Source organism: Choloepus didactylus, chromosome 3 (assembly GCF_015220235.1).
Source record: "Choloepus didactylus isolate mChoDid1 chromosome 3, mChoDid1.pri, whole genome shotgun sequence".
In the NCBI taxonomy this organism is placed as follows: domain Eukaryota; kingdom Metazoa; phylum Chordata; class Mammalia; order Pilosa; family Megalonychidae; genus Choloepus; species Choloepus didactylus.
In genome coordinates, this window is record NC_051309.1 from 85833899 (window position 1) to 86883410 (window position 1049512).

At 36.9% G+C, this 1049512-nt stretch overlaps 6 protein-coding genes and 3 pseudogenes across 10 annotated transcripts; 4 read left to right on the forward strand and 5 right to left on the reverse strand.

Annotated features, from left to right (window-relative positions):
- The first annotated feature begins 31713 nt into the window (after positions 1-31713).
- FGF5 (fibroblast growth factor 5) lies at positions 31714-52184 on the forward strand. Its single transcript, XM_037828987.1, has 3 exons — positions 31714-32080; positions 41094-41197; positions 51837-52184. Exons 1-3 carry the CDS (start codon positions 31714-31716, stop codon positions 52182-52184), a joined length of 819 nt encoding a protein of 272 aa, XP_037684915.1.
- A 43839-nt stretch (positions 52185-96023) lies between these two features.
- On the reverse strand, positions 96024-96335 carry LOC119528735 (annotated as a pseudogene).
- Positions 96336-112520: 16185 nt separating this feature from the next.
- On the forward strand, positions 112521-879897 carry CFAP299 (cilia and flagella associated protein 299). 5 transcript variants are annotated; one of them, XR_005215897.1, is made up of 7 exons: positions 112521-112635; positions 147397-147527; positions 397691-397781; positions 768804-768946; positions 846207-846336; positions 876714-876901; positions 879629-879749. XR_005215897.1 is itself a non-coding variant. In XM_037830077.1 (6 exons), the coding sequence occupies exons 1-6, from the start codon at positions 112525-112527 to the stop codon at positions 879722-879724; spliced, it is 702 nt and encodes a 233-aa protein (XP_037686005.1). In that variant the 5' UTR covers positions 112521-112524; the 3' UTR covers positions 879725-879889. The 5 variants fall into 5 exon arrangements, 3 of the variants coding, with proteins under 3 accessions (XP_037686005.1, XP_037686007.1, XP_037686008.1); XR_005215898.1 differs by having other exon boundaries at positions 876714-876828; positions 879629-879691; XM_037830077.1 differs by lacking the exon at positions 876714-876901 and having other exon boundaries at positions 879629-879889.
- On the reverse strand, positions 229899-231717 carry LOC119529567 (poly(A) polymerase alpha-like). The gene has a single exon (XM_037830076.1). The coding sequence runs from the start codon at positions 231582-231584 to the stop codon at positions 230457-230459; it is 1128 nt and encodes a 375-aa protein (XP_037686004.1). The 5' UTR covers positions 231585-231717; the 3' UTR covers positions 229899-230456.
- LOC119529569 (ubiquitin-conjugating enzyme E2 W) lies at positions 364901-366792 on the reverse strand. The gene has a single exon (XM_037830081.1). The coding sequence runs from the start codon at positions 366766-366768 to the stop codon at positions 366313-366315; it is 456 nt and encodes a 151-aa protein (XP_037686009.1). The 5' UTR covers positions 366769-366792; the 3' UTR covers positions 364901-366312.
- On the reverse strand, positions 405335-405651 carry LOC119529571 (annotated as a pseudogene).
- Positions 711154-711318, forward strand: LOC119529572 (apelin receptor early endogenous ligand). The gene has a single exon (XM_037830082.1). The coding sequence runs from the start codon at positions 711154-711156 to the stop codon at positions 711316-711318; it is 165 nt and encodes a 54-aa protein (XP_037686010.1).
- Positions 879898-889730: 9833 nt separating the features above from the next.
- On the reverse strand, positions 889731-890588 carry LOC119528697 (annotated as a pseudogene).
- Positions 890589-981977: 91389 nt separating this feature from the next.
- BMP3 (bone morphogenetic protein 3) lies at positions 981978-1007886 on the forward strand. The gene is made up of 3 exons (XM_037830083.1): positions 981978-982733; positions 996686-997596; positions 1004001-1007886. Exons 1-3 carry the CDS (start codon positions 982409-982411, stop codon positions 1004190-1004192), a joined length of 1428 nt encoding a protein of 475 aa, XP_037686011.1. The 5' UTR covers positions 981978-982408; the 3' UTR covers positions 1004193-1007886.
- Positions 1007887-1049512: the final 41626 nt, after the last annotated feature.

The window sequence follows — 1049512 nt, forward strand, 5'->3', positions numbered from 1 at the left end:
ACTACAAACTACACTAAGAAAAAAGAAGTTATGTCCCAGTCAAAGGAACAAACTTACACTTTAACTGAGATACAGGAATTGAAACAACTAATGCTAAATCAATTCAAAAAGTTTAGGGAAGATACAGCAAAAGACATGAACTGTACAATGAAAACACTGGGCATACATAGGGTAAAAATCAAAAGTTTGGAAAAACAACTGGTAGAATCTATGGAAATGAAAGGCAAAACACAAGAGATGAAAGACACATTGGAGACATACAACAGCAGATCTCAAGAGGCAGAAGAAAACACTTAGGAACTGGAGAACAAGACACCTGAAATCCTACACACAAAAGAACAGACAGGGAAAAGAATGGAAAAATATGAGCGTGTCTCAGGGAATTGAATAACAACATGAAATGCATGAATGTACATGTCATGGGTGTCCCAGAGGGGGAAGAGAAGAGAAAAGGGGCAGAAACAATAATAGAGGAAATGATCAATGAAAATTTCCCATCTCTTATGAAAGACATAAATTACAGATCCAAGAAGAGCAGTGTACTCCAAACAGAATAGATCTGAATAGGCCTATGCCAAGACGCTTAATAACCAGATTATCAAACGTCAAAGACAAAGAGAGAATCCCGAAAGCAGTAAGAGAAAAGCGATCCATCACATACAAAGGAAGCTTGATAAGACTATGTGCAGATTTCTCAACAGAAACCATGAAGGCAAGAAGGAAGCAATGTGATATATTTAAGATACTGAAAGAGAAAACTCACCAACGAAGAATTCTATATCTGGCAAAACTGTCCTTCAAATATGAGAGAGAGTTTAAAATAATCTCTGACAAATAGACAATGACAGAATTTGTGAACAAGATACCTGCTCTACAGGAAATACTAAAGGGAACACTACAGACAGATAGGAAAAGACAGGAGTGAGAGGTTTGGAACACAATTTTGGGTGATGGTAGCACAGCCATGTAAGTACACTGAACAGAAATGATTGTGAATATGGTTGAAAGAGGAAGGTTAGAAGCATGTAGGACACCAGAAGGCAAGAGAAAAGATAAAGACTGGGACTGTATAACTCAGTAAAACCTAGAGTGCTCAACAATTGTGATAAAATGTACAAATACGTTTTTACATGAGGGATAGCAAATGAATGTCAGCCTTGCAAGGTGTTAAAAATAGGGTGGTATTGGGGGAAAATACAATCAGTGCAAACTAGAGACTATAACAGAAACATTGTGTTATGATTCCTTTAATGTAACAAAGGCAATATACCAAAGTTAAATGCATGTAAGATGGGGACATAAGGGAGGGATATGGGACTCTTGGCATTGGTGATGTTGTCTGACTCTTTATTCTACTTTAGTTTAATGCTATCTATCTTTCCTTTTGTTTGCTTTTTTATTTTTTTCTCTTTCTTTTTTTCTTTTTCTTTTTCTGTCTATGTTCTTTGACTCTTCCTCCTTCTTTGTGGAAGCAATGGAGATGTCCTTATATAGATAGTAGTGATGGTGGTGAATACATAAATATGTGACTATACAGGGAACCATTGATTGCTTACTTAGGACAGAATGTATGGAGTGTGAACAAAACTGTCTTAAAAATGGGATGATAAAGAAACCTTAAGGACACTATATTGAGTGAAATAAGTCAGACACAAAAGGACAAATATTGCAGGGTCTCACTGATATGAACTAATTATGATATGTAAACTCATAGACATGAAATATAAGTTACCAGGATATAGAATGAGGCTAAAGAATGGGGAGCAATTGCTTTTTAAGAGCAGAATGTTCAACTAGGTTGAACTAAAGTGTTTGGAAATGGACAGAGGTGATGGTAGCACATTGCGAGAATAACTAACATTGCTGAATGGTGTGTGAATGTGGTGGAAAGGGTAAGCTCAGAGTCATGTATTTCACCAGAAGGAAAGTTGGAGGTTGAAAGATGGGAATGTATGAAACAGTGAATTTTGTGGTGGACAATGTCTATGATTAACTGTACTAATATTAGAAATCTCTTTCATGAACTAGAACAAATGTATGATGCTATAACTAGAAGTTAATAATAGAGGGGCATCAGGGAAAAAATACCTATTGCAAACTATATACTATAGTTAGTAGTATTTTAACATTCTTTCATCAACAGTAACAAATGTACTATACCAATACTATGAGTCAACAATGGAGGGGGGTGGTTAGGGGTATGGGAGGATTTAAGTTTCCTTTTTTTATCTTTATTTCTTTTCTGGAGTAAAGAAAATGTTCTAAAAATTAAAAAAATAATAATTGTGGTGATGGATGCACATATGTATGATGGTACTGTTGGCAATTGCTTGTATACTTTGGATTTTTGGATAATTTTATGGTTTGTGAACAATCTCAATACTAAAAAAAGAAAAACTACTTTATAGACATTGGGATGGATATATTTTGAATATAGAGACAACAGAATTTCCTGAGTCAGAACCAGCAACTAAGACTAAGGAGGAGTGTTGGGTGACTTATGAAGCAAACCAATATAGTATGCTGGGAAAAAAAAAATTGAAGAAAGTGCTTATGTAGAGGTCATTATCAACTGTGTCAACTGCTTCTGAAAAGCTAAGTAAGACCAGGACTGAGAATTGTTCATTAGATTTAGCGACTTGATATCAATAGTGGTCTTAACAAGAGCCATTTCAGTGGTGTATTGGGGGTAAAAGTAGAATTGGATTGAGTATAAGATGTGTATTACATAAGTGCTTCTGGGCTCTCAATTCTATTTCATTGGATCATTTATCTATGCCTGGACCAGTACTGCACAGTCTTAATTACTCTAACTGCATGGTAAGTCTTGTTATCAAGTAAAGGAACTTTCTCTTCCTTACTCTTTAGAAATATCTTGACTATTCTTGATCCTTTACTCATCTTTATAAATTTATATAGAAAATCCAAATCACTTGAACCAATAGGATAATTAGCAAAATGGCTGGATATCAGAGCAATATACAAAAAGTCAATTGCATTCCTAGAAAATGTAACTAACAAGAAGATACTTTTTTCAAGAACATCAAAGTATAACAAATATCTAGGAATAAAATATAAGGGCATGATCTCTAGAAAGAAAATTATACTGTATAGAATTATATATGAAAATTATATATAGTTTATATAATTATAATGTAAAAATTATGATATATAAAATTATAATGTGAGAAAACCCAAATAAAGAAAGTAGTATACCATGCTCACATATAGGAAGATTTACTATTATAAAAAGGTTATTTCTTCTCATTTTATTATACTGTGATTAGTTAGGGGACAGAAGAAGACTGAGGTAGAGCCTTAGTGAACATTTATGCTTGGGAGTGGGAATAAAGCAGAAGGGTCAAAAAGAACTCCCAAAAGGGACAAAGAGGCAGAAGGAGTGTCATGATAGAGTGCCTGGACAAACAACATTTCCAGAATAAATGCACAGCCAGTTTAATTTGCTAATGCCAAAGCTGGATAAACAATGGTTGACTTGGCAATTAGGAAGTCATCTCTGTGTTTTGGGAGAAGAGCTGCAAGGAGTGAAGAAGGGAGTGGGAAATGCAGACTGGGTTCAGAAGATGAAAGGAAGGAGAAACAATATAGATGCTAGCTCAGGAGATAACATGGTCTATAGAAGATTTTTTTAAATAAAAGTATTTGGTTTTGGATTGGGAAATTTTAGCTTAATTATAAACAGAGTGAAAGAACATAGAGTAATAGAGACTATTTGGTGACTATAGCAAATGGTACAAAAGGATGCTTGTCCAAATTTATTTTTCTGAAAACTGCCAGAAAATACCAAAATTCACTTCATCCCTTTAACCAATGACATGTAGAAACTTGTTATTTCTTTAAGTCTCACAATTTAAGATGTAATGATATATTTTGTATTGGTGATTTTCCATAATGCTACTTTTCATTGAAATTTTAGAGTTTACAAATTTCTTCTTCACATAATATCTCATTTAAACCTCAGAACAAAACAGATTTTTAACCAAATTACATTGGTTAAGTGGCATTGCTCTACATTACAAATGAGGAAACCAAAAAAAAATTCTTTTCACAGTCTTAATACTTTCGCTTTCAAGAAACAGTAATAAACTGGGGCTGCTTGACTTAAGCCATAAATAACCATGTGGACACAAGGAATGGATGAGTCAAAAGATATGTATGTATGTGCAACATCACATAATCTTTGCTAAATTGGCTCACCTGAATATTCTGAAAGTCAACTAGCCAGGAATGGGCCACAGGATACATGACTGGGGGGTAAGAATGAGCAAGAAGAAATAATTATCAGAATGTGATACAAGAAGTATGAAACTTAGAAATCTATTCCTGACTTGCTTTGATAATTTAAACAAGCAGTTCCCTCTGGCTTCAGCTTTCCACTGGAACAAAAGAAATTATGTGGGTTTCTAACATGAGAGTTGAAGTTTTCCAGTTATATTTTGCACTGATTTTAGGATTGAGAGGCTAGAAGGAAACCCAATTAACCAACCTTTTAAGTAAGGATATTAATGGGAGAAGGATTTAGTTTGGGCTGGTTTAAAAAGGACAGAGTTTAGATACATGAATGAAAGAATTGCAGAATTAGAGAACTTCTTTAATCGTAGTAAAAAAGGACAATCATTCTGTTTTCATATTATTTACTGAGTTTGAAATAATGACTTTAGATATTATTTTAATTAACCCTAAATTTTAAAACATTTCCAACATAATATAAATATACACCTAAAACGAGTCTTGTGAAATATCCAAAAATATATACAGGTTTTACAATTCCATTGTACTCTGATTTTTATATATTTCCATTTCAATTGTTATTCAAAACTTTAAAAGTTATATAATTATATCATCAAGAATGAAAGTTGATCTCCCCTAGTCCTTCTTTGACTCACGATCTATCACCTAAGAAGGCTAAAGCAGAATCAGCATGCGAATTTCCTTCTCTATGTTACCTGAACATTGAACTTTGAAACTTTTGATTTCTTATAATTTCTTTCAGTCTTTCCAAGATTTTTCTTTTCTGTTACAGTGTTGAAAGTATGGTCTTTATCAGCAACCAAACCTAGGTTCAAAACCCTACAATTTACTAATAATTTGGCTTCAGACAATAACCTTGTGACCTTAACAGTTTTCTCTCTTGTGAAATGAAACTGATACTTCCTGGACTTGATGTGAGTTGTTAGGAGAATAGTGTAAGTGCCTAGCCTACAGTAGGTGTTTTATACATATTAATTTTATATCTCCTGTTTACTTCTTCTTTAAACTTCTACTTGAGTGTTTTATTCATAGAGATGGTCCTAAAAAAAGTGAAGCAGTTCATCTCACAAACCCAATTATTTCCCTTTTCAGATATCAAGGGTCTTTTTCACCAATAATCTCAAAATCTGTACACAGTTCTATAATTTTTTAGTTATTACTCATGCTTAATATGTATTGAATTATGGAGTCCTTGAAATTGAAGGGGCCCTATAGATAATGTAGCTCATTTTTTCAATTAAGAAAATTAAGGGCCAAAAACTTCAAATAACTTCTTCAGATACACCTATTGACAGTGCTGAGACTCAAACCCTCTTCCTTTCATCCTCTGCTCTCCGTATTACACCTCTTTCAGCATTTTGAGCCTCTTGGTAATTTGTGAATGACAAGCTTTGTGTTATCTTAAAGGAAATTTAGAGCTCGGTAAGTAAGAAGGGGGATTTTGGTGATGGTTGAGAGGTGATGCAGATGTTCCAGACAGGTCCAGTTACATAATTGCAGGGCCTGATGCCAAATGAAAATGTAGGACCCGTTGTTCAAAAAGCAAGAAAAGAGCACCATTAAAAATGCTAAAATTACAAACTTTTTCCTGTTTCTTTTTCTCAACTTGTCATGGTGTTATTTCATTTGCTATTTAATGCTGTTCCAAGTAAAGAAAAATTAAAATAAAAATGTTTATTATTAGCATGAATTCTACTGTTCACCTTCATTGAGCAGTGCCAGTTTTAAATGTAACTTTAAGAATGTTTAACTCTATGTAGAATCACTGAAATTGTACAATTCTATTTTTACCTCCTATTATACACATATGTATTTTGTTCTTGCTACAACAGTGGAAATGCTGCACAGAACTAACAACTATTTTTATTTCCTTTCTAGATAGGTGTACCTTCTACCAATATTCTACCTCTGGCTTACTGGTGAGTAAGGAAGGACTGAAAGGTAAAGGAACTATGAGTTGTCTTATCTTTCCCTTTTCTTCTATGTCATCATTTTCAGAACAAGTGGTGAGCAGTAACACAACATCGTTACCTTCTTTCTTCATTCAAAGCAAGTTTTGGTTCCAACAGGAAACCTGGCCTCTTGGGACTATCAACACCCTCCCTCCCTTCATTAGTCAGTCTTAGACGTAACAGAATTAACATGGACTGCCTTTGAGACTCATTGACTTTGAGTCACCAACAATTCATTGGTCAACTGGCATTCTGTGCTCACAGGGCAGGGTGAACACTATATGTGAATGGGGAGGCAAGGAACAGTTGTGGATACTCTTATTATAAATGCCTCCTCTACTCGCTCATGTGCTTCCTTATTACATGCAACTTCATTTACAAAACACAAGTTCAAAGACAAAATTAAGACTTTCAGGATGGCAATATCAAACCTTAAACCAAGCGAAGGGTCTTTCTGAGCCCAGGGCCCTGTTTAACTGCACAAGCTGCATGCCCATGAAGCTGGCTCTACTTCAAATGTTCCTAAAGTCAAACAATCTAGGCAGATACCTGGCTTGTCTATGCAGTAGGGCAACCCTGTTCTGCTTTGTGTCACCTCTCTTGCCTCATTCTTTCTAGAAGCTTTTATCCAGAAACTCTTCCTTCACTACTTAACATTCATCTGCTATAGAGTTCCTGAACTTTGGAACTTTTGATTTCTGAATTTTATTTTATGCTGTTTTGTTTTAATTTAATTAATTTATTTTATCTTTAGCATCTTAATTCATCAGTCATATACACTATCTTTACTTAACTTCCCTTTTTTTTCAAAATCATTTATTATTAACATTGCACATGATTCAAAAAACTGTCATCTGATTATTTGTATTTCTGAAATATATCCTACAAATACAAGTTATCTTTACATAAAATCTTTGCCATGGATAAACCTAATAAGTTTCCACGTTGGGTGGATGATAATCTCCTTATAAGAGTATCAGTTGTAAATACTTTTCCTCTTGGAACTTTGGTCAACCTTCCTTGGTTTTCTCTTTTAAATATTTATAGTGTCTTCCAAACTTCATTTTTTTTCTAAGTGTGCATGAACTGAATTATATTCTTCAAATGTATTTTATCATTTAGTATTCTTGTTTCTTTGAACTAAGTAATACACATTTACAATGGTTCAATTCAGGAGAAATATGAATAATAATTGAGCTTAAGTTTCTTTAGTATTTTATACTTATTAAAGTATGCATTTCACATACATTTCCTCATCTGATCTCAATGGCAACCTTGGAAAAGATAAGAAGTATAGTTTAGTCTTAAAATGAATAAAAAATTAAATACTGTATTAATGTATTTATTTCTGTCATCCTCCTGAAGTTTAAACTTTTATAAGAATTTCTTTGGAAATTATACAGTAGCCTTCCCTCTCCTCTTCTCCCACCCCCCAAAAAGTATCTCTAATAGAGGGAATATCAGGCCTTCATGGCAAACAAATAAAATAACCATTTTGGGGTAATTACAGCCAGTTTGGTTGGTAGCCTACTGTGGTAACAGTACTAAAATCACAATTGAATAACTTTAAAATAAATGATTCTTTACTCCAATACATTTTTAATCTGAACTGCTATTTTTTTCTAAGGCAAACATAGAGTATAGTAACAAAGGAGGCTGAGTAATCAGACCTGACCCTCTTGTATTAACCAGAACCTCACATTTCATTGTTACTAAACAAAGGAAAAAAATATAAAACCTACTCCAAGTCCCCAATTTCCTTAAAGATATTTCATATATTGTCCTCCTTCAAAATTTAAATTATATACACTTATTCTTGAAATCAGTATTGCTGCAAAATATCCTTTCTTATTACGGAAGTATCCAAGAAGATCTTGGAGAATCACTCAAATTTAACAGCTTATTAAATGAATCAGCATTCCCTGTTTATGTAGCAGAATAGGCAGTAGAAACCTAAATGCATTCCTATTCTGATTATATCACCTGAATAATTTTCTTAGGAATTATATTTATATAATATATGATATTTATATGATATTCATTTATTATATAAATATGTATTCACAATTATATTTATAATAATTTGATAGAATCTCTAAGCTATCTATTCTTTAGTAAGTTTTAACAAAAATTTTCTATACTTGTTGCATTCTTTGAATTATATTCAGATGAACAATTTCTATTTTAAATTTAGATTTCTTTTCCTTCTGCTAACTTTCCATTCCTTTAGCTGAGACACACCAATACTTGGAATACCATTTAATGTCCACACTTCCTTCCTTAGTGGTTTCACTTTCCTTCCTTTTCCTTTCTCATGTGTTCATTTTCTCTACCCTAAGTTCCTTCCATGCTCTCCCATCCCCACTTCTTCCTTCCGGTTGATACATTCCACTGGGAGTTATCAGTTCTCAAAAAAAAAAAAAAAAAAAAAAAAAACAGAAGGAGAAAGCATGTTCAAATCCTTTGCTTTACTTTCTGACTACTTCTCTGAAGTTGCTCCTCCTCTACCTCTCCTTTCCCTCCCATTTCTCTCTATTCCATCTCCCTTCCTCTTTGTGGCTGCTATCTCCTATCCCCTTTTCTAGTATATTCTCTCTATTCTTTCCTCCAGTAATTTCTCATAACTGCTACTGGAATCCAGTTGGCAGACACTGTATTACAGTTTAATGATAAAGCGAGAAAGATACCACTATTGTTAAAAAGAAAAAGCAGAAACCATTGAAGTCACTGGGGAAGGTTCACACTGCCAGCTAATACTGGAACTTAGACTCGAGCCTGGTGTCCTCCCTCCCAGGCAGTTCCAGGATGCCCTTTAACTTCTTTAATTCTATGGGATCTTATAGTGGATCCTGGCTTACCATCACCAACATCTCCACTGAACTGGAGTCCCCCTCCTTTGTGTTGAGAAGCCAATAATATGTATTATGAGATAATTATCCATTCATGGAAGAGAAAGCATTGTGGATGTTGTCCATATCTTAAGACACATCTATGAGCACTTAAATAAGTATTGAGTTTCTTGCTTCCATTCACACAGAGATGAAGATAATTTATATGTTATGTTCCAGGGGCCCATGAAAATAACTCACAAGAAAAATCCACCAGCATGTAAAAGCATTTGATGAAACTGGGAATGACTAACTAAAAAGGAGGAAGTACTAGAAGGGACATGACAGCTGTCCTCACATGCCATTAAATGGAATAAGGATTAAATAATTAAACTTATTTCCAGAGGCTGGAAATTGGACCAAAAGTGGAGGCATAGTTTTACCACTATAAAGAAAGTGAGGGGGGCTTTTACCTAATTATGCAGTTTATGCACCTTTATTCACATTGTCTTCTTTTTCCATAACTGGGTTACTCTAGGTAAAAAGAGTGTTTTCTCCATCCTGTGGGAGATTCTATCATGTAAGTTCTCCAGGCCTGGTTTGATGTATTAAATGGAACCAAAACTAATTTATTAAATCCTCTCTCACAGTGGTTCTCGACTTGGGGTTGATTTTGTCCCCTAGGGAACATTTGGCAATATCTGGAGACATATTTGGTTGTTATAACAAGGTTTGGGATACTACTGGCCAGAGGACAGAGACGCTGCTAAACATCCTACAATGCACAGTGTGCTCGCCCGCAACAAAGAATTATCCAGTCCAAACTGTCAACAGCTGAGGTTAAGAAACCGTTGTTTATCAAGACAATAGCCGGTTTGCAAGGCTAATTCTAATTAGTCCTGCTGTCTAATGCTATTTTGAATGTCAGAAGCCAAATATCACTTCATTGTTTCTCTTCATGTTTTCCATCAAATCTTACAATATTTCCCTTTCTGCTAACTTTCCATTCGTCTGCTCCCAACCACTGCTAAACTATGAATTTTCTCAGTCTAGGTATTTCATATAAGTGAAATCATGCAATATTTTTCCTTTTGTGTCTGGCTTATTTCACTCAACATGATACCTTCAAGGTTCATCCATGTTGTAGAACGTATCAGAACTTCATTCCTCTTTGTGGATGAATAATATTCCATTGTATGTATATAACACATTTTCCTTATGCATCTATTAACAAACACTTTGGTTTCTTACACCTTTTGGCTACTGTGAAAAATGCTGCCATGAATATCAGTGTGCAAATATCCCATTTGAGTTCATGTTTTCAATTATTTTGTGTATATACCTGGAATTGCCAGGTCACATGGTAATTCTGTTTTTAACTTTCTGAGGCACCATCAAACTAAAACAAAAATATTTTAAAGACTCTGGTACAAGAGACCATTAAGAATAATTCCATCATGTTCTACATTCCCATTTACTGCCTCATCACAAGAAGCCTCTCATCTCCATAAAATTCTGCACATTTTCTCATCTAGCCCTTTTTTATGTCCTTCTTCCCTAACTTGCTAGAAATTTCCACCATGTCCTCTGGAACTCATGAAGTGAAATCCATTCTATCTTCCCCTACATTTAAAATTACACCCTTCATCTTCTTTGCTCTAACTTAATCTTCCCTCTCCCCAATGACCCTGCTTCCCCTGATGACAGCTTTCTCAAGTGACAGCTGTTTTTCTTTTATGCTCTTGTGCCATTGGGCCCGAATTGGGCTAAATGTTCTCCAGACCATTGCCCCTCACTTCTTCCTAAAACCTCAGCTTTGGATCTCACTCATCAGATTATACCACTTCCTCCCCTGCTTTTTAGAGACATTTAAAGATGACCATATCTGCTTATTTCTTGAAGATGTTACTTCCTGGCTCACAGTCACTCTCTCTCTGTAACACTGCCTCTGTTAAATCTCTTAATGATTTCTATATCTGCATTATGTATTCTTTAATATCCTTGCCTCTCAGTTCCTTGATTTCCTTTCCTCTAATGACTTTCTCCACCATCCACAACACGGTTGTATTTTAAACTCTTTAACCTCTCCTCCCCCCACCAACACAATCCCATTTTCAAGCCTCCCACTCCTTGATCACCGTTTTCTATCTTTTTAACTTATCGTCTCTAGCACCTCAACTCCAATAATTCTTCAATCCACCAAGAACCTGCAAGCTACGGGTTTTACCACCTTTCACTGCCCTCTACTACCATCATGCATTTTCTCTCCTTTTCAGCTTAAGTTTTATCACCTTAACACCCTTTCTTCTCTCTCCCTATTTTAGTTGGCTGGCAAAGCTTTCTATAACTGCACTTGGGCAGCTAGAAATGGATGCAGAAAATACCATAACCATGCTGACTGGTTTTGCTTTAAATTTGTCTACTACTTGCTTTAATGTTGTTTGGCAATCCAACTACATTTTCCTAGACCATTCACCCTTCCACTCTCCTAGTTGATCCTTTCTCTCCTCCTCACTTCTCCAATCTCTCATAAATTCTTTCCTTTTCTCACTCTCAGATGAAATAGAGCCCATCAAAAGTAATTCCATATATTCCCACCATCACCTCTTCAAGATTACCTGCATCCATGACCTTTTACTCTGCCTTTCCTCCTATTACTGGGGATGATGTCTGTATTTTTAACTAAGACGAAGTCCTACCTCAGTGGCTGTCAAACAGGAGTGATATGCCCTGCCAGGGGCATTTGACAATGTCCAGAGATATTTTTGATTGTCATAACTCAATTGTGAGGGAGGGAATGTTTATGACATCCAGTGGATAGAGGCCAAGTATACTGCTAAACATCCTACAACAAACAGAAGAGACACCCATGATGAATAACTATCTTTCGCAAAATATCAAGAGTGCCAAGGTTGAGAAACTTTTTCCTAAGCTAATGCACTGACTCCCACCCCAGCACCTCTCCCTTCCTTCTTTTATAGCATCAAATTTTCCCTCTTACTGAATCGTTCAAAATACAAGCATACTGTTTGTATGCTTCTCATCCATGAGATCAGGTACGGTTTTCCTCCTACGTGATCATTCTCATACAAACAAAATTAACGTATCTCTTACCTAAAAATTTTTTTTCTCATTCCCGCATCCCTTTCTATCCACGTCCCCATTTCTCTGTTCCCCTTAAACAACAACAAATTCATGAATGAGTGAAATCATTGTTTGCTCTATGTCTCTCCGAATCCTCCTTTCTCTTTCTCTCTTGAACCCACTGTGATCAGACTTGCTCTCTCACCATCCACAAAAATAGTGTTTCTCAAAGTTAACAAAGAGTACCATGTTTTTGAATTTAATGGTCAATTCTTATTTCTTATTTGACCTGTCAACATTTATCATGATTGATGGATCGCTTCCTCTTTGAAATAGTTTCTTCTCTTGGTTTCTGGCCACCCCTCCCTCTCAGTTTTTATCTTACCTCACTGGCTGGGGTTTTTCAGTCTCTTTTGCTTTCGTTTTCCTTTTATTCATATCTCAACTTGGATTCTTTGGACATGTTTTCTATTTATACTAATTTCCTGGGTGTTATCATGAGTCTCCTTGCTTTTCCTGGATCACACCAACCATGTTTTTTCCCAGAATGTTCTTCCTCTCAATATCTGCACAACTTTGCTTCTTCACTTTTTATGCCTGTTCAATGCAATTTATCAGAAAGGCCTGCCTTGACCATAAAATAGGAATATTACCTTTTCTAATCTGGTAGCTCTATCTTGCTTACTATTTTTAATATTTTATTTTTAGTGGTATATTTATTTATCATTTGTCTCACTCCACTGAAGTAAAAGTTCCTTAAAGGCCATGATTTTTTTTTTTGTGGTGGTTGTTGTTTATTACCATATCCTCAGCACTCAGAATAGTTCTTGGTGCAAAGTAAGCACTCAAAGAAAAATTTTTGACCTAATAAATGAATTTTGTCATTACTATAAATTGACTTTTAACAAACCATTCCTTTTAAAATTGTTATTCAATGTAATCAGAAAATATAATACTTTGTAAGTTACTGAAATTGAATTCTGCTTTGCAGTTCAACTCTACCTTAAACACGATTGACACTTTTGGAATGCTATCCTCCTAAAGGAATATCTTTTTGCATGAGGCAATTTTTCAAGGCAAACGTAATAAAATATTGATATAATTCCATCACATTGAATTAAAATGGCTTCATACGTATAGTTACATAGCATCAAGGCAGTATCCAAACCCAGCAAAGCAGCAGTCCCTAGTGATTCACTGTTTTACAGAACTTTTATGCAGTAATCTGGCATCAATAAATATGTACGCAATTGAATCATATAAGAGAAGTATTTTACAACTGTTTCTAATTAATCATCTTGATCAGTAGTCTTAACATAGCTACAGGGCAGCTAGAATTGGGGGTAAGAGAAGGTGTTCAATCTCTGAATCCCAATCTAAGAACTCTGGGTTTTTAGAGTATACAGAAGTGCCCAGGTGCTCCTCTAAGATGATTGTTTCTTGAGTGGAAAAAAACAAAGCATCAACAATAAATGAAAACCAAAATATCACTAAGGCTCCCTTTCTTTGTTTTCCTCTCTGCATGGTGGCTGTAGCGTATCGATCGCCTTCTGGCATGTGATCTCTAGGTGACTCTCACGTCTGCTGGAGTACTGCAAGCTTCCCTGTTATCATGGTGTGAACCTCCCAAGCCAATTTGGGGCTGCAGGCCACCACTTCTACTCTCATCACATTCCCTGTTTGTGTTTGTTCAGGGGGTTCCTGTCAACCTGCTATGACAGTCTGTTCCGTCCTGCTCCTCTAGCCCTGTGCCACCATCTCTGCTCTTTCTCCGCTATCAGTAGTTCCTGAACTCTGGTTACCGACAGCTTGCCAACAGCACACTCTGTGCCCTTGTCATCTCTGGCCCATCACACCTGCTGCTGCCACCTGTTTCGGTACCTTGCCAACATCTCCCCTACTGCCTTCAGTGCTGGCCATGCTCCTTCAGGGGGAGGAAAGACTTTTATCTAATCAGTGGCTGCTGCCGGACAGTGTCACAACTAAACAGTGACATCTGGGAAATATCATGTCATCTGCCCTTGAGAGGGTGTACTGCTCCCACTGTTGCCAGGATATTTAACCACCAAATTCTGAGGTCTGCTGTGTTTACTACTGTAAGAATCCTTTCCCTGGCTTTCTAAGCACCGCAACCTCCACCAAATTAAACCTAACCATTCATTAAAACTATTCCAATTAAGTTCTGTTGTTTAGTCTTCTTTGATGCTGTATCAAAATTTAGTTATGGAAGAGAAAGGGAGGGTTGTACTGTGGGTAAGAATTTGGTTCCAGCATCAATGACATTTGCTAGGATCATAGAAATAAGTTTATAACAAAGAGTCCTATTATGTTTATAGGTAAGTCTGAATTAAACATTTAGATTTTAATGTGGATATTAAGTTCATAAATAATCTGAAAGAGATCAATAGTTAGGATATTGTTAATTGTACCACATACTTCTGGATGAATGACATGTCCCATAATATTCTGTTTTTCCAAAATGTCAGAGAGAAAACTGGAGGTGGGGAGAAAGAGGGAAGAAAAATGAGAAAATATATTTGGGATTTAATATAAATTTTCAGAAAACAAGATTTTTTTTTTTGCCAGCTAAGGGTCTAAATTTGCATATTAATAGAATCATAGATTAAAAGATACCCTAAGTTTAATGGAGAACAACAGATATGAATGTATTATATAAGCAATAAGCTATAATGGAAATATAAGGAGTTTACTTAAGAAGGTTATTTCTAAAGCACCGCCTCCAGAAACTGTAAATTGACAGCTGAAGGCTATGAAAGATCATTGAAAGATCTTAAGTATGAGAGTGACATGATCAGATTTGCTGTTTAGTACCCTTGGCATTAGTGTGGCAAATGAACACATTGGAAACAATTAGGAGCCAGTTGGTTGAATGGAGAAAGGATGAGACAGCAGCAGTGGGAAGGGAGCCAGGCCATTGCTTTAAGAGCAATTAAAAGGTGGAAATAGCAAAACTTGTCAACGTTAGATATGAGATATGGAGGGATGGAGAAATATATGGTAGCTAATGGCTTGAGTAACTTAGTAGACGGTGATCTCATTAACAGAGAAAAGGAAGAAATGATATGGGTGAAGATGGTAATGTACTGTTGTTTTCTGCATTGCCTCTCTTTTGCCCTAATGAACTGGGGTAAGTAAGTACTTCCAAGCACATAGCACCTGTCTGCTTTTTCACCTCAGGGCTTTCTCCTAAGGCACAGGTGCCTCAACTGGAACATAGCCTGGAATCAATGGATAATTGTTCCAGCTTTTCCATCCTTCTGTGGAACAATTGTGAAGCAGGTTCTACAGGTGTCAAGCATGTCCCCAGTGGGTCTGAGCCCCAGTTTTGGATGCTAGTTATCAGTTCAAAATGTACCCCCCTTTTTTCTCCTTTTTTTTCATTTCTGGTTTTACCCTCTCTACTCTTTCTTTCTGCTTCATAATATCATCTTCCAAATAAACAAATAATCTCCACCCAAACCTTGTCTCAAACTTTGCATTAGGGGGAACCAAAACTAAGAAAATGTGTTGAGTGATATTTATAACATGCAAAGATTTATGGGTCTTTGGGATATTTAGGTGAAGATGTCCATTGGAAATTTGGAAATCAATTCGTGTGACATCAAAAAAAGCCTTTTTTCATTGTATTGTTCTATTCTTCTCGTCCTTCCAAAAACTGTTCCTTCTGGCACTTATTTATACTTGTCATTGGAACTGTGCCTCTTCTATTTTAATGGCTTTTTTTTTTTTAATTCTGAGATCTTAAGAAAGTTTACTGAACAGAAAATTTGTTTAAAATGCCTTTAACTTTTCTTCCTCAGATGAATCATTTGTGATCATATAGCCCGAATTTCTTTCTGAAGACTAATTCTTTTTCTTTCTTGTGTTTCTGGTCATAGAGACATATTTAATTTTTTTTCTCAATCTAATTTTTCTGAGGAAGGGTATGCCCCCTACCTTCATTGCATCTTGAAATTCATCAACTGCAAAATGGTGCCCTTTAAACAGAATGTTAAATATTGTAATAAGAGGTATTTTGACACTGTCTGGTCTTGTTAGTCTAGAGGAGATTTATTCTCATAACAAAGAAGTGGGTTTTATTTTCCCTTCTTTTAAAAATACAGCTAGGAACCCATTCTGTCCATGTGCCACAACTTATTGGATGGGAGATGCCAGAAAAATGGTTGAAATCTGGAGAGATCCAAGATCTTTGGCACTTTTCCAAAGGTTAAAAGAAATATTTTCAGAAATGAAAGCTGTTTGTGTCCTGAGAGAAGTAAAATAATTCTGCTTGAATCAAAATTGTTGCCTCAGAGAGAACAAAAACTGAAAAGTCTGGAAGATGAAATGATGTTTAATCTATTCTTATACATTACAGTACTCTTCGTATGGCAAGAGATGCCCTGATATTGTTTCTTTTGTTTTTTTTATACTAATCCTTCCATAAGCACAATGATTCCCATCTCCTAAGATATAATTTTTCCCTATACTTTGCTTCTTGCAGTTTTATACCCAGTTTTTATTGTCTTTTCAGAAATAATACTTTTTCTATGATTTTAATCCTCTTAATAAAGTTTAGAGAATTTGTTAATTTGACTTAAATTTAAAGAAGATGATTGAAAATTGGACATTTGAAAGATACTGTTCTAGGTTGCTAATGCTGCCATTTTGTAAAACACCAGAAATGGATCGGCTTTTATAAAGGGGGTTTATTTGGTTATGCAGTTACAGTCTTAAGGCCATAAAATGTCCAAGGTAATGCATCAACCACCGGGAACCTTCACTGGAGGATGGCCAATGGTGTCCAGAAAACCTCTGTTAGCTGGGAAGGTGCATGGCCAGCATCTGCTCCGAGTTCTGGTTTCAAAATGGCTTTCTCCCAGGATGCTCCTCTCTAGGCTGCAGCTCCTCTTCAAAATGTCACTCGCAGTTGCTCTTGGGGCATTTGTCCTCTCTTAGCTTCTCTGGAGCAAGAGTCTGCTTTCAGCGGCCATCTTCAAACTGTCTCTCATCTGCAGCTCCTCTCTCAGCTCCTGGTCATTCTTCAAAGTGTCTCTCTTGGCTGTAGCAAGCTCATTCCTTCTGTCTGAGATTATATAGTGCTTCAGTAACTTAATTCAGACCCACCCTGAATGGGTGTGGCAACACCTCCATGGAAATTATCCAATTAGAGTCATCACCCACAGTTAGGTGGGGCACATTTCCTTGGAAACAACCTAATCCAAACGTTCCAATTTAGTCCCCACTAATATGTCTGCTCCACAAGATTGCATCAAAGATAATGGTGTTTTGGGGGACATAATACATCGAACTGGCACAGATACTAAATCAAGGATTTTCACAAAGAACATAACTTTAAAAAAAAAAACACATGGAACTAGAATAACCAAATATTTGTCCTGAAAAAGATCAGAAATATCCTAATTAATCCCATAAATGTATATATAAGAAAATAAAGTACATGCAGTTGAAGCAATTTGCCAAAAACCAAAGTCCATAATCAACATAGCAAAGATTGAACCACACTCTTTCTGTCATTTAATGTGGCTTTAATCAAAAGAGGTTGCAGCATGGTCAATGAAGCCAGAGATTAAGAGTAGAGATAAGTGGCTTTTTTTGTTGTTGATCCTATGTTTATGGCATCTTTCTTGTTTTTAAAAGTGCTTTAGTGACAGTCTAATATAATTGCTTTAACAGATATTATAGAGGAGAGACTGGCACATGAAGAAGTTAAGTAACTTGGTCAACCACATGGCTAATGAGTAGCAAAGCCAGAACCAGAACCAGCCCATTCATTCACTCATTCACTCATGCAATAAATATTTTTGTGAGTGCATTCTCTGTCACAGGCATCATGCTAATGAAGGGGGATTCAATACTGCCCCAAAATAGATGTGGTTTCCATTTTCACGGAGTTTGTGGTAGGCCATGGTTGGGCTACTATTTATCCATTAATGACATAAAAAATAGAATTTAGGAACATCTAATTGCAGAATAGCAAAAAGCCCTAGTAGGCATGATCTTGGGTATGAATGTGACCCATTCCCTGGACCTAAAATATAAAAACAGCAAGTTTATGGTTTGTTGGCTCCATTTACCTGACTGGTTTCTTAGAGGACTGAATAGAACAACACACTTTGCATGTACCACCATAAGGAACTAGGAGGAAATGAGCAGTCACCTATACCTCTCACAAACCCTGGTGGAGTGTACCCTTTGCTCTACTTGTGCACGGATTTAGTAATAAGCGAAAGTGAAAGCAACCTTTGCTTAAGACTGAGTTGCCCTTCTTGCCAGTTTTTCAGACCAACTTTTGTGGTTCAGCCTAACTTAGAGCTTATTGTCCAGTGAAGGTTAATAAAAAGCATAGTTAAGTAGAGTCTAATCCCAGGGAAAATGAGACTTGTGGCATTTTCTGTGCCATCTGCGGTTGGGAAACAAGTTCCATATCAAAAAAGTACCATATTTAACTTCTTTTTGTATTTCATAAATCACACTGCTGTTTTTCAGCTGTGCAGACTGACCCTTATGTTTGCACAGCTTTGACAGAGGAATGTTAATATGATGAAGCTAAGCATTTGATGAAAAGGCATTGAACTCATTTTAACCTAGGACCTGAAAAACAAATTGTTGCAATAAATGCCGTTTTTTGGAGGTGGACTCAGCAGTACCAATCACAACGCAGTTTCCTTTTTAGCTTAGGAGGGAGGGAGACAGATATGAAAAAATAATTGTATAAGAAGCAAAGTAGGAAAAAAATAAATAGATACGCAATAGTGGTAGGAAGGGTTTCTTGGAAAAGAATGGGATACTTTGAAAAAACATCATAGGAGGATCTAGTCTAGATTTGGGATGGTGGGGTGAGATAGAAAAGCCTCTTTTGAAGGAGAAAATTTTAAGCTGAGACCTTAACAACAGAGAGAGAAGAAATTAGTCAAGGAGAATGTTGGGAAGTGGAAGGTTCATTTCAGGAGACAGAACGCATGTATGCTCCTCTAACATTTCCCCCATTCTTCACATTTTTCATTTAAAACGACTGAGTCACTTGCCCTTTGTAATTTAAATTTTATTACGTATTTCTTAGGGCCAATAAAACCAAATTAAAACCTTGATTGCGTTGATGGTTCCATGACTATGCATTTGTCAAAACTCATAGACCAGAACACCGAAAAGAATCAATTTTACTCTATGTAAATTCTTAAAAGAAATTAAAACAAAATACAAATTAAGTATAGCATTGACTACTGTTGGCCAGTTGTCTTTTTGGTTAAATCTTGAAAAGCAACAAATAAGTTGTTGTGTACAACAAATAAGTAAGTGCGTAGGGGATTACAGACGCTTCCTGGAAATTCCAATCTTCCCTAAATGGAATGCTTGCTCTTGTTTTTATTTGTTTGATTATTTTGTATTTCTAACATAAAAGAGGAACCTTGATATGACTTTAATATGTAGACAGGCTAGGAAATTCCCCAGAAGAAAAATGTTTTGTACTATACTGCTTTGACAAATAGAGTGCCATTTGAAGGCCTTATTCTGGTACTACACGACTAGTGTCTTTGTTATCTAGAAGAGATAGGGCTAATCTCACTGGCAGAAAACATTATATAAGTTCCTGAATGTCATCACGATAGTAATGGGAAGACATGGGAGATCATTATTTCATAGCTCACAAAACTTTCATATCATGTTTGTGAAATTGGAAGCTTATCGTTTCTCTACTTGTCATCTGATACCATTGTCTCTAATATTTACGAAAAAGGAAATCCCTTGCAATTTATACCACTCAGGTTAAATAGCATTTTCTTTACCTTTCACAGAATTGAAGAAATCTGACTTAGAAAAGGCAAGTCCATTTGGATGCATTTGTTGACTTAAATCACAGTGTGAATTTCCCTCTACTCCAAACTGATTTTCTTTGAAATCTTTGAGGAAAAGAGGATTTCATTTTGATGGTTAATAATATTGAGGTTTATAATGTGCCGGGCACTGACAGTCTAATTTGTTATTGTGCATCAGCTCCTTAATTTTCATAACAATAATTAAAGTAGGACCCTGATTCAGAAGTTATTATTGTTTCCATTTCACAGTTGAGGACATTGAGGTCCAGAGAGGTTAAGAAAGTTGCTCCAGGTTGCAGAGATAAGAAGTGTTCCGAAATTTGTGTCTGCCACAAGGACAGGGACTTTGTGTGCCCAAGTCAGATGTACTTGTGAAGAGAAGTAATGCTGAGAAAGTCACCCAAGCAGCAACTAATGCTGATATTTAGATTTATGCTGATTTCTTCCTACAGAATGCTCACATCTTGGGCCAATTCATATTAGGACCTCAGTACTTCCTAGTTCCCAACATTATACAAGAATGCAGATACCTGTGATTCCCTTTAAGGGGCTACATCAAGAGACTGTCAGAATTTTACTCAACTGCTTTCAGTGGCAATTTACTGAATGTAAAACAATTGCAAAGGAAGAGTACAAAGGTTTTCCTCCCCCTTATTAATAAATAAAAGGGCAATAAAGATAATAACAATTTCAAACGTCTCAACAAGCTTTACTTTAGTAACAAAACAAGATTCTTGCCATGGAAATAGACAATTCCTTCATGATTCTTTTTTTTTTTTTCTTTTCTTAAAACACACTGGCCTTTGGATGTTAAATCTTAGACATATCCAAAACTTTCATTAAGCTGATGCTTTGTTATTTTAAACATACAGTCCTGCTGCTCATCTTTCTCCAAACAAATCAAAGCACAGTACAGATGAGCCTTAATGCATGATGAGGCCCTAAGATGCTTTTTTAAAACTTTGAAATTTAATCACATGTAAGGAAAACTCTTAAAACTGACAAATTTAACATTTTGGTTTTACTGGTGCAAAATGGGTTAGATCTCATTCCAGGTAATCTTTTCTAGCAAATTAGCCACTGGAAAGTTATTCAACTCAGCCTCTGTGAAGTTATTTGTTTTATATTAGGATACTGTTGCTTTAACTAACATGGCATCAGTGTGGCTGCCACAAATGTATTCTGGCACAGAGACCTGAAGTGTAGACCCTTTCTTTTAAATGGAGCACTAGTTAACTCAACAGATTCATACACCCGGCAAACTGCTGCACCTGCTAGAGGTCTTACAGTGAGAAAAGATTACATGCTAGTGACCCTCACTGCTTTATCTAGTTCTGGCAACAAAAAGGATTTCTATTTGAAGAAGACAGTTGAAAACACAGATGGGCTACTTTGCTTTGATTAACTTTGGGTTTGCCCTTCAGAAAAAGGCAGATAAATCTCATTTATTCTATAATCCACAAATATTCACTGGAATGGTCTTTTAGCTGCTGAAATACCTATAGGGATTCACAATCTATCCTTGTTAAAAGCTACTGGACCAAGCTCTTCTGTGAAAACTTACAATATATAAGATCATTAATTTTATCTGTTTTACTCTCTGCATTTCTGCAAGATGAACTGATTAAAATACTCTTATACTTGTATATTAGACTTTTTTGTTTATTAAGGAAGTGCATTATTTTGATGTATTTATTATAATAAATTATATTTGTGTAATGATTTGACATTCATAGTCATACTTGTGTTCTTATTTGTTCCTCAAAACAAAGGACATCAGAGTAGAAATCATTGCCCTCGTTTTTACAGAGAAGAAAATGAGTCTCTGAGATTTAACCAGGGCTCCAAAATTAGATGGTGTGTGTGTGTTTATATGTGGGTTGGGTTGTCGAGGTAGAATTCAGATATATTGAATTTCATTGGGGGGTCTTTTCCACTACACCTCCTGCTGCCTTTACAAAATGAACTGTGTTGAATCATGGCAGGCTGCCATTATGCTTTGCTGGCATTTTAAGGGACTCTGGACTATACAAGGTTTGCTTTGTTTTGTTTTTAACTATAGGTACTTCAAAAACTGGCTACATTTCTGCCACTCCTTATTTTCTAGTCTCAGGTACTTCTATCTGCATGCTGTCATTAATACGAAATTCATGTAACAAATAAGTTATAAACAGTTAAGTGATGTTTGCTATGTGTGTTTAAGAACAAATGTGAACCCCTTACTTCTTTCCACACTGAGTTCCTCTTACGTTTACCTACTCCATTTATGGACTGCAGAGGTGTAAATGAAGTTGTAAAGGGGAACTTAAGATGAAAACAAAAGCAGAGGGAAGTAAAAGCAGGATCTCTGAAACAGTTTCACATGTTCAAAAATTACAGGGTGAAATAAAATGCCTACACCTGGACCCTGTTTCTCCTTGTTCTACTCTTCCTGAAGTCTCATAGTGTGTCAGTTGAGGTGCCTGAAGAGTGGATATTTTAGCAATAAGCCAGAAATAATGCAGCTCAAGCCAGAGAGCAGGCTCTCAGTCATTAGAATTATTTATTCATTGAACAAATATTTATTGAATGATCACAATGTGTCAAGCATTATTCTTAGTGCTTGGCAAATGTTTGTAAATGTAACAAAGATTCTTACCCTCATAGAGCTTACGTGCTAGCTGGGTGATACAGACAATAAACAATCAATGCAACATAGAAGCATGTCCAATAACATGTTAGAGGTGATATGTGCACACTGTAAGAGCATGCCTTCTGAAGACAAACTGCCCAAGTTTGAATCCCAGCTCCTCCAATTCCTAGCTGTGTGAATTGAGTAAATTGCCTATCCTTTCTGTACTTGTTTTCTCATCACCAAGAAGGAAACTAGATGACAGTGCCTTCTCCATAAGGTTGTTATAAGCATTAAATGAATTAAAACCTGGTCAGAATGCCTGGCCCATAATAAGGACAATGTAACTGTATATTAAATTAAAGAGAGGTGATGGTGGCTGGAATGAGGATGGTTGCAGTGGAGATGGTAAGAAGTGGTTAGCTTCTGGGCATACTTTGAAGATAAAGCCAAAAATTCCAGATGGACTGGATATAGGATGTACAGGAAGAGAAAAATTAAGGACACATCTATGATTAAAAGCTATTTTAATGATTTATCCAGTCTGCCCTCCTTCCTTCATACAATTTTCTGCATCCACCCATGTTTTCCCTTGTATCTAATGCCAAGAGAGGTCCTGAGTCTAGGAGGAATCCTAATGTAAGGAAAGGAGAGTAGTTTTATGAGAGACAATGGGGAAGAAGAGAGAAGCAAAATCCATCTGGAGGAGGAATTCCGGCTGGCAGCTTCTCCTACAAAATATCATGGAAAGCACTTCCAACTGGAAAGATACAGATGGAAAGGCTCGATTGCCTGATCCTTGCAATACTCAACTCTTTGGGTAATCTTTCACAGGAGGAGCAAGTTCAAGAAATTTTCCAGAACTAGTATGGATTTTTATGTACTGTGAGCATGGGGAACAAAAAGTTGGGAAATCTAAGCATAAATATTACTGCTAAAATTTATCTTGAAAAAAAAATGTGGGCTTTTGTTTTCTGTCTCTTGTCTCCCTCCGTCCCAAAACGTTTCCTCATTTTGTTCTTCCCACTCCATGTGTGAGTATAAGCTAGATATAGACAAATATCTAGATGTCAAAGAATAATTGACTTTTCCCAGGGATGTCTATCAGACTGGATGTACTGGTTTCTACATATAGAACCAGACACTACCACCAATGCACTCAAAATGATGGTTTTCTGAAGGAAACTACCCCAAGGAAAAAAAATCTTCTTCATCCCATTTTTTCATATCTTTCCAACATTACCTGGCTTCTTCTCTCTTTTCTTTTTTACCTCCCCTCTTTGCTATCATCAGCTGGATAGTCATCCATTATAGCCATTTAGAGTTTGAAACCTGAAAGCCTTAGTATCTGTTAAATGACAGTCTCCTTATAAAGGAATTTTCCTCAAATATGACCATAGTTATTCACTCCCTAACAGATGTTGTGGCCCCAGGCTGCATTTCTCTGGGAGCAGGAAGAGGAGGGGGAAGGGATTCAACAGCCTCTTCTGTCAGAGGTCAATAAGCTGTCATTTAGCCATCCATGGCCCTAAGCAGGTGCTCCTTCCTTTCTTATGACAATAGTGAATGTTCCCAAGACCCCCAATGACAGCCCTGATGTTAGTACTTAGTGGCTCCACTGACAGGTGTTTCTCTGTATAACCAGACAACAGGTGTTTGCCCAGTGCAGCCTGCCAAAAGCCAGGGAACCAGAGTAGAAGACAAAGCCCATTTGCGAAAATGACTATCGTAATTAGAGCTATGGTAATGTAAACGGTGAAAACACATGCAACACACACACTCACTCTCCCAAATCCTCAGTTCCCTGGATAGAAGAAATGATAGACAACAAATCACCCTGCATTACAATGTACTTTTAAATAACAAAGTTCTTACTTCTTTGTGGGGAGAAGTTTAAATACTTATCGAACCACCTTTTGCAACAATTGCCCATTAAGATCTTCATTTAGGATTTACAGTATTGTGCATTTGGGAAATTATCAGCCGTGTTTGCAGAAAGGAGCTTGCCTTTGAGGATCTTATGGTTTACCTGAAAAAAGGGAAACAACCAAATAGCTAAGCAATAATTGAATCACAGAACATTTGGTGGTGATCCTCTTTACAACACCAAGTTCCACTGTATGCCTCTTAAGCTTCCAGTGGGAAATTGTTTCATTTACAACCAAGAAAAAGTCTTGATTGTAATATGTTGTGTGCTCTCAATGTCTCCCTTAAGGATCACACAGGAATTGCAAAGGTAGGGCAGGTAGCAGAAATGTTTGCATAAGGGAAATTCTTTTTAAAAAATCTGTGAAAATAGATTAGTTCACTCATTTTTTAAGGAGCTAAGCTAAAATCCTCTCACTTATCTGATCTGAGCCAGCTACTGGAATGAAAAAGAAAAGATGGTGTGGACTAAGGGCAAGGACCCATTAGATATCAAAAGAATTAACATGATTTGTTACATTTTGTGTATATGATCACAATACCCAAAATAAATTACATGTGTTTGGCCTATCTGTTCCATTTAAATCTCATTTTGTGTATATTTGCATGGGAACTAGGGCGGACACATAGGAGGTCAACTCTAGCCATTACATACAGGGATTATTGCATGCTTTTATATAGTGATCATTGAATGAAAGGTCCAGGATTTCTTGATCTATTTGGCAATAATAATTAAAAAAAAGATTGGAAGATGAAAAAGAAATAATTTATCCTTCAGTAACCAAATCATCTAGAGGGTACAGGAAAGAAACTTCTTTTGTTTTGTGTTGCTTTAATAGCTTTAGTTAAGCAGAATTCACTTTTTGTACTTCCTAGAAAGTGCTCGATTTTACAAAAAGCATGCAAGCAACATTTCTCTAAAATGTGAAGCTTAAACTTTTCTTGGGAAACAAAAAAAAGCTAAATCAGATCAAAACATCCACTTGCTATTGTTGTAGATATATTTCAAATTTTGTGCACATGCCTCACAACAGTTGCATTTCTTATTATGGTCCCTTTTCCCCTTTAATACTGAAGGAAAATAAGCACCTTATTCTGGAAAAAATAAAACATATTTTGTGTGGGCTGGGTTTCAGACTTAGTCTGAGAGTTCAGCTTTGATCAAATTACTTTGTGAACAAATGGCCTTTGAATTGGTTGGTGAATGGATAACACATGCGCCCTGTTTCAGCAGCTTCCTATCTGCTTGGTGCTGGTACCAGGCTTGGTCTCACTTCTTTTTTCTCCACCCCTTTCCAGTTTGGCAGCCAGAAGGATGTCCTAAAAGGGGCACTATGCTTCCTTCCTCTCTACTTCCACTAGGCACTATCGTTCTTGTATGAGGGCCCATTTGCTCATGGCCTGTCTCTCTCGATACAAATGAAACATCCAGAATGCTAGAGCTATTCTAATAGCAGCTATTCTAATTCACTCACTCCCCTGTGTTCATAGATGAGAAAAGTTTCTGAATCCCTGCCCTTCTTCCCACCCTACATACCTCTCATGGGAATTAAGACTGGAAATACCCCACTTTTCCATAAATGTTCAGTATGCCCCCTCTAAATATTATTAGATACAGACTGTGAAGGAGCAAACCCCTTACAAATAGAAGAGTGGGCTCTGTTTGGGGGGAATGATGGTATGAGTTTTCCACCCATTTGTACCAAGCACAGGGGATGGCACCCTCTGTCTTCTATGTCTGGCCATGAGTAAGATAAGAGGCTTCTAGTACTTTAAGAGCTGTTATTTCCTTGCAATTGGAAATTGTGTGTCAAATAACTAGAGGCCTGTAATGCTTTGGGACTCAGTGCATGGATGTACCAGAAACTAAACCAAAAATAATCACTAGGTTAGCTGGAAAGCACAAGAGTTGAATTTAATGAGAAAAAGTAACCGATTTCATTGAGTCAATTCAAGTCACAAAAGACTTTTTTCAGGAGCAAAGGTTGGCTTGCTTTCTAACAAGAGAGATGTAGAGGAGACCCTTGCAGGTTGTCATTACACCACAGTCCACTTCTCAGAGGGAAGTAATAGACCCTGCAGGAAAGGCAAGAAGGTCTAACCTCAGGACCCACACGGTTTCTAGGAACACCATCTGTTCAGGTTTGCTAAGGCTCTGGTTTTGCAAAACACCAGAAATGGATTGGCTTTTATAAAAGAGGGTTTATTTGGTTACACAGTTGCAGTCTTAAGGCCATAAGGTATCCAAGGTAAGGCATCAACAATAGGGTACCTTCACTGAAGGATGGCCATTGGCTTCCAAAAACACCTGTTAGCTGGGAAGGCACGTGGTTGGTGTCCGCTTGCTCCTAGGTTGTGTTTCAAAATGGCATTCTCCAAAATGCTGCTCTTGGGGCATTTTGTCCTCTCTTAGCGGCAGCTCCTCTTCAAAGTGTCACTGTCAGTTGCTCTGTTTGTGAGCTTTTTTTATAGGACTCCGTTGAACTAATCAAGACCCACCCTGAATGGGTGGGGCCACATTTCCATGGAAACAATCAAGAGGTCACACCCTAATCAAAGGTGTCACTCATAATTGGGTGGGTCACATCTTCATGGAAACAGCCTAATCCAAAGATTCCAACCTAATCAACACTAATATATCCGCTCCCACAAGACTGCATTAAATATGTTTTTTTCTGGGGGACATAATATATACAAACCAGCACACCATCGTACCTCACCCGCCTCTCTTAGTCTTTGTTTTCCTCTCACACAGTTGGCCCTTCCCACCCTCCTCAGTCTGCTCTGCACCCCTTCAGCCACAGATTATTTGTTGGTGCATCTGCTGCCCACTTGGCTATGAGAAGCCAGGCCTGGAGGAAATAAAAGGACCTCGCAAGATAGGAAGTGAAGGTCCTTACTCCTCCCATAATGCAGTTGCACCTCCATTAAAAATTGCATGACACTAGAGGGGTGTCACCAAGGACCTGGTTATAAAAAGTGATATTGCTGTCAGGATATAGCCCCTGAGTATGTGGAAGGGTAGGCATGGACAAAGGAAGGGCTGCTTTAGGGCCAGGTTTGAAGAAGTCTTCCCTGGAAAACATTTTGAAAGACTTTGGTTTCTTGTCTGCTTGGACCAAGCAACCCAACCAAACCAAACCAAACCAACCAACCAACCAGACAAACGAAAACAGACTTGCCTTCCAGTGCAAGGCTTAAAACCTAAGAAAAGGCCAATCTCACAGCAGCTTGCCCTCTAGGAACTGAGATTTGGTGCCATTGAGGCAGTTGGAACCCTGGCGGCCTGGCTGGCAGGTTGGAGAACCTCCAGAGACTCTTTTCTGTGCTCCCTAGGGTTGCTCACCCTCCCCCACTTGCTCTTCCCTCGGGTTCAAGGCCGGATGCCCTCTAAATGTACCAGGTGCTGGTCCCACCTTCCTGAGCCTAGGTCTTTAGAACTTTGGTCTCTGTTTACAATCAGAGAAAGGTTGTAAATAGTGCTTCCTTTGGCGGAAGGGAAGCTTGAACTCTCACTTCTTCAACATGGTCTTTCCATTAGGCATTTGGGTTCCAGCCCAAGGATACATGTAACTGCATCTTCCTTTGATTTGATTCCTGTTGCAAATGACTGGGTCTTAGCTGCAGCTACGAAGGAGGTGAGGCACAATTCACCTCCTCAGTTTCCACACAGAACTAGGGGCGGCTGGGAAAGGACGCCCCAGTGCAGGGCCTGCGAAAGATGAGCCAGAGGGGATGGGCCTACGGAACTTGGGGGACTAAGGAAGGTGTGTCCGAGATGGTGGGGGCTGCAGAAGTTGAGCCCAAGAGGTTGGAAGCTGCGGAAGGAAAGCCTAAGAAGGACAGGGCTGGAGCTGAACCATGAGCAGTCTCCGCCTGGACCCACGGTGAATGAGATCCGTTAACCTGTTGGGTATAGTTTTTTTGGCCCCTGGTCAAATGTTGATGGTCGGAAACTAGGCTTTAGAGAACCATTCACACTATTTCTGCAGGTATCCAGGCGCAAACACTTTTTCTTTGGCTTGGCTTCCGGGGCTCGGAAAGCGCGGGAAGTAGGGAACCACACCGCACACAGGTTCTCAGCGCATGCCTTGGCGACCACTACTAGGTTCTGCAATTTGTAAATGAATAGTGAGATGCTCCCAGTCGGGAGAGTTTTGGTCGATTCGCTTTCCGGAAAGTCGCCAGAGAAAAAGTGGTACAGGTTTCCTCTCTCGTGTGGACTTCACGCCAGTAGAGCGCTGGGTAGCAAATCTCGGATTTTCTATCAAAACAGTCTCGGCGGAGTCCGGCTGCGGGGTAAATTGGGCAGGCGCAGCCCAGAGCTGGCGACGCATTCCTCTGCCCAGGCTGCGGAGGGACGGGTTTTTGCAGCTCAGCGCACGGTAGGGGCGCAGTGTTGTCTCCTCGGTTTCACTATTCAGATTTGCAGCTCTGTTTTTTGTGGCCCAAATGCATGTTCAGCCCTTTTATTAAAAATTTTAAACGTTTGCCACCTATCCTAATTGGTTATGCGCACCAATGCCAATTTTGTTTCAAGTGTGCACGTGTGTGCGTGCATTTCCCCCCTCCCCCGCCCCCTTAGTGTGGAAGAGAGTTGAGAAACAATCCGAGGCCTGGTTTGACAAATTTAGATCACTGCCTATAAGAGCTGGTTACTTCTCTTTTATTAAATCCCCCCCCCCCACCCGCGCGCCGGGTGTTCCTAAATCCTCAATGTCGGACGTGGGAGAAGGAGGCCCTAGTGCATTTCACCACCCTCCAGGCTGAGGTGGACTAAAGCCTAAGCAGGTGTCTTGCCCTTTCTGGGCTCTCTGTAAGCAAGGATTTGATTCCCGACTGTACTCTTAGGAGAATGGTTCAGTTTCAGTGCGGGTGGGCTCGGAGAAGCTGAGAGCAAGAACAAAAGACAAGAGGCCAAATCTCAGCTCCAGAAACCCGGTCTCCGACTCCTCTTGGCCTCTCCGGTTTGGTGAGGAGGCAGATGGTGCGACTGGGGAGTAGGCCACTCTTCTGTTATTTCAGCAGACTCCTCGGGAAGAGGAGGGGCAGAAACAAGCAGCCAGATTTCCTTCAGGGAATCTTTGCCACTTAGGCATGGAAGGGTAGACTGTGACTCGCCGGGTGCGGGGGCGAGGGCGGACTTTCTAATAGGATCCAGCAGTGCCTTAAATCCTAACAGCTTTGTCACGGGCCTAAGGGCATCACCAGCAGAAGGCGCAATGCCCAGTCTCAGCACTCCGCAATGATCCTTCCTGAAGGAGGTAACTTCAGTCAAGCAGAACTTTCTGAGGGAACGCAGGTCTGTTTTTCACTGTACACTTTCAAGGTTGGCTTGTAAGGTTCTGCCTTTCTCACAGTAGTTAGGCCTAAAGCATACATCTTTAGCCTAGAAAAATGGACAGAGAGCCCAGACCAGCATCTTATATAGGGTGTCAGGGGCATTGTATCCCTGTTATGCACATCTATGTACGATGTGCACTTTCTTCCCCACAGTAACATCACTGCATTGTCCAGGTGACTCTGCGTTGCAGTGGCCTTGATATTAAGTGCTTCAACCATCGGAGAATTCCGATCCTGGAACACCTACGTGCACATACATTCTACATGCTTTTCATTATCGAGATAGGAATCCTTAAGTGGGTACTCAATAATGGATAAAGCTGTATCTTCACATCAACCTTGGCTTATGACGAATTGACCTTATTGGTCAATATCCCGGCCTTTTCATTAAAATGACGGATGCATAATGTATCAGAGCATAGCTTCAAATATGTTTTCAGAAGGAAATATTCCAAGAATGCGAGTCAGGTTTATTTCGCAGATAAATGACGATCGGGGCGTTGCATACAGGGAAATTCTCAGTTCTCAGGTTTCCTGAGGTTGAAATCCAGCGCGCGCGTCATTAATCATTCATGGGGCCGGTCCTTTAGTCAATGGCATCTCCGAATAAGCTGAAGCGAGCAGTTAGCTAATCCTTCCTGCCAAGAGGATCTTGGGTCGAGAGAGGACAACTGGGCTGTCAGTCACATATGCTGGTGCCCAGAGCCTGCCCTTCTTGACCGGTTTCCTAGCCTAGTGTGTATGTGCGCTCATCCTCCGGGACACAAACCAAGAGCTTCCTAGAAGGAAAAACAAACTCGGCAAAATGTTCAGTGTGACCGAAAATTTCCAACAGGAAAGCAGCTCAAGTCTTGGAGAAATGCTCAGGATGGCTCTATAAACAGTTAAATAAACCCATTCCTTGACTCTTCAATAAATCGGTAACAACAACAACAACGAATCCAAACAACAGGGGGGATAAAACCCCCCAAAACCTTTCATTCCCAGCCTTGCAAAACCACAGCCTTCCCAAGTTAGACTGCAAATCCCTGATTCGTAGCCCTGCGGAAAGCACTTGACGCAGTGAGCTTACCCGCCCAGACCAGATTTGCGAGCGATTCCCGGGGAAAGATGATGTGATAGAGGGGTCTGTTGCGGAAAGGGAAAGAAATACGGAAATCGGGTGCTGGGTAGGCAAAAGTGTGTTGCTGGGACACAAGTGGGCGGCGAAGCTGGGGAGGACGATGTGCATAACAGGGACACAATACCCCTGACACCCTATACAAGATGCCGTCCTGGGCTCTCTGTCCGTTTTCTAGGCTGAAGATGCTGCGGAGAACCCTTTTCCACGTTTCAACCCCGCATTTCCGCGGCTGCTCCTGGAAAGCTCAACTACTGGTGCCCAGCTGAATGCGCGCAGCGTTGGCTGTAGATAGGGGCGGGGGTTGGTCCGGCGGAGGGTGAAAACTGCTGGGGTGCATGGCCCTGGCGTGGGCGTACACAGCGTCCCGGGTACAGCTTTCCTCCGCCGGGCTTCTCCTCCCACTCACTCTCTCCCATCTCCTCCCTCCTCCACACCCCCCGCCCCCGGGATCGTGAGGCTCCCTCCCAGTACCGGCCAGTGAGTACACAAAGCGGCGGGTGAGGGGAAGCTTCCCAGGCGCGCACAGAGCAGTGAGATCACTGGCGTTATAAATATCCCGGTACTAGCGCCGAGATCCGCTCCGGTGGCCTCTCTCTCTCTTTCCTTTTCTCTTCCTCGAGGCTATGTCCACCCTGTGCGGCGAGGTGGGCAGCGCCAGAGGCACTCAGCCGCGCGGGGGCTACAGAGCCCAGGACCAGCCCTGCAAGATGCACTTAGGACCCCCGCGGCTGGAAGAATGAGCTTATTCTTCTTCTTCCTCCTCTTCCTCAGTCACCTAATCCTCAGCGCCTGGGCTCACGAGGAGAAGCGCCTCGCCCCCAAAGGGCAACTCGGACCCGCTGTCACTGATAGGAACCCGGGACAAGCCAACGGTGGCAGGAGCAGCAGTAGTAGCACGACTTCTTCTTCTTCTTCTTCCTCTGCTTCCTCCGTCCCGGCGGCTTCTCTGGGCAGCCAAGGAAGCGACTTGGAGCAGAGCAGTTTCCAGTGGAGCCCCTCGGGGCGCCGGACTGGCAGTCTGTACTGCCGAGTGGGCATCGGTTTCCATCTACAAATCTACCCGGATGGCAAAGTCAATGGCTCCCACGAAGCCAATATGTTAAGTAAGTTGCTCACCCTCCTACAAAATCCATCCTTGGCAGGCGGCAGGAGATTCAGGAGGGGCACCGGCTGTTCCATGAGACACGGGCTCCTCTTCCTGAGTCCCGGCTACTGGGACTCAGCTGGGTATTGAAACAGCCGGGCGGGTTGGTTGGAGAGGCATCTGTATGGGCGCGCACACACGCACTCCTCTGTGGACCTGAGGAACGGCGATCCCTTAGGTGTAGGTTGCCTGGAGGCTGGTGTGCAGAGGCACCTTGTTTCCAGCTTGTCTTTGGCGCCAAAGACGAGCCTCTAGCCATGCCTGGAGAAAAAAACAAAATTCTCGTTCCTTTTCCTTGTTCAGTTTCTGTTTACCTTCTGCTCATGAACCAGGCTGGCATTTTTCATTAGGCAGCAAAGGGCATCCCTTTTCGCGACCCCGTAACTGAAGTTTTTTTTTTATAAGAACCAAACCTTAAATACATTGCCCCGAACGCTACCATAAACCTTAAATTAACATCACAGACACATACTTAGTGTATATAAATTATATATACTTGCATATATATGCATATATGTGTTTTGTGTATGTGTGTTTATACCCACGGACACACACACACACACACAAACCCACCCACAACAGCTTGTAAGAAGAGTGATCTGGAAAACTGGGCACGTTTAGAGAGACCTGAGGGACGCTGGAATTATTGACTCCAGAGTTGGGGTGAGTAACTTAAGTCATGGCAGCAGCTTTGTTACGAAGGTTGGACAACCTTTGGCCCCCAAGGACAATTCGAAGAAAATTTTTTATTTTAGAAGAACCCCAGAGGAGGTTCAATTCAGCACAGGTGTAAACTATGTAGATTAAAAAAAAAAAAAAAAAAAAACAAGTTAGACCTATTATTTCTAATCTTTCTCTTTAGCAGTCTCTCTCATTTCCTCCTTTCTCATCTCCCATTCCCTTCCACCCCATCTGCGTTTCCAGACCATCACAGAGGCGCCTCTGGTTCCTCTCACTGCCTCTAGGAAGCTTAGCGGAGACATGATTAGGGGTGTGTGTCGGGCTGAGGCGGTCTCTGCGGGGCTTGTCCTGGTAAAGTCAGATCGCTCTTGTGGCGGGGGTCAGTCTACCAGAAAGAACCACAACCCGAGCCTCTTGAGATGCGTAAGGAGAACCGGAACGTGACCGGGAGATAGCGCTGCTCGCCTGACCCGGGATCTGGAGTGTAGCTCCCAGGAGTACGTAAATTGCTCGGTCTCATACCAGCCACCCCTCGAGCCACTGAGCTCCTCCTTCCCTAGGTTCCCGAGGAGCGCGCGCTCCACTGAAGGGCTCTCATCCTGACAACCGCCTCCGGAGCGGGGCTGGAGGTAGGCACATCTGTGGGGTGGCCGGCTGGCAAACCTTCTCCGGGGGATTAAGGAGACTAGGTGTGGGAGACCTGTGGTTCGCGACGCGAGGGGAGCAGATCCACGCCCGCCCCCTGCCTCCGTATACTCTCTTGTGCAGTGCGGCTCCAGCTGGAGGCATTCGCTGGTGGTCAGGTGGTCTGGAGCACCAGTGGGAGAGGAACTCTTCCGCATACACCCCAACCAGCCCGCGGTCTCCCACATGCTGCCACACTTTCCCTAGAGGAGACTGCCTCCACGTTTTAGGGTTCATTTCACTCTTATAAAGTAACTCTCCACTTATGGTGATAAAGGGAAGGTCTGTTGGGGTGAAGGGAAATTTTCCTATATATCAGGCTTGGGAGGTGTGTTTATTTCAGAATATCAATTTGTCCTTCTCATTTTGTCCCACCCAACTCTTCTCTCCATTAGACATCAGAATGTCTTCTTCATTTTCAGCAACACTTACTCCTTTCTCATGCAAGGAAACTTCCTATATTCTGTTCTCCTTGTACTTTATCCAGGAACTCAGCACTAACAGAGCTACTCCCAAGGAAAGACTCAAAGTTAGCATGTCACCAGCAGCAGTTTGGAACCCAGGCTACAAGAGTGTGTCTGGGGTGGGTTTTGTTGTAACTGTGATCTTTACAACAAGGCTCATTTCTAAGATATTCATCCTCCTCCCTACAAAGTATCTTCAAGAGACGAAGAAAGTTTTGGAGCCTAGGCCTTGCCAGGGGAAGTTGCAGAAAACATAGGTGGGAAACTGAGAACAGGTCAATAAAGGATACTTTCAGCCAAAAAAAAAAAAAAACATAAAAAAACATTGACCTGTGTCTGTTATTTCCAAGGTATAACATTTAAAAATCCATATTGAAAGATATGTATGAAAGAAGAGGGAAGTTTCTAAGTAGTGCCTAGATAAAATTTTCTTAATTTAACAAACCCTTTCATAATTTATTCCAGTTTACAATAGCCCTTCAGATTTTAGTCTCTGTTTTTCTTATGGTTTATGTTCGTTCGCTTACTCATCCTTTTATTCTTGCACCCAATATAGGGTCCTACCTCACAAGGCTTTGTATTTTCGTTATCTTTGTGTTAGGTTTTCATTTTTAATTCTTGTTCTTGTTCTTTTTCTTCTTCTTGTTCTTTTTTCTTTGACTCCCATAGATTTTTCTTACAGAGAAAAACTTGACATAAATGCTTCAAGTCATATTGATTTTCTGTGTTGTGATGTCTGCAGTCCTTATATGGTTTTGCTACCATTGATCAATGAAGAATTTTTGGAATATCTCATGTTTAGTAGGATGGCATGTAGTTTGGAAATGTAAAATGGGTCTCTGCCTTTAAGTAGCTGTGAAAGAGAACCAGATGACTGCTAACTTGCAGCTGGTCATGCACCTCTTTGAAGGCAGCACTTGATAGTTCCCTGACACTTATTCAAGTAAGGTCCTGGCCATGGACTCTTTCTTTTTACATCATCATCTAACTCTATTGTCTGTGAGTTAGCAATAATGGAAAACTCATATTTTTTCAGTCATAAGCTTGCTACTTCAGAAGAGTCAAATCTTTGTCATGAAAGGGCATTCTAACAGATTATCATAAATCCAATAGTTTTCTGTAGTATTTGCCAGATAGAACGTTGAATATAGACATATTTCACAATTATTATTTGACATTAAATTTTTTGCCATTTGTGGATATTTTCAAGTTTCACCATCAGAAGAACACTCGGGCCATAGATTTTGAAGCCTACTTGGCTTACTGTAGATGTACAAATTCATATATTGTTAGTTTGTCTTACACAATAGTTATCCCAAGTTTTGAAGATGGGAAATGGAATTAAATGCATCACATATAAATTCCTATTGTAGGGTACACTGACGAGGGATGAGGAAAGAGAGACAAGACAGACTTTAAGATCCAGATACTGCATAGAAATAAAGGCATTGCTTTTATTTATATGCTTTCAAGTTCAGTTTCAATACAATGCTTCTATTGGCTTGTCTTGGGTTACTGGGGAATAAACAATCAGAAAATTGTCAATTTAGAAAGGAGTAGCTTAAAGTCATTGAAATACAAAGCCAAAATATTCACATAAAATATGAAAATTCCAATTACACATTTTGTCTATATAGAACCCTCAATTTTACTGATTTTTAAAATATTTTTATGTCATCTAGAGTCAATCTTTAGACAATTCACCAAGCCTAGGTAAACCGGTATCTATATACACTGTATTAAAAACCTCAGAATTGCTGACTATGCTATTAATTTGACCAATGAAGAGTGCTAAACTAGATATTTTCAAGACTATATAATTTCAAAGATACTCTGATAACTTGACAAATATCTGTTGTCATGTGGATGCAAGTAGAGAGACTTCAGTTTTAAATTATTTTTTCTTGGGGAATTTTTAGGTGGACTGTTTAAGTTTATAAATGAATGCAATATCTGTGCCTTTCAATATCTTTTTTCACTGAGAAAAGGGAGAAATTTATATAATTGTATCAACCACCATCAATAGTGTCCTATTATATTAAAAATTCTGAGTATATGTTTTATTAGTGAAATAATCTTACTTTGAATGCATGTTTATGCTTGTAAACATTAAATAGTTTGTGGATTATTAAATGGATTAAATAGTTTGTGTATAATCCAAGACACACCAAGAAATTCTTACCTTATAATACCTCCTTCATTAAATCTAGGTGTCAGCCCTGAAATTCCACTAATACAGAATAATTCTTTCTATTAAGCAATGCCATCTTCTTTTTTATTTATGTTTTATTACTTTTAAAGAAATACTGATTTTAGTTAAACATAAGGAAAACTCTAGGCATCTGTCATCTTTTAGCCTAAAAAAACTGTTGTGACAAGGCAGTTTTTTCCACCATTCTTGTTACATGGCACCAGTTACAAAAAAAAAAGTTTCTGAAAGTGTCAAACATAAAGATAGAAGTCTGAGATTAAAATAAAAGTATATGAAAAAATGCAAAAAACTTGTCAACATTGTTTCTTACTCTACAAAATAGCACTGGCAAGAAGAGTGAAAGATGTTAAAGACTATTACAACAGCATTTCTGAAGTGCACCTTGTCTGACCTCCCATTCCCCTTAAAAATGACTTATCATGGAATAAAAAAGGATTAAAAAATCTCTGGAGACTTTTATTTTAGATTTTCCCTGCCATTTCTTAGATGAGGGTAAAGCATGAGGAATGTGCTCCTGCCCCCGGCTGTCACTGCTTCTGAGTTTAAAAAAGGGATGAGGAATTGGTGTGACATACTTCGAAGCTGGAGACCTTTGCCTGAGTAGGAGGAATCTGGAGGTGCATCTTTCAGGAGGGGATTTTCTTACTTAAGCTCCCTCTTTCACTCCCCTCACATGGGGATGAGGATATATTGAGAAGCCACATTTGTCTATATGATATATGGCAGCTGATAATTGGGCCCATTTCTTCCTGAGCTCCCCAGGGCACTACTGCAGTGACTGGGAATGATTTAGCTAAGGGTGGCCCTGTCCTCGGGTCTGTGGGAGAAAAATAGCCATGAATGTGATGACAATATCATCCCTGCTTCTATCATCATTGTGGAAAATATTCTAAATGGGCCCCAAGAGTAGACTCTGATCCTTATTCTGCAGCAAGGGGAATGTGCCGGGTAAGGTTAAGAAGGACATATACTTCATTTACTTCTGCTAGTCCTAGGAAAAAAAAACATCCTGGATGCTTAAAGTCTCCCTTAGCTACATGTCTGTCTACAACTGCACACTCCTGTAAACGCAGAGCTGCAGACATTAAAATATTAAAGTTTTGGCATTAACTGTCTTAGATGGGCTTTCAGCACTAACCTGAGTATTGGAGAGCTGTCAGCACTGTGGTTTTGGCGTCTCTGCCATCCTTTCTCTGAGTGGTAAACCCAGGAAGGAGAAAAACAAAGCAATCTAACCACTTACTTCAAGTTTTAAAGTTTTAGAAGAAGAAACAAGCATCGTGTTTGGCCGCTCTGAGCAGCCCTGTCTGAATTGTGCACAAAGAGGTGGCACCTTGGGCATGCTTGTATGTGTGGGCAACAGAAGCCACTCCAGCCAGCGAGAGGGTTGGGTGGCTCTGCTCCCACCGAATGGTTGGGAGAAACTGAGTTCCGCACTGTGACCATGTAGCCGGGCCTTCCTAAGAAGGCCAGCGCCCCAAATGCCCTCTTCTTTTGATCTTCTCAAATGGGAGCACACTAACAATAATGCATTGTCACTGGCACTTTAAGGTGAATTAATTTATACTGACTCCTCTCCTCCTAAACAAGAGAAGGCCATAATGTCAAGAGAGTACTAAAACACGTATCCATACCTGTGCGCACGTGAGATGTCCTGAAAAGGGAGAAGAAGAGAGTGAAAGGGTCAAGTAAAACAATCCAATTTAGCAAACTTTCATTGAATATCTATGATCTGTGAGACAAACTTGGCCTACGGTTTGGCTTATGGATACTGTCTTGGCATCCACAAGGTTAATTGTAAATTTTCATCAATTTAATTATTACTGACTGTGAATGGTAAAGGTCAGTAAATTATTGAAATTAAAAAAATCAGATTTAGAGAAATGCTTTCTGGGAGTTCATATATGGGCAATTTAATGCACATAGGTTAAAAACATTATATAGAATTCTTTAGTGTGCTACTTACTGAGATTTGACATAGTAAAATTGGTAGGTTTGTGATCTCTTGAGAGGGTGGCAGGAACTGAATTGTGGGGTTGTAGAATCTGCTCCAATATTCTAGAAGAGAAGACAAGATTGTGAAATCACTGCTGTAATTACTTTGGAAATTAGGATCTTAACAGTCTCCCATTATTGCACCATACTTACATTAAGATTCACAAGATCTTACCAAAATTGCTTATATAAAAAAACAGTTCTTTGATCTCACCTCATCTCTGTACTCTCTCCCTCATTCTTCAAAATATTAAGTAGAACAAAATGTTTAAAAATGTTTTTCAGCCTTCAGTTAATATAATTTTCTTAAAATTTTTAAAATCCTTTCATTCTCAGGAAATGTATCATTTTTATACTAGAACTTAAAAGAAACCATGCAGTATCTAATAGATGCTAAGACTTTCATATATATTATTTCAACTTTCCCATACTTACAATTCACGCAATGTAGATTTTATACAACATATGCACACAGAATATACAATGTATCAAGATCCAAGTTAAATGAGTCAAATGGGTATTTGAGATAGAATGTCAGTTGTCAGAAACTGATACTTTACATAGGCAAAGAGGTAGGATTTCCAGTAAACCAGTGTTTATAGAGTCCTTTTATCTATAAATCTTAAATCTTAGCCTGCAAACATATACTTGATGAGAATTTTATTTTCTGTACGACCGTGTATCTTTTTTCCACTAATACACAATAGATTTGCATCTACTAAACCAGATAATTTTCCAGAGGATGGAATAAAAAACTTCCAGCAGTCTAGAACCATGAGTAAATATACAACCAAGTCTCCCCTTCTACTAACTTCATATTGTCTCTTTTGTATGTATCATTCCACCCATACACAATTTTTCTTGTTCTACCTTCCTTGTTTTTTTTTAATCTACATGTATGTAGTGTTCTCAGTCAAACCCCTACCTCCCAAATATTTAATACCATAATGCTGCTCCCAACATCATTCTGTAATTTTGATAAATTTAAGTATAAATTTGTAGTAGATGCACTAGGCAACATTATTTGGAACAATTTATGATAACATATTACATCTGTGTGGTGTATTTAACTTTACAAAGCATTCTGTGTGCTTGATTATTATTTGATAAAATGATGCTTTGAATCTTCAGGTCTGTATCACAGTCAAATGATTTATGTAGCAAAATCTATTGTAAGCTGCATTTTGAAAATATTTTGGAGAAAAAGATTCTTCACCAGCTTCTTTAGCACTTTGTTCCTAAAAGCAAAATGATTCCTTTCTAAAGAAGAGTTTTTGGCTTTTTACATTTGAAGAATCGTCCATGAATAAATTGGTAGCTTTAATTTCCCTGAAGTGTGTTCTATTCACTCCAGATAAGAATGTTTATAGGAAAAAACAATTCTTCACCTACCCCTTTTCTCCCATGAACCTCCTGAGTATTTTCAAGAAACCAAGTTGAATAATGAAGCAGAAGTATTGCTACATGTGGTTAACTCACATTGCACAATATAAGCGCCCAATAAAGACATTCTTGTGTGTGTGTGTGTGTGTGTGTGTGTGTGTATGGTGTATATGTGTATACACAATATACCCCTCTTTTTGTAAACCAAATAATTTTGTATGTACTTAAAGAGCTGCAGGGGAATATTGGTATTTCGAGAAAATCCAAATTTCTCCATTCAGCAAAGAATCCTATTGCAAATCCCCAATTAGTAAATATCCTCAGAATGTTGTAGTTTGAAATGTTAAGATGTTCTTTCTTCTTCCCTCCCTCCCTCCTTTCTTCTCTCCATCCCTCCCTCCCTTCCTTCCTCTATTCCTTCCTTCTTTCCTTCCTTTCTCCATTCCTCCTTTTATCCCCTCTCCCTCCCTCCTTTCCACCCTGTCTCCCTATCTTTTTCCTTCCCACCCTTCTTTCCTTCCTCCCTTACTTCCTTTCCTTTTTAGGAGAGGTCTCTTTTTAACTCTAGTGAACCATAGTATTTCATTCTCCTTTTTTTCTATTTTATATAGGCAATTAATAGAAAACATTGTGCTTTTCTCATGTTCATATAACATTATATATGAGTTTATGATAAACAGGTAAGAATTCTGACTAAATGCAGATTATGAGTTTCGTCTTCTTAAAATATTCTGTGAACTGTAGTGTATGATTCTCTTAACCCAGTAGGTGTAGACTTTCAAAGTTATGTAAGAGACACTGAGAAATTGACTTGAAATGCTGTGAAATATGAAATGTAAACAATAATGTAATAAAATACCTCAATAAAATGTTTTTGAGAAAAGTCATTCAAAATGCAAGATGTCCCAAACCATAATCCATTCAACACTTCATTGAGCTAGTAATCCCAAATTATTTATAATGCTTTCGGTATCTTGTTAATGTGTTGTCTTTTAAATGAGCTACTCACTAAATGGTTGAGTAGAGCATATATTTATTTGTATTTTTACAATAGTGATGATTTGGGAAGAATAGTTTATTTTATTTAAGTATGTGTTACTTCCAAGGGTTTCAACTGTTTACATTAGTTTTGAGTATGGAGTTTCTGGGCTTTAATATGGAAAATAGTGTATTATCTCTGATAGAAAAACAGTAGGTGACAATTATTTTGAAAAACTTGCAGGAAAAAATGTCTTTTCAGTTCCCTTAGAACTTAAAAAGACTCTATTGTCAAGCATTGTTTACTAAAAGTAGTTTATCATTTGTTAGAAAAAAAAAGTTACTAATGAACCTGAACAAAACCTTTGCATTTTGAAATTAATCATTTTAAATGAACACCTTAAATGTGAACCATTTTTTTTACATAGTGAATATCACGAAAAATGAGACGTTAAATGCTAAGTTTTTATTTTTTTGTAGTGATAAAGAATGGAAAGAACCTATGTAGAAATTTAATTCTCCATAATGATGTTTGGAAGAATCTGTGTTTTATTTTGGGATTTCTGTCATCCTAGGTATTTTGGAAATATTTGCTGTGTCTCAGGGGATTGTAGGCATACGAGGAGTTTTCAGCAACAAATTTTTAGCGATGTCAAAAAAGGGAAAACTCCATGCAAGTGTAAGTAGAACTGCTTTATATTTGTTAAAGAAGTTATGGAGATTTTTACATTTGTAAAACAGAATGAAGTTTTTTTCTAATATTAGTAGATAGGACAGACAACTTGCCCAGAGAACTTAATGTTCTTGTTTTTTAAATAAGTGTATGTACATTTAACCCAGAAAACGGTGTATGTTTTTTAATATGTCCATTTCAATGTCTTATTTGCTTGAAAAGATATTTTCAAGTCTATAAAAGGTTTTAAGGGTAAGTGTGTTTGGAGATATCACTGTGAATTCAAGTGTCATGGATTATTTCTTAAAAATAGTCCATCTATTGAGAAAACATTATGGGCATAATATAGTATATAACAGTCTAAATTAACAGATTTATGGTGATTTGACTATTTTATGTGTGTGTGTCTTTAGTAGATACACTTCTTATTTAACTATGGCAAGTTCATACTACATCAAAAATTGTGTCTAAATAATAACATTTGCATATGAAGTATGAAGGGGAGCACCCAATAATGAAAAGATTCTGACCTTCTGTAAAAAAAATTTATTTGAACTATTTGAGATTCTCATCTTGCGTTTTCATTACTTCAAAAATAGTTTCTTTTTAAAATATGAAACATTTTTCATTCTTAAAAAGTTTCTTCAGATCACTTATACCTTTTGTATTAAATATACAAATTTGATTTATTTCTCTTATGAAAATGCCCATTACTTAGGAAGGATTAAAATATCTATTTCATATTCTTAATGATAATGAAATATGTTTAGCTTAGTTTTATTATTCACGGATTCTGTTTATTTGAATTAGTTCATATGCATGGCACTTAAATGAAGTTTGCACTTTTCTGTAGTGTACTGTTTTGTCATATTGAATGATTTTTAAAAGAAATTATTCCTCATAGTTTAGCCCTTTAATTCTTATTAAATGAATTGGATAACTATCACTTTTTAATTTAAATTGAATGTTATCAACTGAAATTTACTGCTTGGATTTCTATTTTACAGAACTTTAAAAATTCAGCGAGAATTTCATTTGGTTCAATGTCTAAGATTTTATACAGTCTTACTTTCCTTGGCATCTGAAAGTGATTTGTTAATACCTCTTGGAAGAGACAGTAGAATTCAAGCTATTTTTATAGTTATTTGAAGAATAATTGGGATAGTACATGTAAAGCTCAAAAAGCAGTATTTGGCACATTATCTATCACTGTATGATAATATCTGAATGCAATCTGAATATAATAATTAACTAAAATTTCAGTTTGTTAAGATAAATGAAGAACCATTGTTAAAGTTTTTAATCTCCCATTGCAAGAATTATACAAATATACTTTTGTATTATTTATATACAATATAAATTTGACTACAAATTATACAAATTTATCTATTTTATTTTCTGAGCTTGTTATTGTACTCTAGTAAACTATAATATAATACTCATAAAATATTGCTCTTTGATATTTTTTACTTATTTATTTTAAAGGGCAAAGTTTTGCATTTCTCTGAAAAAATAAGACACTAATAAATAAAAACAATATTTGATTAGAAAAACAGTTACAGGATAGAAAACAACGATTAAACACACTTGAACAGAAAAGCTATTCCTTAGTTACTTAAAGTTTTAAATATTAAAACATCTTCAAAATTTAAGCATCATAATACACAGTGCATATGAAGAAAATTTCTCTTATTGGTTGGTTGGGGTGAAAATCATCTTAACTTTTTTTTATATTCTGATTTATGCCTTAATACATGCAAAAACTAGACTAAACTCAGACCAGCTTAAGGATAATTGCCACTGAAAGCGAAATATTGCAAATGGATGCCAATTAGAAAGGTCAAACCGAGAGGTTAGGATACATGATTCCTCTGTCAAATGCAAGTAACAAATTTCTAGAAATTTGACCTAAATGTCTAAGGATGGCTGGCCTAAATAATGCAGATAATGCAAAAACAGCATCTGTTATTCTTTCTCATTTGGCAGGCTAAAGTTATTTCATGGATGCCTTTTAAACAGCACAAAGCAAGTCTTGCTCTTGTCACTCACTGGAGCTCTTTGATATAAAAGTCATTCTGATGACTTTGAGCTGAACTGTAGATAAAAAAATGAAGCCCTACAATTATATGGGTTCTTTTTAAACCAGTTGTCCAAGTCCACTTTTTCTTATCTGAGCTTTCAATAGCACTTTTTTCTCTAGGTGGAAACCTAATTAAATTATAAAGTCATTGATTTTTAAAGATGTTGTATTTAGAAATAGCATTAATCCTAGCAATTATCAGTTTTTATGCCCAGATGGTTTCTTTCCTGTTTTTAGTTTCTAGTTAAGCATGTTGAAAAAATTGATCTTGTAACTTTAAATATGATTATTTGATTTAGTTTTGCATTCTAAAAATTACATCATCACCGCAAAGGCAAAAATCCTTATATTTTAAGGATTAGATGTATAATTTGTAAATTACTTTAAATTAATAATTGTGCAGAGACATATAAATATTACCTTTAGGGTTTTACCTACTAAGTATATTTCAACTAAAAATATAAAATATTCCTGGTAATTCTGGGGAAAATAATGCTCAAACCATACTGTGAAATATCCATGGATAATTGTAGATATCCAATATGGTTTTTATAGTAACAATCAAGATACTGAAAATTGATTATTAGACAAAAATAATATATTTCTATAGTTCATTAAAAGCTCTTTCACTCACATAAACTCATTAGATAATTAGATAAGGAAAGAGTCTCAGAAATGTTCAATTATTTTCCTAAGGTTTCATAGTCAACAGGTGACTGAGCCAGAACTATGTCCTTAAAATTTTCTCTCTCTCCTTCTCTTTAAATACTGTAATACTTGGTAGGCAAAAGCTAGTTTGAAAGAAGTTATTAAGTTTTGTTTGGAATCAATTAGATTGTTTTCATCTATTATAGGAGGCAATACTGTGTCTTTAACAATATTTCCATATTACATTTAAAAATGAGTACTGTAGTTTATCCTTAGAATATTTATAGCACTGTTTATTGGCTATATAAATAGGCAATTTGGGATTTGTAATTAAAGTTGCAAATATGTCCTTCATTTCCTTTCTAGTTGCTTGTTCTCTTTCCCCTTTCCCCCTTTCTTTTACAGCACTTTTTGGACTGTCTTTTCTGTGATCTACTTTTGTGTCTCCAGTACTTCATTTTAAATTTACAGAGGAGGGATGTGTCTGCCACAGTACTAACCAAAGAGTTTTATGAATGTTAGTTATTCAACGTGATGATGAGTGCATAGGGAATCCCACTTACAATGGACTTTCAAAACAGAAAAGACATGTTGTTTTCAAAGAAGATCATTATTTAGCAAATACTCATGGTCAATGGACACAACAATGGCAAACAGAAATATCAGCCCAGAACAGTTGGATTTAGGCAATATTTACAGTGATTTCATTTTTGTGCTAAGTTTCTTAATTTGATAAGAGACATTTTATTTGAACTTCAGCCATCGAAGTGCATACTGCTTCCTGCTTCATTCAAGCACCTAATCTACACACAACTCCTCATAAAGGCTTTGCTAGTATGTTCTATAAATATGATGCAGCAGAAGTCCTTCACCATAGTATTTTCAGCATTCTCTCCAAGTATGAAGGTGTATGGGTTTCTCCTTGGCAAAATGTGCCAGGAATCTTGGAGGTTAAGAGGAGATGATAATTTCCCAAAGAGCCATGGAAGGTTACTCAGAGCCATCACCGTGGTCTCTGCCCTCTTTCTCAACTCATTCCCAAGCTTTCTGGGGATCGAGCACCCTTCTCTTTCTGGCTCTATTCCTCTGCCTGCCTGTGTGTTCCTACTCTCTCTTCCTCCCACTCTTCAAATTAAACCAGTTTATCATGTTATTGAAAGTCTCATCAAGAGTCTTTCTGGATCTTTTGGAGGTGGGTCTAGATATAAGAGTGAAAAGCCTCAGAGTGTGGTGAGTTGAGAGTACAGTTAGATTGCCCAAGGCTGTGCCATTTTACTTATCTCTCTGTTCCTCTGTTTCCTCAATTGTAAAAGGAGGAAATAAAAGTAATAATCTATTTTGATAGTTGAGCATTTTAAATGAGATAATATACCTAGAGGAGTGCCTGGAAAGTATTCAGCACTTCTTTTAAAAAAGATCTTCCATAATTTCCGCTCAGGCTGCAGTTTGATGATACTCCATCTTGTCTCTTAGAAAGCTTTCTGATTTTGGGGTCAGGCAACTGTGACCCTCTCAGATATTTAGGTCAGCCCTAAATCCTATTTTATCGTTCACCTTCTCATTGCTCCCAAACTTTTTGTGCAAACAGTAGCCCCTTATCTCCTGGGTTTTCTTTATCCACAAACCTAATTTGAAAGGAAGATTCCCAAGCTCAAATTCTTAAAAAGGCAAGGATTTCCCATGGTCATAGTCTTGTAATTTTTCAGAGCCCCCTTGTGCATCTTGTTTTTTTCCTTAAAAACTATAATTCCTGGAAAACGTTGTTATTGTGAGTATGCTTCAATCTTTGCATAAAGGAGGCAAGACAGCTCATTGGCTATTGGGGAAAAACATTTTAGATTATTTTAAAGACCCAGAGAGAAGCATGTGGTAGAATTATTTTTGTTTCTCAGGGTTTTAGGGGATCACGTCTGGAGGAAAGCTAATTGCAGAGTTTATGAAACAGGCAAGTAATGTGTGCTTGATCAGCCCTAAGCAATGACCAGAATGTCCTCCTTTCCTGGTTTCAGTGGGTGCCAGCTGGCTTGCCTGACAGGGATGAGAGTCTGGACTGGGCTTCCTGAGCTGGGGGCAGAGCGAGGAGTCAGCAGCCCTTAAAGCTGAGCATGTTTGCTGAAAGGAGAAATGGAGACTTGAGCAATAGTTATCATCATCATCAAAAAAATAACTTATTAAGTACTCCACTCAGTCAAGACCACAGAACTTCATAAAACATGTGAATAGAAACTTGTCTTACCCTCCAAGAGATTTCAATTTACATAATAAAATTGAAAGTCTGGTAATTCAGGCCCTGAAATGGATTTTTAGTTCTCTGCATTTGCGGTGAATGCCAGTTCTTCCCTTAGTTTTGGACTTTGTAAATCTGGTCATAGGGCCTATTTTACTGAGAAATTCTGAATGCGGTGAATTGACTTGTATGTTCAGAGATTCATTTTAGTATAAAGCAGCAGATGGCATTATATCTCTCTGATGGTTTGGGAATTGGCAATTGTTTTTCACCAATCTTTTAACAAGGAGCAACTTCAGGGCAGATAAGACTATAAAAAAGCCTAGGGTATAAGGTACAGGCCTATGTATGATGTCATGGAAAGAGCTTCAGTCTGGGAATCAGAAGATCTGAGATTTAAGTCTCAGGTCTGCCCAGGCACTTATTAAGCATGGGCTTCAGGTGAATCATTTTCCTTATTTTTCTGACTGAACAACCAGTTAACAGTGTCCAGTAGTCACGGAATTCTTGTGGGAGTGAAATGTATGTAAAACACCTGACACACAGTATCCCTCAGTAGCCCAGCCTTTTAGAATTATTATTAAGATCTTCAGAAGGAAAACTCCTATCTTATAATGTATTTCTCCAACAGTGATCTTCACCTCATCTGTATCAAAATCACATGGGATGCTGGTTAAGGAGGCAAGTTTGAGGGTCTCACCTCTGTCTTACTGAAACACAATCTCATCTGAGTAATTTTAAAGCAATTCATGAAGATCGGAGAAGACAGCCCTGTGGTTGATAGTCTTCACTATGTTAAATCAGGTTGTTTATTATTAAAGCCAGCTTATATATTTCCTTGGTTTCTCAGGATGAGGAACTGAGATATAAAATAGATGAGTGTCCAGTGCCAAGCAGGAAAAATGGCCATGCCCTAGAGATAGCATCTGAAGAATACCATTAGTCAGTATGTGGCTTATATGGTTAAGGGTAAAAGGCAGCTCTTCTGAGCACATGCTGCCTTGCACTAGGGTACATGCTTGGGAGCAATTGGAGCAGGGTCTGACTTTCAACTCTACTCACCACCAGTGCTGGGTTGTTGCCTCTGTGAAGGGTACATCCTGCACAACCATACAAAACTGCCCTGGGCTTAGGCCACCTGTCTTGCACAGCCCCACTGGTGGAGGTCAGTGGGAACCAAGTAGTGCTAAAAGGAGGTAGGAGAACCAGAAGCAGGGATGCATGCAGTGAGGAGACTTTTCTGACAGCACAATTTTATCTATAGTTGCTTTTATTATAGTCTATGATGTATAATTAAAGGACTCCTTGAAATTGAAAGATGGTTTTAAAAATTAAAATTACTCTGGAAAATTTATTGTCCAAAATTGTCTAGTGGTAAATGTGCATACTTTGAATACCTGTAGCTAAGATCTATGCTGCTTAATGACCCTCTGCTATAAAGACACTTCATGCATGGCATTAGTTGCAGAGCTGTACTTCGTAGGGTCACCATCTTGCCTGAACGAGGTCGGAATACTGACAGGAAAACTCCACCCTTCGAGAAGAAACTAGATCTCCTGATGAAAAAGTTCACTGAAATGTATGTTACAAATGGTTCTGTTCTGGCATAGCTGGAAGACTTTTTCAGACAAAACATTAAATCAGAAGTCAATTAAGGAAGCCAAAACAGTCTGATTGCCTAACTCCTGTTGTTTTGTCGGATTTGGAATGACTGAGTAGTTGCAAGTTGTGTACGGGGCCTCAGGACTCTGAACATTAGATGACCCTTGAAACTGTAGAGCCTGAGCAACCATCTCCTGTAAAAGCTCCTCTAAAGAAAGAAGAATCTTAGACCATAAATCTTGGGGAGGAAGGGAGAAAGTTTTCAGATGGAATAATACTAGGGGTTTGGGTCGGTAGGTTTTCACTCATACCAAAGACTATGCAATGGAATTAATGTATTGAATACACTACAGTGTGTGTGTGTGTGTATGTGTGTGTGTGTGGGAGCCACCTCAAAAAACTAACATGTGTTTTCTTTTCTTGGTCACCATCAGGAAAAAACAAAGGTTAAGTAATGTACTACACTTAAAAAACCCAACTGTCAAAATTAAATACAGCAATCACTGTAGTGGGGAAAAAGGATTTTCGTTAAACAAGGGTAGAAGTCAGGTCAAAGTATAATGTATTTTATACTTTTTAAAAATGCTGTTCAACTACATTTTTAGAAAAAATAAATCCTAGGCAGTGTAAATATATCCGCTATTCTTTTCAACGAAATCCTCCACACATTTCTAAAATGCAAATCCTTTTATGCAGCAGGAAACAGTCCAGACAGCTTTAGCTTTTAATTTTAAAATAAAAATTTGAAATTATTTAATTAAATAGGAGATTATTTAAGTCCTTTTAAGAGCTAAGCAGCTGTGGACAAATTTACCTTTAATTAGTGAGTCTTTTAAATAAAAGCAATAAATGTGTGACTTCTCAAGTGATATAAGCATAGCCCTCTTGGCCTAGACGGGCTGGTAAGGTGGAAGCCTGGATGAAAGGAATCCCAGAGGTAGTGACTCTTTTAAAGCACTTCTTCCAGCCTGCTAGAGATAAAATCAAGGGAATAACCAGCAGACTTGTGGAAGACCTAGATACATAGATTCCCAGCCCCCAGATAAAGAGCTTTATGTATTGAACCACACTTAAATGTAAATAACTTGGGTAAACCGTCCTCCACTAGGTAAATGTGCTAATAGAAATGCTCTGATATTGGAGATAAACCCCAACATGTTTCTACACGTTTTCTATCATAATATGCACAAAACAAATATCCCATATGGCTGTCAATAATAATCTGTGTAGGTTGCCTTGCAGTGTTCAGACTTTCAGATTACAGGGCTGTCATCAACATTGCAGAAAGAAGTTTGGCATTTTTAGAAAAAGCAAGGAAACCAGGATGTTTTATTCTGGTACAGAACCTCTTGGTCCAGTACAGAAAGTATAGGGGCCGAAATTTTTGGTGTTCCCAAGCCCGAGAATTCTACGTAAATTGTGCTCCCTGGAATTGTGAAAACTGGTGGTCTGGTCTAGGACAGGAATTGTTAATTCTTTGGGAGTAACGGACTCTTGAGTTTGAGGAAAGCTACAGATCCCTTCCCTACAAAAATATTTTGATTCTTACAATAACCCTATAGTCATAAGGATTGTGGGCAAGGAGCTTCAGTCTAAGAGTGCAGTCAGCAGAATTGTTTTTTTTCCCCAAATGAATGCATGGTTTTTCTTTTTTTTTTTATACTTTATCAAAAAATTAAAAAAAAAAACAGAAACAAATCAATTCAAACAAAACAAAACAAAGGAATAAGAAAAACAAATAACCCCAAAATAACTACATTGCTTCCAACATGTTCCTACCATACCCAAAGAAAATTAACAAACCAAAATCATTCCCATATCATTAAGATTACTTTCAATATCTTATCTGTTATTGTTAGATTATTGTTCCTCCTTTACTAGTTGCTATCTATCTCTAGGTCCCCTACATTCTGCAATATAAAACATTTATTTTACGTTTTTCACAGAGTTCACATTAGTGGTAACATACAATATCTCTCTTTTCATGTCTGGCTTATTTCACTCAGCATTGTGTCCTCAAGTTGCATCCATGTTGTCATGTGTTTCACAACCTCATTCCTTCTTACTGCTGTGTAGTATTCTATTGTGTGTATATACTACATTTTGTTTATCCACTCATCCATTGAAGGACATTTGGATTGTTTCCACCTCTTGGAAATTGTGAATAATGCCTCTGTGAAATTCGTGTGCAAATATCTATTTGTGTCACTGCTTTCAGATCTTCTGGGTGCATACCGAGAAGTGAATTTGCTGGATCATAGGATAACTCGATATCTAGTTTTCTGAGGTACTGCCAGACTGTCCTCCAGAGTGGCTGAACCATTATACAGTCCCACCAACAATGAATAAGAGTTCCAATTTCTTCACATCCTCTCCAGCATTTGTCGTTTCCTGTTTGTTTAATGGCAGCTATTCTAATTGGTGTGAGATGATATCTCATTGTAGTCTTAATTTGCATCTCTCTAATAGCTAATGAAGATGAACATTTTTTCATGTGTTTTTTAGCCATTTGTATTTATTCTTCAGAGAAATGTCTTTTCATATCTTTTGCCCATTTTATAATTGGGTTGCTCATACTACTGTCATTGAGTTGTAGGATTTCTTTATAGATGCAAGATATTAGTCTTTTATCAGATATATAGTTTCCAAATATTTTTTCCCATTGAGTTGGCTGCCTCTTCACCTTTTTGACAAATTTCTTTGAGGTACAGAAACTTCTAAGCTTGAGGAGTTCCCGTTTATCTATTTTTTCTTTCATTGCTTGTGCTTTGGGTGTAAGGTCTAAGAAATGAACTCCTAATACTAGGTCTTGAAGATGTTTCCCTACATTATCTTCTAGGAGTTTTATGGTACTGTCTCTTATGTTGAGGTCTTTGATCCACTTTGAGTTAATTTTTGTGTAGGGTGTGAGGTAGGGGTCCTCTTTCACAGAATCGGTTTTTGATCGCACATCTGCCTGACTCCACTGCTCATGCTTTTTTCCCTATTCCATAATCTTTCAAATTCCTCAACATGGATACTAAGCCTTTTCAGATCTGAGACTTATCTACTTCTCAGCCTCATCTCCTGTTAATTTCCCCATGTATCCTAAGTGGAAGGCACACGGAACTAATTATAGTTATTCAAAAGTGCCATGCTGACTTTTGAACATACTGTTTCCACTCCCTGAAAATCCTTTCCCCTGTCACCTACCTAGCTACATCTAATTGTACTTGAAGACTCAGCTTGAATGTCACCATTCCTAGAAAGACTTTCCTGACCTCTGCCTTTGTTCTCACCCTCTTAGATGCCTTTCCTCTGTGCTATTATTGTACCCTGTGCATATTGCTGTCATAATTCTATTTTTTAAGCTGTACCATGATGGGATGTTTACTTGTCTGCTTTTTTCACTATTCTGTGAGCTTTTCAAGGCCAGCTATACTGAGTGTTTGTATGGCCAAACTATTGCTAGTCATTCCAAATAACTTTTGTCCTTCCTTCATTAAACATACTCTTCTGTATGATGTGTGGGAATACATCTCTTTCTTAAAAAACCGTAACATATGCAGTATTAGTAGGGCCAATAGAACCTCTCTCTCAGAACATGAATCACAATGATAGCAGTGGAAATGTACGCTTGTTTCAAGAGGATAATATGACCCCATGCCTCTGAACACTAGGTTAGGTTTTACTGGGTGATCATTTCTTACGAATTTATTCCAATTTATTTTCTTGGGGGCTTAAGAAGAAAAAAATCTTACATTAAAGATTTTTAAACTACAATTCTCAAAGTAATTTCTAAGCAGTAAGAATATTTAAGTATATTGAGTTCCAGTTATAATTTTTGTGTATGCTAATATTGGGTCTCTAAGTACATAGTAAACAGAAAATGTTACAAACAAGAATTAAATAGAAATAAAGAAACAAAAATAGTAATTTTGAAGCAACTTTAAAAGAAAGAAATAAGTATAAAATGGAATGGTATAGGAGGACAGGAGCCAACGGAATTCTTGTTTTGTTTTGTTTTTTTCTTTATAGCACAATGCTTCAATTTTATTACATGCTGAAAATATTACCACTACTTACATTTCCTCTTTTTTCCCCCCTAGGCCAAATTTACAGATGATTGCAAGTTCAGGGAGAGATTTCAAGAAAACTGTTATAATACCTATGCCTCAGCAATACACAGAACTGAAAAAACCGGGCGGGAGTGGTATGTGGCGCTAAATAAAAGAGGGAAAGCTAAACGAGGCTGCAGCCCCCGGGTTAAACCCCAACATGTTTCTACCCATTTTCTGCCAAGATTCAAGCAGATGGAGCAGCCAGAACTTTCCTTCACAGTTACTGTTCCTGAAAAGAAAAAGCCACCTAACCCCGTCAAACCAAAGGTTCCCCTTGCTGCTCCTCGGAAAAGTCCCAACACAGTGAAATACAGACTCAAGTTTCGTTTTGGATAATATTCATCTGAGCCTCATGAGAAACCTTTCTTTCCCCCTCAGGAGTTTCTATAGGTGTCTTCAGAGCTCTGAAGAAAAATTTCCGGACAGAACCTCAGCTAAAAAACCACACTGTATTGAAGTCAGGGCATTTGTTTCAGTTTGAAGCAAAAATATTTTCTGATAGCAAGTGAACTGGAATTCTTTGTATTAATACAGTGAGAACACTGCCTTGGTTCAGCAAGACTTAAAGCCTTTTGCTTTATGCTTAGGAGATATTTAGAACTTCGTATTTTCAGAAAGTTAAATAGCATGGACTATGTATTTTTCTGAGTTTTACAGATCAACTTGAACATACATGGTACATTTTTATTTTTGGTTTCCAAAGAATATTTTGGTGCAGATAAAATATTTTATTAACTTTTTGTTTTTGTTTTTTTAAAGAAAAGTGCCTCTACATGGTGCATATTTTCTTACTTTTGTCGTTTTAATTAATATGACATAAGCAATCATTTTAACGTGGCTTATGAATTTTACATATGTTTATAGCCCATTTGTAATGTGGATTTCTTTTGCATTTTTCCTACTCATTGCACTTTTTATAATCATTATTATTTTTTTACCATACCTCGGATAATGTAAGTTTAGTTCTACATTTTAAGATGTTTAAATTCTCTTCCCCGGCACCAAAGGCACAGTTTGGATTGTGTGTATGTGTGTGTGTGTGTAAATTCATGCTATTGTGTGGAACCTTACTCCTTTGTGGCTGGGTCATATGGATTAGAAGTGAGGAAAAAAATATGAGGACTTGTTAATGGGATTGAGAATTGGAGGTAAGAAAAAGGATTAGAGGTATAAGTACAGTAGGTTTGCAGCATTTCACTGAGATCTAATTCTGCCTTTCCTTCACTTTTTTCTTTTATCTAACCCTGCTCTCATTCTTGAACAGCTGGAGGAATACATTTTATGCTGTCCATCAAGCGTACACTATGAAACAAGCATTTAAAAATACCTCTTCTATGACCCTCTGCTATCCCCACTGTATAGATCCACAGGGAGCAACCCATTTAGAGAAAATTCATGGAGAACCAAATGAGATGATTCGTTTAACAGTAATCCGTATCACATCCCATTGTCAAAAATATTCTTATTACTCAGAGCCCACTTTGAGCTTCCTTTTGAATGGTAACCATTGCAGTGAGTAGATCTGCCCTTTTATAAGCTATATAAATAGAAGCTGGCCGAGCAACATGGGAAATAATTTGACAATTTGATATGTTGAAGATGGTACTTAATTCTCAACCCAAATATGCTAGGTGTAAATCACAGAAAACTTAAGAGAGTTTACATTTTTATTTATTTTCATGGGTAATCATTTTTAAGGAATTCTATGGAATATGTGTTTATCTAATATTCAGAAATTTGGCAATAAAAAGGTATAACTAATATTTAGAGATATGTCTTTCATAGCAGGAGCAAAAGAGCTCATAGAAAGTTTGTGGTTTGTATTTAGCATGCTTTTAAAAAAATTTTAAAGAATACTGATAAACCATATTTTTTCCTTAAAACAGAGTATGATTTATTTCGGTGCCCAAATACCAAGTGTAAACTTATCAAAATTGAACTTACTACCACTTAAGCAGATTGCTTTACTTCAAAGGTAGCAAACTATTTATATCCATCCATCAATTAAAACATCATAAACATACTCTAGTATAGTATTTTATTAAAAGCCAATAAACTGATTAGACATTGTTTGCAGTTAATGCATGCTTTTTAAAAAAATATAAAATGAATAATATAAAAGGTTAATTAATTTATACATTAAAATTCTCATGGGTTAAATGAAACAATGAGATTTTGCAAACGAAGATATGTCCAACTCTTATCCAACTGGTATATCACTTTATATAAACATTATAAAGCTAAAAACTTCCCTTAGTTTACCCTAACTTACTGTGCACTGTATATCAAGTTCTTAACACACATGAAAAATATAACTTGTAAAATAGGAGGCCAGGTAACATGCTGTTAAATGGGCAAGGAAAAGATAATATTAATGATGATTAACAATAAAGTAAAATTAATGTATATATACTGTGTTCTATTAGGCTAAATACTGCTGGTAGTTTATATTCAACTAAAAAATAATAGTTTATCTTGTACTCTTAGTTCAATGTGATTTAGCATAGGAAGGTTAAAGTAGGATAGCTATCAAATATGTATTATGCAAGTCAGGATTCACTGATTTCAAAATTTAAAGCCAGGTTAAAAAACACAGTAAACTTTAAATTATACCTATCTTTAGTTTACTGGCCATTCACAATTACATTTAATTAATGTTCAGTGAAGCATAAAGTTACCTAAATTAACTAACTGAATGAACTCATGTACAGAAACCTCCTTAGTAATACCTACTAATTTATTAGGGGGTCCCTGCTTATGTCATTTTTGATGATTTTTAAGTACCCAAGCCATCTAACATTTAAAAAAGTTATTTAATTATGATTATATAATCTAAAACATCAATGAATTTACATTAAGATTTAGGAACATAATTTGCCTGGAAGATAAATAACAGACATTTGGATTGACATTTCAGTTTTATTAATTGTACCATGTTTAATTAAGTTAAATTTAATGTAAGATATTTTATATTTGGAGCATCTACAGAGGTAAATAGAAGTTTCCAATAAGATGTAATAACACTGTGTTTTTATTTCATAAAGTCTATCTATCATCATTTCCTACTAAACAAACTAATTTGAGAGTGTGGGTGTATATAAATTACCTTAAGTCCCTTAGCTGGGTTAGAGTGGCCTAACAGTTCAAAATCATGCGACAGTAATGAGGGATAATAACATGAATTATTTCCAAATTTAATAATTATTTTGTTTTAGATGTTTTTATTTCTTGTAACTGAAAATAAAGAACCATAAATCTGATAAGTAAATTTTCTATAATATTGATCTTGAAATAGAAAACTGAATATTTTTTTTCAATATTAACATTTTTGTACCCTTTTAAAGGGGAGTGAGACAAAGTCCAAGCCACGACTTCTCTCATTTTTAACAACAAAATGAAAGGATTGCACTAATCAAAAGTTTGAATTATTGTGTCATCCTCACTGCCACAGCAAAAGTGCTGTACACATCTTTGCAATGAGAAGCAAACCAACATATCCCGTCAAAGGAATTCTACAACTCCTTTAAGATTTATGTCATTGCTATATCTCAGTTCTGATCATGTAAAATCTATTTTGTAAACCAATGATCATATTTAAAAATTTTTGAAAGGAAGAATCTTTTAGGTAAATGATCATGGATCATTTATTTTGTTTTTAGTTGCCAGTCCAATTAAGATCTCAGCAGAGGGTAAGAGTTAACGTCTTCCACCTTATTCTCTGCTTTATCTGAATGTTGCAGAAGAGAGAAGTTACAAGAACTTAACCTGAGCCGAGTCAGGGATAACTACCTAACCTTATCTAAGTTAGTGGAGGCATTTTTATATCCAAGAATCACATTCAACATTAAATCAGCCAGTTGATGTATATATCAAAAACCAGAATGTAAGCAATTTTATGTAATAAAAAATAATAGATTAGAAATCATTATGTACTTTTTAGGCCTTTAATTGTTTTGTGTCCTGACTCTGCCATAAAATTACTCCAAGTCATTCTCTAGACTTCTGTTTCCTTCTCTGTATTCTAGCATATGATCTCTAACATCTTTTGCAGTTTCATCATCAATGACTGTATGAACCTTAAACTGTTTTAAGTTCTATGAAGTACCAAAAAAAAAAAAAAAAGGGAGGCATGGCTCTTTCTTAGAGAAAACAAAAAATCTACCTAGGGAAACTGGACAACCACATGAAAAAAGTTGCTAAAGTAAACATAGACATTTTTGAAAAGGTCTTGTCTTAGATTTAAAAAAATGAGGAAGTGTGAAATTGGATCAAGTAATTTAGCAAAAAGGGATCACATCCAGGCTCAGCATTTCATGAAGGACTTTGAAAATTTGAGTTCATCTGGAGGGGAAAGGTTGGAGGAGTAATATTGTTAATAATAAATGGTTCTAGGTCCTTAATTAATTAAACACGTAATTATTGAACATCTCTTCTGTGATTGAAATTCCACTTCCCCCATGAGGTCTTCTGGAAATTCTTGAAGAAATATGAGTAATCTCTTCTTGAAATAAAGGGAGCTTATGGCATACCTTTCCATCATCATTCCCACACTTTCCCAATTATTAAGTATGTATTTTCTGAAGTCTTGTCTTACACAAAGCACTCAGATAGTGAAACATTTGTTTAATTGCTCAATCCCTGATCAGTATGTTCCTCACATTGCACATTGCCCAATTCAAGTTCAGACTAATTAAAGGCACTTAAGAAATGCTCTTAGCTGATACCAATTTTGAATAATTTTTCCCTATGAGTTAAACTCTTTGTGGATCCTGTTTGATATTCTTATGCACAGAACTTTAAATTGTATGTGTATAGGTTCCTGGCATATATTAGGTGCTCAAAAATGCTTATAGGATCGATATAGATGCTTAATAAAATGTATTTGATGAAGATGATGATGATGGCTAAGAGAATTTAATGTTAGATTGAAATAATCTTACAACAAACGTAAGAATACCTGCTACTCCTCTCACTGGACTTGGATGTCACAAATGCAAAATTTGAGACCAAACTAAAAATATCAGGCATGTGCAAGCTGCATTTTGGTATCAATAAATTAGTCATCCTGTGAAACTTCAATCTTACTGGCAATCATAAAACTAGGTCAGTATGCAAACCATGATAGTTTTGCTGTTTGTGGGCCAAACAAGCAGTCCAGTGGGACAGGTGTCAGTGGGTGAGAGAAGACATTACTTTTGGTAATTTGTTTCTTGATGTGTTTTTTTTTTCCTTTCCTCAGATAAATTCCCTCAGAGAAGACTGACTTTTTCTGTACCCTACAAGGAGATTAGTGAATGCATAATCACACAGTGACAGGTCTGGTTCCAATGTGTTTCTCATTAAATTCTCTGTCGTTTCCTCTGTGGGAAACTGGAAAATTTATCAGATTTTCATATACGGAGGTGAATTTCTGCTGAGGAGGCAGCACAATGCCTTTTACTCTCTGGAGTGCAATTATGGTTGTGCTTCCACAGCATTACTTCATTTTATGATAGGGCTCCCTTTATAGGCTGCTTGCATTCCATAACCTGTTTTCATATGTTGATATAGGCTATATATTTACATTTTTAAAAAGTTCACTAGTTGTCCTACATTTTCCACAATAAAATACCCCTGAGATCTAAGTGTAACTGGACAGTAGAATATTAAATGTACAAAGAGAATACACAATAACTTCTGTAACAGTTACCATCATATTGGAACATCTGAGAGAATGAGTTTAAATTTTAGAGACAAAAAACAGTATAAAAGTAATTTGTTCTCAGTCAATTCTTTTTGCATAAAGGATGAATTACAAAGGGGTGAAAATGTTTTCTGCTATGGAAAGGAAAGGATAACAGTCATCAAAATGACTACTATAAATCCTTTTTGAGGCCTATAGTTCCTGTAAATTATTATTAGGAGGCAATGTCATGCTCATCTATTTTGCCACTTTAGTTGTGTCAACATGTGATAAACTGGGGTCATCCCTGAGGAAAAAAATGTAAGTTTTGATCTTAGGAATAATTCTGCCTAGTATTCTCTGCTATCACTGTGTAAAGATTAGAGACTTATTAAGAGAAAAACACAAATATTTTAGCATGCTGGTGCAAAGCATAAACCACAAGATCTATTAATCAAGGAAGTTTAATGTTTAATGATGTAAAATCAGATTGGCCCAGCAAAACTCCAAGGTCCAAAGGATCACTGACAATTTATGGCAGTGATTTCTAACAAAAGCCATTAATGCATTCAATGTTCTCTTAGCTCCTATAATATACTAGTCATTGTGTTGTGGTGCTGGGGATGGAATTAAATACACACTTCTTTTAAGGGATACACATTCTCGTTTATATTATGAGGGCAGGTGGATTATATCTTATGGGTGTTTTATTCAAGTATCAGTAGGTTAATAATGATACTTATTCTTCCCAAAGGAATTTAACTAGTATGATAGGAGGATGTTCACCGTAATAGACTCCAGTACTTAAACTGCATTATGTATTTTGGAAATACTTCACAAGTTATTTCGGAGCTGTCTTGGAAATTTAGAGCATGCTTGCCATTGGTGATAGATGTACAAGATATTTTCAAAGATGTGAGATTTTTCTATGCCCATTAAAAGATAATTAGGGGTCTATGTAGCCTTTCCTGGAGAGACCTCAAATTCTGTCTGGTGGAATTGACACTGACCTGATATCTGGGTTTGGAAGATCAATGACATTTGATTTCAGGATTGCTCAGAACTTGAAAAGACTGATTTGTGCTTCCCAGAGTTTGATTTATTTCTGAAGACAAAGATGTGCACAGCATAAGAACACATCTGTGAATTAGAAATCAAGAAGTGAATGTGGTGCTGACTCTCCTAAATTTCCAGCATTTTCCCTACCTGTTAGTAGTAAGCAGGAAAACTGTTAACATTTTAATGTGTGTGTGTGTGTGTGTGTGTGTGTGTGTGTGTGTGTGTTTTATAAAATACCATCTCCCACTGTTGGTCTTAAACAAAGGATTGTATCAGACTCCCTTTGAGAACAGCTGCTGCTTTGGGGGCTGCTAGGATTAGTACAAATGAACCCTGCCCCCAGGACATTTGAGGGGGTTGGCAAATATTTCTGTGTCTATCATGGGTGTTACTTGCAGAGGCACCCTTGCAGAGGTTTCAGCCAACGTTCCTGTAACGTTGGCCAGCAGTCAATAAATATTTCATGCCTCTTTTCCCGAGGGTGTACTCATAGGACCACCCTGCAAGTGTCTGCCTCTGTGGTCACAGCTTCATGTTGTGGGCGTAAATGTAGGTGTGGAGCCAAAGGCAGGATGTGCAGGCAGGATCCAGTGTGGTTAAAATTTGGGATCACTGGCCTGGCTTTGGGGAAACTGGAGACTACCTCATGCCAACACTCATTCTGTGAGGAGAAGCATGTCCACCAGCAGATTATCTTCAAGCATCAGCGTGACTCACTGGAGAGTAAATGGAAGGAAGCATTCATTAGAGGTGAGGTTGCGGATTAGGAGAGAAATAGAGGCCTTTTGTACTTCTCATCAGGCTTTAATGGTTGAGGCAAAGTATTAAACCTTCTTCCTTTTAGGAAGGGAACTCTCTAAGTTTCTAAAAGGCAAGAACCAAAGTGGGAAAGAGTCCATTGTCTCCTTGACTCTTTAAAACTTGTCATGAGTCATGGATCAAAACTGTAATGCACTAAATAAACACAAAATGAACTGAATGATTTGGGGTTTGGCCAAAGATCTAATTTCCCAATAAAGAGACTCAAAAGCCAAAGAGAGTAGCATGAGTTTTGCATTGCTTAAGAAAATAAGAAGAAAAATAAAAGTGATATAGACTTTTGGGCCTAATATCTGTTTTCCTCCAACCTAATAGAAGGTGGATCTAATGCTTATAAATTATAATTTGCACAGATGCTTATTTATTTCCTGCCTGCTTGCTTTTAGGAAACATTGTTCGAGTACCTATTATATGCCAAATACTGTACCCTAAATATTGGGTACACAGAGCTAAATAAGACATGTTTGTTTCCCTCAAGATGCTTAAAGTATAGAGTGGGAGACAGATGAATAAACAAGCCCCATAGGCATGATGGTGGAGGGTTTGCACTCTAAAATTAATCATAATAGTACTAATAACTCAGCTATAGTAATTACTACTATCACTTTACATTTGAACAAAACTTTGTAGTTTTCACAATGTAATTATCGACCTTATCTCATTAGATATAGAAGTAAACCACCTAAAAGGAAGGGAATAGCTTCTAAAGTGTTGGGTTTAAGATGTGGGTGCTGTGGTACTTAATACAGATTCCCTCTTCAGTCCTATGACAACCATGTCCCAGCTGCTGGAAATGTGGGTTGCTCACGGCTGTACCCCTTGGAGTTAAGGAACTGCCCTGTTCAAGGTTACCCTCACTCCCAGGGTAATCTTGAGACCAACTACTGGCTGATTCACAGATACAATGACCTGGCTCCCTTGCTTCAATTTGCCATAAGTCTGCGGGGTTGTTCCAGCTCCAAAGCACCTCTAGGATGGGCTCAGACCTCAGTTACAACTAAATGGAGGATCAGCTTCTTCTACCCGGTCTTCACTTCCTTACAGGCAGGTACAACACTCTCAGTTAAATCTGAATCTCAGTTAAACAACAGTAATTTTATAGTATAGTATAAATATGTTCCAAATATTTCATGGGCTTCCTGTATTTATATTTGCTAAATCTGGGAGCCTTACTTACAGGCATAACTGCTTAGAGCACTCCCCAATAAACTGTCTGTATGGTACTCTCAGCCTACCTGAGATTTTCCAGGCAACCCAAGTTATTATGGTTAGTAAATACCAAGGGATTCCCTGAATCATCAGAGATAATTCAGAGGGGAACTAGAAAAAGATCCTCTCTTCCCAGATAAGGGAGCATATTTTAACATTATCATGGCACTTCATACTCACAAGCAATGCCAAATTCTGAAGTTTCATTGGCTATACAAATCCCCAAATTTTATTTATCGAAAGTGTGATAATTTTCTGGTCTATCATCCAAAATATTAGCTGGAAGTATGTGAGTTTGTATATTATACTAGAGCACATGAAATGTGTTTTCCTAAATGGAATAAGGAATATAATCAATTTATGACTTTTCACCAGCATTTCTGAAAGTCTCTTAAAATGAAAGTTGATCACTCCATCTTTCATGAAAAACATTTTAAATTTGATTTCCAATGTGAAACATGACCCTGGTCTTTTTGCTAGCTCCCTGGCTGCTCTTTTTTAGTCTCTGGCTAGCTCCTCTCCTGATCTCTAAAACTTGCAGATCCCAGGGCTCAGTTTTTGGCTCTTTTCTATTCTTTCTCTATACTCCCTCTTCTGCTTTAAATACCACATGTATGCTAATGGTATAGAAATTTAAATCTCTAGCCTAAACCTTTCCCCAAGTTCCAGGTTCATATAATTAACTGACTGCTCTACATTTCTACTTGGATGCTTAACAGATATCTCAAAGCTGGCATGTCTAAACTCAACTCTTGTTCCCAAACTTGTTAAGCCTCTAGATTTCCTTGGTCTAGTAAACATGATGATTTATCCAGTGACTCAAGCCAAAAATCTAGGAATCATTCTTGTGCCTTCTCTTTCCTCATAATTCTCATCCAATCCATCACCATCTCCTTTTGGCTAAAACTTTAAAATAAATCCCGTATCCTACCACTTCTCTGTCTCCCCTCTCTAGCTTGGTCTATTGCTATAGCATTCCATCTGGTCTCTCTGCTTCCATTCTCATCCAACAGTAGTGGATTTTATAGAGAATACAGAAAGAACTGTATGACATTTCCTTGCCCAGAACACTCTGGTAGCTTCCCAGCTTGCTAGAATGATGTGGTCCTTTCCTCCCTCTTACATATATTCTTTTGCCTTTAACCTGACACTCTCTTCCCTAACCACAATTCTCTGGAATGCCTTCTCCCTAGTTCTTCATTAAACTCCACTCTCTCCCTCCCTGGAGATGTCTTTTCTGATGATTCTATCTAATGTGTCTTCCCACAGTTACTCTCTCTCATCCCCTGCTTATTTTTAGACCATTCTAACATTCCTTAATTATCTTGTTTTTCCCTTGTGTTTACTGGGCTCACCAGGGGAATATAAAGTCATCTGTCACTCCTGCTAGAATGTAAACACCTTGAGGAAGAAACCTTGTGTAGCTTATTCACTGCAGTATCTCTGGTGCTAGCAATGTGCTTGTCACATTGGAAGTACTCAATACTTCCAATGAAGGAATAAAATCCAGTCTATGACAACACTTGCTTTGAAAACACTAACTTGTTTCAACTTGATTGATATATTAGGGAACCATCTGAGCATAAGGTAAATATCATTGCATTATGTGGTTGCTTTATAGACATCTTCATTTGTGAGAAATGTTTGTTTTTTTCAGCTGCATGGGAGTAGATGCTATGCACCAGCACACACCTCAGGAGAATGAGCCACACCTATTCACATCTTGTGTTACAAATTTCCATCTGATTTCAGATAACTGTCCTTCAACCACTTGAAGATAACCGTCAAGATGCAGTACTTCTGATGGCCACCCTGGTTTCGCAGCCTAGAACCCTCTCTTTTAATTTTCCCCTTTCTTTCAACCTTTTTAGATATTTTTCTCTCTGTTCTCCATTATTTTGCCCTCTTTTATGATAATTTTTTTTTCTCTCTTCTCTTCCTCTTGTACAGAGTACACTGGTACAAACAAATTTTAAGAACTTTTTCAAGGTAAAATGCTGTATTTGATGTAGTATTTATATATTCTGTAACCATTTAACATGTGTAAAACTGCCATCATTTTTATTAGGCTCCTATCTTTTTTTATTTGTCACTGATGAAGCATTTGAGTGTTGTGCCCCAAACTCCATTTTCCCATGGGCCTGGTGACTTTTATTGTGTGATTTTGCAAGTGTGGAGATTTTTAGGAGTGCATATATTGTGGTATAGCACAAATAACTATATTTTATCCTCACAGAAACAGAGTTAGAAAGAGTTACCCCCATATTACAGATGAAGCAAAAGATTGAAGTGCTTGGCCTAAGCCACAACATGTTTTCTTACTGTAGCAGGCAACTTCTGTCTTGTCTCTGGTATCAACACATTTTTATTTTTTTTTTCTCATTTTTTTTAAAGAAGTTGTAGGTTTACAGACAAATCATGCAGAAAGTACAGAGTTCTCATATACACCCTCTCACACACACAGTTTTCCCCATTATTAACATTTTTCATTAGTGTTGTACCTTTGTTACAATTGATGAAACATTATTATTATAATTATACTATCAACTATAGCCCATAGTTTAAATTAGGGTTCACTTTGCTGTACAGTTCTATTCTAATATATATATATATATATATATATATATATATATATTTTTTTTTTAATTGAGATTGTTCACATACCATACAACTAGCCAAAGATCCAAGTGTACAATCAATTGCCCATGGTACCGTCATACAGCTGTGTATCCATCACCACAATTAATATTTTTTCTCAATTTTTAGAACATTTTCATTACTCCAGAAAAGAAATTAAGACCAAAAAAAGGAAACTCAAATCCTCCTATACCCCTAACCACTCCCCCCTCCATTATTGATTCATAGTTTTGGTATAGGACATTTGTTACTGTTGATGAAAGAATGTTAAAATACTACTAACTGTAGTATATAGTTTGCAATAGGTGTACACTTTTTTCCTATATACCTCTCTATTATTAACTTCTAGTAATAGTGTCATACATTTGTTCTAGTTCATAAGAGAGATTTCTAGTATTTGTAGAGTTAATCATGGACATTGTCCACAACAAGATTCACTGTTTTATACATTCCCATCTTTTAACCTGCAACTTTCCTTCTGGTGATATACGTGACTCTGAGCTTACCCTCTCCACCACCTTCACACACCTTTCAGACTGTTAGTTATTCTCATAACATGGTACCATCACCCCTGTCCATTTCCAAATGTTTAAGTTCACCCTAGTTGAACAATCTGCTCATAATAAGCAACCGCTCCCCATTCTTTAGCCTCATTCTATATCCTGGTAACTTATATTTCATGTCTATGAGTTCACATATTATAATTAGTTCATATCAGTGAGACCCTGCAATATTTGCCTTTATGCGTCTGTTTTATTTCACTCAATATAGTGTCCTCAAGATTTCTTCATCAACCCATTTCTTTTAAGATGATTTTGTTCACACACCATACATTCTGTCCTAAGTAAACAATCATTGGTTCCCTGTATAGTCACGTTTTTATGTATTCAGCACCATTGTCACTATCTATATAAGGACATCTCCATTTCTTCCACAAAGAAGGAGGGGGAGTCAAAAAAGGCAGAGAAACAAAAGACAAAGAAAAGAGGGAAGAAAAAGAAAACAAAAAACAAAACAAAACAAAAAAAAACACCCACGACAGCTAGAAAGCAACAAAAAGAAAGATAGTATTAACCTAAAGTAGAATAAAGAGTCAGACACCACCACCAATGCCAGGAATCCCATACATTTCTCCTATCCCCACCTCCCACAATATGCATTTAGCTTTGGTATATTGCCTTTGTTATATTAAAGGAAGCATCATACAATGTTTCTGTATAATCTCTAGTTTGCATTGATTGTATTTTCCCCCTAATCCCCCACCCTCTTTTTAACACCTTGCAATGTTGACATTCATTTGTTCTACTTCATATAAAAACGGATTTGTACCTTTTATTACAATCGTTGAGAACCCTGGGTTTCCCACAGTTACACGGTCCCAGTCTTTATCCTTTGTCTTTTGTACTGGCATCCCACATGGTCCCAACCTTCCTCCTTCAACCATGCTCACAGTCATCTTTGTTCAGTGTTCTTACATTGCTGTGCTATTATCTCCCAAAATTGTTTTCTAAACCTCTCACTCCTGTCTTTTCCTTTCTGTCTGCAGTGCTTCCTTTAGTGTTTCCTCTAGAGTAGGTATCTTGTTCACAAACTCTGTCATTGTCTGTTTGTCTGAGAATATTTTAAGCTCTCCCTCATATTTGAAGGACAGTTTTGCCAGATATAGGATTCTTGGTTGGTGGTTTTTCTCTTTCAGTATCCTAAATATATCACCCTACCTCCTTCTTGCCTCCATGGTTTCTGCTGAGAAATCTGCATATAGTCTTATAAAGCTTCCTTTGTATGTGACAGATCACTTTTCTCTTGCTCCTTTCAGGATTCTCTCTTTATCTTTGATGTTTGATAATCTGATTATTAAGTGTCTTGGGGTAGGCCTATTCAGATCTATTCTGTTCGGGATATGCTGCACTTCTTGCATCTGTAATTTTATCTTTCACAAGAGATGTGAAATTTTCATTGATTATTTCCTCTATTATTGCTTCTGCCCCTTTTCTCTTCTCTTCTCCTTCTGGGATACCAATGACATGTACATTCTTGCTTTTTGTTTTGTCCTTAATTTCCCAGAGACGTTGCTCATATTTTTCCATTCTTTTCCCTGTCTGTTCTTTTGTGTGTAGGCTTTCAGGTGCCTTGTTCTCCAGTTCCTGAGTATTTTCTTCTGCCTCTTGAGATCTGCTGATGTATGTTTCCATTGTATCTTTCATCCCTTGTGTTGTACCTTTCATTTCCATAGATTCTGCCAGTTGTTTTTTTGAACTTTCAATTTCTACCTTATGTACGCCCAGTGTTTTCATTATATGGTTCATTTCTTTGCCATATCTTCCCTAAGCTTTTTGAATTGACTTAGTATTAGTTGTTTAAGTTCCTGTTTCTCAGTTGAAGTGTAAGTTTGTTCCTTTGACTGGGCCATAACTTCATTTTTCTTACTGTAGGTTGTAGTTTTCTGTTGTCTAGGCATGGTTTCCTTGGTTACCCCAATCAGGTTTTCCCAGACCAAAACAGGCTCAGATCCCAGAAGGAAGAGCTATTCAGTATCCAGTTTCCATGAAGGTGTGTCTTAGAAAATTTGTACACCCTGTGAGGCCTCAGGGCACTGTGCCTTTTTGCTCAGCAGGTGTCACCTGTCAGCCTGTAACTCCAGACTGGTATAAGGAGGTGTGGCCCATGGCTGTTTTCCCCCAGGCTCTGGGGTCTGGCTCTGAATGCAAGGCAGGTAGTAGAGCTGGGCCCCACCTCTTTCCTCTTAGGGTAGATAGACCCCTAGGGAGAAGTCATTAGCATTTCAATGGTCTCTCTCTGCCAGTGCTATCTCCACTCTTGTGTGGGTGAGAGCACTGGGAACTGAAAATGGCTGAGGCTTTCTCCACTGAGCCAAAACAGGGACAGAAAGCCCCCTTCAGGTCCAGTCTGTGGCCACCCTCTGGCTTTCCAAGGTCAGTCATCACCCAAAGCCTCTGTATGCTTGTTGGGGAGTCATAGCTTGTATCAAGCAGTCCATGTGTGCTAATTAAAACCCCAGTTGGAGCTCAGCTGAGCTGTATTCACTTGCTTGGAGAGAGCTTCTCTCTAGCACCAGGAGGCTTTGCAGCTTGGGCTGTGGGGGGAGGAGGCTCCCAGCTTGGATCCAGGTTTTACTTACAGATTTTATGCTGTGATCTCGGGGATTCCTCCCAATTCAGGTTGGTGTATGATGAGTGGATGGTCACGTTTGTCCTCCCGCAGTTATTCTGGATTATTTACTAGTTGTTCCTGGTTGTTCATTAGTTGCTCCAGGGGGACTAACTAGCTTCCACTCCTCTCTATGCTGCCATCTTAGATCTCTCATCTAATATATTTTTTAAATCTATATTTTAAAATCTTTATTCTTGTAATATATATGCAACCTATTTCCCATTTTAACTACTTTCAAATATATAATTCAATGGTGTTAATTACATTCACAATGTTGTGCTAACATCACCAACATCCATCAGCCTAAACAGAATCTGCACCAATTAAGCATTAGCTCCCCATTCCCTAACCCTACCCTGGCTCCTGGTAACACATATTCTAGTTTCTGACTCTATGACCTTGTATATTCTAATTATTTCATATAAGTGAGATCATGCAATATTTGTCCATAGATCCTTAAATCTTAATATAGACCTGATTTTTTAATAGACATTTATTATGGAGATACTACTTAAAGACATTGTCTACTACATTAAATAGATTTTGCCTGTGTGAATTTCACTTAGGGCTTCTGATTCTTTATTTTTTAATTTTTATTCTAGTAACATATATATGACCTAAAGTTTCCCCTTTTAACCACATTCACATATATAATTCAGTGCTGTTAATTACACTCACAATAATGTGTTTCAATCACCACCACCCATTTCCAAAACTTCATAATCAACCTAAATAAAATTTCTGTACAAATTAAGCATTAATTGCCCATTCACTACTGTCAATCCTGGCCCTGATAACTTATATTACAGATTCTAACTCTATGAGTTTGCTTAAACTAATTAGTTCATATCAGTGAGAGATTACAATATTTTTGTCCTTTGGTTTCTGGCTTTTTTCACTCAATCTAATGTCTTCAAGTTTCATCCATGTCACATGTATCAGAACTTCATTCCTTTTTACAGCTGAATAATACTCCATTGAATGTATGTACCACATTTTGTTTATCCAGTCATCAGTTGATAGATACTTTGGTTGCTTCTATCTTTTGGCAATTTTGAATACTGCTGCTGTGAACATCAGTGCACAAATATATGTTCAAGTCCCTGATTTCAATTTTTTGGTTATAAACCTAGTAGAGGGATTGCCAGGTCATATGGTAAATTCTATACTTAGTTTTCTGAGGAACTATCAAGCTATCTTCCACAGTGCCTGCACCATTTTACATTACCACCAGCAATGAATGAGTGTTCCTATTTCTCCACATCCTTTCTAACACTTGTAGTTTTCTGTTTTATTAATAGAAGCCATTCTTGTGAGTGTGAAATGATTTCACATTGTAGTTTTGATTTGCATTTTTGTAACAGATAGTGATGGTAAGCATCTTTTCATGTGCTTTTTAGCCATTTGTATATCCTCTTTGGAGAAATGTCTAGTCAAGTCTTTTGCCTATTTTAAAATTGGATTGATTGTATTTTTATTGTTTATTTGTAGTATTTCTTTACATATTCTGGATAGTAAATATTTACTGGATATGTTGTTTCCAAATATTTTTTTTCCCATTGAGTAGGTTGTCTTTTCACGTTTGTGACAAATCCCTTTGGTGGACAAGAGATTTAATTTTGTGGAGGTCCCATTTACCTATTTTTTCTTTTGTTGCTTGTGCTTTGGGTGTAAAGTCTAAGAAACCATTGCCTCATACAAGATTCTGAAGATATTTCCCTACAATTTCCTCTAGCTCTTTGATCCATTTTGAGTTAATTTTTGTATATGATCGTCATGGCCCAGGGGTCTTTTCTCGCCAAAGGACTGAGGAAAGCACCGGACACATTCTGAGACATGAGCATTTATTATGGGGCTTACCAACAGGGTGGGAAGTTGAGTCACATTGCCCTGAATTCATGAGCTTCTCTGAATGGATTCAGGAGCTGCTCTGAGTGACGGCAGGTTCAGAGCTCAATGTGAAAATACTTCACCCTTTGTGGGGGCTGAATAAGCTGGTTATAAGGGCTCAACATTCCAATGTGTATGAGAGCATAAGGTGGGCTTGCAACATAGGGATGGATTGGTCGTAAGCAACAGGGAGGAGAGGAGGATTATAGCTTATCTTGTTGATAACAGTATGTCAGCGAATCTCAGGGAGGAGGTAGTTACAGATTACATTCAGCACCGACAAGGAGAATAGGTCAAACATTAACTGTCCTAGGTCAAGCAAACTGTTGTGTGTAGTCTTCAAGACACTTGAAGGCCTGGGGCTCCCACAATGGTGTGAGATAGAGGTCTTCTTTTATTCTTTTGCATGTGGATAGCCAGTCTTCTGGCACATTTGTTGAAGAGACTAGTTTTTCCCAATTGAGTGGAATTCACAGGCTTATCAAAATCACTTGGCCGTTGATGTGAGGGTCTATTTCTGAACTCTGAATTTGATTCCAGTGGTCTAAATGTCTATCCTTGGGCCTGCTGTTTTGACCACTGTAGCTTTGTAATAAGCTTTAACGTCAGGAAGTGTGAGTACTCCAACTCTGTTCTTCTTTTTCAAGATTTTTTTTTTGCTATTTGGGGCCCTGTACCCTTGTAAATAAATTTCATAATTGGCTTTCCCATTTCTGGAAAGTAGGCTGCTGGAATTTTGATTTGGGTTACATTGAATCTGTAAACCATTTGGGGTAGAATTGACATCTTAATGATATTTAGTCTTCTGATTCATGAACACAGAATGTCTTTTATTTATTCTGGTCTTCACTGATTCCTTTAACAATGTTTTGTAGTTTTCTGGGTATAGGTTCTTTATGTCCTTGGTTAAATTTATTCTTAGATATTTTATTCTTTTAGTTGCTATTGCAAACAGAATTGTTTCTTGATTTCCTCCTTATATTGCTCATCACTAGTGTATAGAAACACTATAGAAGTGCTACTGATTTTTGCATGTTGATCTTGTACCCCACCACTTGTTTGAATTTATTTGTTAGCTCTAAGTAGCTCTGTTGTAGATTTTTTGGGATGTTCTCTATCTAGGATTATATCATCTGCAAGTAGGGGAAGTTTTACTTCTCCTTGTTCCAATTTGAACATTTTTATTTCTTTTTCTTGTCTAACTGCTCTGGCCAGAACTTCCAGTACAATGCTGAATAAGAGTGGTGACGGTGGACATCCTTTTCTTGTTCCAGACCTCAGAGGGAAAGTTTTCAGTCTTTCACCATTGAGTATGATGTTAGCTGTGGGATTTTCATTTATGCCTTTTATCATGTTGAGAAAGTCTCCTTCTATTCCCTTTTTCTAAGTGCCTGTATTAAGAAAGGATGCTGGATTTTGTCACATGCCTTCTCTGCATGTTTTTTCCCTTCCTTTTGTGCTTTGGGTGTAAAGTCTAAGAAACCATTGCCTTTTACAAGATTCTGAAGATGTTTCCCTACAGTTTCCTCTAGCTCTTTGATCCATTTTTAGTTAATTTCTGTATATGGTTGTCATGGCCCAGGGGTCTTTTGTAGCCAAAAGACTAAGGAAAGCACCAGACACTTTCTAGGACATGAGCATTTATTATGGGGCTTACCAACAGGGTGGGAAGTTGGGTCACATTGCCCTGAATTTATGGTGTTTTATCCCAATTTAACACTTTATATTTTGTATGTCCTTTTTCAGGAAATATTCCTTTTTCTTGTTCAATTGTATTTTGACTCATAAGAGTTAAAGAGTAGAGTTGTATATTGTGATACAGTACTATTGGGTTTTGCATTTACACTTGTAGTTACCCTTACTGAAGATCTTCATTTCTTCACACTACTCCAAGCCACTCTCTCCTGTCTTTTCCTTTCAACCTGCAGAACTCTCTTTAGTAATTCTTGTAGGGCAGATCTTTTGTTGATGAACTCTGTTTCTGTTTATCTGTGAATATTTTAAATTCTTCTTCGTTTTTGAAGGGCAGTCTTGCCAGATAAAGAATTTGGGGCAGGGAGTTTTTCTCTTCCATTTCCTTGAATATATCATACCACTGCCTTCTCACCTCCATGGTTTCTGATGAGAAATAGGTACTTGGTCTTATCAAGGATCCCTTGTATGTGATGTATCACTTTCCTCTGCTGCTGCCAGAATTCTCTATTTATGGCATTTGACATTTGGATACATATGTGTCTCAGAGGAGGTCTACTGGGATTTATTTTGTTTGATATATGTTGTGTTTCTTGGGCATGTCTTGTGGGAAGGTTTTGGCCATTGTTTCCTCAAATATTCTCTCTTCTCTTTTTTCCTTCTCTTCTTCGGGGACTCCCATGATGCTTACACTTGTGCGTTTCATGCTGTTGCTCAAATTCCTGAGACACTGCTCAATTTCTTCTGTTCTTTTCTCTATCTGTTCTTTTGACCGTATGATTTTGGTTGTCCTCTCTTCTAGTTTGCTGATTCTTTTCTGCCTGTTCAAATCTGCTGTTATATGCCTCTCTATATACTCTAAAAGTAACAGTGTGTTTTTAATCTCAACTATTCTACCTTCATCCCCATAATTTCTGTTATTTTTCTTTGTATATGTTTGTTTCAGTTTGCTAAAGCTGCCAGAATGCAATATAGCAGAAATGGACCGGCTTTTACAATGGGGATTTATTAATTTATGTTGTCTTGTCTCTTTTACTGTATGGTAAATTCTCCAAACCTGGGAGCCATGTGGCTGCATCTCTCTGTATTATGAAGTGCTGAAACTAGCAGATGGGAATCTATGTCCTGACCTTTCCTGTGCCCTGAATTGACTGGAAGGGCCTGGCCAAGTTTATTGATACCTTTGAACACCTTAATGGTTGCAAATTCCTCAACAATGTGAGCTGAATTTTCTGCTTCTTTCCCTTCAACCCACTTTCCAAATTGACTGAATATAAGGCTGAATCCCCAGTCATACTGCAAATGCCATCAGGGGAAATCCTTTGTTCTTCTTCCATAAAAACTCATTGGATTTTGGTAAACTGTTCTAGAATGGCCCTGGTGGAGAGACAGGAATAAGAGAGAGTCCTCTCTTATGAATATACAGTCTTTGAAACTTTTAAACATGGCACTCTCAGAAATTATCTATTTAGCAATTACAGACTATCGGGAGAGGAGAGTTCCAATAGGACCTGGTTAAATTAATCAGTACAGCTAGTTGAATGAATGAAAAAAATTAAACATTTCTTTACCTCCTTTGCTGGTGTAGGCCAACTTGCAAAGTTGTTTTAAAACACCATTCTGCTCTGGCATAGAGAGAACCCATGAGATTATTCAAATATGGAACTAACCAAAAACATTTAAAACTCTCCTACTAGATTTAAATTTTGTCTACAACTTGACTCTTCCAAAATGAATCACACTTCCTAGTGTCCCTTCTATTATGTTACTGGTGTAGAAGTACCATTCTCTTCTAAGATTCCTTCATTCTCCCTTACAGTGAATTCTTCTCAAATGAAAAGAGAAAAAAAAAAAAAAAAGAAAAAAATTTAAGTTATAAACACAAATATGGCAAAAAGAAAAAACCCCAAAAAACAAAAACACCCAAGGCAATGATATAAATATGTCATTTAAGTTGGACTAAATTGCTTCTAAGGCACTATCCAAATCTAAACTTTTAAAAATGCAAATAACTTACTCACTAGTGTAACCATGTTGATTGACCAACTGCTACATTAATAACAACTAAGTCATCTCGTCAAAATCTTACTAAAGTGGAAAACCATAGCAATAGCCCTTGTAAAGAATGAACTTAAGATGTGCTTTGATATTTCCATGATAAACTACACATTCAATAGTGAAGTACTTATTCAGAAAGCTTATGATCTTGTCTCTAAGAGAGTTGATAAGGCTACTTTTTCACATAGCTTGAGTGGGAAAAATGAGAACACTAGTGTTATCAACAGCCCCTCAAATGAGAAGACTCCTGAATTCTACAAAAGATGATCTGTTTTATTTGCAAAATGTAGTAGGGGGCAAAGAAAAGGGCACATGAAGAAAAATGGCATGCATATTTTTAGCAGAAGTTATGACCACTCATATGATTCAATATAGAATATGCCATTTCTACATAATAAGCTTCATACTTGTTATTGTGCAAGTATTGTGTACTTTTGATACACGCCCTATTCATGCTAAAGTGTGACAAATGATAGTCACAGCAATTGGGCACACAATATCTTTCTTCTATGACTGAGTCAGTCTCCTCAGTGGATTACTAAACACATTCCAGAAATCTAGTAAGTTACTACTGGTCTAAAAATGGATATAATTAAAGATGAGTAAGCCTACCGCAGAGCTTGATGTAATCTTTAAGGGTAATTAACACGAACTATTTGCAATGGACTTTATTCCACTTTTCTAAAGATTGCGTATCTGTTACTACAAGTTCATATACCTTACCATCACAAAAGGACACCCCCGCCACCACCAAAGAAAAGAGATATCGGCAATGAAACATTTCTATAGAAGGCAGATTCAGTAACTACTACAGTTGTAACTTTGACCAGAGTCAGCCTAAGTCCTGGGAATCCTTCAGGAATTTCATTTTTTGAAGGATTTACTCAGAGATATCTCTGGTTTAGGAGTATTATAATTTTTGAGCAATAATTTGTAATGTCTAAGATCTAATTGCTTCACATTGGTTGCTTTTATTGCTGTGCTACCAGCTGCTTTCCATACTGGGATGGGGGATCGGAAGAGATCATACATCACTAAAACCCTTCTTTTTCATGTCAGACAGAGTTAATAAATTCTGGAAAATGGGGCTCTTTTTCTTTCTGTCTCCTTATTTTCTCTCAACTCAGACACTACCTTTCCGTAATAAGGCTTTCAATTCTAGATGGGCTTGTTGAAAGACTCTTCTATTTTTTCATTCACATGCAATCAGTACTTCTTATATGCCAGTCACTGTGACACATGTTTTCACCTTATCTCTTCAATCCTTACAACTGCATGGGGGTGAGTAAGAAACTGTGGTTGAACAATTATATAAATTTCTCAGTATCACAAGGCAGTAAGAGGCAATGTTAACATTCAAACTCAAACTCTTTAAATTCAATGTCTGAAGGAAGGTTATTAATTACTAAGTTTAAGTTTTTACAGTATGTTCATCCATGAAACTCTTTAATATTTGGCATAGCTCAAGACTTAAATTCCCCTCCTATATTGAGACAGCTATGGAAATGCTCTAAGGTTTAGAAAAGAAGAACAAATGTCAGATATAAGTTTGGTTCACTGAGTCTGAATGTGGAGAGTGTAAGAATCAGTGTGGTAGTGTACATGAGAGATGCATCAGCACTGAAAAATAACTTGACAAAATGAGGTTGGATGTGGGTTGCAGATATTGAATTTGACATGCTTTAGTCACCCTGTATTTCTACCCACTGATTTTTTGGTGTATTCAGTCTGAATTCCTTGTTCATTATAATCTGTGAATTATAACATGGAATTTTTCTTTCCATAGCTATATCTAGAGTCATGCCTATATGTGCTTTCATTTTGGGGATTGAAATCACCTTTTATTTATTTATTTTGACATCAAAGGACCAGAAAACAAATTGCAGGAATCAGTCATCACAAAACCCAGGACCCAAATCCTGTCTTTGAGATATCTTAGTCTCATTATAATTTGACTTGATAGTAGCTCAGGAGTAGTTGAGAATATTTCCCCTTTTCTCAGCTGTCAAGATTCAATTGATGCATCACAGATCCCTAAAGGTATGTGGGGAGCTCTTCCCTTAATTCCATCCACTTTATTTCTAAGCATCTGTAATAGTCACGGTTGGGTTCAGTGAGAGTTCTGCTTGCCTTGATCATGCTCTAAGTAATTACAGTGAGCATGTGGTGAAAATATGTGGTGAAAATAATGTCAGGAAATCATGCAAATTTTATTATCCTCAGTGAAGTGGTGGCTGGTGGAGAACTTGTCAGTATTTGCAACTTGAAGCCTCTAATTACCTTGATTTACTTGTAGCACCGTTCATAACCTTGCTGCCATGCTGTTCCTGACAGCACTTTTGCATTTTGCAAGAAAGGAATAATGCCATGTAAATAATTTAAAAACAATAAATCATTTAGAGTGGCTTTAAACCAAAACCTAATGCAGTAGCCGGCTGAGTACTTGCTACACTTGACAGATAACTGGCACGAAGAATTCATGTGTAATAATTATTTACTTCTAAAACCCACAAATCCAAAAGAAGCAGAGTGAAGAAAAATGAGACCATCTACCCTCAGTGGTCCATGGCACCTTTGTGAAGTGATATGGCAAACAGGGAAATTAAGTCCTATATGGGATAGTTCTACTTAAAGCCCAGATTTGCTGAGTTATCCTAGATAAATGATCTAATTAAGACTGATTCTCACAAGTGGAGTGGCTGTTTGTTGCATAACATAAACATGGCTGTGCCACCTCCACTCACACATGTGCTGCAGGGAGAAAACTGAAAAGGTTGGGGAGGAGGATGAGAGAAAACAGGACTGATATGAAACCAGTTCCCACCTCCTCTCAAGGGGTCATTTCTATTCAAACAAGACAAAGCAGATAATGAAAAGCAAAACCCAAGAGAAAAAGCTTCCACCTAAGTAAAAGTTAGGACTGCTTGCACGATGCCAGAGGGAAAACTGGGTCTGCCAGCTGCTTTTGGACAATTGAGTTCCCTCTGGGTGCCAAGCCTGTCATTATCTCTTTTAATCCCTACAACAATTTTCTGGGGTAGGTATGATTATCCCCTTTTATAGATAAGGACAAAACCTGAGTTAGATTAAGTAACTTGCCTGAGCTCACCCAGCTAGGAAGTGACTGTAAGGATTGGACTTGAATCTCTCTGACTCAAGCAGCCCTCTCACTCCACCCCTTTTCCCCACTTTTTTCCCCCACTAACCAGATTTCTTAACTTCATCTCTAGATTCACTTATGTTTTTGTCATATTTGTGAGGTGGTCCTGTGAGCATTCAAAGCAGTGGAATCCCTGGGTGGGGGGTGTTTTTGAAAGTCACCTAGTTAGGCTAGATCTAAATATTCCTCTTCTCTTCAGAGAAGGGATCCCATAGCTTCCACCAGAACATCCAGTGACAGGGCACACGCTCAGCATGTTTGAAATAGATAACAGCTCCGTTTCTTTATACATTTCTCCTACTCTCCAGGTTTAATCTCCCCAAATTCCTAGGTACCTTCTCTTTCATGGGAGACCTTGCCAGACCTGTTAATTCCCAAAGTATTTTTCCCATAAAATACTAACATCCAAATATTAATTTCCTTAGATCATTGGTTCCAAACAAGTCTGCATAAGAATCTCCTGGAGGGCTTGCTAGAATACAGATTGCTGCTCTCCGGCATCTCACCCACTTCCTGGAGTCTGGAGTAAGCATAATCTTCACTTTTAACAAAGTTCCCAAGTGATGCTGATGCTGCTTGTCGCTGAGCCACAGTTTGAGACCAACTTCCTAAGAGAAGCATAGTATGTGCTGCTGCCATTCCATTTGAAGGGATTGTTCTGTTGAAGACAGAGGATAAGTCTACCTTCCTGAGAGTGGGAGAATCTGGCCTGATGGAGTGGATACTCCCCAAATTATCATCTCAGAGCTAGACAAAGGCCTGAGACATGGAACTGGGGTTTGGTGATGGCCCTTTGAAAGATGAGGGCAAACTTTCAGAGGTATAAATTCGGAGGTATCTGGATAACCAATGCCATGTTCCCAGCTGGCAGAGCTAGGACTAGGCAGGGAGTCTCCCACTAGCTATTTAGGCAGGAAATTCTAAATTAGGGGATCTCGTGAAGTTGGACTTGTCAGCCCTCTACTTTGCTTTACATATTGGTTGGAGGTGATTCTCTGTGTTTAATTATCCTTATTATTATTTAACCTTTAGCAATATCTTATTTGAATGTTTCAGCATGGCCTCAGATAAATAGGGAATGTGTTGGCAATACATGAAATAAGGAAGGCCAGCAAGGACAGAGTGGTGACTAGTGAGATTCAGAAGAGGAAATTGCTTCTTGCAGATCTAAAGGTGGGATATACTAGGCACATCCTTGATAATTCCAGTGGCCATCCTTGGAGATCATGGGTTTGGTTTTATTAGGGAAGACAGTAGGTTGTTCCAGTTCAGGGTTAGGAGGAAAACTATCTAAATCAGTTCACACAAATGTGATTGTCCTTATTACATGGAGTAAAATCAATTTAAAAAGAAAAGGTTCTTAACCCCAGTATTGATAGAATTGATGGAATTCAAGAGTGGGAAAAGGGATTGTTATTTATTAATATTATTTTATTTTGATTGGTAGTGTATAAGTTGGATAAGACAATCCTTGACCTAAGTCCTATGTTTCAGGGACTTTTTACATTTGCTTGTAATGCTCTGACTCCTTCATTTGATTCATGCTCAAAATATCACTTCTTAGAGACTTCCTTTTACCTGCCAAACAGCAATCTCACTGGCCCACCATACTCTGACACCTTATCTTCTTTTTATTTTTCTTTGTAACATTAGTACCACCCAAATTAATGATTTGTTTTATCACCTGTCTTCCTTATAAAATGAGACTCCATGTGGATATTTTGTCTTATTTGCTACTATCTTTCCAGTCCCTGGCACATAGTACATTGTATTTAAATATTTGTTGAATAAAAAAGATTGAATGATCTTTTCTTATTTTTCATAGCTTCTCTTTTTCTTATGAATATATACCAATATCTTTGGAAAACTTCAACATTTTCCACAGTTCCTTCCTGGGTCTGGAAAAGTGAGGGGAAGATAGGAGGTGCAGTCTATTCATGGATTATAAATTAGGAATTGACCCTATTTGTTGCTAAAAGGGATGGTTGTGTATGAAAAATATGTAATGCCCTAGTATGTAGGAGATATTTAGTAAATGTCAGTTTCTCTATTCTAAATTTTTAGTGATCCACATATATTCCTGATTCATTAAGTGTATCTTGGTGTTCCCCAGACTTTAGGCCTTGGTTGCCATTTACTACCAGAAGGTCCCTTGAATTAATGAATTCAGAAGGAAGAATATCAGGAGAGTTTTTTCCCAATTAGTTGTAATGTGTGAAGAAGCAAAATGTTAACACATTTGTGCCTCGTCATGTCTACATGGCATAGACAAGAGACATTGTACTGTGATCACAGTTATATGACATCACATGTCTTTGGACATAATTTTAGAATATTATTCTGTTCAAATTTGTTTGAAATGTTCAGAGGAAAAAAGCATTGTTCTTTAGGAACTAAGCAAATGTCAGAATCTAGACTGTAAAATCTGCTAGAAGCTTACCAAAGCTTTTGAAGAGGCAAGTACAGTTGCTAAAGGTTAGATACTGATCAGAAGGGAAACTGTTGGGTATAGAATAGTTAGGTGTCAGAGAATCTTGCATTAGGTGGGAAAGATCATTATGGAGGAATGGACTTGATGGACCTGTATCAACTGCTCAGAGCAGGGTTCTCAAAGTGTGATCCCTTGTCCAGGAGCAGTAGCATTGCCTGAGATTTGTTAGAAGTGCAAATTCTCTGGTTTCACCCCATACCTACTGAATCAGAAACTCTGGGGCTGGGACCCAGCAATGTCCCCCTCTGGGGAATTCAGATGCATAGTAAAGTTTGAGAAAACTGGTTCAGAGCAATTTTTCTAAAGAAAGAAACAGAAATGACAGAAAGTGCATTGACCTGAGGCTTTAGAATCCTGGAGATGTTTATTAAACTGTCCTGAGGTGGGGCTCCAGGCTTCTATATTTTTTAACTCAATTTTATTGAGATGTATTTACATGCCATACAATCACCCAAAGTGTACATTGAATTGTTCAACATACCATCATATAGTTGTGCATTCATCACCCCAATCTATTCTCTGGACATTTTCCTTGTGCCAGAAAAAGTGAAAATAAGAATAAAAAATTAAAGTAAAGAAGAACACCCAAAACACCTCCCCTTCCACCCTATTTTTTGTTTAGTTTTTTTTGTCCCCAGTTTTCTACTCATCCATCCATGCACTGGATAAAGGAAATGTGATCCATAAGGCTTTCACAATCACAGTCACCCCTTGTAAGCTAGATTGCTATGCAATCGTCTTCGAGAGTCAAGGCTACTGGGTTGCAGTTTGATAGTTTCAGGCATTTACTTCTAGCTATTCCAATACATTAAAACTTAAAAAGGGTTATCTATATAGTGCGTAAGAATGCCCACCAAAGTGACCTCTCGACTCCATTTGAAATCTCTCAGCCACTGAAGCTTTATTTTGTTTCATTTCGCATCCCCCTTTTGGTCACGAAGATGTTCTTAATCCCATGATATAGGGTCCAGATTCATCCCCGGGAGTCATATCCTGTGTTGTCAGGGAGATTTACATCCCTGGTGTCAGATTCCATGTAGTGGGAAGGGCAGTGAGTTCACCTGCCGTGTTGGCTTAGCTGGAGAGAGCGAGCCTCATCTGAACAACAAGAGGTACTTGGAGAGACTCCTAGGAACAATTATAAGCAGGTTTAGACTCTCCTTTGCAGTAATGAGCTTCATATGGGCAAGCCCCAAGATAGAGGGTTCGGCATACCAAGCCATCAGTCCTCAATGTTTGCATTCACATGCTTCTGACAAATATTGATACATCTCTGTTTGGATATATAGAGATATAGACATAGATGTGAGCAGCTTCAATGATAAAAATATTTTTCTCTTTAACCAAAAATTAGCTTTAGAGGCATTATATGATACAGTCTAGAGGGTGAACTAAGAAGTACTGGACCAGAAGAAATTATATCTCCAGTGGATCAAGATGCATAGTACTTTCTAATTATTGTGAGAGAAAAGTGTTTGTTATTAGGGTGGATAGAGATGTATTTGCTGGATTTCACCAAAAATTCTTTACACAGCTGACAGATGGAATCGAAAAATGGCATTGTGATTCACTAAGCAGAGCCTTCATTTCACTTCTGCCATTTGGATCTATGTAGATTTGTTAGAACATTTTTCAGGTGTGACAGTCATTTTATACCACATATTGAAATATACTGAATTTAGATGCATAGCTTGAATTGTTGTACCTCAAAAGTTTGAATCAAGTGTCGAGACCCAGGGCCTGGCCTCCCCCTCCATATGGAGAGTAAGTAGCTGCACGTAGCTGCCCCTGTGACCAGGACAGAAGTTAAAGCTCAACCAACGTCCTCAGGGACGAAAGAATGTTCAGATGGTATTGTAAACCACTCATCCTGTGAAGCATTAAAACTTCTCTCCCCTGATGTATATGTTGATAACAAACCTCCAGACCCCTGTGTCATGAAACCCTGCTGAAACCCTGTTCTCATACCCTAGGGAATGTCTCTGTTCCAAACCCTTATAAGCTGCCCCTTGCACTCCTGCCTTTGCAGAGCACTACTTCCGTTTTCCGGATGGCTGCCAGGGTAGACTCTCCTGTTCATAAGTCCTAATAAAACTCATGGCTGACTCTGTGCTTGGCATGTTCTTTGGTCTTGTGGCTGTCCTGACCCAAGCATTCCAAGAGCTGGGTTGGAACACCAAGATTAAAAAGAAAACAAAACAAAACTTAATCATATTGCTCCCAATAAAATTGTTAATGATATCAGTGAGAACAAAATTATTTGAAGCATCATTAAATAACAACTACTTAAAACATGATTTTTATGTTCATTTCATTGGTTTCAATTTATATTTCATGTATATTTTATAGTACATAAGCAATAGGAATAAAATATAATATACATCACATATATAATATATGGATATTTTATATATATAAAGGAGGACCACCTAACCAAGGGATAATCAGTGACAGAAAATTCTAGGTGGATGAATTAGGGTATTGGGCTTATCCACATGCAAAGACAGCCATAGCCTTTTATTTTAATTTTTTTTTGGAAAAGAAAACAACCCTAAACTAAAAAAAATCCCTATAAATAAAATGGCTTAGTAAGAAAGTGATCACTTTAATTTAGAAAGAGAGATGCAAATTAGGTATCAAGACAGGTTCTCCAACTATGAGGTACGAAATACTTCAAATACATAGTTAAGAGACTAGATGTACATATACATATACAATCAGAGTAGACTGTTACTTTGATAGTATAATTTGCTGATACCTATGAGTTGAGAAATTGGATGCCTAAGAGACTTCTCACGGTCTATTTTATGTTCACTGACATCCAGTCATACCTCCTGTCCTCCTCTCTTCCATCATTCCTTGATATAAATAATAGAAACTTTGGGCAAAAGAAACTTCAAACTAATAAAAGAAGATTGACGAATGGATATGAATGGAGAGATGAATGGGGAGTATTACAGTGCCACCTCACAGGCCTAGAGTCTCCACTCCATACTTATCTTAATCGTCCCTTTTAATAAAAAAATATTTTGGCCCACATCCCAAATTTTATATATTTATTTATGAATTATATAAAAACCACTGTTACCAATATATAATATCAATAATACTTACTAAAACAGAGTAAAATATTTTTATGTTGATTTATAGCATACCTGATAAGACCTTATCCTTGTGATATTCAGCTTTTCATATACCTTATCATCTTCCCCTCTCTTTCATCAGGTAGCGGCATGTAATTCTTGTCCACTGAACATTTTTGAGCTCCTATTATGTCCTACGTACTATGCTAAGCTCTCTAGGTGATAGATAGATGAAGTTGGCTTGTCATATCTCATCAGGTGGGTGCCTGGTGCCTCTGAAAAAGACTGAAAAAGACACAACCTGGACATAACAGCAGCAGTTGAATTATTGTGAGCATATGGTTCAATGCAGGTTGTAATTTATTTCCTTATGCTCCATTGAAGGAGTACTGCTTCCTGGAAAGAAAGGAGGTAATAAATTGAATGATAAGGTTGAAAAGTTTAAAAATATTATAATATATTATATTACATAGTATATAATATGTTATATTATGTAATATATAAAATATAAATATATAAATATAAAGAATAAAAATACATATATTGCGTTATAAATGCATATACTATAAAAATTTATAGTATACTTTTATTCACTTTCAATTATAATTATAATAAATATGAGCATGATACATATAAATTATTAGTTAATATTTTCAGGTAAGTTGGAAAGAATGGGAATACAATTTAAAGTCTATTTGAAAACTTACTACATGCCCAGCATGCTTCTAAATTTTTATGTGCATTTTCTCATTTAACCATCTAAAACAACTCATAAGGTAGACACGTCTATGACTCCCAATTTATGAATGAGAGAACAGGCTTAGGAAAGGTTATGTGTTGCCCAATATCATTGCCATAAGAGTAGATCCAGTATTGAAACCCAGATCAGTCTGGTTAATACCTAAGGCGTGAGAGTGAATTCTAGAATGTTTTTCTTGCCTCTTTGCTAATATGGATGCTTCAGTGTTTCAATGAAATTAAACAACAGCATGAGATTAAAATCAACAGCATTTAAATACACTTTATGAGGGCATGTTCGGATAAGTCACTCATAAATAAGCATTCTTGTGGTTTGCTTTATTATAAATTAATAACTTAGGCTATCAACTCTGCCAAAATTTAATATACATTCGATAACTGTTTTTATAATACACACTCCTGTATATATATACAAGGATATATACACACTCCTTGTAATGTTGCTTGGGTTCTGGAGGCAAATTTTAGACTGTAAAGATATGTGTGAATGGGTAATTGTTAAAAACATGAAGCAAAACCTGTCAGGCTAGAAGACTAATTGCTTAAAACTTCTTGCGATTATATATATTGGTTTCTAGATGCACATAATAAAAAATATTTAAGAACAGAGCTGACCTTGCATCCTTGATTAATTTATTCCTTCTGATGAAGGATTTTAACCTCATCTCAAGCATTTCTCTGTCTCTCCCTCCTAACTTCCAGATGAAATTCCTTCAAAAGACACAGCATTTTCTAAGAGGAATTTCATGGCCACGCTCTTTGTAATGTTGCTTGGGTTCTGGAGATCACAGCACAGGGTCAGGAGGTTGCCCCTGAACTCATTGTCTTCTCTGTGGTAAAACACCAAACTGTCAGCTGAGTTTTTTAATGAATGCCTTAGAAACATTTCTAATGAAGGCAACCATATGTGGATGCTAGATGGAGTTTGGACCCAGAAGGAAAGATATGCTGAAAGTTTCATGTTATTCTCAGAATCAATTATATAATTCTTGACTAACTTTTATTGCTTTGCTATTAGTCTTGTACCTATTGCCGGTAGTTTTTATTATTTAATGTGTTACAAAGTGGTTTCAGAAGCAGTTTTCTATGTAGAGCGGAAAAGTTGCCATAAGTGATGTTTTAGTTTCCTGGCTGCTAAAACAAATACCATTCAATGGGTTGGATTAATAAGAGGAAATCATTGGCTCACAGTTAGAAGGCTTAGGACCCTTTAGGCTTTTCTGTCATGTAGTAATGCGCATGATGATGTCTTCTCTTTCCTCCTCCTGGTTCAGTTGACTTCTGGCTTGGGGCTGTTCCCTGTGACTTCTCTCAGTCTGACTTTCACTCTCCTTATTAAGGACTCTAGTAATCCGGATAAAAGCCCAGCCTGATTCAGTCTGGCCACACCTTAAGTGAAGTCACATTTTGAAGAGATCTTATTTACAATGGGTCCACACCCACCAGAATGCAGGCCAAGATCAAGAACATGCCCAAACTGGCTTACCCAGTTCAAGCCACCATATGTGGCAAGTATTTGCTTTGTATAGTGTGTGTGTGTGTGTGTGGGGGGGTGTTGGGGGCATACATACATTTAGAATTTGATTGGACTTTTGTACACAAATGTTCTATTGTATTATACATATTGCCACAAACTTACTGCCACAGTGATATGATAATGTTCTTCTATACTTTTGATTGTTGCTATGTAAAATCACTAATAAGGAAATTTGTCTTATTTTATTGACTCAAAGACTACTGACTTTGTGATTGGTTAGATAATACATTCTTTCAGAATAAATGGTAATTATGTCTTTATTTTAGCAGCAAAGTGCCAGATTCATGGGGGGAAATAAAATAGTCAAAGGAAAAAATTGTCCAAGCCATGTATTGTAAAAAACAGAAAACTAAAAAGAAAAGAAAAGGTAGGTTTTATCAGAGATAATCATATAACTAATGAAGAGTAGATTTTGACCAGAGGAAAAAAATTCAGGTAACCAAGTTCTTACATCTGGGTATAGTACATTCAGTTGTTTCATTAAAGTCTAAAGGATTGTAAAATTATTACTTAAAAAGCATTTTTAAGAAGTAAAGTTATCTCTATTTGCAGATGACAAGATATTGTATATAGAAAATCCTAAGGAACCCATTAAAAAACTTTTAGAACAAATAAACAAGTTCAGTGAGTTTGCAGCAAACAAAATCAATATATAAACTTTGGTGTACTTCTATATACATATAATGAACAATTGAAAATGAAGTTAGGAAGACAGTTCCATTTCTAACAGCACCAAAAAATTATAAAATACTTTTGTAAAGTTAACAAAAGGAGTTCAAAGCTTGTATTCTGAAAACTATAAAACATTGTTGAAAGAAATTAAGGAAGATCAAATAAATAGAAGGACATCAGTTCTTAGAATGGAAGATTTGATATTGTTAATATGGCAGTACTTCCCAAATTGATCGAAAGATTCAATGCAATCCCGATCAGAATCCCACCTGGCTTCTTTGTAGAACTTGACAATCTGATCCCAAAGTTCATATCAAAACTCAAGGGACCCAGAATATCCAAAAAAATTTGGAAAAGAAGAACAAAGTTGGAGGACTCACACTTCCCAATTTCAGAACTTACTATAAAGCACAGTAATCAAGAAATGTGGTACTGACATAATACAATTGAGAGTCCAGAAATAAACCCATACATTTTATGGTCAATTGAATTTTGACAAAGGTGCCAAGACAATTCAATGGGGGAAAAGAATAGTCCCTTCAACAAATGTGTAAAAATGAAGTTGGATCCCTAACCCAACACCACCTACAAAAATGAACTTGAAATGCATGAAAGACCTAAATTAAAAAGGTTAAACTATACAACTCTTGGAAGAAAACATAGAGATAAATCTTTGTGGCCTTGAATTTGGCAGTAGTTTCTTAAATATGATACCAAAAGTACTAGCAACAAAAGGAAATAATAGATAAATCACATTTCATCAAAATTAAGTCTTTTGTTCCTTAAAGGATACTATCAAGAAAGTGGAGACAACCACAGAATAGGAGAAAATATTTGTAAATCATATATCTGATAAGGGAATTGTTTCTAGTATATAGAATTGACTCTTACAACTCAATAATAAAGAAACAAATAACCCAATATTGAGGATTAAATCATGCCCCCACAAAAGGTATGTTCAAATCTTAATCCATATTCCTGTGGGTGTGAACCCATTTGTATATAGGACCTCTTGAAGATGTTATTGTTGGTTAAGGTGTGACCAAATTGAATTAGGATGGGTCTTAATTTGTGTGACTGGAGGCCTTAAAGACAGAGGAAATTCATACCCAATCAGTCAGAACAAGCCCCAGGAAGAAGTCAGAAGAACCAGAAGAGCAGATACAAGGAGGGAGAGAATTGCCATGTGATGGGAGACAGAGATGTAAGCCAAAGAATCCCGAGAATTGTGGCAGAATGCTACAGACTTTGAGAAGAAAGGAGGCCTTGCCAACACCTTATTTTTGACTTCTAGCCTCTGAAACAATGACACAATAGATTCCTGTTGTTAAGCCTACCACTGTGTGGTATTTGTCATAGGATCTCTCTCAAACTAAGACACCCAATTTAAAAAATGGGCAAAAGATATCAATAGACATGTCTCTAGAAAAGACATACAAATGTCCAATGAATGCATGAAAAAATATTCAGTAACACTAGTCATCAGGAAAATACAAATCAAAACCACAGTTGGATACCACTTTACACTGAGTAAGGTGTGCTAAATAAAAAAGTCAGGATATAACAGGCATTGTCAAGGAAGGGAAGAAATTGGATCCCTCATACACCGCTAATGGGAATGTAAAATTGTACAGTGACTTTGGGGAATGGTGTGGCGGTTCTTCAAAAAGTTAAACATAGAGTTACAGTTGACCCAGCAATTCAACTCCTAGGTATATATCCAAGAGAAGTGAAAATATATCCATGAAAAAATTGTACACTAATTTTCATAGTGGCATTATTCACAATAGCCAAAAGATGCAAACAACCTAAACGTCCATCAACTGCTGAACGGATATTAAAATATGTACATGTGATGTTTTCATACAATGGAATATTGTTCAGTTATAAAAACGAATTGCTAATATATATTACAACATGGGCGAACTCTAAAACATTGTGCTGAATGAAAGAAGCTTAGTTACAAAATTCACAGATTTTATCTGTGAATCCATGTATGATTTCATTAACATGAAATGTCCAGAAGAAGCAAATCTATAGAAATAGAAAACTAGATTAGTGGTTGCCTAGGGCTGGAGGAAGGAGGGTAGGGGAATTGTGGGGATGGAGATGGTGATAGCTAAAGGGTACAGGGTTTCTTTTTGGGGCAATGAAAACATTCTAAAACTGACTGTGGTGATGGTTGCACAGCTCTGTAAATATAATAAAAACCAGTGACTTATACCCTCTAAATAAGTAAATTGTATGGTGTGTGAAGTATATCTCAAAAAAAAATGTTACAAAAAAAGAATTATTTCTGAAACAGCAATCACACACTTTTAATATTATGTATCCAGTTCTTTAAACGTGGGTTTTCCCATTATATCTATACAAAATAAACATTTTAAACTGCTTGTTTTGAAGATACATCTATTTAGTCTGCCTAAATAAGCATCCAATATACTTCAAAAATGTGGATTCTTTTAAGCTTCAGTTTGTCACTTATTAGCATTGTGAAGTTAATGGTTGAGAAGGTCAAGGGATATGAAATAGGAGAACAAATTCCTCAGACTTTTTCTTTTCTAAACAGGTGCACGCTATCCTGAGAAACAGTTGGTGTAACCCTTATATCCATTTTTGGTTGATATCTTGGTCTAAAATACTGTTTGCAGAAAGTATTGTCTGCCATTGAGTTATACATTTACAACCTATCCTTCTTACCCTGGTATGAAAATAGTCTTAGGGCATTGCACCAGAATCCTTGAAGAGCCAGTGCAAGAGCCAATTCTGTTTGCCTTCCTGTCTCTCTTTTGCCTCTAAGTCTTTCTACTTAATAAATCTGAAAAAACATATTAGTCACAGTGGTTTTGTGATTCTGCTTTCCTAAAGCTCTGTTCTAAGTGAGCTGTTGCACTTCTGAACTAGAATTTCCCTGCTCTTTGCCGTCTTTCATCCTGGCTTTTCCAGACCTAAAATGTCAAAGTATCAAGCAGATGGAATTACATTTGGAATACTGGTTTGGGGATGGGGTGGGGATGACTTCATGCTTTTTGCAGATCCGTAGTTGTGTTATTTTAAAAGACAATGAACTGCTAATAAAAAGAAGCTCATTGAGTCAAGTTCTGTCTCAATTAACTATGATATTTAGATAAAATATTTGATACTGCAAAATAAAATCAGCATAGGCCACTTGCTGAGGTACCTAGGAAATTGAAGTAGTCCAGATTTTCAGTAATTCAGAATTTTTAGCAATGCTTCAGAGAAGAGGGGTTTCAGATACACTTGGATATACTTCAATATCTTTTTTGTGCATCTGGGCTGAAGAGGCTAAAACACTTCCTCTGTGCCCATTTGGACAAAAAGGTAAGTCTTCCCTTTTGCCAAGGTCCTGCACCCAAGGAGCACCAGGGAAGGAAACTTTCTTATGCCTCTTAAAAGAATCAGTGCTACGATTCCCATGATTAGAGACACAGAGACACATTTTTGTGATTGGGAGTGTAATTCTTTTATTTTTCGTCTCCCTTCACATATCAGATTTTGGACCTGCCTGACTAGGATTATATCCTAAATGCATTGTTGAAAGAAGGTAGAGAAAATGTGAAAATGAGTAGTAAAAAAACAATTGACCAAGAATCAGGAGTCTGTCTAGCCTCTATCACTGGCTCTGTCACAATCTCTGGCCTTGGATAATATTTCCTTCATTAAACAAATAGTTTTACGCATATAGTATATACGAGGCACTATCTAGGGGACTAACCTCATTACCTTTAAAATGGCACAGATAAACTTAATTATTCTATGATCCAGGAACAGAGACTATAAGTCATTTAAATGTTTGAGTATCTGTCTTCCAAATAAATCAGAGTTTTCAGCCATATTTGCACATTTTTAATACAATGCTTTCTTATTCACTGAGATATTTCCCATTTTTCCAACTGGTGTTAATAAAATCTCAGAAATGCCTTAAAGTACAATGAAAGTCACTTTAAATTAAAATTGTGTGTGTGTGTACACAGCACCTTTGCAAGGGAAATATGACATCAGGAAATCTATGATATGTTATCACAATTCTAAGATGGCTGGAAAGTCCTTACAGCTTGAATAGAAAGGAGCAGACAAGGTATTTTTTCTTGAAAGACAGTGGATTTATTCAACTGCTCTCCTTTCTTATCCTTTTCTTAGGAAAAAAGTGTGCCAAATATGCATGGAGAACAATGTCGTTGTAGCCCAGTAGTGGCTGGCAAAAGTTTTTAGTCACAGACATATCATGGGCCATGGGGAGTTTTATAAACTGCCTTTCTGCACTGGTCATGGAGTTTTCAGCCCTGCTCAGAGTCATTGTGACAGATGGGAAGGAGGAAGAAGTGTCCCTTAGACTGGCATGGAGGGCTCCTACCCTGGTCCTGTGTTTTAAAGTATATCCTCCTTTTCCAAATCTGCCCCTTTCCATTCGAGTGGTTCATGAGACCAAAAGGACATGTCTACCCAGATTTGGAGCCCTTCCAGATACGGTAGGCTTTGTGCGCCCAGGAGCCAAGAATTATCTGCCTTCAATGCCTCTGAAGGACCCTTCTACTCTGCAGGTGTATGGACCCCCTGCCTGAAGGGGTCAGAGTGAGTGTCCAGACACATTTAAACACCAGGGATGAGAAAGGGAGGGTGGGCTCCTGGACACGTGAATTTTGGGTGTAGGAAAGGGCTGCCGCAAAGGCCCTTAGGATGGGTTAGACTCCTGCTCTCTCAAGCCCCAAGGATGCAATGTCGTTCTGTTGCAAAAGCACCCTACTTCTCTGGTACCAAAATCGGTTCTAGTTTGCTAATGCTGCCAGCATGCAAAACACCAGAGATGGATTGGCTTTTTTAAAGGGGGTTCATTTGGTTACACAGTTACAGTCTTAAGGCCATAAAGTGTCCAAGGTAACACATCAGCAATCGGGTACCTTCACTGGAGGATGACCAATGGTGTCCAGAAAACCTCTGTTAGCTGGGAAGGCATGTGGATGGTGTCTGCTCTAAAGTTCTGGTTTCAAAATGGCCTTCTCCCAGGATGTTCCTCTCTAGGCTGCAGTTCCTCAAAAATGTCACTCTTAGTTGAGTTGGGCTGTTTGTCTTCTCTCAGCTTCTCTGGAGCAAGAGTCTGCTTTCAACAGCCATCTTCAAATTGTCTCTCATCTGCAGCTCCTGTGCTTTCTTCAAAGTGTCCCTCTTGGCTGTAGCAAGCTCGCTCCTTCTGTCTGATCTTATATAGTGCACTAGTAATTTAATTGGGTATAGGTCTGGGAGTAAGTATTAATTCTTCTTTATAAAAACAAACCTCCCAGTAAGGTTCCTCTACTTACTCTTCAAGGAGCAAGGGAACTCATTTTTAGAATAACTTAACTGGGAAAAAATTGGTAAAGATGGTCCTTTGGTCTACTTGGCCACTCCTTCAAGCATCCCTCAATCCTGTTGGAGGTTTCCTCCCAACAAGCACAGGATATCCGCATATTTATCCCTGGATGCTCTTAATCTCTGAGCACAACAGCTTACCTCACCTGGACAGGGCTCTGTGCTTTGATTCACTTCATCTCTCCTCACCCAAGTCAACACAATAGGTCTCCATTCGTTACAAGAAGGGCCGTGCTGTTGTAAGCAGCTTGATTAAATAATTAACAACATGTATCTGATTATCCATTTACTAACTGTTGTGTTCTTTCTTCCAGGTAATAAAAGGCTTAATCTTGTTAAAATCCACTCCTGCTCAAAAAGCACTTATAAGGAAAACCACTTTCACGGTAAAACAAAAATTCAGAATATGCTCAGTTTTGGAAAGGAGAATCATCTGGTAAGTATCAGTCTTGATGCTGTCCTCTGTTTCTGCCTGGATTTTTCTCATGCTGGTTACAGTTTTCATCATCTCTGCTGCCATCAACCCTGTGTTGCTCCCTTCTCATGTGCATGCAATTCCCTTGTCTTTAGAGAGAAGGCAAACTTTTTAAATACATTTTATTTTTTGCTAAATACTAAAGTATGCATAAAAGGGACATCAACTGATTACAAGGAATTTAAGAGCAACCCGATTTACCAAGCACTGTCAATTGTGCTACAGCACAACTGTTGAAATCTCAAGAAACCTTGAATTCTCAGTCATGTCATTAAAACAGTTATTTCAATAGGAAAAGGTGGGAATGGAGGCTAGAATCTAGTTTCAGATCCAAAACAAAGTTTTTTAAGGTGCAACATTAATGATCCTTGGCTGGAATTTTAGGTAGGCTGCCAGGGTAATTTTTGGCTGGCAGGCCTCATACCCTTCAAATCACACCATATTTTGGCCTTCACCTGGGGGGAAAGCTGATCTTGCAAGGCACCATTGGCAGGCAGAGGGGAAGCAGCAGCTGGATCTTATTTTGAGGCTGGTGAGATGCAGGTAGGAGTGCCACCCACAGGAGGCCTCACTAAACGCATTTCTGAGGGAAACGTAAAGCAATATAAACAGAAGAAATATAAATCAATATAAACTCCTAGCCTGTAGCAACAGCCAAGGGTTAGCTGGGGAAGTAAGGTAGAGTATGGAGCAGAAGGACAATTTAGATTGTAACTGGATGGAATAATGACAAAACACATCCCAAATAGAAAGGCCAGAATTGGTTCTGTACTAAGATCCTGAGCAGTTGTTTTATGTTATCTGATATCCTTGGGAGCAGACCACATGGATTAAAGAACCCATAGTTAAAATAAAAAGCAGAAAACATGGTCTCTATTTTTTGTTCTCTCATTTAACTTCACTGTTTAACTATGGCTTGAAAGAAGCTGTAATTTTATTATCCCAGTCTCTCAATAGATAGATAGAGATACAAAGGGGTTATAGGATTTGATTACAGTTCCCAAATAAATAGATGTAGGAACTAGAATTGGATCTTGAGTTTCTAAAACCTAACCCAGCACTATATGCATTAAATGTTGGCTTCTTGGGAAAATTGTCTTAAATACTTTTTTATTGAACTAACAAATAAAAAAAATATTTAATTGCTTTTATTTCTGTTATTATCGAAAGGCCTACATAACAATTACATTAGTCCCAAAATGCTATTAATTAAGATTAGTTAATATGTGGAGCAACAAATTGGTTATATAAACATGTTTGCTATAATGGTAAATAAATTATATAAGCCTATAATAGGAAGTGTGCTAAATTTCATAAAAATAACATTCTTCACCCTTGAATAACTATGCAGGTCAAACTTCCAGAAAGCAGGATCTTTAATTTTATTTTTAATTGCTTAGCATATTCTTAGACTGTTTTAAATTAACAATTTGATTTCCTTCTGTATGTCAGTGATTATTTGGAAGCATCAAGTGGTTTAGGTTAATTGAAGTGATTGCCAATAGTCATTCTTTTCCTGATAGGATGCGTTACAAGAATGCTTCAAGCTTCTCAATGGGTCTTTAATCAAAATAAGGGACACTGTTCTTAAACTACATTTTTAAAAAATTGACTCTACACTACATGAACATTCTTTCTGGAATGCATAATCTAATGGGAAAATTATGAAAGAGAATGGGGTAAAAACTATTTTGCTCTCCAGAGTGGTGATAATGAAAGGCTCTCAAAGTACTCTGTAATCAATTTTTTTTTCATCAGGCCTTTGCCAAAACCCACAAAGTCCAATAATTGACTCATAAAATTTAATAGTAAAATGAAACAGAAAAAAAACACATTAAGAGGCATGGTGCATTATACATGTATTGTAATTGAAGGCCTAATTTATCACTATTAATCCCTTTAGCTATTTGTAAGTATGCATATGGAGTCACATTTTAAAGCTTTAGTCTTAATTTTTTCACAGACTCGACAGCCATTTCAGTTGTGCTGCTGACCATGAGGCCATGACTTAACCTCCTTCTGTCTCAGTGTTCTATAATGGAAAACAGGGACACTCAAGTCAATGTGTCGTGGGAAAAAACAATTTAAAAAAAAATTTTGCAATTATCAAAGTAGCAGCAGTTTTGGAAAAAAAGACATAGAGCTAGTAATGTATATATTGGAATATGACAGTAGGATATTCTGAAGGGGCATCAAAAAGGGGAAATTTTAGGAAAAATGCTAAATAATTTTTAAAAAATGGTAATGAGGTCTCATAAAAGAGCAAGAACCAGAGGATCCTTTAATATTATTTCACACATGGGCATATTTTTTTTATATCCATTAAAATACATTTAAATTTATTTAACATTTAAATTAAAAGTCTAAAGTCCACATTGTTGAAACAGTAGTAGTAGCCAGCAATATTCATTTTTAGTTATTGATATCAACATTTCCATATTCACTTAGCCAATGTTGACAATATAATTTTGGCAAATGGTAATACTGTCTATTTATGAAATTTTTTCCTTTTTTTCCAGAAATACATTCTAAAATCAGTATGTTTAGTGTTTAGATTATTTGGCTAGAGTTAGATTTAGTCATGTCTGAATTTTCCTAAAAATAATATCCATCTTATCTGTTTTTGCATTTGAAGATCACACTGCTGATGCTAAATAAAACTCTTTTCCACAATAACTATAGTTAATGACCTTCTACATTTTTATTTAAAGGATCTTCTATATCTTGATGTGTAATATCTTTGACCTAAATTAGCCACTTCAATTCCACTGCCACACTGTTTCTTAGAAATCATACCATATTGCTTGAAAATTTAATTCTACTTGTTATATGACTTCCTGGCCATATGGACATACATTCTGGAGAGATGCCTTAAGGCAGCCATGCCTGATAGCAAGAGTATAGAAAATAGCCCTATGAAGTAGGTATAGAAGAAGGAGGAAGTATCTTCTTGCACTACCTTCCAGGGCTCTCTACCTGAAATTGAGATTTCACAAGAAAGAAAAGAAAGCCACCTACATTCCCACCAACTGAAGCCCAGTACAGATAAAGATTGGTTTAGGAACTGTCCACAGATTCCTATCCACAGGCTAAAATCCACCCAAGCAATTTTTGTGGGATGGTATTGAAAAATGATCTTATTTCACAGTTAACAGCATCTAAGGGGTCCTTTCTGAAATTGGATCTTAAGAGGTAATTTATTTTCTCATCTAGTCATCCTTATCTTTCCTCTTTCTCTAGGTATGTGCAGATATGTCCCTGTATGTCTGAATCATAGCCCTTGAACTGTATCATTGTATTTATTTTTGTACATCCATGGTAATATCGTATTTGTGTGTGCAAGTGTCCTACGATATAGAAGACTGAGGTCTCTGTTCACTTCCTACCAGATCCTTGAGAGGGTTGGAAAAATGAGGAATTGAAGAAGGCAGAAGGGACAAAAAGCTAGAGTAATAGGGAAGAACTGTGAGGGTAAATTTCAACTATGGATTCACAGGATGACATTGGACTTTGTATTCATTGTGCTGATGTATTACATTCAGATGAGATGAGGTATAATCTCTACAGTGTTATGACTGTTGGAGAGTGTGTGGGAGCAGAAGTGATAATAACAAGTCACCCACTCAAGATCAGGACTACCAATCACAATAGCCATTTTATGGTCACTTTCACCTTCTTTCTACAGTTTCCTGGAGGCACTAAATGATTTCCTATGGGTTTCAGTTGACTGAATAGAACTTATTAGAAATAAGTTCACATGTGGTTGGTGCTTAGTTTCAATTATATTCTTTTTGATTCTAAGTCTTTTATAAAATATCAAATGATTAATTTTATAAAACTTCTCTGTGATGTGCAATCATTTCAACATCAAATCTTTATTGAGCACCTAATATGTGCTGGGTTCTCTATTGATTCTGAGGATATAGTGATGAGGACTGGTCAGACAGTATCTTTGCTATATAGATTGTACATTCCCATAAATAAATATGAAAAAATTTTACTGATTAGTACTACTCAGAGAATAAAATAATGATACAGAGTGACTTAGTTACTTTGGACTGGGAGTTTAGTATGTGCCCTAATGTGTATGTGACATTTAGTCTTACATCAAATTTCAAGAAGGAGCTAACTATGAAAAGATTGTGACTAACGGGGAGGAATGGCACTTTGGGCCAAGACACTTTTTGACCATCTGTTAGTGGGAGAATTAGGTGGATTGAAGCATTAATGAAGACCAGAAAAACAGACATGAAACAGATGCACAACTTCATAAAGCAGAGGAAGGAGTTTTGATTTTATTCCAAATGCAATGGAAGTCACTGAGAATTTTAAACAGGAGACTGAGGTCATCTGATACACATTTAAAAAAGAAATACTTTGTCTACTGGGTGGAGCCTGGATTAAGGGAGGAAGTAAGAACAGAAGTATAGGGACCAGATAGGAAGTGATCATAGTTGTCCACACAAGAAATGATGCTGGTTTGCATTGAGGTGAAAGTGGTGGAGATGGAAAGAAGTGGGTGAAATAGACACAGTTTTTGGCAGTTGATACAGCTAAACTTGCTGATGGATTCAGTGTGGGGGGTGAAGCAAGTAGACACAAGTTGATTCCTATATTCTTGCCTTGAGCAACTGAGTGGATGGTATTGCTGTTTCAGATGAGGAAGATTGAAGGTGGGACAGAAATCAACACATTTGGTCATATTAACTGTGAGATACCTAACAGATTTTCAAGTGGAAATGTCGAAGTGGTAGTTAGATACGTGAGTCTGGAGTTTTGAGAAGTCAAGACTAGAAACATAGACCTTAGGATCTCTAATATAGAGAGATTATTTAAAGCCATGTGACTGGATGAAATTACCTAGGGAGAGCATAGAGATTAGAGGACATAGGAACACAGGATTAAGTTCTTGAATACCCCAATGTTTGGAGATTGAACCAAGGTGGTGGAATTAGCAAAGTATACTAAGAAGAAATGGTTAATGTGATATGAGTGTGGTGATGGAATCTAAGAGAAGAAAGTATTTCATGAATGAGAGAGCAATCAGTTCTGTTTAATGCCACTGAAAGGTCAAGTATATTAAAATCAGAGACATAGCTTCTGGATGTGATAGCATGGACTTAATTGGTGGCCTTGAAAAGAGTAGACTTAGTGGAAAATTTGGAAAAGAAGTTTGATGGGAATAGGTTTAGGAGAGTACAGAAAAGTGAAAGAGTAGTGAAAGCAATTATAGACTAATTTTTGAAGAAGTTAGTTTTTAATTTAAAAAACTTTAAGGCAAGCAGAGACATATGACAGTAATTTAGAAAGAATGTGTGTTTGCTTCATTTAAGGATAAGAAATACTAAAATATGTTTGTATGCTGTTGGGATGAGCCACAGAGTAGGAGAAATGAATGAAGCCAGGGACAAAGTGATGGACTGCAGGATAAAGTGCTTGAGAAGTTGAGGGAAGATTGTATCCAGAATATTAGAGGAGATGGTTTATTTATTTAATCTTGTTTTTGAAAGATGTGGAAGAGAATTTATTTAGCTTTATGAGCCTTTACTTACACAATAATAATATACTCTTGGCAAAGGAAGACCTTATTAAGCTTCATAAATTGCTTTAATAAGGTAAATTATAGGTGATTTTTATGAGGCTTTCAGACATTAAGTTTGAGAAAGTTACTGGCTATCAGGATTTGCATACATAATCAAAATGGTAAAATAAACCAAGAGAACGTGACATTTTTAACAACCACCAAAACGTAATTGCAATTTCTAGTCAAACACTTATTTCTATGCTATATTCATTTTGAACTCTTAATTTATTTTCCATTTGATACTCTTTCACATTTTTTCTGAATATAGGTTGCAAATAATCTTTTTCATTATCTCCCCCATCTCAATACCACAAAGTCACCTGTTCCACCTTGGTTATATTTTTATCCTTTAGAGTATTATATGATCATTAAGCCAGTTACACTCCAGTAACCTTGTCATTGAAAAAACAAAGAATTAAGAACAAATAATGGAATCATTATTTCACTGATCCTAATCAGCAGCAATTCTGCCTGATATATTCTTTCCATTTCTAAACAACACCTGAAAGAAAAGTGAAATTAGGTGAAACCTATGATATTTTTTCCTGACCTTGTGTGTTTTTAATAGTTCAACAGTATAAAACTTGATAAGAGTAAATTTATAGGCTAGCATTTAAAAATGCATAATTTAATAATTATAAAGCTTATAAATACTTCGGTAAGCTTGTAGAGAAGCTGACCAATATACCTAAATTAGGAGATACAAGTGTCCATCTAAATTTTCTTTCATTTTTTTACAGAATATTTTATTGAAGTTGTTTAATGTACAATAGCTCATCTGTCATTTGGAAGTCCCTTTATTGTAAAGATAATTCTTTTGTCTGATGATAAACAGCAGCCTTGTTAGTGATTATTCTGGACCTCCATGTTGGATAAATAAGATTTATTCTTGAGACATAGGTTCCCTTCTGTATTTCTGAGGTAATGATTTTATTATTTCTGCAGTATCTGAAGGATCCTGATGTATCAGCAAATCTGGTGATTTACTTTCCATAGAAATGCTGTGAAATTGCAGAAGAGTGAGGTGGTATTCCTGATGATCTCAAAACTTCTGATACATTGAGTTTAGGGTTGTCTTTTCTGTCAGTGAACCTCATAAATGGAGTATGTGGCTTGACTACTTGAACAACCTTGCTAGCAGAGCCATCTTGCTGCCCATCATGACCCTCGACTAAGCAGAAGCTTCCAGGGCAAGGGTGAGCCTGGCAATAGCAGGATCATGGATGGCTGGGGGAGATGGTTTGTTTTTGATAGGAGCAATGCATCCACTGTAACAAAAGGGAAGGCAGTGAATATTGGCCCATCTTGCTGTAAGCTTGGTTGATGGAAAGATTGGTTGATGGAAAGATTGCTTATATGTCTCAATTAATTGTGAAGGGCAAGGTTATCAATCACCTGGGAGCTAGTGTGGCTAAAGACAAGTTGGGTGGGAGTGCGGGAGTGTGGGAAAGCAACAATTTTGGAAAGAAAAGAAAATGTGAAATAGATATTTTTTTAAAACTGGAAAGCAAATATACTAAGACAGTATGGTAGTCTTACCAAGCATGTTGAGTGCTCATTTGAGATTTGTGGCCAATGCATAATTTTATAATATTGAGCTCTTCTCCAGGAAAAATGTATTTTAGTAGAACAATTTTACCCTTTCCCTCCTTTCTCAGAGATTTCCACTAGATTATACCTAAACACTTAATGAAAATATCAGTTACCATAGAATATTGTCATAGAATTCTGAAGCCAGATGTGACCTCAGAGACCACCCAGTCCTAATTCACTCTTTTACAAAAGACAAAATTTTCTATTGATGCCTTAAAATAAAATGTCTTGCTTTCTTTCTGTGAAGTCTGTATTCCACATATAGAGTAGATTTTTCTCAAATATTCTAATCTGCACACTGTACATATTTTTATCAGCTCCCATAAATATTATCCAACTTATTTATAAATTTGTTTACACAGTCTGCTTGGTTCATCTCTTCACTCAGCCAATTACCAATTCAAGTCTTTCTTCTCCCATCCTTAAATTATAGTATCCTTGAAGACATAAAGGACAAGTCTTTCTTTTCCCTAGTATAATGCCTGGCTCTTCGGTTATACTAAATCATTGCTTGAGTGAGTAAGTTTTACTTTTGCCTTGATGGGTGAGAATCAATGAGAAAGATGGCTCAAAACATCTTTTATTGTGATTAATTCATCTGCCATCAGAGAATATTCAATAGCATGGAGAAGTTCAGCTGAGTCCAGTGAGTTGAATTAGCTCTTAATGGAATTGGCACCACTTTCTTTATTGCTTCTTTTAGAAAGTCTAATGATCTTGTTTGCTTTCCTTTCTCTTTCTGTACTGGCTTGGTTGTGACTGGGGTTGCATATTGTAAGGATCCTTATACAGCTAGTCATGTGTGGCAAAAATGAGGGACAGCAGAGATGTGTAAGTGAAAATTTTGTTAGTACTTACAGGCCCTAGAACAGACAGGAGATCCTCACAGGGTCACACAGGGAAACATGTCAGGAGTGTAGGCTCAACCAAGTAGGTGGGGAGTGAAGAGTTACAGTGGACTGGGGCTATGCCTCTGTAGTGTTATAGGGGCAGAGCTGCAGTAGTTGATGAAGCAAGAGTGGGGATTGGAGTGTTTGTGTTTGATTTTTGCAGGGCACTAGTGCAGGTAGGATGTGGGTAGGAGAGGAGGAGCTGTTGACCTTGTATAAGCAGGTATCAGGGGTGGTCACGAAGAACCTAACAGTAGGGTTTAAGATGCTGAGGCAATTTGACAATGCAAAGCCTCTTATGTTACTTTTGACCTTGGAGATGTTGAGGCAGCATGATGATGTGAAAAAGTCCCTATTTTATTTGAATTCCCTGTGATATACCCTGTGATACTTCAGCAACAGGGATGTTAGGATTGAATTCTGTTGTTATCGGTGTTGTGAAGATGTTAAAGGTGAAGTGTGTTTGTGTTTTGGCTGGAGATGATGGCCAACAGGAGACATTGTAGATTTGTAGAAGAATATATAACATGGGCACGTTGTTCAGTAGAGGGTGAAGGAGGCATGGTGTGATGTTAGTCCCCTGTGTGGTGTGGTTTTGTTGGCATTGTTTGGCCTCCCATAGTGTTTGTGTGCTCCTCAGTGTGGTGGTGCAATCATGGGACTTATCACTCATGGCTTGGTAGTGCAGTCTATTGGGAGTTTCCCGGAAAGCAGACTGCAATCTCAGGGAAGTGAAGCTCAGGGGCACCATATTGGTGAAGATGTCTCTGAAGCTGTAGTTGGGTACCTGAGTCAGGAGTAGGAACTGTGATAGTGCAGTACAAATGAGGAGGGTCTGGTTAAAGCAAACCTGGGGGAGTATATGTTGCTGGTTCCTTGGTGAGGGGTGTGACTAACTCTTGGGCCAGAGCAACATCACCTGAAGTTAAGTCATCTTCATCAATGTGCTCTTGGAATGGGACAATGTCATCTGTCGTGGCCATTCCACTTGGGGAAAGGAAAGGCCAGAGGGTCTTGACTAGTGGCATTATCTTGGGACACAAAGGCCATGATTTGTTTTCATTGACCTGTGGTTGCTGGACTCAGAAATCTCCTTTAGAGGTTTGGGATGTTTAGAGATACATTTATTGAAACTTCAGACTACTGTTTTGGTGGGTAATTTGAGGTAATTTTATCTAGAAAAGGTATATTTTCTCAGCACATTTATAAGCTGCAGTGATGGTGGTCTGAGGTATTAAGGAAAAACAATCCAGGATTGCTCCTGCCAGCATCAGAGGTAGTGCATTGAAGCATAGGGATTGTGACATCAGAGGCATGAGTTGGGGGCAGGTGTGTAGCCAGTCTGTGGCCACTTCACCAGAAAGTATTTGAATATTTGTGGGTCTGTGGGTCATGTTGTTTAAGTATTGATGCCATCATACCCATTTTTTATGTAAGCCCCTTATAGGTGGTGATTTATTTATGCCCAGTGGCATGCTGGTCTGAGATCATTTATTACAGTTTGCCAGCATGTCTGGTTGGTTCAATTTTGGAGACAGTGTTAGTCTCCCTGTGTTTGGTTGTTGCAGGCTTTTCCTGTTATGGTTACGCAAAATGGGTCAGCCAGCAACCCAATAACTCATACCAGAAACAAGAAAAATATAAGCCATAGACAGGGAGAGCATTCATATTTTACCAGCTTCGGTGAGGTGTCTCCAGCAGCTGGAGGTCGCTGTACCACCACCAGGGGAGAGATGTTGGGATTTAAATGTCTTTCTAGCTCCTAGTCCAGTACTGAGAATGAATATAGAGGGTACACCAATTGGGTATGTGTGGCAAACTCTCAAGTTTCACTTTTGCCTGGTTGTTGCCATTTCAGATGTGATTAACATCCACTAGGTTTGTTTTCACCTCATTTTGTAACTCATAGAGTACCACTGTTCAGGCCTGTGACTATAATTTTTACCTCCTCTGAAGAATCAGGGGAGCTAGGGTTTAGTATTCATCATTTATATATTGTTTATAATGGTAAGGTTTCCAGAGCTGGGAATTTTCCCTTGCGGTGTGTTTCAGTTTGCTAAAGCTGCTAAAATGCAATATACCAGAAATGGCATAACAATGGGGATTTATTAACTTACAAGCATGCAGTTTTGAGACCATGAAAATGTATAAATCAAGGCATCATTCAAGACAATACTTTCTTTTCAAAGACTGGCTGCTGGTGATCAGGACTCGTCTGTCCTATGGGAAGACACATGGTCTTTCCCTTCTCTTCTGGGTTTTGTTGCTTCAGTTTCTTGCTTTCATGGTTTTCTTATCTTCATCTGAATTTCATTCTGTTATGAAGGACTTCAGAAGAGGATTAAGACCCACCCTGAATGAGGTGGGTCACATCTTAACTTAAGATCCTACTGTGACAGTTTGAATGTATTATGTCCTCCCAAAACACCATTATCTTTGATGCAATCTTGTGTGTGCAGACATATTAGTGTTGATTAGATTGTAATTGTTTCATTGAGTGTTTCCATGGAGATGCCATCTACCCAATTGTAGGTGATAACTCTGATTGGATAATTTCCATGGAGGTGTGGCCCCACCCATTCAGCTTGGGCCTTGATTAGTTTACTAGAGCACTATATAAGCTCAGACAGAAAGAGCAAGCTTGCTACAGTCAAGAGGGACACTTTGAAGAATGCACGTAAGCTGAGAGAGGAGCTTCAGATGAGAGACAGTTTGGAGACAGCCTTTGAAAGCAGACTTGCTCCAGACAAGCTAAGAGAGGACAAACACCCCAAGAGCAACTGAAAGTGACATTTTGGAGAGAAGCTGAAGCCTAGAGAGGAACATCCTTGGAGAAAGCCATTTTGAAACCAGAACTCCAGAGCAGATGCCAGCCGTGTGCCTTCAGGGCTAACAGAGGTTTTCCGAAGCCATTGGCCATTCTTCCGTGAAGGTACCTTGGACACTTTACGGCCTTAAGTCTGTAACTTTGTAACCAAATAAACCCCCTTTATAAAAGCCAATCCATTCCTGGTATTTCGCTTAATGGCAGCATTAGCAAACCGGAACAATCTACTCACCAAAAGATCATTCTTAAAATCTGTCCACACCCACAGGAAAGTATTAACATTAAGAACATATTTTTTCTGGGATATATACAGCTTCAAACCATCACAGGGTGGGTATGTCTAAATGTGAGCTCCTTTGGTGGCCCTATTGGGCTATCAGTTACTAAGGGATCCCATTTCACTATTTGCCGCTTATTTGATCACCACTTTCTGTATTATGGTAAGATATTTGAGAAGTCATAGCAAAAGAGGGTAAGTTTTATTTATTTTTTTAATGAGGAGGTAGTCATGTTGGACCTCAAAGTGAGCTAATTTTCCCTTGAGGACTAAGGGAGGCATTTTGGGAGGTTATCTGGAAGCTTTTTGTGTGCGGGGTATGGGATCCTGTTGACTTGGAATTGAGGATTATTAAAGCTTGTGGCAAATGTTTAACCCACTTTGGCATTTATTTTTCATTAAGTAATTTAAATAATAGCTTGTTGAGGAGGCTGTTGTGTTTATCAGTAAATCCTGCTGCCTGGGGCTGTGGGCAAATGAAAAGTTTAAGTGATTTCTTGTTTGAGTGTCTATTGTTGCACCACATGGGAAATGAAGTGGGTTTCCTAAGCTCAGTCAATAACTTGAAGAGACCCAAAGGAACCAGGATATATAATTGGTGAAGCCACGAACTGTGGCTTCCCCAGTTGCATTTCATGCATGGAAGGCCAACATGAGGCCAGTATAAGAGTCAGTCATGGTCAAGGCATACCTGGTGGCTCTGGCAGTGATGGGAAGTGGTTTATTCCACTCTGTCTCCTGACCCCAACCCCTGCCACCCCTGGAACACAACTCCATCTATGTGGATGCCAATGTTTAGTGTTACCATGGCTGCGAAAATAATATCTGATGAATTCTGACATTTTACTCAGAGACTAGAAAGATGATGTTTGATAAAATATATCAGGCCTCTCCTCTTAGGAATTCTGCAGAAGTCATTGTGAATTTTAGAGGGACTAAATATACTCTTCAAAGAGGCAGTCTGTTTCTACCTTGTCTCTGGGATTTAAAAAAGGTCACATTTTTTTTTCTGAAATTTCACCTGAATTTATTTTTTACCTTTAGTTCAGCACCTCATTATATGAGTTTATTAAGCACCACAAAATTTCATTAAAAACCAACTACAACATTGTATTTCTTATTTTGAATGGGCAAAATTTTGATCTAAAATGAAAGTCTATCTTAAGGATGAAGTGTGTATTGAACTTGAAATTAGTAGCACCTCTATAAGAATCTTTCCCCAAGGATTTCTTGCACCCAATATCCCTATGCTATCCTCAAATTCAGGCTCCCCTTGCCTCTTTTCTCCTATACCTAAGAGGTCTTCCAGAGTAATCTTTCTAGACCATATTTGTGATTATCATTTCTTTTCTTTTTTTAATAATTCAATTTTATTGAGATATAGTCACATACCATGCAGTCATACAAAGTGTACAATTGTTCACAGTACCACCATATAATTGAGTGTCCATCACCAGAATTAATTTTCGAACATTTTCATTATCATACACACAAAAGTAATAAGAATAAAAATTAAAGTGAAAAAGAACAATTAAAGTAAAAATGCCCACAGCTCCAGGCAGCAGGATTTATTGATAAACACAATAGCCTCCTCAACAAGCTATTATTTAAATTACTTAATGAAAAATAAATGCCAAAGTGGGTTAAACATTTGCCACGAGCTTTAATAATCCTCAATTCCAAGTCAACAGGATCCCATACCCCCCACACAAAAAGCTCTGGTGGGCACTCTTATGCACAATTTAGATAACCCTTTTTAGGTTCTAATGATTTGAAATGGTTCCTTTTGGAATCTCTCAGCCACTGAAACTTACTTTATTTCATTTCACATCCCCCTTTTGGTCAAGCAGATGTTTTCTATCCCATGATGCCAGGTCCAGATTTCTCCCCAGGAGTCATATTCCACATTGCCAGGTGTATTTACACCCCTGGGTGTCAGATCCCATGTAGGGGGGAGGACAGTGATTTCATCTGCCAAGTTCGCTTAGCTAGAGAGAGAGGGCCACATCTGAGCAACAAGCAGGCATTCAGGAGGAGACACTTAGGCACAATTATAAGCAGGCCTAGCCTCTCCTTTGCAGTAACAGTCACCCCAAGGGCAAGTCCCACGATTGAGGTATAGAAATTTCTAAGCTTGAGGAGTTCCCATTTATCTATCTTTTCCATTATTGCTTGTGCTTTGGGTGTAAGGTCTAGGAAGTGACCTTCTAATACAAGGTCTTGAAGATGTCTCCCTACATTATTTTCTAGGAGTTTTATGGTACTGTCTTTTGTATTGAGGTCTTTGACCCACTTTGAGTTAATTTTTGTGTAGGGTGTGAGGTAGGGGTCCTCTTTCATTCTTTTGGATATGGATACCCAACTCTCCAAGCCCATCAAACCACCAGTCCCCAGTATCTGTGAGCACATCAGCAACCATTGAGGTGGGGAAGCCCAACACCCCTGCATTCTCCCCAAGCAATGTTCACATTAGGGGTAGCATATAATATTTCTCTTTTTGTGCCTGGCTTATTTTGCTCAGCATTATGTCTTCAAGGTTCATCCAAGTTGTCACATGTTTCATGACATTGTTCCTTCTTACTGCTGCATAGTATTCCATTGTGTGTATATACCACATTTTATTTATCCACTCATCTGTTGAAGGACATTTGGGTTTCCGATCTCTTGGCAATTATGAATAATGTTGCTATGAACATTGGTGTGCAGATATCTGTTTGAGTCACTGCTTTCAGATCTTCTGGGTATTTACCAAGAAGTGGAATTGCTGGATCAAAGGGTAACTCGGTATCTAGTTTTCTAAGGAACTGCCAGACTGTCTTCCAAAGTGGCTGAACCAATATGCAGTCCCACCAACAATGAATAAGAGTTCCAATTTCTCCACATCCTCTCCAGCATTTGTAGTTTCCTGTTTGTTTAATGGCAGCCATTCTAATTGGTGTGAGATGGTATTTTGTTGTAGTCTTAATTTGCATCTCTCTAATAGCTAATGAAGCTGAACATTTTTTCTTGTGTTTCTAGGCCATTTGTATTTCCCCTTCAGAGAACTGTCTCTTTGTATCTTTTGCCCATTTTATAATTGGGCTGTCTGTACTATTGTCATTGAGTTGTAGGATTTCTTTATATATGCAAGATGTCAGTCTTTTGTCAGATACATGGTTTCCAAAATTTCTTTCCCATTGAGTTGGCTGCCTCTTCAACTTTTTGACAAACTCCTTTGAGGTACAGAAACTTCTAAGCTTGAGGAGTTCCCATTTATCTATTTTTTCTTTTGTGGCTTGTGCTTTGGGTGTAAGGTCTAGGAAGTGGCCACCTAATACAAGGTCTTGAAGATGTCTCCTGACATTATCTTCTAGGAGTTTTATGGTACTGTCTTTTATATTGAGGTATTTGATCCACTTTCAGTTAATTTCTGTGTAGGGTGTGAGGTAGGGGTCTTCTTTCATTCTTTTGGATGTGGATATCCAACTCTCCCAGCCCCATTTGTTGAAAAGACTGTTATGTCCCAATTCAGTGGCTTTGGGGGACTTATCAAAGATCAGTTGGCCATAGATCTGGGGGTCTATCTCCAAATTCTCAATTCAATTCCATTGATTGATATATCTATCTTTGTGCCAGTATCATGCTGTTTTTGACTACTGTGGCTTTATAGTAAGCTTCAAAGTTAGGGAGTGTAAGTCCTTTCACTTCATTTGTCTTTTTTTAGAGTGTTTTTAGCAATTTCAGGCATCTTCCCTTTCCAAATAAATTTGATAACTAGCATTTCCAAGTCTGCAAAGTAGGTTGTTGGAATTTTGATTGGGATTGCACTGAATCTGTAGATGAGTTTGGGTAGAATTGACATCAAATGACATTTAGCCTTCCTATCATGAACATGGAAAATTTTTCCATCTTCTAAGGTCCCTTTCTATTTCTTTTAGTAGAGTTATGTAGTTTTCTTATGTCTTTTCTATGTCTTTTACATCTTTGGTTAAGTTTATTCCTAGGTACTTGATTTTTTTAGTTGCTATTGAAGATGGTATCTTTTTCTTGAGTGTCTCTTCACTTCTTTCATTTCTAGCATATAGAAACATTACTGACTTATGTGCATTAATCTTGTATCCTGCTACTTTGCTAAATTTGTTTATTAGCTCCAGTAGCCGTATCGTCAATTTCTCAGAGTTTTCCGTAGTTAAGATCATATCATCTGCAAATAGTGACAGTTTTACTTCTTCCTTTCCAATTTTGATGTCTTTTATTTCTTTGTCTTGCTGGATTGCCCAGGCAAGCCACCTATTCCCCTCAAGCCAGTTCTCCCCAACTTTGTCTTTGTGGTGTGTGTGGGTGTGGGGGTCTGATTCTTGTGGGGGTTCAATTGGTGCACCAAGTTTGGGCATGTTTTTGGTGCTGTCTGCCCTGAATGTGGGGCATGTGTCTGAGCAGTTAGGGAGGGAGGACAGCTTTAATAATCAAAACTCCCAGGTGTCCTGGAGATTTAAGCCTGTTGCAAGAGTCTGAACCTTCAGTTCAGTCTCACCATAGATTGTCTCTGCCACTGACTCACAAGTCCTTGGTATTGGCATATGGTCCCTGGGATTTCCAATTGTTTCCCTCTTCCAAGCCACACCCTCCTAGGGCCTCTGCTAAGGGAAGGCTGTGCTACATCACAAGTGCATGCTGTCCCTCAAGGGAATTTCTGGGCTGCTGGGCCGTGTAGGGATATTCCCATCCTGCTGAAAGGATGGCTGTATGGGCCATGTTAATTTCCCCCTTTTCGCACAGCTCCACCTTCCTAGCTCTGGGACAATTAGTTGTGGGTGTGTGAAAGGCTATTGTCCATGCCCAATATTGTGGCATGTGCATGTGTTGCTGGAAACATTTCCTGTCACAATGGGTTTTTGGCGCAGCTGTGGCGCTGGCACTGGGCAGGAATGTTCCCAGCCCACTGGGAAGATAGCTGTAAGGGGCATGGTTATTTTACCCTTTAGGCTCAGTTCTGCCTTCCTTGCTCTGAGACAATTAGCAGTGCGTGCGTGAAAGGCTATCATCTGTGCCAGATATTGAGGCGTACCCACAGCCTGTTTCTCCCATGTTTCACTGTGTGGTTCTGGCTGCTATATCTGGAGCTGCTTTTGGGTTTTTTAAAAAAGAACTAGTCCGACTCCAAATGCCAACCCACAGTTTCCCCACTCCACAGCATGGCTGCTGGATATTTAGCAGGCTTACTCACTCATTTCAGAATGCAGACTCCCAGTTTCACCAAGTGCACAGTCCCTGTGGATTTAGCAGAACTTGTCCAGCTGGTGCATCACTGGAACTGGTGTTCTGGGTTACTTTCTGGCTTTTATCTATTATTTTTCATGGAGGTGTTTTTTGCCCTGTCTCTCCTAACTGCCATCTTCCAGAAGTCCTCCTTGTTTCTTTTCAAAACCTTCCTTTGGCTCTCCTTTGCATAGACTGTGGTTAAAACTCCTCAAACTGACAAATCCCACCATGGTCTGCCTCTAATCTACCATTCCATCCTCCCCCCTGCCCTTATACATGTCTCTCACTACAACTAAACTTACCTGGTCATTCTTCCCTGAACATACCTGTGCTTTCTTATCTTGAAAGCTTAGTAAATGTGATTCATTCATGTGGACTTTTATTGAGTCCGAGTTCCACATCTCATCCCTCAAATCCAGCAAAAAGGCCATGGCATCCCTTCAACTTTCCTATGTTCCCCTCCCCAGTAAGAAGTGATTTTTCCTTCTCTTATTTTGCACAGTGCTTCAAGAATCTCTCTCTGCCATGAGTTATCATTATTCTGGTATTTTAAAGTATATTTCATCGAGTAATTTTCAAAAAGAATGAGTGAAACATATAAGAAAACTTTTCAGAAAATATTTTTGAGGGTCCACAGTGTTCCAGGCACCCTGTCAGATTCTGGGAATATAGTGGTGAACAGGGTTGAAATAGTATTTGTCCTTATATGCATAGAGTTTTCAAGGAATAGAGACATTTAGCAAATACTTTATTGCAAGTGAGATGCACACAACAAGGGGAGAATTACAAGATGCTCTGGGAAGTTTAATTGTACCCTCAAAAGGCATTTTTCAAGTGCTAAGCCCTAGTCCTGTGAATGATCTAATTTGAAGTAGGGTCTTTGTAGATGTTATTAATGAAGATGTGGCCCCACTGGCTTAGGGTGAGCTCTAACCCAATATGACCGGTGTCCTTATAGGAAGGGGACCACTGGACACAAGCAGCCAACAGAGGGGAGAATGTACAAACAACTGAGACAGGGAATATTAGAATATTGTGGATTGCCAACAGGCCACCACCAGAAGCCAGGACTAAGGTTCAGAAGAGATTCTTCCCTACAGACTTTAAAGGCAGCATGGGCCTGCTGACAAACTGTGGGATGCATTTCTGATGTTTTAAGTCATCTGGTTTGTGGTACTTTGTTATGGCATCCCTAGGACACTAAGATGAGGCACTAATTATCTATTTATCTATCTATACACATATAGATTTGAAGACCAGAGACAACATGGTAGCTCCTTTGAAAACTTAAAGCAGTCTGAGCAGTCTTCTGTGGTTGGAACATGTAATGTGTGATACAGAGGGTAGCAAATGAGGAGAGCAAATGGAGAGCTTGTGAGATGCATAGAAAATATAATTTTACTTTATCATAATGGCAATTGGAAGCCAATGGACGGCATTCACATAGTGAAGAATGTATTAGGAGGGAGACAGGGAGATACAAGGAGACCAAAAAGGGGCTCTCTTGGATTTCAGGAGTCAGACTTCTGTTTAGGCTAAGAAGCAATGGCAGTGAGGCTGGAGAGAAATGGACACTTTCAAGCGATGTACTTGGGAGATGAAAATAATGGCCTTGGGTTATTTGGCGTGAGGGAGTGACAAGGTTCAAGACTGACTTCCAGGTTACCGCCATGAGTTACCCACAGGAGAGGGGCCTATATGTTGAGAAAGGAAACACTGGAGAAGAAGAAAGTTTAGGAGGTGGGGGAAGAGGATAAACTATTTACATCCAAGAGGTATTTGGTAGGCACTTAGATATGTGGTCTGGACCTCAGGAGAGTGAGCTGGCTGGTTATATATATTTGGGAACCATAGACGTGGAAGACTGCACACATAAAGCACAGCCGTTAATGCTAATACACACTTTTTCTGTCCTCATAGTACTTGTCTCTAAGCAGCATTTGACCCTGTGACCACTCCCTTCTCATAATTCTGCCTTTATGGCAGTAAATTGTAAGGAATAGCTTACAGAGCTGCTGAGAATCCAGTTTTTCTCTGTTCCAAAGGAGGTGGTTGTGGTGATTCTACCCATCTCCTATTCCATAGCCTGGTAGTGGTTTTCAACCTTTATCCACTGCTCACACCTGTCAACCCACTCCTGGGAAGATGGTCCATTTTTTATTTGTCTTTCTCTCTTCTGGACCCTTCCTTTCACACTGCCAGATATTGGCAAAGAATGAGAAAACTCAGGAATGAGAAACACATGAACACATTTCATCTCCATGACAGAAAAGCCATGAAACCAGAGCTTCAACACTTTAGAATAATTGAGACTGTGTGGAAGACCAGTAAGCTCATTGCAAGAAATATCCTTAAATAAATTCAGTGTCAGCGAAGGACAGGGGTTTTCCTTGACTGGTGGTTAGGCAATAACCTTCATGTGCAATCCACAGAAACTTAATTAAGCAACTAAGTAACATCATACACAAATCTCAGCAGAAAGCATGTATTTTTCTTTCTTACAACATGGTAATGTTTTAAGTCCATCTGAATAGAGTCTCAAGTTCAGAGTGTCTAGCGTCTTAATAACATAATAAGCAAGGCATTACTCTTTCTATAATGTCAACCCAAAGTATGTTTTCTTTTCAGTTTCCCAGATATCATAGTATATTGCTGGATATTTGGAAACAGGGAAGTGTAGAGTTTAATTTGAAATTCTTTTATATACTTCCATCAGGTAAGTACAGTACCAAAGTCTATTTATTTCAAAGGAATATTTATGCTTGGATTTCGCCTACATTCCTATGATCTTTAATTTTACATTGTGTCATTTTTTATTCCATAACTAAGCTAAATATAGTATATATCTTGTTATTTTTATATAACATATATTTCTTCCCTCTTACACAATGGGGTTTTGTTGTGAATATACATAAACTTTGTTTGTCCTTGTACAAAAAATGAAGTTTCTGAGATTGGTGCTAAATTCTAGGGTTTCAATCTTTAAAAATACTGGTTTTATAATATTCCACAGTATTAAATGACAAATAAATTGCATTTTTAAGCTAACCTTAATACGTGGGTGTTTTCTTAATATACTGCATTCTAAATCCAAAACTAGAAACATGGTTAATTGTTGTCTGAATCAGATGTAGTTACCTTCAGTTGATTACTTTATTTTAATGTAATTTAACACAGTATATTCATTTTTTTAACTGCTTACTTAACCACGAGATTTTGAAATTCTGTTAACTATCATAACTGATGTCTAGAAAATAATCGATATATGATTGTAAAATATTAGAAGGCGATTAAAAATTTGTTTTAAATTTAGTAGAATTTGGTTTTAAAAATATTACTTTAAAATGATATTGCAATCCTGGGAAAGTTATGCACTTCATAATTTCACTCTCACAAATATATTTAAAGATGAGAAAAAAAATCACTTAAATGGACATTCACATTTTTTAATTCCAACTTAAAATTTAAAATTTCAGACTTGTAAATATTTTCTGATGCATTTATCAAAAAACTGGAGGAAATAGCATTTCAAAAAGACATTTGTCTTTGCTACTTAAAATGTACATTTATATGCATTCATATTGGCTTTCTATAATTAAAATTACAAATAGGACTTCTTTATTGGATTTTTTAAAAATCCTGATTGTTATTCTTAAGTTATTTCCTGTTTGAATAATATAATTTGGAATGGAAACTAAATTGGCAGAATGCTGAAAAGAATAAAAAAAAAAATTCTGGTCTTGAAGTAGGAATGCATATTATCCAATATAAAGTATTTCCTGATCATAACAAAGACCTTACAATAGGAAATAGAGACTTGCTGAAGCTCATTAATTTCTTTGTTGCCAACTTCACCTGTAATTTCTCAGGCACAGGTTTGCAGGTGGTTCTGAATTTAAATTGAAAGTTAAGAAAAAAAAAGATAATGGAATTAGGCTTAATATAATTCTAGACATTCTGTGAATAAAAAGGCTAAATTTGCACATTTTGTCCTTCCTATATTAATAGATAAACATTTGTTGAAAATCACTTTCAGTTGGTGTTTTGAAGTGGAGGACATTAGTAGACTTGCTGATTGAAAATATTTTTTATGATTGTTTAAATCTAGATGCTTTAGAAATTATTTCATCAAAGAGCTTTTGCCCAAATGGTAAATTTAATGAGCTTTCTGCTGAAAACGCACAACCACAATGGATCATAAAAGATTATATAGAGACAAACAATGACCTAGAGACTTTATTTCTTTAAAGTGATGAAAACTTGATGAAGGGAGTTTCAAAGCAAATGTGGTAATAAATGCAAGCACTCTGGAGCTTTAACAGTTAAGACATTTGTTTTTCTTTTTCATGTGCATGATTGCATGATCGGCACCTGAGGCCATTTTCATTGCATCCCTCTTGCTCAAGGACATGACTACTACCTTTCACAAACACTTCAACCTAGCTTTCAAAGCCTTGCTACCAGCTTTTTCTCCTCTATATAGTCAGTTTCATTACTTCTTTCATTTCTGGACTCCTCACAACTGTCAAAACAATTTGTGGCTTTTTTCCACACAGAACTTGATACCTCCTGTCTCCATATCTCAAAATATTATTTGTTCCCTTTTCTCCTTTTATTTGTGCCAAGCCATCTTCCCTTTCACAATTTGACATACCTTTTTTTCTAGTAAATTGTTTTTTTTTCTTTTTTCCTCTCTGTGGAAAATGGGGAGTAATAAGTTGTGCTGTTATTCTTATCTTTAGGACTTTGAACAAGGCATTTACATTTTTTCTGTCTCTATATCGGGAACAATAATAATGCTACTCTCTGTAGATTTTTGTGATGATTAAATGAAATAATGCATGAAAAGTATTTAGCATAGGGCTGATACATGATAAGGTCTCACTAAATATTAGCTATTACTATTGCATCAAAACACTCATATTCCCTGTGTATGGTATATAATTGAATCTTTTCTAAGCCTTTCCTTGTGTTCAGTTTATCCAGAATAATACCTCTTTCAGGAGAGAATGATAGAATTCTCTAGATAACAGAATGCTGGGACCTATGCCCCCACAAGCTGGAATGTCCTAACTCATGTGGGTTTCTTCTCCATTTTTGGACTATTTGAATTTTCAATTCCCATACTTTTTAGATATTAGATGATGCCATTTTGCTGATGGGTGCTGTATTTTTTTTTAGTACAGATACTAGATAATGAATCAGTTCATGAATAGTATTTATGACAGTGTCTGGCAAGCAGGGAGCATTCAATAAATGTTTCTTCTGCTGCTGCTGCTATTGTTGTTTCTGTTCTTCTGTTCTTTCTGTTCTCCCAACTTCAATGATTAAATTTATTTAGAAATAATGTCCAAAATGTCTTTTCATACATTTCCAAATATACTCATTATCTAAAAAACAAGTTATTAGTGTCATAGAGATTGTTTTCTATATCACTTAAAATTTGCACGTTCGTGACATCCTAATTTTTGAGATGACCGTTTTAAATTGGGAAAGAAAGCAAACTGAAAGTGAAGTATCTCACCATAGGTGTTCATTAATTTTTTTTTTTTTTTAGCATAGATGTGAAAATCTAAATCAATTCAATAAATTCTTACAGAGCAATCACCACAAGCATGGTGCCATGTTGGTGTTAATTTCCAAGGATGATTTGTAAAATGTTAAAGTTCAGAAATGGGTTCTGAAAAGTTTTGCCGGCTGCCATGTTGGGTTATTTAAATCCATGTTTTAAAAGTGCAAAGCCTTGTTTTAAAGGAACACAAAAATAATATCTTTATTAAAACCCTTTTCTTTTTAAGTTTCCACATATATTTCACCCTTTAAAAGGCAGCTTCAACAAGGCAAGATTTTCATTGCATGCTCACTGAAATTTAAAAAGTAAAACCAAAAAAACAAAAAACAATACAAAACAAAAAACAAATTAGAACGCAAGTACCTTGGGCCAAAAGAGGTCTTTTAAATATGTTTTCGTTGGCATCTTTCCTTTGGGAAATTCATAAATTCTGAGATTTTTTCCTCATACCCAATCATTAGCAATAATTTGCCTTTAAGTTAGCATTTAAAAAATAATTTAACAAATTCGTTAATGTATTTTGTTATTGACCTTGGTCACAAAACCATTTTTATAGACCTCTGCTTTGATACACTATTCTTGCAAAAATGGACCTCCAGTTGCCTGAGAACCGACCTTTGTATTTTTGTCCTGCATAACACTGTTTTAGAGGGCGATTTAGAACGCTGGTCCATAATACTTTTTCTAAATACCCTCGCAGTACATAATTTTTAACTTTGGATTGCAACTTGCCCCGTTGCTCCACACAATCCACTAAAGAACGTGAAGTGATTAATTTGGCAGCATGTCCCAAGTTAGGCAGAAGCCTGAAACTCAGTAACAAAAACCCGCAGGGTTAACTTCCAAAGCGCTACTGGCCCCCAACTGATTGGCAGGAACGAAGTGGGTGGAGCCTTCTGACCGCGTCCTTGAGCCTCTGTTGCTAGGACCGCTGCGTCCCAGACAACTACAATGGATCAAGAGGAAGGCCTGACCTCCTTGGACAATATAGTCACTCAGTTCAACACCTATGAAGATTTTCTCGACTCGCAGATCACTACTGTGGACTTATACTATCTGGAGGTAAGGGCGGCTTCCACTACGCGCCTCCGCGGCCGCAGTGTGCCTTCAGGTCCTTCGGTCCCTCATCGAGTCCCCAAGTCGTGGGGCGTCCGCCCCCTGGCGGTTGACAGCACGAGTTATTAGGCTCCGCGGTCCCGAGACCGCGGCACTCGAAAGACTGGGGAATTGAATCGCGGTGCACTCCCTACTCCGCGCCTCCCGGGTCCGGACCACAGTCCGCGCCCCTGGAGTCACCCAGCGCAAAAACACAGGCGCATACACACACATACACACACACACTGAGGAGACTTGAATTTCTGTATCTTTGCCTCGTCTTCCCACTCCCAACTCATTCTCCTTCCAAACTCGTTCTTCTGTGAAGACGGTTACTGGGCTCGGAGGCCTGCTGAGATTTCTCCGATGGGGTATAATTCAGCACTGACTCCCGTTTCGCTTTCCTTTGCCAATTTGTATTAAAAGGCTATATCAAAGGGCAGTATCCTTCAGGGAAAGTGGCAGCACCAATGCAATATTTGGCGGTAATTTTGGCATACAGGCCTCAAAACTTTCTCCCCCCACTAGTTGATTTAGAAAGAAGTCTATTAATTAGTGGTACAGATTACAGATAGTTATACAGGCATCGTCCTGACTCAGGTTTATCAAGTTGATCATACATAACGTTAATAGGAAAAATACAATTAAAAAAAAATCCTGTAATACAGCGAAATCGAACAGAACGGGATTGGCTCCTCTCTTCTGCCCTACAACCGTCCACCTCCCTACCCCCTTCTCAAAAGTGCGTGAGGTGGGGAGATGATATAAAGTTCTCTGTGAAGCGAACAGGTATGAACGGGAAAATGGTAGGAGACTCATCTTGGGAAGCAGGGATTTGGACGGTTGGTCTCTATATCCCATACAAGACTTCCCAATCAGGCATTCTAAATGGTCACCACTGAGCTGGAGATTCAGCTCTCCCGGACGACCCAGCCAAGCCAAGGAACCCAGAACCCTCCGCTGCCTTTGTAGGGCACAGAGAGGGCAAGCGACACCATGTGGCGCCAAATCGCATCCGAGTAGGAGAATGATTTGGATCCTGCAGCCCCCACCCCATCCCCTAACCTACTAAAGGCAATAACGTAAATCTGCATTTTAATGGATTGAAATTTTTGGACTCCAGATATTTACTTACAGTAAGGTTTAGCTTCAGTTATGGATTTTGAGGTTTGGAAAGTGCTTCTCTTCCAAAACATATTCATATGCTAAGTAAGAAAATAATTTCAAGGAAATGGAAAAATCAAATTCTACGTCTATCTCTGCCACAAACAAATTTTGTGCTTTTGTGCCAGTAATTTGATCTTTCTGGAATTATCTGTTAAAAAAATCTTGGTGATCTTTCTGGCATATCTCCCAGGTACAAAAATAAGCTTTCTAATATTTTATACAGATAATACATATAAAATTATGAAAATGAATTTTATGCCTTTCAAAGAAATCACTGAAATGGGGGGGGCAGGAAGGAAGGCAATGCTTGGAAAAAAAAGTTTGCATCCGAGTAATTGAATGTTTAAATAAACACAGATGAAATATAGCCAGTAAACATCTGGATAGAATAAAATCATCTTTTTAGTAGATGTAGCACTTGTTGCCAACCTTAAGACTAGTATCAATGAGAAAAGTTTCAGCTTTTTTAAGGTGGGGAACTAAAAACATTAATGTTAATTAAGTGTGAGAAATTAGTACTTTGTGTTTATCAATTAGAACTTTAAAGGTCTCCAAAATGGAACATGATAACTGTATTTGGGGAAGGATAAAGAAAAATTTACTTTAAAATCTGGCATTGGTTAAACTTATTCTTACTGTACTTTCATAAAAATAAGATTTAGTTGAATAATGATATTAAGGCAAGTCTATATATTATTGGTTTGCGTAATGAAAAATTTAGAAGTGCCATTAGTCTCCAGATAACAATATTCTCAAATACTTTCTGTGGCTGCGAGTTAATTGTCAAACGGAGACAAGTAACTACCCAAAATTACTAGTCCTTGCTCATTTTGTTTTTCTCTTTTGGGCATCTGAAATGGATTGCTTTGATTGGAGCATATTTTAAGTGCCAAATGAGAAGTAGCATTTTGTAGTTGCAAGAGCCCAGAGTTGTGATATTTGGATTCTAAGTCTGCAATATTGCATTTTCAATCAATTTGAAACTCCATTATCTTCACCTACAAAATTAGGGGGCTGGACTTGGCACCCTTGTCAAATTCTTTACATCTGTAAAATTCTATAAGTAATCTATATATTCATTCTTCCATCCATGCATCCATGTATTCATCTACCACATCTTTATTGAATAATCCTTTACCCAGAGCCTCTGTGCTAAATACAGCCTTAATTGCTAAGAATTTAAAAATCAGTTCCAGACTTGACTTTAGATTCATTTAATCAGCAAACATTTTATAATATACCGTCCAGGTACAATTTGATTGGCTAGTATGTTACTCTGTTGCAGAAAGTTTTAAATTAATTTCCATAATAAGTTATTATCAATAACTCACATACAAAACAGCCATATTATCTATCCCAGTTTTATTCTCCACTCTCCTTCATCCCATTCTGTGCCCCTGGAATGGTAACCTTTGTGGTTACCATTAATCAGGTCCCTTTGGTTTTGGGTTGATTTTGGCAAAATAGGAGACACCAGCAGGAGATCAGAGAGCTGGAAGAGAGAGGTCAGAGTATTTACTCCCTGTTGATTGTGCTTTGGAAGTGGCTGCATTTCCCAAGTTTTGCCAACTTCTCATTTCACAGCTAAAGCAATCTTTCCAAGTTCTGGCAGCACATCTACCAGAAGTGGTTTTTCCTCTATCCCCTTTAGGCCTAGTGGTGTTAATGGCTTCCCATTATTGCTAGCCCATGGATGCTTCACTCTCCCCTGTTGTTTTAAGTTAATCCTGCTTTTATCTCTGTAAATAGAACTATATATTTTATTAAGTAATGATTTTTTTTGTTAGAGAAATTGGAGGTTTACAGAAATATCATGCATAAAATATATAAAATACAGAGTTCCTATTACCTAATACCTTGCATTAGTGAGGTATATTTATTATAATTCATGATAGAATGTTTTTATAATTTTGCTATTAATTATAGTCCATTGTTTACAATAGGGTTCATTGTGTTGAATAGTCTTATATTTTTTCCTTTGATTTTTATTGTAGTTTTATATATGTATATATCACTTAAAATTTCCCCTTTTAACTACATTCACATGTATAATTCAGTGCTGTTAATTGCATTAACAGTGTTGTGCTACCATCACCACCATCCATTAACAAAACTTTACAATCAACCCCAATAAAAATTCTGTACAATTTAAGCATTAACTCCCATTCCCTACTGCCAACCGAGCCCCTGGTAACCTATATTGCAGATTCTGACTCTGTGAGTTTGTTTATTCTAATTACTTCATATCAGTGAAATTGTACAATATTTGTCCTTTTATGTCTGGCTTATTTCAGTCAACATGGTGTCTTCAAGGTTCATTCATGTTGCCACATGAATCAGAACATCATTTCTTTTTAATGCTGAATAATATTCTACTTTATGTCTATACATTTTGTTTATCCATTCATCAGTTAAAGGACATTTTGGTTGCTTCCATCTTTTGACAATTGTGAATAATGCTGCTATGAACAAAGGTGTGCAAGTATCTGTTCGAGTCCCTGCTTTCAGTTCTTTTCGGTATATACCTAATAGTGGGATTGCCAGATCATATGGTCATTTTATACTTAGCCTCCTGAGGAACTACCAGACTGTCTTCCACAGTGACTACACCATTTTACTTTCCCACCAGCAATGAGTGTGAGTGTTCCTGTTTCTCCACATCCTCTCCAACACGTGTAATTTTCTCTTTTTTTTTTTGAATGGTAGACATTCTAGTGGGTGCAAAATGTTATCTCATTGTGGTTTTGATTTGCATTTCCTTAATAGCTAGTGATGTTGAACATATTTTCATGTGCTTTTTAGCCTTTTGTATATCCTCTTTGGAGAAATGTCTGTTCAAGTCTTTTGCCTATTTTTAATTGAGTTTTTTTTGTCTTTTTATTGTTGAGATGTAGGATTTCTTTATATATTCTCTGTCTAAACCCTTACAGATACATGGTTTCCAAATATTTTCTCCCATTGAGTAGGTTGTCTTTTAATTTTCATGATAAAGTCCCTTGATGCACAAAGTTTTAAATTTTTATGAGGTCCCATTTATCTATATTTTCTTTTGTTGCTTATGCTTTGGGTGTAAAGTCTAAGACACAGTTGCCTAATATGATGTCCTGAAGATACTTCTGTACGTTTTCTTCTAGGAGTTTTGTAGTTTAGGTTCTTATATTTAGGTCTTCAATCCACTTTGAGTTTCTTATGTTGTGTGAGATAAGGGTCCTCTTTCTTTCTTTCTTTTTTTTTTTTTTTTTGGCATATGGATATCCAGCTCTCCAAGTACCATTTATTGAAGAGATTATTCTCTCCCGGATGAGTGAACTTGGCACCCTTGTCAAAAATCAATTGGCTATAGATGTGAGGCCTATTTCTGAACTCTCAATTCTATCTCACTGGTCTATTTAGCTATCCTTGCACCAGTACCATGCTGTTTTGACCAGTGTAACTTTATAATAACTTTTAAAGTCAGGAAGTGTGGGTCCTCCAACTTCGTTCTTTTTTTTCAAGATATTTTTGGCTATTTGGGGCCACATAACCCTTCCATATAAATTTGGTGATTGACTTTTTTTATTTCTGAAAGAAGACTATTGGAATTTTGATCAGGATTGCATTGAATCTTTAAATTGCCTTGGGTGGAATTGACACCTTAACAATAATGAGTCTTCCAATCGATGATCATGTAATGTCCTTCCATTTATTTAGATCTTCTTTGAGTTCTTTCAGCAAAATTTTGCAGTTTTCCATGTACAAGTTCTTTACATCCTTGGTTAAATTTATTTCTAGTTTTTTTTTTCTTTTAGTTGCTATTGTGAATGGATATTTTTCTTGATTTCCTATTCTAATTGTTCATTACTAGCGTATGGAGACACTACTATTTTTTTGCATGCTGATCTCATTATCTGCCAATTTGTTGAATTCATTTACTAGCTCTAATAAATTTGTTGTAGATTTCTCTCTATATAGGATCATGTTGTCTGCAAGTAGGGAGAGTTTTACTTTTTCCTTTCCAATTTGGATTCCTTGTATTTCTTTTTCTTGCCTAACTGCTCTGGCTAAAACTCCCAGTACATTGGTAAATAACAGTGGTGACAAAGGGCATCCAAGTCTTGTTCCTGATTTTAGAAGTAAAGCTTTCAGTCTTTCACCATTGTGTATTTTGTTGGCAGTTGACGTTTCATATATGCTGTGGTGGTTTGGAAGCTACCCCACAAAAACATGTCCTTAACTCTGATCCATTCCTGTGGGTGAAAACCCATTGTAAGTAGGACCTTTTGATGAGACTGCTTCAGTTAAGGTATGACCCTTCATTCAGGATAGGTCTTAATCCTATTACTGGAGTCCTTTATAAATGGAATTAATGCAGCATGGAAGCAAGAACCTGAAACAATGAAACCTGGAAGAGAAGGGAGAGACCAGGATTCATCAACAAGTGCATTGCCATGAGGCAGAAGAGCCAAGGATTAAGCAGCTGGTCTTCAGGAAGAAAACATTGCCTAGATGATGCCTTGATTTAGAAATTTTTGTGGCCTCAAAAATATAAACTAATAAATTCCCATTGTTTAAGCCAGCCAATTTCATGGTATTTGCTGGAGTTGCCTAGGACGCGAAAACATAAGCCCTTTGTAATGTTAAGGAAGTTTTCTTCTATTCCTATTTTCCTGAGTTTTATCAAGAAAGGATGCTGGATTTTGTCAAATGCCTTGTGAACAGTGTTTTTATTCTCTTTAATAATCCCTTCTGTTTGCTATTTACTTCCTGCCAACACCCTGGCCTATACATTATCATTGAACACCCCAGACCACTCTAAGCTCACAAGTAGTATATGACTATAATAATCAGAATACCTTTTATGTGATACTTGATGAGGAATGAAGAAAAGAGTGGGGAAAAAAATCATGACTGAAACCAGCTGTTTGAAGAGTTGGAGAAGTATAAGACAGTTAAAGAGGGTAAGGAGATTTTCCTTCCATGCCCATTGTGTTTGGCTCATTTTACTAGATTCCCATGAAATGAATGTTCCCCAGTATCAACAATTCCATTTATCTCTGCTAACCCAAATAACAGTGTTAGTTCTGGAAGTTAGTTACATCTAACCTAAGTAAACCCATCCCCTAAATCAATAAAGAAAGCAGTGGCAAAATTATTGTACTATGATTTTCCAGGCTTGTTCTTGGTAATTGCACCATGTTAAATAAGCACAGTCCCTTCATTGCAATAGCTGCCTATGACCTCTAGAGAAGTAAAAATCCTAAGTGGATTGATTTTCTCAGGTAAAGGATCAAGAGTTGTTCTTAGAATTATTTAAAAATTTCCAACTGATGTGTCCTGATCGTGACTAAACTATTTACAGAAATTAGCAATATAAAAGATTTACTTAGAGAATTATTATCCAATTATTTAGAAAATAGAAATAAATAAATCATACAAATTAAGCATTTGGGATATACCTTTAAATTACTTGACAGGCATTGGTTGAGTGAGAATCTAGGAAAAATCTAAAACATAACTTACCATGATTATACAATAAGCCAACTAACAAACAACCATTGTGATTTTTCATTATTTATTGCATCAAGGCAACAGAGTAAATACTGTCCCCTATGAGAGATCTTCATTAATATATTTTAGTATCAGCTGCAGTCTTTTGTTTGTTCAATAGAAACCAGTTTTAGCATACATTAAGTGCTCTCAGTTTTAAGGAGTGTCCTTTATTTGTAATTAAGCAAATTTTCTGCCTAAGTAAAAATATCTAGTTTCCTCACAGAAGTGAATTCTGATGATCAGGGGTGAAACTGAAGCAAGAATTGTGCATCCCCAGTACTTCTAAAACTGTATTATAGTTATGGAATTAACATATTTTGAGCCTAATACCCTTCTCAGTGTCTCGGTTGTCTGTCAAACAATTCACTAAAACTTATATTCTGTATGTTAATAGTATGATCCACTCAACTTTTATTCATATTGATCTCAATAACTACTGGTGGGAGGAGACAAGAGTGGAGTCTTGGAGAATTCCCAAGGAGAATGTGTAGAGTAAGACTCAAAGAGAGGCTTAGGATAAAATGCTGAAGGACGCCTATTAGTTAAGGCATGGAAGTGGAAGAGGTGCTCACAAAGGAGAATGAGAAGGAGAGGTGAGAGAGGTAGGAAAAACAAAACAAAACAAAAGAATAGGGTGCCAGAGGCAAGAAATAGCTGGATAGCAAAACCAAACCCCCCCTGAACAACATTTCACAAAACTAGGTGAAAGCTCTTCTCGTGTACGCCCAAATAAAATAAGACGGGGACAAACCTCCAAAATTCACAAAACCTACAGGGTATCAGCATCTGTGTGGGAGAAAGCAAAGCAAAACAATGGGGCAACAAAAATACCAAAGAACAGAAAAATCCCCAAAGAGAGCAGGTGTTCATATGAAAGTGCAAAGGCCCAATTTGGGAAGAGCAGCTGAAACTTGGAGAGGTGAGTGCAAAAGTTCTGAAGGAGCTGGAGCATTCAAGCCTCTGTAAACTTTTTTTTTTTTTGTAGTCAATCTTTTTTTTTTTTAAATTCAGTTTTATTGAGCTATATTCACATACCATACAGTCATCCATGGTGTACAATCAGTTGTTCACAGTACCATTATATAGTTGTGCATCCATCACCACAATCAATTTTTGAACATTTTCATTACCACACACAAAAAAGAATAAGACTTAAAATTAAAGTAAAAAAGAACACCCAAAACATCTCATACCCACATCCCTTCCTATTATTCATTTACTTTTTGTCCTCATTTTTCTATTCATCTGTCTATACACTGTGTAAAGGGAGTGGGAGCCACAAAATTTTCACAATCACACAGTCACACAGTGTAAGCTATATAGTTACACAGTTGTCTTCAAGAGTAAAGGCTACTGGGTTGCAGTTCAACAGTTTCAGACATTTCCCTCCAGCTGTTCCAATACACTAAAAATTGAAAAGGGATATCTATATAATGCATAAGAATAACCCCCAGAGTGACCTCTCGACTCTATTTGAGATCTCTCAGCCACTAAAACTTTATTTTGTTTTATTTCTCTTCTCCCTTTTTTTCCAAGAAGGCTTTCCCAATCTCATGATGCCAGGGCCTAGCTCAACCCTGCAAGCCATATCCCATGTTGCCAGGGAGATTTACACCCCTGGTTGTCATGACCCATGTAGGGAGGAATGCATTGAGTTTACCTGCAGAGTTGGCTTAGAGAGAGAGGCCACATCTGAGTAACAAAAGAGGTCCTGTAGGGGTGACTCTTAGGGACTATTTTAAGTAGGCTTAGCCTCTTCTTTGCAGCAATAAATTTCATAAGGGCAAGCCTCCAGATCGAGGGCTCATCCTTCCAGATTGGTAGTCCCCAGTGCTTGTGAGAATATCATTAATTCCCCACGTGGGGAAATTTAATATTTCCACATTTTCCCAAAGTCCCTCAAGGGGCTTTATAAATACATTTTTATTCCCTGCCCAGATTATCCTGGGATGTACTGGGGCTTTACACTAGCCTGTACAAACCAACCAGATTTCACTCCCTATTCAGCATTTCATGTAATTATGTTGTTTGAATAAACTGACCATATAAGTTAAATCATATAGTGTGTTACAAACAATATAGATTTTGTACCCAATAAACATCTCTTCCTGTGGTCTCACACAGAAGTTGAAGTTTTAAAAATACCATCAATATCATCCTTTACGCTTTAGTCTGATTTACCTTAGTCCTAACCAAGTCCATTTTAAAAACAGCTCTAATTGAAATCTGATCTCCTTTTCAGACCCCTTAACATTTTCTATATGGGGTAATGCTGACATTCATAGCTGTTGGACTCTGGCCCTTAGTCTCAGGTGTCACATAGACACCCAAAGTTCCAGGGACCAACCAGATTATACACAAAGAGCTCAGCATCTCAGAATTTAGAAAAAGCCATTACAACTCAGAAATAGATGTAACTGCTGTGAGAACTTACAATCTAGGAACCTTTACAATAAGCCTTCCCTTGATAACCTGTGCTTTCAGGGTCAGGTCTCAGAGTTGCACATTACAGTTAGTCCATATTAGTGAGACATTATAATATTTTTCTTTTCATTTCTGGTTTATTTCACCCAACTTACTGTCTTCCATGTCCATTCACCTTACAACTTCACTCCTCCTTGTATCAGTTTAATACTCCATTGTATGTATGCACCACAGTTTGCCATTCTGTTTACCAGTTGATGTACACCTAGGCCACCTCCATCCACTGAAAATCATGAATACTGACACCACAAACCCCACTGTGCAAATGTCCATTGGTGTCCCTCTTTTCAATTCTTCCAAGTAAATACCCAGTAACCAGGTTGCAGGAACATATGGCAACCCCATGCTTAGCTTCCTGTGGAACCACCACACTGCCCTCCAGATGGGCTGCACCATTCTACTTCCCCACTGATGGTGGTTAGGTATATCCCTTTCTCCACATTTTCTCCAGCACTGTTTATTTTTTGATGGTTTTATTCAGGTACCATATATTCCATCCTAAGTAAACAATGGTTCCCTGTATAATCATGTAGTTATGCATTCACCACCATCTATATAAAGATATGTCCATTTCTTCCACAAAGAAAGAGGAAGAGGCAAAAAAGTAGAAAGAGAAAAGAAAAAGAAGGAAAAGAAATGACAAATAAAAACAACAAAAGGTAAAATTAAAATAAAATACAATAAAAAAGACAACACCACCACTGCCAAGAATCCCATACCCCTCCCTTATATCCCCCTCTTATAGGCATTTAGCTTTGGTGTATTGCCTTTGTTACTATTAAAGGAAGCAGATTTTAAGTTACTATTAACTATAGATTCTATCATTGATTGTATTTTCCCCCAATACCACTCTCTTTATAACACCTTGCAAAGTTGAAAATCATTTGTTCTCCCTCATGTAAAAACATATTTGTACATTTTATCACAAGCATTGACCACTCTAGGTTTCACTAAGTTATACAGTCCCAGTATTTATCTTCTATCTTTCCTTCTGGTGTCCTACATGTGCCTACCTTCCTCTTTCAACTGTACTCACAGTCAGCTTTGTTCAGTGTACTTACATTATTGTGCCACCATCACCCAAATTTGTGCTCCAAACCTCTTTCTCCTGTCTTTTCCTATCTGTCTGTAGTGCTCCCTTTAGCTTTTCCTGTAGAGCAGGTATCTTGTTTACAAACTCTCTCATTGTCTGTTTGAGAATATTTTAAACTTTCCCTCATATTTGAAGGACAGTTTTGCTGGATATAGAATTCTTGGTTGGTGTTTTCTCTGTTTGAGTATCTTAAATAATCGTACCACTGCCTTCTCACCTCCAGGGTTTCTACTAAGAAATCTGCACATAGTCTTATGGCGCTTCCCTTGTATGTGATGGAATGCTTTTCTCTTGTTGCTTCCAGCATTCTCTCTTTGCGTTTGACATCTGATAATGTGATAATTAAGTGTCTTGGCATAGGTCTATTCAGATCTATTCTGTTTGCTTCTTGGATTTGTAATTTTATGTCTTTCATAAGAAATGGGAAATTTGCAGTGATTATTTTCTCCATTATTGCTTCTGCTCCTTTTCCTTCTCTTCTCCTTCTGGGATACCCATGACACTTACATTCATGTGCTCCATGTTGTCATTCAATTCCCTGAGACACTGCTCATATTTTTCCATTCTTTACCCTGTCTGCTCTTCTGTGTGCAGGATTTCAGATGACCTGTTCTCCAGTTCCTGAGTCTTTCATCTCTTGTCTTGTGCCTTTCATTCCCTTAAGTTATGCCAATTGTTTTTTTTTTTTAAACTTTCAAGTTCTTCCTTATGTTCACCCAATATCTTCTTTATATCCTTCTTCTCTTTTGCCATATCTTCCCTCAACTCATTGATTTGATTTTTAAATTGATTTTGCATATGTTTGATGGTCTTTAATTAGTTGTTTCAATTCCTGTATCTCAGTTGAAGTGTAAGTTTTTCCCTTTGACTGGGCCATCTTCATTTTTCCTGGTGTGATTTGTCATTTTCTGTTGTCTAGGCATCTGGTTTCCTTGGTTACACCACTCAGATTTTCCCAGACCAGAGAGGCTCAGGTCTGGAGGAGACTGTATTCAGTATCAGATTTCCCTGACTGTGAGTCCTAGAAGATTGACAGACTTTCCTGAGAGGCCTCTAGGCTCAGTGCTTTTCCTATCCTGTCCAGAAGGTGGTGTTTGTCAGTCCACAGCTCCCACTGGTGTAAAGAGGTGGTCCCTTTAATTCTCAGGGGACCTTGTCCTGGCCAGGGGTGGAGGGTGTCAGAAGCCAAGCTTAAGTTGTTTCTGGTTTGTTTGTTTGTTTTTCCCCAGGCCTTGGGGTCTGAATTCTCTGAGGGAAGGCAGCTACTTGAGCTGGTCCCCCCACCTTTTCTTAGGGAAAATACACCCTTTAGGGAGTTATCTTCTAACTTGAATTCTTCCTTTGTTTTTGACTCTGTTAACTCCACCCTTGCCTGGGTCAGCATTGACAATTGAAAATGCCTGAGGCTTTCTCCAACAGGCTACTTAGAGTGAGAGAAAAAAAAGGAAAAGAGGAAAAGCCCATTTTCAGAGCCAGTCCCCAGCCCCTCAGTTTTGCTGGTCAGCTGGTGTTTGTACCTGGTTCTCTGTCCCTCTGTTCTTGGGACACAGCTATTTTCTAGTATTTTGAGCTCAGCCATCTCCAAAGCCTCTGTTTTTATTCATTTATATAATCTTTTTTCATCAGCCCTGCCTCCTCTTTGCTGGAAGGAACCTTGTGCCAGTTTGAATATATTGTGTCACCCAAATGCCATTATCTTTGATGTAATCTTGTGTGGGCAGATGTTACCAGTGTTGATTAGATTGTAATTCTTTGAGTGTTTCCATGGAATGTGCCCCACCCAGCTGTGGGTGATAACTCTGATGAGATAATTTCCCAGGAGGTGTGGCCCCACACATTCAGGGTGGGCCATGAGCAGTGGAGCCATATAAATGGGCTGACAAACAGAGGGAACACAGTGCAGCTGTGAGTGGTCTTTTGAAGAGGAGCTACAGCCAAGAGGGACACTTTGAAGAAAGCACAGTTTGAAGATGGCTGTTGAAAGCAGACTCGTGCTCCAGAGAAGCTGAGAGAGGACAGATATCCCAAGTGCAAAAGAGTGACATTTTTGAGGAACTGCAGCCTAGAGAGGAACATCCTAGGTGAAAGCCATTTTGAAACCAGAACTTTGGAGCAGAAGCCAGCATGTGGCTTCCCAGCTAACAGAGGTTCCCCAGACACCATTGAGCATTCTCCAGTGAAGTTACCTGATTGTTAATGTGTTACCTTGGCCACTTTATGGCCTTAAGATGGTAAGTATGTAACCAAATAAACCCCCTTGTATAAAAGCCAATCCATCTCTGGTGTTTTGCATTCTGGCAGCATTAGCAAACTAGAACAAGCCTGTTTCCTTTCCTGCTTTGACCAGGATTATTTGGGCTTGTAGCTTGTATTCAGTAGTCTAAATTTTCTAATTAAAACTGCAGTTTGGTTGAGTTACTTTCCCTGTAACTTGTCTTTTTTCCATAGAGAAGTGTTTCAGCTTGGCCTGCTGTGCCCAGGGGAGAGGGGCAACAGCTCCTCTTATGATTTCCTTTACTTTTGATTCTGGGCTGCAATATCAGCTGTTCCACCCATTCTAGGCTGGTATACTATGTGTGCCCATTCATGGATGTCTCCCAACAGTTGTTCCAGATTATTTACTAATTGTTCCTGGTTATTTACTAGCTGCTCTAGAGGACTAACTGAATTCCACACCTCTCTATGCTGCCATCTTGCCCCACCCCCTTTAACCTCTTAAAGTTACCTTCCATGACTCAGTTTTGGGCAGTGTCCTATGCTGTGAAATGATTAGCAGTGGAATAAAAAAATGAGCAGATATGAAATTTGAAAGAGAAGATATAGCTAAAAGTGAAGGAGATGAAAAAGGAGGAAATCTCAGAAAGCAAGTGCCATATTTTTGAATACTATGAAAACAAAATAAGAGGAAACTTCTGTGAGCCACCACTTTTAAAAATTCAGGAATACTGAAATTGAACTATAGAAAAATATTAAAGTCAAAGCATTCAAAATTATAAGAAAAAGAGAATAAGAAATGAAGTAACATCCTTATGTATAATGAAAGCATATCATAAAGACATGCTTACAGAATGGAGTATAACTGTGTTCTTCTATTTGAATACAAACTAATAGATATTAAAAATTATATACATATAAATATATATGAAATAATTCAGAAGGTGACAGAACTCAGGGAAGAATTAGGAACAATTGAAAACACAACTTCAGAAATAAAAAGTAAGCTAGAAGAAACACAAGAACAAATAAACACAAGAAATAATGTCTTAAAGAAATAGAAGCTAAGAAGGAGAAACATTTTAAAAAACCAAAAGGAAATGAAGAGAAAGAAAAACATTCAAGAAAAACTGACGATTACTGAAGATAGAAAGGAGATCTAACGCAGAGATAATAGTCCTTGAAAAAGTAAATCAGAGCAAGGGAACAGAACAAATAATTTAAAAAACTATAATCCAAGAAAACTTTGGAAGGAAACAACAAAAGAAATTTGAAACTACATATTTGATGAACACACTTTGTTCATGAGAATGTTGACCCAGTATGACCAATGCCAAGAAATATTCTAGTAAAAGTATATGGACTTTAAAGAAAAAGACAAAGCCTTTTGAATAGTGCATTAGTTTGCAAGGGTTGGTATGATATATACCACAAACTTGTTAGCTTAAATACCAGAAATTTATTGTCTCACAAATTTTGGCCTCACTTTCTCCTGGAGTCTATAACATCCTGGTGTTGGCTTGTTGGCAATGCTTGGAGTTCCTTGGATTGTGACTGCATCTCTGCCTCTGTCTTAGGGTATTTCTCTCTCCTTCTGGCTTCTACATCTGTGCCCAATTTGTTTTGCTTATTGGATTAGTGCCCATGCTCAATCAGTTTGTCTACACCTTAACTAAAAACATCTTCAGAGGTCATGTTTACAAATGGGTTCACATCCACAGGGCTAGGGATTGGGACTTGAGCATGTCTTTTGTGGGGACACGATTCAATTCCCAACAGACATCTGGGTATAGATAATAAGTGACTTATCACATAAATCAAATGAAGTTATCATCAGACTTTTTAACAGCAATGCTTAAAAGCCCTAACAAAATGACATCACTTATTCAAGGAAAGAAAATGTGAGCCAAGTATTTTATATCCAGCAAATCTAAGTTCAGATATAAAAGGCACAATTTTTTATCAACATGCAAGTTCCCATTTTTATCATAGGCCCTTCCAAAGTGATGATGTGTTAGAGTATGAGCTTCAGACAACAAAAATGACTAGAGTGATATGAATGTGAAGTTGGTAGAGTTGAGCCTCCATTGATGCTTGTGCCAGTTTGGATGTATTATGTCCCCCAAAATCATTGTCTTTGATGCAATCTTGTGTGGGCAGACATATTAGTGTCGATTAGATTGTAATTCTTTGATTGAATGTTTCCATGGAGATGTGACCCACCCAACTGTAGGTGATAACACTGGTTAGATAATTTCCATGGAGGCATGGCCCTGCGCATTCAGTGTGGGCCTTGATTAGTTCACTGGAGCCCTATATAAGCTCAGACAGAAAGAGGGAGCTTGCTACAGCCAAGAGGGACACTTTGAAGAATGTGGAGGAGCTGAGAGAGGAGCTGCAGCTTACAGAGACATTTTAGAGACAGCCTTTGAAAGCAGACTTTTGTTCTGGAGAAGCTAAGAGAGGACAAATGCCCCAAGAGCAACTAGGAGTGACATTTTTGAGGAACTGCAGCCTAGAGAGGAACATCCTGGGAGAAAGCCATTTTGAAACCAGAACTCTGGATCAGATGTCAGTCACATGCCTTCCTGGCTAACAAAGGTTTTCCAGATGCCATTGGTCATCCTCCAATGAACGTACCCAATTGTTGATGCCTTATCTTGGAAACTTTATGGCCTTAAGACTGTAACTTTGTAACCAAATAAACCACCTTTATAAAAGCTGATCCATTTCTGGTATTTTGTGAAAAGGCAACATTAGCAAACCAGAACAATGCTAATACCATAAAAAGAGAGACAACCAGGCTTTAGTTCATGAAGAAACAAAATACCACCTATAATCTTGATAAAAGTGGTAGGTCAAATCTCTGTATCCAGTTGCTAATTTGCAGGAAATTTAGAAGACAGAGGACCACATTAAACTGCACCATGAGCATGAATTCAGCTGAAACTGGACTGTGGGAAACTCTAACCTCATACTTCTCAGGTTCTTAATTGGATAGGAAATGGACAAGAAAGGCATGGAGGGAGGGAGGAGATAAGTTAAAAAAGAAAAAAAGGATTTCTGTAAAAGTCAGGAAAGTGGTTGATTTTAGAGGAAGAGACAGGATGGTGATTAGGAAGGGACACAGAGCAACTCCTGAGATAGGAAGCAAAGTTTAATTTCTTGATCTAGGTGCTGGTTATGAGGGTATTCATCTTATTCATTTATCTCTGTGTCTGTTTTATGTGGGTTATATCTGAGTTTTATTTTAAAATGAAAGTTTTTTAAAAACTACTGACCAAACTTCAACTCTAAGCTAAATCTTTAAACTTGTATGATATAGTAATAAAAATCCTCAGCAACACTTGAAAGCTTATAAATAATTAGCTGACAAATCTATCCTAGGTATTCAAATTTCTAATTTGGTCAAGCAAACACTGGCCTGATTGTTACTGTGAGAGTATTTTGTGATGGATTTAAATCATTAGTCATTTGATTACATCTAAGGCTGATTGCATCTACAATCAACAAAAGAGATTGCCCTCAGCAATAAGGGGAGTCTCTTCATCCAGTTGGTTGGAGGTCTTAAAGCCAGAACACAGGATTTCAGAAGTCAGAAGGAAGAATTTCTGCTTCTACTTTAGCCAGCTTCTCCTATGACTTTCCAACTTGTGGCCTGCTCTACAGAATTTGGACTTGGAAATCCACACCATCATGTGAGCCAATTGTAATTCCTATAATAAATCTCTTAACATTTACACACACACACATACACATATCATCTGGAAAACCCTGACTAATGCACCATGGAAACACCAAGGGACCATGCATTCAGAATTGCTTATCATAATCTAAATACTTTCAGATATATGAAATCAAAACATCGGTCAGGCCCAGAAAAAATTCATTTTAAAATGGAAATGTTGTATTCAGTCATAAGCAGGAACAAAGTGGTCATGAACAGCAGCCTAGATTCCAAGTTTTCCACCACTACTGGATATGCATCTTTCTCTCAGCTCATACCTATGTGTGTATAGAAGAATCCTTTTTGACCAGATGATGGAAGAGGAAAAAGTCCACATTCAGTTTATGAATGAGCCAGTTGGCTTGTGGGTGCAGGCTGAAAATGGATAGAAGCTACACTACAACGTCGCTCATGTGAGGCCTTCAAAGACTGGTGAGGGAACATCCTTCCAAAGGTTATCTACTTCGTGTGGACAGAGAAGTGGACAAAGATATAACATAAAAGGGTACATGGGAAGTGGAAAATGGCAGAGGCATATGTGGCTAGGTATCTAGCATAGAAGGGACACTATACATCTAAGTAGACAAAATGAACTGGCCAGTCATTTTGGTCAGCCAAGCTCTGTCATTGGCCACCTCAGTGTTGGCATGATGGGCCCATAGAAGTAGTGACTACAATGGCAGAGATGGAAGCTATGCATTGGCCCAACAGTTTGGGCTCCAACTTACCAGGGCTGATTTAGTTACTGTTACCTCTGAATGTCAACTCTATCTGTGACCAAGACCAATGCCTTTGATATGGCAACATTTCTCAAGGTAATCAGCCAAATGCTTGGTGGTAAATTGATCACATTTGGTCCCTCTACCCTGGAAGGGCCATCAATTTATTCTGACAGGATTAGACTTATATTACAGGAATAGATTTATCTTTTTTTGTGTCAGAACAGGGGGTCCACTTTAGAGCAAAGGAGCTATGGAAGTCAGTACCTGATAAGAATCAGTTTGGATGTGATACTTTAAAACTATGAAGTGCCATCTTCCAGGATGTAATGCATACCTTGAATCAAAGTTCTTTTCATTGTCCTATGTTCTCTTGGTCTATGAACTAAATGAAAAAGAAGTGACCACACTTACCATTTCTCCCAATGACCCATGTGGGAAATTTGAGCTTTCTTTCCTACCAGTAGGCTTTGCAAAAGTAAAAGACCTGGCGCTCAGGGTGGAACACTTTCATCAAGTGACTTGGTAAGAGTCCCATTGAACTATAAACTATGGCTGTTGCATGAACTCTTCAGATTCCTTATCTCTGGCAATCAGGAGGCAAGAAGTTAAGTCACCATCTTGGCAGGGTTAATTGACCCTGATTGTTAGGAAGGGTTAAGGCTACTATTAGACAATGGGTTATGAAGGGATGTGTTTGGCATGCAAGTGATTCTCTGCGATGCCTCTTGGCTCACTCTTTTTCATTTGTAGTAGTAAATGGACAACTGCAGCAACCAAGAGTTGTAAAGGGCACAGTGACCAGGAGTTCAGACCCCTCAGGAATGAAGGTCTGGGTCACACCACGAATAAGCAACAAAGGCCAACAGAGGTATTAGCTGAGGGTGAGGAGAATCTAGAATATATAGTGGAAGTGGGAGGATTTGTAGAGGTCCTGAGGCGAGCTGTAATAGCCAGGTCTGTAGTTCATTGCAATACCCTTCCTCTTCTAAATATCCCCCAGAAAAAGAGTACAAAGGAAATTCTTGAGGAGCTGCTCTTCAAATATGTATGAAGTAGCTTTAAACAATGCATGGTGTAGACTGTGATGGACATGAATATATGCTGCTCATATGCCCCTTTATCTCTTCTTTAACGTAAATCTTATTTTCCCTTGATACATCAGGTCAAGTGCCACTTCCTAGGTCCATTACAATCCCCACCTTAGTTCATTTCCCCCAATATTCTCATAGAACTCTGTTCCTTTCCTTTATAGCACTACCATGTTTATATTTGCAAACCGTTTTTCTTCCAGGATCTAGCACAGTATCTGGTCCATGCTAAATAAAATTTAACCAAATGAATGAATGAATGAATCTGGCTCTTTCACATTTGCCTTATTTTCTCCAGCTCAATGAAGTAAAATTTCCCTTTAACTTCATTGTCCTTTTTCCCTGGTATTTTTCCAGTTTTTAAAATAATTATTCTTTATTCCTTACTTATAATAGTAATATACCCCATTCCCCAAATCTTTCTTGGGGAAAAATAAGTTGTTTCTTTGTTTTCTTAGTGAACAGGGTTACAATCTTGACCTTATTTTACTAAAAATGATGTTTGGTCAGTGAGAGATGAATGAGTGAAAGAGTGATGAAAAGAATGTTTAAAAGACCTGTTGTTAATTCTATACTGCATATGAATTAAACTACTTTTAAGAGCTGATACTTTCTTATTCTTCACAACTACATTTACAAAAGCAAAATGAAATAATTTAAGTGACAAAATAATACACACATTCTTACAATAAATAAAAATGTTACAGATCGATCTAAAGTCCACTTATTGAGAATTCCTTACCAAATCTTCATTATCTTTCTCCTTCCCAGAGGGAGCTGCTGTCATGTGTTTATAAGTATCATTGTAATCTTTATTCTATGTATTTGCATAAATGTGAGAATATTCTTCAGAAATGTATATTATTGTTTTGTTGTTGTTTTCTACATGAAAGGTAATATCTATATATTTCTGTAACTTTAAATAAATTCTATACCATGTCTTGGACACCCTCAATGTCATTCTACATAGGTCTTCCTATTTAAAATTGCCACACTGAATCCATAGTATTCGCATACCATGGTTTACTTAGGTTAGTCTCTCTCCCTCACTCTCATCCTCCCTCCCTCGTTTTCTTCTTTCCTATCTAGATGCCTATTATTCTATGCTTGTATATAAAAAAAGAGTAAGTCAGTAATTGCACTAGAAAACAAGAAAGGATAGGACTGTAGTGGACCAGAAACTGCATATTTATGATAAGTTAGAAAGCAGATAGAATCAGATTGACAATATAGAAGAAACCATAGCCCAAAATGAACAATGAAGAACAGTACTGGAAAGGTAAAAATTGACTTTGAGAAAACTCAAGTTAGACTCAATAATAACAAAAGAGCAGGAGAGAGACTGTGATTGATTAAAGAGGTAAATTCTAAATAGCTAGACCAGAGACAGTGTTTATCCCAAGGATAAACCAGAGAACTGTTCTCTAAAGAAAATTAACTACATGCCTAATGAGGATTCCTGGAGGGAATAAAGGGGTCTGAGAGATCATCAGCTACTTGAAGTAATGGAATAGTTCTAGAAGCTGCAATAGATCTGAGGGTGGAGAAAAAATCTGGAAAGAATTACACATATTATGTCAATCCCTTCCTATTTTGGCAATTGGGTTGGGGAGGGTAGAGTGTCCCCCAACCCACCTTCTTTCTTTCTTCATGTCCACATATCCTCAAGTAGTGTCTGTTAAGTGCCACATTGTGCTTTTTTTACTTAGAACTTTCACAATTGTCTAATTGAAGGACAGTACAATTGGGAGACAGACCTGTACAACTGCAGAGGGAATCCATTCTAATGACTACACCAATAACCCAGTCCTCCATTCAAATTTTGCATCTCCATATTTTGTGGAAACAAAACAGCAGGAAAGAAAAGGACCAAAATGAATACAGATAACAACTGACTTCAGAAAAAATAAATCATTCAAAAGCCAGAGAGAAATTTAAATGAATTTGAATTTTCCACCTCAGAGAGATCTTAATATTTATTAAATCCATACACAAAATAATAGGCTGGTATGAAATGGGAGCACTGAAAGAGCAAGAAAGAATTCTTGGAAATTAAAAACATAATTGAAGATATTTTAAAAAATGTTAAGTAAGAATGAACATCTCCATAGGACAAACTAATGATCTGAAAGTTAAAAGTTGATAAAATTTCCCAGAATGCAGAGCAAAAGAACAGGGGAAGAAAATATGAAAGAATGATGTGAAAGAAAATATAAAAGTATAATTCCAGGAAGCTCAAACATTCATGTAATAGACATACCAAAAGGAAAGAATACAGAAGGTGAAGAGGAGGACATATAAAAAGACATTTCTCTGCATTGGAGATAAGTACAAGATTGTAAGTGCTTATTAACTGTCTGGCAGGATGAATAAAAAAGATCCATACCTAGGCAGATAGTGGTGGAATTTCAGAACTCTGAAAATAAAATGGTAGTTTAAAAATAATTCAGAGTGATAACTTACCTATAGATGAGAAATGGATTGATCCTAGACTTTGTATTGCTAGTACTGATTCCTAGGAGACAATATAGTAACATCTTTACACTTCTGAGGAAATTATATTTTGAACCTAAATTTCCCCCCCTGCCTGTATTGTATATTTTCTATTTGGCCTTCCAGATCTGTGTTCTATCCTACTCTGCTCTTTGTTCCGAGCCCACAGAGGGTGACTTCTGTTGTCTGCTTCAACCAGGCTCCCTTTCCCTTTGGCCAGTTGGGATAACGAAAAGAAATTAGAAGCCAGGAGAGACAGGGTTGGACATTTATTCCTCAGGTTTCTTCTCTGCGGTGCTGCAAGTTACTAATGGATGCTTTCCTCTATCAAAGGTCACAACAGGCAACCCTGTCCCGCAGCTATAGCTCTCTCTCCAGGTTCCAGTAACTGCTCCCTCCTCTTACGCTGAAAAGACTGGTCCTGTTAATGGCTTTATGCTCCTGCAGCTCCCAGTTCTTCTTTATCCCTCAGGGATTTCTCTTAACCCTGTCAATCCCTTTGTAAATTAACTCAGCAATTTAATTTCCCTCAATTAACTCATTTGAATGTACCATCTGTTTCCTGCTGTATTCTGACTAGTAAGCTAGATAAACTATCATTCAAATGAGAGAGAAAAATAAAGACTTCTGCTTTTTAAATCAAGGACTCATAAAGCTTACAACCTACAGATCTTTTCTAAAATAATAACTTGAGAAAATGCTTCATGTATTTCCATGTGGATTTTCCAAATTTATTAGTGTAAACTTGTATATAGCTTTCTTTTATTATTTTTAATGTCCTCTGTATCTGTTGTTATGTCCCATTTTTCATATCCAAAATTGATTTTTTGGGTACTCTTTCTTTTCCACCATTGGTCTTGCCAAATGCTATTTTACTGTTTGTTTGTTTTAAGGAATAAGCTCGTGGTTTTTATAAAGCAATTAAAGCTTACTTGATTTGTCTGTTTTAATTTATAGTTTATTCATTTTTGTTTTTATTAATTATTTCCTTCTACATACTTTGGGTTTATTTGCTATTCATTCTTCAACTCCTTTAGTTGAATGATTGATTAGCTGTTTCTTTTCAAACTTTCTTTTTCTTCTAAATGCATTAAAGTGAATTTTTCCTTCATATTATTTAAACAAAATTCCGTAAGTTTTGATACTACGTTCTTGCCAAAAATTTTAAACTCTGTATTACAAAATATACCAAAATAAAATCAAAATACAAGCAACTGCCTGATAATAAATATTTTCAAAATGTATAATCAAATTACTATCTATAATAAAGCCCTACAAATCAATTAAAAAACCCCCATAAAATCCAATAGAAAATGAAGAAAGGATACAAACAGGCAATTCTTATATGGGAACTAAAAATAATCAACATGAAAATTATCAAATTTACCCTTAACCAGATAAATGCAATTTTAAACATTAATAATTTTTAACCCATCAAATAGGTAAAATTTGAAGTGATAATATCAAATTTAAGTGAAAGTATAAGAAAAAACACTTTCTTGTATTATTGGTGGAAACGTAGATTGCATAGCCACTTTTGAGAACAGTACATATTAATTTTTTTCTTTTTTTAATGCAATTTTATTGAGATGTATTCACATACCAGATAAACATCCAAAGTGTACAATCAGTGGTTCACAGTATCATCATATAGTTGTGTATTCATCACCACAATCAATTTTTGAACATTGTCATTACTCCAAAAAATAAATAAAAATAAGGATAAAAATAAAAATAAAAAAGAACACCCATACTCCTTTACCCCTCTTAGAATTTATTTATTTTTTGTCTTTGTTTTCTTATTCATCTGTCCATATACTGGATAAAGGGAGTATCAGTCACAAGATTTTCTCAGTTACACTGTCACACCTTAAAAGCTGTATAGTTACATAATCATCTTCAAGAATCAAGTCTACTGGATTACAGCTCAACAGTTTCAGGTATTTTCTTCTAGCTATACCAATACATTAAAAACTATAATGGGATATATATATATAATGCATAAGAATAATTTCCAGAATGACCTCTCAACTCTATTTGAAATCTCTCAGACATGAAACTCTATTTTGTCTCATTTCTCTTTCTCCTTTTGGTCCAAGAAGGCTTTCTTTAGGTGCCAGGGCCAGGATCATCCCCAGGAGTCATGTCACACATTGCCAGGGAGTTTTACATCCCTGTGAGTCATGTCCCATGTTGGGGAGGGCAGTGAGTTTACCTGCTTAGAGAAAGGCCACATCTGAGCAACAAAAGACGTTCTCTGGTGGTAACTCCTAGGCATAATTATAAGTAGGCTTAGCTTCTCCTATGCACGAATACATTTCATAAGGACAAGCCCCAAGATGGAGGGCTTGGCCTATTAAATTGGTAGTTCCCAATGCTTGCAAGAATATCAGGAACTCCCCAGGTGGGGAAGCTTAATATTTACACATTTTTCCCAGTGCCTAAAGGGGACTTTGCAGATATTTTTTATTCTGTGCCAAAATTACTCTGGGATGAATCAGGGCATCATACTAATCTGTAAAAACCAACAAGATCTCACTCCCTCTTCCAAGTTCCATGTAATTATGGTGTTCAAATAAACTGACCATAGAAGTTAAATTAAACAGTGTGTTACAGAAGATATAAATTTTGTACCAAATAAACATCTCTTCCTTTGGTCTCACACAGAAGTTGAAGTTTTAAAACATGGTCAATATCTTCCTTTACCCTTTAGTCTGATTTGCATTAGTCCTGATCGGGTCAGCTTCATTCATATCTTTAATTGAGGACTGATCTCTTTTTCAGCTCTTTTAATATTTCCTGTATGGGGTAATATTAACTTTCATAGCTGCAGAACTCTAGCTCTGAGTCTCAGGTGTCAAACAGATACCCAAAGTTCCAGGGAATGACCAGGTTATACACAAATAGCCCAGCATCTCAGAATTTAGAAATAACCATAACAACTCAGGAATAGATGTGACTACTATAAGAGCTTACTATCTAGGAACCTTTACAATAAGCCTTCCCCTGGTAACCTATGCTCTTGAATTCAGTTCTCAGAATTTGCACATTATATTTAGTCCATATTAGTGAGGCAGTATAATGTTAGTCTTTTTGTTTTGGCTTATTTCACTCAACATACTCTCATCAAGGTTCATTCATCTAGTTGCATGCCTCACAACTTAATTCCTTCTTAAAGCCATTTAATATTCCATGGTATGCATATACCACAGCTTATCCTTCCGTTCATCAGTTGATGTATCTTTAGGCCACTTCCCTCCACTGCAAATCATGAATACTGCTGCCATAAATACCAGTGTGCCAATGTCCATTTGTATCCCTGTTTTCAGTTCTTCCAAGTATATACCTAATCACGGGGTTTTAGGATCATATGGCAACCCTCTACTTGGCCTCTTATGGAACCACTACACTGCCCTCCAGGTGGGCTGCACCTTTCTACTTCCCTACCAACAGTAAATAGGTACATCCCTCTCTCCAATTTTCTCCAGCACTTGTATCTTTCTGTTTATTTTTAAACAGTTTTATTCACACACCATAAAGTCCATCTTAAGTAAACAATCTATGGTTCCTCATATAATCACATGGTTATGCATTCACCACCACAATCTATATGAAGACATTTCCATTTCTTCTGCAAAGAAAGAATAAGAGGAAAAAAAGGATGAATAAAAAATAAAAAAATAAAATAAAAAGGAGTAACAACAACAATTAATGCAAGAATCCCATATCCCTTCCTTATATCTCCTCTATGACAATAGCTTTTGTATATTGTCTTTGTTGCATTTTATGGACGTATATTACAATGTTACTGTTGTCTACTAGTTATAGACTCTAATTTGCATTGATTGTATTTTTCCATTCACCATCCCATTTTCAACACCTTGTAATGTTGACATTCATTTGTTCTCCTTCATGTAAAAACATTCTTACATTTGTACATTTATTCACCATCATTGTCCACTCTAGATTTTGCTAAGTTATACAGTCCCAGTCCTTACATTCTAGGTTTCCTTCTGGTGTCATACATGCCTCTAGCTTTCCTCTTCCAACCCTAATCACATTCAGCTTTGTTCAGTGTACTTACAATATTGTGCTACCATCTATCATTTTGTCTTTTGGATTTTATATGTCCTTTATTACTTTATTTGTATTTTTTCTCTCTCTTTACCCTTACTGATAATCTATTTCTACACTCTTCTTCAAACCTTTCTCTCCTGCCTTTTCCTGTCTGCCTTAGTGTCCCCTTTAGTATTTCTTGTAGAGCAGGTCTCTTATTCACAAACTCTCAGTGTCTGTTTTTCTGAAAATATTTTAAACTCTCCCTAATTTTTGAAGGACAGTTTTGCCAGTTATAGAAATCTTGGTTGGAAGTTTTTCTCTGTCAGTGATTAAAAACATCAGAGGAGGGGTAAGATGGTGGCATAGAGAGGAGTGGAATTTAGTTAGTCCCCTGGAATAATTAATAACCAGGAACAACTAGTAAATCTGGAACATCTGCTGAGGGACAACTGTGACTGTCCACACATTGTCCACCAACCTAGATTGGGTGGAATGTCTGAGATTGCAGCATAAAATCTGTAAGTAAAAACTGTGGACCTGCACCTGGAGGCCCCTCCCTCCACAGCAGGCTGAGCTGCAAGACCTTGCTGTAGGAGAAACCAGCATTCCCAGAACCAGAAAATATAGCTCAGCTCAGCTCCAACTGGGGTTTTAATTAACAAATGTGGACTGCTGAATATAAGCTACAAACATAGACAAAACCCCTGACAAGCAGACAGACACTTTTAGAGATGACTGACCTAAAAGAGCTAGAAAGACCAAGGGCTCTCTCTGACCCACAGGCAAAACTGGGGGACCAGGAACTGGCTCTGAAAGGGGGCTTTCTTTCCCTTTCTCTCTTTCTCAACTTGAGTGGTTCAGTGGAGAGAGCCTCAGCCATTTTCAGTTTGCAATGTTCTGACCCAGACAAGAATGGAGATAACAGAAGCACCAGTTCAAATCCGGAAGATAACTCCCTAGGGAATGTATCTTTCCTGAGGAAGGAGGTGGGGTCCAGCTCTAGGGCTTGCCTCCCCTTCTCTCAGACTCCAGACCCCAGACCTCAGGGGAAAACAGCCAAAACAGAAACTAAAGGGGCCACACCTCCTTACACTGGTTGGGAGCAACAGGCTGACATGCACCACCTGCTGGGCAGGTTAGGAAAAGCACAGAAGCTAGAGACCTCACAGAAAAGCCTGTCATTCTTCTAAGATACACCCTTAATATAAACCCATTCTGAGACCTGAATCCATTCCAGTCCAGGAAAATCTGATTGGGGTAAACAAGGAAACCAGATGCTTAGACAACAGAAAACTACAACTTACAATAGGAAAAGTGAAGATATGTCCCAGTCAAAGGAACAAACTTACACCTCAATTAAGATGCAGTTGAGATATTGTTTCACTTTAATGAAACAGTCAAAGATTTTCAAAGAAATATGCTAAATCAAATCAAAAACAAAATCAGTGATTTCAGGACATATGGCAAAAGAGATGAAGGATATAAAGAAAACACTGGGTGAACATAAGGTAGAAATTGAAATTTTGAAAAAACTACTGGCAGAATCTATGGAAATGAAAGGCACAACGAACACAAGAGATGAAAGACAAAATGGAGACATACAATAGCAGATCTCAAGAGGCAGAAGAAAACACTCAGGAGGTGGAGAACAAGACACCTGAAATCCTACACACAAAAGAACAGATAGGGAAAAGAATGGAAAAATATGAGCAACATCTCAGAGAATTGAATGACAACATGAAGCACATGAATGTATGCATCATGCGTGTCTTAGAGAAGAGAAGGGAAAAGGGGCAGAAGCAATAATAGAGGAAATAATCAATGAAAATCTCCCATTTCTTACAAAAGATACAAAATTACAGATCCAAGAAGCACAGTGTACCCAAAACAGAATAGATCTAATATAGACCTATGCCAAGACACTTAATAATCAGATTATCAAACATCAAAGACAAAGAGAGAATCCTGAAAGCAGCAAGAGAAAAGGAAGCTTGATAAGACTATGTGCAGATTTCTCAGTAGAAAACATGGAGGCAAGAAGGAAGTGGGGTGATATATTTAAGATACTGAAAGAGAAAAACCACCAACCAAGAATCCTATATCTGGTAAAACTGCACTTCAAATATGAGGGAGAGTTTGAAATATTGTCTGACAAACAGACAATGAGAGAATTTGTGAACAAGATACCTGCTCTACAGGAAAAACTAAAGGAAGCACTACAGACAGATGGGAAAAGACAGGAGTGAGAGGCTTGGAGCACAATTTTGGGTGATGGTAGTACAGCAATGTAAGTACACTGAACAAAGATGACTGTGAATATAGTTGAAAGAGCAAGGTTAGGGTCATGTGGGACACCAGAAGGAAAGAGGGAAAATAAAGCTTGGGACTGTATAACTTAGTGAAACCTAGAGTGCTCAACAATTGTGATAAAATGTACAAATATGTTTTTACATGAGGGAGAATAAATGAATGTCAACCTTGCAAGGTGTTAAAAATGAGGTGGCATTGGGGAAAAAATACAATCAATGCAAACTAGAAACTATAGTCAACAAAAACATGGTATTATGCTTCCTTTAATGGAACAAAGGCAATATACCAAAGCTAAATGCTATAAGAGGGGGACATAAGGGAGGGGTATGGAACTCTTGGCATTGGTGATACTGTCTGACTCTTTTATTGTACTTTAGTTTAATTCTATCTTTCTTTTTGTTGCTTTTTAGCTGTCATTTTTTCTTTTTTTTTCTTTTGTTTCTCTACTTTCTTTGACGCTTCCTCCTTCTTTTTGGAAGAAATGAAGATGTCCTTATATACATAGTGGTGATGGTGGTAAAGGCATAAATACATGATTATATAGGGAACCATTGATTGTTTACTTAGGACAGAATGCATGGTGGATGAACAAAACCTGCTTTAAAAAAACACACACAAAAAAAAGCAGGTTGAAGAAACCTTGAAGGCATTATATTGAGTGAAATAAGTCAGACACATTAGGAGAAATATTGTATGGTCTCACTGATATGAACTAATTATAATATGTAAACTCATTGACATGAAATATTTAAGCTACCAGGATATAGAATGAGGCTAAACAATGGAGATGGCTGCTTATTATGGTAGAATGTCTAACTAGGTTGAACTTGAGTGTTTGGAAATGGACAGAGGTGATGGTATCACGTTACTGTGAGAATAACTAACAGTGCCGAATGCTATGTGAATGTGGTGGAAAGGGGTAGCTTAGAGCCATGTATGTCACCAGAAGGAAAGTTGGAGGTTAAAATAAGCATAAAACAGTTAATCTTGTGGGGGAGTTACTGTAATATTTCTATAGCTAATCCTTGAAATATTAGAAATCTCTTTCATGAACTAGAACAAATGTGTAACACTATAACTAGAAGTTAATAATAGAGGGGTATATAGGGAAAAATATACCTATCACTAACTGTGTACTACAGTTAGCAGCATTTTAATATTCTTTCATCAACAATAACAAATGTACTATACCAATACTATGAGTCAATAATGGAGAGGGGGTAATTAGGGGTATGGGAGTATATGAATTTTATATCTTTTCTAGAGTATTGAAAATGTTCTAAAACTTGATAAAAAATTAATTGTGGTGATGCATAAACAGCTGTATGATAGTACCATGGGCAAGTGATTGTGCCCTTTGGATACTTGGATGATTGTATGGTATGTGAAAAATCTCAATAATATATATCATACCGCTGCCTTCTTGCCTCCATGGTTTCTGCTGAGAAATCTGCACATTGTCTTATCAAGCTTCCCTTGTATGTAATGGATTGCTTTTCCCTTGGTGCTTTCAGAATTCTCTCTCTGCCTTTGACATTTTACAATCTGTGAGTGACTTGGAATATGTCTATTTGGTTTTTTTCTGTTTTGGGTATGCTGTGCTTCTTGGATCTGTATTTTTTATGTCTTTCATAAGAGATGGGAAATTTTCAGTGATTATCTCCTCCATTATTCTTTCTGCCCCTTTTCCCTTCTCTTCTCCTTCTGGGACAATTCTGATATGTATATTCATGTACTTCATTTTGTCATTCAGTTACTTGAGACCCTGCTCATTTTTTCCATTCTTTTTCCTATCTGTTCTTTTGTGTGTAGGATTTCAGATATCCTTTTCTCTAGTTCATGAATCCTTTCTTCTGCCTCTTAAAATCTGCTGTTGTAAGTCTCCATTGTGGTTTTCATCTCTTCTAATGTGCCTTTCATTCCCATAAGTTCTGCCAATTGTTTTTTCACACTTTCAAGTTCTTCCTTATGTTCGCCCAATGTCGTCTTCATATCCTTCATCACTTTTGCCATACCTTCCCTCAACTCATTGATTTGATTTTTGAATTTATTTAGCATGTTTGTATAAACATGTTTAATTATTTGTTTCAACTCCTGTATCTTGTTTGAAGTGTTAGTTTGCTCCTTTCACTGAAACATATCTTTATTTTTCCTAGTGTGTGACTCGTAATTTTTTGTTTGTGGCTAGGTATATGGTTTCCTTGATTAGCTTATTCTAGATACTGTTTTCAATCTTTTACCCAGAGGTTTCTTGTTGGTTGGGTTTGTTCTCTAACTGTTCTTTGACATTCAGTTCAACTTATTCTCAACCTCTTACATATCTTCTGTTTAACTGATCATAATTGTTCAGCTCTTATTATTCTAATTCTTACCCTGCCTATATGGGCCTTTTCTTTTTTTGAGGAGGAGGAGGATCTACCCAGATATGATCAATCCCAATCAGATTTTCCCAGACCAGACAGGCCCAGGTCTCAGGAGGAGGGTGTAATCAGTACCAAGTTTCCCTGAGGATGAGACCCAGTAGGTTGTTAGACTTTCCTGTGAGGCCTCTAGACTATGTGATTTTCCTATCCTGCTCAGCAGGTGGTGCTTGTCAGCCTTCAGCTTCCCAGCTGCGTAAACAGGTGCGGTGCCTGCCAGGGGTGTAGATGAGACTGAGGGTGAGTTAGAAGCCAAGCTTAAGCTGTATTTTTTTTCCAGCCCCTGGGGTCTGAACTCCCTGAAGGTGGTCCACCCCTTTTGCTGTGCCCTGTTTCCCCCTTTTCTTAGGGAAGATAAGCCCTTTAGGGAATTGTCTCCTCCCTTGACTCCTTACTTTGTCTTTCAGGCACCTTAACTCTCCCCTTGCATGGGTCAGCCCTGACAATTGAAAATGCCTGAGGGTTTCTCTAATGAGCTACTTAGAATAGTTCAAAAAAAGAGACAAAAAAAATCCCCTTTTTCAGAGCCAGTCCCCAGCCCCCAAGTTTTGCCAGTCAAGGACCAGAGTTGGTACCCAGCTCTATCTGTCCTTTTACTTGGGGCACAGCCCTTTTCCAATATTCTGAGTTTGGCTAACTTCAAAAGCCTCTGTTTTTATTTATTTATTTATTTATTTTATTTCATTGCATTTTTTTTCTGTTAGCCCTGCCTCCTCTCTGCTGAGAGAGACCTTGGGATTCCTTACCTGCTTGTTCCAGATTTATCTCTGCTTGTAGCTTGTATTCAGTAGTCCAAATTTGTTCATTAAAACTGTGTTAAAATGTGGTTGAGCTACCTTTCCTTGATCCCTGTGGAGACCTCTTGTTTTTCCCATAGGGAAGTGTTGCAAGTCAGCCTGCTGTGGCAGTGGGGGAGGGGCACTGCCTCAGCAGTTTGGAGGATTTACTTACAGTTCTATGCTGTGTTCTCAGCCCTTTCACCCATTCCAGACTGATGTACGATGTGTGTACCATCATGGATGTCCCCAAACAATTGTTCCAGACTATTTACTAGTTGTTTCTGGTTATTTCCTAGCTGTTCTAGAGGGCTAACTAAATTCAACACCTTCTTGCTCCACCATCTTGCCCTGCCTGTGGATATACCATTCTTCTGATTTTCTAATACTTAGTATCTACCCTAGAGAAAAACCTGCACATGTGCAAAAAGAAGCATGCACAATAGGCTTATTGAAACTTTCTTTGAAATAAAATTGAACAATTGTAAAATATCCAGATATTTATCACAGAGGGAGAGATCTGGGGCAGGAGACTATGGAACACTATGTAGTAAAAACAACTAGATACAGGTAGATGCACCAACAAAGACTCAGTTTCCATGATTATATTGTTGCATGAAAAATCATGTCCAAGTTACATGCATATAGTGTGATATAATTTATGGAAAGAATTCTATAAGTGCAAATGAGTTCTGGTAGAGCTTTCTCCCTGAGCACATTGAAAGAGCAGCATCCACACAATCTGTGATGCAATTGAAGGAGCAGAGAGATGAATCAGTAGAACATGACAGAAATCAAGAAATCATTAATATATTTCGGAATTGAGTAAACGAAAATGTAGAATTTCAAATAAGTAGAGAAAGGATGGATTATTAACAAATACTGGCATCATAGTTGTCTATTTTTTGAAAAAAAACTTTTTTGACAAAGTAAAAGCATTTCTGTGTATAATGCCAGATACCAAAATATATCCTGAATGCTTTGAACATTTAGATGTAAAAACAAAACTATAAAGAGTTACAGGAAAACAATGACCTGGTATTTGAGTTTCATAGGCTGCTGAGAGCAGATATCATGAAATGGATTGGCTTAACAATGGGAATCTATTGGCTTACAATTTTGAGGCTATGAAAAATGACCAAATCAAGGCATCATCAAGGTGATGCTTTCTTCCCAAAGATTGGCTCTTAGTGATCCTTGATTCCTCGGCCATGTGGCAAGGCACATAGCAGTGTCTGCTGCTCTCTCACTTCTTTTCTGGGGTTCATTGTATTGCTTTAAGTTTCTTGCTTCTGTGGTGTTCTCTTACAAAGATTTTACAGATTAGTAATAAATGAGTAAAAGATTTAACAAAAAGAATATTCATGACTGATAAACCTATGAAAAGATGGTTAACTTCACTAGCACTCAAAACAATTCAAATCAAAGCAGTAATGTATCATTTTCATTGTCAGAGGATGGAAGATCAGAGATTTGACCAAACTTCAAAAATATTCTTTGAGTTAACAATTCTACTTCTAGGAACTTATTTTTGTTCAGCTATTTAGTTGGTAGAATGTTTATATCATTGCTATTTAAAATTGTTAAATATTTGAAACTATTTAAATGTCCAGTAAGAGGATAGATTAAGTTATTTACTCACTCAACAATTATTTTTGAGTGGTGTGCTATGCTAAATACTGACATACAGGTACAGTAGTCAACTATGTATAATACTGGCCATCATAGAGTTTATGGAACATGTAATCACTACAATATTATTGTATGTATACTTAACGAAAACATGTTCAAGATATATTGTTAAACGGCAAACAGGTAAGCCATGGAAGATTCTGCCCAGCATGATTCCACTTTTGTTCAAAGAAATAACAGCATGCCCAGAGCAAGGATCCAATCTATACTCCTAAAATGTCAGTGATTTTCTTTGCATGGTAAGATCATGGGTGATCTGCTTGTCTTAAGTTTCTAAGTTTTCCACAACAATCATGTATTACTTTTGTAAAGAAGAAAAAATAGGGTGAAATTGATAGCACCCATTTAGTTTTGGGGTGGTTGGCCAGCCACTCGGCTTTCTGATTGTCACAGACTTTACATTTCTTAATCCTAGGTTAGAAAGTGGAAAAATATGCTTTTTTTTTTCCTTTTACCAACTTTCAGGTGGGTCTGCTGATTTTATTTTCAAGTTCAAATTTCTATGTAGTTGGTGGAAATTTCTTGTAGTTCTGGGATCTGGAAATAAAGATGCTGCCAAGTTCTGATGCTTGGCATTAGGGTAAACTTTCTCTTTTTCTGTGCCCCTTTAAAGACATTATTTTGGGAGTTAGGAAAAAAAGTTGTGTTAGAGTTGGCAAGTCAGGATTCCATTTTAAACCAAATGCTCTGTGATGGTTAGTTGCATGTGTCAACTTGGCTAGATTATGGTGTCTAGTTGTTTGGTCAAGCAAGCACTGACCTGATTGTTGCTGTGAGGATATTTTGTGAATTTAAATCCTTAGTCAATTGATTGTATCTATGTCTGATTACATGTACAATCAACAAAAGAGATTGCCTTCCTCAATGAGAGAAGTCTCCTCACCCAATCAGCTGAAAGCCTTAAAGGGAGAACTGATGACTTCAGCAGTTAGAATTTCTGTCTCTCCTCCAGACAGTAGACTTTTCCTGGGGATTTTAATTGATTTTCCATCTTGTGGCCTGCCTTGTGGAATTCGAACTCACTATAGCCACGTGAGCTAATTCTAATAGTAAGCATCTTAATATTTACAGATCTATATCTATATCTGTATATACATAGAATATATGTAGATCTCTGTCAGAACAAATACACATACATACACACACATATAATCTCTGTAGGTTCTGTTTCTCTGGAGAATCCTGACTAATACAGGCCTCAAAAAAGTTTTAGGCCTCTGGGATAACCTTGCACATTGTACTTCCCTTGGGCTAGAAGTTTTGCTCTTAAATAGATGTTTCCAGTGATGCAAACTTGTCATAGTGGAGAGAGGACCTGTAATTCCACCAGTTAGAGCGTGGTAATGGTAGGTGGGGCAACAAATGTCGACTTTCTACTTCTTTTCTCAGTAGATTTTGCCATTTATTGCAATGTAGATTAGTATATATAAGTGCAGAACTATTCAAATTATTTTGTGTAGCCCAGGAAAGCACTCAAGAACTCACAATTCACTCAAAATACAAAATAGAATACAGCAACTTTGTAATGGTTTTTACTCTGTTGATTACAAGGAATTTATACTCTTATAGAAGTACACATTCTCACAGAGCTCAGCAGCGAGTCCTTTCCATTAGCTCACTTTTAGTAATACATTTAAGAAAATACATACTCAAATTATCTAACTTTTGTAAACCAAACCCAAAATCTACATTGCTTTTCTAATAAATATTAATTCCACTAGGTGGAGGTATTTGCTCAGTTTTGTGGTGGTATGGTGCAAGAAATGTACCAAACAGGGATACAGGCCAGAAACATGGCAAGGGGCTCTGCATCTCTCAAGGCTGGTGTTTTCCACTGTAAAGTTTGGCAAATGTATTCACATTGCTATGTAGAATTCAGTATTTGCTTTTAAATGTTTGGCAAAGGAAAGTAGCAAGTTTTCTAGGTTTATAGTGTCTAAAAATTGTGTGGTTTTCTCTGAATAGGCACTTTAAAATAGCCACTATGGGTTGAATAGATCATTAATCAGGCATGTTAAAATTTCTCATTTGATTCTGTTAGAAAGCTCCTTCATTTAACAGTGATATATTAATTAAGGGTCTTTAGCAATAAAATATATGTGGTTTTCACTATATTTCAGACATTTGATATTTAATTAAGATGATAATATATGGTCCATTTTTAGTGTAAACACTTTTAATGTAATAATTTGGTCTTTAGTAATTTCATATAAAATGATACATCTTCAAATGATGGGGAAACATATCCTTTTAGAATATAGCATGCAAGTGATAAAAATGTATGAGGAAATTCCTAAAGTATCTGAATTATAAAAGGCCTAAACATTGTGGGGGAAATTTTTTCTCTATTTGAAGCTTTTTGTGGTCATCTCCCTGGATTTCTACTTTTCTGTTTTTATTGGTACTAACATTATGTGGAAATAATATCTTTCTAATTAAGTAGGGAATTCTTCTGCTCCTCTTTATTTTATATATGAAGTTGTAATGCTCTGTGACATCAGTTAATTGACTTCAAGGAAGAAAGTCTCTGAAATGTTGAACCTTCTAAAAGCAGCCCAATTCTCTTTCTGTGCTATTGGTTTTTTAAAAAAGTTGTTCTTTTATGAGTACTGTGGTCTCTAATTTTATTGTTTTAAAGATACTCTATTAAGTATCTACAGCTGTTCTTGCTGATTGATTAAAAACACAACAGACTTTTGTTCTCCATCCCCTTAGAGAAAATTTAGTGATTGATGTTTTTTTCTCTTTTCATTTCATAGCTCTTGAAAGGGGACTACCAATTCAGATGTAGGTGTGCATGGTTAGAAAGAATTCTAATTTTTATAGCTAATAGATTTTGACTCATTTTAAAATGATAAATTTAATTTTGCCATTTAAAACAGTTACTTGGTGTACACTTGATAAAATAAGATGCCTCATTCACTCACAAATCTAAGAATTGATTCTTTCTTTAGGATGAAAGTCTGGCCCGCCAGTTGGTGGAGCTAGGCTACCGAGGGACTGGGGAAGTGGTGAAAAGGGAAGATTTTGAAGCAAGGAAGACAGCTATAGAGATTGCAAGGCTGGCTGAAAGAACACAGAAAAAGTAAGTGTCCAGTTTCAAATCTAGATTTTGAATTATATTCTAGAGTTTCTGGAATAATCCAATTTAGTTGACCTTGTTGTAATTTAGAATCATTTGCAGGAGCAAGTAGAACTTGGAATATCCCAAACGTGTTCTGCAGATCAGGAACTGGAAGAATTGTAATCTGCTTGCAATAAAGCCACATGAAACTTTGAGCTACTAATTTAAGAAATATACATACCAAAATATGGTCAACAGACCAATAAAATCCTGTTAAAAAGTAACTCAATATTACTGGTTTTATGCATTTATGTACTAAATTATGAGTAATTTTTGCTTCAGAATTCTTTGTATTGTTGGGGCTTGTAAATCTTTGGCATCTTTTATGTTCTCACATCTTTCTGAACTTTGATTCATTCAACTCCATTCATGAACACTGGTTTTTGTTAAAGCAACTAATATATGGTTATATGAAATATGAATCTAATTAAATGTATGAAAGATATTAATGATAAAGAGATGTACTCCTCAAGTGAACTGCACTAAATTGATGGCAGTGTTAAGGGGACTTGACAAAGCAATCGTCTATTTAGTTTTTAAAAAATGTTTGATTAAACTGTAAATGTTGGAGACGATAATTACTTAGAAATCAACATGTTTTTCTTAGATAACATCTTTAAAAACACCCATTAATGAAGGGTAGAAATTTCTCATGTGTTTATTAAAAGAAAATAACATTTGGTGGTGGTATGTGAATTGGTCCTGGGAATGTGCCATTTTAATTATCATTCTAGTTGTTACTGAGTTTCAGAAAAGTAGAATACTAGAACTTAACATAATGACATTCAGTAATATATTAGTTTTCTATTGCTACGGCAACAAATTATCACAAACCTAATATTTTTGAACAACACAATTTTATTAACTTGTAGTCTGTATATCAGAAGTCAGAGTACAGCATGGCTCAGATGAATTATCTGCTCAATGCATCACAAGGCTAGAAATCCAGGCGTCAGCTGGACTGAGTTCTTGTCTGGAGGCTTTGAGACAGTATTTGCTTCCAAGTTCACTTAGTTTTTCGGCCAGATGCAGTTCCTTGCAGTTATAGGATGGAGATCCTTGTTTCTTTGCTGGCCGTCACCTGGGTGCTGTTCTTTGCTCCTAGAGCCTGTACACTTTCCTTCTCAGGCTTTCCAATTAGTATTCCTCCAGCAGCAATGGGTTGAGTCCCCATCACACTTCACATTTCTCCAACTTCCCCTTCTGCAGCATCACTTCTCCTACCAGTGGTCAGAGAAAAATCTCTACCTTCAAATGGCTCATATAATTACATTGGGCTCTATTTTAAGGCCTGTAACCTTAATTACAACTTCAATGTCCTTTTCCCATGCAGTGTAACGTATTTACAGGTTCTAGGGACTAGGGTAGACATCGTTGGGAGACCATTCTACCTACCTAGATAAATTAGTTAAACTTCAATAATTTACTGAACTCAGTCACATTCAACTTCTATTCTTAAAAATTGAAATGATGTATATTGTAGGTGTACAGTGTAATGTGCCTTATATAAAACTTCAGGGTGAGTATTTACTTTCTTCGCTTTCTGTGAGTATCAAAATAATTGTCTATTTCTCAGAAGTGCTGCAATTTTTTTTGAGACTTTATAGTTTTATAAAATATATAACCTACTTCATTTCAAGAGGGATTGCTCATGTTTAAAGTACAAGTTCCATTAGTGTCACATGTCTGTTCTTATGTTTGAGGATCAAAGTGGGTATTTCCTCTATGCAGTGGTCTTTAACTGGCCAGAGCTGGAAGTCATCAGGCTACTTAAGTGCCATCATGGGAGGCTAATCCCCACCCAGAGCTGTTAGAATTGGAAGGCTTTTTTATCTGCAGATCGTTTCTGGCAGCCTTTGTAATGGGATGGGCTCCATATGTTCCCTCTTGCCCCATGTGGGAACCACTTTGCTCCCTTCCCTGCCAGGTCCAGGCAGAGCCAGCAGTAGTACCATCAGAGGGTGTCTTAGAGTCAAATTTGTCCTGTGCCTATATTTGCTGGAAGACCACTGAGAAAATATGCGTGGAAATCTGAGCCTGCCAACTGGTACCAACTCAAACAGCACTTACTCCTACTTTGTTTATCTTATTTTAATTTCTCAAATACACTGGTAAACAACTCAAAACAGATCACAATCCCTTAGTCTAGCAGTCATAGAGGACCCATTTCAAGCATTTCTGGGATCTAGAAATATGTTACTTAGCCACAGTAGCTTCATAGGAGAAAGAGTCTAGAGAGAAGAAAGTTAAAAGATATTGAGGTGGGAGGGGTTTGATGAGGGGAGGTCTCAGAGAAAGGTAAAAGATGAAAAAATTATTTGGGGCTTTTATTCATCTCATTTATTTCACAAATATCCATACACAACCATACTGCGTTAGGAACTACTCAAGGTGCTGGGGATAAAATAGAGTACACAACAGTAACTGTGATTAAAATGTTCTGGAATTAGTGGTAATGGTTGTATAACTTTGTGAATATTCTAAAAACTATTAATTGAATCAGACACTTACAAAGGTGAATTTTATCTTGATTAAAAAAAGGACAATTACAACAGAGGAAGATAAATGCTATCATAGGTGCTATGGCAACACACTGAAGTAGTACTCAATCAAGGTGCCGGAGTGTGTGAAGATCAGGGAAAGCACCCCCTAGGGCAAGACTGTTAAATTGACCCTTAGAGGATCAGGCAAAGAGGAGTGTGAAAATGGGCACATCCGCTTTGCATCAATTCTGCTATAAATTCACCGTCTTGACAAATCATTCTTTCTTCCTCTTCTTAATTTTTACCTGTTCGTCTGCTAAGGCATTGTGTTCCCTAAAGTTGTGCCAGCTCATTTCCTTACACTCCACATTTATTGAGTTGGTAGAAGGTGGGCAGATTCTGCATTCTCTTAGCTCCCCAACTTTTGCTTCAGAAACATCTCTGTTCCACTATCATGTAAACATCTCTCCTCTACCAGGATTCATGCCAGCTGGCTTTAGTGTCCAGAAGGCTGAGTCTATAAAGGTTGGGAGAAGCTTAACTGGTGTCCCCCTGTTTTCACGACAGAGTATTTTCTCCTCCAGATGCTGGCCCTGGTGTTTACTGGGACAGAGCCAAACCTAAGCTGCAGGTGATTTCCATTTGTAGTGTGACTTTTACCTGATCTCCATGGGTGGTGGAGAGATGGACCTTTACTGTTGCTGGCTTATATTGAGTATTGGGTTCCTGATTTCCAGTTAGTAGTTACAACTCAGTCATCCTTCAGGCTGAACAATCTCCTGGATGAGCTTGAAAGGTCATTAGCCTCCCCACTTTGGGTTAGCTTGTACTTTTAGAAGATGAATTAGACCCTCTTAAAACTGGGTCCAGAGTGATGACCTTATTTTACTGAAACACAGTATATGAAATGTAGATGGCTGGAATAAATGGTAGCCCTGGGGGAGCTGGTAATTGTCCTGGTTAACCGTTGCCATCTTTTCGGAAGACTTTGTGATTCAGATCCTGAATGTACAGGGATTTTGTGATTTTTTTTTTTTTTTTTTTTTTTTTTTTTGCTTAATGACCCAGGGGAATGTTCTTGTGCCCTTTCATCCTCAAGTACACCTGGAATTAAATCTAAAAAGCTGGGCAAGTCCCTAACCTTTCTTATATTAGTTAACCTAGTCAAATATCATCTGTCAGTTTTTACATTCTGGTATAATTTGGATTTGTCCTCCTCAGTTCATTTTATTTTTCACTGGAAAGGTTGCAGGTTTAGAGAAAAATCATGCAGAAAATACAGAGTTACCATGGTCCTGCCCCAGCCCCCATTATTAACACTTTTCATTTATGCGGTACCTTTGTTACAAATTATGAACAAATCTTTTTATAATTATACTATTAACTAAAATCTGTATTTTACATTATTTGTGCTGTACAGTCCTATTTTTTTTAAATTTTATTTTAGTAACCTCAAAACACCTATAATTTCCCTTTTTACCCACATTCAAATACAAAATTCAGTGGTGTTATTTACATTCACAATGTTGTGGTACCATCATACTATCCATTACCAAAACTTTTCCATCACCCCCAAAAGCAATTCTGTCCCAATTAAGCATTATCTCCCCATTCCCTATCTCTACCCTGGTCCCTGGTAACCTATATTATAATTTCTGACTCTATGAATTTGCTTATTCTAATTTTTTTTTCATATCAATGAGATCATAGAATATTTGTCCTTTTGTGTCTGGCTTATTTCACTCAACATGATATCTTCATGGTTTATCCATGTTGTTGTATACATCAGAACTTCATTCCTTTTTATGGTTGAATAATATTCCATTGTATGTATATATCACATTTTGTTTATCCATTCATCTGTTGAAGGACACGTTGGTTGCTTCCATCTTTTGATAATTGTGAATAATGCTGCTATAAACATTGGTGTGCAAATATCTCCTCAAGTCCCTGCTTTCAATTCTTTTGGGTATGTACCTAGAAGTGTGATTTCTGGATCAATGTTAATTCTACACTTAACTTTCTGAGAAATTGCCAAACTGTGTTCCACAGTGGCTGTACCATTTTACATTCCCACTAGCAGTGAATGAGTATGCCTATTTCTTTACATCCCCCTCAATGCATGTTCTTTTCTGCTTTTAATAGTAGCCATTCTTGTGTTTGTAAAATGGTATCTCATGATTTTGATTGGCATTTCCCTAATGGCTTATGATGTCGAACATCATTTCATGTGCTTCTTGGCAGTTTGTATATCATCTTTGGGGAGAAAGGTCTATTAAAGTATTTTGCCCATATTTAATTGTGTTTTTATTGTCCATTTTTAAAATTGGGCATGTTGTTGAGTTGAAGGATTTTTTTTATTATATTCTGGATATTAAACCCTTTTTGGATATGTGGTTTCCAAATATTTCTTTCATTCTGCAGTTTGCTTGTTTTTTGTTTTTTTTTGTTTTTTGTTTTTTTTTTTGCTTTTTATTTTGAAATAACTTCAAACTTACAGGAAAGTCGCAAAAATAATACATAAACATAATAATAACATTACATAGAACTCCAATATATCCCCTCACTCAGATACCCAGGTTTACCAGCTTTTAGCATTTTATGACATTTACTATATAACTCTATCTCTCTCTCTATCTATCCACCTACCTATATAATTCATCTGTACTATCTAAACATATGAGAGCAGGTTGTGTACATCATGCTCCTCTCACACTTAACACCTCCAGGTACATTTCGTTAGAACAGAAACACTCTCTATGTCACTTTTAAGTGCATCCGTCAAGTTTAAGAAATTTAACATTAATATAAAGCATACAGTCCATATTTCAATTTTTCATTTCTAATTCTGTCCTTTTTTTCTGGGTTGTTGATTGTATTTGGACTTTCATGATGAAGTACTGTGATACACAAAAGTATTAAATTTTGATGAAGTCCCATTTTTATATTTTCTCTTTTGTTGCTCCTGCTTTTTTGTAAAGCCCAAGAAACCAATGATTAACATGAGGTGAAGATGCTTCCCCATGATTTCTTCTAGGACTTTTGTAGCTTTGATTCTTGTATTTAGGTCTTTGATCATTTGGAGTTAATTTTTGTATATGGATTTAGGGAGGAGTGGTCCAATTTCATTCTTTTGCATATAGACATACAGTTTTTCCAGCACCGTCTGGTGAAGAGACTATTCTTTCCCAAATGAGTGAACTTGGCATCCTTGTCAAAAATCACTTGGTCATAGATTTAATGGTCAAGGGTTTATTTCTAAACTCTCAATTCAATTCCATTGGTCTGTATGTCTATCCTTATGCCGTACTACACTGTTTTGATAACCATAGCTTTGTAATAAAATTACTGAGGTCCTGGTGATCCTACTTTTCTTAGGCTACAGATGCTGCATTTGTCCATTCTCATTTAAAATTCAGTAAGGGAATACCAAGAGGTGTCCAAGTGAGTTTCCTAGTTCAACACATATTCCTCCTTTATTTCCATTCTGTAAAAGCAGCCCTACCACCTCCTGCTGTTCAGCATTAACTACTCTTCACAAAATGGTTATCCCTCTTCTTGCTTGCTGATTCGTGGGAACAAGGAGCCCAAAGTGTCCAGGTGGCAGCTATAGCTTGTAATAGTGGAATCCTTGTGTTTCCCGGTGACAGTGTCCTTCACGATGGCACCTCATCTTTGAAGAATATTGATTCTAAGCTGTTCCAGCTGTACCTTCAGCAGACCATTCCACTTACAGGCTGGCAGCTTTTGGATGGTATGTATGTGATATAAAACCAGAGGACCCCAGGGCCATGATTCCACTCCCACAACTATTATTGCTGTAAGGTGGGTTTTCAAATAGACAAAAAAGACTCAGCCAGTTGATGTCAGCCAGTCTTTGCCAGTGGCCATCTCAAGTTTGGCTTGATGGACACATAGCAGAAGAGATGATGTTATACAAAGGCTTAATACCATATACTCCCTCTTATAACTATCTGACTTTGTTGGTCCTTATGATAATTATTTAGCCCCTGGCTTTCGGCCTCTGCTGCATCAAGGCACTATTATTCCTATTATGCTCATTGAATTTATCTGTGACAAATTATTCTACTTTCAGCACTGGACTGCAGAGGGGACCCACCTCTGAAGTTCTTAGTGATTCTGGTGCTATTCTAACCAGTGTATTCTGATAGCTTTGGAGGATCCTCTGGGTGTTTCTATGGACCATAATTCTTTTGTAGGTCATCTGGTCTCACATAATGTGTTCATTCCAATATGTTCATTTTCCTGAGCTTTTTAATCTCTTCCTTAACAGTCTGTTTCTGTAATTCAGGCATTCCTGCTGCACTCAGTATAGGCCATAGCTTGTTCCAGGTTTCTTGGAGCCACTTTAAAAGTGTGTTTGTCTGATTTCTTGGGCTACTTACCAGAATATTATATCCTCTATTCTGAGAGAATGCCCCAACTAAAAGAACTCTACCTTATACAGTCTTATTTTCTGACTTCCCAGGTCTGAGAACTCCCCTGGCCCTTGCTGGTATGCGTTAGCTAGGTCTTGCCATTCCTTTGGGACAATGTGTCTTTTCTGTCTTGTCAGACCCAACATGTCCTTGGCTGTGGCTTAACCCCTGTTATAGGCCTGGTGGCTTGAAGTGGAGGTGGGGACAGCTCCTATGATTGGTACATGTTGTTTTACAGGGAGAGGATACTAGTTCTTTTTTTTTCCCCCAACTTCTCTCCAAGTTTATAGTATTATGAATAGAACTATAACAGCAACAACATCAACAGAAGAATCCATTCTGCTTTTATACTACTTCACATTTTACAAAACACTTTTCCATCCATTTTCTCATTAATTCTCACACATGCACACAATGCTGTTGCTAGCTTTTAATGGAGAGGAGTGGGCCACTTCTTCAGGTTCAGAAGATTCAGAGGCCTGAGGAATAACATATTCAGGAACATTTACTCTGATATTCCTATCTTCTTTGTCAAGATACTAGGTTTTCCTAATCAGAGCTTTGATTTTGGTATAATAGGTCTGCCTCTGCTGAGCATCCAATTCTCTCTAGACTTTGCCACTATGACTGTGAAATCCTGTGCCTGACCTTCACTTTCTTCTGCTTGCCTGCTGCATGAAATGAGGATTTTGTTTTGCTAGATAGAAAAATAGACTCTCTAGCTCTTGAATTTTGTTTCAATTTGTTGGTTAATTGTTGAAAATGGCACTATCAGCCTATAGGGGCATCAATTGAGTTTAGCAACAGCTATCTACTTCCATTGTTCTTTTATTTATCATTCCCCTCTTGTATTTCAAATTCCTGTATCATCTTATTGGCCAGAGTGTCCCTCTCCAATGGCACAGCATAACATTTAACAATTGGACCACCAGGTCACCACAGGTTAATGTTTAACAACTGGGCCTCCACTTTGTGCCGGGGCTGTCTGCCTGCCACTTACCTCCAGTCATGGGGAACTTATTACTAAAGGCTGACTAAAATAGTGTCCCTCTGATCACTTTTTGTACATACCTACCGATGCATATTTGCAGAAATTTCTCTTGAGTATATGGTTGAGGTTGTAATTGTTGATCCTAGCATATGTAGCCATTTGACTTTACAAATAAGACCAAACACTTTTTCAAAGCAGGTGTACTAATTTATACTCCCATTGGCAATGTATAAGAGAAGTTTTTTATTTATTTCCTCTCCAACACATGATGTTGTCAGATTTCTTAGTTTTATGCTAGCTATATGGATATAAATGGGAGCTCATTTTGGTCTTAATTTGCATTTCTAATAAGATTGAGCGAGCATGTCCTCATCTGTTTAATGGCCATTTGCATTTCATCATTTTTAAAATGTTTGTTCATGCATTTTGCACATCTATCTCTTGTTTGATTGTTTTTTTTCTTGATTTGAAGGAGTTTTTAAATACATCATCCTGATAGTATTCTATAGAGTTATATGCATGAAAAAAATGTTCTCCAAATTTGTAATTTTTCTTTTCACATTATAAGTCTTTTGATGAACTGGAAATCTTAATTTTACATTTTCAAATTTATCACTTGTTCCTGTAACTAGATATTTTCTGTGTCTTCCTTAAGAAATCTTTCCCTGCTTCACCAACAGAAAGATATACAACTATATTTGCTACTAAGTATTTAAAAATTTTCCTTTGGATATTTAAGTCCTTTATGCATGGATGGTAGTAGGGATTCAATTAATTTTTTTCCATGTGGATAACTATTTTTTTCCAATTTCATTTATTGAAGAGTCCTGTCTTTCCCCATTAGTTTAACATGGCACCTCTGTTCAATGTGTTTTTTTTTTCTGGAATTTCCATTCATTTTCATTGACTAGTTTGTTCCAATCCAATATCACCTCCCTCTTAATTATTGTAACTTCATAATAAATTGAATTGTTTTGTCAAGTTTCAAGAAAAATATTAGATCTAATTGGAATAGTTTCCACTCTGTAGGTCAGTTTCGGAGAGAATTAGCATTATTAAGATACTAGGTTTTTGTATCTGTGAACATTGGATACATCTTTATTTATTTACGCCTTCTTTAAGCTGCTTTAGTGAGGTTTTAGAACTTTTTCTGCACAAGTCTTACAATTTTGAATTAGATTTCTTCTTAAGTAATTTATAATATGCCATAAAAGTGTCCTAAATGTCACATTCCTTGTTGTTTATATCTTGCATACAGATATAGAATAGGTTTTTTATATTGATCTTACCTCATCTATCTTCCTATACTGTCCTATTATTTATTGTAATTTGGTTTTAAGAGTTAAATAAGTAAATACTTATAGAAGCACTTTAGTTTTAAATGTTTGATATTTAGAATGTACTCAATCACATTTACTATTTTTATTATCAATTCAATAATGGAGGTACAAAGTAAAAATATCTCTAACTCAGGTAGCCAGTGTGGTATCAGAATGTGAGTGGATCTTGGTTTGTTAATGATGTTATCAAGCCTTTATCTTCAAATAAATATTTCCTGCTAAAGTCTTATCACTTTACTCATCCCTGGTATCCTGGTGCAGCTAAAATCAAAATGTTTTCCATTAATTCTTCATCCCTCTGACACCAGTGAGTTTCTTATCTGGTTTTTGGAAATTTATTTACAGGGATCTTGCCGGGAAGGACTGCTGATTTAGAAACAATTGAGGGCTTTCTTGTTTTCTAAGTTCCCTGAGTGTGGGACTAGACCTACTTATGATGTCTCAGTGTGTTCTAATAAATCCTTAGATTCTTAAAGTGAGGGTCATGAGAGACTAATTTAATCATGGAAGTGGGGTGGGAAATCCAAGTGCGGGAGTGGTAGAAGGTAAAGCCCTGAACAGAAGAGTTCTTTGTTATGGTTATATTAGTTAGAAGTGATTGGCAGAATGTATGGTAAGTCTTTAAAATAAATTGACATTATAGAAATAGTAGATTCAAAATTAAAATTTAATTTCTATATTTGTTGGACTATTTTTTTATCAACTTCCAATGTTATCACTTTTCTTTGTTTTGTACTTTATTTGCTTTATATATTCTCTTTTTACGTGTATGTATCTTTATATCTGTGTGTTAGATATGTAAACTTTCATGGGAGTGAATTATTTGATAGTAAACTGATCCAATTGAGGGTATTTTGTGTATAATATAAAAATAATTATTATTGGTAATGTATCTATCATTTGCTGATATCTACTGAGCAGTTTATATGTTTTAACTTGTTTAATGCTCACAGTGCCCTTGGTAGTTATAAGTATTTTTATCTCCATTTCACAGATGGAGAAACTAGCTGTGGTACACAGAGTTTATATCCAAATTTTTACAATGAGTAAGTGGCAGAAGCAGGACAAAAACCCAAGCAATCTGGTGTCAGGGCCTGAATTCTTAATGACCACTCTTTTGCTTCATATAATGAGATATGACATTAAATGTCATATCTTCTGAACATAGCCTCTTCCTTATACATTATTCTACATATTCTCAACAATGTAAGTAATGTGACAAAGCCAACACTAAGGTAGAATCATAAGTACCAAGTACTGCCTGATAATATTGGGTTTGGGAAAGAATGTCATGAAATGTAGGTTTATCTTTATCAGAATCAAAGCAACCTATTTCATTCACTCTTAAGTAACAGGTTGGGCAATGGAGGTTTTTGATGACTAAACATTTGTGTCCTTAATATGTTTACTTTAACATAATATTAAATCAGTTTTGAAAAACTGCAGGTGTGTTTGGGTAGCTTTTCTCTCAAAGTAGCAAATTTGGAACATTAGCAAAAGTGTTTTTGCACCTGGATTTGGACAGTGATAATGAACTTTCTCAGCCAAAGAACAAATTGGGACTGCTTTTCAAATTTTTTTCTGTGCTTTTAAAACATTTTAATTCTAAATAGTTTTGGAAAGCTCACAGCAATAAATAAATAAAATTAGTTTACATAGGTGCAGGAAAACATTTCCTTTTAATACTGATTGTTGCTCTTTGTAACAAAAAAAGGGGCTGGAATATAGGAAATAATTCGCTTATAAATTCCAAGGTTGTTACCCGTAAATTTAAAATTTTGCTCCTGTTAAAATGAATCCTTCTCCTCTTTAAAAAATACTAATTGATAGTTTTAACATTATTCCTTTGTGAACATTAAGCTTATTCCTTACATAGGTTCTTTGCACTGTCTATTTTTTCTGCTTGGGAAGTTCTTCTGCCTGATGGATCATTGTATGACTGTTTCCTGCTTGTCATTTAGGTCTCATTCTATATGTCACCTCTTAATAGTGGTCTCATCAGACTGCCAATCTAAACCAGCCACCCACTCACTTGCTTGTTACAACATTGCCCTATTTTACTTTCCTTTGAAGTCTTATTATCTGATATGTTTTTGTCTATTTTGATTCACTGAAATGTGCAATGTCTTTCTCCTCAATTACATATAAATTCCACATGAGCAAGTATCTTTTCTCTCTCAGTCACCACCGTCTCACCAGAGTCAATCACAGTGCCTGGTATATAGTAGGTTCTCAAATACTAGCTTAAAAAATGACTTTTGGGTTTAGGACTTGAAATTGTCAGTTCCTCTATGTGTTATGAATGAGACAGCAGGAAAGTGATTTGTCATTCAATTTTTGCAAAACTAACGTTTGTTCAGCATTGACAAAGGAGTCCCAGGCATGGCACCCATGGCTTAGACTAAAAATTAAGTGATTTAACCCATGCAGTTTGAATGTACATTATTAAAAATAATTTACCTTACCGAAACCTTCATATATCTTTTTTAAAAAAATCACTTCTATTGTGCAGTTATGTCCTTGTGTAAATTGCTCTAAATGAGATTTCTTGTTCAAAGGTTATGCCCTTTTACATTTATCACCAAACTGCCTGCCAGAAGGAGGAAAATATCAATATTTCAAAGGTGTAAACTTGTGGTGAAACTTCTGCATGTGAATTTGACCTTCAGTTAACTCTGTAGCTCATTCTGTTTCCCTAAAAGCCTGATGTGGTATGTCAACTATGTTGTTGACATAAGTGCACCTGGACTGGGAGAATTATAAATATCTCATAGGAAGATATACCTTTTGGATTTACTGCATGTGGTGACTCTTGTAACTGCATGTCCCTTAAAGGATCCTGGAAGTTTTGATAGAGTTGTTATACTAGGTGTGGACCTCTGTGGGACATGAGGTTTTGGACCTTGAATGGATTCTGCACAAGCCCAGTATGGATCTTATTTCCTTTTACCTGAGCCACAAGGACTTCCACAGAAAAGAAACACCTGATGCTGCCCTGCTAGCCGTGTGGTTTGTGTCCAGGCCTTCTGAGTAGATTGATGGCAAGTGTAGCCTATGGTAGTCTTGGGAATCAGTGTTTAGTTGAACCTAAGAAGACCTAAAGTGGGTATTTTAGTTTGCTAGGCTGCTGAAAGCAACATAGCGTGAAATGGTTTGGCTTGAACAATGGGAATTTTTTTGCTTATGGTTAGAGTCTGGGAAAATTTCCAAATCAAGGCATCATCAAGATGATGCTTTCTTCCCGAAGACTGGCAGTCTTTGGTTCCCCTGCCACGTGGAAAGGCACACTGAAGCATCTGCTGGTGTCTCCCTTTTTTCCGGGGTTCATTGCTTTCAGCTTCTTTCTTCCATGGCTGCTCTCTCTCACTCTCTCTGTATTAATCTGTTTATAAAATACTCCAGTAAGAGGATTAAGACCCATCCTGGACCATGCCTTAACTGAAGTAACCTCATCAAAAAGTCCTACTTATAATAGTCTACACACAGGAATGGATTAGTTTTAAGAACATAATTTTCTGGGGTATATACAGTTTCAAATCACCACAGTGGGCATTATCAAACTTCCATACTAAGCTCTATTAAGTCAAGACCAAATCCTTGTTTACTCTTGACATTTTAAATATAATTTGTAGGAATGTTGTAATCTTTTGGTTTTCTCCTCAAGAAATGAGAATAATAATACTGTTTGCATTAAGTTTTTGAATATTTCATTCATAGCTTGTTGGGCCATTTAAATGTATCATCTACTGCATCTCAAAATTATTTTGTATGTATGACAGATTCTTTCACATATTTTAATTTGAAGAATAGAAAGGGAAAAGGAAAAAAGTACATTTAATAAAAACTTGCTTATTTATAAAGGGCTATTTCTTAAGTTGGTCATGTTAGTATATTAAAGTCCTTCTGCAAACTTCTAATTAGTAACACTATTTCAAATATGTCAATTTATTCATGAAATATGAATATAAGACTGGACTTGTTTATAAATTTCATTAGATTTAATGCACTTTCATAAATTTCTGAGTAGTATGTTATCATTCTTCATTTTCAGTTTCTGAAAAAGTATTTAGATACAACCCTTAATCTAGTTATTAGGTATATCCCTGACAATAGTTATTAATAATATCAACTCATGTTCTTCTGTTATTAGCTCTCCTAAAACTGTAGCATTATGGGTGTTAATTTTTATTTTACCTAAGCATTGGGATGTGCCACGTCTTACCTGTAATAAAGAATCATGTTACATGCACACAAGACCCAAGAGGAATGAGTTTAAATAGACATGGGAATGTCAGTATATCAATTTAGGGTATGTTCAGCCTTCAGGGTATTTAATGAACCTTTACATTTGTTTCCAAAATGTCAAAAGGGTATTTAGTCAACTTTGTACATTTACTTCCCAAAATGCTAAAAGGCCTAGTTCTGCAGACCTAATTCAACAAACTTCAGGTAGAAGTTTATAGTGGTGGTCGTTTTTGTTTTAAGTTTCACATTTCCCAGTGGGTGTCAGATTCACCCTCCATCCATTTATAATGCAAACTGAGTGTTAGGTACCATTCACATTTATCAAGTAAAGAAAAACTTTTCAAAGTTGGATACTTGTGAAACCCTTCACAATATTGCTATGCACTTGTTGATTATATATTATATTTAAGCTATATGTGAGTATCAGCTCATGTGGTTCCCACAGCAACCTTGAAACATAAGTGTTCTCATCTCCATTGTATAGGCAGTTATACCGAGGCACAGAGTAGTTAAAATATCTTACTCAAGGTTGAATAGCTGGTAAGTGGCTGATTCCAAAGTCTGTGCAATACCCCATATAGATGGTTTTTTGGGGGAATACATAAACAATCATAGCCAAACTTTATATTAACCTCAGTTAATTATTCTTAAAAACAGAGCTACTTTGCTTTGCTGCCTTTGATAGGACAACAAGGCAAAGTAAACTGGCATTTCATTAAAAAAATACAACAGAGCAAATAAAATTTTTCAGTATGTGGACTATGTCAATGAATGGACATACAAGTTAAAATAATATTAATGGAGCACAAAATTATGAGAATCTACAGAGTACAATCCTGCCTCCTCTCACCTGAGGTGTATGAGTTGTCTATTGCCATGGAAATTCTACATGACAAACGACTCCAAAATGTAGTGGATTAAAATTATAACAATCATTTATTCAGTTCACAAGTGTGTGGATCAGTTGGGCTTAATTCTGCTGCCGTGGACCTGGCTCAGATGATCTTGGCTGGGCTTGTTCTTGTGTCTTTGGACAACTGTTGTGTTGGTGGGGATGACTCAGCTCTGCTCCATGTGGCTTCTTCACCTCCTTAATGATATCAACCATTGTATTTGTCAAAGCAAGTCACAAGGCCAGCCCAGATTCAAGGGATGGAGAAATAGACTTCACCTCATGATGAGTGCAATTGCAAACGTGTACAAGTTCATAGATACAGGGAAGGGTTTATGAAAAATTGAAGCCATTTTTGTAATAATTGGGACCACACCTGCAATCACAAATTTACCTGCATCCTAAATGGGAGGTGTTTGGCATTAATTTGCTTTCCTTTTTTATATAATTGTATTATATTTGTGTGTGTGTGTGTGCTTTTTTCTTTTTCTTTTTTACACAGATGTTAATGTCAGCTTTATTTGTAATAGAAAATAACTAGAATAATCTAAGATATCATTTAACATGTGAATGGTTAAATGAACTGGGGTACTTGCATACCATGGAATACTACTCAGCAATGAAAAGGAACAACATCTTGAGATACTGTATGTGTTCTTAAAAGCGTATTTTAAATTGTAGTTATTTTTACTTAATAAAGATTTTATATTGTTATATGTATCTTTTGGGACTTGCTTTCTTCACATATTTTATTACTAGGAATCATTAACATAGTTGCATGTTGCTTTAGTTTATTGGTGTTAGGCTTCTGTATAATATTCTATTGCATTCATCACCATTTAGTCTCACACTTTTGTGTTGGTAGGATCTGGGTTGCTTACAGGCTTTGCTATTGTGAACAGTGCTGTTCTGAAAATGGCCCCTGATGCAATGTACAAGAGTTTCTCCTAGTGTATGCCATAGATTGGAAAATGTCAGTTGTAAGATATGTGAATGTTTAACTTTACTTCCAATGTAGTTGGACCAATTAGCCTTCCTGCCACCAATGAATAAAATAATTTTTGGCTCCACATCCCATCTAATGCTTGTTTGGTTGTTCTATTTGTGCTAATCACCTATTTTTAAAATGGCTTCTTGTTGTGGTCTTGATATGTGTTCTTTTAGCACTAAAGATACTGACTTTCTCTTCAAATGTGTATTAGCCATTACTATGAAAATCCAGTTTACATCTTTTGCCCATTTTTCACTGGGTTGTTTGTGCTTTACTTATCTATTTGTAGGAATATTTTATATATGTTTGTATTAGTTATATATTCTTCAACTAGTTTCTCACAGTTGGTAATTTGCTTTTTCATTTTCTTTAAAGTGTTTTTTGACAGTAAGAATGTGAAATTGACTTGGCTGTGAGGTTATCAGGTAGTTACCAAGTAATTTATACATTTGCATTTGCTAAGTGCAAAGATGAACAATGTCTCTTCACACATTGCCAAGATTGTGTTCTGACATTTGAAGGAAGGGCTACCAGTGGCAGACACCAGAAGGGGCTCTGAAGACATTTAAGAAATTGGAAAGAAAATAATCTGTTTTATTATTGTATATCTTAAAATGAAATAATATTTTGCTATTTTTCTTCAAATCAATGCAGCACTGTTCCTTCACACCTTGCTCTTTCAGCATTTCTAAACAATTAAATAGTTAAGTGGTGGATTGTAAAATATAAACTGTTGAAAAATACATGTTTTAGAGAACTAACAGTGCACATGTAATAAGAAATTTGTACATAATTAGTTAGGTATTTTCATGAAAGAAAATAGTGCGTAGGATAAGAGAAAAAACCATAAGAACCGTCAGCTGGTTTCGGATAGTTACTTAAAAGGGTTCAAAATAAAAAAATGAGTTATTAGCAACACCAAAAAACTCAGAAATGTGTCACTTAATAAATGCATTCAAGCATTTCAACCAATGCAGATGTCAGAAAATGTATGTTCAATGTTTATTATTACAGAGTAGAATGCAAATTAAAAATTTTTAAATTCAAACCAATTTTAAAATGTGCTGAGAACTCACATTTCACAAATTTATCAACAAATCCTTCTGTAAATGTAAAGGCCTTAAATTGTCTTGTTATTATTGTTTGTTTGCAAGATGCTCCTATAAAGTTTGTTAGATTACATCATTCTTTGACTAGAAGAAAATAGATTTCTACATTCATATCAGACAAGAAAACTGGGTTTCTAAAATGTCATCAAGATGTAAATGTTGATAGTCATTTTGTGGATTGTATGAAATTTTATTTTGTTTCCACAGCTTTTTTACTTTAGCTTTTGTAGAAGGTAGAAAAATGTTCTAAAGCTGTGTGCTTCTAAATTTGTTTTTTACTGACAGGGAGGAATTAGTTGAAGCACCTGAAATCTGATATGAGTCCTGGAGAAAAGTACCACAAGATGATAGCATACATGATTACAAAGCAAAGAAGCTTAGAAAGAGCAATATATTTTTGGAAAAAAAGAAGTATGCCACTTGGAATGTTTTATCAAGAGAGGGATACAGAAGTGAAAAGTAATCCTTCTGCTGTATTTGGCATTATTACTGTATTCGATTTTGGTCTTTGGATTTGGCAAAGAATATGGAGACCCTGGAGACAGTCCAGCGAAGATCAGCAAAAGTGATGCAAAGAATGGGGACTAGCTCCTAAGAGAAGGCTCAGTGGGATCATGACTGTTTAACTTGGAGAAGGGAAGGTTAAGGGGCGATTTAACTGTCTTCAAGTATTTGAAAGGTTATTTTACAGAAGATGCAGAACAGATGTTCTTTACTTCCACAGGAGACCAAATAAAAGGAAATACTTTTAAATTGTAGCAAGAGAAAATGTTCAGTTGTTCATAAAGATGGACTTAACTATAAAGAAGGGATTAAACACTGAAACAGGTAACCAAGGAATATGGGGGAGTTCAATCCTTAGAGATCTTGAAAACTAGGAATAGATAGCCACCTGCCTTAGATGGTTTATGTGTCCTCCCACCTCAGTGCAGGGAGCTACCTTAGCCCTCCCCCTGAAATTCTTCCAGCTCCCAGGTGCTGTGCATGTTGTTTTCACTCTTGTGGAAGTTACTTGGAAGACAGTTGGTTAGGAATGTGTACCCAAGGAAAGAAGCTAGAATTCTCTGGAGGTAGGTATCTCTGATCTCCTCCTAACTCCATAGGTATTCGTGATTTGACCAGGGAGGAGAAAGTACTTCTTATCTGTCCATTTGTAGAACTGTAGTACATGTGGTCTTTCTGCTTTAAGCTTTCTGGATTTGCAATGATAATTCAGGAAATAATAATAGTTATTGTTAAATTGAAGGTCAGGCGTTGTATTACATTATCTCATTTAATCACAGGGAGGTAGTGTATTTTTTCTTTCATAGATAAGGAAACTGAAACTTAGGGAAATTCAGTAATTAGCTTAAGGTCCCTCAGTAAGTTAGTGACAAATGCAGAATTCAAAGCTTGGTTGGCTTCTCTCTTTTTACTATTTCAGTGGTAAGTTGCACACATTTAGAAATATCCTACATTGATACTGGCAGCTTCTGCTAATATTAAGATGAGGAGGGACTCCAAAAATAATAATCTGCTGTAGGAGAACATAAGCAAATATGTGTTGAATACACAAGGACTAAGAATTAGATTTTGGGTAAAATTTGGTGATGTTTGTGATATGTGTTATAATGAAACTGTTCTCCTTCACCAAAGCAGCATTATATGTAATCAAGGATGATTAATTCCTTTGGACATTTGACCCACAATTAGGATAACTGAATGGTGGCTTCTTGGTGATGTCTTCAGAGTTTGGACATGGAAGATTGCAAATGATCACACAGTCATGTTAAAGATAGGGTTATACCAGAATCTAACTAATTTGGAAGAAATTTAAAGAAATAGCAATTCATATGCACTATTTAATACATTAATCACCAAGCCTGTTCTCAATTCACTAATAGTTCTCATTCATTACTTCATTTAATTGTATCACTGCCTAAGATTTGATTAGAGTTAATCTGAATCTTTGTATTTCTATAAAAAACACTTCTAGGGAATCTAGATGGATCAAGGAATATAAACTGATCTATTTATTTAAAAATAAGCAATCTACATGTTACAATATTTATAATGGTACCTTTCTTATATATTTATTCAATAAACTACCTTTGAGATTCTGGGGCTATGTATCTCACACTATTAATTTGTTAGGGTAGTAAAAAGGTGGCTTCTTCCACCGTTTTGTTACCGTTTTGTTGTTGTTATTTCAGGTGATGCTTGGATAGCTTACCAGGCACATCTGGCGCTAATAGCCCTTGAAGATTATGTTTTAGGATGAGATTTCTCTTTGTCCAATTTCATTTTTGGATTCCAGAATTTTGACTTTTTTTTTTTTTTTTTTTTTTTTTTTACTTCATAACAGAGAAAGAGGGAACAGTTATGTATTGATATAATAATAATAGATAACATTCACTGAACATCACAATTAGTGTTCCTGCTTTGCAAAACAGGGGGTATTGTGGTAGACTGAGTTATGTACTCTCCACAGTCATGTTCTTAATCTTAATCCATACCTGTTGGTGTGGTCCATTGTAAGCAGGACCTTTTGAAGATATTATTTTTAGTTAAGGTGTGGCCAGCTGAATGTTGGCCTATGTCTTAATCCTTTTACTGGAGGCCTTATAAAAAAGGAAGCTACAGGGAGGAGCCAGAAACCAGAATTCAACAGGACCCAGAGGAAAAAGAAGAGGATATTTTCCTGTGATGGGAATGCCAAGGAACCCAAGGATGACTGGACAGCCAGGACACTACCAACCGCAGGAGGAAGCAAGTCTTCTATCCTCTGAAACTATGAGTCAATAAATTCCTGATTTTAATCCTACTCATTGTGAGGTATTTGTTATAGAAGCTGGGGCACTAAGATGGGCATGCTCTATGTATTCTATGCAGTGCCTTGCTTGCTATGTGCCAGGTACTATTCTGAGAGATTTGCATGTATTAATTCATTTAATCCTCATAATAACCCTACAGAATAGGTACTGGTATTAGACTCATTTTATTGAAGAAAAAACTGAGTCACAGCAAGGTTAAGTAACTTACCCAAATCACTCAGCTAGTAAGTGGCCAAGTTGGGATTCATACCCAGGTCATCTAATGAGTATGCTTTTAGCTTCTGTAGTCTGCTGCCTCTCTACTGAGACCGCTTATCTAACAAAATCTCATAACAGTCGTTTCAACTGTCTAAACTTCTGCACTTAATTTCTGATCGATAGCCTGAATCAATATGCAGTTCTTTTTTTTTTTTCTTATTAAATACTAAGCATCACAGCTTTACAATTCAAATAAGTATACATTATAAATTGCTACTAAATGCAGGTGCTTTGCATGACATGTTTTGGGATACAAAGTTAAGTAGGAAAAAAATCCCTTAAGGAGTTTACACCAAAAGAGGGGAGTAAACCATGAATTCAACTAAATATTATTTGAGGCAGAATAATTGTATAGAAGAAGCATAAACTACATATTTCAGAAGTACAGGGAAGGAGAGATTTACTCTTGTTTGGCAAGCATGGTGCCATGGACTTGCCTTAGGGAGAGGGAGCTGAAGGATTTGTATTAAGTAGGGTGATCGCGAGACATGTGGATACAGACAAAGGGAAATAGGGATATATGGGATATAGAAACTGATGAAAATCATGAGTCATGATTTCAAATTTCCAAGATTTGATTGACTTAAGATCAGTTCTGGCTAAGAGGGCAGGATCATATGGCCCGTTGTTCTTTTAGCAAGCCTTAGGTGTCTGCTCTGAAAGGGAGGCCCGGTCAGCGCCTTGAAGCTGAGAGTGAGGAGGATGCAAGGAATGGAGGACATTTCTGATGTAGTGGGACATATCTGGATACTGCAACTAGAGAAGAATAATTTTCTGAATACCATTTTAAATAAAAGTCAGTTTAAAATCTTTTTTGCAGAACATCAAAAGAGTTTACATAGCTCTAAGGTAGAATTTCATCAAGTTTAGGGAATAAAAATGAAGCACAGTAATTAGGTCAATAATTTTCAAAACTTTTGTTTGTTTGTTTTTTCCCTTCAGCAGAATCTTTTTGCAAATGAAATCTTGTGTGAAGTCCCCCAAAATAAAACAGATGAGGTGGAATACTTTGGCTGGAGTATTGTCAGAGGGCATGAAACCCAACCTGTCCCATCCTCTGAAGGATATGTGTATATTTGTTTATATGTGTTCTGGTTTGCTAATGCTGCTGGAATGCAAAACACCAAAAATGGGTCAGCTTTTATAAAAGGGGGTTTATTTGGTTACACAGTTACAGTCTTAAGGCCATAAAGTGTCCTAGGTAACACATCAGCAATCAGGTACCTTCACTGGAGGATGGCCAATGGTGTCCGGAAAACCTCTGTTAGCTGGGAAGGCACGAGGCTGGTGTCTGCTCCAAAGTTCTGGTTTCAAAATGGCTTTCTCCCAGGGCATTCCTCTCTAGGCTTCAGTTCCTCAAAAATGTCACTCTTAGTTGCTCTTGCGGTGTTTGTCCTCTCTTAGCTTCTCTGGAACGAGAGTTTGCTTTCAATGGCCATCTTCAAACTGTCTCTCATCTGCAGCTACTCTCTCAGCTTCTGTGCATTCTTTAGAGTGTCCCTCTTGGCTGTAGCAAGCTTGCTCCTTCTGTCTGAGCTTATATAGTGCTCCAGTAAACTAATGAAGGCCCATGCTGAATGGGTGGGGCCACACCTCTGTGGAAATTATCCAGAGTTATCACCCACAGTTGGGTGGGGCACATTTCCAAGGAAACAACCTAATCCAAATGTTCCAACTTAATCCCCACTAATATGTCTACCCCCACAAGATTGCATCAAAGAACATGGCTTTTTCTGGGAGATAAAATATATACAAACCAGTACAATATGGTATATGTGTGTCCCTTTATGTATATACATATATATGTGTATCTTTATGGGCCCATCTTCTACTTCTGCTTCTAGCTCTCTCTCCACCTTCAGCATCCACATGAACCTGCTCTTGAGGTACCTTCAAGGAATATGATTTTCTCAACCTATTTATTTTAATGATATGTACTATTCCTTTGACAAATATATTTTATGTTAAAAGTTTCATATATGCTTGTGTTAAGTGCCATGAGGAGTGGAACTGTGCCTTGTTGGTTGACCATTTTGATCCTACCCATTGAGAACACTGCCTAGAACATAGAATTGCCCAACAATAACTGTGTTGTGTGACTATGGATAAATTAATAAAATTATAAAAGCAGGGGTCATGTTACACTTTTGAAAAGATTCTCCGAACAGAAGTCTAATGGTTGTGCAATAAGTATTTGCTGAATAAAGTCAAGTTAAAGATGACACTATAACCTCTATCATCAATACTACTTGGTAATATTATAATTGTGGCTGTGACAATGTCTCTAAGGAAAATTTGGCAGTCTTTCTGGATTATCTAATGTATAGTTCAGGCCTAAGAAGTTTCTTAAGAGACTTAGAAGTTGCTATTAATTTTCACAGTTTCCTCCAAATAAGTCTATAGTATAAAGGATGCCAAATATAAAAATACTGTTGTAGATATTTTCCACTTCCATAAAACTTGCTGCCTCTTGTACAGTGGATACCAATTTGTGTAGAATTCTATCTCAGCACATTGAACCTGAGTGAAAAAATTTTTGAAGTTTGTCTTTCCTATAATTTTTATTTGTTTGTTAAAAATAGTTTAATTCTATAAAAATTGTTAATGTATATATGGGAAATGCTGTTTTAATTTTAAAGGTATACATTGTGAGAAGTTAATGTATATTCTTATGCTTTAGAAATATGTATCAGTTATTGTGATTTCATGAATAGATATGAATTCAAACTCAGAAATAGGAAGTTAAAAGTAATTTTGAGTAAAAATGAACTAAAATTCTTCAGTCCAACTTTATTATATAAGGCTTTTCTAAGGGAACATTTTTCTATTGAAAATATTTGTGGCAGGTGAGGTTGCTCGTTAAATCTCAGAATAACAAAAAGTTATTTTGGAAAGTCTGAAATACTGCTGGTGATTACTATAGGTTGAAACTGACTAGTTAATTTTGTTTGGTTTCCACAGAGACCATCACAGAACAATAGACAATAGAATATTAGAGCAGGCTGGGTATTGTATCCTCTGGCAGGATTAAGGCAGATACAACTTCTGATGAAATAAAAAATAGGAAAGCAAATAGCAGAACTTACCCTAATGACTTTTAAAAATCATTACTCCCTGTGAAAGTTGCTTTGAAGAACTGCAAACTGTCATTAGGATAAATGCCAGAAGACCAGCTGAAACCTAAATTTTGGAATCTAACACCCAATGGTTAAAAAGTAGGGTTATATTGGAAATGCTTTGACTGTGGGATGTCTTTATGATGATCTGCTTGATTTTGCCATATAATATTGCACTTTTGTCACATAACAAAACTTGTTATCAATTGATGTCCTAATCATAATTTATCTCATATGTATTTTACATTATTTTAATTTCTGTACATTATTTTATTTTATTTTTATTAGGTTTTGACAAAGTGTGGGAGCTCAAGGCCCCCAAAGTGTCTTGAAAACTGCATACAGCAGTTTGTTTGACCCAGGACAGTTAAGGTTTGACTTATTCTCCTTGTAATATCAGGTGCTAACCATAATCTACCTCCTCCCTGAGACTCCCTGAGATACTGTTATCTCTATAATCCTCCCCTCCTTCCTGTTGATTACAATCAACCCCTCCTTAAGTTGCATGACACCCCCCCCTCCCTGCCTTATGCTCTCATACCCATTGGAATATCAAGCCCTTATAAGCAGTTTATTCAGCCCCCCAAATTGTGGACTATTTCCACGTTGTGCTCTGAACACGCCACCATTCAGAGCAGCTCCTGAAGCCGTTTAGGGCAACGTGGCTCGACTTCCCAACCCTGTAGGTAAGCCCCATAATAAAAGCTCATGTCTCAGAATGTTTCCTGTGCTTTCTTTTGTCCTTTGGCTACAAAGCCCTCTTGGGTTGTGACACAAAGCATTTACCATTTTTTCCTTGAAGGTTTATAATTTTGTACTTGTAGCTGAAAATGTGTTAACAGGCATAGCTAAAAAGAATCTCACCATATGTGTAAACAGCAGGGCTACTTATTGTTTGTCTGAAGTTGTGACTGTACAAATTTCTGCCTATCTATAATAAAGGAAATATAGCAAACAATGTAAATTTCTCTGTGATGTCTGAAGATCTTTCTGAACTTTCTTTCCTACAAATCATTGATTTGATTTGCATTATTTAGTAAAATGAGGATAACTCTCAAAAGAATGCTGTTACAATGAAAAAAAAGAGACAACACAAAGATATTTTATGAACTGCATCATACTACTTTAAAGTTATTCTTAAATATTAATTTACAATTATCTCCCTGTGTGTAGATGTATAAGGGGATTTTGGTAAGGCCCATAACATTGGTATTCTGAAAAGGAAGTCACTGGGGTGGCAGATCTATGGCAACAGCTCAACAACAGTAAAATAGTTCCACTAGTAAGATCAAAGAGTTGTGATGGCTCTTTCCTCCAGGTGGTACTCATCATGCTTTCAGTTTCTATTTTGACAGTAATTCAATCATTTTTACTGTCACAGAAAGATTAGCACCTGGACAATTGTTTCACAACTGGATGGTGTGATGGTTAATTTTACCTGTCAACTTGACTAGGCTATGATGCCCAGTTGTTTGTTCAAACACTAGTCTAGATATTACTGTGAAGGTATGTTGTAGATGTGATTAACATCTAAAATTAATTGAATTTAAGATGTGACTTTAATGTAGGTGGGCCTCATACAACCAGTTGAAGGCCTTAAAAGCAAAAACTGAGTTTTCCCAGTAAAAGAAATTCTGCTTCAAAATCACAACTCCTGCCTGTGTTTGCATCTTGCCACATGCCCTACAGATTTCAGACTTGATAGCCCCCACAATCACGAGGCAAGTCCTTAAAATAAATCTCTTTATAGTCACACACATACATGTACACATACACATACACAAACATATATATACGTATATCCTATTGGCTCTTTTTCTCTAGAGAACTCTGAATGATACAGGTAGCTATTTATATACAATCATATTTCACATCCTGTTATATTTATAAGTATTTCAAGTACTTGTAACTCCAGATGTAAGGTGCTGCATTGTGATGGGGGAGGGGGGTGTGACAAGGGATTGGTTGTGATGTGCTCTGCCATTCTATGGCTCTGCCCCTTGAGTTTTATATCCTGTTCTGCTATTACTAAAGCTCAGCTCAAGTTTTGCTACTTTTAGCTCAAAACCTTTGAACTGCTTCCCGTCACCCCGTGCTCCAGCCTACTTTTTCAATCTATTTCCCATGATTCCCCTTCATATTTCCTGTCACCAAAACAAACTGCTCACTGTGCCTTACACAGACCTTGGGAACCCTGCTTCTCTGCCTTTCATAACTGCTTTTCGTGGTCATTCACTTAGCAACTATGTATTGGGGATCTGCTCTGTGCCAGGCACTGTTTGGTTTTTTCTCACCAGGAATGACCTCTTTCCTAATCTTCTCATACATAAATCCTATCCATTATTCAAAACTCAGCTTAAGCATTTCATGATGCCTTTTTGATCTACCCCAGTAACCCTATTCTCTTCTGGCATCTCATAACATATTATCATATTATCTGTATTTTTCCTAAAAGAAGTCAAATCCTATTTTGTACTAGTATAACTTATATAAGGCTTTTAGAGCCTCTATTAGATTACAGTCTCCTTGAGGACATAGGCTATGTTTTAGTCCCTTAGCTTCCCCCATATCCCTGTCATGTTACTTTGTAGGTTCTCATATGCATTTGTGGAACAAATAACTAAAATTAGATTTAAACCAGTTTAAATACAGACTGATTTCTATGTTCAGATATTAGGACAATATATTTACTTTGGGATGTTTTGTGGTCTTGGTAAAGCAGCTTTCCAAACAATTAGCATTTGCTGATTTTTTATGTTCCCATGAATTTTTATTTCCTCTGGCTTCCCCTTTCTTAAAATATTTCAGTAAAAAGGAAAAGCAGAACAAAACTCAATAGAAAATAATTTAATGTAAAATAAATCAGGTTTTGAACCTGAGTTCCCCAGACCCTTTGAGAGAGGAACTCTATGGATGAATTTTAGGGGGTCTGGGAACTCCATGAGATTATATGCAAATCTTGTAGTGGGTGAGTGTGGTAGTTTGGAGGCTGTATGTACCCCAGAAAGGATCATGTTCTTTTACTCCATTCCTGTGGGTGCAGACCTATTGTAGGCTAGACCTTTTGATTAGGTTATTTCACTGGAGATTTGCCCCAGGGTGAGTCTTAATCCCCTTACTGAAGTCCTTTAAAAGAGATGAAATTGAGAGAAGCTTATAATAGAAAAGCTCAGAAGAAGCTAAGAGAAGACCCACAGAAACTCAGAGAAGATGCCATGGGAGATAGAAGCTGAAAGCAATGAAACTCAGGAGTGAAGGACAGAGAAGTGTCCCTAATGCCTGCAGCCTGTCTTCAGAGTCCAGGTATCATTCTGTTGTTGTCTTGAGTTGGACATTTTCATGTCTAAAATCTGTAAATTGTAAGTTAACAAATCTGCACTGTAAAATCCAACCCATTTCTGGTATATTGAGTTTCATTAGCTTTAGCAAACCAAAACAGTGAGTCAATAGTGTTTTTTTTAATGATTATTTAATACATTTATGAGAATGGAAGGAATGCAACAGAGTAGAATTTTATGATATATATTGGACATTTATGTAAAAGATGTTTTATTCTTCAAAGAAGTTTCTTCTGTATTCCTTATCTCTTCTATCTTCCTCAGATTTAGAAACAGTAATTATTACTCTCATAGATAAACTGATTCATTGTGTAAGAAAGTAATTTTTTCTTCATTATCATCTCCCAAAACTCTATCCTTCATTTCACTGCACTGTTTTACAGTAAAAATATACTCCATTCGAATTAGAAGAGTCCAAAGAAGAGCAAACAGCATCATATTCACATGAATGAATGTAAGAGGCCCAAGGATTTCTAAGTACTGATTTAGTAATAAAGATGTCTACTGGCACAAACCTTCTATTTATTCATATTATTACAACTGCAATAATAGAAATGAAAGCTACTTCATTGAAAAAGGCAGGAATGAGGTCTTTAAATATAACTAAATACGTTTGAAAAATAAATACCATGTTATTTCCTGATTAGCATCAGGTAAATATCTAAACTATCCTGAATTCTGGTCTGAGAGAAAAAGATGAGAGAAAATTACAAGGAAGACAATTACAATTATCAAGTCCATTTTTAAAACAATGAAATCCTTTGAGAAAATGTTAGTCCTTTTTATCAGAGGTTTCTGTTGGTTCTTTGTCGGTAATCCATTTATGTCTGCACCCTCATAGTCTACTTTGCCTTTATTTTTATCATTGGATTCTTGTACAGCTTTTTTAGGCCATTAGGGGAAATCAGAAGGTATATATATGACTCCAGGAATTTTTTGTAGATCCAGAGCAGAACTGGAACGACGATACAAGGAATGGACACCATTGTCCCAGGCTTGATCTCCATGAGAGTGCCGGTCGGCTGCAAAGCGCAGATGAGCGCAGAAAGCAGAACGGAGCACGGGAAGGATTCTGGTTTCCCGGGCAGGGCGGGAGCTTGCAAAGCACCTGGAAGGTGCCGGCCAGAGCCCGAGGTCAAAGCCCATCACCACCCCAAGCCCTAATCTCAACCCCGGCCCATCGCAGGCCGGCTCACCAGCGACCACGAAGCCCAAAAGGAAATCGAGTCGATAGTTTTTATACAATTTTCAAACGGATGAATCTTTTCCACAAAACACAAAACAAAAACAAAAATCACTATTCTAATTATTCTTCTTCATCCGTCCACTTTATCCTGGCATTTCAAAGAATGCCACTACATACACATTAAAGGCTTTTTAAAACTAAGCTTTACATATAAATTAATTTCAGAGATTAATATGGCTGTCAGCAAAACTAAATGCCATGGAAACAGTAATTTGGCATGGTGTGCTAAGAGACCAGTCATTAGTAGGACTTAGACAAGTGAATGTCAAGGTTTTTTTTTTTTTTTTCTTAATGGAAAAATATGAAGTTCGCAGGTCCAAAGACTGATGGACAATTATGAAAGAGCATGCAATGTGTTGCCTAAGTACTAAAAGGCAATGAAAAATGCTGCCTTACTAAGAGGGCCACGGCTTGGCGCAACAGAGAAAGCAATGACCGGACACAACACTCTCATTCCACTGAATCTGTACTAATAACAATACATTGTAATTCAGTGTCTTATGAAATTGTTGGTATAACACACTTAATGGAAAACAGGCCTCTGTACTTAAGGAAATAAGTGATCTTTTTCCCTCACCAAGGTCAAAACATTGATTTTCCACTGCCACTCAAATTAAAAAAAAAAAAAAAAAACTTCAGTTTTAGCCCTCCACAACATGGTGGCGAGCTACATTTCTAGATTCATCTTCTACCAATTTCAGATATGAATTCTAAGTTTCTTATAACAGATTATTTGCAGGGCCTTGTACCTTTCCAACTTTCTGCCTTTGCTCATCCCGTTGTTTCTTCCTTGCATGGAAATGACTAATTCAGTTATTCATTCCACCAGTTTTTACTGTGTCCTGTGCCAAGACTGAGCACTGTGAATGAGTAACATATAGTCTCTGCCTTCAGGCAGCTAAAAATCTCACCCCACCATATAAACAATTATGTAGAATAAAGTAGTAGTAGATTATTTATATGTTTGTCTAGTACGTAGACTGGAGCATGTACAGCAAAGCATCCATGCAGAAGAAAATAGGTTCTTATATCAAAACCTATATAACGTAGACCTCAGGTTCCCTTCTGCAAAACCAACTTCCAAAATAGAGTTCTGCTGGGAGAGTTTGCAACCCAAGCATTTTATACTCAAACTCTCATCTTTGTTTTAAAGAACAGTGGAAATTTGCACATGTGAAGGTTTAGAAAACATTCTTACCTATGTGCCCTTCTTGAATATTTTATTTTAAGAAGTATTCTAGATGACCAAATATTAACCAAATTAATAGAGAAATCTTAGAATAAATGGACCATTGGTGACCTCTGAAATCAGTGAAGTGTGATATAGCTAGTGCTGGCCGGATTTAGTAAATAAAAATATAGGATGCCTAGTTAAATTCAAATTTCAGATACCTGATCTTGGCACTTCCAATAAACAAATAATGTTTTTGTATGAGATTGTCCCAAACATTATCCGTTGCTTAACTGAAATTCAAAATTTAACTGGGCATCCTGTCCTATATCTGGAAACTGTAAAAAACAAAGAAAATGTCTTTTAGCTTTAAAGGCCATGATTTTGAATTGCAAGCATCCAGTTTATTGAGTTTTAAAGGTCTAAGCACTGCCATAATAAGAGACTTGATAAGAAAGGGTGTAGAACTAGATGGCATCCTTTCATTCACTAATTCCCCTGACAAAGTCAAGGTGGAGAGGTGAGAGGGGCCTAGGATGGAGGACTGGATCTGATGGGACTATTCAGTGAGGATCAGAGTACTTTTCCTAAGACCTGTTATTGAAAGGAGCGCAGGCAGAGGCCAGGCCAGGGGAGCCAGGTGCTAGAGGGCACCTGTGGACCAGTTCTTTTCTTCTGGTCCCCAAGATTTATCTTTGAGCTGTGGAAAATATAAGTGGCTCCCCATAACTGGTGGGGAAGAACTTTCCTCATCCAGAGCCCAGTTCTGCCTTTAGATTCAGTCAAATGGTCCCCCTGCCCCAGATCCTGCACCTTTCAGAACCAGTACTTTTCTCAAAATTTTCTAAGTTTCAACTGGTTCTTGAGAAGGGCTGGCAGTGCCTTCCCGGTGGGGCGGGGCTCCCTGAGCTCGGACCTTTCTGCCTGCTTCCTGGTTGCAGAAAGGTCTTTCCCTCTCTGGTTTTTTACATCCTCCTATGGACCCTGGGACCGGCTGAGAACCCGGAGCAGTGCCGGGAGAAGGTAAGATACTTTGTGGACTGCAGTTCCTGTTTCTCCCGTTGGGGAGGCTTTTCGACCCCACGCACGGGGCCAACCCGCTGTCCCTAGCGCTCTGGTACTCACGCCCATGGGGTCGCCTCGTGCTGGCGTGTGGGCCCTGGTTTCAGCGGGTGGTTTGGTGGACGGATCACTCCCTGAATGGAGCAGTATTTCTTTCTCTGATGGCCGATAGCGCCAGAATGTTGCTGATGCCCCAATTGTGGGTGATTCACTCACTTGGACAATGAACCAGTTCACGGCCCTGGGCTACTGGCTGACCTGCGGCGGGAATCCCTTGTGTGGGCCCATGCGTCTCCCATGGCGGTGCTGCCTCCGGTTTACAGCGCCGGAGGGTGGTGGAGGTGGTGGCAGGAGACCCCCGCTGGCACCCGAGGCGGTTACCCAGCCCTCTGCAGGCTCTGCTCTGTATCAGGCAGCCCTACGGAGGGCCACGCCCAGCAGTTCCGAGAACTCTGTGGCACCAATGAGCCCGGCTGATTGATGACCTCTCCTGCCTCCCAAGACTGCCTCCTGGGTCAGCCTTCGGCCATGTCAGAAGAGGGAGAGACATTCCTTGTCCCAGTGGGACTGCTCTTCCCTTTCTGCCCATGACCCCTCCTCCATCCTCCTCACTGGTGGTGGTGAGCGGAAGCCTGGGGTGCCAACATCGAAGGAGATCACTTTCTAGGAATGCGTTGAAATGGCTTAAAGAGTTAAGGAAAAGGCACTGTTGGAAGATGTGTTGTTCTAAGTTATAAAATTTCAAAGCGTAAATTTAACATGACTAGAAAAGTAACCATAATTCACACTTTCCTGCATACTGTAAGACTAGTATTTGTCACCATTGTCAATATAGCGTGTCACCCTTTGAGAGTCCCTGGACACCAGCATTCATTGGTGGCACCATAGGTGATGTTATCTGCATTAAGGGACTGGTGTAAGGGAACTGCAGAGGTGAGAAGATCTGTGTTGTGTCAATCCATACAGGTTTGGAAGAGCCACAGCACTATGAGTAGTAACAGAGTTGCTACTTTTCTCTTGCTAAGGGAGATCAGAAATCACATTTGGCAATAAAAACGTGAAGAGAGAATGCCTGGACGTGTTCAGAAAGAGGTGGTGTGTAGACACTAGGAGGACTCTTCATAGGCACCGATTAGACAAAAATGCTCTACGTACCTCTTACCCACCCTTTAAGCTAAAATGTTAATCTCTATACAGCATACAGAATTGTGAATGTCTTAATATATTATTTAATTTAATTGTTTAGATAGATGGGCAGACCCCCAGAACCAACACTTTGTCTATGGACTGTTCAGCAGAAATGATACCCATCTGTGCATGTAACCTGTTCAGTGCCCAGATTCTTGCTGGGGACAATACCCGTTTCAATTCCCCTAAGACACAGGGTATGGCTGTGGACACCTAGAAGGGCAGTGGAGGCGTGGGGAGGTTCCCCTATGTAAAACTAAATGAAAGCAAATCAAACCAGCTGGTAAACTCTGTCAGAGCTTAAATACCCTTGTTTCCACTGTCATAATCACATGAAGATTGAAAAGGTTTTCTGAAAAGTTTCAAAGTAAATTAAATTATACAACAAAGTCTGTGTAGAAAAGGACATTAAATTAAGTAACTAGAAAGCATTAACAAGAAGAAAGGATTAAATGGTGTTAAGGAATTTTATTTTACATTTTGTTATGTCTGATAATGATACTGTGTGTATGTGTGCATTTGATGTTTGTATTTTAAATCCATATTCATTAGAGAGAAAAATGAAATGATATATAAAGTTTCCTTTAAAATGTTTGAGGCATGGGGAAGAATAGGAGGTGATAGATTAAGAGTGACAAAACATTGGTAATTGTGAAAGCTGGGTGGTGGGTACTTGGGGCATTCAATATACTACTCTCCTTGTGTGTTTAAATTTCAAAATTAAAAAAAAAAAAAAGAAAGGAAAAAGTTTCAAAAGAACCCACTGATGTAAGATACTACCTGGTATAGGGAAGTCATTCTATAAATATTTACCAAATCAGTGCATCTTTCCTTCCTTTCCTTTAAATTCTCATAACATTCTATGTTACTCTGTATAGTTTTCTGATTAGTAACTGGATTGTAAGCTCTTCTTACTATATCTGTTTGTTAGTCTTTTTTTTTTAATCTCTTGCAAGGCCTGGCCCATAATTTTTCACGTTTTTTTCACTGTTTACTCAGCACAGTGTCTTTCATATGGTGGGTTCTCAATAAATATTTGTTAAATGAATAAAACATGCTTAATGCATATCTATCAAATTGAAAGTGATAACTACATAACAAATGACACTTAACAAATTCTTAGATTTTGTTCCTGGTAACTATTTCTCTACTGGGGGAATGAAAAAATACATATATATTTCCCCTTACAATATAACATATTTATTACCACTCATAAATTTCTGAGAACGCAAGTAGCTTTGGGGATACTTTTGCTAGATCAAGGATCATTCTCACCCCTTCGTTTTCCTTGGGGAAGGACTGATTTAGACTTCTGTGAGGCTAGTGTTTAGAGTTATTTTCTTGTTCTATTATCTCTCCCAAGGTCTTTCCACTTAGAATCTTTGTAAATGCAGGTGTATAAACAGAATATTTTTCAATTAAGGGAAACTTGCCCTTAGCAAACCTCTGAACAGTTGTGTTCTGCACCTGCAGTAATAAAATTCGGGAGATAATGTACTGAATTTTAATCACGTGTTGCCTTGTTACATATTCACTGTTTAAAAACATTTCCTTTATTGTGAAATCGTTAGTAAGAGAGTGGCATTGCCAATTAAGCTTCTGAATGGGCCAGGGAGTGATTTTACACTGGGGAATGATTAGAGTCCTGTGCAAAAAATAGCAGACTCTTGGGTTAAACTGAAGAAGTCTGGTAAATAAGCTGGATGAAAGCTGATTCCACTAGAAATATTTCAAATGTGTGTGTGTGTGTGTGTGTGTGTGTATTTTTAAATTTATGGATGAATTTGGGTTTTATCCAAGTACACACAAAAACGGGATAACTTAGCAGCTATGCATATTAACAATTTGATGACATCAGTATATTTAATAAAATTGACCATCAAGGACAGTGAAACAGAGCTCTCTGCCTTACAGATTACCTAGAGTTTTTAACTTTGTTTTGACTTTTTAAAACCATGAGTCTAACATTTAACATGTTTTTATATTTATATTTTTATTCATCTGAACATATCCAGTGTTTATCTAATACAGATTATTTGAGTTCTTATTTGAAGGGAATTATGAGAGGAGAAAAGATGTTGTATTTATTAGCCATTTACTTTTAATGTGACCATACCACTATTTTTGCTATGTTTCTGGAAGGTGTGGATATTTTCTTTATATTGGCATATGGAGTTCTCTAACAATTTTCTAAAAGGTGGAGAATATATGAAGATGGAAGAGTATCTGCTGTTCTTCATAGTCATTAAAAAAGAAGTGATTTTAAAAGCTAGAATTTAATGATTTTAAATGCTGGAATTTAGTGAATTCAGGTTACATATAAGTTAGAGTTTTCAAAGATTCAGCATAGCATAGTGTGGGATTTCCCAAACTTGCCTGTTGATAAGAATCTTCTGGGTGGGCCAGAAGATTTCTGCTAAAATCCAGATTCTTGTATCTACCCCAACCTCTACTGTATCAGAATTTCTATAGGGAGAGGCCTAGGCCTCTGTATATTTAACAAGCACTCCAGGTAATTCTTATCCTTAAGTCAAATTAAAAAACATTGGGGAGTTGATGTGAGCAAGAGTTTTAGATTAGAATATCTGAATTAGAATCTTCATTTTACCATTTTTTAATAGGGTGCCCTTGGATAAGGTATTAACAGCTTCAAGCTTCTGCTTTCTCATATATAAAATGAGGGTAATGGCAATGCCTAACAGGGTTGCTGTGTGTATTCAATTAGGTAAACTATGTAAAGTGTTTAGTACAATGCCTAGCAAAAGGTAAAGATTTAATAAATATTAGCTATCATTATTAGTAGTATAAGATTTAGTCCATATTTAAATACATTTTGTAAGATTATAAAATCCACTTAATTATTTTAAACAGGTTGGATATTATTTAATGAGAGAATCGAACCAATATACTGTCAATACTATGAAGCTAATTCAGTCTTTGCTGTGCTTTGACCTAAAGAAAAGGCACATTTATATCACGTCTTCCAGCATTTCTAAAAGTATGGTATTTTCTTGAAGTAATATATTGCAACAGATCTAAAACCTGATTTTGTTTCACGGTCTATAAGTTAGTTTTAAATACTTATGCAGAGAAAGTGTGATATACATGTGTAAATTAGTTTTAATCTACACCTTAGGAACCACTGAAATAACCTAAGGGGGAAGTTAATTAGCGTTTGAAAGAGAGGCAGTTATCTGAATCTGTACAAGAAGCTTCATTAATTAGCATAAGTGATGTTAGACATAATTTTTCATTTATGAAAAGAGAAATTTTCAAGGTACGTAGACTGGATAGAAATTGTATAGGCACCAGGACTTTAGCATAACTGGGGTAGAAAAATTAGGAGTATCCAGCAGCTTAATTGATTTGGAGTAGCACAGATATCTAGATTTTCCTTAAGCTCTTTATCCCACAGCTTAAAGGAGGTTCATTGCTTGAACCAACCAGATGCTTAGCGGATCCTGCCACCAGAACACTGTGTTTGTCTCCGAGTCCGTCTTTTATATAAGCTGCTTTTTGGAGAGTCGCAGGACAAGTGAGGACTTCATGGGACTTAGAGAACAGAGTTTGTGCCTGCTTGCAATAAATGCTTATACCTGTGGCAGAATTCATCATGAAGTTAGCTTCCTTTTAAATATAATTTAGTAGCAAATTGTAGAGTTAGATACTTTTAGTACTCACCTTTAACAATTAGAGGTTGCTGTTACATATAGGGGAAAAAAAGACCTATTTTTGCATAGCAATATAGTTTAGTTCAATTCACAAAGACTTACTAGTTTTATCCTGGGTTTTCAAGCTTGTAGGTTAAAATCTTGGACAGCGAGTTTAGTTTAGTTTGTTTTTCTCAGTCTCTGGTATATTCGATGGCGTGCTTAAGCTGGCTCATACTGACTGAAAAGGGCTGATTGGGCACGAGTTGCTTGAAAACGAACATGGTGAGAGTAGTCGCACACTGAACTTGGCAAATTCTATAAACCATGGCTTTTCCTCTGAGGATTTACGTGCAGGTTTGGATGTATTATGTCCCCCAAAATGCCATGTTCTTTGATGCAATCTTGTGGGGGCAGATGTATTAGTGTTGATTAGGTTGGAATCCAACCTAGTGTTGATTAGTGTTTCCATGGAGATGTGACCCACCCAACTGTGGGTAATACCTTTGATTAGATTACTTCCATGAAGGGGTTACCCCACCCATTCAGGGTGGGTCTTAAATCACTGGAGTCTTATAAAAGAGTTCACAGACAGAAGGAGTGGAGAGTAGCTGAGATACATTTTGGAGAGCTGCTCCAGCCAAGAGAGACATTTTGGAGATGGCTGTTGAAAGCAGATTTTTGTCAGTCCAGAGTTTGCCTGGGAGAAACTAAGAGAATACCCACAGACACCTAGAGAGGAATGTTCTGGGAGAAGCCATTGTGAAACCAGAACCCTGGAGCAGACCCCAGCCACGTGACTGTGCCTTTCCAGTTGACAGGGGTTTTCTGGACGCCATCGGTATTCTTCAGTGGAGGTAGCTTATTGTTAATGCCTTTGTTTGGACACTTTTATGGCCTTAGGACTATAACTTTGTAACCAAATAAACCACCTTTATAAAAGCCAATCCATTTCTGGTATTTTGTGTAATGGCAGCATTAGCAAACTGGAACAACTTGTTAAATATCTACCAACACTCTACTAAGTATCTCTTAAAAAGTACTGGTTTTTCATGGTCTGGTATCCATTCTGAATGGTCTGTCCTCATGGCTCACTGGTTTAAAACAATTTAGACTACTACTTTTACAGTAGAAGACTAAAAAGTTGGTATTTTAGTTTCCTAGGCTGCTCAAACAAATACCATGAAATAGGTCAGGCTAAATGATGGGAATTTAGTTGCTCACAGTTTTGAGGCCAAGAAAATGTCCAAATCAAGTCATCATCATGGTAATGCTTTCTTCCCAAAGAGCAGCTGCTCAAGATTCTTGACCTCTCTGTAGCATGGCAGGGCACGTGGTGGCATCTGCTGATCTCTTCTCTTCTGGGTTTTGTTGATTTCAGCTTCTTGCTTCTGTGACTTTCTCTTTCTCTGAATTTTATTCTCTCATAAAGGACTCTAGTAATAGAATTAAGATCCATCCTATTGAGTTGAGTCACACCATAACTGAAGTAGCCTCAGTCCTAAATATAAGGAGTCCACATTCACAGGAATGGAATCCATCACAGTCAGCAAATACTTAAAAAGTCATGTATTTGCTGCTTTCTTTTTGTGGCCCTCACTGCTTTGTTGCATGAAGATGTGGGACACAATAAGCTGTAACTCAGAGCCACAGAATTGGCCTGGCCCTGTAGCAGAAGAGGCTGTTTGAGACAAAATTCAGAGATAGAACCCAGGTAAAATGATGACAGCTGATGGAGCTAAATATAGAGCCTAAGATTCATTTATTCCTTTCCAAAGCTTTTAAAATTTTTCTATTGATAATAAAGGCCATCACAGATCCTCATTGTTCTTTATGGAAATAATGTTTTATTTAATTAAACCTTTAATTCTGAGATAATTGTATATTTACCTGCAATTGTAGGAAATAATACCTAGATGCTGTATACTTTTTACCTCATTTTTCCCAATGGTAACATCTTGCCAAACCAGAGTACAACATCACAGCCAGGAAATTAACATTGATAAAGTTAAGATAAAGAACATTTCCATCACCACAGGGATACCTTTTGTTGCCCTCTTTTAGCCGTATCCACTTTACTGTATTCCCACCCCTCTTTAACCCTTGGCAACCTCTAATCTGTTGGCTTCATTTCTATAATGTTGTCATTTCAAGAATGTTATTTAGATAAATGAAATCATTCATGAATGTATGTATTTTGGATGCTATGTGGAAGTTTTTTGGATGATGAGATGCAAACACAGATAGCTAGACAGTTGAGAATGCATGAAAGGGCAGCTTTGTTAGATCAAAGGCCTTGAAGGGGGGTTGTAGGGGAGAAAGAGGGGCTTATCTAATGTAGTCTCTTGCAAGGGCCCATGGAGGGAGGGGAGATGAAAGTATGGGTCACAGACTCTTGCCTTTATTGTGACCCAGAGGAGAGGAGTGGGGCTTTCCAGCAGATGCTGGGGATTGACAGATTTAAACTATAAGGAGTGAAAAGAAGAAGAGGCAAGGGCCATTTGGAGAAGTTGATGGCATCTCTTATTGTCTAAGCCATATAGAGATACATGCCTTGCTAGTAAATTATGCAGCATGAAGGGCAGAAGCAGCAAGGACTGTTTATAGAAGCTGTGGGTGTCTTTTATTATCTAAACTATAGGGAAGTACAAGCCTTGCTAGTTATGGCTATGCCCAGGCTAACTAGGGTGGCTGCTCAAAAGAGCAACTTATGACTAAGCTGGGCAAGATGACAAGGCATCAAATATAATTTCTTTTCTGCCATTACAATCTACCTTATGGTAGTTTGGCATCATTTTTTTAGGATGGTTATGGCCTGAGTAGTTGAGATATTTAAGGACATATTTAAATTGTTCATTATGGTTGGGTGCCTGAGGGTGATTGATCTTTGTCCCAAAGGTGCCATAATCATAATAAAAACTAGACCTATAACTAGTAATTGGAAGGCCTGGTGGAGCCAGTCTCCTCAGGTAGTGAGGCTTAGACATGAGAAAAGACCCATGCAGGCTTGAAGATAGTGAAGGTTTGGGAGAAATTCTACATTTTAAGAAACATGTTGGGGATATCATTAATAATATACATCTGTTGCATCTTTTATAAATTGCATTAGACTTGGATTGAGTTGTTGATATACATGCAGCAGGCTCTGCTGGTCATAGCAGATTCTACCCCCACCCCCTTTAGCCAGCAGATAATCCAATGCTAATCTATTGTCAAAGATCATTTTGTTGCATGAGGCCCAGGGACTGGTATACCAGTTGCACATGCTGGGCTATTATGGCTGACAACTGTTGATAGGCCTGGTAGATATCTCCTGTCTTTTGTAGGTATGTGGTTCCCAGAGTGGTTCCAGTGACCCCGGCAAGGACTCCAGTGCTAACAACATGGGGGCCAGGTGGTTCCCTCCATGGGTGCTTGCTGTATTGTCACATGCAGGCCCAGAGTCATGGATCTACAAACAAAGGCCAGCCCCTATCTGGCAGAGGGAGTGGAAGAATGGGAAGTGTTGACCATCTACGGTTGGGGCCACAGTAGAGGCCGATTAATGAATCCCTCAGAGTATAGATCCCTTGAAGGGCTATGTGAAGATAGTTTCAGTTATGTGGCCAGTTGGTGACATTTGGTCAAGGGGCCTGAGGGCCGGGGCAGATATAGAAGGTAAAATAAGTTGCATATTAATTTAATTTGGTGTTGCAGCCCAGGAGGGCCGTGCCAGTCCAAAGGCCAAAGAAGACAACGAGCATTTTCTGATACATGAGCTTTTATTCAGGGCTTACTTACAGGGTGAGAAGTCATGGAGAGATCATGATGGCTCTCTCAGGCCAGGCAGGCATCACATTTGCAGGGAAGATGACCGAATGATGCAAAGGGGACAGAAAGCCTTTTATAAGAGTTTAAGACAAAGGCCCTCCTAAAGGTGGGGGGAGCCTAGATGCAGGAACAGGTTGCTTTGACCTGGGGGGTGGTGCAGGAAGGACTAGAATAACACTTGAACAATTACATTTTGCTCTTTTTGTGAGACTGAGAGCCTCTCACTTCCTGCCTGCTTGCAAAAAGTTACATTTTAAGGTCAGTTTACCCTTTTCCTCTTTACTGGCTTAGAAAGACAATAGGTTAAACATTTAGCTGCCTAGGTCATGCAGGCTGCTGTGCATGAAAGAACTTCACGCCTGTTTTGCTCAGGCCATGGGTTGCCACAATCCACCCCCACACAACAGTTTGCATTGACCATAGGACAGACTTTACATCTATAATTCACAACAACAATACAATAAACAACATAGTAATAATATACTTGTACAGAGAGATAATAAACTTATTAGCAAGTGGTGCTATGGCCAGGTTAATGAATTTTACCATTTAGCACAAGTACTGCCTGGGCTAAAATAGCTACAGGATAACACTACCAGGCATTCTGCTTTATTCTATATCTAGTTTTTACCATTTTTTCAACCTTGATCACAGAAATAAATTTCCCTTTCTACTAACTTTTTGCAACTTTCTATATTCATTCAGGTTTTGTTCCATATCCCCTATGTTTTATTCTGATACAACCAGTCATTTAGGAAAAAAAGACTTCCTTTTTCTTCAATCAAAAAAGAAAAAAAGATATCCCTCATACCCTCTACATTCAAGTCATCAGAATAATTCTGGAAATTGTTCTTAAGCATTTCACAACATGTCAGAAGGCTAAATACTGAAAACATTTTAGTCATTGCATTATTGAAATAGTTATACATTTTTTTAAACAAGTACTAACAACACATGTAAGCATTAAATTGGACAGCTGAGTGGTTTAACAATATATATATATAAACTGAGTCTTCATAATAGATAAAAGGGTTCCAGGTGAGTGAGTCTTAAATACCATGTTTCCTCCCCCTGCAGGGAGCCCTTCAGTGTCAGAACTACAGTTAGTTTTCTATGTAATTCTACTATCCATGGGCTTAGGATTCTCAGTCAGTGTGGCTGCATGGGCCAGAACCAGAGCAAACTGACCTTATTTTCCCCAATTTCTAGTGTTTGTGGCATAGGCAAGAGAAAGTTATCATCATTGCCCCATTGTGGCTTGAAGGCAGCCAGCCCCTTTATCTGGAGTTAATGCTGATATAGTCCTCGAGTCCATTGTTTCTATTATCCTTTAAGTGTTTAGCTTTATCCATGGCAGTGGAGGCATATTTTGTCCCTTTGGACAGAGGAAAGGGGCCAATATAGTTTACTTGCCACCAGGTGACAGGAATCTGGTGTCCTCGGTGCCCAGTCTTCCAGCACAGCCATTCAGCCACTTCATGCATCATTGGTGTTAGACTGTGGAATTTCACTAGGGCATCTGCTTCTATGTTACCTGGTAATGAATTGGTGTTATGGGTGGAGACATGAAAATGGTTACCTTACAATTGTGGCAGGCAGTCCAGATATTTTCCCACCAGATGGTGTCAGTACAGGGCTGGACAGTCATGGCTGTCCAGATAGCAGATTACCCATGTGCCAATCCATGCAGAGTCAGGTGTATTTCCTTGTCTGCCAACGGTGGGCATGGGAGGAGCCACCTCAGGAGGATCAACAGGAAACAGGGCATGCTGCTCTTTCACACAGGAGGCCAGTCCTAAAATTTCATGATCTCTGTTTTTAAAGAGCCATTGTCAAAGATGCCATGTAAGAGGTAGACTTTCCATTTTGTCAGTGTGGGGCTCATTTATAGTGTTCCATATCTGCATATCTATATGGGTATGGTCTTCTGTAAGGTCACTGGACACCTGAGTTAGACCGTCAACACTTGCAACAGAGGATTACAAACTGTGCACAATTGCTCTTTTAAAGGGCTATATCTGAGTTCTGTTCCCTTCCATAGTTGGGACCAGAATCTAACAGGTACACATTTAGCTTGTTGTCTCTGCCACAAACCCCACTCAAAGCCAATATGGGCACTGGCGACATCCAAATCACAGGGTATATCGGGGTCCACCCCCCTTAAAGTCTGTGCTTGCATAATAGTTCACTTAGTCCTTTTAAACACAGCTTGCTGTGGAAAATCCCATTCCCACACTTTTCCTTTTCTAATTAGAGTAAGCAAAGGTGTTAAAATTCATACTAAATAGAGTATAAACACTTTCCAATAACTTAATAAACCAAGAAAAGCTTTCAACTGTTCAGAAGTAAGCAATGTGGGATAACTTTGCATTTTAACAACAACAGCTGAAGGAATAGCCTTAGTTTTACCCAACCAGAAAATACCCAAGAGCTTGAAAGAGTAGTCATGCTCTAATGGAGGTTTCTACATTTGAAAGTATACTGGTGGAAGCACAGCAAATGTCCATTGTTGTTTACCCCACATGAAGCCTAACACAGGTTGACTGGAAAAAATCTAAAAATATTCTGAGTAACATATTAGCAAGGTTTAACACAAAATGAAATAGGAGCAACTAATTTGCTAATGGCTCTCTAGGTTTTTTGTCAATATTGGTTACTAATATCTCTTAATTCCACTGGGGAAAACTCCTAGGATGAAATGAGCACCTTCTGATTAGAAGCTGCTGCTATTGCCCCACCTTCTCCCCTCCATGGGGGATCAGGGTGCTGAACTTCCTCTGCTTTAACCCTTTGTTGGAACAGAGGTCGAGTATGCCTACCTTCCTTAGTATAAATTTCCCAGTCAGACAGGGGCTCATCGACTTTTGATGAGGAATCAACAGGATCCCACATTTTACAGTCCCAGTTAGGGGAAGCCAGGATATGCCTAACTTGCCCTTTGGGCAGCTTATGCCCTCTTACTCTAGTGTGCCGGTATGCCAATATTTCTAAACTTTTATCCAGAGCATCTTTCAATTCTGCTTGTGCTAGCTTCATATCATTTTCTAACTTTAATTTACCTCCCAGGTGGCTTACGGCTACCTTTGCTACTAAAACTTGCTCAGTAGTGGCGCATACAGCCTCTAACAATGGCCAGCCCACCACAGCCGCAATCTGGAGGCTGTGTTTTCTTTCTGATTCCCCAGTGGTCCTGTGGCCTGATACAGGATGGCTATTTGTCCAGCCAGAGAGTTATAAACATTTCCATACTTCCTTGACAGATTCCACTTATTTAGGAGAGTAGCCACCCCTCCCCTCATAGACATCCATTCCACTGGGAGGGTGGGCAGCCCTTCCCACATAGATATCACAGGCCTCTTCAGTATCCTGCTCAGGGCCTTCTCCTTTCCCCTTCCCAAGGTCATGTCATCAGTGCCTGGGATCTCCTTAGTCTCTGGCTGGCAGGTATTTAATTCTCCTGGCTGGCTTGCCAACTGTTGCAGCCCAAGAGGGCCATGCCAGTCCAAAGGCCAAAGAAGACAATGAGCATTTTCTGATACATGAGCTTTATTCAGGGCTTACTTACAGGGTGAGAAGTCATGGAGAGATCATGACAGCTCTCTCAGGCTGGGCAGGCATCACATTTGCAGGGAAGACTGAGCAATGCAAAGAGGACAGAAAGCCTTTTATAAGGGTTTAAGACAAAGGCCTTCCTAAGGGTGGGGGGAGCCTAGATGCAGGAACAGTTTACTTTGACCTGGGGGGTGATGCAGGAAGGACTAGAATAATACTTGAACAATTACATTTTGCTCTTTTTGTGAGACTGAGAGCCTCTCCCTTCTTGCCTGCTTGCATAAAGTTACAATTTTAAGGTCAATTTACCCTTTTTCTCTTTACTGGCTTAGAAAGACAATAGGTTAAACATTCAGCTGCCTATGTCATGCAGACTGCTGTGCACCATAGATCTGCAGGCCTGTTCTGCCACATTTGGTCATCATGGTCTGGGTCTGTGTGACCTGCAACTTTCTATTAGGCAGATTATGGAGGAGCAGATAGTAGCCACCCTTGGGTCATCTCATAGCTTTAGGGGTGCCTGAGGTTGATTGACCTTTGCCCCAAACAGGGAATCATCTGGGGCCACTTCAGTGGGGTAGAGTACAACCTTTGGGGAGTTGGCCTGCACATGGTTGTGGCAGTTCCATTGTTGTAGCTTATGGGCTGCTATTACAGTGACATGTATAAAAAAATTGTCAGTAGGTGAATATTCCCAAGAGGGTGGCTCAGGTGTCATGGGAGAAGGATGGGGAAGGTGGAGATGTGAGTACGGGGTTGGGAGGTTCCCTTGGCACTGTGGGCAGGGAATCTTTGAGTTGACTCTATAGGCAAAAATTTTTCTGCATTAGTACACATAGGAAGAAGTCAGGGAGGGGTTCTCTGGGTAGACCTGAGTCACCATTTGAATGGTGACTTAGACATCGTTTAACAACCGGTAGAGGTTTGCTAATTTTAGGATGAATTGCCAATTGTGGAGGAGTGGCTTACAGTTTTTCAGGCTTTAAGGTACTGCGTGGGTTCGCTAGGCAGGCAGTTGGCAATCTCTGTGGGGTATAATTCCAAGTCTGAGTCCCAGGCCTGCAAACAGTGCTGTAAGCCCTGTACTCCAACCTGAGTGCATTCAACCCAAGATAAAGTCCTTTTGTTGGTCAAGGGCTGGGACAATGTCATCTAAGGCAAGCGAGGTTGTGATTTCCAGGGGCCAACCTGGGGATGGGCATCTTGGCCCAGTAGCATCTGTAAGGATGGAGAAATTTGTCCTGGGATTTTAAGTACCATGGAGTAGCTTTAATCATGATATCTCTGTAGGTTTTGTAAAACGGTTGTTGTCACTGAGCTCCATGACTTTTAGGGGGACTTCTAGGATGCACCTAGCAAAGGCTTTTGCTGCATGTTTTCATGTAGCTCTCTGCACTTCCCTCCACATGAAGAATGTGTTCTGTCCAAACTTATATGCCAACTGTGGACATAATTAAGTGGACCTTTAATTTTTTGTGGGAAATCTTTGCAATCTAGGCTCTTATCTTAGAATAATATGTCTAGTAGGCTGGAGTAGAGGACAATTAGCTGTGCAGGTTTGATTTGATTATACTCGTGAGGCCATTGGTGCTGTATGTATAATGGAGTCAAGAATCACTTATGATGCACTGGTGCCAGTGGGCTCATTTGATGGATAGCTTTGGGTCATTAACCATGCTTAGTGGCATGTTGGAAGTAGGTGGCATGTTGAAGAGTGACAGCCAGCAATCTCTTCCATTATATTCCTGGGAAAAATTTTAGGATTAGTGAAATATTGTTTGAGCATTCCTGGTCCTACATGGTGAGATCTTGTGGGTTGGTAAGTAAGTCTATAACCCATGAAGCCAGCAGAAATGCTAAAACCCAGATTGGGGTGAACATTTGCAGTTGGCAAGGACCAGCTTCTAGGGCTGCTACTTGTATGATGACAGCTAGAGTTGGCAGTATTTCTCCCTTGCCAAGAGACTGCATAATGCAGCCCAGGTGTTGCACTTTGTATCGATAATAGGCACTCATGGCAGGGTAAAAGGAAGTCATTTTTGGATGTGACTGGCATCCATCAGAAGTAGCTTTTTTTCACCTCTAAAGATGACCCACATGATTCCACTGCTTGATTTGGGAGCTATAATCTCTACTTCCAGGTGGCTCAGAAGTGATGGGAAATGGTCCCTCAGAATTAAGATGGCAATGGGAGAGGGGAATGTAACCCTATCTATGGGATACCAATGTGTGATTTTGAAGCATAAGTCACAGCTCTTAATATTTTGGCCAGTGATGGACCTAGAGGAAATAAATCCCTTTTTATGTGCCCAGTCCACCAAAGCAGAGGGGCCACTGAGGCCTGAGGCACCATGGGCCCAGTCTGTCAGTTGAAAGGGGAAGTTTAGGGAGTCTAAGTGGGCAGTCTCTGTGAGTGGGCAGTCTCTGAGGGGCCTACCAGATGTGCTGGTAAGAATGGATTTTAGGTTGTCTATTGGTAGGGTCATTGAACAGTGATTCTGGTGTACTGAGTATGTGTGGAAATGGATGAGACTGAAAGATGTTTCCAAATTTGGAGCTCCCTACAAAGGACTTTCTTGTTTTTCCATTAATCTGGGCCTCCTTGGCCCAAGAATTAATAAAGATGTGGATATGGGGCAACTGGCAACTCAGAGCATCCTGATGTTCTAACTGGACCAGTTCCAGCTCTGCCAAATATACAGATCCCAAACACCCATCTTGGGTAAGAGAGGTGTTTGAGGCTGAGCAATATGTCATGGCCCTCCAGTGAGATGTGTTGTGTACAATGAGAGCATTGCCATCAGTGAGATATACCAACTCCTTTTCCATTTCAGACAGTTGTTCCAACGGGTTCCCCACTTGGCTAGAGGAGTGGATAATAGGTAGCAATCACCAGCATCTCAAGATCTATGGGCAAGGGGCTGAACATGAGAAACAACATTCTCCTTCAATTTTGGAGAAGCCCTGTTTGTCAGGTTTAGTCCTCTCCTGCAGGTACCATTTCCATTTTACCAGTAAGGCTTCAGTGGCTGTGCTGAACTTCTGCATAGCATTATGAGAATCTGTGTGTGCAGGTGACCAGTTGTGGCCTTATAAGCACCTGTTTTTTTTTTTTTTTCTGGATACAGTGTACTTTATTGATGGTACATGACAAGGTTATGTACCATCCCCTTCTTCAAGAGGCCTGGAATGGAAACTTTGGAGGATGGGTGATTCTCAGTGTTGGGGGATTGAGTTGGGGCTAGAACTCCACAAGAGCTGACTGCTGGGGAGACATCTGACTCTCTGTTTCTCTCATGCTATTTTTAGGGCTGGTGGTCAAGGGGCTATTACTCCTTAGAGGCCATGTGGACCATGAGATCCACCACTCTGTTGCTGTAGTAGAATTCATTATCATATAAGGAAATGATATTGATGAGGTAGTCCTTGAGGGCAATGCGAGCCCCAGCATCAAAAGTGGAAGAGTAGGTTCACTGTTAAAGTCACAGAAAACCACCAGATCCTCAGTGTAAGCCAGGATGCCCTTTAGGGGGCCCTCTGTTGCCTGCTTCACCACCTTCTTAATGTCATTGTATTTGGCCGCTTTCTTCAAATGGCAGGTCAGATCCATGATGGACACATTGGATGGGGGGGAATGTGGAAGGTCATGCCAGTGAGCTTCCCGTTCAGCTCCGGGATAACTTTGCCCACTTCCATGGCAGCACAGGTAGATGTAGGGATAATGTTCTGGGGCAGCTCCACAGCCATTAGGCCATCATGCCACATTTTCCTGGGGGGCAGTGATGGCATGGATGATGGTCATGAGTCCCTTCATGATGTCAAAGGTGTCATGGATAACCTTGACCAGGGAGGGCAGACAGTTGGTGGTGCAGGAAACATTGATGATGATCTTGAGAGAGTTGTCAAATTTCTCATGGTTCATGCCCATCACAAACATGGGGGCATTGGCTGAGGGGAAGAGATGATGATTCTTTTGGCTCTGCCCTTCAGATAAGCCCCAGCCTTCTCCAGAATCATGAAGACACCAGTGGACTCTATAACATATTCAGCACTAGCATCATCTCATTTGATGTTGGCTGGATCTTGCTCCTGGAAGATAATAATGGGATTCCATTGATTACAAGCTTCCTGTTCTCAGCCTTGATGGTGCCTTTGAACTTGTCATGGGTGAAATCATAATGGAACATGTAGACCATGTAGTTGAAGTAAAGGAAGGGGTCATTGATGGCAACAACCCACAGTTTGTCAGAGTTTATAGCAGCCCTGATGAACAGGCACCCAATATGGCCAAATACATTTATTCTGACTGTCACCACCACATTTTAGGGATGTGGCTGGCACTGCACAAAAAGATGCAGCTGTGGGGAGCACAGATAGCACCTCTGTTTTAAAAAAAGCCTAATAAACAGCCAGGATTTGTCATGCTTAGTCCAAGGACTCTAAGAGGCATATTTGGAGGCAACCAGGGCCCCAAATTTAAGATCCCTTCTCTTTGGTACAAGGGGCATAGCATGGGAAATGACTCAATGTGCCAATTCTAAGGAGCATTCTTGGGACTTTCCCCAGTGGAAAGCAGCATATGTACATGTGATTTTGTATATAGGCCATAATGGGAGTGAGAACTGTGGGATGTGTTATCTCCAGAAAATGAATAATCCTAATAGGTGTTGAGAATGTCTTAGTGTCTTAGGTGGGCTTGTGTTTGATGGTGGAGGGAATTTATTCGCTCTTAGATGACCAGATGATAGCCAGGAATTTGACTGAGTTTAATGGACCATGTATTTATTGTGGTGCTATTGCCCAGTATCATTTTTGTAAATGGTGTGTTAGTGTGGCTAGATCCTCTTTGGAGATCCTCTTCAGAGTCACCCCTTAATTGGATGTCAGCTATATAGCTATATACTGCTAGTATCAAGCAGTTTTTTTAAAAAAACTATTTGTTGAAGTCTTGGTGGCAGCAATTAGGAATTTTTTATTTTTTATTTTTTAGGCATGGACTCTGAGTAAAACATGTGTGCTAACTCAGTCACAGCAAAGTAATTGCCCATGCCCCTGTGTATATCTTTTACTAATTAGATGATGTTAGGAATAGGAGCTTTGATGGGTAGGACTTGTGCCGTAAGGTTGGTATAATTTTGATAGTCAATTGCCCTTCATTGGTAAAGGCTTTAAGAACTGGCCTAATAGGACTATTGTATGGGGAGATGGTAGGTATAATGACCTCCTCTTTGATGAGATCTTGGATTATAGGCTGAAACTCAACAGTATCTTGTTTCAGGCAATATTGCAGCATTTATCACCTTGATTGGCAGGGGCGTTTCCACAGGGGTCCCATTTGGCATGGCTCAACAAGGGAGCCAAACTTTTGATCTTATTCCAGGTGACCTGTTAAAGCATAAATACCTATAGTGAGGAAAGTAATAGTAAAAGTATCACCACTAGGGGTAGCTGTTTAATAAGAATTGTTCCATAGTCATAACTCCCAGGGGGAAAGGGGACTGGGTCTTTGAGGTGCAGAGGAGGTAGGGTGGGGGCCTCCAGGGGAGGGCCTTGTGTTCCCATGTAGTGTGGCTGCCTGGACCTGATAAGCCAGGATTTGTGACTCTGATGTGAGTCCTCCTCACATCCTACCAATAGCTCCCCCGGGTCCATAGCTTCACTGATAGTGTGAGCCTTGCAGATAAAGGTTGAGCATGGCTGCCCATCAAGTTGGTGGTGGGGTGCCATGGGCTCCCTGTAAGAAAATTTTCCGTGACTCATTGTCAAAGAGAGCCTCCCCAGGACCATGGAGACAAACTCTGGGTAGCTTTTATATGAATGCTTGAAGAAACATCATGCCTATTGCATCGTATCAATTGTTTTAAACAACAATCATTAATTGTTTGCCAGTGGGCATCCACCTAGGTGGTAATGCCTGTTATGGATGGGTGTGTCTTTTATTTTTTAAGTCATTAGGGGAGGGGCTCAGAGTCTTTAGTGATTTGGAGTCCTTGGCAATGCCTGATAGTTGTCTCATCTACTAGAGGATGTTACTAATAATTCAGACCTGTTTTGAATAACCTTAGCAACCAGTCAGTTGTTGTTTTTCCCTCCTGCTGAACAAAATCCTTAAGAATGGTTTGAATTTTTAGTCTGGTAAAATTTCTGGTTTCAGTTTCAGTATCCTCACTGGCTGGGGTTCATTTGACCTTTATAGGTCATTACTGGAAAAATTTGAGGGTCCTTTCACTCTGTCTCATATTCTTCTGCCTTTCTCTCCAGGGTGTCCCAAACAGCCTCAGAGGGGTTAGGGTACACTGGTATTAATGCCAGAGTGGCTGGACCATTGGGTAAGTCTCCCAGTCCCTGTGCTCATAAGACTAGTTTTTTAGTATGCCAATGTGATGCAGCACTCAACAAAGTCCAGGCACATTGCATGGATGTCTTATATTTCTTCATCATCGAAGAACCCTTACTGGGGAGCCAGCACAATGTGATGGGGTCCCTTGCATTTGCCTATGAGACCTTGCCCCATGGGGGTAGAGGACAAAAAGGGACAGCAGCAAAGACAGCAGCAGCATAAGAATCACAGTGATATGCCATGTTATCCAGGTCAGGAATATCCCCCCTCCCTATGTTCTGTGGCAGGGAAAATATTCTATTAACCCAGATAAGGCACAATGCCTTCTGATAAGGTCTTGCAGATGCATCTCAGACAGGAGGAGCAATGGAGTCTCCTATCTTGATATAATGCTGTCCTTGGGCCTCTGGGTGATTGGCAGACATAGCCAACAGCAGGCCTGCAAGTCCTTACTCTTTGGGCAGCCTAAGACACATAGACCATTAAGGACAGTGTTAGCTATAGATTTTTTGTACATGCTCTTTTTCAAGTTGAGGTAGTTCCCTTTATCACTATTTTTCTGAGAGGTTTTATTTTTTTTCTTATGAATGAGTGATGAATTTTGTCAAATGTTTTTTGAATCCATTGTAATGATCATGTAATTTTTTTCTGTAGCCTATTAATATGACGGATTACTGTCATGATTTGGAGCTCTGTACCCCAGAAAAACATATCTTAAACTTAATCCATTCCTGTAAGTGTGAACCCATTGTAAGTAGGACATTTTGATGAGGTTACTTCAGTTAATGTGTGACCCTACCTAATCAGGAATGGTCTCAATCCTATTACTGGAGTCCTTTACAAGCAGAATGAAATTCAGACAGAGGGAAAGCAGTGGGAAGCAGGAAGCTGAGAACCAGTGGAACCCAGAAGAGAAGGCAGAGGCTATGGGAAGCTGCCGTGTGCATGGCTATGTAACAGAGGAGCTAAGGACCAAGGATCACCAGCAACCAGTCCCAGATTGCCAGTCTTCTGGGAAGAAACCTCCTTGATGATGCCTTGATTTGGACATCTTCTAGCCTCAAAGCCATTAGCCAGTAAATTTCCATTGTTTAAGCCAACTCATTGTATGGTATTTGCTTTAGCAACAAGGAAACTAAACAATTACATTGATAGATTATTATTATTATTTTTAATATTGAACTGGACTTGCATCCCTGGGATAAACCCCACTTGGTCATTGTATATAATTTTTTTAAATATATTGTTGAATTCTATTTGTATACATTTTGTTAAGGATATTTGTTCTATAAACATGAGTTTTCTTTAGTTTCTTTTTGTGTACTATAATTTTCTGGTTTTGGTATCAGTGTGATATTAGCTTCATAAAATGTATTTGGGTGTGTCCAATACTGTCCTGTTTTCTGGAAGAGATTGTGTAGACTTGATGCTAATTCTTCTTTATACATTAGAATTCTTCAGTGATATCATCTGGACCCAGACATTTCTTTTTGGGTATTTTAAATTACAAATTGGATTATCTTAATAGTTATAAGGCTATTCAAATTATCTATTTCAATGTGCATAAGTTGTGATATTTTGTGATTTTTTTAGGAATTGGTCTTTGTCACCTAAATTTTCAAATTTTTGTGTGTAGATTTCTTCATAGTGTTCCTTTGTTATCCCTTTGATGAGTGCGGGTCTGGATTATTATCTCCTGCATCATTTGTGATATTGGTAATTTGTGTCATCTCTATTTTTTCTTAGTCAGTCTTAGTAGAGGGTTTGTCAATTTTATTGATCTTTTCAAAGATTCAGGTCTTCATTTCATTGATTTCCTCTATTATTTTTTTGTTTTCAATTTCATTCATTTCTGCTCATCTTTATTATTTTTATTCATCTTTTTGCTTAGGGTTGTTTTGTTCTTTTTCTTGATTCTTGAGTTGGGAGCCTAGATTATAGATTTGATACTGTTCCAATATTCATTTGGTGCTATGAATTTATTTCTCAGAAGTGCTTTAACAGTTTCCCACAGATTTTGATAGATTGTGTTATTAGTTCATTCAGTCCAATGTATGTTTTTTTATTTCCCTTGAGAATTCCTCTTTGACCCATAGATTGTTTAGAAATGTGTTGCTTAATTTCTACATGTTTAGGGATTTTCTTGTTGTCTTTCTGTTATTGGTTTCTAGTGTGATTACATTGTGGTCAAATAATATACTCTGTATAATTTCAATTTTTTAAAATTGGTTAAGGTTTGTTTTATGACCCAGAATATGATCTATCTTAATATATATCTTTTGGGCACTTTAAAAATGTACATTTTTCTGTTGTTTTGTAGAATATTCTACAAAAGTTGGTTAGATTCTTAGTTGATGATGGTGTTAAGTATCCTTGCTGATTTTCTGTCTAGTTGTCCTATCAATTTTTGAGAGAGGGTTTTCAGAGTCTCCAAATATAATTTTTGATTTGTTAATTTTTCCTTTCAGTTCTAGAAGTTTTTGTTTCACATATTTTGCAGGTCTATTGCTATGACTTCTTGGCTAATTGACCTTTTTATCATTATATAATGCCCCCCTCTGTCTATAGTAATTTTCTTTGCTCTGAAGTCTATTTTTTATGATATTAACATAGAAATTTCTGTTTTCCTGTGATTTATGCATGCATGATATTTATTTTTTACATACTTTTACTTCTGACATGTCTATATTATTATATTTGAAGTGAGTTTCTTGTAGACAGCATATAGTTGGGTTATGGCTTTTAATCCTCTCTACCAGTTTTTGTCTTTCAATTGGTGTATTTAGACCATTTACATTTAATTAGTTATTGATACATTAGGGTTTAAAGCTGCCATTTTATTTATTTTTGTTTGTTCCCTTTGTTTTTCATTTCTCTATTTTATTTTTCCTATGGATTATTTGAATACACTTTGGAATCCCATTTTAAGTTTTCTATATTGTTTTTGAGTGTATATCTTTCATAGCTGTTTTTAGTGGTTGCTCTCAGTATAAGTTACAAATACCTGCCTTTTCACAATCTCCTGGTGTAAACATTTCTCCAGGTTGAATGAAGTATGGAAATCTTACCTCCCTTTATTTATCTTTATCCTTTCTCACATATGATTGTTTTAAATATTTTCTGTACATACATTTAGAAGCACATCAGACAGTGTTATATAACTTTTGCTTCAACTTTCAAACATAATTTAGAACTCAAGAAGAAGGAAAGTCTAATGTTTTTTACCCATTGTTTTGCATAATGTTTTCTTTCTTACTTCCTGAAATTCCAAGGTTCCTTTTTAAAAGCATTTCCTTTTTGTTTGCAGAATTTCCTTTGCTGTTCTTTTAGTGATTGCTGTTGGCAACAATTCTGTTTCTATTTATCTGAGAATGTCTTGATGTCCACTTGATTCATGATAGACATTTTCACAGAATATAGCATTCTCGGTTGATAGTTCTTTTCTTTCAGCAAATGTTGGAGAATGTAGAAAAATTTGCAAATTTCTTTTGGACTCCATGGGTTCACACTCACAGGAATGAATTAAGTTCACACTCACAGGAATGGATTAAGTTTAAGATATGTTTTCCTGGGGTACAGAGCTCCAAACCATGACAGTAATCCACCATATTAATAGGCTACAGAAAAAAAATTACATTATCATTACAATGGATTCGAAAAAACATTTGACAAAATTCATCACTCATTCATGAGAAAAAAAATAAAACCTCTCAGAAAAATAGTGATACAGGGAGCTAGCTCAGCTTGATAAAGATCTGTTATCATTCAAATTGTTTTACTCTCTATAGGTAAGGTGTTATTTTCTCTGGCTGCTTGCAAGATTCTTTCTTTGTCTTTAGTTTTCAGAAGTTTGATTATAATGTGTCTTGGGGTGGATTTCTTTGGGTTTATCCTGTTGTGGTTTGCTAAGTGTCTTGTATCTTTAGGTTTATGTCTTTGTCCAAGTTTAGGAAGTTTTCAGTCATTATTTCTTGAAGTATTTTTTCAGTCCCATCTCTTTCTTCTCATTTCAAGACTTTGATGACACAAATGTTAGATCATTTCTTTAGATGATCCCACAGGTCCCTGAGACTGTTCATTTTTAAAAATCTATTTTCTCTTTGTTTTTTTTTTTTTTTTTTTTTTCCCTGACTGGGTAATTGCTATTGTTCTATCTTGTAGTTCTCTGCTTCTTTCTTCTGACTCCTCCATTTTGCTTTGAGTTACTCCACTGAGTTTTTAATTTCATTGCTTTTGTTTTTGAGAACAAACATTTCCATTTAGTTTTTCTTTATATCTTCTATTTCTTTTCTGAGACTTTTTATTTTATTTCTTTTCCTTTGTTTCAAACATATTCAGTATTGCTAGTTGTAACACTTTTATGATGGCTGCTTAAAATCTTTATCAGATAATTCTAACATCTCTGTCATCTCAGTATTGGCGATAATTGATTGTTTTTTTCCTTCAGTTTGAGAACTTCCTTCTTCTTGGTATGGCAGGTGATTTTTTATAGATATTTGGATATTTTGGGGCTTTGTGTCATGAGAGTTTAGATCTTATTTAAGCCTTTTGTTTTAGCTGTCCCCCTCTGACAATTCTTTGGCAGGGGAAGTGGAAGGTGCTATTTTGTAACTACTAGGTGGGGGTGGCAGCTCAGGTTCCCTTCTTAGTCTCTGCTGATAACTAGGGATCTCATTACAGCCTGATGAGGGAAGAAGTCTAGTCTCCCCATTCATCCCTTTCTGATATGATTGGGGATGGAGCCAGAATTATTTCTGTGGTGTTTGATTGTAATAGAGTGGTTATTATCTAAAAGTTTTCTGTCTTTCTGTGCGGTTCCTTTCATGGTCCTTTTGCTTTTGTTGGAACTTTCTTTGAGTTTCCACCTTTCTCAATTCTCAATTCTGGGATGTATGAGGCAACACAGAAAATCCAGAGCTTGAGATGTTGCTCCCTAAGTCCTGAGATCCCTGGCCAATCTACCTTCTTCTCCACCCCTTTTGGATTCTTTGTATGTTTGTTTTATGTATTAGGGTCCAGGGTTTTTAGTTATTCTTAGTGGGAGGAATAAGGAATAGAGAAATATATTTACTCCATCTTCCTAGAAGCAGAATCCTCAAAGTTCTTAATGTTAAGGAAAGAAAAAAATCTCATATACTATGGCAAGAAAATATAATCAACTATAATAGCCAGTGCCCAAAAAGAGTAGTTTTCAAATTTAATGTGCATCAGAATTGCCTGGTGGGCTAGTTAAAAACATGGATTCTTGGACCTCAACTCCAGAAGTTCCGAATCTTATGTTTATAGTGGGACATGAAACTTTCAATTTTTTGATGAAAGGTGGTTTCTATAGGAAAGTGCCCCTATTGATGGAAGGATTATAAATGAGTGCCCATTTCTCAAGGCTATTGCAGCCCCCACAGTATGTGGGTTGGACTTCCTACCCTCACCCCACTGACGGCCTCTTTCCTCTGAGCTCAACCTGTCTTGGTGTAACCTGTGGCCATGTCCTGTTCCTCTTCATTCTTGCAGGTTATTCAGAGGTATTGCTTTTTGAGTGTGACTATTTGAAATTATCAGCTTTGTTTTTAAATAAATTTTCTAGGAAATCTGCTCAGATATAGCATATGTTTCTCTTAAACCTGTGGCTGGGTTTCTTTAAAAAGAAATAAAATGTAGATTAAGTGTAGATTTCTTCCCATTCAAAATTCAATATTAATTTAAGTAATCAAGCTCTTTCCAAACTTACCATAAATAAAATGATTTTCAACAGTAAATAACAGATATTTTGAGGAAAAGTGACTTTATGGTGAAAAATAATGGAGGAAATGCTGTGTACTCTATCCCATTTTTGTATATTTATTTAGAACAATTATAGAAAGTCAGTAAAGAAACAACTGCTTAATTTTGTTTAATCTAGCATTTCCTAAGTTTATTTAACCACATAAATTCCCTCCAATAACACATTTTTATTTTATTTTACTTTGTACACCACCAGTTAATACCTTTTATTCTATTTATACCAATTAAAACAGATATAACTTTGGAAACATAAATTTAAAATAATTTATTTTGGGCCTACTATACATAAGATATTATACTATACCCCGATATATTTAATCTTTCCTGTTATTAGATGTACTAACAAATCTCTAATTTTATTATTCATCTCCATAGAAAGCCTTGTTACCCTGCATCCCAGAGAACTTTTCAGGCCTCAATGAATGATGTGAACAGCCTCCAAAATGTGTATGGCATTTTGTGTAAGATGTGTAAATTTCTGTACAAGGCCCTATTGTTTTAAAATTAGATTCTCAAAGTTATGTGACCCTAAAAGGTTAAGACCCACTCCTCTGTAGATATAATTGCCAATATTAGTGTTGTTTTTCCTTTCCCAAATCAAGAAGCCGCTCATTAACTAGTAATTTAGGTATGTAAAGAATAGGAAAATACCTCAAAATTTTTTGTGAAGGCATTTATTTTTATTCCATCTACTTATAATATTTAGAATCTATATAAAAAGCAGAAGAAGGCATTCTATTTAAAAATACAGTAGCAGGTTTAAATTTTTCTTTATTTCTTCAGATTCATGATGTGTGGCATCTATTAATTTTTAGGTACTAATACTAATTAACAAACAGTCATTAGATATCTTCTATTTGTTACTTATTAGATGCTATGACTATAAAGAAGGACCATTAGGCAATTGTAAAGAATAGCTCATCAGTTGAACATTACATTTCTTAGAAGAAAATTAGAAAATTTAATATGCTAGAAAGCAAGCCACTGCAGAAGCCAGTGGCCCATTAGAAACAAAAACAATTGATGGAATGTGTTTTTGGCAAACTTGTTGAGTGGCTCTATACCTTACCTCTGTTCCTGTTATTTTGCCTGACATCTGTTCTGATACTATTCTTTGTTTCTGTATTGTAGTTCCTCCCAGTAGTGGCTATCTTTTTGTCTCTAGTTTGAATCTTGGTTTTATAGAAGTTTCTACTTTCATTCCATTCCTATTCTCACCCATCCAATTTCTGCTGTAAAAAGTTTATTTTAAATTGAAAACAGACTGGGGCTATTTTTTATCTATATTGTATAAAGTGATGTGGGCAGGTTTTATGCCATAGGGTATAATTTTAATAACTTAAGTGATCTGCATGGGAATGAGGAATGGGAATGAGAAATTGAAATGGCTGGGGTGCAGAATCTGAGACCTTAACCTTAGTAGCATCTTGTTTTAACCAGTTGTATTAATCAGTCTGGGAAAATAAAGTACAAACATAGTACCATATGAAGAAAATGTTTCATTGGGAGAAAAAAATGAACTAATTATGGTAAAATATATTTCAGCAGAAACATTACATTCTTTTAAAGTGATATCATGAATAGAGTTAACTTAATATTTCCAGAGTTATTGACACTCTACATACAATGTATGTATTTTTCTTGGCCTTAAACATTTTTCCCACTAAATCAGATTCATTGCATTTGGCAAAATTTTCAGAAAGAGCATGAGGTTATTTCTGGGATGAGTATTTGACAAGTTCACACAATGTACAGTTCAGAGTTCAAAGTTGAAATCACAGTACTGTTTTTCTTGACAAGGGCTCTCTCTGGCAAATTGCCTAGGAAAATTCTGGTAGGTTTCCATGCCTCCCTCTCAATATTCAACTAATATAAAATCATTCATCAGCTGTGACTGACTACTTGCTCTTGAGTTATTTATTTGAATGAGAAGACTTTTTTTATTAGCCTTGTTGAACAAGGGCAAATTTTCTATGTGAAACAATAAAGGTACAGTTAAAGAAAGATTCAAGTACTCTTTGGACTAAAAATTGATGAGAAAATACACATTAAATTTATATCATTGACAATGTGAAATATCTTGGATTATATTGGTGATAAGATTTAGTTATGGAAATACCTATCTATATATCTCAGTATAGATTTTCTAACTTCCCAGAAATGTTTCTGCTTTAACCTCATTTGATGACATGTTACTGTTACATTCCTACTATGCCTTTAACATTCTTCACTTGCTAATTTATTTTGGTGGCTATGGTGCTGAAATTTTGTGTCATTTTGAATTATAAACTCTGCTTTATGGAAATCTTATACCACATTCAATTAGTGTAAACTCAGGTAGATTATTACAGCATGAGTCTAAAATTTGATTTTAAGAAAGTGAGCATGCTATGAATATATATGAATAACTGTTAAATAACTTGAGTCTGGTGGAGTTTTTCAGCATTTATTAATATAATTAAATATTACTCTTTGACAGAAGTTGATTTGGGGTAAAGGGCTGTAATTTTTAATTTGTAAGTGTGCAAGATTTAGGTAAAAGAAATAACTTGGATGGTAAAGAAGGAATTTGAAATTTAAATCTCTGTTTTAGTCCAAGTGTTCTTTTCTATATACTATTACTCTCTCTGGATTTTATGGTTTTATTGGTACCATCTAGAACATGCAGCTTTATACCAATCTTCTAATTTTTTTTTAGTCTAACAATGTTCACATTTTATCAATATAAAATATTTTTCTATTTTATTTTATTTTAGTTTTTATATCTATATTCATGAGATCCACACCTTTATTAATAAATATTTATTTAGTACAAATTATGTGCCAGGAGCTGTTGTAGGGCCTGAGGATTCCTTAATAACTTAGCTGGAAAAATGCCTTGCTCTAATGGAACTTACTTTACAGTGGGGTAGAAGACAATAAACAAAACATACAAATCCAATGGTCAATTCTCAGTCCTCATCTTTGACTTGTTAGCAGCATTTGACACATTTGATGTTTTCGTCTACCTCGCAACACTTTTTTTTGCTTAGCCTTGGGACTAGGTTTTTTCTTCTCTGGCTGTTCACTCCCAATTTCCTTTGCCAGTTCCTTCTCATCTCCCCAATTTCTTAATTTCTGAGTGTCCCAGGGCTCAGTCCTTGAACCTCTTCTCGTGCTTGCTTCCTTTGCTTCCTTAATAATGCTATCAATTAGCATGGCTTTAAACACATACCCTACTCTGGTGACTGCCTGCTTTTTAATTTCCAACTCAGACTTCCCCTCTGATCTCCAGACTCTTTGTTGAATTGTTTGTTCCTCATCTCCCCTTGAATATCAAATACACTTGAACTCCTAAACTTCCCTCTAAAACCTGCACATTCTATACACTTCTCTATTTCAGTAAATGACTACCCTAGCCAAAAACTAGGAGTTATCATTCACTTTCTCTTTCTCTCCCAATGCACATCCAATCCATTGCTTTTTCGACATCTTTGTCCCCTTGCTTCCTCAACTGTAGTCATTCTGGCCCCTTTGCTGCCCCTGCAGTACTCCAGATATTTTCAAGCCACAGTCTTTTACCTGGAAAGCTCTTCTTCCAGATATTCTGATGGATTCCTTCCTCAAAGTCCTTCAGGATTGTGTCCCAAAGTCACCTCAGTGAGACCTTCCCTGACCAATCCATTTAAAAATTGTATCCCCTTCCTGCACTGTGGTTGTCTCATCCTTATTGATATTTCCTGCTCGTTTTTACTTTATTGCATTTATCACTGCCTAACATGCTGTATTACACTTGTTAGATCCTCTTCCACTAGAACGTGAGTTCAAAGGCAAGAATTTCCATCTGTTTGGTTCAGATGGAATGGAACCTGACATGCCCTAGGTCCTCAGTGGAATGTGGTGTTCCAACATTAGAGAAACTACATCTCTGCAGGCTTAATTTCTTCCTCCCTCCCTCCCTCCCTTCCTTCCTTCCTTCCTTCCTTCCTCCCTCCCTCCCTGACCTCCCTCTCTCTCTTAGCCTTTCTCTTTCGTACCCCTCCCTCCCTCTTCCCTTTCTCCTTCCTTTCCTCCCTTTTTCTCTTCCTTCTTCCTTCCTTATCTTCCTCTTTCTCTCCCTTCCTTTCTTTCTCCTTCTCTTCCTCCTCTTTTTCTGCTTCCTTATTCTTCTCATTCTCCTTCTTTCTTAACAGGCTTGGTGAAGCCACTAACTTAGGACCAGTTTTCTATTTCTATCTTTCTGTTTGATTTGGCAGCTGCTTGGTTGTGTGATAAAGCTGTGTCCTATCTCTCTGGAATATCCATTTACCCTACTATTTGAACTCTGCTGTCATTGATATGTAGCAGCAAATGCTATTCTAATTTGGGATTGGCTTTTCCATGTAGTGAGTGTCCCAGCTGAAAATTGAAGTCTGTTGCATGCCAGCATTGTTCTAGATGGCTCTCCTTTACTTCCTGTGATTGCATACTACATTCACAGAATAGTTATTGTTCTTTATGTCAGTAAATTGTAAGCTCTATGGGTGAAGGAACATTTTTTTTAATCCTCAAGGTCTAGAAAGTGCCTGGTCCATTAAACAAAACAAAACAAAACAAAACAAAACAAAAAAAACAAAAAAGAAAAACACTCTATTTGTTGTATGAGAGAAAAGTGACTGAATCTCATTTATGAATATAGATAGGAAAATCTAAAAGAAAATAAAATGGAAACTATTTTATGATGATAAAATATTGAGAGCCAGCACTAAGTTTTTCCTTCTGTTTGATTCATCTGTGCTTTTTGTATAAAAAGTCTGTGGTTTTTGGCACAAGATTGCCAGATCCTTATACAACATAAACCCTATTTTTAAAAATATACTTTTGTGCATTTCAATGGAAATCTGGAGTTGAGGGAAGGGGAGTAAGTGTGCAAAGCCTGCCATCTTTCCCAGAAGGTACCCATGATATTCTTAATGAAAAATGCTATTTCTCAGCTTTTTAAATCATCATATATGCCTGATAGAGCAGTAAATGACTCTCTTCACCTCAAAGAACAAAGATTTACCCTCATCAAAGAGACTTTACAAAAATATTTGTGGCATGGCAGGTTTTGAGCAGTTGTTTTGCTATACTTATTGTCCTTAACCTATTCTGTTGATCTGTTAGTTCCCAAATCAGCAAAATATAATAAAAAGACTCATAAAAGCTGAAATTTCATAATTTCTCCTAAAATGTTATATCTTGGAAATTATGTGCCTGAGTGATTAGAGCAATTGTTTTACATTTGAATGCAATTGGGGCATTTCTCTTAATAACTGGATAACCTTCTAAATAATATATCTTACATATAATATATATATAGCATAATATATAGCTATGCATTCCCTAAAATGTTCTGTGGTGATAACTAAATTCTTTTCTTAGGAATAAAAGGATAGAAAAAGAAATGTTTGTGGAAAAATTGGAAGACTACTTTACTTTGTAAAAAAAAATACTTTACTTATTTCTGCTTTTCTTAGTTGCTCAAAATTATAAATGACTCACTTATTCTTCAAGTAAAAGCACAAATAGCTTTGATAGTTGTAAACAACTCATTTCATCATAGTTCACTTATTTGTCATTGATATAAATTATTTGAAAAACATTTCAGTTTAAAGCAAATAATGATGTCACAATTTCATGTTACTTTTCATTTATTTTTACTAAATTCTTAAGTATGACATATTTGGTCACTAATTAGGTATAACATAAAAAGTACGTAAATAAATACCAATTAATTCATTGGCCCTTGGAGAAACTTGTTTACTCAAAGTAAGTTAAAAAGAAGATTTTCAATTTTTATATTTTATTTTAATTTATAAAATTGTTTTTAGAAACAAATTAAATTTAGAAAAGCTTTATTTTCTGAGCAAGCACTTAGAGTTTTCTTGAGAATTTCTTGACCATTTTATTCATAATTCTTACTTGATGTACCCAAAGCTTTGAGTTGCCAGTATCACTGAGTAAAATGCTGCTAACTTATTCCACTAAGAGTCCATAGGTAATACATTATTTTTAGTTTCTTTGGTTTCTAGCACAGTTGTGGGCTCCATACCAAGTAGTCAATAAATATTTGATAATTGGATAGTTAATTCATTCTTTCATTCAAAATATTTATCAAATGTTTATTATGTATCAGGTATTAAATGCAAAAGATAGACTGTAAATTTATGCCTATTTTTGCTAAAATTAGGGGCTTCTATATTTTGAATGTTGCACTTTGAAAACTATCCAATAAATATCACTAGACAGCAGCTGTTGTTAAAACAATGTTCCAACTTAATTCTAAGTTCTAACAACTTAGTCTTGTTGTTGTTATAAATATTAGTTCAGAATACATAAACATGTTAAATAATGCTATTTATTTTAAAGTTGTAGAAGAGTTCCCTGAAATCCACTCTCATCTTTAATAATGAAAGGACTATTGTTATGTTTCATAGCAGGACATGTGACTACACCTAGTAAAGATTATATTTTCCAAGCTCCTTTGGAAGTGGTGTGTAGAGCTTCCAGGATAAGTCCTTTTACTTCTTTTCCCCCATCTTGCCCCTTAGAAGAATGTGGTGGTGAGTTATCTGTACCATGTAGACAAAAGTGATATATTAGAGATGACAGAGCTATATGATAAAATGAGCCTGAGTCCCCCATAAGAGCCCTGGATTACCCATGTCCAGAATGCAGTGAGAAAGGACTAAACCTATCCTTTCTTTATGTGCTCTTTTTGAATCTCTGTTACAAATACCAAACCTATATCCTAACTAAGAGAGAATTTGGTACCAGAAGTGGGGGTATAGAGTGGCATAACCTAAATACATCGCATAAGCTTGGCAGTTGGGAGGCAGGAGGCAGAGATACAGGTATTGGAGGTGAAAACCTAATGATCCTTGATATGTTGAAGCAAAATGATGATTTAACTGTTGTTTGCAATATCTTAGAAGGTGAACTATGTGCTAAGCGAAGGCATAACATTAGTGGATCTCATAGGAAAGACAGAGTTTTGATGTGTGTTGGCTGCTGCTCACTCTTTTAGAGAAATCCTGTGAAAGCGATGAACTCAGGCTAGAGTTAATATATGTAAACAGAGGTGGAAAGGAATATAGTTCTTCTAAGAAAGGCTCTTTGTGCCAGGCTAGCAAAATAATTCATGGAGAGACCTATAATTTGAGGCCTTGAAGGGTTGAAAAAGTCAACTCCTTCTGTACTCCAAACCAAATCAGTTGTAACTGGTGGCTTGAAAGCCACTGCTTTAGTAGGATGTAAGCCTGATGCCCTGCCAGACTTGTGTGCCAGACCAGAGGCAAAATAAAATTAAGGATATTGCTTTCCCACCCAAATCAAGTGGTTCAGATAGCCCCAATCCCAGTAGCTTCCATCCAGAGATGGGGTAAACAAAGAATACAGGGTAATAAGGAAAAGGCAAGCATCTTCAGGCTTAAAAACTTCATCTAGATTAGATCTTTGGATATAGTTACTTACATATGGAACTGATCCAAAACAAATTGCCTGGAAGCTTACTAAGTTTTTGAGGTAATTGTATGGCTACAGCACAAGAACCTGGCCTGCAAAAGCCTGTTATTGTTCAACCCCTAAGGAAATCCCTGGGCTGCCAAATCTGGAAGAGCAAGAAACAGGCTACAAAAATATTGCAGACTCCAAGTAGAGTAATCTGTCTAATGCTTACTCAATTCATGACAAGGGAGGACAGAAGATAAAAAAGCATCTTCCAGAAGTTAGATCCAAGGGCTTTGGAGAAAAACGGGCATTTCTTTCCAGACAGCAGAGTTAGGGGCTTCCAGATGGGCTAACCAAGGGACTTACTTCACTGCTGAATCAGGTAATATTTGCAATGGGATTTGATTACTGTCATTGTCTAGTGACTACTATGTTTTTCCCAATCCATCTTGTCTGAATTGGAGCAGTTAAATTGTCATGTTTTCTTTCTTCTCAAGCCTTGAGTATTGAATATGTTGGGGACAGGTAAACTTATGGTTTAGTTTCCAGGTTTCCAAACCATGTGGCTCCACATCCAAGCTTGATGGAGATGACTATGCATAACCCAGAGATGAGGGATTTTTAGCTGTGTGCAGTAACTGATGAGATGTTAGAGTTTGCTCCCTTGGGAAGGTGATGAAGATCTTATATGTGAAGGAGAGAGATATGTATGTTGCTACATGTGTAGGCTATGGCAAAGAATGCTAGCTGAACTCAGGTTTCCAATTTTTCTTCTTTCACAATGATATCACTCCTCATTTTTAGCTATGTGAAAGGAAAGCCAAAGGAAAAAAAAAAAAAAAAAAGAGCCAAAAGAGACTAAGTTTACTTACTGCTTTTGTGGTAGATGTGACCATGTGACTAATATCTGTCCAATGTAATGTGAGAAGAATTGGTGGGTACAAAATCTGGGATGTCTTTAAAGGAAAGTGTGTTGCCTTTCTGTGACCCTTCTTTCATCATATTTTTAGGAACATAGGTAAGGTAATGACCTATCCTGGAACAAGAAATAAAGATAATTTGTGGGTGGGGAGGGAGAGCAACATGATAGAATGAGCCTTGGTCCTTGGGTAACTTTGTGTATATGGCCACAATACTAGCCCTGCATTTCCTCTCTCTGTGAGATAGCTTGACACAGTTTTGTGGATGCTGGCAGAAGACTGAGACTCCTGGATCAGTGATGAAGGAAAATGTATTAATCACAGCAATAGTCAATAGTCAGAATATCAGCAAGTTTTGCACCTGTTCTCTGAGCCCCAGTTTTCATACGACAATACAAACAGGTCAGTTGATACCTGTGCACACAGTGGGTTGCATTACAGGACAGGAGTCTTGAGCCCAGAGAGCCCACAATTTCTTACAGTGGTCAGTAAGCATGCCTGCCCTTTGCTCCAGAGGGAGACATTCTATCTATATACACATCCTTGGAAAGATATTCTGGAACGAAGGACAATAGAGGTCTCTACTAGCAACACATGCAGAAGGAAAAGACCCGTGGAGAATTGTTTCCTAAGTGCTCTTGCCGAAGTCATTCTGATTTTTATTCTAATGGGCACTTTTATTTTGGCTTCTTCTGTAGCTTATGGCCCTATTATAATTTTCCTCTTTTGGTTTCAATTACACATTTTCTCTAGGCTTTCTTCTTACTTCTTTGATCTTTTATTCATTCTTTCCTTCATCTGTCAAATATATTCTGAGCATTTAGTATGCTTCAGGTAGTCTAGCTCTGGGAAGTGAACAAAACAGAAAAATCATTTCTTCTTTCATGGATCTTGCAGACTAGTTGGGGAAATTTAGATAATGAACAAGATAAATAAGTAAAACAATTTATATTTTGTTAGATGGTGGCAGGTGCTAAGGAGAAAATTAATTCAGGGAAAGGGAATGGTATTGGACCAAGGTGGTGGTTCTTTGCCTGATGCGCTCAAATGACCTATTCCTAAAACACTCAAAGAAAAAAAGAGTTTTATTGCTAGGCACAAAGCAGGAGAGCAGATGGTCTGTCGGCCCAAAATCTGTCTTCCTGTACTGCAGTAACTCTGATAGTTTTATAGTATCAAAAGATGGGCAGGTTTTAGGACAATGAGCACAATGGGCCCAGATGATGTAATTAGAGGTGATCTAATTATTGAGCATGTACAGATTGATTACATGCTTAGTCACAGAATGTTTGTAAGGAAAGGGCGGCCTTAATATGATGATGGGTGTGATTTTTAGTATAATGAGGTATAGGCAACTTGTAGGTTAGAGTCTAAGCTATTACATATGTCAGGTGGGCCCACTTTGGTTAGATCCAGCTTTGGTTATCAAGATAACTTTGGTCTTGGGGTGGGTTAGTTCTGGGCTGACCCAAGACCTTCCTTAAAAAAAACATTAGGGGCTGTCTTTAGTGATCATAAGACTCTAAAGCTGAAAAACTGGATGAAGTGGGTACAAGTGAAGGTTAGTCACAAAGTTTTTACAATCACAAGGGCATAAGATAAAGGCTGTACAATCATTATCAGAGAGCAAGCAGCTGAATAACAGTTCAGAGATTTTAGGTATTTCCCTCTGTTTACTCTAATACACCAGGAAGTAAAAAGGAATATCTATATAATGATTCAGTAATCATAATCAGCCCTTAAATTCCAACTTTTCGGTTACAGGAATAGGGGAATAGGGAGATTAGGGTGGGTTGCAATATGAGAGGGAAGGCCTCACTGAGAAGATGTAGTCTGCATAAAAATCTGAAGGAAGTAAGCAAGCCGTGATGCTATTTGAGGCTAGGTGGGTTGATAAGATGTAGGAAAAGGGATAGGAAGTGCAAAGGCATTGAGCCTAGAGTGGGCCTGGAGTGTTGGGGATTAGTAGGGAGGCTACTGTGGCTTAATTTGCTTTATGTCCAGCTTCTGAAGGACATCCCAACTCTGACAATATACATTTAGTTTTTTTCTTTTACAAATCTATGATTTAATATGTGTGTGTATGTTTACAAACTTCATCCATTTGTAAGTGTTAAGGTAGAGAATTTTCCCAAAATGTTATATAGTTGTTCTAAGACAATTTATTGATTAGTCTTTATCTTTATCCACTGATTTGTAATGTTACCTTTGTCATAAAATACATTCCTGTCTCAATTAGGTTTTATTTCTGAACTCTCTTCTCTTCCGTTAATCTGTTTTGTCTCTTGTTTTAATCCATTACCAAAATGTTTTAATTATTTCTAAATGTTTTAGAAATTTCTAGGCTTCCCCCCCCCTTATTTTTTAAAGGGAAATACACAATACTTATGTCCAGTTTCAACATCTTCTAGGTATTTTAGTTTATTTTGACAATCTATATCTATGCAGGTATATATAAAAATATATAGATATAAATATTTGATAGGTAGATAGAACTAGCAAGTTTATTATTTTGAATCATCTCATGCAAGGATATGACTTATCTATTCAATTATTTGAATATTCATTTTTGCTTCTCAAGATATTTAAAGTACAATCTGTCCTTTTGATTATTGGGTTTATACCTAGGCCTGTTTTTCTATTTGATTGCTATTGTAAGTGAATTATTTTCTCATTTATAATTCCTTAACAGCATTTAGAAAAGCTACTGGTTTTTGTATATTAATTTTGTAATATATTGCCATATAAGTTAGTTTTCAGTCAATTCTCTTGGGTTATCTTGATAAAGAATTATACTATCTGCGGTTATTTTAAATTTATCTTGTCCTTTCCTATATTTATACCACTTATTTCTTTCTATTGTCTACTTTTGTTTTGGTTGTTTTTATTAGTACATAGAGAACAATATTACATTGCAGTGAAAATCGTGGGAATCCTTTTCTTGTTCTTTACCCTACAGAGAATGCTTCTAGTGTGTTGTTAGGCAAAATGTGGATATTTATTTTGAGTCATATTTTAATTTTATTAAGAGAATAACTATTTCTATGCTAATAAGAGTTTAAAAGTTCAAGTTGTTAAAAAAAACTTTTGGCATCTCCTGAGATCATAAGATTCTCCCTGATGTAATTAATATGGTTCATTACATTAATAAAATTACCATTACTTAGTCACCATTGTATTCCAAAGATAAACCTCACTGTGTGTGTGTGTGTGTGTGTGTGTGTGTGTGTTGTTAAGTTGGCCTCTTTAAAAAACTTTCAAGGCTTTTCTTCTTTCACTCTGTTCTGGAAGTTGAAAATGGTATCCTTCCCTTAAATGTACATGCCACAGGTTGTATTCTCCAGGAAGACTCTGAGATGGAGATTCACATGCTGAACGTCTATTGGGAGTACATCACTTGATATCAACATTGTGGAAGGGAGGCAAATGAAGCAGGATTGGATAGAGGGGGATGTAGATGTGTGGTTTAGACCAACCAAGGACTCACCATGCCCATGTGGAGCTCCAGAGTTGTTCTTAATTGGGGTGGGGGTGGGGCGATATACTCCTTCATAAATCAGCCACTGAATGCAGCTGTACCTGGGAAGGGGGGAAGCTTTTGAGTGGTGATACTCTCTGTGCCAGTTTGAATGTATTATGTCCCTCAGAAAAAGCCATATTCTTTGATGCAGCCTTTTGGGGCAGACATATTACTGGAGGTTAAATTGGAATGTTTGGATTAGGTTGTTTGCATGGAAATGCGTCCCACCCAACTGTGGGTGATGAGTCTAATTGGATAATTTCCATGGAGGTGTTACCCCACCCATTGAGGGTGGGTCTAAATTAAATCACTGGAACCATATAAATGAGCTGACAAACAGAAGGAACTCAGTGCAGCTGAGAGTGGCATTTTGAAGAGGAGCTACAGCCAAGAGGGACACTTTGGGCAATGCACAGAAGCTGAGAGGGTGGCTGCGGATGGGAGACAGTTTGAAGACGGCACTGAAGACAGATTTTGCTCTGGAGAAGCTAAGAGAGGACAAATGCTCCAAGAGTAACCAAGAGTAACAGTTTGAAGAGGAGCTGCAGCCTAGAGAGGAACGTCCTGGGAGAAAGCCATTTTGAAACCAGAACTTGGAGCAGACACCAGCCACGTGCCTTCCCAGCTAACAGAGGTTTTTCTGGACACCATTGGCCATCCTCCAGTGAAGGTACACTTTGTTGATGGACATTTTATGGCCTTAAGACTGTAACTGTGTAACCAAATGAACCCCCTTTTATAAAAGCCAACCCATTTCTGGTGTTTTGCATTCCTGCAGCATTAGCAAACTAGAACACTCTCCAACCCAAGGAAATTCCAGGAAGGGGGCCAAGACCAAGAACTGTCTGCCAGCAGCAATCCCAGAAGCTGTTTAAATAACTCCATCCTTCTTTTCTGGAAGGAGATCTGGGTGGCACCTGACAGAATCTGCCCTATCTAATTCTTGACTTTCTTCATAATTCTACTCTCTACCTAAGTGATCTTATCCTCTTTTCATGGTCATTTATGTATTATTAGACTCCAAAACTGTTTTTTTTTCCCCAGCATAAACACTTTTCTTGAGTTGTAGATCCAGAAATACAGCTGTCAACAGGTCATTTTTTTCTGCATGATTTTATGCATCTCAAAATATCACATTAAACAACTGAACTAATTTTCTTTCTCCCAAATCTCTACTATCCACACTCTATTGCCTTTTTCAGTTGATAGCATTGGAATCCATTCAGTCATTCAAGTTAGAAATATGGAAGAAAACGTAGATCAATGATTCTTAATTGGGCTATTTAATAATAGATTCCTGGGAAATCAACCAGCTTCTTAAAATAAACCTTGGTAGTATTTTATGTATGTAGTATTTTATGTCTTAATTTTTATGGGCCATGGTTTTTCAGATTTTTAAAGGGTATACCGATCTAAAACAAAATTAAGCCCCATGGTACAGAAATTCTTCCTTTTATATAACCCCACTCTGTAAAATCAATCACCAAGTTTTGTTGATTCTACGTACTGATATACTAGCCTATGAATAACCCACTACCTTCTTTGATTAGGCACTTACTGTCCCTTATGTGTGCTAGTGACAATAGTTTCATTAACTGTCTTCTTGCTTTCAGTTTTAACTTCATCCTTCCACTCCATCCCCCCACCCACCCCCACTTTCCTATTCAATTTTCCATATCCTTGTCAGTTTAATCTTTCTATAGTACAAATTGTGCTATGACATCCCTCTAACTCAATTATATCACTGGTTGTAGTGCAAGTTTTATCTCCTTTGCATGGAATACAAGGTTCTTCATGATCACAAGCTCCTCGATCTCTGCAACCTCACCTCCTGCCCCCACCCCTCATATATTAGGTACCATCAATCCTGCACTCTGTAGGGTGAATCTATATGTATGCCATGAATCTTATAGTCTCATCAGTGCTATCCCTTCTGTTTGGATTGACCTCTTTTGTGGCAATCTTGCAGTTTTTTTCTTCCAAATTGAATAAAATGGTTTTTCTTCTGTGTGACCCCTGCACTTTAAGAACTTCTTTTATAGCACTCTATGGTATAGGTTAGCAGTGGAGCTAACCTGGTAATGAGTATCAAATAATCATAGGAGCTTCACAATATAGACTGCTGATTCAATATTAATTATAACACTTAAAAATGTCTGGTTCCTCCTATTATTCATCTAATTACTAACTCTACAGTTAAGTTTAAGAGTTTTCTTAAAATGTTGAAAATTAATGATATGGTTGGTTGAGTTTGAGATACTTTAGCATAATGCTATGCAGTGGTAAATATACATTTGTTTCTTTTAAAAAAATATAAACATGACATTGAACATTTAAGACAATTTTTAAAAATCTGAATGCCCTTGCTAAGAGATCCAGGTCCTTACTTTGAAAATTGATGTAGCCGTCAATACTTAAGTCCAAGAGCACAATGAGTTTCCTGCTGTATTGTAGGTGCTAGTGACATTAAACATAAAAGAGAAATACACACATCTGGATTCAATTTCAGCAGGTAGTATACTTTATTTTCAGTTTTAATCCTTAAAGAGTTTTTTAATCCTAATATTTTTTAAAGTATTGTTTAATATTTAAATGAAATTGTGACATTTACAATATGGAAACTTAACAAACATACTTCTGAGATTGCTTGGTGCTCTGGGCTTTGCATATACAAAAATGATTAAGCAGTTACATATCCTGGGCCAGAAACACATCCCAAGTGACATCTAATCTCCTATCTATTGATGGACTAAAATGAATTAAAAGCATCAGGCAAAGCAACTTCATGTATTTTTTGGAGATTTAAATCAAGACAAGAAGCTCCATATCTTTTCTGGTGTACTCTACAAATTATACCAGGTCCTTTTGTAGCTGGTCTTAAATTCAAATAGGGCCAGGATGTGCCACCCACATTTCTGGATTTTGTTTTGATTTTAAGGCAAGGTTTGAATGATGGCATGTACGTACTCCCTCTAACCATCCTGGTACATCATCTAAGTCTTATTATCATTTGAATTGGAATGTTTTTCGGTAAAGTTCTTTGTAAGCACAAGTAAAATATTCAGTTTTTCTTAAGATTTATTTTGCTTTGAATTTTTGCATTGAAATTGTTTCATTATTAGTATTATTAAGATGATTATATTTTTATTTTGTTTAATTATCTATTACTAGGTAGTCTTAAATAAAGCAGAAATACTTTGATAACTATTGTGATATTTATTCTTACTTTATTTCCTTATTGACTACTGATTAGTCTTGAAGGAATTTTATAAATTTTTTGGTTTAGCTGTTTAAGAGATTTATTTCTAAGAACAAATAATAACATTAGTAAGTTCAAAAAATTGATATTAAAGATGTTTTGAATATTATGACATTTATATTTTCTGAATTTTACAGAATTAAATTAACTTGAAAAAATAATTTATGTTCTCTATTTTACTTACCATATACTTAATTTTTGAATTTTCAATGCATTTTCTATGAATTTTCTATGAATGCCAACAACCTAAGTAATACTTTGACAAAATAATTTTTTGAAGCTATAAATGTCCATGGTCACCTTAAATACTTTATTATTCATTAGATTTAATATTTAAAGATATTAATTTTTCACATCAAAATGTACAGCTTCTTTATCAAACCTAGAAAGTTATCTGGTTCACAAGGAAAAATACCTCATCACTAATTCAGGAATATAATGGCAAATAACACAAATTGGGACTTTGCATCCTATTAATTTTGTTCTTCCTTTGCTTAAATGACTTATTTGTCTAGGAATTACATGCAATGAAGCAGTGGAGTCAAGGAAGCTATTTTTGCACACATCAGCACACAAAAAACAACAGTTACTTTGATGAGTATGAAACTTATCAATACTCTATTAGAGACCAAAGAAGGAAAAGGATTAGAAAAGTTACCTGTTTAGAATACTGTTAGTAAATTAATACATTGAAGAGTTTCTCATGAAGACTGATGATTCCACCAAAGTAGCAAGTAACTGTGACCTCTTAATATCACACTGGTTAGAATCTGTGAAGAGAAATGCTTGAAATAATATTATTTGTTCAGCAAAGAAACTCCAAATCAAACTACTGTGTTGGGGGTGGGAGTAGTGGGGAGAAGGTGGAATGGAGAAAGAGGAAGGGGGACACAGAGGGAGAAGGAGGGAGATATGGGTTTTTAACTTTGCACATTGTTGAGGGGATTGTTACTGGCTTTTTTAAAAATGCAATTTTATTGAAATATATTCACATACCATACAATCATCCAAAGTTACAACAGTTGTTCACAGTGTCATCATAAAGTTGTGCATTCATTGCCACAATTTTTGAACCTTTTCATTACTCCAATAATGAAAGTAAGAATGAAAATAAAAGTAAAAAAGAACACTCAAAATATCCAATACCCCTCCTCCTCCCTCAATATTATTCATTTACTTTTTTGTCCCCATTTTTCTACTCATCTGTCCATACACTGGGTAAAGGGAGTGTGAGCCAAAAGGTCTTCACAATCACAGGATCACACCATAAAAACTATAAAGTTATACGATCATCTTCAAGCATCAAGGATACTGGATTGCAGTTCAATAGTTTCAGGTATTTCCTTCTAGCTATGCTAATAAACTAAAAACTCAAAAGGAATATCTATATAATGCATAAAAGTAACCTCCAAAATGACCTCTGGACTCCATTTGAAATCTCTCAGCCACTGAAACTTTATTTTGTTTCATTTCTCTTACCCCTTTTGATCCAGAAGGCTTTCTCAATCATATGGTGCCAGCTCCAGGCTCACCCCCGGGAGTCCCATCCCATATTGCCAGGAAGATTTACACCTCTAGGAGTCATGTCTCACGTAGGGGGTAAGGCAGAGAGTCTACCTGCTGAGCTGGCTTAGAGAGAGAGGCCACACTTGAGCAACAAAAGAGGTTTTCTGGGAGTGACTCTTAGGCACCATTGTAAGTAGGCTTAGCCTTTCCTTTGCTAAGCTTCATAAAGGCAAACCCCAAGATCAAGGGCTCAGCCTACTAAACTGGTAGTCCCCAATGCTTGTGAGAATATCAGAAATCCCCCAGTCCCTCAAGGGGGCTTTGCAAATACTTTTTATTTACTGCCCAAATTACTCTGAGATGTATCAGGGCTTCAGACTAACCTGTACAAACTAACCAGGTCTCACCTCCTATTCAAGGTTCCATGTAATTATGGAGTTTGAATAAACTGACCATTCAAGCTGAATTATGTAGTGTGCTACAGAAAATACAGCTTTTGCACCAAATAAACATCTCTTCCTTTGGTCCCACACAGAAGCCGAAGTTTTAAAACACAGTCTGCCCTTTAGTCTGATCTACCTCAGTCTCAACCAAGTCCATTTTGTTTATATCTCCAAGCAAAGTCTGATCTTCTTTTCAACATTTTTAACAGTTGCTGCACGGGGCAATGCTGATACTCACAGCTGCCAAACTCTAGCTCTGAATCTCAGGTGCCACACAGACACCCAGAGCTCAAGGGACCAACTAGGTTATGCACAAACAGCTCAGCTTCTCAGGATTTAGAAACAACCATTACAACTCATGAATAAATGTGCTGTAAGAGTTTATAATCCAGGAATCTTTACAATTAGCCTTCCCCTGATAACCTGTGCTCCCAGATTCAATTCTGAGAGTTTGCACATTATTGTTAGTCCATATTAGTGAAGCATTGTAATGTTTGTCTTTTCATTTCTGGCTTATTTCACTCAACATACTACCCTCAAGGTCCATTCACCTAGTTGCATACCTCACAACTTCATTCCTTTTTGCTGCTGCTCAATATTCCATTGTATGTGTACACCACAGTTCGCCATTTTGTTCTTCAGTTGATGTACACTTAGGTCACATCCATTGCAAATTGTGAATACTGCCACCACAACACCAGTGTGCAAGAGTCCACTCATGTCCCCACTCTCAGTTCCTCCAACTACATCTAATAACAGGGTTGTAGGACTATATGGCAACCCCAAGTTTAGCTTCCTATGGCTCCCCCACACTGCCCTCCAGATGGGGTGTGCCATTCTACTTCTCCACCAACAGTGAATTGGTACATCTCTCTCTCCACATTTTCTCCAGCACCTGTATCCTGTTGTTTTTTTTTTTTTTATAATTTTATTAATAATGCATAAATGGCTAATGGAGAGGCATCATCAACTTCAATGACCTATCTTCAGAGCCCTGTGGAAAAGAATCTTCTACTTTATATAACTTACCAGATATCTGTTTGTAAGGAGGATAAAAATATCATCTTGGACCCAAAGTTTACACAATAAATAAATCTAACTTGTACAATGAGTCATTATTTAGGAAAAAAAAAAAGCCCTAAAACAATGTTTCTATTCTTCAACTTTTAAAACACCTGCTGTTACTGGCTTTTAAAATGTCTCCCTTAACTTATGTTTTTTGAGATTCTGATGAGCTTAATTGAAATGTATTAATGTGTATCTATGGAGTTAATGGATTCAAAACAATAATTCAGATTTGGAAAGGTGAAGTTAAAATGTTTCATCAGTGATTTTTTAGTCACTGTTTCAATTTGCTTTCCAAAAAATTAAGATTATCAGAGCAGTGTCTGTGAAGTCTTGAGGAAAATCTTTGGTAAAACATCCAAAGGTTCAAATCAGCATTATCACAAAAATTTTCACCATTATTTTTGTCACAGGAAAAAAGGAAGAACTTTTTCATTAAAAAATTATTGTAACCTTGAAACAGAATTTCAAGAGAAGGAATTATCTGAATTCTGTTAAAGTATAGGAAAATCATTTCCAAAAATTGAAACAACAGCAATATATATTCATTGCTACCATCCATTCAGGTGAAAAAGTTTATCATTGAGATTACTATGAAAACTTTGAGATTATCACAAATATTCTTTATAGAGATTTGCGTTTAGTCATTTCAAACATAAAGTCATATACTAAAGAATTTATGTTCACAGGAGAAATCTCATATCTTATTAAAAATTTTGAAAAAACTTTGTAAAATCTCATTTATGCTCAATATTTAAAATCTCTGCTAATACTTTGTATTTCATATATATTTTTACCAAATAGCACTCTTTCTCCCCTCTCCTCATCTCTTCCTTTCCCATTAACCTCTAATCTGCTATCTATGCAATTTTGCTATTTCTAGTCATCTCTTATAAATGATGTCATACAATTTTTGTCCTTATGTGTTTTGTTTATTTCACTGAGCATAATGTTTTCAAGATTCTTCATGTTGCAACATGTCACAAAATGCCATTTCTTTTCTAATGGATAAATAATAATCCATTGTGTGTATGTACCACATTTTGTTTATCCATTCATTTGTTGTTGGGCACTTGGATTGTTTCCAACCTTTGACTCTCATGGATAATGCTCCTATGAACATTGGTGTACAAGTATCTGTTTGTGACCTGTTTTCACTCTGTGTATGTACCTAGAAGTGACATTTCTGGGTCAAATGGTAATTCTATATTTAGGTCTTTGTGGAAATACCACATTGCTTTCCCCAGTGTTTTATGGTTTTAGCTCTTAGATTTTGGTCCTTTATCCATTTTGAATTGATTTTTGTTTATGGTGTGAAGTAGGGGTCTGACTTCATTCTTCTACACATGGATATCCAGTTTCAGCAATGTCATTTGTTGAAGAAATTATTATTTTCTCCCTCAATGTTCTTAGCACCTTTGTCAGAAATCAATTGACCAGTTATGTGGGTCTATTTCTGGGCTTTCAGTTCTGTTCTACTGATATTTTTGTTTATCTTTGTACCAATACCACACTCTTTTGATTATTGTTATTTTGTAATACAATTTGAAATTGGAATATGTGAGTCCTCCAACCTTGTTCTTCTTTTTCAAGAGTGGTTTGGCCATGTGGGGCCCCTTGCAGTTCCACATGAATTTGGAGATTGGTTTTTCTACTTACACACACACACAGAGACAGACACACACACACACACACACAAAGAGCTGTTGGACTATAATAGAATGTGCTGGTTTGAAGCAGTTATGTATCCCAGAAAAGGCCACATTCTTTTAAATTTTTATTGTGGTAACATTAAGACAACATAACATTTTCCATCTTAACGTCTTTCAAGTATACAATTCTGTGGTGTTGATTACATTCACAATATTGGAAGCAGTAACTCTTTAGTTTCTGAATTGTGGGAAGATCTGGGAATCTCGGGGGAAGGACAGGGTGTGTGGGAGAAGTGTCGCCTGGGGAGAACTTGAGAAATGGCCATTTACTAACTGGAAGGCTAGTATTTCAATATTTTAACAATAGAAGCTCCACTACCATTGGGGATCCATTGGATCAGAACTGCTGGAAATTCACAACCTTGGAACCTCTGGGTGCCAGTGTAGACTGCCTACCTAGGCCTGTTTCCCGTCTTCTTCCTGGTTGGTAGAGTTCTAATTCTGTTCAGGTGCTCACCTTCCCTGGGCATGTTCTCAGGGAAGGTCTTCTCCCTAGTCTCAGGGTGATGTTTCTTAAAAATTCAATTCTATTGAGACATATTCACATACCCTACAGTCATCCAAAGTAACAATAAATTGTTCACAGTACCATTATATACTTGTGCATTCATCACCACAATCAATTTTTGAACATTTTCATTACTGCAAAAAAGAAAAAAAAATGAAGAAAAAAAGAACACCCAAAACATCCCATCCCCCCATCTCTCCCTATTATTCATTTACTTTTTGTCCCCATTTTTCTACTCATCTGTACATACACTGGATAAAGGGAGTGTGAGTCATAAGTTTTTCACAATCATGTGATCGCACAGTGTAAGCTATAGAGTTATACAGTCATCTTCAAGAATCAAGGCTACTGGTTTGCAGTTCAACAGCTTCATATATTTCCTTCTAGCTATTCCAATACACTAAACACTAAAAAGAGATGTCTATATAATGCATAATGTCCCCTCGACTCTATTTGAAATCTCTCAGCCACTGAAACTTTATGAAAAAAAACTTTTTTTTTTCATATCTCTTCCCCCTTTTGGTCAAGAAGTCTTTCTCATTCCCTTGATGCTGGGTCCAGGTTCATCCCTGGAAGTCATGTCCCATGTTGCCAGGGAGACTTACACCCTTGGGAGTCATGTCTCATGTAATGGGGAGGGCAATGAGTTTATCTGCAGAGTTGGCTTAGAGAGAGAGACCACATCTGAGTAACAAAAGAGGTTAACTGGGGGTGACTCTTAGATACAATTTTCAGTAGACTTAGCCTCTCCTTTGCAATAACAAGCTTCATAAGGGCAAGTCCCAAGATCAAGGGTTTGGCCTACTGTGCCAGTTTGAATGCATTGTGTCCCCAACAATGCCATTATCTTTGATGCAATCTTGTGTGGGCAGACATATTAGTGGTGATTAAATTGTAATTCTTTGAGTGTTTCATGGAGATGTGACCCACCCAACTCTAGGTGATAACTCTGATTAGATAATTTCTATGGAGTTGTGGCCCTTCCCATTCAGCGTGGGCCTTAATGAGTTTCCTAGAGCACTATATAAGCTCAGACAGAAGGAGCGAGCTTGCTACAGTCAAGAGGGATACTTTGAAGAATACACAAAAGCTGAGAGAGGGGCTGTAGCTTACAGAGCAACATTTTGGAGATGGCCTTTGAAAGCAGACTTTTGCTCTGGAGAAGCTAAGAAAGGACAAACACCCAAAGAGCAACTAAGAGTGACATTTTTGAGGAGCTGCAGCCTAGAGAGGAACGTCCTGGAAGAAAGCCATTTTGAAACCAGAACTCCAGAGCAGATGCCAGCCATGTGCCTTCCAGCTAACAGAGGTTTTCCGGACACCATTAGCCATCCTCCAGTGGAGGTACCAAATTGTTGATGACTTACCTTGGACACTTTATGGCCTTAAGACTGTAACTTTGTAACCAAATAAACCCTCTTTATAAAAGTTGATCCATTTCTGGTGTTTTATGAAAAGGCACCATTAGCAAACTGGAACAAATTTTGATACCAGGAGTGGGGTGCTGCTAAGATTGCAAATACCAAACATGTTGGAGTGGCTTTTTAAATGAATAAGGGGAAGATTCTGGAAGAATTGTGAGGAGCTTGATAGAAAAGGCCTAAACTGCTTTAAAGAGACTGTTTGTGGAAATATGAACTCATAAATACTGTTGAAGAGGCCTTGAGCAGAAATGATGAATATGTTGTTGCGAACTGGAAGAAAGGTGATCCTTGTTTTAAAGTGGCAGAGAATTTGGCAAAATTGAGTCCTGGTGTCAGATGGAAGTAAGAATTTGAGAGCAATGAGCTGGGATACTTGGCTGATGAGATTTCAAAACTAAAAGTTGCGGATATAGCATGGCTTCTCCTTGCAGATTATAGTAAAATGTAAGCAGAGAGAGATAATCTTAGAACTGAACTCTTGGGTTCAAAGAAACAAGAAACTGGTGGTTTGGAAAATTCCAGGCTTCCAGGGGGTGGAACCAGAGAAGCTACAGCCCAATGTGAGGATTTAACCAAACATGGAACCTGACCGCCATTTCAATACAAGCCAGGATTGGAGATGGAGTTATCCAGAAAGGATTTGTGGGAAGTCTTATTGTCTGATGGCTTTGACCCCTTTCTGCTTCATGTGAAGCCAACAGAATTTTTGTGAGATCTTTATAGATGGAGTTGCTGCCAGTCTGGAGTGGATGAGACAGACAAGAAACAAATTGAAGGAAAAATTTCTTCAAAGATGGAGCCATGGAGGTTGAGGTCTAGAGTCAAGAGGTCTCAGGCTGGGAGAGCAGAGTGGCTCACATGTATGGAAAGGGTGAGTTTGCCCTGGCAGTCGAGGATGGGCCTTCTTCCTTGATGTTCAGGAAGAGTGCTGTCACCCCAGGCCTCAGAGAGGGTGAACCACATTCCCTGGGGTTTGGGGAGAGCCTGGGTCACCACCACACTGTTCTGAAGGGGTTGAGCATTTGCCCCAGAGATGGAAGAGACTCCAGGTGCTGCCCCAATGTTTGAACAGGATGGGGCCAAGAAGGTGGTCTCCTCAATGTGTGGATATGTTGGAGCACTCACCCCAGCATTTGGAGAGAAAAGGGCTGCTGCAAAGGCCCTTAGGAGGGGTTAGACTCCTGCTCTCTCTAGCCCCAAGAATAAAATGGCATTCTGTAAATGACTCTCAGACTTTGAAATCTAATGGAGTTTGCTCTGTGGGTTTTAGGAATTGTTTTAGTTCTGTTAACCCTGTTTTCCTTTCAGTTTCTCCTTATGGCAATGGGAATGTTTATCCTATGACTGTCCCTCCTTTGTATATTGGCAGTACATAACTTGTTCTAAGTTTCACAGGTCCACAGCTAGAGGGGAATTATGCCTTAGGACAGACCATGACTGTAACTGATTCTGATGGGATCTTGTACTTACCTGTTGTTACTGATATGATTTAAGTTTTTGTGATATTGTGATGGGATGAATGTATTTGTATATGGAAAGATCATGTCATTTTGGGATCCAGGGGTGGAATGTGCCAGTTTGAATGTATTATGTCCCCTAAAACACCATTATCTTTGATGCAGTCTTGTGTGGGCAGTATTAGTGGTGATTAGATTGTAATTTTTTGAGTGTTTCCATGGAGATGTGACCCACGCAACTCTAGGTGATAACGATTAGAAAATTTCCATGGAGGTCTGGCCCTGCCCATTCAGCATGGGCCTTTATTAGTTTCCTAGAGCATTACATAAGCTCAGACAGAAGGATCGAGCTTGCTATAGCCAAGAGGGATACTTTGAAGAATACACAGGAGCTGAGAGAGGAGCTGTAGCTTACAGAACAACATTTGGGAGATGGCCTTTGAAAGCAGACTTTTGCTCTGGAGAAGCTAAGAAAGGACAAACACCCAAAGAGTAACTAAGAGTGACATTTTTGAGGAGCTGCAGCCTAGAGAGGAACGTCCTGGGAGAAAGCCATTTTGAAACCAGAACTCTGGAGCAGTCACCAGCCACATGCCTTCCCAGCTAACAGAGGTTTTCCAGACACCATTGGCCATCCTCCAGCAAAGGTACCCAATTGTTGATGACTTACCTTGGACACTTTATGACCTTAAGACTGTAACTTTGTAACCAAATAAAACCCCTTTATAAAAGTTGATCCATTTTTGGAGTTTTACAAAAAGGCAGCATTAGCAAACTGGAATACCTATTAAACTGGTAGTCCCAATGCTTGCGAGAAAAATCAGGAATTCCTCAGGTGGGGAAGTTTAATAGTTCCACATTTTCCCCAGTCCCTCAAGGGGGCTTTGCAAATACATTTTTATTTTCTGTCCAAATTACTCTGGGATGTACTGGGGCTTCACACTAAGCTGTACAAACCAACCAGATCTCAGTCCCTAGTCAAACCTCCATGTAATTACGGTGTTTGTATAAACTGACCATACAAGTTAAATTATATAGTGTGCTACAGAAAATATAGCTTTTGCACCAAATAAACATTGCTTTCTTTGGTGTAACACAGAAGTTGAAGTTTTATAACACAGTCAGTATCATCTTTAACCCTTTAGTCTGATATACCTTAGTCCTAACCAAACCCATTTCATTCATATCTCTAGTTGAAGTCTGATCTTTTTTTCAGTGTCTTGGTGTTTGCTGAATGGGGTAATGCTGACATTCAAAGTGGACAAACTGATTCTGAGTCTCAAGTATCACATCACATGGATACCCTCAGTTCCAGGGACCGACCAGGTTATACACAAAGAGCTCAGCATCTCAGAATTTGGAAATAGTCCTTGCAACTCAGGAATAGATGTATCTGCTGTAAGAGCTTATGATCTAGGAACCTTTACCATAAGCCTTCCCCTGATAATCCATGCTCCCAGATTCTATTCTCTGATTTTGCACATTATAGTTAGTCCATATTAATGAGACATTATAATGTTTGTCTTTTCATTTATGGTTTATTTCACTCAACATACTGTCCCTAAGGTCCCATTCAGCTAGTTGCATAACTCACAACTTCCTTCCTTCTTGTAGCTGCTCAATATTCCATTGTATGTATACAACACAGTTCACCATTTTGTTTATCAGTTGATGTACGCTTACGCCACCTCTATCCATTGCAAATTGTGAATACTGTCACCATAAACTCCACTGTGCAAATGTCCATTCATGTCCTTTTTCTCAGTTCTTCCAAGTATATACCCAATAAAAGGATTTCAGGCCCATAAGGCAGCCCCATACTTAGTTTCCTGTAGAACTTCCACACTGCCCTTCATATGGGCTGCACCATTCTACTTCCCCAGCAACAGTTATTAGGTACATCTTTTTCTCTAGATTTTCTCCAGGACTTGTATTTTTCTATTTTTTAAACAGTTTTATTTACAAGACATTCATTTCCTCCAAAGTAAACAATCAAAAGTTTCTGACCTAATCACATAGTTATGTATTCACTACCACAATCTATATGAGGACATTTCCATTTCTTCTGTGAAGAAAGAGGAAGAGGATAAAAAGGAAAAAAAAGAAAAAGAAAAAAATGATGATTAAAAATATAAAAGAAAATGTAAAAAAAAATAAAATACAATAAAAAGGTCAGAAAACAATACCAGTGCCAGAATCCTGTACTGCTCCCTTATATTCCCCTCTTGTAGACATTTAGCTTTGGTATTTTGCCTTTATTACAATTAATGGATGCATATTACAGTGTCACTGTAAACTATAGTTTCTAGTTTTCATTGTTTGTATTTTTCCCCAATATCCTCCCATTTTCACCATCTTGCAGAGTTGACATTCATTTGTTCTCCCTCATGTAAAAACGTTCTTATATTTGTACATTTAATCACAATTGTTGACCACTCTAGATTTCACTAAGTTATAAAGTCCCAGCCTTTGTCTTTTATCTTTCCTTCTGGTGTCATACATATCCCTAACATTCCTCTTTCAACCGTACATGCAGTCATCTTTGTCCAGTACCTACAATATTGTGCTACCATCACACAGTATTGTGCTAACTACTTCTGCGTCTATACAGTCAATCATGCTGAATGTTCTATTCTCTCCTTCAGCATCAAGTGCCTGATTTCTACCCTTTCTATTCCTGATATCTTCTCCAAACCTCTCTCCCGTCTTTTCCTATCTGTCTGTGGCACTCCCTTTAGTATTTCTTGTAGAGAAGGTCTCCTGTTCATGAACTCTCTCAGTGTTTGTTTATTTGTAAAAATTTTACTCTTCCTCATTTTTGAAGGACAGTTCTGCTGGATATAGGATTCTTTGTTGGCAGTTTTTCTCTTTCAGTATCTTGAATATATCATACTACTTCCTTCTTGCCTCAATGGTTTCTGCTGAGAGATCCACATTTAGTCTTATCAAGTTTCCCTTGTATGTGATGGATTGCTTTTATCTTGCTGCTTTCAGAATTCTCTTTTTGTCTTTAACATGTGAAAATCTGATTAGTAAGTAGGAGTAGGCCTATTTGGATCAATTCTGTTTGGGGCACACTGTACATCTTGGACCTGTAATTTTATGTCTTCCATAAGAGACGGGAAATTTTCATTGATTATTTCCTTCACAATTATTTCTGCCCTTTTTCCTCCTCTTCTCCTTCTGGGATACCTATAACTCATATATTCATGCCCTTCATATTGTCATTCAGTTCCCCAAGACCCTGCTAATTTTTTCCCATTCTTTTCCCTATCTGTTCCTTTGTGTGTAGAATTTCAGATGTCCTGCCTCTCTAGTTCAGTAGTCCTTTCTTCTGCTTCTCCAAGTCTGCTGTTGGATGTCTCCATTGTGTTTTTCATCTCTTGTATTGTGCCTTTCATTCCCATGAGATCTGCCATTTGTTTTTTCAAGCTTACAAATCCTTCTTATGGCCCCCAGTGTCTTCTTTATATCCTTCATCTCTTTTGTCACATTTTCTTTCAGCTCATTGATTTGATTTAGATGATTTGTTGAACATGTTTAATTAGCTGTTTCAACTCCTGAGTCTCAGTTGTGTTAGTTTGTTCCTTTGACTGGGCCATATCTACATGTTTTCTGGTGTAGCTCATGATTTTTTGCTGTCTAGGCATCTGATTTTCTTGATTAGTTTATTCTGGAGGATGTTTTCTCTCTTTTGCCTTGGTTTTCTTGTTGGTTTTCCTTGATCTCTACATTTCTTTGTTTCTCTCACTGGCCAGTTGTCAGATTGGCTCTGACCCCCAGTTTTCCCCCCAAATCAGACACCCATCATGGCCTGCTACAGGGATGGGAGGTAGGCACTGGATATCCCAGGAATTTCACTGTGTATGGTAATACAAATCCACTGGCTTCCAGTGGTGCTTTGTTTTCTGCAGACCAGCAAGATCTGGGTTTGTTCTAAAGCCCTGGTTTAACAGTTGTGTCTTCTGTATTTCTCTGCCAAAATAGAGCCAGGTTTCCCTGAGGGTTTAGATCAGCTCTTGTGGTCCTAAGAAAGGGTCTGGAGCAACTTTCTAAGTGAACTTTCCTTCACCTTCTGGACTGTCCAGCAGGCAGTGCTATTTGGTAACTTAATTGTCCTCAGAAGCTGCTTTGCCTCTGAGCACAGGCTGCATATACACAGGTGAGCTGACAATGTGGGATTCCTATGCCCTCACTTTGCTAACCAAAATCTGGCTCAATGTGGGGCTCCACTTGTGGGAAAGTACTCTCTCTTCTGACCCAGTGCTCCAGCCATCCCCAAGACAAGGAGATGGCTGCCAGCTGTTGCTTCCCTCAAGGGTGGAGGAAGGGCTTTCAGTTCCAGGGAGGGAAAAACAGTTTCTAACAATGTTTTCTCAGTCTCTTTGGCTCTCACTGACCTGGGCCTTCAAATGTCCTCCCCTGTCCCCTGGGTCTTCAAACCATGGGAGTATGTCTTACTGCTATGAGAAATTTTGTAGTCTGTGCCCCTGGTGGGAAGGTTCCCATCTGCTGATTCCATGCCTTTCCCACACTGAGACCAAGTGAGGGGAAGGAGAGAGGACTGGCTGGTCTGGGATGGAGGATTGCTACCTGATATTTCTTCTCTTTCTTCAAATCAGCATTTGCTGGGTCATTCTCCAGTCTACATCCTCCTCCAGAGTTTCAAACAATTCAGAATTGTCCTTTTCTTCAATGAATCTCTGGAGGTCATGTTATTTTAATCCATCCCTGTGGGTGTAGACCCATTGTGGGTGAGAACTTTGGATTAGGTGTTTTCAATTGTGATGTGAACCACCCAATTCAAGGTGGGTCTTAATACTTTACTGGAGTCATTTATGAGGATGAAAGAGAGAGCTCAGAGAGAGAACCCCAGAGCTTAGAGAGAAAGTCCCCAGAGGAGCTGACAGAGGGAGCCATTGAAGCCAGAATCTGAAAGCAATGAAACCTGGGAGAGAAGGATCAGCAGACACTGATCATATGCCTTCCCATGTTACAGAGGAACCCGATGCCATCAGCCTTTGTTCAGAGTAGGTAGCATCCTGTTGATGCCTTAACTGGGACATTTTCATTACCTTAGAACTATAAATTTGTAAACTACTAAATCCCTGTTGTAAAAGCCAACCCATTCTTTTTTTTTTTTTTTTTTTTTTGGTTTTTTAAAAAATAATATTTATTATAACTTACAATTTTCATCAAGACCAATACAATTAATCAGGCTTTTAACCTGTACTAACTAAGGTACTAACCCACTACTAAAAAACACCACACAACTTAAATCCCAAGAAACGTATTTGCAGAAGTATTTGAAGGGGCTTTATTAACACTGGGTTTTGGAAAAGGTAGGCGAATAGTGTATTTTCACTACTGGAAACATTTAATTGACTATATATTGACCTTTTTTTTTTTACTTTTGTCTATTTATAGAGAATCTTGATAAATAATTTTCCAAGATTGGCTGAAAATACTCAACAGAAGATACTGACTACAGATTTTAACAGTTCACCCATTTGCCAAAGTATATGGATTTTAAGAGTGTTGGTCGTCACTAACACATGCCAACAGAGTTGACATTTCTACAGTTGTAGTAGGAATTGGGTTAGATCAGTCAGCAAAATAGTAGAAAGCAAATACTACCACGAAAAAGTAAATAATAAATGGTTTACTAAAACAGTACACCCTTTATGACAGGACAGAAAATTCTGAGAGGTTTAAAGGAAAATTCAAAGCTACATTAGTTTAGCAAGAGAAGATGTCATATATGCTACTATTAAACAATTATCATTTAAGAAAGCAACATGTCCAACATGCCTTAAAATACATACTTGTACTTTTGAAAGAAGTTTGGAGCTTCAAAAAGTTTGGACCACTCTGCCTTACTCAGCAAAATTTCATCTGTGATAGCAAGACCTTGTTTAAACTCCTCAACCATGACCATCCGTGTTGAAACGGACACATTGTACGTGGAGTTCTGCTGTGGGTATGCTGGTGTAATTATAGGCATAAGATGGTACCTATCACTGGGGTTTACCCTTGGGTCCCATACAGGCAAATTAAGATTGCATTCTTCGGGCTGTTTCAAAAGCACTGGATTTGGCCATTCCCATTTAGAAAATACCAAGAAAAATTTATGTACAAGAGTTGATGCTATTGCATTTGGATAAAGCTGGCAAGTTCTTGCTACTAGCATAGCCCAGGAAACACCACCGAGGAAACCTAATATATTGGAATAGATGTTGTGGCGTTTGGCCCACAGTTTGATAGCTCTCAGAGTTAACCTGAAGTTGTCAATGTTTGGTACTAGATGTAAAATTTCATCGGTTACCCTGCAACCATTAAGACTTCTTATGCATCTTATATCTAAATTTTTAAGCAGACTGTCATCTCGTAGGTCCAAATCTTCTGGAATAGTCTGCAGTGCTAATCTTGCAAACAAAATATCAATCTCTATTCCATCAAAACACAGTTTGATAACTGGTACAAACGCCTCTTCAACAGCTCTTAAATCTTTTACTTCTTCCTGTAATTTCAATTTATCATAGAATGAGGTGAAAAAGTCACTTCGATCAACATGTCTTGGTGCAACACACAACGCATCAATATCGGCACCTTTTGTGTGTACTCCTAATCTGTAAGATCCAAATGTAAAAATTTTTCCTCCAACATTTTCAATTACAGATTGTGGGAGATTCTTGCTTTCACTGATTTCTCGTATCCACTCTTTTACCAGGTTATTTAATTTTCCCAAAATTAAAATCCTGCGCTGCAGTTCCTCTTCCTCTTCAAAAACCCCAAAAGGTTTCAGAGTCTCAATCAGTTTCTGTGTAAGTATGCAGTCAGTCTCCTTGGGGGCTGCTAAACTGATAGGAGAGGTAATGCCATAGTGCTTCTGTGGCGGCTGTGTTGGTTGTGATCCCTGCGTTGTGACTGGAAACGGCATCGTCTCCTGCGCCGGCACCGCCCAGTCACTTCCCCCCCGCAACCGCCGCTGCTGCCGCCCTGGGCATAATCCACTGAGGCGGGAGGGAGGGGGACGCCTGCCTCAGCCCTGGATCCAACCCCACTCCCGCGCCCGCGCCCGCGCCCGCCGCTTTAAGCGCTTCTCCTCCTTCCCCTTCGTCCTAACATGGCGCCCGAGCGCTACCATAGCAACGTTCTAGAACCCCAACCCATTCTTGTATATTGCATTCTGGCAAATTTAGCAAACAAAAACCTAGACATTGCATTGAATTTGTATAATGTTTTGGTCAATACTGATATATTAACAGTACTAAATCTTCCAATTCCTGAACATGAGATGTCTTGCCATTTATTTAGTTATTCTTTAAATTCTTTCTGCCGTGTTTTGAAGTTTTCAGAATACAAATATTTTGTATCCTTAGTTAAATAGATAAATTATTTTTTCAGGATGCTATTATAAATGGAATTGTTTTCTTAATTTCCTCTTCAGATTGTTCACTGCTAGTTTATAGAAATACAATTGCTTTTTGAGTGTTGATCTTGAAACCTGTCACTTTGCTGAATTCATTTATTACCTTTAATAATTTTCTTGTGAATTCCTTCAGATTTGCTATGTATCAGATCATGTTGTCTTCAAATAAGTTTTACTTCTTCCTCTATTCCTAGTTTTCTGAATGCTTTTTCTTAAGCAAGGATGGGGGTTGGATTTTATCTCATATATATTATAATCATGAAATACAAAGAAAATGTGATGTGTTTTCACTGAGTCCTATATTGATATTCCCAACTTCACTTTTGTGAAAAAAAATTGTTTATGCATGTTACAGAAAAGAAGTTTGTGAACCAATTCTTATAACTTATGAGGGGAGAATAATGAGTTAATAGCTAGTGGGCTTATAAAGACAGAATAAAACAGAATGTTCATAATTAGGAAGTAAAAAAGGTAGTGGTTAGAAAAGTTTGATTAAATGAGTTGGATTATTTTCATCAGAATAAAAAATGATATAAATATAAAATAGAATAAGGAAAAAATCGTGAAAGTTGAAAAAAGCTTTGCCAATTTTTTGTAGTAATTTAGCACTCAAATTATAGTTTCCTTTTCGTGTAATTTTTCACTCAAATATATTATAAGGGCTCATTTAAAAAGTTGAGTTTGTTTCAGTGTAGAAATGATTTTCCTGTGATTGAACACTGATCAATGAAACATGATTCTGTCTGGTACACAATGAATGTGGTATTATCTATTGGAATAACTACTTTCTTTTTAAACTAAATTAAGTTTTTTTATACTCGATTTAAAATCTACTACTTTTGACAACATAATAGCTTCATTTCCTTTCCTCTTTTGACTATGTTTTGCACAAAGACAGTTCCAGTGATCAATAGTTCAGATTAATGTAATTTCTTCCTCACCTTCACCTATTACTCTAAATAAACTATGCTATTGGCAAGAAGGGACCTAATTTAAATTTGCTTTCCTTGATCTAATAATTGTTTAGTGAAAGACTAGATACTATCAGGCCTAAAACCTGGGCTTATTACCTGGAAAATTGTTCCTAGGAAACTCCACCAGCTCCTGCCATAAATACTTTGAAATGTGCTAGGTTTGTTACCTGTTGACTTGTACCTAGTGAGGAGGTAGGCACATAATTCAAGTGTTCAGAACAGTTGATGTGGAAAGTATAAAAAGACCAGAAGAAGTGCAAAGCTGATTTCCAGAAGGACCTAGTGAATCTTCACCCCAAAAGACATTATCCTGAGGATGTATGTTTCAAGAGAACTTGAGGGCTAGGGAAGCCTGCCTTCTTACTGAGAATGCTGCATGTCACTTACTTGGTATATGTACTAAGCAATATATTGTAACATTAATCCTTTACTTAGATTAAAGGAACATACAGCCTTTACCTGACTCTGTGGGTATCTTCTAGTCAATTACATCATCTTTTTGGGACATACAAGCCATCAGCTATTCATTTCATTCCCCACTTGTTCTTCTTGATACCCACCCCACAGAACAAATAGGAAATGTGACTCCGAATTAGTTTTTTTTCTGGCTACTACCATTTCTGGGAAATAGAAGAGGATAAAATTACCTTTAGAATTTGTTCTGAGAATGTATTGGTCTCTTAGGTTTGTTAAGGCCATGGGTATCCTGTATGTAACCAGCTAAGTTATGTTAACGTGCTGCTATTTGGGTAAAACATATCTGTAAAATACATATGATGGTCAATTTATTTTAGATGAGTGAAATTTAATACCTTTTGGAGCCCAAATTACTTTTATTAATATTGTTAACATAAAAGGTCCATCAAACCAAGATGAATGAGAACAGTGTGGTGCATCAATAAGTTTGAAAAATAATGTAATTAAATTATTACATTATACTTGATTACTTGTTAAGCAGTAGACGTTGTGGGGATAGACTGTGGGATTTGTTTGAAGGGATATAACACATTTCCTCAAATGAAAACATCTGTCCCAACGATGTTTTCCTTTAGTCATCTTCAGAGATGTTAATCGAGCTTAAAACAATTCACACTACTCTGTCGATAATTCATTTAAAAATGATGTTCGCATCAAAGACACCATGAGAAGTGGGAGTTAAAAACAGATGGCCATGATGATGCATTTGGTGCTTAGAATGTTTACATTAAAGCAGCCCCTGGTGTTTGCACAGGGATTGAGGGCAGAGGAGAAGCTAAAATTCGTGCAGGTTATTAACTTGCTTGACTTGGAGAGTGAATGTAAACCCAGTGTAAATCTCACGAAAACCACAATCTTATCAAATTTCATGTGATTGACATAGCATGCACTCATCTATTAGTCTACAGGGTTATAGAGTAAGCAGTGTGAACACAATCTCTTCTCTTTATTCACATTTGAGGACACTTTTTAAAATGATAAAAACAAATAGGAAAGATTGTGCTTTTGCCTATACTGAAGCTTGCATATCACTCACATTCAGGTTTTTTTTTAAAATCTTCATTGTTTTATTTTATTTTTAATTCATTTTTATTGAGATATATTCACATACCATGCAGTCATGCAAAACAAAGTGTACATTCAATTGTTTATAGTACCATTATATAGTTGTGCATTCATCACCAAAATTAATTTTTGACATTTTCATTACCACACACACAAAAACAATAAGAATAAAAACCAAAGTGAAGAAGAACCACCAAAGTAAAAAAGGACACTGGGTGCCTTCCTTTTTTTTTTACTCCCATTTTTCTATTCCTCCATCCATAAACTGGACAAAGGGGAGTGTGGTCCATATGGCTTTCCCAATCACATTGTCACCCCTCATAAGCTACATTTTTATACAATTGTCTACAAGATTCATGGGTTCTGGGATGTAGTTTGATAGTTTCAGGTATTTACTGCTAGCTATTCCAATTCATTAGAACCTAAAAAGGGTTGTCTATATTGTGTGTAAGAGTGCCCACCAGAGTGACCTCTCGGTTCCTTTTGGAATCTCTCTGCCACTGAAGCTCATTTCATTTCCGTTCATTTCCCCCTTTTAGTCAAGAAGATGTTCTCCATCCCACAATGCCAGATCTAGATTCCTCCCTGGGAGTCATATTCCATGTTGCCGGGGAGATTCACTCCCCTGGGTGTCAGATCCCATGTAGGGGGGACGGCAGTGATTTCACCTGCCAATTTGGCTTAGCTAGAGAGAGAGGGCAACATCTGAGCAACAAAGAGGCATTTGGGAGGAGGCTCTTAGGCACAATTATAGGCAGGCCTAGCCCCTCCTTTGCAGCAACAGTCTTGCCAAGGGCAAGTCCCATGGTAGAGGGCTTGGTACATCATACCACTAGTCCCCCATGTCTGTGAGCACATCAGCAACCACCGAGGTGGGGAAGCCCAATACCCCTGCATTCTCCACCAGCTCTTCAAGGGGGCTCTGCATATTTTTTCATTGTTTTTTTTTAATTAACTCTTTTTTATAAAATTAACTATATCAAAAAAAAATTTTTTTTAAAAAGATATACAATAAAAAAAAATTTCAAACAAACCCTAACAAGGGAGTAAGAATAATACAACTAACCTGAAATAACGACTTTACTTCCAACATGTTCCTACTCGACCCCAAGAAAATAATCTAATGTAGCAACATTTCTGTGAACTTGTTCCTACCACACCCATCAAAAATTAACAGAGCATAGTCATTCCTGGGCATTCCCAGAACGTTAAATTTACCCACGATAGCTTATCTCTTCTTATTGGGTTATCGTTCCTCCTTCATTAATTGCTCTCTATTGCTGGTTCCTCTACATTCTACATTATAAACCTATTATTTTAGGAGTGTGTCGTTTAACCTCCAGGTGTTTGTGAATTTTCTAAGTCTCTGATGGTTATTGGCTTCTAATTGTATTCCATTGTGGTCAGTGAATGTGCTTTGAATAATTTCATTTTTTTTTAATTAATTGAGGCTTGTTTTATGTCCCAGTGTATGGTCTATTCTGGAGAAAGTTCCATGATCACTAGAGAGGAATGTGTATCCTGGTGATTTGGGGTGTAATGTTCTATATGTCTGTTAAATCAAATTCATTTATCAGATTGTTTAGGTTTTCAATTTCCTTATTGGTCTTCTGTCTGGTTGATCTGTCTATAGGAGAGAATGATGTGTTGAAGTCTCCCGCAATTATTGTGGAAACATCCATTGCTTCCTTTAGTTTTGCCAGTGTTTGTCTCATGTATTTTGTGGCACCATGATTGGGTGCATAAACATTTATGATTGTTATTTCTTCTTGTTGAATTGCTCCTTTTATTAGTATGTAGTGGCCTTCTTTGTCTCTCAAAATATCCTTGTACTTAAAGTCTATTTTATCTGAGGTTAATATTGCTACTCCTGCTTTCTTTTGGCTGTAGCTTGCATGAAATATTTTTTCCATCATTTCATTTTCAATTTCTTTGTGTCGCTGTGGCTAAGATGAGTCTCTTGTGTGCAACATATTGATGGTTCGTATTGTTTGATCCATTCTGCCAATCTATATCCTTTAATTTGGGAGTTTAATTCATTTACATTCAGTGTTATTACTGTGAAGTCATTTCTTGAATCAGCCATCATATCCTTTGCTTTATGTTTGTCAGATATATACTTTTTCCCTCTCTCTCTTATTGTCCTTTAATAAATCAATATTGAATCTCTTTAGTACTGAACCTTTCTCTATATCTCTCTCGCCTTTCTTTGTTTCTCAGTTGGTAGGGATCCCTTTAGTATCTGAAGTAGGGCAGGTCTTTTATTAGCAAAATCTCTCAGCATTTGTTTGTCTCCCTCAAAGTTGAAGGAGAGCTTTGCTGGATAAAGTATTCTTGGTTGGAAATTTTTCTCTCTCAGAATTTTAAATATGTCATACCACTGCCTTCTTGCCTCCATGGTGGGCCGCTGAGTAGTCATTACTTAGTCTTATGTTGTTTCCTTTGTGTGTGGTACTTTTCTCTTGCTGCTTTCAGAACTTGCTCCTTCTCTTCAGTATTTGACATTCTGATCAAAATATGTCTTGGAGTGGGTTTATTTGGATTTATTCTATTTGGAGTTCACTGGGCATTTATGCTTTGCGTATTTATATTGTGTAGAAGGTTTGGGAAGTTTTCCCCAACAATTTCTTTGAATACTCTGTCTAGACCTTTACCCTTCTCTTCCCCTTCTGGGACACCGGTGAGTCTTACATTCGGATGTTTTATTTTATCTATCATATCCCTGAGGTCCATTTCGATTTTTTTAAATTTTTTCCCCATTCTCTCTTTTGTTCTTTCATTTTCCATTCTGTGGTCCCCGAGGTCGCTGATTTGTTGTTCAGCTTCCTCTAGTCTTTTATTATGAGTATCCAGAATCTTTTTAATTTGGTCAACAGTTTCTTTTATTTCCATATGATCATCTATTTTCTTTATTTCCTCTTGTAATTTCTTCTTTATGCTCTTCTAGGGTCTTCTTCATGTCCTTTATATCCTGTGCCATGCTCTTCTTCATGTCCTTTATATCCTGTGCCATGCTCTCATCATTTGTCTTTAGTTCTTTGATTAATTGCTCCAAGTACCGTGACTCCTCTGATCTTTTGATTTGGGTGTTTGGGTTTGGGTTATCCATATCACCTGGTTTTATCATATGCTTTAAAATTTTCTGTTGTTTTTGGGCTCTTGGCATTTGCTTTGCTTGATAGGGTTCTTTTAGGATATGTAGGATTATTCAAAGCCTATTCTCTGATTTGTCAGATCTACAGCTTGATGGCATACACTTTCTCTAACTAACCAGCAGATGGCATCCACAAGTCACCTATTCCCCTCAAGTCAGTTCTCCCCAAGTGTGTCTTTGTGGTGTGTGGGGGTCTGATTCTTGTGGGGTCCAATTGATGCACCAAGTTTGGGTGTTTCGTTCGTGCTGTCTGCCATGAATGTGGGGCATGTGTCTGAGCAGTTAGGGAGGGAGCGCAGCTTTAATAATCAAACCTCCCAGGTGTTCCTGGAGATTTAAGGCTGTTGCAAGAGTCTAAACCTTAATTTCAGTCTTGCCACAGATTGTCTCTGCTACTGACCCACAAGTCCTTGATATTAGTGTAGGTCCCTGGGATTTCCAAGTGGGTCCCTCTTCCAAGCCCTGCCTTTCTATGGCCTCTGCTGAGGGAAGGCTGCGCTACATTAAAAGTGCACACCATCCCTCAAGGGAAGTTCTGGGCTGCCGGGCTGTGTAGGTGCATTCCCAGCTTGCTGTAAAGATGGCTGTATGGGGCGTGTTAATTTCCCTCTTTTTGCATAGCTCCACCTTCCCAGCTCCAGGACAACTAGTTGTGGGTGCATGAAAGGCTATTGTCCATGCCTGATATTGTGACATGTGTGCATGTTGCTGGAAACACTTCCTGTCGCACTGGGTTTTTTTGTGCAGCTCTAGACTGTGGTGCCGGCACCGGGCAGGAGCATTCCCAGCCTGCCAGAAAGATGGCTGCAAAGGGCATGGTTATTTTCCCCTTTTGGCTCACCTCTGCTTTCCTCACTCCAAGACAATTAACAGTGGGTGTGCAAAAGGCTATCTTCCACACCAGATATTGAGGCATTCGCACAGCCCGTTCCTGCCACACTTCACTGTGTGGTTCTCGCTGTCGTATCCAAAGCCGCTTTTGGGTTTTTTTAAAAAAGAACTAGTCCTCCTCCAAACACCAACCTATGGTTACCCCACATCGCAGCATGGCTGCCAGATATTCAGCAGGCTTACTCACTTGTTTCAGAATGCAGACTCCTGGTTTCACCAAGTGCATGGTCCCTGTGGATTTAGCAGACCTTGACCAGCTGGTGCATCGCTGGAACTGGTGTTCTGGGTCACTTCTGTCTTTTATATAAAATTTTCATGGAGGTGTTTTTTGCCCTGTCTCTCCTACCTGCCATCTTAGGTTCTCCTCCACATTTGGGTTTTTAATAGGCGATAGAGTTTACTCTGAATATTCAGCTAGAGACATTTAAATACCTATAAGAGTACTTGAACTAAGAAATGAGATCTCAGTTTTCATCCCTTTAATTCACTTGTTCTCAAATTTTAGTGTGCATGTATTTTGTCTCATAAATGTTGATTCATTTAGTTAATAGTGTGGCCCTGTAATATAAAATTTTAACAAGTTTTCCAAATGCTTTAAATAAACAGGAAGTTAAAATTCTTCCAATACAACTATTCTTCAGATTATCTTTTAAAAATAATCCTGTAAGCCTGATGTTCACTTTTACATATATAGCTATTTTCCCAGTGTTTTAACTTTACAGCACTTTGAAGGTCGGAGAAGATATTTGGTTCAAGACAGCATACAGATTTCATGGTGTTATTTCTTTCACCATCTCAGATCCTTGAATGATTCAAAAAATGATAAATGTGCAATTATGAAGATACCAGGAGGTGACCATTAGTTGCAATGATTTTCAGTAATTTTCTGGCACACAGTTTGGTGAGATGTACTGGAAGAGACAGGATAGAGGGGGCCAGGGCCAGGAAGGGAGGTAATCTCAGGTGTGATGAAGAGAAGAAATAAAAAGTAGGTTGGGTAACAGGAGAATTGGAACTCTATATATGGAAAGTTACTAAATTATACTTCACATGGTAGACAGATTACCTGATAGTGAGCATCAAAGTTTAGGCAAAAATTGGAGTGTTCTTCCTTTCAGAAAGAAATGATTCTCTGAATTTAAATGTGGACAGCTGTTGTGGGAGTCAGTGCCCAGAACAAAATCCTGGCATTTCTGGCACTTAAGAGTCCTCAAGAAAAAGTATCAGTTCACTGCCAAAAAAGTTCACCAACACCAGGCACACAGTGCCCATGTAATCTCTCAGCCATTACTTAATTTTGTTTCATTTCTCTTTCCTCTTTTGGTCCAAGAAGGCTTTCTCAATCCCACTTTGCCAGGGAGATTTACACCCCAAAATTTCCAGGGACTGACCAGCTTATACACAAATAGCTCAGCATCTCAGAATTTAGAAATAGCCATTACAACTCAGGAATAGGTGTAACTGCTGTAAGAGCTTACCATCTAGGAGCCTTTACAATAAGCCTTCCCCTGATAACCTATGCTATCAGACTCAATTCTCAGAGTTTGCACATTATAGTTAGTCCATATTAGGGAGGCTCTATATTTTCTTAGGGAAGGTACACCCTTTACGGGGTTATCTCCTACATTTAATTCCTCCTCTGTCTCTCTGACTCTCTTAACTCCACCCTTGCCTAGGTCAGTGCTGACAATTGAAAATGCCTTAGGCTTTCTCTAATGAGATACTTGAAATGGGAGGAAAAAAAGGAAAAAAGGAAAGCCCCTTTTCAGAGCCAGTCCCCAGTCCCCCAGTTTTGCCAGTCAACTGGTGTTGGTACCCAGTTCTCTGTGCCCCTTTTCTTGGGACACAGCCATTTTCCACTATTCTGAGCTCAACCATCTATGAAAACCTCTGTTTTTATTTATTTATTATTATATTTTCATCAGCCCCACTTCTTCTCTGCTGGGAGCAACCTCAGGGTTCCTTTCCTTCTTGCTCTGGGTTTATCTATTGTTGTAGCTTGTATTCAGTAGTCCAAATGTGTTAATTAAAACTGCAATTGGAGCTTGGTTGAGTTACTTTCCTTTGTTCCAGGTTGCCTGCTTCTTTTCCCCATAGTGAAGTTTTCTGACTCAGCCTGCTGTGCTGGGGGGAGCGGTGCCAGTTCTGCAGTTTGGGGAGCTTTACTTGCAGTTCTATGCTGTGATCTCAGGCATTCCACCTATTCCAGGCTGGTGTGCGATGTGTGTCTGGTCATGGATATCCCCCAGCAGTTGTTCCAGACTATATGCTAATTGTTCCTGACTATTTACTAGTGCTCTAGAGGACTAACTAAATTCCACACCTTTGTTTGCCACTGTCTTGCCCTGCCTTCTCTGGGTTCTGGATATATTTTGAAGATAAAGCAAACAGAATTTTCTGATTGTTTGAATATAAGGGTGGGGAAGAGAAAGAGTCAAGGATGACTTCAAATGTTTTTGTCTGAGAATCCAGAAGGATGAAATGGCCATTACATTAGACAGGGAAGACTGTGGGAGTAGCTTATATGGTTTTAAAAATCAGATAAATAGATAAGTTAGAGAAGAGAAGAAGTCCAAGGTATGAGACCTACAGCACTCCAAAATATATCAGTTTAGGCAATGAGGAAGAACTAGAAGGGACAGAGAAAGGTTGGTCAGAAAGAGACCCAAGGGAGTATGGTGTTCTGGATACCAGAAAAAAAAATCAAGAATGAGGCAGTGATCAATCATACTTAATGCTTTTATAAAATTGTCTTTATCTGTAAATGGATAGTAGTAATATTCTTATTATTTTATGGACTACAGAAGAATGCCAAAATGTAGTTTGCCTTATACCAAAACGTAGTCATTTCAGATACCACTTTGAAGTATCTGAGTAGAAGTAAATTATTCAGTTAACCACTAACTGGCAAGGTTCACAATGTTTGATGATCCACAGGCAGCACTTTCTCCACCAACAGTAATTCGCATGGGAAATTGAGTGTCTCTCTTTGTTATTTGCCTTTGCCATAATGGCATCCCTGAAACCATAAATCATCATTGGGGCAGCTTGGGAAGTTGTTTTTGGTAATCTCATTTCCTTACTTTGGGAAAGATAGTCAAAGATGTTGCCATGTTGAAGGTATTTAGAAATATATTCATGTGAGTTTTCACACTTTGTAAAATTAAATGGAGTGATACATATTTTACTTACAGAATCCCCTTGGCTTGGATCTTTTGGCAGATTAGTAGGAAAACTTGCTTTTTATATACCATTTGAGTGCCTAGAGTGCTGCTAATACTTCATTTATTATAAATATATAATAAGTGGTAGATTTAATTTGTTGTGATAGTATTTGTAGTTTTTCCCTATATCTTTCTGTGCCCCAATATCCCAAGCTGATAGGTTCTTCGCATTTCAACTTATTTATTTTCCAAAGGCTCTTGTTTGGAGAGAGTCCCACCTTGGAAAGTAAGGAGATATACAGAACATATTTTCTTCCTAACTCAGTAGAATAGAGGTTGTCATAACTCCTGTGGAGAAGCAGTCCCCTGCATAGTGGACCTAGGGAGGCTTGACCCTAAAAATAGATGCTCCCAGTGACACCACAGATTCTGTGCCTCAATGTGGCACAAGAGCAGACATCAGTTTCCAGGCCCCATTTGACCGGAGGCAGTGAACACCATTCTTCTGTGACCCACAGGAGGCACTGGAACAAATTTATGTGTGAGAGTTCCATTTGTTACCATCATGCCTCCCATTCTTGCCCTTGATTCCCAGGCTACTGCTCAAAATCCAAGGTTTTTTAGTTACAGTTTCTCTCCTGAGCCAACTCAACTCTACTGGACCTTTCCTGCCCCCACAAATCCTTTGCAGATGTGCTGTAAGCCTCTGAACCATATTCTACAGTAACACTCATTTTTCATCAAAAGCTTTATGCAACTCCTTCCCTTAATTGGCATTAGGCCATCTGGTTGAGGACACAATTTTCTGGCAAGCATCTACAATAGAGACTACTTACTCATCCTATGTGCCCCACTTCTCATAGCTCCCAGTAAAAATCTTCCTCCTACTTTGAGACTTATTCCTGACATCCACTACTATTCTTCTGTGACACATTAGTCCATCTCTTGTGTTTCTCAAGAACTTTGGCATCTAGGTCACAATTATACCTGCCACTAGAAGTGCTGTCATCTTCCACTGTCACTTCCAGTGGTTCACACAGATCAGAAACATCACAGTTCTTAGACCTTCTGTACTTCAGTTACCTGTTCATGGCTACATCCTTGATTCTCTTATTCTAAGCTCTCCTTTACCTTTGCACTAAAAATTCCACTGACCCAATTTTTGGTCACAATTTCTAATCTTTCTAGCTTTCTCATCCCCTACTCTCCATTGTCTTAATCTCTGATTCCTTAATTGCTTTTACTTCAAGTTTTTCCTTTCCTTTCTGACTTCATTTTCTATCACTACATATATATTCCTTTGCCTGTATTCTCACCTTCTTAATCTTCATTCCGTCGACCTAATATCTATCTGTCTGTCTGTCTGTCTATCATCTCATCTAACATCTTGAATCACACCTCCCCCAAACCTTGATGTCAGCAATTGGTTAGCTATTCACCAGAACTTTTTACTTTCTTCCTGGGCACACAGTTAGACATGCAGTTAGGTGTTCATTTGTCTTTTAATGGTTCAATAATTTTTAGAACATTTACAGAGCTATGCAACCATTGCCACAATCCAATTTTATCATTTCCATCAACCCAAAAGATCCCTCTTGCCTGTTTGCAGTCAAATCCATTCCCAACTGAAACCCAGGCAACAATTAATCTTTCTATCTCTATGGCTTAGGCTTTTCTGGACTTTTCACATAAATAGAACCATATAAGATGCAATCTTTTGTGTCTTGCTTCTTGTACTTAGAATAATGTTTTCAAGATTCATCCATGTTGTTGCATGTATCAGTATTTAACTCCTTTTCTATGGATGAGTAATATTTTATTGTATGGCTATATCACATTTTTCAGCCATTTGCCAGTTGACGGACATTTGGGTTATTTCCAGGTGTTGGCTATTATGAATAAGGCTGCTCTGAACATTCACATATATGTATTTATATGGACATTTGTTTTCAATTTTCTTGTGTAGATACCTAGGAGTGGAATTGCTGGGTCATATTAGAAATTTATGTTTCACTTTTAAAAAAGCTGCCAAACTGTTTTCAAAGGTGCTGCAACATTTTGTATTCCCATCAGTCATGTTTGAGGGTTCCAGATTCTTCACATACTCACCAACACTTAGTATTGCCCATATTTTCTTTTTTATTAGAGAAGTTGTAGGTTTACAGAAAAATCATGGAGAAAATACAGAGTTCCCATATACTGTCCACCTTCCACATAGAGTTTTCTCTTATTAACACTTTGAATTAGTGTGATACCAATGTTACAACTGATGAAACAATATTGTTATAATTATACTGGTAACTGTAGTCCATAATTTACATTAGGATTCACTGTTTTGTATAGTCATATGGTTTTGTTTTTTACAATTTTTATTCTAGTAACATACATACAACCTAAAGTTTCCCCTTTTTTACCACCTTCAAATATATAACTCAGTGGTGTTATAGTCACAGTTTTGTGCTACCATTACCAAAGCTTTTCCATCACCCCAAGTAGAAAGTCTGTATCAGTTAAGCATTATTTCCCCATTCCCAACCCCACCCCAGGCCCTGGTAACCTCTGTTCTAGTTTCTGATTCTATGAATTTGCTTCTTCTAAGTATTTCATATCTGTGAGATTGTACAATATCTATCCTTCTGTGTCTGACTTACTTCACTCAATATGATGTCTTCAAGATTCATCAATTTGTTACACGTATCAGAACTTCCTTCATTTTTACTACTGAACAAAAGGGAAGGTGGAGCCCAGCTCAAGTGGTGGCCCTCCATCAGAGAACTCAGACTCCATAGGCTGGAGAAAAAAATTAAAAAAAAAAACAAAAAACAAAAAACAGAAACAGCTTAAGCTTGCCTTATACATCCTTCCTCTGTCTCAGCCACACTCTGGCAGGAACAGGGTCTGCTGAGAATAAAAATGTGCCATGCATCTTTATGGCAGTTGGGAGCTGCAGGCTGACAAGTGCCACCTGCTGGGCAGAATAGGAAAGTCACAGAGTCTAGAGGCTTCACAGGAAAGTCTGAAAACCTGCTGGGTGTCAACCTCAGGTAAAGTTGATACTGATTACAACCTCCTCCTGAGACCTGGGCCTGTCTGGTCTGGAAAAATCTGATTGGGGTCGATCATATCTAGATAGATCCTCTTAAAAAAAAAAAAAAGATTCACATAGTCAGGGCAAGAACTTTCTCACCTCCATGGTTTCTGCTGAGAAATCTGCAAACAGTCTTACTGAGCTTCCCTTGAACATGATGGATTGATTTCTCTTGCTGCTGTCAAAATTCTCTCTTTGTTTTTGACATATGACAATGTGATTATAAGTGTCTTGGAGTAGGTCTATTCTCTAATAAGTTTATTGTAGAGGTTGTTTTCACTCTTTTACTTAGGGTTTTCTTGTTGGTTGGCTTTGCTCTCTAATGATTCTTTGACATTCAGTTCAACTTATTCTAGACCTCTAGCTTAGGTTCTGTTTAACTGATCAGAATTATTCAGCTTGTTATTCTCTAATAAGTTTGGGGCACGCTGTGCTTCTTGGATCTGCATTTTTATGTCTTTCATAAGAGTTGGGAAATTTTCTGTGATTATTTCCTTCATATTCTTTCTGTCCATTTTCTCTTCTCTTCTTTTGCAACATCCATGACATATATTCATGTGCTTCATTTTGTCATTCCGTTCCCTGAGAACCTGCTCATATTTTTCCATTCTTTTCCCTATCTGTTCTTCTGTGTGTAGGATTTCAGGTGTCCTGTCCTCTAGTTCATGAATCCTTCCATCTGCTTCTTCAAATCTGCTGTTGTAAAACTCCATTTGTTTTTCATCTCTTTTATTGTGTCTTTCATTCACAAAAGTTCTGCCATTTTTTTCAAACTTTTGAGTTCTTCCTTATGCTCACCCAATATCTTCTTTATATTGTTCACCTCTTTTGCCATATCTTCCCCCAAGTCACTGATTTGATTTTTTAGTTGATTTAGCATGTGTTTTTGAACATCTCTAATTAGTTGTTTCAACTCCTCTATCATGTTTGAGGTTTCAGTTTGTTTCTTTGACTGGGTCATATCTTTGTTTTTCCTAGTGTGCCTCATAATTTTTTCTTTGTTGATAGGCATCTGGTTTCCTTAATTAACGTTCCATTGTATGTATATGCAACATGTTCAGACACATATCAAGTGTCAACAAATTTAAAAAGTTTGAGATTATACAAACACTTTCTTGGATCATAATGGAATGAAGTTGGAAATCAATAACAGGGGGTAGGCTGGAAAATTCACAAATATATTGAGGCTAAACAACACATTCTTAAACAACCAGTGGGTCAACGAAGAAATTACAAGAGAAAGCAGTAAATATCTTGAGGCAAATGAGAATGCAAACACAACATATCAAAACTTACGGAATGCAGCAAAGGCAGTGATGAGAGGGAAATTTATTGCCCTAATTGCCTACATTAAACAAGAAGAAAGAGCGAAACTTAAGGAATTAACTGTTCACCTGGGGGAACTAGAGAAAGAACAGCAAACTAACCCCAAAGCAAACAGAAGGAGAGAAATAACAAAGATTAGAGGAAAAATTAATGAAAATTGAGAACATGAAGTCAATAGAATCAACAAAACCAGAAGTTGGCTCTTTGAGAAAAATCAATGAAATCAGTGGACCTTTAGTGTGCTGGTTGTAGCTGTTATGAACCCCAGAAGAGCCATGATCTTTTTATCCAATCTTGTGGAGTGGGACCTTTTGATTAAATGTTTCCATGGAGATGTGACCCAGCCAACTGTGAGTGAGACCTTTTGATTAAATTATTTCCATGGAGGTGTGAACCCATCCATTCATGGTGGATCTTGATTAGTTTACTTGATTCCTTTTAGAGCTCATGGAGTGAAGGAACTCAGAGAAATTGAGAGAGACATTTTAGAATGAAGCTAAGATATGTAATCCAGAGTTTGCCCACAGGAGAAGCTAAGAGCCAACACAAACCCAGATGCTTGGAGATGCAGACAGAAAGACATTTGGAGAATTAAGTAAGGTGAAGCCCAGAGTTTGCCCAAGAGAAGCTAAGGGAGGATCCCCCAGATACTTAGAGAGAAGTACTCTGGGAGAACAAGCAAGTTTGCACAGGAGCTGAGAGAGAAACTAAGAGAGACAGAAGCCCAGAGACATTTTGGAGAAAGCCATTTTGAAACCAGAACCTGGGAGCAAATGACCAGTAGACACCAACCACATGGTTTTCCAGCTGACAGAGGTGTTCTGGCACCTTTAGCAAACTGGAACATTTAGCTAGGCTGACGGGGGGGTGGGGTGGGGAGGGAATGAGAGAGAGGATGCAAATAAGTAAAATCAGAGATGGGAGAGAGGACATAACTACTGACCCCTCAGAAACAAAGGAATTAAATGAGAGAATAGTATGAACAACTATATGCTAATAAACTAGAAAACATAAATGAAATGGACAACTTCCTAGAAGAGTATCAACAACCAATATTGACTCTAAAAGAAAGAGATGTTCTCAACAAACCAATCACAAGTAAAGAGATTGAATCCATCATCAAAAAGCTCCCCAAAATGAAAGTGCACGATGTGATGGTTTCACATATGAATTCTACCGAGCATTCAGGAAACAGTTAGAACCAATCCTGCTCAAACTCTTCAAAAAATTGAAGATGAGGTAAAGCTACCTAACTCATTCTCTGAAGCCAACATTACCCTAGTACCAATGGCAGACAAAGATACTACAAGTAAGGAAAATTAGAGACCAATCTCCTTAATGAATGTAGATGCAAAAATCCTTAACAAAACACTCAAAATAAAATCCAGTAGCACATTAAAAGAATTATACACCATGATCAAGAGGGATTTATTCCAGGTATGCAAGGCTGGTTCAACACAGAAAAATCAATGTAATACATCACATCAATAAATCTAAGGGGAAAAACCACATGATTATCTTGATCAGTGGAGAAAAAACATTTGACAAATTTCAGTATCCTTTCTTGATGAATACCATTCAAAGGATAGGAATAGAAGTGAACTTATTCAACATGATGAAGGAAATATATGAGACGCCCATAGTTATCATCATACTCAGTGGGGAAAGACTGAAAGCTTTCCCTCTAAATAAAGAATGAGACAAGTATGTCCTTGTCACCATTGTTATTCAACATTGTGTTGGAAATTCTAGCTAGAGCTATTAGGCAAGAAAAAGAAATAAAAGGCATCCAAATTGGAAAGGAAGAATAAAAACTGATGACATGATACTGTATGTAGAAAATCCCAAAAACCTACAGCAAAGCTTCAAGAGCTACTAAATGAGTACAGCAAAGTGGCAGGCAGGCTACAAGATCAACATGCAAAAATCAGTAGTGTTTCTATACACTAGTAATGAGCAATCTGAGGATGAAATCAAGAAAAAAAATCCCTTCAATAGCAACCAAAAGAATCAAACATTTAGGAATAAATTTAACCAAGGCCACAAAAGACCTGTACTCAATCAAAAAATTGCTAAAAGAAAGCAAAGAAGACTTAAATAAATGGAAGGACACACTGTCTTCATGGATTGGAAAACTAAATATAGATAAGATGTCAATTCTACCCAAATTGATATTATAGATTCAATGCAATACCATTTAAAATCCCAACAATTTATTTTGCAGAAATAAAAAAACCAGTAACCAAAGTTATTTGGATGGGCAGCATGCCCTGAATAGCTAAAATATCTTGAGAAAGAGGAATGAAGTGGAAGGTCTCACACTACCTGACTTTATTACAAAGTTACAGTGGTCAAAATAGCATGGTTCTGGGATAAAGATAGGTATAATGACCAATGGAATAGAATTGAGTGTTCAGAAATAGACCCTCTCATCTATGGACAATTGATCTTTAATAAGGCAGTCAAGTCAACTCAACTGGGACAGTGCAGCCTCTTCAATAAATGATGCTTGGAGAACTGGATATCCATAGCCAAAAGGATGAAAAGGACCCCTATCTCATGCTTTATACAAAAATTAACACAAAATGGATCAAAGACCTAAACATTAGAGCTAAGAACATAAAACTTTTAGAAGAGAATGTAGGGAAATGTCTTAAAATTCTTGTGATAGGAGGTGGTTTCCTAGACCTTACACACAAAGTATGAGCAATGAAAGAAGAAATAGATAATTGGACTCTCCTCAAAATTGAACACTTTTGTGCATCAAAGGACTTCATTAGAAAATTAAAACAGCAACCAACCCAATGGGAGACAATATTTACAAAGCACGTATCAGATAAGGGCTTAATATCCAGAATATAAAAAGAATCCTACAACTCAACAACAGAAAGACAAACAACTGAAATAAAAAATGGGCAAAAGACATAGCCAGACACTTTTCCCAACAGGAAATACAAATGGCTTAAAAACCATCTTTGAAAAGATGCTCCACTTCACTGGCTATTAGGGAAATGCAAATCAGAACCACGATGAGATATCATCTCACACCTACTGAAATGGCCATTATCAAAAACACAGAAAACTCCGAGTGCTGGAGTGGATGTGGAGAGAGAGGCACACTTATTCACTGTTGGTGGGAGTGTAGAGTGGTGGAACCACTCTGGAGGCAATGTGGCAGTTCCTCAGGAAACTAAGTATAGAATTGCTATATGATCTAGAAATCCCATTACTAGATATATACTTGGAGGAATGAAGGCAGGGACACGAAAGGACCTTTACGCACCAATGTTTATAGTGGCATTATTCATGATTTCCAGGAGACAGAAACAGCCCAAATGTCTAACAATGGATGTTTGGATAAACAAAGTGTGTTATATAGATATGATGGAATATTATACAGCTGTAAGACAGAATAAAGTCATGAAGCATATAATAACATGGAGGAACCTTATGTTGAGTGAAATTGGCCAGAAACAAAAGGACCATTACTGTATGGTCTCACAAATATGAACTAACATTAATGAGTGAACTTTGAGAATTAAAGTTGAGAACACAGGTTATCAAGAGATAGAAAGAGGGTAGAGATTGGGTATTTGGTGCTGAAGGAGTAAAGAATGTTCAACAGGATTGATTAATAAGATCCAGAAATGGATAGCACATACTACCTGATTGTAGCACAATATTGTAAGTACACTGAACAAAGCTGAGTGTGAGTATGGTTGAAAAAAGAAGGCTAGGGGTATGTATGACACCAGAAGGAAAGATAGAAGATAAGGACTGGGACTGTATAATTTAGCGAAACCCAGAGTGGACAATGATGTTAATTAAATATACAAATTTAAGAATGTTTTTACATAAAGGAAAACAAGTGAAAGGCAACATTGCAAGGTATTGAAAATGGGATGGTATATGGAAAAATACAACAGCTGCAAATTAGGGTCTATAGTTAAGAGTAAAATTGTAACATTCTTCGATGAAATGTAACAAAGGAAATAAACCAAGGCTAAATGTTAATAAGAAGGGGATATAAGGCATATGAGATAATTGATGTTGTTGTTGTTTCTCTTTTTTATTTTATTTTATTTCTAATTTGTTTTAATTTTTATTCCTCATTTTTCCCTCTTATTCTTCCTTTGTGGAAGCAATGCAAATGTCCTAATATAGATTGTAGTGGTAAATGCATAACTATGTGATTATATCATGAACCATTGATTGTTTACTTAGGATGGGTTGTATGGTGTATGAATAAAACTGTTTAAAAATAAACAGAAGGATACAAGTGCAGGAGAAAATATGGAGAGAGGCCTGTACTTACTCACTGTTGGTAAGGAAGTAAAATGGTGCATCCCATCTAGAGGGCAGTGTGGTAGTTCCACAGGAGACCAAATATAGGGCTGCCATGTAATCCTGCATCCCTATTATTAGGTATATACTTGGAAGAATTGAAAACAGGGATGTGAATGGACATTTGCACACTGGTATTGATTTGCAATGGATGGAGGTGGCCTAAGGGTACATCAACTGATGAACAGAAGGGTCAACTGTCATACATACATACAATGGAATATTGAGCAGTTTCAAGAAAGAATGAAGTTGTGAGCCATATAACTAGATGAATGAACCTTGAGGACAGTATATTGAGTGAAATAAGCAGAAACGAAAAGACAGTTATTGTAATGCCTCACTAATATGGAATAAATATAATGTGCTAACTCTGAGAATTAAGTCTGACAGCATAGGTTGTCAGGGGAAGCCTTATTATAAAGGTTCCTAGATTGTAAGCTCTTAAAGCAGTCACATCTGTTACTGAGTAGTTACAGTTATTTCTTAATTCTGAGATGCTGATCTACTTGTGTACAACCTGATCATTTCCTGGAAATTTGGGTATCTTTGTGACAGCTGGGAATCAGAGCTAGAATTCTGCAGCCATGAAAGTCAGCATTACTCCATACAGCAACTGTTAAAAAAAGGTGAAAAATAGATCAAACTTCAATTAGAGATATGAATTAAGCTGATCTTATTTGGACTAAGCTAAATCAGACTAAAGGGTAAAGGAAGATATTGACTGTGTTTTAAAACCTCAACTTCTGTGAGAGACTAAAGGAAGAGATGTTTTCTTCTTCTCTCCCTCTCCCAGCCCCCACCCCCATCAATTTATCTATTCCATGTTGTTGGTAGTCATTTACTCTCTTCTCTCTTTATAGACTCTGAATGATCTCATACCACCCAAGCTTCACCAATTTACAAAAGCCCTAACCTCTCTCCACTTTCAGATTTGTTATCTAACTATTCATTTGATATCTCTGACTGAATGATCTATAGATGCTTCAAGCTCTGTATATCCCAAAGTGTACTCATTAGCCTATCACCCAGGAAAACTTCCACCTCTTCCTGAATTTCCCTTCTCAATGAATTACAAAGTCCTAATAACAGCATGTACTGGAAAATTTACATTTTCTCCTCATAAAATTCTACTCAGAATATTGGAGGAGGAGACAGGGAGGGCAGGAAAAGTTGCCCTCTCAGAACAACAGAGCAGGACTGGGTAAATTCCTCAGTGAAATCTGAAGTGGAATAAGAGCTGTGCACATCAGGTTGCCTTGAAGTTTTAGATGTTAGAAAAGAGATCACCTGCCCCCAAACAAGTGAGTAGGGACAGGAACAACTGTCAAAACTATCTTTTGGCAACACTAAGTCTGAATAAAATGATTTAAAAAAATAGCATGAAACTTCTTAAAGCTATTATAAAGCAAAGGAAAAGAAACATTAGCCTAAACATTCAGAAGAAAAGCCCAACTCTGAAAGTCACTTATAGGAACTGGGTATTTAAAAAAAACTATCATGGGAATGAATCAATTAGAAATGAATGCTGAAAAATTGTATGAGGAAAGAGCACATATCATCAAAAGAACCTCTTTGAAGAATTTTATGAACAAAAGGAAATGACCTTAAAAAGATTAAATATAAATTTTTAGTTGGAATGGTGCTTGCTCCTTCCAGATTTTCATGTATCATACTCAGCTGAGTAGAGGTTCACTGAAGTGATGCTTTGCTTACTAGGTAATCTTACTCCGTGCTTAGGTTCACGTGCACAAACATTAAAGCGCTGCCAATTGGGCCTGGTCTTCATTATCCACAATGTCTGTAACATTTCATTTTTAAAGTCAGAACTGGTTTTAAATTAGAGATGCATAAAAGTATCTAACTTCAACTATACTACTGTCGTTTGGCTTCCTTTGACTAAATAACAAGAAAACTGACTTCGACTTAATTTTGTAAAAAACAATACAAAGCAAACTCACACACACACACACACACACACACACACACACACACACACACACTGCACATGCACACACTACAATCAAGAACTTCCATGCCAAATTTAAGCCTGGAGCAAATGTTAAGACCAAATTATAACTCCTTAAATATATGGAAAGTTGTTCAATTCTTAACATCATTATGTGGCTAATTGCTTACTGTAATATTTACTTACATTGCTAGTTACTTAAGCTTAAGGAAAATGAATGTAGCTGCATAATTCAAAACATATGAAAATATATGCTGTGTTTTCTATGCATTTTTAGTATTCACTAAGAAAATGGATTTTTAACCTAGAAGTGAAAAAAGTTGACATTCATTGGTCATTCAAACATGCAATGCTAAATGTTACAACCATAGTGTGTAATGCAGAACTTTAAAAACAATGAGTGTCTTTCCTTTTTTTCCAATATTTAAAACTTTGCTCCCAGCATTTCCAAGCTTTACAGATGGAGTATATCGTCCAGGATTCCAAACTTCAAAGGCTTAAAAAATAAACTGCAAACTAGCAAACTTTTTGTTTTTGTTTTACTTCTGTTATTTTTCTAACCTTTCCTTTTAAACACACTCTTTCTTTCTTACATTTGCCATTTACAGATAAAGTTAGTACTATTAAAGTAATTCATTTTTAATAAATTCTAAATGTGTTAAGCTTTCTGAGAGTTGGACCAAATAACACAAACTGTAAACTACAGAATTTTTATAGCTTCTACTACCTTCTCATAATATTTTGACATTTTCTAGTGTGCTTCATATTAAAAAAGTTTCCTGGAATATTATTGATTGATAGAGGAAAAAAAAAAAAAAAAAAGCAAGGATCCTGTGAACTGAAGAGAATACTTTTATATCTTTTACATTCTCAGCTACTTAATTTTCTACTCTGACTGGAAAATTAAAACTGACAAGTTTTATTTTCTCATCTATGATGGGCATAATCATTTTATTAAGAATATAAATAAAAATGGGAATTATTTCATAATTCCAGTTAAAAATTTCTTTGCCATGGCTAACATGTTTCAAGGTATTGATCAAACTTTATTTACAAATCCATAGTGGAATCAAAAGTTATAATTTTTGGGTGTGTGTAGAACCTAAATCATCCAGATTATTTTGTTAAATTACTGTTTTTTTAATTGTATGATTGAATTTTATTTCTCAGCAGACAAAAGTCAAGAAAAGACACAAATAGTAGCTGACATTTCTAACTTACATAACACCCTAATTTAGATAACTTGGTTAAAAATGCTAGAAAATTCATATGTAAAAAACCCAGTAAAACCCTCTAACCTTAAATATAGACTAAGCTTGCAGGAAAGGAGGTGATGGAGGTGCAGAAACTTCAGGTGAAAAGTCATAGTTCCCTGTGATGGGAGAGAAAGGAAGGAGTGAAATTTGTCACATTAGAAAAGAGGTGGTCGAGGGTTGCAGGGATAAAGATTCTAAAATGTCCTACATATCTTGGGGAGCAACCCATCGTTTGATGGTGAGGGATGAGGGAACTAATTGCTTCAATTTTTCATGCCCTTCGCTGGTCCTCCATCTCTTCACATTCTAAGAGCTATTGCTATTTTAGGAGGAAATCAAAATAGATCTCCCTACCTCACCTTGGAAGAGTGAAGGAGAAGGAAAAGCAAGAGATGAAATAGAGCAACAAAGAATTAAAAAACCCAACCTGAACCAAACCATTCTAATAACAAAACAAGAAATCACAGCCCTACACAACAAATTATAGCCTTATAACTCATTTTGGAGCTTTTCCCCTGATGTTCTAACCATTCTAAGGCTGTTTTATTTTTCCTTGAACTTATAAACAGGGCTTCTGAAAGAGGCAGTCCTAAAAAAAAAAAAATGGAACACCAAACAAATAAATATTTCATATAGTTAACTTTCGCAACTCTGAGGGCTGCAGCCCGGCAACTCCAAGCTGTATGTCACATAGAAACTAATGCAACTCCTCTTTCATTCAGCAGCTGTAATTTCTTGGAAGAAAAAGATCCTCTCAGAGGTCCAGAGGAGATGAACTATTTCCAGGTTTTTGCAGCACTAAGTTGTTAATTTTTAAATTTAAATGAGAGTAATTGAAAACAATTCAGGGTACCTTTAAAGACCCAAGTTGTTTTCTAGTCATTTCAAAGGGCTAGTATGAAAATTATCTAGTTTTATGTAATGTCCTGGAAGACCTGAATAGCCCGCCATTAAATGTGAAAAAATGGCAAAGAGTATAAATTAGAAGCTCTTTTGTGCCAGGATCTTTCTAGGACCTTTCTGTGGGAAGGAGTAAAAAAGTCTAAGTCATGAAAATAACACCAAAAATATTCATTATTTTATTCTTTTAAAGAAAAGATTCAAGTATTTGAAGATTCTAAAAATTGTATGTAAATTGCTTGTACATATTTGAAGAAAGGAAATATGTGACGGTTTCTCTCAAAGTATTTTTTTTTTTATTTACAATTATCTAAATATCTAAAATAGCAAAACAGCCATATCTCAACATGCTAAGTTTTGAAGTAGGGGTGTTTTTCTGGACTGTTTACCAGCACTAGAATGGACTGTAAATGGTCATTGGGACCCTTAACAACTGGGGTAATTGCTTTGTTTCTAGTCCTCCTGAAGCCAACTTTAGTTAGGAGAGGCTTCTCTCCCTCCCCAGCCCTCTGCAAACTACTGGGAGTCAGCTGAAAGCAGCTTTCTTCAAACCTTGGTTCTGGTTTTGCTGTCCTGCCAATCCAGGCCTCCTATAGCTGACTTTAGGTAATCTTTACCACCCCATCATCACATATTCTCCCTCTCCCTGCTGCTGCAGTCCTGAATCAGCTCAGGCGCTTGCACTGCAAGATGTAGGTAGCAATCAGAGGAGTTAGAGATATATGTCAGTGGCAAAAGATGAAATAACTCTAAGTCAAGGTTTTGTTTAGAAAGTTGAAAGAAGGTAGTCTTATGTCTCTCTTTCAGCTGCAGAGAGGAGATGACTTGATTCTACATAGGTGGATTTTAGGGTGAACACTCTACCTGAAGGCTGTGAGGGAGGGCTGGGCTGCAGAATTATTGTCTTGAAGCTGTGTTCACATAGCATTACACTGTTTTTCCCTTAGACTGTGTTTTAGCTTAATGTGGGTTTGGAGAAGTAGTGTGCTGGAGCCAGCTTTCATAGACCCATGAGTTGATTGTTCATAGTTCTTCCCACACCTGCCATCCATTGATAGCTTGAAATCTGCCAAGGCAGGAGTATTTACACCTTGGAAAATGGCAAATACTACATATCAGGGTCCTTTTGCCACACATTCCACCAGTTGTTAAAAATGTTTCCCACACACTGTTGTGGGCATATTGATGGTGCCTGGAGCAGAGCAGCTAAAGCTGTTCTCAGCCCTCACCTTGGTGGTGCCCCACCTTAATGACTTCCTAAGACGTGAGCCTTGCTTGTCATTTTCTTCCACTTCACTCATCCTCATTTTGCTCTGGGTTTCCTTTCGGGACTAATTCACCCTCCCCCTTTCCAAATTTCCTCACTCTACCTTTATTGTAAACTCATCTGGCTCCTGAATCTCTTCATAGAAAGAGTTGCCAAATTCTGTCTTCTCTCAACCTGTCAGTCTTCTAAGGCCACAGCTTCACCTGTGTCCCTCTTCTTCAATATGTGGGAAGATGTTTTCCTTTCCAGTGCCCTCCAACTCTGGAAGATGTGTTACAGACTAATCAATATTGATCTTACTAGTAAGTGCTGTGATAATGTGACATCTGTTTGGATAGAGAATCAACATAGAAAGAAAAAAGTTCATACAACATAGGCATAATGTTGCCTGTTTTGTTTCTTTTGGCCCTTATATGTAATCAGATTTTTCATTTACAAAAATAAAATTGAACACAGGAAATATGTCAAAATTATAGACGTTCTTTTAATAAAGGAAGACAGCACCCAGGTAAACATTGATTCCTTGGTTATCTTTAGAAAACTCATTGATAAATGTGGCTTAGGAGATGATATATTTCTAGGTATCAACTGCTCCTCTTCCATTATTTTTTTTTTTCAGTCACTAGACCTACGTTGCTGGGTAAATTTGGATGACTGAGAAAGAAGCAATTGGCAAAAATACCCCATGAAGCATGGTGTACATTTAGAAACTTTAAAGTATAAACCAGTAGTCCTCAAAATGTGGTCCCTGACCATCAGCCTTAGCATCACCAGGGAACTTGTTAAAAATGCAAATAGCTCAGATATTCTAAATTAGAAACTGGTGGAGGGACCTTGCAATTTGTGGTTTCACAAGTCCCCAGAAAATTCTGATGCCTGCTAAAGTTGTTATGAGCCTTGGCAACAACTTACTGCCAAAGTGGTACATTGTTTTTCTCTGAAAGAGACTGTAGGATTTGGAGTAAGAAGATGTGCATGAATATTTAAGATTTAATATTTACTATTTATGTGACCTTGGTCAAGCTACTAGTTTTCTCATTTGAATGAAAATTTTCTCATCTGTTAAGTGGGGATAATAGTAGTATCTTATTCAAAAGATAGTCTATGTGAAAACACTTGCAAATTATGCATTAGTATATAAATAGTATTAATAATAATGGCATTGACAAAAACTAACAATATATAGAAGTTTGCCAGATTGGGATGTTAGAAAAGGATGCTATGTAATATATAATTTGTGGTCTCCAGTCAAAGAAACCAAGTGAGAAATTTCCTTTAGAGTTCATCAGGAAAAATGTCTTATAGGTGTCATTCTTCATTTCTACTAATGAGAATTATGTAATTTATCATGTTTTCAGTTTTGCTATAGCAGCTAGGAAACTCAAGGCCAAATTTGATACTCATTCTCCTCAATTATGCAAGTCGTCTTGTGTGATATATTTAAATTCCTCCTTTTCTTGGTTCTTGCCATCTGTTTTTCTTTTGTTTACCTTATTTCACGTAAGTTCTTAATTGTAAACTCCTCACATTAAAAAAAATCTTGGTAGAAAAGTAGAAGAGAGAAAGTAGAATGCAGTTATGGGTATCATTTGATTTAGCAAAAGCACTTTGCTTAAGAATGGTAGGAACACTAGGAAAGTCTCCATACTGAAGGAAATTTTGCACATTGTCTCTGTGGTCATGAGCTTTATCAGTAACTGCCTTTCCTCTGTGTAATGAAAAGTGCTTCTCAGGTACCACAGTATAGTGAAAAGAGCACTCGATAGTGTTTAGGAAAACAAAGAATAAGTCTCTTCTACCTTGGACATGTTCTAAATATCTTATATTGAGTTCCCTCATCTGCTGAATGGGCTGTAAAAATCAGGTAAGAATATATATGTAAAAACACTTGGTAAACAATAAAACACTAGACAAGTTTAAGGTGAAATATGCAAAAATTTGCTCACATAAATACTATTTGTTGGATAAATGAATAAAAGAATGAATGGATGAATTCTCAGTATACCTCCCATTTTCTTCTCTTTTTAATGTTGTATCTGAATATATTGGCTTTCAGAACACATTTTAGGGCAATGTTTTCATAAAGAACAATGTATTCATTTCACACAGATACTATCTCAAATGGAAACGTGATATTTTTGAATACCCTATGCAAATGCAATTATTATTATGTATAGCAGTACTGAGTCACTTGATGCCTTTTAATGACCCATATTTTTTGTGTTTGTTTTAACTTTAATTGGGTTATGGCAATTGTGTTAATTTTATGAGATTATTGGGTTGAATTAAAATTTCTCAAATAGTTTGTGAAATCAGGAAGGATCACATGGTGTGTTATTAATGAAATTCTAGGATACTTTTCAACAGGTTTTTTTTTCTTTTTTTAACAAAGTGCCATTTTTCATCCGGCAGAACATTGCCTCAAGAGAACTGTTTAAAACTGAGGAAATAAGGTAGGGTGGGAGAGAGAGATTATATTTCAGCAGAGAAACCAATTATAAATATATTTGTTTGCATTTTATAGCCAAACATTTTATACTTCGATCAAGCAGCTTAGAAGCCGTATTAAATGAAGTAAAGTCATAAATGAAATAAACTGTTATTAATAAAAAATGGCAATGGTGATAGATCATTAATTTGTACCAGAGCCACTCAGGTTCTAAGTATTTTTTGTGTATTTACTCATTTAATCCATAAAATACCTCCTACCAGGAAATACCACTATGATCCCCATTTACAAAGAAAGACTATAAGGTTTAGAGAGTTTGCATAATTTGCTCATGCCTCATGGTAGTAGATGGTGCAGTGAAAATAAAAACCTAGACTGTCTGCCTTTGAAACCTGTGTTCATAACCATCGGCTACACTAAAGGTTATTGTGCACCAGTTTAACACTACTTTTTTTCATTACATTGAATTTATTGTAATTGTTTAGCATAAATTAATCTTTTGCTTTGTAAAATTTTTATATTTAAACAGTTTATTCACATGCCAAATAGCCCATCCTAAGTGCACAATCAATGGCTCTTAGTATAATCACATATTTATGTATTCACCACCATAGTCAATATGAGAACATTTCTACCAAAAAAATAAATCCTATACCCCTTGGCTCCCCCCATTATTGACATTTAGCTTTGGTATAGTGCCTTTGTTACAATTAATGACAGAATATTACAATGTTACTGTTAACCATGGACCTTAGTTTGCATTAATTATATTTTTTCCCATATACCTATTATTAATACCTTGTAATAGTGACATACATTTGTTCTAGTTAATGTAAGTGCTTTCTTATATTTATATAATTAACCTCCATCATGATCAAGTGCAGGTTTTGCTAAGTTATACAGTCCCAGTCTTTATCCTCTAGCTTTCCTGCTGGTGACATACATGACCCCAGCCTTCCTCTTTTAACCATACTCACATTCGTTTTTGTTACTTACAGTATTGTATTACCATCACACTGTGTTGTGCTATCCATTTCCAAACCTTTACAATTAACTTTATTATACATTCTGTACTGTTAAAGCATCAATTGCCAATCTCTACCCTCTTTTTATCTTCTGATCACCTTTATGCTCGAATTTAACTCCCAGAGTTTGCTCATTATAGTTAGTTCATAATAGTGAGACCATACAATATTTCTCCTTTTGTTTTTGGCTTATTTCATTCAACATAATATCCTCAGGGTTCATCCATGTCATTGCATGCATTGTGACTTCATTCCTTTCTACAGCTGCAAAATATTCTATTGTATATATACAACACAGTTCACCTATCCATTCATCAGTTGATAGACACTTGGGCTGCCTCCATCCTTTGGCAACTGTGAATAATGCTACCACAAACATTGATGTACAAATATCTATTTGTGTCCCTGCTTTCAGTTCTTCTAAGTATATACCTAGTACTGGGATTATTTGGCAGTTTTACATGTAGCTTCCTAAGGAACTGTCAAATCTCTTTCAGAGTGGCTGCACCATTCTGCATTCCTACTAACAGTGAATATGTGTGCCTGTTTCTCCACATCCTCTCCAACACTTGTAGTTTTCTTTCTTTCTTTGTTTAACAGTTTTATTCGCACACCATACAATCAATCCTAAGCATATAATCAGTGGCTCCTGGTGTAATCACATAGTTATGCATTCACTACCACAATCAATATTAAAACTACTTTTAATAACAACTGACATATATGTCAGAAAGCTAACCAACTCTCTCCCCAAAACTAAAACAAAGCCCAAAACATCAACTACAAAAAAAAACCAAAGCCCTGAAAATGAAAACAAATCTCCCCCAAAACAAACCTATCAACAAATGTTTATTTATAAATTCATTGATAATGTATGTCATATTCATTATGTTATGTCTTAAAATAGCAATGCTATGAAATTTAACAGACTTTGGCAGGAAAAATTCTCATTATATTAATTCCTTGCAGTCATAAAAAATAATTATTTTTAAATGCCGGCAAACGAGGTGGTAATAATTTCAGAAAACTTTGCTCAGCATGGACCCATTCGGGGTGGGGGTGGGGATGGGAGAGGAACAGCTGTTTTCAAATCACTTAATTTTTCAATATAAAACAATGATATGAGGTTTAGGTATGCTTCATGAACCATTTAAGTTAAGGATGTATTGACATGTAGGATAAGACATATCGATTTTACAAAATGTTATTTTTTTGAAATTTAGCATTCAGACGCCAAAGCGTGACTGCCAGTGTTTCTTTAGCTGTTAGATGGGAGAACCCCTTGCACTCCTTCCCACACACCTGTGTTTACATTGAGGCCTTGGCAGCACATGACCTCGCAGCCATCCTTCACTGACAGCTTTCGGTTTGCCATGGCAAGCCCTGCCGTCCCTGCACTTTCACTAGCTAGCACTGTTAGAATGTTGATTTAGGAGTCCTAAGCTTGGAATTTAATATAAATCAGTTTGTTGGATCTCACTCATTTTAGAATGGTACACAGACATTTCCTTAAATACTAAACTGGAATTGATTATGTCGTGTAAATACTGTTGAACTTTAAAAAGGGGGCAGGAGGGATGGTTGTTTTCAGGTAACTTTAATTTTACTTAAGATATTTTCCTCCTCTTTGTATCTCTTGGAAATAGGATTATGGACTTATTATGAGGTTTTTAGTAAAGAAGTTAGCAGGAGGGGTAATGGTTTTTGTTTGACTCTTCTTAGATTTTGGGTACAATATAATAAATAAAAGAAACCAATAATATTACCCATTTGCAGTGAGAGCCAAAATTGAAGTTTTGAGCTTCTGGTCAACCAAGATGGCAGTGTAAGATTATCCAGGCTGCTATTTCCCCACAGAAACTAGCAATAATGGGCAGAACCATCTTCCTCAAAACTCCAGAAAACAAATGGTTGCAGTAACTGGATAAGTGCTGAATCGAGAAAACAGAGCCTTAAAAACTGTAGAAGAAGCTCATGGCACCCTTGCTTGTCTCTCACCCTATTCCCCAGCATGGTGTGGAGTCACTTTGCACTCCATTTGTGTGTTATTGGCTGTTCTGGAGAGAGTAGACTAACCCCTATGAATATACTAGGGTGCCTAGATGTTGGTGCCAATCTATTGAGTGTCAGCCTGAAAACCTGAACCAGGAAACTTGCGTTAGGTTTGTCCTAAAAGAACTTGCCCCATAGGCAGAAACTGCCTGTGAAAAGCTAAAGCAGGATTAAAAAAAACAAGTCAAAGCAGCCTGGGACAACTAATAACCTGCTTTGAGTCATAAATAGAGCAAGCCAGACAGAGGGAATGTCTATTTCATAGAGAGTAAGGGGGCAGTCAAATTAATGCAAACAGGGGAATTCCTAAGGCTATGAGCAAGCACAGGCCCAGTACAAGACACTGGCTTAGAAAAGATGGGGAGGACTCTGCACTTCACTTTTGCCTTGTGCCAATCTTCTGTATGTGAGGGCTAAATTCTGAAGGGGAACGTTAGCCAATGCAGATCCAATTTGCAAAGACTGTGGAAGGTGTTTGTTTGCATTGGATTGTTTGTCTTCCTTAGTCTGTGTTACTCAAGGATATCTGTGAACAAGTGGGATTTATCCTAGGTATGCACTGGTGGTTGTTCTAGTTTGCTAATGCTGCCAGGATGCAAAACACCAGAAATGGATTGGCTTTTATAAAAGGGGGTTTATTTGGTTACAAAGTTACAGTCTTAAGGCCATAAAGTGTCCAAGATAAGTCATCAACAATCGGGTACCTTCACTGGAGGATGGCCAGTGGTGTCCGGAAAACCTCTGTTAGTTGGGAAGGCACATAGCTGGCATCTGCTCCAAAGTTCTGGGTTCAAAATGGCTTTCTCCCAGGATGTTCCTCTCTAGGCTGCAGTTCCTCAAAAATGTCACTCTTAGTTGCTCTTGGGGTGTTGGTCCTCTCTTAGCTTCTCCGGAGCAAGTGTCTGCTTTCAGCAGCTGTTTTCAAACTGTCTCTCATCTGCAGCTACTCTCTCAGCTTCTGTGCAATTTTCAAAGTGTCCCTCTTGGCTGTAGCTCCTCTTCAAAATGTCACTCCCAGCTGCACTGAGTTCCTTCTGTTTGTCAGCTCATTTATATGGCTCCAATGATTTAATTTAGACCCACCCTGAATGGGTGGGGTAACACCTCCATGGAAATTACCCAATCAGAGTCATCACCCACAGTTGGGTGGGTCACATCTCCAGGGAAACACTCAAAGAATTACAATCTAATCAACAGTGATACATCTGCCCACACAAGATTGCATCAAAGATAATGGCATTTTGGAGGACATAATACATTCAAACGAGTTGTTCAATATAAGAAAATCAATTCATGTAATATACCACATTAATATTAAAAAACACACGATCATCTCAATGCAGAAAAGTCATTTGACAAAATCAAGCACCCCTCCTTTCTAAAAGCACTTAGAAAACAAGGGATAGAAGGAAACATCCTCAACATGAATAAACAGCATATGTGAAAAACCCATAGCTTACATCATGTTCAATAGCAAAGTATTGGAAGCTTTACCTCTAAGCTCAGGAAAAAGGCAAGAATGACCCCTGTCACCATTGTTATTCAACATTGTGCTGGAAGTTCCAGCCTTAGCAATTAGGCAAGGAAAATAAAAGTCATCCAAATTTGAAAGGAAGTAGTAAAACTTCCCCTAGTTACAGATGACATGATCCTATGTATAAAAAATACTCTGAAAAATCCACAACAGTACTACTAGAGTTAATAAACAAATTCAGCACAATGGCAGGGTACAAGATCAACATGTAAAAAATCAGTAGTATTTTTATGCAGTGGTAATGAGCAATCTGAAAAGGAAATCAAGAAAACAATCCCTTTTACAATAGCAACTAAAGGAATCAAATACCAAGGAATAAATTTAACCTAAGATGTAAAGGATTTATATGTGGAAAACTATAGAATATTGATTGCAAAAAGTCAAAGAAAACATAAATAAATAGAAGTGTTCCATATTCATGGATTGGAAGACTTAAATATTGTTAAGATGTCAATTCTACCCAAAGCGATTTACAGACTTAACACAATCCCAATAAAGTTTCCAACAGTCTTCTTTGAAGAAATGGAAAAGCCAATCATCAAATTTATATTGAAGGGTAAGAGGCCCCAAATAGCCAAAACCATCTTGAAAAAGAAGAAAAAAGTTGGATGATTCACACTTCCTGATTTTAAAACTTATTAAAAGCTAGAGCAATCAAAACAACATGGAACTTGCAGCTCTAACCTTCAGTGGAAACCCTCTAAGGAATTTTTCATTTTCAGTTATTGTGGTCTTCAACTCCAGTATTTCTCTTTGGATTCTTTTTAAAATTTCTATCTCTATATTGAAATTCTCATATAGTTCATTCATTGTTTCCCTGATACACTTTTGCTCTTTTTCTGTATTTTAGTTCATCTCTTTGATCATCTTTGTCTGCTATGTCCACAGTCTGGTCTTCTTCATTTTCTGGATTTTATCCTCTTCCCTTGGATGGGCCATCCTTTCCTGTTTCCTTGTGAGTCTTCAGTGCCAGGAGCTAACAAAACCAAGCAAACCAATGCTAAATAATGTCTTTCACAGTCAGCTCTCCTATCAAGTATGTTAGCCAAGGCAAAGGCAACGTGCTTGTGCTTGCTAGTGGCCTTAGGTGTTCCCCTGTTTATAGGAATATGAAATATGAATGCTCCCTCTATTTTCTAGAAAATAGACTTCCTTTCTGGGGTGCCTTATTATAGGTCCTAAAGCAGGTAAGCCTTTGCCCCAAGATGTTTATCTTATTTGTTTTTTATACTGCTTTAGCTCTCCCAAGCTGCTTTTGCCTGGAGGGCAAGTTCTGGGGCAGGGCGAGCTGGAAGAGTTTCCTAAATCAGTTTTTCCTAGCAGAAACAAGGCCAGGGTCCCACAATGGGAAGGCTGGCTGGCTCCATACTACCCTGGGGAGGGGGTGAAGGAGTGACCACCAAGGGACCAGGAGCTTGTCCTATGGCTTTTTTTTTTGAAGCAGAATTTTTATTTATAAAGCATATTAGTAGATTTAGTGTTTGAGAACTTTTTTTGAACTAAAATGATTCACTTTTTGTTCCTATGGCTTTTTGAAGCTGTGCTTTATTGATTTGGCACTTGTCCAGTAAATGCAGCTCTTTAACTGTTTTTCATAGTTTTGAGGAAAGGTCCTGTCTTTAAAACTCCTCTGCCAGTTTTGCCTGAGGTGGGTTGGAACAATGGATGCCCTCAGATCTGTGACCCCAGTGATTTGAATGAAGTAGATGCTCAAAAACAGTGGTTAGCTATTGGACTGAACACCCCTGGATTTGGGGACTAGTTCTTTATATCCCACGCTGACCAGCAGGCTGTACCATGAATGAGATTGAGGACTCCACTGCTGCCTGCCGTGGTACTGCAGGTGGTGGATGGTAGCTGCTTCACAGAGAGTGAAATTTACCAGTATTTCCCACAGTTTACCAGCCTCTTCCTCCTGCTCTTCTTCGTATGCTACACAGTGGACTCCGGAATTTCAAAATAGTTGATTCAGACAGACCTGTCAGTACAATAAATGTTCTGGTAGAGGGACTAATTCCTGGATCTTCCTGCTCCACCATCTTCCCCTCATCCTCTTCTTACAGCCAATTGATTTTTTTTAAAATGTAATTTCATTGAGATATAGTCACATAACATATAATCATTCAAAGTGTACAATCAGTTGCTCACAATATCATCATATTGTTGTGCTTTCATCACCATAATCAAACTTTGAACATTTTCATTACTCCAAAAAATAAAATGAAAATTAAAATAAAAAAGAATATCCAAACATCCCATTCCCCTCCTCCCCCATTGTACATTTACTTTTTTTTAATACTGTTTAATTGAGATATATTCATGCACCCTACAGTCATCCACAGTGTAAATCAATTATTCACAGCACCATCATACTGTTTTGTGTTCACCACCAAAATCAATTTTTTGAACTTTTCCTTACTTCAAATTAAAAATAAAAGCAAAAAAGAACACCTAAATCTTTCCATTCCCTCCATATCACCCTATTCTTCATCTAATTTTTGTCCCCATTTTCCCACTCATCTGTCCATACACTGGAGTGCAAGCCACAAGGTTTTCACAGTCACATAGTCACACTATGCAATCTACATGGTTATACGATCATCTTCAAGAATCAAGATCACTGGGTTGCAGTTTGACAGCTTCCAGTATTTACCTCTAGCCATTCTAAACACTAAAGACTAAAAGGTGATGTCTATATACGGCATAGGAATACCCTCCAGAGTGACCTCTCACCTACATTTGAAATCTCTTAGCCACTAGAACCTTATTTTGTTTCATCTCTCTTCCCTCTTTTGGTCAAGAAGATGCTCTTAATCCTACAGTCCTGGGTCCAGGCTCATCTCCAGGAATCATATCACACCCTTGGGAGTCACATCCCATGTCGGGGGGAGGGCAGTGAGTTCACCTGCTGAGTGGGCATAGAGAGAGAGAGGGCCACATCTGAGCAACAAAGAGGCACTCTGAGGGGTACTCCTAGGTACAATTATAAGTGGGCTTAGCCTCTCCCTTGCCCCAGATTGAGGGCTTGGCTTACTAAACTGGCAGTCCTCAGTGTTTGCAGGAAAATCAGCAATAGCCCAGGTGAGGAAGTCCAACACTTATGCATTTCTTCCCAGCTCCTCGGGGGGACCCACAAATACACTTATATTCTCTGCCCGTATCACTCTGGGATGTGTTGGGATTTCACCCCAGCCTATGCAAATTCACCAAATCCCACTTCCCATTCACCACTCCCTGCACCTACGGTGTTCAAACAAACTGATCATACAAGTTGGATTATCTAGTGAGCTACAGAAAATATAGATCCCACACCAGATAAACATCTCCTCCCTTGGTCTCACATATAAATTGTAGTTTTAAAACCCAGTCAGTATCATCCTTTGCCCTTGTGGCCAAGTGATTTTTGACAAGGATGCCAGGTCCACTCAATGGGGAAAAAATAATCTCTTCAACAAATGGTGCTGGAAAACTGGATATCATATACAAAAGAATGAAGATGGAGCCCCTACCTCACACCATATGCAAAAATTAACTCAAAATGGATGAAAAACTTAATTAGAAGAAGTAAACTATAAAGTTCCTATAAGAAAACATAGGGAAGCATATTCAGGACTTTGTGTCAGGTATGATTTCTTGGTCATTACACTAAAAGCACAAACAACAAAAGAAAACATAGATAAGTAAGACTTCATCAAAATTAAAAACTTTTGTGCCTCAAAGGACTTCATCTTGAGAGCCAAAAGATAACCTACAGAATTTGAGAAAATATTTGGAAAGTACATATACAATAAGTGTTTAATATCCAGAATATATAAATTAATCATACATCTCAACATCAAGAGACAAACAAGCCAGTTAAAAAAAAAAAATGGGCTAAAGACTTGAGTAGATATTTTGCCAAAGAGGATACACAAATGGTCAAAAGCACATGAAAAGATGGTCAATGTCACTAGCCATTAGGGAATTGAAAATTAAAATGACCATGAGATGCCTTTTCACACCCAGTAGAATGGGTACCATAAAACAAAACAAAACAAAAAACAAAACGGAAAATAAGTTTTGGATAGGATGTGGAGAAATAGGAACACTGATTCATTGTTGGTGGGAATCTAAAATGGTGTAGCCGCTGTGAAAGACAGTTTTGCAGTTCCTCAGAAAGTTAACTGTAGAATTGCCATATGACTTGGCAATCCATATACCCAGTAGAATTGAAAGCAGGTATTTGCATGCCAATGTTCATAGCAGCATTATTAACAAATGCCCAAAGATGGAAGCAACCAAAGTGTCCCTCAACAGATGAATGGATTAAAAAAAATGTGGCATATATGTACAATAGAATATTATTCAGTCATATAAAGAAATGAAGTTCTGTTACATTCAACAAAATGGATGAATCTTGGTCATAATGTTGAGTGGAAAAACCAGATACAGAAGGATGAATATTGTATGATCTCACTGATATAAAATAGATTAAGCATATTCAGAGAGTCAGAAACTTGAATACAATTTACCAGTGGCTGGGGTGGGTGTAGGGAATGAGGATTTACTGCTTAACTGGTACAGAACTTCTATTTGAGGTGATGGAAAAGCCTTGGTAATGGAGTTGTAGAGTATCACAACATAGTGAATGTAGTTAATATCACTGAATTAAATATTTGAATGTGGTTAAACAGAGAAAATTTTAAGTTGTATATATTTTACTAGAAGAAAATATTTTAAAATATAAACATAGTACTGTAAAACCCAACCTTGACCCCTAATGTAAACTATGGGCTGTAATTAATAGGACAATTATAATGATATTGTTTCATAATTTGTAACAATTTGTAATGCATTTGTAATGCAAATGTCAGGTGCAATATATGGGAACTCTGTACCTTCTGCATGATTTTTCTGTAAACCAACAACTTCTTTATTCAAAAAATATTTTTTTGATGCTGCATTTATCATGAAAAAAATTGGTGCATAATAACCCCCTTTTTTTTTTTCATAAAACAAAAACTCTCTCTGTCAGAACCCCATGAAGAATAGCTGAGTACATTGGCCTTTCAACTTCTTGGGAAATAAAGGATATTGTAGCTATATTCAAATACATTGAGAGTTAGTGAGATGAATAAGTGGCATACATTTAGTCATTGATTCATGAAAAAACTAATGTAAACTGTTTATTCACCACTTTGCTTTGAGTCAGATACATTGGTGAAGAAGGTAATCGGCTCCTCAAGGACTTTATTTAAGCTTATTAGGCCTTAGTGACAGATAGATAGACCATTATAATACTATATAGAAAGTCATGATAGGAGAAGTTCAGGTTGCCCTGAGAAGCTATAGTAGTAACCCCTAACTCAGGTGTATGAGGCCAGGAAATGCTGCACAAAGAGAAATTTAGCAAAGCTGAGATCTGAGGATTGAGTCAGGGTCAACCATATAAAGGCCTAGGTGAAGACTATTCCAGGGAGGAGATAGAGCATGTGTGAACTCCCAAAGGCAAGAACATATTTCTGCAAAACATATTGAACCAGGAGAGCCAGTAACATCAATTCTTTCCAAGTAACTCTAAAGTCTAATTTAAAATTTTACAGTAGTTATGTTGTAATGGTCACACACTTTTTTAAAAATCTTATTTTTAACTTTTTTGGGGAAGCAGATGATATCTCATGGAATATCTCTTATTTAGAGATTCTCGGTTATTTCTGAGTAAAACAGGAAGAGCATAACCTGTTCAAAATAATTAGAAATTTATATTAGTCAGTAAACCACAGTGATTACAAATTACCTTAAAACAAACTACTTTTAACTTTTTTATTATTAAAAAATTTTACTATTAAACATTTCTTTTTATTGAAAATATATTTGACTTAAAATTATGATTTTTAAAATTGAAAGTTACATTGATTTAATTTTTTTCATGTTATGGTAATGTCTCAGGTTCTCCAATTTTATGCTTTCAGAGTTTTCATAAAATAAAGGAATATATTGAGTAATAAGCATCAGAAGTATATGTTAATTTGCACATCAATATTTAGGCATGTATTTTATTTGAAAAATATGATTTAATGTATTGAATTATGAATCTCTTCAATGACCTGAAAACAGATAACTAACATGACAAATAATATGCTTTATTTTTACAAAAGGGAATAAGAAAGTACATTGTAATTGCAACCTGGTTTTCCTGCCTGGAAATGTCCTCGGTGGGATAATAAATTGAAAGTCAGTTTCCAACACCTAAAGGTTTATAAGGTATTAAATAACAGCCATGCTTGTTTGTCAAAAACAAACCATCTAAGATAAATTAATTTTTTTCTTTGATATGAGAATACTAATTTTGAAACTTGAATTTTATAAATAATTTTCCACAACTCATCAGTGCACTATGATAATTATTTAGATATATTTTATATAGCATAAATGGAATGCAGAGTATGGGTCACGTTAGAAATATGCAAGCAAATGATGCTAAGAAGTATCAAATTTAGTTGTGTAAGTCAGTAGAAGTTGAGTTTTTATATTTAAAGTGATAAAAGGAATGAAAAATTAGAGAAATAAGCCTAATGTTCACCATTTATTTATTCATTAATTCATTCATCAATATTATTTGTTGACTGAATTATTCTAGGTCCCGGTCGTGGGGATTAAATAGACATGGTCCCTGTGTTCATGGGCCTTCTGTCCTAGTGAGATAGACAATAAACAAGTCAAAAATCAATTCAGAATGCAAATTGTAATCAGTGCTATGAAGAAAATGAAGCAGAATGATGTGACTGGGTTTCTTAGATGGTGCCAGTTATTTAATATGGCCTATTTGGCAAAAGCCTAAGTAGAGGCATGTACTGCAAAAGAATGAGCCAAGCAAAGATCCAAGAGGAGACCTTCCAGGCTAGGGAGACATAAAAGCTGTGAAGGGGGGGTAGTTGGGCATGTTTGAGGAGCAGTGGAAAGGCCTGTGTAGCTGACAGTAGAGGGAGAGAGAGGGCCAAGTGACAGAGGTAGAGTACAGAGAGGTTTGTGGGGCCTTCACCGATGGGGACTTGACAGCCATGTAAGGACTTTACATTATTAAAAGATCACTCTGATGACTGCATGGCAGGAGTAAAGCAAGCGAGCTATGAATTCTCCAAGCTTCTGGGATGATCCCCCTCCCACTAATCTTCCTCCTCCCTCACTGCTTTATCACCACTAATTAAGGCAAATAGTCAAGATTAATCTCATTAATGCTTTTCATCACTGTTATTGTCAATCCTATAGAAACTCAGGATTCCCAGGTTATTCCCTTAACCCCTGGAGTTTCATTCCATTTGGGCACCCCCTTTTCTCAATCTATCTCCAATCTCTTTCCAGTTTCTGGATCCCTTCAACTGTGCTCTTTGGAGCCCATAGTCAGCCATCTACAAAGTGTCTGTATCTGCAACCTCTTTTCTGATCACTACATTCTCTATCAGATGGCTTTTCCCTAGGATATTGTCTCCCATTCAGCCCTCTCAAGTGATGGTGGGTCTTTCCCATACCTTAATACCCAGACAGTTCCTCTCTGTCTCCTTAATCCCCCAGCTTTGAAAATCATGTCTTCAGATGACATCATCCACCACCACTCCCTCTTGATGTTAGCTATAGAATTCTATTTTAGGTTTCTGGATCTCTGCCTCTTTATCACTGCATGTATCATTAACCCTTGATGATTCAATAAACATGGAGATAAGTTCTCTAGTCTGGCCACTTGGCTCCTGGGACTCCTCTCCTCCAATAAACTTGTCTACCAACCTACCTTATTCATTATATTTCATGGTCAGGCCCTAGATCTTGCATTACTAGTATTTGTAATCCTGTCATAATCTAAATTTCAGGTATCCTCCTTTCTCCCCTTGAACTTTCCACCGCTCTCTCTTTAGTTCTCCAGATTTATTCTTTGACCTCCATGAGACCTATGGCCCATTGTTCCCACTACATTTTTTTAACTATCCTGTACAGTCTTAATTTCCCCTTTTCCTTCATTTCTTAGTTGAGTCCATCACTATAATCACTCCATTGCAGACATTATCCACTCAATAGCTCCTATTTTATGCTTTATTATTGTTGCCTGGAAAAACTCCAGCCCTGGTTAAATCCAACTCTCCTCAACCAGCACACCTGGCTAGAGAAAATCGTGCAACTGTGCTAACTGGTATCAGTTTGAATGCATGCCCACTAATCCGTGTGGATCCTTTGTGTTCCTGCAATCCTAAGACTTTTCCCTAGTGCATTTATTCACTCTCCCACTTTGCTAAATCGTCTTCAGACATTTTTGCTCATGTACTCCCTAAAAAAATGGGAAAACTATGTACACTCTCACATATTCCTTGAAATGACATGCAGTGTTTTTCATCATAATTTAAATGATTATATAGGAAGTCATACCTGGTGTACTGTATGGCACCTTTTAAAATGTATCCAATGGAAGCTAAATAACATAGCAGATGAATGTACACTATTTCTCATTTTAAAACTATGCAGACCAGCTCTTTTTTAACAATTGAAAATTTTCATTGCTCATGTTTTCTTCTTGACTGTATTTTCATTCCTCTTTCCTCACAGAATTTAAATGTAGTATAAACATTTTTGTTTCATAGCCTTTCTTTATTACCCTATTATACTTTCTTTATTACCCTATTATACTCACCTGTAATAAAACACCTTAACCAGGGATTAAAAAGCAATACTATCAGACAAGTCTAAATGTTTAGGGTGACTCCTGATTTGTGGGTTATACTACCTTAATTAGAAGGGAATGCCTAATATTGATTATCACAACTCATCATGATTGTAGATTTTTTTGAAAGGGTAGGTTCCAGAAGAATGATTGGATGAATATAAATTGTTAATTATAAATTAAAAAAATTGAAGGACTTTTGTCAGTTTATTCTAAAGAAGTAAGGAATGTTTTAACAGTTTCCTAATGTCATGCCTTTGGGAATATTTACTGCATTTAGATGGATTACAAGGTGAGGTTAATGTCCCCATATTATCATGGCCTCTATTTTTTAAAAAGTGAGTAATGAAGGCTTAAAGTGCAAATATTTGGACATGAAAATTTTGAAACCAAATTATTTAAGAATCACAAGTGAAGTATATGGAAAAGCCTTGGAGGTATATTTTCCATGCCACACTTTTTAAAGCACTTTCTGCTTGAAGATAATGACTTTTTTGGGATATAAGGATTCCATAGTCAAATGTATTTGGGAAATGCTTAAAGAAAATCAAACTTATGTCTTCACTGCAAAATTTCTCAGATCTCTTAATATACTAATGTGCCTAAGAAAATCAGTTAAAATACTTTCATATCCTGGGGAACACACCGTGGGAAAATAACAAATTAGACTTTAAATGTTTATATCATTACTTTTTCTTCTTCAACTGTTAAGTAGGACTAGGACACATTTCTGGTCAAAAATATAAATATTTTTGACAAACTGGTAAAGTAATAAATTATTTGTTATGAAAAACTGGTCTATACTTGAACATTGTAAAATCCATTAATTAAATATATTCAAACTAAATGTTTTAATGTTATGAAATCATGTAGGACTTCTTGCAATATTAGCAAGAGTACTTTATTACACTTTAGTTCAATAAATTTGTTTAGTTCAATAAAGTTACCCTACAAATTGTAATTTTAGATAGAAAAAATCTTTCTATTGGTACTAACTGAATCAAGTGGACACCTGGAACATGAAGACATTCTGGGAAGCCTTAGAAACCAAGTGACAAAAAAGCTCACAACCTAATGCCATTAAGCTAAAACATATGCTCTGATTTATGCTGGCCAAGAATCTGCTAATGGTGATATCCAGATTTTCTTTGGGTATGGTTATACCCGGATGTAGCAATTTAATATGAGCCTGGGTAATACCTACTAGATATATTTTTTCCTTATCTACTAGAGTATTTTCCTTAAAAAAAATGAATGCAAAACATTTAACTGTTTTCTTTAAAAATTGCCCCCATGCTTCCTTACTACTATATAGTACTCTGAGGATTTTATATAAAGATGTCTAAGTAGATATCGTGAAGTTATTGCTGGTTGTTTATTGGACCAATTGCTTAAAAATTGAATTCCCAGGATATTTCTATCAAAATGAATTTCCAGTTACAGTGTGTGTTGAAAAAATCCTGATGTTTAGGGATTGGGTTTGTGCTGATCATTTACAGTTCAACTCAGGCTTTGTAATGTAACATACACTTGCCCATAAAATATTTTAAAAATTATTCTGTATTAATGTAACTCACAAATTTAAACAAGCAAATGTCCTTGTTAAAGATTAATCAATGGACAAAAAAGGTGTTCATTATCCCTGGGAAATAATCAAAATGCCCAGTGGACATATTTTTAGGTTCCTGTTCTCTTTAAGAAATGCAAGTAGAAATGGCATATTCTAAGACAGTGGTATTGTCCTGTATGGCAGCTGAGAAAGCACAGTCATAGATACTTTTTAAGAACAGATTATCACTATTGTAAAAGCTTAGTATCTGTAAAGGCAGCCAATTGATATTCTGTGGATTTTAGTTCTGACTTGTAAAGGCAAATAGTCTGGGCAAGGGTGCCAGTACACTTTCCCTGAAAATGAGAACGCTATTGTGAAGTTCATGGTTGTTTCTGGAACATCTCTATAGGCCAAAGAAATAAATAAAATAATGTGCTAACATTATCAACCACCACCAATAAAATCCCTGTGGTGGATTGAACTGTGTATCCCAGTACGGACGTGTTTTTGGTCTTGGTCTGCGTTCTGGTGGGTGTGGATCCATTGTAAAGAAGATCTCTTTGAGATGCTACTTCAGTTAAGGTGTCACCCCACTGAATCAGGTTGGGTTTTAATCCAGATTACTGGAGTCCTTTACAGGAAGAGAAAAAGCCACAGGAAGAACCCAGAAGTCCAACAGAATCTGGGGAAGAAAGGAGAAGACACAGCCATGTGCATTGCCATGTGATAGAAAAGCCAAGGACCCAGGGTGTCACAGTCTTCAGGAAGAAAGTATAACCTTGCTGATGCCTTGACATTGCACTTCTTCTAGCTTTAGAACTGTGAGCCAATAAATCCCCCTTGTTTATTGTATTTGTTTAATAAATCCCCATTGTATGGTATTTGATTTAGCATCTAGGAAAGTGCAACAATCCCCTAACCTTATAGAAAATGACATAATATTTTAAGACCTATATATATTGGTAAGCTATTGATTTTTAAAATGAACAGATTTGCAATTCATTGCCAGATGTTGTACTCAGGTTTATCCTAATGCATATTTTTAAACTCCATTGAAAGTGTAAATTCATCTATTTTACTGGCTTTTCAAAGTACATATGAAGTAATTTTGTTACATATTTTTTTTTCTTGAGAGAATTTGGATTCCTGACTGTATCCACTAAATGCTGATAAAATGTTAACAGTGGAAGGAAGTTTGGAGATCTATTCTTTATTTCTTTATTTTACAGATTGAGGAAACCATGTATGACCTTAAGGTCTTAACAGTGACCTATTTAAAAATTTCATGTCAATTAGTGTCAGGGCTTGGACTAAAACATGGGCGACCCTACTTCTAAATCTGAAAATAGAAAATATATTTGAACTATTATATATTTAGTGTTACCAGTTAACATGTGATATGAGCCCAGCTACCATGTATTTTTTCCCCATTTATGCTGTATACCTAAGTATTTACAGGTACTTGAGGCTGGCTTATATCCAGGACAGTGTACATGGCCATACTCAATATCAAATATTTCATTTATAGAGCCTGTTTCAAGAGATGAAAAGAGAGAATATTTTGTGTTCTGGTGTATATTACCATATTATTTGAAAATATGGGAACACATATGTTTTGAGTGATTGTATGAGAAAGGATTGCTGTCTAAAACTGGATAATAATAAAAGAAATGGAGGAGTCAGAAAATCTTGTAAAATGAATTTTTAACTGCACAGGTGGTAACTCTATCTGGGAATATAGAATTTAAAGAAAGATTTTATGATGCTTGTAGCATGGATCAGAACTTTGTTCCTTTTTGTGGCCAATAATATTACATTGCATGGATAAACCACATTTTGTTTATCCATTCATCAGTTGATTGACCCGTGGATTGTTTCCAACTTTGGCTATTGTGCATAATTCTTCCGTGAGCATTCCTGAATGTTTTTTGTGAGAGCATGTTTTCATTTCACTCAGATTTATATACCTGGGAGTGGAATGACTGGGTCAAATGGTAACTCTGTGTTTAACATTTTGAGGAACTGCCAGACTGATTTCCAATGTGACTGCATCATTTTACATTCCCACCAACAATGCACGAGGGTTCCAATTTCTCCACATCCTCTTTTTGATTATAGTCACCCTTGTGGGTGCAGAGCGGTATTTCATTGTGGTTTTGATTTGCATTGCCCTGAATTCATGATGTTAAGCATCATTTTGTGTGCTTATTGGCTGTATGTATGTATATCTTCTTTGGAGAAATGTCTATTCAGATCCTGTGCTCATTTTTTAATTGGGTTATTTCTTATTATTGAATTGTATGAGTTCTTTATATATGTGGCCTAAATAATTAAAATTTTTTTTAAGTTGTAGGTTTACAGAAAAGCCATGTAAAAATATCCATATTTTTTTCCCATATACCCCCTGTTTGTTGACACTTTGTATTATTGTGGTACCTTTGTCACAATTGATAAAATAATATTAAAATTTTATGAGTAACTATAGTCCACAGTTTATATTAGATGTATATTCCCCCCATGTACTACCCTATTATTATCACCTTGTATTAGTGTGGTACATTTGTTATAATTCATGAAAGAACATTTTTATACTTGTACTATTAACTATAGTCCATTGTTTATAATAGGGTTCACTGTGTTATTCAGTCCTGTGTTTTATCTTTCAATTTTTATTCTATTATATATGACCTAAAATTTCCTCTTTTAACCACATTCACTTATATAATTCAGTGCTGTTAATTATATCCACTATAATGTGCTACTATCACTACCATTCATTTCCAAACTTTTAACTTCAACTTAAGTAGAAGTTATGTACAAATTAAGCAACAACTCTCCCCATTATCTACTCCCAACCCAGCCCTTGGTAACCTATATTCTAGATGAATTTGCTTATTTTAATTAATTCATATCAGTGAGATCATAAAATATTTGTCTTTATGTTTCTGGCTTATTTCACTCAGCATAGCATCTTTAAGGTTCATCCATGCCTTCGCATTCCTTTGCAACAATGACTTCATTCCTTTTTACAATTGAATAATATTCCATTGCATGAATACAGCACAGTTTCTTTATCCACTCATTTGTTGATGGACATATGGGTTGCTCCCATCTTTGGCAATTGTGAATAATGCTGCTAGGAACATCGGTGTGCCAATATCTGTTCAATTCCCTGCTTTCAGTACCTTTGGGTATATACCTAGTAGAGGGATTGCTGGGTCATAGGGTGTAAATAAGTGGCCTCTTGCTATATCTTATCCATCCTTTGCTGAGGAGATTTTTGCTTCTTCTTTAAGAAACTTTAAATGTCTGCTAAGCATGGTTAATTTCAGTTTCTGTGTCTGTAACTGTAATGCCCCAATTCAATGAGTAATTGAAGAGATTATATATCAAAATGATTTCTACTAAAGACATCTAAATGATAGACTAAAGATACCTAACAAGATGCATTTTTTATGTTTGTAAAGATATTTTATAAATGTAAGTTAAGAAAAGTACATTTAATTAGTACATATAATTAGTACATTTATCTCAGTGGGTACAAATATTTTCATAAATAAAGTGAATACTGATGGCAGAAATTAAAGTATAGGTTATAAACTGAAGATTTTTCTTTGTAAGATTTGCCTTTCTGTATCAGAAAAATATAACAAATTTTATTTTTAGTTTTCCATTATGAATGCAGTTTTATTATAGAAAAATTTAAATGAAAGAGAAGAATTAGTGCAAACTTCAGTACCTACTCATGTGGTCACTCTAAGCATTCCTATTTTTAAATACATAAATGTTTCTGTAGCTTTGATAATGCTGAAAACCTCCTTTTACCCAAAGCCATCATTCAAAATAATTCATTAACATATTTGTTTAGGATAATTATAGCACTACTGTAAATTATTATGAAATTGTTAGGTGATATAATGCTAAGCACAATCTTATTCATTGACCAGTAATTTATTGAGTACTTATTATGAGTAAGGCAGTAGGTGAGGTACAAAAATTAATATTAAGTTACCCTTAAAAGGCCAATGCAGCACTGAATCTAGCTTTTGAACACTAGATGCAGACTCCCCAATTAAGAATTCAGGCGCTAAGTGTGCATGTTCTGATTTGATATCCTAGCTGCACCATTTACTATGAGAGCTCAGGATGTTATTTAACTCCCTTGGTATCAGTTTACCCATCTAGAAAATGGGTATAATAAATAGTACATACCTCATATCCCTTGGTATCAGTTTACCCATCTAGAAAATGGGTATAATAAATAGTACATACCTCATAAAATTGTTGTAAGAATTAAATAAGTGATAGTGCCTGGCATACAGTAAGTACTTAATAGGGGTTATCTATTATTTTTTCTTTATTATTATTTTTTTTTCTTGATGAGAAGTGAAATTTAACATCTAATCTTAAGAAGCAATTGAGTGATATATTAGACCAAGTTTGATATTCACAAAGAACTAGAAAATGTAGCTGGGTTTCAATTTGTGTAAAAACACTAGAAAATTTTAGAATATTCACAATATGTCACTGGAATATTTTGGAATTCTAACATGTTATTGAAAGGAATTAATGAATATAGAAGAACTTTTAAAAATTTCCTGGTATATTGTTGAAAGAACAGAGAAGTAGCTTCTGAAGTTCTCCATTTTGAACTCCTAAAAGTTTAAAGAAATAAAATTGCACAATATATTTTAAAATATATTAGCCTGTCATTATGTAATAACTCAATAAACATCATCAAATAGGATTTTTAAATCAATGCATGTGATGAGTATGCCTTTTAAAAAACTTTCCTAGCTGCATAAATGTGTCAGTAGTTTATGTATGGATATGTAGTCATTAAATAGGAAGAGATTTTAAGCCTATACAAAAGTAAGTTCAACTTGAAATAAAATTCTTTAATCTAGAAATTATTTCTATCAGACTCCCTCTTAGATTCTTTTTTACAGAGATTAAATGAATTGAAACAAATAAAAATCTCTTATTTTTCAACATTGGCAATTGAAGAGAAAGAAACATTTGTTCTATGCAAACTATTTCAGGATAGAAACAGTCCCTGTTGATGAGAGAACATTATTTATAGGAAAAATATCAGCTAAAAAAATTTAGAAGGAATGATAGAATTATAAAATCACATTTTGCATTCCTATTGAAATGACTGAATGAGTCAAGATCATCAATAATGGATGTTAAAACTATTAGGAGAAAGAGTGATAAGGAACTTTTTAATGGAAGGACCAGTCTGTCATTGCCTGGGCTTAGTGTCACTAATGGAGACAACTAGGCATTGAGTGCCTCCTGATATGATACTATATGTGTTTCACAGAACAACTTATGATGTATTCTTTCTAAGGAAGTTGGAGCTGATTCTAATATAGCCTTTAGAACTAAATGTAGTTTTCATGATATATAGGGAATGAGTTGAACTATCTAACAGGAGGCAATCAGAAACCCCAAATTTGGGGGTATTCTCAGGACAACCAACACAATGGAATGAGGGATAGGGTAGGGAATAGGTTTTAAAAAAAGACTTAAAAAATAACTAAATTAAATGTGTGGACTGTCTTTGGATCCAAACTTTAATAGACTAACTGTAAAAAGGCATTTATGAAATTTGAATATGTATTGGGTATTAAATGATGTTAATAGATTTTTGATATTTTTATTGTGTGGTTATTTTAATTTTGCCATAAAAATGTCTTTTTTTTGGATACGTTTAAGGGTAAAATGGCATTATGGAGGGATTTGCTTTAAACTAATACAGACAAAAAAGAAAACAAAAAGAAAAAAAAATAGCCCTAGAATTTTACTGTGGTTTATTGATACTTCAGACCTTATCAACCCTTGAACATCTGGACAGCTCATAACCAGATAGATTAGGTGACAGTAACATAAAGAGCTCTAACTCAATTTTTTCACTGCATCAATTCTTTATTATTGAATTCCTACATATCCAAGGCACAGCAACGTATAAAGCATTCCCCCTGATTCAGAGTGCTTATTCAAAGAGAAAGCAGGTGACTTCAGTATAATGTGCTATGATACAGGTATGAAGGGAGTGTGGGGGGCACAGAGGAGGATCGTTTAGTTCTGGATAGGGAGAAGAGTAGAGTTGGATGGAAAAGAGCTGGACAGGTGATAGGGATAATAGTGTGAGCAGAGCTACCATGCTTAATATATGAACAAACCAGTGAAAGAATGAATATATGCACGAATGGATGATTGAATGAACAGAACTTGAAAGGGGTATGTAATCCATAAGGGATGCATGCTATGAGAACAGGTACAGAGATAAGTTTACCAGATTATAAATTACAGGAAGAAGAGCTTCGGGAAGAAATGCGGGCAAGTTGTTTGAGGCAAATTGTGTAAGACTGGCTCTCTGATTAGAAACCTGTTTCTAAAATTCTGTTGCTTCCCTGTTCTTATTCTTGGTCTATATAGCTATTTTAAAATTAGGGCTGGGGAGCCTGAAAATGACCAAGGCTTCTGCCTCTCAAGGCCAGTGTTTTCTAACAAAGTTCTGAATTCCAATAAGAGCAGATCCATTAACCTACAGGTTGTTTAGAACTGTGACTGTGTACTGAGAAAAGTGTATATCAGTCTTTGGCCAGAGAAATCTCAGCAACCTAGATATACACACGAATATATACACACAGGTGGACACCTATAGCCACCCCCCTCCATGTACACACATTAGTTTGTCCTAGGACAGAGACAGACAGGAAGGATTTTATTTCAGAGGACTTCAATCCCGGAAGATCTTGAGAATTTGGCTTTCTTCTTCACATTTTGTATGACCAAGAGTGTGGAGATTTCAGATCTGTGTTGCAGTGATTAGAGACATCTGGCTGGACTCAAAATCTCATCTAGGCAGATGTCACCATAAAATATTAGTCCTCTAAGGATAATGTAGATAGCAGTGTGCCATGGAAACATCAATATGGTTGACTGATCAACATTGCATAATGGCCAGAGCAGAGTATTTGGAGTCAGCCTTTTATCAGTGTTGCCTAAATTAGTTTGAACTTCTCTTCCTCATCTGATGAAGGTTGCCACTTAAATGATAATCTCAATAGGCTTCAAAATTAATTCATTTCCAAATAACATAGTATATATCCCTCACCTACCATCCATTATGAAGACTTTTTCATGACCCAAAACAGAAACACTGTACTTATTAAACAAAAACTCCCTATTACCCCCTTGCTCCAGCCCCTGGTAACCTCTAATTTACTTTATGTCTCTATGAATTTGCTTATTTAGCTTTTTCATATAAATGGAATCATGCATTGTCTCTTTGTGCCTGACTTATTTCACTCAACATGATTTCAATGTGCATCCATGTTGTAGTATATATTTGAACTTCTTTCCTTTTTATGACTGAATAATATTCAATTGTACCTTTATACCACATTTTGTTTATTCATTTGTCCATTGACACTTGAGTTGTTTCCACCTTTTGGCTATTGCAAATAATGCTTCTGTGAACACTGGTGCACAAGTATCTGTTCAAGTTTCTGTTTTCAATTCTTTGGGTATATGCCTAGAAGTGGAATTGCTGGGTTATATGATAATCCTATGTTTAACTTTTTGAGGAAATGCCAAACTTTTCCACAGAGACTGCACCATTTTACATTTCTACCAACAATATACAAAAGTTCTAATTTTTCCACATCCTCGCCAGCACTTGTTATTTTCCAATTTTTTTGAAAAAAGTGTGTGTGAAGTGGTATCATGTGGTTTGGGTTTGCATTTCCCTAACGGCTAATAGTGTTGAAATTTTTTTATGTCCTTATTGGTCATTTGTATGTCTTGTTTGGCAAAATGTCTATTCAAGTCCTTTGCCCACTTTTTGATTGGGTTGTTTGTCTTTTGTTGTGGAATTGTAGGAGTTCTTTATATTTTCTGGATATTAAATCATTATCAGATATATGATTTGGAACTATTTTATTCCATTCTGTAGGTTGACTTTTCAGTTTCTTGATAATGTCTTTTGACGTGCTAAAGATTGCAGTTTTGATGACCTCCAATTTATCCATTTTTTTCCTTTAGTTGCTCATGCTTTTTCCTTTAGTAAGCTCAGGCTTAGAAACCTTTCTCAAATCCAAGGTCATGATATTTTTATCTTATGTTTTTTCCTAAAAGTGTTATGATTTTTGCTCCTATATTTGCATCTTTGATCCCTTTTGAGTTAATTTTTGTATATGGTAGAGTTGGGAGTTCAACTTTTCTTTTATTATTATCTGTTTTACCAGCACCATTTGTTGAAGAGGCTATTCTTTCTTCACCTTATGTACTTGGACCCCTTGTCAAAAATCAGTTGGCTATAGAAGTGAGGGTTCATTTCTGGACTCTCAATTCTATTCCATTATCTATATGTTGATCTTTATGCCAACACCACATTCTTTTGATTACTGTGGCTTGTAGTAAATTTCAAAATCAGGAAATGTAAGATCTTCAAATTTGTTCTTTTTCAAAATTGTCTTGGTTATTTGAGGTGCCTTGGTATTCCATATGAATCTCAGCCTTCAATTCTTTTTAAATTTCATTCTTCATAGTGTATTTTTGCTCTGTGCTATAGCACCTTAGATACAAATAATCTAAATTTAATTTTCATGTTGAAGCATAATAATTCTTACATTGTAGAATCTAGTCACTGAGTTCTCCTTAAACAGATTAATGATGGTTAATATTATTTTTTTACTAAATTGAGATTCACAATATCTTATCAAATAATAAGTTATATTTCCTTATTTTTAAATACTATTTAGGTCCTATGTGTCCCCTAGCCATCAGTGGGAATAGAGGCAATGCATGAGTTTCACCCCAGAAAAGTACTGAGAGCCTGCTCTGATATTGATTCTGGCATTCCCAATCAAATGCCATTAGCTTCCACCCCCAGGGCTTCCTGCCTAAATACTAAGTTCTAGCTCTGTTGTTTGGATTATGCTTCTGACATACAAATTCCAAAGAAAGCAGTTTCTTCTTAGCCCTTTGTTCAAGGCAGGATTCTGGGAACCCCCTATTCAGATTTGGCTGCAGAAGAAAGAAGTCCTAGCTCTACTATTGGGTTTTATATCCTACCTCCTGGGTCCTGTAGGTTAAATCAGCTTTGGTTGCCAAAAATGAAAGTTATAGCCTAAGCTTCTTCTCTTAGAGAAAAGGCCTTGATTAGATTGATCCGTAAAGGTACATACAGTTCAATAAGGAAACAATGTGTGTCTTTTCCCAATCTGCCAAAGTCCCTGTGCTTCTCTAACATGCAAGTGTCGTAGGCCCAAGTTACTGTGTCTTTCTATGGATACCTTATCTGACAGGTGACCATGTCTTAGTTATCAGTAGATACTACAGACCAATGCCTCTGCCTGGACAACTCTAATAATTTTCGAGTTTCCATTCTTATGGCTTCTGTAGGGGGCAGCCTTGATCCATTGAACCATTAAAAGAAAAGGAAACACCTGCAGTTTGTCCATTGGCCGGCACTGGCTGAGGCCCTCAGTTGGGTCTGGGGTTTTGCACAGTGTCCCAGGTGTCCATGAGTTAAGGTGTCAGGCATGCACAAGGCAGGACCCAAAGTAGAAGGCTCTTGTGCTTGAGTTAGGAGGTCTGAAGCCTGCTCAACTAGAACAGTGTCTGGGTTCACAGCCTCTTTATCACTGGGGACTATGGAAATATAATTTAGTTAGAATCAAGTCCCATAAATTATATTTAAAATATTTTAACAATTTAATACCCTTAAAACTGTATCAACCTTCTTTAACCTTTTCAGAAATTCATAATAAAAAAAAATTAGCCCCCTATAATGAGATTTCCCATTGGGGAATTTTATATACCCCATTTCTAATGAGAACTCTTCTTGAGTCTTTGAAATTACTTTACTTAATTTGCTGGGAATATACAGGTCTGACTCCTCAGATGTAAATGTGGATTTACTCCTCAGGTGGTATCTTTAATTTTTAAAAATTATATTATCTGTTGGATTTTATTTAAATATGGAGGCTACCAGTTTGACTATTAGACAAAACAGAGGAGCATCAATCTCTTTCCAGTATCTCATGCCAAGTTTTTGTTTATTTGACTCTTCACAGATGGGGATTGGAAACAGAAGAGGAAAGGGATGTCTGCCCATTCAAATGTCCTTATTAGTTTTATTCCTTTGAATCTAGAAAGCATAGAAGGGTTCTGTTCTGGTTTGATAATGCTGCTGGGATGCAAAACACCAGAAATGGATTGGCTTTTATAAAAGGGGGTTTATTTGGTTACACAGTTACAGTCTTAAGGCCATAAAGTGTCCAAGGTAATACATCGACAATTGGGTACCTTCACTGGAGGATGGCCAATGGTGTCCAGAAAATCTCTGTTTAGCTGGGATGACACGTGGTTGGTGTCTGCTCCATAGTTCTGGTTTCAAAAATGGCTTTCTCCCAGGACATTCCTCTCTAGGCTGCAGTTCCTCAAAAATAGCACTCTTAGTTGCTCTTGGAGCGTTTGTCCTCTCTTAGCTTCTCTGGAGCAAAAGACTGCTTTCAAAGGCCGTCTCCAAAATGTCTCTGTAAGCTGCAGCTTCTCTCTCAGCTCCTGTGTGTTCTTCAAAGTGTCCCTCTTGGCTGTAGCAAGCTCGCTCCTTCTGTCTGAGCTTATGTAGGGCTCCAGTGAACTAATCAAGGCCCATGCTGAACAGGCGGGGCCACACCTCCATGGAAATTATCTAATCAGAGTTATCACCTAACATTGGGTGGGTCACATCCCAATGGAAACACTCAATCAAAGAATTACAATCTAATCGACACTATTATGTCTGCCCACACAAGATTGCATCACAGATAATGGCGTTTTGGGGGACATAATACATTCAAACCAGCACAGGTCCTAATTTACCCTGTTTTGGCTAACATCTTGGTTGTTAATTAACGTCAGCAAGGAATGTCAAGAATAGGGCAGGTTTAAGCAGGTTTAAGGAGAGCAAGTTGTGTGCCAAGAAGCAGAAGGTTGGGTTGGGGGGAGTGGGGACTGTATAAGAAGTTCAGGGCATCAAATACAAGTTTGAAGGTTTCATTTAGGATTGATACTCATATATGTTCTTCATCATTATAAATATCAGGACTCCGAGTTATCACATATTTAGGCCTCACAAAACTTATGTTGACAGAATGGAGCTGGCCAGTAAAGAACCATAAGTACATGATACAATGCATCTATCACATGGTCCTACTAATTATTAGTCCGTGGGAATGTGTGATAAATGCTAAAGCAATGATTCTCAGCACCTTATCTGTTTTCTGTAGCTCTGATGGAAAATGGTACATCATAAAGTACCTTCAAACACTTATGCATACTAGTTTTTAAATATCATTACCACAAATAGGCTTAACACCAAAAAGTTAATAATAATTTTGAAAAAAATACTAATAAAACTTATGAGTATATATAAAATATAACAGTATTGGACAAAATACTATTGCAAATTGGTATATGAATATACATGAATAGATGCCTAAGAATTTTTAAATTTGTTAAATCTTTGTATGATTAAATAATCAAATGAACACCACCTGCAGTAACCCAGGGGTCTGGGTGTAGCTGAATCTTGAAGAGTTTTTGAAACACATAGAAATCCCAGTCAAGGGTACTGGATTATTGTCTCAGAGATGTAGGGCTAGACTGTGATTGTAACTGAGAAATTTTATGCTCCATTCAGTCATTTATTTACTAGTGTTTATTAAGGACTAACTATGTGCCAGACCCTGTGTCAGATAGTGTTGATAGAGCAATAAATAAAATAGCATGGTGACTGCTCTTAAACAATCAAATATAGTGTACCTTTTCCAAAGGAAAAACTCTGTTGGAAGAAGGGAGATATTCAGCCTGGAATCTGGCAAATAGAATTTGCAAGAGAAGAATTCTCTGTGCAGTGGAGTGGGTGCTATGATGAGGGCACTCAATCTATTGGCCTTCGGAGGGACTTCTATATATAAGGTCTCCTGGATCTTTTGTATTGAATAACCTACATGTTTGCCTGAAACAAAAGTAATTATCCCATATTCCTTGTCCTTAAAGAAAAATGGGATTTACTTAGATTTAACAGAAAGAATGAACTGGAGCCAAGGGGTGTCATGGCCTCCTTGAATGTTTCTTCTCTACTTTTACTGTGTTACTAGAGCTGTGTCAAGGGATGAGGTTCCTGCTAGGTGAATAATACAAACTTTAATTCCCCAACAAGAAAACTCTAAACCTTACTATTATTTTTAAAAACACTTTCACATTATGGTTTCTGCTGAATTGGAACTGCCATTCAAATGGCTGCTGCTTCTCACTGTCTGAAGTCTTTTCTCTAATTGCCAACACAAGAAGGGAGGTAGTGGTGAGTATACTATCTATTGGACTGACAGCAGCATGAATTTCATTAAGATTCAGTTAATAGATAAAGTTTCAACTTTAGCCACTATCACAAGAAGACAAGAGATAACATGGAAGAAAAGGAAGGCAAACTACCCTTTATCCAGCTTGCTCATGCCTCAGAGGACATGTGGGCATTCATCTAACTGGAGAGGTACCAGAAGCCAAGGCTATTTATGATGAACTGCTTTACATAAGACAGCTGGCCTTCTCCTTTACCTGGAGCTAGGAACTTGAGATGGGTCTCCCTCATCTTAGACCTGTGTAACAGTGATATACTAGTGCTTTTATGGAACAAGTTGTGAAACAAGTCCCTCTGACCACTCTACCAGAGCCAGTCTACCTGGCAAATACATTGAGATCTATCAGACTAATAATTATAACTTCCATTTTATTGGCCATTAGGATTATTCAACTGTCTGCTCTCCTCAGACTCCCTGAGAATTCCAGCAACCTTTGGTATTAATATAGATTTCTGCATAGAATTCCCTGATATAAGGATACAGGGTGATTACTTGCTGATACAAATTTACTAGTTTACTTAGCAGTTGTAATTCCCATTGTAAATTAGCTTCTGGTTTTAGATCAGTCTCTTGGGGATTTGGTTGGCAGAAATCAGTATTTTCTGAGTCTGATCAACCGTACATCTTTCTGATATGACCAGGCAGCTGTTTCACACATTGCTAGTCCTCCCAATTGTAATTTGTCTTTATATCTTTGTGGATCCAAGTTATCTATAATAGATAGCATTATACTAAGCTGAGCTTCTCAAATGCCAAATCCCAAGTATGTTTGGACATTTCATACAGCTTGGCCTCCCTTCTCCCCATTTCTAAGTGTTGTTTTAGTATAGCACTGTTTTAATTTTATCAAATAGTTTGGAAAAATTTACAGAACCTATATCACCAAAGAACACACAAAATAATCAATTTAGTAATTTCAAGCTATTATATAGTACATTGTTTTAGCAATAATAGAAGGTACATTCAATTTTTTAAAAAATTACACTTTATCAACAATGAACTTTGTGAACCTTGATAACTTAATTAAAACAAACAAACAAACATAAATTCCATTTTACTTTTTCTTGATATTTCCTGTTCTGTTCTACTTAGTATCTCAATGTGAAATTTAAACACAATCTACCCAGCTTGGGGGTTTTGGAAGGAATTTATAATGGTTTCTTGGTCCTCCCATACTTTATCTTCCATAATGAATGTATGGAAATTTTTTCTGTTTGACGTGGCTGCAGAGGCACTACCACCCAGAATCTTTCAGAAAACTTACCTACTTCTCCTGATTTTGATTCTTCCAAACCTGAGCTTCTTTGGCACTTGGTCCTTTTCTATTTCAGCCTGCCTGTGCTCAGCAATCTTAACCTGCCTACTGACTTTGGTTTACAAGTTACCACCCACTCTTGCTCTTCTAATTTACCAACTCCCATGCCATAAAGTATAAGATCGATAGTTGCAGAAAACTTCTCTGCCTTTTTTACTATGGATATTTTATATCTGGAAGAGTTACTGGATATTAATAGATGTTGGATGTTGAATAAATGCTGAATCAAGAGGGCCCTCACCCTGTTTTTCCAAAAATAGTAGTTTTATGTATTCTCAGAACACAGAATTGACAGTCTTCAAAGCTAAAAATAATTTTTCTGGATTCAAGTTTTGTGTGTGTGTGTGTGTGTGTGGTTTTTTTTTATGTTTTTTTGTTTTTTTTTTGGTTTAAATTAGCACCTTAAAAAAATTCAAATGCTTTTGTTTTGTAATCCCATAGTTTTAATTCTAGAGCATTACATAGTGATTATATGTGAGATTTACACCATTAAAACTGTCTAATAATGCTGAAAGATGTTTGTACAGAAGGGGTTACTGCCTGTTTAAAGACATAATTATTTTCAGTCCTTACTTTTTATTGTGTACATTTCAGTTTCTGTAGCATTTCTATTGAAGAAGATGTTTTCCTTGGTTAGTTCAGCTTATTTACCTCTCCCATTTTAGGAAAGGCAAATTATTAGTTTTAATAGTGCCTGAGTAACTTGTCATTCTCTTAATAAAAAAGTTTAATTTAGCATTTTACAATGTTTGCTCAGAGTACAGATATTCTGACATGAAATTCTTTGTTTAATGTGTTTATTTTTTTGTAATATGGATATCATTAAGCTATGGATCAAAACTATTTAACTATAATAAAAATAATTGTAAAATGCTTTTCAGGAAAGACCACACATTTTATATACATGGCTGTTTTAATGAATAAGATTTTTTTTAAATTGTAAGGATATTTATTTCATGGTTTAAAAATAGAATTAACATAGACTAGACACCAGGTTTTCTGTAAATTTAAAATGTTCATTAAAATAGAGGTAGTAAATTGGACTTAGAATTCTGAATTCCATTTGATAAGAGATCTTAAGCGATAATGGACTTTGCTCAAATTTAAATAAATAGCTCTTTTCTGGAAAATATGTTATTCAAGAACAGCATATATGCATACGCATATCTATATATAATAGTTATTCACAAATAGGATGTAAGGATAATATAGCCATATTGTCTCCCTATCTAAGGAAATGATTTGTGGTATTCAGATAAGTACACTATTATTCAGCATATATATTTGGGTAATTTGAAAAACTTTTGCTTTTCTGTTCATTCTCACCGGATTTGATAGGTTCATAAAATCCAATGCCAAGGACAATTAATGATAGGGATGACTCTGAAAAGTAAGTAAGCATATGACTGCTCCTCATATTAAGCTAGTACTTTGGAGGAACTAGGGAAAAGAGTTTGGACCACTAAGAGTTCAAAAGTAGAGAGTTTTCATGTAGGGGAAAGTGGAGGGCTTGGGAAGTATGTATGGGAAAGCCAGAGAGAACTACATCTGTGTATAACAATTAATTTTTTAATAGCAGGTGAGAATTTTCAAAACACTTTCCCATGCATCTGAGTCTTTCATCAACACTTGAGGTGGATATAATATTTATAATCAACTTCTCTAACTTCTTTTAGAGAAGCCTGCCTTTCCATGGCTTGAAAACCACTTACATACTGATGTGGTGGATGTTCTTCTATCTATTCCATTCCTGTGGGTGCAAACCCATTATAAGTAGGACCTTTTAGTGAGACTACTTCAGTTAAGGTGTGACCCATCTCAGTCAGAAAAAGTCTTAATCCTATTACTGGAGTCTTTATAAGTAGAATGAAACTCAGAGAGAGGGAGAGAGTGAGAAAGCCACAGAAGACAAGAAGCTGAACCTTGAAGTGAAGGGAGAGACCAAGAGATACCACCATGTGCCTTCCTATGTGACAGAGGAGCTAAGTCTCCCTGGCAGCAAGCCCCAGAAGGCCAGTCTTCAGGAAGAAAGCATCGCCTTGATGACACCTTGCTTTGGACTTTTTCCCAACCTCAAACCATGAGCTAATAAATTCCCATTGTTTAACCTGACCCATTTCATGGTATTTGTTTGAGCAGCCAAGGAAACTAAAACAACTGGTAACTCTTAAATTTATATCCACCTCTGGCTTCTCTCTGAGCTTGAACCTCAAATATATAACTGTCTCTTCTTCATCTCATACTTGGATGTTTCATATTCTGGAACTTTACAAAATGCTTGATTCCTGTCCCCATTCTTTATCCAAATTTGTTCCCCTTTCTATCCCTCCCATCTCAGTGAATGGTATCGGCTGGTTCCTGATGTCAATGCCCAAGAGATATTCTAGATCCCTCCCTTTACCACATCCCTCACATCATATCAGCAAGTCCTGTTGGACTAAAACACATCTCAAGTTCTTCCAATTTTTCCCAACTCCACCATCCTAGGCCAAGTCACTATCATGGTCCCCTATCTGGTTCTACCTTTCACTCTTCTACATACTTCATATGATGAGCAGTACAGGATTTTGAGGGAAAAAAATACATCTGATCAGGTGACTTTCTTTCTTAAACCTTTGCTTGACTTCTCTTTAACTTGGAGTAAAATCCAAATTCCTTTCTGCATGACCTGGCACTTAATTCTCCATCCATATCTCATAGCATTCTGTCTGTGCTCACGACACTCTGGTCATACCACCTTCCTTTGGTTCCTCATGCACTAAGTGCATTCCCATTTTATTTACACTTGCTTTTCCCTCTGCTTGGATTGTTCTGCTTCATATTCTGTGGTTCATCCTTCAGGTCTCTGCTCCAAGGTCAGCTATTTCCTGACCACTTGAACTAACTTAACCTCCCTCTGTCTTGTAACCCACATCAATTATCATGTTTATTTCCTTCACAGCGTTTTTTTTCCAACTCTAATTTATAATTACCTTGTTTAGTTATTCATGTATTTGTTGATTCTTTCATTCTACTGGAATAAAACCTTTAAGAGGGCTGGGACCTGATCTTTCTTTCTTTTTACTCTAATCCTATTCCCTAGAGTAGTGACTAGAATATAATTAATACTCAATATTTGTGGAATAAATGAATATATTAATATATGTAGCAGAGACTTAAACAAATCAAAGTGATTGTCTATGGCAATTAAGAGTCTTTAATTCCAGCACTTTCTCCATTATAATCTGAAGAGAGATGTGAATCCTTTTCACCTCATATATTTTCAAAGAAAATGAACACAGTTTATATGCTGAATTTTATTTAATTTTGTTAAGGTATGTATAGATAGGATTATCTTTAGGAATTTGGTGTTCTTTGGCAACATTGGAATTCAGTATTAACTTATGTCTTATAATGAAAGTAGCAAGAGGAAAGAGAAGAAACAGCTATTTAATTTGGCTGAAAATTTAATTTCCACCGAAATGTATACTTATATAGCAATAAAAGACCCATAGCAAGAAAAAAATCTTACCTGTATATTTAAAATAACATTTCAGGAAATCCATATAAAGAAACACTGCCTTTAGCAGCCAATTCTTGGTCATTGTGAAATTTCAAATGCAGGTAAAAAAGAATTAAACATAACCATTTTCTCCTCATTTAGAAAAAAATATTTTCCTTATTTTCTACTTTGGTAACTTTATGGTCCGTATCAAATTTTGCTTTTTATAAAGTTTCCCAAGGAGGAATTATAATTATTAACAAGTGATTTTGTCATTTCTATTGATAAAGATTTCCTTCCGTGGCATTAACACTTGAGAAACTTAAAATGAAACAATTATTCTAACTTTAAAGTTAAATGATAGGTCATGGAAAAGATAAAGTCAATGCTCATTATTACAAAAATAACGGTTTAGTGATATATACTTATTATAATGAAAAAAAATACAAGCAAAAATGATAGTTTCCTTATTCTGTTGAGAAAACAACTGTTGGTAGTTTGATGCACTCCTTCCCTTCATTTTTTTTCATATATGCTTATCTATATATTATGCACTATTTATAAAATTTGGATCATACCATAAATTCTATTTTGAAGTTTGCTTTTTAACCTAACAGTATATTATGGACAATGCTCAAAGGCATTGAACATTTTTCTACAAAATGATTTTAATGGTACTACCATGATATGGATGTACAATCTTTAGTTTAGGATTTTATTGCACTTTATATTTCACTAAGCACATTATTTTCTATATCTAATATGGTATAATTATAATATGCTGCAAATTTGAATTTTACCTTCTAGAATACTGACAGATATTATTTTTACCATTTAATTATTTAACCTTGAATCTAATATTCTGACAGTAACATTTCTACATTACTGCATATGTAACTAGCATTTGCCTGATAAACCTATTCTATCCCTTTATAGTCATATTTTGATTTAGATATGTTTCTTATTAACATTGTATAGTTGGATTTTTTTCATATTCATCTAAGTGGAAAATCTTTGATAGTAAATAGGGAAATTTAACTCATTCTCAATATTTTTTAACTTCTATGAGTATAAGGTGGAGAGTTGTGCATGCAAGAATTTAGCTACATGAACTAATTCTGTCATTTTAATCCTATCTCCTCTTGATAGCTAGATTTTTGGATAAGGTAAATGATAAATATCCTAAAACAATATTTTTGCATTTAAAATCTCCATACAAGAGTGTGGTGGTGAAATGTCTCTCATAACTTCTCAGTAAGCCTTGCCATTTTATATCTTATATATTATCAATATAAAATAGTCATACATTTAGTTAGCCTATCTCTAAGGAATTTAGGTACAGCTGTAAGAAATTTAGAAACCTACTGATTTTATTTACTTCATTTTTGTTTGAATGACCCAGCTTACACATTTTTGTCTTAAAATAAGTTCAAATGTTATTGATTTGGAGAAACTCTTAGTTAAACTTCCTATTGGTTCTAAATCCACCACAATCTGGATTTAACTCCCATCTCAACTAAAATTGCCCTTGCCAGCATCACTAGTGATTTCTACTTAATCAATCCATTGATCATTTAATACTGTTATCCTAATGAATCTTTCTGAAGCATTTGACATCATTGAGAAGGAATTCCAAAAGATGGTGGGAAACCATGAGAGAAGTGTGCCCCAGTGGCTCTTCCACTTCTACTTGCTGCATGGAAAGTAGTTTCACTCAGTGTTGAGTCTCTGGCTCCATGTTCTTCTGACTTAATTTCACCCTGGGTGAACTCATTTAAAAGAAGTTTCCTAATTTTTCACATACAAAAGCCTGATGTATTTTATTAAAATAAAGCCTTTATGTTTAAATCTGTGCAGGGTGTACTGTATTAATAAAATTAGGTTAAACCAAACTATCAGATTTTAAATTGCAATAATTCTACTAGTTCAATATACTTAGTCTTCTAATATGTTGGAATAACCTGCTTTTTTGTTGAAACTGCTGTCAAAGCAATAGTAAATTTGTTCTAAAATGGTTTAATATTTGTGGTATTTGGCAGCATATACAGTAAGTCTTTAATTGCATCTCATGGAAATTCAAGTTCCATCTGTCTCACATGTGCATCCTACTCAAAGCATGGCATCGATGCAAGTCTGTTTCCGATGCTCATAAACAAGATACCAACAAACCCACAATATTGGTACAGACTGTTCTGGACTAGGTTCTAAAACGTTAACCGCAGGAAGCGATTTAGTTCCTTGTTTTTTTGAAAACTTTTTCCCCTCCATCAGGCCGCCTACGTGCTCGTTGTGAAATTTTAGATTTCCCAGATCCTCTAAAGTACTCAAAATTACTGGAATAACCAAATAGAAGGTGATCCTATTTACTTAAATAAGATGCCTCTAATATGACAGTATCTAAGCCTGATTGTTCTGATACTGGAGTTTTTAATAAAGCCCACGGAAGCTTGTAAATTATGTGGTCACAGCAAGTACAGATCAGTGTATTAACAATCAACATTTCTGATAATTTGTAAAATAACTTAAGCCCTCATAACTCTGGCTTATTTCATCACCATTCTTGTTCATTTGTATTTAAATGTGAGTTATTGCTCACTGAATTTTAAATGATAGGGAGCAAAAAATAGAATTTATGCATTGTGCTATACTTAAGGGCAGACACAATTTTTCATAGTAGGTGCCTACTTCTGTAATTAAAATAATAATCCTCCACCAATTGCAATTTACATCTCTCTATGTATACTAAGAAAATATTTGTTTACATAACTTTGAGTAGGGTTCTAAGAGTTTTCATAACAGTATGAACTTGTCTCAAAAATTTTAAACACATAAGAAAGTTCCTACAGTGTCCCAAAGTGGCACTATTTTTCATGCAATGTTTATTCACTTTATTTGTTTTTACTTTTAAATAACCTACTAGAGAAAATGAAGTCTTTAAAATGTAGGACTGTGGAAAATGTTAAGTTTCATTCATTCTTCAGGATGATTTTTAATCTTTCTGATCATTTTGCTCAGGTGATAATTTAATGTCCTGATTCAGCTCAGTTCTGCCAACTGCCCACTATTTTACCACATAGTAAACAACTTGAAATTGTTTCATATTTTGGGTCCATTATTAATTATTCTTGACCATTTTATGAACTGCCATGATATAGTCACCTCTGTTTTTATATTATAAAATACTTTAGCTGGATGAGTGAGTCAATTTGTGTGGTATTGGCAAACCATAATTATATAAAAGATGATTGTGGGTCAGAATCTAATTATATCAATGTTTGGAACTTGTGCTATTTTGAGGTTTTGCAAATAACATTTTTAGTAGGTTGATTTGTTTAATAAAATATGGGAAAATAAAGTGTTATGCCTTGTATTTTGATTGATGATATGAGATAAAATCCATATACTTCAAAGATGTTTCTCTCATATTTAAAACCATAGTTGTAGGCAAGGCCCCCTTGTTATCAAAGATTTCACAAAAGTGCCATACAAGGCAAGTAAACTTCAAAGCTTTTGCTCCATATGCACAATTTTTTTAAAGCTTTTTTTTTTGAAGTTTTGCAACATATGCCTATTTCTTCAGTGAGTTAAAATTTTAAGGTTGCAAATTTTCTGTACTGATGCAATCCCTTTCCCTTTTCTAGACAAATAATAGATGCTAAATAAATGATTTTGTCTGGTTTATGATTGATGGAATGCCAGTGGGAAGTATAAACCTAGGCTGTGAAATGGACGATGAAGGAGGAGTAAAACAGATAAGTGTTGTTAAACTTCTCAAAGGGGTGTGAGAGAAAATGTGTGGTGAATGATTCTTCTGTAGGGTTTTTAAGCACCATTTCCCATGGTAGGGATTATTAAACTAAATTATCACAGAAAACCTGAAGAATTACATGAAACTGGTAAATGGAGTTTTCTCCATTAGAGTGTGAAAAGCTTACTTTCAACTCATGTTTTTGTTGTTGTTGGTTTGTCTGTTTTTTTTACAGAATTTATTTAAAATACAGCATGTTTTTGCTGCTTCTACTTCTCTCAATCCTTAGTGATTTGATAACCTCCCACCACTTTATTGGAATTTTTTGTGGGAATAAAAAGTTTGTTTGTGAGTTTATCTTCATTTTACCTAATCTCACACCTGATCTTCCTTGAAACCAACACTTCCTTATTCTTATCTCAACCCCTGCCCACCATGCCTCACTGCTATCCTGGTTTCCTTCTGCCTCTGTTGATCCTTTTTTTTTTTTTTTTTTCCTGTTGGGGTCTGGGGGCTGTTTCCCTTCAATTCATTTCTTCCTCCGATTCTTACTATAATGGTATTCTCCAGACATCTCACATCTTTTGTCTTCTCATTTTACTTGTTTTTCTTGGTCTATCTTACTCCTTTCATGACTGCTGATGACTCCCAGTTTTATGTGCAACCAAAACTTTTCTTAGATCATGACCTTGGATCACCCATGAACATAATTATAAGATGGGATAGTTACTAGAATAAAACTTCAGATGTCCTGTTAAAAAATAAAGGGAACTTCAGGTTGACCAAGATGGCAGTATAACACTCTCCAGGGTTATGTTCCCCTACAGAATCTTTGAACAACTAGCAACAACTGGAAGATCCATCTTCCTAAAACCTGTGGAAAACTGTTAAAATGTTGCAGTAACCAGGCAAGTGGAGAATCAAGAAAATGCAGTTTTAAAAACCTGAGGAGAAGCTCACCATGCTCTTGCTAGTCTCTTCTCACACTCTCCCTGGCAAGTGTGGAGCCTGCACCTATGCTCCCATTGTGTCCCTGCTCCTGCTCCAGAGTGAGCAGAGTAACCACTGTGTCCATACTGGTGTGCCTGTATGTCAGTGCCAGTCTATTGGGTGGTAGCCTGAAAAATGGAACCACAAAACTCATGTCTCACTCACCATCCCAGAAGTTGCCCTGCAGGCAGAAGCAGCTTGTGGACAGCTAAAGCAGTTTAAGAAACAATTATCTCAAAGCAGCCTGAGGCAAAAGATGAGCTATTTAAGACATACAACAGAGCACCCAGAAGAGGGGAGTCTATTGCATAAGGAGTTGAATTCCTGTACTTGGGGAAGTTCTTAAGGTTATAAGCACAAGCCTGCAAGACACAGGCTCAGAAAAGATAGACAGGATCAATATATTTATTGTGGGAATTAACCAACACCCTCTTAAACAACCACTGGGTCAAAGAAGAAATCCCAAGGGAAATTAGAAATTGTCTTGATGTGAAAGGAAAGGAAAACACAATATACCAAAACTTATGGGATGACAGTGCTGAGAGGGAAATTTTTAGGTCTAAATGAACACATTACAAAAGAGGATTTCAAGTCATAAATCTAACTGCACAAGGAGGAACTAGAAAAAGAAGAGCAAACTAAAACCAAAGAAAGCAGGAGGAATGATATAAAGATTAGAGTAGAAATATTTGAAATGGAGAATTAAAAAAAAAAAAAATAGAAAGAATTGACAACCAAAAGTTTGTTCTTAGACTAAATCAATAAAATGAAAAACTTTTAGACTGTCAAAGAAAAAAAAAAAAGAGGGGACAAAAATAACTAAAATCAGAAATGAAATGTGGGGCATTGCTACCAACCTTACAGAAAGAAAAAATCATTACCTGAGGATACTGTGAACAGTTGTACACTAACAAATTAGATACCTTAGATGAAATGGACAAAATCCTAGAAGCACACAAAGTATCTACACAGACTCAAGAAGAAATAGAAGATCAAGACAGGCCAATAAAAAGAGATCAAATCAGTTATCTAAAACCTCTGAACAAATGAAAGCTCAGAACCAGATGATTTCACTGGTGAATTTACCAAGCATTCCATGAAGAATTAACAGCAATCTGCTCAAATTCTTCCAAAAAAAAAAAAAAAAAAAAAATCAAGGAAGAAATATTTTCCAAACTCATTCTTTCAGGCCAACATCACATTAAAGCCAAAGCCAGTTATAGATAATTCAAGAAAAGAAAATTAAACACCAGCACCCTTATGAATATAGATGCAGAGTTCCTCAACAAAATACCAGCAAAGCAAATCCAACAGCACATGAAAAGAATTATGTACCATGATTAAGTGGGGTTTATCCCTGGTATGTAAGTATGGTTCAACATAAGAAAATTAATTAATGTAATATACAACATTAGTAGGATAAAGGGAAAGAAAGCACACACAATTATTTCAGTTGGTACAAAAAAGGCTTTTGACAAAATTGTTGTGGCCCATGAGGGCTTTGCCAGCCCAGAGACCAAAGAAGACACCAGGCATTTTCTGATACATGAACTTTTATTCAGGGCTTGCTTATAGAATGGGAAGCTGGTGTAGACATCATGACGGCTCTCTCTCACTGGGCGGGTACCACATTTGCAGGGAAGTTGACCACGTGATTAAAGAAGCCCACTGAGCCAGTTATAAGGGTTTGAGACAAAGACCTTTCTAAAGCTTGGGAACAGGGTCTTGTGATATGGGGGGTGACAGGGTAGTGATCAATATATAACCACAAGAGTGTCAGAAAGGAAGTAAACTATTAATACTTGATGGCGGGAGGTCTGGGGACCATAGATGAATGGTTACTCAAATTTGGGTACAAGACTTGACTTTTACATCTCGCTCCTTTGTGAGACCAAGAGTTTCTCACCTCCTGCCTATTTCCCATTTTAAAGTTACATTTTAAAGTTAATTTATCATTTTCTCTCTACTGGTTTACACAGATACTAGGTTAAACATCACCTATCCAGGTCATGCAGACTTCTGTGCGATGACAAGTTCCACAGGCCTGTTTTTCTCAGGCCAGGGGCTGCTACACAAAATCCAGCACCCCTTCTTGATAGAAATACTCAGTAAACTAGGAATTGAGTGAAATTTCCTCAACATGATAAATAGCATATACAAAAAACAAACAGCTAATGGTGGAAAGCTGAACACTTTCCCCTAAAATCAGGATTGAGACAAGGATGCCCACTGTCATGACTCTTATTCAACATTATAGTAGAAGTTCTATTTACAGCAGTTAGTGAAGAGAAAGAAATAAAAAGTATCCAAATTGGAAAGGAAGAAATAAAAATTTCCCTAATGGCAGATCACATGTTACCATATATAGAAAATCCTAAAAATTCTACAGCAAAGCTATTTACCAAAGTTATGGGGTATACAATCAAAATGCAAAAACCAGTGGTGGTTCTTTACATTATTACTGAATAGTTTGAAGAGGAAATTAAGAAAAATTCCATGTTTCTTAGCAACTAAAATAATCAAATATCCAGGTATAAATTTAACCAAAGATGTAAAGGACCTGGATACAGAAAACTAAAACCATTGCTGAAAGAAATCAAAGAAGATCTAAATAAATGGAAGGATATTCCTTGTTCATACATTGTATATTTAAATATTTTAAGATATCAATTCTACCCAAAGCAATTTACAGATTCATTGCAACCCCAATGACAATTCCAGCAACCTTCTTTGCATAAATGGAAAATCCCATCACCAAATTTATTTGGAAGGGTAAGGGGCCCTGAATAGCCAAGTCATCATGAAAAAGAAGAGCACTGTTGGTGGACTCACATTGTCAGCTTTTAAAATTTATTCAAATTACAGTAATCAAAACAGAGTGGTCCTTTCACAAGGACAGTTATATAAACTCTCCTCTTGAGAATTCAAGAATAAACCTTCCCTTCTATGGTCAATGATTATATACAAGATTGCTGAGTCCACTGAATGGGCAGGCATGGCCAATTGACCTTTGACTAGGGTAAAAACCCACTTGATAGGGAAAGAATAGTCTCTTCAACAAATGGTGTTGATAAAACTGGATAGCTACATACAAAAAATTAAGGTGGATCCCTATCTCACACCATATATAAAACTGAACTCAAAATTGTTCAAAGACATGAATATTGGTACCTAAACTATAAAACATCTAGGAGAAAACATGGGGAAGCATCTTCGGGATCTCATGTTAAGGAATAGTTTCTTGGAATTTACAAAGCACTAGCAAGAAAAGAAAAAAATATATAGATGGAATTTCATCAAAATTAAAAACTTTTTGCATCAATAGACTATCATTAAAGTAAAAAGACAGCCTATTAAATGGGAGACAATATTTGGAAACCATATATCTGATAAGGGTTTAATATCCAGAATATATAAAGAAATCCCACAATTCAGCAACAAAAAGACAATGAACCAATTAAACAATGGGCAAAACACTTGAATAGACGTTTCCCCAAAGAAAACAATAAGCCCATTAAAATATGCTTAACCTCATTAGCCATTAGGGAAATGCAAATCAAATCACAATGGGATGCTGTTTCACAACCACTAGAATAGCTACTATTAAAAAATGAAAATTAAAGTCTTGAAGATGATGTGGATAAAGACTTGTTCATCATTAGTGCAAATGTAAAATAGTGCAGCTGCTGTGGAAAATAGTTTGGCATTTCCTTAGGGAGTTAAGTATAGAATTACCATATGATCTGGCAATTCCCTTCTAGGCATGTACCCAAAATAATTGAAATCTGGGACTCAATCAGATATTTGCACCCCAGTATTCATAGTGGTGTTATTCTTAATTACATTATTCATAATGGAGGCAGCTCAAGTGCCCATCAACAGATGAATGGATAAACAAAACATGGTATATAGATACAATGGAATATTATTCAGTTGTACTAAGGAATGACATTCTGATACATGCTACATGCTACAACATAAATGAACTGCAAAGACACGATATTGAGTGAAATAAGCCATACACAAAAAGACAAATATTGTATGATCTTACATATAAAATAATTACTATATGCAAATTCATAGAATCAGAAATTTGAATAGAGGTTACCAGGGACTGGCCTGGGGGTAGGAATAGGGAGTTAATGATTACTTGGTACAGAGTTTCTGACTGGATTCATGAAAAATTTTGGTAATGGATGGCAGTGATGGTAGCACAACACTATGAATATAATTAATCCACTGAATTGTACATTTGAATGTGGTTAAAAGGGAAAATATTAGGTTATATATATGTTACCAGAATAAAAGTTTAAAATAACCATAGAATTAATTGTACAGCACAGTGAACCCTAATGTAAACCAAGGACTATAATTAATAGTGTAATTATAATAATATTGTTTCATCACTTATAAGAAAGGTACCACACTAATACAAATTGTTAGTAAGTAAACTTCCACATGAAAAGGAAGTATATGGAAAGTCTGTACCATGGGATGATTTTTATTTATACCTACAAGTTCTCCAATTAAAATAAATAAATCAAGGGAGATTCTGACCTAAGTGGGGGAGTGTTTGTTAGAGAATATTTCCCTGAGGAGGTGATCGTTTAGATGTGCATTGAAAGCAGTGGTGGTAATGATATTATGGAGAAATAGTTGAGCACACAAGATTCTTGCATCCTGTCTATATATTAGTTACCTAGGGCTTCTGTAACAAATCACCATTAAAAGAACTGAAATTTATTTTTTCACAGTTCTGGAGGGCATATGTCCAAAATAATAGAGCCATGCTCCCTCTAAGAATCCTTCCTTGTCTCTTTATAATAGCTCCTTGTTGGCTCCCAGCAGTCATTGGTGTCCTTTGGCTTACAGTTGCAACACTCCAATCTTGGCCTCTGTCTTCACATAGGCCTGTTCTCTGTGTGTCACTGTGCATCTTCTCCTCTTCTTATAAGGGTACCAGCGATTTATACTTTATTTATATTTATATTTATATTTATGACCCACCCTTACATAGTATGGATACATTTTAACTTAATTACTTCTTCAGAGACCCTATGTCCAATGAATTTTTAGAGGACAATAATCAATCCACTACACTCTCCAAAACTGAACTTGTCAAATATCATTGTAACAATGGCAATACTTGTTTAAAATCCTTCAGTGCTGGTCATCATCTACAAAGTTAAGTTCAAACTTTTTAGCTTAGGATTCAAAATCCTTCATATACTGGCCTCAACTTATTTTCTTCTGTTTTCTAACACTACCTCTGATCTGTTAGTTAGTCCCTAAATAGAAGTGCACATTCAGGAAGACTGATTTGGTTTCTAGTCTCCCCTATTCCCGGATTGTCTTCTTTCTTCCACATTTTTGCCTGGAGCACATTTTACTCATCAAAGACTAATCAAATATTATTGTGCTTCTGCAGGTTCATACCAAATGGACTTTCATGGAACTTCTCACAAGGCTCTATTATATTTGTATTATTTCATGTTCATGAGAGGCAGTGTTGTATAGCTGCCAAGAACAATGGCTCTGGATGCAATTGCATGGAGTCAAGATACTGATTCCTCCATTTGTGGCCTGTGTGACCTTATACAAATTAATGATAGTATCCTATATCTCTTATAACAGTGCCTGAAATGTATTAAACAGTCCATGTTCAATGAGTTTTTGGTTGTTGTTGTCACTCTTTTATTATATATCTTCCAGTTCTTTCAGACTACAACACACTTGGGGCAGAATCTGTCTTTTTCACCTTTGTGCTTGTCACAGAGTAAATAAAGAATGGAACCTTGTTAGATTGAATTGAGAGAGATGAGAAAATATTAAAGTTTTCAATTCAAGCCTTAGTTGATGGGGTAACGTTTTCTATTAGACATCAGAACCATTCATTCATTCAACACCTACTCTGTGCCAGGCACAATGCTAGTAACTAGAGATGAACTGGTAAGCAAAGAAATGTGATACATGTTCTTATAAATTTTACAGAATGGTGGTTAAGAATGACAGAAATAAAATAATGTACAATTAGATGTACAATTCAAACTATATCAGTTGCTATGAAGTGGGTAGTATATGGACTTTCTTGTGGTTGTTATGGAGAGGTTGACTTGTTTAGGAGGTTATGAATGGTTCCCTAAGGAAGTGATTCATTTCTGAGATAAGATGGAGGAGTAGATATTAATGTAGTGGTAGAGAGAGAATACGGCAGTTGTTTAGTGAAAGCTGCCACCGTGGCTGGGACAGAGTGAGCAAGTGATATTGTGGTAGGAGAGGTGCTGCAGAGGTGGATCTTTGTAGACCATAGTAGGAATATGTACTAATGGAGAGGCAAAGCTTTAATTATTTGTTTATTAAGACCCCAGTTTCTAAGATTTAGGGAAGTTTGTGGGAAATGGGGAGATAAGAAGACATCATAGAAATGATAAATTATTTCTTGGCTAAGTGGGTTGAAATAGGGTAGCATGTGGTTACAAGGCCTGAGAAGACTAAGAATGAAGAAAAAGATGATGAATGGCTATATAGGAAACTGATGAAAATGCACCTTATCTTTGTCACAATTTTTTATGAGACAGTAAAAAATTAGGCACTTAGAATTTGGAATTATTATTTCTTTCAAATTCATAGAGATAAATATTGAACTGTGCTGCCAAGCTATATGTTCAGTGACCAAAATTTAATCCAGATCTTTTTTTGAGTGGAGGAACTAACCTGCTACATTTTAAAGTGATGTTCATTTCGCCTTTAATCTATTTGTCTAGGTGCTAATTAATATATGAAATGGCATCCTATTATTAAAGGGAGTGACATAAGCTTTCAGCACTTTCTCTCATGTGCTATTGTTTTTGTTTTGACAGGCTGGGAATTATACATACAACTATTAAAAGTAACAACTGCAAACGTGCAATTACTATAAAATATTTAAAAGGGGAAATCATTTTATAAAACGTGAATATCTTTATGAATAATGACCAAAATAGGTACAAACAACCTCACAATTTCCCAGTACTAGATTGGTCCCTTTTAAAGTATAAACATATATAACTATGTATATGAACTCAACATATCTTCCTTTAAATGTGAAATCTTGAAAGATACTTTATTCCAAGGGTAATGTTCATAGTATATGAAGAAAAAATATTTTTATTATCTTAAATGGAAACACTATAGGTGTTACCTTTGTGTGCTAAAAAAAAGTCTGCTTGTTAGTTTGTGCTTGTGGATGCATTTGAATGTTTGTATTTTATACTTTTTATGAATCCGTGAGATGACAGATATAATTGATGATAATGATATTTTAATCTCTTCCATCTTTAAATGCAAAACACTACCATTAATATATTTCCAGACTGAATTATAGTAGATAATTGATGATAATGATATTTTAATCTCTTCCATCTTTAAATGCAAAACAATACCATTAATATATTTCCAGACCGAATTATAGTACATAGGTATATTTAAACATCAGTTCTCAGTTTGAGAAGTTTACTTACAGTAAATCCAGATGAGACTGTTTGAAATACACATGTAAAAAAAAAAAAAGAAAATCTGGATGTGGTTAATTTTATTTTTTATAGTCATATTATTATTATTGGAATGAATGGGAGTTGTGTATATGTAAAGATAATAATACCATGGTTAGAATAATGTGCTTTTCAGAGGAGACATCTCTTTAAGGTTAGACTGGTGAAATGAGGGTATATGTTTCCTCTTTCTGTAAATGCTTTGAATAAAAATTTGTCCTATCACCCTTGTTTTAATTTTTATTCATGATTTTGTAGGAAAAGGGAATTTTGGGAATGAACTTTAATTTCTTTGTTTTTTGAACTAATGGTCAATATATTGACTGATGTGTTGATGTAAAGTATCCAAGAGCCCTTGACTGAATTGTGATAGACTTAATTAGTTTTTGTTTTCCTGCTTCTCCTTCATGACTCCTCAAAAGCTCTTTTCCTACTCCTAAATCTCAGAAAGCTATTATTTATCTCAGTCTCATAAACTATAATTTTCCTTTATCTGAAAAGTTAAATTAAGGGAAATAAAAGGAGAACAATAGAAGAACAACACAGAAGAGCTGTGAATTATTTTCAACATTCTAGTCCTAGGGTTGGTTGTTGGGTTTGTGGAGGTTCATTAAAATAAAAGAAAAGAAAAAAAGAGGGTTGGGAGGTGAGGAGCTACTCATACATGGCCCAGTGGTGATAGATCCAATTTTTTGAACTAAAATCTATCTGACCTTATTTTCCATTTTTAGATGATAGACATTATCCTTTCCAGGTATATTTGCATTTTAATTGAGAAAGAACTTGACTTCAAGTTAAAAATAATCTTAATTATTTTAAACCCAATTTCAGATTGTTGTATAATTTCCAACTCTAGAGACGCTGATTCTTCTGTTCTTTATATCTGCTCACTTTCCCTCGTGGATATTTATCTTTTCATGTTTATAGTAAGCATGTATATGTCTGTGTGGGCAGGAAGTAAAGAACAGCTTAGCTCCTAAAATTGTCACAGATGAAATTTTAGCATAGCAAGCCTTGTGCAGTGGTAACGAGTGATTCTTTGAGATAATACACGGTCTTCCTACTCCATCTGCTCCTAAGGTATGACCTTATAATTTTTATTTGAAATATTGTTAATGTATTTGGGAGCCTTTAGAACTGTAACCTGTAAAAAGATTCAAGGCAACTTTATCAAGTGGTAAATTCAGAGTGTTGCATTATTTTTGTTAATACTAATTTTCAAAGCATTGCTTTCATGGATCTTTTACAACTCTTATTTTGGATGATTCAATTTTATTTGAATTCTAATCCGTCTATGATCTCACCTCAAAAAGATCTTAAATTCAGTGATATCTCCCCATTTTCACTGTCACTGCACTAGTTCTATTAAATCATTTCTTATCAAAACCACCACATAAGTCTTCTACATAGTCTGTGTGCTTTCCTTTGTGTTTGCCTTTACAAGGCCCCAGTGTGACGCTTTTTTATGACATAAACAGATCTGGGGTGATTTAAGCCTCAAGAAACTTTGGGTTGGAATTGTAGGTCCAGAAGCTCCACTCACTGGGGATTGATGTTGTGTTTCCTTCATTTAGAAATAATAAATTAAAACTGATTTCCATATAAAGACAGGTGATACTTAAAATGACAGTTTTATCCCCAAACTATACACTACAATTAGACCAAAACAACTTTAATTATACTAGCTAGATGCATTTTTAAAATTGGTCTCTGCTGGTATACAAGAATAATCTGTAATTGAGACCTTAAAAATTATGTCATGTCTACTATATTCAAGAAAAAAGGAAAATAAAAATTCCCTATATTTAGATTGCACTGAGAAAAGTGTTATTTCTCTAGAGAAAAGCAGCTAGTTACTATGAATTTGACTTTTTTTCCTCTTATTTACTTATCTTCTGAAATTTGCCACACTTCTGCTTTTTTCTTTTAATATTCAAATAAAATGACCACCCTTGCAATAAATTGCCTTACAGAGAAAGGCAGTGTTATGATATTATTTATGACATAGCTCTGTATAACAATTATTTTTCTATAGTGTGGTAGAAAGAGGTATTTCTCATTCTCTCTTTCTTTTTGATTACTCTCAACTCTGTGACATGGATAACCCCATATAAGTAATTTTTCTCTTTTTGTTTGTTTTCTCTCCAATGAAATAAACAAAATAAGGAAGGAACTTACAGTAAGAACTGAGTTGTATTAATCTTTTAATATGTCTACCTTGCTATTAAGTGGTAATTCTCAAACTTCCCTTGTCTTTTCAGCAGTAATCAGCTCAATTGATGACCTAACTTAAACTTACCAGAAGACCAATACTCCAGCCCATACACACATCCATCCACATACATGTACATCCTCCCCCACACATGCAGAAAGAGAGGGAGAAACTATAAGATAATAGGAAGATAAGAGTAAGGTTGCGGTGGATTGGAAACCTCCTCTATTCTTTCTTCTATCAATGCATTTCAGGTATTTCATTTTACTTTTTAATTCACAAGAGTGTAACTGGACAGCATATACACTTTGATAGTTCAGTCTTACAGACCAAGGTTGTGGTGTATACCAGTATCTATAAAACATGGATGATTTCAATGTCTTCCAAAACCCTGGTCTGTCAATTCCTGACTTCTCCCAATTATGTCATCTTCTACCCTATCTCACTCCCTCACTCCCAATGTCTAACAGTTAGGGATGGTATTAATGCAGAATGCTATGAGTAGAAAAACATACTATTGCTTTTCCTATCAAAAAGTGGCAACACCTTTCTTTCTTGACTTCTCTCTAATAAGGCTTCCTTCATCGCCCCCTCTTTGTTGGAATTGCTTCTGTTCAAGTTACCATTGGTCTTCATATTGCTAAATTTAATGGTTGATTCTCAGTCCTGGTCAGACAGAGATGTTCACTTTATTCTTCTTGAAACACCCATCTTTGCTTAGTTTCCAAGGCTCTTCAAGGATACCACACTCCCTTCAGTTTTCTTCCTATCTCACTGATCATTCCTTCTCAATCTCATTGATTGGATACTTTAAAAATCCCATATATATATGGGAGTACGGCAGATCTGAGACCTTCACATTTCATAGCCAATTATATATTCAAACCTCCAAATTTATATTTTCAACCCAGACCTCCCCACTCCACCTCCAAACCTTCTTCTCTCACTTCTCCCACAAACTTTCTCATATCAGGTAATTGAAAATCTATCTCAGTTACTCAGACCAAAATATATTGGAGTTATCATGATTCCTCTCATTCTGTTTTATCCCACATCCAATGCGTCAGCAGATAATGTGGATCTACTTCTAAAATATACCCAGAATTGAACGGATGCTCACCATCTCCAGTGCTACCTACCTGTTCTAAGCACCATCATTTCTAGCTATGTATATATTTGCCTTTTAAGTAGTCTTCCTCTTTATGTACCCTTTCTTCTCCCATACCATGTTCTTTTCTCAATCCAACAGCCAGATTTATCATGTTAAGTGAGATAACTTCAATTATCTACTCAAAATTTTTAATATATTTCCTTCTTCTTCACTGTAAAAACTGGAATCCTCACAGTGGCTGACAGAGACCTACCCGACCCGATATAACCCCATCTATGTCTCTGATCTTGCCTCTGACTAATCTCCCCATCACTTCACTGCAGCTGCACTGACCATGAACTTGCCAAGCAAGTGCCCATAATTAGGGACTTTGCTCTTGGAATTCTTACTACCTGGAACTCTATTCTTCCTGTATCATCATGATTCATACCCTTACCTCCTTAACATCTTTGTTCTTACATTGCCTTCTCAGTGAGGCTTAATCTGACCACCTGTCCTCTGTGCCTTTTATAATAAGCTGCTAATAACAGAGCACTTATTGCCATCTGACTTGCTATGTATTTTACTTGCTTATATGTTCATGGTGTGTCTTCCCATTGGACTGTAAGCTCATTAACTAAGGACAGAGATTTTAGTCTAAATTTTCTCTGTTGATTTTCAAATGCCCAGAACAGTTCCTGGATTATGGCAATATTTACTAAATGAATGAATGAGTGAAATAATATTCCCTTCATATTAATTCAAATGTTCTCCATCCTCATCCTGTTAATCTTATTCATTTTTCATGTCTCACTTTGAATCTTAGTTCCTTCAGGAAGTCTTCCTCCCCTCTCTTTCCCCTGCACCAAGACTGGATAAGTTGCACCTCTTAGCTACAATCATTGCATTCTATACTGACTCTTATTTTTGCACCTTATCACCCTACCTATTTTTTTATACATCCTCATAGAGGCCAAGGACCAAGTGTTTACTATTGTATCATCAGTGCCAACATCATAATAGATTTTCAAATAAATATTTGTTGAAGGAATGAATAACGTGTATATTATATATTGGGATTCTATCAGCATCATATAATTAATATTTGCTGTTCATCCAATGTTTTCTTGAGGATTATCTTTATTGGAACCTAAGATTTGGTTGAAAAGCTCTTCTTAAATGCACAGTGCAAAGCTCCTCTTTTCCATCACAATACACTAGGTTCCTTTTGAATTAAAGTTTAAAACATACTGTTAGCATTCTTGACAACTCAATTATAAAAATCAACTAACAAATGGTTCCAATAATATTGTCTTACTGTTTGTTTAATTTTAAAATCATAAGTTCTGTATTTCAGAGAATTGAGTGTTGATTGCCCAGTATCAGATTGAAATTATAGGTAAAATCCAAGTTCAATTACTTCAATAATATTTGTTATGGTTAAGATCTGTATTTTCACATGTTGATTCTCTTCAGAGCATAGAGATCAAGTAAGCTGTTTAATACAAACCTAATTTCTTATAATGCTTTTTAATGTAGAACTTAGGTGTAATAGTGGAAACCAAACACTGCCCTTATGGTGATATTTAAAACAAAGCAAAAATTAATTTTCACTTTGTTCCTAGCACCATATACAACAGAATATCATTTTAGCATAGTTCAGTTGTTTCTCATTTTTAGATATTTAAAAATTGTCACAATATCTTCAGATACAGTACTAAACATTGCATAAATTTACTGGAACTTTAATGACCTGTAATAGGCCTGTTCATCCTACGCTGTCAGCACCATATGTATCATTCAGAGATTAAACTTTCTAATAAATTATCAAGATTTTAAAATTTATGAAGCTACCTGGATATTTGGGAAACATTTTAGAAGGCCTGTTCATGCTATCTTATTTCCTTACTTGAGATGGAGTGAAAAGTATGTAATATACATTAGGAAGAGTTGCATAAAAATGGTTAAAATAAACTTGGATTTTAAATGTTTAGAGTCATTTTGGCTATCTATAACTCCATAAAGAGAGTTATCATTCTTTATTAATGTTGGTTATAGGAAATGGCATTTCACACTTTAATTCTAATTAATTATGCAACACAAATTAAAATGAACCCAAGAAATTGTTTAAAAAATTATTATATGCAAGTTATATCAATTGAAGAAAAAATTTTGGAGTCAACAATTCTTTGTCAAAATGTACATAAATAACTGGATTGATATGATGTATTTAGACCAGCCCATAAACATTACATGAAATCATTGGTAGTAGACAGTATTTTAAAACATGATCTGCCTTTCTTTCCATGATTTCTTTGTGGCCCTTGGTTCATCCACTATTAAACAAGCAAGAGCAGTCTTTGTTCATTGACCCAAAGAAGGAGGCCTCAGGAAAATATTGCAAAAATATAAAAAAGCAAGAGAATCTTTTGCTTTGGTTGGATGTGGAGATGGGGACAGGGAGAAGGAACATCAAAGAAATGGTGAGGGTTTGACTCAGTCTGGGGAATCCATGAGACAGTAGTCATGCATCCTGACTGCCACCCACCCTCTCCAGTTGAGCCCCAGGTAAGGGGCAAAAGAACTGCTAGACATGATTTTTGGATTGAGGAACAGAGGGGACCTAAAGCTTACTCTGTGGAAGAACCCAGGATTTGGAGATGGGGCTAGTCCCCAGAGTAGAAATAATACATAATGTCTCTAAGCAGACTGGCCCATAAATTTTCCCATGGCCTGGCATACTCTATAACAACTGAATAAATACTCAGGCACCCAAGGGGATCATGAAAATAGCAGAGGTAGTTGCTAGACAGAACTTAATGGATGAGATTGGATTTGACAGAACTGTCACTCAGCTGACTGACTTCCAAGAACCAAACCACATGAGGTAAGATTCATAGGGTGCAAGCATGGACAGATGACACCAAGGAGCACTCCCCATCTCCATGCCTTAATGCCACATGAGATCTTTGGCATTTAGACCCAAACCTGACCAAACCTGAAGTTTGGGTGAGTTTAAAAATTAAATTGTTATAGAAAAATGAAGGGTTATTCTCTGGCACAACTGAACATGTGGATGAATGGATGTAGCTTCAAATGTGCTTCACATGTTTCTTTTTTCAAACACATAAAAATGAAAGTTTATGTTAGCGTATATCCTTGATTCAACAGACAGCAACAATGACATGATGAAAGTTGATAATTGCTTACTTTGTTACATATAGGGGATATTCAGTATTTTGTGAGGTCCTGACTGGCAAAAACAATTTCTGTGAATGAATAGAAAGAATAATTTCTAGAAATTGTGTTGCTATCATCTTGGGGACATTTGAAATCTTTACAAGAGGAGAATCCAGATACTCTTCATTATATATGCAAAAGCACCCTTTGTAAATAACTCCTTATCTGTTACACCTAGGTATTAGTAGATAAAAGCTAGTTATTTTCAGGTTTCCAGATCCAACACTGAGTAAATCCCAAGTTCATGGTGAACTGCTGACTTCTCTCAGTGTTTTATAGGTTTATTCTGGAACATGGCTCCCCAGACACAAAAATGGGCCAAATGACAAGCTGCCAGCAGACCAATATGGGACATGGTTGAGAGAACTTTTTAGACTCAGAACCACAAACTTTTAGGGCTAGAGATTAGCACTAGAAGTGTATCCTTTTCTAAATCTAAATCCCGAGAATAACTTCCTGACCCAAGATGTTTCGATGCTGATCTTGGTGACTAACAAAGGGCATGAGGGAACAAGATGCTTAAACCACAGGATATAGTGTGGTTGGACATAGATGCCTAAGTATGTGTTTTAGTTTCTTTGGTTGCTCAAGCAAATACCATGAAATGGGTAGGGTTAAATAATGGGAATTTAATGGCTCATGGTTTTGAGGTTAAAAGAAAGTCCAAATCAAGATGTTTTGTCATTAAGGTGATGCTTTTTCCCTGAAGACTGTGGTATTATGGGCCAGTAGCCAGACATCCTTGGTACTTAGTTTGTCACATGGCAAGTCATATGGCAGCATTTCCTGGTCTCTCCATAATCTTCCGGGTTCTTTTGATTCTCAGTTTCTGGGTGTTCCCTCTGTGGCTTTCTTTCTCTGTCTGAATTTCATTCTGCGTATAAAGGACTCCAGTAATAGGATTAAGACTCATCTTGATTGAGGTGGGCCACACCTTAACCTAAGTATTCTCATCAAAAAGTTCCTAATTACAATGAGTTCTTGCCCCCAGGAATATATTAAGTTTAAGAACATGTTTAAGAACATATAGCTCCAAACCACCGCACTCCACCCTCTGGATCACAAAATGATATGTTCTTTCTATGTGCACAGTACATTCATTCCACCACAACTTCCCAAAGTCACTTCACTAACAATGTTATATACAAAATCTCATAACAATCAGTTATGGGTGTGGTCTATGTTGGGGCATAATTCACAGGTCTTTTGACCTGTGAAATCCAGAAAACGAGTTACTAACTTCCAATGTACAAGGGAGGCACAGGCATATGATGAACATTTCCATTCCAATTGGGAGAAATTGGAAGGAAAACAGGGGTCATGGGTCTCAAACAATTCTGAAACATAGCATGGAAAACTCCACTAGATTTTAAGGTCTGAGAGTCATCTATGAATTGATGGTTTGTCCTTCAGTCCTGATAGATTGGCAGCCACACCCCCTCCAAGCACTTGAACAGTGGCCATGCTCCCCCCAAACACTGGGGTGAAAGTTTCACCTTCTCCAAGCATTGGGTTGATGGCCAGGCTCTCCATGAACACTGGAACATGGGCCCCACCATCTCCAAGCATTGGGGTGGCAGCACTCTCCCTGAACAATGGGGTGGAAGACCCACTCTCTCCAAGAGCCAGGGCATATTTGCCCTTTCCACACACATGGGTGGGCTTGCTCTCTTAGCCCGAGGAGATTTCTTCAGTCTAGACCTCGGCTTCCATGGTTCTGTCTTTGAAGTCATTCTTCCTTTAATTTCTCCCTTCTCTGTCCTTTGGTGTCCAGACTGGTAGTGATTCAACTCATACAAATCTTGCAAAAATCTTGTTGGATTTGCCTGCAGTTTGCAAGGCTCCAAACCACCAATTTCTGGTTTCTTTGTGCCCAGGAGTTCATTTATCCACTTTTCCCTTTCCTTTCTCATTTCACTATAAGCTGCATAGAGCAACTGGGTTAAACTTTCCCCACTTAGCTTGAAAATCTCAGCTAAATATCCAAGTTCATTGCTTTCAAGTTCTGTTTTCCATCCCATATCAGAGTCAGAACTCAATTTTCCAAGTTCTCTGCTATTTTAAAACAAGAATCACCTTTCTTCCAGTTTCTAGTAACACAGTCATCATTTCTTTCTAAGGCCTCATCTGAAGCATCTTTAATATCCGTATTTCTACCAACAGTCTCTTCAAAGCCATCTAGGCTTTTTCTGTCAAGCACCTCACAGTTCTTCCAACCCCTACCCATTATCCAATTCAAAAGCCATTTCCACATGTTTAGGTATTTTCAATAGCAGCATCCCACTCTCCTGCAACTAAAATCTGTTTTAGTTTCCTTGGCTGATCAAGCAAATACCCTGAAATGGGTCAGGTTAAACAATTGGAATTTAATGGTTCACAGTTTTTAAGCTAAAAGAAAATTCACTTCATGGCATCATCGAGGTGATGCTTTCTCCCTGAAGACTGGCATTTTGGGGCTGGCTGCCAGCTATCCTTGGTCCTTAGCCTGTCACATCACAAAGAACATGCTGGCATCTCTTGGTCTTTCTCCTTTCTTCTGGTACTGTTGATGTTCTGCTTCTGGTTGCTCCTTCTATGGCTTCGTCTTTCTGTCTGGATTTCATTCTCTTATAAAGGGCTCCAATAGTAGAATTAAGACCTATCCTGATTGAGGTGGGCCATCCCTTAACTGCAGTAACTTCATCAAAAAGATTCTATTTACAATGGTTTTATGCCCACAGGAAATGATTAAGTTTATGAACTTGTTTTTCTCAGGCACATACAGCTCCATGCTACCATAATTGGTATGAATTAAATCCAAAACATATTTGAACATATACTCTAAATATATTAAATTATTTACTTTTAGCTTTAAATACCTTATGAAAAATTACAACATAGAGCTCTGTATTTTATTTGCTTTTTGCATGTTAGAAATATATTGCTAAATTTCTAACGTGAAAACATTTTGTAGCAAGCTTGTGTGGAGACAGTGGAATTATATGTATTTATTGACAACTGCACTTAATATAGAGAGGAAACAAAAGTTTTTAAGATGTATTTTCTTTCAAGATATAAAATTAAAGCTGAATAAATACCAAAAATCTTTTGGTATCATCATATATAAATGTAGTTTGTAGTTAAGCAGAGGCTGTCCTGCACACTCTTGGTAGTTTTCCTTATTCAAGTTTTTAATCTTGACCTCTGTATTCATACTGTTACTCTATAATATGTTTGTATAATGTTGCTTTTTTTCTGAAACATAGTAACTAGTAACAGAATTTATCAGATTGTAAATAATTTTAAGAACATCATTTTTTAGAGTAAATTACTTTTCCTTTGTGTAGCATATCCTATTACAGATGCTAGTATTAGCTAATCAGCAACATAAATTTCACCATACATTTTGAAGACTGAACAATTTGCTTTATTTATATGAGTGATGAAGCATCTAAATTGCTTATAAAATTATCATAAAACTTGGACTTATCATAAAACTTATTCCTTGACTATCTTTTGCCGTACTGCAAGAAATCACTTTTAAAAGTAGATTGGAGCTTATAACTCTTCTCCTTCAAAATTCTGTTGGTTCCACTTTGCCCACAGATTCTTCACCAGCACCTTTACAGAGATGCATTCTGTGTAGTTGCACAGTCTGCATATAAAAGTGCCCTATGCTTGGCGTAATGCTCTGCTGCAGCAGTCTTGAAACTCTTAGTAACTTTTTAACAAGGAGCCCTGCATTTTAATTTTGCATTGGATGCCACAAATTATGTAGCTAATCTTGCACACCACTACACCTTTTCTGTGAAGCCTTCTCAAGGTGCCTCCAAAAGAATTTGTTCTTTCCTACCTTTGTTCTTAAATTTTTGGGACCTATCTCAATTATGATACCTAATCAGTATAATTTAATTATTGTCAAGCTTTTACCAGACGGTTGTAATGGATGCTGCTGGTGTCCATCCAGATCCCTTTTTACCAGCCAGTGCACACATCTTCTAGCTATTGTGACTGCTAGTTGCTCAGGGCCCACAACTAGCCTTCTCCAGAGAATTGTGCTGTTAATGAGGTACAAAAAAAAAAAAAAAAAAAAAAAGAGTTAAAAAAATCTGCTCCTTGCTTCAAGGTGGGGCTAACTTTGTAGTGCTCTTCATGTTTTAGAGCTTTTAATTGTCCCTCATGGAACCAGACTGAAATAGACTATAGCAAGCCCACATCCTTGCCTTGCTCCATCCATCCTTTTTCCCTCACTGCTTTTCTCCTTTGAGCACTCCCTCAATAATACCACAAGTACCTGAATCCTCTAGGTTATCTTGTCTAAGACAATCATGAATTAGGCCAGAGACTATGTCTTACTCATGTTTGCATCTCTACCATTTAACACAATCCTTGGCACATTGTAGATGTCCAAAAATGTTTCAATGAAAGATTTTTCAAGAATGGTATATTTGAGTGGTATATTTCTTTCACTGTAGTACTGTACAATATGTAACTGCAAAGGGGGTTGATTTTGCTTCATTACTCTTCCTACAGACTTACCCCTTGCTTCCTAGTCTGGCCTTTTGAGGCAGTGTTGTGGATCTGAATCATCTTTTTTTTCCTTTCTCAGACTTTTAAAAGTATCTGTTTCTCTGAGTGCCTGATTTTTAACTCACTGTTTATTTAGAAAGGTTTTGAATTCATGAACTATCAAAGATGAGAGGAGCCTTGGAGAAATACAAACTAAGCTTATATTTTATGGATGAGAAAGCTGAGACCAATGTTCAAGTATGATGTTAGGCAGGGAGGGGAATTTGTTTTGGACCTCAGGACCTTATTCTTGTTGGATCTCAAATTGTACCATATAGATAATGAGCTATTGTCATAACCTGGCCTACGATGGAGCTCACAATTCAGGTAAAAATCATTATGTATAGAATCATTTTTGGAACAATTTTGTATTTGCATTCTGATTCAGTCATTTTTACCACTGACACCAATTTGGTATTTCACATTAATGTTTAATAACATGTAGCATTCAGAATAGATCACATAATTGTTGCTTCAGAAGTAAATTCTATATAAAAATAAGTAGCTAAGTTTATCTAAATTGTAGAGGAAAATTTAAACTTATTTTTAAGCATGCAAGTGGGAGGAACTTAAATTTCAACATGAATGATGATATTCAGTAGTTTCAAAAGGACATTTCAGGGTATAAGAATGGTTAAGTACTGTATCATGCTAAAGAGTTTGAAGTCTGAATATTTTGCACCATTTAGATGAATGATGTTATCTAGTTTAATCAGAAAACACTTTATAAATTATTTCAAAAATTTAAACAATGACTTACAATAAATTAAAGCATAGTATAGCAGGACGTGAAGTGGATGAAGCTGTTTTATCTCATATCACTCTGCTTGTTTTGTTTATAGCTTTTTTCTCAATTTGTAATTTTTATGTTTTTATTTGTTTATTTTCTTCCCATTCACATCATATCTATTGACAGCAATGACCACTTTTGTTTCATTCACCACTATATACCTAGTACCCAGTAACAGAGTATCTATCACAAAGGAGCTCAGTAAATGTTGAAAGAATCTTTAAATCTCTCTGCCATTGGAAGCAAAGAAAGAGTATGATGTATTCCAATGAAAGATGTTGGCAACTGGTTTGAGACTTTTCTGTAGAGATCCCAACCTTATGAATTTACTCAAAACCCCTGTGCCAGTTTGCAAGCATAGAGTCAGATTTTAGTAAGTTACCAAGAGTCTTGCTCCAAAATCCAAGTTAGAGTTACTGTTAATGTTTAATATAGCTTTAACTGAATTAGTCAGAGGGAACTGGGTGAGAAGAGCAGGTTGGTGAGCAGAGAGAACCACTGGAAGAAAGAGGTGCCCCTTCCTCCAACCTACATCTCTTGTCAGGGTGTTTGGCTTGGTCAATGGAGCACTGGTTGGGTACCATCTCCCACTTTCCCTCTTTGGTTGGCTGTTTAACTATTATCTCTATCTTTATTATACCTACCATTATCTCTGTCTCTTTCCCTTACTTTCTCTCTCTCTTCTACATCTCTCTTAATGTCTCTATTATGTGCAAATGTACACTATACTTTTTATCTCTATAGCGTATCTTGGCACTTTGTAAAAACATCCCTTAGACTATGCCATTGTGGTACAAGCATGTTCAAGGGACATGGATGCTTGGTTGATATGTACCAAAGTTATATGGCTTTATTTCAGTTACTGTAAATGCCATGCAGAAGACTTAGGGAACAGAATGTACAAAATATTATGAAAAGAAGCTTTATGATTAAATGGCAAATATCGAATGAATTTTGTCTTCAGTTTGTAAAACTAATTTTTAGTAAGTGTTTTAACAGTTAGAACCATTTGAAAGTGAAATTGTTGATGTTGTTTCTTTGACTCAGTATTAAATTACTGTTTTAGAGAATGGGTAGTAAGGATAATCACACTATGATTCCTATTTTCCATATCTGTCTGTCTGTGCTGGTTTGAAGCTGTTATGTACCCCTGAAAGGACTATGTATGTTCTTTTAATCCATTCTTGTGGGTGCAGACCTACTGTGGATAGGACCATTTGCTTAGGTTGTTTCAACTGGGATGTGACCCATCCAATTCAAGGTGGTTCTTAAGCCTTTACTAGAGCCCTTTATGAGAGGATAAAAGGTAAAAACAGAGAGAAAGAGCAGAAAGAGAAACACCTTGAGAAGCAAGAAGGACTCACAGGAGCTGAGAGAGAGACATTGAAACAAGAATCCAGGAGAGAAGGACCAGTAGATGTCACCATGTGCTTTCCCAGGTACCACAGGAATCCTGGATGCCAGTAGCTTTTCTTCAGAGAAGGTATCCTCTTATTGATACTTTAATTTGGACATTTTTCATGGCCTTAGAATTGTAACTTGTAACCTAATAAATCTCCACTGTTAAAAGCCATCCCATTTCTGGTATATTGCATTCTGGCAGCTTTAGCAAATGGAAACACCATCTTTTTACATAATCTGGTAATGTTTTTTTTTACTGCAATACTTACTTTAAATACCAGTGTTGCAGATTATTTCTGTCCTAGAGAATTATATTGCTTAACTTAACAAATTCAATTCCATCTTAATGTTCTACATTAATGAGTACAAATTAATATTTTCCAAATAAAGATAATATTTATCTATCAAATATCTATCAGAAAAAAAACATGTATATGCCATTTAGTCCAGACTGGAAAACCAAGATTACTTTTTAAATATTAAACTTTTTTTTAAATTCAATTTTATTGAGATATATTCACATACCATACATACCATGCAGTCATACAAAGCATACAATCAGTTGTTCACAGTACCATTATATAGTTGTGCATTCATCATCAAAATTAATATTTGAACATTCTCATTACCACACACACAAAACAATAAGAATAAAAATTAAAGTGAAAAAGAACAATTAAAGTATAAAAGAACACTGGTTTCCTTTTTTTTTTCTTTTTGCCCCCATTTTTCTACTCAATCATCCATACACTGGACAAAGGGGCAGTGTGATCCATATGGCTTTGCCAATCACATTGTCACCCCTCATAAGCTACATTTTTATACAATCATCTTTAAGACTTAAGGGTTCTGGGTTGTAGTTTGATAGTTCCAGATATTTACTGCTAGTTATTCCAATTCTTTAGAACTAAAATGGGTTATCTATATTGTGCATAAGAATACCCACCAGAGTGACCTCTCAGCTCCTTTTGGAATCTCTCTGCCACTGAAGCTTATTTCATTTCATTTCACATCCCCCTTTTGGTCAAGAAGATGTTCTTCATCCCATGATGCCAGGTCTAGATTCCTCCCTGAGAGTCATATTCTGTTGCCAGGGAGATTAACTCTCCTGGGTGTCAGATCCCATGTAGAGGGGAGGGCAGTGATTTCACCTGCCAAGCTGGCTTAGCTAGAGAGAGAGGGCCACATCTAAGCAACAAAAAGGCATTCAGGAGGAGGCTCTTAGGCACAATTATAGGGAGGCCTAGTCCCCCCTTTTCAGCAACAGTCTTCCCAAGGGCAAATTCCATGGTAGAGGGCTCAGCTCATCAAACCACCAGTCTCCTATGTTTGTGAGCACATCAGCAACCACTGAGGTAGGGAAGCCCAATGCCCCTGCATTCTCCCCCAGGGGCACTCTGCATATTTTTTTCATTTTTTTCTTTTTTAAGTTAATTCTTTTTTAAAAAAATGAACTATTAACTATACCAAAAAAATTAAAAAAAACACAATAAGAAAACATTTCAAACAAACCATATCAAGGGAGTAAGAAAAAGGCAACTAACTTAAGATAACTACTTTACTTCCAACATGTTCCTACTCTACCCCAAGAAAACAACCTAATATAGCAACATTTCTGTGAACTTGTTCCTACCATACCCACCAGAAATTAACAAACCATACTCATGGGCATTCCCAGAACATTAAATTTACCCATGATAGCTTATCGGTTCTTATTGGGTTATCATTCCCCCTTCATTAATTGCTCTCTATCACTAGTTCCCCTAAATTCTACATTATAAACCATTTATTTTACATTTTTCAAAGTTCACATTAGTGGTAGCATATAATACTCTTTTTGTGTCTGCCTTTTTTCACTCAGCATTATGTCTTCAAGTTTCATCCATGTTGTCGTATGTTTCATGACATCATTCCTTCTTCCTGCTGCATAGTATTCCATCGTGTGTATATACCACATTTCATTTATCCACTCATCTGCTGAAGGACATTTGGGTTATTTCCATCTCTTGGCAACTGTGAGTAATGCTGCTATGAACATTGGTGTGCAGATATCTGTTCGCGTCACTGCTTTCAGATCTTCCAGGTATATACTGAGAAGTGCAATTGCTGAATCAAAGGTTAACTCTATATCTAGTTTTCTAAGGAACTGCCAGACTGTCTTCCAGAGTGACTGAACCATTATACAGTCCCACCAACAATGAATAAGAGTTCCAATTTCTCTACATCCTCTGTAGCATTTGTAGTTTCCTGTTTGTTTAATGGCAGCCATTCTAATTGGTGTGGGATGGTGTTCTAGTTTGCTAATGCTGAGGAATGTAAAACACCAGAGGTGGATTGGCTTTTATAAAAAGGGGGTTTATTTGGCTACACAGTTACAGCAATCAGGTACCTTCGCTGGAGGATGGCCAATGGTGTCTGGAAAACCTCTGTTAGCTGGGAAGGCACTTGGCTCACTTAGTTGCACTTGGGATATTTGTCCTCTCTCAGCTTCTCTGGAGCAAGAGTCTACTTTCAAAGGCTGTTTTCAAACTGTCTCTCATCTGTAGCTCCTGTACTTTCTTCCAAGTGTCCCTCTTGGCTGTAGCTCCTTTTCAAAATGTCACTCACAGCTGCACTGAGTTCCTTCTGTTATGTCAGCTCATTTATATGGCTCCACTGATCAACTTAGACCCACCCCGAATGGGCGGAGCAACACCTCCATGGAAATTATCCAATCAGAGTCATCACCCACAGCTGGGTGGGGCACATTCCAAAGAAACACTCAAAGAATTACAATCTAATCAACACTGATAACATCTGCCCACACAAGACTACATCAAAGATAATGGCGTTTGGAGGACACAATACATTCAAACTGGCACAGATGGTATCCTTTTGTGGTCTTAATTTGCATCTCTCTGATAGCTAGTGAAGCTGAACCTTTTTTCATGTGTTTCTTGGCCATTTGTATTTCTCCTTCAGAAAACTGTCTCTTCATATCTTTTGCCCATTTTATAATTGGGCTGTCTGTACTATCGTCATTGAGTTGTAGGATTTCTTTGTATATGCAGGATATCAGTCTTTTGTCAGATACATGGTTTCCAAAATTTTTTCTCATTGAGTTGGCTGCTCTTCACCTTTTTGATGAATTCCTTTGAGGTACAGAAACTTATAAGCTTGAGGAGTTCCCATTTATCTATTTTTCTTTTGTTGCTTGTGCTTTGGGTATAAGGTCCAGGAAGTGACCATCTAATACAAGGTCTTGAAGATATTTCCCTACATTATCTTCTAGGAGTTTTGTGGTACTGTCTTTTAAAATAATAATACATAAAGAAGGTTGTTTGTGGTACTGCATGATTTGATATAAACCTGTAGAAACAAAAGCTGTATTAATTAAATATTCCAAATATATAGTTCCAACTATTTATTCAGCTTAATCACTGGCTGCTAGACTCCTGACCTGTTTGGTGCAGACTTAGAAAAATGGGCATTCACTACTTTACCCTGATGGATAATGTATAATTTTCCATCCTTTTGGCTCTTTTTTAGCCAGGTAGTGAAGGTGATTTTGGTATTTCTGAGAGAGATAGCTGAGAGTGATCTTATACAGAGCTAATAGTTTTTGGTGTTTCCTTTCTATATGAATATTTGACCTAAATTTTCATGTTCCTATTTATTGGAAAAGCAGTATCACATGGTGGTTTAAAGCATGGATGCTTAAGTTACACTATCTGGTTTTGAGTTCTGCTGCTTTCACTTATTAGCCCTATTTGATCTTGGGCTATCCACTTAATCTCTTGATGCCTCAGTTTCCTTATCTATATTAAAAGTAACTATGTCCCTTATTATTGGGATTAAATTAGTATATATAAAAAGCTTAAAACTTGGGGGGATATAGTATTATACAGATCTTCGTGATTATTAATATCAACATGTAGTACAGGAGATGCACGTGCCATCTAATATATTTTTGAGTTCATTAAAGCTATTTAATAAACTAAATCTCATAAAGCTATGAAATGTAATCTATAGTGGAATAGATAAAAATAACTATATATCTTAATTTGACTAATATTTTCAACTAGGAAATAATGGTTTAATATAACTATAAAATATTGAATTAGCCAAATTGATTTTTTCATTGTTTTCCACTGAATTGTATATGACAGACATTTTAATATCAATTTTTTTTGAATTCAGTAGTTACTAATGATGAAGGTGGTGGCCATGGATGTAATAATGAAGTTGGTCACTATCACAGCACTTATGGTGTATGTCTCTCCCTTGAATGTTATTAAAGATCAAAATCTTCAAATAAAGTATATTATGTCATATTATAAAGCTATTGACCCCAGGCCCCTCACATGACCAAAAGACAATCTTTATATCGTTTCAGGTATATCTAATAACTATAGTCAAATCAAGCATAAAATAGCAGGTCCCCTTTTCTTTGAGGTTATATTAACTAAGGAATTGCCTTGATGCTAGTTTCTCTCAGGATCACTGTAGAAATCACCACAATTAAGTTAAGATTTTATATGAATTCCCAAGAGATTCATAGAGGCCTAGACATTGATTTTTAAAATATCTTGAATTTTGGAAATTAATGATCAACTTTCATAAGTTTTTAAAGAGAGGGTCCCCCTTATGTGTTTTCAGGACTTGACAAATCAGATTTTTCTGCTCCAACTTTCAACCCTTCTATTTTGATAAAATCAGATCAAAATGAAGACTAGGTGCAACTTTAAAGGGTAAAAATAATAAAATATTCATTTACACTAACATTACTTTGGTAGTGACGGCTGGTGCACATTTTACTCAGTAAATGCTATACCTTTAGTGTTTTTGTTTGTATAACAGAGCTACATCTTTTCCCATCAGCCATCAACCTGACTGATTACAAAGAGACCCACTCTTGAAAAAATGATGTAACAGAAGTGACAAAACATGCTTTGCTAAGAAGAATTATGCCCTGCAATTTTTAGAGCACAACTTATAGAGCAAATGCTTTTGGAACACATGTGGAAAACAGCTCTGAATGATAGTACTCAGTATAGGGACTCACACTCATTTTGGATATATCTTAGAGCACAGTCCTGAGGACTTTTGGTGAATAAGTTATTTTACAGGTTTGAGTCACCTAATAAGATAACTAGTGCCATTTGGTAGTACAGTAATATAGGAAAGGAATTACAGTGAAGCTCAAGAGTCACATTATCTGGGTTCAAATCCACTCTACCATTTACCATCTTTGGGACCGTATGTAAGTTTCTTAATTCTTGGTGTCTCTGTTTTCTCATCTGAAAGATAAGGCTACCAATAAGAAGAAATGTCTGAAACAGTTATTTTAAGGAAAGATTGAATTATGATACTTGGAACAATGTCTAATACTTAGCAACCATTCAGTAAATGCTATTTATAATTTTATTTGCTAATTTAGTAAAAACTCTTTGTACACTATTCAAAGAAAAAACAACTTTTCTACTTTGAATTCCACTTTGGAGTGATTAGTGTAATAAAAATATTTATTATTCCTTGTTCTTGGTACCTGGTTTCCACATTTACTAACATTTAAAGATATGGAATGTGAAATATTTTGTAACTCATGTAAATTTTAGATATGGTGATTGTATTAGTTAGGGTTCTTTAGGGAAACAGAATCAACAACTGATTTCTATAAATATATGATTTATATTATTTTATTTATTTTATTTTATGTATTTTATGTATTTTATTTTATTATTTTACTTTATTAATTTTATTTTAATTTTATTTTATATTTTGCAAAAATAATACAAACCCCATACACAGAACTCCAGCATACCCCAAACCCCCTCCACCAATACCCTGATCTACCAACTTTAATATTTTGTCCCTTTAATATTTCTTTCTTTCCCTCTGTCCCTGTCTATCATCCATCATCTATTACTCTGTCTTCTGAACATATGAGAGCAAGTTGCACACATCCTTGAACAAATAATATAATTCACATATACATTTCCTATGAACAAGAATATTCACTTATGTAGTTAAGAAGTTCAAGAAATTTAACATTGATATAAAGCTTACATTCGATATTTCATTTTTTTCTTATGTCCCAATTGTGTCCCTTTGAGACTTTTCTCCTCTATTCTTAGATCTCATCCAGGATCATCTATGGCATTTAATTGTCATCATCTATTCAGACTGTTTTTTTTTCAATTGTGGAAACATATATACAGCATAAATCTTTCCATTCCAACCCCTCCCAAGCATTCCATTTAGTGGGATTAATCACATTCACAATGTTGCAATGCCATCACCTTCCCACCATCCATTACTAGAAATTTCCCTTCACCCCAAACAGAAACCCTACACTCATTTCTTATTAGCTCCCGATTGCCCCTTCCCTGAGTTCTCATAACCCATACTCTACTTTTTACCTCTATGATCATCATATTCTCTGATACTCTCTTTGTGTTTACTATGGGGCTTAAATTTAACATCTGAAGTCTATAACAATCTTGTTTTCTTTGATACCAACTTAACTTCAATAGGACACATGAACTATGTTCCTATACTCCTCCATTCCCCCACCTTTATGTAGTTCTCAACAATTACATATTTTGCATTGAGTCCAAAACCACTGATTTATCATTACATTTTATGTATTTTAGATCCTGTAGGAAGTAAATAGTGGAGTTAAAAATCAAAAATATAGTAGTGTTGCTATTTATAGTTACCATGTGATCTTTACTGGAGTTTCAGTCAATTGTTTAGTATCCTTTCCTTTCAGCCTGCACAATTCCCTTTAGCATTTCTTATAGGACTGATCTACTGGTGATGAAGTCCCTCAGCTTTTGATTATCTGGGAATGTTTTCATCTCTCCCTCATTTTTAACCTCCAGTTGTTTGTGAATTTTCTGTCTCTGATGGTTATTGACTTCTGTTTGTCTTCCACTGTGGTCAGAGAATGTGCTTTGAATAATTTCAGTTTTTTTAAATTTATTGAGACTTGTTTTATGTCCCAGTCTATGGTCTATTCTGGAGAAAGTTCCATGATCACTAGAGAAGAATGTGTATCCTGGTGATTTGGGATGTAATGTTCTACATATGTCTGTTAAATTTCTCTATATCTCTCTCTCCTTTCTTTGTATCTCTGTTGGTAGGGCCCCCTTTAGTATCTGAAGTAGGGCAGGTCTTTTATTAGCAAAATCTCTCAGCATTTGTTTGTGAAAAATTTAAAGTCTCCCTCAAATTTGAAGGAGAGTTTTGCTGGACAAAGTAGTCTTGGTTGGAAACTTTTCTCTCTCACAATTTTAAATATGTCATGCCACTGTCTTCTCACCTCCATGATGGCTGCTGAGTAGTCACTACTTAGTCTTATGTTGTTTCCTTTGTATGTGGTGAATTGCTTTTCTCTTTCTGCTTTCATCACTTGCTCCTTCTCTTCAGTATTTGACAGTCTGATCAGAATATGTCTTGGAGTGGGTTTATTTGGATTTATTCTATTTGGAGTTTGCTGGGCATTTATGCTTTGTGTATTTATATTGTGTAGAAGGTTTGGGAAGTTTTCTCCAACAATTTCTTTGAATACTCTTTCTTGACCTTTTGTGAAAGAAGGGAGCTAATTCTGTCTCTGTGTTCATGCAAAAGAAACTTTATTCTACTCATTCCTACAGGTTTTTATAGCATATAAGGTAGTCTCCTACATGACTGTTTCAGGTGTCTCAGGGAGGGTGCATTTTTTCTAAAGTCACGAGGACCTGACAGTATGTGTGTACAAGAATGGTAAACATAAGTGACAATCTCTTTGGGGCTGGGCGGGAGATAGGAATGGGAAGGAGCCCAGTGTCCTTATCCTTATCTAAATTGCCTGCCTTTAGGCACACAACATGTTGGCCTTCTCATAACCTTTTATGAAGCAGCCTCCCTGTATAACTTATGAAGCCAGAGAACCTTCCGTTGTCTCCACATCTCCCCCCTTTTTGTTATGATTACAATTATGTGTAATGATATAGATGTCATGGGGGTTCTTTGAGGGAGTGCGGCATCTTCTTAAGCTGTTTCACCTGCACTGGAGTCCTAAAAACAAAAGATAAAACAAACCACTGATTAGAAGCCACTTTAGAATGGAGGGGATAGAGAAGACATGACTCCAGGAGTTAGGGTTAAGCCACTGCAAGTGATTTTATAGAGTGTTGATAGCTCTTCATTGATTCAGGTGGCATGGAGTGTTTCTAAAATTCATGTTTTTAGATTATCCACATCACTAAATTATCATGAAATGCTCCCCACAATTGTTTTTTGACATCATTCCAAGTGTGGCATGTATTATTCCCTTGCAAAGGGCTTAACGCAGATGGACGTCATCTGCCAATCACATCTTAAGGTAAGGCGCTGGGCAAGGGCATCTTGCCATTCGCCTATAAATTCAACTGCAGCCTCTAGGGCTTGGAGTCGGATTAGGATTTTCTGATCAATGCTTTGTTGGGTAATAAATTGTTGACTAACATTCTCAATTGCAGAATTTAAAAATTTGCACAGTTTGGGAGATAGCTACTATAGACACAGTAGCAGAGGCTAAAATTACAATGGCGGATACAAGAACTGAAATTAGAGTAAATAAAAAATGAGGAATGTGAATTTTCTGCAAAGCCTGTTCAAAGATAGCAAGAGAGGAGGAAGATTGCCATTAACAAGGGGACCTCTAGGTGGCACATGCATTCCACCTAGCCAAATGGTAACTCTGTGGGAGACAGGGAAAGGGGAGTTTGCCCAAATTACTGGGCGGAACAGAGGGGGATTTAAAATGTGCACCCAGTACAGTTGGGCAGAAACACACAGGGATAGAAAGGAGAACAAAGAAAGGAAGATTAAGGTTACCATGCTCTGGCAATGGATAGTAGATACCATTGCCAGAAACAGGGTTTCTGGAGTCACAGGGGTGCCAGTTTGTCAGAGCACCACCTCAGCCTTTTGAGTAGTTTTCTTCAGGACTCCCCACATCATAATTGGGGCTTGCTGGGTTTTCGGCAGTCTCATCATCGGCGGGGCATTCCCCTCTATTTTCAGGTTGCAGTGCTTGGGAACTGGGTTCGGCTTCATCCCCTTCTGCAAGAACAGCTGAAGTGTTCCAATCCCAGGGGGTGGGTTAAAACAAAACTTTTAGACAAAGCTCTTAATAGCCTTTTAGTAAATGGACTTGCAGCACTATTCTCGCAAATGCTCTTTCTGAGTTCTTTGTAAGTCTGATAAGTTAATGGCTTAAACACTCTTTGATTTTGCTGGTTAAGCATAACGGGACAAATGAGATTACTGGCTAATGCCTCCTCGCGAAGACAGCATTGCAAAACTGGTGTGGCACCTCCAGGGAGGGAAGATGGAGTTGGCACTGGTGATGGCGGCGGAGGCCAACCAATTTTTGCTAGATCCCCACTGCCCTTGCAGCTGTTGGCAGAGGAGCTGAAGGCTCTGGAGGTGGAGAGCCACTGACAAAGGCAGTGGCAGACTTCCCTTCATGTATTTCAGTGTCAGCAATATGGAGAAGGGCTAAAGCAGTGCAAATGAGAGCCCATGTGGTAACTGTCTTAGAAGAAACATTTTGTCCCTACTTAAAATGATGCTTTAAATTCTGCCCAATGCGCTCCCACACATCAAGATCCAACGTGCCTTCCTCAGGAAACCAAGAGTTGTGTTGACCAACATCATGCAATAAAGAGTACGAATTATCTTCTGGAACAGAAGCTCCACTAGCCTGCAGCAGCTGTTGCAAAGTTAAAACATACCGGCACTGGGGAACAGTGAGAGACTGATCCATATCGTTGAGTGGCTGAAACTACTGAACCACCGTGGGACAACTAGCTTGTACTTACTGTGCAGCTTTAAAATGTTGTGGTCAGGACTGGAACCCCTCATGTGGGGCACCAATTGTGAAAGAAGGGAGCTAACTCTGTCTCTGTGTTCATGCAAAAGAAACTTTATTCTACTTATTCCTACTGTTTTTATAGCATACAAAGTAGTCTCCTACAGGACATGACAGTATGTGTGTACATGGATGGTAAACATAAGGGACAATCTCTTCGGGGCTGGGCAGGAGATAGGAATGTGAAGGAGCCCAGTGTCCTTATCCTTATCTAAATTGCCTGCCTTCAGGCACACATCTTGGCCATCTCATAACCTTTTATGAGGCAGCCTCCCTGTATAACTTATCAAGCCAGGGAACCTTCCATGTCTCCACAACCTTTACCCTTCTCTTCCCCTTCTGGGACACCAATGAGTCTTATATTTGGACATTTTATTTTATCTATCATATCCCTGAGATCCATTTCAATTTTTTTTTATTTTTTCCCCATTCTTTCTTTTGTTCTTTCATTTTCCATTCTGTGGTTCTCGAGGTCACTGAGTTGTTGTTCAGCTTCCTATAGTCTTGTACTATGAGTATCCAGAATCTCTTTAATTTGGCCAACAGTTTCTTTTATTTCCATAAGATCATGTATTTTTTTTTATTTACTCTCACAATTCCTTCTTTATGCTCTTCCAGGGTCTTCTTCATGTCCTCTATATCCTGTGCCATGTTCGTCTTCATGTCCTTTAGATCCTGTGCCATGCTCTCATTGTTTGTCTTTAATTCTTTGATTAATTGCTCCAAGTACTGTGTCTCCTCTGATCTTTTGATTTGGGAGTTTGGGTTTGGGTTATCCATATCATCTGATTTTTCATATGCTTTAAAATTTTCTGTTGTTTTTGGCCTCTTGGCATTTGCTTTACTTGATAGTGTTCTTTTAGGATATGAAGGATTAGTAAGACACCAATCTCTAATTTGTCAGATCCACAGCTTGGTGGTATACACTTTCTCTAACTAATCAGCAGATGGCATCCACGAGTCACCTATTCCCCTCAAGTCAGTTCTCCCCAACTTTGTCTTTGTGATGTGTGGGGGTCTGGTTCTTGTGAGGTCCAATTGGTGCTCTTGGAGATTTAAGGCTGTTGCAAGAATCTAAACCTTGATTTCAGTCTTGCCACAGATTGTCTCTGCCACTAATCCACAAGTCCTTGGTATTGGCATAGGGTCCCTGGGATTTCCAGGTGCGTTCCACTTCCCAGCCGTGCCCTTCTAGGGCCTCTGCTGAGGGAAGGTTATGTTATGTCACAAGTGTGCACCATCCCTCAAGGGAAGCCTGGGACTGCCGGGCCATGCCGGGGCGTTCCCAGCCTGCTGTAAAGATGGCTGAATGGGGCATGTTAATTTCCCCCTTTTTGCACAGCTCTGCCTTTCCAGCTCTGGAACAATTAGCTGTGGGTGTGTGAAAGACTATTGTCCACGCCTGATATTGCGGCATGTGGGTGGTGTTGCCAGAAACACTTCCCATCAGCCTGGGTCCCTTGGTGCAGCTCTGAGCTGTGGCTCCGGCACTGGGCCAGAGCGTTCCCAGGCTGCCAGGAAGATGGCTGCAAGGTGTGTGTTTTTTTTCCCTTTTTGGCTCACCTCTGCCTTCCTCACTCCAAGACAACTAGCAGTGGGTGCATGAAAGGCTATCTTCCACTCCAGATATTGAGGCATTCGCACAGCCCTTTCCTGCCACACTTCACTGTGAGGTTCTTGCTGCCGTATCTGCAGCCACTTTTGGTTTCTTTTTAAAAAAGAACTAGTCCACCTCCAAATGCCAACGCACAGTTTCCCCACACCACAGTGTGGCTGCTGATCATTCAGCAGGCTCACTCACTCATTTCAAAATGCAGACTCCCAGTTTCACCAAGTGCACAGTCCCTGTGGATTTAGCAGATCTTGTACAGCTGGTGCATTGCTGGAACTAGTGTTCTAGATCACTTTCTGGCCTCTATCTAGCATTTTTCACAGAGGTGTTTTTTTGCCCTGTCTCTCCTACCTGCCATCTTAGGTTCTTAGCTATAAATATATGATTTTATAAAAGTGTATCATGCAACTGTGGGCATGCATGAGTCCAAATTCTGGTGGGCAGGCAGCAAACTGGCAACTCCAATGAAGATGTTCAATGAACTCCTCAGGCAGTGAACTGGCAACATCGATGATTCCCACAGGAAATGCTTCACTGGTTAGCCAAGGAAGAAGTGAAGGTCCTCTGTCTGTCTTCCTTAAAAATCTTCGAATGATTGGATTAAATCCAGCTGATTGCATTGTCTCATTGTGGAAGACAGGCCCTTCATTGATGTAATCAGTCACAGCTGCAGCCAATTGACTGATGATTTAAATAAACCAGCCTTCTGGTTTATTAACTAGCCACAAATGTCCTTGCAATAATGGTTAGGCCAGTGCTTGCTTGACCAGACACTTGGATACCATCACCTGGCAAAGTTGACACATGAACCTAACCATTACAGTCCACCCCTTGTCCACTTGGCAGTTATTCAAATCACCTTTAACCATACTTTCTAAGCAGACAAAAATAACAGACACATATTTCACCTAAGAATACTCTACTGTCCTCTATACAATCAGAAATGTACTAAATCTCTCCAAAATAGGGTGCTAGTCCTTGGGTGACATTAACTCTCTTAAAATTGATTTCCTTTAACTTAAATACTGCAAAAAGAAAAATGCAACTTATGTTATATGATAAGAGGGTAGAGAAGACAGATATTTGATTTACAGACAAATACAAATATACTCAACAAAACAAGGAGGAAATATTCATGCCATCATAATCCTTGTTTCTGTAACTGTTCACATAGTCATAGTTCATATTTATCACTACGTTCTTCCATTACTCATTCCAAGTTCCCTTTACCTTCAGCAAGCACTTCAGCTGGCCATGGTTCTTTGCCTGGTGGGGTGACCCAAACCTTCATTCTTGAAGATTCTTGGCCATTGGTAGTCCTGCTTGGATTGGGTTGTTGCAGTTTTCCATTGACTTTAATCACAGGGCATGGTAGTACTAAGAGACACCATAGCGGGTCTCCTGTCTTCCAGGAAAACTCTTCTTTACCTCCATTGTGTAGTTGCACTGCTACTTCCCCTTGATAGTCAGGATCAGTCATCCCAGCCAGTACAGTAATCTCCATGATTGCCTGTTGATTCAGAGGCATAAGAAGCCCAAAGTGCCAGGTGGCAGTCTTAACTTCCAGTTCAATGGAATTAATGTTGTGTTTCCTGGTGGAAGCACTACTCCTTTTGGAACTGAGACTTGTAGACCAACAGAACTTAAGCTTGCAGGGACAGGAAGCAAAAATTTCCCCAGTGGGTCATTAGGAATGATAGTGAATGGTGCCACTCTTGTTTCCACTCCTTGATTCCTGGACCCATGAATCCTGGCTATGGGAGAAACAGCACCATAGAGTGAATGCTGATTTAGAGTATACACAGTCTCCTGGAGAACAATGCCCCAGCCCTGTAAGGTATTGCCACACAGTTGATACTGTAATTGAGTCTTCAACAGGACATTCCACCATTCTATCAACCCAGCTGCCACTGTATGATGGAGAACATGATAGGACCAGAGAATTCCTTGAGCATGTGCCCATTCCCTCACTTCATTTGCTGTGAAGTAGGTTCCTTGGTCAGAAGCAATGCTGTGTGGAATACCATGATGGTGGAAAAGGCATTCCATAAATCCATGGATGGTAGTTTTAGAAGAATCATTGCATGCAGTGAAGACAAACCCATATCCGTAGTATGTGTCTATTCCAGTGAGAAAAATCACTGCTCCTTCCATGATTGAAGTGGTCCAATGTAATCAAACTACCACCAGGTAGCAGACCGATCACTTCAGAGAATGGTGCCATATCAGAGACTGAGTGTGGGTCTCTGCTGCTGGCAGATTGGGCACTCAGCAGTGACTGTGGCGAGGTTGATCTTAGTGAGTGGAAGTCCATGTTGCTGAGCCCAGGCATAACCTCTGTTCTGGTTTGCTAATGCTGCCAGAATGCAAAATACCAGAAATGGATTGGATTTTCTAAAGGGAGCTTATTTGGTTAGAAAGTCTTAAGGCCATAAAGTGTCCAAGGTGACAAATCCACAATCAGGTGCCTTCACTGGAGGATGGCCAATGGTGTCTGGAAAACCTCTGTTAGCTGGGAAGGCATGTGGCTGGCATCTGCTCCAAGTTCTGGTTTCAAAATGGCTTTCTCCCAGGTGTTCCTCTCTAGGCCACAGTTCCTCTTCAAAATGTCACTCTCAGATGCTCTTGGTGTTTGTCCTCTTTTAGCTTCTCCAGAGCAAGGGTCTGCTTCCAATGGCCATCTTCAACTGTCTGTCATCTGCAGCTCCTCTCTCAGCTCATGTGCATTCTTCAAAGTGTCCCTCTTGGCTATAGCAAGCTTGATCCTTCTGACTGAGCTTATATAGTGTGCCAGTAAACTACTGAAGGTCCATGCTGAATTGGTGGGGCCACACCTCCATGGAAAGTATCCAATGAAAGATCTCACCCTCAACTGAGTAATAACATCTCCATGGAAACATCCAATCAAAAGTCTCCAACCCGATCAACACCAATATATTTCCTGCCCACACAAGGCTGCATCAAAGATAATGGTGTTTTGGGGGACATAATACATCTAAACCAGCACAACCTCTGTCCCTACTACCATGACCACTTTGTTCATGAACCCATTGGGCAATTACAGGAGGGACTGGGGAAAGAGGCTGATTGGTATCCACCAAATGGGTCATCTTATCCACTTGATTATTAAAATCTTCCTCTATTGAAGTCACCCTTTGGTGAGCATTCACATGGGATGCAAATCTTCACATTTTTTGGTCCACTCAGAAAGGTCTATCCACATAACTCTTCCCCAGATGTCCTTGTCACCAATTTTCTAATCATGTTCCTTCCAAGTCCCTGATCATCCAGCCAAACCATTAGCAATAGCCCGTGAATCACTATAAAAATGCACCTGGGGCCAGTTCTTCCAAGCAAAGTGAACAACCAGGTGTACTGCTTGAATTTACACACACTGGGAGGATTTCCCCTCACCATTATCCTTCAGGGATATCCCAGAAAGGGGTTGCAGTGCTGCAGCTGCCCACTTTCGGGTGGTGCCTGCATATCATGCAGAACCATCTGTAAACCAGGCCCAAGTTTTCTGTCCCTCAGCCAACTGATTTTAAGGAAGTCCCCAGGATGCCATAGCTGTGGGCTGGGAAAGAGAGGTAAGGCAGAAGGAATGGGGGCCATGGGCATTTGGGCAACTTCCTTATGGAACTTACTTGTGCCTTCAGGACCCACTCGAGCTCTGTCTCATATATACTATTTCCATTTTATGATGGAGTGGTGCTATGCATGCCCAACTTTATGGCTTGGTGGGTTGGACAACACCCAGGTCATGATAGGTAACTCAGGTCTCATGGTAACTTGGTGGCCCATGGATAAGCATTCTGTCTTTACTGAGGCCCAATAGCAGGCCAGAAGCTGTTTCTCAAATGGAAAGTAGTTATCTGCAGAGGATTGTAAGGCTTTACTCCAAAATCCTAAGGGCCTGCATTGTTATTCTCCTATAGGAGCCTGTCAAAGGCTCCAAACAGCATCTCTATTTGCCACTGACACTTCCAGCACTATTGGATCAGCTGGACCTATGGTCCAAGTGGCAGAGCAGCTTGTACAGCAGCCTGGACCTGTTGCAGAGCCTCATCTTATTCCAGTCCTCACTCAAAACTAGAAGCATTTCTGGTCACTTGGTAAATGGGTCGGAGTAGCACACCCAAATGAGGAATATGTTGTCTCCAAAATGCGAAGAGGCCAACTAGCATTGTCACTCTCTTTTGGTCATAGGAGGAGCCAGATGCAACAGCTTATCCTTTACCTTAGAAGAGATATCTCAACAGGCCCCACACCACTGGACACCTAGAAATTTTACTGAGGTGGAAGGCCCCTGTATGTTTGTTGGATTTATCTCCTATTGTCTAACACACAAATGCCTTACCAACAAATCTAAAGTAGTTGCTTCTTCTTGCTCACTAGGTCCAATCAACATGATATCATGAATATAATGTACCAGTGTGATGTCTCATGGGAGGGAGAAATGACCAAGATCCCTGTGGACAATGATATGGCATAGGGTTGGACAGTTGATATACCCCTAAGGTAGCACAGTTAATGTATACTGCTGGCCTTGCCAGCTGAATGAAAACTGTTTCTGGTGGTTCTTACTAAGAGCTATTGAGAAAAAAAGCATTTGCAGATTAATAGCTGCATACCAGGTACAAGAAGATGTATTGATTTGCTCAAGCAATGATTCCACATTGGGAACAGCAGCTGCAGTTGGAGTCACTACCTGGTTAAGCTTGCAGTAATCCACTGTCACCCTCCAAGACCCATCTGTTTTCTGCATGGGCCAAATAGGAAAGCTGAATGGAGATGTGGTGGGAATCACCACCCCTGCTTCCTTCAAGTCCTTAAGAGTGGCATTAACCTCTGCAGTCCCTCCAGGAATCCAGTGTTGCTTCAAGTTTACTATTTTGGTAGGCATGGGCAGTTCTTGTGGCTTCCACTTGGCCTTTCCTACCATAATAGCCCTCAGTCCCTGAGTTAGGGAACCAATGTGAGGATTCTGCCAGTTGCTGAGTATGTCTATTCCAATTATGCATTCCAGAATGGGGAAATAACTTCAGAATGTGTCTAGGGACCCACTGGACCCACTGTGAGAAGGACCTGAGCTCAAACTCCATTGATCACCTGACCTCCATAAGCCCAACTCTGACTGGTGGACCACAGTGATGTTTTGGATCTCCTGGAATTAATGTCACTTCTGAACCAGTGTCTAATAATCCCTGAACTATTTGATAATTTCCTTTTCCCCAGTGTACAGTTACCCAGGTAAAAGGCCATAGGTCCCCCTGGTGAAGGCTGGGAGGAAGATTAACAGTTTAAATTTTTGGCAGTGTAACAGGGTCCTTCCACAAGGGTACCTGGCCTTCCCCTCATTCAAAAAGCTCTGGATCTGTAAGCTGTCTTAAGTCTGGGAATCAATTAAGGGGCCAAGAATTTGTTTTTGTAATTCAAGGTAGACTTTTGTTCACTTGACCTAGAATTCTTCTGCTTTTACAGTTCAAACAAAAATTTACTAGACTGCCCGTCTATTTTACTATTAGGTACTTCATGATTTGCTAGCCAATGCCATAAGTCTCTGTGAGTCAGATTATTTTGACCACTGCTTTGAGCCTGTTTGCCGTTATGGTAGTCATGCACACCTTGTCTTTGGCGATTACCTGCTGCCACATTACTTCTGCCAACTCAGGATCCAATTATTCCCAATTTGTTTAAGGATTCCAGCTCAGTGACAGCAGTTCCCTCAGTAATATCTGATCTACAGAGAAGACGGACTACACAGCTCTTCAGGGATGATGGAACTTGTCTCACATTTATTCCTCACAGTCCTGGTAAAAGGTGCATCCTCTGGATATTCTAGGGGTGTTTGAGCAGGTTTTCCATGATAAATCCACTCTAATGTTCCAATCTCTCTAAGCCTTTGAATCCCCTTCTCTACATTATTTTTTTTTTTAATTCAGTTTTATTGAAATATATTCACAAACCATACAGTCATCCATGGTATACAATCAACTGTTCACAGTATGATCATATAGTTATGCGTTCATCACCACAATCTATTTCTGAACATTTTCCTTACATCAGAAAGAATCAGAATAAGAATAAAAAATAAAAGTGAAAAGAGAATACCCAAACCATCCCCCCATCCCACCCTATTTGTCATTTAGTTTTTACTCCCATTTTTCTACTGATTTTTTTTCAATTTTTTAACTTTGTTTATCAAAAAATTAAAAACAAACAGGCAAACAACAACCAAAAAAACCCCACAACATTTCAAACAAAGCAATGGATTAAGGAAAACAAATAACCTAAAATAACAACTTTGTTTCCAATATGTTCCTACCATACCCCAAGAAAATTAATAAACCATGTCCAAACAGAGGAGTAAGAAAAACAAATAATCTAAAATAACTACATTGCTTCCAACATGTTCCTACCATACCCCAAGAAAATTAACAAACCCTAAGAAAACAAAGGCATAAGAGAAAAAAAAAACCTAAAATAACTCTATTGCTTCCAACATGATCTTACTATATCCAAGAAAGTTTACAAACCATAATCATTCCTGAGCATTCCCATAACATTGAGATTACCCTCCATAGTTTATCTGTTCTTATTAGATTATCATTCCCCCTCCACTAATTGGTATCTCTAGGTCCCCTACATTCTACAGTATAAAACATTGTACATTTTTCACAGAATTCACATTAGTGCTAACATACAATACCTCTCTTTTTGTGCCTGGCTTATTTTGCTCAGCATTATGTCTTTTTTTTTTTTTTTTTTTTTAATCTTCATTTTATTGACATATATTCATATACCACGCAGTCATACAAAACAAATCGTACTTTCGATTGTTCAGAGTACCATTACATAGTTGTACATTCATCACCCAAATCAATCCCTGACACCTTCATTAGCACACACACAAGAATAACAAGAATAATAATTAGAGTGAAAAAGAGCAATTGAAGTAAAAAAGAACACTGGGTACCTTTGTCTGTTTGTTTCCTTCCCCTATTTTTCTACTCATCCATCCATAAACTAGACAAAGTGGAGTGTGGTCCTTATGGCTTTCCCAATCCCCTTGTCACCCCTCAAAAGCTACATTTTTATACAACTGTCTTCGAGATTCATGGGTTCTGGGTTGTAGTTTGATAGTTTCAGGTATCCACCACCAGCTACCCCAATTCTTTAGAACCTAAAAAGGGTTGTCTAAAGTGTGCGTAAGAGTGCCAACCAGAGTGACCTCTCGGCTCCTTTTGGATTCTCTCTGCCACTGAAGCTTATTTCATTTCCTTTCACATCCCCCTTTTGGTCAAGAAGATGTTCTCCGTCCCACGATGCCAGGTCTACATTCCTCCCCGGGAGTCATATTCCACGTTGCCAGGGAGATTCACTCCCCTGGGTGTCTGATCCCACGTAGGGGGGAGGGCAGTGATTTCACCTTTTAAGTTGGCTTAGCTAGAGAGACAGGGCCACATCTGAGCAACAAAGAGGCATTCGGGAGGAGGCTCTTAGGCACAACCATAGGGAGGCCTAGCCTCTCCTTTGCAGCAACTGTCTTCCCAAGGGTAAAACCTGTGGTAGAGGGCTCAACCCATCAAACCACCAGTCCCCTATGTCTGTGGTCATGTTAGTAACCATGGAGGTGGGGTAGGCGAATACCCCTGCATTCTCCACAGGCTCCTCAAGGGGGCACTGCATCTTTTTTTTTTCCTTGTTTTTTTTTTTTTTTTTTTTAACTTTCCCTTCTTTTTTAAATCAACTGTATGAAAAAAAAGTTAAAAAGAAAACAAACATACAATAAAAGAACATTTCAAAGAGACCATAACAAGGGAGTAAGAAGAAGACAACTAACCTAAGATAACTGCTTAACTTCCAACATGTTCCTACTTTACCCCAAGAAAGTTACCTAATATAGCAACATTTCTGTGAACTTGCTCCTACTATACCCATCAGAAATTAACAGACCATAGTCATTCCTGGGCATCCCCAGAACGTTAAATAGCTTATCTGTTCTTGGATTATTGTTCCCCCTTCCTTAATTGCTCTCTATTGCTAGTTCCCCTACATTCTACATTATAAGCCATTTGTTTTACATTTTTCAAAGTTCACATTAGTGGTAGCATATAATATTTCTCTTTTTGTGCCTGGCTTATTTTGCTTAGCATTATGTCTTCAAGGTTCATCCATGTTGTCATATGTTTCACGAGATCGTTCCTTCTTACTGCCGCGTAGTATTCCATCGTGTGTATATACCACATTTTATTTATCCACTCATCTGTTGCAGGACATTAGGGTTGTTTCCATCTTTTAGCAATTGTGAATAATGCTGCTATGAACATTGGTGTGCAGATATCTGTTCGTGTCACTGCTTTCCGATCTTCCGGGTATATACTGAGAAGTGCAATCGCTGGATCGAATGGTAACTCTATATCTAGTTTTCTAAGGAACTGCCAGACTGACTTCCAGAGTGGCTGAACCATTATACAGTCCCACCAACAGTGAATAAAAGTTCCAATTTCTCCACATCCCCTCCAGCATTTGTAGTTTCCTGTTTGTTTAATGGCAGCCATTCTAACCCGTGTTAGATGGTATCTCATTGTGGTCTTAACTTGCATCTCTCTAATAGCTAGTGAAGCTGAACATTTTTTCATGTGTTTCTTGGCCATTTGTATTTCCTCTTCAGAGAACTGTCTTTTCATATCTTTTGCCCATTTTATAATTGGGCCGACTGTACTATTGTCATTGAGTTGTAGGATTTCTTCATATATGCAAGATATCAGTCTTTTCTCAGATACATGGTTTCCAAAAATTTTTTCCCATTGAGTTGGCTGCCTCTTTACCTTTTTGAGAAATTCCTTTGAGGTACAGAAACTTCTAAGCTTGAGGAGTTCCCATTTATCTATTTTCTCTTTTGTTGCTTGTGCTTTGGGTGTAAAGTCTAGGAAGTGGCCGCCTAATACAAGGTCTTGAAGATGTTTTCCTACATTATCTTCTAGGAGTTTTATGGTACTTTCTTTTATATTGAGATCTTTGGACCATTTTGAGTTAATTTTTGTGTAGGGGGTGAGGTAGGGGTCCTCTTTCATTCTTTTGGATATGGATATCCAACTCTCCCAGCCCCATTTGTTGAAAAGACCATTATGACTCAGTTCAGTGACTTTGGGGGCCTTATCAAAGATCAGTCGGCCATAGATCTGAGGGTCTATCTCCGAATTCTCAATTCGATTCCATTGATCTATATGTCTATCTTTGTGCCAGTACCATGCTGCTTTGGCAACTGTGGCTTTATAATAAGCTTCAAAGTCAGGGAGTGTAAGTCCTCCCACTTCGTTTTTCTTTTTTAGAGTGTCTTTAGCAATTCGAGGCATCTTCCCTTTCCAAATAAATTTGATAACTAGCTTTTCCAAGTCTGCAAAGTAGGTTGTTGGAATTTTGATTGGGATTGCATTGAATCTGTAGATGAGTTTGGGTAGAATTGACATCTTAATGACATTTAGTCTTCCTATCCATGAACATGGAATATTTTTTCCATCTTTTAAGGTCCCCTTCTATTTCTTTTAGTAGAGTTATGTAGTTTTCTTTGTATAGGTCTTTTACATCTTTGGTTAAGTTTATTCCTAGGTACTTGATTTTTTTAGTTGCTATTGAAAATGGTATCTTTTTCTTGAGTGTCTCTTCAGTTTGTTCATTTCTAGCATATAGAAACATTATTGACTTATGTGCATTAACCTTGTATCCCGCTACTTTGCTAAATTTGTTTATTAGCTCTAGTAGCTGTATCGTCGATTTCTCAGGGTTTTCTAGATATAAGATCATATCATCTGCAAACAATGACAGTTTTACTTCTTCTTTTCCAATTTGGATGCCTTTTATTTCTTTGTCTTGCTGGATTGCCCTGGCTAGCACTTCCAGCACAATGTTGAATAACAGTGGTGATAGCGGGCATCCTTGTCTTGTTCCTGATCTTAGAGGGAAGGCTTTCAGTCTCTCACCATTGAGTACTATGCTGGCTGTGGGTTTTTCATATATGCTCTTTATCATGTTGAGGAAGTTTCCTTCAATTCCTACCTTTTGAAGTGTTTTTATCAAAAATGGATGTTGGATTTTGTCAAATGCTTTTTCAGCATCTATTGAGATGATCAATTGATTTTTCCCTTTTGACTTGTTAATGTGTTGTAATACATTGATTGATTTTCTTATGTTGAACCATCCTTGCATGCCTGGAATGAACCCCACTTGGTCATGGTGTACGATTTTTTTAATGTGTCTTTGGATTCGATTTGCAAGTATTTTGTTGAGGATTTTTGCATCTATATTCATTAGGGAGATTGGCCGGTAGTTTTCCTTTTTTGTAGCATCTTTGCCTGGTTTTGGTATTAGATTGATGTTAGCTTCATAAAATGAGTTAGGTAGTGTTCCATTTTCTTCAATGTTTTGAAAGAGTTTGAGTAAGATTGGTGTCAGTTCTTTCTGGAAAGTTTGGTAGAATTCCCCTGTGAAGCCATCTGGCCCTGGGCATTTATTTGTGGGAAGATTTTTGATGACTGATTGGATCTCTTTGCTTGTGATGGGTTGGTTGAGGTCTTCTATTTCTTCTCTGGTCAGTCTAGGTTGTTCATATGTTTCCAGGAAATTGTCCATTTCCTCTACATTATCCAGTTTGTTGCCATACAGTTGTTCATAGTATCCTCTTATAATTTTTTTAATTTCTTCAGGATCTGCAGTAATGTCACCTTTCCCATTCATTATTTTGTTTATATGGGTCTTCTCTCTTTTTGATTTTGTCAGTCTAGCTAGGGGCTTGTCAATCTTGTTGATCTTCTCAAAGAACCAACTTTTGGTGATATTTATCCTCTCTATTGTTTTTTTGTTCTCGATGTCATTTATTTCTGCTTTAATCCCTGTTATTTCTTTTCTTCTACTTGGTTTAGGATTGGTTTGCTGTTCATTTTCTAGCTTCTTCAGTTGATCCATTAGTTCTTTGATTTTGGCTCTTTTTTCCTTTTTAATATATGCGTTTAGTGCTATAAATTTCCCCCTTAGCACTGCTTTTGCTGCATCCCATAGGTTTTGGTATGTTGTGTTCTCATTTTCATTCGTCTCTATATATTTAGCAATTTCTCTTGCTATTTCTTCTTTAACCCACTGATTGTTTAGGAGTGTGTTGTTTAACCTCCAGGTATTTGTGAATTTTCTAAGTCTCTGATGGTTATTGACTTCTAATTGTAGTCCATTGTGGTCAGAGAATGTGCTTTGAATAATTTCAATCTTTTTAAATTTATTGAGGCTTGTTTTATGTCCCAGCATATGATCTATTCTGGAGAAAGTTCCGTGAGCACTAGAAAAGTATGTGTATCCTGGTGATTTGGGATGTAATGTCCTGTATATGTCTGTTAAATCTAATTCATTTATCAGATTGTTTAGGTTTTCAATTTCCTTATTGGTCTTCTGTCTGGTTGATCTATCTATAGGAGAGAGTGATGTGTTGAAGTCTCCCACAATTATTGTGGAAACATCAATTGCTTCCTTTAGTTTTGCCAGTGTTTCTCTCATGTATTTTGTGGCACCTTGATTGGGTGCATAGACATTTACGATTGTTATTTCTTTTTGCTGAATTGCCCCTTTTATTAGTACGTAGTGGCCTTCTTTGTCTCTCAAAACATCCCTGCATTTGAAGTCTATTTTATCTGCGATTAATATTGCTATACCTGCTTTCTTTTGGCTGTAGCTTGCATGAAATATTTTTTTCCATCCTTTCACTTTCAGTTTCTTTGTGTCCCTGTGTCTAAGATGAGTCTCTTGTATGCAACATATTGATGGTTCATTTTTTTTGATCCATTCTGCGAATCTATATCTTTTAATTGGGGAGTTTAATCCATTTACATTCAACGTTATAACCGTGAAGGCATTTCTTGAATCAGCCATCTTATCCTTTGGTTTATGTTTGTCATATTTTTCCCCTCTGTCTATTAATATCCTTTATTGTACCCATACCGAATCTCTTTAGTACTGAACCTTTCTCCAAGTCTCTCTGTCCTTTCTTTGTTTCTGTCTGTAGGGCTCCCTTTAGTATCTCCAGTAGGGCAGGTCTCTTGTTAGCAAATTCTCTCAGCATTTGTTTGTCTGTGAAAAATTTAAGCTCTCCCTCAAATTTGAAGGAGAGCTTTGCTCTATATAGTATTCTTGGCTGGAAATTTTTCTCACTCAGGATTTTAAATATATCGTGCCACTGCCTTCTTGCCTCCATGGTGGCTGCTGAGTAGTCACTACTTAGTCTTATGCTGTTTCCTTTGTATGTGGTGAATTGCTTTTCTCTTGCTGCTTTCAGAACTTGCTCCTTCTCTTCTGTGTTTGATAGTGTGATCAGTATATGTCTCGGAGTGGGTTTATTTGGATTTATTCTATTTGGAGTTCGCTGAGCATTTATGATTTGTGTATTTATGTTGTTTAGAAGATTTGGGAAGTTTTCCCCAACAATTTCTTTGAATACTCTTCCTAGACCTTTACCCTTTTCTTCCCCTTCTGGGACACCAATGAGTCTTATATTTGGACGTTTCATATAATCTATCATATCCCTGAGGTCCATTTCGATTTTTTCAATTTTTTTCCCCATTCTTTCTTTTATGCTTTCATTTTCCATTCTGTCATCTTCCAGGTCACTGATTCGTTGTTCAACTTCCTCTAGTCTTGTACTATGAGTGTCCAGAATCTTTTTAATTTGGTCAACAGTTTCTTTAATTTCCATAAGATCATCCATTTTTTTATTTAGTCTTGCAATGTCTTCTTTATGCTCTTCTTGGGTCTTCTTGATTTCCTTTATCTCCCGTACTATGGTCTCATTGTTCATCTTTAGTTCTTTGAGTAGCTGCTCTAGGTGCTGTGTCTCTTCTGGTATTTTGATTTGGGTGCTTGGGCTTGGGTTATCCATATTGTCTGGTTTTTTCATATGCTTTATAATTTTCTGTTGTTTTTGGCCTCGTGGCATTTGCTGAACTTGATAGGGTTCTTTTAGGATTTGTAGACCAATTGAAGTCCTTATCTCTAATTTATCAGATCTACAGCTTCATGGAGTACACTTTCTCTAACTAACCAGCAGGTGGCGTCCACGAGCCACCTGTTCTCCACAAGCCAGTTCTCCCCTGCTTAGCCTTTTTGGTGAGTGGGGGAGTGAGTCTTGTGGGGTCCAATTGGTGTACCAAGCTTGCGTGTGTAGTTGGTGTTGCTTGCCCTGTATATGGGGCGTGTTTCTGGGCAGTCAGGGAGTGGCAGGGTGGCTCTAACAATCAAATCTCCCTGGTGATCCTAGAGTTTTAAAGCTGCTGCAACAGTCTAATCCTTCAGTTCAGTCCTGCCACAGTTTGTCTCTGCCACTGACCCACAAGTCCTTGGTATTGGCGTATGGCTCCTGAGACTTGCATGTGGGCCCCTCTTCCAGGCCGTGCACCCCGGGTCCTCTGTTGAGAGATGACTGTGCTATGTCACAGGTGAGTGCCGTCCCCCCAGGGCAGTTCTGGGCTGCTGGGCTGTGTAGGGAGGCTCCCAGTCTGCTGAAATGATGGCTGAATGGGCCTTTGTTAATTCACACTGCTCTACCTTCCCAACTCTGGGACAATCAGCTGAGGTTGCAGGGAAGGCTAATGTCCACGCCCAGTTTTTGGTGTGTGCCTGTTATTTGAAGCACTTCCGTCACACTGGGTTGTCTGGGGCAGTTCTGGGCTATGGGGCTGGCGATGGGCAGGAGTGTTTCCTGTCCACCAGGATGATGGCTGTGAGCGGACACCCCCCTTTTCTTGGGAAGTTGTGGTGTTTAGTGAATTTTCTCAGCCACTGGATTATTGCGTTTTGTCTCAGAGCTCTCCTAGTTCTGCTCTTGACTTGACCTGCCCAAATAGCAAGTCTTTGAAGCTTTCTGTATTGGGCCTCTTAGAGTAATTGTTTTAGAAAAAGAAAAAAGGATTAAAAAAAAAAACAAAAAAAAAAAACAGGCCCTCCTCAGAGATCTAATGGGTTATTGAAATGCTAAGAGACAAAGCAACCAGGGCCATTAAGGAAAGGTCCACAGGGCAGAGAGATCAGCTTTTCTTCGGGATTTGCATATGCGCCTCAGGGCCCTTCCCCTTTCTATGTTCACCAGAACTCCAAAAATCCTCCGCTTTTATTTTGGAGTTTTTCGTGTTGTTTTTTTTCTATGCCTGTCTCCTCTCTGCTGGGCTGGCTGCTCTCAGATTCTCTGGTGTGTGGTCTCAGTCTATCTATGATTGGAGTTTGGATCAGTAGAATGAGTTTCCGATAAGGGCTGCCACTGCAGTTCTCCCTTCTCCTTCCCGGAGCTGACAGCCCCTCCTCCCCGGGACTGAGCCTGGCAGGGAGGGGTGCGGGTCCCCTGGCCGCAAAAACTTACAGATTTCGCTGATCTCAGCAGTTCCACGTTTTCATGTGTGTTGTATGAAGTATGCCCAAAGTCAGATTGCTCTGTGGTGTCCAGTCCACGCAGTTCCTGGCTTTCTACCTACTTTCCTGGAGGAGTAACTAAAACATACAGCTCACCAGTCTGCCATCTTGCCCCGCCTCCCCTTCTCTACATTATACCAGGGCAGTTCTGGCATTTCAACCTCAGGTAATGTCAGCTACCTTTTGGTCCATGTTTCAGCCAACCAACCAACCAACCAAACTGTTAAAGCCCTTTCTAACTCCTTGAGCTACAACACTGAATGCAGAGTCTCTGCTTAGTGGGCCTATATCAGTAAATTCAGCGTGATCCAACTTTATATTCCTTCCACCATTATCCTACATCCTTAATATCCATTCCCACACATAATCCCCTGATTTCTGTCTGTATAAGTTGGAAAACTCATACAATTCTTTTGGAGTAGAGCAAACTTCCTCATGGGTCACATTTTGCACCTCCCCCTTTGGGGCCTGTTTGTTCTTTAGTCTAGTTATGGGTCTTGAAGCAAAGACTGGTGGTGGGGGTGTGTCATGAAAAGAATTAGAAGTATCCTTCAAGCCATTTACTTCAGGACATTCTGTCTCAGTTTCATCTCCTGAAACAGGATTAATCTCTCCAATAAAGTGGTGAGGGCTGCTTCCTCAGGGGAGGTGATTACAGGTTTAGCAGTTACTGAAGGGTTAATCTCTCTAGATGGACATTGTATGGTGGGCTCCTCAGGGCAGTCTGGAGCTTGGGAAGCTGTTTCATCAAAGCATGCTGGAGGTTGTGTAGCTGTCTCCACAGGTCAGACTGGCAGTTGGGGGTTTCCTCAGGACAGACCACTACAGGTATATCTAACAAAGACTCAGTCAAATCCAGGGTTCCAATGTCCTCACTGCCATTGTTATCAATCCAAATGTCCCCATCCATGTTTCAACATCCCATTCTTTTCCAATCAATGCCTTTTAACAGCAGACACCCTGCAAAGTTGAGATTTTAGTTTTTTTTTGTAAATCTGCTCCTCTCACAATGAGATTCTGGGTCTGGTTTTCAGAAATCTCAAGTCTGTGGCCACAGGAAATAAGATTTTCTTTCAGGGCACCATAGAAAACTTTACATCTGTCATATGGTATGTCAGTATCAAATTTGAAGCCTTTAGCTCATCCCTTTCTCTTATAACTTTATCCAGTGTATCTAAGAGCAACCAGCCAACATCATTATATTGCTTTACTCTGTAAAAACTCTGTTATGGTGTCAAAAACACTGTCATCCAGAGCCTTGCTTTGTACAAGAGTATGAGTAGGAGAATCAAATGGTGATATTTTGAGTATCTCCATTGCCAACTCATCCATGGACTGTCAGTGCCACCTTGAATATTGGAAATGCAGTCATTAGTGCCTTTGCATCTAATCAGAGTAGAAAACCAATTGTAAAAGCCCATTTTAAGATTCTGTTTCTCAAAAGTCACCCCACTCTCAGAACCAAGTTGTATTAGTTATAGTTCTCTAGGGAAACAAATCAACAAGAGATATCTCTAATTATAAGATTTTAATAAACATGTTTCACACAACTGTGGGTATCCATGAGTCAGAATTCCATAGGGCAGGCAGCAAACTGGCAACTCCAATGAAGATGTTCAATGAACTCCTCAGGCAGTGAACTGGTGACTTTGATGAACTCCTCAGGAAATGCTTTGCTGGTTAGTCAAAGAAGAAGTGAAGGTCCTCTTTCTTGCTTCAAAGTTTTCAACTAATTGGATTAAATGCAGCTGATTGCATTCTCTCATTGTGGAAGACATGCCCTTTGTTGATGTGATCAGTCACAGCTGCAGCCAATTGACTGATGATTTAATAAACCAGCCTTCTGGTTTATTGGGCAGCCACAAATGTCCTTGCAGTAATGGTTAGGCCAGTGCTTGCTTGACCAGACACCTGGACACCAACACCTGGCAAAGTTGACACATGAACCTAACCATCACAGTGGTGTCTTATTGTATCTGGGAGAAGATATATTAATAGAAATAACCTTGTAAAATCCAATTTACCTTATGTTTTTCATTAATGTATTTTGGAAGACTGAAAAATTGTAAAGAAGAACTAGATGCTGTGAATCTTTAACTTGTAGCTTCAATGTCATTGCACAGGAAGGACAAGTTTTTAAAGTAAATATAATCACAAGTATTTAACTCTCCAGAGCTACTGTAGTAGCTAGATACACAATGTAAGGAGTATAGATTTAAGGCCATATTCATATTCTAACCAATTCTAGTTTTTAAAACCATACCAAAAGCCTGCTAGTGAGTATAAAATGCAATGATAGTTGACTTATGGTATATATTTTTATTTTAAAAGTTGAATCCATAAATAAAGTAAAATATTCCATATAATTTAAATTTTTATTAGATTCAATCAGAAAGCATTTGCAATTATAGTATACAAAGTACAACTAGAAAATTAAATTTTAAACTTAAATGCTAACACATTGTAAATATCTGCACCTTCCCCCCAGCTTGTACCACCAGCCCTGATACTCATAGCATAAAGAGCCCAGATGCCAGTGCAAGGCTGACAGAGTTCAAACTTCAGCTCATCTACTTCCTTGCAAAAGTGTGACTTTGACTTAGGGATAATTATTTACCCTCTCTGTGTAGTAAATTATACTGGTACCTACATCATAGGGGTTATGTGAGGACTAAATTTTTATACATATCACATACATATTAAGTGCATATCTGGAGATCCCCACATTCCCATATCTGGTTTTTCCTCTGAATCAGTCATTATTCTGACCTCTTTTCTCTACATGTTAGAGGAGCCATAGAGTTCAAAAACTTCTTCACTCATGTGGCCTAAACAAAATAATGCTGTTGAAAGTATTTTTTTATAATATCTATCTACCTTTCTCCTCTCTAGTCTCTTTTCCAGTACTTGATACTCTTCTTTCAGCCACTCCTATAAAAGTAATACCTTTAAGCTGACTACACTGGTTGTCTAAAGCCCTTCTCTCAAGTACTTTCCTGGAGTCTACACTATCTTAAAATATTAAAACAATATTTTTTTTACCCTCTTGTCCCCACTTTCCCTTCCCAACAATTGCAAATTCCTTTTCCTTAAGTGATTAGCATATGAACTGTCTCTTAGTTTTCCAGCTGCAGCCACAAATACCATGAAATGATTTGACTTAAACAACAGGAATTTATTTACTTGTGGTTTTGAGGCTAGGAGAATTCTGTCCAAAATCAAGGTGAGAGCAAGATGATACTTTCTCCTGAAAGACTGTGTGGAATTCTAGGGTTGGCTGCTGGTGATCCTTGGGTCCTTGACTTTTCTGTCATATGGCAATGCACATGGCGGTGTCTTCTCTCTCTCCTGGGATCCATTGCCTTCCAGCTCTTGCTTCCCTTGGCTTTCTCTCTCTCTGTCTGAATTTCATTCTGCATATAAAGGACTTCGGTAATCCAGATTGAAGCCCAAATTAATTAAGTTGACCACACCTTAACTAAAAATAACATCTCCAAAAGGTCATATTTACAATGGGTTCACATCTTCAGGAATGAATGAAGATTAAGAACATGTTTTTCTGGGGTACATAATTCAACCTACACAAACCCCTACACCTCATACATGAATACACACTACAGTGTGACTGACTAGCATCCTTTCTCACCTTGGGTCCCTTTCTTTGATGAATAAAAAATGTGTCCCATGCCTGGAGTAGTAAAAATAGACATAAGCATTTTTATTTGTGATAGTGATATGATTAATTGGATGGATGACTGACACCTTCTTGGGGGTGTAGGAGAGTATTAAGAAAAGTTGCTAGGCAGAATAATATTTAGTGAGAATAAATGTTATTTAAAGATAAAGAGAGGAATCTAGAGACTAAGGTAGGTCAACATCACTGGTTTTGATTTAGTTGCTTTCTCTCAATCACTTAGAGTCACTTATTTCCTCCACAGTACCTAAGACACTATCCAAAATTATCTGGTATATTTCAATAACTTTTTTGAGACGGGAAGATATGAGAACAGAGACATTGTGGATTTTGTTTATACACTTGATTTTCAGTGTCTTTATCAGGATAGGTGCTCAATAATTTCATAGTGATGCAAGAAAGAAATGGTCCTGCTTCATTCTGGCATTCCTTTTGTGGCTCACTTCAACAGGGGATATTTTTTAATAAGAGTTTATTTTTGTGACTTTTAAATGAGAATTCCTAATGAATGGAGAGGTTTTCAGAGCTACGTTATTCCTAAGGCAAAGAGAGCCTGAAGGAAGTGTGCACCAGTGATGCTAATACAACTATAAGCAATAACAAAGTCATAGCAATTCAGATGCATTTTAACCAGTATTCCTCTCCCACAGATGTTTTCATTCACTTTCTCTGGGATAGACAAGCCTATGAAATACCCATATTTCCTTTGAAGAGTACTCAGAATATAATCTTTCAACTAAAGCTATTTTAGGGAGAAGTAGTTGGACGTAATATTTAAGTAAATAATTTCAAGCAGCTGCTGTAGTTGTTGTAGTTATAATGTAACTTCCTGATAAGGACATTTATTCAGTTTTCAAAAAATGCAAATTAATTCCTCATACTCCAGTTGCAGATAAATTACATTAGAGCCCTATACACAAAGTGTCACAGCCCAAGAGGGCCATGCCAGCCCAAAGGCCAAAGAAGACAATGAGTGTTTTATGATACATGAACTTTTATTCAGGGCTTACTTACAGGGTGAGAAGTCATAGAGAGATCATGATGGCTCTCTCAGGCTGGGCAGACATCACATTCACAGGCAAGATGACCGAGTGATGCAAAAAGGGCAGAAAGCCTTTTATAAGGGTTTAAGATAAAGGCCTTGCTAAGGGTGGGAGGAGCACAGATGCAGGAACAGGTTACTCTGACTTGGGGGGTGGTGCAGGAAGGACTAGAAAAGCACTTAACAATTACATTTTGCTCTTTTTGAGCCTCTCACTTCCTGCCTGCTTGCATGAAGTTACATTTTAAAGTCAACCCACCCTTTTTCTCTTTACTGGCTTACAAAGACAATAGGTTAAACATTTAGCTGCCTAGGTCATGCAGACTGCTGTGCACCAAAGATCTGCAGGTCTGTTTTGCTCAGGCCATGGGTTGCTACAATCTACCCCTGCACAACAGTTTGCATTGACCATAAGACAGACTTTACATCTATAATTCACAACAACAATACAATAAACAACATAGTCATAATATGCTAGTACAGAGAGATAATAAACCTATTAGCAAGTGGTGTTGTGGCCACGTTAATGAGTTTTACCATTTAGCACAAGTACTGCCTGGGCTAAAATAGCTAAAGGATAACACTACCAGGCATTCTGCTTAATTCTATATCTAGTTTTTTTTTTTTTTTTACCATTTTCTTAACCTTGATCACAGAAATAAATTTCCCTTTCTACCAACTTTCTGCAACTTTTTATATTCATTCAGGTTTTGTTCCATATCCCCTATTTTTTTATTTGATACAACCAATGACTTCCTTTTCCTTCAATAATAAAAGAAAAAAGACATCCCTCATACCCTCTACATTCAAGTTATCAAAATAATTTTGGAAATTGTTCTTAAGCATTTCACACATTATTATCAATAACATTACACTTGTTAGAAGGCTAAATACTGAAAACATTTTAGTCAATGTATTATTGAAATAGTAATACATTTTTTAAACAAGAATTAGCAACACATGAAAGCCTCAAATTGGACAGTGAGTGGTTTAACAATATATTGTTATATAATATATAAACTGAGTCTTCATAGTAGATAGAAGAGTTTCAGGTGAGGGGGTTTTACATACCATGTTTTCTCCCCCTGCAGGGAGCCCTTCAGTTTCAGATCTACAGTTAGTTTCCTATGTAATTCTAATACCCAGAGGCTTAGGATTCTCAACCAGCATGGCTGCATGGGCCAGAACCAGAGCCAATTGACCTTATTTTCCCCAATTTCTAGTGTTTGTGGCACAGGCAAGAGAGAGTTATTATCATTGCCCCATTGTGGCTTGAAGGCAGCCAGCCCCTTTATCTGAAGTTAATGCTGATACAGTCCTTAAGTCCATTGTTTCTATCATCCTTTAAGTGTTCAGCTGTATCTATGGCAGTGAAAGCATATTTTTTTTTTTTTTGTTTCTTTGGACAGAGGAAGGGGGCCAATATAGTCTACTTGCCACCAAGTGACAGGAATCTGGTGTCCTAGGTACCCAGTCTTCTGGCACAGCCATTCAGCCACTTCACGTTGTTGGTGTTAGGCTGTGGAATTTCACTAGGGCATCCACTTATATGTCACCTGGTAATAAATCAGTGTTGTGGGCAGAGACATGAAAAATGGTTACCTTACATTTGTGGCAGGCAGTCCAGATGTCTTCCAATTAGATAGTGTCAGTACTGTGCCAATCCATGCGGAGTCAAGTGTATTTCCTTGCCCATCAATGGTGGGCATGAGAGGAGCCACCTCAGGAGGATCAACAGGAAACAGGGCATGCTGCTCTTTCAAATAGGAGGCCAGTCCTAAAATTTCATGCATTTTTGTACTCAAATAGCCATTGTTAAAAATGCCACATCGTAGGAGGTAGACTTTCCATTTTGTCAGTGTGCTTACCTGAGCACTCTCCAAATGGGGCTCATTTATAGTGTCCCATATCTACATATCTGTCTAAGTATGGTCTTCTGTAAGGTCATTGGGCACCTGAGTTAGACCTTCAACACTTGCAACAGAGGATTGCAAACTGTGCACAACTGTTCTTTAAAAGGGCTATATCTGAGCTCTGTGCCCTTCCATAGTTGGGACCAGAATCTAATAGGTACACATTTAGTTTGTTGCCTTTGCCACAAACCCCACCCAAAGCCAATATTGGCACTGGCCACATCCAAATCACAGGGTATATTAGGGTCCACCCCCCTTAAAGCCTCTGCTTGCAAAATAGTTCACTTAGTCTTTTTAAACACAGCCTGCTATGGAAAATCCCATTCTGGAGGTTTCCACATTTGAAGGCATCTTTGTGGACACACAGCAAATGTCCATTGTTGTTTTCCCCACGTGAAGCCTAACACAGGTTGACTGGGAAAAAAATCTAAAAATATTCTAAATAACGTATTAGCAAGATTTAACACAAAATGAAACAGGAGCAACCAGTTTGCTAATGGCTCCCTAGGCTTTTGTCAATATTGGTTAATAATATCTCTTAATTCAGCTGGGGGAAAAAACTCTCAGGATGAAATGAGCACCTTCTGGTTAGAAGCTGCTGCTACTGCCCCACCTTCTTCCTTCCAAGGGGGATCAGGTTGCTGAACTTCCTCTGCTTTAACCCTTTGTTGGAACAGAGGCTGAGCATGCTTACTTTCCTTAGTATTGATTTCCCAGTCAGACAGGGGCTCATCATCTTTTGATAAGAAATCAACAGGGTCCCACACTTTACAGTTCCACTCAGGGGAAGCCAGGATATGCTTAACTTACCCCTTGAGCAGCTTGTGCCCTCTTACTCTAGTGTGCTGGTATGCCAATATTTCTAAACTTTTATCCAGAGCATCTTTCAATTCCACTTGTGCTAGCCTCATATCTTTTTCTACCTTTAAGTTACCTCCCAGGTGGCTTACAGCCACCTTTGCTGCTAAAACTTCCTTAGTGGCACATACAGCCTCTAACAATGGCCAGCCCACTGCAGCCACAATTTGGTGGCCCGTTCTTCTTTCTGAATCCCCAGTGGTCCTGTGGCCTGATACAGGATGGCTGTTTGTCCAGCCAGAGAGTTATAAACATTTCTGTACTCCCTTGGCAGATTCCAGTCATCTAGGAGGGTAGCAACACCTCCCCACATAGACATCCATTCCATTGGGAGGGTGGGCAGCCCTTCCCACATAGACATCACAGGCCTCCCTGGTATCCCGCCCAGGGACTTCTCCTTTCCCCTCCCCAAAGTCATGTCATCAGTGCCCGGGATCTCCTTAGTCTCTGGCTGGCAGCTATTTAATTCTCCTGACTGGCTCACCAATTGTTGCAGCCCAAGAGGGCAATGCCAGTCCAAAGGCCAAAGAAGACAATGAGCATTTTATGATACATGAACTTTTATTCAGGGCTTACTTACAGGGTGAGAAGTCATGTGTTAGATCCCAGAAGAAGAAACTAACATGTAGAAGGAGTTTCTAACTCAGGGGCCCCACAGCTTATCTCACAAGAAAACAGGTGCCCCATAAACTAAGGAATGAAGGCTGTTCAAAGCTGTTCAAGGCCGTTCCAGCCACAGTAGCACCTCAAAGGCGAGTAAGGCAAGGTCAGATATGCCCATAAAAGAACAACCAAAAAGGCCTGCTCTCCCCAGCTAGATAATGCAGCTGCTTTCCTAAAAAGAATATTGTCTCAGAATTCTACCAACCAATCAGCCCAAAACTAAATAGGCACTTACCCAATCGAGGCACAGACATCACAGCAGACACCCTACCCAATGTGGGTTCCTTTTTTCTTTAAAAAATGCTGCTCTCAGTTAGAGAGAGGGAGCCATTATCTTTTTCTTCTTTTCTGCTGGCTCCCACCTGCTTTCTTCCTCTAATAAATCTTAAACTTTATACTTAAACTTTGACTCGCTGCATTGTGTGGATTCTTGAATGGCTCCAAACCTAACATCATGGAGAGATCATTACGGCTCTCTCAGGCTGGGCAGACATCACGTTCATAGGGAAGATGACCGAGCGATACAAAAACGGCAGAAAGCCTTTTATAAGGGTTTAAGACAAAGGCCTTCCTAAGGGTGGGGAGAGCATAGATGCAGGAATAGGTTATTTTGACCTGGGGGTTGATGCAGGAAGGACTAGAATAACACTTGAACAATTACATTTTGCTCTTTTTGTGAGACAAGGAGGCTCTCACTTCCTGCCTGCTTGCATAAAGTTGCATTTTAAGGTCAATTTACCCTTTTTTTTTTCTTTACTGGCTTAGAAAGACAATAGGTTAAACATTTAGCTGCCTAGGTCATAGAGACTGCTGTGCACCAAAGATCTGCAGGCCTGTTTTGTTCAGGCCATGGATTGCTACATCTTTGGATGTCAAGAATGAGAAAATTTAGTAAAATGTTTTTGATAATTCATTGATAATGATACTGAAGAAACAATGCTTTGCACTTGCCTCTACAAGGTTAACTTCAATTACATATAGTTCTGCATTTAGCATTTTTATAATTCTCTCCCCCACTCCTGCCCTCTCCACATATGTGATTAATGATAATGATTAAAATAAATGATATAATGATATGCTTTTAACATAATTTAGTTGAAGTTATAAAATAAACAGTAGATCAAGAATATTTCTAATTATAACCTAAACTACATTAAATTTTTAAACTTTACTGAATTTCCATTTAAAGACAAGCATGTAGAAGAGTTATATTTTTATATTTTATGTTTTATATTTATATTTTATATCCCCTAATATTAGGGTGATTATTTGTGTCTGGCTTTGTCTGGTTAGTTATATATGTTGTCCCAGAATAATAATTTATAATACCCTCTTCCAATCTCAAAAACTGGGTGCTTTGGTTCATGAAGTATATTCACATCATACTTCGTATACAGAATTTCCTTATGGAGTGCTATAATAACCTAACAAATTCTGGAACCTTTCAGGCAGCTGCTGTGAGCCACAAGTACTGGTAAAAAAATGTATCCATTCATAGCAAGCATCAGTTCTACTGCTGCATCATTCTTAGTGTTATTGTATTATGATGTATCCCCCTGATATTTTGCCATCTATATTCTTTAAAGTGCATTTTAGTACATTTTATTAAAATAACATCCCACAATTTAAGTTCACTTTTTTCTCTAACATATTTCAGTCATGTTAAAATTTTAATTTCTGCAATGCATAGGAGTTTGTGTTCGTGTTCAATAGGGGGAAGATCTTTTGGAAGCTACACTCCTCAAAGTAAATTCTGGGCTTCAAGTAGGCTCCCCCTGGTTGTAGCATAATGTTCAGTATTCTATAGGCACCAAATAGATATGTGTAAATGAGTGAATGAGTAGTATGGGAAATAATTTTCTTAATTTTTTTTTAGTAATTTGAAAGTTATAATAAAGTATTTTTTCAAGGAATACAAGCCACAATGATAACAATTCCTACTAGAGGGATACCCCATCACTAGTCACCCCGTTTATTACATTAAACCCAATACAAATATACACCAAGAAAGAATTAATTGACTTAACCCATGTAAGATATTAACTGAGAATTCTTAATCCATATACGTTTAAATATGATGGTGGAAGAAGAGTAACATGAGATAAGTGAACTTCTTGTCATGGTGAATGGTGTTCCAACGAATACGATGGAATTACTGTTGAAAATGTATCAGTAATCTTTCTGGAGCCCTTCAAAAATATATCCTTTCATGGTCAGAGAAGTGGTTTGTGATTCCAGCTAATCTCAATTAAAAAATTACACCACATTTTAGAGGAGGGAATTAATTGGGGTAACCTTAGGCCATGAACTTTTTGGATGGTAATTTGAAACCAAAGTTTGAAAATGCATTTTATGAGAAGAGCTTTGTTCTTTGATCATGTTATTAATCTTTCAAGAATTTAATAATACTGAAGTCAATTTTATTATTTAACCAAGAGATAGCAATAATTACAATAAACTTTTAAGTGACTGTAACAGCATGATGGGAAAGAGAAGGCCAACAATAGAGTGGTACAGAGTTTAAAAAATCTCTAATTCGTCAAGTCAATAGGAGAGAATTAATGGCATAAAAGTTGGCTTATTCAGGGGAATTGTCAACAGGTAATTTGGCGAGCCATTACCAAATTAAAATGATTACTTAAAGCCCACTAGTCCCTTGATGCTGCAATTCAATCACATCAAAGGCCTTAGATTTAGAGCTTCTTATTATATTTAATCACATCTTTGTATAGCTGGTGATTCTTTCTCATTTCTCTTTCTTGGTTTTATCTATATCTTTGAATATATTCTAATTTTCAAGAAAGAGTGTCATTTATCTACTTTTTGGAAAAGAAATCTAATGGAAATAAGAGCATGGAAACCTCAAAGTTTAATAACTATGTATTAAAATTCCTGGGATAAGAAAATACTAGCATTTAATGTCTCAAATTGTTATATAAAAGGCTAGTTTGTCTTATTTCCAAAATTCAAAGTGCTAATGAATCCCCTCCACACTCCCAGGACTGAGTCTATTACAACAGAAAGGAACAAAGACCTAAACACCTTGCAAAGCAATTTCCCTTGCTTAAATATCTTTTGAGGTAACATTCAAATATCAAAAATTACACAGAAATTTTAGCATTTTTTTTCTACAGAGGAAGAGAAATTATCAAAATTTCTCTACTTTACAATCATTTGTGTTAACTTTAACAACCAAAAAAATGTTTTGAAACCAGATATTAACTGTGGCTATGTCCCCACTTAGTGGTTTCCAGTTAGAAAAGATTTGTTGAGGGATACAAGTGACTGCTTATGGAAAACATCTAGAAGTACATATTCACGAGAACATTAATACTCAGAATTAAGTCAAAAGGTGAGATTGTTGTTGAAATAAATGGCTGTCCACGCTGTGTAGTTGCAGAAAAGCCTAACCCTATTCTCCTGGTTGTGTATTTTAATTGATTCATTTCTCTGGGTAATTCTGCCTGCCAGTTCTTTAGATAACTTCTAAATATTCCATTTCATTTTTTCTCCATTTCGTTTTCTGTTCATCTTTCTTAAAAAAACAAATTGGTGCTTTCAGAATTCGCTGCCTAAGTCTTTAAAAATTTGCACATATTTCTACAGTATTTTTCTTGCCAGAATGCTTATGTTTAGTTCATGTGGTAAAATTAAGACTTTCAATTTATTTCTTCTTAACATTCTTCTTAAAAGAAAACATGTCATCATAGGAATTAGGGAAACAAACTATGATAATATAAATTATATAAATGATTCCTTTCTCTTAGTGGAATATAGAGAACCCAATAAACCTGACTTTCTTCTTTTGGGTAATTGTGGACTTAATGCTAAAACATTTATTTTGGTGCTCATTTACATATCTATCTGTGCATCTATTCATTTAATAATATTTTAGATATCTTATATGCATAAGGCTCTGACATGTAGATGGAAGACAAAAGGAGAATTTAATATAAAGCCTGTCCTGAAAAAGCTTATAATTAAATGTGAGTGACAGATCATTTACATGGCTATAGAGGATGAAGTAAGAAGTACATGCATTACTATAAGCAACCAAGATGTGATATTTGGGCAACAAGAAAATTAGATCATCTGCAACCTTCAAAAAAGTAGTTTCCATCTTAAAGCTTAAGAGGAAACCAAGTTACAAGGTTTTATTTTATCATGTGCCAGAAAAACTAAGTACCAAGGATTGTAGGCAGCCAGTTCAGAATGCCACCATCTTCAGGGAGAAAGCATCACTTTGATGACACCTCTATTTTGGACTTCTCTTAATTTCAAAACCATGAAATCTTGTTTAAGAATTTTTTTCTCCTTAAAGTCCCCTCCCTCACCTACAATATGGAAGTGTCAAAACATCTCCCAGGTGTTATCATTAAACATTCCTCATGGGCAAATATCTCAGCTGTTTAAGTCAACCTGTTGAATGGTATGTGTTTTAGCAGCCAAGAAACTAAAGTAGTATACTGTAGTGAAAATAGGCAAGTGGTTTGAGAACAATGGTAAGATAGTGATTGATGTATGACAATGTGGAGTTGATTATGACAAGAAATAAAATGGAGACATGAGTAAGTTGCTTGGTAAGGAGAACATGGAAGGCTAAGTAATTGGATGCCTTGATGAGGTCTAATACTAGGTGCAAGGGGGACGTAATTGTATGATAAAGGTGGGATAATAGACACTGTGGTCATTTGAGTTTGAGGGTTTTGGAGTGGACCAATTATGGATGATGACAAGACCCATGTTATGAATATGGGAGTGGACTGGTAAAGTGGTTTAGAGGAGAGGTTAACTTCATATGAGGATGCAGAACAACAGAAAGATTGATTGACCACATGAATTTTGAAGACACCTAAGATGGTGGCAGCAACTGATGTATAGAAAATGATGCTGAGAAAAAGCCTTCAATAAATGTGAGGGAATGAGTAAGAGATTGGTAGACAAATAATAACAAGGTAAGAGGAAAGCCAGAATGCTATACAAGCCTTTAAAGATCAAGGGTTCTCTCAAAATTCTGTAGGCTTAAAGATCTGGCAATATCATTGAATATTTAGGATAATGATAGTCACTCATCCTTCTCCAACATAAACAAAATGTGAAAAAATGAATAGATTCCATTTGTGGTTTCCATAGGAGAGAACCAGGTTTGAGTTAAGACAAGAATGTAGAGAACATATTTGGTGAAGATGTTCACAATGCAGGTCAGTTTACTTTTCATGAAATTGTTTTTTTCTGGACCACACTGTTTTAAGATGGAGGAAAACTCTAAAATCTGTGGTCATATGAGAGGAATTACATAGCACTATGGAGATAAGGAATCCATGAGAGAGAAAATGACTGGAGAAGCTTATTCTTAGGGGGTAACCAAGGAAAGATAATGGGGCTGTTAGGTTTAAATAACAATCAGGTCTCCAGATTTCCTCTCAATAAAGCCTTGGTGACTAGGAGAATAGGTCTCTCAAGTTTTTCTTAATGAGTCACCTATGGCCTGATTTGGCATTTGAGCTATGTCTTGAAGAAGTGAGTAGGAGTTTGCTTAGCAAAAAAATGTGGGAGGTCATACCAGGGAGAAGGAATAGCACATACTAAGATATACAAGTACGGAAGTCCTTGGCAAGTGAAGTGATTCTTGAGGATTCCAGTGTGGATAGAGGACTAGCATATGTGGTCCGGAATAGTAGATCACAAAGTTCAACTGTGTTAAAAATGTTATCCATCCTGGTGATTAAAGAAAAAACAACGTTGTCTTTTTCATCTCTGTAACCCCACTGCTTAGAACTGTTATTAGCACATAGAAAACACTCAGTTAATATTTGCTGAACAAATATATTTGCAGTGACCTAAGGGTTTGCAGAATAATTAACATGTTTGAATTAGAACTAAAAAATATTATGACAAGCTGGAATGGGCCAAAAAACAGTGAGATAAAATTTAATATAAGGATCAATATAAAATTTTAGACTCATGTTTTAGAAGTCAACTACGTAAGTGCAGAACAAGGGAGTGGTGATAGTAGTGACCCATGCTTTAGAACAGTTCAGGGCTAGAAAACCTAGATGTTTAAATTGACCATAAGCCAAATATGTGTTAACACTATTATATAACTACCAGAAAATCTTGGGCATGCAAATATATGTTGCATAATAGAAATTACATAAGCAAAGGGGGCAAGAGCCCTGTAGCCTATACAGGTCAGTATATGAGTTCTGAACATATAATTTTATGATTCATATGGTGTCAGAAATGCAGTTAGTGAGCATTGAGAGGAGCCAGAACAGAGAAACTTAGAGAGGCTTTCCACACCTTCCCTGCCCCCCCATGCCCTGCCCCCTCAGCATCCTAGGCAAACACTAATTTGAGGTCTCCCTGGAGCATCTGCAACAGATATTTGGAGGCATCATGAAAGGAACAAATATTGACTTTTAAAGCATTTTCTTTAGTTTTCTATTGATCTCTTTATTCATTTAACAATTCTATTTTGAGCATCTAGTATGTTTAATTGTATTATGTCATATACCCAAACAGAAATAAGCCTAGCTAAAACTATGTTCTGGAAGAGGTATTCCTTAACACATTTTATCTCCTTTGAGCACCGAAATATTAATTGTACCAGCTAAGTGAAGTATATCCAACAGCAGAATCTCAGATTTCACTGGGTTCTGTTCTCTCTCAGTGTTCTCTCTGTGATACCATTCTCTGACACGGTAGGGAGGGCTATAATTTCCCTCATTGGCGGGGAGAATCAATCTTATTTAAGATTCTTTTTTTCTTAAAGTCCCCTCCCTCACCTATAATATGGAAGTGTCAAAACATCTCCCAGGTATTATCATTAAACATTCCTCATGGGCAGATATCTCAGCTGTATTAACAGCTTCACCAAATTATGCCTCAATAGCATGCAGGTTCACAAGGTCAGTGTAAGTGAGAAGGTAACTTCACTTGTATGTGAGAAGATGGGATTTTCAGCATTTATCTCTACTTAGGCATACGTGGATGGGCAAGAATAAACACCAACAATTATACATATTTTAAAAACATAGTTCAAAAGATAGTAGAGCTGGGGCCACGTTTATAAAAGTTAAAACTACAGCTATATTTATTCAACTTTAACAAGATTTTCTGCTTTTATTTTTGCATGTATCATAATGGATTGAGAGCTGAGATAGAATAATAAATTAATTCTGACTTATTCTGCAAATAATTTAAGGCATCATATAGCAAGCAAACATAAATTAGAAGTGAGAAAGAACATGGATGAAAAATAAAGATAAATGGAGCTAGGAATGGACTCCCATGAAAATGCACATCATAGTGTCTTGTACATGTGAATAATGTACTACAGATTTAAGTTTTCTAGCAGTCAGCGAAAAAAAAGGAATAATGTAAGTAGAGAAAAGAAATACAGAATACTTTTGCCAGTGAAACAATTACACCAAATTGTAAATTAAGAAAAGCTAAGGACAGTTGAAAAGTGTCATATTAGCGAAAAGAGGTCATATATTAATAACTGAAATGTTGGAGATTTTAGATTCATTCATGAGGGATCAAACTGATAAAAAAACAGCCTCTTGTATAAATTTTTCTAGGTAAAACATTTCCCAAATGAAAACTGATTGGGCACAGATTTTCCTTAACCACAATAAAATTGATAAATTTTATTCCAATTTTTATCTGGTTATCATAAAATTGATGTTCACTTGAATATTTTATTACTTGATTTAAATTGCAGTTGTTCCTGTTTCTGTTATATGGAACTAATGTTTTTGTACTTTGAATTTAATTTTATGACGTATCGATGTGCTGTGATGAAAGTAAGAGAATTTTTAAATTATAACATACATAAAATGTCTCCAATGCAAATGTCTTATATACTTTTCTGAAAATGGTAAAATGAAATAAAATATTGAACAGTCCTACTACTTTCAGAACATTTTCTGAAATAAAAGTTAAATATAACAAACAAGTGATAAAATAAATGCAGAGAAAAAATTCCTAAGTAGTCTAGTGGATCTAGAACAGGAACCTAAAATTTTAAATCCCTTTCCAAATTCTTTTCTTCATACGTTATTGAAAAGCAATTGTATTACCTATACTGCAATTTATAGTTCTACAATGAAAATCCATCCTACCTGTACCGGTTTGAGTGTATTGTGTCCCCCAAATGCCATTTTGTGTCTTGTGTGGGGCAGAAATTTTGGTGCTGATTAGACTTGCTTGGAATGTGCCCCACCCAGCTGTGGGTGATAATTTTGATGAGATGTTCCCATGGAGGCGTGGCCCTGCCCATTCAGGGTGGGCCTTGATGAGTAGAGCTATATAAATGAGCTGACTCAGAGAGAGGGAACTAACTGAGTGCAGCTGGGAGTGATGTTTTGAAGAGGAGCAAGCTTGCTAGAGAGGAACGTCCTGGGAGAAAGCCATTTTGAGGCCGGAGCTTTGGAGCAGATGCCAGCTGCCTTCCTAGGTAGCAGAGGTTTTCCGGATGCCATTGGCCATCCTCCGGTGAAGGTACCCAATTGCTGAGGTGTTACCTTGGACGCTTTGTGGCCTTAAGACTGTAACTGTGTAGTGAAATAAACCCCCGTTTTATAAAAGCCTATCCATCTCTGGTGTTTTGCATTCTGCAGCATTAGCAAACTAGAACAGATTTTGGTACCAGAGGAGTGGGGTGCTTTTGCTGCTGAGTTTGCAAATACCAAACATGTTGGAACAGCTTTTCAAATGGATAGGGGGAGGATTCTGGAAGAATTGTGAGGAGCTTGATAGAAAAGGTCAAAACTGCTTTAAAGAGACTGTTTGTAGAAATATGGACTCTAAAGATACTTCTGATGAGGACTTGAGCAGAAATGATGAATGTGTTGTTGCAAATTGGAAGAAAGGTGATCCTTGTTTTAAAGTGGCAGAGAATTTGGCAAAATTGCGTCCTGGTGTCAGACAGAAGGAAGAATTTGAAAGCAACAACCTGGAATATTTAGCTAAGGAGATCTCCAGACTACATGTGGAGGATGTATCCTGGCTTCTCCTTGCAGCTTATAGTAAAATGCGAGCAGAGAGAGATAAACTTAGAACTGAACTCTTGGGTTCAAAGAGACCAGAAGCTGATTGCTTGGAAAATTATGAGCTTCCAGGGGGTGGAATCCCTGAAGCTACAGCCCAACGTGAGGACGTAACCAAACACGGAACCCAGCCGCCATTTCAGTACAAGCCAAGATTGGAAAAGGAGTTAAGCAGAAAGGATTTGTGGAAAGTCCTATTGTCTGATGGCTTTGATCCCTGCGTGCTTCATGCAAAGCCAACAGAATTTTTGTGAGATCTTTATAGACAGAGCCATTGCTGGTCTGGACTGGAGGAGACAGACAAGGAAAAAATTAAAGGAAAAGTCTCTTCAAAGACAGAGCCATGGAGGTTGAGGTCTGGAGTCAGGAGGTCTCGGGCTGGGAGAGCAGAGCAGCCCACATGCATGGAAAGGGTGAGTTTGCCCTGGAGATCGAGGGCGGGCCTTCCGCCTCGATGCTCAGGAAATGTCCTGCCACCCCAAGCCCCAAAGAGGGTGGAGCACATTCCTAGGGAATTGGGGAGAGCCTGGCTGCCACCACACTGTTCTGAAGGGGTTGAGCGTGTGCCCCGGAGATGGAAGGGAATCCGGGAGCTGCCCCGATGTTTGAGGAGGGTGGGGCCAAGAAGGTGGTCTCCCCAATGTGTGGATATATTGGAGCACTCACCCAAGCATTTGGAGAGGAAACAGCTGCCAAAAAGGCCCTTGGGAAGGGTTAGGCTCCCACTCTCTCAAGCCCCAAGGATGCAACGTTGTTCTGTAAATGACTCTCAGACTTTGAAATCTAATGGAGTTTGTCCTGCAGGTTTTAGGAACTGTTTTGCTCCTGTTAACCCTGTTTTCCTTACTGTTTCTCCTTATGGCAATGGAAATGTTTATCCTATGAATGTCTGTCCTTTGTATATTGGGAGCACATAATTTGTTCTAAGTTCACAGATCCACAGCTAAAGAAAAATTATGCCTTAGGAATGGCCATGCCTAAATTGCTTTTGATGGGATTTTGTACTTAACTTTTGTTACTGAAATGATTTAAGTTTTTGTGATATTGTGATGAAATGAATGTATTTTGTATTTGGAAAGACAGTGTCATTTTGGGGTCCAGGGGGTGGAATGTGCTGGTTTGAGTGTATTGTGTCCCCCAAATGCCATTATCTTTGTGGTCTTGTGTGGGGCAGAAATTTTTGTGCTGGTTAGATTTGCTTGGAATGTGCCCCACCCAGCTGTGGGTGATAATTTTGATGAGATGTTCCCATGGAGATGTGGCCCCACCCATTCGGGGTGGGCCTTGATCAGTGGAGCTATATAAATGAGCTGACTCAGAGAGAGGGAACTAACTGAGTGCAGCTGGGAGTGATGTTTTGAAGAGGAGCAAGCTTGCTAGAGAGGAACGTCCTGGGAGAAAGCCGTTTTGAGGCTGGAGCTTTGGAGCAGATGCCAGCTGCCTTCCTAGGTAGCAGAGGTTTCCCGGATGCCATTGGCCATCCTCCAGTGAAGGTACCCGATTACTGAGGTGTTACCTTGGATGCTTTGTGGCCTTAAGACTGTAACTGTGTAGTGAAATAAACCCCCGTTTTATAAAAGCCTATCCATCTCTGGTGTTTTGCATTCTGCAGCATTAGCAAACTAGAACACTACCTAGAAGGATTTATCTCCAAAAGAGAAAAATAATAAAAATACCAATTATATGGTATTCACACTAGAGACAATATATCACTTTAAGTAAATAGACTGTGAGGAATGCCCTAAGTTACTGTATAAGCAGTTAAATTTCATCCAAAAAGAATAAGACATCAGATAGTTTGCTGACACAGTCTTATATTTATTAGACAATGTAACCTTGGAAACCAATCCATTCCTTCAACAACTATTTCATAAGTACCTAATCTCCAAGGAACTGTGCTATTCCCTTTGCTGAAAATGAAATTATAGATGACATGTTCTCAGCCTTCAAGGAGTTGACAATCTAAAAGTGGAAATGAGACTAATTTAAATGTATTAAAATGAGACTAGGAGAAGAACAGGAAGTAATAGGAGTTGGAGAAGGGAGAATATTCCTAAACCTGAGGAGATTCTCAAGTAGACACAGCAAATTTTGACTTCTACCATTTGACCTAAAGACAGGTTAGGAATAGCTATTACCCCCAAATATTTCACTCACTATCATGTTAATAAAGACACTCAATAACTTTTACATTATTCTGACTTCAATGCCAGTTTAATAATTAAAACAAACAACTTGGAAATTTAACACCTTAATATTTATCATCTAATGATTTTTCTAGTATTCATATATAGTGTGTAGAAAGTGAAGGCTCTTGTGGTGCTAGAAGAAAGAAGATAACCTTGAAGAACAGAAAGACACATAAAACAGTCTCTAAAATCTTAAATCCTGTGCTGGTATCCTCAGTGCTCATTTCCCTCAACCAAGGTCCTAGCCAAAGAATGCCAGTCCTTGAACCCTGAGTCTAAAGGCTTGTGTCCTACAAGAACATATCAGTTTTTCGGAGTAGAGACTTCTGCCTGCCTGTCCAGAACCTTGTGAATTTTATTGTTAAGACCCTCATTTATGACAACCTACCCTATAATTGGACACTGGACTCCTACCACATGGGCAGTGTCCCCAGAATTGTTTTCAGAATCCCAAAGCTTTTCTTTACCTTAAAAATATTTAAAAAACTGAACATCTGTTCCCATTTAAATAGATTCTTCAATATTCATTGAATTATTTGGGTTCATCTCCATCTCCTGTGAAAACTGGGAGTCATCTTAGACTTCTCTTTCAGCCTCACTTACTTCATATGGTCAGATGCCAAGCCCTGCCAGTTTTACCTCTATTTTGAGTTAATTTTTCTATCTGGTGTGAGGTAGGGGTCCACCAGCATTCTTTTGAATATGACTGTGCAGTTTTCCCAGCACCATTTTTTGAAGACAGATTCTTTAACAATTGAATGGACTTGGCACCCTTGTCAAAAATTAATTGGCCATAGAAGTTAGGATTTATTTCTGAATTCTCAATCCAATTACCTTGGTCTATATGTCTTTCCTTATGCCAGTACCATGTAATTTTGATTATGTATGTTTCTAATAAGTTTTAATTTCAGGAAGTGTGAGTCCTCCAACTTCATTCTTCTTTTTCCAGGTGATTTTGGCTATTTGGGTCCCCTTATCCTTCCACATAAATTTGATGATTGGCTTTTCCATTTCTGCAAAGAAGGCTGTTGGAATGTTGATTGGTATTGCATTGAATCTGTAAATTGTATTGGGTAGACTTGACATCTTAACAATGTTTTGCTTTCACCCCATGAACATGGAATGTCCTTCCATTTACTTAGATCTTCTTTAATTTCTTTTAGCAATGCTTTGTAGTTTTCTATGTATAAGTCCTTTACATGCTAGGTTAAATTTATTCCTAGATAAATGCCTGGATTACTCTGACAACCTCTTTACTTGCTTTCAGAATTTCTCCATTTCAATCTGTTCCCTACATGTAGCCAAGGCAATCTTGCTAAAACCCAATGAAACATTTCAGAGACCTCTAGACCTATTGTGATCTGGCAGTAGCTTGCCTGTCTTCTTCTCTCTTGATGAACTCTCTCAACTCCAGACAAAGTTCCTTACATCTCTGCATGCATTCTGTTCTCTTACCTCTAGGCCTTCGAATGGGGTTCTTTCTTTCTCCCATAGGCTCTCTCCTAATCCCGTTCCCTAAATAAATATGACTCATCTCTGAAGTCTCATTTTAGCCACGTCAAAAGATTGAGAAGCTCATAATTATGTCCTTATTTGCTCAATATTACCTAGCATAATATGGGTTTTCACAAAAAGCACTGAATGCTTATTACAATATGTTTATTGTATATTTCCTTTCAATCTGTGTTTATTGTTTCACTCATTGGTAGCAGGCTGAGTTGGCTGAATGCAGTTTAATTATTACCCAAATATTGTCCTCTGAGTGGCTACTATAAAATATATTTTTATTCTGAATTTTAGGCAGCAAATTATTTTAAAGAACTGCTTAGAATTGATGTGTTTCTTTTTTTCTGTGTTCATAGAGAGAGACTAAGGACTGCTTACTCACCCACACATTGCTAACTCTCTATTTAGATACAAAGCCTTCCTATTCTTGGCAACCAAACAAGTTGTAGGAAAATGTAGTAAGCTGTAGCATTCACTTCTCCGTACATAGTAGGTAATAGAGCACACCCATAGGCCCAAAGAAAGGAAATTGAATTATACATAAATTAATGGAATTAAAAAATGATAGATTTTCCTTTTTCCAGTATAGTACAACATCTTAAAACACTTTATCTCTTGTTTTGAATACAGTTATTTGAAGACAGTGAGGAAAAAATAAACTGACCTGAGGAAAGTAATTGTATTAATCACCAAGTTGAAATATTTTTTTCTTACAGACTATAAATACTAACATTTTGAATGCATGGGAGTAATCAGCAAAACAGGTCACTTGTTCACTAGTGTGGTGAAAATATTTTTATGAAATATACTAGAGATTTGAACTTCCAGATGTTTGCTTTGGAATATGATTGCAGTGATATCACAAAAATATTTGGAATTATACCTGGAACTATGGCTGTAGTGTTTCAAAATTAAAAGTGCAAAGAGTAGCCAAATTTAACCTTATGATAATATTTAATATTTCTTTCAGATATATTTTATTCTCAAGATACAGATACTTCCTGATACAATCAAGTGAAATGATTTTAGAGAACCTTAAAATATTATGGGTAATCTGCTATTGAAATGATATTTTCTGGGCAGTATCATTTATAGAAATCTCATGCAAAAAAGAAAGTCAGGTAATGATACTATAACTCATTTATTTGCCATTTCTGAATTATAAGACTTTTCCTCTTTTTATTTCAATAACAATATTCATTCACTCCATTCAACAGATATTTATTGAGTGCCTTCTTTATGTCAAACTTTGTTCCAGGCACAAGGATTCAACTTATCGGTTAATAAAATAAAGTCCCTGCTTTTGTGGAGGCTACATACTGTGGATTATGTCAATGTATTGCATGTTAGATGATGATGAATGCAATGGAGAAAAAGAAAGCAGAGGTGTTGCATAAGTACTGGAAAACAGAGATGGTGTGCTGTCGATATTCATTGTGTGTTGTGGGAATGCCTAACTGATATGAGGATAGGTAAGAAGAGACCAATAAAATGAGGGATAAGGCAAAGGGAATCTGGGGGGAAAAGTGATCTAGGCATCATGAAAAGTCATATGCAAAGGCTTGAAGGTGCACATGTGCTTCAAGATGTGCATAAGTGAGTTCTGGTAGATGAGATCCAATACGTCTGCCGTGGGGGTGAGTGATGGTACAGATTATGTAGGGCCTTTTATGTCAATATATGGACTTAGTGATTTGTTTTGAATAATATTGGAAGCTTTTGAATGGTTTTAAGCAGAGGCATAAATGACTTATATTTTAAAAGTATGGCATGGCTTCTGTGTTGAGAGACCAAGGAGGAAATGGAGATAGCAGTTAATAGATTGTATTTATAATCTAGGCAAGAGATAAGCATGGGTTGGACCAAAATGGTAGGAAGGTGGAAATGGCAAGAAGTGGCTAGATTCCAGATAGGTTTTGAAAGTAGTACTCAAAAAATTTGCTGATGTATTGGATGTGAAATGTGAATGAAAGAAATCATGAGTTATTTATATGTTCAATTTTTTTTTTTTTTTTTTTTAAAAGGTAATTTATAAAATACATTAATTGCTTTTTAAAAAGAGAACCTAGCTGCAGTTAACATTTACATGGTACTGAGAATTGGACCTTCCAACAATTATTTTTTCTATAGAAAAATTTTATCTAGCTACAAGCAAAGTCTTTTAAACAAGAAAACTAAGCAAAACAAATCCCACCCAGAAAAACTATATGGTTGTGTGAGACAAATAAGCAAACATACAAATTTATAGTGTACTTCTGCCTAAATTTTAAAATAAAAATGTCCACACTCTTTTGTTAAAACATTAAGCCTCTGTCAAAAATGTATTTCTTATTTTAAGGTACAGGATTGAAGGACAAGATGATACAAGTAAAGAAAATTTACAAGAAAAAAACTTGACAAAAGTTTTTCACTTAAAAGTATTGTAACATTCAAACTTGACTTGGAACAATAAAAGAAAACAAGATTGCAAACAAAAATGTTTATGGATTTTTCAAACATAAATAAGTGAAATAGTGTTTAGGCAGCAGGGCTCATGCTGATGGCTAGCAGGAAGTAACAGCGTGTAATCTACTTGGAAAAATCTTCAATGTATAAATAACAAGCCCAAATTACGGACTGCAGCAATTCAGTCATCATTGCCATTTTTCTTACTCCCCCCAAAAAGCCTTGATTAAACCGTTCATACCCTATATTACTCATACCTTTACTTCAGAGATTGAGGAACTATATACAACAAATGAGTTTATTTTCACCATAGGGATAACATATTGTACCTCTCTGCCAATGTTACTTGAAAACCTTCCATGTCAAAACAATCTGACAGCAGATATAAACAGTTCAATAAATACGCAATGATCTTTCATTACAGTCCTTTAAAGACGCATGTTAAGTCATGCTGTTAACCTTAGGATCACAGTGCATAGAATCCAAATATAAACAGCTAGGGTGACTTTCAAAGTAATGTTGGATCCCTCACTTTATTAATAATCCCATTATACCCGATAAGTTCATTTCATAGGCCCTATCATGCATTAATCATTTGGTGGCAGGAGTTAATGAAAACTTTTCCTATTACGTCCATTGCCGGCAATGAACGTTCCAAAACCGCCAAGGAAGTCATTGTTATTGCACAATACGTGAGGACCTGGAACTTTTCCAAAAGCTTAAAAAAATAAAAATAAAAAAATGGAATTATATTTGACATTTCCTGACACCTGCATTAATACTGTATGACTAATAAAAGCATGTCAGTTGCCTGGACTGAACCAGCGATCAACATGCGCCCAGAATGCACACGAGTAAAAATGCAGTAAAAGGAAGTAGTCTTCATTGCCTATAGGTCACTTCCAGTCAAAGGTTAAAGTTCAAAGACTGAATGATCAAAGTGCTCATTTTCTCAGTAGGACTATCTTCTGCTAGGAGGATGATAATAGTGGCATCAACAAGTATCATCATGATACCACCATTTTGTTTTCTTTGGATTCTTGTTACATGTTCGAACATAAAAAGAATTATCTGGTGGTCGCCTCTTTTCTTTGCAGCTGGAAAGCATGCTAATAATGCTAAGACAAACTGATTGGACTGAGAGCGCTGGGGACCAGTCTTCTGTTAGAATGGATAAACAGATATGACCATTGCTATAAACATGAGGATGAACAGGAATATTTTCACCAGTAAACATGACCTGAGGAGAGTCAAAAGGATATCGACTACTAAACTTAAATAGAAGCTGAAATTTTTCTCCTTCATATAAGGTACCTGGTGCACCTTCCATATCTACGATCCACTGTGTAATTGAATTTTGAACACTCTTTTCATTTAAAGTCATCCCAGGAGGTGGGTCATTTTGTAAAGCCAACAGTTCTTTCTGTAGTCGTTTCTGCATTGACGCCATGATGGAACCACCCCCCCACCCAAGTCCGGCGAGGCCAGAGACGCAGGGGGTGGCGCTGCCGTGCTCGCGTCACGCCGCGGGCCCCAACATCCCGGGCGCGGGAGGCGGGGCCTGCTATGGGAAGGAGACGGCGCGAGCGGATTGGCTCGGGAGGGGCGGGAGGGGAGGGGAAAGGCGGGGGTATATATGTTCAATTTTAAACTTCAGTTTACACATTTCTTTTTAATATGTAGGACATAATTTAAGACATTTTTTAAAGTTCAAGACAAAGTGCTTATTGTGCATAAATTAATTTTACTAGTTTTCAATAATGTAGTTTGTGACTGAAAGATTTGTTTTCATTTGTCACTCCAGGGCACCAGGCATCACCTGCAGCTGATACAATATTTTAACTTAGAATTGTAATATATCCTACTTTTCTGCACATGTCAGATTTTTAGTCTTTCATTATCTTTTAAAATATTTGGAGAAAAACCACAAAGACTATCTTAGACTATAAGAAGGGAAACTGATAACAGCCTTCAGTATCCATTCTTGTATTCCTCCTTAAAAATAGTTCTGACTTATTTCAAGGTGTCAGTGTACCCAGCTAAAAAATACTAATCTGCTCAGCCTCCCCTGCGATAAGATGTGGCCATATTACCTGGTTCTGACCAATAAGATGCAGAAAGAATTTGCCCATGACACTTCAGAGAAAGATTTTTAAAAGAGACAGCTGGCATGCTGCTTCTCTCCATTGCCCTTTCCTCTTCTTTCTTCTGAAACTTGCACTTGGGCCCTGGAGAAACTGCAGCCATATTAAAATCTCAGTTGGGTATTTAGTATCTTGCAGATCTGATTATTTGGAATATACCTTATTACAGCTTAATAATTTTCCTATGTTTTAAATAAGAGAAATTAGTGTAAGGAACAAAGCAGCATGTTTCTAGATACTTTACTGCTAAGTGTTGGAAACATGATACTAAAAAATGACAATTGGTCCATTATAAACTATTTGTTTTTGTTTTTCTTTTTCACTTCTTTGCAACATTCTAGCATGTAGGATTGGAAACACACATTTATATTGTCTTTTTCATTTCTCTGACCCTTAATCATTATGCAGCCTTGGTCCACTTGGTTAATCTATCTGAGCCTCAGTTTCCTCATTTGAAAAATAAAATTAATAGATATTTTCACACTGATCTGTCAAGAGGATCGAATGAGATAATGAAGGTTAGTCATGTAAAACTCCTGAAATTCTGTAGCACGTGCCTGGTACCTAGTAAGCACTGATAGCCTGTTAACTGCTATTACTGACTGATGTTAGTATTATTTCTGCTGTTATTCATAGATACCTGTGTTATTCATTAGAGTAACTCAGTTAAATATTTTTTAAACAAAAGCAGGAAGGAAATGCACAGAGCAGAGGCTACCACAGATCTGATGTAGCTTCACTGAGGATGGCTGCCAAACGAGTCCCACGGACCCCTCACAAGGGGAGAGCATTTTACATTTTTGTTCTCATAACTATAATGCTACTAGGCAGATCATCTCAATGTTCACACACACATCTTAATAACTTATTGTGCTTTTGTTGTGTCTATTTCCCATCTGAGAAAGTCTAAACCTTATGTATACCATGCCTTTTTGAATTCCGTATTGTCTCCATTTGAAAAGCTTTTCACCTGTTCCATTCTAATCAGAGTTGAGCAATCTCACATGCTTGTCTGCAGAAAAGGATTTAGAAGTCATTAAAAATATTAAATCCAGAGGCCAGCACAGGTGCATGACTTCTGGCTTCACTTTATTTGCATAATAGTAGCTGAGTAATTGAAGCTGTCAGCGGTTACCTGGCTAAACACAAAAGATGAAAACACTGTATTCAAGTATGGTTCTCCAAATCTATCTAACCTTTACTCCTTTAAAAAGTTGTATGAATGTTGTTAACATTTATTAGTATGCACAGGTGTGGAATTCTAGGATTCCTATTTATAAATTCTTTAACTGGAATGTCAGAGCCTCATCTTTAAACCTTTCTTTTTTTTTTACTCTTCCAGTTAGAAAGAAAGTTTTCGGACCACTAAATCCTTTTGCTTCTCAGGATGGGTACCTTTTGCAATTTTAATTATAGAAAAGCCTGAACTGTTGGCAAAACAAAGCTGCTCAGCTTCCTGCCTAAGGGAAATGAAAAAAAATAAGGAGTTTCTATGGCATAAGCATACCAGATCCCACAGACTTTCAATATTTGAGACAAAACAAAACTCAAAACGCAGTCTAACAATAATTTAGCAATACATATTAGAAATCTTTTTATGTAAATGAATTCCACATCCTATGCACAAATGCTCCAAGGATGTTCATCACAGAGTTATTTATAACACTCAAAACTGGGAATAGTATGAGTAAAATTTAGAACCCACATTCAGGAAAATTCTAAGCTATCCTTTGAAGTGATAATGTAGAAGTGGTTTCGTTACCTGGAAATATGTTCTAGATTTTTAAAATAAATAAAAACAACAAATAGGTTACATAATAATATGTACAACAATGGGACTATACATAAATATTGATTAAATCCATTGCTGTGCTCAGAAGAATTGTGAGGCAAATACCATGATCGTTGGGATAGAAAACCCTGATTAATTATTGATACCTGCCATGGTTAAAGGAAAGGATACTACCATTCTGAATGCCAAATATTTAAAATTCTTGCACAAAACAGTAAAAGTGATTATTTCTTGGAGATGGGACTAAAGGAGATCTTAATTTTCTTATTTTTGTTTCTTTCCGGTTTTCAAAACTTGAAGGAAATTAATGTTATTTTTATAACATTGAAAAAATCCAATAATATATATGTATATGCATATATATATTAAACTCTTTCCTTAAAAGTTAAATTATCCACAAACAAATTAACTAGAAAACTCATTTTACAAAGAAATCAAAGTTTTCCTATTATATTTTTGATAAGGTTTAGAAAGTTCAAAACTTTTATAAATTCTCTGTATTGAGCCATTTTATTTCATCTAACTTGTGACAATTTATGCTGCTTTGGTCTTTAGTTACATGTACTTAGGTGCAATGCATAAATGATCTTGAAAATTAGATACAGAAAATTATCTCAGATTTGGTGATTTTTTAGAACTTAACAAATTTACTTTTGTTTTTTTAATATGGACACAAGACAATTTAGCATAGCAGTCAGTTGATTGTCAAATTAAGATTTTTAATTTTATATTTTCATGCCTGCAATATAAAGACATTTTCTTTTTGCTTTAGAAAATAAATAATCAGTTCATATAATGCTAGAAATGCCACTAAAATAAAGACATTTTCTTTTACTAACACATTTGTAAGAAAGACAAAAGTATTTTAAGGGCCACACTGAAAAATTTACAACTAGCATTTTCCCATTTGAGAAAGAAAATGAATTTCCTTTATCATCATATTTTTAATTGAACGTATTTCCACCCCCCCCCCTTTTTTTTGTTAAGGAAACAATGATTGAAACCATTTGATGGTAGGAATAAGCAAAGATGAAATAAAAAGAGTATCAAAAAGTCTTTAAAATTCCAGATTCAGCAGAGTGTTTTATCTGAGTTCTGCACAATAAATGTAATAAAGATAAAAGAGAACATTCCACCCCTGTGCCTGCCCTGGATGTGAGGATGTGATATGACTAAATGACAGAGAGAAGAGACTCATGGTTTAGCCAATTTGCTTATTCCATTAGGGAGAATCATCTTCAACCCAGATAGGGCAAACCACACGTCAAAACAAACAAACAAACAAACAAACAAAAAAAAAATTAAAAAACTGAGAAACATATTTGCTTGTTCCCTTTTCTTAGCTCTGACAGCTTACATATTTGGAGGTCGTATGTACTCATCATTCTGTTTTTAGAGACTCTCTGAGAATAGGAGAAATACTAGGTATTTATTCACCATGCCCTGTGTTGTAATCAAGTGTGAATGAATTTTGAAAATGTCTTGAGCAATTAGTTAAAAATGACTTTAGAGTTTATTAAGACCAATACTTGTCAACAGCTTCATGTGAAAAACACAGTTCACGGTTCTCCGTTGTGCCTTCTTTAATAGACTTTAGTCAGCCTCCCAGCTCCAAAGACATCAAGCTATTGACACATATTGTATCAGATAAGATCTTGAAAATGTAGAGCACAAGGGATGATCTTCCTATTGTACCCTCTGTTAACTGCTTTTACAGTATGGTGCTGACTTGTGGAAACTATACTTTGTAGTAAATATGTACAGATTGGAGTGCCTTCAAAGGAGTGTCATCAATCTAGTGAGAGCTCTGAAACTAGTCTGTGTTGAAGATGTTAAGAAACTGGTAATATTTGGCATAAAGAATGAAGACTTAGGAGGTCACATAATAGTTTTCCTCAAATAGCTGAAGATTTATCTGTTGGACAGATATAATTGTGGGGTTTAGGACAACAGAACTTGAAGCAGTGGGTGGTAGTTGCATGGAGGAAATTTCAACTCAGTGTAAGGAGCCATTTTCTAATAATTAAAACTGCTCAAAAGTGGAACAAACTGTCTTTAAAATATCTCTGCCATTGAAAATATTTCAGCAGAATCTTAACTACTTCCTTTCAAGAATGCCATTGAATGGATTCTTACACTGAATAAGAGCCCTTAGATTCCTAATTTTATGATTCTATGATTTTTTCTACTTAGATCTATATAATTATTCCACCAGGCAAATCTGAATCATGATATATATGTATCACTTAAAAAGTATTTTATTTATACTACTCTGAGATTCATTAATCAAAATTAATTTAAAAAAAGTGTCATATGCTTCCACAAGCCTTAGATTACGGTACCTAAAATCTTGTATAAACAATGCCCACATTTCTCCTTTGTGAATTCTTTAGTAAGTTTTTAGTAAGCTTGCTAAGTCTGAAGGCATTTTCTGACCAAGGGCTAATTTAAAGAATATCTTTGTGGTTTCTCCAGGGAAGTATACTAAATTGGAATTTATTTACAATTTCTCCTGCTAAATTTAATTATCTGAAAATTTTCTTAAAGTTATATCAATTACCTAGTAGATGTACTGGTCATTTATCATATTTGTGGCTATACACATCTTTGGAATATCTGCCCTATATTTGGAGAGTTCCTTAGATTATATGTGTTGTCCTCTCCAAAGTGGAAGCCAGGGATGATTCTCCCCACCATTCTTACTGCCAGGGCATGGGCATGGGCATGTGACCTGGGCTCAGCCAATCTGTACGTATGGATTTGGAGAGATCCAAGATGGGTGAAGCAAGCACATTAGGAGGACTTCATGTGGTGAGAAGGATATCTAGTTCTTGGGACTGGCAGTAGAGGATCTTCTGCAATCTACTTTTAGCATTTTGAGTACAAGCTGTGGAGTCTGTCAAAGCCATGATGTCTTGACAAATGTGGCAATAGTGTTTTTGCCAAAGCAATCAACTCAGTGTGATTGGACATTTCCCTAGAACTATAACTTCTGAGTCTGGCTTTCTTAGAAATTCTGTATGCCTCCTAAGATCCTTGATAAATTCTTTTTAGGCTTAACTATATTCCTAATGCTTAACCTAATTTCATTTATGCTTAGCCAGAGTACAGTCTGTTGTTTGCAACTAAGGACTTGGAGGTATACTGTAAATTTCTAGTAGTCTAATTTTTTCCTGAATTTTCTTTTAAAAGACAGAGGACATAAATTCTAACAATTAAAATATTATTTAAGTATTTTAATTAAGTATGACTATCAATTAAGCAATCCTGGTTTGAGATATAAGTAGCTACTGTATTGCATGATGAAATGGAGAAATTGTAAGCAGGTTAAATAAATAAGATGTTACAAGACTGTATAATCCCAATATCAAAAACAAGAACTGAAAACAATAGGTGAATTACAAACTGCAATTAGAAATGTAGACTTTTATGACCCTTTTGAAGACAAAAAGAGATTGAAAGGCAAATGACACTCTTTATTGAGAAAATTTAGCTAGAAATCAAAAAAAAAAAAAAAGTTGTTTCTGTTCATGTGTAGAGAGAGGAAAGACGGAGTTGGTGAACATTCATGAGGATATCCAGTACACCTCTACTCATGGTTAGCATGTCAGAAATCTCTGATTTTAAAAAGGAAGATGTTCTAGTTTGCTAATGCTGCGGAATGCAAAACACCAGAGAAGGATTGGCTTTTATAAAAAGGGGATTTATTTGGCTACACAGTTACAGTCTTAAGGCCATAAAGTGTCCAAGGTAACACATCAGTAATCGCGTACCTTCACTGGAGGATGGTCAATGGTGTCTGGAAAACCTCTGTTAGCTGGGAAGGCACATGACTGGCATCTGCTCCAAAGTTCTGGTTTCAAAATAGCTTTCTCCCAGGACATTCCTCTCTAGCAAGCTTGCTCCCCTGCAAAACATCACTCACAGCTGCACTGAGTTCCTTCTCTTTGACTCAGCTCATTTATATGGCTCCACTGATCAAGTCCCACCCTGAATGGGTGGGGCCATGCCTCCATGGAAATCTCTCATCAGAGTCATCACCCACAGCTGGGTGGGGCACATTCTAAGCAAATCTAATCAGCACCAAAATGTCTGCCCCAGAAGACTACATCAAAGATAATGGCGTTCGGGGGACACAATACATTCAAACTGGCACAGAAGATAAAATGTATATTTTCTCCAATTGTAGTTTTTATCTCTACAATGACGAAAAAAAAAAAAATACTGGATGCACAAGATTTAGAAATAACGAAGGGCTCTTAACGTGCCTCAAATGGTCCGAAGTAAGTTTTTCCTGTTCTATATAAGTAAACTTGGTAGTGGTTAGCAGGGAACTATCTAGCATATCCTTTCAACTTTTGTGAAATGTCGCCTGTTTCTTTGATGGGGACTTTTATTCTTTATAATTATCAGAGCTTCTAACCACATGGGGGATCAGAGAAGATGATTTAATTCTTGTTTTGATCTCTGTGCCCTAGTTAAAGGAAAATCTTGTTACAAAAGAGAAATTGGCTTCCCTTAAGACATTTAGTAATATATATATATTGTTTTTTTTTCAAAAAATATCATAGAGATATTATTTTTATGTGATTTTGAGATAATGTGAACAGAAAAATGTTTCACTTGACAGGCAAGTGAGAAGTGAGAAAGTGAGAATTAGTTCTCTTAATTGTGAGAAGTAATATACATGCTGGTTTTTTCTAACTTTCCTTAGACATTGCAGGAATGTAATTTCTCTGTTAATGTGTGCTCCCCATAATAAACATAGTAAAGCTCCTTTGAACTTTTTGTTTCCATGTTGTTTCCTTGTAATCGGTAGTTCTGACTATTGTAAGATTGTTTCTTTAAAGAAATAGATGGGTTAGTTCATTTGAAGTTGTAATGTGTTCAAGACATACATGGCTATTTTTCTTCTTAGAATTAGATGTTAGTCAAGAGAACCTTAGAATATTTTTGATGTAGCATTGTATCCCCTTTTCTTCAGGCTTATTTGGCACTCATACTCCACAGCATTTACCAAACTTTATTTTAGTTATTTGTTTTTTGTCTTTTTAATCTTCCTCCATTGCATTTATAACTCAAGGGTAGGAACTATGTATTATCACATTTTTTATCTGTCTATATATATTTTTATAATCACTGTAACTGATGTAGTAGGCACTTCAAATAATAGTTCACTGAGTTCACAAACTTTTATTTGAAGCATTCTGCTGCTCATTGGCAATGCAGAATTAATAAAAATAGATAAGGTCCTTGCTCTCACTTGCTTGGTCTAGTAAGGAAATAACATTTAACAATTAAATACCAAAATAAATGTTATACGTGCTATAAAGGAAAAGAAGACTCTATGTGACTTTGTGGGACACCTAAAATAATCTGGTAGGAAGTTCACCTTCTTTACCTATTATCATGAGACAAGGCCGCTGCTGAGCTTTGGCCAATGATGAGCAAGGCAATCAGGGAGAGAAGGCATAGTCATAAGAAAAATAAGAAAAATCCACTATAAAGCAGGAGAACTATGCTCTAAAAAGTTATCTACATAACTAATTATGGAAACTCTAAGTTGAAAGAAGCCCAGGTTCTATGAATGCACTATGAGTGTTTCTGCCTTAGCCTAATGAGGGGACCTGAGGCTCCACCATCTGTCTATCTTTGTATGTAAGACTTTGTGTGAGGTAGGACTCTGATCAAGATATGATGTTTTGTTTAATTCACTTCTCCCTTCTAGTATCACTGTCTTCTGCAATATAACTTTAGTTTTAATCTGTCAGTCTGCTGTATTGTCAGATGCTATACTTTTCTTTTATTGAATTGTCTATTGGTACACTATGCAACCTAAATTAGGTTGGAGGTCAGACAGGGCTCTCTGAGGACATTAATCTGACATATTACAGATAAGGAGGAATAGGAAAGAAAAAAAAATCAGGTAGTGTTTTCAACAAAGGAAACAGCTTGTAGTGAGACCCTGAGGTGGAAACAAGTATCACATGTTCCAAGAACTCCAGATGGTCACTGGGATCATATAGCGAGAGGAGGAAAGTGGCAAGAAAAGTCTTGCCAAGTCTTTTAGGACAGATTAGTGCTTTTTTTATGTTCTATCCTAAGTATGATGGGAAACAATTCATGGGTTTAAGTAAGACTGTGGTGCACACACGCACTTGTATGCAGACAAATTTTTAGCACACTCTGGCTTTAATCAGCAAAATTGTGTGGAGAAGTAAAATTGTAGAAACCAGCTTATGGGCTATCATAATATTTAAAATGAGTGATGATGATGATGGCTTCAGGAAACTGAATGGATTCTAGATGTATTATAGAGGGGGATTTAACAGGACTTGGAAGAAAGAGTAGGAGATCACATGAATTAAACTATTAAAATGTTTAGGACAATGTTTCCATAAACATTCTGTAGCATACTTGTTATGCATACGTTGATAGATGCTCTGTGATATAGCAAAAAGTGATTCTGTGGTGAAATAACTTTTGGAAGCACTGAGATTAGGCAAAGTTAAAGAGGTTTCTTTACCAGAAGATTTTTCAGATAATGTGGATTGTGGATTTTTCAGCAGGGTGACTATGGAAACTTTCTTATTTTTGATGAAGTTATTGTAGGCCCAGTCTTTTCCTTAACATGTTTTGTGACTTGCTGCTTAAAGGAGTAAAGGGCTTCTCAGAGAAAGGTTCATATTAAGTTCTGTATTTTAATAAATTCTCCTTTTAGTTTTTTTGCTTTAGGAATTGAGAGGAAAAGGTATTTTGAAAAATAGTTGAATATAGAATATAATTTTTGATAAATTAAACAGAAAAACATAAGTGTATTACAAAATGCATTTTCTCAATGCTTCAAGGTAAATGGAAAATATGAAAAATTTCCTACAAAAGTTACTCTTTGGCAAAATATTTTTCATTGTTCGTTCAAGTTCCCTAAACTTTACCATTCAAGAAATAACATATTAATTTTTAGATTACATGGAATTTAACTACCCATAAAATGCCATTATAATTTTAAAATTTTCTAAAATCTGTGTATGATTAGAGGAATAAGAAAGCAGCAACTTAAAATTGCACACAATCTAGACTTAATCTGCCCATTACTACAGATTTTATATATTCAAAAATCATTTATTGTGCTCAAGCCTGTATTAGGCTCTGTCTTATATGTGACATGAAGTTATGAATGACATGACAATTATGTTATTGCTAGTAAATATTAACATTTGTTGATTGATATTAAGTGCAGATTTTTCTTTTGCATTTTAACTGAATCAGCAGAATCTTGCATCACCATATCCAACTCTTCAATCTCTCTTGCCTACTTTTAAATACACCTTTATTTACGTATGTTTGGCTGATCTGATACAGGCAAATTATACTTTTTGTAGCCAAGTCTAAACTTGCTAGCTACAGAGTATCTTTAGATCTTTTTAAATGGGAGCAACATTTCCTTGTTTAAGTGGCTTAATTACAGATCTTGTTTTATTATTTACTATTATTTGTCACATTAAAAATGATGAAGAACATGACTCTGATTCTTCTTCTGTTAATCCTTTACCTTTCTTATCTTAATGTTCACTTTGTCCCTAACAAATGATTCAGGGAGTAGCAAGGTATATAATGCAAATATTTTTTCTAAATATTTAAAGTGGAATGATATTGTTTTTATCTTTCAATTAGCAAGATTTGCTATAATCACAGCACACGCACTCACTCACTCACATAGTTCTAAGTATGAAATATGAAGGAGAAAAATGACCTATTCTTATATACTGTACTTTGCCATAACCACAAAAGAACAACCTCTCAATTACACTATTTTTTTTTTTCTTTTCTGAAAGTGGTAGTTTTTACAAACTTAGCAGAAAGCTGATAAAAAAACGTTAAAAATATATATTGTTAATGCTGGGTAAGTGGCATGGGCCAGGCTGCTGGTAGCTCTATTAACTGTTTGAAACATCCGTGCCAATGTTTGGTCAGGTGTGCACTTCCAGTGTGAGCCAACATTCTGATAACCATGGAAACGTTCAACCAAAGTATATGAGCAACAATAATATTTTTAAAAATAATTTATTCTGTGGAGTTTCAAATATCATATAGTAAGTTTAGTTTTACAATTACTTGTTCCTTTTATTAAACAATAAAATATCTGGTAGTAAGGCCCTTACAAAGGCATTTCCTGTACATTACATTATGTAGGTAGCAATCAAAATTTTATAGTAGATTTTTCAGCTGACAACATGCCAACAAAGTCAAAAAGGCTCACAGTCTAAGCTTTAAAAAAATGATTTCCCAATCCAATTATTTCTTGTAAAGGATAGCACATTTAAAAATATTTAGTTTATAAACAAAACACATAGTAGAAAGATAAGCTATACATAAATAAAATATGTTTGTTCTGATAACATATACACTGTTATTTCTAGTTTATATAGATTCTAAGTGCAGATAACAAACTAACTCTAATTTTTCTTTTTTCTTGGGATGGATTTTAGTTTTATATACAAAAATTTATTGAATCTAATATTTCTTCTCATGAGTAAATTTGAATTGTGAATAAGTTTTTCATGTCAGTAATATATTTATTAATGCTTTTAAAGGAAGTATTTTCAAGGAAGTATTTAGATATAATTAATCATGCAAAGGATAGAATCTAGTCTCTTTTCTTTGTGAGGAAGCATAACAAATAAATGCTGCCTAGAGCATTGATTAATATAGTGTATTAAAATATCATTGTTTTAATTGGAAATACAGTGCCAGGTAACTCAGGTTTCCACAGATGATTGCTTTTGTAATTGGGGAAACGTAAATAGGGCCTGCTTTTGCTAAAGCAGACAGTGCCTTCAAATGGAAATAGAAAAGAAAAATATTCTTTCGCTGGTCCTAACCTGTTAAATGTTTTCATAGCACATATGTAGTTGTGCCACTAACCCTGAGCCAGCCAGGTGAAATTCCGAATCAGGATAGCATGGGCCAAAATGCTTTTTATTGGAAATGAGTGGTTTATTTTATTACCTAGACTTTAAAGTCTTCTAACATGCCTCTTAAGTATCGCACGGTGCAGAATATTATCAAGGAAACTACACAGTGAAAGAATTACAGAAAAAGGGAAATGGGAAATGTTTTGCTAAATGAAAGCTGACCTTAAAAAGATTTAAATCTATTTTGATAAAGAGTTTGTTACTATATGCAATAATTTTATTCTTAGAGAACATGTGTGTGGATAACTAATGACTGAAAGAAAAATACATGAAATGAAAATAATTTAAATATATGTGCCTTTCCATTCATGGCATATAAGAAATCACTCATTTTGGGCCCAGAGAAAAAGATTTATACTATTTTTTTTCTTACAATTTTATTGAGATATAGTCACATACCATACGATCATCCAAAGTGTACAGCCAGTTGTTCACCGTATCGTCATATAGTTGTGCATTCATCACCACAATCAATTTTTGAACATTTTCATTACTCCAAAAAAATAATAAAAATAAAAATAAGAATAAAAATAAAAGTAAAAAAGAATACCCCAAACAACCCATTCTCCCCACCCACCCCTACTATTCATTTACTTTTTGTCCCCATTTTTTGACTCATCTGTCCATATGCTGGATAAAAGGAGTGTGAACCACAAGGTTTTCTATAATTACATGGCTTATACTATTTATTCACAAGAAAGAAATTTCTACCCACCATTTCTAAATGAATATTTGCTCCGGTTGTCTATTTCTGCCAAACATATTACAGCTTTAAATGTCTATTTTATTTTGCACAATGATCTGTGTTCAGAACTTCAGGAAGGGCATGGTCTTCTGCTTATTTGCTGCCATCTTTGGCAGCTGGAGGTGGAGGGTCAACTTCCAAGATAGCCTTGTCACTAATCTGTTTGGGCATCAGTGCTCTCTCCTGGCCCCTCTCTCTTTCCATGTGGCACGTCATTCTCCAGGGCCTCTCCGCATGGCTCAGGCTTTTCAGAGCATGGCAGTTTTAGAATAGTTGCTTTTCTTATATGGCAGTTGACTGCTAAGAGAGAGTGAATTCTAAGAGGGAGATAGAGAGATGCCAGTTCAATTAAAAACTGGGCCCAGAGCTGGCTCACTGTTACTTCCCTGCATTCTATTGGTTAAAGAAATCAGATTCAAAGAGGTGAAGTAAAAGCAAAAAACTAACAAACAAAAGCCACCTACTTCTCTTGATGGGAGGGGTGGCCAGGACAGAATACAAAATTGCTTATAGGAAGTGGGACATTGCTGATGCCATCCTTGGAAAACACAATCTAGCACAATGTTCAGTAATTTCTTTCAAAAATGTTGGTTTAGAAGGACACTGCATGATTAAGTTGCTCAGAATGCTCACATATCTTGTCAATCTGAGTCTAGGTTAAGATAAAAGAGACCTAAAATTGAAACTTCAAACTAATTAACTGAAAACTTTACGGTACCAGCTATCTCTGTTTTCTGATAATGGTAGTGAAAATTATAATAAAAACAGTTTTATTTTTTGAGCACCTTCTGTGTGCCAGGTGATGTGTTTTGTGCCTTACTTGAATAATTTTAGGCCCACAACAATCCTACTTAATTATATGCTATTATCATAAATGCTCATTTTCATTTTGGGTTTATTCTGTATTCCCAAGAATTGCTAAAAGGCAGCAAGCAGACATTTTCAGCAATGTTGGATTTGTCTAGTTTTCTTTACTTGCTTTTTAACTTGGATATGACATCATTGAGAGTGAATTCCCCCATACTTAGTTCTATTTTATAGACAATATTAATGAGAAAAATGTTTGATTCACAGTATGATAAAATGAAGAGTGCTAACAGACATAGGAAAAGTTGGAAGGAAGAAAATCTTTTTATAAACAAAGACTAAAGAAAAAGGAACACAAAAGTGAATAAGCAACATGTATAATGCTTCAAGAGGAATAGAAGATATAAATGAGAAAAATTAAAAAAATAATCAGAATGAACAGCTTCAAAGGATTTGAAAGAAAATAACATATAGATAAAATGGATAAAGAATATATAAAAGGATATAGAACATGGGGCAACACACACACACACAGATACACACATACAATATGAGTCACTGGAGGAGAAAAATCAAACAATGAAACAAGATTAATACTATGCACCATTCTTTAAGGAAAGTTTCCAGAAATAAAATACTTGAAATTAAGCACTGTAAGAGCACATTTCATTTCTGAGGGAAAGAAAAAAAACCACAGAACAGCCAACACCAAGACATGGTCGAGAAGAATGATTGGAATTTAAGGAAAAAGAAAAATAACCTTCTGGGAATATAGGCAAAAAGTCCAAGACTTATAAGGGAAAGTAAATGAGATTGTCATCAGATATTTCAATATTTTATGTCAGCAGATAGTCAAGTAACGTATAAGAAACTCAAGGAAAGGGAATATGTCTCAAGAAATTTATATCTAGCCAAACTGAGCTTTTTGTATAAAAGCTGCAAACAAGTTATCATGGGCATGCAAGAACTCAGGGAATATTGTTCCCATAAACCCTTCCTGAGGAATTAGCTGTGGAATAAACTTCAGGCAACCAAAGTGACCAGAAAGACATCAAGAAAAGGACCAATGAGGAATATTAAATATATTTTTATCTATAAAACTAAGACCCAGTGGGATATAAAAGGGACATTATATTGTAAAATGGTTATATGCTATGACAATAAAAATATAGTAACTCTCAAAATTGGGGGTAGAATAAAGAAGAGTACACGAAAAATAGAAAACTTTCACTAACTGCCTTGTAGGTATGAACTGGGAGGAAAAGCTATATTATTTCAAATTAGATGTTGAGGAATAGGAAAGATGGGAGAAAGAGATGCTGCTAGTTAATTTCAGTATTTTTCATAGTAGAAAAAATGAACATAAATCAATAAAAAATGGGGGACAAGAGTTTCATATAAAGGTGTTTGTATAAAGGTAATTATTTGAAAAAAACACACCTTTCTAAATGGCAAGAAATATGAAGAAAAAAAGATGCAATTAAATGGACTTCATATTGATAATCTATGTGTACAAGTAATATGAACCAATATGATACATACTGGATATATTACACACACACACACACACACACACACACACACACACAGACTACATAAAGCAGTATGACAAAACTGAATCCCGATTTATCAATAGTATCAATAAGTATAAATGAACTTCACCCATTGAAACAAAAGTCCATATTTTATACAAAGACATAAATAAGACAAGGAGATAAGAAATGTAGAGAGAAATAAAAGGACAAAAATATTTTAGGCAAACAAATAAAAGAAACGAGAGTTACAATTTTGACATCTGATAAAATAATATTCAGATAAAAATCATTGAAAGACAATGAAGGATAAATTATAATGCTAAAGGCTGTAATTCACAGTTGTAGAACTATGAGTCACTAAGTATTAAGTAAACAATAGCACAATATTTATAAAACAGAAAACACAGAAGAGGAAACAATAAATAGCAACAACATACAAATAATAACACACTTTAATATATCTCTCTCAATCCAAGACAGAACAAATGGACAAATATTTACTAAAGCAATAAAAGACAGTGTAATTAATAAGACACATTTTATATTGTTCCCATAAACCTGATAACAAAGAATAACCCTGATAACAAAAAATACACACTTTCAAATCCACGTGGAATATTCTCAAAATTGGACTATATCTTGGGTACACACATAGCTAAAAATCCCCTTAATAACCCCTCCCCAAATTACTGCAAACAGCATTAACAGACCATAATGCAATACAATTTGACATTAGTAATAACAGCAATAAAAAAAGTCCTTTAAAATGGGAGCTAAAAAACAAACAAAAGTTACTAAGTAACTTTGAAATAAAATTCCCTGAAAATAACAATAATGAAAATACTGCTATCAGAATCTATGGGATACGGTTAAATCAATATTCAGGGAAAGTAGTTTTCAGGGAAAATTTTATAGCATTCAATATCTTATTAATAAAAATGAAAAAATAAAAGTCAATGACTTAAGCACCCAAATCAAAGGAACTACAAAGTACCAAAAGAAAGCAAAAGGAAGATATTAAGTTAAAAATCTGAAATTAGTGAATTAGAAAAATGAAAATGTAGAGTGAGTAAATAAATCCAAATGCTAGTTCTTTGAAAAAAATCAACATGATAGACCAGCCACTAGCTCACCTAATGAAGTTAAAAGGGAGCAACCATAAAAACATAAAATGAGAAATGACTTGATGGGTATAATCATTAAAACAGTGGACTTTAAAAATATCAATAGAGACTACTTTGGACAGCTCTATGAAAATAAATTTGCAAACTAGGTAAAATAGATACTTTTCCAAAAATAACACAGCTTTTCAAATTTTGCCACAGTGGAGACAAACTGTGTAAACAGATCAATTATAGACAAAATAGGGTAGGTGGTCCAAAATATGGCAGTTTTTATGAGTTCAAGTTGGTGATCAGACTCACAAAACATATGGTTTTAAACCTATACCACCTTTAAATAGCTTTGTACAAGATTTAGGACAAGTACAGCATCTTCAACTTTTTGGAAGTTCTAGCAACTACTGAAGTACACAGCATCACAGAATCCACGGACCACCAAGATATAGAGAAGCTGCAACTTCAGTTTCCGATGAGTCATTTTATACATTCTAGACAAGGTCTGCGTTCCAGTTTCAAGCTCCCAAAATCCAGTGTAGTCCTACCCAGCAGACACCAAAGACTCCATATTTATCTTAATTCTGTGGCTCTGAAGTAAATTGTGCTGTGAGAATGGATGAGAGATCATTCTCCTGGGCAGGCCTGGATCAGCAGATGCCTGAGGTTAACTTTTGATTCAGAGCAGCTATACAGCTCCACCACAAAAGTGCTCCAGATCCAGATGTTTTCACAGGCAATTCCACCAAACTTTTAAAAACAGACAATCCCAGAGGCCACGCAGACTCCTCTAAAGTATTGAAAAAGAAGAAAAACCTCCAAATTCATTTCATGAAGTGTGTATAACATTGGTTCACAAACCTTACAATGATTATACCTAAAAAGCTATCTTCAGACAAATCCCATTTATGAATTTGGTGCAAAAATCATAAATAACATCCAACAGTGCATTAAAAAACATCACAATGAAGTGGAATTCACTCAAATAATACTAGGGTGATCCAATAGAAGGAGACAGAACACATTTAGTATCATCCATCATGTAATTAGCACCAAGGAGAAAAATCATGATTATTTCCCTTTTGGTTATTAATTGCTGTAAATCAAACTACCCCAAAACTCAGCGGTTGATAGTAATAATCATTTGTTTGCTCATGATTTGTCAATCTGGGCAGGTTTGGGGGTAAAACCTGTCTCTGCTTCATGTAGCATCTATTAGGGCTGGAATACCTAAGATGGTTTCTTATTTACATGTCACTTCAGCTGGGATAGCTGGGATTGACCAAGCATCTCTTTCTCTCTTCATTTGGATTCTCCATGTAGCTAGTTTGGGCTTCCTCATAATATGGCAGATTCAGGACAGTTGGACTTATTAGATGGTGGCTGCCTTCCCTCAAAATGCAAAAATGGGAGCTTTTGACCTTCTTAATGTCACCTCTTAATGTCTGTTCTCCTGTATTATATAGGTCAAAGAGAGGAAATAGATTCCATCTTTTGATGGAGTACAAAGCTCTCATTACAAAAGAACATGTAAGATGGGGAAATTGTTGCAACCACTTTAGAAATATAAGCCATTAAATTTACAAATTTAAAATAATCCTGATAAAATGATCAGATTTTTAGGAACTAGACAATTTAATTATAAAATTCATTTGGTAAAAGCAAACAAGAAAGAATATCTAAAAAGTCCCTGATAAAGAAGAAAAATAAGAGAAGATAGCCTCACCATATATTAATACATGTAATATAGCTTATGTAATTACCATAGTCTGGTATTGAGGCATGAACACACAGACAGAGCAATAGAACAAAATAGAAAACTCAGAAATATATATGGAAATGCACTATATGATAAAGACAAATTTAAAAACAAACAAACTAACAAACAAAGAAAAAAAATGTTCGAATTCTACAAGAAAACATGGATGAATTCCTTTATAATTTGGAAGTGATTGAAAAATCCATAACCAGTAAGGAAAAGATTGATAATTTTAATAATACAAAAAAGCACCATAAGCAAAGTAGAATGACAAATGAAAAATTGGAAAGATATTTGAAAATTATGTCACAGAGAAAGAACCAAAATTCCTCACATTTAACTTGGGTCTAGCCAAGTTTCTTTACATACCAGGTTACAAGAAATACGGGACGAGGAACATGTTAAAAGGTATCATGAAAGTGCATTAGCAAAATCCAGTCTGAGGAAACAATAGTTCTTAAACAGTAAATTGCAACAGAACAGAGTGAGATGGAGTGTGAAACTTAGAGTGAAAGAGGCTTGAGATAGATCAGCCACTTGTCAGAGATGTGCCTTATCTGTATACCAATAAGAGACAGTGGGGAAATATGAACCTTACCTGGATAATAGATACTACGAAATTATTCTTGATTTTTAGGTGGTGTGATAATTTTTATATGTATTTTTATAAAGGAGTCTTTATCTTTTATGGATATATAATGATATATTTACAGATGAAATTATATGTTTGGTATTGGCTTCAAATAATCCAGGGTAGGGAACTGTATGGGGAGTGGGATTTAGATGAAACAACACTGGCTGGGAGTTTCTATTGTTGAAGCAGAGTGTTAGCTACATGGTGGCCCACTATACTAATCTCCCTTCTTTTACATATGTTTGAAATTTTCTGTAATAAAAGGTTTAAAGCAAAGTATTAATGTGTTAAAAAGTTAAATAAATAATTAGTTGAAGTTAAATAAATGAACTCTTATGGAATCATTGCAAAATTTAAATAAAAAAATAAGTAAAAAACATTCAGTAAACAAACCCCTATGGAATCTTTGTAAAATATAAATTGAAAATATAAATTGAGATCCAGTCACAATTAGGATCAAGATATACCAATCTAACAAAAGAAAACACCAGTGAGGAAAAGGTTTATGTACTGTAAACTTCTCAGCTAAGAGTGTTTTTCATGTAGATGAATATGGGTTATCTCATTGACTCCTCATTATTGCCTATTGCCCTGTGAGTTAGATAGAGTTATTCATTTTATAGATAGGAAAAACAGCTGGTAAGAGGTTGGGATACCAACCCAGAGGGTTTCACTTGAGTCAGTACTCTTAGCTGTATCTATTTGTGAAGTGAGAGGGGATTTTAATCATCAGAGTCTCAGGAGCTCTCTTTTGTAAAATAATAATAACAACAACAACAACAACAACAACAAAAGAGCAGTCTGAGAAGACCCAACTGACTTTCCAGGGGCCACAGCATGTGGTAATGAATGTTGCAAAGGGTCTGGTGGGCTGGTGGATATTTAGATCTATCCCTGGAATATTACAAAATGCTCAGGTATATTACATAATGCTCTCCCAGAATAGTGGGTAAGGAGAACACAAGATACAAACACAATATTTACTTGAGATGAGTAAATCCCCCAAATGCCTCCATCCTCCCTCATCCCTTCATCAGTAGTCCTTTTTTAGGTTATTCAGTAGTCCTTTTTATGCCTTTGTGAGTATAGTTGCTTAGCTAAGTCTAGACAAATTCTCAAGCACAAGGGTCAATATAGAAAAGGCTATATTCTCATAAGCCCTTTATAAGAAACCTCTGTTTTGGGGAATTTTTAACTGTTCTGAAAGTGAATTTGTCCAGTTAAAATTTCACATTCTTAACTTTGCTAGCCTTAGTATATGTCTCAAGCTGATACTTTCCAGGAGTCCTCTGTGGTTGGGCACAAGGGCCATACGTGGGCAGTTGAGTCTGTCTTGAGAAAATCAAAAAACCCTCAGAAAAGTTGTCCCTACAAATGAATGTCCTTGAGCTCTGCACGTGCTCAACCAAGTTGGCAAATTTTGGATGAAATCCAGCATTAGCAAAAAGGTGAACTTTAGCAAGTTATAGAATGGCTTCCATGTTCAAGTTACTGGACTGCCATCTGCCAGGAAATCTAACAATGGCTGTTGTCCAAATCATATTCTGTAGAGCTATAAGTAGTGGCTTTGTTAGGGGCTCTGTCTCCCCAGAGGAAGCAGTATCTTTTTTGTTGTTTTGTTCACATAAATACACCAATGGGCTTTGCTACAAATGGGCAATTTACAAAACTGAGACAGTCATGAGGCACCTGTCCTCACAAAGTCCCAGACAGTTCTGGAAAGTAACCATACTGGTATCAAAATAGCTGAGGTTTGTTGATATACCAGGGCATTGGAATTCAGGTGACTGCAATGGATCAAACAAATAAGAAGACTCAATCTGAAACCTGAGCAGCAGGCTTGCTCTAAGACAGTGGCTCTCAAAGTGTGGTCCCAGCAGCATGGCCTAGGAACTTGTTAGAAATGCAAATTCTCAGGCCCCAAGCCATACCTGCTGTATCACAAAGTCACTCTAGGGCAGGGGGGTGAAGTGGGGAGGAGGAGGAAAGATGTTTAATAAATTCTCCAGGTTATACTGACAAACTAAAATTTGAGAGCCGCTGCTCCCTGATGTCTCTGATTCTCTGCAGTACTTAAGTCCCTAAGTGAACATTTCTGCTTTCATGTCCCAACTCCATTAGTTTCTCCTGTTTCTTGACTGCTTCACAGAAATAACTTTTGTTCCACCCCTATTTGTTTCACCAATAAAAAGAATTCTGGTGTCCCCTTGGATGCTGGATGCGAGTTAATTTGATTCAGTAATGTTTGTATCTAGCCATCTTAGATTCACCAACTACATCCCATCATACCTTGCAAATGGCCTGCCTCAGGAGTTTCATGAGCATTTTTCTTCTTATGATTGATGTGTGTTTAGGAATTAAAAATATGTTTCTCAGTAATGTCTTTTTAGTGTATGAACAGTATGGTGCAGTGGTTAATAGTTTTAATTTGGAACAAGAATCTCCAAATTCTTGTATAAAACATAGCTCCCTAACTCACTTGATCCTGTGTAAGTTCTCTCTGCCTCAATTTTCTCACATATGTAAGATAATATGTGAGAAATAGATAGATAGATAATAATAATATTTACCACATAGAACTTAGGAAAATACATATTAAAAGTGTTTAATAAGCATTTTGTATTCTTCCTAGGACTCTCAGTCATTGTCTCTGAAACAAAAGTCTTTGCAGTTCAAATTCATGAATAACTCCCAATTCATTAATAGTTCTCAAAGAACATTTATCTCTAGGAATTCCCTAATTCCAAGGCTTGCTAAACCTGTGACATTGCAGTGACATGGTACAATCACAATTTGAAGATTTTATTTTCTCCCATACCTGAAATTGTGTTTCACTGAAGAAATTTCTCTAAGGGGTTTTCTAGTGAATTTTTTTCTACCATGTTTCCAAAGTTTTCTCAGTGGCTTGTTCTAGAGCAGCAGCCTACTTAAGGGGCTCTGTATCAGGCATTCAAGGAAAGCAAAGGGCTTGGACAAGACTAAGGATGACTGTCACCTCCTTTCCCTTCTAGGAAAAACTCCAGTCTCTTAACTTGCACAGGAGTAAATCCAAGGAGTGGATTAAAAATTGATTTTCATCTTCCCATCAAAAGGAGTTTTTTATACTTTCTCAATTTATTGAACCTGAATAATGCCTCAAACACCTGGTTCTCTGTTTCAAACATCCATTCCTAAGTATTATACACCCCAAAGGTTGTAATGCCTATCTATAGATGGTATTCAAAGGGTTTTCCAAGCTGATGAGGATTGAAGATCACTCCCCTCCATCATAAGTCCAGTATGTGGTTACAGTATACCAAGGGATGGCTTAAATTTAGGGTTATGAGGCTCCTCACATATACCCTAGGGCTTAAATCTGCATCTTATTTCACAAAAACCAAGAAATATTTTTTAAAAAGCTGTTTCAAAAACCTTGAAGAAAATGAAGAATCCATACTGCAAGTTTTATTAAAGGGGTTACATGGGAGTTTATACAGAAGGTGCCAGACATCAAGCCTTCCTAACAGTCTTCTTTAGGTATCTTTCTTTCCAAAGTCCCACATTGATAGCCCTCCCCTTCCATGCAGTCTGCTCCCACCCCAGTAATTCCTGTGTTCTGTTGTGAGCTCTCTGATGCGTGACAGACAGATATGAAATATGGGCTCACACTTTGATTGCTTTTCTTTGGTGGGAAGTTACCCCCTGGAATTCTACTGTATCAAATTCTCCATCTCATTCTGTAACATCTTTCAAAAATTATCAATTAATTGGAAACACATGTACACACACACATAGAGACCAGACATTAGTGTAAAGACATTGAGCTTCAACACCTTCAGCTTTCCAAAGCATCATTGGCTGGAGAGCAATGCAAGACCACTCTTAAGATGCATAGAATAGTAAGATTGGTTCCCACAGATAGAGAGGAGTGTGGAAGCAGGCGTACCAAATGGGTAGTTCACCATACAGACTAAATGGTTACTTTCCTTTCTGTTTTCTCATTGGCTTTCACAGCAGAAATATAACCAGAAGATCAGGAAGAACATTCCAAATCAGGATAAAAGATTTAGATGTCTCCCAGAAGAAAGTAAAATATGTTTAAAGAATAAAATTAAACTCTTCCAGAGACTGAGAAACTCTCTCCTCTCTAAGCAACTTTTTCCCTAAGTGTGAGAATATTTTAACCAGCCATATTTAAGAATGAACTAGGGATTCTTGCCAAATGTCCAAAAACTAAAGAGTTCAGAGACACTTTCTCACACAGAAGTTAACCCATTTGCACCCCAAAAGAAATGCACAAGTTTTCACCCAAAGGAAGTAGATTTTGCCAACGTAGGTCACCATTGATTTTAGGACTCCCACAAAATAGAAAATGAAAAGAAACAGCTGTCTAGTGTGCATGTTAGCACTTCTCAGCTTTCTTCGGGTGCTTCTGAGAGTGGAAGTTTTTCCCAGGTTTTCTGATAACTTTACTATGCATTTGGTAATTTAAAAACACTTTCATATTGAAAAGGATGGGGAAAATGGTGACATTTTTCATCTTAATGGAAATTTGATTCTCATTTTCTCACCAATAAATCAATTTCATTTCTCAAGTACTCATGTCCTTTTCTGAAAGTAATTAGAATATACTGATGACTTCTGAAAATTCAATGGAAATCGTAGTATGTGGTGTAAAAGTTTCTAAACAATAAATCTCTATAAATGTAGTTCTTACTGACCTGATTACTATGGAGCATTATTTCAATTAAGTTAAAGCAAAAAGTGACAGGAATAACTTAAAAGAAAAAGCAAGAGATTGAAAAACCACACATAAGATTTAACTCCATTATTTTTTCCTCTTAGATCTTTAAAAAATAATCTTTGATATTAAAAGAGAATTCTCTTATTGATTTGGGAAAGACTTCATATTCCTCTTGGATTTCTTTTTTTCCTTCTTTAATTTTGGCTGACAAAGGCTATTTCAATATGTACATAATAAATCACACCAAAAGTGTTAAAAGAATAGGAAAATAAAGCAGAATTAGAATGACATAGTCTGAAATTTTCTTCAGTTTTTGCAGCTGTGAAACAAACAATATATGCTGCACTGTTTTAAATTTTGTATTGTATTCTAATAGAGCTGTTAAAATATTGTATGGATTATTATTAAATCAATGAAGATCTCAATTTTTAAAATTCATATTATGCTTTGTTTTACTTTATTTTCTGCTAAAGCAATAAACAAAAAACTTCAGTACTTTTTGGGGAAAGATGGTTGGTGCAAAATAAAAGAACACTAACAATGGAAAGTATATTCCTTAAAAGGTAAAACAATGAGTATGTGGCATCTTGATTGCTAATATTATGAAAACACAGTAGACTATGTGAGAAGTATTCAGATCTTTCAAATGAGTCTACATTTTTGATCTAGAAGCCATTGCATTTATTAGGTACTTTGAAGTTTATAAATACATTTCTAAATTTAGAATTGAATCATTTGCTATCAGTAGTTAGTGAATTAAAAACTATCCAAATCATGTATCAGTATATTTTGCCTCTGCTCTCCCCTAAATGTTACATGAATACCAGAGAGGTATAAAATTAATACCAGAAAAGTTACAACCAAAGTTCTGTTAATCATTTTTCCATTCACTTCCAAGAGAAAAAAAACAAAAAACATCAAAATGAATGTTGTTGAAAGATACTCAGGGAGTTTTCCAGCATTTATTGTGGTGTTCATATTATTTTTCTTCTTTAATCGGTGAATATGCCAGATAACATTAATCAATTTTCTAATATTATAAATTATAGTATTAACAACAAAAATTAACATTTATTGAGATCTTACTAGGGAATAAGGGGAGTACAAATACTCAGTTTTCTTGGTTTCCTTTGTGGGGAGGAGCAGGAAGGAAGAATGGCAAGAAGGAAATTATTCATGGGAGAGATGATTTTTGAGCTGAGTCTACACATATGTTAGGTGAAGAGAATAGGGAAGAAACTCCTGGGCTTAGGTTCAGGGTTATCAAAAACACAGGGAGTGGCTTTATTCACAATTGCCAAAAGATGGAAGCAACCCAAGTGTCCATAACAGATGAATGGATAAAGAAAATGTGCTATATACATTCAATAGAATGTTATCAGAATGTTAAAAATAAAACAAAACAAAACATTGTTCCATATTTAATTGTCAAATAAAATATCTAAAACTTCACACAACATGATAAATAAAATCAGATTATAATTTTTATCAAGTTTGCAAACAATTTTCCATTTGGTCTCTAAAAATCAAGTTGATTTTGAGCCATGCAAATAGTTTGGTCCATAAACTTGCCCATAGGAAAAAAAAAAAAACTATTCCTGGAAACTTTTTTTTCATTGATAACATTTACTTTTTTCTTAAGATAAAATTTAGAGCTTTTGTAATAAACATTTACTCATCTACTATTGGTGACTTTAGTTGCCACTAAATTTTTCCAAAGTGAGTATACAAAATACCATTTTAAAGCAACTGAGGTACAGAGAGGTTTAACTACATATTCAAGCCAGTGCTGATGGGAAGAATGTAAATTTAAGAAACATGAAGTGTTGGCTATTTCAGAGCCTACTGGCTTTCAAAGAAATCAAATGTACTTCTGAACAGAGAATTTGATCAGAATTCCAGGGGAGACTTAAGGCTGCTTAGCTTTCCATAGAGGTCTCAGGACCTCCTGACTGTGAAAACTCCCAGGGGCACCTCCAGATGAAAGTTGCAGACCTGCCCCCAACCAATATATTCCTGTCAGTTTAGGTTTCTTCTTCCCAGTGTATTTTCATGATGTCAAAATGTTTTGATGTACCTATGATGTTTTGCTACATTGTGAGATTTCAGTATAGTAGAATAAATGCCTTGGAATCAGTAAGATTTAAATTAAAAGCTCAATTACCAGCTGATTATAATCAAGTTATTTAACCTCTGTGAATCTCTCATCTCTATATTGGCTATAAACATATGTTCCTTTTCTTTGGGCTTGATTTGAGGATAATTGAAAATGTTTACAAAGTGCTTAGTATAGAGGCTATAAAAAAGACAGTGGCCAATAGATAAAAAATAGTTCTATTAAAATAAATTTCACCCCAGACTTGACTTTTTTGGGATTATTCAGAAACTGTTTATTAGAATACATCTTAATTGTTAATTAAACCTTGCCTATTAAACACTTCAATTATACATTTATAGTTCTAAGACTAATGATTGCAAGGTCATAAATATTTACTGAAAGGAATTACAATCTTTAAAAATAAATTAAGTCTTGAGGTTGAGAAAATCGTGCATTAGTCCATTTGCAAACTTGAAAATGTTTCTGTCTTAGCAATTTTCCAGATTTGTTTCTCTTGTATTACTTATTCTTTCCCCTGCAGTGTTAATCTAATAATCTAGTTATGTGATACATAAATGACATTCTTAAATCATAATACTGGAAGCCTAATTGTTGAGGGTTAAGAATATGTTGAGAATCATTCATGTCAGATTATATAAATACCTGTAGCTAATGATTAAACATGGTTGGTAAAAATTAACTCATCCATATAACTTTTACCTCGTTTTGAAAGTGTACAGAGTGGAACAGCAAAGACAGAGTATTTGCCCATATATAACTTAGAGCCCTGAAATTTTGTACCAGATTTTCTTCACCTCTTGATGAAGTAACTCCTTTTTAGCATTTATTTAAGCAAGGTTTCTCAGGTCACTACCTCTTAAATAAACTTAGTTAAATAACAGTAGTACATGTTAAAGATTTTAGAATTTCTTACTATTCACTCTGCATGAGAAGTTTCAGGTTGAAAGAATCAGCATGGTAAAAAATGATTATTTATACAACTTTATTCTCAGTTGCAAATACCTTAGGGGTCATAGACTCTTATCCTCTCTGTTGTCAATTTATATAATAACAACATTTCTTTCTCATAGAGGTTATAGGAAATTATTCAATTCTATGTGTATATACGTGAGTAGTAGTAAAAAAGGAAGTATGATTTCAGTGTATTTCAGTGTAATAGTCACATTCCTTTCACTCATTATACATGAATGATGTTTGATGGTTGATGACACAATGTGATAATTTTTAAAAATCACAAATTTTAAACCCTTTAGGGGGCTTAGATCATTTAGCCCACCAAGAAACTCTGGCTCAGAAAATGGGTTGATTTGATCAGTTGGTAACTGAGTAGAATGGAAGACTAATGTTAATATTATATTTCAGTTTTAATTTCCATTATCTTATGCCTTCCATTGTAAAAGGCTTAAGTTTAAAAAACAATTCCATTTTGATTACAGAACTAATAGTGTCTTATGTAAATTCTTAGAATATTAGATTTAAGACGAAATTTTCAATTGATCACAAAACCATTCCCATACCACCATCTTTTTCATGAAGGGTGAGCAAAATTTCACAAGTGTCTATATCTGTTTGGATTAGCTCCAGGTGAAAATAATAGCAAAATCCAAATGATTTTGGCTGGAAAATATTAAAAATGTGTTCAGTCTTATATTAAAAAGTCCAGAGGTTGTCCAATCAAGGCTGATTGGGGTGGCTCCAAAGCATCAGAAACCCTATCGCCTTCTCTCTTATTTCTCTTTAATAGTAGCCTCCAATTCAAGTCCAAGATGGCAGCTGGAGCTAGTCATTATATCTGCATTCAGTTATAGGAAAAGTTGTATCCCTTGGGTAATATTAACTCATCCACATAACTTCTACCTCATTTTGAAAGTGCAGCAGAATGAAACAGCAAAGACAGTATTTGCCCGTATATTACTTAGAAACCTAAGATTTTGCACATCATTTTAACCTGGATCCAGTTTTCAAAAGTTAATCACATGGACACATCTAGCTGCAAGAAGGCTAGGAAATAGAGTCTTTATTCTGGGCAGCTATAAGCCCAGGTAAAATTTGGAGCTTCTATTTTTATGAAAGATAGGGAGAGCAAATATTAGAAAATATCACTTCCATATGAAGTGTCCAGTGGCAGCAAGAATTTTACTGCCTGTTATTTCCTTTTACTTCTGGTGCAGATATGTGCTGAAACCCTGAGCCATCACAGGAGAAATAGTATATTAAGAATTCCTTCCCTTTTTGCAAATGTTGACCTAGAAACAGCTTACTCTCTGACATTTCATGTCTGGTATACCTGGAGAGTATTTTTTTCTTCCCTGGCATTGTTGTAGATATCCATCCCCAGGAACAGCAACAACAACAATGGAACAGCTTCAAAATATGTAGTAAAATGAACTACCCACCAAATGATACTATATACTTTTTATAGACACACGCACATGCACACACATTTATACCTATAAATGTATTGAAACTATACTTGAAGGATGAATATAAACTGATAAGTGATGGTTATCTCAGTGTTTGGGATTAGGGGTGATGACTTTAATTTATCTGTAATGATCTAAGTATTTACAGCAAAACAAGGTCTGTGCAGGGGTTTGGAGTGGGGTAAGGACATGATTAGCCACATGGAAACCCTTAGAAATTCTAGATATATGTAGAATGGATAGACATTATATATGTATATAGGTTTTAGTTATGAGCAATAGAAACCCTTCTAATTAACTTAATTAAAAAGGGAATTTATTGGAAGAACGCTGATTGTCAGAGATTAGAAGAAAAACTTGAATGATAAAGCTATGTAGTAAGTAATTAAAGACAAACTCTAAGACTCCAACTGTTTTTCATTGTTGAATGTCCCTGTTCATGGATGTTAAAATTCTCAGAAGATAGATCAGATTGATCAAGATTGACCATATCTGTTAGCTGAGCTTGGGGGTAAGAGTTGTAAGGCAGCAAGTACCTAGATTGACTCCTCCCTTACTAGACATAGAATGTGGGCAGAACCAATTGCCCAATCAAAATCAGGGTTCTATTACCAATAAAGGGGTGGGGGGTGTAATGTTGGGCAGGGCAAAAACAACAGGTGTCCACAACTACACAGAAGACCAAATACCAAAGTCTATTTTCATGCTTTCAAAATGTAAACCACTGAAGATGTATTTATTAAGTCCACAGAGCTAGTAGGAACAAAACCTGCATGCAATGACAGGGCAATCTGTTACTAGAGCCTACCTTCGTTAACCCAAGACCAGTGCTTTTTTTCAGGGAAGGCTTTGTTGCTACTTATGGAGCTTGGACCTTGTTTTCAAAAGGTGTTTAACACACAAGGGTTTTATGCAAGGAAATAAGATGCTGGAATTTGTGTTTAGAAAGAATACTCAGCAGCTTGGGAAATATTAGCCTGGAGGAGAAGCAAACCTGGCTGGACTATTTGGGGGTCCTTGCAAAACATTAGCACGAAATGATAACAAGCCTATTTAAAGCAGTGTGGTAAGGATAGAATGGAAGGGTATAGAGTTGGGAATGTTTCAGAGATTAAATGAGCCTGGTTAATGCTTAGATGTGAAGAGTGAAGGAAGATTGCTGACAGGTTTCATTAAATCAGTAATTAATATAAACATGCATAATATATAACCTACTGATTATTTTGTTGATCAAAAAACAATAAAACTTTAATTGATCATAATTTCTTCTGTTTTGCTTTTTAGCTTTGGCATTCCTTGGCTTGTAGTATCAGTACCAACTAATAATCCAAACACCTAAAATACACATAGAAAATAACCACTAATTAGTAGCAAAGGAGAGAATGATATATTTGAAAACATTTCAATCCACTATTCTCTCTAAAAGTGAAGTGAGTCTTCTGTATTACAATATTGTCTGTATATGGCTATGATGAATCTCTAAAATATCAAATTTATTTGGTTGCTTATGATAAATGGATAAGTAGAAAAAATAGTCAGTATAATACTTCAGCTGAAAATGCTTAGTATAGTCTCCAGTGCCAAAAAATAATAAACTTTATTATGATCACTTCACTCAAGCAGACTTGAGTTATTCTAAGGATTAAAAGCCTTTGTTAAAATAACTTGCTGTTGCTTTAATCTCAACAAAAACATCAAAAAACTTATTCTCTGTTCCCAGGAACTTTCCCAGCATTGCCTGCAGGAGGGTACGAGGGATATCACCGTATGGTCTGATAGGCATACCTTCTTGAAAAACAAGCCTGAATGAGGGGAGGACTTCAAGACAACAGGAAATTATGACCAAACAACTTTCTCTTTTCTATATTTATTCCCCCGTCTGCTTTCTTCTGGATTCTATTTCTTTGTCTGTTTGGGGTTATAAAAGCCCAAGCCACTCTTCTCACTCTGAACTGGGCTTGAAAATTTCCCCACCCCCCTCCATTTCCTTGTTGATGTATCTTCAATAAACTCACCTTATCACCAAAACAAAAGACTTCTTTTTCTGTTTGATGTAGGATCAGGCATGCCTGATTGTTTAGGACCATGTTTTCGAATGGTAACACTTACTCAGAAAAAAACATATTGTTTCTCCGTGTCTCTGAAGATAATTTCCTAATTACTGTACCAAGAACATAATGTCCTTCACAATTTCCACTTAATTTCTAACCTATGATCTGCATTTAAAACCATAATTTGTGAGAAATTTTCTGTGAAGTTTGAGCAGAGAATTAGATACCATGAGTTCATTTTACAAGTTTATCAGTCAGTACAGTTTAGGTGATATTATATAACAAATAGCCCAAATCTCAGTGGTTTACAATAACAAAAGATTATTTTTCAATGTTACATATCAATAGCAAGTCAACTGTGGCTCTTCACCTAGGAGGTACTAATTCAAGACTGATGAAGCAGCCTCTGTCTGAAACATTCTTATTATACAGAGGGAAAAGAATACATGCCAGCTCTTGGAGTTTATGCTTGAAAATAACTCATAACACTTCCTGTCACATTTTATTGGCCAAAACTAGTATCATGACCATGACTGAAATCAATGGGATGAGAAAGTATAGTCCTCCTCAGGAAGAAGAGTGAATATGAGCAGTAGCCATGCGCCTCTTGTTTCCTATGACATACCCAAACAAAGTTTGAGAGTAGAAGTCTCAGTAAACAAGAGCGGTTAAGAAAACAATTCTTGAGTGAATTTTTAAAGTATCAAAATTTTTTTTAAACAAGGTGGCTTATTGTAATGTAACTGAAAAAAGACCTTTGTGAGAATTAAGATCACTAATCTTAGCTCCAACACAGAACTCCCTCCACCCCTACCCACCAGAACATCCTAAAAATTGCAGTTGAAGGAACATAGCAGGCAGATAATAAAAAGTTTGTTAAATATATAGGAAACTGCCATGGGGGGAAGAATTATTTCACAAATCACTTTTGAACACATTTTTCAATAAGTGATTCAATATTGCGTGATTGAGATCTTTGTGATAAGATTCCTTTTAAAAATTACTTTCCAAAGAAAGTCATTTCTCTCTCGAATTCCTAATACTTCCTTTTATCTGACAAAGAAAATGCAACCTAGTCTCCTTTCTTGCCTTTATTATCTGCATTCATAGAGATAAAATTAATGCTTTATTCCAGTAGCTATATTAGTTTAAACTTCTATTTTAATTACTGTATTATACTCACATTGTACTGAAATTATAGGCAATTTAAAATTATTTTGGGAAGCGAGATGTATAAATATGTTAAATTTTAATGGTATGAGAAAAAGAATAAAGTAAATATGTGAATGAAATTAATAGTATCTGCCATCAGTGTTGTTATGGAAATATATATTATTTATAGACTTGATTCTAATTATTTGTAAATAAAGACTTTATAGCTGTATGGAATAAAATTGAGGGATTTTATAGATTATAATGATTGTGTGTAAATAGTTTTCATGTTATAAGGAAATTGTCACTTGGAATGAATAAACATGATTATTGGCCCAGGTGTGTTTTAAACATATTTGTGGTCTAATATATTGTAACTGAAGATTTGCTTTTTATAGGACACTAACAAGTGCTGGGAAAGACCTGAAGGATAATTTTCTGAAGGCCCTAGCATTGAGAGAAGAAGACAATCGGAGTGGAAAAGTGAGCGTGAGTACATTTCATCTCACAGCTAAAAATGTCTATACACTAAAGGTACAGTTAATACCAACAATATAACTTTCAATTTTGTCCCTGAAAAGTACTCATGGGGGTATAGTATAGTTCTTTATTGTATATGTATTATAGAATTATTTTGGAAAAATATTTTTTATTCCTATTTACTTTTTTTTGTTGTGAAAAGTTTTGGGTTCTACACATCACTTGCAGAGAAAATGCTTATATTTGTCATGTCCAACCTTGTTGAAACTTCCAGCATCTTTTCAGCTTGACTTACTAGTACACTCCTCTAAGTCCCATTACTGTCTGACTTCCAAGTTTTGTCTTGATTTTTCGCTACCTCTAGAAGATATTGACCAATATCTTCCTTATAGAAGTACTTTTGGAGATTTGATAGAGACTACATAGTAGATACAAATTTGGGTCATCAAAGGAGAACATGCTTTGCTTTATTAAAATGTGTCCTGGATCAAATAAATAAAGATTACTAATATTATTTGGAGGCAATTATTTCATTTATACTTCATTAATGTAATATTGGTGATCCTCTTCTGTAAGTCTTAAAATGTTCCAAATGAAAAATAATGAAGAAGATACTCATTCAGCAATACTCACACTGAAACTGTAATGTGACTGACTTACAGAAAAGTAATCAGATATAATGTGATGAAAAATTTAGAGCAACAGAAAAGTATGTATGTAAGATCTATTTTACCAAGGTTTTCTCAATAAAGAAGTTGACTTTTCTTCATTATCAGGTCAAAAAAGTGTTTCACATGCAGACAAAGCCCTCAAGCTACCTTAGAGAGAGAAAAAAAATCTTACTTTGGTTAATCGATTCATTAGTATTACCCCAGATTTGGGAATGGAGAACACTTCTTGGAGCAAGTAGTGTGAGTGGGATTTAAAAGTAGGTTAGAGATTCTGGGCAAATGGAAGCACATACACAAATGTGTAGAGATCTAACAGATTGGAACTAAAAAATGTTTAGTAAAACTGAGTAAACACAGGGGTTGAAAATGCAAGAGGTGAGACTGGAAAGATAGACAGAGACTAGATTCTGGGAGGACCTTTTAAATCATAAGAGAAAGCTTGAACTTTGCCCAATTCTTAATAGAAAGAGCAGCTAGAATGGTGGGAAGAAAGGCAGAAGAGTGTGGTGTCACAGGGATCCACAATAAGGACTTCCAAGAAGGAGCAATTGATCATCAATGGTTAACCAAGACAAAGAAAGAAAAAGCATCAATTGTGTTTGACCACATGTAGATCTTTTTAAAAAATATTTGACAAAAACGAATTTACTGGCATAGAAAGGGGAGAAATTAATTTCCTTAGAGTTGAAAGAATGAGCCCACAGTGAGGCGATGGAATCAGCAGGCACAGACAACTCTAGAAGCTCTTAAGCCCCTATTTTTAGAAGCTATGGTACATTTCCTCTCAGCAATATCTTCTTCAATCGTGATTTCACACTGGTATATCCTTTGATAATAAATGATAGTATCATCCATTCAGTTACCTAGATCAGAAGCACATCAGCTATTATAGACTCCTTACCTTCTCTCACTAAGCCCTCTTAAATGTAAGTCAAATCAATTCACTGTCCCTACTATGATTTACCTCGATTCAGACGCCATTATATTGTAAATAAATTAATGCAACAGCCGCCTAAATGATTCAGCTACTTATATTCTTGCCCAATTAGCATCCATTTTTTAATCATTCAATACATATTTCTTGTGCACATGCTCAAGCCTGGAACTGTTCTAGTTGCTAAAAACAACTGGAGGCTGGAATACCACAGAGTCCATGACCTTAAAGAGTTTATATTTTAGTGAAGAGAAATAGAAAAAAAGAAAGACAAAATTAAAGTGGAATAATTAATTTCATATCTAGATTGGTGCTATGAAAAACACAAAATTAGAAGACTGGATAGGAAGTGATTGTTGATTGCTTTAGCTACTGTACACAAGAAATTCACGTTAAGTGGTAACATCTATTGGGTCTTGAATAACATGAAGATGGAAGCTGTGGAGTTGGGAGGGAGAAATATTCCAAGCAGATATGGAGTTGAGAGGGAAAGACATCCTAAGCAGAAAGAACAATAAGTGAAAAGCCCAAGTTAGCAGTAAGCATGGCATGTTCCAGAAACGGTGTGAAGATCAGTATGGCTAGAATATAGTGAATGAAGGGGAGTATAGAGACAGATGAGATTTGAGAAGAAGTCAGCAGCCAGATCATGTAGATCTTTAAGGAACTTAGATTTTATTCTTAGTGTAATAGAAAGGCATTGGGGTATCTTAAGCAGAGAAACAGTATGATCAAGTTTGATCTTACTGCCGCTACATATGGTGGGAGATGAGGGGAAATGGCTAGAATGGAGGCAAGGAGATAAGTTGGGGAGCTTCTTTAGTAAGCCAGCAGTAGATGAAACTCAAGGTGAGAGTAGTTGAGATGAAGTGAAGATACTGAATCAGGTACATGTTTTGAGGCAGATCTGACATGACTTATTAATTGATTGCATGCAAAATAATAAAGAAAGAGAAAGTTATGGTGACAGTAGATTTTCGGCTTTAGCAGTTGGGTGCATGATAGTGCCATTTACTGTGATGGGAAATTTTGATTCCTGCATATTTCAGGAATCAATAATACAATAGATCTGTTTTGACTATGTTAATTTTATGATACCCATTATTAGATATCCAAGTGGAGAAGTTGAGTGGCCATTTCCATATCTTGGTTTGGAATTTAGGGGGAAAATCTGGGCTGGAAATAAAATCTGAAAATTACCAGCAGCTAAATGGTATTCAAAATCATAAATTTAGAAGAGTTTATTAGTCAGAGAATATAGATAAAAAAGAATGAAGTCCTGTGACAGATTTCTAGGACACTCCAAAATTTAGAGATCTGAAATTGGCAGAAGAGCCAGAAAATGACACAGGGAAGCAACAGATTGGTAGAGGTTGGGGGCTGGGGTTGGGGCTGGGGATGGGGGTGATTAGATGACCGCAATGCTACATACATGTAGAGAAGAAAAAATTTCAAAAAGAAAGAGTGGTCAATGTGTCAAATACTGCTGAGAGGTGAAGTAGGATATAAAATTTTGTCATTGTTTTTGCTTTGATGAATGTCCTTTGTTACTTTGGTGAAGGCTGTTTCAGTAGAGGGATGTAGGGAAATGCCTGACTGGAGTGGGCTGAGAAGAAAGAAAGGTGAATTAGTGGAGGTAAGCAGAAACAGCTATGTTGCAGATTTTTGCAATGAAGTGCAGCATAGACATTGAATGATAGCTGGAGAGGGGCCTGCAGTCAAAGGAGATTTTTTCTTTTTCTTTTTTTAAAGTTGAGTACAATTAAGCCGTGTTTTTTGTTAATAGAAATGTTCCAGTAGAGAGGGGATATAGATGGTATAGATGAGAAAGGGAATAATTGCTGGAGAGCTCACTTCAAAGATGGCATTCAGAGCACAAGAAATGGGCTTGCCTTTGATAGATGCAGGAGCCACTCCTCCATTATATCGAGAGGGAAGAGAGACCATCTTTAGGCTCATTGAAGCAGAAGTTCAGTGGATTAGCGGGAAGATGAGGTAGTTCTGCTTTTGGAAGATCTAATTTTTCCACACTGATGCTCCAAATGATTTCTATTACACAATTTTGAATTTTTCCCTAGAAAAATTTCCTTAATTTCCCTCTTATTATGTATGTTAAATAGTTGATATTTAATTTTCAATGGATGGTCACTGGTTTGAAAGCTAGAATCTTACCAGAATCATAGCTTGCTGACTCTGAAAATAACCTGACTCAAAATATGGTCATTATTTGGGCCTTTCAATTTGTGATATTATTATAATGCATAGAGTACGTGGCATTGTGACAATGGTGGCATTTAAGTCTTATTTTTCAATATCCTTGTCTTGTCTTAGAGCAGGCATCAGATGGTTTTAGAGCAAGTAATTTACAGCAGAATACAACATATTTTAGGTAGATCTGATTATTAGGGTGGTATGCTTACTTAAAAGCCATTAATTAAATGTGTAGGAAATTTTTAGAGTAATCTTATAAAATATACAATACTCATGAGATTTTAATCTACTTTAATTCACTGTCAGCAAAAATTATATGTGAGTTTTATGAAGTCTAAAGCTATATACGCCCAGTCTGTAATAGTCTGAACTTTCCAAAGGAAATGACTATTCCTTAAAAATTAAAGTTTTTCTACATAATGTGTGGATGAAAATAAATGGAGATTTCATCCCAGGGGCAATTTGCTACTCTTTTTGTTTCGTCTCATTGAAAGTAGAAACTAGAGAAATTATGTTGTAGTTTGTATCGTTTGTGAACTGACACAGTTGATCAATGTGACCCAATAAGTCTTGGAGGACTAATTCCACAGCAGTTTCCTTATGTAATTTTCTTTCTATGTAGCAAGGAAATTAGAATTAGATTTACTTTCCCACACTCACAACCTTTAATTTTAAGTTTGTTCATCCCAGGTTTCAAAAGCTATTTAGTGTAATTTATTCTCATTTTGGGTGCCCTGTTTCTCCATCTATTCAGCCAACTGCAAAATTGATTTATTAGGGTTTCTCTTTTAGGCTTTGAATTTACTCTATAATAGAGTCTGGAACTCTGGAAACCAATACTTCCACCATCTTCCATCCCCATGAAGCCCCCATTCAACACTTTCAATGCTCAAGTTATAGGGTTATTTATTTAATATATACATTCATATCATTCACACAAGCACACTGCTTTAGTCTTGGGGAGGGAGCAGGTTATTTGTTTTCTTTGTTTTTTTTTTTTTAATTAAAGGTTTATGTAACTACTACTCAAAGACTAAAAATTCTTGAAAATTATACTTCCTTTCAGCTTTCAGTGGTTTACTGAGCCTCTGGGCTGTTGGCATAGTTTTGTTTAGAGAAATCCTTTTTTAAAAAAGCTTGTATTAAGCCAGAGATAATCTTATTTAACTGAAGAATGCCTCCCAATTATGCACACACACACACACACACACACACACAAGCACCAATATAAATACACACACTATTTTTTCTTACATCTTTTCTATTCAATTCATGTAGAAAAATGTTTAAAGGAATTTTTGTCAGTTGTGCATTGTTTCAAATGATAGGGGCAATGAGTAATAGAACTAATTTTATTTTAAAGGTGAGCCATTCATGGATGAAAATGTTGCTAGTTTGTGCCTTACATATTTTAGATTTTAAAAGTATTAAAAGACTGAATTAATTAATTTGACTAGTTCCTTTTCATTTTAAGCAAATTATGATATTGTTTCATAAGAAGGGTGGGTTTCTGATTGCTCATGCTATGAAGTTTTTAACACTGTCAGCACAGTGAGGCATTTATTAAGTGCATGCTTGTGACAAGTGTTTGGTAAAGCATTCAGCTGCTCTAGTTCTTGATATCCAGAAACTCACATCTGAGGCAAATCACAGTGATACAGGCAGAAGCAAAATATTGGCAGGAAACTAAACAGATTGTATGAGTGTGTGAGATACTGTGAAATGCATTTTCTCAGAGAAATTTGTGAAAATATTATAGAAATTAAGTATTTAAATGAGGCTGAGATTAAGGAATTTTTTTTTCCTTGCAATTTCCAGGAATATCTTAATAGAACTACTAGAAATACAGAGGATGCTTGAATGAATATGTAAATCTTGAGAACATTTCATGCATACCATAAGACTATGGAAAACTTAATAAGTCAAAATGTGATGATTGCATGAAAAAAAGGCTAGGTAGAAACTACAGTAAATAGGTAAAATGCGTTGTTCTGAGACAATAATTTCCATTTTCCTTCTAGACTTCTCTGAGGTATTTACATATGTTTTCTCCCATACCCTGGTTTTTATGACATAAATTATTTTTGTTTTCCTTCTTTCTTCTCACTTTTTATCTCAATTTCTTATACCTTCAGTTAATCCGCATCTCTCTCATTACATTCATTTTCCCTTGATGATCTCATCCAAACCCATGAATTCATTGACTATATATTTCTTGCGACCACATTGAGGCTTTACTGTCCATCTATTAATTTATTTATTAAACAAATATGATAAGTGACTCTTTTACAGGCTTTATGCTAGCAGTTGGTGATAAAGTACGTGGCAAATGACTTAAGAAACTAAGAGTTGTTTGGGGATGAAAGAGAAAAATCAAATAATCATACAAATAAAGCATAATTGCCACTGTGACAGGTGATATGAAGAAGAAACACAAAAAGCCATGATTGTGTGCAAGTGGGTTGGGGGTGATATGATCAGATTTTAATAGTGGAAAATCAATGTATCTTCAATATAGAAAATAAATTATAGAGAGGGGAGAGGAGATTATAGTAGATGCACTGAAAGATCAGGCAAGAGAAGATGGTAGTTTGGATCAAGAAGGTGATAGAGAAGATGAAGAAAAAAAGAACTGATTTGAGAGCTGTTTAGCTGTGGCTAGGGAAGGGGCTGTAGGTAGAAGGAGTATCTGTGGATAACTCTGGCCTTCACAGATGAAGAAATGGTGCTGCGACTCCTTGAGATTTGGTGCACTGAAAGAAGACCATGAATGGACCAGAGATCGTGAACTGGATTCTGAACATATTGAGTTTGGGTTGTCTTAAACCTAATCAGAAGAAAAACTGAGATATTAAATAGGCAGCTGGGGAAAAAGATCTCCTAACCCAATGTTTATCTCCACATTGCTATCCCTTAGCAACTTAAACTTAATCTACCACTGAATTGTTTTTTTTTCCAGTAGTTCTACAATTTTATGTAGTTTTGAATAGCAGTTTAAAGACAGCCCTGAATTACAACATAGTCTGACTTAAATAGTAAAAAATTTAAAAGCAAAATTTAACCTGCTACTACATCTTGTCACACTGACTTTTTAAAAAACATCCAACCTTATAGATTATCTACAAAATATGAGAAGTGTTCAGCATTCTTTATTTGGTATTATACATAAACCACATCAAAATGTTTTTTGTTAATTAAAAGGCAACATTTCAGATATAGGGAATTTTAATTAGATTTACACAGTTAAGACCAGAAAGATAAAGTGGACATAGCTAGCTTATTTTCAGCACCTGCCTTTAAACAGTCTGATAAATACGAACTGAAACCAAATGAGTCTTGCTCTGTTCTATGAAACAGTGAAGGAATTTCCTTAGTATTTAAATACATTCATAAAACAAGTTATATAAATCTAAATATAAAACCAATCTCCTATAGGTTGTGAGTTGACATTCACCATCTTTGTGAAAAGTTGAACATTACTAATTCAACCTAGCCTCAATCCAGTTAAACCTTTAGAAGGGGGAAATAGTGATAGCATTTGCCAAACCAGAATTACTATCAAAGTTGGAAAAGCTTGATTATATTCATTTAACTACAGCTAATCTTAAATTTAACTCAGGACTGTCCAACAAAAATGATGCCATTCATGATATGAATTCTGGTGTATGAGATCAATTTAAATATGGTACATATAAAAAAAAGTCACAAGACATTTGTTTTGTAATAAATAACACAGTGGCCAACTATTACTCATTAGTAGCTTTTTTGAGATAAGCTATCAGGTCTTCCCTTTCTGTCTTTTTCTTAATGCCAGCAAAGATCATTTTTGTTCCAGGGATGTACTTCTTGGGATTCTCCAAATACTCCATCGGTGTTTTGTTGTCCCAAGTGATACCTTTGTCTTGTTGGCATCTGTATAAGAGAATCCAGGGGCCTGACCTGTCATCCACCCAAACAGACCATGCAGATTTGGCCCAGTCTTGTGCTTACCTCCTTTTTCCACAGTGTGGCACTGGGCACACTTCTGAACAAAAATTTTCTTGCCCTTCTCAACATCACCCATTTTGAATTCGCTCTTTCGCGGGGCACGACGTGAAGGTTCCCGCGCAGAAGCTGAACGTCCCACTCTCTCCATCGAATTGATTTTATTTTCCTCTTCCACTCCTCAGATATCACACCCAGTTGGTGACCAACTTCAGTCAATTCTATCTTGGAAATATCTCTCAAATAAATGGGCAAGGAAGCCGAAGAGGTGGGGAGCTGCCAGATCTTAGTGGTCTGTTGTGCTGTGTTAAGTAGTGTGGTCAGTACCTGAAGATGATTGGATATAATTGAAAGAATTTAGACAAATGGATGAAGTAATCAGACATTCATTTTAAGAAAAGTGCATTGGCAGCAATATTTGGCATTAAGTATATTTCTGTAGGGGTGGAGGTGAGATATGAGACAGGGAGGTCAAACTGGGAAGCAATTTTAACAGTTCAGACAATAGACAATTAAGGGCTGGGTTAAAGAAATAGAGTGAATGAAGATGGGTTTGGGTGATAATTAAAGAGATAAAATGCACAAATCATGTTCTTTATTTAGATGAAGGAAATGACAGAAAAGAAGTTGTTGAGAAATACTCACATGTTTCTACTTAGGGGAGTCAATGTAGAATGAACAGCTGAATAATTTTAATAATGGGAGTTAAGAGTGGTCCCAATTTTAGAAGGTTCAGTATAGTTTAGTGGTTAACAGCTTAAACTGTAGAGGTGGACAGTAACTAGATTCAAGATCCAAATTCATTGCTAACCAAGTATTACAGATTGCAAAAGAAGTATGCTACGTTTTCTAAGTAATTTTCTGCTTTGAATGTGGAGGTTAAAAGGTTACCCTTATCTTGATATTGATTGAACACTTAAAGAAAAAACAAGTATTCAATAAATTTTTGCAGTATAGAAGAGTAATACCACTTCTAGAACTATAATCATTGAGAATAAAATAGATGTTGTGATAAAGATGTAATACTTTTGCTGATTTTTTTATTCAGTTTTATTGAGATATGGTCACATACCGTACAATCATCCATGGTGTACAATCAACTGTTCACAGTACCATCATATAGTTGTGCATTCATCACTACATTAAATTTTTGAACATTTTTGTTACTCCAAAAAGAATAAAAATAAGAATAAAAAATAAGAGTAAAGAAAACCCAAATCATTCCATCTCCCCCATCCCACCCTATTTTTCATTTAGTCTTTGTCTCAATTTTTCTACTCATCTGTCCATACCCTGGATAAAAAGGGAGTGTGAGCCAGAAGATTTTCACAATCACATCATGCCATGTAAGCTACATAGTTACACAATCATCTTCAAGAATCAAGGCTACTGGGCTACAGTTTAACAGTTTCAGGTATTTCCTTCTAGCGATTCCAATACAGGAAAACCTAAAAAGAGATATGTATACAGTGCATAAGAATGCCCTCTAGAGTGACCTCTTGACTCCATTTGAGATCTCTCAGCCACTGAAACTTTATTTTGCCTCCCCCTTTTGGTCAAGAATATTTTCTCAATCCCACAATGCTGGGTCCAGGCTCATCCCTGGGAGTGATGTCTTGCATCACCAGGAAAATTTACACTCCTGAGAGTCATGTCCCATAGTGGGGAGAGCAGGGAGTTCACCTGCCGAGTGGACTTAGAAAGAGAGATGGGGGGGCCACATCTGAGCAACAAAGAGCTTCTCTGGGGGAGACTCTTAGGCACAATGAAAAGTAGGCTTAGCATCTCCTCTGCAGTTACAAGCTTCATAAAGACAAGCCCCAAGATCAAGGGCTCAGCCTACTAAATTGTTAGTCCTCAGTGTTAGTGAGAATATCAGTAATAACCCAGGTGCGGATGTCCAACATTTCCACATTTTCCCCAAGTTCCTCTGGGGGGCCCTGCAAATATATTTTAATTCTCAGCCAAATTACTTTGGGATGTATCAGTATTTCACACTAACTCGTACAAACCTACCAGATTTCACTTCTTATTCAAAGTTCCATGTAATTATGGTGCTTGAATAAACTGACGACACAAGTTAAATTATTTAGTATGCAGCAGAAAATATATATCCTGCACCAAATAAACATCTCTTCCCTTGATCTCACACAGAAGTTGAAGTTTTAAAATACAGTCAATATTGTCCTTTACCCTTTAGCCTGATTTGCCTTAGTCCTAACCAGATCTGCTTCATTCATATCTCTAATTGAAATCTGGACTCTTTTCCAGCTTTTTTAACAGTTGCTGTATGCGCCAATACTGACATTCATAGCTTCTGAGCTCTAGCTCTTAGTTTCAGGTGTTACACAGATACCCAAAGATCCAGAGACTGACCAGATTATACACAAAGAGCTCAGCATCTCAGAATTTGGAGATAGCCATTACAACTCAGTAATATATGTGACTGCTGTAAGAGTTTACAATCTAGGGACCATTACAATAAACATTACCCTGATACACTGTGCTCTCAGATTCAATTCTCGGAGTTAACATATTGTAGTTAGTCCATATTGGTGAGGTATTATGTTTCTCTCTTCATTTCTGGCATACTGCACTCAAAATGCTGTCCACAAAATCCATTCACCTTGTTGCCTGTCTCACAGCATCACTCCTTCCCGACGTTGCTCAAGATTCCATTGTATGCATACACCACAGTTCACCATTCTGTTCCCCAGGCCACCTCCATCCATTGCAAATCATGAATACTGCCTCCATAAATACCAGTGTGCAAATATCCATTTGTGTCCCTGCTCTCAGATCTTCCAAGTATTACTCCAAAATGAGGTTGCTGGACCTTATGGCACCCACGTACTTAGCTTCTTGTGGACCCACCATACTGTCCTCCAGATAGGCTACACCATTCTACTTCCCCACAAACAGTAAATAGGTACATCCCTCTCTTCATGTTTTCTGCAGCATGTTTTTAATGCAATTTTACTGAGATATATTCTCATAACATACAATCCTTCAAAGTGTAAATCAGTTCATAGTATCATCATATAGTTGTGCATTCATCACCACAATCAATCTTTGAACATTTTCATTACTCCATGAATAAAATAAAAATTAAAATAAAAAAGAACAGCCAAAACATTCCATTCCCCTCCTCCCCCCATTGTTCATTTACTTTAACACTCATTCATTGTTTTTTTTAACTTTGTCAAAAAATTAAAAAAACAAAACACACACACACACTCAAAACAAAAAAAACAAAAAACAAAAAAAACAAAAAATTTGTCAAAAAATTAAAAAACAAACAAAACAAACAAAACAAAAACAAAAAACAAAAAAACCCAAACTAAAACAAAACAAAAAAAATTCAAACAAAACCAAAACAAAGGAATAAGAAAAAACAAATAACCTAAAGTAACTATATTGCTTGCAACATGTTCCTACTATACCCCAAGAAAGTTACCAAACCATAACCAAACAAAGGAATATGAAAAAATGAATATTCTAAAATAACTCCATTGCTTCCAACATGTTCCTACCCTACCCCAACAAAGTAAACAGACTATAGCCCAACAAAGGAATAAGGAAAACAAATAACCTAAAATAACTACATTTCTGTGAACTTGTTCCTACAATACCCCCCCAAAATTAACAAACCATAGTCATTTCTAAGAATTCCCATAACATTAAGTTTACCCTCTATAGCTGATCTGTTCTTATTAGATTATTGCTCCCTCTTCACTATTTGTTGTCTATCACTAGGTCCTCTACAATCTAAACCATTTATTTTACATTTTTCACAGAGTTCACATTAGTGGTAACATACAGTATCTGTCTTTTTGTGCCTGGCTTATTTCACTCAGCATTATGTCTTCAAGATTCATCATGTTGTCATATGTTTCACGACCTCATTCCTTCTTACTGCCGCATATTATTCCATCATGTGTATATGCCACACTTTGTTTATTCATTCATTTATTGAAGGACATTTGGATGGTTTCCATCTCTTGGCAGTTGTGAATAATGCTGCTATGAGTATCGGTGTGCAAATATCTGTTCATGTCACTGCTTTCACATCTGGGTATAAACTAAGAAGTGAAATTGCTGGATTGAAGGGTGGCTCTATATCTAGTTTTCTAAGGAACCACCAGACTGTCTTCCAGAGTGGCTGAACCATTGTACAGTCCCACCAACAATGAATAAAAGTTCCAATTTCTCCACATCCTCTCCAGCATTTGTAATTTCCTGTTTGTTTAATGGCAGCTATTCTAATTGGTGTGAGATGATATCTTATTGTGTTCTTAATTTGCATCTCTCTAATAACTAGTGAAGGTGAATATTTTTTTCATGTGTTTTTTGGCCATTTGTATTTCCTCTTCAGAGAAATGTCTTTTCATATCTCTTGCTCATTTTATAATTGGGCTGCTTGCACTATTGTCCTTGAGTTATAGGATTTCTTTATATATGTAACGTATTAGTCTTTTGTCAGCTATATGGCTTCTAAATATTTTTTCCCACTGAGTTTGCTACCTCTTCAACTTTTTGACAAATTTCTTTGATGTACAGGAACATCTAAGCTTGAGGAGTTCCCATTTATCTATTTTTTCTTTTGTTGCTTGTGCTTTGGGTGTAAGGTCTGAGAAGTACAAGGTCTTGAAGATGTTCCCCTATATTATCTTCTAGGAGTTTCATGGTGCTGTCTCTTATATTGAGGTCTTTAATCCATTTTGAGTTAATTTTTGTGTAGGGTGTGAAGTAGGGGTCTTCTTTTACTCTTTTCTGTATGGATATCCAGCTCTCCCAGGTCCATTTGTTGAATAGACTGTTATGTCCCAGTTCAGTGGTTTTGGGGGCCTGATCAAAGATCAGTTGACCATAGATCTGGGGTCTATCTCTGAATTCTCAATTTGATTTCATTGGTCAATATGTTTACCTTTGTGCCAGTACCATGCTGTTTTATCTACTGTGGCTTTATAATAAGCTTCAGCATCAGGGAGTGTAAGTCCTCCTGCTTCACTTTTCTTTTTTAGAATGTTTTTAGCAATTCAAGGCACCTTTTCCTTCCAAATAAATTTGATGACTAGCTTTTCCAAGTCTGCAAAATACATTGTTGGAATTTTGATAAGAATTGCATCGAATCTGTAGATGAGTTTGGGTAGAATTGACATTTTAATGACATTTAGCCTTCCTATCCATGAACATGAAATATTTTTCCATCTTTTAAGGTCCCCTTCTATTTCTTTTAGTAAAGTTACATAGTTTTCTACGTATAGGTCTTTTATGTCTTTGGTTAAGTTTCTTCTTAGGTACTTGATTTTTTTTAATTGCTATTGAGAATGGAATCTTTTTCTTGAGTGTCTCTTCAGTTAGGTAATTTCTAGTGTATAGGAACATTACTAACTTATGTGCATTAATCTTGTATCCCACTACTTTGCTGAATTTGTTTGTTAGCCCACATAGCTATGCTGTTGATTTCACAGGGTTTTCCAGATATAAGATCACATCATTTGCAAGTAATGACTATTTAACTTCTTCCTTTCCAATTTGGATGCCTTTTATCTCTTTGTCCTTCTTCAGCACTTTCATCCCTGTTTATGTTTTTCCCTGCAATTTTATAAAGATATATTCACATACCACACAATCATCCACAGTGTGCAATCAATTGTTCACAGTATCAACATATACTTGTGCATTTATTACCACAGTCACCACTTACACATATTCATTACTGTGAAAAAAAATTTTTTAAAGAATAACAAAAAAGATAATTTAAAAAATACCATACAATACAATATAATAATAGAGTCAGACAACGCCACCACTGCCAAGAATCCCATAGTCCTGCCTTATATCTCTTCTCTCATAGACATTTAGCTTTGGTATGTTGCCTTTGTTACATTTAATGGAAGCATATTACAATGTTACTGTTAACTATAGACTCCAATTTGCTTTGATTACATTTTACCCCAATATCATCCCTATTTCAACACCTTGCAAAGTTGGCATTCATTTGCTCTCCCACATGTAAAAATATTTTATTTGTACATTTAGTCACAATCATTGACCACTCTAGGTTTCAGTGTTATGCAGTCCCAGTCTTTAATGTCTATCTTTCCTTCTGGTGTCATACATGACCATCACCCTCCTCTTTCAGCTTTATTCATAGACATCTTTGTTCAGTGACTTACAATATTGTGCTACCATCACACAGTATTACGCTTTCCATTTCTGGATCTATACAATTAATCCTGTTGAACATTCTATACTCCTTCAGCATCAAATGACTGTTCTCTATCCTACTCTTTCTGTCTCCTGATTACCTGTGTTCACACCTTTTAATCCTCAAAGTATACTCATTAATGTTAATTCATTAGTGAGACCATACAGTATTTGTCCTTTTTTTTCTGGCTAACTTTGCTCAACATAACATCCTCATGTTTCATCCACATTATTATATGTTCTGTGACTTTGTTCTGTCTCACAGCTGTGTAATATTCCATCATGTGTATATACTACAGTTTGTTTATCCACTCATTTGTTGATGGACATTTGGGCTGTTTCCATCTCTTGCTGATATTTTTTTTTAAGAGAAGCATTGAAAAATTTTGCGTTTCTCTTTAGAAAAAGCAGTTGAAGATGTTCTTTGAGAAAATCAGATGCTTATGAATCTTACTAGAGATCTAAAGACTGTTGGTCATTGGTAAGATAACATAGCAATCAGAGCATTTAAAAATGCCTTATGGAATTATTTGAGCATGTTATAGGAAATCACAGTCCATTTTTGGAATTTTCTACTTTGTGCAGACCATTTTGCTATTTGCCATAAAATAGATGTTTAAGACATGGACCTCCCTGATAGTGTTTGTAATGTATCATGATTAGGTGGCTAAGTGGCAAGTGGAGTTTTTTGGTTATTATTCAGATGGAAGTAAATTAAGGGATCTTAATTTACTGAGTGGAAAATAAAAAATAAAACACACCCTTCCTATTTAGAGATTCATAAGAATTGTAATGAAAGATCGCATGATATTTTGGGTTGGGAAAGTGGAAACTGTTGACACTTATTTTCCCACTGAATGTTGACTATGTAAATAGTTACATGACTGGCTAGTTTTGGCTTTGAAATATGCATTATTGAAGGTGGCATAAAAGCACTTCTCAGAACTTCACCTTCAGGGTCATTCAAAGAAATCACTGTATCTGTGTCAAGAAAACCTATAAATTAGGCAGTTCTTAATATACCCATTTCCTGTGTTGAAATCTCCATGAAACATAAGATGGCGCTGTATATGACCAATAACATTGTGCTGACATGATCTTTTTCCTACTTGCTATTTTCCAACTTCTATAAAATGTTCCCTTTCAATAAAATGGAGATATTATACCGATGTTTATTTCTTTAAAAATTGAATCCATGCTTGTCTGCTAATAAACCCTTATGGAAATTACATGAATCACAGACAAGACTACCTTCTTTTCAAACAAATTACATCAATGTTTGGAAAATAAAATGCTATCAACTTCTATTTCACTAAAAAAAGTAGCATTGAATGGATCTTTTAACTTTTATTTCCTGGATAAAATTATGATACAGAGGCAGTGAGGAATGCTGGAAAGAACAGAGGTTATGAAGCCAGATTAATCTCACTTTGATTTTTGGATTTCCCACTTATCACAAGCCAAATACAAGTTCTTCGACTCTACAGAGCCTGAGTTCCCCCACCCATGACATGGGGGTAATTTTCACACTGCTGATATAGTTCTAGAATAAAATTATATAATGTGTAAAGCACATATAAGCCTTATGCTTAGTAGGTGCTCAATAAATTAAAAATATTATGTGCTTGTGTTAGGTCAGGTTCCTTAGATGCATAGTCTATGATGCAGACTTTCATGAGAAGGGAACTTTTCCCTTCCCTCTTCTTCTCTCCATCAATTAATCATTAGCTGCCACAGGGGTTGGGTGAGTGGATAGAGGGAGTAAAGGTGATTTCTGTTATCTAAGGGGAAGCTTTCTGTAGGGTACAGGTGTGAATCATTAGCTAACAACACCTGAAGCATCTGCAGTTGGATGCACTAGCCCAGGAAAGTAGAGCTGAGAGGGACACCAACACTATGTGGTGCAGTGCCCTAGTACTGAGGAGACAAGACAACAGCTTAGTTTTAGCTACTTTTGAAAGAAAAGAATGCCAGTGTTTCAATAATGTGCTCTAATATAGGTAAAGCACATATTTATTTAAGACATTTTAATTACCCCATATTGTAAATATAGATATTTATCAATCATTTTTATAAGAAAGATTATTTTTTTTTTAGTGTCTGTGATGATTTACATGCCAACTTGGCTAGGTTGTGGTGTCCAGTTGTTTGGTCGAACTCTGGCCTAGATGTTGCTATGGAGATAATTTGTAGATGGGATTAGCATCTATAATCAGCTAATTTAAGTAAAGGAGATTTCCCTCAATAATTTGGGTAGACCTCCATTTGGTTGGAAGTCTTGAGAACAGAGGGTTCCAGGACTCAGAATGAATTCTGCTTCAAGACTACACCTACCACTCTCCCCGATTTCCAGGCTGCTGGCTTCCCCCTAAGAAATCTGGACCCAAAACTTCAACATCATTCTTATTGGAATTTCCAGCCTCCAGCCTGCCCTATGGGATTCAGACTTGCTAGCCCACACAATCTCATGAGCCAATTCCTTATAATAAATCTCTTTATACATATATATACATGCATGCATATATATATACATGCTCATAATACATAAAAATATAAATAGAAATAGAAAACATATAGGTAATTTTCATTCTGTTTCTCTGGAAAACCCTAATACAGTGTTACATTTCCAACATGAGAATGTAATCATTCAAATTAAGATGAAATGTTTTTGACTGCAAAGTTATCTTCATTTACAGATAGTTTTCTTACAGGCTGTATCTTACTTGTTTCCACTGAAATCTAATCATAAGTCCAACATAGTTTTCATGTCCAGGAATTTTGCATATATAAGAAGCTTTCCCATTTAAATCTTACATCCGCTAGTGCATGTCCATGTATATATTAGGTGTTAACTTGTTTTTTTTGGATTGGCAGAATCAAGCCAGCAAATCTACTTGTGAGTGAACAACCAGCATCTGTCCCAATGCATGAACAAAAGAAAAGTTTGTGAATATAAGAAAGAATTATGGTTATAAGGAATGAGATACAGTTTATTACTTTCTAAACACTGTCCATTTTCAGATCTAGCACAGATTTAGTGCAATACGCTCTGGATGCTTTTGGTTATCTCTGGAATAAGAAGAAGAAAGTTGGCATAACGTCTCCAACATTTGAAAAATGAATTGCTTTGACCATTGTGGAGTTAAATTAACAATGTTCTATGAAAACAAGTGCCTTTGGATATTTGTCTAATGGCAATGTAGTAGGATTGTTTAAAAGTTAATAATAATGTGAATTTCCTACTAAAGAATGCAATGTTTCACTTTTTGAATAAAAATTGCATTAGAAAGCCCACTGAGTTCCTCACTGCAGATGTACCAACAAAAAAGTTCACATGAGTATGCAAGTTCAAAATCCATTAACTATGAATCTGAGATCCAAAAAAAAAAAAAGGAGAAAAGCAATTTGGTAATAAAACCTGACCTGATACAGAGCTACTTATAGACTTCATTTAGTGTGATTATTAATGGAGTCGAGAGGTCACTCTGGTGGACATTCTTATGCACTATATAGATAACACCTCTTAGGCTTTAATGTATTGGAATAGCTAGAAGTAAATACCTGAAACTACCAAACTCCAACCCAGCAGTCTGGACTCCTGAAGACAATTATATAATAATGTAGATTACAAGGGGTGACAGTGTGATTGTGAAGACCTTGTGGATCACACCCCCTTTTTCTAGTGTATGGATGAGTGGAGGAATGGGGATAAAAACTAAAGGACAAATGGGGTGGGATGGGGGGATGATTTGGGTGTTCTTTTTTGACTTTTATTTTTTATTCTTGTTCTGGTTCTTTCTGATGTAAGGAAAATGTTCAGAGATAGATTGTGGTGATGAACGCATAACTATGTTATCATACTGTGGACAGTGGATTGTATATCATGGATGATTGTATGGTGTGTGAATGTATTTCAATAAAACTGAATTTAATAAAAAAAAAAGAATGCGATGTTTCACTTTATGAAAAAAAATTGCATTAGAAAGCCCACTGAGTTCCTCACTGCAGATGTACCAACAAAAAAGTTTACATGAGTATGCAAGTTCAAAATCCATTAACTATGAATCTGAGATCCAAAAAAAAAAAAAGGATAAAAGCAATTTGGTAATAAAACCTGACCTGATACAGAGCTACTTATAGACTTTATTTAGTGTGATTATTTAGTTCATTGCATAAATATGATTGCATTTATTGGATGCTGTTTTATGCCTGTAGATGTTGTATAATATACATAAATGTAAACTACCCAAATACCTACCATATTATCTTACCAAAATATTTGAATTCTAAAACAATTCTGTCTTCTAAATGTTCATATAAAGAATTATGGACCTGTATACTTATTATAAATATATGAAGCATTGATTATGGTAAAGTGACCTGTATAAGAAAGCAAAATAAAACAAATCTTGATGGTTTAATATAATGAAAATTTACTGCATTCTCACTCATAATCTCTCGCTTGTCCATGTTAAACCCATTGTAGGACATTTTTTGCTCCATGAACTCATCAGGGACCTAGATTAATCTAGACTGACAGACAAATGCTATATCAAATAGCTTCCAAAATGCCCTGGGTATTGATACTCAGGAAGGAGAGAGTGGAGAATCATGCAGAATGTTCTTCATGGGCCAGTCCTGAAAGTGTGGTTTAGATACCTCTCTTTCATTTCTACTGCCCAGGACTCAATCACATGGTCACACCTAATTGGAAAGACTGATACATAAAGTTTAGCTGAGTGTCAGGGGAAAAGGGACATGTGAGTGGAAAATTAAATAAATGGTATTGGAACAACTGGGTAGCCATCTGGAAAAAAATTAAGTTGGATACTACCTTATGCTACCCACCAGTACAAGTTCCAAATGAATCATATCTTCAAATATGCAAAATGAAACTATGAAAGTAACAGAAGGAAATATGGAGTGATTCCTTTATAACCTTGAAGTGGGGAAAGACTTTTAATTATTACATCAAAAAATCATAAAAGATTGACAAATTCAACTGAATATAAAGCTAAATTATTTGCCTGGAAAAATTAAGACAGATAACATAAGCAAAAGTCACGGTAAACTCAAAAAATATTTACAAATCATGATATGTAAAAGAGAAGTGCTAAACTCCTCAATGTATGTATTTTTTAAAAGGTCAAGAACTCCAATAGCAAAATAAACAAAGGAATAAAAAATGAAATAAAATTTTAAAAACTCACACAAATAACTATTTAACATATAAAAAATTTCTCAACCTTACCCGCAATAAGAAAAAAATGAACAAAAATTAAATAACAAAACATTTTTTAACCTATTAATTTGTCAGAACTACAAAAATATTTGCCGGCCCTCCTGGTTGGCAAGGCTGTGGGGAAACAGGCACTTTCATGCATTGCTGGTATAGGTGGAAATGAGTACAATGTCTTTGGAGGGGAATCTATCACTTCTGGAATTTTTCCTACAGAAAGACTCACACATAGGAGAAATTACATAATTAATTGCTTCAGTGTCTATGATAGTTAAAAATTGGAAACAACTCAAATGTCTACCAGTGGTACCCATATGCAAAATAAGGGAATGCTACGTACCTGTAAAAGAATAAGAACACTCTGTATCAACTGACGTAGAAAGATCTCCAAGATATATTAAATAGAAAAAAAAGTTCGGAGAAATATGAATAGTATGTTCATATAGTCAGGGGAAAATAAGAATATATATTTGTATCAGCTTAATTTGGCATAAAGGACGTTTGGAAGGAAACACCTGAAGGAATGAAAGTGGATGAAATAAGACAAGGATGAGAAAGAGATTTTTTCATGGTATAATATACTTATTTTTACTTGAGACATGTAAATGTGTTACTTATTTATAAAATTAAATTTCAAAATGAATTTTAAACTGTGTACATTAAAATGGGTAACTATTAAAGAAAGAAGTTATAGTTGTCAAACCAGCTATTTGTTTTAAAAGTAGGCCAATGTCTAAAATTTTAACTATTCAGAAAAAGGTAGGAAATGAGGGGAAAAAAAGAACAAAGATATATATTAAATAGAAAAGAAAATTCAAAGTAGTCTGGTAGAAATTAGTCCAATGCCAGTAAGCACAACAATTTAAAATAGATTGAATATATTTATTAAAAGGTATTCTCGTATTGGATAAGAAATAAAAATTAAGCAACTTTTTATTGTTTAATTTTTTTAAATTAACAATTTATCCCAGTATATATACACATTGTTTAAAGGAGTGTCATAGTACCAAACAGCTTAGCACAAAACAAACAAGAACATAAACTTCTATCACTTGCCTTTTCTACCCCTAGTTCTGCCTTGAGGTAACCACTTTTTCTGAACCAATAAGAAGCTCTGGCTCATATTGTATTTTCCTCATCCCAACCCTTGAATCTGCCTTTCATCAAGGAGCCCTGATTCCATTTAGAGGAGAATGATATTTAGAAGCCAAGATCTGGGCACTAGGGATCTCACTGCTACTCTTGTGGCATTGTTTTGAAGTCCTCCAGAGTTAGAAAATACATTTATATGTATATGTATATGTACTTTTATATATGTTCCCTCTTGCTCCTCCCTCTCTTCTCCCTCTGTCTCTTTTAAACACTTCTCAGAAAACAACTCAACAAATAAAAATAAATTAATAGAAAATATATACCATTTACAAATAAGGAAAGCTAATACAGCTATGTTAATATGAGACAAAGTATAATTTAAAGCAAAAGGCACTCAAGGGAATAAAGATGAACATCACATAGTTACAAAAGTAATTCATCAATAATACATAACAATGATGAAATTGTATGTACCAAATAGCAAAGTTTTAGAACATATAAAGCATTATTTTACAGATTTCCATGAATAAACAAACAAATCCACAACCATAGAAGGAGATTATAACATAACTCTATTGGGGAAAAATAGATCAAACAAATAAAACACACTATGTATGCTTTCAAGTACATTTGCATCATTTATAAAACTTCCCACGTTTGGTAACAAATGAAATCTGGATAAATGTTAAGAAACATGCACACTTTTCTGACCATAATACAATTAAATTAGAAATAAACAAACAAAACATCAAAAGGGCAGAAAGAAAAGTACCCCACAATTACTCACAGACTAAGGAAAAAAAATCACAATAAATTTACAAAATATTTGAAGCTGAATGATAACAAAAGTATCTCTTAACAGCACTTATATGGTGCAACTGAAGTATTATTTAGAGGAAAAATGTATAATGCACTCACATAAATAACAATAACAAAAACCATGAACAATCAAAATAAATGAGTTAAGCATTTAAGTTTCAAGTTATAAATAGATGAACAAACGATTTGAAGAAATTTGAAGAAGGAATATTTCAAAGATATGATGGAACATTAATGAAATAGAGAAAAGAAACAATCAGTAGGTTTGGCAATATTTAAAATTAGTTCTTTAAAACATTAATACAAAGATAACTCTAGCAAGAATGATCAAGAAAAACTTGAAAAGCAGACAGTTTTTAAATGAAAACAGGTGATATAAGGACAGAGTGTAGATTTAGAACAATTTTCAAAGCAATGATACAAATATCTTTTTGTCAATATATTTAAAAATAGATGATACAGAGAAATTTAAAGTACAAAAATTGACATGGGAAGAAATATAAAAACTGAATAAACTAATAACCATTAAAGAAATTGAATCAATCAAAAGTCTCCACTCATTGTGAAAGACCCTCTTGACGGAGTATACTAGGCCTGGAGATTTTTCCAATACTCTGAGGAACTGGTAATCTCTAGCTTTGCCTTATATAAGCTGCTGAATGTTAAAAGAGAGAAAGAGAATGGAGAGGGAGACAGGAGGAAAGGGTGAGAAGAGAGGGAGGGAGGGGAGGAGGAAAGAAAGTAGAGAGAGGAGAGAGAAAGAGAAATATAAATCCATTCTATTTATTTTCTGAAGCATTTATAAATTTGATATCAAATAGACAAAGAGCATAAGAAAAGGACATTATAGACAATCTCACCTGATTAAGGTCATAGATGCAGAACACTAAGTGAATTTATTTTCAGGGTTCTGAAAAAAGTATACATTGTGACCAAGTACAATCTATCTCAGGAATGCAGACTCAACATCAAAGGTTTTAAGATAGCCTACATTAATTGATAGAGAACAATCCTTATGATTATCTCAATAGATACAACAAAATTAAATAAATTTTAACAATCATTCATGATAAACATTGTTAGTACACAAAGAATGCATGAGACCTTTCTTAGCTTGGTAAATGAGAGTGAAATTCTAATGAAGGAAATGGTGTAGCTTGTGCTTAACCAAGAGAGATCCTGTTGGAAGAACACCGGCAATATGCAGAGATTGCCTGCGTACACTGAACACTTCATTAGCTGTCAGCTCGTAAATTTACATAAAAAATGTAAAACAGGATTCACGATTCCAGGACTAGTGTGTTTTTATCCCTTTTCTTTGCTCTCTTTTATACATTCAATTTTTGCCCTTGTTTTTTTGACTCAATCTACAAAAATGCCCATTTTAACTATTTTTATCCTATATTAAATTCATTGAAGCAATAAGGCAAAGCACAAAAAGAAGAGTATAAGAATTGGAAATAAATATATAAAATATCTTCTAATATATAGACATATGACTATCAATATTTTAAAGCCCAGAAAATGTACAGATAAACTTTGAGATTTAATGAAAGCAGGTTTTCTAAATATAATATAAATATACAAAAATTAGTAATGTTCTTATGCACCAGTATTAGCCAAGAGGAAAATAAAACATTGTGTTTACCATAGCAATGACAACTATAGGATAGGAATAAATTCAACAAAATATATGTATCTTAGTTTCCCCGTGCTGCTATAGCAAATACCATATACTTGTCGGCTTAAACAACAGGAATTGATGGTCTACAGCTCTGGAGGTGAGAAGTCCAAAATCAAAGTGTCAGCAGGATCATACTTTCTCTGAAGTCTGAGTTTTCTGGTGGAGGCTTGCTGAAAATTCATAATTTAATCTCTATCTCTGTCACATGTCCATCTATCTCTTTCTGTCTTCAAATTTACTCTGCTTATAAGGAATCCAGTCATACTGGATTAAGGCCCACCCTGGTTCAGTTTGGCCTCACTTTAATAACATTGCCAAAGATCCTATTTACAAATTGGTTCACATCAACAGAACCGGGGGTTAGGACATGAACATGTCTTTATAGGGGACATGATTCATTTCTTAACACTGTGTGATAGATGTCAGAGAAAGCCATAAAGAAGAGCCAGAAACTGGAAGTCAGTGGAAACCAGGAAAGCAGATGTAGGAGAGAGGAGAGAGAGAGCATCATGTGATGGGAGGCAGAGATGAAGCCAAGGAACCTCATGGTTTTCAGCATGCCAGCACCAGAATGCTACAGACTTTGGAGAGAAAGTATATCTTTTTCTGATGTCTTGATTTTGGACTTCTAGCCTCTGAGTCAACATATTCCTGTTGTGTAAGCCAATCCATTGTGTGGCATTGTCGTAGCTGCCTGGCACACTAAGACAATCTGTAAGACCATTATAGAGAAAATTATGAAAAATGATTAAAGGACATAAAAGATAGCCTGGATAAATAGAGAGATACCCTATTTTTATAGTTAGGGAACACTAAGTTCTCCATAAATGGGATCTACACATTCAATGTAATTTCAGTAGGGTTTCCATTGAAGTTACCAAGCTAACCATGAAATTCATATGGAAGAGTTGAAGACTAATGATAATTAAGACAGTTTTAAAAATAATAATGATTGTCCTTTCTGTAATAGACAACATATATTAAAAACTTTCCAAGTATAAACATTTGTTGTAAGCGCTTTATGTTCTTTAACTCTTAATCTTTACCACAGGGTGGTAGATATTAAGAGAGCCAGGTGTTAAAACAGAAGTAGACAAAATGATGAAAATGATGATATTAATAATTATAGTAGATACTTTACTAGCCCTTATTGCATGCCAGTCACTGTTATAAGCACTTTACATATTAACTCACTTATTCTTAATTTATATCTTCATTTATAAATGACAAAACTGAGCCACAGAGAGATTATCTGGCCTGAGGTCAATGGAGCCCCCACAGAAATCCACTCTTACATGGAAAACAAAACAGTAATTCAAAAACTAAATGTGTAAATCAAACTCTAGTAGTTTTAGAAGAAAATATAGAACAATATCTTTATGCCCTCTAGAAAGTATTTCTTAAATGAGACACAAAAACCACAAACCAGTAAATTTAGTAAAATTGATTCCAATGAAACTTAAAACCTTTATTTGTCAAAAGCTATCTAAACAATCTTAAAAGAACAGCCAATGCATAAAACGGATTAAACATCAGCATTAAGAATTTATTTTAAAAATTCCTACAACACAAAAAGAAAGAAATCCAATTAAAAAATGAGCAGAGTATAAAGACACAATTCAGGAATGAGGAAATCACATGGGTCTATCAGCAGGAAAACATGCTCAATTGTACTAGTAATCAGATAAATGAAAATTTAAATGAGTTATATTTCATACCCACAAGATCAGGAAAAGTTAAAAAGACTGATTTTTCCAAAGGTAAGGATGCGAAGAAGAAAACGTTCAGTGCTGGTTGAAGAGTACATTGTTACACACACTTCAGAGAGCAGTTTGGTAATGTCTAGTAAAGAGAAATATATGCATAACCTTTAAATTAGTAGACATACATTTTGAAGAAACCCTCAATCAATCATATCTACAAGAAGATAATTACAAGTATTTTCATGTTCACGTTGCTTATAAACAGTGAAAAAACCTAAATTTTTATAAACATGAGAACAAGTTGTGGTCCATTCATACAATGGAAAATTGATGTGAAAACACTAGTGGTATTCTGTATATCAATATGGAGCCATCCCCAAAACATGATGTTAAAATAAAAACAAATGATATTTCCAGAATGACCCTGTAAAGGGATGGTTCATGAACTCCTACTGCCAGGATGTACCTCTCCTGATGGTGTCTTGAGTATTTCCTGTGTCTTTGATTCTTTGAAATACTTACCTGCAGGACAATAAATCCCCCATTTTGCTTAAATTAGAATTTAATTCTTGGCTTACAGCCAAAGGAACTTTAAGTGTAACCTTAAAATAAGTAAAGTTTGTCTTTAATACAGAGAGGGTAATCATTTAGCAGAATCATTTTGGGGAAACAGATTATTTCCAATTCCCTTCAGAAGAAACCTCCCGAACCACTGACAGAATGGAGCTGTGGATTCATACTCTGTCTGTCTAAGAAAGTTATCTCTAAACCTGATTCTATGTACTTTCTTTTTGCACTGAGATTTAAATGTTAGTTAGGAACTTCTGAAAATTTGCTGCAAAGTTTTGGAAAGATGCAATGCAAATTAGGATATGAGGTAGATCCAGTAAAATGTAAAATTAGTGAACATATGCTAATTTCTGTGAGTAGATAAGGTCTTTTACTTTTTAAAACTTTTACATTAATGAAATAAAAGAGATTGCCATATATAAATGAGGAAACTTTTGCAGATTGTTTTGGAATTGGACACATGTGCGTTGAAGGACAAATATATACACTAGACTGTTTAACCCTTGATGCAATATAAATAATCTCTTTCTTCAAATCCATAAATTTAAGGAAAAACATCTAGATGCCTAATGTTAAATATTGGCTTTCATATTGTAAATGATACAAAACAAGCAATGGAGAAAGGAAAAATTATTGATGCATGAAATGAATTAGAAATGAATGCAATAGATAGCTATTCGGTCAACAAATAATTTCAATTCCTAAAATTAATGGAGGGTCTGATAAGGAAGAGTCAAGTGAAAATCACTTGTGAGGAAAGATGTTAAGAGTGTTATAATAAATAACAGAGCTAACATTCAGAGCAATGAAAGGGCTATAACAATGATTACTTGTTAAAATTTATAAAAACTGCTCATTTTAACTTGCAAAACGTGATCGTGAATTTAACAGAGAAAATTAACAGTTATAATTTAATGCATGTGCTATTAGAAGGAAATTTTGTTGCATCATATTCAAATGATTTTTTTTTCTTTGGTTTTCCAATTGAATATGGTTTTGTATTTTAAGAAGTTGGTAAGTCTGCTCTCAATAAGATTTGAATTACAAGCAAAATCTTAGCAATCATATTGATTTCTCTTTTCTCTTTAACTCCCTTATGTGGTTTATTAAGTGCTCTTGACATACAAGCTTTTGAAACAGCATTCTTTATATTCAGATGCTATAGCTGAAAAGAAACACAGCTGAGTATTTCCATTCCTTTCCCCCTCTCCTAACATCGATGGGAAGGATGTATTTTACAGCTGGCTTTTCACAGGATCGTGGCCCTCCTGATGAGAAACAGTGTATATATTGACAGGTGCTTGTCTTTGAACAGATTCTAGATATCTCACCATTGTTGGTCTCTACAGTTACTCATCCTGGATAGAGCAGCAGAAGTAGAGGGACTAGATCTCAACCGATGTCTCCATTACGGTCGAAACAGCAAGAATAACTGGTTGACTTGCCATGGGGGATTTATGCATTGATTCCCTGCTATGGTAATTGAGAGAAGAGAGGAGTCTCAGAAGGGCTAGTTTATGTGCAATTATTTTCTGAAAATCTCTATTCCTCTTCATATTTGAACAACATAATTATAATAATACAATTGTTAATTATAATTTTAATTAACAAATGCTTATTTTGTGTTAGCACTTCTAATTTGTCAAGTTTACTGTAAAGTTATTCATAATATTTGCTGAGCACTTTAATGTCTGTGGAATCTATCGTGATACCCACTCTCTCATTACTAATATTGACAATTTATGTCTTGTGTCTTCTCTTTTCTGGGCAGTCTGGCTAGAGGTTTATTGATTTCATCAGTCTTCTCTCAGAACCAGCTTTTGGTTTCATTGATTTTCTCTACTGATCTCTTGGGTTTTTTTTTTTTTTCACATTATTTCATTGATACCTGCTCTTTATAGCTTTTTTTTTCTTTCTTACTTTTGGGCTTAATTTGCTCTTCTTTGTCTACTTTCTTAAAAAAACTTGGGTTCTTTTGTTTGAGACCTTTTTTTCTTTTTCAACATAGGTGTTTTAGTGGTACAAATTACCCTGCTCCAACAGATATTTTGATAGGTCAATTTTTCATTTTCATGCAGTTCTAATTTCTATTTCCCCTTTTGATTTCTTGGGTTTGATCTATAGGTTACATAAAAGTTGTAATTGGTTTCCAAATATGATTTTCTAGCTTTTAGGATTGCCCTAGCTTCTCTGAGATTGTTTAATCTATTAATTTTAATTACCCATTCTTATTCTTCCATTACTGTCATGTTTTTATCATTTGCATGTCCTAGGAATGGACTGAATAGACATATAACTGTTTCTTTTCTTTTTTTTTTTTTTTTTCCCTCTCTGGACCATACATACTGTTGCAAGCATGAGCAATCTTATTTTATTTTATTTGTAATTTTATTTTTTGTCACTTTCCTATCTAATGTCCTTTCATCCTAGAATTCCATTCTTATATGGTCTCTGAGAAGACAAGAATTTTGTTTTTGTTTTTGTTTACTTTTAGTTTTCTTCTGTTCCCTGAATTATCTCTATGTTTTCCATTGTCAGTTTTTCTTTTTGTATGTATTTGTGTCTAATCACGTTGCAAAATTTTTCTCAAGTGTCCAGTAATCCTTGGTTATTAATCCATATTTAAGAAAAAGGCAACATAAAAGCTGACCATGAGCTCTGTGTATCAGGATTTTCAACTGATAGTTTTGTGTTAACCAATGATTAGCCAACTAACCAACCTATGATTGGTTAGGGAGCTTGTCATTAGGCAAAGACCCTTCTAAATATGATGTCTGTTTTGCGAGCATCAAGTCCTAAATGTAGGACTAATTCTTATCTAATTCTCCCCAGGGATTGTGTTCAGTTTCTTTAGATACTAGGCTTCAATCCTTTCATTGGGTGGTTGACGAACATGACTGTCTGGCTTTAGAGTGTTATCTTCATGTGGGTGGAACATATTGTTTATTAATAGTCTTGTTTTGGCTCCTCTTCTTACTCCTTGTCTCCTATATACCTGGAATTTCTGAGTCCCGAGCATTGCCAAGGCTCTGCTTGTAAAATTCTTTCTCCTTGAATGCAGTCCCCTCATGTTTATTCTTACCTTTTTAGCAGGGGTCTCTGGATGAGCAGCAATAAATATTTGTACTCAGTCTGCCTTGCTTGCCCAGAAGGTCACCATATCTTTCTTCTCAACCCCTTTCTTACATATTTCCATCAAGAACACATCCTTTCTCCCATGGTTTCTCTTCATGGAACTTTTGGCCTTTTTCTTTTTAAAAGTTTATTTGACCCTTTGATATCTAGTTCTTGCATAATCTAGGAAATCTCTGGTGGTGCTTTTATTCTTGCTTCATATTCTTTTTATTTCTTTGTGGCTCTGGCTCAGTTTTTACTAACGTTTTTTCCTCTTTCTTTTTCTCTGTTCTGGTATGTACTCCCCCTGCCCCCCCCCATCTTCTTTATTCATTGCTTCTACATGGAAATTTGATGTCTTTTTTAAAGACCTGGATTTTACTACTCCCCTTATAAATTTTCTTTATGTCTCTGACATATCATCCCTTTAATATAGAAGGGAGAATTCTTCTGGAATACAGAAGAGAGACACCTCCCCACCTTGTTCATTCCTCCAATCTTATGTATTTTGCTAATCTCTCCAGTTACTTTCTAAAGCCTCAAGTTTTTGCATCAGTTTTGTCTTACGTATTTAATGGCTTCTTTGCAGTTATCTGGGCATATGTTACCATCTCTGTTTTCTGTCCTTCATTCCTTTGTTCCTTCCTTCCTTCCCTCTTTTCTCCTTCTCTATGTCTTCCCTCACTTCTTTTCCCTTCCTCCCTCCTTTTCCTTTTCCTACCCCCTCCCTTCCTCTTTTCTTCCTTCCTTCCTCTGTGAAGTTAGCCCAACTGTGCTTACTAATAATTAATTAATAATCATAGATATATCCCAATCCTCAACAGAGCTTTATTTTTAGAGAATAATTATGTCACTATGGCCCTAATACCAGGAATCTAATGTTTGATAGAATCATATTATGCTTATATATAATACACACTTATATAGTGATATATAGTTTATGTATATGTATATAAAATATTCTGTTTTTTCTTAAGGTAATTTTTGGTAAAGCAGATTTTCCCATACTTTAACTATTACTAGGGGTGCCATGAAAAGTAAATGACTTCCCCAAGAAACAGATAAAATATTCATGTCATATAGGTATTCTTTGGGCAATATATTTGGGGAACTTTCCCCAAATTGTATATGCATCTGCTGCCTTACAATTGATGCTAGTTGATAGACCAGTAGTAAGGTGACTTGGGCTCTAAATGCTTTGTACCTTATTGAATTGGGGTAAAGAGTAATTAAATAAAAATTCTTAAGTAACATCTCAAGTATTTGAAAATATGCTGGAATGAATATAAATTCAACAAATTACTATTGTCTGGGGGATTCTGCAGACCTAAGATGTGGAAGTGTCATTAAAATTATGCTGCACACCACTTTGGCGTCTGTAGTCAGGTGTGAAATATTTATTAAGTTATCCAACAAGAGAAATTATACGAATATTTTCTTGTGTATTTTCTGAGGTGTGTAGTTCTCCAAGATTCTTTGAAAAATATTTAGGAAGGAGGAACATCCAGTTCTAAAATACTTTTCCCTCTTGAGGAAGTGCAGTTGGTAAGACAAGGAATATATAACACTCTACATCTGACCCCTGATGAGGTCACTCATCACACCTGCAGGTCTTTTCAGCTTCCCCTGAATGAAACAGAGTTGAGAAAATGAACCACCTCATTTTCCATTATTATCTTTTTGGAGTAAGAGGAGGGAGAGAGAGATTATGGAGCAACAGAGGGGGGAGGGAGGAGGGGAGAGAGGAGGGCAGGGAGAGACGAAGAAGGAGGAGGAGGAGGATGAAGATGATGAAGGAGGTGAGGGAGAGATGGAGGGGGGAGGGAGAGGTACATGCTTGACACCAATTTTATTATGAACCATAACACAAATGGAGGCAGCATAGTTCATCTTGTTCAGTCTCTTTCCCAATATGGGGATCCATGTTTTCAGCTTCTCTGAAAGATAGTCATGCAGCCTCTGCTTGAATAGTTTAAATATTTTCTTTGATAGTCAGCTCATTCTTTATAAGTTGTTAATTCCATTTCTGTGAGTTCTCATAAATAGGGCTTTAGTGTTAGGTAGAATCTGCCTTTTAGGGATTCACCTTCTGTAACAATATAGACTAATGCTGCTGCTCCATTCCGATGTTTGAAAATAGCTTTCATTTTCTCTTTTAAATTTTCTGTTTTCTTAGATTAAATATTTTTAGTTCCTTCAATCATTTTTATTTAGGCTTTCAGCATTCTGATTACTTTATACCATATTTTTTTGAATTTGCCTTAAAAAAGAAGAAAAATGTCATCACTGATGTCATAGAAGCCCCATTGTGCACTCATCTAGTCACTACTCTCCTACCTCCAAAATAACCACTATTCTGACTTTTAATACCATGGAAAGTTTGGTCAGTTTTTGAAATTTGAAATAAATACAATCATATAGCATATGTTCTTTTGTGTCAGAGTTCTTTCACTCTAAATTTTGTTTATGAGAGCTATCTATGTTTTGTGGGCAGTTGTGGTATACACTATTATGTTCCACTGGATGACACAGAAATTTATTGTTCATTTTACTATTTCTGAACAATGGATTGTTTACAGTTTTTGGCTGCAATGAATAATGGTGCTATGAATATTGCTGTACATGGCTTTCTGCACATATGTATGTAAGTTTCTTTTGGGCATTTACCTGGAAGTGAAATAGTTAGATCATAGGATATATGTATGTTTAGGTTTAATATATAATGCCAAACACTTTTCAAAGTGCGTGGGATAGTAAACATTCCCCTCAACTGTGTACGAGAGTCCCTGATGCTTCATATTCTTACTGACACTTGGCAATTTAATTTTTGATTTTAAATATTCTGGTGAGTATATGGTGTTCTCTCACTGTGGCTTAAATTTGTGTTTTTCATTATTAATAATTTTTCTTTTATTTCTTGCTCATGTGTATATCCTCTTCTGAAAAGTGTCTGATTAAATCTCTTTCCCATTTTTCTGCTGCATTTTTTTTAACTTCTTATTGATTTGAACAATTCCCTATATATTTGGAAGACAAACTTTTTGTTGGTATATGTTCTGTGAATATCTTATCCTACTTTTCACCTTGCCTTTTTGCTTTCTTATTGGAAGTTCTTAATTTTAATGTAGTCCAACTTTTGAAACATTTCCCTAATGATTAGCACTTTTTGTATCCTGCTTAAGAAATCTTTGCTATCTCAAGATCACAAATATGTATTCCTATATTATCTACTAAAAGTTTTCTTGTCTTTTTTAAATTTAGATGTATAATTTACCTGCAATTACTTTTTTTCCCATGTGGTATAAAGTTAGGGTCAAGTTCCCTTGAGATGCTTATTGTGCATCCTACTGAAGATATCAAACAGGCATATATATAATAATATGTATTTTAGAGTGAAGGTCTGGGTTGAAGTTAAAATTTGAGGGAGGAATTAAGTGTAAGGACACTAAAGCTATGAGATTGGATGATATCATTTACAGAGTGAAAATACGTAAAGAAGAAACCTGATTACAGATTCAGTTTTCCAAATGTAGTCTAACTAATACAAAGTACAGGATACTGTAGCTTCCTACAATTTGGGTACTGCCTTTAGTAGTGTTTCTTATTATTGCATTACCTTAAGACACAGTGAAATCGCAGTATAAACTTAATTGAACGTTATGGTAAACTAGAATGCCAGATTTTTTAATACAAATTGTTGTTTAGCCAAGTCCTTCATTCTGCACTAATTGGGTTGCTTATTTTGAATCTAAAAGCAGGAATCTACATTTTTCCCTCAATATTTTGTGATGTTATCATGCTCTTCAGGTCAGTTGTCCCAGCCTATCAGCATATGTTGGAATCCTAAATAATTAATCCAACATGTTAGCTGTCTCTCATTCATCCAGGCATTCTACATTTGCAGATTGATAAGTAAGGGGCTGATAACAAATATTGGCTAGCATAGGATCATACTCTGAAATCTATGATCGGCGCACTAGAAACCTTCCTCCTCTAGCTTGACATTGCTCCCAGTTTCAAACCTTGTTTGAGCAAAGTTGTTCAACTGTATTAAACTACTGTCATCAAAGCCATATTTCTTCAGCTCTTCTGAAGGAAATCATGAGAGACAGCCATCTCATCTTTTTCTGAATCCCCATTTCATATAGAGTTAAGATAGAACACCTTACACTTGAATCTTGGTCACATTCTCATCAGAGTAAATCATTTTCACTATCAATTTATTTCATCTCTGGAAAAAGGATATCCACAAGATGGTATTATAGATGCCCAAATGTCACACTGTGGCCTCTGTCCAATTCAAATTATGTGAAAGAAAAAGCTGTGTGCAGGGCAGCTTTAATTCAACCAAATTCAGGAAGAAAAAGTCATTGTCTGCATTCATTTCAGTTGCAACATTTACTGAGTACCTATTGCATGTAGTACACTCTTTTAGATGTTATGGAGGGCATAAAATGAATTACGGCTCCTTGCCCTCATGGTTTATATCTAATCCCTTACACTGCTGTTGAACCCGCAGCTTTATATTCTATATACTTCACTTTCCATATGATGGGCTCCCAAATCTTGATTCCACTGTTCCCCAAGATACCGCCATAAGTTGTTGCAAGGTGATTTTCTCTCTTCTCCTTACTCTAAGCAGGGACAATATTTATTTCTGTACCATCATGTGCCTGGTGCTCATGTCCTGTGAACCATCTTTGATTGTTTTCTGTGATACATGGGGATGGTAACAGCACAGATCAGAACAATGAGCCTTACAAAGGGGTAAGCCCTGTAATTCATAGCCAGCGGGGTCTAGGAAAACAACAACAAAAAATTTCCTTATCCCCAGGCTTATTCTTTTCTTTCTTCTGGTCTCCAAAGTGTGACTTCAATATTGCAGAGGTACTGACTTTACGAACCCATATTGACAAAGAGTACAGGCTCAAAATTCTCCTAGGTGAACCTCTGGATTGCCATGTTATGATTTTGAGGTAAAATAGAGTATTGCCACTCTTGATCTTGCAAGTTAGTACTGCTACACTCCCAGGACATCTTTGAGGTGTGAAATTCGTATTTAGGTTATAAGGGATCATTGATTCCTGAAACATTTACAGTAGAGCTTTTATAAGATATATGATAGAATCATAGTATGTGCCTTTCGCAATGAAGCAATAAAGGTTGTTGATTATCCTTAGGAAACTTGGATGTTACACACTTGAACCTGGAATAAAAAGCAAAGCAAAAAGCTAAAGGTTACCAGATCTCAAAGGGAAAAGTTAGTAATCCATGAATAATAAACAAAGCAAATATTTTTAAAATGACAGGGTGTCAGAATACCTTTGAGATCGGTTTAACATGTAAGTTCCACACTTATATATAGCAGATTACCTAAATTCACAGTGACCTTGGCCACCATATAAGGGTAATATTTTTACAAGAATGAGCTGTACTAAAACAGTTTCTGCAATATATTAGGCACAAATATGCTTTCCTTCCACATTAGGCATTCAGAACATTTTCCCACCTGTTTATTTTTCCTTAAACAAACATATTATCTGATATAACTAGTCCAAAGAAAATTTTCTCTTCCTCTACATGAATGAACTCCCCTCTTACCCTTTTGCTAAATTCTGGAGTTCTGATGTAGTTCAGGATCTTATATTACATCCATGTCACTCTTTGGAATCACTTCAGTAGTATAGCGCCTTGAATTATTTTCAAGTATTTAATCAGCTTCTGTCTAAGTCAATTTTCTCCTTTGAGAGTATAAATTTATTTTCCAAATGTAAATGTATTATGATACAGGCTAGGCTCTCTGTGCTGTTGTATGGTTTTAAATTAAGAACATACTTTATCTTAAAGCCTATTATGGGTACAAAAAGTGGAAAAATTAAGAATGTTTCATCAAGTCTGTACTGAGGCTCTTATACAAATTATTGTATGCTGTGTTTGCTTATTGTCTTATCACCATGGAAAAGAGTGATTCTGGATGTCCAGAATACAAGGACAAGAATTTCTAATAAATAGATTTAGACTTATTCTGTGGTAAATGCAATGGGCTCTGGAGTCAGTTTTCGATTAATAGTTGAGCACTTGGGGAAATTTATATACCCTCTCTGTGCTTCAGTTTCCATAGGAGTAGAATGAGGTTGACAATGACATTCAATCATTGAATTATGAAATGTTTTAAATGAGAAAGAGTATGTGATGTTTTTAGTGTGGTGATTTAGTGAGTGATTAACAAATATTAGTTATTAAGACATACATGTGATTATCATATAAAGTAGTGACTTTCACGGACAGCTAGAGAGAAAAGTCACTAGGGAAAATTTTAAAGAGATTCCATTACTTTGAGTTTACATTTGATAAAATTGAGATACAACGTGTCTTAGCTATCAAAGAAGTTAAGCTTCTCATCTCACTGTTTTATCATATGGCATTATTTCAAGTGGAAAATTAGTGCTCCTACAGCTTATTTTTTTCTAAATTTTGTATTTATCTGGTTTGGATACTTTTTAAAATGTTTTCGTTTGATGAATTTTCCTCAACTAAGCATACCATGATTTATGCATTTTGAAGTGTATATAGTATAAATAAAAATACTGTTGGCCTCTGAGGGCATAATTTATGCATGACTCTTCTGTTGCTCACTTAAATTTGGAAACAATAGAGAAAAGATCCTAAAGTCACATGGAGCGTGAAAAATAATATTAACTTCAAGCAGATGAATCTATACTGGAATGATGGTTTAGGATGAAAATAAAATAGGCTTTTTATTGCTTCCTTTTTCCTGTTTATATCCTATTACAGGCTAGCCTAGGGGAAAATTTTCTCACCTCACACTTGGGACTTTTGCTTAATTAGCATCACCCAGTTTAAAGAAACATGGGCCCCTAACTCACAACCATTTTCATGGAATGGAATAAGAGGTTGAACAATGCAATAAAGAAAAAAAAAATCAAGAGGTACCAAGTAAATGCAAATGAGAAGGTAGAGATGCATGCCTATTACAGTTAGACAACTTGGCAAGAATTCTTGCAATCACTGCAATTATGCACAACTATCCCTGAGGTTCTAGCCTAAGAAATAATGTAACAAAATAATATAATAATAATAACAAAAATTTGGAAAGGAAGGGTCTGAAGAATCAATAGAATAATGGTACAATACATATTTTTCTTCAGTGTTGGAGAGAATTCATTGAAAAATCGTTAAAACTAGTGAGAGAATTCAGTAGGGAGAGCCTAATAGCGTAGGTGAATTCCAGGATAAAATTTTAAATATAAAAAATAATTAACCATTAAGCTTAGGTTGATAAGAGTCAAATCTGGATGGCTCCTGTGGCTTATCTCCTCTCCCATTTTTTGGTTGCTTAGGAGAGAGCTGGCTCAGCAGGTCTGAGTTAGTGCAACAGAATAGCTTCTGGGGTCCAGAGGCTCCCGCTATCTAACAAGGCCACTTCTTTGACTAGGGGGCTTCCACTGTTACAGATCACATAGAATCCCCTGCCCCATTGGCCTTATAAATATGTGAAGCATTATGGATACAAGACACCTCTGCTGGAATGTTGGCCATGTGCATACAAACCTGAGCATTGGCGTGATGAGAGCTGGGAGGCAAGAAGAGTGTATACTCTTCTGCTCTCTGCTTGTAATTTTTCTCTCAATAATCACCTTGTTACATCTGCATTAAGAATTCCTTTTAGGGTGGGGAAAATCTCTGAGAATGACACCAAAGTCAGAAGTAGCAAAGGTGAGGAACTAAATAAGATTTGGGCATGTTAAAATTAATATAAGAAAATAAGAGTACATAGACCAAATGTGAAAATTATGCATAGCATTTTTTACATATTGTATTAGTTAGGGTTCTCTAGGGAAACAGAACCAACGAGAGATATCTGTAAATATGAGATTTTGTAAAAGTGTCTCACACAACTGTGGGGATGCATGAGTCCAAATTCTATAGGGCAGACAGCAAGCTGGCAACTCCGACGAAGATCTTCAATGAACTCCCCAGGAGAGCCTGGCTGACTGAAGAAAAGTTCTCTCACTTCTTCCTTAAAAGTCTTCAACTGATTGGGTTAAATCCAGCTGATTGAATTATCTCACTGCAGAAGACACTCTTTTCTTGATGTGATCAGTCACAGATGCAATCAATTGACCAATGATTTAATAAACCAGCCTTATGGTTTATTAACCAGTCGCAAATGTCCTTTCAGTAACAGGCCAGTGTTTGCTTGAACTAACAACTGGGCACCATTACATGGCCAGGTTGACACAAGAACCCAACCATCACATTCCATCCCTTGTTCAACTTGGCAGCTATACAGATCACCTTAAACCATGCTTAACCTCTAAAAAGAACACAATAACAGACATGTGTTTTGCCTAATGATACTCAGCTGTCCTGCGTACAACCAGAAATGCACTGAATCTCTCCAGAATAGGGTGCAAGTCCTTGGGTAACATTCACTCTTGAACTTGAAATCCTTTAACATAAATACTATGAAATGAACAATACAACTTATGTCATATAATAAGGGGATAAGATAGAAAAGAAAACAAAGATATTTGCTTTATGTACAAATACAAACATACTCAAAGCAAGGAGGAAATACTCATGCCATCAGATCCTCATTTCTGTAACTGGCCATGTGGATGTAGTTCATATTCATCACTACCATCTTCCACTACCCATTCCATGTTCCCTTTACCATCAGCAAGCACTTCAGCTGGTTGTTGTTCTTTTCCTGGTGGGGTGACCCAAACCTTCATTCCTGAAGTTTTTTGGCCATTGATCCTGTCTGGATTGGGTTGTTACAGTTTTCCATTGACTTTAATCACAGGGCTTGGTAGTACTAAGAGATGCCCCAGGGGGTCTCCTGTATTCCAGGAAAACTCTTCTTTATCTCCATTGTGTAGTTGCAGTGCTATTTCTCCTTGATAGTCAGGATCAATCACCCCAGCCAGTACAGTAATCCCCTTCCTTGCCTGTTGATTCAGAGGCATGAGAAGCCCAAAGTGGCCAGCTGACTGTCTTAACTTCCAGTTCAATTGAATTACTATTGTGTCAACTGGTGGAAGCACGCCTCCTTTTGAAACTAAGACTTGTAGACCAGCAGAGGTTAATGTTGCAGGGACAGGAAGCAAAAATTTTCCTAGTGGATAACTAGGAGTGATAGTGAGTGGTGCCATTCCCATTTCCACCCCTTGATTCCTGGACCCATGAATCCTGGCTATGAGAGAAATAGCACCACAGAGTGGATGCTGATTCAGAGCATACAAGCCTCCTGGAAGATACTACCCCAGCCCTGAAAGGTATTGTCACCTAGTTGGCACCGTAATTGAGTCTTCAACAGGCCATTCCACCATTCTATCAACCCAGCGGCCTCTGGCTAATGGGGAACATGGTAAGACCAGAGAATTCCATGAGCATGTGACCATTACCTCATTTCATTTGCTGTGAACTGGTTCCTTGGTCAGAAGCAATGTTGTAGGAATACTATGATGATGGATAAGGCATTCTGTAAGTCCATGGATGGTAGTTTTGGCAGAAGCACTGCATGCAGGGAAGGCAAACCCATATCTGGAGTATGTGTCTATTCTAGTAAGAACAAATCACTGCCTCTTCCATGATAGAAGTGGTCCAATATAATCAACCTGCCACTAGGTAGCAAGCTGACCACCTCAGGAAATGGTACCATATTGGGGACTGAGTGTGGGCCTCTGCTGCTGGCAAATTGGGCATTCAGCAGTGGCTGTTACCAAGATGGCCTTGGTGAGTGGAAGTCCATGTTGCTGAGCCCATGCATAACTTCCATCCCTGCCACCGTGACCACTTTGTTCATGAGCCCATTGGGCAATGAAAGGAGTGACTGGGGAAAGAGGCTGACTGGTATCCACTGAATGGGTCATCTTATCCACTTGATTATTAAGATTTTCCTTTACTGAAGTCACCCTCTGGTGAACATTCACATGGGACACAGATATCTTCATGTTTTTTGCCCACTCAGAAAGGTCTATCTATATTCTTCTTCCACAGACTTCTTTGTCACCAATTTTCCAATCATGTTCCTTCCAAGTCCCTGACCATTCAGCCAAACCATGTGCAACAGCCCATGAATCAGTATACAAACACACCTTTGGTCAGTTCTTCCAAGCAAAGTGAACAACCAGGTGCACAGCTTGAAGTTCTGCTGACTGGGAGGGTTTCCCCTCACCACTGTCTTTCAGGGACATCCCAGAAGGGTGTTGCAGTGCTGTAGCTGTCCACTTTCGGGTGGTGTCTGCCTATCATGCAGAACCATCTGTAAACCAGGCCCAAGTTCTCTCTTCCTCAGTCAACTGATTATAAGGAACTCCCCAAGAGGCTATAACTCTGGGCTGGGAAGAGAAGGTAATGTGGCAGAAGTGGGGACCATTGGCATTTGGGCCACTTCCTCATGTAACTTACTTGTACCTTCAGAACCTGCTCAAGCTCTATCTTTTATATACCATTTCCATTTTATGATGGAGTATTGCTGTGCATGCCCAACTTTATGGCTTGTTGGGTCAGACAACACCCAGCACATGATGGGCAACTGAGGTCTCATGGTAACTTGGTGGCCCATGGTTAAGTGTTTTGTCTCTACTAAGGCCCAATAGCAGGCCAAAAGTTGTTTCTCAAATGGAGAGTAGTTATCTGCAGAGTATGGTAAGGCTTTACTACAAAATCCTAAGGGCCTGCATTGTGATTCTAATATAGGAGCCTGCCAAAGGCTCCAAACAGCACCTCTATTTGCCACTGACACTTCCAGCACCATTGGTTCAGCTGGATCATATGGTCCAAGTGGTAAAACAGGTTGCACAGCAGCCTGGACCTCTTGCAGAGCCTCACCTTGTTCCAGACCCCACTCAAAAATAGAAGCTTTTCTGTTCATTTGGAAAATGGGCCAGAGTAGCACACCCAAATGATGAATATGTTGTCTCCCAAATTCAAAAAGGCCAACTAAGTGTTGTGCGTCCTTTTTGGTCACAGGAGGGGCCAGATGCAACAGCTTATCCTTCACCTTAGAAGGGAAAACTCAAGAAGCCCCATACCACTGGACATCTAGAAATTTTACTGAGGTGGAAAACCCCTGTATTTTTGTTGGATTTATCTCCCATCTTCTGCCATGCAAATAATTTACCAACAAATCTAGAGTTGAGATATCATCAATATAATGGACCAGTGTGGTGTCTTGTGGGAGGGAGAAACGATCAAGATCCCTGCAGACAATATTATGACATAGGGCTGGAGAGTTGATATAAACCCGAGGTAGCACAGTGAATGTATACTGCTGGCCTTGACAGCTGAATGCAAACTGTTTCTGGTGGTCCTTACAAACAGCTATTGAGAAAAAAGCATTTGCCAGATCAATAGCTGCATACCAGGTACCAGGGGATGTGTTGATTTGCTCAAGCAATGATTCCACATCTGGAACAGCAGCTGCAATTGGAGTCATCACCTGGTCAAGCTTTTGATAATCCATTGTCATCCTCCAAGACTGATGTCTTTTCTGCACTGGCCAAATACGAGAGTTGAATGGGAATGTGGTGAGAATCACCACCCCTGCATCCTTCAAGTCTTTAAGACTAGCATTAATCTCTGCAATCCCTCCAGGATTCTGGTTTACTATTTTGCTAAGCAGGGGCAGTTCTAGTGGCTTCTACTTGGCCTTTCCTACCATAATAGCCATCAGTCTACAAGTCAGGGAACCAATGTGAGGATTCTGCCAGTTGCTGAGTATACCTATTCCAATTATGCATTCCAGAATGGGGAAAATAACCACAGAATGTGTCCGGGGACCCACTGGACTCACTGTGAGATGAAACTGAGCTAAAATTACATCAATTACCTGACCTCCATAAGCCCAAACTCTGACTGGTGGACCAGAGTGACATTTTGGGTTTCCTGAACCAGCGTCTAATAATCCCTTAAATATCTGATCATTTCCTTTCCCCTAATGCACAGTCACCCTGGTAAAAGGCCATAGATAAACAGTATAAATTTTGGGGAGTATAACAGTGTCCTTCCCCAAGGGTAACTGGCTTTCCCCTCATTTAAGTGGTTCTGGTTCTGTAAACTGTCTCAAGTCTGGGAATTAATTAAGTGGTCATGACTCGCTATTTTTGTAATTCAAGGTAGACTTTTGTTCACTTGACCTAGAATTCTTCTGCTTATATACACAGATCTAAGAAGAATTTAGTAGACTGCTCATCTATTTTACTTCTAGGTACTCCATGATCTACTAGCCACTGCCATAAGTCTCTGCAAGTCAGATTATTTTGACTGCTGCTTTGAGCTTGTTTCCCATTATGGTAACCACACCCACCTTGTCTTTGGCAATTACCTGCTGCCATGTCGCTTCTGCTGACTCAGGATCCAATTATCCCCATTGTGTTTAAGGATTCCAGCTCAGTGACAATAGTTACCAAAATAATATCTCACCTACAGAGAAGGGTGACTACAGAGCTCTTCAGAGATGATGGAGCTAGTCTCACAAATTTATTCCTTGCTGTCCTTCTAAAAGTTGTGTTCTCTGGGCATTCCAGGTGTGTGTGAGCAGGTCTTCCATAATAAATCCACTCTAACAATCCAATCTCTCTAAGCCTTTGAATCCCCTTCCCTAAATTATACCAGGGCAGTTCTGGCATTTTGACCTCAGGTAATGTCAGCCACCTTTTGATCCATGTTTCAGCTAACCACCCAAACACACTGGTAACACCTTTTCTAACCCCTGGAGCTACAACATTGAATACAGAATCTATGCTTAGTGGGCCCATATCAATAAATTCAGTCTGATCCAACTTTATAGTCCTTCCACCATTATCCCACACTCTTAATATCCATTCCCAAACATATTCCCCTGATTTCTATTTATATTAATTGGTAAAGTCATGCAGTTCTTTTGGAGTATAGCATGGGTCACACTTTGTACCTCACCCTTCAGGGCCTGTTGGGACTTCAGTCTAGTTATAGGTCTTGAAACAAAGACTGGTGGTGGGGGTGAGTCACGAAAAGAATTAGAAGTATGCCTCAAGCCATTTACCTCAGGACATTCTGTTGCAGTTTCATTTCATGAAACAGGATTAATCTTCCCAGACCTAGGAGTGGGGATTGAGTCCTCATAGGAGGTGATTATAGGTTTAATAGGCACTGAAGGGTTATTCTCTTTAGGTGGAGTTTGGGTGGCAGGCTTCTTTGGGCAGACTGGAGTATGGGAAGCTGTTTCCTCAGAGGAGGCTGGAGGTTGGGTAGCTTTCTACTCAGTGCAGACTGGAGGTGTGAGGGCTCTTTCCCCAGTGCAGACCACTACTGGTATATCTAACGAAGACCCAGCAGAATCCAGGGTTCCATTGTCCTCACTGCCATATTATTATCAATCCATATGTCCCCATCCCAAGTTTCAGGATCCTATTCTTTTCCAATCAGTGCCTTTACTTTAACAGCAGACACCCTGGGAGGTTGAGATTTTAGTTTTCCTTGTAAATCTGCTACTCACACAATGAGGCTTGTGTCTGTTTTTCAGAAATCTCAAGTCTGTGGCCACAGGAAATAAGATTTTCTTTCAGGGCACACATAGTAACCTTTACATGACAGCACTTAAGTTTCAAATTCAAAGCCTTTAGCTAGCTCATCCCTTTCTCTTATAACTTTATTCAGTGTATCTAAGAGCAACCAGCCAACATCACTATACCTCTTAACTCTGCAAAATTCTGTTAAGGTGTCAAAAACACTGTCACCCTGGGCCTTGCTTCATAAAAGAGTATGATTAGGAGACTCAAATGGTGATATTTTGCGTATCTCCATTGCCAACTCATGCCATGGACTGTCAGTGCCATCTTGATTTTTGGAAATGGAGTCATTAGTGCCTTTGAATCTAATCTGAGTAGAAAGCCCATTATGAAATTCTGTTTCTCAAGAACCACTTCCGGTACTAAGTTTTATTAGTTAGGGTTCTCTAGGGAAACAGAATCAACAAGAGATATCTGTAAATATAGGATTTTGTGAAAGTGTCTTACGCAACTGTGGGGAAACATGAATCCAAATTCTGTAGCGCAGGCAGCAAATTGGCAACTCTGATGAGGGTGTTCGATGAACTCTTCAGGAAATGCTTCGCTGGCTATCTGAAGAAGCGAAGGTCCTCTCTCTCTCTCTCTCTCAAAAGTTTTCAACTGATTGGGTTAAATCCAGCTGATTGAATTCTCTCATTGTGGAAGACACACCCTTTGTTGATGTAATCAGTCACAGGTACAGTCAATTGACTGATGATTCAATAAACCAGCCTTCTGTTTTACTAACTTGCCACAAATGTCCTTGCAGTAATGGTTAGGACAGTGCTTGCTTGACCAGATACCTGGACACCATCACCTGGCCAAGTTGACACATAAACCTAACCATCACAGCAGCCTAAATTCTAACAGTAGAGAAATTTCTAGATTATGATTCATCTATATGATGGAATATTATGCAACTTTTGATAAAGTTTCAGAAAAATATATAATGACCTAAAAATGCTATCAATATGTAATTACAAATATTAAAAGCTCCATCTCACTTATTATCTCATCTTGGATGGCTATTCACCAAAGTCTCCTTTAAGGGAAGAAAATCACTGGAATTATCTCTGGGTGGTAGAAATACAGGGTCTTAATTTTTCTGCATTCTCTGTTTTTATCAAAATTTAACACAATATCTTATTTTGTGTGGTCACAAAAACAAAATGTTCACTTAAAATGTTTATGAGTCTAAAATTACATATTCATCTAAGATTTAGGAATTTTAAACCTAGGGTTTTACTTGTTGAAACCATTATCCTCACCCTCACTGAAATACCTATTTTAACTCCATCTAGCCCTAGGTAAGAGAAGATTCAAACATAGGGAGCATTTAAAAATTGTTAACCGAGACATAGTCTTATATGGACTGTATTTCAAAAGCTGGATTTTGGATTTCAGGGGAAGAAAATATCTTTTGAGTCTCAAAGTCTAAAGGTTTGATGTATTGGGTATGTATGGAAATCAATAGAGTATGGCAAAATGCAAGCTAACGCACTTTTGCTGCCCAATAATTCAGCAAATGTTTGAATGGCTGGGAATAAGAGAAGAATTGGAAGCACATGTGACTAGAGCTTAGACACTGGTGGATCCTTGGGAAGTAGTCCAGTGCCTCACCCTACCCTGTGGGCCCAGTCTTAACATTGGTATAAACCAAGATGATTGAAACTCAAGACATGTTTTAGGAAATCTCAGAGTAGCTCTTTACCCGGCTTCCCAAGGTGTAGCCTGAATTTACTGAAAACCTCACAGAAATTCCTGGTTTCCAGCATGGTTCCTGGGCAGCTACAATGCAAAGAGAAGGAGCATGGCCGGTGACCTTAGGGCACTCACAAAGTAAAGGACACAGAAACAAACTTATTGAGGTCTTGATATCATGACTTGGAGAATATACAATGAGCTGGGTGGGTCTGGTGATTGGAAAGCAAAGAGAGACACCTGTACTTCAAGGTGAATACAGGGCAACAATAAAAAACAACAAAACAACAAACAACAACAAAAAGAGGGACAAATTGTACAAAAGTGTGAATTTCCAATCACATCATAAAGGCAGAATGGATGGATGACATTGACCTTGGATTTGACACCTGTCTCCACAAGCCATGTGATACCAAAAAGAAAAACTTAACTCCAGGAAGCTGAGAAGGAGATTGGGGGATACGGGAGGAAGACAATTTTGAACTGACTAAATATTTTCCTCAAAGAAGTAAGTTTAAACTAGGAAAAAGTAACTGTTTCTTTTACAATTGCAAAATTACATGTTTTGACACCAATGAAAACTTACAAGGTAAATTAAATTCCATTATAGAGAAAATTTTAAAAGCTACATTTTTCATGCCTGAGTTATATAAAATTCATACTTCAATTAAAAGAGAAGTAGCCATTTGTAATGGTGAAATAATTTAGTCATATTTTAGAAAGTGGGAGTTAGATGATTTTCACTGAAGAGAGAATTCTGTACAGATACATTTTTTCTTTTGAACAAGATTTACTTTGCATGCAAATGCTTAATAGGCATGTATATGACTTTATTTTCCAAAGGTAAAAGGTGGTCAAATGGGAGAAGGAAGATATGAAAATGATTTTCCCAAAGTGTTTTCATAATTATCAATTTTTCTTAAGTATGAAAGAAGTTACCCTAATACATTTTACTCTAAATGCAGGCTGGAAAATTGATAAAGTAGATTTTATAGCCAAGAGGAAATGACACTATGAGCTACTCTCACTGACTTTACTACATCACCTTATAAATTCGAGAAATAAAAACAAGTATCAGGAATGTGTTTTCAAGAATGAACTCTTTGCCTATGATATTTCATTATAAAATAGTCTACAAATAAAATGCAGGATATTTATTTATTTATATGAGAAGGAAAACAGTTTTAAGTCACCCATTAATAACAATTGCTATGCTACTTTTCTTTTTCTGTATCTTTATTTGAAAATAATTTCAAAGACAAGAATACACAAAGAACACCTGTAAATTATCTAACCAGATTCGCTCATTGGTAACTATCATTTTTAACATCACTTTTCATAAACTGTAGCATATTATGCACTTTTACAAAAGGAAGTCATGCTGCATTGTTTTGCATGTCCTATAGACACCTTTTGCCAGTTCACACTAGTCCTTTTACAGCAATAGGTACCAAATAGCCTTTTTCTTGTAATCCTAAGTGGGGCCCCTTGACTTGCTAAGATTCCAGTAAGCTCACAACCATTCTAGCTAATGAATAAATGAATGAATGTATAAACAAATGTCTTAATAACAGGTATACATTTTAAAAGTGAAAGCCCCATTCTCCAATCTCACAGTCCTTCTCTGTGAGTACCTGCATCTTGTGACTCTTTCCAGACATATTCTATATACAAAGATACACAGTCATAGCTGGAGCAAAACGTATATAGTTATAGACAGAGATATAAATACAAATTCACCTGTAGATTGAATTGCAGATATAGATTTAGAAAACTGTTTCCATTTTTTACATAATGGGATTATACTATTGTTCTAGTTTGCTAATGCTGCAGAATGTAAAACACCAGAGATGGATTGGCTTTTATAAAAAGGGGGTTTATTTCGTTACACAGTCACAGTCTTAAGGCCATAAAGTCCAAGGTAACACATCAGTAACTGGGTACCTTCACTGGAGGATGGCCAATGGCGTCCGGAAAACCTCTGTTAGCTGGGAAGGCACGTGGCTGGCATCTGCTCCAAAGTTCTGGTTTCAAAATGGCTTTCTCCCAGGACGTTCCTCTCTAGCAAACTTGCTCCTCTTCAAAACGTCACTCACAGCTGCACTGAGTTCCTTCTCTTTGAGTCAGCTCATTTATATGGCTCCACTGATCAAGGCCCACCCTGAATGGGTGGGGCCATGCCTCCATGGGAATATCTCATCAGAGTCATCACCCACAGCTGGGTGGGGCACATTCCAAGCAAATCTAATCAGCACCAAAACGTCTGCCCCACAAGACTACATCAAAGATAATGGCATTTGGGGGACACAATACATTCAAACTGGCACAACTATGTACATTTTTCTGCAGCTTGCTCTTTTCATGTAACAATATACTTGAATTTGCTTTTGATATTAGTTCATATGGATCTACCTCAGTCTTTTTAAAGGCTGCTTAATATTTCATTGTATGGATGTACCATAATTTTTTAATCCATACATCAAATAAGCATTTAATTTTTTCCTTATTTTTCTGTTACAGAACTAACAAACAATAATTTCCTGTGTAAATCCTTTTCCTCTTATGTGAGGTTTTCTTTAAGATAAATTTCTAGAAGGGTATTTGTGCATTTTAGTTGTGATAATCATTAAATAGTTTTGATAATCATTAGTAGAAATGTGTCATCTTTGGTACATAGTGTGCATTCAGTAAATGTTTGTAGAAGGAAGGGAGAGAGGAAGAAAGTCAGCCAGGCTGATCATTTGGGGATAGGGTCTCCCTTACTTAAGTTGAAAGAGAACAGGTAAGGATGTTCCAGTCAAGATTATGACTGCCTTTAATTACCAACTTTAAGCTGTGAAATTTTGATATTTTACAGGGAGCAGCTTAAATGTTACTTTCTCAGGATGGATATAACACATAGGAGGTTAAATCTTTTTGTTATATTGACCTTGTGGTGCCCTAAATTCACCACACTTGCAATTTTTTTGATGCCTGTCTTAAGATAGATAAAAATCAAAAGCACTATAAGGATAGAGATAGATACAAAGCAAGAAACACTGTAAGGACAGAGATCATGTCTGTCTTGTTTTCCAATGTATTCCCTACTTCAGGAGTGTGCCTTTGTGTACAGGATTTGTTAAAAGACAGAGAGAAAAGAGGAGTAAGGAGATAAGAAGGTTGACATTGATGCCAAGGGTTAAAGCTGTAAAACTCTGAGAAATAGATGAGAATGGGTGGTAAGACAGAAAAAATATATAGAAAACCCTGAGATATAAAAATTTTACCATTTTTCTGACTTTAGAACCAGGGAAACATTGTGTAATTTTCCAGAAAAGCAGTTGATAGCTACAGCTCGACTTATCTGCAGGGTGAAGCCGAGAGCATTGCAGGGCCTGGGGCCCAGGATAAGAGGGATTGATTTGAGGGGAATTTTTTTTTTTTAATTTAAGTTGTGCAGAGAAAACTAGGAAATGTGTTGCTGTAAATGTGAAACGCCTGCTTTTATTCCTGAATGTTGTAGGAATAGAAATGTTATTATGGCCATGAATCCCTCATAGTGGGGGTAGGAATTAATATAATGATGTGAAGGTTTTATGAAGTTTTTACTTATTTTTGTCTTAGGTTAGAATGTAATGTAAATAGGGACATTTACAAAGCATTGCTGAGCTTATTGTTTTCAAATTCTACTACATAATAATGTATGGAAAAATTCACATTAAACTGTACTATCTCAAATTTTATAGCATTCCCAAATGTTGCCAAATCTAAATAATTAGGAAATAGATTATTCCATTTACAAGCCTGTTGCTTTTTTCTATCTCACTATATGCATTTTTGGCTGTATGTTTCCTGTTTTCATGAACATTGGAAAGTGGGTTCCTGAAAGAAAAGTAGTGAAATTAAAATAGATTTTCCTCCCAAATAGCAGTTTGTGCATTTACTTGATCATTTTACTTATCAGTATTCTGTGTGCCATGCCTGACTCACATAACCGATTTCAATAATAAAAGAGAGTGGGATTCAAATTACATTTTAAGCAACAGGATTTGTTAACATATAGAACATGCCTCACTTGGATTTCCTCTCTTAATTTATTGGAGCAAAACCAATCCAAGGCTGATGCTGCTCATACCTTGAGAGTCAACTGGCAGAAAATAGTGCTCATGGAGAACTTTCCTTTACAAGTTAGAAAAACATTTTGGTTCCATCCTACTTATATTGCACTCCAAAGTCCATTGCTACTGTTTTCCGAATTACTTACTGGCTTGATGAATGGCAGTTACAAGTAGTGTTTTTATTGCAATGTACAGATGTTGATATTTTCCATGATTTTCTTGGAGTAAATGGGGAGCTTTCGTACTGAAAAAAAAAAAACAAAAAAAAAACAAACTCACTTTGGAGGTAATAAAAGAATATAGATTTCCACTTTTTAAAGATCCATATATTCCCTCTACATCTTTATTCTTAAATTTTAAAGAAAGTTTAATTTAAGAACTTGTCCTCCTTGGCATTGATAGAAAGCAGATGTTACCCAATGGGATGAAACCAGGAGGTTTGATGAGCAATCATGAAATTAGGGATAGAATAACCATACTAATGTCAGAAATGGGACAAAATCCTTGCATAAAACTGAGTAAAGTTTGTGTGTGTTCATGTGTTTGTGTGTATGGAGAGAGAGAAGAGAATGCGGGGCGGGCGAGAAGGTGAAGGGAAAGAAAGAAATGTTGGGAGAAAATGTTTCATGATAAAACCCAAGTCTACAAATGGTTTGTGATTACCTACCTTTAGATTTGTTTTAATTGCATATTTGCTGTTCACATAGTGTGTGCAACTGCTAAATCAGGAACAATGTAACTCAATATAAAGGAATGTATGGATGAATTTCTTGAAAAAGTTTCCAAGGGATTTAGTATATATATGTTTGATATTTGAGCAGCTTAGGCATTTGAAAAATAATCTAACATTATTTTAAATAATGTGACTTTGTAAATAAATAGGACTCTTGCCTTGTGTGTAATTATTTACACTAGGTAAAAACATTAAAGTGAAATCTAAATAATATTCACAGTTATTTAGTAGATTGCAATTTTTTGTGATATTTAGCTAGGTTAATGACTTAATATTATATCATGCTTCGTTCATACAAATATTTTCAAAGTTAGGAAACTGGAAGGAAGCTATTGGAAGAAGAAAGCTATTTTGGGGGATATCTTTTTAGAAATGTCTCAAGGTTTGGTTTGTAGGGTTTATTTATTAAAGTGAAAGGATTATTTTGGCACTTTTTCTTAATGTGGGATTATTTCAACAGATTAGTTCTTTAATATCACATGAATTTTAAGCAACCCAGAGTGCTGAGTTTTTTAATATTACTTTCATTTCCTGTTTGTTTTTGTAAAGGACCAAAGCAATCATGAAATTTATAAATGTGTGTATGTGTATCACACAATGCTTACACCTTTTCCTATTTTTAATTTATATGAAATTTGTGGGATTTTTTCCAATTGCTAGTTTATGTGTAACAGTGTTTTTTTAATAGCTTCCCAGTGATAGTCTATATATTTGCATTTTTGTATGTTACATTCTGGAGTTTTTGTGCTCATATCCCTGTGTCTACTAATGGGTTTTATCTGGTAAACATAAAATATAATTTTGCTTAATTAGTTCATAGATGACCATCAAAATTGCAAAATGAAATGAGAAGCCAAAATTTTAAATTGTGTTTGAGAAAATCAAATACATTTTAGTAGTTCTGCCCTTCTTCAAATAATATCTGGGCGCCATTTTACCCATGGAGTTTTCTTAAGACTTTCTTAAAGGCAAAATCATACTTATCAGTGTCTTTGGGTTTTCAGGCAGTTTGCATACTTACTTAATTTTTGTACTTTAAAGTACTTCTAAGTAATGTATTAATTGAGGAACTTCTAGTTCCCCCTTGTATCCTTCTCTCTGATCACATTAATGACTTCTTTAATTTAGTAGAAGCCCAGAAGCTCTAATGAAAATAAATGACACCAGCGAAGTATAGAGTGAAAAGAGTGTCACTCTCTGTGCAGTGAAGACATTACTGATTTCACAGGAGCCAGTATCCCTGAATTTACTCTCACCCCTGTGTCCCCAACCTGGACTTAGTACTGAAGTGGTAAAAAGATGCAATGTAAGGAAAAGATAATAAATTCTAACAAAACGTGATGCAGTTTTAATCCCTATAGGGAAATAGCCACTTCTTGTTTATTCCTCTCCCATTCTGTCTTGTATCTTTCCCATGACATTCAGCACACTCTTCCTTAAGTGACAGTAATTCACACTTACATCTTTTTTCGTCAATATTTTTAATTTTCTGTGACTGTTTCTTAGCCCAGTACCTTGAAAACAATAGCACAGAATGCATGTTGGTGCAATGAATTAATATAATATAAAGAACTTTATTTTAAGTTCCTGTCAGAATGGACCTAATGCAAAAAAGTCCCATAAGGAAGTATTTTTGATATTATAAAATCTACAAAAGTGATATAAACACCTTTTTAAATGCAAACTTGTGTTTCATGTTCAATTATAATTATAAAAATCTTTTATACCCAGATCGCACTCTCAAATCTTGTTATTAACCCAAAAACTTTCTAGCAGGAGGGTTTTGTCAGTAATGCTTAAATTGCTCTGGGTGGCCTATAACCATTATGTCATTATCAGTTGGGGGATGAGCTGGTTACATTGTTTGTAGTTTCACTAAGTTATTCTCTCAGCTCTCCAGAAGTAAATGCAAACAAACTTGTTCCAAGCCCCTTCAGAGCACACTGTAAATCTTTGTAACTGCACTGTCAAATGGCAAACCGCAGGACCACGTGACAATTCCCTTGAGACAGTCATGTTATTGCTGTCAGACTTTTCTTCCCTCATTTTTCAGCTGGAGGCTTTCATCTCCTTTTAAAGTCATGGCCTTTCAAGTAGGGGTGAAATTACACCTGTCAGTAATAAATGTTCCCAGCACTCTCTATCATTCTATCATTTCACAAAAGAAATTAAAAGGAAGTACAGCCTATTCTACATTTAGTTAGCAACACTTTTTTTTCTTTCTCTTTAGTACTTTAAAATGCCTCCCAGTGATGTAATTGTCAAGAGAATTTTTTAAAAATATTCACGTAAATTGAGGAAATATGTGGGAATGTTGGGCAAATTAGTTTCCATGTGAGCTATACTTTATATTCAATAGCTGCATTAAACTTATTTGACAGAAAGATTTAACTATATACATAATCTACAAAAACAATCTCTATGTACCCCTTAGCACACTTGTTCTGTTTATTTTTAGTCCGTTACACTCTGATAACTTTGCGGTTGACTGTAATACGACCATACAGCAGGTGCACCTGTGCAGCTACCATTTTATTTCGCTAGAGAACAAAGTTAATGTTTTATCAAATCCAGGCCACACCTGGGTTATGACATTAGTAGGAAGCAGTGTTCAAATCAAAATTGCAATATGCTTTTAGCCTGATATTTGAACCCTGTTGAGCAAATACTCTTGAGTTATCTTGAAAGTTTTGATAACTTTGGACCCATAACTCCCCATTAACTGAAGGATGAAAGGGGAACCGGAAGACCAAATACGTTACCCATAGATGCTGCTTTTCACTGTGCTATGTCTTGATTTTAAGCAATGAGAACAATTGAATTGTGTCATTGCCCACACTGTAGATTGTCCCAGGCAGATAATTTTTTAAATACAAAATGTATTTGGCCTGTTGTACCTATGGTGAGGGCAAAAGTTTTAATTAATGCCCTAAACCTGAACTAGATGAATGAATGAATATTCGTTGAACTTCTCAAATCATTGATGATGGTTGTGCTTGGAAGGTTTTCTTTTATCCCTAAAGGAGAGAGTTTGTGACCACGTTTTAGAGTAGTGATAAAGCTATGAATGCATGAAAACAATTAGCCACCCACAATTATTAGCAAAACCTCATGTTTTACTTCTTTTCCAGAATTCAAAGGAAGTAAATAATTCCCTTATATCTATATCCTGTTTCTTACTGCCTGTGATGATTAGGTTCATGTTCAACTTGGCCAGGTAATGGTGCCAGTTGTCCACTGAAGCAAGCACTGGTCTAACCATTACTGCAAGGACATTTTGTGACTGGTTAATATATCAGAAGGCTGGTTTATTAAATCATCAGTCAGTTGAGTGCATCTGTGACTGATTACATCTATGACCAACTAAGGGAGTGTCTTCTGCAATGAGGGAATCCAATCAGCTGAATTTAAAAATCAACTGAAGACTTTTAAGGGAGAAGAGAGAACTTTCACTTCTTCAGCCAGCCAGCCTTTCCTGGGGAGTTCATTGAAGACCCTCATCAGAGTTGCCAGCTCACGACCTGCCCTATGGAATTTTGACAGTTGCATGAGACACTTCTATAAAATCTCATATTTGCAGATATCTCCTGTTGGTTCTGTTTCCCTGGAGAACCCTGACTAATAGACTCCCTGTCTATCCATTTCTTCTTCCTCTTAGGGAGAAAGTGACACTGGAAACTGAAAGATCCTTGAACGTATGGATTAACTCAGTTTGTACTGAATAATTCATCTCAAAAGCACATGCTGATTTAATTTCTTTGGAAATTATATGCAATATGATTAGAGTCTGATGAGAAGAACTAAAGTATCTATTTCAAGTCTGATCAATTAATATCCTTATTCATAGAAACATCCCCATTCATATATAGGACTGAAAATAAATTACTATTATTTAATATCATGTTTTGTGAAATCTCTAAAATATCCCAATAAAAAAATTATGAAATGGAATGATCCTCATCTGTGTTCTCACATCATCCTTCTATGAAATAATCTTTTGTGATTTCACTTAAAGTGTTCCAATAATACTTTCTCTTAAACAGAGATTGGACTTTAATACCCTCAATTCTATGAAACAAGTGTAAACCACCTCCATACACCCCAAACCCTAGCATCGTGGCCTGGGGCTCTCACTCAAAATCTCCCATTTAATGTGTGGTTCTTAATAGAGGTTGATTTTCTGGTTTACTCACTTTTAGAAGATAAGAAGCATGAAGTTGAAAGAATCAAGCACAGTAGTGAGAAGGGAAAGACTAATAGTCAAGGAGAGAAAAGAAAACTAACAGTGATGTACTAGGCAGGTTATTAGACCTTCTCACATGCATTATCACATTTGATGCCCACGACAAGGAGATAAAAGAAAACTAACAGTGATGTACTGGGCTACTGGGCAGGTTGTTAGTCCTTCTCACATGCATTATCACATTTGATGCACACAACCCTACATCAGGTATATTACTTATTTCATGAAAAAGTAAAGTAAGGCACACTAAGCAACTTTCCCAAAGCTAGTAAATGGCATTACTTTGTGGTAGTTTACCTTAAGCTAGTGGTGGATGTTCACAGAGATGACATAAATAACCTCTACAGGTTTAAATGTTGTCTAGTATATTGTTAAAACAAGAAGAATAGAATTCATTTTAGGAAGAGTCTTTTGTAGTGGTTAAAATACACCAAGCTTTGACACTTGAAGTTATTGGCATCACATCTTTTATCTTGTGGGGAACATCCCATTTTCAAAATAAATTTGTTTGGGATGGTATGTGGAAGTTCTTTGGGTGATGAGGTGAAAACAGATAGCCAGCCAGCTGAGAATCCATGAAAGGACAGCTTTGTTAGACCAAAGGTCCATGGGGGAGAGGGGAGAAGGAAGGCGGCAAAGGGCTTGGTTCTTACCCACTCTAGGCTCCTATGAGTGTCCATGGTGTGGGTTGAGGGGGGTGAGTGGGAGGGGAGAGCAATACATATGGATCCTGGGCTCTTGCCTTTATTATGACCCTTAGGAGGGGGAGGGCTGTCCTGCAGATACTGGAAATTTCCAGTTTCAAATTATTTGGCATGAGAACCAGAAGCATCAAGGGCAATTGGAAAAGCCGAGGGAAGCTTCTTATCATCCAAGCCATAGGGAGATACATGCCTTGCTACTAAGTTATGCAGCTTGGAAGGGCAGAAGCAGCAAGAGGGGTGTTTGAAGAAGTGGCAAAGGCCTTTAGGAGAAGCAGTAGCAGGGATTGTTCACAGAAGCTAAGGTTAGTTCTTATCATCCAAATGATGTGGAGGTGCATGCCTTGCTAGTTGCAGTTATGAGAAGGGCATGGCTCGCTGGGGTGTTCACTATGCAATTATGAGGCACCAAATATTTGTGTCCCATAATTTTGTGACATTACAGTTATTTCACAAGTTTCTGTTATTGTTGTTGCTTGAATCATGTAACACTAAAATCACTGTAGTATCTATGGTGATACAAATAAATTTAAATAACTCAATGCATTCAACTCAACTTGGTGTAAGTCAAAAATTACATTACTTCTTTCATGATCTCTCCAAAACTAGGTCACATACATAAGGCCAACCAGGACATACAGAAACACTTGATTCTCCCTTCCCACAATCTCCTCCGCCAGAGTTTCAGTTAGCTTTTGATTTTTACCAATATGCCCACATACTGGATAGCAGAGTTTCACAAAATGCAGTCCACACATTACCTGCATTAGAATCACCAGCCGCTTCTGTAGAAAGCTGAATTAGGTCACCTAGGAGTGGGGCACATTAAAGTTTGAGACTCATCACCTTCTAATTTACTTTATATTTTAAGATGACATACTCCACAGCTGACTGTATTTCACAAGTTCATCTATACCTGCAATGACTAAGGCTTGACTAAATGCTGTCTGCAGAAGCAAAATGATGGGGAAGACAAATGTTTGTCTTCAGCTTATAACTGATGACTATCGGCAATGCTCTTCCCTATACCTTTGTCATGGAAAAAGCAAGCAGGCACATTTTTTAATTAATTTCCCCCCAATTTTATGTATTACTTTTGTCTCCAATTTGTATGGAGTGGGGTTTTGTAATCTGAAGTGGTAGTTCGTGGGCATTTGCCCTATCTGTTAAGTATACTTGTATTTCTTTTTATTCCATTTTACCTCTCTATATAAAAAATAAAAATTAAAAAACCCCACCTATTTTCTAGGTAAATTCACTCCAACAGAGTGGTGAAGTCAATTTACATTGGAATTATTTTGTTCTCTTTACCTCAATGGGAAGAGTTTTGATTAAAATTAACTTCAGCTTAGAATATTTTTAGTTTTCAAGGAATGATTCAAAACAAATAGAAAGTGTGTTCCTGACAGAAAGTATCCTATGAGGTGCCTTTGTGTGACTAATAACAATCTGATCCCAGTAAGCTCTATATTTAATAGAGATGACAGACAGTACATGCCAGTGGTTCAGTGCCAACTCAAAATTAATACACTTCAATTGAACATGAGACCTTGATCTAATAGACATTACAGATACTGTAATTAGAGAAGATGGCTCTGATTTGACATGGAAAATGGGAAAGAACCATAACCAGGTCCTTTGAGGGAAAAGCATGTGTTACACATGATCTTGGAAGCCAAGCTGGACTAGTGAAAGTTTAGAAGGCAAAGTTAATATAGTTTGTTCTACAGTGAAATTAGAAGACTTGGGACAATGCAGTTTTTGTTTGTTTTGTTTTGTTTTGTTTTTTAACTTGAAAGATTAAATACTAGGAATTGCTGGTCTGTGATTCTTTGTGAATGTGCTTACATTTCTTAAATTTCAATTACATAGTCCCATTTTTTAAACATTTTCTGAAAACATCACTTACACGTGCTGTTAAAATGTTGTTTGGGGTGGAAATATTGAAATGGTATCTACTTAAGAGAGTAAGACACTTTTAATGTCAAGGTTCAGGAGACGTCTTTGGCTACATTTACATCAAAACACTGTGAATCAGTGTCCTTAATTATAGCCTCAAGTTCCCGTTTCTTCATTGGCATATTTAAATATCTATCAACAATTTTTTTTTAAATTCCATATTACATCGTGGATTTCCTCAATGTTAGATCATTAAAACTTTATTTGTGTTTTAATAATATATTTGATTTGAAAATCTCTATAATTTCATAGTATTTCTTCTTCCTGCCCACTATACAGCCAATAAAGTTGAGCTAATACAAAGAACTGGTGCTGCTAATATTTACTAATATGAGCAAATTAGTTTAGTAGACTTGATTTTGAGAACCCTGATCTGAGTTTAGGGAACTGCAAACAATCATCGTGTAGAATGTAGAAATCATGGGCTATCTACTGGTCAAACATTGTTCACTGGCTAGGTAAACATTGATATGGAAGCAAACTTGTACAAGTGCAAAGTAAATTTCAGTGTGCTTACTTGTCCTAGTATTTCCATCTATCTGTAACAAAGTATGCTGGGTTATTGGAAGTCAAGCTTCTCTACAAAGTAAAACTTTAAGAATATTCTAATACCTAGCTGCAGTGTGTCTATTTGGAGCAGAAAGCTGTTACTACTGACCCACCATAAGGTTGGCATGCCTCTTGAAACTTTGGCAATGGTAGATTAGAAGTAATCTACATTTTCTCTGCTTCATTCATCAACCTCTGCAAGACTTTTAGATCATTGGAAGAAGCTATTTTATTGTTTGTGACTGTGCAATAGGGTGGGTTTTAGCTAGAAAATCTGGACTCAGGCAGCGTGAGGCAGAGTTAAAGGTGAAGAGAATGTTAAATTCAAATCACCATAATTTCCCCTTATAATGAAATTCTTGCCAACAATCAATGAAAATCTTAAGTAAAATTTTGCCTTAAGCTTATTTTTTTAAACAATGGTGCACAGATAGGTAGGCTCTTTCAGGTTGCAAGGAAAACCCAAATCACCTTAAGTTTTGGGGGCAATTTTCAGGGCATAGGGCAAAGAAAGACAGGAAAGGCATCTTAATTATTCTTGAGTCACTAGATTGTGGTTTAGGGATGATTTGGTATCTGACTTCTAGTGGCCACAATATCATGTGATCCCCTGAGTAGTCATTCATTGCTCCCTCAACTAAAGCTCCATTATTTTGCTCTGCCTTTCTCCATCTAGGATTCTTTAGCTCCTGCTGCTACCAGTGAATTTGCCTTACTCCTTCATGTCCCATGCTTTCTCCTGGCTTCTGCCAATCCATGACTTCTGCTGACTCAATGTCAGCTTCTAACTGCACTGGTCTTTCAGCTTCTACCTCCGCCATCAATTACAGAATTTATCTACATGCCTCTTGTTCAAGTTTCCCAAATTAAGAGTACCGTTTCACTCAGTTGAGCAAAGTTCTTATTTCAGAAAACCCACTCTTTGGCCATATGCTTTCTATCTCTCCAACTCCCTGCTTCCCCATGAAATCCTACCATTTTGGTTCAATCAGCTGTGGAAAAGTAGTTATGCTGCCAGACTTTCATCATGTCAGACACTTACAGTGTAAACGACACCTATTCTATGTAACACAATGAACAACAGAAGAAAACAGAAAATCAGACACAAAATATATACCTTGTTTGATAAGAGTGGAAGGAAGAAGGATTACAAAAACATGGTAGTTTATTTTTCAGTCTAGCCTATATACTCACGCTGAATTCCTTCTAGATTGCCAGTCTGATATTTTTAAAAGATTGCCAAAATAATGACACTTTATGACATCTTTTAAAACTGTAAATAAGCTTATAATAAGGTTATTATGTTTTAGCTTACTAATCATATCAGTCATATATAGAAGTATTTCTAAATTAATCTTTCTTTATGTTCAGTACTCATTTTCCTTTTAATATGAGATATGAAACAGACCTTAAGGTGTCTGAATAAGGTGCCTTTGAGTTATAATTATCAAAACCATTAGCAAATAAAGTTCTTGGGTTCAACAAATATTTATTGAACATCTGTTTTGTATAAGGTGCTAGGCATTCAGTGGAGTATTCTATATGAATAATTTTACAGCTTTTCATTGGTAAAATATAACCCAAATCTATTCCAGACATTGGACATGTATTAATCCAATTACAAGCAATGGATCAACTATAGCCAAATTTTATAAAATCCAGTGGTTATCCATTGAGGGGCTGTCAAATGCTTACTTTGTGCTAAGTAGTGTGGGCAGTTTAGAGTGACAGATTAAAGGGTGATTAAAAATATAAATTCTGGAAACTTAATGTCTTTTTCAACACTTTCCAACTGTGAAATCATGGGAACTTAAACACTCACGGCCTCAGTTTACTCGCATGTAAAATGGGAATAATAGTTCTTATCTCACTGTATAAGACAAATATGTTAATACATGTAAGTTAACTGGGATATAGTAAATTTTCAATAAACATTACAGTAATCAGTATGTGTATGCAAATGAAATAAGACGGCTTCTATCTATAAGTAGTTTACATATAATTCGGGGAGATAAGAATTGCATGGTGTATCTAGGGCACCTAAGACTACCCTTAGGTTTGATGATTTCCTAGAAGGATGCAAAGGACTGAGAAAAGCTGTTATAGTCGTGATTATGATTTATTACAGTGATAAGATACAGATTAAAATAAGCAAATGGAAAATGTACATGGGCAAAGTCCAGGAGAAACTAGTGCAAGCTTACAGGTTTCCTTTCCCAACGATGTTACAAATATGTGCTCAATTCTCTTAGCAATGATGTTTGCAAACACATGTGAACTGTTTTCAACCGGGGGCCTACCTCAGCCTTGGTGTACAGGTGTACTTAAGGGTCAGTCACTTGGGCATGCAGCACCTGCATGATTGACTTCAGTTACTTAGACTCCAGCACCCAGAGCAAAAACAGGTGTTCACCATAAATCACATTGTTTGCATAAACTAGCTGATCAAAGTGGTACTGCATGGCCCAAGGCCTCAGACATACAGAAACACTCTTATCAGGCAGAATATTCCAAAGTCTCTAAGACCATCTTTCAGGAACAGGCCAAGAACCAGTCCTAAAGCCAGGCCTTTCTTGGGAATGGCAGGGTTTGTTCAACCCAGGCCTACTGAGTTAACCTTTTCCTACTCACATGGCATGCAAGGTCCCTTGTGATCTAACCCTGTCCACCTTTCAGTATCATCTCTGCTCATTTCCCCTTACTGTTTCCACCAATCCCATACTTTATGTCCAATTCCTCAAACATGTGATTGTCTCTAGTTCCTCTGTGCCCCATGTCCTTGCATATGCTGTCTCTTCCTGGAGTTCCTGCCTCCCTTTTTACTTTCTGGGAAAAAAAGTTATTTAATTTTTAATTTTCAATTTTTATTTTCAATTTTTGTTTAAGTTTAAATATTATCTTCTCTGTAGAGCCACCTCTGACTTCCTCTGTAGTCTCAGGTAGACTTTCAATTTCTAATGCAATTTGTACATGTGCTCAAATATTCGTTAATTGGAGTGTAGCAGTTAAGACTCTTGGCAGGAAAATGATATCCATTCAAGATAATTTAATTGAGGACATTTTTAAATAAGTGTGGGACAGTGTTAAGAGATGTGATGTGAAGTACTCAGGGAATAACAATAGTAGAGAACTACTACAACTACCAGTCCTGAGCTTTTACTAGAACATGAGAAGAGCTATAGCTTCAGAAGGCCCACCAGACAGGTGTTATGGATGTAGGTAAAGGAATATAGTCACTGCCAAACCATCCCATCCAGAGGAAGTAGGTGAGAGAATTAATTCCTTGACCTCTCTTATTTCATTCTCTGATCTTCTTTCTGTCACCTATTGCCTGAACCCCACAAAAAAGCCAGATGACAAGAGAGTATGGGTGAAGCACATGGAGGGGAAAATGAATTTATTGCACAAGAGGATATGATAAAAGTAATATCTTAGTTAAAACAATAAAAAAAAACCTCAGTCAAATTTGTGTAGGTGTTAAATGTTCTACAGGGGAAACTGACCACGGTTAAGGTACAGCAGGTATCTGGAATATATAAACTTTCCCACTAGGGCAAAGTACTAAGGTAAGCCCTGATTAAACTTGTTGGAAGAGGAGCCAGGTACTCCAAGAGATGAGGATCTGGGTAGTACCTCAGTACACCCTTCAAAGCATAGCATCTAAGGGGTTACCCTTAGCTCTTTTCCTTCAGCTGCTAGGGCACTGGTAATTAACCTAGTTAGCCAATGCTTAGTTACTAACTCTCCAGAAAAGGGGAATGTGTGATCGTTAAGTTCATGTATCAACTTAGCTAGGTTATTGTGTCTAGCTGTTTGGTCAAGCAAACACTGGCTTGATTGTTACTGTGAGGATATTTTGTGGATTTAAATAATCAGTCAGTTAATTGCTTCTATGACTGTTCACATCAACAATTCTATGACAATTAATCACATCGACATCTACAGTTACATCTACAAGGAAATTGCCTTCAGCAATAAGAGAAATCTCATCCCATCAGTTGAAGGCCTTAGAGGGAGAGCTGGTGTTTTCAGCAGTCAGAAGAAAGAATTTCCATCTCTACCTCAGCGAGCCAGCTTCTCCTGGGGGAATACATTGCAAAACTTCATGGGAGTTCCCAGACTGCAGCCTGCCCCTTGTAATTCAAACTTGCCCATCCCTACAGTCACAGGAGTTAATTACTATAATTAATCTCACTTATATCCCCTATATTACTAATATAGGAGTGGTTCTTGAGAAACAGAATCTTAAGAATGAGATTGCAGATTTGATTCTGGGATTTCTTGGAATTGGTTCCCTAATCTGATAAGACTCAAAAGTATTAATGACTCAATTTCTATTAATCAAGATAGCACTGATAGTTCATGGCATGAATTGGCAACAGAGATAGGCAAAATACCATGACTGGCTATGGCTACTCAAATTCCTATAAGAGGCAAGGCTCTGGTGACAGTGTATTTGATACTGTAAAGTTTTGTGGAGGTAATAAGTATAATTATGTTGGCTAATTGTTCCTAAATATGCTGGATACAGTTGTTAAAGAAAGGGATGAGCTCAAGGCTTCAAATTCCTAGTTTAATCACTGAATGAAGGACATGAAAGTTTTTATATGAGCCCTGAAAGAAACTCTTATTTCTTGTACCTGCAAACTTGAAATTTCTGAAAATTTCATTGTACATGTGGCTTAATTACAAAGTAAATCGAATTCCCAATCTTGCAGGGTGCCTGCTGTTAAAGTGAGGACATTGATGGGATCCTGAATACTGGAATGGGGACATATGGGCTGATAATAGTGAAGATGGGGACACTGAAATCCTAGATTCTGCTGGGTGTTCTTTGCCAGATAAACCCGTAATTGTCTACCCTGAGGTATCAGCCACTTGAAATCCAGTCAGCCCTAAGGTATCAACCATCCAGCCTCCACTGGAAGAGATATACCCTACTGTGCCTGATAAACCTGCAACTTCCTCCTCTGAGGAAAAGGCCCTCACACCTCTGTTGGAAGAGATTAATCTTGTTTTACCAGATGAAACTGCAATGGAATGCTCTGAGGTAGTAGGCTTGTAAGACACTTCTAATTCTTCTTGTGACACACCACCACACACCTCTTTACTTCCAGAACTATAACTAGACTGAAGATCCAATAGGCTCAAAAGGTGAGGTACAAAGTGTGACCCATGAGAAGATGAATTTTCCAGTTTGCTAATACTGCTGTTATGCAAAACACCAGAAATGGATTGGCTTTTATAAAGGGGGGTTATTTGATTACAAAGTTACAGTCTTAAGGCCACAAATTGTCCGAGGTAAGTCATCAACAATCAGGTACCTTCACTGGAGTATGGCCAATGGCATCCAGAAAACCTTTGTTAGCTGGGAAGACACATGGCTGGCATCTGCTTACTTCCAGATTGCATTTCCAAATGGTGTGCTCCAAAGTGTCAGCTTTCAATGGCCATCCTCAAAATGTATGCCTAGGCTGCAGCAAGCTGTGAACTCCTTGTCTGAGCTTGTATAGGGCTCCAGTGAACTAATCAAGGCCCACATTGAATGGCCAGGGCCACATCTGCATGGAAAAATTCAATCAGAGGTTACATCCTAACCAAAGGTGTCATTCACAGTTGGTGGGTCACAACTCCATGGAAATAAACAAATCCAAAGTTTCCAACTTAATCAACACTAATACATCTGCCCCTACAAGATTGCATCAAAGAACATGGCTTTTTCTGGGGGACATAATACATACAAACTGGTACAATGAATGACACCCCAAATGAACTGCATGATTTTTCTAATTTCTATAGCAATATATCAGGGGAATATTTGTGGGTGTGCAATAAGCGTAGATGGAAGATGTTCTAGTTTGCTAATGCTGCCGTTAAGCATAATACCAGAAATGGATTGGCTTTTATAAAAGGGGGTTTATTTGGTTATACAGTTACAGTGTTAAAGCCATTAAGTGTCCATCAACAGTAGGGTACCTTCACTGGAGAAAGGCCGTTGGTATCCAGAAAAACCTCTGTTAGCTGGGAAGGCATGTGTCTGGCGTCAGCTTGCTCCCAGGTTGCATTTCAAAATGGCTTTCTCCAGAATGTCTCTGTGCGAGCTTCTCAGGGCAAATTCCAGGCTAGTACCTCCAAAACATCAGCAGAACTCTGCTTTCAATGGCCATCTTCAAAATGTCTCTGTAAGTTGCAGCTTCTCTCTCAGTTCCTGTGCATTCTTCAAAGTGTCCCTCTTGGCTGTAGCAAGCTCACTCTTTTTGTCTTAGCTTATATTGTGCTCTAGTAAACTAATCAAGGCCCTTGCTGGATGGGCAGGGCCATACCTCCATGGAAATTATCCAATCAGAGTTATCACCCACAGTTGGGTGGGGCACATCTCCATGGAAATACTCAAAGAATTACAATCTAATCAACACTAATACATCTGCCCCCACAAGACTGCATCAAAGAATATGACTTTTTCTGGGGGGCATAATACATTCAACCCAGCACAGAACAGAAAGTTGAATCAAGCTGAATGTACTGCTATGAGCCCACTGAGCAGAGATTCTGAATTTAGTATTGTCACTGAAAAGATTAGAAAGGGCTTTAACAGTTTGTTCATGTGGTTGGTTGAAGTATAGATCAAAAGGTGGCCCACATTACCTGCAAACAAAATGCCAGAACTTCCCTGATATAACGAATATGAGGAGATTCAAAGGCTTAGAGATTGGAATGTTAAAGTGGATTTATCATGTAAGTCCTCCTCACCTATCCCAGTAATGTCCAGAGGACACACCTTTCATCAGGACTGTGACGATTAAATTTGTGAGAATGACTCCATCATCCCTGAAGAGCTCTGTGGTTGCTCTCCTCTCTAGGTCAGATATAAGTGGGGAAACTTCTGCCATTGAACTTGGATCCTTAAACACAGTGGGGATGATCATATTCCAGGTTGGCAGAAGCCACATGGCAGCACTTAATTACCAAAGACAAGGTGATTGTGGCTACCATAATGGACAGTAGTCAAATCAGTAATTAGAATAGTCTGATTCTAGAGACTTGTGGCACTGGCTACTTGATCTGTGGGTACCTGGAAGTAGAATAGATGGACAGTTTTACTAAATTCTTACTTAATCTGTATAAGCAGAAGAGTTCTAGGTCATGTTAATAAAAGTCTAACTTAAATCACAAAGACAGGTTCATGGACCTGTTAGCTGGGAAGTCATGTGACTGTCTCACACACTTGAGACAGTTTGTAGGTCCAGAATCCCTTAAATAAAGGGAAGGCTGGGTCCCATTGGGGAAGGATCCTGCTACACCACCAAAAATTTATACAAATTTCCCTTCCAGCCTTCCACAAAGGGACCTATGACCTTTTACCAGGGTGACTGTAGATTGAGGAAAAGGAAATGATCAGACATATCAGGGATTATTAGGCACTGGCTTGGTAGTAACATTAATTCCAGGAGTCCCAAAATGTCACTATAGACCTCCAGTCTGAGTAGGTCCTTAGGGAGGTCAGGTGATCAATGGAGTTTAGATCAGCTTCAAATTACATTGGGTCCAGTGGATCCCTGGGCTCATTCTATAGTTGTTTCCCCAGTTCAAGAATGCATAATTGGAATATATATGTATGTGAGTATATATATACATATATATATATATATATATATATATATATATATATATATATACTCAGAAACACATAGAATCCCCACATTGGATCCATGACTTATGGAGTGAGGGCCATTATGGTAGGAAAGCTGAGTGGAGCCTCTCAAACTCAATTGTATCAACTGTTCCAGATGTAGTATCATTGCTTGAGCAAAGCAACACATCCCCTGGTATGTGGTACCCAGCTATTGATCTGGGAAATGTTTTTGTTTTGTTTTGTTTTGTTTTTTTCTTAATTTCTGTTAGTAAGACCACCAGAAACAGTTTGCGTTCAGCTGGCAAGGCCAGCAATACACCTGTACTGTCCTACCTCAGGGATATATCAACTCTCCAGCCCTGTGTTATAGTCTATTCTGCAGGAACATTGATAGCCTTTACCTCCCACAAGACATCATACTGGTCCATCACATTGGTGACATCATGCTGATTGTACTTAGTGAGTAAAAAGTAGCAGGTACACTGGATTATTGGTAAGGCATTTGCATGTAAGGCAATTGGTAAGGCAATCAGAGAAAAGTCCAATAATAATTCAGGGGCTTTCCACCGTGGTGAAACTTCTAGGGGTCCAGTGGTGTGGGGCATAATGAGGTGTTCCTTCTAAGGTAAATGATAAGCTGTTGTATCTGACCTTTCCTACAACCAAAAAAGTAGTTGGCTTCTTTGGACTTTGTAGACAACATTTCCCTCATTTGGGTTTGCTACTCTGGGCCATTTACTGAGTGACCCAAATTGCTGCTAGTTTTGAGTGGGGACCAGAATAAGGGCAGGCTCTGCAACAGGTCCAGGCTGCTGTGCAAGCTTTTCTGTATCTTGGACCATACGATCCAGGAGATCCAATGGTGCTGGAAGTTTCGAGAGCAAATAGGGATGCTTTCTGGAGCTTTTGACAGACCTCTATAGTAGAATCACAATACAAACCCTTAGGATTTGGGGGCAAAGTCTTTTGAGTAACAGCCTTTTGCCTGATACTGGGCTTTGGTAAAGACCAAATTTTAAACCATAGGCCACCAAGTTACCATGTGACCTGAGTTGCTTATCATGAAGTGGGTGTTGTCTGGCCCAACAAACCATAAATTTGGGCATGCATAACTGCATTCTTTCATCAAATGGAAATGGTATATGTGAGATTGGACTTGAGCAGGCCCTGAATGCATAAGTTACATAAAGAAATGGCCCACGTGACAGTGGCCTCATTACTGCCACATTACTTCCTGTTTCCCAGTGAGCAGCTATGGACTCTTAGGGAGTTCCCTATGATCAGTTGATTTAGGATGAGGAAACTTGGGTCTGGTTTATGGATAGCTCTGCACAATATACAGGTACCATCTGAAAGTGGACAGCTATAGCACTACAGCCTCTTTCTGGGACATCCCTAAATGACAGTGCTGGAGGGAAATCCTCCTAGTGGGCAGAATTTTGAGCAGTGCACCTGGTTGTGCATTATGCTTGGTTGGAGAAATGGCAGGAGTTATGTTTGTGCACTGGTTCATGGGCTGTAACCAATGGTTTGGCTGACTGGTCAAGGACTTGGAATTAACATGATTGGAAAATTGGTGAAAAAGAGGTTTAGGGGAGGGATCTGTGTATAGACCTATTTGAGCGGGCAAAAAACATGAAGATATCTGTGTTCCATGTGAATGCTCATCACAAGGTGACTTCAACAGAGGAGGATTTTAATAATCAAGTGTGTAGGATGACCTTTTCTGTGAACACCAGTCAGCCTCTTTCCCCAGCCACTTCTATCATTTCCCAGTGGCTCATGAATAAAACTGTTATGACACTAGGAATGTAGGTTATTCATGGGCTCAGCAACCTGAACTTTCACTCACCAGCACTAACCTTGCTACAGCTACTGCTGAATGCCCAAGCTGTAAGCAGCAGAGACCACCACTCAGTCCCCAATATGGCACCATTCCCTGAGGTGATCAGCCTGCTACCTGGTGGCAGTATGATTATATTGGACCACTTTCATAATGGAAGGGGCAATGATTTATTCTAACTGGAATAGACACATAACACTGGATATGGGTTTGCCTTCCCTGCACACAATTGCTTCTGCCAAAACTACCATCCATGGATGTACAGAATGTAAGATGTTGACTTTAACATTTCTATTCATGCTGTAGTGCAAGCCTTACCAGTGAAATAAGGGAAGAAAAAGAAATGCAATCTCTGATTGTTAAGTTCTGTGTCAACTTGGCCAGTTCATGGTGTCCAGTTGCTTGGTCAAGCAAGCAGTGGACTGATTGTTACTGTGAAGATATTTTATGGACTTAAATAGTAAGTTGATTGCATCTATGGCTAAATACATCTACAGTCTACAAGATTGCCTTTAACAATGAAAAAAGTCTCATCCAATCAGTTGAAATCTTTAAAAGGAGAAGTGATGATTTCAGCTGTCAGAAGAGAGAATTTCCATCTCTAACTCAGGCAGTCAGCTTCTCCTGGTGAATTCATTGAAAAACTTTATTGGAGTTCCAAGCTTGCAGCTTGCCCTACAGAATTCCGAATTGCCCATCACTACAGTCTCATGAGCAAGTCCTACAATAAATCTTATAACATTTAAATTTTTGTATATGTATCACTAACCAATACAATTTCAGATGCCTAAGAGCTAATCTCACCTAAAATTACAGCAAATAATATATTGTATTGTATCATATCCTATTTTGTATTATAGTCTATTTCCATGTAAATGATTGCTTATATGTCTTCCCACTGACAGCCCATGAACCAGTGCACAGAAATACTTTCATCTGTGTATTTCTGGTATTCTGGAACCAGGTTCTAATATTTCTTTCTTCTCTGTGACCCTAGGCCTTCTGATTGCCCCAAAACATACAAAATAGTTAATTATTGAAGGTGGGCTTATTGGCTATGAATGCTAAAAGGACTTCAAAATTAGTATATGTAACATTCGTAGGACTTCTCAGATTCATGTAACACACTAATGGTCCCAGTATGCTAGCTAGATCAGGATGAAACCATTTTCACTGAACAAATGCATACAAGTTTAATGAGAAAATTAGCAAAAAATAGAACATCCCTATAGGGGTATAATTAGATATCCATATATACATAGAGATATGCCTATATATTTTAATATAATATATATTTTAAAATTCTAAATGTTAAATGTATCATAAATTAATAATGCTAGCTAGATGCCAAGATGCATTGCTAATGGAAGCATACCTTGTTACATATTTTAAAATTATCTATATATCTCTATAAAAAGTAAAATGTACATAGCCTTTGATCCAGCAATTCCCATTCCTGGAACTATCCACAGGAATAGAAATGTAAGGATATATGCATGAGGGTGTTTATTAAACTGTTGATTAAAGTAAGTTGCAAAAATGAAGAAGAAAATAAAGAAAAACTAAATGGTCCTTATAAATGGAATAGCATTAAAATGGAATAATTAGTATCAATTTTAGGCTCTTGGAAATAAAGAACTGGAGGTTACACCTGAATGAAAAAGTTTCAGGTGTTTTTTGTCTTTCTGATTGCCATATGGTTCTCTACAATATGCAATCTTCACCTAAAGTATCTCAGAATTGTGTCAGATCTCTTGGTTGGTTGAAAAAAGAACCTCCCCCTTTCCCCTATCAGAGACTGATGGATCTCTTGATGGGCCTGACCACCAACCCCACATTCCTGTCTATTGAATTCTGCAACAACAACCCCCCACCTCAGCCCTCCCCCCATCCACTTAGCTTTTTGTTCTTTTACAGAGCAAGGATGAGTGACATGTTGTGAACTCATCAGATGATCAAATTGGTTCATGATATACCCTAGTTCATGGTATGCCCTAGTTCATAGTATATCTTAAGTTCATTTCAAAGGCTTCAGAATACTGTGGCCCAGAAGAAAATGTTCTTCCCAAATTTTATCATTAATACCTTACTATAGTAAAATTACTTCAAACATTTATTTTTTTAATTCAATTTTATTGAGATATATTCACATACCATACAGTCATACAAAGTATACAATCAATTGTTCACAGTATAACCATATAGTTGTGCATCCATCACCAAAATTAATGTTTGAACATTTTCATTACCACACACACAAAAGTAATAAGAAAAAAAATTAAAGTGAAAAAGAACAATTAAAGTAAAAAAGATCATTGGTTCCGTTTTTTTTTCTTGCCCCCATTTTTCTACTCATCCATCCACACACTGGACAAAGGGGAGTGTGATCAACATGGCTTTCCCACTCACATTGTCACCTGTCATAAGCTACAATTTTACACAATCAATTTCAAGATTCAAGGGTTCTGGGTTGTAGTTTGATAGTTTCAGGTATTTACTGCTAGCTATTCCAATTCATTAGAACCTAAAAAGGGTTATCTATATTGTGTGTAAGAGTGCCCACCAGAGTGTCCTCTTGGCCCATTTTGGAATCTCTCAGCCACTGAAACTTATTTCATTTCATTTCACATCCCCCCTTTAGTTAAGAAGACGTCCTCCATCCCACAATGCCAGGTCCAGATTCCTCCCCAAGAGTCATATTCCATGTTGCCAGGGGTATTTACACCCCTGGGTGTCAGAGCCCACATAGAGGGGAGGGCAGTGATTTCACCTGCCAAGTTGGCTTAGCTAGAGAGAGAAGGCCACATCTGAGCAACAAAGAGGCATTCAGGAGGAGACACTTATGCACCATTATAAGCAGGCCTAGCCTCTCCTTTGCAGTAACATCTTCCCAAGGGTAAGTCCCATATTGAGGGCTTAGCCCATCAAATCACCAGTCCCTTATGTCTGTGAGCACATCAGTAACTATCGAGATGGGGAAGCCCAACAATCCATGCTTTCTGCCCCAGAAATGTTCACATTAGTGGTAGCATATAATATTTCTCTTTTTGTGCCTGGTTTATTTCACTCAGCATTATGTCTTCAAGTTTCATCCATGTTGTCATATGTTTCATAACATCATTCCTTCTTACTGCTGCATAGTATTCCATTGTGTGCATATACCACATTTTATTTATCCACTCATCTGTGGAAGGACATTTGGGTTGTTTCCATCTCTTGGCAATTGTGAATAATGCTGCTATGAACACTGGCATGGAGATATCTGTTCATGTCACTGCTTTCAGATCTTCTGGGTATATACTGAGAAGTGCTATTGCTGGATCGAAGGGTAACTCTATATCTAGTTTTCTAAGGAGCTGCCAGACTATCTTCTAGAGTGGCTGAAACATTATACAGTCCCACCAATAATGAATAAGAGTTCCAAGTTCTCACATCCTCTCCAGCATTTGTAGTTTCCTGTTTGTTAAATGGCAGCCATTCTAATTGGTGTGAGATGGTATGTCAGTGTGGTCTTAACTTGCATCTCTATAATAGCTAGTGAAGCTGAACATTTTTTCATGTGTTTTTTGGCCATTTGTATTTCCCCTTCAGAGAATTGTCTCTTCGTATCTTTTGCCCATTTTATAATTGGACTGTCTGTACTAGTGTCATTGAGTTGTAGGATTTGTTTCTATATGCAAGATATCAGTCTTTTGTCAGATACATGGTTTCCAAAAATGTTTTCCCACTGAATTGGCTGCCTCTTCACCTTTTTGACAAATTCCTTTGAGGCACAGACACATCTAAGCTTGAGGAATTCCCATTTATCTATTTTTTTCCTTTGTTACTTGTGCTTTGGGTATAAGGTCTAGGAAGTGATCTCCTAATGCAAGGTCTTGAAGATGTCTCCTTACATTATCTTCTAGGAGTTTTATGGTACTGTGTTTTATATTGAGGTCTTTGATCCACTTTGAGTTAATTTTTGTGTAGGGTGTGAGGTAGGGGTCTTCTTTCATTCTTTTGGATATGGGTATCCAACTCTCCCAGGTCCATTTGTCGAAAAGACTGTTATGTCCCAATTCAGTGGCTTTGGGGGCCTTATCAAAGATCAGCCAGCCATAGATCTGGGGGTCTATCTCTGAAGTCTCAGTTTGATTCCATTGATTGATATATCTATCTTTGTTCCAGTACCATGCTGTTTTGACTAATGTGGCTTTATGGTAAGCTTCAAAGTCAGGGAGTGTAAGTCCTGCCACTTCATTTTTCCTTTTTAGAGTGTTTTTAGCAATTCGAGGTGTCTTCCCTTTCCAAATAAATTTGATAACTAGCTTTTCGAAGTCTACAAAGTAGGTTGTTGGAATTTTGATTGGGATTGCATTGAATCTGTAGATGAGTTTGGTAGAATTGACATCTTAATGACATTTAGCCTTCCTATCCATGAACATGGAATGTTTTTCCATCTTTTAAGGTCCCTTTCTATTTCTTTTATTGGAGTTATATAGTTGTTTTTGTGTGTGTGTGTGTGTGTGTATGTGTGTGTGTGTGTGTGTATGTCTTTTACATCTTTGGTTAAGTTTATTCCTAGGTAATTGATTTTTTTAGTTGTTATTGAAAATGGTATCTTTTTCCTGATTGTCTCTTCACTTCTTTCATTTCTAGCCTATAGAAACATTACTGACTTATGGGCATTAATCTTGTATCCCGCTACTTTGCTAAATTTGTTTATTAGCTCCAGTAGGTGTATCATCGATTTCTCAGGGTTTTCCAGATATAAGATCATATCATCTGCAAATAATGACAGTTTTACTTCTTCCTTTACAATTTGGATGCTTTTTATTTCTTTGTCTTGCCAGATTGCCTTTGTCTACCACTTCTAGCACAATGTTGAATAACAGTGGTGACAGTGGGCATCCTTGTCTCATTCCTGATCTTAGAGGGAAGGCTTTCAGTCTCTCACCATTGAGTACTATGCTGGCTGTGGGTTTTTCATATATGCTCTTTATCATATTGAGGAAGTGTCCTTCAATTCCTACCTTTTGAAGTGTTTTTATCAAAAAGGGGTGTTGGATTTTGTCTAAAGCATTCTGAGCATCTATTGAGATAATCATTTGATTTTTCTCTTTTGATATGTTAATGTGTTGTATTACATTGATTGATTTTCTTATGTTGAACCATCCTTGCATGCCTGGAATGAACCCCACTTGGTCATGGTGTATGATTTTTTTAATGTGTCATTGGATTTGATTTGCAAGTGTTTTTTTGGAGAACTTTTGCATCTATATTCATTAGGGAGATTGGCCTGTAGTTTTCCTTTTTTGTGGCATCTTTGCCTGTTTTTGGTATTAGATTGCTCTTAGCTTCATAAAATATGTTAGATAGTGTTCCCTTTTCTTCAATGTTTTGAAAGAGTTTAAGTAAGATTGGTGTCAGTTCTTTTTGGAAAGTTTGGTAGAATTCCCCTGTGAAGCCATCTGGCCCTGGGCATTTATTTGTGGGAAGCTTTTTGATGACAGATTGGATCTTTTTTGGTTGTGATTGGTAGACTGAGTTCTTCTATTTTTTTGGTGTTATTTATCCTCTCTATTGTTTTTTTGTTCTCTATGTCATTTATTTCTGCTTTAATCCTTGTTATTTCTTTTATTCTACTTGGTTTAGGATTAGTTTGCTGTTCATTTTCTAGCTTCTTCAGTTGCCCCATTAGTTCTGTGATTTTAGCTCTTTCTTCCTTTTTGATGTATGCATTTAGTGCTATAAACTCAGTACCATTTTTGCTGCATCCCATAGGTTTTGATATGTTGTGTTCTCATTTTTATTTGTTTCTATATATTTAGCAATTTCTCTTGCTATTTCTTCTTTAACCCATTGATTATTTAGGAGTGTGTTGTTTAACCTCCAGGTATTTGTGAATTTTCTAAGTCTCTGATGGTTATTGACTGCTAATTTTATTCCACTGTGGTCAGAGAATGTGCTTTGAATAATTTCAATTTTTTTTTAATTTATTGAGGTTTGTTTTATGTCTTAGCATATGGCTTATTCTGGAGAAAGTTCCATAAGCACTAGAGAAGAATGTGTATCCTGGTGGTTTGGGATGTAATTTTCTGTATATGTCTGTTAAATCAAATTCGTTTATCAGATTGTTTAGGTTTTCAATTTCCTTACTGGTCTTCTGTCTGGTTGATCTATCTATTGGAGAGAGTGATGTGTTGAAGTCTCCCACAATTATTGAGGAAACATCAATTGCTTCCTTTAGTTTTGCCAGTGTTTGTCTCATGTATTTTTTGGCACCTTGATTGGGTATATAAACATTTATGATTGTTATTTCTTCTTGTTGAATTGCCCCTTTTAATAGTATGCAGTGGCCTTCTTTGTCTCTCATAACATCCTTGCATTTGAAGTCTATTTTATCTGAGATTAATATTGCTACTCCTGCTTTCTTTTGGCTGTAGCTTGCATGAAATATTTTTTCCATCCTTTCACTTTCAATTTCTTTGTGTCCCTGTGTCTAAGATGAGTCTCTTGTATGCAACATATTGATGGTTCATATTTTTTGATCCATTCTGCTAATCTATCTTTTAATTTGGGAGTTTAATCCATTTACATTCAACATTATTAATGTGCCGTCCTATCCTTTGGTTTATGTTTGTCAGATATATTTTTTCCCTCTCTCTCTTATTGTCCTTTAATGAACCAATATTGAATCTCTTTAGTACTTTCTCCATATCTCTCTGTCCTTTCTTTGTTTTCCTGTTGGTAGGGCTTCCTTTAGTGTCTAAAGTAGGGCAGGTCTTTTACTAGCAAAATCTCTCAGCATCTGTTTGTGAAAATTTTAAGCTCTCCCTCAAATTTGAAGGAGAGCTTTGCTGGATAAAGAATTCTTGGCTGGAAATTTTTCTGTCTCATAATTTTAAATATGTTATGCCCCTGCCTTCTCGCCTCCATGGTGGCCACTGAATTGTCACTACTTAGTCTTATGCTGTTTCCTTTGTATGTGGTGAATTGCTTTTCTCTTGCTGCTTTCAGAACTTGCTCCTTCTCTTCAGTGTTTGAGAGTCTGATCAGAATATGTCTTGGAGTGGGTTTATTTGGATTTATTCTACTTGGAGTTTGCTGAGCATTTATGCGTTGTGTATTTATGTTGTTTAGAAGGTTTGGGAAGTTTTCCTCAACAATTTCTTTGAATACTCTATCTAGACCTTTACCCTTATCTTCCTCTTCTGGGACACCAATGAGTCTTATATCTGAATGTTTTTATTTTATCTGTCATATCTCTGAGGTCCATTTTGATTTTTTCAGTTTTTTCCCCATTCTTACTTTTGTCCTTTCATTTGCCATTTTTTCATCCTCCAGGTTGATGATTCATTGTTCAGCTTCCTCTAGTCTTGTACTATGAGTATCCAGAATCTTTTTAATTTGGTTGACAGTTTCTTTTATTTCCATATGATCATCTAGTTTTTTAATTTACTCTTGCAATTTCTTATTTATCCTCTTCTAGGGTCTTCTTCATGTCCTTTATATCCTTCCCATGCTCTCATTGTTTATCTTTAGTTCTTTGATTAATTGCTCCAAGTACTGCATCTCCTCTGATCTTTTGATTTGTGTGTTTGGGTATGGGTTATCCATATCATCTGGTTTTCTCATGTGCTTTAAAATTTTCTGTTGTTTTTGGCCTCTTGGCATTTGCTTAACTTGATAGTGTTCTTTCAGGATATGTAGGGTAACTCAAAGTCTAATCTCTACTTTATCAGATCTACAGCTTGGTGGAGTACACTTTCTCTAACTAACCAGCAGGTGGCATCCATGAGCCACCTAGTCCCCTCAAGCAATTTTCTCCCCAAATTTGTCTTTGTGGTGTGTGTGGGTCTTATTCTTGTGGGGTCTAATTGGTGCACAAGTCCAATTGGTGCACAAGACCAAGTTTGGTTATGTTGTTGGTTCTGTCCACCCTGGATGTGGGGCAGGTGTCTGAGTGGTTAGGGAGGGAGGGCAGCTTATATAATCAAACCTCCCAGGTGTTCCTGGAGAGTTAAGGCTGTTGCAAGGGTCTAAACCTTCAGTTCAGTCTTGCCACAGATTGTCTCTGCCACTGTCCCACAAGTCCTTGATATTGGCATATGGTCCCTGGGATTTCCAAGTGGGTACCTCTTCCAAGCCGTGCCCTCCTAGGGCCTCTGCTGAGGGAAGGCTGTGCTACATCACAAGTGTGTGCCTTCCCTCAGGGGAAGTTCTGGGCTGACGGGTCATATAGGGGCATTCCCAGCCTGCTGAAAGGATGGCTGTATGGGACATGTTAATTTCCCCCTTTTCACACAGCTCCGCCTTCCTAGCTCCGGGACAATTAGCTGTGGGTGTGTGAAAGGCTATTATCCAGACTTGATATTGTGATGTGTGCACACGATGCTGGAAACACTTCCCATCACACTGGGTTTTTTGGCATGGCTCTGGGATGTGGTGCTGGTGCCAGAAAGGAGCATTCCCAGCCCTCCAGGAAGATGGCTATAAGGGTCGTGGTTATTTTCCCCTTTTGACTAACCTCTGCCTGCCTCGCTCCGGGACAATTAACAGTGGGCACAGGAAAGGCTGTCATCCACACTAGATATTGAGGCATACCCACAGCCCGTTCCTGCCATGCTTCACTGTGCGGTTCTCACTGCCGTATCCATAGCCGCTTTTGGGTTTTTTAAAAAAGAACTATTCTGATTCCAAATGCCAACCCACAGTTTCCCCACACTGCAGCATGGCTGCTGGATATTCAGCAGGCTTACTCACTTGTTTCAGAACTCAAACTCCCAGTTTCATAAATTTCATGGTCCCTGTGGATTTAGCAGGGTGCATTGCTGGAACTGGTGTTCTGGGTCACTTTCTGGCTTTTATTTAGTATTTTTCATGGAGGTGTTTTTTTGCCCTGTCTTTCCTAACCACCATCTACTGGAAGTCTCAAACATTTATTAAGAGTGGCATGTTGTGCAGCTAGAACTTTTTAATAGCATTTTAGTACCAAAAAAAAAAAAAAAAAAAACAGAGAGGAAGGGGTTATTTGAAATAATTTTGCTGCATCAATTGGCCTATGTGAGTCTACTTTGCAACTGCAATGCAAAGATCTGCTCAAAGCAATTAAAATTACCTAGGCTCACTTTTATTACTTTCAGGAGGGTCCATATAGTCATTAGCCTCAAGAAATCATAGGAGAAGAAAGTAATTCTCAAAATTTGAGAAATAAGAGAAAAGTGTTGACATACATGGTAGTCCTAAAAAATCCTAATAATGTATGAAGTATCACACAATCATGGTTGAAAGTAAAGTCTGGAAGGAATTAGCTTCAGTCTTTCAGGTGTTTGATGCAAAAATAAAAGGTAGAACAAGTATATTTATTGAAATTAAGACATAGGAGGCATAACATAAAGTCAAGCTGCCCTTAAATAAAAATATTATCTGCAACGTGTGAAAATTTTACCTCATGTATAAAGCAAAGAGAATGAAGAGTTCTCAAACAGAGACACAGTACTGAAGGACAGGTGAGTAAGTAATTTGTTAATAATTCAGTATGATACCCTTAAGTTTTGATCAACTATTCTTATATTCAAAAGTATGCCATGAATGCAAAAAAGTTGAAGATCTCTACTGTGTTAGAAAAAAAATTGAGGAGATATACAAAAATAATTTAGAAGTGAAATTATATAATGTCTTAGAAGATAAAAAGGAAGCAAAAATCAAAACCATATAAAAATTTGGTAAAATTAACTGAGGCAGAAGGAAGTTCTTTCTGAAGGACATTGTAGCCTAATTAACCACATGAATGCTGATTTTTTTCCCATGACTTTCATATTAATGAACTAAAAGATGTATTGAATTAATCTCTTCTCAATCCAATTGAGGGTAGAATGGCCAATGACAAGTGGATTTTTACTTGGTGCAATAAGGATAGGATATATTGCCTTGTAAGTAAAATAAACTATTAGTTATAAGGGCCCTAAAAAATACATCTAAACATTAGAAATGAAATAACAATTTGATTTGAAGCACATGTGAAACCTGTAACAAAAATTATTCATTAAAATATACTCAGAGGAAGTGAGACATCTATATATGTAACATTTATTACTTAAGTGATCTTTGGTTATCCATTATTTTTGCAATTCATTTAGAAATCAGGGAGAATTTTACATAGTTGAATTTTTTTAAATAGATGATAATTGAATGTTATGTCTGAACATGTGAAAATATAAGCCAAAATATGAAAAGTATTATCTCTATAACATTCAAATCCAGCTAGAAACAATTTACTCTCAAGGCAAATATTTGGGAAAGATTCTTGCGCTAAGTTCAAACTTTATATTAGGACTGGATCACATATCAGAACTCACTGAATCAAAATGACACAAGGTGGCAGTGGCCTGCTCGAGGTGGAGTCCTTTTAGAGGACATTAAAGGCCCTTCTCTTTGGAGTTGACATAGTAGTTCCTTCTCACAGTTTTGATAAACTTCCTGCTTGAAACACATGGAATTCACTGAATAATTTAGTGTTGCAAAACATTTTATGACTCATTTCCATGACTTTTATTATTCTCTTCAATTCTAAAAGAAGGAAAGAAGAAATCAATAATGTAAGAAAACATATATTTATTACATATTATGTGCCAGACATCCAACTAGATACCTCACATATATATCTAGAATACATTTAAATATTTAGTAGATATTTAATGCTCTTTAAGGAGTGAAGCAATAGTATATTTGCCCCACATCACAAAACACATTATTGTTGTATTTACTGAGCACCTAATAAAACTTTCTCTTACTCTCCAGAATTCTGTCACTGCCTGTGACAGTTGATTGTATATTGCTATTGAAGATATCTGTCTATGTATACATTTTATGTTTAGGCATATATTCCACAGTGATTGTGTCTAATACAGTGGTTTTGTGTTATCTCTTTCTCCTTGGTGATGGGTTAAGCAGGGGTTGAAAGAATTAATTGAATTAATAGACAAGAAAGGAACAAATGAAACAGAAATAATTAGACATGAAATGAACCAAATGAAACTTTTGGAAATAAAATTATTTTCATTGAAATTAATAAAACTTCTAGATGGAATATATGCTAGGCTGTTTAAAAGAAAATTAGTGAATTCAATGGTGGAAATGAGGAACTTCCCAGAATGCTGCACAGACAGGCAGAGAGACTGGAGATATGCAAACCAGTCAATGAAATATGGATGATAGGTTGAGAGGATCCAACATATTTTGAACACAACTCCCAGAAGAGAATGGAGTAATGGTACAAAAACATTTGTGTACATGTGTGCTTTATCCTTCCTTAACCTCCTTCCTCTTTTTCCTTCCTTCCTTCCTTCCTTCCTTCCTTCCTTCCTTCCTTCCTTGCCTTCTGGCAGAGAAAAGGAAAAAATTAGTAATGTTAGAGTAGAATCATTCCAAATCCAACCTCGTCACGTCTATATCTGTGAAAGTTACATATGCAGGCTTATTTCTGCTATGATCAGAAAAGTCCTTTTGTTAATGATATCTCTTTTTTTTGAGAGATGAGAGAACTTTAATTAGGATAAGAGCATCAAGGGAAAATACACTGAAAAAACATATTAGGGATAGAGCCAATAGAAATTGCCAACTAAATAAATATAAATATGGGAGATGAAAATGAAAAGAAAACACTTTTTCCTCAATAGCAGGGATTTCTCTTATTCAGAGAAATTACAGGGTAATTAATTTGGTTTGGCATATAGAGTTTGAAGCACAGCACTCTACAGTGATATTTGTGTTCATCTCATGTATTTATGATTGTGAGAAATATCCCCAAAGCTTTTCACTTCCTCTTAATTCATTTGCCTTCAGTTGGGGAAAGCTGTGGACAGTTTATTGGGTTATAAACCTTGAGTTCAAATAGCCAAATTTCATAGAGGCAGCAGAAAACAATATTTTCCACTGATTTTAAAATTGATATTAAAAACCATTTTATTTATTGCAATAGTGTACCAAATAATCAAATAGTATTATAAGCACATTACAACTTGCAAAATATATAAGTGCTCAACTTGATTCGGTAGAAAGAACTCAGCTCTTGTTCATGCCCTATATCTACTACTTACTAGTTGTACTTTGGGTATTTGCAGGGTCTGAGTCTCAGGGGTTTTTTTCTAGGATGAGTGAGGATTAGAATAATATATATAAAGCACATGGAAGGGGCACAAGGAATGGTACCTCTTCTTTTCACTTGTGTTCCATGCTCATCTTCCATCCTAATCAGCCCTTTCCTCTCTCCTTATGTGACTCATCTTGAACCCTTCTTAGGGATGAACTTTCCCAAGGTCTGTTCATAGTTTCCTAGCCAGCCAAGCATCAGATTTTTTCCATTCCTGCTCCTTGGCAACCAGCGGTTTTTCTATTCCACAGCCACAAAGAGTTATATATCTACTCTGCTTTGGCTGTTAACTAAGAATGTGAGATGACCTTAGACTGCATTCTCTGTGTCCTAAATGTGTTTGAAGTTCCTACGCATGATCTATTGGTTCTTCAGGATGTTATCCTTTATGTAGTGGCAAAGACTAAAGAGGGAGAAATCAGTCACGATGGCTGTCATCCTGGTGTGCTGGCCATCATCAGGTGATGATTTGCCCTTGCTACCAATTTTCCTGCTAGTTAGTTTGTAAGTATTTTAAAGTTTGAAACTGTGATATTGGAAATATTAACAGAATTTTACAATTTACATAATTCACAATTTGTATTCGTCCTTCCCAGTTGTCTTTAACAGGCTTAGAGTGTCCTAATCCAGCTTCCTGGATTTTGATTCAGTTTACTTACATTAACCAAACTTATGTTAACATTGACCTTTTTTTTCATTTTTTTATTGTAGAATATAACATGTATACATAGAAGTGATAACTCCCCAAATGCAATTTAACAATCAGTTAGAGAGACAATTTCAAAGAATATCATAGGTCACAATTCCACAGTTTCAGTCAGTTCCGCATTGTGAAATATAACATGTATACAAAAAGGTAATATCTTTCAAAGTATAATTTAACAAGTAGTTATATAGGAAATTTCCAAAGTTGTTATGAGTTACAGTACCATAGTTTCAGTTATTTCTTACTTGTGAAATATATATGCAAAAAGGTGAAAACTTTCAAATCACAATTTAACAAGTAGCTATAGAACAAATTTCAAAGGATGCTATAGATTATACTTACACCATTTCAGTTATTTCCTTCTAGCTATCCTAGTACCCTAGCAACCAAGAAAAAGAAAATTATATAGAGATTCAGTATTCATAATCCATTATTAAATTCCATCTTGTCTGTTGCTACCCCTTCTTCTAGTTTAATCACTTTCCTGATCTTCAGGGATGTCTAGGCAGTGACCACCCTAACTTGTTCATGTTGAATAGTGGTGCCAATATTGTGGGAAAAGGGGACACATCTGGCTGATGTTCTTGAAGAGGCTGTTGTCTCTGGGCTTTGGGACTTAGCTGGCATAGGAGTTCTCTGAATTATTTAAGATTCTGAAAAATAAAGTCAGTGAGTGAAACTTGTCTCAGATAGGGATCTGGGTATTCTTTAAGGTTTTCAGGACTCCTGTTGACTTGGGCTTATCATACTGTGGTCATTTGGTATATCTAGGTGAAGCTTGCATAGGAGAAATCTCCAGGATAGCCTCTTGACTCTATTTGAGTTCTCTTAGCCATGGAAACCTTATTCTGTTACCTTTCTTTCCCCCCTTTTTGTCAAAAAGGCATTCTTGATCCCTCAATGCCAGGGTCAGGCTCATTCTCAGAATCCGTGAACTGCATCACCAGGAAGACTCATTCATTTGGGGGATCTGGTCCCACTTCAGAGGGGAGGGTGATGAGTTTATTTGCAGAGTGAGGCTTAGAGAGAGGAAATCCACATTTGAACAACAAAAGAGGTTCTCTGGATGTGACTCCTAGGCATAATTATAGGTGGGCTTAGCCTCCCCTTAACAACAGTAAGTTTCATCCAAGCAAACCTCAAGATTGAGGGATTGGCTTATAAAGTACAGGGTTCCTAAATTCACATAGCATATATTATGCCCATGATAATCCATCCACATCTCACATTATCATCACTTAGTTGTACAATCCTAATCGCTCTCCATTTTAAACAATTCTCATGACCCAAAATACTTCATAGCTCTTGTCAACCTTAATTATTTGTCCCTAGTATTTGTGTAATACTAGTGTGGTATTCCTATTAATTATAATCCCTAGTATACAATAGGTAGATTTTTCCCATATACTCTTCTGTTTACAATCTCTGTGTTAGTGTCATATCTTAGAAGTATATCATGTAAGCCCCTATCTATGGGTGCTGATATGTGGGGAACATGCCTTTAAACACCCCCTTTCAATCCTATTAGCTGTCAATAGCTCTGATACTTATAATCCCATTAACATACAATCATCACCCCTAATCCATTCCCATACCTTTGAATTCACCATCATTAGCATATTGGAACATATTAGATTATCATTCCCCCTCACTAGCTTCCATCTATCATTAGGTCCCCAATACTTCACATTATAAGACATTGATTTTACATTGTTCAGATAGTTCATAGAAGTGGTAACATACAGTATCTCTCCTTTTGTGTCTGCCTTATTTCACTCAGCATTATATATATGCAAATCAAAACTACAATGAGATGCTATCTCACACCAGTAAGAATGGCTACCATTAAACAAACAGGAAGCAATAAATGCTGAAGAGGATGTGGAGAAATTGGAACTCCTATTCATTGCTGGTGTGAATGTATAATGGTAAAGCCACTGTGGAAGACAGTTTGGTGGTTTCTCAGAAAACCAGATACTGTATCACCCTACGATCCAGCAATTCCACTTCTTGGTATATACCCAGAAGATTTGAAAGCAGTGACATGAACAGACATTTGTACACTGATGTTCATAGCAGTATTGTTCACAATTGCCAAGAGATGGAAACAATCCAAGTATCCTTAAACAGATGAGTGAATAAACAAAATGTAATATATACATATGATGGAATACTATGCAGCAGTAAGAAGGAACAAGGTCCTGAAACATATGGCAACATGCATGAATCTTGAAGATATTTTTTTACATTTTTTATTGTGAAATGTAACATATATACAGAAAAGTGATAGCTTTCAAAGTACAATTTAACAAGTAGTTAGAAAATTTCAAAGAATGTTATGGGGTACAGTTTCACAATTTCAGACATTTCCTTATTATGAAGTATAAAATATATACAGAGATATGATAACCTTCAAAATACAATTTAACAAGTAGTGACTGAGCAAATTTCAAAGCATGTTATTTGTTACAGTTCCACCATGTCAGTTATTTCTTTCTAGCTATTCTAGTATCCTGGAAACTAAAAATAAAATTATATAAAGATTCAGTATTTGTAATCCTTTGTTAAGTCCTATCTTGTCCATTGCTACCCCTCTCTGTCATTTGATCACTTTCTTAATTTTCAGGGATATCGGGATAGTGACCACCCTAACATGTTCATATTGAAAAATGGTGTCAACATTATGGGGAAGGGGGATGTATCTGGTTGATGTTCTTGGAGAGGCTGTTGCCTCCAGGTTTTGCACTTATCTGGCATAGAAACATTGAGGAATTTAAGTTTCTGAAAAGTAAACTTAGTGAGTGAAAGTTTTATAAAGTCTCAGATAGGGACCTAGGTATTCTTTAGTATTTTGGGGACTACTTTGATTAGGGATTGGCATGTGGCCATTTGAAATATCTAGCTGAAGCTTGCATAAGAGTAACTCCAGGATAACCTCTCAACTCCATTTGAAATCTCTTAGCCACTTAAACCTTATTTTGTTGCCCTTCTTTTCCCCCTTTTAGTCAAAAAGGCATTCTCAATCCCTCAATGCCAGGGCCAGGCTCATTTCTGGGAGTTGTGTCCCATTTCACCAGGTTGACTTACTCCCCTGGGAGTCCTGTCCCACATAGTGGGGAGAGTAATGAACTTATTTGCAGTGTTGGGCTTCGAGAGAGAAAGGCCACATCTGAGCAACAAAAGAGGTTCTCTGGAGCTGACTCCTAGGCATAATTATAGGTTGGCTTAGCCTCCCCTCTACAGCTGTAAGTTTCACTAGAGTAAGCCTCAAGATTGAGGGCTTGACTTATTGAGTAGGGGGCTCCTAATTTCACATAACATATATTCCGTCCAAGATAAACAATCAATGTCTCACATTATCTTCACTTGTACAATTTTATTATTTTCAATTGTAAACAATTATCATAACCCAAAACACCCCAAAGCACTTTTCAGTCCTTAGTTATTTATCACTAGCATTAGTGTGGCACTGGTAAGATATTCCTATTAAATATGATCTATACTATGCAATAGGCAGTTTTTCCATATACCAATCTGTTGTTAAGTCTTTGTACCAGTGTCATACCTTGGAAGAAGATCATGTAAGAACTTATTTATATTTGTAGTGCTAATCTGTGGGGTACGTACCTTTAAGCAACCCCTTTCAGTCATGTATGCCTTCAATGTGACTCTGATACTTATAATCCCAGTAACAATTATTAATAATATCTTAAAGGGAAAATAAACAACATGTTCTAAATTTGTTTTGCATTTAATAAACTAAAGAATAGCATAATTTTGTAAAATAAAGCTCTATGCTATCAAAGAGAATGATGACTAAATTAAGAAGAGTGCAATTTGTAAATGAATCATGAAATATACTGAGTTCAAGAAATAGTGTGTTTTTAGGATACTCCAAAATGCTTTAGAAAATACTTGAGTGGGAACCACAATGTTCATATTATATAGCTATTCATATTTTGTTCATTTCAAGGCAAATAAAAGACCTAAGCTTCAATTTTTTGCTAACTGCCACTTTGACAGATCTACAATGCAATGATATTTGGTGGTTTAATTCTGACTGTAAAGACATCCCAAATTCCACAAATCCTTAACAAATTTTTAAAACCATGCTAAATCAGATGATGCAATAAGTTTGAAAATATGTTAATAATGCAGCTATAGAAATGCTAGATTTGTTAAGGTATATGTTATACAGACATGCTACAAACTATAAACCACTCTTTCTAGGGATTCCTGTAGTATAAGGGTGAGCTTATTAATGTATTTTCATAGTTTACTGAAAACTCATGTTATAAAATAGCTTACTTGACATAGTATCTGAAAATAATCTTTTTTTTTTTTGCATTTTTGGAAGCTGAGAAATAGTTCTATATTTTGCTTTGTTTTTTTTTTTTCCTTCAAGGCAATCTCTACTTTTTCCTAGTTGGATAAACTTATCAAGAGTTTGAAATAACTCAGGGACCTGGAAAATGAATTTTTTTCTGGACATAAAATTCATTTCACAGAAGGACAAAAATATAACAATGAAGTTTTCAGCATATACATTTAATTATTTAGCATGTGACATTTAAATGATTTATTCATGAAATTAATGATCCATCTATTATTAAGTAATATATTGACCATAGCACCATGATATTTTTTTAAGCACTCAAATGAAATTATTTGATTAATGGCAGATTTCCCATAAAACAAATGCCAAAAATAAGCAGACTTGTAAATTATGTTTTTTCTTACCAAAACATACTTAAGAGTTATGTTAACTTATTATTTTAGCACAAAATGTTTTAGAGACCATCATTATTTCCCATTAGTGACAGGAAGATGCCATTTAGACTGTTAAAATATTAAAATTAGAAAGCATAAAACAAGTATGATCAATTGCAGGCCTTTTCATAAAATGAAGTTTTTTCCTTTTTAAAGCAGTGGTGATGGTCAAGGCTAAGGTGGTGCTTTCTCAGGGCTTCAAGGGACAGTTGAAGGGCTGCATTTGCTTGACAGGCCAAGAAAGTGCACCTTTCATGAACCATACAAGAAGCTCTTGGTGCTCTTACTGATTGTCTCCTCAGATAATGAGGAGCTGGTCTGTGCCCCCTTGTGAATCCCTGGTCCTCTTTCAGTTGGGAAAGACTGATTGCAGAAAGTCCTCTCTGGCATGCCCCTCCTCCCAGAATTTGCCCTGAGGCAAAAGCAGCTTGATATAATGAGAAAGGGATATAAAAACTATAGAGGCAGGAAGTCTGGAGCAAATTCTTTCCAGCTTCTAACATCTGGCAGAGGGAGGTCTATCTCCTGAGAAACAGAGAGGACAACCAAATTGTTTCATTTTCACAAATAAAAAACTTTGAAATTTTTCATATCACAATAACTGAAGTAAAAAATGCCCAGGAGGATTACAACAGCAGATTGGAGTTGGTAGAAGAGAGAATCTGTGAACTCAAAGGCAAGATACTTGAAATGAGTCAGGCTGAGGAGCAGAAACAAAAAAAGAATTATTAAAACAGGGGAAATAGCCCAAGACACCTTTGGCACACTATCAAGCATACCAATATATGCATTATGAGATTCCAAGGGAGAAGAAAGAAAGAAAGGGGCAGAAGGAATATTCAAAGAAATAATGGCAGAAAACTTCCCAAACTTGGCAAAAGACATGAATATGCACATCCAAGAAGCCCAAAGGACACAAGAGAGGATAAAGATGAAGAAAAATACACCCCATTATATACTTATCACATTATGCAATGCAAAGAATAAGGAGAGAGTTTTGAAAGCTGCAAGAGAAAGACAATGTGTTACATGCAAGGGAATCCCAGTTGGATTGAGTGCTGATTTCTCAACAGAAACCATGGCTAGAAGAAGGTAGTGTGTGGAAATACTTAAAGTAATGGAAGAAAACAACTGTCAATCAGAAATTTGATATCTGGTGAGCTTTTCTTTCAAAAAAGGAGAGAAAGAGTAAGACATTCCCAAATAAACAAAAACTGAGAATGCATCACCACTAGACCTACCCAATAAGCAATGCTAAAAGGGAGTTCTTCAGACTGAAGGGAAAGGAAACTCCAGTGTTTCAAAGCAGTAGCTTTGTGGGTAATTATAAATTCCAGTATTATTGTAGTGTATTGTTTGGTAAGTAATTCTACTTCTTACTTCCTACAGGGGATAAAATGCAAATGAATGAAAAGTAATGATAAATCTGTGGTTTGGGACATACAATGTGCAAAGATATACGTGGTAACAAGTACAAAATATAGGTGGAGGCATGGAGGTGTATAGGAAAAGTATATGCTATTGAATTTAACTTTTTATCAAACCAAATATGATTGCTATTTATTTACTATGTAAAATTTTAATCCTATGGTAACCACAAGGAGAACAAATGAAAAATATATCCAGATAGAAAATATGTACCATACTCAATATGGTACAACACAAAAGTAAAATAAATATAATTTATATATAAAAGTAGGCATTAATAGAAGAATTCAGGGCTAAATATATATGATATCCAAATGCTAAAAACCAAAATGGCAGAAGAAAGTCCTGTATTATCAATAGTGACTTCAATTGTAAATGGATTAAACAGTCAAGTCAAAAGGCAGAGATTGGCAGAATGAATAAAAAAGCATGACCAAACTATATGCTGTCTGCAATAAACTCACCTTAAATTTAAAGATAAAAGTAAGTTGTAAGTGAAAGGATGGAAAAACTATACCAGCAAGTAGCAACAGGGGTAGCTAGACTAATATCAGATAAGATAGACTTTAAGTCAAAAACAGTTACAAAGGATAATGAAAGTCATTATATACTGATAATGGGGGCAATTCAAAAAGAAGATGTAACAATTATAAATATTTATACACCTAAAAGCAAAGCCCCAAAAGACATGAAACAAATACTGAAAGACTTGAAGGGAGGAATTGGCAGTTCTACATTAATAGTAGAAGACTATAATACACCACTTTCAATAATGAGTAGAGCATCTAGTCAGAGTATCAATAAGGAAATACAGCACTTTAGCAACTTTGTAAACCAACTAGAACTTATAGACATATATTGAACACTTCACCCCCCCCCAAATAAAAATGAATGCACATTTTTCAAGTGCACATGGATCATTCTCTAGGTTAGATAATATGTTAGGTGACAAAAAGTCTCAACAAATTAAAAAATATTGAAATCATACAATGTATGTTCTTGCACCACAATGGCATGAGGCTAGGAGAAAAAAGAAACAAAAAAAACAAAAGAGGGAAAAGTAGAAAACTCACTGATATGTAGAAATTAAATAACTAAATTTATAGCTATAAATCCCTACATTAAAAATAGAAAAAAGACTCCAAATCAGAAAACTAACCACAAAATTGGAAGAACTAGAAAAAGAAGAGCAAAGTAAACCTGAAATAAGCAGAAGGAAGGAAATAACAAAGATTAGAGGGATATAAATATAATCTGAAACAAAATAACAACAATAAAACACAACAGAGAACTAAAAAAACAAAAATTGGTTCTTTGAAAAGATCAATAAAATTGACAGATCATTAACAAGAATGAGAAAGAAAAGAGGAGAGAGGATACAAATAAGGAAAATCAGAAACAAAAACGTAGACATTATTACTGAACCCACTGAAATAAAAAGGACTATAAAAAGATACTATAAGAAGATACTATAAACAACTGTACATCAATAAATTAGATAACCTAGATGAAATGGACAAATTCTGGAAATAAACAAACTACCTACATTGACTCAAGAAGACATAGATCTCAACAAATCATATGCTAGTAAAGAGATTGAGTCAGTAATAAAAAAAACAAAAACAAAAACAAAAAAAATCTTCAAACAGAGTAAAGGCCAGGACCAGATGGCTTCACAGTGGAATTTTACAAAACATTCCAAGAAGACTTAACTCAAATTATGCTCAAGCTCTTCCAAAAATATGAAGAAGAGGAAACACTCCCCAATTCATTCTATGAGGCCAACATAACCTTCATACCAAGGCCAGATAAAGATATTAACAAGAAACAAAAACTACAGACCAATATCTATGAATATAGATCCACAACTCCTCAACAAAATACTAGCAAACCAAATCCAATAGCATATTAGAAGAATTATACACCGTGATCAAATGGGATTTACCCCTGGTATGCAAGCTTGGTTAAATATAAGAAAATAAATTAATGTAATACACCACTTTAGCAGAAGGGAAAAAAAAAAAAAACATACGGTCATTTCAATTGATGCAGAAAAGGATTTGACAAAGGCATTTGACAGCACCCTTCTTGAAAAAAACATGTACAACTCTAGGAATAGATGGAAACTTTCTCAAAATTATAAAGGGCATAATTGAAAAGCTAACAGCTAACATCTGAATGATGACAGACTGGAAGTTTTCACTCTAAGATCAGGAACAAGTCAAGGATGCCCACTGTCTTTTCTTCAGCAAAAAAAAAAAAGAAAGAAAGAAAGAAAGAAAATAAAAGGCATCCAAATTGAAAGGAAGACATAAAACCTTCCTTATTTGCAGATAACAGGATGCTACATACAGAAAATCCTGAAAAATTCACAACAAAGCTCCTAGAGCTAATAAATGAATTCAGCAAAATGGTGGGATACAAGATCAAGAAGCAAAAATCAGTACTTTTTTCTATACAGAAGGTGTGATCAATCAGAAGAAAAAAATCAAGAAAAAAATTCCATTGACAATAGCACCTAAAAGAATCAAATATCTAGGAATAAATCTAACTGAAGAGGTAAAGGATGTGTACACAGAAAACTGCAAAACACTGGAAAAATAAATCAAAGAAGACTGTGATGGTTTAGAAAATGTATGTACCCTAGAAAAGATTGTTCTTAAGGTTAATCCATTCCTGTGGGTGTGGACCTATTTTAAGCAGGATCTTTTGGCAAGTAAGATCTTAAGTTAAGAAGTGATCCACTTCATTCAGTGTTGGTCTTACTCTCTTCTAACTGGAGCCCTTTATATGAAGATGAAATTCAGAGAAAAAAATACAGAGATAGAAAGACACAGAAGCTCAGAGAGAAAGCCAAGAGAGAAGGCCATGGAAGGCAGAAGCTGGAAGCAACAAAATCTGGAGGAGAAGGGAGAGAGCAGCAGATGCTGCCATATGCCTTGCCATCTGATAGACGAATCCAGGTATCATCTTGATGATACCTTGATTTGGATATTTTAATGGCCTAACAACTGTAAGCTTGTAAACCAATAAATCCCCATTTAAAAGCCAATCCATTTTAATGGTATCTCTATTTTAGCAGCTTTAGCAAAATAAAAGTCTTAAATAAATGGAAGGATATTCCATGTACATGAATTGGAAGATGAAATATTGTTACAATGTTAATCCTACCCAAAGCAATTTATAGATACAACACAATCCCAATCAAAATTTCAACAACCTTCTTTGTAGAAATTGAAAATTTAATTGTCAAATTTATATGGATGGGTACAGCATTCAGAGAGGAGCAGGAGGAAGAGGTTGATAAACTATGGTAAAGAACTGTAAGTAAGTGTCTCCATATGGTGGCTGCACTGCCCATCTCCCACTCTCCCAGCAGGCCACCTCAGGATCCTGTCTTTGGTTAGCTGCTGCTGTCAGAAAATGACATAGAAAATCCTCTTCTTCAAGAATAAGGTTGGGGGAGAATGGCTGAGCACCAATTATGGGTTTTTATTAGTGAATTCAGTTTGCTGGGTCCCAGTTCTGAGTCACTGTTTCAACCCAACCTGGACATAGGTGGCAATAGCCATTGTTTCAATACCAACTCTGACACAGGCAGAGGCAGTGGAGCTTTAAAGACACAGTGCTCCCTTAAGGCCATGGGGAACTGTTTGCTGAAGGGAGCTATCTGCTGGGCACACCAGGAATGTGAAGCTTCAGAGAACCATCAGAATAGCTTTTGGCTTCTTTCCTGACCCTCTCCCCAGGGCACTTTCAAACTGGTGTCTGTCCCTTTATGGGTCCCTGGCCTTGATTTAGCTGGGAAATACTGACTGGGGAAATTCCTTTCTAGGGTGTCACTTCTCTCAGAATTTACCCTCCAAGAAAAAGGAGACAGAGAAAATTAAAGGAGTATTAAAAAAAAAAAAAAAAAAAAACTTAGAAGGAAAACAAAAACAAACAGAACAGATCAAGATTTCAAGATTCCTGGAGAAGGAACAGGGGAAAGGAAGCTTTCTCCTGTGTGTGAAACAATTGCACAAATAGTGCAATCTTAAAAATTGCACTGTATATGCTAGGGAAGAATCAGATGAAAGAGAGCTAAAAAAACTTGATCAGTTAAACATGGGCTATTCTAAAGGTCTAAAGTAAGTTGCACCAAGTGTCAAAGAAGAGTCATCATACAAAGCCAATTAATAATGCAACACTAGACAAGAGAGAGAAACTGACATTCAGGGTAAAATCATAAAGATAATCAGATTCCTAGACATCAGCAAAAAATTACAAGCCATACTAAAAAACATGGAGATATGGCCCAGTCAAAGGACAAATAAAAACTTTCAGAGATTTTGGAACAACTAATCCAAGATGTTCATACAAATCTAAATCAATACAAGAACATGAAGGGAAATATGAAAGAAGAACCCTGTCTCACACCATATATAAAAATTAGCTCAAAATGGATCAAATACTTAAATATAGGAAACCAGGACCATAAAACTAGAAGAAAATTTCAGAAAGCATCTTTAAGATCTTGTGGTAGGCAATGATTTCTTAGATGTTACACCCAAAGCACAAATGATGAAAGAAAAAAATAGATAAATGGGACTTCCTCAAAATTAAAAAAAAACCTTTGTGCCTCAAAGGACTATGTCAAAAAAGTGGAATGCTAACCTACTCAATGGGAGGAAATATTTGGAAACCACATATACATTAAGAGTTTAATATCCAAAAAATATGAAGAAATCCTACAACTTAATAAAAAGGGAAAAAAATCCAATTAAAAATGTACAAAAGACTTGACTAGACATTTCTCCAAAGAAGAAATACCAATGGCTAAAGAGCAAATAAAAGGATGCTCAACATTACTAGTGATTAGGGAAATGCAAATAAAAAACACAATGAGATACCAGTTCACAACTACTAGAATGGCCAGTATTAAACAAACAAAAAGTACAAGTGTTGGAGAGGATGTCGAGAAATAGGTACACTCATTCCCTGCTGGTGGGAATGTAAAATGATGCAGCTTCTGTGGATGACAGTCTGGCACTTCCTCTGGAAGCTGAGTATAGAATTGCCATAGATTTGGCAATCCTGCCACTAGGTGTATACCCAGAAGTACTGAAAGCAGGAATCTGAACAGACATTTGCACACCAATGTTCATAAAGCATTATTCACAATATCCAAAAGATGGAAGCAACCCAAGTGTTCCTCACCTGATGAATGGATAAATAAAATGTACTATATACCTACAATGAAATATTATTCAGGCATAAAAAGGAATGCAGCCCTGATATATGAAACAGCATGGGTGAACCTTGAAGACATCACATTGAGTGAAATAAGCCAGACACAAATGGACAAATGTATGATTTCACTGATTTGAAATAATTAGAAAATTCAAACACATCGAGTCAGAATCTAGAATAATTTTATTAAAATATGTTAAAATGTAGAAATATAGAAATCTTCTACATCAATACAAGTTGTTCCTGGACTATAGTCAATAGTACAATTATTAAAATATGCTAAAATGTAGAAATGTAGAAATGTTCTACATCAATGCAAGTTGTTCATAATAGGGTGGCATATGGGAATCCTGTATTTTATGCATGATTTTTTGTAGACCCACAACTTTTCTAATAAAGAAAAAAGTTACTGAAAGAACACTTATTAAACATGATTATTTTTCTATTTAAAATGCCATTTTTGAAAAGAATTGCCTATCTTAACACTGTGATTTCTTCTTAATATTGAGAGACATATAAACCATATGCATTATATTCATAGCTGCCTCTTTTCTCCATAACATATGAAAATGCTACTTCACTTTTTAAATTACAGCCTAAAAATTAGCACTGTTATTTTAATAGATCTTAAGACTTGGTTTAATTTTCCATTCTTATGAGATATTTTACTAGAGGTAAGACAGAATGCATAATTATGTCATGGCTGAATTTTTATATCTGGAGAGATACTATCAGGAGTACCGATATTTTCCTTCCATAAATTTTTTTGCATATAATTAAGATTAGGAGTAAATTGGCCAATAAAAAATGAATAAAATCTTGTTCCAAACTTGCTTATGAATCTCACAGGAGAATAATTTGTTTTCAATCTTACTGATATTTTACTATTCATGTAAATTATATACTTTGCCCAGAAAACAAACTTGTAGAACAAAAATATTTTCTCACTTGAAACACTTTTAACAATGTAGAGAAAAGAATTAAAAAAAACGTGTAATTTTTAAAATAAAAAATTGAATGTAAACTCTTGCTCACAGAATTGAACTATAAACTCTTGAGACAGCACAGTATAATGATTAAGACTGTAGGTGCTAGAGCCAGATCAAGCTCAGTTTAAATCATCTCTGTTGCTAACTTCTTGTGCAATTTACTCAATCTCTGCTTCTCAGTTCCCCATTGTGTAAAATGGGGAAGATAATAGCTACTTATTGTGTCATTGTGATTTATATACATATATGTATACATACGTATGTACACAAACATAGATATATACCTATATCTCTGATATATATATGTATATAGGTATGCATGTATGTATATAATCAGACACAAACATATATCACATAGAATAGTGTTCCTGGTACTTTGTAAACATAGTATTTATTTTAGATGTTATTATTTTTTAAAATTTTCATCTCTGCTATATAAAATATTCTACCTTGATAGCAATTACCAAATTATCATGAAGAAGAATGATTTTAGAGTATATAGGTTGAATAGATGTGTGAGAACACACATTTTTTTATAGGCTGCTTTAATTACAGCATTAAAATGTACTCAAAAATACAACCACATTGCATGTCCTACTTTGATTTTTTTAAGCTTCCAAAAGCAATTTGACTTTTTTAGTTCTTTGACAACATCATTATGAACATCCACTATTGTTTCATTGTCATTGTATTAAAATGATATTTGACAAAGAGTTCCATTTAGTGGTTGCCAGTTAGACTAGAATTTGCTATAATATAAACTATGTAGCATAACTTTTTTCTAACTTGAAATGAACAAAATGTGAATAGTGATGTGACATTAACATTATGTATTCCACTGAGGTCACTGTAAATCATTTCTTTTTTTAAAAAACTAGTACTATGATTTTAAAAATATTTTATCCTGGTAACAAATAAAATTTTTGAAAAGTATATGCAGATGGAAACAGGAGGGTCATTAAATTAGTACACTACAAAAAAATCAAGTAAATATGAAAGTAGGCATTAATGGTAGAATTGAGGGACAAAAATGCATAAGACTTAAAAAGAATAGTTAGCAAAATAGCAGAAGAAAGTTCTGCATTTTCAGTAGTTACTTTAAATATAAATGAATTGAGATCTTCAATCAAAAGGCAGAGATGGCAGAATGGATGAAAAAGCATGACCCAGCTGTGGGCTGTTTACATGAGACTCATCTTAAATTCAAAGACACAAGTAGGTTGAAAGTAAAATGATGGAAAAAATATACCATACAAATAGTCAGCAAAAGAGAGCTGAGTAGCTATACTAATATCAGATAAAATAGACTTTAAGTCAAAAACTGTTTCAGAGCAGGACACTGTATATTGATAAAGGGGTTAATTCAACAAGAAGACATAATAATTATAAACATACATGCACTGTAGAACAGAGCACCAAAATATTCAAAGCAAATACTGACAAGTTTAAAGGGAGAAATAGATGGTTAATAGCAGGCAATTTCAATGCACCACTTTCAATAATGCATAGAATATCTAGACAGAATATCAATAAAGAGATAGAAAACTTGAATGATATTCTAAACCAACTAGACCTAACAGGCATATACAGAACACTTCACCTAACAGCAGTGGAATACGCATTCTTCTCTATTGCACATGGGTTGTTCTCTAGGATAGACCATATGTTAAATCACAAAACATTCCCAATAAATTTAAAAATATTGGAATCATACAATATATCTTCTCTGAACACAATAGAATGATACTAGAAATCAATATCAGAGGGAGAACTAGAAAATTCACAAATATGTGGAAATTAAACAACACACTCTTAAGCAACCAATTGCTTAATTGAAATCATGAAGGAAATTAGGAAATATCTTAAGGCAAATGAAAAGGAAAACACAGCATACCAAAACTCATGGGATGCAGCAAAGGCAGTGCTGAGAGGGAAATTGAAAGCCCTAAATGTTTACATTAAAGAAAAAGAAAGATATCAAATTGAGACTTAACCTCACACCTGGAAGAACAGGAAAAAGAACAGCAAACTAAAACCAAAGCAAACAGAAGGAAGGAAATGCCAAAGATTTGAGTTGAGATAAATGAAACAGAGAATTAAAAACTATGAGATAAACAACAAAACCAAAGTCAATTCTTCAAAAAGATCAATAAAATCAGCAATCCTTTAGGACAGTACCAAATAGAAAAGAGAGAGGACACAAATAACTAAAATCAGACATGAAATAGGAGACATTACCACTGACCTCAGAGAAATAAAAAGGATTCAAAGAGGATACTATGAACAATTGTGTGTCAATAAATTAGGTAATTTAGAAGAAATGGAAAAATTCCTAGAAACGCACCAACTACCTACACTGACTCAAGAAGAAACAGAAGATCTCAACAAGCCAATAAAAGGTAAAAAGATTGAATTAGCAATCAAAAACCTCCCCAAAAAGGAAAGCCCAAGATCAGATAGTGTCACTGCTGATTTTTCCTACACATTCCAAGAATCATTAAAATCAATCCTTTGCAAATCTAAAAAATTGAAGAAGAGAGACCATTCCCTAATTCTATGAGGCCAACATCACCCTCATATCAAAGCCAGATAAATATACCACAAGAAAAAAAAATTACAGATTAATATTCCTTATAAATATAGATGCAGAAATCTCCAACAAAATACTAGCAAAATGAATCCAATAGCACAATAAAAGAATTATACACCATATTCAAGTGTAAATCATTTATTATCCTATCTCCCAACACATTTAATATATGAAAGGATTACTTATCAAAAAATTGTAATTTTTGTATCTTACAGTAGTCTAGTTCTATAAAGTTCTGTAATTCTCAGAATTATAAAGTAAGAAATGAATTAAATTCTTCTTTTTGGGAAATTTTCATTTATGACAAGTTCAGATCTCTTATGTTCAGCTCATCTTGAGTTTCAGTAGATCTAAGCTGAAAGTAGCTGAAATAGTGATTGTTATACGCAGTTTTCCCTACAGAATGTGCTTCATGAGTGAGAGATATGCCCCTGCCTGTTGAATCTGGAATGAAATCTTTTTACTATTAAGTTAAAGATCTAGGAACTGCTTTTCTCTTTCTGCTCTTCCTTTCCCTCCTCCAAACACTCATCCTAAATCTGGCATAGTCCCTTTTACCCCCCTATTTACTTCTTTACTATTAGCCAAAATAAATACATTCAAAGGGAATGCATTTAAAATTTTTAAATTTTGTTAAAATAACACAGTATTTTATTAAAATCTAAGATAAATTCTCCTATATAAAATTGATTATAAATTTAATATATATTGGTAACTGCCAGGTCCTCTTTTTCCTCTGTAATCTATTCTTATAATTGAAGTTAGAAAGAGAGAAAGTATAAAGATGAAATAAACAAGTTGATTCATTATTTTACATGCTCACTTTCCTGTCCACAGCTGCCCTCAAATTCCTTCCAGGAAATAGTGAAGTAGTTTGCTAGAAAGCAGATTTTTTGACCTGTGTTAGTATCAAAATCTGCAGCCAATTCACTTACGAGTAAGTAGTATCCTAACAACTATGTGTCCTCATTTATTTGATTCTATTACCTTAGGCAATTGCACAGGATCTGGAGATCTGAGATTAGAGGTTTTGTTAAATATATCCCACTGATCAGTGGATAGTTTTGCATTCTTATAGGAATTGAAATGATATATTTTCTGGAGGAAACTTCACATAGATTCACTAATATCCAAAGGAAATGTTCCATGAAGAGCAAACCTTATCAGCACATCTGCTCAATTAATAAGAGTTACATACTATTAGCAAAATGACAAGCCTTTTTTGTACTACCTCAGTTGTCATGTAATTATGGCCACTAATAAACCTCATGAGATTTAAAAATAAAGACCCAACTCTTTCCTGAAAGTTCACTCTCTTCTTCAGAGGGACGGGCAAAATTAGAGAGAGGAAATAGGGGGCATCTGTCTGGTTGGGCAGATTAGCAGCCTTCATCTTGGCAGTTCATTTGGTATCAGATGCCATGGCCAGATCATCTGCAGACCCTTCCTTTTCAATGTTAAAAAGTTCAACTATTGGTGAATGGAGTACTTCACTTATACTCTTAGACAGAACACATATTATCGAGTTGTTTATAAACGTTTACTTTTCAAAGGAAGTCAATAAAAACAAAATATTTTACAATGAAGAATTTTTAGTGTTTAGCTTCTTAGCATTTGTTTGTGAATAGTCAAAGGACATGTTCAAGTGATTTTAGAAATAGAGTTTAATAAATTTCACCGAGACCAAATACCTTCAAATTATAAATGAGGGCTCAGGTAGTTTATGAGACATGCCCAAAGTGACATAGTTGGTGAGGAAAGTTGTTCTAAATCAAAATTATCCTGACATCCTATTTTATATGCTTTGCACAGCACCATTAAAAGAATGGGATGGAGCAGCCGTCAGCAAACTATGGCCTGTCGGCGAAATCCAGTCTGCTGTCTGTTTTTGTAAAAAGTGTTTTATTGGAACATGCTCATTCATTTACACATGGTCTCTGGCTACAACACCAAATTTAACTAATTGTGGCAGAGACTGTGTGGCCTAACAGACCTAAAGTATTTATTTACTGGCCCATTACAGAATCAGTTTGCCCACTTCTAGGATAGAGAATTAAGGTACAAAGAAATAAAGTTTTTGTGTGCATTGCTCAATGTATCTATCAAAAAATAGTTTGAAACCATATTCTGAGTCTCCAAATGAAAATAAAAATGATGGCTATCCATGGATGTTATAAAGAATTTATATGTTCCTCTCATAAATTACTTTTATTCACTTTTTTAAAGATCAAGAATGTAAGACCCGTGGTATTATGTTTAATAAAGATAGAGTGTTTTATGGAAGGTCATGAAAGAGGTATGGATAATATTCTTCAAGTTGTATTCTAAGAAAATGGAAGGAAAATGAGAAAAAAAATACATTGTCAGTAAGATATAATAAGTACGAGTGTACAGTAAAAAGCAAAAGTGATAGACATGCATTTTCTTTCTTGTGAAACTCCCTTTCATTGGAAATAAATGGTTGTCAATGCCTGTGCATTTCCTTGACAGATTATACCATGCTGCACAATGGCAGTATTTGTTTTTGGTCTGTGGACCTAAGACATTTAGTATCGATGGGACCTTGTTCAGTACAGATAATAATAAGGTGGTCAGTCATGCAACCGAAAGATCAAGTTTAAAGTTAAAATTAAAAAGGAATTCCCAGCACTATAGCATTTCATGTTATGTAAAGATCTCTACCAGCCAGACTCGTTTGCTTGTCATAGCTCCCCAAATGAGAATACAAGTTTGACATGAAAGATATACACAATTAAGTAGCCTCATTTCATAGAAAAGAAGCAAAAGACTCCCAGAAACAGAAACATTAGGACAAGCATATTAGATGACTTAAAATGATAACAAAAAGAATAATTAACAAAAGTCTATAACCTCAATCACATCCTTAAAGAAATAACGTGTTCAAGTAATTGTTCAACTAGAGGTCATGGCACCTTACTTTCCAGTCTTCATTGGAGAAGCAAAGTTTAAAAAGTCAATGCAATGTTTGTGTTTCTTTAGTCAGACATAGTTGATTGTCCAAAAATATGTAATATGTTATGCCTTATTTCTAGCAATAAGGAACATTTTTAAAATAACTTTCTACTTCTACTTGGTATTTTGGAAGGAGAGAGGTTGGTCACTGCAGTGAATTTTGACATGTTGAGACTTCAAGGTGATCCAAGTCACCTTGTATTGACAGATAAGGAAACTGAGACTCAGAGACCCTGTTCTCCAGAGTTATGTAGCTAGGAGGAGCACCGTTGGTAGACAGAAACAAAAACAAAGACCTTTCAAAGGCTTTGTACATTACAATCCTGATTTCTGAATCTGGAGAGTTTCATTCAGTTTGGGTATTAGGGTGGGGAGGAAGGTAAGTTATCGTAAAGGACTACCATATGAGGATGTTTCCTTCAACATTTAAAGATTATCATGCGTTTTAGTGATATGTGTATTTGTAATATTATAACTTTGAAGCCTATTTAGCCATCTTTCTTGGGGCTAACAGAGAGGAAGTACACACTAAGCTGAGAATATAAGGCCTGGGTTAAAGTTCATAGTTTCAGTGACTGGCTCAGATCCCTGACCAGAGTTTTTGGATCTCCAAAACTATCATGATTTCCTCATGGAAAATTCCATTGTTCCCTTCAATTCCTGTTAAGTTAGAAGTCCAGCAACAATGCCCTGGGTGACCCACTATATGTACCTGCTCCCGTTCTTATATTCAGTGAACATTTAAGAGTGCTCATTATCTATTAGGTGCTATACCAGGCATGAAGTCTACAAGGAATAGTAAGAAACAGACAATTCCTCTAGGCAAGAAGACAGATGTAAAAACAAAGGCTCTCAATTCCATGTGAAGAGTGCCATTAGTGAGCAATATACAAATGCTCTAAGGAGTATAGCACCCTAGCCTTTGTTTTTCATTTCACAGAGGAGGTGAAATTTGAGTACAACAGAGGACAAGAAGGTGCTTTTGGTGTGAAAAGATAGGTAACATATTACAAAAATTTGCAGCAGGACCACTACATAATTTGTGGGGCCCAGTGAAAAATGAAAATGGGGGCACCCGTGTTATAACATTATTAAGAATTTCAAGATGGCAACAGCAAAGCATTAAACCAAGTGTGGGGCTCTTCTGAATTCAGGGAACTGTCTGGGAGGTGTGCCTATGAAGGCAGCTCTGATTTGCTGTGTAAATGGCAAGTTGTCAGACCTGACTAGAATACCAGAGACATGTACGTGGGTGTTATCAGGCTGGTAGGTGATGAGAGCTGCAACAGTAGTATGAGACTAGGTTGTTTCAGTAGAGAGCATCACTTGCCAACCAACCAGGCTTACCCATCTTTTCCCTTAGTAAACTACCTGTTTTATTCAGGTATATATCCCTTTGCAAAGAAATCATATCTCAAGCTCAGAGCTTAATACTGATTAGCCTATGAAAAAAGAATAATACCCAGGGTATTCTTGTTGCCAGTAATTGGTTTAGCAGCAGCCCCAAATTCCTCTTCATATATTTCCCTCCAGAGATGCTGGAAATACATGTAGTCATGTTTAAGGAATAGTCCTGGGATTTTCTTAATTCCCCCAAAGTGAACTCCAGTAGTGACACTAGATATCACCTACAATATTCATTGTATTTCTTTAAATGTAGTCTGTTTTGTCTCTGTGTCTATTTTCTGGTGAATTATTGTGTTCCTCCCATGTGCACATTGTTTATATTTCTGTGTCTCTGAAGATTACTCAAGATTAATTACTGATTCCCCTTGTATAGAAAGTGACAACCTCTGCAGTTTATCATTGAAGAATATCATCAATTACTTTGCTTTCCAAAATCCAGAAGGAAATGTTTCACATTTCAGTAAAAATAATAAAGTGATATGCAAAAAAAAAAATGCCATGTCCACTAATTAAACTTGTCTGAATAATTCTGTCGCTATAAATATCAAGTTTTAATATCTGCTAAATATATTAGATGATATACATGAATTTTAATATATGTTATCATAGAGAGCAGTACATTGCAATATTTTTTGTCAGAACTTCAAAGCATTTTTTGCAACTGAATTGTTTTATCTATGCAGTTATATCATATTTACTTAAAATCATTTCTGTAAAATTAATATATTCATCAGAGTATATTTTGCCATATAAAATAAAACTTCTCTTTTAAATCCTATTTCAAAATGGCATTTTTCTGCAGTTCACACCACATTTTGCCCTATTTGATATTTGGGTTAATCACTTTTAAAATTGAGCATATATTATATACAAGATATGGTGCTTGGTGCTGTACAGAATTTGTGAATAAGAAATCTACTCATGGCTTACATTTCATACAACTATGATAAAATTAGATGGGAAATCATATGGATGTGATCTAAAAGAGTGTGATATGGCTGCAGAATGGGGGACATTCACATATCTTTGAGCTGAACAGAAATGCTCTCAGGAAATAGGTAGCAAAAAAGATATGCAAATGGGATAGGGAGAATATGCTTAAGCTGAAATGGAGCAGCATACAATTCACCAAGTACGATTCATTAGAAGGTTCATTTTGGGAAAAGATTGTCAACCAAATAATAACAAACTCAGCTGCAGTGCAACAAGGGTTCTTTATCTGGGGCTTAGAATTGCCATGTGGGAAGCAAAGATTCAGATAGCAACCCAAATTGTGTCCTGTCTTGGCACTTCCAGGCAAGGGTTTTTTGTTTTTGTTTTTTAATATTTTAAACAGCTTTATTGAGCTATAGTTCACATACCATACAATTCACCCATTTAAATTGTATAATTCATTGGTTTTTAGTATATTCATAGATACATGCAATCACCACAGTCAATTCTAGAATGTTTTTGTTGCCTCCAAAAGAATCCCCGTACCATTTAGCTATCACCCATCCACTCCCCCAGATGGCTTCCCCTGTCCCCTTACGAGTACTAGACAACCACTAATCTATTTTCTGTCCCTATAGATTTACTTGTTCTGGGATATTTCATAAGAATGGACTCATATAATATGCAGTCCTTTGTGACTGGCTTCTTTCACTTACCATAATGTTTTCAAAGTTCATCCATGTTGTTGTATCAATACTTCATTCCTTTTTATGGCCAAGTAATATTCCTCTGATGTGTTCTGTTTTTAAATTCAATTTTATTGAAATATATTCACATACCATACAATCATCCAAAATGTGCAATCAATTGTTCACAGTATCATCATATAGTTGTGCATTCATCACCCCATTTTGAACATTTTCCTTGTACCAGAAAAAGTGAAAATAAAAATAAAAAAGTAAAAGTAAACAGAACACCCAAATCATCCCCCCACCCTATTTTTCATTTAGTTTTTGTCCCCATTTTTCTACTCATCCATCCATATGCTGGGTAAAGGGAGTGTGATCCACAAGGCTTTCCCAATCACACTGTCCACCCCTTGTAAGCTACATCAGGCAAGGTGTTTGTGGTTGGTGGATATTTGGGGTGTCCCAAGTGTCCTTCAGGTTAGGTAGCTTACCTAGTTCTTTATCTTGGGATTGGTTATGATGTCCAATGTCCTTAGGTTTTGAGAAATGATTGTTGCTTGCAGGTTTGTATACTTTGGCAGTTTGTGATATCTGGCTATGACATGCATAAGAGTAGCCTCCAGAATGACCTCCTGTTTCCATTTTATATCTATTAACCATGGTAACTTTATTTTATTTCTTTTTACAAGGGGAACCTGTAGTAGCAATGGTACTGCTGGATGAAACCATGTACCTACTTTAGGAAAAAGGGATGGCTCAGCTTAGTGGCTAACTGGAGGTAAATATCTGAAGCTAATGGAGAAGACTTTAAATAATAAGGCCTTGAAGGTCAGTCTGAGGAGTCTGGATTTAATCTGTTGCTTTTAGGGAGTTAACATAAACTGCAGAATATCATGATTAATATTTTGTTTGGAAGAGATTTATCTGTTAACAATGTGAAGAATGATTTGAGCTAGGGAAAGATCAAGGTCAGGGATTGGTTTGGAGAGGATAAACGTAAACCCTTATAGGAGTTGGCAACTGACTGGATCTGGATTTAAGAAAGGCACTGAATCTCATAGTTGGCCAGGAAATTGAATGGTGGAATTGTTAATAGAACTAGAAAAATCTGGTTTGTAAGAGAATATAATTAGTTCTGTTTAGGCATTCACAAATTAATAGGAATTCTTGGTTTCCATGGTACCAGATTACCAATACCGACATTGATAATTCAGTGAAAACTCAATAGTCTTACCAGTATACCGTAGATAAAATACATGGTCTACTACATGACAAACCCTGCCTTAAGTGCTGGGGCATTCAGCAATTAACTGTTTCGTTAAATTGCCTCCCCTCACATATTTACATGTTAGTGTGGGAAAACAACAGCAAAGGAGGTCAGTGAAATATGAGAAAAAAACAGAGAGGTGCTAACCTGGAGAAGTAAAAATGTTGTTTCAAGAAGTGACCCACTGTGCCAAAACCTGCTAGTGGATTAAGAAACAGACAAACAAATGGTCAATAGATTTGGGAATGGAAGCTGCTAATGACTTTGTAAAGAAGCATTTTGAAAGAGAACGGGGGTAAGAAGCCTGATGGGAGTGAAATCAGGAATAAAGGGGAGAAAAAGGAATAAAGACAGCAATTAGAGACTGCACAACTCGTTAGGGGGGGTTGCAGTAAAGGAGAGCAGAAAAATGGGCCAGTTGCTCAGAAGGGTAGAGGTTTTTGTTTGTTTGTATTTTTGGAAGGGGGTGAAATTCAGCATAATTGTACATTGATGGGAATATCCACTGGAGAAAGAAAAATAATGATATGTCATGTAAATATAGGGAAGGATTTCTAAAGAAATGTCTTTGAATATGTGAGTGGTGATGGCATCCAGCACACAAGTTGGAGAGCTTACAGTTCATTCTGCATGATAAGGGGGCAAGCAGTGTTTATGGGTCAAGATGCAGGGATTGGTGGATTTGATGGTGGAAACATATAGAATTTCTGTTCTTACTTCTTATACCCACCCCCACCCCACCACCATTGCTCCAAGGAAATAAGAAGTAAGGAAATCAGCTGAGAATGAGAAGGTTTTGCATAACTCCCACCAATAATTGGAAACATGGAATTTTATAATAGATTTACAAGAAAAACCCTTGCATAATTTCAGGTTACAATGTTTTATGCCCTTTTGACAGATATTAGCAATATTAGACAGCACCGGATATATCAGTATCAATAAAAGAAACTGATTTCTGCTGTGTTTAATTCAAATTTTTCAGTGTAAACATAGCTCTGCTATATGTTCACAAATTGTAGTTTATTGCTATATTCAGGGGCACAAACCTTTTAAACCATCCCAGAATTAGTTTTAGACCCAACATTTACCCTTCTCTCTGTCAGTGTTTTGCTTCTCACATGAATAAAAGATAGTAGTTCTTAGCTGACACATCAAACTCTGTGAAACATCAAAAAATGTCATGCCCAAATGTTTGGGATCCTCTTTGCTATTTTTCTCTTTTTCTTCTTTTAATTTTTTTATTTAAAGTTACTTTATCAAATAAAAAATTCCAAACAAAGCAAAGCAATGGGAAAAACAAATATCCTGAAATAACTTCTTTCCTTCCAATATGCTCCTACCCCACACCAAAAGAAAATTAATGAACCATAGTTCTTTTTCTTTTTAATAGGGTGTGGTCCTGGGATGGAGAGTGAAGACTAGATGAGATGATATTATTTAGAAGCCATTCTTGGTGACTTTAGGTACTTGGAGTGCATAATAATAAGCTTTATAAATAACAGAGTTAATAGCCACACACACATATAACCTCCCTAGGACAGTGGTGACTGGCAAGTGTAATTATTTGTTTATTTATTAATTATTGTTGCTTTATCTTTAATACACTTTGATATTTGCCAAAGTTTCTTACAGTTGCATTACAGTTTATTTATTTTATACAGTTGCATTAATTTCCTATAGCTGCTGTTACAAATTACCATACATTTAGTGACTTAAAATGACACAAATTTATTCTTATAGTTCTGGAGATCAAAACTCAGAAATGGGTCTCACAGCAATAAAATCAAAGATTTGAGCCAGTGGCATTCTTTCTGGGGAGTCTCTAGTGGCCTGAGTGGTTATGTGGTAAGGGATATCCCTTCCTATGATGTGTTCTTAGGTGTTCCAGTAAAATCACACTTTTACTGTGAGCTTATAAAGGTTTGGACACAGTAGACTAAATGAAAAAATAAATCACTTGCTGGAGATAATTTATGCTCATTTCTTCCTTTATGTCCAGGCTGTTTGAGACAGTGAATCTTATTGATGTCTCACGTGCTCAGTGTGGCAAAAGCTCTGTAGATGGGCAGCAGGCTACAGCAGAGTCGCCAGCCCAATTCCTGCTTTTAATAAGCTCCCTTTCTTGGGCAAGTTTCAACCAGTTTCTTCCTCTAGAAAATGAAGAATTCTCTTCCACCTCTAAAACCCTATGATTTTATAGTCAATACAATTCAAGAATCATAATACCATAAAGGTAGTCTGACTTTTATTTTGACATGAAAGAACAGATGAAATGTATTATTCAAATAGATGAAGATATAAACATCAAGAGAGGTTAGACTTTACACGATGCAAGTAACTGCCTAGATTTATAGGTGACTTAAAGTAATACTACATTAAGAAGCTAAGTTTTTTTTGTCTGTTTGTTTTGTTTTGTTTTGTTTTTAAGATTTCACCAGTGGCAACTGATTGGGAGAATAGCTATAAAATTTAGAATTTAGGATGTTTGAGTTGTGTGCCATCTAACTTGTGGAATGTGAAATAACTAGGAAAAAGAGAAAGGGATCACAGCTCTCTAGTTAGTAGAAATGTCTTCCCACCGCTTAGAATATTTTTGAGGTTGGGATAAGATTTTTGGCTTCTGTCATGTGATTCTCTTTGGAAGAGCAAGTATTGGTTTGCCTTTTCTCATGAACAATAGCAAGTAAAAATGGGGAAAGTGCTTTGTAGACATATCTTCACAGAATTCTTTTTAGAACTTTTGTTTCTACTGTGACTGAATTGCACTCAGTTTGAAATATATAAAGTTTAGTGTATCCTCCAAACATGGTTGTTGCCAATCTTTAGCTTTTAGGGCTTAGCTTTTAACACACCAGTCACCAAAAAGGCAACATCATTCCCCAAATGTTATAGTATCTTTGAACCAGAAGTTAATGAAAATGGACAGCTTTAACTGCCAAACCACAACAGTGCTTCCAGTGTCTATAATCTTGCTTTGAGCTGGTGCAAATGCATGTGTTCTACATCTGTATTAGAGAGTTTAGCCTTGACAATCCTTCATCCCAAGCAATATTCATTAAATAAAAGAAAAAGGAAGGAGCAGACATGCTTCACCCAGATGTGATATTTAGTTAGCTTAGAAACACTCTCACCATGGTTTACTGTTACTGAACAGTACTGAACCAGTGCTGGTCTCCTGCAATCAATTTAAATTGATGATTGCTGGTGACTTATTATCCTAATTTCTAATCAGTTAATTACAATAAATCTGTGCAGGACAAGAGTAATGCAATTTATTTCAATAGACGCTCTAGTCTCAGTTTCACGTTTTCAAATTCTGTATTTAAATAATTACCTCTTGTGAGAGTCACTTTTATTTTTAAGTTTCTTTTAAAAGGTTAGAAAAAAAGGTAATTCAAATTATTTAAAAAGTTTTATCAGGAAACCTAGTATTAGTAGGTCACTTCTTTGACCTTACACCCAAAGCACAGGCAATGAAAGAAAAAAACAGATAAATGGGAACTCCTTAGAATTAAAAGCTTCTTTACCTCAAAGGAATTTGTCAAAAAGGTAAATAGACAGCCAACTCAATGGGGGAAAATACTTGGAAACCATCTATCTGCTAAGAGATTGATATCTTGTTTTTATAAAGAAATCTTACAACTCAACATTAGGACAAATAGCCCAATTATAAAATGGGTAAAAGATACGAAAAGACATTTCTCCAAAGAGGAAATACAAATGGCTAAAAAACATATGAAAAAATTTTCATCTTTGTTAATTATTAAGGTGATGCAAATCAAGACCATAATGAGGTATCATCTCACACCAATAAGAATGGCTACCATTAAATAAACAGGAAACTACAAATGCTGGAGAGGATGTGGAGAAATTGGAACTCATTCATTGCTGGTAGGACTGCATAATTGTTCAGCCACTCTGGAAGACAGTTGGCAGTTTCTAAGAAAACTAAGTATTGAGTTACCCTACAATCCAGCAATTTTACTTCTCGGTATTTACCCAAAGGACCTGAAAGCAGTGACATGAACAGATATTTGCACACCGATGTTCATAGTGGCATTGTTCACAATTGCCAAGATATGGAAACAACCTAAATGTCCTACATCAGATGAGTGGATAAATAAACTGTGGTACATACTTATGATGGAATACCACATAGCAGTGAGAAGGAACAAGGTCATGAAGCATATGACAACATGGATGAACCTTGAGAACATAATGTTGAGTGAAATGTCAGTTATAAAAGGAGTGATATTGTTTGTTACCACTTATGTGAACTTTGTGAAAAATGTAAAACAAATGTATTATATTGTAGAATATAGGGGACCTAGAGATAGCAGCTAGTGAGGGGGGAATGGTAATCTAATGAGAAGAGTTAAGATATTGAGGATAATCTTAATGATATGGGGATGCTCTGGAATGATTATGGTTCATTAATTTTCTTGTGGTATGGTAGGAGCATATTGGAAGCAATGAAGTTATTTCAGGATATTTGTTTTTCTTATTCCTTTGCTATGTTTTATTTGGAAATTTTGTTTTTATTTTTTGATAAAATTAATAAAAATGTTTTATCATGAAATGGTCATGTGTCATGACTTTACCATATTTAGTCCTAAAAAGCAATACACAATGATTTTGATTGCTAGTATTCATTGCCTTCTCTCAATCCTGAATGTCAGATAATGTGGGAACTCTTGTTATTGTTTTTGTTCTTTCCAGCCTCACTTTTATCCTTTCTTTGTCCCCTTCTCCCTTCCTTCTACTCTTTTTCCTTCTCCTTCAAAACCATAGAACTTATGCGTTTGTGTTAATAAGGTGACATAAATATAGAATAGATTAATAAATACTTCAGTTTTATAACATATTTTGTAACATGACAATATGATTCTGAAACATAGATAATATAAAAAAATTGCAACTAGGTTTGAACTGTTTTTCAATCCTTCAAATATATAAACATCTCTAAAGCAGTGAAAAATAAAGTGCAAGAACATTGTTCGGTGTTCAAGTATATGAAAAATTATCCTTAAAATAGCATTTTTCATTTAATGAGTATTTTAGAGCTCTTCTATGCATGACACCAGGCTTGATGCTCAAGACTAGAGAGCAATGTCTTCAAAACATGTGCTGGCAAATGTGAGGGTCTCACAGAAGCTCTACGCACATTCCGTAAAGTATAATTTTTAAAACTCTCATGTGTCTTATAATGTTTTAGGTCAACTAATTTATTATGAGGACAAGGTATATTTGATTTTAGTATCAACCACGAAATAATTTTTTCAGTCTCTCTGCATATGGCTGATCTTATAACATTTTTAATCATATGAATGACTGTACCACTGCACTGATCATATTACAATTTCACATCAGTGCATGTCACCTTATTTAAAATAGTGGGAGCAAAAGTTAATTTTACCACATTCAGAACCATGGCATCCAAAGTTGTAGTATATGTATCCCATAAAATATAATATGACAGCACAGTTGTAGCTGTATGTAATTTGTAAATGTGCATATATGTATATATACATATGTATATGTATATAAGTATATAGCTATTTATATAATATAAAATATGTAAATGATATTAATATATCATTTTCAAATATTTTTACTGGTAGTGATGTATAAACAAAAAAGTTTGAAGACTACCACTCTAGAATATAAGTTCTATAAAGGAATGGATTTTTTTTATTACTTTCAGAACTTAGCACAGTGTCCTCCATATTTGTGGTTCAAAAACTATTTATTTGGTGAATTAATAGATGACTTCAGCACACTTGCATAGACCTCAGTTAAATGTCAGTCAAGTCTCAGGTATGTCTGCTTGGTGCATGCTTTGTCACTGTAGTCAGTTGAACAATATTCAGTAACATTATAAAATGAGATGTAAGATGATACTATAGATAGATTTATAACATGCATTTTCAGTTTGGCTGCATTTTATATATATGATAGAAAATGCAATTATTGTTAAATAGTACAATAAAATCTCTCTAAATCTATACTTAGTGACTCACTGGACCATGGTGTGATCCATTTCCTCTGAAAAATCTACTGAATGATGCCAATGGTAGAATGGACTCATGCAACTAACTTGGTTGCAGGCCCACTTCTGCCCCCCCTAGTTGTTTTGTGTGCTAAATAGGAATCATTTATATTTATCCCCAAACCTGTTTGTGCCAGTTGTTCTTGTTGTTCAATATTAAATTAAATTTAAGATTTTATTTTTTATTTTTCATGTAATTGAATAAAATGCTATATGAGCAGGTGAAATGTGAGAGCAAAAAGAGAAATGTTTCTAAGCAAAGTAAATTAAGTGCTTCGGAAAGATTTGGTTAAAATTGAAGTTAAATTAGGTGTGGAAAAACAATTGTAAATTATTGGAAAGAGAATCATTGGAAATGATTTCCATATGCAAGTATCTTTAAGCTCTTGCCACTTTAAAGAAACTAATGCTAAATATTAGAGATGATATGTGTGTGTGAGAGATGGCATATGAGAACTCTGTATTATCTGCATGATTTTCTGAAACCTACCACTGCTCAAATAAATAAATAAATAAATAAATTGGGAAAACACCCACACATACCCATACAAAGAAAGAAAGATTACAGTTATCCCTTACACATCACGACTTTCCCCATCATGATTTTGATATATCATGAGTTGGCATAAGAAATTATATGGGAATTTTGGGGGAGTTTTGTGGGAGCTGCAAAATGGCCACCGTGGTTGGTGGCTATTATGGCATTAATGATTTACCATAAGGCATATCAAGAAAAAAAGAGAAGTGAATTCATGAAGCCATTGCTGCAGCTACACCAACAACTGCAAAGCATTTGCATAAACCACAGGATCCACATCTCTCATGTATAGCAAGCGCAACATCCTTTTGGATATGGGATTGTTATTAAAAAGGCATTCCGGTAGACTCTGGCATCATACAAGAAAAGGCTAAGTCTTTATGTGATTTCCTAAAGGAAAATGAAGATGGAGCATCTACCCATTCAGATTTTCAGGCCAGCAAAGGCTGGTCAACTATAACAAACTAAAACACCCTCCTTAATGATTCCTTTGAGAAACTGACTAATTACCAGTTTAATTATGTCACACTAAGGAAACTTCTATTATAATTCAGCTTTGAAAATTTCCTCTATTCTTCTTTCATGCTTCTGGGGCAATGTAATTGAAAAAACTCAGCTTTGAAAAACAGGGTGTTAGAATCTGTTACCAATTGCAACTTAGTTATGTGAGTAAGGATTTACTTGACATTGTGCAACCTAAAAAAATGGAGAAATAGGGATATCCTGTCATGTCTATCAATATGAAGACAAATGTTATTCAGATCCCATCATTTTAGATGTCTCCTAACAGCCACGTTTTCACTGATTGACTTCAAAATAAGTAAAGATTATAAATGTGAACCCAAACCAAGAAATTTTAATGCATATTTTAATATATTGCAGATCTATATAAATTTTCATCTGAAAACTACTTCTTTGCCAAAAATGTCTCCAACACTCTATTTTAGAGTGTAGCAAAATTGATTTAGACCCTGTGTGGACTTGCAGAGAACAAGAGTAGGATGATACTGCATAATACAAAGGAGATAAGCAGATGGTGAGTTTACTACCTACTAAGGGGATTGGACAGACTTCATCTAGGAAGTGTGGTTGAAACTGAGTCTTAAAAAATATGCAGTTTTCTGGCAGATAAGCAGTGGGAAAGGTAATTGCAGAAAGAGGAAATAGGACAAGTGAATTCTGATAAAAAAGATCAGAAATTATTTATGAAAGAGGAGAGGAACTATAGTCAGGGGGTCAGGTGAGGGAGGGAGCTGCTTGTGGGCCAAGGTGTTGGAACTTAAGTAATTTGGCAGTTTTGAGCCACAATTGGTGCTTGAGTCTAGAAATTACACCATAATCTTTTAATCATTAATTAATGGAACATCTGTTGAGATGAGTATAAAAATATTATGGAGAAACCTGTTAAATGACAACTAATCCTGCCTTTAGGGAGGCTTCTTTATAGAGATGACACTTCAGTTTTAACCTGAAGGATAACACAGTTTGGGCTATTTTTTGGCAGGACTTTATAGTATTGTTTAAAGGGGAAAGAGGCCAGAGCCAGAGACACCAATACCGAAATGGTATAACACAAAATAATCCATGTACTTAGTTATTTGGTTTCTCTTCATTTTAAGGCAGTTCCTGTCAAATTTGAATAACTTCCAAATTAGCAGAATTTAAGTTAAGGAATTTTATTTCCATCTACTTTATTAGTTCCATTCTCTTATTCATATATCCCATCATTAAGTTAGTATCTGGGAAGCAACTGACTAATTAAAAATGAACACTTAGTAAAAAAAGCCTTTTCAATCAAAACCCGAGTTATTATTCTGAAAAAAAAAAAAGAAAAGCAAAAGCAAAATGTAATTCTATTTGTGTAGACAAATAAAACATTTACTCAAATTGTATTATTAAATGGCTAGAAAGATAACAAATTGCTGTCATACGGTTCCATTTCATGTACATTTAAAAAAAATGCCTCATTTAAAAAAAATGTCTTCTTTAGGTATTAGGGAGTTTCCTTTTATGTATCAGTGAAAAATATGCACTTTTAGAAATGGGCTTTCAGATTTATACATGATTAATAGAGAAACCAAGTGCAATTTTATCATTTTTTTTCAGTGTTGTACTAGCTTTCATTTGGAAGATTAGCTAAATTACAAGTAAGCAAAACAGCAACAGATAACTTCATACCACAGAAGTATGTGCCTTATATAATTAATATTTTATAAGAAAATATGAATGCTATTATATATGGAATTATTTTAAGATATGTTTGGAAGGTCACACTTGAAAGAATTTATAGAATTCATAACTTCAAATATTAAGAGCTGCAGTTTTCATGTATTTGGGTACTTATTTTTAAAATAACACATTTTAATTAATACTAATCTGTGAAGAATACAATTTAAGAAACATCAGTAAATAAAACAAAAACCTGCTCTTTATTCTGACATCAAGAAAAGTACTGTTTGATATATGTTATGTATATATAATTTTAAAAATATTTTTCCTATAAAATTACAAAGATATTTCATTTCATTTCAATATTCATTGAGTATTTCTCAGTATTCTACATCATTTTTCAGGAACATGATTTTAATTACTACACAAGAGGCATTGTAGAGACATACCATAATTAATTTAGGCAACCATTGGTGGTTGGCATGTAAGTTCTTTATGTGGTTTCTAGTGTAACCGTGGGGTTCACTGCCTTAGACCTAAATATTTGTGCCTGTCTCTTTGACGTACAGTCCACGGATAGGAGAAGTGAGCACCCTTAGCCTTTTGATTCATACTTTGAAACTGCTATTCAATTTATATGCCTACTGTAGGGTATATGAGTAATCCACTTTCTTTAAATCTTTCCTTCTTAGGTAGTATTTTTGTTTTGTTTCAGATTTCACTATATTTTTTTATTCTTTGTAGTTTGCTTCTTAACAATTTCTTTGTGATTGAACATTTTTCATATTTATTGGCAATTTGTACTTATTTTGCAAATTGTATATTAATATCTTTCCTGTGGATTTATACTGGGTGCCTTTTGTAATTTAGTTTGCAAGTATTTTTCTCCTCTTGCCGTTTGATTTGATATCTTGTTTATAGCATCTTTGGAATGAAGATATTTATAATTTGATAAGATAAATCTAAGAATCTAGTTTCCCTGTCTAGACTTTCGGGGTTGTGTCTGTGAGTGGGTGTGTACATTCATGCATGTTTCTTGCTCAGATGTGGCCTCTCTATAAGCCAACTCAGCAGGGGGACTTGTTACCCTCCCCCTTATACGGGACATGACTTCCAGGGGTGTAAATCTCCCTGGCAACATGGGACATGACTCCTGGAGATTTGCGTGGACCTGGCATTGTGGGATTGAGAAAGCCTACTTGACCAAAAAGTGGAAGAGAAATGAAACAAAGTAAAGTTTCAGTGGCTGAGAGATTTCAAATAGAGTCAAGAGGCCATTCTGGAAGTTATTCTTATGCATTTTATAGCTATCCCTTTTTAGTTATTAGTGTATTAGAATAGCTAGAAGGAAATACCTGCAACTGTTGAACTGCAACCCAGTAGCCTTGATTCCTGAAGACTATTGTATAACTATACAGCTTATACTGTGTGACTGTGTGATTGTCAAAACATTATGGCTCACACTCCCTTTATCCAGTGTTTGGACAGACAAGTAGAAAAAAGGGGGACAAAAAGGAAATGAATAATAGGGAGGGCAATGAGTGTGAGATGTTTTGGGTATTCTTTCATACTTTTATTTTTTATTCTTATTTTCTTTTTATTTCTTGGAGTAATGAAAATGTTCAAGAAATTGATTGTGGTGATGAATGCACAACTATATTTAAAAAAATACAGAAGAGAGAATTCCCAGGAAGATAAAAAATTGCACTTATGCTAGAAGACAAAAACCAGTACTATTATTAAGTCTTTCAAAACTTTCAAGACTAATTAGGTTGTTATTGTCACGACAAAATTTTTATCCAGTGAGAACTTGAAGCTGACTAAATGATTGCCAATAAATGTTTCTCAATAGAAGTGACACTGTGCATTTTAGATGATGAAATACTGTTGTTAACAGATATAGAAAACCAACTGTGCCAAAAATATTTCATCAAGTAAATTCTCTGCATGAGGTAAAATCTCACCAAGTATAAAATTTTATGAACAGTATTTTAAACAATATGTATTTTATATATTTGGAAAAACTATAAAGAAAATCAAAAAAAGAAAAGTATATATTTCAGGATAGTATTTACCTCCGGGAGAGAAGGAACGTGGTGTGATCAGGGAGGGATACATAGGGGAAACCAACAGTACTGAGAATGTTCTGATTTTTAAACTGGGAGGTGCTTACACAGGTATTGTTAATATTATTCCTTATATCTTATATATACATTATACATAGTCTTTGAATGAACTACTTTATAATATTTTAATAATTAATTTTGAAAATTGCAAAAATCTTTAAAATGAACATAACATGGTCAATACTTACTGAATGCATCCTGTGTGCCAGGTGCTTCTGTCGAGTTCTGGCTCCACATTCCTACATTATGGCCACACACCACCTTGATCTCCTACCCTTATGGTGGTGTTCCTGTTTGGTAATGCTGCTGTTATGCAAAATGCCAGAAATGGATTGGCTTTTATAAAGGGGGTTTATTTGGTTACAAATCTACAGTACTAAGGCCATAAAAGTGTCCAGACTAAGGCATCACTTAAGAATGGCCAATGGCATCCAAAACACCTCTGTCGGTTGGGAAGGCTCATGGCTGGCATCTGCTGTTCCTTTGCTCCTGGGTTGCATTTCAAAATGGCTTTCTCCAAAATCTCTTTGGGCTTGTCTCTCTATCTTCTTCAGCATCTGTGCATCTAACCATCTGGTGGTCCTCTCTTAGTTTCTCCAGAGCAAACTCTGGGCTAGCAGCTCTTAGCTTAGCATCCCCAAACTTCCTTCTGTCTGCATCTCCAAGTATCAGCTTTCAATGGGCATCTTCAAAAAGTCTCTCTCAGCTGCTCTTATAGGACTCCAGTTATTTAATTAAGACCCACTCTGAGTGGGCAGGATCCATATATCTATGGAAATAATTTAATCAAATGTTTCCACCCTAATCAATAGACTAATCAATCTGACCCCATAAGATTGCACTAAATATGGCTTTTCTGGAGGGACATAATATATCCAAACTGTCACAGGTGTCTTTGTTCCACCGCTGGTCCTTTCTCTCTTCTCCCTGGTGGTTGGACCCCTTCTCTTGCTGTCCAGAGTTTTTTCTGCAGCAATCCCTGGGTAAGGTCTCCCCAAGCAGCCCAGACAGCACACAAATGGACATGGCCTGAAAAACATGACTCTCAATTCAGAATTTACTTACCTGTATCCTTTTGCCACAGTCTCAGATTCATGCCCCCTGTTTTCCAAATGGAGCATTAAGTGAATCTAATAAACTAATCTATGAAAGTTGTAGATAAAAGAACTAGAGCCTCCTACTCTCCTTTGCTTCCACTTTAGTAACAACCTTCAGAGACAATGACCCCTGCCTTTTCTGCCTACTTAAAACTGGGAAATGATGCTAAACTGTCTTTCTAGTATGATCAATAGAAAGAAAGGAATTGCTGTAAGTAAAGGCAACACTAAAAACTACCAAAATAGCCTTTCTTCCATTGGTTCCTGATATGGTATTACTGAAATGCTTATTTTAAAAAGACATATTCTGGAGTCCTGGCAGGAAATACATTTTCTCTGTTGGGATAGATAGGATTGATATGGTAAGTGGGTGCTGCAGCTGCATTGGCTTCACAAAAGCTTTGACTGTGTTGTTCCTGAAGAGCAAATAAAAAAAGCCATCCCCCTCATCTTCCAAGTACATGGAGATACTTTTTTCCTCTTTTAATAATGGTACCAAATATGATTCTCATTTTATTTTCTTAAAACATGTGAAGCAGTCAGTAGACACTTCAACTTAAAGACACAGCTGTGCAGATAGGCACAAAAGAAGTCCAACAATATTCTCGAAGTGAAATTGTAATTATGTAAATTTTAGCTACTGGAATTATAAACATGGAGCCCTTAAGAGGAAAACTGGAAAGCTGCCAACTGCATTTTATGAAAACATTGATGTATATTATAAAGAAACTTACATTTTGTCATTCCCTCCCATTGTTGGCATGTAAACCAACTCTCTGCTTCCAACCACTTTTTTCTTCTAGTTGGAGGTGGAAGTCAGGTGGCTGGAAGTTACTTTAATGATTTCCTATCATCTGCCCATAAGGAACACCTGCACTAAATGCTACAACAACATCTTGAATATGCATAAACCAATGCTCAGCAGAGATTAAAAGAAAACTGTAACTTTATCTTGCTGGCTGTCTCAGTGTTTGCACTGAACATTTTCCAGACATGTATTCGAATTGATGCAGAACAAACTGGTATTGAACAAAACGGACTGTTATTGTTCATCTCTCTGACCAAAGCTAGAGAACTTTTTCCTTTCCAGAGTTTCTAAAAAATGCTATTTAGTGTCTTTTATGATTACCCCTCAAAAACTATTGATCGTATTTTCACGTGTTAATGATAGTTGCTTGCTTTTATCACAGCCATTTCAGGACAATGCTAGACTTTGTGGTTTTTCATTAGTTCTCACTTGTGTATGTGTCCAGGTATGCATTTGTTTTATTCATTAGGTTTTAGTGCTTTGAATTCTTATATTAAAGAAGTTCTAGGTATATTGAAAAATCATGCAGAGAATACAGAATTTCCATACACCATCACCCCTTACATGTGCATTTTCCCTCTTATTAACACTTTGCATTAGTGTGGCACTTTTGTTACAATTGATGAAACAATATTATTACAATTATACTATTAACTATGCTCCATAGTTTACATTAGGGTTAACTGTGCTGTACAGTTCTACTGTTTTTTAAGAATTTTTATTCTGGTAACATATATAACCTAAAACTTCCCATTTTAAATTTAATTTTTGCAATTTTTACCTCTCTGAATTTATTGTTTCTAACATAATTTCAGATTTCACAAAAAATTCCCACAGAAAAATAAAAATGTTTGTGATCATTTTCATTTCTGTTTGGGGTTAGCAGCTTCTATTTAAACTCATACTGGGAAAAGTACATTTCATCTCTAGTCATTTTGCTTATACCTTGTGGATTCTAAATGCTAAAGGACTTCATAGAAGGAAAGTGAATATATTTTTAAAAAAAAACTTATAGTACCTATTATTATGAATATTTAAATGACAAATGATTTGGAAGTGCTATCAATAACTTTAAGTTGCCTGATATATAAATTAATGTAATAATTACTTTACTATTTTTTCTATACTCTTATGCTTTCCATGTCATACATATATCTTAGGAGTAAGTATATTTCATTATAATTTTATGACTACTTGTATGTGTCTTTAAGATTATGAGATATCTGGTATTAGTACTGTCTTCCATGGCTAAATCTCTCATTCATTCCTAAGCATAATATTAATTGGATTCTTTTGTAGTATTTGACAGTATTAGTAATTAACACCATTTTAAAACTCTCCTTCCTATCTCTAGACCTCCTACTTCTTCATAGTAATGTCCTGTGTCCTTCTAGCCCCTAAAATCTGTCTTAGAATTCTATGCATGTGTACCTTCTTTTCTCACTAAGATTTTTCCAACTTGGGTACTTCTTCCTCTTTTTAATTTTCCTTCATGTTTTCTCATAATGTTAAGGGCTCACATATGCCTGACTTCATTTTGGCTCTGTCTCCTGAACTCCAGAACGATACCGTTAGCTCCTACTAGACATTTCTACTCAGTTATTAAAATACCTTAAATTCAGCTTATCTAAAACAGAACTTATTTTTCATCTCGCCTATCTCAACTTGACCCCCAATCTGATATCTCCTCACCACCCATTTGAAAAACCCAGGGGATGAAGAGTGATGTAACCTGAGTACTCTTTAGCATTTCCCTTTCTGCTTGAAGTAACCAGAGAACATTTTATTGTCTTTGACTGAAAACCTTTGTGAATAGAATATGCCTCAGATTGATCCAGGGAGATTGATGGAGAATATAAAAACAAAACAAAAAATCTAGTGTGAGCTCATGAGGAAAGATATTCACCATTATTTTCTATTTCATTTTTCCCACCTCTTTCTGTTGTTCTCATGCACTGAGATAGCTGATGGTAGTTGTGAGTTGTGTGTGATAGCAGTTTGAAGAGCTGGTCTTTGTCTGAATTTTTGCCTCTCTGGGGTCATTTTAGTTTGAAGTCTTTGTTCAAAAAGATCAACTCCATTCTGAAAAATTGCATTCCAATTCAAAGTTGTTTTTAGGGCATTCAAAAACCAAGTGCTGCTGAATGCCAAGTTGCAGGGAATCCTTTCTACTTGGGAATCTCCATTTCAGTAAGCGGTCACTGCTAGAGGATTCTCGTATCTTTCGTTTAAAAAATTATTCTCTCCGTCGCTTTTGATAGAGTTCAGCAATCCTCATTTATAGTAATAGTTTTATTGGGGTATCATTCACATACCATACAATCATCCACTTAAAGCGTACAATTCAATAACTTTTAATGTATTCACAGATAAGTGTAACCATCACCACAGTAAATTTTTTTTTGAAACAGTAGGAATTTATTGTCTTACACTCTTTTTTTTTATTCTTATTAAATTCAGTTTTATTGAAATACATTCACACACCATACAGTCATCCATGGTATACAATCAACTGTCCACAGTATGACAGCATACTTATGCGTTCATCACCACAATCTATCTCTGAACATTTTCCTTACATCAGAAAGAACCAGAACAAGTATAAAATACAAAAGTGAAAAAAGAACACCCAAATCATCCCCCCATCCCACTCCATTTGTCCTTTAGTTTTTATCCCCATTTTTCTACTCATCCATACACTAGATAAACGGGGTGTGATCCACAAGGTCTTCACAATCACACTGTCACCCCTTGTAATCTACATTATTATATAATTGTCTTCAGGAGTCCAGACTGCTCGGTTGGATTTTGGTAGTTTCAGGTATTTACTTCTAGCTATTCCAATACATTAAAACCTAAGACATGTTATCTATATAGTGCATAAGAATGTCCACCAGAGTGACCTTTCGACTCCATTTGAAATCTCTAAGCCACTGAAACTATTTCGTCTCATTTTGCATCCCCCTTTTGGTCAAGAAGATACTCTCAGTCCCATGATGCCGGGTCCAGATTCATCCCTGGGAGTCATATTCTGCCTTGCCAGGGAGATTTACAACCCTGGGAGTCGGGTCCCACATAGGGGGGAGGGCAGCGAGTTCACCTGTCGAGATGGCTCAGTTAGAGAGAGAGAGGGCCACATCTGAGCAACAAAGAGGTACTCAGGGAGAGACTCTTAGGCACAATTATATGCAAGTTTAGCCTCTCCTTTGCAGTAACGAGCTTCATAAGGGCAAGTCCCATGATCGAGGGCTCAGCACATCAAACCGCCAGTCCCAATGTTTGTGACAACATCAACACCAGTCCAGGTGAGGAAGTCCAACACTTCTGAAACTTCCCCCAGATCCTCAGGGCTGGGGAGGGGGAGGCTGTCAATATATTTTTTATTATCTGCCCAAATTACTCTGGGATGTGTCACTATTTCACTCCAGCCTATACTAACCTACCGTATCTCACTTCCTATTCAAAGTTCCATGCAATTGTGGTGTTTGAACAAATCGACTGTAGAGTTGTACCCTTTAGAAAATTTAGATCCTGTACCAAATAGATCTCTCTTCCCTTGGTCTCATATGGAAGTTGAACTTTTAAAACACAGTCAGTTTCAAGGCTTGCCCTGGTCTTAACCAGACCTGCTTCATTCATATCACTAATTGAAGTCTGGGCTCTTTTTCAGCTTTTTTTTTTTTAACAGTGGGTGTATGCACTAATACTGACATTCATATCTGCCGAGCTCTAGCTCTGAGTTTCAGGTGTCTCAGAGATACTCATTGTTCCAGAGACCAATCAGGTTATACGCCAAGGGATCAGCATCTCAAAGTTTAGAGGTAGGCATTACAATTCAGGGATAGAGTTAACTGCTGTAAGAGCTTACAATCTAGGGACTATTACAATAATTATGTCCATGTTAGGCTATGTTTTAAGATTCAATTCTGAGTTTACACATTGTAGTTAGTCCATATTGGTGAGGCATTAAAGTGTTTGCCTTTATTTCTGGTGTACTTCACTCAAATACTACCACAGTCAATTTTACAAAATTTTCGTCACCTCAAAAAGAAACCCCTTAGCATTTAGCTATCACTTCCCTGCTCTCCCATATCTCCCAGCCCTAAGCAACCACTAATCAATTTTTCTTCTCTATAAATTTGCCTACTTTTGACATTTCGCATAAGTGGAATCATATATGTGTTCTTTTGTGACTGGCTTCTATCACTTAACACAAAGTTTTCAGTGTTCATTCACATTGTAGCATGTATCAGTACTTCATTTTTTATGACCGAATAGTATTCCATCATATGGCTATACTGTAGTTTGTTTATCCATTCATTAGTTGATGAACATTTGGGCTGTTTCTACCTTTTGACTATCATTAATAATACTGCTATAAGCATTCTTGTACACATTCTGGTGTCAACACACACTTTGATTTCTCTTGGGTCTATATATAAGAGTGGAATTGCTGGGTCATATGCTAACAATCTGAGGAACTGACAGGCTGTTTTACAAAGTCATGCACCATTTTATATTTCCACCAGTGGCGTTTGAGGGTTCTAATTTCTCCACATCCTCTTTAATACTTATTCTCATTTGACTTTTTGCATCTAACCATTCTAGGAGTTGTGAAATGATATCTCATGGAACTCCTCATTTTAAAATTATTTTTATTTTACTTTTTATTTTGGTGGAAGTTTCAAAATTAGTACTTGGAATCCTATGTACCTTTCATCCAGCTTCCTCCAATGGCAACTTTTTACAACTTTAGTATAATTATATCAGAAACAAGAAACTGAAATTAGTACAGTACTGTTAACTAGACTGCAGAAGTTGTCCAATTTACATAAATTTTTACATGCACTCATCTGCATTTATTTGTGTCCAGCTCTATGCAGTTTTATCCCATGTATTTGTTTATTTAACCACAACTGCAATCAAGGTACTGAAGTATTTCGTCACCACAGAGGAACTTCGTTGTGCTATTCCTTTGTATTTCCACCCCCCTCCCCTTTCCCTGTCACATGGCAACCACCAAACTTTTCTATCTCTACTGTTATGCCATTTGGGAATGTTATATTAATAGAATCATTCTGTATATAATATTTTGAAATTGGGTTTTTTCACTAAGCAAAATTAATTTTTCTAATAGGTGAAATTCATTGTGGTTTCAATTTGCCTTTCCCTTATATCTAAGGATATTGAAAATCTTTTCATGTGCTTATTTGCTCTCCATATCCCCTCCTTGGTGAAATGTCTTATTATGTGTTTTGCTCATCTTCTAATTGGATTTTTTGTCTTTTTATTGTTGAGTTCTGAGAGTGCTTATATACTAAAGATACAAAGCCATTGTTAGATATGAAGTTTGCAAATATCTAACCATCTAATTGTAGAAATCCTCAGAAGATCTCCTCTGGTGTCCTCTTTATTCCCTTTTTCTGTCTACATTCTCTTTGAAGTAAGAGTCAATCTCTGGACCAGAACTTCATTCCATTTGAATGATTCCTAAAGCACTGTTTCTAGCCCAGATCTAAGAACTTTGTTTTTATATTTCCAATGGGATATCTTTCACCTAATGGCCCACTGACACATTAAATTCAGTTCTTCTGTAACAGGAATAATACCTTAGAAAATAAAAATAACCTTTTTTTCTCCTGCCTTTCGGATTACATGAGATACCTACCTGCCATTTTGAGGCATATAGTTCAATGGAGGATTAAGAAAAATTAAGACATGAAAGAGTAACATTCTGGCTTTCTTCTAGAGTACAAGGAGAAGCCCAAGCTTTGAGGAAAAAGTTTTCTAATTTCCTTCAACATTCATCTAGCATTACGAAGTCCCAGTCATGGAACACCCAATTAATGGTTTCTCCCATAGTGCACCAGTCTGCTGTTAACTCTTAGCCAAGAGCTTTGGGTATTTAAATATTTTGAATATGTCAATATTTTGAATTAATTCATTAATGAAAGAACAGTTTTAAGGAGTACTTTAATATTAATGTAATTATTGACCACTTTTTTTGTCCGCTGCTTGCTCAGCCATACAAATGATGATAAAAAGAATAGCAATTAGTTTGCCAACAAGATTTTTTAGTGCAAGAGTATACTGCATATCTTTTCTACTAATAACACATGAACCATTAAAATACAGAGAAATACAGTCTTATATTATGGAAATAACACTGGAATATCAGTTGAGAGACTCTGGTTCTAACAACTAACTAGCCATGTGGCCATCAACAGGCTATTTAATCCTTTGGGGCCTCTATTTCCTCATCCATATAATGAGGGTATTGAAATGGATTATCTCTAATATGTACTCTGGCATTAAAATTTAATGAAATATAATATTTGGCAACTAAATCTGATAGTGTTTTAGTTCCTTTCTCTACATACTCTTGCAAATGTTATGGTTATGAAAAATGGCCTTTCCCTCTATTGAATGTGTATTGTGCATCCCTTTCTGTGGCAGAGGGAAATCTCTTATGAATTCTGTATATGCGTTTGCTTGTTAATGTTCCATCGGTCAGGAGATTGATGAGGTGGAAGTTTAACAAAGGATGAAAGACAAGCTGTACCCAGGTGCTCAGAGAGAAGTATTGTGTCAGGAAACCAAGAGAAATCACAATTTAGTCAATGCTGGAGTCAAAAATTGTGAGACGTCAGTGAAGGAAAGGAGATGGAAAACCTGGAGAACTGGAAATCTTGGGACTGGAATACTGGAAACTTATTCAACAGAGGACATTTCTACTTCGGCTTCAGAACCAGAATTAGGTTTGCCCACTTTAGTTACCTGGGCACTTTAAAAGTCGTGACAAAAAAGAAATATTCCTAAAGTGTTAAAAGGAAATGGGGGAAACACAAAAAAGGGGAAAATTAGCATAGGATTGGCCAAAAGTAATGTATAATGTGATCCTGACCAGTTACTACGAACTATTCAGTCAATTCCCCAAGGTTCATGAATACTTTGTGGGAGAAACATTTCGGTGTGGAAACTGAATAAGTGCTAATTTTCATGCAGGCATCCAACTAGCATAAGGTAGAGGCAGCCATTGAGAATTAGAGAACTTGGAGAATGTTAGCACAGCAGGAATTTCCATAATTTTGGATAAGGCCTTAGAAATCTATAACCTTGGGAACTGTTGGAGAATAGGGATACAGAGGTGATATCAGGATATATATGGAAGAGGAAAAAGCAATCAGTTCAAAAAATATTGGTTTTATTTTTCTCCAATCAGTGCTTTTGAATTTGTTCCATGAGATCTGCCTTCCTTTTCCCTGAACAACATTCTATTTCTTCACCCATAAGAACAGTCTCATGATAATTTTAATTCACTTTCAGTTTTTTAAAGTCCTGCTCGGTCTAAATCAAATCTTTAGGCTAACACACTATTCTTTTAGCATTCAAGATCCAGGGTATCACCTGATGTTTGGAGAAGGAGGTTATGATGTTTTTTCTATTTGTTTGCTTGCTTGTTTATTCTTTTGAACCACTGTCTTCTCCTGCATCTGACTGCTCATGCTGGGGAAGGAGAAAGGAAATTAAAGGAAAAGAAGAAATAATCTTATGTGATCAATGCTATTGTACTGAGATGCCAATTCCTTTGGTTGTGAAAAGTGCCTCAAAGCTGGTCTCCCTCATGGAGTATGCCAAGGGTCTGTTTGATGTATCTTTCCCCCACCCCTTACCCAAAACATTAGAATACCCACCATATAATATCCTGACCCTGGTGGTGCATCTTTGCTTGACCTCTTTGCCACTTCAGTTCACAAATGTAAAAAGCATGGACCGTTAACTAATGCTGTGACACTGGACAAATTACTAAATATCTGAACCTCCTATTTGTAAACTTGGAATTGCATGTTCCATTTAGATACAATAATTTTAAATGTACAAGCTGCTTAGAACAATGCCTGGTACATAATGTGCAATGTCTATTATTATTGAGGTTGGACTCCCCTCATCCCAATAAGCAGCCCTCTTCAATGGATAAAAGCAGGGGAGCATCTTCAAGAGTCCATCAGAAGCCTTGACCCACCAGAACCAAAGCATTCTTATGCCAAATGGAAAAATAAAGTTTACCCCCTGCTGCCTGCTAACTCCTGGATGTACCTTTTTGTACCACTCCAGCTAATTCCCACCTGTATTAGTTTCCTAGGGCTGCCATAACAATGTACAACAAACTGGGTAGCTTAAATCAACAGAAGTTTATTCTCTCATAGCTCTGGAGGTTCGAAGTTGTAAATCAAGGTGTCAGTAAGGTCATGCTCCCTGGGAAGGCCCTAAGGAAGAATCCTTCCTTGCTGCTTCCTAGCTTCTGGCAGGTCTTTGCAATCCTTGGTGTTCCTTGGCTTGTAGCTACATCACTCCAATCTCTGTCTCCCTCTTCACATGGCCTTCTTCCTGTGCATGTCTCCCTCCAGGAGCCTGTCCTCTTCTTATAAGGGCAGCGATGATTGAATTTAGGGCCCACCCTAATCTTGAATGACCTTATACTAACTAATTATAATCTCCCTGTTTCTAAATAAGGTCACATTCTAAGTTTCCACTGGGACATAAATTTTGGGGGACACTGTTCAACCCACTATGCCACCTCAAGAAGGAAAAGAGAAAAGACAAAGCTGTCTGTACTCCTACAAATTTCCCTCAATGTGTCTTTGTAATAATTCTCTAGCCTTCTATTACACAGGTTGTAGAAGAGAGTTTGATAGAGAAAAGAAGAATTTGTCTACTTACTCGGTAAATCCTGTTGTCTAGCATGTCTCTCTAGAAGGTGGGGGTACTTTTTAGTCATTATCTTCAGTATTGAGTCTTTAGTCCAAATTCTGCAACAACAACTGATAAATTTTATTTAATATCCTTTTTAGGGGCAAAGTTTTCAGACCTATTATAGAACAAAGAGAGAGCCATTTTAATTCTTAGGTGGTAATAATTACCTCAATAGAACCCTGAGTTCTATCACAGGCATCAAATTGATTCTTGAGGTTTTCTTTTTTCATTCTAGAGTTATACTTTTCATTAGTGAGTTTAGAAAACTTACCTTTTAATATTAAACTACTTGAATTTATTTTGTTTTTGGGATTATTGGAAGGCACAGAGGAGAAAATGGAACCTATTTCCTAGACATTTTCTCTCAACATCCTAAGACCAATCAGAAATTTTTTAATGATACTCCTATCTTTTCAACATTTTAAATTTGTTGGTATGAAAGATTCAGTATAAAACCCAGCATTTAAAAGTAGAAAGGAGTTTGAAGAAAGTAATTTTTCAAGTTGCTTATGTTCTTCACTTACTCCAAATATATGAAATATAGTTTTGGACATTAAACACACCCCATATACTTTGAGCAGGCATATTGTCTCCAACTTCCTGTTTTTCTTCTTGCCAAACTTTGAGAATAATGGAGGGAAGTGATTATTGTCTCTTTGTAAAAATAATTTATTGAGGTGAAGTTCATATAACATAAATATAACCATTTTGAAGTGAACAATTTAGTGGTATTTGGTACATTCACAATGCTGTGCAGCCACTAATTATATCTAGTTCTAAAATATTTCCATCTCTTCAAAGTAAGACCTCTTGCTTATCCAGCAGTTTCTCCCCATTCCCTCTCCCATTATTCTTTTTGTTTCATTCTGGTAACATATATGCAACATAAATTTTCCCATTTTAACCACTTTCAACTATGAATTTCAGTGGCATTAATTCACAATGTTGTGCTACCACAAACACCATCCATTATCAAAACTTTTCCATCATCTCAAACATAAACTCTATATCCATTAAGCATTAACTTTCCTTTCCCCTTTCTCCTACCTCTGGTAACTTATAATCTACTTTCTGGTTCTATGAATTTGCTTATTTTAGTTATTTCATTTCAACACAATCACATAATCTCTCCTTTTGTGTCTGGCTTATTTCACTGAACATGAGGTCTTCAGTATTTATCCATGTCATAGCATGTATCAATGCTTCATTCTTTTTATACAGCTGAATAATATTCCATTGTATATGTGCAGCACATTTTGTTTATTCATTCAACCATTGATGGACACTTGCTTGGCTTCTGTCCTGTGGTTATTGTGAATAATGTAGCTATAAGCATTGGTGTATAACCCAAGTGTCCATCAACAGATGAATGGATTTTAAAAAATATAGCATATACATAAAATGGGATATTTTTCCACAGTAAAATGAGTCATAAAAAAGAAGAAAGAAGCTGGAGGACTGACAGTTCCCAATTTTAAAACTTGTTACAAATCCATGTTAAGCAGAACAGTATGGTACTGGCAAAAAAGACAGACATATATACTAATGGAATTGAATTGAGAGCTCAGAAATCAACCCTCACATTTATAGCCAATTCATTTTTGACAAGGGGGCAAAGACCACTCAACTGGAAGAGAATAGTGCTGGATAAGCTGGATCTCCATTTGAAAAAAAAAAAAAAAAAAAAAAAAAATGGAGGACCTCTACCTCACACCTTATACAAAAATCAACTGAAAATGGTTCAAGGAAATAAACATAAAAGCCAGAACTATAAAACTCCTAGAAGATAACATAGGGAGGCATCTTCAGGAATTTGGGTTAGGCAATGATTTCCTAGACTTACACCCAAAGCACAAGCAACAAAAGAAAAAAAAAATAGATAAATGGGACCTCACTAAATTAAAAACTTTCATACCTCAAAGGGCTTTATCATGACAGTAAGATGTCAACCTACACAATGGGAGAAAATATTTGGAAATCACATTTTATGATAAACGTTCAGTATCCACAATATATAAGGAAAACCTTCAACTGAACAACCAAAAGATTAACAACTCAATCAAGAAGTGGCCAAAACTCTTGAATAGACATCTCTCCAAAGAAGATATACAAATGAACAGAAAGTACATGAAAAGATACTCAATATCATTATCCATCAGAGAAATGCAAATCAAAACCACAATGAGATACCATTTTACACCCATTAGATTGACTACTATTAAAAATATACTGAACATAACAAGTGTTGAAGAGGATGTAGAGAAATAGGAACACTCATTCATTGCTGGTGGGAATGTAAAATGGTGCAGCTGCTGTGGAAGGAAGTTGGGTGGTTCCTCAGAAAATTATGTATAGAACAACCATATGACCCAACAATCCCACTATTTGGTATATACCCAAAAGTATTGAAAGCAGGAAATTAAACAGATATTTTCACATTGATGTTCATAGCAGCATTATTCACATTTGCCAAAAGATGGAATCAACCTGTATTAGTTAGGGTTCTCTAGGGAAACAGAATCAACAAGAGATAACAATAAATATAAGATTTTATAAAAGTGTCTCATGCAATTGTGGGTATGCACAAGTCCAAATCCCATAGGACAGGCAGCAAACTGGTAATTCCAATGAAATTGTTCAATGAACTCCTCAGGCAGTGAACTGGCAACTTCGACGAACTCCTCAGGAAACTCTTTGCTGGTTAGCCGAAGAAGTGAAGGTCCTCTAACTGTCTTGCTTAAAAGTCTTCAAATGTTTGGATTTAATCCAGCTGATTGCTTTTTCTCATTGTGGAAGACACACCCTTTATTGATGTAATCAGTCACAGCTTCAGCCAAATGACTGATGATTTAATAAACCAGCCTTCTCGTTTACTAACCAGCCACAAATGTCCTTGGAGTAACGGTTAGGCCAGTGCTTGCTTGACCAGACAACTATCACTTGGCCAAGTTGACACATGAAACTAATCACACAGTGCAACCCTTGTAAACTTGGCAGTTATACACATCACCTTAAACGATATTTTATCTCTAAGTAGAGAACAATAACAGACATATATATTGCCTGACAATACTCCGCTGTCCTGCATACAACCGGAAATGCACTAAATCTCTGCAGAATAGGTTACAAGTCCTTGGGTGACATTAACTCCTAAAATTGATTTCCTTTAACTTAAATACTGCAAAATAAACAATACAGCTTATGTCATATGGCAAGAGGATAAAATAGAGAAGAAAGCAAAGATATTTGCTTTACAGACAAATACAAACATACTCATAACAAAACAAGGAAGAAATATTAGTGCCATCATAGTCCTCATTTCTGTAACTTGTCACGTGGTCATAATTCATATTTATCACTACCTTCTTCAACTACCAATTCCATGTTCCCTTTGCCCTCAGCAAGCACTTCAGCTAGCCATGTTTCTTTGCCTGGTGGGGTGACCCAAACCTTCAGTCCTGAACTTTCTTGGCCATTGGTAGTCATGTCTGGATTGGATTGTTGCAGTTTTCCATTGACTTTAATCACAGGGCATGGTAGTAATAAGAGAAACCCTAGGGGATCTCCTGCATTCCAGGAAAATGCTTCTTTACCTCCATTGTGTAGTTGCAGTGCTATTTCCTCTTGAGAGTCAGGATCAATCACCCCAGCCAGTACAGTAATCCCCTTTCTTGCCTGTTGATACAGAGGCACAAGAAGCCCAACGTGACCAGGTGGCAGTCTTAACTTCCAGTTCAATGGAATTATTGTAGTGTTTCCTGATGGAAGCACTCCTCCTTTTGGAACTAAGACTTGTAGACCACCAGAGCTTAAGCTTGTAGGGACAGGAAGCAAAAATTTTCCTAGTGGATCACTAGCAGTAACAGTGAGTGGCACCACTCCCATTTCCACCCCTGGACTCCTGGATCCACAAATCCTGGCTATGGGAGAAACATCACCATAGAGTGGATGCTGATTCAGAGCACACACAGCCTCCTAGAGAACACTGCCCCACCCCTGCAAGGTATTACCACCTGGTTGGTGCTGTAATTGCATCTTCAGCAGGCCTTTCCACCATTCTATCAACCCAGCTGCCTCTGGATGATGGGACACATGGTAAGACCAGAGAATTCTATAAGTGTGTGCCCATTCCCTCACTTCATTTTCTGTGAAGTGGGTTCCTTGGTCAGAAGCAATGCTGTGTGGAATACCGTGATGATAGATAAGGCATTCTGTAAGTCCATGGATGGTAGTTTTGGCAGAAGCATTGGATGCGGGGAAGGCAAACCCATATCTGGAGTATGTGTCTATTCTGTAGGAACAAATTGCTGCCCATCCATGATGGAAGTGTTCCAGTGTAATCAACCTGTCACCAGGTAGCAGGCTGATCACCTCGGAGAATGGTGCCATATTGGGGACTGAGTGTGGGTCTCTGCTGCTGGAAGATTGGGCAATCAGCAGTGGCTGTGGCCAAGTCGGCCTTGGTGAGTGGAAATCCATGTTGCTGAGCCCATGCATAACCTCCATCCCTACCACCATGACCACTTTTCCATGAGCCTGTTGGGCAATGACAGGAGTAGCTGGGGAAAGAGTTTGGTATCCGCCAAAAGGGTCATTTAATCCACTTGTTTATTAATATCTTCTTCTGCTGAAGTCACCCTCTGGTGAACATTCTCATGGGACACAAATGTCTTCATGTTTTTTGCCCACTCAGAAAGGTCTATCAACATACCTCTTCCCCAGACTTCTTTGTCACCAATTTTCATACATGTTCCTTCCAGGTCCCTAAGCATCCAGCCAAACCATTAGCAATAGCCCATGAATCACTATACAAATGCACCTCTGGCCAGTTCTCCTTCCAAGCAAGGTGAACAACCAGGTTCGCTACTCACAGTTCCACTGACTGGGAGGATTTCCCCTCACCACTCTCTTTCAGGGACATCCCAGAAAGGGGCTACAGTACTTCAGCTGTCCACTTTGGGGTGGTGCCTGCATATCATGCATAACCATCTGTAAACCAGGCCTGAGTTTTCTCTTCCTCAGTCAACTGATTGTAAGGAACTCCCCAAGACACCATAGCTGTGAGCTGAAAGAGAAGATAATGTGGCAGGAGTGGGGTCCATGGGCATTGGGTCATTTCCTCATATAATTTACTTGTGCTTTAAGGACCTACTTGAGCTCTGTCTCACATATACCATTTCCATTTTATGATGGAGTGCTGCTGTGTACTCCCCACTTTATGGCTTGGCAGGTCAGACAACATCCAGCTCATGATAAGGGACTCAGGTCTCATGGTAACTTGGTGGCCCATGGTTAAGCATTCTGTCTCTACTAAGGCCCAGTAGCAGGACAAAAGCTGTTTCTCAAATGGAGAGCAGTTATCTGCAGTGATGGTAAGGCTTTACTCCAAAATCCTAATGGCCTGCATTGTGATTCTCCTACAGGAGCCTGCCAGAGGCTCCAAACAGCATCTCTATTTGCCACTGACACTTCCAGCACCATTGGATCAGCTGAATCATACGGTCCAAGTGGCAGAGCAACTTGCACAGCAGCCTTGACCTGTTGCAGAGCCTCATCTTGTTTCAGTCCTTGCTCAAAACTAGAAGCTTTTCTGGTCACTCAGTAAATGGGCTGGAGTAGCACACCCAAATGAGGAATATGTTGTCTCCAAAATCCAAAGAGACCAACTAGGCATTGTGCCTCTTTTTGGTCATAGGAAAGGCCAGATGCAACAGCTTATCCTTTACCTTAGAAGGGATATCTCAGCATGCCCCACACTACTGGACACCTAGAAATTTTACTGAGGTGGAAGGCTTCTGTATTTTTTTTGGACTTATCTCCCATCCTTTCTCATGCAAATACCTTATGAACAAATCTAGAGTAGTTGCTACTTCTTGCTCACTAGGTCCAGTCAACATGGTATCATCTATATAATGGACCAGTGTGATGTCTTGTGGGAGAGAGAAATGATCAAGATCTCTGTGGACAATGTTAAGACATAGGGCTGGAGAGTTGATATACCCCTGGGTAGCACAGTGAATTTATACTGCTGGACTTGACAGCTGAATGCAAACTGTTTCTGGTGGTCCTTACAAACAGCTATTGAAAAAAAAGCATTTGCCAGATCAATAGCTGCACACCAGGTACCAGGGGAAGTGTTGATTTGCTCAAGCAATGATACCACATCTGGAAGAGCAGCTGCAATTGGTGTCAATGCCTGGTTAAGCTTATGATAACCCACTGTCACTCTCCAAGACCCATCTGTTTTCTGCACAAGCCAAATAGGAGAGTTGAATGGGGATGTGATGGGAATCACCCACCCTGCATCCTTCAAGTCCTTAAGAGTGCCATTAATCTCTGCATTCCCTCCAGGAATCCAGTATTGCTTCTGGTTTACTATTTTGCTAGGCAGGGGCAGTTCTAGTGGCTCCCACTTCCCTTTCCCACCATAATAGCCCTCACTCCATGAGTCAGGGAACCAATGTGAGGATTCTGCCAGTTGCTGAGTATGTCTATTCCAATTATGCATTCCAGAACTGGGGAAATAACCAGTTTTAAATGGTTATTGAAACTTTAATAAGTTTTAAATTTGAAGCCTTTAGCTTGTCCCTTTCTCTTATAACTTTATTCAGCATGTCTAAGAGCAACCAGCCAACATCATTATACCTCTTAACTCTGCAAAACTCAGTTAAGTTGTCATAAACACTGTCACCCAGAGCCTTGCTTCATACAAGAGTATGATCAGAGAATCAAATGGTGAAATTTTGCATATCTCCATTGCCAACTCATGCCATGGACTGTCTGTGCCATCTTGATTACTGGAAACGGAGTCATTAGTGCCTTTGAATCTAATCAGAGTAGAATACCAAGTGTAAAAGTCCAGTTTAAGATTCTGTTTCTCAACAACCAGTCTGAGTACCAAGTTGTATTATTTAGAGTTCTCTAGGGAAACAGAATCAGCAGGAGGTATCTATAAATATAAGATTTTATAAAAGTGTCTCATGCAACTGTGGGTATGCATGAGTCCAAATCCTGTAGGGCCGGCAGCAAACTGGCAACTCCAATGAAGATGTGTGATGAACTCTTCAGGCAGTGAACTGACAACTTTGATGAATGTGTTTGATGAACTCCTCAGGAATGAACTGGCAACTTCCATGAACTCCTCAGGAAATGCTTCACTGGTTAGCTGAAGAAAAAGTGAAGGTCCTCTATCTGTCTCACTTAAAAGTCTTCAACTTACTGGATTAAATTCAGCTGATTGCATTCTCTCTTTGTGGAAGACACACCCTTCATTGATGTAATCAGTCATAGCTGTAGCCAATTGACTGATGATTTAATAAACCAGCCTTTGGGTTTACTAACCAGCCACAGATGTCCTTGCAGTAACAGTTAGGCCAGTGCTTGCTTGACCAGACACCTGGGTACCATCACTTGGCCAAGTTGACACATGAAACTAACCATCACACAATCCAAGTGACCATCAACCAATGAATGGATAAATAAAATGTGGTATATACATACAAAGAAATATTTATTTTTTAAAATAATGTTTTTATTAAAGAAATTGTGGGTATACAGAACAGTCATGCATGAAATATAGGATTCCTATACACCACCTTACCACCAACACCTTGTGTTTGTGTGGAAAATTTGTTAAAATTGATGATGGCATTTTGTAACCTGTTACAATTGATGAAATAGTATTAAAATAGTGCTATTAACTACCACCCATAGTTTACATTAGGTGTATTTTCCCCCATATACCACCCCACTAGTTACATCTTGTATTAGTGTTGTATGTTTGTTATAATTCATGAAAGAACATTCTTCATACTTGTACTATTAACTATAGTCCATCATCCTACAGTAGGGTTCACTGTGTTTTATAGTCCTATGTTTTATAATTTAATTTTTATTTTAGCAACGTGTACAACCTAAATTTTCCCCTTTTAACCATATTCCATACAATGGAATATTATTCAGCTGTAAAAAAGAATGAAGTCCTGATACATGCAACAACATAGATGATATAAGCCAAACACAAAAGGAAAAATATTGTATGATCTCACTGATTTGAAATAATTAGAATAATTATTATATAGAGTCAGAATCTACAGTATAGGTAACCAGTGGACCAGGTGGGAATAGGGAATGGGAGGTTAAAGCTTAAAATGTGCAGGTTCCTATTTGGAATGATTGAAATATTTTAGTAATGAATGGTTGTGATGATAACACAACATTGTGAAAGTAATTAACAGCACTGAAATATATATCTGAATGTGATTAAAAGGAGAAATGTTAGATTGTGTATATGGTAACAATAAATATTAAGAAGAAAAACATGAAACTACATACACTACATAAACAGTGAACCCAAAGTTAAACCATGACTATAGTTAATAGTACAATTATAAAAATGTGCTATCATCAAATGTAACAAATGTTCCACATCATTGCAAGGTGTTAATAATAGGGTGGTATATATATGAATCCTGTATTTTATGCATGATTTTTCTGCAAACCCACTTCTCTAACAAAGAATAAAAGAAGAGAATAGTAACAAGAAAAAAAGTAATATAGTTCTAATACATGGTACAACATGAATAAACCTTGAAGACATCACGTTGAGTGAAATAAAGCCAGCACAAAAGGACAAATATTGCATGATTTCTGTTATATGATATACTTACAGTAAGAAAATTTATAGAGACAGAAAGCACAACAGTGATTGCCAGAGGTGGGGAGGGAGGAATGGGGAGTTAGTTATAGCTTAAAACATATGAGTTTCTGTTTGCTGTGATGAAAATGTTCTGGAATTAAGATAGTGGTGAAAGTTACACAGTATTGTCAATGTGCTTAATTTCACAGAACAGTTCACTTAAAAATGGCTAAAATGATTTTATGTTTTGTGTATTTTACCACAATTAAAAAAATAATTTTTAAAAATGATCACTGGGACTTGAAAAGACATTTCTCCAAAGAAGATATACAAATGACCAATAAAATATGAAAAGATACTCAACAGCATTATCTATTAGGGAAATGCAAATCAAAATCAAGATACTTCACACCAACAATGGCTATTTAAAAAATAGAAAATAAGTGTTGGTGAGAATGCAAAGAAATAAGAATACTTGTACATTTTTGGTGGAAATATGAAATGCTGCAGATGCTGTAGGAAACAATTTGGTGGTTTCTCAGAAGGTTAAGTATACAATTACCATATGATCTGCCAATCCTAAAATGATTGAAAGCATTGTCACTTGTAAAGGGCAATAATCCTCAGTGTCCTTAAAATGTGCTCAAATTTCTTGGCTACAATTTTATTTATTTTATTTTACTTTGATTTGTGAGTTTAAGAAGTGAATATTTCCATTTTTCCTTGTAAATGTAATGGGTTTGATTCACTCCAACTAACATGTTTTGGTGTTTGGGATGGATAAAATATGTAAATGCAATTGTGAATCATCATTTGGTAGGATGGTGTTTGGAGAACTGGACAGATAACCTGAATTGATGCACTCCATTTATAGATTCCACCCTTTACTTTAAGATTTCAATTCTTGATAGAAGCAAATATACATGAGACAATCAGGGAACCAGCTTTATCAGATGTTAATTTAAGAGGTATAATTTCTTACTGTAAATAACTTATTGTGAGAGAAGATAAGGGACAAGAACAGAAGAACATTGAGGGCTAGAGGGGGTGAGCAGAAAAGGAATTAACAGGGAAGCTGAAGTTTGTTGGAGAACTGTCACTCTTTCTAGACCAGCCCTGAAATGAAGTAAAGATATTAATTTAAAGTTTCTCACACAGGATTTAGCATGGAATAAGTTTTTAATCAGTGGTAGGTATTATTAGTATTAAGATATCAAAATGTGGGGCAGATTCAATCTCTTGTCAATAAAATATATAATATGAGCTTTATGCAATAATCATTCTTAATGTCTACCCTAAAAACATCAAGTTGCTTTACAAAATACATATTCTCTCATTGATTTCTTGTTTCTCTGTATTTAAAACCAAAACTTATTGTGAAACCATACAAAATATTGTCAAAGGTTTTTGTAGTCTCTCAGTTTGAAATGTTCAATTTAGATGATACACACACATTGTTAATGATAGCAATAGCAGTCATTTATTAATCATTTCCTGTGAACCATTCTTTTGTTAAGAGCATTGCCCATTTTATCTCTTGAATCTTCCCAACAACCCTATGGTTTAGATATTGTGCTGGTTTGAATGTATTATGTCCCCCAAAATGCCATTATCTTTGATGTAATCTTGTGGGGCAGATTGATTGGTCTTTTTGATTAGGGTGTGACCTTTTGATTGCATGTTTCCATGGAGATGTGACCCACCCAACTGTAGGTGATAACTGATGAGATATTTCCATGGAGGTGTGGCCCCACCCATTCAGGGTGGGCCTTGATCAGTGGAGCCATATAAATGAGCTGACAAACAGAAGGAACTCAGTGCAGTGAAGCTGAGAGTGACGTTTTGAAGAGGAGCTACAGCCAAGAGGGACACTTTGAAGAAAGCACAGGAACTGCAGATGAGGGAAATTTTGAAGACGGCCATTGAAAGCAAACTCTTGCTCTGGAGAAGCTAAGAGAGGACAAATATCCCAAGGGTAACTAACAGTGACATTTTTGAGGAACTGCAGCCTAGAGAGGAACGTCCTGAGAGAAAGCCATTTTGAAACCAGAACTTTGGAGCAGATGCCAGCCATGTGCCTTCCCAGCTAACAGAGGTTTTCTGGACACCATTGGCCATCCTCCAGTGAAAGTACCCAATTGCTCATGTGTTACCTTGGACACTTTATGGCCTTAAGACTGTAACTGTGTAACCAAATAAACCCCCTTTTATAAAAGTCAATCCATCTCTGGTGTTTTGCATTCCAGCAGCATTAGCAAACTAGAACAGATATTAACACCTCCATTTTACAGATGAGAAAACTGAGACCCAGGGACCTAAAGTAACATGCCCCAAATCACAGTGGTACATAGCTTATCATTATGATTTCCGAGTCCATGTGTCTACTTTCAAAATATTGCCTAACCCTTTTTCCTAAAAAGTTCCAAGAGATTACTAATTTCTATATTCTTCATAATAACACAATTTAATAATTAGAAGAGAAGCACTGTATTCTACTGAACAACACATGGTAAATTGCCATTATAGTGAGATATTTGGAAGCTCTAATTATCCACTACAAGTTTTATTAAAAATAATAACAGTAGCTAAAATTTATTGAGACCTAAATTCTAATCACTGCCCATCCTATATGCATACTGAAATTTAATCTTTGTAATATCCTTACTGTTACCTCCATCACAAAGATGAGGACAATGAGACTTAGAAGCATAAGTTCCCTTCCCATAGGTCACGTTTTCACTGCTCTTAGTCTAGACCTACCGCAACCTTTATTTTAAGACTCAAAGGCAGCATTTTACAGTTATGCATTCTACATTTCATTTTTCAAATTTCAGCCTATTATTCTGGCCCACTGGGATTCTTCCAGTCTAGTTTCTGTCAGCCCACACATTAAACCTCCCTCAAGTTCTTGGAGCATGTCATTGGATAATACCTTCAATGTCATCTTCCCAGTTGTTCCTAAGAATGTTGAACAAATCCATGCCAAAGACAGCACCCTGAGGTGCTCTACCAGACAGCTCCCCTTTGCTGTATCAATTCATCATTCACCATTCTACGAAGGCTGTTGATTTACAGGTTGTGAATTACCTTCTCTTCATCCCGTCTTTCTTCATCTGATGACAGATTTTGTTGAGTTCTTTCTCCCTCTCTATCTCAAAGATAATATGAGGATGAATTTGCTATTCTGTGGACCGATGTAGTGGTAGTGGGACAGGGTGGGCTCTGCAGAATATAATGTAAAGCCATTCTCCCTATATATTTTTTTATTAATTTCTGATTTCACTGTGTTGTGGTCAGAGAAGACCTTGTGTTATTTCAAACTTTTAAAAATTTGTTGAGTTTTTTTGTAAGCTGAACATATGAGCTGTACTGGATAATGTGCCACATGCACTTAAAAGACTGTGCATTTTAATATCCTTGTGTGGAGTGTTCCCTATATGTCTGTTAGGTAGGAATGGTTTATTGTGTTTTCCAAGCTATTTTCTTATTGATCTGCTGTATATAAGTTTACTTATCTTGAAAGTTGGCTATTGAAGCCTCCAAATATTATTGTAGTACTATTTCTCCCTTAAATTTCATCAACTTCCTTCATATATTTCAAGTCTGTTTTAAGTGTATATAGGTGTCTAGCTCATGTATCTTCTTAAAAAATTTACCTCTTATAAATACATAATGCCATTTTTTGTCTCTTGAAACACAGTTTTTTAAATTAGAGAAGTTGTAGGTATAAAGAAAAATGATGCAGAAAATACAGAGCTCCCATATACACCTCCCACACACAAATTCAAAGTATTCCTTACTATTAACAGTTTGCATTAGTGTGGTATCTTTGTTACAATTGTGAATACTATTGCTGTAATTATAGTTATACTATTATCTATAATCTATAGTTTAAATATTGTGTCATAAAGTTCTATGGTTTTTAATTTGTTTTTGTTCTGGTAACATATATACAACCTAAAATTTCCCCTTTTAATACGTACACATGAAATTCAGTGGTGCTAATTACACTGAAAATGTGCCACTGTCACCACATGGATTACCAAAACTTTTCTATCACCCAAATGGACACTCTGTACCAATTAAGCCCACCCCACAAGGGTTCCTGGTAACCTGTAGCCAGTTTCTGAATCCGTGAATTTACATATTCCAATTACATCATATCAGTGAGGTCATACAATATTCGTCCTCTTATGCCTAGCTTGTTTAACTCAACATGTCTTGTTCATTTATGCTGTAGTGTGTATCAGAAATTCATTCATTTTTGTGGCTGAATAATATCCTATTATATGCATTGGACACATTTTTTTTATCCATTCCTCTTTTGATGGACACTTAGGTTGTTTTCATCCTTTCACAATAGTGAACAGTTTTGCTATGAACTTTATGCACAGAAATCTGTTCAAGTCCCTGTTTTCAGTTCTTTTGTATTAATACCTAGAAGTGGGATTTCCAAGTCATATGTTAATCCCATACCAAAATGTTTACCACAGTGGCTGCACCATGTTACATTCCCATCAATAATGAACCAGTTTTTCTATTCATCCACATCCTCTCCCAACATCTGTTATGTTCTGTTTTTTTTTTTTTTTTTTTTTTTTTACCAGTAGCTATTGTAGTGAGTGTGAAATATTATTGCATTTTGGTTTTGATTTGCATTTCCCTAATGGCTAAAGATGATGAGCGTTTTTTATGTGCTTTTGGTCATTTGTATATCTTCTTTGGAGAAATATCTATTCAAGTCCTTAGCCCATTTTTTTAATTGAGTTCTTTGTCTTTTTTGTTATTGAGTTGTGGGATTCCTTTATATACTCAGGATATTAAACTTTATCAGAAATGTGATGTGCTGGTTTGTATATATTATGTGCCCCAGAAAAAGCCATATTCTTTAATGCAGTCTTGTGGGGGCAGATGTATTAGTGTTGATTAGGTTGGAACCTTTTGACTGAGTGCTTCCATGGAGATGTGACTCAGTCAACTGTGAGTGAAATGTTTCATTGGATAATTGCTGTGGAGGTGTTACCTGGCCCATTCAGGGTGGGTGTTAATTGGATCACTGGAGTCATATAAAGGAGTTTACAGACAGAAGGAGCAGAGCAACTAAGAGTGACATTTTGGAGGAACTGCAGCTGAGAGGCACATTTTGAAGACAGCTGTTGAAATCTGACATTTTGGAGGACACCATTTTGAATTGCAACCTGGGAGCAAGCAAATGCCAGCCATGTGCCTTCAGAGCTAACACAGGTTTTCTGGACATCATTGGCCATCCTTCATTGAAGGTACCCTATTGCTGATGCCTTACCTTGAACACTTCATGGCTTTCAGACTGTAACTCTGTAACCAAATAAACCCCTTTATAAAAGCCAGTCCATTTCTGGTATTTTACATAATGGGCAACATTAGCAAACCGGAACATGTGGTTTTGAAGTATTTTCTCCCATTCTGTAGGTTGCCATTTCACTTTCATGACAAAGTCCTTTGATGCACAATGGGTTTTAATTTTTATTAAATTCCATTTATCTCTTTTTTATTCTTTTTGCTGATGATTTTGATGTAAAGTCTAAGAAACCATTTTCTAACACAAGGTGCTGGCAATACTTACCTGTTTTCTTCTAGGAGTTTTATAGACTTGGTTCTTATATTTGGGTCTTTGACACATTTTGAGGTTTTTTTTTGGGGGGGGAGGGGTACATAGTTATCTAGATTTCTTTTGCATATAGATATCTAGTTTCCTAGCATCATTTGTTGAAGAGACTATTCTTTCCCCATTGGCAAACTTGTAAAAAAATTATTGGCCATTGATGTGAAGGTTTATTTCTGAATTTGGAATTGGATTCCACTGGTCTGTATGACTTTCCTTGGGAAAGGACTATCCTGTTTTTATTACTGTAACTTTGTTAGTTAGGAAGCATAAAGCCACCAACATTATTCTTCTGTTCAACATGATTTGGTTATTCAGGGCCCCTTACCCTTCCAAATAAATTTGGTGATTTTATTTTCCATTTCTGCAAAGAAGGATATGGGAATTTGGTTGTGGTTGCATTGAATCTGTAGATCACTTTGGGTAGAATTGATATCTTAAAATATTTAGTCTCCCAATTTGTGAACATAGAATATCCTTCCATTTATTTAGATCTTTGATTTCTTTCAGCAACGTTTTGTATTTTTCTGTGTACAAGTCCTTTACATCCTTGGTTTATTTTTTTTCCAAAACAGTTTTAGTCACATGCCATACAATCCATCCAAAGTGTACAATAAATAGCTCCCAGTGTAATCAGAAATCTGTGATTGCTATGGTAAATGGAATTTTTTCTTGATGTCCTCTCCCGATTGTTCAATACAAGTATATAGAAACAATACTGATTTTGGCATGTTGATCTTGTACCTTGACACTTTGCTGAATAATTTTTTTAGTTCTAGTAGCTTTGTTGTAGATTTTTCAGGATTCTCTCTGTATAGGATCATGCCATTTGCAAACGGAAAGTTTTACTTCTTCCTTTCCAATTTGGGTGCATTTTATTTCCTTTTCTTGTCTAACTTCTATGGCTAGAACTTCCAGTACAATTTTGAATAACAGCAGTGACAGTGGGCATCCCTGTCTTGCTCCTGACCTTAGAGCGAGGATTTCATTCTTTCACTATTGAGTATGATATTAGCAATGGGTTTTCATGTATGTTCATTAAGATATTGAGTAATTTTCCTTCTGTTCTTAATTTTCTGAGGGTTTTTAACAAGAGGAATGCTATATTTTGCCAAATGCCTTTTCTGTGTCAGTAGAGATAATCTTGTGCTTCTTATCCTTCATTCTAATAATTTGATATATTACATTTATTAATTTTCTTATTTTGAACCACCTTTGTATACCTAGGATGAAGCTCACTTGAACATAGTGTATAATTCTTTTAATGTGCTGTTGGATTCAGTTAGTTAGTATTTTGTTGAGAATTTTTGCATCTATACTCATAAGAGATATTGGCGTGTAGGCTTCTTTTCTTGTGATATCTTTATCTGGCTTTGATAGGAGGTTGATGTTGACCTCATAGAATGAATTAGGGAGTGCTCCCTCCTCTTCAGTTTTTTTTTGGAAGAGTTTAGGCAGAATCGGAGTTAAGTCTTCTTGAAATGTTTGTTAAAATTCCCCTGTGAAGTCATCTGGTCCTGGGCTTTGTTGGGAGGCTTATGATTATTGACTCAATCTCTTTACTTATTATTGTTCTGTTGAGATTTTCTATTCTTGGGTCAGTGTAGGTAGTATGTGTTTTTCTCGGAATTTTCCATTTCATCTAGGTTATCTAATATGCTGGCATATGATTGTAAACATTATGCTATTTCGATCCATTTTATATGTGTATTGTCTGCAGTAATGTTCCTCTTTTCATTTCTGATTTTAGTTATTTGTCCCCTCTCTCTGTTTTTTTTCTTTGTCTGTTGAGCTAAAAGTTTGGCAATTTTATTGATCTTTTCAAATAAACAACTTTTGGTTTCATTGATTCTTTCTATCGTTTTTTTCAATCTATTTCACTTATCTTCACTCCAATCTTTTTTTAATTTATTTATGCCCTCTCCTCACTTTGGGTTTAGTTGTCTCTTCCTTTTCTAATTCCTCCGAGTGTAAGGCTTAGCCTCTGACTTGAGACCTTTATAGCATTTGGAGCTATACATTTCCCTCTCTGCATCCCATAGGTTTTAGTATAATGTATTTTTGTTTTCTCTCACTTCAGGACATTTTCTAATATCCCTTATGATTTTTTTACTTGACCCATTGGTTATTTAAGAGTGTGTTATTTAATTTCCACATATTTGTGAATTTTTCTAGCCTCACTCCATTGTGGCTGGGGAGACACATTGTATGATTTCAATATTTTTCAATTTTTGGAGACTTGTTTTGTGACCTAACGTGTTCTATCCTGGAGAATAACCCATGTGCATTATAGAAAAATGTGCATTCTGCCACTGTTGGGTGAAGTATTCCATATACGTCTGTGAGATATAATTGGTTTATGTTCTTTCAAGTCTTCTATCTACTTATTGATTTCTGTCTATATGTTCTATGCTTTATTAAATGTAGTATAATGAAGTCTTCTTCTATTGATGTGCAGCCATCTATTTTCAAATCTGTCACTATTTGTTTCATATATTTTGGGGCTCTGCTGTTAGATGTCTATATATTTATAATTGTTACGCCTTCTTGTTGAATTGACTCCTTTATTAGAGTATAGCATTATTTTAGATTCCTTGGCTACTCAAACAAATACCATGCAATGGGTTGGCTTAAACGATGGGAATTTATTAGCTCATGCTTTTGAGGCTAGGAAAAAAGTCCAAATCAAGGTGATGCTTTCTTCCCAAAGATGGGAATTCTGGGCCTGGCTGCTAGTGAGCTTTGGTCCCGGGCTCCTCTATCTCATAGTAATGCATGTAGCAGCCTCTCCTGGCCTTTCTCTTGTCTTCCAGGTTCTGTTGACCTTGAGCTCTTACTTCCCATGGCTTTCTCTGTCTCAATTTCATTCTGCTTATAAACAACTCCAGTAACGGAGTTAAGACACACCCTAATTGAGGTGGGTCACATCTTAACTGAAATAACCTCATCAAAAAGTTCTACTTAAAAATGGGTTCACACCCACAAGAATGGATTATGTTTAAGGACATGTTTTTCTGGTATACATACAGCTCCAAATCACCACAAGCATCCTTTTTTGTCCCTTGTAACAATTTTGTACTTAAACTTTATTTTATCTGATTTTAGTGTAGCAACCCCATCTCTCTTTTGGTTGCTAGTTGCAAGGAATATGTTTTTCCATCCTTTCACTTACACCCTATTTGTGTCTTTGAATTCAAGGTGAGTCTCTTGTAAACCACATATAGTTGGGTCTTGCTACTTTATCCATTCTACTAATATCTGCCTTTTGACTGGATAGTTCAATCCATTTTCATTTAAAGTAACCACTAAAGTAATACAGGTCTTCTGCCATTTTTCTATTTGGTCTTTGTTAAGTCTTTTACCTTATATGTCCCTCAATTCTTCCATTAATGCTTACTTTCATTTTTTGTTTTTTGAAGTTTTGTATTGTTATCATTTTGACTCCCTTCTCATTTCCTCTTGTATATATTTTTCAGATGTTTTCTTTTTGGTTACCATGGAGCTTAAATTTAATATCATTAATATATAACAACCACATTTGATTTGATACCAACTTAAGTTCAATAGTATATACAAGGTCAGTTCCTATTGCTCTCTGTTGCCCCTTTTCTTGTGCTGTTCAAATTTTATATTTATACACTCTATGTACAAAACAATAGATTTATCATTACTTTTTATGCATTTGCATTTTAGAAACTGTAAGAAGTAAAAAACATAGTTACATAGCAAAAATTACAATACAATAGTATTGACATTTATAATTACTCATATGGTAACCTTTACTGGAGATCTTTATTTCTTTCTGCCAGTTTGATCCAATGTCCATTGTCCTTAGCTTTCAGTATGAAGAACTCCCTTTAGCTTTGCCCATAGGTCAGGTTTTGTGGTGAAAAACTCCCTCCGATTTTTTTTTTTTTTTAATTTGGGAATGCTTTAATCTATACTTCATTTTTGAAAGACTGTCTCACTATATATAAAATTCTGGGTTGGCAACTATTTTCTTTCAGCATTTTAAAAATTTCATCCTACTGTCTTCTTGCATCCATTATTTCTTATCAGAAATCAGCACTTAATGTTATTGGAGTTCCTTGTGCATAACACATTGCTTTTCTCCTGCAGTTTTCAGGACTCTCTCCTTGTCTTTAGCAGGCAACAGTTTGACTAATGTCTGGGCTTGGTTCTCTCCAAGTATATCCTTTCTGAGGTTCGTTGTGCTCCTTGAATATATGTATATATTCATGTCTTTCATGAAATTTGTGAAATTTTCTTCAGTTATTTCTTTGAATATTACTTCTGCCCCTTTCTCTCTTTCATCTCCTTCTGGAACTTTCATAATACATATATTGGTACACTTGATGGTGTCCTGTAGGTCACTTAGACTCTGCTCATTTTTTTTTCTCTTTTTTTTTTTCTGCTCCTCAGGCTGAATCATTTCAATTGTATTACCTTCAAGTTAATTCTTCAGAGTTAATATTACCTAAACTTGACCCCTCTGACATAACTGAAACCACTTTTCTTGTTCTTTACCCAATGATAAGGTTTAGCCACTCTTTACTATGTATAGTAGTCCTTTACATCATTTAAAACTCATTGAAAATCAAATTTTCTTCTTCTGGGTGAATAAATTCATATCTTTCTGTAGATTATGTTATGTCTGTTTACAGAGTCCCGAAACTGTGTTTTTCTGTCCATGAAATACAGGAACTTCAAATATATGCATATATTTGTTTGTCTCAAATTAAAGGCTAGCAAAATTTAACAGAATAATTAGAACTTGTAAAAGTCCACATAAACAGCATCATGACATTGCTCTGTACTATTTGTGTAATAAAATGTTATTTAAAATATATTAGAACAATTATTTAAAATTTGGATCTGGATGTGGCTTTACCAAGACAGGAAACTTATTCTCTAAACCAGAATAAAATGCTCTGTGCACTACTATAATCCTTTAAAATTTTTCAGATAAAAGAGTTTCTTAGATGGGCCCTAAACATTAATCTAACATTCCTCCAGAGTTTTCATTATTTGTTCTAAGAAACTTTTGTTCAGCATATGAATTTTCAGGGTGCTATTAAATCTAGTTTACTAGTTTCTCAGATTTAGTTTGAGATTTCTAAGGAGAAAAAAATCCAGGGCTTCACAATTAGCTACCCAATGCATAATGTCTGCTTTAAAAACAATGAACATAGAGAAATGTAACCCAGTATGTGGGAATTGAAATCTTGACAGTTGCACTGAAATGTTAATTCATTATGTCATACCACACACATCTGATAATGTTGTTGGATAAGTTCTTGTATACAAGAACTCTATAGGTCAAGTAAAGAGCTGTTTTTTATTTAATAACTGAACTATGCAAGTGCTAATTTGGACCATATGTTAGACAATGCAGAAACAGATTACTCTGCAGTGGAATGGTAGCTTGTGTCTGTGTTGGTATTAGAGGGTATTTTTTTTGATTAATTAAGGTACCTATGCACTGGTTAATTTAAACCACAGAAACCAGTTGACGTTACCTTGTAAAAAATGAAGCTTGCAGAAAACTGTCATAATGCTGAAATTTTTCCTGTTCCTTCTCTTCACACACCCTGACTTTTTGAAGCTCCCTGTGGACCAGTTCATTTGAGAGAAACATATTGGACACTGGGAAAGGCCAAATTAGAACTGAGGCAGCAATTGACTCCCTCATTAAATATGCCTGTCATGGGATCTACATAGTGTATCTGGCACAAGTAAAATTGAATGATTCAGATTCTTAATAGTTTTCATCTTCTTGTGGGAACTAAGTTAGAAAAGGGACTCCAGAGGTAACTATTCTAAGAGCCATTTTCACAATGTAATTACAAATTTACACTAGCCAACCACATATAACTTACATGTTAAGGATTAAATAAACCCATGGGCACTTTGGTGAAAATTTTGTTTTAATGTCATTAGAGTCAAACACTAAAAGAACTTTCAGGATTGTTGCCCTATCTAGTGAAATACACATTTTACAACTTTCTACTCCAGTTAATCATATTCTTTTCTAGCTTTTTGTGGTTTTCTTCTGCCTCCTTTGAGGCTATGTTATAAAAATGCTTTAATTAGCATTGCAAATATTATATCTTATTTCTTAAGAAACATCATTAAAGCTAAACAATTCCTCAGTTTATAATAATTATACAAATGAATTTGAAGAAGAAAATTTGCTGTTCTACTGGACTCAGAATTTTGCCCCAGCTCTCACTATTTTGTGTGTTTTATTGATATTGAGCAGCTGTAGAGTGCATGGTACAGGGGCAGTGCATGAACCCAATTCCTAATGCCAAGGAACAAGAAAATTTCAATAGAATATAGTTATTGATCATAATTTTGGCAGTTATCCAGGAGGATAACCTTTTCTGAGTCCAGATTTCCGCCATAGAAGGGTTCCTGGCTGTCAGGCCACTGATATGAATCATCTGCCCTGCAAAATTAAATATGGAAAATTCCCTCCAATGATGTATGCAAAATTGATCTACAACTTACAGTGCAGTGATTTGGAGATGATATGCAAGATACAACATTTCTGTTCCTTCCCTTACACTCCCATCTGAAGATGCCTGAGTAAAGCCTCTTATCCACCTGTTCCTATATGCTTATGTTTTCTAATCAGATTTACCCTCTCCAATATAGCCACACACGTTGGCCCCATAAATCTCTATGGAACATCCTTTGCAAAAGTTACCCTTCTCCTTAGAAAACACCTTATAATAAACCTGAAACCCTTATTTGGATGATCAAGTTGTTCCACAATCTGGCCCAACTTACCACTCAACTGTCTCTCCTTCTACCTTCCAATATGAGTCTTGGTTTGAGCCAAGTTTATACCAGCCCTGGGCTTCTGATATTATTATGTGAACTTTCTTCTAAGCTCTTCTCATCCAATTCTATTTCCTTGGAATGTGTTCAACCCTCCTATCTGTTTATCAAAGCCCCATGTTTCACATTCCCATCTCAAACCTCAGCTCCACCACTCTTGGCCTCCTCAGCCACAGAATACTTGCAGTTAATTATTGTATAATCTCAAAATAGTATACCTAAAAGGACGTTTGTAACTGATCTCTCTTAATATCAACATTTTATAAGTGAGAAAACAGATCTGTGGAAAATAAAATTACCAGCTTGCTACCACAGAAAGCTTTATAGATCCACAGTAGGGGGTATTATTGTTGCAAATTTTAGAACAGAGTTTCTCTCTTATATCTGTCACCCAGTAATTATGTAGTAGGTATTTTGTACATAATTTGATGATATCACCTTGATCAGATTTACATGATGGAATTTAATGACTATTTTTAGCCCTCTGAAGGTGATCCAAAATACAGAGTATTGATTTCCATCTTTAGAAATTTTGCAACAATAATCATTTGTAAGATGCATTAATTCAACTCAGTAGATCATTCCCATTTCAACTGCTATAAAAAGCTTAAGTTAGTCCTTGAAGCAATCAATCCTAGTATTTTTTTGACTATTGTTTATACACAGAAATTGTTAAAATCCTTCTACTTGAAAAACTATTATGGGTAAAATTGTCACTACCCTAAAAACTGGTGTTTTGGGCACATAACTGAATATTGAACATACAATAATTGAGTACTGGAACTCACAGATGGAGTACATTCTTTTGAATCTTCTTTGTTTGTTCACTGATGAACAACACTCAAAGCTTTGTATTTTTTCACCTGAATAAATAGTGCCCTGCATTTCACCCTATGAGGTCAATACATACATCTTTGCAAGACAGGCATTCTTCAGTTCTTTTCCTGCCAATTCTAAATGAAAAGCAAAAAGCTCAGCATTCATGCCACTTAACTGAGGAGTGAAATCTGTGTTTTTTATTCTTATTTAGAAAGGCCAGATGCTGATTGTCAGTAGTTTTATATGTGATAATTTATCCCAGTAAGAAAGAGCCTTTATCTATAGTCTGTCCCCCAAATTTGATTACAAAAATAGTTTCAAAGCTGATGACTTGCCAAATTCTCTGTTTAAATTTCATTGTAATATATAATAAAAGGTGTGCAGAAGAGTTGCTGACATCTTCCTAGTGTTTCTAGATTCAATTATTATTTGCCATAATAGAACGGTACTTAACTGATATCTTGAATTCTAACTTGGCAATAGCTTCTTAAGAAAGTTTCAGTTTTCAGTAGAAATTATGGTATTTCATTATATGTAAAAGTCAATCATGAGTAGAAAGCATAATTACCATTTTTAATATACCATAGATTATTTGCAACATATGTTAAGGTAAAAATTTTTGTTCTGGTTAGGGTTTGAGTTTCACACCATTTAAAATAAAAAGAAAGAAATACAGTGAATTATGCAGCACAATTTCATTATAGATTTTATAGTCCAAAGCAGAAACCAAAGCTTCATTTTCATAGCTTGGGTGGGTCTCCACAACATGACATTTTGTTAGATGCAGGGGTCATGCTAGCAAACCCTAAGCACTCTGTAATATTTGGAAGTGTCTCACAGTAGCACCATTAAAACAAACTAAGTATATAACTTAGATGTGATGAAAAACAAGCTAGTACAAATGTGCAGACAGTTTTCTTATTTGGGCACGGGATGGTATTTCTGCAACAAATTCACACCTCATCACTTATGTATAGAAAGAGGATAGATACATTAATAGCCAGTGAGGACTATTTTGGATAATCACAGATGTATTAGAAAATAGATCCCATTAGCATTTGTAACAAGTAAAATATAGTGATTATCTATGACCTACTAGAGTCTTCTTTTTTGTTTGTTTTGTTTTGTGTTTACCACCTAGCTTCTTCCCACTTAGCTTACTCCTGGGATCACAGCTGAGAAAGGGGGCCCGCTTGGAAAACCCAGGGTTGCTACGTCAATGCCAGGGACTTGTGGGTCAGCAGCAGAGAAAATCTGGGGCAAAACTGAAGTGAAGGCTTAGACTCTTGCAACAGCATTGAATCTCCAGGAACACCTGGGAAGTTTGATTATTAAAGCTGCCCTGCCCACACCCACCCAGACACATGCCCCACATTCAGAGCAGACAGCACCAACAACACACTCAAACTGAGTTCACCAATTGAACCCCACAAGAATCATTTCCCACACACCACAAAGACAAAGTTGAGGAGAACTGACTTTAGGAGAATAGGTGACTCACAGATGCCATCTGCTGGTTAGTTAGTGAAAGTGTACACCACCAAATTGTGGATCTGAAAAGTTAGATTGGTATTTTTTACAACTTGAAAGAACCCTATCAAGCAAAGCAAATGCCAAGAGGCCAAAAACAACAGAAAATCTTAAAGCATATGATAAAACCAGATGATATAGAGAACCCAATCCCAAACAACCAAATCAAAATATCAGAAGAGACACAGTACTTGGCACAATTAATCAAAAGACTACAATCAAAGAATGAGAACATGGCACAGGATATAAAGGACATGAAGAAGAACATGGCACAGGATATAATAGACATAAACAAGATCCTAGAAGAGCATAAAGAAGAAATTGCAAGGGTAAATAAAAAAAAATAGATCTTACAGAAATAAAAGAAACTGTTGGCCAAATTAAAAAGACTCTGGATACTCATAATACAAGATTAGAGGAAGGTGAACAATGACTCTGTGTCTTAGAGGACCACAGAATGGAAAATGAAAGAACAAAAGAAAGAATGGAGAAAAAATTCGAAAAAATCGAAATGGATCTCAGGGATACGATAAATAAAAGAAAACGTCCAAATTTAAGACTCATTGGTGTCCCAGAAGGGGAAGAGAAGGGTAAAGGTCTAGAAAGAGTCAAAGAAATTGTTGGGGAAAACTTCCCAAACCTTCTACACAATATAAATACACAAAGCATAAATGCCCAGTGAACTCCAAACAGAATAAATCCAAATAAACCCACTCCAAGACATATTATGATCAGACTGTCAAATACTGAAGAGAAGGAGCAAGTTCTGAAAGCAGCAAGAGAAAAGCAATTCATCACATACAAAGGAAACAACATAAGACTAAGTAGTGACTACTCAGTGGCCACTATGGAGGTGAGAAGGCAGTGGCATGACATATTTAAAATTCTGAGAGAGAAAAATTTCCAACCAAGAATACTTTATCCAGCAAAACTCTCCTTCAAATTTGAGGGAGAGCTTAAATTTTTCACAAACAAATGCTGAGAGATTTTGCCAATAAAAGACCTGCCCTACTTCAGATACTAAAGGGAGCCCTACTGACAGAGAAACAAAGAAAGGAGAGAGAGATTTAGAGAATTTTAACAGACATATAGAACCTTACATCCCAAATCACCAGGACACACATTTTTCTCTAGTGATCATGGATCTTTCTCCAGAATAGACCATATGCTGGGACATAAAACAAGCCTCAATAAATTAAAAAAAAACAAAAAACAAAAAACAATTGAATATATGCAAAGCACATTCTCTGACCACATTGGAATACAAATAGAAGTCAATAATTTTTGATTTGTAACTCCACTATTTATTTCCTACATGATATAAAATACACAAACGCTAATGACAAATCAGTGGTTTTGGACTCAATGTAAAATATGTAATTCTTGACAAGAACTATATAAAGGTGGGGGAATGGATGAGTATAGGAGCATAGTTTATGTGTCCTATTGAAGTTAAGTTGATATCAAAGAAAAACAAGATTGTTATGGATTTAAGAGGTTAAATTTAAGCCCCATGGTAAACACAAAGAAAGTATCAGAGAATATGACCATAAAGATGAAACATAGAGTATGGGTTATGAGAAGTGGGGGAAGGGGAAATGGGGAGTTGAGAAATGAGTGTAGGGTTGCTGTTTGAGGTGAAGGGAAATTTCCAGTAATGGATGGTGGGAAGGTGATAGCATTACAACATTCTAAATGTGATTAGTCCCACTAATGGAATGCTAGGGAGGGGGTGGAATGGGAAGATTTAGGCTGTATATATGTTTCCACAATTGAAAAATAAGAAAAAAAAAGACAGTCTAAATAGATGACAACTGAATGCCAAGAATGATCCTGGATGGGATCTGAGAATGGAGGACAGGAGGCTCAAAAGGACACAGTTGAGACACAAGGGGGGAAAAAAAAAAGGAAATATAGAATGTAAGCTTTCTATCAGTGTTGAATTTCTTGAACTTCTTAGCTGCGCTTAATGGGATTGCATAAAAGAATGTTCTTGTTCACTGGAATTGTATATGTGAATTATAGTGTTTGTTCAAGGATGTGTGCAGCTTGCTCTCATATGTTCAGAAGACAGAGCAATAGATGAACGATGATAGATAGGGAGGGAGGGCAGGAGGGAAAGAGAAATGGTGGTATGACAGCATGTTAAAGTTGGTGGATTTGGGGTATCAGGGGAGGGGGGTTAGGGTATGCTGGAGTTCTGTGTATGGAGTTAGTATTGTTTTTGCAACTGTTCCTATAACTTTGAACTTATTTCAAAATAAAATTAAAAAACATTGGTTCAGGCTCTCTCAGTTTTTATATGGATAGGGGGCTATAAAGATATTGTATTTAGGCTTTGTTACAGGCTCAGTTAGAAACTAGAGACCGTGATGACAATGAAGTCTGGCGCAGTGGAGGCATTGGAGGGACAATGGTGCTAGCAGTTTTATCTTAGGAAGAGAGGAAATGCAACCGCCTCTTTGCCTATATCCCCAAATATATTAACTAGGGTGATATTAATTGCTGTAATAAATTGACCCCCATGTTTGTAATTGTCTAAACAACTGTAAGTTTATTTTTTGCTCACAAAACAGCCCTGAGTAATTCCAGGTTAGTGGAAAGTAGAGGGTACCCTGTCCACATGTGGCTTCCAAGGTTGCTATAGTTGTCTCCTTCCAGTGAGAGAAAGGGAAGAGTCATGGCATTTGGTTTATGGAAGTTTGATGTGTTGCACACTGCTTATGCTAATGCTCCATTGGCCAGAATTTCACAAATCTAATTGCAAGGGAAGCTGGGAACATAGCCATTTGTGTGGCCAGGAAAAGAGGAAAAGGAGTGTGGAACAGCTCTGTGCCATAGTTGGTGCCACATAAACTGCTGAGTGAGGGGTGCAGCAACAGTAGCTGGTATATTACAGCAATAGGAAAGCTATTGACTCTCTAACTCCTGTCCACCTAATCGTTGGGAACACTTGACTGATTTCCTTCTAGTCAGTTCTTATTTGAAAACACCTTTTTTATTAAGAAATATGTAATTAACTCAATTGTCCAACCATCAGATATTATTAGATATAATTAGAATTCATCTACTCAATGCCATGATTATAAGTGACCCTTACTATAAATGATAATAATAGGGCAACATGAAAAGTTATTGTGATGACTACAGAATGCTGTTTTATCTTCACTATGATTGACAACTATAAAAATAATGAATGTGTTTTACCTGGAGAGCATGAGAATATTCGTTTGTTAAGGTAAAGGGGTTTTGCATGCCTTTTTTTATTTTAAAAATTTTCTGCTATTGCTGTAATATTTTAACGCAATAAATAAATACTCTTGCTTTTAAAAGATGAGTTTACATTTTTCAAAAATGGTTAAGTGCATGTGTTATGTTAATGTTTATGTTATCTTTAAATGGTAGCTTTTGAATTTTCAAAATTCACATTAAATTCTCTTTATTATCCTAATTTGATTTCAAAATGTAGGTTCTCATGAGCAATTATACCCAGATGCATTCTTTAAAAATTTGTCATCATTATTGGCTTTTGTTTCTATGTGGTCTCTATTATGTCTTAAGCAACTATTGTTTATTTTTTCTCATATTTTGAGAGTTGAGTTCATGTGAACCTGTCCTAAAACATTGAAAATTTTTAATTAAGACAAACAAGGATATTCCAGACCTCTGTATTGTCTGGGAATAATGAAAAACCATTTATATTAAGTCTTGGCCCCACCAATTAGCACAAGCTTCAAAGCTTCAAAGAATAAATAATCAGCCTAAAGGAAAGTTTTTTTGGGGGAAAAGAGGAATTTAAATCAGATTTTAAATTGTTTTTCTCTTCTCTCATAATACCTTCCAGCATACACACATGAAAACTCCTGATAATCATAGAAATGAATATATAAAATTATAAACTGAGTAAGTATAAGGAGAAAGTTTCAAATATTTTATAGATATATTAAGTTGTTTCTTTTTGTGGGATAGAAGTTTGTATGTTTGTATGGGTGTATGTGTGCATGTGTGTGTGTTGTGTGGAGTTTGCATATACATAAAACTGAGTTCCCTAATTTCCTTTGACCTAGTACCATTTCTTTTAGAGTGATATGTCCTAAATGTGTTTAGGCCAAGTTGGTTTTGAAAAACACTTTAATGTATAATTAGATGTACATGTGGACTCCTCTGTTTCATGCATGGGCATGAAACATTGATTTGGTCCTTTATAATACCTACCAAAATATCTCTACTATAAGGAAGTTGCTCTTGAATAGTAATAAACAAGAATTAACTGGATGCCTTATTAAAAATGTAGATTTCTAATGAAATAAAATTATGGGAGGAGCAGGAATCTGCTTTTATAATAAGCACCTCCCAAAGCTATTCTTGTGTAATGATCCATGAATCACACATGAAGGAACAGTGCCTTAGTTAAGGAGAGTATAAATGAATATTTCCATGTTGGACTCTTATCATGCATCTTACAGCAAAGCTCAAGGAAAATAATGTTTTTGAAATTAATGTTTTGTGCTCTTCCAGATTTTATTTACTCTGACTTCCATACTAACACTTGGAGACCCTGGCCAATAATCTATGCCTGTTTTGCCTTTGAATACTTTAGAACAAAGGCTGGAAAATTGTGACCTGTGGATCAAATATGGCCCATTACCTACTTTTTTTTTCTTTTTAATTTTTATTGGGATTGTTCAGATGCCATACAATTATCCAAAGATCCAAAGTGTACAATCAGTTGCCCCTGGTACCCTCATACAGCTGTGCATCCATCACCACACTTAATTTTTCTTCAATTTTTAGAAAATTTCCGTTACTTCAGACAAGAAACAAAGTAAAAGATGAAAAAAAGAAAAAAAAAACAGAAAAGTAAACTTGAATCCTCTCATATCCCTAATCAACCCCCCTCAATTGTTGACTCGTAGTGTTGGTATAGTATATTTGTTACTGTTTATGAAAGAATGTTGAAACACTACTAACTGTAGTATATAGTTTGCAATAGGTATATATTTCTTCCCTATATGCCCCTCTGTTATTAACTTCTAGTTGTATTCTCGTACGTTTGTTCTAGTACATGGAAGAGGTTTCTAATATTTGTACAGTTAATCATGGACATTGCCCACCATAGGATTCAGTTTTATACATTCCCAACTTTTGACCTCCAACTTTCCTTCTGGTGACATATATGACTCTAAGCTTCCCCTTTCCACCTCATTCACGCACCATTCGGCACTGTTAGTTATTCTCACATCTTGCTACCGACACCTCTGTTCATTTCCAAACATTTAAGTTCATCCTAGTTGAACATTCTGCTCATACTAAGCAACCACTCCCCATTCTTAAGCTTCATCTTATATCTTGGTACCTTCTATTTCATGTCTATGAGTTTACATATTATAATTAGTTCTAATCAGTGAGACCCTGCAATATTTGTCTTTATGTGTCTGGCTTATTTCACTCAGTATATTGCCCTTGAGGTTTTGTCATCAACCCATTTTTTTTTAAGATGGTTCTGTTCACACACCATACATTCCATCCTAAGTAAACAATTGATGGTTCTCCGTATGGTCACATATTTATGTGTTCACCACCTTCACCACTATCTCCATAAGGATATCTACATTTCTTCCACAAAGCAGGAGGAAGAGTCAAAGAAGGTAGAGAGGCAAAAGAAAGAGGAAAAAAAATGACAGCCAGGAAGTAGCAGAAGGAAAAGTAACCTTAAATCAAAGTAGAGTACAGAGTCAGACAACACCACCAATATCAAGTGTCTAACATGCCTCACCTATCCCCGCCTCTTATCTGTGTTTACCTTGGTATGTCACCTTTGTTACGTTAAAGGAAGCATAATACAATGATTCTGTTAGTTACAGTCTCTAGTTTATGTTGATTGCATCCCTCCCCCAGTGCCTCCCCACTTTTAACACCTTGCAAGATTGACATTTGTTTGTTCTCCCTTGTAAAAGAACATATTTGTACATTTTATCACAATCATTGAACACTCTAGATTTCACCAAGTTACACAGTCCCATTCCTTATCTTTCCTCCTTTCTTCTGGTGTCTCACATGCTCCCAACCATCCTCTCTCAACCATATTCATAGTTATCTTTGTTCAGTGTACTTACATTGCTGTGCTACCATCTCCCAAAATTGTGTTCCAAACCACACACTCCTGTCTTCTTCTATCACTCTGTAGTGCTTCCTTTAGTATTTCCTGTAGGAGGGGTGTCTTGTTCACAAAGTCTCTCATTGTCTGTTTGTCAGAAAATACTTTGAGCTCTCCCTCATATTTGAAGGACAGCTTTGTTGGATATAGGATTCTTGGTTGGCGGTTTTTCTCTTTCAGTATCTTAAATATATCACACTACTTCCTTCTTGCCTCCATGGTTTCTGCTGAGAGATCCACACATAGTCTTATTAAACTTCCTTTGTATGTGATGGATTGCTTTTCTCTTGCTGCTTTCAGGATTCTCTCTTTGTCTTTGATATTTGATAATCTGATTATTAAGTGTCTTCGCATAGGCCTATTCACATCTATTCTGTTTGGAGTACTCTGCACTTCTTGGATCTGTAATTTTTTGTCTTTCATAAGAGATGGGAAATTTTCATTGATTATATCCTCTATTATTGCCTCTGCCCCTTTTCCCTTCTCTTCTCCTTCTGGGACACCAATGATACATACATTCTCGTACTTTGTTTCATCCTTAAGTTCCTGGGGACATTGCTCATATTGTTTCATTCTTTTCTCCATCCGCTCCTTTGCATGTAGGCTTTCAGGTGTTTTGTTCTCAAGTTCTTGAGTGTTTTCTTCTGCTTCTTGAGATCTGCTGTTGTATGTTTCCATTGTGTCTATCATCTCTTGTGTTGTGCCTTTCATTTCTATAGATTCTACTAGTTGTTTTTTTGAACTTTCAATTTCTGCCTTATGTATGCCCAGTGTTATCTTTACAGCCTCTATCTCTTTTGTGAAATATTCTCCAAACTTTTTGAATTGATATAGTATTAGTTGTTTAAATTCCTGTATTTCAGTTGAAGTGTATGTTTGTTCCTTTGACTGGGCCATAGGTTCGTTTTTCTTAGTGTAGGTTGTAGTTTTCTGTTGTGTAGCCATCTGACCTCCTAGGCCACCCCAATCAGGTTTTCCCAGATGAGAACAGGCTCAGGTCACAGAAGGAGGAAATATTCGGTATCTGGTTACCCTGATGGTTTTTCTTAGAGGATTGATACACCTGTGTTTTTCTGCCTGGCAGGTGCACCTGTTAGCCTGTCACCGGCTGGTGTAAGAGGGTGTGGCCTGTGGCTCTCCTCCCCCAGGCTTTGGGGTCTGGTTCCGGAAAGGCAGGCAGTAGAGCTGGGCCCCTCCCTTTCCTCTTAGGAAGCTATGCCCCCTCCAGAGAGGTCACTGCATATCAATAAGTTCTTTGTTTCTCTGACTCTGCTGATCAAAGTATTTTGATTTTAAAATGGCTGAGGCTGTCTTTACTACAAGGCGCTGCAGGCTGAAAATGGCTGAGGTTTTCTCCACAGAGAGAGAAAGGGACAGAAAAGCTCCCAGGTTCACCTATTAGCCAGAGATAGCACCCGATCTTCTGGGCTCCCTGTCCTGAGACAGATATGTCCCCCGACTCTCCCAAGGTCAGTTGTCACCAAAAGCCTCTGTCTGCATGTTGAGGATTCGCTGTCTGTATTGAGCTGTTAACATTAAAACCCCAGTTGGAGCTGGGCTGAGAGAGTGCTGCTCTCTAGCACCACGAGGCTTCCGTGAGGGAGGGGCTCTTAGCTCCCGGCTCTCAGCGTGGGTTCACAGTTTTACTACAGATTTTATGCTGCAATCTCAGGCATTCCTCCCAGTTGAGGTTGGTGGATGATGAATGGACAGTCACGTTTGTCTCCCTGCAGTTATTCCAGGTTATTTACTAGTTTTTTTGTCATTTATGAATTCTTCCAGGGGGAAACTAACAGTCTTCCACTCCTCTCTATGCCGCCATCTTAGCTCCCCATTGCCTACTTTTTACAGGGCCTGTGAGCTAAGAATGGTATTGACATTTTTAAATGGTTGGAAAAAAATCAAGAGAAGAACAGTATCTCATGACATAAATAAATAAATAAATAAATAAATTGTATTAGAACACAACCATGCTCATCTGTTTACATATTATCTATTGCTGCTTATGCACTCCATGTCAAAGTTGAGTAGTTGCCTGTATATACTGATCTCATCACTTCCGACTGCTGCTCAGTGCTACCAATTATAGTGATGCAGTTAGGATTGGACAGCAGTTCAAGTGCCATGCATATCGTCATACCACAACATTGGCAAAGCATTGGGCTGATTATGCAGTGACATGATAGCTGTGCTAAAAGAATACACATCACCCTCAACATCACAATACACCCAACTCATAAGAAAACAATAGAGAATTTAGAAAATTTTAAATGGAATAATTCATCACAGCAGGATGTCTTCACAAAAGTAAAAAATGAAAATGAGGCTACAACCATAGTAAGTTTCTGAGCAGCTCATTTGTTAGTCAAGCAGGAAAGCCATTTAACCGTGTTGAGGTAATTAAATCGTGCTTGATTGCAGCAGCTGAAGAAATACGTCCAGAGAAAATAAACTTGTTTAAAACTATTAGCCTTTTTGTGAGTGCAGTTGCATGAAGAGTTGAGAATACTGGGAAAAACATCAATAGCCAATTGAAAAACCTTGGATCTTGATGAGCCAACAGATGTTACCAGTACCACCGGTTGTTTATTTGAGGAGTTAATGCCAAATGTAAAGTGACTGAAGAATTATTCCTATGAATAGTCTGCGTAAAACTACAGGCAAGAATGTTTTCAAAGAAGTTGAGAAAACATTAATTCCATACAACCTGAAGTTGAATTCAGCTAAGATGTGTTACAACTAATGATGGTGAAAATAGAGAGCAGAGAAAAGCTTAGTTGGACAAATTTGCAAAGCTTGTGAAAGGATAAAGTGTTTAAAGTATTAAGCTTTGGTACTTTGTGGAAAATATTTGAATCTACTTTGTATGATTGAATCAGTAGTGTCAATGGTGAACTCTATTCATTCCCAAAGACTTAACCATTCTCAGTTCCATGAATATGTCAGAAATAGAAACTGAATATCCTGAGTTGCCCTACTAAACAGCAGTTCCGTTCAATGGCTTAGCAGTGGTCAAGTGTTATTAAAATTTTTTGGAACTCAGAACCTTTAATATTGAATGTTCTGCATTATTTCTAAACAGGAAGAGCAAACCTGAACCAATATTATCAAACCTTGAATGGTTTTGGACAATTAGCTTTTGCTTCAGACTTAATGTTTCTTAATGAATTCAGTGTAAAACTACAAGCTAAACAGTGCTTGTTTGTGATATTTATACTGCAGTAAAATCATTTTAATGACAATTAACATTGTTTGAATCAAAATGCATTACATTTCTATTGCTGTGAAACAAATTACCACAAACTTGGCAGCTTAAAACAACACCCATTTAATAGTTCACAGTTCTGTATTCTGAAATCAAGGTGTCAGCCAGGCTGAGTTCTCATCTGAAGTCTCTGAAGAGAAACCTCCTTCCAAGCTCATTCTTGTAGTTGGAAGAATTCAATTCCTTCAGTTGTAGGATGGAAATCCCAGTTTCCTTGCTGGCTCTCAGCCAGGGCAACTCTTAGCTTTAGACATTCCCCACATTTCTTACTACGGGGCCCCCTCCGTCTTCAGACCAACAAAAGTGCATCGAATCGTACTCAAGCAGTGATCTCTGACTTCCTCCATCTCTGTTCTCCAGAACTAATTTAAAGGGCTCATGTGATGAAGTCAGTTCTATGTTCATAATCTCCCTTTCATAAAGTCATCTGTGCCATATAGTATAACCTAATCAAGGGAGTAAAATCCATTATATTCACAATTCCAGGGATTACATTAGGTGTGTACATCAGGGGTGGAGATCTAGATCATCCTAGAATTCTGCCCACTACACACAAGTAATGGCCAAGCTGCGTTATACATTTCTTGTGCTGTCAAATGGTAAAATGAAAAGTGAGATCTCCATTTCCATTTAAATTTGCAGGGGCTATATTTTCAAACTATAGATCCAGCAGCATTTTTCACACCTTAATAAAAGTACAAGGGGCATTTCTATACTTTAAATCTATTTGTGCAGTTGAAAAGCTTCCACATAACTTTCAGTTAGAAGTGATTGATATGTAATATAACGACATGCTAAAAGGCAAATATCAAGAGAAGACTGTAATAAAATTATTTAAATGCCTTCCAAGCAATGAATATGTTCAATGAAAGTGATATGCTTGGGGGATGAATATCAGTATTTGTCAGTACCTATCTGAGTGAAAAAAAATTTCAAATATGAAATATATAAAATCTCATTACAGATCAGCATTATTAGAAGAACATTTGCAATTGATTTCAATGATAGAGAACAATATCGAATGCCAAATAAGCAAAAATTTATCTCTAAAAATAGAACTCCATTACTGTCATTTATAGATCTATCTTACAAAAATTGAACTCTATTACTATTGTTAATTTTTTAATTTCTTCCATTAAAATTTGTTTTTTTCTTGTTGTATAATTACCTACATATCCTCAATTTTTCCTCTTGACCTACAAACCCTAAAATATTTACTAGCTGTCCCTTTACAGAAAAAGTTTGTCACCCTCTCATTTAGAATCATGCAATTTGCTATTGGTGCATGTTGTTAATGATAGCCTCTATATTTTGGTGCTTGTTACTTTGTGATGTTCCATATAAGACTGATTCTTCTCTCACCAGGAACAGTTTTATGATTTCCCAGTATTCACAGTTCTCTTTTGACCATTGCTCATCTATGCATCTTTAACCCTCAGTTGGTTGATTGATCTTAATTATAAATTTCATACTCTGAAAATTTCAGCACACATAAAATTTTCTATTACTCAGTCTCAGTGATTTTATTTACATTATTCAATAGTGGATTTAGAAGGTATATAATTGTGTATTTGTGTAACATCTAAGTATGTGTGTGTGTGTATTCCAAGTATACACACAGAAATATACATTCATACATATTCATGTTTACATGCAGTGTATTGAACATAGACATAAATATATGTATACACTATTGGGGATTGACTTATGTACACCCAGAACACATATTAATAGTCTTAATCCATTCCTGTAATTGTGAACCCATTGTAAATAGGATTTTTTGAAGAGGTTATTTTTAGTTAAAGTGTCCAACTGAATCAGTTTGACTTTTAATCCAGATTACTGGGGTCATTTTTAAGCAGAATGAATTCAGACTTAGATTAAAAAAATAAAAAGTCAGAGAAGGTAGTCAGAGCTGAAGAGAAAGAAGAATACATCACCATTTGTACTGCCATGTGACAGAAAAGCCAAGGACCAAGGATCACTGGCAGCCAGCCCCAGAACACCATGGTCTTTGGGGCAAAAGCCTTGTCTTGCTGATGCCTTGATTTTGGATTTCTCTTAGCCTCAGAACTCTGAGCCAATAAATTCCTGTTGTTTAAGTCAACCCATTGTATTGTATTTGTTTTAGCAGTCAGGAAACTATGACATATACACACGCATATATATGTGGTATATAATATATTGTATCAGTATGTATATACATGTGTATATGTTGGCTACTGATATCTTCTAGGCAACAAATATACTTCCACCCTAAACCAAAAGTTGGCTTTCAGGAGTGGAATAGGGGTAGTTTACTAGTGAGTGTATACATTAATAAACTTCTTCACCTATTTGCAAACACTTGGGAGTGAAAATGTTTCAGACTAATCACTGACCTAAGAAAGATTCCACATTATAAGATCAAGATGTATATAGATATCACTATCCTTCAATAAATTTATCAAGCTACCTTTTGTGTCTTTCCATTCCTGACCTCCATTTTGAGAAGGTATACTTCATGATTTCCCCAGAAACTGAAATCTGAACACTGAAGACTCTGTTATTCCTTAGTCCTAAATTTAGTCCTAAACTCCATATGGGTTTGGAAAGTTTCACATTCCAAATCTGTATTTTGACAGATTTTTTGACAGGCCTGCCAAAATTAACATGTTCAAATGAACTCATATCTGCATTGTCTCCTAGAATGAAAAACAACAATAACAACAACGAAATGACCCAGCTCTTCTCCATGAGTTCTCAATTTTGGTATGGATTCTTCATCTTCCCTATACATTCAACTCTCCCTTTATTTCCATTCATTAACTTATTATATACATTTATTTAGTTTCTACTAGTGCCAGACACTGATATTAGTCATGGGGGAATAAACTGGAAGATAAAGAGTGAACAAGACAGGCTTATTTCCTGCTCTTGTGAGCTTACATTCTAGGTTGGGAGGCAGACTAAAATATGTAATAAAATCAAGTGAAATCCTTTTCCTCTTGAAGCGTGCATTCTAGTTGGAAGAAAAAAAGCAAGAAATTGAAAAAAAATAAAGGCACAGGGTCTCCATTATATGTTAGAACACACAGAGAATCCTTTCTGATACAGAACACAGAAGCTGAGACCTAAATGATGAGAAGAGCTATTTGTGCAAAGAATGGAAGAAGAGTGTCTCGCTTAAGGGGAATAATGTGTACAGAGATCCTTAGGGAAGGGTTCACTGCCATATACCCAGCATAAGTTAGGTGTTGAGTAAATATCTGTTAAAGGTGCTTTTGTGTCATGTGGTACAGCATATGAGGAAAAGTCTGGCACAAGATGAGGTAGGATAGAAACACAGATTATGCAGGACATTGAAAACTTCAAAAGAATATTAGACTTATTCTAATCTAAGCAAGGGATGATATCATCAGATTTACATTTTGAGAAGGTCATTCACCATATCACCAATTACCATCAACTCCATGCAGTTGAGTCTTTCACCTAGTGGTTTAGCCAAACTATTCTCACCTTTTCCTAAACATCCAATATCCCATTGGCATTCCTTGCCTTTGCATACTATTTTCTGTATCTATGAGACCCTCACATACCTTCTTTATGCAATTTTCCCCCATATCCTTTAAAACCTAGCTCCACTATTACCTATTTTATGAAGCCTTTCCTGACTCCCCTGACAGATTCAGTTGTTCCTTCCACAGAAGTTTCCTTATAGCCTTGATATGACTGCATTCTATTTTACTGCATATTATGTTTACAATTGTCTCCAATGATTAGAAAATCAGCTTTCCAGATACAGTTTTCCATGCAGTATTCTGTCTTCAATCTCATTCTGTACCTTCTTTGAGCCATAATAATTAGCTAGCCATTTTAACAGTGTTCTCCACTAAGGATAGCAGGTATCTTTTACCATGTCTTCCTGACTTCCAAGTCTTATAATCACTGTGGTAGTTTGAAGCTGTTACATTCCCTAGAAAGGGCCATGTTCTTTAATCTTTCCTGTGTGTTCAGACTTAGTGTAGGTGGGACCATTTTTATTTTAAATTTAATTTTATTGAGATTGTTCACATATACAATTATCCAAAGATCCAAAGTACACAATCAATTACCCGTGGTACCATCATACTGCTGTGCATGCATCACCACAATTAATTTTTTTTTCAATTTTTAGAACATTTTCATACTCCAGAAAAGAAATAAAGACAAAAAAAGAAAGCCCAAATTCTCCTCTACCCCTAACAACCCCCCTCAATTTTTGACTCATAGTATTGGTATAGTACATTTGTTACTATTGATGAAAGAATGTTAAAATACTACTAATTGTAGTACATAGTTTACAATAGGTATATATTTTCCCTATATACCCCTCTATTATTAACTTCCAGTTAATAGTGTCATACACTTGTTCTAGTTCATGAAAGAGATTTCTAATATTTGTAAAGTTAATCACAGACATTGTCCACCACAAGAATCACTGTTTTATACATTCCCATCTTTTAAACTCCAACTTTCCTTCTGGTGACATATGTGACTCTAAGCTTCCCCTTTCCACCACATTCATACACCATTAAGCACTGTAAGTTGTTCTCACAATAACATGCTACCATCACCTCTGTCTGTTTCCAAACACTTAAGTTCATCTGAGTTGAATATTCTGCTCTTAATAAGCAACTGCTCTCCATTCTTTAGCCACATTCTACATCCTGGCAACTTATATTTCATGTCTATGAGTTTACATATAATAATTAGTTCCTATCAGTGAGACCATGCAATATTTTTCCTTATGTGGCTGACTTATTTCACTCAGTATAGTCTCCTCAAGGTTTCTCCATTAACCCGTTTTTCTTTTTTTAAGATGGTTTTGTTCACTAACCATACTTTCCATCCTAAGTTAACAATCGATGGTTTCCTGTATAGTCACATATTTATGTATTCAACACCATTTCCACTATCTATATAAGGACATCTCCATTTCTTCTACAAAGAAAGAGGAAGAGTTAAAGAAGGTAGAGAAACAAAAGAAGAAGAAAAAGAAAGAAAACAAAACATGACAGCCATGAAGCAACAAAAAGAAAGATAGAATTAAACTAAAATAGAATAAAAGAGTCAGACAACATCACCAATGCCAAGAGTTCCCTCCCCCTCCCTTATGTCTCCCTCTTATAGGCATTTAGCTTTGGTAGATTGCCTTTGTTACATTAAAGGAAGCACAATACAATGTTTCTGTTAAATGTAGTCTCTAGTTTGCATTGATTATATTTTTCCCCCAATACCACCCTATTTTTAACACCTTGCAAGGTTGACATTCGTTTGTTCTCCCTCATGTAAAAACATATTTCTGCACTTTATCACAATTGTTGATCACTCTAGGTTTCACTGAGTTATACAGACCTAGTCTTTATCTTTTCTCTTTCTTTCTGGTGTCCCAGATGCTCCTAACCTTCCTCTTTCAACCATACTCACAGTCATCTTTGTTCAGTTTACTTACATTGCTATGCTACCATCACCAAAACTTGTGTTCCAAACCTCTCACTCCTGTATTTTTCTATCTGTCTCTAGTGCTCCCTTTAGAATTTCCTGTAGCACATATCTTGTTCACAAATGCTCTCATTATCTGTTTGTCAGTGAATATTTTAAACTCTCTCTCATATTTGAAGGACAGTTTTGCCAGATACAGTATTCTTTGTTGGTGGTTTTTCTCTTTCAATTGCTTAAATATATCACACCACTTCCTTCTTGCCTCCATGGTTTCTACTGAGAAATGTGCACATAGTCTTATCAAGCTTCCATTGTATGTGATGGATCACTTTTCTCTTGCTGCTTGCAGGATTCTTTCTTTGTCTTTGATGTTTGATAATCTGAATATTAAGTGTCTTGGCATAGGTCTATTCATATCTCTTCTCTTTGGGGTATGCTGCACTTCTTGAATCTGTAATTTTATGTCTTTCATAAGAGATGGGAAATTTTCAGTGATTATTTCTTCTATTATTGTCTCTGCCCCTTTTCCCTTCTCTTCTCCTGGGACACCAGTGACACATTCCTGCATTTTGTTTTGTCCTTAAGTTCCTGGAGATGTTGCTCATATTTTTCCATTCTTTTCTCTATCTGTTCTTTTGTGTGTAGGCTTTCAGGTACCTTGTTCTACAGTTCCTGAGTATTTTCTTCTCCCACTTGCTATCTGCTGTTGTATGTCTCCATTGTGTTTTTCATCTTTTGTGTTGTGCCTTTCATGTCCATAGATTCTACCAGTTGTGTTTTCAAACTTTCAATTTCTAACTTATGTTCACCCAGTGTTTCCTTTATAGCTTTCATCTCTTTTGCCATATCTTCCCTGAACTCATTGATTTTGATTTGATTTAGCATATTTCTTCAAAAATCTTTAATAGATGTTTTTATGAAAGTGAAACAATATCTGAATTGTATCTTGATTGAGGTGTAAGTTTGTTCCTTTGACTGGGCCATATCTTCATTTTTCCTAGTGCAGATTTTAGTTTTCTGTTGTCTAGGCATCTGGTTCCCTTGGTTACCCCAATCAGACTTTCCCAGACCAGAATGAGTTCAGATCTCAGAGTGGGGTTACGTTCTGTTTCAAGTCTCCCTGGGGGTGTGTCTTAGAGATTGACAGACTTTCCTGTGAGATCTCTAGCCACTGTGCTTTTCCTAAGCTTCCCAGCAGGTGGAGTCTGTCAGCCTCTCACTCCCAGTGGGTGTAAGGAGGTGTGGCCCCTTTAGTTTCTGTTTTGGCTGTTTTCCCCCAGGCTCTGGGGTCTGGTTCTGAAGGGAAGACCAGTAGTAGAGCTGGCCCCACCTCCTTCTTCTTAGGGAAGATACACTCCCTAGGGAGTTATCAACTGCATTTAAATTGTTGTCTCTCTGACTCTGTTATCTCTGGATCACAGTGCTATGAACTGAAAATAGCTGAGGGTTTCTGCACTGAAAATGTTTGAGGCTCTCTCCACTGAGCCACTCAGGTTGAGAGAGAGAAAAAGGGACAGAAAGCTCCCTTTTAGAACCAGTACATGGGCCCCCAGCATCACTTGCTGGCTAGAGGTGACACCTGGCCTTCTGGGCTCCCCCTCCTGAGACAGATGAGTCTTCTGGTTCTTTAAGGTCAGTCATCACTAAAAGCCTCTGTCTGCTTGTTGGGGGTTTGTAGCTTGTATTCAGCAATCCACATTTGTTAATTAAAACCCCAGTTGGAGGTGGGCTGAGCTACATTCACTTGCTCAGAGAATGCTGCTTTCTACCACACTGAAGTTTTGTGGCTCAGCCTGCCATGGCAGGAGGGGGCTCCTGGCATGTTTCCACAGTTTTCATTCACAAATTTTGTGCTGTGATCTCAGGCATTCGTCCCAATCCAGGTTGGTGTATCATGTCTGGACAGTCACGGTTGTCCCCCAGCAGTTATTCCAAATTATTTAGTAGCTGTTCCAGGTTCTTTATTAGTTGTTCCAGGGGACTGATTAAATTCCACTCCTCTCTATGCTGCCATCTTGCCCCTCCCCAGATGAGACCTTTTGATTAGCTTTTTTCAGTTGAGAGATTTCATGAATATCAATAAGGTGGGTCTTAATTCCCCTACTACAGTTCTTTATACAAGGATAAAGGACACACAGAAAATGTCCAGGAGATCAGAGAAGCCCCAGAAATGCCAAGAGATGAAATTAAGAGAATTTCATAGAGAAAATCCCTGGAGAAGGCAAGAGAGGACCCTCAGAAGCCCAGAGAGAAAGCCACTGGAACCAGAAGCTGAAAGCAATGAAACTCAGGGCCTAAGGACAAGCAGACAGTGCCATGTGCCTTCCCATGTGACAGAGATGTCCTGGATGCTAGCAGTCTGTCTTCAGAGTCCAGTTATCATCCTGCTGATGCCTTGAGTTGCACATTTTCATGGCCTAAGAGATGTAAATTGTAAGCTAATAAATCCCCATTGTAAAAGTCAACCCAGAGGAAAGGCAGGGCAAGATGGTGGCATAGAGAGGTGTGGAATTTAGTTAGTACTCTAGAGTAACTAGTAAATAACCAGAAAAAATAGTAAATAATCTGGAACAACAGTTGGGAGACATCTGAGACTGGGCATACATTGTACACCAGCCTGGAATGGGTGAAATGGCTGAGATCACAGTACAGAATCCTAAGTAAAGCTCCCAAGACTCAGAGCTGACACCCCTTCCCCATGGGCATGGCAGGGTGAGCTGAAACACTTCCTTGTGGGAAAATGAAACAGATTACAGGGAAAGTAACTCAACCAAGTTCCAGTTTAATTAACAAATTTGGTCTACTGAATATGAGCTACAAGCACAGATAATCCCAGACAAAGCAGGAAAGGAATCTGAGGTCCCTCCAGCAAAGAGGAGGCAGAGCTGATGGAAAAAAATACATAAATAAATAAAAACAGAGGCTTTTGGAGATGGCTGAGCTCAGAATACTGGAAAATGGCTGTGTCCCAAGGAAAGGGGCACAGAGAACTGGGTACCAACACCAGTTGACCGGCAAAACTGGGGAGCTGGGGACTGTCTCTGAAAAGGGGCTTTCTATCTATTTCATTTTTTTAGCTCTCACTCTAAGCAGCTCATTAGAGAAAGCCTCAGGCATTTTCAAGTGTCAGTGTTGACCCAGACAAGGGTGGAGTTAACAGAGGGATGGGGCCCAGCTCAAGTGGCAGCCCTCCCTCAGAGAATCCAGAGCCCAGGGCCTGGGGTTAAAAACAAACAAACCAGAAATTTCTTAAGCTTGGTTTCTGACAACCTTGGCCCCTGGCCAGTACAGGGACCACTGAGAATTAAAGGGATAACTCCTCTTTATACCAGTGGCTGGTAGGCACCACCTGCTGGGCAGGGTAGGAAAAGCACAGAGTCTAGAGGCCTCACAGGAAAGTCAGACAACCTGCTGGGTTTCATCCTCAGGGAAAGGTGAAACTGATTACACCTTCCTCCTGAGACCTGGTCCATCTGGTCTGGGAAAATCTGATTGGAGTAATCAAGGAAACCAGATGCCTACACAACAGAAAATTTTGAGTCACCTTAGGAAAAACAAAGATATGGCCTAGTCAAAGGAAGAAGCACACTTCAACTGAGATACAGGAATTGAAACAACTAATTAAATGTCTTCAAACAAATATGATAAATCAATTCAAAAATCAAATCAATGAGTTGAGGGAAGATACAGCAAAAGAGATAATGGATATAAAGAAGGCATTGGGCAAACATAAGGGAGAACTTGAAAGATTGAAAAAACAATTTGCAGAACTATGGGAATGAAAGGCACAATGCAAGAGATGAAAAACACAATGAAGACATACAACAGCAGATTTGAGGAGGTAGAAGAAAAGATTCATGAACTGGAGAACAGGACATCTGAAATTCTATACACAGAAGAACAGATAGGGAAAAGCATGGAAAAATATGAGCAACAGTTCAGAGAATTGAATGACAACATGAAGTGCATTAATGTATGTGTCATGGGTGTCCCAGAAAGAGAAGAGAAGGGAAAAGGAGCAGAAGCAATAATGGAGGAAATAATCACTGAAAATTTTCCATATCTTATGAAAGACATAAACTTACAGATCCAAGAAGTGCATCATAACCCAAACAGAATAGATCTGAATAGACCTATGTGAAGACACTTAATAATCAGATTATCAAATGTCAAAGACAAAGAGAGAATTCTGGAAGAAACAAGAGAAAAGCGATCCATCACATACAAGGGAAACTCGATAAGATTATGCATGGATTTCTCAGCAGAAACCTTGGAGGTGAGAAGGCGGTGGAATGATATATTTAAGATACTTAAAGAGAAAAACTGCCAACCAAGAATTTTATATCCAGCAAAACTGTCCTTAAATATGAGGGAGAGTTTAAAATATTCTCAAACAGGCAACGAGAGAGTTTGTGAATAAGATACCTGCTCTACAGGTAATAATAAAGGGAACACTACAGACAGATAGGAAAAGACAGGTTTGGAGCACATTTTTGGGTGATGGTAGCACAATAATGTAAGTACACTGAACAAAGAAGACTTTGAGTATGGTTGAAAGAGGAAAGTTATGGGCATGTAGGACACCAGAGGACACCAGAAGGAAAAATAGAAGATAAAGACTGGTACTGCATAACTTAGTGAAACCTAGAGCAGTCAATGACTGTGATAAAATGTAAAAATGTGTTTTTACATGAGGGAGAACAAATGAAGGTCAACTTTGCAAGGTGTTAAAAAGGGGGTTGTATTGGGGAAAAATACAATCAATGCAAACTATAGATAACAGTAACATTGTATGCTTCCTTTAATTGTAACAAAGACAATATTCAAAAGCTAAATGCCTATAAGAGGGGGATATAAGGAAGGGATATGGGTTCCTTGGCATTGGTGATGTTGTCTTTTTTATTGTCCTGTATTTTAATCTTATATTTTCTTTTGTTAGTTTTTAGTTGTCATTTTTTTCTTTCTTTTTCTTTTGTCTTTTTACATTTTTCACTTCTTCCTCTTTCTTTGTGGAAGAAATGAAAATGTCCTTATATAGATAGTGGTGGTTAATGCATAACTATGTGATTATACAGGGAACCATTGACTGATTGCTTTCTTGGGATGGAATGTATGGTGTGTGAATAAAATGTCTAAAAAATAAACAGAGGGATACAAGTGCTGGAGATAATGTGGAGAGAGGGATGTACCTGACCACCATTGGTGGCGAAGTAGAATGGTGAAGACTATTTGGAGGGTAGTGTGGTGATTCCACAGGAAGCCAGTCATGGGGTTGCCATACACACAGTGGGGTTTATGGTGTCAGTATTCATGATTTGCAGTGGATGGAGATAGCCTAAGGGTACATTGACTGATGAATGGAATGGCGAACCATTGTATGGTGCATACATAAAATGGAATATTGAGCTGCTACAAGAAGGAGTGAAGCTGTGAGTTGAATGGACATGAGGACAGTATGTTGGGTGAAATAAACCAGAAATGAAAAGGAAAACATTATAATGCCTCACTAATATGGACTAACTATAATGTGCAAACTCAGACCTAAGCCTGAGAATATAGGTTATCAGGGGAAGGCTTATTGTAAACGTTCCTAGATTGTAAGCTCTTACAGCAGTTACATCCATTTCTGAGTTGTAATGTTTACTTCTAAATTCTGAGATGCTGAGCTCTTTGTGAAAAACCCAGTCAGTCCCTGGAACTTTGGGTATCTGTGTGACACCTGAGACTCAGAGCCAGAGTTTAGTAGCTATAATTGTCAGCATTACCCCATACAGCAAATGTTAAACAAGGTGAAAAAGAGATCAGACTTTAATTAGAGATATGAACAAAATGGACTTGGTTAGGATGAGGGTAAATCAGATTAAAGGGTAGAGGATGATATTGACTGTGTTTGAAAACTTCAACTTCTATGTGAGACCAAAGGAAGAGATGTTTATTAGATACAAAATCTGTATTGTTTGTAACACACTATATGATTTAACTTGTATGGTCAGTTTATTCAAACTGTTTATTCAAACAACATTATTTCATGGAATGTTGAATAGGGAGTGAAATCTTGTTGGTTTGTACAGGCTAGTGTGAAGTCCCCATTTATTACATCCCAGAATAATTTGGACAGAGAATAAAATTGTATTTGAAAAGCCCCCTTGAGGGACTGGGGGGGAATGTGGAAGTTTTAAATTTCCCTACCTGGGGAATTGATAATATACTCACAGACATTGGGGACTACCAATTTGGAAGGCTGAGCCCTCGATCTTGGGACTTGCCCTTATGAAGTTTGTTGCTGCAAAGGAGAGGCTAAGCCTACATAAAGTCATGCCTAAGGTCACCCCAAAGGGCCTCTTTTTTGCTCAGATGTGGCCTCTCTGTAAGCCAACTCTGCAGGTAAATTCACTGAACTCTCCTCTACATGGGACATGACTCCCAGGTATGTGAGTCTCCCTGGCAACATAGGATATGACTTGTGGGGATGAGCTTGGTCTTGGCATCGTCAGATTCTGAAAGCCTTTTTGGACCAAAAAAGGGAAGAGAAATGAAACAAAGTAAAGTTTCAGTGGCTGAGAGATCTAAAATAGAGTTGAGAGGTCATTCTGGAGGTTATTTTTATGTATTATATAGATATCCCTTTTCAATTTTTAGTGTATTGGAATAGCTGGAAGGAAATACCTGAAGCTATTGAACTGCATCCCAGTAGCCTTTATTCTTGAAGACTATCGTATAACTATATAGCTTACACTGTGTGACTTTGTGATAGTGAAAACTTTGTGGCTCCCATTCCCTTTCTAGAGTGTATGAACAGATGAATAGGAAAATGAGGACAAAAAGTGAATGAATAATAGATAGAGATGGGGGTATGGGAAGATTTGGGTGTTCTTTTTTACTTTAACTTTTATTCTTTTTCTTTTTTGTGTGTAGTAATGAAAATGCCCAAAAATGGATTGTGGTGATGAATACATAAGTGAATAATTGTACTGTGAACAACTGACTATACACCATGGATGATTTTATGGTATGTGAATATATCTCAATAAAATTGAATTTAAAAATAAAGCCAAGCCATTTCTGGTATATTGCATTGTGGCAGTTTAGCAAACCAAAGCAATCACCTATAATCTACTGTCTTCACTTTGCCATTTATATCACCCCTACTTTAGATCATGCTCTATTTATCATATGTCTTGACTATTAAAATTGTCTATCATCTAGGGAATGTACAACTTCATATTTACTGCAGTTCAATAGCTCACAGTTGCCTAATATTTTTTAATTTTATAGTCCTCCTTAATTCCCTTTCTTCCTGTCCATGGCATAGAAAATAATTTCTGGAGTCCCAGATGTTTCCTTCAACATTTTTATGCCTCTTATCTGGGCAGTAATCCCATTATTTCCAACTTTTAATATTTTAAAATTTTAATTAGTGAGTACTACATGTGGCTAAATTACAATTATCTGTGTAGCAAACATAAAATTAGAGTATGTGGGTATTCTCTTCTAGTTCAAGAAAGTACCAGACAACTTGCCACAACTACTCTAACTGTGATGAATAGATTAAGTGGTCTTTGAAGGCAGGAAATTTCAAGAATCTAATGTAAGACTTTCTGAAGGTGCAGCTAACACAAATCAGAAACTTTCAATTGTTATCATCCATGAGGAACAGTTTGTTTAAGACTCTTGGCTCCAAATCAGGAAATCTGGACTTAACATCAATAGCAATTGAGAATACCATTAACTTCATTAATATATCCAGATAACAGTTCACCAGCAAACCTGTTGGCAGATTTTTCAGTTAAGTTGCTTCATTTGGTGTGATTTTCACAGTTTGTTAGATATACAAGATTTTTCCTGATTTCAATCAGTTCTCCCTTTTAAGGTATCCAGGCAGAAGGGACTGATCAATCTGTGCTTTGTGTTTAGCATTCCCTTTAAATTTTTATTGTCTTTGCAGGCCATCTAGGTTAGAGTCCAATCCTAGAATAAACAGAGACATTCTGTTTCCTTTGTCCTTTTGCTCTTTCTGGAAATGTATTCCAGATCTGCTCTGCTTTATTGAATACAAGTTAAACTGAATCCAACATTTCAGATGATGCCTGGCATTTTATATATTGGATTCTATGTACTATTTACAGTTCAAATTATACTCTACATAGAGAAATTCAATTGGGAAAGACTCTCTATTGTTATTTTTCATATAAGGTATGCTAGGATACTATATTAAACTAGTGTTAAAATATTTATGAAAAATGCCTTTGATGTTAATGTTTTTAACATACTAGAAGTGAGCATATATGGACCTGTCCAAACAGCTTTCTTTCTCAGCAGGCAATTTGCAAAGTTGTTATACGGTAAGTTCTCTCTGCTTGTGATCACTCTCACACAAAACAATCCCAATAATAATGTAGTTAAAAATCAATAAAATGTAAAATTGATATGTCATGAAAATATGTCCTTGAGTTTAAATTTTTAATTACCAATAAGCAAAAAAAGGATATGAAATATTTAAATAGATGACTATAAGCATTGTTTTCAAACATAAAGAAAAATATAATTAAAGATTAATATAGTGAACCAAAGTGTGGTTAGTTTGAGTTTGCTGTCTAATCAGTAAAATACCAGCTTTAAAACTGTTTGTAGAGATCATGCAAATTAAATGTTAGCTCTGTTTTTACTATAAAAATACTTTGGCTATTCACTCTTCCATTTTTTTTTTCAGTAGTGGTAAAAGTATGCTAAACCAAATGAATCCAATAAATGTTATAACTAACGCAAATTTATTCCTAGCCAATTCCTTTTCCATTTAGATATCAGCCAATAGCTAGAAAAGCCCATTTTTCTTTCTAGAGTTTGCTGTTTTGTTCTTCCATACATTTTATATTTGTTAAAGGATGTGGCTCCCTTGAAAGACATTTTGACTTATATCCTTCTGCTGCATGGGTAAATGAAAGCAAAAGATAGCTGTTTTAAAGTATAAAGATAAAATAAAATTTTGCCCGAGTTGCAAATGAGTATAAGCCTGTAATACATATAAATAAACTGGGTTAAATATCTAGGTTGTCAGAAGCCCTTACATAATTCTGCTCTCATTCATATTGTCATATAAATCACTACTTGTATTATTATGAACCTCTATTGAGAAAGGTTCTTCCCAAGTTTAAATTGGTTCTTCAATCTGAAAGGATAAGTGTGTTACCTACCCCTAGCAGTTCAGTTGCTGGACAATCGGATTTAGTAAATGCCGATAGTATTTTGTCATCCATAAGCTAGGTAAAATGTAATACAACCCCATACTGGGTGCTTGGGGTCACTAGGATCCAGGATGAACAAGAGATTTGTTTTAACTCCGTTTTTCATACAGTGATCCAGATTACACTCATGCTGACAGCAATGGCAAAAATCTCGATACGTTGCTTCAATATTTTAGGAGCTCAAGATATATCTGAGGAAGGAAGAAAGATAAGGAGGGAGGTTAAGTAAATGTATAATAGGGACTCTGATTTTTTAACAAATATATTTTAACTTAATACAACTTTGATTTAAATAATATGCAAATATTTCAAGCACCTGGAGCCAGATGTCCAAATCTCGTTGCTTAAAGTCTTAATGCTTCCATTTCCTTATCTGTAAAGTGAGGATAATAATAGCACCTACTTCTGCTGGTAATGTAGAAATTAAATGAATTAATACATGTGAAGCCCTTATGATAAATATTAAGCACATAATCGATGTTAGAAACTCTCACAGTTATTGCTGAGCCTTAGCACACTAAAACTGCTGTGTTTACTGCTATGGCTGCATGTATACAGTAATATACAACTGATTGGCTTCTCATTGTATCTCTGATAAGCACTAAAAATTAACAACTAGTGTGTACCTATCAAATTTATCTGAAGGGGAGCTGAAGATATTGATATCAAAACAGTGAGAAAAGTAAATGAATATTGACTTAGATAAAGCAGTGGCGGTTAATAGAATAGCCCAAAGAAAATTTGCAGGGTTAGAAATGGGACTGAAAGATAAAAAGTTTTGCTGAGTTAGTAACCAGCCATCTCCAGGCTTGAAAAATCAGAATTCAAGCTGAGAGAACATTTTATCTAAGCCTCATTATTTGAGGCCCAAAATGGAGGTAGGTGAAACTGTTTTCTCGATTCCCAGGATGGCTGAGGAAAATAGGTTTAAGCTGATATAAGGAAAGCTACATGTGGAAAGTAGAAACAGGAATTAGACTCATTAGAGATTCCAAAATAAAAATCAAACTCACAATAGAAAGAAGGAGGCTCAAGTAAAGATGATGGGGAAGAGGATTCTGATTCCAGTTCTGCCACTCAACTGCTGAGTGATTAGGACAAGTAAGAGTCTCTCTGAGCATTGACATTCTTACTTTCAGAATAAGCAAGTTGGAATATCAAGTATTACTGATTGATCTGGGGCCAGATGTGGGGAACTGAATTGAGGCTTTTTTGTTTGTTTGCTTGTTTGTTGGTTTTGGTCCATTATGTTTAAAAGATTTTGGATCTGAAAGCCGTAAAAGGGTACTGTACACTCCCTGATTCTGCCCGGACTCCCTCCACTTTGTACACTTGTCCCCCACACTCGTTTACTTACTTCCCCCTTGAAAGCACTTGAGATTGATGCCTCTCTAACCCTCTTTGTATCATCTTTTTCACTCTAAGATTTCACTGGTCTCCACACATAGTGATGGAATCAGCAATAATAATGGCTATTATTTGTTGGACTGTTTTTACATATTCAACACTTCACAAAATCCTCAGAACAACTTTACAGGGTAGGTACGGTGTAAAGGGCAGGTAACATTATATTTATTTTATAGGTGAGGAAACAGGGACTGAGGGCTGTGAGGTGACTTGTCTAAGGCTGCTTAGCTTATGAGTAGCAGAGTCAGTGTCCTAATTCTCACCCTATACCACAGACCATATATTCCATATACCATTTTGTTCACTATTGCTATTTTTTAAATTATGGACTCAAAAAAAGGAGAAATGTTTATTTATCTGGGAGATGTTCTTATCCAAAAGGCCTTATTTCTGTTTCTGCTGGAAAAATAGAGTACATTTTATGTGGCCCCTCCAAGTAAGCTTAAGATATTTCTTACTGGACTTTGTAGAACAGAAATTCTGTGTATCAGTTCTGCTCTTTTAAAGCAGATTCAAATATGCAGTTGGACTCATAGTCCCAATGCTTAAAATTACATCTTTTGTTGCATTTCTAAAATGGAGTTAGATTCTCCATGGTGTTAGTAATGAGGAAGCCATAGTTCCCTCACTCAAACTGTATAACCAACTGCAGGTTTCTCCTCAAAAGTTTACTTAAGCCAAGTTTCTGGTGGGTTCAACACTTGCTGAGGCTGTGATTATGAAGTAAATACACTAATTGAAGGCTAAAGGTACAAGTCCTTGACAACATGCCTCATTATGTGTTTAAGGCATTTGGTTACTTCCCAACAGTCATACTCTCCTCAAAATAATTCCCTTCCAACATCTGCTCCTTAAATGCTATCAGATTTATGACTGTTTAGCATACTAAGAAAACATATACATACACACATTTGTACCACTGTTAGTATTACAAAGCCAATACAGCTGGAGTAGAGTAGATTAGATTCATTTTGTCTCATGTATCAACAAAAACTCCAGATAAGTACTAATTCCAGAATCTAGGGTATTTGTGATAATATAAAGTATAAGGAAGGCCAAATATCAATGGCAAACTTCATTTTTTAGCTACCAGCTCAAGCTTGTAGAATGGCTCTATAAAAAATCTTGTTTTGACTTGAGAAAATTGAATTTGTAAGTCAATAATGGTGACTAATTATATAATCCATACTTAATAATTTTCAATTATTTTCTTCACTAAAATCAGTAAACTCTAAATTTAAAAATAAACAGATATATTATGATTTGTTCAAAACCTATTAATCATATATAGCATTTTTAGTATGATTTGTCTTTCCATAATTAACTGGATTAATGCAACTCATCTGTGAACAGGTTTATTCTAAATCGATCTATTCATCTTTAGGTTTAAAGTTGTGCTATAAGAACTGCCCTAGTTATATGTGAATGTACTTTGCTGTTGTAGACACATTTTCTTTCCCCCTTTCTTCAGAAAGGGGAATGCTTTGTTAACTTTCTTAGTTTGGGTTATGATTAAACAACTGTAATTACATAATTTTGTATATTTATGGCTATATAATTAAGAGACATGTTTTTAAACCTCCATTGTTTTAATATTAATGTTATAAATTTTATTATTCAATGACTGAGCAATGTGTCTGGTCAATAGAATGGGCTTTAGTGACAGATAAATCTGAAGTGTAGAGCAACTGCACTTATAATATGCATGTGACCTTGATCAAATTATATAACCTCTCAGCCTAAATTGCCTCATCTATAAAACAAGTATAATAATAGTATTTACTTAATACATCAGTTCTAAGAAGTAAACAAGATAATCACAAAAGTTTTACTTAGTATCCAGCACTTAAATTATATTATCCTGCTAATATAATTAAATATCCTGATTACTTTAAATACGTCTGCAGTCAGTCTGCTTCAATGTGACATCTGTGTTCCTAGAAGTCACCACATACTGCAAAATCATGCATTAAAATCCACAGGGCATGGGGGGAAATAGGGCTAGAAGCTCAACACTCAAGAACTTTGTTAATAACATATTTTAAAAAGATAGGAACTTAATGTTTGCCTAGTTTTATGCATGTTAAATGGTTAAGCAATACAGAAATACTTCAATAAATATGGAACTTCACCTTGAAATAGATACAAAGCTTGCTTGTGGAAGTGGTTATTGGGAGGGTTACAGCTTGTGAGTTATTGTGAAATGGTAGAAGGAGAGAATTATCTGAAATTAGATGAAGAGTTGTAGCTCCAGATGTGGCTGTGTTGAACTGAGGTAGCAGGTAGATGTTTGAGATGAGTGTATAGGCATATTTTTCATTCCTTTGCTACTTGGTTCAATTTTCAGCATTCACCTATGTTTCTTAAGGAGGAAATCTACATAAGTAAAAATGAAATTTACTGTTACAGTCAAATTGTTTCCTAATGTTCAATTGCATTGGAATAAATTCACATTTTTAAAACAAGGATTATAGCAAAACTCACTTGACATAGGTTTTTTTTTTTAGGATGAGGGGATAAGAAGGCAGTTCCTCACAATCTGAACATTATTGTACTTTGTGATGATTAACATAATGTGTCAGCTTGGCTAGGTTACGGAGTCCAGTTGTTTGTTTACGCAAGCCCTAGCATGATTGTTACTGTGAGAGTATTTTATTAGATGTATTTGCATCACTAGTCAGTTGATTGAGCCTACAATCAACAAAGGAGATTGCCCTCTGCAATAAGCAGTGTTTCATCATCAAATCAACTGGAGGCTTTAAAGTGAGAACGAAGGATATCAGAAGTCAGAAATTTCTCTCTTTTCTTCAGCCAGCCAAGTTCTCCTTGGGAGTACAACTTCATCTTCATCACAGTTTCCAGCTTGCTACCTGCACTATAGGACTTAAACTTGTGAATCTCCATGGCCGCATAAGCCAATTCCTATTAAAATTCCTATAACAAATTTATGTATTTATATATATATATATATATATATATACATATGTGTGTGTGTATATACATACATACATACATATGTGTGTGTGTGTGTGTATAATCTCCTATTGATTCTGTTTCTCTGGAGAACCCTGACTAAAACATACTTCAAACCTGATAATGAAAACAAGATCATGAGGCAAAAGAGCAGAAATCGGAATCAGAGAGATCTGAGCTCTAATCCTGGCTCCAGGACAGGACACATGACTTCAGGCAAGTGTAGTAACAAATAAGTTGTTTGTGCTTCCATTTCCTCATCTCTCTCTGTAGTGAGGTGCCCTATCAAATGTAGTATCCTTCCTCCATTCATTCTTTGAGATCAGAAAATATGCCAAGCACTGTGATTGCTGCTGGGGGTACAGTGGTGGGCCAACCATTCAGTAGGGGGCTAGGAGTGGGTGTAAGAACTGACTATGCAAGGTTGACACCATAGACAGGGATGAGAGGGCATTCCAGGAGAGCACAGAGAGCAAAGGTGTGGATGTGAGACACAACCTGATGTGCAAAGGATTCTAAGTAGGTTGGTGTTACTGGCTCATAGATTACAAAGAGGAAGGGGAAGGAGAATAGGCTGAAAAGGTGGGTAAAGACTTGGTTTTGAGGACTCTGTTAACAGTCTTGAGCTCCTGTAGGGCCTCTGGAGAGTTGCAGTCAGTAACAGGCAGCTAGCTGGGTTCAGTTTTTTTTTTTAATCATCATTTTATTGAGGTATATTCACATACCATGCAGTCATACAAAACAAATCGTACTTTCGATTGTTTACAGTACCATTACATAGTTGTACATTCATCACCTAAATCAATCCCTGACACCTTCATTAGCACACACACAAAAATAACAAGAATAATAATTAGAGTGAAAAAGAGCAATTGAAGTAAAAAAGAACACTGGGTACCTTTGTCTGTTTGTTTCCTTCCCCTATTTTTCTACTCATTCATCCGTAAACTAGACAAAGTGGAGTGTGGTCCTTATGGCTTTCCCAATCCCATTGTCACCCCTCATAAGCTACATTTTTATACAACTGTCTTCGAGATTCATGGGTTCTGGGTTGTAGTTTGATAGTTTCAGGTATCCACCACCAGCTACCCCAATTCTTTAGAACCTAAAAAGGGTTGTCTAAAGTGTGCGTAAGAGTGCCCACCAGAGTGACCTCTCGGCTCGTTTTGGAATCTCTCTGCCACTGAAGCTTATTTCATTTCCTTTCACATCCCCCTTTTGGTCAAGAAGATGTTCTCCGTCCCACGATGCCGGGTCTACATTTCTCCCCGGGAGTCATATTCTACGTTGCCAAGGAGATTCACTCCCCTGGGTGTCTGATCCCACGTAGGGGGGAGGGCAGTGATTTCACCTTTCAAGTTGGCTTAGCCAGAGAGAGAGGGCCACATCTGAGCAACAAAGAGGCATTCAGGAGGAGACTCTTAGGCACAAATATAGGGAGGCCTAGCCTCTCCTTTGCAGCAACCGTCTTCCCAAGGGTAAAACTTATGGTAGAGGGCTCAACCCATCAAACCACCAGTCCCCTATGTCTGTGGTCATGTTAGCAACCATGGAGGTGGGGTAGGCGAATACCCCTGCATTCTCCACAGGCTCCTCAAGGGGGCACTACATCTTTTTTGTTTTCATTGTTTTTCTTTCTTTTTTTTTTTTAACTTTCCCTTCTTTTTTAAATCAACTGTATGAAAAAAAAAGTTAAAAAGAAAACAAACATACAATAAAAGAACATTTCAAAGGGACCATAACAAGGGAGTAAGAAAAAGACAACTAACCTAAGATAACTGCTTAACTTCCAACATGTTCCTACTTTACCCCAAGAAAGTTACATAATATAGCAACATTTCTGTGAACTTGTTCCTACTATATCCATCAGAAATTACAGACCATAGTCATTTATGGGCATCCCCAGAACGTTAAATAGCTTATCTGTTCTTCTTGGATTATTGTTCCCCCTTCCTTAATTGCTCTCTACTGCTAGTTCCCCTGCATTCTACATTATAAACCATTTGTTTTACATTTTTCAAAGTTCACATTAGTGGTAGCATATAATATTTCTCTTTTTGTGCATGGCTTATTTCGCTCAGCATTATGTCTTCAAGGTTCATCCATGTTGTCATATGTTTCACGAGATCGTTCCTTCTTACTGCCGCGTACTATTCCATCGTGTGTATATACCACATTTTATTTATCCACTCATCTGTTGAAGGACATTTGGGTTGTTTCCATCTCTTGGCAATTGTGAATAATGCTGCTATGAACATTGGCGTACAGATATCTGTTCGTGTCACTGCTTTCCGATCTTCCGGGTATATACCGAGAAGTGCAATCGCTGGATCGAATGGTAGCTCTATATCTAGTTTTCTAAGGAACTGCCAGACTGACTTCCAGAGTGGCTGAACCATTATACAGTCCCACCAACAATGAATAAAAGTTCCAATTTCTCCACATCCCCTCCAGCATTTGTAGTTTCCTGTTTGTTTAATGGCAGCCATTCTAACCGGTGTTAGATGGTATCTCATTGTGGTCTTAATTTGCATCTCTCTAATAGCTAGTGAAGCTGAACATTTTTTCATGTGTTTCTTGGCCATTTGTATTTCCTCTTCAGAGAACTGTCTTTTCATATCTTTTGCCCATTTTATAATTGGGCTGTCTGTACTATTGTCATTGAGTTGTAGGATTTCTTTGTATATGCAAGATATCAGTCTTTTGTCAGATACATGGTTTCCAAAAATTTTTTCCCATTGAGTTGGCTGCCTCTTTACCTTTTTGAGAAATTCCTTTGAGGTGCAGAAACTTCTAAGCTCTCTTTTGTTGCTTGTGCTTTGGGTGTAAAGTCTAGGAAGTGGCCGCCTAATACAAGGTCTTGAAGATGTTTTCCTACATTATCTTCTAGGAGTTTTATGGTACTTTCTTTTATATTGAGATCTTTGGTCCATTTTGAGTTAATTTTTGTGTAGGGGGTGAGGTAGGGGTCCTGTTTCATTCTTTTGGATATGGATATCCAACTCTCCCAGCCCCATTTGTTGAAAAGACCATTATGACTCAGTTCAGTGACTTTGGGGGCCTTATCAAAGATCAGTCAGCCATAGATCTGAGGGTCTATCTCTGAATTCTCAATTCGATTCCATTGATCTATATGTCTATCTTTGTGCCAGTACCATGCTGTTTTGGCAACTGTGGCTTTATAATAAGCTTCAAAGTCAGGGAGTATAAGTCCACCCACTTCGTTTTTCTTTTTTAGAGTGTCTTTAGCAATTCGAGGCATCTTCCCTTTCCAAATAAATTTGATAACTAGCTTTTCCAAGTCTGCAAAGTAGGTTGTTGGAATTTTGATTGGGATTGCATTGAATCTGTAGATGAGTTTGGGTAGAATTGACATCTTAATGACATTTAGACTTCCTATCCATGAACATGGAATATTTTTCCATCTTTTAAGGTCCCCTTCTATTTCTTTTAGTAGAGTTATGTAGTTTTCTTTGTATAGGTCTTTTACATCTTTGGTTAAGTTTATTCCTAGGTACTTGAGTTTTTTAGTTGCTATTGAAAATGGTATCTTTTTCTTGAGTGTCTCTTCAGTTTGTTCATTTCTAGCATATAGAAACATTTCTGACTTATGTGCATTAATCTTGTATCCCGCTACTTTGCTAAATTTGTTTATTAGTTCTAGTAGCTCTATCGTCGATTTCTCAGGGTTTTCTAAATATAAGATCATATCATCTGCAAACAATGACAGTTTTACTTCTTCTTTTCCAATTTGGATGCCTTTTATTTCTTTGTCTTGCCAGATTGCCCTGGCTAGCGCTTCCAGCACAATGTTGAATAACAGTGGTGACAGCGGGCATCCTTGTCTTGTTCCTGATCTTAGGGGGAAGGCTTTCAGTCTCTCACTATTGAGTACTATGCTGTCTGTGGGTTTTTCATATATGCTCTTTATCATGTTGAGGAAGTTTCCTTCAATTCCTACCTTTTGAAGTGTTTTTATCAAAAACGGATGTTGGATTTTGTCAAATGCTTTTTCAGCATCTATTGAGATGATCAATTGATTTTTCCCTTTTGACTTGTTAATGTGTTGTAATACATTGATTGTTTTTCTTATGTTGAACCATCCTTGCATGCCTGGAATGAACCCCACTTGGTCATGGTGTATGATTTTTTTAATGTGTCTTTGGATTCGATTTGCAAGTATTTTGTTGAGGATTTTTGCATCTATATTCATTAGGAAGATTGGCCGGTAGTTTTCCTTTTTTGTAGCATCTTTGCCTGGTTTTGGTATTAGATTGATGTTAGCTTCATAAAATGAGTTAGGTATTGTTCCAATTTCTTCAATGTTTTGAAAGAGTTTGAGTAAGATTGGTGTCAGTTCTTTCTGGAAAGTTTGGTAGAATTCCCCTGTGAAGCCTTCTGGCCCTGGGCATTTATTTGTGGGAAGATTTTTGATGACTGATTGGATCTCTTTGCTTGTGATGGTTTGGTTGAGGTCTTCTATTTCTTCTCTGGTCAGTCTAGGTTGTTCATATGTTTCCAGGAAATTGTCCATTTCTTCTACATTGTCCAGTTTGTTGCCATACAGTTGTTCATAATATCCTCTTATACTTTTTTTAATTTCTTCAGGATCTGCAGTTATGTCACCTTTTTCATTCGTTATTTTGTTTATATGGGTCTTCTCTCTTTTTGATTTTGTCAGTCTAGCTAGGGGCTTGTCAATCTTGTTGATCTTCTCAAAGAACCAACTTTTGGTGATATTTATCCTCTCTATTGTTTTTTTGTTCTCTATGTCATTTATTTCTGCTTTAATCCTTGTTATTTCTTTTCTTCTACTTGGTTTAGGATTGGTTTGCTGTTCATTTTCTAGCTTCTTCAGTTGATCCATTAGTTCTTTGATTTTGGCTCTTTCTTCCTTTTTAATATATGCGTTTCGTGCTATAAATTTCCCCCTTAGCACTGCTTTTGCTGCATCCCATAGGTTTTGGTATGTTGTGTTCTCATTTTCATTCGTCTCTATATATTTAGCAATTTCTCTTGCTATTTCTTCTTTAACCCACTGATTGTTTAGGAGTGTGTTGTTTAACCTCCAGGTATTTGTGAATTTTCTAAGTCTCTGATGGTTATTGACTTCTAATTGTATTCCATTGTGGTCAGAGAATGTGCTTTGAATAATTTCAGTCTTTTTAAATTTATTGAGGCTTGTTTTATGTCCCAGCATATGATCTATTCTGGAGAAAGTTTCGTGAGCACTAGAAAAGTATGTGTGATTTGGGATGTAATGTCCTGTATATGTCTGTTACATCTAATTCATTTATCAGATTGTTTAGGTTTTCAATTTCCTTATTGGTCTTCTGTCTGGTTGATCTATCTATAGGAGAGAGTGAAGTGTTGAAGTCTCCCACTATTATTGTGGAAACATCAATTGCTTCCTTTAATTTTGCCAGTGTTTCTCTCATGTATTTTGTGGCACCTTGATTGGGTGCATAGACATTTACGATTGTTATTTCTTCTTGCTGAATTGCCCCTTTTATTAGTATGTAGTGGCCTTCTTTGTCTCTCAAAACATCCCTGCATTTGAAGTCTATTTTATCTGAGATTAATATTGCTACACCTGCTTTCTTTTGGCTGTAGCTTGCATGAAATAATTTTTTCCATCCTTTCACTTTCAGTTTCTTTGTGTCCCTGTGTCTAAGATGAGTCTCTTGTATGCAACATATTGATGGTTCAGTTTTTTTGATCCATTCTGCAAATCTATATCTTTTAATTGGGGAGTTTAATCCATTTACATTCAACGTTATAACCGTGAAGGCATTTCTTGAATCGGCCATCTTATCCTTTGGTTTATGTTTGCCATATTTTTCCCTCTCTCTATTAATATCCTTTATTGTACCCATACCGAATCTCTTTACTACTGAACCTTTCTCCAAGTCTCTCCGTCCTGTCTCTGTTTCTCTGTCTGTAGGGCTCCCTTTAGTATCTCCAGTAGGGCAGGTCTCTTGTTAGCAAATTCTCTCAGCATTTGTTTGTCTGTGAAAAATTTAAGCTCTCCCTCAAATTTGAAGGAGAGCTTTGCTGGATAAAGTATTCTTGGCTGGAAATTTTTCTCACTCAGAATTTTAAATATATCGTGCCACTGCCTTCTTGCCTACATGGTGGCTGCTGAGTAGTCACTACTTAGTGTTATGCTGTTTCCTTTGTATGTGGTGAATTGCTTTTCTCTTGCTGCTTTCAGAACTTGCTCCTTCTCTTCTGTGTTTGACAGTGTGATCAGGATATGTCTCGGAGTGGGTTTATTTGGATTTATTCTATTTGGAGTTCGCTGAGCATTTACAATTTGTGTATTTATGTTGTTTAGAAGATTTGGGAAGTTTTCCCCAACGATTTCTTTGAATACTCTTCCTAGACCTTTACCCTTTTCTTCCCCTTCTGGGACACCAATGAGTCTTATATTTGGACGTTTCATATTATCTATCATATCCCTGAGGTCCATTTCGATTTTTTCAATTTTTTTCCCCATTCTTTCTTTTATGCTTTCATTTTCCATTCTGTCATCTTCGAGGTCACTGATTCGTTGTTCAACTTCCTCTAGTCTTGTACTATGAGTGTCCAGAATCTTTTTAATTCGGTCAACAGTTTCTTTAATTTCCATAAGATCATCCATTTTTTTATTTAGTCTTGCAATGTCTTCTTTATGCTCTCTTAGAGTCTTCTTGATTTCCTTTATATCCCGTACTATGGTCTCATTGTTCATCTTTAGTTCTTTGAGTAGCTGCTCTAGGTGCTGTGTCTCTTCTGGTCTTTTGATTTGGGTGCTTGGGCTTGGGTTATCCATATCGTCTGGTTTTTTCATATGCTTTATAATTTTCTGTTGTTTTTGGCCTCGTGGCATTTGCTGACCTTGATAGGGTTCTTTTAGGGTTTGTAGACCTATTGAAGTCCTTATCTCTAATTTATCAGATCTACAGCTTCGTGGAGTACACTTTCTCTAACTAACCAGCAGGTGGCGTCCACGAGCCACCTGTTCTCCACAAGCCAGTTCTCCCCTGCTTAGCCTTTTTGGTGAGTGGGGGAGTGAGTCTTGTGGGGCCCAATTGGTGTACCAAGCTTGCGTGTGTAGTTGGTGTTGCCTGCCCTGTATGTGGGGCGTGTTTCTGGGCAGTCGGGGAGGGGGGGTGGCCCTAACAATCAAATCTCCCTGGTGATCCTAGAGTTTTAAAGCTGCTGCAATAGTCTAATCCTTCAGTTCAGTCCTGCCACAGTTTATCTCTGCCACTGACCCACAAGTCCTTGGTATTGGCGTATGGCTCCTGAGACTTGCAAGTGGGCCCCTCTTCCAGGCCATGCACCCCGGGTCCTCTGTTGAGGGATGACTGTGCTATGTCACAGGTGAGTGCCGTCCCCCCAGGGCAGTTCTGGGCTGCTGGGCTGTGTAGGGAGGCTCCCAGTCTGCTGAAATTATGGCTGAATGGGGCTTTGTTAATTCACACTGCTCCACCTTCCCAACTCTTGGACAATCAGCTGAGGTTGCAGGGAAGGCTAATGTCCACGCCCAGTTTTGTGGTGTGTGCCTGTTATTTGAAGCACTTCAGTCACACTGGGTTGTCTGGGACAGCTCTGGGCTATGGGGCTGGCGATGGGCAGGAGTGTTTCCTGTCCACCAGGATGGTGGCTGTGAGTGTACACCCCCCTTTTCTTGGGAAGTTGTGGTGTTTAGTGAATTTTCTCAGCCACTGGATTATTGCCTTTTGTCTCAGAGCTCTCTTAGTTCTGCTCTTGACTTGACGTGCCCAAATTGAAAGTCTTTGAAGCTTTCTGTATTGGGCTTCTTAGAGTAATTGTTTTAGAAAAAGAAAAAAGGATTAAAAAAAAAAAAAAAAGAAGGGGCCCTCCTCAGAGATCTAATGGGTTATTGAAATGCTAATAGACAAAGCAACCAGGGCCATTAAGGAAAGGTCCACAGGGCAGAGAGATCAGCTTTTCTTTGGGATTTGCATATGCGCCTCAAGGCCTGAGCTCCACCCTTCCCCTTTCTGTGTTCACCAGAACTCCAAAAATCCTCTGCTTTTATTTTGGAGTTTTTCGTGTTGTTTTTTTTTTTTCTATGCCTGTCTCCTCTCTGCTGGGCTGGCTGCTCTCAGATTCTCTGGTGTCTTGTCTCAGTCTATCTATGGTTGGAGTTTGGATCAGTAGAATGAGTTTCCGATAAGGGCTGCCACTGCAGTTCTCCCTTCTCCTTCCCGGAGCTGACAGCCCCTCCTCCCACGGGACTGAGCCTGGCAGGGAGGGGCACGGGTCCCCTGGCCGCAAAAACTTACAGATTTCGCTGATCTCAGCAGTTCGACATTTTCATGAGTGTTGTATGAAGTATGCCCAAAGACAGATTGCTCTGTGGTGTCCAGTCCACGCAGTTCCTGGCTTTCTACCTACTTTCCTGGAGGAGTAACTAAAACATACAGCTCACCAGTCTGCCATCTTTCGCTGGGTTCAGTTTAAAGACAAGAAGCACCAGAATTAATGTAGTAGGCCAGCACAGATGATGATGGTCTGAACTAGGCTGCTCTTATTCCATCTTCCTGCTTCTAATAGTTTTCTATAATGTGGGAAGAATTTTGTTGATATTTTAAAAATTTTATTTTAACAAAACATTACTTGAACATGGAAACAAAGTACGTAAGAGCTAATGGTGAATTTGCCCTTACCCACAATGCCCCACTCCCATGGCCCAGAACTCTCTTTAAACATTGCCTGGTTAGAGATTCGCAGGTAACAACTGTAATGCCAAATATGGTTTGTTTTTTACCCTCTTTTTAAAAATTTTTATTTAATTAGAGAATTTGTAGGTTTACATAAAAATCATGTAAAAAACACAACATTACCATATACCCCCTATTGTTAACACTTTGCATTAATGTGGTATCTTTGTTACAATTGATGCAAGAATATTAATATTGTACTCTTAACTATATTCCATAGTTTATTTTGGAGTGTATTTTTCCTATTTGCCATGCTCTTATTAACCCCTTGCATTAGTGTGTTACATTTGTTATGATTCATGAAAGAACATTTTTATAATTGTACTATTTACTATAGTCCATTGTTTACACTAGGATTCACTGTGCTGTAAAGTCCTATGTTTTATCCTTTAATTTTTTTTCTTTTTAGTAACATCTACATGACCTAAAATTTCCCCTTTTAACCACATATACAGATATAATTCAGTGTTGTTAATTACACTCACAATATTGTGCTACTTTCACTACCATCCATTTCCAGAACTTTACAATCAACCTAAATAGAAATCTGTATGAATTAAGCATTAACTCCCCATTCCCTACACCAAAACCAGCCCCTGTTAAACTATATTCTAGATTCTGACTCTATAAGTTTGCTTAATCTAATTGTTTCAAATCAGTGAGATAATACAATATCTGTTCTTGTGTGTCTGGCTTATTTCACTCAGCATAACACTTCAAGGTTCACCCATGTTGATGTATGTATCAGGACTTCATTCCTTTTTATGACTGAATAATATTCCATTGTATGTATACACCACATTTTATTTATCCATTCATCAGTTGTTGAGCACTTGGGTTACTTTCACCTTTTGACAATTGTGAATAATGCCACTATGCACATCAGTGTGCAAGTATCTATCTGTTCAAGTCCCTGCTTTCAATTCTTTGGGGTGTATTCCTATTCGAGGGATTACTGGGTCATATGGTAATTCTATACTTAGCTTTATGAGGAAGTGCCAAATAGTCTTCCACAGCTGCTGCACCATTTTACATTTCTACCACCAAGGAATGAGTGTTCCTATATTCTCTGCAATACTCTTAATTTAGCATTTTTTAAGTAGTAGCTATTCTAATGGGTGTGGAACAGTATCTCATTGTGGTTTTGATTTGCATTTCCCTGATGGCTAATGGTATTGAGCATCTTTTCATGTGCCTTTTAGCCATTTGTATATCCTCTTTGGAGAAATGTAATTCAAATCTTTTGCCCATTTTTTTTAAATGGAGTTGTTTGCCCTTTTATTGCTAAGTTAAAAGATTCCTTTATGTATTCTGGATATTAAACCTTTGTCAAATATTTTCTCCCATTGAGTAGGTTTTCACTTTCTTGATAAAGTCTTTTGAGGCACTAAAGTTCTTAATTTTGATGTGGGCTCATTTATCTATTTTTTCTTTTGTTCCTCATGAGCTGGATGTAAAGTCTAATGTAAAGTTTACCACTGCCTAACACAAAATCCTGAAGATGCTTCCCTACATTTTCTACTAAGAGTTTTATGGTCCTTGTTCTTTGATCCATTTCAAGTTAATTTTTGTATATGGTGTGAGATAGGGGTCCTCTTTCTCTCTTTTGCTTATGAATATCCTGTTCTCCCAGCACTATTTGGTGAAGAGACTATTCTTTCCCAATGGTGTGGACTTGGCAGCCTTGTCAAAATCAATTGGCTATAGGTGTGAGGGTCTATTTCTGAACTCTCAATTAGATTCCATTGGTCTATATATCTATCCTTGTGCCAGTATACCATGCTGTTTTGACCACTGTAGCTTTGTAGTAAGCTTTAAAGCCAGGAAGTATGAGTCCTCAAACTTTGTTCTTTTCCAAGATGTTTTTGGCTATTTTGGGCCCCTTACCCTTCCAAATAAATTTTACCCTTCCAAATAATTGGCTTTTCCATTCTGCACATTAGGCTGTTGAATTTTGATAGGGATTGCATTGAATCTGTAAATCATTTTTGGTAGAACTGATATCTTAACAATATTCAATCTTCCATCAATGATCATGAAATGTCCTTCCATTTATTTAGATCTTCTTTCATTTCTTTTAGAAAAGTTTTGTAGTTTTCTGTGTATACATCCTTGGTTAAATTTATTCCTAGATATTTCATTTTTTTGGGTTGCTATTGTAAATGGAAATTTTTTCTTGATTTCCTCCTCAGCTTGCTCATTACCAGTGTACAGAAACACTACCAATTTTTGCATGTTAATCTTGTACCCTACCATTTTGATGAATTCATTTATTGGTTCTAGTAGTTTTGTTGTAGATTTTCAGGACTTTATGTATATAGGATCATGTCATCTGCAAATACTACAAGTTTTACTTCCTCCTTTCCAATTTGGATTCTTTGTATTTCTTTTTCTTGCCCAACTGCTCTAGCTAGAACTTCTAGCACAGTGTTGAATAACAGTGGTGACAGTGGGCATCCTTGTCTTGTTCCAGATCTTAGAGGGAAAGCTTTCAGTCTTTCAGCATTGATTATGATGTTAGCTGTGGGTTTTTCATATATGCCCTTTATCATGTTGAGGAATTTTCCTTCTACTCCTATTTTTCTAACTGTTTTTATCAAAAAAAAAAAAATGATGCTGGATTTTGTCAAATGCCTTTCTGCACCAATTGAGATGATCATGTGTTTTTTCCTCTTCATTTTGTTAATGTGGTGATTACATTAATTGATTTTTTTATGTTGAACCTCCTTGCATATATGCGATAAAAACTAACTTGATCATGGCATATAATTCTTTTAATGCGGTGTTGGATTCTATTTGCTAGTATTTTATTGAAGATTTTGCATCCATATTCATAAGAGAAATGGTCTGTACTTTCCTTGTCATACCATTATCTGGCTTTGGTATGAGGGTGTTGCTGGCCTCATAGAGTGAGTTCGGTAGTGTTTAATGTGCAAATAATTTGAGGATATCAGAGGAATCCCACAAAGGTCTCATCAATAGCAACAACTGTAACATCAGTAGCAACATAAGTTATAATCAGGATTTATGGAATACTTACTAGGCATGAGGTTGTCTTCCAAGCACTTTACATGCCCCAGCACAATCCTTACCCCAGCTCTGTAAGTTACATACTCTTATTATCCCCATGTTTAATGAATGTTACACAACTAGGAAACGGGCAAGCTGAGACTCAAACCAGATTGTTTTTAGAGCCATGGTCTTAACCACTATGCTGTGCAACCAAGTTTATTTGATTTATAACTTTAACTTCATGCAAAATAATGGAGTAATGACCTTTAGAATAATAACTTAATAAGTTTCTCTCCTAAAGGGATCCAAGTGAATGGGCTTTGTGACTGCTTTTGCCCTTGCTTCACAGAGGCTTTTAGCTTCAAAGTTCGCCATTATTTTGATGGGTGCCTAAACTCTAGAGGAGGCTTCTCATATGTAAGTAGCAGTAAGCCCTGGAAAACTAATAAAGTAGTGAATATATCTTCTGTACTTCTTATCTCATAACCCTTATTTCTTGTTGAATTTTATCCTCCACTCTAGGTTATTTGTAATCTAATGCTGACTTCCTCACTTCTTGGGGCAAAAGTCATCTGAAATACTAACTTGAACAGTGATGGTTGTCAGTGACAGTGGGTTACTCTTCCTAGGGGAATTTTTGTATTAAGTATAAGCTATAGGGAGTACAGAGGGGAGAGGCTTCAGAGGAACTTGGAATCAGTTGCCTCCTGCAAAGACTAATTTTTAAATAAAATCATCTGGCTCTCTTGCTATGATGAGATTATCATTCAATTCTGACAGTCAATAATATTTATTCAAACTCCATCCCTGAAACCAACCTCTGATTATAAATTGACTTTCATCATGGTTGGACTACCTGGAGAGAATGTTCTGAATAAAGGATGAAATATCTGGATACATGGGCAGTTACAGTTCTCAATGGTAATCCTTGAAATAGCATCCTGGTTTGATCCATTACATCTCTATGAGCTTTGTTTGATATGAGTCAATTCCTGAGAAACAAATCCACTCCAAGATTACTCACAAATAAAATTTGTGAGTCTGAAACATTGAGGATAGATATAGAGTTCTGGTGAATCCATCAAGGAAAATTCTCTCCTTTTAGGCCACTTGGTAGTAATCCAGTTTTTTTTGTTTGTTGCTTTGTTTTTTAATGTTACACCATTACTTTGCTATGTGTCTCTTCCCCTCCAAAAGTCTACAAGACCTGTATCACAGAATTTAGGAAGAAGAGAGAACTTTGAAAAAGTAGGCTTTCCCATTATCTCCAGGCCATACCATATAGGCAAACAGGGCCAGTTTTGGGAATCTACAAGTCATACTTCCAACTTTGACTATTTTCTACATTATTATATGGAAAAATATCAATTCTGACAGCTGAAAATTTCATATAGTTAAATTTAATCAAAAAGTTTATTTTAAAGCTGACTAGAGTTCTTACATTCCACAGGGCTGACTCTTGGCAAATTTGAGAGTACCGTTATTCTTACTAAAACCTCATAATTTTCCAGGTAGTTCCCTGTCTTACCCAATAAATCTTATTTTCTCATCTCAAAAGTTACTTGACTTCCTGGGCCATCTACCGAATTGGGCAGATGTTTTAAAGATGTTCCGATCAATACAAATTAGGAAATAGATGTTTAAATTTCACTGTATAGACATAATGGTTCTGAAACTTGGCTGTGTGATCTCTGTGACACAATTTGGTGGAACACAGTAAAGAAATACAAAGCCTCTATATGGCCCAACCTTGTTTAAGAGAGGAAAAAAATGACAAGTTGGCTTACCAAAAATAATTTGATCTTTCTGTAAATCCTGGAATTAGGTCTGTTCAATGTTGATAATAACAGATCAAGCAACACTTTCCTCAAAAAGGTTTGTGCTGTGTTTTGTGATGGCATAAGTTATTTTTCTTATTTCTGATATGGAAATAGCAACCCTTTGATTTCCTGAATGTTGTCATAATATTGCACTTCTGAAAGACCAAAAAAAAGTTAGAATTGGCAAAGAAATATATTTTATTGTTCATCAATTTAATTAATATTATGGGCATGTGCTTTTTAGAAATAAAAATTATTTTAAAAACAACAAATAAATTTGTTTTTAATTATATAAATGTACATTTTCCTTAAATGAGTTTTTTTAAATATTTATTATATGATTACAGCATAAACTATTATAATGCTGCTATTGTAGGTTTGATGGAATTTGACATTTTAAGAATGTTTGAGTTTATTATCACCATTTATATTGATGGGGGTTTCAAATTGAGGGTACAATATTAATAAATGCAGAGCTGTGTCTAGAATTCAAGTACAATGTTTTTTTTTAAACCAAATCTTCCTGAATTTGCACCCATTTTAATGGTGACAATGATACAGCAAACCCTCAGTGTAAGCAATTGTTATTTTTCTGGGAACCTAATTTGATTTTAATTATGTCAGAATCTGAAAATAATCCTTTTATTTGTAAACTTACTAAACTAATGCTGATACAGCTGAAAGAAGGCAGCTATATCTACCTAAAGGCTAAAATAAAGAAGAGAATAAGCCTTACTTAGCAAAATGGAAACAGGGTGTAATGGTAAGGTTCATGTGTCAACTTGGCCAGGTAATGGTGCCCCGAGTTCTCCGGTCAAGCAAGCACTGGCCTATTCGTTACTGCAAAGACATTTCATGGACTTAAATCATCAGTACATTGATTGCATCCATGACTGATTACATTTATAATCAACTAAGGAGAGTGTCTTCAGCAATGAGAGACATTTCATCCAATCAATTGAAGGCTTTAAAAGGAGAAGTGGTGACTTCAGCAGTTAGATGAGAGAACTTTCATCTCTACTTCTGCCAGCCAGCTCCTCCTGGGGAATTCGACAAAAGCTCTCATCAGAGTTACCAGCTTGCAGCCTGCCCTACGGAATTTGGACTCCTGCCTCCCCACAGTTGCATGAGGCACTTTTTATAAAATCTTATAATATTTACAGATATCTTCTGTTTGTTCTGTTTCCCTAGAGAACCCTGACTAATAAACAGGGTAATAAAATCAAGATGATAACTGTATTAGCAATCCCTTTTAAATTTTGAAGTACTATATTAATTTAATGCGACTTCTATTTGAGTATCTTATTTGTCCCAAGAAAGAGTCAAGGCACATAGGATTTTCATTTTGTAGATAAAGAAAATGAGGCTTAGAAAACTTAAATATTCCGTTGCCTCACAGCAATTAAATGTCAAAAAGAATAATTCTGACCCTTAATATATGCTATTAGAAAGAGAAAGGAGTTGATTTGGGCATCATACTTCAATTGAGTGATACATGCTGACATGTTTACATCTTTGCAAGAACAACTGGAACACAATCAAACTGCTGTACCTAACCTGAAAACATCCACTCCTCCAACAAATAACAAAAAAACAAAAAACCACAACAAAAAAAAACCCACAGGTGTACATCCTTAGTATGCATCCCAATTCCCAATTCTTCTTGTAATAAACTAGATGACTTCACTCAGGTTATGATATTTTTTGTAGCCTATTTCCTTATTTATAATAGAGATTATCATCCTACCCCATTAAGGTTTGTGTCATGGTGTGAAATTACATGACAAAACACCTAGCTCTTGGCCTGGTATATACCTAATTCTGTACAGATTTTAGTTGAATCTGAATGTATACACATTCAATGTAGTATATAGGTAAGTATTAGGGAGTCCTGTCTGGTTTCAAACTAGTGTCAACCTTGAAAGTCCCAGAGAGCCTATGGTGATTATCAGTGATAGAAAGGTTGCCCTGTGGTTGCAAATAATACTTTCTCACTCCATCTTTAAAGTTTTGACCTTTGGAGTGTGATGAATATTGTGATAGGTGAATTTTGGGTGGAAGCATAGGTCCACATAGGGGAGGATCTAACCTAGGATAAAGGAGATGGCTTCACTGAGGCAGTGAGGATGTTTGAGGAGAAAACTGAAAGATGAGGTAAGTTAAGCTGTTTTGAAATAAGAAAAGAGAACCGGAATGCCTGGCAATGATTTTCTCCTGCTAGATTTTCTCCTGATAGTTCCAGCTTCTCCTGTGGCATTTAAGATATACAAAGTCATATTTGAATGCTTTGTTGTGACCACTGTGTGTTACTGGAAATAAACTCAGGTCAGGAGAAATCACATATGACTACCACTCTTTCTTTCCAACTACTGGTAGACAAAACATCTGAAGCCCTACACTATCCTAAAATATATTATGGAAAGACCTTTAGGTTATTTATGTCTCAGGATCATTGTTTAAAAAAATTTAAGTCTACATTCTTTATGTAAGAATGAATTAATAATAATGGAAGCAAGAGCTACCATTTATCTAGTGCCTGCTCTGTGTTAGGAAAGCTTTTACATTCATTAATTCTAATTTTATATACAGCCTCATAAGATTGATATTTTTATCACCATTTTGTACATGTAAAATTGGAGGTGAACTTAGTTTAGTTCTCATTTTCTTCTATTCATCATAAAGTTTTATCTTTATGAAATATTAGATATTCAACTGTGTGCCAGTTGAAACATTTGACTTTCCCATTTCACAAACAACTTTCCATTATTAATCACTGTAATTTTATGACCATTTTTAGTCTCAAAATTGTAATTGTATATTATTTTCTCTATTATTTGTTCTCTGGCTTGTCTTGTAATTTTACACTTAGTAACAATAATGTCCTAGTAAGTGTTAGAGCTAGAGTTCCTGTGGCTCATGGAAAGGGAAGAGAAAATATGGAGACAAGAAGATAGTACAAATACCCATAAAACTGTCATGACATGTGAATGAACTTACGGAAAAATATTTGAAGAATTAATGGCTGAAAAACTCAAAATGTGATGGAAACTATAAACCCACAGATCCAAGCTCAGTAAATTCTAAGAATAAGAAACATGAAGAAAATTACACCAAGGCACAACAAAATCAAAATTCTCAAAACCAGTGAGATAAAGAGAAAATCTTAAAAGAATCCAGAGGGGTTGGAGGGAAGATATGTTATATACAGAAGAACAAAGTTAAGGAAGACAATAAATTTCTCATAATAAATAATACAAACGGGAAAACATTTGGGCAACATCTTTACAGAATGAAAGAAAAATAAAAACTATTACCATAGAATTCTTTACCTAGCAAAATGATCTTTCAAGAAACAAAGGCAGAATAAAGATGTTTTCAAGCATACAAAAGCTGGAAGAATCCATCACAAGAACACCTGCACTAGAAGAAGTGTTAAAGGAAGTCATTCAAATAGAAGGAAAATTATACCAAATGAAAACTGGAAACCACACAAAGGAATGAAGAGCACTCAAAATTGTAACTATATGGGTACAAAGATTTTTTTTAATTATTTTAATCTCTAAAAGATAATAGGCCTTTAAAGCAAAAAATAGCAACTCAACGGTTTTCTAACACAATCCATAAAATAAGAATTGTTAAATTGAACTTCATCGAGTGAAGAATGTCTGCCTTTCAAATGACACTGTTAGGAGAAAGAAAAAACAAGCCCATACTGAGAGAAAATATTTGCAAAACATATCTGATAAAGGACTTATATCTATAATATATTAAGAACTCTCAAATCTCAATAAGAATGCAAACAATCCTGTAAAAAAAGTGTTCAGAGAAGATATATGGATGGCAAATAAGCACTTGAAAATATGCTCATTAGTCTTTAAAGAAATCCAAATTCAAACCACAAACGATATGCCACTACACACTTACTACTGTGTCTAAAATTAACAAAATTGACTATACCACTTGTTGCAAGGATGTAGAGGAAATAGAACTCTCATACACTACTAATGGGAATGTAAAATGGTACTATCACTTTGGAGAATTGTTTGGCAACTTTTTAAAAGGTTAAACATATGCCTACCATATGACCTAGCCATTCTACTCTTAAGTAGTTACCCAAGAGAAATGAAAATACATGTCTATACAATGACTTATACATGAATGGTCATTAAAGCATTACTTTTAAAAGCCCCAAACTGGAAACAACCCAAGTGTCCATTAACAGGTTAAAGGATAAAAAAACAGTGTTAAAGGCATAAATATAAGACTACTTAGCAAAACAAAAGGAATGAACTGCTGATACATGTTCAACATGGGTGAATCTCTATATGATTATGCTGAATGAAAGAAGCCAAATAAAAGAGTCTATGGAAAAGACTCCATAGATGATTCCATTTATACAAAATTGTAAAAAATGCAAAGTAAAAACTAATGACAGAAAACAGATCTGTGAGTGCAGTTGGGATGAGGATTTGGGGAGGGATGAGAGGAAGGGATTACAGATGGGAACAAGAAAACTCTTGTGGGAAATAGATAAGTTCATTCACATGTCATGACAGTTTTATGGGTACATATACAGGTTAAAACTTAAATTGTACATGTCAAATAGGTAATATTTTATTGTAGGTCAATTATTCCTATAAAAAATGTAGAAATAAATAAATGAATTACCTAGATTTTAAAAAAACTGGATTTTTTTAGGCAAACAAAAGGAAGCTCAAGGGAGTAATTGTTGAAGAGAAAAGTAGAAATCGAGTTAGACAATTGAGTAACAGTCCACCTAAGTCATAATTCAAAATCCTATTTTTATGAAAAACTTAACAAAAAAACAAACCACCAGCTAACTTCTTCAAGAAAAAAAGGAGGGGCGGGGAAGAAAATGTAAAATAAGAAACTATAAGATAGAACCATTAAAATATTAAAATCTCATTTCACAATAAGTTCCAAAAATTGTAATACTGTCCATGTCATTTCCTTAATTTCAACTCAACACTCAAGTGACTTCCAAACATTTCCATAGTCAAAAAATATCACTAATATATCTTCATCAGAAAATTCATTATAAATTCATAATGCATTTGCTAAAAATTTCCAGACTTTGGGAGATTAGTGGAGGCAATGATGTTAAGAAAAACACCAGAAGAAGATCTTGAGTTCTTACTCTCAAAATGAATGTGTATAGCTGAGTTCATATGTGCCAAAAGCAAACTGTAAAACAGGAAACATCCATGTAGAAATCAGTGCTTTAAATGATAAATGATAAAAATGTGCTAATTTGAAGCTTGCATGTTTATTGGTAAAACTCAACAATTTTATTGAGACATAGTCACATACCATACAGTCATCCATGGTGTACAATCAACTGTTCACAGTACCATCTTATAGTTGTATATTCATCACCCCAATCTATTTTTGAACATTTTCCTAACACCAGAAAAAATCAGAATGAGGATAAAAAATAAAAGTAAAAAAGAACACCCACATCATCCCCCCATCCCACCCTATTTTTCTTTTAGTTTTTGTCCCCATTTTTCTACTCATCCATCCATACACTGGATAAAGGCAATGAGATCCACAAGGTTTTCACAATCACACTGTCCCCTTTGTAATCTACATTGTTATTCAATCGTCTTCAAGAGCCAAGGCTACTGGGTTGGAGTTTGGTAGTTTCAGGTATTTACTTCTAGCTATTCCAATACATTAAAACCTAAAAAGTGTTATCTACATAGTGCATAAGAATGTCCACCAGCGTGACCTCTCTAATCCATTTGAAATCTCTCAGCCACTGAAGCTTTATTTCGTCTCATTTTGCATTCCCCTTTTGGTCAAGAAGATGTTCTCAGTCCCATGATTTGGGGCCCAGATTCATCCCTGGGAGTCATATCCTGCATTGCCAGGGAGATTTACACCCCTGGGAGTCAGGTCCCACGTAGTGGGGAGGGCAGTGAGATCACCTGCCAAGTTGGCTTAGCTAGAGAGACAGGGCCACATCTGAGCAACAAAGAGACACTCAGGGGGAGACTGTTAGGTACAATAATAAGCAGGTTTAGCCTCTCCTTTTCAGTAACAAGCTTCATAGGGGCAAGCCCCAAGACAGAGGGCTCAGCACATCAAGCCATCAATCCCTAATGTTTGTGAGAACATCAGCAACAATCCAGGTGAGGAAGTCCAACAGCTGTGCATCCTCCCCCATTTCCTCAGGGGGGCCTCGAATATATATTTTTATTCTCCGCCCAAATTGTGGTGTTTGAACAAACTTACTGTAGAAGTTATATTGTTTAGAAAATATAGATCCTACAGGAAATAAACATCTCTTCCCTTGGTCTCACATGGAAGTTGACGTTTTAACACACAGTCAGTTTCAACCTTTACCCTTTGGCCCAATTTGCCCTAGTCTTAACCAGATCTGCTTCTTTCATATCTCTAATTAAAGTCTGGGCTCTTTTTCAGCATTTTTTTTTTTTTTAACAGTTGCTGTATGTGTTAATACTGACATTCATATCTGCCAAGCTCTAGCTTTGCGTTTCAGGTATCACACAGATACCCAATGTTCCAAAGACCAATCAGGTTATATACAAAGGGATCAGCATCTCAGAATTTCTGGCAACTGTTTTGAAGTTAGATGCACAAAAGACTTTTTGTGGGTAAGAATATTTTATCACTGACATTTCAATTGTCGGCTCCTGATAAGTGTAAAAAGCAGCCTGACTTTAGTTGGTTTCACTGTGCGTGAAGTCTGTACACAACGCCCTCCCTAACAGCCTGCACCCAGACTGCTCCCAGTGCTCCACCCTTGATGCACCACTTCCTCTAATTACTTCTTGAATATTTCCTATTGAGTATTTTTTTTCTGCTATTGTTTTTCTAATTCCAAGTATTTTGCCCTGTTCTCTAAATTTTCCATTTTTATATATCATAGATGAACTACTGTCTCTTAATTCTTTGAGGACATTAGTTTTATATATTTCAGGAGTTTTCTTTTGCTTTCTTCATTAATTGTATTTTCTTGAGTCTCCTTTTCTGTCTGGCTTTTTTCTTTTTTTAAATCATTTTTGTTTCATATGAGAAACTTCCTTCAAATGTCTGTTCAAATGTCTGCTGAAACTTGATTGTTTATTTATATTTAAGGAAAGCACCAAAAAGCTGATTGGAAGGTCCCTATACCTGTGCCTGGTCACTTACAAAGATGGTTCTCACCACTGGGGTGAATCATCTAATTCATTTGAGGAACCCCTAAAAATCATATATGTATTTTTACCTTTCTGAGGTCTGTTTCACCAGCAAGGACTTCGCTAATCTTCTGCTCATAAAGGGTATGAAAACAAGCACGTATAAACCTGACTACCAACCTCGGAACTAAGTAGAAATGGGGCTGGGGTCTCCTTATTCAAATCTTCGAGTTTGTAGATTTCACTTAAAAGCTCTTGTTTTCAATATAGCTTCTGAGCCTCATCTTTGACTGGCATCTGGCTTGAAGAAACCGTACGGTTCAACTTCTCTTAGTGTTTGCAGTGTTAGGGGTGGGAGGAACACTTTCCTGGCTGCTATAGCTGGGAGGAGGTGGTTCTAACTGGTCCTCATACAGACTCACATCATTCTCCTGAGTTAAGCCCCACACCTGCTGGCACCTTTAGGCACCCAGTGCCTCTCATTTTTCCCTCTGCAGAGGACACTTGGGCCTCAAGTTTTTCTGCTCTGTTAATTAACACTCAACATTTTGACTTTATATCATCTACAGTTTGAGAGTTCTCTTTTTCACTCACTTCCTCCCTTGTTCTCATTGTACTCATAGGCTTCTAGCATTTTTAGTCTTTACTGTTATTTCATTAGTCTTTCCAGAAGGGACAGAGGTAAATATTTCCTCTGTCATATTTAACCAGAAGACTGGACTCTTCCTTTATGACACAATTGGAATAATCACATTACAAGTAATAGATTGAAACTGCCGGTAATTTTCAAATGTTTGTCCTTTTGTCTTTTTAAAAAATTGCCCTATTAGGTGGTCACTAATACCTGTAAATTTAACCCACAAGAGAGAAGAAAATGACTTTAGAAAAGGCCTCCAAATACATTTACTTTAGACTTATTTTTTACCTATACTTATTTTAAAAATAAGTATTAAAAATACTTAATTAAAATACTTTAATTAAAAGTGCTTTAAATAGTACTTTATTAAATATTTAAAATATTAAATATATAGTATTTAATACTTTAATTAAAAATTTAAAATAAAACAAATGTGTTTTTAAAACCAGTATTAAAAGTTGAATAAATAACCACCAAATAATTAGAATGGAAAGGAAAGATAAAACGTCATGTATCAAGAAGAGATGAACTTTTCTCCCCTGCACTTCACTCATGCCGAAATGTGTTATGAGCTATCTTCCTTTGTAATGCTTTTGGCATCCTGCATACATAGCATAACAACAGCAGCATATGTTTTCTCCCTGATTTTCCATTTCTTCACTAATTTAAACATTGTGGGGACTGGCTATATTACTCACCAGTGGTGGAATAAAGTAGTTGGCTAGAAATTGATGTAAATTAATTCTGATATTTCAAAGATACAACTCATGTTTTTACAGTATTACCACAGTACCCATGAGGTATTATATGATCAGTTGGATACAGGTATGTGTTTATCAATTGGTCTTTTCTCAAATAGAAATACTTTTCATGATTAGTATTGTTTTTCTTTCAGTTCGGTAATTTAGTTCAGAAAAAACTCTTCTTAAGTTTTCGTCTTTCCACACCCCACCCCCAGACTTCCAGCAAAAATAAAAAATAAAATAAATAAAAGAAACTAGATCATCATGAGTTGGGGCATTGTCCTGTATGTTCCAAGATAACATTTAAATATTTTAAGAAAAATGTTTACTTTCAATATGAAAGAAATTCTATGTATCCTTTCTAGAAAAAATATTTTTATTTCAGCTCACTAGTAAAATATGACGTAGTTTAGAATTCCAGGTCGTCTAATGAAGGTATCTATATGTTCCTATTTTCCTTCTGGGACACTTTATTTACTGCTTTAGTACTATAATTTTTTTTAAATAGCTAGAATACCTTTGGAAAATCATTTAATTTGCTGTTTCATTTTACTTCTTCAAAAAAATGAAGAATATAGAATATGAACTGTATTAAACTATAATTGTATGTTGCTGCTTTCAGGGCAATAAATGACTCAATAACCTTCAGAGTGGCTGAGTTCAAATCTTGGTTCCACCATTTATTGAACTCTGGAACTGTGACCCTTGGTTTCCTCATTTTAAATAGAGGGTTAATAATGACAAGTAGGATTGTTAAATTTAAGGAAAGACAACATACATAAGAAGCATAACACAGGGTCAGGTGCCTAGTAGGAAAATAAATGTTATCTATTAATAGTCATTATTATCATGAACTATTATTATTACTGTTACTAAGGGAGGTCATTTTAAGCCATTGCCCAAGTGCATCCTGTTGTTAGATTTGGGACAGAAACACTCAGTCTTGATTCCTGACCCTGAGCTTCCAGTAACAAGCAAAATATTTTCCAGAAAAGAGTCTAGAAAATAAAGCTAAATTATTTGGTGAAATGTTAAGAAATTCTTAATACTGTCATGAAGTGATACAGATATTAATAAAGTTGTCAACAGAAATTCTTTTCACAACAGCTAATTTGCAATATAAAAAGCTAAACAAATAATGTATTTAATGAATTAAAAACAAAAAACAGTTTCTGTGTCAAACCACAAATTTCATGGATTTTCCTTCTAAACATAATACAATTTAAAAATTAATAACAATAAAAGATTTCCAACTGGTATATGGAAAGGAAACTATCCTCAGTATTTCTATATTCAAAGCTCACTAATGAATTTTCCAATTGATATTATTTCCACACAATAGTAATACCCTTTTCTATATCCTTAGTTTCAAAACCTGTAGAATATTCTTTTCTCTAATCTTAGAGTGCTTTTCTTTTATTCCAAATCCCCCAAACTTTGGCTTAGCAGTTTCCACAAATTTAATGACAAGGGAATAACAGCCTAAAAAATACAGTGGAAAAACAAAACAGTAGACTGAAGAAGAATCATACTACAGATTCTATTTTTTCTTTTTTTAATAATACTCTTTTTCCAGCAGCACGATTTAATTTAGTTTCCTCTTCATTCTCTTTTGACTTTGGATTTATGTAAATATTCCAACAATATTCTCCATTCACACTTTCAAACTGCCTCTTCCTTCTCTATTCCCAATGATCTCATCAGCTAAACCATGAGCCTGGCAATTGACTTAAAAGCTTCCTTCTTCCATATACTCTACATTAAATCAATAACCAAATCCCAAGCATTTTGCTTCTTAGAAATCTTTTAATTACTTTTTATCGCCATCTTCTCTGCCTCTATCTAAGTTTCTGCTCTTGTCCCCAAAATGAGGGCCTGACCGGCATGGAGGCCACTTGCCAGGCAGTGCCCATTTTCTCCATGGCACGAAAAACCCACACCATTGATTTTTAGTGCAAGGTGCAGAGAGAACTGATAGTACAGAAGACGCATAGGAGGCAAGGCTTTTGTCACTTTTAGCTGGTTGTAAATAAAATAGGTCATTAGAGAGGGAAGAAAAGGCCACAGAGCTGGCAAATAGTGAATGGCAGAAGGAGGGTAGCTCTGGTTATTGCTATGGCCCTGAGTGTGAGACCCCAACTCTAGTAACTCCTCAGGGAAATAGCCCTGGCTCTATGAAGCCTCTCAACGTTGTTCGTTAGTTCCTGCATAACATCACTAGCCCAGTTAGTGTATGGTTTTCAATTTGTTCCATTCTTACAGTTGTTTTAATAAAATAATATATGAAGAAAGTTGGAGTTACCTGCCTAGAAGTAACTCCAGGATGTTCTGGGCTTACTTATATCTGCCCAAGTCCTTTCTAGGTCTGACCATCTCTGTTGACCCTGACAGACCTGGTCCTCCATACCAAAGTATGCATATCACTAACATTTTAGTATGAGATGCCTGAAATTTTAATAAGATTAAAGAACTAAGTCATCTTCTGATTTATCACAAACCAACATTGCTAATGTAAATTTTATTTTGCATTTTGAATAATCTTCTTGGTATGTATCCAGGATGTTTCCAAAAGTTTAAAAGGTAGCTTTTTTAAAAAGAAAGCAATTCTGTAGTACACAAACATATATATAATATATCTGTGTTATTATCATTTCATGTGTATGAACTATGATTTTCAATTTTGTACAGTTTAAAATTAAATGAAAAGATCAGATTCAATAGCAGCCCAGATGTTCATGTAGCATTGTACTCAAGCATTCTGGACTGGATTAAATTTCTGAATGGACTAGCACTTCCACGGCATGAAATAAAATATTTTTGTGGTGGTATTCCGGTTTGCTAATGCAGCCATTTTTCAAAACACCAGAAATGCATTGGCTTTTATAAAGGGGATTTATTTGGTTACAAAGTTACAGTCTTAAGGCTATAAAGTGTCTAAGGTAAGGCATCAACAAGAGGGTACCTTCACTGGAGAAAGGCCATTGGCATCCGGAAAACCTGTGTTAGCTGGGAAGGCACATGGCTAGTGTCTGCTTGCTCCCAGGTTGCATTTCAAAATGGTGTTCTCCAAAATGTCAGCTTTCAACAGCCATCTTCAAAATTTCTCTCAGCTGCAGGTTCTCTGAGCTCCTTCTGTCTGAGCTCTTATAGGGTTCTGGTAAACTAATCAAGACCCAATGAATGGGCAGGGCCACACTTCCATAGAAACATTCAGTTAAGAGGTCACACCCTAATCAAAGATGTCACTGACAGCTGGGTGGGTCACATTTCCATGGAACCACTCAATCAGTAGGTTCCAACCCAATCAACACTAATACGTCTGCCTCCGAAAGATTGCATCAAAGAACATGGCATTTTGGGGGACATAATACATCCAAACCAGCACAGGTGGGTAGCCTCTAATATGGCGCCTATTGATTTCTGCCTCCTGGTATTCATGCACTTATGTAATCCTCTTGCCTTGAGAGGGCTGCACTTAGTAATTCACTTTTAGCAAGTAGAATATGTCAGAAGTGGTATGTCACTTATGAGGTTAGGTTATTAAAAGACTGCATTCTATCTTGGGCTCTGTCTCACACTCTCTTTGGTCATACACTCCTCACTCCCAGGGAATTAAGCAGCTATGTGTGAGCACCCTGGGGAGAGGCCCACTTGAGGGAGCTGTGAAGTGGATGCCTTATTCCCATTCAAGCTTTGGGATAACTGCAGCCCCAGCCAACATCTTGACTGCCACCTAATGAGAGACCTTCAGTCAGAGGCCCTCAGCTAAGCCATGCCTAGATACTTGAGTTGCAGAAACTGTGAAGTAATAAATGTTTATTGTGTAAGCTGCTAAAGTCAGGTGTACTTTGGGGCAATAGATAACTAATACATTGTTCTTGACAGCTCTTGAAACTTCTTCACCTACCACCACCCCAAGAGGCACCTTGCATTTTTGCTCTGCTTTGTAACTCATGCTACTTTTGTGCATCTCTCATAACATTGCAGTTATTTGAGAGGTACAATGACTCAATAAAACCTAACTCCTTGTGCCTGCTTTCTGTGTGCATGTGTTTAAAGATGACACCTACTTTTCCTCTTGAAAACAAGTTAAAGGAAACCTTGGGGAGAGTAGGTGTCTGGTTTATTTAGTGTTTTTTGTTTTTTGTTTTTTTTTTTTAACTTCTGAAAAAAAATTTTAAATGCCAGTCAAATTACATATTGAAACTGGTACAAGGTGAATCCACATTGCTAAAGTAAATGTTAACTCAGAGTATTTGAGTAAACAAAAATGTGCACAGTAAAATCACCACATCTTTTGCATTTTAAAAATGACCTATGGCAATTTTCCTTGAAACCTTCACTGACAATAAAAGGAAGGCATGCATGTGGAAATGCACAATAATGGCTTGTAAAATAACTTTCGAATTACAAGGAGTCGGGCGTTCTGGTTTTTATCAGGGCCCAGTGGCCATTACCAGGCTTTAGTGGGTGCAGGTGCAGTGGTTTCTTCACATGTTTTTGTTTTCACTTAATCCTGTTATCACTGGCTGTTAACAATGTCTGCTCCATCTGCTTGCCCTCATCTCTCACTCATTTAGCACTGCCATAGCAAGCTCAGTTTGACAGTGGAAAAAAATTCCCTGATTTGGCCATGATCAAATATTGAATGACCTCTTGTTTCTAAATTCATTGGCCTAAAACTATGGAAGCCTTTGATTAAGTTGGTTTTCATGAGTTATTTGTGCTTTTTTCTCAAAATGTCATGAATATAACTTGTAAATTTCCTAGGTAGAATTCGAGAAAATTCTTGAGATTTTTATTCTCCTCAGTACTCAATGTGACCCTTTACTGACTTATTTTTATAATCTATAATCTTTAATTTGCTAGTTTGTCACATGTTTGTTATAATATATAAACCCTAATTGCCTCATTACTGAAAGCTTCTATAACTTTTCTCCTCATTGTAGGCTATTTTTACTTAAAATGCCATGCAAAGATTTCCCTCCATTAAGAAAGTAATGCTGTATGTTTTGAGTGTAGATACTCAAAGCAGGAAAAAGACCAATCTGATTGGAAGTGAGCCAAAGGGGTGGAATATTTGAAGGAAATGATTCAGTTTCATGGTTTTCCCCCATAAATCTTGCTGTTTACTTGGAGAAAAGCCATAGATACTCTGGGAGTTTGCTTTAAAAATCACTCACCTTTATACTTGCTTCCAGACACACAGTATCCGGAACCTGCTACCTACTTTCCCGTTACACATTAACCTCCGTTCCTCAGCTTACTCCCTTACTTACATCCTTATTTAGGCCCCCACACTGAGTTCTGATCACATTGCATTATTTTATATTTACTTGTCTGTATCCCACTAGACTTTGAATTTATTCTTCTCTGCCTTCCTTGTGCTAGAAACTCTGTTATATATTAGGCACTCAATGTTACTGAGCAAAGGAAGCAAGAAGAAACAACTTCCATATAAATTTTTCATCATTTTCCAAGAGTCATGAAAATAAGTTTAGCATTGTCTTCTCACTAACTCTTGGTGAGTCATAAGACTTCAGAAGTATTGGGTATGGATTGCATTAAAAATCCCAGGAATATGCATGTATACTACAAAGTCAGCATTAATTGTGCCCACTCTGGTAATACAACTAATGAAATTATGGTTTCTTATCATATGGAACGGGTTATAATTTTGAGATAATAAAAAAAAATTGCTGATTTCATACCAACTAGAAAGGCTACTGTTAAAAAAATGGAAAATTAAAAGTTTTGAAGATGAGGTGGAAAAATAGGAACACTCATTCATTGCTGTTGGGAATATAAAATGGAGCAGCCACTGTGGAAGACAGTTTGGTGGTTCCTCAGAAAGTTGAGTATAGAATTATCATATGACCCAACAATCCCACTTCTAGGTATATGACTAAAAGAATTGAAAGCAGGGGCTTGAATAGATATTTGCACACTGATGTTCAGAGAAGCATTATTCACAATTGCCAAAAGATGGAAGCAACCCCAGTGTCCATCAACCAATTAACGAATAAACAAAGGTAGTATGTATACCCAATGGAATATTATTCATCCATAAAAAGGAATGAAGTTCTGATACATGTGATAACAATGATGAACCTTGAAGCCATCATGTTGAGTGAAATAAGCCAAATACCTAAGGACAAATATTGTGTGATCTCATTGATTTGAAATAATTGAATAAGCAAACTCATAATGTCAGAATTTAGAATCTAGGTAACCAAGGAATGGGGTAGAGGTAGGGAATAGGGAGTTAAGGCTTAAAATGTGGAGAGTTTCTATTTGGGGGAAACGTTTTGGTAATGGATGGTGGTGATGGTAACACAACATTGTGAATGTAATTAATAGCACTGAGTTATGTATTTGAATATGATTAAAAGGGGAAATTTTAGGATGTATAGATGATAGTAGAATAATTTAAAAAAATCCCTATGGAACTGCACAATACAGTGAACCCTGAATTAAACCATGGTCTATAGGTAACAGTACAGTTATAAAAATGTGCTTTCAACCAACTGTAATGAATGTTCCACATCAATGCAAGTTTTTAACAATAGAGTGGCTTCTGGGAATCCTGTATTTTATGCAAGATTGTTCTGTAATCGACAATTTCTCTAAAAAATTTACATATAGAGAGTGTTTATAATAGTTTTGAGGTGTAAGTATACCTACCAGCTTGCAATAATACTGAAAATCTGTGGAATACCTGATGTAAATTAAAACTTGAAAAGGCATGCAAATGAAACTTTCAATGGCTACTAAATTACTTTTTGAACTTAAGCCAGCTTTAATCAGCACCTAATATTTTCTTAGCTTAATATAAGATATTAAAATGGAAATAAAATAAAAGTATCTGGATAGTGTTCTTATATGGAAAATAAGACTTTCTAATGAAAAGAATTATTCGTTGATTCATTTATTTATTCACACAACAAATAATTATTGAGTTTCTAATGAGTGACAGGCACCATTCTAGTACTGGGATATAGTAGAGGATAAAACAAATTCCCTTCCCTGAGAGAGGTTACATTTTAGTGACGGAGATAAACTACAAACAAATACACATAAATAAATATATGATAGAGCAAAGACAGCTGTAGATAGATAGAGAGAGAAATGATAGACAGATATAGATACAGGTACATAGAATAATGCCAGCTTTTGATAAGTGCTGTGAAGAAAACTAACTGGTCAGAGCATGAATGGGTGGCCTATTTAGGTAGAGCGATAAGAGAAGAACTTTTTATGAGAATGATGATAATCAAGAGCTGAAAAATTATTTCTACAAATGTGCTAGTTTTAAAGACTTTATGACTTTAGAAAAAAAGAAAGAGGTAGGATACCAACACTGGGCGCCCAGGGAAGCCAAAAAAAAAAAAAAAAAAAAAAAATGCTCAAAATTGAAGTAATGGTCTTAATTCAATGTGACATGTAGACAGCTTCAATGCCCTGTGTTTTATCTCAGAAGTTGAGGCAATGTTACATCTTACAGGAAACATAATTCACTTTTTAAATTCAATTGTCTTAGTACTTCCTATTTGAAAAGGTGACATACATATGCGCAGAGTGTACTGATTTAGGAAAACAGGTATTATGTAAGAAAATTATCTGAGAAAGTGCACATTCAGCTGACGTGACTGCATCTAACTACTTTTGTAGTTAGCTCAATTTTATTGTGTGGTTTGGGTATTAAATTTCATATTTATCTAAATGTCATCCAGATATAAAATATATGTATGATAAACATACTATATATGATACATACTATATCTATATCTATAAACTCACACATACCATGCACAAATGCATGTAAGATATACAATAATGTATTTCAGTCACAGAAAGTTTCAGGCCACTTTTCAAGTATTATTTTGTTAATTCTTATTAAAGTTAATAAGGGTCCTTTGAGGTAGACTGTCAAATAATTAGTTATCCACAAACAGTAGAGTATTGCTTTTATATCACGGAAGGAATCAAGTCATCAGGTTTCTGTTTTAAATTCAGGCAGCTGGTAAAGTTCTCAGAAAAGATAAGGATTTTGTTCGCTTCACTGACAGGTGGGTGTTAGATTTGGGAGGAGCAGGTTGTCCCTAAAATTAAAACATTCTTCCCCATTTTGTGATATTTTGATTAAAAACACACACAGGAATAGTAAATAGTTTTTGAAATCATATGTCTAGAGAGATAAAAGGATTCTCATTTTTTCCTTATAAAAGTAATCTAAATTTATGTGCAAAGTTTCATTTTTGAATTAAAAATAACCATTAAATATGCTCTTAAATTCATGGATGCAGTTGACTTCTAGGAGTTACTATGTTGTGTGTGGTCACGAGCCAGGCCTCATTCCACATGCTCACTTTTTGGTACGTAATTCCTTGAATTTATTCCACTAACTCTTTAACCTGTCTTGCAGATGCTGAAGTAACTATCTTAGACCACCAGAGAAAGATTCAGCAAAAATATTTGTAGTACTATGACTTTAATTTCCCTATATTTAAAATGAGAAATTATCTATAACTTTTCTAGGCAATGACAAAAAATAAGAGGAAGGAAAGTTTAAACATCAAAGCCAAACTTAAGTTTTTAGATAATTTTATATTGATCTATACTATTTTCCAAACACACACACACACACACACACACACACACACACACACACACACAGAAGTATATCTGATCTTGTAGTCAGCTTTTGATCTCTGATTAAACAGGAAATACACTTGATGATGGCCATTAATATATGTGGATAAATCTTTATAAATATAAGATAATGTTAAATTGAATTTTGAGTCCACAATATATGAAGACTTTCATGTGTTTCATGAGCTAAATTTCTTGCTTATGAATCTAAGGTAGGGATCTAAGAAAATGATTACTCATTTTCTGTGGTATGTGAGACTGAGTAGAATTGAAATCTGTAAAATATGATGTAACTTGATATGTCAGAAGCCATAAAAACAAATGTATCTAAAGGTCATTCATGCCTACATGTATAACACAAATGGTCTTTTTCATTGTTTGTGGTAAATATGATTACTGCCAGATTGTGAACATGGGTCCAGGCTGTTCTTGGGAAATTTAGTTCAGACTTCTTTGCAACTCTTTACAGATGTCAGCTTTCTGCAAAGACAATATCTTTGTCCTTTGCTACAAACTGTTGGATTATTTCATTTATCGCTTTAAGGGATGTGATAATACTACTTATGTAATTCATGTTTGAAGGATTGAATGCCCATGATTTTCTGTAAAAGAAGATATAGGAGAAAAGGGTCAGAAAATAAGATGGTGGCTCCTTAACAATAAGAGTGTGTCTCGTTTTAGAGAACAGCAGCATAATGACCTGAAAAGTTGCTGGATATTCTAAGAAGAATGAAAGGACAGTGTGCCTTCATCTCAGGTCCTGGTTGGAATTCTTCTTGTGCTCTGTGTCTTGGTTTGTTCTTCTCTTCCAAACCTGACCAGCCAGCTCAAAAGTATCCACAATTGTTTATAAGAAGAACTTGGCAAAAGATGTCAGATAATAGATGGATAGAAACCTGTGGTTAGGGGGGCAGTTCTAGAGCAGCCTGCTTCCTTTCCCAGGGACCCACAAGTACATCCTGTGCTCAGGACTAGGTGTATCAGCCTGGTGGAATAAACACAGTCCACTAGTAGGTAAGGGGACCATCAGTAACTTCCTTCCCCTATAGTCCCAAGTATATGTAAATGTTCACTACAGACAGTATGACTCTGGGGGCCATGTTTTAGGACATCCAGTTCATACCCAAGTGGTATATCTGTCCCTGGCAGGGAGAGAAAGAGGTTCCTCCACTGTGGCAACACATGAACCCAAGAGAGGGTTCATCTCCCTGCTACTGACCACAGATTGAGACCTTCAGGCTATGGGGAACTGATGTCCACTACTGACACTCTGTCTCTATGTGAGTAAATGTCCATCAGAGCCTGTGTGAGTCCTACTTTGCTGGCAGCCCCAACACCTGTATTAGAATGGGTTGACATATCTTTAGGTGCTTCTCCTCCTGATCAACAAAAACTGTCACCACTTTTGAAAAACTTGATGTACATGTTTTACTAACTTGGGTATGTGTCATGATATTTTGCATGTCAAGAGGCAGCATTTTTTAGTATAGCGTTGAGTAACTCCTGTTCCTTCCCTTTGATAGTTTTCTTCTTTTTGAAGGTTGTTCACTCAATTAATTTCTGTTATCACACAAGTTCTACCCAGAATATAAATTATTCCTTAGAAGTCATTTGTATAATTGATAATCGATAGGAAGTATATGGATTTGTAAAGGATTTAAAAAAGCCTTATAATAATGATAGGTTTGAAATTTCACCTCAAAATGAGGGAGTCTCATGCTCCCAAAACAAACCAGCCATCTCAGATCGAGGTTATTTTATACATATAAAACATGTTATGCAAAACGCTGCTCCACTGGTTAGGGGTGAGCTACCTTTTATGTGCTGTGAATGTTCCTGAGGAATAAAAAGATAAACCCTGATAGATCAATAAAAGCTTTCTGAACTAAGGTTCTAAGTTTCACAGTATCAAAAAGAGTTCCTAGTGCAATTCTTGTTTCAACCATCATAGTGGCAACAAAACCCATCTGGCTAAAAAAATTGGAAAAGGACAGATCAAAACTGACTTCGGAGTAAAGATCATAAGCCTAATAAATCTGTAAGCCAATTCCACAACGTAGGAAGACACCAGGTCACAGGGAACAATATAACCTAGAGGCAGCAGGACAGCAAATGTTCAGAAACAGTTTCTGCACATCACTTGTTTCGTAACGTGTCAACACTCATGTTCAGTGATTTACCCAAATGCTGTGTGCCTTAGCTCATTTTGCAATGAAGTTTCAAAGAGATTATTTCTCATCTACTCTGCATGCACTGTGAAAGTTTTCAGAAGATTATAGGCAAGGGAACAAAATTTGATGTTCAATGATCACAAATGATGTTTGACCAGGATAGCAATATGTTTTGAGAGCTTGCATATGTGAATGTCTTTTACTAGGCTTGCTATCACTATCTCATTTCATTCTAACCTCCATCCTGTGAGTTCTGTATTGTTATCTTTAAACATAAGGAAATAGACTGAGACTCATTAAGGGGCTTGTGAAAGTCTTTAGTAGTTTTATTATTATGCCTTGATGATAAGTAAACCCCTAATGGCATAAGTTGTGTGAAAATAATTTCACTAAAATGGCTAACAGACCCAAATGGAATATGAAGCAAACCTTAATTAATTTTGAATCGCAGGCTGGAATATTGCACTTGGAAATGATACACTAAATAAAATTGCCTTTTACACATTTCTGGTAATCTTTGTGGAGTGAATTCCTACGATGGTTGTCATGGGGACACAGGTTCAGGGCACAACAGAAACTTTCAGCAAATGATCCCTTTATTGTAAAGAATAAAGGGTCCAGAAAGGGCACATCTCTTTGTCACTTACTTAGAATGCAGAGTCAAAAGTACAAGGGAAGAAGTCCTATCACGGCCTATCTCCCAAAGTGGCTGAAAACTGTTCCAGGTTGGGCTCAAAAGACGGCAGCTCCACAGGCATCACTTTGCAACAGAGAAGAGAGGCCAACAAATATTGTTCATGTTTGGTTTTTATCCACCTCAGGGGAGGGGGCCCTGCTTGTTGGTTTCTGGGTGTAACGTCTGGCAGAGCCTTTTTATTAGACTTAACATCTCCCCCCGGTTGTGGAGTGGCACACACTAGAAAAGGCAGTGGAGGTAGTGGAAGGCCAGAGGATAGGCTGAGCGTGTGTTTGTGACTTCCCCAGAGGTAGGAGTGCTTGAGGTCTGGGTGATGGCAGCTTATAGACATCTATGACTTTCCTAACAGTCTTCAACTAAGAGTGCATTCAGTGTGAGCATTGTGTTTAGAAGTCTCGTTTAATAAAAATGATGGGCAGAATAGCATTTGTTTTTACTTTTTAAATAAACATTTTATTTTATAACAGATTTACATTTACAGAAAATTTGTGTCAATAGTACAGAGTCCCTATATAGTCCACACACAGTTTACCCTATTAACATCCTACATTAATATGATACATTTGTCACAATTAATGAATCAATGTTGATACATTATTATTAAAGTCAATAGTTTATTAAGATTTCCTTAGTTTTTACCTTTTTCTCTTCTAAGATGCCATCCAGGACACCATGTTACATTTATCCATCAGATCCTTGTAGGCTCCTCTTTGCTGTCACTTTCTCAGACATTCTCGTTTTTGATGACTTTGGCAGGTTTGAGAAGTACCGGTCAGTTACTCTGTAGAATGTCCCTCAGCTGTGATTTCTCTAATGTTTTGGACACATGATAACAGCATGTTAACCTTGATCATGTAGCTGTGATAGTGTTTGCAGGTTTCTCCCCAGTAAAATTCCACTGTTTTCTCCCTTTCCATACTTTACTCTTTGAAAGCAAGTGCAGCTCTTGCTCCAGGGATGGAATGTTAAGCTCCCCTCCATGAAGGGCAAAGTAGCTTCATAAATAATACAGAATTCTTCAGTAAGGGATATTTGTCTCATCTCTCAATTTATTTCTTTAATCAGTTTTGTGCATTGATAAGGATTCTTGGTTATTTATATTATACTTTGGGTTATAAATCAATACTTCATTCATTTATTTTGTTCCTCAAATTATCCCAACTTTTGTTGTTTGGAGCTATTTCAGGTTGGCCAGACTATTTTGAACAAATGAGTGAGACCAAGAAAACTGATGCTTATTTTCCCTGCCTCACATAATACACATATTCAAAAACTGTGTGTATATGGAATAACTCTCAGAAATGTCCCAACAAATACAAAGCCTACATCAATTTTCTAAAGTCTTCTGGCTCTCAGTCTGCTCTGGGTTGAAGCAATCATGATGTGAAGACCCCAAAGTCTGAGCAATTTAGGTCTGGTGCTGTACTGCAGGCAAAGAATTTGGAATATCACGGAAGACAAAAAGGACCTGTACTTGAGTCTCGGTTCAACTACTCATGAGATTTTTTAATTTGGGCAAAAGAAGTTAACTTCCAGAACCAATTTGCTCATTAGTAAAAGAGTCATCTTCTATTATATAAGGTTGTTATAAGGATTAAAAGAAAGGGCACATACTAATTTCCTGGTATATAGTGCCTTGACATAGTAAGCTGTTATTAAGTAGCAGGCTTAAAAGATATTATTACACACCACCTGTAAATAATTGGGCACAAAGTAAACCTTAATAAAATCCTATTAAAAAGGAGTGATGTGAAAATAAGCCTAAGTTGTGTAAAATATTTAATTTGGGAATATGTATTATCCTGATGGAAGTAATATTTTAGTATATGGTTTCACCAGAAAGATGCCATGCCTCTTTCTCTGAGTAATAAATTTATTCCCATTTTAGAGTAATTTTTCCCATTTTGATGTTCATGGAGCTTAGTGCATAGTATCTCTTGGGTTGACACAACTGCCTTCAGGCAAAGAGATTGAGTATTGGCTCCTTAGTAGCTCATCACCCTTCAGCAACTGATGATTAAAATTACATTCATATCCAAATAATAGTTTATTCTACAGTGAAGATACTCTAGAGTAGACACAGACAGCTGTTTTCACAGACTTCTATTCAAGGGGACAGCAAAATGACAAGAGTTAGTAGGTAGTCTTATTGTAATGCATTTTGCAGTTAGCCTGTGAAAAGTAACCTAATCAAGTCCATTCAAAGTTTTTGTGCACAGATAAGGCCATTAGAAAAAACAAACTCAAGTGTAGGAAGTGATCTTTAGAATATGACAAGCTAGATAAGATTGCATGATCATGATAATAAGGACTGACCTTTTTATGCACTGCTTTAAAGAAACCAGAATGGGCTCAATGAAAATTGGGCACTAAGCCCGAGAAGAATTAGGCAGGCAGCCTAAAGGAAATTTAATGTTCTCTGCTTCTCCTTTCTGCTTTCTATTTAATTTGGTTTTGGAAAAAAATCTCTATCAGACAACATTTTAAATTTATCTGGAGCAGGTGGATGATGGTTTAAATCTATGTAGATGAAGAAGCAGAGAAGGAAAAGAGAAGGAATTGGAAAAAAGCACAGAACACCACAAGAATGTGTCAGAGAAGCTGTAGAAATATTTGTAGAAATAATTTGATTCTCTGTAATGTAAAGGCCTTTATAACTTTTGCCTGCATGAGATGGACGTTTGATTTGTTTCCCTCTGTTTCATAGTTTAGTTAAGCTATACTACAATAAAGACTTAAAATACTCTGATTTATTAGCCAACATTTCCATTGAAAGCATGTTTCATATATTCATAAGACATATCAAATACATAAAGGACTTATTTCATTTTGCTTTAAGTACACTCTTACTTAAGGCTGTGAATATAAAGACCAGGGCAATAATCTGCAAATTCAAATAAGAATTAATGTTTATATTGTAAGGGGAAAAGGAAGTAACTAATTAACACATCTGATAATAACAAAATTATTTTCCCTATACAATATACAGAAATTGTTTATACATGTAATTCATGGCTAAAGTGCTCTTTAAGCTTCTAAGCAAAATATTATAAAATCTCAGGTATGGGTGGAACCTCAAAATTTAGTATATACAGTGAATATAACTAAGAAATTTACAAATGAACTTCCTCCATGTGTCTTCAGTTTTTCAAAGAATGTAAACACTAGCTTTATTCATTTTTATTCAATTTATTGAAATTTTATTTTAGGGAAAAGGGTATAACAATTTTGTAGCAGTCCCAGACACTAAAATCTAAGATGTGACCGAGTCAAATTGATTAAAACAATTGGCATAAATATCTCAATTCAACAATTAATAAAATTGGTGAATATTATAAATAATACATAATATAATTCCTTTCCAGATCCTGGAACTGAAGTTGCCTTTTTCAAATCACAGGGATTCCACAAAAAAAAAATAAGGGTAAACCACAAAGTATATATATATATACGCAATTAATAAAGTGAATAATCTGGCAATTCTAAGGTGATGCTTCTTATATCTTAATGAGTTGATTATATTATTAATCTCTAAAGAATGCAGCTTGGCACATTAAAAATATTATTACTAAGTATAAAATAAAAAAAGTTAAAAACAGCAAAAACAAAGCACTTTAGACCAAAATCCTGGATTATCAGGTTTGTTGCCTACCATCTGTTTTATTTTGAGCAAACCATTTCCATGTCTAGAGCATCTATAAAATGGAATTGTTTTATCTATAAGTATTATTGTTGTGCACCTTAATTGAATCTGGGATAAACTCCAAAGCAAAAATACTTTGAAAATTGTGAATGCCATGCATTCTAAATAATGCAAGGTATTATTAATGTCTCTGTTGAAACAATGTACTATTCCAAAGTTAGCAAATTTCACCTGAGTCTTAAACCTGAACATATTTCTAGATTATATATGAGAAGCATAGGCTTATTTGGTGATCGCATTGTTTACTGTTTGGTAAGAATGAAACATTACAATTAATAAATTTTGAGGCTCTCAAATATTCTTTTTTTTTGGCTGGAAAAGTCAAAATGAACATTTTATTGATATTTGAAAATCATTTTCTGTCATTCTATTTTTTAATGCAGTTTTATTGAGATATATTCACACACCATACAATTCATCCAAAGTATACAATCAATGGCTCACAGTATCATATAGGTGTGTATTCATAATCACAATCAATTTTAGATCTTCATTACTCCAAAATAAAGAAAAAATAAAAATAAAAAAGAACATCCAAAGCATCCCACACCCCTTACCCCTCCCATTATATATATATATATTGTCTTTATTTTATTAGTCATCTGCCCATACACTGGATAAAAGGAGTGTCAGTCACAAGGTTTTCACCATCACATGGTCACACAATAATCATGTCTACTGGATTACAGTTCAACAGATTCAGATGTTTCCTTCTAGCTGTTCTAATACACTAGAAACTAAAAAGGAATATCTAAATAATGCATAAGAATAACCTCCATAATGACCTCTCAACTCTATCTCAGACATTCTTAAGCACAATTTCCAAAGGTTGAGGGAAAGACAGAACGGCTATATGCATATGAGAGAAATATTCTTGGAACCAAATTTCCTTTATTTTGGAGGCAAGGTGTGTGGAACTAGAATGTCTCCACAAAGTTCATCAATGAGTAAACAAGTGGCAGCCTTGTGTTTAGAGCCCAACTGTTTAACAGATCAATGTGTTTTCTGTTTCCATACCAGCTGCCATGACATCAGCTTATCTATGGACAATATCTCCAACTTCCAGCTCTGTTTCTCTAAAGCAGCCTTCATGCATGTATCACCAGGCAGTAGCTCTAAAGTAAACAGAGGCTATGATTTCACTACTAAGCACATTACTTTGACAAAGAGCAGTCATAGAAAAAAGGGAGGGTTTTGAGGTAGTTGGCACTTATCCACACACTGGTATGCCTCATTGCTATGCAGTTATTAGATGACGTCTTTCTAATATGCCGATTGGGATTATCAGTAGTTTAAGGAAACTATCCTTTAGCCCCCAGCAGCCAGTAGATAGCTAACAAAGATTTATCACATTGAATGAGTTGCTGGCAGTTAACTGGCACTCGTTTGGATTCCTAAAAAACCAATCTCCCAAGCAAAGGCTGGTGTCTGTGGTGTTATTTCTCTTTTTTACTTCTTTCTTATCTCTATCCCTGTAGTTTGTTTTGGTAAAGCAAATGAGCAGCTATTAGCCAACCAATGATGATTTTGTTCCATATGTGTTGCTTACTGCCTGCTCTACTCTGATGTGATTCTACCTCCTAAAAATTATTTCTAATTTGGATAGGGACAGTCCCTTCATTTCAGTGACTTTAATGTGATATATATGAGACATGACTTAATTCTTATAAAGTATGATTTGAAACTGGGAAAAACTTCATTAAGAGAGGGTTTAGGGTGGTGAAGGGATAGAGAGGCAAACACCATGCATTCAGGTTGTTTCTGGCTTTGGGCTGGTATGAATAATGCTGCTATGAACAAACATTCTTTTATGGAAGACTTGTATATGCACATTACTATATGAAATATATCTGACAGTGAGTTGCTGGATCATAAGTTATAGCTAACTTCTCATTTAGTAGAAAATGCAAACAATTCTCCATAGTACTTATAACTGTTTTTGCCTACCCAGAGTATGAGAGACTTCCACTTGTTCAATAACCTCGCCAAAATTTAGGGTTGTCACTCCCTTTTTTAGCCAATCTAGCAAGTTTATAGAGGACATAATTGTGGTATTAACTTACATTTCCCTGATTTCTAATCGGGTTGAGTGTTTATCAAATGTTTATTGGTCATTTGGATATCCTCTTTTGTGAATATTTGTGTTTAATGATTGCTCTTCTTATTTTACAGTGGATTGTATTTTTCTTGTTGACATATGAGTTCTTTACATTTTGGATGTGAACACTCTATTGGTTACATGGTGTAGTAGGCCAAGTAATGACCCTCTAAAGATATCAAATTCTCATTTCTGGAATCTGGGAATGTTGAATATTATCTTACATGGTAAAGAGTTTGCAGGTATGACTAAATTAAGGATTTTGACATGTAGAGTTTGAGCTGGATTATCTGAGTAGGCTCTAAATGCAATCATATATGTCCCAATAAGAGCAAGGCAAAGGGAGTGTTCCAGTTTGCTAATGCTGCCATTTGAAAAACACCAGAGATAGATTGGCTTTTATAAAGGGTGTTTATTTGGTTACAAAGTTACAGTCTTAAGGCCATAAAGTGTCCATCAACAAAGGGTGGCTTCACTGGAGAAAGCCCATTGGCATCTGGAAAACCTCTCTTAGCTCAGAAGGCACGTGCTGGCATCTTCTTGCTCCCAGGTTGAGTTTCAAAACGGCATTCTCCAAAGTGTTGCTCTTGTGGCATTTTGTCCTCTCTTAGCTGCAGCTTCTCTCCAAAATGTCACTCTCAGTTGCTCTTGGGGCATTTGTCCTCTCTCAGCTTCTCCAAAGCAAAAGTCCGCTTTCAACAGCCATCTTCAAGCTGTCTCTCATCTGCAGCAAGCATCTGGACCTGTGGGGCTCTTTTTAAAGTGTTGCAGTGATCCAATTAAGACCCACCCTGAGTGGGTGGGGCAACACGTCCATGGAAATAATCCCGTGAAGGGTCTCACCCACAGTTGATTGAGTCACATCTCTTTGGAAACACTGAACCAATAGGTTCCAACCTAATCAACACCAATACATCTGCCCCCACAAGATTATATTAAAGATAATGGCATGTTGGGGGCCATAAGACATGCAAACTGGCACAGGGAAATTCAACCCAGACACACAAAGGAGGAAGAGATAATGACTACAGAGGCAGAACCTGGAGTGATGCTGCCACATTCAAGAAATACCAGCAACCAGCAGAAGCTGAAAGAATCAAAGAACAGATTCTCTCCTAGAGCATCTGGGGGGATTGTGGCCCTGCCCAACATGTTGATTATAACCCAGTGGTACTGATTTTGATCTTCTGGTATACCCAGAACTGAAAAAGAATGAATTTCTATTTTTTAAGTCAACAATTTGTGGAAATCTATTTAAAAAACCAGCCTTAGAAAACTAACACAAGTTGATTGCAAACATCATCTCTAAGTTTATGGCTCAACTTTTCATTCCTTTAATGGTGTCTTGATGAACAGAAACTCCCAGTTTGAATGTAATTCAACCTGTCAGTCCTTTTCCTTATGGTTCATGCTTTTTCCTGGCATGTATAAGAAATGTTTCCCTATCCTAAGGAATAAAGATAATCTGCCATGTTTTACCTTTTATATTTAGATCTAATATCCACCTAAAATAGATTTTTGCATATAGTGTTAGGTAGGGAGGTCAGTTTTTCCCCCTACATTGATATCCCATGGATGTGGAACAATTTATTAAAGAGACTGCCCTTTCCTCTCTATACTTCTGTGGCACTTTTGTTGTAAAGGAGATGGCTGTAGATTGTAAGCATATTTCTCAACTCTCTCTCCTTGGTTCCACTGATCTATTTGTCTGTCCTTGCACATCCTCACTGTGATGGTTAGGTTCATGTGTCAACTTGGCCTGGTGATGGTGCCCAAGTTTCTGGTCAAGGAAGAACTGGCCTAACCATTGCTACAAGGACATTTGTGTCTGGTTAATAAACCAGAAGGCTGATTTATTAAATAATCAGTAAATTGATTGCATCAGTGGCTGATTACATAAATGAAGGGAGTATCTTCCAAAGTAAGAGAATTCAATCAACTGGATTTAATCTAATCAGTTGAAGACTTTTAAAGGAGAAGAGAGAGAACTTTCATTTCTTCCTCAGGAAATCAGCCTCTCCTGGGGAAGTACCAGGAGACCCTCACTGGAGTGCCAGCTCACAGCCTAACCTATGGAATTTCTCTTCTTCAGCTATCCGCCTCTCCTGTGGAGTTCATCAAAGACCTTCACTGGAGTTAGCAGCTCGCTGTCTGCCCTACAGAATTTGGACTCATGCATCCTGCCCTATGAAATTTGGACTCGTGCATCTCAGCAGTTGTGTGCGACACTTTTATGGCCTTAGAACTGTAAATTTGTAACCTAATAAATCCCCTTTATAGAAGCCAATCCATTTCTGGTATTTTGTATAACAGCAGCTTTATCAAACTGGAACAGATTTTGGTACCAGAGAAGTGGGGTGCTGCTGAGTTTGTAAATGCCTAACATGTTGGAATGACTTTTTAAATGGATAAGGGGAAGATTTTGAAAGAATTGTGAGGAACTATAGAAAAGGCCTCAATTGCTTTGAAGAGACTGTTGGTAGAAATATGGAATTTAAAGATACTTCCGATGAGGACTTAGACAGAAATGATGAATGTGTCATTGCAAACTGGAAGAAAAGCAATCCTTGTTTGAAAGTGGCAGTGAATTTGGCAAAATTGAGTCTTAGTGTCAGATGGAAGGCAGAATTTGAAAGCATTGAGCTGGGATACTTAGTTAAAGAGATCTCAAACTAAATGTGGAAAATGCAGCCTGGCTTCTCCTTGTACCTCATAGTAAAATGTGAGAGGAAAAAAGATAAGCTGAGAACTGAACTCTTGGGTACAAAGAAACCAGAAATTGATGGCTTGGAAAATTCTTGGCCTCCAGAAAGTAAGACCCCAGAGGGTAGTGTGCCATGTGAAGATTTAATGAAACCTAGAACCAGCCAGTCATTTCAGTACAAGCGAGGATTGGAGATGGAGTTGTCCAGAAAGGATTTGTGGAAAGTCCTGGCTGATGGTTTTGACCCCTGTATGCTGTATGCCAAGCCATGAATGTTTTTGTGAGAGCTGTATAAATGGAACCACTGCCAGTCTGGACTAAAAGGGACAGATTGAAGGAAAAATTTCTTCAAAGATGGAACCATGGAAGCCAAGGTCTGAAGCCAAGAAATCTTGGGCCAGGAGAATGGACCCTCCCATGCATGTGAGGAGGGTGAGTTTTCTCTTCCTCGGAGACAGAGGGCGGGGCTTCCACCTGAATGCTCAAGAAGAGTGCTGCAACCCCAGGCTTCAGAGAGGGTGGAGCACATTCCCCGGGACTGGGGAGAGCCTGTCCATCACCCCATTACTCTGAAGGGGTTGAACATGTGCCACAGAAATGACAGGGGGTCCGGGTGCCACCCCAATGTTTGAAGAAGGTGGGGCCAAGAAGAAGGTGGTCTCCCTAATGCATGGATATGTTGGAACAGTCACCCCAGTATGTGAAGAGGAAAGGGCCACCATGAAGGCCATAGGAAAGGGCTGGATTCCCACTCTCTCAAGCCTGAATGTTAAAACTTCATTCTATAAATGACTCTCAGACTTTGAAATTTAATGACATTTGCCCTGTGGATTTTAGGAACTGTTTCAGTCCCATGACCCCCATTTTCCTTTCAGTTTCTCCCTGTGGTAATGGAAATGTTTATCCTATGACTGTCCCTCCTTTGTATATTGGAAGCAGATAACTTGTTCTAAGTCTCACAGGTCCATAGCCAGAGGGGAATTTTGCCTTAGGACAGATCATGCCTATAACTGATTTTGATAAGACTTTTTCTCTATTGTTACTAAAATTATTTAAGCTTTTGTGAAATTGTTATGGAATGAATGGATTTTTGCATTTGGAAAGAACATGTCTTTGCGGGGTCCAGGGGGTGGAATGTGCTGGTTTGAATCTATAATGTCCCACAAAAAGCCATGTTCCTTGTGCCAGTTTGTATATATTATGTCCCCCAGAAAAAGCCATATTCTTTAATGCATTCTTGTGGGGGCAGATGTATTAGTGTGGATTGGGTTGGAACCTATTGGTTCAGTGTCCACGGAGATCTGACCCACCCAACTGTAGGTGATAACTCTGGATAATTTTCATGGAGGTGTGGCCCCACCCATTCAGTATGGGCCTTGTTTAGTTTACTGGAGCACTATATAAGCTGACAGAAGGAGCTCACAGCTAGCTGTAGCTGAGACAGACATTTTGAAGATGGCCATTGGAAGCTGATGCAGACATTTTGGAGAATGCCATTTTGAAATGCCACCTAGGAGTGAGCAGACGCCAGCCACATGCCTTCCCAGCTAACAGAGGTTTTCCAGATGCCATTGGTGATCCTCCAGTGAAGGTACCCAATTGTTGATGTGTTACCTTGAACACTTATGGCCTTAAGACTATAACTGTGTAACCAAATAAACCCCCTTTTATAAAACTCAATCCATTTCTGGTGTTTTGCAAAAAGGCAGCATTAGCAAACAAGAACACTCCTTAATGCAATCTTCTGGGAGAAGACTTATTAGTCTTTTAATTAGGGTGGAATCTTTTGATTAGGTTGTTTCCATGGAGATATGATCCACCCAACTGTAAGTGAGACCTTTTGATTAGAACATTTCCATGGAGGTGTGACCCTGCCTTTTCTGTGTGGGTCTTTTAAAGAGAGTTCACACAGAGATCAGAGAAGATGAAACACCCCTGGATATGCTAAGCCAGGACACGTAGAAACTGAAGGAGCTGACACAGAACCATACACTTGCTGATGCTGGGAGATGTTAAGCTAAGAGAGGAAGCCCAGAGTTTGCCCTGGGAAGCTAAGAGAGGACTCCCAGATGCTTAGAGAGAAATGCCCCAGGAGAACCAAGCAGGGAGCTGAGAGAAATTAAAAGAGACAGAAACCCAGAGACATTTTGAAGGAAGCCAGTTTTTGAAACCAGAGCCTGGGTACAAAGGACTAGCAGATGTCAGCCACGTACCTTCCCAGCTGACAGGTGTTCTGGATGCCATCGGTCTTTCTTCAGTGAAAGTATTCTGCTATTGATGCCTTAGCTTGGACACTTTTATAGCCTTAGAACTATAAATTTTTAACCTAGTAAATCCCCTTTATTAAAGCCAATCCATTTCTGGTATTTTGCATAATGGCAGCTTTAGAAAGCTGGAACACTCACCCTGTCTGAATTAAATTAAGCTTATAATGGGTCTTGATATTCAGAAGAGTAAACCTTCTCACCTTGTTATTCTTCAAGATTGTCTTGGCTATATTTGGCTTTTGCATATCCATACCTGCTTTAGAATCAGTTAGTGAATCTTCATTAAAAAAAACTGATGGTATTATTATTTGAATTTTGTTGAATTTATAGACCTAAATAATTTAGGGAAAATTAGTGATTCTAAAAATTGGCTTTTTCAATTCATAAATTTCTCAAAGAGAATTTTTAAAGTTTTCTTTAGATTTATTTCTATGTATTTAATATTGTTCTTATTATAAATGGTACCTTGAAAAAGTCATTTTCTTAACTCTTAGTGACTGGTAACAGAACTATTGATTTCCTATTAATATTAAACTCACTAGTTAATTCTAAGAGTAATTCTTTTTCTTTTACTATACACATAATCATTTCTTGTACAAATGCCTAAATTATCATTTGTTCTTTCCAAAACTCATAGACTGTGTATTAGTCAGTGTTCTCTAGGGAATCAAAACCCAGAGGAGATAGCTGTAAATATTATGAGATCTGTGTAAGAAATATCTCATGCAACTGTGGGCATGGGAAAGTCCAAATTCCAGGGCAGGCCAGGCCGCAAGCTGGGAACTCTGATAAAGGTTTTCCATGAATTCCCCAAGAGAATCTGGCTTGCTGAAATAGAGTTGGAAATTTTGTCTTCTGACTGCTGAAATCATCACATCTCTTTTTAAAGGCTTCAGTTGATTGAATGAGTCTTCTTTCATTGTTGAAGGCAATCTCCTCAGTTGATTGTATATTTAATCAGCCATAGATGCAATCAACTTACTATTATTTAAGTCATTGAAATATCCTCACAGAAACAATCAGGCCAGTGCTTGCTTGACCAAACAACTGGTCACTATAACCTGACCAAGTTGACACATGGATTAACCATCACAGTCTGCCCACTGTCAACTTGGCAACCAGAAACCATACATAATCTCTAAATAAAAACAATAACAAGCATACATTTACCTGACAGTAATCAACTGTTTGGCATACAACTGGAAATGCACTAACTCTCCCCAAAATAGGTTCAAGTCTTTGGGTAATATTCACTAGTAAACTTGATAGCTTATAACTTAAATACTATGGCATGAAACTACTAAAACTTATGTCATATGATAAAGGCATAAGATAGGGGGGAAAAAAAAACAAAACAAGGAAGAAATACTAATAACCATTACAGTCCTCATTTCTGCAACTGTTCACCTAGTCATAGCTCATATTTATAACTACCTTCTTCCTCTACTCATTCTATATTCCCTTTACCCTCAGTAAGCATCTGAGCCAGACATGGATCTTTGCCTGGTGGGGTGGCTCAAGCCTTTATTAGTGAGTTTCTGTGCCATTGGTATTCCTGCTAGGTTAGGTTACTGAAATTTTCCATTGACTTTAATTACAGGGCATGGTAGTACTAAGAGATGTCCTAGGGAATCTCCTGTATTTCAAGAAAATACTTCTTTATCTTTATTATGTAGCTTTAGTTGATAGATAGGATAAAGTATTAAGCCAATACAGTAAAAGAATTACTGTTGATTCAGAGGAATGAGGAGCCCAAAGTGGCCAGGTAGAAATGTTAACTTACAGTTCAATAGAATCATCGTTTCTCCTAGTAGGAACACTCCTTTTAGAACTAAGCCCTGTGGACCAGCAGAGTTTCAGGTTGCAGGGACAGGATGCAAAAATTTTTCTAGTTGATCACTAGGAGTAAGAGTACATGGTGCAAGTCCCATTTCCACCGTTTAATTCCTGGACCTATGAATCCCAGCTATGGGAGAAGCAGCACTATAGGATGGATGATTTAGAGCATCCACAGTCTCCTAGAAAACATTGACCCAACCCTTAAAATTATTGCTGCCTCTTTGGCACTGTAATTGAGTCTTCAAAAGACCATTCCACTGTTCTATCAATACATCTGCTTTAGGATGATGGAGAACATAGTAAGACTTGTGAATTCCATGAACATATGCCCATTCTTGTACTTGCTGTGGAGTGGGTTCCTTGATCAGAAGCCATGCTGTGTGGAATACCATGATGGTGCATAAGACATTTTGTAAGTAAGTCAATGGATGGTAGTTTTGGCAGAAGTACTGCATGCAGGAAGGCAAACCTATATCTGGAATATATGTTGATTCCAGTTAGAACTAATCACTGCCCCTTCCATGATGGAAGTGGTCCAATGTAATCAAACTGCCACTAGGTTACAGGCTGATCACTTTGAGGAATGGTGCCTTATTGGGGACTAAGTATTGGTCTCTGCTGCTGATAGATTGGACACTCAGTAGCCAGGTAGACCTTGATGAGTGGAAGTCCATGTTGCACCTATGCGTAGCCTCCATCCCTACCACCACAGGTAGTGACAGGGGTGCCTTCAGAAAAAGACTGAGATCCACAAAATTGGTCATCTTATCCACTTGATTATTAAAATCTTCCTCTGCTTAAGTCACCCTCTGATGATCATTCACATGGCACACAAATATCTTCATGTTTTTTGCTAACTCAGAAAGGTCTCTCAACATACCTCTTCCCTAGACCTCTTTGCCACCAATTTTCCAATCATATTCCTTCCAAGTCCCTGACCATCCAGCCAAAGCATTAGTGACATCCTATAAATTAGTATACAAACACACCTCCAGCCACTTCTCCTTCCAAGAAAATGAACAACCAGCTGCACTCCTCACTGGGAGGATTTCCTTCTACCACCATCCTTCAGGGATGTCCCCAAAAGGGGCTGTAGTGCTGCAGCTGTCCAATTGTGAATGGTACCTGTATATCATGCAGAACCATTCTGTAAGCCAGGCCATATTGTAAGAAACTTACAATGAGTCAGCTGATTATAAGGAACTCCCCAAGAACCCATAGCTGTGGGCTGGGAAAGAGAAGGTATTGTGGCAGAAGTGGGCTACTTCCTCATGTAACTTACTTGTGCCTTCGCAATGTAACTTACTTGTGCCTCCGTGACTTGCTTGAGTACTATCTTGTATTTACCACTTCCATTTGATCATGGAGTGCTGCTGTGCATACCCAACTTTATGGTTTGGCAGGTTGGACAACACCCAGTTAATGGTAGGTAACTCAGTTCCCATGGTAACTTGGTGGCACATAGTTAAGCATTCAGTCTCTAGTAGCAGTAGCCCAGCAGCAGGCCAAAAGCTGTTTCTCAAAAGAATAGTTATCTGCAGAGGATGGCAAAGTTTTGCTCTAACATTCTAAGGATCTACATTCTGATTATCCTATAAGGGCCTGTCAAAGTCTCCAGATAGCATTTCTATTTGCCACTGACACTTCCAGCCCCATTGGACCTGCTAGATCATAAGGCTGAAGAAGCAGAGCAGCTTACATAGTAGCTTGGACCTGTTGCAGAGCCTCCTATTGTTCTAGTCCCCACTGAAGACTAGCAGCTTTTGGTCACTTAGTAAATGGTCTGCAATAGCACAATCAAATGAGGAATATGTTGTCTCCAAAATCCAAAGAGGATGTGTTGATTTGCCCAAGCAATGATGCCATATCTGAAACAGCAACTGAAAATGGAGTTACAACCTGCTTAAATTTATGGCAATCCACTGACATCCTCCAAGGTCCAAATGTGTTCTGCACAGGTCAAATAGGAGAGTTGAATGGGGATGTGGTGTGAATCACCACCTCTGTGTCCTTCAAGTCCGTGATGATGGCACTACAGGAATTCAGTATTGCTTTTGATTTACTATTTTGCTAAGTAGGGACAGTCCTAATGGCTTCTACTTGGCCTTTTCTACCATAATTGCCCTCACTCCACAATTCAGAGAACAAATGTGGGAATTCTGCCAATTATGCATTTGGAAACTGGGGAAAATAACCACATTTTGGGGAAATAACCACAAAATGGGTGTGGGAACCCACTGGATCCACTTTGAGATGGACCTAAGGTAAAATTCCCTTTATCATCTGGTCTTCACAAACCCCTTTTCTGACTGGTGGACTGCAGTGATGTTTGGGGTCTCCTTGAATTAATGTTACTTCTCAGCCAGTGTCTACCAATCCCAGAAATGTTTGATCATTTCCTTTTCCCCAGTGCACAGTTACCCTGGTGAAAGGCTCTATGTCTCTTGGGGGAAGGCTAGCAGGAAGATTTACAGTATATGTTTTTGACAGTGTAACAGGGTCCTTCTCCAAATGCACCTGTCCTTCCCTTCACTCAAAGGGCTCTAGGTCTGTAAACTCTCTCAATCTGGGAATTAATTAAGGGGCCATGACTCTGTTTGCTTGTTTGTTTTTTTATTCAAGTTAGATTTTTGTTCACTTGATCTAGAACATTTCTGCTTATCCAGTTCAAATAAGAATTTTGTAGACTGATGATCTATTTTACTTCTAGGTACTCTTCAATCTACTATCCAGTGCCTTAGGTCTCTGTGAATCAGACTATTTTGATTGCTGCTTTGAGTCTGCTATCTGTTATGGTAGCTACACCCACCTTGTCTTTGGTAATTAAGTGTTGTCACTTGGTGTCTGCCAATATGGGATCTGATCATCCCCATTGTGTTTAAGGATCCAAGTTCAGTAACAGACGTTCCACAATAATATCTGACCTACAGAGAAGAGCGGCCACAGAGCTCTTGAAGGATGACAGAATTATTCTCACAAATTTATTCCTCAAAGTCCTGGTGAAAGGTCTGTCCTCCATACATTCCTACAGTGGGTGAGAAGGTCTTACATGATAAATCCACTCTAACATTCCAATCTCTCTAAGCCTTTGGATCCCCTTATCTACATTATACCTGGGAAGTTCTGACGTTTCAACCTCAGGTAATGTAGGCCACCTTTTGGTCTATGGTTAGCCAATACCCAAACAGTTAGAGCCCTTTCTAACCCCTTGAGCTGCAACATGGTATGCAGAATCTCTGCTTAGTGGCCCATAACATTCAGTTCAGCCCTATCCAACTTTATATTCTTTCCACCATTATCCCACACCCTTAATACCCATTCCCACACATATTCCTCTGGTTTCTGTCTTTATAAATTGGTGAAAGCATACAGCGCTCTTGGAGTATAGCATGCTTCCTCATTGGTCACACTTTGTATCTCACCTTTTGGGACCTTTTAGGACTTTCATCTAATTATAGATCTAGAAGACAAGAGGGATGGTGGGGGTAGATCAGGAGAAGAATTAGAAGTGTCTTACAAGCTAACTACCTCTGGGCTTTCTATTGCAGTTTCATCTGGTGAAACAGGATTAATCTCTTCAGACAGACGATTAAGGGCTATTTGCTCAGGGGAGGTGGTTATAGGTCTATCAGGCACAGCAAAGTTAAAGTGGAAGTTGGGTGGCAGACTCCTCAGGGCAGACTGGAGTTGGTGTAGCTGGTTCCTCAGGGCAGACCACTACAGGTTCATTTGGCAAAGACAGTAGAATCTATGGTTTCAGTGTCCTCACTGTCATCATTAAACCATATGCCCCCATTCCAAATTCCAGGATCTTATTGCTTTCTGTTCTAGTTTGCTAATGCTGCTGGAATGCAAAACACCAGAGTTGGACTGGCTTTTATAAAACGGGGTTTATTTGGTTACACAGTTGCAGTCTTAAGGCCATAAAGTGTCCAAGATAACACATCAGCAATCAGGTACCTTCACTGGAGGATGGCCAATGATGTCCAGAAAACCTCTGTTAGCTGCGAAGGCATGTGGCTGGTGTCTGCTCCAGATTTCTGGTTTCAAAATGGCTTTCTCCCAGGATGATCCTCTCTAGCTTCAGCTTCTCTCCAAAATGTCACGCTCAGTTGCTCTTGGGGTGTTTGTCCTCTCTAAGTTTCTCTGGAGCAGAAGTCTGCTTTCAAAGGCCATCTCCAAAATGTCTCTGTAAACTGCAGTTCCTCTCTCAGCTCCTCTGCATTCTTCAGTGTCCCTCTTGGCTGAAGCAAGCTCGCTCCTTCTGTCTGAGCTTATATAGTGCTTTAGTAAACTAATCAAGGCCCATGCTGAATGGGTGGGGCCACACCTCCATGGAAACTATACAGAGTTAACACCCACAGTTGGATGGGGCACATTTCCATGGATACAAACTAATCCAAATGTTCCAACTTAATCCCCACTAATATGTCTGCTCCCACAAGATTGCATCAAAGAACATGGCTTTTTCTGGGGGACATAATATATACAAACCAGTCCACTTTCCAATCAGTGCCCTCACTTTAACAACAGACACCCTGCAAGGTTGGGAATTTTGTTTACATTGTAATTCAGCCATTCACACAATTCTGGTTTTCAGTCATCTCAAATCTGTGGCTACACAAAATAAGGTTCTCTCAGGGCACACATTGAAACTTTCACCCCCTTTGTGCAGCACTTAAGTTGGAATTTGAAGCCTTGAGCTCAACCCTTTCTTTTATAACTGTTTCCAGCTCATTTAGGAACAATCAACCAACATCATTATACTTTTTTACCTGCACAAACTCTTTTAAGGTGCCAAAAACAGTCTTACTCAGAGCCTCACTGCTTATAAGCATTTGAGCAGTCATATCCAATGGTGGTATTTTGTATATCTCAACTGCCAACTCAGCTATGGACTATCAGTGCCACCTTGATTACAGAGAATAGAGTCATTAGTGCCTTTGAATCTAATCATATTAGAGAACCAATTCCAAACACCCAAGAACCAATTCAGAACTATCATCTTTAAGATTCTGTTTCTCAAGATCTGTTCCTGGTACCAGAGTTGCATGTCAGGGTTCTCCAGGGAAACAGAAATGAAAGAGATATCTGTAAATATTATGAGGTCTTTATAAGAATTTTCTCATGTGACTGTGGGGATGGGCAAGTCTAAATTTCCTAGGGCAGGGCATAAGCCAGGAACTCAGATAATGGTTTTTGATGAATTCCCCCTGAGAAGTGGTTGGCTGAAGTAGAGTTGGGAATTCTCTCTTCTAACTGCTGAAATCATAACTTCTCTCTTTAAAGCCTTCAATTGATTGGATGAGACTTCTCTCATTGTTAAAGGCAATCTTCTTGGTTGATTGTAGATGTAATCAGCCAAAGATGGAATCAATTTACTGATTATGTAAGTCCATGAAATATCCTCACAGTAATAATCAGGCCACTGTTTGCACCAAACAACTGGACACCATAAACTGGCCAAGTTGACACATGAATTTAACCATCACAGATTGTATTTCTTTTTCTTGCCTTATTTCAAGTGAGGGCTTACACTACAGTTTGGATAGAAGTAGTAAAGTTGACATCTTTATCTTGTTTCTAATTTAGAGGAAGTGATTATAGTATTTTACCAGTTCGTATGACATTTGTTTAGATGTAGATCCCCTTTAGGAGTTTAAGCATATTTTCTTCTAATCTTAATTTTGTTGAGTTTGTTTTTTATCACAAATTGTTCTGGATCATATTCTCAATGACCATATGATTTTCCTCTTTTTCTTAATTATATTAATCTGTTGTGTTGTTTTATGTTAATGTGCTGAATTACATTGATTGGTTGTTTTTTAGTATTAATAATCATAACCTGGTAATGTCATATTATCCTTTTATATATTACTAGTTTTGGTTTTCTAATATTTTGATCATAGGTGTTTGCAGCTATTTCCATGAATGATATTGGCCTGTAATTTTCTTTTCTTGTAATGTACTTTTCAGATTTTGTTATCAAGATTGCATTGGCCACATAAAACTAGTTAAGGGCATTTCCTCCTTTTCTATACTCTGGTAGAGTTTCTGCAAGATTGACATTATATTATTCCTTAAAGGATTAGTAAAGTTCATTGGTGAATCTATCTTGGTGATAGTTTTATTTGTAGAAAGATTTTAAATTATGAATTATCTTTGAAATTTTTTTTTTTCTTTTCTTTTTTTAGTCCTGATTATAGAGAACATTCCATCCCACTCTCTTCCCTAAAGTCCTTTAAGCAATTGTAATTTCCTCTCATAAAGGGGGTTGATTTCATTAAGAAGATTTGGTGCCTTGTGGCTTCCAGACCTCATCACCATGTTTTCTGATCTGGAAGACCAGCTTAGTTGAGGCTCAGAATAGGCTCTTGATTTCTCTGCTGAGCTCTTCTGCATTAAATGCAGCCTTCCCATGGAGTGTTCAGCCAAACATCTTGCAGTGTCTTAAACTCTAACAGACCTTGCTATGCACACCATGGAGGGTTGTTAAGCAACTTCAAAGATTGGGCCACGTGGTTAGAGAATGGAATCCCTACATGCAAATAAACTTTTTTCCATGTATACAAGCTGTCAATTTTCCCAAAGTTATTTTCTACATCTTTCAAAGTCTGGAATTCTAACCCTTTTCCAGTAGCTGGTGACTAAATTTCCAGATGTGGTAATAATATGGTTTAACAGTTGTTTATTATTTAAGCAACTCTGGAAAAAAAACTACAATTCAATACTTTTATCCATTATAGTGTGTATATTTTTAACAGATAAGCAACAATGTAGGACTCAAACCAATTTTTCACAATAACCAAATGATCTTAAAGGAAGAGTTAGCTTGCATCTTAAATATGTTGAGCAATTACATTGATTTATTCTTAGTAGTTAACTAATTTGTTCTTATTTATGTTCCAACTTCATGAGATCATTTTTGGCTAATGTTTGCTACAAAAAAAAGAGTCAAATTTGAATCATATTCTTAGGGAGCCTTTTACCCAGGAAAAACTTCATAGACCCTGGTGTATAAAAGATACCTTTAATAATAAAAAGTCTTTGCTTTAAAACTACCAAAATGGTATATTTGAAAACTATTGGTTACTAGAGATGTTCATCAAAAAGTTAATTCCATTATTTAAGATTAATTTAATATTAATTGCTTTGAATATTTGGCTTTATTCCATTTAGGTAATGTGTTCCTTAATAAATCAACCCACAAAGTTAATTTGATGAAAGGTTGAATTGATATTACAACTTGGGGGAAAATTAACTTAGATTGATCAAATTTCTCTAATGGCAGTAGGAAACAGATTCACACTCTAAATCTCACCTTAATTTGGACTTTCTTTTAGCTTCAAAGCTGTGAGTTAATAAATTACCATTATTTAAGCCAACCCATTGCAGAGTATAGCCAAGGAAACCCATAGCCAAGGAAACTAACACAAAGCGTTAGGAAACAAGGCTTTGCTATCAGAGTGATAATGGGGGTGGGGAGGGTGAGGATGGAGAGAGCAGAAAGTGTTGGGACTTTGGCTTTTACTCTGAGATGGAAAGCCACTGAAGGGTTTTGAGTAAAAGAAGTAACATAAGCTGACTTAAATTTAAAAGGCCTCTGGCTACTGTGTCAAGAATAAGCTATTACAAAATCCAGGTGGAAGATGATGGTGGTTGGACCAGGATAGCACAATGAATTTGGAAAGCTGTGGTAAAATTCTGGATATATTTTTGAGGGAAGAAACCATAGGATTTAGGACACAAAATATGCTGGCTTGAGCAGTTCTAAGTATGGCATTGTCCTTAACTGAAATGAGGAAGACAATAGGAGGAGATGGTTTAAGAGGGTGAGGTGCATAAAAAGAGCTCATAATATTTCATAATAGGAGCTTAATTGCTAAGTTTGAGATACCTAAAAAGAAATACAGAATAAGGAAATAAACAGGTAAAAGAATTAATCTAGGACATTTTTATGCAAATTATAAGGTACTACAAGGCAATTGAGTAAACTATGTGTGATGATACATCTTAATCATATGAGATGTATATCCTGATATTTATTCAAATTATATCACTATTGGTTGAAGGACCAGAATAAGGTATGAAAGCCATAGAAGACTTTCCTTGGCTATTCTGTGTTCCTACCTGATTTACATTTGCTAGACTAAAAGGAATAGAGATTCTAGCAGCTTTCCCTCAGGTGTGCTATCAAAAAGTGGCTCAGCAAGGAGGGCTGCAAATGCCTCCCATGAGCAAGCTTAACAAATATTAGTTTCTAAAAATAGGGTGTTTCTCAAACTAGTAATTCTGTTACATTATTGCATAGCCCAAGGTTTTCCAATTTGTTCTGCTGATCCCTTCTCCCTGCCAATTCTTCTGTAAAATTTTGAGGGAGCAATGGATGGAGACCCTCTTCTGCAGCATAATCCATGTTGCTCCCATGGGTGCCTGGACAAAGGAGGCCACTCCAGGGATGGTGAATTTCTGGGGGATTGTTTGCCCATAGCTAGTCTTGTGTCTGTAAACTTCTGACTTGACCTTGCCCTATATGTCATGTGTGGTCTTTACATCTGATATGACAACTGAAAAAACTGAAAACACATTAGAAAAAGGAAAATTATACTCACTGTACAATACATTTGTTTAGCAGAAATATGTATAACCCTAAGATATAATAGGATATAAAGTTCGAATTCCTTATACTTGAAGATCTTTTGGCCAGTCACAGACAATGATAAGAATATGGTAAGAATAATCTTGTCTTTTGGTTTCCCTTTTTATTTTTAGTGAACAAACACTATTTATTCATGGCCTTCTACAGTAAGAAAGTCAACCACCATCACTTGCTTTAGGCAGAAACTCAAAAGCAGGCAAAGGAGTGGGAATAATTTATAGTGGGAAAAGGGGAAGACTTCAGTTGTGCCCTGCTGGGGAAGCTAACTATGGGCTAAATAGAAGTGGGGTATCTGCTATGATTGGTTAGACTTTCTCTAAGTGGCCCTACATAGGAAGAGGGGTAGTTAAAAATTAGGGAAGCTGTCAGTTTGTTCAACCCCTGAGCCCCACCCAGTCTTCTCATTAGCATGTAAATTACTAGGTGTGGTCTGGGGCCCATCTTGAATAACAAAAGATAGTGTTACTGGGAGAGATTGAAAATGGTGGCATAGAGAGGAGTGGAAGCTAGTTAGTCCCCCTGGAACAACTGGAAAAAAAAAAACAGAAAAAACTAGTAAGTAATCTGGAATAACTGCAGAGGGACAAATGGGACCATCCACTCATCGTACACCAAACTGAATTGGGAGGAATGCCTGAGATTGCTGCATAAAATCTGTAAGTAAAAACTGCAGATCAAAACTAGGAGACCCCTCCCCCCACAGCCCAAGCTGCAAAGCCTCATGGTGCTAGAGAGAAGCTCTCTCCCAGCAAGTGAATATAGGTCAGCTGAGCTCCAACTGGGGTTTTAATTAGCAAGTATGAACTGCTCACTACAAGCTATGAATCCCCAACAAGCAGAGAGAGGCTTTGGGTGACAGCTGACCTTGGAGAGCAGGAGGGTCACTATGGACTAGCCCTGAAGGGGATTTTCTGTTCCTTTTTCAGCTCAGTCAAGAAAGCCTCAGTCATTTTCAGTTCCCAGTGCTCTGGTCCAGACAAGGGTGGAGATAGCACAGGCAGAGAGAGACCATTGAAAAGATGCTAAGGACCTCCCCCTGGGGGGTCTGTCTTCTCTGAGAGGAAAGGGGTGGGGCCCAGCTCTACTACCCACCTTCCATTCAGAACCAGACCCCAGAGCCTGGGGGTAAACAGCCATGGATCACAACTCCTTATACCAGTATAGAATTACAGACTGACAGGTGCCACCTGCTGGGCAGAAAATCACAGTGACCAGAGGCATCACCGGATGAACCAATTTTGTAAGATACACCCTCAGGGAAACTAGATACTGAATAGTTCTTTCTTCTGGGACCTGAGCCTGTTCTAGTCTAGGAAAACCTGATTGGGGTAACCAAGGAAACCATGCCTAGACAACAGAAAACTACAACCTACCCTAAGAAAGATGAAGTTATGGCCCAGTCAAAGAAACAAACTTACACTTCAACTGAGATACAGGAATTGAAACAACTAATAATAAGTCAATTCAAAAAGTTTAGGGCAGATATGGTGAAAGAGCTGAAATGTATAATGAAAACACTGGATGTACATAAGGTAGAAATTGAAAGTTCAAAAAACCAACTGGCAGAATCTATGGAAATGAAAGGCACAAAACAAGAGATGAAAGACATGATGGAAACATACAACAGCAGATTTCAAGAGGCAGAAGAAAACACTCAGGAACTGGAGAACAAGGCACCTGAAAGCCTATACATGAAAGAAAAGATAAAGAAAAGAATGGAAAAATAAGAACGATGTCTCTGGGAACTTAAGGACAAAATGAAAAGCAAGAATGTATATGTCATTGGTGTCCCAGAAGGAGAAGAGAAGGGAAAAGGAGCAGAAGCAATAATAGAGGAAATAATCACTGAAAATTTCCTATCTCTTAAGAAAGACATAAAATTAGGATTCCAAGAAGCACAGCATACCCCAAACAGAATAGATCTGAATAGGCCTACACCAAGACACTTAATAATCAGATTATCAAACATCAAAGATAAAGAGATAATCCTGAAAGCAGCAAGAGAAAAGCGATCTATCACATACAAAGGAAGCTTGATAAGGCTATGTGCGGATTTCTCAATAGAAACCATGGAGGCAAGAAGGAAGAGGGGTGATATATTTAAGATACTGAAAGAGAAAAACCACCAACCAAGAATCCTATATCTGGCAAAACTATCCTTCAAATATGAGGGAGAGCTTAAAATATTCTCTGACAAACAGATAATGACAGAGTTTGTGAACAAGATACCTGCTCTACAGGAAACACTAAAGGAAGCACTACAGACAGAAAGGAAAAGACAGAGTGAGAGGTTTAGAAAACAATTTTGGAAGATAGTAGCACAGCAATGTAAGTACACTGAAAAAACATGACTGTGAGTTTGGTTGAAAGAGGAAGGCTGGGACCATGTGGGACACCAGAACAAAAGACGAAGGATAAAGACTGGGACTGTGTAACTCAGGGAAACCTAGGGTGCTCAACTATTGCAATGAAAGGTACAAATATGTTTTTGCATGAGGTAGAAGAAATGAATGTCAACATTGCAAGTTGTTAAAAATAGGGTGGGATTGGGGGGAAAATACAATCAATGCAAACTAAAGACTATTATTAACAGAAACATTGTATTATGCTTCCTTTAATATAACAAAGGCAATATGCCAAAGCTAAATGCATGTGGGAGGGTGGGGAATAGTGAAGAGTATGGGACTCCTGGCATTGGTGATATTGTCTAACTCTTTATTCTACTTTAGGTTAATGCTATCTTTCCTTTTGTCGCTTTCTAGCTATCAAGTTTTGTTTTGTTTGTTTGATTTTCTCTTTCTCTTTTCTTTTTCTTTTGCCTCTCTGCCTTCTTTGACTCTTCCTCCATCTTTGTGGAAGAAATGGAGATGTTCTTATGTAGAGAGTCACGATGGTGCTCAATACATAAATATATGACTGTACAGGGAACCAATCATTGTTTACTTAATACGGAATGTATGGTGTGTGAACAAAACCAACTTAAAGAAATGGGTTGATGAAGAAATCTTGAAGGCACTATATTGAGTGAAATAAGACAGACACATAAAGGCAAATATTGCAGGGTCTCACTGATATGAACTAATTATAATATGTAAACTCATAGACATGAAATATAAGTTACCAGGATATAGAAATAAGGCTAAAGACTGGGGAGTGGTTGCTTATTATGAGCTGAATGTTCAACTAGGGTGAACTTAAATGTTTGGAAATGGACAGGGGTGATGGTAGCATGTTGTGAGAATAATTAACAGGGCTGAAAGGTGTGTGAAGGTGGTGGAAAGGGTAAGCTCAGAATCACGCATTTCACCAGAAGGAAAGTTGGAGGTTAAAAGATGGGAATATATAAAACAGTGATTCTTGTGGTGGACAATGTCTGTTATTAAGTATGCAAATATTAGCAATCTCTGTCATGATCTAGAACAAATGTATGTAACTATAACTAGAAGTTAATAATGGAGAGGCATATAGGGAAAAAATATATACAAACTATATACTACAGTTAGTAGTATTTTAACATACTTTCATCAACAGTAACAAATGTACTATACCAAAACTATGAATCAGTAATGGAGGGGGGCATGGTTAGGGGTATGGGAGGATCTGAGTTCCTTTTTTTTGTCTTTATTTCTTTTCTGAAGTAGTGAAAATGTTCTAAAAACTGAAAAAAATTAATTGTGTTGATGGATGCACAGTGGTATGGTGGTGCCATGGGCAATTGATTGTATGCTTTGGATCTTTGGATAATTGTATGGTATGTGAACAATCTCAATTTTATATATATATATAAAGATAGTGTTACCAGCAAGGGCTCTCTGCCTGATGCACACAGGGGCCAATACTATGAGATCAGATTTTTGAGAAAAGAAAGATTTATTGTTAAGTCAACTGGCAAGGAGACAGGATGCAAAATTCAAATCTGTCTCCTTGATCTGAGAACTAAGAGAAACCTTATGCTAATGAGAGATGGGAGGTGGAGACAGATTGGGGTGGTTTCACTTGGCATAGTCTGATCGGTTAATTAGAGAGTTTTCCATTTATGGCTGAGTGTACTTTAGACTGGATCTTCTTTATTGAAGGATATCTTGCATCTAATTTGCTTCTGATACCTCCTTGTCCTCATAATCTTGGTTACAAGGGAAGTAATCTTTGTTCCTGCTGTCTCACAGGTCACCTAATGACTAGAGTCTGTGTTTTGCACATGCTCAAGTTATATAGCTTGTGGTCAACCTTGGCTGTCTGCAAAACAAGCTTCAAAGGAAAGGTTGCAAGAAGAGGAAGGCACAGCAAACTGATTTTGACCTACTCAGGGTTTCAATACTACTATCATGGTAGAGGTTACCTTCCAGAAGCTGGGGACAAAGACCATCCAAGGTCTTCATTGTAGTACAAACCTGTATATTTCAAAAGTTACCTAACTTCAAATTTGAGTTGTATACTTCTGAAGACTAATGAATTATTCAGATATACTCACCAAAGATCTTTTTATGTATTCAAGACTTCTATCCTCCTCACCAATTGTATAAGGTTTGGATTGTATAAGGTTTGGTCTGAATATTTGCTTTCTATTAAGTCTAAGATATATGACACCTTTGATAGCTAAAGATTCCCTATAGTCTTTAGAGCTGATATTCTACTTAAAAAAAATCTCCTACAAAACATTAAACATTTCTAAGAGATAATATAGCAAATGGGAAGGAAATCCAAATTATGTAACTTGGTCTGGTTTCCTTTTGTGCATTGTTTACATTCTCATCTTCTATACTGTCTCAGTAGTGGTCAACCTAGTTGACTACACACTAGTTACTCAGTTAGTATTGCCCTTTTCTTCCTTGACACAACTAACATTCACTTCATTTTCTTATTACTTCTCAGTTTCTTTTGCCAATTTCTCTCCTGAAATTTGACCCGAAATGGTGGAGTTCATAGAGCTGTCTCTCCTAGGTCTTTTTTCTCACTCTTTACTATCTCCTAGGTGTTCTTGTCCATATTCATGGCTTTATCATTTATATGCTGATGACTTCTATATTTATATCCTTACATAAAACACCTTTTTTGAATTCCTGGTTTATAGACCTCACTGGCTAAAGAAATCTCTACTTGGATGTCTAAAAGGCACCTGAAATCAAATATGTCCAAAAATGCATTCATGAACTTTCCACAACTCTCCAATGTTTCTTACTCAGATAAATTATACATCCTATAGTCCCAGTTCAGTGAATCATCCTTTATACCTACCTTTTCTTCACCATTCCTCATTTATTAAAAAGCCTAATCCTGTTTTTCTAGTTCTCAAATATTTCTCTAGTTCCAGCCATTATCAAGTCATAGATGGATTACACTAAATAGCTCTCTCATTAGTCTTTTGCATTTATTCCCCAGTTCTGATGCTTTCTTCACATTGAAGGGTTATGTATTTAAAGTGCAAATATTACTTTTTCACTCTCTTGCTTAAAACCCTTCAAAGATTTCCCATGCCTTTATATTTATAAAAAATCCTTTAATCTCTTAAAGTGGTTTAAATGATCAACCATAATTTGGTCCTTCATTGTTTTCCAGCCTTGATGAATGTCTGTCTTTCCTACTAGATTTGAAACTCCATGGGAGCAGACTATTTTCTTTATTGGCAGTTACTTTTGTTCATGTATCATGGTATTTTTTTTTCTTTTCCACATTACCATTTTCACTGGAATATCTTTTTTTTTTTTTTTTTTTCTGGTTTGAGATGTTTATTGCCAATGTGGTTTGTAAACTTGCTCAAATTATTCGTAAGTACAGTCTTTATGTTTTGAGTCCCTAAAGAGATTTCTTCTTGCCAGCATGCTCAAAATTTCTGCCACTATTTGTTTTTTGGCTCTGGGACTGGCTTTATCCTCTCATAAGGACTATAAGTTCTGATAATCTTCCCATGTGTTCTGCCTGTAGATTCTTTGCCACACTACAACAGTGCACATGGTTATTTCTTTTGTTTTAGCAAAAAAATAGGACCCAAATTTTAAAGTAATCTTCTATCCATACACATAATATGAATACTGTAATAATTCCCATTTTCTTTTTGTGCATCTGCTTTCTTTATAGAATATGATAGGTTTTACTCTTAAACTATTTTGTCCTCATTATTTTATTGGCAACATTTATGCAGATTTAAATGTTTGAGATCTACTATCTATACCTTTAAAGAGGAAGAGAACATTCATCCATTTATTGTAAAACTTTTATTCAGTAGTTAGAGAATCATGGAAGAGACTGCTACATGCTGTTTAACATCTGAGAGGCAGTACAGAGTATTAGGTACTGAGCTTTAGAAGCCACAGGCTGGATTTGCATCTTCATTGTATCACCTAATAGATGTGCAAACTAGTTGACCTCTCTTTGCCTTGGTTTCCTGTGTATAACAGAGAAATAAAATATTTTAACTTACAGAACTGTTGTGAGAAATAAAAAAGAAAGCATTTATCATAGTACCTGGAACTTGGCAGGTGATCAGTAAACTTAGCAGTTACTGAAGTAAAAATTAGGACAATAAATATTTCATTATAAATTATTGTTTATACTTTAAATATATTTTGAAATATGACATATGGCAATGCTTATATTTCCTAATGTATAATTTCTATTATTTTATAAATAGGTTATATCAATACATGAAAAAATCATTCAAACTGTAGAGTTGTATTTAAATTGGCAATTTTTTAAAAAAATTGAGGGTAAGATTGAAAGTATTCATAACTTATATTTGATATATCTATATTATAGATTTCTAAATGTTTGCATACTTAAATGTGAAGAGGATTCTGCTTTGGCACTCAAGTCATAGTTAACCTTTGTAACATTCTGATGTACTTCATTATAATTACTGGGCTTACATGTGGAAAATGCCATCATCATGCTCATTAGATTCATGGTAACAATGAAATCTGTGGATGAGAATCATAAATCTTGTAAAATGGGAATCCACCTGTGGCTTTATGGTCTTGGAAAACAGCCATACTTTTCAACACCAGTGGAAGTGCACCTGTCTATCAGAGAAGGAAACACAGTGGTCATTAATTATATTCTTTCTTTCACTATCTTTGGAACTTGGAACCATTAGTGTTATTTACAGGACATACTTTGTATTTGATTTAAGTCATGTTGAAAGCTGCAGCCCATATGTGAGTAACTTTGGCAATACCATGGTTTGGTTTGATCATGTAGTGAAGACATGATAAATAAACGTGCTTTGAATTATGTAAGGCTCTGCTTAAACTATTCTTTAAGAAAGACAAAATCATAATGAATGCTGCAAATTGATAACATGTTCAAAGTTCTAGGAGTTGATGCACCTTTTACTTAACAACTTATAATAAAGGCCCAGAGATTCCCAGGCAGCATGATTAAGTTTTCAATCACAAAATCTATCAAATAGCATGCCTTCAGTACAGTAAAAGTTGAAGTGAGAATTGTCTTTCCAATTTTTTATATTTTAAAATTTATTAATTGAAAATTTTAGTTTAGTATGTAGTATCTTCATCATTCCTAAAGTGTTTCCATTATTTTCTTTATTTTCCTTCTCTAATTATCAGAGTTGAAAGTCACAAATTTCTATTCTTTAGAAAAAGTATTAAAGATAAATAGACTGTGGGGGTACCAAGAAGAAGATGAGAGAGAAGAAAGGAAAAGGAGGAAGAAGGAGAAGAAGAAAAGAAATGAAGATGAAGAAGTAGAGGAATAGAAAGAGGAAGAGATCCCTGTTGTACAGAAGTCTATACTATACTGCCTAAGATATTACCAGGTACAGCCATCTCTGTTCGATTCAAAGTGTTATGAACTGTAAGTGACGTTCAACCAAAACAGAATACAAATAGAATGGAGCAATCAATGCCAGCCAGAGAAATTTGGGAGAGGTTCATAGTAGAGTGAATATGTACCTTTATGTTTATATACATTTCATCATTGAAATCAATCATCACATTTTTAAATTTTAAGACTCTGGGTAATTTAAATCAACATATAATACTTTGAATATAATAATGTCATATGTATGAGTAGGATTACTTTTTTAAATTCAGTTTTATTGAGATGTGTTCACATATCATACAATCATCCAAAGTGTACAATCACCTGTTCACAGGACCATCATATAGTTGTGCATTCATCACTCCAATCTATTTTTTGAACATTTTCATTGTACCATAAAAAGTGAAAATAAGAATAAAAAATAAAAGTTAAAAAAAAAAACACCTAAATCATACCCCCTTCCACCCTGTTTTTCATTTAGCTTTTTGTCCCCATTTTTCTACTCATCCATCCATACACTGGATAAAGGGAGTGTGATCCACAAGGCTTTCACAATCACACTGTTACCCCTTATAAGCTGCATTGCTGTATGTGCCAGTTTGAATGTATTGTGTCCCCCAAATGCCATTATCTTTGATGTAGTCTTGTGGGGCAGACCTTTTGGTGCTGATTAGGTTTGCTTGGAATGTGCCCCACCCAGCTGTGAGTGATGGCTTTGATGAGATATTCCCATGGAGTCATGGCCCCACCAATTCAGGATGGGCCTTGATCAGTGAAGCCATATAAATGAGCTGACTCAAAGAGAAGGAACTCAGTGTGCAGCTGTGAGTGACGTTTTGAAGAGGAGCAAGCTTGCTAGAGAGGAACGCCCTGGGAGAAAGCCATTTTGAAACCAGAACTTTGGAGCAGATGCCAACCACGTGCCTTCCCAGCTAACAGAGGTTTTCCGGATGCCATTGGCCATCCTCCAGTGAAGGTACCCGATTACTGATGTGTTACCTTGGACACTTTATGGCCTTAAGACTGTAACTGTGTAGCCAAATAAACCCCCTTTTTATAAAAGCCAATCCATCTCTGGTGTTTTGCATTCCACAGCATTAGCAAACTAGAGCAGATTTTGGTACCAGAGAAGTGGGGTGCTTTTGCTGCTGAGTCTGCAAATACCAAACATGTTGGGACGGCTTTTCAAATGGATAAGGGGAAGATTCTGGAAGAATTGTGAGGAGCTTGATAGAAAAGGCCTAAACTGCTTTGAAGAGACTGTTTATGGAAATATGGACTCTAAAGATACTTCTGATGAGGACTTGAGCAAAAATGATGAATGTGTTGTTGCAAACTGGAAGAAAGGTGATCCTTGTTTTAAAGTGGCAGAGAATTTGGCAAAATTGAGTCCTGGCATCAGATGGAAGGAAGAATTTGAAAGCGACAACCTGGAATACACAGCTGAGGAGATCTCCAGACTACATGTGGAGGATGTACCCTGGCTTCTCCTTGCAGCTTATAGTGAAATGCGAGCGGAGAGAGATAAACTTAGAACTGAACTCTTCGGTTCAAAGAAACCAGAAGCTGATGGCTTGGAAAATTATGAGCTTCCAGGGGGTGGAATCCCAGAAGCTACAGCCCAACATGAGGAAGTAACCAAACATGGAACCCAGCCGCCATTTCAGTACAAGCCAAGATTGGAGATAGAATTATCCAGAAAGAATTTGTGGAAAGTCCTATTGTCTGACGGCTTTGACCCCTGTATGCTTCATGTGAAGCCAACAGAATTTTTGCGAGATCTTTATAGACAGAGCCGTTGCCTTTCTGGACTGGAGGAGACAGACAAGGAACAAACAGAAGGAAAAATTTCTTCAAAGACAGAGCCACGGAGGTTGAGGTCTGGAGTCAAGAGGTCTCGGGCTGGGAGAGCGGAGCAGCCCACACGCATGGAAAGGGTGAGTTTGCCCTGGAGATCGAGGGCGGGCCTTCCGCCTCGATGCTCAGGAAATGTCCTGCCACCCCAAGTCCTAAAGAGGGTGGAGCACATTCCCAGGGAATTGGGGAGAGCCTGGCTGCCACCACACTGTTCTGAAGGGGTTGAGCATGTGCCCTGGAGATGGAAGGGAATCCGGGAGCTGCCCCAATGTTTGAGGAGGGTGGGGCCGAGAAGGTGGTCTCCCCATTGTGTGGATATGTTGGAGCACTCACCCAAGCATTTGGAGAGGAAAGGGCTGCCACAGAGGCCCTTAGGAAGGGTTAGACTCCCACTCTTGAAGCCCCAAGGATGCAACATCCTTCTGTAAATGACTCTCAGACTTTGAAATCTAATGGAGTTTGTCCTGTAGGTTTTAGGAACTGTTTTGGTCCTGTTAACCCTGTTTTCCTTACTGTTTCTCCTTATGGCAATGGGAATGTTTACCCTATGAATGTCCCTCCTTTGTATATTGGAAACAGATAACTTGTTCTAAGTTTCACAGATAGAGGGGAATTTTGTATTAGGACAGACCACGCCTATAATTTATTTTGATAGGATCTTGTACTTACCTTTTGTTACTGAAATGATTTAAGTTTTTGTCATATTGTGATGGAATGAATGTATTTTGTATTTGGAAAGATAATGTCATTTTGGGGTCCAGGGGGTGGAATGTGCCAGTTTGAATGTATTGTGTCCCCCAAACGCCATTATCTTTGATGTAGTCTTGTGGGGCAGACCTTTTGGTGCTGATTAGATTTGCTTGGAATGTGCCCCACCCAGCTGTGGGTGATGACTCTGATGAGATATTCCCATGGAGGCATGGCCCCACCCATTCAGGGTGGGCCTTGATCAGTGAAGCCATATAAATGAGCTGACTCAAAGAGAAGGAACTCAGTGTGCAGCTGTGAGTGATGTTTTGAAGAGGAGCAAGCTTGCTAGAGAGGAACGCCCTGGGAGAAAGCCATTTTGAAACCAGAACTTTGGAGCAGATGCCAGCCACATGCCTTCCCAGCTAACAGAGGTTTTCCGGACGCCATTTTGGCCATCCTCCAGTGAAGGTACCCGATTACTTATGTGTTACCTTGGACACTTTATGGCCTTAAGACTGTAACTGTGTAGCCAAATAAACCCCCTTTTTATAAAAGCCAATCCATCTCTGGTGTTTTACATTCCACAGTATTAGCAAACTAGAACGCTATACAATCATTTTCAAGAGTCACGGCTACTGGGTTGCAGTTTGATAGTTTCAGGTATTTATTTCTAGCTATTCCAATGCATGAAAACCTAAAAAGACTTATCTATACAGTGCATAAGAATGCCCATCAGAGTGACCTCTCAACTCCGTTTGGAATCTCTCAGCCACTGAAACTTTATTTTGTTTCATCTCACATCCCCCTTTTGGTCAAGAAGATGTTTGGTCAAGAAGATGTTCTCAGTCCCACAAATGTTGGGTACAGATTCATCCCTGGGAGTCATATCCCACATTGCCAGGGAGTTTTACACCCCCGGGAGTCAGGTCACACATCACATGTTTGAATTTTAAGACTCTGGGTAAATTAAATCAACATATAATACTTTGAATACAATAATGTCATATGTATGTGTATGATTAATTTTTTAGGGTGCAATCTGAGTATAATGTCCTTAGATGCTGTTTATGCAGTGGTACTATTAATACATGCCAAGCTCTCTGCATTAACATTCAATTCAAAGAAATATTCTATAGTAAAGATTGTTTCATTTGTAAGTACATACACAGGCTGTTTCCCAAAATCATTTCCAAATATGTATGTCCCAATATGTTTCCTTGTAACTTTATCCTTTACTTTATCCTTTTATCTTATTCTTATTCTAGAATAAGAACTTGAAATGCAAAGGAACTAGGTAGGCTTTATTAAAAAGAAAAAAAAAACGGTCAGTCTGTTTTTGTTGTGTTTAAGTTTAAGTAATTAACAAATTGTAAACTGGGAAGTTTTACCGAGAAGTGAAAAATTATAAAAGTTATACAGGGGTTCTAACTTAAGTCATCTCATTTTTGTTAAACATTAAATATACTTTTAAAAGTGAATGACATATTATTATAAAGCATAATCAGGTTGTTTGAAGTTCAGTCTAAATTTCTATTGTCTGCAACTATTTTGAGACTGACAAGATGAAGCATACTACTTACAAACATGTTACTGTGTTTTGACCTATAGATATTATTTTAACATGTCTCTGTAAAATTGGATGCCAAAAAGAACTTCAAGAAATGCATCTGTCACTAGGAAAAAATATTTCAAACACATAAAATATGACAAACCTCAGTAGAATCTAATATTATAATCTAATAGACTTTATAACTAATATAGTCTTCGATTTCCATAGGGCCTTTAATTAAGGGCATGAAGGACTTACTAGTTTATATTGTTGATGGTAAAAATGAAGATTAGGACAAGGGGATGATAATGATAATGGTGATGAAGTTTTACTTTCATTAATCAAAATAATGAAGTATTAGGAAATTGTCTTTAGTGCCCTTTATCCTATCTGGTCTCCAGAGGAACCAGGGAACTCCAAGCATTCTGGGAAGCTCATTATCTCTGGTACCTGGTTCTCCAACATCTATACTTTCCCCTATATATAAATATACTTATATATCCCTCAATTTTATTATCCTTTCAAGATGATGACTCTCAGCCCAATTAAAATGGACATATCATTAAGAACAACTTTCTAAAAGTGACACTCAGTTTAATTTTAGGCAAAATGGCAGTGTAAAATGCCTAAAACTGGGCTTTCATTCTACAGAATTTATATGTACATCCAGCTTATTATTTTGATGTGAATAATTAGTTTTTATATAGGTATGATCCAGTGACCATCTATTAAATGATTCATGCAATATATGTATGAATTTGAACTCCTCTATCTGCTGTAATATAAATAAGGAAAAAGATGGATGCATGGGTAGCTTTGACTATGCTATACCTTTTATTATGATAATTAAATATGATAATTAAATTTGAGACTATTAATTTTTTTAAATTTTTCTTTAAATATTCTGCAAAAGATAGAAAAGTACACAAAGGATAAGTGTACATCTCAAAGTATTATCATCAAGTAAATACATTCAAATAAATGCAAGCATGCTCAAGAAAAAGAATATAGCCATCATCCCAGGTGCACTCTTTGTGTGCCCTTTATCATCAATACCCCATTCCTCTTCCCCAAAGCAAACCAATATTCGGACTTGTAACTGAATAAATGAGTCTCCTGGTGTTGAACTGTATATAAATGAAACCACACAGTATGTTCTCTTTATGGCTTCTTTTGCTCGGTGTTATGATTGTGAGATTCATTAGGTTGTTGGGTACAGCAATACTTTGTTCATGTTCATGTTTGCAAAATGCCCTAGGTTGTGTTCCTCAGAATCAAACACTGAGACAAGGATGAGTGTAAAAGTGATTTTGTAATTCCCAATAAAGTCCTAGGGAAAAAAAGGCAGGGGAGTATGGGAGTGGTAATGGGAAGGTTGGAGCCTAGCAAAGGGTACAATATAAAGAAAATTCCCAGGAGAGATTCTTGCCCAATCTCACAGGGGAGCGCTGGTCAGAGTGTAGATTCACTTCAGAGGTGTTTGAATCAGGGATAGAAAAGATGGAGAATTATACCCTTGTACCTCTCAGTCATTTGGTAAGGGATCCTCCTAAAAGACATAAATTTCCAGGCACTTGTGTCTCTCTGGAGGCAAAGCAAAGAGATATGAGTGCTGGGTGTTGAAAATGAAAGTACATGCATGATGGCAGAGGGATCCCAGGAGATATGGGTGGAGCAATAAAGATCTGTTACAAATAGTATACCATTGTATAAATACACCGTGATTTATTTATCTATTGTATGTTGACAGGCATTTGAATCGTTTCCAGCTTTTGTCTATTATGAATAATGCTGCTATGAACATTCTTTAACTTGCTTTTTGGTGGACTTGTGTATGCATTACTACATGAAATATACCTAACAGTGGAATTGCTGAGTCATAGGATATAATTCACCTCTCATTTAGCAGAACATAGTACCAGTTTTCCATAGTAGTTTTAATAGTGTTTATGCTTACCAGGAGTATGAGAGACTTCTGGTGGCTCAATAACCTCACCAAAACTTGGGGTTGTCACTCCCTTTTTCAGCCAGTCTTCTGAGTGTGTAGAGGTCTTTGTTAAGGCATTAATTTGCATTGCCATGAATTCTCAAGTCGTTGAGCACTTTTTCATCTTTAACAGCCATTTGGATATCCCCATTTGTGAAGCCTTGTGTTTAAAAATTGCCCAATTTTTATTGGATTGTATTTTTCTTGTTGATTTGTAAAAGTTCTTTGTGTAGTTTGGATATGAGTACTCCATTAGTTACTTGGTGTAGTAGTTTGATAAGGGCCCCTTAAAGATATCAAGTGCTAAGCCCTGGAACTTGTGAATGTTACTTCATAGGTAAGGAGTTGGCACATGCAGTTAAGAATTGTGAACAGAGGGGTTTTCCTAGATTATCTTGGAATTACAATTACAATTACATGTGTCTTTATAAAAGGAAAGCTGAGGAGATTTGACACAGACACCAAAGAAGAGAAGTCACTATGGCCAGGGAGGCAAAGATGGCCACAAAACAGAGAATGCTGGCAGCAACAGAAGCTGAAAGAGAAAGAGTCAAGGAGTGAATTCTCTCCTACAGCCTCCAAAGAAAGCACAGCCCTGCTGACACCCTGATTTCACCCACTGATAAAGATTTTGGACTCCTGGCCTACAGAACTGTGAGAGAATAAATTTCTTCTGCTTTAAGTTAGCAAATTTCTGGTACTCTGTCATACCAGCCTTAGAAAGCTAATACATAAAGGCTCTCTCACACTGTAGTTTTCTTCTCATTCTTTTAATGATGTCTGGAACAATTGAATTTGAACATACTCCAATTTATCAATCTTTTTTCATATGATCTGTGGGTTCTCCACCATGTTTAAGAAATGTATCCTTATCCTAAGATCACGAAAATATTCTCCTATACTCTTATTTTACCTTTCATATTTAGATCTGCCATGCACCAAGAATTGATTTTTGCCTATAGTGTGAAGTCAGGAGATAAGGGTGTTTTGCTTTTTTTTCCCCCCATCTGTAAGAATATCCCTCTGACTCAGAACCACTTTAAAAAGACTGTCCTTTCCTCTCTACATTCCTGTCAGAGTTTTAAGCTAAATGAGATGAAATTTATTGTAAAAATATTTCTCTACTGTCTCTTGGCTATTCCACTGATCTATTTGTCTGCCCTTGCACAAACTCACCCTGTCTGAATAAATTTAGGCTTATAAACATCTTGTGTCTGGTAGAGTAAATCTCCCCATATTGTTCTTCAAGATTGTCTTGGATGTTTGGCTTTCGCATATCCATTCCTGCTTTAGAATCAGTTTTTCAATTCTCACAAGTAACCTAATGAATTTTTATTTGATTTTGTTGAATCTATAAAACAATTTGGAGAGAACTGATGAATGTAAAAAATGACTCATTCAATTCATTAATATGCCATCTCCTACCAATTAATTTAGGACCTACTATTCCTACCAATTATCTTAGGACCTACTTAATTTCTCAAAATGAGTTCTTAAAATTTTCATTTGATTTCTTTCTATTTGATGTTGTTATTATCACAAGTGACACTATGAAAAAAAGCATTTTCTTATCTCTTTGTGGCTAGAAAATATAAGACCACATTGATTTTTTTAATATTAACTTTTCTATCATGTCAAATGGCTAAACTCACTTATCAATTCAGATACCTGAAACTATCAAACTACAACCCAGAACCCATGAATCTCGAAGACAATTGTATAAAAATGTAGCTTATGAGGGGTGACAATGGGACTGCGAAAGCCATAAGGACCACACTCCACTTTGTCTAGTTTATGGATGGATGAGTAGAAAAATAGGGGAAGGAAACAAACAGACAGACAAAGGTATCCAGTGTTCTTTTTTACTTCAATTGCTCTTTTTCACTTTAATTATTATTCTTGTTATTTTTGTGTGTGTGCCAATGAAGGTGTCAGGGATTGATTTAGGTGATGAATGTACAACTATGTAATGGTACTGTGAACAATCGAATGTACGATTTGTTTTGTAGGACTGCGTGGTATGTGAATGTATCTCAATAAAATGAAGATAAAAAAACAAAACATATTTTTCATTTTCTATGTGCACAGCCATATCATGTAATAAATACATGTTATTTATTCCATTTAACTTTATAGATTTTATTTCTTTCTCTTGCCTTCTTTCAGTGTGAGTGTCTCCATTACAGTTTGATTAGAAGTGGTAATAGTGGACATCCTTATCTTGTTCCTGATATTGGAGGGAAAGATTGTAATATTTTATCATTAAGTAGTAATATTTTATCATTAAGTATGAGATTTCCTGGGGTTTTTTCTAGATTCTCTTTATCAGGTTAAGAATAGTCCCTTCTAATTCTAATTTTACTAAGGTTTTTTCTATACAAATTTGCATTTGCTTTGTTCTGGATCTTATTTGAGATTATCATTTGATTTTCCTTTATTCTGTTAATATGTTGAATTATATTAATTGATTTTTTAATATTATTAAACCTAAGTTGGTAATGACATATTATCATTTCACATATTACTAGATTTGGTTTGCCAGTATTTTGGTCAAAGACGTTTGCAGCTATGTCCATGAATGGGATGAACCTGTAATTTTCTCTTTTCATAAGGTCCTTTTCAGGTTTTGGTATCAAGAATATGCTGATGTCATTAACCAAGTTTGGATGTATTTTCTCCTTTTCTATATTCTAGAGAAGTTTATGCAAGATTGACACTATTTCTTCATTAAATGATTAGTGCAGTACACTGATGAATCTATCTGAACCAGAGTCTTATTGTAAAAAGCTCTTTATTTGTGGATTCTAGTAAATTATTTTATTCATATGTTCACTTAGGTAGGGTGTGATTTTGAGGAATATGTATTTTTCAGAAATCTTCCATAAACTTGTTTGTAATATCCTTTTACGATTTGTAAAGTCTGAAAGAATATCCCTTTTTGCATTCCTCATATTCGGTATTTAAGCCTTCTCTTTCTTTTTCTCTCTTTTGTCACCAGGGGAACTTTTATTATTGCTATCAAAAGTGCAAATTTGTCTCCAAGGTCCCTCTCCATTGTTTTAGCTTTTATAGTCCCTTTATTGTATTCACTTATGGTTTATTATTCTATTATTTTTCTGTCTCTTTGAGATGAATATTTAGAGGTCATTGATTTTTTTATTTTTATCTTTTTTTTCTCTTATATGCATTTTATGCTATTTCTTTTCTGCTAATCATGGGATTATTTACACCCCACAAATGTTTGTAAATTGCATTTTTGTAATTATTTACATTATGATTTAGAAAAAAGTATTTTTAAATTTACAAATAAATGCAGATTTTTGTTGTTGATTTCTAGATTAATTGCAGTATGATTAGAGAATACATCTGCCTTTTAAATTTGTTGTAATTTGTTTCATAGCCAAGCATATAGTCAATTTAGTTAAATGTTCAAATAGTACTTGAAAAGAATGTGTACTTTTTTCAAGAGTACTGGGTACTCTGTTCTATTTGTGTCAAAAAGATCATTTGTTACTCATGTTTGTCCATTTTTGCTTTTCATAACATAAGGCTAGGTTATTAGATGCATACAAATTTACAATTGTTAAAGCATCCTGGTGAACTGAAGCAGTCTTTTTTTGCATGAAGAGCCTGAGAGAGAGGACATGTATTCCCCTTGTGTCTGCAGTTCTCAAGTGTTCTATATTATCTTGCTATGCTACACCTTGCCTTTAGCTGTTTGTTAAAAATTTCAGCTGAATTTTTCTTCCACGTATTCATTGGTATGTGCTTCAGGTAAGCAAGTACTCACATTTTATCTGTCCTTAGAGATGCCTGTCTTTCCTTGAATTCCATGTTAGTTGGGTTAGCTTGCAACTTCAGCTCTCCAGTGAGTTCAAGAAAAGTTGTGTGTTTGCAGATTGTCTGAGGTATTATTGTTGTTCTTGTTGATAAGCTGTGAATGATGTTTTTTCTAGCTTTCTACCTCCTAAGCAGAACCAGATATGTATTTTTCAGTCATTAATTGTCAGGAGGCAAGAAGAAATATTAGTCCTAGAGATCAAGGGTTTGGTGGGAGAACAGTTTGAGGTTTGTCTAGGTGAATATTAATCAAATGAGACGGAGTAGGGTTTTGTCATAGCCCCAAAAGATAGATAAGTAGTCAGTGGTGTTATTTCCCTATAATTTTTGTCTGATTTTTTTAATGGAAAGAATTGAAATGTGACATCAAGTGGTCTGCTCTTTGAGAGAGATGAGAAAAGCTAATAGGCTTTAAATATACCAAATGCAAAACTGGCTCCTTTGGAGTCAGATCTAACAAAAGACAACAAGCAACCAAGCAAAAATCATAACTGAAAAAACTTAAGCTCTTTGTAAGACATTAAAATTTATAGTTCTTCCCATTCCATTTGATTGCTTTTAAACCCAGTTTTCAGTGTTTTCACAATTGTAAGTTATGACAAAGTACTTTGAGAATGAAATTAGAGGACCATAAATCATGTATAACAAATGCTTAGAAGACTGCTTAGAAGGTTTTGCCATTCAGTTATTAAGTTCACCCTTTACCCTTCAGGGTGATAAGTGGATAATGAGAAAGACAGTTAAACTGATGGGAAGTGGAAATCCAGCATAATCCAATTACTGTTAAATCCTAGATAGGTCTTTGTCACTGCTTAAGAAACTCAGATACTTCCTTTCTAGTCTGCAATCCTTGTGCAATGAGCAGTATAGTTTTCATTAGGACGTGGTGGTCAGCAGAAACATCCATTCAATTCATTTTACTAGCAAGTATTTTTATATTTTTACATAGATAAACAAAAATGATTGGCTCAGACGGGCTTGTCCCTTTCCTTTGGTGCTTTAGGTAACAAAGGGCTAGTCTCAGTTTCAGGGGCAGTCATACCCTTCTGCCCATAGCATCATCAAAGATATCTCAGTGCTGCAACATTTGGCCTCTGCTATCTCCACCTTCAAGAAAACATCAGAGAACTAGATTGGAAACCATGCAAGGAAAAGGAAATATCCTCTGTTGGACTTCTCACTTTCCATCACAATTTTATCTTTCAAAACAAGTAATAAGCCTTTACTCTTGCATTTTATGTAGTTTTAACAGAGGAAGTAGTGGCACCTATCCTGAATCAATTTTAACAGTTCTCTGATAGAGAAATCAAGTAATATGATTGATCAATCTCCATGACTTTCTTAATTTTATTTCTCATTTCTCACCTTCTTTGCCTCAAGCCTTTCCTTTTTTTATTTTATTCCTCTTTGAAAAAATTTGGTTCTATATTTGGCTGGTTGCCTTTGCATGGTGTGACTTTATCTACTATATCTTTATACTAAAATTGTCATTTATTCTCTAAATATGAAATGTGTATGTTTTAATTTGCTAAAGCTGTTGAAATGCGATATACCACAGATGGGTTGGCTTTTACATGGGGATTTATTAACTTACAAGTTTACAATTCTGAGGCTGTGAAAATGTCCAAATCATAGCATCAACAGGACGATACCTGGACTCTGAAGACAGGCTGCTAGCACTCTCAGCCCCTCTGTCACAAAGGAAAGCACACGGCACATCTGCTGGTCCTTCTCTCCCAGGTTTTGTTGCTTTCAGCTTCTAGCTTCAGTGGCTTCATCTCTCAGCTTCTTTGGTGCCTTTTTCTGTATCTTCTCTCTGTCTTTTATCCTCTTATAAAGGACTCAAGTAAGAGGATTAGGACCCACGTCTCAAGATACCACTTACCAAAAGATCCTACTTACAATGGGTTCACACCCATGAGAGTGGATTAGCTTTAAGAACATGCTTTTCTGGGGTGTATACAGCTTCAAACCATCACAATATATTTAAGTTGATTATTTTTCTATGTCTGACCATCATTATTGAGCTTATTTTAAGATTGTTATCCAGCAACTGACATAAGTTGATGGGTTCTTATAAGCCCTGTATCAGGGGTTGGCAAACTATGTCCCTCAGGCCAAAATCTGGTTCACTATTGTTTTTGTTCAGCCCATGAGCTGTACAAAGAACTTTTACATTTTTAAAAGGTTAAAAAAAGAAAAACAAAGTGAGAATAATATTTTGTGACATATGAAAATTATATGAAATTCAAATTTCAATGTCCATAAATAAAGTTTTATAGGGACACATTTATCTGTTTGTAAATTATCTATGGCTGTTTTTATGATATGGTGGCAGAGTTGAGTAGTTGTGACAGAGCTGTGTGGCCTGTGAAGCCTAAAATATTTATTATCTGGCCATTTCTAGATAGCTTCTGCCATATGTCAGGTATCTAGATTGATCAAGATCAGAAATATTTCAAGGAGAAAGAATGCCAAACAATGGGTGATCAAGAAGTAGATATTGTCATTATTATAGAATTATTGACTACATTGGATATTGCAAAATAATGTATATGACATTTGTGTTTACATTCAGCTAACGCTATCTCCTCAAGAATGCACACACTGTAATTTTGAATTTAGCCATTTTATATGGATAGCCATTGTAATATAATAAGAATGATTACTCAAGCCACACATAGAAATCAATAGCATTTTTCTATAATCACAACCCATCTAAGTTTGATTTCTTCCTGTGCTTTAGTAAGTCAGTGTTTAAAGTCTCTCTTTATTGCTTCTCTTCATAAGAGACATTGGAAGAAATAAAATAGGAAAAAAGTGAAATTGTAATTGGAAACAAAATATTTGGTATTTGAAAACTACTAAAAGTTCAATTGTTTAAATGTCTTTTTAGCCAAATAATTGCTTCAAATTCAAAGTTCAGTAAAAAGTAATATTAAAATTGTTTTTCTTATGACTACAATCAACTAAATTTATCAGCAGTTAGGAGACCAATATTTTAGAGATATTTCAGTAGGAAACTTCTGTTATTTTTATTTATATTTAATCAAAAACATTTACAGATAGCTAATTTATGCATACCTAACTTATATTCTATTATAGTTTTTGAAATGTTAAGACCATGTTTCTATCATGAACCCTTCCATACTTTTTCTTTTTTTTTTTAACCAGAGCTAAGGTTCTATTATCCAGTTCATTAATCTAACATTAGTTGTTAACAAGATAATATGGACTTTATTTCCTTATTAAATATTAGCTCTAAGTTTTTCACAAAATCAGTTTTTATTTTGGCATTCTCAGATTAAATTGATGCTTTCTCATGGGTTGTGTTCATGACTTATTCACAATATAAACATTATTGCAATTAGGCCTAAATTCTAAAGGTTAATGAAAAATGTCTAAATGACATGAGTTTGTGGACCTATATGATATTAATATAGAAATAATGCCATTTTCTTTTATTAATATTGGTGACAAAAAATTTGTGTCTGTCATATAAAAATGATATACTTTCTAAGGTTAGCAGAACTGAGAGTACCATTAAGTCAAAGATGAGCAGAAAGCAGAAGTAAACAGTGGAAAATATGGGTAAAATTAGGGCATATTGTATTGGCTAAAAAGAATTCCTACCATATTTTAAATATTAAAACAGCATGAAAGAAAAAGTAGCATTATGGATGTCTTCTGTACTGGCTGTCCTGGATTATTATTCTTAAAATTTACTTCAGGAAAAAACTAGTGATGTTCACTTAAACTATTCTGAAATATATATTTATATTTTTTATATTTATGTTAAAATGGTAAAAGACATAAAAAATTACTTTGTGCATTGTCTTGTGCCCGAGACTTGCTTTTTTCTCAGCATAGTTCAAATCACTTTAATTCAGTAAATATTTATAAATAACTCTTACATGCCAGGCACTATGTGTTAGGCTCTGAAGAGGACATAAATTTGAGCAATATAGAGACCTGGTCCTCAAGTTACACATAGACCTGTAGATGAAATAGAATATATACAATAACTACATGACCAAATGTGTGTTAGGTGAGTTTATGGGAAAAAAGACTCAAAATGATAGGTTTGGATCTGCTTATGGAAAACCTTTAATGGTTTGGTAGCAGTTTGAAATTTATTCTGTTATCATTAAAAACTTTTTAGCTTAAAAAGGGAATGGAAAATGTAAGCAAAGTTGTGTTTTTGTTTTGTTTTGTTTATTTTTCTCCTTCCAATTACTATTCTTAACCATGTTTAGAAATGGAAAAAAAAAGGTTCAATTAATAATATGGACTATTGGGTGTTCATGGCAATTTTGACACCAACATTATTTCATTCTTTTGTGTAATTTCTTAAAACAGCATAGGACAGATTTTCTGGTATACATAGAAAATTTGAATTATTTAATGTCAGTTTTACAGAGACAAAACTAGAAATAATGGTTATTTTACATAACATTTATACTGAATTTATTTAATAACCTAATTAATTCCCAGGCTGATTTCCTAGAATCTGTTCATCTCAATATGGATGTTGTCTCTTTAGATTTCTCTTTTTTTTAACCTCCAGATCCCCTCACAACAATTTTTTTTTTTTTTTGGTGGGGTGAATGAATTCTGTTTATTGAATAAAAAACAAGCTTTTAAAAATTGTGTCTTTAAAGAAATTTTAAAATATTCAGGTATTTTTATAAGCCACAGAGTGGTTTAAGGGGAAGACAATTCCCATAATATATAGACTCCACAGAAGATCAATAGCAGATGGGCTGTCATTTTAAAAGCACCTTGTGTACTTTGCTCTAGCAGACTAAGAGTGCATCTTGATACAATTAGTTGGGGAACCTAATGCTGAGTTCAGTGTATGTTGTTTCTCTTAGGTCACAGAATCTTCTTTTATACCCAGCTGCAAAGGAAGAATCCTCGTGCAATGAAGTGGGGTAAAAAAAAAAAGTGCTCTGTCTTTGAATTGTTTGCCAGTATGTTCAAGAATAGACTCCTTTTTGAAGTTGTGTTTACACCTTCTGTTTGTCTCCGCTTTGGGCAACCTTACTAGGATAAACATTATTTAAAGAGGTTTACTGAGAACTATGGAGATAAGTGTACTGAGAGAAGTTTGTCTACAGCTGCACATAACCCCTTAACAAGTGTAAGAAATATGTCCAAGGCAAGAGAAAAATCTTCCTTTAGCTTACCTGATATAGTCAATTTTATGCTTTTCATAAACTTTATAATGATAGGCTATCTTTGCAAATTTCCCAATCTGGCTGGATTTTTTTCTGAAATGAAAATCTCATAGAAAATCATTAACATTATTTTGTTCTTTTGTATCTTTAACTTCATTTAAAAATCAATGTTTGAAATAATCCAAAAAAGAGAAAAAATATTGGTTATTACTGCTTGTAATAATAACCAGGGTTATTATTGCCAGGGTTGACTGCCAGGGTTCAACCAAGAAAACAGAACTACTATGAGAATTATGGAACAAAAGATTTATTACAAAAATAAGACCTTATATATTTGTGGAAGAAGGTGAGGAATTAATTAGGGGTCTGAAAGGGGTCAAGTCAGGAAGAAGAGGTTGACATGGAGCAAGGAAGAGTGAAGACTAACTGGGACCCATCACCACCTCTGCATCTACGTCTTCCATATCTAACAGCAACGACAATCAAAGAACAAAGGCTATGAGAAATTTGCTCTTTCCAAGCCTGGTGCAAATTTCTTTTTCCCAACTTGAATCAGGAGCTATACAGATAAGGGGATTCTGAGAAACATAGTTTCAGCTTAGACAAGTTGACACAGTACAGAACTACCACACTATTTCTTAATCATTACGTATTTATTTATTTATTCTACAATTACTTAATAAATACTTACTACTAACCAGGCTCCTTGCTAGTTGTTGAAGATACATTTCTATGTGAGACTGCCCCTCCTTCTCCTCAAAGTTAACAATGTTTTCAAGAGAAAAAACTATAAGAAGCCATTAAAATAAAGTGTAAGTAGAGGTAGAGGTAAAATTGGGAGGCAATGGCTGAGGCCCTTCCAATATAATCATCACAGAAACATTCCCAGGCAATGACACATCTAGACTGACACACGATGGATGGACAGATGTGACAGAAGTGGGAAGGAAGTAAAGGAAGGAAAGAAACATATAAAACATCCCCAAACTAAGAGTTAGCATGGTGTGTTGAGATAACCAAGAAAAGTTCAGTACAGCTAGAATACAGAGTTCCCTGGAGGAAGGTGGGTAAATTCTTGATGAACAAATTACTAATTACTTTGTAAATTGTTCTAAGCATATTTAATTTTTTACCCACTCACTGTATCATTTTGCTAGTAATTCAGTCATTCAAGGATTGTCATTTTAAAAGTTCCTCTGATCTTAGATAAAAGTGTGTTTTAATTGGTTTTATTGTGTTTACAGCAGATGTTTTAGAAATAATTAAATCTGACAAACTGCATTTATTTTCAAATCTCAATTTATATTTGGCTAAAAGTATAATATACACAAGAACATGTGTTTAGACAAACATTTTTTTTCTCCATATCCTCCTAGTAACAAATATTTTACATCTGGGTGGTCACTATTGTGGTCTTTTTAAAATGTATATATATATATATATACACACACAAAGGAAAATATAAGAGGATTTTCCTTTAAACTAAAACACAACAGAATTTTGTTTACAATTAGACTGCTAAGGAAACTGCAACCATATTTTATTTCCTGTGGTTATTATTAGCTAGGTCATTTTCTTGTACAAATGACACGCTGCACTATTCATAACTGAAATACTGATATATTTGTGTGGAACAAGGAAAAGAGATAATGCTTTATCTTAGATTCAAATACTTGAACTACAAAACTAATATGTATATTCTATAAAGTAGATGATTGCAAAATGTACTACACACAAAAAAATAAAAAAAATTCTCCATATCTACAATAATTGTATAAAGGAAAAATTTAATTCTAGCAATAAGAAATATAAAATTATTAGTCATAAACTTAGCAAGAATAGACAAGTTCTAAATAATGTAATAAACTCCAATAAATTTCTAGTGGGAGCTTTACACTGTTAACAAAAGGATTTTAATGTTTGTTTAAAATAATAATTAAATGCCTAAGTAAATATTAGGGAAGAATAAAAGGATTTTGCATAGTAAGAAAAATTATGAATCTAAAAATATCAAATCTAATGTGATGCTGGTACAGGAATAGACAAGCCGATTCATGGAACTGAATAGAAAACACGGAAACAGACTTCAGTGTTTAGGTATTTGTGTGCATGTCTATGTTTGTTGGTGATTCAAATACAAGAAAAGCATCAATTTAAAGCAATGAATAAATATTAATTATTTCATAAATGGTTCTGGACTTTAGCTTGTTATAAAATATAATAGGAGATTTTATAGGTAGAATTTCTTTCCTGCAAGTTACTGGATTAAGGTAGCATGGATAATTTCCCACATACCTATAGAAATGCTAGGAGAGAGGGTCAGAAATCAAATTGATCTAGTGGATATAGTCACGAGAAATAAATACACTAAAATCAATAATATCTGTCCCAGTTTGCTTGATACAGTGCTGCTGTCAAATATCTTGGTCTGGATGACCCCAGTAACTGGAAACTGGTACTAGAAGCTCATGAACTATTAATGCACCTGGTCCTAGTGTAGGGAGTGCAGTGTGGTGGTGAGAATAGAGTTTGCATTTGATTTCAGCAAGTTAGAACATAAATTTAATGCTCATATAAGAACAGGAGTTGAGGTCTCTAGCCCACATGAAGAATGGCATTGGAACCCTTGAAGTGGCTAATGTCCTTATGTGCTGTTTAGACCCCATTTCAGGAATAAAGGTGTTATTACCCATTGTTGGAAGTGTGGCTGGAGTCCTTTGCTGTCAGCCCCTTTTGGGATTTGTCTTAGCTAAAGAGGGTTGCCTCACCAAAGTCAGGACCCTTTTCCAGGGTAGCCAGCATCTAATGACTGATTGATATGGGGATATAAAAGCCTGGCCCTATTGACCCAATAGAAAAAAACTCTAAAGGGCCATATCAACTCCAAAAAGCCACATGGGGTCAGCTGAAGCATTTGATGGGACTGCATCACAGCTCAACTTCTTCCTCTTCCCAATCCTGTTTCCTTTCCCTTTGTCACACTAGCATTGATCCCAAGAACTCTGTAATAAATGGCCTGAATACTAAGCTCTTTCTCAGTCTGCTTCCCAGGGAACCCAACTTGTGACATGTAGCTTTGGCGAAAGGGTGGGCTAAAGAAAATCTCCTCAATGGTATAGTATAAAATTGAGGAAAACTGTCTGTCTTCTCAATCCAGTGGGTAGGGAAAAAGGAAGAATACCTGAAAAATCAAAATCCTGGGTCTTGGCCTTGCCCATTTTGGGGACCAAATTTATGCATGTGGTCCAAGAAACCATATACTAAAAATCTATCAAGAAATTGGTCAACAGTCAGAGATAGCATTTAAATTTAACAATGTAAAAAGAAATGTTAAATCTCTTCTGAAAAGTAATTATACCACCCAGGCTTTAAGTGATTTCCACATTAAAAAAAGGAAAGGAAAGGAGAGGAGAGGAGAGGAGAGGAGAGGGGAGGGGAGGGGAGGGGAGGAGAGGAAAAGGAGAAAAAGAAAAGAAACAGCCCTGCTAAAGATGAGCTCACAATAAAAATTTACAAAACACATCAATAAAACTCACTTATAAATGAATTGGATATAAGAAAAACTGGCATTAGAGTACAAGAATTTAAAGTAATTTGGTTGAGAAATTTAAATTAGCATTTTTAAAAGAAGATATATAAAAATTAAAAGAATTGAACCTTAGAAAAATAACTCACTAGGAAACAGACATTTTAAAAGAATTTACATGAAGTTCTAAAGTGAAAGGAAAATATTATAATTAAAGGGGGAAAATTCTCAATGGATAGGTTAAAAACACAGACAAAACAAGCTGAAGAGAAAAATAATAAATTGGAAAATAGAATTGAGGAAAATACCTACATCACAGTACAGAGATGTAAAACTTGAAAATTATTAAAGAGAAAGGATAAGATACATGGACAATAAAATGATTCTGTGTATCACATATCTACTATAAGTTCCAGAAGGACAGAATAGAGTGAATGGCTGAGACAATACAAGAAAAGATAATAACTGAGAATTCTCTGAATGGATGAAAGTCATGAATGTTAAGAATCATGAAGCATAAAGAGTTAACAGCAGGATAAATAAAAATAAACCATTATCTAGAACACAACTTAGTGAAAAAATATAACACCAAATACAAGAGCAAATCTTCAGAACAACTTGGAGAAAAAAGATTAATCATCCACAGAGGGAAAACAATTAGACTGACAAGTTAAAATATCTGTAATGGTCTAAAGAGTTAGCAAAAATAGAGATCAAAAGACAATGAGAAAATTACTTCAAATTTCAAAGGACAGTAACTGTCACTAGAATTCTAGACACAGCTAAGCTGATATTTAATCATGAGTTTACTTATACAGATAGAAATATCTTGCTCATTTATAAATGCTGAAGATAATTGAATTTCATCTTCTACACAGTTACAGTAAAGAAATTTTTGACAGTGTACAAAGATCAATTTTGTATAAATTATGATATCTTTGTGGCTAATAGAACATTTCAACACATATTTTCATTACATTACACACACACACACACACACAGAAAGTTAAACTGGACAAGAATATTATTCCTCTTTGACAGAGAGTGAGATTGAGGCACTGAGAATTTTGTGGTCCTCCAGGACTTTTGACTCCAGTTTCTATGCTTTCTCTACTATGCTGCACTAATTAAAACCAACCAGCCAACCAAAAATAGACAAACTAGCATTAATTTGACATCTTGTGAGTGCCAGATACCACATTAGACATGGCCTTTCATATTTGAGATTGAAGTAATTGAAATTTTGACTGGGTTCATCAAATTTTGCTTTACAGACTTCTATGAGTCCATGCCTCATTTTTATTTAACTCCTAGATTTAACACTTTTAAGTGGAAGGTTATTTTGTTAAAAATTGAGAGTTAGTTTATATGTTTTGAAAGAGCAGATTTTGTTTCTAAGCAAATATGAGTAATGGTGCATTTCTGCAATCCCTGCACAATATAATAAAGTCAAGAACTACCTTAGATTGTTTTCAGCATTCAATTGCATCCTTCTTATGACTTTCATCATCTTACTTTTTATTCTGTTTTTGGATGACTTCTATTTGAGTGACTTAAGTTGATTTTTCCATTTATTATTTATCAAATTCAACACCTCTATCAAACTAGACCATCTGTTTTTTGTTTCACTGATCATCCATTTCCTTTCAATTGCCCAATATACGATTTTGTCAAGTAAATTAATATCAGTGCTGAGGTTTAATTTTAAAAACCAATGCTGGAATTTCTAGTAGAATGTAGTATTTCTGGTTGTACACAACTTGTTTGACTTGGATATAAAAAAAATGTTTCTGTGCCTTCAGTTTTGCAAGTGAGAGACTTTAATAAGTCAGGTCCAGAGTGCCATCACATTATTGGCATCCATTTTATTCCCTTCAAGAAGGATGAATCATCTGTAAACAAACATTAATAATGACACCCAGGATTCTAAACACATCTTTTGAAAAGCACAGAAGGTTTCACAGATGTTCTCAGAAATATTCACAAATGATACATCTAAGAAGTGGTAAAGCATCAACTAATAGTAATTTGTATCTGTTTATTATTTTGAGTATGAATGGTTTACTTTACAGTCAAGGAGATAGAGATTGTTCACAAACAACAACAGGAAAAATCAGTGGAAATATGAAAAATTAAATCCATCAAGCAGATTTTTATATATACTGACTGAAACATTTGATTTTAAAATTGATCTTGAGAAGTTATCTGGTTGTTTCATACTGGATAGACACATGAAAATAGTGGCAGTGTTCAAGATAGTTTCATATTTGAAGCACCAGGCCTATTCTATGTTGATTTGCCTAAGTAGGTCCAATGTTTAACAATGCAAATATATAGAAAACCATTTTGGGGGCATTGAAAACTGAGTGATATGTTACCTCGAAAACACCTCCTAGTTATTCAATTCATTTCAATGCATAGTGATTAAGTTTCTTCTCTGTACTAGGCACTTTGCTAGATTCTGGGGTCAAGTATCTAAGTTGGGTATACAAAGGTGAATAAACCTTATTTAAAACTATTTGCCATTTAAGGAGAATACAAGTACGACAACAACCAAATATAATCCAGAGTGAATGAATTGTGCATTAAATAGAACTACAAATAGCAGATGCTGTAGTTGCTCAGAGGATGGACTGGTTAATTCTGAGAGGAGTCACATAAATCTTAGTGCAGCATCACTTCATTTTGGTCTATGAGGTGTGGCAATGTTTTTCAAGGAGAATATGTAGGAGAACAGAGCAGATTAGATCGCCTTAGGTTAAACCTTTGATAGATACCCATATATTCAGTTGAAAAATAAGTTTAAGGTTTTTATACTTTTTCTAAGGTTAATAATATATATCATTGTTAAGTACTTTTGAGGTGCCTGACACATTGTTTAGGGCTTAATAAAGATTATTTCTTTCGATACACTGTGCTATAACATAAGTATTACTATCTTGATTTTCTGATACAGAATCTGAGGCTTAGTGAGAATGTTGCTTAAATTTTACAAAAGGTGGTATAACTCATTAGTGTCTGTATTAGTTTTCTATTGCTATGCAACAAATTACTATAAATTCAGCAGCTTTAAATAATTATCTCATAGTGTAATAGGTCAGAAGTCTGGGTATGGGTTAGCTCACTAAACCGAAATCAAGAAGTTTGTTGGGTTTGTGATTTTCATCTGAGACTTGGTGTCCCCTTCCAAGCTCATTGGTTGCTGGAATGGTTTCTTTCCCTGCGACTGTGATTAAGGTCCCTGTCTTCTTGCTGCTGTTGGCTGTGTACTGCCCTCAGCAGCTGCAGGCTTCCCTCTGTTCCTTGCCAAGTCACCTCCACAGGCAGTTCATAGTGTGGGTCTTTTCTTTCTTCCAGGCCAGCAGGAACTCACCTCTGACTTTTAAATCCCTCTCCAGTCTGCTAGGACAGAATCTTCTATAATGTAAGGTAATCACTGGGGTGACTGAGGCACAATTCCTTTCCACAATTCTGTGGACTTGTAAAAGTACGGAAGCAAGTTATCTGTCCCCAGCACTCCCAACACACAGTGGTGGTACAGGCATAAAATAACAGCGATAAACATTTTGGTTAAGAAGGGGAAAATGGAAGGCAATAAGGTGTCAGTGGTTCAAAGCTGCTCTGTAATCTCCAGCTAAGCAAATGGGAGTTTCTTGATTTGTTTTCAAGGCCTGAGGACAATTCTCTGTAGCTCTCAGCTCCCTCCTCAGTTCTCTTGTTTCCATCCTTTTTTAATGAAAGATATCACATATTTGCATCTGAGTAGTTTATCAGTCTGCTTCCTGCCAGTACAATTTTGGGGCTCACACTTTCTTTCCATTTGTAATCTCTCTTTTTCCTTTCAGTGCTTCAGTCGATATAATTTCTTCAAGGACTTTGTGGATCTTCCTGGATTTCACTTCATTAGACAAAAGCTGTATACCTGCAAATTTTTTTGAGATAATGCATTCTTAATTTTGGGCTCCTGCTGAGATGACTGAGGGACAACAGCTTTAAGCTTCTTTGAGGTGATCTGTGAGTTTACTTTTACTCCCTTGAATTACCACTGGTGTGACTGAATACTTACACCTTTTGAACTTTTTGAAGTTTTATGAAAAGATATGTACAGCCATACCTTCTGTATTTTCTCTATTTCAGAAGCAGTGTCTTAATTTTAGTGTCTTTTGCTAGTCTCATTTCTTTTTGCTTCTCAATTCCTCTCTCTCCTCTCACAGTTTACTATAAACAACCAAAAGAGCCCAGTCAGCACCTTCAACCCTTTGCTTGGAATTCCTCTCAATTATGTATCCAAGTTTATTAATCAAAAGTTCTGCTTTCCACAAAACTGCCAGTGGTAATTTTGTTAAGCATTCTGCTACATAGCAAAGATCCCTCTTCCTCCACTTTCCAATAACATGCTCTTCCCTTCTTTCTGGTATGTCACTGGCAATGTCCTCTAACTCCAGATTTCCTGTAAGTCTGTAAGAGACAATTTAGGCTTTCTCTATCATACTCCTACAAGTCCTCCAGCCCCTGCTGACTGCTTGGTGTCAAAACCATTCCCCCATTTTAGGTATTTATTTCAGCGACACTCACTTTCAGGTACCAAAATATGCATTAGTTTTCTATTTCTGTGTAACCAATTATCACACAGGTAGCAGCTTAAAAAAAAAACAAAAACAAAAACACAAATATGGCATCTCACAGTTTCTGTGGACAGGCGTCTGGCATGTTTTACGTGGGTCCCTTTTTCAGGGGGAGCTTTTTAAAACTTTATAAGAACAAAATAATACATGTTGGTTTAACCAAAAACAGGTACATATAAAAATTAAATAATCTTTCTGCATGTCCAAACATTCCCCCAGAGACCTGTATCCTTTCATATTTTTTAATCTGCTCATATATACAAATACATGGATATATTTTTAAAATATGTTTTCTTTTCCTTTAAACATACATTTCTTTGGACAAGGCAGAAATCAACGTATTGGCCAACTCCCTTCTAATCTGGAGATTTGACTAGAGAAATATTTGCTGCCAGGGTTGTTGGCATAATACAGTTCTGTTGGTTGTGAGACTGTGGTCTCTGTTGGCTTGCCATCTGTAAGTTGGGGACAACTCTCAGCTCCTAGAGGTTACACTCAGGTACTTGCCATATGGCCCCCACTTTAGGCTGTCTCACACTTCCAGTATCTCTGACTTCAGGAACATTCTGTCTTTTTAGGGCTCAACTGATTAAGTCAGGGCCTTCCAAATAATCTGCCTTTGGATTGCCTCAATGTCAGCCAATTAATATCTAAATAATGGGATTGATATCCCATCATATCCTCAGATCCCATCCACATTAAAGGGGATAGGAATATACAGTGCATATATCCAAGAGATGGGAATCCTGGGGGCCATTTTAGAATTCTACCTACAGCAGTAGCATAGCCATAAATCTGGAAATTATGCTGTATCACCATCTACTAGAATTATTTTAAAGCATTTCTCTTAATACAGTATGCTGGTTTGGATATATTATGTACCCTAGAAAAAGCCATATTCTTTAATGCCATCTTGTGGGGGCAGATTTATTACTCTTTTTGATTAGGGTGTGACCTCTTGATTGAATGTTTCCATGGAGTTTTGACCCCACCCATTCAGGGTAGGCCTTGATTAGTTTACTGGGGTTCTTTAAAAAAAGCCATACAGGACAGACACTTGCTGACTCTTGCTGATGCTTTGAGATGCTAGCCCAGAGTTTTCTCTGGAGAAGCTAAGAGAGGACAAAAAGCCCAAGAGCAGCTGAGAGACATTTTGAAGATGACTGTTGAAAGTCGATGCTGATTGCTTAGAGGTGCTTGGAGATGCAGACAGAAGGATGTTTAGCTAAGAGATAAAGGTCAGAGATTTCCCTGGGATATGCTAAGGTACTTAGAGAGAAACATCCTGGAAGAAACAACCAAGAACACACAGGAGCTAGGACAGGATTTGGAACATAACCTGGGATCAGCAGATGCCAGCCACATGCTTTCCCAGCTAACAGAGGTTTTCCAGATGCCATTGGCCTTCCTTCAGTGAAGGTATCATTTTGTTGATGCCTTAATCTGGACACTTTTATGCCTTACTATAAATGTGTAATCTAATAACCCTCCCTTTATAAAAGCCAATCCATTTCTGGTATTTTGCATAACAGCAGCATTAGCAAACCGGAACATACAGTATGTTAAAACCAGCACAGATACACATGCTTTTTCATACTATCAAGCACAGACCAAATTTATTTACTTCCAACCAATGCCATGGAAAAACCATATTTGCTCAGAAATATAGATATTTGGTACAGAAATATTTTATGGAACACTTATAAACATCTATAATACTGAACAGTACCACTTATATAGCTAATATTTTTCACCTTCCCAGTAAATTCAGTTGAATAAACTGCATTACAGGCATACCTAGTAGAAATTGCAGGTTTGGTTCCAGACCATCGTAATAAAGCAAATATTACAATTAAATGAATCAGAAGTTTCTGGCTTCCCAGTGCATATAAAAGTTATGCTTACACTAAAACTATAGTCTATTAAGTGTGTTAACAGCATTATGTCTAGACAAAAAAATGTATATACATGTGGTGGTTTGAAGCTGCATGTACTCCAGAAAAATATGTTCTTTAATCCATTCCATTTTAAGTAAGGTCTTTTGTTGAGGCTACTTCAGTTAAGCTGTGGCCAACCTCAAACAGGATGGATCTTAATCCTATTACTGGAGTCCTTTATAAATGGAACGAATTCAGACATGAGAGAGAAAGCCACAGAAGCAAGAAGCTAAAATCAATGAAACTTGGGAGAAAAGGGGGAGACCAGGAGTCACTGTTGTATGCCTTGCCAGGTGGCAGAGGAGCCAAGGATCACCAGCAGCCTGTCTTCAGGAAGAAAGCATTGCCTTGATGATCCCTTGATTTGGACATTTTCCTAGTCTCAAAACCATGAGCAAATAAATTCCCATTGTTTAACCTGCTTTGAGCAGCCTAGGAAACTAAAACAATACTGAATTAAAATGTGACACAGAGAGGAGGGATAAGACGGTGGCATAGAGAGCAGTGGAATTTAGTTAGTCCCCTGGAACAACTAATAAACAATCAGGACAACTAGGAAATAATTTGGAATAAGTGCTGGGGGACAACTGTGGCTGACCACATAGCATACACCAACCTGGATTGGGAGGAATGCCTGAGATCGCAGCATGAAATCTGCCAGGAGCCCCCTCCCCCCACAAAAGACTGAGCAGCAAAACCTCACTGTGGGAGAAAGCAGCACTCTCTAAGCAAGCGAATATAGCTCAGCCTAACTCCAACTGGGGATTTAATTGACAAATGCAGGCTGCTGAATACAAGCTACAAACCTCTAACAAGCAAACAGAGGCTTTTAGTGATGACTGACCTTAAAGAACCAGAAGATTCATCTGTCTCAGGAGGGGGAACCCAGAAGACCAGATGTTACATCTGGCTGACAAGTGAAACTGGGGGCCAGAGACTGGTTCTGAAAGGGGGCTTTCTGTCCCTTTTTCTCTCTCTTAACCTGAGGGGATCATTGGAGAGACTTTCAACCCTTTTTGGTTTGCAGTGCTCTGACCCAGACAGGGGTGGAAATAACAGAGTCAGAGAGACAAAGAAGCTGTTCAAATGCAGATGATAACTCACTAGGGGGTGTATCCTCCCTAAGAGGAAGAAGGTGGGGCCCAGCTCTACTACTGGTCTTCCCTTCAGATCCAGACCCCAGAGTCAGGGAAACAGCCAAAACAGAAATCAAATGGGCTACACCTCCTTACATCAGTCAGGAGCAACAGGTTACCTGCTGGGGAGGTTAGAAAAAGCACAGCAGCTAGACACCTCACAGGAAAGTCTGTCAATCTTTAAGACAAACCCTCAGGGAGACTTGAAACTGAATATAACCCCATTCTGAGACCTGAATCCATTATGATCAACCTAAAGATATCTAGAATTTGGGCAATAGGAAGTACAAAGTACCACATCATAAAAAATCTTACCAAAAAAAAGGAAACTGTATTTATTCAAGGCAGTTTACGGGAAATAGGTGAATAGAGGTGAGGGTGAGTGATAAGTCAAATTTAGAATGTGAATTTCTTAAACCAAATGACCTAGTTTCTACAACAAATTGATAGCATACAAGATTAAAAGCAGGAAGGGAAGTGTTATAAACAAAAGAGTTGCAAGAGACAAACTAACAAAACAATCTGGTTTGGAGTTTGATTTGAACAAATCAACTGCAAAGAGATAACTTTGAGACAATCAATGAAACATGAGTAGCAATTAGGCATTCAGTGATATTTAGGAATTATTTCATTAGGTAGGATAATGTTAAAAAAAATTTTAAGGTCATTAGTTAAGCATGCATACTGCATTTTTACAGGTGAAATGACATATCTTGTATTTGTGTTAATGTAAACAAAGCTGTTAAGGCAATAGAATCTAGTGTTCTTAGCTAATTAGATACCCCAGTGGTGATGGACAGGAAGGGGTCTAGCATAACAACTGGATTTTCCCTTGGGCTGCCAGGGTGTTGCCATTTGTCAAAATGGGGTATAAAATGGGGCTTGGGTATTAAAATAAGCTTAAGTTTGAATGTTGTTTTAGCTGCTAATGGGACACCTAGAAGATTCTCTTCAATAAGAGTTTGAAATAAAGAAGTGCAATCTGTGCTGCTGTTGCAGTTGTGAAAATAACTCCACTCCAGAAGAGTACTCAAATCACCCAGGAGAATGTAAATAGTTTTTTAAAAAAGTTTAAAAGCTCTAGTGAATATGAATACATATGGGATAAACCAGAGTAGAGTTCAATTAGGAATTCCAAAGAAGAAAGGTTAATATGTTTGCATATTTTTGAGAAGAATAGATTAATGAACATGATGTTTAATCAACATTAATCAAATGATGTAGAGAATTACAGTAATCCTTGGAATTTTGAAATTGGCAATCATTGGTGGTTTTAGCAGGAGTAGTTTCATTTGAATAATGGGGTCAGAGGACAACAGCAATCCACTCAAGCCTAAAGGAGAAGTGAGAATTGGAGACATTTGTTATCAATATTATGAGGAACTTAGCTGGACACTTAAAGAGAGATAGGGAAGTAGTAGGCATGTAGAGAGGATTTCCTTTTTTGATGTAGAAATGGTTTCGACATGTTTAGGGGTGAGAGAAAGGAGTCAGTTGAGAGGAAACACTTGAAAATCTACAAAACACAATGGAGCTCAGGGCAAGATGGTGGCATAGAGAGGAGTGGAGTTTAGTTAGTCCCCTGGAGCAACTAATAAACAGCCAGGAACAGCTAGTAAATGATCTGGAATAACTGCTTGGGGGCAACTGTGACTGTCCATGCATCATGCACCAGCCTGGATAGGGGGAATGGCTGAGATCACAGCAAAAATTCTGTAAGTAAAAACTACAGAACTGTGCCATAGGTTCCCCCTCCCTCATGGAAGTCTGGGCTGCAAAACCTCACTGTGGGAGAGACCAGCAGTCTGGGAGTGAGTGAATATAGCTCAGCCCAGCTCCAACTGGGGTTTTAATTAACAAATATGGGCTGCTGGATACAAACTACAAAATAACAAGGAGACAGAGGCTTTTCATCACAATTGAGCATAAAGTGCCAGAAAACTCCCATGTCCTGAGAACAGGAGCCCAGAACACCAAGTACTATCTCTGGTCATCAGGTGAAATTGGGGGGGCCATGGACTGGCTCTGAAAGGGGGCTTTCTATCCCTTTTTCTCTCTCTCAACCTTAGTGTCTCAGTGGAGAGAGCCTCAGCCATTTTCAGTTTGCAGTGCCCTGACCCAGACAGGGGTGGAGATAACAGAGTCAAAGAGACAAGGAACAATTCAAATGCAGAAGATAAATCCCTAGGTGGTGTATCTTCCATAAAAGGAAGGAGGTGGGGCCCAACTCTACTGCCACCTTCCCTTCAGAACTCAGACCCCAGAGCCTGGAGGAAAACAGTCAAAACAGAAACTAAAGGAGCCACACCTCCTTACACCAGTCAGGAGCAACAGGCTGATGGACACCACCTGCTGGGCAGGTTAGGAAAAGCATAGTGGCTAGAGACCTCACAGGAATGTCTGTCAATCTCTAAGACACACCCTCAGGGAGACTTGAAACTAATATAACCCCATTCTGAGAACTGAACCTGTTCTGATCTGGGAAACTGTGTTTGGAGTAACTGGGTAAGCCAGGTATTTAGACAACAGAGGACTACAAACTACACTGGGAAGGAAGGAGATATGGCCCAGTCAAAGCAACAAACTTACACTTCAATCAAGATGCAGTTAGATTTGGTTTCACTTTACTGAAACAATAATTTAAAGATTTTCAAAGAAATATGCTAAATCAAATCAGAAACCAAATCAATGAGTTCAGGGAAGATATGGCAGGATATATGAAGGATATAAAGGAAACACTGGGCAAACATAAGGTAGAAATCAAAATTTTGAAAACACAACTGGCTGAATCTATGGAAATGAAAGGCACAACACAAGAGATGAAAAACACAGTGGAGACATACAGCAGGAGATCTCAAGAGGCAGAAGAAAACACTCAGGAACTGGAGAACAAGACACTTGAAATTCTACACACAAAAGAACAGAAAGGGAAAAGAATGGAAAAATATGAGCAATTTCTCAAGGAATTGAATGACAACATGAAGTGCATGAATGTACATGTCATGGCTGTCCCAGAAGGAGAAGAGAAGGGAAAAGGGGCAGAAGCAATAATAGAGGAAATAATCACTGCAAATTTTCCATCTCTTATGAAAGGCACGAAATTACAGATCCAAGAAGCACAGCATACCCCAAACAGAATAGATCTGAATAGACCTACGCCAAAACACTTAATCAGATTATCAAACATCAAAGACAAGGAGAAAATCCTGAAAGCAGCAAGAGAAAAGTGATCCATCACATACAAAGGAAGTTTGATAAGACTATGTGTGGATATCTCAGTAGAAACCATGGAGGCAAGAAGGAAGTGGGGTGATATATTTAACATACTGAAAGAGAAAAACCACCAAGAATCCTATATCCAGCAAATCTGTCCTTCAAATATGAGGAGAGTTTAAAATATTCTCTGACAAAGAGACAATGAGAGGGTTTGTGAACAAGATACCTGCTCTACAGGAAATACTAACGGGAGCACTACAGTCACATAGGAGAAGTAGGAGAAGACAGGAGTGAGAGGTTTGGAACACAATTTTGGGTGTTGGTAGCTCAGCAAGGATGACTGTGAATATGGTTGAAAGAGGAAAGTTAGTAACATCTGGGACACCAGAAGGAAAGAGGAAAGATGAAGACTGGGACTGTATAATTCTGTGAAACCTAGAGTGCTCAACAATTGTGATAAAATGTACAAATATGTTTTTTCATTAGGGAGAACAAATGAATGCCAACCTTTCATATGTTAAAAATAGGGTGGTATTGGGGAAAAAAAATACAATGAATGCAAACCAGAGACTATATTTAATAGAAACATTGTATTATGCTTCCTTTAATGTAACAAATGTAATATATGAAAGCTAAATGCCTGTAAGAGGGGGACATAAGGGAGGGGTATGGGACTCTTTGCATTGGTGATGTTGTCTGACTTTTATTCTACTTTAGTTTAATTCTATCTTTTCTTTTGCTGCTTTTTAGATGTCATGTTTTTTTTTCTTTCTTTGTCTTTTTCTTCTGTCTTTCTATCTTCTTTGACTCTTCCTCCTTCTTTGTGGAAGAATCAGAGATGTCCTTATATAGGTAGTGGTGGTGGTGGTGAATACATAAATATGTGACTACACAGGGAACCATCAATTGTTTACTCAGGAAGGAAAGTATAGTGGGTGAACAAAACCATCTTAAAAAAAAAAAAAAAAAACCACACAGGTTGATGAAGAAACCTTAAGGGCACTATATTGAATGAAATAAGTCAGACACAAGGAAAATATTGCATGGTCTCACTGATAAGAACTAATTAGAATATGTAAACTCATAGACATGAAATATAAGTTACCAGGATATAGAGCAAGGCTAAAGAGTGGGGAGCAGTTGCTTATTATGAGCAGAATGTTCAACTAGGTTGAACTTAAGTGTTAGGAAATGGACAGAAGTGATGGTAGCACATTATTGTGAGAATAACTAATAGTGCCGAATGGTGCGTGCCTGTGGTAGAAAGGGGAAACTTAGAGTCATGTATGTCACCAGAAGGAAATTTGGAGGTTAAAAGATGGGAATGTATAAAACAGTGAATCTTGTGGTGGACAATCTCTGTGATTAACTGTACAAATATTAGAACTAGAACAAATGCATGACACTATAACTAGAAGTTAATAACAAAGGGATATATAGGGAAAATATACACCTGTTGCAAACTATGTACTACAGTTAGTAGTATTTTAACATTTTTCCATCAACAGTAACTAATGTACTATACCAATACTATGAGTCAATAATGGAGGGGTTGATTAGGGGTATAGGAGGATTTGAGTTTTCCTTTTGGTCTTTATTTCTTTTCTGGAGTAATGAGAATGTTCTTAAATTTGAAAAAAAAAATTAATTGTGGTGATGGAGCACAGCTGTATTATGGTACTGTGGGCAATTGATTGTACATTTTCAATCTTTGGATAATTGTATGGTATGTGGACAATCTTAATAAAATTAAATTTTTAAAAAATGTGACACAGAGACATGAAGTTAGCACATGCTCTTGGAAAAACAGTGTCGATAGACTTGCTCAATGCAGGTTTGCCACAAACCATCAATTTGCAAAAAAAAAATTGCAATATCTGTGAAGTGATTATGTTCTCAACGTATGAAACCTAGATTGGCATATTATTGTGTATCTTCTGAACTTATTTTGATAGTTGTTATCCTGTCAACTGGTAATAAATGATAAAAACACTACTGGCCTTAAAAAAAATACTACTGGCTTAAGCAAAATAGAATGTTTTCTCTTCCTTCAAGTAACAAGGTAACTGTAAGTGTCTAGGTCTGAAACAGTGGCTTCACAGTGTAGGAACCCAGATTCCTTTTAGAGAAGTCTCAAGCATTACCTCATCTCACTTTTAAAGGGCCTAGTCAAATGGTCATGCCTAGCTGCAAGGGAGCCAAGAAATTCAGTCTTTGCTAACTAATGGCAAAACCAGCTAAAGTTTTTATTATTATAGAAAAAAAAGAAAACTGGATATAATAAAGCCACGAGCAATGTCTGCACAAGTTTCATAATTGCTTCCTGGGTTTTGTTGACCAATACTTCAGGTTATTATGAACAGTTTTGACCTATAGTTTCTGGCTGATCAGACGCAAGCAAAATAATGGCACAAAAGGTGCTTGGAAAATGCAGGAGGAGTATCATACAGGATATGAAAATATAATGTTTTATTGGTTTGCAGCAGAGAGGCAACTTCAAGTTACCAACCAAGAAAAGATAGTAAAGAATGGTAGTCAATAAGAGATTAGTGGAAATCCTTTGCTTTATGAAGAGCATTAAAAACATTAATTCAGCCTAGGAAAAAGTTACTAAAATGTTTCAAGAGTTGCCAGAGAAAAGTGTGGTACAGTCAACTAAGCACTTCTGAGGATGTGAAGAAAATGGAATATGACTTGCTATAAAGGACAGAGGAACACAATGGCACAGGAACTTGGTAGTATTAATCTTGTTTCACTCTGATTCAGGCAGTGCTCTCATTTCAAAGAACTCATCTCCTGTTCTAAATGGAATAGTGAATCTACATAAATCTTTAAAATGGAGTGAACTAAAATCTCATATATGAATAGATGAACTTTTGTCTATAACCACTTGAAAATTCACATTTTCTTAATATGCACTATTGTTATTAGAATGACTTTAATGATGTAAGTATAAAATCGGCAAAGTTCTGAGAGATATAAAGAATATAATCAGATATCATTTAAATATCCATAAGAATCAGCCTGGCTATATCATAAAAATATGAAACAAATTCCTAATAGTATGAAGCAGGAATAAAGTACTTGAATCCTAGTTAAGTGTGTAGAGTTTGTCCAGACTGTGAATTTGCTGACTCAAACCAGACAGAAGATAATCTCTGCTACTCTCTTGAGTTAGGACTGGTGCTATGGTGTACCCCATTTGGGGGGCATGCACATGAATCCATGGTATAAACAGTAACTTAGAAAAGGTGGACCAGTGTGGCCCTCAGTGGCAAAGGAAGAATCCATCTGGATGTCTGTAGTCTTGCCTTCTCTTTCATTCTGTGAGATGGTAAACTGTTTTAGTTTCCCAGGCTGCTTAAACAAATACAATGAATGTGTTGTCTTAAACAATGGGAATTTATTCACTCATGCTTTTGAGGCTGGGAAAATACCCAAATCATGGCATCCTCAAGGTGATACTTTATCCCCAAAGACTGTGGTGTTCTGGGTCAGTGATCTTTGGTTCCTCTGTCACATGACAAGGTACATGGCGGTGTCTTCTTTTTCTTCCAGGTTCCGTTGCTTCCCATGGCTTTTTCTTCTTCCTCTTCTTTTATTTTTTTTTTAAGTAGAGGAGTTGTAGATTTACAAAAAAATCATGCATAAAATACAGAGTTCCCATACATCACCCTCTTATTAACATCTTGCATTTAAAGTACCATAAAATATTTTATGGTTTTAAAATACCATAAAACTATAGTCTATCATTTCAAATAGGGTTCACTGTGTTGTACAGTCTTATGTTTTTTTAAAATTTTTATTTTAAAAAAACTATACCATTAAAGCTATAGTCTATCATTTAAAATAGGGTTCACTTTTTGTGTTGTACAGTCCTATGTATTTTTAAATTTTTATTCTAGTAATATGTATATAACCTGACATTTCCCCCCTTTTAATAATATTCAAATATTTAATTCAGTGCTGTTTATTATGCTCATAATAAGCAAACTCATAGAGTCAGAATCTAGAATATAGATTACCAGGGGACAGGGTAGGACTAGGGAACAAGGAGTTAATGCTTAAATTGCACAGAGTTTCTATCTGAGTTGATCCTAAGGTTTTGTAACAGGTGGAGGTGATGCTAGTTGGCTTTTGTTTCTTGACATATTTTAAGATCATGTAGTAAATCACTTTGGAAAATTAGATGAGAACATATTCACCAAACAAGTATTCTTTGCCCAAGACAGCACTGCAAAATAAGAAACTATTTGAAAATTAGCTAAAATAAGCACCAGGACACTAAAAGTGAAAAAAAAAAAAAAATCAGTGCAAATATGTTTGTATGAAAGCTTAAAATCTTGGGCTTGTGAGCACAAATTTTGGAAAGTATTTTTGAAAATCTGGCCATCCAAATAAAACATGTTTGTCTGGGATGTAAATTCATAAACAAAATGGTTGTATGAAGTGAGAAAGGCATGAATCTTTGTTTGCTTCATTATTATTTTTAACACATTGAAATATTCCAGTAAGTGATTTGAATTGCAATTTAGGAACCAACTGAGTCAACAAAATAAATATGACAATTTGATGCCATTTGAGGATTTTGGCATTTTATAAAAGAAATTGTCTTGTATGATGGTTCTGCCAGTTTGCGTCTTTCCTCTTTTTTTTTTTTTGTCCTGGTTGTAGGTCATTGCCACTAGGTTCATTGCCAACTCTAACACCACGTAAATGATTGAAAAAGTAGAATGGCTGAAATACTTCAAGGTAATAGAGGCCTTTACAACTGTTTAGGAAATACAATGAAATAATTATCCATGTGAGGACGAGGGGAGCATTCTAATATGTCATGCTAATTTGGCAATTTTCACATTTTGTTAGAACCACTACCAGAAGTTCATCAGTTCATGCATCAGTTTGCTATACAACCTCATGCCTCAGTAGTTGTTCAGCCTGTACTTAAATTAGGCTGCTATGACAAATACCACACAATGGGTTAGCTTAACAATAGCAATTTATTGACTCATGGGCTAGCTTCCTCCCAAGGTCAGTAGCATTCTTGCTGTCTGGCAATCCTTGGATTATTTGGCTCTCTTCACATGACAATGTCCTCTCCTTTCTCTTCTGGTTCTGCTGAATCCCAATTTATGGCTCTTCCTTGTGGCTTTCTCTTCATGAATCCTAGAAATAGGATTAAGGCCCATGATGATTTAGTTGACCACACCTTAACTAAAACTAACATCTTTAGAAGGCCCTATTTACAAGAATGAGTATTAAGATTATAAAAATGTTTTCCCTGGGATACATAACTCAACATGCCACAATACATAAAACCAGAGAGTTCTTAACCTAGCAGGGGTTCTTAACATGGGGTCATAAACTTCATAGGAATCCTAAATAAGTTTCAGGAATCAGATAACACCCTGCAATTACATGAAAATTTCTTTGGATATGTAGTAGGGATCCTTATCTTTCATCAGACACTCAAGAGTATCACTGATTCCAAAAGCATTAAGAACCACTGCAGGAATAACCATTTCTATTTTCAAACAGCTCAAATAACTGAAAAATCAGACACAAAATGATATTACAATAATAATTTCTACCTTTTTATCCCAGGTACACCCTTTGAGATGACATAGAATAAGTAGAGTCACTCCACCTGATTGTAACTCTTTAAACAGAACAAGTCATTCACCATTTTTCTCATGAAATCTCTTTCATTCTAAGCACTTCTGTTGTCTTAAGCATTTCCTCTCTGATCGTTGGTTTCCTCACCATCACGACCAGTCTCTGTTGTATCCACACTCTGATTTGGTCATGTTTGCTTCTTTAAGTGTGACTCCCTGATTGTAATTTTCAGTGTGATCTAAGCAGCATACATCAAAATGGACTAATCTTCTCCCTATTCTGTAAACTAGTATTATGTTAATAGAGAAACATTTACGTTTTGGAGGGAGCCATAACAAATGTTTGTCCTTTTTAAAGCAAAATAGTTTTTTTTGTTCAAATAAAATACTAGCTACAATTCCATAAAGAATACTAAAATTGTGTACCCTCATTCTTACCTCAATTCCCAGACCATCTGAATCCACTCTTTCCCATCTAGGGAAATTGATTCTTTGACCTCACCCTCTGTTGAAGGACTCATGTGCTTGCTTTTGACTTTTCATTCAGGTTAGACAAGGTTCCACATTTACTTCAGCACTTATCTTAATAACAATCCAAAATTTCTCAGCATGGCATTTGGAAAAGAATGGTCGTATGGGTACAGAATTCTCAAGCTAGAATCTGAGTTTTATTACTTATTAGTTGTGTTGTCTTGGACAGTTTACTTAAGATCTCTGAGCCTCAAGTTCATCTATAGCATGGAAATATTAATATAGAATTAACAGTGTTTTGAGAATTTTTACAAGATTATTTATATATAGGTTTCTACAATATCTTTATTCTCTCTGTCTTCATACCATTATTTTTTAGCAAAGTGCTTCTATTTCATAATATTAAGTACACATCTGGAGTTGAGGATTGCTTAGCAAATTCTCCTACCCTTATACAATATGCACCCCCTACCCTGTAACCTAATATCCTTCTGCTGTGCCCTTAACTCACTCAGCTTTGGTCACACTTACTTTCTTGATTTTCCTAAAACACACAACACCAACTCCTATTTCAGAGCTTTTGCACTTGCCATTCATTTTATCTGGAATGCTTCCTACTCCCCTCCTCTCTCCCTCCAATAAGAAAATAAATTATTCCCTCTCCTCCTTCAGGTCTTTGTTTTTCAAGTGAAGCCAACTTACCAAGATTAAAAAACCCATCCCCTATCCCTCCATAATATGAGATAAGCTTAGAATATCTTGTCATACCAGGAGCCAAGGAAGCTACCAAAGACTACTAGGGTTGTGTCAAGGGGTGTTTCCTCATCAAAAAGAAGTATGATATGTGGATGGAGCTTCCATTTCTGGCTATTGTGGAATAACCTGTATGACACCAACCATTCCATTGAGCATAACTGAAGAATCTATATAAAAATCAATGAGGAAATAAATCAGTCCATTTTTTAAAAGGCATCAGAGTGCAATCAGAGGAGACAGCATTTGAGGGCCATACATTCCAGAGAGAAAGGAAATACATATTAGGTGAGCCAAACCTTCTCCATTTTTCCCCATACAATATTCACCAATTTTGTTGAATTTGCTTCATTGTGGTGAAGCAGAAAGTGATGGCCTAGAGCAGAGCTCAGCATACTATGATCTGTGGGCCAATTCCAGCCTGCTTTGGGCACCATCCTTATATATTTACTTATTGTCTGTGGCTGTTTCTGCACAACACTGGCAGAGATAACAAGTTGTGTCAAAACTACCGTGTAGCTTGCAAAAATGAAAATATTTTCTTTTCAGCCCTCCACACAAAAATTTGCCAATCCCTGGCCTAGAGTTATCCACTGTCTCACAGGGATGGTGGGGGAAAAATTTTAAATAAATAAATAAATAAACTAGAGTTTATGGCTATCAAGAAGTCCAAAACTAGAGAAGTCTGAAGTAAAAGGAACACCAGAGAAGTGATACTGACATTCTGCATAGCTTTTGCCCCAAACCTAAGGGTATCCAGTGGTGAGAAGGCAAGAAACAAAACAGAAAGCTAAGAGGCTAAAATGTTAAGCAGATCTTATGTCTTTCTCACAGAGATAGAAAGACGAATATTGACTTTAGGACTTCCAGTGAGAAAAGCCCTTGGAAAACACACTAGTGTTTCAGTTGAGGCCCCAAAAAAGGCTACACTGTGGGAGTAGGGCTATCTCAAAATACACCAGCTCCCACAAAGCCTGACACATGGCCTTAATCTACCTTAGCCATCAATGGGATCAAAGCGATTTATACCAACTCCTACTGCCAACTTTAAGGAAAGTAAATCCTCTCCGGAAGAACATACCTTTACCCAGAGTTTCTACAATTTTTCACAGGCAATGCCTGATATTTAATCAATACTTATCACAAAAGTTAGGAGATTAGAAAAGCAAAAGAAAAAAACAGTAAAAAGAGACCCAAAAGTGATCAAGATAATAGAGTTATCAGTCTTTAAAATAACTGAGACTAACATATTCAAGGAAATAGATGACAAAATTGTTAGGTTAACAATGTAACTGTAATATATGCAAAAATAAAATTTCAAACTGAAAAATAAAATTAATTAAACTAATAACACAATGGATATGTGTAATGGAAAAATAGATACTGTTTAGACCACATCACTGAGAGAAAGAAGTATAGAAAATACATAAAAGAATATATAAGGAATGAATCAGTTAAATGGCTAATAAGGAACCCAGTAGAGAGAAGAGAGCAAATGGGTGGAACAAAATTTGGAGATACTAGTTCAGAGTTTTACAAAATAAACTAAAGGTATCAAGCTGCAAATTAAAGAAACTCTATTAATACCAAGAAGGATGAATGCAAAGCAGTCATACCTAAATATGCCACATGAATCTTCTAAAAGTCAAAGACAAAGAGAAAGATTTAAAAAGCAACCAGAAAGGTGGACAAAAGGCACATGGGCCTCAATAGTGGAGCATTAAGACTTATGGCTATTTACCAGAAGCTATATAAGCCAGATGAAAATGGAAATATATCATTAAGTTCTGAAATAAAATAAAGAAATTGAATGTGAATCTGATCAAACTTCCAAATTGAACTACAGGAAATGCATTGAGATAGAAGAATATGTTATGTGTTATCAAGCATACAATCAGCCAAATCCAGAATGTAGAAAATTCTAAGGGCAAATGACCTGTTTTCAACAGACAGATGGAGAAAGAGAGAGGGAATCATCTTGAAATACATATCAACCAGATATAATGTTTAAGCTTTGCTTGGGTTTAGATCTCAATAAATTAACTTTAAAAATACATTTGTGAAACAGTTGGGAAACTTTAGGAGTGATAATGCTCTTTCAGAATTTTTTTTTTTTTTAATTTTCTTAACCCTTAGAGACATATATTGAACTATATCCAGGTAAATGATATGATATATAAGATTTCCTTTAAAATAATTCAGTGGAAATTTGGCTATAAGGATGGATAAAACAAGGTTTGCATGTTGATAACTTTTGAGGCTGGTTGATGGGTACAGTAGATTATTACACTACTATTTCTATTTTTGCATGTTAGAACATTTCTATAATTAAAAAGCAAAAAATTAAGAAAAGTGGAAAAATGTGTTTTTAACTTTGCAGTTGAATAAAATTACATTATAGTTCAATCAAAAAGGCATATTTGTGCAATTATTTTATTACATTAAATTCCCTGATATTTTCTTAGAAATATGAAAGTCAAGATTTGCAACTGTAACTTTTGAAATTTCAGTCTCCTTAGAAGGATTCAGGAACACTTTAAAAATTTCCTCTTTCTTTGCAATTTGTTCTATGGAAACTGGTTCAAAACTTCCTAGCTAAAGTACAACAGATATTTAGAAACTGGATTGTACAAATTGTGCTTTTTATACCAATTTGGAGAGGAACAAGTCCTATTCTGAACCTCTACTAGTTTTCAGAGTTCCTTTGTATGAATTAATTGCTTCTGATGGAGGCAACATGTTTTGGATGTGGGTTTCAGTCTATGCTTGTTCCTCAGTTGAGTGCTGTTCTGCAGTGAATAAATTAACAAGCTTATGTGGCAGCCTTGGGATTATTGAATCTTTTCTGTATTTTCCAGTCTCTACTTTTGGTAAAGCTGAACTTCTTTTCATAGGAAATTGATGATTTACTAACCCCTCTTTCCTTCCTCTAATTTACTACTCCATCTTTCTTCCTAGACACTCCGGTGCAAACTAACATTAAGCCCTTAATAGATGACCCTTCTCTACATCTCACATGGAATCTGCCTCTTCACATAAACCAGTGATCTCGCAACACAACCATTTCTTCCAGACAAACCCACATCTTTTTAAAATTAAACTTTTTTAAAATTTTGAGGTAATTATCTATTCACATTCAATTGTAAGAAATGCTGCTATGACAAATAACACAATAGGTTGGTTTAACAACAGAACTTATTGCCTCATGATTTCAGAAGCTGGAAGGCTTGCTTCCTTCTGGGATTGGTAGCATTCTAGCTGGTTGGCAACCCTTGGATTCCTAGACTTTCCTACATATGGCTATATCATCTTCTTTCCTTTCTGAGTTTCACTGACATCCAGCTTCTGCCTCCTGTCTGTGGCTTTTTCTCACTATTTCTAAATTTCTTCTGCTTAAAGATTCCAGTAATCCAGATTAATACCCCACCTCATTCAGTTGGCTACAACTTAACTAAAAATAACATCTTCAAAAGATCCTATTTACAATGTGTTCACACCTAGAGGAATGCAGATTAAGACAAAGAACATTTCTAATTTGAGGGAATATAATTCAAGGTGCCACAAAGAGTGATCCCTTTATGCATTTCCCCCCATGCTTGTTTGAATCTGTTATGCACCCCATAAAAGACTATGTTCCTTTAATCCAGTCTTGTGGGGGCAGACCAATTGTGTGTGGGACCCTTTGATTAGATTGTTTCCATGGAGCTGTGACTCTGCCCATTCAAGGTGGAAGTTAATTGGTTTACTGGAGTCCTTAAGAGAGTTCAGGGAGAAAGACAGAACTCAGAGTTGTCACAGACCCAACCACTTGGAGATGCAGACAGAAAGATGTTTGGAGATGCTAAGCTAAGAGATGAAGCCCAGAATTTGCCCCAGAGAAGCTAAGTGAGAACCCACAGATGCTTAAAGAGAAGGCCACTAGAATCAGAAGCTGAAAGCAACACAACCTGGGAGCAAAGGACAAGCAGATGCCAGCCACATTCCTTACCAGCTGACACAGGTGTTCTGGACACCATTGGCCTCTCTTCAGTGAAGGTATCCTCTTGTTGATGCCTTAGTCTGGACACTTGTATGGCCTTATAAGTGTAAATTTGTAACCTAATAAATCCCCTTTATAAAAGCCAATGCATTTTTGGTATGTTGCATTTTAGCAGCTTTAGCAAACTGGAACACCCCCAATGATAAGATATTGATAAACTATAGTACGATATCCCAATTGATACTGATATCAGTTCAAGCCATCTATCTTATTCATGTTTCTTCAACTTGTACTCATTTGTGTGTGTGTATTTAGTTCTATGCAATTTTCTTACATGTCTAAGTTAACCCACACATTGTTAATTGTATGATTTGGTACAGATACTATGTGTTAACTGAACCTTTGTAAAAATAATAGCTAGCTCTTATATAGAATTTAATATATGCTTCATAGGGTTCTAAGCATTTTATATATATATTACGTCACTCAAAATTCAAAACAAGCTTAGGAGGTAAACACTATTATTATCTCCATTTCACAGATGAAAATACTGAGGAAACAAAAAGTTAGGTGCATTACTTTTGGGTGACATAGCAAACCAGGGGCAAAGCTGAGCCCTGAACTGAGCAGTCTGGTCCAATTTATCTATGCTCTCAGTCTCTACATTCTATTCCCTGACAAATGAATTTATCAGCTATTGCATATCTTCTAAAAGATAGATGAGACCTTTTTGAGTCTATATCAATATTTAATATGTTACCTAGTTCTGTCATAGAAAAACTTTTTTTGTGACTCTGAGTTCAGGTCACAACCTGCTAGTATGGATCCTACTTGCTGGAGGAATGTGTAGATGGATTAAAAGAGCCATGCAAGTCAACTATCTAGCATAGTGTTAGAGAAATAATAATCAGAGTTATTTCCCTTTGCTTTCTCTTGAACTTATTATTTCTTCTCCATTTCATCATAAATAGGTCTAGAACCTCTCAACACATCTGGATTCCTACAAGATAATGAATTCATATATCCAGATACTGTTCACATATTTACTGCAATAGGCTGTCACCTTTTAATTTTCCTTTAGTTTCTCACAGCCCTGCCCCACTCCCAATCTCCTTGCAATCTACCTGGAATACCACTTCATAAATCTTCACCTTGTCTCTCCCTTTATATTAGTTTGAAGCTGTTATGTACCCCAAAAAAGGCTATATTCTTTTAATCCATTCCTGTGGGTGCAAGCCCATTGTAGGTGGGGACTTTTGGTTAGGTTTATTTCAATTGAGATGTGACCCATCCCATTCAAGGTAGGTCTTAATCCTTTAACTGGAGTCCTTTAAGAGAGATGAAATTAAGAGAAACTCATAGATAAAAGCCCCAGAGAAGCTAAGAAGGGACACATAGAAGCTCAGAGAGGAAGCCACTGGAATCAGAAGCTGAAGCAATGAAATTCAGGAGAGAAGGACCAACAGACACATTTGCCTCCCCATGCAACGCAGGTGTCCCAGATGCTGATGGCTTTTCTTCAGAGAAGGTATCATTCTACTGATGTCTTAATTTGGACATTTTCATTGGCCTTAGAAGTGTAAATTTGTAAGCTTGTAAATCCCCATTGTAAAAGCTAACCTGTTCTTGGTATATTGCATTCCAGTAGCTTTAGCAAACCGAAACTTCCTTACTCAACATTTTAGTGTCTTCTCAAACTTTGGCTATCTGTTTTTATTTTATTATTTGCTTACTCAGTTACACATTTATAAAGCAGCTGTACCCTTCTTTGAAGAAATCATATGCAAAATCCCTGCATGTTATTGGGTTTGAAAAAAAATAAAAATCAAGCTCTCCAGAATCTGACTTGTAACTTTTGGGCCTTTTGGAACAGAGCTCAAAAAGTTCTCTGCTTGTACTTACTGTAATTTTCCAACATTATTTCCTATAACTTGCCCCTTCCTCCTCCCCCATCTTTCTCATGTTGTTGCCATGTTTATTCCTTTTTGCTTTAATTCATTCTGATGTTCTTTCTTACCTGAAATGTTCTCCTTCTTTCCCTGTAAATATGCAAATCTATTCATTCTTCAAACATCTCAAAAAGGTTTTCTAAGAAGTTCCCTCCTTCTCTCATTCCACCTCCACAATTGTTTTACTTGCCAGCATCTCTTTACTCCCTGCATCACACATTTCATATGTTGTGATTTATCATTGCTCATAGTCTCTTTGTGCCATTGGAAACTTCTGAAAGGCAATGCCACTTTCTTAAAATACTACCCTTGCTATTAAAGCAATTTTAAGCAAATTAGTTCTTTGCATTCCCATGGCAATTAACACAGCATTCTACATATAATATCCACCAAAATATTTTTTTGAATGATTAACCAAAATGTTTACAACATCACATTACATATAGAAATTATATGATATACTCAGTATTAAAGCATACATCAATAGCCTTGTAAGGCTACCCATTTAAGTTTATGGGTAGTCTTAGGAGCAAGTAAATGATTCTTACCAGTGTCATAATTCTCTTAGCACCAATAATGTATTTTATATCTATTGCTACAAACTTTTAATCTGAAATATCTTTTTCTTTTTCATATATATAGAGCTATTGTTAATGACTGATTCGAATGTAAATTGAACAGATGAACATATGTATCTATATAACAGAATCTGGAAAAGAAGCATGTATTATTAATGATACCTGAACCTATCAGTGGCTATGCATTCAGTGAGTGGATAGGCACAATCTGTTTATACTAGAATTAGATATGTATTTGTTATAAATAAAAATATAAAGAGGAAGGGTAGATAACATTGATTTTCTTAAATTTTCTTTAACAGCTTTATTGAGATTATTTGCAATCCTTACAATTCACCCATTTAAAATGTACAATTCAATAGTTTTTAGTACATTCACAGATAGGTGCAACCATCACCAGAGTCAATTTTAGAACATTTCATCATCTCAAAAAGAATCCCTGTACCTTTAGGTATCATCCTCCTTCCCCCATCCTCCCCAGTCCTAAGAAACCACTAATCTAATTTGTCTCTATCGTGTCCCTATTCTGAATAGATAATATGAATAGAATCATATGATATGTGATCTTTTGTGACTGGCTTCTGTCACTTAGCATAATGTTTTTTTTTTTTTTTTTTTTTTTTTTTTTTTTTAATCATCATTTTATTGAGATATATTCACATACCACGCAGTCATACAAAACAAATTGTACTTTCGATTGTTTACAGTACCATTACATAGTTGTACATTCATCACCTAAATCAATCCCTGACACCTTCATTAGCACACACACAAAAATAACAAGAATAATAATTAGAGTGAAAAAGAGCAATTGAAGTAAAAAAGAACACTAGGTACCTTTGTCTGTTTGTTTGCTTCCCCTACTTTTCTACACATCGATCCATAAACTAGACAAAGTGGAGTTTGGTCCTTATGGCATTCCCAATCCCACTGTCACCCCTCATAAGCTACATTTTTATACAACTGTCTTCGAGATTCATGGGTTCTGGGTTGTAGTTTAATAGTTTCAGGTATCCACCACCAGCTACCCCAATTCTTTAGAACCTAAAAAAGGTTGTCTAAAGTGTGCGTAAGAGTGCCCACCAGAGTGATCTCTCGGCTCGTTTTGGAATCTCTCTGCCACTGAAGCTTATTTCATTTCCTTTCACATCCCCCTTTTGGTCAAGAAGATGTTCTCCATCCCACGATGCCGGGTCTACATTCCTCCCCGGGAGTCATATTCCACGTTGCCAGGGAGATTCACTTCCCTGGGTGTCTGATCCCACGTAGGGGGGAGGGCAGTGATTTCACCTTTCAAGTTGGCTTAGCCAGAGAGAGAGGGCCACATCTGAGCAACAAAGAGGCATTCAGGAGGAGACTCTTAGGCACAAATACAGGGAGGCCTAGCCTCTCCTTTGCAGCAACCGTCTTCCCAAGGGTAAAACTTATGGTAGAGGGCTCAACCCATCAAACCACCAGTCCCCTATGTCTGTGGTCATGTTAGCAACCATGGAGGTGGGGTAGGCGAATACCCCTGCATTCTCCACAGGCTCCTCAAGGGGGCACTACATCGTTTTTTTTTTTTTTTTTTTTTTTTTTTTTTTTTCCTTGTTTGTCTTTTTTCTTTTTTTTTTTTTTTTTAACTTTCCCTTCTTTTTTCAAATCAACTGTATGAAAAAAAAAGTTAAAAAGAAAACAAACATACAATAAAAGAACATTTCAAAGAGACCATAGCAAGGGAGTAAGAAAAAGACAACTAACCTAAGATAACTGCTTAACTTCCAACATGTTCCTACTTTACCCCAAGAAAGTTACATACTATAGCAACATTTCAGTGAACTTGTTCCTACTACATCCATCAGAAATTAACAGACCATAGTCATTTCTGGGCATCCCCAGAACGTTAAATAGCTTATCTGTTCTTCTTGGATTATTGTTCCCCCTTCCTTAATTGCTCTCTACTGCTAGTTCCCCTACATTCTACATTATAAACCATTTGTTTTACATTTTTCAAAGTTCACATTAGTGGTAGCATATAATATTTCTCTTTTTGTGCCTGGCTTATTTCGCTCAGCATTATGTCTTCAAGGTTCATCCATGTTGTCATATGTTTCACCAGATCGTTCCTTCTTACTGCCGCGTAGTATTCCATCGTGTGTATATACCACATTTTATTTATCCACTCATCTGTTGATGGGCATTTGGGTTGTTTCCATCTCTTGGCAATTGTGAATAATGCTGCTATGAACATTGGCGTGCAGATATCTGTTCGTGTCACTGCTTTCCGATCTTCCGGGTATATCCCGAGAAGTGCAATCGCTGGATCGAATGGTAGCTCTATATCTAGTTTTCTAAGGAACTGCCAGACTGACTTCCAGAGTGGCTGAACCATTACGCAGTCCCACCAACAATGAATAAGAGTTCCAATTTCTCCACATCCCCTCCAGCATTTGTAGTTTCCTGTTTGTTTAATGGCAGCCATTCTAACCGGTGTTAGATGGTATCTCATTGTGGTCTTAATTTGCATCTCTCTAATAGCTAGTGAAGCTGAACATTTTTTCATGTGTTTCTTGGCCATTTGTATTTCCTCTTCAGAGAACTGTCTTTTCATATCTTTTGCCCATTTTATAATTGGGCTGTCTGTGCTATTGTCATTGAGTTGTAGGATTTCTTTGTATATGCAAGATATCAGTCTTTTGTCAGATACATGGTTTCCAAAAATTTTTTCCCATTGAGTTGGCTGCCTCTTTACCTTTTTGAGAAATTCCTTTGAGGTGCAGAAACTTCTAAGCTTGAGGAGTTCCCATTTATCTATTTTCTCTTTTGTTGCTTGTGCTTTGGGTGTAAAGTCTAGGAAGTGGCCTCCTAATACAAGGTCTTGAAGATGTTTTCCTACATTATCTTCTAGGAGTTTAATGGTACTTTCTTTTATATTGAGATCTTTGGTCCATTTTGAGTTAATTTTTGTGTAGGGGGTGAGGTAGGGGTCCTCTTTCATTCTTTTGGATATGGATATCCAACTCTCCCAGCCCCATTTGTTGAAAAGACCATTATGGCTCAGTTCGGTGACTTTGGGGGCCTTATCAAAGATCAGTCGGCCATAGATCTGAGGGTCTATCTCTGAATTCTCAATTCGATTCCATTGATCTATATGTCTATCTTTGTGCCAGTACCATGCTGTTTTGGCAACTGTGGCTTTATAATAAGCTTCAAAGTCAGGGAGTGTAAGTCCTCCCACTTCGTTTTTCTTTTTTAAAGTGTCTTTAGCAATTCGAGGCATCTTCCCTTTCCAAATAAATTTGATAACTAGCTTTTCCAAGTCTGCAAAGTAGGTTGTTGGAATTTTGATTGGGATTGCATTGAATCTGTAGATGAGTTTGGGTAGAATTGACATCTTAATGACATTTAGCCTTCCTATCCATGAACATGGAATATTTTTCCATCTTTTAAGGTCCCCTTCTATTTCTTTTAGTAGAGTTATGTAGTTTTCTTTGTATAGGTCTTTTACATCTTTGGTTAAGTTTATTCCTAGGTACTTGATTTTTTTAGTTGCTATTGAAAATGGTATCTTTTTCTTGAGTGTCTCTTCAGTTTGTTCATTTCTAGCATATAGAAACATTACTGACTTATGTGCATTAATCTTGTATCCCGCTACTTTGCTAAATTTGTTTATTAGCTCTAGTAGGTGTATCGTTGATTTCTCAGGGTTTTCTAGATATAAGATCATATCATCTGCAAACAATGACAGTTTTACTTCTTCTTTTCCAATTTGGATGCCTTTTATTTCTTTGTCTTGCCGGATTGCCCTGGCTAGCACTTCCAGCACAATGTTGAATAACAGTGGTGACAGCGGGCATCCTTGTCTTGTTCCTGATCTTAGAGGGAAGGCTTTCAGTCTCTCACCATTGAGTACTATGCTGGCTGTGGGTTTTTCATATATGCTCTTTATCATGTTGAGGAAGTTTCCTTCAATTCCTACCTTTTGAAGTGTTTTTATCAAAAACGGATGTTGGATTTTGTCAAATGCTTTTTCAGCATCTATTGAGATGATCAATTGATTTTTCCCTTTTGAGTTTTTAATGTGTTGTAATACATTGATTGTTTTTCTTATGTTGAACCATCCTTGCATGCCTGGAATGAACCCCACTTGGTCATGGTGTATGATTTTTTTAATGTGTCTTTGGATTCGATTTGCAAGTATTTTGTTGAGGATTTTTGCATCTATATTCATTAGGGAGATTGGCCGGTAGTTTTCCTTTTTTGTAGCATCTTTGCCTGGTTTTGGTATTAGATTGATGTTAGCTTCATAAAATGAATTAGGTAGTGTTCCATTTTTTTCAATGTTTTGAAAGAGTTTGAGTAAGATTGGTGTCAGTTCTTTCTGGAAAGTTTGGTAGAATTCCCCTGTGAAGCCATCTGGCCCTGGGCATTTATTTGTGGGAAGATTTTTGATGACTGATTGGATCTCTTTGCTTGTGATGGGTTGGTTGAGGTCTTCTATTTCTTCTCTGGTCAGTCTAGGTTGTTCATATGTTTCCAGGAAATTGTCCATTTCTTCTACATTATCCAGTTTGTTGCCATACAGTTGTTCATAATATCCTCTTATAATTTTTTTAATTTCTTCAGGATCTGCAGTTATGTCACCTTTTTCATTCATTATTTTGTTTATATGGGTCTTCTCTCTTTTTGATTTTGTCAGTCTAGCTAGGGGCTTGTCAATCTTGTTGATCTTCTCAAAGAACCAACTTTTGGTGATATTTATCCTTTCTATTGTTTTTTTGTTCTCTATGTCATTTATTTCTGCTTTAATCCTTGTTATTTCTTTTCTTGTACTTGGTTTAGGATTGGTTTGCTGTTCATTTTCTAGCTTCTTCAGTTGATCCATTAGTTCTTTGATTTTGGCTCTTTCTTCCTTTTTAATATATGCGTTTAGTGCTATAAATTTCCCCCTTAGCACTGCTTTTGCTGCATCCCATAGGTTTTGGTATGTTGTGTTCTCATTTTCATTCGTCTCTATATATTTAGCAATTTCTCTTGCTATTTCTTCTTTAACCCACTGATTGTTTAGGAGTGTGTTGTTTAACCTCCAGGTATTTGTGAATTTTCTAAGTCTCTGATGGTTATTGACTTCTAATTGTATTCCATTGTGGTCAGAGAATGTGCTTTGAATAATTTCAATCTTTTTAAATTTATTGAGGCTTGTTTTATGTCCCAGCATATGATCTATTCTGGAGAAAGTTCCGTGAGCACTAGAAAAGTATGTGTATCCTGTTGATTTGGGATGTAATGTCCTGTAGATGTCTGTTAAATCTAATTCATTTATCAGATTGTTTAGGTTTTCAATTTCCTTATTGGTCTTCTGTCTGGTTGATCTATCTATAGGAGAGAGTGATGTGTTGAAGTCTCCCACAATTATTGTGGAAACATCAATTGCTTCCTTTAGTTTTGCCAATGTTTCTCTCATGTATTTTGTGGCACCTTGATTGGGTGCATAGACATTTACGATTGTTATTTCTTCTTGCTGAATTGCCCCTTTTATTAGTATGTAGTGGCCTTCTTTGTCTCTCAAAACATCCCTGCATTTGAAGTCTATTTTATCTGAGATTAATATTGCTACACCTGCTTTCTTTTGGCTGTAGCTTGCATGAAATATTTTTTTCCATCCTTTCACTTTCAGTTTCTTTGTGTCCCTGTGTCTAAGATGAGTCTCTTGTATGCAACATATTGATGGTTCATTTTTTTTGATCCATTCTGCGAATCTATATCTTTTAATTGGGGAGTTTAATCCATTTACATTCAACGTTAAAACCGTGAAGGCATTTCTTGAATCGGCCATCTTATCCTTTGGATTATGTTTGCCATATTTTTCCCTCTCTCTATTAATATCCTTTATTGTACCCATACCGAATCTCTTTAGTACTGAACCTTTCTCCAAGTCTCTCTGTCCTGTCTTTGTTTCTCTGTCTGTAGGGCTCCCTTGAGTATCTCCAGTAGGGCAGGTCTCTTGTTAGCAAATTCTCTCAGCATTTCTTTGTCTGTGAAAAATTTAAGCTCTCCCTCAAATTTGAAGGAGAGCTTTGCTGGATAAAGTATTCTTGGCTGGAAATTCCTCTCACTCAGAATTTTAAATATATCGTGCCACTGCCTTCTCGCCTCCATGGTGGCTGCTGAGTAGTCACTACTTAGTCTTATGCTGTTTCCTTTGTATGTGGTGAATTGCTTTTCTCTTGCTGCTTTCAGAACTTGCTCCTTCTCTTCTATGTTTGACAGTGTGATCAGTATATGTCTCGGAGTGGGTTTTTTTGGATTTATTCTATTTGGAGTTCGCTGAGCATTTATGATTTGTGTATTTATGTTGTTTAGAAGATTTGGGAAGTTTTCCCCAACAATTTCTTTGAATACTCTTCCTAGACCTTTACCCTTTTCTTCCCCTTCTGGGACACCAATGAGTCTTATATTCGGACGTTTCATATTATCTATCATATCCCTGAGGTCCATTTCGAGTTTTTCAATTTTTTTCCCCATTCTTTCTTTTATGTTTTCATTTTCCATTCTGTCATCTTCCAGGTCACTGATTCGTTGTTCAACTTCCTCTAGTCTTGTACTATGAGTGTCCAGAATCTTTTTAATTTGGTCAACAGTTTCTTTAATTTCCATAAGATCATCCATTTTTTTATTTAGTCTTGCAATGTCTTCTTTATGCTCTTCTAGGGTCTTCTTGATTTCCTTCATATCCCGTACTAGGGTCTCATTGTTCATCTTTAGTTCTTTGAGTAGCTGCTCTAGGTGTGTCTCTTCTGGTCTTTTGATTTGGGTGCTTGGGCTTGGGTTATCCATATCGTCTGGTTTTTTCATATGCTTTATAATTTTCTGTTGTTTTTGGCCTCGTGGCATTTGCTGACCTTGATAGGGTTCTTTTAGGGTTTGTAGACCAGTTGAAGTCCTTATCTCTAATTTATCAGATCTACAGCTTCGTGGAGTACACTTTCTCTAACTAACCAGCAGGTGGCGTCCACGAGCCACCTGTTCTCCACAAGCCAGATCTCCCCTGCTTAGCCTTTTTGGTGAGTGGGGGAGTGAGTCTTGTGGGGCCCAATTGGTGTCCCAAGCTTGCGTGTGTAGTTGGTGTTGCCTGCCCTGTATGTGGGGCGTGTTTCTGGGCAGTCGGGGAGGGGGGGTGGCCCTAACAATCAAATCTCCCTGATGATCCTAGAGTTTTAAAGCTACTGCAATAGTCTAATCCTTCAGTTCAGTCCTGCCACAGTTTGTCTCTGCCACTGACCCACAAGTCTTTGGTATTGGCGTATGGCTCCTGAGACTTGCAAGTGGGCCCCTCTTCCAGGCTGTGCACCCCGGGTCCTCTGTTGAGGGATGACTGTGCTATGTCGCAGGTGAGTGCCGTCCCCCCAGGGCAGTTCTGGGCTGCTGGGCTGTGTTGGGAGGCTCCCAGTCTGCTCAAATGATGGCTGAATGGGGCTCTGTTAATTCACACTGCTCCCCCTTCCCAGCTCTGGGACATTCAGCTGAGGTTGCAGGGAAGGCTAATGTCCACGCCCAGTTTTGTGGTGTGTGCCTGTTATTTGAAGCACTTCCGTCACACTGGGTTGTCTGGGGCAGCTCTGGGCTATGGGGCTGGCGATGGGCAGGAGTGTTTCCTGTCCACCAGGATGGTGGCTGTGAGCGGACACCCCCCTTTTCTTGGGAAGTTGTGTTGTTTAGTGAATTTTCTCAGCCACTGGATTATTGCCTTTTGTCTCAGAGCTCTCTTAGTTCTGCTCTTGACTTGATGTGCCCAAATTTCAATTCTTTGAAGCTTTCTGTATTGAGCTTCTTAGAGTTATTGTTTTAGAAAAAGCAAAAAGGATTTAAAAAAAAAAAAAAAAAAAAAAAAAAACGGCCCTCCTCAGAGATCTAATGGGTTATTGAAATGCTAATAGACAAAGCAACCAGGGCCATTAAGGAAAAGTGCCCAGGGCAGAGAGATCAGCCTTGCTTCGGGATTTGCATATGCGCCTCAAGGCCTGATCTCCGCCCTTCCCCTTTCTGTGTTCACCAGAACTCCAAAAATCCTCTGCTTTTATTTTGGAGTTTTTCGTGTTGTTTTTTTTCTATGCCTGTCTCCTCTCTGCTGGGCTGGCTGCTCTCAGAGTCTCTGGTGTCTGGCCTCAGTCTATCTATGGTTGGAGTTTGAATCAGTAGAATGAGTTTCCGGTAAGAGCAGCCACTGCAATTCTCCCTTCTCCTTCCTGGAGCTGACAGCCCCTCCTCCCCCGGGACTGAGCCTGGCAGGGAGGGGCGCGGGTCCCCTGGCCGCAAAAACTTACAGATTTCGCTGATCTCAGCAGTTCCACGTTTTCATGAGTGTTGTATGAAGTATGCCCAAAGACAGATTGCTCTGTGGTGTCCAGTCCACGCAGTTCCTGCCTTTTTACCTACTTTCCTGGAGGAGTAACTAAAACATACAGCTCACCAGTCTGCCATCTTGCCCCGCCTCCCTTAGCATAATGTTTTGAAGGTTCACCTATATTGCACCATGTATCAGTATTTCATTCCCTTTTATGGCTGAATAATATTCCATTGTACGAATATACCACATTTTGTTTATTCAGTTATCAAGTGATGGACATTTAGGATGTTTCTACCTTTTGGCTATTATGAATAATGCTCCTGTAAACACTCATGTACATATTTTTGCATTGACGTCATTTTGATTTCTCTTGGGTAAACGTGAAAGATCAACTTACTACAGAGCTGAACTCCATGGACGAATCTTTCTTGGATCTTTGCAAGAAATTGTAGAAAAAGAAGGAAGTGATCGAAGGCTATTTTAAGAAGGAAAAAATCACTGAAGGTGTGTGTTGAGAATTATGTATTAAGATTTGAAAGAGAAAACCAATGATAGCAACCACTGAGGGCCCAAACATAAGAGAAACTCGATATAGCAAAGAAGGTAATCCTCAAGGTATGGAGGAAGGCCCAAGCGGAGGTGTTGGCCTTTCCAGTTGATCCTAATAAAGGAGAGGAGTAGATGTGGATCAATTCACCGGAGGCCATCGAGCAGAAGACTTAAGAAAATAATGAATTGATCAAAATCTGTGATGACCCAGTTTAGGCATGGAAAAATCAGATGTGGAAGTCTCTGATCAGTGATATTTTCTTCCTGTTCCTGTGTGTCTCTCTGTGTGACTCTGTCTGTAAGCAGGTCCTTTGTGCTTTCTTCACTTTTATTTTTTCATTTGATAGAGATCTAATAAATTCTCTTAAAAAAAAAAAAGCAATAGAACATCAAGCATATGATATTTTAACTTCTGGATTTTACACTTTTTCGTGCCACATTCGACTTCTTAAATGTTGATGCTAATCTTAAAAAATAATTTAATGAAGAAAAGGTACAAAGAAAGAAATGACACACACAGATACACAGAGTGATCCAGAATAACTAACAACTGGTGGCATTTAGTTCTGTCCTTTAAGTCTTCTGTTTATTAAGTTGACTTTTTAAAATTAACATGTACCACTCTCTTATAGGATCTTACTGAAATTAAAGCAGACACATAAAAATCATTTGAGTTAAGATTTATTTTTCAGTAGAATATATTCCACATATAGAAGACTGTAGAGGAACAAGAAATTTTGCATAATATTTAATTAGTGAGTGTTTGCTTGGTAAAGCCTTATGTCACCTGACCTGTGAAATGATCAAAATAAACATGGGCACAGATTGCATATGCAAGATGGAGACTGGGTAGGTGTCCCCATCAATTCTGCTGATACCCCAGGGAATTGCAAAATATATATATGTGTGTGTGTGTGTGTGTGTGTATATGTGTGTATATATATATGTGTGTGCATATATATACATGTATATGTATATTTATACACATATGTATATATATATAGAATATACCTAGGAGTGTAATTGCTGGATCATATACTAACTATTTTAATCATTTGAGGAACTGCCAAGCTGTCTTCCAAAGTGGCTGCAATGTTTTCCATTCCCACCAGCTGTGAATTAGGGTTCCCATTTCTGCACATCCTCACCAACATTTGTTGTTGTCCAACTTTTTGATTCTAGCCATCCTAGTGAGCATGAAGTGGTATCTCCTTGTGTTTTTTATTTCTATTTCCCTGGTGACTAGTGATGTTAACAACTTTTCATGTGCTTATTGAGCATTTATATATTCTCTTTGGAGTAATAGCTATTCAATACTTTGCCCACTTTTTAATTGAGTTGTCTTTTTTATTATTGAGCTGTAAGATTTCTTTATAAATTCTGGATATGAATCCCTTATCAAATAGAAGACTTGCAAGTATTTTATCCCATTTTGTGGATTGTCTTTCCATTTCCTTGATGGTGTTCTTTGAAGCACAAAATGTTTAATTTTGATGAAGTTCACAGTGTCTACTTTTTCTTTTGTTTCTCACATTTTTCTTGTCATATTTAAGAATCCTTTGCCAAATCTAAGATCATGAAGCGTTACCCCATGCTTTCTTCTAAGAATTTTATAGTTTTAGCTTTTATATTTAGGTCTTTGATCACTTTTTGAGATATTTTTTGTACATGGTGTGAAGTGATGGTCCAACTTTACTCTTTGATGAAACCATCTGGGCCTGGGATTTTCTTTATGGGCTGTGTTTTTTGAATTACTAATCCAATCTCTTTATTTATGATAAACCTAATCATATTTTCTAGTTCTTCTTGAGTCAGGTTCAGTATTTTTTGTCTTTCTAGGAACTTTCTCATTTCATCAAAGTTATCTAATTTATTGGTGTTGGGGATTGAATCATGTAACCCACAAAAGACATGTTCATGTCTTAATCCTCATTCCTGTGGATATTGAGCCATTTGTAAATAGGACCTTTGAAGATGTTATTATTAATTTGTAGACTTATTTATGAACAGGAACTTTAATGATTCTGTTTAGATGAGGCCAAATTGAATCAGGGTTGGCCTTAATCCATATGGTTCAAGTCCTTGTAAGCAAAGGAAATTCAGACAAAGGAATTCTACTGAGTTGATAGAAGCCAGAAATCAGTGGGAATCAGAGGAGCAGACACAAGGAGAGAGAGATCACTATGTGATGGAAGATTGCTGCAATGCTGCAGACTGGGAGAAAGCAAACTCTGGCAATAACTCAATGTTGGATTTCTAGCCTTAATTGACAAGGTTATGCATTGATTTTATATGGCCTAGTCCATTTAAAGTATTTTATCTGACTCAAACATTTAGGTTTCATAATTGAAGTAGCTTGGATAATTGAAAATATTGGCCAGATCGTACAGTATAGGGATGTAATTTAGGATAAAGTGGAAGAGACATAGTATTGGCATGACCCAAATTCCCAAGTCACAATAGAATAATCATAGGTTTACTTAGTGAGGTAACATAATAATGTGAGCTCTGAAACCTGACTCACTCTTCCATTCCTGGCTATGCAGTCCCAGGCAAGCCACTCAAGCTCTCTGTGTTCATTGTCCTCCTCTGTGGAATGGGATAATGATATCATTAACTTCAAATCATTGCTATATGTAGCATAACAGGCATAAGTTATTTTTTCCCAGCTTCCATTGACTCTTTTTCTAATCATAAAACCCTGATTTTCCTCAGGTATTCATCTCCTCCTCTACTCTTTGTCTCTGTGTTCATAAGCATGTGAGTACCTTGGCCAATGAGAGAATCTCCTTTCCCCAGCTCTGTGATTGGTTTTGAGGCATTGATGTCCAGTCAAAGCCAAAATGTACAGTGAGAATTTTACATGTTGATAGAGAGAGGCGTTTTCTTTAACACTGGACTAGAACCTAGAATAATGTAAAGCTAAAACTGCTGGAAGCCATCTTGTAGTTAGGAACTTGAAAACTAAGATGATATGGAAATCAGCAAATTCCAAGAATAGGGAGAGACCAAGGGAATAATGTTTGAGCCCCTGAGTCTAGCAGTTTGTGAAACAATCTCCACCACTGCATGTTCTAATTATTTGAACCAAAAAATTTCTTTCTTTATTGTTTTGGCTTGTGTTAAGTCAATTTGAGTTGGATCTTTTGACACTTGTAATGGAAAGAACCCTAACTGTATGAGGTTTAAATGAGATGATCCATGTATATCTTCTATCTCAGTTCCTAAAACACACTGGTGCTTAGGAATAACACCTAACACTTGTATATTCATTATATTGTAGATACTGTTCTATTGGCCTCACATAATTATCTTATTTAATCCTTACAACTTTAGCCAGCAGAGTATATAAATTATCTATTGCTGCATAACAAATTATCCCAAAATTTAGTGGCTTAAAACATTTATTATTTTATTCTTTCTGGAGGTCAGGAATTCAGGAGCAGCATAGATGAATGGTTCTGGCTCAGGATCTCTCACGAATGTTTCACTCAAATGTCAATTGGTATTGGAGATACCTGAAGGCTTGACAAGGGCTGGAATATCCACATGCAAGTTGGCAGAGAATGATCTAAGAGAGCAAGACAGAAGCTGAGATATCTGTTACAACCTACCATAGAAAGTGAAACTCGGCTCTATGCACAATTCCCTCCTACTTTCACAGGTCAGCCCTTGACATTGTGGGAGGGGACTACCAAGGGTGTGACCACCACAAGGCAGGGACCATTGGAGGCCATCTCAGAGAAGACTACCACACAAGGTCTATTATTACCTCCATTTTATAGATGAAAAATTTGTCCAAGGTCACATAGTTAATACGTGGCAGAACAAGATTTGCCACCCAGTCTATCCTATTCCAGAACCTGCTCTCTTAACCACAATGCCTAGATGGAAATTACCCATTATTACTTACGGATATATTCAGAAGTCATTTTCCTTCATAAATGGAGGCAAAACTATAGAATGCAAAATTTATTTAGTATTTATCTATAGTATTTTAATACTGGATTATATCTTTCTTTTAAACTAAAAGAAATACTAATAGGTTAAAAGCAATATACCCTTGCAAAGGACTTTTTCAAAGAGCTTTAATATATATTATGGCATTTGGGACAACATCCCTGATGTCTCCATTGACCAAGCCCAATCAGAAGCCAACCAGTGAGGGAGCCCTGGGAATGCAGTTCTCAGAGTCAGCATTCTGGGAATAGGAGCAGGCAGAGAAGAGCAAAGAGTAAACAGAAGAACAAGCCTAATATCCCCACACTTTCAGTTAGTAAATAAATTTATTTGGAAAGAGCAGAAACATAAATAGTGTGAAACATAGCCCTATGTAGAGGTCATTTTTTAGAGGTCTTCCAAAATTATTTTAGCTCACCAAAATATCCTGAAAAATTAATATTTCATCCTTGTTCCTTCTTGCTTATTGCTTTAAATATCCTGTCTTTCTTCATTCCTTTATATTGATTTTTTTTGGCACAATAGTATATTTAGAAAGTGTCACCCAGTTCACAAAGTCAAGGATTTAAAGACACTTTTAATTTCTTCATACTCTGCTGTTCATTGGCATGTTCCATATTATAGAAGAAGAAAATGCTTTGTGACTGATAAAGAAGGCAAATAGTACTAAGAAATTTTATTTAAAAAAAAAGTTTTATAGCAGGATTGGATTGGTGGGTACACTATTCCAACACTCAATTTCATTTCTCATTGAGAACTTCTGAAGTTATGGCTGCCCTGATGGCAAAAAGAAAAACTATTTTCAACATTTTCCTTGTTATTGTAGCTTTAACATTTCATGTTTGCTTGCCATCTGTGATTTTTTTCCTTTAATCAAAGATTGTTACTTTACATGTGTTGAAAATTCCCTGCTGAGCATCCTAGTTTCCTACTCCTAACAGTAATATCCCATCCATCACAGTCCTTGAGGTAGGGTGTTTCCATCAAGTCTAGAATTATTATTCTAGAGCATCTCTAGGATTCACCATTTCCTTTCCATTTCCATAGCCACAATTTCAGTCCACACTAATCACCTCTGACAACTCTCTGCTGATCACATGCATTAAATACTCTTAACATTTTTTTTTTTTTTTTACTAGAAATCTTGACAGTTTGGAATGCCAGGTTTGCATGTAGACAAGACAAACTTGTTTTGGGTAACATGAAATAACAATGTTCTGGAGATAGTAAGAATCATTAGGCTACATGAATGGAAGTAGGTATAATTATAGAGCAGCTTACTAAATCCATGTGAATAAATATTTTTTTCTCAGCCATTACTGGAGTTGATATTTTCCACAAGGTGTAAATTTTTCTTTTAATTGAAAGAGTCTATAATTAGTTTCATCAATATAGGAAAGTTCTCTGCTTCAAAAAAAAAAAACAGTTCAAGTAACTGAGTGCAGTAAAATAATATTTTTTGAGGTAGCCTCCTCCTTGAGTCTGGAAATAAAACTCAGTGTCCAGAGCCAAGAAGAACAGGATAATGAAGAAGGAAAGGGGGAAAAAAAAAAGCCTCATTAAGTTATAAGTGTTTTTTTTTTCTTAATATCAGAAAGTACCTCCACATGTTTTCTAGAAATCTTGCAATTGAGAATTGTTATTGTCTTTGGCTCTGATTTAGCCAGTAAATTAGATACCTTGAATTGTAAGACACATGTGATAAACATGTGGCTAGTGAAATAGACTCACTGTTTAATAGGCTACAGTTTCTGCAGAAAGAACCGTGGTACTCCAGGCTATTTTAATGTCATGGTTTTAAAAGCATAGCCCTCATGCAATTAAGTTATAGTTCCGAGTGGAAGGGAGGTGGAGAAGGAGATATTAAAACCAATGAAAACACTGCTGACCAAATTGCTTTGGCTACTTGGTGTGGCAGATATAATAGATTCTAAAGTGGTGATTTGCAACACTATGTGTATAGTATAGTCCAAGACGGTTTGACTTTCAGATTAGTGAAACTGTAAAGATAAATTGCCACCTACATACTTGCTTACTTTTCAAATATAAAATACTTTAAAAACTGAAGTATAATTATGGAACTGAAACTGAAGTATAATTCTCTTGTGAACATTAATAAAAATTTGCCCAAACCTAAATTATGCTTTCCACAACCTTTTAAAGTAAAATAAAAAAAAAAAAGAAAAAGAAAGAAAACAAACCTCAACCAATTATAGTAACAGTGCTGCGTAGGAGGTTTGCAAATATATGATACATTTTGACAGCTGTCTCTTACTGGAATCTTATCAAGACAATCACCAAAATATTTTGGAATGCTTAAAATGAGGGAATGCTAAATTTGTAGCTGTGCCTCAGCCACTGGAGGCCCAGAGTTCGAAAATGTTTTTTGGTTGCTACAGTGCTACCAATTCTTAAAGTCAGCCACATTCTGTAACCCAGATTCCCAAGAGATTAATACAAAATATTTATTTTAGATGTAACGCCTCACTGTTTGAAATGTCTATACCATTTGTACAAGCCACTTGGTCAATAAATGGGGAAATGGGATTTTCAGAGATTACCCTTATAAAATGAATTTGATGATTAGAAAATAATACTCCCAAATGCGTAAAATAGCAGAACAATGTCAAAATAAAGGAAGGAATAAATGGAAGTGTGCAGAGCTTATCCTGACCCTGTCATTATCAAGAATATCTTAGAATATGAAGAAGTACAGGTAATGGCTTATCTCATCATCTGTGTACTGACTATATGTACTAATCATATGCTATCCATATATATCCATGTGGTTAATCTCAGTCTCTTTTGTTGTTGTTGCTGTGTGTGTGTGTATTTCAGTTAGAATAAGCTACCTGAATTTTAGTTAAAATCACCTTTTCCCATTCTTCTACCCCTGCTCTTCCTCTCCCTCCTCCTCCTCAATCCCCCTGGTTAAATCTGTCCCTGGGTCCCAGAGCCTCTATGCCTATCTAGAGCCACCTAATTCTGAGGCCCCTTTCTTCTGCTTCTCTCATCCATTCTTTGCCAGCATTTCCTTCTTGTTTAGCAAAGTATCTCCATCACACTACCTAAGAGCATCCTTAGGAAGCTCAAGGGAACCAACAGGAAACTAAAGTTATGCAGAAACATCAATTGTAGGCCCTTGTCATAGGTGGTTCCATCAGCTGTCTATTAGAGCCCCTATGCCAAGCACAGTGTGAGAGAAGATTGTAATATTTAAGGCATACACTTAGACTCTGACACCAGTCTAATTCCAGCTTACCTATTACCACTTCCTACCTCTAACCTTCAATTTATAGGTATATCAAACACCATGGTGTTTTCCCTCTCTGCTTATGTTAATGTTGTCCATTCTGCCTGATTCATGAATCTTTCCTGACACAGCTCAAGTGTCATTTCTTCTAGGAAGCTCTCTTCCATACCTCCAAGACAAATTTTTGTTTCCCTTCTGCTCCTGTGTCTCTAGGTAACTGGTTCCCAAACTTGAGTGTGCGCCAGAATCACCCACGGGGGCTTGTTAAAATACACATTCCTGGGACCTGATTGCTCAGTTTATGATTTAGTAGGTCTGGGAAGGAGTCTGAGATTTTGCATTTCTAAAATATTCCCAGAGGATGTTGATGCTGCTAATCCAGGGATTACACTTTGAGAATTACTGTTCCAGGCTTTAGTTAAATTTAGAAAACTATAAGATGATGTAGCATTTCCCCAACTGAACTGTGAACTCCTTGAAGGCAAAGGACTTAGTCTTACCTATCTTTCTATATACTTTCAGTACTTAGCACAGTGCTTGATACTCAGTAAGCAATCAATGCTAAAAAGTAAAATCCCACAGGCTGGGAGTTAGGCAGAAATATATTTTTAGCCTTATTAAACAGAAATATATTTGTAACTTTATTACATCAGTAACTAGCTGAACTAGCTGTTGCATAACCATTTTACTTTTCAAGTCTTTGGTTTCCTCATCTCTATTTGAGGATTAAAAAAATAGTACCCACCCACATCAAACTATTTTGAGAAGATTGAAATTAATTAAATGTATTGTCATATATATTACATATGTACATATATGCTTGATATAATGCTTTCTACAGGTTGTGTGTTATACAGTGATGATCTCATTGGCTAGTACATGTTAAGTACTCAGTAAGTAGTACCTTACTAGAACTATGAATAAACTTCTTTGAAAAGTTCCTGTCTTCTGTCTGCTAATCCACATTGACTGCACAGTTTATGCTGGCCAGCATTTACAGGTGGGGATCAGGGGAAGTAGGAAGAGGACAGAAGCCTTTATATAAAGGATGCAAAATCAGCCCCTGAAACATGATTTTCTGTGGTAACTGGAAAGTCATTGTTTATTAAAAGTGGTTTAGGGTTAGACAATATGTTCTTGGATTTTCAAAATTTTGGTTTTCATTGGAATGGGTAAGCCATTAAATTAAGTGTGGTCAACTTAACATAAACATCTAATACTTTCTTCATCTCCTATATCTGCCTCCTTGGCACGTTTCCTAGTCACTTGAGGGTTGATGAAATACAGTGCCTGAATAATGATTAACATATCTTATGAAGTTGTTTTTCTACCTGGAGATTTTATAGATGTGCAGATTAAATACTGAGGACTTTATTATGAAAAAGTCTTAAATTCAAGGAGATACAGGGGAATAACTCTTTAACTGTATTGAAATGTATGGTGGACTCTGTCCCAATCAGTGTTGGAAAGGAAGGAGAGTGCTTCAATCTGTCAGTTTTTTTGGATATCATTGAGGTTATCCCTACCATTGCACTCCTGAAAACTGAGCATGTCTTTGGAAGCATCTTACTTCTGTGCTGGAGTGACATAAGCACCAAAAAGAAACAGACTCCTTAGTATATTTGAGCAGGGGTTTGAGAGGTGACCAACATAAAGTTTTAGAAAGGACAATTGATCTCAATTAGAATTTAACCCACTGCCTAATTTAGATAGCCTCATTAACTTGGGCAAACATTAATACTGATATAAAGTTACCTGAATTAGAATTATTGGAAGATGATTTGTTAATACTCTGATAAGATTCTTCTGTCTTAAACTTTTATAAATAGATTCTCAGTTTGACCATCTGTGAACGAAAAAAAAAAAAGACATTATTTAGCACTGCTATGCTTCAGACTCTTTGACATACATTTATTCTTCACCTGCCTTATTTATATCACCACCTTAGGGATGAGCAAATGGAATCTCAGAATAACAAAAATTTGCTCCAGAAAATAACTTTAGTAAGCAGGCTTTGAACCAATTCTTGAGTGCAAATCTAGAACTGACTGCATTTCAGTCAACTGCTTCTTATCAAGCATGAAAATCTATTAAATTGTTCACCTATTTTCAAGCTGCATTAACATCTTTCAATATGTTAGCCATCTAATTATTTTTCTGATATAGACCATTCAGCTGTTTGATTTACCTTTGAAAAATAAAACTTGTACCTTTGACCCTTACATATTTTAACCCGTAATGGGCAGATAAAGATAGGTACTAATATACCTACTGGTATTTTATTTCTTTAGTAGGAATCAGTAGGAGACTTGCTCAAGATTATGTAACAAGGAAGTCAGTCTATGCCACTGAACTCTTGCCCCCAAATCTTTTTTGCCTTTCCATGCTAATTCTTGTTATAGTTTCTTTTTGTGCATTAAGATCAAGTTATACTTTTTATCCAAGAATTCTTATAATTTACGATTTAAGAGTTTGAAAACCACAAGGTCCCATCTTAAATATGTAGGTTTCCTTGAAATATGGATTTACTTTGGCAAAACGTGCCACTTATCCACTGGACCCTCGTTCACAACAACCTTTTGCAGTATGATATTCACAATACAACACAGATGGTTTCACAAACTCTAAATGCTTTCGAAGTCTCTGTGTCAGTGATCACAGAGTGAATTTCTTTTCTATAGACCCTGAAAACCATCTTGAACCGAAATCAATAGAATACTCATGATGTACTAAGGGAGATTTATTTGCTAAAGTTATCGTGATTATGATATGTGAGCAAAGAACATTTATTTAATTATGAGATTAGAAATATTTCATCCTAAATCCTAAATAGCAGAAATGCTTCCCATGTTAGAATCCTATGGGGTCACTTGATTTTGAATATGTATTAAACCATGGAATATATGATTAGGGGTTGGCAATTTTCCAATTATATAATGTCAAGCATCCATTTCCAAATACAAAACAAAATCTGTTTTCATTGACTAGATCTTAACTGGCTTAAAAGAAACATGAAAATAGTTTTAAGTAGAATTTTCTTACTAGTTGCAGTTTTAGATTCAGAGCTTGGTCTTTCCACGATGTTTATCTAAAAGTAGGGATCTAATGATATCCAAATTACTTATTTTCTGACCATGTTATTGAAAGACATTTATTTCTTATTTAACAAGAAAAACATTAACAAGCAATTATTAGCTTTGAAAAATCATTTTCATAATGCTAAATTAATAACTAATTTTGGAAACTATGGTTTTGAGAACTTTCTACCTGCAATAATTATTTCACCTTCTCCGTGCCAAAAAAAGAATTATGAATTTGGATCTATGAATGACACAAATGTAAATAACATGACAATTTTTTCATTAAAATGGGTATACCATTCCATCACCTTACTCCAGAACTTTTAGTGACATCTCTAAAGAGTAAAATTGATTGTAATAGGTAAACCCTCCTGCAAAAAGGTGCCTTTTCCTCACTTGGATTATTGTTGATGTTCTCACAAACATTGAGGCCTGGTGGTTTGATGTGCCGAGCCCTTTATCATGGGACTTGCCCTTATGAAGCTCATTACTGCAAAGGAGAGGCTAAATCTGCTTGTAATTGTGTCTAAGAGTCTACCCTGAGGACCTCTTTGTTGCTCAGGTGTGGCCCTCTCTCTCTAACTAAGCCAACTCGGTGGGTGAGCTCACTGTCCTTCCCCCCTACATGGGATCTGATTCCCTGGCACGTAAATTTCCCTGGCAATGGGGATATGACTCCCGGGGATGAATTTGGACCCAACATTGTGGGATTGAGAACATCTTCTTGACCAAAAAGGGGATGCGCAATGAAATGAAATGCAGTCGAGAGGTCACTCTGGTGGACATTCTTATGCACTGTATGGATAGCCCTTTTTAGGTTTTAATGCATTGGAGTAGCTCGAAGTAAAATACCTGAAACTATCAAACTGCAACCCAGTAGCCTTGACTCTTGAAGACAATTGTATAGCAATGTAGATTACAAGGGGTGACAGAGTGATTGTGAAAGCCTTGTGGATCACACTCCCTTTATCCAGTGTATGGATGAATGAGTAGAAAAATGGGGCCAAAAAACTAAATGAAAAATAGGGTGGGAGGGGGTAGATGATTTAGGTTTTTTTTACTTTTATTTTCTATTCTTATTTTCACTTTTTATGGTACAAGGAAAATGTTCAAAAAATAGATTGGGATGATGAATGCACAACTATATGATGGTGCTGTGAACAACTGATTATACGCTTTGGTGATGATTGCGTGATATGTGAATATATCTCAGTAAAATTGAATTAAAAAAAAGAGGTGACTTTAGCTTTCACAATGGGATAAATGAAACCCTAAATCCATTTTGGCCATAGCACTCTTTGCCTTCACAGTCAAGCTCCTATGTAATTCAGTAGAAATAAGATCCTTATGTTTCTGATTCATTTTCAACTAATTCAAACAACAATGTCTTATAAGTACTTTTTGATGTCAGAGGAACATATTGTGTTGTCTCCATAAGGCAAATTATCATTGAAACAAGTCACAAGTTAATATAAAAAACAAAGCACTTAACATTTTTCAAAACATACTTTAAAACTTCAAAATGAATTATTCTAAAATTTTCTAAATATTATTGTTTGAGTCATCATTTTATATTAAAGTATTTGAAAATATTATCTAGAAACACTAGATGCATGGATTGCAGGATGGAAAGAGGGAGTAAATAACGTTTTAAATATATGTTGAATGCAATGGGACAGAGGTTTTAAAATTCTTAGTCACATACATTTTGAGGCCTGGCTTCACTCAAAAGATACATTTTTAGAAGTGGGTGAGTGCTTTGAGTTGTGGTATATATGATTACAATATTGTTTAATTTTTACTTTTTATTCTCATTCTTTCATATTCCATTTTTAAATAACAGTAGAATTATGAACTCTCTAATACATGCTTTTAACATGATTGCATTATTAGCTGCTATGATGTTGGTTCATTAGTGGTCTTCTAGGAGCAATTTATACATTCTCTCCACCATCTTAGAAGCTCCCAAATGTACTCCACTCTTTCTGCCATCAAAAACAGTCTTTGACTCCCAGGGGTGTGAATCTCCCTGGCAATGTGGGAAATGACTCCAGGGGATGATCCTGGACCCTGTGTTTTGGGATTGAGAAAACTATCTTGACCAAAAGGGGGAAGCGAAATGAAATAAAATAAAGTTTCAGTGACTTAGAGACTTCAAATGGAGTTGAGAGGTCACTTGGGGGGTATTCTTATGTGCTATATAGATATCCCTTTTTAGTTTTTAGTGTGTTGGAATAGCTAGAAGGAAATACCTGACACAGTCAAACTGCAACCCAGTAACCTTGATTCTTGAAGACAATTGCATTACTATGTAGCTTACATGTGTAATTGTGAAAACCTTGTGGCTCACATTCTCTTTGTCCAATGTTTGGACAGATGAGTGGGAAAATGGGGACAAAAACAAATGAAAGATGGGGTGGGATGGGGTGGATAGAACATTTTGGGTGTTCTTTTTTACTTTATTTTTATTCTTATTTTCATTCTTTTCTGGAGTGAGGAAAATATTCAGAAATTGATTTGCATGATGAATGCACAACTATATGATGGTACTGTGAATAGTTGATTATACACCATGAATGATTGCATGGTATGTGAATATATCTCAATAAAACTGAATTTTAAAAAGTAAGGGGAAAAAAACAGTCTTTGATATTTGAAACCTGCAGTATTTGGAAGAAATTGTGGGAAAATCAGTATTTAAAATGAGTCCAATTATGACTCCTTTGCATTTCTTTCCATCTTCTCAATAAATATAATTTTTTAAAGTTATCCTATCTTTCACTTGGTCTTTCTATACTATAGCATTTAGTGACCACATAATTATAATGCATCTCATAAGTTTAGAAAAATTGCATAATTAAAAAGTATATATGTAAAAGTTGCCATTCTAAATTATGGCACTTGCATTATTACTTTGTGCAAATTTCAATAACTTCATTATATTGAAACCTCCTATTAACCTTAAACCAAAACCTCCTATTAACTTTAAACCAATACCTTCACTGACAAAGAGTTAAAGGGAAAGGAATCTGATTAGACGATGGCATTTTTAAAAGGAGTGTCCAATAGTAACATAATGGAATATGAACAGATTCAGCTCAAACTCTTTCATCGTCTACATATTAAAGTTTAAATAAATCATTAGAATTCACATATCTAATCAGTGGTGGGGGCATAATTCAAACCAAACCTGTTTGTCTCACAATTCCATTTATATTCTTTTATTCTGCAAATATGTTGAGTTTGTAGGAGAGACATGGCCTGTTATAGGGGATAGGTGTGCACCAAAGATTACAATTTGGTGCAATAAGGGGAATCACTAAGATACATTGGATATGGGACAGTCTCAATGAAGAGGTGGCCAGTACTGCCTGGATGGATCAGAGAAGATCCTACAGAAAAAGTACGTTGAAATAAGTTTCAAAATATTAGTATTTCACCAAGAAGATCAAGTATTGCAAAGATTTCTATTAAAGAGAATAGAATGTTGAGAATTCTGGGTATGCACAACAGCATCACAGACTAGATTGCAGGCCAGAGCAAAGGCGGATGAAGGGCCAGCTGAAAGGTGAAAAAGAAAAGTGGAAGCCAGAAAAAGTGAAAGCTTGCATTTATCCCATAGACCAGTGCTGACCAATAGAAACATAACAACTGACATATATGTAATTTTAAGTATTCTAGAAGCCACATTAAAAAGAAAAAACAAAAATTAATTTTAATAATATTTAATAGATGGAATATAATACGATTATATATAATACATCTTATTTAGCCCAATGTATACAAAAAATTATCATTTCAACATATAATCAAAATAAAAGTTATTAGTGAGATATTTTACATTATTTTGCCATACTAATTCCCATAATTCCCAGTCCTATATCTCATTCTCATAACCTCATTTCAAGTATTCAATAGCCACTTGGGGTTGTAGCTACAATATTGGATGGTATAGGCAATATAAGTGATAAGGATATATTGCAGGATTTTAAGCAGGAGAATAATGTGACCTGTTATGTGTCACTCTGGTGGCAGTTTGGAAGATGGATTAAAAGGGAAAGACTGGAGGCAAAGATTGTTTGCAGTAGTCCATGAAAGGATGAGGAGGGTCTGAACTAAAGCACAGGGATGACATTGAGAGGTAGATTGATGGTAGAGCTGAATGGATCAATTCAGTGTGTTTTATGAGGGAAGAGAAAGTCCCCAAAGTTATGCCCAGTTTCTGACCTAGACTGGTCAATGGTTAATTGTCTTATTAACCCAAACATGAAATATGAAAGTAGAAGCTTGTTTGGAGTGAGAGATGATTAGTTTTGTTTTGGATCTGCTGGAATGTGGAAATAGAGATATTCTTGCTTAAATATATGGTTATGGAGCAAGTAATTCAGGCCAGGGAATAAGACACTTGAGAGTCATCAGTGAAAGGTCAGAAAAAACACCTTAGGTGTAGATGAAATCACTCAGGAAAATGTGTAGAGTAAGATGAGATGAAGGTCAAGGATGGCGCTCAGAAAATATCAACATTTGGTGTGCAGGCATTAGGAGGAAAGCCAAATAAGCAGACTGTTGGAGTGTTGGGTAGAGGAGTGAATGGTCAGTTTTGAATTCTCTGTCTCAATAAATGGCACCTCAAATAACCAGTTGCCAAAAGTGAAATGTGAGAGGCATTCGAGACTCTTCTCGATTTTCTTGGCCAGCAAGTCCAAGGGGTTCTGCGTTTCAAGACTCTTCATATCTCTTTTCTCTCTCTAATTCCATTGCCTTCTTTCAGGCCTATTTACTACTCACTGGGAAGACTCCACGATCCTTCTTTCCTCTGGCTGAATTTCAATTTGTCTTCCACACTGCTGCCAAAGTAATCTCTCTAAATTTCTCCCTGCCTTCCTCCCTTGTCTTTTTTTTTTACCAATCCCTTCTGGTCTGGTCATCCTTGCTGATTGCTACTCCCTGCAGATCCTCTGACACACCAAGGAATTCAGCACCTCCATACTTATACACAGGCTTCTTATTTTGCCTGGATACTTTTCCTTTCATTCATTCATTTATTCAGATTTTCATTTATTTATTCATTTATTCAAATATTCATTTATTTTTTATTTATCCATTTATTTAAGCAGAGCATTTACCAAGCATTACCCACATCCAGGCAATGAACTAAGTATCAGACATATGAAGGCAAATAAAATGTGTCTCCTGCCTTCAGAAAGCTCAGAAGTTAAGCACAGAATGACTAGTAAATATAATGTGGTACAGGATGTGAAAGATGCCTCTCATATAGCTCAGAGTTGTGCTAGAGAAGGTAATTGCTGCACCCCTTAAGGAGATGGGTGAAGTGAATTAGATGAATAAGGCCATGGAGGCAGAAAACAGGATATGGTCAGGATCTCTGCTACTGGGTCACAAAGCGTAAGTCAGGAAGTGGAGAAAAATGAAGAAATAAAGCTGATGAAGGAGGAAGAGGCTATATTATGGAAGTTCTTATATGACTGGCCAACATGAGTTATTAAAAGACTTCAAGCCTAGGTGTGACATGCTCAGAATGGTGTTTTATGGAGGTCACTCTCAATGCTTTGAGAAGGGGAGATTGGAGTTGTAGACAACATTTTTAGCCAAAAGAGAATTTGAGAGGATGCTGGAGTATCCCAGCTGATAGAAAGAAAAAATTGTATATTGAAAATTGAACTTTAATCTAGACTCTCTGCAACATAGTGTAGCAGTTAAGAATACAGGCTCTAGAGTCCAATTCGAATTTCTTGGGTTCGAATCCTGATTTCTACCACTTCTTACTAGTGTGTCCTAACCTCTCTGCACTTTAGGTTTCTCTTCTGTAAATTCTCATAGGATTGATGTGAGGATTTAATGAGTTAATAAAATGTAAACAACTTAAAACAATTATTGAAATACTACAGGAATTATGTGAATGTTAACTATGAACTTTAACCACCTGAAAAATGATTTCTTATACCTCATGTATAAATGATGAGGTTATAACAATCTAATAACCAAAATATTCAATTCACTAGAGTGACCACAACCAGTCTTGATAAATGAGAATTTGTTAAACTTTTTTTAACCTTCACATCTAATAATGGAATTTTGAAAAATATTAGGGAAAGTACCTTTAAAATAATATTGCAGAGCATTTTATGAATATAATAGAAATACATATATTGTCGATATATTTGTAGATGTAATTGAACTTAAGAAAATTTATTTTATTCTTATCCACATAGTTACACAAAACTCTGTTGTGGTTTGTAAAATTTTCATGCAAATGAAACATAAATTGCATTGCTTTATTTAACCATTGCCCTGTTCTTATCCACTCTCTAGATATTATTCCTACTGGCTTGTTATTCTTTTGCACTTTCCTTATGTTTCCTTGTTCACATAATTTATCTCCACAGAACTCCAAGGAACAATGTTTTAGAGTACTATTAAATTCCAAACGACCTTGACAAATTTGAAAGTAGTCAAGTTTAAAGGAGCTATGATAAAAGTAATGATAGCTGTCATGTTTTAGAATTTACTGCTGTATTATTATTTAATCTTTACCCTAATTCCAATATTATAGTTTCTATTTTACAGATAAGGAAACTCAGACACAGAGAGGTTAAGCTGTCCATTATCTTTATTGAAATTTACATTTTAACAGCACAAGGATAAGCTTCAGAATGCAAGACTTAGGTTATATATATGAAAGAAATTTTGAGAACGTGGTCTGTTGTAGCTAATATTGAGATGTAAAAATCATATTTACTCCATCCATAAAAATTCTCAACTGTACTTCATAGCTCATTTATCAGAGTACATTTTTTGTCATAACACATCTTAAAAAAGAAAGCGATCACAAATCTTCAGAGGAAAGTGAAAGAAATAGGGTCCTTTCACTAAATTATATGCTTCATGAAAGCAGTTTCCAAATCTTTCATTCATAAAATAAATGATTTTAAATTAAGTCCAAATATATTTAATAAACAGAGTAGCAATTGGTTTTTGAACACCTACTCAGACTATAATAGTTTGCTAGAGTCTCTGAAACTACAAAGAGATATAACAATCTCTGCACTTAAGGATCATGTACTTAGGGAGAGTTCTAGTAACGAAAATCACATGAAATAGTAATTAATTAGGTATAAGAAGGATGCCTTAAACACCAAAACAATAAAATACTAAAATAGAAACTAATGGAAGTTGGGGACTCACTTCTTTCTATGCATTCTTAAAAAGAAGGCAAAATAAATATTAATGCTGATTGATTTGATGATTGAAAATGGGTGATTTATTGAGTGCATACCTTATGCCAGTCACTGATAAGCATATCACATATGTTGTCATTTAACATCAAGTCCTGTTAAAGAGATTAAATCCATAATCCCCCATATTCTAACTTGGGAATTTCAGAAAATTTCCTTTGCTGACTTTCTAAATCCATGTTTCTAAAGATCGATTCCTTAGATATTTATTGAATACCTACAATATGACAGGCCCTGGGCTGGGCTCCAGAGTTATGTCTTTGAGGAACTTTCTTATGGCAATCAGATTTAGAACCAAAATATAATGTGATGACACCTCTATAATTAAGGGATTTTCAAAGAGATTCATTTCAACAATATTTACTGAACTACTACCATGCTCTAGACCACTGTTCTAGAAATACATCACTGTTTTAGAAACGTATCACAAACAAAACTGTCACACACACAAAAATGCCTGCCTTGTGAAGTTTATTTTCCAGTGCCACTGAACCTCTGATGAAAAGATAATTAATTCCATTGCCTGGAAGAGTCAGTAGAAACTATAGAAGACTGATGCATTTAAGCTGGGCCTTGCAGGATGAGCTGAAATTTGCTGGGTCAACAAGGAGATGATGGACAGCACTGGTGGAAGTAGCAGGCTTCCCAAAAGCAGTGAAGTGGACAAGGGTGCCATAGTGCCTGTTCTTACACAAAGCTGGTTTCCTCTTAGATGATAAGAAATTATGGAATCGAAATCCTGTAAGATAGCAGGAAATCCCAGGACATTTCTAGGGTATATCATTTAATTTTCAGTCGTCTGAAGATGTTAGTTTTTCTGTTAATAATTGAAAAATTATAGCCCCAATTATATCAAGTGTGCTTTGAAAGTGGGAAAGAATTACCTTTGGACTTATTTGTGAAGTATCGGAAATGTCAACTAAAGGATGGCAGTTTATAGATATAAAGCTGCACAATTGCTTCTTCTCTTAGAAACAAATTATCAACCTGAAACAATAGGCTTCCACATTTAAAGACAGAATTTTTTTTTCTTTTAATGTACAAACTTATTTGGGAAAGAAGAGTAGTTGTAATGAAGGTGATAAATATACTACACTTTGGCACTCCATTTTTCCTACAGATAAAGTCAACTATTTGAAATAAAATTTATTTTAAAAATGAAACACATACAATTTTTATTGTATATATACAAAATCTCATGAATTACAATATAGAAGTACATTGTGATTTCCTGAATTACTTTAGTTTTCTACTTAAAATTAATTCGTACGTCTGCCAGCTGTAAAGTAATTAACAGATATTTCACTATGCCATACACTATACATGTTAAATAGGTTGTGCTCATTTATCACAAAGAATACCAGAGAAAAACCAGAAATTATTCAGGCACATTTTATGCTTTAAAAATTTAATGACTCAAATATAAAAAGTGTCAATTTTTAATAAATAGGCTCTAATAGAAATATACACTCTGAAAACCAGATCATCAATAAGGGTCTCTGGGTATTTTCCAGAGGTTGTGGCACGAGATGCTAAAAAGATACTGTTCTTTTGCTCTTAATGGTTCAAAGAAGGTGTGCCAGTTTGAATATATTGTGTCCCCCAAACGCCATTATCTTTGATATAATCTTGTGTGGGCAGATGTTATCAGTGTTGATTAGATTGAGTGTTTCTGTGTGGAGATGCATCCCACCCAACTGTGGGTGATGACTCTAATTGGATAATTTCCATGGAGTGTTGGCCCGCCCATTGGGTTAGCCTTGATCAGTGGAGCCATATAAATGAGCTGACTGGCAGAGGGAACTCAGTGTAGCTGTGAGTGACATTTTGAAGAGGAGCTACAGCCAAGAGGGACGCTTTGAAGAAAACACAGGAGCTGCAGATGAGAGACCATTTGAAGATGGCCATTGAAAGCAGACTCTTGCTCTGGGGAAGCTGAGAGAGGACAAATATACCAAGTGCAACTAAGAGTGATATTTTTGAGGAACTGCACCCCAGGGAGGAACGTCCTGGGAGGAAGCCATTTTGAAACCAGAACTTTAGAGCAGACGCCAGCCACGTGCCTTCCCAGCTAACAGAGGTTTTCCAGACACCACTGGCCAGCCTCCAGTGAGGGTACCCAATTGCTGATGTGTTACCTTGGACACTTTATGGCATTAAGACTGTAACTGTGTAACCAAATAAATCCCCTTTTATAAAAGCCAATCCATCTCTGGTGTTTTGCATTCCAGCAGCATTAGCAAACTAGAACAGAAGGTCATTCACATTGAATAAACGTGATAAAGAACAATCATACAAAAAATTGTGATAGTCATTTATTGTATTCCACTAGTTAATGATGTTTTTCAGACATTGTAAAATTTACATGCTAGGGAGCCTCTGTTCAGTAATGATGCATCTTGTAGTTAAAATAAAAACACAACTCACTTAAAGATGCAGCATAATAAAAGACTGAGGAGATAAGGGTACCTCATTGATTGAATGGCCCTATTCTAAAATTCTGAAAGTAATTTTGCCAGCAGATGTCACAAAGTCCAAAAGAGAGTGCGCCCACAGGCTGTGAGCAATTTAAAAAAATATTAGTGAGGAACAGAGAAAACAAAGGGAGAACATAAGCATTTAATTTTATGATATAGAACTTTTAAAAGGCTATACATTAACGAAAAGATTGTATATGTAAATATTCACAAATACATAAAATATTTCAGTTTTCCCATTCTTATCTGGAAATATTGTGCTACACTAACTAATTTGGTTATCAAATATTTCTAAGCTGCATATGTTGACTCTTATGCCAAAAAACATACCCATCTAAGGTTCTTTGAGCTACTAATCAGAATTCTATTTGAAGAAGGAATTTGGCACTCATAGATCATAACATGCTGCTACCCTGGAGGACTTTTTTGAAATCATTTGCATGCTAAACAGCAAAAGCAGTAGTTTAACCTGAAATACCAAATATAGTGATGTGTTGTCAATCCTATATTATAAGTTCTTTTCCTAAAGAAGAGCACTATAATTTCAAAAATAAATGTTGAACTTAAATGTGAATAGAAGCATCTGCTTCAAAGTGTTGTAAAATGCATTCTCTAATTCTGACTTGCTGAAAATTTACTGTGTTTTGTGAAGCAGAAGTCTTTGATTTCATTATTTGTTACATGGTCAGTGATAATGCCTTTTCATTGAGTATTCGGTGATATTTTCTGTCTTTCCATAAAATAAGCATTCCAAAAGCTGCTAACTTGCCACTCCATGTGCTGCATGTTAGACATTAACTAATGTGATTTCTCAAGCATCTCTTACATGTGACACACGTAGAACTAAATGCTTATGAGAGTCTTGATTCTAAGAGTTACAATTATAGGTTAGATCCTATTCTCCCTTTTTATTTGTGGTTAAGTTTTGATGTGGCCATGCTACATAGTCACATGATTTACAAACAGATGGATTAACCACTGACTTATGCCTCACATAAACATTATAAATTCATATGTGTACCTTCCAGATGCAGGGAAAATACAGAAACATTTCATAATGGATTATTCAGACGATTTTTAGTGGGGATAAACCAACCCAATGTAAAAACAGCTTTTACATATGGTATCCATAGCTGTAACATTTTGCAGAAATTGCTCAGATGAAGCAAAGATGTCCTTGACAACGACCAAAAAAATAACAAAACTATTTATAGCTAGAGCTGTCAAATTTAGAGTAAACCTTTTGCCTCTAACCACATTTGCTGCAGAATTCTTCTGGCTAATTGTAGGCTACTTCTGCTTTGCATAGAGACATCTGCAGTCTGGCACACCCTGTAATTATATGGGAAGGGATCACGAATGATTTTGTTGATAGTGTATTATAGCGATATCCTTTGGTTGGCAATAGGAGGATTGCATTGTTTCAATCTAAGGAACAAAAAGTGAAACTTTTAAGGAAGTAAAACGGTCCACAGAATAAACCATGCAAGTGTTTTATGATACTATTTCATATTTTTTCTTAACTGCTTAAAGAGACCCTTTATATTTGTGCATGGGTGCGTGTGTGTAGAAGAGACATCTCTACACAGCTGGGATTATTTCCTCCAGCATACATTTGAAATGAGTCATCATTGCCATGGCCATAGTTCAGGCCCTTATCACCTCTCAATTACTTATTGCAGAAGTTTCTTAGCGCAAAATTTCTTAGTGCAAAAGTCTTGTAGCCAGGCTGCATCAAGACTCCTTATTTGTCATTCTATCCTGTACTCTAACCATTATAGCAATCTTTCCAAATCCCTGCCTCTATCATGTAACACATCCTCTCAAAAAGCTTCAATGACTCCCAATCCCTTTTAGAACAGAGGCCAGGCCCCTTTACCAGGCTTCCAAGAACTTCCAAAGCTGCTCCCAAACTTCTCTTCTAATCATGTCACTTCCTTATAGTGCTATAGCGTTGTAGTGTTTGAAAATGCCCGTGACCACCCAAATTCAGATTGTCTAGGTGTGAGGTCCAGTAACATCACTTACCAGCTATGTGATGAGGGCAAGTAGTTTAATAGATCCATGGTTCAATATCTTCATCTATAAAGTGGGTCTAATAATAGCACCTGAATTTAGGGTGGTTGCAAAAAGGTAACATATTGATGATACAAGTAAAACAGTTGAGTAAACACCCGGCACATAGTAACCACCCAGAAATTGATAGCCGTTTATCGTGGTGGTTGTCACTTTTCCTCCAGGAGGAAATCTTTCCTCCAGGAGCATATTGTCTAGCAAGGAGTGTTTTAATTAGTTTTTTTTAAAATTTTCATAGTTTTAGACTGATTTTTGCTGTCTAATATATTACTCTCCAAATTTTAAAAATATTACCTGCTCAAGCCTTGAAGGACTTCAACTGGAGTCCTCTGCCTATGTCAGATTGAGCCTACCCATCTCTCAAGTCTCAGTTCAGTTCCCACCTATATGGTAAAACCACTGATCACATCATACATATGCTCCCTGTTCTGAGTCTTCTGCTGAAACTTGCTTCTGACGCATTCTTGTGTTTACCGTCACATTATCTTATCTTATTGTCTTTGCACATGCATGTGCCTTGTGCCCACAGCAGGGCTACACACTTTGTAAAGTAGAAAACTGAACCCCACATTTTTATACCCTCTACAGTAACTTGAGTATTATAGCATTTGATAAATGTTAATTGATTGATCCAAATGGTTTCTGAACTTTATGATGAATGTGGTTCCCTTCATTTATAGAAAAATCTACCATAGAAAACAATTCACTTAAATAGCAATAATCTTTGACCAAAATATTATTATACAAATTCTATGTATTTTTGTAAATGGTAATATCTTTTCAGTGATATCATGTTACAATGATACTCATAAGTATATGTATCCAAAATTGGTTGCAAAAAATAATGTATTCCCCAAATTCACATATCACATATAATATGTGCCTATTATAGTGTAGCTAATTGTTCAAAGATTTAATTTTATAAATTGTGATCAGCTATGGCAATAATTTATTTCCTGTATACAATTTTATTTTAAAATAAAAAATGTCTTTATTCATTAGATGGTGAATCTGTTTGTGTTTGAAAATATGTGACTTGACTTTGCCATCTAGTTAATATCATGGGTGCATCAGTGACTGTTTCACTGAATTGTGTGCTGCAAGAACCACCACCAAGGCTAAGAATTTGATCTCCTTATGGCCTGGTTAGTTTTGCTCTGTTTTGCAGCTACAGCCTGTCCTCTTTACCACAGCTGGCTGACTCTCAAATTTGTGGTCACTCAGAGGAGTGACCCACTGACAGTGGGTCATTTGTGTCAGCTTTGTGTTCAAAGGGCAGTGTGTTGAGAGGCTGCATGCTGGAGAGCCAATTGCATGCTGGACTTCAAAGACTGAAGATAAGACATCTGGCACTTATGACTTAGAAAGTTAATCTTGGTGTAAACTGAAGGCCCACAGCAAGAAATGGAAGAAAAGGAGAGCAGATGTGAAACAAAGATGAAAAACAAAGGGAAAAATTTGGAAAGAACCTAAGAATTGAACAAATCTGGAATAAAACAAAAATAGCATGGAAGGATATAAACATATTAAAATGCAATAAATGAAGAGATGAAAGATTCAGGAAGGATTTTGAAACAAAGGAAGTTAAGAAACAAAAGGTTCATATAAAGGAAGTGTGCAATTGCCATCACATAGTTTAATAAGTGGGATAGAAATATATTTTTAATGGTACAGACAGTAATGTATTCATATATTTATTCAAACAATTAAACTTATAAAATGGTGAATAGTATGCGTTTATGATATGTACCCACTAAGACAAGTTGACCAGTGAGTCACAGCTGGAATTAACCATTTTCCCATCTCCTTCAACGTTTTGGCTTCACTACTTATTGAGAACCTCTTATGTGCTAGATGCTTTTTTGGCTAACATGGTTCCTGCCTCCTCTGAGACTGCAGGGGTGGAGTAGGCTCAGAGAAGTACAGTACTGATGCTATTAAAGTACACGACGACAAGTATTTTGATACAGGTCTGTATGCAGAGGGTTACACATAAGAGAGAGAACCCTCCCTTATCCTGTGAGTGAGCAAGGAAAGCTTCCCAGAGGAGATGACGCTTAAACTGAAGAATGATGCTTTAAAAAATGACTGAAACACTAAAATCTGTCACAAAAAGTAGCTTGTTCTTATTCCATTTATTTACTTAGTAAGTTATTGAATCACCTGGAGAGGGTCTGAGAACCATTGAGAGTTTTACAATCTAATCTGGAACTTGCAGGCTACTGCAGACAACAAATAGGGTCATAGCAACATTAGTTTCACATTGTTTTCAAGATGAAAAAAAAAAGTTTTGCATAGTAAACATAGAACATTCCCCCTTAAAAATGAAATTGGAAATGAGAAAATAATTAAGTTGACCAAAATTTACATGTATAACTTTCAGATCATTTTATTCAAAAGACTGTGTAAAGATTGGTTGAGATTGCTGTATTATTTATTAAAAGGCATTTTATATTTCATATTTTGGTCTAATGACATCACTAATGTTTTTATGGGCATACTTACTGAAGTGTACAGACATTTCTGTAATGAATTATTGAAATTTCACATGAAGCACTAACTTCCATCACAGTATTCTATTAATAAACTTCCAGAAAATTTTAATTTGAAGATAGAATATATATTGCCTAAAAACTTAAAAATATTTTAATTGAATGCTTCATAATATAAGAATAATTGAAAATCTATTATTTCATATTAAGTTGAGCTGGCATATAAAATAATTTCTCTTCCTTTATGCACAGATGTTGATGTGCATGTAAAAATCTATGAGCAGACCAGTAACTTTGTCCGATGTGACCATTAACTGTTCCGGAAAACACAGCTGGCAGTTCTCTGAGGTTTGTCATTAGAATGTGAGAGCCACACAGATATTACACAGACTCTTGAAAGACTGTTTGGTTTACTTTGAGAGCTATTGCTCCAGATTAGTGTGGCAGAAAAATGAAATTTCAGCAATTCTTTTATGCATTTTTCATTTTTATGATGAGCCTTCTCCTTATCAATGGACAGAGACCAGTTAATTTGGCAATGAGGAGAAAACTGCACAGACACAACTGCCTTCAGAGGAGATGTATGCCTCTCCATTCACGAGTGCCCTTCCCCTGAGAAGTTCTCTAGCTGACTTCACTGGCCTGCCAGCAGAAAGAGAAGTGAAGGAAAGACACCCACCCACCGTGCCTAAAGAACTTCATTAAGGCAATAGTGTGATTGCATAGAAGAAGTTCCTCTATTAAAAGGAATGACTTGAAAGCACCTGGGATGGTTTATTAGTTTCATAGGATTCTCTTCTTCCTTGTTTGTCTTTAGAGGGAAAATGGCAAATTCTAAAAGTGATTCTAGCCTAAAACACAATTGTTTTCCTGCGTAACAAAAATCTCTCATATTCTTTTTCTTCACATCATGATTCTCACATGGCTTTAAAAGAAATATGCTTTTAAAGTTGTAAAAATCTCCAATAGTAAAAATTATAATAATTAAAAAAATTTCATTCATATTCCTATAATTCTCCAAAAGTTTTTAAATGGCTGTCTATATATGAGTGATTTTTTTTTTTTTAAACAAATCTGAATTCAACTGACTTGGTCATCTGGATTTGTGGAATAGGGAGAAAATAATTGGTTCATTGACTATTTTTGTAGACAGACTAAGAAGGAAGGTAATAATTGCTCCCAATTTTATGATAGGTTTTAAAGTTTATGAAAGTTTTACTTTTTATTTTATAAGTAATATGCATTTGAAGTGGAAAAAGAAAGGATAAAATACCAATTGTAGTTCATGTTATTTTAAAACCAAAATGTTCATTTCTGAATCTTTCTCATCATGTAAATTAACGTTAAGGTTTAATTTCCTTTGTAGTTTTGTTTTTTGTCCTTGATATTTTGTATGTATAGATAGATATAGTCTTTTGTATCTAACAGATGAGTGTTCATCATTCTGCTAGGTTTTAGTATTGTGCTGTTCAACCTGTGGTAGTGAGACACATAAATAAAAGTCAGAAGGAAATCAAGGATAGGATTGTCCACAAAATAAACTATTTCAACTAAATCTTAATTGTATTAATATCTCTGTGTTTCCATATCTCAACATTGTTAAATATGCTCTTAATTTGTATTTATTGAAAGACTGTAAGCTCAGTGACACAAAATTTTTATTATTTTACTGTAAATTATTTTCAGTAATGAAACTCATAAGAGTCACAACTAATAGTTCTTGCATTTTTTTTAATTTTTAAAGACAATATGTTAGCTAGAAGTTTTACTTTGTAAACATTATAGCATAGGAGAAGCCATAAACAATTAAACCTGTATTTTTGTTAAAATAAAAGGTTAGTATTAATAAAGAGGGATTACAAAATGGAAATTATAAAAAAAAAAAAAAAAAAAAAAAAAAAAAAATCTATGAGCAGAAATGTGGCCTCTCTCTCTAAGCCAACCCTGCAGGTAAACTCACTCTCCTCTCCCCTACGTGGGACATGACTCTCAGAGGTGTAAAATCTCCCTGCCAATGTGGGACATGACTCCCATGGATGAGCCTGGACCTGCTGGCCTTGAAGGATTGAGAAAAACTTCTGGACCAAAAAGGGAAAAATATGTGAAACAAAATAAAGTTTCAGTAGCTGAGAGATTTCAAATGGAGTTGAGAGGATATTCTGGAGGTTATTCTTGTGCATTATATACATATCCCTTTTTAGATATTAGTGTATTAGAATAGCTAGAAGGAAATACCTGAAACTGTTGAACTGCAAATCAGTAATCTTGTTTCTTAAAGAAGATCGTGTAATTATATGGCTTTCATGGTGTGACCATGAGATTGTGTAAACCTTGTGGCTCATACTCCCTTTATCCAGTGTATGGACAGATGAGTAGAAAAATGGGAACAAAAAAAAAATGAATAATGGAGGGGTGGATATGAGATATTTGGGATGTTCTTTTTTACTGTTATTTTTATTTTTATTCTTTGGAATAATGAAAATGTTCAAAAATTGATTGTGGTTATGAATGCACAACTATATGATGATACTGCTATCAACTGTACACTTCTGATGATTGTTTAGTATGTGACTATATCTCAATAAAATTGCATTAAAGTAAATCTAAGAGCAAAAAGAAAATATACATATTAGCAGTGAAAATAGCAAGATTCTAGCGTTCAACAACCACATTTACAAAAGGCAGATTTTCACTAAGAAAGGAATTTTCTGGAGTTTATAAACATATTCTCAAAACTGTATTAAATTTAAACTTTTCAAAGAATTTCATGAAAGCCAAAGAAAGTTGTATAGACAGAATTAAGCAATAGTGCACAGTAGTTCTTCTTATTTATTTACAGAGAGGATGTATTTTTCTGTTGATCCCAATTTAATTGAGGTAAATATATTGGCCAAATAGTAAATGCTCTAGGCTTATGAATAAAAACAATAACTTGTCAACTATATCTGTACCAATGAGGCAGATCTTCATGAATGAAGGCATTGATTTAACTTACATAGAATCCAGAAGTTTAGGAAATTAAAGCTCATATAAACATCTACTTTAGGGGAAAAATACATATGTGAGTAGCCATAAGAGCTGTTATAAATCAAGCAAAACACCACCAACAATACCAAAAACAAAAAATAAATAAGAATAACACCATCAAATCATTGCCAGAAGTATAATATAGATTTGCAGCCCAAGTCCATAGTGTAATGCCCAGTGCAGCCAAAAAACTTGGTATAATTTCTTATCCAGGAAAGAAAAAAAAAATCTCAGCAAATTTTGAAGGAGTGTGTGTAAAATCCGTAGCTTATTGTGAAATCAATTTGATCAGTTTGTCTGACTGTCTTATTGTTAAATAAAGATACTCTGCATTTACTTTTGTTTTTTCTTTTTTATTAATAAATTATGTTTTAAAAAATTAGTATACCATATTCTACATATTCCAGCCTGCTAGAATTGCTTATATCTTAGCTACCTCTGAAAAGGTCTGAAAATTTTTTATTTAGCATAATAATTTTTATTTCTGTCTTTGCTCTTTCCCAAAAGTCTAAGTAGAACACTATTTCTTAAAAGTTTGTAAAGTGTATTTGAACAGATTGAACTCTATTACACTTCATCGCTTCCTTTAAACAAGTGATGTAATGAAGTCTTTTCCTTTTAAGATGTTTGTTGAGACATTCACGCATGTTGCTCGGCAACCCCAAAACTTGTTAAAAGCGCACATCTATCGTCATGCTCTGGACGTGTACTTGATGTTGGTGCTTCATGTCATTAGGAAACCCATAAGAGAATAATTTTCCATGTTTACAGTGGATTTTGAAAATCTTTAGGTATTTTCAATGCAAGGGGAATACTTGAGCCAGTGTGCATACCCAGTGGGTTTAAGCTCCAAGTGTGAGATTTAAAATACTGCTTCATAGTATTTAACAAAAACAGTAATCAGTTATTTTTGCTTGTGTTCAGCTACTAATTTAAAACAAAGTTTGCAAAATCTTATACTCCTTTCTGAACAAATTAATCAGTTTGACTGAGGGGAACTTCCAGAAAATAAGTGGAGCAAAGCCTGAGGTAACCTCTTATCTCCATACAGACATCCCAGGGAAAAAAAAAGAATTACAGAGGAAAATTTGCTTTCAGGATAAAGTTTTCATTGGAACTTCTGATTCTGATCCCAGGGTAGTACCTCACGAGATGTAAATCCCAGAAGAAATGCCACCCATGCACCACAAATGGAAAAATATTCTGGCTTTCCCCCACCATCACAAGAAGTTGGCTGGCATGATCAGTCCCTACTTTCACCAAAGGCGAACTGGAGTTATCAAGTACAAATATGAACAAATAAACCAAAATTGCCAAACATTTGATGAAAACCCTTGGCCAAAGAGAAGTTCCAAACTCAACAGAAGAATTAGCAACCAGAATGAGTTAACAGCAAAAACAGAGTACAATTTAAAATTGCTACTTAATGTACTTACAGTCAAGAGGATACTGCATCCTTAAAACAGGCTGATATGAAAAAGGAAGAGAAATTTGCAAAATTAAAAATATGGTATAAAACATTTACTCTCTCAACTCCTTTGTTGCAAACCTATTACATGCTAGAAACTGGAAGTGAAAGTCTATATTTCACAAACTCCTCTACCTCATGGGTTCTGTGTGGGATCTAGTTAGCTTCTTCAAAGGACACACGGTATGTGAGATTTGGAAAGCAGAAGTAAACATGTTGGGGTGGAAGCCACACTTTAGAAGCTTTTGTTGTATCTGTTGGCAGGAAGTATTTGGCTTTTCTGAGGCAGCTCTATCTGAGGTCCAAGTCTCTGTTCTTTGGCTTCATGGGCATTCGGAGGGAGCATGTGACATCTGTTTTCTGGTGTATGTCAGGACTGAGGCTGCCTGGTCTTCTAGCCAGCAGAGGATGTAATCGCACATTATCCCAGGATCGTGGCTGAGGCATTTTGAACCTGGAGCCAGCAACTGTGATAGCAGATTTCTATTCATGGCAGAGGCAGCAGCCCCCTTGCCTGGCCAATTCTAGTATGTTGTTCTGGGACTTGTTCCTGGGTTTTCCAGTTGCAGAATCCTGACCTTCAGATGCTTGTGCAAGTATCTAACAATCTCTATTTAATTTTTTTTTTCTGCTTAAACTAGTTAGGGTGAAATGAAATCCTGATTGATACAAGTGGTCATTTAAATAATACAATTTCGTATGTATCTGCTTGAGAGCCAGATAGATATATTTGATGACTGAATGATGAGCTGGAAGATTCAAAGTAAAGTTCTCTTTAAAATGCAACGCAAAGAGACCTGGAGATGGGAAATATGGAAAAAAAAGCTGAAGCATGAAAGATAAATCTACAAGTTCTAACATTTGTAGGAATACTGGAAGAATAATAAACAAAGAAATAAAAGAAAATTCCATGTTGAAAACAAGCTGAACACACACACACACACACACACACATATTTGTCCTCCAAGGCAAAGAGAAAATTCTGAAGGCATCTATTTTTAAAGTTAGTATTACATAAAGAAACAGTTGTAAAATTGGCAACATACTTCTCTGTAGCAGCATTGGATGTTAGAAGAAAATGGGGCAACTACCTTCTATGTTCCAAAGACAAAACTTTTGAACCTAGGTTTCTAGACTCTGCCAAACTAACAATCAAGTTTGTGGCAAAAGAGACAATTTTCAGAGTCACGTCTCAGAAAATGACTACCTTCAGACCTTTTCTATTAGAATTACTTGTTAATTATTACAAGAAAGTTTTATACCAGTAATATGAAATAAACCCAAGAAATATGAAGATACTAAAAAAAATAAACAGTAATAAGAACTGGAAGTAGTTATAATCATACTAAGTGATGAAGCATTAGTATAAAAATTTAAAAAATGGCAGGAAAAATAAGGAAGAAAACATATAGCTACTTATGATAAATATGAATGGTTAAATTTATCTATTAAAATAGATATTATGTCCATCAACTGTTGTGAGCATACATGGAACCATTAAAAATAATATAAAGCGGATTTATATTGTCCTCCAGGTCAAACATGAAGTGAAAAAAAAAAAAGTAGCAGAGAAATATGTAATTAGGATCACAATTATATTTAAACATTGTGTATATGTACATATGTATAAATGTGAAAGCATAGAAAATGGGCTAGAAAGTATAGGTCACATTTTTAACGTTTCCCTCTGGGGTAGGAATTGAGGTAGGGTAGGAGTGGGGGTGGGAACTGCAGTGAATAATGTTTTTGCAAAAAATTATTTTTCCTATACTTGTGGCATTAAAAGTAAGAAATATCTTGCTAGTTTCCAAAGATATGATTCTATCAATAAGAAATAGTTTGATCTCAGAAAAGGAAAATTATTACATATGTAATCATAAAACTCCTAGGTGACCATTTCTACAAAGAACCTGGTACATGAAGTCAAAGGGTTGGTATAGTACATCAGAATTTGAGAATAAGACTAAAAGAAAAAAAAAAAGGATACTCTCTTTGAGATAATACTTCATTTAAAATATTAGCAAAGTTTTCCCCAAAGCAACTCACCCTGGAAGATGATTTGTAAATGGCTGTGGATAAAATTTTTCCAATCTAGAACCAACATGTAAACTATAATAGAGGGAAAATAAAATGTAAAATCAGTAGTAAGTCCAGAAATAGAATTAAGGAATAAGAATATAATGATGTAACTTTAGCAGTAAAGGAAAATGAATCACTCTAATGTGGGAAATGAGGCTATCACAATTTAAAAACAGTATCTTTTAATACCATCCTTTTTCTTGGTGCAGTATAAACCAGGCTACATCTGGTTATCTATTTTGTTTCACAATAAGATTTTTCTAAGTTAGTAGAGAAAGTGCTGGTTAGCCAAGACAAGTATTTTGGTCCTCATGCCAGGTATATTTCTCAGTGGCAATTAATAAATTGGAGACTGTGCAATCACTCTGATGAATTGTGTCAGTGTGAATCCATTCCCTTTATCCCAATTATCAAGGGAGAAATTGATATATTCAGATGAGAGTAAGGATGGTCCCTTGTTGACCCTGTCAGATACCATGTTATTCTCAACCTGGAACTGTCAGTGCTCCACCCAGATTCCCTTCAGATTAGAGGCACTCACTCCCCAACTACCAGCAGCAAGTCCCATCTCTGTCAAAAGAAGATGTTTGCCCAAAGTTAGACCCCAATCCTGTGGGCAGAGTGTATACAATGACTGGTTGATATTGGGAGATGGAAGGCACACAGATCCATCCCCTTTGCCCCAGCTGAGACATCTCTGAAGACCATCCCACTCCAGAGCTAACTAGCGGATTAGCGGAAGCATCTGTTCCAGCTGCATTACCACTCAGCTTCTTTCTCTGTCCCTTTCTGCTTCCCCCACCCTTCCCAGGTGCTGATTCCTAGAGTTCCCCTCAAAACCTCCCCTAGGCAGATATTCATTGTAGAATCTACTTACTGGGGAACCCAATCTAAAACAATCACGCTTTCTAAACCATCCTAAGTTCAAAAGTGTTCAGTTTACTTTATTCCAGTTTTATTTCTTTATATAAATATTATTTTCATTTAAAAGTGTTTTTTACAAAAGTGGTAAATATTCATTATAGAAATGTAAAATGATACAGCAGAAAAGCAAAAAGATAGTAATAAAATTAGTACACAAAGAGGGCACTGATAACATGTTCTTCCATATATTATTATTTTTCTTACAAAAATGAAATCTAATGAAAACTGCTTCATGATCTGTATTTTACCTTAATTATGAAATTCTCCCCCTTATTATATATGTTTATATATTTTTAATGTAATTCTATTGAGATATATTCACACACCATACAATTCATCCAAAGTACACAATCATTGGTTCACAATATCATCACATAGTTGTGCATTCATCACCATGATTATATTTAGAACGTTTGCATTACTCCAGAAAAAGAACTAAAAAGAAAAAAGAAAACCCCAAATATCCCTTACCTCTCCCCCCGCCATTGACCACTAGCATTGCATTCTGTCCAATTTTAAGACTTGCAATAGAAGTAGGTTAACTAAGTATTGTCATATATATATATTATGTGTGTTTGTGTGTGTGTGTGTGTGTGTAAATATATATATATACAGAGAGAGAGAGAGAGAGAGATTGGTGGAACAGAGAACACAAAACATCCAAAAGTAGATCCGTACAAACGGACAACTGACATTTTTTTTTTTTGGCTTTATAGTTATACAATCATTATCAAAGATCAGCGCTACTGGATTACAGTTCAACAACTTCAGATATTTCCTTCTGGCTATTTTAAAACAATTGACACTAAAAAGAAGTATCTATATAGTGAGTCAGCAGTCACAGTCATTTATTTAATCCAAATTTCTCTGTTATACCTCCTCCCTCTCATTTGATCATTCTCTCAATCTTTAGGAAAATCTGGGCAAGGACCATTTTAACTTCTTCTTGCTGGAAAGGGGTGTTGATCTGATGGGGTAGAGGAATGAAACTTGTTGATGGTCTTGGAGAGACTGGTACCCCTGGGTTTCAGGGATTATCTGGCATAGGATTAATCTGGAGGCTTAAATTTTCTGAAATAATAAATTTACTAAGAAAAACTTTTATAGAGACTTAGATAGAGCCCAAGGCACTCACTAGGGTTTTCAGAAGTACTGTTGGTTGCGGCTTGGCATACTATAGTACTTTGCAGTATCTTATGCAAGCTTTAGCTTGCCTAAGGGTAACCTCAAGAATGACCTCTTGACTCTATTTGAAATATCTCAGCCACCAAAACTTTATTTTGTTCCATTTCATTTCCCCCTTTTGGTCAAGAAGGCATTCTCAATCCCACAATGCCAGGGCCAGGCTCATCCCTGCGAGTTATGTCCCACATTGCCGGAGAGATTTATACCCCTGGGAGTCACATCCTATGTAGGGGAGGTAGTGAGTATATTTGCAGATTTGGCTTAGAGACAGAGGCCACATCTGAGCAACAGAAGAGACTCTTTGGGGGGTGACTCATAGGCATAATTACAAACAGGTCTAGCTTCTCCATTGCAGAAGCTTCATAGGTTTCATAAGGACAAGCCTCAACATTTGAAGGCTTGGCTTATAAAATTGGAAGTCCCTAATGCTTGATAGAATATCAGGAAGTCCCCACATTTTCCCCTAGTCCATCAAGGGGACTTTGCAAGTACAATTATAAGTAGGCTCAGCCTCTCCTTTGCAGCAACAAGTTTCACAAGGGCATGACTCAAGAAGGGCTCATACTACCAAACTGTCAGCCTCAGTGTTTGCAAGAACACCAGTAACAACCCAGGTGGGGATGTCCAACATTTCCACATTCTTCCCCAGTTATCCAGGGTTCCCTGCATATATATCCTCATTCTCTGCCCAAATTACTTAGGGATGTATCAAAATTTCACACTAACCTCTACAAATGTACCAGATCTCTGCACTTAGTCTTATCTAGCTTCCCTTGTTATGTGATGGATTGCTTTTCTCTTGCTCTTTCAGAATTCCTTCTTTGTCTTTGACATTTGGCAATCTGATTAGTGGGTGTCCTGGAGTAGGTCTATTTGAATATTCTGTTTAGGGTATGCTGTGCTGCTTGGACCTGTAATTTTATGTCTTTCATGAGAGTTGGGAAATTTTCAGTGATTATTTCCTCCATTATTCTTTCAGTCCCTTTTCTCTTCTATTCGTTTGTGACAACCGTGACATGTATATTCATGTGCTTCATGTGTCATTCAATTCCCTGAGGCCCTGCTTGTATTGTTCCATTCTTTTCCCTGTGTGCCAGTTTGAATGTATTGTGTCCCCCAAACACCATTATCTTTGATGTAGTCTTGTGGGGCAGATGTTTTGGTGCTGATTAGATTTGCTTGGAATGTGCCCCACCCAGCTGTGGGTGATGACTCTGATGAGATATTCCCATGGAGGCATGGCCCCACCCATTCAGGTTGGGCCTTGATCAGTGGAGCCATATAAATGAGCTGACTCAAAGAGAAGGAACTCAGTGCAGCTGTGAGTGATGTTTTGAAGAGGAGCTATAGCCAGGAGAGACACTTAAAGAAAGCACAGGAGCTGCAGATGAGAGACATTTTTCAGATGGCCGTTGAAAGCAGACTCTTGCTCCAGAGAAGCTGAGAGAGGACGACTATCCCAAGTGCAACTAAGAGTGACATTTTGAAGAACTGCAGCCTAGAGAGGAACGTCCTGGGAGAAAGCCATTTTGAAACCAGAACTTGGAGCAGATGCCAGCCTCATGCCTTCCCAGCTAACAGAGGTTTTCTGGACACCATTGGCCATCCTCTAGTGAAGGTACCCGATTGTTGATGTGTTACCTTGGACACTTTATGGCCTTAAGACTGTAACTCTGTAACCAAATAAACCCCCTTTATAAAAGCCAATCCATTTCTGGTGTTTTGCATTCCAGCAGCACTAGCAAACTAGAACACCTGTCTGCTCTTTTGTGTAGGATTTCAGATGTCCCATCTGATCCTTTCTTCTGGCTCTTCAAATCTTCTGCTATATGTCTCCATTGTGTTTTTCATCTCTTCTACTGTGCCTTTCATTCCCATAAGTTCTGTCATTTGTTTTATCAAGCTTTTGAGTTCTTCTGTATGGACATGCTGTGTCTTCTTTATATCTTTCATCTCTTTTGCCACATTTCCTTTAAACTCATTGATTTCATTTAGAAGATTTGTTTGAAAATCTTTTATTAGTTGTTTCAACTCCTATATCTCAGTTGAGTTGCTAGTTTGTTCCTTTAACTGGGCCACATCTTTATATTTCCTGGTGTGAATCATGATTTTTTTGCTGGCGTCTAGGCATCTGATTTTCTTGATTAGTTTATTCTGGAGGTCTTTTTCTCTCTTTGGCCTAGGATTTTCTTATTGGATGGTGTTCCAGTTTGTTGATGCTGCCTTATGCAAAATACCAGAAATGGACTGGCTTTTATAAAGGGGGTTTATTTGGTTACAAATTTGCAGTCTTAAGGCCATAAAGTGTCCAAGGTAAGGCATCAACAAAGGGTACCTTTACTGGAGAAAGGCCATTGGCATCCAGAAAACCTCTATTAGCTGGGAAGGCATGTAGCTGGTGTTTGCTTTCTCCCAGGTTGTGTTTCAAAATGGCGTTTTCCAAAATGTCAGTGTCAGCTTCCAAAAACCATCTTCAAAATATGCCTCTCAGCTTTGGCTACTCTCTCAGCTCCTGTGCATTCTTCAAAGTGTCCCTCTTGGCTGTAGCAAGCTCGCTTCTTCTGTCTGAGCTTATATAGTGCTCCAGTAAACTAACCAATGCCCATGCTGAATGGGCAGGGCCACACGTCCATGGAAATTATCCAATCAGAGTTAATGCCTACAGTTGGGTTGGTCACATCTCCATGGAAACACTCAGTCAAAGAACTATAATCTAATCAACACCAATATGTCTGCCCACACAAGATTGCATTAAAGAATATGGCTTTTTCTGTGGGACATAATATATATACAAACTGATACAGATGACTTTATTCTCTATCTGCTCAACTTTCTTGCTGGCTAATTGTCAGGTTGTCTTTGCTCCCCAGTCTCTCCTCAAACCAGCCACCCACAGGGAACAGCCTGAGGGATTGGGAGTAGGCACTGGGCACCACAGCAAGGTCTCTGTGTGTAGGAAAACAATCTGATGGCTCTCAGTGGTGCTATTTTTTTTTTTTTTTTTTTTTTTTTTGCCAGCCAGCAAGACCTGGGTTTTCTTAGAGCCCTGCTATAACAGTTGGGTCATCTGTATTTCTCAGCCAAAACAGGGCCGTGTTTCTGGGCAGGGGATGTAGACCAGCCCCAGTATTCCTAAGATAGGGTCTGGAATGTCTTTAAAAGCCCTTAAATTCCCTTGCACTTTCCAGTCTGCCCAGCAGATGGTGCTGTTCAGTGACTTAATCATCCCAGAAGCTGTTTTGCCTCTGAGCACAGGCTATGCCTGAACAGGTGGGGCTGAAACTGCAGGATTCTTGTGCTCTCACTTTGCCAGCCAAAATCAAGGCTCAATGTGGAGCTGTGTCCCCCACACTCCTTTGGAAGAGGACCACCCCCCAGCTGTCCCAGTTTTTCAGCCATACCATAGGCAAGGAAACCACCACTTGCTGCTGTTTTCCTTGGGGGTGAGGGAAGGGCTTTCAGATCTACATCTAGAAACATAGTCTGTGTCCACATTTTCTCAGACTCTTTGTCCCTCACTGACCTGGGCCTTGAAATGTCCTCCTCTGTCCCCCAGGTCTCCAAATGATGGGGTCTGTCTGTGTCCCCATTGGGAGGGATCCTAGCTGCTGTTTCTGTGCCCTTTCCATGCTGTGTGAGACCAAGTGAGGGGGATACTGGCCATCCTGGGATGGAGGATTCCTACCTGATATTTTTTCTGTCTCTAATTCAGCATTTTGAGGTCCTTCTCCAGTCTATATCTTCCTCCAGAGTTCTGCACAATTCAGAATTCTTCTTTTTTTCTGTTGAATCTCAGAAGAGATGTTTTCACTAGCTGTTTACATCACAATATTGATGACGTCACTCCTCTTTATATCCTTTTTTAACTGCTGCATAATGTGTCAGTGAAAGAATGCACTATACTTTATATTTACTTACGGACTTTTAGTTGTTTGGAAACTTTGGCTATTAAAATGATTCTGTGGAAAATATCATCATGCATACATGTTAGTGCACATTCGTGATTATTTCCTTAGAACACATTTCTTGGTGAATAATTGTTGGAGCAAAGGCCATGCACAAATTTAAGGTCTTATTACTCAATTTCTCTCTAGAAACATTGCACCAATTTGCTAATCTGAGGTGTATGATGATGCTTATTTTATACAACACTTGGAAGGTTGTGAAAATAGTTCTTGTTTTAATTTGCATTTTTTTCTTGACAATTAAGATTGGTACCTAGGACAAACCTGGCACATAGTGTGTAATTAGAATTATTTCATATTTGAAAGCAAAAATAAATGTCATTTATTTTTATAGGTAGGTTCAAAATATTTTCCCATTTTTTTTCTTTGCCTCTTAAACTTATCCATGTTTTAAAGTGTCAGAATTCAAAAAACAAAAAAATTTTAATGGTCAAATATTTTCCCCATCACATCTTTGGTGACCCGTGAAGAATATTTGCCTCTGCCCCAAGTCTCTTCGCATGCCATTATTTTCTTCTAGTGCTTTTCTAATTTCTTTTTTTACATTTTAATCATCTTTCATGTATTCACAAGCTATTTCTATTTTAGAAAGTAACCAATTATTTCCTTATTTATTTTCTTTTGTTTGGGTCCAAACAGTTTGCCAATTTTTTTTCTAAAGGCATTTATTGAATAAATTGTCCTTCCACCAATGCTTTGAAATACTACTTTTTCATACACTAGGTTTGTACTATATACTTGAGTCTGTTCTATTTGGTTCAATTGTTTTATCTGACAATATCCTTTCTAGTATCAGAACATGAAAGCTTTTGTTGCTTTATAATATTCTTGATACCTGGGCTCACATTCATGTCTAATTAGTCTCTCTTTTAACATTTCATTAGACAGTCTTACATTCTTTCAAGGGAAAATAAGGAATCATTTTATCAAACTCTCTTCCCCTAGCAAATAAAACCCAGTTATAAGATAATTTGTCAAAATTGGAAAAATCAGATCAAAGAGAGCTATCAAAACAGAGATTTGAGAAGTCTTGGTGACAATTTATTATAAGGAATTAAAAATAGTGAGTTGTTACATCAAAATGACACCTAGGACCACAGAAATGTAGCAATTACCTCAAAATGATGTTAGAGTCCTCCAAACAGAATCCTTGAGCGTGAATGATTCAGCAGAAACAGCTGAATCAGTATATTTTACCTAAATTACTGAAGCACATTGAGGTAGATAAACTACAAGGTTCTCTCTCACAGGAAATGGCTTGTGAGAGGAAGGAAAAATACTTTAACTTCACATTGTCATAAGGTGGGTTTGGAAAGCGTGTGCATGTCACTCAGAGTGAAGCAGATAACTATTTAGAAGGATTTGGTGACATTTGCAATGCAAACTGGAGGAATGTAGTTTTCTTCTATTTAGGTGTATTAGGAAGTTGTATACAAAATCAATTTAATGTGTAGTAGATGAAGTCTGAAAATGATAACATTTGAGCAATTAACTCTCAGCAAGGAGAAGCAACTATGTAGAATTTATGGTAAAACTATCAGGGGTAACCATGAATTCAGAGAATAAAACTGAATTATCTATGGGCTCCAGAAGAGTCACAGCTGATTTTAGAACAGCTTAGGTATAAAAATACTCATGAAAAGCCAAGACTAGTCAAGGATTACAGGCATCCTAGGACTTTTGGTTAGGAGCATAAAGGTGTGTGTGAAAGAAGAGATCAAATCAACTGGTAGATTTTGGAGACTATTGAGACAAAAGCTAGATATTAATGAGCTAACCATGCCCACAAGAAATAAGTAAGTTTTCAGGTCAAATGATCCAAGTAAATGGTCAAAATTAAATTGAATTCTAAGCAAGTAAAAAAAGGAAAAACAATTAGCTAACTGGTGAGGGGAGGAAATTGTATAATTTATGATCTCAAAAAGAATACGCAGGTAAGTAATAGAAATAATCATTTCTAGGCTATAATAACTTTCTCTGTGTACACTAACTTTAATCATATCTTTTTTATTTACCTAAACTGAAAAGATCTATGGGGAAACATCCCTATTTATAAAATCCAAGAAAGCTTTTAGCTTAAGTACTGTGAGAGTCTTAACATAAAACTGACAAAAACGAATAGAGCAATGTTGTCAACATCATGTTCTGACCCTTTTAGAGATCTTTAAAAAGGCTCCATTCTCAAGGATAGTCAAAGCCTCCCAAGCACTTTTTGTAAGATTAACTCTAGCCAAAGTTCTTGGGAACCTGATGAATAATCTTGGAAAATGACAGCTTTTTTTGAGTCTCCAAGGAGCTTGAGAAGTGTAAGAGAATTTTGGGTTAAAGTAGCTATATCACAGCAGCAAAAACAAATATTAGCGCTATAAGAAGAGCAAAAACAAATATGCTCTCCTTGATTTCTAAACACACCTTTAATGTCACATGGATTTACATTTTTAATAAATTTATATTTTTGGTCATATAGATAGGTATTCTATTTCTAGAGCATCTTGTACCATAACACTATAATAACTCTTGGTGATATATTATGATTACTTATTTACATATCCCTCTTTCTAATTATACTAAAGTTCATGGCTTTATGCATTCATCCAACAAATATTTATTGAATTTCTACTACAAGAAGGACTGTTCTAGACACAAGTGATACAAGAGAGAAAAATGAAACAACTAAAAGCTGTGCCCTCATGAAACAAAATAAATAAGAGATCAGACAACAGCTAAAGAACAGAATAAGATGAGGAGTGAAGGCAAGCTGCATACAATAAAGAAATATACTACTACAATTCATAGGGCAGGAAGTTGGGGGTGGATGCTTTGTATGTTTGAGAAACAACAAAAAGTCAGTGTTGCTGGGTCAGAGTGAGCATGCAGGGGAGGGATGAGGACAGGAGAGTAAGATAGTGAGATGCCAGATAAACATGTAAGGCCTTGGTGGAAATGTTAACTGTTTTGACCAGAGAAGCATGTGACCTGCCTCAGGTTTTAAAAGGATCCTGCTGGTAGCTGTGGGTCAGTGTGGTGGGCAGGCAAAGAAGGGGCTGGAAGGCAGAGCATTCTTTTTGTGTCCCATTGTCTTGCCAGATAACATTCCCTGGCACATATTAGTGGTTCAGAAAATGCTCATTGAATGACTGAATAAATGAATGAATGAAGATGTTTACAACTGATTATAGATTTTATGAAAATAATAAATAACAACTACTCAAATGATACAATTTTTCAAACATGATCATTTTAAATAATATAGGTCATTATTCAAAGAGAAATTTTTTAAGCAATGAGAACTGATTAAAAGATTCCCAGACCAGTAATCTAGGACTCTTTTAACTTTACCACATCCCTTTAAGTGTAGTGAACAGGGTCCAGATTATTGTTACAGTAATTAGTTACAGGGAAAGATAGCAAAAATTATCACAGAACTGATTTATCAGAAAACAATTGTGCTAAGTAAATTCCATAAATTAGCAATTTCTTCAGGAGGAATTGTTTTTGCATGTTGTAAGACGTTCAACTTGAGACGCTTTACCGTGAGTGAACCTGCTGAGTCAGTGACCTGCCCATGTGCTATTGAGTCGTGTTTGGACATTTGTCACAGAACAACCTTAAGAAAGCTCCATTTTTATTCTTGGGTCACAGAAAATGTAAGTTGAGGAGAAAAAGTTTCCACAGTTTAGAAGGTGTTTGTTTCTTTTTATTCAACTTTGAGTAATAGATTTAAAAAACAAAACTGTTTAAAATCATGTGGATTTCTAACACCTTTAATAGTAACACCCCTCCCTCGTTTTTCGAAAACAAATTATACAAACAAACTTCTGAAGAAGAGAAATGCCTCAGAACCAAGCAGAGGATGTATTCTTCTGGTAAAAGTTGAAATGAAAAAGCAGCACACCTGCTTGCAGCTGCTTTCCCCTCTCCCTTCACATATCTCACAGGGCCCCTCCGTGTGAAGTCTCGTCCAAGTCAAACAAGTAGCCATTTTAAAGTAGCACCTAAAGAGGAACTCAGGCAGACTTTGCCAGCAAAACCCCAGACCCTAAAATTTCCTGCTGCACAGGCTTTATTTTCATTCCCTTGACCCATTTGCAGAGAGTTGTTACTGATGGCCTGCGCTGCCTCCCTGTACACAGCTCACCAATAATAAACAGAGGCCAGCTGACACCCCTAGACACCTGCAGGAGACTCACAGTGCAGGATTGTTCACCCGAGGGGAAACTTTGCTGGGGTGGATGGGTAGCCATCCACTGGCTGAGCTGGCTCAGTACACACACACACACACACACACACACACACACACACACACACACACCTGAAAGTTTACTGAGGACCCTCCTGAGGGCCTGCGGACTGCCAAGAGAGCTAATAGAAAAGAACCGCTGACTGTGGGGAGCAGTGTGTGAAAAGGCCTCTGTATGCAGTCATCCCCTTGTACACCAAGCACTTGGACTTGCTGAAATTAGTTTTGCAAAAGTTTGGTAGAAACTACACACAAGCCTTTGCACAGACATTAAGGCACTGAGCTTATTATTCCAGTTTCTCAGGATCCAACATCTTATTTATTCATAAATTACATGTTTGCCAGTGAAAATACTGTTGAATGTCTGATCAAGCAGGTGCATTCAAGCAACCTGAAATGCCTTCGTTAACATTTGAAAACTTTTGGGTTTCTTGGAATTGACAACAAAGATCTTTTTTTATTCCATGAATTCAAGTTTGAAATAATTTTCTAAATAATTCAGAAATAAGATTTCAGTTGGTAATGGATCAATAAGAATACATATAACATTCACTAGGTTATGAAAGTAATGTTTTTCAAATATATTCAAAATATAATAATTAGCATCTTTAAGGAGACTGTTCAGTATTTAAAATATTCAGTGTTTTTGGTTAATTCTTATTCATGACAGTGGGAGAGAAGGAAAACTGATTTTATAACTGTGCAGCTTCCAAGACCTAAGATTCAATTCATATATCATAATATTTTTTAACGGGATAAGATCTATGAGAGAGCATGAGAATAGAAAAATATTGAATCCAAAGATGTAACAGGATATGACTAAGGACCACATAAGATAGTCATGGACAGGGTTAGCATGGAAACTAGATTCTGATCGCCTAATACAATGTGCTCTTTCTAGGATAACATAATGCTTATCTTGTTGGGCATGTATTTCTCATGAATTTCTCAAAGATATGGTAGTCTTCTGCAAGAAAAATGAGAAATTGACCCACATTAGATACTTTTTTTAAAACTGAGGTTTAGAGATTTTAGTATTTTGCTGTTTTGATCTCATTTTTTCTCAAGCAAGATGCATCTTTCTGATGATCTTTAAAATCACTTAAATTAAATCAGGTTTTAACAATAGTCCAAACCATTCTTGGACAAGAAAGAGCAAAGCTGCTACAGTTTAAGCAGCAAAGCAACTGTAGAAAGGCTGTGAACAAGACTTGAAACTGGAGAGAAGCCAGGTCACCTTAAAGAATTCCACCTGGGTCTACTTAGCACCTCCTCCTTTACCTTGACCCTAAACACCTGTCCTTGGACTCCTCAGGGACAAGAATAGGACCTGAAGAGAGCAAGAGGCCAAGGACTTCTTAGTTCATGTTGATGAGATCGTTCCAAGACCCTTCTATTTCTGTTCTCACTCTTGTTTGGCCCTTTACTGCCTCCCTTACTTCTCTTCTTTCCTCCAATAGACGACTGAAACTCAGGGCCAGTAGTCACTGCAATATGTTAATAAATAGGAAACTACAGCACTTCCCCCATATTGTATTTTTATTGTTTTTATGAAAGAAATACAAGGGATATACTGGAGACCTTTTTTCATTGCATATAATCAGAACAACTTAAACAGTAAAGAATTGGCTGGTCCAATTCTTATGTAGGTACATTGTTTCAGTAATTAAGAAAAAAATTCCATGTACGTTTTCTTCAGTATGTTCTTAAATAGAGACCCCACTGTCCTATATCCAAACACTGGAATACAGATATTAAAGTTAGTTAGAAGCATCTTTAAGAACTTCATTAGGACTTCATTCGTTCAGCAAATACTAATTCCTGTAGCTTACACCGTCTGAACACGTATTTTGTGCTTGCTTTTGAGTTAAGTATTCTGCATGAATTATCATTTAAGCTTTCCAACAATGTATGTGGTAAGTACTATCATTATCCCCCTTTTCTAGCTATGACAACTGAGGTTCAGGAAGGTTAAGTTACTTGCCCAAGGTCACCCAGCTAAGAAATTATACAATTGGCATTTAATAGGGCCTCCCACATAAATATTAATTATAGAATCTAGGCACTAGGTATGTAAGTGTTCATTGTATAATTCTTTCAATTTTTATGTATGTTTGTAAACTTTTATAATAGAATATCAGGGTATGTGGGGAATGCTACTTTATTTCAATTCTCACCCAGCTGTCACTGATGTAGCATATAGTGACTCATTTGATATTTATTTGGTGCTAAACCATTATAAACACTACTGTAAAGTAGAGGCATTAAAATGCATAGTCATCCAGCAACTCCAGAAAGGGCTTATTTTATTTTTATAGATTATCATCAAATTCTAAAACCTTTTATAGAATGCTCAGCTGCTAAATAATGCATGTGTGGGTTATCCAGTTCCCCAAATTGCAGCATGAAAAGTACACAAATGGACAAATAAGTAATCACTATAAAATATGATGCCTGTTATGACAGGGGACATGCTGCTGTGTAGGCCTGTAGAATAAAGATCAAAGGTATGGATAACCTCCCAGAGGAAGTAAAGCATGAGAAGATGTTGGCCAGCTAAAGGAGCTGAGGAGAGGTGAGTATAGGCAGAGGGAAGATATGTGCATAGACTGAGAAGCAAGAGAGAGTTCAGCACATTCCAGGAATGGGAGATGTTCAGTATGGCCAGAGCAGAGCAAGAGACATGTCTAGAGACCTTGTCAGGGACCAGAATGAGGAGGGTCTTATAAGTCATGTTAGGAAGCTGGTATTTTATCCCAAGGGCAGAGGTCAGTCTTTGGAGAGGTTGTGCAGGGGTTTGACATGTTAGATCCCTCTAGCTGTAGCTAGAAGGAGTAAGCCTGAAAACAGGGAACCCAGATCATTGTAGTAGAGCAGTTAAGAGGTAATGGTGGCTGTGCTAGGGCAGCGGCAGCAAGAATGGACACCGATGGGCAATAGGCGAGCTAACTAACCGGTGGAGGAGTCAGAAAATGGTGACTGCATATGAGAAGAGCAAGAATTCAAGGGTGATAATAGGTGACTTTTATAAAGGCTCATCACAGTATAGGGACTGCATTAGGAACATTATATGTCATCTGACTTAATTCTTAAAATAATCTACAAGATATGCACTATTTTAGAAATACTGGCTAACATGTCCCATGTCACATGGATAAGAAATGGCAGAAGTGGGGCTGCAATTGAGGTCGGTTAACTCCCAAACCCATGCTCAAAACCAGCACTAGACAGTCTCTCCTCAGCAGGGCAGATGGTAAGACCATTTACTGAAAAATAATGGGAGAGGATGTGTGAGAGACGGGGCTTGAAATATATATATATATATATATATATATATAAATTTTAAACATTTTAATGGAAATCAATGTTATTTATAATTTACCAGTTTCATGATGTTAATATGTAAAGTAATTTTAGCATATCTTTTAAGTTAATAGGTCAACTAATTTAAAACTTTATATAATAAACATCCAATGGAAATTAATTCTATTTAGCAGTGTTTCTCAGTTCCAGCTGCAAATAAGAATCACCTGTAGAACCTTTAAAACCTATGCATGTCTGGACTTCACCTCATGTGGGTCTAATTCTGTAGGTATACAGAGAGGCATATATATTTTTCTTAAACTCCTCAAGAAATGCTAGACCTGTAAGCCACCATTCTTTACAGTTTATGAAAGTGTTTCTCAAAATGGGGGGTGGGGGAGGAACTGGATCATAGGCATCAAGACTCTGCAAGTACTTGTTAAAATGCAGCTCCAAGGCCCCTTTCTGTGTTTTTAAATCAGAACCTCTGGTAGTGGGGCCTGGAAACCACATTTTAACTAGCTCCCCAAGGGATGTTTATGTACCATTAATTTTGACAACATTTAACAATCTGTTTATTTGCACCCATATTATAGAAATATTTTTATAATCAAAGCTATATTATTGGTGGATTAGTCTTCCAAATGTGAAATACTGATACTACCTGCTTTAGTTTTCTAAAGCTGTCAAAATGCAATATACCAGAAATGGACTGGCTTTTAACAATGAGGATTCATTAGCTTAGAAGCTTACAGTTCTGAGGCTCTGAAAATGTCCAAACCAAGGCATCATCAGGCAATGCTTTCTCCCAAAAGATCAGCTGCCGGCGATCCTGGACTCCTCCATCACATGGCAAGGCACATGGTGGCATCTGCTGTTCACCCCCTTCTCTTCCTGGTTTTGTTGCTTTCAGCTTCTTTGCCTTTCACAGCTTCTGTGTCTTTTTCTCTATATTTCATCTTCTTATAAAGGACTCCAGTAAGAGGATTTAGACTCACCCGGGGCACACACCTCAGCTGAAATAACCTAATCAAAAGGACCCAACCACAATAGGTCTACACCCACAGGAATGGATTAGCTTTAGGAACATGATCTTCTGAGGTCCATAAGGCCTCCAAACCATCACACTGCACATTGAAGACATACTATATTAGAATCTAATAATTTTCTCTTCATTCTTTTTAACTGATGTTAAAAATATATAATACTTCATTTTTCATCATTCCCATATCAGTCATTATTGGGAATTTCACACACATTATTGTGTGAAAGAAAGCATAAATCCTTGAGTCAGCAGGGACTGGTAATTGTTAATGGTGTTCCAAACAATTTTGCATGCCAGAACTATACTATGCCATTCATTAAAAATCTAGGCCATGGCAAGCTGACAGGAACTCTTTCCAAATAAGGGCTCCACAGAAAACATGTATCAGAAATATTTCTTTTTCTGTGTCAGAACAATATGCTCAATATGCATAAGTTTATACCACTTTGATGTTCAGAAGTATTTATTGTTCTATTGCTCAGGGACTCTAAGTGTTCTCTGGAACTGACCTTCCATGAACCTATTAGTTAGGGCTGCCAAGTATAGTTGTGTGGGTTAGGCACTGTGCAACTCCAGGGAGCACCATCCCCATTGTAGTCCACAATGCACAACATGGTTCCATCGCTCAAAGGCAATTATACCCCAAGGGAATTTTTAAATTCTAAATTGTCTTGTTTTCCTATTTCCTATTGCATTGCATTGGAAAACATGCCTGTTGCATTCAATGCTACAGATATATTTGCTGACTAAAATAATTTTGAAAGTACATTGGTACATTAAAGAAAAGCAAGACAGGTATTCACCAAAGATAACATCATTGATGATTTTGTTCAGTAAAAAAGTAATAAAAACTGTGGCAACTGATTACAAAACATGTTTAATATGATTTTTTAAAACATCAAATTTTAAAGCAAATATAAAAATTCTGATCTTCCCTTAATTTGGCTTTAATTTAAAATATAAAGATTTAACATCATTTATTTTAACCTGGACTGTTTAATTAGATATTAAGTAAATGACATTTATTTTGTTTCCCAAGCAGTAGTGTTTGTTATCACAGAGCCAAGGTCCCATTTAGAGAATGTCTTTTCTATTACAGAAATATCTGTTGTGATAAAAGAATAATTGATTAAGTGAATCTTTTTCTTCAAGAGGCTCCAATATAAAAATTGCCACTTTACATTTATATTGGGAGCAAGAAGATAGTATTTCTCAAATGTTTCAAAGAATTTGCATAATTGTTACACTTTGGAGATTTCCAGGTTAGTGAATTTCTCACCCTTAAAAAAAAAATCAAGCATTTTTTCATTTGTTTTTGACTCATTTCGCTTTCATGATTTTCTATATCAAAGTACAAAGAGTATCAATGTCCAATATCCATAACCAGAAGAGAATATTATATTCTAACCCTTGTGACCTTTTAATAATGACATATTCTTGATCATATAGTTTAACAACAGTTTGCTTTACTCAATTAGCATGCGATTATGCAAAAACAGATTTGCAGTATTTGCTGAACATAATAACCAAAAGTGGGTCAAATTTTTCAGATATTTAAAAGGCACAATTACAAGTCCATAAACTTACTTTTATGAAGTACTATCATTTGAATTTTTGAATGTTGCAGTGAAGACAAATATATTAATGCTTTTGACCCTGAAAATATATTGAATATTGATAATTAAAACATACTTGCCTATTTGGAACTAAAAACCCACAGGTCCCCGCTAAAACTCATCTGCCTTCCCAGCTAACTGCTTTATTATTACTTTATGGAGATACAAGCAATTTTGTAAGGGAGAGAGAAATGTCATGAACTGGGCCTATTACATAGCACACAATGGGTCAGGCAGATATTTTTACAAAATCAGGAGGGGAAGGAGGAAAGGTAAAACATAAATGAGACAATCATGTTTCCACTTGGCAGCTCTAATAAGCTTAATAAGCAAGCATACTGAATTTATTGATTAAAATTATGTTTTGAGGATTTTCTTTTTATTTTATACAACCATTCTGATTCTCCCTCTAAAAGGTAGGATTTTTGATTGATTATTGGAACTGTCTTAAGGAAAATAGAATTTCAATAAAACCTACCCTCCATGGAAAACCATGGGCCAGAGTGTGCCTATTTTAATGAAGGAAAAATCTTCTTTTGTGGATATGAAACAGCATTTGGTCTCTTTAGCATTAACATTAGCCCTACAGTGATGCATAAAATAACTCCGTTTCATTATTCTCAATGAAATCCAGGCATTAATTTTTAGTCCAGATTAGAATGAATAATGGATACTAGCAGAGAATACCCCAAATTTGTGGTATATAAATCTACAGGGTAGATGACAGTGGTATGTTCACAGGTTAGGTTTCCAGGGAGAACCGAGGGCCAGATGTACAAAGAGGCCGAGTAAAGTGCTCCACCGCCTCTTGGGTTGTTGGGAGGATTGCTTGAGACCATAAAGCTTTTTAGGAGAGAGTGTCTGTTCAGAATAAATCCTTGATGGGTACAATTGTTATTTCTATTGTCAATGCTACAATGTCTGCTATTAATCTCAGGCCGAAGTGTTTTGAAAGCTCTGCATTTTATGAGTGAAATAACAAGCTGATGAAAACAGTGTTTTTGAACATAATTCTCATACAATATGAGAAATAAATGGAAAAAGGAGAGAAAAGGGGCAGTAAAACATAAAAATATTGCAGTGGTCCAGAGACCAAGCTAGGGGAAATACCAGTGGGGCTGGAAAGTGAGGCATTGCTATGAAGAGAGAAGGACAATTCATTTGGAAAGGGACAGATCAGAATTCTGGGGTTTAAACCTGTGTAAGTCAGATAATAATGGCGACATTGGCCATAGGTAAGCTCAAGAACTCATCTGTAGAAGAGTGTCATTGGAGGTAGTATTGATGTAGTAGATAAAAGCATGGATGTAAAAGGCAGGAGGCTTGAAATATTGTTCTATTTTATTACTAAATGGCTGGATGACCTTGAGCTTGTCACTTACCCTCTCTGAGCTTTAATTGTTTTCCATTGTCCTCAGGAATGCCAGGAAGTTAGAATGAGATCTCTGATATTTTATCAAATATAATAGATATTATTATTACAATTATTGAGTCAAAATCTTTTGAGAAGAGCAGCATTGGTCACAGATGCCCTTATGTGTTTATGACTCTGACCCACGCAAATCACTGGACTTGATTGAAATTGCCCTTTGAGTCTCTGTAATTGGGATACCTGTATCAAATTGCACCAGCGGTGGTTCTTTAACTCAGAAAACAGATAAGATGGAGAACAACTTAACCTCACTGGGAAATTCATAACTGAGTTCACTAAATAATTTGTACAATAAGCCACAGATAACAAGCAATGGGATTCTCACGTTAGCACTCAATCACTCCTTGTTAAGTAATCAGTAAAATTTTCAGTCAGATATAGCAAGGGGTCTTCCCACTCTTCTTTATGCCACTGGTCCCATATTATTTTCTGACCTTTCCTGCTTCTCAAGTTGCCTAATGTCCCACAATCTATAATGGTAGGAAAAGTTGTTTCTCTCTATCAGGGGCTGTTTACTAATTACAGAAAATTTCCAATTTGTCTTTGTGCAATCTCATAATATTTAGATTCTGAATGCAGAGACTCCATAAAATATTTATGTGGCTTTAGTGGTGCCTGGTCCTAATAGTTACCCCATACTTACCTGAAGGGCAATTCTGAAATAGAAAATGATTTGCTCTCCTTTGCTCCATAGTTTCCTTCATCACTATAATCTCTATCCAATTAGTCACCATGTCTTGACAATTCCACTTGCTAAATACCTTTAGAGCACTGCTGCACAAATATTAATGTGCATACAAGTTATCTTGATTTTCCAGGCTGTTACAACAAATATCACACAATGGGTTGGCTTAACAATAAGAATTCATTGACTCACGGTTTGGACAAAGTGATGTGAAAATGGGGACAGAGATCAGAGTGGCCACAAATGAAGGAATGCCAGCAGCCACCAGAAGTTGAAAGACACAAGGAACGGATTCTGCCTCTAGATCCTCCAGAGGGAGTGTGGCCCTGCTAACACCTTGATTTTGGACTTCTGGTCTCCAGAACTGTTAGAAAATAAATTTCTGTTGCTTTAAGCCACCGAATTTGTGGTAATTTATTACAGCAGCAATAGAGAAACAATGCATCATCCTTAATTCCTTTTAAAATAAAATATTTTTCATTCTTTGGTGTGGTTAAGACTTATCCTTTTCTGAGAACTAATGTTAAGAAGCCTGAAGGAGATGAATGCAAAGTTCCTTCATATTACTGCATGACATAACTTGCTCATTTTTCTCATTTTACTTTTCAGTTTTGGATTTGCTTACATATTTAACTTTGAGAAATTTCTGTATCTCAATTTCTGGGCCTATTTAATTAATTCACTATTGCAATTCTTAAATTGCTTTAGCACTTTTGCACTAAGCCTATGCACATTTAATTAAAACATTTGATTCTTCTAAATAATACTTATTTGTAACTAATATTTGAATAATGCTTTCTAATTTACAAATAATTAGTCTAAATTTCTTGCTGTCTTGTTTTCTGTGCTACTTACAACAAACTACTACAAACTTAGCAGCTGAAAGTAACATGATTTATATCTTATAGTTCTGTAGGTCAGAAATCTGACATGGGTTGCACAAGGTTAAAATTAAGGTGTCAGCAGGGCGGTGTTCTTTTCTGAAGGCTCTTGGAGGGAACCGTTTTTTGCCTTTTCTAGCTTTCAGAGGCTGCCCACATTCCTTGGCTTGTGGCCTCCTACCTCCATCTTCAAAGCCTGACATGCTGCATCTCTCTGACCATTCATCACCTATCCCCTCTGACCACAGCCAGGAAAGGTTCTCCTTTCTGGACCCTTGTGGGTACATCAGGTCCACCTGATAATCCAGGAAAATCTCCCCATTTTAAGGCCTTTAACCTTCATCACATCTTCAAAGTTCAAATCTTCACAGGCTTCAAGGATTCATATGTGGACATATTTGGGGGAGAGGGCATTATTCTGCCTGTCACATTTCCTATAGTCTCTCTAGGGCTATATCCTAATTTTGATGATTAAGGATATTTTAATATTTTAAATTATTACTCAAAAAAGGAAACTTCTTTGATTTTTTTTATCAGAATGGACCTTATTTTCTAAAGCCACTCACTTAAAAGAAATTCAAGTTTTCAAAGTATCACTCCCCTTCCAAATATTTTATTTTTGTATAATGCTGTTAAATGGTGTTCTAGGCTTTTATCATTTCAAGAATCATGATTGTTAGGGTAGTCTTTATAATGGAATTGTTGCTTTTCCTAAGTTAGGGATACATAATCATTTTTAATAGTACTATTTAAAAATATTTATTTAATAATGTGTTCAATTATATCTTTTGAAGTAAGTGTTAAAGACTGTCCATAGTTTTATAAATTAGCAAGTTGAGATGGAGAGAAATTGGTTTTACTTGTACCTGTCAAAAGGAGAAAAGCTAAAATTAGAAGTCACAAATATTTTGGCTATATTCTTTCCATAGTTCTTTAAATTCCATTACCAACAATTTATTGATTCATTGCATTTTTTAACATATTGAATGAATGTGTTGCCTAACAGAGAAAATTAGCAGACTCTCATCTGATGATTTTTTTAGGTATGTGGATTCAAATCTATAAATTAATCAAAAGCCATTTTTAGTCTTCTCTTCCAATGGAGCTATTTTTATAGGCCCACCTCATGGTGACATGCTGCATGTCCATGTCTTTTTCCAATGGCTTAAAATGCTTATTTGATATATTATTCATCTGATGCATATGAACTACCTTTACTTACTCATTGCCTTTTATATAGGTAGACATTTACTTTGCAAATGAATTCTGAAATGCTTGGTGACAAATTGTATACTTTATGTGTCTTCATATTCTTTTTGTGCCTATCATACCATACTACCCATTGTAGGTAATTATGGTGTATTTGTTGATTATCAGCAGTATCACATCCTTATCATCAATATCACTATCATCAGTAAGCATTTAGTGAGGAAATAATCACATTTGTCTGTGAAAACAGAGAATGCCCTCAAGAAGGCTTAATGCGTTTTGTTTTCCTTGTTTCATGCCAAGGAAAGGAAATCCTGTCTTTTATACTGGTGAATTCATAGACTGATTGTGAGCATGAAAAGACTGTGTGGCCTAATGGAAATTACAATGGACTGCAACAGTCAGCAGAGCACCCTCTCACTCACTGTGCCTTCACTTGCAGCCTAATTCTAGGCAAACTGTAATCTTGGCCATTGCTCTGCGTCCTCGTCTGAAATTCCTCATGGCTATACTCGGCCAAAATGAGAAAATAAAAAGTAATTCACTGTAAAAAGGTAAATTCCTGATAAAAATCGGATTATTATTCATGACCATTTTAAAAATTACCTTCCCAGATAAAAATTCCTAAAAGGATAAATGGTGTTTTAAAAGACAGTCAGTGGAATTCCAATTTAAAAAACTCAACAAGCTAAAAATCTCCCTGAATGTGTTCAGAAGGAAACAAAAGCCACTGCTCTTCTTCTCAGAGTTACACTAGACCAACCCTTTTGCCTGCCTTGATTCTGAGATCTTGAAGTCCCTGGGAAACATTTGTCCAAGAAATGATCAGGTCCCAGCAGGGAAAAGCCATGCACAATCTGAAGTCAACTATATCTGAACTGTTATCGGTAAACCACTCACTCCACGGATAATGAAACTGCCTTACAGGGTTTTTGTGAGTTGCAAACATCACTTTTACGAAAACCCTTATATAAAGGCTAGTTGTTTGCAACAGTTTAACTTGGTCTGTAAAAATGAAAAAGTTTATCTATTGGTCTATTTGCCTTATTGACATTAATAAGTATGTTTTAATGTAAAAATTTCATGAGTTTGATATTTGAGTTCTACATTCAAATTAATATCACACATAATCAAAATATGTAATTTGTACTGGATGATATATGTTATGTTTGAATATTTATTAATAGAATATAGCATTTGACTATTTCTATTGCTATGTCTATCAAAAAATATTTACCATTTTGACAGGCTTGACAAATTAAACAAATTAGACAAATCATACACACAGAAAGGATTTGGACGACTTGATATTTTAAACTGAAGCCAATAAAAGTAGGCAAGTTGATGTTTTGTCTTAAAGTGAAATGCTACTGGGTTACACTGACTTAATTATCATGGTTAAGACTAAAAGTATTTTAAGTGGGTGGATAGCAAGATAAACACACTTTTTTTTTTTTTTACTTTTTATCTTGTGATCACAATTTTTTGTGTTCACATTGCCCTTTAACCACATCCTGCATGTTTTGGATTTTGGAGAGTTTAGGATTAAGGGTAGTTTTTATCTGATGCTTATTCTCAGGGTTTGTTTTGATTTGTTTTCCTAGTAAGATAGATAAAAGTTTTGAGCTCTTTAAAGCTCTTTCTGGAATTATGAGTGAAGGAAAGAGAGGATTAAGATGATCTTATTTTTGTTTAATATTTATTAATAACACAGGGTATTCCAGAACAAACCAGAATGGCCTGAAAATTTTTGTTTTGCCTCATAGAGTTTTAGAAGAACAATTCAAACGTCTAACTAGTCCAACCACCTTCCTTTTACAAATGAGGAAACTAAGTCACATATAGTTTAGGTTATTTATCTCTGTTCATATAGCTGGCAAAAGGTAGAACAAAGAGAACTCAGAGGTTTTCATTCCCACCTAGTCCAAACTCTTCCCATTATAACAAACTGCTACCCACTACCACTAAATGTTTCCAAATTGGGTAAATATGTAATTGTACACCAGAATGCACACATGTTGAGGGCAAGGATGGTGTCTTGTTCACCTGTGTGCCTACCATGCAATCCCAATAAACACTTTAATGAATAATTGAAGACTCCGGCAAGTGCTTGTTTCACTGTATCACTTGGCATAAGGAATCAGTGCATGGTCTTTGATTGTGGTAAGTATCTTAATTGACGGTGTACCTATTCAGTTAGCCCATTCTGTGGCCTACCCTGTAAGGTCACAACTGTCATTATTTATGAGGGTATAACAACCCCCGGAACACTTCTCTTGAAAATCCTTGACTGTACTGCTATAGTGCACAGGCAAACAGTGATGTCCACACAGGTTCAGCTATTTCTATAAAATAGCATTCTTTAACTGGATTTTTAGAAAGAAACTAAATAGTAGAAAATTGCAAAATTTCTCTGGGTAATATAAGTTATACCTCATTATGACTATAATTATTACAATTATTTTTGTTCCAAAATTAGCATCCCCAGGTGACTAAGATCTGTTTAACAGCAATCTCCCCCAGTAGGACCCTAAAACAATGCAGGCAAATGCTGTCTTTTAAAATGAGTCTTTTGCCCCAAATCTCAAAGAAGACCCATTGTAAACTAAGCTAAACCACATGACGAATGCCTTTTGCCTGTTTAGATGTTGTCCTAAGTAAACAAAGTTACTCAAAATAGATTGAGAAGTCTTCTTGTTTCCTTTGCCCCTGAGCCCTCTTCAAAATCTTCATTTACTAGCCTAGTAATAAGAAAGTCTTGGCAAGAAAACAAGCCAGGATTTCTTTTTCAGACAAGAGGAAACTGGCTTAATCCATTTACCCCAAGTTTCTCAGTTTACAAGCAAGGAAAGGAGACAGAATATCCCTCGCACCTCTGCTAAATACACATCCTGGATGACTACGCACCACTCCTCCTCCTTGGGGGCTGAAGGAGAGTGATGACTGGTGGGGGTGGGAGAGGTGATGGATTTTGGCTAGATATCCCTTATGAATAAACAATGAATTGTATATAGATAAGAGGTCTCAGCATGATTTTTGGATAATATCCAGGGTTACTGAGTTTTAACCCTTGCTCTACCAGCTACTAGATAGGAGAACTTGACCAAGTTATTTAACCAGTTCTACCCTAAACACTGAAGCTTGGTTGGCTGTGCTCTCCATTTTCATCTCAGTGGCTGCCCCCTCCAGCCTTTCCTCACTACCAAGTTGATAGAGTGGCAGTAGAGTGAAATGGTGAAGAAAATGAACCAGGACTCAGACAACTTGGCTTCTAATTCCAGTTCTGTCACAAATATTTTGGGAAAATAACTCCTCTTAATCACAGTTTTCTAATCAGTAAAAATCAATGAGTGTGCTTGTTCAGTAAGTTCACTGTGAGTGGTAAGTGAAATAATGCATATAAAGTACTTAGCATAGTGCATGACCCACGTTGGGCATTCAACAAATAATATATTTTAATAACAATAGCCAAGCCCTGGGTTTGAGTTTAAATGGGATGTGGCAAGAGGAGGTGTTACAGCCAGCTGTAATCTCAGACTCAGAGCCATCTCTGACCTAAATAACATTTCTTTCATGTGGTCAACCTGTCTTTAGACTATGACATCAGGAATTGACAACAATCCTCAAAGTAATAATTGGGCACTTTCCTGAAATTTTTGTTTTCTTCATACTCTTAGCAGGCATGGGTAGAGGATAAAGTTTGAGGGTCTGGGGTATTCTGGCTAAATCCAATTTTAATACCATTCCTTTAACCCTAATCTAGGTAAGGCCAATTTATAATGCCTGAACCATGAATAAATAGTATTTTATTTTATTTTATTTTATTTTATTTTATTTTATTTTATTTTATGTTATTTTATGTTATTTTATTTCATTTTATTTTATTTCTGCTATACTCATCTTGGTTGCAGCAGTTCTCTAGCCATGAAGGTTTAGGGCAAAGTACCCACCTTATGACTATACCTTACCAATCACTTTTTTTCTTTTATTAGAGAATTTATGGATTTACAGAACAATCATGCATAAAATACAGGATTCCCATAAACTGCCTTATTATTTCACACCTTGCACTGGTGTGGAATATTTGTTACAATATATCTGATGAACGTTTAATATCCAGAATATATAAAGAAATCCTTCAACTTAACAAAACAAAGAACACAAACAACCAACTTAAAAATGGGCAAAAGACTTGAATAGATAATCTCTCATCAATCACTTTTGTTCTACCATCTATCCATATCAATTGTACAATCTTCTCAATCCCTAAACTATATTCTCCAGGAGACCTTTCAAATTCTTCAGTGATACCTTTAAATTAAAAATCTGACCATGATACTCAATTGCATAAAACTGCTCAATGACTTCCCATTGCATTTAAATCAAATTGAAAACCATTCTTAAAAGCCCATTTGGTCTACAGAGTTTGGCTTCTACCTGATCTCGTTTTGTCTCAAGTCATTTCCTCTCTGCCCACTTCTCAGCTCTCACTAGACTCCAGTCACACTGGACTTCTTTCTATTTCTTGAACAAGTCATGCGATTTCCTGTCTTAAGGCCATTTTATTTGTGTTTCCCTCTACCTGGAATGCTCGTCCCTGAGATTTTCCTATGGCTGGATCATCATTCAAGTGTCAATTAAAACATTTCCTTCTCAGAGAGGACTGACCCAAATACTCTACTAAAATAGCCAGCCCCCTTTCAATTAATTTCAACTTTATTGTTTTCACAGGATCATATCTCTACCTAAATTATTTATTACTTTATGATCCTTTCTCCAATGAGAATAGTTGCTATTAAGAGGAGAGACCTTGTCTTATTCACCATTTATTATCAGTGTCTAGAACAATGGCACAAGGACTTTCAACAAAAATTCATTATATGTGAGAAAGGAGGAATCATCCGTTATCTTTGTTTAGTAGTAGGCTGGTTTCAGGTGCTAACCATCTCACTCTGAAATTTATTCAGCAATGAATAAAAAGTTTAAGATTTGTTAACTTTATAGCAGTTGTTTCTCTTTCTTATCTTCTCTTTGCTTAACTCTCCCCATGGTGGTCCTGCATTTCATATTCTCTCACTGATTATTGTGTGGGGCAACATTGCTTCTCTTTTTTGGGTGGGGGAGGGATGGGTGCTTGGATGGACCCTACATTTTCCACAAGAAGGAACTCACTTTCAGACAGTGTCATTTGGAGATATCTAGTCCCAGAAAACATAAATATTGCTCTAAATTCTTTGGGCTTCTCCTGTGCCCCTTAAGAAATTCCAGACCACAGCTGTTTTTCATAACCGCTTTATCTCTGGACTTTTTATTTTTGTATTACCACTACATTCTTCATAACCATAATTATTTTTTCCATTCTCACCTGTGTTTTCTATGCCCCTTGTTACCATTCCCTAAGAGCTTAAGCAGAAAAATAAAATAAAAGGATAAAGTCTCTGCCCTACTATAGCTTACATTTTAGTAGATGTTGACAGCAATAAACAAAAAATGCAGAAATTATCTTCATTTATGTATTCTAAACATATAATCAATATATTTAGACATACAGTATATCTAATTTGCTTGTCCATCACTATTCTTAGAGCTTAAAATTCATTTTGTTGTAAGTAGATCTGATATATACAAATACCGAAAGTCATACCACATTATGATTTACTCAATAGTTTGTGGTTTATTCAGTAATAGTGGAAGGATAACATACTGCTATGTTTTCATATAAACGTTAACAAACTGTAACAAGAGAAATTCAGCACATTCTGTAATTTTTTCGTTGGACAGTTTTCTTATAAAATATGGATTACATTGAATAACCAAGTAACATGCTGACTGTGTCTCTAGAACATTACAGTTCTCCCAGTTTATCTTCCACCCACACCCCAAAAATACACATTGTTTGTAAATTCAGAAGTATTAGTATCATAGTAAAGGCCTATTTCCTAAACCTGTGATTTAAGACCATGGGAAAATAATTACTTCCTTTGATCTTTAACTTAATTTGGTTACAGGGTTTAAAGTTTATTTCATTAACTAAAGTAGCTTGATACTCTATTAAGAGGTGTTTTAGTTTCCTAGTTACTAAAACAAATACCACATGTTGGCTTAACAATAGAAATTTATTGGCTTATGGTTTCAGAGGCTGGAAAGCATGCTTTCTCTTGGGATCGGTACTTTCTGGCTTGCTGGCAATCCTTGGGGTTCCTTGGATTTTCCATCACATGGCAATGCACGTGGCAGCATCTTCTCCCTTCTCTTCCAGGTTCCATTGACCTCCAGCTTCTGGCTGATCCCTGTAGCTTCTCTTTCCTTTGCTTATAAGGCCCTCAGCCATACTGGATTAAGGCCCATGCTCATTCCATTTGGGCACACCTTAACTGATAACATCTTCAAGGGTCCCATTTACAAATAGGTTCATACCCACAGGACCAGGGTTCAGGATCTGAACATGCCTTTAGTAGGGGACATGATTCAATCCAAAACAATAGGTTAAAGAAAAAAATCATCCTGAACCCCAAGAAGGAGTCCAAAGTAATCAGGGAAAGTGAAATAAGAATTTGAGTAATTCCTTTAGTCATCATGTAATTTTGTTTAGAAGGGGCAGTGTGAAGTTTTATAACCCTACTCTGTTACTAATCTATACATATGGTTGTGAACCTCTCCCAGAGAATGTGCTCACTTTCACAATATCAGTTTATTACAACTCATTTTCAGACTTTCTTCCATGCTTGCTGGAAATGCAGACAGATATATTGGAGAGAGCAAAGATTTATAATTAGTAAGCTTTGATTCAAAGCTACAATTCTGCCACTTATTAACTGTGTGTTCTTGGGCAAGATATTTAATACTCTTTATGTGATTGAAAAATGGAAATAGAAATAACTTACTTAGTGGGAGTGCAAGTAAATGCCCTGTCACAATTATTTGATAATCCACTATGTGACATGGGCTTTACTTGTATTTCCTCTTCTTATTTACCAATTTGTATTTGCCTCCTTTCAGGTTAACATGTGGGAATTGGGTTGAAGAAAGATATTTTCCTCCTCTCTTTCTTTTTGTCCATTTATGCATTTAATCACTAAACATTGTTGTTTGTCTTCTTTTCTGAGCCTGATACTTGACTGTAAAGGTACTGATATAAGTGACAAGCTCCCTAAGCACAGCAGCCAACAGTATAGTAGGGGGACATAGGAGTCAAGAAAACAATAAGATACATGTGATAGTTTTAGGAAAGAGCTACAAAACATTTTCTAGGGTTGGAGCAGGGGTAGGTATACAGAATCCTCCCAGAAGAAGAGTTTCAAAGGATAAGATAAAATGGCCACTTCTGATTCACTCCACATTTTCATGTGGAGAAATTGTCTGTCTTCACTAGACTGGGAACTCCACGAGGTTCAGTTTTTGTCAATATTATAGCTCCAGCACCGAGGACAGCGCCTGGTGCACATGGTTTCTCATTAAATATTTTTGAATGCGCCACATTAATGTATAGTACCATTTACTCTATTTAGGTGCCTATATTAAAATGCCTAAGACAGATTTTTTTTTTTTAATATTTGGCTCTGGCCTGAGCTTTGGCTGTTTACTGATTGTAACTCTTGTTGATTTTGCATTCAACAGAAGTGAGTATGAAGTGAGCCTCTAACCTAAGAGATATGTATATCTATAGATTTTTTTTTAGTTCGTATTTATTGAGATATATTGACATACAATGCAGCCATACAAAACAAAGCATACATTCAGTTGTCTACTGGACAATTATATAGTTGTGCATTCATTACAAAAAATAATTTTTGACATTTTCATTACCACACACACAAAAATAATAAGAATGAAAATTAAAGTGAAAAAAAACAATTAAAGTAAAAAAGAACACTGAGTGCCTTTTCTTTTTTTTCTTCCACCATTTTTCCACTCAGCTGTCCATAAACAAGACAAAGGGGAGTATGGTCCATATGGCTTTCCCAATCACATTGTCACCCCTCATAAGGTACATTTTTATACAATTGTCTTCAAGATTCATGGGTTCTGGGTTGTAGTTTGATAGTTTCAGGTATTTACTGCTAGCTATTCCAATTCATTAGAACCTAAAAGGGTTGTCTATATTGTGTGTAAGAGTGCCCACCAGAGTGACCTCTCAGCTCCTTTTGGAATCTCTCTGCCACTGAAGCTTATTTCATTTCCTTTCACATCCCCCTTTTAGTCAAGAAGATGTTCTCCATCCCACGATGCTAGGTCTAGATTCCTCCCCGGGAGTCATATTCCATGTTGCCAGGGAGATTCACTCCCCTGAGTGTCAGATCCCACATAGGGGGAGGGCAGTGATTTCACCTGCCCAGTTGGCTTAGCTAGAGAGACAGGGCCACATCTGAGCAACAAAGAGGCATTTGGGAGGAGGCTCTTATGTATAATTATAGGAAAGCCTAGCCTCTGTTTTGCAGCAACAGTCTTCCCAAGAGCAAGTCCTGTGGTAGAGGGCTCAGCCCATCAAACCACCAGTCCCCTATGTCTGTGAGCACATCAGTAACCATCGAGGCGGGGGAACCCAACACCCCTGCATTCTCCACCAGCTCCTCAAGGGGGCTCTGCATATTTTTTCATTTTTTTTAATTAACTTTTTTTAAATCAACTATATAAAAAAACTTTTTTAAAAAACATACAGTAAAAAAAAAAAAACAAACATTTCAAACAAACCATAACAAGGGAGTCCAACATGTTCCTACTCTACCCCAAGAGAATAGCCTAATATAGCAACATTTCTGTGAACTTGTTCCTACCATACCCATCAGAAATCAACAAGCCATAGTCATTCCTGGGCATTCCCAGAACATTAAATTTACCCCTGAAAGCTTATCTGTTCGTATTGGGTTATCATTCCCCCTTCATTAATTGCTCTCTATCACTAGTTCCCCTACATTCTACATTATAAATCATTTATTTTAGGAGTGTGTTGTTTAACCTCCAGGTGTTTGTGAATTTTTTAAGTCTCTGATGGTTATTTGACTTCTAATTGTATTCCATTGTACTCAGAGAATGTGCTTTGAAGAAGTTCAATTTTTTTAAATTTATTGAGGCTTATTTTATGTTCCAGCATATGGTCTATTCTGGAGAAAGTTCCGTGATCACTGGAGAAGAAAGTGTATCCTGGTGATTTGAGATGTAATGTTCTATATATGTCTGTCAAATCAAATTCATTTATCCAATTGTTTAGGTTTTCATTTTCCTTATTGGTCTTCTGTCTGGTTGATCTATCTATAGGAGAGAGTGATGTGTTGAAGTCTCCCACAATTATTGTGGAAACATCCATTGCTTCCTTTAGTTTTGCCAGTGTTTGTCTCATGTATTTAGTGGCACCATGATTGGGTGCATAAACATTTATGATTTTTATTTCATCTTGTAGAATTGCCCCTTTTTTTAGTATATAGTGCCCTTCTTTGTCTCCCATAACATCCTTGCATTTAAAGTCTATTTTATCTGAGATTGGTATTTCTATTCCTGCTTTCTTTTGGCTGTAGCTTGCATGAAATATCTTTTCCATCCTTTCACTTTCAATTTCTTTGTGTCCCTGTGTCTAAGATGAGTCTCTTGTATGCAGCATACTGATGGTTCATTTTTTTGATCCATTCTGCCAATCTATATCTTTTAATTGGAGAGTGTAATCCATTTACATTCAACTTTATTACTGTGAAGGCATTTCTTGAATCAACCATTGTATCCTTTGGTTTATGTTTGTCAGATATATTTTTTCCCTCTCTCTCTTATTGTCCTTTAATGAACCAATATTGAATCTCTTTAGTACTGAACCTTTTTCTATATCTCTCTCTCCTTTCTTTGTTTCTCTGTCAGTAGGGCTTCCTTTAGTGTCTGAAGTAGGGCAAGTCTTTTATTAGCAAAATCTCTCAGCATTTGTTTTTCTGTGAAAAATTTAAGCTCTCCCTCAAATTTGAAGGAGAGTTTTGCCAGATAAAGTATTCTTGGTTGGAAATTTTTCTCTCTCAGAATTTTAAATATTTCATGCCACTGCCTTCTCGCCTCCATGATGACTGCTGAATAGTCACTACTTAGTCTTATGTTGTTTCCTTTGTATGTGGTGAATTGCTTTTCTCTTGCTGCTTTCAGAACTTGCTCCTTCCCTTCAGTATTTGGCAGTCTGATCAGAATATGTCTTGGAGTGGTTTTATTTGGATTTATTCTATTTGGAGTTCGGTGGGCATTTATGCTTTGTGTATTTATATTGTGTAGAAGGTTTGGGAACTTTTCCCCAACAATTTCTTCGAATACTCTTTCTAGACCTTTACCCTTCTCTTCCCCTTCTGGGACACCACTGAGTCTCATATTTGCATGTTTTATTTTATCTATCATATCCCTGAGGTCCATTTTGATTTTTTTTATTTTTTCCCCATTCTTTCTTTTGTTCTTTCATTTTCCATTCTGTGGCCCTTGAGGTTGCAGATTCATTGTTCAGCTGCCTCTAGTCTTATGCTATGAGTATCCAGAATCTTTTTAATTTGGTCAACAGTTTATTTCCATAAGATCACCTATTTTTTTTTATTTACTCTTGCAATTTCTTCTTTATGCTCTTCTAGGGTCTTCTTCTCGTCCTTTATGTCCTGTGCCATGCTCTTCTTCATGTCCTTTATATTCCTGTACCATGCTCTTGTTGTTTGTCTTTAGTTCTTTGATTAATTGCTCCAAGTACTGTGTCTCCTCTGATCTTTTGATTTGGGTGTTTGGGTTTGGGTTATCCATATAGTCTATTTTTTTCATATGCTTTAAAATTTTCTGTTGTGTTTGGCCTCTTGGCATTAGCTTTACTTGATAGGGTTCTTCTAGGATATGTAGGATTATTCAAAGACTAATTTGATTTGTAGATTTGTCGGATCTACAGTTTGGTGGTGTACACTTTCTCTAGCTAACCAGCAGATGGCATCTGTGAGTCACCTATTCCCCTCAAGTCAGTTGTCCCCAACTTTGTCTTTGTGGTGTGTGCGGGTCCGATTCTTGTGTTGTCCAATTGGTGCACCAAGTTTGGGTGTATTGTTGGTGCTGTCCGCCCTGAATGTGGGGTGTATGTCTGAGTGGTTAGAGAGGGAGGGCAGCTTTAATAATCAAACCTCCCAGGTGTTCCTGGAGATTTAAGGCTGTTGCAAGAGTCTAAACCTTCAGTTTAATCTCACTACAGTTTGTCTCTGCTGCTGACCCACAAGTTCTTGGTATTGGCATATGGTCCTTGGGATTTCCGGGTGTGTCCTTCTTCCAAGCTGTGCCCTTCTAAGGGCCGCTGCTGAGGGAAGGTTGTGCTACGTCACAAGTGTGCGCCATCCCTCAAGGGAAGTTGTGGGCTGCTGGTCCATGTAGGTGCATTCCAGCCTGCTGTAAGGATGGCTGAATGGGGCATGTTAATTTCCCCCTTTTCTCACAGCTCCATCTTCCCAGCTCCAGGACAGTTAACTGTGGGTGCATGAAAGGCTACTGTCCACGCCCGATATTGTGGTGTGTGCATGTGATGCTGGAAACACTTCCTGTCACACTAGGTTTTTTGGTGTGGCTCTGGGCTGTGGCGCCTGTGCCAGGCCAGAGTGTTCCCAGCCTGCTGGGAAGATGGCTGCAAGGGGCATGGTTTTTTTCACCTTTTGGCTCACCTCTGCCTTCCTCAGTCTGAGACAATTAGCAGCAGGTGTGCAAAAGGCTATCTTCCACGCCAGATTGAAGTGTTCACACAGCCCGTTTCTGCTGTGCCTCACTGTGCAGTTCTCACTGCTGTATCTGCAGCCACTTTGGGGTTTTTTTTAAAAAAAAACTAGTCCGACTTCAAATGCCAACCCATGGTTTCCCCACACTGCAGCATGGCTGCTGGATATTCAGCAGGTTTATTCACCCATTTCAGATCGCAGTCTCCCGGTTTCACCAAGTGCACAGTCCCTGTGGATTTAGCAAACCTTGTCCAGCTGGTGCATTGCTGGAACTGGTGTTCTGGGTCATTTTCTGGCTTTTATCTAGTATTTTTCATGGAGCTGTTTTTGCCCTGTCTCTCCTAGTTGCTATCTTAGGTTCTCCTCCTAAGATAGATTTTAACTCAGAATTTTTTGAAGACAGAGAAAGGATTTTGTTTTTGAGAGAGCTCATAGTTTATGATGAAAACTGTAAATAATTTACTATATATTTATAATCAGTGAATTATAAGGGCTATAGAGTGGGCTCAAATATCAATGTATAGTTTCCCCTCACTCAGGAAGTGGTTTTAACCCATAATTAGTTTTGTTAATGGATGAGACCTTCTTCTGGCTTGTATGTCTCAAGATGCTCTTATCCCACTGGAATGATCACATTTTTTCAGCCACCTTTCTTCTTTACTCCCTTTCTTAGTTTTACTTGTGCCTGAAGCCCATTGATTCAAAGAAATACACATTGCAAAGTGCTTACTGCCTATCAATCTGCTATTCATAATGTCTGTGCAGAGTTACAGTCCTCTGTCCTCTGGGCAGTGTAGTCCCTCCAGACACTGTTGCTGCCCCATCCACATGAACAGAAGCTGCTGGATTGTCCAAGATTACTCCAAGCTTGTTCCAAGATCATCTCTTATTCTTCTTAGCAACTGTATTCTCCCTCAAAGATCAATGCCCTGCCAAAGTTGGAGGTGAAAAGGATATAAAAATCTCCTGGGTCAGAAGAATCAATTTGTTTTCAGAATCTGACCTGAAAACAGAACCTCCCTTCCTACCTGCCCACTCCAAAAGCATAGCTTAGAAGTAAGAGCATAGACTTCATAACTACATACTTGGGTACAAATCCCAGCTTTGCCACTGTCTCGCTTTCCCTGGTACCATTGGTTTGCTGCTTCTGATCCTTTTCCACCCTTCTCCACCCTACTTTCTACTGAGGGATGCTGTTCCTCTGGGAGTACGTGCATGGTTCCAGGGCTCTGGCCCCAGATAAATTTGACCAATGCAAAAACTCTGCAGGCAGGTATTTCTGGCATAGTGGGTTGAGTAGTGCCCCCCACCCCCCACCCCCACAATGATATGTCCACTCAGAACCTCAGCATATGACATTATTCCATTATTCCATCATTCCATTATTCCATTATTTGGAATCATTGTCTTTGTAGATGCAGTTAAGCTAAATATCTCAAGATCAGATCATCCTAGATTACCATGGGCCCTGAATCCAATAATGGGTATCCTTAGAAGAGATAATAAGGAGAAGGCCCATAGTAGCACAGAGAAAAGAAGGCTCTGTGAAGATGAAGACAGACACTGGAGTTATGTAGCCACATGCCAAGGTCTGCCAAGGGCCCCCAGAAACTGGAAAAGGCAAGGAAGGTTTCTCCCTGTCTTAGTTTGTCAGGCTTCTATGACAAATACCACACCACATGTTGGCTTATACGATGGGGATTTATTGTTTCCTGATTTCATTTAGAAGCAAGGCTGTGCTTTCTCCCCAAAGTCTGTAAAATTCTGGTGCTGGCTTGTTGCAATCTTTGGGGCTCCTTTATTTACATCTCTGCCACTCTGCTCTGTCACATGGAGATCTCTTTCTCCTTGTATCTGCTTTTTCCAGTTTCTGTTGACTTGTGGCTTTTGGCTCCTCCCTGTGGCCTTCTCTTTGTAAGGTCTCCAGTAACGGGGATTAACACACACTGATTGCTTAACTAAAAATCACTTATTCAAAAGGTCCTAATTACAATGGGTTTAAACCCACAAGAATGCAGAGTAAGGGCAAAAATGTGTCTTTTGAGGATACATATAGTTCAAACTATTATACTTTTCTAGATACTTCAGAGGGAGCATGGCCCTACCAACACCTCAAATTTGGAATTCTGTCCTGGAGAATATGAGAGAATAAATTTATATTGTTATAAGCCAACAAGTTCTTTGTTATTGCAGCCCTAGGAAACTAATACACCTGGCCCTTCCCCCTTGAAATCACCTAACAGCTGTCTACATCCCTTAACAGAAGGTCTCTGCTTTTCTCCAAGAGGCTCAATTGACACAACTCTCTCTTCTTTTTCAGTTCTGATACATTCTCCCTTCTAAGCGTCTGAGGGCAAAGGTAGTAGCAGGAATGATGTCAGCTGCACAACTGGTAGCCCTAGTTCCATGCAATATCCCTTGTAGTAACCTTATACTCCATGTCTTAAACCTTTGTAAATAAACACATGTGCCATTTGTTTCCTGTTGGAAAACTGATTGACACATTAACTATACTGTATGATGCTAGGCCAGTTACTTAACCTCCTCATGCTTCAGTTTTTCTCATTTGTAAAACAGAACTACTAATGATACCTACATTGTGGGAGTGTTGTTAGGATTAAATGAGATAAAATCCTAAAGGGCATATAGCACAATGCTTGGTACATAGTATACTCAATAAATGTTAGATCTTAATACTATTATTATTCTGTTGTATGGTAACACTTTTTATGCTGCACCATTAAATAAATAGCATCCTGGAAGCTTTTCTTGCTGGACTTTGTTTAATCACTTCAATCTCCAAACCATGCTAATTACCCACCAACTTGAACTGGGAACCAGGAGATATGCTAAGGATACAAAACTAGATAAAGACAGGGTTTTGAGCCATTAAGGATCTCAAAAACTACAGTATAAAGGAATAAGTACAGAAAAAAAAAGAAATATCCCAAACTGTTATGGGAGGTCAGGTGAGAAGCAGAGAAAATTCCCAAGATGATGGTGAAAGGAATACCCAAAATGACAGTTAGCTCTGCCATTTTCATCTGGTGGAGGCCTAGAAAGAATCAAGTACAGGTAAAACAAGACAGTGTGCTACTGAAGATACATCCCCAAGAAAAATATAAGCTGCGGACTGTGAATGCACTGAGAATATAGTTATAGTTCTGCAGGTAATTAGGGAGTGGATTAGTGATAGATAAATAGAAAACTGAGGGGAGAAAAGTCAATGCAATTAATTTCAGAGAAAATGGAAAGTATTTAAAGAAAGGAAATGTAATCATAGCTGGGGGAATAAATAATTTCACCTCTCTGATTTTATGGCTCAGAGATGGCTAACGTTTAAATGGTACTGAAATTGTAAATACTGGATAATAACTTAACCTATAATTACAATAAAACTCTATTGCGGTGTGGGAGAAAGAGTTTAGGAATGGGTTAAGAAGAAGGAAGACACAGATAATAGAGATAAATTGTCATCTTCCACATTAGGAAGTAGAAACAAAAAGAAAAAATTAAGAAATATCACCATTAATATCTTCAAAACAGTTAAAAGACTTAAATGAGGTTTTTCTGAGGTGTAGGTATCAAGACTGGGTAGAAGTATGGAAGATCATGCTATATTTCCTTATAAGCATTGAAGCAGTACATGAATTTCAGAAATTTCATGAATGTGTTATTGGATAAGCATAAGTATTAAGTTAAACATGAACAATCTTTCACAAAAGAGGATTAAATGAAAGGGAGAATGGAGGGGTAGTCTTGGAATGCAGTTTTGGGTCAGATTATCAACGTCCTACAATACTAAAGAGGTTGCGTTTCAGAACTGCAAGGAGGTAATATAACAAGGAAAAGCATACTTAGATTATGTTTTAGAGAAGAAATTCTGGAGTAATTTGGAAGACGGATGCAGTGAGGAATGAATGGTGTCAGAGAAAGCAGACATAATATTTCAGCACAGAAATAATGTGACTTGAAATTAGATATTGGCAATGATTAGGGAAAGCAAAAGGTTGGTTTGAGATATATCTTAAGGGCAGAGGTAAAATCAAGAGAATTTGATAATTTGATTAAATGTTGAAAATCAAAGTTAATACATAGGCTTCTACTTTTTGGTTGATGGTGAAACTATTTGCTGTTGTAGGAAGCATAAATAAGAGCAGATTTAAAGAAAAATGGTATGGACAAATTGAGAAGCCTGGATTACAACCAGTTAGAATGATGTAGTAGACAATAACACATGTTTTTGAAATTCAGGGGGAATGAGTTTGAGAAACTGGAGATAAGAATTTGAAAGCTTCTGGTGTATGAGTAGTAGTTGAAGAGTTCGAACAGGAAAATAGTGTCTGACTAGTATAAGGAACATCATGAATATATTTAAAGAGGAGCCAATAAATAGCCTTTAAAATATTCATTAATTCACTCATTCATTTAATCTTTTTTTCAACAAATTTTTATTAAGCATCTACCATGAACTAGGGTCTAATAAGTTTTCCTGTAACTCTAAGAAAATTCTTTCTGTGAGGCAAGGACATCATTTTTTAAAATCTCAAAATTTTGATGTGCTTATAGATGGAGGAAAGAAATACATTTGTAGATTTTATTATTTCACAATTATATCCTTTAAGGGAAATAGATGATTGGAATAGAGAGAGAAGAAAAAGTCAGAGATATTGCCTATGTGGGAACTGCAAGGTATAAAGGAGAGTCTGGGTCATTGAAGCAACCCAGTTCCATGAAATTGGTCCATGAGCAGTAGAATAATCAGTGGCTTAGAGCAGGACTGGCCCAGCCAAAGAATCATAGCAACTGGAAAAATCAAGTAAACTGTTGGACGATGTAGAAAGAGTAATTTCACCATGAAAATGTGGGATGGACTGGGACCATTTGCAGGGATATCCAGCCTTCATCATCTACTTCAGCTGATCTATCATTTTGTTATCATAATGATCTCATGGATCTCAACATTGTTATACAGGTTACGGTCACCTCAGTTGGAAATAGAGATAAATTACTATCATTAAAACCCTGGTGATATGACTTGTCAGGAAGGCTCAGCTGGTATTTATTACAGACTGGAGATTTCACTACTACAGTGCGTGTTGGCATGCAATCTACAAGGATGTATTTGAAATTCTTTTGGCAATGATAAGAATACCTTAGAAGGTGTCAGATAAGAGCCCAATTTGTAATCTTCAGACCTGCCTAGACATTTTACTCTTTGATTATTAAAAATTTTTGTGCTGTATCCTTAGAATTCCTTCATGCCTTCTCTTCCCTTTTCTTTTGTTCTTTCCCTTTATTCTTCCTGCTCTGTTCCAAGCCAGCACTAACAAATGAATACATTATTCTAAGACTATGTTTCTCAAAGTGTGGTGTCCCTGGTCAGCAGCATCGGAAAACTTGTTAGAAATGCAAATTCTTGGACTCTACCCTACAACTACTGAATTAGAAACTCTAGGCATGAGGCACAATGATCTGTGTTTTCACAAGCCCTTCCAGTGATTCTGATATGCACTAAATTTAGAGAACTACTCAAAAAAAAAAAAAAATGTAATGAAGAAATCAGAGATAAAGGAAAATTAAGAGTAAAATAAGATAAATCAAGCAGAAAAGTTAGAACTTAAAAATTGTCTTCTCTGGAAGCCTAAAGTTTGGTTCTGTTTTCAAGCAGATCAAAGCAAACAAGGAAGCAAGATTGGTTTATGTGATTTCCTTGAAATCATATTCCTTCAAGCTAAGCCCCATTTCTCTGTTGCTCTGAACTGAAAGGTTTCTCAAGTGTTATTTAAATGAAATATTTTCTATTTTCTCATTCCCCAGTTCACTCTTCAACCCCTCATAATTGGCCTGCCTTCCTCATCATCTTTAAAAAAATACTGTTGACACTATCATCAGTGGACAGTTCTCTTTCCTCATTGTTCCAGTTTGCTAATACTACATATTATGCAAAATACCAGAAATGGATTGGCTTTTATAAGGGGGATTCTTTGGTTATAAAGTTACAGTCTTAAGGCCATAAAGTGTCCAAGATAAGGGGGTACCTTCACTGAAGGATAGCCATTGGTGTCTAGAAAACCTCTGTTAGCTTGGAAGGCTCATGGCTGGCGTCTGCTTGCTCCCAGGTTACATTTCAAAATGGCATTCTCCAAAATGTTGCTCTTGGGGCATTTTGTCCTCTCTTAGCTGCAGCTCCTCTTCAAAATGTCACTCTCAGTTGCTCTCAATTCTGTGTATTCTTCAAAGTGTCCCTCCTGGCTGTAGCAAACAGTGAGCTCCTTCTATCTGAGCTTTTTATATGGCTCCAGTGATTTAATTTAGACCCAGACTGAATGGGTGGGGTAACACCTCCATGGAAATTATCCAACCAAGGTTTTGTCCACCGTTGATTGAGTCACATCGCCATGAAAACACTCAATCAATAGATTCCAAAATCTAATCAACATTAATACAACTGGCCCCACAAAATTACATCAAATAACATGGTGTTTTGGGGAACATAATGCATTCAAACCAGCATACTCATCTTACCAGAATCTCAACAACATGCAACACAATTGACTACCACCTTCTTTTTGATACATGCAATTTGGGAATGACATCAGTTCATTCATTTAACAAATATTTATTTAACAGCTAGTATTTGCCAATCTCTGCAAAGGGCAATGTTGACATTGTAGAGGGTTAGAAAAACAACAATCAATATGATTATGGCTCCTACAGTCTAGTAATGGGTAAAGACAGTATTAAAATATAGTCAAACATAGGGAAATAAATACCAGATAGATAGAAATAGGATGAAGAAAAATGAATCAGGGTACAGAGTCAGAGCCTGGATTATGTGTTTTGCTTTAGTTAAAGTTGTCAAGGAATACATCCAAGAGGAGTGAAATTTTAGCGGGAACCTAAATGAAGTGAGTTTGAGCTTTTAAATGGCTGGGTAAGATCATTTCTAGCACACATCACACAAAAAGGTCAGGAGGCAGAAACAATTTGGCAAGAAGACCAGTGTGGCTAGAACAGGGTGAACTTGAGGGAAAGTAGTAGGAATTGATGTTGGGGGGATATGTAAGGACCACATCATATGTGTTGCAGGTAGAGGTAACAGAACTTCTGGATATGAGGTGTGATGGAAAGGAGAAATCAAGAACTCCTAGGTTTGAGCCTGAGCCATTAGGTAAATGGTGGTTGCTTATTACTTGGAGAGGAGCAGGTTTGGTCAAGAGTAAGATATAGGAAATCAATAGTTTTGTGACAGACATGTTCATGTTGATGTATCTCTTGGACATCTAAGAAGAGAGAAAAAATTATACACACAGGTCTGAAGTTCATAAAAGAGTTAAAATTGGTGCTTAAATCCTGAGACTGAATTAGATCAATTGCTGAGTAAGAGTAAATAGAGAAGAGATGAGAATTAAGACTGAGCCTTGGAGCACTCCAAAACTTAGAAGTAAGGAAGAGAAGGACCCAGTGTAGAATAAATCAGTGAAGCAGAAGAAAATCCTGGGAATATATGGTGTCATTGAAGCCAGATGAAGAAAATGCTTCAAGAAATATAATGTTAAACAGTTAAGTCAAATGCTGCTGGGAGTTCAAGTTAAATTAAAAATGAGATTTGATCATTGAACTTGGCAAGATGGAAATAGTAAGAGTAAGAGACAGAGCTATTTTAGCAGAGTGCTCAAGGAAAAGGCTAATTGTAATGGTTAAACAAAGAATGATAATTTTGCTGTAAAAAGAAACAAATTCGGGACAGTATGAGCTGTTTCTTTTCAAATAAAAGATATTACAGCATGTTTATAAGCCAATGATTTTTGCAGAAAGTAAAAAAAAAAAAAAATGATATAAGAGCAACAGGAGCAGAAATGTGGTACAGTCCCTGGATATTTCATACCTTATAATGGAATGGAAGGAAGGACACGAATCCATAGAAAGCAGGTGGATTGATAGATTTGGTGGTGGGACTATGAGGTTGTTCTCTTCTGATTGCTTCCATTTTAAGAGAGAAAAATCATTACTTGTGAGGAAAGTTTGAGGAGGGAGGAGAAAGTATGGCAAAATTGGAAGTGTGGGAGAGAGAAAGAGCATATTATAGACAACTAATAGTCAAGGGCTAGCGACCCACTTAGGTTTATGATCATTAATTTTTAGTGAGACCAGTCTTCATGGTTCTTTGTTTTCTCTAGCCAAACTCAGTTGTTGATATGAAAAAATCCCAGATTAAACAGAAAGTTGGGAAGAAATAGGGTTGGCATTTTTTCAGTGAGTATGACAGAAGGATGTGTGTGAGGAATCTGAAGGCAAGGGAACAATAATGATGCTGGACCATGGAATGTAAACTGGATGAAGAGGAAAATGAATACATAGAGTGTAATGAACAGTGAAAAGTAGTGGTTTAATGGATTACAGACTCCGAAGTGTTGAAAGAATTGTTGCATTGGGGCTTCTAGAGTATGTGAAAAGGAAAGATGGAGATGGAGGTCAGAATGTCATATGCTTGAAGATAAGTTTGGAATGGTGAAATTAATGAAAGAGTATATTTTCACTGTAAAAATTTTTAAAATACAGAAAATGCCACTTTCTGTTTTAAAAATATGTACTATATGCATGCACTTTATTTGTATGAGCATGTTTCAGAAGTTTCTATTACTTTCCATTGATCTATCCATCTATTACCATACCAATAAGACACAAGTTTAATTGTTGTAGCTTTTTTTCTAGTAGTGCAAGTTTTATTGATTAGTCCCCTTTTGAATATTAGCTTAGATATTCTTTACAAGTTATTCTTCAAGGTAAAATTTTAAATAATCAAAAATACCTCATTGGCATTTTTCTTAGGATTTAATACAGTAATAGTTCTTTTTAGCAATGTAGTCTCTTCATTTCCTTTTTTATATTAGACCTTAGAAAAGCTTTTATAAAAAAATTTGGAGTAATATTATAATTTTAGTAAAAAGCACAATGCAAATAAAGATTACATGCACAATAGCTAATAGGTTATTGCTACCATAAAACCAAGGTATTATTTTTGTACAGATATTTGTATTGGATCAACTTATTGAAATTTCTTAGAAGTTTATGGCTATTTGTCTTGGATCATCTACATAAATTATCAACTTACATACAAATCTGACACTCATTTTCTCCTTTCCAGTGTTTACAGCCTGTATTTATTTTTTTAAAAACAATTTTTGTATTCAGTAAACTTCCAGAATATTTTGAAAACTGAAAGTGAGAACAGATATTCTTACTGGTAATGCATAAAGCCATTTCAAATATGAATATGTTTTATAAATTGGTAAAAAAAAATTAAGTCAATGATTTACCTTAGAAATCAAATCCTCAAACACTGCAAACTGAACAAGTCAGCTACATGCAAAATTCTTAGGGTCTTTATGGTAAATAACTAACTGTGGTAGATTGCAAAAATGGCCACAGTTCTTCACTTTGTCCTTCGTGCATTCCCCTTTGCAATGTCACTTTGCAGCTCTTCCTAGGAAGAGAGGAAAACCCTTTCTCAGCCTCTTGAATCTGTGTTTGTCTTATGACCTGCTTTGGCCAATAAGATGTGGAAATAAAAGCATGTATTTCTGAACATAGACTTCCAGCAGGAAAGACAAAGAATTGTCTTGAATATAATCCTGTGAATTTTGTAAATATTGAAAATACATGTTTCTAATTGCAATTGAAGAGGATAGAGAATTTAAAAATAATTATCAGCATAAAAATTTCAGAAAATAACTTGGTTCAGAAAAATTTATAATGACAAAATTTTTGAAATGTTAAATACAAATTGTCACTAGAGAACTTAGATTCCATTTGAAAAATCATTTCTCTTTTCAAAAGAAAATTCCTTAGAACTAATGATTCATAAAAGCATTCCAGAGTTTTTAAAATTCTAGCAGACAAAAATTTCATCTTCATTTTTCTCCATCAGAGAGCACACTAACAGTCTCAGAGGGGTAGGGGTAAGACAAGAATTTAGCTTTTTTGAGAGCTCTCATACCCCAAAATGGATATTTCAGTTTTAGTACAGCAGTATACTGCTTAGCATGCCTTTTGTTTTAATGACTTTGGCTTCACTGTCAATAAAGTCCCATTTCGATGTATCAGGTTTATGTCTCCTCGTTAGTTTTTGGCAAGGAAAATCAGGCAACACATGTACTCAACTCATAACAAGTTTATGAATTTGTATTTTAATCCGCTTCTGGGAAAAGACAATCAGCAAAAGAACCAAATGATGTATTAATGGTCTAAATTTTACTTTAATTCATCTGTTTCCAAAACATGAGAAATAACGAGGACCTTCCATGAGAATAACAAGTATTGTGTTCGACTAACATGGGTTCACATTTGAGGTCACAGATTATATCAGCAAAATCTAAGATTCCACATGTTCCTTCGTGTCTGATTCCCCATTTTAACATCAGCAATATAGGTATCTTGATTTCTGAGTTGCTTGCCTTTGTTAATTTTGTTGTTAATTAAAAATAATCTATTGTTTTCTGCTCAGATTGCTAATAGATGTAGATCAGTATTCATGACTTCAAATGACTATGACTTGATTTACTTACATATTTTTGTTGGTTTATACCTTGACTTAATAAAGAGAGGATTAAAGGAACTTATCTAAGGACAACAGGCATTTTGGCAATTTTTCTTTAATAAACATAACCTCATCATTTAAAAGAAGAGCATATATATATATATATATATATATATATATATATATATATGTGGTGTGTAAGGTTTTCATGTGCCTTTTGGGAATTTAACTGTGATTTTATAATGTTAACAGAATTCAAAAAACATATATTCTATGATTCTACTAATATGAAAAATCCAGAAAAAGCAAATCTGTAAAGATAGAAAGTCGATTATTGGGATTATTGGTGGCCTTGGGCTGGGGTTAGGAACAGGCATAGCTGCGAATGGGCACAAGGGAGTCTTTGGGGTAATGAAATTATTCTAAACTGGGTTATGATGATGGTTGCACAACTCTGTAAATTTATTTAAAAGCATTGAATTGTACACCTAAAACTTTAGGATGAATTTTATGTTATTTTATAAAAATAACATAATGAAGCTGTTTAAAGAAAAAGAAATGTTTCTAAAGAAACTTAAACAATTATTTATAACATATTCCAATTCCTCTTGAAACAATCGAAGTTTCCAAATAGGAAAACTTTCAGTTACTAAAACATGTCACATTCAGATTGAAATAAACCTTACTCTTCAAGGGGCTCTCTTGGCCTTTTCTGCCTAGTCTGGATGCCAGAATCATGAATTTACTGTCAGTTGGGTCCATTCTTTGTGCATATAATAAAACATGGAAAGAATATTTAAATTTTAACTTTATAATACATTCAAAATTTTAACAGATAATGAATAAATTTAACAAAGGAATGGAACCATGCACTGCAACCTCAACAGAATTATGTACACCTAGGCAATGGAATTCAGATATTCCACTTCCTTCTCCCTAAGGAGCTGATAAAACACTTATCAAAGTATAAAAAATAGCAATAGTAAAAGTAAAAAGTTTTAAAAGTAATAGATAATATCTATTGAGTGTTTATCATGTGCCAGGTATTGTTTAGTACTGAGCAAAAAAGGTCATATTTAATTCACACATCAACACTGAGAGACAAGTGTTATTATGACCACTTAATAAAAGAGGAAACTGAATATTAAAAAGTGCAATTACTTACCAGTGCCACACAGTAACAGGTGGCACAATCAGAATTTGAACCCAGGTGTGTCTAACCATTGTGCATTGGTTGAGAACATGAGCTTCCTGGAAAGCCAACCTGGGCCCAAGTGGAAGTGCCTCTATTCTCCAGCTATAAATACTTGAGATGGTTATTCAAACTCCCAATACTTTCAGCTCCCACGTTTATAAAAATGAGTATAATAATAGTATCTAGACATTAGAGAATTTTTGAGAGAATTAAATAAGATAATAAATGCAACACTCCTAATACTTTGCTCAGAACCTAGTGGCTTCTTTACAAATGTAAGCAAATACTATTAATTCCAGGAATAGCTAGTGTCTACTTTGGAGGAAATTATACATTTTATAAATGAATACATTAAATTAATTAATCCAGAGGATTTGTTGACTTCATTCTAATTTTTGGGATAGCCACAGAATAAAAAATAAATAAGAGAGAGAAACATTTTAACTTGCCCTCAAGTTCTTTACAAATACCTCTGACCTCTTCTGTTCCATTATTTCTTATCTAATATAACCCCACAAGATAGGGTTATTATGATTTATAACTAAAGTTTAAATGTTGAAATGTAATTTCCTAACAATTTGTCACCAATTACTACACATCAATAATTTTACCAAAACTTTCAATACTATTTCATGACTATTTTGTTAATTAAGAATACATTTCATTTTAGCAAACAATTTTAACTTCATCTCTTTAGATCAACTGTTACACATATGCAGGCATATTTGGAAACACAGGAAAAAAATCATTTTTACTGGTCCTGTACAGATTTATATGAAAACAGTTCCATGTTATTGTCTTCTCTTGTTCTAAAATTATAGAAATTTTAATTGAGAATTTTATTCCTGCTGAAAATCAAAGAAACCATAGAGGCTGTCTTAGTTTGCTAGGATTACCATACAAAGTACCACAAACTGGATGGTTTAATGAGAGAAAGTTATTAATTCATAGTTCTGGAGGCTGGAAGTCCAAAATCAAGATGTCTGCAAGGCCATGCTCCATCTGAAGCCTGTAGAGAAGAATCTTTCCTTGCCTCGTCTAGCTTCTGGACTTTGCTGGCCATCCTTGGTGTACCTGGTCTTGTAGATGTATCTCTGCTGCTCACTCCACATGGCATTCATTCTTGTCTCCATCTTCACTTGATATTTTCCTCTCTGGGTCTGTGTCTCCTTCCTTTCATTATAAGGGCACCAGTCATTTGGATTAGGGCCCATGCTGATCTCGTTTGGCCTCATCCTAACTAATAACATCTTCAAAGACCCTATTTCCAAATAGAGTCAAATTTACAGGACTGAGCATAAGAACTTGAATATGTCTTTGTGGGGAATACAGTTCAGATGCAATGATTAATCACCAGAATTCCCATTGAGAAAGAAACAGTATTTGTATGGGTACTTACAAATTGGGAGCTTAGGGCAGAAGTTAAGCCTCTTATGGCACCTGAATATGAGCCAAGCAGTTTCACACAAGACAAAAGGAAGACATTTTTCTGCTGCCCTGTAGAGATGAGAAACAGGAAGAAGGCAGAGGCTTCAGGATGGCTGAAGGCTGTTGCATTGCAGTGTGATCTCATCTTGTGATCCTCTCGTTTTAACTTCATCCCAAATTAACTAAACTAACAAAACGCAAGTAGGTATTTGGTGTTGGTGTCATTTCTTTGTTTCATTTTGTTTTGTAGAAACTGGCTGGGTTTTGCGGTAGCCCACTTGAGGGAGTAGGACTTACCAATATAAGAGAGGTGTGGAGTGATTTGCCGTAGGGTACATTGTGGGAACACAGGCCACAGCACAACAGAAACTTTCAGCAAATGACCACTTTATTACTTACACAGCACAAAGTAAGAGAAGAAATCCCATCATGGCCAATCTCCTGGGGAAGCCAACTGCCCAGGTCAGGTTTTGGGGCGTATGGCAGCTCTGCATGCCCCACTTTGTATGGCAGAGGAAAGAGGTCTGTTCTGCCCAAGAGTGAGCATTCATAACCAAGGGGGAGGGGGCCCTGACACTGAGCAAAAACATGCATCAAGCAACCTCCATGCAGTGTTCCTGCCCTGCTAAGCACCTGAAGCTGCTTGTTTCTGATTGTGGTTCAGGGTATGGTCAAGCCGTTCCATTACACCTAACTTCTCTCCCAGACTGCAAAATGGAAACATATTGAAACATTTGCACACAATGAAAAGGAAGGGGGTAGGCAGGGTCTGGGAGATGGCCACCGAGCATGACTGTGACTTCCCCAGCAAGAGGCATGAAGAATTTGAATAACCTGCCAAAGAATATATAGCTGGAAATTGATGAGAGGGATCCAGTTTGTCCTCACTTGATGTGTTCTTTCATCAGAAAACCACAAGACTCTCAAAAATCACTCACATTGCAGCTCTTAACTCTCTCAGAGCAAGAGAAGTGAGGTTTGAAATAAATTTAATCCAATTTCCATGGACAGGGTCCTTAACTGACATAGGAGGGTATATATAATGATGCAACATGGTGAATTTATAGTCGATAAATGTGGTAGTTTGGAGCTATTACGAACTCCAGAAACAGTCATGCTCTTTCAATCTATTGCTGTGGGTGCAGACCTATTGTGGTTGGGACCTTTTGGTTAGGTTATTTCAATTGAGTTGTGATCCAACCCATTTAAGGTGGGTCTTAATCCTATTACTGGCATCTTTTATGGGGTTTGAGACAGAAAAAGCCCAGAAAGCTCAGAGAGAAAAAGCACCTGGAGGAGCTAAGAGAGGAAGCCACTGAAGCCAGAAGCTGTAAGCACTGAAACCTGGGAGAGAAGGACCAGCAGATGTTGGTCATGTGTCTTCCCATGTTACAGAGGTGTCCCAGATGCCAGCTGCCTTTATATAAGGTCCAGGTATCATCCTGTTGATACTTTATGTGCCAGATTGTATATATTATGTCCCCCAGGAAAAGCCATATTATTTAATGCAACCTTGTGGGGACAGATTTGTTAGGCTTTTTGACCTCTTGATTGAATGTTTCCACGGAGGTTTGACCCTGCCCATTCAGGGTAGGTCTTGATTAGTTTACTGTAGTCCTTTAAAGGGAGATCACACACAGAGAGCAGGGAGATGAAAACGCCCCAGGATATGCCAAGCCAGGACACACAGATGTCAGATGCTTGGAAGCTGACAGAGTTGCTTGCTGACATTTTGAGATGCTAGCCCAGAGTTTGTTCTGGAGAAGCTAAGAGAGGATGAAAACACCCCAAGAGCAGCTGATGCTTAGAGATGCTTAGAAATACTTGGAGTTGTGGACAGAAGGACATTTGGAGATGCTGAGCTAAGAGATTAAACCCAGACAATGCCCTGGAGAAGAGCAGACACCAGCCATGTGACTTCCCTGATGACAGGGGTGTTCTGGACACCATAAGCCTTTTTTCAGTGAAGGTATCCTCTTGTTGATGCCTTAGTTTGGACACATTTATGACCCTAGGACTGTTAATTTGTAACCTAATAAACCCCCTTTATAAAAGCCAATCCATTTCTGGTATTTTGCAAAACAGCAGCATTAACAAACCAGAATACCTTAGTTTGGACATTTTCATGGCCTAAGAACTGTAAATTGTAAGTTAATAAGTCCTCATTGTTAAAAACCAGTCCATTTCTGATATATTGCATTCTGGCAGCTTTAGCAAACTAAAACACTTACAGAGACATTGAAGAGTAAAGAAGTTAAGACACTTGCCCAAGGTATAAATTAAACATTCAAACTTGTATTTTCAATTCTTTACAATATATATTAATTCTAAAACATTTATTTATTTATGCTCTGCTTGATCTACCAACTAATGAAAGAGAAAATTTACCACAGTGATGATTTGTCTATTTATCCTTGTAATTCTATCAATTTTTGATGTAAATATTTTCAAGCTATGTTTTTAACAGTGCATTCACATTTAGAATTATTATATCTTTCTGTGAGGTGAAATATTTACCATGATGTGGTATCCTACATCTCTAGTAATTTTTTTGGCCTTAAAGTAAATTTTGCTAATATTAGTATACTGATACCAGCTCTCTTGGGTTGGAAATTGTCTCATATGTATTTTGTGATCATTTAACTTTCAGTATTTTAGTGATCTTATGTTTCATATGTTTTTTAATCCATTCTAACAACTTTTGTCTTTTACCTTAAATAATTGGTCCATTTACATTTATTGTAATTAGTTACATATTTTAATTTATGACTACCATTATTTTTTGTGTATTTTATTTGTTCTGCCTCTTCTATTTTTTCTTTCTTGCCTTCTATTTAATGAATTTACTACTTTATTCTTATTTCATCTTTTCCTCTAATAATTTAAAGATCATATATTCTATTTCTTATTCTTTAGTGGTGATCTTAGATTTGTACATACATACTTACCAAATTCTAAAGTTAATCAATATATGTGCCATCAATCTGAAAAATCAAAGAACATTACAACACTAACTGTGATTCTCCAAACATACATGTTTATTTCAATAATTTTAGATTCATTATTCTTTCTTTCTTCCTCAAGGCATTATTGATTTATATAGCCAATATATTTTTACATTTACCCATGTATTTACGGCCTTTGATCATTATTATTTCTTGGATCTTTGACTTTCCAACTGGAATCATCTTCCTTTGGCCTGAAATACAATCAGAATTTCTTTGTTCAGGAGTCTGTTGTTGGACAGTCTCTCACTCTCTCTTTTTTTCCCCCTTTTGTTTAAAAATATATGTTGCTTGCTAGAAAGATATATTCCCTGGGTATGTAATTCTAGGATGATCATTATTTCCTCTAATTTTCTCATTGATGATATTAGTTCATCTTTTTTTTACTTCCCTGATTTATGTTGAGGTAATTAATCCTGTTAGTCTCTCTACCTGAAAGGCTGAGTTTCTTTCCTGTCACTCCTACCCCACAAGGTCATGAAATCCTTGCTCAAATTCCCTGGTTGGGAAAATGCCTAAGGGTACATCTGACTTTAGGCTCTATTTTCCTATTTGGTTTCCTGCTTTCATTTAGGTTTTATTGCCAGCACATCAATGCATTTTACAAGTTGTTTTTCAGCTTTATCCTGCATTTTTAAGTTTTCAGCAGGAAGTTCAGTCAGAATATCTGTTATGCCATTTTGATGGAAAAAGAATGCTGGTGTATCTCTCAGTTTTAAAAAGGTGAAAGAGGGAGAGAGAAATTTTACTTTTTCTGTTAATTGAGTTCTACTTTGAAAGTAGAGGACTATTTTGGACTTTTTGTTCTCTCTCTCAGTCCTGTAATAATTGCATAAGCTCTGAAACAGCCTTGGTGGTAGAGATGCCTAGCACCTTTAGGACTACATAGGCAGTATTAATAGTTATACCCCATGGCCTTGTTTAAGCAGGGGCAAGAGTGCTAGTTATGGGTTTAGTAGTGTAACAGTCTCAGGAAGTCTTTTTGAGTCACTATCCATTTAGAGTTTGTGCTGCAGAAACTAAAGCATAAATGACTAAACACATGAAGAAAACTATATTTATTTATTTTGGAGCTACATTGTGGAGTAGAAAAGGACTAAGATATTGAAAACTATATTAGATTTAGCACAAGAATAACAATGAATGTGAGCCCCTATTGCCTGTCTATTGTAAACATCTCTAATCTATCACAACACTCCCTCTTCCTTGAATCAAGAAGATGCCTCAGAATCCTTCTCAGCACAGTACTTTCAGCATCCACAGCCAAACAACCAGAGTAGAAAGGCAAGATGAAATCTATCAGTGGAATAACTAATAGTAAATTGTGTCTCTGTTTTTCCATTTTTCAACTGGGATACTGTTAGCAATGTGTTTTCTTAGGTGCAGTGGGGAAAAAGATTCTTTTCCAATGTTCTAGCTTTTGGAAGCTCTGCTTCCTGTGGTCACCCACATTAGTACTTCACATAATTGACTATGCAAAACATCCAACAAGTAACAACTGAGTAATTGCTGAATGGAAAAGAAAGGCATTTTTATGACCTCTTCAAAATTAAGAACTTTGCCATGAAATTCTACACTTTAATCTAGATTCAGAAATAAATACATTGAGATATTTTCCAGCTATAGTAGATTTTTTTTTTCTTCTTTTTTTCTTTACATACAACTTAAGATCGATGTCTGTTGGCTTAAAGGGAAAAGGCTACAATTCTGCCATTTGCATTATCTTATTTCACTTTAGGGATTTGCTCCAGCTGTTCTCTTTGCCTTCTGGTTCTTTTTACAGAACTTTGACTGGCTTACACCTCTCAACCTTCAGATATTGGCTTAAACGTCATTTCCTCAAGGTCCTCTCTGATTATTCTATCAGAAGGAGCCTTCACCACCACCACTTCTTTGTCTAGCCAATCTTCCTCTTTAATTACTCTATGGCATGTATCACTCATTGGAAGTATTTTCTTTTCTTTTTCATATTTATTGTCTGCATCCCCTCACCAGAACATAAGTTCTAAGAAGTCAGGGTCTTGACTGCTGCTTTCCACAGTATCCTTTGCACTCACAACAGTGCCTAACACTAAGTAGATACTTACTATGTGTGAAGGAATTAACATGAATGAGAAATATGTCAAAAAAATACCAGTCATTGTATAATTTAGACCTATGAAGTTCATTTTGTAAAGGTATTTGTTTTTTCATGTTCATAGTAATGAGATAAAGGTTCCTCATTGAGTTCTCTGTAACAGAAACTACTTAGGAGTTCAAATGGAAAAATAATGTAGTGATTAAAACAGACACATGAGCCTGAGTCTTTATCTTAGTTTTGCCACTTATTAGTCATAAGACTTAGAGAGAGTTACTCACCCTCTCTATTCTTCAATGTCTCAGTTTTGCTAGGCTGCTGTCACAAATACCACACAATGGGCTGTTTAAAAAAAATGGGAATTTATTGTCTCACAGTTTCAGAAGCTGGAAGACTTGTTTCCTCCCAGGGTCAGTAGCATTCTGGTGGGCTGGCAATATTGAGTGTTCCCTAACTTTCCTGTCACATAGCAATGCCCTCTCCTTCCTTTCTGGGTTCCAGCTGACTCCAGGCTTCAGGCTCCTATCCATGGCTATCTCTTTATAATTATTAAGACACTTCCTGAGTCAGTTGATCACACTTTTACTAAAAAGAACATCTTTAAAAGGCCCTGCTTATAATGGGTTCATACCCACAGGAATGGGGTTAAGATTAAGAACCTGTTTTGTTTTGTTTTGTTTTGTTTTTTTCTAGGATACATAACTCAATCTGGCACACCCAGTTGCTTTATCTGTAAAATGACAATAAAAAGAAAATAATAGGATTGAGAGAAGAGTAAACAAGTTAACATATAAGAAGCACTTAAAATATTGTCTGCCTGAAGAAAGCACTCTATAAGGGTTGTCTATTAAAATTTTTATATAAACATACTTTAAATGTAAATTATGTACATGCTCAGTTAACTTTTTATAAGTTTCTTCATCAATCAGGAGAAAATAATAATACCTATTTCACAGAATCATTGGGAGGATGAAATGTAAGGCACTTGGAATAGGGCTTGGCACATGTAACACTCAGTAAATGAAGTTCTTACTATTGTTAAATAATTTACTCAAGCGGCTTTTATTCATTTACTCTCTCCATTCTCTATTTTCTGTGTTCTAGTCTGTGATCTTTATTCGTGACAGAAATGCTCATGGGCAGGAGGTGTCAGGATACATTGACTATGCCCATAGACTGAAGATTGAAGATTTTGAAGTCTACTTTAGTGGGAAAAAAAGACTTCTTCCTAAGTCCACAGATATGAGGTAAATTGTACAATTTTTCATATCTTCAATAAGAAAAGAAGCTACTTCAGAGGCAAGGATGAGAATTTTCATTTTATTTTCCACATTGTGCCTAGAATGCTAATGTAAATATAGGAGGAATATGATAAGACTGGTTATGAATTAAAATATTAAGGATTTTTAAAATGGAGAATGAGCATGGATGCGTTCTTCCCGTAACAACCTGAGGAAGAGAACTCTTCAGAGGCAAGACAAAGAAATTTTCAACAACATTCCTTTTAAATGATAAATAAAGCCCATAAATGCTAACCTCCTAAGGCTTATCTGCTTAGAAGTCTGCTTAAAGCATCTGCCTAGAGCAGTCTATGTCACTCACTCTCTTCTCACTTTTTTTGACTATCTGCCAAGGTACAGGCCTCTCTGGCCAGCTCCACTGCATTTATTCTCTCATCACTCTCCTAGTCTGTGATTCTTTCCCACTCATCATTCTTTTTACTATTGATTCCCTACCCCTTCCTCTGGAACTCTTATTCCAACACATTGGATCTACTCTACATTGTTAATCAATTCAGAGACTGATCCTTTTACCCTCTTCAGAGATTTTTCTCTCTCACTTATTATAGAATCCAAACGTAATGGCAGCATTCTGCCTTAAATATTCACTGCTATATCCGGCTTATTATTTGAAGCTGGTACCAACACTATCCTCCTCTGAAGTCCCTGCCTCCTCTATCCATCCTCACTGCTATTGTCAAAAGACATCCTAATCCATCACCACTTTAGTGGAATCGCTCCTTTTCCTATCCAACCTAGACACATTAAGCTTGTCCCTTGCAATAATAGCCACCATCCGTGTCTTCTTGTCCTTTGGTTGTGTCTGTCCTAGTAACCCTCCAAAGTAGATTGAGCCAGACATACCCTTCACTGCACCTATAGCTGGACCCCTGAGCACAGCTGAAGGAAATTTTAGAAAAGTTCACAAAGGTGCAGGTGACTGCTAGGAATACTGCCTGGTCTTCCACCTCAACTGGACCTTTTGTTCCTCTCAAGCACCACATTATGTGCTTTTCCTCAACTCCTATTTCAACCACTCCCCCAACCAAATGATATTCTAAATCTTTGCCACCTCTGAAATCCCTTTTAACCAACTACTGACCACTGTCAATGTATGACTTGCCTCATATTTCACAGAGAACATTGGGTCTAAACATTGTTAACCAGTGCCTTCCATAGAGTGCTACTCTGATTATTTCTGGTCACAATTCCATTCTGACAGCCCACCTTCTACATACATTCAGAACTGTTCTGGTTCTTGGAATACCACCATGCCATCTTGCCCCTCAACCCTCCCCTTATAGGGTATATTAGTCAGGGTTCTCTAGGGAAACAGAACCAACAGGAGGTATCTGTAAATATGAGATTTTATAAAACTGTCTCAATGCAACTGTGGGGATGCATAAGTCCCAATTCTGTTGGGCAGGCTGCGAGCTGGCACCTTCGATAAATGTCTTTGATGAATTCCCCAGGAGAGGCCAGCTGGCTGAAGGAAAAATGAAAGTTCCCTCTTTTCCCTTAAAAGTCTTCAGTTGATTGGATTAAATCCAGCTGACTGTATTCTCTCATTGCAGAAAACACTTCCTTAGTTGAACGTAGATGTAATCAGCCACAGATGCAATCAATTGACTGATGATTTAATAAACCAACCTTCTGGTTATTAACCAGCCATGAAATGTCCTTGCATTAATGGTTGGGCCAGTGCTTGTTGGACCAGACCAGTGGGAATCATTACCTGGCGAAGCTGACACACAAACCTAAGCATCACACAGGGACAACTTACTTCAAATTTGGACACACTCACCCAACACAGCAAAGCTCAGGCTTCCACAAGAACCATGAGAAAATATTTGCCATATAAGTAACTAAGGCTTTTCTGGTGACATATCCAAAACAAAACAGGTTTGACCCTAAGTGGCTGAACTCTCTGCCCCTAGAAATAGTTTTTCTCATTGAAAAAAAGTTTTCTTACTAAGTGAAATACTCCTCCACATGTGCATTTACTTTCACCGTGCTTTTTTTTTTTTTTTTGAGTGTGCACTGATTTTTTTTTTTATTATTGGAGAAGTTGTGGGTTTACAGAATAACCATGCACAAAATATAGGATTCCCAAACACCACCCAGCCACCAACAACATGCATTGGTATGGAATGTTTGTAACAATTGATAGCACATTTTTATAATTGTACTATTAAAGTCCATGATTTTAACTTAGGGTTCACTGTTTATGTACCATAAACAGTGATTTTTTTTTTTAATTTTTACTTTGCTACCATGTATATAGTCTAACATTTCTCCTTTTAATCATATTCAGATATATGTTTCAGTACTGCTAATTGTGTTCACAAAATTATGCTAAGATCACCACCATCCATTACCAAAACATTTCTATCCCTCCAAATTGGGACCCTGTACAGTTTAAGTCTTAACTTCCCATTCTTTACCCACACCTCATTGTCTGGTAACCTACATTCTATATTCTGACTCTATGAGTTGGCTTATTCTAATTGTTTCAAGTCAAACACAATATTTAATATACAAACCAATAAATTATTTGTACTTTTGTTTCTGCTTATTTCACTCTACATAGTTTTTAACATTCCTTTCATTGTTTCTAGCTGCTTTTTCTAGGGCAAATTCTAGGAGGTGGGTCACCCCAGAGAGAACTTTCCCAAGTAAGTTTTTTCCAGCCAAAACAGAGCCAGGGACCCATGAAGGGGGCACAGATTGGCTCCAAAGTGTCCAGGGAAAGGGATCAGAAAGGGTGCCAAAAACTTCTCCAATGACTCCCCAAAGCTGAGCTTTCCTGGCCTGCCTAGCAAATGCAGTCCTTCATCTAACTGTCCCACACAGCCCTGAGGAAGCCCTGCATCTTTAAATCTCCACTGCCTCTGCCCCTAACAGGGGAGGTTTGAAACAATGGCTGCTGTCACCATTGTTCAGGGTAGGTTGAAACAACAGCTATCCTAGTTAAAAGTCATGATCAGTGATCAGCTATGCCAACCCCTGTTATTGGGGAGGAGGATTTTTATGTCCCTTTCTGTCACCAGTGAACTAGCCAGGGCTTGGACCCCAAGGTGGCCTGCCATGAGAGTGGAGGATGGGCATTGGTAGCCACTGCCCAGAGAGAGCAATTTACTGTTCTTTAGTTTACCAGCCTCTTCCTCCTGCTCTTACCTTGATTCTGTACAGTGTTCTTCTGGCCTCCGATGTTTCAAAATAGTTGTTTCAGACAGTTCATGCTTGTTTAATAGTTGTTTCAGTGGAGGGACTGAGTCCTGGAGCTCTCTACTTTGCCATTTTTCCCTCACCACAATCGAACAACATCTCCATGTTCTATTTAGGGTTAATATATCCAAACTTGTTTTTGATGCTTTCCACTCCCCTTTCCACTAAGCCGCATTTCACCTGTTATTCCCTTGTGTTTGTTTTTTAACTTTAATTTTATTGAGATTGTTCACATACCATACAATCATCCAAAGATCCAAAGTGTACAACCAATTGCCCATGGTACCATCACACAGCTGTGCATCCATCACCACAACTTTTTTTTTTCAATTTTTAGGACACTTTCATTACTCCAGAAAAGAAATAAAGGCAGAAAAAGAAAACTCAAATCCTCCATACCCCTAAGCCCCCACTCCATTATTGAGTCATAGTACTCATATAGTACACTTGTAACTGTTGATGAAAGAATGTTAAAATGTTAAAATAACTGTGGTACATAGTTTGCAATAGGTATATTTTTCCCTCTATACCCCTCTATTATTAACTTCTAGTTATAGTGTCTTACATTTGTTCTAGTTCATGAAAGAGAAGTCTAATATTTGTACAGTTAACCATGGGCATTGTCCACCACAAGTTTCACTGTTTTATACACTCCCATATTTTAACCTCCAACTTCCCTTCTGGTTACATACATGACTCTTAGCTTCCCCTTTCCACCACATTCACACACCATTCAGCACTGTTAATTATTTTCACAACAATGTGCAGCCATCACCTCGGTCCATTTCCAAACACTTAAGTTCAACCTAGTTAAACATTCTGCTCATAATAAGGAACCATCTCCATTCTTTAGCCTCATTCTATATGCTGGTAACTTATATTTCATGTCTATGAGTTTACATATTCTAATTAGTTCATATCAGTGAGACCCTGCAATATTTGCCCTTATTTGTCTGAATTATTTCACTCAATATACTGCCCTCAAGATTTCTTCATCAACCCATTTTTTCTTTTCAAGATGGTTTTGTTCACCCACCATACATTCCATTCTAAGTAAACAATCAACAGTTCACTGTATAATCACGTATTTAAGAAATTAACCACAGTCACCACTATTTATATAAAGACATCTCCACAAACAAGAAGGAAGAGTCAAAGAAGGTGGAGAGACAAAAAAAAGAAAAGAAAGGAAAGGAAGAAAAAAAGTGACAGCTAAAAAGCAACAAAAGGAAAGATAGAATTAAACTAAAGTAGAATAAAAGAGTCAGACAACATCACCAATGCCAAGAGTCCCATACCTCTCTTTTATGGCCCCTCTTATAGGCATTTGGCTTTGGTATATTGCCTTTGTTACATTAAAGGAAGCATAATTCGGTTAACTATAGTCTCTAATTCGCATTGATTGTATTTTTCCCCAATACCACCCCATTTTAACAGCTTGCAAGGTTGACATTCATTTGTTCTCCCTCATGTAAAAACATATTTGTACATTTTGTCACAATTGTTGAGCACTCTAGGACTCACTGAGTTATACAGTCCCAGTCTTTATTTTTCCTCTAAACTTCTGGTATCCCAAATGCCCCTAACCTTCCTCTTTGAACCATATTCACAGTCATCTTTGTTCAGTGTACTTACATTGCTGTGCTACTGTTCTAGTTTTCTAATGCCACCAGAGTGTAAAACACCAGAAATGGATTGGCTTTTATAAAAGGGAGTTTGCAGTCTTAAGGCCATAAAGTGCCCAAGGCAAAAGGGTACCTTCATTGAAGAATGGCCAATGGTGTCCATAAACCTGTTAGCTGGGAAGGCACGTGGCTGGGTTCTGCTCGATCCCAGGTTGTGTTTCAGAATGGCGTTCTCCAAAATGTCTGCATCAGCTTCCAATGGCCATCTTTAATATGTCTGTCTCAGCTTCAGCCACTATGAGCTTCTTCTGTCTAAGCTTATATAGTGCTCCAGTAAACTAAACAAGGCCCATGCTGAATGGGCAAGGCCACACCTCCATGGAAATTATCCAATCAGAGTCATCACCTACAGTTGGGTGTGTCACATCTCCATGGACACTGAACCAATAGGTTGCAACCCAATCCATACTAATACATCTGCCCCCACAAGGATGCATTAAAGAATATGGCTTTTTCTGGGGGACATAAATATACAAACCAGAACAGCTACCATCACCCAAGACTGTGTTCCAAAGTTCATACTCCTGTCTTTTTCTATCTATCTGTAGTGCTCCCTTTAGTGTTTCCTGTAGAGCAGGTATCTTGTCTACAAACTCTCTCATTGTCTGTTTGTCAGAGAATATTTTAAACTCTCCTTCATACTGAAGGACAGTTTTGCTGGATATAGGATTCTTGCTTGGCAGTTTTTCTCTTCCAGTATCTTAAATATATCACACCACTTCCTTCTTGCCTCCATGGTTTGTACTGAGAAATCTGCACATAGTCTTATCAAGCTTCCTTTGTATGTGAAGAATTGCTTTTCTCTTGCTGCATTCAGGATTCTCTCTTTGTCTTTGAGATTTGATAATCTGATTGTTAAGTCTCTTGGCATAGGTCTATTCAGATCTATTCTGTTTGGGGTGTGCTGTACTTCTTGGATCTGTAATTTTATGTCTTTCATAAGAGATGGGAAATTTTCATTGAATATTTCCTCTATTATTGCTTCTGCCCCTTTTCCCTTCACTTTTTCTGGAACATCCATGACACATCCATTCAGGCACTTCATGTTGTACTTCAATTCCCTGAGATGTTGCTCATATTTTTCCATTATTTTCTCTATCTGTTCTTTTGTGTGTAGGATTTCAGGTGTCTTGTTGTGCCAGTTTGAATGTATTGTGTCCCCCAAATGCCATTATCTTTGATGCAGTCTTGTGGGGCAGACATTTTGGTGCTGATTAGATTTGCTTGGAATGTGCACCACCCAGCTGTGGGTGGTGACTCTGATGAGATACTCCCATGGAGGCATGGCCCCACCCATTCAGGGTGGGCCTTGATCAGTGGAGCCATATAAATGAGCTGACTCAAACAGAAGGAACTCAGTGCAGCTGCGAGTAATGTTTTGAAGAGGAGCAAGCTTGCTAGAGAGGAACGTCCTGGGAGAAAGCCATTTTGAAACCAGAACTTTGGAGCCAATGCCAGCCACATGCCTTCCCAGCTAACAGAGGTTTTCCGGACGCCATTGGCCATCCTCCAGTGAAGGTGCCCGATTACTGATGTGTTACCTTGGACACTTTATGGCCTTAAGACTGTAACTGTGTAGCCAAATAAACCCCCTTTTTATAAAAGCCCATCCATCTCTGGTGTTTTGCATTCTGCAGCATTACCAAACTAGAACACCTGTTATCCAGTTCCTGAGTGTTTTCTTTTGCCTTTTGAAATCTGCTGTTGTATATCTCCAGTGTGTTTTTCATCTCTTTCATTTCCATAGATTCTGCCTATTGTTTTTTCAAAGTTTTAATTTCTACATTATGTTTGCCCAGTATTTCTTTATATCCTTCATCTCTTTTGCAGTATCTTCCATGAACTCATTGATTTGGTTTCTTATCTGATGTAGCATATTTCTTTGAAAATCTTTAATTGATTGTTTCATTAAAGTGAAACAGTATCTCAACTGCAGCTTGATTGAGGAGTAGGTTTGTTCCTTTGACTGAGCCATATCTCCTCCCTTCCCAGTGTAGTTTGTAGTCCTCTGTTGTCTAGGCATCTGGCTTCCCTGGCTACCCAAATCAGATTTTCACAAATCAGAATGGGTTCAGTTCTCAGAATGGGGTTATATTCAGTGTCAAGTCTCCCTGAGGGTGTGTCTTAGAAATTGACAGACTTTCCTGTGTAGTCTCTAGCCACTATGCTTCTCCTAACCTTCCCAGCAGGTGGCACCCATCAACCTGTTGCTCCCAAATGGTGTAAGGAGGTGTGGCCCCTTTAGTTTCTGTTTTGGCTGTTTACCTGCAGGCTCTGGGGTCTGAATTCTGAAGGGAAGGAGGCAGTAGAGCTGGGCCCCACCCCCTTCCTCTTAGGGAAGATATATCCTCTAGGGAGTTATCTTCTGCTTTTGAATTGTTCTGTGTCACTCTGACTCTGTTATCTCCACCCCTATCTGGGTCAGAGTGTTGCAAACTGAAAATGGCTGAGGCTTTCTTTCTCCATGGAGCCACTCAGGTTGAGAGAGAAAAAAAGGGAAAGAGTGCACCCCTGCAGAGCAGTCCATGGCCCCCCAGTTTCACCCTATGCCAGAGATAGTACTTGGTCTTCTGGGCTCCCTTTCCTGGGACACAGGAATTTTCTGGCATTTAAAGGTCAACCATCACTAAAAGCCTCTGTCTGCTTATTTTTCTAGTTTGTATTCACCAGTCCAGATTTGTTAATTAAAACCCCACTTGGATCTGGGCTAAGCTACATTTGCTCAATCCATGACGACTGTTCTCTCCCACAGCGAGGTTTTGTAGCTCAGCCTGCTGTTGGGGGAGGGAGCCCCTGGCATGGTTCTGCAGTTTTTACTTACAGATTTTATGCTGTGATGTGTGCTACTCCACCCAATCCAGGCTGGTGCATGATGTATGGACAGTCACGGTTGTCCCTCAGCAGTTATTCCAGATCATTTACCGGTTGTTCCTGGTTGTTTATTAGTTGCTCCAGGGGATTAACTAAATGCCACTCTTCTCTGTGCTGCCATCTTGCTCCAAGCTCCACTGTGTTTTGTAGATTTCCAAGTGTTCCCTCTCAACTGACTCCTTTCTCTTACCTCTAAACATGTCAAAACCACTTCTACATCAAAGAAAGGGAATCCTCTCTCCATGCCAACTATTGCCCTATCTCTCTTTCAGTGTCCAGCTAAGTTCCTCAAAATAGTGATAACAAATGTCTCCAATTCTCACTTTTCCTTTAGATTTGAGTGGATTGCTGTTGTCCTCTGCCCCCATTACTCAAATGAAACTATTCCTGCTAAAATCACCCATGATTGCCAATTTCAAAATCCCAAGGATTCTTTTCAGTTCTCATATTACTGAAATTCTCTACATTATCTGATTAATGTTGATTAAACATCATGTTGTTTAATCTGTTCTTCTCAAAAATATGCAAACATATTAACCTTTCATTTTCAGAATTCCTAACTGAACTCTACTCTTGTTTATCCCATATGTATTTATATTCACTAGGGCTTTTTTTTTTTTTTTTTTTTTTTTTACTGTTACATTCACCTGGGTGATTTGAGCATTATTCTGGAGTAGAGTTGCTTTCACAACCACAACACCAGGACAGATTTCACTTCTTTATTTCAAACTCCTTACTAAAGAGAATCTTCTACATGTCCCATTAGCAGTTAAAACAACATTCAAAATTAAACTCTTTTTAATCCCCAAGCCCCATTTTATACCCTATTTTGACAAATGGCAACACCATGGCAACCCAAGGCAAAATCCAAATGTTATCCTAGACCCCTTCCTGTCCATCACCACTGGGGTAACTAATTAACTAAGAACACTAGATTCTATTGCCTTAACAGCTTTGTTTACATTAACCTAAATACAAGACATGCCATTTCACCTGTAAAAACTCAGTATGCATCCTTAACTAATGACCTTAAAAAAAACATTATAACATTATCATACCTAATGAAATAATTCCTAAATATCACCTAATAACTAATTGCTACTCATGTTTCATTGATTGTCTCAAAGTTATCTCTTTGCAGTTGGTTTGTTCAAATCAAACTCCAAACAAGATTGTGTTTTGTTATTTTATCTCTTGCAACTTTTGTTTTATAGCACTCCCCTCTTGCTTCTAATCTTATATGCCATCAATTTGTTGGAGAAACTAGATTATTTGGTTTAAGAAATTCACATTCTAAATTTGACTTATCGCTCTCCCTCACTTCTTTTCACCTATTTCTTGTAAACTGCCTTGAATAAATACAGTTTCTTTTTTTGTTTAGGTAAAAAGTTTTATGATGTGGTGCTTTGTACTTCCTATTGACTGAATTTTAGATATCTTTAGATTGATCAGTAGGTTCGGATTCACTGATCAGTCTGATCATCCCATTATAAAATTCTCCATCAAGTTCCACCCAGTGGGTTTGGCATTCATCAGTGAAGTAAAAATATTTTTTCTGAAAGTCATGAAATAGAGACTTTCTAATTCTATCATTCATTCTGCATTTTTTTCAGCTAGAATTCTTTAACAGAGAATAACATTTCCTCATTACTTATTTGGTTACCCCAAAATATAATTCATGCAGAAAGGTGGAACAAATATTTGATTAATTTCCATAATTTAGGGGAAAAAAATGCAAAGCCAAAAGAGCAAAAAAGTCCACCAGATAACACAAAATTGTTTTTCAAAATGGGTATAACAATTTACACGCCCACCAGAAGGGGGAGAAGATCTCATGAACTTCATCCTCACCAACACTTGACATTTTTTTCCCACTTTAGTGAGTTGTAAATGATCTCTCATTGTGGTTCTAATTTGCATTTCTATGATTACAAATCAGGTTGGGCATCTTTCATTGGCTGTATAGATTTCCTTTCTGTGAAGTGCATATTAAGACTTTTACCATTGAGCTGTCTTTTGCTTGTAGATTTTAGGAATTTTGAAATTTATTTTGCATATTCATTACTCTCTTGCCTATTTTTGGATTGAAAAATATCACCTTTGGTGACTAATTCTCCTTTCCCTTTCTTTACATTGACTTTTAATGGTCAGAATTTCTAATTTTAATGCATTTCATTAATTTTTTCCTCTCTGGTTTAAAGTTTTTGTGTTTGCTTAATATACCCCTACCTTTCTGAGGTCATTATAATACATTCTTAGAGAGTATTGCAATCTTGCTTTTATTTTAAAGCTTTAATCCACCTGGAATTAATGTTGTATATGGTGGTTAGGTAATGGTCCACTTGTTTTTGTTTTTGTTTTCCACATGACTAATCATTTGTCCTAGTAACATTTATTGAAACCCTTTTCCTTACCTGCATTTTTCCCCTATCTAAAACACCATTTCTCTCAGAAATCAAGTCCCATATATGTTTGGGGCCATTTCTGAGCTCACTCTTCTGTTTTATTGGTCTTTCCTTGAAACAACAGCATCTTGCTTAGTTGTTTTATTTTCATAATAATTTTTGCCAATTCCCTCACCTTGCTTTTCTTCTTCAGTAGTGTCTTGACTATGCTTGCTGTTTATTCTTATATATAAATTTTAGAGTAAATGTGTGAAGTTCCACAAAAAAAAAAAAATTGTGGTTTTGATTGGAATTGCTTTAAAGTTATTATCAAAATACAGTTAATTGACTTCTTTTTGATATGGAGTCTTCCTATGTAGAAACACATTACAGCTCTCCATTTATATACCCTTTTCTTTAATACCCATTAACAATATTTTATAATTTACTCAAATATTTTAGTGTACCCCCAAGTGTCAAATAATTTCTTATCTTTTAAACAAAATTATTTCTATTCTAATGATCCTATTATGTAATTTTACCAGATGAATTTAATATAGACCACCTGTCAGTATCAAAATTCAAACTTTGCGTTGAAAAGATTGAATGTCAACAAATGACTTAACTTGTTGTTACTAAGGAGAAAAATCCCTTTGGTATATGTAGTTCCATATTTCATTCTGCTCTGAACTAAAACAAACCAACAAAAGCTTAATAAAGATTTCATAAGGTCTCTTTCTATTTACTTACATTTTGGTATATTATTTTATTCTGTGTGTAGGAAGAAATTTTTATGATTAGAATATTGTCTTAAATTTCCACCATGGAAAACACAAATGTCAACAGAGAACTGCAACTAGAGATGCAGCAGTGAAAAGGGTCCTGAGAATTTGATGACATTGTTAGTTCAGATTCCATCTTGACCATGTCTTTAAGATTCAATACCTTCTGCTTATCATGTCTGTGAATAATTAACATAAGTGGATTGCATCTTACAGTTTACCAAATGCATTCACAGTTCCCCACAACACCTGGTATAGGTATGACAAGCACTTTCCTTACCATCTGAGAGGAGAAAATAGAGTAAACTACTTCTAAAGTTCACAAGCTAAACAGTGATGTAGCAAAAACAAGTTTTAGGCCTTCTGGCTCCTAATTCAGTGTTCATCTTCCTAGCATTATTCTGACCTAAAACTTTTATATCTTGAGGACTATTGCGAAATGTAGAATTCTTGAGTTATATTCTGCCCCACATTTCCAAATCTAAGTATTTGTTAAATAAAGATCTAAGGTCTGCCTGTGGAGCTTGAACAATCCCTTAAACAGGATAGTCAGGAGGAAATGAAAAAGTACTCTTTGTATTTCCCTTTGGATATTCCACTAATTATTCATATGCTTGACCAGAGAATGCCCCTAAATCTTAGAGCTTTGAGAAGTATTACTGTCAAATGTCCTTCACAATCTGATTGTCTGTTTTATTGAAAATACTTAAAAGTTCAAAACCCCTGAAGTTAAAATTATAGTTTTGCTTATCCTGTGCTTAAGTGCATTCTTATGAAAGCATTCTAGTCCTAAAGTATTTAAGAAATGTATGAGCAAATGACCACAGTGCTTCTGCAGATAGCATAAAAAATGTTGCCTATTTTTAAAGTTATTGTTGATCCAAATTCACAAATGATGATGAACCATTAGAATATCAGTTTAGTATATTCAGTAGATATTCTCTGAATTTGAAAGAGAAGGGACTACTTTGGGTGGAAAACGATGCTGATCCAAGGAGATCCTTACAGTGGGATCAATAAACTAGCAGCATTGACATCATCTGGGGGCCTGTGGGTAGTGAAACATCTCAAGCTCAACCCCAAATCTCTAAATCAGAACCTTCATTTTAACATGATCCCTCAAACATTCATATCCATATTAAAGTTTGAGAAGCATGCTCTAGACCCATGCTGTCCAATAGGTAACCCCGAGGCTACTGAGCACTTAAAACACAGCTAGTCCAAATTAGGATGTGCTATTAGTGTAAAATATCTTATTAGAAATTCATATTAATTACATGGTAAAATCATATGTTGGATTAAATAAAATATATTATTAAAATGATTTTTCATCTGCTTGGTTGTCTTAATTTTTTTTAAGTGGCTACTGGAAAATTCAAAATTACATGTATGGCTCACATTTCTGGCTTGCATTGTACTTCCATTGCATAGCACTGCTCTGGTCTACTTGTCCCTAACCCAGAGGCTCAATCCCACCTGATTTTTCGATAGGTGTGATTTAAGAAGACATAGACCAGAAATAACAAATTAGTAGTTTGGGCCAGGACTGGTGGGAGACAGGTTTTATTTAGCCTGTACAATGTATTTAAAAATTGAGCCAATGTTTAAGAAGCAGGAGATTTCACATAAAAGATCTGAATCTCCAGATTCTCTTAAAAAGTTATAAGGTCTGCCCACAGTGATTGATTGTGCATTTCCCCATGCCAGCCATCATTTAGAATTAAGCAGCAGCTGCTCCTTGAGTTGCGGTATGTTCTCATCAGAATAAGACTACTCATATGATACAGGAATATGTACCAATATCCTTGAGTTACACATTTATAGTGCCTGGCAGATCCTTCTAAGTACTTAAGTTTGGGACTTCCATTTTAAATTACCATCTTAGATTTTGGAAGTCACATTTGCTGTGAATTCAATCCTGGTCTTCCCTGCCCCACATCTATAAATGGGTTTTATTTTAGTTCTTGGTCTCTCTCAGGCTGCCCCATTCCTGCGTGGTTAGCAAGACCAGGCCAAGTCAAATTCTTAGATGATTACGATGATAAAAATTAACTTGAGCAATTACTGTGTATAAGGAGCTGCACTAAGAGATTCATGTGTGTCATTTTATGTAACCTTTACAACAATCTTATAGGCTAGGGATTGTTTTTCACATTTTAGCATTCAAAGAGACTGCATCATAGAAGTGTTAAATGGTTTAACCAAAGTAACACACAGACACACATGCACATGCAAGTAGAAATCCAGGACCAAACAGACATGCAGAGCCCCAAATTCCATGCTTTTCATCAATATGTTATTCTACTCAGACTTTTTTATGAAAATATATCATTTCTCCTTTGAATTCATATCCATATCCTAGTCATTTTCAGATCATATATTTCTCTGGCACATTTGTATCTCACTTGACAGTTCCCAAATTGGGATTGTTTTTCAGAGCCTTAAGCAATCCTACTGTCCACAGTTAAGACTGGGGAATTTTGACCGTCCTGTACCCACCCTTGCCACTTCCCCTTCTCACTGCACTTGGAAGAAACCATCCCTTTGTACTTAACCAGGCCTTTATTTTCAGTCACTGTGAGTAAGAATTACAGTGTCCCACAGCTTTGTGTATGGAAGAACTCTGGACAGAGCCAAAAGTAGTCTTTAATTGTGGCTTCAGACTGAAAGTGTTTAAGGAAAACATGGCCCTAGCTTGTTGAACCTCAGTTATGTCCCAGGATACTTTTAGAATCTATTCATTTCCTTTGAACTGTGGTTCACATAATTTTCATAATATCTATTTGCAATTCTTTTTAAATAAAATTTAATTTTCCAATATTTAACCCATCTTAGCTTCTCTTTATTCCATACCAAACAGTAAGTACTATATCTCATAGAAAAATCAAGAATGGAGAAAAGAGTTTCCAAAAGCTATAGTCAAATGGGTCTTTTTCTGCCTGTCTATAAAACTCAAATATTGTAGGACTGATGATTCCTACCAAATCTTTACTGAAACAGCTGTTTAAATCATTCAATGGTAGAGTTTCATCCAGGTCCAGTTTGGTTCATTGCTTTCAAAAATAAATCAGGGAGGCGGGGCAAGATGGCAGACTGGTGAGCTGTATGTTTTAGTTACTCCTCCAGGAAAGTAGGTAAAAAGCCAGGAACTGCGTGGACTGGACACCACAGAGCAATCTGTCTTTGGGCATACTTCATACAACACTCATGAAAACGTGGAACTGCTGAGATCAGCGAAATCTGTAAGTTTTTGCGGCCAGGGGACCCGCGCCCCTCCCTGCCAGGCTCAGTCCCGGGGGAGGAGGGGCTGTCAGCTCCAGGAAGGAGAAGGGAGAATTGCAGTGGCTGCTCTTACCGGAAACTCATTCTACTGATTCAAACTCCAACCATAGATAGACTGAGGCCAGACACCAGAGACTCTGAGAGCAGCCAGCCCAGCAGAGAGGAGACAGGCATAGAAAAAAAACAACACGAAAAACTCCAAAATAAAAGCAGAGGATTTTTGGAGTTCTGGTGAACACAGAAAGGGGAAGGGCGGAGATCAGGCCTTGAGGCGCATATGCAAATCCCGAAGCAAGGCTGATCTCTCTGCCCTGGGCACTTTTCCTTAATGGCCCTGGTTGCTTTGTCTATTAGCATTTCAATAACCCATTAGATCTCTGGGGAGGGCCGTTTTTTTTTTTTTTTTTTTTTAAATCCTTTTTGCTTTTTCTAAAACAATTACTCTAAGAAGCTCAATACAGAAAGCTTCAAAGAATTGAAATTTGGGCACGTCAAGTCAAGAGCAGAACTAAGAGAGCTCTGAGACAAAAGGCAATAATCCAGTGGCTGAGAAAATTCACTAAACAACACAATTTCCCAAGAAAAGGGGGGTGTCCGCTCACAGCCACCATCCTGGTGGACAGGAAACACTCCTGCCCATCGCCAGCCCCATAGCCCAGAGCTGCCCCAGACAACCCAGTGTGACGGAAGTGCTTCAAATAACAGGCACACACCACAAAACTGGGCGTGGACATTAGCCTTCCCTGCAACCTCAGCTGAATGTCCCAGAGCTGGGAAGGGGGAGCAGTGTGAATTAACAGAGCCCCATTCAGCCATCATTTGAGCAGACTGGGAGCCTCCCAACACAGCCCAGCAGCCCAGAACTGCCCTGGGGGGACGGCACTCACCTGCGACATAGCACAGTCATCCCTCAACAGAGGACCCGGGGTGCACAGCCTGGAAGAGGGGCCCACTTGCAAGTCTCAGGAGCCATACGCCAATACCAAAGACTTGTGGGTCAGTGGCAGAGACAAACTGTGGCAGGACTGAACTGAAGGATTAGACTATTGCAGTAGCTTTAAAACTCTAGGATCATCAGGGAGATTTGATTGTTAGGGCCACCCCCCCTCCCCGACTGCCCAGAAACACGCCCCACATACAGGGCAGGCAACACCAACTACACACGCAAGCTTGGGACACCACTTGGGCCCCACAAGACTCACTCCCCCACTCACCAAAAAGGCTAAGCAGGGGAGATCTGGCTTGTGGAGAACAGGTGGCTCGTGGACGCCACCTGCTGGTTAGTTAGAGAAAGTGTACTCCACGAAGCTGTAGATCTGAGAAATTAGAGATAAGGACTTCAACTGGTCTACAAACCCTAAAAGAACCCTATCAAGGTCAGCAAATGCCACGAGGCCAAAAACAACAGAAAATTATAAAGCATATGAAAAAACCAGACGATATGGATAACCCAAGCCCAAGCACCCAAATCAAAAGACCAGAAGAGACACACCTAGAGCAGCTACTCAAAGAACTAAAGATGAACAATGAGACCCTAGTACGGGATATGAAGGAAATCAAGAAGACCCTAGAAGAGCATAAAGAAGACATTGCAAGACTAAATAAAAAAATGGATGATCTTATGGAAATTAAAGAAACTGTTGACCAAATTAAAAAGATTCTGGACACTCATAGTACAAGACTAGAGGAAGTTGAACAACGAATCAGTGACCTGGAAGATGACAGAATGGAAAATGAAAACATAAAAGAAAGAATGGGGAAAAAAATTGAAAAACTCGAAATGGACCTCAGGGATATGATAGATAATATGAAACGTCCGAATATAAGACTCATTGGTGTCCCAGAAGGGGAAGAAAAGGGTAAAGGTCTAGGAAGAGTATTCAAAGAAATTGTTGGGGAAAACTTCCCAAATCTTCTAAACAACATAAATACACAAATCATAAATGCTCAGCGAACTCCAAATAGAATAAATCCAAAAAAACCCACTCCGAGACATATACTGATCACACTGTCAAACATAGAAGAGAAGGAGCAAGTTCTGAAAGCAGCAAGAGAAAAGCAATTCACCACATACAAAGGAAACAGCATAAGACTAAGTAGTGACTACTCAGCAGCCACCATGGAGACGAGAAGGCAGTGGCACGATATATTTAAAATTCTGAGTGAGAGGAATTTCCAGCCAAGAATACTTTATCCAGCAAAGCTCTCCTTCAAATTTGAGGGAGAGCTTAAATTTTTCACAGACAAAGAAATGCTGAGAGAATTTGCTAACAAGAGACCTGCCCTACTGGAGATACTCAAGGGAGCCCTACAGACAGAGAAACAAAGACAGGACAGAGAGACTTGGAGAAAGGTTCAGTACTAAAGAGATTCGGTATGGGTACAATAAAGGATATTAATAGAGAGAGGGAAAAATATGGCAAACATAATCCAAAGGATAAGATGGCCGATTCAAGAAATGCCTTCACGGTTTTAACGTTGAATGTAAATGGATTAAACTCCCCAATTAAAAGATATAGATTCGCAGAATGGATCAAAAAAAATGAACCATCAATATGTTGCATACAAGAGACTCATCTTAGACACAGGGACACAAAGAAACTGAAAGTGAAAGGATGGAAAAAAATATTTCATGCAAGCTACAGCCAAAAGAAAGCAGGTGTAGCAATATTAATCTCAGATAAAATAGACTTCAAATGCAGGGATGTTTTGAGAGACAAAGAAGGCCACTACATACTAATAAAAGGGGCAATTCAGCAAGAAGAAATAACAATCGTAAATGTCTATGCACCCAATCAAGGTGCCACAAAATACATGAGAGAAACATTGGCAAAACTAAAGGAAGCAATTGATGTTTCCACAATAATTGTGGGAGACTTCAACACATCACTCTCTCCTATAGATAGATCAACCAGACAGAAGACCAATAAGGAAATTGAAAACCTAAACAATCTGATAAATGAATTAGATTTAACAGACATCTACAGGACATTACATCCCAAATCAACAGGATACACATACTTTTCTAGTGCTCACGGAACTTTCTCCAGAATAGATCATATCCTGGGACATAAAACAAGCCTCAATAAATTTAAAAAGATTGAAATTATTCAAAGCACATTCTCTGACCACAATGGAATACAATTAGAAGTCAATAACCATCAGAGACTTAGAAAATTCACAAATACCTGGAGGTTAAACAACACACTCCTAAACAATCAGTGGGTTAAAGAAGAAATAGCAAGAGAAATTGCTAAATATATAGAGACGAATGAAAATGAGAACACAACATACCAAAACCTATGGGATGCAGCAAAAGCAGTGCTAAGGGGAAAATTTATAGCACTAAACGCATATATTAAAAAGGAAGAAAGAGCCAAAATCAAAGAACTAATGGATCAACTGAAGAAGCTAGAAAATGAACAGCAAACCAATCCTAAACCAAGTACAAGAAAAGAAATAACAAGGATTAAAGCAGAAATAAATGACATAGAGAACAAAAAAACAATAGAAAGGATAAATATCACCAAAAGTTGGTTCTTTGAGAAGATCAACAAGATTGACAAGCCCCTAGCTAGACTGACAAAATCAAAAAGAGAGAAGACCCATATAAACAAAATCATGAATGAAAAAGGTGACATAACTGCAGATCCTGAAGAAATTAAAAAAATTATAAGAGGATATTATGAACAACTGTATGGCAACAAACTGGATAATGTAGAAGAAATGGACAATTTCCTGGAAACATATGAACAACCTAGACTGACCAGAGAAGAAATAGAAGACCTCAACCAACCCATCACAAGCAAAGAGATCCAATCAGTCATCAAAAATCTTCCCACAAATAAATGCCCAGGGCCAGATGGCTTCACAGGGGAATTCTACCAAACTTTCCAGAAAGAACTGACACCAATCTTACTCAAACTCTTTCAAAACATTGAAAAAAATGGAACACTACCTAATTCATTTTAGGAAGCTAACATCAATCTAATACCAAAACCAGGCAAAGATGCTACAAAAAAGGAAAACTACCGGCCAATCTCCCTAATGAATATAGATGCAAAAATCCTCAACAAAATACTTGCAAATCGAATCCAAAGACACATTAAAAAAATCATACACCATGACCAAGTGGGGTTCATTCCAGGCATGCAAGGATGGTTCAACATAAGAAAAACAATCAATGTATTACAACACATTAAAAACTCGAAAGGGAAAAATCAATTGATCATCTCAATAGATGCTGAAAAAGCATTTGACAAAATCCAACATCCGTTTTTGATAAAAACACTTCAAAAGGTAGGAATTGAAGGAAACTTCCTCAACATGATAAAGAGCATATATGAAAAACCCACAGCCAGCATAGTACTCAATGGTGAGAGACTGAAAGCCTTCCCTCTAAGATCAGGAACAAGACAAGGATGCCCGCTGTCACCACTGTTATTCAACATTGTGCTGGAAGTGCTAGCCAGGGCAATCCGGCAAGACAAAGAAATAAAAGGCATCCAAATTGGAAAAGAAGAAGTAAAACTGTCATTGTTTGCAGATGATATGATCTTATATCTAGAAAACCCTGAGAAATCAACGATACACCTACTAGAGCTAATAAACAAATTTAGCAAAGTAGCGGGATACAAGATTAATGCACATAAGTCAGTAATGTTCCTATATGCTAGAAATGAACAAACTGAAGAGACACTCAAGAAAAAGATACCATTTTCAATAGCAACTAAAAAAATCAAGTACCTAGGAATAAACTTAACCAAAGATGTAAAAGACCTATACAAAGAAAACTACATAACTCTACTAAAAGAAATAGAAGGGGACCTTAAAAGATGGAAAAATATTCCATGTTCATGGATAGGAAGGCTAAATGTCATTAAGATGTCAATTCTACCCAAACTCATCTACAGATTCAATGCAATCCCAATCAAAATTCCAACAACCTACTTTGCAGACTTGGAAAAGCTAGTTATCAAATTTATTTGGAAAGGGAAGATGCCTCGAATTGCTAAAGACACTTTAAAAAAGAAAAACGAAGTGGGAGGACTTACACTCCCTGACTTTGAAGCTTATTATAAAGCCACAGTTGCCAAAACAGCATGGTACTGGCACAAAGAAAGACATATAGATCAATGGAATCGAATTGAGAATTCAGAGATAGACCCTCAGATCTATGGCCGACTGATCTTTGATAAGGCCCCCAAAGTCACCGAACTGAGCCATAATGGTCTTTTCAACAAATGGGGCTGGGAGAGTTGGATATCCATATCCAAAAGAATGAAAGAGGACCCCTACCTCACCCCCTACACAAAAATTAACTCAAAATGGACCAAAGATCTCAATATAAAAGAAAGTACCATTAAACTCCTAGAAGATAATGTAGGAAAACATCTTCAAGACCTTGTATTAGGAGGCCACTTCCTAGACTTTACACCCAAAGCACAAGCAACAAAAGAGAAAATAGATAAATGGGAACTCCTCAAGCTTAGAAGTTTCTGCACCTCAAAGGAATTTCTCAAAAAGGTAAAGAGGCAGCCAACTCAATGGGAAAAAATTTTTGGAAACCATGTATCTGACAAAAGACTGATATCTTGCATATATAAAGAAATCCTACAACTCAATGACAATAGTACAGACAGCCCAATTATAAAATGGGCAAAAGATATGAAAAGACAGTTCTCTGAAGAGGAAATACAAATGGCCAAGAAACACATGAAAAAATGTTCAGCTTCACTAGCTATTAGAGAGATGCAAATTAAGACCACAATGAGATACCATCTAACACCGGTTAGAATGGCTGCCATTAAACAAACAGGAAACTACAAATGCTGGAGGGGATGTGGAGAAATTGGAACTCTTATTCATTGTTGGTGGGACTGTATAATGGTTCAGCCACTCTGGAAGTCAGTCTGGCAGTTCCTTAGAAAACTAGAGATAGAGCTACCATTCGATCCAGCGATTGCACTTCTCGGTATATACCCGGAAGATCGGAAAGCAGTGACACGAACAGATATCTGCACGCCAATGTTCATAGCAGCATTATTCACAATTGCCAAGAGATGGAAACAACCCAAATGTCCATCAACAGATGAGTGGATAAATAAAATGTGGTATATACACACGATGGAATACTACGCGGCAGTAAGAAGGAACGATCTGGTGAAACATATGACAACATGGATGAACCTTGAAGACATAATGCTGAGCGAAATAAGCCAGGCACAAAAAGAGAAATATTATATGCTACCACTAATCTGAACTTTGAAAAATGTAAAACAAATGGTTTATAATGTAGAATGTAGGGGAACTAGCAGTAGAGAGCAATTAAGGAAGGGGGAACAATAATCCAAGAAGAACAGATAAGCTATTTAACGTTCTGGGGATGCCCAGAAATGAGTATGGTCTGTTAATTTCTGATGGATGTAGTAGGAACAAGTTCACTGAAATGTTGCTATAGTATGTAACTTTCTTGGGGTAAAGTAGGAACATGTTGGAAGTTAAGCAGTTATCTTAGGTTAGTTGTCTTTTTCTTACTCCCTTGCTATGGTCTCTTTGAAATGTTCTTTTATTGTATGTTTGTTTTCTTTTTAACTTTTTTTTTCATACAGTTGATTTGAAAAAAGAAGGGAAAGTTAAAAAAAAAAAAAAAAGAAAAAAGACAAACAAGGAAAAAAAAAAAAAAAAAAAACGATGTAGTGCCCCCTTGAGGAGCCTGTGGAGAATGCAGCGGTATTCCTCTACCCCACCTCCATGGTTGCTAACATGACCACAGACATAGGGGACTGGTGGTTTGATGGGTTGAGCCCTCTACCATAAGTTTTACCCTTGGGAAGACGGTTGCGGCAAAGGAGAGGCTAGGCCTCCCTGTATTTGTGCCTAAGAGTCTCCTCCTGAATGCCTCTTTGTTGCTCAGATGTGGCCCTCTCTCTCTGGCTAAGCCAACTTGAAAGGTGAAATCACTGCCCTCCCCCCTACGTGGGATCAGACACCCAGGGAAGTGAATCTCCCTGGCAACGTGGAATATGACTCCCGGGGAGGAATGTAGACCCGGCATCGTGGGATGGAGAACATCTTCTTGACCAAAAGGGGGATGTGAAAGGAAATGAAATAAGCTTCAGTGGCAGAGAGATTCCAAAACGAGCCGAGAGATCACTCTGGTGGGCACTCTTACGCACACTTTAGACAACCTTTTTTAGGTTCTAAAGAATTGGGGTAGCTGGTGGTGGATACCTGAAACTATTAAACTACAACCCAGAACCCATGAATCTCGAAGACAGTTGTATAAAAATGTAGCTTATGAGGGGTGACAGTGGGATTGGGAATGCCATAAGGACCAAACTCCACTTTGTCTAGTTTATGGATCGATGTGTAGAAAAGTAGGGGAAGCAAACAAACAGACAAAGGTACCTAGTGTTCTTTTTTACTTCAATTGCTCTTTTTCACTCTAATTATTATTCTTGTTATTTTTGTGTGTGTGCTAATGAAGGTGTCAGGGATTGATTTAGGTGATGAATGTACAACTATGTAATGGTACTGTAAACAATCGAAAGTACAATTTGTTTTGTATGACTGCGTGGTATGTGAATATATCTCAATAAAATGATGATTAAAAAAAAAAAAAAAAAAAAAATAAATCAGAATCCCAGAACAATCATCTGGCTTCCTTGAAGATTATGTCTCTGGGTAAACCTTAAGTGAATAATTAGAGATCTGAGACAACCTCTAGCTTACTGACAACACTGATTGTGGTTAAGAGAGGATTACTCTTTATGCAAGATTTTTTCCAATATTTTATTAAGAAAAATTTATAACTTTCAGAAAAGTTTGAAAAACATTACAAGGAATGTCAATATATTCACAATCCATATTAAACAATTGTTAATTTTTCCAAATTTACTTCAACTCTCCCTTTATATATGTGTGTATGTACATGTGTGTGTATATATACACACACATATATATGTTGGTGTGTGTGTGTGTGCCATTTGAAAGTAGCTTGCAGATTTCGTATTTCAGCTCCAAATCCCGTACCTTGAATCATCTAAGAATAAGGACACTCTCTTACATAACCTCAATACCATAAAAATAAATATGTAAGAAAGCTTATAATTATTTCCTATCATCCAATATCCAGCTTTTAAAAATTTTGCTAATTGTTCCAAAAATGAGTTTTATAGCTAGTTTTGTGAACCATGATCCAATCAATGTTTACAGATTTTATTGCTTACATCTCTTGACTCTGTTTTAATCTCAAACAGCACCATCTCCCCTTTCCAACAAGATTTTTTTTTTCCCTTGGTCATGACACTGACTTTTTAAAGCGATAAGGTCAGTTGTCTTTTAGATGGTCCCATATTCTGTATTTGTCTAATTTCTTCCTTGTGGTATCATTTGACCTGTTTCTCTTATCTCTGTGTTTTCTTTAAACTGGCAGAGAACTCCAAAAGCTTGATTGTATTTTGTGTAAACCTTTTTTTATCAAGAATTCTCCATTGGTGAGTAAAATTGCTTTGCATTTTATTAGGAGGCACCTAATGTCAAGCTGTCCCACCAGCAGTGTTGCTTAGTTTGATCCCTTACTTAAGGAAGAATTGCTAGATCTCTCCTCTAAAATGGTATATTTTACCCGTTTGGCAAAATTTTTATGGTAGCTAAACTAGCAAGAACTAATATCTATTTATTTATACAAAATTGTTTATATATTTCCTGTTTATAATCTGCATTTTTAAAGGAAAGGGTATTAGTGGCAAATTAACCTTGCTACCCAGTGTTTTCCAATTAACTCTCTAAATTGTAAGAAAGGTATTTTCTATAACAACATTCAAATAGACATCAAGTTACAGTGTGCAAATGAACTGTGGACAAAATTAATAGAACTTAAAACCATTTCCCTAGAGGAAATATCAGAGAAATATCTGATCTTATCTCACAAAATTCCAAACCCATTATTTCTACAGAAAATTAGTTTTGTAGTATTTGGTAGAGAGAAAATTGAAGATGTCAAATAAATGTTTCTACTTTTCTACAACTTCCCTGACTCAGATCTTATGGTGGCCATCCCATTTGGGTAATAAAAGAAATAGGGATACACCTTGATCAACTTCCCTCAGACACCGTAACTACAGCCAGGATGGAATAAGAAATGTAAGCTATATAATGCTTCAGGGAACACATCTTGCTGAGATAATAGGCAGTATTAGTCCCTGAACTTGGAGTTACATATAGGTTAATATATTGCAGGTAGATTTTGTTCAAAAGTCAAACATCCATGACTTGGGGAACCCTAGAAATCTAGTGATGATTAGAAATCTAGGAATGCTTGAGTCTAAATCCCACAGATGAGTAGACGATCAATTGTCTTGCTTAAGGACAAAAGGGTGATGTAATAGAAGTGGGACTAGATCCCACTTTTCCTAACTCCTAGTCTATATTCTTTTAACATTCCAGCATGCTGTGTATTTATCTATTATTTGTGTGAAAATGACTTGAGTATGCTTGCGTTGCTTTACCTCATTTTATTTTTAAAACAGTACTAGCATAACCCAGGTGATAAACAAAAACTAGCCCAATTTTCCTAATTAATGACTATTATTACATGTAAGCTATGAAAATTTTTCCTTCACTATGGCTGAGTTAACACACACACACACAGTGGAGAATAAAACCATGTTGACTAAATCCAAATCTCTCTCTGATACTTCCTATGGGGAAATTCTGAAGGCATTCTGAAATGGAGCTTAACAGAGAGGTTTACAGCTCTCTCCTCACCCTAAGTGCTTTCCATTTATTCTAGAAATTCTATTCCCCATGTTACAAAGCTCATCTCAAGCTTCAGGAGTTTGGATTAATGTCCAGTAACATTGAATTCCACTTAAACACCTAAAGATGGAAAAAAATTAAGACTCAAGGCAACAAAACTTTCCAGTATTAAATGAAAAATCCCCATCAACTTTTTAATTCCCTAGACTGAGTTTAACAATGTTATTTCATAACATTTTGCTCTTATCTTTCCTTCACATCACTTAATAATATGATATTTTCATCTAACACAGGAACAACCATGGGGGTTTGGAGCGCAAACATGTACTTCCTCTCTCTTCAGAGATAACTGGTAAAGAACTGACACAAAAAGACAGTGAGGATTTATTTAATAGATATTTATTGAGTATCTTCTACATACCAGGTTCAGGACACTGAAGATACAACTTTTGCCAGCATAGAGGAATACTTTTCTCATGGAATGGAGTTTATATTCAAGTAAAGGGAGACAGAAAACAAGCAACAAATACATTTATCCCATCTATGTGCATAGGTGTGTGTTTATGTGTATTTGCATTTGTGCATGCCCGTGTGTATGTTCGTGTGTGTAGATATGTGTATTCATTCAGCTTAAATATATATAATATAATGTCAGAGGAAGGTAAGTGCTATGGAAAAAAATAAATCAGGGAAGATTTCTGGTTACCATTTTACTAGGTGGCATTTGTACAGAGACACGAAGGAAGTGAGCCATGAAGACACCAAGGGGAAAGCTTTCTAGGCAGAGACTGCAGCAAGGCAGAGTCCTGAAGCAGTCTGTGTGAGGACCAGCAAAGAGGCCATGTGGCTGCAGTGCAGTCACCAAGGGGAGCTTGTCAGGTGATGGGGGCAGAGAAGAAACAGGCCAGATCATGTAGGTAGCACCTTACAGGCCTTTGTAAGAACTTCAGTTTTATTCTGAGTGAAGTGGGAAGCCACTGGAGAATTTTGAGCAAAGGACTGATGTGATATGAATCAACTTTTTAAACAATCATGATGTCAACTGAATTGAGAGAAGACTGTTGAGAGAGCAAAGATAAAAGCAGGGATCCTCTAAGGCTACAAGTACCAAAATATCAGCTTTCTCAGTGGCAGTCCAAAAATTTCAAGTCCTGGGTTTTCTGTTAACAGGTGGTCTAGATCTGTGGTCTAAAACTTTAGTGAGCATCAGGATTACCTGGAGGGTTTGTTAACACCATATTTCTGTATCCCAATCACAGGGTTTTTAATTCAACCACTTTGGGATGAGGTCCAAGAATTTGCATTCCTAACAAGTTCCCAAATGATGTGGATGCTTCTGGTCCAGGGACTACATGCTAAGAATTTCTAGTCCAGTAGATGTTCTTACTTCCCTCTGTCAAATCCAGACAGTGCAGTGAAGACTGCAAGGACTCTTCCTCATCTGCCTGTAGGTTTGCAGTTTTCTCTCATCAACCAGTTACCTTCCAAATGAAAAGTGCAAAAGAGAGTCAGGTGGCTCTATAGTGACTTTAAAGGCGGTGAACCTGCTCTTGGTGACCTCGTGGGTCAAATGATGTCAAGTTACCACCCTTCAAATCAGTTGTTCTTCCTTTCTGTGGAAGTCTTCTCCTGTGGAAATGTGGGGAAATATGCTAATCTTTAAAATATGTCTTATTCATATCTGTACCCCTGGTGCATGCCTAAGGCCTGGCTCAAGGTATGGACATATTAAAAATCTATTTCCTGAATATGTGGAATTAAATGAGTGACTTTTAATAAGAGAAACTTTGACCTAATTTTGGAAGATTTCAGAATTTTAGGTTCTTATTTAAGATTTTTAACTTTTAAAGAAAAGAGCATTGACATCATGGACAACTATTCACATAAAAGAGAAACTTTGTGTATTACTTTTACTCACAGTCAATATTTACTTTTAGTAATCCTATGTATCTGGCACAATAATTTTGAAGCTGTCATGGCCATTAATACTATAGCAATTCTATCAGAGATTATTATATTTATATTATTATATTATATTTTAAGTCTGGATATTTTCCATGCATTCACAAAAATTATTTTGCTGGTGGGACAGAGTTTTCAAAAGATTTCAGACTGCCAGAAAACATTAAAACTTTTTTCTACATTCTCTACAGATCAAATTCTATCTCAACATATGAAAAAAAATTAGAAAATAATGAAAATTTTAGTATAATTGTGTTTCTATTATTTTCATAAATATCCAAGGATATAGTAAGTGATATATACATCTGAGTTGCATTCCAGTTTTAGTATAGAATGTCTCTAAGTTTCCTTCTAGTTTTAGAATGGAAATGATTTTTATTTATTTTTTTGAATTCTCATTTGGTTCTAGTTGCTTATATAAACAGAGCTTGTTGAGCTGTAAGTTGCTACATAAGAGACTATGTTTAAACATTAGAACTCCAACTGCCAAATTACTTATGAAATTAAATTCATTGCATTTCTATAAATTTATAAAATTGAATGACAATGTGCAGTTTCTTCAAACAATATGACTTCATTTTTGAATATTACAAAATATTTGTTACATTAAAGAATTTCAAAAGCAGAACACCAATTTGAAAAACCAAATTGGTCTTAAAAATTTTTTTGTAAAGATAACAATATGTGTGTCATTTTGTGTTTTACTTACCCCTACTTTTAGGAGTAAAATGTCAGTCATCATAAAAGAACTAAATGATTCAATTCAATTTTATGATCTTTGATCTGTATCCATGGACAAATTTGAGAAGAATACAATAAAAACCATAGTTCAATTATGTCTTACCTTTGTCTATTTCTAGGAGCAGATCCAAAGATTTAATACCTAGTCCTAACCACACTTAACTGAAGTAATGAAATCTAACTGCAGTTCTCCTTAGCTTCAAGTTCAGGAAAGAAACAGCAGAATTTCATGTTATTTAGCTATGGAAACAGCAGAAGGAGATACATAGCTAGTCTTGCATACAGGCAAAGATAGTAAAGACTTGTTAACACATTACTATTCTCAATCATTTATGCTTTATCAACCATAAATTTGTAAAGGTACAACTAAAAGAAAGCTAACTTGGTAACATGGATATAAAAATCCCCATCCCAGCATTTTTATTCTTTAACCCTCAGAATTTCTACTTGCTATCAATATTTGTTTGAATTTTATTTCTTTTTTATATTATCCTTTCGGTTTTTTATAACAGAAAAAGTATGATCCTGATAGGCCCTCAAGCTTTGTAATTCTGATCATGAACACACCTTACAGTCTGGTAACATGTGTATGTAACTCTGTGCCAAAATTCAATGGCACTTTAAATAGTTCAGCTACGTTAGTCATAACCCAGAATTCAACCTCTCTTTTCGCTCTCCAACCTTCAAATAAAGAAAGCAATAAACATGTTTGAGCATGAAAAGGCAAGTCATCAGGAATGTCTACATACTTTCTTATTAGTTTCCATAATCTCCATCCACGATCAGCCATCCAAGTGGAAGTCCGAAATGTCAATTTTTTTTTTTTTTATACTTTACAGTTTACATTGTAGGGTATACTGGTGCTAAAGTCCTTTGACTGTGATTCACTGCCAACAAAGTGAACACAAACTATTTAACTCATCTGAGAAATTAGGGAAATGGAGAGGAGAGGAAAAGGGAGGAGAGGAGAGGAGAAAGGGAGGGAGGAAGGAATTTGAATCCATTTAAATAAGAAAGAAAAAAGGAACGAATATAACTTGAAGTTTATTGAAATATCTCTTAATTAGGAAATCTTGGATATTTTCTTTGTGAATACATGAAATTGAGGCAGTTAAACAAGAATTATTTCTTTGGTTCTTCAATTCACACTGGTTTAAGCCACTTTAAAGACACTTAGGTAAAATATTCTGTAGAAGCTGGTTAATAAGCCCTTAGTATATCAAAACAAATTTAGAAACTTTCTCGATTTGCTAGAAAAGTCAGTTTTCTTTGTTTTCCAATACATACCTTTATGTTCTTTATAAATCTAGGCCTTGTCACTGCTAATTTTTAGTGAATACATATGATTTGAAGGATGCAAAGCCAGATAATTGTTTGGTGTTTTTCTTTATTCAAGTTTCCTTGAATGTTGCGTCAAAAAAAATTTTTTTTTAACAATGAAAACTGCCCCAAAGAAATTTTAGTCATTGTTTCTGAGAAAGCCACACAGGATTAGTCCATAGTTTAAACTTGTCTAGAGATGAAAATGAGCTATTTAACTCATCTGGGAAGCAGCTGTGCAGAACTGTGGAAGGCAGTGGTAAGGAAAAACCACCATTAGGTAAACAAAGCAACAGAAAGATGGTGAAGAGGGTAAAGGAATAAGAAATTAGAATCCATTCAAACAAAACTTATTTGGATGAATGAGGAACAAAGTCTTTTCCTGCCAATTCAGTAAATGTTTAATCTGGAAAAGCATACTTCCACATCTGGCTTGTGTTTCAAATTGTAAATATTACATCGTTTTTTTTTTTTTACTTTATTTTTATGTAAATTTCAGTTTATTAACAAAAATGAAATAAAAATCAGAGGAAAGATGTGGTATTCGGCACTTCAAATGCTAGATATTTCAAACACAATACTCATAATAGAAAATAATACCTGCTCTCTTACACATCCTTACTAAAGTATCTAAAGAAGAAAATTGAAAATTTAGGAAATAATAAACATTTATATTGTTTGAATATGAATCACCTTTATATATCAAATAATATGAAAAACATTCCCAAAAATCTTGACCAGAGTAGTGTAGTTGTTTTTGGATACATACTTTACAACATGATTTTCAAAGCAGGTATAATCCATTTAAAAGAGAAAAAGAAATGAAAAGGATTCATTCAGGTTTATTTGTATGAGGATGGTATTTTAATATTTGTACACAGGAAGAAACTGGTTCCAAACTGAATTATTCCTCTGTTTTCTGAGGGACTGCTCTGAGGACGCCTTCTACTCTTCAAATCAGCCGCACAAATTACCATGTCGCTTCCTAGCGCTTCTGGCCCTTCTTCCAGGGCTTACGCAAAAGTCAGGCTATGTGTAAACCAAAGAAGTTCATAAAAAGAAGAGAAATGGAATACACTGGAAGTCTACCGACCTGGAAAGAGAAATAAGTGAAATCAAGCAGTAATTTTTCTCTTCTTCTGATCATCATAATAAAGATAACTTATTTATAGCACGTTTTCACAAGCATTAGATCAGTTTAATGTTCCTTCACCCATACATTTTAATTCATCTAGTAATTATAACACAATGACTCAATAATGACATGTAATTACTATTCTAGAAATGGTATGAAAAAATAGCTACAAAGTTTTACAAGACACAGATTAAGGTGTGATTAATTAATCATTTGGGGAAGGAACAGAAAAGGCTGTTGTAAGCAAACAATTCAGTTCATCCTTGAAAAATGAGTAGGAGTCTGCCTCATAGACAAGAGAAGAGCAGGGTATTCCAAATATGAGCATAAGCATGAGAAAGCATGGCAAGTTATTAGGAGCAGTGATAATTAGTACCTGTGCATCAATGTCAAGCCACTGGATATATTATATTATAGAACAAAGCTGGAATGGAAGATAAGAAACATAGAGAAAGAACAAGGTGGGCCAGCAGTGAGTTCTTTAGGAAATATTGCAGAGCAGTTTTATAGTTGCAGGAGACAGTAAAACTTTCTGAAATTTCATGTCATGAAATTCTATAATTCTATAATTATTTATTAGCAAGGCTCTGCCTGACATTGAAAATTCACAAAAAGCAGCTTCTCTTAGCTTACGTTCTGGTAGATAAGATAGAAGCAAAATGATCAGTCATCAATTTTGATTTCACAAGAACTAGACAGCGTTCCTAGTTGTCAACAACAGAGTCTAATCTAGCTGTGTTAAGCACAAAGGAATTAAATGGTGATGTGAAAAAGTTCATAAAATCACTGGGAGAACTGAAGAAACAGAATCTATATTAAGATTAAGCTTTCATAGCAACTTCTGAAGCCATCCTGCAGAATGGAGCTCACAAAGGAACTGCAGCCTTTACAACAATCAAGAAATGACATTATCAGGAAGCTTCCACCACTCTGACACTTCTGGAGCTGATAGCTCCAGAAACATGTTTCATCTGCAACAATAAGAAACTTCAGTATCAGGAATCTTCAGATACACCTGACAGCTCTAGAACTGTGCCTTTTCTGCCATAATCTGTTTGAACAAAATTGTGCCTTACGTCCTGTGTCTCTCCCCACATAACATAGTTCCAAATCAATTGTTCATGTGAGTGCTTCTGATTGGTGAAAACTAAATCACACAGAAAAACCTTAGCCTTATAAAAATAGATTTTCACTCTCCTACCTCTGCAGTACTGGGAGGCACACCAGAAATGTATTAGAATGGGAACTAAGCAAAACCATCATGGTATCTGACAAAAAAATGATGAGTAAACTGAATGATTTACAAATTTTGGTAATTTCAAGGAAACAAGCAGAAGACTAAGATGGAGGAGCAGACAGGAGCTACTCTAGACAAGAGGATCAAGGACACACTCACTGAAGAGGAGGAAATTCCGGCTCATTCCTAATAGATGAGAAGTGCTTCCTGGCTTCCCATGTGAAGGGTAGAGCTAGGTAGTGTGATCAAACAGAGTCTGATAGTTAAAGAACAAGGACTCTGAAGGCAATCTGGGTTAAAAACAACATGTGCCCCTTACTTGCTTTGCGATCTTGGGCAAGTTGTTCACACTCGGTAACTTAATATCCTTAGCTGTAAAATGGTGATAATAATACCTACCTAGGAAGGTCATTGTTAGGATTATGTGAGTTAAGATATGTAAAGCTCTTAGACCAGTGACTGGCACATAGCAACAAAGTTTGTTATTCTTTTTGCCAAATTTGGAGTTACCTATTAAATATATTTAGAGTGGAGAGGTCTGAAAACGCAAACATCAGTTAGTGCCAAAATCACTGGAAAGATATGTGAATAACTAGGGAAGAGAAGAGAAGAGAAATAATGAGAGAACACCAAATATTAAATGTTGAAAAGAGGGAAAGAACCAGAAAACTAAACTGAGAAGGAAAGTACAGTGACATAGGAAGAAAAGCAGAAGATGTCATGAAATACAAAGGAGAAAAGTAGGAAGTGGCCACTTGTTGGTTCAGATGAGCATTTAAAAATGTTCATTGTAACTGGAAACATGGAGAACATTGGTGATCTTTATAATAATTTCATTCAAGTGGACATAGTTTTGGGTCAGGGGAAAACCATATTGTAGTGGGTTGAAAGGTGAGTTGGAGGTGGAGAAGAAGAGATAGCATGAATAAAAACACTAGAAGTTTGACCAGAAAAGAAACAAAATTAAAGTGGAAGAAATTGTATGTGTGTATGCATATGTGTGTGTGTGTTGGTAGGGACAGATAGGGATACATCTCTCTTATGGAAGAGAGATATGGGAACTAAGAAAGCAGAGTTTTAGGATAGGAGCCATCAGAGGAAGTGGAAAAACAATATCATACCATACTATGGCATTCTGAACCAACTTTTACATTTTTCTCTTATTCTCTTACATATACATATATATATATTTCCATTTCCTATAACTACATAATGAATATTAAAGGGATAATATTAAGATAGCAGTGCCTTTTTCTGGTTGTATATTTTATGTTTAAAGAGCCTTGGCTTGGCAATCAATCAAACCTCACTTCTACTTTCATTTCCAATTCTGGTTGTATTATCTTGGACAAGTTCCTTGACCTCTATGACTCTTGATTTCTACATATTATAAAGGTAGATAATAATACTTACTTCACTTGGTATTGTGAAGAATAATAAATGATTGCATTTAAATACCTAGGATGAAAACTGACCCACAGAAGATGTTTAATATACTAAGGCATTGCTAATCACTTTAATGAGTAAGATAAAAAGAATTTATGAAATCTAGCAAATGTAAATTGGCAGATGTCATCTATAACAGGAAAAGTACTCCTCTGTGAAAAAATTAATGAAGTATTAGAATTTTAGTCCTGGAACTGGAAAATGTAGAGCTGTGGAACATACAGCATAAATCATTGCTATGGTAAGAAACAAAGTACAAATCAGAGGGGCAAGTTAGCCTACTGAGGGATAAAGAAAAGTGGAGAGTGGATTCAGAAGGGCAAATAAAATATATCCAGCACAGTGTAAAACATAATTTCAGTTATAGAATCTTTCTTGTAGCATCAGAATAGAGCATGCACACATGCACACACACACACACGTGCACACACACACATAACATATTTAGCCTTTTTTTTTTTTTGAGATCCATTACTTTATCAAAGGGTTGATTTTTTTTAGCAGCTATCAGAGTCTACTAGAAACATTCTCTTCTCCTTTGGGGCAATCACCTAAGAAGAAATATAATGATTCAATAGGTGTTACCAGATACTCTGAGATCCTTCTGAGGGTAAAAAAAAGAGAAGTCATTTACTCTCCTATCATGCAAGGTAGTTAAATGTTTTTTTCAGAAAGATGCCTGTGTTGCCTTTGTCAATTTTATGATGCTTCATGGCCCTTAAGTATTGCTACAGGGACATGACATCCTGTTTTATCTGCTTGTAACTCTAAAACAAACTGAAAGACCATCACTGTGCTTATTTTTCATCCCATTCCACTGTCTAGAATACCAGGTTTCTGGACTACAGATATAATCAATTTACCCTTTTGGTTGAATTACTGCAGGCAATTTTCCCCTCTCTCATTTCTTTTGGGTATGAACACCTGGTTGAATTTGAATAAAGGTTTAGGATGTCTAAAATTTCCAAAGAGAACTCTAAATTAAATCTTCTTTTTAAGCTTTAGATTAGCTTTCATTTACCTTCTTAAGAGTTGCTATCTTCCCCTTTCTCCTAAGTCTGCCATCAGCTCTTGGCTTAGGCTGAAGTTTGCTCTCTTTCTCCCCAGGCCTTGCTCTCTCCATCTCTACAACTGCACACTTCTGAAAAACAAATAAATGTTCAACAATGGCAAATTTAAACAGTAGGTAGCTATCAGTCAATTTGATGAAATTGATTAGCTATAACATACACAATAACATAGTTACTTATCTCAAGAAACTTACTATTTTCATCATTTATATAGGGACTCATAGAAAAATGATGTCAAAATGAATTTCTACTTGATCAAGAGCAGAGAGAAAAATTCCCTGAACTGCCAAGACATATAAACTTAGAAAATCTATCTCTTTATTTTTTGATACGCGTCATCATTGTTATTTTATTGTTACTTTAAACAATCTCAAATCATACTTGTATGCTTTAGACCCTACTTAGAGCAACAAATGTGAGGTTGTAATTAGCTGACATCTGTAAATTTAAATTAAATTGAAGTTTCAAGTGTATAATGTTGGGGAATATTACATTTACTGCTCTCTGATAGGCATTATGCTGTGTTATCTGACTTTATCCTCATAATGACCGTTTTGAAGGGATGAATATTTTTGCTCTGAGGAACACTGGATCTAAGCAGTGCTTCATAAAACATGGTTCCCAAGTCAACTCCGGTTGGAAATAACTTCCTAGGGACACAGAGTACATATTAGTGTGTTAATGAAGGAGTCGTCCTGCAGTGAAGACAACTGACTCTCTCCACCCCACCTCAACGTCCAGGTCAGATTGGCACATGGTAGTCTCTTGCATGGGTGCTATGAGGAACCATTCTTAAGAGGCCCAAGTTAGATAACTTCACCTTTTTGTTTCATATCCTAGCAAGGGAAATACTCTTTTCCCTCTCATTTCCTTGAAGAACTTATCCTTGGGGTTTGACTTTCCTCACCATTTGTATGATAAGAGTTTCAGCCTAGAAAAGAGAGACAAGAAAGCAATTCAACCAGTTTGTTATAGGCCTTAGATAAGTCTGCTCTCAGGAAATATATCATCAGCCTGATCCAAGAAAAAACATCCTTGATTGTTCCCCAGGGCTCAGCTGAGCTCACTGGGAGAATTCACTGGGATTTGGGGTAAAAGCCTAGCAATAAAAAGCATGCATGTATGCATCTTAGTCAAGTGATTTTTTTTTATGTAAAGAAACTTCTATTTATCTTCAGAGAACCATGATGCATGTCACAAGTGGCAAACTTGGATCTATTATTCCTTTTCATAGGCATTAAAAAGCTTGTGCTAAGTACAGGAAAAAAGTATTGTTTTTTGCGAGTGAAATAAAAAGTGGTTTTGCAATACAATGAACTTAATGTTCAAATACCCAGATATACAATATTTAAAAGTATGTGTGAGATATCAATGAAATTTTATGTGCAAAAAGTGTACAATAAAAATATGATTCACATTTTATAAGTTAAAATAAGACAATTTTTAAAAGACACAACATTCCCACTCTCTATAATTTTTATATGAAAGTCCCCATTTCTTGAGATTGGGAAAATCTGAAAAATCTTAATTAAATAAATAGAATATGCTTCAGTTGCAATGAAAAACTGTGCATTATTTGACTGCCAACTTTTACCGTATCAACCATTTGATCATTAGAGCTCTAAGCCAAGTTAATGGTCAATAATTTCAAATCTGATTCATCCAGTGCAGGAAAAAAACAGAAACAAAAAAGCTGTTAGACTAAACTTATTGGTGAATTTATCCATAAATATGGATGACCAACTAATTTCTACTTCTGAACTGAGACTGTGGGACTGATTTCAATTGATCCTTCTAATCATTCAAACAGTTTTTAATCTGAAAATATATCCTGGGGAAAAAAGACTAGAATTATAAAGGTTAATATTCTTTGTGTCAAAGAAAAGCTGGTGATGTTTTCACTATAACTCTCCCTCATCCAGAATAGTGCCAAAAAAACATTAAATCCACCAAGATAAACCTGCCAGGAATTTAAGGGATTCTGCCTCACATCAACTTTTTGCTGCAACAGAAGAACAATTCTGTTGGTTCCCATTGGCTTTCGATGCAGAGTAGGCTGCGGAAAAGTACTCATCCCTGCAATTTTTCATCACGCTTTTCATCTTGAGATTATCAGGCAAATGCAAAGTGTTTTCAAACTCTGCTTAGAAAGTCTGAAGTGCCTTGTTCATTAGTGTTTGAATTTCTTAGCTCTCATAAAGTATTCTGGTGTTCTCCCAATGGTCCAAAATATTCACTAAAGTTATGGAGTGTGTAATGAATTGTGGTGTTGCAGTTAAGACACTTGACATCTGTACTCGATGACAACTTGACTGAAGGTAGTGGATAAGTCCTGAGGGTACATTTATCAGAGTTGTGAAAATAGCCACAAAGTACAAAGTCCCTAACGCTAAATTTATCTTGCTGATAGAATGTCCAATAGAGTTTAAACTTTAAAAAGGATTTTTTTTGTCCTCAGTTTCTTCCCCCTTCTTCCTTATTTAATATTTTGAGAATACAGACATTCCTACCTGCTTAAGTAACAAGGTTTGGAAAAAATTAGTAGAGAAGTGATCCACGATAGAGTTTTTCAGGTGCCAGATTTTGCTCTTCCATATTCTTCTTTGGTGATGCACCTGCTCTACTAATTAGTCACCAGAGGGAAAGTGTTTCCTTTAAATGCTGCTTCTTCATTATATCGCCATATCAAAAGATTTTTGGAAATAAATGTGCAAGCCATTTGTTGGTATCAGTTTGCCTCATCTCAAGTAATATTGCTAAGGCTGTTCAATTTTCAAGTGATACAAGTATTTGCTAAAGTAGATTACAAGCTCGTTGATGCAGTCTTTGAGTGCTAGTGTTCACTTCTCCCATAATTACCATAACTACAGATTTATCCAGTGTTTGGAATTGCATTTTACACATGCACACACACACACACACACACACACTTTCTAAATTAATTCTACATGATTTGAACTCTCAATTAATGAGAGTCACATGTTTACCTTAAATGCTAATGATGACACTATCCCCCCCAAATCTCTGAAGCATGGTCCAGCTTTGAAATCTACAAAATAAATATACAACTCCATTAATTCTCACAATTCCCCCCAATTTTGTCAATGCAAAACCTGTAATTAAATCCAACTTCTGGGGAAGATGGAGGAGTGGGAAGCTCCAGGACTCAGTCGTTCCACCAAAACAGCTACCAAATAGTCAGGAACTGTCTGAAATAACTATTTTGAAACTCCAGAGTTCAAAAGAATACTGTACAACATCCAGGGAAGAGCAGGAGAAAGAGACTGATAAATCAGGCTAAAAAACTGTAAATTGCTCTCTCCGTGAGGCAACTACTGGCACCCATCACATAATCTCAGGGCTAGCTTAGCAGGGTCCAGTCCCTGACTAGCTGCTGGTGACAGAAAAGGACATAAAAGTCCCAGTCTGCAAGAGCACAGGTGCACACATCTGATCACTGATCACGGCTTTTGATTAGGGAATTCAGTTTGCTGGGTCCCAGCTCTGAGGGCATCTATTTTTTCCAACCCACCTGGGACAAAGTCAGTGGCAGCCATTGTTTTAACCCTAACCTGAGAAAGTCAGAGGCATCCATTGTTTTTACCCTTCCCTGACAGGGGCAGGCTCACTGGAGATTTAAATATGCAGCACTTCCTCAGGGCCGCACGGAACAGTTAGCTGAAGGGCTGCATTTGCTGGGCAGCTTTGGGGAGCCAGTGGAGAAATTTCCTTCTATTCCTAGTGTTCTATGTGTCCCTCAAACTCTTCCATAAAATTGAAGAGGAGGGAACACTCCTTAACTCATTCTACAAAGCCAACATCACTCTCATACCAAAGCTGGATAAAGATACCACACGAAAGGAGAACTACAGACCAATATCATTCATGAATATAATGCAAAAATCCTCACCAAAATACTGGCAAACTGAATCCAAAAGCATATTAAAATGATTATATACCATGATCAGTGATATTTGTCCTTGGTATACAGGCTTGGTTCAAGATAAGAAAATCAATTAATGTAATACACCACATTAACGAGATGAAGGGGGAAAAAACATATCATCTCAATCGACACAGAAGACATTTGACAAAATACAGCACATAGCACCCTTTCTTGATTAAAAACACATAGAACACTACGAATAAAAGGAAACTGCCTCGACATGATAAAGGACATATACGAAAACCCCACAGCTAACATCCTACTTAATGGTGAAAGACTGAAAGTTTTCCCTCTAAGATCAAGAACAAGACAAGGATGCCCCAAATCACAGCTGTTATTCAATATTGTACTGGAAGTTCTTGCCAGAGCAGTTAAACAAGAAAAAGATACAAGAGGCATCCAAATTGGAATGGAAGAATTAAAACATTCCCGATTTGCAGATGATAGGATCTTACAGACAGAAAATCCTGAAAAATCCACAACAAAGCTCCTTGAGCTAATAAATGAATTCAGCAAAGTGGCAGTATAAAAGATCAACACCCAAAAATCAGTAGTTTCTATACACAAGCAATGAACAACTGGAAGAAAAACATCAAGAAAAAAAAATTCCATTCACTACAGCAATGAAAAGAATAAAAGATCTAGGAATAAATCTAACCAAGAATGTAAAGGACTTGTACACAGAAAACTACCACACATTGCTAAAAGAAATTAAAGACCTAAATAAATGGAAGGATATACCATGTTCATATCTTGGAACACTAAATATTATTAAGCAATCAATACTACCCAAAGCATTTTACAGATGGAGTGAAATCCCAGCAAAAATTTCAACAATTTTCCTTGCTGAGATGGAAAAGCCAATCATCAGATTTATAAGGAAGAGTTTGGGCCTCGAATAGCCAAAGCCATCTTGTAAAAGAATGAAGTTGGAGGACTCATACTTCCTGATCGTAAATCTTATTACAAAGCCACAGTAGTCAAAACATCATGATACTAGCACAAGGACATACATATAGACCAATAGAATAGAATTGAGAGCTCAGAAATCAACCCTCACATTTCTGTCCAATTGATTTTTGACAAGGTGGAAAAGACTACTCAATTGGGAAAGAATAATCTCTTCAACAAATGGTGGTAGGGAAACTGGATGTCTATTTGCAAAAAAAGAAGGCAGATGCCCACCTCACAATGTATGCAAAAATCAACTCAAAATGGATCAAAGGCCTTAATATAAGATTAAGGACCATAAAACTCCTAAAAGAAAACATAGGAAGGAATCTTAGGCAATGGTTTCTTAGAATTCATATTCAAAGTTCAAGCAACAAAAGAAAAAATAGGTGACTGGTACCTCATTAAAACCAAAAAAAATTTGTTCCTCAAACAATTTTATCGTCAAACTAAAAATACAACCTACTCAATGGAAGAAAATATTTGGAAATCACATATATGATAGAGGATTAATATCCAGAATGTTTAAAGAAATCCTTCAACCTAACAACAAAAAAGACAAACAACCCCATTAAAATATGGGCAAAAGATTTGAACAGACATTGCTACAAAGAAGATATACAAATTTCCAGAAAGCACATGAAAAAATGCTCAACATCATTATCCATCAGGGAAATACTAATCAAAACCACACTTAGATGCCATTACACACCCATTAGAATGGCTGCTGTTTTAAAAAATGGAAAACAAATGTTGGAGAGGATGCAGAGAATTAGGAACACCCATTCATTGCTGTTGGGAATGGTAAAATGGTGCAGTGGCTATGAAGGACAGTCTGGCTGTTCCTCAGAAAGCTAAGTATAGAACTACCATATGACCTGGCAATCCCACTACTAGCTAAATACCCAAAAAACTGGAATCAGGGGCTCGAACAGATATTTTCACACTGATGTTCATAGTGGTATTATTCACACTTGCCAGAAAATAGAAGCAATCCAAGTTCCATAAACCAAGGAATGGGTAAATAAAATGTGGTACACACATACAATAGAATCCTGTTCGGCCATAAAAAGGAATGAAGTCCTGATACATGCGACAACTTGTACCTTGAAGTTTTGGGAACATGTAACTTAAAGACATAATATTGAGTTAAATAAGCAGACACAAAAGGACAACAATTGTATAATCTCACTGTTTTGAAACAATTGGAATAAGCAAACTCATAGAGTCAGAATCTAGAATAAGGTTAACAGGGATAGGGAGGGGATAAGGAATGGGAAGTTAAGGCTTAAAATGTACAGGGTTCCTATTTGAAATGACGGAAATGTTTTGTTAATGGATGGTGGTGATGGTAGCACAACATTGTGAATGCAATTAACAACACTGAGATATAGATCTGAATATGATTAAAAGGCAAAATGTTAGATTGTATATATGGTAACAGAAGAGAAATTTTTTTAAAAATCCATGGAGCTACACTAAACAAATAGTGAACCCCAGTAAACCATGGACTTTAATTAATAGTACAATTATTAAAATGTGCTGTAATCAATTGTAACAAATATTCCATACCAATACAAGGTGTTGTATTTCATGCATGATTGTTCCATAAACCCACAACTTCTATAATAAAGGAAAATAACATAAAATAAAATAAACACCTGCAATCACTTACTAACAACAAACATCTATAGTAGCAGCTGTGAATTTGAATTTATATCAGTCTTACCCATCACCTTTATTTTTTTCCCACTGCTTAGCTATTCACAATTAACTATATTTGGCTCAATATTCACCAAACTTCAGTGAGTGTGGTGTTTCATCCTTGTGGTAAAGAGGAGTCTAGTCTTTTCCAGAAAAGGTGATCCTATTATAGATGGATATTTGTTGCTAATTTTTGTATCTGGCTTTAGCAGTAAATTGAAATTTGTTAATTTAGTTTTAATAATAGTTTTAATAAATTCATATTTATTCTAAACAGGTATGAGAAATGAGTCTATTATATAATGGCCTAATGTTTCCAAAGAAATACACATTAATAATATGTAATCTAAATTCCCAAAAAACATTTATACTATAAACTGATACATAATGTATGCTTGCAGTTCAAAATTTTCATACTGGGAAAATTCTTTTCATTATACCTTTCTTAAATTTCAATTGGAATACGAACTTAACATAATTTTTAAGCCCTTCTTATTCTTTTCTATAAATTGAAAATATTTCAAAATTCCCCAATGATAAGCAAATTTCTTGATATTTAGAAAACAGTATGCTTTAAGATCTATATTCAATTTCAGTGTTTTTCTGAAACAAGCTTAGAGGAAAGCAGGTTTTATGATGGTTTAGTTTAGCCAAATAATTGAACTTTTTGAAAATCATAAGTGAAATTCCAGCAACCTACTATTAGCTGATTATGTTTTTAATAACAAGTGTTTGAATAAATTCATTATTTAAAAAGTCGACAAATTGAGTTTTACATCTAAATTTAACATGCACAGAAAAGGTTCAGAACAACTGGATAATATGTTTGGTCATGAAGTATCCTCTTAGTTTATCAGATTAGCACACCTGGGTTTATATCTGAACTTTGCTTTCAAACAGATAATTTATTTTACACAAATGTTAACTTAATTAAAACAGGATGTCATCATTGGCTACTCTAAAAATAGAATAGTCTAGGAAATATAAACTCATTCTCTGCAAGATTGGTGCCTTCTTCTTCAGTTAGCATAGATTATTGGAACTGCTTCCAAATAAAAAAGCCATTTAGATAGTTTAATAAATGTTTAATAGCACTTTATCTTAGTAAACTACTCTATTCCTTTGACTTTCAATTTCTTGCCTCATTCCAAATACATCATTTACTTCTGAAAACAAGTAATTTTTATATTTAATGTATTTAAAGGATTTACAATTGAGCACATAAAAATTTTTAAATCTAATAAAGTGTGATAAGTTGTTTCTCCTTTTCTATATCCCTGTGTCTCTTCTTCGGCCTGCCCCATTGTCTTAAGGTTTTTGTTTGTTGTTTTTTTAATTATTTTTTTTGTTTTGTTGACCATCTTGTATGTCGTCTTTTCTCTATTGTAATTATTCATTCTTTTACTCTTTCCCAACTTTCTGACTCATGCACTCTTCACATTCTGCTCTTCCAAATTCACATTCAAAGACATTATTCTAACAAAAGCACAAATCAGTGTACAAGAACTTTCACAACAACTATAAATGAATGCATTGATAAAAAAGAAAGTTAATCAAACCGTTTTTAGGTTAATTTTACTACTAACTTGAAATTTTAGTAGATTTGGAACCAGGTATCTATTACAAATGGTAGATTTGTGTGTGTATGTGTGTGTGTGTGTTTACCCTTTATCTGTCTGTATGCTAAAAGGAAATTTAAGCTCAGTGCATTCATCACCCAAATTGATATCAGGCTTAGGTTGTTAGGAACAAATCTGGCTGCAATAAGATTCTGGTCAATCCCATAAATCTCATGATGACTTTCATGTCATACTATAGTACATCACACTGACTTCTAAAACCATACTGCATACCAGAGAATGGAAATCTGAATTGCTTCTGTCAGGATCAGCACAATGCATAAGAAGTACTTATAAAGGAGAATATTTGTTACAAAAAAGGAAGAAGCACTTGTTTCATATTCAAGAAACCTGTGTCCACTTACTTGGGTTTTTATTTTTTCATATAATGCAAAAAATTGTTTAGTCTTTGACATTTAACAGACTTAGAACTCATTTCAAAAGCAGAATTGATCTGTCATTGCCCAAAAGAAAAAAAAAAAGAAAAAAAAAAACGTATATTTTACTTTTCTTTATTTGAGGAATGCTGACCTCAGGGCACTAAGCCAACATAATATAATGTCATTTTTTAAGAGAAAATATTAAGCATCTGAGCCTCAAAGTGAAATAAGTTTGATTTGGTAAGATGTTTGAGTATTCTTTTGGCCTTTCAATCATAGGAAAAACAAACAAATACTAATTATATACTAGTGCCTAGCAGGGAGGCAGGTGTACAGAAAAGTGCAAAAGAAATTTACGTGTTCTCCAGAATCTTAAATAATTTCATATCAAATTATCATCCCACATCTGCCCTCCACACATTACACAGGGGAGAATAGGCCATGGGGTACTGCAGACCTTAGTGGCAAGATCCAATCCCAGGGCCCATGCATGCAGCTTAAGCCCAAGGGTCAGCAGTGTACCACAGGTAACATAGAGCCCTACACACATTCCCTGTTTGACATAAGTTAGAGTCACCCAAAATCAACCTCTAGCCAATTCTGGCTGTACAATCTCCTGTGGTCCCATAAAAGAAATGCTGTGCCAGTCAGTGGGAGCAATCCACCAGGCCACCATCATGGAACAGTTTCTGGCCACAGGGCTCAGGAAGACTCCAGAGATATGAGTTTTGGAGCTCCCTGAGTCTTCTGGTGGATCTCATAGGCAGAAGTGAGGGGTAGAGAGTCATAGAACACTCTGGAGGGGAGAACCAGGGTACGGGGCTACCTTTGTTTGCCAGGGCCACTATGACAAATGCCACACACTGATTAACTTAAACAACAGAAATTTATTGGCTCACAGTTTTGGAGGCTAGGAGTCCAAAATCAAGGTTTCAGCAAGGGCATGCAATCTCCAAAGTCTTAGTGTTTTGGTGATAGCAATCCTCTGTCATATGGCCATCTCTCTCTCTCTCTCTCTGGCTTCTCAGACTTCTGGCTTTTCTTATAAGAAATTAGCCATATTGAATTAAACCCCACCCCAATTTAACAGCACCTTCAAAGGTCCTATTTACAAATAGGTTCACATTCACAGTAAAGTGGATTGAAACTTGAACATATCTTTTGTGGGTTATGTGATTTAATCCCCTGCAAGGGCCAACATAGGACCTGGTATAGTTTGATTCCCAACCCAGACATCACTGCCTATTCAAGCTGGTCCCCCCGACTAAGTACCACTGTAACGGTACTTCAAATGTTTTAGAAAGGCACTCCAAAGCATGGGTACCCCTGAAATGTAAGCCCTGTGTGGTGATTTAGAGCTATGAATCCAAGAGAAATGTGTTCTTAAACTTAAACCATTCCTGTGGGTGTGAATTCTTGTAAATTGGTCCTTTTTTCATGAGGTTACTTCAGTTAGGGTGTGGACCTTACAGAGAAGGCAACAAAGGAGGGAAAAAGCCAGAGAGACCATCCAGAAGCCAAAAGTCGATAGAACAAGGAAGAGAAGGGAGAGGTCGAGAGAGGCTGCCATGTGCCTTGCCATGTGACAGGGGAGCCAAGGACCAAGGATCACCAGCAGCCAACCCTGAATACCAGTCTTCAGGAAGAAAGCTTGCCTTCATAATGCCTTGATTTGGACTTCTCCTCACCTCAAAACCATGAGCCAATAAATTCTCATTGTTTAAGCCAACCCATTGCATGGCATTTGCTCTGGCAATGAGGAAGCTAAGACTTGTTGTTTCACTGAGTCTAAAGGCAGTACTGTCAGAAAGAAGGACCTGGAGCTAGGCTTTGAAACATAGTAAGGATCCAGATGAGAAAAAAGGATGATTTGACTGTGAGGGCAAGGAAAGATTTGTGAGGTAGGAAGGGAGAGATTCCAAATGAGAAAAGCAAGGAGATAAACATATTGCATGTAGGAAGCAGGGAAGAGACTAGCCAATCACTACTTAAAGATGAGCTGAGGAATTGTGGTGGATACTGTGAAATGGCTCACTTGTTTTGGGTTCCAACTCCCTTTTAATTTGCCTTATTCTGCTCTAGAAATTTGGATAGCTAAAAGATGCATCCCTCATATTCCATTGCACCTAGGTTCTGGCTAAGTGCTACAGTCTGGAACTGAATTTATGTAGAGAGAGGTAGGCTTACGCATCAGTTTGGTGATGTGAACTAAGTCTGAGGGGCTATAGTGAGCTGGCACTGTAGGGGCAGCTTCCTAGTTTGGTAAGATACTTCCCAACTTTGGTAGAGGCTGAGTGGTTCTGAAGCCTGTAGTTATGAAAGGGGTTTCCCTCCTTTGGCATGCAGCTTATTTTTATTTCCCTTTAATCAGTTTATTTGAGGTATATTCTACATACAATAAACTTCCTGATTTTAAAATCTACAATTCATGAGTTTTTGCAAATGTATACAGAGTCATGCAACCACCACCACAATCAAGATAATTTTATGTTCCCCCAAATTTACTGTATGCCCTTTTGTAGTCAATCCCCAACTCCCTCCTTGGTCCCACTGAACTGCTTTCTAGTACTATATTGTGAATTTTCCTTGAATTTCATGCAAATGGAATTATACGGCATGTAATCTTTTGTGTCTGGCTTCTTTTACTTAGCATATTGCTTATGAGATTCATTCATGTTGTCACATACACAAATAGTTTATTCTGTTTATCTCTGAGTAGTATTCCATTGTATAGATGTCGCAATCTATTCATTCATCAGTTGATAGCCATTGAGTTTATACCCATTTGTGGCTAATACGGGTAAAACAGCTATGAACATTAATATACAAGTCTTTGTATGCACATGTTTTCTCTTTTTCTGGCCAAAAACCTATCAGTTGAATTGCTGGATATATGATAAGGTCATATATAATATTTTAAGAAACTGCCAATCTATTTTTCAAAGAGGCTGTACCACGTTTATTTTCTACCAGCAATGTATGGGTTCTTTTAGCTCCATATCCTTTCCACTAATTGGTATTTTAAGTCTTTTTAATTATAATAAGAATAGTTTTAATTATGCTAGTGTATTTATAGTATAGGGTTTCTCAAGCTCAGCACTATTGGCATTTGGGATCAGATGATTCTTTGCTGTGAGGCAACTGTCCTATGCACTGTAAGATGTTTAGCAGCATCCATGTCTTCTACCCACTAGATGCCAGTAGCAACCGTCCCCTCCCCCCCAATTTTGACAATCCCAAATTTTTCTGAAAATACCAAAAGTCCCCTGGGGTACCCCCTCCCTCTCATTGAGAACTACTTGTGTAGTGGTATATCACTATGGGTTTCATTTACATTTCCCTAATGAATAATGGCAATGAGCATTGTTGCATGCACTTAGATATAGGGCTCTTTGGGTTATCTATTTCTTCAAGTGAGCCTGATAGATTGTGTTTTTTAAAGGACATTTCAATTTCATCTAAGTTGTGAAATTTATTGGCATAAAGTTGTTCATAATCTTCACTCATTGTCTTTTTTCAGTATCTGTAGGATATGATGTCATCTTTTCTTTCCTAATAGTTTAATGTTTGTCTTTTTTTCCCCTTGATCAGTCCAGCTAGAATTTACCAATTTTTTTGTCTTTTCAAAGGACCAGCTTTTGGTTTCATAGATTTTGTCTGTTGTTTTCTCTTCACAGTTTCATTGATTTATGTTCTGGTCTTTATTATTTCTTTCTTTTTTGTCTCAGATTGATTTGAGACATTTCTTCTTTTCTAATACAAACATTTATTGCTGTAAAGTAGTCTCTAAACACTGCTGTAGGTGTATCCCACAAATTTTGGCATATTTTGCTTCCATTTTCATTGTTTTCAAATATTATCCAAATGCTGTTGTGATGTTTGCTTTGACTTATGGGTTATGTGCTGGTTTGAATGTATTACGTCCCCCAGAAAAAGCCACATTCTTTGACGCAATCTTGTGGAGCATATGTTTTAGTGCAGATTAGATTGGAATCCTTTGAGTATTTCCATGGAGATGTGCCCCACCCAACTGTAGGTGATAACTCTGATGAGATGATTTCCATGGAGGCGTGGCCTCACCCATTCAGCATGGTCTTGATTACTGGAGCAGTATATAAGCTCAGACAGAAGGAGCAGCTTGCTACAGCCAAGAGGGACACTTTGAAGAATGCACTGGAACTGAGAGAGGAGCTTCAGCTTACAGAGACATTTTGGAGATGGCCTTTGAAAGCAGACTTTTGCTCCGGAGAAGCTAAGAGAGGACAAACACCCCAAGAGCAACTGACAGTGACATTTTGGAGAGAAGCTGAAGCCTAGAGAGGAACGTCCTGGGAGAAAGCCATTTTGAAACCAGAACTCTGGAGCAGATGCCAGCCACATGCCTTCCCAGCTAACAAAGGTTTTCCGGACACTACTGGCCATCCTCCAGTGAAGGTACCTGATTGTTGACCAAATAAACCCCGTTTATAAAAGCTAATCCATTTCTGGTGTTTTGTATTCTGGCAGCATTAGCAAACTAGAACAGGTTATTTTTAAATGTTTGGAGATTTCTCCCAATCATCTTTTAGAATATTTATTTTGCCTGTTAAAATAAAATTTGAGCAAACTTTGAGTATCTCTCAGAGTTTTATCAAATCAATTCATGGAATGGGGAAACTCCAATTGCCAAAAGGTATAGAGGAGTTCCTCTAAACAAAGATAGCAACAGACCGTTATCGGCAGAATAAGCAAGTACATTGGGAAAGAATTTTTATTGGTTAAGTGCGGACTGCATTCCTAATATGGTTTGTGCAGGTCATTGTTTAGGAATGAAGAATTTAGCTGGCACAAGAATGAGAAAGCTAGCTGGCAATAACTGGATGGGCTGTATATAAATTTGGAAATTCCATTTACAGGAAATGGAAGCTTGCCTAGGTTTTCTGTTTTGTTGATAGAGGGCTTAGCATGGATGTCTCTATGTTGGGCCTACTAGATTTTATTTATCACACCTTTAACTTTGAAAGATATTTTCACTGGATATACTTTTTTTTCCCTTCAATACTTTAAAGATGTCACTCAATTTTCCCTGACTTACGTACTTTCTGAGAAGTCATCTATAATCATTATTCTTTTCCCTCTGATACATAATGTGTCTTTTTATCTGGTTGCTTTTACAATTTTCTCTTTGTCACTGATTCTAGACAATTTTAATATGATGTCTCAATGCTTTTCTTAATATTTATTCTTGTTGGTGTTTACTGAGCTTCTTATATGTGTGGGTCTACAGTTTTAATCAAATTTGGAAAATTTTAGGCCAATATTTCTTCAAAAACTTTTTTCCAAACCCCTCCCTGCCACCTCACTCTTTCATGATCTGTTCCTCAGTTTCTTTCAATCTCTCTTTCTCTCTCCCTGCTCTCCTTCTAGGGTTCCAATTGTGCATATGTTAGTTCACTGAGTCCCTGTTATTTTTTATTAGTTCCCATTGCTATATATTCAAGTTTGCTTATGTTTCCTTCCTCAGTGTCTAATAATTTAAATGTATATTTTATTTCAGATATTATATTTTTACTCTCTAAAATTTAATTTGTTATTTTTATGTCTTATATATTCTCTCCTTAGCATATGCAATTTTTATATATTCATAAGATTAATAATGGCCATTTTATTTACTAATTCCATCATAGTTATCACTTCTGGGTCTTTTTATATGCTTTCATATTTTCTTCTGGTTATGGTTCATATTTTTATGCTTCTTTTCCTAATCCTGACTACATCCTGGATCCTGGGCATTGTGGTTTTTACTTTGTTGGGTGCTGGATTTTGACTTATTCCCTTAAAAAATGTTTCACTGTCCTGAAATGAAGTTAAGGTACATAGAATCATTTCCTTCTGAGACTTGTTTTTAAGCTGTTTGGGTAAGTCCTAGAGCAGTTTTAAGTCTATATCTAGATTGCTCCAGTACCAAGGTGATACAATTCTTACAAATCTAATAATTACCCATGTATTATGATTTTCACAGTAACCCATGTATTATCCATTCTCTACATACTTGCTAATGGGTATATGAACTATTTCCAACCCTATGTTGGCTCTGGAAACTCTTTCACTGATGTTTTCAATAAATTTCTGTTTTCTTAAAATTAGCCAGTGGAATTTCTTGAAAATTCCTTTAATTTAGACAGAGCAAGTTTCCAGAAGATTCTGAGAGGAGAATAAATGGTTACTGATATTATATAAATAAGAGAATATCAGTTTTAAAAGACATTGAAAGTCATGCTAAACATCCAAGTTATTTGATTCAAGAGTAAGGATGGAACTATTATTGATTCTTGAGAAGGTAAGTGATATGATATACACGGGATCAAATCTAGGATGAAGTAGTATGCTCCATGCATCAAGAAAAGAAAGTCTAGAAATAGGAGACCAGCTAGAAAGTTAAGTAATCCAAGAGATATCCAGGAGGAATGAACACAGAGAAGTAGGAAGAGATAAAATGTGAGCAACATTTTGAAGGAAGAAATTATTTGGAAAGGGGCTGAGTGACACACTGGATAGAATGATATTGGGAATGGAAAGGGTAGAGTCAAAGATGACTTCAAGATTCCTAATAAGGGTGCTACTAAAAGAAATAATGTAATGAGCCAAAAAAAACAGCATTAAAGGAGAATGATGAATAAGTTTTAGATTTGTGTTTTATGACGAAGGTGGCACATCCAAGAAACAATGGTGAAAGATACACCATTTCACAGATAATAGATCTTGGTAGGGTTCATAAGTTGACAAAGAAGGCATGATAGCTATGGATAAGTTTGGTTGCTTTAAAGGTGGATTGCCATTCAAAATTCTATCCTCATGTCAATCTTACTTTAGTAAGAGAAAAACTAATAATGTTTACTGTTTTAGATTTTGAATGCTGTTTGGTTTCCATATTTGAAAAGGAATTAGAAATATCATAATAATGCAAGCAAAGGTATTCTTCTGTGTAATTACTTACACAAGTATTAGAAGCCTCACATGAAATGTTGTGTTTGAGGGAACTCCAGCCCATATTCTTTACCAGAATTTTGGCTAACCTTCAGATAAACTAGCCTCCAAATAGTTCAATAGTCACCACCAGCAGTGGCCAGGCTAATGCTTTCATTTCCTTTCTGTGGCACATTTCCCAAAGAATCTGAGCCTTTCGTCTGAGGAAAGATTTCATACAACAGAAACAGGTGCTGAAAACATAATAGTTTATTATTTGCCTGTTTCATGATACAATTATCAGGATACACCTCACAAATCTTCTGTTGTCTACAAATAATTTCCTATTTGCAATCTATTTCCTATATAGCAATCTATTCACTGTTGCTGCTGTAAATTAATCATTAGACAAACACACAAAAAGTGTAACACTCTAGGGAAACTTAGAAATTCAAGTACTCTAGATACTGCATTGTATAGATGAAGAAATTGTTGATTAAAAAGTGGTAAAGTATGCCCAGATTAATGTCATGGTTAGAACAAGAATTAAATTTCTGACCTTTCTGGCTCTATGCTTTGTGCTATGCTATTAATTCTGCTCCTTTGCAAACATTGTTAAAAAGACTCTTAAGATAGGAAAATGCTAATCAAACATGGTTTCTTGATTTATTCACCTTAAACATCAGTATGTTATACTGTCCTGGTTTTCTGTTACCCTCATAAAGCATCTGGGTAATTTCCAATTGGCCTACAAAGATTCAGTTTCTTTCGCAACAAATATAAAACAGGCATTTTGCTTAGATCTCTCTTGTTACTATATGCCTTGATTCTGATTATGAGATAAACTTCTAGTTTCCATGGCTATGAATAATGCCAAAGTAAATTTTCCCCCACTTAAAATGGTAGAAGGAGTTAAAAAATTAATAGATTATGATCAATTACTAATCATATCTAGCTTATCCTTGTAGACCCCAACTTAAAAATGATTTATACTTTGGAAGATTGTAAGTTAGCTATTAAAAACATTTTCACAGTATTTCCCAACAAATGTTATATATGGTGATTAGGTAGATTCTGTGATGCTATTACTTCTTCGGTGTGTTTGTGTGTGTGTGTTTATGTGTGTGTTTTAATAAAATTTTTCAATTTGAAGGGCAACCTGATAAACTCAATGTTTAGAATACTGTTTTTATATAAAAAGTGTTTTCCAAGTTCTAATACTTGTTGCCATATATATCTCATTCCCAACCCTAATGGTGAAGGGAGACTTTCCTACACCAGCCTAGGCACAAGCTACACATTAGCAGCTCCAGTTAAGGGAAAGAGAGAGAAAGAGATGGAGAGAGGCTGATGGACTCCCATAGTGATGTTTGGACTCTTTCCATGGCCATTGTTAAATTGGGGCAAGTTCTGGGTTCAGTGAAATGGTTTCTATGAATGTAAGTTTTATTTACAGTGTTCAGCTGTAAAGAAGCTAAATGAAACAAAAAACCTGTAGATGGCGATGGTGGCTGAGGTGCCCAGCAGCTGTGGGGAGGGCCCCACCGAACAGCATGTGTGACTGTCTAAGACAGGGATTGTCTGTAGTTTCCACAATTTGGCACTGAACCCATAACCCTGAGGACTTGAATTTATTTTCTTCTTACTGTTTCAGTAAATACACATTTAGTTCTTCTAAATACTAGTTCCTAAAATATGATACAAGTTGGGAAAATTACAAAACAGAGTATTCCTAGTTAGAATGGTTTCCAGATTCTACAATTCAGGTTATAATCCAATATATTATATCAGTATTTTAGCCTCCAAATGCTTTAATAACCATGTTGAATTACCATGCAACCCTCTAATTCAACTTATTGGACAAATGTGGTATATGAAGTACAAGAATTTAGCCTCTGGTCACAATCATGTCTAAGACAGAAATATAGTCATGTGCAGTTCTCAGCACATTGTAATTCAAGTGGTTAGAATTCTCTATTATAGCTTCAGGCTATTGCAAAGTTTTCCATTTTCAACAATTAGTATGAGATCCTCAGGTAAAGTTGAATTATCCATTACTTAAACTTAGAGCAGCTCTTTTATTATTCAAACTGCATAACAAATTGTTTTTCTTCTGAGTTCATCACTCACAAATTCAATATGTTGGGATAGTAGGAGCAAGTTCACAGAAATGTTGCTATATTAGGTAACTTTCTTGGGGTAAAGTAGGAACATGTTGGAAGTTAAGCAGTTATCTTAGGTTAGTTGTCTTTTTCTTACTCCCTTGTTATGGTCTCTTTAAAATGTTCTTTTAGTGTATGTTTGTTTTCTTTTTAACTTTTTTTTCATACAGTTGATTTAAAAAAGAAGGGAAAGTTAAAAAAAAAAAAAAACAAGGAAAAAAAAAAAGATGCGGTGCCCCCTTGAGGAGCCTGTGGAGAATGCAGGGGTGTTCGCCTACCCCACCTCCATGGTTGCTGACATGACCACAGACATAGGGGACTGGTGGTTTGATGGGTTGAGCCCTCTACCACGGGTTTTGCCCTTGGGAAGACGGTTGCTGCAGGGGAGAGTCTAGGCCTCCCTATGGTTGTGCCTAAGAGCCTCCTCCCGAATGCCTCTTTGTTGCTCAGATGTGGCCCTGTCTCTCTAGCTAAGCCAACTTGAAAGGAGAAATCACTGCCCTCCCCCCTACGTGGGATCAGACACCCAGGGGAGTGAATCTCCCTGGCAACGTGGAATATGACTCCCGGGGAGGAATGTAGACCTGGCATCGTGGGACGGAGAACATCTTCTTGACCAAAAGGGGGATGTGAAAGGAAATGAAATAAGCTTCAGTGGCAGAGAGAATCCAAAAGGAGCCGAGAGGTCACTCTGGTGGGCACTCTTACGCACACTTTAGACAACCCTTTTTAGGTTCTAAAGAATTGGGGTAGCTGGTGGTGGATACCTGAAACTATCAAACTGCAACCCAGAACCCATGAATCTCGAAGACAGTTGTATAAAAATGTAGCTTATGAGGGGTGACAAGGGGATTGGGAAAGCCATAAGGACCACACTCCACTTTGTCTAGTTTATGGATGGATGAGTAGAAAAATAGGGGAAGGAAACAAACAGACAAAGGTACCCAGTGTTCTTTTTTACTTCAATTGCTCTTTTTCACTCTAATTATTATTCTTGTTATTCTTGTGTGTGTGCTAATGAAGGTGTCAGGGATTGATTTGGGTGATGAATGTACAACTATGTAATGGTACTGTGAACAATCGAAAGTACGATTTGTTTTGTATGACTGCGTGGTATATGAATATATCTCAATAAAATGAAGATTAAAAAAAAAAAAAAAAAAGACATAATGCTGAGCAAAATAAGCCAGGCACAAAAAGAGAGATATTGTGTGTTACCACTAATGTGAATTCTGTGAAAAATGTACAATGTTTTATACTGTAGAATGTAGGGGACCTAGAGATACCAATTAGTGGAGGGGGAATGATAATCTAATAAGAACAGATAAACTATGGAGGGTAATCTCAATGTTATGGGAATGCTCAGGAATGATTATGGTTTGTAAACTTTCTTGGATATAGTAAGATCATGTTGGAAGCAATAGAGTTATTTTAGGTTTTTTTTTTTTTCTCTTATTCCTCTGTTTTCTTAGGGGTTGTTAATTCTCTTGGGGTATGGTAGGAACATGTTGGAAGCAATGTAGTTATTTTAGATTATTTGTTTTTCTTACTCCTCTGTTTGGACATGGTTTATTAATTTTCTTGGGGTATGGTAGGAACATATTGGAAGCAAAGTAGTTATTTTAGGTTATTTGTTTTCCTTAATCCATTGCTTTGTTTGAAATGTTGTGGGGTTTTTTTGGTTGTTGTTTGCCTGTTTGTTTTTAAGCCTGTCTTCTGGGTTACACAGCTCCTGTGTCCATCTCCACCCCTCACCCCCAATCCAGGGCACTTTTCTGGTTCCACAGGAGTTGGATCATCTCCCCTTCCATTGCTCTGAGAGAAGAGGACTCTAATGACAAGCTACAAACCCTCCCCGAAAAGCTCAGTGATTAAAAACTTCCATACTTTGTTTACAAGCGAATAACCGAAATTCCACAGTCTCTTTTTTCCCCCTCCCCCATGCATACACTTCCTCATTTTCCAACAGATATGTCTATCCTTCCTCAGTCTGCAACTGAAGTTTGCAACCACTGGGGCAGGGCCCTATCCTGCTCAGCGCTCACTGGGCCTCAAGGCCAATATCTCTTAGGGGCACTGGGGAACCCCAGAGACAATGCTGTGCTGGTAAACCAACATGGCGGGAGAGGGAGAACACAACTCTCTAGCATTTACCAATTTCCATGATATAAATACTCCCGTCTGCCAACATTTTAACAAATCAGCTTGCAAAACTCCAGACTATTTAACAATCGCCCTCACCAGTCTGTCTGAGCTGGCTAAAGCACACCACAGCTTCAAGGAGATCCCTGGAACTTGCCTGGGTCTTGAGATATCTTAACAAAATGAACAACAGATATTGGTTTAGCCCAAATTTATCTGGTTCACATAGAATCAGGACATCAAGTTCATTCAAGTAAAATTTATTGAGTGCTTATGAATTCTAGGCACTGTTAGATACCACTATTATAAACATCACCATCCAGATAGAAGCAAAGGGAGCAGCAATTTTCTTACATGACCTCAGCTCCCTCAGGTATCAAAAGTTGGATGCCTGTCCCAAATCATTTGCAGAGGCAAGATCTTAATGTGCTTGTTTTGGTGCCCAATCCAGCCGCACAATATAGGTCACAAACATAATTTCTCTCTGAGAGAATTATCTAACCTGTTTGAGAAATTCTTAGTAAAAATTTGAGTTTACACAACCTTGTCTATGCAAAATATTACTCTTGTATGATGCAGTACCTGCCCACCCCCCGGCCAACTCCTCCCCCGAGTTCTTGCTTTGACATTTCATCTACTCTTTCAAACTTATGGGTCAAGACCAAAAATCCTGGTCAGAACTCTTCCTGGTCAGAATTCATGATGAGGATTGGTCATCGTCCAGCAGACATGAAGCTGGACTATTAGCTACCCACTCTCAACCTGACTCACCTATCTTCCTTCCATTGAGTACATTCTGGATACTATTGAAGATGGAAGCATGTCCTAACTGAACCAAATTGAACCAAAGTTAAGCAAAGCAATGGGGGTGAGGAATCTCTGCATACCTAACCTGTTTCCTGGTACCACAGACAGGGCAAAGTCTCATGACTTAAGTGTTTAGTAGATTTTCACCAAGAATTCTCCCTAGATCTTCAGAGGATATGCCACATGGATACTCTCTCATTGCCTAATTCTAGCCCCTTCTCCTACTTTCCTTTCCAATAGTGTACCTTCCTTTTAGCTATTTTCCATTTGGTGTTCCTGAGCCAGCCAGCCCTAAGACATGCTACTTTTCAGTACAAAACAATGACACATGGATGTTCTGTCCCTTTTTGTTGCTTACAAATAAGGGGCCAGAAGTCTCCTGAATGCCAGTGTCTTCCTCTTGGAGTGTAAGAAGTGAGCTTGATATCAGTCTCTACCACCTTTGGGGAAACATGTGGGGATGTAAAAAAGAAGGGGTTGAGATGTAACTAAGGTAAGGATGAGGGCTTTTATTCTGGGCTGTGGGTGATTCTCTCAAAGCAACTGAAATTAAATTCAATTTACTGCTAAAAAGATTGTTTTCCTATTTAGGGTTCCTTGACCTAGTCCTTATTAGAAGCACACATTCTACCTATTAACTTGACTTTTAGTCTATTCCTTACGAATGAAGAGCCACTTTCTTATTTGCTGATGGCATGTTTGCCCCTTTCTAGTCTAAGTTTTTATGACAGTTTCCCCCACATTAACTGACAAGATCAGGTGCCATGCCCGATTCTCTCTTAATCCCAGGGAGGTTTGGGGAAAACAGTTCAGTATATCCTCCCACACATCATCTATTACTTTATTTTCTAAGTTTCTATTACAAGCCTACTGTGTGTCAAGCACAGTATTGATTTGATAAAATATGATTAAGATGAAATTCCTTCCTTCAAAGAGCTCATTTTCTAACATAAAAACACACTTACAAAGACAATTATAAAATAATTAGAGATGCCAAGGGTATTCTCCCAGCACAGAGGAAAATGAAGAAGGAATCAGTGTGGAAAAAAAGAAAGACTTCATGGAGATTGTGCTTATAGAACTAATTCTTAAAGAATGTAAAGGCATTTCCAGACATGTAAGATGGGTAATGGCATTTAGGAAAAGGAGACAGCAAGGACAAGAGTATAGAGCTGAAAAAATAGCATAATATATGGCAGAGAAACTGTTAGTAGTTCAGGGTTGCCATAGCATAAACCTCGGACTGGGAGCAATAAGACATGAAGGGCCATTTAAGGCAAATTAAGAAGCTTGGAATTTATGCTGCAAGTAATGGTGACTCATTGAAAGGGATTTGCACCAGGGAATAACATGGTTGGATGTGCATGTCAGAAATACCCCTGGAGGCTGCGTGAAAGACAAATTGAATAGACATAATATATAAGACAGAAGACAAGCAGACAAATAAACTGCTGCTGAGGACATGGATTAGAACAGTGGTGGAAGCAAGATGATAAGGGTCCAGATTTGGGAAATATTTATGGAGGGAAACTGGCAGGACTTGGTGACTGCATGCAAATGGGATACAAAAAGATAGAAGAATCAAGCACAATTCCCAGATCTAAAATATGAGTATCTCAGTAAACTGAGTATCAACAAATATTAGAGAAAATTCAGGATATGGTAGGTCAGTGGGAAGATCAAGGACTCAGTTCTGGACATGCTAAATTTAAAGTACTGTGGGATGCCTAGAATACAACAGATAGATGTATAAGTCTGCATGTCTGAGATGTCTAAGCAGAAAATGTGAATATAGAATTCATACATGAGAGGATGAAATTATCCAAGGGGAGCACAATCTTTCTTTCTGCCATTAACAGCAGCAATTTTTTTGTTTTGTTTTTATACAGGAGTGGGGCAGGTTTGTTTGTTTTTGAAGAATGACATTTTTATTATTATGTATATTTATGAATTGTGTTTTTGACATGAACGTGACAGTGTGTATATGCATGCACATATATTTTGAGATATGTGGTTGACAGATAGTTTAAACTCTTAGTTTCAAATTAAAATATAGAAAAGTAAGGAAATAGATACAATGTTTTTTATGATTTTATAAATACCACCTTGAGGGGTAATTTAAAATACTGTTCTTAAAAGCAAACAATAGTTTAATGTTTACAAATGGATTCCATGTCAATTCTCACCGTCAGATAAAAACCTCAAGGATACTTTGTTTCTCAAAATTATCCCCAGTTTATGCTCCAAGATTTTTCATATAATCTTGCAAAGCATTATCACATTCAGGCAGATACTTATAGAAAGAAGAAAACCAAATATTTTATGTATCTACTTGGTACACATTTTATAATAATGGATTTCTGTTTCCTCTATTTAAAAAGAAACATTTTGTTCTTTTCAGATTTAAAAATAATACACAGTCATGGTGGAAAATATGTAAACTATAGAAGAATATAAAGTTTAAAAGAGAAAACTGAAATCAATCCTAAATTTCCAACTCAACATGTTAAAAAGTTACAAATGTTAAAATGTTATAAATATAAAAAAGTGTCATAACTATAAATATTTTAAATGTCATAAATATAAACATCTACATTATAAAAGAAAGTAGGAGATGGGCTATTGGGCAATATGGTGCACTCACAAGGTCATTGACCATAGGTCAAATGTGTGTTATGTAATGAGCTACATGCCTGCTACTGGCCAAAGGCAAGAGCTGGAAGACTTTTACACTTTCCTTCAATAACCTACTAAAAAGAGAAAAACTTACTAGTTCAAGAAATGTTTTATTCGTGGCCACTATGTGTTTTGCCCTCAATGGGTTTCTTCTGCTAAGTCAACAGTTTACCCACAGCCAATCAGCAAACAGGTGACTTATACACTCAGGCATCATCCAAGTGTGTGGAGTTGGAGATGAATCCAGGTGAGTGCCACCCTGTGTGAACCTCTCACTACTCTTACCACTGTCCCTTTCTCTACATCCTTTCATTTTTGCCTGTCTTTATAGTCTCTCAGTATAATAGCTGCTCTGTAAGTGCCAGGAAGCCAGGAGTCAAGAACTTATTTGCCCATTGATATTACTCTAAGCAAGGGGAAGTCTCCTCAGAAGAGACAGTGACTGGCTAGCAGCCAACTATTTGTATAGGTGTGTGCATGAATGTACTTATTTGACATCTTACTCTGACCCTTATGGAGTAAGCACTTTTCTCTTTTCTCTGAAAACTATATTATATTGTAAGCATTTTCTCTTCTCTTTGAATATTCTTCATGATTATCAGTTACAATAGCTGCCAGTATCTCATTTTATAGTGCTGTTGTTTAGTTAACTGAGTGTCAATCATTGAGTATTATTTCAAAATCATTTCAAGGCCCTCTGGGACTCCTTGTCCTCCATTGGTTGAAGTCTCAGGATTCCTATGAAATATGAACCTTAGGTGGATCCTGATTTGAACAAATGACACATTAAAAGAAATTTATAAGACATTTGGGGAAATCTGAATGCTAACTGGGTGCTTGAAATAATGGAAATACTGAAATTCTAAGACACAATAATAAAACTATTTATATTTTTTAAAACAGCCATCTTTTAGTTATCCATATTGAAGTTTTCTACAGATGAAATGATCTGATGTTTGGGATTTACTTTAAAATTATCTCATTGGGGAAAGAGAGAGTTTGCAGGAGAAGAGAAAGGAAACTAATAGGTCATTGTGAATAACTGTTGAAGCTGGATGATGGATACATGGGGATTTATTATTTCTATTCTATTTTGAGGTATGTTTGAATGTTCCACAATAAATGTTTCCAAAGGGGGAGAGGAGTGGTTTGAGTCTCTAGTAAATTTGGATAAGCATTTTATAAAATTTTTGTTTACCTTCACCCAATGCAGTGTCCTCTGGTATTTTCTATTCTATTCCAGACAGCCTCATATTTTAATTTTGGTTGTGGCCCACTAAATTGATTTTGCAATTCAAACAAGGGTCACAATATCCTTTGTTTTAAAACCACTGTTCTCTCCAGTTTTCCTTACTAATGCTTAATTACAAGTGTTGGTTGCAGAACCATTTTAAGTCAGAATTTGGGCTCCTGATTGCCTAGAATAGGAGTTTTATCCACTTAGGCTAATTCCAAATCATCACTATTATAAATAATACTGTGAAGAATCTTTATGTACATATATCTTTGTCTGTAATTCCTAGAAGTGGAATTAGTGGGTCAAGGGACATGGATACTTAAAAGTCTCATTATGGGCATTGCTAAATTGCTCTCCAAAAATATATAATAACTTGCACTCCTGCAAGCAATCAATGAGAATGCTTGTCTCACTGTACCCTAACTGGTAGGGAGTATTATACTATCTTTATTATTGCTAATTTTAAAAGGCAAAAACATTTCATTTTACTCAAATTTCTTTTATTACTAACAAAATTTATGATCATTTCAATTATTCATTGGCTATTACTTTCTCTTCTGTGATCTATCTCTTCTTGTCCTCTCCTGATGTTCACAGTTGGGATAACTAAAATTTTTAAAATAACTTTATAAGAGGACTTGACATTTTGAGGATACTCATGGCATATATTCCCACTATTTGTTGTTTGTCTTTGTTTTTATTTCTGACTTATTTTGACAGAAAAAATGTTTTAAGTTGTTGTGAAGTTAAATTGATTAATCTTTTTCATTAGGATTTCTTCCATTGTTTTCAAGCTTAGAAAGTCTCTCAGTATCCATCAGTCAAATAAATAGTAGCCTATTTATCTCCTTTTTCATGTCCTCTACAGGCTTTATAATATTAATTATGCTCTTAATCATCTTCCTCTGTCTTTCCTTAACACAATATTGCTGGTTTGCCTTTCTAGCTTTAATCATCATTATCAAGTTTAAATATGTGTCAATGACATATTGTACCAGCTTTTTAATAATGAGACAATATACTTTTAAATGCAGTGTGTTTTACCTAATGATCTCTGGTATTCAGCTTCCAGTGGGATGCCTGATGCTTCTGTCACACTGGCAAGAGAGTTTTCCTTTGCACAAACAAAATAAGTTGCTGAGTATATGATTTGGTTGAAAGAGAAGCAGGAAGCCACCTTATCTCCCACCCCAAAATGTCTCCCTTTACCAGTGATGGTTCATACAATCCCACAATTAGAGTTATGTGACAGTGGCAAATGAAAGAAGAGACAGATTATTTCATACGAATATAGGAGTGGCTGATAATGTCCTGATAAAGAAAGAAAGAAGATCTAAGTAGAGAAAAGGACAAAAAAAGAGCCAATGCTGCAGCTGAATGCCAAGGCAAGAACAAGCTGAACATTTATTGGCACCTATCAAGCTTAACATTTATTGGCAACTATCCCTAGAGTGTTAACACAAGTAACTCTAGGGATAGTTAAAATACTGTGGTTCCGGCCCTTTGGGGTTCACAGGCTAGTTGAAGAGATAGAATAGTAAATCAATTATTATAGGGCAGAACTTCAATTTCTATAGTAGAGTGTCAATATAGCCCATCAATCAAAATATAAATTAGGCTGGCTTGGGATTGATTGCAAGTTTCCCATAGAAAGTGTGGCGTAATATGTGGTTTACATTTTTTTTTTAATTAGAGAAGTTGTGGGTTTTCCAGAACAATCATTCATAAAATATAGGATTTCCATACACCACCTCACCACCAAAACCTTGCATTGGTGTGAAACGTTTGTTACAATTTATGATAGCACTTTTTAATACTTGTACTATTTTTTAACAGTAGTTACTTTTGTTAAAATTGATGAAAGATTATTAAAATAGTATTGTTAACTATAGTCCATAGTTTACAGTAGTTGTATTTTCCCATATACCACCCTATTATTAATGTCTTGGATTAGTGTCTTTTATTTGCTATAATCCATGAAAGAACATATGGCAAATTTGTACCATTAACTGTAGTCCAGAGTTTTGAAGGATCCGTAGGACTTGACTTGATGAGAAAAAAAAAAAAATTGTGGACAGGGCATTTTAGACCAAGTGCCCACTGGTAGGGGGGCACTGGCCAGACCTGACATATTGTGTCTAAAGAAATACACATAGTTGCAAAAGTTCAAGAGACATAAAATATTGAGAATGGACAGTTCAGCCAGAGAGGAAGCTGCCAAGTCTGGGATGGGGTATGGGGGGAGGGGAGTTGCATGCTAAGCTACAGCAATGTCCAGAGAGCAATTGGTTGTTAGGAAAGTGTTTAAGCAGGGATGTAATATCTGATGTGATATTTTTAAAAGATAACTCTGATTACAAGGTGATGATGGATGAGGGGATGCTGATAAAAAGAAGGGGACACTGGGAAGCTATTATATTAATTCAGGCAAGAATTGACGTGTGATGCAACATTTGGAGAGAAGTAGATAGACATGAGAGAGATTAAGGAGATAGACTCTATAAGATTTGATGATAGACAGGATGTAGGGGTAGGAGTGAGGGAGAAGGAAAAGCCCAGTATGACCCATATTTCTAGGTTGGGGAACTGGGTGCACAGTGGTACCACTCACTGATGGCTTGAATACAGGAAATTATGACTCATAAGTACAGTAAGACATTGTTTCTTCCTGTTTCACTATAAAACTTGGCAGACTAGGGAGAAGAATCAGTTGCAAGGGAAAAGACTGAATAGTATTGTAGTGTAGAGGGAAAAAATTTGATATAGGAATTTATGGACTGAGTTAAAGGCAGTGGCCTTACTTACAGATGTAAAATATTGAACCCTTTATTATTTGAATAATGAAGACTTTCAAAAGGAGAGATGTCAGGTGAGGAATGAGCAGTTCTAATTCTTTCCACTTGAGGTTTTTCCTCCATTAGTCTTACTATGATCACTGAGATGAATCCCAACAGAAGGCTGCTCACATTTTAATTCTAGTCCAGAATGATCCAGCACCTCTTTCCTTGGTTTAGCTTTGTGCTGTTGAGACGGACAGCATTTTTAAAGATAGTGTTTCATATCATGTACAGAAATACAAATTATCCAGTGAAAGGTTAAAGGCTATGAAGCTTTCAACTTCTCTCTTTGCCTATGGTTGCTTTTCTTACCATGGAGATTCTTATTGTTTCAGCCTGTGTTGTATCAGTGTTATTTTTGTTATTTCTCCCTGATTACATTCTAATTATAACTCATATTCTTGACTCCCCAGTCTTGAGTACAAAATAAGGTCACATTCCTTTTAATAGTCAAAATAAATTCCGAGCCTCCAATCTATCCCAACAATCCAACTCTCCTAAAATTTTTAAATGATAGATGTCTACCATATTAGTGTCTAGTGCTATATAACAAATCACCACAAATTTAGAGGCTTATAATAATATCCATTCCTTATCTCACAGTTCTGTAGGTCAGATGGCTGGCATGGTATGGCTGGATTCTCAGTTTAGACTCTCAAAAGGCTGAAATCAAGGTGTTGGAGGGCTGCGTTCCTTTCTGGAGGCTCTGGGGAAGAATCTGCTTCCAAGTTCATTTAGATTGTTGGCAGAATTCAGTTCCTTGTGGTTATAGGACTGACGTCTCCTCCAGGGCCAAGCCAGCAACAGTATGCCAAATCCTTCTCACACTTTTTGAATTCCTTTCTTTTCTGTAGGTGATTAATTTGGACTCATCAAAATAATCCAAAATACTTTTCCTATTTTAAGGTCAACTGATCAGTAAACTTAATTACATCTGCAAAGTTCTTTTTTCTAAGGATTGTGCACAGGTACAATACCAGGGGCTAGACATCATAGGAGATAATTTGAACTCTGATGTCACACCTACTGATTCCAATGAATTAAGCCTTGATTTTTGTCTTCTGAAGTACACAAGCTCACAAAACCATTTCCAATAGCCATAGAGTCCCTTTTCTGATGTTAAAAACTCTCCCTGTTACAACCCAGCTGCCATTATGCAAAATACAAGAAATGGATTGGCTTTTATAAAGGGGGTTTATTTGGCAATAAATTTACAGTTCTAAGGCCATAAAAGTGTCCAAATTAAGGCATCAACAAGAGGATACCTTCACTGAAGAATGGCCTATGGTATCTGGAAAACTGCTGTCAGCTGAGAAGGCACATGGCTTGTGTCTGCTGGTCCTTTAGCTTCTTCAGGGCAAACTCTGGGTTTCATCTCTTCGGCTTAGCATCTCCAAGTGTCCTTCTGTCCACATCTCCAAATATGTCTCAGCATCAGCAAGCATCTAGGTTGGCTCCTGGCATCTCTGTTGGCACCCAAGCTTCTCCTAAAGGACTCCAGTGATCTAATTAAGACCCAACCAGGATGGGCGTGGTCACACCTCCATGGAAATATCTAATCAAAATATTTCACCTAAAGTTGGGTGAGTCACAGCTCCACGGAAACAACCTAATCCAAATATCCCACACCATTGGATTAAAACATAGCTTTGGGGGGGACAAAATATATCGAAACTGGCATACCAGACATCTAGCACTTCATATATTTTCCTTGTCCAGAGAGTTGTGGTCAAAACACTGTACCTCAGGACCATTTTCCTTGTCCTACTATATGACCGTGAGTCCTGGGCAAGCACCACCATAAAAACACGATAATCCACATCCACCTGGTAAAATTCCTGTCCACTGAAGAACAGGACACGTTAAAGACCTGGGGCTCCAATGTGCATGATAATCTGGTGAGGTCTCTTCAAGTACAGCAGCAGAGAAAGAATTTTCTCTCCTCCAGTGTTATGCTCCTCCATCTCAGCTCCACACTTTCCTAAGCCTGGTTTCACTATACTGGTTTTTAATATCATGGCACTATAATTGCACATCTCTTTTAGTTCACACAAATTCAAAACCATTTTACCTCAAGACACTACTTCAGTACCTGGGCCTCGAGGGATGTTTGGTCTCCATCATTCTATACCTGATTGACCCTGGTTTTTGCTGTTCTGACTTCCCTATCTGGGCCCAAAGCCTACCACAATTTCCTTTCCCATTATGACTGACATTTCTTTTAATGAAAATCCCTATCTTGTCACATAGTCATGACTGGAAAATTATAATTCAAGCAAAGCCTAAAGATTTACCTACAGATGTGAAGTAAAGTTATAGTGATTACAATGCAGACTTTGTGACTATTCATACAAAGATCAATAAGCTTAAAGAGCATTTCAATATAATGTAAAATTGAGAGATGAGATTGCTGGTACAGTAGCTCAAAATATCTTCATATTCACAAAATTTGAGTTGTCAAGATCATCAGAGATAGAGAGGACACATTAAATGAAAGAAGCTTGTTATTTTTAAAAACAGAATTTTAATCTTATAATTCCAATACAAGCAGCAAAGATTACTCATTTCTAAAATCTCCTCGGCCTAACAAGAATACACACTGGCCCCAAAGAAGATAAAGTTACCAAAAGCTGTCACCATATTTGTCTTCTTGTTCTCATTCCTTTCCTGCATTTGACAAGGTGGATCTCCCTGTTATTTTTTTTAAATAGCTCTTCACTTAATCTGAATTCATTTTCACCACATGGTATTATACACTGTCATCTGTTGAAACAGATTTCCTTTTACAAATTTTAGTTTAAAAAAAGTCATAGATACTGTGAGTTTTGTATAAACTGATGGATTATAAGTTAGTTCCTTTCTTTTGACTTATAAACCTCAATTTCATCGCAAAATAAAGAATGCAGGCCAAAAAAATAGCATAATCAGTCACTCGTATCGAACAGTATTTTTTCTATAATATGAAGCTTTCTGAATGGATGGGTTCAGGCCTGATGCAATTGTAAAAAAGATTACTTAATATACTATATGGAAATTGTACAAAATGTTATTTACTTTAATCATTAATAACTTAAACAGAACTATGTTACCAATGGCTATTCAAAATAAAAAACCTGTTTTGAATCTCCGAGAAGATAGCATGTGTACATGACCATGCCACTACGGATCTCAACAGAAACTTTGACTTTAGGAAAGAGTCACAAACATTTAAAACAATGGCTTTAATTATCATTTTATGTATACAGTAGGGGAAAAGCATACTTTAATTACATATACGTCACACCAGTGATGCTGGAAAGTGTGAAACTCCTAATGTAGCTGTAAAAACTAGTTTGTAAATGATGCGACAATAAGAGGTAAAAAGCAATCCCTTTGAAACAAAATTTTAAAATTAAAAAAAATTCACATTCGTTTGTTTTGACAGCATGCGTTTTATTACAATAACATGTACAGATTGAGAGCATCCTAGGGCTCTTTTTATATCCTAAAGAAAACAAGCATTTACATTATTCATGAGTTGCACTGAATTTTAAAAGATCAGTGGTACACTTACCCCTTAGACAAGTTAAACTGTCCTAGAGTGTACAGCTTTAACAGCACCATTGAAGTTGTTTGCAGAAGGAACAGGGAATTAAAAAACAAAACAAAACAAAATGCTATTCTTGGGAATGGAAAAGTCTTTCATTTGCTGTTATAACCAGCAAATGCCATTCATTAAATCAAAGGGGGGGGGGCACAAACAGATCTATTTGAGCAAACTGATCACTAAACATTACAGTTTTAAAAATGAAGGTTATATACATACACACACACACACACACACACACACACACACACACACACACGTAAACTGTATGTTACAAATTCCAACCAGGCAGTGTCAAATAACATTTATTTCTTTGCTTGTTTTGTGATCCAACCCCTTGGTGGTGTTACAGTTCTACTGACATTCAGCTCCTTTTTCTCTGCAGGCTCTTAAATCTGAAAAGAGCACATTAGTGTTTCATCCACACTCATTATGGTACCCACAATAATTGGGTACAGAAAACAAATGACCAACTACCTTTTGGCAAAAAAATTCATATCTATCTTCAAATACCTGATGGACTCTATATATAAGATCCAAATCATGCTTATGGAGAAATTTTGCAACCACTTCACCAAATGTGAAGCCCACTCCTCAATTAGTTTCACCCCAGCCTAAGACATCTTTATTGGGGTCAGACTGCAAAAGATCACCAAGAAGACTTGATCTGGTACATCAGTTGGTCATGTAATTTGCTGAATCTGCTCCATAAATTAAAGGATCTCTCCGTTACTTTTTATACCTTCTATTCCCTTTGGTTTCCGTGGCACTATCCATCCTAACTCTCCTCCTACATGTGTGTGCAATTCTCTGCCTCTTTCTCAGGCTTTTCTCTTACATTTATCCTAAATGTTGGTGTTTGTATGGTCTGTTTGCAGTCCACTATTCTCATTCCCACCAAATGGGCAGAGCAAAAGGCCAGGTGTGTTAAAGGAAACTTCCTTTTCATAAAAACTGAAGGCTTGTATAAAAAGCGTTTCCCTCTAAGATTCCTAAGTGGTACACTCTATCAACCCTATGTCTCAAGCTAGGAACCTAGGAGTTATCTGTAGTATTTCTCACCAATGACTTCTAAACATGCTCTCCTCTATATATCCCATAAATATATCACTCATTTTCCTATTCTCCAACTCAATAACCTACAATCCTTTCTAAATTTTAGACTGCTTATTGAAACAGATTCTAATCTGGTATTCTGGCTTCTAGAATTTTCCACCCTTTTACCTTAAACCCATACTCCACCCACTGCCAGGATGATCTATCCAAGCTGTGCATTTAACCATGTCCCTTCCCTGCTTACAACCCTCAGATATTCCATTGCATAAAGGATAAAGACCATGTTGTTTGTGTGGTAGATCAGTCAGGATTCTCCAAAGAAACAGAAGCCAGGTGTGCATATATGTATATGTATGTATGTCTGTATGTATGTATGTGTCCGTGTGTGTGTGTTCTTTGCTCTCGGGCCTCCAGCTGATTGGATGAGGCCCACCCACATTATCAAGGGCAGTGTCCTTTGCTTAAAGTCAACTGATCATATATGATAATCACATCTACAAAATACCTTCTCAGCAACATTTAGGCTAGTGTTTGATAAAACAACTTGATACTATAACCTAGCCAAGTTGGGAAATAAAATTAACTATCACATGAGGTAACCAAGGTCCTCCATGATTTGGTCTCTGGGTATCTCTTCAGTCTCATTTCTTACCCTCTGGCTCACACTTTCTGTCCCATTGGTATTGAATTGCTGGCCATCCATCGCCAGCATTCTCCACTCCGTCTCCCAACAGCATGCTTTCCCCATGCCGTTTTCTCTAGCTGGAAGGCATTCTCTACCCCCTTCTCCACCTCTTGGCTTATTATTATTACTCATTTAAGATTCACCTCTGACATTACTCCCTCCAGGAAGCTATCCTTAAGTACAGCTTCTCTTCCTTCCGTCTGAGTAAATTTTGAATTCTAGGCCTATTTTTGTCATTTGGATTATTTGTGTTCTCCTATTAAACAATGAATTCAAGAGGCCAGGACTGTATCTTATTACTCATTCGATCCCAAACACTACATTTGTGCCTGACACAATGAATTCATGAATGAATTAACATGATTTCACAGGCACCTCTCTCAACTCTCTGCCTTGCTCTGAGCCAGATCGCCTCTAGATAATATGTTTTCCTCTTTGCCTGCAGGAAATATTGGGAAAAATACCTTACCTTAAATGCAGAAAAACCTGAAAGAGACTGGTTTACTTAAACCCAAATATTTCCCTTTTTAAAACCTCCCAGATGGACCAGTTGGGGAGAGAGGGGGAAGGGAGACAGGATGTGATATCTGATTTGGGATACACCCTTTAATCTAGATAATTGGCAAAATTGTCATGACAGACACAGTGCATTTAGAGACTTTCTGAACCAGAACACCACTTCTCATCTTGGAGTGAGTGCTCTGTATCTAACTCAGGTGATAACCCTGGTACCAGCACAGAAAATTGCCCCTACAAGAATCTACTCTTTACAGTATCCATAACATGACAATGATCACTGCAAGGTAAAGGTAAACACTGGAACACAAAGAGACTACATTGGGAGGCTTTATTTCAGTCACCACGCTGGTTTAGTCAGGAAACCTATGTTTAATTGTAACACAATACCCCCTGCCCTACACTCTCCCAGCCTGGTGAATCCAAGCAAAGCTCAGATGTTTCCAATTCTGCTCTAATGCACATGGTGAATTAGAACTAGTTTTTGACAGAGACCCTGTACCTTCCCTGAGATGAAACAACTCCTTCTTTGTGGCTGCTTTTTCAACTGTGAAGGAAAAATTTGGGTCCCAAAGTTCTCTATTTGTAGTGTGTTCCTTGCCTTCCTCTATCATTTTCTCTCAAGGGATAATCTTTACTGTTTCCATGGAATAGTAGGACTTTGGGCCAAGTCTGAAGAACCTGACATATAATAACTATTAGCAAAGAACAACAATGGGAAAATCTTCTTATAATCATAGATTGAATGCTGGGTTTGCTATATAAAAGCTGTAACATATCATAGCTTCAATTTCCTTCCCTGTAAAATAACAAAAATATACATATATATACATACATACATACATGTACACACATACATATCCTGCCCATCACACTTGTTTGTTACAAAGATTAAATAAGAGAATGAACACAGGAACTTTTAAAGGGTAAAGCACTACATCAATACAAAATGACATTAATAATAACAGTTTTAACAATGTCATAAGAAGAATGAGATCAAGGTAGAGCTATCTGTGACTCCTACCCCATCCCTGCACCACCCATTTAAGGTTCTGCTCTGGGCAAATGCTTCCCCTTCAGCCTCTTTCCCACAAATGGCTACATGGCCCAATTGCTATATACTAGCCAGAAGAATCCTTGCTTGACCTTGATGTTCCAACTCCCTGATTTGTAGCCAGGAAGTACTCCAGGATGTTCCTAATACTCACTCTGACTGCAAAATCAGAAAGAGTTTTGTGGAACTCATAAATCTAATTCTGTAACCCTATAGTGGGGAGGTCTGGTTATGGATATGTCTGTTATCATCACCTGCCCCATCCCCACTGTTTGGATTTACCAATGAAGCATTCCAAAGACCCCACAGGATAGCTAGGGTTCCCAGTATGGAGGCCACTTACTGTTCAAGAGTATGGAAGCAGGTGTGGAAACTTTCATCAGAACCTCTATCTATAAGGAAAGTTCCTCTAAACAAAGAGCAACTTGGAGGTGACTTAAGAAATCTGCCCATTGGGCTAAATCATTCTCCATTCCTTGAGGACCTATTGTAGTTAGTCAAGTTTTCCAGAAATTACAGTTAATTTACCTCTCCCTCAGTGCCTTCTACAACCAGTCTACCTACTTCACATCACATTTTTGGTCCAAAGTACATGAAATGGTGGACATACCAGGCAGATGCGTATCTGTCATCTCATTTAGATGAGAATTTGGAGTGATGGTCAGCTGGCAATGAACTCTTCTTTCTATCCGTCTGCCTTAAAGCAATAGGAAAGTCAGCCCCAGTAGCTCTTCTTTCTTCTTTCATTCTGCACCCACACAGGCACCAAAAGGAAGGCACACCTAATGTTTTTGCACTTTGATAGGGAATAGTTAAGAACCATATTTCACATTTAATTCTCAACCCACAGAAATTTACCTTCTGCCCCATCTCTTAATATGCTACTGAAAATCTCTCATAGTGGTAAACATTGATGTATTTTCAGTTATCTAACTTAACTTTTCTGTAACATCAGACATTTCTTCCTCTATACTTCCCATAAATTGTGTTGTTGCTCACTGACCAACCTTAGTTCTCCTCTATTTTCACAAATAATTCTACTTTCACATATACCACCCCTATGTCCTATATACTGATGATTCCCCAAACTACTATTTTCAGCTCAGACCTTTCTCATAATACTTATATGAATATAACAACCTACTTGGTGACTTAAGTTTGCTGATTCAGGGGTACATCATATCCAACATGTCAAAACTGAAATCAACACTTTCTTCCTCAAATTTAAGCTTCTTCCAGTGTTTTCTCTCAGTGAATAAAACCAAGTTCTCCCAGTTGCTTAAGGAGCTCACATGGGAGTCATTCTCTTTCCTTTCCCTCCCACCTCTATAACTAATCAGCAAATTCTATTGATGATATCTACTAACTCTGTTGAATTTGTTCTTTCCTTTCCATCTCTTACTATCTTTAGTTCAAACCATTTTTCTCTCTCATCTAAACTTGTGACATAATCTTCTTAACTGAATGTTCTCCTACCAATCATACTTCTATCAAATCAATTCTTCATACGGCTTCCAAAAGTGTATTTCTAACAAACAAATTCAACCATGTCAATTTCCTGCTTAAACTCCTAAATTACTTCCTTTTCAGTTTCAGGATAAAATCCAAAGTCTTCTGTATAGACATAGAACTAGTGTCACCTACATTCACCCACACGCATGCACATACACACACGCACCTTTTACTTTAAAGGGTACAGCAGCTCTTCCTGTTCTCTGCACACTACAGCATGCTCTGTCTCTCTCTCTTCTCTACCTTTTAATGTACTGTCTTACCTAGATTGCTTGTCTCTGCTGCTTTCCTTCAGGACAATTCTATCAGAAATACACTTCTCCAAGACATATTTTCTTTTTTGATGTCTGGAATCCAAAAATACCTTACACAAATTTCTAGTGTATCATTTTTCACACTGTATTATAATCCTTTGCTTGCATGTTTGACTTCCCATAGATGAGTTTCTTGAAGGTCAGAACTGTTTCTTTTAATTGTTGTATACCCAGGACCATTCCCGGCATGGAATAGATGCTCAAATTTTGTTGAATTGGATTGAATGACCCTTCTGACTATTTGTCACTGAGCTTTTAATGTTCTCAATTATTTTTCTAATAGTTGTCTATATTTTCAAATCTGGCACATGCATTTATAAAATAGCCAATTGAAATTAGAGATACAATATATAGCCATGAATAGAAGCCAAGTTAACTAACTTATGGAAACACTAAACTTTAGATTTCATATTCTTACCAACCAAAATAACTGATCAAACATGTATTTGTACATGGAATATGATATTTCAGAAAATTAGTTTGTTAAAGAATGTTTTACTGCTTTGAAAAATAGAAAAAAGGAACAGGAATATTTATTATTCTAGATTAAATTTCATGTCTCTATACCACAAATGCAATTCCGTGTAATATGATTTTTCCACAGCAATAAAATAAAAGAAAAAAATCAACCATAAGAAAACATGTTTTAGCATTGTTTAAACATCTTTATCATATTTTTGGCAAGTCAGTGACATAACTTTGGAAATATTTTACACAAACATTGGTTAAATCAACTCTGAAACAGCAGAGTTTAAATGGCTTGTAGGTGTAGAGACCACACATCTCAGTTTGCTCAGGATAGTCCTGGCTTATGTTTTTTATCTTGACACAGTTATTAACAGCAGCCCCTTTCTTTCTCAAAAGGGCCCTAGTTTGGACAAAATATTATATAGTCATCCTACTTATGTACTGGCTACATAGAGATACAAAGACAAAGTTTACAACTTAAATGTCCCTGTGATTGATATAAAATCTCTTGACTTCTCTCTTTTCAATAAAATCATTTGATTTACTCTTTTAAGCTATTTTTTAGTTTATTTCTGTTTTTACACACTTCCTTTGAATATAAATGTTTTTCTGTTCTAAAAAGTATATCTTGGTAAATATTTCTTCTTTCTCTCACATGAATTGCTTTGTTTTAGTATGATAACCATAGGCAATTCTTAGATAACATACCATAAATGCCTATCAGTGCAACTGTATAAAATTGAGAAAGATTCAATTATTAATGGAGATCAGAACAAAACTTCTTCCTAATCATTATAAACTGTACCTATTCTGCTCACTTGAAGGGAAGGAGGTAGGGAACATTACCTATATAAATAAATTTGCCAGTGATGAGACAGGAAGTTGAGCATGTTTCCATTTAATGGCTTCTATTGTCTTAATAAAGTAAGAGGTGAGGCCATATCTGGGAGTAAAGAGGAAAGTAGAGGAATAAGATATATGAGAACAGTAATGAATGATAGAGAAAGATGATTAGAGATGTAAAATTTTATTTTGCAGTGTCTAGAATCCAGCTGGAGTTAGAGACTAGGAATTTAGTATTATGACAAATGGTACAAGTGTGCTTTTTCAGCAAGAATTATGAGATGACCATATACAGGAGCAGAGAAGGCAATCTTTAAATTGATTTAGAGCTGGTATTATTGAATATGTAAAGGGTCAATGAAACAAGGAAGTTAAGGTTATTGGAAAGTGTTTTTGATTCATTAATAAATAAAGAAGTAAAAAAAGTGAATCGGTTGTAAATTAGGAGAAGAAAAAAGGATGGGCCAAGGAACCTGTCTCTGTTTCCCAGGTTGCTATGACAAATACAACACAATGGGCTGGCTTGCAGGCATTTATTGCCTCATGATGTGGGAGGCTGGTAGCATTCTGGTGCTGACCTGCCAGCAATCTTGGGGTTCTTTGGCTTCACCATGATATGGGGATGCCCTTTCCTTTGTCTTCCATTTTTCCTGTGGCCTTCTCTGTCTTTGTTGTCTGGTTTCTTTGTCTTTATAAGACATCCAGTAATCCAGACTAAGACCCAATCTCATTCAGGTGGGCCACATCTTAACTAAAAATAACACCTTCAAAAGGTTCTATGTACAATGGGTTTACACTCACAGGAATGTAGATTAATATTAAAAGCATGTCTAAGCTGGGGTACACAATTCAACCTACCATGGAATCCAAGCTTCAATGAGATCAAAACAGTAGGGTAGGTGAATACTACTGAACAGCAAAATTTCAAATACCATTATGTTATTACAGTGTCTAAGGTATGGATATGGATATAGGTGGCTGAAAAGATATAGAGTTAAAGGTTTAAATAAATATTACCCCACCATCCTCAAACTCATCAAAACATTCTGCACTGGACAATTATTTTGCAACCTAAAAGTAATCAAAGAATAGTAGGTAAAAAGACAATGTATTTTAGATTCTAGAGTCTGGGTTTCAGACTGTTCTAGCCTTACTGGACATGTGAACTTGAAAAAGTCAATTATCCTCTCTCAGTTTCAGTCCCCTCATATATAATAGAAATAGTAATAAGTGATATGCAGTGACCTTATTAAAATCAAATTAGGCTACATATATAAAGGAATAGCACAGTGTTGAAGCATATATCCTCTTACATATAATTTTTTGAACAAAGCCTCTTTTACATCTCCTGCCTCTTTAGGGTCCTATGTTCTTTATGTTTTCCTCTTCATACCATGGAAATACAATCAAGAATATTCCATCTTTTAAAATACTATCCCTTAATTCTATATCCCTTCCCAATGTTGTCCTTGTTTTCTGTTTCCTTCACAATGAAGTTTCTTAAAGGACTTATTTTTATTCAGTAACCTTTCCTCATATTGTCTTTAATTATTTATTACCTAACTTTTATTCCATTACCTCACTGCAACTTCTCTCCTATAATGTCTGTCTAAATGCCAATTTCTATGGAATCGTTTCATACCTATTCGAATCCGTGAAGCATTTGGCCATGCTCTTGAAGCGCTCTTTCTTGATATATTCTTTTCTCTTCTGTTTTGTGACAAAATAGCTCTTTACTGCTTCTTTTACATGTTTCTGATTACTATTTTCTTCTCTCCTTTGCTGACTCCTCTTCCTTCTATATAAAGTTGGTGCTCCCCAGATTTTGTCCTTGTACACATGTTCTCTGTGGTCATCTCAGCCACCCCTTTGAATTTAAGTAGCAGAGAATACAGATCTGTTTCTTCATCTTAGAAAGCTCTCGAATTTTCAGAAATTCATCTGTTATGTATATATTCAGTTAATATGTATTTGCCATCTACCATGTGTCAGGCAGAAGCTGAGCAGAGGTGTTGGAAATAGAATAATGAGCAACACAAACCCAAGTCTCTCCTCTTTCTTAGATGATTCACAGGCATTTTAAGTTCAATATTGCCAAAACTGAATTCCCACCACCACCTCCTGCAATCCATCACTTCTCTTGTATTTTATTTCCTAGTACGTAATTCCATCCACTGAGGAATCCAAACTATAATTTTTACAGTAATCCTAGAACCTTCTCCTTTCCACCACTCTCATAATCATCAAGTCCTTCCATTCCACTTGTTAGAGTCTTCTCAAATCCAGTCCCTCTTTTCTAGCCACAAGTTCTCTTCAGCATTGTCTGATTACTGCAAATTTTCTATATCCCTTCCCAATTGTCCTAGTTTGCTAACGCTGCAGAATGCAAAACACCAGAGATGGACTGGCTTTTATAAAAAGGGGGTTTATTTGGCTATACAGTTACAGTCTTAAGGCCATAAAGTGTCCAAGGTAACACATCAGTAATCAGGTACCTTCACTGGAGGATGGCAAATGGTGTCCGGAAAACCTCTGTTAGCTGGGAAGGCACGTGGCTGGCGTCTGCTCCAAAGTTCTGGTTTCAAAATGGCTTTCTCCCAGGACATTCCTCTCTAGCAAGCTTGCTCCTCTTCAAAACGTCACTCACAGCTGCACTGAGTTCCATCTCTTTGAGTCAGCACGTTTATATGGCTCCACTGATCAAGGCCCATCCTGAATGGGTGGGGCCATGCCTCCATGGGAGTATCCCACCAGAGTCACCACCCACAGCTGGGTGGGGCATATCTCCATGCAAACAACCTAATCCAAACGGTCCAACTTAATCCCCACTATTATGCTTGCCCCACAAGATTGCATCAAAGAATATGGCTTTTTCTGGGGGACATAATACATTCAAACTGGCACACCAATGTATCCTAGTTTTCTTCACAATTAAGTGAATTTCTTCACTATTAAGTTTCTTCACAGTAATACTCCACAATGCTTCCAAATTTATCTTGATAAAACATATGTCTTTACATACCAGTTGACTGTTAAACCCTATTTTACTGGTTCTCTGTCTTCTAGGAAAAAGTCCAAACACTTTCCCATTTCCTGTGAGGACCACTAAGTCCTGTCTGCCCCTCTCACAACATCTTCCCTAACCTCCAGTGCCCTCTATGATTCAACTAAATGAAACAACTCACATCTGCATGAATGTGCCATGATGTTTTCTATGTCTATGGCTTTTCATGTGCTTTTCACTTGCCTAAAATACACTTCTTCCTCCAGAACAGCCTGACATATAATTTATCAAAACTTACCATAAGCTTCATCTTCACTGCCAAGCCTTCCCTGCCCCTGTCTTTGGTCCCCAACAGTCCTTTCAATCTTACCTTTTTCAAATAGAACCTTCACAGTATTAACATGTCTTCTGTCATTCGATGCTATTATTTATTTTCCACTGTTCCCCACATCTATTCATAGTTTTCATTGTCCTTTGTTTGATTTGACACTAGATTCTAGAATAAACAAGGAGTGGTATTTTTAAAAGCTAGGATTTAATTATAAGTATAAAAGTTCTAAACTTTGTGCTTAATCACAGAGCAGATAAAAGGTCTAACTTACTTTAAAAATGCAGCATACCCAATCTCGTACTGCTATGTAAATAATGTGGCCTAACCAATTGGAAGCCAAATTAAATTATTTTAACTTGCCTCCAACACAATGGTAAGCACATGTACGCAGATAGGCACTGAAATATATGGCTGAATAGTCAATTATAAAGTGGTCATCCAGATGATTGCAAATATACTTATATTATTTATTGGAATGCTCAAAGAGAAACCACATACTCCCAGGAATGTTCTGTGGATCTCAATTTGAGAAACACTGTGTGCTGGGCCACTGTACCCCAAAAACACATTTTATTTCATATGGAAACATGATTATAGGACTAACATGAATATATTAGGTACTAATTAAATGTTTGCTTCATATTTATTGAATCCAAAAATCCTGTAGGCCATCCCTGATTTCTCCATCTCCCTTATTTCAGGATCCAATCAGTCATTCTCCCAGCCCTCTCCATTCAAATTTAAACAAGAAATCTGATATGAAATACCTAACATGATACACATTCTTGTTATTGCTTGTACCAGATTTTATAAAAATAAGCCAATTTAAATTGGTCATCTAGAAAAAAAGTAAAACTTAAACTGTAAAGATAGAAATAAAACCAGAGTTCTAAAAAAACTATTCTTTAAAAATTGAAATTGCCACAAGAATCAGTCCAATAAGAAAATCAATAAAACTTGAGAAATCACTCCATACAATTTCAACACCTTACACTTATCCTTTATCCTAAACTCTTAATCTTTATTTTATAATGATTAATTTTTTCTAGTTTACTAACCAATATAATAAGATGAAAAATTTTAGGAGATTCATTTTCAAAATGAGAAAATCATATTGGTACTATTACCACTGTGACTATTATTATTGATTTAATGACTGAGTACCTAGGAAACCAAAGAGTATCAAATGGAAAAAAAGTTTGAATTAATTAGAGAATTCTTTTAAGATGACCAGATGCAAAATAAATATATAAAAGAAAAAAACAATATATTTATTAAATAATAAAAAGTATCAGTTAGAAAATATAAGTATCTCATTCATAATAGCAATCAGTAATATAAAATACCAAAGAATAATCTGGACAAGAATTCAATTATTCTAAATTAATTAATAATTCAACAAATATTTGTTGATTATCTATTATGCTATATACTATTCTGGACACCAGACTAATTAATAGGTTAATATCCTGACAATAAAATTTCCAATGGTTTAGGGAAGGAAATTTTACAAAGTGTATCTAAAATTCATCAGAATAAAATAAACAGTTGAAATTAGATATTATTTTTTGCAAAATGAAATTTGCAAAGGAAATTTTGACCTGCCAAACATAAAATATTCTATAAAGCTACAATAAATAAATCTATTTGACATTGATATAAATATAAATAGAACAGAAAAGAAAGTCCAAAAACAGGTATTATCATGTTTTTAAAGAGTACATCACGAATCATTGCATGAAGGAAGAATTAGTCAACAAACAGTGCTGTGATAATTACCCACATTATATTCTAACCCTAGAGCTTGTATGTATAATTTATTTCTTCCATTTTCAAACAAACTAGATGTCATGGTAAATTGCTTAAAACAGTAACCATCGTAGTGAGCTCAACTGTTTTGTCTTCATGTTTCAAAAAACTCCAAATATTTTCAACACATGGCTTCCAAGTTTATCATCTCCATTCCAATCAGCTAGATGGTGAAAAGACTATGGGAGGCTTTTGCGGGTCTGGGCTAGAGGTGGTGTATACCACTTCTGCTCATAATCCATTGTCTAAAATTCTGTCACATAGCTACAGTGCAAGAAAGATATGATTTATAGTTTGGAGGTATGCCCAAGAAGAAGTTGAAAGCTTGTATTTTGGTGAGCAGCTGGCATCATTTGTCACAGTGTGTCAGGCATCCACCACCAACAGTATGTAGGAGAAAGTAGACCACGTGTGTTTGACAGAGCAAGTTGTGGGGTCAGGCTTCTCCTGTTGGAATCTACCTGACGTCGTTTCCCAGTAGTGTCAGTTCCACATGTACAAAATGAGATAATTTTATACCTACTTTTTGAGATTGGTGATAAAATTAGATGAGATAATAGACTTATGAGGCTTGGAACAGTGCCCAGCACATGCTAACTATTAAATAACTGTTAGCAATCATTATTAATACTAGTAATTATTACCTATCTATCATAACTGGTATGAAAATAATAGCAAGAAAAATGGTAGTATTGATAAATCAGAAAACAACCATATAATTTGGAATAATCAATGACATCTACTCTTTTAAAAGGAGGAAGAGGAGCAATAAAGGGCAGAACAACCCACTATAGGATGAGGGAAAACTGATTAAAAACAAATATTACAAATATTTGAGAGACATGTGGACCATAGCTATATGAGCCATCTCTGTGGCTGCCATTTTAGAGGCAAACATACTATTAGAAATGTGTTAACAGGGGTAAGATATACAAAACTGAGTATATTGGGGACTCTTCAAATTCATAAGACAATATGATATTCAGTTCTAACAAGTATGTATAAATCAAGTCTTGGAAAAAATAGAAAGTTTCCACAGAAGAACACCAACAACAAAGATAAAATGCTAGAAGGCAATGTGAAACAACTGAAAAACCATGCATGTGCTTTGGAACAGACAGCTCTGGGTTGAAAGCTTTGTCCTACGACTTGTTGGTTACAAGGTCTTAACCATACTAGTTGACGTCCCCTAGCATCCTTTGCCTTCTCTGTGAAATGAGAGCAACTTCATATGGTTGTGATAGAATACATTACATCTTCCCTAGCCTATGGTAACCACTCAAGCTCAAATAGTTACCACTATCCCTAGGAAACATATCCCTGAAAATTAGAGCCTACAAAAAAGGAATTAACTTGATATTGATTTGAATGAAAAGCGTTTAACATGTTCTTCCTTTTGGTGCAGTCATAATATCCTGAAGAGTCTGAGCTGGAACAATTAAATTGCATCAATTTTCTTCTTGACTTCCTGGGGAATATAATATTGGAATAAGTCCTAAGTATAGTGTCCAAACAAGGAAATCATGCAAAATGTTGAGAAATATGTATCTAAATTATTTGAGAATAACGCAGCCTAAAACTCTGCTGCAGTAATTTTAATCTCAGATGTGTTCTAAATAGACTGTGTCCTTATCTATTTATCATGAGACAGAACAGTCCCAAATATCTTCTCAGATATCTTTGTCAATTTAATGCATTCTATATATATATTAATTACTAATAAATATTTATTTTATAGCTTTTACAACTGGGACAGTCAGATTGCTGTTTGGAATTCAAGTCCCAATTACCAAGTGATTCCTGATAATCCAGAAGGTTTACTTTTCAAATACAAAAGAGATAGAAAAATTCTCAATGTGGACCCTAAGGTAATTCTGTTTTTGTACTTACCTAACTTTTTAAAATTTATTGTATTTCTACCATTATTCAAAAATCCATAAAATAATTAACACCCTTAAAGTTTTTTTGAATTTAGATGAAAAATTATTTTGAAACTTGGAGCATGTATCATCTTAAAAAAAAAAAATTTAATAAATCTGAAATTATAGGGAAAAGTTTAGGGTGATTTAAAGGGAATTCACAAGTAGGGACAGTTCTCCATGCTGAACAGCAGAATTAGATCAGGGTGCCAGAGGGCAATGCATCTGTTTGCTCTGCCCTAGGGAGGGCCCTGGCATTTTTGTTCTGACTGGGGATGTGAGACATCATAGGAGAGGAAATTTGACGTCCCGTATGTACCTATCATTCTAAAATCCCTTTTTATAGAATAACACTGAAAACAATATTCCCCTTAGTATATTTCTGAGTGCTGTCTTAGAAAAGCCATTTTATTTAAATATTTTAAACACATGTCCAAATGATATTTTGAACTTGCTCAAGGAAAAATATTTACATCATACATATTTTCAAAGGGTGCATTTGCATGACTGATTAATTTTAATCATGACCTATTATATTTCTGAGGATGGTTGAAATTTTACTTAAAGTCATTTTATGATATCTTTTTTTATAACTTTTGAAAAATATGTTGTTCACTTGACAGCAGCAGTCTAAAATCCAAAGGCAAAAAGAAGAGTTATGCATAGTAAAAAAAAAAAAAAAGAATTGTGTGATATGTCTTGGGTGAGGCAGGATGGACCAAAGAAAATCAGGTTCTAGAAGCTTTTCCTACTGGCTTGTGGGAAAGTAGGGGAAGCTCCAGGAATCAGGCCCTTCACCAGAACAACTATTGAACAGGCCGGAACTGGCAGAATCAACTATTTCAAAATGCTGGAGTCCAGCAGAATGCTATGCAGCATCCAGGAAAGAATGGGAGGAAGAGACTGGTAAATTGTGGAAAATACCAGTGATTTGCATTATCCACTTGGCAGCAATCATTGTCTGTACCCCAGCCTCACAGCAGGCAGCAGTAAGGTACTGGCACAGCTTACTAGTGCCAGAGTGGGACATAAAAACCCACTTCCCCAAGATCTGAGGGCAAACGGCCAAAGCCCTGATCACTGCTCTTGATTACCTACTTCATGTCACTGGGGGCCCAGCTCTGAGGGTGGCCACTGTTCCAACCCACCCCAGACAAAGGTGGTAGGGGAGACGTAAGGATTGCACACTTCCTCAGCACTATGGAGGATACTTGAAGGGCTGTCTTTGCTAGGGAGAGACTGAGACAAGAAAGCACAGCTTGAGGAGACATGGCAGGAGCTCTTGGCACCCTTCCTTGCCCCTCTTTCATCCCTTAACCAGGGCAATTTGGAGCTGAGTGGAGGTTCATTTGTGGGTCCCTAGCCTTGTTTTGAATGGGAAGGACTTACTTGGGAAACTCCTATCAAGCATGGCCCCACTCCCAGTTGCCTTCCAGGCAAAAGAAACTTGAGACAGAGAAAGAAGAGCAATAAACAATTGAGCTGGGTGGCCTGGGGCAAAGTCTTGCATGCTATAAGTCCTGCAGAGAATACCTGGGAAAGGGAGAAGTTCTGTTTCCTGGGGAGTAGAGGGAGCATTCAAATTCCTGTAAACAGGGGAACTCCTAAAGCCACTAGCAAGCACAAAGCCCAGGAACACAAAAAACAAGCCCAGAAAAGGCAAGGAGGACTCTATGTTTTGGAGTTGCTTTGGGTGACACTCTTGATAGGAGGGCTGAAGACCGAAGGATGGCATTGGCAAAAGCGAAGCCAATTTGCAAAGACCGTGAAAGGTGTTTTTTGCTTAGGGTTGCTTGGGTTTGTTAGCTCCTGACACTCAAGAAGATCTCTGTCATATCACTAGCCAAATACAAAATCAAGAAACAGACAATTGAGGGAATAAATTTCATAATTAACATTTTAAAATACTAAAATGTATAGTGTGCAATGAAAGATTACAAGATAAATAAAGAACTAGGAAATGATGACCCTTCCAAAGGCAGAGGATAAAAATCCAGAAAACATCAATGAAGAAGATCAGATGGTAGATATACCAGACAAAGACTTTATACTCAAAGAGACAAAATAAAGCACAGAGAAAGAATTAAAGGATATCAAGAAAACAATGAATGAACACTATAAGAATCTCAGTAAAGAGACAGAAATTTTAAAAAGGAGCCAAACAGAACTACTGGAGTTGAAGACCACAATAACAGAAATGAAAAATTCCCAGGTGAGTCTCAATAGCAGTGAACTCAAAGACAAGACAATTGAAATGAGTCAGACTGAGGAGCAGGAATAAAAAATGAATTATAAAAAGCAAAAATAGCCTAAGAGACCTCTGGGACACCATCAAGCACATCAATATACACATCATGGGAGTCCCAGAAGAAGAAAGAAAGGGACAGAAGGAATAGTCAAAGAAATAATGACAGAAAACTTCTCAAATTTAGCAGAAGACATGAATATGCACATCTAAGAAGTCCAGAGAACACAAAAAAGAATAAATTTGAAGAAAAATTATGCCCCATCACACACTGATCAAACTCTCAAATGCAAAGGACAAGGAAGTTCTGAAACCTGCAAGAGAAAAGCAACATACTATACAAGGGAGTCCCAATTAGATTGAGTGCTGATTTCTCATCAGGAAACAGGGAGGCAAGAAGGAAGCAGGCTTAAATACTTAAAGTGCTAAGAGAAAATAATTGCCATCTGATAATTTTATATTCAGTGAGACTTTCTTTCAAAAATGTGAGAGAGATTAAGACATCCCCAAATAAACAAAAGATGAGGCAGTTGATTACCACTAGACCTGCCCTTCAAGCAATGCTAAAGGAATTTCTTCTACCTGAAAGGAAAGGACACTAGACAGTGCTCCAGAGCAGCATAAATAAATAAAAGACTCTGGTAAAGGTAAATAATTATAAATGCCACTACTATTGTATTTTTTTTCATATATAATGCAACTTCTTAATTCCATCAGGTACTAAAATGCACATGCATAAAAAGTAATGCTAAATCTATGGTTTTGGACATACAATGTACAGAGATATAATTTCTAACAAGTACAGAAAAAGGTGGGAGGACAAGGGGGTATAAGAACAGTGTATGTGTATGCTATTGAAGTCAAGTTGGTATCTAATCAAATATGATTGTTGTATATTTAGAATGCTAAATTTTAATCTGATGGCAACCACAAAGAAAATACCTGAAAAATATATCAGAAAGAAATGAGAAGGGGCTCAATATGGGGTAATACAGGAAAACAAGAAGACAAAAAAAAACTAAATATGAAAATAGGCATTAATAAGAATTGAGGAGCAAAGAAAATGTATAAGACTTACACAGACTACATAGCAAACTGGCAGAAGAAAGTCCTACACTATCAGTAGTGACTTTAAATGTAAACAGATTAAACTCTCCAGTCAAAAGGCAGAGATAGACAGAATGTATTAAAAAGCAGACCCAACTATGATACACTTTTTATAAGAGATTTATCTTAAATTCAAAGAGATAAGTAGGTTGAAAGTGAAGGGGTAGAAAATATATACACCATTGCAAGTAGAAACCAAGAGAACTGGGGAAGCTATACTAATATTGACTGTAAGTCAAAAGCTGTTATAAGAGACAAAGAAGGTCACTATAGATTGATAAAGGGGCCAATTCAACAAGAAGATATAACAATTATAAAAACATGCACCTAAGAGCAGAACCCCAATATATATGAATCAAATATTGACAGATTTGAAGGGAGAAATAGTTCTATGTTAATAGCAGAAGACTTTAATATACCAATTTCAATGAAGGATAACACAAATGGAAAATCAATAGGGAAATAGAAGTCTTGAATGATATTCTAAAATAACTAGACCTAACAGACATATATAGAATACTTTACCCAATAGCCACAAAATATACGTTCTTCTCAAGTGCACATGGATCATTCTCCAGGATGGACCATGTCTTAGGTCACAAAACAAGTTCTCAGTAAATTATAATACTGAAATCATGTAATGTGTCTCCTCTGACCACAATGGAATGAAGCTAGAAATCAAACAACAGAGGGAGAAATTAAAAATTAACAAATATATGGAAATTAAAAAATGTACTCCTAAACAACCAATGGTTTAAGGAAGAAATTACAAGGGAAATTAGGAAATATCTTGAGATAAATGAAATGAAAATTCAACATACCAAAACCAATGGTATGCAGCAAAGTGCTGAGAGGGAAATTTATAGTTCTTGCATTAAAAAAGAAGAAAGATTTCAAATCAAAGACCTAACCTCCAAACTGGAGGAATGAGAAAATAAAAGAGCAAACTAAACCCAATGTGAGCAGAAGGAAGAAAATAACAAAGATTACAGCAGAGATAGATGAAATGTATATACCAATGTTCATAACAGCGTTATTCACAATTGCCAAAAATGGAAGCAATGTAAGTGTACATCAACTGATGAATGGATTAAAAACTGTGGTATATACCCACCAATGGAATATTATTCAGCTGTAAAAAGGAATGAATTTCTGATACATGTGACAACATGAACTAACCTTGAAGACTGAATCATATTGAGTGAAATAAGCCAAACATAAAAGGAGAATTATAGTACGATCTCACTGATATGAAATAATTAGAATAAGCAAACTCATAGAGTTAGAATCTAGAATATAGCTTACAAGGGGATGGTGGGGTGGTGATGGGGAATAGGAGGTTAATGCTTAAATTGTACTGGGTTCCTACTTGGAATGATAGAAAAGTTTTGGTAATGGATGGTGGTGATGGTAGTACAACATCATGAATGTAATTAAAGCAACTGAATTATCTATTTTAATGCAGTTAAAAAGAGAAATTTTAGATTGTATATATTTTACTAGAATAAATTTTTTTAAAAAAATCCATGGGACTGTACAACACAGTGAACCCTAAGGTAAACCATGGACTATAGTTAATAGTACAATTATACGAATGTGCTGTCATCAATTGTACCAAATATACCACACTAATGCAAGGTTTTAATAATAAGGTGCTTTATGGGAACCCTGTATTTTATGCATGATTCTTCTGTGAACCACTTCTCTAATAAATATATGTATATATATTAAAAATAAACTTTTCCTACAAAAATATTTTAAAAAATATTTCATATCTACTTTGTTCCACTTCTAAGCTTTATTGAGGTCATAAAGAATGCTCAAAAACTATGTGTTCAAAGAATGAATGAATGAAATTCCATAGCAGGAAATAGAATATCATCTGCCATCAGATCCAGCTTCAAATAATAGAAACCCCACGACTGTGGTGTAAACAGGATAGAAGCTTCTTTCTCTCCCACATAAGTTTATATATTGACAGTCCAAGGTTGGTATAAGAGCTCCACAATCATGTGACCAGGGCAGCCCTCATCTTCTTAACCAAAATGGATCTCCAGCCAAGACAACCACATTCCAAGCAGAACGCCTAGAGAGGGTTTAAGAGGACACAAGACATGCCCTTGATGTCTTTGTAAGGAAATTAACCAAAAATCTATCACAAAAACTTTTGTTTACTTTCTATTGCAAGGGCTTAGTCACATGGTCACAACTAGCTACACAGAGGCCGGGAAATGTAATATTTATTCAGGTGTCCCTGCACCTAGCTAAAAACAGGGGTTTCTGGGAAAGAGACACAAGAAGATTGGGTAAACAGCCAGGGGTTTCTGACATGACAGTATCTCCTTCAAAGAACACTCTTTTTGGTCTTAGTTTCCTCATTAGTAAAATAAGGGGAATGGACCAGAAAATCTTCATGGCCCTATTTATTATGAATCTGTGACTACCAGAGAAGTTTATCAATATACCTTCTCTCTAGTGGTGACTACGTACCATAGTTTGTAGTCAAACTGTGATCAGTTGAGTCAAATAATATTATTAAATAATAATGAACAGCATTCACAGATTATTTTTTCCTTTTTGAAGGCTAAGCTATATATATAAAAGAAAAGATAAAATTATTAATAACAAATTTTTGAATCAGTTTATGAATGACATCACTCTTTGACTATTTTAGAGCTCTGTTTTTACTAATGGTATATACATACTTCAAGAATGTATGTCATGAGTTATAGGTTTTATGGTCTTTGGAGAATCATTATTGAATGCAAACTGTTATTTAAACATGACTCAAATAACTTTAACTAAAGTTCTCACTTCCAAAATAATCATGGAATTTAAGGACTTAGTCAACACATTGAAATATAATATTTTCCTCTTTTTTTCTGGAAGATTTTGAATATACTTCAAAAGATTAATGATGAGTATGAAAGAAAAGTCTTCCAAATCTTGGAGAAAGAAGAAGGATTTAGTTAATGAGTGGTAGAATACAGATTTATTGAGTGAGACACCTCATGATATTTGAATACTTCTATTTCTTTAAATTTTATTTTAATTGTGTATTTTTGAAGATAAAAATTAATGTCAGAGTAATTGGAAAGCATATTAGTCTAAGCATCAGAAAACAAGATGTGCTAGGTTTTGCTTTACTATGAACTGGCTACAAGTCCATGAGAAATTCACTTAACCTCCCTGGGTTTTAATGTCCACAACTGGAAAATGAAGGGTTTTTGTTATGGTGTGGTTTTGGTTTGTGTTTTTTATTATTAAGTTTCCTTTAAAGTCCCAGGCTCAACGTGTAGAGATTCTGACTCAAAAGTCTCCAGAAATACATATTTTTAATACGCACCCAGTATGATTCTGCCACAGATCGTCCATGAGCCACACTTTGAGAAAAAGACAGTAACATAAAGAGCTCTGGCAGTCTGTTCTGACACAGGTAGAACATTTATCTATTTTAGTTTTTATGGACTAGATACAAAATTAGCATGCACATCCCCTTATGTAATTTCTTAACTTATTCACCCTCTTCAAAGACTCGTGACCCTTTTATTTCAATGTATCTAACATAATGACTCTTACAGACCTTCAGGAAAATGAGAAACAAGTTTAAATATCTAACTTTGAAAAATACAAATGTACAATGATGAGAATTAGATTTTTATACTCAATATTTTTTCCTAAAAAATTTGCTTGAAATTCCTCCTAAGATGACTATCATCTTATAACTTCATAGTCAAGGTGCTATAAGATATTACAAGAATAATACAACTCAACTCTCCTTTTCCTTTCCTTCAATCTCTTTGAAATCTTTTGTTCATAAAATTAAAGAGGTCAAGATAAATTAAAGGTGGAAAAAGTAATAAACAGGATGTGTTTCCTTTGTACAACACAGATGTAGACTCATAAATTCTGTAAATGGTTCCCATGAAACACAGTTGTTTGTGAATGATAACAGTGGAAAAAAAGAAAACTGTGCAGGTCTTATAATAAGTAGTATGAGTTCATTGGTTCAGAAATTCCAAATGCAATAAGAGTTTGGTTGCATTCAAAACAGGACCACTGGCTTTAACTTCCCTGCAGCTGTATGACATCTGGAACAAATAAGGCAAGTTTCTATTTTTGAGTGAAGAATGCTTATCTGAGTGATTCACACCCACCAAAATGTTTCCAGTGTATTATCTTTAGAAGGGTTGAGTGGAAGCACTTTGCACTCATTCTCCTACTTTATCTGGACAAATGAAAAAAAAATGGCATTTTTCTTTTGCTTTTAAGAAACATTAGCTATAGGAAAGTTTGCATTGAGTCCTAGCACAACATAGGTGACCAAGGTGGGAAGGAGAAGTGGGGGGGGGGGGGAGATTGCATAGAATAGTTAAAGCAGAAAATCTTTAGCTATGCCAGCTTTTCTCCCTCCCTGACCCCCCCTTCATTCACTAAATGGTAAATCCTCAGAGAGCCCATCACCTGGCAAAATGCCTGGTTAGTTAATGGGTACTCAATAAATACACTTTGAATAAATTATTGAATGATAATTATTTCCCAACACACACAAATATATTGCTACGCTAATCAGAAGTTGTGGAGTGGATTGTGTCACCAATACTTATAGCAGCGATGGCAAGAATGGGTACAGCCTCCCCACTCTGTATTAATCATAATCACTCAGACAAACTTTGAGGAATTTATCATTGGAAGCAGCTACTGTGGCCATATTTTTAGATTTTCTAGAGGTTATTCAGAAATCTTTATTTTGGACTGTGCTTTCAAGTCACTTGCGCAGTCCTAGGCACCTCAGATTAGGAATGTTGAATTAGAACATGTTTTTGACTTAGGGAAAAAAAGAAACTCAAACAGGTTAAATGTCTTGCTCAAAGTCATATGGTTAATTATCAGTAGACTCTATCAATGGAGCTTTAACTCAACTATAATGACACAACATGGAGGATATAAAGATAAGTAAGACTTCAATAGTTGTCTTTAAATGCTTGCAGCATGTTTAGGGAAATGAGGCATGTCAAAAAACATAACTGCAATATATGGCAGAAAGTAATATGTGGCAAAAGACAGTAATGTTTTGGGAACTCAATGGAAGAAGAAATCACTTTTCATCTGGGAGCAGGAGCCAGTAGAGAGGGGATGGGGAGGGGACAGGGTCAAGGATAATATTGGTTATAATGGAGGAGGTCATATTTGGGCTGGGACTTGAAGAGTGATTAGGAATTTAACTCATAGAAGGGGAGAGGCAGGTAATACCAGGAAGGAACCCTATTAGCAAAGTTAAGAGTCACGAGTTTCAGCAGGCAAGGGAAAAGCTAAGTAACTCCATTTAACTGAAGCGTTCACTTGGAGAAGGAAGGAGTGAGAATTAAGACTGCAAAAGATCATGAAAAGCTTTGAATGCAGGATTGATGATGATCTTGGACTGGTCTTGATAGGAAATGGGGAAATATCCAATGATCTTGTATAGGGAAACAACAGAATGAAAGTTAAGAAGATTAAAGTAGAGGGTGCTGTGTAGGACAGACTAGGGAAGAAAAACTGGAGCAGAGGAAAGGGTAACAATAGTCCAGTGAAGAGCAAAAAGTACCGGAACTAGGGGTTCTACTACAGTTGACAAATCAGAGTTGATGTCTTTAATATTGCAATGGCCTCATCTTTCAGGTAAAAAAAAGCACTTAGGGAATGCATATCTATCTAAAAAGAGTGGTTGAGAGATACTACTCTAGCCCAACCATCAATAGACAGAGAGTGAAAGAGATTGCGAGACTATGATTGGATGAGTACAGGGAAAAGGGTGAGCTGGATGAATGAATGAGATGCCTGTACTTCTGTCACTGCTTCCATTCATCCATCCTCCTCTTCCTCATTTCATGTTTACTTGGCACCTGCTGGTCACTATGAAGTATAAAGGTGAATCAGAAAGCTGGATTTCTTGCCTAAAAAGAGCTTACAGATTAATTGGTCGGTGAGGGAGGAAATACAATATGCACAGAAATGACAAGCTGGAAAGTGACCTAAGAGGTACAGAAAGATTTATAAGAATTCAGGGGAGCAAGAATTTACTTTGGACCTAAGAGATGCAAAAATAAATTAATGGAGGAGATGGAAACTGTATCTTGAAGGATGAGTATGATGAGACTTGGAGAGAAGAAGCAAAGGGATGGTCTGATAGGAAGAAACATCACATACAGGGGCATGGAAGCACAGATCATGGGGTGCATGGGGAATGGTACAAAGGTTTGGTTAGAGTGGTCCTCAGCCTGGTGGGACATCAGAATCATGTGGGAAGCTTTAGAACATATGATGCCTTGATTTAATGGGTCTTGGTGGAAGGCCTAGCTGGGTATCTGTACTTTTCAAATGCTCCCCAGGTGATTCTGATATGCAAACAGGGTTGAGAACCAAGGTGCAGGAAGTAAAATATTGTCAGAGAAGAAGTTTGGGGAGAAAAGTTGGGTTCCAGCTGTAAAAGCCAAGTCTAATGAGTTTTTACAATTCCACACAGTTCAGTGAGAATTATTCTTCTGTTGGTGAAACTTCATTGCTGTTCCTCTAGAATGCAAAAGAAAATTGATTGTGTGAAAAATATGAAATTTCATAGGATACAGTCTCCTTTTGGTTACTTTGTTTAGTGTCTAGTAGGGTCTGTCTTCAATATAGTTGCTTGATAAATGACTGATGGCAAAGCAAGCAAACCAAAAAAACATGATACAAGATCTTGGTGATGTGTGGGTTCTATCAGATACAGGGAATTGATGAAACAAAAGACACTGTTAAAGAGTAAACATTTCTGGATCCATTCTGAGTGACACGGAGCTTGTAAGTCATGTGTAGTGCAGAATGGGCATTAATTTAGTAACGTATTTATTTTCTCTTTATGTCCCATTACTCGTGATTGTACAAAAGGAGCCCTCTAATTCAGATTCCTCTTTTTGAAAAGTCACAATTGTTCAAATATGAAAATGAGCTATGTTGGAATGTAAGCTGTTTTCACAAGAGCTCTTTATCAACATCCAGAACCGGTGATTCTAAAGATTAGCTGGATTTGATATACACTGCTTGACACTGTAATGTTTTATTAGCTGTTACTTCACCTCTTACTCTTTGTGCATTTAGTAGTAAAACTTCATTCCTTTAAAAACATGTTTTAATTCAACAGTCTTAATTTAGTTAATTTATACCTTCCTAGGACTGTATAAGCAGATTAGAAAGTATAGAGCATATACCAAAGACTTCTGGATAACCTCCACAGAAATATGATAGTCCTAGACAATTCCGCTGATAAATTGCTATTTTTTTTTCCTGACGTGCTTGGATCATTACTGAGTGGGGATGGTGGTACCCATTCTTGCTATCGCTGCCACATCAAGAATCACTTAGTGAAATACGTGTCCAGAGGCTCAAATGAAACTATGTGAAAGAAACTTGTAAGGCATAAACTGAGAAACATAGATCAAAAACTTTTCTGGTCGTGTTTGCCATTGTATTTCCAGCTCTTCAATAAACATCTGTGGCATGAATAAATTGAATATTACATTTTTGCTAGAGAAATGAATAGTGGAGCCAAAAATAATCCCGGAAACTTTTAAGGTTAACTTTAAAATATTTTAGGACCTTAGTTCCTAGAAACATATGTAGAGCCCAAAGCTATTTTTAGTTGAAACTAATTTGGCTTTGGTGACTTTCTTTCCTTGGTAGGTGAATAAGCCCTCAGGTGCTTTACTAAACTTTGGGGTACTGACCCGTGGTGCCCAGGGCAATGGCAATGTGTTAGGTCCGTAGGTGAATGATAGAAGTAATTCTTTTATCATTTCTTTTACAACTGTGTAGTTGTTACTGTATGTTATACAGATCCTAAAACCAAAAATGTAGAATTCTACTTTCTTTTTCTATAAGCAAAAGACCTAGGTGAAAAAGATTTTAAATTTTAAAAATAAATTCTACCAATTTATTAGTAAAATTGGTAAAAGCATCAGTTTTTGTTTTTTCTTTTTTGCTTTTTATTGTTTTTAATTTAGAGGAAGATATCATCTCACAGCTTCTCTCCATTCCTTGCCTCTCAAGCAACCCCCACGCAAGCACTTGCTACCATTAATAGAAAAGGCATTAATTACCTTCTTAATGCCACTCTCTGAGTTCATTGACAGCTCTTAATTTCCCTTGTCAACCAGCCCTTAAAATCTCAGCCTGTCACAGGTACAGAATTGCTCTTTTGGAAATGGCGGTCCTTAACGTTCCTACATCATCTGGGCAGGTGGTTCAAATTTAAGTCCTTGGGGCACCTCGCTCCCCGGGAAGGTCCTCAATTTTACAATCTTTCTTTTTACAGGACCCAGCTATAGTTTCTTTTGGCCTTTTCTTTCTTTCTTTTTTTTTTTTTTTTTTTAAAGAACATACAGAACAGAATAGGCTTAAGCAATACTATGCTTTCTTCAAAGTATCCAACAGGGTTCCCTCAAACCACTGCAAAACTGAATTAATACTGGACCACTGAGGCATGGGACACTTACTGAATCACCAACACCACACTTTTGGCTTCGGAGTTTTCCTTGGAGGCCTCTTGTAAATATTACTGTAACTATGGCACGGTCACAGTTATTAAGTACATCTGAGGCCTTGCCAACTTTCTGGCTTTGCTGACCAAATTACTGAATGTTCAGCTGATTACAGCCCTAAAACACCCACGTACTAAGTAGCTTTCAAACAATTTCTTCCCTAGACAGTTACCTGGTATATCTGCACTGCAAGTCTACCACATGTAAATTAAGTATTTACTCAACTAACTGCTACTAAAATCAATGACCTTAAGGAATACATTAAAAGTTACATTACAGGGCTTGGCTTTTATGAATTAAAACTCCTAAAACTTAAATGCAATGCACTCTTCTTGACCTGGAAGACTGATTTTAATTTTACATGCAGTATTTATAGAAAAACCCTTAGAGATAAGGACATTGTAGTTGTATCCAGTACTTGAACTTGTACATGAAGTTTAACATGGGAAAGGTGAGCTGGAGTAAAGAAAAAATAATTTATAACTTTGAGTTATTATAAGTATACTGATGTTTACTAGAAAGACATTATAAATTATAATGCTCTATCATCCAAGTTGAATATCTGCAGTGGAAAGGAAAGTACGTATTCCAATAAAACATTCATGACAAAGAAAAATTACTGTTTTAAATTTCTAATTACAAGAGCAGCCTAATCAAACAGGATGCCAAATGTAAGAGAGGCCAACATGGCCTAGGGAATTGGGGATGGAGAAATTTGAGGCAAAGAGATTTAGCCTCAATTCATGCTCACTTTTCCACAAAAGTTTTTGCCATAAATCATAATGAGGAGTATGGAAAAAGTGCAGGAGGTTAGTTTCATTGCCAATGAAATGACTGCATAAGAACAAAAGTAATCATTTCTTCCATAATTTCAAAGACCTGGTAGCTAATGACAAAAATAGCAGGTGCCGGGAAATACATGAGTCAGGCACCAAGTCATTGCAGGTGCAAGTCCATATTTAAGGGATATCTATTTCTAATAGAAAGAGAGAACATGATTTCATATGGGTCTCAAAAGTTGAATAAGTAGTCAACTCCCCTGATTCCCTTTCGACCACTCACCATCATGGCAGATGCTTACCATTTCTGAGGCATGGAAATCCCAAAGCAGATTGAGGGATGCTGAAGAATATTGGAATATGGAATACAATAGCCAGGATGGTGATCAAGTTCCCAAGCAAGAGAGAAAAATCCCATGTTAACACCTTTCAAGTGGTTATTGCTGGCTGGGGTATCTTCAGCATAAACATTGTTGGCCTCAGACATGTATATTCCCTTAAATAGATAAAGTAAAAAACAACAACAACAAAACAACAAAACAAAACAAAACAAAATGGCTGCCCAGAAGACTACCTCATAAGCACATGAGGCTGCTCTAAAAGACAGATTATTAACCTTTTGGGAAAACAAACCACTTTTAAAATATGATAGATTCCATGGATTTTCTCTCAAACAACAAGAACAAATGCACACGTGTCCATACATACAAATATAATAATATTTTAGGATACTCAAAGACCTTCCAAAGTCCTTTAATAAGTCCTACTTTAGAAATGTAGACCTAAGACCTCCCCCAAATACCTGGGAGCAACTGAAAGGGAATGAAAGAGCTACAAAACAAGTTGGAGGGAGTTGGAAAATGGCTATGAGGTCTCAGACAGGGAAAAGCTGTTTAAGATGGGGTGATGGTTAAGTTCACATGTCAACTTGACCAGGTTTTGGAGTACAGTCAAACAAGCACTGGTCTAATTTTTAGTGTAAGAGCATTTAGTGGATTTAAATCATCAGTAAGTTGATTGCATCTATGGCTTCTTACATCTACAATCAAGTGAGGAGATTGCCTTCAACAATGAGAGAAGTCTCCTTCAATCAGTTGAAGGCTTTAAAAGGAGAATTGATGATTTCAGCAGTCAGAAGAGAGAATTTCCAACTCTATTTCAGCCAACCAGCTTCTCCTGGGGGAATTCATGGAAAACTCAGCTTGTGGTCTGCCCTACAGAATTTGGACCTTCCCATCCCCCCTGTCATATGAGATAATTCTTGTTAAATTCTCATAATATTTACAGATAACTCCTCTCAGTTCTGTTTACCTAGAGAACCCTGACTAATACAGACAGGCAGTATGTCCACGGATCTTATCAGCTTTGTTATTCAGTCTAATTAACCCTTTTGAGCACTTCTCACCTCTATTTTTTCATCTGTAAAATGCGGGAAATAATACTTCTATTTTACAAAACATTGGTGAGAAGATTAAATGAGAAAATGTGTTTAAAATGTCTGCCACTCTTCCTCAAAAAGTTAAATATGGAACTACCATATGGCCCACCCATCCTACATCTAGGAATATACCCAAAAGAATTAAAATCAGGGACTTGAACAGATATTTGTACACCAATGTTCATAGCAGCATTCACAATTGCCAAAAGGTGGAAGCAACCAAAGTGTCCATCAATGGATGAATGGATAAACAAAATGTATGTATACATAAAATAGAAATTCATTCAGCCATAAAACGTAATAGAGTTCTGATACGTTCTACTACATGATGAACCCTGAAGTCAACATGTTGAGTGAAATAGGTCAGACACAAAGGAACAAAGGGAGAGAATATATGATTCTACTTAAGTGAAATAGCTAGAATATTCATGTAGACATAGAGTAGAGTACAGGTTACCGGGATCAGGGGGAGGAGGTATAATCTTGTAGAATTAATTAGGAAGTCTTCCCTCCTCTTCAGTTTTTTGGAAGAGTTTGAGCACAATTGGAGTTGTCTTATTGGAATGTTTGGTAGAATACTCCTGTGAAGCCATCTCGTCCTGGACTTTTCCTTGTTGGGAGGTTTTTGGTTACTGATTCAATCTGAAGGAATTCAATTGCTGAGATCCTCTATTTTTTTCTTCAGTCAATGTAGATAGTTTGTGTGTTTATTAGAATTTGTCCACTTCATCTAGGCTATTTAATTTATCAGTGTACTGTTATTCATAGTATCCTCTTATAGTCCTTTTACTTTCACTGGGGTCAGAGGCCCCCTTTTGATTTCCGGTTTTAGTTATTTGTATCCTCTTTTTTTCTAAAGGTTTGTCAATTTTATTGATAATTTCAAAGAACCAGCTTTTGGTTTTGTTGAGTCTCTCTATTGTTTTTGACTTCTCTTTCATTTATCTCCACTCTAATCTTGTTATTTCCTTCTTTCTGTACCTTCAGTATTAGTTTGCTCTTCTTTTTCTAGCTCTTCCAGTTTTGAAGTTAGAGCTCTCTTTTAAGTCTTTCTTCATTTTTAATGTAAGCATTTAGAGCTATAAATTTCCCTCTCACTTCTGCCTTTGCTAAATTCCATAATTTGGGGTATTACGTATTTTCATTTCATTTCCTCAACATATTTCCTAATTTTAACATAGGATTTCCTCTTTAACTCATTGGTTGTTGTGCCAGTTTGTAGATATTATGTCCCCCAGAAAAAGCCATATTCTTTGATGCAATCTTGTGGGGACAGATTGATTAATCTTTTTGATTAGGTGTGCCCTCTTGATTGGATGTTTCCATGGAAGTGTGACCCACCCAACTGTGGGTAATATCTTTGATTAGATTATTTCCATGGAGATATGGACCCCACTTATTCAGAGTGGGTGTTGATTTAATCACTGGAGTCCTATAAAAGAGCTCAAAAACAGAAGGACCTCATAGCAGCTGAGAGTGACATTTTGGAGAGCAGCTGAGAGAGACATTTTGAAGACAGCTGCTGAAAACAGACTTTTGCTGACACTTTGGAAATGCTAGCATAGTGTGTGCTCCAGAGAAGCTAACAGAGGACAAAATGCCCCAAGAGCAACATTTTTAAGAAAGCACGGGAGACAAGTCTAGGAGAGGCGGGGCAAGATGGCAGACTGGTGAGCTGTATGTTTTAGTTACTCCTCCAGGAAAGTAGGTAGAAAGCCAGGAACTGCGTGGACTGGACACCACAGAGCAATCTGACTTTGGGCATACTTCATACAACACTCATGAAAACGTGGAACTGCTGAGATCAGCGAAATCTGTAAGTTTTTGCAGCCAGGGGACCTGCGCCCCTCCCTGCCAGGCACAGTCCCGGGGGAGGAGGGGCTGTCAGCTCCAGGAAGGAGAAGGGAGAACTGCAGTGGCTGCTCTTATCGGAAACTCATTCTACTGATACAGACTCCAACCATAGATAGACTGAGACCAGACACCAGAGAATCTGAGAGCAGCCAGCCCAGCAGAGAGGAGACAGGCGTAGAAAAAAAACAACATAAAAAACTCCAAAATAAAAGCGGAGGATTTTTGGAGTTCTGGTGAACATAGAAAGGGAAAGGGCCCTGAGGCGCATATGCAAACCCCAAAGAAAAGCTGATCTCTCTGCCCTGTGGACCTTTCCTTAATGGCCCTGGTTGCTTTGTCTCTTAGCATTTCAATAACCCATTAGATCTCTGAGGAGGGCCCGTTTTTTTTTTTTTTTTTAATCCTTTTTTCTTTTTCTAAAACAATTACTCTAAGAAGCCCAATACAGAAAGCTTCAAAGACTTACTATTTGGGCAGGTCAAGTCAAGAGCAGAACTAGGAGAGCTCTGAGACAAAACGCAATAATCCAGTGGCTGAGAAAATTCACTAAACACCACAACTTCCCAAGAAAAGGGGGGTGTCCGCCCACAGCCATCATCCTGGTGGACAGGAAACACTCCTGCCCATCGCCAGCCCCATAGCCCAGAACTGCCCCAGACAACCCAGTGTGACGGAAGTGCTTCAAATAACAGGCACACACCACAAAACTGGGTGTGGACATTAGCCTTCTCTACAACCTCAGCTGATAGTCCCAGAGTTGGGAAGGTAGAGCAGTGTGAATTAACAAAGCCCCATTCAGCCATCATTTCAGCAGACTGGGAGCCTCCCTACACAGCCCACCAGCCCAGAACTGCCCTGGGGGGATGGCACTCACCTGTGACATAGCACAGTCATCCCTCAACAGAGGACCCGGGGTGCACGGCCTGGAAGAGGGGCCCACTTGCAAGTCTCAGGAGCCATACGCCAATACCAAGGACTTGTGGGTCAGTGGCAGAGACAAACTGTGGCAGAACTGAACTGAAGGATTAGACTACTGCAGCAGCTTTAAAACTCTAGGATCACCAGGGAGATTTGATTGTTAGAGCCACCCCCCCCTCCCTGACTGCCCAGAAACACGCCCCATATACAGGGCAGGCAACACCAACTACACACGCAAGCTTGGTACACCAATTGGGCCCCACAAGACTCACTCCCCAACTCACCACAAAGGCTAAGCAGGGGAGAACTGGCTTGTGGAGAACAAGTGGCTCGTGGACGCCACCTGCTGTTTAGTTAGAGAAAGTGTACTCCACGAAGCTGTAGATCTGATAAATTAGAGATAAGGACTTCAATTGGTCTACAAATCCTAAAAGAACCCTATCAAGTTCAGCAAATTCCACGAGGCCAAAAACAACAGAAAATTATAAAGCATATGAAAAAACCAGACGATATGGATAACCCAAGCCCAAGCACCCAAACCAAAAGACCAGAAGAGACACAGCACCTAGAGCAGCTACTCAAAGAACTAAAGATGAACAATGAGACCATAGTACGGGAGATAAAGGAAATCAAGAAGACCCTAGAAGAGCATAAAGAAGACATTGCAAGACTAAATAAAAAAATGGATGATCTTATGGAAATTAAAGAAACTGTTGACCAAATTAAAAAGATTCTGGACACTCATAGTACAAGACTAGAGGAAGTTGAACAACGAATCAGTGACATCGAAGATGACAGAATGGAAAATGAAAACATAAAAGAAAGAATGGGGAACAAAGTTGAAAAAATCAAAATGGACCTCAGGGATATGATAGATAATATGAAACGTCCAAATATAAGACTCATTGGTGTCCCAGAAGGGGAAGAAAAGGGTAAAGGTCTAGGAAGAGTATTCAAAGAAATTGTTGGGGAAAACTTCCCAAATCTTCTAAACAACATAAATACACAAATCATAAATGCTCAGCGAACTCCAAATAGAATAAATCCAAATAAACCCACTCCGAGACATACACTGATCACACTATCAAACACAGAAGAGAAGGAGCAAGTTCTGAAAGCAGCAAGAGAAAAGCAATTCACCACATACAAAGGAAACAGCATAAGACTAAGTAGTGACTACTCAGCAGCCACCATGGAGGCAAGAAGGCAGTGGCACGATATATTTAAAATTCTGAGTGAGAAAAATTTCCAGCCAAGAATACTTTATCCAGCAAAGCTCTCCTTCAAATTTGAGGGAGAGCTTAAATTTTTCACAGACAAACAAATGCTGAGAGAATTTGCTAACAAGAGACCTGCCCTACTGGAGATACTCAAGGGAGCCCTACAGACAGAGAAACAAAGAAAGGACAGAGAGACTTGGAGAAAGGTTCAGTACTAAAGAGATTTGGTATGGGTACAATAAAGGATATTAATAGACAGAGGGGAAAAATTATGACAAACATAAACCAAAGGATAAGATGGCTGATTCAAGAAATGCCTTCACGGTTATAACGTTGAATGTAAATGGATTAAACTCCCCAATTAAAAGATATAGATTCGCAGAATGGATCAAAAAAAAATGAACCATCAATATGTTGCATACAAGAGACTCATCTTAGACACAGGGACACAAAGAAACTGAAAGTGAAAGGATGGAAAAAAATATTTCATGCAAGCTACAGCCAAAAGAAAGCAGGTGTAGCAATATTAATCTCAGATAAAATAGACTTCAAATGCAGGGATGTTTTGAGAGACAAAGAAGGCCACTACGTACTAATAAAAGGGGCAATTCAGCAAGAAGAAATAACAATCGTAAATGTCTATGCACCCAACCAAGGTGCCACAAAATACATGAGAGAAACACTGGCAAAACTAAAGGAAGCAATTGATGTTTCCACAATAATTGTGGGAGACTTCAACACATCACTCTCTCCTATAGATAGATCAACCAGACAGAAGACCAATAAGGAAATTGAAAACCTAAACAATCTGATAAATGAATTAGATTTAACAGACATATACAGGACATTACATCCCAAATCACCAGGATACACATACTTTTCTAGTGCTCATGGAACTTTCTCCATAATAGATCATATGCTGGGACATAAAACAAGCCTCAATAAATTTAAAAAGATTGAAATTATTCAAAGCACATTCTCTGACCACAATGGAATATAATTAGAAGTCAATAAGCATCAGAGACTTAGAAAATTCACAAATACCTGGAGGTTAAACAACACACTCCTAAACAATCAGTGGGTTAAAGAAGAAATAGCAAGAGAAATTGCTAAATATATAGAGACGAATGAAAATGAGAACACAACATACCAAAACCTATGGGATGCAGCAAAAGCAGTGCTAAGGGGGAAATTTATAGCACTAAACACATATATTAAAAAGGAAGAAAGAGCCAAAATCAAAGAACTAATGGATCAACTGAAGAAGCTAGAAAATGAACAGCAAACCAATCCTAAACCAAGTACAAGAAAAGAAATAACAAGGATTAAAGCAGAAATAAATGACATAGAGAACAAAAAAACAATAGAGAGGATAAATATCACCAAAAGTTGGTTCTTTGGGAAGATCAACAAGATTGACAAGCACCTAGCTAGACTGACAAAATCAAAAAGAGAGAAGACCCATATAAACAAAATAATGAATGAAAAAGGTGACATAACTGCAGATCCTGAAGAAATTAAAAAAATTATAAGAGGATACTATGAACAACTGTGTGGCAACAAACTGGATAATGCAGAGGAAATGGGCAATTTCCTGTAAACATATGAACAACCTAGACTGACCAGAGAAGAAATAGAAGACTCAACCAACCCATCACAAGCAAAGAGATCCAATCAGTCATCAAAAATCTTCCCACAAATAAATGCCCAGGGCCAGATGGCTTCACAGGGGAATTCTACCAAACTTTCCAGAAAGAACTGACACCAATCTTACTCAAACTCTTTCAAAACATTGAAGAAAATGGAACACTACCTAACTCATTTTATGAAGCTAACATCAATCTAATACCAAAACCAGGCAAAGATGTTACAAAAAAGGAAAACTACCGGCCAATCTCCCTAATGAATATAGATGCAAAAATCCTCAACAAAATACTTGCAAATCGAATCCAAAGACACATTAAAAAAATCATACACCATGACCAAGTGGGGTTCATTCCAGGCATGCAAGGATGGTTCAACATAAGAAAATCAATCAATGTATTACAACACATTAACAAGTCAGAAGGGAAAAATCAATTGATCATCTCAATAGATGCTGAAAAAGCATTTGACAAAATCCAACATCCATTTTTGATAAAAACACTTCAAAAGGTAGGAATTGAGGGAAACTTCCTCAACATGATAAAGAGCATATATGAAAAACCCACAGCCAGCATAGTACTCAATGGTGAGAGACTGAAAGCCTTCCCTCTAAGATCAGGGACAAGACAAGGATGTCCGCTGTCACCACTGTTATTCAACATTGTGCTGGAAGTGCTAGCCAGGGCAATCCGGCAAGACAAAGAAATAAAAGGCATCCAAATTGGAAAAGAAGAAGTAAAACTGTCATTGTTTGCAGATGATATGATCTTATATCTAGAAAACCCTGAGAAATCGACGATACAGCTACTAGAGTTAATAAACAAATTTAGCAAAGTAGCGGGATACAAGGTTAATGCACATAAGTCCGTAATGTTTCTATATGCTAGAAATGAACAAACTGAAGAGACACTCAGGAAAAAGATACCATTTTCAATAGCAACTAAAAAAATCAAGTACCTAGGAATAAACTTAACCAAAGATGTAAAAGACCTATACAAAGAAAACTACATAACTCTACTAAAAGAAATAGAAGGGGACCTTAAAAGATGGAAAAATATTCCATGTTCATGGATAGGAAGGCTAAATGTCATTAAGATGTCAATTCTACCCAAACTCATCTACAGATTCAATGCAATCCCAATCAAAATTCCAACAACCTACTTTGCAGACTTGGAAAAGCTAGTTATCAAATTTATTTGGAAAGGGAAGATGCCTCGAATTGCTAAAGACACTCTAAAAAAGAAAAACAAAGTGGGAGGACTTACACTCCCTGACTTTGAAGCTTATTATAAAGCCACAGTTGCCAAAACAGCATGGTACTGGCACAAAGATAGACATATAGATCAATGGAATCGAATTGAGAATTCGGAGATAGACCCTCAGATCTATGGCCGACTCATCTTTGTTAAGGCCCCCAAAGTCACTGAACTGAGTCATAATGGTCTTTTCAACAAATGGGGCTGGGAGAGTTGGATATCCATATCCAAAAGAATGAAAGAGGACCCCTACCTCACACCCTACACAAAAATTAACTCAAAATGGACCAAAGATCTCAATATAAAAGAAAGTACCATAAAACTCCTAGAAGATAATGTAGGAAAACATCTTCAAGACCTTGTATTAGGCGGCCACTTCCTAGACTTTACACCCAAAGCACAAGCAACAAAAGAGAAAATAGATAAATGGGAACTCCTCAAGCTTAGAAGTTTCTGCACCTCAAAGGAATTTCTCAAAAAGGTAAAGAGGCAGCCAACTCAATGGGAAAAAATTTTTGGAAACCATGTATCTGACAAAAGACTGATATCTTGCATATATAAAGAAATCCTACAACTCAATGACAATAGTACAGTTGGCCCAATTATAAAATGGGCAAAAGATATGAAAAGACAGTTCTCTGAAGAGGAAATACAAATGGCCAAGAAACACATGAAAAAATGTTCAGCTTCACTAGCTATTAGAGACATGCAAATTAAGACCACCATGAGATACCATCTAACACCGGTTAGAATGGCTGCCATTAAACAAACAGGAAACTACAAATACTGGAGGGGATGTGGAGAAATTGGGACTCTTATTCACTGTTGGTGGGACTGTATAATGGTTCAGCCACTCTGGAAGTCAGTCTGGCAGTTCCTTAGAAAACTAGATATAGAGTTACCATTCGATCCAGTGATTGCACTTCTCGGTATATACCCGGAAGATCGGAAAGCAGTGACACGAACAGATATCTGCACGCCAATGTTCATAGCAGCATTATTCACAATTGCCAAAAGATGGAAACAACCCAAATGTCCTTCAACAGATGAGTGGATAAATAAAATGTGGTATATACACACGATGGAATACTACGCAGCAGTAAGAAGGAACGATCTCGTGAAACATATGACAACATGGATGAACCTTGAAGACATAATGCTAAGTGAAATAAGCCAGGCACAAAAAGAGAAATATTATATGCTACCACTAATGTGAACTTTGAAAAATGTAAAACAAATGGCTTATAATGTAGAATGTAGGGGAACTAGCAATAGAGAGCAGTTAAGGAAGGGGGAACAATAATCCAAGAAGAACAGATAAGCTATTTAACGTTCTGGGGATGCCCAGGAATGACTATGGTCTGTGAATTTCTGATGGATATAGTAGGAGCAAGTTCACAGAAATGTTCCTATATTAGGTAACTTTCTTGGGGTAAAGTAGGAACATGTTGGAAGTTAAGCAGTTATCTTAGGTTAGTTGTCTTTTTCTTACTCCCTTGTTATGGTCTCTTTGAAATGTTCTTTTATTGTATGTTTGTTTTCTTTTTAACTTTTTTTTCATACAGGTGATTTAAAAAAGAAGGGAAAGTTAAAAAAAAAAAAAAAAAAAAACAAGGAAAAAAAAAAAGATGTAGTGCCCCCTTGAGGAGCCTGTGGAGAATGCAGGGGTATTCGCCTACCCCACCTCCATGGTTGCTAACATGACCACAGACATAGGGGACTGGTGGTTTGATGGGTTCAGCCCTCTACCACAGGTTTTACCATTGGGAAGACGGTTGCTGCAGGGGAGAGGCTAGGCCTCCCTATGGTTGTGCCTAAGAGCCTCCTCCCGAATGCCTCTTTGTTGCTCAGATGTGGCCCTGTCTCTCTAGCTAAGCCAACTTGAAAGGTGAAATCACTGCCCTCCCCCCTACGTGGGATCAGACACCCAGGGGAGTGAATCTCCCTGGCAACGTGGAATATGACTCCCGGGGAGGAATGTAGACCTGGCATCGTGGGACGGAGAACATCTTCTTGACCAAAAGGGGGATGTGAAAGGAAATGAAATAAGCTTCAGTGGCAGAGAGAATCCAAAAGGAGCCGAGAGGTCACTCTGGTGGGCACTCTTACGCACACTTTAGACAACCCTTTTTAGGTTCTAAAGAATTGGGGTAGCTGGTGGTGGATACCTGAAACTATCAAACTACAACCCAGAACCCATGAATCTCGAAGACAGTTGTATAAAAATGTAGCTTTTGAGGGGTGACAAGGGGATTGGGAAAGCCATAAGGACCACACTCCACTTTGTCTAGTTTATGGATGGATGAGTAGAAAAATAGGGGAAGGAAACAAACAGACAAAGGTACCCAGTGTTCTTTTTTACTTCAATTGCTCTTTTTCACTCTAATTATTATTCTTGTTATTCTTGTGTGTGTGCTAATGAAGGTGTCAGGGATTGATTTGGGTGATGAATGTACAACTATGTAATGGTACTGTGAACAATCGAAAGTACGATTTGTTTTGTATGACTGCGTGGTATATGAATATATCTCAATAAAATGAAGATTAAAAAAAAAAAAAAAAAAAAGACATAATGGTGAGCAAAATAAGCCAGGCACAAAAAGAGAGATATTGTATGTTACCACTAATGTGAATTCTGTGAAAAATGTACAATGTTTTATACTGTAGAATGTAGGGGACCTAGAGATACCAATTAGTGGAGGGGGAATGATAATCTAATAAGAACAGATAAACTATGGAGGGTAATCTCAATGTTATGGGAATGCTCAGGAATGATTATGGTTTGTAAACTTTCTTGGATATAGTAAGATCATGTTGGAAGCAATAGAGTTATTTTAGGTTTTTTTTTTTCTCTTATTCCTTTGTTTTCTTAGGGGTTGTTAATTTTCTTGGGGTATGGAAGGAACATGTTGGAAGCAATGTAGTTATTTTAGATTATTTGTTTTTCTTACTCCTCTGTTTGGACATGGTTTATTAATTTTCTTGGGGTATGGTAGGAACATATTGGAAGCAAAGTAGTTATTTTAGGTTATTTGTTTTCCTTAATCCATTGCTTTGTTTGAAATGTTGTGGGGTTTTTTTGGTTGTTGTTTGCCTGTTTGTTTTTAATTTTTTGATAAACAAAGTTAAAAAATTGAAAAAAATCAGTAGAAAAATGGGAGTAAAAACTAAATGACAAATAGGGTGGGATGGGGGGATGGTTTGGGTATTCTCTTTTCACTTTTATTTTTTATTCTTATTCTGATTCTTTCTGATGTAAGGAAAATGTTCAGAAATAGATTGTGGTGATGAACGCATAACTATATGATCATACTGTGAACAGTTGATTGTATACCATGGATGACTGTATGGTTTGTGAATATATTTCAATAAAACTGAATTAAAAAAAAAAAAAAAGAAAAGAAAAGAAAGCACAGGAGCTGAGAGAGGAGCCGGAACACAACCAAGCATCAGCAGATGCCAGCATGTGCCTTCTGAGCTAACAGAGATTTTTCTGGACACCAATGGCCTTTCTTCAGTGAAGGTATACTCATGTTTATGCCTTGGTTTGGACACTTTTATGACTGTATAACTGTAACTTTGTAGCCAAATAGCCCCTCTTTATAAAAACCTATCCATTTCTGGTATTTTGCATAATGGCAGCATTAGCAAACCAGAACAGTTGTTTATGAATTTGTTGTTTAATTTCCACATATTTGTGCATTTTCCATTTCTTCCTCAGTTATTGATTTCTAGCTTCATTCCATCCATTGTGGTTGGAGAATATACCTTGAATGATTTCAAATTTGAATTTATTAAGAACTGTTTTGTGATCCAACATCTGGTCTATCCTGGAGAATGATCCATGTGTACTCAAGAAGAATGTGTGTTCTGTTTCTGTTGGGTGACTTGTTCTATATATGTCTGTTAGGTCAAATTGGTTTACAGTATGATTAGTTGTTGATTGATATTCTGACTAGATGTTCTATCCATTATTGGAAGCAATATATTAAAGTCTCCTACTATTAATGTAGGATTGTCAATTTCTTTCTTCAAATCTGTCAGTATTTACTTCATATATTTTGGCATCTGGTCTTAGGTGCACATGTATTTACCATTGTTACATCTTCCTGTTGAGTTATTCCCTTTATAAGTATATAATGACTATCTTTGTCAATTGTAACTGTTTTTTACTTGAAGTCTATTTTATCCAACATTAATATAGCCACCCCACCTCTCTTTTGGTTACTAATTGCATGTTGTGTATTTTTCCATCATTTCACCTCAACCTACTTGTATCTTTGAATATAAGGTCAGTTTTTTGCAGACAACATGTAGTAGGTTTATTCTTCTTTATCAATTCTCCCAATCTCTGCCTGTTGATTGAAGAGTTTAATCCATTTACATTTAAAGTCACTATTGGTAATACATGACTTCGTTCTACCATTTTTCTATTTATCCTTTTTAAGTCTTGCACTTTTTTATTCCCTCACTTTTGTTAATGCCTACTCTATTAGTTAGGGTTCTCTAGGGAAACAGAACCAACAGGAGATATCTGTGAATATGAGATTTTATAAAAGTGTCTCACACAACTGTGGGGTGCATGAGTCTAAATTCTGTTGGGCAGGATGCACAAGTCCAAATTCCACAGGGCAGGTCATAAGCTGGCAACTCCAATGAAACCCCTCAATGAACTCCCAAGACAGGCTGATTGGCTGAAGAAGAAATGCAAGTTCTCTCTTGTCCCTTAAAAATCTTCAACTGATTGGATTAAATCCAACTGATTGGAGTCTCTCATTGCAGAAGACACTCCCTTATTTGATTGTAGATGTAATCAGCAACTGATGCAATCAATTGATAATAAACCAGATTTCTGGTTTATTAACCAGCCATAAAATGTCCTTGCAGTAACAGTTAGGCTAGTGTTTGCCTGACCAGACAACTGGGTACCATCACCTGGTCAAGTTGACACATGAACCTAACTGTCACACCCACTTTTATATTTATTTGATTTTGTGTGTGTGTTGTATTATATTGAGTTACTTCTCAGTTGTATCTAGATATATTTTTCATCTGTACTCCTTGTGGTTACCATGGGGTTACAATTTAACATCCTAAATATATAACAATCCTATTTGATACAATGCAAACTTGATTTCAATAGCATACACATATACTTTTGCTATACTCCTCTGTCCCCCCATCATTTTTTGTATTTGTTACCACTTATATCTTTGTAAGTTATATGTCCAAAAGCTTAGATTTATCATTACTTTCTATACATTTGCATTATGGCACCTGCAGGAAATAAGAAGTGGAGTTACCTAGCAAACAATATGCTACAATAACTCTGGCATTTATAACTACCATGATGGTTACCTTTACCCCAGGTCTTTATTTCTTGTCGCCACTTTGAACCACTGTCTAGTGTTCTTTCCTTTCAGTCTGAAGAACTCCCTTCAGCATTGCTTGAACGTCAGGTCTACTGGTGGTGAACTCCCTTAGTTTTTCTTTACCTGAGAATGTCTTAATCTCATCCTCATTTTTGAAAGAAAGTCATGCTGGATATAAAATTCTTGGCTGGCAGTTGTTTACTTTCAGCACTTCAATTGCTTCAACCCACTGCCTTTTTGCCTCCATGGTTTCTTTTAAGAAATCAGAACTCAATCTAATTGGGACTCCTTTGTATGTAACATGTTGCTTTTCTGTTGCAGCTTTCAGAACTCTCTTCCTGAACTTTGAAGTTGATATTGTGGTCAATATATGATGGGATGAATTTTTTCTTATTTTTTATCCTCCTTTGTGCTCTCTGGGCTTCTTGGATGTGCATATACATGTCTTTTGCTAAGTTTGGGAAGTTATCTGTTATTATTTCTTTGTATATTCCTTCTGCCTTTTTCTTTCTTTCCTCTTCTGCAGGAACTCCCAAAATGGATACATTGGTGTACTTGATGGTGTCGCAAAGTTGTATTAGGCTATCTTCACTTTTAATAATTCTTTTTTCTTTCTGCTACTCAGCCTGACTTATTTCAATTGTCTTGTCTTCAAGTTCAGTGATTCTTTCTTCTGCCAGCTTCAATCTGTGGTTGAAATCTTCCTGAGAATTTTTCATTTTAGTTATTGTGGTCTTCAACTCCAGTAGTTTTGTTTGGTTCATTTTTAAAATTTCTATCTCTTTACTAAGATTCTAAAATGTCTCATTTATTGTTTCCTGATTTCTTTAGTTGTTTCTCTTTATTTCCCTTCATCTTCTTGAGCATTTTTAAGATCATTTTTTAAAAGCTTTTTTTCCTTTTTGGTACATCCACATTCTTGTTGTCTTCAATGATATTTTCTGGATTTTTTTATTCCTTTCCCTTTGGGTGAGCCAACATTTCCTATTTCTTTGCTTGTCTTAGATTCTTTTATTGCACACTGTATATTGTAATATTTTAAAATGTTAGCTGTGGGATTTATTTTCTGAGATGTCTGTTTCTTGATTTTGTAAGCAGCTGGTGATAAGACAGAGACTTTATTGTGCTTCAGCCCTCCTATCAGGAAGGTCTGCCCAAGGTGAATGCAGTGCACAGGAATTTACCTGTCTTTCTGGACTTTTGTCCTTTCCTCGTCTTTTGCTTGTTAGTTGTTTTGGGGTACCCCTTTCTACAGGAGTTTGGTTGTCCCCTCTGTTTCCCAGGAAACAGACCCCTCTCTGCTGATTGTTTGAAGCTGGCAGGCCTTTGCCCCAGACTGTCCACCTCTATTGTTTTTTACACTCCTTTTGTTTCTTTATGCTGATTTTGCCTGTAGGGGACTTTCCCAAGTCAGACTTTTGCAGCCAAATTAGGGCCAGGCACCCACAAATGTAGCACAGACAAGCTCCAAAGTGCCCCAGGAGGGGATCAGGAAGGTCACTAAAATCTTCTCCAACAGCTTCCCAAAGCCAAGCTTTCCTGACATGCCCATCAAATGTAACTCTTCAACTAACTGTATTCTGTACCCCTGAGAAGCACAGCATCTTTAAGTCTCCATCCCCACAGCTGGAGAGCCCCAGTCCATGGAGGGTTGGAACAATGGGTGCAGTCACCTTTGTCCAAGACAGGTTGAAATAATAACTGCTTTCAGAGCCAGGCCCCTAGCAATCTGAAGTCACTAATCAAAACCTGTGATCGGTGATCAGCTGTGGCCACCCCTGTTCTTGGAGAAGAGGATTTTATGTCCCTTTCTGTCATGAAAGTCAGGGATAGGTGCTGGTAGCTGTTATGCAGAGAGAACAATTTATTCTTCTTTTCTGTAATTTATCAGCCTCTTCCTCCTGCATTTGTTGAATGCTTTACAGTGTTCTTGTCGCCTCTGGAGTTCCAAAATAGTTTGTTTCAGACAGTTCCTGATTGTTTAATAGTTGTTTTGGTGGAAGGACTGAGTTCTGGAGCTCCCCACTCCACTATCTTCCCAAATCCTCTCTCCAATAATTTTAAATTATTCTATGTACAAAAGGTTGACTGTCATATTTTTAGTGATTTATTAAAATTTAGATAGGCTTTAACATTTATGATGATTTTGGCATGTAAAAGTTTTAAATTACTGCATAGTCCAAATTATTGATTTTCTTTCTTTATTCCATTTTTTCTATTTTAAAAAGATTATCAGACTAAAATTGGATAAATACTTACCTATAATTTTTTCTAACTTTTATGTTTATGGCTTTCTTTATACATTTATATCTATAATTCTTCTGAGATTTGGTGTGTTTGGTGAATGAAGTAATACTAGAGTCTAATTTTACTTTGTTCCATGAAATATTATATTTCAGTAAATTGTTATTACTGTTGTTTTTCCCAATATCTTGTTTTACCTATTTATTTTTACTCCTTGTTTATATTTAACTTGGAGTCCTTCTCTCCTTAGGCTGAGTAATGACTTTAGGCAGAAGTCTTTTAGCAGCTCCATACAGTGTTATAAATATGAAGTGAGGGTTTTATAAGTACTGACTTATCTCAGACAACTGCACTATTTGTTTTTGTTATTGTAGTAGTAGAGTTGTCATTGTGTGTGTGTGTGTGTATGTGTGTGTGTGTGTGTGTGTAATTTAGCAGTCTTGCTATCTGTTGTCAAAGAACAGCTTTTAAAAGAAGGTAGAATCATGATCTCATATAGATATAAATGAACACATGTCAAAAATTTTTTTAGTAATTAATTAATGAGGGAACTAGTAAGATGGTTCAAAGAATAATCCAAAGATCAGAGACATATGAGGGAATATGAAATGAATTTACAAATAGATGCAAAACATGTCTATCCACAGGTCAGAAATCTGTTGCATTCCACCAAACACAATTACTTTACATTTCTACATATGATAATTATTTGCATTAACAGTTTTCTAACGCAGAGTTGTGACATAACTCAAAGATGAGAAAACCTAGATGAATGATGCCAACTATTTTATTTTTGCCCATTTCAAAGTCTCTCATGATTTTCCCTGACAATCTCCTCCCACTTTGTTTTAATAATAATTTCAAAGAAAGATTATAAAATAGGCTGGTCTCATTAGGTTTGCTGATTGCTTATATAGGTGCAGCAAGAGTGTTATTTTACGATATAGGACTACTAAGTTTGCTTTGTAAACTCTAGGCCATACAGTTTGAACAAATACTAAATTAAATTCTGTCTGGCAGGTAATAAAACCTATTATTTGTTATCTTAAGGCTAAGAAACTAAGCCCAAGAAGCTCTCTCCACCAGATTTCACCTGCAGTACCTATAAATTTGGGTAAATTCCTCTCTTTTCAGGGTCTCCAAAATACCTAAGTTTATTCATATATAATATGTAATATTTTGGGACACTTTAAGCCAGGAAATAGGCCAGTTTTCCTGGGAAGGCTTTAAAGGCATTGCCTTCAGAAGTCAAACTTAGTTTCTTAAAAGTGGCTGGTCTTACCTGATTAAATGAGCATCATTTTCAAATATGGCACTCCAGGCAAATCCTAGGTTTTACAATTTATACAATTATATCCTGGTAGAAAGGAAGACAACTTCTTATTCCACTCAAGCAAATAACTAAATTGTCATGAAAAATAAGGAGGCAATAAGAATTTCTGAATCCTAGGGGAATGTGTGAAAATCAGGTATCATTTAAATATTTAAGTGTTTCACTGCAGTTTACAAAAGCCTAGTCTACTAAGTTGCTATGGGTTATAGATTGCTTAAGGAAAAACAAGGCTTTTGTTTATATCCAGAAAATAGAACACTAAAATAACATCAATATATTCCAAATAACCATGGTAAAATTTCTTTCATTAGTTCACTCAGCCTTATTATAATTAATTCCTATTCCATTGGATCACTTGCAGCCCTCTGCTTTGGCCTAAAAGGAGTCCTAGAAATCCTGACTCAACCCACTGGAGATGCAGTCTGAAAGTTGTCTAACCAATGTCATCTCAACTTTGCAGTGTTAACAATTTTGGAGTACGTGGTATAGTTCTTTTCTACAAGATCCTGAGACAGTTCTGCATTGAAGATGCAGATTGTGACCTGTAAGGTACAGCATAGATTTCAGAAAAGTTGAAGAATAAAACAATACTATCTGTAGATGATAGAAACTTAAAACAACTGTGATAACTTATTAATGATAATTTTCAAAAGTAAATGATTTGATGAGGGTTCATAATGAGAGTAATGTAGCAGACAAGGAAATTTGGTTGTTTCTGTGACTTGAAAAACAAAAATAATAAAGCCATTACAAAAAAAATGGACAAACATCTTTAAGGATAATGATTAAATTTACTGTTAAAAAAGTTAGTGAATGCTACATCTGATTAAAAATTGGGTGAAAATAATTTCTATAGAGGAAAATATCTTGAGATATTACCTAAAATAACCTGAAACATTATTATTTATGCCAAAAATATCAAATAAAGATATCTAGTAAGTCTACAGTAAGGCCTTTGGTGGTTTGAAGCTGTATGTTCACCAGAAAAACATGTGCTTAAATTTAATCCATTCTTGTGAGCATGAACCCTTTGTAAGTAGGACCTTTTAATAAAGTTACTTGAAGTAAGGTGTGTGTGGCTCTGTCTCATAAAGATAGGTCTTAATCCTATTACTAGAGTCTATTATAAGCAGAATGAATTCAGACATGAGAGAGAGAAAACTACAGAAAGCAAGAAGCTAAATCAGTGAAACTTGGAAGAGAAGGAAGAGACCAGAGATGCTGCCATGCACCTTTCCGTGTTGCAGAAGAGCCAAGTCTTTCAGGAGAAAGCATTGCCTTGATGATATCTTGATTTGGACATTTTCCCAGCCTCAAAACCATGAGCAAATAAAACTCCCATTGTTTGAGCTAAACCATTTTATGGTATTTACTTAGGCAGCCTAAGGTACTAAAACAGGCCTAAACTTCAATTTTCTGCAGTTCAGGACTCCTGGCCTAGAAGATGCTACATTCAAATCAAAGAAGAAAGTCCATGGCCAATCAACATTTTAAATAATAGTTGAAATTATGACTGAAAATATTATAATCTTATTTAATCTAATTAGGCAATGCACTGCCAGAACTCTACTAAATAAGGGAAAACCTGGCAGAAATGTTACCTAAGAGTTGTGATCAATGTTTTTCCTGAAGTTAAAAACATATTATGACAGAGCACTAGTAATTTCTCATAAAGCATACAATTTCTGAAATATTTATGTTAATAATATTATACCTACATAAATTCAACCTAGATAAGGCTGAGCATCTCTTCTAAGTTAACAATTATTCCAGTGAAATTTTACCAACAAACCTCATTATATCTAGTAAGAAGGAAAATATAAAAAGAAACAGGATCAACAAAGTTAAAGTTTTATTGCTACTTGGGGTTGACCTCTGAGAGCCAAGACAAGATGTGACTGGGTTTAAACTGCCCATTGATGCAGATTATTCAGCTGTCAGGTGAATCAATTGGACATTGCAGTGAAAACTCCAAAATGCTTACAAGATAATTTTTCTAGTAAGGTTATAATTATGACTCTCATACAGATATAAAATGAACATGCCAAATATTTTATTAAGTTCATTAATTATAGAAAGAACCAGTAAGATGTCACAACCTGTTCAAAGGAGAATTCAAAGAGCAGAATATCTATAGGGAATAAGGAATTGTGAAATGAATATGCAAATAGATGCTAAATAGGTCCTTATGCAGTGCAATAATTAATTCCCATCCACTGCATACAATTAATTTGCATCTCTATACACAAGAATATTTTGCATTATCAGTTTTCTAAAATTCAGAGTTGTAAAATAGTTCAAAGACAGTAAGAGGCAGAAACAAATTGGCTGGGTTATGCAGTCAGGACACTCATTCTTTTGGTTTTGCCCATTTTGGAGTCTTTACAATTTTCCTGACTCTATTTACTGAAATATGGGTTCAAACCATTCTTCCTCAACCAGCACAAGAAATTAAGTACCATGAAAAAAACAGGAAATACCAAGACTTCTTCTTGCCCTTCCTAGCTCTAAATTTCTTATCATCTCTACCCACAACCAAAGAGAGAGCAAGTAACATCATTCTTTTTTATGACAAATATGTACAATGACAAATATTTTCCTATATTAGGAGTCTTCTAACTCTATTAGCATCCCCACCCCCACCCACCATTTGAGAATTAACCCCATGGGAACTTTTCTCTTCTCTCCTTAACAATACCTCATTAGTAAATTATTATTCCCATAGGAGCTCCCAATGGAAACTGTAAGTATGACAAACTATCCTGAATAAAAGTAAAGGTACCAAATCTTTTTTCACAGATTAAAATTGAAAAAAAGCAGATCAGATAGTTTTTAAACTGGTAAAAATTTTTCATAAAAGCCACCATAAACAGAAGGTACTTCCACTAATCTGACCCAATTCAAATATGTGACACATTTTTATTTGACAAATTTGAAATCAAGATAGAAGTTTTACTTGTTACCTCTGAAATCACATGTATTTGCAAAGCCCTTCCCCAGCAATTCTGCAGAGTTAGCAACCCATGGGGTTCATCAGAGTATAGACAAGCAAGAGTGCAGAATGCTATTTTGTTTGCAAGTATTTTCAGTAAAGTCACAACCCAGGGCCTCAAATATCCTAATCAGAATCATCACTGCTCCTGGATAAAAAGAATCTGGGTGGAAACATGACCACAGTCTTTTTATTTCTGATTGCTTGAAAAAAAAAAAAAAATCATTTATTACTAATTATCTACATGGACTTTTCTGACTAGCAATGTAATTTATGTGTTTTAGGTTCCACCAGGTGACAACTCAACTAGAACGCCTATACAAACCAAACTCTACATACAAGCTGTCATTTTTGACCACGTTTCCAGAAGAAAGACCTAACTACCTAACTATCAACATATTAAATGGCATCCTAATTGTTTGATATATTTAAATGAATCTTGTAGCCAGAAGCAAATTAGAATAATACATGAGCCCTTTAGCAGGAAGGCAAATTAGAATAATAAATGCTAATAAATAAATTAGGAAGAAAAGCACTATCTCAACTGACTTTTTGTTGTACAGACAACCTCTTAATCTGATTTGAGGGTTTTTTTTTATATTTTCCCTGAAATTTGAAGCTAATTACAGTTCATTGGATAAAATTCTGTTGCTACCTCAAAGATGCAATAATTGGTGATATATTTCATAGCTCAGATTTTTGAAGTAAAAATATTCCAGGTCCTAATCTTGCCACATCTAGAGAACCAAACCTTATGCCATCGTAGTCCTATCTTCTGAAATCATTAAGGATTGGTGTAGGACACTGTTTGGACCCAGAACAAGTTCATGAAGAGCATGGCTGGTGCTGCCATGAGACCAAAAAACATGCCAGGCACAGAAGTAGACATAGATTTATTAGGACTTACAAACAGGAGAGATTCTCCAGTGGTGACAGTTCAGACGGTTAGCACTCTACAAGGGACAGGGGGTGCAAGGAGCAATATATGATTTTAGAACAAATACATTCCACATAGTATGAAGACATTGGGTATCTAGTATAATCATTAAAGGTGCCTAAGACTTGACATTTTACTAAGATTAATGTTTAAGGCTAAGATACCATCAGTGCTGTTTTACATCCAATTGTCTTCTTCCCCTTCCAGGAAGCTTGTTTACTTTCTTGATCTTTTTCCCTTGGCTAAAGCAGTCTGCTACATGCCATTTAGGAGGGGGCCCATGCCCTGGGCTGCCACAATCCACTCCCCCCCCCCCACATAACAGGCTGCCTTGCCCATAGGACAGGCATTGCATCCATATCCCACAACAACAATATAAAAGACAACAGAATAGCAATAATCCAACATATAGGGCAGATAATCCTATAAAGAAAGGCCACCAAGGCTGAGTAAGTGAATTAAACCAAGTAGAAAGGGGGTTGGTAAATAACTGATCAATACTGTGTATGTTCTCTTGCATATGATTTAAATCTTGTGAAATATTATGTGAGTGATCAGAAATATATATACATTATATGTTTATAAGGGCACAGGTTCTGCCTTGTGCCACAGTTAAAATGTCTAGAGAGCCATTCTACTAAGACTACTTTCCATAATTGGGTGGTCTCATCATTTAACAATGATATTGCAAATTTAGATACATTAAGCGCATGAGCTTTGTGATTAGCCAAGGTGGTATATATGCTTTTCAGTAACCATTGCAGCTCCCCCTGGGACAAGAATAGCCAAAGGATAAACCTCCACAGGGTACGCTTCACTCAATATCTACATTTAACCATTCCCCAATTGCTAGGAGTCTGTGGCAAAGAATCATATAATGAGGCAGGGACATACAGCTGCCCCATGGACAACATCCTGTCCAATTGTAAGGCAAATACGGCCATCCATATTGTCCATGGGTCCACAGCCACCCCATGGGTGAGGCATATGCTCCATGTCTCTTGGAGGCATTTTGCCATTGGAAGGCTATCATTTTGTATCTTCATGGTAAAATTACACACTTCTGAGGGTAACTACCCCAAATCTTGGTTTCCATTAAGATATTCCACGTGGACAGGGGCAATACAGTCTAAGTTTACTGCTTCTGCTGTCAGCCATCCTATTCCATCATGTATAGGATATCCTGATATAGGCCAGGGTTTATACACTTGTTCCCTCACAGGGGAAAAAAATATAAGCTCAAGACTCATTACAAGATGGTAATTGGATTTCAGTCTTAAAATAGAAAGTCTCGCTCCAGATTTGTCAGTATGTGGAGTTCTGCCATGTCAACAGGGCATTCCTTGTAGTCCAGTTAGCAGGAGCTATGGTCCAGGGGAGGCTGGTAGCACCCAAAGATGGCAAGTCCATGCAAACCCAACATTGGGTTTTATTGTGGGCAAAGGTTGCCACTGAAGCCCACTGTAGAAAGGTGTTCACTAAGGCACTACAGGTGAAAAGAAAGATATTTCTTGAGAACAATAAGGGGTAAATCTTGTTGATTTAATAATATATATTCAAGAGTTCCATTGGTAGATAGTAAAGTACCAGGCAGAAGGACCTTGTGGGGAGGTTTTAAATACAAGATATTCTCCCTGGTAGGTCTTGAGAGTCCTCCACTGTGGCATCAATTGTCAGTCTAGGCTTAAGGAGGGTCCATATAGTTATACATAAGGTTTCCATGGGCATAGGAAGCCCTAGATTGGTGATAAAAATTTTAATGTGCATTTTTTATATAATTATGGCTGAATTGCAATGTTTTTAGTGACTCCTATTCCCCATGGGATTAATATTCCCAACAAGCATGGATGCATAAGCCAGCACCAATGCCAAATGACCTCATTTTCCTATGGTCTAAGGCATAGGCAACAATAAATTACTATACCCCTTTTAAGCTGTAAAGCAGCTGGCTCTTTAATTTGTATCCTTAGTCCTTGCATCAGTCCTGCCATTAGAATTCCAATTGGAGCTGGGGCTGCATCTCATGGTGTAGAATTTAGGCAGGTTAGGGCCTGATATATACTTTTAGTTCATTGTTGTAGGGATTGCTTATCATCTTTCAACTATTCTTTTAAGAGGCCATTCATTCTTTCTATAAGGCCTACACCTGAGGAGTTATAGGGTAGAAGAAAAGTCCACATTATATCATAGTCTGTAGCCCATTCTTAAGTCATTTGCCTTGTGAAAAGTGTTCCCCAATCACTGTCTATTTGCACTGGTATCTTGTAGGAAGTACTTACTCTTTCCATGCAGCCTATGGTGGCTTGCTGATTAGGTTACTGGAGAGCTAACAGAAGTTCTATGGCAGTATCTACACCGGTAAATGCATAACTTGCTCCTTCTGAGAGCAGAACATGGTAGATGTAGTCCACTTGCCACCAGTTCACTGGAGCCTGTGAACAGCTGATGTGTCCCATCTGGTGGGGCAATCAGCATGGTAATTACCCATGTGATGTCTATAAGTTGTTGGTGCATGATGGCTACCTGGAACTGATAGGCTAAATGCCCTAAGGTTTGATACCCTCAGGGTCTGCTCATTTAATGAAGCCATTTGGCTGCTTCAGAGGGCATCTGCCTCACTGGATAGTGTGTGGATTGACATGATAGACTGTTACTTTTCATCACTGGCAGGCATTCCAGATGTCAGCTCTTGTTCCATTAGGTGCAACCTAAGACTATCCATTTTTCTTGTTTCCAGGTTGCCATCCAGGTCATGAGGTCATTGTAAACTGCCCAGCTGTCAGTACAGATAGTTATCACATCTCCTGGTTCATGAGCTATTACCATCCATACAGTTCTTAATGCAGCCCATTAACTGCTTTGCTTAGTGCCACTCCCCCACCATATAGTGTCAGACCTGAGTTTTACCACCATGGCTCTCCAAATGGGAAGTTGCCTACTAGGGGGTCCATCAGTAAACCAAGTGGATTGGGAATTGTTCCTGTGCTCTCTATAATGGATAATTCAACAACTATTTCAGGTATGGCCATTTTAGCTGTTGAATCATCTACATATGAAACTGGTCCTAAAATTTTGTGCATCTCAGCCCTAAGAGGGCTGGTATTGAAAACACTGCACTTCAACAAATAAGCTTTCCACTTTCTTGAGATACTTAATTGTGTACTGCCAGAGCATGGCTTATTGGCCATGTCTTGTAATCCACCCTTGTTTAGGGAGGATGGTTCTCAAGGTGACAGGACCTTTCTGCATCAGACTTTCCACTTGTAATAGAGCATTATATGTAGCTTTTCTAAGGAGCTATAATTTAATTTGGCCCCTTTCCTTAATTGTGACCAGAACTCTAGACGTACTCATTTAGAATGCTGCCTTTGCCACAAACCTCACCCAAAGCCAATGTCAGTGATAGCCGCATCAAATTCACAAGGTAAATCAGGGTCTACCCTCTTAGTGTTGTGCCTGTGCTGTTGCCATTTTTTCTTTTCCAAAAGCAGCCTGCAGGGGTCATCCCATTCACAACGATGGTATTTTCTATTTAGCATATACAATGGTTTTAATATTTGAACTAAATGGGGAATGAAAGGTCTCCAATATCTTTGTAGTCCTAGAAACATCATTAATTGCTTTGGCATATGTAGTGTAGGAGTACATTGTACTGTATCAATTCCTGCAGAAAGAATAGTTTTTGTCTTACCCAACCATACAACACCCAAGAATTTGACAGAGCAGCCAGGGACTGGGAGCTTGTTGTGATTGATTGCCCATCCCCAGCTCTCAAGATAGGCTATTAATTTTTCTGACAACTCTGTTAGTTCTGAAAGAGAATTGCCAGTTAACAAAATATCATCAATATAATGATATAAAGTCACAAATTTGGGTTTCTGCCAATTGGCCAAGTTTTTTGCCACTAGGTCATGGCAAATGGTCAGGCTATATAAATAGCCTTGTGGGAGAATGGTGAAATTTCTTTGTTGTCTTTTCCAGATGAAGGTGAAAGTAGGCTGACTTGCTTTATCTAAAGGAATACTGAATAAAGCATTAGCTAAATCTAAAATAAAATGATAGTGGCATAAATGAGTGCTAATTTATTGTAATAAGCAGGCAGTGTTTGGAACCACTGCATACAAAGGTAGCATTACTTTATCTAATTCATGGTAATCCACTGTTAGGCACAAGTTTCTGTCAGGTTTCTCTACTGGCCATACAGGATTATTAGAGGGACTATGGGTTGGTATTAATATCCCCACTCTTTCTAGTTCCTTAATGGTTGCAGAAATCTCTTGATGTCCGCCCACCCCAGTAGCTTGTATTATTTAGTGGCTAAAATAATAAATTGCAGTACTTTTACAGAAGACCATTTCACCTGCACCTTTAAGACCAAGTTCACTACTCTACACTGGAGTTGGAATTCTCCTATGGTGGTTTGTAATGTGGAATCTAAGAGAAGATCAATTTCTAATATCTATTTGGGTATAGGTGACATATATAAAGTGTATTCCTGGAAGGGGGGGCAATGTCCCAATTTGCAAGATCAAATAATGCCGTTTGGCTTTGATTGTCTTTCCTCCATAGCTGTCTATGGCCAGCACAGGTCTCTTAAATTGGGCTACATTTCCATAAATTAAAGTACATTCAATCCAGTGTCTACCAGTGCTAACACTCTCTTTTTGTAAGTAGGGGACAAATAAATAGTTAATTCTACATGTGGCCTCCAATCCCAGTGGTCCTCAGTTATTGCTGGTACCTGGGAATCTTGACCCTTCCTCTATGGAAGGGAAAAAGGGAGCTTGCCAGGTCTCCTCTAGGGGTGCAGAGGGTTCTTATGTTTCAATAGGGAGTTTCTTAGATACTTTATCTTATCCTTCAGCTATTCTGGGATTTATTTTAGTAAATCTTTTGTCTTTGGGTAATTTGCTCCATAATTTAACTAAAACAGCATTTGGTTCTTTATCTATGGTTTCTAGTTCTATCCCTGTGGCAATTAGATCAGCCCAGATTTGCTTACATGAGACCCGATTAGGGCCATCATTTTTTCTTGAACATACAGCCCCCACTCCTCTTTTCTGGAGCTGCTCTGATTCCCCAAGATTGGCAATGGCTTGAGCAGCTCTCAAAATGGGTTGTCCCACTAAAGGACTCAAAAATGATTATGAGTGGTGTGCAAGACACTGTTTTTCATTCCTGTTGTAAAACTTTCACTGTCAGGGCTGCAAAATTCTCAGAATATATTGCATGCTTCATCCCAAGACCCCACAAAACATCTTGCAGTTCTTCCATAGATTGCCAATAAGGAGTGGTATAAGGGCTGTCTTCCGCATTATGCCAGACTTCCTTGCATGCACCTATTAGCCAGGATAACAAAGATCCCATTCCTACATGATTTAGGGTGGCATACAGGCACTGACATAGGGGTGGGTGCATTGTAATAGATGCTAACTTACTCATTTCTATCCCAGTTAATTTTATGCTCTCAGATCCTGTGCCCCATAATCATAAAAGCCAATCAGGTAATGACTCCCTGGTTTTTAGCCTATAGTGCTGCCTGAGGTCATCTAATTCAGCAGCAGCATAATCTCTCATGATAATATGGAGTTTCTGCACATGAGGTTGTAAATTTTGAGGGTCCACCCCAGCAGGTTGCTACTGTGTTGTTTTTATTTTTTCTATAGCACTGGGCATACTTGCTGTGTGTGGGGCAGGGGATCCTCTTCCTCTACTTCCTATATGCCTTCCTTTTCCTTCTCTTTGTCATTAAGTGAAGAATCTTTGGAATCCCAGTTTTTTGGGTCCCACCCCAGATTAGTTGGTATTCTCTGGACTCAGGCCTGAGGTAATTTCCAACCAAGGGCATGAGCATATCTACAGGCTCAAGTTTCTAATTGGTCACCTACAAGGTGCAAACACTCAGTTAAAGCATCTTTTATGCCCACTTGTGTGAGCCATGTGTCCCTTTCTAATTTTCTAATTTCCTCCTCTAGGTTGTGGGCCATTGTCTTTGCTGCCTCTTCTGCCTCTGTGACCATATGTAAGGCTCCTAAAAGGGGCTAAGCTATGGCTGCCACTATCTGGCATTCTCCTTTCTTTCTTGCTAAAATATAGTTGTCCTGCTATTTGTTACAAAACTGTTAGTACTCCCACCAGAGTTTTCAGGACATCCCCATATTCTTGTTACAGTCTGCATCTGTCCAGGAGAGCAGCCACCCCTCCTCACATATATGATGAAGGCCAACCTGGGATTTCCCCTGAACCTCCCTTCCCTGGACCCATGCCTACTGCTGCCAGGGGCATTTCAGTCTCCTGCCTGGCTTGCCAATTGTTCAGGACCAGACAACGTTCATGCAGAGCCTGGGCTGGTGCTGCTGTGAGACCAAAAAACACACCAAGTACAGAAGTAGATATAGATTTTTTAGGACTCATTAACAAGAGAGATTCTCTGGTGGTAGCAGTCTGGAGGGTAAATGCTCTACAAGGAACTGGGTGGCGGGGGGTGGGCAATGCAAGAAGCAATACATGATTTTAGAGCAAAGACATTTCATACAGTATGATGGCATCAGGTCTCTAATATAATCATTAAAGGGGCCTAAGACCTGATGTTTTGCTAAGATTAATGTTTAAGACTAAGATACCGTCAGTGCCATTTTACATCTGTAATTGTCTTCCTCCCCCTCCCGGGAGATTGTTTACTTTTTGACCTTTGTCCTTGGCTAAAGCAGGTCTGCTATGTTCCATTTAGGAGGATCCCAGGCCATTGGCCACCAGACACCAAATTGGAGGAAATATAAATACAAGGTTTTCAAGAGTACTAAAAGAGTAAATAAATTTTGAAATATACCATGAAATGATGTATAAATTAAATGAAACTATCTAACATGTTTATGTGCCTGGACAATATGAACCCCATGACAGTGAAACTGATGAAAATGAGCACTTCATAAAAGAAAAGAACAAGTTTTCCTAATGCGTCCTTAAGCTAAGAAGCAATTATTTAGAGGATACCTGGTATTTAAAATTAATATTTGGCTCTTCTTCTTTCCCTCCCCATTCCCTTCTCTTCCCTTTCTAAATAATCAGGAGCTACAACAGTTAAGTGGGTCAGGTAATGTAGACTTCTGTACAGTGTGTGGGCAGTGAAAGTTGCAGAACCCAGAGCAGGATGTCTAAGATGGAACTGGAGCCAGGAGGTTATACTCATCAGGAAGTAGCCTGGTATGAGCTGTCAGATCCCAAGCAGCATGAGTAGAGTTGTATTTAATTGGAATTGGTTGTATCAGTGTGAACTCATAGTTTTCTGTATATGTAATTGATACAGAAATAAATATAGATGATAACATATATATATATATATATATATATACACACACACACACATACAAATTCCCTTTCTCTGTCCATTAAAAGCAGTGGACTTTGTTAGCAAAGCAGCAGTACTTTGTTAGCAATGAGCACACCTAGCACCCAGGTGTTAGTTTCTAAATACCAGTTTTTCCCAGAAGGAAGCAGTGCTCCTTGGAGAAATGGCAGAATCCAGACTTCAGACAGGAAAGTATAAGAATCCGGGACAACTTTCTGCACCAGAAAGTGAAGTTCATCAAAAGGACACAGAGCTGTGCTTAAAAGACTCCCACTGGCCAAATATGGAACAGCTTTGGCATCACAATAAATAATGATAATAACAGGAGTAAAACCATGAGTCCATACAGATACACATAAATAAATAAATTGAAAGTTTGATGAGAAACAGTATACATGGTATCTACCCACAAAATGCTTATTAATTATAGCAAGAACAGTGGAAAAGCCTGGCAGGCACCACTTTAATCAAGTGATCAAAGAGAGTATCATCAATAATTAGGCAAACAAATTGTACCTTAATCAATAATATGAAACAGGATTGCAGCATCACTTTTGTAATAATCCTGCCAAAACTGCAAAACCTAAATCTAATCATGAGAAAACTTAGACAAACCCAAATTGAGGGATATTACACAAAATTAGCCTCTAATCTTCTAGTGTCAAGATCATAAAAGCAATGGAAAAGACTGAGGAACTCTTCCAGACTATAAGATAATTGAGACATGAAAACAAAATGCAACACATTATTCTGACCTGGCTTCTTATGTAATAAGGAGCATTATGGGGACAAGTGATAAAAATTGAATGGTTTCTGCAGATTTGGAAGTAAAAATATAGAAGTAATTATTTCCTAAAAATGATGATTACATTATGGTTATGTAAAAGAATGCCCTTGGGCATAAGAAATTACACTAAAGCATTTGGGAGTCAAATTATTCATCTACTTTTTGGGTGAAGAAGGTCTTTGTACTGGGCCTGGAAGTTTTCTTTAAGTCTAAGAATTGAAAAAATTTGGATTTATGATGCTCATAAATCTAAAACTCTATACTACAAACTTTTTTTAGGACATTTTAAATTTTTAATCCTTTCTTTACATGTACCTGGACCACTTTTGATTAAGAAAACTATAGACAGTGGCAACTATTTTTAACAGGCTGCCTTTTTACAAATCATTGATACATTCTGGAGACCTCTAGTACTTTTTTGCTACTCTCTGGAGACATTAAATTAATGTGATATGTTGCCCTTCAAGGACCAAACACATGGATTGTCTGAGTACCCCTCTTGGGTTGTGATCCATGAGGCACTGAGAGAGCTTTGCCCTCAGATACCCCTCCCCTGGGGCAGCTGCCCACAGAGAACTGGCAAGTGTTACTAAGCATTTGCTTCTCTGGGCTAGGAGAACAAAAGACATTGAGAGTAAAAGGCACTTAAGGGGCCGCCCTGAGGAGCCGCTGTGGTAGACATTCTAGGAACACGGAACAGGAGCTTGGTCCCCATCACTGTTTTTCTCTAGGGTCTGTTTTGAATAATAGTGTTTTCTGTATGTATAACCAAACTTTTTATTCTGGACTAGAGGCCATATTTGAACCCTGGTTTTCAGAAATGTGGGTTTGGTGGTTCCATCTTTATAGATACTTGAACACATTACAAAACCACCAAATTTGGGGAAATGCCAACCATGCTTTGAGAGAATAAAGATGAGCAACCGTGCCTGTTTGCATAAGGAAACCTGCATAAAAAGCCAGTGATTCCATAGACTCTTACTGCATCAATCAGTGCAGTTAATACCTCATTTTCATGAACAGCAAATCCACAGCAATGTTAAAAAATGATTCATGTCCTTGGATTAGATTGTAAGCCCACTAGGCAGGTACTGTATCTAATGTTGTGTGTGGCACCTATCACATTGTTAGAGCTCAATAAACATTCAACAATAAAAAAAAAAAGAAAAGAAAACTGTAGAAAGTTAGTAACTGCCACAAGCAGAACACCAGGTGGTGGCACGTGTCAATTTTCCAGAGTCCTGCTTTGTGGGGTATCTGAATGCACTGCTCAGGGTCCCTCCTCACATTGGCTGGAATCAGTCATGGCAGATTTTAGTCCACAGGTTGCTTTTTCCCATATTTCTTTGTAAACTCTTTAGCATTATTGAAGAATTTTTTATGGTCCTTAGAGTATTCTTGGGCTAGGCCATCCTGAAGTGGGTGCTGGGGCTAGGGGTCTTTCACCAGTGCAATGAGGGACTGGATTACTTGGTCAGTTTTGGTGGCTGGCTTCCAGTTTTTAGTACTAATTACCAGCAGACAGACCCACCCCTTTTCATTGATGTTTGGGTGATAGATCTTTGTTTTGGTGGTTTGAATGGGTTTGAACTTGAAGACAAGAGAATTGAAATGAGTGAGGGTGAGGAATAAAAAGATAAAAAAAAAAAAAAAAACTAAAAGAGAAAATAGCCTAAGGTGACTCTGGGGCACCATCAAACACACCAATATACACATTATGGGAGTCCCAGGAGGAGAAGAAAGAGAGAACAGAGAAGAGGGAATATTCAAAGAAATAATGACAGAGAACTTCCAAAACTTAGCAAAAGACATGAATATGCACATCTGAGAAGCCCAAAGAATAAAAAACACAGTAAATATGAAGAAATATACACTCCATCAAATATTGGCCAATACTGAATGCAAAGGATAAGGAGAGAGTTCTGAAAGCTGCAACAGAAAAGCAATGTGTTACACACAAGGGAGTCCCAATTAGGGTGGTTTGAATGGGTACCCTGCTGGAAAGTTGATTTTGATTCTTAAGGCCCCTTTATCATATGGAGGGTTGTCAGGAACAATAAGCCCTTGCCAAACCAATAAATTAGCTCCATCAACCTGGATGTAATGGAAGTTTTTCATTCCACATTTGCAAATTTCTTCAAGCTCTTTCATCAGCCTCCTGCTGGCCGCCATCTTGGATCTGGTACTGCTCTATACTATAAACTTTAAGTAAAGTGCTCAAATTTTATTAATCTTTCTATAGATTTGACCTTTGAATTAGAGAGGTTGTGGGTTGCAGAACAATCATGCATTAATTACAGATTTCCCATATACCCCTCTTTTATTAACAGTTTATTTGGTGTGGAACATTTGTTACAATTGATGACAGAACAGTCTTATCATTGTACTATAAACTACAGTCATTGGTTTAACTTAGGGCTCACTAATGTGTAGTGCAGTTCCATGGATGCTTTTCTTAATTTGTGTCCATTACCACATACAACCTAACATTTCCCCTTTTAACTGAAATTCAGATATATATTTCAGTGCTGTTAATTATGTTCACAACATTGTGCTACTCCCTTTAATGTTGTTTGTAGGGCATGTCTAGTGGTGATGAACTCCCTTAGCTTTTCTTCATCTGAGAATGTCTTAATCTCACCCTCATTTTTGAAATAAATTCTAAACAGGTATAAAATTCTTGGCTGACAGTTTCTCTTTTCTTGCAGCACTGTAAGTATTTCAGCACACTGCCTTCTTGTCTCCATGGTTTCTGATGAGAAATGGGAACTCAATCTAATTGGGACTCCCTTGTGTGTAACACATTGCTTTTCTGTTGCAGCTTTCAGAACTCTCTCCTTATCCTTTGCATTCAATATTGGCCAATATTTGATGGAGTGTATATTTCTTCATATTTACTGTGTTTTTTATTCTTTGGGCTTCTCAGATGTGCATATTCATGTCTTTTGCTAAGTTTTGGAAGTTCTCTGTCATTATTTCTTTGAATATTCCCTCTTCTCTGTTCTCTCTTTCTTCTCCTCCTGGGACTCCCATAATGTGTATATTGGTGTGTTTGATGGTGCCCCAGAGTCACCTTAGGCTATTTTCTCTTTTAGTTTTTTTTTTTTTTTTATCTTTTTGTTCCTCACCCTCACTCATTTCAATTCTCTTGTCTTCAAGTTCAGTGATTCTTTCTCCCATCAGCTCCAATCTGCTGTTGAAACCCTCCTGGGCATGTTTCATTTCAGTTATTCTTGTCCTCTTCTCCAGTAGTCTGTTTGCCTCCTTTAAAATTTCTGTCTGTTTATTGAGATTCTCATTTTGCTCTTTCATCATTTTCCTGATATCCTATATTTCTTTCTCTGTATTTTCCTTCATCTTCTTGAGGATTTTTAAGATAATTTTTTAAAAATCTTTGTTTAGTGCTTATTGTAACAGTCCCTAGTTTGTAAGTTCTTAAAGCAGTCACATCTATTCCTGAACTGTAACAACTATCTCCAGATTCTGAGATGCTGATCCCTTTGTGTATAAACTGAATGATCCCTGGATCTGTGTGACACCTGAAACTCAGAGCTAGAACTCAGCAGATATGAATGTCAGTATTAGCGCATATAGCAACTGTTAAAAAAGCTGAAAAAGAGTTCAGACTTCAATTAGAGACATAAATGAAGCAGATGTGGTTAGGACTAGGGCAAATTGGGCTGAAGGGTAAAAGACAATACTGAATGTGTTTTAAAACTTCAAATTCCATGTGAGACCAAAGAAAGAGATGTTTAATTAGTGCAGGAACTGTATTTTCTAAACATTTTAACTCATACAGTTTGTTCAAATACCATAATTACATGGAACTTTTAATAGGAAGTGAGACCTGGTAGGTCTGCATAGGTTAGTGTGAAATAGCAACATATCCCAAAGCAATTTGGGCATAGAATAAAAACATATATGCAGAGCCCCCCTGAGGAGTTAAGGGGAAATGCAGAGGTGTTGGGCTCCCTCATCTGGATTGTTGCTGATGTTCTCACAAACATTGAGGGCTAGCAATTTGGTATGCTGAGCCCCTATTTTGGAACTTGCCCTTCTGAAGTTCATTACTACAAAGGAGAGGCTAAACCTGCTTATAATTCTGCCTAAGAGTCTCCCCATGAGTGCCTCTTTGTTGCTTAGATGTGGCTCTCTCTCTAGCTAAGCGAACTCAGCAGTGAACTCACTGCCCTTCCCGCTACATGGGAGCTGACTCCCAGGGGTGTAAATCTCCCTGGCAACACGAGATATGACTCCTGGGGATGAATCTGGACCTGATATTATGGGATTGAGAACATCTTCTTGGCCAAAAGGGGGATTCAAAATGAAAAAAAAAGTTTCAGTGGCTAAGCGATTCCAAATGCAGTCAAGAGGTCACTCTGGTGGGCATTCTTATGCACTATACAGATAACTCTTTTTAGGTTTTAATGCATTGAAATAGCTAGAAGTAAATACCCAAAACTATCAGACTGCAACCCGGTAGCCTTGACTCTTGAAGACAGCAGTGTAGCTTACAAGGGGTAACAGTGTGAATGTAAAAGCTTTGTGGACCACACTCCCTTTATCCAGTGTATGGATGGATGAGTAGAATAAATGAGGACAAAAAACTAAATGAAAAATGGGGTTTGGGGATGATTTGGGTGTTTTTTTTTTTTTACTTTTATTTTTATTCTTATTTTTTACTTTTTCTGGTACAAGGAAAATGTTCAAAAAATAGATTGGGGCAAGAAACTAAGATGGCAGCTGGATGAGACAGGGCAAAGGGACACCTCCATGAGAAACACTAGGTAAGGACCAGAGAGTGACCCAGAATACCGGTTACCATGATGTGCCAGCTGGACGAGATCTGCTAGTTCCCAGGGGCTGTATACTTGGTGAAACTGGGAGTCTGTATTCTGAAATGAGTGACTAAGCTGGCTGGAAGTCCTGCAGATGTGCGGCAATCTGGGGAAGCCAGGGTTTGGCATCTGGAGACCAATAGGCTCTTTTAATAAAAATAATAATAATAATAAAAGGGAAAAACCCAAGAGTGGCGCATCTGCGATCTGGGAACCATGCAGTAAAACACAGCAAGAAGGGGCTGGGCCAGGCTCTCAGAGTCTGGCCTGGAGGATAGCCCACTGCAGATATCCCTGAGGCCAGGGGAATGGAGGGGAGAGCCAGAAGCCAAAAGAAACCCCGCGGCTAGCAGCTCGCTCCTGGGAGGGCTGGATAAACTCCTGCCCGGGGCCGTGCCCACAGCCCAGAGCCCCGCCAGTTGTCCCGGAGCTGGGAAGGAGGAACTATGCTAGGAGGGGGGTGTGGAGATGCCCCATTTGGCCATTTTTGCATCAGGCTGAAAGTGAGCCAGCACGGCCCGGTGGCCCGGAGCTTCCCTTGAGGGATGGCGTGCACTGGTGATGTAGCACGGCATTCCCTCCGCAGAGGTCCTGGAGGATCACGGCTGGGCGGGGGGACCCACTCAGAGAACCCAGGGACAGTGGTTTGTGGGATAGTGAGAGAGAGGGGCTAGGACTGAAATGAAATGAAGGCTTGGAGTCTTGTGGCAGCCTTGACTCTCCGGGAACCAGGGGGATTTGAATATTGAGGCTGTCCTTCCTCTCTGGCCACCCGTACAAGCACCCTGCATTCAGGGCGGAGGGCTCCAGCAACACACCCAGGCTGAGTTCTCTGGCTGGACCCCACAAGAATCATTTCCCCACACGCCACAGGGACAAGGTGGAGAACTGACTTGAGAAGTATAGGTGACTCACAGACGCCACCTGCTGGTTAGTTAAAGTGTATGTCACCAAACTGTGTTTCTGAAAAATTAGATAGGTTTTTTTACATATTGAAAGAACCCTGTCGAGCAGAGCAAATGCCAAGAGGCCAAAAACAACAGAAAATCTCAATTCATATGATAAAACCAGATGATATGGAGAATCCAACTCCAAATACACAAATCAAGTTATCAGAAGAAACAAAGTTCCTCACAGAATTAATCAAAGAAACACAATCGAGGAATGAAAACATGGCAAAGGATTTAAAGGACATCAAGAAGACCGTGGCCCAAGATATAAGTGACATAAAGAAGACCCTAGAAGAGCATAAAGAAGACATTGCAAGAGTAAATAAAAAAATAGAAGATCCTATGGAAATAAAAGAAACTGTTGGCCAAATTAAGACTCTGGATATTCACAATACAAGACTAGAGGAAGCTAAACAATGTCTCAGTGCCCTAGAAGTCCACAGAACAGAAAATGAAAGAACAAAAGAAAGAATGGAGAAAAAAATTGAAAAAATCAAAATGGATCTCAGGGAAACAATAGATAAAATAAAACGTCCAAACTTAAGACTCATTGGTGTCCCAGAAGGGGAAGAGAAGGGTAAAGGTCTAGAAAGAGTATTCAAAGAAATTGTTGGGGAAACTTCCCAAACCTTCTACACAATATAAATACACAAAGCATAAATGTCCAGCAAACTCCAAATAGAATAAATCCAAATAAAACCACTCTGAGACATATTCTGATCAGACTCTCAAATACTGAAGAGAAGGAGCAAGTTCTGAAAGCAGCAAGAGAAAAGCAATTCACCACAGACAAAGGACAACATAAGACTAAGTTGTGACTACTCAGCGGCCACCATGGAGGCAAGAAGGCAGTGGCATGACATATTTAAAATTCTGAGAGAGAAAAATTTCCAACCAAGAATACTTTTTCCAGCAAAACTCTCCAAATTTGAGGGAGAGCTTAAATTTTTCACAGACAAACAAATGCTGAGAGACTTTGCCAATAAAAGACCTGCCCTACTTCAGATTCTAAAGGGAGTCCTACCAACAGAGAAACAACAGAAAGCAGAAAGAGATATAGAGAATTTTAACAGAAATATATAGTACCTTACATCCCAAAGCACCAGGACACTCATTTTTCTCTAGTGATCATGGATCTTTCTCCAAAAGGGACCATAAGCTGGGACATAAAACAAGCCTCAAGAAATTAAAAAAAAAAAAAAATTGAATATACTCAAAGCACATTCTCCAACCACAATGGAAAACAAATAAAAGTCAATAATTTTTGAACTGTAACTCCACTACTTACTTCCTACATGATATAAAATACACAAACTCTAATGACAAATCACAGGTTTTGAACTCAATGTAAAATAGTAATTTTAGACAACTATATAAAGGTGGGGGAAAGGAGGAGTATAGGAACATAGTTTATGTGTCCTATTGAAGTGAAGGTGATATTAAAGAAAAACAACATTGATGTGGATTTAAGAGGTTAATTTTAACTCCCACAGCAAACACAAAGAAATTATCAGAGACTATAACCATAGAGATGAAATGTAGAGTTTGGGTTAAGAGAAATGAGGGAAGGGGCAATGGGGAGTTAAGAAATGAGGGTGGAGTTGCTGTTTGAGGTGAAGGGAAATTTCTAGTAATGGATGGTGGGAAAGAGCATTACAACATTCTAAAGGTGATCAATCCCACTAATGGAAGGCTAGGCAGGGGGTGGAATGGGAAGATTTAGGCTGTATATATGTCTCCACAACTGAAAAAAAAATAAAAATAAAAAAAAGACAGTCTAAATAGATGATGATTGAATGCCAAGGATGAACTTGGATGGGATTGGAGGATAGAGAACAGGTGGCTCAAAGGGACACAGTTGAGACACATAAGGTAAAGGAAATCTAGAATGTAAGCTTTGTATCATTGTTGAATCTCTTGTACTTCGTAGCTGCACTTTATGGGATTGCATAAAAGAATATTCTTGTTCATGGGAAGTGTATACGTGAATTATAGTGTATGTTCAAGGATGTGTGCAGCTAGCTCTCATATGTTCAGAAGACAGAGCAATAGATGATGGATGATAGATAGGGAGGGAAAGAAATAGCGATGTGACAGCATGTTAAGGTTGGTGGATTGAGCTATCAGGGGAGGGGGGTCAGGGTATGATGGAATTCTTTGTATGGGGTTAGTATTATTTTTGCAACTGTTCCTATAACTTTGAATTTATTTCAAAATAAAAAAAATAGATTGGAGTGATGAATGCACAACTATATGATGGTACTGTGAACAATTGATTGTACACTTTGAATGATTGTATGGTATGTGAATATATCTCAATAAAATTGAATAAAAATTCTTTGCTTAGTATGTTCATCACTCTGGTCTTCATTGGTGTTTTCTTGATTTTTATCCTCTTTCTTTGGATGGGCCATCATTTCCTGTTTCTTTGTCTTGCACTCATTTGCTGCACACTGTACTTTGTAATATTTTATAATGTTAACTGAGGGATTTATTCCCTGAGATGTCTTTTTCTTGATTTTGTAAGCAGCTGTTGATGGGACAATGATTTTCTTGAGCTTCATTCCTCCTATCAGGAATATCTGCCCAAGGTGATGCAGTGTTCAGGGTCCTGGCTGTCTTTTCTGGGCCTGTGTCTTGTCCTGGGCTTTACTTGTTAATATTTTGGAGTCTCCCTGTTTACAAGAGATTTAATGTCATCTCTGTTTCCCAACTGACAGGCCTCTCTCCTGCATGTTTACAGCAAGTAGGCCTTTGCCCCAGGCTGTCAGCCTCTATAATTTCTTTTGTTTTCTCAAGCTGCTTTTGCCTGGATGGCAAATTCTGGCAGGGAGATCACACAGAGAGCAGTTTCCCAAGTCAATCTTTCCCATACAAAAAAGGGTCAATATCCACAAAGGGGATGCAGACCACATCCGAAGTCCCTTGGGAAGGATAGGAATGGTGGATGCCAGGAGCTTCTTCCACAGCACTGCAAAGCTGAGCTTTCTTGACATGCCCATCAAATGCAGCCCTTTAACTTGTCCCTTGCAGCCCTGAGGAAGCATACCATCTTTTAAATCTCTTTTGCCACCACCTTCATCAGGTGAATTGGAACAATGGCTGCCATCAGACATCAGAGCAGTTTCCCAGTGATCCTAAGTCATGAATCAAAATCTGTGATGAGCAATTACAAGTGCCCATCCCTGGTCTTGTGGAAGAGAATTTTTACATCCATTTCTGCCACCAGCAAGCTAGCCACAGGCTGGACCCCACAGTTGCTTAACACAGGATGAGGGAATGGGAACCAGTAACCACCAGGCAAACAGAGCAATTTACTGGTCTTTACTGTAATTTACCAGCCTCTTCTTCTCACTATTCCTTGGATACTATACAGTGTTCTACTGGCCTCTGGAGTTTCAAAATAGTTATTTCAGATAGTTGTCAACTGTTTTATAGTTGTGGTGGAAGGACTGAATCCTGGAACTACTTACTCTACCATCTTTCCCAATTTTACCAAATTTTAACAATCATGTTCATGAGCTCTTCTACAGTTTAATTAATTAAATTTATTTTAAAATTTTAAATTTCATTAATAAATTTAAATATATTCAATTTTCTTTCTAAGTATTTCAAATTTCCAACTAATAGTTAAGCCATCCCACATATTTAAATAACTCTTGTAAATCTAATAAATTAAACTTATACATATAATGACTCAGGTTCTCATAAATGTTTCAATATGGTTTACAACTTAACAAAATTTTCTTCATAGCTTTCAACTAAAAAAAAAAACCTGAATCAATTATGCAATTTCACATTTTTAAATCAGATTGATCAGGCTTATCAGTTGCATAGTTGATCTCTCCTCTGATATGCCAGGTTTTCTTAAAAACTATTTTAAATGTTTTATATACAGGTATTTAAGATACATAATATATTCACAGATTATTTTCAAATTTAATCCCAAGGTTTAAGACAGTCAGTAATCAATTATATCATCACAAACAAATTTTAAGTTTGCTCCTGAACTGAATTTATCGATAGTAAATATTGACCAGAGATTTGTGTTGGACTATGGGATGTGGAACAACAAATTTCCATGTTCCTTGTAATTTGACTCTCTGGACCACTGCTAACTCACGGTTAAGCTTCTGAGGATTCCAAGATCATTCCTTCCAAACGAGGATGGACTTGCTAAGTGCTCTAGTTTCAAATTTCATGCTTCCTAGTTTTCTAGTCTGAGTTGAGTTTGCTACACCCACCCAGGTTGATTGATATTCAATGAATCTATTTACCATTTCATTTCATTCTGGATTCTTTTCAGCAAGACCATATATTAAACTACTATAAATATTTAAGCATCATCTGAATTTGTATTCAGCATTTCTCTCAAGTCTTGCTTGCCCTGTGTCACAGTTCTAAGGACTTGCTAATACAATTACTGAAGATTAGAGTTACCTTAATGGAAACTCACAGAAGTGACTTTCATTCAGTTAAAAAAAAGAGGGAGCAATCAGTTCAAGAGAGATGTTATGTATGAATCCAAGTTATGCAAAGACAGTAATTTTGACCTGAAGCTAATTGTTGAATGCAAAAACAAGAAAAGGAAGGAGTACTCCCTCAGGACCAAAAATGAAGATGTGTAAACCAGCAAAAATAACAGTGGACCAAAGAGACATAACCAAAGAATGAGCTAGCCAACGAAAAGGAAATGAAACAAGAAATTCGGCAATGCAATAAAGAGTAGAGTGCATTAAGAACCAGACTATTTGGCAAGCTGAAGTTGGTAATTGGCCAAATCTCTTTATCTCTCCAGATTTGGTCTCTTTAAGGTCCATCCCTTCCAAATCCAAAAATCTATGATTTCTCCTAGTATTTTCTATAATCTATTTATAGACTCCTTCAGATGAATAAAATAGCTGTGCAATTTAACCATAATTTCTACAAGTGATAGTTTAACTGTATTATTCAGGACTCTGTTTGCAAGTAACAGAAAAACGATTTGAAATTTTATTATAAGAACACAGGGATATCTCACAGAAATAAAAGAAATGTGTCTGCATCTCAGGAATAATCAAAATCAAAGGCTTGAACAGTATCGTAAGTGTCCCATCTATCTCATTACTGTGCTCCTCTCTGTGCATCATTATTCTCCCTTACTGCAAAACAGCCTCTCTTCTCTCCAGATTTGTGGAGGAAAATATGTCCTCAATTGTTCTAGAGTGATTCTCTCTCTCTCTCTCTCCATCTCCTTCCCAACCCTTCCCCCAGTCCAGAATACCAGAAGAAAAGAGACTCTTGACTCAGCTTCAGTGAGGAATCCAGACCCCACTAAAATCTAAAATGGTCAGATGGGACAGAATTTTGTTGTTCAAAATTATAGCAAGCTGTGATAACCTTGTGGGTGAATGAGAATTCTCAGAAAATTGGGTGATACTGTACCAAATCAACATATCCAGTTCAATGGAATGGGGATTCAGTGTGGGAAAAAGTGAAAAAGGGGAGTCTGGGGTGCTCAAGTACTCCATCATTGGAGTGGCAATTCATTATTCCTCTTTTCACTCGTGGCAAAAAACAGGAAGAAAATCAGTAGTGAAAATGTGACTCTTTGAGCCTTCTCTTTGTGTGCTTCCTCTTTTAGAATATACTATAGATAAGCAATCAAATGTCCAGTATTCAATTTTATTGTATCTTGCAGAAAAAATATAACTTAGAACATGTAGACAATTCTTTTAATCTCAAGGCAATTAAAATGGCAATTAAAAGGGAATCTCTAGAAGATCTAAGATGGTGGCATAGAGAGGAGTGGAAGCTAGTTAGTCTCCCTGGAACAACTAATAAAAAACCAGGAACAACTAGTAAATAATCCAGAATAACTGTGGGGGGACAAACATGACCATCCACTCATCACACACCAACCTGAATTGGGAGGAATGCCAGAGAACACAGCATAAAATCTGTAAGAAAAAAACTGCAGATCCAAATTGGGAGACCCCTCCCCCCACAGCCTGAACTCCAAAACCTCCTGGTTCTAGAGACAAGCTCTCTCCAATCAAGTGAATATAGGTCAGAAGAGCTCCAGCTGGGGTTTTAATTAGCAAGTGTGGACTGCTCACTATTAGCTACAAATCCACAACAAGCAGAGAGAGGCTTTGGGTGATGACTGACCTTGGAGAGCTGGATGGTCACCATGGACTAGCCCTGAAGGGGACTTTCTGTCCCTGTTTCAGCTCGATGGAGAAAGCCTCAGCCATTATCAGCTCCCAGTGCTCTGACACAGATACGTGTGGAGATACCACAGGCACAGAGAGAGACCATTGAAATGCTAATGACCTCTTCCTAGGGGGTCTATTTTCTCTAAGAGAAAAGGGGTGGGTCCCAGCTCTACTACCCACCTTCCATTCAGAACCAGATGCCAGAGTCTGGGGGAAAACAGCCATGGGCCACACCTCCTTACACCAGTCTGGAGTTACAGGCTGACAGGCAACACGTACTGGGGTGAAAAGCACAGTGACCTGAGGCATCACAGGGTGTACCAATTTTCTAAGACACACCCTCAGGGAACCAGATACTGAATATTTCTTCCCTCTGGGACCTGAGCCTGTTCTGGTCTGGGAAAACCTGATTGGGATAACGAAGGAAACCATGCCTAGACAACAGAAAACTACAACCTACACTAAGAGAAATGAAGTTATGGCCCAGTCAAAGTAACAAACTTATACTTCAACTGAGATACAGGAATTGAAACAACTAATAATACATCAATTCAAAAAGTTTAGGGAAGATATGGTGAAAGAGCTGAACCGTATAATGGAACAACTGGGAGTATATAAGGTAGAAATTGAAAGTTCAAAAAACCAACTGGCAGAATCTATGGAAATGAAAGGCACAACACAAGAAATGAAAGACACAATGGAAACATACAATAGTAGATCTCAAGAGGGAGGAGAAAACAATTGGGAACTGGAGAACAAGGCAACTGAAAACCTACACACAAAAGAAGAGATAGAGGAAAGAATGGAAAAACAAGAGCAATGTCTCCAGGAACTTAAGGACAAAACAAAAAGCAAGAATTTATGTATCATTGGTGTCCCAGAAGAAGAGAAGGGAAAGGGGGCAAAAGCAATAATAGAGGAAATAACCAATGAAAATTTCCCATCTCTTATAAAAGACATAAAATTACAGATCCAAGAAGCACAGCATACCACAAATAGAATAGATCTGAATAGACCTACGCCAAGACACTTAATCAGATTATCAAATGTCAAAGATAAAGAGAGAATCCTGAAAGCAGCAAGAGAAAAGCAATCCATCACATACAAAGGAAGCTTGATAAGGCTATATGTGGATTTCTCAATAGAAACCATGGAGGCAAGAAGGAAGTGGGGTGATATATTTAAGATACTGAAAGAGAAAAACCACCAACCAAGAATCCTATATCCAGCAAAACTATCCTTCAAATATGGGAGAGCTTAAAATATTCTCTGACAAACAGACAATGACAGGATTTGTGAACAAGATACCTGCTCTACAGGAAACACTAAACGAAGCACTGCAGACAGAAAGGAAAAGACAGGAGTGAGAAGTTTGGAAAACAATTTTTTGAGATAGTAGCACAGCAATGTAAGTACACTGAACAAAGATGACTGTGAATATGGTTGAAAGAGGAAGGCTGGGACCATGTGGGACACCAGAACAAAAGATGAATGACAAAGACTGGGACTGCGTAACTCAGGGAAACCTAAGGTGCTCAACAATTATAATAAAAGGTACATATATGTTTTTACATGAGGTAGAAGAAATGAATGTCAACATTGCAAGATGTTAAAAATAGGGTGGGATTGGGGGGAAAATACGATCAATGCAAACTAGAGATATAATTTATGGAAACATTGTATTATGCTTCCTTTAATATAACAAAGGCAATATACCAAAGCTAAATGCATATGAGGGGTTCAGGAATAGGGGAAGGGTATGGGACTCCTGGCTTTGGTAATGTTGTCTGACTCTTTATTCTACTCTAGTTTAATGCTATCTTTCCTTTTGTCACTTTCTAGCTATCAAGTTGTGTTTTTTTTATTTTGTTTGTTTGTTTTCCTCTCTTTGTCTTTTGCCCTTTGCCTTCTTTGACTCTCCCTCCATCTTTGTGGAAGAAATGGAGATGTCCTTATATAGAGAATGGCAATGGTGCTGAATACTAAATACATGACTATACAGGGAACCAATGATTGTTTACTTAGGATGGAATGTATGGTGTGTGAAAAAAAACCATCTTAAAAGAAATGGGTTGATGAAGAAAACATGAGGGCACTATATTGAGTGAAATAAGACAGACACATAAAGGCAAATATTGCAGGGTCTCACTGATATGAAGTAATTTTAATATGTAAACTCATAGACATGAAATATAAGTTACCAGGATATAGAAATGAGGCTAAAGAATGGGGAGTGGTTGCTTATTATGAGCAGAATGTTCAACTGGGGTGAACTTAAGTGTTTGGAAATGGACAGGGGTGATGGTAGCATGTTGTGAGAATAACTAACAGTGCTGAAAGGTGTGTGAAGGTGGTGGAAAGGGTAAAATCAGAGTCACACATGTCACCAGAAGGAAAGTTGGAGGTCAAAAGATGGGAATGTATAAAACAGTGAATCTTGTGGTGGACAATGTCCGTGATTAACTATACAAATACTAGAAATGTCTCTCATGAACTAGAACAAATGTATGACACTATAACTAGAAGTTAATAATAGAGAGGTATATAGGAAAAAATATACACCTATTGCAAACTATATACTATAGTTAGTAATATTTTAACATTCTTTCATCAACAGTAACAAATGTACTATACCAAAACTATGAATCAATAATGGAGGGGGGCATGGTTATGAGTATGGGAGGATCTGAGTTTTCTTTTTTTTTTTTTTTTTTTTGGTCTTTATTTATTTTCTGGAGTAATGAAAATGTTCTAAAAATTGAAAAAAATAATAATTATGTTGATGGGTGCACAGCTGCATGATGGGCAATTGATTGCACACTTTGGATCTTTGGATAGTTGTATGGTATGTGAACAATCTCAATAAAAATCATATTAAAAAGGGGGAGAATTCTTTACCCATTCATTTACATTTACAGAGGGCCCACTGTAAGCCAGGAGCATAATAATTAATGATTGCTTCCCTCAAGAAATTTACCAGTTTGGAATACAAAAGAATCTAAGGGCTCTTATGTTTTTATTCTGTTGTCACAGTTGCTGCTATTTTGAGTGGATTCCCCGCTCATTATAGTTACTGATAGATTGTAGCTACTATATGAATACTACTGAATCAGAGTCTTCATATTTTACCTGTCCTCATTACTAAATCATTGATCTATAGTTCCCCAGTTGCTATACTAAGAACGTATAAGCACATATTATGTGCAAATGATAATTTTGTCTTCTCCTTTCATGTCTTCTTTCTACTTCTATACTCTTACATTCACCAAGACTTTCCTGAACTATATTAAATCATAATGATCATACTTGTGTCTTAGGAATGCCACTAGGGAAGTGTTTTCCAAAGTATGTTATGTGTAGCACAGTCCTTTAAGAGTCTCTGCCAAAAATAAATAAATAAAATTCTGTGGTCAAATAAGGCTGTAAAATTGCACACTAAAGCTTTCTCCTGGAGACTCACAATGTAACTTTTAATTGACTCTGAATAGTTCCAAAATAAAGTGAGCTAAGTTTGTTTAACCTAGGTTCCCAAATTGTCCATTTTTCAACAACATCCCTCACCCCAATATCACCATGAAACACCAGTTAACATCTGTTTTACTTGAGATTTTTATGTTTGTTTTTGTTTATTTTATTTGTTTATTTATATTCACAAGCCATAAAAAAACAAATCTTAGACATTTAAGCAGCAAGAGAAATGCACTGGAATCCAAGGAAGAGTTGAGGTTTGAGAAGAAAGGATACAGAGGAATTCTGGTAGCCTCTCTACCAAGCACAGGCAGTAAAAAAGTTGAGCTCCAGCTGCTGCCCAGTCTCTCTGTCTGTCTATCTATCTATCTATCTATCTATCTATCTATCTGTCTATCTACCTATCTCAAATACCAGATTCTCAGAAGAGGAAAACTAATTGGCCACACAAGATCAGGTGTCCATCCTTGGATCAGTCAGCAGTAGTCAGGGTCACATGGTAGAGACATCTGGAGGTTCATCCCTGTTTCTCAAGGGCTGTTTCCCAGAGAGGAAGATTATCATGAGTTGGGAAACCACTGCAAGACATATCTACTTTGAAATCTCTTGAAACAAATCTTGTGAAAAAACACTTTACTATGAACTATGACGTATGATGTTGACTCATGATTTAATATTAACATTTTTATTTTCTAGAAATTATACTTCTATTTCTAGTTTGGGTTTTGTTTTGTTTTGTTACTTCTTGAGACTTCACCAGGAATAGGTTTTATTTTTCCAATTATGGGTATGAGACCAATTGCAATTATTATTATAAATAAAATTAAGTGATATGTACTACATGTATGAATTTTGATATGTATTCCAGGTAAAAATGCTTCTTGAATGTTTTTTTCAATAAACAGCTTAAATTGGTTAGCTCATCCATTATTTAAGATTTTTGCAACCTTATTTCAAAGAATGCTTTCTATGTATACAGTTTCTCTAATGCTATCTTTAACAGCTTTTTTTAATTAAAGTTAAGTTGACTTGATTAAACAAAGTAGACACTTTTCATTTTCCAGAAAAGTTTTTATATAGAATTAGGATTACCTTTTCATTGAAAATTTGTCATATCTTTCAACAGTAAAATCATAGGGCTCCAAAACTTTCAGAGAGAAAATTTTTTATAAATTTTTATTAAAAAGCAGTTCAAGTTTTCTATTTCTTTAGTCAATTTTGTATATTAAATTTTTCTTAGAAAAATAATCTACTTAATTGAAATTTTCTAATATATTTTCCTAGAATGGTACATGATACTTTTGTTAGTATATTCCCTCTGTACTTTCTCTGATATCAAATTTCTAATTCCTATTTTTAAAATTTGTGTTGAACCTTCTATCATCTCTCAACTAAATAAGAGATTTGGTTTTAAAGACTTACCATTTTGTTTATGAATTGATTCTGATTCTGCTTTTCTATTAATTTTGTTTCTATTTTTTATTCTTCATCACATCCTTCCTCATGCTTTTTTAGGTGTGTTTGTTGTTTTTCCCATACTCTTTGAATCATGATTAGTCATTTATTTTTATTTCTGCCTTTAAAATGATGAAACCACTTGACACAAAATCTTTCCTTCTGAGTATAGCTTTGGCTGCAGTAACAAATTTTGAGAATTAATGTTTTCATTTTCCTTATTTTATAAATAGTCTACACTTGTAGATTTACATTTATCTTTAAACCAAGATTTTTGTTACTTTTTTTTATTTCAAAGCAGTGAGGGTTTTATCTGAACTTGTGAACATGATTTCTAGTTCTATTGCATTGTGGTCAAAGAACCTGATTTTTACAGTTTCTGCTTTAGGGATTTTGTTGATATTTCTTTGTAACTAAGTTTATGATCAGTTTTATTGTGTAACTTCATGTTCCATGGATGATGGAAAAGAGGGCATATTGTCTGTTTTAGTATGTTAGTTAAGTTTTAATAGCATATTACCCAATTACCTATGTCTTATGTAGGTATGTATGTATGTATGTATTATAGCCTATCAGAGACTAATAGAAATATGGATAAGTTTTCTGCCAAAAATTTCATGTTAACTCTAATGATTTTTGTTTTGTTGATTTGAAAACTCTGTTTCTACCATTCATCAGTATGGTTGGAATGTTACTAAAACAAAAAAGCCTTCAATTTCCTTTTTTCTTTTTACTTGAATTCTACTTTTATGGAAATTTAAAATACCATGCCTGGGAGTGATATCAATATTTATCAACATAAGCAACTACTGTAAACCTCTCTGCAGAGATTCAGTGAGAAAGAGGACAATTCTCACTTGTTCAGAACTCTGGAGGAAGGTATAGACTGGAGAAGGATCCCACAAATGCTGAATTGAAGAAAGAGAAATATATAAGTTAGAAAACTTCCATCCCAGACTGGCCACTCCTCCACCCTCCCCCTCATGTTGTCCAACACAGCTTGGGAAGTGCAGCAGCCAGGATCCCTCCCACCGCCCACTGGGGACACAGACTATAAAATCTCTCACTGCAGTGAGACAGAGCCCAATCTATATCCAGACACAAAGACCCAAGCCCACAGAGACCCATGGCAAGACTTAAGCCATGGTGGAAGGCAGAATACAAAAGTGCAGCAAGGAATAACTTCCATAATGGAGGATCAGGGAGGGAACTACAAAATCTTCCTAAAAAGCTACAAGTAGTCTGGCAAAAAAATACCCATATCAACTATTTGGGGACCCAGGGGTAGAGGAGGACATTTCAGTGCCCATGTCAGTGAGGGATAGAATCTGAGAAAACATGGACAGAAACTGGTTTCCAGCCCTGGGTCCTGGTGTCCATCCCCTACCCTTAAGGAAAACAGCAGCAGGTGCCCTGATACTTGTCTGGGGATGGCTACAGACTGGGGCAGCTGGGGGATACTCTGCCACAAGTCAAGTGGGGAACACAGCCCCCATTAAGTCAAATTTTGGCCAGCAAACTGAGGGCACAGGAACCCTGTGCTTCAGCCCCACTCAGTCAGATGCTGCCTGGGCTCCAGGAGTTAAACAGCTTCTGAGGACAATTAAATCACCAAACAGTGCCATATGCTGGGCAGGCTTAGAAGTGCAGGGGAACTACAGGGCTTTTCAGAGTCTCTCCAGACCCTGTCTCAGCCTCATTGGGGCTGGTCTACACTGCCTGCGTGGATACCCAGACCTGTTTTGGATGAGACATATGGACAACCCAACTGTCAAAGCAGTGCCCTAAAACAAACCCAGGTCTCACTGGCCAGTGAAAAGCAGAGCACTCCTGGGCTAGCTGCTGGCTGGGGAACTTGTACCTCTCAGTCCCACAGCCCAATGTCTTTCCACAAGCAAACCTAGGAATCACCAAACATAATTGTGCACAAAAGCAAGGTATCAGCCAAGGTGCACAGTGCCCAACCCCCAACCCTAGAGTTGGCAGCCTTGATTGGATTGTTGCCTGGTTGGGTGCCTGCCCAGTTGGCTGCTGCAGTGGAGGAGTGGTGGGGTGGTGGGGAAGAGGTGGCCCAAAGTGCCATCTGATGGAAAGACAGAGAAAGTGCAGTCTTACAAACTGCTTTTCCAACTGACTTCCAAAAAGGGTTGCACCTCCTGTGTGAGGCCCCAGCCCTGATTTGTCTGGGAATTACTGACAAATCAAGTGCCAAAGGAGACCTTCAATGAAAACCCAAGCAACTACAAAATCTTTAGACACACAAAGGGAATCAATATTCAAAATAATATTATCAGTATAAAAAAATGCCAAGAAACCAGCAAAAAATCACAAAGCACATGAAGAAGAAAGAAGATATTACCAAATTAAAAAGCTAGGAGAGACACAAAATTTGAAGTCACTAATCAAAGATTCTCAAAGACATCTCCTAAATAACTTCAATGAGTTGGATAAAGAGATAAGGTATATGAAGAAGATAGGAAAACAACCACAACAAAAAAAAATGTGTTTGCAAAGCACCCTTGTGGGAATGGGGAAAATGTGGAAATGTGGAAATATTAAACATCCCCATCTGGGAAATTCCTGATATTCTCACAAGCATTAGGGATTACCAATTTAGAAAACCAAGGCTTCAATCTTGGGGCTTGCACTTATGAAGATTATTAATGCAAAAGAGAGGCTAAGCCTACTTACAATTGTGCCTAAAAGTCACCACAAGGGAACCTCTTTTGTTGCTCAGATGTGACCTCTCTCTCTAAGCCAACCCTCTCTCTCTAAGCCAACTCAGCAGGTAAGTTCACTGCCCTCCCCCCTACACGGGACATGACTTCCAGGGATGTAAATCTCCCTGGCAATGTGGGATATGACTCCCAGGGATAAGCCTAGACCTGACATCATAGGATTGAGAAAGCCTTCTTGACCAAAATGGGCAAGAGAAATAAAACAAAATAAAGTTTCAGTGGCTGAGAGATTTCAAATGGAGATGAGAGGTCATTCTGGAAGTTATTCTCATGCATTGAATAATATATCTTTTTAGTTTTTAGTGTATTGGAATAGCTAGAAGGAAATACCTGAGACTGTTGAACTGCTACCCAGTAGCCTTGATTCTTTGTTTAATGCAATTGTATTGAGATATATTCACATACCATACAATCATCCAAAGTGTACAATCAATTGTTCACAGTATCATCATATCACTGTGCATTCATTACCACAATGAATTTTTTGAAACTTTTCATTACTACAAAAAATAAAAATAAAAGTAAAAATAAAAATCACACCCAAAAAACATCTGATACTCCTTTTCTCCCCATTATTCATTTACTTTTTGTCTCCTCTTTTTTTCTACTCATTTGTCCATACACTGGATAAAGGGAGTGTGAACCACAAGGTTTTCACAATCACACAGTCAAACCATATAAGCTATGTATTTATACAATTGTCTTGAAGAATCAAGACTACTGGATTGCAGTTCAAAAGGTTGAGGTATTTCCTTCTAGCAATTCCAATACACTAAAAACTAAAAAGGAATATCTATCTAGTGCACAAAAACAACTTCCAGAATGACCTCTCCATTCCATTTGAAATCTCTCAGCCACTGGATCTTTATTTTGTTTCATTTCTTTTCCCCCTTTTGGTTCAGAAGGTTTTCTGAATCCCATGATGCACTGTCTAGGCTTATCCCTGGCAGTCATATCCCACATTGCCAGGGATATTTACACCCCTTGGAGTCATGTCCCATATAGAGGGAGGGCAGTGAGTTTACTTGTGGTGTTGGCTTAGTGAGAGGCCACATCTGAGCAACAAAAGAGGTTCTTTGGGGATGACTCTTAGGCACAATACTTGTAATTGGCTTAGCCTCCCTTTGCATTAGCAAGCTTCGTCAGTGCAAGTCCCAAGATGGAGGGCTTGGCCTACTAAACTGGTAGACCCAATGCTTGTGAGAATATCAGGATTTCCCCAGGTGGGGAAGTTTAATATTTCCACATTTTTCCCTAGTCCCTCAAAGGGAGATTTGCAAATCCCTTTTATTCTCTACCCAAATTAATCTGGGATGTATTGGGATTTCACACAAACCTGTACAAACCAACCAGATCTCACTCCCTATTCAAGGTTCCATGTAAGTATGGTGTTTGAATAAACCAACCATACATTTTAATTATATAGTGTGAGTCATCTTGATTCTTGAAGATGATTATATAACTAGATAGCTCACATGATGTAACCATGTGTTCTAGTTTGCTAATGCTGCCAGAATGCAAAACACCAGAGATGGATTGGCTTTTTTAAAAGGGGGTTTATTTGGCTACACAGTTACAGTCTTAAGACCATAAAGTGTCCAAGGTAATACATCAGCAATTTGATACTTTCACTGGAGGATGGCCAATGGTGTCCGGAAAACCTCTGTTAGCTGGGAAGACACGTGGCCAGCGTCTGCTTTCAAGTTCTAGTTTCAAAATGGCTTTCTCCCAGGACATTCCTCTTTAGGCTGCAGTTCCTCAAAAATGTCACTCTTAGTTGCACTTGGGGTATGTGTCCTCTCTTAGCTTCTCCAGAGCAAGAGTCTGCTTTCAATGGCCATCTTCAAACTGTCTTTCATCTGCAGCTCCTGTGCTTTCTTCAAAGTGTCCCTCTTGGCTGTAGCTCCTCTTCAAAATGTCACTCACAGCTGCACTGAGTTCCTTCTGTTTGTCAGCTCATTTATATGACTCCACTGATCAAGGCCCACCCTGAATGGGTGGGGCCATGCCTCCATGGAAATATCTCATCAGAGTTATCACCTACAGTTGGGTGGGGTGCATTTCCATGCAAACAACCTAAACCAAACATTCCAACTTAATCCCCACTAATATGTCTGCCCCACAAGATTGAATCAAAGAATATGGCTTTTTCTGGGGGACATAATACATTCAAATCAGCACACCATGTGATTGTGAAAACCTTGTGACTCACACTCCCACAGTGTTTGGGCAGATGAGTAGAAAATGAGGACAAAAATTAAATGAATAATAGGGGGGTTGGGATTTTTTGGGTGTTCTTCTTGAATTTTATTTTTTTCTTATTTTTATTTTCATTTTTATTGTTGGAGTAATGAAAATGTTCAAAAATTGATTGTCATGATGAAGGCACAACTGTGTGATGGTACTGTGAACAACTGATTGTACATTTTGGATGATTGTATGGTATGTGAATATATCTCAATAAAATTGAATAAAAAAATGCTGATCAGTAAAAAAAGAAGTTTAAAAAAGGAAGACACCAGAAAAGCATAAGGAAAAATTTGAAAGAATAAATATAAAAATAGCCAATCTTGCAGAAATGAAAGCTACTATAGAGCAAATTAAAACTATACTAGAGACACACAACAGCAGATTTGAAGAGACAGAAGAAAGAATAAGTAAACTAGAGGATACAACAAATGAATTCAAATGCACAAAAGTACAAATTGTGAAAAAGATGGAAAAATTTGAACTGGATGTCAGAATAAATGACTGATAATATGAAGTGCACAAATATAAGAATCATTGTTGTCCCAGATGAAGAGAAGAGTAAAGGATGAGGAAGATTATTTGAGAAGACAATTAGGGAAAATTTCCCAACCCTTATAAAAGACATAAATATGCAAATCAAAGAAGCCCAATGAACACCAAATAGAGTAAATCCAAATAGACCCACTCCAGACTGTCAAATGCTGAACATAAGGAGAGAGTTCTGAAAGCAGCAAGAAAAAAGCAAATCACCACATGCAAGGGAAGCCACATAAGACTAAGCACTGACTACTCATTGGGCACCATGGAGAAGAGAAGGTAATGGTATGATATATTTAAGATTCTGAAAGAGATAAATTGCCAGCAAAGAATTCTTTATCCAGCAAAGCTGTCCTTCAAAAGTAAGGGAGAGTTTAAAATTTTCACAGATAAAAAATGCTGAGAGAATTTGTTAACAAGAGACCTGCTCTGCAAGAAATACTAAAGGAAGTTCTGTCAGCTGAAAAAAAAAAAAAAAAAGACAGGAAAGAGAGGTCTGGAGAAGGGCACAGAATTGAAGAGTATTAGTAAGGAAAGCTGAAAACTGAACTCTTCAGTACAAAGAAGCCAGAAATTGATGGTCTGGAAGATTCTGGGCTTCCAGAAAATGAGACCCCAGACGATAGTGCCCCATATGAGGATTTAACAAAACCTGGAACCAGCCAGCCATTTCAGTGCAAGCTAGGTATTCTACTTTGCTAATGCTGCCAGAATGCAAAACACCAGAAATGGATTGGCTTTTATAAAAGGGGATTTATTTGGTTACACAGTTACAATCTTAAGGCCATACAGTTTCCAAGGTAATGCATCAACAATTGGGTACCTTCACTGGAGGATTGCCAATGGCATCTGGAAAACTTCTCTTAGCTGAGAAAGCACATGGCTGGTGTCTGCTCCAAGAGTTCTGGTTTCAAAATGGCTTTCTCCCAGGATGTTCCTCTCTAGGCTTCAGCTTCTCTCCAAGATGTCACTCTCAGTTGCTCTTGGGCATTTGACCTCTCTTGGCTTCTCTGGGGCAAATGTCTTCTTTCAAACACCATCTCCAAAATGTCTCTGCAAACTACAGTTCCTCTCTCAGCTCCTGCACATTCTTCAAAGTGTCCCTCTTGGCTGTAGCAAGCTTCCTCCTTCTGCCTGAGCTTAAATAGTGCTCCAGAAAACCAATCAAGGACCATGCTGAATGGGTTGGGCCACACCTCCATGGAAATTACCCAATGAAAGATCTCTTCCATAGTTGAGTGTTCACATCTCCATGGAAACACTCAAAGAATTACAATCTAATCAACACTAATACCTCTGTCCACACAAGATTGCTTCAAAGATAATGGTGTTCTGGGGAACACAACACATCCAAACTGGAACACAGGATTGGAGATTGAGTTAACCAGGAAGAATTTGTGAAAAGTCCTGTGGTCTGATGGTTTTGACTCCTGTGTGCTGCATGCCAAGCCAACAGATTTTTTGGCAAGATCTCTATAAACAGAACCACTAACAGTCTGGACTGGAGGTGATGGAGAAGGGACAAGTTGAGGGAAGGATGACTTCAAAGGCTGAACTGTAGAAGCTAAGGTCTGGGGTCAAGAAATCCTCAGCCAGGAGAGTGGAACCACCCATTCATGTGGATAGGTGAGTTTAAGAGTGCCCCAGAGTTTGAGTGCTGCCACCTAAGGGTTCTCAGATGCCTGTGGAATTCAGGGAACCTTGGCTGATCCATTGTTCAGAAAGAGTGTTGGTGCCTCAGGCCTCAGAGAAGGTGGAGCACATACCCCAGGGATTGGGAAATTTGGCCACCATCCCACTGTTTAGAGAGGGACAGCCTGAGCCCCAGAGATGGCAGAGAGTAGGGTACCACCCTGAATGTTTCAGGTGGGTGGATCCAAGAATAGGGTGGTCTCCTCAGTGCATGGATATGTTGGAGCAATCACCCCAGCATCTGGAGAGAGCAGGGCTGCCACAAAGGGCCTTGGAAAGGGTGGCACTGCCACTCTCTCAAGCCCTAGGATAAAACATCATTCTATAAATGACTCTCAGACTTTGAAATCTAATGGAGTTTGCCCAGCATGTTTTAGAAACTATTTTGGTTCCAGGACCCCTGTTTTCCTTTCAATTTCTCCCTATGGCAAGGGGAATGTTTATCCTATGACTGTCACTCCAGTTGACAGCAGACAACTTGTTCTAAGTATCACAGGTCCACAACCAGAGAATTTTGCCTTAGGACAAACCATGCCTGTAACTGATTTTGATAAGACTTTGTACCTAATATTATTAACTAAAATGATTTAAGGCTTTTGTGATATTGTGATGGAATGAATGTATTTTGCATATGGAAAGAACATGTCTTTTTGGGGTCCAGAAGGTGGAGTGTGCTGGTTTAAATCTATTATGTACCCCACAAAAAGCCATGTTCTTTTTTTTTTTTTTTTTTTTTTGGGGGTGTCTTTCCATTTATTTAGGCAATCTTTTTTTTTTTTTTTTTAATCATCATTTTATTGAGATATATTCACATACCACGCAGTCATACAAAACAAATTGTACTTTCGATTGTTTACAGTACCATTACATAGTTGTACATTCATCACCTAAATCAATCCCTGACACCTTCATTAGCACACACACAAAAATAACAAGAATAATAATTAGAGTGAAAAAGAGCAATTGAAGTAAAAAAGAACACTATGTACCTTTGTCTGTTTGTTTGCTTCCCCTACTTTTCTACACATCCATCCATAAACTAGACAAAGTGGAGTTTGGTCCTTATGGCATTCCCAATCCCACTGTCACCCCTCATAAGCTACATTTTTATACAACTGTCTTCGAGATTCATGGGTTCTGGGTTGTAGTTTAATAGTTTCAGGTATCCACCACCAGCTACCCCAATTCTTTAGAACCTAAAAAAGGTTGTCTAAAGTGTGCGTAAGAGTGCCCACCAGAGTGATCTCTCAGCTCGTTTTGGAATCTCTCTGCCACTGAAGCTTATTTCATTTCCTTTCACATCCCCCTTTTGGTCAAGAAGATGTTCTCCATCCCACGATGCCGGGTCTACATTCCTCCCCGGGAGTCATATTCCACGTTGCCAGGGAGATTCACTTCCCTGGGTGTCTGATCCCACGTAGGGGGGAGGGCAGTGATTTCACCTTTCAAGTTGGCTTAGCCAGAGAGAGAGGGCCACATCTGAGCAACAAAGAGGCATTCAGGAGGAGACTCTTAGGCACAAATACAGGGAGGCCTAGCCTCTCCTTTGCAGCAACCGTCTTCCCAAGGGTAAAACTTATGGTAGAGGGCTCAACCCATCAAACCACCAGTCCCCTATGTCTGTGGTCATGTTAGCAACCATGGAGGTGGGGTAGGCGAATACCCCTGCATTCTCCACAGGCTCCTCAAGGGGGCACTACATCTTTTTTTTATTTTTTTTTTTCCCTTGTTTGTCTTTTTTCTTTTTCTTTTTCTTTTTTTTTTTAACTTTCCCTTCTTTTTTCAAATCACCTGTATGAAAAAAAAAGTTAAAAAGAAAACAAACATACAATAAAAGAACATTTCAAAGAGACCATAGCAAGGGAGTAAGAAAAAGACAACTAACCTAAGATAACTGCTTAACTTCCAACATGTTCCTACTTTACCCCAAGAAAGTTACATAATATAGCAACATTTCAGTGAACTTGTTCCTACTACATCCATCAGAAATTAACAGACCATAGTCATTTCTGGGCATCCCCAGAACGTTAAATAGCTTATCTGTTCTTCTTGGATTATTGTTCCCCCTTCCTTAATTGCTCTCTACTGCTAGTTCCCCTACATTCTACATTATAAACCATTTGTTTTACATTTTTCAAAGTTCACATTAGTGGTAGCATATAATATTTCTCTTTTTGTGCCTGGCTTATTTCGCTCAGCATTATGTCTTCAAGGTTCATCCATGTTGTCATATGTTTCACCAGATCGTTCCTTCTTACTGCCGCGTAGTATTCCATCGTGTGTATATACCACATTTTATTTATCCACTCATCTGTTGAAGGACATTTGGGTTGTTTCCATCTCTTGGCAATTGTGAATAATGCTGCTATGAACATTGGCGTGCAGATATCTGTTCGTGTCACTGCTTTCCGATCTTCCGGGTATATACCGAGAAGTGCAATCGCTGGATCGAATGGTAGCTCTATATCTAGTTTTCTAAGGAACTGCCAGACTGACTTCCAGAGTGGCTGAACCATTATACAGTCCCACCAACAATGAATAAGAGTTCCAATTTCTCCACATCCCCTCCAGCATTTGTAGTTTCCTGTTTGTTTAATGGCAGCCATTCTAACCGGTGTTAGATGGTATCTCATTGTGGTCTTAATTTGCATCTCTCTAATAGCTAGTGAAGCTGAACATTTTTTCATGTGTTTCTTGGCCATTTGTATTTCCTCTTCAGAGAACTGTCTTTTCATATCTTTTGCCCATTTTATAATTGGGCTGTCTGTACTATTGTCATTGAGTTGTAGGATTTCTTTGTATATGCAAGATATCAGTCTTTTGTCAGATACATGGTTTCCAAAAATTTTTTCCCATTGAGTTGGCTGCCTCTTTACCTTTTTGAGAAATTCCTTTGAGATGCAGAAACTTCTAAGCTTGAGGAGTTACCATTTATCTATTTTCTCTTTTGTTGCTTGTGCTTTGGGTGTAAAGTCTAGGAAGTGGCCTCCTAATACAAGGTCTTGAAGACGTTTTCCTACATTATCTTCTAGGAGTTTTATGGTACTTTCTTTTATATTGAGATCTTTGGTCCATTTTGAGTTAATTTTTGTGTAGGGGGTGAGGTAGGGGTCCTCTTTCATTCTTTTGGATATGGATATCCAACTCTCCCAGCCCCATTTGTTGAAAAGACCATTATGGCTCAGTTCGGTGACTTTGGGGGCCTTATCAAAGATCAGTCGGCCATAGATCTGAGGGTCTATCTCTGAATTCTCAATTCGATTCCATTGATCTATATGTCTATCTTTGTGCCAGTACCATGCTGTTTTGGCAACTGTGGCTTTATAATAAGCTTCAAAGTCAGGGAGTGTAAGTCCTCCCACTTCGTTTTTCTTTTTTAGAGTGTCTTTAGCAATTCGAGGCATCTTCCCTTTCCAAATAAATTTGATAACTAGCTTTTCCAAGTCTGCAAAGTAGGTTGTTGGAATTTTGATTGGGATTGCATTGAATCTGTAGATGAGTTTGGGTAGAATTGACATCTTAATGACATTTAGCCTTCCTATCCATGAACATGGAATATTTTTCCATCTTTTAAGGTCCCCTTCTATTTCTTTTAGTAGAGTTATGTAGTTTTCTTTGTATAGGTCTTTTACATCTTTGGTTAAGTTTATTCCTAGGTACTTGATTTTTTAGTTGCTATTGAAAATGGTATCTTTTTCTTGAGTGTCTCTTCAGTTTGTTCATTTCTAGCATATAGAAACATTACTGACTTATGTGCATTAATCTTGTATCCCGCTACTTTGCTAAATTTGTTTATTAGCTCTAGTAGGTGTATCGTTGATTTCTCAGGGTTTTCTAGATATAAGATCATATCATCTGCAAACAATGACAGTTTTACTTCTTCTTTTCCAATTTGGATGCCTTTTATTTCTTTGTCTTGCCGGATTGCCCTGGCTAGCACTTCCAGCACAATGTTGAATAACAGTGGTGACAGCGGGCATCCTTGTCTTGTTCCTGATCTTAGAGGGAAGGCTTTCAGTCTCTCACCATTGAGTACTATGCTGGCTGTGGGTTTTTCATATATGCTCTTTATCATGTTGAGGAAGTTTCCTTCAATTCCTACCTTTTGAAGTGTTTTTATCAAAAAGGGATGTTGGATTTTGTCAAATGCTTTTTCAGCATCTATTGAGATGATCAATTGATTTTTCCCTTTCGAGTTTTTAATGTGTTGTAATACATTGATTGTTTTTCTTATGTTGAACTAGCCTTGCATGCCTGGAATGAACCCCACTTGGTCATGGTGTATGATTTTTTTAATGTGTCTTTGGATTCGATTTGCAAGTATTTTGTTGAGGATTTTTGCATCTATATTCATTAGGGAGATTGGCCGGTAGTTTTCCTTTTTTGTAACATCTTTGCCTGGTTTTGGTATTAGATTGATGTTAGCTTCATAAAATGAGTTAGGTAGTGTTCCATTTTTTTCAATGTTTTGAAAGAGTTTGAGTAAGATTGGTGTCAGTTCTTTCTGGAAAGTTTGGTAGAATTCCCCTGTGAAGCCATCTGGCCCTGGGCATTTATTTGTGGGAAGATTTTTGATGACTGATTGGATCTCTTTGCTTGTGATGGGTTGGTTGAGGTCTTCTGTTTCTTCTCTGGTCAGTCTAGGTTGTTCATATGTTTCCAGGAAATTGTCCATTTCTTCTACATTATCCAGTTTGTTGCCATACAGTTGTTCATAATATCCTCTTATAATTTTTTTAATTTCTTCAGGATCTGCAGTTATGTCACCTTTTTCATTCATTATTTTGTTTATATGGGTCTTCTCTCTTTTTGATTTTGTCAGTCTAGCTAGGGGCTTGTCAATCTTGTTGATCTTCTCAAAGAACCAACTTTTGGTGATATTTATCCTTTCTATTGTTTTTTTGTTCTCTATGTCATTTATTTCTGCTTTAATCCTTGTTATTTCTTTTCTTCTACTTGGTTTAGGATTGGTTTGCTGTTCATTTTCTAGCTTCTTCAGTTGATCCATTAGTTCTTTGATTTTGGCTCTTTCTTCCTTTTTAATATATGCGTTTAGTGCTATAAATTTCCCCCTTAGCACTGCTTTTGCTGCATCCCATAGGTTTTGGTATGTTGTGTTCTCATTTTCATTCGTCTCTATATATTTAGCAATTTCTCTTGCTATTTCTTCTTTAACCCACTGATTGTTTAGGAGTGTGTTGTTTAACCTCCAGGTATTTGTGAATTTTCTAAGTCTCTGATGGTTATTGACTTCTAATTGTATTCCATTGTGGTCAGAGAATGTGCTTTGAATAATTTCAATCTTTTTAAATTTATTGAGGCTTGTTTTACGTCCCAGCATATGATCTATTCTGGAGAAAGTTCCGTGAGCACTAGAAAAGTATGTGTATCCTGGTGATTTGGGATGTAATGTCCTGTAGATGTCTGTTAAATCTAATTCATTTATCAGATTGTTTAGGTTTTCAATTTCCTTATTGGTCTTCTGTCTGGTTGATCTATCTATAGGAGAGAGTGATGTGTTGAAGTCTCCCACAATTATTGTGGAAACATCAATTGCTTCCTTTAGTTTTGCCAATGTTTCTCTCATGTATTTTGTGGCACCTTGATTGGGTGCATAGACATTTACGATTGTTATTTCTTCTTGCTGAATTGCCCCTTTTATTAGTATGTAGTGGCCTTCTTTGTCTCTCAAAACATCCCTGCATTTGAAGTCTATTTTATCTGAGATTAATATTGCTACACCTGCTTTCTTTTGGCTGTAGCTTGCATGAAATATTTTTTTCCATCCTTTCACTTTCAGTTTCTTTGTGTCCCTGTGTCTAAGATGAGTCTCTTGTATGCAACATATTGATGGTTCATTTTTTTTGATCCATTCTGCGAATCTATATCTTTTAATTGGGGAGTTTAATCCATTTACATTCAACGTTAAAACCGTGAAGGCATTTCTTGAATCGGCCATCTTATCCTTTGGATTATGTTTGCCATATTTTTCCCTCTCTCTATTAATATCCTTTATTGTACCCATACCGAATCTCTTTAGTACTGAACCTTTCTCCAAGTCTCTCTGTCCTGTCTTTGTTTCTCTGTCTGTAGGGCTCCCTTTAGTATCTCCAGTAGGGCAGGTCTCTTGTTAGCAAATTCTCTCAGCATTTCTTTGTCTGTGAAAAATTTAAGCTCTCCCTCAAATTTGAAGGAGAGCTTTGCTGGATAAAGTATTCTTGGCTGGAAATTCCTCTCACTCAGAATTTTAAATATATCGTGCCACTGCCTTCTCGCCTCCATGGTGGCTGCTGAGTAGTCACTACTTAGTCTTATGCTGTTTCCTTTGTATGTGGTGAATTGCTTTTCTCTTGCTGCTTTCAGAACTTGCTCCTTCTCTTCTATGTTTGACAGTGTGATCAGTATATGTCTCGGAGTGGGTTTTTTTTGGATTTATTCTATTTGGAGTTCGCTGAGCATTTATGATTTGTGTATTTATGTTGTTTAGAAGATTTGGGAAGTTTTCCCCAACAATTTCTTTGAATAGTCTTCCTAGACCTTTACCCTTTTCTTCCCCTTCTGGGACACCAATGAGTCTTATATTCGGACGTTTCATATTATCTATCATATCCCTGAGGTCCATTTCGAGTTTTTCAATTTTTTTCCCCATTCTTTCTTTTATGCTTTCATTTTCCATTCTGTCATCTTCCAGGTCACTGATTCGTTGTTCAACTTCCTCTAGTCTTGTACTATGAGTGTCCAGAATCTTTTTAATTTGGTCAACAGTTTCTTTAATTTCCATAAGATCATCCATTTTTTATTTAGTCTTGCAATGTCTTCTTTATGCTCTTCTAGGGTCTTCTTGATTTCCTTTATCTCCCGTACTATGGTCTCATTGTTCATCTTTAGTTCTTTGAGTAGCTGCTCTAGGTGTGTCTCTTCTGGTCTTTTGATTTGGGTGCTTGGGCTTGGGTTATCCATATCGTCTGGTTTTTTCATATGCTTTATAATTTTCTGTTGTTTTTGGGCTCGTGGCATTTGCTGACCTTGATAGGGTTCTTTTAGGGTTTGTAGACCAGTTGAAGTCCTTATCTCTAATTTATCAGATCTACAGCTTCGTGGAGTACACTTTCTCTAACTAACCAGCAGGTGGCGTCCACGAGCCACCTGTTCTCCACAAGCCAGATCTCCCCTGCTTAGCCTTTTTGGTGAGTGGGGGAGTGAGTCTTGTGGGGCCCAATTTGTGTCCCAAGCTTGCGTGTGTAGTTGGTGTTGCCTGCCCTGTATGTGGGGCGTGTTTCTGGGCAGTCGGGGAGGGGGGGTGGCCCTAACAATCAAATCTCCCTGATGATCCTAGAGTTTTAAAGCTGCTGCAATAGTCTAATCCTTCAGTTCAGTCCTGCCACAGTTTGTCTCTGCCACTGACCCACAAGTCTTTGGTATTGGCGTATGGCTCCTGAGACTTGCAAGTGGGTCCCTCTTCCAGGCTGTGCACCCCGGGTCCTCTGTTGAGGGATGACTGTGCTATGTCACAGGTGAGTGCCGTCCCCCCAGGGCAGTTCTGGGCTGCTGGGCTGTGTTGGGAGGCTCCCAGTCTGCTCAAATGATGGCTGAATGGGGATCTGTTAATTCACACTGCTCCCCCTTCCCAGCTCTGGGACATTCAGCTGAGGTTGCAGGGAAGGCTAATGTCCACGCCCAGTTTTGTGGTGTGTGCCTGTTATTTGAAGCACTTCCGTCACACTGGGTTGTCTGGGGCAGCTCTGGGCTATGGGGCTGGCAATGGGCAGGAGTGTTTCCTGTCCACCAGGATGGTGGCTGTGAGCGGACACCCCCCTTTTCTTGGGAAGTTGTGTTGTTTAGTGAATTTTCTCAGCCACTGGATTATTGCCTTTTGTCTCAGAGCTCTCTTAGTTCTGCTCTTGACTTGACGTGCCCAAATTTCAATTCTTTGAAGCTTTCTGTATTGAGCTTCTTAGAGTAATTGTTTTAGAAAAAGCAAAAAGGATTTAAAAAAAAAAAAAAAAAACCGGCCCTCCTCAGAGATCTAATGGGTTATTGAAATGCTAATAGACAAAGCAACCAGGGCCATTAAGGAAAGGTGCACAGGGCAGAGATCAGCCTTGCTTCGGGATTTGCATATGCGCCTCAAGGCCTGATCTCCGCCCTTCCCCTTTCTGTGTTCACCAGAACTCCAAAAATCCTCTGCTTTTACTTTGGAGCTTCTCGTGTTGTTTTCCTTCTATGCCCGTCTCCTCTCTGCTGGGCTGGCTGCTCTCAGAGTCTCTGGTGTCTGGCCTCAGTCTATCTATGGTTGGAGTTTGAATCAGTAGAATGAGTTTCCGATAAGAGCAGCCACTGCAATTCTCCCTTCTCCTTCCTGGAGCTGACAGCCCCTCCTCCCCCGGGACTGAGCCTGGCAGGGAGGGGCGCGGGTCCCCTGGCCGCAAAAACTTACAGATTTCGCTGATCTCAGCAGTTCCACGTTTTCATGAGTGTTGTATGAAGTATGCCCAAAGACAGATTGCTCTGTGGTGTCCAGTCCACGCAGTTCCTGGCTTTTTACCTACTTTCCTGGAGGAGTAACTAAAACATACAGCTCACCATTCTGCCATCTTCGGCAATCTTTTATTTCTTTCAAGCCATGTTCTTTTAATACAAACTTGTGGGGGCAGACCTATTGTGGGTGGGACCTTTGGATTAGATTATTTCCATGGAGATGTGAATGACCATATTGTGGGTGGAACCTTTTGATGAGACTGTTTCCATGGAGATGTGACCCTGCCTATTCAAGGTGGGTCTTAATTAGTTTACTGGCATCCTCTATGACAGGATAAAAGGCAGAGATATTTTGAAGAGAGCTCAGAGACACTTAGAGAGGAAGCACCCAGAGATATCTTGGAGAAAGCCTTTGAAACCAGAACCAGGAGAGAAGCTACAAGATGAAATATAGAGTTTGCCCTGAGAGAAGCAAAGAGACAACCTGCAGATGCTTAGAGAGAAATGCCCAGGGAGAAACAAGCAAGGATGCACAGTTTCTAAGAGAAAGAATCTAGAAAGAAGCCCAGAGTTATTTTGGAGAAAGCAATGGAAATGGGAAGCTAGCCCCAAGAGAGGCCCAGCAGACTACAGACTTCCCACATGACAGAGGAACCCCAGATCTTATTGGCCTTTCTTCAGAGAAGTTATCAACCTGTTGATGCCTTAATTGTGACATTTTCATGGCCATAGAACTGTAATTTGTGAAGTAATAAATCCCCTTTATAAAAGCCAGTCCATTTCTGGTATATTACATTTTGGCAGCTTAGAAACCTGGAACAGGGGCAAAAAGCATGTCTTAATAATTTTTAAAAGATTGAAGTTATTCAAAGCACTTTCTCTGATCATAATGGAATGAAGCTGAAAATTAATAACCAAAGAAGAAACAGAACTTATACAACTATATGGAGATTAAAAATTCACTCTTAAACAATCAGTGGATCAAAGAGGAAACTGCAAGAGAAATCAGTTGTTCTGATTTGCTAGATCTGCCACTACACAAAATACTAGAAATGAATTGGCTTTTACAAAGGGGATTAGGTTACAAGTTTACAGTTCTAGGGCCATAAAAGTGCCCATACTAAGGCATCAACTAGAGGATACCTTCACTGAAGAATGGATGATGGCATCTGGAACACCTCTGTCAGCTGGTAAGGCACATGACTGGTGTCTGCTGGTCCTTTGCTCCTGGGTTGTGTTTCAAAATGGCTTTCTCCAAAATGTCTCTAGGCTTCTGTTTTAGCTCAACTCTCAGCTCCTGTGCATCCTTGCTTCTTTCTCCCAGGGTGTTTCCCTCTAAGCATCTGGAGTCCTATCTTAGCTTCTCTGAAACAAACTCTGAGCTTCATCTCTTGGCTTAGTATCTCCAAATGTCCTTCTCTCCACATCTCCAAGTCTCCCCAACTGTGTTGGCCTGCATCAGCTCTGAGCTTCTCACATGGGCAAACTCTGTATTACGTATCTTAGTTTCTCTCCAAAATGTCTCTCTCAGCTTCTCTTGGGGCGTTTTGTCTTCTCTGGGCTCTGTGTGAGCTCTCTTAAAGGACTCCAATGATCTAATTAAAACCCACCTTGAATGGTCAGGGTCATATCTCCATGAAATAATTTTATCAAAGCTCTCAACCACAGTTGGGTGAGTCACATCTCTGTGGAAAAAATCAAAAGCTTCCACCCAAAAAGATTGGAATACAAGATAATGGACCTTCTGGGGTCCATAACAGTTTCAAACCAGCAAATCAGTAAATATCTGAGAGACAAATTTTTAGCTCTAAATGCCTACATTAAAAAGGAAGAAAGAGCTAAAGCCAAAGACTTAACTGAACAACAAAAGAAACTAGAAAAAGAGCAGCAAACTAACCCTAAAGCAAGTAGAAGAAAAGAAATGACAAAGATTAAGGTGGAAATAAATGAATTAGAGAACAAAAAAAAAAATAGAGAGAATAAAAGCAAAAATTGATTCTTTGAGACGATCAACAAAATTGTCAAACTTTTAGTTAGAGTGACAAAGTCAAAAAGAGAGAAGGCCCAAATACAGTAAATAAAATCAGAAATAAAAGGGTGGCCATTACCATGGTCCCCAAAGAAATTTTTAAAAACCATAAGAGGACACAATTAACAACTGTATGCCAAAAAACTAGACAACTTGGGTGAAATGGACAATTTCCTAGAAACACATGAGGAACCCATTATGACTCAAGAAGAAATGGAAGGTCTAAATAAACTAATCACAATAAAGAGATTCAATCAGTCATCCAAAACCCAACTACAAAGAAAAGCCCAGGGCCAGATGGCTTCACAGAGGAATTTTTCCAAACATTCCAAGAATATCATTCCTGCCAAACTCTTCCAAAAAATTGAAGGAAAGGGAACGCTACCTAACTCATTTTGTGAAGCTAAAATCACTCTAGTACCAAAACCTGATAAAGATACTACAAGAAAGGAAAACTACAGATCAATCTTTCTAATGAATGTAGATGAAAAAATTCACAACAAAATACTTGCAAATTGATTCCAATGGCACATTAAAAGAATTATACACCATGACCTAGTGGGGTTTATTCTAGCCATGCAAGGGTGGTTCAATACAAGAAAATCAATCAATGTAATACAACACATTAACAAATTGAAAGAGAAAAAAAAATCACATCTTGAATGACACTGAAAGGCATTCAAAAAAATTCAGCCTCCTAATATGGGATTCTTGGTAGTGGTGTTATTTGCTGTCCTTACTATTATATTGTATTGTATGACATGTTTTTCTTTTTATCATTTTTTCTTATTGCTAAAAAAAACAATTTTTCTTGTAGTAATCAATATGCTCAAGTACTGATTGTGGTAATAAATGTACAACTTTATGATGATACCATGAACAACTGATTGTACACTGTGGATAAATGTATGGTATGTGAATATAACTCTATAAAATTGTAGGAAAATATATATATAGGAGTAAAAGTGTTGGAGAAAACATGGTGAGAGGGATGCACCTATCTACTGTTGATGAGCAGGTAGAATGGTGTAGCCTTTCTGAAGGTCAGTGTGGTTGTTCCACAAAAAGTTAAGTAGGTGGGGACCAAAAGGTCCTGCAACCTCATTATGGGGTATATCATTTGAAGATCTGAGAGCAGAGACATGAATGGACATTTGCAAACTGGTGTTCATGGAGGCAGTAACCATGATTTGCAAAGGGTGCAGATGACCTAAGGGTACATTGACTGAAGAATGGAATGTTATACTGTGGTGTATGCATACAGTGGAACATTGAGCAACTACAAGAAGGAGTGAAGCTGTGAGACACACAATGAGGTGAATGGATCCTGAACACAGTATTTGAGTGAAGTACACCAGAAATAAAGCCAAACACTTTAATGCCTCAGCAGTATGGACTAACTACAATGTGTAAACTCAGAATTGAATCTTAGAACATAGCCTAATGTGGACATAATTATTGTAATAGTCCCTAGATTGTAACCTCTTACAGCAGTTAACTCTATCCCTGAATTGTAATGCCTATCTCTAAACTTTGAGATGCTGATCCCTTAGCGTATAATCTGATTGGTCTCTGGAACAACGTATATCTCTGAGACAGCTGAAACTCAGAGCTAGAGCTCGGCAGATATGAATGTCAGTATTAGTGCACACAGCCACTGTCAAAAAAAAAAAAAAAAAAAAAAAAAAAACAGCTGAAAAAGAGCCCAGACTTCAGTTAGTGACATGAATGAAGCAGGTCTGGTTAAGACCAGGGCAAGCCAGGCCAAAGGGTAAAGGTTGAAACTGACTGTGTTTTAAAACTTCAACTTCTATATGCAACCAAGGGAAGAGATATCTATTTGGTACAGGATCTAAATTTTCTAAATGGTACAACTCTACAGTCAATTTGTTCAAACACCACAATTGCATGGAACTTTGAATAGGAAGTGAGATATGGTAGGTTAGTATAGGCTGGAGTGAAATAGTGACACATCCCAGAGTAATTTGGGCGGATAATAAAAAATATATTTACAGCCTCCCCCTCCCCAGCCCCCAGGATCTGAGAGAAGGTGCAGAAGTGTTGGACTTCCTCACCTGGACTGGTGTTGATGTTGTCACAATCATTGGGACTGGCGGTTTGATGTGCTGAGCCCTTGATCATCGGACTTGCCGTTAGGAAGCTCGTTACTGCAAAGGAGAGGCTAAACTTGCATATAATTGTGCCTAAGAGTCTCCCCCTGAGTACCTCTTTGTTGCTCAGATGTGGCCCTCTCTCTCTAACTGAGCCACCTCGACAGGTGAACTCGCTGCCCTCCCCCCTACATGGGACCTGACTCCCAGGGTTATAAATCTCCCTGGCAATGCAGAATATGACTCCCGGGAATGAATCTGGACCCAGCATCATGGGACTGAGAGTATCTTCTTGACCAAAAGGGGGATGTAAAATGAGACGAAATGGTTTCAGTGGCTGAGAGATTTCAAATGGAGTCGAGAGGTCACTCTGGTGGACATTCTTATGCACTATATAGATAACACATCTTAGGTTTTAATGTATTGGAATAGCTAGAGGTAAATACCTGAAACTACCAAACTCCAACCCAGCAGTCTGGACTCCTAAAGACAATTATATAATAATGTAGATTACAGGGGGTGACAGTGTGATTGTGAGGACCCTGTGGATCACACCCTCTTTATCTAGTGTATGGATGAGTAGAAAAATGGGGATAAAAACTAAAGGACAAATGGGGTGGGAAGGGGGTGATGATTTGGGTGTTCTTTTTTCACTTTTATTTTTTATTCTTGTTCTGGTTCTTTCTGATGTAAGGAAAATGTTCAGAGATAGATTGTGGTGATGAATGCATAACTATGTTATCATACTGTGAACTGTTGATTGTATACCATGGATGTTGTATGGTGTGTGAATGTATTTCAATAAAACTGAATTTAATAAAAAAAAAAGACAGATGCTAATGATTATGTCTGAATTGCATAATTTTGAATTAAAATTTTCTAATTTGTCCTTTATATTTCTAAATTTTCTGGAATAAAGCAAAATTCAATCAGAAAGAAAAAAAATTCAGCCTCCTTTCCTGATAAAAACACTTCAAAGGCAGGAATTGAAGGAAACTTACTCAATATGATAATGGGCATATATGGAAAAACCCACAGTGAGCATTGTACTCAATGGTGAAAGACTGAAATCCTTCCCCCTAAGATTCTAGCTAGAGCACTTAGGCAAGAAAAAGAAATAAAAGGCATCCAGATTGGAAAGGAAGAATTAAAACTCTCAGTATTTGCAGATGACATGATCCTATATTTGGAAAATCCCAAGAAATCTATGACAAAGCTAATTGAATGAAAAAACAAATTCAGCAAAGTGGGGGGATAGAAGATTAACAAGCAAAAATCAATGTTGTTTCTATACACTAGAAATGACCTAACCAAGGAAGCAATTAAGAAAAAAAAATATTCACGATTGCCACTAAATGAATCAAGTATCTAGGAATAAACTTAACCAAGGATGTAAGGGACTTGTACACAGAAAACTACAAAACATTGCTAAAAGAAATAAAAGAAGATCTAAATAGGTGGAAAGATAGTCCACATTCATAGATACAAAGGCTAAATGTCATTAAGATGTCAATTGCATCCAAATTGATCTACAGATTCAACACACTACTAATTAAAATTCCAGCAACCTACTTTGCAGACTCGGAAAACTTAGTTATCAAATTTATTTGGGCAGAGGGGCAAGATGGCAGCACAGAGAGGAGTGGAATTTATTTTGTCCCCTGGAGCAACTAATAAACAACCAGGAACAACTAGTAAATAATCCAGAATAACTGCTGGGGGACAACTATGGCTGTCCACACATTGAACACCAATTTGAGTTGGGTGGAATGGCTGAGATCACAGCATAAAATCATAAGTGAAAACTGAGAAAATGTGCTGGGATCCCTCTCCCACCATGGCAGGCTGAGCTGCAAAACCTCACTGTGGGAGAAACCAGCAGTCCCAAAGCAAATGAATATAGCTCAGCCCAGCTCCAACTACGGTTTTAATTAACAAATGAGGACTGCTGAACACAAGCTACAAACATAGACAAACCACTAACGAGTAGAGGCTTATAGTAATGACTGACTTTAAAGAGTCAGAAAACTCCTGTGACCTGGGAAAGGGAGCCCAGAAGACCAGGTGCTATCTCTGGCTGATGGGCAAAACTGGGCTGGCTCTGAAAGGGGGATTTCTTTCCCTTTTTCTCTCTCTCAACCTGAGTGGCTAGTGCAGAGAGCCTCAGCCATTTTCAGTTTGCAGCACTCTAACCCAGATAGGGGTGGAGATAACAGAGTCAGAGAGACAAAGGAGCTATTCAAATGCAGAAGATAAATCCCTAGGAGGTGTATCTTCCCTAAGAGGAAGGAGTTGGGGCCCAGATATAGTGCCAGCCCTCCCTTCAGAACTCAGACCCCCGGGGGCCAGGGGAAAATAGCCAAAACATAAACTAAAGGAGCCACACCTCCTTATACTAGTCAGGAGTGATAGGCTGACAGGCACCACCTGTTAGGTGGGTTAGGAAAAGCACAGTAGCTAGAGACCTCACAGGAAAGTCTGTCAATCTTCTAAGACCCACCTTCTGGAAAACGTGACACTGAATATAACTCCATTCTGAGAACTGAACCTGTTCTGGTCTGGGAAAATCTAACTGGGGTAACCAAGGAAACCAGGTGCCTAGACAACAGAAAAATAAAAACTACGCTAGGAAAAACAAAGATATGGCCCAGATAAAGGAACAAACTTACACCTCAATTAAGATACAGTTCACATATTCTTTCACTTTAATGAAACAATCAATTACAAATTTTCAAAGAAATATGCTAAATCAAATCAAAAACCAAATCAACAAGTTCAGAGAAAATATAACAAAAGAGATAAAGGACATGAAGAAAACACTGGGTGAACAAAAGGTAGAAATCAAAGTTTCAAAAAACAAATGCAGAATCTATGGAAATGAAAGGCATAATACAAGTGATGAAAAACACAATGGAGACATACAACAGTAGATCTCAAGAGACAGAAGAAAACACTCAGGAATTAGAGAACAAGACACCTGAAATACTACACACAAAAGAACAGATAGGGAAAAGAATGGAAAAATATGAGCAATGTCTCAGGGAATTGGATGACAACATGAAGTGCATGAATGTACATGTAATGGCTGTCCCAGAGGGAGAAGAGAAGGGAAAAGGGGCAGAAGCAATAGTAGAGGAAATAATCAATGAAAATTTCCCATCTCTTATGAAAGACAAAAAATTATGGATCCAAGAAGCTCAGCATACCTCCAACAGAATAGATCTGAATAGACCTATGCCAAGACACTTAATCAGATTATCTAACCTCAAAGACAAAGAGAGAATCCTGAAAGCAGCAAGAGAAAAGCAATCCATCACATACCAAGGCAGTTGATAGGACTATGTGCAGATTTCTTAGTAAAAACCAGGGAGGCAAGAAGGAAGTGGTGTGATATATTTAAGACACTGAAAGAAAAACCACCAAACAAGAATCCTATATCCAGCAAAACTGTCCTTCAAATATGAGGGAGAGTTTAAAATATTTTCTGACAGACAATGACAGAATTTGTGAACAAGATACCTATCTACAGGAAATACTAAAGGGAGCACTATAGTCAGACAGGAAAAGACAGGAGTGAGAGGTTTGGAACACAATTTTGGGTGATGGTAGCACAGCAATGTAAGTACACTGAACAAAGATGACTGTGAGTATGGTTCAAAGAGGAAGGTTGGGAGCATGTGGGACACCAGAGGGAAAGAGGAAAGGTAAAGACTGGGACTGTATAACTCAGTGAAACCTAGAGTGCTCAACAACTGTGATAAAATGTACAAATATGTTTTTACGTGAGGTAGAACAAATGAATGTCAGCCTTGCAAGGTGTTAAAAATGGGGTGGTATTGGGGAAAAAATACAATGAATGCAAACTAGAGACTACAGTTAATAGAAACATTTTATTATGCTTCCTCTAATGTAACAAAGGCAATAGACCAAAGATAAATGCCTTTAAGAGGGGGACATAAGGGGGGGAGGGTATGGGACTCCTGGCATTGGTGATGTTGTCTGAATCTTTTATTCTACTTTAGTTTAATTCTATCTTTCCTTTTGTTGCTTTTTAGCTGTTTTTTTTTCTTCCTTTTTCTTTTTCTTTTGTCCCTCTTTTTTGACTCTTTCTCCTTCTTTGTGGAAAAAATGGAGGTGTCCTTATATAGATAGTGGTAATGGTGGTGAATGCATAAATATGTGATTATACAGGGAACCATCAATTGTTTACTTAGGACAGAATGTACAGTGGGTGAACAAAACCATCCTAAAAAAAAGACAGGTTGATGAAGAAAATTTGAGGGCATTATATTGTGTGAAATAAGTCAGGCACATGGCAAATATTGTATGGTCTCACTGATAATGAACTAACACAGGTAAAGGGCCAGGAGAAAGGTGGCTAAGCCCCAAAAATAAATACAGATGATCCTGTCTCAACTGTTGGCATTTTAGAGAGGCAAACCTCAATATCCCAATACTAGACTGAGATAACAACATTTGATATTTTGAAATGCTCTTTGAAATGAATGTAGCCACTTTAAAAAGGCCAAAGAAATTTACTACACACACTGAAATTTAGTATGGAAATGATTAAATGCCAAATTTTATTTTTGCATTTCAGCATGAAGGCTGACAACATAAAATAACCATATATTATAAGTTAGAAGTGGAATTGGGGGCTACTAATTTTGCTCCTTTAATTGTATTCATTTGACAAAATGCAATCTGTTTTTTATTTTTATAATGAGCATTGTGAAAGGGTGTTTTATGTAAGTTGACATATCACATAGACATATGGGTATATGTAGTCCCCCTAAAACAAGAGACTATATCATTACTATAATATTTCTAGGCTTCAACCTGTCTCCCAAGGTTCAGATTCATGCTTCCAAATGCCTGTTAAATTTTTTGGCCTAAATAATTCACTGGCATATCAACCTTAATGTTAAAATGAAATTCATATTTTTTTCTTTCTAAACCTTGTCCTTCTCCTGATATTTCTATTCCTATTCACATCATCCTATATCCAGGAATTTCCACACAGTTACAAAATCTATTAGGTCTCCAATATGTGTCTTCTATCAACAGCCCCTTCTTCACATTCTCACTACCATACTGCCCCTTACCCAGACCATATCAAAAGCCATCTAATTATTTACTCAGGACAGGTCTCCTCCCAGCTTCAATTCAGGCAATTTATGGAAGGCAGAATAATGGCCCAAAATGTCCATATCCTAATGCTCAGAATCTGAATATGTTACTTTACATGACAAAAGGGGGCTTTGCAGAGAGATTAAGTTTAAGGACTTTGAGATGGGGAGATTATCCTAGATTATCCAGGTGGGCCAATATAATCACAGGTGCTCTTAAAATATCAGAGAACATTTCCTTCCTGTTATCAGAAGGAAATCTGATCAGAAGGAGACTAAAGAAGAGTCAAAGGGATGCAATATTTCTGGGTTTGAAGATAGAGGAAGGTGGACAAGAGCCAAGGAATGCAGGTGGCTTTTAGAGGCTAGAAAAGGTAAGAAAACAGATTCTCTCCAATAGCCTCCAGAAGGAACACAACCCTGCTGAAACCTTGATTTCAGCCGAGTGAGATGCATTGCAGACTTCTGAATGAAGGAACTGCAGAATGTGTGTTGTTTTAAGCCTCTAAGTTTGTGATAATTTGTTACAGCAGCAATGCAAACCTAATCCATATGTGCTGCCAGGTTAATCAATTTTAAGAAGATGGTTATAATTTCAACCCTCCCTACTTACTCCCTTATTCCAAAAAAAGATTGTGAAGATTGTCAACAGCAATCCTTTGCCTACCAAGTATAATTCAAATAACTCCATCTTGCATTTGAGGGTTTTGTAATTTCATTGCAGACATCTTCCACTATTTCCCTACACCATTACACAGCTAAGAAATATGTACGTCATTTCCTAAATAGCTCATTCACTTTCCCACCACTGTGCCTTTGCACATCTTTTGTCTGGACTGTGCTTCCTCTTCACCTGCACTTGATGAAATTCTAGCTGTTCTCCAAGTTCAAAATCCATTGCTGCTTCCTCCAAGTGACCTTGTCTGGTTTCTCCAGCAGGAAATAAGTCATTTTACTCTTCTATACTTTCTTGACTATTGTTTATGCCTCTTAATTTTTGTTTTAACTCCTTCTACATTCTTTATTTATGCAGAAATAGTGTTTTGTCCTTATTAAATCCATTAGCTTTTTTTTTATTTTGAAATAAATTCAAAGTTTTAGGAACAGTTGCAAAAACAATACTAACCCCATACACAGAATTCCATCATACCCTGACCCCCCTCCCCCGATAGCTCAATCCACCAACTTTAACCTGCTGTCACATTGCTATGTCTTTCCCTCCTTCCCTCCCTATCTATCATCCATCATCTATTGCTCTGTCTTCTGAACATATGAGAGCTAGCTGCACACATCCTTGAACATACACTATATTTCACGTATGTACTTCCCATGAACAAGAACATTCTTTTATGTAATTCCATTAAGCGCAGCTAAGAAGTATAAGAGATTCAACAATGATACAATGCTTAAATTCTATATTTCCTTTTCCTTATGTCTCAACTGTGTCCCTCCCAGGAGCGAGATGCTAGCCACAGGGTTTCTTTTGGCTTCTGGCTCTCCCCTCCGTTCCCCCGGCCCCAGGGATATCTGCAGTGGGCTATCTTCCAGGCCAGACACCGAGAGGCCAGCCCAGCCCCCTTTTGCTGTGCTTTACTGTGTGGTTCCCATGATCACTGCTGCAGTCGCTCTGGGGTTTTTCCCTTTTCTTTTTTTTTTTTTTAAAGAGCCCATTGGTCTCCAAATGCCAAACCCCGGCTTCCCCAGACCACCGCGCGGCTGCGGGTCTTCCAGCCAGCTCACTCACTCGTTTCAGAATGCAGACTCCTGGTTTCACCAAGTATACAGCCCCTTTGGAACTAGAAGATCTCATCCAGCTGGTGCATCGCTGTAACCAGTATTCTGGATCACCCTCTGGTTTTTATCTAGTGTTTTTCACAGAGGTGTTTTCTCGCCCTGTCTCACCTAGCCGCCATCTTGGTTTTCTCTCCCATTAGCTTTTTAATCACAAGAATCTTGACTTTCATCTTTGATAAAATGCTAAATACAGGTCATTGTCCTAAATAAATTCTCCAAGACCTTTTGTTGAACAAAAAGAACAATAAAAAGAATAAGTGTAGAAAACATATTTATGACATTTTCTGTTAACCACTTTAACAAATACCTAGATTAACATACGTGATCTGCTTTAAATGGGACAATTTAGATTTTTATCCACTAATTTTATTGAATTAGCATTATAGTCTAAGAAGTAAATATCATACCATGGCCTTAGAAGGTAGTCATAATGAAAATCTTCTGATACAACAATATTATCTGGGTCTCTCTCTAATATGCAATGCAATAAACATTGTAGGTAGTCTTTAGACCATAAACATTCTTGTAGTCTGAATAATTTCCCAGTGGTAAACATGGCTCTTTAAATTTGTTTCAGTGTTTCTCCACTCACTGATGTAGTTATTTTTTTCCATATTTTTAAAATGACAATTTGATTTTCTCTAAACATTGTCATCCTAGAGCCTCAGGCAGACAGGGTGAAACAAATGTGCCAAGCATACAGATGACAGGGGAATGATTTTCCCAATAATGATAACACATGAAAGTTCTCAGATTGCGCTCCCGGCCATTGGGACTTTTTAGTCAAAGAGAATGCAAATTATATGGGCTGAAGTGGAAGTCATATAAAGAGAAAAAGGATAAGGAAATTGACTGAATCTCCCTAGAAAGGAGAATCTCCCTCTTCTTGATGCACTGTATCTCCATATTCCTACAGAATATCAACTCTACATCTAAAATGGCACTTCCATGAAAAAGAAAAATCGGGGCACATAGAGGGAGTAATAATTACATTCTACTAGAAAGATAATTTATTGTATGCCTACAATGCTGGACAGTAGACTAGGGTTTAGAGATACCAAACTTAATATATAAGGCCTTGCTACCATGGAGCTTAGGCTCTAGTCCAATTAATAGTTAATTCACCAATGGGCTAACTGGCTTTTAATAGTTTGTTTTCAGTAATTTGACTTTTGGTAAAATTACCTGCTTCTGAGAAGTTCTGAGAACAAAGAATATGGTGCCAGGAATAGATGATTAAATGATTTCAATTTAGAGAGTGATGTGGCAGAGGTTTTCACAAAATTATTTGATAGTCTTAAGAAGAACCATCTGGAAGGCTTTCTGAATGAAGTGATACCTAAGGTTAAGACTTGAAAAAGAAGAAGCAATTAATCAGAAAAAGTATAACATCTCCTATAAAAGAAGAAACATAAATTTAGTTTCAGAGGTGAGAGAGAACATAACATGTTTGAAGAATTCTAAGTAGATGGGGCCTGCTGGAAAAAAATGTCTTACATATAACATGAACGGTGAGACAAAAAGGAGTAGTAACCAAAAACCGGATCATGGAAGGTCTTAGGCAGCATACTCATGCATTCATATTTTGTTTTGAAAACCCTAAGAAAAATAATCAAGAAAGTTGAAATACCAATAGGTTTCAGGTAGGAAGAAATGGAATAAAAGGTGTCTTCAGTTTTTAGATTAGATTGCATGGGGAGCAGAGGGGAAAAGAGAGAGGCTTGGTGATATTTGAGCAGCAGATAGATGTGATTAAATTGCTTAATGTATGGATAAATTGGACTGATGAAATGAGAGGCAGGGAGGTCACTAAGGAGGCAATTGCAATAATTAATGCAAGAAATCATAAGGGCAGTGGCAGGAATAGAAAGAAGGAAAAAATGTGAGAAATACTTTGGAAGTAGAAATAACCAAGTTAGAGTCCTATTGGCTATGAGGATAGGAGCAGAGAAGAAATTGCAGATGACCCTATGTTTTCTAGCTTGGAAATTGAGAAAGTAATGATGACAGTAAACAATACTGAGTCTAGTGAAAGTGGCATGGAGTTAAATAAGCTTGGTTTTTATTATGTTGACTCTCAGGTATTAGCCCAGCTTCTACACAGAATAGCTTAAAATCCAAGAGCTAAAAATGTATAACTTAGTATGTTGTATTTAAAATGTTTTCTGTAATTCTACCCAGACACGTAACTTATATGTAAAACAAGATGCATGAAAGAGGCTTTTGTACCACTTTTTGGAGTAGTTTCTATATGTTTTTACTTGATGAAAGGAAAAGGAAGTAATAGTTGCTAAACACCCACTAAGTGCAGGCACCATTTTAGAGTCTTTTTGAATACTGTGTCTTCCAAGACAAACAAAAGTTAAAGAAAATGATGCTGAAGAAAGTTCAGGAACTTAGAGGTAAAACCAGCTCTGTCTGTTTAACTAAACCTTAATTATATAAGCTGCTGGCTCTTTGTACCCCAGGCCAGAGACTAGCAGATGTTCTTCATTCCTGAACACAGTGGTAGACCAGAGACAGAACAATTACTTTATGTTTTTAAGGACATACAGCTTTATACATTCTTGGTAAAGTGGTAATACCTTTGGTAATTTGGTATGTAATAGGTTAAAACTGTAATATATCATTCGGACACATGATGGCAATATTCTAAATAGGCTAATGTCTATTTCCTTATGTTGGCAATATTGTAAATAGGCTAATATCTATTTCCTTATGTAGGCAATATTGTAAATAGGCTAATGTCTATTTCCTTATGTTGGCAATATTCTAAATAGGCTAATGTCTATTTCCTTATGTTGGGGAGAGTTTGCATTACAAAGCCTCATTTCGGAGATGCTATTTAATTTCTGGCTTTCTGTTCATGGTGTTTTTGCCAACAGAAAAGGCAGTTTGGCTAAATATGCCAATCAGACCATCCAAACACTTTAACAACAGGTCAGTAATATTATCTTTAATAATAGAAAAAATACACATAGTAAATTAATTCCTGGAAGCCAAGAGCTAAAATAAGTTTTCTTATAGTGAGACTAAGAATCTGAACACATTCAAATAATTTTTCCCAGTGAAAAGTGTTAGCATCAACAATTCTGCATCATTCAAGTCTGATGAACATATTCTGAACCAGATGTGGTCTGGGTGTGAATGTGTTTCACTGTCCCCCAAATTGGGCAGTCTGTGGAATCTTTTATTATTTGGATCTGTTTGGGGCAGCATAACACCAGATTATGAATTTGAAGGGGAAGAAATGAGAATAACAGAGACAAACAGCTGGAAGTTGGTATTTAGACAGAGGGGAGGGATTGTGGATGAAAATTTGAAGATTATTATTGATAATTTCTGCATACAAAAAAACTAAGACTTTCCCTTATCCAAAAGCTATGGTGTTTTTTTCCCTTTGTTTATTTGTTTTGTTTTGAGAGACTTAAGGAAGTGATTTTCAGCCAGATTTTTGCAATTTCATGAAATAACATGGCAGGTTCTTCAGAGGTTATACGGGCTAAACTCTAGGAAAAGCTCCTCACTTCCTTAATCTTTTTGGAGACAGACCTTTACAATATATTAAAATCAAAGCTAACAAAATGAATCACACAGGCCAGCTATGCACCATAAAATCACAGATCTTTGCCGTCTCCCTGGGCTATGTCTCCAAATGACAATAAGGAACAGAAATACTAGGAACTGCAATTCAACCAAAAGAGCCTATTGGAAGTTCAGATCTCAGGAAGGATATCAATGCTCAACTGACTTCAGGTGCAGAAGTGTGTAAGGTCAAAAGGGACTTCTATATACCTTCAACTACTTGCTTTGCTAAACCCTTCTACATCCCCTTTATACTTCAAGTAATATTTTGAAATGCACAAAAAATTATATCTTAAAACAAACACAACAGCAGCACAAATCATATTCCTCAAGAGAGAGGTATATATGTGTACACCATTCAAGTGTTGCCTTCTGCTGTTCAATATGATTACTTTTTGAACTTAATTGAGATTGCAGAAAACTATTGAAGATTCTGAAATATTCAATCAAAATCTCCTCACAAATACAAGACAAAGATGACCACTTCACCACAGCTAATAAACATTGTACTAGAATTTCTAGTAAGAGCAATTAGTCAAGACAAAGAAATAAAAAGCATCCAAATTGAAAGGGAAGAAGTAAAATTATCACTATTTGCAGATGGCATGGTCATATTTATAAAAAATTGCAAGTACAAGAAAGCCACTAAACGTAATAAAGGAATTCAGGAAAGTGGCAGAGTACAAGATTAACACACAAAAATCAGTAGTGTTCCTATTCACCAGCAATGAAAAATTTGAAAAGGCAATCAAGAAAACAATTCCATTTGCAATAGCAACTAAAAGAATGAAATACGTAGGAATAAATTTAACAAGGATATAAAAGGCTTGTATGCAGAATACTAAAAAATATTGCTAAAAGAAATCAAAGATGATCTAAATAAATGAAAGACATCCTATGTTCATGGATTGGAAGACTTAATAATGTTAAGATGTTAATACTATCTGTGCTGGTTTGAACGTATTATGTCCCCCAAAATGCCATTATCTGTGATGTAATCTTGTGTGGGCAGATGTATCAGTGTTGATTAGATTGTAATTCTTTGAGTGTTTCCATGGAGATGCACCCCACCCAACTGTGGGTGGTGACTCTGATTGGATAATTTCCATGGAGGTGTTACCCCACCCACTGAGGGTGGGTCTAAATTAAATCACTGGAGCCATATAAATGAGCTGACAAACAGAAGGAACTCTGCAGCTGAGAGTGACATTTTGAAGAGGAGCTACAGCCAAGAGGGACAATTTGAGGAATGCACTGATACTGAGAGAGGAGCTTCAGCTTACAGAGACATTTTGGAGACGGCCTTTGAAAGCAAACTTTTGTTCTGGAGAAGCTAAGAGAGGACAAATACCCCAAAATCAACTAAGAGTGACATTTTTGAGGAGCTGAAGCCTAGAGAGGAATGGCCCAGGAGAAAGCCATTTTGAAACCAGAACTTGGAGCAGATGCCAGCCACATGCCTTCCCAGTTAACAGAGGTTTTCCAGATGCCATTAGCCAACCTCCAGTGAAGGTACCCAATTGTTGATGTGTTACCTTAGATACTTTGTGGCCTTAAGACTGTAACTATGTAACCAAATAAACCCCCTTTTATAAAAGCCAATCCATTTCTGGTGTTTTGCATTCTGGCAGCATTAGCAACCCAGAACACTACCCAAAGCAATCTACAAATTCAATGCACTCCCTATAAAAATTCTAACAGCATTCATTGCAGAAAGGGGAAAGCCAATCATCAAATTCATATGGTAGGGCATGAGGCACCAAGTAGCCAAATCCATCTTGAAAGAGAACAAAATTGGAGGGCTTACACTTACCATTTTCAAAACTTATTACAAAGCTACAATATTCAAAACAATTTGGTACTGGCAAGGATGTGGAGAAATAGGAACCCTCATACACTGTTGGTGGGAATGTACCACACTGTTTTGACCTTTGGTCACTTCTAGACATATATCCAAAGAATTGAAAGCAGGGACTCAGACAGATATTTGTACACCAGTATTCACAGCAGCATTATTCATAATAGCCAAAAGGTGGAAACAACCCAAGTGTCCAACAATAGATAAATGGATAAAAATAAATGTGATATATATATACAATGGAATATTATTTGCCCATAAAAAGGAATGAAACTATGATACATGCTACAGCAAGGATATACCTCGAAGGCATCATAATGTATGAAATAAGCCAGACAGAAAAAGACAAATATATATGATCTCACTTACCTGAAATAATGTGAATTTGCAAATTCACAGAGACTGAAAGTAGAGTGAAGGTCACCAGGTTACTGGTGACTTGGAAAGGGGGTGGTGGTGAGAGGAATTATTGCTTAGTAGGTACAGAATTTCTGTTCTGGGTATTGACAAATTTTGGTAACAGATGATGATAAGGATAGCACAATATTCTGAATATAATTAATACCACTGAATTGTGTACTAGAAATTCATAAAAGCAGGAAATTTTATGTTGTATATGTTACCACAATTTCAAAAATTACAAATTAAAAAGAAAATTTGAGAAAACAAATACGTATTATTGGCTTTCAATCCCTCTAATTTCTAAAAAAGGTGAGGTTAAGGACAGTTATGTTTTTTCTTAACATTATCAGCCACTGGATATACATCAACATGACAGCAAAATGCTAAAGAAATTCCAGGTGACACAAGTCAAGTTCACTAAGTAGTTCTTTTAATATCCTCTCCCACATGGACTAATATGAAACCCCATTGAGGAAAGGAAACCAACTCTCCAAAGAAAGGGAACATAACTCTCCAAAAATTCTGGTTTCACTCACTTCTTTATAGTCTTGTGATGTGTAATGGGCCAAGTGGGCCTACAAGCTTTATTGCTTCCAAGTATGTTCTGAAAAGATAGGCTTGTATCTTGCTTTAGCAGGCTTTTGGAGCCTCAGTGAAAACTGAGATAAAAAGAAAAGTCAAGGAGCTAAGATGGTGGCATAGAGAGGAGTGGAAGACTGTTAGTCCCCCCCAGAACAGTTCATAAATGACCAAAAAACTAGTAAATAACCTGGAATAACTGCAGGGAGACAAACATGACTGTCCACTCATCATCCAACAACCTGAATTGGGAGGAATGCCCGAGATCACAGCATAAAGTCTGTAAGTAAAACTGTGGACCCACACTGAGAGCTGAGAGCTGAGATCCCCTCCCTCACTCTCTCAGCCCAGCTCCAGCTGGGGTTTTAATGATAACTGCTCAATACAGACAGCGAATCCTTAACAAGCAGACAGAGGCTTTTGGTGACAACTGACCTTGGGACAGTCGGGGACATATCTTTCTCAGGATGGGGAGCCCAGAGGATATCTCTGGCTGATGGGTGAACCTGGGAGCTTTTTGGTCCCCTTCTCTCTCTGTGGAGAAAATCTCAGCCATTTTCAGCCCACAGCACTTTGCAGTAAAGACAGCCTCAACCATTTTAAAATCAAAACACTTTGATCAGCAGAGTCAGAGAAACAAAGAACTTATTGATATGCAGTGACCTCTCTGGAGGGGGCATAGCTTCCCAAGAGGAAAGGGAGGGGCCCAGCTCTATTGCTTGCCTTGCCAGAACCAGACCCCAAAGCCTGGGGGAGGAGAGCCACAGGCCACACCCTCTTACACCAGCCAGTGACAGGCTGACAGGTGCACCTGCCAGGTAGAAAAGCACAGATGTATCAAGCCTCTAAGAAAAACCATCAGGGAAACCAGATACTGAATATTTCCTCCTTCTGTGACCTGAGCCTGTTCTCATCTGGGAAAACCTGATTGGGGTGGCCTAGGAGGTCAGATGGCTACACAACAGAAAACTACAACCTGCACTAAGAAAAATGAACCTATGGCCCTGTCAAAGGAACAAATGTACACTTCAACTGAGACACAGGAATTTAAACAACTAATACTAAATCAATTCAAAAAGTTTAGAGAATATTTCGCAAAAGAGATAGAGGCTGTAAAGAAAACACTGGGCATGCATAAGGCAGAAGTCAAAAGTTCAAAAAAACAACTACTAGAATCTATGGAAATGAAAGGCACAACACAAGAGATGAAAGGCACAATGGAAACATACAACAGCAGATCTCAAGAGGCAGAAGAAAACACTCAGGAACTGGAGAACAAAACACCTGAAAGCCTACATGCAAAGGAGCAGATGGAGAAAAGAATGAAAATATACGAGCAATGTCTCCAGGAACTTAAGGATGAAACAAAGTACAAGAATGTAGTATCATTGGGGTCCCAGAAGGAGAAGAGAAGGGAAAAGGGGCAGAGGCAATAATAGAGCAAATAATCAATGAAAATTTCCCATCTCTTATGAAAGACATAAGATTACAGATCCCAGAAGCACAGCATACTCCAAACAGAAGAGATCTGAATAGGCCTACTCCAAGACACTTAATAATCAGATTACCAAATGTCAAAGACAAAGAGAGAATCCTGAAAGCAGCAAGAGAAAAGCAATCCATCACATACAAAGGAAGTATAATAAGACTATGTGTGGATCTCTCAGCAGAAACCATGGAGGCAAGAAGGAAGTGGTGTGATATATTTAAGATACTGAAAGAGAAAAACTGACAATGAAGAATCCTATATCCAGCAAAGCTGTCCTTCAAATATGAGGGAGAGCTCAAAGTATTTTGTGACAAACAGACAATGAGAGACTTTGTGAACAAGACACCTGCCCTACAGGAATTACTAAAGGGAGCACTACAGAGTGATAGGAGAAGACAGGAGTGTATGGTTTGGAACACAATTTTGGGAGATGGTAGCACAGCAATGTAAGTACACTGAACAAAGGTAACTATGAATACGGTTGAGAGAGGAAGGTTGGGAGCATGTAAGACACCACAAGAAAGGAGGAAAAATAAAGAATGGGACTGTGTAACTTGGTGAAATCTAGAGTGTTCAATGATTGTGATAAAATGTACAAATATGTTCTTTTACAAGGGAGAACAAGCAAATGTCAACCTTGCAAGGTGTTAAAAATGGGGAGGCATTGGGGGAGGGATGCAATCAACATAAACTAGAGACTGTAACTAACAGAATCATTGTATTATGCTTCCTTTAATGTAACAAAGGTGTTACACCAAGGTAAACGCAGATAAGAGGTGGGGATAGGTGAGGCATGTTAGACACTTGACATTGGTGGTGTTGTCTGACTCTTTAATCTACTTTGAATTAAGGTTACTTTTCCTTTTGCTACTTCCTAGCTGTCATTTTTTTCCTCTTTCTTTTGCCTCTCTACCTTCTTTGACTCTCCCTCCTGCCTTGTGGAAGAAATGTTGATGCCATTATATAGGCAGTGGTGAAGGTGGTGAACACATAATATGTGACCATACAGAGAACCATCGATTGTTTACTTAGGATGGAATGTATGGGTGAGAACAAAACCATCTTAAAAAAAAAAAATGGGTTGATGACAAAACCTCAAGGGCAATATACTGAGTGAAATAAGCCAGACACATAAGGACAAATATTGCAGGGTCTCACTGATAAGAACTAATTATAGTATGTAAACTCATAGTCATGAAATGTGAGGTACAAAAATATAGGACGAGGCTTAAGAATGGGGAGTGGTTGCTTAGCATGAGCAGTATGTTCAACTAGGATGAACTTAAATGTTTGGAAATGAGCAGAGGTGTCGGTAGCAAGATGTGAGAATAACTAACAGTGCCAAATGGTGCGTGAATGAGGTGGAAAGGGGAATCTCAGAGTAATATATGTCACCAGAAGGAAAGTTGGAGGTCAAAAGATGGGAATGTATAAAACTGAATCCTATGGTGGGCAATGTCCATGATTAACTGTACAAATATTAGAAACCTCTTCCATGTACTAGAACAAATGTACGACAATACAACTAGAAGTTAATAACAGAGGGGCATATAGGGAAGAAATATATACCTATTGCAAACTATATACTACAGTTAGTAGTGTTTCAACATTCTTTCATAAACAGTAACAAATATACTATACCAACACCACGAGTCAACAATTGAGGGGGGTTGGTTAGGGATATGGGAGGATTCAAATTTCCTTTTCTTTTTTCTTTTTTTCTTTTTTCATCTTTCACTTTATTTCTTGTCTGGAGTAATGAAAAGATTCTAAAAATTGAACAAAAATTAAGTGTGGTGATGGATGCACAGCTGTATGAGGGTACCAGGGGCAACTGATTGTACACTTTGGATCTTTGGATAATTGTATGGTATCTGAACAATCTCAATAAAAATTAAAAATAAAAAAAAAGAAAAGTCAAATTTAACATCTTATTTTATATATATATATATATAAAAGTTAGAATTTATATATCAAATATCTTGGGAAATACATAAACACACTACAACTTAACCTCTGGAGAAAGGCATCTGGGGGATAGATTTGCTTTTTACTTGACAGTTCCTATAGTATTTCACTTTTACAGTGTATACATATTGCATTAGTTAGGGTTCTCCTTGGAAACAGAATCAATGAGAGATGTTTCTTATTATCAAATTGTAAAAGTGACTCACGCAACTGCGGGAGCGCACGAGTCCAAATTCTGCAGAGCCGTCAACAAGCTGTCAACTCCAGGGAAGACGTCCGACGAACTCCTCAGCAAACGAACTGGCAACTTCAACGAGCTCCCCAGGAAAAGCTTCACTGAGCAGCTGAAGAAGAAGTGAAGGTTCTCTAACCGTCCAGCTTATAAGCCTCCAACTGATCACCTGGACCAAATCCAGCCAATTGCATTCTCTCACTGTGGAAGCACGTCCCTTGATGAGTCATCAGTCAGCTGCAGTCAATTGACCGATGATCCGACAAACCAGCCTGTTGGTTTATTAACCAGCCTCAAATAGCCTCACAGCAATCGTCAGGCCAGTGCCCACTTGATCAGACAGCTAGGCCACCTAGCCAAGTTGACACATGAACCCAACCATCACAGTCCACCCCTTGTCAACTTGGCAGTTGTACACATCACCTAAAACCATATCTTCAAAATGAACGTTACAGCTTATGCCATATGATAAGGGGATAAGACAGAGAAGAAAGCAAAAATATTTTCTTCACAGACAAATACAAACATAATCATAACAAAACGAGGAGGAAATATTCATATCATCATAGTCCTCATTTCTGTAACTGGTCATGTGGCCGTAGTTCATATTTATCACGACCTTCTTCCACTACCCATTCCATGTTCCCTTTACCCTCATCAAGCATTTCAGCTGGCCGTGGTTCTTTGCCTGGTGGGGTGACCCAAACCTTCATTCCTGAAGTTTCTTGGCCATTGGTAGTCCTGTCCACCTTGTCTGTGGCGATTAACTGCAGCCACTTGGCTTCTGCTGACTCGGGACCCAATTATCCCCATTGTGTTTAAGGATTCCAGTTCAGTGACAGCAGTTCCTACAGTAATATCTGACCTACAGAGAAGGGTGACTACAGAGCTCTTCAGGGATGATGGAGCTAGTTTCACAAATTTATTCCTTACAGCCCTGGTAAAAGGTGTGTCCTCTGGACATTCCAGGGCTGTGTGAGCAGGTTTTCCATGATAAATCCACTCTAACATTCCAATCTCTCTAAGCCTTTGAATCCCCTCCTCCACATTATACCAGGGCAGTTCTGGCATTTCAACTTCTGGTAATGCTGGCCACCTTTTGATCCATGTGTCAGCCAGCCACCCAAACAAACTGTTAACACCCTTTCTAACCCCTCGAGCTACAACATTGAATGCAGAATCTCTGCTTAGTGGGCCCATATCAGTAAATTCAGCCTGATCCAACCTTATATTCCTTCCACCATTATCCCACACTCTCAATATCCATTCCCACACATATTCCCCTGGTTTCTGTCCGTATAAGTTGGAAAACTCATACAGTTCTTTTGGAGTATAGCGTACTTCCTCATGGGTCACACTTTGTACCTCACCCTTTGGGGCTTGTTGGGACTTGAGCCTAGTTATAGGTCTTGAAGCAAAAACTGGTGGTGGGGGTGGGTCATGAAAAGAGTTAGAATTATCTCTCAAGCCATTTACCTCAGGGCACTCTGTTGCATTTTCATCTCTTAAAACAGGATTAATCTCTCCAGACAAAAGAGTGAGGGCTGCTTCCTCAGGGGAGGTGATTACAAGATTAGCAGGCATTGAAGGGTTAATCTCCTTAGGTGGGAGTTGCGTGGCAGGCTCCTTAGGGCAGACTGGAGGCAGAGAAGCTGTTTCCCAAGGACAGCCCTCTACAGGTAAATCTAACAATGACCCAGCAGAATCCAGGGTTCCAATGTCCTCACTGTCATTATTATCAATCCATATGTCCCCATCCCAAGTTTCCGGGTCCCATTCTTTTCCAATCAATGCCTTTACTTTAACAGCAGACACCCTAAGAGGTTGAGATTTTAGTTTACACTGTAAATGTGCTACTCGCACAATAAGAGACTGCGTCTTATTTTCAGAAACCTCCAGTCTGTGGGCACAGGAAATAAGATTTTCTTTCAGGGCACAGATGGAACCCTTTACATCTGTCATACGGCATTCAAGTTTTGAATTTGAAGCCTTTAGCTCATCCCTTTCTCTTACAACTGTATCCAAAGTATCTAAGAGCAGCCAGCCAACATCATTATACCTCTTAATACTGCAAAACTCCGTGAAAGTGTCGAAAACGCTGTCACCCAGAGCCTCGCTTCGTACTAGAGCACAATTAGGAGAATCAAATGGTGCTATTTTGCATATTTCCTTTGCCAACTCCTGCCATGGACTGTTAGTACCCTCTTGATTATTGGAAATAGAGTCATTAGTGCCTCTGAATCTAATCAGAGTAGAAAACAAATTGTAAAAGCCCATTTTAAGATTCTGTTTCTCAAGAACCACTCTCGGTACCAAGTTGTATTAGTTAGGGTTCTCCTTGGAAACAGAATCAATGAGAGATGTCTCTTATTATCAAATTGTAAAAGTGACTCACGCAACTGCGGGAGCGCACGAGTCCAAATTCTGCAGAGCCGTCAACAAGCTGTCAACTCCAAGGAAGACATCCGATGAACTCCTCAGGAAACGAACTGGCAACTTCGACGAGCTCCCCAGGAAAAGCTTCACTGAGCAGCTGAAGAAGAAGTGAAGGTTCTCTAACCGTCTGGCTTATAAGCCTCCAACTGATCACCCCGACCAAATCCAGCCAATTGCATTCTCTCACTATGGAAGCACGCCCCTTGATGAGTCATCAGTCAGCTGCAGTCAATTGACCGATGATCCGACAAACCAGCCCGTTGGTTTATTAACCAGCCTCAAATAGCCTCACAGCAATCGTCAGGCCAGTGCCCGCTTGACCAGACAGCTAGGCCACCTAGCCAAGTTGACACATAAACCCAACCATCACACATATTATCATATTATTGTTTAAAAACCTCCCACAGTAACTCTGATGCTCAGTCAGGTTTGGGAAAACGGGAATCTGGAAAACAGGGCGCTAATAGAGTAGTTGCCTATAGTGGATGGATTTGAAAGGGAATTGAGAAAAAAACTTTTCCCTTTTTTTTGTTTGTATTGTTTTGGTTTATAAACTGTGTAAATGTATTACATTTTCAAAAACAAGAGTTTTTGAAAACTGTACAGCTTAAATAAATAAAGGGGAAAATGTCTTAAACTTAGTTGTAGTATATTGATATGTTATTTTCTGAACTTTTTGTATCTTTAAATACTTCATAATTTTAAAAGTTTAAGAAAAAAAGGTAAAACAACATATGATATAACAGTTTAAAGCATATTTTCCTTGAAGTCAAAATATAGACAACAACTACAACAACATAAATCACGTCTACCTGTGTCAACCAGGCTGAGTCACCAGGGATTTGGGCAAGTGACTTCTTCCTTTGTAAAATGAAGAGGAGAATAATTGTACAACACTTATGAAAGACTATTCTTAAAGTGCCTTGTGAAATGTAATATCTGATCCAAATATTATCATTTTTTCTTCTCATTTTCATTTTTTTAATTTTTATTTTGAAATAAATTCAAACTTACAGTAACAGTTGCAAAAATAATACAAACCCCTTACACAGAACTCCAGCATACCCCTACCCCCCTCCACCGATACCCCAATCTACTAACTTTAATATTTTGTCACTTTACCATTTCTTTCTTTCCCTCCTTCCCTTCCTCCCTGTCTATCATCCATCATCTATTGCTTTGTCTTCTGAACATATGAGAACAAGTTGCACACATCCTTGAACAAATAATATAATTCACATATACATTTCCTATGAACAAGAATATTCATTTATTTAATCACATTAAGTGTAGTTAAGAAGTTCAAGAAATTTAACATTGATATAAAGCTTACATTCTACATTCATTTTTTTCTTATGTGCCAATTGTGTCCTTTTGAGCCTTTTCTCCTCTATTCTTAGATCTCATCCAGGATCATCTATGGCATTTAATTGTCATTATCTAGACTTTTTTTCAATTGTGGAAACATATATACAGCATAAATCTTCCCATTCCTACCCCTCCCAAGCATTCCATTTTGTGCAAATAGTCACATTCACAATGTTGCAATGCCATCACCTTCCCACCATCCATTACTAGAAATTTCCCTTTACCCCAAGCAGAAACCCTACACTCATTTCATATTAACTCCCCATTGCCCCTTCCCCCACTTCTCATAACCCATACTCTACTTTTCATCTCTATGATCATATTTTCTCATACTTTCTTTGTGTTTACTGTGGGGCTTAAGTTTAACATCTTAAGTCTATAACAATCTTGTTGTCTTTCATACCAACTTAACTTCAATAGGACACAAAAACTATGTTCCTATACTCCTCTGTTCCCCCACCTTATGTAGTTCTTGCAAACAATTACATATTTCACATTGAGTCCAAAATCACTGATTTATTATTACACTTTATGTATTTTAGATCCTGTAGTAAGTAAATAGTGGAGTCACACATCAAAAATACGGTAGCATTGGTATTTATATTTGCCATGTGATTTTTACTGGAAATCTTTATTTCTTCATGTGGTTTCAGTCAATTGTTTAGTGTCCCTTCCTTTCAGCCTGCACAATTCCCTTTAGCATTTCTTATAGGACTGCTCTACTGGTGATGAAGTCCCACAGCTTTTGATTATCTGGGAATGTTTTCATATCCCCCTCATTTTTAACCTTCAGATGTTTGTGAATTTTCTAAGTCTCTGATGGTTATTGACTTCTATTTGTATTCCACTGTGGTCAGAGACTGTGCTTTGAATAATTTCAATTTTTTTAAAATTTATTGAGGCTTGTTTTATGTCCCAGCCTATGGTCTATTCTGGAGAAAGTTCTGTGATCACTAGAGAAGAATGTGTATCCTGGTGACGGGATGTAATGTTCTATGTATGTCTGTTAAATTTCTCTATATCTCTCTCTCCTTTCTTTGTTTCTCTGTCAGTGGGGCTCCCTTTAGTATCTGAATTAGGGCAGGTCTTTTATTAGTGAAATGTCTCAGCATTTGTTTGTCTGTGAAAAATTTAAGCTCTCCCTCAAATTTGAAGGAGAGTTTTGCTGGAAAAAATATTCTTGGTTGGAAATTTTTCTCTCTCAGAATTTTAAATATGTCATGCCACTGCCTTCTCACCTCCATGATGGCTGCTGAGTAGTCACTATTTAGTCTTATGTTGTTTCCTTTGTATGTGGTGAATTGCTTTTCTCTTGCTGCTTTCAGAACTTGCTCCTTCTCTTCAGTATTTGACAGTCTGATCAGAATGTGTCTTGGATGGGGTTTATTTGGATTTATTCTGTTTGGAGTTCACTGGGCATTTATGCTTTGTGTATTTATATTGTGTAGAAGGTTTGGGAAGTTTTCCCCAACAATTTCTTTGAATACTCTTTCTAGACCTTTACCCTTCTCTTCCCCTTCTGGGACATCAATGAGTCTTAAATTTGGATGTTTTATTTTATCTGTCGTATCAGTGAGATCCATTTTGATTTTTTTTTTATTTTTTCCCCATTCTTTCTTTTGTTCTTTCATTTTCCATTCTGTGGTTCTCAAGGTCACTGAGTCATTGTTCAGCTTCCTGTAGTCCTGTACTAAGAGTATCCAGAATCTTTTTAATTTGGTCAACAGTTTCTTCTGTTTCCATAAGATCATCTTTTTTTTATTTACTCTTGCAATTTCTTCTTTATGCTCTTCTAGGGTCTTCTTCATGTTATTTATACCCTGGACCATGCTCTCATTGTTTGTCTTTAGTTCTCTGATTAATTGCTCCAAGTACTGTGTCTCCTCTGATCTTTTGATTTGGGTGTTTGGGTTTGGACTATCCATATCATCTGGTTTTTTCATATGCTTTAAATTTTTCTGTTGTTTTTGGGCTCTTGGCATTCGCTTTACTTGATAGGGTTCTTTTAGGATTTGAAGGATTGTTCAGACACCAATCTCTAATTTGTCAGATCTACAGTTTGGTGATGTACACTTTCTCTAACTAACCAGCAGATGGCATCTGCGAGTCACCTATTCCGCTCAAGTCAGTTCTCCCCAACTTTGTCTTTGTGATGTGTGGGGGTCTGGTTCTTGTGGGGTCCAATTTGTGCACCAAGTTTGGGTGAGTTGTTGGTGCTGCCTGCCCTGAATGTGGGACATGTGTCTGAGCAGTTGGGGAGGCAGGACAGCTTTAATAATCAAACCTCTCAGGTGTTCCCAGAGATTTAAGGCTGTTGCAAGAGTCTAAACCTTCATTTCAGTCTCACTACAGATTGTCTCTGCCACTGACCCACAAGTCCTTGATATTGGCATGGGGTCCCTGGGATTTCCAGGTGAGTTCCTCTTCCCATCCATGCCCTTCTAGGGCCTTTGCTGCAGGAAGGCTGTCCTACATCACAAGTGTGCACCATCCCTCAAGGAAAGCCCTGGGCTGCCGGGCCATGCAGGGGCATTCCCAGCCTGCTGTAAAGATGTAAAGATGGCTGAATGGGACATGTTAGTTTCCCCAGTTTTGCACACCTTCCCAGCTCTGGGACAATTAGCTGTGGGTGCATGAAAGGCTATTGTCCACGCCTGATATTCTGGCGTGCGAGCGGTGTTGCTGGAAACACTTCCTGTCACACTGGGTCCCTTGGCACAGATCTGGGCTGTGGCTCCAGAGCCGGGCAGGAGCATTCCCAGCCCACCAGGAAGACGGCTGCAAGAGGTGTGGTTTTTTAGCCCTTTTGGCTCACCTCTGCCCTCCTTGCTCCAAGACAACTAGCAGTGGGTGCGCAAAAGGCTATCTTCCATGCCAGATATTGAGGCATTTGCACAGCCCTTTCTTGCTGTGCTTCACTGTGTGGTTCTTGCTGCCATATCTGGAGCCACTTTTGGGTTTTTTTTTTTAAAAAAGAACTAGTCCACCTCCAAAAACCAACCCACAGTTTCACCACACTGCATTGTGCCTGCTGGACATTCAGCAGGCTCACTCACTCATTTCAGAACGTAGACCCCAGTTTCACCAAGTGCCTGGTCCCTGTGAATTTAGCAGAAATTGTCCAGCTGGTACATCACTGGAACTGTTGTTCTGGGTCATTTTCTGGCCTCTATCTAGTATTTTTCATGGAGGTGTTTTTTTTGCCCTGTCTCTCCTGGCTGCTATCCTAGGTTCTCCCCTCATTTTAATTTCCTTACATTTGGGGACAATACTTTATTCTTCTGTATATACTATCCAATTATTGGCTCAGTACTGCTGTCTTCATTTCCTGAAAATAAACTCTGAATTTCCAAGGTAGGCAATCCAAAAATAAAACTTCACATGGGGAGAGAGACTAGGCATTGTCCCTTCAGACTTTTGTTCCGTTGAGGTTAAACCCTGTGTATGAGAAAAGGGCTGTCGATTGTGGCTGCTATTGTCTCAGCAGCCTCCAGGGGCACTGTTCTCCCTTTATCCATCTGGTCTTATTCTTTCAATGACTTATCTTAGCACAGCTGAGGATAGTTGAACACATTTAAACAGACTTTACTAAATCCTTGGAAAGACATTAGACCAAATAACCTTATTTACAAAATATTGCTTGCTCTTCAGAAGTCACAGACTCTGTCCCAGCCTAGCAATTGCCTTGTCTGCACATAGAAGGCTCCATATTATTACCCACAATCAGAAGATGTCCATTCAAAGACATTTTTTACACTTCAAAATGCATTCTCAAAGAATAGGACATAGGGTGGCAGAGGTTCCCTCTCCACCTCTTTAAGCCCTATCTTATGGGTTCCAGTTTCCACACAGGAAGTACCCACCATCTCCAGAGATGGCCCTACCAATGGTACATAGTTTATACCAGAACTGCAAGAAAACAACCTTAAAAAATGTAACACAATAAACATACACACAGAGAGTAGAGATAGTATTTCATTATATGGGTCTTCAATAAACACCAGCTAAAGAAAGGGAAGAAGGAAGAAAGGGAGGAAGGAGGTGATTCCTGTTTGAAGAACCCCTTCCCAGGAGTAGCTTCCCTAAACTATTTCTACTGATAATAATTCATATCATTTATCTTTTATAATGATCAATATTCTCTTCAAAAGAACCAGGACATTAACAATAGCTTGCATGTATAATGAGGGATCCAACTGTTGGGGAGTGTGGAGGGGATCAAGATTTATATCTGACACATGTAAATCATAGGCTTATACACACACACATTCACACACACACACACACACACACACAGAGCTAACTTTTGTTTTAGTTTCCCAGCTGCTAAAACAAATACCATACAATGGGTTGGCTTAAAAAGCAGGAATTTATTGGCTCACAGTTTTGAGGCTAGGAGTTCAAAATTGAGGCACCAGCAAGGTAATGTTTTCTCTATGAACACTGGTGTTCTGGGGTTGGCTGCCAGTGATCCTTGGGGTGCTTCTCTTTTCCATTAAATGGAGATGTCCTCTCCTTTCTCTACCAGTTTCCAGCTTCTCATGTCTTCTCTTTCCATGTGTAATTTCCTTTGCTTATGAGGACTTCAGCCACATTGGATTAAGGCCCAACACCACTCAGTTTGGGCACACCTTAGCTAATAATAATCTTCAAAGGTCAGTTTACAAATGGGTTCACACTCACAGGACCAGGAGTTGGGATATGAACATGTCTTTGTGGAGGACATGATTCAATCCCCAAAACCTTTCAAATCTAATTTAATGTAATTTTTTAAATTCAGTTTTATTGAGATGTGTTCACATACCATACAGTCATCCATGGTGCACAATCAACTGTTTACAGAACCATCATATAGCTGTGCATTCATCACCCCAATCTATTTTTGAACATTTTCCTTACACCAGAAAGAATCAGAATCAGAATAAAAAATAGGAATAAAAAAGAACACCCAAATCACTCCCCCCCCCAATCCCACCCTATTTTTCATTTAGGTTTTGTCCCCATTTTTCTACTCATCCATTCATACACTGGATAAAAGGAGAGCAATCCACAGGGTTTTCACAATCACACTATCACCCCTTGTAAGTTACATTGTTAAATAATCATCTTCAAGAGTGAAGGCTACTGGGTTGGAGTTTGGTAGTTTCAGGTATTTACTTCTAGCTATTCCAATATATTAAAACCTAAAAAGTGCTATCTATATAGTGTATAAGAATGTCCACCAGAGTGACCTCTCGACTCCATTTGAAATTTCTCATCCACTGAAGCTTTATTTTGTTTCATTTCACAACCCCCTTTTGGTCAAGATGTTCTCAATCCCACGATGCTGGGTCCAGATTCATTCCAAGGAGATTTAGACCCCTGGGATTCAGGTCCCATGTAGGGGAGTCCCATGTAGGGGGGAGGGCAGCAAGATCACCTGCCCAGGTGGCTTAGTTAGAGAGAGAGGGCCACATCTGAGCAACAAAGAGGCACCTGGGGAGGCTCTTAGGCACAATTATAAGCAGGTTTAACCTCTCCTTGCAGCAACAAGCTTCATAGGAGCCAGCCCCAAGACAGAGGGCTCAGCACATGAAGCTATCAGTCCCCAATGTTTGAGAACATCAGGAACAAGCCAGGTGAGGAAGAAATTTAATGTAATTTTAAGACACTTCTGGAATATTCAGCAGGTGAACTAGGATTAGTGTCTCAGAAACTCAGAAACTAAAGGGATTCTAAGCTTCAGAAAAACAAAACATCTGCTTGTTTGAGTTTCATGTTCATGACAAGATCCAAATTATACAATTTTGTCAAAAGAAGTAATGCATAGAGTAACATTAATAGACAGCATGTTGCCATTTTCTGTAGTCTAAAATCAAGTGTCTGTATTTGAGCTTAAATAGGATTCTAGATGGAAGGGAGAGGAAGGGAGAAGCCCTTAAAAATTTTGCTAGGGTTCTATAAAGTTCAAATATTTCTTATGCTATAACATAAAACTCAATTAAAGAAATTGTTTTTGTCTCTGGGGGGACATTTTTTCCTTCTCTATTTTCTTATTTAATTACCTAATATTTTAATAGAGATGATCTTAAAACTCAGGAAGTGAAAGAAGACAGAAAAAATGCACAAAGGCTCTTGAGGTAGAAATAACCTCAGGCGCAGATCAAAAAACGTTAAAGCCTTTATTGTTACAGGAGAATGAAACAAGAGCTTCCTAATCAAATTAATGAAGAAGAAATAAACTTTCCACTGCCAAAAATATTCAGTATTATGAAACAAACCCACTTTCTAATATGAGTATAGCATGAATCATCTCCAATTATGTAACTTTCAAAACTCCACTGTAAAAAACAGAGTAGAATCAGGGATGATTCAGAAAAAATCCAAAATTCAATTGCCAAAATTGAACTTGTCTCCATTCATTAAAAATGCCCAATGTGCATTTCTTTTTGAATGAAAGGAATATTTAATCAGTCTGAATGGCAGCTCCTTAAGGATCCAATCATTTTGATCCACTTTCAAGCAGTGGTTCCAGCTTCAAATGCTTTACCAATAGAATAGACAGGGATGAAGTTTAGTGGCATCCAAGCAGTCTAAGCATTTTGCTACTCCTTACTTATTTATCAATGCATTCAAAACTTTTCTAATGTGTGCATATTACATACAAGTCTCAATGGTATGGAAGATATCACCTGCCTTTATGGGGATTACTAAATATAGGGAAAATGGTTAAACAATAATCATAATAGAATGTGATCAGTACCATAATTGGACAGGCACAGTGTGTTGCAGAAACTCATTGTAGAAGCAACTAGACTTATTGCAGCGTCTGTGAGTGTGGAGTGGAGAGGACTCCAAGGAAATGATGCTAAAGCTGATGAAGGCTGTTTTGTTTCCTCCACCTCCATTTTCTTTTCTATTTTTCACTTTTACCTGTTTCTAATCTTATGCCAAAGATTTTTCCTTTCTTTTTTTTTTCCTGTTCCAACCTACCAGTGGAACCTGGTATCAGTTCCTTTAATAGTTCTGTAGTTGGAATAGACATAGGACTTGAGAAACAGTCCTCTTTGTAGCTGAAACTCAATTCATATCTGAATTCAGTTTCCTCAAACCACAGAAACCTATGTATGTATTGAACTTGTAATAAAAAGATCTGGGGATTCAAATTCTGGCTTTGCCAAGCAATCATAGCTGTGTGATAAACTACTTAACCTTCCAGAGATTCAATCTTCATCTTCATGATGAACCTACTTTGCAAAGTTGTCGAAAAAGGGAAATGAAATGCAAATGGGTATATAAAATGCAGTCAGTCAAAGAAAAGGAACGTTATTATGAAAGAAACAAATAAACTCAACTGAGAGGTGCTTTAATACATTCGGTTTGAAACACATAAAGTTATCTTGCAATAGTGCCATCTAAGAAATGAATTAACTTGCAGAATTGAGTTAGATGGGGCTGTATTGTACAGCAGTTTGCTTTATTTTGTTTTGCTTTTGATGAATTCTGTTAATGAAATGGAAGGACCGGAACATGACTGATGGTGCTTGGAGAAATATTTTTTAAAAGACTCTTCATCATACACCCTATTTCAATTTATATAGCTTTTTTCAAGAATAGAATGAAAGCTTCTTACCATGTAAATCTCTGGAAGCAACTAGACATATTTAAATGTGGCTTAGGGAAGCCATCTTAAGCATGGAATGGGCCTATTTGTTAGTCAAAAATACTTAGACACGGATTTACACCACTTGAAATTATCTACTTTTTACTTAACAGCTTAACATACTGAGCAGTCTGCACTTTGTTTTCCATCATCTACAACTACAGGCTCATAAAAGAAACCTAATAATAACTCAAGGGGGAAAAATATAATACGAGTGAATCACCACAGTTCTTCATTTATACAATAAACCTTAATCCAGGATTATGAGTGATAGTCGTTCTTTTCTAGTAGTATTTCCTGAGAGAAAGTCACCTTTTAGCAGAAACTTTGGCAAAGGTATATTTTAGCCTACAAACATTTTTGTATTTTATAAAAAGACTTTGTCTACTTTATTTTCCTGTAAGATGGAAATATTAAATTTCTGTTCTCTTGGGCAAAGTAACATTCAGTACAAGGCATTTCAAGGAAACTATTTCCATTTTAGTTATTGACTGATTCAGTCAGTCTTTGAACAAACATTCGTTGAAAAACTGGTATGTGCCTTTTCAAGTATTATTTCATTTAATTTTTATAACAAGCCTGTGAGGCACATATTATCCCCATTTAGGGTTCAAGACACTTGGACAGAGATAAACTAAGTAAAATCCAATCAAAAGCGTGCATAGCCTTTCTTCATCCACACATTCATGGAATTAGTTTGTTCTTCTAAGCACACTGGAAAATAAATGTCAAAACCTGTCTTCCACTGTTTTTCAGTGAGTCCTCTTCACTGTGGAAGGTCCCCTGGGGTCAGTGTGTCAGGGCTAAAGATGCTTAATTAGATTTCCACATCGAATTACCAAAGCTCTGTTAGAACAAGGGAGAGAGAACAGTAATCTGCTTACTTGTAACCAGATGATTTGCCACCTAGTGGTAAAGTTTAGTAAAACTTCTGGAGTCTATTATGACAACTTTCTTTAAATTATACTTTTCTTAGCTGTAGATACGGGTCCCAGTTTTGTTCAGCTACCTCCAATGATCAGGGCAGACACATTTCATGATGATAAGTTACAAGGCAGAGTTTCTAGGGATGATGAAGAACCTCTTTTGCTCCCCTTCCTTGAGAAAAAGGGCAAAAGTGTACACACATCAGTTCCTGCTGCCTTTTGGGAAAGGCATTAGCTCTTTCTGCAATAAAACCATGCAGGCACAATCTGCAGAAAGACATTGCGAAGAGCAGTAGACTGAATTAGGAGTTGAGTGCTCATGGAATCATACATTCTCTGACCTTAAGCTTTTTTCTCTGGCTTTCAAAAGGGGTGTTGGCAAGTACACTATGTCTTGGTTTCCCCCTTTTCTAGCTTATAAATTATAAATTGAAGAACTTACCATCAAGTGAAAAACATTAAGTATTTTGGAACTTTCAGAGGAACAGTGTTTATGCAGACACTGCATTTTGCCAAAGATTCTGAAGTAGAAATCTGAAGAAGCATGGGACTTTAATTAAATGACCAGGCAAGAAATATATCATTTCTAAGTCTTGCGTAGTTATAAATATATATATATATCTTTCATTTTCTATCACATTGGGATTTGCCACTGAATATGAATATTTCAGTTGGGATTTGGGGCCAGGGTGAAATTTTGTTTAGGAGCAGGAATGAATTCAGTCGCTCATTCTCAGATAAAACACATACAATCAAGAGCTCCACGACTATTTGAGACAGATGGGAACTCCTGATGCATACCAGACAAATGTTCTTCAGCAAAGAAAACAAAAACCCAGGTGCAGAATGTATTGGAACTGTGCAGATGGGCCTTCAAGGGTGTCCACTGTTTACAAGAAAACGGAATGAAGCGCTCATCATTGAGCGACCACTGTTCCTGGCGATCTATTTCCCCCAGCTGTTCTCCAGCAGACTATCCCCCCGAAAGGCCTAAGAAGCAGCTGTCAGTGACCTTTGCCCCTTCAAAGGGAGAGACTGGGTGGCCGCTGTCACCCTGTCAAGATGTGCTAATTACTTGAGCGCTGAGAATCAGAGCCTAGTTACTAGAACAGTATTTCTGTAACCTGTCCACCCCACACATCTTTTTCCTCTGTCCTTAAATCTTTTTAAGGAAAACAGTTTACAGCTGTTTCTAGATAGATTACTGGCATCTCTTTCCTTTCAGTTGTCTATTATCAGCTCCCAGTTTTATCTGAGATATACTATCGTAGGAATTGAAAATCAAGTAAAGGAAGAGGAATTTGGAAAGAGAGGAAGACCCTCTTGATACCTACTTCATGTCAAGTGCATGTCCATCAATTATAGATATAGCTTCATCTTATCATCATCATAACCTCTAGAGGAGGACATTATTATTCACAGTTGACAGGCAAAGAAACTGAGACTAGAGGAGACTTGCAAAGCCCTCCTCTTCCTAGTTCATCTTGTATACTGCTATCAGATTAATCTCCCTAGTGTAGTTCTGATTATTTCAAACTCCAGTGCCCTTCACTTGTCTAAAAAATAAGGTACAAACTCCTCCATCTGCCTTTTAAGATATGATCTCAGCCTGACCTTCCAACCAGATCTCAAATTCCATTCTAACACAAATCTCCCCACCTGTACCCCAGGAGTTCCTGCCCTTCCTCGTGCAATTAGGTCTTTTCTGACCCATCTATCTTACCCTTATACTTTCCTCTCTCCCAGGAAAATTCTACTATATTTCACAGCTCAGCACAAAGATCAACTCCCTCATGAAACTTTACCCACATTTAACATGTGTTACACCCATTATAACTCTGATCATGTCAAACTTGTAACCATTATCACAGTCCATAGACAAAGATATTAAACTATCTGTGCTTGAACTGAAAATCACCAGTGAAATACAACATATTAATTACCTTCATGATATACTGTATAAGGAATCATGCAAGGAGAATTAGAGAAAACAGGCAGAATTTCTGACGCCTTCTAAGTTGTATGGAAAGAAAGTGAAAGAGAGAAAGGTTAGGCAATGCAAGAGCAGAGGTGGGGAGAGGAAACATGAGGCGAGGTAAGGCAAGGCAAGGAGAGAAAAAGAGAAGAGAACTGAGTCAGATAAAATACCATTAAATAGTGTGGGGATTATGACATTGAGTTCCCAAGTAAAAAATCTATTGTCATTCTATTTTACTTAGAAGCATTGAGCTCAAAGGTTTTCAGGTACATACATTCTAGGGATATTAATATTGCAACCCTACAATTGACAAGATCCTATTTATTTTCTCATTTCAAACATAAGTAGAGATGTTATGTTAATGTTAGCAGCAGGTACTAGGAATAAATGTTAGCAGCAGGTACTAGAAGAAACAACAAAAAAAGCCCAAATCTGTAGTCTTTGCCAATTTCAGTGGTGTAAATATTTCCAGTGCTACTATTTTGATTTCACGCTATTAATGTGACATCTCTGATCGTGGAGTTAGAAGAAATGTGCACAACTGACTCTCACGACCTGGTGCAAGCCACCTCCAGGCCCTACTGTAAAAGTCAATCATTATCCCTAGTAAATAGACAAGGAAACAGAATCAGAGAGGTTTTGCAACTGTGAAAGAACATATACACAGAAGAGCCATGATTTAAGGCAAAAATGTAAGATTATAAATTCCATTCTTTTCTGCTAGAGCACACTATCTAGACTGTATCAACTCAAGTATCAATTCAAGTCCAATTTCTTGAATTAAGAAATTGAACAAAGACACCCTTCTGTCCCCTGATGTTCCCACCAGGGGTGGGACAGCAGAACATAGAAAGAGCCATATGGTGGACAGCTCCTCAAGAAGACTCCAACAGGGGATAATCTCCAGTAGCATCTTGATGGTTATTTGAAAGATAAAGAGATGAGCAGGAATTGAGCCTTGGCCTCTGCACATGATCTTCCTTCTACTTATACAAGCCCCTCATTTCTGTGGAGAGGCTTTCCTTTAGCTCTTAACTAACCTCCTAGTGAATTTTTCTCTTTATAGGCAATATTTTTCACTTACCTCCCTCTTTTACTTCCAATACTACTTTATTGTTTTTCTTTGGTAATCAAGGGACTGAAATAATACATGGCACTATTTCCCAGTGTTACACAGAAACATGATTCATCCTGAATGGTCAGGAAAGTAGTTTGGTCAACAGTATACAAAAAGTAGTCACAGAGTAAGGATCTATTAATGGAGAGGACCTAAGTATGTTGCGAGGGTCAAATAGATTTACCCAGAAGCATATAAAATGCTCCCATTAAAAATTTTGAGGGAAAAATTTGCTTCTGGAGATACAGAGCTGAATTTTGATTCTTAGTGGCACAAACGAAGATACAATTTTATTCATATGACTCTCAGATCCCAATAAGTTACAGAGAAAAGAGAATATTTTAGTACTATAATGAATGGACAAAGTGCATTTCATCTTATTCATATAATGAATTTGTCTGATCCACTATTTAACACAAAAATTGATTTTTTATAATAAAAAGAATCAATTCTATGATAGTTGGCATTGCCTATCTAGTGAAATATAAATAATTCATTATAAAAAGAGAAGAACTTCCAGTTTAATCTAATGAGATTTTTAAAAATTCACATATTTGGCAGTCACTCGGCAGCCTTTACCTTTTTTGTCTAACATTTTCTCATGAAAGAATCAGTCCTGTCTCCCACCCACTAGCATCCCCTTCACATCCTCCATTTGTCAAGCCATTTGTCAGCACACAGCAGTATCCAACATGCCTGGACTCTGTCAGGTTCTCATCTGGGAAGCAAAGTGAAGCTGTCTAAAGTCACTTGCAGAGCCACCTCCTTACAATGAACAGAACCCAACCTATGTGAAACCTGCCACTCCTGAACGTGCTCATAGCACAGAGCTCTCTGAGTAGCTGTGACATATCTATATAAAGCACCATTAAAAGATGGAGTAACAGAAAAAACAAGAAACAGGCATTGAGACTTGGCTCTGAGAATCTCCAGACCTCAGTTTCCTCATCTATGCATCAGACAGGATCTGGGCCAGATGATTTTAAGGTCATTTCCAGCTCAAAATTTCCATAATACAAAAAAAAAAAAAAAAAAAATCAACAGGCTGTGCTTTGATTTTTATTAACTGCATAGCTAAGAATCGGCAATTCAATGAGTAAAAGTATTTTAACTTTTGGGTCTTTTGGCCCTATAAAGAAAAATGTGTGTGATGTACCAGAGTTTGTTTTGGTCATCTTCGAAATTCTCAAACAAAAGATATATAAGTAAATGTCTCAAGGAGGGATGCTACCTGTTGATGCAGCAGGGAAGGGACCCGACATTCACTCAGCACTCACAAGGGGCTAGATGCTTTAAGTCAGTACCCAGAAGAGGCAGGGCCTCTGCAGATGACTGCATCTTGGTGGAGTCTGGTTCCAAGCATTAATAGGTCTGAGCATTTTATTAGAATGTCACTTCTCTTTGAGACGGATAGGTTCAGAGAATCTGATACCCTGATTAAATAATAACTACCACGTATGGACCACGTTAAGCACTTTCCAAACATTATGCCTTTTAATACTCAGCAGAGCGTAATTACCTCTATCTTGTGAGATGAGGAAACAGGTTCAAAATGTTAAGTAACTTGCCCCAAATCCTATAGCTTTTAAAACGAGGCAGAGCTTGGTTTTAAACCCTAGTCTCTTTAATTACAAAGCTAATTTCCCCCAATATTTCAGTACAAAGTATTGTCCAAAGACTACCTGCATCAGAACCACTGGGGGTGACTATTATTAATGCAGTTTCTGGATCCGATGCCAGACTTTCCAAATCAGCATCTATCCTGGGACCCAGGAATCTAGACTTTTTTAAAACGAGCTTCTCAAACAATTGTTTTACATGTTCAAATTTGAGAGCTTCTTGCCTTTCTAAATAAAACTCACAAGAACCCAATATGACCCAAAAAGTAATTACAGAGGGAATTGTAACAAGAAACATAACTGCCAAAAAACACTGTAATACTCCGTTTAGCTGGCCAGCCTATTCTATCCCCAGAGCATGAGAAATTAAACTCCTCTCAAAGGGGGTTTGCTGAGTGAGCAAGGAACAAGTGCCAAGGGGTTTGAATTGATTAAAAAGTAACATTATCTTGTCTGTCTCCACAATAGATCTCAATCTAACGAGAAAACCAGTTTGCACAGCGCCCCCTACGTCTGCCAATATTAAGTACACACTGAAAAATTCTTGCTCTTTGTCTCCTGGCTGACCCCAATCTCCCATCTATACACTTTTGTCAGTTGGTATGCGATAACATTTATGAGGTTAAGGTCCTTCGTTTTAGTTTCTGAAGAAATAGCTTAGATACCTGGATTAGAGTGGGACAATTTCCTAATCACCTCCTTAGTTGCACACCTGCAACCTATTTGGCAGAAAATAGGTTTAGTTTGCAGATAATAAAATAGCTAACACTTACATACACCATCTGCCAGACACTGTTCTAAACACTTAACTTGTGGTATCGTAATTAATCTTCCCAGCAGCTATATGAAGAAAGTATTCTTAATGGTTCCCATTTTACAGATGCAGAAACTGGGACACAAAGAGACTCCCAGGGTCACAGCTATAAGCAGCCAGGCTAGAATGTAAACACATGCAGTTGTGCTCCAGTCCATGGTTTTATCTGCTCTGTTAGATTGCCTTAAAGAATATTTTCTGTGCTTACTTTTACTAGTTTTATTCTTTGAGGGTGACAAATGTATCTCTACATTCAGGTGGCATTTGAAGGAAAAGATTGCAAATGTAAAAAAATTAAAGGTAAAACTGACTCAGTATTTGTCACACACACAGGAGGATGTCTTGAACAAACCAGATTATTCACTTATATTTCCATAAACAAAGCACCTCCTTCCATTCAGTGATTATCTTAAAATTATATAATGCAATTTATCTTAAAATTACGTAACACAAATTCTAAGCACAAATGTTTCTGGGACTATAAAACCGACTCAGTAACATGGTGCAATATAAATATATCATTTCTCTCTTCCAGTTATATTATTCCTCCTGATAGTTATCTTAATTTTTTTTTTTTTGCTGATAAATTATTTCAGAATCAGCAGAACTTGTTAATTTAGACTTCTTATTTTATAATGCTACCCTTACCTTAGCATTGCCAAGTAAGCCAAATTAATTTATAATTTTTACATTTATTTTTAAAAGATTCCTTTGAAGATGAGTGGCATTCAGGAGGCAAGGGTCTGCAAGCATGATAACATCAGATACATGTTTGTTTGTACTGTGGCTTTTTTGTGTGTAAAGCTTTGTCTTTACAAAACAGCCTATAACTTCCACAGTGTGTATGCACTGAAATTACGTCTGGGTATCTGTCAGCTAGAGATGGGGTTATTTGAATTTTCCAAAGAAGTGATTTAGGAAACTATAACCTCTGTTGGAGTTAGGAACTGGACAATGTTTCTTCTTGAAGTGTTTGTCTTATTTTTATAAACAAATTAAAGGTGCAAGAATGTCTCTCCTTTTCCTCTTCCCCTTGCTTTGATTATACGTTTGGTAGCTAAATAGCAACCAGTCTACAATATTTCACTTTAAGGAAAACCCGGGGAAATGTATCCCAATTGAACAGGCAAAATATACCATAATGTCACATCAAACCTACATCAAAGTTAATTTTAAACAATGAAAAGACTATTTTAGACTTCCTGTTCTACCAGATAGGCCAAGCATTCAATCAGTTCATGCATTACCATGTGTGGTGGTTTGGAGCTATGTGCCCCAGAAAAACATGTGGGTATAAATTCATCGTAGGTAGGACTTTTTGGTGAGGTTACCTCAGTTGAGGTGTGGCCCAGTGTAATTAGGATAGGTCTTAATCCTATTACTGGAGACTTTTAGAAGCAGAATGAAATTCAGACAGATAGAGAGAAAGCCACAGAGGGAGCAGCCAGAAGCTGAAAGTCAACGGAACTTCAGAAGAGAAGGGAGAGGCCAGGAGAGGCTGCCGTGTGCATTGCCATGGGGCAGAGGAGCCCAGGCCTTAATTTCGACTTCTCTTAGCCTCAAAATTCCGGCTAATAAATTCCCTTTGTTAAGTCAACCATTGCATGGTATTTTCTTGAGCAACTGAGGAAACTAAAACAACAGGGAATCAACTATCCCAACAAAGTCAACAAAAGATTAAATGATTCGGTTGTAGATAAGTGACTTGCTGGACAATGACAGCCCTTAAGGGGAAATATTAAATATGCATCTGATGCATAAGGTCCATGCTTAGCACCCTTGAGGGGTATTGTATTCCACACCAAATCTTCCAAGATTTTTCCAGGACAAAACTGATTTCAAACATTCTGTCCTGTCCACCGCATAAAATTATTGAGGGGCTCCTATGTGCCATGCAGAGTATATTGCTATTTGTTAAACTGTGTGTTCTAAGTGTTTGATTGGAAAATATGGTCAGAATAGACTTACTTCCTCTATACTCAGTGAGCTTTCTGAGGGTGGCCTTTCAAAAATGTGTCTGATAGGACTTGGGCTTAACGGAGTTAATTTCAAGAGTTTATGTTTATGAAATAAGATTGCCTAGGTTCATAAACTGTTCCCTATCTACTATTTACTAGTTGTGAGAACTAGGGAAATTAATTTAAGCCCACTGCGCCTTAGTTTCCCCATTTGCAAAATGAATGACAGCAGTACCTACCCATTGGGCTGTTAAGATCAATTATGTAAGATAACAAATGTAAAGTTCTTAGAATAGTTCCTAGCACATACTAAGTTCTCAATGTAGGTAAATTATTATTATTTTATCTAAACTAACTATTAATTTAAATGACCATTGGATGAGGCTTATATAGAGATTCTGTCATTTTGCCTCAAAATCGGCTCAGTAGAATAAGAAGAGAGTTCAATTTGTACTATAGTCATGGGTCTGTTTATATAATTTACCCATTCCTAGAAAATTGTCTTACCTTTCTACCTTGCTTTTAATTTATAATATGTGATTAGTGTGTTGTTATATAATAAACAACTTTATAATGTGAGAAAATATTCTGGTTGGTATCTTAGTGCCAATATTTTACTACTTTAATAGCTCACTAAAGGAAAATTATTTGGATGTCAGTATTACCTTTTCCTCATTATCTGTCCACATAAATACTAAAGTAAATGAAACTGCCTGTTACACCAGAACCAAATTACATCAAGTATTGCATAAAAAGAAATATTTGTGATCCTCCTTTTTGGTTTATTATTATGGCTTTCTCTTAAGCAATGATACATCATCTAAAAATTAGGTATCTCGTTTTCAATGTCTAATATAAGGTTGAAGAATGAACTATGTTGCATATGTTTTATTTGGGATAGGAAATATTTTTGTGTGACTCCATTTTCCCACCAATTAACAAGCTAAATAGAAGGCATAATTTGGATAAAGTATATGAGGTGGGGAATCTGAGCCCAATAAATAAGAATCCATTAATTTTTGAAAATGTAAATGTCACAATAAGTAATTACAAAGGATCTAAATGATGCTTGCAGAAAACCAGTTCTTATGGGTCCACTATGGGATGGACAGATGAAAAAACAAGTGAGGATCAATTGTGTAGTGCTGAAGTGCCAAAGTAGAATGCATTGGTTAATGCAGTACAAGGGGACAGAAAACAGATTTATTAAGACAGCTGTAGAACAACTTTAAAACATACCATCAGACACAAGCACAGTTCAGTCACCTCTACATACAACCAACACCAACCCTCACCACAGTAGGAATTCATGAAATATTAGCTGGATAAATGAATAAATGAATGAGCTTGATTCTGGATTATAAGAGAAAATGCAGAATACTTTGTGTTGGGTGGGGTTTTTTTTGTTGTTGTTTGATTGTTTGATTTTGACAGAGTGGCAGTCAATGAACCTATCTGAACATTGATTTCTTCTTAGGAAAATGGATATAATAATAATGTAATAGCAATAATATAATTTAACAATCCTTCATATCCCAAAGGGCTATTGTAACTTTAAACTACAGTAGTATGAAATGGACAAATGATATACAGAATTAAGTTATTTTTATTTTGCTGTCTCATAAAAAGTCAAAAGCCACTGGTATTTTCCCCACAGATTTTCTCTCTCTCAACCTGCCTTTCTCTAGCTTTCATATCTAGAGATGTGGGGACAAGGTTACTGGTAGAATGGAAAAGCACTGGTTTACAGAAGGAAATTGGAGAGTCTTCAGTCAACTTTCTCTGCTTCAGAGAGATTGCTTAAAGAAGGGGTGAAGGGAGAAAAGAGAGCCATTGTCATTTTCACCCTCTGTGAGTCAAGCACTGGATGGTTTGTACGGAACAAAGGTGTGGTGAGTTCCTGAGGAAAAAAGGTGCGAGATAGCAGTTATAGCCGTAAGCTGAAGAACAGTCATCACAAGTTCAAAGTGTGAATAGCACAATTCGTCAAGCGTGGCTATTTTAAGTTTCACTTGCACTCATAGACTGCATTGTGTGAAATAAGTAGCTCCTCTTCTGAAGGCAGAGAGTGTTTGGGGAAAAACAGATTAGAAAGGAGAACTAGAGTTCCCAGTGTTAAAATATTAATTATATGTGGGTGGTATTTTTTTTTTAACAGAGCCAGGAGTTACTATTGAGATGCAAATGTGTGTTTATTGCCATGAGGGAGATGTTGTAAAGAAATAGACAATACCCAGAGCTGGAAATTGCCCTCTGGGCCAAGGGCAGATGTTGAGCAAGAACGCAAATATGCAGGGAGGACAGAAAGAAGGGAGGAGGGGCTGGGGACAGGAAGGCCCAGAAAGAAGTAGAAAAGGCCAGCACGGACATCCCGCGAGAGCTGATTAAAAAGTCACAGCTGAGCCCAGCCTTTGTCACAATCCAAGAAAGGATTCACATGATTTAAAACAGGGAGTAGTCAAACAGAGAGGGTTGAAAGAATCCTCCCAATAGAAGCAAAAGTGGTTAAAGATGATCTAAGCTGCCTTAATAATGTGAAGTGATACTACACATGGTGAGATATGTATCAGATATTCCTTCCCCTTGTCGTAAAAGTTGGCTTGGAAATAAGGTAGCTACAGACAGAACCCAAGTGCAGAGCAAAACGGCGGTATTCCTAGAGATGCATTGGAGAGAGGCAGAAAGGGCTAGATTGAGGTAATATATGTTGGAGAGATTTCCCACTAATGTTTTTTACCAACTAAATGGTGGTGGAAGAGAAAACTGAAGACTCACTGTGTATGGGTATGGGAGAAATCGGGAAAGACAAATAATCATATCCGCCTTGTTTCATCAATTCACCACCTTAAACCATCCTGAAATATGAATAAGAACAACAGCTGGATAGGCTCATAGATTTAGACATATAACTAATAACTCATGAGTAATTGCTAGTTTTGGACAGTTTAATACATAAAGAGAAAATGCTAAAGGAAATTGAATACACATAGGTTGAACAAGAAGCTGAGTTAGAAGTGTACTCATACCTTCCCAATTTCTGTAGACTCCAACTGCCTTTATATGTGACTAAGTGTACAGTACTATGAAGGATCACAGAGATTGGATGCAAGTCAAATGGAATTTAAAAATCAGTTTTTTAAATTCATTCACTCAATCAAAAATTATGTATGTGCCACATGCCATACAGAATCTTGCGTATATAGCACTGAGAAAAGAAAGACATGGAGTATAAACGTTATGGCCAGTTTATAGAAATGGGAGAGTGTTCATGAGGTTTCTCGCCAAAAAAAAAGTCATTACCCAGGACTTTTATCCTTGATGAGATGACAACAAGGAACCATTAAGTGTGTTTTATCAGAAAAAAGGCAGACTCATTGTATACCGCACAAAGAGGAGTGCATTAGCTGTGTGCAAATGGGAGGGAAAATCAAGAATTTGAAAGGTTGGGAAACTGGTTCATTAAGTTGCTACATTAACAGAGTTAGGAGGTTGTGGAAATGTGAATTAGGGTGGTGACAATGAGAAAGTGGGGCAAAAAGGATCAGAAGACTCTTAGATCCTTGCCAGAAGAACTGGCAGAACATGGGAACAATTAGAAATAAAGAATAAAGGAAAAAGGAAAGATTCCAAAATGATGAGGAGCTTTTAACTAAGAAGGCTCACTTGGCAGAGAATAATTTGTTAGATATACATGACCTGAATCTAGATATACATGATCTGAATGACTCTAGGATCCACAGAAAACCAAGAAATCAGAAAGTTCATTAAGTTTTCCTCAGAGTTGTGATAAGGCATGTCAGAATCTTCACAGATCTCCTGGCACTGGGGTCAAAGATGGTTCTTAGACTTCAATGTTACTTATCTTAAATTCATCAGTAAGATCCTTAATGTTAACAGATGCTGCATTAGGGCTAACAGTTTGTTTTACAATTGGCAGAAATACCCTTCATCTCGTCAAAAAAAAAGATAAGTGCTGGAGGAAGAAAAACACATTTGCAAATGACCCCTTGTTTATTCTTAATGTTATGGGACTCATCTCCTTTCACAGACAAGAAGGTCTCCTTGTCTAAAAACATTAGGCTTCAAGGATTCTAAATTTAAGTCCAGAGAGTAAGGAATAAGGATAAAGGATACATAACGTTGGATCAGAAGAAAATAACTTTCTAATCCTGTTCTGCCACTTACTAGCTGTGTGGCCTTGCATAAGAAAGGCAACATATGTAGTTAAACACACACACAAAGCTGGGGGCTTGCGTGATGTTCGTTCATTCATTTGTTCATTCATTCATTCATTCATTCATCCATTCAGCAAGCTTTCATTGAACATCTTCTTTGTGTTAGGCCCTGGGTTAGGGGCTGGAGATACTAAATCTGAGCTCACAAAACTGTGAGAGAAGACAGAGAAGACAAAATGAGGTAATAATGGAGAAACACAAGAAACACAGAGACGCTGGGAGTGTTACCAGAGAAGACAGGAAAGTTCCCCTTAGCTACAGAGACTTCACAAAGGAAGTAAAATCTGAACTCAGTCTCCAGAGTTTGGTAGGAGTTTGCCATATGTAACTGTTGAGGATGACTTTCCTGGAAGAAAGCAGTAATCAGGAAACTAAAATCCCTTTGATTGATTTTAAATGTTATGTTCTGAGACTATTCCTGTACATCTTAAACTCAAATCTATTTTTTTCCCAGAGTATAATATAGTCTTTTGAGAAGAGATTAAGAGGGTTAAGAGCGTCTGAAGAAATTACTTTCTTTGGGAGAAATTACTGAGGTTTTCTGAAAGACTCAAAAAGAGTTGAGCAAGATTCTCATTCTCACATTGATATATGAGCAACATAAAGGACATTTTAAAGTGGTGACTTATTAATTCAATAGTTCTACTAAGTGCCTCAGTTCTTACAGAGTTTTTCAATGTGTTTCATTAGTGTTTGTCTACTGAAAAAGCCTTAATAGAAAACACCTATTAAATGATTCTGTTCAATTGTATGAGCATTTAGGAACTTCCCAATTTATTTTATTAGTGTTTAATTCTTATGATTGGAAGAATTGGAGCAATAAGTTTGTCTTTTGAAATGGTAATTACTTGATTCTATTCCATAATTCCATTTATCTACATATGAGGATTCATAGCAGATCTAATAAGCAGGAGTTTTTGCTATGTAGCCTTCAACTATAACATTCCAAAATATGTTCTGTTGTTCCTTTTGTTGACATATAGGTGATAATATGCATTTCTTAAGGTACCATTTGGAAACAATATATTGGAACAACATAGCAAGATTTGCACTGCATGATCTCTCTATTGGATGAGGTAATACAGCAGTCTTGAAAGAGAAAAAAATCTTACAATTTCTTGAGTTTCTACTTTTTGCCAAGCACATTACATTATCTTATTTAATCCATATAATACTCTTATGGAATAGTTATTGTTACTCCTATTTAATAAGAAATTAGAGACTTAGATCAAATAATTTATACAAGAACATCCTATTGGGAAGTAACTGGCTCAATAATTATTTAAACTTAGCTTCATTAAAGACTTTAACCTTAACTTATTTTTTCCAAATAGGATGATAGAAGGATTAGGAACATAAGGTTCTGGGATCTAAGTGGCTAGATTCAAATTCTAATTTTATAATTTACTAGTTGTTTCACTTTGGAATATCAGTTAACCTCTCCAAGCATGATTAGCTCACTATAAGATGAGTACAATAACAACCACTACAAAATTGGGTGATTATGAGGATTAAATAAATAACACAGGTAAAGCAACTACCACATTTCCTAGCATATCAAAGTGTTCAGTGAATGTTGACTACTTAATCTCTCTATTATCCTCTCTGTTGCCACCAAGTATTGAATGCCAACTATGTCAAATGCTGAACCAGGAACACAGTATTTCATCTACTCCTTCCAACAACCTTATAACAAGGGTTAAAACATATTTTTTTTATAGCAACAAAAGTTTATAACAACAGAAAAAATTCCAGCATTTCCCTGCCCCAAACTCCCCCTCAAATTCTTTCGGTCACTTCTTCTGGTTATTTATTTCCATATGTCTAAATGATTTCTTATACTGCTATTTTTTGCATTATTGATTTTACATATTGTTGTTTTACTTCCCATTAGGGAAGATGAAGCTTTAACTCTTTTATATTACCCTTTCATCTTCCCAATATGGTTCCATCACAATTTTTGATAAAAGCTATATTCCATTCATGTTTGTTTGCCTCATTATGGCTCATTATGGCTTCATTGGTGAAACATGTAGTGTTCTATAATACCTTTCCCTTCTTGAACATCTTTCTGTTACTTCTGGAGATATCACCATAATTATTCTAAGACAACATAAATTATGTACCAAAAAGAAAAAAAAAGTTCCCATTGAAACTGTGATACTCTATTGTTTTAAAGGTGTATCTCAATATCAGAGATGCTAAAATGTGAAAAAAGTGCATTTTCAAATCCATATAATATTTGTCTCAAATTTGTTGCTTAGTATTCTTTGTAACTATCATTAATCCTTAACAAAATTTTAAAGAAAATTCTTTTTTTAAAAAACTCAAAACCCTGAAGACAATTTTCCACAGAGTCAAACACATCAGATACTGTAGCTGATTCATTTTTTCCTGGAGATCTTCCTCTTGGACTCCTTCATCTCCTCACTCCACCTGGTTGTTCTCTGAACCTGCTGCACAGCTGTCACCCTAGGACTTCCCTGTACCTCTCTCTGTGTGGATCTCCTATTTTTGGGATCCCTTAAAACATATTTTAAAGATGAGTCAATGGAGACTCATGGGGATGTAATAACTTGCCAAATCCCCTGAAAAACCAAGATTTTAGTTCAACTCTTTGACTCCTGCAGGTACGTTCTTAACCCCTTGCTGCCTCTCTAGTTCATCACAGCAGGGTCTGTATTTAAAGGATAATGATTTATTGGTGATTACGTACACCATAACATAAAAAACAACTCTCTTTCCACATGCTTTGGACTTTTGATATTCACTTTCAGATGAATCAGAAATCCTCAGTTGCAAGTATATCTAGTCCAGCACTTTGAATAATTCCATATCACAATTCCATATCAAATTTTTAAACATGCCCATCTTCATATATTGCATCCTGAAAGTATATTACCAATATCCATATGCTAAGTTTTTTTTCAGATTTATTTTTGAAAGGTTTTATTTCCATTGCCTTTTCAAGGTCATAATGTTGTAGACGTCAAAGTTTGCAAGAGGCGTTAAAGTAAGTTGACAAACCACCCCTGTTTGCCCAGGAGAGAGACGTTGCCCAGGATGTGGAAATTTCAGTGCTAAAACCAGGCAAACTAGGATAAGCTGGTCACCCTCCATTAATATGACACTTCCCTGAAGCATATTACCTGGTAAAAGGGAACACTAGCCTTACACAGATTTTTCAGGATTCTTCCAATCATTCCGTATACAAGTTATCCAGCCAATCATAAGTCAAATGGTATTAACTTAGCACTCCACTAGATTTATAAAGAATTACACAAAACAAGAATTAAGACAAAAAGAAAAAAAACTTTTGAAGATATATTTAAAAATTTTCATTCTGGGCCACAAGATAAATTTTGCAGAGACTCTCTCCTAATCCCATTGCTCCAATAAAATAGTGATGCCTTGCCTGTTCCAATCTCTTCAGACCTACTCAGGAAGCATCCTTCTACCACCAAGGAAGCTTAGAGTTTCAAGAGAATGGGTTTACTCATTTAATCCCCCTAATAACCTAATAATATTATATATAAACACATGAATACACACACACATACACATGTGTGCAATATATAGGGGAACAGAGGTTTAAGAAGGATCACTAAATTACCCAAGATCACAATTAGACAGGGGCAAAGGCAGGACTGTGCTCAGACCCCAAGTTCATTCTCTAACATATAAAACATATATGAAACCATAACCACTCACTTTTATAAAGCAGCATATCATAGGAATTAAATTCAAACCTGAGTACAGAGTCTAATTAGAAGTCTTACAGTGGATGCTCCATGATTATGACACTGAATTAAAAAGTTGCCTGGAGGAATTGAATTTTGAGCCAGACTTTGAAGACCCAAGGACAAAGATTAGGAAAGAAGATGAGGAAATGCATTTCAGGGTTTAAATTATTCATGCATGTAGTCAGCAACTATTGACTGAACAGCTACTATGTACCAGATGCTTTTCATAGTACTAAGACTTAAGCTGTCCTCAAATCATGTAGTTTACACTAGAGAGTAGGCTATTATTGGCAAACAGATTAAGTGTGTTGAGATCATAGAAAAATGTAAGTGGAAATAAAAGGGATGGTATGGATGAATAACAGCTCTTGAATTCTGGACTGAAGAATGTATGTGTTAAATATGTTTGGTCCTGGAAAGTCCCTATAGATTCCTGAATAAGCATGAAGCGATCATACTGGCTGTTCTGGTTCTGTTGTTGTATGTGAGAAGACACAGATCACAAGCAATAATTCTAAATTGTCATGGATGTGAAGGGTTCTGATGGTGAAGAATAGTATATTAGTAATGACTGTGGAAATGGAAGAAAACTCTCTCCAGACTGACTTTGAGCAGGACTTAGTTACATATGCGGATATTACTCTCACATAAAAAATACTGTGAAACACCTGTGTTTGGTAATAAAAGTCAACAACACCCCCTTTATATCAGTACTTAACCCATATTCATCAATATTTAGTAAGACTTCTATCATGGTCTGGTAAATAGATACGAATAAGTCCACCACTCTCAAGAACTAGAGATAAGTACTTCCACAAAATATCTCTATAATATCTATTACGTATTATCTATCACCTTTATAATGCTGTAATAGAACCAATAATAACACTTTGTACTTATGAACTGCTTCACACAGAAAGTCTCAAATGTTTTATAGACCATAAATTCTCCCAACACCCTTCATGAGATACAGAATAAAATTACTCTCCCCAATTAACAGGTAAAGTACATGAGAAACGAGCATAGCTGAATGACTTGTCCAAGGCCAATGAGGAAAGACCAAGCCCACTTGTTCTGGAGACTTAATTAAGCAGGGCTGAGCCCTCACAAAATAGTGAGGTAGGCAGTCCTTTACACCAGCTACCTTTTACCTTGCGCTTGCTTTCTCCACCAACTCTTGGCAACCCACCTTAGTTTCCCTTAAGGTGTTAGTTGATACCAGTTGATAATGTTCAAGGTGTTAACCTTCCCAGGGATATCTGCATTTTATTAGGGGGCTGTTGAAGTCTGGCTGAATTTCAAGAACCAAAGAAAGGAGCTCTTTGAATTGCTGATGGAGAGATTGCTGCTTTCTCATAACTACTGAGGGGCCAGTCACCTCTGTACTCTGACACCCCGAGGGACCATCTCCACAGAGAAACTTACTCTCCTACTACATCAATCAATACAGTGAGATTTTGCATTATTTTAAGGACAGAAATGGAAACAAAAGGAGTTACTCTTGTATCCAGAACTACTTGATATCAGGACCTGGTCTGGTTTGGTCTGAGCCATCTCTGAATTAGGTGGCTGAGTTCTTGAAAACATTTTGTAGCTCTGTTCTCTGGGCCCAGATATTTTCAGTGAATTGTTTCCTGACATTTGCTGAGAATACAATCCAAACACTGCCACCAGGTGGGATTTCTTTTAGCTGGCAGGACAGACATTTCCTGTGACATTTCCAAGGATATCAATAACTTTTAAAATCTCTTCCTACCTGAGGAAGGGAGAAGGAAACTTCTAAACCACCAGAAAAATACCTGTTTTTTCCCACTGCCCTTTGCTGGGACTTGTACCAGATTTCCTGAATTAATTTCCAGTGGCCAATCTTGAATCAAGAAGAATGTGCAAACTAGTAACTCAATGGCTGAGGTTTGCTTATGAGCACTTGCCATCCTTTATGACATGCATCACTGTGCCATACATGTGCTGAATGCAGAGACAAAAATATTTAAAAAGGTGCCCCCCCCCCAATCTTTTCATCACTGGGAGAGAGTGGTACCAACTCTTTACATCTAAAAAGGCAACAGATTTCTGCTATCAACATAAAAAAATTCCTGTGCACAGCCTCTGCCAAGGCTGTTGAGAGCTAATAGAGTATGCTGAGGTGAAAAAAGAAGATTTCTCTTTTCATCTTTCTGCCATCTTAGGTGACAGAATTAGGATATCATTTATTGTGCCTCCATGTTCTTCTTTCACCCACTCTTCCAAAGGGTATTTCCTGTGAGTATTTACTTACCTCCTCTAGGCAAAAAACTCTCCCAGGTGCTATGTATGATTCTTGTCCTTAAGAAGCTTGTGTTCTAGAGGCACAAGTGTTCTCAAATACTATCTCGAGTTGCCGCTTAACTTCTCATATGTTTACAAATCAAAATGGGCTGGATTCATTCAGAGACCCTTTGTACAAAAACGTGACATCTGAAGTTTGCTGACCTGGGGAGGATTAACGTTTTAGATTTGGTTATATGTCATATTGAGAGGAAATTTGCACAAGAATGTTTTTAAGCAAGAACCATCACCACCGGACAGCAACAGATTCTTTGGGAGCATTCCTTGTCAGTCCTCAGAAATCAACAATATATACTGAACTAGCTGCAAAGGTAATAAGTTTCTTTTTAATTATTTACACTCTCTTAAAAATATGTAATTCAATAAAAATATTTTGCATGCTTAGTATAGATGTGGGGATTAAAAAATGGAAAAGCAGCCTTTTGTCTTGCCAAGCTTAGGATCACTCAGTTTCCATTCAATTTTAATTCCTGTCCAGTTGAATCCTACTCAGCTCACAAAGCACTATCCAGATGCCCTCGGTCTGTTTACAGCTCAGCAATAGTTACCAGGATTGACAACATGGATACTTGAAATATTTATATAGCGTTTATGCAATCACTCTTCATTGCCCAGTAAAAGAACTGATTTGCAAGGCCTGGCCCCTTGCCAGAGTTATCTAGATCTTAATTTCATAAGGCAAGAATTTACCCCAGAGTTCAAAAATTGAACAGAGTAGAGGAGTTGTTGGTAAGTGATCATTTGTGGTTAAAAAATAAAACAAATTTAAAAAAAGCTGTTTGCTTTTACATGGGCAGATATCCAGGGGCAGTTTAAAATGACTTCCCTCAAGGAAAAAACACCAGAAAAACACCTGGAAACCCTAAAGCAAAAGTAAAGAATAAAATTAGTCCCCAGCAGTGATATTTATCATTTCTACACCCCATTCATCCATATATTTAAAGCATTCATCTCCATACCTAAGCAACTTTAATTGATCCTGTTAAGGTTTTATATTGGTAACAATGGGTCATCTGAGTAGTTACACCTGGAAATTCAAGGGGGTGAAAAGGCAGGCACTTCCAACTATGCTAATGGATGGATGCCTGGGTTGCTGAGGTGACAAATGACATCACCTCAATAAAGTGCCTTTCAGCTCCAAGAGACTGGGGTGGGGGTGAGGTGGGGGTAGGGTGGGGGTGGGGATGGGGGCATTCCAAACCTCTTCAGTCCAGATCCTACAATCTCCTGGACTGCATTTAGGGGTAGGGTTGTTGGGAAGGAAGAGGAATAAGAGGAGGAAGAATGAAGATGGGAGAAGAGAAAGAAAGGGGACTGCACCAGAGAGCAGAAGGGAGGAAGGGGAAAGCAGGAGCCTTGTGTGTTGCAGCCTTGCTAGCTAATCCTTAGCTAAGGGGGCTCACCAACATGACCACCTGGGAGAAAAATAATATGGAAATACTATGTACGTTGGATTACGTAGGTTGCAATTGCTAGTAAGTGAAATAATTTCTTAAGAGTTATGCTCTTAGAAACTCAATTCAGGAAACAATCACCAAAGGGGTGAGGTGATTGGGGTGAGGTGGAAAAGACAGATGAATTTTAAGAAGAAAAGATAGTAACAAGTTACAAATTTTCCCAAAAGACAAGACTCTGAGTCAATAAACTGCTGTGTACAGAAATGACTGATAGGACCAAGAGGGAAAAATCCGCTGGTAAAAAGAAGGCCTATACCACAGGAATTTAAGCACAAATCACAGAAGAAGGACCACCTGAACTGCCTGCAGGAAGAAAGTGATTAGAGCAGAGGGTTGATTGAGTTCCACAGGGCAGATCCTATAGACAGCACAGACTGCATGTCGAAAACAATGCAAACAGCACCTGAGGAGGCTCTCCAAACAAATCACAAGGAATAAATGAGCAGTCAGTGGAAGGAGAACCTTCCAGGCGGGCTTGCAAAATCTCTCATGCTGTGATTCAAGTATGATAGAAAACATTCTTTCAAGGAGAAAGAATGGCTATAAGTACAATCTGTTTCTTTTTTGGGGGGGTGAGAGGGGTAGAGGATAGTTCTTATCTCATAGCAATTCACTCATAGAACCTTTATGTAGAAATTTTCAGTAAAAGTGAAATTAAACAATAAAAGAAAAAATGTGACTAGTCATGCCGATTGGTTATAAAAATTTAGTGTGCATGTTGTTCTATGTTAATTATGGAACAGAATACGAAGTAAAATAAGGGATCCATTCCCCCTCACAATATCATTTTAAATTTTTTTAGATTAATGGAAAAAGTCAAGATACACATGATTATAAGGATAAAATCAGCACACAAAAATATTTGCAGCTGTAGGCATAGAAAAAGGGAGACTGGAAAGATATATCCCCAAATGCTAATTATGGTTTTGTTTGGGTTCTGTGACTATGGGTGATGCATCAGTGTATAAAACACTGTTTCTGCCCTCAAGGAGCTGACTAATTCCTATTCCTTATTACATTCATTTAGTCATCTTTAATTTTCGTATCATTAAAATTTTAAGGCATGTTTTAGTTGAAAAAACAGTTGAATTCAGAGAAAAAAGGAGAATATAAGCAGAAGTAAAAATAAATTATTTTGTGTTACAGGGATATAAGCATTCTTTTAAAGTCTATATATTTATATAGGAAAGCAAAAAGTTTGGCAGGAGATATTGTAACACCCCTCCAGCTTATTTGATTCAGTTCAGCAAATACTTGTTATGAAAGTACCAATATGCAAGGAAATTTAGGCAAGTCAGTTGGGGGTAAAAGATGAATAACGTCCCTGCCTTCAAGGTCCTTGCATCAAATTCAAGGTAAGACTAATGTAATGACACCTCTCCCTCTCCACATCTCCAAGTTTATGCTTTGTATTCTCATCTGATTTTCTTAGGACAGAGAAAAGGACCACAGCCTTTGGGTAAAACCCAAGGAGTGATTCAATATTCTCAGTGTAAATCATTAACCAGATAGGAGATCCTCAGCCACTGGACAGGGCTCAGCAGGCAGGCTCTCGATAGGGCCTTTGTAATTGCTGTTCCTATTGTCTGGAACAGTTTCCTTCCAGACTTTCTTATGAGTGCCCTTTGCATCATTCAGATCTCAGTCCAAATGTCATGTGCTCAGATAGGGTCTGCCTCACACCCCTGGCATGCTGCCTCCTACCCCCCATAATATACACATGCTATTCTTGATCCCATCACCTCATTTTTTGTTATCTTCATGGTACTTTTCTTATTTCTTTGTTTGGATTTAATGCCCATTTCTCTTGGAATATAAATTTCAATAGTTTATGGATTATATAGGTCATTTTAAAGTTGTATCCCCAGCCTCAAGAATAGTAAGTGGCTCATAATGTACACTCATTGAATATTTGTTAGTAAATGAGAGAGAAAACACCTGCCTCTGTCTCTCTGGGTCTCCCTGTTCACACCTAGGCTTTATAGAAAGACAACCACTTTGTTCCCAGTTGCATCTCAAGCACTGAGAAGAATTTCTGGTACATAGTAGATGTTCAGTCAAAATTATTGACACACACAAAAAAAGGCTGGTAGTACAGCAGCCAGGATGAAAAAGACCCGAAAAGCAGAAAACTGAGAGCAAAAATGTTATGTAAACCAAATTATGTACTTGTGTGTTGATCTCTGTGTCTTCATTTCCATGAGCCTTTAGTAAATCATTATTTGCAAGTTCCAGACTTCTCAACTATGTGGCAAAAATTAAGGAAGAGCTGTGTTCAAGCCTAGGCCAGAATGAATAAGAAAGGAATAGCAGAATCCCTCACAGCAGCACAGTAGTAGAAATAGGAATCAGCCAGAGAGAGGCTAGGCAGATGGAAAATACCTGGAGAAGAAGAGTTAATGAAGAGCTCCAGCCACTCCCTCCCCAGGGATGTTCCCCCATCACTGCCAATCCTGAAGGAGGTTTTAGTTTATTAGAGGAGCAACCATTCCTTTATAAAAGTAAACCAAAGCAACACAAGATAGAATCTTTGAAGTGCTATAAGAAAGGTTCTAAATGCTATGGCGATTTAAAAGATTATGAGTTCACATTCCATTGGATTGATTAGGAATCACTTCATGACGAAGGTAGCATTTTCAGGTGGGTCTTGAAGAGGACAAATTAGGAAATGAAAAACAGCAAATGAAGGAAAGTGGAAAAGAACAATCTAGCATGGCTGGAGCATGGGACATATGTGGGAAAGTAGAGAAATATACCAGAAAATTAGGTTGAGGCCAAATTTAGAAGGCTTTGAGTGCCAAACTGAGGTTTTGTTCTTTTTTAAATTTAATTAGTAATGAACAGCTATTAATTAAGTTTTTGACAAGGCTTGTTACTGGACTAGGAGAATAAGTAAATCAAATGGCAGTATTTAGATGATTAAATGACTCTCAATATCCATGATCTTATATGATCCACCTACTTAACTTTGTATCATCCTCTCCATGCAGCCATCCCTAGCTTAGCAGACCAGATGAAATTGTCTTAACGTTTCTTAAGTGGTAATATCCCTATCTCCCCAGCAGACTAAGTTTTGGGAGGACAGGGACCACTTCTTTTCATCTTTGTATTCCCAACACCAAATCAAGTGTCAGGAACATAACAGATACTAAATATTTGTTGAGTGAATGAAGCAAAGAAAAAGTAATCAAAAAGATAGGAGGGGAACCAGAATAGTGTCATATACATCAGATAAAAAAGGAAGAGAGTTTCCAGGAGAGGGTGATAAACAGTGTCAAACACTTAAAGATAGATAAGACAGGAGGAAAAAAAGCTGTTCGTTTGGTAATTGACAATGTAGTGCCTAATACAAGAACAGTGTCAGTAGAGTACAGAGATCGTATTATGGATAGTTAAGAAATGAAATGAAGTGATCATAAGTAGTGGAAAAGTGAAATGTTAAGTGAAGGATATTTTTAAAGAAGTTTTGAGGTCAAAAGAAAAAAAGTGATAGGGTGATGGCTTGTGAATTAGTAGAATAAGGAAAACAGTTTTCACATCTGTTTTTGCTTTTAGGATGGAAAAAAAACTGAACAAGTTTGTAGTCAGAATAGAAAATGGCTAGCAGAAATAGACTGAAGAGCCATTAACATCTCAAAGCTGGAAGAGTCCTTGTAAAGGATCCTGTTAGTTTCTCCCCGATTTCCATTGCCCTTTTTTCCTTGATAACTGAACCCAGATTCTATTTGTGGCAGCAATGTGTCCAGCCCCAGACAGGATACTTGATTTCGCAGACTCTTCTGCAGCTTCTAGTACAGCCTTATATAAATATTCAATAATAATTGTTGATGGGAAGCCCTTAGAAAATAAATGTACATGGTAATCAAGAGTGCTAATAAAGACATGAATATATAATATATACAACATAGCCAGGTGACAGGGTTTTGCCAATGAGATGTAAGAGGTGTTTTCCAGGGTTCTGAGAGCTTTTACTTTTCCCAATGAAAGGGGGAAATATGGTTTGTGTCTTTTCTTTTCCTCCTTCTTTCTGCCTTCAGCAAAGACTTCACTGAGGTTGCAGCAGTCATTTGGTGACCCGAGGCAACAAAAATGAGGGAAATGCCACGAGACTCACAGAAACATGGTCTGACTCTGTCAAGCCACTGAACAAATGCCAACAGCTCTTTTCCTGCAGGCTTCTCACAATAGGAGGGAAAAATAAACCCCTGTATTTTTAAGCCCCTGTGAGTAATATATACTTCTTTTCATTTGCAGCCAAATAAGATCCCAATTAATAAGCCTTTAAAGATTTTAATCAATCTTTTAACATTGGAATCAGCTCTATAATTTCCCCCAAGTTGTCACCCACCCTTAGGTTTATATACCTCCAGAGGCATTATACAGTTATTGAAACTCTGCAAACCGCCTTGGAGAGATTTGACCATTAGAAAACCTTCTCTTCTCAAAACTTTTCAATGGTTCCCTAATTTTTCCTTGATCTAACATCCAAGGTCCTTCATGAACTCATCCTATCCCATATTCCATCTCTGTTCTCTGTATGCACACTCTTAAACTGTCAGTCTTTATCCTAGTAGGCACTGCCTTATTAACAAGCCAAGCTCATTCTCACCATGTAATTTATCTCGTATGGTTATTCTTTCCTGAATTACAAGTCCTTGATGTTTTACTTATCTAAAATCCTACCCATTTTTTCAAGGCTAAAAATCTTTTCCAGAAAATCTTCCCTGGCTACTCCATCTCTCATTAATCTCCTTGTAACTGCCACAGCAAATTAGTACATAATCTATAAAATGTGGTTGAACACTATATTAATACTTCTCTCATTATTCTTTAATTGATCTGTGTTTCTTTGACTCACTTAGTAGAAGGTAAACTCCTGCAGGTCTGAGACACATTCTCCCCATATATTTTCCCCACAGCTTCTATAATGGCTTTATATTAATATTCAATAATAACTGTTGATGGGAAGCTTTTAGAAAATAAATGTGCATAGTGATCTAGAGTGCTAATAAGGACATGAATTATACGCATACACACATGCATGTCTTCTATGAACAAACTAGAGCACAACTCAACAAATCCTACTAAAATCCCAAATTTGTGTTTGCCTTTGTTTTCAATTATAGAAATCTTTCTTTAGCTCTTTGTGTTTAGGAAAAAAGACTTATAAGTGTTCTGTGGTTCAGTAGTTGGTTTTAACAGTAACATAAAATAGGAAACTTCTATTATCAAAAAATACAATTTTAATTTATTAAACTGACTCAACTAAGAAATCAGATTCAAGACACTTGCAGCGGTACATTTAACCTTTCTGAATAGCTGCAAATCCCCCAAACCTTAATGAAACCAGATGCTTAGCCAAATCTATGGACTCCTATGATTTATTCCTTTTGGAAGGAGAGATCTAAAGATGGCAGCAAATCCTGAAATAATTTAATGCATCCAGATCTGGGATTCCATGGCCTTTAGTGAAAGACACATGTGGTGCTTTCTTGAAGTATCACAGTTTGGCATCTTCAGGTGTTCTGATGAGGGAACTGTTTGATCCAATTCAATCCAAATTCCCCAAGAGGTCACATGTTGGGTCTAACAAGTGTAGCATGTATTTTTCATTGCTGCAACTCTTTCACTAGTGGTTTTGTGCTCACTTCATCTTCCTGGGTGTGGGTCGGTTGCAAACGAGCCATTTTAGGTCCAGGATTTGGCCCCTACAAGGGTTCTTCGGTTTGCTGGCTTCCATGCGGACTTTCTATTCCATTCTTGCAATGACAGCGGAAAGTCCCTGCCGGGTATTATTCTACTTGTTCAGCATTCTTTATTATTTTGTTTTTCTGAATATAGTGATGGTTACTAAATTATAAAGATGAATATGACTTGACCTGTGCCTTGGACAGAAACAGACCAGTGATACTAAGAGCTGACTCTTATGCATTTGATATATGCTAGGCACTCAGTTAGTCCCTTGACATGGATTAACCAATTGTTCTTTATAACAGCCCTGTGAGATAAGAACTATTCTTTTATACTTACGGCTCAAATGATAAAATAGAGGCATGGAGAAGGGAAGACACATACAGTAAGGAAAAGGTGAAGGCAGGCATTGAACACATGCAGTCAATTGCAACAACTGCAACACAGCCTCCTACAAATGCGTTATGTTGAGTACAGAGTGTCAAATGTAATAAAGATATAGGCTGGGGCTAAGGGGAAGACATCTCAGGAATGGTTTCAAAAGGGAGTAGGATGATCTTTCAGGATCGAAGGCTTGGGGAGACCCAGAACTATATATTTAAAGGTCAGAGGTGACCACCAAAACAGTGAGAGAGATGAAGATTTTTCTTCTCAATTTGTCATTCTCCCAGGGCAGAGTATAAAGATGTGAGGAACACTAGAGACTGACCTAGAAAGAGGTACAGCTCACAAAATGGAGAAAGAGCAGAAAGGAGAGGAAAAAAGCAGCAAGAATTCACAGGGAAGAATCAAAGAGGGGAGTTTACTGGCCTATTGAATTTTGCAATTAACTCTTCATTACCAATCACAAAACTATTGTATTCTTTATGCCAGGCAAAATCACACACATGATCTCATTTAATCTTCACAGCCACCCTTGAAGTATGTGTTAATATCCGCAGAACAGTTCCAGGGGTAGCTAAGGGCAAAATCCAAACTGCAATGGGTTGAAAAGTGACTGAGTGGGAGAATGTAACTTGCATTTGGGATAAGTTTGGGGATACGGGATTGAGCCCTTATTAAAGGCTAGTCAGTGTGTCAGTCACTTTAGCACTGTTTTCTAACTGAAACCAAATAAAATTCTACAAGGGATGTGGTATTATTCACATTCAAACAAACTGGGATTTGTAGACCCAGTGTGAGTGCCACTGCCCTGCAGGACAGACAGCTGCAACAGACAGTTAGTGAGGGCTTTCCTGGGCCAGGCACTGTGCTAAGAACCTTCTCACAAATAGTCACACTGAAATGTCAGTGTAAATGCTAGTTTCACATTATTAGTGGCGTGGTGATTAAGGGCCTGAGGTCCAGGAGTCAAGCCACCCAAGTTTGGAGATCAAGGCTACAATGAATTATGAGTCTCTTTGTGTCAGATTCCTCATCTGCAACATGGAGCTTGATGTGAAGATTCTTTAAAGATAATATATGTGAAACTTAAAGAACAAGTGTCTAGGGCATGGTACGTGTGGGATAAATGTTAGCTAGTAGTTTAATCTCTATTTCATAGCCAAGGGGAAAAAAAAGACTCAGAAATGATCTCAGAGCTAGTATCTAATGAGCCTGCTCTAGCCTCTGGGGTCTAAGACTCAGAAGACTGATGTTTCACCGCACTCACCATCCTGCAAGGGAACATCCAAAGCAGCGATCAAGACACCAAGAGAAAGAGAGATGTCTATGGTGTGTTTCCTTGATTATTTGTGTTTAAGATGGAAGATACTCAAACATATTTGAGGGAAGATGGGTAGGGGCAAACTGAAGATTCAGGAGAGAGGAGAACTATAATGGGGTAAGCTCTCAGAGAAACAGGAGAGAATAGAAACAGGATACAGGTGCAGGGATGTACAGCCGGGATCAGGAGAGGCCCCAGGAAAGGAAGAGAGAATGGGATTGACACCACAATTCTGTTTGGAACAAGGAAGGAGGCAAGGAGCCGAGAAAGAAGACAGAAGCTCTTATTTTCCTCTGCCCACCTGCTAGCCAGGACAAAGCCACTGTTCTTGAAGGAATTACAAATAGGAAAAAAAGTCCCTTAGACCCGTTCTTTCTTCCATGATCTTCTCCTTTCCCCTCCTCTTCCAAACCACCCCATCCCCTACTTTCGCTTCTCTCCTCCTGAAGGTTCTCTGGTTACTTCCCCCTTTACTTTTCTCCCTGCTATAACCAGGTCCGAGCTGCCTGCAAGGGCGAGGACCAGGGCTAGAGCTAGATTGACTGTGGACTGTGCAGATCAGCCAAAGAACGAAGTCAGTCTTAGTCTCGCTCGCTCTTTCTCTCTGTCTCACACACACACACATGCGCGCGCGCACACGCACACACGCATACACACACACACACACGCAAACACTCAAAACTCTGACCGGCTGCGCCGCGTCTCCTCCAATCCCTAGAAAAGGCGAGCGAGCAAGCGCCTCCCGGACCTCTGCGCGCACCCCACTCCGGCACCGCACCCCACTCCGGCACCGCGCCCCACACAGCACTAGTCCCGACCCACGTGCGGCCTCTTGGGCCGGGTGTTCCCGAAAATAAAGCTGGGAGGGAGGGTAGAGACCGATCCTGAAAACACCCGGGCCACACACGCCGTGACCTTCAGCTCTTCCTCAGCGCCCTAGTGGAGACTGCGCCTGCAGCGCCTTGTGCGGGTGAGGCCCGCGCAGCTGCGGGGGAAGAGCCCACCTGCGGATCCGCTCTCCGTCTGCGCAAAAAGTGGGGCTTGTCGCTGTCCTGCTCAGGCAGCGTTCGGGACTCTTGGCGCTCTCGCCCTAACTAACTTTGGGTTCAGTCCTTTGCTCTGCTAGCGGACCGTCGCGCCTCCAGAGTGTACCCCCGCGACGCAGGGGAGCGGGCGCGCAGCACCGCGACCTCGCCATGGCTGGGGCGCGCAGGCTGCTCTACTTGTGGCTGGGCTGCTTCTGCGTGAGCCTGGCGCAGGGAGAGAGGGTGAAGCAGCCTCTCCCGGAGCTCGGCAAGGCTGTGCAAGGAGACCGCACGGCAGGTGGTGACCCTGGTCCCGAGCTGCCGCGGCGCGACAAGGTGTCGGAACATATGCTGCGGCTCTATGACAGGTACAGCGGCGGCGGCAGGGCTGAGGCAGTGCGGATACCGGGCTCCCCCGAGCGGGGCTCTCAGCCCCGGCGCCCTCAGCCCCTGCGCGAAGGGAACACGGTTCGCAGCTTCCGAGCCGGAGCAGCAGGTGAGTGCGGAGGCACCCCCCACCCCCGGCCTCGCCATCCGGTGCTTGCTTTCTCCCGGGACCCCTCACAGCTTCTCTGACAGTCCTCTGCTCGTCGTTGCTGCCCAGAGACCTTTCCCCACCCTCTGCAGCTGCCCTCTTGTGCTCCTCCGTTCCGCTCCGTCACGCACCGCATTTCTGAGTCCCCGAGGGAGAAATGGAGAGACGAAGGGCACGGGACAGTGGAGGGGGTCGGCTGGAGGACCTGTACGGCTAAAGGGAAGGGGTGGCATCCTATGCCCAGTAGAGCCCACCTGCCCTGGGTGTCTCAAGCACCCCTGGTGTACCTTATGCTGATGATTCCTAAGTCGGTCAGCGGAAATTCCCTTGAGGCTGGGCTTTAGCCATGTTTATCGAGAAGCAGATGCCATTTTATGCCAACCCGGGGCCCCAAGAAGTTATACGTGAACTATAAGCCCTCACTTCGCGTTTTAGGTAGTCCCTGCTCCGGATCTTGCAGCCCTCTTAACTCTTTCTCTCTTTCTGTGTTGCTAGGTTTCTTTGACACTTTCTACTTGATGGCCCCTTGGTGGCAAACACAAAAACAAACAAAACCAGGTGCTCGGATGTTTCAATTATCTAAAACCCATCTGGGCAAAGGGGTTGTATCCACCCTGGGAGGAGTTGGAAGGGGGAGAGAGCAGTGGTGGAAGTAAACACCTCTAGGAATCCACCGATGAAAATCCGCTCATCCCGTATTTCAACACAGATAATCGCAGACTGAAATTCATGACTTAACAAGGTTTCTCCTAGCCCCTGTGGTGAAGCATGAAACTTATGCTAACAGCTTCCCTCCCCGTGCTAACAGCTTGAGGGAACGTTTCCTGGATACTAACTCTGTTTATATGCTTTGAGGATGCACCAAGGTTTTTTGTTCACTACATTCATGATAAAGGGAAATGTAACTGCAAAGCCTGTCTTTAGTGACATGTTCAGAAATAGCCAGGAATCTTCAAGTAAGGAAATCATCCCTTGCTGCTCTATCAGTTCTGTCAGATTCACTGAAAGAAATCTCCCAAAGCTTTGATATGTAGAACTCCCGGAAAAAAGAAAACTGAGGCATACATCAAGGAAAGCCTTGGGTTGACACTGTAAATGCACTTTAGAGCTTATAGGCATGATGACATTTACAATAAATGTGAGTTATGCTTTCTAATGCAGAAGTTTTTAGCTACAGTCTGAGCTGAACCAGATTTCATTTTCTTAAAACCATGAGCATGATCTGTGAGGAACTGACCTCTGCTAAGGAAAACAGAAGCCTGCTCTTGGTTATCCAGAGCACCCCAGCTTCTTGCTGAGGATGTCCTGACAGCTGACCACACCAGTAAATACATTGTTTACCTTAGTGCAACTCTGAGGGCAGAGTGCAATGAAAGAGCAGTGTGGAAGCAACACAGGTTGGAAGGAAGTGGGGTGGACAAACCAGGTGGCAATAATGAAGATACTCAAATCACCCTTACCTTTCTTGCTTAATATTCCTGGGAAGTAACTGAGGCACCCCAGAAATGAACAGTATTTGTTGTATGAAGTTGTTTTTTTTTTTTTTTTTTAAAGTTTGAATCACATGTTTTGTAGGTAAAATGTGGGTTATCATTTACATATATTGTGCAGCTTTGGGTTTGGTTTTGGCTGAGGGAACCATGAGTGGTTGATTGATAAGGATTTGACTGCCTAGGGTGACATATCCATTTTGGCTTCAAGTCATTCAGTGCACTATGATTTCAGAGAATCCCTTATCATCCACCCCATGGTCTTATACCATCAAATGATAAACTCTGATACTGATACCAGACATCCCCTTGACATGATGAATTGCAGCTTGAAGGAGATATACAAGTCTCTGTGCCCAGATAAGAAAAGTAATCCCTTTAGCATCCTTGAGACTATCCTAAGACAGAGAGAAAAGCAAATAGTAAGTTGTGACCCCCAAATCCCATTGTTTTATTTTCTGCAGTTTTCAAAGACTTGATGACTTATTCATTACACATAGACACTAGTTTCTGTGGAAGCTTAAGTGTCATGTTACCACATTGGAGACTCCTGGAGAGGTGGTTCATGTTGGATCCCTTCCAAGAGTGTTTAGTTACTAACACTCTAAAAAGACCTTGTTATAAGGCAGTTCTGGCTCTAATAAGGCAGGACTCCAGGAAGGTGCTGAGGCTTTCATGTATGTTTCTCTAGCTTCATCCATATCAGCATTTCCATAACACCCTTCACCTTATGACATATGTTCAGATGTAGGTGAAAGATGCTGCCTGCATTAATAAATTAGATGTGTTTTCTAGTCCAAAGTGTTTAGGTTTCACAACATATGGACTTCTCTGTGCCAAAGATGTTACAGATTTCAATGGGAAGTCAGGTGGTATGCTTTATATCTGGAATGGCTGCTGATCCAGCAGACTTTTGGAGTACCTATTCAGGCTGAGTTATAGCTGTAGAGCCCTATTGCTTCTTGGAACATACCTGATTAAAATTATTTATTGTTCTAAACCTAGAATATCTTTGGTTGAGTTTTAGTTGCTGTGGTCTCCCTCTGATTACTTTCTACTTAAACCATTACTTGATGGTGGGTGGCATTCATCCTAAATACACTTTTTGCTAACCCCTTTTCTCCTTCCTCAATGCTACTCAGTTGGTGTGCCAAAACCATAAGTTTGGAACACTTATAAGTTTTTTGTGTTTATGATCTGTAAGGGTTTATGTAAAGATAGGTTTTATCTTTTGCAAGAGACAATTTATAAAAGTACTGATGACACACAGAGATGGTTATAAAAACACCATCTTAGAGGAAGACTAGAGGAATATGAAATCAGCTTTTATTTTAACCTTGGTTTAAGAAGTTGTTCTTGGCTATTATATAATAAAAGAAGAATATTTTACATGAGGTTTTCTCCTGTCTTTATCCTTTAAGATAGATGGTGTATGTTCTTCTCACCATTCTAATAGTCACTTAATTTTATTTTTCTTAATAAGAAAATTAACTTCTTTAGGAACAGTGATTAAAGCACATATGTTCTTACAAGAAAACTATCACTACTTTAATTTATGACATGTAACTATAAAAAGATTACAGTTCAGTGGATATATGTTGCCTTTAAACACACACACACACACACACACACACACAGAGAGAGAGAGAGAGAGAGAGAGAGAGAGAGAGCTACTTCATAAGCGAAAGGAAAAAAATTGAGTTAATACAGCCCACAAGTGAATACTTTCCTTCAATAAGGAGAGGGAGATTCTTTCCTACCATGACTAAAAAATGCTTTGAAAATAAAAAATTATGATTTTGACATATTTCTGAATTGCATGGCTAAAATATAAGGCTTTGGGGAAAATAATATGTAATTAAGGGCTGAATGATCATGCAACATGCAATAGGAACCCTTCTTGTAAAATACATGGACCACCGAGAAAACATTGTTTTTGATGGGCTTGATGGCAAGGGGTACAAGCCCCTTAATATAAAAACTTTGTTAAAGCAGTTACCTTGAAATGCCTGGTATCTAGAAACTATGCTCGAAATTTAAAGGGTGCTTGGATTATCTGATGTTTTTATTTAAAGGACAATAGTGCATCTGGAGAGGGAGAGCTGGATGAGCAGCTGCTTTGAATTATGCACTACTTTGAATACATGATAGGCCTTAATGAAGTTTTTACTGTAATAGGCAAGACAGCTTTACAATCTCTGACATTTAAAATTCATAATGCTATGAATTCTTGATTATCCATGCTAATGGAAAGGAGAAAGAGAATGAATTATGTAAAAAATAATTTAAATTTTGTTTTGTCGTATAGCTAGACACACTCAAAGAGACCCAAGACCATGTGGGTCAATGAAAAAAATCCCCTAGGCAGATAATTCTTTCAGGAAATATGTGTAGATTTAAAAAATAATATAACTGAAAATGTATTAAGAGATTTACATACATTTTTATCTGTGCAATGGAACTTTATGAGTGCTTGATTGATGAGGTTCCAATTTTTCTAAAATTTAAATAGGGTCATGAATGCCAAATCTACTTTTAAGCATTTTAGAAATATGAAAATTTTTATTTAGCAGATACTTTGAAGAAAGCAAGTCCAATCCTTTCCTTTTATAGAAGAAGAAATGGTTATCATGATGTATTTGCCAGATAGTTTTTCAAAAATTCTTCACTCATCTCAAAACCTGTTACTTATAATAGCCTGATCTAACTTTCCATGAAAAATTTCATGAGAAAGGGGTCTTTCAAGATGTAAAGAGATCTTAAGTAAAATTGGGTTCCATTGTAAAATAAGTTTGGAAATTCTGGGCTAAATGAAATGATCACTTCTTTTTGTGGTGGGATCTTCTAGGGCCCTTAAATGCTTTATAAACCCCTTAAGAAGGGAACCCTAACTCCCTGGAAGAACATTTTAGAGAACTGGGGTTCTGAGATGTCTACTTGGAGGAAACACTGGTTCAGGGCTTTTCCTAAGTTAGCAAGACAGAAGATATGTGAATGAAATTTCGTGTCTTCACAACTTGATATTTTTGTGTCTTAGAACATTGGAAGGATGCCATGCTCCATGACTTAAACTATACAATCTAATTACTAAGTGAGTTTTAAAAACAGATTTTGAAAATAATTGGTGTTGGTGGATCTTAATACTAAATACACAACTGAAAATTTTCTAATTTCTTATTTTCCATTTAATACTTATCTAAGGATGTTTATTTATATTGTTACTTGGGATGGATTCCAGTTGGCATTGTACTATCTTTCTGCTTTCATGTTTTAAATGTCTCTGAATGTCCTTTTAGAGTCTGTCATTAAATTTCATTTTCCAAGTTTCTTTATCAGTTCTCCTCCATTGTTGTCTTCTATAGGGTTACCCCATTTTTTTTTTGGCCATAGTTATTATTTTTTTTAAAGCTACTTTATTTGTGGAAAAGTTCATTAGAGATCATACATTTCACTTTGCTAATGTTTTATCACCATTAACATCTTGATGAAAGGCACATTTACCCAAGACATCTATCAAATCCTTTATATAATCTCTATTATTTGTTGTATTTATTAACTATAATAAAAATGATTTTTATCAATCTAGTGTAAGCTATTGAGCTGTTTTGCATATATTTTTAATTGGCTATTCAGGTTTTTTATGCTGCCACAAAATCTTTTTCCCCCAACTTTTGATGGTTTCCCATCTATTAAATTTGTGTAATCTAGTAATTAATGCTAATATCATGACTTTATTTTGGCGGTGGTAGTGGAAAGAAGTTTGACAACACAAATAAATAGTCTCAGCTTGAATTTTCCTATGCCATGTTTCAATTCAAAGTGAATTTTTAAGATTGTGAAAGTAGCATTTTATAATGGAAATATTGACATAATATTAATCAAGTGACACAAGTATACCAGGATAATATCAACTTTGGCCTGTAATAAGTTATGACAATCTAATGAAAGAACCCTCATTACTGTAACTTTATTTTAAACCCCTGGAATATATTTAGCAGTTCATAAAAATACCAGTTTCTCACATGTTAGTCTTAGTTGTGTCCTAGCATATTGGCACATAATGCAGTCCTCCTGATAACACACTCCCTCAAGAACATTTTTAAAGGCATGATGTCTCTTTATCTAAAACATCATCACATAGGGCATGAAGTCAAATGACCATGCTGTATTTATTGACTCCTTCAATGATCTACCTTCCTTTAAACTCCACCTTCTCCTGGCAACAGAGATGCAGTCAGCGCCTTGGCTACATTTGGTCATGCACTGAGTAAAAGTGTTTGGGCAAACTGATCCTAATGTATTTCCAGCTTCCCTTAGTTCTTCTTTATGAAGTAAGGTTCTGTTACATATTCCTTTTATAAAATAATTGCCTCCCATAATTTTAGAAATGTGAGGCCCTTTGTCCAGACATCTCATTTTACAGTTAAAGCAACTGAAGACCAAAAGGCTCTTATTTGCTTTTCCTTCAAAGAATCTTTCAATTTATTTGTGTGGAATCTATCTAATGATGGTTTAAACTAACTGTAATTACTGGACTTATGTGTGCTTAAGATGAATGGTTTTCAAGTAGAGGAAAGATTGCTAGAGTTATGATTTTTCTCTTACCTGAGACTAGGAATTAAGAGATCTAATTCTAATATTGGCTGGACTACTAATTTAAAAAGTCACCTAATATTGCTGTACTTAGTTTCTTCATCTATCAAATGGGTTTAATCATACCCGCTGTACCTGATTTACAGCAAGATAGTGAAACTCAAATGAGAAAATGAATGTGAAAATGCGTTCCAAGTTTTGAAGCCCTATATAAATGAGATATTCTTAATATTTTAAATATTTTCAAAGATTCTCTCTTTACAGCTTCTCACAAAGCCTGAAACATATGTAAAGTGTTGATATGTGCATTTGTTGATAATATAAAGGATATATTTGAGTGACAATGTAAACATAAATAAGTGGTAGTCCTCTTGTAACACCATATGTGAGATCCCAAACCTACATTCAAGAAGTTACTATTTTTGTCCTGACCCTGGTAGCTGAATAGAGCAAGGCTGCAACTTTTTATACTGATTTCTCGAAGTTAGTTGCTTTCAAAGTCTGGTCCCTTTATCAGCAGCATCATATTGGCATTATCTGGGAACTTGTTAGAAATGAAAATTCTCTGCTCCACCACACGGTGGGTGCAGGGCCCAGAAGCCTTCCAGGTGATTCTGATGCAGGCTGAAGATGGAGAACCACTGCTGGAAGTTGGGGTCCCTGCAGTTTGGGGTATTTTATGTTGTAACCAGTGTCTGAAATCTAGAATTGTTTAGCAAAGCTATGCCTGGTCTTGTCAGGCCCTTGTAGCAGATCTTTCCATGGACATATGGTTTATTAACTTATATAATGGTGTCTTTTGCTTTGGAAGGTATATTACCATCTTCATGAGAATTTTTGCCTTGGAGAAGGCTTCAAATTCAGCTAATCAAGACGTTTTACCTTTCCTCACAGCTCCAGAAAGTCTGAGACTCAAAAGATTTGCTAAAAGGAGGGGCCTATGAAGCAAGTCTCTGGAGAACAGAGAGCATATCTGCTTCTCCCTGTATTGCAAGGGCCTGGCGTGCTTTGCTACGTAGTAGGCACTCAGTAAATATTTCAGCTGAACTGAAGTCAATGTTCAAGGACTAGCAGAAGAAGAGATAGTAGAAAACCATCAGCCAGGCAAAGGATCCTTTAAAAATAAACTTGCCATGGGATCACTAGGCATTTTACCATTGATATATTGAATGGCAATACTATTCTACGTTATATAGAAGTGTTCTAATGATACTTTCGCTCCCCTGATAAAATGGAAGGAAATTCCTTATGGTATTTATACCTGAGAAGGGCTTTTGTCGACTTTGGGAACTTAAACCTACTTGAAAGTTTTGTTCACTTTGGTGTTAAATAGGAAACACTTTTGAATGTGGTAAGTTTATGCAGCTGTTCATTCAACAAACTTAACAAATATTTTTCAGGACATAAATGTTCCAGACTGTGCAAGATACTGAGAATACAAGGATTTATAGGACCTGGGTCTGCCTTCCAAGGGCTCCCAGTCTAGGAATGCCTGTGGGTGGAGGCTGAGAGTAAATAAACTGAGTAATGAACATTTTGTTATTTTAGAAAAACACCTATCATCTTTGACTATGTTTTAGACTTTGGACATAGAGAACGGTTATTTTTGAGATCCTATAAAACTCAGTCATTTGACAGGGACTCTGCAAGAAAAACAAAATTCTTTTGCTTTTTATTCTATTTAGAAACTGTTCATCTTGCATTGGCCTGAAAGCTGAAGGCACCATGGGGAATGCAGTCTTGACTCCATAATCAGCAAATATGCAGCCAGTGACTGCAGGTGTATGTGGCCCTGTGCTAGGCACCCCTGGCATTTCTAGCAGCTGTACTTTGTTTGGAGAAAAGAAGTGGAAAAAAAAATTGTTCTTAGTTACATATTTTCTGTGTGACTAATATGTTTTTCCTGCTTCTGGGGATTTAACTAATCGTCAAGATTTCGTTTAGTCTATTTGTTTTAAAATCAGACTTTACATAGAAAGCTTTCCATTGTATGTTCTAATTCCCTTTGAAAACATTCTGTGTGGGCCAGCGTGAAGGTGAACTTCCACTTAGTTCCTGGGCACACCGTTGCTGCCCCTTGAGAGAAGGTGACCCGCTACAACAGCAAGGCCAGTCCTATGTCGGGGCCGGAGCTCCCAAGTCAGATGCTTGGTTTCATCGGGTTCAGATGTCTTGTTCTCACATGAACACAGGAATAAATCATCTGCCTTTATTTAATCGTTGAACTCCTAAAAGAGCCATATAGGTCGTATAAGACCCGGGTCCTTCTCTGAAATCAGTTACTAACTACCTGGTAACTTCTATGGTCCTTCATTTCAACATTCTAAGAATGAGACAATTGCACTAAAGTTTTTATTCATAGAAGAAGCATTTGTTGAGTACTGCTTAGCATCAGGTTCTATACTCAGGCTGAAGATGCTGATACAATGCTGGGCCTTCTCTTTAAGGAGTTTATGGTCTTAGGAAAGGAGAAGAGTGTGGTAAAAATTGTAATAAAGGCAGGGTGCTGACCAAAGGTGTGGGTTGTCAGGACAAGCTTGCCCTAAGGGGTGGTGTTTCTTCTTTGCCTTAGGAAGCAAATCTGAGTTATCAAGGAGAAAGAGGGTGGGTAAGAGCACTCCAGGAGGAAGCAACAACAGGTACAAAGTCCTAACAAGTGTGTAAAAGAGAGTATAATTTGTTCAGGAACTCACCTGACTTCTAAACCCTTTTCAGTTCTCAGATAGTATGACTCTAGAAAATTCAATATGAGATAATGCCAATGGCAAACACTAACTAGAGTGCAATGGATATATTCTGGGCAAGAAAAATCCAGGTTTGTGCTATTGCCAGTAAACAGTAAGAAAATAGCACCACCTATTGGTGGTTATATTTTGGCATCTAAAATATTGCCTTGTGAAGAGTTGGAAAACATGTTGTAGTTACTTGCAAGGGATCTGTGAGGTTATCTAATTCACCTTTCACACCCTAGCCTACCATAAAGGAATTCTCCTGTAATAATCTTGAATTATGACCATCTGTCTTCTGTGTGCCCAGTCCCACTGATGGGTCTCACTAAGTCAAGTTAGACAACAGATAGTTAGAAAGTCTTTATTTTTATTGGCTTGGAATCTGCTTCCATTCAACTATCACCTTTAGACCACCTTCTCATCTTCAACACTGGAAAGAAAATCCCTACTCCCTCTGCAGCAACTCAAGTGTTTGAAAACAATTCTCATGCCATAGCTAATCTTTTTTAGTTTCTCCAGACCATGTAGTTTCTATTTTTACAACTCAAACTTGTAAGAGATGGTTTCCAGGCTCTTCAACATCTCTTTTATTCTCTTAGCTGCTCTCTTCTCTATCAATAATCTGCCTGAAATGAGGGCTTCCAAAATTAATCATGTAACTCTACATATAATTGGAATGGTGTGGCATAGAGTTTATACTTCCTAGTACCTGAATAGTTTCTGCAGCCTAAGAATGCATATGCTTTTTTTCTTGGTAACTGATAAAACCCACCATTGTTTTTCATGTTATTATTGTATCAGTTTGTTCTTACTAATCAGAAAGTATACCTGTTATAAAAATTATCAGGCTTCTGAGTCAATTATTCCAAATAGGTAAATATCTGAATATGTCAGAATAGAAAAAGTAAACACTAAAGTATTGTTCATTCAACCGAATATCTATATTTGACTACAGTTATCTGTGTACGTAGATAAATCTGTGCTACTACTCATAGGGATGACAGAGAACCCAAACACAAAACTCCTAAAGTATGGAAACTTCTTAACTATGGAAATACACTCATTTGAAAAGTTAAATTAATGTGGAAATACTGAAATGTTTAATAATGAGATAAATTGAATAGGTATTATTATTACATATTTCTACTTGCAGAAAGTTATTGCGCTCATTCTTCTTTATTCCTTTATACTCATTTGCTCAGCTCCATTCAACTCTCCTATTACCATTTTCGTCCATTTTAAATACTCAATAGTATTTGTCGGGTTGCTTTAGGGGAAGAGTATTGATTTGCGCAGAAAAGAGATGCTGGAAGGTCAGAGAAGGGAAAATAAGTCCGAGTTAAAGAGGTTAAAGAATGCTTTATAGCATGGTTGAGACTTTGAGATTGTTAAGATGAAGAAAGAACTGGGGAATCTAAAACAGGCAGTTTGTATACCTCCACAGCCTGAGTGGGAAGGGCAAGAACAAATGTATCAAGTCTTGGGCATGATATAACACCTTTGCTTCGGAGCTGAATGTGAATTGGCCATCCTTTTGAAAACTGAGGACTTCAAAAATTGGGTAATTTGTAATATTTTTATAAATGCCTATTTAAAACATTGGGATTATTGATTATGCAAGAACTTTTATTTACACAGCCTTGGATGCTGCTAGAATGTGCCCCTCCCAGCCTCTCTCTGGCATTCCCTTTCCCCTTCATCCTTAAAAATTGGGTTCAAAAGTCACCTTTTCCCTAAGTTTCCCTCTTTCCCATACAGAGTTAATTGTTCCACCCTCTATACTCCAAGACTATAGTTTACACCTTTGTTGCTAAGTATCATCATCATGGTGTAGTAATCTGCATATGGTTTATGAATTCCTTCCCCCTGCTATGGTGTGAACAGCAGAATCCATTTGTGCAGCCTTGCAACCCAGCCCAAGGTCCATCACCTCGTAGGTGCTTAATTCATATCTGTTAAATTAAAACGTTTGTTTTGTTTCCTGTTCTTTGTTGGTTGTGGTGTATTTATGTGTGTAAGATTTTGGTATAATATGGATATGTAAATATATACACAATGCAAGTGAAGCTATGTATATAATTTCTAGCACTGTATATGCTCTAGCACCATTGCTAAACTCCCATTTATTTATAGTCAGAGCAATCTGTTGGTCTTAGACTTCTGATTGCAGATTGACATGATTAGCTACAGCTGGAGGGAAAATCAAACAGTAATCACCAATATTATCTTTATCTAATATGTCCTTCATAAGGGAGAGAATGTTGTATACCAAGAAGGGAATCTTTTGCCCAATTGACTTCTTGGTTTGCATATTCATGTTTATCAAAACCCTAACTCTTTACCACATTGGGAAAAAAAGGTACTTTTTCTTTTTGGACTCTATGACTACAAAGCTAGTGGTTATTCTGGACCACCACTGTTCAACAGGAATATATTATGAGCTACAAATGTAAGCCAAAAATGTAATTTTAAAATTTTATTAGCCACATTTAAAAATGTGAAAAGAGGTGAAATTATTTTTTATAACATTTTTAACACAATATATCCAGTCTTACCATTTCAGATCTTTTTGTAAATGCAATTTTATTGAGATATATTCACACCCCTTATAATCCATCCAAAATATACGATTAATGGTTCATAGTATCATCATATAGTTGTGCATCCATTGCCACAGTTAATTTTAGAACATTTTCATTATTCCAAAATAAAAATAAATAAATAAGAATAAAAAAGAACAAACAAAACATCACATACCCCTTATTCCCTCCCTATTATTTATATATTTTTTGTCTTTATTTTATTACTCATCTGCCCATATACTGGATAAAGGGAGTGTCAGTCACAAGGTTTTCACAATCATATGGTCACACAATAAAAGCTATATAGTTATACAATCATCAAGAATCAAATCTACTGGATTACAGTTCAACAGATTCAAGTATTTCCTTCTAGCTATTCTAATACACTAGAAGCTAATAATGCGTAAGAATAACCCCCAGGATGACCCCTCGACTCTATTTGAAATCTCTTAGACACTGAAACTTTGTTTTGTTACATTTCTTTTCCCCTTTTTGGTGAAGAAAACATTTTCAATCCCATGATGCCAGGTTCAAGCTCATCCCTGGGATCATATCCCACCATGCCAGGGAGACTTATACCCCTGGGAGTCAGGTCCCACATAGTGGGGAGCTTACCATTTCATATTAGTGAGATATTTTACATTGTTTTTTGTACCAATTTTTTGAAATCTGGTGTATAGTTTGCACTTACAGCTCATCTCAATTCAAGCACGTGTGCCTATTTGTTATCATTTCGGACATTCTAGCATTCTAGTTAGCTAGCATTTATTGAATATGTACTACGTGCTATGTGTTTTACCTGCACTCTTTCAATTAAAGTTCACAGCAACTGAAATTGCCACTATTGAGTTCATTTTGCAGATTAGATGGGACTATTAAGGGGGTATTTACCTGAGGACCACTATTGGGAGTGGTGGGGCTGGCATTGGGCCATAGAACCCTGACTTTAAATAATGCACTGAATTTAAATGAGAGCCATCTGGAGAGGCAGTATGGTAGGTTTTGAGACTTTAATGAGAAGATGTTGAAGATTAGACACAGAGGTAGGGGCTAGTTAATAGCATGTCACAAGGTACCTGGAAACATGTTTGAAAGTAAGAAACATTTTGAAGCAACATATAGGGAAAGAGCAGGATTGGTTTACCCATTAAGACACTGATGCCCAAATCCCTTGTAATTCATTTATTCCCTGCCAATGTTTGTTTGGCAACCATTGATTAGAACAGAGTGACTTCTCTTTCTTCCATTTTAAACTGCCATTTGCTACACAACATTCGGGTAAAAAGGTATGCTATGATGACTGGTATGAATTAAGGCTAGAGTTTCCAAACAACCCTGATACCATGGCTTTATTAGAAAGGTCTGTAAAATATTATTCTGGTGTCATAGATTATACAAATGTGCACAAATGGAAGTTTCCTCTTTTTCCTTCACAAAGTTTAAAAATGAGAAAACATGTTTCCCATTGCACTTCCCTTGTGCTTAGGGACTCAATGAATTCATTTTAAGTTTCCACATCTTTATAGAAATGTTTTGTTTTTACTGAAATATGTTTTTGATCAAGAACATAGTTTCACAATTGCGTGTATATTTCTTAATCAAATATGTAAATGGAATAAATACATGAAGGAGAGCTTAGGCTCGGTTACCTATCTGGGCACTGGGGATGCTTGACTTCTAGCCTCAGCCATATCGCTAATTCAGTAAGATGATAAGAGACGGAACTGACTTCTGCATCTCTGCCCCCTTGCTAATCTATTTCCTGTTCGCCTACTCTCTCTTGCGTCTGGATTTGAAGGATAGGATATGCAATTGATTGGTTTTGATAGTCTTTGTTGAATTATGTAGAAGAAATTGAACTCTTCAATTCATGGGAGGTAATAAACTTCAGACATAGCCGCGTGGATTTTTTAATGAACTTGTGGCTCAGTTTTTTCAGGGGAACACAAACTATTGAGGTATGTTGTCTTACTTACCCACACATCCTCCACCCTGAACTTTGTGAGACAAGTAGAAGAAGATAATAATTTGTATAATACATTAATGCCAGCACTAAAAAAAAAAATTATATGTAAGAAGCATGGGACTCTTTATCAACTGTGGTGCACACATCTCATTTAATTCTAAGGACGTAAGAGGTAGATATTATCTCCATTTTGTGAATGAGGACACTAGCTTACCCAAAGTTACATAGTTAATGAGGGGGTGAGCCAAGACTTGAATCAAGGTGAGTCTAATTCTAAACCCTGTGCTAGTGACCAGAAGGCTATGCACTGCGTCAGGTAAGAAAGTATTACAATACTTTGCCAGATTTATAGGAATAGGTCTTGATAGTCACAGAATTCAAAGCCAAAGCTGTCAGCTCTCTGATCTCTAAGCTTACTACTGTGTTACAACCTTCAAACATTTATAGTGCCTCAGTAAAGGAAGGAGCAAATTAGTGAAAATGGCTGACCCTTGCTTTGATCTTTTTCTGGCTTTTAAAATTATACCTGTTTACTCTCTTTTCCCCCTCCCAGGAACCCTAGGAAGCAAGGGGCTTCACATTTTTAACCTGACTTCTCTAACCAAGTCAGAAAACATTTTGTCGGCCACACTGTATTTCTGCATTGGAGAAGTGATAAATGCCAGCCTGAGTTGCCCAGCATCCCAAGGATGCTCACATCATGCTCAGAGGAAACACATCCAGATTGATCTCTCTGTGTGGGTACTCACACCCAGTGGAAACCAAAGCCGACTCCTGGGTCATCTTTCAGTAAATATAGTCAAACCTCATCGAGATATCGTGACCTGGATGTCTAAAGACATCACACAACTCCTCAAGAAGGCCAAGGAAAATGAGGAGTTCCTCATAGGATTTAACATTACCTCCAAAGGACACCAGCCGCCAAAGAGGATTTTCCCCTTTCCTGAGCCTTATATCTTGGTATATGCCAACGATGCTGCCATTTCTGAGCCAGAGAGTGTGGTATCAAGCTTAAAGGGACACTGGACGTTCCCCACTGGGGCTGTGCCCAAACTGGATAGCCACATCAGAGCTGCCGTTGCTACTGAACGGAGGAAGAAGCGCTCCACTGGGGTCCTGCTGCCCCTGCAGAACAATGAGCTTCCTGGATCAGAGTATCAGTATAAGGAGGATGGTGTCTGGGAAGAGAGAAAACCTTATAAGACCCTTCAGACCCAGCCTGCTGAGAAGAATAAGTCCAAAAAGAAACAGAGAAAAGGACCTCACCAGAAAAGCCAGACCCTCCAGTTTGATGAACAGACCCTGAAGAAGGCGAGAAGAAAGCAATGGATTGAACCTCGGAATTGTGCCAGGCGATACCTCAAAGTGGACTTTGCAGATATCGGCTGGAGCGAATGGATTATCTCCCCCAAGTCCTTTGATGCCTATTATTGTTCCGGAGCATGCCAGTTCCCCATGCCAAAGGTAGCCATTGTTCTTTGTCCTTTGCTTACTTCCTATTTCCGCAGGGTAGAAAGACACATTGACTAAGGGGTGTCTCTGTGTGTGCGTGTGTGTGTTCTAAGTGTGTTTTCAATCTACAAAATCCATCTGGACCCTTATTTACTGCATTCTAATGTGTAATAGGTAATATGGTCATGCTTGATTTTTTTCGTTAATGGTTGTTAAAGTAATATGAAGTCAGTATTGGTGTAAAGAAGGATATGAGAAAAAAAAATATGTGGAAAATGTGTTTTTTGTATTGCTTCCAAACATGGTGCATGTTCAGCTGTGTGGTCATGTGTGATCTCCACCTGCTACATGAGCAAGCCCTGGATGGCAGAAGGCTCTGTGAGGGGAATATTCAGGGATTGGGGCACAGCAGAGGAGTCAAGGGAAGAGCTACTAGAATCAGTGCCCTGAGCGAGAACATTTTTTGATCAACATTCCCTCGTGCGGTGAGTTTTCCCCACAGAGGCCAGGATCACAGTAGACCCGGGTAAACTGACCTCGTGAAATCTGCCACATGCTGATTTAGTTTGCATTCCTGCTAAACATCAAAAAAGGAAGACAAAATAGGATAGGATAACACTGAAAGCTTCTTCCAAGATCCATTTCAACCTGTCAGAGCTTGCCTGTGTATCTTCCAAGATCAATAGGGACTGTACTTTGTCATATCAATACTCAGCATCCTGACAAATATATTTTTAGAAGCCTCGTGACACCCACTTCCATCTTGCACAGTAAGTCCAAGTGACTGTTCTCTTTGAATTTAGAGTTAGTAAAATATAGTGGTGCTCTCTGGCCTTCAGTTAAGCTTATAGGTGAACTTCCATTCTCAGCTTTTAACAGTTGGAATCTCTGTTATGAATTGAAAAGTGGCTCTAGGGTGGAATTTGGATGAACAATAGAGTTTTCACACAAAACTTGAGTCATTCTTTGCTATTGTATGATAATGGATGAAAAAAAAATTTTTGCCTCCAAGAGTGACCAGATTCTGCTTATAGGTCTTTAAAATGGCATCTTGAAGTTCCAGTTCTATAATTGGGATATTAAATGTTACATACGCAAAGTGAAAGGCTGACTTTACGAGGCTGGGTCAGTCTCAGGGCCAGAAAATGGACCGAAGTCCCATTTTCTTGTTTGAATGTCGAAGATGGATGAGCTTTCCACATTTTCTAAGGCATTGTCTTTACCAAGAATTTTTGCCAGCTCCATAATTTTTAAACCTAAACACAAAATATTATATACATTTACAGTTATATAAAGAGCTGTGTCTTGCCTAAATATTCATATACAACATTTCACTGATCAAACAAAACTTGTACAAGCTGAGATAATATTTAAAGACTCACATCCAACAAAGATGTTAAATATAACAGACAGTGATGAGTCTGTATTTTCCAATGTGGCTTTGCCTTTGTGACATTGAGAGGCAGGAATGGATTCAAACTGTCTCTAAAACTAGGGTGCATTATTTTAAATGGGTCTCTGAGTTTTCTAAAAAACCCTCACTCACATAAACTGCAGTTTCTTCCAGGTAACCTGGGGAAGGAGATTTTCTGTTTACCACCCGCACCTCCTCCCAGACACCGACTCCAGCATTCAGGCTTTAGGGAGCCATGAAAATGTGAAGAAGATTATTCAGACATTCTGCTTTTCAGCCCCTAACTGCAGAGAACTGGCCTAGGCGCCACCTCTCCACAATTATTCCCATCTCCCCAACTTGCCCCTTCCAACAACTAGTACTTCTGCTGGCTTTTACTGTTCAGAAATCTTGCTATTGCTTTCATAGAGCTTCACCATGGTTCTTAGTAAACTAAAGGATAATGATTTAAAAATCGATAAAGAGTAAGTTAATAAAGGCAGAGATGGGTTTAAGGAGAGGAGTATGTTAGGAATATGTTAGCAGTGGAACAATTAAATGCACATGCTCAGTCATAGCAGGACTTCTTAAACTTTAATGTGCCTACCAATTGTCTGAGGATCTTTTTAATACATAGGTTCTGATCCAGTGGGTCTGGGGATAGAGCCTGAGATTCTGCACATCTTACAAGCTCCTAGGGGATACTAACCACACTTTAAGTTGCCAAGAATCAAGAGCCAGATCCTTTTGCCTTGAATCTTGGTTCCACAACTTACCAGCCATGGCTCCTTTGGGAAGTTAGTCAAACTCTGCCTGTCTGCTTTCTCATTTTTAAAATGGGTATGAAAATAAATAATAAAAAATAACATTATCTACAAAATAGAAACAGTGGACCAAGTAATTGAGATAATAGAGCATCTAGCATATAGTAGGCACTCAGTAATTATTTGCTATTGATATTATTACTAATGACCATTGATGACACTGGGACAAATAGAAAAGTAAATATTGGAGGCTGAAGAAAGGCTGTATAGGGAAGGATCAAGAGAATAAAAGTTATAAGGCAACAAAAAGTTTTCTAAATGGTCCTAGTCCCTTTTCAAACATCACGAAGCCTAAAATAGGATTCTCCCTGATGGTCTGACAGCCAGTGAGCTCTTCCAGGAAGGTTTCTTTGGAGAGTAATAGAATCAGGAGTAAATCAGTTGCAGCAACTGAACTCATCATAATATTTGTCAAAACTTGGAATGGCATCAGAACTCTAGGGAGACATAGCTTGGGATTTCCTTTTGCCAAGTTGAGAGTGGAAGCTTGGCTGTTACATGGATTTCTCAATCTCTCATCACCTTCTGTGGATCTGCTTAACCTTTAAAGCTTTCTAGTGGGTCCTCTGAAGCCTTCCAAGTTTTGTGTCTTTCAAGTGTTGTAGTAACTAAAAGGATGGGAAACATGTAGCAATAGGAAGCTGTTATACTTGGGGTAATTTAATACGCATCGCTATTATCAGCACAGTGTCCAATATGGAAAGCCGGGTTAAGTAAAAATATAATATGGGCAACAGAGGAAAGCAAAGGTCTCTGACCAGATCAGTACAAACACATGTGGAATAATGGAGGTGCCAAAGAACTTTCAGATTTAGATATACATTTTGCCCCAGAGAAAAGCTCTCCCAGGCTTCCCTTTGGCCTCCTGAGCAAAAGCCTTCTCTGTACGGTGGGGCTCTTCATCTGTAAAAGTCGACAACCTGTTCTGTAATTCAGAACAGCTGTGTTCTGCCTTTCCCAAATTCCAGGCTTTGCCCTTTCACTGATTTCAATTAGATAGTTTCTGGGCTATCACACCCATGTGGGCTGGACTGGAAAAGTGTGGAGTAAAACCCCATGGCCCAGGTCAAGAATGAGGGCACTTAGCTGATGACATGTTCTCCCCTGCTAATGCATTTGTAATCAAATTCAACTCTAGGACAGCCTATGCTGCTTGGCAGGTGCAGGCCTGACCACTGCAGATTCCATTCACAGACACCGCAGTTTGGATTTTTCTGATTTCTACCCTTACAGCCAATCTGTTTTCCAAGAGAGAGACCCCTGGAATTCTGCCATGAAATGAAAAATACCCGTATAACTAAAGCCAAGTTTTATGCTGCTGCTTCCCCTCACCACCTTAGCAGAGATGGAAAACAGAGTTCAGATGAAAATGATTCAGCCATTTTTGCTGACAGAGATCCAAGAGAGCCAACAAGGATTAGAGGAACCGAAGTTATTTTTGCAAAGAGGTGCAAAAGCTAGGAATAGCAAGGGCATAGAATTAGGCCATGAAAATCTAAACACTTTGAACACAGTGTCTCCTTTAAAACAGAAATTTACATTTATAAGTCCAAAAAGATATACCTGTGATTAATTTCTGTTTTCTAATTCCAATGCCTGGTTTTGAAGACTCACTCTAAAAAAATAAAAAAGATGGAATTTTGATATACTGAGTTACCAAAGCAGAAAATTACCTAAGCTGATGTCGAAATCATGTTTCAGCCTCTTTAAAAAGGAGAAATAACACAGGTTTGCATTTGTGATTGATATATTTGTTAAACTATGTAAACAGAGTCATAACATACAGAACCTGAAGTCAAATAAAACAGTTATGGACTGGCAATATGCCAGTCACCATCAAATGACTGCATCGATCTTTTCTGCATGACCTAATCATCCCTGGTAAGGGGAGCTTGATCAGAAGATTCCATAGTGCGTGGGTGGGTGGGGGGAGGGGCGAGACTCCCTGGAAAACTGAGAGATTTTTGATAACACACAGCAACCCAGAATCAAGGGCTTGTGCTTGAATTCCAGCAAGCCCACCAGAGATAACTCGTAGTTTCTGAATCTATCATTTGCAAGCTGGAGCTTGAAAAAAAAAGAACAGGAATTTTCCTAGGAAACACCCATGAATATTTTCCATATCTATGTTGGGTCATTTGCCCATAACTCTTTATTTTTTGTTGATGGGAATTATTTCTACAGAAACAGGTAAAATGGAGGGTATGCTATTTCTTGTAAGTATCCCATCCATTCAGGTACTTAGTCAATGTATACACTGCTCTAGGCACAGGGGGACAGCAATGTACAGCAGTATTTATCATTCATGGCTTCATCTAATTAAATAGATCTACTTTGTATGAAATTTAAACATTAAAGGAAATTAAAACATTACCAATAACAAATTATGTCAGAAAACCTGCAGTTTTAAAAATATCCTTCTTGGCTTTCTAATAAGTCATTTGAATGATTGAGTCTTTAGAGAAACTTGAGAGTAAATCAACAGAGAAAAGTGGATAGCTACAAATGTTTTCTTTAGAAATAACCTATACTGACAAAATAATAAACAGGGGCTACCAAATTCTATTGTAAAATGCCAATTGCATTTTATGTCCAGTTACCCATAATTTATTTGTGATGGACGGCAGATGATATATCAAATAAAACAGCATGGACTTCTTTGTCTTAAGGGAAGATTAGCCCTCTGTGCAAAACTGATTAATTAAAGTTAACTATTCTTTTTAACATGTACTTAAAGTCTCGCAGGGGAAAGAATAAAAACAGCCATTAAGACTAATTTTTAATGGTTTATACCAATAAAGTTGAAGACAATGTATGAATAATTTTTTTCATTAAAATTGAAAGATATGATAAAACAAATCGGATTTTCCCATTCTCTGCCAGAAATAATCCTGTTTTTTTTAATTATTTTCTTCTCCTTTGGCCTGTATGTGCCCTTAACTTTTTACCTTGCTCCAGTTTCCCCATACTGGGAATTTTAGCAGTAAGAAATTAAAATGCCAATTCATTGGGGCAGGGGTGCTTCTGAACCATGAGAAACTTGACTCAAAATCCCAAAATCAAAAAGCCAGAGTTTGGACCTAAATCCCTCTCTTGAACTGACAGGTGATCTCAGGCAAGTGACCAAACTTCTATTTCTAAATGTGTTTAAAGCAAAACTGGTTTCACCTACCTGAAAGCGATATTGGCAAGAGAACCAATATTGGTATGTGTGACATCTCTCATGAAGAAGTTCTTTTTATCAATCTGGCAATTCCTAAACATAATGGGCTTTCAGGTAGAGCAGAGCTGTACTGGGCTCTCTAATAAAACCACATGTTTCACAAGGATGTTAATGGTCCCAGTTGGCATTTTCTCAGGGAAGAAATTTTAACCAGGCTGCTTTGATCAATCTTCTGACATCCATGGGATAAACTTGGGTCCTTAGATTATTCCCTGGAGATGTGACCCACTCTTAACACTTAACTCTACCAAATTTAAGTCTGAACTCATGGAGCAACAGTGACCCCCAGTGGTAACAGTTGTGGTGTTCTGAACACCAGTTGGCTTCTAGAGAAAGTTGAATATTCACTTCATGGAGTACTCATCATCCAGTTCATCCTCTTAACAACTATTAAATTAAACACACCAGTGTCCCGTCTCACTAGCTTTTTTCTTTAACAACAAACTATAAATATCATTCTAGTAGCTTCATTAGTGTACCTCCTTTAACCAGAGTGCTTGTTAGGGTGCTTTATGATTACCTTCAGGGCAAGAACAAATCATTTTTGTTTTAATCCTGTTATCAAAAACATCCTAGAACGTACTATTCTTTTGCTTGGTCCTGAATACAATTAGTTTTTTTGTAATTAAATTATAATTTTATTCTTTAGAGAACTGGGTTCAAATCTTCACTCTACTACTTACCAGACATGTCATTTAAGCTTTTTAAGTCTGTTTCCTTATCCAAAAAATGTAAGAAATGTAGTCTGCCATAAGGATTAGAGATACTACATGCAGCATGTCTGTCATGTAGCAAGTAGTATAAATGATAACCATTTTGTAGTAGTGGTATAGGAGAGTGGGTTGAATGTATGATGACACAGGGGCTTTATTGAATTGCTAGAATGAATTCATAATTAAGCATTTTATATGAGGGGTGAAGAGTGGAAAAGCAGTTCCACCTAACATATGTGTTTTTCTCCCATTTCTTTTTCTAGTCTTTGAAGCCATCAAATCACGCTACCATCCAGAGTATAGTGAGAGCCGTGGGGGTCGTTCCTGGGATCCCTGAGCCTTGCTGTGTACCAGAAAAGATGTCCTCGCTCAGTATCTTATTCTTTGATGAAAATAAGAATGTGGTGCTTAAAGTATATCCTAACATGACAGTAGAGTCTTGTGCTTGCAGATAACCTGGCAAAGAACTCAGTTGAATGCTTAATTAAATCATTAGTTTATTTTTATGGACTTTTGTTTGTTTGTTTGCACTGCCAATGCATCTTGTTCCAAAAAAAGTTTTTTATAATCAAAAGAGAACGAGCAATAGATTGAAGATTTCCACCAAGGAGATCTGGACTGTACTTGTTTCTGAATGTAACTAAAGAAAAATTATCACTCAAACTGATTTTGAAACTGTTAGAGAACACTGATTTATTTTTGTAATGGGCTTTGGAAATAGATTGGACAAACAGCCATAGCTTACCATGAATCCCTACTCATCTAACGACTAAAGGGGATAGAGAGTAATTTCATATTTTGAAGTAGGCTTATTGCCTTAGATCCCTGAGCAACTCAGCAAGTGCTAAATAATCCAATGAACTTTGATGTTTATCTCAAACATTTTTTGACAATCCTGTTTACCCGTGTGTTTTGTTTTTTTTCCCACATGCCATTGTGTAAATGGTTTGGTGGAAAGTGTGGGCTGTGTGCTATTTGTATGTGTATATGTGTCCTTGTGCCCTGTGTAGGAAGGTTTGCTTAACGTGGTTTTATAATTCAGCCTACACAGGGCCCTTTGGCTTTTTTTTCTGGCAAGTATCATTCAATTATAAGAACTTTTCCAAAAATGACAGAGTGATTCTAGAGCATATACAGAGTTACCGCTTGACCCAGCAATTTAATTGGAAATGCAGCCACTTTCATTTCATTACCTCCCAGAGGAGGGAACCAGCAACCCAGTTTTCAAAAACCCAGATGTAATTCCCCTCCTATACTTTTTTTTTAACAAGTCCTTTCATTTGTTCTTCTAAATTGAATACAAAAATCCTTCCTGAGATCATGAAAATTTCAGTTCTATCAATATGCCTTTACTTCCTGTGAAGTTATCAATAGATGAAGGTCAAAACTGCTGGAATTTGGAGGATTTCTTTAAAAGACCAATTTAAAATGCACAATAACATATTGAATATTATTCTTCAGCTGCATCCTAGTCTTTGTATTTTTTCACATGGAACAAGGCTTTTGGCTCAGTCACAGAAGCTACACTTTAGCAAATCTCGTAAAAATTATCCACCAGAAAAGGGAGTCAAACATAGAGATACTTCTTTGTTTTTTGTCCATTTCCATTTGTCATAAATATTTCATTTGATGCTTTTGTTCTTGAAAATTGTTTCAGTATGTTTTCCCTCATGAATATATTCTTGTGTGACAGAAATGTTTTCATACCATGGATTGTTGTTGAAGTTATGTATCTGTGGTGAATTCTAACTTTAGTTCAATCCCACCTGATGATTAGAGACAGCTGAGCCAATCAAGGGCTATGACATAGCAGAAGACATGGGGTTTTGTCCTGTCTCTGCCTATAGCTAGCTACGGTTTCGACCATTTAATGAACATTTATTGAGCATCTGTTTTGTGAAAGGCACTTATTAACTGTGCATCCCTAGTGCCCACACTGATAAAATGAGGTTGACTACTTGACCTGTAAGATCCCTTCCAACACTGAAAATTGGGTTTATAATACAAGCTACTTCATGCACAACTTCCTTGAAGAGGGGATAGTGATAGATCTGAAAACACTGTATCTCTTTTCATAAACCAAAATGTAAGCATATCCTACACTTCAGTGTTTGGTAGATGAGTATAGCATTCACTGTGGTTTAAATAGTATTTCTACATTACTGTTTCCAGGTGACTGCCGTGAAAAGAAGCTCTTTGACACTTGGAATACACAAAGGTTGGTGCAGATGTGCGTTAACTCTGCAAATGAAACAAACCAGTCCTAAATAGTGAATTACATTCTGATGCCTGAGTTTTAATGGGCTCATGGTTTTTTTTTTTTTTTTTCATTTTTCCTGGTAGCGTAAAGTTAAAGATTCACAGTGAAATGGATTACAAAATTATTTTTAAGATCCTGGCCATACTGCTTTCAGTAAAGCAGACTTCTTTTTCACTGATAGATTTGATTAAATCCTTAATTCACTTCTTTCTATAGATGTATCAGACCAAACCTCCAGTAATTTTATGTATTGGTTTTCAACCTTCTTATATCCAGATGTCTTTTTGTTACCTTTCTTAATTTGAATCATTGCCCACTTATTACAAATTAAATCCTACAATGTAAAAAAAAAGAAATTATTTAGAATAAACATTTTCCAAGTAACAATAAATTAAGATTTCATTTTAAGTAGCACCTGATATAACAACATTATCATGTAATGAAAGAGCTTGGAAAAGGTTTTTGATCAGTAGTTATTTCTGAGTGACCTTATAACAGTCAATTTCTTCACTGCATTGAATACACAGTGTGGTATAAATGGGAAAAGTTTTATTCCCAAAGAAGAAAAGAAGTTTATTTTTCAGTAGTGGGGGTTCAGGTAAATGTGTGACTATTTTATTCTGATAAAAATTTATTTGAAACAGTTGTAAAATCAAGTGTTTATTTCACAATTTGTTAGGTACTGCACAACTCCTAGATATACTTTTAGTTTCTGCATAAATCTTTTATAAACTTAAAAGAATCTCCTGATATTAAACTAGCTTTAATGAGGGAAAAAACCTATACTTATAAAGGCCATTTCCTAAGTCATGCCTATCTTTCCTTCTCCCAACACTCCATCCCCCACCCTCCCACCTTCCCCAGATATGGGACACCAACAATCACAGTGTTCATTCTTTAAAAGGATTTAAAAAAAAAACTTCTCTTGAAATCAAGAGGCCACAGTTGTCAATACAATATTTTAAAAGTGCTTTGTTGTAACTGGTGTAAATAATATACAATTTATAGGGTTTGGGTTCATAGAATTTAAACTGGAAGATTAGATTCCCCAGTTCTCAGGACTACAATATGCCAGATAAATTTTTACATTCATCTTGCTATATATCAGCTGGTAATCATTTATTCATTAAGATTTTTACCTTAATATTTCTGAATAAAGCTCTTGTTGCCCATTTAATATTTTCATAGGCAATCTCATATGTATGTAATGATGTTATCAGTCTGAGTTATAAAAATTTTTCTATATAATTACATTATTCAGTTTAGCTTTTCTGCTTTTACTTTGCTCTGTTCTAACAAGTACTAATATCTGAACATTGACTTCTTGTTGAATCAAGGTTGAGTTAGAGAAAAGCTATGAACACCTGCTGTGTAAGATTAAATAAGAGAGTAAATAAAAAATCTTGGATAGTTATGACTTCTCTGTATTGATTTTCCCCTGAGAATTGTATTTTAATGTAGCTTATGGGTGCTTCAATGATTCCCTTTTTCTAAAAGATAAGTCTTCCTCTTAGCTTTTCACATGAATTTCTGTAAATGTTTCAGTTGAGAATTTAATGCTTGTACAGTTGATGGCAATTTAAATATATATATTATATATGTATATGGAAAAACTTTTAAAGATGCTTTTAATTTATTTAATGACTGTTGCCTTCCTGTAATGGTAATAATTTTCATCCTTAGATGTTGAGAGAAACCTTTTTATTATAGTTGCTAGATGCAAAATGAAACCTGATTCGTCAGTCAAATCCACTAAAAGGGCATATTGCAGTGAAACTGTGAAGGACACTTCACTACTGATGTATAAGTTTTGCTGAACTTGTATCATTTTCTTCCAGTAATAGAAAACTTTTATTATACAATATGAAAATAAAAAGTGCTTAATTGAACATTTTCCCCATTCTTTTCTATTTATCATTGGGAAAGACTGCATTTTTAGAATTTAACAATTATGCTGCAATTGAAAAGAGGTAATAAGGCTTGGGTACACAGTTGAACATTTTCAGATGGTTCCAAAATGAAGCCTAGGAACCTTCTATAAACATCATATGATTAGTGCTGTGGCACAATTTTGAAATACACACAAAAGAAGAAAATTAGTGTTTTCTTATGTCTTCCAAACTTGAGAATCTCAATGTGAATTGTTTCTTTTCTTGTTTGTTTTTAACCACAAACTTTACATTTCCTACATGGAGAAATTCTTCTTTCCGGAGGCCTGGCTCAATCTTTTGACAATAATTTTATTTCATCAGTCATTGTTACCATGTCCTTTCTATTTTAGAATAAGAATCTAAATTTAATTAATATAATCACTGAGGTAAATTTAGCCAGTTTTGTTTAGGTTCTAGCTTTTTCTTTAAGAAAGACGTGATCTGTGGTTAAGAAATAAAATGTGCTTTCAGATTGTTTTCACTCTGTTAATCTAAGTGTTGGATTTAATCAGACTGTGATGTTGAATCAAAAAACCATAGAATTTTTGCACTACAACTCACTCTAGAGTTCATCTTCAGCACGTTCCTTAACTTCTCAGTGCTTCATTTTTCTCACCTGTGAACTGGGACAATAAAGTTCCTGCCTCATAGGGTTGTAAACAAAGTTTGATGAGCTAATGCATATAAATTACAGAGCCCAGTACCTGAAACAGAACAAAGTTGTAGTTAATATCTGCTATTATCATTATCATTAGTGACACTATCACCATCACCATCATCTCCCTCCATTTTCCAAGAGAGGGTGTCAACCAGCATGCTTCCCTCTAAAAACTCACCTCCACTAAAAGATATGGGTTCTCTGACACACAAAAAGGGTGGGCATCTGATAGAAGCTGGATTAATGTTGGTGAAGCTGGGAGGTGATTTAACAGCAATGAGGGGGCGAGGGTGTGACTTATTGACTAGGTATGTGGAAAAGTTTAAAAAGCCAGCTTACAGAGAAATAAATAAGAATGAATTGGACAGAGACAGAGCATTGGACCTTGGAGAACAGCTTCCTTAGTTCCTGATGATATTCCGGTTTCTGTTCCCAGCCATCATGGACTTCACTTTCTGCCCTTGGATTTTGTGAGATATTCCTTCATACTCAATAAATCACCTTCTCTTATTGAAGATGGTTTGAGTGGGTGTATGTGTCTTGCAACCAAAAGAAACTTGACTATGATATACTGAACTCCAGAAACTTGACTATGATATACTAACTATGAATATGCCCAGCGCCATATGACTAGTGGAAGAATTAGTATCAGAACCCTGTGTAACATTATGGAGAGAGCATGGTGTTTGAGGTCAAACAGTCTTGAGTTTGAATCCTGGCTCTGCCAGTTACCACCAGGGTGACATGTGCCTTTGAGAAATACTGACAGGGTCATTATACATCAGGGTGGTCAGTTCTGTGACTAATGAGTGCTTCCAAAAGAGTCACTGTTGCCATAGATGAACTCAGTTCTTATGACAGATGATTGACTCAAAATACTTTTTCGGTCAGTCTTTGTAGCTATTAGAAGCTATAGTGGAGATTACATTGTGCAAAACCCTATGAAGACATGATTGATGGTATAAAACATCAATATCTAAATTGTCCACAGCTTTGTAAGTGGACATTAGCTAAATGTAACCATAAAAAGTGTATATGACAACTAAAACTAAAACATACTAATGATGGAAAAAAGAACAATGCCACTGGGTTATATATTTAGATCTGTAACAAATTTTAAGGATCCATGAAGTTTCTTCCTCGTGGATCTTTGTTCACACACAAAAATAAATGTTCTCTTGATATGATTTTTTTTTTTTACTTAATTTTGCTACTAATATTTGTTTTTCAGTTGCATTTGATGTAACCCCAAATTCTAGCGCTGATATTGCTTAAACTCTGGGCCTGCATCCATCACTAAGTTCCCTCACCTTCTGGTGGCCTTGATTTTTTCTTAGGTGGTCTTAAAAATCCCTTCTTGCTCTAGCATACCAGATTCTGTGATCCAAACAACCTTATTAAATCACAACTAATAAGCTTTTCTGTCCTGATCATGAATTGTAAACAACAACAACAAAAGTAATGATGAATGGAAAGAAGGTAAGAAATGAGAAAGAACTAGGGAAACAGACCACCCTTCTCCCCTGAACACAGAAGGGTATCGTAGATTCTATCTTACATTTATATGATGTGAGACTCTTCTACCTTTCATACCTGTATTTTGCTTAGAATATTAATCTTCTCATTTTAATAGTTAAAAAAAAAGATTCCTCTATCATTAGAGGAAATTAAAAAGTGCTTATGTAACATGGGGGTTAGGAGCTCAGGTTTGGAGCTGAGTATTTGTGTTAGAATCCAAACTCTGTCACTTACTACCTATGTGATTTGGGAAAATTATTAAATTTCTCTGCCTCCCTGTCCTCGTGTAAAATGAGAACAAAACATGATGTTTATAGGATTTCAGCCCCGCTTTCTGGAGAACCCAGTTTACAATGTAGTGAGGATTGTTAAAGTTAATGCTGTGTAAATATTAATTTTTTTAAATATTATTTTTTTTAAAGTCACTTCATACATTTTCATATATTAGTCTCCATTTGACCCTGAGAAGTAGTGGATATTATCCTGATTTTACTGATGAAGGAGGCTAAGTGACATGCCCCACATCAGAGCCAGGCTAGTGTCGGGGCTGGGAGTCAAGCAGCTGTAGCCTAGTACTAATTGTCCCTGGTCTCTTCCACTTTGCCTCAGATGCCTCTACTTAAAGAAAGCTATCAGGGTAATTATACTCATCCTCCCTAAAGACTTTTGAGAAATTTGGGGGAAATAGACAAAGGCATCAGATAATGAGCAAAAAATAAGTTTTAATAATGGTAAAGTTTAATTAGTATTAGGATATGAGGTCTTTCCCTAGTTGAACTTACTTGCCCAATTGCAATCCAACTCCAGGGGATGTAGAGCCTGTCCCAGAGAGCTAAGGTCCTGGAAAATGGAAAAATGTGTGTTTTGTATAGAAAGCTCTGAAAAGGGAAAAGTGAAAAAGAGGCTGAACTTTTCTCAATTGCTCTCAATTTCTGTTCTTAACTTTATCAATCAGATATTTTGCTCCTCCTCAAAACACAGGAAAGAGACAGGAACTGTTTCTGAAATAGTTTCTCCCTGGGGAATGCAAGAGAATTCCCTTCCCCTGTCTGAGGACACTAGAACTGGAATATTATTAAGAGCATTCCCCCCTCCCCCCAACCTTCTTGCTGCCTTAGGGGAAATTATCACCTTCCCTGCATCTCATTAAGCTCAGAGAGTACAAAAAAGAAAAGGCACAGGTCCCTGTAACCTTAAATCTTTACATGGCTCCAAAAGAAATGTGAACCAATGGGTGAATGGCCCAGTTTCACCGTCTGGCCAATCAGAACATGGCTCCTCCTCCCATGGGGAAGAGCCCTGAAAGGAAGGAGGAAAAAAAAACAACAAAAAAAAACAGGAAGTGTCTTCCACTACTGGATTCCCACTTAGGAAGTGGTGTGGAAGTTGAACTACATGTAAGGAAAAGTGAGCAACAAGACAAAAGTTACACTCCTAATGTGATATGATGTCTCCTATCACTTTTTTTAAAAATATTTTATTCTAGTGACAATTATAAAACTCGAAATTTCCTATTGTAACCACATTCACATATACAATTCAATAGTGTTAACTACATTCAAACTATTGTACTACCATCACCAATATCCATCACCCTTACTTTTTTTTTAGTCATCTCAAACAGAAACTCTTTACCCATTAAATGATATGTCTCTCTTTCTGCCCCACTCTACCTGCACCCCTCCTAACCTATTAACTACTCTGTCTCTATAAAATTTCCTTCTTCTAGGTGTTTCATATAAGCAAGATCATACAACATTTGTAATTTTGTGTCTGGCTTATTTCACTCAACATGATGTCTTCTGATTCATCCATGTTGTAGCATGGATCAAAACTTCATTCTTTTTAAATTAAATGAACACTAATTGTAATCTAAAAGGAACAAGCAACGTATACAGTAATTGTTTCAGGCAATTGTTCAGATTTGTAAGAATCCTCGTGTCCTGTTTACTATGCATATTTTCTCCAGGCCAATCAGAGAATGTGAGAAGAAAATCCATCTTTGATTTGCCTAAAATTCACTGGTGTACTTGTCTGGATATTGAGGTGCAACCTGTCCAGGGAGAAAAGTCTACCTGTGAGACAATTGGAAGTTGCTGGTCATTAACAAGGTCAGTATGTGAAGCACTAATATGTTTTTTTTTTCCTGCTTAATGTTGTCAGTTTTAGTTGTTAGTGGCAGTTGGGTTTTCATTTGGTCTTTATTTCCTTCTGGGGTATTAAGATACTGCCCCGAGGGCAATAAGAAATCTAGTCCTAGGAAAAGTTAAATCAGAGAGGAGCAGATGTTTTCCTCCCCCACCCTCCCTTCATCCCAGCCCCATGCCCAATCATTCACACAAACACACACATGTGCACACACAGCCACGCCTGGCTCCACCAGAACACCACAGAAGTGGGGAGGAAGGTGTGGTTATGTTCCAACCCCTTGGCTCAAAGTCCTAACCAACTGCATTTTCAGACTCAGAACATGGCAAACTGCCATCACGTTACAGTCAAAACCAGCCCCCACCTCATGGGGGCTCAGGCCAGATGTGAATGCAGCAGTCCAGAGGTGAGGCAATTATGTGCAAAAATCATGTGACAGAGCTTTCTCCCAAATGGACTTACTTAAAAGAAACATTTCTATGTTTATAGGATTTCAGCCCTGCTTTCTGGAGATTTTCCACCACTATAAACACTGACACACATACACACGTGTACATACATGGATATTTTTAAATGAGTCCGGCATATGTAATTTCATTAAATCATCTTATTCATTAGAAATGGGAGAAGCTAATGACATAATATCAACGTTTTGCATTGAAGACAAATATTGTATGGAAACTAGAGTCCATATTCTGGCACCAATAACATGACTTGGGAAACTTGGAGCTGTCATTAATCTGCAGATGATTTTATAAAGCAGGGGTAGATGACCCTGCTAGGGAGCATGTATCAAGATATAACCAGACCCTTTGGAGCTGTCCTTTCTACTTCCTTTGATTCGAATCTCACACTCTGTCACTTCCAAGAGATATCAACATCACACAAACAGAGGCCTCAGGTTTGATAGGTTAGGCTGAGAGCATTTTGAAGTTATAGTTGCCTGGAATATCATCAGTAGTTCCCATTTCCCCTTGCAGGATCTTTTGGAGGTTGTTTTTTAGATTCTATCCTACTCCTGGTTACAGAATTGAGATCTAGAACTTGCCATGAAGATATTTCTGTCCTGTAGCAGGCAGACTCTTCTGCTAATTATTAGACACATAAGAAAATGACCCCATGCCTTGAGAACAGGAAGAAATCACCTAAATATTTGTGTGTTGATTTAAATAAAATCACATATTTTACTTGAATAAAACTAGCATAAACATCTTGGAGTTTGTTATTATTCTTTCTCAGGTCTCTTTACAGCCTTTTGGAATAAAATTTGAATTTGAGAGAAGGCTCAATAGCCTATACTGTGGTTACTAGACATGTATAGATCATGGTCTACAGATCTGATTTAGGATGCGAATGAAAAATAAGTGGAAAAAATGGAATAGTTGAATCTACCCATTAAATATTTACTTATTGAAAGAATTTTTTAAAGGTTTTTGAATTTATGGAAAAATGACAGTCAAGTCTTGGACTTTTATCATTGATGAAAAATACTTATTTTGATTGTAAAGTTTCTTATTCAAAAAGAAAATAAAAATGTTTTCTTTGAACTACTGAGAATTTGAACAGTGTTACCATGACCACCATTAGGCAGGAGGTCCTGGATGGTAATTTATTCATTAACTGAAATAAACAACAGTAGCTGAAAATAGAGGAACCTCTTATAAGGGGGTTCTTCAGTAGTTTGAATGACAGTCAGCTTGAGTTTAAGTGTTGGCTGTGGGTTTAAAAGTCTAGCATCTTATAATGCTAAACCACTCAGAAAAAATTCTCCCTGAGGATAAGAGTTGGAGGATTTTAATCTAAATCTGGGCTAATACAGTAGCCACAAGCCATATGTGGCTATTTAAATTTCAATTAATTAAAATTGAATTAAAGTTCTTCAGTCCAACTAGCCATAAACTTCAAGTGTTCAATAGCCACATGTGGCAAATTGTTACTTCATCAGACAGCACAGATATGGAACATTTCCATCATGACAGAAAGTTCTCTAGGACACTCATTTAAGGGATAAACAGGAAGTAGTTTTATTTTGTTCAGAGAAACGTTGCCTGCTGTACATCCTTCATCTGAACAAGGTGCACTATCAAACAGGGAGATCCTTGACTAACATGTTGGCTCAGAAAAGGGAATAGACAAGACTCAGCATGTTCATGGCTGATTAAAACTTTAAAAAGAAACTATTATGAGATGAAATGTATAACTCATACTTCTCTGAGATTGTACGTTAATCAGTCTCTGACCTATAAGTTGCCTCAGGTCATTTTTTTTTACTGGCCCTGTATCTAATTTTTACTTATCTACTATTTATTACACAGATATTAGTTACCATTAAAACAGCTGTGCTACTCATTCAGCATTAAATGCCTCAGACAGCTCCCAACATGTTTTTCCTTTGACTCTAAACAACTTATTATAACATTAAATCTGTCCATTGTTATCCCTAATTCAGTCATCCATGTGCACTTTGCCAGAAACCGGTGTCTTACCTTTTCTGAACATTAGAATATGTGCAAAAAAAAAAAAAAAGATAAATAAAAACACAAGTTAAACAGTAGCAAACCATTTTGCCCTGTTTTTCACCAAGTTATTTCAATTCCTTTTTCTTTGACAGTAGCTCTCTCTGTTCAGTAATTCTTCTTCAAGCCAGCAACTTGACAAATCAAATGCATAGTTATGACCTTGTAAAATGTAGAGAATTTATATGGTCAAGCATGAATAAAATTATTTTATAACTTATGAAAAAGTGAAATTTTCCCCCAAATTTCTTGTTAGCCTGCCTGGCTTTGAGAAAGATATATTGCTATCAAAATAAGTATTAAACAATTTAAAAAATTATGTCAGAAAGGTAGTTATTTTCAAGGCTAAATATGGTGTGGGTATAAACAAGACAAAAGCAGTCAATTTTATACTCTCCAGCTGTTTCTCTGTGTGATGTTGGGAGTTTGCCCAGAGAAGCCACAGTTTTATAGGAGAAATCTTCAGTCTCTATAGCCCAGAGAAAACACTTGCTTTCTGTTTTCTGAAGCACTTGTGTCCCTCTAAAATCTTCCTTTCTTTCTTTTTTAAAAAATGTCCAGGGTAGAAAGTCTCTTTCAATTGGCTGGGGGTATTAATGTTTCTCAGACTCAGACTGGGACTCATAGATGATGTGTGCAAGATATATCAGATATGTTTTTCAAAATGTGTAGGTTGTGCTAGAATTTTTTTCTTGGTATCCTATCCACAGAGATGACTGGATAAATAAAAATGAGTACTGAATTATTCATTCTTCTTACAATGCAGTTTTGAGTGAAAATGTAATAACTGAGAAGCAATGATAGACAATCAAGAAGATAATATAAATGTGTGTATATATAAATTGTTTAGCTGAGAGGAGTTCATAAGTTTTGTTTGCGAAACCAGTAAATAAGTAAATGAGAGACTTCTGAAGATGAAAGTGAAGAATTCTAAGCAATTGCTCTGAAATTATCCATGACTCAGAATAAGTTGTTTTGATTATGTGTCACAGAGTCTCTTACTGAATACAGGAGGAGCTTTCCCCATTTCCATTACCTTTGTCTCATGTTTGGTGTGTAGACAGACAGACATATTTCTGTGTGTGCTCACACACATGTGGATACACAGAGAGAGTTACAGAAAGTACTTCCCTAAATATTCTTCCCACCCATCAAATCTAAATTAAACTTCCTCCAGTCTCTCTGTTGTACCTGCAATCTAATTTTCTGTCCAGAAAAGAGAGAGTGGAAACTTTTGGAAATTATGCAACTCTTCTTAAATCAGCCAGTTAAATAAATAAGTTACACTTGGTTTTTAGTGTGCATGGGAACACCCAAATAATATGATGAGAAATATATGCAATCCACAGTAATGCACAGAAAACTACCAACAGCCTATAGTTTATCCAGCACTGTGAATCTTGTGGTTGTGAAAATACTTTGTGAATCATTAAACATTGTACCATGTTTAGTTATTATTGATTGCAATATATTGTGTCTATCAATTCACTTTCAATTCCCAATAATCCAAACCTAACAAGTCTTCCTGGTTTTCTAATTGTGAGTAAGAATGCTAATGATACTTTTGTTGCAGAAGTGTTATGTAGAGAATTGAAGTAAAAATCATCATATTCTAAGACCAGAAAGTAACTTTAGATATGAATAATAATATTGAGCAATGGACACGACTAATTTCATCTTATAACATCTAGTTTAATCTTTATAAAAGCCCTTTGCAATAGTTAGTATTATACCCATTTAAAGATGAGGAGCCCAAGACTAGGAGAAACTAAGCAATTTCTCTAAGATCTATCAGTTGATAAAGGGTAGATATTGGAGAGGGTTGTGGGAAGATTGAAGAATAGGAAGTTTCAGAAATCAATCCCTATACCACAACTATTGAAATGGCAGGAGAGGTCTGAATCAACTATTTTGAAACTCTAGAGTTTAGTGGAGCACTGTGCACCATCCAGGGAGGAGAGGAACAGGAAGAAGAGACTGCTAAATTGCAGCAAATAACAGTGTGTTTCACCCTCCCTGCAGCAGATGCCATATCTCTTCCCCCAGTCTCACACAGGCAGCAATGGGGACTGAAACTTGGGCTCCTGGAGCAGCTTGCTGGGGCCCGGGTGGGCATAAAGACTTAGTCCTCCAAATCCTAGGATGTGTGGTCTGATCCCTGATCACTGCTTTTGATCATCTATTCAGCTCACTGGGGGTTGTCTCTGAGGGCAGCCATTGTTCCAACCCCCAGCAGGCAAAGGCGGCAGAGGAATCTTCCTCAAAACTGCAGAAAATAAAGGGCTGCATCAGTGTCAAAAGCCATGGACAAAGCTCCTGGTGCCCTTGCTGGCTTCTCCCTCACTCTCTGCACAATGTGAGATGGAACCAGCTTTGTTCCAGAGGGAGCAGAGTGGCCTCTGTGTACATACTGGGGTGCATATATGTCAGTGCTTTTTGCTTTGGTTTATTTGTTTTGATTAGCTCCCAGCATTCAAGGAATACTCTGTAATATGGAACAGACAGCTCAGGCACTGAATCCCAAAGTTAACACTTCAAAATAATAAAATGTACAGTGAGCAACAAATGATTACAAGACAAAGAAAGAAAGAAGAAGCGATGGCCCATCCAAAGGAACAACATAAAAATTCAGAATCTATCAATGAACAGGACCAGACTCTGGATGTATTCCTATAAAGATGTTAGAAAAATTAACTTCAGTGTCATCAATGTACTCAAGAAGATAAAAGAAAACATGGAGAAAGGACTAAAGGTTATGAGGGAAACAATGAATGAACAATATGGGAATAATGTTGAGATTCTCAATAGGAGTCAAACAAAAATACTGGAGTTCAAGAACACAATAACTTAAATGAAAAAAATTCCCTAGACAGCTTCAAAAGAAGTTTGGAGGTGGCAGAAGAAGGGTTAATGATCTTGAAGACAAGACAATTGAAATGACTCAGGCTAAGGAGCAGAAAATAAAAGAATAAAAAAGAGCAAACAATACCTAATAGACATGTGAGACACCATTAAGTGTACCTATACTGCATTATGGGAGTCCCAGAAGGAGAGTAATGAGAGGAAGGGGAAGAAGGAATATTCAAAGAAATAATGACAAAAAACTTCCCAAAAGAGGTGAATATGCACATCTAAGAATCTCAAAGAACACAAAATAAAATAAACTTGAAGAGAAATATGCCCTGCCACATAACTATCAAATTGTCAAATGGAAAGGACAAGGAGTAAGTTCTGAAAGCAGTAAGAAAAAGGTAGCGTGCTATGTACAAGGGAATACTAATTAAATTAAGGGCTGATTTCTTATCAGAAACCATGGAGGCAAGAAGGCAGTAGGCTTAAATACTTGAAGTGCTGAGAGAAAATCATTGCCATCCAAGAATTTTATATTCAGAAAGACTTTATGTCAAAAATGAGGGACAGGCTAAGACATCCTCAGATAACAAAAGATGAGGGAGTTCATTTACTGCTAACCCTGCCCTACAAGCAATGCTAAAAGGATTTCTATGGACTGAAACAAAAGGACACTAGACAGGGTTCAAAACAGCATAAGTAAATAAAAACCTCTGATAAAGGTAAGCATATAAATAATCATAAATGCCAGAGCTACGTATTGTATTTTTTCATATATAACACAACTTCTTACTTCCATCAGGTGCTAAAATGCAAATGCATTAAAAATAATGATAAATCTATGGTTTTGGACATACAATATACAAAGATATAATTTCTAACAAGTAAGAAAAAGTGAGGGGACAGGAACAGCATGTGTGTTTGCTATTGAAATTAAGCTGGATTCAAATCAAATATGATTGTAATAGATTTAGGATGTTAAATTTTAACTCCATGGTAACCACAGAGGAAATACCTGAAAAATATATCCAGAAAGAAATGAGAAAGATCTTAAAATAGTACAGTGCAAAAAATCAAATAAATATAAACTAGGCATTAACAGAATTGAGGGGAAAAATGGCATAAGACTTACAAAGGCTAGATAGCAAATTGCAGAAGGAAGTCCTTTATTATCAGTAGTTGCTTTAAACGTAATTGGATTGAACTCTCCAGTCAAAACGTAGAGATGGAGTGGATAAAAATGTGTGACTCAACTATGTGCTCTTTACAAGAGACTAACCTTAAATGCAAAGACAAAAGTAGGTTAAAAGTGAAAGGATGGAAAAAACATATACCATGCAAGTAGTAAGTAAAAGAGAGCTGAGGTAGCTATACTAATATTAGATAAAATAGACTTTATCTGAAAAACTGTTACAAGGAAGAAAGAAAGTCATTGTATTTTTATGAAAGGGTCAATTCCACAAGAAGACAGCAATTATAAATATATGTGCACCTAACAACAGAGCCCCAAAATATATGAAGCAAACATTGACAGATTTGAAGGGAGGAGACTTCAATATACCACTTTCAATAATGGACAGAACATCTAGACAGATGATCAGTAAGAAAATAGAAGGCTTGAATGATACTCTAAACCAACTAAACCCAAAACAGACATATGTAGAACACGTCACCCACCAGCAGCAGAATACACATTCTTCTCGAGCACATATCACTCTCCAGAGTAGACTATATGTTAGGTCACAAAAAAATCTCAGTAAATGAAAAAATACCAAAATCATACAATGTGTCTTCTCCAACCACAAAGGAATGAAGCTACAAATCAATAACAGAAGGAGAAATGGAAAATTCACAAATATATGGAAATTAAACAACATATTCTTAAACAACAAATGGGCCAAAGAAGAAATGACAAGAGAAATTAGGAAATGTCTTGAGATGAATGAAAATGAAAATGAAAATAGAACATAGCAAAACTTATGGGATGCAGGAAAGGTAGTGCTGAGAGGGAAATTTATGGTTGTAAATGCCTTCATTAAAAGAGAATAAAGATCTAAAATCTGAGACTTGTCTCTAAACTGGATGACCTTGAAATCAGAGCAAACAAATCCCAAAGCAAGCAGAAGAAAGGAAATGATGATTAGTGTGGAGATAAATGAAATACAGAATTAAAAACAGAGAATGAACAAAACCACAAGTCAGTTCTTTGAAAAGATCAAAAAAATTGACAAACCTTTAGCTGGACTGACAAAGAAAAAAAGAGAAATAAAATCAGAAATAAAAAGGGGGACCCTACAGCTCTTGTTATTTCTGACCCCACAGAAATATCAAGAGCCATAAGAGGATACTGTGAAGAACTGCATGCCAACAAACTAGTTAACTGAGATGAAATGTACAAATTCCTGGAAACACACAAATTACTTACACTGAAGCAAAATGAAATTGAAGATCTCAACAAACCAATAACTATTAAAGAGATTGAATCAGAAATAATAATAATCAAAAAAAAAAAAAAAACTCCCAACAAAGAAAAGCCCAAGACAAGATGGCTTCACAGGGGAATTTTGCCAAACATTCTAAGAAGAATTAATACCAATCCTGCTCAAAATTTTTCAAATAATTAAAGAGGAGGGAATGCTCCCTAGTTCATTCTACAAAGCCAAAATCACCCTTTTACCAAAGTCAGAGAAAGACACCACAAGAGAAGAAAATTACGGACCAATATCCTTTTGGAATATAGATGCAGAACTCTTTAACAAAATACCAGCAAACCAATCCAACAGCACATTAAAATAATTCTACACCACGATCAAGTGGGATTTACCTCAGGTAAGCAAGGGTAGATCAACATAAGAAAATCAATTAATGTACTATACCCTATTAATAGAGCAAAGGGGAAAAAACAACGTGCTCACCATAATTGATGCAGAAAAGTCTTTTGCCAAAAGGCAAATGTTCTTGATAAAAACATTCAGAAGAGTGGGAATAGAAGGAAACTTCCTCAGTGTAATAAAGGGCATATCTGAAAAACCCTCAGTTAACATTATACATAATTTGAAAGACTGAAACTTTCCCCCTAAGATCAGGAATGAAGCAAGGATGCCCACTATCACCAGTGATTCAACATTGTACTGGAAGTTCTAGCCAGAGCAGTCAGGCAAGAGAAAGAAAGAAAAATCATCTCAACTGAAAAGGAAGAAGGGAAACTTCCCTATTTGCAGATGGCAAGATCCTACTTATAGAAAATCCTGAAAAATCCATAAGAAAGCTACTGCAGCAAATACACAAATTCAGCAACGTGGTGGGATACAAGAGCAACATACAAAAATCAGTAGTATTTCTATATGCTAGTAATCAACAATCTGAAGAGGAAATCAAGAAAAGAATTCCATTTACAATAATAACAAAAAAAATCAAATATCTAGGAAAAAATCTAACCAAGAATGTAAAGGACTTGTCACAGAAAACCACAAAACATTGCTAAAGAAATAAAAGAATACCTAAATAAATGGAAGAACATTTCATGTTCATGGATAAGACTAAATGTTGCTAAGATGTCAGTTGTACCTGTAGCGATTTACAGATTCAACTCAATCCCAATCAAAATTTTAATACCCTTCTCGGCAGAAATGGAAAATCCAATAATCAAATTTATATAGAAGGGTAAGGGGCCTCAAACAGCCAAAGCTATCTTGAAAAGGAACAATGTTGGAGAACCCACACCTCCCAATCATAAAACTTATTTGAAAGCCACTAATCAAAATGGCATGGTACTGGCACAAGGACATTGGACTTCTAGATCAATGGATTCAAATGGACAGCTCAGAATAAACTCTCACATTTAAAGCTAACTGAGTTTTTATAGGAGTGCAAAGTACTTAATTGAGAAAAAAATAGTCTCTTCAACAAATGGTGCTGTGAAAACTGGATGTCCCTCTCACCATATACAAAACTCAACTCAAAATGCTTCAAAGATGAAAATATATTTTAAGAAAGAAAACTATAAAATTCCATAAGAAAACATGGGGAAGCATCTTCAGGCCCTCATGTTAGGCAATGGTTTCTTAGACTTTGCATTCAAAGCACAAGCAAAAAAAGAAAAATAGATAAATGGAACCTCATCAAAATTCAAAACTTTTGGGCATCAAAGGGCTTTATCATGAAAATAAAATGACAACCAGCACAAATCGAGAAAATATTTGGAAATCACATGCCTGATAAGAGTTTAATATCCCGAATATATAAAGAAATCCTACAACTCAACAACCAAGGACAAACAACCCAATTAAAAATGGATAAAAGGCTTGAATAGACATATATATAAGAAGATATAGAAATGGCCAAAAGCACATAAAAAGATGCTCAATGTCATTAGCCATTAGGAAAATGCACATTATAACCACAATAAGATGCCATTTCATGCTCATCAGAATGGCTACTATTTAAGAAACTTGAAAATAAGTTTTGGAGAGTATGTAGAGAAATAAGAACACTTATTTATTGTTGGTGGTGATGTAAAATAGTGCAGCCATTGTAGAAGACAGTTCAGTGGTTCCTCAGAGAGTCAATTATAGAATTACCATATGATTTGGAAATACCACTTCTAAGTAAATACCTTAAAAGAATTGAAAGCAGAGACTTAAGTAGATATTTGCACACCAATGTTCATGGTGGCATTATTCACACTTGACAAAAGATGGAAGCAACCCAACTGATGAATGGGTTTTTTAAATGCGATATATACACACAAAAGAATATTATTCAGCTGTAATAAGAAACGAAGTTCTGATACATGTGACAACATGGATGAACCTTGAAGACATCATGTTGAGTGAAATAAGCCAGACACAAAAGGAGAAGTATTGCATGATCCAACTGATATGAAATAACTAGAATAAGCGATCTCACTGATTCAGAAACTATAATATAGGTTGTCAGGGACTGGATTGGATGTAGGGAATGAAGAATTCATGCTTAAATTGTACAAAGTTTCTACTGGAATTGATAGAAAAGTTTTGATAATGAATCATGGTGATGGTAGCACAATGTTGTGAATGTAATTAGCAGCACTGAATTATATATTTAAATGTGATTATAAGGGAGAAATTTTAGGTTATATATATGTTACTAGAATAATATTAAAAGATATATAAAACAGTGAACCCCAGTGTAAACCATGGACTATAGTATTAATTATAATTAATTATAACTGATTATAACAAATGTACCACATTAATTCAAGAAGTTAATATTACAGTGGTATATGGGAACTCTGTATTTTATGCTAGATTTTTCAGTAATCCTGCAACTTCTCTAATTAACATCTGAACTCTGGTCATCTGATTCCAAAGCTAATAGCATAGCCACTGTATTAATAGTATTTATTACTTATGATAGCTGACACACGTGATGCCATACTGTGAGGTATTATTTGTATTCCCATTCTAGAGATATTGAAAACATGGCTCAAAGATGATAAGTGAATTTTCTAAATTTACACAGCTAATTAAAATGCTCTTCCCATTTCTTACTTTTTATTCTTTGTTTCATTATTACCATTTTCATTTATTCATCCAATAAATATTTATTGAGCTCTGTGCTGACCAGTCTTTAAGTGCTGGGAATACAAAGATAAGATGATCATGGTGCTTACTCTGAAATGGCTCACAGTACAGTGGAGCCAACAGGTGTTTTGCAGACAAAGCAGAGTGACAGTAGTGCAGACAGGACATGATAGGATGTGAAGGCCAGGCAGCAGTCCTAGCCCTCTCAGAGAGTCCTAGTACATTGTATGGAGAGCAGTGACTGGCAACCTCTTTTTTTTTTTTTTTTTATTCTAGCAACATATATAAAACCTAAAATTTTGCTTTTTAGCCACATTCAAATATTTAATTCAGTGCTCTTAATTACGTTCACAATGTTCTACTGCCAGCAACCTCTGTAACTGACTCAGTGGGCAGTGGAGATGATTGTTGCTGCCTCAGGCTGACCATCAGAGTGCAGTTATCCCACTGCTAGAATGCTGGGCTGACTGCCAGGGAACCACTTGGACGGAAAGTGCAGGGGCCATTTCCTGGCATACAAGACTAACAGTTCCAGAACATCTGGTCATGAATTCAATAAACATTTATTGAGCATGTACAATATGCTAGGCACCGGGGATGTAAAGTCACATAACACACCACAGGGACAATGACATGCAAGCAAATAAAGGTAATGCAGCAGAAATGTGCCATAGGGATGTGCTCAGGGCATCATCAGTCTCCCAACCCATCTTCCCTAAGGAGGTCATCACAATGTAGTACTGATACTAAAGCACCAACAATGCAAATGTTGTATAGTTTGAAAAAATCAAATTAAGAAACTTATAACCAGAGTAACCATACATCCCATGTGCCCAGATAGTTACTGATTACATGTTGCCTCAGCATAACTAAACCACCACCTTTCACCCTCAAAAGTGATCTCATTTGTTTGATAAATTATATGATCCCCCAACTTATGGCTAATGGAAGTTAAAACCTGCTTTGCTTTAATATATAAGGAATGGATTAATTTTCATTTCTGGAAAACTATCTGCCTAGCATAGCGCTAGGTGCTACACTTCTGCCATCTCATCCCTCACAAGAATTATATGCAATGGAATTATCCCCACTCTACAGATAAGGAATTAGAAATTTTAGAGATTTAAATTACTTGCCCAAGGATCACATAGATAGCAAATGGTAAAGCTAGGATTCAAACACAGGTCTGTCTGGCTCCACTGTAGCAGCAGATGAGGATAAATTTGACGAAAGTATTGAGGACTAGAGCCAGAGAAACTGAGGATAAAATGCTACTTGCTCAGGTGGGAGATAATCAGGACCTGAACCACAAGTGCAGTGACAGGGTGTCTGTGGATGTCACTGAGCCCATGAAAGGACTGTGTCCTCAGCCATGCCCAAGCTCCCCTTGTCCAAGCCCACTTGTCCCTAACCATTACTTCAGCTCTGACACCTTGATTCTGACCACAGCACATGCACCGTGCCCATGGCGGGGTGACTGCTGGCAAAGGGAGATGTGTCCAGCAGTCAGCTCTCTCTCCTGGCCTAGCTCCTTCAGAGACATTCTTTCTCTCTTTTCATTTCCTTTTTTACCTTCTTCCATATGGAGACTTACAGTGCCTAAGGGATATGAGAGAAATTTTCACCAGTGAAATGGAACTTTTTTGGTCTGTGAAAAGATGCATCTCTTTTGTTAGTCCCTTTATTTACCTCTGCAGTACTATAAATTGAGGCAGGAAGTTTTACTTTCAGATTAGGAAGCTTTGTGGAAGACATAGTAAAAAAATTTCATGGGAATTTGCCTGAGTTGCTCAGGCTTTATTCCTACCCTCAATGAAAATTGCTTAATTGGTTTGTCTGATAATCAAAGTAATTTATCATAATTATAGGAAATATAGACAACAGAGAAAGATATAAAAAGAAAGTGAAAATTGCCTGTAATTTTACCACTGGGAGGTAACTGTTTGTAATGTTTTACTTTATATCCTTCTGGATATTTTTCCATGCTAATTCATGTAGCACACAATTCACTATTTTAATAAAATTGTCTTGTTCTGTACATATTCTTTTGTAAGCTCAATATTTTCTCCTTAATATAAATATGTATATTATAAATGTAGATCTATATAAATTTATATTATACCATAATAGTTTATTATATGGCTATACCCCAACAATTTAACCACTCCTAAAGAGCCAAATATTTAGGGTTCTGTTTTGGTTTTGCTGTTTCTTCTGCTATTAGACAATGCTACAAAGATTATTACATATATGTTTCTGTGCAGTTGTTGTCCAGTTGTTTCTTTTAGATATATTCCTAAACACTGATTATTTTTCACTTTGATTCATATCACGAGGCTTTTCTCCAGATGGACTACCAATATACTCTCCCACCATCAGTGTATATAAGGCCACTTCCTCTGTGGCTCATCCAAAACTAGTAATTATCAATCCTTTTCAACTTTGCTGCTCTAACCAAAACATTTAAATTTACTATTAACAATTTAATTAGTCACATAAATAGCAATAAAATTAATTTAATTTAAAAATTGATTCAATTTCTCTAATTGATAGTAAGCCTAAATATATTTTTTGCATGTGTTTGGATATCTTAGATCTTTTCTTTTTGTAATAAATATTTATTGAGTGCTTCTCCAACACCGTTGTCCTCTGGGAGACCTCTGCCCCATTGTCTGTTGAGCCACGGTTCCCAAAAACGGAGCAGTTCTGTAGTTCTTTTTTGAGAGTGGTCTGTTTAGATCCTTTGTCCACTTACCACCAAGAAGTTTGCCTTGGTTTTCATTTTAGGAAATCTTTGTATATTAATAATATGAAACTTTTATCTGTTGTTCATGTTGCAAACATTTTTCCCAGGTAGTCATTTGTCTTTTAAGTTTATTGAGTGTGGAGTTTTTTTTTTTATTGACTACTAGGTGTGTATATATTTATATACATATGTATTTGTACGTGTATATACACACCCACACATTCATAGAATAGAGTTAGACATAGATATAGCCGTGAATAGACACAAATACAGATGCAAGGAAAACACAGACACAGATCAGTATTCCGTAACACCTCCTCGTTCCTATCACGTAAAACTCATTTCTAACCCTCGGACTTCTATATGTAACTCCCTTGTAGCTTTCTTATACAGAATTTAGCACTTTCTATAATGTACTTTACATATTCATAAAATGATTTTATCCCTTTCTTGAACTTTAAACTCCTTGAGCCCCACAAAGCACCCAACATAGCACCTGACAGGTATTAATTAAATGAGTGAAGGAAAGCTGTGTCTCACCCTCTCATCTTTGTCATGAGGAAACTGAGTCCTGCCCAGTGTTACACAGCAGAGACAATTCTGCTGATGCCTTACCCTGTACAGTACTCTTTCCTCTATCCTCCCTTGTTTCAAGTAACAGTAGAATGCATCACACAACCCTCAGAGCAGGCCTGGCTTAAACTGAGCAAAAGCATTGCCCGTTCTACAAGGTCTCAGATACAGTCACCTCCTGCCTGGTAAAAGGAAGGTATCAGAGCCCCTGAGCAGAAGGCAGCTTCTGCAGACATGCTCCACAGAAGGGCCCAGAGGCCTCAGGTTTTTGGTTGTTTGTTTTATTTAGTCATCCTCAGACCCTCTAATAGCAGCCACCACCAGGTTGATTCCAAATCTCAGGAACAGTACCAGTCTGGTTGCTTTGGTTTCAAGTCTTTTTATGTACGCAGTTAGGGTCCAGTTTGTTACTGTGACCACTAGATGGAGTCCAGTTATTAGCCTGAAGAGACACGACTGCATGCTTCTGTGCATCCCCGCTTGCGTGTGCCAGACACACTCAGATTAACCAGAATGTGACCCCACGACCATATAGAAATGGTTCTTAGGTGACCTTCCAATGGATACAATTCCTTTACCCTATACAATTATTTTTCGAGAGAAAGCGCATTCTGTGCATCCCTATCCTCAGTGAGATAGTTCTGCCCCAAACGCATTCTGAGCTATTAGTTTTGCCTGGTAAGGGACATAACTCCACAGAAATAGGAAAAATCAAGAACTAGTTTCACTTTCTAATTTACCCAGAAGGATTAAATGCCAAATGGATCCAGAAGGGAATTCCTCTTTGACCTCATGTTCAATTAAAACTTTTTCAGGCAATAAGATTCAGGCATGCCTTTTGTCATGTTATTGTTTAGTCGGTTTTCACAGAAGACGTAGCCAATATAGCAATTGCCATACTTGTCTATGCTTTGGATACTTCTTAAATTTTCCCAGTTTGTAATAGTCGTCTGCATTTCCCTGACCCATCAAATATAAACACAAGTGAGGTGTGGCTGAAAGTAAGACAAATTCAAAATGAAATAGAAATTATTAGCATGAGCAGTCCCACTTTTTAAAAATCAAGATCATTTCTCTTTCCTCTATAGAAATGAATTCTTTAAGCCTCATCAAGTGACTCACCATCAATCAAATTCACCTAATCTTTATTTAGAAATAGAGAAAATATCACCTTATAGATTTATACTAATAGGTTTAAACTTTGTCCCCCTCTAAACAGCTCAAAGATCTTAACAAATGTTACAAGGCTCCTCTGCTTCAATTTTTACATCAGTTAGCTTAAGGAGGATTGAGACATTTAAAATAAGACAGGCTTGGGAAAATAACTGATCATTTAATCAGTTGTATTGAGTCCCATGAGAATGTCCGTCAAGACAGAGGCATCTTTCAGGTAAAAACAAAAGTCATCTGTATATTTTTTATTGTTTTATTTTTTTATTTTTTTTTGGTAATATAAAGTTGCCTACAGTTGTAGGTTTTCTTTTGACATGCACAATCCAGGCAGAAGAATAATCTCACTCACTTTTATTTTCTCCTCCTTTCTTTTTAATCCCCTGATAAACACTAAAATTCTCAGGCAAAAATGCATGGGGACAGATTGGGCCTAGCAGCTTCAAGTAAAGGTCAGAAGGTTGAATATTGGATAATGTTAATGGTCACATTTAATAATTGCAGGATAAAATTTCCTGAATTTGCTGTCAATTGTAACATTTCTGGATAATTTATCTACATCCCATTGCATGCGTAAAAGTGAAATTTTGCACATCTGTGCATAACTTGGTCTAATACACACTTCCATATAATATGCTGATTTGAACACTTGAGGGGCTGTTAGGTAATAGCTCTGATAAAAAAACAGAAAAAGGCCAAATCATATAAAGAAAATGTTTGAGGAAACAATAGTCCATGTCATGCTTTAAAATCTCTGGTCCTCGTGAGAAAACAAAATCTATCAATTTGGAAGTTTTAAAAAATAACAGACAACCAAAATGGAGTCAAATCTAACTCACTATATGGATACTATAGTGGTAGAGTGGTTTACTGGATAAATGTATTAGATTAGGGAATCAGACGATGGAGGCTCTAACTGGTTTTGCTAGCATTAAGTGATGTTACTTAACTTTTCTGGGTTTAGTTACCTCTTCTGTAATTCATTTATTCATTTATGCATTCATTTCAGATATATTTGTTAAGTGTCTTCGATATGCCAAGGATTGTTCTGGACAGTAGGGAAAGAGCATCCTGCCCTCATCAAAATTGCATTCTACTGGAGGGAGACAGAAAGTAAAACAGATGAGTAAAATATATAAAATGTATGTTATATTAAATATTGATAAATGCTAGGAGATAAAGTAACAAAGGGAAGTAGAATAAAGAATAGCAGGGGGCTTGCAATACTAAATAAGATCATCAAGGAAAACCACACAAGGAAGGTGAGAGTTGAGTCAAAACCTAAGAAGGTAAATATCTAGGGAAGAGACATGTGGAAGGAGGTAGGTGCAAGAGCAGAGAACCTGAGATGGGAATATATTTGCCATATTTGGGATGAGCAAGGAGGTCATCATGATTGGAGTGTAATGAGTGAGTGAGAGAAGTAGGAGATGAATTCAGGAACGTAACAGAGATGGAGGTGAGGTGGGTTAGACCTACTGGTAAGCGTTTGCATGTCAGAGGGTAGGAGAAAAATCCAACAAAAATTCAGGGGTCTTCCACCTCAGTGAAATTTCTAGATGTCCAGGGATGTGGGGCATGTCAAGGTATCCCTTCTAAGGTGAAGGATAAGCTTTTGCATCTGATCCCTCCTACAACCAAAAAAATGGCATAATGCCTAGTTGACCTTTCTGGATTTTGGAGGCAACATACTCCTCATTTGGGTGTTCTACTTCACCCATTTTCTGAGTAACCTGAAAAGTTGCTCTATTTAAGGAGGACTGGAACAAGCAGCTGCTCTTCAACAAGTCTAGGCTGCTGTGCAAGCTGCTCTGCCACTTGACCTATGTGTCCAGCAGATCCAGTGGTGCTAGAAGTTTCAATGGCAAATACTGGTGCTGTTTGGAGCCTTTGGCAGATTCCTATAGTGGAATCACAGTGCAGACCCTTAGAATTTTTCAGCAAAGCCTTGCCATCCTCCACATATAACAAGTTTCCTATTGAGGAACAGCTTTTGGCTTGCTACTGGGTCTTGATAGAGACTCAACACCTAACCATAGCTCACCAAGTTGCCATAAAACCTGAGTTGCCTATCATAAACTGGATATTGTCTGACCCATCAAGCCATAAAGCTGGGTGTGAATGGCAGCACTCCATAATCGAATGGAAGTGGTATATACAAGATCAGGCTTGAACAGGCCCTGAAGGCACACGTAAGTTACACAAGCAAGTGACCCAAGTGCCTATGGTCTCTGTTCCTGTCAATTACCTTCTGTTTCCCAACCCAAAGCTACAGCTTCATGGGGAGTTCCCTAAAATAAGTTGACTGCGGAAGAGAAAATGCATGCCTGGCTTACAGATGGTTCTGTATAACATACAGATACCACTCAAAAGTGGACAGCTGCAGAACTACAACCCCTTCTTGGACATTGCTGAAGGACAGTGGTGACGGGAAGTCCTCCCAGTGGGCAGAACTTCAAACAGAGCACATAGTTGTTCATTTTGCTTGGAAGGAGAAATGGCCAGAGGTGCCAATCATGAGCTATTTCATAAGCTGTGGTGAATGGTTTGGCTGGATCATCAGGGACATGGAAGGAAAATGATTGGAAAATTGGTGACAGAGATCTTGGGGAGAGGTCTGTGGCTAGCCCTTTCTGAATGGTCAAAAAACATGAAGATATTTGTGTCCCATGTAAATAAATACTCACTAGAGGGTAACTTCAGCAGAGGAGGATTTTAATAATCTAGTGGATAGGATGACCCACTCTGTGGATACCAGTCGGGCTTTTCCTCCAGCCACTCCCATCATTGCCCAATGGACTCATCAACAAACTGGCCATGGTGCTAGGTATGGAGGTTGTGCATGGGCTCAACAATATGGAATTCTACTCACCAAGACTGACCTGCCTATAGCTGTTGAGTGCCCAGTCCACCACCAGCAGCAGCCAACACTTAGTTCCTGATATAGCCCTATTCCCCAAGGTGACAAGCTTACCACCTGGTGGCTGATTGATTACATTGGACAGTTCCATCATGGAGGAGTCAGTGTTTTATTCTAATTGGAATAGACATGCTAGATATAGGTTTTCCCTCCCTGCATGCAATGCTGCCAAAACTACCATTTGTGATCTTATGTCTTATCCATTGTCATGGTGTTCCATGCAGAATTGCTTCTGATCAAGGAACCCACTTCACGGAAAATGAAATGTAGGAAGGGGCACATGATCATGGAAAGTACTGGTCTACTATGTGTCCAATCATCCTGAGGCTGCTGGATTGAGAGAATGGTGGAATGGCCTTTTGAAGACTCAATTATGATTGAACTGGGTGATGATGCCCTGCTGGGCTGAGGCAATGTTCTCCAGGGGGCTGTGTATGCTCAGCATCCACTCTATGGTGATCTTTCTCCCATAGCCAGGATTCATGTGTCCAGGAATCAAGGGGTGGAAATGGGAGTAGCACCACTCTCTATTACTCCTAGTGATCCACCAGGAAAATTTCTGCCTCCTTTTCCTGAAACCTTAAGCTCTCCATTGAACTGAAATGTAAGACAGCCACCCAGCCACTATGAGCTCCTCATGCCTCTGAATCAACAGGCAAAGAAGGGAATTACTGTACTGGCTGGGGTGATAGATCCTGATTATCAAGTGGAAATAGAACTGCCATTGCACAATGGAGGTGAAGAAGAGTTTGCTTGTAATACAGAAGATCCCCTGGGGTGTCTCTTAGTACTACCATGCCTTGTGATTAAAGCCAATGGAAAACTGGAACAACACAATCCATCCAGGACTACTAATGGCCCAGAAACTTCAGGAATGAAGGTTTGGGTTACCCCATCAGGCAAAGAATCACAACCAGCTGAAGTGCTTGCCGAGGGTAAAGGGATTACGGAATGGGTAGTCAAAGAAGGTAGTCATAAATATAAGCTACAACCATGTGACCAGTTACAGAAAGAAGAGCTGTAATTGTTATAAGTATTCCTTCCTTGTTTTGTTATGAATATATACATTATATAGAAAGCAAATATTTTTGTTTTCTTCCCTCTTTTATCCTCTTATATAAAATAAGTAGTATTAACTGATATCATAGTAGTTACATTACAGGATATCAGGTTTAGGAGTGAATATTACTCAAGACTTACACCCTTTTTTGGGGAAGAGTGCAATTCCAGTTGTACCAGAACATTTGAATTATGTTAAGTGGCAATATGACTGTTATTACTTTCTTTAGTGATTAAATGCAGTTAAAGCAATGTGTCTGGGTGCCAAGTTGACAAAAGGTGAACTCTTTATGTCTAAATTCATGTGTCATCTTGGCCAAGTGATGGTGTCCAGTGTTTGCTTAAGCAAGCACTGGCCTGATTGTTACTGTGAGGATATTTTTGTGGATTTAAATCATCAGTCAGTTGATTTCATCTATGTTTTTATCACATGTACAGTCAACAAAGGAGATTGCCTTCAACAATGAGAGAAGTTTCATCCAATCAGTTGCAGGACTTCAGAGATAACTGATGATTTCACAGTGACAAAGGATAATTTCTAGCTCTACTTCAGCCAGCCAGCTTCTCCCAGGGAATTCATTGAAACCTTTGCTGAAGTTCTAATCTTGTAGCCTTCCCAATAGAATTTGGACTTGCCAATCCCCACACTTGTGCAAGACATTAGATAGATAGATAGATAGATGGATAGATGGATAGATAGATACTGCTGGTTGTGTTTCCCTGGAGAATCCTGACTAATAAATACATGGTATATAGTATTGTTCAACTCCTCTATTTCCTTACTAATATCCTGTCTGGATGTTCTATTCATTATTGATGGTGGTGTCTTGAAATTTCCTATACTAATGTAGGACCATCTGTTCTACATTAGATCAAAACCATTCCTTCAAATCTGTCCATTTTTCATATATTTTGGGGCTGTGTTTTTAGGTGCATATGTATTTATAATTGTTATATTTCCTTAATAAGTTGACCCTTTTATCAATATATAGTGTCTTTCTTTGTCCCTTTTAGCAGTTTTTGACTTAAAGTCTATTTTGTCTGACATTGGTATAGCCACCCTTCTCTCTTTTGGTTATAATCTACATGGAATATTTTTTCATACTTTCACCTACTTGTGTCTTTGAATTTATGGTTAGTCTCTTGTAAATAGCATATAGTTGAGTCTTGCTTTCTTATCCATTCTGCCAATAAATGCCTTTTGACTGGAGAGTTTAATCCATTTAAATTTAAGGTAACTACCAATACTGCAGGACTTATTTCTACTATTTTCTATTTGGTTTTTGTAAATCTTATATTTTTTTGATGCTCAATTCCTCTATTACTAACTACTTTGTATTTACTTGATCTTTTATAGTAAGCCCTTAGAACCCCTTCTCATTTCCTTCTGTACATATTTTTCAGAATTTTTTCATGGTTACCATGGGTTTTAATCTTAATAGCTTAAATCTGTAAAATGTTGCTTGATGTGATATCATTTTAATTTCAATAACAGACACAGACTATATTCCTATGTCCTCCACCTTTACATTGTTCTTGTCTCAAATTATATTGTTATACCTTATATGTCCAAAACCATAGCTTTATCATTACTTTTTATGCATTTGCATTTTAGATCCTATATAAAGTAAAAAGTGGAGTTACAAACCAAAAATACAATACTACTGGCATTTATATTTACTCATGCTATTACCTTTACTGGATATCTTTATTTCTTTATGCAGCTTCAGTCTATTGTCTAGTTTCTTTTCCTTTCAAACTGAAGAACTCCTTTTAGCATTTAGGGCCAGTCTAAAAATAATTAACTCCTTCACTTTTGTTTATCTGGGAATATCTTAATCTCTGCCTCATTTTTGAAAGTCAGTTTTGCTAATAGAGAATTCTTGGCAATTGTTTTGTTTCAGAATTTTTAATATTCTTTCTCACTGGTTTCTTGCCTCAATGGTTTCTGATAAGAAATTGGCACTTAATCTTATCAGGACCAATCTTAATGTCTATATGACACATTGCTTCTGTCTTTCAGCTTTCAGAATTCCCTCCTTGTTTTAGGCAATTGACAGTTTAATTGTTATGTGTGTTGGTGTGAGTCTATTTGAGTTTATACTGTTTGGAGTTCATTGAGCTTCTTGTATGTGTATATTCATGTCTTTCTTAAATTTGGGAAGTTCTCAGTCATTATTTCTTGCAATATAATTTCTGTCCCTTTCTCTCCTTCTCCTATAATACATATATTAGTACTCTTTATAGTGTCTCTGAAGTCTCTTAGGCTCTGTTCGCTTTTCTTCATTCTTTTTTTTCTTTCTGCTCCTCAGACTGCATAATTTCAATTGTCTTATCTTCAAGTTCACTAGTTTTTTTCTGCCAGGTCCAATCTGCTGTTGAATCCCTCTGGGGAGTTTTTAATCCCAGTTACTGTGGTCTTCATCTTCATTATTTCTGTTTGGTTTTTATTCTTTTATCTCTTTACTGAAATTCTCTTTTGGTTCACCTATTATTTTCCTGATTTCCTTTCATTCTTTACCTATTCTTTTCCCTTTCATTCTTTACCTTTCCTTTTCATTTCTTTTCCTTATCTCTTTGAGCATATTGAAGACAATACTTTTAGTGTCTTGGTCTGGAATATCCAAAATCAGGTCCTCTTCAATGCTGATTTCTAATGCTTTCTCTTGCTGCTTTGCATGCACCATCATTTCCTGTTTCTTTATATGCCTGTAGTCTTGTTGCACACTGTTTATCTTAATATTTTAAGGTGTTGTCTCTGGAATTTAGTCACTGAGGTGTCTGTTCCTTAAGCTTGTATCCATCTGTTGTTACGACAGAGATTTCCTTGAATGCTCCAGGAGCTAAAAAAAGGAAGAAGGAAAAAAAGCCTCCTTTTCCAATTTTTGCATATTAGTCTGTGGGAGAGCTTTCCTTCAGAATTTAGACTGCTTAACAGTGCACCTGTGGAGCAGCCTGAGGTGAAAGCATAGGGGCCTTCCTGGTCTTTTCTGCACATACATCTTGTCCTGGGCTTGTGTGCATTGCCCTGGGAATTCCCCCGTCCACACATATATGAATGAGCCCCTTCCCAGGAAACAGTTTATCTTTCAGTACTGGGTGCCATGTCCCAAAGTCAGTACCCCTTTGCACCAGGCAATTGAAACTTGACCACTCTTCTGCAGCACCTCAGGTGCCCTGTCAGCCATCTTCACATGCAAAGCAAGCTCTGAGATGGCAGTCCTTCAATGAGTGTCCTTATTCAGTCCTTCAATATGCCACCAGATAAATTGGCAGAGATAAATGCACCCCATTTGTGCACAAGGGTTACTCTGTTCCCTCTACAGGTCAGCTGTATGATGAGGTAGAGAAGGCACAGGGGAAGAGCCTGCAGAGTGCCACAATAATTTCTACTTTTTCTAAGTTGTCCTTTTCTTTTTTCAGTGTTCACTCATTAACCACAACTATTTAACTGCTTTCTGAAGCTCTGAGTGCCAGTTTTGGCTTGTTCAAAAGTCCTGTCAGGGACAGAACACGGGAGTGTCTTACTCTGCCATTTTGGTTATCATCCAGTTTTATAAATATGATTGATGCATACTTTTTCTTCCTTTTTTTGCTGTGTTTATAATTGTATATCAGGATTATATTAGCTTGTAGGATGAATTGGGAGATATTTTATCTTTTTTTGTACAGGAAGAGTTTAAGTATGATAGGAATTGTCTGAATCCTATTAAATTATCTGGGCAAATGGCCTTGAGGGTAGGTATTTACTATTTCATGTTGGCCATTTCAGATATTCTACCTCTTCATGAGTTGAGTATTAGTGATTTACATCACTAAATACATGCTATTGGAAATGATCCATTTTATCTACATATTAAACAATTGATTAGAAGTTAAGATTTTTTTCTCATTTAAGTTATCCCAAATCTGTAGTTCTCCCTCTTATTATATTATTATTTATATTTTCTTACTATAGTCCTTGTTTGAGTCTTACCAAATTTTTTCTGTTAAATGGTCTTTTCAAAAAGTCAACTTTTGTCTCTAGAGAAGACCTACACTTTTTTTCTTTCATTAATTTATGCTTTAATCCATTAAAATATTTTCTTCTAATTTCATTGGACTTTTTCCTTTCTCTGCCTTCTTGGGTTGAATATGGAGTTCAATAATTTTCATTTCTTCTAGTGATATTTAATAAGTGCATGTAAGAATAAACATTTTCTTTTGTGTACTATTTGAAAATACTCCATAGGTTGGTTGGTTGTTTTTTTTCTTTGCTTTTGTTTTTGTTTGTAAAGGAAAGAGATACAAAATTAAACTAGGGAGGGAGGAGTTTCTGTCTAACAAAAAAAAAAAAAAAAGAAAGAAAGAAAGAAAAAAAAAACTATTGGAAAAATTAGAAAATAATAATCATGGGCCCTGACCCAGCTTGCAGGGTAGTGAGGGTCGTTTGCAGAAAGGATCATGATTTGGGGGCAAGCAGTGCCAGAATAACTGGAGTAGCAACATTCCAAGGTAGCAATGTCCTGAGTCTTTGAAGTCATCTTCTTATGCTTTAAAGAAAACGGGCAGGGAAGACCATTCCTCCCAGCCCAGCAATGCCCTCACCTGTGAGTATGGTATAGACAGAGACATAATTTTCAGATTGACAACATGAGGAGATCAAGGACAAGACATTTGGGTTCCTAATACCCCAGTATATATTTGGATCAGCTTGGGAAGAAACAGATTTTCATTTAACAGCTATATTAAAACTCCCACTGTCAACTACTAGGAATGAGCCATTTTTCACTGTGTTTAGAAGATTGCATTTGGCAGTTAAAACTGCCTACATGGTGCCTAAAATAGGGGTTTGTTGTGGGTGGGCCATACAGAATCCCATAGCTTTTGAAATCTACTGCTCATTTTCTTATTAATTTCTACCTTGAAATTTATATTTTGAAGTCATACTTAAAACTAAGAGCCATTTAAAAATATATTTATATAATTTCCCAGTGGTAAGTTGTTTGGGGGCCTTCGTTTTGTTGTTTCTAGTTTTATTGCATTGTTTGCTTGGTTGTTTTTTTCCAATCTACTTTTGAATACAAGTTCCTTTTTGATGAATCTAAAGACTCTGTATTCAAAATTAATTTAACTCAAAACATTTTTTTTTGGATGATATGCTTTTAAGCAGAATAAATTCAGACAAAGTGGTTTTCTCCCATTAAATCTGTGTTTTTAAAAACTACTCTAACAGAAATATAAATAGTAACTAATGAAAATCTGAGCTGGAGGCAAAGAGAGCAATAGGTAGTATTATCCCAAAGAGAGCTACTCACTAAGATAGGAAACACAGGAGGTGTAGCTGATGAGTTCAGTTTTGAACTGAGTTTGTGCAAATAGAAAATTCAGGTGGATATATCTAGAGGCCTATTGACATAGGGCTCAGCAGGAAAGTATGGGCTGGAGGTATGGATTTTGAAGTTATAGTTATACAGGTGATATTAAAAATAAAGTAGGAGGTGAAGTTATTTGTAAGAAGTAATGGAGGAGCAATAGCCCAAAGGAATTGAGAAGAGTGGGGTGAGGAAGACCTGATTTGATAGAGCAGTTGTGAACAATGGAGAGAGAGAGAGAGAGATTATCAGAGTCCTAAATAGAGTACTGAAAGTGTTGAAAGCCTAGCTAAGTTTGGAGTTTGAATTTGTGGTGGCAATAAATTGCACAGTCATGTGCTTTTCAGTGGCATATTTAGCAGCTGAGATACAAAGACTGGAGTACACAATTATATTGTTACAGGGTTAGCATTCTGCTTTGACAGTACAGAAGAAAATTAAGATGAAAGCATGTTAAATGGCAAGAGAATAAATTTAAGTGAAGAATCATTAAGTTACAGAAGAAAGTGAAATCAGGAGAGGGCTAATAGATCAGTGGTCTAAAGGGGTTAAAGAATAGAAATAGTAAGACTAAAGGAATGAGACAACTAAAAGGTAAGTCTGTTTCCTGAGCTCCAGATGTAAAAATCAACTGCAAAACAGACACTCCATTTGGGTTTCACAAAAAGTACCCTAAACACAACATACCTATAATTGAATCCCTAATTTTCTCTCCCAAACCTTCGTCTCTTGCTGTTCTTATATTAGCGAATTGTACCTGGTGCATCCAGTGGTCCAAGTTAGAAATCTTTGAGTTGTTCTTGGATTTTCCCTTATCCCCTACACTTATATCTAATCAGTTTTCAAGTTCTGGTTATGTTATATAATACTTCTGCAATTTTTTTCACTTAACCTCCATCTTCATAATCAACTGTTGCCTAGCTGAACACAACAGCCATGGAGTGGGGAGAGGAAAATCTAAAGTACTCTTCTCCATGGACTCCCAACTCTTAACACTCTTCTTCAATGAACTTGCCCTGAATTTGGAGGCTGAGTTCAGCAGCTCTTTGACCCTCTTCATAGAGAACCAGGAAAGAGGATTTGGGAGTGAAAGATGAGAATTGTGATTTAGACATGTTTAACAAGCACAGAATAGTACAGAGGTTAAAAATATGAATGTGAAGAGTTTGATTAAAGAGTAGTAGTAGAGGCAAGTTTTAAATTATGCGGTATTAAAAAATGGGAAGGAGGAGGATCTAAGATGGTGGCATAGAGAGGAGTGGAAGCTAAGTAGTCCCCCTGGAACAACTAAAAAAAAGTGGAAACAAGTAGTAAATAATCTGGAATAACTGGGGGGGGGGCAAACATGACCATCCACTCATCATACACCAACCTGAATTGGGAGGAACCTGAGATCACAGCATAAAATCTGTAAGTAAAAACTATGGATCCAAGTTGGGAAACCCTCCCCCCACAGCCCGAGCTGCAAAGCCCAGTGGTGCCAGAGAGAAGCTCTCTCCCAGCAAAAGAATATAGCTCAGCTGAGCTCCAGCTGCAGTTTTAACTAGTGAGTGTGAACTGCTCACTTTTGCACAAATCCCCAACCAGCAGACAGAGGCTTTGGGTGATGACTGACCTTGGAGAGCTGGAGGTTGGCCACGGACTAGCCCTGAAGGGGACTTTCTGTTCCTTTTTTGGCACAGTGGAGAAAGCCTTAGCCATTTTCAGTTCCCAGTGCTTTGACCCAGACAAGGGTGGAGATAGCATAGTCAGAGAGAGACCATTGAAATGCTAATGACCTCCCCTAGGGGGTCTATCTTCTCTAAGAGGAAAGGGGTGGGGCCCAGCTCTACTACCCACCTTCCATTCAGAACCAGACCCAGAACCTGGGGGAAAACAGTCATAAGCCACACCTTACACCAGTCAAGAATTACAGGCTGACAGGTGCCACCTGCTGGGCAGAAAGGCACAGTGACCTGAGGCATCACAGGGTGTACCAATTTTCTAAGACACACCCTCAGGGAAACTGGATACTGAATATTTCTTCCTTCTGGGACCTGAGCCTGTTCTGGTCTGGGAAAACCTGATTGGGGTAACCAAGGAAACCATGCCTAGACAATAATAAACTACAACCTACACTAAGAAAAATGAAGTTATGGCCCAGTCAAAAGAAGAAACTTACACTTCAACTGAGACACAGGAATTGAAACAACCAATAATACATCAATTCAAAAAGTTTAGGGAAGATATGGCAAAAGAGATGAACCGTACAATGAAAACACAGGACGTACATAAGATAGAAATTGAAAGCTCGAAAAACCAACTGGCAGAATCTATGGAAATGAAAGGCACAACACAAGAGATGAAAGACACAATGGAAACACAATAGCAGATCTCAAGAGACAGAAGAAAACACTCAGGAACTGGAGAACAAGGCAACTGAAAGCCTACACACAAAAGAACAGATAGGAAAAAGAATGGAAAAATATAAGCAACATCTCAGGGAATTGAATGACAACATGAAACATATTAATGTATGTGTCATTGCTGTCCCAGAAGGAGAAGAGAAGGGAAAAGGGGCAGAAGCAATAATAGAGGAAATAATCAATGAAAATTTCCCATCTCTTATGAAAGACGTAAAATTATGGATCCAAAAAGTGCAGTGTACCCCAAACAGAATAGATCTGAATAGGCCTATGCCAAGACACTTAATAATCAGATTATCAAACATCAAAGACAGAGAATCCTGAAAGCAGCAAGAGAAAAGTGATCTATCACATACTAAGGAAGCTTCATAAGACTATGTGTAGATTTCTTAATAGAAACCATGGAGGAAAGAAGGAAGAGGGGTGATATATTTAAGATACTGAAAGAGAAAAACCACCAACCAAGAATCCTGTATCCAGTAAAACTATCCTTCAGATATGAGGAAGAGCTTAAAATATTCTCTGACAAACAGACAATGACAAAGTTTGTGAATAAGATACCTGCTCTACAGGAAACACTAAAGCACTGCAGACAGAAAGGAAAAGACAGGAGTGAGAGGTTTGGAAAACAATTTTGGGAGATAGTAGCATGGCAATGTAAGTACAATGAACAAAGATGACTGTGAGTATGGTGAAAGAGGAAGGCTGGGACCATGTGGGACACCAGAACAAAAGACGAAGGATAAAGACTGGGACTGTGTAGCTCAGGGAAACCTAGGGTGCTCAACAATTGTAATAAAAGGTACAAATATGTTTTTACATGAGGTAGAAGAAATGAATGTCAACATTGCAAGGTGTTAAAAATAGGGTGCGATTGGGGGGAAAATACAATCAATGCAAACTAGAGGCTAAAATTAACAGAAACATTGTATTATGCTTCCTTTAATGTAACAAAGGCAATATACCAAAGCTAAATGCATATGGGGGGTGGGGAATAGGGAAAGGGTATGGAACTCCTGGCATTGGTGATATTGTCTGACTCTTTATTCTACTTCAGTTAATGCTATCTTTCCTTTTGTCACTTTCTAGCTATCAACTTTTTTTTTTTTATTTTGTTTGTTTTTCTCTCTTTCTCTTTTCTTTTTCTTTTGCCTTTCTGCCTTCTTTGATTCTTCCTCCATCTTTGCGGAAGAAATAAAGATGTCCTTATATACAGAGTGGCAATGGTGCTCAATACATAAATACATGAATACATGGGGAACCAATGATTTTTTACTTAGGACAGAATGTATAGTGTGTGAACAAAACCATCTTAAAAGAAATGGGTTGATGAAGAAATCTTGAGGGCACTATATTGAGTGAAATAGAAACACATAAAGGCAAATATTGCAGGGTCTCACTGTTATGAACTAATTTTAATATGTAAACTCATAGACATGAAATATAAATTACCAGGATATAAAAATGAGGCTAAAGAATGGGGAGCAGTTGCTTATTATGAGCAGAATGTTCAACTAGGGTAAACTTAAATGTCTGGAAATGGACAGGGGTGATGGTAGCATGTAATGAGAATAACAGTGCTGAAAGGTGTGTGAAGGTGGTGGAAAGGATAAGCTCAGAGTCATGTATGTCACCAGAAGGAAAGTTGGAAGTCAAAAGATGGGAATGTATAAAACAGTTAATCTTGTGGTGGACAATGCTGTGATTAACTATACAAATATTAGAAATCTCTCTCACGAACTAGAACAAATGTATGTCACTATAACTAAAGTTAACAATAGAGAGGCATATAGGAAAAAAATATATACCTATTGCAAACTATATACTACAGTTATTAGTATTTTAACATTCTTTCATGAATAGTAACAAATGTACTATACCAAAACTATGAATCAATAATGGGGTGGGGGGCTGGTTAGGGGTCTGGGAGGATTTGAGTTTCCTTTTTTTGGTCTTTATTTCTTTTCTGTTCTAAAAATTGAAAAAAAATTAATTGTGTTGATGGTTGCACAGCTGTATGGTGGTGCCGTGGGCAACTGATTGTACACTTTGGATCTTTGGATAGTTGTATAGTAGCTGAACAACCTCAGTAAAAAATATATATATATTTTAAAAAAATGGGAAGGTAATAAAATCTGGCAAGCAAAAAAGGAAGGTGTGACTTTGGTAATAAGCCCCAATATTTAGCAAAGATGTTAGAACTTACTCTTCTAAATTAGTGCTGCCCTCCATGCCTAAAGTAATTTCCTTGGGAGACTATACTCTTATTCAAAAAGTTCACATTCCCCCAACTTACAAGAAAGTACGTTTCATGTCTTGACAGCAATACATTATTTTGAACCAAAATGGTATTGCTTATCTTTCCTAATGGTCTATATTCTCAGACTTGGCTTGTACGGATTTCTGATTTGTTTCTACTTATCCATAGGTTGTCCTTTCCATTTTCATAGTGAAACTGAAGTAAAGGATGAATTGGTACATTACACAGTTCTGCAGGTGACTTCTCTGAGTAGCTGACCTTTTGAATTTATTTGAACTGCCTTTAAAAACAGTGTTGCTCATTTATTTACTTTCACACCGTGAGTGCAAGCCATAGAAGCAAAAATAAATTGAAGAATAGAAGATAAATTTGATGGTCCAACCCTGCTGGGGAGAATCAGAAGTAAGCTTGAGTTTGAACAGTACAGAAAGGTTAACCAAGGAGGGCTATAACAGCTGCACTGAAGTCTGGATTTGGTCTATTCCCTGAAAGGGAGGTAGTGTAGACTTCGTGAAGGAAGGACACGATGTAACTAGCAAGGGAAGAAGATCATTAGTACAACTGCAGAGAAGTACTGTCATCCCCAACTCTTCCGTTCTAACGAAAACTAAAAGAGAGAGGTTGAACTTGACATGATGAGAGATAAAAAAGCTAAATTTAAAATATTCCCACTCTCTTCACACTCCATTACCCATACCCATTACAACAGTACTTGCACATAATATACATACTTTGACCAACACCCTGGTATGGTGCATATTTGAGAATATTTTTTACCACAACTGTTATGTTTGTTTAAGTTGATGCGTGAAAGGCAAGCTCTCATTTTAACTAGTTTTGCACCTAGAAATTTCACCACAGAACAGGAGGATTTGAAAAACTTTCCCCAATAAATAGTCATAGTAATGGTCATGGTATCACCCATTCTGACAGTCATCAACAACAAATATAATGCACACAAGAAAGTCCTTAAAAATGTAGTTTGAATAAAAATTAACATGTTAGTTTATTCCCCTTCAGGGTTGAGTTTTCTCAGCTGTTAAATAGTAGAAACAATAGTTAATCCATAAAGCTGAGGAAAGAATTCCTCGTGAGAAAACATATATAAAGTACTTAGCATACTGCCTGTAACATAAATGCTTAACATGTTAATTCCCTTCCTTTTTTTTTACCTTGTACACTTGTAATTGCTACTGTCTCTCAATCCTACTTTAAAAGTAACTGGGACCACAGTCTGCAAGCTGTTGTTAGAGAAGGAAGCTGTATTTAAAAATAATTATACATATATACACATATACTTACTTGTATATACATATATTTTCTCACCTAGAACCTTGAAAACTCCAAGAATCATCCTTGCTTGCTTCCTCTCTTTCTCTTACTCCTCCCATCAAATCTTCTCAGCGCTATCTCCAGCATAGCCCCAACTTACTTACCATTCCTTGTATGTGATCCACTAGACACTCCAGTCTGAACCAGCCCCCATCAAATTTCCCTTGAATTAAATAATTCACTGCTAACTGGTCTGTCTGCTTCCTTTATTCCCTTTCTGTGTTCCATTGTAACACAGCCACTAGAGTTACCTTTTGAAAACATAAATTGGAATAAGGCACTTGCCTGCTCTTGGGATAAAAACCAAACTCTACCTTTGGCTATGATGAAGTTCTCGTAATTTGGACCTGCCTTCCTCTGTGAATTCTCCCTATTTTGGAAATTAACAAGACTTCTTTCTGTCTCTCATGTGTACCACATTCATTAGTACCCCACAGTCATTACATTTGATTTCTCTGCCTAGAACGTTTTTCCCTAGACTGTCTCAAAGCTGTTTCCTTTTCACTGTTTAGGTCTCAGCTCAAATGTCATCTAGTCAGAAGGCATTTTGTTGTCATGTATTCAAAGCCTTCTCACCTCTCCTCAACCCCACTCTATCATACTATCCTGTTTAATTGTATTAATAGTATTTATCACTGTGATGACAGTTTCTTGCTTGTTTTTGCAAGGGTCAAACAATTATCTTTTTAAATTATTAATATGATTTTGTTTTTGCATTCTCGAGGATAAATCTTGGTACTTATCTAGAATCATCTATCTGACTAAAAGAATTAGTTATAGAAGAGTGGCACTGAGAAAGTTTTAGGTAACATTAAGCTTTTGAAATACAAAAGCCAAGTTTTGGTCCTGAGAAGGGATTCAGTAAATCCCTGTATCTCCTCCTTTAGCTCTTAAAGGATCAGGTTTACTGGAAGAAACCAGAGACTTTTATGTATCTAAGGTAAGTCTAGACAGAAGAGGAAGAGAAAGCCTGCCCTTTTCTGTTCTCAGGGGAAGTGTGGAGAGAAGGGAAATGAGGAAGCCCTTCCTTGCCGCGTTTGGGTCTTTTCTCAGGCTGCCCCAAAGCAAACTGCAGAAGCTATTTAGAGTAACCTTGGCGGCACAGCACAGCTGGACAGCAGGAGGCCCTGAGCTATAGTTGTCTTGAATCACCTTTGCTTCCTCACTGTGAAAACAGGACCTGGAGTCTCTGTGGGTCTGGCTAGAAACTTATCAGAGGGCATTACTTTAGTAGGGACCAGGTGGCTTTTGAGTGAGTCTCAGCAAATCTTGGCAGGGTTAAGGCTGAAAGGCACTCACAGTCAAACCCCAAGGGACAGTAGTGTCAGCAGTAACTGAGGGGAAGCCAAGTCATCCAGGGAGGCTTTGGATCCCTGTTTCAGACTAGGGAGGACAGATGATGAGTTTCTCCAGTCACAGACTTGCCATGAATTTCAGCAGAGCAAACAGTAACAGGTCTTGTTTTAGAGCTTTGACTCTTCTTCTATCTTGGTGAGGAATGGAATCAGAAAAGACACTAAATGAGAATCTGAATAATTTTATCTAAGAGAGACTGAAAGTTTTCATAGACAATGGTTCTCATATTTTTTTTGGTTTATCAGAATCACCTGGGGAGCTAATAAGCCCACAGAGGCCCAGCCTCATTTAAGTAGAATGGGGCCTGGGCTTGGGATGGGTACCAGGTTCCCCCAGCTGATTCTGATATCCCCAAAATTTGAGAACCACTGCCCTGGAGGGAATGTTTAAAATTTAATTGAATTAACCTAAAACTGGATGAGACCTTTAGTTAGTCTTCCCACTCCCACTAATCAGTAGCTGGGAGCTCTTGAAGGAGACAAGCTACAGAGAATATTTGCATTTTTTTTTTCCTATACGCATTCAAAGCTTATGGGAGATCAATTTTCTCATGCCCTTCATTTGTTTAACTATTTTCTATTGTCCTCTTGCAATTAGAATATATACTTCATGTTGGAAGGAACTTTATATTGTTCATGAACTATGCTGTTCATTCTATTCCAGTGCCTGGAATAGTGCCTGGCACACAATAATCACAATAATATTTGTTGATACAAGTAATCAATTAAACAATTAATCAACTAACTAATACAAATGCATTTAGCAGAGAGAATATGGAGTCAGGAGATACTCTGCCAGGGAGTGAGGGAGAAGGTAAAGGAACAAGACATAGGAAGTCTGTCAGAAGCAGAACTAAACATTTTTCAAAAATAGCCAAAAGCACCTGAGGAAGTAAATTGACCAGACAGAAGGCTTAATTTGCACCCTTAAATGTGGAAATACATCAGAATAGAGAGGTTAGTTAATATAATCACCAGAAGTCTAACCGTTTAACTCCGATTGAAGTAAATAAGGGTACTTAATGCTGTGAGGGATCTGAGAGGTTCTTTCAGTTTGCTACTGTTACCAAACAATTGGGTTGCTGCCTGATGTCCTCAGAAGCCATAACTGTGACACCAGGATTTTGAGAAAAGAAAGAGTTTTATTGCGAGGTCAACTAGCAAAAAGAGAAGAGGTAACCTCAAATCTGTTTCCCCAATCTGAGAATTAAGGGAGCTTTATGGGATGGGAAGAAAGGGAGGTGGGGACAGTGATGAGGATTTGACTTGGCATATTCTGACTGAAGGTATATGAAATCGCCCATATATGGTAGAAATATACACATGGACCAATTCTTCCTTGTTGAGGGACCCCTCACATTTTATTTACTTCAGATGTCTCCTCATCCTTGTGATCTTGGTTCTGAGGAGGTGACTTTTGTTCCTGGTGCATCAGGGGTCATCCGAGGCACAAGAATCTGTGTTTCTGCATATGCTCTGGTTTACAATCCGTGGCCATGTTTGACTACCTGTCAAACAAGCTCAGGAAAGATTTCAGTTTAGGGAAGGAAGGAATCCTGATAAACCGATGTTGGCCTGAACCCTGACTTTTGGTTAGGACCACTTCGGGACTCCTGGCTATCTCACCTATGTGTAGCCATGCCTGTGAGCCACTGTGATGTAGTGAAATTTGTAGCTGATGTTTGTCCTATTTTTCAGTGATCTTCTGATATGTGATCTACCACTCTGAATCAAATTTACTTTTCAGAATTTTTGTTCTTTATTTCAAACTGTAATATAAGCTCAAAATATTAAGCTTAGAAAAATAGAGATAGAAGGAAAGTTTCTAAGATTGTACCCCCTGGAGATCATCACTGTTAACAGTTGTCTAGTAAATATGAATCTGTACTAGGAACATGATTTTTGTCATTCTGCTATAGCCTCAGAACCTAGAACAGCGCACAGAACCTACGTGTGCTCGATAAATAATTGTTGAATGAATCAATTAATATATGTATTGAATACTTGTCTTCACATTCAATACCTATTGTAATAAAGGGACTCCCCTTACTCCCTTTGATTCTTACGGACCCTCAAAAGGAAAAATATATGTTTAAAATTTTTAATTACCTTTCATTTTGTTATTTTCTTAGGCTTTACTCATTAGTCTAATTTTTAAATATTTCCAGGCACATTTTAATTTTTTCTTTTTTTTACTATCCTTTCTGAATGCAAAACTGAACACAAGACATTAAAATGGGCTGACCAAGCAGAATATAGAGAATGACAATGCTTTAGTCAGGGTTCTGTAGGGAAACAGAACTGATAGGGATATATATAAATATTATGAGATTTTTATTAAAATGGTCTCATATAACTGTGGGGATGGTCAAGTCCAAATTCCTTAGGAAAAGCTGCAAGCTGGGAACACTAATGCAGGTTTTTAATGAATTCTCCAGGAGAAGCAGGCTGGCTGAAGTAAAGCTAGAAATTCTCTCTTTTGACTGCTGAAATCACCAGTTTTCCTTTTAAAGCCTTGAACTGACTGGATGTGACTTCTCTCATTGTTGAAGGCAGTCTTCTCAGTTGATTGCAGATGTAATCAGCCATAGATGCAATCAACTTTCTAATGATTTAAGTCCACAAATATACTCACTGTAACAATCAGACTGGTGTTTGCTTGACCAAACTACTGGACACCATCACCTAGCCAATGTGACACATGAACTTAACTATCACACACTGGACCTACTGTGAGATGGACCTGAGCTAAAACTCCATTGACTACCTGACCTCAATAAGCCCCTACTCTAACTGGAGGATCACAGTGTCACTTTGGGTCCCCTGGAGTTAATGTCACTTCTGAGTCAGTATCTGATAATCCCAGAAATGTCTGAACATTTCCTTTTCCCCAGTGCAGTTACCCTGGTTAAAGGCCATAGGTCTCTTTGGGGAAGGCTTGGGAGGAAGATTAACAGTATAAATTCTTTGGCAGTACAGCAGGGTCCTTCTCCAAGGGGTCCTGGCCTTTCCTACACTCAAGGGGCTCTGGCTCTGTAAACTCAAGTATGGGAAATGATTAAGGGGTCATTACTCTGTTTTTGTAATTCAAGTGATACTTTTGTTCACTTGACCGAGAACTCTTCTGCTTATACAGATCAAGTAAGAACTTAGTAGACGGCCCATCTATTTTACATCTTGGCCCTGGCAGCAAGGAAATGAAAATGGCTACTTGACCAAAAGGGGGAAAAAAGAAAGGTAACAAGCTGAGGTCACGGTGGCTGAGAGACCCCAAATAGAGTCAGGAGGTTATCCTAGAGGTTTTTCTTATACAAGCTCTAGCTAGACATCCCAAATGGCCACAGTATGTCACACCCTTACAAAAAGTAGTTTCCAAATACCCAGGTCCCTACCTCAGATTCTACAAAAGATTCACTCGCTAAATTTTATCTCTCAGAAACTTAAATCCACCAGAGTGTTCCTATCTCAGAGAAGTCCTAAAACCCAGAGGCAACAGCCTCTTTAATAGCAACAATCAGATGCAGCCCCCTTCCCCATACTGTCAACAACCCCTTTCGATATGCACAAGTTAAGATGCTCACTGCCTAGACACCCCTGAGGATGGAGAGAGGGATTGAGTGAGAGGAAGGGCTAGCAACAGATAAGATAAAATTTGACAAAGATCTGTGAAAGATAAAATTTGACAAAGATCCGTGAATGGTGAAAAGTCATGTAAATATATGTATATTTTTGGATTCCAAGGTGTTGGAATAGCTGGAAGGAGGTAGATGATGTGGTGGAGCTGTAACCCACAGCATCCTTTGAGGTTTGCTCTGTGGCTACTCATTGAATTGTGCTTTGGGGGTCTTCACCTTTCTGTATATACCTTGTGTTGCATAATGAGGAAAGAACTGAGACTGTGGAGTGGTGGCCCATAGTATTTTTGAGATTGCCTATATAACTGCTTGTTGAGCTATACATCGAAAGTTAACACCTTTTTGTAAGTATATTTTATCATAATGGAAATGGCTGAAGTTGTGGAACTGTGACCCATGACATTCTTTGGGATTTGCTCTCTGACTACTTGTTGAGTCGTACTTTGAAAGTTGTCACTGTTATGTATATGTGTTGAAGTTCATTAAAAAAAAAAAAAAAAAACTACCACATGGCTTCTGCCAACCTGGATCTGATCATCCCCATTGTGTTTAAGGATCCAAGTTCAGTGACAGCAGTCCCACAGTAAAGGCTGACCTACAGAGAAGAGCAAAGCACAGAGCCCTTTAGGAATATGGAGCTCTCACACATTTGTTCCTCACAGTCCTAGTGTAAAGTGTGTCCTCTGGACATTTCTGGGGTGGGTTAGCAGGTCTTACATGATAAATCCACTCTAACATTCCAGTCACTCTAAGCCTTTGGATCCCCTTATCTACATTATACCAGGGCAGCATTGGCATTTCAACTTCAGACAGTATGGGCCATGTTTCAGCCCATGCTTCAGCCAACCACCTGAACAAACTGTTAGAGCTCTTTCTAACCCCTCAAGCAACAACACTGAATCCAGAATCTCTGCTTAGTGGGTCCATATCAATCAGCTCAGCATAATCCACCATTATCCTACACCCTTAATATCCATTCCCCTGATTCTTGTCTATTGCAACTGGAAATATCATGCAGTTCCTTTGAAGTGTAACACACCTCCTCATGGGTCACATTTTGCACCTCACCTTTGGGGCTTTTGAGGACTTCAGTCTAATTATAGGTCTGGAAGAAAAGAGGGGTGGTGGGGATGGGTCAAAGGAAGAATTAGAAGTGTCTTGCAAGTCAACTACCTCAGGGCATTCCACTGCAGTTTCATCTGGTGAAATAGGATTAATCTCTTCAAACAGAAGAATGAGGGCTATCTTCTCAGGGGAGGTAGTTATAGGTTTATCAGGCACAGCACGGTTAATCTCTTCAGGTGGAGGTTGGAAGGCAGATTTCTCAGGGCAGATTAGAAGTCAGGAGGCTGATTCCTCAGGGTAGACCATTACAGATTTATCTATAAAAGACTCTGCAGAATCTAGGGTTTCAATGTCCCCATCACCAACATCAGCCCATAGGTCCACATTCCAATTTTCAGGATGCCATTACTTTCCAATCAATGCCCTTGCTTTAACAGCAGACACCCTTCAAGGCTG

What these genes read in the sequence shown, in the direction of transcription:
- FGF5 (XM_037828987.1), top strand. Translation starts at nt 31,714, where the DNA reads ATGAGCTTATTCTTCTTCTTCCTCCTCTTCCTCAGTCACCTAATCCTC. An exon ending in CCACGAAGCCAATATGTTAA is followed by an intron (nt 32,081 to 41,093) that starts GTAAGTTGCTCA and finishes CTGTCATCCTAG; the next exon opens with GTATTTTGGAAATATTTGCT. An exon ending in AGGGAAAACTCCATGCAAGT is followed by an intron (nt 41,198 to 51,836) that starts GTAAGTAGAACT and finishes TTTCCCCCCTAG; the next exon opens with GCCAAATTTACAGATGATTG.
- CFAP299 (XM_037830077.1), top strand. Translation starts at nt 112,525, where the DNA reads ATGGATCAAGAGGAAGGCCTGACCTCCTTGGACAATATAGTCACTCAG. An exon ending in TGGACTTATACTATCTGGAG is followed by an intron (nt 112,636 to 147,396) that starts GTAAGGGCGGCT and finishes TTCTTTCTTTAG; the next exon opens with GATGAAAGTCTGGCCCGCCA. An exon ending in ATCGGAGTGGAAAAGTGAGC is followed by an intron (nt 397,782 to 768,803) that starts GTGAGTACATTT and finishes TCTGTGTTCTAG; the next exon opens with TCTGTGATCTTTATTCGTGA.
- LOC119529567 (XM_037830076.1), bottom strand. Translation starts at nt 231,584, where the DNA reads ATGCCGTTTCCAGTCACAACGCAGGGATCACAACCAACACAGCCGCCA.
- LOC119529569 (XM_037830081.1), bottom strand. Translation starts at nt 366,768, where the DNA reads ATGGCGTCAATGCAGAAACGACTACAGAAAGAACTGTTGGCTTTACAA.
- LOC119529572 (XM_037830082.1), top strand. Translation starts at nt 711,154, where the DNA reads ATGAAATTTCAGCAATTCTTTTATGCATTTTTCATTTTTATGATGAGC.
- BMP3 (XM_037830083.1), top strand. Translation starts at nt 982,409, where the DNA reads ATGGCTGGGGCGCGCAGGCTGCTCTACTTGTGGCTGGGCTGCTTCTGC. An exon ending in CTTCCGAGCCGGAGCAGCAG is followed by an intron (nt 982,734 to 996,685) that starts GTGAGTGCGGAG and finishes TCCCCCTCCCAG; the next exon opens with GAACCCTAGGAAGCAAGGGG. An exon ending in GCCAGTTCCCCATGCCAAAG is followed by an intron (nt 997,597 to 1,004,000) that starts GTAGCCATTGTT and finishes TTCTTTTTCTAG; the next exon opens with TCTTTGAAGCCATCAAATCA.